A 1,011,885-nucleotide genomic window follows, 5' to 3' on the forward strand; every position below is an offset into this window, starting at 1 on the left:
TACTGAGCGGCTGAAATGAACTGACTGAATGTTTTATTTATTTATTTACTTTTGGTTGCACTAGGTCTTTGCTGCCAGAGGGCTTTCTCTAGTTGCAGCAAGCAACTGCGAGAGGGCTTTCTCTAGTTGCAGCAAGCAAGGGCTACTCTTCATTGTTTTGCATGGGCTTCTTGTTGCAATGGCTTCTTTTGTTTCGGAGCACAGACTCTAGGCACAAGCTTCAGTAGTTGCAGAATGTGGGCTCAGTAGTTGGGGCACAACAGCTTAGTTGCTCCTTGCCATGGGGAATCTTCCCAGACCTGGGATTAAACCCATGTCCCCTGTATTAGCAGGCAGATTCTTATCCACCAGGTAAGTCCTAAACATCTTAATTAAAGTACAGAGATAGCATGTTACAAAGCACCTCCAAGCCCCTGAATTCCTTGTATCTTCACTCCGTCCAGGGAACAGGGATTATCATTTCCATTGGGCAGATGTGGAGACTGAGGCCCAGGTAAATTAATGACCTGCCCAAAGTCACCAAGTCTTCTGGGCCCTGACTACTGCCCCAGGCACCATGCTGGACATCCACCAAACCCAGAGCTGAAGCAGTTGCCTAAAGAGGCAAACAGCACCACTGTCCCCTCACCCCGCCACAGCTATAACATCATTTGTGTAAAATCTCCTCAGCCTTACCCATCTCAGCTGCCCTTGGGAGCAGGAGGTGAAGGCTGAGCTCAAAGGTAAGGCCGCACCTCAGTTTCCCCCACCCAATGCCATACCTGCCCTATCCCTCAAACCTGGAAGAAAAGAGCAAACAATGATTCGGGCGAGACATGAGTCCGAGCCTGAGAGCCCTCCCTGACACACACACACACCACCCCCCCCCCACCCCGGTGGAAAGGAAAGCGGACTGGGAAGGAGCAGTGCTGCAGCATCGCACAGCAGGGCTGAGGTAGTGAGGGCTCCAGGCCCAGTCCCAGCTCAGAGTTCAGTCCTGCGGCAGGGATGCCCTGCGGTCTGAACCGTAGGTGCCCTTTGTCTGCCCTGGGCCTGAGGGGAGCTCCTCCCCTCGCTGCCTTAGAGGAGTGAGGACTCCGCCCCTCGAGGCTGGACTCTGCCCAGAGCCTGGAGCCAGGAGAGTAGAACCAAGGGCTTTGATGGGGCCGCCTACTGCTCACCTGGCGGCTTCCCTCTTCCCCGCCTCGAGGAGGGGGTGGCGGGGGTGGGGCAGGGGCCCGTGGGGGGACGGCGGGGGGGTTGGGGGCTACCAAGCTCTTAGCCTTGAATCAACGTTATAACAGTTTTTAGTTTCCTTTGTTGTGCAAAAGCTTTTCATTTTAATTAGGTCCCATTTGTTTATTTTTGCTTTTATTTCCAATATTCTGGGAGGTGGGTCATGGAGGATCCTGCTGTGATTTATGTCGGAGAGTGTTTTGCCTATGTTTTCCTCTAGGAGTTTTATAGTTTCTGGTCTTACGTTTAGATCTTTAATCCATTTTGAGTTTATTTTTGTGTATGGTGTTAGAAAGTGTTCTAGTTTCATTCTGTTACAAGTGGTTGACCAGTTTTCCCAGCACCACTTGTTAAAGAGATTGTCTTTTCTCTATTGTATTTTCTTGCCTCCTTTGTCAAAGATAAGGTGTCCATAGGTGCGTGGATTTATCTCTGGGCTTTCTATTTTGTTCCATTGATCTATATTTCTATCTTATAACAGTTTTTAAAGCTGGCCTGTCTCCACCCTGGGCCGGGTCATTTACAGGATGGTTCTGTAGTGGTGATGACCATCTTCTCCCCTCCAGCCAGACTCAGCCTGGCCTTGGAGTAACAAACAGGCCCACTGACCTGTTTTCCCAGCAGAAGAGCAGTCTTTCCAGAAGGTTAGTTCTCATACTCCCAAGAACACAGAAACGATGTCAGTTTTTAAAATGTCATTTTGTTTGTTGTTTTGTTTGTTTTTCCTTTACTCCTGGTGTCAAGTGTTTGGAGCTATAGGTAAGAGATTGGATGTGTGTTCTAGAAAGTTCATTTGGCTGTGGGACAAGGCATCTGAGGGGCAGGAAGGGTCCTGGGGGGAGTGAGGAGGTGATGAGTAAGGGGTCTGGGAGAGACGAAGAAGTGGGGGGAGTCCAGAGGTCCAGGGAGATGGAATGGGCAGGGCGTGAACTCTGAGGCAGGGGCAGTGGGAGGGGAGGGGGGTGCTTGTCAGGACTGACAGGAAGGCTGGCTCAGGTCTGGCCCTTGGGGTAGGGTGACGGGGCACGGAGGGGTCAAGCACAGAAAAGCTCTGTGGGCGCTGCCCATGGAGAGTGAGTTGTCCTGGGAGTCTAGGGGGCACGCAGGGCCCCTCACACCACACCACACACCAACCACCTAGGGCCCTCCCTCACTCACCCTACAGCTCCCCAGCATGCAGCTGAGGACAGGAAGCCCCAAGCGTCTTCAGAATGTTCCACACAGGGTGTCAGCTATGCTCACCTACACCCCCTCCACCGCCCCCGCCTCCGCCCCTGACCCCCTCCACAGCAGCCACGTGAGGGCTGGAGGCTCTGCCGCAGGGCAGGACCCGGCTGATGGCTTCTGAAGCTCCCCACCCCACCCTTGTGTGAGCAGTTCTGGGCTCTGTACAGTGGGGAGAAGGGAGCCCCCCAGACTTTCAGAGATGGGAGACAGCTACCTGCATGGTCCTAGACTCCTGACACAGCCCCCCCCCCCCCAATCCTGGCTCACATGGGTGTCCAGGAGGCCTGCCCCCATGGGGCATGTGCTCCCTGTCAGCCCTCAGGGCCCTCCCAGGTGCCAGAGTACCCAAAACCTTCAATGAAATCCGGAAACTTCTTAAGCAGATGAGCTCCTGTCCCCAGCTGCCCCAGGGGAAACCATCTTTTCCTGGCTTCCCTCTGGACCTCAATGTCTCTTAAGCCCCAGCCAGCACCCTCTGGGCACCCAGTTCAGCAGTATAGCCCCCCTATTCCTCACCTCCCCCTCCCCACCTCCGTGCTGAGCTGGGAGCCTCGAGCCACTTTGGGAGTCCACACTCAGCCTCAGGGAGGACCAGGGGCAGATGCCACCTCCTCTGGGTCCCAGATGGTCCAGGAAAGACCCACACATCTTTACTCCCCAACCCCACCCACTGGTGCTGGCCTGGGCAGGACATTGGAGAGTCCAGGAACCACTGGATCCAGCTGCCCCTCCTTGGCAGAGGCTCTGGGTACCAGATCCACTTCAGCACCGTCCGTCTGCTGAGGCCGTGGGCAGTGTATTCCCACCAAGATGAGCTCCAGGGTCTGCAACTCACAGGGCTCGATGCAGGAGGATCAAGGGCCTTGTGTGTGTGCTCTGCACTCTTTGGAAAACTGGTAGTTTCACATGGCTTTACTCCATGACCCAGACATTCCATTCCTAGGTGTTTATCCATGAGAATTGAAAACGTGTGTCACACAAAAACTTGCAGTTGTATGTTCCTAACAGCATTATCCATAATAGGCCCAAGGTGGAAAAATTCCAAATGTCCATCAAAGGATGAATAGATAAGCACAATGTGGTAAATACACACAGAAGAACATTATCCAACCATGAAAAGAAATGAAGTTCTGATTCATGCTACCATGTCAATAAACCATGAAAACAGTATGGTAGGTGAAAGAAGCTGGATTCTATTTATATGAAATGTCTACATAGTGAAATCCATAGGGATAGAAAGCAAATGAGTGGATTTCTTCTCTTTCTTTCTTTTTTTTTTGGTCACTCTACATGTAGGATCTTAGTTTCCTGACCAGGGGTCGAATGCAGCAGACCCTGCAGTGGAAGCGCAGAATCTTAACCACAACTTTTGTGAATAAACTAAAATCCACTAAATTTGATACTTTAAGATGGTGATTTTTTATGGTATATAAATCATCTCAATAATAGCATTTTAAAAGATACAGTCAGAAGAGAGACACTCCTTCCTCCCCTTCCTGCCCTGTTCCTGTATCTTTCCATTCCCTCTACCTTCTAGCCTGCCTCCATCACGTCACTGTCTCATCTGTTCCTGTCCCATTTCCTTTGCACAAATGAGAGACAATTATGTATGTTCTTATAGGCTCTTCCTTACATGAAGAGGAGCATACTGTATAGATGATCTTGGCTTTTGCTTTTTTTCAGTTAATAGTCCTTGCGGAAATTCATGCCATACAAATCCAGAGATCTTGCTCATTCTCATTCTTTTCCCTTTTTTTTTTTTACAACTGTGTAGTGCTCCTTTGTATAGATATGCTATAGTTTATCCAACCGCTCTCCATGGAGGAGTACATTGTTCCCCGTATTTTTTAATAATTTTATTTATTTATTTTTGGCTGTGCTGGGTCTTTGTTGCTATGTGGGCTTTTCTCTAGTTGTGGTGAGCAGGGGCTACTCTCTAGTTGTGATGCACAGGCTTCTTATTGTGGTGGCTTCTCTTGTTGCAGAGCATGGGCTCTAGGGCATGGGCTTGAGTAGTTTCAGCACGCGGGCTCAGTAGTTGGGGCTCCCGGGCTCTAGAGCACAGGCTCAATAGTTGTGGTGCAGGGGCTTGGTTCCTCCTTGGCATGTGGGATCTTCCCAGATCAGGGATCAAGCCTTGTCTCCTGCATTGGCAGATAGATTCTTTACCACTGAGCCACCAGGGAAGCCCATATTGTTCCCAATATTTTGCAATTAAGAAGGAATGCTTCAAAAAAAATAAAAAATAAAAAAAAATAAAAAAAAATAAAAAAAAAAAAGAAGGAATGCTTCAAAACCTTTTGCATATGTATTTTCACATTGTTGGAGGTCTAGCTTCAGGATAAATTCCTAGAAGTGGAGTTGCTGGGTTCAAGGGTGAGCATATATTTAATTTCATTAGGTATTGCCAAATTTTCCTGGAGAGAACTGCACCAATTTGCATTCCCATCAGCAGTGTATTCCAGCACCTGTTTCCCTTCAACTCAGACAGCAGAATGTGTTGTGATTTTTTTTTTTCCCAGTCTGAATAGGTGAGAAATGGTACCTATCTCAGCGTTGTTTCAGTTGCCTTTCTCTAATTGTGTCCTTGAGCATTTTTTTCCCCATATGTTTGAGGACCATTTGTATATCTTTTCTGGTAAACTGTCTATTCATGCCTTTACTCTTATTTTATTACTAGAGTTTTTAGTTTTGCTTTCAGTTTTTAAGAGTTACTTATATATTAGGGATATCTGCCCTTTGTGCTATTATGTTGAGAATATTTTCTTTCAGTTTGTCAGTTGTCTGTGGACTTTATGTGTCATGCAAAGTTTTTAAATTTTCATGTGTGTGTATATCAGTTCCTTAGTCACGTCTGACTCTTTGTGACCCCATGGGCTGTAGTCCACCAGGCTCTTCTGTCCATGGGATTCTCCAGGCAAGACTACTGGAGTGGGTAGCCATTCCCTTCTCCAGGGAATCTTCCCAGCCCAGAGCTTGAACCCAGGTTTCCTGCACTGCAGGCGTATTCTTTACTGTCTGAGCTACCAGGGATAAATTTTCACACAGTCAAATTTATTGGTCTTTTCTTTACATCCTCTGGGTTTTGAGTCATAGTTAGAAAGCTTTACCCAATATCAGAGTTAAAGAGGAAGTCCCCCATGTTTTCTTCTGGTCTTTGTGTCGTTTGAGTTTTTACACTTAGAGCCCTAATCCATGTTGTTTATTTCTTTTGCTGGGTGTGACATATAGATTTAATTTTATCTTTTTCCAAATGGCTACCCAATTGTCCCAGTACCATTTATAACAAAGTCCATTTTTAGAACGTATCAAAGATGGCATCTCAAATCACTGGGGTAAAGATGTATTTGTGTCTATTTCTAAATTTCTGGTCTATTGCAATTTGTCTATTCATGTACCAGTGCCACCCATTTCTAATGACAGAAGCTTTCACTTTTTTAATCTCTGCTAAAGCTACTTCCTGCTCATAGTTTTTCTTTTCCAGTGTTTTCCTACCTGTTCCTGCATGTTTATCTTTCCAGATGGACTTTTCAACTCATATATCTTCATAAAACAGCTTGCTGGTATTTTTATTTGGATTGTATTGAATTTACAAATTAACTTAGGGAGAATGGACATCTTTGTAATGTTGACTTATCCTGTCCAAGAATAGGAGATGTCTTTCCATTTGTTCTTAGTGTCTTTCAAGAAGGTTTTAAAATTTTCCTCATGTATTTTTATGCATTTCTCATTAAATTTGTTCCTAAGCATTTAATTTTTTTTTTATTGTGAAAAGGCTTTTTTTCACCTTTATGACCTCTGTTTATTGTATATATAAAGGCCACTGAATTTAGTATTTTAATTTTGCATCCTGCTATTTCAGCAAACTCTCTTACTATTTGAATTAGTTTTGTCATTGCTTCTCTGGGTTGTTTTTTTTTTTTCAGGTATAACATTATATGATCTGCAAATGGATATGTATATTTTCTCTTCTTTACTCAGTCTTAGGCCTTAAATTGATTTATTTTGTCTAGTTGTATTGGCTAATACCTCTGGTACAATGTAGAATAGTGGTGTAGACAGTCTATTCTTGCCTTGTTCCTGATCTTCCAGTGTTTCTTGGTTAAATAAGATGTTGGCTTCAGCGCTACATGTTGCCATGTTGAGAACATATCCCTCACTTCCTATTTCACTGAGAGATTTTATTATGAATTGGTGTTGAATTTTGTTAAAGACTGTCTTGGCATCTACAGAAAAAAATCATCAGACTTCCCTGGTGGTCCAGTGGTTAAGACTTCATGCTTCCACTGCATGGGGCATGGATTTGATCCCTGGTTGGAGAGTTAAGATCCCACATGCCACGGGGCAACTAAGCCTGCATGCCACAACTACAGAGCATGCCCCCTCCCCCCAAAATCATTATTTTCCCCTTAGGTTCATTAGTATGGTGCGTGCTTGTTGGGTTGAATTGTGTCCACCCCCAAAAGATGTTGAAGTCTAACTCCTAGCACCTCATAATGAAATTTGGAAATAGGGTCTTTTCAGAGATGACCAAATTAAGATGAGGTCATTAGGTAGACCCTAATCCAACATGACCCCGTGTCCTTAGAAATGGGAACTTTGGACACGAAATAGACAGCTACACAGGGAGAACATATGTGAACACAAAGGTGTAGATCATGGTGTTGTGTTATAAGCCAAGGAATGTCAAAGATTGCCAGCAAACCACCTGAAGCTAAGGAGAAAGGCGCAGGGCAGATTCTCCCTTACAACCCTCAGAAGAACCCAGCCCTGATGTCACACTGCTCTTGGACATCTAGCCTCCAGATCTGTGAGACAATAAATTTCTGTGTTTAAGCTGCCCAGTTTGTGGTAGTTTGTTACGGCAGTCCTAGCAAACATATGCTATTAATGGATTTCCTAATGTTAAACCAACTTCATATTCCTGGAATCAATCCCACTTGGTTTTGGCTGGCTCCTAATAATATCCAGGATACTAACAAAATATAAGTAGTGTTTCAGAGTAGCATGGAATTGAGAGCAATTCAGAGTTCATGTTTGTCCTTCATATCCCTGTTTTCCATGGTGTCTGCTCTCCCCTCGAGCTCTCCCATTTCCTGAGCTCTCAGGAGAATACTGTTAGTTCTTCGTGTCCTGAAAAGTTCTGTGTGTCCAGCTCCACTCCTCTCCCTTGAGATCCCACCCCCTTGGCTAGATGGGTGTGGGGGAACTGGTTAATGAGGTTACTTAAGTACTCCACCCCCAGACACCAAGCTCCATATTGAGCCATTCCCCTTGCCAGCAGATTTCCTTTGAAAGTAAAAGTGTTAGTTGTTCAGTCATCTCTGACTCTTTGAGACCTCAATGCGACCCCAATGGGTGGTAGCCCGCCAGGCTCCTCTGTCCATGGAATTCTCCAGGCAAGAATACTGGAGTGGCTAGCCATTTCCTTCTCCAAGGGATCTTCTTGACCCAGGGATCGAACCTGGATCTCCTACATTGCAGGCAGACTCTTTACCGTCTGAGCCACCAGTGAAGCCCATGGGATCTTTAAAAGAAATTACTGTTTATAAGAATTTCACTTGGGGGACTTCCCTGGTGGTCCAGTGGCTAAGGTCTCACCCTCCCAATGCAGGTGGTCTGGGTTCAACCCCTAGTCAGGGAACAAGATCCCTCACACCGCAACTAAAAAACCACGCATGCTGCAACGAAGGTCGAAGATCCAGCATGCAGCACATAAGACCCGGCACAGCTAAATAAATATTAACATGAAAGAAAAATTTCATTTGGGAAACTCTGTTATATACGGGAGCAGTGAAGATAGGGGTCTGCTGTCCTGCAAGGGTCTGGTGGGGAGGAGGCTATGAAGTCCTTCAGAACTAGGAGGAGGGAACTAGCTCAGCTCTGGGTGACAGGCACTCTCTCAAGAGAAGTGGAAAAGGCTGCCTTGTGAGGGAATGAGGCACCGATTTACAGGAGAATGTAGCAGAGTTGCAGAGGTGGGGCAGCCAGTCAAAGAGTCATCAGAGGTGAAGAGGAGGAGGGGGAAAGAGGAGGAAGGGAAGGGCACAGGATGGGAGTCAGACAGGGTATCTAGGATCCCAGGTCTGCCATTTCCTAATTGTGTGACTGGGGCATCTCCCTGAGGCTCGGTTCTGTCATCTGTAAAATGGGGCTAGTGAGAGCTCCTGCCAAGGGTGGTTGTGAGAATTAAATGGGAAAAGCACCTACACCAGAGGCCCCGTGATGGCACCACTTGGTGAATCAGTTTATAACAACCAACCAGTAGGGACCTTGAGCCAGAGCATCATCAGAGCCCCGCCCCTTCCCCCCACTTTTTTGGGGAGACCAGGCTCTTCCTGGCTTGTCTGGAAACCTCCCTCCCAACCCCCAACAAGAGCAATGCCAATGCCTCTCCCACTCCACCAGACTGGGTGCCCTGGACAGGTCACTGTCCCTCTCTAGGTCTCTTTCCTCATCTGCTAGAGAAGGTGGGAGCTGCCAGAGATGGGCTCTGGGGTGGGTCCTTCCAGTTCTAACATCCTAGGATGGCTGGGCTTCTGAGTAGCCATGTGTACATGTCTCTGCTCCTGGGGACCCAGTGTCTTCACAAAATGAGGGGTTTGGGCTAGATGAGAATAGTATCAGCTAAGCCCTGCTGAACACTAACTCTCAGCCAGGGCCCACTCTAGGTGCTTTATGTGACTCAGTTCATTTAATCCCCACAACAACCCCGTGGTGTGGTGCTACTATCATCATTTTAGAGGTGAGGTGACTGGGGCACAGAGAGTGTGGGTCACTTGTCCAAGGTCACACAGCTAACATGAACCCAGGCGGTGAATCCAGAACACATGCTTGCAACCACCACGAAACTTTGTATTTCAGAGTGTTGTGGCTCTAACACTCTGAAATACATAAGGGGGGGCTAAGCATCCTGTGAACTCTACCCTTGTGAGAGCTGAAGCAGCCACATTTTCTCAGCCAGGACCCCAGCTTCACTATGAACATGCGGGAGTTGCCCAGCCCAGAGGCAGTGCTGCTCAACACCCTACATGAGGGGGCCCACCACTTACCTATACCTGATCATCACTCACTTCTGCTGGAAGCCCATTTTACAGACAGAAAAATGAGGCTCTGAAAGGATAGTGGACTTGTTTGGATCACACAGCCAGTAAATGGCAGAGTGAGGACCTGAGCCCAGACCTCCCTGGCTTCATTCACCAAGCAGTACTGTCTTCCCTAGAACAAGCCTCAGCCTTACCTGCCTGCAGACTCTACCACTAACCCCAGAGAGGCAGCATGAGTTTAGGGCCCAGGAAGAGACACAAGTGGCCAGGTGGGGATGCTGAAGAAGGGGGTAGGGCTTTGTGGTGGAGACATGGCATTAGAGCCAAGCCTGATACCAAGATGTGCCATGTACAGAGGCAAGGAAGAGCCTTTCAGATTGTGCAGATTCCCATTAAACAAGGTCTGAGTGCAGGGAAGCTGGGAGCCCTTGAGAGGAGCACTGGGAGCCCTTGAGAGGAGCATTGAGAGCTTGGGGAGGCTGCAGCCCAGGGCAGGGGCAGTAGAGTGGGATCTGCCTGGGACAGTCAGGCAAGGGCACAGTCTTGGAACATTGTTGTGGGCAGTGGGTCATGGCTACATATTTACAAGGCTCTGTAAAGGATTAGAGCTACACCTGGGGGTGGGCGCTGGGGGATGTCTGGGAGGCCTGGGACAGAGGCTGTGAAGAGGCTGGGTTAGTCAGAGTGACTTAGAGGTAGATGACATTACCCAAGACTGGGAACACTGGGCTTCCCAAGTGGCACTAGTGGTAAAGAACCCGCCTGCCAATGCAGGTAGATGTAAGAGATGAAGGTTCGATCCTTGGGTCGGGGAGATCCCCTGGAGAAGGAAATGGCAACCCATTCTGGTATTCTTGCCTGGAGACTTCCATGGACAGAGAAGCCTGGCGGGCTACAGTCCATAGTCACATAGAGTCCTACACAACTGAAACAACTTAGTGTGGAGGGAAACACAGGAGGGAGAGATGGTGGGTCTGAACATCTCCATCTTCGAAGTGGGCTGACCTAGGCCGCCGATGAGCATAATAAACACGTCTGTCCTGCCATCCCAGAGCCCCTACTGTGTGCCAGGACTGGTCACTCACAAACCTTCTCTATCTTATTTGGGAAATATGCCCCTTCTTCTGTCCTCCCAACATTGCACAAGTAAATAAATACTCGATATGGGTCTGGAGCCAGCTTTCCCCATTTGACAAGGGCCCTCTTTGTGCCTCCAGGGGTCTGGGTCTGGCTCCTCTATCCTGAATTTTGGGGATGGACATGGACATGAAGAGGGACTTTCCTGGTGGCTCCCACCGGGAAAGAATCTGCCTGCAGTGCAGGAGACCCAGGTTGGATACCTGGGTCTGGACGATTCCCTGGAGGAGGAAATGGCAACCCACTCCAGCAGTCTTGCCTGGAGAATCACATGGACAGAGGAGCCTGGCGGGCTACAGTCCATGAGGTCGAATGAGGTGGGACACGACTGAGTGACTAACATACACACACACACAAACACGGACATGGAGATGGGGAAGAGATGGGTGCTCGCCTCTTCGCGTCCTTCTTTTCCCAGCCCCCTGCCTCAGTGCCAGCGTCGGCTGGGCCCTGGGGGACTCCTGGAGATGTTGGGAGGAAGGGACGGGAGAACGTGGGCCCGATCAAGCGGAGAGGGGTCGGGCTGAGCCGCGCGGGCCCCCCAAATCCTCTCCTACTTTCCAGCGGGAACTCCGCAGCCACCTCACGCCCCGGTCGCCTCGGTGCTCGGCACCAGTTCGCATGCGCATCAATCCTGTCCCTCCAGCCCCGCTGGAAACCACGCCCCCGTCCCCAGCTGGGCGGAGGCCGCGGGGCGGGGCGGGCCGCCCGGGGAGTCCTAGCTCGAGCCCCCGCCCCAGGCCAGCCCCAGCCGATCGCCGGCCGGAGCCGGAGGCCACTAAGCCGGGGAGGCCCAGCCTCTGTTCCGGTGCGGGCACCGAGCGCGCATCCCCGAATCCGCTGGACCCGCGGCGGCGCGGCAGGTAGGAGGCGCTGCGCACAGGGAGGCGTGTGCGAGCGCGCGGGTGTTCATGTGTGTTTCGGGGGTGTGTGTGTGCGGGTGCATTGCGGGGCAGCGCGTGCCCTGTGAGCACGAATCGGTGGGTGTGGGGGTGCACATCCCGCCGCCGAGGAGGAAAGAGGTGAGCGCTGGGTTTGAGGCCCCGGGGAGGCGGGGACCGCCTGGATCCGCCCCGGCCCCCGGGGCTCTCCCCACCCCCACCCGCGGCGAGGGGCGTCTTCGCATTGCACCTGGGTGTTCCGGAGCTGTTTTCCTAGTTCTTACCGGCTAGGGGGTTAGCTCCCCCGGTTTGACTGGTTCTTCCCCTCCTCTTCCTCAGAATTCCCCTTTCCTGTCCCTTCCCAGCCCTCCACCCTTTCAATTTGACAACCCCTTGTGCCTCCCCATCCCCCGTCCCTGGCAGCTTAGGAAAGGGGGCAAGGCCAAAGCAGGTTCCCTTCCTGACCCTCTTGCCGGGTTGAATAGGGTCCTTTTTCCTGGGCTGCAGGGCTTGGGTGTGTATGTGAGGGGGCCGGGGAAGCAGGCAGAAGTGGGGGAGAATGGGTCTTGCGCTTCTCGGATCATGCCTCCCGCCTTCAGAGTTGGGAGTCGGAGGAGACCCACCAGGGTTCCAGAGGTGAAGCAGGATGAATGATTAACAGGTGCCAGGTTCTCCCCAGGCTTCATTTCCTGTGGTGGGATTCAGCCCAGACCCCACAGGGTTGAGGAGAGTGGGGCTCAGAGGGTGGAGGGAGCTACTCTTGCTCTCAGGGCTGCTAAACCAGAATTTTGTACCTGAGTTGGCCTGGCTCTCAAATCAGAATCCTTTCGCTGCACCAGTAGCGAGAGAGAAGTGCCAGGGCAATTATTTTTAGGATTCTGGGGAGGGAGAAATCTGGAGAGACTTCCTGGAAGAGGGGGAGTTTGAGAGTGGGGCTCAGCCTATCCATACATGTGTGAGGACTCCTGAGGGAACTATTGTTCTGCTGCAAGGATTGAGACCCTCCTACCCAGGGTCTTTGGGCCTGGCCTTTGCTGCAGTCTGGAGTCCCGGGGTGGGGGTGGGGAGGCCTGGCTGCTTTCCCTGCTGAGGGCGGGGCAGGGTGGACCCAGCTGTTGCTGCTTCAGGCCAGAGCTGGGAGCCAGGACAGCGAGGTGCATAGGCAGGGTCATCACCCTGAGGAGCCTCTCTTCTGACTGATGAAGCGGATGGGTCAAACCCAGAAGCCCCTGCCCAGAGTTGCACCCAGTGCTGGGAGCCAGCCCCTGCCCAGGAGCTGGGGAAGGTTTCACTGTGAAGGATACATTGGTGCTGGGCGCTGAAGGATGAAAAGTTCACCAAGCAGAAGAGAAAGGGCAGGGCACTGCAGGCCCGGGAATAGATGGGTGAAGGCCTGGAAGCATGCAACTGCATGTAGTCCAAGGGTAGGGGCAAGAAGGACTGGGAAGCCTGGCATGCCGCAGTGGATGGGGTCCCAAAGAGTCGGACACGATTTAGGGACTGAACAATGACAAAAAAGGGCATTAGATCATCAGATGTGTGGCTCTGTGGTGGGTGAGTTGCTCTGGAGGCCAGTGAGCAGGGGGCCAGAGCAAGGAGAAGCCCCCTTCTCTTCCCCTTGCCTCTCCCCTTTCCAGCTCCCCACCCAGACTTGGCTTGGCACCCAAGGGGGGGATCTGATAGGGCTTCCCATGGAAGAGGGGTGGAGCGTGGGGAAGGGTGTCTGGGGGAGCCCTTTCTGTGTTGGGGCCACCAGTGGGGGTGGAGCAGTTTTGGGGAAGTTGATGAGGTGTGAGAGGCCTGTGGGTTTTGGGGGGTGGGGGGGTGACGTCCAGGACACTGCTCCCAGACCAGTGCTGTCTCTGGCTGCTTCTGCCCTTGACTTTCCTGCAGGCTCCCGGGACAGCCCTGAGGCCCTGGTCCCTGAATGCGAGGCCCTCTTGGAGCCCCCAGTGCCTGCCTCCATGACCTCTCCTACTTGCAGGGCCTGACATTGTGTCAAGCTTCCTCTGAGCTGAGACTGGCTCTGCACGTGACCTTGAGGCAGGGACCTTCCCCTGTGAGTCTCAGTTTCTTCATATGTGAAATGGGGATAAATGCTGCCTAAACATAGGGATTCAGGGGTTGATGATGAAGTTAATTTCTATCACTGAAAGTGCTTTACAAAGTACATGGTGTTTAGTCGTCATTATAACTAATAATAACTAACTGCATCACTCAGTCCTTTCTTCCCCGGGGGGAAGAACAGCCCAGAGGAAGGAGGGGCCGACTTTGGGAGAAGGGTGAAAGGAAAGAGGAAGCCCCTTTTGGCTTCTGTGGTTGGAAACTGTGGCCCTCTCAACCTGCTCCCGTGGGTGGGCTCGCTCTCTGGGGCCAGGCAGGCAGGAGATCTGTCTGCTGCTGGTCTTCTCGCCTCACCCTGGCCTTCCTCTGCCCTCCTCGCCCCCTCCGTCCCATGTACTCTAGTGTTCTGAGTGCCTTTAAAAGCCCCTCCACTCCACTCCTCTAGCCCCTCCAGAGACCTCTTCTGCTCCTTCATGCCTTCCCTTTCTACTCAAAACATTATTTGACTGGCAGGGGGCCCCCCCAGCCCCCCGGGCCTTATCTTCAGGACCCCCCTCACTCTGCAGCATCTCCTCCTCCCTGGGTTGATGGTGATGCCCTGGGATTACCTCACTTGCTTTGGCCCCAGGCCTTGCCTTTCCCTGCTCACTAACGGCAAAATGGGCCAAGTCCCTTTGGGGTTCTAATCCAGGATGTTTTAGGAAGCCAGCCTTCAGGCTTGGATGTAGGAAATTGCGCAATGTGAGCATTTGTTTGCCTGTAATGGCCTGAGTTCCTGCTCCCGTTTCTAATTGCTCAGGGATGTGTTTCCAGGGGCTCTGGCTTTCCCGAGGCTGCGGGTGTGAGGGAGGGTGCCCCTGGCTGAGGCATGGTGGCCTGTGGGTGTGGACTGTGGTTTTCTGCCACAGTGGTGGCTGTGGTCAACTCTGGGACAAGGGGGCTGGTGGCCAGAGCAGACCAAGCCCATCCATTGGTACCCAGCTGGCCAGCACTGTCAGAGTGTGCCCCGATGACCTCAGGACCTTGCAGCCCAGGGACAAAAGGTAGAGTCTGCTGGCCTGATCAGCCAGCCCCGGCCTCAGAGCCCTCTGCTGGGTACTTCTGCCAACAGGGTGAGGTGGTGGCAATCAACTGGTTTGTTACTAATAATAGTAACTAAGACACTGAAGTTTGGGGTGACTTTGTTTTCTATGGGAGCAGTTCAAGGAGTAACAGCTTCATCCTCACTCACTCAGTTCCTCGAGCAGGAGAGCGGTATGAGGCTGCATACCCACGGGAACGGGAACGGTATTCATCGTATTCATTGCCTGTTGCTGCTGTAATAAATTAACACAAGTTTAGTGGCTTAAATGGAGTAGGAAATGGCAACCCACTCCAGTATTCTTGCCTGGAAAACCCCATGAACAGAGGAGCCTGGTGGGTTACAGCCCATGGGGTTGCAAGGAGTCGGACGTGACTGAGACACACACACACACACACACACACACACACACACACACAGTGGCTTAAAACAACAGATTTATTCTCTTACTGTTTTGGAGGTCAAAGGTCGGAAAAGAGTCTTCCGGGCTAAAGTCAAGGTGTCAGGCTAGTTCCTTCTGGAGGCCCCAGGGCCGCCTCTGATCCTTGTGGCTGTCCGTGTTCCTTGTGACCCCGTCACCCCATCTCTCTACTTCCCTAGTCCCATCGCCTTTTCCTCTTTTGGAGTCAAATCTCCCTCTGCCCGCTTCTTAAGGATACCTGTGATTACATTTAGGATCTCCCCAGATAATCCGGGATAATCTCTCCATCTCAAGTTCTTTAATCACATCTGCAAAGTCTTTTTTGCCATATAAGGTAACATTCTCAGGTTCCAGAGACTATGGAGTCGGTATTTGGGGGACCCGTCGTTCAGTCTACCACAGGAGCCACCTGCTGTCATTGCAGGTCCCATTCTCAGAGATCCCCCTCCTGGGCACCCACAGCCACTGGCTTCCCCCAGGGCGTCACTCTCAGCGTCTGTCACCCCCTCAGCCTAGAGGCTTCAGCTGGCAGAGCCTGGGCTGTGGCACCTCTGGGACAGTGTGCTGGTGTGTCCCCAGGGGTTGCCCCAGTGACCGCACCCCATCCTGGGATCCTTAACGTACCAGCATGTTAAGCCTTCCAGCATGCTTGCATGCGTGCTAAGTTGCTTCAGTCGTGTCTGACTCTGTGCGAACCTATGGACTGTAGCCCCCCCCAGGCTCCTCTGTCCATGGGATTCTCCAGGCAGGAAAACTGGAGTGGGTTGCCATGCCCTCCTCCAGGGGATCTTCCTGACCCAGGGATAAAACCTGCATCTCTTACGTCTGCTGCATCGGTAGGCAGGTTCTTTACCGCTGGCACCCCCTGGGAAGCCCCTTCCAGGGTGGAGTGCATCTCAGACATTCATTCGCTAACCCTAGTGTCGTGTAGGGTCACTTGATCCCCACCATCACTGGGGAGGGCCAGGCTTGGAGCCCCATTTTGCGGATGAGTGCATCAAGGCCGACTGGGGCTAAGTCCTGCCTACAGGAGAGATGGGTGAGGGGAGCCGGACTGGGGGCAGGTTGGGCCAGAGAGCAGGAGACTGCATATTACAGATGAGTGAGAGCCCTGAGGCACAAGGAAGGTAACCGTTGTGCGCCTCCTGGACCTCTGTCTCCTCATCTGAGGATGAGCGTGGGTACGGGACATTCTGAGGCTCTGATTCTCCCTTTGGGCACAGGGAGGAGGAGGTGCTGGCATTGCGTTCAAGGCTGCCTTGGGCGGGAATGTGACATGGGGCAGAGCAGAACGTGGAGCCCAGAGATGCCGCCAACAGGTTCCTCGCCCCAGAAGGAGATGAGTTTGTCATCTGGGACGTGGGGAGCCTCCTGGTGCCTCCAAGGAAGGACTCGCAGCCAGCCCCCCAGAGAGTGCCTGGCTGTGTGCTGTGGACCCCGCCCCAGTGTTGGGTCTCCATTTGGTCTCTCCAGCCAAGGTCATGCTTTGGGGGCCGTTTCTGCAGCCTGGTCTCCCTGCCTGCCTCCTGGCCTCCTTTCCATCCAACCGTCTTATTAATTGTCCAGCAGCCCAGTTCATTTCCTGACACCCTTGCTGGTCTTTCAGGGCCCCCACGACCCGGCTGTGGCAGTGTGGTCTGCAAGCCCCTTCTTCCTTCCTCTCCCCCACGCCCTGTCCTCCAGCCTTGCCTAAATGGTTGTCTCCTCCCAGAAGGTTCCATCTTCCTCCAAACCTTCTACTTCTGTCTGGAATCTCAGCCCATCCTTGAAACTCCTGCTTCGATGCTGCCTTCTCCATGAGGGTTTCCTGTCCCATCTAAATGAATCACTGTCCTCTTAGCTCTCTCCGCCTGGTGCTGGGATCACTGTCCTCCACCAGGCTGACCTCCCAGACTGACCTCCCAGACTGAGCCCTGTCTGACTCCTTACTGCCGCCTTGGCCAGAAGCAGAGCAGATGTGTGAAGGCTGAATGGGGGCACGCAGCTGACTGGGACTCCCTGGGGCTGATGAGTGGGTCACTGTCTTTGCTTGAGGGAGGGGGTGCTGGGCCAGGCAAAGCAGAACTCTGGTGTGAGATGGGCCCCTGACTGTCCTGAATGCATCTCTTCTGTCTTGGAGCTCATCTGTGTGATGAGAAGAGTAGAGCTCATTTCTGAGGGTGTACAGGAGCTTGACCCAGGAATTGAGCCTCAGTTTCCCATTCTGAGAAATGGGCACCGTCCCCATCAGGTTTCCAGCCTTGAGCTTTGGAGACAGGTGGTGCTAGGGGCCGAGACTGCCTATGCAGGAAGCAGGAAAAGAGTCTGCTCTGGTGACAAACAACATAGCTCATTGGAAAAAAACAAGAAGCGTCCCCTCTCCACCATTCAACAGTGAGAGCCTGCAGGCCAGAGAGGGCAGGGGCTGGCCTAAGGTCACACAGTGCAGGAGAGCTGAGGCAGCTTCAATGACCCAATTAAGTCTCATTATTGTCAAGTTGTTACCCTTGTGTGAAGTGAGCAGCACCTGTGACCTGCAGCCCCAGGGGTCCCCCCACCCCACCCCCTCTCCCCAGTAGAACAGAGAAAGGCAGCAGCGCAGGTGCTCAGCTGCAACGCCCCCCCCCTCCCCCGGCATCTTCTCTCCAGGATGTGGTGGTGGCCTGGGTTTCAGACCCAGTGACTTTCAGCGCCCAAACCAGCTGCTTGCCCTGCCGGAGGCTGAACCTTGGCCCGCCTGCTCCCCGGGAAGGTTTCCAGCTCATCCTGGTCCTGCCCACGCCCGGCAGATCCGGCTGGATCTCACCTGTTTGCCAAGGCTTCCCAGCCCTGTCCGCCCAACACCCGGGTCTCAGTGGGACCGCCCAGGGTCCAAGGCCCAGGGGCTCAGCCAGAGCCCCACAGCAAGCCGGCCCTGAGGCTGATTTCCCCTCAGATACACTGCAGAGGACGTCAGTGCCCCAGGACCACTGTCCCCCAGGACCAGCGTGAGAGGCTCTGCGCCCCCAGCATGCCTGGCCCTGCCCTCCAGGCCCCCTCATCCCTTAGCACAGGGCATTTTGTTGGGTTTATGTATTAGAAAGATCACTGCAGCTGGGTGGAGACTGGATTAGACAAAGACACGATAAGGGGAGGGCAGTGGAGAAGAAAGACAGGATTTCCCAGCCCCGATGCCGCCTGCTCAGCTAGCCTTGGCTGGAGTGACTCATGGAACCTGGCCCCCTGGCTCTGCTGCCGGATCCCGGCTCACCGTCCTCCCGGGCTCTCCCCGCCACCCTGCCATTGTCCCTTGGCCCATGGTGAAGGGAGGGAGACGGTCCTGGAGGCCAAGTACATCCACAGTAGGACGGAGGGATGTGTTGATGGTGGCTTGTGGGGCAGAAGGGGAACAGGAGTGGCTGTTGGATAAATGGGCATGAACAGTTGATAAAACCCAATCCGTGCAAAGAGCCAGGCAGTCACCAGGCTCTGGGGCTCCTGGCCCCCTCCCTGGCCGCCGGCCTTCCCTGCCCTGGCTCTCAAGAGGCTCTCCCTGGCTCGCATTACTGCTTCAGCATCTGACCCTCTCCCCTCCATGCCGCCTTGGCTTCCTCAGTGAAAGCCCATGTCCTGCAGAGCCGGTCCTGCTAGCTTTCCCCACCCCATCCCCCACCTTCTGGCTGTTACCTGGGGCTCTTCTGCCCTCCCTCCACCTGGAGTGCATCCTGCCCCTCTCCCCTGCCCATCCCCCGCCTAGCGTCCAGCCCCACTTCCATCTTGAAGAGACCACCACCATCCTTCCCTCCCCTAGTCTTGGTCTGCGTCTGTCCCCTATGCCCCTCTTCCTGGGGACTGGACTACCTGGAGGATCTGATCCCCTCCTGTGAGCTCAGGACCAGCCCAGAGGGATGCCAGTGAAGATGAGAACGTTCATTGACTGTTCCTTGAATTATAAGACGCAGCTCTTTGGCCCTTCCCTGGTCATGTGGCAAAGGGGCAGGGGCTCTGTGGCCTGGAGTGGGATGTGGTGGGAGGTTGAGGAAGGGTGGGTGCGCTTAGCCTGTCGGGCATCCTTGGCTCCTTCAGCTGGCCCTGGATCACTCCCGTTCTGCCGAACCACGCTGCAGCATGGGCACCCACAGAGGGATGTGCGGATGGGGGCCCAGAGGAGGGACCCCCCCCGCCCCCAGCGAGCCCTCTTGTAGTTTCGCTTGCACTCCCACAACTGGCTGGTCCCCAAGGAGGGGTGGGTCTGCCTCCCACCCAGCTCTGGAACGTGTCTGCTCTCATTCACACACGAGCACACAAGCTCTCTGACCTGCTTTCTGGTTTTTCCGCCCTGGTCTCGTCCTTCCCCAGTGCATTCTCCGTGTGGCAGCAGGTGGATCTCAAGTCCCTCCCCTGCTCAGCACCCTTCTCAGCTCTCCATCAGCTTGGGATGAAGCCCAATTCCCTTTCAGGACCTCTGACTGGGATCCTGGGCAGCCTGGCCTGTGGTCTCCTCACGCACCCCCACTGCTGCTCTGCCTCAGCTCAGTTCCTGCCCTCAGGGCCCAGAGCATCTCCTAAGCATGGTGCCTGGCTGGCTGGTGCTCCCTTCTCACAGAGGGAGCTTTGGAGTTGTGTGTCCAGTGGGGTGTGGGGCTGCCACCCCCACCTTGTGGGTCCTCTCTTAGGGTTGAGCACTCCAAGGGTCAAAGCCACAAGTGACCTGTGAGACGGAGAAGGAGGCTCACAGGAGGTCACAGCCTGTGCATGAAAAGGCCAGAGGCCAGGACTCTGACCCAGCCTGGGCTCTTTGCCTGCTCCATTCCCCGTGGGTCATCTTGGGTGCCAGGCAGGACCCTACATGTATGTAATGTCCAGTCTGTCAGGCTGGGCTGCGAGGGACCCAGAACTGGTGAGATTGGGGTTACTAGATTCAGTGAGCCCTTCTTCCTAGGGTACTGCACTGACTTTTTCTGTTTATGATTTTTATTAAATCACAACTGACCTACAGAATGATGCATAAGTCATAGACATAGAGCTCTGTGACTCTTCCACGTGGCCATCACCCAGATCAAGGAGCAGTGTTACTGGAATCCCAGAAGCGTCCTCTTGCCCCTTCCAGTCACTACCCCTTAAGGCAGCCGCCATCCTGCCCTATACTCACCATAGGTGACTTAGGGCTACTTTCCAATTTTCCATCAGTGGAGTAACAGTATTGCTTAATAATTTGCCCATTTTCACTGTGTGTAATATTCCATTAAGCACCACGTTCATCCTTTCTTCTGGTGATAGGCATTTGAGTTGTTTCTAATTTTCGGTTATAAGAAATACTTCTGTGCTAAACATTCTTGTATTTCTTTTTTTGTTGTTGGTGAATATGTGCTTGTGTTTCTGTTCAGTGTATACGTATGAGTAGAATTACTGAGTGATTAAGTATGCATTTGTGCAGCCTTAATTAATACGGTCAAACGGTTTTGCAAAGTGGTTTTACCAGTTGATACTCCCACCACCAATGTGGAAGAGCTGGGCTTGGGAGAGCGAGCGTATGTGTGTGTGTGTGTATGTCTTCCTGCAGCCGTTCTGATCAGGGTATAATGGTATCTCACTGTGCTTTTCATTTGTATTTCCTTGATGATTAGTGAAGTCGAGCACTTTCCTTTTTGTCTGTTGACTGTTTGGATGTGCTTTTTCTAATGTTTTCTTCAAAAAGCTTTGTCGTTTTACCTTTCAGTCAGATTTGCAGTCTGTGTGGAATTGCTTTTGTGTATGGTGTGAGGTTGGGGTCACAGTGAAGCTTTCCCCCCAAGGATAGATAGTCGACTGAGCACCATGAGTTGAAAAGATCATCCTTTCACTAAGGCACTGAGATGTCCCCTTTTGTCAAAATCAGACGAACTTTCTAGTCTGTTCCCTTGGTCTGTTTGTCTACCCTGTGCCAGCCCCACACTGTGTCAGTTACTAGAGCTTTGTGAAAAGTCTTGTTAACCGTGACTCTGGGTCCTCTAGCTTGCTCTTCTTCAAATGGCCTTGGCCCTCCGAGTGCTGACTCTATTATCCCACCTCTTAGAGGAAGCCCCACGGCTCAGAGAGGTAGTGTGACTTTCCCCTGCCACACAGCTCTGGAATGCAGTCTCCAGGCGTGGTGTAATTCTGAGGTTCCCGCCTACACCACCGGAAACTTAGATTTCTTGAACTCAATTTCCTTCTTCCTTGATACTTTTTAAAGGAAACCATGTGTTTACTCTAAACAAAAGTCAGTATTACTCTCCATAAATACAAGGTAACTGGAAGGATCTTAAAAACAAATTAAAACAACAGAAAAATCCATTCATTTCCAGCCAGGTGCTGTTGCTCTGAGCCTGGGGCTGGCTCCTCTTTTGTTAAGTAAATGGGCAAGGGCTGTGAGGGAGTCAAGATTCGCTGGACCAAACTGAGTTCTCCTTGCTGGGAATAACTTTCTTACTGACAGTTGGGCTTCCCTGGTGGCTCAGATGGTAAAGAATCTGCCTGCAATGCAGGAGACTGGGTTTGATCCCTGGGTTGGGAAGATCCCCTGGAGGAGGGAATGGGAACCCACTCCAGGGAATTCTTGCCTGGAGAATCCCCATGGACAGAGGAGCCTGGCGGGCTACAGTCCATGGGGTCTCAAAGAGTCAGACACGATTGAACGACTAAGCACAGCACAGAGCATTTTAGAGTGACCCCTAAAATGATCCCTAAGCCAGAGCCAGCTCAGGGAAAGGCTGGAGGCTTGGGGTCCAGCTGACAGGCTGCAGGTTTTGTACATGCTCCTTGATAGTTCTCATCTAAAAAATGAGACTAAAACCCTCTGCTGTTTCCCCCCTGGCTGCAGTGGCTGTCCAGAGAAGGCTCGGTGGTATCGGGTCCCCCGCCCCCAGCTGGCTCCGTGAGGCCTGCTGCAAGATGAGCCCTTACTCTGCCCGTGTACTGCTGGCCTGTCCCCACCACCTCCAGCAGGTCCAGGGACAGCAGATCTGGCCAGCCCTCCTGGAACGTAGTACACACTGTTTCCAAGGGGAAGCTAGACAGAGCTCCTGTAGGGCAGATGCCACCCTAGAGACTGAAACCAGGTAGGACTGATAGCAGCAGCTCAGAGGGGTTAGCAACTTGCCCAAGGATACACAGCGCTAAGTCGTGCAGCTGGGATTCAAACTCAGGTCTGACTGACCTACTGGAAGACTGTGTTCTCTGAGCTCCCTGGCAGGTGCTCCTGTGCCCTTGTTCTGACCCAGGTCAGCGCCGCTGGTCTCCGTCCACAGGACTCCACTGTGCCAGGCTGCATCTGAGTTGCCTGGTACTTGTCTGCCTCTGAGACTTCACTTGAGCTGTGCCCTCCGCCTGGAGTGGCCTTTCTCTCCCGAAACACAGCTGACTTCCGGGCTCAGGCCTTGTGAAGGCCTCTTTGTGTCCCTCTTGCTGGAACCTCTGAAATGACACATATTCTGTTCTGCCTGTGTCTGTGGACTGCACTAGACCATGACGTTCCTTGGGGACAGGAACCCTGAACTGTTGGGACCTTCCTGTCTGGGGAGGCACATTGTAGAAGATCCCCAGACAGCCGTGCTGACACCCCTGGGGCACAGCACACAACCGACCGAAAGTGCTGTTCCTGTTCCACGCGGCCCTGTCTCATTTGATCCTTCCAGAAGCCTTGGTGCGTTATCACTTCCTCCCAGACAAGGGCCCAGAGAGGCGACGTGGCTTGTCCAGCTTTCACAGCTTAGGAGGACCAGCTGAGAGCACCAGGGCTTTAGCCATATCTTCCCCGGACAGTTAGGAGCAGGAGGGGAGAGAGAGAGAGAGAGGCCCCATCTAGTGAACCCTGGCCTTCAGGAGACCTAGAGCTAGTGTGGCTCTGATGTGGCAAGCTGATCTCCCTTGGGAGTCCTGGCCCCTCTTTGAACCTGTTTTTTCCCATCTGCGAAGGAATTCCTCCTGCATCACCTGTGTTGGCGTAATCAGCCCAAATTCACTGAACCTGCTCCCTAAGGTTGGACGTTAGGGACACAGAGAGGAGTTGGACGTGGGTTGTGTCCTGGAGGGCTGCAGGCTGGGAGTCAGATAAGTCATGTGCAGATGGGGTAAACAGCAGGTGCTGTCACAGGGGTCCCAGGACTGCAGAGGTGGAAGGAGGAACAGTGTCAGGCAGGTAGGTGGTACTTGGGCCAAGTCTTGACAGGCGACCAGGAGCTCCCCAGGTGTGCCCGTGTGGATGGAACAGTGTGTCCAACGGCCCTGAGTGGTCTGCGAGGAGCTTGTGGTGTTGGAACTTAGGTCCTGGGTGGAGACTGGTGGTGGGGGGGGTGGCGGGGAGAGGGGCGGGGCAGAGGGAAGCGGACAGGCTGGGGGGCAGCTGGGAGCCTCGGGAGTGCCTCCAACACAGTATAATAGTGCAGAAGACAGGACATGCCCCAGGCTCAGACCTGGAGAGAAGAGGCCGGGGTTTGGAAGCTCGCTTTCCTGGTGGCTGGTTTATCTGTGCCCTCAATGGTTATGCCTGGAACTACAGGGAGAGAGCAAAGCTCAGAGGCTTGGGGTGCTGATCCAGTGGATGGACTGAGAGGTGACTTTGGGGCAGGTGAAGCGTGCAGGACGGGAGTTGGCGGGAAGTGCAGCCTGTGCAGAGGCCAAGGCCAGACAGGCTGGCCTGAGGAGGCCAGGGTCAGCCTGGTGGGCAGGGGTGAGGCTGGAGAGATGGCTGAACTGGGTCAGACCCTCCGCAGCCAGGCCTGGCCCCTGATCTCCTGGCCCTGGGCCTGGCCGAGCTTTCCCCCTCTCGGCCTGCACCTCCCTTCTATCCTCAGGAGCAAACCTTCTCAGCGTGTTGGCCGCCGCGAGGCCTGGAGGGCAGCCAGAACCCTCACTCTCCACCGGCCTGGCTGTGTGACCTCAGCCAACTCGCTCCTCCTCCCTGGGTTCTCTGGGCTCTGAACACGGGAATTGCTGGAGCTGATTTCTGGGCTCCTCCTGCTTTCAGCTTTTTTGATCTAATTCTTGCAGCTTAAATTGCTTCCTGAGCCGGTCCTGCCGGAAACTGGGATGCTAATGGTGCTCCTGGTGGCTGTGTGCCAGAGCCCAGGGGCTGGCTCTCCAGGCTCACGTCTCTTTCCTTCAGGTCGGTCTCTTTCCTTCAGGCCTCCGACACTGGGAGGGTGGGTGAGAAGGGGCAGGGTAGAGGGATGGCCAGAGAGGGTGAGGGGTTGGCCCGAGGTCACACAGCAGTGGGACAAGCGGGCCCTGTACGATGTACGGGCAGAAGATGAAGTGGCTGCAGGTCCAGAGCAGAGGATGAGCCAGCCCTCGACCCTCGGCAGGCAGGGACCATCAGCCCTGCCATCCCTGTGCGCCTGTGTTCCACCCTCACTGCCCCGTCTCACCTCCTTCCTTTCCTGTCTCTCCTCTCCGTAGAATCCCCTCATCTTTCCCTTCCCGTGGGCCTGGCTAAGCCAGGGTGTGTGTGGGGTGAGCGCTACCCTGCCCGGCACTCATCCCTTTTCTCCTGCACTTTGGGGTCACCAGCCCAAGGTGGAGGCTCGAAAGTCAGAGGATATGGGTTCAAGTCCAGACTCTGCCGTGGAACTTGGGCACATCACCTGCCTGCACTGGGCCTCAGTTCTTTTTTCTGAAAGATGGCAACAGTGAAAAGCCTACCCAGCGAATCCTAAACGTAGACCTCTAGCCAGGTGGTTTGCACACGGCAGGTGCCAGAGACACGAGGGTCTCTCTTGAGAATGAAAGGGGGCTTGTCTGCTTCTCCTTCCTCTTCTCTCTGGCCTGCTAAGCAGTCTCCTCAGCCTTTGGTTAATTATACTGGCATCTTCCAGTTCCTGAGGCAATATTGTTCCTAATGTGGAGGTGAGAAAGTGGGGAGTCAGAGAGGCTGAGTGACTTGTTCAAGCCTTCACTGCCGGCGAAGGGTACAGCTGGGACTGACACCCACAGCAGTCTTGCTCTCAAACTTATGTCTGCCCTAGAAGCCAGCCTAACTTGCCTTGGTTTCCCTCAGCTATGCTGGGAAGTCGGGGCCTGTGTCTTTGGGGAGTGGGGCTTAGGGTGCTGCCCTGAACAGGCCCCATGGTAAGTAGGTTCCGGGGGGCGTGGAGCTGCCAGATGGGGTCTGAGATACACGGGCGGAGATGGGATTGTCTGTCAGGTACCTGGGTGTCCCAGCATCTGTCAGGGCACTTGCTGCTGCTCCCTCCCCTCCTGGAGCCCTTTCCTGGCCACCTCAGTCCAGTCTGTGTCTCCTGCGTTTGGTCAGCACATGGCTGCAAGGTTAGGGTGCTGGACTGCGGGCGCTGAAGGGAGGATGCTCGTGGCGCAACGCCCTCTGCGTCGGGCTCTGTGCCGGGGCTGCATGTGGACTCAAGCCCAGACTCTGCTGTGGGATTTGGCCCTCGTAAGAAATGGACCCACTAGTCCTCATCTGAGGCGGGGGCTAGGTGAGGGGTCTAAGCTGAACTCAGGGATATCAGGGTCATCAGCCAGGGGAGGTGAGCATGGTGTAGCCCTGGGCTTGGTGTAGCCCTTAGGGAACCCCCTGAGGGGGCTTCTATGGTGGCTCAGAGCTTCTGAGCGACTTAACACTTTCTTTGAGGGGGAAGGGGAGGTCAGAGAGGGAGATGGGTCAGGACCAGTGCTAGACACCCTCGAATTCCAGGAAGAGGAGACTGACTGTTCAGGTGTGTGAGGTGCTACAGGGTCTGGGAGGCCGTGTGGGAGAGTCTGGCTTTGGAATTGGAAGGTCACAAGGAGAGGTTGAGGGTCCTCAGGGGAGGTAAGGTCACCAGGATTAAGGAGAGTGCTCCCTGCAGGACTGGAAACCTTGATTCCAGAAGTGCAGTTAAGAAGGCAGAGCCTTGGAGGGAGGAGGCTACATGACTGATTGATGGCTGGAGGGGTCTCCAGGGCCGAGGGTTTTCCACACAGGACAGAGATGATCTCGTAACTCTGGGGGTTTCCCTGGTGGCTCAGACGTAAAGAATCTGCCTGTCAATACAGGAGACCTGTGTTTGATCCCTGGGTCAGGAAGACCTCCTGGAGAAGGAAATGGTAACCTACTCCAGTATTCTTGCCTGGAGAATTACATGGACAGAGGATCCTGGCAGGCTACAGTTCATGGGGTCGCAAAGAGTCAGACACGACTGAGCAACTAACACTTCCTGAGGGTGTGACACCAGCCAGGGGGCTGCTGGATCACCACTAGCCTGACTCTGCCCGGGAGGTCTAGAAAGGCTGGTGGAACAAAGAAAGGGAGGACATGGGTGCGTCCAGGCAGCCCTGATGGCCATTGTGTTTGCACCCCATTGGCCTGTGGGCCTGGCATCACCGCTGAACATCACAAATAAGGAAATTCAGGCTGTGGAGTCAGGTCAGTCATTCCTCTTCCTGCTGTACTTGTACCAGCTGTGTGACCTCAGGCAGGTCTCTCCCCCTCTCTGAGCCTCAATTCTGGCTCGGACAATGGGGATGAAGATGCCCACTTCCCAGGACGGTGGGGAGGGAGTACTCGGGGACCACCTCCTTCAGGATCCTGCGGGCCTCTAGTTCTCAGGAAGTGATGATCTTCCGATCTTCTGTTCTTCCAGGTGCCCGGGAGCTGCCCTCTGTTGCCTCATCTTGGCCTCGCCTCCTGGGGCAGCGTCCACCATGTTCTCCTGCGTGAAGCCGTACGAGGACCAGAACTACTCGGCCCTGAAACGGGCCTGTCTGCGCAGGAAGGTGCTCTTTGAGGACCCCAACTTCCCCGCGACCGACGACTCGCTCTACTATAAGGGCAGCCCAGGGCCCACCGTTAGGTGGAAGCGGCCCAAGGTCAGTGTCTGGTCCGAACTGGAGCTGAGATAGGCAGGCCTAGACCCACCTAGTCTGCAAGGGACAGTGGATGGCTGGGAGGGGTCACTCTGAGGCCCCAGGTGACAGAGAAAATGGAGAGGCTGATGCAGGGCCTGTCTGCTGTCAGATTGCATCTGGATGGGAAGCCAGGAGTTGTTCAGTTGCTCAGTAGTGTCCCACTCTTTGCAACCCCATGGACTGTAGTACACCAGGCTGCCCTGTCCTTCACTACCTCCTAGTTTACTCAAATTTATGTCCATTGAGCCAGTGATGCCATCCAACTATCTTATCCTCTGTTGCCCTCCTCACCTCCTGTCTTCAATTTTTCCCAACATCAGGGTCTTTTCCAGTGAGTCGACTCTTCGCATCAGGTGGCCAAAGTATTAGAGCATCAGCTTCAGCATCAGTCCTTCTAATGAATATTCAGGGTTGATTTCCTTTAGGATTGATTGGTTTGATCTCCTTGCTATCCAAAGGGCTCTCAAGAGTCTTCTCTAGTATTACAGTTCGAAAGCATCGATTCTTTGGCACTCAGCCTTCTTTATGGTCTGACTCTTATATCTGGGCGTGACTACTGGAAAAACCGTAGCTTTGACTATAAGGACCTTTGTCAGCAAAGTGATGGCTCCGCTTTTTAGTACGCTATCTAGGTTTGTCACAGCTTTCCTTCCAAGGAGCAAGTGTCTTTTAATTTAAGGGAGCCAGGAGAATGGTCCCCAATTCTGTAGCCACCACTGCACAGTCAAGACCTTGCCCCCTCCCTGGGCCTCAGCTTCCTTATGAGGGAGGTAGCGCCCTCTGTTCTGCCATCCTCCTCCCAGGGTTGTTTTTGGGATAAAAATGAGGTGATGTGGATGTGATGTTTTTCTAGTACGATTAGAGTGGCATTCAAGTAGAAGGAATTTACTTTGCTGATTATTGCCGTAGTGATTTTGAAAGTTACTTGCTGTACACGGAAAGCATTTTATTACTATGGTTAATCAGTAATAATAGTAGTAGTAAAAAATAAAAGTACTGCATAGAGTTGTTGTGAGCGTTTAAAGAGATGATGCATGCAAGTCTGGCACGGGGCCTGGCACCCATAAGACAGCTGTCATCATTACTGTTGAAATCGGTGAATTATGGAGCATCTGGCTGGAGGCTCCCTCTGTCTTGGCCTGGGTCACTGAGGCTGGAATGTGTTGAACAGAAGTATCTGGCCTCATGGCGTGATCTCATCGTCTTTAACCGTGATTCCTGAGTGAGAGTGGGTGCCCCAGGGGCCTGGGTGAGGACCGAGAGGCTGCTGAAGGCCACCGCCCCAGGTCCCCTCCCCATGGCTCTGTTGTTGACACTGAGAGTTGTTCACCCCAGAGGGACTCAGTGCTGGAGACAGTGATGGACCTGGGTGCCTGGAGCCAGGGAGACTCCCCCTGCCTGGTACTCAGAGGTACTCAGAGGAGGCATCGCAGAGCTGAAGGGTGAGAGGGTATGGTGTGAGAAAGACCTGAGCTTGAAGCCCTCAGGCTTATTTGGGACTAGCTTGGGGAGAGGAGTTCCAGGGCCCTGGGCTTGGTGGAGCTGAGCCAGGCCAGCTGTGCTCTGAGGCAGTGGGAATCACAGGCCAGATTCTCAACAGCGTTTTCACGGGCAGATTTGCACTTTACGAAGTTTCCTCCAGCCCCCTGGACCTTTGGGGAAAGTGAAATTTAGTTTTTAATGTTCCTCTCATAGGCTAGGGTCTCAAGTCCCTTCCAAGGCAAAAAATCCTATTTTCTTGGACTAGGATACTTAAAAGGTAGGCAAACTGAGTCCAAGAAGGGCAGGCACATGCCTCGATCACTCAGGGGGCCGGGAGCAGAGCCAGGCGGGGACCCAGCAGTCCTGCCTCCCCTGGCCCACTCGCCCAGCTCCAGAGAGAGCCTCCCTCGTGCCCCAGGGACTTCCACCCTCTGAGCTGCACTGCCTTGGTTCTCCGAGCTCCCAGCCGCCTCCTGGCCTGGCCTGGCCTGGGACTCCTGTCCTTGGCGCACCCCCAACCCCCATACCTCCTCCCTCCTCTTTGTTTGGTGGATGGGGAAGGAGACCAGCCTTAAAAGGCCTTTGTGAGGCTTTCGGTGCAGGGGAGACACTGGAGCCCTCTGCCCTCCTCTCACCCCACTCCCTCATGGCCCGCCTCCTGACCCTCTCCTGCCCTCTGGCCATCACCCAGGCATTTTAGATCTTGTGGCTCTGGAAGGAAGCTGCTGAGGCACGACCAGGGATGGTTAGGTTTGATATGGTGAGAAGAGGAAACGCCAGGCTGCCTGGGCTCAGCAGCCTCTTGCTGTGTGACCCTGGTGGAGTCACCTGCCCTCTCTGGGCTCCTCAGCCTGCCAGTTCGGGAGTCCTGCCGTGCACACTCTCCTGCACTGCCTTCCTCACTGGGCTTGGTGCCCAGTCCTCCATAGACATGCAAAGAGGAGGAACAGAGCTGCCCCGCCTGTCGAGGGCTGGCTGTGGAGGCGGGTGACAGGCAGCGTGTGGCGGTTGGTATTGAGAAGGAGGTGACAGAGTGGGGCCCAGGGGCAGTTGTGGGGGATCAGTTCTGGTTTGGAAGGCAGCTCAGGGCCAGGCACTGCTGAGTGGTGTGCAATGAGGGGGTGAGACGGTGTGGACCTGGGTGTGAGGGATGGGCGTGTGTACGCAGCCCTGCTCCATGGACAGGATGCAGGACATTGGTTTGGTGCAGCTGGAAGTTGCTGCCTTGCCTCGGGTGGGTGTGGCGGGGCCAGCCCAGTGGGGTGACCATTAACTCCCAGCTGTTTGGCCCTGGGCCAGTGAGAAGGAACTTTGGCCTGAAGAGCCACGTTTCTATGGAGTTCCACTTCCTGGGTCCTGTGACCTGACTGTTTACAGATAGAACAAAAACCCAACTTTCTGGAAGGCCCAGGGGAAGCCATTATCACTCCAGTCCCACCCCCAGCACCTTCTCTAGACGTGAGTCTGGTATCATCTGTCTGGTATTGTGGCCTTTCTGCTCTTGGGGGATCTTCTCAGTCAGCCGCCCTACCTGCCAGCCTCCTTCCTCTTTTTCCCAAAACAGAATGAGGAAGCTGGCCTTGGAGCCAGATGGCCTCAGCCCTATCCTCCAGGAGGTGTGACCTTGAACGAATCACTTTCCTTCCGGGGCCTGGGCTGCCTGCTCTGTGAATGGGGAGGAGTTCTTCCTTCGCCTGGTGTCTGGAGGTTGAGAGTCCTGAGGTACTTGTGCTATTAGACACACAGAGGCGGATGACAAACTTCCTGCCCTCAGCCGGCTGCTCCAGTGAGCCTGGTGTTGGGGACCCAGAGTCAGTCCTGCTCGGAAGCCCCACCTCTTGTGGGCTCTCTGGACCCAAAGCACCTGCCTCAGCCTGCACCTTTCTCCTCCTCCTCCCAGCTGTAGTGTTTCTTGGTTCTCTACCATTCAGTAAACATTTGCTGGGCGCCTCCCTCAGGGACCTAACTGGGGAGATAAGAGGAGATAAGAGACTGGAGGAGAGGGCCTATGACTCAGGGGAAGTCCCAAGGGGATGGGTAGATGGAGGGGGGCTTCCTCTTTTCTCAGGCCCAAGGCCTTCGTACTGCTGCTTCTCCTCCCTGTGGGGTAGACCCCCGCCATGTCCCCCCATGCTCTGCCTTCCCCAGTCTCTGGGGATATGCCTCAGGTCCTTTGGAATCAAGAAGGGAACAAATCGGGGTCCCACAAGCGGACGTCCGTTTTGGAACCGCCCAGATTCTCGCACGGTGGCCTGGTGGTCTCCAGCCCTGTGTCTGGGGCTCAGACTCACACCAGCACCTGGAGAAGACCCTGCTCCCTGGCCGTGCTGAGCGTTAGGCTCCTTTATGACATGAGATGAGCAGTTTGTGCCAAGTCCAGCCATCTGGGCCTCTGCTCTGCCTGGGAATGACCCCTCCTGGGTACATGTGGGGTGGCCTTTCAGGAGGGGATTGCCGTGGGAGCATAGGCTGGGGAGGCAGGTCTGTGGCAGAGGTGACGGGGCACAAGCTGTAACTTCTGCCCTGTTTTCCATCCCAGGCAGAGGTCCCACTTTCTTCCTGGGCCTCAGTTTCCCCGGTAGTCTAATCGATTCCGGCTGTGATCTCAGATTCCGGGAGGGAGGTGACTGGGGTGAAGGTGGATGGACGATGAGAGAGGGTGAGGGCAGAAGGGCTGAAGCTGCCCCCGACCTGCTGACTAGCTGCCCCCCTCTTTCTACACCAGGCCTGGAAACCTGAAGTTCAGGTTCGGGGAGGAGGTGGTTATGGGCTGTGACCTGTGTCCTCTGGAGGTGGTCTAATAGGCTGGGAGGGACCGAGAGGTGAGAGGTGACCACAGGAGCAGGAGGCTGGGCCCCAGAGAGAGGTCCATTGACCACCGAGGAGCGGTCGCCCCAGCCCTAGGGGTGGCCTTGCCCAGAACCTGCCAAGCCCTGTCCCTGACACTGGCAGTGGGCAGAGCCAGGCCTGGGTCCTGCCTTGGAGCTTGCAGGCTGGTGGGGGAGATTCCAAGGTAAACCTCAGTGTGGGCAGTGATGGGAGGGAGCACAGGTGGCTGATGTTGTCAGAAGTGGCATCTGTCTCCAGGCTGTGGCCAGATCCCCTCTTGGGGGGAATTAGGAGTTTCCATTCCATTCCCCTTTGGAGCCTCCCTGCCCTCAGTCCTCTCCATGCTTGCTCTGCTGGCGTCACCACCTCCAGGCAGCCTCCTCTGATCTCTCCTTGTGTTCCTGCTATCACTGCTGGGCTCACATGGAAGGTTACCCTCAGACTTCTCCTCCAGGGCTCTGCCTGTGGGCTGGGGATTTTCTGACTGGCTCTGTGCTCCGTGCCTAGCTGATGGCCCAGGACAGGTCGGAGGACAAACAGGGGTCTTGAGAAGTCAGGCCCTATAGTGACAAGGGTGAGGGTCTGTGTTGCCCCTGACCCCTTGGTCTTATTGCCATAAAGCAAGTCCCCCACGCTGGGCTAAGGACAAGTGCAGGAGGATGGGGAAGGGACAGCGGCTTTGTCACTCACAAGTCCTGGTCCAGATGGAGGCTCCGGAGCTAACTGTTTAGGCTGGAGTCTCAGTTCACCTCTTCCTCCATGGCCTTTCACAAATGACTTAATCTCTGTGCCTTGGTTTCCTCATCTTTAAATTGGAGATGTTAACCATACCTGTCTCACAGGATTGTTCTGCACAGCTAGGCACACAACTGGTGCCCAGTCATTGCAGAGTGTTTCTGATTGTTCCGTTCAGTGTGTCCCAAGGTGGCCCCAGATGCCTCCTACCTCTAGCGGTTTCTCTGTCTTAAGCTGGCAGACCCACGCCTCTCCTGGTAATGGGAACACACCCTAGACCACCTCCTCCTCTCTGCTCCCTCCCGGACTGGAGGGTTTGCCCCGGCTCTGTGCTCCCTCACAGTGAGTCAGGGCAGGGCTGAGACTGGAACCAGGACTCCTGACCCCCCAAGCTCAGTCTCTTCCAGGGGCCAGAGCCCTGTTCTGGGGCGGGAGGGACAGGTGGGGGTGGCTGGACCCGCCCACAGGCTGCCTTGGATATGCGGCTTAGTGAGGAGGAGAGCTCCGTTCCAAGGGCTAGGCTCTGTCTCATCCGTCCACTTGCCCCATGACCCTGCACGTCACCACCTGCTGCCGGACCTTGGCATCCTCGTCTGTGGAATGGGTGGTCCAGTCTCTGGGCAGGGCCCAGCAGGGGGAGGGATGCCTTGGAGATCACTTCCTGGGATGCCAGGCAGCAGCTGTCTCTTCCCATGGTGGGGATATGACTGGGTCCTCCAGGTATGAAGCCTGCCTCCACACTTGTCCTGCTGACCCTAGGGAGGCAGATGCTGAGTCATGGCTTCCTCTGACTAAGCTTAGCATGGCAGGCTGGGCCTGGGAGATAAGATAAGGAGGGCTTCCCGAGAGTTTACTGTGTTTTCAGCCTCACTGGGTTTCTGTGACCTGGGGCAGTGTTACTCAGACCTGTTGCATTCCATGTCCGTACTCTGGGGGAGCCGCCTTGCAGCTTGGCCCTGGGTCACCCTGAAATCCCATCTGGAGTGCTCATGCCCTCAGTCCGGCCCTGCCAAACTCTTGATTTCCCCAGGCAGAGGTGGCAACAGGAGTCCTTAACACCTTAGTGAGAGCTGATAGCTCTTTGCCCCATGTTCCCCTGCCTCAACCCACTCCAGTATTCTTCCCTGGAGAATTTCATGGACAGAGGAGCATGGTGGGCTACATACAGTCCATGGGGTCACAAAGAGTCGGATGCTACTGAGTAACACTTTCACTTTCCCCCTGCCTCTGTGACCTGTGGAGTACTTACAAAGTACTCACTGTATGAATACTCGGCCTCTATGACCTGTGGAGTCCTTACAGAGCCGTGCAAGCATAATAGTCTGCCTCCTTTGCACTGGGCAGGAGGCTCAGAGAGGTTGAGCCATTGGCCCAAAGTTGCACAGCACGAATTTGAAGTCTGTCTTCCTGACTCTGCTACCCTCTGCTGGCTGCTTGCGGTAGGACCTCGATAGCTCTGTGGGCACTGAACTGGTTTAGGAGCAGCCACTGAAATGGAAGCAGGCTTGTGCTGTGTGGCTGGGGCATGTTATTCAACCTATCTGGGCCTCAGTTTCCTCATCTGTAAAATGAGCACAGTGCCCACCTCTCAGGACCATGCATGGTGAGGCTACATCACGGTGCCAGCAGGAAGGAAGGCATGCCTCAGTGTTTATTTACCTCCCCCACCCACTATTGTCGCACCTCCCCTTCTCCCGCTTGGAGAGCAGCAGTAGAGTGAAGAAGCTGATGGGTGAGGAGGAGGGGTCTGGGGAGGCACTCTGGGAACTCTGGGGGTATCTGCTCAGTTCTGCTTGGCTTTGGCTTGCTGTGTGCCCTTGAAAGTCACTGCCTCTCTCTGAACCTCCATTCCTTATCCATAAAATAGAATAGCAATGCCACATTTATACTTCCAGAGATATCTAGAAGAGTCAGATTCATAGAGTCAGAAAGTACATTGGTAGATGCCCCAGGGGCCAGGTAGGGGGATGGAGAGGGGGGATGGGGAGTTAAGTGTTTAATGAGGCTAGAGATTCAGTTTAGGAAGGTGAAAAATCCGGGAGATGGATGATAGTGAACGTTGCCCAGCAGTGTGAATGTACTTAATGCCTCTGAACCATACAGTTAAATATTGTTAAAATGCTGTGTTTTATATTATGTGACTTTTACCACAGTAAAAAAAAAAAAAAACATAAAAAAGAAATAAAATGGAAACAAAACCAAGGCCACACTGCTTGGGTGGGGTGAAGGTCAGATGAGACAGGCCGAGGGTGCACCCACATGGGCTCTGGCATGGTCGTCTGTCTCCCCGTTTCTCCCCGCCCTTTGCACTCATCATGTGTTATTTTGGTGTGTTTCTGCCCTGTACCTTGCCCCACCTGGTGATCATGGGCCCCTGAGAGCTGGCAGGGATGGGCCCACAGGGCTGCTGGTGCTGGAGAATGATGGACACTGAGTCCTTGCTGGTCAGGGAAGACCACAGGGGGCAGGAGGAAGGTGGTGGCCCTGGTCCAGCCCCCCAAAGTCCTTCCACAGCATTGCTCATCATCCAGACTCTTGGCAGAGGAGCAGAGTCAGGGGAGGGGAGGGGGGCTTTCAGAGCGGCCCTAGGGGAAGCTGGGTTTGGAGAGGCTTGACACAGGGCCCCAGCTGTCCAGGGCAGGCAGGCGGATCTCCACGCAGACAGTGAAGTCTCCTCTCGGCTTCTCTGCAGGACATCTGCGAGGACCCCCGCCTCTTTGTGGACGGCATCAGCTCCCACGACCTGCACCAGGGCCAGGTGGGCAACTGCTGGTTTGTGGCGGCCTGCTCATCCCTTGCTTCCCGCGAGTCACTGTGGCAAAAGGTGAGGCCTGGGTAGGGTGGGGGTGCTGGGGAGACTTAATCAGCCTGGTGCCCTCACCACCAGATGGGGGAGGTGGGGCCAGAATGAGTAGGTGAGACTTGATGACAGCCTGAGCTGGGGTGGGGTGATGCCAGGGCTCCCCAATATTGGCTGAACCTCAGAATTGCCTTCTCTTCCCCCGCCACTCAGGGGTGGGTGCTGGGAATCTATAGCTCCCAATTCTGACACATCCCCCTGTGACTCTTGGGGGGCCCACAGTGTGCCTGGAGCCACTTGGCACAATAGGCACCTATGAAATGTGGGAGCTGCTTGGATCGTGCCATGTGGAGCCACCACTACCTGGGGCTCAGGAGACCCCTGTCAGGATCTGCTGTGTACCTTGGCCAGTCCTTCTCCTTCTCAGGGCCTCACTCTTCTCACTTGTTTAGTGGGAGAGATGCAGACAATCCCGTGTCGTGATTCATGGTTCCAAGCAGCCAGTGTTCTGGACCAGGACGATCGGGTTTTCGGGTGCAAAGAAAGGACTCGAGGTCCCGACATTTCGCCCTCTTGTGGATGCATTTGGCGGTGCAGCTCTTAAATCCAACAGAGTTCCCTGCAGGGGAGGTGGGAAGGCTGGGAGGCTGGAATTGTGATTGCTCAAGAATCATTGACAGGGACTGCCTCCTGGGTTCCCACGCCAGCAAATACAAGTCATCGCCCATTTCTCATTCCTATCCTTCCTGCTTTTTCTGTAGAGCAGGGCTTAAGAGCACCGGGCACCTGAGTCTTCTGGGCTCAGGTGGGAGTCCCAGCCTCGCCATTTCGTAGCTTTATAATTAGCCTCAGGTTACTCATCCAAAAAGTTGGGGTATCCGAGTAGCTCCCTCTCGGGCAGTTGTGAGGGTGGAACGAGGTACTGTCCTTAAAGGGCCTTGCCCAGTGCGGTGCTGGTGGAGTGGTGCCTGTGAGAGCCAGTGCTGTGATAATTCAGATTCCCATCATGGGTGCAAGCAGGGTGCAAATAGCAGGTGAGTTTGTTCTCATCCCTCAGTCTTCAGAGGGTGCCGTGCCCTTGCCCCAGGCTTGGACTGTCGTAGGTGTCTCTGTTGTCACGTCTTCTAAACAGGGGTGTGACCTCTCAAAGCCACCCTAAGCGGGCATGCCTGGGACCTGGCCCCAGTGGTCCTGTGGGATACAGGAAGCTTTTTGCCCTAGGGCCCTCGGCAGAGGCTGCTGCTAAGACCTGCTGACGTGGGCGGTCAAGGGGCATCCGAGCTGAGAGGGCCTCCGAGAGCCTCATGGCCCAGAGACGGTGGGGGCCCGGTGCTATTCTCTGGGGGGAGAGTTGCCCTCCCCCTCCCCCTCCAGGCTCCAGTCCCCTGCTCTGAACCCAGAGCAAGGTGTGCAGCCTCCAAGCCAGGTAGGGCTCAGTCTGGGGCTGGCCATGGCGCTTGGGAACCTGTGGGGCTGGCCCTACACCTCCCCCTTGCCCTGTAATTGCCTGTTTATCTTTGATCTCCCCTCTTGAGGTGAGCTCCCCAGGGGCAGAGCTGGTCTAACATATCTTCTCTCTGAGCCCAGCAGGAGCCTGGCACAGAGAGGGCTCAAGAAAGTTTTGAGAACCCAGCCCTTCCCCAGACTGTTGGACCTCATGACTGGCAAGCAGCCCCACAGTAGGCCTTGCTGTCTCAGGCTTCCTGGGGGCCTGCAGTGGGGCTGGAGCCTGGTCCTCTGTGTCCTTCCCTGGGAATGGGCTGTCTGGTTATTTGTAGAGAGAAGCCCCAGCTTGCTATGGGCCCTGCCCTGGGCCTGGCCCCTGGTGAATCTCCCCACCTAGTAAGCGGAAAAAGGGGCCCTGGACCCGCAGACAGCAGGCTTGTCATTGTGCTGTGTGACGGCGGGCAGGCCTGTGTTTATCTCTGGGCTGCACGTTCTTCCTGCAGGGTGTTTCAGGGCACCCACCTGGCTGGTCTGGAGGCTTCGGGGGTGGAATCTCCAGGAGCTTGGGTCCCCAGGAGGTTGGGGCAGGGCGGGCTGCACCAGACTAATTGCGCTCTGCCTTCTGGTGCTGCTGTGGTGACAGCCCCTGGGTCCTGGCAGGAGGCACGAGGCCCCGGGGAGCTCATTACTGTTTCTTGCCTCCCGTCCTGTCCCTGCTGACTGGGCCCTGTTTGTTGTCACCCCTCACTTGCTGGGCCTGTTGCCCTGCAGGGCCTCCCCTGCCCCGCCCTGTTTTCATCGTGGAATGGGGTGGGGTGCACCCTTGCTCCCCCTCCTGCCTCACACTCTGGGGGTGCTGAGCCTCAGATGCAGGCACGTCATGCCCTTGACACACATGCACCCTCCTCCAGGAAGCCACTCCTTTACAACAGAGCCTCGGGCCAACAGGCATAGGATTTGAACCAGCCAAACCTGGGTTTGCTTTTGGTTGGGTTTCTTGCTAGTTGTGTGACCTGGGGCAGGTCACATTCCTGCGTGTGACCTCTGTGTAAACCTGATCTTTCCAGTCCCCAGGGTGGTGGTGGGGTTAAAGGAGCTCATGGGGTGGGAGTGGGGGTAAGTCCATGGCATTTAGTGGCAACCTGCGTGCATTAAATGCCCACCCCATCCGGCGCCCCTCCTCTGGGCTCCCACCTGTTTCTCTGTTCTTCTGGACACTTCTTGACAGCAGCAACCCCCACCCCAAGGGATCCTTAGTGGGAGCATTATTGCCTCCACAACATGACTGTATGTTCCCTGAGGGCAGGGCAGTGGACTTCAGGTGACCAAGTTTTGTGGACCAGAAGTCAGGATGTAAGAGTAGGGTGGGGCATTTGCCATTAGCCTGGCCTGGCCCACCCCAGGTGAGTTCACCTCCTTGGGAGCCTGGCTTGGGTGCGGGGGCAGGTGTGATCCCTGCGCTGAGCCATAGGGTGCCCAGGCCCAGGAGGAGTCAGCTGCTCCCCTGGCCGGAGTAGAGCAGGAGGAGAAACTCAGTGGGGTGCCTGCGTGTCTGAGAGTGAGTGGTGGGAGCTGGGCATCCTGGGCCAGGGCCTGGGGGAGGCACCTAGCGGCAGGGTTGAGCAGTCTTTTGTGCTGTGCTAAGTCACTTCAGTCATGTCCGACTCTATGTGATCCCGTGGACTGTAGCCCGCCAGGCTCCTCTGTCCATGGGATTCTCCAGGCACGCATACTGGAGTGAGTTGCCATGCCCTCTTCCAGGGGATCTTCCTGACCCAGAGATGGAACCTGCGTCTCTTATGGCTCCTGCATTGGCAGGCAGGTTCTTTACCACTAGTGCCACCTGGGAAGCCTGAGCAGTCTTTTGATTCCATTTAAAAATGTTTCCCCTGCCACACCTGCACTGCTGAGCAGTCCCTGCCCTTTAGCATATGGCAGTTCATTCACCACATGGAAACTGAGCACCAACTCTGTACCATTGTGGGTACCAGGGACAGGTACCAATTTGCCAGCAAATTTGGAAAACTCACCAGTGGCCACAGGACTGGAAGAAGTCAGTTTTCACTCCAGTCCCAAAGAAAGGCAATGCCAAAGAATGTTAAAACTACCGCACGGTTGCATTAATTTCACATGTTAGCAAATGCTCAAAATTCTCCAAGCTAGGCTTCAACAGTATGTTGACCGAGAACTTCCAGATGTTCAAGCTGGATTTAGAAAAGGGAGAGGAAGCAGAGATCAAATTGCTAACATCCATTGAATCATAGAAAAAGCAAGAGAATTCCAGAAAAACATCTATTTATGCTTCATTGACTATGCTAAAGCTTTTGACTGTGTGGATCACAACAAACTGTGGAAAATTCTTTAAGAGATGGGAATACCAGACCACCTTACCTGCCTCCTGAGAAATCTGTATGCAGGTCAAGAAGCAACAGTTAGAACTGGACATGGAACAACAGCCTGGTTCCAAATAGGAAAAGGAGTACGTCAAGGCTGTATATTGTCACCCTGCTTATTTAACTTATATGCAGAGTACATCATGAGAAATGCCAGGCTGGATGAAGCACAAGCTGGAATCAAGATTGCTGAGAGAAATAGCAACAATCTCAGATATGCAGATGACACTACCCTTATGGCAGAAAGCAAAGAAGAACTAAAGAGCCTCTTGATGAAAGTGAAAGAAGAGTGAAAAAGCTGGTTTAAAAACTCAACATTCAAAAAACGAAGATCATGGCATCTAGTCTCATCACTTCATGACAGACAGATGGGGAAACAATGGAAACAATGAGAGATTTTATTTTCTTGGACTCCAGAATCACTGCAAATGGTGACTGCAGCCATGAAATTAAAAGACGCTTGCTCCTTGGAAGAAAAGCTGTGACCAACCTAGAAAGCATATTAAAAAGCAGAGACATTAAAAATGCGAGACAGAATAAGAGACACAGATGCATGGAACAATTTTATGGACTCTGAGGGGGAAGGTGAGGGTGGGACGTTCTGGGAGAATAGCATTGAAACATGTATATTATCATATGTGAAACAGAACACCATTCCATGTTCGATGCATGTGACAAGGGCTCAGGGCCGGGGCAATGGGATGATCCAGAAGGATGGGATGGGGAGGGAGGTGGGTGGGGGGTCCAGGAAGGGGAACACATGTAAACCCATGGCTGATTCATGTCAATGTATGGCAAAAACTATTACAATATTGTAAAGTAATTAGCCCCCCCCCCCCCAAAAAAAAAAAAGCAGAGACATTACTTTGCCAACAAAGGTCTGTCTAGTCAAAGCTACGGTTTTTCCAGTAGTCACGTGAGAGTTGGACCATAAAAAAGGCTGAGCACCAAAGAATTGATGCTTTTGAACTGTGGTGTTGGAGGAGACTCTTGAGAGTCCCTTGGACTGCAAGGAGATCCAACCAGTCCATCCTAAAGGAAATCAGTCCTGAATGTTCATTGGAAAGACTGATGCTAAAGCTGAAACTCCAATACTTTGGCCACTTGATGTGAAGAACTGACTCATTTTAAAAGACCCTGATGCTGGGAAAGATTGAAGGCGGGAGGAGAAGGGGCCAACAGAGGATGAGATGGTTGGAATGCATCACTGACTCAATGGACATGAGTCTGAGCAAGCTCAGGGAGATGGTGAGGGACAAGCAGGCCTGGCGTGCTGCAGTCCATGGGGTTGCAAAGAGTCGGACACGACTGAGTGACCGAACAACAAAATGCTTGTGGTCCACGAGGGGCCTCCCCGGTGGCTCAGTGGTGAAGAATCTGCCTATATTTCAGGAGACCTAGGCTCGATCCCTGGGTCAGGAAGATCCCCTGGAAGAGGGCATGGCAACCCAGTCCAATATTCTTGCCTGGAGAATCCCACCAACAGAGGAGCCTGGCGGGCTACAGTCTCTGGGGTCGCAATGAGTCAGACACAACTAAAGCGACTGAACACACACATGGTTCACTAGACCCTTGACTGTTTTCAGTTATTACACTTTGGCCTGTGCTTCTGTCCTTTCTCTGTGTGTGGCATGTCATGGCAGCTTCCCTTTTCCATCACCGCACCCCCAACTACACTCATGTACTCCATTTCTTCCGTTTGCCCACATGTAATAGCTGAGCTCCTGGTTCCCCCTCAGATACTGAGTATATAAACATTTCTCAGATTCTTCCATGGCCTTAAGCCTCCTGGGGGAAACTGAGGCTCGATACAGGTGTAATAAGTGGTGGGATTTTAGTAGAGGAGATTCCTGGGCATGTGGCTGCCATGCAGTGCAGGGCTGAGGCAGGGCCAGCAGGCAGGAATCATCTGGGTCAGTGATTCTCCCATCCAAGTACTAACCAGGCCTGACTCTGCTTAGCTTCCTAGATCAGATGAGATTGGGCGCATTCAGGGTGGTATGGCTGTAGACTGGGTTAGTGATTCTCAGAACATAGTTCCTGGACTAGCAGCATCAGCATCACCCGGGATGAAATGCAGATTCTCAGGCCTCGTCAGAGACAGATTAAATCTGAAACTCTGGGGTGGGGCCCAGCAAACTGTGTTTTAAGTCCTGCAGGTGACTGTGATGCTCCCTAAAGTTTGAGAACATGGGTCTAGGTGAGAGATGGTGGCTGGGCTGGGGAGGAGAGTTTTCAGGGTAATTGACAGGCCTTGGCAATTGGGTGTGGAGGGGTAAAGGTGAGGCTGTTTTGAGCAGGGCTCCGAGGTTTGGCTTAATGAAATGAAAAGGGTGAAAGTGTTAGTCACTCAGTCGTGTCTACTCTTTGTGATCCGTCGGGCTGTAGCCCACCAGGTTCCTCTGTCCATGGAATTCTCCAGGCAAGGATACTGGAATGGGTTGCCAAATCTCAAATTGGTGGGCCCCTCTGGTACTTGTTCCCCACCGCCCCCAGTCCTGCCAGGGGTTCTTCAGCTTTTCCCCACCTTGAGCACTTGCCCCCCACCTCTGGTCCTCTTACTGCCTGTAAGTAATGCTCCCTCTTCACAACAAGTCAGCTCCCGGCCCATCCGTGGTAGCCAGGGCCGTTGCCACAGCAATTGACATCAGCAGCTGGTCCCCGAGGAGCCTGCTGCTGTCCTGCCTGCTTGCAGCGCCTCCATTACCACTTCTGCGACGAGCAGAGGAGATGGCATTGGGGATCCCGCCCTCCTAGGCCCCCCGTTTTGAAGGCTGGGGGAGGCAGGGAGGAGCCAGTGGCGGAGGGGGCGGGGCAAGGGACGGGTCAGTGGGGAAGGCGGGGCTCCTCTTTGGTGGCCTCTTGCCTTGGCGGTGAGCCCCAAGCCCACTCGGCTCCCAGACCGGGGAGGCAGCGGCGGCAGCCCCAGGAGGAAGTGGGCCATGGCGGAGGACGAGCCGAGGCCTTCGCAGCTCAGCATGCCCTTAGTCCTGGACCGGGACCTGACCAAGCAGATGCGGCTGCGCGTGGAGAGCCTGAAGCAGCGCGGCCAGAAGCGCCAGGATGGAGAGAAGCTGCTGCGGCCGACCGAGTCCGTGTACCGCATTGACTTCATCCAGCAGCACAGGCTGCAGTTTGAGCGCTGGGACGTCGTGCTCGACCAGCCGGGCAAGGTCACCATCACGGGCACCTCCCAGAACTGGACGCCCGACCTCACCAACCTCATGACGCGGCAGCTGCTCGACCCCGTGGCCATCTTCTGGCGCAAGGAGGACTCGGAGGCCATGGACTGGAATGAGGCAGACGCCCTGGAGTTCGGAGAGCGCCTGGCCGACCTGGCCAAGATCCGCAAGGTCATGTACTTCCTCTTCGCCTTCAGCGAGGGCCTCGAGCCCACCAACCTCAAGGCTTCCGTGGTCTTTAACCAGCTCTGATGGCAGCTGCTGGTTGCCACCCCCTCCTCTTGCCCACTTGCCTGACCCCTGCCCACCCCACCCCACCCCCCACCGGTGTGTGTTTGGGGACATTATCTTCTAGCTGCTGGCCTGTACTTGGCTTGGCTGGGACCCGAGCCTGCCTCCTTCCTCCTCTCCTTTCCCTGGTGCTGACGCTCCCCGCTCATGGGAGGAAGATGCAAACTCTTCGTAGTCTAGAAGCTGAGCTGGCTGCCACTGCTTCTGCGGTAGACCATGGTGGCCTGGTCGGGGCCAGTGTGGGAAGATGAGAGGCCATGGGAGATTGCCTTCTCTCTGCTCCATCACTGGGAGAGACAGAGAGACCATGATAGAGACAGCAACAGGCAGAGAGAGACATATCTAAAGAACCAGCCATCCGGCTTCTTCCAGAGACAGGGAGGCAGAGACGACAGAGCAGCCTCCTTGGAGAGTCTGGCAAACAGGCATTTGCTGCCCTCCTGGCCACAAAGCCTTTTCCTGGAGTCTGTGTCCAGAGGTGAACACCCAGCCAGAGAACCCAGGAAGGTGCTTCTCTGGGTACCTCGTGTGGTCCCACAACACCTTCCTCTTAACACATCTGGCCAGGGTGCTGTGGAGGCTGATTTGGGCATGGGGAGTGACTGGCATGCTGGGAGCTGTGCAGACTAACTCTCGTTCTTCTGAGAATGACTTCAGGAGGGGAGAAGTGAAGAGGGACATCTGTCTATCTATACACATACATGTATATCAAGAGGGATCATGCTATGTTCATTTGGATGTATTCTGTACCTGCACTGTGACAAGTCTGACTTTAGATGATCTGTCATATAATCACCCAGCTGGTTGCCTGGTGGCCTTTAGCAGGAGCTTGATCAGGGTGGCACTGGGGACGGGGTGCTTCTGACCTGGGAGACTTGGAGGTTCATGCAGTGAAGTGGGGAGCAGTATAGTAAGCAGATATCCCTCTGCCTTGGGGTGGGGGAAGCTGGATAGAGGGTCCAGAGCCCTGGAGCTGGAGGCAGTAGCATCTCTGGGGCCTGCTGGGATGTCAGGCTCTTCCTCGGTGACTGTTGGGAGACGGTGAGTTTGTCATCCCGGTGCAACATCTTTGGTGGAGTCGAAGGGTGGGGATTGAGATGGCCTGGGAGAGCAGTTGTGACAGCTGATGATCAGAAATGGGCTGGGGGTGGCAGTGTGGTGTGATGGTGGAACACTGGCCTCAGAGGTTGCTGGGCACAACCCACTCACCAGAGAGGGAAACTGAGGCACAGTTGCCCCAGCAGATTCAGTTCCAGCCCCCAAACCTCACTCCCCTTCACACTACACAGGCCCAGAGTTCTGGCATCAGCCGAGGCGCCTCACGAAGTGTCTCCAGGCCAGCCCCGCCCCCCCTTTTTTTTTCGTCAGGGACGTGCCTGTGACAGTTTGCTCGAGAAACAGAGCTGTCGAGGGGTTGGAGGGCCCTGGGAACAGAGGCAGTGAGAGATGGAGGGTGAAAGCCAACCCCAGTGATCGGCGCTGCTGGAAGGGCAGGTGCCTCCCCCTGCCGCCACCCCCCCACCCCCCCCTTCAGAGGCAGGTAAATGGAAGCAGCTGGAGTAGGATTCTTCAGTGGGAGGTTTGACTGTGATGTGAGCAATGGTCCGTCCTAACTCAAAAGCTCAGGTGTCTATTCTGGGATGTGCTAGGATTCCTGCCTGCTCTCTGCTAACTCTCAGAGAGCCTGGAGGCCAGACCTTGGCAGATGGCCCAGCCCTTCTGTCTTTGCTTGACCTCTCCCTGAAGCTCTGGGGACCTTCTTGGTGCAGCCTGCTTGTACCCTCACCCCCCACATGTCTGCCCCATGCAGGCGTGAGTGCCTCTGCTGTGGCCACTATGCGTCCCCAATAAAGCCTATGTGCCCCGCCTTGTGTGCATTCTCTTGTCAGGAGCCACCCCCTCCCTGGGCCCTCTCCACACTCCTGCCCTCTCCTCCCACCTCCGCTTTCAGGGACGAGTCCCCGAGCAGGCAGGTGACTGGCCCAAGATCAGATGTCAGGATGGAGTTTGAAACCAGGTGCCCTGACACCCAGCCAGGAACCAACACGCCTGACAGTTTTTTCTCCAGTAGTTCCCAGACCAGCCTCCGTGTGAGGCCTCAGGGAGGCAGGGGGTGCCAAGAGGGGATGGGGGGAACTCACCAAGTCAGTCTCCATCTTGAGTCTCCCTCCCTTGCAGGGTGGCTGGGCAGGGGGCAGACGGGACAGGAGAGTGGCTCGGGGGTAGGTAGGGTCAGGCCTGTGCCCAGGTTTCATCTGGCCTTGGTCACTAATTTGCTGCCTGTCCTCAGGCAGGACTTGCCTCTCCCCCAGCCTCAGACTTTCTAAAGGGAACAGCCTGGTTGCATGAAGCCCTCGCATTCCTGCCCCACTGGCCGGGTAAGGCCCATGTCACCACGTCACCTCAGTGCCCCAACTGAGCCCAACCCTCACCCAGTGTTTGGACAGTGACAACAGAAGCCCAGGGAGGAAGCTGCCTGCCCAAAGTCACGGTGGATGTGGAGGGGCTGGGGAGGGTGTATATGTGAACCAAGCTTTGGATCTGTGGACCTTTGACCCCATGACACTGGCCCCCTGGAATGGGCAGGGGCGATGCCCCCATCTCACCGGAGGGCTCAGGCCCCGGGCGAGGCTGGTTTCTCCCCAGAGACGAGGTCAGTCCCCGCTTCAGAGGCCACTCTTCGGGTTTTGCTTCAGAACAACCCCCAGTCAGGTCTCACAGCCCCGTCTTCCTCCCCCCAGACCCCTGCCCAGAGCAGCCGCTGCTGCCCTGATTCTCTTCCCCAAGCCCAACGTCCAGCCACAGCCTCCAACAACTCCTGAAGATGCTTCGGGGAGGCGTGGGGGGCTGGAAACCGAGAAAGGAAACCAACTCCCCCGCCCGCCAAGGGCAGCAGTAGAAGGCCTGGTTTTGCTCCCGAGACTGGGCTGGGAGGAGGGCAGGGAATGTGAAGGTGAGGACGCGCTTTCCATGGAACCCGTGAGAAACCCCCAGCAGCAGACCTGCTGTTTCCTGAGCTCCTGCCTCCCGCAGAGCCAGTGTAAGGTAGTGCGAGGGGCCCTGCCTGGCCCTGCCACCAGCCGCCACCTCTGTGACCCCATGAGACCTTTTCTGAGTCTGTTTTCTCATCTGCCGTTCTGTGGGAGCTTATAATGGTACCTCCCGTGTAGGGTCATTGTGAAGAAGAAATGAGTGACAGTTAGCAAAGTGCTGAGGTTCCTGAGTGGCACACGGGCTTCCTCTCTGGGTCTGCTCATTGTAAATACTTGCACTGTAGACACGGGGTCTCACTTTTCACAGTGATTCTGAGAGGAGAGTGAGAGGAACATATTTACTGAGGAAGGGTGCACGCTGCAGAGAGGCGACGTGCATTGCTTGCGGCAGCATGGTGAGGTGGAGGCACGGGCAGGGTCCAGGCCTGCTCTGGTTGGAGAGAGTGGTCTTGGTGGAGTGGATTCCCTTCAGGTCACCGGGCTCAGAAGGGCCCAGTGGAGGGGACCTCCAGCCCTCACAGTCTAGCCCGGGAGCCCCGCGGGAGGGGGCCGCCCTGGGTTCTCTTGAGTATCTGGCTGTGCTCACTCTTGTGAACAGGGATCCCCAGCGCCCCCTGCTGGTGTGTCAGCACCCTGCTCTCTGGGTGGGTGAGCCACAGGGCTCTCCTCCCAAGGGGGTTAGGGTGGGGTTTACCCATCTTCCTGGCCTCTTCTTGTCATGGCATCTGAAACTCAGGAGTTTGAGACTCTTGAAATCAGAAGCTGAGAACTGAGAAACTTCAGATGCCCAGAAGAACCAGGGACCCTTTCGTTTTGAGGATTCGAAGAGGCCTGTGTCTCACCTCACCCAAGTTGGGTAATGAATGCAGGAAACCCCACTGCAGTCCTGTGACCCGCAGCCCCACCGTCCTTGTTCAGAAATGTTCCCTGGCTGGCTGTCTGGGATTGCAGGCAGAAATCGGTAGGATGTTCCCCCTCTGCCACCTGAGCAGACACACACACACACACACACACACACACACACTTGCATAGAAACATACTGATGCACATACTGACTTTCACATACACATGCATGCTTCTGTGTACACACACATGGGCATTCACTCACTGGCCCAGAGTCCAGCAGGATTTGAACCCAGCCACTTGGGTCTGGGTGGGAGTCCCTCAGGGAAAGCCCCAGTAAGGAAGCGGGGAGGAGTCCAGGTGCCAGGGCATCAAGGGGCACTGGGGCACACCCATCAGTGAGGCTTTGAAGTTTCTGGGTGATTCTGCAGTGGGTGGCTGAATGGGTGTGCATGCTGAGTCGTTTCAGTAGTTTCCAACTCTGCGATCTTATGGACTCTAGCCTCGCTAGGCTCCTCCATCCATGGGATTCTCCAGACAAGAATCCTGGAGTGGGTTGCCATGCCCTCCTCCAGGGGATCTTTCCGACCCAGGGGTCGAACCCATGTCTCCTATGTCTCTTGGATTGGCAGGAGGATTATTTACCACTTGGGCCACCTATGTGTAAGGTTGCTTGCAATCCCACTGAGTTCTTGCCTCACTGCCTGGTCAGCCCAAGGAGGTAGCTCAGCCCTTTCAGGCCTTGTTTTTCCCATCTGCCCAGTGGGCTGTTGTCAAGGTTTTCCTTTCTCCTCTTGGGAGGGAGGTTGACCAGGTCACCCCAAGGTTGTACACATGTACCCACACACCAGCAGGGATGACCCCTCACGTATGCACAACCCTCCACAGTTGATGCATCTTAGTGCTCACAAACAGTCTTGGAAGGAGGGTGGATAGATGTGGACTCCTGGGGAGATACAGAGTTAGACAGGACTGAAAGAGTGTTCCAGGAAAGAGAAAGTCAGGGACTTGTAAATGGAAAAGCCGTGAGATTGTTAGAGGAACTATTTGTCCTCAAGGGCTAGACTGTCACGAGTTGTTTTAGGGTAAAGGATCCAATAAATATCTTGAGTTTCTGGAACGCTGGGCAGACGTTCTGGATGGCTGCGTTAAAACAAGAAGTGGTCAAAGTTCAGATTCCATGTGGGCTGAGGCATGCATAAGTCATACTTGCTGAGTGGCCTCCTGGCCCCATTTTAGAGCGCTCTCTTAGGAAAACCAACTCCATTTTCATTTTTCTTTTGTACCACTAGCGTGTACAAACTCCCCAGCTGGCCAGGGCCTCTCTGCGGCCAGCATTTGCGGAGTTTCCTCCTGGGAAGACAGCCAGCTGTGGAGCTGGGCCTGGCCACGTGGGAAGCAGCTTGGAGGAGGGGCTGCCTGAGCGTGCCCAAGGGGAAGGTGGGGTCTGGAGGCCCCTGCCAGCTGCTGCTCAGCTGGCCCCTGAGGGACGGGTTCCGGGGTGTGGCCAGCAGAGGGAGCCACCTGTTCCAAGCTGAGGTGTCCTGAATCTACACCTGGGAATCTACGTCCCAGGGTGTAGATTCCTGTGGGGGCTGAGGGAGGCAGTGTTTAGGGGTGAAGCCGATAGCTGCCTGCAGGGCTTTTAATGCTGGGCCAGGGAGCTGGTGTCCATGGCGATGGAGCTTTTCAGCTGTAGACACTTGAGAGCAGGGAGACAGCCTAGGGAGCCCTTGTGTCCATCGCTCTGTCTCAGCAGTTGCTAACTCACGGTTGATCTTTGTTTCGTCCTTAGCTCTCTCTCCTCTAGTGTGTTAGTAACTCAGTTGTGTCTGACTCTTTCTGACCTCATGGACTGTAGCCCGTCAAACTCCTCTGTTCATGGAATTCTCCAGGCAAGAATACTGGAGTGGCTTGCCATTCTCTGCTCCAAGAAATCTTCCTGACCCAGAGATCGAACCCTGGTCTCCTGCACTGCAGGCAGATTCTTTACTGTCTGAGCCACCACAATCCGCTCTCTCGAGGCAGCATATCATTTCCTCTGTAAATATTTCTGGCTAAATCTCTGAAAGATAAGGACTTGTTCGAAACAAAGCAAAAACCCGTAATTATAATACTGTAACATAACTGAAAAAGCAAGAGAGTTCCAGAAAAACATCTATTTCTGCTTTATTGACTATGCCAAAGCCTTTGACTGTGTGGATCACAATAAACTGTGGAAAATTCTGAAAGAGATGGGAATACCAGACCATCTGACCTGTCTCTTGAGAAACCTGTATGCAGGTCAGGAAGCAACAGTTAGAACTGGACATGGAACAACAGACTGGTTCCAAATAGGAAAAGGAATACGTCAAGGCTGTATATTGTCACCCTGCTTATTTAACTTATATACAGAGTACATCATGAGAAACACTGGGCTGGAAGAAACACAAGCTGGAATCAAGATTGCCGGGAGAAATATCAATAACCTCAGATATGCGGATGACACCACCCTTATGGCAGAGAGTGAAGAAGAACTAAAGAGCCTCTTGATGAAGGTGAAGGAGGAGAGTGAAAAAGTTGGCTTAAAGCTCAACGTTCAGAAAACTAAGATCATGGCATCTGGTCCCATCACTCCATGGGAAATAGATGGGGAAACAGTGTCAGACTTTATTTTTGGGGGCTCCAGAATCACTGCTGATGGTGACTGCAGCCATGAAATTAAAAGACGCTTACTCCTTGGCAGGAAGGTTATGGCCAACCTAGATAGCATATTTAAAAGCAGAGACATTACTTTGCCAACAAAAGTCCGTCTAGTCAAGGCTATGGTTTTTCCAGTGGTCATGTATGGATGTGCGAGTTGGATGGTGAAGAAAGCTGAGCGCCGCAGAATTGATGCTTTTGAACTGTGGTGTTGGAGAAGACTCTTGAGAGTCCCTTGGACTGCAAGGAGATCCAATCAATCCATCCTAAAGGAGATCAATCCTGGGTGTTCATTGGAAGGTCTGATGTTGAAGCTGAAGCTCCAATACTTTGGCCACCTCATGCGAAGGGTTGACTCATTGGAAAAGACCCTAATGCTGGGTAGGATTGGGGGCGGGAGGAGAACGGGACGACAGAGGATGAGATGGTTGGATGGCATCACCGACTCGATGAACATGGGTTTGGGTGGACTCCGGGAGTTGGTGATGGACAGAGAGGCCTGGCATGCTGCAATTCATGGGGTCGCAGAGAGTCGGACACGACTGAGCGACTGAACTGAACTGAACTGAACATAACTGAAATAATTTTACAGTAATTCCTTACCACTATCAAATATCCGGCAAATATTCTGATTTCCAATTTGTGTCATAAATGGTTGCTTGGATGTTTTACAGTTTGAATCAAATCCAAACAAAGGTCCATTACTTCAGTCTGGTGGTTCTCGTTCATCTTTTCATGTTTTTGCCCTTGCAATTTATTTGCTGAAGAAATCAGTCACTTGTCCTGTGGAGTTTCCAATCATCTAGATTTTGCCGGCTATGTTTTCAGGGTGTTGACTAATGTTTGTGCTCTGCATTTCCTGTGAGGTGGGACTTACCTCTGGGAGCATGATAAGGTTCAGGCACAATGTTTTTGGCACAGCTGCTTCATGGGTGAAGTTCTCTCAGGAGGTACATAATCTCTTGTTGTCTCTCTCTTCTGTGACATGGAAACCATCCATATTCCTAAGTGGAGGTTAGAAGCCATGATTGCCTAAATCCATCATTTGTCAGTGGTTGCAAGAGAGTGGGAGGGTGATATTCTTAATTTCTTCCTCTTTTCTTAGCTGGGAATCATCACCAGATAAAGGCCTCCCTTCATCTGCTGTTGGTTACTTTATATCACTGTTTGTATAGAAAAGTCAGGATTTTTTTTCCCCCTTCACTTTCCAGTTTCAAAAAAATCAGTTGATTCCTTGCCATCCTCCACTAGTGACTGACTATTTGTTTGTGTTAGTATCATCATGATCTCATGAATTTGAACATATTGGATGTGTTTTCACTCATCACCGTCTATGGCTAGTGGGAGCTTCTTCACATTGGTCCTGAATATTTTGATTACCTCCTTGATTTCTTGCATGACTGGATGTGGTCTAGAGCAGCAGTCCCCAATCTTTTTGGTACCAGGGATCTGTTTCGTGGAAGACAGTTGTTCCATGGATGGGGTGGAGGGGAGATGGTTACAGGACGATTCAGGTTCATTACAGCAGGGTTCTCGCTCCTGTGAGAATCTAATGCCGCCACTGATCTGACAGGAGGGGGAGCTCAGGTGGTAATGCAAGTGGTGGATGCTCACGTGCTTGATTGCTCAGTCGTGTCTGGTTTTGCGACCCCATGGACTGCAGCCTCCTCTGTCCATGGAAATTTTTTTCCAAGCAAGAATACTGGAGTAGGTTGCCATTTCCTCCTCCAGGGGTCTTCTCCACCCAGGGATCGAACCTGCGTCTCCTGCATTACAGGTGGATTCTTTACTGCTGAGCCATCAGGGAGGCCTTCATGAGTGGCTGTCAATACAGATGGACACTTTGCTCGCTGGCCTGCCACTCCTGATGTGTGGTCCGGTTCATAATAGGCCATGGCACTGGTCCATGGTCAGGCAGTTAGGGACCCCTGGTCTAGAGGGTGTTTGGTTTGTATGCCCGTGGCAGCTCACCTTTCTCTCACTCGGTACCCTGGCTGGCAGAGGGAGGGGCTGAGGGGTGAGAAGACTGGCCTGGGGGTCAAGGGCTGTGATGTGGGAAGGAAATTGAAGCCCACAGGGATCCCTGACTCTGCATCACAGGCCCTGGAGCCTCATTAGCTGCCTCTTGAGTCACAGAGAGTTCAGAGCCAAGCCCTGGGTTTGCCTAATGATCCTCTTGTGGCCCCAGTGGTACCTCTCAGCTCCTGTGAGGGCGCCTCTTCCTACCTCCCCCCACCCCATCCCATGCAGTCCAGAGCTTTCAGAGTGGGGAGGAGTGGAGGAGGGTGCAGTGGCCAGGCCAGTGTTCCCAGCTTATGGCTCCCCATTGCTCTGGGCCCCTGCATGGACCCCATTTTTGATACACTTTTCTGTCCTGAAATCAAGTGTGGGGAGGCATGCCAGGGATTGGGACAGAGGCCAGCCTGGGGGTTTTCATTGAGAAGGGACGCAGAGGTGCCTGCAAAGGGACCAGCTCGTCTTGAGTCCCTGCTGGGTTCTAGATGCTGTGTCAGACTCTGAAGCTCTGAGTGTGAATCCTGCCTGTGCCCGTGGGTGGCCTCTGCCTGCGACTTCCTGCCCCAACCCCTCAGAAGACAGCCCCGCGTGTTCTGGGTGCTGCGGCCCTTAGCAGGGCTCCATTGGTGGCTGGGGCACCTCTCACTGTGCTTAGCATTTTCATTTTCTTGGTCTCGAGTGTCCCACTAGGGAGTGTTTCTCTTTGCCAGCATCCGTGTTGATGGTAAGAGGCATGTTTACATGAATCCTGGCTTCAAACCCAGGTCTGCCTGCCTCCAAAGAATGTGTGTATTTTCTAGTTATGTGACCCCGGACAAGTTGCTTGCCCTGTCTGAGCCTTAATTTTCTCATCTGTAAAGTAAGGCTGGTTATGATAGTAATCTGCTCATGGAGTGGTTGTGTGAATTAAACTGAGATACTCCATGGCGGTCAGAGACTTGGTAAACTCCATGGATTATTTATGGAGTTCCAAGATGCTACATAAATAACCAATATTATTAAGAGTCCCAGTGAATGTCTTTAGACTTATACATTCAGTTACCATGTTTATTGGGCTTCCCTTGTGGCTCAGCTGGTAAAGAATCCGCCTGCAATGCAGTAGACCTGGGTTCGATCCCTGGGTTGGGAAGATCCCATGGAAAAGGGAAAGGCTACCCGCTCTAGTATTCTGGCCTGGAGAATTCCATAGACTGTATAGTCCATGGGGTTGCAGAGAGTCGGACATGACTGAGCGACTTTCACTTCACCATGTTTATTAAGGACCCTCTCTGGGCCAGGTGCTAGGTGGATAGCAGTGAGTGACCAAGACTGATGTGTCTCTGCCCTAAGAGAGCTGATAGTCCAGTGACAGTATCAGCATTGAACACAACATCGCACACTTGTGTAATTATAACTGGGGAAAGTGCCTCAGAAGAGAAGTGCCAGGGGCCATGAGATGGATGGACAGGTGTGCAGGCCTAGTCTGAAGAGTCAAGGAGGGCTTCCTGGAGGAAGAGGGTAGGCCCTAAAGGACAAATGAGAGTCAGCTGGAGGAAGAGCAGGTGCAGAGCCTCTAACCAGAGAAAGCCTGGAGCAGGGCACAGTAGGTCAGTAGGTGGGGACTGGGGTGGATGAGGGTAGAGAAATGAGCCTGGGGAGGTGGAGGTAGGGACAGAACACATTAAGGGTTTGGACCTTATTTTCCAGGGAAGTGACCTGATCAGACAGCTCTCTCTGCTGCTGTGCGGTGCAGGGGCGGGTGTGGCTACTGATGCTGTTACCGTGTCCTGGGGTGAGGAGATGGAGGACTGGGCCAGGGCGGTGCCAAGGGGTGGAGAGGAGGAGATGGATTTTCAAAGAATGTGGGTGCTCAGATTGGATGGAGAAAGGGAAATGGGAGGCCAGTGTGACTGCCGGCTTTTGGTTCGGGCAGGATGTGAGGAGGGAGTTTCTGGTGGTACCACTGACCAGGCAGGACTGAGGTGAATGTGCTGTATTTCTGAGGGGAGGATGCAGATGGGAGGGAGGGGGAAGCTCATAGAATCTTAGTATGACAGGGCCTCAGGGAGCCTCCAGCCCCTGCAAGGGTGGGGACACAGAGGCCCAGAAATAAGAAGGACTCACAGTGGTTCATGGCAGCCATGGGGAGTGAACCCAGTATTCCTTTCCATTTGATTCCCACTTCCTCAGGAAGCTGGCTGTGATCCTCATTGTGTCCCCATCCTGCCTCTCTCCCCATCCAGGTCATCCCTGACTGGAAGGAGCAGGAGTGGGACCCCGAGAAGCCCCATGCCTACGCGGGCATCTTCCACTTCCACTTCTGGCGCTTCGGGGAGTGGGTGGATGTGGTCATCGACGACCGGCTGCCCACGGTCAACAACCAGCTCATCTACTGCCACTCCAGCTCCCGCAACGAGTTCTGGTGTGCCCTGGTGGAGAAGGCCTATGCCAAGTAGGTGCCATTGGCGGGTGGGTGGGCGGCCAGGCTGGGGTGGTGCTGTTCATGGGCGCTGGGGGTCTTCCTCTCACTGCAGCCCCACGCACAGAGAGGTGAGGGGCAGGTGCAGACACAGCAAGCTCAGAGTCCGGTACCCAGAGCACAGCCAGCTGAACCTTCGCCAGGTGTGGTGGAGGCCTGGACTGAAGGGCCCCTGGGCACCTGGTGTCCGGTCTTCACAACCAGCCCATGTGGGGAGGAATAGTTACTCTCGCTTCTACCTGGGAAGACGGAGGCCCAGGCAGGTGACCTGCAGGTAGTGGGGGGCAGAGCCAGCAGCTCCATTTCAGTCGATGGTTCTTTTCCAAAGATCCGAGTTGCCAAGCCCTCCTTGGAGCCCTTGTTGGGGCTGTGCTGTCTGCAAGCCAGGCTGGTTGAGGAGGTTGGGCCAAACCCCTGCCTTTCCTGCTCCCTGGGCCTCCCCCTCTTCCACCCATTGGTCTGTCTACCAGACTGTCCAGCCATTCTAGCTTTGCCTACCCCTCCTTCTGCTCTGTGCCAGGCCCTGTGTTGCCAGCACGGGCTTGAGCCAAGGTTTGCTGAGCTGTGGAAGGCTTTGGGGTGGAGTGACCTGCCCAGGCCCTGAGGACAGGTGCAGGCCTGGGGCAGGATGGCCAGCAGGATCAGAGACCAGTTGCTGGCTCTGTAGGAGCCTCTCTCTGGTTCCTCCTTCCAGACCCATTTGTCCCTCTCCTGGGACAGTGTGTGTGTGTGTGTGCGTGCGTGTGTGTGTGTGTGTGTGTGTGTGTAAGTGTAAAGGGAAAAAATAAAAACTCCATCATCAAAAACAAACCCATTAAGGAAGCTTCCATTTTTAATCTTAAGAAAGCAAACCCGCCCCCTGGTGGTCACTTGGTCACCAGGGTCCTAGGTTGCAGGCTCCTCCCCTCCCATTCTGGGAGACCCACTCAGTGACTCGGTAGGCTTGCTCTTTTTTTTTTTTTTTTTTAAATAATCGTTTTATTATTTTTTAAAAAATATTTTATATTTTTAAAAAATTGTCCAAAATATAATAATATTTATCATTTTGACCATGTGTAAGTGTACAATTCAGTGGCATCATTTACAGTCACAATGCTTTGTTCCCATCATCACTGTCTGTAGCCAGTATAGACAATGATGGTTTTTCATCATCCTCAACGTAAACTCTGTTACCTGCTAAACAATAACTCCCTCTTTATCCCTTCTCCCAACCCTGGGAACCTCCATTATGCTTTTTTGTCTCAATGAATTTTCCTGTTCCAGGTAGCTCATATAAGTGGAATATTTGTCCTCCTGTGTCTGCCTTATTTCATTTAGCATAATGTTTTCTCGGTCCATCTATGTTGTAGCATATATCAAAATTCTGTTCCTCTTTATGGCTGAGTAGTATCCTGTCATATGTGTGTGCTACGTTTTGTTTATCTGTTTGTCTGTTGATGGACACTTGGGATGTTTCCACCTGCTTAGTATTATGAATAATGTTGCTCTGAACATGGTGTGCAAATATCTGTTCAAGCGTCTGCTTTCAGTTCTTTGGAATATATATTGGGTTGGCTGAAAAGCTCATTCAGGTATGGAAAAACCCGAATGAGCTTTTTGGCCAATCCAGTATCTTGGCGTGAATTCCTGAGTCATATTATAGTTCTATGTTTACATTTTAAAAAAATTTTTGTAGAGTATTTTTATTTATTTATTCATTTATTTTGGTTGTGCATGCGTCATGCAGGATCTTAGTTCCCTGACTAGGGTTGAACCCATGCCCCCTGCATTGGGAGTGAGGAGTCTTAACCACTGGGCCACCAGGGAAGTCCCTGTGCTTACACTTTTGAGTAACCACCAAGCTGTTTTCCACAGAGGGCTGTACAATCTATGCTTGCTTGTTTGTTTGTTTGTTTTTAATTTGTTTACTTTTTAAATTAGAAAATGAATCCGTATCTGTTACAGCAAATCCAGAAAATATAGAAAGCTATGCAGAGGATAATAAAACTCTCCCGTATTCCCACATAGTCTCCTAGGCCACTGCTCTCCCCTTCCCTGTTCTGGGCCATCTGGATTAATACATGAGGTAGCTCCTCTGCTCGGGACAGTACGACATTGTCCCCTCAAGGCCCGCCCCCTCTGCATGTCTCCATTTCCTCCCTTTGCTCTCCCCACACCCTCCTCCACCACTGGCAGCTCTTCTAACATCTTTTGATGCCTCTTTTGTTTGTTGGCTACCTTGCAAAACCTGTGCTGCTGTTCCGTGGGCATATGAAATGGCATTTTGCCATATATCCCATTTTGCTTCTCACGTTCACATTCAGTATTCTGCCTTTAAGACCCCAACCCTAAAGGAGCCACATCTGTGTCTCTAGCATCTGACACGTTGCCCATGTGGTATTGTGCTCAGTTGCTCAGTCGTGTCCGACTCTTTGCAACCCCATGGACAGTAGCTCGCCAGGCTCCTCTGTCCATTCTCCAGGCAAAGATACCGGAGTGAGTTGCCGTTTCCTACTCCAGGGGATCTTCCTGACTCCAGGGATCCAACTTGCATCTCGTATGTCTTCTGCATTGGCAAACAGATTCTTTCCACTGCGCCACCTGGAGTAGATACTTAATCTTTTTGAAATGAATTATTGTATATGTTTTAGACGTAATTGGAATCTGACTTTATTGCTTTTTCAAACGCTACCAGAAAACACTAGCATTTTCCCTGCAGTAAGAATTCCTTTAGTGTTTTGTTCAATGGCTGCTTAATGTTCCAGTGTTGAGATGCAGCATTAGCTTTTAAAATCAATTCCCTGTTGTTAGACATTTAGATGATTTCCAGTTTTACATTGTTATTAATAATGTTATTCATCCAGAAATGATATGTCAAAAGACATATGAACTTTTAACAATTTTGAAAAGAATTGCTGGATATCTAGACAGCTAATTTTTGAAGATGAGGCTGTGAAGGCAAAGGGGAATTTGAATGACAAAATGGTGTGGTTCATGGGATGGATGTTGGCCTGGGAGCCAGAGACCTGAGTTCTGGTATTGGCTCTGTTGTGTGACCCGCTGTGTGACTTTAGCGGTTCTCTTGACCTCTCTGAGTCTCAGAAATCTCCCCTAGAAGGCTGGGGAATGTGAGCTAGGAGTTCTTTCCACGTTGCTTCCAGGCTGGCGGGCTGTTACCAGGCCTTGGATGGAGGCAACACGGCGGATGCGCTGGTGGACTTCACAGGTGGGGTTTCTGAGCCCATCGACTTGACCGAGGGTGACTTTGCCACCGATGAGGCCAAGAGGAACCAGCTCTTTGAGCGTGTGCTGAAAGTGCACAGCCGGGGAGGCCTCATCAGCGCCTCCATCAAGGTGAGAACACAGAGACAAGCCCCAGAGGCTACCCCCACAACCCTTCATCGACCTGATTGAGTGTGGGGGTGACTATGGCTTCCCAGGCAGAGCCCCTACCCAGGTTGGCTCATAAATCAGAGCCTCGGCCTCATGGGAGGAGGGGAGCAGCTAGAGGGTGCAGCCCCTCCCCAGGTCTGGACAGCACAAGCCTCAGGCCCCCTGCCCTAAGGCCTTGCCCACACTGTTCAACCAGCACCCGCATTCTGGCCCTCTCGTATTGGAGAGATGGGTGTCTGCACATTCGAGAGTCCCTCAGCCAAGGTTTGAAACAATCAAGCCATGAGGCGGCTGGAAGAGGCGAGGGAGCCCCTTCCGCCTGCTGGCACAGGCCCGGGAGCTGCACAAGGATCGTCTTATTTCACTGACTGCTCGTGTTTTGGGTGGGAAAGCAGGGATTCAAGTAGAATTCGAACCCATGTTTGGCTGACCAAGTGGTGTATTGATAAAATGACTGTCTGGAAAATTAAAAAGCCCTGATTGGCTGACTTCTGTGGTGTAAATACTCCCACCATGGTTGATGTCAAGCTAATGTTTTAACAGCCAGGTTGCAGAATTGCGTCAGCGCTAGTGGACTCCAGCTCAGCTGTGGGCTGACCCCACTGCAGGTCCCAGGCTTTGTAAAGGGCTGTGAATGCCAGGTCAGTCCCTATCCGCAGAGGAAGGAGGTCGTCGGGGCTGCCATTCCCGCCTCGTCCTGTAGGGGGCGGTGTGCCCCCTGCTCTGGCTGGAACCCGATAGGCCCCGCCTCTGAGCAGCTGTGTCCCACAGGCAGTGACAGCGGCAGACATGGAGGCCCGGCTGGCGTGTGGCCTGGTGAAGGGCCACGCGTATGCCATCACGGATGTGCGCAAGGTGCGCCTGGGCCACGGCCTGCTGGCCTTCTTCAAGTCGGAGAAGCTGGACATGATCCGCCTGCGCAACCCCTGGGGCGAGCGGGAGTGGAACGGGCCCTGGAGCGACACGTGAGGCCCGGGGCGGGGGGAGTGGGTGGGGCAGGCCCCAGGTGGGTGGGCCGAGGGCTGGGGGCTTGGGCAAGGACCGGGTGGGCTTCCTGGAGGAGGTGGCACCAGGGCTGGGGCCTTGAAGGATTTACGGGGAGGATGACATTAGGAGAAGACTGTCTTTGGAGGGGGCGTGTGGGAGTGGATTCAGTGTGGGTGGAGGTCTGGAGGTGGGGAGGAGCTGATTCCTTAGGGGATGTAGAGACCCCTCTGGTGCAAGAGTGAGGAAAGTAGGAAGGGAGGCCACCAGGGGCGGGAATGGGGGTGACTGCCCTGTGCTTGGCTCATGGCCCTGGTGAGGCCAGGAGAGGAGTGGAGCCCAGACCCCCATTGAAGGAGCTCCCTTCGCTGAGAGTCAGCTCCCCCTTCCCCTTGAGCCTGAAGCTTGGCTCCCAGACCCCCAGGTCCTGGCATGGTGGCAGTCCAGAGTTAGCTGCAAGAGTGGGCAGAGAAGACTTCTTGGAGAGGGACTGGGCATGGCCTGGTGCTCCTGACCACCCCCACGCTGATGGAGGCCTATTGTTGAGCCATCCCTCATGCCTCCTGTCCCTTGCCAGGGTGGCTCTGATGGGGTCCCTCCTCTGATCCTCTCCCCTCTTGCCTCCTATGCTCACATCCCAGCTCAGAGGAGTGGCAGAAAGTGAGCAAGAGTGAGCGGGAGAAGTTGGGTGTGACTGTGCAGGATGACGGCGAGTTCTGGTGAGTGTGCCCTTGCCCAGGGCGGGTGTCCAGGGCTGAGAGGGCATCTTCCTGTGTGTCAGGCAGGGAGCATTGGACAGGAGGGCAGGAGTCAGGGCTCTAGCCAAGTGAGGGCTCTAGTGAGGCTGTAGCCTCACCGTCAACTTGTGTGACCTTGGACAAGTCACGACATCTCTTTGGGCCTGTTTCTGCCTCTGTGAAGTGAATTGGGCAGAATGAACCATTTCGTCCCCATAGTTCCCCACTTCCCCACCTTAGGGGACCCTGGGCTGCTCTGGTACCCAGGTGAAGCCCTTGGCAAGTAGACCAGGGTACTAGACCAGGTACTAGTGGGCGATTGACCAGAGGACGCAGGGCACATGGCTGCCTGATGCCAAGAGCAGGTAGGAAGAGGAGAGGCCTTGCAGAGGAGCTAAGACTCAGGGTGCAACGGAGCCTTGTGGAGACCCAGCCCAGAGGCAAGAGAGCATGCTTGGGTTTGGGAAGAGTGAGTTCAGGGAGGCAAGGCAGGTGGGCTGGAAAGATGACAGCAGCCTGGCTTAAAGAGCATATTCATGATTCCTGCATTCATTCACTGTTGGATTCATTCATTCTGTGTTTAGCCCTGACTGTATGCTAGGCTCAGTGTCTTTCTTCAGCAGGACACTTTATTTGGAGACTGAGCCACTTCCTGGAGGAATACAGGGTATCCTGTGTGTGGGAGATGCTGTGAGGGCCCCAGGCAGACCCAGAGGTAGATGGCAGTGATCCTGGAACCCTAGTGAGGTCCCCTCCTGCAGGTGTCAGGGGAGCCGCTGCAGGAGGCCCCCTTAGGCCCTCTGATCTGGGCTCCTGTGGATGAGATCCACTTTGCCCAGTCTGGCTCAGGGGCCAATTGAATTAAAACATAGCAGTAGAAAACCCTTATCAGGAATGGGAAGGATTTCTCGTAAGGCCTTTCTTATGTATGTTCACTCTTGATGCATATATGTGCATATTCTCACATATGTGCACACTTGAAGGTGGGTGGACCCTTCCCCTCCTCCCACCCAGGCTCCTGGAGGGGTGGCAGCATCCTGGTCACTGCAGCTCACCTAACAAGGGGTTCCCACCACTATCTGTGGACTATAATGGATGGAAATATGTTTTATAAACTGTAGAAGGCTGTACAGATCAGTTATTCGTACTAGTAATGATTGTAACAGCCAGCCTTTGCCAACTCCTTTCTGCCGGAAGTTGTATTACATGTTTTTATTGCATAGCTTAATTTCTGTGCAAACTCTGCGAAGTAGGCAGCTGTTGTTAGATTGATGCCCATTTTACAAAGCAGGAGACTGAGGCCACAAGAGACATGAAGGGTCCCTGTGAAGCCACGTCTGCACTTGCTGTGTGGGCCGTGGTCCAGAGGGTGCGGGGTGAGTGGGTAGCTGGCAGGGAGGGGGACTGGCTGGCTCAGCCCCTTGCCACACCCAGGATGACCTTCGAGGACTTGTGCCGCTACTTCACGGACATCATCAAGTGCCGACTAATCAACACGTCTTACCTGAGCATCCACAAGACATGGGAGGAGGCCCGGCTGCGTGGTGCCTGGACGCGGCACGAAGACCCACTGCAGAACCGCAGCGGGGGCTGCATCAACCACAAGGACACCTTCTTCCAGAACCCACAGGTGGGACTCCTTGGGGACCCCCCGCCCACCACCCCTCAAGCAGCTGTGGGGCCCCCGCCATCGTCCTGCCATGGCCTCCTGTGTGACCCTGAGTACATCCCTGTTCCTCTGTGGATCTCAGCACATCTGTTTGTCCTGTGGGGTTGGATGGGCATGTGTGGGTGTTCCTGTCACCCCCAACCTCACGATCTGACCTGCATGTGGTCAAGACGAGGAAATAGGCCCTGAGGACTAACGAGTGTCCTGACAAGAGCTATAGGGACATTTTATTTAGAGGCAGAGCTCAGACTCAGATCCCTTGTTTCCACACACAGTGCTGCTCCTTCTGGGGGAACTCAGCCAGGCTGACTCCCCACAGGGACCCCTCCTCTGCAGCCTCCTTGGTCATGACCCTGGAACCCACCTAGTCCTCACTCCTGGTGTGCCTTCATTGAGCAGCAACTGCATACAGTCTTAAAGCTGAGCATCCATCATCTCCCCAAGTCCTCCCACCCCGCACGCAGGGTTGGGCATTGTCAGCCCATCTCACAGATGCAGGACTGAGGCTCAGAGAGGTGATGTGACTCGCCCAAGCACACACAGCTTCTGGAGCAAGCTAGCCCATCTTCTTCAGTATGGTCTCACTGCATGTCCCTCTTCCTCTGCCCCACCCGCAGTACATCTTTGATGTCAAAAAGCCAGAAGATGAAGTGCTGATCTGCATCCAGCAGCAGCCAAAACAGTCCACGCGGCGGGGCGGCAAGGGTGAAAATCTGGCCATTGGCTTCGACATCTACAAGGTGAGGCCAGCTGGGCCCCTGCTCTGGGTGAGGAGAGTCCGAGCTGCCTGGTCCTGGGGGACAACGTTCTGGAATACTCTGGTCTCTGACCTCACCTCACCGTGTCACCCCGGACACATTGGCTGATGCCCGGGGCATGCTGTGACACGGGTCCTGTTTCAGTCCCCGCAGACGCCCAGCCTGCCTTGCACTGGCTCCATGGGAGCTTGCAGCCTGACTTATTCCTGCCCCAGAACCACAGGCTGTCTGGACAGGAAAGGGGAAGATAGCTGGCAGTCAGGGCTGGGCTCTGGGAGGCCCCACGCTGCTCCCTCCCTCAGGGTTCTGCTCCCCCCTGAGTCGGAGGCCTTGCTGGGCACTGGGAGGAGGCATCCTGGGCAGAGCCAGGTGGGGTTCCCACCGGCCACTCCCTGGCCTGGGCCCCAAGACCTTCCACATGTTGCGATGCCCTGTGTATGATGACACTCAGCATAGCGGGACAGTGTGGGCCTGCCAGACACCAAGAACCCAGTGAAACCGTGTGTACCTGCTAGGTCCACGGCCTGAGTCGAGGCCCTGGCCTTTGATGTGCTGGGTCGTATTATGATAGTTTGTTCATGTCAGTGTTGGGACATTCACTGTGTGCTAATATTGTGACTTTGACCTGCCATGACCTTTGCTGATGTGACTGTAGCTTATCATGGCGCTTATTCCAGGAATGAAATGGTCTGGCATATCCTAGTAGCTGGTGATGTCATTTCATGGACACATGTTGTGACCTGGACAGACAGTGATACTTGGTTCTGTTGTGATGTCAGAAACCCCATGGACATTGTCACCAGGGGGATTCCCATTGCCACCGCCTCCCACCCCAACAGCTTCATGAGATATAATTCACAGCCCACGTGATTCACTCATTTAAGGTGTATTTGTAGAGTTGTGCAGCCATCACCACAATCAACGTTAGGGCACTTTCATCACCTGCAAAAGAAGCCTCACGCCCTTTAGCCGACATCACCCAATCTCATCCACCTACCCACCCCCCATCCCCCACCATCACCAGCCCTAGGCAGAGGCTCGTCTACTTCTGACTCTGTAGATTTGCCTATTCTGGTCATTGAGGGGTAGGGAGATGGGAGATGCGGGATGGGATGAGAGGCGGGCTCTGAGACCCAGTGCTTCCGCCCCCGGCAGGTGGAGGAGAACCGCCAGTACCGCATGCACAGCCTGCAGCACAGGGCCGCCAGCTCCATCTACATCAACTCCCGCAGCGTCTTCTTGCGCACGGAGCAGCCCGAGGGCCGCTACGTCATCATCCCCACCACCTTCGAGCCAGGCCACACTGGCGAGTTCCTGCTCCGAGTCTTCACTGATGTGCCCTCCAACTGCCGGTGTGTGGGGGCTGGCTGGGGGCCAGGGTTGACCGGGCCCCTGGCCACTCCAGGCTGACCCACCATATATAGCCCAGACATGTTTAGTGTCATCCCAAGGCATGGAACCTGGGCCTCCAGCCTCCCTGGGCTGACATCAGCTCCCATCTCTTTTGCCTTTCTCTCCTCCCTATCCCAGCCTCTCTCATCCACGTGAAGGAACAACTGCTCACGTGTGCACAGCACTTCACAGTTTACAAAGAAGCTTTCACTCATGTTGTTTGCTCTTCCTGAACCCCGGGTGGGAGGTCTGACCCCTCCATTTTACAGATCAGAATTGGAGATTGAGGTTGGGTTTTTAAGGTCATGTGACCAGTGGTAGAGCCTACTAGGTAGACTCTGAAACCACCCCAAGCCTGCCTCGGTGCATCCCTGTGCGTCCCCACACTGCCCTCCCACCTGGTAGGCAGCCCAGAGTCCCACATCCCAGACTGGGGAGACAGCTTGTGGAATCAGTGGACTTCAGTCTGGCCGGTCTGTGCTGTATGGGCAAGCCCTTTTCCCCAGTGAGCCTAAGTAAGTAAGTGTTAGTCACTCGTGTCCAACTCTTTGAGACCCTATGGACTGTAGCCTGCCAGGCTTCTCTGTTCACGAGATTTTTCCAGGCAAGAATATTGGAATGTGTAGCCATTCCTTTCTCTAGGAGATCTTCCCAGTCTAAGGATCGAATCCCAATCTCCTGTATTTGCAGCCAGATTCTTTACCATCTGATTCACCAGGGAAGCCCAGTGAGCCTGATGCTTCCTAGTGTGTAAAATGGGCCTAATAGTTACCTAGGTCTCAGGGCTTTGTAAGGATTAGAAACAATACCCGTTCCATCCCAGCAGAGTGCTTGGCACTCCATAACACATAGCACACTGCTTTTCCCTGGGGTCGGGATGCAGCCTCAGGAAGCTGACGGGGGTTTGTTTGCCTGAGTCCAGCACTGTGTGGACTCAGCACTGCTCCTGCCCCTGCCTCGCCCTCTCGAATCCCCTGACTTTCCGCCTTCCTGGTCCCTCTCCATTACCTCCCACCTCTTCTCCTCTGCCCTGCACCAGGGAGCTGCGCCTGGATGAGCCTCCCCGCACCTGCTGGAGTTCCCTGTGCGGCTACCCCCAGCAGGTGACCCAGGTACACGTCTTGGGAGCCGCAGGTCTCAAAGACTCCTCGACAGGTGAGCTTGCCTGGAGAAAACCCCCAGCCCTTGTCCCCCAGCCACAGAGACAGCCTCCATAGCTCTCCTGCTCTTCCTCACTCAATGAGCAAAGCTTTCCTGACATCCACTTTGGGCCCAGCCTTGGGTTGAAGTTGGGCACATTGAGTGGAGCAGGCTCTGCCACCTGCCCATGGGCAGTCTCCAGTGTGCGGGGCAGTCAGATGCAGGATCAGGCAGCTGGGAGGGAAGGTTCAGGGAAGGCTTCCTGGAAGAAGTGGCCTTTCTACAGGTCGTGGAGATGTTCAGGTATGGAACCTGGTGTCTGGGAAGGGGGAACAGTCTTGCTAAAGGTATGGAGGCCAGAGATTACCAGTGTACCCCTTTCTTATCTCTGGAAGTTAGTGAGTTGGTCAGGCTCTGGTCTCCCTTCACCTGAAAACATGAGCCCAGGCTTCTGCTTCCAGAATTCTGTCTCATCTGGGCCCTGCCCCAGCCCCTACCCTCACCCCATTGCCCACTCCCTCTTACAGGGGCTAACTCTTATGTGATCATCAAGTGTGAGGGGGACAAAGTCCGCTCGGCTGTGCAGAAGGGCACCTCGATGCCCGAGTATGATGTGAAAGGTGTCTTCTACCGCAAGAAGCCGAGCCAGCCCATCACTGTGCAGGTGAGCCGTCCTGTCTGGCATCCCTCCTGGGCTCCTGGCCTGATGTTTCCCCACTCAAAATGGCTAAGTTCAGTGTGGCAGGGACCCCAGGGACCTGCGAACGCTGGGTTCTTGTTCCTGCTCTGTGCCTGACCTGGTGTGGCCTTGAGAATTCTCCTGCCTGTCTCTCCTGGAGCCCCGGAGTCCCCTCTGTGGGCTGGGGAATCAGGTGGATAAGCTGGAGTGATTGTGGGACACAGCAGGGTCAGTCTCCCAGCCACAGACAGTGGTTATCTCTGCCCACCTTGCCCCAAAGCCTTGGGAGTTGTTCCTTAAATTCCCCAGGTGGCAGATGGAGGGGTTGGCTGTTGCCTGAGAGCAGAGGATCAGAAAGCCAGGGTCCTTGGGCTTCCTGGTGGTCCAGTGGTAAAGAATCCACTTGCCAGTGCAGGAGACAGGTTCAATCCCTAGTCCAGGAAGATCCCACATGCCGCGGAGCAACTAAGCCTGTGTGCCACAACTGCTGAGCCTGTGCTCTAGAGCCTGGGAGCCGAGACTTGCTGAAACCCGAGCACCCTAGAGCCTGGGTTCCACAACAAGAGAAGCCACTGCAAAGAGAAGCCTGCACAGCATAACTAGAGAGTAGTCCCTGCTCGCTGCAACTAGAGCAAAGCCTGTGCAGCAATGAAGGCCCAGCACAACCAAAAATAAGTAAATGATGAATTAAAAAATAAAAAAGAAAGCCAGGGTTCTGGACGTGTGCTTCCTTACCCTCTCAGGCCAAGGTGGCCACGATTCTGAGCTCATTGACAGGAAGCCCTGTCCGCAAGACCCAGGCCAGCATCTCTCTGGGTGAGAAACCATCTGTACACAAATGCCTGGGGACCCTGGGGAAGCTACTGCACTGGGTCCCACTGGATCTAATCACAGACCCATAGATGTTGGGGTTGAAAGGACCCGTAGGGGCCACTGATCCAACCCTCATACTAAAGATGGGGAAACCAGAGCAGGGGGTGTATCATTTGTCCAAGGTCACCCAAGGTCAACAGCAGAGCTAATAGTGACAGACTTTGTACATGGAAGGGAGCTTTGACAGATGGCAGGAAGCCAAATGCTTCGGAAGGGGCGTGGCCTTGCCCAAGGTCCCTGGTGAGGCAGAGGCAGTGCCGGGCTCCTTTTCCTTAGCCCATCTTGCGCCGCAGGAAAAGAGACTCAAGGCTCAGCCGCTGTTGCCGCACCCCCACAGACTCATACTCCTCTTCTCAGCGATGACCCTGCGCTATCCTCTGTCTCTTTCCAGATCTGGAACCACCGAGTCCTGAAAGATGAATTCCTGGGCCAGGTGCACCTGAAAGCCAATGCAGATGACCTCCAGGCCCTGCACACCCTCCACCTCCGGGACCGCAACAGCCGGCAGCCCAGCGACCTGCCGGGCACCGTTGCTGTGCGCGTGCTCAGCAGTGCCTCCCTCACGGCCGTCTGATACCCGCCCATCTACCTGCACCTGCAGCTCTCATCACCATCTGCATGTCCCCAACCTGGCCAGGGACCAGCCTGGGAGCAGGACACCGGGCTCCTTTTCCCACCTTTGCACTGACCTGCTGTGTGACCTTGGGAGGTCTCTGCGCCTCTCTGGGCCTCAGTGTCCCAAGGACCCCAAAGCATTCCCTTCTCATGGAGGAGTCTTCTTGCCTGAGATTTAAAGTAGCGCCTCCCTACCCCAACTGCCACCTTGGCTAAGGGACTCTGTCCATTGAAAACCTTTTCCCAAGGCCCTGCTGTCCGCCAACGGAGTGCCAAGATGTCACTTGTTTACACACAAACTGCCACATCCCCAAGGCCCACCCTTGTCCCACATGTCCCCAGGGCCTGCCCCCATGTCCCAGACTTGCTGTCTGTGTCATCTTCATCTGGTTTTCTAGCCACCTTGAAAGGATGCTTGGCTCTTGGGTTCCTGCTCAGGCTGGAATTAGAGAAGTGTGCAGGTGACAACTGTCCATTCTCCAGTCCTACCCACTCACCTGCCTGTCATTCATTTATTCAAAGGAGATTTGCCAAATGAATAAGCAATGCCCATGAGACCCCGGATGGAGCCAGGTGCCTCCCCACAGCTCCAGGAGACTTGGTGGCAGTCCTGGGCCTCTCCTCTGCTCTCAGGTCCTCTCAGAGGCAGATGCCCAGAGGGGCTGCAGTTGCCTTCTCCTTCTAGGTTCTGATTTCATTCCCGGCCTCTGGCTTAGGGTCCCTGGAGAGGCGGTGGCAGTGGTGTTGAGGAAGGGCGTCCTGCCCCTACTGTCCTGATGTGGGAAGGAGTGTGTGTGGTGTAGTGGGCCAGCAGGTGGAGGGGGGCGTGGGGACTCCATGGGAGGCACACGCTCCCAGGGCGCCCTCTGCTGCAAGACCTGGGCTTTTCCCCAGAGCAGAGGCTCTGGGGTGGTGGTCTCCAGCCTGCAGGGCTCAGGTTGCCTGTCACACTTGGCAGGAGATGGTAAATCCACTACCTGACCAGAGGCCCCTCCACCAACATTCCCCCAAAAACGCAGCTGAGGAGCCATAACCCTCTTGCTGCCTGGACCAAAATGCTCCTTTTAGTCCTCAATGTTTTATATTCTTTCCGTTTTAACTCTCAATTTTAACCAGGGGTTTTTAAAGGAAAACTGAAAGCCTGAACCCTTTTTTCTTCTTAAACTCCACTTCCTGTGATCCTCTGATTTTATTTTGATCTGCTTGGGGAGGGACATGAGCGAGGTCATACCTTCTCAGAGGAGGTCTGGAGGTAGATGAAGAAGACAGGGGTTTGTACTGGGATGTTTTGCCAACCGGTGTCAGCTGTGTTCTTAGAGTGTTAGGGCTGTGGCCAGTTTTGGGTCTCTTCTGTGTCCTTGGGCTCCAGACCAGGTGATGTAAATGAAAAAGTCCAGTTGATCCAAGATGGGGAATTCCTGTGGCCTTGCTGGGAATTCCTTCAGGGAAACCTGACTTTTTGGCTCCAGATCTGGCTCTTTGGTGCAGTGTCCTGGCTGGATCTGCTGTATCTTTGACTTTGCCTCCTTACTCCGGCCCATTCTGCCCCTGTGTCCTGGTCCTGGGACATGGGAGGGGCCAGGAACTGAAGGACAAGGAGGACAAGAGGATTCCTTTTCCTAAACCTGAGCCTAGGGTGAGGACTTTGTGTGTGACCAGGAGCAAGTTGCTTAAACCTCCTGTGCCTCGATTTCCCCCTTCTGCAAAGTGGGGCCAATAATTCTCATTTGTCAGCACTCTTCCTAACAAGTGCTGAATAAGGGCAAAACAGTACCCTTTCTCTTTGTATCTCTGTATGCGTATGCACTATACACGGTCATGTAATCACCACTTCTCAATGTCTGTTGGAAAGGAAGACTCGAGAGTCAGGTAGAGAGGTGAGGGCCAGATAAGCCAGCCTGGGACCTCTGGAGCCCACACGTGGGTCTTTGCTCAGCCATGTGCACCTGGGCTATGGGGTAAACCAGGGCCAACTGGGAGATCTGTATGGGCTTCTGCCTGGGGGTTAGGCACTGTCCCCTGCCCCCTTCTCAAACAAAACTGGCTCGGCAGTCTTGCCCTTGCTTCCCACCCCTCTGGGTGGGCCAGGCTGGCTCCTGGCTGTGTGATGATCTGGGTCCCAGGAGGTCCTGGGGCCTGAGTATGTGCAGATGGGGGTCTTTCAGGCTGGGGCTGGAGGGTGGGTGTGGAGAGCAGTTGCTCTGTTTGCCTGTGCACCCTGCAGCTCACAGGGGCCACAAGTCCCCATTTGTAGATGGGTGGGGCCCCTGCTCCGTGCCACCTTGACCTGGGTGCCAGCTGGGTGACCTCCGTGCCACCTTGACTCACCCCTCAGGGCCGAGCTCAGGGTCAGATGAGTGGAGACCTGTTTTGTTCTCAGAATAAATGTTACCACGATTCCAGAAAGGCCTTCCTGTGTCTTTGTCCCTGGAATGACAGTGAAGGGGACGTTTCCTGGGCCTGGGGGACTATCCTCTGGTCTGAGAGTCGCATGAGGTAGTTGCAGCTGAGGCTGGACCCTGCTCTCCCTCACTCCCTGGGGGGAACGGGGTTGCCGGGATCACTCAGTTGTCCCTTCACCTGGCCTTCTTCCACGTCTGTCCCGGGCACTGGGGGTGCAGGGAGACAGCCACAGTCCTTCTGTGGGGCAGTCTACAAACTGGTGAGGGACACACAATGAGTGGTGAGGTGGTATGGGAGCCTGCTGGGGGCAGAAATGGGGGCGGGCAGTTGCATGAAGGAGGCCAAAAAGGAGATGGGCTCGTGGGGGCACAGGTGGACGTGGGGGGACCAGAGTGGAGGCTTTTGGGGGGAAGATGCCGGCAGCTCAAGCCAGAAAGCCAGGGCTGGCAGTGAGGAGAAACCGGGTAGATTTTGGAGATAGAATGGACAGAATTGGTGACTGGGTTGAGGGAGGGGAACAAGAGAGAAATAAGTGAATTAAGACCAATATTTCCCCCTAAGACGGAGAGAAGGACATGATGAATGAGATGCCCACCTTAGCTTAGTGCCTGGCCCCTGGTGGGTGCTGAGTAGTTGTAGCTACAGAGCATCAGGAGAGAAACACATGCCCTACCCCTCACCCCCTCACTACTCCACGCCCATCCCTCACAGCTAGGCCTGCACTCTGCCTGGAGCACCATTTCCTCTCCAGGGCTCAGTTTTCCCATCTGTGTGAGGCTGACACCCATTGCCCGCCCAGTCTGGGACGCTTGGCAAGAGGTGATTAGGGGGGTGCTAGGTACCAAGAGGAACCTCCCCAGACGGTGGGTGGGAGTCCAGCAGCAGGGATGGGGTCCGGGAGCAACTCCTATCATGGGCACCTGGTCAAACACACTCCCGCAGCCAGGGGTCTTCAGGGGTCAGGATCATCAGGTTAGAGGGGGCCCCAACCCCAGCAGAGGCTGAGTTCCAGTGCTGTTGTCACTCACTTGCTCCAGGCACAGGCTGAATGCTCAACCTTGCTCTCCAGGGGGCGCCATTGGGCCATTGGTTCCCCCCTCCACACTGGGTGCCCTACATCATTCTGTGGGTGGCAGCCAGGTGGCCCCTTCCCTCAGGCACATCCCAGTTACAGAGAACTCAAAAGAGCACCTCCCTCCACTCTGGCCAAGCTGCCCTGGAGGGGCCTGCTTGGCTGGGGCGGCTGCCAGGGTCGCTGCAGGCAAAGGGCCCTGAAATGCAAGGGCCAGGTCTCAGCGGGGAGTCCTGGGTGTCACTGTCTTTCCTTACGCTAATAGTGAACACTTCATTTATTCTTCCTTGTTTACTCTCCTCCCCTACTGTAAAATCACATTTTCCACTTCAATTTGCATGAGTCACATGGTCAGCTGGTTTGAGAAAGTTTCTTGGATGATGAGTGACCACAAGCACCCCCGTCCCTTACCCCCCAGAACAAGCTGTGGGTTGGTGGTGAAGTGATGAGCTTCAGGGGGTCATCTGAAGAGCCCTTCAGGGCTCTGAGGGGAGCCCTCGGAAAGTGGCCTGGGGCAACGGCAGTGTGTGTGGGGCAGGGAGGAAGGACCAGGAGGCGGGGCTCGCTACCTCCCTCCCTGCTTGCTGGTCCTTTGCTCTCACAGCCATTTTGCAGAGAAGGAACCAGGTGTGGCAGAGAGCAGGCAAGGGCCCGGACCCAGCAAATCAGTGACCGAGTCAGGATCAGAACGAGGTTTCCTGAGAGCCCAGGTGCTGAGAGCAGGTGGTGGGTGTTACTGCAAATGATAGGAGGCAGCTGAGGTTGGGGTGAGGGGCCCCGGGCCTGGCCCTACGCTGGTCAGCCACACAGCCAAGAAGGGCCTCAGTGCCCCTGCCTCCCCGCTGGGCGGTCGGTCCTCCCTGCCAGGGCCCTGGGCAGCACAGCCCGCCTCCCATGCTGATGTCATGACACCCAGACCTTCGAGGGCCCTCCGACTCCGCCTCCCGGGGGAAGGCTCTGGAGTGGGAAGGAGAGGGCAGCAGTGCTGGCCAGAGAGCTGCCCTGGGCAGGAAAGAAAGGGAGAGACCGAGAGAAAGTCATGCTGTGAAAAACCCAGAGCGACCCCCAGAGCAAGTCACAGAGTGAGACAGAAGAAGAGGGGGTGTGTGTCTGCAGGTTGGCCCAGGCCCACCACCCCAGCTTCCTGAGCCCTCCTTGCAGGTGGCAGCTGCAACCCGGGTGCTGGGCAGCTGGGAGCCAGGTAAGGACAGGCTGCTCTCTCTCCTGGGCACTGGGAGAAAGGTTTGCTAAATTTCGGAGAAGTCGGGTTTGGGCCATCCTGGAGCTACTGCCCCTACTTGCTCCTGGTCTGGGTGCCCTGCCATCTCTCTGACAAGAGCTGGGGTGGGAAGGAAGGCTGAGAATGACATGTAGGGGGGTGGGGGGTAAGAGTGGCAGAGAGAGTCCTCTGCCCCTGACTCTTTGTCTCTTTAGGCCTCTCTCAGCCACTCTTTATCTGTCTCCTTGGGTAAGTCACTTAGTCTGTGCCTTAAATTTCCCATCTGTGAAATGGGAGATGAAGCCCCACCAGGCAGGGTTGTTATGGCGACCAGGTAAAATTGAGCACCAGGTATAGACACGTAAGGGCTTCCCAGGTGGTGCTAATTATAAAGAACTTGCCTGCCAATACAGGAGACATGAGATGCGGGTTCGATCCCTGGGTCAGGAACATCCCTAGAGGAGGGCATGGCAACCCACTCCAGTATTCTTGCTCCTCCATGGACAGAGGAGCCTGGCAGGCTACAGTTTATAGGATTGCAAACAGTTGGATATGACTGAAGTGACTTTAGCACGCACACATAGACATGTAAAATCAGTTCTCTGTTCCCTGTTGTCAATTAAAAAACAATTACTGTGAACAGGGATTAGTTTTTATTTTTAGAAAAAAAAATCTATTTTGTAGCTTTTTCCTTACATGTGGCCCTTAAATTCTACTCCCTTTCAACAACCCCTTTCCATCCTCTTAAAGCCATGAAGGCCCAGCACCACAGCTGGGCAATCCTTGCGGAATTCTTTTCCCAGCCAAGCACCCAGGCCGGGTGCAGTCTCCAGAGAGACAGTGTGCCTGCTGTATCCTGGAGCCCCAGGGCAGGGGTCAGGGCTCAGGTGTCAGGCAGTGTCATGGGCAGAGGATCAAATGCCCTGGTGCCTCTGAATGGACCTTTTGAAAAATTGATGCTCATCCTCTCATCCTGGAAGGCAGGTAGGGGACCAGAGGGGCCTCATGCCAGAGCCTGTGGGCTGGGGTTGACGTTGATCACCACTCTCAGTCCCACAAGTTCTTCCTGAGCTGGCCATGGATCTAGCCCTGGGCTGTATGAGGTAATGGGTGAGCACCACACCCTGCCCTGGATCAACTCCCCTACTTTGGAAGCAGAGGTGGGGACAGACCCTGACCAGACAACAAATGCATATAGTCAGGGCTGGACAGAGGGAAACATCAGAGTTCTTGGCAGCATGGGGATAGTCAGGGAAGGCTTCCTGGAGGAGGTACCATGAAACCTAGGTAGGAATTTGAGTTCCAGGCAGAGGGGCCAGAGTATGCAAAGGCCAAGAGGTATGCAAAGGGCTGGCATATTTCAGGAAGAGTGAGTGCTGAGGATGGCCTTAGGGCAAGGGTAGGGCAGGAAGAAAGCAGAGAGGCAAGCCTGAGAGGCACAGTCTGGGCCTTAAACGCAAAATGGAAGAGAGATTAGGGTCCCCATCCTGAAGGCAAGGGCTGTCATGAGCAGGTCATGCTCAGCCTGACCTTCCTCTTGGGCCAGGCTGTCCCTGTCACCCACACTCCTGGGGCAGCCCTGAGCTGGGTGGTTAGAGACCAAGTCTTAGTCCCGAATTTGCCCTGCCCTGCTGTGTGAGCTTTGGCAAGTCTTGGTCCCTCTCTGGGCCCCTTTGCCCATATGTCTGGATGAACAGGGCTGCACTTGCTACTTCTTAGGAGCCCTTTGGGAATCTTTGAATAACAGCAATGAGAGAACAGTTCAGCTGCTCTGGGCAGTGGAGCTGGTGACAGTGGCAGAGGCTCAGTTCACACAGGCTGGGCTGTGGCCAGACGGAGAGAAGCCAGAGAGGGTTCCCCAGAGGGAGGAGGGGCTGGGGCTTTGGGAAGAGCCCAGGTGACCCCAGGCAGGCTCAGTGCTTCCAGGGCTGGCCTGCTCAGAGGCTTGCTACGGTCTGTTCCCTTGCAGAACTGTGTCTGGCCAGGCGGGCAGCAGGAGCATTTGACCACGGACAATGGTGATTCTTCAGCAGGTGAGTGTTCCCCCCACCCCACTGGCCTTCATCTTTCTATGCCAGGAATAACCCTGCTCCATCATCCCATATTCTCCGATCTATATTCTTAGCTGTAGGACCCCCTCTCTAATCCTTTCTTCTAGAAAACTCCTATCTATGCTTCAAAACCCAGGTGTGAAACTTTTCCCGACACTCTCGGGCCCAGTCTAGGACTTCTCCCTCTGAGATGTCTGTTGGGTCCTCCCTTTCTCATTGCCCTCACCCCACTGGTCAGAAATTACTTATTTATATACATCTCCAAAAACCTAGGTATTCCAGGCAGTGGAGCAGCATGAGTAAAGGCCCAAATGTAGGAAAACCCTTGGGGAAAGGGAAGAGGAAGTTGGCAAGTCTACTGAAGCCAGACCTGGAAGGGCCTTGAGCCTGGCTGGGGAGCAGTGAGTCGGGGGTGACATGGCTGGAGCTGCAGCCCCTGAGGGTAATGTGGGGAAGAAGCAGAGGTGCTGCTCCCAGCTGAGTCCTCCAGCCCCTCTTCTTTCCCAGGGTCACAATGGCCCCTGACCCTCAGCCCTTCCCCGTGATCAGCCTGAGGCTCTAATGAGCTCCTGGTCTCCAGAGCCAGGAATGTGGGCCCTGAGCCAGGCTGGCCTGGCACCAGGCCCTTGGGCTGGTGGGGGTGTACCCTTGGGGGCTTGGCCAGTGGCCTCATGTCCTCCAGGACCATCCGGGACCAATGGGCAGCCTCATCCTGTAGCTGCGTGTTTGAGTGTGAGTATGTGGATTTGTGGGTGAGAAGGTAGGATCGGGAGAGACAGTCTTCTGTCCTGGGGCTGGAGGAGACCCCCTCTAGAGCCCCTGGGCCTGAGAGCCTGTTCAAAGGACTGTCAGAGATGGCCAAGACCACCAAAAGAAGGGAAGGTCACTATCACTGAGTGTTTGCTGGGTGCCAGGAACTGAGCTGCAGGCGGAGATGGGTGAATGGGGACAGTTGCAGACTCCAGAGGAAGGGCTTGGGTCACCCAGAGCCCCCAAGGGCATTTTCCCTCAGGAGATCTCTGCCTTGCTGGCCACCCTCCCCCAACCTGCCCCCAAACCCTGGCTCACCTCACCTGAACCTGGCTCTGCCCACCCCTCACACAGAAAGCACATTCCTGTTACTTCTTTGGTCCTGAATGAGGTCCCAGCTCTGGGGAGCCAGCCAGCCACACAGCCTTGAGCTCATCTTGGGCTTTGCTATTGATAAGTCAGTGGACTTTGAGTGAGTCCTTCAGTCTTCCTGAGCCTCAGTTTCCTTATCTGTAAAAACAAGGATAAAAACCTCCTTTCCCAGCCTGACTGCTGAGAAAATGAAATGCCCCAAGGGGTTCAATCAAAGTGCTTCTTCTTTCACCTGCCTCCCAGGTCCTCCTCCCTCCTCCTGCCACCCTTCCCTGTCCTGAGCACTTCATCTCCTTTCTCCGGGCTGACTTCTAAGGCCTCACTGTGACCACTGCCTTTGGGATCCTTCCCTGTCCTGCCCACAGTAGAGTCTGGTCACACTCCACCTTCTTCCCCTACCTTACTGGGGCCTCCTGGTGAGCCCAGAAATGGGGGACAGCCTTCATCCTGCCCCCCACTGCCTCTCAGCCCGGGTACCAGCCCTCTCAAAGATGAAGCTCTGTGCTGAATGAATGAATGATTGTGGTTACACCCTCATTTGGTTCAGAGGGCTAGGGCATAATGACAGGTAGGCCTCAAAGGGATATTTAAGAACAAAATATGATAACACTAGACAATGTTTACCCAGCGATGGACACAGCTCAAAAAAGATTAACTGCCACAATGACTACCATTAAAATCATATTAGTAGCATTCCTGAGTATGAGGGTTTCCCATTCTTTTCTCTCTTTCACTTTATTTGGGATAAATTCTTTGAGGAGACCACAGAGAATGTGATGATTCTTGACCCATATGTAGAGTGTCCCATCCTAGCCTTTGTGTAGAGCCCCTATGAGTACCAGGCACCGAAAACATCTTCATAAAGATGTGTTAAGAATCCAAATCTCTTCACTCAGGAAAAAATTTTATTCATTTGCTATGGGTTCTAATTCTTTAAGTAGCATCCACATTGGTCCTACTATATGCTGGGCACTCTCTATACTTGATTTCATTTTATTGTCATAAGGCAGTGAGGTAAGGATCTTTGTGCCAATATTGCAGGTGAAGAAATTGAAGCCCAGACAGAGTAATTTAGACATGAACTGGGGCAGATCCAGATAAGATAGGGAGCCATGCTTGTGAGGGGGCCAGCACTCAAGGAGAGGAGACCGTGCGAGGGGGCTGCTGTGCAGGGTACAGGGGTGTGGCACAGGGAGCCGGCACAGGGCTCAGGGGAGGAGCTCAGACGTCCCCTGCTGAGTACAGTGACATTTGTTGAGCGTGAGCTCCTTCCTAGGGACCCTGTGGTAGCCTGGGCAGACCCATCATGCTGATGGCTTTGGGAGTAGCGGGGGGGTGGGGGGGAGTGTCTGGAGGTTCCTAGTGTGCCAGGAGCCACTTCCTCCAGCCACAGTCTCACTCACCCACCCAGCAAAGTGGCACTCAGCCCCTTCTCTGTACCAGGCTGGGCACAAAGGATGCAGAGATATACTGACTGCTCCTTGTCCTGGAGGAGTTTCCAGACCAAAGGGGGAGACAGCTCTGAAACACAGCAAGGGCACCCCGTAAGCAGAACTGTGATAGCAGGAGTCCTGGGGGAGGCGGGGGTGGAGTAGGGTGGAAGGGATCTTGGGGATGGGGAGGCTTCTGTGATATGAGGTGGTGGGGGATGGTGTGAGGGACAGCTTTGAGGCTGTTGTGGTAGCCCCTCACATACAGATGGGAGACTGTAGTCTCAGGGAGAGGGAATTGCCCCAGGTTGCAAGGCTAGCTGATGCTCGTGAGAACCCAGAGGTCCATGGTACATGTAACCTGCTTCTTTGAGGACCTTGGGGAAGCCTGCTGTGCTTTAGTAAAATATGATTTCTGGCTTGGTGGTGAGGCCAGTGGAGGGACTAGATGTGCTTTGCCCAGATTCATAGATCAGAGTGAAGTATGAAGATAAATTTGTGGACTGTTGATAACAGTTGGATTAAGTCTTTTATTAAAAATAATGTTTTTCTTTGTCTGTTGTAACAGTTTCTGATTTAAAGTCTATTTTGTCAGATATTAGTATAGCCACTCCAGCTCTTTTTTGGTTACTATTTGCATGGATATATTTTTCTATCCTTTCGCTTTCAACCTATTTGTGTCTTTGGATCAAAAGTGAGCCTTTTATAGATATGATAGCATATCATTGAATTATGTTTTATTTTTTTAGCCTATTATGCCAACTGCTACCTTTTTTTTTAAGTTCTACCAGTTTATTGCTACCAACCCATCTCCCTCCACCCTCATGCACGCACGCTCAGTCATGTAACCTCATGGACTGCAGCCCGCCAGGCTCCTCTGTCCATGGACTTTTCCAGGCAAGAATACTGGAGTGGGTTGCCATTTCCTTCTCCAAACTGCTACCTTTTAATCAGAGAGTTAAATTCATTTCCATTTAAAGACTTCTGCCATTTTGGTATTTTTCTATATGTCATATCTTCCCCCCCCAACTCCTCTATGATGACTTTAAAAATTGTTTTATTTTATTTTTATTGAAGCATAGTTGATTTACAATATTGTGTTAGTTTCAGGTGCACAGAAAAGTGCTTCAGTTACACATACATACATACATATTTTTTTCAGATTCTTTTCCCTTATAAGTTATTATAAAATATTGAATACAATTCCCTGGGTTATACAGTAGGGCCTTGTTGGGTTATTTTATATATAGTAGTACATATCTACCATATCTAATCTCAAGCTCCTAATTTGTGTTTAATTGATTTTTTTTCCCACTCTACTGTTTTGGTTGCCTTCTCATTCATTTCTCTCTCTCTCTAGCAGTTACTCTGGTGTTTACAAATTTTTTTCTACTGGGGTTTACAATTAACACCTTACATTTAATAACAATCTAGTGGGGGTTAACACCAACTTAGCTTCAATAGTATATAAAAACTCTGCTCCTGTACAGTTTCAGCCCTCTCTCTTTGTAGTGTTACTGTCAGGAATTATATCTTTATATGCTGCTGCTAAGTCACTTCAGTCGTGTCCGACTCTCTGCGACCCCATAGACGGCATCTCACCAGGCTCCGCCGTCCCTGGGATTCTCCAGGCAAGAATACTGAAGTGGGTTGCCATTTCCTTCTCCAGTGCATGAAAGGGAAAAGTGAAAGTGAAGTTGCTCAGTCGTGTCCGACTCTTAGCGACCCCATGGACTGCAGCCTACCAGGCTCCTCCGTCCATGGGGTTTTCCAGGCAAGAGTACTGGAGTGGGGTGCCATTGCCTTCTCTGTCTTCATATGCTATGGACCCATTAACATAGATTTGTTATTTTATGCATTTGTCTTTTAAATCATATAGGAGAAAAACAGAGTTACAAAACAAAAATAACAATAAGGCAGGCTTTTATATTTACCTTTGTAGTTACCTTACTGGATTCTTTATTTCTTTGTATGGCTTGAGTTGCTGTCTAGTGCCATTTAATTTTAGCCTGAAGGATTACTTTTGGCATTTCTTGTAGAGCAGGTTTACTAGCTATGCTGCTGCTAAGTTGCTTCAGTTGTGTCCGACTCTGTGCGACCCCATAGACTATAACCTCCCTTAATTTTTGTTTATCTGAGAATGTCTTAGTTTCTCTTTCACTTTTTGAAAAATGATGTATTTATTTATTTAATTTGATTGTGCTGGGTTCTCACTGCTGTGTGAGGGCTTTCTCTATTTGCAGCAATGGGGGGCTACTCCTCGTTGTGGTACCTGAACTTCTCATTGTGGTGTGGTGGCTTCTCTTGCTGCAGAGCACAGGTTCTAGGCTCTTGGGCTTCAGTAGTTACAGCACATGGGCTCAGTAGTTACATCTCTAAGGCTTTAGAGTGCAGGCTCGGTAACTGTGGTTCATGGGCTTCGTTGTTCCACAGCATGTGGAATCTTCCCGAACCAGGGATTGGACCTGTGTCCCCTGCATTGGCAGGTGTATTCTTATCCACCGTACCACCAGGGAAGTTCACGTTTCTCTTTCACTTTTGAAGGATATTTTTGCCACATACATAGCTCTTGTTTGAAATGTGTTTTTTTTTTTTTTTCCTTTTTGCACTTTAAGTATATCATCCTACTGCCTTCTGGTCTCCATGGTTTCTGATGAGAAATTAGCAACTAATCATATCGAAGATCCTTTGTATATGATGAGTCATTTCTCTCTTATTGTTTTTAAGATGCTCTTTTTGTCCTTGTCTTTTGATAGTTTGATTATAATGTGTCTCAGTGAGGATTTTTTGAGTTTATACTACCTGGAATTTATTGACCTTTATAGATGTGTAGATTTTCATATCTTTCATTGAGTTTGGGGAGTTTGGGGTTATTATATCTTCAAATATTCTTTCTGCCTCTCTCTTCTGTCCTTCTGGAATTCCCACTGTGCATATGTTGATCCACTTGATGGTATCTTGTAGGTTTCTTAGTCTCTGCTCATTTTTCTTAATCCTTTTTATCTTTCTGCTCCTCAGACTGGATAATCTCCAAGTATCTTCTGGTTTGCTGATTTTTCTTTCTGCCTTTTTAAATCTGCTGATGACACCACTACTGAATTTTTCATATTAGTTACTTTTGAACTCCAGAATTTCTATTTGGTCCTTTTTTATAATTCCTGTTTCTTTACTGATATTCTCTACTTGGTGAGATGTTGTTCTGGTTTTCTTCAGTCTTTTGTGCATATTTAAAACTGTTGATTAAAGTCTTTGTCTATTAAATCCAATGTCTGGGTTTCCTAAGGGAAATTTTCTATCAACTTCTTTTTTTCCTGTGAATGGGCCGTATTTTATTATTTCTTTGAAACTCTCATTTTTTTGTTGTTGTTGAAAACTGGACATTTTGATTATTACAATGTGATAATTCTGGAAGTCAGATTCTCCGCCTCCTCAGGGTTTGTTGTTGCTGTTTGTTCGTGAACTGTTGTTTTGTTGAATGACTGTTCTGAACTATTTTTATGGCGACTACATTCTCTATTGTGTGTGGTCACTGAAGTCTCTAAATGACCTGGAGCCAAAAAAAACCAAACTAAAAAATCTTGATCTTTACAGTTGGGCTGTGAGTGTGTGTTTGGGTGTGACTTTAATGCCCTGTCAGGTCATTTACAAGTCGGCCTTAGCCTTTATTCCCTGTCTGCATGGAGCTTGAGGTCAATCAGAGGTGAGAGCTTATGGTCATCTCATGCTTTCTCTGAACATTTGTCCAATCCTGGGTGTGTACGTGGTCTTCTAGACTCCCCGGTATATGCTTTCCAAAGCCTTTTTTCTCTGAAGCATCTCATTCTCTTGTCTTTCTTCCAAGCTTTTTGAGCTTTTTTTTGGAGCTATTGTTTGCTCCAATTGGTTTTTTTTCCCCCCTAGAAGGCAGTGGATAGTTCATTTGCCTTTGGATGTTTTTGACCCCTGCCCTCCATTAGCTACTTCTCCACCCTGGGGGTGTTCCTACTTGGGGAATAAAGAAGACAAGCTTTTAGCACTATTCCTTCAGGGAGTCCCCAGACAGTTTAAAACCACCATAATTCTTTGATATCAAGGTCTCTTCTGCTCCCTCTGACCCCAATAACCCCCAGCAGGGATACAGGCTGCCATCCTCGAGGTGGAGGCTGGAGAAGGATGAGTAGGTTGAAGTGCCACAAAGTTCTCCTGCTGGGTTTCAGTCATCTTTCTCTTCCTCAAGTGTTCCAATGGTGGCTGTAAACTTGTGCATATTTTCTAGAGTTATAGTAAAGTTGACTGACAATTTTTGCTGGTTTTTGGTGTTTCTGAAGAGTTCTTGGCAGAGTTCTTTACTCTTTGCTGACATCACTCGCTGATGACAATTGGCATAATTATTTCCTGAAAGGTTTTTTTTTGTTCCAGCTTGCTATGTATCTTTGGTTAGTTCCCTTTGCCCCCTTCTGAACAAAAGTCTCCCCATATTTAAAATTGGGGGGAGGGGGGTCAGAATTGGACCATATGGTGATATGGTGGAGGTGAAAGCAGCTCTGTGGGTATGTGTGAGGTGCAGAGGGAGTAAAGAAAAGAAGGTAGTGAAGTGTGGGGACGAGGGGGCGCATGGCTAAGTGGAGCCTTGGAGGCTGGGTGGGGTGGGGTGGGGTGGGAAGAGGAAGGTGGAGGTGACACATTCCTGGTGGAGCACTCAGCACTCCTGGGAGGCCCTGTCCCGTGTGACCAGGCAGCCAGAGACAAGGCTCGGGGAGCCATGAACCCTGGCTCTGGGAGGGAACCTGGTGTGATGCCAGGGAGGGCCCCAGCGGTGTGAGACCTGCCTCCCAGGCCTGGGGTGCATCAGCTTGCAGGGAAGGGGCCTACTCCCAGGCTTCAGCTCAGGAGGGGCCTGGGTACTCCTGGGTCGAGCAGTGGATCTGGGTCAGGGAGGGCCAGTACTCTGCTGGCTCTCTGTCAGGGGGCCTCTCTCCATCAACCAGACCTGTTTTACCATCTCTTCCTTCTTACCTCTGCTTCTCTGTGCTTGGCTGCCCCCTCTTCGGGAACACTCGTCCCCCTCGTGCCTGCCTGAAAAATCACAAAGCCACAACAACACGACTTGCTCAGTTAATTAATAATAACCAGTACTCATACAGCGTTTGCTCTAACAGGCACCGACCTGAGTTACACACAATCTGTTTAATCCTCACAAGCACCTCCTGAGGTATTGTCCAACTGTCATTGAACTAATGAGAAAACAAAGGCACAGAAAGGTTAAGGAACTTGCCCAAGGTCCTATGGCATTTGAATGGCCTCGCCAGCATTAAACTGGTGTTGGTTCTAGAGTCCAGCCTCTTAGCAGCCATGCTATCCTGTCTCTCCAGGGTTAAACTGTCCCTTATCTGGTGGTACCATCCTTATCTGTGTCTGGGTCTGTCCATCCCCCAGGCTGGAAGCTCTGAGGACGGTATCCCTTAAGCCTTAGTCTGAGCCCATGAAGGTTCGTTAAATGGACAGATGGAAGGGTAGAAGTCCATTCCCCAGGCCTCCCTATGTGTCTTAGGGTCTGGTTCTTGTTTCCACGAACTCCCCTGGGTGGGTGGGCAGGGAAGGTTACGTGTGCTTGTTCTGGGCTTAAGTTGGGGAAGGACCCCTGAGAGCAGCGTCCCTGAGGGGGCCCAGGAAGTAGCTGGAATCACTGTGTGCTGGGTGGCGGAGTGCTGGGTCTTCAAGGCTGGAACGGAGGTGGGGTAGAAGGAAGGTAGGTCTGGAGGGGCAGCCCCGGGTTTGTGTGAGGTTTTGTGTGAGGCATCGCCGTCTCTTTCCTTGCCATTCCCCTGCTCCCTGCCCTGGTTTGCTTGTCTAGAACAGAAGGTTGGGTCTTCCAGAATTCCAGACAATGCTGAGGGCCAAAAATGAGACCTTGAAGAGTGCGTAGGAGAAAAGAGGGGGAAGATAAAGCTAAGCAGGGAGAGCGGAGAAGGCAGGTGTAGGAGGAGAGTTGCAGGGCCTGGGCATCTCACGCCTTCTGGGTGGACGGTGGCCACTGTGGCTTGCAGTCCAGCATGGAGCGGAGCCTGTGTGGTGGCCGGGACACAGGAGCCCGACTTGATGCCCACTGCCGGGTGAGTCTGAGCCCTTAGAGGTGGCTGGCTGTCCTGAGGACCCGGGGCTGCCCTCCTGTAGGCCTCAGTACCTCCTCTTTGAGCTGGAGATCACCAGTTGGCTGACCTCAGAGGGTGGGGGGAGGCCTAGAGACAGACTCTTCCAGGCTTTCCCCACAGAGCCCCCTCCAACCTCAACACTTCTATCCACCCTCACTCCCCAGAGGCAGTCATGGGACCAGAAAGATCTCTTATGTCCCTCGCCTTTAGTCTTAAAAAATTCACTAAGTGTATTGCGTTCTACTCCAAAACATCCCCACGTTTCTTTCTGTAGAAAATACACTGATTTTCCTTAAAACTGCCGTCAAGGTGAGGTTCCAGGGGCCTCTTTTATGCCGAGTCCCACAGCCCGGTTCCTGGGTGCCACAGGCTGCAGTCCCAGTGAAGCCGGCCGGGAATCCCCGGTGATGTCAGGTGGTCGGGGTCCAGCCAGGGTGGGAGCTGGCAAAGTGGCTCGGGCGCCCCCTCCCCGTTCCCGCCAGCAGGCGTCACCTAAGCCGCCGTTGCCATGGGCCCGCAGCAGATGGCTGGGTTTAGGGTTCCCTGGCGGGCGGTGCGCACGGGATTAGGTGAATTAGGAAGCCCGAGACGTGCTGCCACTGTAGCCGGCCGCCACAGGCCCTCGGCACCATGGAGCCCCCGGCCCATCCCGCCGACCCCGCGGACGCCGCAGACCCCAGCGACGCCGCCGAGGCGCGCGCAAAGCAGCCCGGCAAGGGCAAGTGGGCGCTGGTGCGCAGCCTGAACCAGGCGCTGAAGACACACGCGGTCCTGCCGGTGAGCCCCGGGCCGGAGGCGGGAAGACGCGCCTTTTAGAAGTGGGCGGGCCGCAGGGTCGCAAAACCCCAGGGTGCACAGAGACTCTAATCCTCCGATTCTCCCGTGCCAGTTTCCCTCCGAGCCGGGAGCTTCTGCAGCTGGAAAACGGGAGGTGCCCAGAAGGGGATTCCCTGGTCCAGAGCAGGGAGCACCTCCAGGTGCTTTGAGGGGGCTCGGTGGACCTTTGTGGACTGGCTGACCGGCTGGTAGAAGGCAAGCGTGGCCCGCGAGGCCCCTCCTTCCCTGAAGGTTAGCAACCGAACACTTCCTTACTCACCCACCCCGCTGGCAAGTCAGTCGGACCATCTTTCCCACCTGTGGAAACAGAGTTAAGACCACCAGTGTCCCAGAGTGACTATGAGGATAAAGGAGGGGATGCCTGCGTGCTCAGTCTCTTCAGTCGTGTCCGCCTCTGTGCGACCCCACGGACTGTAGCCCGCCAGGCTCCTCTGTCCATGGGATTCTTCAGGCAAGAATACTGGAGTGGGTTGCCATGCCCTTCTCCAGGGGATCTTCCCCATCCAGGGATCGAACCCTCTTCTCCTCAGTCTCCTGCATTGCACCAGGGAATTCTTTACCTGCTGAGCCACCAGGGAAGCCCCTAAGTGGGGGGGGGGGGGGAGAAAGGGGGGAACATGACCTAAAACAGACTCGTTTTCATTCCACAAACAGGGACTGAACCTCAGACCCTTCCCCGGGGGAGGAAAGAGGCACGAAAGACCAAGGCCTTGCAGGGGAGTCAATATTGATCTGATCCTGGGTTCATGCCTGGGGGAAGGCAAATGGACATAAAGGACAGCAACTCTTTGCCTGGGTCTCTTATCTTCCCAAACACTGACTCCTTCCATTTTAAGGCTGGGGAACACTAAGGCCCAGAGAGATGGAAAGACTAAGCCAAAGTCACACAGCATTGGTGGCAGAAATGGAACCTGAATCCAGAACTCTTTACCTTGTGTTTGTGGTGGATGTGGGCTAGGGTTGTGAAGTACCCTTGAGGACATTTAGGCAAATCCATCTAGGAAGCCAGTGTGTGGGGGCTGGGAGCTGCTCATCTGACAGTGGAGAAGCTGTTACTTTCTCCAGTTTACACAGCCACGCAGGGGCAGGAGTCTGTCACAAATGAAACTTTTGATTCCGGGAAAGCTCCCCAGTGGGGTTCTCCTGACAGGGGGGTGGTAGGGTTGTAGGAATGGGGCCAGATTCCGTCACAGGCTGCCTGGAGTCTGGTTGTGGGGAGAAGCCAGTGGGGTTAAACCTGAGCCCAATGCTCCTTTCCTCTCCTCCCACCCCTCAAAAAACTGTCCTGTTCTTTTACATCTTCCCTCCTCCCCTCCTTCCTTCACCCATCAGCATTTCCTGACCCACCTTGTTTTGGGATTGGGCTCTGCCCTGCAGTTGTTCGCAGTCTCATCAGTAACTGATTCGATGAATGACGGTGGCCAAAGCACTTTCTCACTCTGGGCCTCAGTCCCCTCATCTGTAAAATGGGGACCCTTACAATCCAGCTGCATTCTCATGCCCCAAGCACTTTCCATGGGACAGCGGGAGCTGTCCTCTCAGAGGTTCCCAGGCCCCTGAGTCCTCTTGGAAGCCTCTTAGCTGCTGTTTTTGTTTCTTTCCTCAAGTTCAGATTAAGAGAAGAGAAAATCAAGTCATTGCCCTCCTGCTGACAGTCCTTGGCTAGGAGGGTTCTAAAGTCCCTTCTGTTTGCTTTGGTGCCCCTAGCTGAAGCTTCCAGTGTGCATTTTGGGTCCACTAAGCGTCTCCAGGCAGGTACCCTATTAGTGCTTCCTGTTCTGCTTGCAGAACTGGGCTCAGGGTGGGGCCCGAGGGGGGTGGCTGGGAGACAGCATTGGATTTGGAGTTTGCCAGACTTGGGCTTCATTCCTGGTTCTACCACAAAACACCTGTGTGACCTTGGGCATGGGTCTTGACCTCTTTGAGGAGATGAAGTAGACGTGGAATCCTCTGTCGAAGCGTTGTCATGAGGTTCAATGAGATGGTTAATTCCAGGGAAGTGTGTCAGTCACTACCTGGCCTGCTGCAGGGGTATTGAGTGTGCAGAGAGCAATGTCCTGGTGCCACTGCCCACCACTGCCAGCCTCTGGGAATCAGGTAGTCTCTCTTTTTCTCTCTCACACACATGAACTCTGTCATGTGCTCCCTCTTATACACTCACACCCATGCTCACACACACTCTCACATTCTGATTCTCTCTCTCATTGAGAGAAAGACTTTCTCTATGTTTGGTTCTGGGGAATCACAGATGGAAGACTCAGATCAGCCCCGCCCTCAGGGGGCTGCAGGCTAGTGAGGAGTGGGCACACACAGTGATGACCCAGCCTGGTGCTGGCTGTAAGGGGCAAGCCCAGGGGTCCCGGAGTCTGGAGGAACGCCTGGGTTCTCTTCTCAGCAGCCAGGATGAAGTTTTTAAAAATGTAAATGCATCGTGCTATCCTCTCCTGCTTTAAAATCTTCCAATAGCTTCTTGTCCTACTTAAAGTCCAACTTCCATCCGTGGCTCACAGGGCCCTATGAGCCCGCTGCCCACATCCTCCAAGTGCCCCCTCATCTAGCGTCAACCTGGGGCTCCCCTTACTAGACCCTCTGCTTTTCCTTCACTGCTCTGTCCTCAGAGTCTGGAATGAAACTGGCCCACAGCAGGCTCTCCACAAATGTGCTCCGAATGACTGAACTAACTCTTCAGGGGGTGGGGAGGAGGAGGAAGGAGGTGGGGCAGTGAGGAGGGGTTGGGAAGAGTTGCTGTTTGCTCTTGGATAAATGTCCACTCAGTGGAAAGATGGGGTGAGGAGGGGGAGAGGTGGAACAGAAGAGCCTGAGCAGGGGTGTGTCCAGTGGTCCAGGGTCAGCACTTAGAGAGGGCGAAGAGTGTGGCAGGAAGCACAGCTTGGACTTGGGATTAAAGCAGTCGTGAGCATTAAATAGGGCAGTTTATGGGAAACAACCATACAGCCTGGGCAACAGTAGATACTCAGCAAACACATGAGTTCTCCTCTCCTCCAAGAGGCTCTCAAAATTTTCTTAGTTTTTCTGGGAGAAAGCTTGGGTTTGCAGCTAGCCTGTTTCTAACATGTGCTGACCTCCCATAAAGGGAAGTTCATAGTTCAGCTGGGGCTGAAAAGTAGTTGGTTCTGATGGGGACAGGAAGCCGAAACAGTGAGAAGTCGGCTTTGGTACTCAACGAGCCCACCCCTCAACTGAGGCATGTGGAAACTGAGGTTCAAAGAGGTCAGGGACTTGTCTGAGGCCAAGCAGGTCCCCAAACCCAGTCTCATAGCCCAGAGCAATTTCCACTGGGCCATTCCCATGGGCTCATTTCATTGTGAATCAATTTTAGCAGCTGTTACCTTTCGAACTGCCGCTTGATATTTTTATTGGAATGTCCAGGTTCTTTTACCCTCTAGGGAATTTGGGAACCACCCAAAAAGAACACTCTTATTAAGATTAGAGTAATATCCAAGCTTTTACTCCCAGGCAACAAGAGTCTAAGGGTCCTGGTTCTTGCCCTTCTCTCTCTCAGGCCTGCCTGCCTGCCTGGGGGCCTTGGCCCTTGTCATTACCTCTGCCCAGATTTCTACCCTTGCCCTTTCCTAGCCTGTCTGCTTCTCGCCCTTCAGGTCTCAGTTCAGAGGTTTCCTCCACAGAGTGGCTTCCCCAGCTACTGAATCTCTGCTTGGCTGGCTTGGTCATTCTCCAGCACTGGGGTCACTGTCATCACCACACGACAGCCATCCCAAGTGACCATTACTTGCTCAGTTGTTTGTTTTCTGTCTCCTTCCAACCCGAACGCACTTCCTCAGTTTGTTTTCTGGCTCCTCCCAACTAGAATGTGGACTCCACGCTCACTGCTTGATCCCCAGCATTTAGATCCATCGGTGCCTGGTATCCAGTAGGTGCTCAGTACATGTGTGTTTAATGCATCAGTGCTGAAAGGTGGTTCTTCTAAGTCCGTTCTCTGACTCTGGGCTGCAGATGTGGCTTCCATGCATGCTCACTGAGCGTGTAGTGAGAGCCAGGCCCTCTGCCGGATGCTGCAAGGGACACAGATGTGACGCTCCGCCCGCCCCAGGTCGGGCTGTCCCCACAAGCCAGGGGACAGTGTGGCTGAGAGCGATGTCCACGTGTGTCACGGGGCCCAGCAGTGTCACTGCAGGGAAGTCATAGCTGTGACTGTGAGTGTCGACCTTGGAGGTGATGGAGGCTGTTTGAACGTCCGAGGGAATGCTTCCTTTAGGATGGAGGGGAAGTGGTCTGGGTGCTTTAGTGTTTCTGCCTAAACCTCAGTGAGTCTACTGTACCTGTATATGGTATAGAGCCTTGGGGAGAGCCAGGCTTTGGACAGGCCTGGGTTTGAAGCTGCTCAGCTGTGTGGTCTCAGCTGTTCCCCTCTCTGAGCCTCTGCTTATTCATCTGTAAACTGGGGACAGTCACAACACTGTGTAAGTGCCCAGCCAAGGGCCAGGCACCACAGCTTCCACAAGTGCCGGCTGTCTTCCCTCTTCTGTGGTTGGCACAAGAGCCGCTGGTGGTGGGGGTGGGCACAGCACTGCTTGAAAGGTGTTCCTGATGCCCCTCTCTGCTCACCTGGGACTCTCTCACCCACAGGGTGACTACGTCTGGATGGACCTGAGATCCGGGCAGGAGTTTGATGTGCCCATCGGTGCAGTGGTGAAGCTCTGTGATTCTGGGCAGATCCAGGTGGTGGACGATGAAGGCAATGTGAGTAGCTTATCACCATCCTGCCCTCGTGCCTTAACAGGGACCTAGCAGGGACCAGCCTCCGGGGAAGGGAGACAGTTCCTGGGCCCCACTTCTGCCTCTCAGAGCTCCCTTTCTCCATGGAGCTTTCCTGTTGGCCCCCGTGAGAGGGAACCTCCCCTTCTGTCCCAGGATACTTGTTCTAATTTCCATAAGTACTTTGGTCCATTCTGCCTGGTATTAGGGATGTGTCTCTGTGTGGACGTGTGAGTGTATATGGTGGGGACAGGAAAGTGACGCTAGGCTGGGAGCTCCTCAGGTTCAGGGATGCTTTGAGGTCAGAGAGACTGGATTCAAATCCCATCCTGCCCACTTGATGAGCTATGCAACCTTGGCCAAATCTCTTTCCCTTCTGAACCTCAGTTTCCTCTTCTGTAAAATGGAGATAACAACAACTATCTCAGAGGGTTATTGACATATGTGATATCACACATAAATGCCTCAGAAAAGGGGGAGATGCTCTGAAAACAGCCAATCTGGTTCTGCGGGGTTACGGCATCAGACGAATCCACTGTCCACTCTGGAGCTGCCCAGGAGTCAATCTAACAGTTGAACCCTTTATCTCTTGTGACCCTGAAGGAAAGGGACACGGAAGTGTAAATTTCAGAGGCAGTGAGAGTGGGGCTTTGGGGACAGAAGGAAAGGTCTAAGGTCAGGGTCCTGTCTTAGAGAAGGTGAGTGGGTGGCCTGGATGAGGGGAAGCCTGGGAACTCTGGATGTGTGTTCATGGGCATGGCATATGTGTATGTGGTGGGGGCACATGTAAATGTGGTGCGGAGTACAAGGTTGCGGTTTGGCAGAGACATGAGAGACTGGGGAAATTCAGTTTACCGTAATTTGGGTTGTACCCAACGCTGTGGGTGGTGCTGGGGACATAGAGACTGTCCTGTCTTAGCATCTGAGTCTGATGGACGTGAAAGGGTGCAGTGACTTGGAGAAGAAGGCTCTGTTGCACGTTGGGGCAGGCTCTGGAGGCCAAGTACTGGCCATGGAGAAGGTGGGGGCATCACTATTATCTTTGCAGCCTCCAGAGATACCAGCCTTGGGGTTTGCAAAGCCCTTTAACCCTGGTTCTGTCTTTAAGTCCTCACAGTGTGTGTGAAAGGCAGGGAGGACAGCCTCTGTCACCTCAAGGGGAAACTGGAGTCCAGAGAGGGACCCAGGACCACTCACACAGCTAGTGAGGGATGCTGCCGTGAGGGGCCAGGACCCAGGGCCTCTGGCCTTTGTGTGTGTGTCTCCTCTCCCAACATCTCAGTGGTGACTTTGGAGCTCAGGTTCTCTTAACCACACTTTTGTCCCCTGGGCTTTAGAAGCAGGGTGCCTGCAGTGTCATCCCAGAGGCTCCAGTTCCAGGGCCCTCTAGGAAGGCCCTGTGAGGTTGCAGGCACAGAAGGGGGGCCCAGGTTTGGCTGGCAGCACAGACATGTCCAGCAACCAGCCTGGAACCCCCGGGGTGGGGCCCAGGGACTCTGCCTGCAGGCTTGAGTTTCACCTGGGTCATGTTGCATGTCAGATGGTGTCCTGTAACTCTGTTACCAGATCCCAGAGATCCACTCCCACTCACCCCCACAGAGGCCCTGAGAATGGGGGCTGCAGAGCAGGGAGGAATGTGACTGACTGGCTGGGAAGAGGATGGGGCCTGCGTTTGCTTCTGTGGCGCTGGACCCTGGGGGGCTTCTGGCCTCTTCTTTCACCAGCTTTTCCAACTCACATTCCCTCCCCGCTCCACCTCCAAGCTATCATCTTTGACCTCTCTGCCACAGACTCCCCCAACCTTAGGCCAGGTGAGTCACATCTGGTTTCCCAGAGCACAATGAAGTTTTCCCTAGAGAAGGTTCTCTGTAAAGATGCGCTGAATGAATGAGAGGCCATGGTTCCCATCTTCACTGAAGTCCTAATACTCTGCTTTTGTCCAAGCCATTCTTATTGCTGGACATACCCCTTCTTCCCTTCCTCTGCAGAGCACATGGTCCCTGTCTCTCTGAATTCATTGCCAGGTCAGCTCTTTCTCAAATGTATCTCCAGGCCCTCTCTGTCTCTCACTGGTATGCCTTCAGGGCCAGGCCTCCGTTTCTGCCCTGTTACACTTTGGTCTGTGTGGTAGGTGTCAGTGGACATTGACCTGAGGGGTGCTGACCTCAGCTGGGTGACTCTCCATGCAGGAAAGGAGTGGGGAGAGGCTCAGCTCTGTCAACTGAACAGAACACTTTACTTCTCCAATGTACCACCTCACTGTAAAACAGGGCCAGTAATTCCATGATGTAATGTTAAGAGGAACAAATGAGAATATACATCTCTTTTGCAACAAAAGCTAGAAGGCATTAGAGTCATAATACCCAGGACTGGTTGATTAGTTACCAGGCACTAGGGCTTTTGGAGAAGGCAATGGCAACCCACTCCAGTACTCTTGCCTGGAAAATCCCATGGACAGAGAGGCCTGGTGGGCTGCAGTCCATGGGGTCGCTAGAAGTCGGACATGACTGAGCGACTTCACTTTCACTTTTCACTTTCAGGCATTGGAGAAGGAAATGGCAACCCACTCCAGTGTTCTTGCCTGGAGAATCCCAGGGACGGGGGAGCCTGGTGGGCTGCCGTCTATGGGGTCGCACAGAGTTGGACACGACTGAAGCGACTTAGCAGCAACTAGGGCTTTTTAGACCTGGCAGGGGTGAAACAAAAGTTGACCATTATCATATCTATTAGCCCTCCCAACATCCCTAAGAAAAGGGGATTGTTATTCTTATCCCCATTTCATAGATGAGGTCGTAGAGGTTCAGGGAAGCAAACTGACATGCACAGGGCTACGGGTCTTGCGGAGGCTGAGCTACCTCTTAACTCTGGACTGAAGTGTCCTGTGGAGGAATTATGGAAACAGAGGCTGGGGTCGAGTGGGGAAGGCAGTCAGCCTGCCTGGCATCCTCTCCCCTCTGACCCATGCTAGGGCCTAGGACCAAGCAGGGAAAGGGAATTTTCCAACTGGATCAACTTTTATCAAGAAATGGGATGGAAGAGAGGAATGTTCCACCCTGGATTGGAAAGTCTAGGAGGGTTCTCTGATCTCACCATCCAGCCCATTCACGTCAGGGCTGTGCAAGGGCCTGACCTGGAATGCAATGCCCCTGGCCCAGGAAGTGCCTTGAAATGCCAGGGAAACTGGAGTCAAACTGGAGTCACTGGCAATGGCTAGCCTGTCCCTGAGCTCTTTGAGGGCCTTGGTCTTCTGATCCTGTTTTCTCATGTGAAGTAAGGAAGCTGGAATAGGGGACTTGTGGGGTCTCTCCATGACTAGGACTTGGCTTTTAATTCAGACTTGGTTCCTAGTAGTCAGAAGTCAGCCATCTGTTCATCAGGGATTCTCTGCCCTCTGTGCCTAGTCCCTGTTTGAAGCACTGTGAACCAGGCTACAGCAAACATGGAACTTAACCACCCAGCCTTGGGGAAAATTGAGGGTTCAGGGCCAGAACCGTGTTCCCACCATGGTAACCCAGTGTGACCACTGCCTTGCAGTGGGACATCCGGGGTGTGTGGGGGCTGAGAGGAGGCCAACCCAGCCGTGGGAACCCTGACTCCTGCTTGGTCCTCAGGCTCCTCTGGTTCTGGCATTTGGGAACAGGGAGAGGGCACCAGAGGTCTTTGGAGGCTTGACTCAGGTTATAGCCATACCACAGAGCACAGGAGCGATTCCCATTTCTCTGAGAGGTGAGGATTGTGAGTAGAGGGTGCTAGAGACCTCCGAGGGGAGGTGAGGATTCCAGAGGTGAGAGGAAACCAGGGCTTTGCAAGCTCTATGAACAAGCCAAGGTTATTGCCCAGATGTGCAACCATCTGCCACCCCGTGGCAGCAGGCAGTATTGCACTATTTGAATAACTTTCTGTACTACTGTTTACTGGAGTTTGGATTTGAAGTCAAGTCTAACTCCAATTATTACACTTTTCACTCCATCCTATAAACTGACTGGAGAGACTAATCCCTTTTATGACAGCCACAAGGTAGAGTCAAAGTCCCTGCCATACCCACCTCTAAGGTCTGCAAAGAGAATTCGCTAACAGGAGGAAGAGCGCTCCATGGAGGGTAAGGGTGGGCAGTACCACTTATACTCGTGGGAGTCAACCTGTTAGAACCGATAGTGTTTGGCCTCAGGAGAGGACGAGGCCCTTATGGGGTCGCAGATATCCGGGGTTCCCGTCCCTCCCGGGACCCTTCCCTGGTAGAGCGCAGCCTGTATCCTAGGAGGACGAGCTGACGTTAGCCACTGTGCGTCTCCACAGGAACACTGGATCTCCCCGCAGAACGCCACGCATATCAAGCCCATGCACCCCACGTCGGTCCATGGCGTGGAGGACATGATCCGCTTGGGGGATCTCAATGAAGCCGGCATCCTGCGCAATCTGCTCATTAGATACCGAGACCATCTCATCTACGTGAGTCTTGCCCCGCCCTCCAGCCGCCCCGCCCCGCCTCTGCAGCTGTCCTGCTGGGATCAGGACTCCGCCTTTGCCCACAGCCTCTCTGTCTGTGGTTCATCCTCTTTTGGTCTGGATGGCAACCCACTCCAGTATTCTCGCCTGGAGAATCCCACAGACAGAGGAGCCTGGCGGGCTACAGTCCATGGGGTCACAAAGAGTGGGACACGCCTGAGCAACTAACACTTTCTTGTGTGGTCTGTGATTGCAGAACAGGAAGTTTTTCCCACGGGTTCCTGTGCCTCTGTAGGGAGACCGCTGAAATTGCTGGGAGAGCAGACCAGGCAGCGGAGGGCAACAGGCTCCGTGCTTTGACCAGGGATGGGGGATCTGCAGCTTTCCCTGGGTTTGCGGTGGGGTCAGGACCTGTCATGGGTCTTCCAAGGTCAAGAGAGGATGGGTTGAAGTCTGTATCCTCAGGAAGGGGATGGAGGATGGAACATGCTCCTAGATTCCCCAAAATCTTGATACTAGAATCCGTCATACACACATGCCGCACTTCCTCACCTTGAAACTCATGAGGACAAATTAAGAGCATCTCACTCAGCCAGGACTGAGCTGATCCCAAGAGGTGAGCTCAGAGACCATCAGGACAAGATGGTCCCATCGAGACCATTAGTCTAGAGATCCTCACACTTTTTGGCCTCAGGAACCCATTACGCTCTTAAATATTATTGAGGGCCTCGAAGAGCTTTTGTTTATGTATGTTGTATCTATTGATATTTACCATATTACAAATTATAACCAGGACATTTAAAATTATTAATTCATTAAAAAATAAACACAAAAATCCATTACAGAATAACATATTTTTATGAAAAAATACATTTGCCAGTATAAAAAAATTAATGAGAAGAGTGTCATTGTTTTACAATTTTTCAAATTCAAATATCTTTAGTATCTGACTTAATATTAGGTTGGCCCCAAAGTTTGTTTGCTTCTGTAGCATCTTACATAAAACCCAAGTGAATTTTTTGGCCAACTCAATAGAAGACAACCTGATTCTCCTATCTGCTACACATCCATACTGATGTGATATTGGTTTGGCTGAAGTGTATAAAGAAAATCTGGCCTCACAGATATGCTGGCAGAAAAGACAAGGCCTTATAGACTTCCCAGAAGGATCCTGGGGATCCTCAGGGATCTCAGTCTACTCTGAGAATGGCTGATCTAACCCCATAGTCCCATTTTACAGAGAGGGAAACTGAGGCTTCACAAGGCTGAGTGGTAGAGCTGTGGGCTGCAGTCACTGCATGTCTCTGGCCTGAGCAGCTCAGGGGCAAAGGAAACCATGGATATGCAACAAAGAAAGAGCTGGAGGGAACCCCCTGAGGCAGGTCCCCAGGCCGGTCCTCTCAGGGGAGGTGGGGTGATACATGCCTGGGAGAAGTGCAGAACTGGTCACACAGGGTCTGTGAAAGTGAGGCCTCACTCCCAGTTCACTTCCTGAATGCCAGGAGAGATGGCATTCAGGAAGGGGCATTGCATGATCAGAAGGCCTGAGGCAGGACCGTGCCAGGTGAGTGAGTTATCGGGACCGTGAATGGGAGCCAGGGAGACAGGGCTGGGAGAGTCTGAGGGAGCCTGAGGAAACACAACATGGAGCTCTCAGAGCCCCCACAGCCCTGGCATTGCGGCACCTCAGCCGTTGGGGAGGCCCTCTGCCAGCCTCCCCACTCTGGGTCCTCCTGCAACCTTGGGCTCTCAAGCTGTGCTCTGGCCCTGGACATGTGCCGATTGTATAGGCAGAGACAGCAGCTTTCTCAGGGAGCCCCTTAGTACTGACAAAGCCCCTTTTGCTCCTTCCCTCATCCAGAGGCAGGACGTGATGATACCTCCAGACCTGAACAGCATCACCCAGACAGTGGGGTGGGGGTAGGACTTGAGCCCAGGCCAGAGAAACCCCATGTGACCACTGGTGTCAACACCCCAGTTCTTGGCAGTTCCCTGCCCTCTCCTCTCCTTGGATAGCAGGTGGACACAGGAGGGCCTGGGGTTTTCCGTGGCCACTCACCCAGGCCTGGGTGGAGTCTGATACTTGGGTCTGCAGGTGAGCGGGAGCCTGCCCACCTGCCTTCCCAGGGAGGCTACTGCAGAGCTCATGTCCTGACCCAGTCTCCTGTCTGGGGGAACTTCACAGGAAGGAGCTGAGTAGGGGTTGTCTCCACCAGGGACCCTGCAGACCATGTCTAAGAATAGCTCTGAGGCATGCAGTTGGTTATTTTGCACACAGTTTAGTGATTTTGCCAGCAAACTGGTGTCTCATATGTGAGGGAGTCATTTGGTAGACTGATTCAAAGAACAAAGGCAAAAACAGGATCCAAAAGGGAGAAGAGAGGAAAAACTTTAGACGGTCTAGCATAAGCGAATCTTTTTTCTTTTTTTGGATGCACCATAGAGCATGTGAGATCTTAATTCCCCCCCTGGGGGTCGAACCTGCAGTCCCTGCATTGGAAGCGCAGAGTCTTAACCACTGGACTGCCCAAAAGTTCAAGGAAGTCCCAGATCAGTGAATCTGGTTTGTTAAGTTTTCAGAGTAGACTAATTATCTGGCTTCCCCGGTGGCTCAGATGGTAAAAAATATGCCTGCAATGCAGGAGACCCAGGTTGGATCTCTGGGTCGGGAAGATCCCTGGAGAAGGGAATGGCAACCCACTCCAGTGTTCTTGCATGGAGAATTCCGTGGACAGAGGAACCTGGTGGGCTACAATTCATGGGGTCACAGACAGTTGGACATGACTGACCGACTAATATTCTTCTGTGTGTGATTAGCGGGCAGTCAGGAGAGAAATCAGCCTGGAAGTTATGGCCTTACCTAGGTTGACTACGGGATCAAATAAAAGAATTCCAGAGATTTATGGGTTCTCCAGAAAACCCTGAGGTCTGCACCATTTGCCTCGTTAGAAGTTTTGCTAGTAACCATTCTGACTGATTTTAGGGTGAGGGACAGGAAGTTGGGGTGGGGAGGGCATGGGGATGGAGCCCAGATGAGGTCTAAGCTCTCTTTCCCGTTCAGAGACTCAGGGTCAGAAATCCAGCCACAGCACCTGGAAGGTCCCCAGCTTGTGTAGTCTGTGGACCTAAGATTTGGGGTGTCTGTTGGTGCAGGGTCCTGAGCTACAGAACTGCAGGGCTCAAGGAGGTTTCCTTGACTTGCTGACTCTATGCTTCTGTGACTGAGTGAAGTAGGATTAGAACAGGGCTTTGAAGAAGCAGCTGGGCTATTGTCCCACCCAGAAACTGTATCTGTCCCTAACCATGGCAACCCTGGTCACTTCATGGTTTAGGTTACCGTGGGTACAGCCCTGTGCTCCCAGGATTTCCTCAGATTACCACGGCCACTCACAGCCTTGGGCCTGGAGGATGCTCTGTCCCTGACTGTCTGCCCAGGGCTTGCCTGCTCCAGCTGGCCTGCCCCCAGGAGCCTGAGGGACAGCACCCCAGGGCCGTAAGTTAACCCCAGGCACCCTAAGTGGGGCAGAGCCCTCGGAGGACCCCTAGTAACCTCAACTGAAGGAGAAAATTTTGAGCAGACGCCAATGAGATGAACATTCAAGTCTAAGGTCCTTTCATGATACCCTGAGAATGTGAACTGGAATCCCTTTGACCAAGATGCAGTGGGAATGGTTAGTATTCGTTAATTTCATTTTTTTAAAAATTAGTTTACTTACCTATTTTTTAACTTTACAATATTGTATTTGTTTTGCCATACATTGACATGAATCCACCATGGGTGTACATGTTTTCCCCTTCCAGAATCCCCCTCCCACCTCCCTCCCCATCCCATCCCTCCAGGTCATCCCGGTGCACCAGCCCTGAGCACCCTGTAACATGCAACGAACCTGGACTGGCAATTCGTTTCACATATGATAATTTACATGTTTCAGTGCCATTCTCCCATATCATCCCACCCTCGCCCTCTCCCATAGAGTCCATAATACTGTTCTATTTATCTGTGTCTCTTTTGATGTCTTGCATACACAGTTGTCTTTACTGATTAATTAAATACCATATATATGTGTTAGTATACTGTATTGCTGTTTTTCTTTCTGGCTTACTTTACTCTGTATAATAGGCTCCAGTTTCATTCACCTCATTAGAACTGATTCAAGTATATTCTTTTTAATGGCTGAGTAATATTCCATTGTGTATATGTACCACAGCTTCCTTATCCATTCATCTGCTGATGGGCATCTAGGCTGCTTCCATGTCCTGGCTATTATAAACAGTGCTGTGATGAACATTGGGGTACATGTGTCTCTTTCAATTCTGGTTTCCTCAGTGTGTATGCCCAGCAGTGGGATTGCTGGGTCATATGGCAGTTCTATTTCCAGTTTTTTAAGGAATCTCCACACTGTTCTCCATAGTGGCTGTACTAGTTTGCATTCCCATATTTGTTAATTTCAAGTGTGAGATAATTTACAGAGTAATTTACAGTAGGATTGTGAGTTCAGACTATGGTAGCATTGGTTCCACCAATATCAGTAACTTCTGAAGAAGGGGTTATATGCATGTTGTTCATGATTCTGCATTTGATCACTATATCAAATACTCAGAATATATCAGATATACCAAAAGTCACAATGTGCTCCTGTTGAGTCAGACAAGTACTTAGTATTGGGTTAGTGAACTTTTTTGTGAGATTGAGATGTTAGTTGCTTATAATACTGATACTGTATGATGAGTGAGGTTTAGAGCAGTTTTCTCTTAATCTCTACTGTATGTATCTGAGTAATATGGCAGAAATGAATCTTTTTGTGTTAGTGTAACTTTTGCGCCCAGGTAGTACTAGTGATAAAGAACCCGCCTGTCAATGTGGGAGACCTAAGAGATGTGGGTTTGATATCTGGGTTGGGAAGACCCACTGGAGAAGGAAATGGCAACCCACTCCAGTGTTCTGGCCTGGAAAATCACATGGACAGGGGAGCTTGGCGGACTATAGTCTATAGGGTTGCAAAAGTCAGACATGACTGAAGCAACTTAGCACACATATAGGGCAGCATTTTTAATCTCTAGAAGAATACTACCATGAATAACGTTTATTGAGGCTTCAACTTATGCTAGGCACTGTTATAAGTATTTTACATGAATTAACTGATTTAATCCTCATAGTACCCCTTATGTGGACTACCCTGGTGGGTCAGTGGTAAAGAACCCATCTGCCAATGCAGGAGTTTGATTCCTGGTTTGGAAAGATCCCCTGGAGAAGGAAATGGCAATCCACTCCAGTATTTTTGCATGGGAAATCCCATGGACAGAGGAACCTGGTGGGCTACAGTCCATGGGGTCGCAATGAGTCAGACATGATTTAGTGACTAAACAGCAAACAGCAGCTTCTCATCGGGTGGTCCCAGAGGCCAGGGGTCATTGCCGGGTCTTTCAGGGAACAGGTGGCAGGGCTGATGCTGAGCAGGGACTGGAGTTCTGGTCTGGGAGCTGGGAGGCCTGGATTTAGGTTTTGGCAGGTGGCCTTTGGGGAATCCCTACCCATTTCTGGTCTCTGTCACCCCTTTGGTACAATGGGGTGGGTAGCTCTGTGACATTGGTATAGTATGTGTATCTTGGTCTCCATGGCCTGCTAAGCGGAAGGCCCCAGGGATAGCAGGCCCAGGGGTTTCCCAGAGGAGGAGGTGGATTCCTACCATATCTCCTGGAGTGTGTCTCTGACCCAAGAGAGGCTCCTTAATCTCCACCTGGAACTTGGGGCCCCCTAGGGACCTATGTGCTATGTCCTTGACTCAGGAATAATCCTTATCTCTTCCCTACCCCAGCCCACGGCCCCACAGGGCGGGCTTTATCACTGGAGACTTGACAAAATGCCAATGTTGGGGAGTGGACATTAACCCTCTGTTTACCATGAACCCTTGGAGAGACAGGGCCAGAGGGGCTCAGAGAGCAGTGCCCAGAGCCTAAGGGGGTGGACAGGTGCTGAGGTCCAGAGAGAGGCTTGAGTCTCATTGTCAGCAGTAGCCAAGCCCCTCACTTCTTCTGCCTCCCCTACCACCAGCCCCACAGCCCCTCACTTCTGCCTCCCCTACTACCAGCCCCACAGTCTTGCAGGGGAATCCCTGGGATTTGGGGGAGTCCAGGTGGGGAGGTGAGAGCTGGGGCTCTGGTGCCAGGGTCCCTCCATTTATCCCACTCCCCACTTATCTGCTGTGTGACCTTGGCAAGTCCCGCCCCTTCTTGGAGGCTCAGTTCTTCCATTTGAGAAGGAGCATCATAACTACGCCTCATGGGGGCCTTCCGACAGTACAGGGAGCGATGGCCTGGGATGTGCCAAGTCCTGTGCCTGACAGGGGGTGTGTCCTTGTTCCTCTGCTAGGGTGCGTCCTCTCTCTGAAGGAAGAGGCTTTTTCATTATTTAGTTTGAAATGGGTGTAGGTGCTACAGATTGGAAAGTATTCCTTCTGCCACAGACACAACCACTGCTACTAACTTCTTATCTATCCTCCAAGAGAAAGAATATATATATATATATGATATCTGTGATATTAAATTATAGATATAATTAAAATTTTTTTCTACACATATGATAGCGTTACTCCCCACACTGTTGCGTGCTTTTCCACTAGCCACAGCCCCAGGCCATCCTTTCTATCACCATAGGCAGGGCTGCCGCAGTATTGCTGACAATTGTGTCCCCTTATGGGCTTTCCTGGTGGTTCAGATGGTAAAGAATCTGCCTGCAATGCGGGAGATCCCCTCGAGAAGGGCATGGTAACCCACTTCAGCATTCTTGCCTGGGAGAATTCCATGGACAGAGGAGCCTGGTGGGCTATTGTCTATGGGGTTGCAAAGAGTCGGACATGACTGAGCACCTAACGCTTGTCTCCTTAGCTCCCTTCCTTGCTGTTTCCTGTGGACAGCGGTGAATTTCTTCTCCATCCATTAATTTAGTTACTCTTCCATTCACTCACCAAACATTTGCTGAGCACATCCTATGCACTGTGCATAGTACTGACCACAGGTAGGGAGGAGAGCAAGGCTGGGGCCAGAGGCCTTGAACTAGAATTATGGAGGAGTCAGGTGGTCAAGTGAAAGGAGCCGAGCAGGCTGTGATGGGTCACACGGGAGGGTGCCGGGGGAGCGGTCATCTCTTGGACGCGAAGGAATGATTGGGCATAAGCTGGGTGAGGGGGCAGGGGATGGAGCATGGTGTTTTTGACTGAGGGTTTAATGTGGAGAGAGCCTTTGGCTGTGGGCTGTGGCCAGCAGGGGCCAGGGCTCAGGGGTCTTGTGGGCAGGGAAAGGATATGGACTTTGTCCTGAGGCCATGGGGAACCTCCTGAAGGTTTTTAGCAGGGAGATGACATGGTCAGATTTTCAAAGAGCTGACCTGGATTCCCAGTGGTGGACAGATTGTAGGCGTCATGGTGGAAGCTGGGAGTCCGGAGGGGAGGTGCCTGGCCAGGAACGTGGCCATGTCCATGGAGAGAAGTAGGTTGTTAGGAAGGAGGGGGAGACTCCCCCAGCATCCTGCCCTGGTGAAGGACGGTGGTGAAGGACAGTGGTGGCATTGTTGGCCAAGCTGGGAGGCAGAGGAGGAGCAGGGTTGGAGTGGAGAGTGGGCTATGGACTGTACAGGCTGGTGGACATCAAGTGGGGATGTCCAGGAGGCAGAGGGCTGAGGGGCCTAGTGCTTGGGAGGGCCCTCTGGGCTGTGGGCAGAGGAGAGAGGGCCACGGAAGGGTGATGGGGAGAAAGGGTCCAGGCCCAACCCCGGGAAGGCTCCTCGTGGTGTCTCAGCGCACCCTCGCCCTCTCTGGCACTGCCCCTCCCTCTGCTTGGTCACCGAGCCTGTCCTCAGGGCCACCTCGGTCTGGCTCTGACCCCTGTTGACCGGTTCATTGGGTTTGAAATAGTGCGTTTGCCTCCAGCCTCTGTAACTGCTATTTATCCTCCCCAGCTGTCAGGGTGACCTTTTCCTAACAATCTTCCCAAATGTTCTGCTCTTTCACGCCTCTGTGCTTGATTCCCACTGAGAGCCATCTGCCCGCCCTGCACCCTCTCCATCTTGCTGTCTGGTATGAGTTCCCTTGGCCCCAGGCTCTCCCTCCCTGGCACCCAGGTGTGGCTGTCAGCCTTCCCTTGTGCCTCAGGGAAGGGTTCTTGAATGACAGCACACAGTCAGCCTCAGGCCACATGGCAATCGAGGGCCAAATGGTTGAGAGCCATGCCTGCCGTTAAGGAAATACTCAGAAGAAAGGCAGGTGCTTGTGGACAGCCAACTCTGCATCAGGCACCTGTCAAAGACTGTGCCCTTTGGTCTCTACAGCAGCCTTGGGAGGTGGGTGTTAACTATCCCCCATTTTACAGATGAACAGACAGACTTAAAGAAGTAGTGATTTGCCGCAAGGATGTTCCTTGTGGCTGTCTTTCCCACCTGGGGACCAGAGTCTAGCTGGTTCCCACTGCTTGGCAGGGCTGAGCTGTGGGGGAAAGTGGCAGAGGCCCCCTGGGGCTAGAGGTTGACAGGTTCTGCTCTGGGGAGTCAGCCTAATGGACTCACCTGGGCTGTGTTGGGTGTTGCTGGTGGAGAAGATCCTTATCACCCCATCCCCACTGACGAGTTCTCTTGTTTCCCTACTTCCCAACCCCAGACCAGCTGTGGAGGGCGGGTGAGTGTAGCACAGAGCAGGTTCCCGCTCTCGGTATGTGCTTGGCCTGGCGGCTCCCCTCCAGCCTCCTTCCCCATCCCACCCCATCTCTGCTGCTCGGGCTCTGGCACACAGTCAGTTGGTCAGCCTGGTGAGGCTCAGCGGCTTCTGGCATGGGCTGCTCAGAGGAAGAGCCAGGATGGGGAGAGGAGGGTCCTCTGGGGTTCAGAAGGGCGGTGTCTGGAAGGACGGAAGCCTGGGTCTGGGGCTCTCAGGCCAGGGCAGCTTTGCATGGCACAGCTGGCCCTGGGGTGGGCACTGGCCTGGTATGTGGTGCTGGCAGCAGCGCTTTCCCTGCATGGCCACCCAGGGGCTGAGGCTGCCAGGGTGTGGCTATGGCTCTGGTATGATGCCCGTGGCCCTGGGTGGGAGGGGATGGATGGGGCTGATCCCTCCCCTGCATACTCACAACTTTCTTCAGCGCATCTGGGCTCAGATGTCAATAGATCCATCACCGATGATAGGCTGGGCCTGACCTTTTACAGTTGGAGTGGGGAGGCATGGGGGGGCAGAGAAGAAGTAACTCCCGAGGGCCTCACTGTGACCTGGAGGCAGGAGGACCAGGCCTTGTTGTCCCTTGTGTGGCAGGATCTGGGTCCACAGCAGGAAATTTTGCACCCAGGTGCACTAACCAAGGAGAGGAACCCCCTGGAAGGCTCTCTGAGGTTGTCTGGCCCTTGTGCCCACGCTGCCCAGGATGGCTGGGGGTGCTCTGTTCCTCAGAGTGCAGGGGCAGTGCTGCAGAGACGGGGGCCCACACAGCCCCGTTAGCTCTTGATGACTTCGTTCCACTCTCCTCTTACCCACCCATCTCCTCCGCTCCGGAAAGGTCCAGTTTGTGAATTTCACTCACAAAGTTTGGGGTGCAGGGTTTGGAGGCAAAGGTGGGAGTCAGCCTTTGAAGATTACCTGCAGGGTGCTATGAATTTTAAAGTTCATCATCTTCTTTAATCTTCATAGATAGTTATATTATACCCATTTTACAGATAAAAATAAGGAAATCAATTTCTTCTTCTTCTTATCTTGAAGGAGGGCTTCGAGACCCTCCTTCCCTCCCCTGCTCTCCACTTCCTCCTTTCATCAAATGTCTCTAAGCACCTACTCAGAGATGGACCAATGCTAACTTGAACCCTATGCCCCCCCCACCCCAGCTCATAGGGAGGTAGGATTCCGACACGAAAGCCAGTGCTCTACCTTCCAGAGGGACGGAGCAGGGCAGAGCCTGAGAACTTTCTAGAGTCAGAGCCCCTCCACATAGGAAGGGATGAGCTCTCTGTTCCTTGTTGCCCACAGACCTACACGGGCTCCATCCTGGTGGCCGTGAACCCCTACCAGCTGCTCTCTATCTACTCGCCAGAGCACATCCGCCAGTATACCAACAAGAAGATTGGGGAGATGCCCCCCCACATCTTTGCCATTGCTGACAATTGCTACTTCAATATGAAGCGCAACAGCCGTGACCAGTGCTGCATCATCAGGTGGGCACCCAGCACCAGCATGGAGCTCCAGGCTTAACCCTAGAACTCCTGCTCTATGCTCCTGCTAATGCCTCATAATACAGAGAATCATCTCCCCTTTCCCAGGCCTTATATCTTTATTAATGTCACCAGAGCTCATGTTAGCTTTCGATGCCAACCTTACTGCTGGTTCCTGTTAAGTTATGGTCAGTTGCAACCTCAGGCTCCTATTCTTTCTTGGGCAGAGGAAAAAAGGACAAAGCATTGCCAGAGCATCTAGTTAATGCTGTGCTGTATGGCAGTATGGATAGAGGGGAAGGAAAGTTAACTGAGCTCCTTTTACCTTCCCCAGGTTTGAAAAGTCCTTGAAAGTGAAAGTGTTTGTCGCTCAGTTGTGTCTGACTCTTTGCGACCCCATGGACTGTAGCCCACCAGGCTCCTCTGTCCGTGGAATTCTCCAGGCAAGAATACTGGAGTGGGTCACCATGCCCTCCTCCAGGGGATCTTCCCAATCCAGGGATTGAACCCAAGTCTCCAGCAATGCAGGCAGATTCTTTACCATCTGAGCCACCAGGGAAGCCCCCAAAGGTCCTTAGTTTCAGCCCGTTTTACAGATGGGGAGCTGATTGGAGGGGGCAGCAGCTGTAACAGGTCCCACCTCTGACTGTCTCCTCTGCAGTGGGGAGTCTGGGGCGGGGAAGACAGAGAGCACGAAGCTGATCCTGCAGTTCCTGGCGGCCATCAGTGGGCAGCACTCGTGGATTGAGCAGCAGGTGCTGGAAGCCACCCCCATCTTGGAAGGTAGGACTGGGGCTCTCAGGGAGGAGCTGGGTGGCTGTGGGGTGGGTGGGGTGGCTGTGGGGTGGGTGGGGTGGGGTGGGGTGGAGTTGACCTTGACTGTGACCCATGACCCGTGACCCTCTCCTACCCTTGCAGCATTTGGGAATGCTAAGACCATCCGCAACGACAACTCAAGCCGCTTCGGGAAGTACATCGACATCCACTTCAACAAGCGGGGTGCCATCGAGGGCGCCAGGATCGAGCAGTACCTGCTGGAGAAGTCACGAGTCTGTCGCCAGGTGGGCCTGAGCTCCTGCATAGGAGCCCCTGACTTGGGGTGGGGAGTGTGGGGTGCACTTTGCATAGCCTTGCTTGTCCCTGTGTTCCTGCTTGCTTGCCTCAGGGCCTGGGATCCCATCAGGAAAGCCACCCATGGGGATTTTTTCATGAAAGACACTTGGTAAAACAGTGACCTGTTTATAGTCTGCTTGATTGTCTGCAGCCTGATGGCCCTGTCCTGCTCTCCCATCCCCCAACACGTTGTGCCCATGTTTTCAGGCCCCGGATGAAAGGAATTACCACGTGTTCTACTGCATGCTAGAGGGCATGAATGAGGAGCAGAAGAAGAAGCTGGGCCTGGGCCAGGCCACAGACTATAACTACTTGGCCATGGTGAGGCCCAGGTGGGCACCCGGGGAGGTGGACACCTGTCCCAGCCCCTCCCCAGCTCCAGGCCTGGTGGGTGGGAACTTCTTTGGGGGCTTTCTTTCATCCTCTGACAGGTACCAGCCTACCATAAGACATGTTCCCCATGTGGGCACACACTTGCTTGCCCACCCATCTAGATGAATTCTCACCACAGACACTAGTAATAACGCTTCAGTTGTGTCTGACTCATTGTGACCCCATGGACTATAGCCCGCCAGGCTCCTCTGTCCATGGGATTCTCCAGGCAAGAACACTGAAGTGGGTTGGCATGCCCTCCTCTAGGGATCTTCCTGGCCCAGGGATTGAACCTGTGTCTCTTATACCTCTTGCCTTGGCAGCAGGTCCTTTACCACTAGTACCACCTGGGAAGCCCACCACAGACACACACATTCCTAAATGTGTAGGTGTCCCAGACCCAGGGACACATAGACATGCACATGCCCACGTGTATACACACCAGGCCCTGCCTGCACACGTGTGCTGTGGTACTTTAGTCTTTGAGGTCATGGAGACTGTGACGTCTGCCAGGGCCCCCCCAGGATTGTGGGGCACAGGCCGCTGTGGCTTCAGCCTTGGGTGCTAGCTGGTTGCAGGGCCCTGGTGCCAGCTTCTTGCTGGGGTCTGGCCACCAAGGATAAGTGGGCCTGAGGCCATTGCTGCTACTCAGTGCCAGTGAGGGGCCATGCACACAGTAGGCTGCCCTGGGGGAGCACCGGCTTCCTTTGCCCTGGGAGGAGCCCATGCCTGGTTGTCTAGACCCAAGCTTGGGCAGCCATGTGGACACAAATATGGGCTACAGCACATGAGGGATATCGGACAACAAAGGTGTGTGTGTGTGTGTGTGTGTTGTAGGTGTGACAGGCCTTCCTGGACATTTCCTTTAGCTGGCTGGCACACTTGGACACACACACACATGTCTCATAGGCACACGCAGTGCGGCAGACCCCTGTCTACAGTTACCACCCCACCTTCCACCCCAGGCTGCACCTGTTGAGGGGTTCAAGTCCCTGAGAGTGGGTGTCCACAGAGAGCGAGGGGCATGGTAAGACCTTGGTGCTGTGACTGCAGGGCAGGGTGGCAGTGGCAGGCCTGGCATCAGTGACCTGGCTCCTCTCACTCTTGGGAAGAAGGGGCACCCAGGCTCCCCTGATGTGGGAATGTGTTCTTGAGAAGCCCAGCCAGGAGCTTTCTAGACTTTCTGGAGGAGTCCTAGGTGAGGTCAGTGCCCAGAAACCCAGGCTGGCCCAGCCCAGGCACTGCCTCTCTGGGTCTATGGTCTCTGTGACACCCTCCTGTTCTCCCTTTTCCAACTTCCTCCCACCAGGGTAACTGCATAACCTGTGAGGGCCGCGAGGACAGCCAGGAGTATGCCAACATCCGCTCAGCCATGAAGGTGCTCATGTTCACTGACACGGAGAACTGGGAGATCTCGAAGCTTCTAGCTGCCATCCTGCACCTGGGCAACCTGCAGTATGAAGGTGAGGGACCCAGTAGCCATCTCTAGTGAAGAGGGAAGGCTAGCGAAGGAAACGCATTCACTCGTCCATCACTCCCAGGGCACTGACAGTGTGCTGCCCTGGGAGGTGGTGCCAGGCTATGGCAGGTACCAGGTCCACTCTGCTCTTGCTCTGGTGTCCAGCATGGTTCCTGGACTGAGTAAGAGCCCTAGGAAAGTTTGCTCAATGTATGAATGAATGATCTCAGATCTAAGGAGTTCAAAGTCTAATGAGTCTTGAAAGACAGAGTTATGGAGAACGGGTGCACTGAGCAGAAACAAGAGCTTGTGCAGAGGTCCTGAGGCCTGAGAGAGTAGGGCACATTTGGGGAAGGGCGGATGGTGTCAGGCACAGGGCAAGGCAGGTTCACCAGACCTGTGTCAGTAGTCCCTGATTACTCTGGGAGTCTGGAGAGGAGGTCATGGGAGGTGAGGGGGGCATGATTGCCAGGGTCTGCTTACTTGGATGTCAGGCAGGGGGCTAGATGCTGGGCATTCCTGCTTCCTGCCCTCATGGTGCCCATGGCTCATGGAGACAACATTTGTCAGACAGCTATTAGCCCAGAAAAGCATTTAATCATGGTGCTGGTGCCCTCTGTGGACAGGGCAGTCCCCCTGAGAGTGGGCAGAGCCACCCTGTCACCCTAGGCTGTCCGCCACTCCCACCTCCCTTACCTGACGCTGTGCCTGGTGCCGCTGACAGACCGCACGTTTGAAAACCTGGATGCCTGCGAGGTCCTCTTCTCACCATCCCTGGCCACAGCCGCGTCCTTGCTGGAGGTCAGTGAGAACCTGCTGTCCCTGTCTGCTGTTCTTTCTCTCAGAGGGATGGTTTTGACTTCTGGCTCAGGGAGCTGGGGCCCTCTGCTTGGAGAATCTTGGGAGTTCAACACTGAGGACCAACCAGTTGTGTGCAGGATCTGTGCCGGGCATGGAGTCCCAGAGGAGGAGTGGAGCCCTAGTACAGCTGCCCCTGGAGAGGGTGGGGGTCTGGGGACCCTGAGCAGGTCAGTCAGTCTTTTAGTGAATACATACTGTTGCTGCTGCTGCTTAGTCGCTTCAGTCATGTCTGACTCTGTGCGACCCCATAGACGGCAGCCCACCAGGCTCCGCCGTCCCTGGGATTCTCCAGACAAGAACACTGGAGTGGGTTGCCATTTCCTTCTCCGATGCATGAAAGTGAAAAGTGAAAGTGAAGTCCCTCAGTCGTGTCCAACTCTTCATGACCCCATGGACTGCAGCCTACCAGGCTCCTCTGTTCATGGGATTTTCCAGGCAAGAGTACTGGAGTGGGGTGCCATTGCCTTCTCCAAAATACATACTAGCCTCTGCCTTGAGTTGGAAAACTGGGATGAATAAAGTCAGAGTCTGAGCCAGTGGAGCCAGTGCTGGAGGGACAGGTGGCATCCTGGGGATGGGAAGGGGCTGTGGAGGAGAGAGGTATTTGGGTGGTTTTGATGACTGGGGAGGACTGGGCTGTGGGCCGTGGGGAAGGGCTTTCCCAGTGGAGGGAGTAGGCTGGGCCAGGCCTGGCTGGAAAGGGGGAGGGGTTCTAGGTGTGGCCAAGGGAGGGGCAGGCTGGCGGGGCTGAGTGAGAGCCTGGATGTCGCCCCCCCAGGTGAACCCCCCAGACCTGATGAACTGCCTGACCAGCCGCACCCTCATCACTCGCGGGGAGACGGTGTCCACTCCGCTCAGCAGGGAGCAGGCGCTGGACGTGCGAGACGCCTTCGTCAAGGTGAAGTGGCTGCCTGCTCTCCTCGCCCCACGAGAGGCTGGGCTGTTGATGGGTAGGAGCCGAGGAGGCCACAGAGCTGGAGGGAAATCAGCCTTGACCCCGCTCTGCCATTGGGTCCGGCTCCAGCCACTGGCTCTCTGGGGCCTGGACAAGAGTCTGCCTCCCCGCTGAGCCTGATGCGTCCATCCCACAAGGGGCTGGGACTTGTGTTCTTCAAGGGCCCGATCAGCTCTGGTGACCTGAGGCCTTCCATCCCTGGCCTGCTTCACGCTGAATCATATTCGCTGGTCATTCAGTCTGCTGTGCTACTCCCAGCCCTGTGGATACCCTCTCTGGTCTCTCCTTCTAAAGAAGACCCCACAGAGGGAATGGGCCAGGTGGGGAGGCCCCTCAGTCCTGCCATTTTGTCATCCATTGAGCCCCTCCCCTTTGCCAGGCCTTGTGCTGGGCCCTGGGACCCTGGAGACGGTCAGAGTTGCAGAGGAGACAGAGATGGTTGGAGGGGTGGGAGCCCAAACTTCCATGGGAGGGAAGGGGAGGTTTCTTGGTGGAGCTGATATCTCCATAGAGCTTTGAAAAACAAGCAGATGTTATTCGGGTAGGAGAGGGTGCTCTAGGCAGAGGGAACAGCTGGAATAAAGACATAGGGGTTTCCTGCAGCAGGAAGGGGCTGGAGTGAGGCCTCCGAGGCCCAGAGAAGATCTCCGTCCGTCCGGTCTCTGTGGGAAACTGTGGCTTATGCAGCTGCCTCTCCCTTCAGGGCATCTACGGGCGCCTTTTCGTGTGGATCGTGGACAAGATCAACGCAGCCATTTATAAGCCCCCTTCCCAGGAAGTGAAGAACTCTCGCCGGTCCATTGGTCTCCTGGACATTTTTGGGTTCGAGAACTTTGCAGTGAACAGGTAGCACGTGGAGCTGTGTCTTCTGGGAATTTTCTTCTAAAGTGTGGACAGATCACATCTCTCCCTTTGAACTACATTTAGCTGGTCCCAAGCACACTCTTCCAGGCTGTAGAAAAATGTGACTCCAGACATCCTGGGGGCCCTTCCCCTTCCCATCCCCTCCAGCCCCTGGGCCAGCTGAGGCCAGTGTGGTGGTGGGGCAAAGGCTCTTATTCCTGTTGTGACACTTTAGTCCCCACTGCCCATCGCTCCAGTGTCCAAGCTGCAGGATGTCTCAAAGTAAGTGAGTCTGAGACTGAGCAATGTTTGAGATGGGGGTCTTGGCCATGCTTGATGTCCCACCCCTCTTGAGGGCCATGTGAGGGACTGATGGATGGAGCTGGCCCAGGAGAATGCTGGGGCTAGAGGCAGATGGCCCGGCCCCACTTTTCAGCTATGTGACCCCTGGCGAGTCACTTCAATTCCTATAATGTTCAGATGCCTCAAAGCCCTCCCCCCACCCAAACACCCACCCTGAACACACAAAGTGCCAGTCACCTGGGAGAGCACTGAGTTGGTGGCTCAGAGATGTCACCCTCAAGCCCTGCTTGCCAGATCGTGAGCCCCCTTCCCATATCTGCTGCTGCTCTGAATCTTTGAGGCCCACCTCCCCAGTGCCTTGGCTCTTCCTCTCCTGGGTACTCTGCCAGGGGTGTGGTGCCCATCGGCCAGCCCTATCCCAGGGCCTGGGATTCACGCTGAATCATATTCGCTGGTCATTCAGTCTGCTGTGCTACTCCCAGCCCTGTGGATATCCATCCTTAACTCTCCTCTGACTCACTCAGTGACCTTTGGCGATTGCTGTGCCCTCGCTGGGCCTCCATGCCCTCTTCTGTCATGGAGGAGGTTGGACTTACAATACTTTTCTACCTTAGAGACTAAAAATCCCAGGGGCACCTTGAACACCAAGCTGGGGTCACCCTTGAGTGGCAAGGCAGGGCCTGAACACCCCTCCCCCTCCCCTGCTGCCCCCCTGTCCCCTGCCCCCTCCCTGCAGCTTTGAGCAGCTCTGCATCAACTTTGCCAATGAGCACCTGCAGCAGTTCTTCGTGCGGCACGTGTTCAAGCTGGAGCAGGAGGAGTATGACCTGGAGAGCATCGACTGGCTGCACATCGAGTTCACAGACAACCAGGATGCCCTGGACATGATCGCCAACAAACCCATGAACATCATCTCCCTCATCGATGAGGAGAGCAAGTTCCCCAAGGTGGGCCTGGGGCAGGGCAGGGCAGATGAGACTCCTTCACCCCATATGATGAAGGTCCAAGTATGCCACTGGCACAGAATAGGTGCTCCAGGCACAGAATATGTCTTGGAGTCAGGGAGGGCCTACTTGCATGATTTTAATCTTGGGAAATAGATTTTCTATACTGGGATGTACTTTCAAGGTTTTGTAATTCCAATTCACCCACTTAACAGATGGGGAAATGGAGGCCCAGAGAGCTCCTGTGTTGTGATATAAATAAAGGGAGGAAGGCTGTTGGGAAAGACAGAAGGGGGGTGAAAAGACAGAGGTCAGGAGAGGCAATAGGGCCTAGTGGAGAATGGGGCGGGGAGGAGAGGGAGAGCTTGATGGGTGCTCCTCGGTTCCCACAGGGCACGGACACCACCATGTTGCATAAGCTCAACTCCCAGCACAAGCTCAACTCGAACTACATTCCCCCCAAGAACAATCACGAGACCCAGTTTGGGATCAACCACTTTGCAGGCATCGTTTACTATGAGAGTCAAGGTATAGGAGGGCCCCCTGGGGCTGGCTGTCTCTCTCTCTCTGCCTGTGTTCCCTCCCTTCCTTCCCCATCTCCAGCCCAGGACAGACACACCAGAGTGCTGAAATACAAAGTGGAAAGGGATGTTAGAAAACACTGGGATCAGTGCCTTGTTTTTTTTAGAGTTTACAAAATTTTGGTAAAATATATGTAATATAACATTAACCATTTTAACAGTTTTTCGGTTTACAATTTAGTAGCATTAACTATATTCACGATATTGTGCAACTGTCACCACTCTCCAGTCTATCCATCATCCCAAATAGGAGCTCTGTATGCACAAAACAGTAACTCTGCATCCTCCCCTCACCCCCTAGTCCCTGATAACCTCTACTCTGCTTTCTGTCTCTATGTATCTAACTATTCAAGTACCTCATATAAGTGAAACATACAGGATTCGTCCTTTTGTGTCTGGTTTATTTCACTTAGCATAATACCCTCAAGGTTCATCTATGTTGTAGCATGTGTCAGAATTTTGTCCTTTTTATGACAATAATATTCTATGCATATACATATATATATACACACACACAGCACAGTTTATTTATCCATTCATCTGTTGATGGGCATTTGGGTTGTTTCCACCTTTTGGCTGCTGTGGATAGTGCTGCTGTGAACATGGGCATTGTTGTTCAGTCGCTAAGGTGTGTCCAACTCTTTGCGACCCCATGGACTGCAGCACGCCAGGCTTCACAGTCCTCCACTATCTCCCAAAGTTTGCTCAGATTCATGTCCATTGAGTCAGTGATGCCATCTAACCATCTCATCTTCTGCTGCCCTCTTCTCCTTTTGCCTTCAATCTTCCCCTGCATCAGTCTTTTCCAATGAGTTGACTCTTTGCATCAGGTTGCCAAAGTATTGGTGATTCAGCTTCAACATCAGTCCTTCCAGTGAATATTCAGGGTTGATGTCCCTTAGGACTGACTGGTTTGATCTCCTTATAGTCCAAGTGCACATGGGTGTAAAAGTATCTTCTTTAGTCCCTGGTTTCAGTTCTTTGTATGGGTTCAACACTCTTTTGCACATAAGGGGAAACTGAGGCTCAGAAGGACCAGTTAGTTTGTAGATCCCACAGCCTATTGGGTGCAAAGCCAGACCTAGAACCAGCACAGTTAGCCACCAAAAGTCTTTGAGCAACAAGACCGAGTTTGGTCTTTGAAGGACTTGCATCTTCTTTTCTCCTGAGAGATATAATTGGGCTCATTTTAAAGCTAAAATGAGGAAGAAGGTCAGAACATAGTTAAGTTTTTCCCTTTGGAATTCTTACATGGTCTGTCAAAAGCCTGCAGACTGCCCTTGCCAACTCCACCCCTCCCACCCTGGTGCAAAGAGCTGACCTTGAGTGGGCATCAGCTGTGGGATGTGTCTGCCCTACTGCCCTCAGTCCTGAAGGGTCCCTCCCACAGCCAAAGTCAGTGAAATTCTCAAAAAGCAAAAAGCCACGGCTTTCACACTTCCTTGCGGAACTGGTGCAGAAGGCACAGAGTGAGCCATGCAGCAGTTATGGGATCAGAGGGCTGTCAGCCCTCCTTAAAATATGAGGTGTGATATCTGACCCTCCTGTTAGAAAGTAGGAAGCCAACGTTAAGTTTGAAGGACCGTTGGGTAAACAAACGGGTCTGTTGTTTAGAGTAAGAGAGGGTGTTTTCAGTTCAGTTCAACTAACATTCATTGACCAGGCTTCATACTTCATACTGTTGCTGAGGATATGAAAATGAAAATTGAGTGAACTCTACTCACTTATAAGATTATAGAATATTATTAGTTCTGGAGGGAACAGAAGACTCATCTACTTTTATGGATTTGGAAACTGAGGCCCCGAGAGGGAAATGACTTGCCTAAGGTCACTAATCAGTTCTGAGCTACTTTTAACAATTCTGTTGGCATTTTCTGTTCACAAAGCACTGTTTTAGTTCAGCATTTTATTTAAAACATGAGTGGTTTAGGTGATCCAAAATGAAGCAAGAGCTCATGGGTACATCATGCTCATTCAAAAGATAAGGAACATAAGGCCCAGAAGGGGACGCTCTAGGGCCCCATAGTGAGTCTGTCATAGAGCTTTAATTTGTTGTTGTTGTTCAGTCACTAAGTCACGTCCAACTCTTTGCGACCCCATGGACCGCAGCACGCCAGCCTTCCCTGTCCTCTACTGTCTCCTGGAGTTTTCTCAGATTCATGTTCATTAAGTCAGTGATACTATCTAACCATCTCATCCTCTGCCACCACCACCTTCTCCTGCCTTCAATCTTTCTCAGCATCAAGGTCTTTTCCAATGAGTCTGCTCTTTGCCTCAGGTGGCCAAAGTATTGGAGCTTCAGTATTAGTCCTTTCAATGAATATTCAGGGTTGATTTTCCCTAGAATTGACTGGTTTGATCTCCTTGCAGTCCAGAGGTCTCTCAAGAGTCTTCTCCAGAACCACAATTCAAAAGCATCAATTCTTCAGTGCTCAGCCTTCTTTATGCTTTAATTAGGGCCCTACAATTCCATCCTAGCTTCAGAGCCCCCCTTCCGGTACTGAGTGCTTCTTGCAGCTCACCCTTGCCCAGATGTCAGGTGGGCAGCCCCACACTGGGTCTCTGTGCCGTCCGCCAGCCAGGGCAGCCTGAGTCCTGGGGGGAAGGGTGCTGCTTCTCTGCAGGGTTCCTCCTCCTCAGACACCCCCATCTTCTGCTCCACCCTATCAAGGACCCCCATTAGCCAGCTCCTAAATTCTCAGGCCAGGGAATGGCAGTCCTCTTTGGAGTCTGTGTGGTGCAGGGAGCCTCCCTGGACTGGTGCCTGGGCTCAGGTCTTAACTGCTGCCCGCCGCTTGCTGTGTGGTGTTGGACAGTTTGCTTAGCTTCTCTGAACATTGATTTCTTTCTTTGTCCGGCTTGGTGAAGATAATCTCCATCTGTCCCACATATACAGGGGAAGTTGTGAGCATTACAACTGTGAGGGCAATATCCAAAATCAAGGTACTTTTACTTTCATTCCTTTACTATTAGCTGGTACCAGACGAACTTCATTCTCTCCTAGGGGACCCACTTGAGGGTTTTTGACACCTTTGTTACCAACCTGGGTCCTTGGACTCTTTAATCCATAGAAATTGATAAGAAGCCAGGCAAGAAATTCAGGCAAGGCTTTACTGAGGCTTGTGCTGCAGCATGAGGGAGTGAGGGAGCTCGAACAAGAAACCGGTGCCCCTGCTGGCTCCCTGGGCAGGGGCAGGCTGCTTCCTTCAGTGAGGTGAGGGTGTGGGCGGGTTGGTGGGTCAGGCTGGAGGGGTGGCTGGTGTGGCCTGCTCACACTCTCGGTGCTGTGTGCAGGGCTCCTAGGCAGCGTGCTGCTTTTCCTCCCAGCAGCTCAGAAATGGTAGTTGGTTTGTAGCCTTTTTGTATCTTACTGTTCATAACTGCCTGAGAGTCCCTTGGACTGCAAGGAGATCAGTCCTGGGTGTTCATTGGAAGGACTGATGTTGAAGCTGAAACTTCAATACTTTGGCCACCTGATGCGAAGAGCCGACTCATTGGAAAAGACCCTGATGCTGGGAAAGACTGAGGGCAGGAGGAGAAGGGGGATGACAGAGGATGAGATGGTTAGATGGCATCACCGACTCGATGGACGTGGGTTTGGGGGGACTCCGGGAGTTGGTGATGGACAGGGAGGCCTGGCATGCTGTGGTTCATGGGGTCACAAACAGCTGGACATGACTGAGCAACTGAACTGATACATGCGCTGCAGTTATTTTTAGTCTCATAGCTTCTTTGTTTCTGTTGCTCAGGGAGAGGTTTGTCCCGGTGCAAGCACTCCAGTAAAGGATCTCACGCCCCAGACTAGGGTCCAATGCCCCAGCCTATCTCACGTTTGTTCAAAAGACTAAAGCTGGAGTTTCTGGCAGCAGGGTGGTTTGGTGGGAAAGGTAGCCCTGCTCCCTCCTGGGGACTGAGACCTCCTGCCCTTCTCTTTGTCCAGCCTGGAAGAGGGAGGTGGCGTGTGGCCGGGGAGACTGAGTTCCAGCTCTGGCTCTGCCCCTTGCTTTCTCTGTGACCTTGGGCAAGCCACTGTCCTCTCTCAGCCCCAGAGTCCCCCACTGTAAAGTGGATGTGGTTGAACTAGGGGGATTTTGAGGGTCTTCATGGACGAGGCGTGGTGGCTTTGGGAAGGGGGTGAGTCTTGTTGGGGGGAGACCGCTGGAGTTGCAGTGTGTGACTGCTCTGTGGTGCTGCCCAGGCTTCCTGGAGAAGAACCGGGACACCCTGCATGGAGACATCATCCAGCTGGTGCACTCCTCCAGGAACAAGTTCATCAAGCAGATCTTCCAGGCTGATGTCGCCATGGTAACGTGGGGGTGTGGCTTTCATTGGGCAGGCAGGGCCCCCAGAAGCCAGGCCTGTGTCTAGGCGTCCCCTTGTCTAATGGCTTCAGCTGAGCTCCTCTGGCCACACAGTGAGGGCAATGCTTTGCTGTAGTTCCAGGAGGGGCTGGAGGGCCTCCAAGATCCTCCTATCTGGTCCTCTTATACTAATTAGGGGGTGTGGATGGGGTGTAAGGCCCAGAGAAGGATCACATGAGATGTTGCAGAGCAGAGCCTGGTCAGGACTCAGTTTTGGAGTCCCCTCCCTGACCTTCTAGTCATTAACGGAGTATGGGTGAAGGGGGGACATCCAGCCTTGAGGATGTGGATGGGTGTCGGGGTGTTGAGAGAAACGGGCACAAAAGTCTATTTGCACCAGCCCTGGACCCCACACAGGGGATGGAGAATTTCCCACCCTTGGCATTTGCTTTGTCCCTGGAGTGGTAGTCTGGTGGATTACCTGCTGGATTGTATGCCTTTTTGTTCTGTATTTTCCTCCTGTCCCATGGTCTCCTGGAGAGTGTAGGAGGGACTCCCGGGAGGGCAGAGCTATGGCCCCCTCCGTGCCTGTCCAGCTGCCTGTGTTGCCTCCCCGAAGCCCCACTGCCCCAAGGGTCATCCTCTCTCCCTGGTGGATTTTGCCCTCGTCTTTTGACCCACCACGTTCTCCTTGCTCCCCACCCCATCTCGCCGCCACCGTGCGCTCTGGTTCCTGTTGTAGTTTCTCTGTGGTTATTCATCGGGCACTCTCCGCCACTCAGCAGCTTCTGCGAAGGTAAAAGACCCCAGCGGGGAACGGAGGATGGCGTGAGAGGCCTCAGCGGCCCTTAGGACTGGGCTGTGTCCTTGGCCACCGTGGCACTGAGGCTTGGGGCAAGGGCTATTTTTGTTGTCGTTGTTTGGTTTTCATTTATTTTTGTGGAGTGTGTGTTTTTGTGGAGTGGTTTGTGGAGTGGTTTGATCTTTGTTTGTTGAGTTGTGTGGACTGCAGGCATCTCAGTTTCTTAAAGGAGGAAACTGAGTCCTAGAGAAAGAGATGAGACTTGCCCAGTGTACCGGAGCCCGGGCTGGGCCCCAGAACCTTGTCTACCAAGATCTCTGCTCCCTGAGTCTCTGGAGGTATCAAGGCCTGCTCCTCCCATCAGGCCCTGTGAAGGGTTTCTACATCTGAGACTCAGAGCCTCTGATTAACCTTGTGAAGCAGGAGGGGCAGGTGGTGGTTTCTGCATTTTGCAGACGGGGACTGAAGCTCAGAGGTGGTGTGTGGTTCACTCCAAGTCACAGCATCTGAGGGAGCTGGGACTGGACACCACCCCCTACCCCGGTCCTCCTTAGGTCCTGGACAGCATTCTTGGTGTGTCTTGACAACCAGCTCCAGGTTGTGCGTAACTCCCAAGGTGCTTTGGGCTCCAGAGATGCAGGGTGACCTTAGCAGCAGCATAGCTCTGACCTCTTCTCTACCTTCAATTTCCTCTCTGCTTAGGTCTGACATCCTCTCACGTTCAGTCTTAATGTTGAATCCCCCTTCCTTCCTGTGTGTCTGGCATCCCCCTGTTGTCTTGTGCCTGGCTGAGTCCTGGCACAATTCACAAAGCCACAGCTGCACAGCAGGGCTGCTGGCACGTCATGTCTGGATAGAGGTTCTCTGCTATGGGTCGGCTCCAGGCCAACACTGCGGCCCAGCTGGCTGATGGGAGGAACATAGGGCCACTACCAGGGAGGGTGCAGGTGCCTGAAGCTCCAGTACCAGTAGTCCCCACCCCGAAGCCCACACACTGCAGGTCACAGAGTTAGTGAGACAGGAATGACTCTGGGTTCTCTCCCAAGTCTTTCCTCTTGTAGACCCAGGTGCCCTGCCAAGCCCATGCATTCCTGGGCAGTTTTCAAAGACCACTGAACCCACTTGTCCTCCTACCTCTCTTTCCAAGCGCCTGGAGGCTGTGGGGACCTCCCTGTGAAGTTTCCTGTTCTGAGTCTCCTTCCCCTGGACTCTGGGAACCTACTTGCATAGGAACCGTGGAGAGGTTCCAGCATGAGACTGGGGCGGAGGGGATGGTGTCCAGAAACACCCACCTCCAAGGGATTTTTTGGGGCACAGGATTAGAACATGGCAGGGACCAATTTGATAACAATCACTTTTGTTCTTCTGGGCCAGCCTGTGAGCTATACACACATTTCTCATCTCATTCATTCCCCATAGCTCACTCATGAGTAACTACTGTTGTCCCCGCTTTACAAAGAGGCCAAGGTACTTGTTTGAGATCATACAGCTGGTGACACACAGGGATTTGATCCAGGTTTGGTGGCTCAGATGCTAAAGAATCCTCCTGCCAATGTGGGAGATGCGGGTTTGGTCCCTGGGTCAGGAAGATCCCCTGGAGGAGGAAATGGAAACCCCCTCCAGTATTCTTGCCTGGGAAATCCCACAGACAGAGGATCCTGGCAGGCTACTGTCTATGGGATCACAAAGAGTCGGACACAACTGAGCGACTGACACTTTTCTATCTCAGAGAGGTGCAGGGACTTGGCCAAGGTCATGGACAAGTGAAGGCTAAAGTGAGGCTTTTGAGTCCCTGCTCCTTTTCACTGTACCATGCTGACTGTGAGAGTGTTGTCTTAAGAAAATGCTTTTTTCTGTTGGAAAAATGATAGCTCTGTTAAAAGAACAAGGAGATTGGCTTGGTGAAGTGTGGATGCTGAATCAAATTTTACTGGATGACAGTATACTGGTTGTCGTGTTCTCCTTAGGGTAGGGGTCCACATCCTTTGAGTGATAAGACCCATGTCCTGTGCATGTCCCAATGCCTGAATTCTGCCTTTTGACTCTTGTGTCTGCCTCTTGGGGTGCCCCAGGAAGCCCCACCCCAATAATTACTGCTGGTAGGGAGCAGTAAGCCAAAAGCATGGTGCTTCTTCCACGGCATGGAAGAAGCCCCCAGTCAAGGCACATGTCCCCACGGAGCTGAGTCCACAGGAGGCTTGTTCACTCTTCACGCAGGGGGCATCTCCTGCCACTGACCTCCTAGCTCCAATCTCATTACATTCAGGTACCTGCCCCTCACATCCTCTCCATGGAATCATTTAACACAGATCTTTTGATTTCTCACTTCTGCCTTTACCCCATCCTTAAATATCTGCAGATTATCCCAGAAAACAACAAATGTTGGAAAAGATGACCTTTCCCCCCAATGAAATAGAACCAAATCAGAAACCAGGTGGCCACAGAAGTGAAAGCAGACCCTGGGCTCATAGCCCCCACCTACTCCTTCCTTCCTTCCATCAGAAATACCTATTGAGTGCCTGTCATATGCCAGATATTGTCCTGTGTCCTGGGGATACAGTAGTGAACAAAACTGAAAAAATCCTCTGTTGTCATGGGACTTACCCTCTAGCAGAAAGGGGAAGTCGTTAATAAGCAAATAAGCAAATTATCATAAGTCAGATGGTGATATATGAGATGGGAAAAATGGAGAGAGGAGAGCCAGTGGTGGGTTTTGCAGTTGTGAAGAGGGATCAGGAAAGGCCTTACGGAGAGGTTGGTGAGGAGGTGAGGAAGCCGACCACGTGCATTCTGGAGGAAAAGCAGCACAGGGAGAGGGAACAGGGAACAGCAAGTACAAAGCCCCAAGGTGCTTTATAAGCCCCAACCTGCCTGGTGCATCGTAGGAAGAGCACGGAGGCAGGAGTGGCTGGAAGGGAGGGAGTGAGGTGGTGGAGAGGCTGGAGGTAACTGGGACCAGATCCTGTGGGACAGTGCTGGTTCTTACAAAGGACCTTGGTATTCATGCTGAGGGAACTGGAAAGCCATTGAGGGTTTTGAGTCAGTTGGGAGAGGGGAGACATGACTGGATTGCTGTTTGAACAGCCTCATTCAGGCTGCTGTGTTGATAGTGGGGTAGAGGTCAGTGTGAGGGACAGAAGCAGGGAGACCAGTTTGGAGGTTATTGCAACAGCAAGACAGCCATGCAGACAGCCTGGACCAGGCTGATGGTGGAGGAAGTGGTTAAGAGGGTCAGATTCTGGATCCGTTTTGGAGGTAAAGTCAATAAGATTTGCTGCATATTGGATATGAGAGAGGAGGGGTTGGGGATGGCCCCTAGATCTGTAGCCTGAGCAGCTAGACAATTTCTAGGAGCCCTTGAATGTGAGCACCCAGTTCAGCACCATTTCAGTTCAGCAAAGTGTTGTTGACTGTTGCTGTGTACTACCTGGGGCACGGTAGTAAGCAAGGCAAACCCGCCAGTCCTCTCAGGGCTCATAGCTCAGTGGCAAAGACAGAAAGGAGTGGTTCCAGTGTGCTGATCACAACCAGAGAAGGATGTGCCCTATGTGTGCATGTTGTTTGTACTTGTTGTACGTGTGCTCGTGCTTTGTGTGTTGTGTATATGTGTTGTGCATGCCCGTGTGTGTATGTATGTGTCTCTGTGTGTTGTCTAGGTGTGGTATGTGTGCTGTATGTGGTGTTTATCTGTGGTGTGTATGTGTGTGTATGCATATGTATGATGTGTGCGTGTATGTGTGTACCTTTGTGTGTTTTGTGTCTATGTATATGTACTGTGTGTGCTATGGGTCTGTTGTGTTTGTGCTCCGTGTGCGCACACAGGTGCTTATGGCAAGGCCTCTAATGGAGGCTGGATACAGCCTAATCTGGACAGCTTCCCCCCTACTTGTGGGGGTCACCTGATGCTGCTGCTGGGTTAGGTGCTAGGGCAGATGTGGGGGTCACAGACTTGACATTCACCCAACCCCCGTGCAAAATAGTCTCCAGCTTCTCTTCAGAGAATCCTAATTCTAGATACCACTATAATGGAAAACACAGCAAATTTCAGAATAACAAGGATTTGCTATTTCTTGACAAGTTTCATTTCAGTCCCGGGGCATACGGTCTCACTCTAGCATGGGTTAAGTTCCTCTCACTCACCCGACACACTTCACACATTGACATCTGTATCCCCAGTGTTTGGTGCTACAGGAGATCAGATACAATAACTCATTTAAAGTAGAAAATCTTAAAGTCACAATCAAATTCACTTATAAAAAACTTCTCATCCAAAAGAAATTGCCAGGAAAACAGTAACGTCAAAATGCTTTGGAATCGAATCTGGTCTCTATGTTCAGTTTCTGGGTCTGAGATGTTCTGCTGTTTGTCTGCTGGCTGTTTGTTGCTCAGGTTCTCCCCTAGGACCCCACCCCATTTCACAGTGTTCTGAGAGGGGGACCCCAACAGGGCAGGAGGTGCAGGGGGTCGCTGGCCAGTTCCTGCAGATAGCGGCTGGTGGAGCATGGGGCCCTTGGGCCTTAGTGCTGGATGGCAGCCAAAGGCGCCTTCTTAGGAGGCTTATGTGCGTCTGCCCCGCCCGCCTGCTGCTGACCTGCTAATCCTACAGGGAGGGCAGAGGTTGCGGGCAGCACTCCTGCCTTGCTGGGTGGCTGTTGACTGAGGCAGACTCACAGCCCGCTCAGCTAGATACATGGCACTATCCTGTCTCAGAAACTGAGGCCCAGTGCTGCTTAGTGACCTGCCTAGATTCACAGGGCTCAGGGTGGTGAGCTAGGGTTTGAATTTAGGTCTGTCTAATCTGCCTCTAGAGGTGACCCCATTGTCCAGAGATCTGGCCACTCATTTCTATGGCAAAGGGAGGACGGAGACTAGACAGGGGCTGCATGTGTCTTGCCCGGAGTCATTTAGCACCCAGAGTAGGACCCCAGGGCTCCTCACTCTCTGTTCAGTGCTTCTGGACCCAGGATCAGGGAGGCTTCCCAGATGGGGGTGTGTTTGAGGGGGTGGTGTCTAAGTTCCAGCCCAGCCCAGGCAGTCATAGGAAAACCTATGTGTCCGGTCAGCCTGCTTCCCTGGGAGGCTCTCCCTCCGGCCCTGACCGTGACCTCCTCTCCTGCTTCCCTTCTGGAGGGCCGGAGGGGCGAGGGTCAGCCCCTCCCATTGCTGTGGTCCATCCCCCCAGGGCGCCGAGACCAGGAAGCGCTCGCCCACACTCAGCAGCCAGTTTAAGCGGTCGCTGGAGCTGCTGATGCGGACCCTGGGTGCCTGCCAGCCTTTCTTCGTGCGCTGCATAAAGCCCAATGAGTTCAAGAAGCCCATGGTGAGCAGCCCTGGCAGGGATGGGGGGTGGGGGTAGACAGCTGGAAACAGCCTGAGGGATGGGAGGGGCCGGGCCAAGGGAGCAGGGTGGACTGAGCCTTGGGAGACTTTGTCCCCTGAGGGGAATGGTAGGGCCCCTGAGGGGCTTACAGAACTAAGTTCCTCTTTACCGGATGCAGCCCAGTTCCCTGAAAAGAGCCTGGACTCTGTAGTAGTGGGCTAAATGCAGATTCAAATCCTGACTCCACCACCTTCCCGTGGGGTGACTGTAGAGGAGTCACTTCTTTCTCTCATACCTCAGTTACCTCTCAGATGGAAACAGGACTGATTGTACCCACCTCCTGGGAGTATTCTGTTCAGTGACGCATGCAAACTTCCTGGCGCCTAGGAAGGAACTCAGTAAATGATTCTTGCTGTGGTCCCCTCTTTGAAAGTCCCCTCTCCTTTGCTTCTGCCAATGATTACCTCCTTCTGGAAGCCTTCCTGGATTCCTCTGACTGGTTGGGAATATTTTCATTTCTGACTTTTCTGGATAACATCTGTTGAGCCCTTTCTGTGTGCCCAGAACAGATTAGATTGTCTTTCCACAGTCTCATTCAACTTTCCCAATAGCCAGTGAGGGAGGGGACTTTATGGCCCCATATTCGAGATTTGGTGGGTTTCCCTGGTGGCTCAGATGGTAAAGAATCCACCTGCAATGCAGGAGACCTGGGTTTGATCTGGGTTGAGAAGATCCCCTGGAGGAGGGCATAGCAACCCACACCAGTATGCTTGCCTGGAGAATCCCCATGGACCCAGGATCCTGGCGGGCTACAGTCCATGGGGTTGCAAAGAGTCAGACACAACTGAGCGACTAAGCACACATTTGAGATATGGGACGGGAAGCTCAAGGAGGTTGGGGACTAGAGGTTGCAGAGCCAGGAGCCTGGACTGCCCCTTGCTAGGAGCGCTCTCCTTCCACAGCTCTGGGAGGTATTGTTTACCACTAGACACTTCCCAGAGATAGGAGGGGAGGCCCAGGGGAAGTTGGGGTCTGCAGAGGGACGGAAGGCGGGAGGCCAGCACTGGTCCAGGGAAAGTGCCTGTACGGAGAGGAAACAGGTGGCGGAAGTCAGCCTTCCGCCTGCTGGCCCTGTCCCCTGTCCCCTGCCTGGAAACATTCCCCAGAGTGGGCTTGCCAGTCCCTCTAGGGCTCAGGGTCCGGTCTGCAGGGGTGTGAGAATCAGAGGGCTCCAGCAAACTGCCCTCTAATGTAGGAGGTCTAGGGGATTGAGGCCACGGCCCTACAGTTGGGCACCATCTCTCCTGCTCTCAGATGCCTCTCGAAACTTCTTTGCGGCCAGACCTCAGCATCTGTGTCCTGGACCTTTGCTACAAGACCTCCTTCCTGAATCTCCTGCCTCCCAACCCCTCACTCCCATTTCCCTCCCCTCTTCAGGGAGAGACATGGGTCTCGAACACAAATCTGACCCAGTCACATCCTGCAACGTTTCTAGCTTGGCCTCTGAGGCCCTTTCCAGCCTCTCCACCAACCCAGTGGCCATTACAAAAATGACTTTGTGCCAGTTAGAAAAATGCGTCTCTTCCTTCCCTGATAACTCAATTGGTAAAGAATCTGCCTGCAATGCGGGATACCCCAGTTTGATTCCTGGGTCGGGAAGATCTGCTGGAGAAGGGGTAGGCTACCCACTCTAGTATTCTTGGGTTTCCCTTGTGGCTCAGCTGGTAAAGAATCTGCCTGCAATGTGGGAGACCTGGCTTCTATCCCTGGATTGAGAAGATCCCCTGGACAAGAGAAAGGCTACCCACTCCAGTATTCTGGCCTGGAGAATTCCCTGGACTGTATAGTCCATGGGGTCGCAAAGAGTCAGACATGAGTGAGCGACTTTCACTTTTCCTTAATGAAGGTTAAGGTTTCCTTAATGAAGACAGCCAGAAAGTTGTCTGAAAAACTATAAAATGGCTATAATATGAAGGGTGCCTCCTGGGGGTGTACAAGGGATCCACCACCTGCACAACCATGATCTTGGCCTGGCTTAGCCTCTTCCATCCCCATAAAATCCCCCAACATGTCCTGCGCATTCAGGCTTCCTCACCTTTGCATGTGCTTGCCACTCCAGCACTCTCTCTCCTGTCACGATTGTTGTTGTTCAGTTGCTCAGCTGTGTCCAACTCTTTGTGACCCTGGACTGCAGCATGCCAGGCTTCCCTGTCCTTCACCGTCTGCTGGAGTTTGCTCAAACTCATGTCCATTGAATCAGTGATGTCATCCAGCCATCTTGTCCTCTGTCGTCCCCTTCTCCTCCTGCCTTCAGTCTTTCCCAACATCAGGGTCTTTTCCAATGAGTTGACTCTTTGCATCAGATGGCCAAAGTATTGGAGCTTCAGCTTCAGTACCAGTCCTTCCAGTGAATATTCAGGGTTGATTTCCTTTAGGACTGACTGATTTGATCTCCTTGCTGTCCAAGGGACTCTCAAGAGTTTTATCCAGTTCAAAAGCATCAATTCTTCAGCGTTCAGCCTTCTTTATGGTTCAACTCTCACACCCATACATGACTACTGGAAAAACCGTAGCTTCAACTACGCGGACCTTTGTCGGGAGAGTTAGAACAAAGCTAAACTTCTCTTCCCTGAAGCCCCTTGAGATGTCCCAAGGGGAATTAATCTGTCTCTCCTCTGTGCCCTCAAAGCGCTCAGCTCATCCCTCGTGAGGGAGGGTCTCATTCTGTGCTGCTCGGTGGGTTTGGACTGCAGATCCGGGTCTGGTCCCGCCTTTGCTCCTCATGCGCTGTGTGACCTTGGCCTCTCAGGACCTCTTTCTGGGGCCAGGAAAACACAGAGCAGGGCTTGTCTCCCAGCGCGAGCCTTCAGCACTGATGCCCTTGGCTCCTTGCCCGACAGCTGTTCGACCGGCACCTGTGTGTGCGCCAGCTGCGGTACTCGGGCATGATGGAGACCATCCGCATCCGCCGAGCTGGCTACCCCATCCGCTACAGCTTCGTGGAGTTTGTGGAACGGTACCGAGTGTTGCTGCCTGGCGTGAAGCCGGCCTACAAGCAGGTGTGCAGGCCAGGGGCAGAGGTGGTGGGAGGGAGGGTACCAGCCCTGGGCTGGGCAAAAGTCTCATTTTTCTCACTGGAACAGTGTGCTGGGCATAACATCAACTTGGCCACCTCAGGTGTGGCTGGGAAAATTGGGGTCAGGCAGTGGAGTGCATCTGAGAGCTTCCATTGCCATGCACACCTGGTGTGGACTCAACGCATGTGCTGAGTGGGCCCTGGCTGTAGGTGAGGGTTTGACAATCTTCAGACGGAGCTGAGGAGAAGAGTGAGGGTCAGAGAAGGCGGGGCCCGGCTGGAGGCACAGCGTCAGGGGCAGAGCTGGAGCAAGATCTCTGTCCCCCAGCCTTGGGAGGGATAACAGGTGGCCTGTCCCACTGGTGGGACCACCCAAGCTCTTGTGCACTGCCACCCCCCACCCCGCCCCACCCAGGACGACCTTCGGGGGACATGTCAGCGCATGGCTGAGGCTGTGCTGGGCACCCACGACGACTGGCAGATTGGCAACACCAAGATTTTTCTGAAGGTGAGCATGGCCTCTGACTCTGGCTGCCTTGGAGGGGCTGTGAACTCCCTGGGATGGGGGGAACAGGTCTTAGGAGGCCCTATAGAGGAGTTGGAGCAAATAGTTGGGTCAGTGCTGGGCCTTTGTGCTCCTCCAGCCCTGAGCAGGTGTGGGGTCTGACCTCCTGGGTGGTGGAGGGGCAGTTGGTATTTGAGAGCCTCTCTGACTCCTAGCCAGGGTGTGGGGTCATGAGGAACCAAAGGCCAGAGGTGGCCTCACCAGGGAGGCCTGGATTTAGTCTCGACCCTGTGGTGGTCTGCCCTGGGAATTTGGGCAGGTCACTGGCCTTTTCTTGAGTCTCATTTTCCCATCTGTACAATGGGGTGTGCTTGTGGTGGGGGACTCTTGAGTGTATTTTTGGTCCTTTCCTGTGGTTTCCTGCCAGTTGGTTCATGCTAGGCTGTGGTTGGCTGTGTGCCACCCACCTTGCTCTCTAGTGTCCCTGGACCTATCCCCATGCTCCCTGAACTGGCACCTAGGGCTCTCTGGCTCCCGGCACATCCTGGGCAGGATTCTGGGGGCTGGGCAGCTGGGAGGGGGCAGGGCTGGGAGCAGGAAGCTGGGCCGGGAGAGCTTGCTGGGAGATGGCCGAGGCAGGGACTACGGCTACAGCAGGGACAGGGTGAACCCTGGCTTCCCCATTTCCATTTCCGCTGTTCTAGATTTCCGGCTATCCCGGGTGATGGGTCAGAGCTCCTTCCTCTGGCACAGGGTGGGGCCCAGACAGCCCAGGACGGCTGGGGAGAGGGAAGAGGGAGCCAGCCCTGAGCTGGAGAGAGTCCTGAGGTCTAGTCTGATGCTTCTCTGGCTGAGGGGCCTGGGCCAGTGCCTTCATCTCTCTGAACCCTCATTTCCTGCCTCTGCATCTCACAACTGCTGTCTGGAAAGCATTGTTCTGTGTGCCAGGCCCCAGTGGGGGCTTCTTGTCCATCATCTCATTTAGTCGTCATAGCAGCCCATGAGGTAAAATTATTATGCACGTTTCAGAGGTGCACCATGTATAAGCGAGGTGCCCCAGGTCAGGCACTGCCCTGGAGCAGAGATCAGGGCTTCCAGCCTGTAGTCCTGATGCTCAGCTCATGTGATTAAGGGAGGGAAAGCTTATAGCATGATGGCCTCTAGTGCCAGAGACGTCTGAAGACTGTCCTTGTCCCCATCCTCCACATCCTCACCTCTCTGGGCTCTTCAGAAATAGGCAGTGGTTTCCAGACCCCAAGCCTTCTTCTCATACATTCACTCACTCATTCAGAAAGCCTTGGCTGAGCACCCCGTCCATGCCAGGCCCTGTCCCCAAGTGATGTGACCTGGATTATCTTGATAGGTGTCATTATCTGATGGATTATCTGATTATCTGAGTCTGAATCCCTTTCCAGACTCAGCCTCCCTAGGGCAGGGCCCAGGTTTGCCTAGTTCACTGCAGTCCCATCTAGTACCTAGCACAAGGTGGGCACCTGGAGATATTTGATTAGTGTATTGAATGAACCATGAAGTTTTGTCCAACTGGAGTGAGGGTTGGGGACTTGGGGATGAGAAGGAGAGAGAGTTGGAGAAGAGGGCAGAGCCTGATGGTAGAGGGCCCAGGTGCCAGGGAAGAAGACCTGAGTTGGCTCTGGGAGCCATGGGGTATTACTTTAAGATCCCTCCTTGAGGGGGTCATAGAGGGGTTGTGATAGAGGCCAGGAGACTGTTTCTAAGATCCAGGAGAGAAATGTGATGTGCCTGGCCCAGGTCAGCGGCTGATGTGACAGAAACACCTAGAATAACCCAGTCTTGGGGTAGAGATGGCCACTGGGATAGAGTCAGTGGGTGTGCGTGTTGGGCCCCTCCTGCTGCATGTGTCCCACCCAGGCCTCTGGGAACCAGCCATGACAGTACCCATCTGTACTTGGGGTTGAGAGAGGCTGCCCCATAGGGCCAGAGCAGGGCTAGAAGCCATTAGGGCCCAACTGAGCCCTAGGCCAGAGCCCTAAGTGAGAAAGAGGGGCCCACCTGGGGCAGCCTCTGCTCTGGGACTGGAGGGGTTGGTGGGGGCTCTGCTGAGGAGGCTCTGCCCTCCAGGACCACCATGACATGCTGCTGGAGGTGGAGCGGGACAAGGCCATCACCGACAGAGTCATCCTCCTCCAGAAAGTCATCCGGGGTTTCAAAGACAGGTTTGTGTCTGGATGGCCTCTTTCCCGCCTCCGCTGACGTGTGTGTGTGTGCATGCATGCACGCATGTGCTTGGCTCACCGCGGTTCCTCCCACGAGGACACTGCGAATAAACACCCATGTGCATACACAGAAACATGCACACATCTGCAAGGCATACACACAGGATCACGTGAACATAGATGAACACTAAGACGCACGGACCCATCTATATCCCCCATGCCCAGTAACACATGCCTGCACACGTGGGCTTGTGAGACACACACGTGGATGCTATGAGATTTGTAAATTACAAAGTGTGTCCCGTATTCCATGTGAGGGGCATGTGCACAGTTGTGTCACCTCCCAGTTGGGCGGGGCTGACTCTGGAGTGTGATTCAGGCTCCCCAAAAACCACACTTCCTGCCCCTTCTTTAGTTCATCTGGCCACTCCCTTCCTCTTACCATTCACCCACCTGTCCAGCCATCCTTGGTCCTCCCAGTCACCTGTTTGCCCATCCACCTGTCCATCCTTTCCCATGGCTGTGCCCTCGTTTGTGTGAGCATCCAGGCATTGGCTCATGGACTCACCCATACTGAGGTAGCCATCCTTCACTCCTCCTCTTATTTCTACATTCAGGAGACACCTGCTGTTTGATATGTGACCTCTCGTCCTCCATGAGGTCAAAGATGACTGTCAGCCTGTAGCTGCGGCCTAGTGTGTGCAGAGGGACAGCATGGTGCTCAGTCAGAAGACCAGGGCTCTAGCCCCAACCACATCGAGTCTCAGTTTCCTCACATATAAAATGAGGGAGTTAGACAATCAGTAATAAGTGATGTTTACAATGTTCCAGGACTTCCCTGGTGGCTCAGATGGTAAAGCGTCTGCTTACAATGAGGGAGACCTGGGTTCAATCCCTGGGTCAGGAAGATCTCCTGGAGAAGGAAATGGCAACCCACTCCAGTATTTTTGCCTGGAAAATCCCATGGATGGAGGAGCCTGGTAGGCTACAGTCCAGGGGGTCACAAAGAGCCGGACACGACTGAATGACTTCACTTTCACTTTCACAGTGTTCCAAGTGTTTAATCCTTATCTTATTTACTGTTTGTTGTTTAGTCATTAAGTCGTGTCTACCTCTTTGCAACCCCATGGGCTGTAGCCCACCAGGCTCCTCTGTCCTCGGGATTTTCCAGGCATGAATATTGCAGTGGGTTGCCATTTCCTTTCCCAGGGGGTCTTCCTGATCCAGGGATTGAACCCGGGTCTCCTACGTTCCAGGCAGATTCTTGACCATCTGAGCCACCAGGGAAGTCCTACATTTATTCACGAATAACCTTCTGAATGCCTACCTTATTGAGTTTATGTGACAAGTCTGTGAGGCAGGCAGGGCAGGTATTATTCTGCCCATTTTACAGATGAGGAAACTGAGGCTCAAAGAGATTATATGCCTTTGCCTAAGGTCGTGGAGCCAAGGAGACACAGAGCTGGGACTCAGCCCTGCTCTCCTGATTCCAAACCCCACCCAGACCCCAACAGACATCCTCCTGCGTCACGCTGCTGTTTCAGGTCCAACTTCCTGAAGCTGAAGAATGCCGCCACACTGATCCAGAGGCACTGGCGGGGCCACAACTGCAGGAGAAACTATGGGCTGGTGAGCCTCCTGAGGGAGCTGCTTGGTGACCCGCGAGGACTTTGAACCGGGTTCTGTTGTCATAGCAACAGGACTTACCGGTTTGCTGGGCCTGGCTGGCCTCCTGCCCCCCCCCCCCCACTTCAAAACTACCATTCCTCCAGCCCAAAGTCCAAGTCTGGTTCCTGTGGTTCTCCCCTGCTGGTCAGCAATGTTTCTGCTTTTCTTCTGGAATGTCCTGGTGGGTTGTCAGCCTCAGGTTATTGAACACCTTACAGGGGGCCAGGAGTGGGTGTGTCACATAGACTCTGGGAAGGAACTGGGCTGCAGCCTGGACTTGGGGCTGGAGAGGCAGACAGGAAGGAGGCTGGCTCCTGGTCTAAGGATGGTGTCCCTGGTGGGGAGACCCACCTCAGGGGGAAGCCAAGCCCACTCCTTGGGGAGCTTTGGTCTGAGAGGAACCAGCTGTGCCTTCAGGGCTTGTGGGTTGGCGAGTGGAGCCAGGGCAGTGACCTCCGTGGGCCGGGCTGGTCTGGCATCAGGGCCGTGGTTCTGAGCTGGCAGCTGTCCTTGCAGATGCGGCTGGGCTTCCTGCGGCTGCAGGCCCTGCACCGCTCCCGGAAGCTGCACCAGCAGTACTGCCTGGCCCGCCGGCGCATCATCGGGTTCCAGGCCCGCTGCCGGGCCTACCTGGTGCGCAAGGCCTTCCGCCACCGTCTCTGGGCCGTGATCACCGTGCAGGCCTACGCCCGGGGCATGATTGCCCGCAGGCTGCACCGGCGCCTCAGGGCTGAGGTGAGGGGCCCAGTCCACAAGCACCCCTGGCTCTGGGTCCTCTGAGGGGCGCTGCTCCACCTCAGGAAGACAAATCATCCCGCGGGTGGCCTGAGCCTGTTGGGGGCGGTATGAAGGGCTCTCCCTCTGAAGGATGCACAAGACTGGACCCTCATTTCCCTCTCCCCAGCCAGGGGTAGAGTGGGGGCCCAGTCCCTCTTGTGAGTCTTTGGGAGGCCAAGGCAAACCTGCTTTGGCTTGGGATCAAAGGTGCCCTCAACCCGCTGTGGGACCTGGAGGGTTTCTTGCGTGCCTCAGTTTCCCTCTGTCAAATTATTTGGCAAAGTCATCCCCAGTCCTGGAACTCAAAGTGGGTGGGGTGGGGTCAAGCTGGCAGGGAGCACTGTGACAGCCACACACATGGTACGGTGCCCACACTGCCACCCCCCTCCCCCAGTACCTGCGGCGCCTGGAGGCTGAGAAAATGCGGCTGGCGGAGGAGGAGAAGCTCCGGAAGGAGATGAGTGCCAAGAAGGCCAAGCAGGAGGCTGAACGCAAACATCAGGTGAGCTGGGGATGTGCCGGCGCCTTGCACTTCCATTCACTGGTTCAGCGGCTCTCAGCCAACACCATCTGTTCATCCTCTGTTCACGTGACCTTCCATCATTTGTGCACTGGGTGCCTGTTCTGTGCCAGGTTAGCAGGCTGTGAGTCCGGACCCTCAGCTGGGAGATTTTGTTTTTCAGTTTCCAAGTTGTGTCTGATTCTTCGTGACCCCATGGACTGCAGCATGCCAGGCTTCCCTGTCCCTCACCATCTCTCGCAGTTTGGCCAAGTTCATGTCCATTGAATTGATGATGCTATCCAACCATCTCATCCTCTGTTGCCCTCTGCTCCTCCTGCCTTCAGTCTTTCCCGTCATCAGGGTCTTTTCCAGTGAGTCAGCTGTTTGTACCAGGTGGCCAAAGTATTGGGGGCTTCAGCTTCAGCATCAGTCCTTCCTATGACTATTCAGGGTTGATTTCCTTTAGGATTGACTGGTTTGATCAACTTGCAGTCCAAGGGACTCTCAAGAGTCTTCTCCAGCACCACATCAATTTGTCGGTACTCTGCCTTCTTTATTGTCCAGCTCTCACATCTGTATGTGACTACTGAAAAGACCATAGCCTTGACTATACGGACCTTAGTTGGCAAAGTGTGTCTTTGCTTTTTAACACACTGTCTAGGTTTGTCATAGCTTTCTTGCCAAGAAGCAATCGTCTTCTAATTTCATGGCTGCAGTCACTATCTACAGGGATTTTAGAGCCCAAGAAGAGGAAATCTATCATTGGTTCCACCTTTTCCCCTTCTATTTGCCATGAAGTAATGGCACCGGATGCTATGATCTTAGTTTTTTTAATATTGAGTTTTAAGCTGACTTTTTTACTCTCTTCCTTTACCCTCATCAAGAGGCTCTTTAGTTTCTCTTCACTTTCTGCCATTAGAATGGTATCATCCACATATCTGAGGTTGTTGATATTTCTTCTGGCAATCTTGATTCCAGCTTGTAACTCATCCAGCCTTGCATTTTGCATGATGTGCTCTGTGTATAAATAAACAGGGTGACAATAAACAGCCTTGCCATACTCCTTTCTCAATCCTGAACCAGTCAGTTGTTCTATACAGGGTTCTAACTCTTGCTTCTTGACCTGTGTATAGGTTTTTCAGGAGACAGGTAAGATGGTCTGGTATTCCCATCTCTTCAAGAGTCTTCCACAGTTTGTTATGATCCACACAGTCAAAGGCTTTAGTGTAGTCAACGATCTGGAATTCCCTTGCTTTCTCTGTGATCCAACAAATGTTGGCAATTTGATCTCTGGTTCCTCTGCCTTTTCTAAATCCAGCTTGAACATCTGGACATTCACGGTTCACATAATGCTGAAGCCTAGCTTGGAGGATTTTGAGCCTAACCTTACCAGCATGGGAGATGAGTACAGTTGTCCGGTGGTTTGAACATTATTTAGTACTGCCCTTCTTGGGAATTGGGATGAGGACTGACCTTTTCCAGTCCTGTAGCCACTGCTGAGTTTTCCAAATTTGCTGATATATTGAGTGCAGCACTTTAACAGCATCATCTTTAGGATTTTAAATAGCTCTGTTGGAATTCCATCACTTCCACTAGCTTTATTGGCAGCAGTGCTTCCTAAGGCTCACTTGACTTCACGCTCCAGAATGTCTGGCTCTGAGTGAGAGACAACGCCATCGTGGTTATCTGGGTCATCAAGATCTTTTTTGTACAGTTCTTCTGTGTATTTTTTCCACCTCTTCTTGATCTCTTATGCTTCTATTAGGTCTTTACCGTTTCTATCCTTTATTGTGCCAATCTTGGATGAAATTTTCCTTGATATTTCCAATTTTCTTGAAGATATCTTCAGTCGTACCCTTTCTGTTGTTGCCTCTATTTCTTTGCATTGTTCATTGAAGAAGGCCTTCTTGTCTTTCCTTGCTATTTTCTGGAACTCTGCATTTAGTTGGGTATACCTTTGTCTTTCTCCCTTGCTTTTTGCTTTTCTTCTTTCCTCAGCTATTTGTAAGCCTCCTCAGACAACCACTTTGCCTTCTTGCATTTCTTTTTCTTTGGAATGATTTTGTTCGTTGTCTCCTGTAGAGTATTATGGACCTCTGTCTATAGTTCTTTAAGCACTTTATTTACTAGATCTAATCCCTTGAATCTATTCATCACCTCCACTGTATATTCATAGGGGATTTGATTTAAGTTATACCTGACTGGCCTAGTGGTATTCCCCACTGTCTTTAATTTAAGCCTGTATTTTGCTATGAGGAGCTAATGATCTGAGCTACAGTCAGCTCCAGGTATTGTTTTGCTGACTGTATAGAGTTTCTCCATCTTCAGCTACAAAAAATATAATCAATCTGATTTTGGTATTGACATTTGGTGATGTCCATGTGTAAAGTTGTCTCCTGTATTGTTGAAAAAGGGTGTTTGCTATGACTAGAGCATTCTCTTGGAAGAATTCTGTTAGCCTTTGCCCTGCTTCATTTTGTACTCCAAGGCCAAACTTGCCTGTTACTCCAGTATCTTTTGACTTCTACTTTTGCATTCCAATCCCCTATCAAGAATAGGACATCATTTCTTGGTATTAGTTCTAGGAAGTCTTCTAGGTCTTCACAGAACTGATCAACTTCAGCTTCTTCGGCATTGGTGTTTGGAGCATAGACTTGGATTACTGTGATGGCGAATGGTTTGCCTTGGAAACAAACCAAGATTATTCTGTTGTTTTTAAGGTTGCACCCAAGTACTGCATTTTAGACTCTTGATTATGAGGGCTACTTCATTTCTTCTATGGGATTCTTGCCCACAGTATAGATACAATGGTCGTCTGAATTAAATTCACCTATTCCCATCCATTTCAGTTCATTGATTCCTAAGATGTTGATGTTTACTCTTGCCAACTCCTGCTTGATCATGTCCAGTTTACGAATTCATGTACCTGACATTCCAGGTTCCTATGCAATATTGTTTTTTACAGCATTGGACTTTACTTTCATCACCAGACACACCCAGAGCTGAGCATCGTTTCTGCTTTGGCCCGGCTGCTTCACTCTTTCTGGAGCTATTAGTAGTTGTCCCCTGCTCTTTCCCTGTAGCTTACTGGACACTTTCTGACCTGGGGGCTCATCTTTCGGTGTCATATCTTTTTGCCTTTTTATACAGCTCATAGAGTTCTCACGGCTAGTATACTGGAGTGGTTTGCCATTCCCTCCTCCTCATGTTTTGTCAGAACTCTTTGCTTTGACCTGTCTGTCTTGGGTGGCCCTACATGGCATGGCTCATAGCTTCACTGAGTTACACAAGCCCCTTTGCCATGACAAAGCTGTGATCTATGAAGTGCCTGTTCTGTGCTGGGCCAGAAGGCTGTGGGTCCAGGCCCTCAGCTGGGAGATAACTCTGGATAAAAAGTTGCAGAATCATAGTTCCCTGACCAGGGATTGAACTTGGACCCTTGACAGTGAAAACACTGAATCCTAAACATTGAACTGCCAGGGAAGTCCCAAATACAAGCTTGATTTTGAAGACTTGGTTGAAAAAAAAAAAGTAAAGTAGCTGAGATATTTTAAATATTAATTACATGCAGAGATAATACTGTTACCAAAAGGTATGCATCAGGGGTCTGGCTGCTCGCCGCTCAAAAGCCAATAAGCAGGCCAGATTAGTGGAAAGGAAAGTTTGCTTTATTTCAGATGCCGCCAACTGCAGGGGAGGGTGGCAGACATCTTTCCAAAGGCTGACTCTCACCCCGACCCCACCCGCCCCTTGCCCCGAACAAGCAGGGGGTGGAGCTTTTATAGACAGAGTTGGGGGGAGGTTACATGCAGAAACAGCACAGTCATCTCTAACTGGTCATCAGTGGTCTGACTAGCATCATCTTGGTTGTTTTAGGTACAGTTAATCCTCAGTTCTGGGGTGCACTTGTTCCCATTTCTTTGCAGTCATTTCTTGGAATTGTGGCAGCTCATGTCCAGGGTACAGTGCGGTCATCAGGTAGTTAACTTCTCCACCTGGTGTTCTGGTATCTATAAGACGCTCACAGGATATGGCTCAGAATATTATCTATAGCCCTTGAGAAAGAACTGAAGTTCCTTGATTATGCTTAATGACGACTATGACTTAATGACTATGCTTAATTACTAATCTCCTTAGACTGTTTTCCTTTGTTTCAGCATTTCTCACTTCTCTGATTAAACTTATTCTTTGACTGAAGTTTTCCATAGGTGAAAGGCATGGTAGAGGTGGGGCAGGGATCAGAGAGTCCTGTTGTTTCAATACTTTGGAAATATTGGATTAAATGAAATTTAACATTATTAAAATTTTTTAAAAGAACTATTTTAAATGTAGCCACTATATATGTTGTCATTTAGTTGCTAAGTTGTGTCTGACTCTTTGCGACCCAGGAAGGATTGTGTTGTATTTCTATTGGACAACACTGGTCTGTAGCCTCTGCCCAATGGCTCTAGGATTTCTGGGTCGGTGTGGTCCCTTTTGGCTGGGGAAGACTGAGCGGGCTTCCTGGAGGAGGTGGTCCCTGGTCCCAGCTAAGCCCTGAGGGCAGGTGGCATTTCTGTCTGCACTTGGTGTGGCATCTGTCTTCACTTGGCTGTGAGAACTGAGTGTATGTGGCCCCAGGTGGCGAGGCCCAAGGCTCAGTCCTTAACAGCCATCAGGAGGGCCTTGTGGGTTTGGGACTCAGGCCTGGTTGCTTCAGGGGCTCCCGTGGGCTCCCCATGGGGCCCTTGCTCCCTGATGCTGCATCAACCCCTGCCTCACAGGAGCGCCTGGCCCAGCTGGCCCGTGAGGATGCAGAACGGGAGCTGAAGGAGAAGGAGGAGGCTCGGAGGAAGAAGGAACTCCTGGAGCAGATGGAGAGGGCCCGCCACGAGCCCATCAACCACTCGGACATGGTGGACAAGATGTTTGGCTTCCTGGGGACTTCGGGTGGCCTGCCAGGCCAGGAGGGCCAGGCACCTAGCGGCTTTGAGGTACCAGGCTGGGAAAGGAGCTGGGACAGACCCTAGAGTGGTGGCTTTCCCTCCCCTTGTGCCACTTTATGTTAAAGTCCAGCTGGTCCCCTCTGAGCAGAAGACAGCAGTGATGATCTGGGACAGGGACCGCAGGTCCCAGGCCCTGTCCAGCCACCAGCCTTCAGTGTGACCTTGGGCCAGCCACTGTCCCCCTCCAAGGCCATTCACAATCCTTTATTCGTTTGTGTGTTGAGGACCTACCATGCGCTGGGCTCTGTCTCGAGAGTGAACCAGATGGACAGACCCCTATGCTCCTGGAGGAAGAGCTGGCCCCACAGGGACCGGCTGGGGGCCCCTAGCTCAGCCCCAGGTCTGCCCCCATGGCAGGGAACCCCTCTCCTCCTCCAGGACCTGGAGCGCGGGCGGAGGGAGATGGTGGAAGAGGACCTGGATGCAGCCCTGCCCCTGCCCGACGAGGACGAGGAAGATCTCTCTGAGTATAAATTCGCCAAGTTCGCTGCCACTTACTTCCAGGGCACGACCACGCACACCTACACCCGGCGGCCACTCAAGCAGCCGCTGCTGTACCACGACGATGAGGGTGATCAGCTGGTGAGGGCTGGGACCGTCTGTGCAGGCAGCATGGGTGCAGAGGGGTAGGGGCCCTGGTGTGCAGGGACCAGGGCTGACTTCGCCCGGCGCCCAGCCTGGGGCAGGTCACAGGACAAGGCCCAGAGAACACCCAGAGGCACTCAGCTCAGTGGTCCTCCTCCAGTTGGGGGTGGGTGGGGGTTTTCTAGCCTCTCCCCAGCTATGGGTCATTTTGATGGCTTTGGTAACATCCTGTGCTCGGGCTTTCTGAGTGGCATGGCTCTGCCTCCCAGGCGGCCCTGGCAGTCTGGATCACCATCCTCCGGTTCATGGGGGACCTCCCGGAGCCCAGGTACCACACAGCCATGAGTGACGGCAGCGAGAAGATTCCCGTGATGACCAAGATATACGAGACCCTGGGCAAGAAGACCTACAAGAGAGAGCTGCAGGCCCTGCAGGGCGAGGGTGAGGTGAGTCCCAGGTGCCCGGTGGCCATGGCCCCACCCAGGCCATCCCCAGCCTTAAGGTCTTCAGCAGAAGGACATACAAAAATTTGCCTCTGAAGGTGAAGGCACCTCACTCCAGTACTCTTGCCTGGAAAATCCCACGGATGGAGGAGCCTGGTGGGCTCCATGGGGAGTCCATGGGGGTCCATGGGGTCACTAGGAGTCGGACACGACTGAGCGACTTCACTTTCACTTTTCACTTTCACGCATTGGAGAAGGAAATGGCAACCCACTCCAGTGTTCTTGCCTGGAGAATCCCAGGGAGAGCAGAGCCTGGTGGGCTGCTGTCTATGGGGTGGCACAGAGTTGGACACGACTGAAACGACTTAGCAGCAGCAGCAGCACCCCCCTGACCCCTGCCCTGCTCTGTCTACTCCTGAGAATGGATGTGTGAGCGTTGTATAAACTGTAAAGTGCTGACCATTATTGAGGCCATGTGGCAGGGGCAGATTTTGAAATAGGCTTTGTCAGAGGCAGCTTCCATTTGGACTTGTTAGGGGGTGGTTTGTGGGTTACTGTACTTCTCAGAGCCTGTTTTCCCACCTGCCACTTGACTGACGGTGGGTTGGAGGGGCAAGGTAAGGTATACGCTGTAAATGTTAGTGTGGGGTTGAGCTAATTCTAGCTACGTTGTCAACTGCTCTTGTCATTATTTATGGCCCAGTCACTTGACCCTGACCCTTGTTTGTCCTGCAGGCCCAGCTCCCTGATGGACAAAAGAAGAGCAGTGTGAGGCACAAGCTGGTGCACTTGACCTTGAAAAAGAAGTCCAAACTGACAGAGGAGGTGAGAGCAGACCCTGCACAGCCTTGGTGGCCTGGACTGGGCTTGGGACCCACAGGGACAGGAATGGATCATGCCTGTCCTCAGGGGACCGGGATGGCTGGCAGGACAGTGTCGGGTATGATCAGGCAGACAGGATGCAAGGAAGAGTGTGCTGTGCTCAGTCTGGGGCTGGTCAGGGGGGCTTCCCGGAGAGGGGCCATAGGAGCTGGGGAGGGCTGGGGAGGCAGATGGTGGGAGGCAAGAACTTTCTTGCCAGGGCCTGGACTCACTGCCTCTGATCCAGGGACTTGTTAACTGATGAAGACATTTCTGTGGGTTAAGAGCATCCTTGGGGCATCAACACTGTTTGTTTGAATTCATTCATTCAGTCAGCTTGTGTTTTCTGAGCTTGCTCCAGGACTGTCCAGGCTGTGAGGGCCGACAGACACGAAGGCATTCACGGTGCAGAGGGACTGGCTTCTCCAAGCCTCTGCTTTTGTGCGCACTGGTCCCTCTGCCTAAAATTCTGCCTTCCTCTTCTGTGCTTTGGGGTCACCTCCTCCAGGAAGCCTTCCCCAAGACAGTCTCAAGCTGCTCCTCTGGGACTTCCTGAGCCTGCCTTGCCTTTGTCTTCATCTTGTTCCCCATCTGAGGCTCCAGTCCAGTCTTATAGCTTCGTAGCCCCAGATTTGAATCCCAACTCTGCTCGATAGCCAAGGCACCCAGAGAAGAAAAACGCCTGCTAGTAGGTTCCTACGGAGAAGGCAATGGCACCCCACTCCAGTACTCTTGCTTGGAAAATCCCATGGACGGAGGAGCCTGGTAGGCTACGGTCCATGGGGTCGCTAAGAGTCGGACACGACTGAGCGACTTCACTTTCACTTTTCCCTTTCATGCACTGGAGAAGGAAATGGCAACCCACTCCAGTATTCTTGCCTGGAGAATCCCAGGGATGGCAGAGCCTGATGGGCTGCCGTCTATGGGGTCGCACAGAGTCAGACACGACTGAAGCGACTTAGCAGCAGCAGTAGGTTCCTAGGATGATGGCTTGAGATGGCAACTGTGGGTGCTCAGCAGACACGAGGCCCTCTGAGCGCTTCCTGTCTGCAGGGGCATGCTCCCACCACTCACCCTCTCACCTGCTCCGTGTCCCTGGGCACAGGGTAGGGCTGGCGCTGTGGGCTGTGTGGAACCTGAGAAGAAAGTCCATTTGAAAGAACCCAGGCCTGATGCTGTTCGCATGGGGCCAGGGTGTTAATGATGGGTGATGGTGGTGCTTGGAACGCGGGTAGACTCTGGCTGTTGGAGTGGTGTGCGGCCCATCTTAGAGAGCTAGGGATCCCATCAGGGGTCAGAGGAGCAGCCCCTGCCCTGGCTGGGGGGACCTCCCTGCGGGGAGTGCTGTCAGGGAGACTGCAGAGGAGCCTTGTCCTCAGAAGGGGGTGGCACCAGGCCAGCGCCCCCGGCTGTGTGGGCCAGGCGTTGACCCAGCGTCTGTCCTGCATAGGGCGGGGCTGTGATGGTGTTGGGGAGCCAGCTCTCTGGCCACTCCCAGGGTTCTGCTTTCCGGGGAGGTGGGCAGACTCAGGCAAGTGGGAGAGCCCTGCTCGAGCCTCCGCCCTCTCCCGTGTCCCAGGTGACCAAGAGGCTGCACGACGGGGAGTCCACGGTGCAGGGCAACAGCATGCTGGAGGACCGGCCCACCTCCAACCTGGAGAAGCTTCACTTCATCATTGGCAACGGCATCCTGCGGCCAGCACTCCGGTTAGCGCCTGAGGGCAGGGGTTCAGGGAGGGGGCAGCTGGCAGGGGGAGCCATCCCACTCTTCCAGCCCCACAAGGCTTTGGGTGGCAGAATCATGGCTCCGTCACTTTAGCAACTGATTAAGCCAAGCAGGCCTGGGTTTAGCTCTGCTGGTAGCTGGTTGTGTGATCTTGGTAGAGTGGTTTTATCTTTGCAAGCTTCAGTTTCCTCCTCTGTCAAGATGGAAATAATAGTACCTACCTTGCAGGCTTGTGGGCAGATAAAACTATGGAAAGTGTGACCTAGGACCTCCACAGTGGGCACTCAGTAAATAGTAGCTATTGGCTGTTAGCATTATCTGATGTGTAACTCATCCCTGCCGGCACCTTCAGTGCACCCAGCCCAGGCCTGTGGTCAGGGTTACTGTGGTCAGAAGGCATGCTGCACATGCCTCCTTCCCTACCTAGGCCCAGGAAAGGCCTTTGCTTGGGTCCCTGGGGTGTTGAGGAGGAGCTGGGATGGTCTGTGACTTTTCAGGAGCAATTAAGGAATCAACTCAGTTGCATCAGTGGTGGGAAAACACGGTTTCTCTGAGAACTCCATCTGCACAAGATGTCTGGTTAGGAGAGCCAACCATGAACTCATGTGTGTTGGCTGGGAGAACAGCAGGATGGGGTGGGTGGGGAGGTCAAGTATCATTTTACCAATAGGAGACAGGAGGTCCAGAGAAGGGAAGAGGTTTGCCCAGGGGTCACTGGCCTCTCTTTCATTGCTCCTTGAGGCCAGTTACTACCTTGCTCACCAGAGATGTAGCACTCGGGGCTGTCAGCCCCTGGGAAGAGAAGGTAATTGCCCAAGGTATGTTTAAGGGTCAAGAATTTACCTCCCAATTAATCTCACCATCGGACGTTAAGTGGTGCTTCTAAATAACACAGTTCCAGGAGCCCTGGGCTGAGTCAGAAGGCTCAGGTGCCAGCTCCCTGAGGGTCCACGATTAACCCCTCCTCTCGACTGCCATCTCCCTGCTCAGAAAGTGAACAGGGTCAGGGCTTCCAGCTACTGGTCTGTGACAAGATGGGGAAAATAAGGATGTTTCCAACTTTGATTTATTTAAAACACGGTTCTTTGTTCTGAGGTTTTGCCTTTCCTACTTTTGGATATTAAAATTACCTTCGTTTTATAAAATGATTGTGATAGAGGGTTCCCTTTTCTCCACACCCTCTCCAGCATTTATTGCTTGTAGACTTTTGGATAGCAGCCATTCTGACTGGTGTGAAATGGTACCTCATTGTGGTTTTGATTGCATTTCTCTAATAATGAGTGATGTTGAGCATCTTTTCATGTGTTTGTTAGCCATCTATATGTCTTCTTTGGAGAAATGTCTGTTTAGTTCTTTGGCCCATTTTTTGATTGGGTCGTTTATTTTTCTGGAATTCAGCGGCAGGAGTTGCTTGTATATTTTTGAGATTAATTGTTTGTCTGTTGCTTCGTTTGCTATTATTTTCTCCCATTCTGAAGGCTGTCTTTTTCACCTTGCTTATAGTTTCCTTTGTTGTGCAAAAGCTTTTAATTTTAGTTAGGTCCCATTTGTTTATTTTTGCTTTTATTTCCAATATTCTGGGAGGTGGATCATGGAGGATCCTGCTGTAATTTATGTCAGAGAGTGTTTTGCCTATGTTTTCCTCTAGGAGTTTTATAGTTTCCGGTCTTACATTTAGATCTTTAATCCATTTTGAGTTTATTTTTGTGTATGGTGTTAGAAAGTGTTCTAATTTCATTCTTTTACAAGTGGTTGACCAGTTTTCCCAGCACCACTTGTTAAAGAGATTGTCTTTTCTCCATTGTATATTCTCTTACACTGTTGGTGGGAATGCAAACTAGTACAGCCACTATGGAGAACAGTGTGGAGATTCCTTAAAAAACTGGGAATAGAACTGCCATATGACCCAGCAATCCCACTGCTGGGCATACACACTGAGGAAACCAGAATTGAAAGAGACGCGTGTACCCCAATGTTCATCGCAGCACTGTTTACAATAGCCAGGACATGGAAGCAGCCTAGATGTCCATCAGCAGACGAATGGATAAGGAAGCTGTGGTACATATACACAATGGAATATTACTCAGCCATTAAAAAGAATACATTTGAATCAGTTCTATTGAGGTGGATGAAACTGGAGCCCATTATACAGAGTGAAGTAAGCCAGAAAGAAAAACACCAATACAGTATACTAATGCATATATATGGAATTTGAAAGATGGTAACCATAACCCTATATGCGAGACAGAATAAGAGACACAGATGCATAGAACAGTCTTATGGACTCTGAGGGAGAAGGTGAGGGTGGGACGTTCTGGGAGAATAGCATTGAAACATGTATATTATCATATGTGAAACAGAACACCATTCCAAGTTCGATGCATGAGACAAATGCTCAGGGCTGGGGCAATGGGATGACCCAGAGGGATGGGATGGGGAGGGAGGTGGGAGGGGGGTTCAGGAAGGGGAACACATGTAAACCCATGGCTGATTCATGTCAATGTATGGCAAAAACCACTACCATATTGTAAAGTAATTAGCCACCAACTAAAATAAATAAATTTATTAAAAAAAAATGATTGTGATATAGATAGTGGGCAGGTGCTGTGTATTTGGTGTGTTTTACATGTCCTTATTTGTCATCATAAGTTGATGACAATTAAGTTATAAGCTATTCAACTTAGTAAGTTAGCAACGTCCAGAATTTATTTTGAAGCTGTATTGGTCTGTGAGCTCTCAAAGTTGGGGAGCCACTGAATTAGAAACCTGCCCTTCTAAGAGAGAAGAACAGCAATGAGTGCCCCCTGGTGCACCATGTGGGTCCAGCCTTTGGCCCTGAATGGACAGCGTCTTAAGCCTGCAGCTAGGCTGGCATCTTTGGGGGGTTTACTGTGCTGGGCATTGTGCCAGGGGCTGTATAAGCCTTGGCTCATTTTTCTTCACAACAATCTTATAAGGAGGGTGCTATCATTTCCATTTAAAATGAAAACAACACAAAACAAAAAACTACCTTCATTGGTTTTATCTGATTACGAAAGTAATGCGTGCATGCTCACTCGCTCAGTTGTGTCCGACTCGTTGTGACCCCCATGGACTGCCAGTCTGCCAGGCTCCTCTGCCCATGGAATTTTCCAGGCAAGAATACTGGAGTGGGTTGCCATTTCCTCCTTCAGGGGATCTTTCTGTCCCAGGGATCAAAAGTAATACATGGCTGCTTAAATATTCAAACATATGGAAACATATCAAGAGAACATCAAAATCCCTATTCATTTCCTCCCCCAGAGAAACTCCCCAGATGTTTTTCCCATTTCCTGCTCTGCCGGTTTCCATTAGTGGAAGTTGTACCTGCTGCTGTGACTGTGGATCGGGCTCCGAGGTGAACTCACCTGCCCAGGCCACGCAGCTTGGTGAAGGGTGAGGGGGGCATGGAGCCTGTGCTTCCCATCAGAGTGGTCACCACTGACCATGGCCCCGTTTCTAGAGCAGGGTGTGCACTACCCTGTGGATTGGGGCCCTGGACTCTGGATTGGAGTCAGGCATGAATGTGCTTCACGTCCAATGGGCCTGTCTCCTCCAAAGCCAGACCCTCCCCAGAGCCCTGGACTCAGCCTTCCCCACCTGGTCCCACTCTGACCACCCCCGTCCTGGGTCATCCCTGGCAAGTGGGGGAGTAGGCATCTCACCTGCTGCTGGGACGGAGGGTGGGCTTTCCCTCTGAGACGATCTGTCTCCCTTCCTTGTACCTGACTCTGCTTAGGGATGAGATCTACTGCCAGATCAGCAAGCAGCTCACTCACAACCCCTCCAAGAGCAGCTATGCCCGGGGCTGGATCCTCGTGTCTCTCTGCGTGGGCTGCTTCGCCCCCTCTGAGAAATTCGTTAAGGTAGGGGAGGCTTTTGGCCTCCAGGGATGGGAAGGGGAACTGGGCCCGGTCTCTGGTGTCAAGGAGCAGAGCACGGAGAAGCATCTCAGAGGGCAGAGGGGCTTGACAGTGAGGTCCTCCCCAGGTCGTCTCCTCTCAGACCTCCCTGCCTCTGCAGGGCCCATCTTCCTGGCCCTCCTCCTAGGCACCCACTACTTCACTTCTGTCTCCCCTGGCTCCACTTGATTTATGCAGATGCTGAGTTTGACAGCAGTATCTCCTGGACCTTCCACATGCTGGTCCGAAGCACTTCAGTTCATCTTTTGTGACCCTGGGTGCCAGGCTCTGGGTGCTGGGGACACAGAGGCAGAGCAGCTGACAGCTGGATCAGTCCAGCTGGTCAGCACTATGAGGCGTGGAGGGGTGAGGGAGGTGGACCCTGGAGGAAGAAGAGCAGTTAAGCTGGGTGCAGGGCAGGGGTGGTGTGTGGGGTGAGGCCGGAGGCGTGGCTGAGACTAGAAAGGCCTGGATCATGGCAGCCTTTTTGCCAGCGTGAGGCACATGGACTTGATCTAGAGGGCAATGGGGAGCCCTGGGAAGCTGAGGAGGGGTGTGGATGGAGGTGTCCCTAGGAGCAGGTTGTGGGTGGAGGAACCAGAGGCAGGAGACTTGGGAAAGTTGCTCTGATGGTCCAGGTGTTACTGACCTGGGTCCATGCACCTTTTAATCAATAGAAGTTGATAAGAGGCCAGACATGAAATTCAGGCAAGGCTTTACTGAGGCTGGTGCTGTGGTACAAGGGAGCGAGAATAAGAAATGGGTGCCCCTGCTTGCTCCCTGGCTCCTTAAATGAGGTGAGGGTGGGGACAGATTGGTGGGTCAGATCAGAGGTTGTCTGCCCACCCCCTTGGTGGTGGTGCTGTGTGCGGGGCTCATGGAAAAGTCCCTGCCTCTGCTCCCAGCAGCTCAGAAATGGCAGTTGGTTTGTGGCCTTTTTGTATCTTATGGTTCATAATTGTTCCCACTGCACCTGTGCAGTTATTTTCAGTCCCTTTTTGTTTCTTTGTATTTTGTTGCTCAAGGAGATATTTGTCAAGGTGCAGGCACTCCGGTTAAGGGTGCCAGGTGCCAGCCTATCAGACTGTCTCACAGGTGGGGAGGCCGAGGGAGGCTGGAGTGGGGTCTGCTGAGTTGGTCCTCTGTCCTTAGTACCTGCGGAACTTCATCCATGGGGGACCCCCTGGCTATGCCCCATACTGTGAGGAGCGACTCAGGAGGACCTTTGTCAATGGGACACGGACACAGCCACCCAGCTGGCTGGAGCTGCAGGTGTGACCCCCGGGCGTGTGTGCTTGTGTGTGTGTGTGTGTGTGTGCTTGTGTCACCAGTACACTCCAGTGCCCTAGAAACGTTCCCTGCTTTGGGATTCTGTGGTCTTTCAAGCACGCACCCTCAAGTTTTGGAGTCTCAAGCCCCTAGAACAGGAAAGCCCCCAGTGGGCAATGACTCCATCTGCTGGCTTTATAGTCAATGTGACTTGGGGGGACGGGGTGGAGGTGTGTTCCTCTGTGTCTCAATGGCTTCATCTGCAGCATGGCAATGAAAATGTCACTTCACAGGGTCTTGTGATGGTTACATGACAGGAGGACAGGCGTCCCTGGCACGTGGCAAAGCCTGACAACCCGGCAAGCCCTAGTGCCCCAGCTCAGGGACCCTGCAGGTCCTCTCAGGGTGGGGAGCCCAGCAGGGCTTCCTGGACACCTGTGACCAGGGACAGGCAATGTGCCGTGGGACGTTTAGGTCTGAGGGCTCCATCTCCAGAGGAAGCCGGGAACCCAGAGGGAGTGAGATGTTCTGAAGTGAAAGGATTCCCGCAAACCCTCTTGGATCACTTTCAGGCCACCAAGTCCAAGAAGCCCATCATGTTGCCTGTGACATTCATGGACGGGACCACCAAGACGCTGCTGACGGACTCGGCAACCACGGCCAAAGAGCTCTGCAATGCACTGGCCGACAAGATCTCGCTCAAGGACCGCTTCGGGTTCTCCCTCTACATCGCCCTGTTTGACAAGGTGAGGGCAGCCCTGAAGCCCCTCCTCCCGGCACCCCCAGGGCCACCCACCAGCTCCCACCCAGTGCCGCCACCTACCGGCTCGGGTCCCTTGCACGGTTGCTGACCTTCCAGGGCCTCAGTTACCTCCTCCGTAAACCAGTGGGAACCCTGGCCCTGCCCCAGCTCCTTAGGATCATGGAGGGACCCTAAGCACCTAAAGAGAAACCCAACCATACAATGGAGGTTGAAGCCCAGGGCTTGCTGCACGCATATGTGCCCAGGGGGATTCAACCTTCTGCTGATGACAGAGAAAAACATGGTGGAGAGAGAGCTGCTGGCTCTGAGACTCAGTTTTCCTGTTTGCAAATGGACTTATGATTCCTTATCAGGAACGGTAGTTTCTTTGCATTTGTTTCGGACCACCTAGACCTAGTGCTTCCCGGGGCACATATGGGCCTGGAGCCTTTCTCTGCTGAGCTGGGCCTTGTTGTTGTTGGTTCGTCACTAAGTCGTGACTGACTCTGTGTGACCCCGTGGACTATGACCTGCCAGGCTCCTCTGTCCATGGGATTTGCCAAGGCAAGAATACTAGAGTGGGTTGCCATTTCCTTTTCTGGGGAATCTGCCATTTTTTCTCCAGGGGGTCTTCCTGACCCAGGGATCGAAAATGCATCTCTTATGTCTCCTGCATTGGCAGGTGGATTCTTTACCACTGAGCTACCAGAGCAGCTGAGCTGGGCCTGGATGTGGGTGACTTTTGCCTGCACACCCAGGATCACCACAGACCGCAGAGATGCCCCCCACCCCCCATCCTAGCAGGTCCAGTGATAGCAACATGTTTTCTGATGCCATTTCTCTCACCAACAGACACCTTCTGCGTTTTCAGTGACTATGTGTCCATCAGAGTTTCACAAAAAGCTTCCACTAGGAAATAGGAATCCCCCGGTGGCTGTGCCAGCTCAGCACCTGTGGTGGGATCCAGGGGTTCCCCCTTATCCCGCTGGTCTGCCTCCTGGGTGACCTGGGTAGGCCCCTCCTTGCCCTGAGCCTTGGTTTTCCATCTGAACCAGAATAGCTGGCACAGTTGATGGCTCCTTGCAGTCCTTCCCTGCCTGTTCACCCTTCTGCTGGGTGACCTCTAACCCTGTGCCTGCAGGTGTCTTCCCTGGGCAGTGGCAGCGACCACGTTATGGACGCTATCTCCCAGTGTGAGCAGTATGCCAAGGAGCAGGGCGCCCAGGAGCGCAATGCCCCCTGGAGGCTCTTCTTCCGCAAGGAGGTCTTCACGCCCTGGCACAACCCCTCAGAAGACAATGTGGCCACTAACCTCATCTACCAGCAGGTGGTGCGAGGGGTCAAGTTTGGGGAGTACAGGTGTGAGAAGGTGAGTGAGGGCTAATTTTCTGGCTGAGCTTGCTTGGTTCTTAGTTGCCTGTTTGCTGAATTTGGCTGACTCACCTGACTTACCATCAGTGAATGGGAGGGTTAGCCACATGGAGGCAGGGTGTCATCTAGGCTCCTCTTAGATTTAACACCAACCCCGTAGGCTGGGAAAGATTGAAGGCAGGAGGAGAAGGGGGCGACAGAGGATGAGATGGTTAGATGGCATCACTGATTCAATGGACATGAGTGTGAGCGAACTCTGGGAGATAGTGACGGACAGAGAAGCCTGGCAGGCTACAGTCCACGGGTCAGACATGACTGAAGTGACTGAGCATGGCACAGAGGAGCGAGGGCTTTGAAGAATAGCCTGAATTCTGCCTGTGAGAGGTGTTCCTTCCCTGCTGAGGTGAATGCATGGCTACCCACTCTAGTAGCCCACCATGGAAGCCCAAGAATATGTCATGCATATATATATATACACACACACAAAAGAATATTGCTGTTGTTTAGTTGCTGAGTTGTGTCCGACTCTTTTGCAACCCCGTGGACTGTAGCCTACCAGGATCCTCTGTCCATGGGATTTCCCAGGCAAGAATACTCGAGTGGACTGCCGTTTCTTTCTCCAGGGGATCTTCCCAAACCAGGGATCGAACCCAACATTTAGGTTGCTTCCATGTCTTGGCTTGGAGAAGGAAATGGCAACCCATTCCAGTACTGTTGCCTGGAAAATCCCATGAATGGAGGAGCATGGTAGGCTACAGTCCCTGCAAAGATTCAGATACGACTGAGTGACTTCACTTTCACTTTTCATTTTCTTTCATGTCTTGGCTATTATAAACAGTGCTGCAGTGAACACTGGGGCACATATATCTCTTCAAAGTATGGTTTTCTCTGGATATATGCCCAGGAGTGAGATTGCTGGATCACATGGTAGTTCTATTTTTAGTTTTTAAAGGACCTGTCCTACTGTTTCCATAGTGTGTTGTGCTTAGCTGTTCAATGGCTATGCCAAATTTACATTCCCATCAGCAGTGTAGAAGGGTTCTCTTTTCTCCACATCCTCGCCAGCATATTTACTATTTGTCAACTTTTTGAATATGGCCTTTCTGACTGGGTGTGAGGTAATACTTCACTGTAGTTTTGATTTGCATTTCTCTGATAAATAGTGATGTTGAGCATCTTTCATGTGCTTTTTGACCATCTGTATGTCTTCTTTGGAGAACTATTTAGATTGTCTGCCCATTTTTTGATTAGATTGTTTGTTTGCTATTGAGCTGCATGAGTTGTTTGTACGTATGGAAGATTAATTACTTGTTGGTTGCATTGTTTGCAAATATTTTCTCCCATTCTCTGTTATCTTTTTGTTTTGTTGGTGATTTCCTTTGCTGTGCAAAAGCATTTGAGTTTCCTGCGTGTTTATTTTTGTTTTTATTTTCACTACTTTAGGAGATGGATTGGAAAAGATATTGCTGCAATTTCTGTCACAGAATGTTCTGCCTATCTTTTCCTCCAAGAGTTTTATAGTATCCAGTCTTACATTTAGGTCTTTAATCCATTTTGAGCTTATATTTGTATATGGTATTAGAGAATATTCTAATTTCATTCTTTTACATGGAGCTGTCCAGGTTTCCCAACACCATTTATTTGAGAGACTATCTTTTCTCTATTGTATAATCTTGCGTCACTTGTCATACATTAGTTGACCATAGGTTCCTGGGTTTATTTCTGGACTTTCTATCATGTTCCATTGATCTATATTTTTACTTCTGTGCCAGTACCATACATTTTGACTGTAGCTTTGTAGTAAATAGTCTGAAGTCAGGGAGCCTGATTCTTCCAGCTCTGTTTTCTTTTTTTTCTCAAGATTGCTTTGGCTATTTGGATTCTTTTGTGTCTCTATACAGATTTTAAAGGTTTTAATTTTAATTCTGTGAAAAATGCCATTGGTACTTTGAGAGGGATTGCATTGAATCCATAGATTGCCTTGGATAGTATAGACATTTTGACAATATTGATTCTTCGAATCTAAGAACTTGGTGTATCTTTCCACCTGTTTATGTCACCTTCAGTTTCTTTCATCAACATCTTACAGTTTTCAAAGTACAGGTTTTTTTCCTCATTATGTAGGTCTATTCCTAGGTATTTTATTGTTTTTGATGTTATGGTAAATGGGATTGTTTCCTTAATTTCTCTTTCTGATCTTTTGTTGTTAGTGTATAGAAATGCAAGGTATTTCTGCACATTAATTTTGTAGCCTGCAACTTTACCAAGTTCACTGATGAGCTCTAGTAGGTTTCTGGTAGCATCTTTAGGATTTTCCATGTACAGTAGGTCCCCTACATTTGAACGAGTTCTGTTCTGAGAGTGCATTCATGAGTCTAATTTGTTTATGTCTGATAGTTATCCTAGGTATCCAGCTAACACAATCAGCTATATAGTACTGTCCTATAATAGTCTTATAATATTTTCACACAAATAATACATAAAAGACAACAAAATAAAACATTTCTAATCTTGCATGTAGTACCTTAACAGTACAGTGTAACAGCTGGCATAGAGAGGCTGGCATCGAGTAAACAGGCAAGAAGGTTATTGACTGGAGGGGGAGGAGGTGGGAGATGGTAGAGCTGGAGGATTACCAGCACTAGGAATGGAGGGCAAGCTGCAATCTCACTCACGTCTGACACTGACGGCACAGCTTCTGGCTCCTTGCTGGATTCAATTCTATCTACCCTCTTCAAAAAATGATCCAGTGATGTCTGGGTAGAAGCTCTTTTTTTCTCATCATATTGACACAGTGGCCCTGGATTGCATTCTAAACAGCAGCTGCAAGCTTTGTGCACTATTCTGTGCTTAGGTTCTGTGCCTCAAAACTGATCGTGCCTCCTCAAATACAGAAGACCTTGCCATTCCCTGTGTCGTGAATCTGTTTGGTTACTTCTTCCTCTTGTCTCTCTTTGTCCTTTGTCTGGGCCTCCAGTTCCATCAGGTCTTCATTAGTAAACTCCTTGTGTTGCATAGCAAGGAGTTCAATGAAGTCATCCTCTTGCGGATATAGCTTGAAATAAAGATAATGTACTACTGTACTCTATACAGTGCTGTGCAGTAAAGTCCACAAAAGCACAACCCCTTGTAGAGGGTGCACACACATGACCGTGTATGCCAGATACAGGAACTGACTTATGTGCCTGGACACGCAAACACACGTTTACACCTTCGAAAGTTCACAACCTGAAGGTTCGTAGGTAGGGGACTTACTGTATAGTGTCATACCATATGCCGACAGTGACTATTTTACTTCTTTTTCAATTTGGATTCCTTTTATTTATGTTTCTTCTCTGATTGACATGGTGACAACTTCCAAAACTACATTGAATAAAAGTGGCAAGAGTGGACATCCTTCTCTTGTTCTTGGTCTTAGAGGAAATACTTTCAGTTTTTCACCATGGTGAAGGATGTTAGCTGTGGTTTTGTCATATATGGCCTTTGTTGAGTTAGTTTCCCTCTATGCCCACTTTCTGGAGAGTTTTTATCACATATGGCTGTTGAATTCTGTCAAAAGCTTTTCCTACTTGTATGAGGTTGATCATATTGTTTTTATTCTTCAGTTTTCTGCATGTATTAGGTTGATCATATTGATTTGCCAATATTGAAGAATTTTTGGATCCCTGGGGTAAATCTCACTTGATCATGGTGTATGATCCTTTTACTGTAGTGTTGAATTTGGTTTGCTTGTATTTTGTTGAGGGTTTTTGTGTCTATGTTCATCAGTGATTTTCTTTTTTTTTTTTTTGGTGATATCTTTGTCTGATTTTGGTATCAGGGTGATGGTGGCCTCATAGAATGGGTCTGGGAGTGTTCTTTCCTCTGCATTTTTTGAAATAATTTCAGAAAGATAGGTGTTAATCCTTCTCTAAATGTTTGATAGAATTAGTCTGTGAAGGCATCTGGTCCTGGAGTTTTTGTTTGTTTGAAGATTTTAAATCACAGTTTCAATGTCAGTACTTGTGATTGGTCTGTTTGTATTTTCTATTTCTTCCAGGTTCAGTTCTGGAAGATTGTTCATCTCTAAGAATTTGTCCATTTCCTCTAGATTGTCCATTTTATTGGCGTATAGTTGCTTGTAGTAGTCTCAAAATCCTTTGTACTTCTGTGGTATTGTAATTTCTCCTTTTTCATTTCTAATTTTATTGATTTGCCCTCTTTCCCATTTTTTCTTGATGAGTCTGGCTAAAGGTTTTTCAATTTTGTTTATCTTTTCAAAGAACCTTCTTTTTGTTTCATTGATCTTTTGTATTATTTTTTAATCTCAATTTCATTTATTTCTGCTCTGATCTTTATGATTTCTTTCCTCCTGCTATCTTTAAAAAAAATTTTTTTTTATACCAAAAACATTTTGTATTGGGGTATAGTCAATTAACAATGTTGTGATAGTTTCAGGTGAACAGAGAAGGAACTCAGTCATACATATGCATGTATCCATTCTCCTACAAACCCCCCTCCCATTCAGACTGGCAGAGTTTCATGTGCTATACAATAGGTTTTTGTTGGGTATCCATTTAAAATATAACAGTGTGTACATGATCTTCCCAAAGTCCTTAACTACTCCTTCCCCCTGGCAACCATGAGTTAGTTTTCTGTGAGTCTCTTTCTGTTTTGTAAGTAAGTTCATTTGTATAATTTCTTTTTAGATTCCACATATAAGGACTGTAATATGATATTTCTCCTTCTCTGTCTGACTTACTTCACTCAATATGGCACTCTCTAGGTCCATCCATGTTGCTACAAATGGCCTTATTTCATTCTTTTCAATGGCTGAGTAATATTCCATTGTATATGTAGACCACATTTTCTTTATCCACTCCTCTGTTGATGGACATTTAGATTGTTTCCCTGTCTTGGCCATTGTAAACAGTGCCACACTGAACATGGGGATGCATGTATCTTTTAGGACCATGTTTTTCTCTGGATATATGCCCAGAAGTGGGATCACAGGGTCATATGATAGTTCTAGTTTTAGTTTTTTAAGGAACCTCCATACTCTTCTCCATAGTGGCTGTACCAGTTTACATTCCCACCAACAGTGAAGGAGGGTTCCCTTCTCTCCACACCCTCTCTAGCATTTGTGTGTGGATTTTTTGATGATAGCCATTCTGACCAGTGTGAGGTAATATCTCATTGTAGTTTTGATTTGTGTTTCTCTAATAACTAGCAGTTTTGAATATCTTTTCATGTGTCTGTTGGCCATCTGTATATCCTCTTTCGAGAAATGTCTATTCAGGTGTTCTGCCTATTTTTTAGTGGGTTGTTTGTTTTGATGCTATTAAGTGTCATAGGCTGTTGATAAATTTTGGAGACTAATCACTTATCAGTCACATCATTTGCGAATTTTTTTCTCCCAATCTGTGGGTTGTCTTTTTGTTTTGTTTATTGTTTCCTTTGCTGTGCAAGAGCTTTTGAGTTCAAGTAGATTCCATTTGTTTATTTTTGCTTTTATTTCCATTATTCTGGGAGATGGGTTAAAAAAGATGTTGCTGTGATTTATGTCAGAGAGTGCTCTGCAAATGTTTTTCTTGAAGAGTTATACTGTCTGTTCTAAGATTTAAGTCTTAATCCATTTTGAGCTTAGTTTTGTGTATGGAGTTAAGGAATGATCTAATTTCATTTTTTACATATGGCTGTCCAGTTTTCCCAGCACCATTTGTTGAAAAGTGTCTTTTCAACATTGTGTAGTCTTGCCTCCTTTGTCATAGATCAATTGACTGTAGGTGCATGGGCTTATTTCTGGATTTTCTCTCCTGTTCCATTGATCTATATTTCTATTTTTGTGCCAGTACCATGCTATTTTTATGACTGTAGCTTTGTAGTAAGTCTGAAGTCAGGAAGCCTGATTCCTCCAGCTCCATTTTTCTTTTTCAACATTGCTTTGGCTATTCAGAGTCTTTTGTGTCTCCATACAAATTTTGAGATATTTTTTGTTCTAGTTCTGTGAAAAATGCCATCGATAATTTGATAGGGATTGCCTTGGGTAGTATAGTCATTTTGACAATATTTATTCTTTCAACACACGAGCATGGTGTATTTTTCCATCTGTTTATGTCTTCTTTGATTTCTTTCATCAGCATCTTATAGTTTTCAGAGTACAGGTCTTTTGACCCCTGAGGTAGGTTTATCCTTAGGTGTTTTATTCTTTTTGATGCAATGGTAAATGGAATTGCTTTTAGAATTTTTCTTTCTGATCTTTTGTTGTTAGTGTATAGAAATGCAACAGACTTCTGTGTGTTAATTTTGTGACCTGCAACTTTATCAGGTTCATTGATGAGTTCTAGCAGTTTTCTGGTTGCACCTGTAGGCTCTTCTATGTAGAATATTGTGTCATCTGCAAACAGTGACAGTTTAACTTCTTTTCCAGTTCAGACTTCCTTTACTACTTTTTCTTCTCTGATTGCTGTAGCTAGGACTTCCAAAACTATGCTGAATAAAAGTGGTGAGGGTGGACATCCTTGTCTTGTTCCTGATCTTAGAGGCAATGCTTTCATTTTTTTGGCATTGAGTATGATGCTAACTGTAGGTTTGTCATATGTGGCCTTTATTATGTTGAGGAATGTACCCTCTATGCCCACTTCCTGGAGAGTTTTTAATCATAAGTGGGTGCTGAATTTTGTCGAAAACCTTTTCTGCATCTATTGAGATGATCATATGGTTTTTATTCTTTAATCTGTTGATATGGTGTATCACATGGATTTGTGAATATTGAAAAATCCTTGCATCCCTGGGATGAATCCTACTTGATCATGGTATATGATCTTTTTAATGTATTGTTGGATATGGATTGCTAGTATTTTGCTGAGGACTTTTGCATATATGTTCATCAGTGATATTGGACTGTAATTTTCTTTTTTGCGATATCTTTGCTTGGTTTTGGTATCAGGGTGGTGGTGGCCTCATAAAATGAGCTGGGGAGTTTTCCTTCCTCTGCAACTTTTTGGAACAAGTTTCAGAAGGATAGGTTTGAACTCTTCTCTAAATGTTTGATAAAATTCTCCTTTGAAGCCATTAGGTCCTGGACTTCTGTTTGTTGGGAGGTTTTTAATCACGGTTTCAATTTCAGTGCTTGTAATTGGCCTGTTCATATTTTCTATTTCTTCCTGGTTCAGTCTAGGGAGACCGTATCTTTCTAAGGATTTGTCCGTTTCTTCCAGGTTGTCCCTTTTATTGCCATATAGTTGTTCATAGTAGTCTCTTATGATTCTTGGCATTTCTGTGGAGTCAGTTGTAACTTCTCCTTTTTCATATATAATTTTACTGATTTGCATCTTCTCTCTTTTTTTCTTTATGAGTCTGGCTAAAGGTTTATCAGTCTTTTCGAAGAACCAGCTTTTAGTTTCGTTGATCTTTGGGATTATTTTCTTTGTCTCTATTTCATTTATTTCTACTCTGATCTTTATGATTTTCTTCCTTCTACTAACTTTGGGCTCTGTTTGTTTCTCTAGTTGCTTTGGGTGTAATGTTAGATTGTTTATTTGAGATTTTTCTTCTTATGTGATATAAGATTGTATTGTATGAACTTCCCTCTTAGAACAGTTTTGCTGCATTCCATAGGTTTTGGATTATCATGTTTTTGTTTTCATTTGTCTCTAGGAATTTTTTGATTTCCTCTTTGATTTCTCCATTGGTTATTTAGTAGCATATTGTTTATCCTCCATGTGTTTGTGCTTTTTTTTTTAATAATTTTTTTTCTTGTTTCTGATTTCTAATTTCATAGCATTATGGTCAGAAAAGATGCTTGATGTGATTTCACTTTTCTTTTATTTATTAAGGCTAGCTTTATGGCCCAGCATGTGATCCACCCTGGAGAATGTTCTGTGTACATTTGAAACGAATGTGCATTTGCTGCTTTTGGGTGAAATGCTTTATAAATATCAGTTAAGTCCACCTGCTCTAATGTGTCATTTAAGACCTGTGTTTCTTTATTGATTTCCTGTCTGGATGATCTGTCCATTGATGTAAACGGGGTGTTAAATTCCTCCACTATTATTGTGTTACTGTCAATATGTTCTTTTATGGCTGTTAGCATTTGCCTTATATATTGAGATGCCCCTATGTTGGGTGCATATATATTTATAGTAGTTTCTTCCTGGATTGATTCCTTGATCATTATGTAGTGTCTTCCTTTGTCTTTTATAACAGTCTTTATTTTAAAGCCTATTTTGCCTAACAGGAATGTTACTACTCCAGCTTTCTTTTGATGTCTATTTGCATGGAATGTGTTTTTCCATCCCCTCACTTTCAGTCTCTGTATGTCCCTACATCTGAAGTGGGTTTCTCATGGACAGAATATACATGGGTCTTGGTTTTGTATCCATTCAGCTAGTGTATGTCTTTTGGTTGTAGCATTTCATTCATTTTCATTTAAGGTAATTACCAATATGTATGCTCTTACTGGGGCTTCCCGGGTGGCGATAGTGGTAAAGAACCTGCCTGCCAGTGCAGGAGATATAAGAGACACTGGTTCAGTCTCTGGGTTGAGAAGATACCCTGGAGGAGAGCATGGCAACCCACTCCAGTATTCTTGCCTGAAGAATCCCATGGGCAGAGGAGCTTGGCAGGCTACAGCCCATAGTGTTGCAAAGAGTTGGACACAACTGAAGTGACTTAGCACTCACTTATACATGTTCTTACTGACATTTTGTTAATTGTTTTGCGATTGTTTTTGTAGTTCTTGCTTCTTCTCATCCTCTTTTGTTCTCTCCTCTTGTGATTTGTGGACAAGGCAATGGCACCCCACTCTAGTACTCTTGCCTGGAAACTCCCATGGACGGAGGAGCCTGGTAGGCTGCAGTCCATGAGGTCATGAAGAATCGGACACGACTGAGCAACTTCACTTTCACTTTTCACTTTCATGCATTGGAGAAGGAAATGGCAACCCACTCCATTGTTCTTGCCTGGAGAATCCCAGGGATGGGGGAGCCTGGTGGGCTGCCATCTATGGGGTCGCACAGAGTCGGACACGACTGAAGTGACTTAGCAGCAGCAGCAGCTTGTGATTTGATGACTCTATTTAGTGTCATGTTTGGATTCCTTTTTCTTTTTTATGTGTGTATCTATTGTAGATTTTTGGTTTGTGGTTACCATGAAGTTTCAATATAGCAGCCTACATGTATCCAAGATTGTTTTAAGTTGCTGGTTGCTTAATTTCAAATGCATTTCTAATATCCTGCACTTGTATCCTCTTCTTACAATTACTGGGTTTGACACCATCTTTGTGTGTAAATGATTTCCTTTCCTATGTTTGCTTTTATCAGTGAGCTTTCCCATTCATTACTTTCTTGTTTATAGTTGTAGACTTTTCTGTCTGGAGAAGTTTCTTTAGCATTTGTTGCAAAGTTAGTCTGGTGGTGCTGAATTCTCCTAGCTTCTACTTGTCTGTAAAGCTTTTGATTTCTCCATTGAATCTGAATAAGAGTCTTGCTGGGTATTCTTGTTTGTAGGTTTTTCCATTTCATCACTTTAAATATATTGTGCCACTCCCTTCTGGCCTACAGAGTTTCTGCTGAAAAATCAGCTGATAACATTATGGATATTCCTTTGTATGTTATTTGCTGCTTTTCTCTTGTTGCTTTTAATATTTTCTTTTTGTCTTCAACTTTTGTCAGTATATTAATATGTATCAGCATGTTCTTCCCTGAATTTATTCTGTATGGGACTTTTTGCTTCCTGGACTTGGGTGGCTGTTCCCTTTCCTGTATTTGGGAAGTTTCCACCTGTTAGCTCTTCAAATATATTCTCAGCCCTTTCTCTCCCTCTTCTTCTGGGACCCCTATAACGTGAATGTTAGTGTGTTTAATGTTGTCTTAGAGGTCTCTTAAACTGTCCTCATTTCATTTTTTTTTCTGTATTCTTTCTGTTCTATGGCAGTGATTTTCACCTTTACGTCTTCTGGCTCATTTATCCTTTCTTCTGCTTCATTCTATTTTTCCTCCTAGTGTATTTTTCATTTCAGTTATTGTTCATCTCTATTTTTCTTTAAATTTTCTAGCTCTTTGTTAAAAATTTATTTTATATTCTCAATCTGTGTCTTCATTCTTTTTCTAAGATCTTTGATCATCTTTACCATTATTACTCTGAATTCTTTTTCAGGTAGGTTGTCTGTCTCCCCTTCACTTAGTTCTGCATTTTATCTTGTTCCTTCATCTGGAACATATTCTTCTGCTGTCTCAACTTGTCTTTCTGTATTTGTCTTTCTGTGTTTGCAGTCGCACAGGCGGCAGGATTATAGTTCCTCTTGCTTTTGGGGTCTGCCCTCTGGTGGACGGGGCTAGTCTAAGAGGCTTGTGCAGGCTTCCTGGTGTGAAGGACTGGTGCCTGCTCACTGGTGGCTAGAGCTGGATCTTGTCCCTCTGGTGGGCAAGGCTGTGTCAAGGGGTGTATTTAAGAGATGGCCGTGGGCTCAGGAAGACTTTAAGCTGCTCTCTGCTGATGGGGTGGGGCTGTGTTCCTGCCCTTTTGGTTGTCCGGCCTGGTATATCACAGCATTGGTGCCTGCAGCTGTTGAGTGGGGCCACATCTTAATGTCAAAATGGTGGCCTCCGGACAACTCTATGCCAAAGAATACCCGGTCCCTCCCCCACAAGTGTACTTGTCCTCACGGTGAGCCATAGTTGTCCCCCCTACCTCCCCAGGAGACCCTCCAGGACCTGCAGGCTCCTGTGGAGCTGCTGCTTTGCCCTGGGTCCAAGTGCATATGAAACCTTGTTTGCACCCTCTGAGACTGGAGTCTCTGTTTCTCCCAGGCCTGTAAAATTCCTGCAATTAAGCCCAGGTGGCCTTCAAAGCCAAATGCTCTGGGGGCTCCTCCTCCCTTGGTCAGACCCCCACACTGGGGAGCCTAACATGAGACTCAGAACTCTCACTCCTGTGGAAAAGCTTCTGCAATGTAATTATTTTCCAGTTTGTGGTTGCCCCCCCAGGATATATGGGATTTGATTTTATGGGGAATGCATCCTTCCTACTGTCTCATTGTGGCTTCTTCTTTGTCTTTGGAAGTAGAGTATCTTTTCTGGTAGGTTCCAGTCCTTTTTTGTTGATGATTTTCCAGCAGTTAGTTGTGGTTTTGGTATTTTCATGAGAGAAGGTGAGCTCAGGTCCTTTCACTCTACCATCTTATTCTGTGCATCTTGCTGTATTGTTCTGAATTACTCTAGAAACTTCTCTAAAGGAGTAAGAGATGCACTCATTTAGACCAGAGTTTGCAAACATGTATCCTTTTGTCTCTGAGGACAGGATTGACGTGGGTGCTTTGTTTTTGATGGTTTTATGACATTTATGGTTCTGCTGGTGATTAGATGGGAGGAATGAGGATGGAAATGAAGGGAAGTGTTGGCAGCAGAGGTGGCAATGGTGGAGGTAGTGATGGTGCAGCTGATGGTAAGGGTAGTGATGATGATGATGGTGAAGATGGTGGTGGGGATAATAATGGTGGTTTGGATGTTGGCGAACTGATATTCAAGCAGAATATATTAGTATAGCCTTATCAGTTGCTAAAATTTTGAAATACTTTGAGCTAGTTGGAAAACTACTGTCTTCAAGGTGTTCAAGAGTCTTTCTCTATCGCTCCTGCTTCCAGAGCCCAAGGGAGCCCCAGGCAGGCATCTCTGGGGCTGCCATGCACCAGGCTTAGGCAGAAAAGGGGCAAATGCTTAGTGCCCACCTGGCACTCCACAGCCTCTGCAGTATAGCCCAGGGGTTGCTCAGTACCTTGACTATCCCCAGGTAGTGTCGTGGTGGTGATGGAGGTAGTCACGGTGATACATCCACCCACCTCTGACAGTCTCGAACCCAGGCCTCCTATTCTTCAGGGCCAGGCCCTTCTCACCGAATGTAGTGGCTGACCCAGTACAGATGGGCTGGCTGGTGCCTCTGGGTCAGCTCATGCACCCTTGGGCATAGTCCACCTCTGTGCTGGTGCTGAGGTGGGGACCCAGGAGCAGGCAAGTGGGACCCTGCCCTTGGGCTGGTCATGGTTCCACCAAGCAGACGGGAGCTCCTGGTGAGTCGGGGAGAGCAGAGAGTCCCAAAGGCTGCAGTCTGAAAGTATAGGAGGCTTGGTGGCCTGGAACAGCTTCCCAGAGCTTGTTTTGATGAGCTCTCCCCCTACCTAGGAGGATGACCTGGCTGAACTGGCCTCCCAGCAGTACTTCGTGGACTATGGCTCCGAGATGATCCTGGAGCGCCTGCTGAACCTCGTGCCCACCTACATCCCTGACCGTGAGATCACGCCCCTGAGGACGCTGGAGAAGTGGGCCCAGCTGGCCATCGCGGCCCACAAGAAGGTCAGAGGGCTGGGGTTTCGAAGGGAGGGCTTTATGGTGACCTGGATGAGGAGTAGGGACTTAGAGAAATCAAAGGGGTCACGGCTCTTACCTGACATCTGTCTGTCCATGGGACTCGGGGGACAGGACGGCACCTTGACTTCCTGGCTCCCAGCAGCCTTTCTTCACTGTGGACATCGGTTCACTGGTGTTTTGTGCCCTCTACTCTGGGCTGGACACCAGGGTCACAGATGGATCAAATCCAGTCCTGTGCTCTTACTAGCCCTGCGGGTCAGGAGGGTGGTTGCACATTAGAGAAGCTTCTAGGAGGTACACCTCCTTTCTCCCTGGAAGAGCTCTGGCCCAACTTCCTGCCTGGGGAATTTGAGATACAGGCCTCCCTCTGCCTCTTATTTGAGGCCCCAGGCCCATAACCAGCCCTGAGTAGCTCTGTTCTAAACTAACAGACCCACCCCAAGTGGAGCATGGGTGGCCTGGTGGGGTACGGGGACTCTGGCTGCTGGAGGGGACCCATAGGCCACTCCCTCATCTCCAGGCCCTGGTTGTACAAGAGCAGAATCATCTTTGCACACAACCTGTCAAGGGCTCCAAGATCAGTGTGTCTCATCCCCTTCCCCTGCGGCCTCTTCCCTAATCTGGGAGCCCCTTGTGTCTCCCCCTGAGCTCTGCCTTCCCTGGTGAGCTGCCCACAAGTCTCTACCTGAACCTGAATGCTCTTGGCACCCGCTGTGCTTCTAGGCCTGTCTCACTCCCGAGGACCTCCCTGTCCTCAGCACCCCAGAAGAGATGCATGTTCTCCTCTCTGCCCCTCCCTCTCTCCCTCTGACATTGGCAGCCTCCTCTCCCTCACCCCTCACTCCTGGTCAGCTGCCAAAGACCCCAGAAGCTCTAGCCTCTGTCCCCACCTTGGCTCTTCTGCCTTCCCTGGGTCCTCCGTGTCCACCACCAAGGTGCACGTGACACGTGGCCTGTTCTGGGTTGGGTGCCGCTGTTCATGAATTCCTTTCATTTGGGGTGCTTGTCGTGTGTTGGGCACAGCAGCAGACCCTGGAGACTCAGCTGTGGGCAAAATAGGTGTGTTCTCTGCTCTCCCGGAGCCCATGACTGAGCTCACTGGGTTTCTGCTGGATGGTAGTGCCCTGGCCTGTGCAGCCCTGAGCCCTGGGCCAGACCCCTCGTAAGGTGGATGGATGTGAATTAGCATGATTGTTAGGGTCAGAGGGGTAAACATATTTTGTTTTGAGATAATTTCAAGCGCATGAGAAAGTTGCAGGTTAAAAAAATTAGACGTGCTGTGTACAGTATGCGCCTTACCCAGATTCACCAGTTGTTAACATTGTCCCACTTCTGCTGTGACTTTCTCAGCACACATACCCGTTATTTTTTCTGAGCTCTTGGAGATTAGATTTGAGACACTGAGCCCCTTATTCCTGAATACTCACAACCCCTGGTTTTTCTTTTCTTTTTTTCTCATTTATTTGGCTGCATCAGGTCTTAGTTGCAGCATGCAGGGTCTTGGTTATGTCATGTGGGTCTTGCCTTGCAGCGCATGGACTCTCTGGTTGTGGTGACGGGCTCCAAAGCACACAGGCTCAGTAGTCATGGCTTGTAGGCTTAGTTTCTCAGCAGCATGTGGGATCTTAGTTTCCTGACCAGAGATCAAACCTAAATCCCCAGCATTGCAAGGTGGATTCTTAACCACTAGACCACCAGGGAAGTCCTGTCACATCTCCTGGGATGGCACTGCTTCCAGGTCCTCTTGGTGCATGGAAATGCAACAGCATAGGTGCTGGCATACCTGTGTCTTTATCCATGCTCGTGTTCATAGGTGATAAAAACCATAAGTTCATTCTGATCACTTCAGTCCAACTTCAGTACCACCAAGTTCTTATTAAAATGCAGCTGGATATTTTTAGATAATAAAACATTGGTGCATTCATTTCTTGCAGAAGTGTTAGATTGTCCCCCAGTTGCTTGCCCCATTCAGGCTCCAACCATTCTTCACGCTGCTGTCTTCCTAACTCTCAGGTTCACCTGTCAGTTTTCACTAAATGCCCAGCTTCGCAGTGGTGGGTGGTCTCACCCACAGTTCCATATGACCTGGCTCCTGCCCACCCGTCTCCCACTCCCTCTTCTTGGTCATGCCTGGCACCGCTCCCCCACTCTTAGCCACTCATGTTCTTGTTCCCCAAACACTTCTGCCCACTGCCTTTGCGTCTTAAAGGCTCACTGCTGTTGGTGGAATCAGAGGAAGACAGAGTGATGGGGACACTGTGGGCTGGTGGAGTGAGGTGAGGCCATGAGGCATACAAGGATATAGTGGCCCAGGGCCCACTTCTGGCTTTGGGGATGGGGACAGAGCTTGTCTTATGTCTTTTCTCCCCTGTCCTTGTCTGTGCGCCTCCAGGGAATTTATGCCCAGAGGAGAACTGATGCTCAGAAGGTCAAAGAGGATGTGGTCAACTATGCCCGCTTCAAGTGGCCCTTGCTTTTCTCCAGGTTTTATGAAGCCTACAAGTTCTCAGGTACCCCCTAGCCCTCCTGCCTCCCGTCCCTCCCTCGAGGGCTCCAGCTCGCAGCCAGGGGAGGGGAGTGGCCTGGGCCAGACTCCCCAGTCAGCCAGCCTCCTGCTTGCAGGGCTGCTTGGTCCCCAGGTCAGTGTGCTGAGTGGGTCCTCCTTCTCTGCAGTCCAGTAGGGCTCCGTGGCACTTAGTAGGTGCTCAGCCACACACTGGGTGGAACAACTGAGTATTGTGATCATTAAAGCACCTACTGTGTACAGAATAGGTAGCCTACCCCGCAAAGTTGAGAGTGGATGTAGCCGTCACAAACCCGCACAGGCCATTTGCCTAACTATCCTCGGGCCATCAGCATCAGCACCCGCTCCATGCCAGGCCCTGTGCTGGTGCTGGCTTTGCAGAACCACCAAATATCAGATTGGAGGGAACCTTTGGGGCTCAGTTAGTGTGACCCTCCCCCCTCCATATCCTACCACACCGCAGGCAGAGCCTTGTCCCAAGTCACGCAGACCAGCGGCAGGGACAGTGTGCAAACCCAGTTCCTTAATTAAGCACTCTCTTCCCACCACACTTGGGGTTTTGGCTTGTAGGGAAGTTGTGTTCTCTAAGTCTCAGTTTCCCCATCTGTAAAATGGACATCAGTGTACCCCATGCTGGCCATCTCCATGGTGGTTACGAGGATTGGGAAGGGCTGGGCCTGGGACTGGGCTGGCGCCCTCTCAGTGCCCCTGTTTCTGCCCCAGGCCCCAACCTCCCCAAGAATGATGTCATCGTGGCAGTCAACTGGACAGGTGTCTACTTCGTGGATGAGCAGGAGCAGGTGCTTCTGGAGCTGTCCTTCCCCGAGATCATGGCCGTGTCCAGCAGTAGGTCAGTCTAGCCCCTCACACCCCGCTTTAGTGCAGGGCGGGGACTTGTCCAGAGCTGCACAAAGACCAGTGGCAGGGGTGGAACTCAAATGTCCTGATTGAACACTTTCTGAAGTGAAGCGGGCAGATGGTGACACAGTCAGACATAGTGGGGAGGAGAGGGCTCTGAGGTCTTTCCTGCTGGTCATGGGGGCCTTGAAGGGAAGCCCCCACCTCACAGAGGACATCAAGATGCAGAGATGCGTGGTGGCCTGTCCTGCTAGCATGTGATTGAGAGCACGTGCTGTGCCCTGCAGACCCCCAGCACCTTCCTCCCAATAGGGTAGGGGGTGGGTCTTTGTGGCACATTCCTGGCTGTGCTGAGATGGACGTGGGTGGTTAGGACAGTCAGGGACAGTCGAACATATGCAAAAAGAACTGGCCTGGCATCTGGGGGCCTGCATGGGACTCACCTCCATGTCCTTATCTCTCAAATAGAGGTCTTAACTTTTCTGCAATAACAGAATAACGGTGGTGAGGAATAAATGCCACAGTTGATGGGAGTCTTTGTAAACAAAGAAGTGCAGTGCACATGGGAGCAACATTGGGAGTGGGTCCTGCAATGGACTGGTCCCAGCAGTGCCTCATCCCCCAGCCAGGGCTTGTAGGAGTGTCTCTGAGCTGCGTCCAGTGTGGGCCAGGGTTGGGTCACATCCAGCTCTGACCAAGCACATGGGATGCTTGGGTGCCAAGATAACACTTGTTCTCTCATAGCTGCAGTTGAGAGGGGAGATGGATATCAAATAAGCCATTTTTCAAGTAGGGAACAGTGTGCTGAGGTCTGTGGGAGGGCTTCCTGGAGGAAATGGTATCTAGGCTGAGCCCTAAATGGTAAGTAGGAATTAGACAACAAAAGGGAAGTGAGCTCCCCAGGCAGGCCTCCCCAGACCATGCGTGACTCTGGCCCAGCCGCGGCTGACTCAGGCTGAGCTCTGGCTCCCGGGGCCCTTTGTCACTCTGGCTGGGTCGGCCTCTCTCTGGCCAGGCCACTTCTGACTGGGCTGGCCTTGGTCTCCTTCAGGGAGTGCCGTGTCTTGCTCTCGCTGGGCTGCTCTGACCTGGGCTGTGCTGGACTGACCCCGACGGGGCCCTGTTCTCCGTGTTGGTCCTGCAGGGGAGCGAAGCTGGCGGCCCCCAGCTTCACACTGGCCACCATCAAGGGGGATGAGTACACCTTCACCTCCAGCAATGCTGAGGACATCCGTGACCTAGTGGTCACCTTCCTGGAGGGGCTCCGGAAGAGGTCTAAGTATGTGGTGGCCCTACAGGACAACCCCAACCCTGGTGAGTGGCTCCTGGCACCAGCTGCTGGTTCCCAGGCCAGGGTGCTAGGTAGATTGCATGCCCTGGCCTTGGCCTGATGTTCAAGATCTCGAGTGCCTGTTACGCTGCCTTCCCCAGACACCTGCTGTGCCAAATGGACCAAACAGCTCACCTCTGTGCCGTTGATCTGTGCCCTGTGGGAAACCTTCCTCCCCCTGATCCTAAATACTTATCACCTGCCTCCTTCTCCACATGAGGGCAGGGGTTCCTCCTCAGTGTTCCCCAAATACCATCTTGAAGTGATGACAGCAATAGCAACTATAAACCATGCATCCCTGGTCCATAGGCCTTTGAGGTCCTGAGCAGAGCTCGAGAAAGAGATGAACCCCAGCCCTGCCATCGTGGGGAGGGGGTGGGAGCAGACGGTGACAGTCCCTGTGACAGAGCGGTGACCCAGGGAGCTCAGAGGCTATGGGAACCTGGGTAGGGGGGGTGGCCCCCATGCAGCCTGGGGTTCAGAGAGGACATTTGTGTGAGCAGAATGTTTGGGGCAGAGAGGATCACGGAGCAGAGGCTGGAGAGCACAGGCTGGAGGCTGTGAACCGCAGATAGATTGGTTTGGCTGAAAAGGGTGAGTTAAGGTGAAAGGGGCAAGAAGGGAGGCAGAGAAAGTCAGGAAGGCGGTCACCAGCAATAGGCCTTGTGAGCCTGTCGAGGAATTTCTTTTAGGACAGTGAGGAGCCACGGAAGGCTTTCGACCGACGACCGTGTCTGTGTGGGGGGTTGTGGCAAGGTGGAGGCAAGGTGGCTCCTCAGCAGACCTGAGAGGGACAGGGCCTCAGTTCCAGTGGGGAGTGGCTTATAGATCATCAACCCAAATAAAGGTGTTCCAACCCACCTCTGACCTCTCTGCCCCTCCCCTGACACCTGTGTGGCCCTGCCCACCCCTGCCTGCCAGCGGGCGAGGAGTCCGGCTTCCTCAGCTTCGCCAAGGGGGACCTCCTCATCCTGGACCATGACACGGGCGAACAGGTGATGAACTCGGGCTGGGCCAGCGGCATCAACGAGAGGACCAAGCAGCGTGGGGACTTCCCCACTGACTGCGTTTATGTCATGCCTACTGTCACTATGCCACCGAGGGAGATTGTGGTATGTGGCCTGGCTGGGGGTGGTAGACGGATGGGAGGCTCCTCTGGCCCCTCCTTGTCTTATTCCCACATCATAAAATAACAGTGGGGGATTACAGTAGGTTCATGCTGTGCAGCTTCTATGAAGATGATCCAGGGGTCTTGTGGGACCACAAACTTAAAAGTTGGGGCAACTATTAAAGTGGTACCAGGTAGAAAGGAGCCTAGAAACTGCTTCAGATGAGGACCTGCCAGGGCTGGGGGATCAGAGAAGAGTGGCCTAGGGGATGGGGATGGGGCTTGCACTGTCTAAAAAGGCAGTGAGGTCAGAGCTGGGAAGGCAGGCCCTGATTCCTCTGGAATCCCCCCTCCCATCCCCCTAGCCAACACTGAGGACTCAGAATCCAGCTTTCCAGGTGGTTCCTGAGCCACTTCTCACACTGCGTCCCTGGCCTTGTCCAAGCTTTCTGGTGACCCTCCCTCATTCAGACAGGGCACTGAGGGAAGGGTCTTAAGCCCAGCATGATGGAGGCAGTGGTAATGTCAGAGATTCCCCAGAAGGAAAGGGGCTCCTGGGTCAGACAGGCTCAGGGCCCACCCCCCATGAAGGCAGTCTTCCCCAGCCCCAGTCAAGAAGGCTCTGGGCTTTATTTACCATGTCGATCCAGGGCCCCCAGTTAGAGAGCTGACTTCAGCTCCTGTCTCTTGGTCTCTAGGCCCTGGTCACCATGACCCCCGACCAGAGGCAGGACGTTATCCGACTCCTGCAGCTGCGAACAGCAGAGCCCGAGGTGCGCGCCAAGCCCTACACGCTGGAGGAGTTTTCCTACGACTACTTCAGGTGATGGGGGAAGGGGAGACAGGACGAGGAACTATAGGCTTCTGCTACTCTCTGGTCTGCGTAGTGGGGTCACTTTGTGGTGCCCCCATCTGTGAGAAGGGCCCGGGTCAGAGGGAGCCAGAGGGCAGTTTCAGCCTGTCGAGGTGACCCTTCTCATGTCATGTCATCTTATCCTTCCTTCATTTAAGATCCTGTGACTGTGCCTCACTAGGTGGAGTCCTGGGCACTCAGGACGCAAGCCTGTTCTTGCCTCATGGACTCAGAGTCCTGGTGGAGAGGCAGGCATCAAACCAGGCAGCTGTTGTTTTGTGTGCCTGGTGTTGTGATGGAGATGCTGGGTAGGGGTGGAGATGGAGAGGAGGCTTCCTGGGGGAAGTGGTGTCTGGGCTGCCGGGTGGAGGAGGGCCATGGGCAACGCATGCCATGGCCTGAGCAGAGGGAGCAGAGAGAAGACAGGGTGAGCAGGCCGGGGAGGTAGGCAGGGCTGGCCAGGGCCCAGCCAGCCTTGTTAGTGTCTCCATTTGTCAGCTGAGAAAGTAAGACCTGGGCAGAGCTGGTGACTCATCCCAGGTCACGGGACAGTGGGGAAGTGCAGGGCCGGTTCCCTATGCTCAGCCTCCTGCACAGGGCGGGATGGGGCTGGAGTTATAACCTGGCTGTCAGTGCTGACTGTCTGTGCTCCGCAGGCCCCCACCCAAGCACACACTGAGCCGTGTCATGGTGTCCAAGGCCCGCGGCAAGGACCGGCTGTGGAGCCACACACGGGAGCCGCTCAAGCAGGCGCTGCTCAAGAAGATCCTGGGCAGCGAGGAGCTCTCGCAGGAGGCCTGCATGGCCTTCATTGATATCCGCACCTACAGGGGGCAGGGGGCGACATGGAGCAGGCAGGGCCCACGGGGAGGGGTCCCCCAGGGGAGGGTGGGACCAGGCTGGGCCTCTAGGGTTTTTGTCACCTACTTCCTTCTGAGGGGCCATGCTGGGGCCTGGGCAGACATGGGGGGGATGCTGATGGGGTGACTCCCTTACCAGGGTGCTGGGGGCTGCCCCCTCTGCTCTCTCCTCACACCCTGTCATTTGGTTGACAGATTTAAACTGTGCCGTGTGCTGGGCCAGGCATGGAGACACAGGGGTGAGCACACTCTGGCCTCATGGTGCCTATAATTGAGAGGAGAGACATGCTGGTCAGGGTCAGTGCTGTGATGGGGCCCAACAGCACAGTGGCCTGACCTAGCCTTGGAGAGCAGGGAGGGCTTCCTGGAGGAAATGACATCTAGGCTGGAGACCCGCCTTGGCCCAGGGTAGATGGGTGAAGAATGTTCCTGACAGAGGGAGAAGCATGCATAAAGTCCCTGAGGCAAAACAGAGCCTGGCTGTTTCAAGGGCACAGATTAACTCAGCACAGCTAGAGCATAGGGTTCAAGAAGGGAATTCAAAGACCTGGGCCGATGGATGAAAGGTTCCCCAGGCCTGTTAAAAAGTTTGGACTGTGTCCTGCGGCCAAGGGGAGTGGTCCAGTTAGATTTGTGATTTGGAAAGTTGATTCTGGTTGCTGTAAGGATTCTTGTTGTGAGGTTGGGGACTGCAGCAGGCTGGCCAGTGAGGAGTGGCCAGAGGAGTTGGGGAGAGAGGGTGGGCAGCGGGCATGGAGAGCAGTATGGGCACACTATGCCCATTTCCTGGGTAAGCAGCCTCAGGCCAGGGCCACAGGGTCAGGGAGGGGCAGACCCTGTTGGAGAGAGTGGCCGCCTGCCTCCCGGGCCAGTGCTCCCTGATTGGCCATGGCCTTCCTTGACGGCTCCCCACCTGTGCTCAAGTACATGGGTGACTACCCGTCCAAAAGGATGCGCTCTGTCAATGAGCTCACCGACCAGATCTTCGAGGGAGCCCTGAAGGCCGAGGCCCTCAAGGACGAGGTGTATGTGCAGATCCTGAAGCAGCTGACCGACAACCACATCAGGTTAGCCGGGGTGGTGGGAGGGTGAGGGGCAGGCCCCCACCCCTGGAGCTAACAGCTGAAGGTAAGACGGGGAGCTCACTCCCTGCTGAGGCAGCGGCGGCTCTGCCTGGGAGCCATCCTCCTCCACCTGGAGCAGGAACGTGTCCTCGGGGCTCTCCCTCAAGGTCCACGGAGGAGGGTCAAGAGCCAAAGGTGGTGGCTGTGCCCTCAGAGTCTGTCCTCCCCCAGGGTGAACAGTTCCAGATCCTCCTCATTTCCCGCTTCCCCCTGCCTGGTCACCCTCCTCTGGATCCATGTCTCCAGCCCAGATGCCGCTGTCTACCTGCAGGTGCATCTCCTGAGCAGTTGTCCCAGCCCTCACTCAGGCTGAGCAGGCTGTCTGTCAGAAGCTCTGGCTAAAAATTCTCATGGGCTGGGGGTGTTGGACCCCGGAGGGTGTCACCTCCTCCCTGATGGCCCAGACCGTGGCAGGAGGGGAAGTCACGCACATGCTCATCTCAGAGCCAGAGACAAGCCCCACCCTCTCCCCTTATTCCCAGGCCTCCAACTCCCTCCCCAGCTTTGTCACTCTCTCCATCTCTTACACAAATCCACCATCAGACCACATGTCAGATCTTTTCACACAGCTAAACTTTTGTATATGCTGTGCCCACAGCCAGGAAATCCTTTCATATCCTCTGCATATTAGAATTTGTCTCATCCTTCAAAGCCTCATCCTTCCCTCGTGGCTCAGATGGTAAAGCGTCTGCCTGCAACGCGGGAGACCCGGGCTTGATCCCTGGGTCGGGAAGATCCCCTGGAGAAGGAAATGGCAACCCACTCCGGAATTCTTGCCTGGAAAATTCCATGGACGGAGGAGTCTGGTAGGCTACAGTCCATGGGGTCACAAAGAGTCGGACACGACTGAGCTACTTCACTTTTCAAAGCCTAGAGCAGATGCCACCTCCTTCTGGAAGCCCTCCAAGCTTCCCTCTTTCCAGGCCCAGGGAGCTCAGAAGAGTACATGAGGGAGCCCTGGGGCTGGTCTAATTCAGTGCTACTAAAGTAATCATGCTCATTGTGCTCAGTCGCTCAGTTGTGTCTGACTCTTTGCGATCCCCTGAACCATAGCCTGTCAGGCTCCTCTGTCCATGGAATTCTCCAGGCAAGAATACTGGAATAGGTTCCCATTTTCCTCCTCCAGGGGATCTTCCTGACCCAGGGATCGAACCTGTGTCTCTTGCTTCAAGTAACAGATGAGTTAAAAATCTCCTGCCAGAATAAACCACATACTGCTTCCTTCATAGGAAAGTCTTGCTAAAAAAAAAAAAAAATCTTAACCCGAGTGCTTGGTGACGTACTGATCTTCATTTTGGCATAAGCACTTTACCACTGAGTGACGAGTAAGTGTGTGGCCTGGGGTAGGTTGGTCGACCAGACTTTGAGTAGCACTATTTGGATCTGTCGGGTGGGTGGGTCCATGTTGGTCTCAGAGAGGGGTAGGAGTGAGGGCAGGCATGTGTTGCCCTGGTGAGGAGCCCTGCTGGACACCATGCCTCTTCTCGCAGGTACAGTGAGGAGCGAGGCTGGGAGCTGCTCTGGTTGTGCACAGGGCTCTTCCCACCCAGCAACATCCTCCTGCCCCACGTGCAGCGCTTCCTGCAGTCCCGCAAGCACTGCCCACTCGCCATCGACTGCCTGCAGCGACTCCAGAAAGCCCTGAGGTATGGCCATCTGCAAGGGATGGGGGGCAGTGGGCACAGTGTGGGCAATGGGATGGGCTTCCAGCCACATGGGCTCGGGAGACAAGTCCCTTGGCGATGCTGAGGTCATGACCTCAGCATCAGTGGTTGGGACCCATCTTTGGGGTCCCACAGCTGCCCAGTAAAGGTTGCAGCACCTAGTACCCATTCCGGACAGTTTGAGAGTCTGGTTGCTCAGAAAGCTATTTTCTAATACCGTCAAGTAAGTCTGTTGGGGAGGCAGACACCTGGGTTGCACTCTATACTCTGCAAAGCTCACTTGCATCCTTTGCTTCATCCGGTCCCCTCCACATCCCTATTGGTGGGTACCATTATCATCTCGTTTTACAGATGTGGAACAAAAGGCTTGAGGTTGTGACTGTCACCTGGTAGGAAGTGGTGGACAGGGATTAGGACTGGGGTTTGCCTGACTCCAAAGCTCCCTCTGTTCTCTGCTTCCCACGGCTGTCTCCTGACTTGGCCACTCTCCCCCTCACCTGGTTTTCAGAAATGGGTCCCGGAAGTACCCCCCACACCTGGTGGAGGTGGAAGCCATCCAGCACAAAACCACCCAGATTTTCCACAAGGTCTACTTCCCTGACGACACTGACGAGGTAAGCGACTCTGGCTTCGTCGTCTGTGGGCGCCCCTGAAGGACCTGGCTCCCTTGGGGACATGGGGCAGCCCTGATGCCTCTCCCCCACCACCCCCACCTTTGCCCCCATTCTCCTGCCCTTGGAGAATGGAGAGTGGAGTTGGGGCCACAGACTCCTCGGGTCAGGAGCCCTTGGGTTCCTGGTCTAGCCTCCCACTTGGATCAGCTCCCTTGACAAGGTCATCCCTCCCTTTCTCTGAGGAGTCTCTGTCTTGCAGAAACATGCTTTCTCCCTCCGAGTTGAGCTCTGTGTTGATGCCACCTCCCCGGTGCCCATCCTGTTCCTGGGCACAGGTCTGCCTGCTCCACAGCCCCAGACCTCCCCTGTTGTCATAAGTCCACCCTCCTGCAGACCCCTTCCCTCCTTTTCACTTGACCTGTGAGTCCCCTCTACCTTGGTCCCCTGGGCAGAGGTCTTATTTGTCTTCTTGTCACACCTATTTGGTCAGGCTGACTTCTGATCTATACCCTCTTCCCCATCCCAGCACAGCATCTCATTCAGATAAACAAGACCAACATTGAAACTTTTGGTTTGAAAAGCAGCTTAAAAACTTGTGTCGAGACTACAGGCTCAGAAATACTATTATAGGATTCTAGACACGAGGACAGAAAATCTTGCTAAAATCCTCTCCTGTCCCTGGTGGAAGGTTACATGGAACATCCACCCCCCCACCCCACCTCCAAACCGCTCTTCTTCTTCTAAACTTCCCCGGACTCTCCTATCCCTCTCAGCCCGTCTGGGTGGCTTCCCCCCTCGTGACGCCTCACCTTTCTGGAGTTTGTTTTCTCCCTCCTTCGGTCTCTTTTTTTCCACAACCCCTGTCTCTTCTGCGCTTCCTTGCCCGCCCCCCCGACCGTCACTCATGCTTGTACAGCCACACCCAGGACCCTGGAGGCCAAGGCTTGGAACTGCTTGGAGGGTTGGGAAGGGCACCATCTGGGAAGATCGAGACAGGAGTTGCTTTTATTTTTTCTTTAATTTATTTTTAATGGAAGTATAGTTCATGTACAGTACTATGAGTGTCAGCTGTACAACACAGGGATTCACCATTTTAAAAATAATTTTATTTTTTTGGCTGTGCTCGGTCTTCATTGCTGAGCGGACTTTCCTCTAGTTGTGGCGAGCGGGGGTTGCTCTTCGTTGCGGTGCATGGGCTTCTCACTGTGGTGGCTTCTCTTGTTGCGGAGCACAGGCTCTCAGGACACAGCCTTCAGTAGCTGTGGCTCCTGGGCTCTAGAGCACAGGCTCAGTAGTTGTGGCTCACAGGCTTTGTTGCTTCGAGGCATGTGGGATCTTTCTCGATCAGGGATTGAACCCATGCCTTCTACATTGGCAGGCAGATTCTTTACCATTGACCCACCAGGGGAGCCCATGAATCAGCTTTTCAAGGTTGTATTCCATTTATAGTTATTATAAAATATTGGCTATATTCCCTGTGTTGTATAGTATATCCTTGTAGCTTGTTTATTTTATACATAGTAGTTTGTACACTTAAGCATTGTGCTGAGCTCTGGGGAAGCCCCTTCAGAAGGAGGGTGTCTTGAATGGGAAGGGGCTCTAGCTGAGGCCCAGCCATTAGCAGTGCAAGAGGCTCTGCCAGAGCCAAGCAAGTGCCTCTCCGCACCAGGCCTTTGAGGTGGAGTCCAGCACCAAGGCCAAGGACTTCTGCCAGAACATCGCCTCCCGGCTGCTCCTCAAGTCCTCCGAGGGATTCAGCCTCTTTGTCAAAATTGCAGATAAGGTGGGTCATGGGTGGTCATTGGTTGCTAATCTACCTGCTGTGGAGCTGTCTATTGAGAAATTTGTTGGGCCTCTGGGAGCTTATGGGACAGTGGGAGTAGGGAGAGAGACAGAAGGAAGGATGGGGCGAGAGAGGAAGAGGCACTCTTGCACACGGCCTCTGATTCTGCCTCCTCCTTACATCCCTGCAGTGGCCCCTTCCATGCAGCTGCTGTCCCTATATCTCTCTCCTCTGAGCCATTGCACAGCATGGCTACAGATCTCTTGGGAGCCACACGGCACTCTGTGCTCTGGACACACTAGGCTCCTCACCGTGCCCCTACACACATGTACTTTCCAGATTTGATTTGACTGGTCCCTGAGCTCCCAGGCTGTCAGTTCACCTCTGAAAAAGCCCTTGAAGAGAGAGGGTGACTATCCCCACTAATAGATCACAAGTCCCTGGGCTCAGAAAGGTTAAGTAACTTATCCCAGATCACATAGCAGGGACTCAGATCCAGGTAGGTCTGGCTCTGAAGTGCAGGGCTCTGCCTCTGCCCCACATTGACTCCCATGGGCATAAACATGGGGGTACAAAGGTCCAGCTCTAAAGCCCTTCCCTTGGGGGGCTTCCCTGACCCTTGCACAGGTTAGGTGCTTCTTCTTGTTGCTCACCCACAGTTCTGTGTGAATTCATGACTGTCTCCTCACTAGTCTGACCCTGTACCAGACACTGTGACCCGAAGTGATCTCAGTGAGGTCCTGGACCTGGGCGGGAGGGGCTTAGAGTCTGTGGGTGGCTCAGGAAATGGATGCCAGAGAACGTCCAAAGCAGGGACTGGGCCCCCATCTCAGTCTTTTTTCCCTAGGGTCCTAGGGCAGTGATCAGTGACTCTTTGCTGAATGAGTGGAGTCACTGTCACTGGCCAGACACTCGGCAGGCAAAATTGGGGCAAGATGGGGCTGATCCAAAGACACCCACCCTGGCTGCAAGCAGGAATCTTTCTGGAGAAGGGGTTGTCGGGGAGACTGGAGAAGGGGTTGCCGGCGAGACCTTGGGTGGGAAAGTCAGAGAACTCAGTATTGCTCAAATTAAAATGAGTGGACTAGAATGACTGTGTTCCTAGGTCATCAGCGTCCCCGAAAACGACTTCTTCTTCGACTTTGTACGACACCTTACGGACTGGATAAAGAAAGCCCGGCCTGTCAGGGACGGTAACGTGAGGCTGAGTCCTGGGATCGTCTGAGGTCTGGGGCTGGCAGGTGCTGGCTGAGTGCCATACCTGAGGCTCCTGTGGGTGGGGCCCCGAGCTGGGGCTTCCTCCGGGGCTGGTGCTGGGCTGGACGGCCCTCTGTGCTGGCATCTTCTGGGTGACCGCCCGCCCTCTGCCACAGGAGTCGTGCCCTCGCTGACCTACCAAGTGTTCTTCATGAAGAAGCTGTGGACCACCACGGTGCCGGGGAAGGACCCCATGGCTGATTCCATCTTCCACTATTACCAGGTGAGCGGCCCAGTAGCCCTGGGCTGTGGTTGTGCTGCCGCCTTGTGTACCAACTGTGAGAGCAGAGACCTGCTGAGTAGACCAAAAGGTGGGTGGATAGTTTCTGCTCTGCAGCATGTCTTCAGGCCACCCTCGGTTCCCTACTCTCTAACAGCTGGATAAGACAGTTGTTAAGTTTCCAGGAGCCTGTGGGCAGCGTTAGAGGCTTCATCTTTGCTTTTGGTCAGCTCATCTTCAGCTACTGTGGTTCTGGGTCTGAAAGGTGGGGAAGGGGCTGGTGCTGCTGAGGAAGCCTGTGGGTCTCAAGGGAACACTGGAAGGCAGCCAGCCAGAGAGGCTTTTTCCCAAGGAAGGACAGGCCTGGTGGGGGCGCTAGAGTTATGGAACAGTCTCAGGCGCCCCAGCTGGTCCCTCTGAATTTCTTCATCTTTGAAATGGAGCTGCTTGCCTCACTGGACTGTTATGAGGGTAAATGAGATAATATTCACCCCTGGCTCTGATTTACAACTGTAAAGCGCTGCATCTGTGTGGCCTAAGGCTGTTTCCCTGTCCTGTGCCTTCCCTCCTTGGGGAGCAGGTGGACCCAGCCTCACAGTGGGGGTGTTTAAGGGGAGAAGCCTGCTTCCTCCAGGTGCCTCCACACCTGTGACCTTCTCTGTCTCTGGCAGGAGTTGCCCAAGTATCTCCGAGGCTACCACAAGTGCACGCGGGAAGAGGTGCTGCAGCTGGGGGCGCTCATCTATAGGGTCAAGTTTGAGGAGGACAAGTCCTACTTCCCCAGTATCCCCAAGCTGCTCCGGGAGCTGGTGCCCCAGGACCTCATCCGGCAGGTCTCACCTGATGACTGGAAGCGGGTAAGCACGGAGGGAGACAGTGGGAACAGGCCCCCCCTTCCGAATGGGTGTCTGGACACCCCAGGGTCAAGGGGGCAGATGCTGGACAGTAGCCCAGGGAAGTATCTCTTGTGACCCCTGTAAATTCAGCTGGTCACTTCACAGCAATTTGTCTGGTCCTGGTTACTAAGGTGACCCGGTTTTCCTTGATACTGTTTGACCTGCTTGCTTTGGGGAGGAAAGGGCTGTCAGAAGTCATTAACTGGTATTAGTGGGAGACTGCCTGGCCCTCCATGGCCCATGACAGCTGCTGACGGTGCAGAGGGGGCAGGACTGGCAGGGGAGAGGACTCTGACCCACCCTCCCTCTGCAGTCCATCGTCGCCTATTTCAACAAGCATGCAGGGAAGTCCAAGGAGGAGGCCAAGCTGGCCTTCCTGAAGCTCATCTTCAAGTGGCCCACCTTCGGCTCAGCCTTCTTTGAGGTGAAGGTACGCTGTGGGTGGGTGCTTCTCGGAGAAGGGGAGGGGAACCACATGTTACCAGGACTCTTCCCCATGACTTGGGGAGACTTCAATGGTCTCTGCCACCTGCCTGGCACTGAAAGGAGGAAATGACCCTCAGCTTTGTCCCAGCTAGGTGTCTCAGCTAAGTACTGGGCGCTGGGCTCAGTCCTAGGACACTGAGGGACCAGCACCTCGCCTGGCAGGGGAGGCAGATGTGTACAAAGGTCAGAGTAATGGAGGATGATCTGTGCTGTGTGACCGTGGGGAGCCCTCAGGGAGGTGGCAGAGCCTGGGAGGCCCAACCAGACTGTGAAGGCTGAGAAGGCTTCCTGGGAGAGGCAACACCTGAGCTTTCCAGGGACACCCTGGGGGCAGTGTTCCTGGCAGACAGTCTGGCCTGAGCAAAGACCCAGAAGTGTGAGAGCTCAGGCATGGGCAGGAAGTGCAAGTGGGTGAGTGTGGATGGGCATGAGGTGTGGGGCAAGCAGATTGTGGTGAGAGGCAGGTAGGTTTCCTCCTGCAGGTGGTGTCCAGCCTTGGAGGGTTTTGAACAGGATTGATGGCACCAGAGGCAGGAGAATGAAGAAGAGACTGACGCGAGGGGATAGGCATGAGGCGTGAGGGGACAGGTCAGAATGGAGAGGAGTGGTGGCCTCATTACATACCTAGAATGGGGGCCCTTTAACACAGCTTGGCTGTGCAAGAAAGAGAGAGGTAGGCAAGTACATCTGGAGGCAAGTATAGGGTTCAAGGAGGTCTTTTAAAGTTGAGAGACTTTAGAGCTGAGAGAGAGAGACCTCAGGGACTCCTAGAGAAGAGGACAGAAGGGATGAAACTCTTGCTGGTTGCTGGGGACCCACGAAAGGATTCAGGGTAGCACTGAGGACCCAGAAGGGGCAGAAACTTGAGGTTGTGGTGGGAGAGGCAGGCTTAAGCCCAGCTGGGGGCAGCTTTATTTCTCCCCAAATGTACAAAACATTTCCGGCTCTGGGTTCCCCATCTGATATATATATTTTTTAAACTAGCAAACTACAGAGCCAAACTTTCCTGAGATCCTCTTAATTGCCATCAACAAGTATGGAGTCAGCCTCATTGATCCCAGAACCAAGGTGAGCAGTGACAGGGAAGAGGAAGTAAGGGGGGCTTTTCTGTCTGTACTTCTAACAAAGGACACCAGAACCAAACTTCAAGATACTCTGTCAGCTACCAATATCCTCACTTCATCTACCCTCCTGGCCACATGTCTTGAGAGGCTGTCCATGTTTGCTGTGTCTACTTCCCTACCTCTCATCTCTCCATCAAAACTGCTCTCTGAGTTACTAACGAAGTCTTCACTATGAAATCCATTCAACTTTTTAGTGCTTGGTCTTTCAGCATCATCAGACACTTACCAACCCCTTCCCCCTTCCAGAATGCTCTCTGCCCACAATTGGTCAGGTGGCAGGCTGTGCTGGGGTAACTAATGCTCAGATGTGTGGGCTGAGCAGGTCCTACCACTGACACAGGAGAGCACAACTGGGGCTGCTGGCAAAGGAGGCAGTGACCACCATTTTCCGCTTGGATCCATAGGCCCACTCACCTGGTTTTCCTCGCATCGCCCTTGGTCTCCCTCTCAGGCACTTCCCTGGGCTGCTTCTCTACCCAGCCCATACACTGCGTTCCACAAGGCCGTGTCTTCTTGTCTCCCTCCTTCAACTCCACTGGATCATCTCATCTGGGACTACAGTTTCAGTTTCCTCATCCTCTTAAAATCTCCAATTCCAGCCCCACACATGTGACAACCTCCTGGGCTTCCTTGATTGTCCCACTAGCTGGTCCCAACCAAGGCCTGCCTCCCACAGCAGCTCCATGGCACAGCTGGCCTCTACCCTCTTGCTCCTTACCTTGTCTGAGGGCCTGAGGGCCTTTTTGTGGGTGGTGTCTGTGGGCTGGAGCTGAGGGGAGTGAAGTCAGATGGTCCAGATGTGCAGCCTCAGATTCTCTCTGCTCCCCTAGGACATCCTGACCACTCACCCCTTCACCAAGATCTCCAACTGGAGCAGCGGCAACACCTACTTCCACATCACCATTGGGAACCTGGTGCGTGGGAGCAAACTCCTCTGTGAGACGTCACTGGTGAGAGCTCTTCCTTCCAGGCCTGGGGGGCTCCCCAGCCCTGCCTTCCCTCCATCCTCCCAGTCCCTGCAACAAACAGGAGGAGTGTGCTGCCTGGTCTGCAGTCAGGATCAAGGGTCAGGTTGGGGCTAAGGTCAGGTCAGATTAGGTCTGCGGAATGGGTTTATTAATCTAGAGATGAGAAACAGACCACCCACTCAGTAACTGTGTCCCGCTGCCTTTAATATTTAGAGATTGAACCTTTGGCCACTGAGGTCAACAGCAGAGCTGTTAGCAATGAGGCCTCCTGGACTGAGCTCAGCTGGTACAGCCTTCAGAAATCCCTACCTCTGGGAGTGACCATAATCATAACATATACTGCTACAGAATTAATTGTACTCTACATTCTATTTGAGGCAACAAGAGTCCTAACACTTATCATCACCTGATGAGGTAACCAAACAGAACACCTTAACGCAGGCCTTTATGTTTTATTCTATACACTTAGTAGGAACTCTCTCAGTATATCCAAAATGTTACAGGTCCCTAAATTTCTTAACACTTCACTACTGAACTCAAGCAATATCTGATTCTTGATCTAATGTCTTCACATGACTAGCATGCATTTATGGTAAAAATACCATGTAACATGACTTTTAAAAACTTTTAAAGGATAGTAGTTATCTATTGGTCTTAGGAACCAAAAAACTGGCTCAACTACAAATAAAAGTAATAAATTTTCCTTTCACATGAGTTACATTATTTATATTAATACCAATTATAACAAATATCAACCAATAAGAGTGACAATATCCATTATCTCATACGCTTTTATTATTAGTATAATCCCAATAATAATAATCTCTTGGCCTGCATGAATGATTATCTCAAACTGATATTGAATCACTATCCAAACTCTCAAATTATCACTCAGCTTCAAAATAGACTATTTCTCAATAATATTCATACCAGTAGCATTATTTTTTACACGATCCATCATAGAATTCTCGATACCTATACTCAGATCCTAATGTCAGCGGATTCCTCAAATATTTACTCCTTTTGTCACAATACTAATTCTTGTTACTGCTAATAACCTTTACAGCTTTTCATTGGATGTGAGGGGGTTGGAATGCTTTTTCCTGCTTATTGGGTGATGATACAGATAAGCAGATTCACATACAGCTGCTCTACAAGCAATTCTATGTAACCATACTGGAGCTACCAGATTTGTTATAGCAATAGCATGATTTCTGATAATTTAAAGGCATGAGATCTGCAACAAGTCTTTATACTCCAACTAAATCACTCAAATCTACCCCTACTAGGACTCATACTAGCGGCAACTGGAAAATCTGCCCAACTTGGCCTCCACCCGGGACTACAGTCCCTCAGCATCAGAAGGCCCTACCCCCGTCTCAGCCCTGCTCCATTCAAGCACAGTAGTGGTAGCAGGTATTTTCTTGCTCATCCACTTTTATCCTTTAACAGAAAATAATAAACTTATTCAAACAATAACTGTTTATGGCAATATGCACTCTTACCCAGAATGTTAAAAAAATATTGCTGCTTTTTCCACTTCAAGCCAACTAGGCCTATAATAGTAACAACTGGCATTAATCAACCCTCCCCAGCATTTCTCCATATCTGCACATATGCTTTCTTTAAAGTCATATTATTGATATGCTCTGGGTTCATTATCCATAATGAACCCATAAAATATCCATAAAAATAGGAGGCCTGTTTAAAGCAATACTCTTTACCACAACTGCCTTTACCACTGGCCCAGCACTAACAGGAATGCCTTTCCTTGCTGAATTTAAAGATCTGATAATTCAAACTGCTAACACGTCAATACCAGCGCCTGATCCTGCTAAGTCTAATTGCCACATCCTTCACAGCTGTTTACAGCACTCGCCTTATCATATTTGCACTACTAGGACAACCTCGCTTTTCCACCCTAACTTTAATTAATGAAAATAGTCCTCTCCTAGTCAGTTCCACCAAATGTCTATTAATCAGAAGCTGGTTTTGTTTTCAACAATACTGTCCCAACAACAATCCCTCAAACTATACCTTATTACCTAAAACCAACTTCCCTTGCCATAACCATTCTAGGTTTTACCTTAGCACTTGAAATTAATAATAACACACAGAATTTAAAGTTTACTCTTCAAATATATTCAGACTTTCCAACCTCTTAGGGTATTTTCCCTAAGAGGGAAAGTATTATTATACACTGTTTATCACCCTACTTAAATCTATCAACAAACCAGAAATCATCCTGTTGATTAGAAAATATTTTACCAAAAACTACTTCCCTTATTCAGATAAAAATCTCTACATTAGTATCAGACCAAAAAGATCTAATCAAGGTATATTTCCTCATTCCTCATCACCCTCTTCCTAAACATAATTCTATTTAATTACCATGAGTAGTCTCCGTAATAACCACAACACCAATATGCAACGATCAGCCACTAATAATCACTAATCAAGTACCACAGCTATATAGTGCTGCAGTCCCCATAGCCTCTTCACTAAAAAACCCAGAATCACCTGCATCATGAATTACCCAATCTCCCAACCATTAAACTTAAAACACAACCTCCACTTCCTCATCTTCTGAAACATAAAATACCACTGAAAACTCTGTTATTAAATCTGAAAAAAATGCTCCTAATACAGTCTTATTGGAGATCCAAACTTCAGGATACTGCTGAGAAGCCAAAGCTATTGTATAACCAAACACCACTAATGCTGTGTTTAGTTGCTCTGTCGTGTCTGACTCTTTGCAGCCCCATGGACTGTAGCCTGCCAGGTTCTTCTGTCCATGGGGATTCTCCAGGCAAGAATACCAGAGTTGGTTGCCATGCCCCTCCCTCTAGGGGATCTTCCCAACCCAGGGATCGAACCCAGGTCTCCTGCATTACAGGTGGATTCTTTACTGTCTGAGCCACCAGGGATGCCCAAACACCACTAACATCTCCCCTAAACAAATCCAAAGCTATGACAAACCTGGACAGTGTAATGAAAAGCAAAGACATCACTTTGCTGGCAAAAGTCTGTATAAAAATTATTCAAGCAGCTGAGAGACTGGAAAAGACCCTGATTCTGGGAAAGATTGAGGGCAGGAGGAGAAGAGGGAAACAGATGATGAGATGGTTAGATGGCATCACTTATTTAATGGACATGAATTTGGGCAACCTCCAGGAGATGGTGAGGGACAGGGAGGCCTGGCATGCTGTAGTCCATGGGGTTGCAAACAGTTGGACATGACTTGGTGACTGAACAACAAATAAATCCAAACACTGTTAATCCCCCCAAAAATCCATGAAAATTCAACACAATTCCAACATTACCACCTACAATCAACTCAAACCCACCATGAAGGTTTTGAAGAAAAAACCCCACAAAACTAATTACAAAAATAGTACTTAAAATACAATGTATGCTATCATTATTCTTACATGGAGTCAAACCATGGCTACTGACATGAAAAATCATTATTATTCAACTACAAAAGCACTAATGACCAACACTGAAAAATCATGCCCATTCATTAAAATTATTAACAATGCATTCACTGATCTTTCAGCTCCATCAAACATTTCATCATGATGAAATTTTGGTTCCTAAAAGGTATTTGTTTAGTTTTACAAATCTTAACAGGTTTGTTTCTAGCAATGCACTACATATCAGATGATAACCGCCTTCTCATTAGTTACACATATCTGCTGAAATGTAAATTACAGATGAATTGTTCAATACATACATGCAGAGCTTCTATCTTCTTTATCTGCCTATTTATCCCTATAGGATGCAGTCTATATAATGAATCCTACAGTTTTCTAGAAACATGAAAACATTGGAGTTATCCTGTTATTTATAGTTATAGCCACAACATTTATAGGTTTTATACTACCCTGAGGGCAAATATCTTTTTGGGGGGGCAACAGTTATTACCAACCTTCTCTCTCAGCAATCTCATATGTCATTATAAATCTTGCTCAATGGATCTGAGGCATTTTTTCAGTAGATAAAGCAACTCTTACACAATTCTTTGCTTTCCACTTCATTCTTCCATTTATCATTGCAGCAGGAGCTGCTGTCCATCTACTAATGTTTCACGAAACAGGAGCTAATAATCCCACAGAAATCATCTGATGTAGGTAAAATCCCATTTCATTCCTACTATACAATTAAAGACATCCTAGGTGTCTTTTTACTAGTTCTAGAATTAGTATGGAGAAGGCAATGGCAACCTACTCCAGTACTCTTGCCTGGAAAATCCCATGGACGGAGGAGCCTGGTAGGCTGCAGTCCATGGGGTCTCTAGGAGTCGGACACGACTGAGCGACTTCACTTTCACTTTTCACTTTCATGCATTGGAGAAGAAAATGGCAACCCACTCCGGTTTTCTTGCCTGGAAAATCCCAGGGACGGGGGAGCCTGGTGGGCTGCCGTCTATGGGGTCACATAGAGTCGGACACGACTGAAGTGACTTAGCAGCAGCAGCAGCGGCAGCACAATTAGTATTAGTCCTATTTTCCAATAGCATTAGTCCTATTTTTACCTGATTTATTAGGAGATCCCAACAATTATACCTCGGTAAATCCTCTCAATACACCACCACACATTAAACCAGAGTGGTGTTTTCTACTTGCACATCCTAAGAACAACTCATCAGTCCCCAATTAACTAGAAGTACTAGCCCTAATCTTTTCAATCCTAGTCCTAATACCATTCTTCACACATCCAAACAATGAAGCATGACATTCCAATCTCTTATCCAATGTTTATTTTTAGTAGAGATTTGAGCAACCCACAAACTAGCACCTTAATGTGGGATCACAACAACTTAGAGCCCTAGATATCTGGCTGGATGAATCCATACCTTCAGCTGTGTGGCTGAGCCCAGAGTGGGGCAGGATTTGCCTTTGTCCAGGTTTCTGTCCACTGCAGTTTCCTGGGAGCTGTGTCCTACTTGGTGCTCTGTTTTGTCTTCTTGCTGCTCTTTCCAGGGCTACAAGATGGATGACCTCCTGACTTCCTATATTAGTCAGATGCTTACGGCCATGAGCAAACAGCGGGGCTCCAGGAGTGGCAAGTGAACAGTGGGAAGGTCGCTCTGGCCCTGTGCATACTCTCAAGGAAGCAGCTGGCTCAGGACCATCAGCTACCCCTGCATCACCTTGGCTATCCAGGCAGGGAGGCTGAACCAGCTGGCCACCACTGACTGCACCAACGTGGCCTCTGACCCTTCTTCCGGTGAGGTGACCTTGCCGGGATGTAGAACTCCCTCCATCCAGCCTGAAGCACCTGGTTGGTTCTAGTCCTGGCTTGCTGTGACAATCCCAGTTGTAAAAGCCTGTGCTCCTCGGATGTCATTCTTAACTCATACTAGCCCTACCATGTGACCTCTTTTGAGGTCACGGCCCAGAAATGTAACCAAGAGGACGACCTAGTTCTCTATGCTGGGAACAACCAAACAGATTATCCTGAAACCTAAGGAATTGGCTTAATACCCCTAAGTCCAGGAGCCTCAGCTGGGATGAGGGAGACAGACTGCTTCTAAATATTACAGTGTGAGTGCTGAGCTGCTGTTCATATCTCCCCTGATGATCTCAGGCATAAAGCCTGTGTTGTATCTTCTGGTCTGGTAGTGTCTTTGCTGGGGGAAGTGGGAGGGGGCAGTGTGTGGGGCCAGGAACAGGGCCCTGTGGGGGAGTGGCCTATATAACTGTGGTCTGTGTGTGCAGGATCAAGCTGGTCTGGGTTTGGGGGTTGGGGCGCCTGAGCCCATAGTGTGCTAAAAGGGGCTTAAAGGGACAGGCTGGGCCTGGGGTAGGTTGAAGGGAAATGCCGGATGTCAACCTGGGAGGTGGAGACCTAATTGTGGTTGGCTGGAGATCCAGAGTGGGGACCAGCTTCTGGGCCTTACCTAGGGCCAGTGGATCCAGAGTGGCCTTTGTATCCTGCCAGAAATGTCTCTTTGGTCCATCAGGAAACCTCCAAGAACCCTAGAAACCACACTGCCTTGGGTTAATCCTTATGTCCAGTGGGTGTCTGTAAAATATCACTTTGTGACTAGGATGGAACAATCAAGGTTGGACATGACCTGGGCAGGTCTAGGGGTGAGGGCTTCAGACGGGGAAGGTGTGATGTGGGGGTGGGGCATCCCTCTGGGCTGTGGCTGGGATGAGAGCCTGGAGAAGCGATAGGGGAGAATCCTCTTGCCACTGGCATGTTAGTGATCTGTTCTCTAGACCCCTGATATTTAGCCTGGCCAGCCCAGCTCGTTTGCCCTCACTCAAGGGCCTGGGGTCACTTGCATGCAGGTGACAAACCACTCCACAGGAAGGCTGTTACTCTTCTCTCCAGATGCCTGTGTGGGAGGTGGATGGGCTGTTGTTGAAACAGAGGCCCCAAACCAGACAGCCCTGCTTTCTGGGATGACATTGCGGCCGTCCGAGGCAGCCCTCCCCCACCGAAGTTTACAGGACTCCACCGTCAGCCCAGGATAAACCAGAGCCACAGGGAAGGTACTGTGGTGTCTGCCCCTGCCCATCACCATATACATGGGAACATGAGGCCTGGAGAAGGAGCGTGAGTGAATAGGTGATGGTCACACAGGTGGAATGCAACTTGCTGTTTCTAACACTGGGATTTCAGTTCTAGTTTCCCTTGATGGCCAAAGGTCACTGGGTTATGCCCATCACCCCAGTGGGGAATCAGCCAGTGACCAGCTATGAGGAAGCACCCCAGGCACACTGTATGACAGGATATGTGTGTGGGATGAGATCTTTGCCCCTGACTCATACCCCACGCTACTCCTCCTTCATTGACTCTGGATGGCATCACTTTGGCACTCATCCCCTAGTCTTTGTCAGTCTGAGTGGCCACAGAGGGGTGCAGAGAGTGTATCAATTACCTTCTGAGTTCCTGAGAAGTTGCCTTTATTTACATGCTGATGTTCACCACAGCCACTCCTTTAGCAGGGAATATTATGAAGGGTTAGGATGAGACAAATCCTGTCTCACCCAGAGAGCAACCAGCTCCACCTCCAGGATCACATGATTTTCCCTTTGCTCATCACTTGGAGATGGAAGGTGAGACCAGAAATGGTTTTCCTGAGAGCCTCCCTGGCTCTTCTGCACTTCTTTCTTGACCTCTTTCTACCATCAGCTCACCCTGGGCCCAGAGAGGAAGAAGAAGGAGGAGGAGGAAAGTTGTGGCTAATTCTTCTTTGAAGACAGCCCAAAGGAGAAGAGCATTCTGGATGTGGTAGAAACCATTATAAAAGAGGATTATTGGGAGGAGTCAATGGGGGGGTGGTGTTCAGGTTATGTTTCAGGAGGAGGGTCTTCCATGGAGGGAATTGTTGGTTCATTTGCCTTCATGGTAGGCAATGCAGTTTGGAGGGTGGCCTCTGAAGTGGGTGCTTGGATGGGTTCAGAGACCAGCTATGTGGCCACAGGCTGTCTAACATCATCCTTGGGATGCATGGTTGGTTTAGTGGTTTCCTTGAGAGCCACTGGTATAATGGAATTAGAGCCTGGATGTTCCCTTTTGCTTTTGGTTAAACTCCAGGAGTTTCTTCAACTCTCAAAACTTCTTCGTGGAGACTTCTTACACTTGGAGTTTCTGTGGAATAGAAAACAACATAGTTTCCTCCAAAGTCACTTCTCCAACCTTTGCTGGTCACATGGCAAAATCCTAGTCATCTTTAAAATGTTAGCCCCTCTCTTACCATTTCAGATTCTTTCCCCCTATTTCTCTCCCTACCCAGGCTTTGGGAAGACTTTGCTATTGTTCTCCATTCATCAAGGTGCTGGAGTTTAAGTCTATTGCCTGAGGTTCTAACTCACCATGGGAGCCGTAAGAAGGCAGAGATCAACATGTGCTTAAAGTTTGTGCATTTCATAACCACTCCTTCCAAAGCAGTTTGAATAGAAAAATGAACACATTCTCCATTAAAATGGGAGCTTTTTAAGGACAGAGACTCTGTCTTGCTTGTCACCCCATATACAGTGCTTAGGAGTATCTGTCAAACAGTAATTGCTCAACATACAGCTTTGTTTTCTAACTGAATGATAGAAAAAATAGACAATGGAGACTTTTTATAGTAATGAAGCTAGGAAACAAATTTTTATGAAAGACAAATTAAAAACTGGATAATGTACAAAACCAAGGACACATCTTAAATTTATCTAAGGATTTACTATATAATGAGGAACAGTGGAACTGAAATCTAGGAGAGAGTGAAAATCCTAAAAAGCAAGCCCAGAATTCAGTTACTTTTGCCCTAAGTGTAATTTCAGTCTTGAGAAACAGGTGCACGCATGAGTTTCATTTTTTTGTCAACCTCACAGGCAAAGAGGACTTTTATTGCACTTGAATTTATAATTCAATTTCATGACATCCAATATCTATGATATTAGGTTTTCAGATGCATGAATGTGTTATGTTTCTCCATTTATCTGGGTCTTCTTTTTCTCACTAAACTTTTGTAGTTTTCAGTGACCAATCATCTATCTTCTTTGCAAGGGCTTACAGTATCCTCCTAAAATTCCTATTTATGTTTTTATGCTGTTTTAAATGATGCTATTTCAATTTTTAAAGTTTACCACTTTTAACTGATAATGTATCAACATACAGTTGGTTTTTTTGTACACTGACCTTGTGTCCTGAGGTATTGCATAAGTTCCTGGTTCTAGTAGGTTTAGAGGAATTTAGAATTTTTTAATGTAAATAATCGTATCTGTGAATCAGGAATTTTATTTCTTCCTTTATGCTTGTTGTTTATCTTACTAAACTGGCTAGGATCTCTAGTACAATGCCAAACAGAAATGGCAGATATCCTTGCCTTATTTCTGATCTTAGAGGGAAAATACTGTTTCACTGTTAAAAATGATATTGGCTGGAGGTTTTTGAATAAATATCTCTCATTAGATTGAGGAAGTTTCATTCTAGTCCTAGCTTACTCAGAGCTTTGATTATAAATAGTTGTTAAATTTTGTCAGTTATGTTTTTGTTATTATAGTAGATTAATTTTCAAATGACGTATTCATCTTGTACTGCTGGTGTAATTCTCACTTGCTCCAGATGTTTTACCCTCTTTTATACTGATGGATTCAATCTGTTAATGTTTTGTTCAGGATTTTTATGTCTAAGTTCATGAAAGACACTGATCTATAAATTTAGTTCTTATACTATCTTTGTTAGATATCTTTTATGTAAGATTATTGCTGGCCTCAAAGAATCAGCTAGGAAATGTTCCTTTGCCTTCTTTTTCTGAGTTGGTATAAAATTGGTATTATATTAAAATATTTGATTAACCAGTGAAACTTAGGTCTAGACTTTTATTTGTGCTATGTTTTTGATACACAGATTTGATTCTGATAGATAGTGAGTTATTACAAATGTCTATTTTTACTTCTCTCAGTTCTGGTAAGTTGTACATTTCAAGGAATTTGTTTGCTTCATTTAAACTGTCAAATTTAATGGCTTAAAATGTCTATAATTTTCCTTTATATTTTTAGGATTTGGAGATAGTCCCTCTTTCATTAATCATTCACCCATACAGGCAATCAAATTTTCTCCCTCATTCATTTTACTAAGAATCTATCAATTTTATTTATCTTTCCTAAGAACTAACTTTTCACTTTAAAAAAATTTCTCTATTGTTTTGGAGTCTCAGACATAGAAAGCAGACTTGTGGACACAGTGGTGGAAGGGGAAGGTATGACAAATGGAGAGTAGCATGTAAACATATGTATTACCATGTATTAAACAGACAGCTGGTAGGAATTTGCTGTATGATACAGGGAGCTCAAACTGTGACAACCTAGAGGGGTGGGATGGGGTGGAAAGGAGGTTCAAGAGGGAGAGGACATATGTATACCTATGGCTGATTCATGTTGATGTATGGCAGAAACCAACACAATATTGTAAAGCAATTATCCTCCGATTAAAAATAAATTAAAAAATTTCTCTGTTGTTTTATCTTTTCTATTTCATTGCTCCTATTTTTATTATGTCCTTCCTTTCACTTGGAGAAAAATTTACTTTTTTAGATTGTTTTAATATTGATTAAGTGTCTACCTTAACAATCTATCTTCTAACATTTAAAGTTACAAATTTCCCTCTAAGTTAGACTTTAAACTGTACCCCACAAATTTGCTGTTGTATATGCATTATCCTTTAAAACTATTTTCCAATTTCTCTTGTGACTAACCCCTTGATTAATGAAATGTTAAGAAATACATTAATTTTCAGTATTTAGGATTATCTAAATATTTGTTTGTAATTTAATTTCTTTTGTGGTCACAAAACAGTGTGTGATTTTGATCTTTTGAAATTTACTGATGACACAGTTAACATTTTTATTTTTGGCACCTATAACTAATTACTGTAATTTCAGTCATTTTTACTACTTTTGTTTTTTAATCTTCATATAAGTGATCCATATATTACCTTTATTATATATGTCATTTTCCAGTGAGATTTTTACTTCTGCATGCTCCCTTATCAATTAGTGCTATTTCTTTTCAGCTTAAAGAACTTCCTTTAACATTTCTTACAGAACTGGCTTAGTGGTGATGAAACTCGCCTAGCTTTTGTTGATCTGGGAAACTCTTGATCTCTCCCCTTCAACTCTTGCTGGGTAGATAATTCTTGGTTGGACATTTTTTTTCTTTTCAGGACTTTGAATATATCATGCCTGTCCTTTCTGGCCTGTATATTTTCTGCTTAAAATATTTGCTGATAGATTTTTGGGATTTCCCTTGTGTGTAACAAGCTGGTTTTTGCTTGCTCCTTTTAGGATTTCTCTTTATCTTTACCTTTTTAAAAAAAGAGTATTTAGTAAAATCATATATACACACACATACATACATACACAAACATGTTTCTGTACCCTGACCCTTAGACTCATAATGAGTATGAATGTGGAAGTTCAGTATTTTTTAATGGATACACTGTATTTCATCAACTAAGAGAATGCTCATACTGTATTATGGTTGAATGTTTGGATTATTTCCTTTTTTAAAAAAATTATTTTTAATTGGAGAATAACTGCTTTACAATGTTTATTGGTTTCTACCATACAACCACACAAATCAGTCATAATTACATGTGTGTGTGTATATATATATATATATATCTCCTCTCTCCCCTCCCCCTTACCATTTTAATTGTAACGTGTCTTGGTGTGTGTCTTTTTGGGTTCATCTTATTTGGAACTTTCTGGGCTTCTTGGATCTGGATATCTGCTTTCTTCCCCATATTAGGAAAGTGTTCATCCACTTTTTCTTCATTGAATTTTTCTAGCTCTTTATCTCTCTTCTCCTTCTAGAAGCCCTATAATGTGAATACTATTACACTTGATGCAGTCTCAAATGTCTCATCATGTATCTTCCCTTTTTAAAATTCTTTTTTCACTTTGCTGCTCTGTCTGGGTAAGTTACATTTTTTTTGTCTTCCAGCTCACAGACGCATTCTTCTACCTCATCCATTCTGCTGGTGAACCCTTCTCATGTATTTTTCAGCTCAGTTATAACTACTGTTTGGTACTTTCTTATATTTTTTATCTTTCTGATGAAGTTTGTACTGTTCTTCCATCTTTCCCCCCAGGATCAGTGATCACATTTATGACCATTAATTTTAACTCTTTAGCAGGTAGATTGCTTATCCCTATTTCATTTAGTTCCTTTTCTGAGGTTTGGTCTTGTTCTTTTGTTTGGAACGTATTTCTCTGTCCCCTCATTTTGCTTAATTCTCTGTGTCCATGTATGAGGTAAATCAGCAATCACTTCTAAATTTGTTTTATGGCTTGCTGTGTGGTCTATTTTGGCAAATATGCCATGTACATTTGAAAATGTTGGTATTCTGCAGTTGTTGAATATAATATTTTCTGTCAATTAGAAAACTGATAGAAAATAGAAAAATTATATTTTCTGTCAAGTTCTCTGAAAGTATTAAGATATCCTTTCTGATTTTATTTTTTGTGTGTTGTTCTTTCAGGTGATGGGAGAAGAATCTTAAAATCTCTGAGTATGACTTCTTTCAGTTTTTTTTTTTAATGTGTTTTGATGCTTGGCTCTTAAGTATATAATTTACAGTGTCTTCCTGATATAGCAAGTGTTTATCATTATGAAATCTTTATTTCTAGTAATGCTCCATGTTTTGAAGTTTTCAGATATTATTTCTTATGCTTATTTTTACATGGCATATTATTTTCCATCCTTTTGGTTTTATTTATTTGTGTTTTTATATTTTAGGTATTTCTTTTGTAGACAGCATATGTTTGGATCCTCCTTTCCTCTGTCCAGTCTGACATTCCCTACTCTTGGTTTTGAGATTTTGGTTCATTTATATTTATGTAATTAATAAAATGGTTGAATTTATGACATGTTTCAACTTGTTTTCTATTTGTTTTGTGTATTGTTTGTTTCCTTTGTTCTTTTTCTCCTCAATCCATCTGTTACAAAAGATATTCTCCTGCTGGCTTTGAAGAAGTAAGATGCTATGTTGTGAGAAAGCCTTATGACTAGGACCTGAAGGTAATCTCTAGGCTCTTAGAGCAAAACTCTTTCAAGAATGATTAAGAAAACATGGATGGCTTTATACTTGTAATTGTAAGGAACTAAATTCTGCCAATGACCAGTGAACTTGGAAGAGGACTCTGTGTCTCAGATGAGATTACAGTCCAGGCCAACACCTTGATGTTCTCCTGTTGAGACCTTATGCAGAGGACCCAGCAAAACAATGCCTGGACTCCTGGCCCACATAAACTGTAAGATGATAGATTTGTGTTGTTTTGAGCTGCTAGGTTTCTGGTAATTTGTTACACGGCAATTAAAAACTAACCATATAGTAATAGAATATATCCAAAAAGAAGCATACAAATTAAATAGGATAAAGGACTTCCCTGGTGGTCCAGTGGCTAAGACTCCCCATTCCCAATGCAGGGGGTCCAGGTTCACTCCCTGGGCAGGGAACTAGATCTGACATGCCACAACTAAGAGTTTGCAAGGCATAACTAAAGATCCCATGTGCTACAGCTATGACCCAGTACAGTCAAAAGAAAAAAAATTTAAAAAAAAATTGAATAGGTTAAAAATAAAAATAAATGGTCTGGGTAACAAGAATCCCAGAAAGACAGTAGTGGGAGAAAAATATTTGAAAAAATACAGACAGAACATTTATTTTCTTACTGGTCTAAGAAATTTAGCAAACCCTAAGCAGATAAAATTCACTCACATACACTAAGGTAAACCATAATTCAGAACTGTGAGAAAAATCAACTTCTGTTGTTTAAGGCACCCAGTCCTTGGTACTTCATTTTGGAAGCCCTAAACTACTAAAAATCATTAAGGCAGCTGGAACACAGCCTTCAGTCATCTTAAAAGCCAGCAGAGTGATCTTTTTAAAATCCATAAAACAGTCACTGGAGATCACTCTATATCTTAAGAAATTTGAGTCATTTTGGTTAAAACATTCAACTTTATAGTAGGAAAGACCACTGCTCTTCAAAGTTCTGAATTTATTTTTTCATGGTCTCTATGGACCCATTCCTACAACTCTAAGCAATGTATGTGTTGAACACTGCCAGCTGGTACACAGCATCTCAAGATCTTTACCACTGTCCACAAGAAGTTAAATTAATTCATGATTTTGTGACTGTACCAACTTTACTTAAGGATTCAAGAGCTACGGGAGGAAACTGTATTATGAACTGTCTCCTAACTGGTTTTCTCTTTGACATTGCATTGGTTTCCCAAACCAGTAACTCACTATGTGACTATCTCCACAATCTCCTAAATAATAAACTCTAGCTTCCCTTCCCTTACTGGACCTATCTCTCTCAGTCCTGAGTTATTTTGCTGAATAATATGTTATTCTGCTATTCTATCCTTTTACCCAGAAGTTTAAGCATATGCTCCCTTGTCTGAAACTCATTTGTCATTCCCTGATTGTTTATATGCAGAGCCTAGACTCTAGTCCAGAATTCCAGGATCTCAGCAATTTTCTCCTTCTAACTTCCAACGTAATCACAACTGGAGCCACAAAAAGCACATTCAGCCCCAGTGAGCATGGCAGCTTCCCTGTCCTGGTCCTAGATGCCTGAACCAAAGATGTCAACTGCTATACCTTTGCCTGCTTCCTCACTGGTTCTCTGTGGGCCAGAGCTCTGTTCTCTTGAGCCACCCTCCACAGAGAGCTTTCAGGTACTTCAGTCTTTCTCAGAGTGCCTGACACAAAGTGGGTACTCAATAATAATTGTGATGAAAGAATATATGAACAAGAGAGCAAATAAACAACCACATTAAAAATCTTCCAAGGAGTCTCGCTGCTTAAGAGGATCAAGTCCACAATGAATCTGGATGTTAAGGGCCCCTTAGTATCTGTGCCCTGGAGAAGGCAATGGCACCCCACTCCAGTACTCGTGCCTGGCAAATCCCATGGACAGAGGAGCCTGGTAGGCTACAGTCCATGGGGTCGCTAAGAGTTGGACACGACTGAATGACTTCACGTTCACTTTTCCGTTTCATGCCCTGGAGAAGGAAATGGCAACCCACTCCAGTATTCTTGCCTGGAGAATCCCAGGGACAGGGGAGCCTGGTGGGCTGCCGTCTATGGGGTCGCACAGAGCCGGACACGACTGAAGTGACTTAGCAGCAGCAGCAGCAGCAGCATCTGTGCCCAGCCTATTTTTCCCAGCTTCTCACCGGTTCCCACCCCCTGATTTTTAGACTCCTTCAACTCTTGTCAGGAACATTAAAGGCAGGCCCTGCCTCCTGGAGGCAATGGGTAGGGATGAATAGATGGGAGGGTGCTAGGCCTCTGACTTTACCTGTGTAACTGGTGATACCTTGGAGGATTTTTTCACTCTGGCTTTCTCTCAACCTAGAAGGAAGCAGAGTATTCATGAGCCTCACAGACCTCTTTCAAAGCGACAATAATAACAGGCAGTGGACAGAAAAGAACATTACCCAGTCAAATGCTACCTTAGGCAGAGGGTTTGTAGCATCCCCCCCTTAAAAGATACATGAAATGATGGGCATGATGAGGTCTAAGGAACCATTGTCCCTTCTAGCTAAAATTCTTCTACCAGATGTCCCCTCCCTCAACCTGAACCTTGTAATTTTGTAGCATTTTCCCTCAAGAATTCTCAAATGTCATTTTTTTTTGACAGATAAAAAGACTATTGTCTTGAAAGGGACAGTGATTTTCCCATGGTCACCCAGCAACTGAAGGAAAAGCCAGGACTAAAACCCGGTCTTCCTGGAGTGTGAGCTTGCACTTGACACAGCACCTTGCTATGTCCCATCTTGTTGAAGAGGGGAAGGTGGAGGCACTTGTTCTGAACAATCTTCAACCCCTCTCCTCTCCCAACTGATCCACACGGGATCTGTATTAACAGGCTTTGATTAAGCTTTAGTGACAGTCCTAATTCTTAGAATACGATCTCGTGCTGAGGAGGAAGAAGCGGTGTGAGGAGCTGCAGGCAGCATGAGAAGAAATGGGAGGTTAGGATGATAAAACCCTGTCTCCCTGAGGGTTTGCCACGTGGGGTTACGGGAAGAATGTAACTTTTTTTCTTAAATTTCTGTAAAACCGTTTATATTTTTGGAAAAAAAATCATTTAAAATTACAAATAAATGCTTACCAAAGAGAATAAAATATGGCAACAATGAAAACTGCAGAAAGACTATCCGAGAAAATCCACATGAACATATAGAAATTTGGTGTCTGCAAAACAGAAAACACAGTTATAGGAGTTTGCAGCTGGAAGGGGTTGTAGCTCGTGTGGGTCAAGTCCCTTGCTTGAACCAGGGATGGAGCAGGGGCAGAGCAGGGGGAGGAACCATGGTTGCCAGAGTTGGTGTCAAACACAGAGGGTACCCGCTGCTATCGTAACAATCCCCTCCTACATGTGCCAAGGGCTCTACAAGGGCTAAAACACTCCACACACTTCATCCCCCTGGACCCTCGACTGAGGTCTGAGGGAGTCCCAGAGATGTCACATTGCAAGTCTATTCTGGAGCCAGGACTACAAGCCCAAGTTTCTTCACTTCCAGTGCTCTATGTGTTCATGCACAGCTTTCCAAACCTGGCTGTGCAACTAAATCTACCTGAGCATCAGATTTTAGTAATACAGGTTGCTGGGCCTCATTAGAGACTCGGGAATTAGAATTTCTGCTCTCCAGAAACAAGTAATCAGTCTGTGAACCAGCATTTAAGAAACTACAGGCCAATATCACTGATGAACATAGATGCAAAAATCCTTAATAAAATTCTAGCAAACAGAATCCAACATCATATTAAAAAGATCATACATCATGACCAAGTGGGCTTTATCCCAGGAATGCAAGGTTTTTTTAACATCCGCAAATCAATCAATGTAATACACCACATTAACAAATTGAAAGAAAAAAACCATATGGTTATCTCAATAGATGCAGAAAAAGCCTTTGACAAAATTCAGCATCCATTTATGATAAAAACTCTCCAGAAAGCAGGAATAGAAGGAACATACCTCAACACAATAAAAGCCATATATGACAAACCCACAGCAAACATTATCCTCAATGGTGAAAAATTGAAAGCATTTCCCCTAAAGTCAGGAACAAGGCAAGGATGCCCACTTTCACCACTACTATTCAACATAGTTTTGGAAGTTTTGGCCACAGAAATCAGAGCTGAAAAAGAAATAAAAGGAATACAGATAGGAAAAGAAGAAGTAAAACTCTCACTGTTTGCAGATGACATGATCCTCTACATAGAAAACCCTAAAGACTCTACTAGAAAATTACTAGAGTTAATCAATGAATATAGTAAAGTTGCAGGATATAAAATTAACACACAGAAATCCCTTGCATTCCTATACTCCAATAATGAGAAAACAGAAAGAGAAATTAAGGAAACAATACCATTCACCATTGCAACAAAAAGAATAAAATACTTAGGAATATATCTACCCAAAGAAACAAAAGACTTATATATAGAAAACTATAAAACACTGATGAAAGAAATCAAAGAGGACACAAACAGATGGAGAAATATACCGTGTTCATGGATTGGAAGAATTAATATAGTGAAAATGAGTATACTACCCAAAGCAATCTATAGATTCAATGCAATCCCTATCAAGCTACCAATGGTATTTTTCACAGAACTAGAACAAATCATCTCACAATTTGTATGGAAATATAAGAAACCTCGAATAGCCAAAGCAATCTTGAGGAAGAAGAATGGAACTGGAGGAATCAACCTGCCTGACTTCAGGCTCTACTACAAAGCCACAGTCATCAAGACAGTATGGTACTGGCACAAAGATAGAAATATAGATCAATGGAACAAAATAGAAAGCCCAGAGATAAACCCACACACATATGGACACCTTATCTTCGACAAAGGAGGCAAGAATATACAATGGAGAAAAGACAATCTCTTTAACAAGTGGTGCTGGGAAAACTGGTCAACCACTTGTAAAAGAATGAAACTAGAACACTTCCTAACACCATACACAAAAATAAACTCAAAATGGATTAACGATCTAAACGTAAGACCCGAAACTATAAAACTCCTAGAGGAAAACATAGGCAAAACACTCTCTGACATAAATCACAGCAGGATCCTCCATGACCCACCTCCCAGAATATTAGAAATAAAAGCAAAAATAAACAAATGGGACCTAATTAAAATTAAAAGCTTTTGCACAACAAAGGAAACTATAAGCAAGGTGAAAAGACAGCCTTCAGAATGGGAGAAAATAATAGCAAATGAAGCAACAGACAAACAATTAATCTCAAAAATATACAAGCAACTTCTGCAGCTGAATTCCAGAAAAATAAATGACCCAATCAAAAAATGGGCCAAAGAACTAAACAGACATTTCTCCAAAGAAGACATACAGATGGCTAACAAACACATGAAAAGATGCTCAACATCACTCATTATTAGAGAAATGCAAATCAAAACCTCAATGAGGTATCATTTCACACCAGTCAGAATGGCTGCTATCCAAAAGTCTACAAGCAATAAATGCTGGAGAGGGTGTGGAGAAAAGGGAACCCTCTTACACTGTTGGTGGGAATGCAAACTAGTACAGCCACTATGGAGAACAGTGTGGAGATTCCTTAAAAAACTGGGAATAGAACTGCCATATGACCCAGCAATCCCACTGCTGGGCATATACACCGAGGAAACCAGAATTGAAAGAGACACGTGTACCCCAATGTTCATCGCAGCACTGTTTACAATAGCCAGGACATGGAAGCAACCTAGATGTCCATCAGCAGACGAATGGATAAGGAAGCTGTGGTACATATACACAATGGAATATTACTCAGCCATTAAAAAAAATACATTTGAATCGGTTCTACTGAGATGGATGAAACTGGAGCCCATTATACAGAGTGAAGTAAGCCAGAAAGAAAAACAACAATACAGTATACTAATGCATATATATGGAATTTGAAAGATGGTAACGATAACCCTATATGCGAGACAGAATAAGAGACATAGATGCATAGAACAATCTTATGGACTATGAGGGAGAAGGTGAGGGTGGGACGTTCTGAGAGAATAGCATTGAAACATGTATATTATCATATGTGAAACAGAACACCATTCCATGTTCGATGCATGAGACAAGGGCTCAGGGCCGGGGCAATGGGATGACCCAGAGGGATGGGATGGGGAGGGAGGTGGGTGGGGGGTCCAGGAAGGGGAACACATGTAAACCCATGGCTGATTCATGTCAATGTATGGCAAAAACTATTACAATATTGTAAAGTAATTAGCCCCCAACTAAAATAAATTAAAAAAAAATAAATAAAATAAAAAATAAAAAAAATCAAAAAAAAAAAAAAGAGTCTTCTCCAACACCACAGTTCAAAAGCATCAGTTCTTCGGTGCTCAGCTTTCTTTATAGTCCAACTCTCACATCCATACATGACTACTGGAAAACCATATCTATGACTAGATGGACTTTTGTTGGCAAAGTAATGTCTCTGCTTTTAATAGGCTGTCTAGGTTGGTCATAGCTTTTCTTCCAAGGAGCAAGTGCCTTTTAACTTCTGGCTGCAGTCACCATCTGCAGTGATTTTGGAGCCCAAGAAAATAGATGTTTCCCCATCTTTTGCCATGAAGTGATGGGACCAGATGCTGTGATCTTCATTTTTTGACTGCAGAGTTTTAAGTCAGCTTTTTCACTCTCCTCTTTCACTTTCATCAAGAGGCTCTTTAGTTCCTCTTTGTTTTCTGCCATAAGGGTGGTGTCATCTGCATTTCTGAGGTTACTGATATTTCTCCCGGCAATCTTGATTCCAGCTTGAGCTTCATCCAGCCTGGCATTTTGCATGAAGTACTCTGCGTATAAGTTAAATAAGCAGGGTGACAATATACAGCCTTGATGGACTCCTTTCCCGATTTGGAACCAGTACATTTTCCCATGTCCGGTTCTAACTATTGCTTCTTGACTTGCATACAGATTTCTCAGGAGGCAGATAAGGTGGCCTGGTATTCCCATATCTTGAAGAATTTTCTACAGTTTGCTGTGATCCACACAGTCAAAGGCTTTGGGTAGTCTATAAAGCAGAAGTAGATGTCTTTCTGGAACTCTCTTGCTTTTTCTATGATCCAATGGATGTTGGCAATTTGATCTCTGGTTCCTGTGCCTTTTCTAAACCCAGACTGAACATCTGGAAGTTCTTGGTTCATGTACCGTTGAAGCCTTGCTTGCGTAACTTTGAGCATTACTTTGGTAGCATGTGAGATGAGTGCAATTGTGTGGTAGTTTGAACATTCTTTGGCATTGCCTTTCTTTGGGATTGGAATGAAAACTGACCTTTTCCAGTCCTGTGGTCACGGTGAGTTTGCCAAATTTGCTGGCATATTGAATGCAGCACTTTAACAGCATCATCTTTTAGGATCTGAAATAGCTCAACTGGAATTCCATCACCTCCACTAGCTTTGTTCACAGTGATGCTTCCTAAGGCCCACTTGACTTCGCATTCCAGAATGTCTGGCTCTAGATGAGAAAGCATACCATCATTGTTATCTGAGTTATGAAGATCTTTTTTGTATAGTTTTTCTGCGTATTCTTGCCACCTCTTCTTAATATCTTATGCTTCTGTTAGGTCTAACTGTTTCTGTCCTTTATTTTGTCCGTCTTTGCATACAATGTTTCCTTGGTATCATTAATTTTCTTGAGGAGATTTATAGTCTTTCCCATTCTATTGTTTTCCTCTATTTCTTTGCATTGATCACTCAGGAAGGCTTTCTTATCTCTCCGTCCTGTTCTTCAGAACTCTGCATTCAAATGGGTTTATCTTTCCTTTTCTCTTTTGCCTTTCACTTCTCTTTTCTCAGCTATTTGTAAGGTCTCCTCAGACAACCATTTTGCCTTTTTGCATTTCTTTTTCTTGGGAATGTTTTTGTTCACTGCCTCCTGTACAATGTCACAAACCTCTGTCCATAGTTCTTCAGGCACTCTATCAGATCTAATCCTGTGAATCTATTTCTCGCTTGCACTGTATAATGTAAGGGATTTGATTTAGATCATACCTGAATGGTCTAGTGGTTTTCCCTACTTTCTTCAATTTAAGTCTGAATGTTGCAATAAGGAGTCATGATCTGAGCCATAGTCAGCTCTGGTCTTGTATTTGCTGACTGTATAGAGCTGCTCCATCTTCAGATGCAAAGAATATAATTAATCTGATGTTGGTATTGACCATCTGGTGATGTCCACCTGTAGAGTCATTTCCTGTGTTGTTGGACATAGTCTAGGTCGGACCCGTTCAACTCTCAAGTTATTTTCAGCCTTACTCATCTATAATTTGCCTTTGAACACTATAAAAATGCCATACTAAGTAAATATGTTGTTAATAACTTTTGCATTAAAGAGATGCTTTTACATTCCCAGAATCTATAAAGATTGAACAGTCAGGTGGGTAAGTTTTATATTTTTATTACCATGTTTTCTCTTTGGGGTGAGACCATGCTTACATGGTTCAGTCTTCAAAAAGCATGTTTAATTTGACTAAATGTAGAATAAACTCTGAAAGTCTCTCTGTATTTGCATGTATACTCACACCCACACAACTTTTTCTACAATACATACACAAGGGGTGCTTCTATAAAGGAAGATAAACATTTCCCAAGAATCTCTTAACTGTTTAAATGTGGAAACCTTGGTTTATGTGGTTAATATACACTTTAAGTAACAGTTTGTGTAAACTTTCCTGCTCTTAACTTCAAAACCATTCACCAGAAAGGGAATATTTATTTTAGAATCACAACAATTTCTACTAACATGTGACAATCAAAATATATTCATTTAAAAATAAGTAAAAAGAAAAGACTACAGCATTAAAGTGCTAAGTCCCCAAATTTCAGAATACAAGTTAAGAATAGAAAATGATGTCTAAAATTCACCTCATTCCTTTTGGCATATGCATTTTTTTCCTTCTCTTACTTTTTTTCGATTGATTAAAAATAAATGACTTTGATGGAGAATTTTATGCAACACTGAAAGACATAAAGAAGAAAAATTCCAGCTCAGATAAGATGCAGATAGAAATTTCATTATTTTCATGAACATGTTCAGTGTCTTATGCAATTTGATGGTGTTGGGATGGTGGACAGGTGCCAAGCAACCATGACTTCGCAGACCAGTGTCTAAGATTTGGAACTATATCTTGACAATATGGATGTAAGTGTATGAGTTAAAAGGTGCTGTTGTAGTTTAGGAGAGAAATGGCACTACCTTAAAGGCAATGGACCTATTTTATACATCTATATTTTCCCATAGTCTACACTGTGACACAGAAAACAGTCCTTCCAGCAGACTTCCAAAGAGCTGGAATGTTGGACATACATTCCTCTCTTGTCTTTCCCTTCCAAAGGAAATATTTGCATTTATTGGCAAACTAATTATTCTTCTGTTTTAAAATCTATCTTCCCCACTATCCTATGTATTCATGTGCTGTGCATGCTAAATTGCTTCAATTGTGTCTGACTCTTTGTGACCCTATGGGCTGTAGGCTGCCAGGCTCCTCTGTCCACGAGATTTTCCAGGCAAGAATACTGGAGTGGGTTGTCATCCCTTCTCCAGTGGATCGTCCCGACCCAGGGATCAAACCCATGTCTCTTATATATCCTGCATTGGTGGGTGGGTTCTTTACCACTAGCACCATATGAGAAGCCCAAGAATTGGTAGGGAGCAGAACAAGATAAAAATGCAGGCCTCTGATGAAAAAGCTGGAAAAAAGTTTTTCTTTTTTCTATGTCTCTCTCTCTCAACTGTCATGGAATTTTTAATTTGTTATTAAGTATTACATTTGCTCAGGCATGGGGAAAGTTGTGGTACATATGCAGACTCACATAGTGTCCAGGGTCCTGTTTCATGACACAGTGGTACACAAACCTCAGCCCTTCCTGTGCCAACACCTGGGGTCCCTCTTGGGGCAGCAGTCACTGGGCAGAGGTGGAGGAGCACGTGGCCAAGACCAGTCACATGATGGTAGAGAGAGGCAGAAGGAGGCGGGACTGGGTGTGAGCTGAAACTCCAAGTCTTTGACATGTGCTGTATTTCCATGGAACTTCATTTACAAACACTGATAAAATTTATTAAGAATTTCAACACAGTGAGTACCTAGCATTAAATAATATGATTTATTATGATTGCACTGGTTGTATGCTGATGGAGTTGATACTAACTATATTCCATCTTTCAATACCACGACCAATGATAATTTGAGCAACTATGCTTTCACTGAAAAGCATGGATTACCATTTTCTTATTTTTTTCTTATTTTTCATCCATGCAGTTATTAAGTAAATGAGCAACCCATTCCCAGATTCTCATTTGGAAGCCCTGATTCCTGGGCTCATTCCTGGTCTAATTACTGTATCAGCAGAAAAACAGACCTTCCACTCAAAAGTGGTGATTACATAAATTCAAAGACAAGACCATTTACAAAATTTGGGGGCAGAGTTAAAGAAAAATAACAAGGATACCTTGGTAAGCACCCTGGAGTTAACCGTAGTGTAAAACAGTACTGCTTTTAAGTCTGGGGGGACAAAGACAGGGAGCCATTTTCAAAGAGAAAATCTCGTGGAACCACCAGACAGAAGTTGCAGCCTTCAACAGCCGAACTCATCCTCTGTCAACCACACACCAGGAAGGAGGAAGTTGGTGGATAATTGTCTCCACCTCTCTTCCCTTCATGCACTGATCTCCTCATGTCTCCCATTTACCAACCAAACTGCAGAGCTCATGAGGATCACACTTCTAGGGCACAGAACAATATCAAGTGGGTTGTAAAACAGAAGTAAGGGAGCAGACAGAAGATAAAGTGCAAGTCAGTTTTCACTCGTGTGCCTACTCCTGTATACCCAGTAGTGTCCTACACAACTAGCAGTCCCCCGCAAAAAGCAATTTTATGGAATAAATGTGCTGAAATTTCAGATTTAGATAGTCAAGTCAACCAATCCTCAATATATCCATTCTGAAAATTAAAGTTTAAGAATCTGTAACTGGAAACTATTCGGCTCACCCACAAGTTCGCACACATCATCATGGAGTTGATCTAAAGGGTGAACACACTTTGGAATCATTTGTCAGGGAAAGTTTTTTGTTCTTTCTTTGTTATAGTAATACTAGTAATAGGCAAATTAGGCACCAAATTGAATTTATTCACAGATATTTTTATGGTAGCAATTTGAAATGGATTGTTAGAGACAGTCTACAGACTTTCATATCATTCCAGCCTGTTTTCATAAATATTTGTAATATAACATAATAAAGATAAAATATAAGAGGTCTGGAGGATAAAACACCTTGTAGCAAAAATATTTTATGTAATACAAATTGTGATTTCTTAGTAGGACAATTTATCATACTCACAGACAATCTAAAGAACAACTATATATTTTAATAATATGAATATACATCAATTCATTTATATTTACTCAATAATCGCTCTGAGTACAAACACTGTTCTTGTCTGTCCTGAAGTGCAGGGAAAGTGTTACATATTTCTGATTAAAAGCTGATTTACTTACTTACAAATTATTTAGAAAAATAATCACCTCTTTGTCAGTCATAATTCCTTTTCAAAGTAACAGAAGCCACCTTAATTAATTCAAATGGAAAAGCAACTTACCTAAAAACAATCTTACAAAATCTCAGGGAGCAGGGAAGAGCAAAGTATAAGATTCAGAGGTCATCCATCTAAAGAAAACACTAAAACCACTGAAACACTAAAACCACTGCTGAGACTGAACCATGAACATCAAAACCCCAGCTGCTCCACCTCGAACGCTTTATGTTAATGCTTTATGTCACCAACATCACTAGAAAAAACTAATTTCTTCATGCATCTACTTCTTCAGATAGCTTTCTTCTGAGTCAAGGTCATACACTGGTGCCTCTGACTAGTAAACCTAGGTTTTTGTTCTAGATGTAAGAAAGACTGAGAAACTGATGTTCTGGCTCCTTTCTAAAGGGTAGGGATAGTGCACAAAGAATTATGGCAAATACTCCAAACATTGGAAAGCCATTTAAAAACGTCTTCTGCATGATGAAATACCTTGAGCTAGATTGACTTTCCACTATGGGAAAACAAAAAACAGATCCTATGTGTGAAATAATTACTTCAAGCATTAAATAATACACTTCTCAATAACCCACAGGTCAAGGAGGATAGCATAAAAAAATTATAAAATATTATAAACTAAATAAAAATGAAAAAATGAAGCAAAATTTGCATTCATAATCAATACAGTTCTTACACAGATATTTATATGTTTAAATGTTTATATCAAATACAAGGAGAAGTCTAAAATCAATGATTGAGATTTCTACCTCTGAAAAAGTTAGGAAAACAAAAAGTAAGACTAAGGTAAATAGAAAAAAAATAAGAAAGAGAAAGATCATTAAAATAAGAAATGAATACAGAGAAAAATCATTAAAACTGAAAGCAGTTTTTCTAAAATGATCTGCAAAATTAAAAAGAAAACACTTGGGTTGTACTGTTTAAAGTCAATAAAAAAGAGAGAAGACAAAATTACCAAATAACAGGAATTAAAGAAGAGTCATCAGCACAAGCTCTGCTTAACTTAATAACATCAAATAAATATATGCAAATAAATCTGACATCTTATGTGAATTACAAAAATTCCTTGAAAGCACACATTTAAAACTTGATGCTAGAGGACATAGTAAACCTTAATAGCCCTATATCACTTTAATATATTTGCAATTTAAAACCTTTCCACAAAGAACATTCTGGTTTTAGAAAGCATCATTGGTCAAATCCATCAGACATTAAAGGAAGAAAAAATAACAATCCTCATTAAATTTTTTAGAAAAACAACAAGGAAGGAACATATCCAAACTCATTTTATGGGGCAAGCATTATGGTACCCAAACCAGACAAAGATATTTCAAGGAAAAAAAAACCCCAAATACTGATATCCACCACTAATTTACACAAAAACAGGCTTAACAAAAGACTTAGCAAATAAAATACAGCAATATAAAAAAGAATAATACATTAGGACAGCTGTTAGTTTTATTTTTATTTTTTTGAATAATTTATTTATTTTAGTTGGGGGCTAATCACCTTACAATATTGTAGTAGTTTTTGCCTTACATTTACATGAATCAGCCTGCTGTTAGTTTTAGCAGAACTAAAATAGCAGTTTGCCAATTTAAAAATGCATCAGTGTAACTGACCACATTAAAATAATAAAGGAGAAAAAATATGATCATATCAATAAACATCATCTTAATACATGTTGAAAGCATTTAATGAAATCCAATACCCATTTATAACAAAAAAATCCTCATAAAACCGGAACCAGAGGGAAATTTCTGGGCAAGAAAAGTTCAGGGCCAGAAAAATCTGTTCAGGGCAAGCATCAAAATCACATATAATTTCATGCTTAATGGTGAATGCTTTAGCCCTATGATCAGAAATAAAACAAGACGTCCACTCATCAGCTCTATTCAACACTGTATGGAAAGTGACAGCCAATGGGGGAAATTAAACGCCAAGGGTTTGGAGGGAAAGTACACAAGGGTTTTTAGGAGAGCAGAACTATTCTGTATCCTAACGGTGGATACATACCATGGTATTCATTAAATCTGTAGGAAACACGATGCACATCAATTGTAACAAATATATCACACTGCTGCAAGATGTGAATAACAGCATGTAGGTGTGGGAAATTAAAGGCCATCTGGGAACTTTCTGTTCAATTTTTGGGTGTACCCAAAGCCACTTCAAAAAATAAAGTCTACTAATATGTAGTTAAAAAAATAAAATAATATGTAAGTATATACATATATACAAATATATATAAATGTAAAAACGGTGAATCTAGTGAAGAGTAGAGAGTATTCATATTACTCCACTTTAAGATGAGTTGTGAGAAATAGTAAGGAATATATGAAGAAGTCTACAAGATATTTAAGAATATATAAAATAAAATCTAAATATGTGAAAAAGGACAGTGTCTGAGGCCCAGTGTGATCTTGGCACCTGCCTCTTCTTCCTCACTTCCGTCCACTGACTGGCTTCCCACCATGATCATCATCTCTGCTCTTTGGGGTTCGATCATACGAAATCGCTACCCAACACATCGGAAGCAATGACTCCTTCAAAGTTCTCTCTCCTCTCAGACTTTGCCCGTGCTGCTGCTTCAGGCTGGCTAAGGCTGATTGGAAAGGGATTTTCTCCCTGTCTCTTCCCGTCTGTTCCCCTATATCTCCTACAGGAAACTTTCTCCATCCCCTAAACCCAGGAACTTCCTTCCTTAACATCTAGTGCTTAGACCCATAGTGTATTGTAACTGTCTGCATGCCTGTCTGTGTTCTCCAGTGTCAGTAAACCTGAGGTCAGGAACTATCTTTATTCCTCAAACTCAAGTACTGTTTCTGGCTCACAATGATTATATATTCAATAAATGGGCTGTATGTGAAATTAAAAAGTTGGACTAAACAATCCAGAAGGTCTATTGGCATGCATCAAATAATCCCAACACCAGGAAATACCTTTTTCTCTGAATTCCTCTGGTTCTGAGCGTCTGAAGACCTCGCGAGTAAGAGCGTAATTCCCAGGAACCTCCGCACGCGTCACCTGCTACTCGGACTACGGTCACACGACACGGACTTCATTTCCCAGCATGCTTTGAGATGCCGCGACTGAACCGCCCACGCGAACCAGGGCCTGAGTGAGCGGCAGAGACTGCCAATGAAGAGCGGCCGCTTATGCCAATGAGTCCGGGGCCGAGAGGGCTCAGGAACCATTTATTCATCTGTTCTAGATGGCCATTTCATTCGCGTGAAGTTGGAGCGGAACTGAACCATGAAGTGTGAGAGTGGCACAAGAAGAGCTGAGGGGCAACTGGATCCATGCGGCAGCAGATGTACTTCCGCATGGTCAGGTGAGTTTTAGCCTCTAGGGACTGAAGTGGTCCACGCTACCCTTTCTGAAATACGGGCTGTCGACGGGCTGGCCATCTAGGCATGGAACCTGCCTGGTAGAGGAATTTATTAAGGTTGAGGACCCCTGGCTTCGTTCAACTGGAATATATTCATCAGAAATAGAAAATTATTAAAGCCAAATCTAACCTTGGGAAAGGGCAGAATCATTCAGTACTGCTCTTGCCCTGAATTGTTCAGGAAGGAATGTTCAGTTATTCTCTTTAACCAGTTCAGTTAAATCGCTCAGTCGTGTTCGACTTTTTGCAACCTCATAGACGGCAGGACGCCAGGCTTCCCTGTCCATCACCAACTCTCGGAGCTTACTCAGACTCATGTCCATGAAGTCGGTGATGCCATCCAAACGTCTCATCCTTTGTCGTCCAATCTTTCTCAGCATCACGGTCTTTTCCAAGGAGTCAGTTCTTTGCATCACGTGGCCAAAGTATTGGCGTTTCAGCTTCAGCATCAGTTTTTCCAGTGAATATTTAGGACTGATTTCCTTTAGGATTGACTGGTTGGATCTCCTTGCAGTCCAAGGGACTCTCGAGAGTCTTCTCCAACACCACAGTTCAAAAGCATCAATTCTTCGGTGCTCAGCTTTCTTTATAGTCCAATTCTCACATCCATACATGACTAGTGGAAAAACCATAACTTTGACTAGATGGATCTTTGTCATCCAATGGTGACTAAGAAATCAGCCTGGTCTGATGAATTGGATACAATTCTATATATTAAAATAGAAAATAGTATATGAGTTGCAAATAGGTAAATAAATAAAGTTTATATAGATTAGAAATAGTTTTCATTTCAGATGGTGTTACTCTGTGTGTGTGAAATCTCAGTATATGTAAAAACAATTAGATTTGATAAAAGAATATTATCAGTCTCAGATTCAAAGTAATATACAGAACTTAATTATTTTCCTATATTTAAACAATGTATACTTGAAATTAGATATAATTAATAATAACATATAAACATATTGTTTTTGAAAAAATCCAGGTGCAATATTTGTACACTGAAACCTACAAAATATGCTGAGAGAAATTGTTTTCATTCTTAATTGATCTATAAGTTGAAATTTAACCCAGCCAAAATTTCAGAAGTCTGTATTTTCTGCAAATGGACAAGCTGAAACTATTATATATATATGGAAATTCAAGGAACACAGAATGATCAAAAAAATTTTAAAAATGAAAAAGTAGGAAGACACTACCTCATTTCAAGATTTACTATAATGCTAGAGTACTAAAAAGAGTGAGGTGTTTGTTGAAGAATATGCAAATATATAGCTGGAACAGGAGTAGTCCAGAAATAAACTCATTTGCCACTAACAGGTATGTGGCCTAATGACTTTCAGCAAAGATTCAGGGTAGTTCGATGGGGGAAAGAATAGTGTTTCAACAAATGGGACAATTAATAATTTCAAACAAAAATGAAGCTTACATCACAATGTATGAAGTTGAACTTGAAATATATCATAGAAATAAAATTACAAAATTTCTAGATGGAAACATAGGGGAATGATAACAAATGTTTTTATCATTCATACTTTTTGCTTCCTTTTTAAGAAATCTTTGTATAACTCAGGTTTACAAATTTTATCCCCTATGTTTCCATCTAGAAATTTTGTAGCTTTATTTCTGTATTTATGTATGTATAATGGAGCTGTAAGATTATACATATATGTGTATTCTTACTGTATAATTTTACAGTTCAGTAATACAAAGTGAACCAAAACAGTTTAACAAAACAATAAATGTTTTCAACAGACACTTCCGCAGAGAAAATGGGTAGTTGAAAAGTAAGAACATAAAAGGTTGTCAACTTCATTATTCATTAGGGAAATGTAAACTAAAGCCACAGTGATATATCCATACATTCACTCGAAGGGCTGAAATTTAGATATGCTAGCCAGAATGCAAAAGCAAAAAGGCAAAATGGGTTGTCTGAGGAGGCTTTACAAATAGCTGAGAAAAGAAGAGAAGCTAAAGGCAAAGGAGAAAAGGAAAGATATACCCATTTGAACGCAGAGTTTCAAAGAATAGCATAGAGATACAAGAAAGCCTTCCTAAGTGATCAGTGCAAAGAAATAGAGGAAAATAATAGAATGGGAAAAACTAGAGATCTCTTCAAGAAAATTAGTGATACCTTGGGAACATTTCATGCAAAGATGGGCTCAATAAAGGACAGAAATGGTAGGGACCTAACAGAAGCAGAAGATATTAAGAAGAGGTGGCAAGAATACACAGAAGAACTATACAAAAAAGGTCTTCATGACCCAGATAACCACTATGGTGTGATCACTCACCCAGAGCCAGACATTTTGAAATGCGAACTCAAGTGGGCCTTAGGAAGCATTACTGCGAAGAAAGCTAGTGGAGGTGATGGAATTCCAGTTGAGCTATTTCAAATCCTAAAAGATGGTGCTGTGAAAGTGCTGCACTCAATATGGCAGCAAATTTGGAAACTCAGCAGTGGCCACAGGACTGGAAAGGTCAGTTTTCATTCCAATCCCAAAGAAAGGCAATGCCAAAGAATGCTCAAACTACCGCACAATTGCACTCATCTCACTTGCTAGCAGAGTAATGCTCAAAATTCTTCAAGCCAGACTTCAACAGTACATGAACCATGCACTTCCAGATGTTCAAGCTGGACTTAGAAAAGGTAGAGGAACCAAAGATCAAATTGCCAACATCTGTTGGATCATCGAAAAAGCAAAAGAGTTCCAGAAAAACATCTACTTCTGCTTTAGTGAAGTGAAAGTCGCTCAGTCGTGTCCAACTCTTTGTGACCCCATGGACTATACAGTCCAGGGAATTCTCCAGGCCAGAATACTGGAGTGGGTAGCCTATCCCTTCTCCAGCAGATCTTCCTGACCCAGAAATCAAACCGGGTTCTCCTGCCTTGCAGGCAGATTCTTTACCAACTGAACTATTAGGGAAGCCCTACTTCTCTGCTTTATTGACTATGCCAAAACCTTTGACTGTGTGGATCACAACAAACTGTGGAAATCTTCAAGAGATGGGAATACCAGACCACCTGACCTGCCTCCTGGGAAATCTGTATGCAGGTCAAGAAGCAAGAGTTAGAACTGGACATGGAACAACAGACTGGTTCCAAATAGGGAAAGGAGTACATCAAGGCTGTATATTGTTACCCTGTGTATTTAACTTATATGCAGAGTATATTATGTGAAATGCCAGGCTGGATGAAGCACAATCTAGAATCAAAATTGCCAGGAGAAATATCAATAACCTCAGATATGCAGATTTCACCACCCTTATGGCAGAAAGCTATGGAGAAGACTCTTGAGAGTCCCTTGGACTGCAAGGAGATCCAACCAGTCCATCCTAAAGGAAATCAGTTCTGAATATTCATTGAAAGGACTGATGTTGTAGCTGAAACTCCAATACTTTGGCCACCTAATGCGAAGAACTGACTCATTTGAAAAGACCCTGATGCTGGGAAAGATTGAAGGCAGAAGGAGAAGGGGATGACAGAGGATTAGATGGTTGGATGACATCACTGACTCAATGGGTATGAGTTTGGGTAAACTGCAGGAGTTGGTGATGGACAGGGAGGCCTGGTGTGCTTTAGTCCGTGGAGTCGCAGAGTCGGACATGACTGAGCGACTGAACTGAACTGAACTGAGCCAGAATGCAGAATAACTCAAACTTATTAAACTATACAGCTAAAACAGGTTTTTTCTTTTTTGTATGAATGTAAATAGTGTCTGACTTAGACTTTCAAAGGAAGCAGCATAAGATAGCTCAAACGTAGTATGAGAATATAGGAAGACAGAGGAGGGCAAAGCCAGTAAAGAAAGACTTCCCAGAGATTACGCTTGAACTAGGTACTGAGGATGACTATGAGCTGCCTGGCTACCTAGAGAAGTAGATGGGGAAAGAAGGTGCATAAGCAATTTGAAGAGAGTTTCAGTAAATTCAACAATATATGAAAGCCAATGAGGTACAAGAAAGGGAAGTGAAAGTGGCTCATTGTAACAAGAGTTTAGGGTATGAATGAAGGTTCAGCAGGAAATAATACTGCCAGTTATTGTATATAAATAATTCTGTAAATGGTTATATAGAGAGAAATTGGTAGAAGCTAATTAATAAAGATCCTTGAATTATAAACTGTGATTTTAAACTATCTTATCAACTATCTTACATGTGATGGTATATAATCAAATGATTTTAGACAAAAGACTGATTTGGTTAGATTTCATTTGTAAATAAATTCTTATTGGAATATGAAATATGGGGAAACTAGGTGAGAAACATAGTTACAAGAGGCAGATGAAGAGGGCCTAAAACAATGACATTGGCAATCACACAGCTGCAGACATATAGTAGGGGATGTGATTCTGCTGCTTAGATAAGGAGAGTCAGAATATAAGTATGTTCTCCAGGTTGGATGATATCTTGATGATGGTGCTGTTTCTGGGATTGAGACATGTTGTGGTATGGTCAGTTGTGCATTAGGATGAGAATTTAGAGAATCAAAGGTATGATATTAAATATGCTGAATCCGAGGTAACCATGGTAAAACTAAGTATAATCTGGTACAGTTTCTTTATTTTCTCCCCTCAAAATTGTATTTGTTTTGTACTTTATACCTTTTTAAAATCAACTTGTTTTCTTATAAAGCTTTTTAAAATTGAGCTACTTTATCTCTCATTCTTACTCTTGACCTTCTTTCTTCTTTTACTGTAAAATTATTTTAATACATATAGTAACTGTGTATAAATATCCATACAACCATCAGATGATCTCTTGTAAACATGTAATTTTCAGGTCCTCTCTTCTTTCTTTAGTCTGTATATTTTCTCAGGGAAGGAGCTTTAACTTGCTTCTTAATATGGTGATAGCATTAGCTTTTGTTGTTGATGCTGTTGTGCTGTTATTGTCATTTATCTGCTTGCCAAGCTTCTCTTATTTTGCTTATGATTGGTTTGTTTCAGAAAATTAAATTTGTATCAGATATCAGGCAAAGGGAGAGGGAAAAGATTGATAATGTTTAACTGCATCTATTTTGGTATCGATTTTGTGCTAAGAGGGATAACATTGAATTGTTAGAACTCTTTTCTTAGGCTTCTTGAAATAGGGGAAAAATCCTCTCCAGGTGGTGAGAATATTTTTCAGAATAAGCACTTCACTCTTTTTAGTAAACACTTTGAACTATTTAGGATTGTGACAGATATCAGTGAATACGAGCTAATTAGCAGTTATAGAAGATGAATAAATTGTATGAGCTGACATCTTATATGCATGTGTTGTTCTATCTGAGTTTCATCAAAGCAGAAGGTAAAGACATTTTCACACTTTTAGAATATGTTCTAGTTGAGTATGCTAAATTATAAAGCACATAAAACATTAGGGATTTGCAGTATTTTTTTTTTCTTTTTCTTTTCTATCCTTAGTTGATTCACTTCGTTGTACAGCAGAAACTAACACAACATTGTAAAGCAACTATACTCCAATTTAAAAAAAAGATCAGATTTGTGGTTACTAGAGGTGGGATTGGAGGGAGAGTGAATTTGATGAAGCTTTAAAAAAGTTCCAGTTAGTCAAAACTACTTGAGATTAATCTCTGAGTCATAATCTATAAGAATTCTAGGTAAGACAGAATATTGCCTGAGGTGATGGTATCATCTGCTCTCCATATTGTACAAGTACACGGAATAGTAAAAGTTGTTGATTTCATTTCTCTTGGGAAAGAAAAATATGCATTCAGAGCAAAATTCACACAACGCACACAAAATAAGACACTACATCTAATAGAATAGTCAAAATAAAAGAGATCAGAAATGCAAAATGTTTATAAGAATGTGGAACAATACAAATTCTTACAGTTTGCTGGTGAGAGGGTAAAATACTACATCTAGTTTATTAAAGTTTCAAAATTATATAATGATTTCTTACAAATTTAAGCATGAATCAACTCCATGGTCTAACATTTCTATTCTTAGATATTTCCCAAGGAAATAAATTAGAGTTATGTCCACAAAAACACTTGTATAAAGATTTCATAAAAGCAGTATATATAATATCAAGTAAAATAAAACAGAGAACAACCCAAGTGTCTAACTGTAGAAAAATGAATAAACACAGTTGTGATGTATTCAAACAATGAAATAGTACCCAGCAATAAAAAAGGAAATACACTCGAGATATATGCAGTAGCAGAGACACTGAAAGAAGCTGGAGACACACACGTATATACACACAATATAGTGTGAAATGGAATTTTAATAAGGTATATGTGAACTAGCAAAAGCAGTCTATAATGATAGTCAGTGAGTGGTTGGGGAAGAGTAGGAATAACGATTTAAAGGGTAAAGTTGAATTCTATGGAGTGAGGGAAACGTTCTATATATTATTTGGAATGGTGGTTATACGCTTGGGTAATTTAAGAACACATACTTTTTAGCCTATTGTTGACCCCTCCTAGAAGTCGTAGCAGTTTGCCTCATTGGGAACCATTGGTAGGCTGAGATCAGCAATAAGTATATCTTTTTAGCTACATGGAGAATTTATAAATCATTAGTAAAATTATATGTAATAATCTGCTGGCTGAAATTACCAGACTTGTAGCAGATAGGGACAGTGAAAATCTTGCTAAATAAAATAAAAGTGGAGAAATTGTGTTTCTCAAAATTAAGCTCATATAGACACCTGTCTATTTCAGCATAATCAGTTTAACAACTTTAATTTAAGCCTCAGATTATCACTTGCATATTTTTCTTAGTTATTTATGAGGCAATTAGGCTTAGTTTTTAGTATGTAAAGCAATAAATTTCTCCTAAGGTTACTCATTGTTTCATCTGTCACAGATTTTTCAGGCTTAGAGGTTTCAGTATGGAATGATTTATTTTTGTCTTAATATCTTTAATGACTGTTATGGCTCAAGTGCTTATATGTTCTGCCATTTTAAACACTTTACAAGAGAAAATAGCGATAGTAGCTGTGAAAGGGTATAGTGGTGAGTTGGAATTTTCAACTATGGAAAAATTTGCTTTAATCTGCAAATGGCAAAGACATCTAACACCTGATGATATGTCCACATCAAACTCAATAGAACTTAAGATTTGTTAGTTATTTTTATTTTTTACTTCACCTGATATTATCATTTGCTATCTTCATAATTCATTTTTTCCTACCAAAGGTTAATGTGAGATTTGATTATGGTAAGACTTTGTTACATGTAGGGGAACTTGTTATTTATTTAACAAATATGTATGGTGTGCTTTCTATGTACTAGGCACAGAAATTATGTAGTATAAGATGTCCATCTGTTTTCTTTTTCAAAATAGTTTAATCTATTCTAGACCATTTGAATTTCCAAATAAATTTTATGATTTATCAGTTTCTATTAAAAAAACTATGAGAATTTTGACTGAGGTTGAGTGAAATCTAAAATTAACTTGAGAAAACTTTTCTTCTTGATAATATTGAATCTTTAAATTCCTGGTATGTTATGTCTGTCTATTTTATTTGTTTTACTGTTTTATAAATATACTAAACATGATAAGCTTGCTAGTTCTAAAAGCTCCTATTTATTTTTTATCCCATATGATTTTTTTATATAAAAGACCATGCCATCTGAGAACAGAAGTACCTTTATTCCTTCCTTTTTAATATGTGTAACTTTTATTTTTCTTACTTTGTTGCATTTGCCATGGCATCTAGTGCAATGTTGAATAGAACTGTTAAGATATTCTTGCCTTATTCTAGCTCTTAGATGAGAAACATTTGATTTTTCACAATTAGGCATACTGTTATCTGCAGGTTTTCCTTGGATGCTTTTTTGCAGGTGGAGAAAGTTTTCTTCTATTTCTAATTTGCTGAGAATTTTTATTATCCCTGGAAATGGAACTAAGAGATGAAAAATAGAAAAAAAGTGAGGTAGAGATTGTGGAACTGAAGCCTGTTCCTTTGTGGTAGCAGTTACCATACTTTCTAAACAGTTATCACAAATAATTTGGCTGAACTGTATGATTTAAGCTAGTGTTCCCATATTTAAAGCCTTCAGGAAGTGTTCTAGTTTCATTCTTTTACAAGTGGTTGACCAGTTTTCCCAGCACCACTTGTTAAAGAGATTGTCTTTTCTCCATTGTATATTCTTGCCTCCTTTATCGAAGATAAGGTGTCCATAGGTGCGTGGGTTTATCTCTGGGCTTTCTATTTTGTTCCATTGATCTATATTTCTATCTTTGTGCCAGTACCATACTGTCTTGATGACAGTGGCTTTGTAGTAGAGCCTGAAGTCAGGCAGGTTGATTCCTCCAGTTCCATTCTTCTTCCTCAAGATTGCTTTGGCTATTCGAGGTTTCTTATATTTCCATACAAATTGTGAGATGATTTGTTCTAGTTCTGTGAAAAATACCATTGGTAACTTGATAGGGATTGCATTGAATCTATAGATTGCTTTGGGTAGTATACTCATTTTCACTATATTAATTCTTCCAATCCATGAACACGGTATATTTCTCCATCTGTTTGTGTCCTCTTTGATTTCTTTCATCAGTGTTTTATAGTTTTCTATATATAAGTCTTTTGTTTCTTTGGGTAGATATATTCCTAAGTATTTTATTCTTTTTGTTGCAATGGTGAATGGTATTGTTTCCTTAATTTCTCTTTCTGTTTTCTCATTATTGGAGTATAGGAATGCAAGGGATTTCTGTGTGTTAATTTTATATCCTGCAACTTTACTATATTCATTGATTAACTCTAGTAATTTTCTAGTAGAGTCTTTAGGGTTTTCTATGTAGAGGATCATGTCATCTGCAAACAGTGAGAGTTTTACTTCTTCTTTTCCTATCTGTATTCCTTTTATTTCTTTTTCAGCTCTGATTTCTGTGGCCAAAACTTCCAAAACTATGTTGAATAGTAGTGGTGAAAGTGGGCATCCTTGCCTTGTTCCTGACTTTAGGGGAAATGCTTTCAATTTTTCACCATTGAGGATAATGTTTGCTGTGGGTTTGTCATATATAGCTTTTATTGTGTTGAGGCATGTTCCTTCTATTCCTGCTTTCTGGAGAGTTTTTATCATAAATGGATGCTGAATTTTGTCAAAGGCTTTTTCTGCATCTATTGAGATAATCATATGGTTTTTACCTTTCAATTTGTTAATGTGGTGTATTACATTGATTGATTTGCGGATGTTAAAAAAACCTTGCATTCCTGGGATAAAGCCCACTTGGTCATGATGTATGATCTTTTTAATATGATGTTGGATTCTGTTTGCTAGAATTTTATTAAGGATTTTTGCATCTATGTTCATCAGTGATATTGGCCTGTAGTTTTCTTTTTTTGTGACATCTTTGTCTGGTTTTGGAATTAGGGTGATGGTGGCCTCATAGAATGAGTTTGGAAGTTTACCATCTTCTGCAATTTTCTGGAAGAGTTTTAGTAGGATAGGTGTTAGCTCTTCTCTAAATTTTTGGTAGAATTCCGCTGTGAAGCCGTCTGGTCCTGGGCTTTTGTTTGCTGGAAGATTTCTGATTACAGTTTCGATTTCCGTGCTTGTGATGGGTCTGTTAAGAACTTCTATTTCTTCCTGGTTCAGTTTTGGAAAGTTATACTTTTCTAAGAATTTGTCCATTTCTTCCAAGTTGTCCATTTTATTGGCATATAGCTGTTGGTAGTAGTCTCTTATGATGCTTTGTATTTCTGTGGAGTCTGTTGTGATCTCTCCATTTTCATTTCTAATTTTGTTGATCTGATTCTTCTCCCTTTGTTTCTTGATGAGTCTGGCTAATGGCTTGTCAATTTTGTTTATCTTCTCGAAAAACCAGCTTTTAGTTTTGTTGATTTTTGCTATGGTCTCTTTTGTTTCTTTTGCATTTATTTCTGCCCTAATTTTTAAGATTTCTTTCCTTCTACTGACCCTGGGGTTCTTCATTTCTTCCTTCTCTAGTTGCTTTAGATGTAGAGTTAGTAACACTTCCTAACACCATACACAAAAATAAACTCAAAATGGATTAAAGATCTAAACATAAGACCAGAAACTATAAAACTCCTAGAGGAAAACATAGGCAAAACACTCTCCGACATAAATCACAGCAGGATCCTCCATGACCCACCTCCCAGAATATTGGAAATAAAAGCAAAAATAAACAAATGGGACCTAATTAAAATTAAAAGCTTTTGCACAACAAAGGAAACTATAAGCAAGGTGAAAAGACAGCCTTCAGAATGGGAGAAAATAATAGCAAATGAAGCAACAGACAAACAATTAATCTCAAAAATATACAAGCAACTTCTGCAGCTGAATTCCAGAAAAATAAACGACCCAATCAAAAAATGGGCCAAAGAACTAAACAGACATTTCTCCAAAGAAGACATACAGATGGCTAACAAACACATGAAAAGATGCTCAACGTCACTCATTATTAGAGAAATGCAAATCAAAACCACAATGAGGTATCATTTCACACCAGTCAGAATGGCTGCTATCCAAAAGTCTACAAGCAATAAATGCTGGAGAGGGTGTGGAGAAAAGGGAACCCTCTTACACTGTTGGTGGGAATGCAAACTAGTACAGCCACTATGGAGAACAGTGTGGAGATTCCTTAAAAAACTGGGAATAGAACTGCCATATGACCCAGCAATCCCACTGCTGGGCATACACACCGAGGAAACCGGAATTGAAAGAGACGCGTGTACCCCAATGTTCATCGCAGCACTGTTTACAATAGCCAGGACATGGAAGCAACCTAGATGTCCATCAGCAGACGAATGGATAAGGAAGCTGTGGTACATATACACAATGGAATATTACTCAGCCATTAAAAAAATACATTTGAATCGGTTCTACTGAGATGGATGAAACTGGAGCCCATTATACAGAGTGAAGTAAGCCAGAAAGAAAAACACCAATACAGTATACTAATGCATGTATATGGAATTTGAAAGATGGTAACGATAACCCTATATGCGAGACAGAATAAGAGACATAGATGCATAGAACAATCTTATGGACTATGAGGGAGAAGGTGAGGGTGGGACGTTCTGAGAGAATAGCATTGAAACATGTATATTATCATATGTGAAACAGAACACCATTCCATGTTCGATGCATGAGACAAATGCTCAGGGCTGGGGCAATGCGATGACCCAGAGGGATGGGATGGGGAGGGAGGTGGGTGGGGGGTCCAGGAGGGGGAACACATGTAAACCCATGGCTGATTCATGTCAATGTATGGCAACAACTATTACAATATTGTAAAGCACTTAGCCCCCAACTAAAATAAATAAATTTATATATAAAAAAAAATAAAGCCTTCAGTCATATTTTACCATCAAAGGATAAAATTCAGTTCACTTAGCATGGTGCTCATGGCTCTCAATAGTACGCTGTCTGCTTTCAGCTTCCTGTTCTTAATCATCCCTATTATTCTGCATGACCTTCTGTACTCTTGACAGTTGAACAGTGTGCATTTCCTGAAACATACAATAGTTGGCACTTCTGTTTTGTAACTGTTATTTCTTTTGTCTGGAATCTCTTTTCAGTTCTGGGAGAAAATTTCCACACACTCAATTTGAACCACCTCTATGAACCAGTCTCAAATCTGTGAAACCACATTATAAACATTTGTGTCAGAACACAATGCACAGTTACTATTTCTTGTGTTGCTTGACCATCCTCTCCACCCGCCCTATGCAAACACACACACACTGGACTATGAATTTCTTAAAGGCATGGACTCTCTGGGTGCTATATTTGTATCCTGAAGGCTAAACTTTGTTGTTGTTGTTCAGTCACTCAGATGTGTTCAACTCTTTGTGACCCCCATGGACTGCAGCACGCCACACTTCTCTGTCCTTCACCATCTCCCAGAGTTTGCTCAAACTCATGTCCATTGAGTTGATGATGCCATGCAACCATTTCATCCTCTGTTGTCTCCTTCTCCTCCTGCCTTCAATCTTTCTCAGCATCAGGGTCTTTTCCAATGAGTTGGCTCTTTGCATAAGGTGGCCAAAGTAAGGTTAAACTTACTTGTGTGTAACAAGTGACACACATTAGTAGTTTATAATGAATTTTTACAGAAGGCGGTTTACATGGATTGGCCAAGGCTGGGCTAAAGTATCTTGACTGAAAAAGTCAATTTGGGTTGACTTATCCTGGTATTTATATATTAAAATGCCTAAATGGATGCTTAACTCTGGGATTTTTGGGTATAGTAAACAAACTTAGTATTAATGTGTAATTATTAATTTTGGAACAAGAATGTAATAAGTTTGGTGACATATTGTTAAAGATAGAGTTAATTAACAAAATTATTTATGTAAGGATTCTGAAACAAGTTCCATCTCTTCTTCTCCAGTGACCTAAAGCGGTGCAATAAATAATTTCTAAATGGACCTAGTTTTGAATTCACCTATATACATATTTTCAGCTATATGAATTTCAAGAAAAATTTAATCAATCTTTTTTAATACCTAGAGGATGTATTCTTCAATATTCCTAGGCATCAAAAATAAGTTGATTTCACCGTTTCCTACTTTCCCTGTGATAGCTTTCTGAAGAAAATACATTCTTTATTCTTAAATCAACAGTAGTCTGATGTTAATCTAGACAGAATGACTTTCTAGGACTAGATCAACTTGTGAAAGTCACTCAGTTGTGTCTGACTCTTTGCAACCCCATGGACTATACAGTCCATGGAATTTTCCAGACATACTGGAGTGGGTAGCCTGTTCCCTTCTCCAGGGGATCTTTCTAACCCAGGGATCGAACCCAGGTCTCCTGCATTGCAAGCAGATTCTTTACCAGCTGAGCCACCAGGGAAGATCAACTTGTAGGTGTATGAAAAGGAATGAAAACTGAGAAGTCTGCTTTTGTTTCAGGGTGTCAGACAAGAGGTGAACTCTAATAGTTGCCTAGACAAAATTGACAAATAAAAGGGTGAAAGGGGTCTGAAATATGTCTTTGATGGGTGTTGTCAAGTTGGAGAAGTGAGTTTTCTGACATGCAGAAAATAAAGTTACTACTTCCTTTAGAAATGTGTTTTGTAAGAACTTGATTACATTGCACCATGACATCCCATCTGGGCTTGTGATTTGGTTCTATTTGGAACCAGTATCTCCTGCCCACCTGTTGAGCAAGGGTGTATCTCTTGATCCTGGCAAATCTGTGTCACATCTCTTACAGCAGTGCTTTGTGTATTTTAGGGTATCATGGAATCTCTAGTCCAATTACATTGTAGTCTGCAGAGGTTTTTTGTTGCATCTTATTTGACTTTTTTCAAAACGGACCACTTTATTCTTAATACTACCACTTTATTTTAATGAGAGGTAAGGGTTGGTTATCTAGGAAGCCCATGACAGAATATTATAGTTATCAGATGTTTTTTTGATGCTGTCAAATATTTGTCTGAATCTAAGTTACCTATTAACACCTTCAAAGTCTCGGAAAATTTCTCAGTGACTGTTACTGACTGTCATGACACAGATGACACTTTTTACTTATTTTGTTCTCATATACTCAATTTCTCCCCTTTAAATTATAATCTAGGAACATTGGCAGAACTGTAATGAAATGATGCTATATGCAGAAATACCTAAACAAAGTTTTATGTAGCTTTTTCCTTCTTTAGTGCCTTGCTATTTTTCTAAATAATTAGGATTGCATTTTAAAACTGTGATACAAGATTCCAAAGTGTAAATACTTAAAAATCATGCAGGTTTAAGTCTAGTTTTACATGATATATGTTTATAAAATTTTGAAAAGAAAACAAAACAATATAAAGCAGAAAGTAACATCACATATAGATGACCAAAACACTAACAGTGTTTTTCTTAACAGATGAATAATCTTTAAATAGTGTGTTAAAAGCACTGTTTCTCTTGATCTTCTATAATTGTAGGCCAGAAAAATATTTTTATATAGAAGCATAGCCATGATTTGAACATTGACAACTGAGGGAGGGATAGCAGTAGACTTCATTGTTTTGAGCTAGTCTCTTGGACAGTTTATCATTTGCTGTGTTTTTAGTGATCTAATAACACTCTCTGTTTATCCACACTTGTTGGCAAGATTGAAAACACTGTGCATTATGATTGCAGGCATACATAATTAATAAAACAGGCAATTAATAAAACAATGCTGATGCTGGCTCAGGTATGCGGATGACACCACCCTTATGGCAGAAAGTGAGGAAGAACTAAAGAGCCTCTTGATGAAGGTGAAAGAGGAGAGTGAAAAAGTTGGCTTAAAGCTCAACATTCAGAAAACTAAGATCATGGCATCTGGTCCCATCACTTCATGGGAAATAGACGGGGAAACAGTGGAAACAGTGTCAGACTTTATTTTTTTGGGCTCCAAAATCACTGCTGATGGTTATTGCAGCCATGAAATTAAAAGACCCTTACTCCTTGGAAGGAAGGTTATGGCCAACCTAGATAGCATATTTAAAAGCAGACATTACTTTGCCAACAAAAGTACGTCTAGTCAAGGCTATGGTTTTTCCAGTGGTCATGTATGGATGTGAGAGTTGGACGGTGAAGAAAGCTGAGCGCCGCAGAATTGATGCTTTTGAACTGTGGTGTTGGAGAAGACTCTTGAGAGTCCCTTGGACTACAAGGAGATCCAATCAATCCATCCTAAAAGAGATCAATCCTGGGTGTTCATTGGAAGGTCTGATGTTGAAGCTGAAACTCCAATACTTTGGCCACCTGATGCGAAGGGTTGGCTCATTGGAAAAGACCCTAATGCTGGGTAGGATTGGGGGCGGAAGGAGAAGGGGACGACAGAGGATGAGATGGTTGGATGGCATAACCGACTCGATGGACATGGGTTTGGGTAGACTCCGGGAGTTGGTGATGGACAGAGAGGCCTGGTGTGCTGCAATTCATGGGGTCGCAAAGAGTCGGACACGACTGAGTGACTGAACTGAACTGATGCTGGCTCAGCATCACCAAATCAATGCTGGAAAATATTTTTAATACTGGCTTGAAAACTGGTTTTAATGCAGTCAAACTCTGGAGGGCAGTATTTCTCAGAGTTTCATGTGAAAGTATCTGAAGCAGAATCAAATAAAATACATTTTTTTAAGCCCCACTGTAGAACTTCTAAGCTAGAATCTCCGAGGGAGTAGAGTGAAGGACAGGAAAATTGATATGTTTTTAAGTATCTTCCCAAGAAAATTTCTTCACACTAAATGGTTTGAGAAACACTGTTCAAAACTATATTAGATGAGTAATGCCAGTTATTCTTGACTTTCCTCTTAAATTCTCATAGCCCCAGATCTAATCTGCCTCCAAATTAGATGGATTGCATCTCTTCAAAGTTACTCGTATCTCCTCTTTCTTATCAACACCACACCATGCTGAAACTCAGACCTTCCTTATTTCTAAGTGATGAAGTCTACACTATTTTAGATAGTAGAGACTATCCACATGTATCTGTTGATCACTTGTAGAATCAAGAAAATGGTTGTAATTTTGTTTAAATTAATTTAGTTATAATTTTATAAATGGATACTTACTTCATATATTGGGAGACTTTTAAGTGTGTTTTAACCAATTTGGAAGTATGAATCTGATTGTTCAAATGATAATTTTATGAACTCTCAATATAAGCCAGATATTTCACATGGAAATCCAGCATCCAAATTGAGATGTTGTGTATTGTATGTTAAAATACTCGGCGGATCTCAAAGATTTAGTATGAAAAAAGGAGCGCAAAATATCTCAGTAGTTTAATATTGTTTACATGCTAAAATAATAACCTTTTTATATTGAATTAAGTAAAATATAGTTTTAATTCAACTGTGCCTGTTTCTTTTTATGTTTTTAATGTGGCTACCAGAAAAAATTTAAATTGTATACATGATCCTTATATCTCGGTTGGAGAGCACTGTTCTAGAATAAAGAAGCAGATAGCATTTAGTGAGAGCAGGGCCACCCTAACCATTAGTAAAATAAACATGGTTTCAGAAAAGCCTAGAAGATAAGGGATAACAAAAAGAAGAACTCAAAGGCAACATAAGGCAACATGGGACTTACAAGCAGAAACGTTAAAACTACAGGAATGGGATGATTCACCTGCTTCACATTTTAACTTAACGAAATAAACAGAAATCACAGGATCAGATTTGTTTTGCTAACTATTCCTTAAGAATTCTTCTCAGTAAGTAGCTCTTTTTCTCCCCATGCAATATCAATCAAGGAATCAAGGAAGTGCATAGTTGAGAATGACTTTCTAGTCAATAGCCCAGTCATTAAATTTTACAGTAATATTTAAATTGAAAATTCTGCTTAAGAAATATCATCCTCACTATTGTCCTTAAGTTTTATATAGCAATCATTTAAGAAGGACAATCTGAGTGAGGGTAAAAAGAAGAGGGCCAATGAAACAAATGATCCAGTAAACCAATCTCAATTTGTGTTAAAATCATGAGAATTACCTTCTCTTCTTCTTCTTCTACACCTTCTCTTTGCTCTTTTTTTTTAACCATTTTTATCTCGGCCTTTCCCTACTCAGCAATCCAGTCTTAAGGCCATTGGGTAGTGCCTAGCAGGGAAGTATTCTTTACTAAATGGAAAAGAGTCATGGTTCCACAAAACAGGGTTCAGTGCCATGGGGGATGAAGAAGGCCTTCACACTGGAGAGAAAGAGGAGTGAGGAAGGGAAGTCCCAGCAGAAGAGGAGGACATTGCAATATGGGAATATAGAACCTATGTGAGGTGAGGCTGGGATCCAGTTGGGGGTGGAACAGATAGGCCCTTGCAGGGGCCTGGAGCCCAGAGTGGGTACAGAGTCTTCTGTGCTGTGGAATGGTTTGGCAATGGGTGTTGGAGCATGGGCAGAAGATGGGAGACTTCTCCACAGGTGGGTGGTAGTTGATGCTAGGCATAGCATGTCCAATCTAGAGTAGAGTGAAAAGAGGGTGTGAGTTGGCTATGGGGATATTAGTTAAACAAATACATTGAGGGTAATAGATGCTAGTGTCAGAGAATGGAGAGGAGGAGATAAAGGGAATAAAGGTATGAGGAGATAAAGGAAATAAAGAAGAATGATGGTTCATTAATTTTGAAGTCATTAATGGAAACTCAATTATGTATGCATCTATGTATGCACAAATTTTGACTTCTATATGCCATTCTCATCACCAAGAAATCTGGGATTGATGGAGAAGTGACTGAATGCAAGCATAGGGCGACCCCACTTGAAGATGAGCCTGACACTGCTGATTTCAAAAAATAAGGAAATGTTCAAAGAATATTTCAAAGAACACAGTAGCCAGCTTGTTCTCAGATAATTTAAGCACAAAAATAAACATGACAGTAATGGGTTATGATGCATTGAATAAAATGGGAAACCAGAAGCTCTAAAATAATAAAAATAGACATGAGAATAAATTGAAAGATTTGCAAAGAACAGTATGTTTATAAAATTTCAAGGCAACTCCCCACAAAATACTGATCTATTTTAAAGGGCAGAATGCATTATTTTGGAGAAGAGATGCCTAACAGTTATCACCCTTGTCAAGAGAGCAAACATTATTGGTAATGGTACAAATTGAAATCTTGTGCTCCTGATGGGCTGCAAAAAAAAAACAAAAAAAGCATAGTATAACTTCTGCAGTATCTATCCAAAGATGCATAACCTGAATCCGCTCTTAAGAAAACATTAGATAAACCCGGCTGAAGACCGTTCTACAAGACAATTGGCCTCTAACCTTTGTTGGGGGGGGAATTTTTCCTCACCCCTTTTATGTCCTTTTGTCTGGACTAATAATTAAATTGACACAGGACAGATTAACAGAAGAAAAAAAAAACCATACATACAGATGTCCCATATATATATGGAAACCAAAGAAGTGACTGAAGCAGGAACCTGCTGTACCTTTTAGATAAAGGACAAATAGATTTGTGAAGAAATGACAAGAAATAGAATTTGAAACTTGAGGTAATAAATTAGTAAAGAAATAACAAAGTTTGTTTATATAGGCTCTAAATTTTGTATCTATGGTGGTAAGGATTTCTTGCTACCTCCTGGTACAGAGAGGGTACCTTTCATGAGAGATTAATTTCCTGCTTTAAGGGGGACAAAAGAGGGTCAGAGTATTCTTGCCCCAGTGGTTTCTTGCATGGGTACATGCTAAGTTGCTTCAGTTGTGTCTGACAGTTTGCGACCCCATGGCCTGTAGCCTGCCAGGCTCCCCTGTCCATAGGATTCTCCAGGCAAGAATACTGGAGTGTATTGTCATGCCCTCCTCCAGGGGTCTCTCCTTGCTGCTGCTGCTGCTAAGTCGCTTCAGTCGTGTCCGACTCTGTGCGACCCCATAGACGACAGCCCACCAAGCTCCGCCATCCCTGGGATTCTCCAGGCAAGAATACTGGAGTGGGTTGCCATTTCCTCCTCCACTGCATGAAAGGGAAAAGTGAAAGTGAAGTCGCTCAGTCGTGTCCGACTCTCAGCGACCCCATGGACTGTAGCCTACCAGGCTCCTCCGTCCGTGGGATTTTCCAGGCAAGGGTACTGGAGTGGGGTGCCATTGCCTTCTCCAGGGTCTCTCCTTAAGTAACTTTAATTCAAAATAATCAATATGCCAAAGAGCATATTTTTAAGTGTGCTGCCTTGAACCTCATTACTTTGAAAAGTATCACATTCATGAAAGTTAAGGAAAGATTGGGACAGCTACATTCTGAAAATCACTAACGAGACATGATAACTGAGTGCATTGCATGATTCTGAAAGCTATCTCTGGGTTTTAAAGGACATTTGGGAAACAAAGTTTACATGTGAGGGTATGAGAATTAGATTGGTAATGACTTAGTGTTAATTTCCTGATTCCTGTAGTTTGTCTTTATGCAAGAATTCTAAAATACTAAATTATTGGGTTGGTGCATCATGTTCTCAGCTTATGGGCAAATAGTTCATGAAAATAAAAGCTAATTTTACTGTTCTTGCAAGTTTTCTATACATTTTAGAGACTTTTCAAATAAAAACAACAAAAAGCTCATGAGAATAAAAGTATGTCTATTTTTAAATCTGTAGTCTAGTAGACAAATGGTGTTCAAATATTGTTTTTCCAATTATACTTCTTTTCTAGTTGCTTTGGTTTTCTTAGCTAAGTAAGAACCAAGGTCATAAACTGAGAGAGGATTGGCAAAATATTTTGAAAGTTTGAAAAGAAAAGGAAAAATATAAATACTCATCTGGAGGAACTGGAATTGGAAAAGGCTGGGAGTTACAGTATGTCAGTGGACAATGTTACGGGCCCACTTGATGTCATAAATTTAGAGTGAGATCAGAATTTTTCGGTTGTATTTATCTGCAAAGGTGCAGATTTTGGCTTGGATTGTGTTTTTTCCTGGGAAATATGAAAAAATCAACAGGGAGAAAAGATAGTTGAGGATGTTTGCAGAGGAGTTATAATGATTCATTGTGTGAATATGAACTGTGATCCGTTTTAAACATATGCATTGTTGAAGAATGTGCTTTTTCCCTAACTCAGCATTATTAATGCAAGTGCTCCTGAAATCCTGCTGTTCCTAATTGGAGAAAAACATAACTTTATGTTTTGTAAAAGATGGAGTACCATATTCTCCCCATATTTACTGTGTATGTGTCTCAATCACTAGTGCCATACCATTTGTTCATGATTATCATTTATGTGTCTATTTTCCCAACAGCACTGAGAGATTCTGAAAGATGAGAGGCTGTTTGCTTTAAATGTCTTGTGCAGAGGCTGATACTTAGTAAACTATCAGTCTTTTAGGAAATCCTGTTATTTTATTTTTTGGAACAAAATGACTGTCTTGTGACAAAATATTATCGCTGTAGACTTAAAAGTGTCATTGTCTTAATAATTACTGGTATAAGTATAATTACTTTCTGGTCTTTGAATTTTGAATGAGATGGGATGTTAAAAGCAGTATCTTAGTTGAAGGTGCTGAATTTTCACATCTCTGCTTTAATCTCCATCTATATAATTTAAACATTTGGTTTTATTTAACTGCAATTTTTCTTTTGTTTCATGGGAAAAATAATTCTTTCATAAGAGAGTGAGATGTTTATTTCAAGAACCTAGATAAGTTTTCCAGAACTCAAATACAGAAAGTCACATAGGGTTAGACTTGAGAACCGAGGAGCCATCAGCAACACAAAGCCGTTCTGCATCTTTCAGACTCAGAAATTGTTTTCTTCTCTTCCTTTTAGTTCTTTTTTCTCTCTAGAAAGCTCTCATCTGATCTCACAGCTTGAAAATGTTTCACCATGACTGGTCTTGGCTCCTTTATAACTAAAGTCACTTGTTTTAAATCTTTTGGTTAATGGACACAGTCTCTGTGCCCTGAATCTAAAATGCAGAAGAGTTATCTAGTTGGCCCAGATGATCTTCTCAATGAGTCTGTCTGTGGATGGGCTCCTTCTTTAAATTTTTTTCTTCTCCTTGTTCAACCAGTTGTGTTGAAAAGCTAGGTCTCATCCAGAGGGAGTGTATGGGCAGGTCTATCAGTCAGAAAAGCAGGACCAACGAGAACATATCAAATAGGGGATGGACTCTAGGAATTAAACCTTACACAACGATAGAAGTAAGGTCCAGAAAAGACAGTTGAATGATCAGAGAAATTTTTTAATTGGCGTTCAGAAGAATTTCCAGTATTAAATCTCAAAGTACAGAAGTGCAGATTTGGTCCTGGTAACCTGATGAAGAACATCTATAACAGAAAGGTTTTGTGTGTTTTTTTGCTATGAAATTCATTATCAGCAACACATTTCCTTAAATTTTACCTTGGTGATGTGCTCCTGATGTTTGCTAACTTTAATGATTTGGACTGATATTTCTCACAATGAGAATGCTTAACTTGATAAACTTGATACCAAAATCTAAAAATTATCAGTGAGTTCCAGAAAATGATACCTGTTGTTCCAGTTTAATACCTAGGAGGTGATTACATTTAAATCTAATCTCCATGATTTATGTTCACCTGACTTTCATCCCTGAAATTTTTATGAATCTGAGAAAACCGAGTTCTTTGTCTGTTTGTTTTTTCAGTATTAAAGGAGGTTGATGCCTTGTCTTATTATATCTATAGTTAGCTTTCTGAGAAGTCTTCTGAAGATTCATACAATCAACCATTGTTTGCAGGATCATCACAGAGGAAAGTGGTGAACATCAACTGGATTTTTTTTTTTTAAAGCAAGATTGTCACAAAGAGGATATTTAAGTTGTATGGGAAAGAGATGTTAAGAGCAAGGGGAATTCAGCTATGAATGTTTAAGGGTGGAATTAAAATTTTCCAAATAAGAGAACACAGAAAACCAAAAATAGAAAAAAAATCAGCTGAATTTTATTGCCACTTACAGTAAAGTTGTAGAGTGTTGCAGCAGAAAGATTATAGAAGTTAATGTCCCTCTCCTAGCCCAAGAAGCATTGAATTTGCTTTAACTAAACATGGCAGGATGGAATGGGGCTGAGATTTTGTGTCAAGAAGAAATATTTTCCTTTAAATAAAATAGCACAAGGGAGTGAATACTTTGTAATAAGCAGTCTCAGTTTCTGAAACCATAGTTATTCCTAAAAATTTGTCACATATTTGAGAAGGTTGCCTTCTAACCCCACAGCAAGCTCTATAACAGATAGTTTATTGCAAGTGCATTTCTTTGTCATTTTCAATTTAACCTACTTGAATATGAACTGAAAAAGGAAATGTCTATAAGTCCAGGCTTATGTTCAGCTCTGAATGTAAACTTGGAGAAAAGGAGGGCACATATGAATGATGTATCTGTCTAGTCAAGAGATGCTTTTGAATATTTGACAACCAAATCTATGGTTATAGAATATGAAAGAGTCAGAGAAAACATTAATGTAAAAGTAAGGCACTAAAGTTAGCAATATTTATCATACCAAGGAGCTTATAAAGGCTGAAAAATATGTCGGTAAAATCAATTATAGCTATATGCCATGCATGTACAACCTGCCGGAAACTGACATCAAAGAAAAGTACATGTTGCCAAAATGAATGACTCTTGTGTCATAATATGAAACCACTTTGACCTGTAGTGTATGAAATTACTTGTCACTGTAACAAATTATTGTCCAACCAGTTTTCTGTGCCCTCTTATTAATGTATCTCTTTTTCAGCCACTCCAAATTACAGACACTGTCAGGATAATCTTCTTCCCAATTCCTGCTTCCACTTTGCCACAATGTCTTTGGCAACAAACAGCTCCTACAGTCCCATTTTTACCCCAGCCCTTCTCCTGCTCTGATTGGTGATTACTTAGATCTATTAATAACTGCATCATCTTAGTAGAAACTCATTAGCTAATGTCAATGGTCAGAGAATTACTGGACACCACTCCTATTCCCACATTGCTACTATAACTTAATCTACATGGAAAGGATTATTAACTGGAATATATATTCCATTAATCCCAAACAAAATGTACCTTCTCAACTCATCTTGCCTTGAATCAGATTCTAAAAGTGTTAGTTGTCACCCTAAAGCCACTGATGAGATGGGAATTATTATAAAGTGGGGAACTTCCCAGGTGGCTCAGTGGTAAAGAATCTGCTTGCCAATGAAGGAGCCAAAGGAGATGTGGATTCATTCTCTGGGTTGGGAAGATACCCTTGAAGAGGGCATGGCAACCCACTCCAGTGTTCTTGCTTGGGAAATTCCATGGGAAGAGCCCTGGTGGGCTACAGTTTGTGGGGTTGCAAAGAGTTGGACACGACTGAGCGACTAAGCACAGTACACACAGAAGAGGCCTCATGTAAGTAAGAAGGCTTAAATCTTTTATTCCAGTAGCTTTCTGGTAAATCAGCCTCTGACTATAACCCCAGCACTCTTATGGTGTAAAGTAAGTTAATAAAAATTGGCCATTAATGCATGGATTAACATGTTGAAATGCAGAAAAAAGCAATGTAATATTAAGTATCAGAATGACTGCTGCTAGAATCCAGCTCACATTCCTCTAAAGGTCAGGGTACCTCCTGCTCCCTACAACCTTTTAACAAACTTCAGGGAAATTTTTTCCCCCACTATGAATATTCCAGAATACCTGTCCAGGCTTAGAATGTAGGCCCCAATATCCTGGAGGTATCTAAGCCTCACAGTCATCATCATGACTGTTTCCTGCATCTTCACCATCTCCAGCTTCACAGTTCAGCTAATAAGATAAAATTGTTTTTATTCTCACGTTGAGAGAGTCCTCATTCTGAAGCAGGATTTTAGTTTATTTTGAATAGGAAAAAAAATAGACCCTTTGAAAGTGTTTCCTTTAATCATCACACACACAAAGAAGCAGTCTGTCTACTGCCGTTTCTTCTGGGGAAGGGATAGACAGGAGATAAGCTAAGAGCCTTAGAAATGTCAGAAGTAGTAGGTAGTAGTAGCAGTCCCTTGGACTTCAAGGAGATTGAACCAGTCAATCCTAAAGGGAATCAACCCGAATGTTCATTGGAAGGACTGATGCTGAAGCTGAAGCTCCAATACTTTGGCCGCCTGATATGAAGAGCCGACTCATTAGAAAAGACCCTGATGCTGGGAAAGATTGAAGGCGGGAGGATGACAGAGGATGAGATGGTTGGTTGGCATCACCGACTCAATGGACATGCGTTTGAGCAAGCTCTGGGAGATGATGAAGGACAGGGACGCCTGACATACTGCAGTCCATGGGGTTGCAAAGAGTCGGATACAACTGAGTGACTGGACAACAATGAAGTAGGTACTAGTTGCAAAATACTCTACTTATCATCGATAGAAGATGCAACAAGATAGGTGCCCAGAGGGAACTGAAAATAGTAGTGGAGTTCAAAGAAGAGAGAATCCACTTACTTGCTGGAATCAGAAATTTGATGAATCGGAACTACAGCTGTAAGTTCAGGGCTCTGTAGGTGAGTGGAAGACAACAGTGGAAAGAAATACTGGAGCTACATCTTCAAGATTTTGAACAGCAGTCTAAAAAATGACTATGAAGTGAAAAATATATTTTTTTTCTCTATGCTGCTAAGTTCTTGGCTGAGAACCACCAACTCCCATAATAAAAGACAGATTACAGAAGAAATGCAAGCAGAAGCTTAGTAACGTGTACCTCCTGTATACATGGAAGAGACCCAGGAAAATGGAGTAACTGCCCCAAATGGCCTAAACCATTACCTTAAATACCATTTCCAAGTAAAGACAAAAGGTGTTGGGGGGTTGATGAACCAGCAGGGAGGTTTTCAGGCAAAGCCCAGTAAACAAAGGTACATTTGTTATGCAGACCAATTCTTCTCCATTGATGAGAGGTTCTGGAGATTTAGTTGTCTTCTTCCTGGTATACCAATAGAGACACTCTTATAAGGTGATTTCTCTTATCAAAGTAATGTCTATTTACATTACAAAAGGTTAACAAACTTCTGCTAGATTTTCTGAGCTTCTCTTTTGTCCACTCTTTCTTAAAAGTATTCAGCCTAAATCTTTACGCCAAAGAGATATATTTTAGGCTAGGAAATTCTGCTCTCCTTCAACTATTTGGTGGGAAATAAGCAAACCCCACAGAGTTCCTGAGCAGATACCTGAAATTAATCAGATCTGTGAATCAGAAAGTTTTGTCCAGAGTGAGAGATAGTGATGAGAGGGAGAAGGAACTGGACTGCTGAAGAGACAGATCTCCAAGTGAGTCCAAGTCCGAATGAGAATGAATCGAGCAATAGCAAAGGAGAGTATGGGAAGAGTGTGGATACAGTAGGCTTTGGGATGGCTTTCACAAGAAAAAGATCAGTGAAGCAGGCACTGGATTGAAAAAGTAAGCACTGAAGTTACTAGAGTGAAACAGTCAACACCCACGTTCCTATGAACTTCCATTTCTTTGTAGATGTTTTATCAGAATTAAACTGTGCTTATGTTTCTAGCCACCAAATAAGAATTTTGGCTTGTTTTTGTGTTTTAACTACAGTGCAGCTCATAGATACAAGGACATAACCAATAGACATCAAGACACATTGCAGGAGTTTAGCTTAGAATAGTCTGCCATCATAAAAATAAGAAGCAACCATTTTATTTTTTCAAATAAGCATATATCATCACACATAAATTTGCATAAAATATGCAACTTTAGAAGCAGTTATGGGGATAGTGATTTTATTCAATAATAGCTGAGGGACACAGAATGCCTAGGTAAATTATAATAAAGTTTGTCTTCTCAAATTCTTCTTCATAGATAGCTATGGGAACTTCATATTTTCCTGGGAAAAATTATTTTTTTCAGAGAATAGAAAGCGAAAGCCAGTAAACATTCAGGCCTCCTGCCAAATGAAAATTATCTGTGCCGAGAATGGTCAAATTCCCAGCACATGAAGATTTTTTTTCTTCTTTTCCATGGCATAGTCATGTGTTATTCCAAGAGCCTCTGGCAATTGCTGGAAGATTGTTGATCCACTGGCCATGTCATTAAGACCACTTTCTCTGTTAAAGACAATTGTATATCAAAGTGTTGGCAGTGTACATAAATTAAAATGTCTCATGACATCCAAAGCTTGAGAATAATTATGCAAACTAGAGGAGAAAATAAATTAATACCTGTTGAGTTGTTCCTAATGCATGATAGAGAGTGTGCTTAGTGACTTATATTTTCATTTACTACTCAAAGCAATATATTGAGTTATGTTACTTTTTTTAAATCTATTTTTTATTAAAGTGTAGTTGAATTACAATGTGTTAATTACTGCTGTTCAACAGAGTAAATCAGTTATACATATGTATATATTCTTTTTCATATTTTTTGCATTGTAGTTTATCACAGAATATTAAATATAGTTGTTTGTGCTATACAGTAGGACCTTGTTGTTAATCCATTTTGTATATACCAGTTTGCATCTGCTAATCCCAAACTCCCACTACCCCTCTCCTACCCCTTCCCCTTTGGCAACCACCAGTCTATTCTCTATGTCCCTGGTCTTGTTTCTGTTTCATAGAGAAGTTCATTTGTGTCATATTTTAGAGTCCACATATAAGTGATATTATATGGTATTTGTCTTTGTCTTTCTGATTTACTTCATTTAGTATGATAACTTCTAGTTGCATAAGTCGGAGAAGGCAATGGCACCCCACTCCAGTACTCTTGCCTGGAAAATCCCATGGGTGGAGGAGCCTGGTAGGCTGCAGACCCATGGGGTCGCTAGGAGTTGGACATGACTGAGCGACTTCACTTTCACTTTTCCCTTTCATGCACCGGAGAAGGAAATGGCAACCCACTCCAGTATTCTTGCCTGGAGAATCCCAGGGACGGGGGAGCCTGGTGGGCTGCCGTCAATGGGGTCGCACAGAGTCGGACACGACTGAAGCGACTTAGCAGCAGCAGCAGCAGCAGCAGTTGCATAAGTTACCATCTTGATTCTATAAATGAGGGAATTGAATCACAGAAGTTATGGAATGTGTCCAAAGTTATTAAGCTGCTATATGAGGCAAAGATTTGAATTTGTGTCACCTGCATTGTGTAGCATTAATGCTTCTACAATTTGGAAATTAACATTCATTTGAGTCAGTTCTGCTGAGGTGGATGAAGCTGGAACCTATTATACAGAGTGAAGTGAGTCAGAAAGAGAAAGATAAATACCATATTCTAACACATATATACGGAATCCAGAAAAATGGTACTAGACAATTTATTTACAGGGCGACAGTGAAGAATCAGACATAGAGAATAGATTTATGGACATGGGGAGAGAGGAGGAGAGGGTGGGATGTATGGAAAGAGTAACATGGAAACTTACATTACCATATGTAAAATAGATAGCCAACGGGAATTTGCTGAATGGCTCAGGAAACTCAAACAGGGGCTCTGTATCAACCTAGAGGGGTGGGATGGAGAGGGAGATGGGAGGATTTTCCAAAAGGGAGAAGATATATGTACACCTATGGCTGATTCATGTTGAGGTTTGACAGAAAACAGCAAAATTCTGTGAAGCAATTATCCTTCAATAAAAATAAGTGAATTAAAAAGAAAAAGCATAAGCATAACAAAGGATAGTCATGGGAAGGAAATGCCAAATCAGCTTCCTCGACTTGAATTCTTTCTGAAGTTCAAACAAGTAGTTGTGTAATTTTAGAGAAAAAAGAGGAAAGGAAGATTTATTCTCATGGGAATAATTTAAAGTAACATGAAGCATGAAATAGTAAGGCGAATAATATGTGGCAGGAGAGAGAGAATAAAATCTTTTTTAGGACTATGTAATACAAGAATTGGTGATGGTATTATATTTGTACTTGACAAGTGTATAGGAAAGATGCAGATATTTTTATCCTATTGAATTCTTCCACAAGAAAAGGTCGTGGACTAGTCCAGGGAATAATTCTGTTTTGATCCTTCCATGAAGGTTGAGTGCTACTGTGATAATTTGTATTAATGTTAACCAGTCTGAACTTTGAAAACAGTTATAGTAAAATGACATTTTATTGTGTGATTTTCTCCTATTAGCTATTAGTTGTAGTATTGGTGATATTGATGACAGCTTGGTTTAATTTAAGTTTTCTTACACAGTGTTCTATGGTGCACTGTTTTCCAGTATGGAATAACTGTTAATGAAAAAGAAAAAAGTGACTCTCTTTTAAAATACATATATACATATATTAGAGAAATACGGAATTAATGTTAATCTGCTTCTTCCTGAAAAAATCAGAGATTTTAACATTTTAACAGTCTTTCATATATCCTTGAAGTGCTTATTTTCAAATTTACAAGAACAACTTTGTAAAATTTTTTTAAATTGGAGTATAGTTACTTTCCAGTGTTGCTACAAATGGCATTATTTTGTTCTTTTTTATGGCTAATATTCCATTGTATATATAAATACCACATCTTCTTTAACCATTCCTCTGTTGATGGACAGGTAGGTTGCTTCCATGTCCTGGCTATTGTAAATAGTGCTGCAGTGAACATTGGGGTGTACACCTCTTTTTGAATTATGATTTCCTTCAGATATATGCCCAGGAGTGGGATTGCTGGGTTTTATGGTAGTTCTGTTTTTTTAAGGAACTTCCATACTGTTCCACATAGTGACTGTACCAGCCAACAAGGGATTAATCTCCAAAATATACCAACAGCTCTTGAAGCTCAGTATCAAAAATGGGTAGAAGATCTAAATAGATATTTCTTCAGAGAAGACATGGCCAAGAGTCACATAAAAAGTACTCAACGTAACTAATTGTTAGAGAAATTCAGATCAAAACTACAATGAAGTATCACCTCAGACTGGTCAGAATGGCCATCATTAAAAAATCTGCAAGCGTTAAATGCTGGAGAAAAGGGAATCCCTTCACTATTGGTGGGAATGTAAATTGTTACAGCCGCTATGGAGAACAATATGGTGGTTCCTTAAAAAATTAAAAGTAGAGCTACTATATGAGAACAGTATTAACATATAAAGTAGTTAGTGTTCTAAGAAACACAGTTTGGAATTTGCTTATATATGTATTTTAAGATCAGGGAATAGATGAACCATTCTAGGGCATTTTAATGAATTTTTTTTAACCAGTTCACTCTAGGAGGTTGAAGACACTTTCTATCTGCTTCTGTCTGTCTGTCTCCCTCCCTCCCTCCCTCCCTCCCTCCTAGATCGTCCCTGTCTCTCCGTTTCTTAAATGACATTTGAAATCCATTTTTCACAACAACTTTCTGTGATTGTGCATTTAATATATTTATTATGGCACCTTAGGACATCCTTGGACATCCTAGGACACACAAGGACATTGCCCTTGTGAATGTGTGGGGCCTTCTTAGATTATTGCTGACATTGACCACTAGGAGTTGAACATCTTTAAGGAAAATTGAAATCTCTCTTCTTAATATTGATTTCCTCTCATACTTAATTCTGACATATGCAAATGCTAAAAGACTTCTTGCTATGAGGCAAAACAAAATGGGAAAAAGAAACACAGACCCCTCTTCTGGGAAAGAGGCTTCTAAAATAAACTTTTACCATCTTCTTTAGTAGCTGAACTCAACTGAATAATTTATGTCAGCTAATCATTGCCTTTCAGCTTCTGTAGCCATACAGTTATGTTCTGGTGAATGACATAGGAATCAAATCACTCAGAGGTACTTAAGGTTCTTTCTTTGGAGGGGAGAGAGAATGTTTCTGTTACTCTTTTCTTTATTGTTAAGTGTGGTATTGATGTTGTGGCTAGAGCTACAATGTTCATCTTGGACAGGCAGGGAACCTTAAGGATGAAAACAACCAATGGATGAGGTTCCTGTTGATTTTAGGAAGCATTAGATTAAACCCAGAATTGCCTGCCTGTTGAGTTGTTTTACACAAGAGAAAAAAACTCTTGAATGTTTAAAGGAGGCCTTTTTTACTAACCAAGCACAATGTTTTTCTGATGAAAACATTCTACTACATGTTTACCTGGAGCTCACTCTGCCCTCAGAACTGTACTAAGCTATGCTTTTCAATGATTTTGATGGTGACCCACAGTAAGACTTTACTTTATATCACAATCCAGTATTCACATGTACATTTTTTCTTATATATAATGGAAAAAATCTTTTAAGAAATAGTATTTTATCCTTGCTGTATGTGCAATATATATTCAGTATACCCAATGTATCTATTCATTTTATGTGATATTTGAAAACAGAGTTGGATTAATCATGCCACGTAGAACACAAAGAGAATATAGGAGGAAAAATAATGTTAATCCTCATTTAAACAAAGCAGTGTGTCTGTGTATACACAGAATGAATGAGAAAGAAGCTAGCAATTTAATAATTGCTATATGCCTGACAGTACCTTAAATGATCTGCATAGGTTGAACCCATTTGATTTTTATAAAAATGCTGTGAGTTAAAATTGTCTGCATTTAGTAGACAGCTGTAGTTATTTGAAGTGAAAGGACTATACCATACATTGTGTAGTTAATTGGTCCTAGAGGCAGGATTCAAACTCAAGTTTGTTTGCCAACTACATTACTTTTCCAATATTCAGTTCTATTGAAGTATGGGTTTTTCTTACTCTGATGTGTTTGTGTGGGTTTTGTTTGTTGTGGTTTTATTTTGGTTTGCTTGTTTTCTGTTAACAGTGCTGTTATATTGTTTCATTTTCACTCAATACCTTTGGAATTTTGAGAACTGAAGAAAAGAGTAAATAAAATAAAGGAAAATTATTTTGTTCACTTTTGCTCATGAGTACCTCTGAAATATGGTTATTGATGAGCCAGTTCAGAAACAGTTCAAGTTCAGTAGATTCACTTAACATCTTAGAAATAGCCATGTTTTGTCTTGCATGTTCCTGAGCATTCCTATGGGATTTCATTGATCAGAACTTGGTTTTATTTCTTTTTCTTGTTCTTTACAAGATCCTTTTTGAAGCTATGAGGACTAAGTACCAAATCAAATTGTTGCTGAATTGGGCATTGAAATCATAAAAGACATTAATACAAATCCTGGTTCTAAATAAAAACGTTACCTTGTGCAAATTATTTAGCTTCAGTTTCCTCACCTGCAAGATGGTGATTTAAGCATCAACTTCACAATGTTGGTTTTAGGCTTATATATCTAAAGTAAAATAGGGAAAGGAGTATGACAAGGCTGTATATTATCACCTATTTATTTAACTTATATGCAGAATACATAATGCAAAATGCCAGGCTGGCTTGAATCACAAGCTGAAATCAAGATTGCTAGGAGAAATACCAACAACCTCTGATATGCAGATGATACCACTCTAATGGCAGAAAGCGAAAAGGAGCTAAAGAACCTCTTCATGAGGGTGAAAGAAGAGAGTGAAAAAAACTGGCTTAAAGTTCTCAACATTTAGGAAACTTAAGATCATAGCATCCAGTCCCATCACTCCGTGGCAAATGAAAGGAGAAAAGGTGGAAGCAGTGACATATTTTCTTTCCTTGGACTCCAAAATTACTGTGGACAGTGACTGCAGCCATGAAATTAAAAGACCTTTGCTCCCTGGAAGGAAAGCTATGACAAACCTAGACAGCATATTAAAAAGCAGAGCCATCACTTTGCCTACAAAGGTCCATATAGTCAAAGCTATAGTTTTTCCAGTAGTCATGTATGGATGTGAGAGTTAGACCATAAAGAAGGCTGAGAGCCGAAGAATTGATGCTTTGAAATTGTGATGTTGCAGAAGACTCTTGAGAGTCCTTTGGATGCAAGGAGATCAAACCAGTCAATCCTAAAGGAAATCAGCCCTGAATATTCACTGGAAGGAACTGATGCTGAAGCTGAAACTCCAGTTGGCCACCTGATGTGAAGAGCTGGCTCATTAGAAAAGACCCTGATGCTGGGAAAGATTGAAGGCAAAAGGAGAAGAGGGCGGCAGAGGATGAGATGGTTAGATAGCATCACTAGCTCAATGGATATGAATTTGAGGAAACTCTGGGAGTTGGTGAAGGACAGGGAAGCCTGGTGTGCTGCAGTCCTTGGGGTTGCCAAGTCGGACATGACTTAGCAACTGAACAACAACAACAACAAAAATATCTAAAGCAGTAAATATAGACTGAACATTAGTAGTGTTAAGTCTTCAAGCTTCAGGTCACAGAGACCTAGTTCAATATCTTCCACCTTCATTACTACCTGAGTAAATTGGCAATGTTATTTAACCTAGCTGTAAACTTTTCTTTTCTTTCTATAAACATTAAAAATATTCACTCCTTTTGCGATAGCTGTGAGATTATAAAAGATAATTTATTTGAATTGTTTATCACAAAACATGTTACATTTAAGCACTCAAATGTTAGCACTTGCCATCATTCCTCAGTTGATTAATAATTAGTTCATATGTGAAATAGATGCTGCTAAATTTTAATGGACAGGCTTTTAGAATCCTGTTAGGAAGACCGATTAGTGCAGTAAGTCTTGCAATTTGGAGAATTATCAAACTCCACCTAACAGTGTAAATATCTACATACAAAATCCTGCAGTACTAGTTCTGGGGGACTTCTGACTGATTTCAAAGAAAAAAAGATCTAAAATGATTAAAGCATGTGCAGACTTTTGAAGAATATTTCTTTGTTATAGTGTTTGAATAATTAATTAGAAAATATGCTCAATGTAATATGGAAAAAGTATATTTTTTTCCACCATTTGATTTAATGTGTTTTCAGTCACGTGCTAATTCTTAGTTACATGGGAAACGAAGAATTTCATCTGGGATATAAAGTATTCTTTTCTGTTTTTGGCGATTTCTCCTTGTGACATCTTTAATATAAGTCACTTTAGTGAAATCTTCATGAACATTAGATGATTTTTTAAGTTGCAACCACTTCAAAAGAATCCACTTATTTCTCAAGATTAATCTGTGTTTCTGTATTACACATACAGGCACATGAGCAATGAATCGACATTAGGATTTTGCAGTTGTTTGATACACAACAAATCTGGTTAATAAAATCTGTTGCTTTCCCTTTCTCAATTTAATAGATAGCCTGTTTGAATAACTCTCCTACTTTAAAGCCACTGAATAATTCCACTTCTGAGGCACATTTTATCTAAGTTTCCTAACTAGATTGATTCTTTCTGCTGGTACCTTTTATTCAGTCTATAACCACTAATATTATAATAGGCAAAATTGGATTTAATTTTAAAATGTGGGAAAACTTTATCAGAAAGAGCTCACAGGGCTAATTAAGAATTAATAGGAGTCCTCTTGTCATATTTGCTGTAGGCCCAGGAAGTTACAGTAGTCTCAGCAGCTTTGCAAAGCAACTACTGGCTTGATTGAGATTTAAGACATAGATGATTGGTCAGTTTATATCCTGCAAGGCAAATTTACTTTTGGTGAAGTGGTCTTCATGAATCCAAAGATAATCAGCCACCATATCCATACAGTTATATATTGATTCCTTGCTCAAATTCTCCATTATTATTCCTTTGAAATCCATTCATCCTGTTGTTCACAGTTTGATCTAATTGATCTAAAAGCATCAGCTAATTAAATGACTCAGAGCTATCATTTTGAAATAACTAACAGAAGTATAATTTGGATACATTAATATACAATCTTATTCATGCAACTAGATTTTATAATACAGTATTAGATTTTATAATACAATACTGGAAATAGTGGCTAGTGGCTAGTAATTGCAAAATTACTTTTCTGTTTTCATATTAAAAAACAATGCCCAAAATACCACTACTTTGATACCTGTGAGATTAATTGATAAATATAAATCAATCATCAACACATTTTTCTATCAGTGTATCTTATTTTAGAGTCCAAAGTTGAAAGTTCCGGCTAGAGTCATATGAAACTTAAAACACAAAATACTCTTTGCATTGGGATTTTAAGGCTTCATTTCAAAGATATCAACTAGAAAGTTCTTTGCAAAAAGACATCATGTACTAATTATATTTTCTCATCTTGAGGGCAGATTTAAATTTTAAGACTTGTGCATACATCTTCATTTGATATTTTTATATTCCAAAATTTTCTGCAATAATACTTCTCAGTCAAGCAGAACCTTTTCCTTGTGCTAAAATCTTTATTTCTTAAACAAATATTCTATAGCAGGGAAGTCACTGAATTCTTTAAACCATTACCCATCTATGAGTATATTTTGAACTTTTCATTCCACATTGTATATATTATTTCTACTATTACATCTAAAACCTTTTTACAGATTTGAGTAAATTAATGCCAAGTTGGAGCTTTCTTCACTCTTGGTCCTTTTCCTACATTCCCATTATCACCTTTCCTCAACTTTTCATTTAAAACAAAAATTTGTTGAACCCAGACAAAGGATCAGTAGTATGCTTCATTCACGAGCTACAAACATGAAGATGAAACAGCCTGTGCTTCTCAAATCCTTCACAGATTAGGATCAAAAGCTATGCAAATATTAGTAACACCAAAGAAATATGACAAGTTTTATAATAGAAAAGTAATCATGGGTGAATATGACAGAGAAATTATCATATTTGCCTAATGAATAAAGAAAGACATCCAGATGCTATAAAATTTTCAAAAGGGCCCTGAATTGAGCCAGATTTTTATGATCAAAGAAGGTGGGTAGGACTATTTATATATAAGTATGATCTGTAATGGAAAATTCAATAAGTGTTTAGACTTAGGACTTAAGGCTAGGGAGTCATAATGTACTACTTTATAAAACTGTGGAATTTGAATGGATATGAGAATAACTTTATTTTGGCTAATGGGTTTGAATAACTTTCTCTTCTGAATTTTACTCTAGAAAATGCTGCAGTAAATGGGGTGAAGGAATGATATGACTAGTGAAGATCAAAGAAGAGTATCAGATTTGTCTGTAACAATCTGTTATTTCCAGTGGAAATTATTTTAGTAAGTAATAACGGATTTTTCAACATTATAAATTTGAAAACAATCTCTGAAAGCAATTTATCAAGATATTCAAGATGGTTAATTCTGGAAGGTAAAAATGTGAGTATCTAAAATTTTTCTTCCTTGAACTATTTTGATATTTAAGAAGTCATCTAAAATTTAAAAAAAAATGACCACTTCCAAAGAGAATCTGTTTAATCAGAAGTTTGAATGACAGGCTAATTAATTTAGGAATAAGGGCAGTGGGGAGTGGTGTAGGCAAAATGAGTTAAAGGGGTCAAAAAGTATAAATTTTCAGTTACAAAATAAGTCATAGGGATATAATGTGTAACACAATAGCAATAGTTAACAGTAATATACTGTGTATTAAAAGCTGCTGAGAGAGTAGCTCTTAAAAGTTCTCATCAAAAGGAAAAAATTGTAACTAAGGTGATAATGCTAACTAGATTCATTGTGGTGGCCATTTTGCTATATTTCCGAATATTGATTTATTACCTTTAATATTTTAAGTCATATTGCAATTAAAATTGAGGGCAGAAATATCAGACAAGAGATGAAAGAAGTACTCCAAGGAAAAGGTAATGTTTCTGAATGAAAGGAATGACAGTAGGAGACTGAGTTTATAGACTCACTGCTGTATGAAATAAAAGAAGCATCCTGAAAATACGGTTTGATTACAGAGAGCTGGAGATGTTACTTCATATAGGTAGATATTTTTGTAATTAAAAGTATGATTTGTAATTAAAGTTTTTATAGTGTCTAAGTGAAGACAATAATATAAAATATGTGCAGTAGATGACAATTCTAAATTAACTCCTAGATTCTTGAAATAGCCAATAAAAGTGTTTAAAAGATAGATAATGTGTAGAAGGTTTAAAGCTAAGAGCTAAGAGGAATCAAGTCACCTTTTTAGAGCATAAAATGAGAGGCATTAATTGACTATGAGGACCTGGAAAGCAGAAAGATTTAGAAAATCATGCTGTAGGCATATAGTATATTCAAGAAATGCGAGTGCCTGTGAAGGTTGAGAAATGTAATCTACATCTCTCTTGACTTTGATTAGTGCTCTAAATCTTTGCCACATCACATTCTTGTAAGTTATGGAGCCTAGCTATGACTCTACTCCTTGTCTTCAGTCTTCTCTCTTCATTCTTCCCTCTTTTGAGAGTTCAGGCAAACCTCAGAGAAAGACTACTCATTAATCCATAAGTGGGTACCAGAATGGAAGTATAGATTTAAAAACTTTCTACCTAGATCAGTTAGAAGCACATAGAATATATTGTTGTTGTTGTTCAGTCACCCAGTCCTGTCCAGCTCTTTGTGAACCCATGGACTGCAGCACACCAGGCCTCCCTGTCCCTCACCATCTCCCAAAGTTTGCCCAAGTTCCATTGCATCAGTGATGCCATCCAGCCATCTCATCCTCTGATGACCTCTTCTTCTGCCCTCAATCTTTCCCAGCATCAGGGACTTTTCCAATGAGTTGTCTGTTCACATCAGGTGACCAGAATACTGTAGCTTCAGCTCCAGCTTCGGTCCTTCCAATGAGTATTCAGGGTTGATTTCCTTTAAGATTGCCTGGTTTGATCTCCTTGCTCCAGCACTACAGTTTGAAGGCATCAGTTCTTTGGTGCTCTGCCTTCTTTACGGTCCAGTTCTCACAGCCATACTTGACCACTGGGAACACCATAGCCTTGACTATATAGACTATTGTCGAAAGAGTGATATTTCTGCCTTTCAACACACTGTCTAGGTTTGTCATGGCTTTCCTGCCAAGAAGCAATCGTCTTCTGATTTCACGGCTGCAGTCACCATCCGCAGTGATTTTAGAGCCCAAGAAGAGGAAGTCTGTCACTGCTTCCACCTTTTCCCTTTCTCTTTGTCATGAAGTAATGGGGCCAGATGCCATGATCTTAGTTTTTTTAGTATTTAGTTTTAAGCTGGCTTTTTCACTCTCCTCCTTGATTCTCATCAAGAGGTTCTTTAGTTCCTCTTTGCTTTCTGCCATTAAAGTGGTATCATACACATATCTGAGGTTATTGATGTTTCCCCCACCTGCATCTTGATTCCAGCTTGTAATTCATCCATCCTGGCATTTCTCATGATGTGCTCAGCATATAGTTTAAATAAACAGGGTGACACTAGACAGCCCCTTTGCAATGACAAGGCAGTAATCTGTGAAGGGGATAGAATATATTGGATAAGTTTAAATCTTAGTTTAAAGAATAAGAGAAGCAATATCATGCATTGGGTTCAAGAGTACAGAGAAAGATGGGAGAAAATGGATCAGGATTCTAGATGGGTATATTGAGGGTACAGAGCAACAAATCACGATAGAGTCACTGGATTCAAGATTTAAGTTATAAATAACACCAAGGTACTGTGAAAGCATTTTCACTGGGTGATAGCTGCATCTGTAAGACTGATTGTCATTTTCATCTTATGTAAAAGGGAAGTGAGACTCAAAAGTTTAAGTGTCTCACCTGATTTTACATGAATATGCCCATAAGTGTCAGGGCTATTATTCAAATCAAATCTTGCTGACTTTGAGGTCCACATTTTTAGCCTATACCATACTGACCTGTGAGATGAACTATTTCCTGCCATATCGATGGGCTAAAAATGTCACAGCTATCAGTGATTTCTGGCCTCTTAATGTGAATGAGGGCTCCCAAAAGGCAACAGTGCCTGGAATCCAGCAGATGCTGCCACCCCCACCAAGGTGATTGCAGAGGAGCTTGAGGGGGATGCAAAAAGTAGCCATCCACCACATCTGCCACACCTTATGTTGACGGGACACAGGATTTAGCCTTGGTGGCTCAGTGGTAAAAAATCCACGTGCAATGCAGGAGACACAGGAGGCCGGGTTTGATCTCTGGGTCAGGAAGACTCCCTGGAGGTGGGCATATCAGTCCACTCCAGTATTCTTGCCTGGAGAATCCCATGGACAGAGGAGCCTGGCGGGCCACAGTCCATAGCTCACAAAAGTTGGACACAACTGAGCACCTGGCACGCATGCACAGCTGAGGTGCATAAGATGAATCCAGTGAGCCCCGAGGCTTGCATCTTCCTTAACATAGAAGAACTAAATTCCTTAGCTTGATATCTGATTTTCCTTACTACTTAACCATAGTCTTTGATGTTCCAGCTGCCTGCCCCCTTTGTTGCAAACTTATATATAGCCTGATTCTCTCTCTTGCCTCCTTGGGGCAGTTTTTCTTAGGGCCATTGAGATGCTGCCTCCTGGGGCTCAGAGTCCTTAACATTCCCACCAAATAAAACAATTCTCTATTAACAGGTTGTGACTAATATTTTTTTAGTTGACAGACCTTAAGGCATTTTTAAGGACTTTTAAAATATATTCAGGTGTGCTTTTTGGAAGGAGGCTTTTGGCATAGTTAAAGTGTGTTACAGACCTTTTCTCCTGCCTAAATAATCTCAATTTTTTATGTGTTATGCATTCCAGCTTCCTCAAGCACCTAGTTGTTCTTCCTGTTTACCTGTCAGTTTGACAATAACATGGTGTATTAACTTGTTTTCTTTAAGAAAACAAGATAAAATGTGGACGAATTTTATTAGGGAAGCGCCTGTTTGAAAGGAAATGGGGGGAGGGCAGTCACAAAAGACAGGGAGGATAAGTAAACTGTGTTGTAAATTCAACCCTGTGGCAAGCAGAAAGGGAGGGAAGGTTGGGTAGATTTGTCTTAGACTGCAGTACAGTTCAATAAAGTTTGGACAAGGTCAGAATTCTTCAAGGAGTTTCAAGTCTTCCACGCATGGGTCTGCCTTGTAGCCCTCCACACTATCATTGGTTGGGAGCAGCTCCTGGGAAGTAGGATCTTGGCAAAAACATTGCAGCAAATTTCAGATTACAATAGGCTGTTAATCTATCTATAGTGTTGTAGGCTTGCGTTCCGGGAAACAAACTCCCTCAGAAGGACAATGCAGATAGTGGAGTGCAGTTTATTACATCAGTGGGCCCAAGGTAGAATCTCCTCTTAGCCAAGGACCCTGACCAGTTTTTGTGAAAACCTTATATACCCTAAGTGCACGTGCCCAAACCCTCCTCCCCAAATTCTCTGAAACTAGTCTGAACAAAGGAAAAGATACAATTAAAGTTAACCTGTGATTCATATGCCTTAGGCCTAGGTAGTTAACAGTGGACAATTATCAATAGGCCTGTGGTCATACCCCAATAAGCCTAATAGAATGTATGGCTCTATTTAGTTACACAGATAATTAGGGTATTCTTTTAGGTGACAGAGAATCTAGGTACGAGCCCTGGAGCTCTTCCTTCTGGGGGCCTGGTTTTCTAGTTGGTATGTTGTTTCCATAGATACTGGGCATAGAGCTCAAAGTCCACAGTCTGGCCCAAGATGGAGTCCTGCTTTCAAGATGGAGCCTGTTCTGTCTATTTCCTCCTTCAGTAGTTGTGGATCTGCAAGCTGCATTCTCATGGTTGCCAAAGATGACTTCCAAAGCTTTACGAAAATTTAGAAAATTACCAGACACTATCTACCCTATAAATTAAGGGATATTTGTTGTTGTTCTGTCACTCAGCTGTGTCCAACTTTTTGTGACCCCATGGAATGCAGCACGCCAGTCTTAGAGAAGACCTTCACCATCTTCCAGAGTTTGCTCAAACTCATGTCCGTTTGAGTCGGTGGTTGTCATCCAACCATCTCATCCTCTGTCGTCCCCTTCTCCTCCTGCCTTCAGTCTTTCCCATCATCAGGTTCTTGTCCAGTGAGTCAATTCTTTCCATCAGTTGGCTAAAGTATTGGAGCTTCAGCTTTAGTATCAGCCCTTCCAATGAATATTTAGGACTAATTTCCTTTAGGATTGACTGGTTTGATCTTGCAGTCCAAGGGACTCTCAAGAGTCTCCTCCAGCACCACAGTTTAAAAGCATCAATTTTTTGATGCTCAGCCTTTTTTATTGTCCAGCTCTCACATCTGTACATGACTATTGGGAAAACCATAGCTTTGACTGTAGGCAAAGTAATGTCTCTTCTTTTTAATACGCTGTTTGTCATTGCTTTTCTTCCAAGGAGCAAGTGTCTAAAAGACGATGGCTACAGTCATCATACACAGAGATTTTGGAGCCCAAGAAAATAAAGACTGTCACTGTTTCCATTGTTTCCCGTCTATTTGCCATGGAGTGATGGGACCAGATGCCATGATCTTAGGTTTTTGAATGTTGAGTTTTAAGCCAGCTTTTTCACTCTCCTCTTTTACCTTCATCCAGAGGCTCTTTATTTCCCCTTCACTTTCTGCCATAAGTGTGGTGTCATCTGCATATCTGAGGTTATTGATATTTTTCCCCCTAATCTTGATTCCAGCTTGTGCCTCATCCAGCCTGGCATTTCGCATGATATTCTCTGCATAGAAGTTAAATAAGCAGGGTGACAATATACAGCCCTGATGTACTCCTTTCCCAATTTGGAAGCAATCTGCTGTTCCATGGCTGGTTCTAACTGTTGCTTCTTGGCCTGCATACAGGTTTCACAGGAGGCAGGTAAGGTGGTCTAGTATTCCCATCTATTTAAGAATTTTCCAGTTTGTTGTGATCTACACAGTTGAAGGCTTTGGTATAGTCAATAAAGCAGAAGTAGATGTTTTTCTGGAGTTCTCTTGCTTTTTCTATGATCCAGCGGATGTTGGCAGTTCGAACTTTGGTTCCTCTGCCTTTTCTAAATCCTGCTTGTACATCTGAAAGTTATTGATTCACAAACTGTTGAAGCCTGGCATGAAGGATTTTGAGCATAACTTTGCTAGCATATAGTTTTGATAATAATATGGAATTATATGTAAAGACTTCCTCATGCCTCTCCCATATCTTCCATACTCTTGAATGAGAGTCGTGGATAAAATCCTTTTAAAGATTATTTAAATAAAAGGAAGAGTGGAAAATCTAAATTTGAATTATAAATGACATTGAACACAGTCTCCTACCAAGAGTGAAAAGCATATTTATCTTTTCAAAACTAAATATATTGAAAGACAAACCAAGAGCATTAATGAGTCTTTGGGATACTAGATTAAATATGAGCTTATTTTTGTTGCAAGAGGTAACATGGGATATTTGTTCAGTTTATTCTGACAGATGTGAGGGCTGAGGGGACTAGGAATGCCAACACCTTTGAAATGGCCATAATATGTCCATGATCATGGTAGATGATTTACATTTGAAAGGTAGCAGAATATACCAGCCCAAAATATGACTGTAGGAGTTCAGGGTGTGTCAACCCTAAATATGTCTCTTTAATATATTGATTATTTTGAGTGTTAGACCCTGGAAAAACAGCAAATGTAGGGAGAGGTTTACTCTGAACTCTTCTTATCTGCCTAAAAACAAAACCCCTTAAACAAACTCAGTTGTCATAAGGCTCCTCCCTACGAGTCTCTTCAGCAGAAGAAGATTGGCACTTCTTACAGGAGACTAGATTACACCTAGAGAAGCTTTGTACTCTTCCTTTAAAAGATGTACATCCTCCCTCTCCTTTCCTTATTCCTGTGGTTTAAGCTAAAATTCTAGGCCACCTGAAGTTATTCATTTTCCTTTGGTATCTCCCATGTACATGAGGTATACATATTAATAAACTTCTGTTTGCTTTTCTCTTATTATTCTGTCTTCTACTAAGCGTTATCAGCTAAAAACTCAGAAGGGAAGAGGAAAATTATTTTTGCTCTTCTGCACATTCAATCCATATAATGACTATGGTAGAAAAAAATATCAGTCTTATTTAAAGATGAAGGTAATAAGGCTCAGGGTCACAGACTGAGGAAATGACAAGGAAGAGATTTTCAGTCTAAATCAGAGCAGCTCTGAATCCTGTAATCTTTCCAACTGCATGTATTTTACTTTGTTTATCAAACATTTTCAAAATAGTTTTTATATCGGACACATTTTATAGACTATGGAAGATTAAATACAAAAATATGTGTATATAATGTTCAGTCCCTCCCTTAAGGAATTTATAATTATTTGGAAGAGATAATATTAAATACAAAGTTATAAAACACAAATCCAATTGTATATTATATGACTAGTAAAATCAAAATACTATGAGTTGAAGTCATTAATGTGAGCTTTATGGTAGTTTGGGTGCTTGCAAAACTAACAGAAGGTCAGTTCAGTTCAGTCGCTCAGTCGTGTCTGACTCTTTGCGACTCCATGAATCGCAGCACGCCAGGCCTCCCTGTCCATCACCAACTCCCGGAGTTTACCCAAACCCGTGTCCATCGAGTCAGTGATGCCGTCCAACCATCTCATCCTCTGTCGTCCCCTTCTCCTCCTGCCCCCACTCCTTCCCAGTATTAGGGTCTTTTCCAATGAGTCAACTCTTCGCATGAGGTGGCCAAAGTATTGGAGTTTCAGCTTCAACATCAGTCCTTCCAATGAACACCCAGGACTGATCTCCTTTAGGATGGACTGGTTGGATCTTCTTGCAGTCCAAGGGACTCTCAAGAGTCTTCTCCAACACCACAGTTCCAAAGCATCAATTCTTCAGTGCTCAGCTTTCTTCATCGTCCAACTCTCACATCCATACAAGACCACTGGAAAAACCACAGCCTTGACTAGACGGACCTTTGTTGGAAGAGTAAGGTCTCTGCTTTTAAATATGCTATCTAGGTTGGTCATAACCAACCAAATTAAAAGCATGGCTTTTAATTTCATGGCTGCAATCACCATCAGCAGTGATTCTGGAGCCCCCAAAAATAAAGTCTGACACTGTTTCCACTGTTTCCCCATCTATTTGCCATGAAGTGATGAGACCGGATGCCATGATCTTAGTTTTCTGAACGTTGAGCTTTAAGCCAACTTTTTCACTCTCCTCTTTCACTTTCATCAAGAGGCACTTTAGTTCTTCACTTTCTGCCATAAGGTAGTAGATGTTTTTTGGATATATATCTTGCTATAGCATAATACCACAGCCTGGGTAACTAATAAATATAAAAAAAATATTTTTCACAGTACTGGAGACTGGAAGTCCAAGATCAGAGAGCCAACATTGTCAGGTGATGGCCCTCTTCCTGAGTCCAAACTTCTTGTATTCTGACATGATGCAGCAACTGGAGATCTCTCTGGAGCACTGACTTTATTGAGAGGGCTTTATGCTCATCACTTAGGCATACCCCAAATGACCCACCTTTTAATATCATAATTTTGGAGGCTTAAGATTTAAACACATGAATTTTGTTCAGGTCATTCGCTCAGTCGTGTCTGACACTTTGTGACCCCATGGACTGCAGCACGCCAGGCTTCCCTGTCCATCACCAACTCCTGGAGCTTACTCAAACTCATGTCCATCGAGTCGGTGATGCCATCTATCTCATCCGCTGTAGTCCCCTTCTTCTCCCACCTTCAATCTTTCCCAGCATCAGGATCTTTTCAGATGAGTCAGTTCTTTGCATCAGATGGCCAAAGTACTGAAGTTTCAGCTTCAGCATCAGTCCTTCCACTCAGGACTGATTTCCTTTATGATGGATTGGTTGGATCTCCTTGCAGTCCAAGAGACTCTCAAGAGTCTTCCCCAATACCTGTTCAAAAGCATCAATTCTTTGGTGCTCAGCTTTCTTTATAGTCCAACTCTCACATCCATACGTGACTACTGGAAAAACCATACCTTTGACTACATGGACATTTGTTGGCAATGTAATGTCTATGCTTTTTAATACACTGTCTAGGTCATAGCTTTTCTTCCAAGAAGCAAGCGTCTTTTTAATTTCATGGCTGCAGTCACCAAATCTGCAGTGATTTTAGAGCCCGAGAAAATAAAGTCTCTCGCTGTTTCCATTGTTTCCCCATCTATTTTCCATGAAGTGATGGGACCAGATGCCATGATTTTAGTTTTCTGAATGTTGAGCTTTAAGCCAACTTTTTTATTCTCCTCTTGCACTTTCATCAAGAGGCTCTTTAGTTCTTCTTTGCTTTCTGCCATAAGGGTGGTGTCATCTGCGTATCTGAGGTTATTTATATTTCTCCTGGCTATCTTGATTCCAGCTTGTGCTTCATCCAGTCTGGCATTTCACATGATGTACTCTGCATATAAGTTTAAACAGGGTGATGATATACACCCTTGATGTACTCCTTTCCCGATTTGGAACCAGTCGGTTGTTCCATGTCAAGTTCTAACTCTTGCTTCTTGACCTGCATACAGATTTCTCAGGAGGCAGGTCAGGTGGTCTGGGATTCCGATCTCTTTCAGAATTTTGCACGGTTTGTTGTGATCCACACAGTCAAAGGCTTTGGTGTAGTCAATAAAGCAGAAGTTGATGTTTTTCTGGAACTCTCTTGCTTTTATGATGATCCAGCAGATGTTGGTAATTTGATCTCTGGTTCCTCTGCCTTTTCTAAAACCAGCTTGAACATCTGGAAGTTTGTGGTTCACGTACTGTTGAAGCCTGGCTTGGAGAATTTTGAGCATCACTTTGCTAGCCTGTGAGACAAATGCAATTGTTTGGTAGTTTGAACATTCTTTGGCATTGCCCTTCTTTGCGATTGGAATGAAAATTGACCTTTTCCAGTCCTGTGGCCACTGCTCAGTTTTCCAGATTTGCTGGCATATTGAGTGCAGCATTTTCACAGCATCATCTTTTAGGGTTTGAAATAGCTCAACTGGAATTCCATCACCTCCACTAGCTTTGCTCGTAGTGATGCTTTCTAAGGCCCACTTGACTTCGCATTCCAGGATGTCTGGCTCTAGGTGAGTGATCACACCATCGTGATTATCTGGGTCATGAAGATCTTTTTTGTACAGTTCTTCTGTGTATTCTTGCCACCTCTTCTTAATATCTTCTGCTTCTGTTAGGTCCATACCATTTCTATGCAAAGTACACCATGTGAAATGCCTGGCTGGATAAATAACTAGCTGGAATCAAGATTGCTGGGAGAAATATCAACAACCTCAGATATGCACATGTTTCTACTCCTGATGGCAGAAAGCACGGAGGAACTAAAGAGCCTCTTGATGAGTGTAAAACAGGAGAGTGAGGAAAACTGGCTTAAAACTCAGCATTCAGATTCTTAGATCCTGGCATCCTGTCCAATCACTTCATGACAAATAGATGGGAAAAATGGAAACAGTGATAGATTTTCTTTTCTTGGGCTCCAAAATCACTGCAGACAGTGACTGCAGCCATGAAACTAAAAGATGCTTTCCCCTTGGAAGGAAAGCTATGACAAACCTAGACCGTGTATTAAAAGCAGAACCTTCACTTTGCCTACAAAGGTCCATATAGTCAAAGCTATGGTTTTTCCAGTAGTCATGTATGGATGTGAGAGTTGAACCATAAATAAGACTGAGCACCAAAAAATTGACGATTTTGAACTGTGCTGTTGGAGAAGACTCTTGAGGGTCTCCTGGACAAGGAGATCAAACAAGTAAATCGTAAAGGAAATCAACCCTGAATATGCATTGGAAGGACTGATGCTGAAGCTAAAGCTCCAGTACTTTGTCTACCTGATGAGAAGAACCAACTCATTGGAAAAGACCCTGATACCAGGAAAGATTGAGATAGGAGAAGAAGGGGCAACAGAGGATGAGATAGTTGGATGGCATCACCAAGTCAATGGACATGAGTTTGAGCAAACTCTGTGAGACAGTGAAAACACGGAAGCCTGTTGTGATGCAGTTCATGGGGTCACAAAGAGTTGGATACGATTGAGTGACTGAACAATGAACTAGGTGCTCTTAAATGTTAACTGAATTTTTTTGGAGCTCGCCAATATAAAGTCTTTAGAATCTTAAATTCTAACATTGAAAAACTGAAGAATTCTCAAGTGATATCTAATGTACTTATTCCTAAATATGACTCATTAGTGATGTTCATAGGTGGCTGTTGAAACATCCAGCTTCTAACTGTAGTTCAGATTTCTGCTTTTGTAAGACTGAGGTGTGGCCATGGAAAAGATATAAGCACTTCCTGGATACATCCAGTGTACAATGGCTATGAAACAACTGAAGTTAAGTGAATAATCTTCTCCTTAATTAGAAATTAGTTTTGGCTAAATTTTAGGGAAAAAAAGTATATCTATCAAAGAATAAAATGTTTTTTTTGCCATTTGTACCTTGACATTATAGATGAATATACAAATATTTAAGATATCTTTTGAGAGGATATGTTTCTTATTTAAAATTGAGTGAGACATAGACCCTCTAAGACTGAAATTTATCACATAATTATAGTATACACCCTCCTCCCCACATCCTAGCACCACCACAGTAGGGCTTTAATAATGTAATACTGGATTCCAACCAAAAGAGCTGTGATGTGTAGCCTCTATTTAATCAGGTGTTCTTAGGGAAATCCAAAAACAATTGGGGAAACAAAAAAAAGGCAACAGAGTAAACTGAAACCTTTCCCATCTTCAGATAGAATAAACACTAAAGACAGATCAACTTCTGTTACCTCATTATGTCTATCTAAGCATGGAAGTGTTTGAGAAACCTTCACACTACATTTCCATTTATCAGTTCAGTTCAGTCGCTCAGTCGTGTCCTACTCTTTGCGACCCTGTGAACCCTGCTCTTTGCGGCCCTGCAGCACGCCAGGCCTCCCTGTCCATCACCAACTCCTGGTGTCTACCCAAACCCATGTCCATTGAGTCGGTGATGCCATCCAGCCATCTCATCCTCTGTCGTCCCCTTCTCCTCCTGCCCCCAATCCTTCCCAGCATCAGGGTCTTTTCCAATGAGTCAACCCTTCGCATGAGGTGGCCAAAGTAATGAAGTTTCAGCTTCAACATCAGTCCTTCCAATGAACACCCAGGACTGATCTCCTTTAGGATGGACTGGTTAGATCTTCTTGAAGTCCAAGGGACTCTCAAGAGTCTTCTCCAACACCACAGTTCCAGAGCATCAATTCTTTGGCGCTCAGCTTTCTTCACCGTCCAACTCTCACATCCATACATGACTACTGGAAAAACCACAGCCTTGACTAGACAGACCTTTGTTAGCAAAGTAATGTCTCTGCTTTTTAATATGCTATCTAGGTTTGTCATAACTTTCCTTCTCAGGAATAAGTGTCTTTTAATTTCATGGCTGCAATCACCATCTGCAGTGATTTTGGAGCCTGCCAAAATAAAGTCTGAGACTGTTTCCACTGTTTCCCCATCTATTTGCCGTGAAGTGATGGGACCAGATGCCATGATCTTAGTCTTCTGAATGTTGAGCTTTAAGCCAACTTTTTCACTCTCCTCTTTCACTTTCATCAAGAGGCTCTTTAGTTCTTCGCTTTCTGCCATAAGTGTGGTGTCATCTGCATATCTGAGATTATTGATATTTCTCCTGGCAATCTTGATTCCAGCTTGTGTTTCTTCCAGCCCAGTGTTTCTCATGATGTACTCTGCATATAAGTTAAATAAGCAGGGTGACAATATACAGCCTTGATGTACTCCTTTTCCTATTTGGAACCAGTCTGTTGTTCCATATCCTGTTCTAACTGTTGCTTCCTGACCTGCATACAGGTTTCTCAAGAGACAGGTCAGATATAGTTTCATCTAATAGAGTGATAGATTATGTGTACTCAGCATTCTTACTTGAGCAAGACCCTAACCTGATTCTCTTTGCTTTGGGAGTGTCCTTGATGATATAACAAATGTTCTCAGATCAGCTAAGTCGGGCAGCATACTCCATCCCATAAAAGTCACAAATGGTGTTTGACAAAATATCAGTGCTTTTGGCTGCTGCTGCCTCTGCCAGCCTCTTTAGCGAACAAGTGTCATGGCTTACAAAAACCCATAATAAAACTACAAAGGCAGTTATTTAGATTAAAAAATCTGACAGAACTTTAGAAAAATATGAAATTGCAAAAAAGAAGCCAAGAACAAAGAACAGGTTAAATATTTGAATAAATAGAACTGAAACCATGATGATATTTTCTTGTAGTGGTTAAACATATATACACAATTTAAGTTACAGCCCCAAAAGGCAGGAGACAAATTAAGGAAGTCTAAAAGTACTAAGGTCTTTTAAAGAAGTGGCAAAACTGTCAATTTATTAAAGTATTCTGTATTATGGTGATCACAAAGCAAAGATTAAAGTATGTATAATAGTATTATGGGAAAAGAAGAATAGCAGAGAAACAAAACAAAAAAACCATTGGTTTGTCCAGAAGGTTAATAAGCAATTAAGAAAAAACAAACGGGAAGAAACACAAGCTGGAATCAAGATTGCCGGGAGAAATATCAATAACCTCAGATATGCGGATGACACCACCTTTATGGCAGAAAGTGAAGAAGAACTAAAGAGCCTCTTGATGAAGGTGAAAGAGGAGAGTGAAAAAGTTGGCTTAAAGTTCAACGTTCAGAAAACTAAGATCATGGCATCTGGTCCCATCACTCCATGGGAAATAGATGGGGAAACAGTGGAAACAGTGTCAGACTTTATTTTTTTGGGCTCGAGAATCACTGCTGATGGTGACTGCAGCCATGAAATTAAAAGACGCTTACTCCTTGGAAGGAAGGTTATGGCCAACCTAGATAGCATATTTAAAAGCAGAGACATTACTTTGCCAACAAAAGTCCGTCTAGTTAAGGCTATGGTTTTTCCAGTGGTCATGTATGGATGTGAGAGTTGGATGGTGAGGAAAGCTGAGCGCCACAGAATTGATGCTTTTGAACTGTGGTGTTGGAGAACACTCTTGAGAGTCCCTTGGACTGCAAGGAGATCCAATCAATCCACCCTAAAAGAGATCAATCTTGGGTGTTCATTGGAAGGTCTGATGTTGAAGCTGAAACTCCCAATACTTTGGCCACCTCATGCGAAGGGTTGACTCATTGGAAAAGACCCTAATGCTGGGTAGGATTGGGGGCAGGAGGAGAAGGGGACGACAGAAGATGAGATGGCTGGATGGCATCACCGACTCGATGGACATGGGTTTGTGTAGACTCCGGGAGTTGGTGATGGACAGTGAGGCCTGGTGTGCTGCAATTCATGGGATTGCAAAGAGTCGGACACGACTGAGCGACTGAACTGAACTGAACTGAGATTTAATCTTAAATATATCAGTAACTACATCTAATGTAATACATTAAGAACAACTAAAGCACAAAAGCTGTCACTGAGATTTTTAAAAACTTTGTTATATTCTCCTTAGAAGAGTCAAAACTGTAATATAGAATACAAAATGCTTGAAAGTGAAGAAATGGAAAAATGTTATACTCTACAAATATTAACAAAAACCAGCCTGATGTTGCTAAACGACTATCAGATAAACAGAATATAAGTCAATAAATTTTAGTAGATATAAGAAGGAGTATATCATTTCTTAAGAAAAAGGTTAAAACCACTATAAAGTGTTACAACTTTGCGTGTGGACTAATAACATATTCTCAGATTACTCAAGGCAAACATGACACAAAGGAAATAGATAAATACACATTTATAATAGAAGATTGTAAGGAAATTTTTCCAGTTATTTGTGAAACATGCAGAGAAAAATCACCAAGTGTTTGGAAGCTTAGACAGTATGGTTAACAGATGGCCTTACTGGCCTGTAAGAACATTGCACCGAAGATCTTATGCTGGGTCTTAAATAATTTTCAATAAAAGTCCAAAGATGGAAATCATGGTTCCTGGCCATGTTAAAACCCAACTTGTCAGTAAAACCAACAAATGGAAAAAAAGAAAGAAAGAAAGAAGGAAGGGCCCAAATTTGCAAATTAAGCAAGTACTAAGTAGCCTATAGTTCAAGGAAGAAATCATAATGCAAATTAGGAAATAATTTGAATTGAGTAAAAATGATAATATTAATTTTTAACAACAAAGTGTAATATTAACTATTAATATCAAAGTATTAATAACTATCAACAAAACATGAGATATTGTTAAAGCCATGTTTAGAGGAAAATAACATTAAGTTTATACTTTATAAAAGAAGAAAGATTGAAAATCTGTGTATGCCTCTTAGGAGTCTAGAATAAACAACAGTAAATTGATTCCAAAAAAAATAGGAAGAGGAAATTTTAAAAGTAAAATTAGAAACTGATATATAAAAGAAATAAATAAAAGCGAAAATCAACAAAGTTTGCTGTCGTGTTTAAAAAGATAAATAGAAGTAAAAATACCCTAAACAGGATTGATCAAATCAAAGGAAAGAAGGCATACATTTTCAATAGTAAGAATGAAAACTGGAAATAACTTCAGATCTTACATACATCAAAAGGATATGGAGAGGCTATTATGAGTTTGGTGGTGGTTGTGTAGTCACTAGATCATGTGGGACTCTCTTTGTGACCCCATGGACATTGCCCACCTCTGTCCTGGCTCCTCTGTCCATGGGATTTCCCAGGCAAGAATTCTGGAGTGATTTGCAGTTTCCTTCTCCTGGGCATCCTACTGACCCCGAGATTGTACCTGTATCTCTAGCATTGGCAGGTGGATTCTTTACCATTGAGCCACCAGGGAAACCCATATTATGAATTGTTGTTTATTCTCTAAGTTATGTCTGATTCTCCGCGACCCCATGATCTGCAGCAAACCAGTTTTCCCTGTCCTTCACTTATCTCCGGGAGTTTACTCAAACTCATGTTCATTGAGTTGAGTGATGAATAGCATTATGCAAAAGAATTTTAAAAAATATATAGAAAGGGAAAGTACCTTGGGACAGACAACATTCCACAACCGGCTCAGGGATTCAGTGGGAAAAAAAAAGTTCTCTATCTAGTAACGAGATTAGATCAATAATTAAGAATTTTCAAAGCAAGAAACTTCAAATCCCAGATGGTTTCCCAAGTTAGTTTATCAAACATTTAAGGAAGAATAATACTAATCTTAAAAAAAATTCTTCCAGAGAACAGGAAAAATAATAGTTTTAATTATTTTACATAAGGACAGTATCATCTTCAATGCCACATCTTATAAAGACTAAAGAAAGAGAATTACATGCTGAGCTATCTCATAAACATAGGTGCAACATTAGCCTTTAAATACATTGATACATGAAAATAATCATTACATCAAGGTCAGTGTTGAACTTAGTATAGAAATAAAAATTAGTTTTAAATTTAACAATCACATTAAAAGGGAAATCATCTCAACAGACATTGAAAAAGTATTAGGCACAAGTCAACCCACATACTTTGTTTATAAAAGCAGTATGTTCTTATTGAAGTATGAATAAAGAGGAATGGCAATAATCTAATAAAGGAATGTCTACAAAAAACATATGACAAACTACATATTTAGTGAATTATTGAAAATTTTCTGCTCAGCTACTAAGTTGCTTCAGTCATGTCCGACTCTTTGTGACCCCATAGACGGCAGCCCACCAGGCTCCCCCGTCCCTGGGATTCTCCAGGCAAGAACACTGGAGCGGGTTGCCGTTTCCTTCTCCAGTGCGTGAAAGTGAAAAGTGAAAGTGAAGTTGTGTCTGATTCTTTGCGACCCCATGGACTGTAGCCTACCAGGCTCCTCCATCCATGGGATTTTCCAGGCAGGAGTACTGGAGTGGGGTGCCATCGCCTTCTCCGTTTCTGCTCAGTATAGGAATGTAATAATATTCATGATTGTCATTTCAATTAACATGTACTATATTTACTAGACAGTGCAAAAAGAGCATAATTATTAAAAAGTTTTTGGGTATATAATTGTTTTCTTATTAGAAGTTTAGAATCAAATGATAATTAAGAAAAAGGAGCATATTCCATCTTAATTTCAGTATCTCTGGCTCTCAACTGGGGAGGATTTGTCCATGGTCTTCCTGAGTCAACCTCTATTTATTTGGGGGCAACTTCCTTTTTGTTATCATGGAATTGCCCATTATTCAGTCTATTTAACACTCACCTCCACCATGTAGTCCAGAATTTTCTAAAATTTCCCGATACTTTGCTGTCTTGCTACTCTTAGATTTTTAAAATTTCTTCTGCTAATTCAAGGGTAGTGTATGGTAATTTATTTAGTTAGTTCAATGGTTGGTTCAATGGAAAAGATAGGGTATAAACCTGTGGACTCAAAGAGTCATTCTGAAACCAGAAAAATGATAAATATATGTCTGGGGAATTGTTTCACACAGTGCATCCAAGAGCAAAGCATCTGAAACAGTGAAGATATATTATCTGATATTTTCACTGATATTGTGACATGTCACTGATATTGTGTGATATTTCACATAACAATTATTCAATTGTTATAAATTACAAATTGTTATAAACATTACAATTCATAACAATTGTTCATTTGGGAATTTGTACATATCCTAAAACCTGTGTAAAAAGCAAGCTTATTATATTTGTTTGAAAATGTATTGATGATACTATTAAAATTGCAGTGATTCAAAATAAGTTTAACTATTTTCAAAATAAAGTTATTTGGCCTGTTAAGAGAACCCAAGACACATTGTAACAAATTTAGGCTTTACTGAAGAAGACAGTTTTGCAAATGCAGTTTATATTTTAGAATGAATAAAGGACCAGATTTGAATTTACTGTAACCACTGGCAAGTGAGTTGTTACTATAATAACGGAGACAAACTGATCCAGATTGAGAGAAAAATATTCAGAGTTAGACCAGTCGAAAGGAAGGATGTTTCTGTGTGCTGTTTCCTGCCCTCTTATGTTCCTACTCAAAGGAGAAAAATATTGGAGGATGTGGTCCACATATCAGAAAGATGACATGAGTAAAGTTTGCACTGATATTTCCAAAGGTTTACAGAAAAATATTCTGAATGTAAGTATTAGCTAAGATATCATGGAAAATACTTCATGAAAGAATTTGAAGTTTAGAACTAAGTTAGGTTAACATCTCTACCTTACTCAATGTTTTATGTCAGTTTTACTGGTAGGGGGAAAGGAGGAGAATACAGTGTTTCTTAACTTAAAAAAAAAGACTGGCAGTTTACAGAGTCTGAGTAGAAGGTAAAACATTCTGACCAAAGACCCAATAGATATGTGCTGAGGGTTCCAGTTCTTTAGTATCCACATTAAGGAAAGATTCTTTATTACTGACATTTTCAGGCCTCAGGAGATGTTTGTACCTACATCTCTAGTGGAAAAGGACATTGAAGTGAGTTTGTTGACAAAGTTTGCCCATATATATTATTCATAACAGTAAAATCTTATTTTTAATATACTGGAGAATAGTAATTACTGGTTTATGAATATATGGACCATTTCAAGTAATTTTGTATGGTTTTTAGATCCACCTATGTATTAACAGTAGTCTTAGAGCAAGTTAGTAACATTTTTCACACATATATGAAAAAACTTTGAAGTATGTGATTAATAAAATGTAATATTTAAGCGCTAGCAAATTTCAAGTAGTTTCATATGAATATGTCATATATTGATAATCAAAATACAATAATATTATGAGTACAGAGGGATGATGATTGGAGATATATAGTATGTATATACATATATATATATATATTCTTTTTTTCCCAAGGTGTCTTCATGTTCAAAAACTAAAACCCATGCTAGAAAAAATGAGACTGTCTTATGGTGTAAGATATCATACCCTCAGTGTCTTGCTAAAAAATCACTTAGGCAATTCTAACTGTGGTTTTTATGCAAAATCACATTTCCGTGTAACCACATTCTTTCAAGGATTACTTGAAAGAGGGAATACTGCAGGATTTGGGCAAACTTTTCAGAAGTATAGAGGGTAGAAATTATTGAGTAGTTAAACCTCTGTGTGTGTGTGTGTGAGTAGCTCAATTGTGTGTGACTCTTTTTAACTGCATGGACTGTAGCCTGCCAGGTTCCTCAGTCCATGGAATTCTCCAGGCAATAATACTGGAGTGGGTAGCCATGCCCTCTTCCAGGGGATCTTTAAATCAAACCATCTAGACTCTATCTTTAAGAAACTGCCCTTTACTATGTACCATAACAGATATTTCAATTATTATAAAGCCCATCCTTCATGATTCTAGAACCTACTTTATTTCTCTAAATTGTATAATGTACCTTTTTTTTTTGCTTTTATCATCTCCCCAAATTTGTGCCAACTATCTTTTCCTCTACCCAGTTTTTCACTACTGACCTATTTATATCTCTCCTAGAAGCCTTAACTCAAATTTTAAGAATCCATAGGTGGTAGGAGACAATTAAGTGTTTGTATTGTTGTGAAAGCACTTCATCAGGCATTCAGAATATTACTGATACTTTCATTTTTATTTTAAATAGTTATAGTATTTTTCTGAATTATCATTTATAATTTTTTATTGAAGGATAATTGACTTACAAGTGTACAACACAGTGATTCTAGATCCCCTGGAAAAGGGAATGGCAACCCATTCCAGTATTCTGGAGGAGGCTGGCAGGCTACAGTCCATGGGGTTGCAAAAGTATTAGACAAGACTTAGCAACTAAACTGCAACAACAACAATGTATGTGTGTGTGTGTGTGTGTGTGTGTGTATAAATATGTAATATATATTCTTTTCCAAGTTCTTTTCTTGCATAGTAATTACAAAATATTGAGTATAATTTCCTATGCTATACAGTAAGTCCTTATTGGTTATCTATTTTATATATAGTAGTGCATATATGTTAATCCCAACCTCCTAATTTATCCGTCCTCCCTTTTCTCCTTTGGTAACCATAAATTTGTTTTGTATATCTGTGAGTCTCTTTTTGTTTTACAAATAAGTTCATTTGTATCTTTTTAGATTTCACATATATAAGTCATATGATATTTGTCTTTGACTTCGCTTAGTATGTACATATTATGGCTTCCCAGGTGGTGATAATCTCTAGGTTCATCCATGTTGCTGCAAATGGCATTATTTTATTCTTTTTTATAGCCGAGTAATATTCCATTTTATGTATGTACCACATCTTTTTATCCATTCATCTGTCAATAGACATTTAGGTTTTTTCCATGTCTTGGTCATTGTAAATAGTGCTACAGTGAACACTGGGGTACATGTATCTTTTGGGGATATAGTTTTTTCCAGATACATCCCAGGAATGGGATATGAAGATCATATGGAAACTGTATATTTTGTTTTTTAAATTGATAATTTGGTTATGCTTTCACCATCTTATCCAAGCAAAGTGTCATATAATTACCAGAGAAACTTGGTCATATTAGCCATTTCAGTCAGGTTGTCCATTCCTATTCTAGAACTGTGGTAGCCTAGGTTTGCATAGCATATTTTCTTGTTGCCCATGCTGTTGGAATGATGATGATTCCATGGCTATGAACAGTAGCTTATAAAAGCATGTAGAGCAGAGAGCCAATTTTCTTTACTTGTTTGTTCAGTTATAATAATTAATGATGAGTAAGACTTGTCACTTTTTCTCCAGAATCCTTTTTATATTACAACAGCAGTGGATTTGTGAGCCTGTTATATATATTTTACTTTCTCAGAGTGCTGAACACAGAAAGTAAAATTGCCATTCCTCATGTATAGCACATCTATGCCCATACCTAATACCATGGTCATAATTAAGATTGCTAGTGAATCATACCTCTCTTTCCCACTGAGACCAGATCCAGCCCCCATTCTTTCCAGTGAGCCTTCCTTGGCATTTTTGTGTATAAGTTAATACCTAGTACAGGGTCAATACATACTCACTTAAATGAAGAAATAAATGGTTAAGTAATATTCCATTGTACATATATCATATTGCCTTTATCCATTTATCCATCAGTGGACATTTATATAGCTTTCATGTTTGCCTGTTGTGAACAAGGAGGTGCAATATCTCTTCAAAATAGTGATTTCATTTCGTTATTATGCAACCAGAAGTGGAGTTACAAAATTATACAGCAGTTCTATTTTTTTAATCTTTTGAGGAACCTCCATAGTGTTGTCCATAGTAGCTGTACTAATTAACATTCCCCAAACAGTACCCAGTGTTCTTTTTTTTTTTTCCCCGTATCCTGCCTGCATGTTATTTCTTGTGTTTTTGTTTTGTTTTTGTTTCTTTGGTAATAGCCATTCTGGTGAATGTGAAGTGGTATCTCATTGTGGTTTTATTTGTCCTTGCCTGATGATTAGCAATGTTGAACACCTTTTTACTTACTTGTTGGCCATTTGTATGTTTTCTTGGGAAGACATGCAGGTTGTTTGCCAGTTCTTTAACTGGATTCTTTTGCTGCCAAATTGTATGAATTCTTTGTATATTTCAGATGTTATGCACTTTCAGTTACATGGTTTACAAATGTTTTCTCCCATTCCATAGTTTGCCTTTTCATTTTGTTGATTGTATTTTTGTTGTGCAGAACTTTTTAGTTTAACTCACCATTTAATCTCCACTATCACCAGCATATTTCAGTAAGCATGAAGACTACAGTCTCACAATCCTGACCGAGGAAATATAATTTAGAATTAACTTCCTTCCAAATTAAGACATTCCTCTGATGTGCTGCCCAGTGGAATAAAGTTGCATTCTCTGACAGTACTTAGCCCCACCCAGCTGATCTTTTGTGTACAGATATGCGAAGGAGACCTAATACCAAGTTACTAAAAGCATCTCTCTGCAGCCTTGTCTGTATCTTCACTTAGCTCATTTTACTTTCTGTTGCAGCCTCTCTGAGATGGGGTTAGCACTGCTATCATTTAAAGGCGGCAAGATATCTTCAAGAAAAACAGCTCTAAAATCCATCCATCCTATTGACGTCAATTGCTTAGGAAGGGAGTGAATACAGAAAACTTCGTAGAAAGTCAGCTCTGCATGTTTTATCTCTTTTAGATTTCCAAGTGAAAACAATTACTAGAAAGCCTGGGGTTGTTGCTGAATATAAAACAGTGATTTTCCCCTTCCTGTGATTTTTAAAAATTCAGTAGTTTGAACTATCTGAATCAAAGTTTAAACTTAGATTTATACAGCTGTATAAGAATTTTGCAATGTCAACTGTGAACTTTGAATTGGATAATCTTTCTCCTGAAGGATTCAGACATGAGCGTGCTTCCAGCTCAGATTTTACTTTAACCTGCTTGACTGAACTTTCTGGTGATTCTAGTCAATGGGAGCCTCAGCACTCCAATTCTGTCCCTGTTGGTAAGCTAAACTTTAGATTGATATTTTTGAGTATCTTACATCTGTACTTTTTAAATGCCAGATGTGTAAAAAGTATATCTTGATGTCATTTACTTTGCAGTGGTGTAACTGATGTCAATTTTAGTTTCTTGAGTTATTTTTTTCTGAAATATATAAATACTTTTTATAGAAAAGAATAGAGGGTTTGCCAACAGAGTAAAATGTCAGAAAACAAATTCAATGAACTAAAAAAATGTTAATGGTGAAGTAGATTTTGTTTGTCTGAACACTCAAGTCTATCATGGCTTAGTTTTGTTTGGGATGACTGATGAAATCAGGGGATTTATCCATAAACTGCAAAAAAAAAAAAAAGTCCTGCCATCTTTCATTCCTCTTTTTTATTTCTGTTTCCTTTTACATAATTATATCAAGGACAATATATGCTTTGCCTCTCTTTAAGAACAAGATAGTATTCCTTTTGGTTTTGTTATTTTATTTGGATTCTGTGTGAGCTGACAGTGTTAATAGAATTTAATGTGAAGAATTTCTTTTTTGATACCTTTGGATATTACTTATCTAGAATCTCAGTTTTCCTTCTTGCTCTGCAATTTTGAGTAAACAATGCTAGACACTAATAGTTTGCATTCATCAAAAATTTATGAGGGTTTCATTTGGATGAACAGCTGTGAGATGTCAGTAATAAATTGTGCTTTGTAGAAAAAAATTGTATAATAGATAATACTTAAATGTTATTCTAAAGGAAAACTATTATGATTTAGTTCTTTATCTTTACTCATAAAAATGACAGTGTAATATGAATGTAAAAGTTAAGCAAAGCCTTCATCACTCTGGTTGTTACTGGACATTAATCTTTGTCCAATGAAAAATATTTGCAGAAATAATAAATTCCATTTTGTAACCAGAGGATTATTCCAAAAGAATCTGGCACGTTTATTTATTTTGAGATATTTAAAAAGAAGCTTTATGTGACTCCCAACCAATTGCTGATTTTTTTGTTCATAGATTCTTTGTCTTCTGTGACTTGTTTTATTATACTCTAGGCAGTTCTACAGTCAGGAGATATAACAATCTTTTGTAAATTTTCTTTCCGTTGTAAGTAAAGAGGTCCCCATGTTATTGTTTTTTTCTTAAATTGAGAATCTTCTTGAGCATTGAACCCAGAATTTCATAAAATGGAAAAATCAGTTCTTTATAAGAAAATGCACCTTTATACAGGAAACTTGGACAGGAAAAGAAAATTTATAAACAAAGCATTTGCCAGTTCAGTCATTTTCTTTGCAACGAGTTTTTCTTATTTCATCTCTGTCATAGCACATCTATTTGAATGGGTTGAACAGTTGTCTTCATGCAGTTGAGCTGTACATCTATAGCTTAAGTGTAAACCCAGAGCCTGGAAGACACTTCCTCATTGATATCCTGGCAGTGCCTCAAATTCAAAACAACTAAGCAAAACTTCCTAAAAACTCCTTCTCCTTCTTATATCCTTTTTTCCCTTCTAGTCAATAACTGCTTAGCATATATTGCAGTATAAAATTTGTGTTTAGTTGTATGCATATTAGTTTATTAATAATATTTGTCTTCTCTACCTCTTTGACAATCACTGTAGCCCTAGTACTCAATAGGGTGCCTGGAAATAAAAGGTTCTTTATGTAACTCCCTGCCTGCATACCTAAGGGATTGAAAGATTGGCCCTCTTCATTCCCCCTTGTGCATGCACCTGTGTAGACTTCTAACTGATCTCACCTCCAGGTTCTCCTTAACAAGTCTCTTGCATATTGACAGTCACATTTGTTGTTTGGTTGCTCAGTCATGTCTGACTTTTTGCCACCCCGTGGACTGCAGCTCACCAGGTTTCCCTGCCCTTCACCATCCCCCAGAGCTTGCTCAAACTCATCTCCACTGAGCTGGTGATGCCATGCAACCATCTCATCCTCTGTCGTCCCCTTCTCCTCTTGCCTTTGATCTTTCCCAGCATCAGGGTCTTTTCTAATGGGTTGGCTTTTCCCATCAGGTGGCCAAAGTATTGGAGCTTCAGTTTTAGCATCAGTCCTTCCAAAGAATATTCAGGGTTGATTTCCTTTAGGATTGACTGGATTGTTCTCACTGCTGTCCAAGGGACTCTCAAGAGTCTTATGCAGCACCACATTTCAGAAGCATCAGTTCTTCATGCAGGGCTACTGAAAAAACCATAGCTTTGACTAGACGGACCTTTGTCGGCAAAGTAATGTCTCTGTTTTTTAATATGTTGTCTGAGTTGGTCATAGCTTTTCTTCCAAGGAGCAAGCGTCTTTTAATTTCATGGCTGCAGTCATCATCTGCGCTTATTTTGGAGCCCAAGAAAATAAATACTGTCAGTGCTTCCATTGTTGCCCCATCTATTTGCCATGAAGTGATGGGACCAGATGCCATGATCTTAGTTTTTTGAATGTTGAGTTTTAAGTCAACTTTTTCACTCTCCTCTTTCACCTCCATCAAGAAGCTCTTTAGTTTCTCTTCCCTTTCTGTCATAAGGGTGGTGTCATCTGAATATCTGAGGTTATATTTCTCCTGGAAATCTTGATTCCAGCTTGTGCTTCATCCAGCCAGGCATTTCACATATGTACTCTGTATATAAGTTAAATAAGCGGGGTAACAATATACCACCTTGAAATACTCATTTCCTGATTTTGAACCAGTCTGTTGTTCCATGTCTAGTTCTAACTGTTGCTTCTTGACTGGCATACAGGTTCCACAGGAGGCAGATAAGGCGGTCTGGTATTCCCATCTCTTTCAGAATTTTCCACAGTTTTTTGTGATCCACACAATCAAAGGCTTTAGCATAGTCAATGAAGCAGAAGCAGTTGGTTTTCTGGAATTCTCTTGCTTTTTTATATGATCCCATGGATGTTGGCAATTTGATCTCTGGTTACTCTGCCTTTTCTAAATCCAGCTTGAACATCTGGAAGTTCTCGGTTTGCGTACTGTTGAAGCCTAGCTTGGAGAATTGTGAGCATTACTCTGCTAGCATGTGAAATGAGTGCAATTGTGTGGTAGTTTGAACATTCTTTGGCATTTCCTTTCTTTGGGATTGGAATGAAAACCAACCTTTTCCAATCCTGTGGCCACTGCTGCATTTTCTAAATTTGCTGGCATATTGAGTGCAGCACTTTCACAGCATCATCTTTTAGGATTTTAAATAACTCAGCTGGAATTCCATCACCTCCACTAACTTTATTCATAATGATGCTTCCTAAAGGCCCACTTTAATTCACACTCCAGGATGTCTGGCTGTAGGTGAGTGATCACACCACCTGGTTATCTGAGTCATTAAGATCTTTTTTGTAAAGTTCTTCTCTGTATTATTTCCACCTCTTCTTAATATCTTCTGCTTCTGTTAGGTCCATACCATTTCTGTCCTTTTTTTTGGTCCATCTTTGCATGAAATATTAGCTTGGTGTCTGTGACTTTCTTGAAGAGATCTCTAGTCTTTCCCATTCTATTGTTTTCCTCTGTTTCTTTGCATTGATCACTTAGGAAGGCTTTCTTTTCTCTCCTTGGTATTCTTTGAAACTGTGCAGTCAGATGGGTATATCTTTCCTTTTCTCTTTTGCTTTTTGCTTCTCTTTTTTTCTCAGCTAATTGTAAGGCCTCCTCAGATAACCATTTTGCCTTTTTGCATTTCTTTTTCTTGGCGATGGGTTTGATCACCACCTCCTGTACAGTGTTACAAACCTCCATCCATAGTTCTTTAGGCACTCTATCAGATCTAATCCTTTGAATCTATTTGTCATTTCCACTGTATCATCAGAAGGGATTTGATTTAGGTCATTCCTGAATGGCCTAGTGGTTCCCTACTTTCTTCAATTTAAGAAGACAGTCACATAGTCCTTCATAAGTACAAGTCTGACCTATTTTCACCTTTGTCTACAATTTCTGTAATTCTTTGTGACCTCAGTTATAAACCTAGTGCTCTAGGATCTAAATCTATTTTTTTCCAAAACTTTTCCAGCCTCATATAACCTACACATACCCAACAAGAATGTTTTTCACTTTAAATCAGTGTGCATATTATTCTTTCAAAATAATTTCCAATAATTCTTTCCCTCTGCCTCTATTAAGATCTCACTGAGATAAAATACTGTTGTATCCCCAAATACCTATGATATAATGCTCTCTCTATAAAGGAATTTTTCGTGTTGCTAAACTTCTGCAAAATGTTTGTTCATTGTGTTAAAATTTTCACATTCTAATTATTTTTATAAATGCATATACTCATGGCTCCTCTCCTATTAGATTATGTTTCTTAAAGGTAATTGCCATTTCACAATTGTTTTTTTGTGTCTGTGAATGATACATATATAATAAATATGATTCAGTGAATTGCCAATTAGTACCATATAGTTTGGGCCTCCCTGGTAGGTCAGCTGGTAAAAAATCTGCCTGCAATGCAGGAGACCCCCTTTCAGTTCCTGGGTCAGGAAGATACCCTAGAGAAGGGATAGGCTACTCACTCCAGTGTTCCTGGGCTTCCCTGGTGGCTCAGACCTGGTGGCTCAGACCTGGGTTCAATCCCTGGGTTGGGAAGATCCCCTGGAGGAGGGCCTGGCAACCCACTTCACTATTCTTGCCAGGAGAATCTCATGGACAGAGAAGCCTGGCAGGCTGTGGTCCATGGGTTTGGAAAGAGTGGTATGTGACTAAGCACAGAATGGTATAGATTATCTTTTAATGAATTCTATGTTATAGGTAGTATTTACTGAAATCAAATTATACATATATTTTAACAGCCAAAATATGTGGAAATTATTATATAATTTGTTGCCTGATAATAAGTACCTGGAATTTGTTTTTTATTTGAAATTTTTATGGAGCATTGAGCATTCTAGAATCTGTTTTGTATGCTAAATCTTTTTATCCTATTTCTAATAGAGTTGAGTTGTATCCTTTCATTCAGTATATATTGATTGAATATTCATGAGAGTTAATACTTAGATGTCTATATGAAAATAAAAATAAGGTGATAATGGAAGTAGAGAAGAACTGTGTCCTTTTAATCTCAATGGTATGACAGTGTGCATTTTTTTTTTTTTTTGGTAACTTTATTTATTTATTTTTGGCTGTGCTGGATCTGGTTGGGGCAAGAGGAGGACTCTCTCTAGTTGTGTTGCGGGTTTCTCACTATGGCTTCTCTCCTTGCAGAGCATGGGCTCCAGGCACACAAACTTCAGTAGTTCTGGAACATGGGTTCAGTAGTTGCAGTTTCTGGACTCTAAAGCACAGGTTCAATAGTTGTGGCACATGGGCTTAGTTGCTCCAAAGCATGTGGGATCATCCTGGAACAGGGGTTGAACCTGAGTCTACTGCATTGGGAGGTGGATACTTTACCACTGAGCCAGCAGGGAAACCCAGCAGTGTGTTTTCAGTATGCATATACACATACTCCTAGCATGGGAAAATAAAGTATGAGATGAACGGTAGTTCCTAGAAGATTTTGTCAGTCAGTCAGTTCAGACAGTTCAGTCGCTCAGTCGTGTCTGACTCTTTGCGACCCCATGGACCGCAGCGCACCAGGCCTCCCTGTCCATCGCCAACTCCCGGAGTTTTCTCAAACTCATGTCCATTGAGTCGGTGATGCCATCCAGCCATCTCATCCTCTTTTGTCCCCTTCTCCTCCCACCTTCAATCTTTCCCAGCATCAGGGTCTTTTCAAATGAGTCAGTTCTTTGTATCAGGTGGCCAAAGAATTGGAGTTTCAGCTTCAGCATCAGTCCTTCCAACGAACACTCAGGACTGATTTCCGTTAGGACTGACTGGTTGGATCTCCTTGCTGCATGCATCCAAGGGACTCTCAAGAGTCTTCACCAATGCCACAGTTCAAAAGCATCAATTCTTCAGCGCTCAGCTTTCTTTATAGTCCAACTCTCACATCCATACATGACTACTGGAAAAACCATAGCTTTGACTAGATGGACCTGTGTTGGCAAAATAATGTCTCTGCTTTTTAATATGCTTTGCAGGATGGTCATAACTTTTCTTTCAAGGAGCAAGCATCTTTTAATTTCATGGCTGCAGTCACCATCTGCAGTGATTTTGGAGCCCCCCAAAATAAAATGTCACTCTTTCCACTGTTTCCCCATCTATTTGTCATGAAGTGATGGGACCAGATGCTATGATCTGTTTTCTGAATGTTGAGTTTTAAGCCAACTTTGTCACTCTCCTTTTTCATTTTCATCAAGAGGCTCTTTAGTTCTTCTTCACTTTGTGGCATAAGGGTGGTGTCATCTGAATATCTGAGGTTATTGATATTTCTCCTGGCAATCTTGATTCTAGCTTATGCTTGATGCAGCCCAGTGTTTCTCATGATGTACTCTGCATATAAGTTAAATAAGCAGGGTGACAATATACAGCCTTGACGTACTCCTTTTCCTACTTGGAACCAGTCTGTTGTTCCATGTCCAGTTCTAACTGTTGCTTCCTGACCTGCATACAGGTTTCTCAAGAGGCAGGTCAGGTGGTCTGGTATGCCCATCTCTTTCAGAATTTTCCACAGTTTATTGTGATCCACACAGTCAAAGACTTTGGCATAGTCAATAAAGCAGAAATAGATGCTTTTCTGGAACTCTCTTTCTTTCTTTTTTTTTTTAGTTTTTTTTTTTTATTAAATTAGTTTATTTATCTATTTTTTACCCTTTCAACATTGTTTTGGTTTTGCCATACAGGAACTCTCTTGCTTTCTTGATGATCCAATGGATGTTGGCAATTTGATCTCTGTTCCTTTGCCTTTTCTAAATCCAGCTTGAACATCTGGAAGTTCACGGTTCACGTATTGCTGAAGGCTGGCTTTGAGAATTTTGGGCATTACTTTACTAGCGTGTGAGATGAGTGCAATTGTGCGATAGTTTGAGCATTCTTTGGCATTGCCTTTCTATGGAGAGTTAGATAATATTATGTCCATATCACACTACTAGTCAATCAACAGATATTTCATACACCTTAAGAAATGTGTAGTGGAATAATGGATCGTTTCCTGCTGTGAGAACAGTGGTTCACATTTGACATATGTGCCAACATGAACAGTAAGAAACAAATTATATGTACATAAATACAAAGAGTGGTTACCACTGATTTTAGATGTTTATAAAATCTACACATCTTTAACTTTCTGTAACAATCTGTTAAGCATCTATATGTTATAAAAACTTATTTAAACCTAATTGTTTCTTTGATTATTGTGACTTTTTGGTGATTGGCTCTACTTGTTCGTTAGAAGCCTGCAATTTAGGAAGCAGATCATTTGTTCATGTTGTGGTTATTATAATATAGCAGAAAGAAGACATGACTACTGCAGACTGTAGGAAACCTGGATGCAATTTTAAAGGATGTCTTCTCCCCTTGTCTATAGTGTCTGCCTGTGTGGATGTCGAGGTCTCAATTAGATTGACTTATTGCTCTGTCTTTACATCTGTTTTCTGTATCCTTGATGCTTCTGAATGTTTGCTTTTTTGCCACCTCCTCAGGGACTCTTACTATTTCTATTTTTCATGAACTGTTTTTCTAGTTTCAAATTAACGTGTTGCTGCATGATGCAGACATGGCATTCCTCAGTACAATTAGATAATAACCTGTTAACATAAATCATATTCTATTGAAAAAGAAGTTGTGTCAGTTATCCTAATTATGTGAAAGCAAACCAGTAAACATCCATTTGGACCAATGGGCTGCATATTGAAACAATGTATATATAATTCACATAAGTACTTATACAAATATTTCACAGTGGTGGTAAGTATACAGTGCTAATTCTGAAGAGTTGAAGATCGTTTTGTTCTTCATCTATTATTCCTTTCCAAAACCAGGTATGTCCCACTGGTAGTCATGTAACTTCCAGTGTGATAAAGTAACATTTTGACCAATGTGATCTATAATTCACTTAGGCAACAGCATAAAATACATTTCAATGGTTGAAAGATTTTGGCCATTATATAGTAAAACTTTTTTCTAGAGTTTCATACAATGCAGTCTAACATATTCAAGAATGTATGTGATTCAACTTTGAAGAAGTTTGTTAAATTTATTTAATCTAGAACTGTGCATGTTTATTAGCCCCAAAACACTTTTACATAGAACATTTCCAATATCCTGCAAGATTTGCTTTGAAGATTTAAAGAATACATTATGTAACTAATGAAATAATGAGAACTCTAATAAAAAATCAGGATAGGGTCCCACTAAGTCACCTCAAAGTAAACCACCTTAGACAAGATTTTAACATCTCTTCTGGATGATTTTCCTAATCTATACAATATCTAGAATAGATTAGTTGATCTTGAAGGCCACTGATAATTATAAAAAAGCTTAATAAAAACAGATTTAGAACATTTCCAATACATATCATTAAGCTTGGTAAAGCCAGTAATATGAAAATGGGTAAGGATAAAGTGTATATTTACATGTAAGTTATAACAGTGAGTGTCAGCATATGCAATGAACTTCATAATTTTCAGAGCTCTTTTACATTTGAATTTTACAACCACTCTGTAGATGAAATCATTTTATTATTCCCGTTTTACAAATAAAGAAACTGCATATCTAACAGTGAAATTTTAGTAAGTGGCAAACCAAGGACTTAAATCCAGGCTTTTTCCAATTCCACATGTTATTGCCACTATGCTACTATAAGTACCATTATTGCTGCTATGATTATAATGAAAAATATGAAAAACAACAGTATTTACTATGTTAATTGCTTTCCAGACACTTCTACTCTCATTTTATTCTTCCAGTACTGTTCAGAAGAATGGAGAGATTCAATAGTGTTGTAATCACCTGTCATATTTCAAATCTAGTTTTTCAATTAAGAATGGTTGAGCTGGTATCTTTGCAAGAAAAAATATGACAAGTAACTTGTTAATCTAGGAATGACTACTTGGTCTACTGAAATTAACTGTTTACATTGCTGGTTTTAAATAATTAGTACGTTCATTTCAAATGTGTTCTATATATTTGGTGAAGCACAGAATCTTTTAATAGTATTAATCATTTTAAATCATTTTTTCCTGTCTAAATTAGGAAGCTTATTCAATTCTAATGATTTCTGGTAAACTAATCCTAACTTCTGACCAACTATCATTAAATACTAAAAGCTGACATTATTGCTATACTTTAAAAAATTGCCTCTGATTTATTTCCATAAGAGACTTGCTTCCTTCTCTAAATTTTTATTTAAAAAAAATTCAAATGTCTTAGCAAGGTGCTTGTGTATTGTGCATTTACAGTAACATCTTGAGGCAAACAAACATCCTTTCTGCTTTCTTTTGTTTGTAGCTGAGGATTAACTTGAAATGATTTATTCAGTCATACTGCTACTTAATACCAAAGATGAAGATGAGAAGCTGGGTCTCATGATTTCTCATCTATTGCATTTCACACTAAAGTAGTTATCTTCCTTCAAAGATTTCTTAGTATCATGTCTCCCTGATACCAAGTGAAAATAAATTTACTCCACTGAAGTATAACTGAGTCATAAAACAATTAATTATTGTGCTTTCCTTAGAAAGCAGATTTTAAGGTCTCATAGGATCTCAAACAAATGCTGTATTTTCAAAACAGCATTGCACCATTCAGTAGAAATCAGAGGAGTAAACATAAACCCATGATAAATATTACACAGTACCTCCATCAAACCACATAATCACATACACAGGCACACATGTACATACACATTCTGTCACTGTGTTTTTTAGAGAATTTTACAATTGTTATTTTTTTGGAAGTGTTCTGGAACCCAGAAATGACTGACCACTCTGCTGAAATTCTAGTTGTGCTAAGCATAAAAACAATCTTTTTATCATCATGGGTGGTTTGGGCTTTTATCAGATGGGCTTTTCAATGATTATTTTTTTGTCTTAAAAAATTAAGAGCCTGACTACTAAGGATATTCAAGGAATTCCAAAGAATAGACTCTGTGTTCTCTGACCTTGGGATATGAGGATGAGCATCCAACTACTGTCAGCCCAGAAGACTATCTCTGATCAAAAAGTAGAAGACAGGCCACTCTACAAAAAGAGTTTTGTTCAGTTAGAAGTAATTAGAGGTCCTAACCTTTTTGAGATGCTTAGAACTATGACCAGCTGCCACATGACTATTTATAGTCATACAAACATCACCAACTGTTCGTTTTTATTAAATGTCTGCTCTGTGTCCAGCTCTCTGCTAGTCTTTGTGAGAAATGTACTTGGAAGGCCCAGTGTCTGCTCTAAATTTTGCTGTCTAAATCTGGTTATGAAAAAATCCATATGTGTGATTGAAACAGGTTACTGTCTCATCCTGCCAGTGTCATTCAGGGCAGGAACCTATGAACTGCAGGACAGTGCTTTAGAGAGGTAGTTCTTGAAGCCACGGTGTAGCCCACAGAGCACTCGCATTAGAATCTTGTAATACGTGAATACTCTTGGATCCCATCCCTGACCCATTACATGTACACTCTGGTTATAATACAGAAATCTAGATTTTAGAACCTTCTCATATTACGACTCTATTCACCAAAGACTGAGAACCAATGTTTTTGTTAATGGCAAAGAGAGGTTTATTGCCAAAGGCCCCTTTCGGTGATCATATATTATGGCATTTTTTTCCAGATAATTGCTGATCATAACCATTTGCAATCAACTAGAACTCTTTTGTCAGCAACTTTTGTTTAATGGCTGTTGATCCATTTATATACTTTCCAGAGTGTCTTCCTGTTTTTCTTACACCTACAGATCACCCTCAGATAAATTCAGATTCATATCCTTCTAAAAAGTCCTTCTTCTTGTCTTTTATATAAAATATTCATTTTCTCTATATTGGAGGTTCTTTATACCCATTTCTATGGCACTGATTTCAATGTAAAGTGTTTACTTTTTGCATTTAATCTTTCATTTCAATGGGTGTAGCTTTCAATGTAATTTTGTCAAATAGAGAATAAACTTCTACAAGATAAGAGACATGTTGTACTTCTCTTCCCTCAAGAGGGACCAACAGAGAGCTCTGTGAACAGAGGGACCAGCATTACTTGTTCCTAATATAACTTTACAAAGATGGACCAACTGATAGAAATCTTCACTTCCTTTGTGTAATGTTTTAATATAACTCTGATCTCCTAATGGCTCTGCCTAGGGACCTTCAGCTCATTCTGTCTCAAGAAGAGCAATCTAGGGTCATATAATATGTGTACTTTGGCTGCCCTGGTAAAATGAAAAGTTAATGTGATGTTGTAAAATGAAATAACCCCAACAACCATCATTTTGTTAAGTGCTTGCTGAAAATATTCTACTAGGAATTGAGTACATCTATTATAATCCTGGTAGGCTACAGTCCATGGGGTCGCTAAGAGTCGGACGCGACTGAGCGACTTCACTTTCACTTTTCCCTTTCATGCACTGGAGAAGGAAATGGCACCCCACTCCAGTGTTCTTGCCTGGAGAATCCCAGGGATGGCGGAGCCTGGTGGGCTGCCGTCTATGGGGTCGCACAGAGTGGGACATGACTGAAGTGACTTAGCAGCAGCAGCATTATAATTCAAAATAATGATTTAAAAAGTGGCCTTTCTAGATTCCACATATAAGGGATGACATGATATTTCCCTTTCTCTGTCTGACTTAATTCACAAAAGGAGTGATAGAAATGAACTTACTTACAAAACAGAAGCAGACTCACAGACTTTGAAACTGAAAAAGAGCTTATGATTGCCAGGGGTTGGGGCAGGGGAGGATAGGGGGAAGGGATATTTAGGGACTTTGGGATGGGCTTGTACACACTGCTATATTTAAAATGAATAATCAATAAGTACCTAGTGTACAGCCCAGGGAACTCTGTTCAATGTTATGTGGCAGTCTGAATGGGAGAGGGGTTTGAGGGGGAATGGATACATGCCTGTGTATGGCTGAGTCCCTTTGCTGTTTGCCTGAAACTCTCACACACAATTTGTTAAATAAAAGTTTTTTTTTAAAAAGTGACCTTTCACTTTTTTAACATACAAGGAGTGCTTATGTGGCCATTGCATTAGTGCATAATAATTGGTGGAATTCACTAAAATGAATAGAGATAAAGATAGTTGCTGATATATAGATATCTCTCCTCCAATGATTTCTGGTGTCTTGTCTTCCTGATACCAGATGAAAAAAAATTTTGCTTCAGTTTTTTGGACTAAGTTTCAGTACTTTGGCTTACCCAGCATTTTATTTTATTTTTTTAAATTAAGACTTGTAGTGAAATGTTTTTTTATGATAATGTTCTCAGGTTGACATAATGATACATAGCCTTTAATCTTTATTCATAAAACTCTTTCTCGGAAGCAATTGACAGGAAGCTCTTTCTAAAGTAATGGGTGTGTTCATATCTGACGTATGGAGTCACACATGCTACCTAATAATTTATGACCAATTACAGAAAATGTACTTAGGTATTGCAGCTTGTGAGAATTATCTCTTTACAATAGATTCAAGATTTTCTTACAGTTAGTCAATCTCACTTTAACTCCAATGCTCTTTTTTTTTTTTTTAAAGCAGGAGATAAAGTAGTGGGGTACAGATGTACACTGTGAATTAATTAAGTCTGCATATATGGGTGTATTTGCATGTGTAAAGGTAGAAACAAAATTGAAAATCACTATTTTTAGAGATTTAAGCAGGAGGATAGAAGTCCAGGAGTAAATTATTCTGGAAAGAAATTTGACATTATTTTTCAGATAGATTTCAAATCATATATAGCTTTGATTCAGAAATGCAACTTCTAAGAATTTGTTTCAGATAAAATCAGGGACATACACAGAAATAATGGAGCAAAAACGCTCATTGCAGTGTTGCTTTTAATAGAGATAATGAGAACTAAGAGTCCAACAGTGTTGAATTCATTAAACGATTAAACTATAACATATCTCCCAAGAAGGAATGTTAGAGACTCATAAAATAATTAATGAAGAAAATGCTGTTGGTAATGGAAAATGCTCAAGGCATAATATTAAATGAGGTGATAAAATTATATGCAGATGTTTCATACAAGTTTTGTGTGGATATTTATAATTACATGAGATTTGAGCAAAAAATACAAGAAAAACATACCAAAATAGTAAAATCTGTTAGTCCTGAGGGTTAGGATTCCAATAAAATTTACCTTTTTTTGTTGTATGCTTTCCAAACTTCCTGGATTAATCATGTATTACTTTTACAATGACATATGAATGCATATCAGGAGTATAATCGTTTTCATATACTTAAGAAAAATGAGAAAAAGCTTACATGAAAATAGACATAGAGGGAGCTAAATTGTGCCAGAGTCCTTGGTTAAATATAGGTTTCTTAATATTTGAAAAATTTCAAGTCTCCATTTGACTTCCACAGCATTTCCACAACCCTCTATTCCAATCTCATCCTCACGCTGGGGTCCTAGCATAGAGGCCCACATGAAAACATTAGATACTCAAGACACTTGTTCAGGATGTTGAGGATAGTCATCTTTAGCACTGTTTTTGCAGTCATTGTTCTCCCTAGCCCTCCAAATACCTAACCTTATTTCCAACAAAACCCTTCCATATATAGAAATAGCCAGTATGCACACATCAATGGTCATTTACTATATCCAGGTAAAACTGCACCTGGCACTTTTATGAGCTTCATTATGTTTTACTTTCTCAGAAGAAGAAATCGTTTTACAACCTTACAAGAAAGAGGATAATTCAGGGAAAACAAAGGGGCACCCAACAAACAGATGCCCCATCTATTTAAAGGTTGGAGTTAGCAGAAAGGAAAGAAAGGACAAATAATGATGCCTGTAGGCATCAAAATGTCTGTGGGCATCAAAAAGGTAACAATCAGAGAAAAGAGAAAGGGCCATGTATTAAAAACTGTAACAATAGCAAAAGTGTAGAAATCAACAGGAAGATAATTATACAATGGAGAGAGAATATTTTTATGTAGTAGGATCTGTTGAAACACAGAGATTTGTTAGAAGATGTTTTATATCTCATGGAATCATTGAATCAAGTTGATAAATAGGCTCTAAGCTAAGTTTTCAGGAAAAAAATATAGAACATACTGATGTTTAAGCATGAAAAGTGAGACATAGCTGTTGTCAGTTCCAAACACATGCTGCTTTTGCTGATATGCCCAAACTTTCACCTCTCCTCCAACTCTGGCACTACACAGAAAATCACTCAGTAAACAAGAAAACTGTGGTGTTGGAGAAGACTCTTGAGAGTGCCTTGGACTGCAAGGAGATCCAATCAATCCATCCTAAAAGAGATCAATCCTGGGTGTTCATTGGAAGGTCTGATGTTGAAGCTGAAACTCCAATACTTTGGCCACCTCATGTGAAGGGTTGACTCATTGGAAAAGACCCTAATGCTGGGTAGGATTGGGGGCAGGAGGAGAAGGGGACGACAGAGGATGAGATGGTTGGATGGCATCACTGACTCGATGAACATGGGTTTGGGTAGACTCCGGGAGTTGGTGATGGACAGAGAGGCCTGGCGTGCTGCAGTTCATGGGGTCGCAAAGAGTCGGACATGACTGAGTGACTGAACTGAACTGAAACAGGAAAAGTATACAGTGCTACCTCTCCAACTCAAAACTATGCCCTAATTGGTTTCTGATTAAATCACTGCCCAACTGCTTGCGCTGTTGTGGGATGAACCCCACGTAGGACCCATTGCCTGAGAGCAGGCAATGCACAGATTCATCAAGAAAAGGCCACTCTGAACTTGTTTCCTCATTTGAAAAACAAGGGACTTGTGCCTCTTTTCAAAGATTCTTTGATCTTTTTTCATAAGCATTTGATTAAAAAATAATAAGGGTCTTTGTTTGAGGGTCTACAAAGTCCTGCAAGTTATCATAAATTTGGACTATTTATTGCTTAATATAAATTTGCATGCTGGAGAAACTCATCATTGGTTTCTGATCTTCCATGTTCCTGTGGCTATGTTCTCACCCTTACTCTTGTGCCTTTTCAAAACTCATGGTGCTGCCTGACTCGGGCACTTTTCATCTAAACCAAGGGCATTGGAGCAACCATTGCTTATCCCTTGAGTCAGCTGTGGTGGATGCTGTTATTGATAGTGGCATTTTGCCTGTTCTTAGATGACCAATGAACTCTACTCTCTTGTTTCCCATATTTGTATCTTACACATTCTGAAATTTGAACTTTTTTCTTGTTCTTTGCTTTTCTTTGTGCTTTGTTCTTTGCTTTTGCTTGGTCTTTGCTTTTTCTTGGTCTGTAATTTGAGTTCTCAAAACTCAAATATACTTGTTCATGTTATCTGAAAATTCTGTGCAGAAAGTTCTTGCTCCAGTTTATGAGTAGAAAATACAAACCATAATGATAATCTTAGATTTAATAGTTTTATTTTCTACTTCTTGTAAGTAAATTCAAAAGTTGCTAGCATTTATTTTTGTAATTTTTTGAACTATACATTTAAACTGAACAACAACTTCTTGATACAGAAGTTGTCTACCTAGAAATGGAACTTAGCAGATAATCCGGTACCCTATATAAAGTAAAATCGTTATTCATAATATAAAGCAATAGAGAGGCAGTCGCTTTAGACCCTAGAATCAAGCTAGAGTCCAGAGGTTGCTCTGATATTTCTTAGTTATGCGACTTAAGAAAATTTCAGTGAATCTCTGTGTGTTTCTGTTTCCTCATAAACAGAATAAAATAATCTCTACTTCACAGAATAGTTAAGAATGAGAGTGAAAGTTGCTCAGTTGCTTCCGACTCTTGGTGTCTCCATGGACTGTACAGTCCATGGAATTCTCCAGGCCAGGATACTGGAGTGAGTAGCCGTTCCCTTCTCCAGGGGATCTTCCCAACCCAGGGATTGAAAGCAGGTCTCCCGCATTGTAGGCACATTTTTAACCAGCTGAGCCACCAGGGAAGCCGAAGCCCATTAAAAAATCTCTATTTCACAGAGTAGTTAAGAATAGTAAGTGAAATAATACCAAAAAAGCATTTAGCACAATGCTTAGTAGTTAGCCTATAACTAATAAGTATCTGGGCTTTCCTGAGCTTTAGTTAAGAAGAGTAAGTGAAATAATACCAAAAAGGCATTTAGCACAATGCTTAGTAGTTAGCCTATAACTAGTTAGCCTATAACGAGTAAGTATCTGGACTTCCCTGCTGGCTCATATGGTAAAGAATCCACCTACAATGCGGGAGACCTGGGTTCGATCCCTGGGTTGGAAAGATCCCCTGGAGGAGAGCATGGCAACCCACTCCAGTATTCTTGCCTGGAGAATCCCCCATGGACAGAGAAGCCTGGTGGGGCTGCAGTCCAAGGGGTCACAAAGAGTCGGACATGACCGAGCGACTAAGCAGACACAGTAAATATTTAGGAAATTTTGTTATTTTAAGTACATTATATAAGGTAACAAGGTAGGTTATATACTATCATGGTGTTCCACAATATGATGACTGACCATGTGCTGGGGATTGTAATCCATATGAGACAAATTGTAGAATCTGTGTAGTGAGAACTGAGCTTCTCAGTTTAGGTACAGTTTTCCACAGGGATATATGACTGCAGAGAATTAACATCACACATTTCAGGAGCATTTATTTTACTTGATAAGTAATCTTATGAAATTTTAATATTAAAAAGGAAAATTTGATAGGAAGTGAATAAATACCTAGATTAATTTGTATAATAAGATGTTAGATTTCAAAGAAAATTCCTGTTAACCTAGAGATGTTTGTGAGCATTTGCTTTTCTAACATGAGAAACATTTCTAGAGGAAAGTTTGTGAGGCACTGACAAGAAAACAAAGCAAGAAAAAAAAATGTATCGGATGCATCAGAATCCTGGTTTCTGCTGGTTGTTTGGGTGTTGATGGCCCATGGTAATGGGCTTCCCTGGTGGCTCAGATGATAAAGAATCTGCCTGCAATGCGGGAGACCTGGGTTTAATCCCTGGGTTGGGAAGATCTCCTGGAGGAGGACATGGCACCACTTCAGTATTCTTACCTGGAGAATCCCATGGACAGAGGAGCCTGGTGGGCCACAGTCCAAGGGATTACAAAGAGTCAGACATAAGCACACACAGCCCCATGATGACAGAGGTGCTCAGTGCTTTTTATGGAGTCAAATGTCTTGGGTTCAGTGAGGCCATGTTAGTTTTAGCATTTACATAGTTGGATTGACATTAAGCAGTGTTCTCTTCTCAGGATATCATCAGGAGAAGTTGGGAATTTTATAACACTTCACTTAAAATGAGATTGGGAAAGGGAGACTTGAGCTTTTTTCTGTGTTATTAAACTTGTCTTTTTCTCCCACTCTAGGTCAAAGTAGGCAGGAAATCGTCTAGCTTTTGCAACATGGATAGACCTGCAGAGTAATATTATGCTTAGTGACATAAGTCATACAGAGAAAGACTGTTTATGGAGTCTAAAACGTAAAGTAATGTCCTTAGTCACTCAGTTGTGTCCGACTCTTTGCGACCCCATGGACTGTAGCCTGCCAGGCTCCTCTGTCCATGGGGATTCTCCAGGCAACAGTACTGGAGTGGGTTGCCTTGCCCTCCTCCAGGGGATCTTCCCAACCCAGGAATCGAACCCAGGTCTCCCACGTTGCAGGTGGATTCTTTACCATCTGAGCCACCAGAGAAGCCCATAAACTAATGAATATAACAAAAAAGGAACAGACTCACGGAGATAGAGAACAAACCAATGGTTACCAGTGGGGAGAGCAGAAAGGGAGGGACACGGTAGGGGATTAAGAGGTACAAACTACTATGTATAAAATAAATAAGCAACAAGCATATTTGTACGGTAAAGGGAATATTAGCCAGTGTTTTATAATAACTATGAAGAAGTGAAGTCGCTCAGTCGTGTCTGACTCTTTGTGACCCCATGGACTGTAGCCTACAAGGCTCCTCTGTCCATGGAATTTTCCAGGCAAGAGTACGGGGGTGGGTTGCCGTTTCTTTCTCCAGAGGATCTTCCCAAGCCAGGGATTGAACCTGGGTCTCCCGCACTGCAGGCAGACGCTTTACCGTCTGAGCCACCAGGGAAGCCCAACATAATAACTATAAATGGAGTATAATATTTATAAATTGTGAATGATTATATTGTACACCAGAAACATATAATATTGATAATCAACTATACTTCAGTAAATTTAGAATAAATTGAGGTGATCTAGCTTTTAGAAGTGGGATGTCTTCTCTGAATGTTGAATAATGTGTTACATAAGGAAGCTGAGATACTAGTGATGTTCAGGCATTATCTGGATTAGCTGGACTGAACTGTACTTGTCAATGGGTAGTAATAGATCTATAATCTTCTCTTATGTGAAAATATGAGAGTGGGACCAAGACAGCATGTGTAGCTTGTCTAAGATCACACAAATAATTGGATACAGAGGTCAGTCTATAATGTTTTATATCCTACATTGTCAAAACTTCAAGTGTCTTCTAATTCCCAGGGCTCATGACGAGTAAGAGGCACGACATGGGCTTCATCATAGGAAGCTCTGACTATGATTCAGACACACAGTAGATTACAGAACTTGTACAGGTTACTTAATAATTTTCTTCCTGTTCTCAGTGGGATGCCCGCTTTATAGAACTGTCTATGGGATTGAGAAAATGTGTGAAAAAATACCTTGTGCAGAGAAGGGACTTAAAATAAGTGTTTAATAAATATGTGACATCTCCCCATTTCCCATTTCAGTGTTTTGCCTACTTATTTACTCCCTGTGGCTTCTCAAATGAAAAATTGCTGGGCCATTCATTAATTGCTATGGTGACTAAGGATAATGAATCTGAAAACCACAAAGTATTCTACAAATATCTATATCACTGTGAGTTCCCTACTTAATTCATGCAACTATATGCCTTTTAGATCAGATTCCCTTGAGAGTGATTTATGACTAATTTCAAAAAGACAACGATACGGCAATATTCATCGAAACATTTCTAGTAATTCAAGAATCTTGATCTCATCATTGTTGGTTTATTGTCCATTAACACTGAAGAAATTATCTTCCCCCTTTATCTATTCTGCCATTGTTTTCTCCAAAATTCTTATCTGATTCCTCAGTTCAGTTCAGTTCAGTCGCTCAGTCGTGTCCGACTCTTTGCGACCCCATGAATTGCAGCAAGCCAGGGCTCTCTGTCCATCACCAACTCCCGGAGTCCACCCAAACCCATGTCCATCGAGTCAGTGATGCCATCCAACCATCTCATCCTCTGTCGTCCCCTTCTCCTCCCGCCCCCAATCCTACCCAGCATTAGGGTCTTTTCCAATGAGTCAACCCTTCACATGAGGTGGCCAAAGTATTGGAGTTTCAGCTTCAACATCAGACCTTCCAATGAACACCCAGGATTGATCTCTTTTAGGATGGATTGATTGGATCTCCTTGCAGTCCAAGGCACTCTCAAGAGTCTTCTCCAACACCACAGTTCAAAAGCATCAATTCTTCGGTGCTCAGCTTTCTTCACTGTCCAACTCTCACATCCATACATGACCACTGGAAAAACCATAGCCTTGACTAGACGGACTTTTGTTGGCAAAGTAATGTCTCTGCTTTTAAATATGCTATCTAGGTTGGCCATAACCTTCCTTCCAAGGAGTAAGCGTCTTTTAATTTCATGGCTGCAATCACCATCAGCAGTGATTCTGGAGCCCAAAAAAATAAAGTCTGACACTGTTTCCACTGTTTCCCCATCTATTTCCCATGAAGTGATGGGACCAGATGCCATGATCTTAGTTTTCTGAATGTTGAGCTTTAAGCCAACCTTTTCACTGTCCTCTTTCACCTTCATCAAGAGGCTCTTTAGTTCTTCTTCACTTTCTGCCATAAGGGTGGTGTCATCCGCATATCTGAGGTTATTGATATTTCTCCCGGCAATCTTGATTCCAGCTTGTGTTTCCTCCAGCCCAACGTTTCTCATGATGTACTCTGCATATAAGTTAAATAAGCAGGGTGACAATATACAGCCTTGACGTACTCCTTTTCCTATTTGGAACCAGTCTGTTGTTCCATGTCCAGTTCTAACTGTTGCTTCCTGACTTGCATACATGTTTCTCAAGAGACAGGGCAGATGGTCTGGTATTCCCATCTCTTTCAGAATTTTCCACAGTTTATTGTGATCCACACAGTCAAAGACTTTGGCATAGTCAATAAAGCAGAAATAGATGTTTTTCTGAAACTCTCTTGCTTTTTCGATGATCCAGTGGATATTGGCAGTTTGATCTCTGGTTCCTCTGCCTTTTCTAAAACCAGCTTGAACATCTGGAAGTTCACGGTTCACGTATTGCTGAAGCCTGGCTTGGAGAATTTTGAGCATTACTTTACTAGCATGTGAGATGAGTGCAATTGTGCGGTAGTTTGAGCATTCTTTGGCATTGCCTTTCTTTGGGATTGGAATGAAAACTGACCTTTTCCAGTCCTGTGGCCACTGCTGAGTTTTCCAAATTTGCTGGCATATCGAGTGCAGCTCTTTCACAGCATCACCTTTGAGGATTTGAAATAGCTCAACTGGAATTCCATCACCTCCACCAGCTTTGTTCATAGTGATGCTTTCTAAGGCCCACTTGACTTCGCATTCCAGGATGTCTGGCTCTAGGTGAGTGATCACACCATCGTGATTATCTGGGTCATGAAGATCTTTTTTGTACAGTTCTTCTGTGTATTCTTGCCACCTCTTCTTAATATCTTCTGCTTCTGTTAGGTCCATACCATTTCTGTCCTTTATCGAGCCTATCTTTGCATGAAATGTTCCTTTGGTATCTCTAATTTTCTTGAAGAGATCTCTAGTCTTTCCCAATCTGTTGTTTTCCTCTATTTCTTTGCACTGATTGCTGAGGAAGGCTTTCTTATCTCTCCTTGCTATTCTTGGTAGATTATTCCTCAGTAGATAAGCACAATTCAGTGCTTTATTTTTGTTCCTTTCCACTGAATATTTGGCTCCAGCCAGTCAAATTTCAGAATGCACATTCCATTTCCAAGGCCACAATGGAGACAAGTCTTGAAACAGAAGGGCATAAAGAAGAGGTCAGTTCTGTAGCCGAATCCAGAGTGTGGATTTTGGAAGTTACCTAACTTCTACATCCAAAATGCTACGTATTTCATAATTTCAAATGAAATACTATAGAATAATCATAGAGAGCTTTGTCATTTTTTCTTCTGGCTTTGTCTTGAAAGTCAAATGAAACTGTTCTCAATTTATCTGATGTCCTTATTATATGGATTCTTTAAAAATGAGTTTTTAGAAAACTAAAAATAAAATAAATTAGTTTTTAGAAAGTAGCATCCTGTTAGCTCCATAAAATACATATGCAAACTGTCTTAAATTTGAATTGAAAGTGACCATTTATTTCATCACAGAGACATGATGAAGAGAAAGAATAGGTGGAATTTTTGGAAGCTCCAGGGAATGAATTGTTTATGGATCGACAATATAATGTGTGACCTACTAAAATGTAAAACATTGTATAATACAAGGATAGGAATTAATTAAAAGGAGATTAAAACATGGTATCTTCTTTTAGTTGACTGTTAGAGAAGACATTCATTACATTAACACTCACTGAGTAGCCGTGTATACATATATATATATATATATATATTATTATATATATATATATATATATGGCAATCCATTGCACAGTATACAAATATCTGCAATATACAATGTACTGTGTGTAAGTGTACTTTGATACACAAGCAGTAGTATCTGTGTATATGTATGTGTGTACTGCCTGGGCTGGTATCAACCCTATTCTTCTTGACATTCTAGATAGCACTGCATCCCTTGCCTCATTCTTTCTTATCCATGAATATCCAAAATTAGCTCAAGCTGTCCTTTCAGTCTTAGGCTCTTATCCTTGTCTCACCCTGAACGTGATCAGTATTAGGATCTTGATAGATGGCTACGAAGAAGGAGAAGAAAACTAAGAAGAAGGAGCGTCTGCATGGGAGTTTTGCAGTACAGTCACTGTGTGGATGTGTCCATGTCAGTTTAATTTTAGTCTTTAGTTTACTGAAAGTTAAGCTAGAGAAGAATCTCTTCCTGGGCTTACAGTCTGTGCTTCTATGTCATAATATCTCTTTATCTGTGTTAGTCTTCCCCTAGAGTTTCTGATATATACCCTTCCCCGATCTGGACTTGGCCACTGTTTTAATCCTCATCCTCACTAGATATTCATCCTCCACAGATGTCAAATTCCTGAATTCTCTACACCTCATGCCATCTTACTCAGCCCTACCTGTTGGAACATCTGTATCTCATGCATGACTCCAGCCTCAGTATTGCTGAGGACCTTCACAGAATATGGGGCCATCAAAATGATGGGAATGAGCACACCCTTTCACCTCCCAGGTCCAGTGAGGTAAGAAGTGGTAGCAGTGTTCTTCCCTCTCCCAATATAAGTGGTCAGGTGTTAGAGAACAGGAAGGAATTTAGGATCATTTTGGAAAGTCAAATTAGAACTTTAATATTGTACCTCAGTCTCATGATGAATTAATTAAATTTTGCTAAGCTGTCCTGGAAAGCTGACACACTGTATTATACCACTTTTTAAGCGGAAGGGATTTCTGTCTTCTGTGCAGTGTAACTTAGAATTTAACGCTCAGTAGCACACACAGCTGCTTTAAAGTTGAGAGTGATTACTGAAGGGAGAAATGAGGTAACTGTTGATTATAGTGTATGTCAATGGAAAAATCAGTGATCGAGGATGTGTGTTCTGGACTTTCAGAAGAATGGATCAATAAGGCCCAAAGAGAGTAGAAAAGGAAAGACATTTTAAAGTGGGACAGACTTTTTTAAAAGCAAGGAGGAGGTTGTTCTCAGGGGATGCAATGATGTAGACTGACCACAGAATATGATGCCTTAAAAGCATTCACTTGTGTGTCTGTGTATGCCTGTGTTTGCTGGTTTATTTTTTGCGAGTCCTGCATACATTCCTCTTTCTTTCAGTATGAATACTCTGTATTTCTCTTGGGAAATGAATCCCTTTCCTACTCTTTGATGATAAAGTTTATGCCTCTAAACTATGCCCGAAATGAGCCTTCCTTCCAGGTATTTCAGTTATTGGGCCAATGAATTTCTTATTGGTTATCACTCATTTGATTTGACTTTTCTGTCAGGCACAACAGGAAGATTTCTCAAAGGTAGATGTGTACATTTCCAGTTTGGGGTAGGATAATGATAAGAAATGACCTGCTTAGCTAGATTAGAAGATCCTTGTTGTCAGGTGGTGGAACATGGATAGACTGGATGAATGTTCTTGTTCAGTTACTAAGTTGTGTCCGACTCTTTGTGACCCCATGGACTGCAACATGCCAGGCTTCCCTGTCCTTCACTATCTCCCGGAGTTTTCTCGAATTCACGTCCATTGATTTGGTAATGCCATCCAACCATCTCATTCTTTGTTACCCTCTTCTCCTCCTGCCCCCAATCTTTCCCAGCATCAGGGGCTTTTTAATGAGTCTGCTCTTTACATCATGTGACAAAGTATTGGAGCTTCAGCTTCAGTCCTTCCAGTGAATTTTCAGGGTTGATTTCCTTTAGGATTGACTTAGTTTGGTCTCCTTGCTGCCCATGGATAGAATAGTTAGCCTTTAATGATAAATTAATAGTATTAGCCAGTATGGATGATAGATACCCTGCTATTTGTGGGAGACCCATTTTATCTTTCCTGTTTTTTTCTAGTCAAGACCTCATAACAGTAGGCTGGGCCCAGAGCCAGACAACCATTCTTAACTCATGGAAGTCAAACTCTGGCCTTAACCTCTGCTCTCTAGGTTCCTAACTCTATATCCTTTTGCATCTAAAATAGATGGAAACTAAGCCTCATGTAGAAGCCTAATGTGTCCCCAAGGCAACATTGAAGTTTTCTCTCCCTCCCCCGAAAGAGAAAATTTTATTTAATTGTAAGAGGAGGAGGAAGTGGCTAATCTTAGACTGTTTACAGAATTCCTCCAGGGGTCTCAGATTTGCCTAGCCTGATTCAGTTCTATTTCAGGGTGAAATCCGTGTGGGTACTTCATGTTCCTGTTTTTTTGTTTCATGCAGGCATGGGATCTCGGCATAAATTTATACTTGCATAACCACTGAGAAATGACATGTTTAACCATCTGGTTAGGAACTGGAACAAAGATACTTTTACACTCTTAAGCTATAACTAGAGAATTCATTGATACTAATGGTATCCTTTGTTTCTATATTTTCATGATACCTTAATGGATTTTATCTTCCTTATATGAGGAAATTGATTTTTTTCTCAGTGAATGGTTTTAAGACTAAAACATAAGACCATGTGGTTTTGTATAACAGTTCCAACAGTGTACATTTTTCCTCAATGGAAACTCTTAGCCAAGTTTCTTTGAAGAAACATTCCCTTGCCACATTCTAATCATAATATTAGTAGATAAAAGCCTTTTCTCTGGGAGTTTGACTGATCCATGACCATAGAGTGTCTTACTTATTTAGATATGCTTGTGCAATTAGAGTGGATATTAGGACTTGAGTTAGGAATTCTGGGCTTACTGTTTGAGGAAAGATGCGAGGCTAAAACTGAGACCTGAAGCAGTTATGCTGTGAGAGCCTGGAGCTGTCAGGGCCTATCTGTGGAGCATACTGAGAAAAAGTGGAACCAAGAGGTGGATAGTACTGTAATCTTTGAGTATTAATCAGGCCCTAATTGAAGCTGGTCTGAATCCAGAAATCAGTTAAATTAAATCTGTTATTTTTTAAAATTAGCTTATGTCAGAATTTGTGTAACTGACCCTTTCCTTTTCTTGAAAATTTCTCTCAAGTATCTCTTTGTGAGGCTTTTTTTTTGACACAGCTTGATAGGTGTTTAATCCATCATAATCTTTGTCATATAATGGTATGTTTACTTATCTATATCTTTCATATTATAAATTACTGTAATTAATTTTATAGTATTTAGCACCTCTTCTGTTCTACATTGTGTTCGATTTGGGGAATTCATCAGAACAAACATAGTTTGTGCTCTGAGTGAACTACTGAAATGACAGATTATTGATCATTAAAGGTATGATGTCTTTTAGCCAAAGGAAGAACTAGGGAAGCCGTGGGAGATGTCTAATAACAGATTGTTACATATGCAACATATTTTGGAAGTCTAGATAAATATACTGTTCAGTTTTGTTAAGTTAATAATCATAAGTGAAATCATACTGTGGATTTTCAGTGTGGTCAAACATGTAGAAATCATGAAGGTCAAGTTCATGAATGTTATGTTTGAGTAGTAATACATTTAATTCAGAGAGACAAGTTACATGAAGGGATAATGATTTGTGTATTCAAACTATGTAAAGAAACAATTGCATATATCTGGGTCTGTTTCTCTCTATAGAATCAGCACATGAGGCAATACTTTTAAAAATGTCCCTCAGAGCCTTTGAGGTCTTAACATACAGGTTATCAAATGAAAGACTGACCACTAGTAAAACCCTGTTGAAATGGTACGAATGATTTTAGGCAGAACACTCTCATTGATACTTATAGTCTATTGCTGTTTTTACATTCATCTATGAAAAGGTCATTTAGAGTTTGGAATACAGCTGATGTTGGAATGGAATTAAGCAAACTGCTACCCTGGAAATTAGGTTCAAGCTATTAGCTTCCTTGGTCTTAATAATTAACCTACTCTTATAACTGGTTGAGTCTAGAAGAGTCAGAAACAAAAATTTCTTAGAATATCATATCCAGAATTTCTAACTGGCCTCAAATAATCTTCTCAGTTATATTTTTTTCCAGAATTCCATTCATTACTTTTTAGTTATAAAAAGTACTTTCTAGAATCTTATGTGGTGGATTTTGATCAACGGAACAGTTTAGTGGAAAGGGAAATACTTAAACCTTCTATTAAAGTGTATCATGGTTAGTTCTCTAGTAAATTCATGAATAGTGTGTTGTGGAAACACAGCACTAGAAGTGATAAGTTCTGACAGAAAGAGTTGGAAAGGAAGTGGCCAAAAAAGTACACGATGGTGGAGACATTTGACTCCTTATAAATAGAATTTTTCCATGAAGTTAAAGTATGAGGATGGTGAAGGGGTCCAGGTAAAGAGAAAAGCATGGGAAAGAAACCTACAGTTGAGAAATCAAAATCTGTCTTTAAAACTACCCTGAAACCACCAGAGATATTCAATCATTTATCTGAATTCCTAGAACATTTTTCATATATTTGGTAGAATGATTTTTTTATGAGTCTCTTAGGCTATTTCCGTCATCATTCTATGTTCCTCAAAGCAGGAACCATTTCTGATTTACTTGGCAAAGCATATGTTTCCTTGGCAGCAGTTCAATAGACATTTGTTAAATGGATAGTAATGTAACTGGACTGTGGGTTGCATGAGACAGAGATTGAAAGATACGGTTAAGATGGGCCAATTTGTGATGGGATTCCAGTGTCAAAACAAGCAGTTTAGCTTTTATTTTTTTAAAGAAGACAAGCCTCCAAGGATATTAATGGAGGTTAGTGACACAACCCAAGCTACGCTATTGATAGTTCCGGAGGAAGAAAAGTTATTTTCTTTGGTCTCCAAATGAAGGTTAATTATCTTAGTAAAAAATGTTTTAGTATGGCCTCATATGATTCTTAAGTTTATGAATAATTAAAACAGCTGGCCACACACAACTCTTAAGCTTATTAATAATTAAGGTACCTTCTGAATAATTAGAAGTGGGTATGGACAATGTCTCTTCCTTGTTACCAGTTATAATGAAATCAACATATACTGCTACATACAAATACTCATTAACAGACTAGTGTGAAATAGTTGTTCCAATTCTGTAAGTTCACAAAGTCCTGGCCAGTCCTTTCAGGTGCTCTGATAGTGCCTTGAGTGAAAGATTTATCTCAGGCAATGCAATAATATTCTAAGGATTCACCTAAGCTGTAAAACAGGACTATTTAAAACTCAAATCTAGGGAACCATTTTTAAGAAATCTAAGACACGGGTTCCCAGATTTATACACCCTATTCAGTTCAGTTCAGTTCAGTTCAGTCGCTCAGTCGTGTCCGACTCTCTGCGACCCCATGAATTGCAGCACGCCAGGCCTCTCTGTCCATCACCAAATCCCGGAGTCTACCCAAACCCATGTTCATCGAGTCGGTGATGCCATCCAACCATCTCATCCTCTGTCGTCCCCTTCTCCTCCCGCCCCCAATCCTACCCAGCATTAGGGTCTTTTCCAATGAGTCAACCCTTCGCATGAGGTGGCCAAAGTGTTGGAGCTTCAGCTTCAACATCAGACCTTCCAATGAACACCCAGGATTGATCTCTTTTAGGATGGATTGATTGGATCTCCTTGCATTATGTAGTGGCAAAAATACCTCTGTACTGTTTCTACATAAACTGTTTGAAACATCACTCCTTTCACCAGTAAAAAATCATAGTAACATCTACTGTTTTAATTGATAAACCATTGGTTTTGACTGCAGATAGTAATAGTGAAAAACTGGTAGTAACTGCTTCTGGAGTGTAGATTAACTCTAGCAACACCCACTCTCCTGGGGTATGGAATAGTAGAACAAAGAGACAAATACACACACACATCTCTTATACACACACTCACTCAGATGCACATACCCTCTCACACACAAACTCATCACATCCTCTTTGCAAAGGCATAATAAGGTAAAATTCAGAGTATAGAATATTCTTTAAGAATGCATGTGCTTTTTCTAGTTACTATACATTAATCTGTCATTAAGTCTGTCTTCTTTGCTCTTGAACAGTATCATAGGCCAATTCTGCTCCTTTTGCCAATTGCATTCAGGTTTACAAGAATTAAGTTTTAAGAAATTAAAAAGCCCAGAAAACAATATGATTTAATGCTTCAAACTTTCGTGCAGTTCAAAATTTAACTCACCTTACCTTCTGCTATAGATTTCAGTGTTTGTTTTCCCTAAAATTCATATTGAAATCCTAACCCCCACTGTGGTGATAATTAGAAGGTGAAGACTTTAGGAAGTGATTAGGTTTTGAGGTTGGAGCTTCCAAGAATGGAGTAAGTGCCTTTATAAAAGAGAGCCCAGAGAGCTTCCTGTTCTCTTCCTCCATGTGGGAACATAGTGAAAAGATGATCATTTAGAAATAGGTCATCACCAGACACAAATCTGCTGGCACCTTACCTTGATCTTGGACTTCTCAGCCTCCAGAACTGTGAGAAATGCATGTTTATAAACCATTCAGTGGAAAGTTTCTGAGGATTTTCTGGAGAGTCACTCTAATCCCAACATTCACACCTTCTCTGGAGCTTCTGCTCCACTCTCCCTGGGAGGGTGCTACTTTAGAATGCTTCCTCAGTTCCCACACACAGAACTTGCACCTCACACAGGCCTTTTCTTAGAAAAAATCATGTTGGCAGGCATTCCTCGCAGGCAAGTTCCTTTCAAGGTGTTCCTTCCAAGTATTGGCCTAGCCCACAGGATAACACAGTAATATTATACCCAACACATTCCAGAAGGGCAGGCAACTAAGAAGCTACTCTCCAGGTTTTTCTCTTTGCTGTGTTATCAGGGACATCTCCAGCACCTATGTCCTTCAGAATTTTCCATTTTCCAGGAAAATGGTAAGACATTGATTTCTGTGCCATGGGAACCCCAGAGAACGCAGGTTATTTTTTCCTAGGAAGGCAGTTGTCACTTAACCACTCTAGTCTTCTGAAACTCTAAGAAACTTTTATTGCTGGAGCTCCTGTGTGGGTGCAAAGCAGGTCTCTCCCTGAGGCACCCTGATTCTCTGGACTAGTTTTCTTGAATCTGCCACATTTGGTTCGAGATAGAGGTGAAGCACACTGGGAAGGTGTACAGAGGATATAGCAGGCTAACACTTTTCCTGTGTACACGAGTCTTCAGTCTTTCTTCCCTGTTAGTCTCTTGTATTGTCTTATATTTAGACTTGCTGAAAGATGTGTTAAGGGAAGCAGCCATGTGTTTCATAATCTGTAAGTGTTCCCAGCATCATTCTTTGGAACATGGGGGCAAATTTTACCTATTATTTTCAGCTTTGGCTCCTCTTTCTGGAAAAAAAAAAAGAAAAATCTCATTTTGCATCCTACTAGACATTCTACAGCTCATTTAATACTCACATTGGCTCTAAGAATAGGTATTATTATCCTCATTTTACAGATGTGGAAATGGATGTAGAACTCATTATCCCTCCAAGTGGCAGAACTCGGCTGGAAATCTGCTGTGTCTAGCTTTAAAGCCCAAACACCACAACCTTACTCAGTTCTGAAATGTTTGAGCAAGGAGGTTGCTAACAGAATTGACACTGATTTGTGATAAAAGGTCATTTGCTGAACAATGGATTTTCTTCTCAAGGAAAGCCTATATATTCCAGAAGATTCCTCTGAAAATCTGAGCAGTTTAGGTGACTTGACTCCCAAGATGTTTTGAGTATATCAGTCTTGGGATCCAGTCATTCCTATAGACGTTAAATTGTCCAGTCATATTTCCAAGTAAAATGGCAGTTGAATCAAAGTTACCAATTCATGCCTAAAAAGGCATTGTCTAAAACTCAAGCTTAAATTTTATGTGTCCTCTTCTAGTAATTTTTGTTCCTTCACATGTTAAAAGGAAAATCTAAAAACCTTTTAAGAAAAATGGAGGTACAGGCATAGATGAAAAGGGAGGAGATAACAAGAAATAGTGATAGCCAATAACAATATATTGCTGTAGTTTCCCAATTACAATTCAACTTTTATGGTTTAGTTTTCTATTGAATATATCATAGCAAACTATTTCTGATTGAGCTGAAGATATTATCAAACATAATTTGATTATATATTTGGAAATTTTGTTTAATTAGTAATTTGGAGCTTTTAAAGTACAGGTTTATATGGATGTGATACTTTTTTTATTGTGCTTCCAGTTTATATTACTTGAATCTTGCATATGTGTGAACAATTCATCTTGCAGTCAAAATGTCACCTCTCCCTGTTCCTAACATGATACATGATTTTATCCATCCATCTCCAAATGCATATATTATATTATTAGAAATACTGCATATTTAGAATTCCTTTTAAAAAAAGTCAGAAATCTGGTATTTGTTAATCAACTTGGTCTGCATTTCTAGGTAAACTCATTATTATTATCTCTATTTCCACTACTTTTTATAAAAACATCAACACTGTTTCCTTTCTAGGTAGTATCAGAACAGTTTAGTTTATATTTTAATATAAACTGATTTCCGTAAGGAAAAGAGAAGGTAACATGGAGAGGACATCGGCATACTTATTATTTGACATTGAGAATGATTTTATCTTCTCAGTACAAAGCTGTTTTAAAGACTGAAGAGAAAAATGCATTCAAGGACAAAATAATTAGAATATTCTCAATCAAAACTATCTAGCTCAAGGTTAGTGAATTATTTATTCACCTTTAGGGATTAGTTGTGCAGAGGTTTTGACATCTGGGCATGATGTGCTCTTAAACATTAAGTTAGGCATTGAGCAGATGAATGAACACACAAGAAAGAAGCATTTTAGTGTGACTGTACTTTGGGCTTTGCTAATTTAATAACTAATTTAACTGTTTCAATTAATTATAGTTGATTTATAAAATAAAGTCAAATTAATAGGGAATTTGGTACCCAGAGAAATCATTTTATAAGGATTAAGGGTTTAAAAATAGTTTTTTTAACTATAATAAATCAGATTATTATTCTTATAATAAATCAGATTCTTAAATGTAGAGTTAATATTCTAAGTTTTGGGGTTTTTTGTAACCTTTAGAAATTTGGAAGAAAAACCTCAGCAGTTCTTTTCTTTTGTATGTGTGCTTAATTGCTTTATTAAACATTGATGTGGGTTTAAATTCACGTTTTTCTCCCTCACCAGCCTTCTTGCATGAACCTTCAACTTCTCTGCTCTTCCAAAGTTTCTTCATCTTTAATGATAATAATAATGATGATGATGACATTAATAAGAATAAATTCATTAAGTATTTAGTGCCAGGCATTGTTTTACATGCTTTTCATAATTTGATTTATTTAATCCCCACAATGGGTCAATGAAGAAGTTGCTATAATAACAGAAGAAACAGCTGACGCACAGAGATGTTAGAGGTTGCCCAAGGTAGGTTACTCCTGCTTTGTAAGCGGCAGATATAAAGCAGGGGTACTGCAAAGCAGGGGTACTACAAACATGGTTCATTTGCTCTTAATACCCATACTAGGTTACATCAAGGTCAGTAAAAGGTAGAACTTGTAAAGGTGACATTTTACTTTGATTAATATAATTCATTAAAGTTCTATACTGAAATCTCTATGGGCTAATGATATCAAACTTTGTGCGAATGATACACATGGTTAAAGATATAGTACCAAGCTTTAACACTTTATTTGCTAAGCATTTATCATGGAGGCTCTCCACAGAGAGCCACACTTCTGCAGATCATTTGACTGCAGGGAATTGAATGTTTTATAAAATATGAAAATAAATGTCAAAACTAGAAATATTTCCATATAATATGAAAATGTTGTTAGCCCTCACTAAAGGAAAAATAAAGTTATAAGATATCCAAGACATCTTTTTAAAGACTATTTTGATCAATATTTTTAGTTTTACACAAATTTATTGTTTTGCACACGTAAGTATATTTTATAAAATCAAAGCAGTTAGTGTGTCCTTGTCTTAGATCTGAATGAAGCCTCAGGTAGAGCCATCATGAGACATAAAAGTCAGAAGAAAAAGATATTGAGGTGATTTTGCTTTTCTAATATTTTTGAAGTTTTCTGATTCATTAAGTTTGTTTCATTTTATAGCATTATATAATATGCAAGACCTTTAGTTTGTATTTTAAGGCTTTGCTTCAGCAGATCTCCTCTCTTTTCCTGTTTCTTCTGACTATTGAGGAACAACTTGGACTGTTGTTGCTCTTGTGGAGGAGAAGAAATGGGTGGAGGTGGTGGGAACAGATGTCCTTGGTGTGACTCTAGCTTTTTTTTTTTTTATATTTTTTTACTGAAGGATACTTGCTTTACAGAATTTTGTTGTTTTCTGTCAAACCTCAACATGAATCAGCCGTAGGTATACATATATCCCCTCCCTTTTGAACCTCCCTCCCGTCTCCCACCCCATCCTACCCGTCTAGATTGATACAGAGCCTCTGTTTGAGTTTCCTGAGCCATACAGCAGATTTCTGTTGGCTATCTATTTTGCATATAGTAATGTAAGTTTTCATGCTACTCTTTCCATACATCTCACCCTCTCCTCTCCTCTCCCCATGTCCATAAGTCTATTCTCTATGTCTGTTTTTCACTGCTGCCCTGTAAATAAATTCCTCAGTACCATTTTTCTAGATTGCATATATATGCATTAGAATATGATATTTACCTTTCTCTTTCTGACTCACTTCACTCTGTGTAATAGGTTCTAGGTTCATCCACCTCATCAGAACTGACTCAGATACATTCCTTTTTATGGCTGAGTAACATTCCATTGTGTATACGTACCACTACTTCTTGATCCATTCATCTGTCGATGGACATCTAGGTTGCTTCCATGTTCTAGCTATTGTAAATAGTGCTGCAGTGAACAATGGGATACATGTGTCTCTTTCAATTTTGGTTTCCTCAGGGTATATGCCTAGGAGTGGGGTTGCTGTATCATATGGTGGTTTTATTCCTAGTTTTTTAAGGAATCGCCATACTGTCTTCCATAGTAGCTGTATCAATTTACATTCCCACCAACAGTGCAAGAGCGTTCCCTTTTCTCCACACCCTCTCCAGCATTTATTTTTTGTAGACTTTTTGATGATGGCCATTCTGACTGGTGTGAGGTGATATCTCATTGTAGTTTTGATTTGCATTTCTCTAATAATGAGCGATGCTGAGCATCTTTTCATGTATTTGTTGGCCACCTGTATGTCTTCTTTGGAGAAATGTCTGTTTAGGTCTTTTTCCCACTTTTTGATTGGGTTGTTTGTTTTTCTGGTATTGAGTTGTATGAAGTGAAGTGAAGTTGCTCAGTCGTGTCCAACTCTTTGCGACCCCTGGACTGTAGCCCAATAGGCTCCTCCGTCCATGGGATTTTCCAGGCAAGGGTACTGGAGTGGGTTGCTATTTCCTTCTCCAGAGGATCTTCCCAACCCAGGGATCAAACCCTGGTCTCTTGCATTATAGGCAGACGCTTTACCGTCTGAGCCACCAGGGAAGTCCCTTTGTTTGTATATTTTGGAAATTAATCCTTTGTCAGTTGTTTCATTTGCTATTATTTTCTCCCATTCTGAGGGTTCTCTTTTCACCTTGCTTACATTTCCTTTGCTATGCAAATCTTTTAAGTTTAATCAGGTCCCACTTGTTGACCTTTGTTTTTATTTTGATTACTCTAGGTGGGTGGGGGGTCATAGAGGATCTTGCTTTTTGATTTATGTCATCGAGTGTTCTGCCTATGTTTTTGTCTACGAGTTTTATAGTTTCTGGTCTTACATTTAGGAATGTAAAATGCCATTGGTAATTTGATAGGGATTGCATTGAATCTGTAGATTGCATTTGGTAGTATAGTCATTTTCGCAATATTGATTTTTCCTACCCAGGAATATGGATATCTCTCCATCTGTTTATGTCATCTTTGATTTATTTCATTAGTGTCTTATAATTTTCTGTGTACAGTTCTTTTGTCTCCTTAGGTAAGTTATTTCCTAGATATTTAATTCTTTTTGTTGCAATGGTGAATGGGATTGATTCCTTAAATTCTCTTTCCGATTTTTCATTGTTAGTATATAGAAATGCAAGTGATTTCTATGTATTCATTTAGTATCCTGCAACTTTGCTAAATTCACTGATTAGGTCTAGTAATTTTCTGATACGATCTTTAGGCTTTCCTATGTACATTATCATGTCATCTGCAAACAGTGAGAACTTTACTTCTTCTTTTCTGATCTGGATTCCTTTTATTTCTTTTTCTTCACTGATAGCTATAGCTAGGACTTCCAGAGCTATGCTGAATAATAGTGGTGAAAGTGGACACCCTTGTCTTGTTCTTGATCTTTGGGGGAATGCTTTCAGTTTTTCACTGTTGAGAATAATGTTTGCTGTAGGCTTATCATATATGGCCTTTACTATGTTGAGGTAGGTTCCTTACGTGCCCATTTTTTGAAGAGTTTTAATCGTAAGTAGGTGCTGAATTTTGTTAAAGGCTTTTTCTGCATCATATGGTTTTTATCTTTCAATTTGTTAATATGGTGTATCACATTGACTGATTTGTGTATATTGAAGAATCCTTGCATTCCTGAAATAAACCCAACTTGATCATGATGTATGAGCTTTTTGATGTGTTGCCCAATTTGGTTTGCTAAAATTTTGTTGAGGATTTTTGCATCTATGTTCATCAGCGATATTGGCCTATAGTTTTCTTTTTTTGTGTTGTCTTTGTCCTGTTTTGATATCAAGGTGATGGTGGCCTCATAGAATGAGTTTGGAAGTGTTCCTTCCTCTGCAATTTCTTAAAGAGTTTTAGAAGGATAGGCATTAGCTCTTCTCTAAATGTTTGATAGAATTCTCTTGTGAAACCATCTGGTCCTGGGCTTTTGTTTTTTGAGAGATTTTTTTTTTTAATCATAGCTTCAATTTCAGTGCTTGTAACTGAGATGTCCTTTTCAAACCTCCGTCCATAGTTCATCAGGCACTATGTCTATCAGATCTAGTCCCTTAAGTCTATTTCTCACTTTCACTGTATAATCATAGGGATTTGATTTAGGTCATACCTCAATGGTCCAGTGGTTTCCCCCACTTTCTTCAATTTACGTCTGAATTTGTCAATAAGGAGTTCATGATCTGAGCCACAGTCAACTCCTGGTCTTGTTTTTGCTGACTGTATAGAGCTTCTCCATCTTTGGCTGCAAAGAAATAATCAGTCTGATTTCAGTGTTGATAATCTGGTGATGTCACATGTAGAGTCTTCTCTTGTGTTGTTGGAAGAGGGTGTTTGCTATGACCAGTGCATTCTCTTGGCAAAACTCTATTAGTCTTTGCCCTACTTCATTCTGTACTCCAAGGCCAAATTTGCCTGTTACTCCAGGTGTTTTTTGACTTCCTACTTTTGCATTCCAGTCCCCTATAACGAAAAGGACATCTTTTTTGGGTGTTAATTCTAAAAGGTCTTGTAGGTCTTCAATGAACCGTTCAACTTCAGCTTCTTCCGCGTTACTGGTTGTGAAGAAGAACTAAAGAGCCTCTTGATGAAAGTGAAAGAGGAGAGTGAAAACGTTGGCTTAAAATCAACATTCAGAAAAGTAACATCATGGCATCCGGTCCCATCATTTCATGGCAAATAGATTGGGAAACAGTGGAAACAGTGGCTGATTTTATTTTTTTAACTTCCCAAATCACTGCAGATGGTGATTGCCGCCATGAAATTAAAAGACGCTTACTCCTTGGAGGGAAAGTTATGACCAACATAGACAGCATATTAAGAAGCAGAGACATTACTTTGTCAACAAAGGTCTGTCTAGTCAAGGCTATGGTTTTTCCAGTGGTTACGTATGGATGTGAGAGTTGCACTATAAAGAAAGCTGAGCGCAGAAGAATTGATGCTTTTGAACTGTGGTGTTGGAGAAGACTATCGAGAGTCCCTTGGACTGCAAAGAGATTCAACCAGTCCATCCTAAAGGAGATCAGTCCTGGGTGTTCATTGGAAGGACTGATGTTGAAGCTGAAACTCCAATACTTTGGCCACCTGATGTGAAGAGCTGACTCGTTTGAAAAGACCCTGATGTTGGGAAAGATTGAGGGCAGAAGGAGAAGGGGACGGCAGAGGATGAGATGGTTGGATGGCATCACCGACTCAATGGACATGAATTTGGGTAAACTCTGGGAGTTGGTGATGGACAGATAGGCCTGGCGTGTTGTGGTTCATGGGGTCACAAAGAGTCAGACACGACTGAGTGACTGAACTGAACTGAACTGAACTGATTTTATCTTTATCAGAAAAACTGATTTGTTCTTCTGCTTCAGATATTCTGGTATTAATTCCTTCTAGAGTATTTTTAATTTCAGTAATTGTGTTGTTATTCTCTGTATGTTTATTCTTTAATTCTTCTAGGTCTTTGTTAATTGATTCTTGCATTTTTTCCATGTTGTTTTCAAGGTTTTTAATAATCTTTACTATCAGTATTCTGAATTCTTTTTCAGGTAGTTTGTCTATTTCCTCTTCATTTATTTGGACTTCTGTGTTTCTAGTTTCTTCCTTCATTTGTGTAGTATTTCTCTGCCTTCTCATTATTTCTTTAACTTATTGTGTTTGAGGTCTCCTTTTCCCAGGCTTCAAGGCTGAAGTGTTTCTTCCTTTGGTTCTGTCCTCCTAAGGTTGGTCCAGCGGTTTGTGTAAGCTTCCTATAGGCTGAGATTTGTGCTGCATTTTTGTTTGCTTTTCCTCTGATGGGCAAGGTTTAGTGAGGTGGTACTCCTGTCTGCTGATGACTGGGTTTGTATTTTTGTTTTTTTTGTTGTTTAGATGAGGTGTCCTGCACAGGTTGCAACTGGTGGTTAGGTGATGCTGGATATTGTATTCTAGTGGTTTTCCTTTGTGTGAGTTCCTACTATTTGATACTCCTAGGGTTAGTTCTGTGGTAGTCTAGGGTCTTGGAGTCAGCGCTCCCAAGGCACTCCAAAGGCTCAGGGCTTGATATGTGGTCAGAAACGAAGATTCCACAAATGGCTTGTTATGGCATTAAGTGAGATTAAAACAAATATCCAAAAACGAGAAAGCAAAGATCAACCCCAGACAAATGAGGCTTACAAAATCTGGCAAATAATAATTAAAATAATGGAATATACACATATACACCCACGAACAAAGTGAAAACAGTCCAACAAAAATAAAGTACAGTAGTTTTACCCAGTGAACAAAGGAAATCAAAAATTATATGTACCAGTTAAGAACAAAACTAACTAAAGCACAAACTGGAAATCAATACTAAAGCAAGATGCCAAGTAGGGAATGAAACAATGATAACAAAGCTAACAAATATGTTGAGAGGAAAGGAAAGAAAGAAGAAAGAAAGAATAGATATGCAAAGTTAAATAGAGGTAGATTAAGAAGATTTATATACATTAAAGATTAACTGCAATGGGAAAAGAACAGTAGGAAAGGCAAAAAAGGAATGAATGTAGAAAAAATATAATATGTTTAAAAATTAAAATTATAAAAAAGAGAAAAGAATAAAGAAAAATGAAGAAGAAAGGAAAAAGGAAAAAAAGAAAAGGAAAACTCCAGAGAACTGCAAAAGCCCAACCTAGAGGCAGAGGTTTATAACAACAATAAAAAATATGCTGAATATACACATATACATATACATCCATAAGCAAAATCAAAACAGTTCAACAAAAATAAAGTACAATAGATTGACCTAGTGAACAAAGGAAACCAAAAATTATATCTACCAGGACAAAAGACAAAACTAACTAAGGTACATGCTGGAAAACTAAGCTAAAGCAAGGTGCCAATTGGGGAATAATAAAGCAATGAAAATAAAACTCACAAATATGTTGAGAGGAAAGGATCAAAAGAAAGAATAGATAAAAAGTTAAATAGAGGTAGATAAAGAAGATTTATATACATTAAAGATTAACTGCAAGGGGTAAAGAACTGTAGGAAAAGCAAACAAAGGAATAAATGTAGAAAAAATACTAATAGGTTTAAAAAATTAAAAATTGAAATCAAAACGAGAAAAAACAAAAAGGAAAACTACATAGAACGGCAAAAGCTCAATGAAGAGGCAGAGGTTTATAACAACAATACAAAATGTGATTGAGGAAAAAAAAAGCTCAAAAGCTTAATTATATTTCATAGTGCCAATAAAATTGACAACTACAACAGAGGGGGGAAAAAAGGGAAAAATAAACAAAAATCCAAAAGAATTCTACAGAACAAGTCAAAACATTAGAATAATAAATGTTTTTCTTGAGTCACTGCTGTCAGAGTCCTTTCCCTCGCTGGGAGTCACAGTCCACCTCACCTCCCTAGTATGCCCTCCAACACTGTGCTGATCTCTGGACCTGCTGTGGGGGCAGCTCAGATTCTAATCTGGTCCTACTCCTGTGTGTTCTTGCCTCCAATGTCCACAGCTATCAGAACTAGTGTGTTTTTTTGTGTGTGGGAGCTTTCAATGACCTTTTATATATTCCATAGACACAGAGTCTGCCTAGTTGATTGTGTGGATTTAATCTGCAGCTTGTACAGCTAGTGGGTAGATTTTGGGTCTTCTTCATTAGCCACACTGCCCCTAGGTTTCAATTGTGGTTTTATTTGCACCTCTGCATGTAGGTCATCCACTGGGGTATGCCCCTGAGGCTTCCCTGGAGGACTTGGGTTTGTCCCTATGAGGGCCAGGTGTGGAAATGGTGCAGCTGCTTGGGTCACAGGGGTTCTGGCAGCACCAGGTACTCCGGGGGGTTGGCAGCCAGGCCAGCAGGAAATATAGCTCTCTAAAAGGGTATGGAAACCAGTATTGGCTAGTATGCTCCAGTATTCTTGCCTGGAGAACCGCCCCCCACCCCAACCCCGTCCCCGACAGAGAAGCCTGGCAGGCCACAGTCTACAGGGTCACAAAGAGTCTAATACTACTGAAGTGACACTGTGCACATAGAGGCAAGACTCTTTTTTGGCCTGTGGCAGCTCTGCCCCAGTGATAGTTGAGTGTGAAGGTAGAGCAGCTGCTTGACTTGCGGGGACTCGGGTGGTGCCAAGTGTGCACACACGGACTGCCTTCACCACAGGAGTGATGGTCCTATCGGAGTCTTTTTTTGAGCCTCTTGTAGCTGGCAGTCAGAGGGCCTCTTTGGCCAGTCTTTCTCTGTACCTCTGCCCATTCAGGCACTTAGAGGGCTCCCTTGCCTAAGGTCCTTTTCTGTAGATCTGTGCATCGGGCACTTCAAGGGGCACCCTGGGTGGGGTCCTACTCTGTAGTTCAGTGTGTTTGATGGGCCATTCTTTCTATTGTTCAGCTGCTGATGCTGGCATGTGGGGAGACAGAGGCTATGGTGATGGCTCCACCCCTTAAGCATGACTCAGCAGTATCGCCTTGTTTCCGTGGCTGCCTGGCTTTCCTCCACCGGCATTTCCCACCACGATCTCCTCCCTCAGATCCCCTCAATCTGTCTCTCCACAGTCAACAGCAGCCTTCACTCTGGGATCACTCCACAATCCCCAAACTCCAGCTCCCAGCCGCTATGCCTTCCAGGGGACCTCATCCCTGTCCAGTGTATGTATGGCTGTGGCAAGGCCTGTCTGATTCTCATTCCATTTAGGCTGCCACAGATCAGCTGTTTCACTGTCAGCCTTAAATGTTCTCCTCTAACTCAGACAGTTGCCCCGATATGAGTATCGGACCCCAGCTTCAGTTCCCCCACCCACTGAGGGCAGGTCCAGTCCTACTAACACTCCTGTTTTTCCCCCTAGTTCCTTCATCCTACTGAGTTTTGCGTGGTTATATATGTCCTTTTCCTCTGGTCAGATACTCCTGTCTGCTCTCAGCTGGTATTCTGCATGCACTTTCATGTCTGAAGGTGTATTCCTGATGTATCTGTGGAGAGGGATGTACTCCATGTCCACCTACTCCTCCGCCATCTCTGTCTAGCTTATTATTTATCATCAACTGGAATTTTCCTCAGAGTTCAGAGACTCATAAGAGATTAAGTTAGGGACAAACCCGTGTTATAGGGGAAAAAAATGCTGAAATTAGAGTTGGAAGAAGTAGGTTGCAGGATGGGCTCTGTCACTTGGTAATTCCATAACTGCAAGTGAGGTAAGTAACTGTTGGAGCCAGTATGGCTTTCATTGTGTAGTGGGAATAGCTTTGATCCCTTAAGGCTGATATCAGTAGATTAGCTAACTGATATGAAAGTGCTGGGTAAACTGAATAGTTGTTTATATACAAATACAAAGTAAGTAGTAAACTAATATGGTGTAGTAGTAGTGGTGTAGTAGTGGTAGGGATAATACGGATAATAATAATAGTTTAATGACACTCATCACCTTACTTTGTATAAAGACCTTTGGTATTGCTGTATCACAATGGGAGAGAAAATTCAGTTTCAGCAGCATCAGTGGATTTGTTTCACATTTTATAGAGCAGCTGTTATATTCTTGACAAGGTCAAGAGTTGACTTTAAAGTTCAAGTAGAAATGTCCATGATATAAATAAATCAGGTTTGCAGTGAGTCTTGGGATGGATGAATTGGGCTAAAAATATTCTTTAGAAGTTTATGGTAAAAAGCGTTTATCAGCTGCACTAGCCAGTTCATGAGTTTCTCATACCAAGGTAACCTAAAATCCAACTTATCTGTATTATTAGTGATTTTCACACATTTCCACATTTATCAAGAAAGAGGATCAATCTCCTGGGATTAAAATATTATATAAATGAATCTGTTGGTCTCATGCCTACCAACCATTGAACCCTCTAATGATAGTAACACACTATTCTAGGAGAATCTTAACTCACTGACAACATTACCATTACCATGAATAACCTTCTCTGTTAGGACAGAGAAAGCAGAAATATGGCACCACTTGCCATGTAATGAGGAAAAATCTGTAAGGAAAGACTAAAAGGAGCCGGTGTGTCAGACAGTTGAAATGAAGAGCAATCAGTTCTGACTTCCCTGGGAAGACTGCATTGAATTTTGGAATGTTAGACTGTTATCTCTTAATTACAACTTAAGCCCTTTTTCTTATGAAAAGTCATATAAAATTTAAGACTATAATTTCCTTGAGATTGTGTTTTATAGTTAATGAATTGCCCTGAGTAATAGTGATTTTTAGGGGAAGTAAATTTCTTTTCTACTAATCATTTTGCAATGGATAATTGATAACCCTGTTTGTGAAGCAACTCTCCACTTAATCCCTAAATTGATAGGGTTGATCAAGTCCTATAAACATTTTAGTGCAAATGATATTAACTTATCCTATGTGAATATGATGACAGCTAATAAATAGATACATTTTATAAATGAAGTCATAAACTATTACCTCAACCAATCAATGATATCTTCTTCCTAACTACAAAGAGTGAATTTATTGATATTGGTTTTGTATATTTCTCATTTTTGTTAGACATCACTCCTCTTCTCCCTGTCGTCAAATATGCTGATCAGATAGATGCATTCCTAGTCTCCCATCACTCTTTCTTGACAATGTTTCTCTTGAAAAGAAAAATCTCTGCTAAATAATAGGTACCTAGAAGTTTGTAATTCTTGGATAAGACATTTTAAAAATTGAACTAAAGGCTGCTTCCTTGAGCATAAAACTCAGGAATAAAGAATGTAAATTTATGCAGCTAATGTAGTCTTGGAGTAGCAGTAGCTAAGAACTTGAGTTATTATTATTTTGGCTCAGAATTATTGATGGGAATTGTAAGCAGTAGTTACTTGAACATTACTGCTTCTTCTTTATTTTTCAATGGATTTTCTTTGTCTTTGTATGCATCTTAGATATTTGTGTACTGGCCCAAACACATGTTCCTACGTAACACAAATACTACTCCTGTGATTTCATACACAATAGGAAAAAATTCCATCTTAATTCAAATTGAAGCCTTCAAATATATGTAGCTACATAAATTTCCCCAAGCCAATATTTGATGTTGTTCTTTCTAGTCTCACATCCACCTCCATCAAGCCATTTTCCAAAACTTCTGAGACTATCAGAAATATATAGCAAGCACCTTTATACTAATCAGCATTAATTTAATGGTTAGTATATGAAATATACAGAAGCTTGCCAATGAAATATACAGAAGCTGCAGTCCATGGGGTTGCAAAGAGTCGGACACGGCTGAGCAACTGAACAACAACTGTCTTCTCTTATGTTACCAGATTTTTTAAGCTTGTGAATATTTACCCAAGTTTTCAGGGATTTTCAGTTGAATATTTCTCAGGAACATTCTTTATAAAAATATAGTCACATGAGCAACTTTTGCACCTTGATTCACCATCTGATGAAAGCAACAGTTGCTTCTTTCTTCAGTAATAAGTCCCTTTATTTAAAATATCTTCTGAGCATCTGTATATAATGTACCATAAATAGCATGCATTCCTAATTCACAGGAAAGGTTCACTTTTGTTCTGTACTTCGAAGAAATTTGAGGAAGAAAGTGAAAAGAGTTAGATTTTGGAGAAAAATTTATAAAAGTGGTAAAAATTGGAGGAAAGCAAGGTTAGACAGTGGGAAAAAGAGGGGGCAAATATCTGTCTTGTTTGGACCTAATCAAAATTCTTTCCATGAAATAAGATTTCTTAGGAAATAAAAAAGTAAATTGTTGCAGTAACTCAAACAATAGAATACTGATTTTGATAAGGTAACTTTCTGGTACTGTCCTAATAAATCGCTTTCACGTCTATTCAGTTAGAACACATCAGTCACTTGGTAGTGATTGTCCTTTATCACTTGAACATGTGGACAAAAGTGGGAGAACCTTGCTTACAATTTTGTAGAAACTATGAGGAAAGAGATGCTAGTTCTGAGATTACAAGCACTAAGGATATTATCAGTCTGGAAATAACAGTTGCCACTCTATGGGAAAAGTAGTCTTAAGATTACTCTTCCCATACAGTGATAAAGCTGACCTCAAGGTAAACTTGGGAAAAGTTCAAATTTTCTGCTTTTTTATAAAATAATGGTAACTATTTTAAATGATATATTTTGATTGATGTATAGGTTAATAAGGGTGAGATTAAAATGTTTGTATATCTGACATGTTTTTAAAAGGTCTGTTTTAAAGAATTAGTCTTTATTCATTTAAATTTGCAGCTCTCTCTTCAAAGTACATTGCACTGAAATATGTCTTGATTTGATTTCCGTTTGGACTAGTGCAAGTTTAATTAGATTTCTGAGTACAGAAGTAATTTGGTTTCTCCACATATGACTTTTAAGAGCAAAATAGCTTTAGATATTTGTTCTGAACACTAAAATAAAAATGTAAGTCAGTTTTAATTTTGCAAAGCTTTTGGTAATAGAGAGTTTTGAAAGGTAATTTTCACATATAAGACCTTTCATGTTATATCAGCATGTAAGTGAAAGTGAAAGTCGCTCAGTTGTGTCCGACTCTTTGTGACCCCATGGACTGTACAGTCCATGGAATTCCCTAGGCCAGAATACTGGAGTGAGCAGCCTATCCCTTCTCCAGGGGATCTTCCAGACCAAGTATCAAACAGGGGTCTCCTGCATTGCAGGTGGATTCTTTACCAGTTGAGCTTTTTATATCAGCATACCAATTTCCAAACAAAAGTTTGTCCTTTAAAAATTGCAATGCAATATATTATGCCACTTTACTAAATTGGAAAAGAAACAGAAAACAAGTTACAAGTATTACCTTTGTCTAAACCTTATAAATATATTTGTGTGTTTATGAATGTAAATAGGCTCCCCTTGTGGCTCAGCTGGTAAAGAATATGCCTGCAATGTGGGAGACCTGAGTTCGATCCCTGGGTGGGGAAGATCGCCTGGAGAAGGGAAAGGCTACACACTCTGGTATTCTGGCCTAGAGAATTCCATGGACTGTATAGTCCGTGGAGTCACAAAGAGTCGGACACAACTGAGTAACTTTCACTTTCACTTTCATGAATGTAAATAAGTACCAACATTGATTTGTGTTTTTCTGTTTGGGAGATTAAGGATGGGCAGTGGTGGTACTTGTAAGATAGGCTGGCATCTTCTAGTTTTCCATGAGTTCACAACTGTCATGCTTCATTATTTTCTTTCCAATGGATAACTGTTGATGTAATACTTAGTCATGGATTCTGGCAAAAGTATTCTACATCAAAATAGTAACCACAAAATAAATATCATAACTATTAACTAGCAATATCTGGACATGTCCAACTACATCCAGAGCCACAAACTCAGGAATGGTCTGATTCCTCCTCATACTCCATCCTCTACTCATTATTTTTTCCTTCTCCTTATCAACATAATATTTTAAAATAAACTTTTCAGAAAAGATTTAAATTTATAGAAAAATCCCGGGAATAGTATGAGGAATTCTCATATACACCACCCCTAGTTTTCCCTGTTATTAACATTTTGCATCAATTTGGTGCATTAGTAAAATTAATAAGCAGATATTATATATTATTATCTAAATTGCATACTTCATTCAGATTCTGTTAGTTTTTATTTGTATTCATTTTGTTGTTTCAGAACCTCATCCAGTAAAATACAATGCTTGTATTTGTCGTTTCAAATTCCCCTGGAGAAGGAAATGGCAACCCACTCCAGCATTCTTGCCCGGAGAATTTCACGGACAAAGGAGCCTGGCGTGCTACAGTCCATGAGGTCGCAAAGAGTCAGACACAACTGAGCGACTCACACATTAAGGCTACTGTTAGCTGTGGCAGTTTTACAAGCTTTCCTTGTTTTTGATGATCTTTACAGTTTTGAGAACTGGTCAGCTATTTGTAGAAAGTCCCTCAATATGTGTTTGTCATATACTTCCCTCATATTTAGACTGGGATTATGTGTTTGAGGGAGGAAGACCACAAAGGTAAAATACAGTTTTCATCACAATGTATCAAGGTTATACTATCAACATTACTTACCAGTGTTGAAATTAACCTGGATGATGTACTGTTTGTCAAGTTTAGAATGTTTTCATTTTTTTTCCTCTTTACCATACTTTTGTCTTTTGAAGAAATTCACTAAAAGTATAAATAGCCCACACTTACGGAGTAGCAAGTTGTTTTCACCTCCTTTAAGGAGTAGTATTCAGGTAAATTATTTGGAGGTCTTCTGTATGGGAGATTTGTTCATTTTCCCTCATTTGTTTAAATACTCATCTATTTTTATCAGTATAGAAACATGCATAGTTATTTTACATTTTGCGTTTTAATACAGTATTGCTTCAGGTGTTCAAACTTTGGCCCTTTGGAGCTGTTTCAACTGTCTCCAGTGTCACTTTGCTGTACTACTACTCCTATTGTGAGTATTTGTTTTTTCCCTTATGAAACATTCCGCACTTTTGGAGAATACAAGATACTGCAGACTCTTCTTGTATATCTCTTTCCCCAGTCCTTCAGCAAGCCATTTTTCTGAAAACTCCTATTCCGTTTATTGAAGAATGGTATTAGAAGCTAACATCTGGGCGTTAAGTATGCTTATTAGTGTTCTAATATCATTGCTGTTAGGCTCTCTCAGCTGAAAGTATGGTGAACTATATGTATACATAATAGCCTATAGGTGTGCATCTATCTGTAAATATTTCAGTGTGTAGTGGTATCCGTCTTTGTTAAACTGATCCATTCCATGAGTCATCATAGCCTCCTCTTTTGTTTATCTGTAACAATCAACTCTCAACAATGAGAAACTTGACTTGTACCATGTACTGATACCATCCATTTACTGATTTATTTTTCAATGCCAGTATACATGTATAGTGTTACTGTTATTGTTAGCCTAAACCCCCAACAGAAAGAACTTTGTCCACTAGAGTACTGTACCTATGTATAGTCTCTTGCCTTTAGTCTTACAGATTTCATTCATTTTCAAAGTTGTTTAGGATAGTAATGTTTTCCTTTATTCTCTTTAGTAAGGATGTTTCATGTATTGCAATAAAGGTAAATGGCTTTGTCACATTCTGCCTTCTTTCCTGAAAAAACACTATTTAGATTTTTTTTAAATTTGCATGTTTTAGGGTTTGTTCTTTGTGTCACAAAGTTCTAAGGGTTTAAATAAATGTGTTCAGTTCAGTTCAGTCGTGTCCAACTCTTTGCGACCCCATGGACTGCAGCACCCCAGGCTTCCCTGTCCATCACCAACTCCCAGAGCCTACTCAAACTCATGTCCATTGAGTTGGTGATGCCATCCAACCATCTCATTCTCTGTCGTCCCCTTCTCCTCCCACCTTCAATCTTTCCCAGAATCAGGGTCTTTTCTAGTAAGTCGGATCTTCACATCAGGTGGCCAAAGTATTGGAGTTTCAGCTTCAGCATCAGTCCTTCCAATGAATATTCAGTGAATAAATGATTAAATGAATCATGATGAATAAATGATTTCCTTTAGGATGGACTGGTTGGATCTCCTTGCAGTCCAAGGGACTCTCAAGAGTCTTCTCCAACACCACAGTTCAAAAGCATCAATTCTTTGGTGCTCAGCTTTCTTTATAGTCCAACTCTCACATCCATACCTGACTACTGGAAAAACCATAGCTTTGACTAGACAGACCTTTGTTGGCAAAGTAACGTCTCTGCTTTTTAATATGCTGTCTGCGTTGTTATAGGTATAGGCTAGGCTACTATACAAATAAATGTGTACTGTTCTGTATTCCACATCCAGTATCGTAGATAACACTTTAACTGTATGTCACTGTACTCTACCCATTACATTTTCCCTTACCCAATACTTGGCAATGACTACTCTTTTTTTTTTTTTCCCCTACCATCTTTATAGTTTTTTTTTTACATTTAAAGGAATGTTGAATAATTTGGAGTCATATCATATGCAGCCTTTTCAAATTGGCTTCTTGCATTTCAGCAATGTGCATTTAAGGTCCATCTGTGTTGTTTTGTGGCTTGATTAGCTTATATCATTTTGTGGCTGAATAATGTTCTGTCATATGTACATGCCACAGTCTTTTTAGCCATTCACTTATTGAAGCCTATCATGAATGCTTCTAATTTGGGTGGTTATGAATAAAGCTACTATAATTTTCATGTGAAAGTTTTGTGTGGACATATTTTCAGTCAGTTTAATAAGCACCTCAGGGTATGATTGCTGGAGTGTGTGGTAAAATTGTACTTAGCTTTGAAATAAATAGCCAAACTATCTTCCAAATTGACTGTACCATTCTGCATTCTCATCAGCAGTGAGTGAGAGTTCCTATTGTTCTGCATCCTGGTCAGCAATTTATGTTGCCACCCCTCCACACACACAAAATTTTTAAATTTTTAAAATGTTTGAAGTGATATTTAATTTTTATTTTAATTTATAACTCTCTAATGACAACATCTTGAGCATCTTTCATATGTTTATTTGCCACCCAAACATCTTCTTTGACAAGGAATCTAGTCATCTAGCGGAGAAGGCAATGGCAGCCCACTCCAGTACTCTTGCCTGGAAAATCCCATGGACGGAGGAGCCTGGTAGGCTGCAGTCCATGGGGTCACTCAGAGTCAGACACGACTGAGTGACTTCACTTTCACTTTTCACTTTCATGCATTGGAGAAGGAAATGGCAACCCACTCCAGTGTTCTTGCCTGGAGAATCCCAGCGACGGGAGAGCCTGGTGGGCTACCCTCTATGGGGTTGCACAGAGTTGGACACGACTGAAGCGACTTAGCAGCATCAGCAGCAGCAATGGCTAGTCATCTAGTCAGATCTTTTGCCAAGTTTTTGATTGTGTTAGTTTTATTATACAGTTTTTAAGAGTTATTTCTATGTTTTGCATACAAATCTTTTATCAGATATTTACTTTTCAAATATTTTCTCCAAATCCCTGGTGTGTCTTTCTCTTCCATTTAGTGTCATTTCGGAGCAATAGTTTAAAGTCCAAGTTTTCCGTTTTTCTTCCACAAATGGCACTTTTGGTATTGTATCAATCAGATATTCTCCCTTATTGTCTACCAGAAAGTTTATAGTTTTATATTTTATGTTTAGTTCTATAATCTAGTTTGAGTTAATTTTTGTGAAAGATATGACCTGTGTCTAGTTTATAGACAGGTGATGAAAACTTTGTAGCATTTCTTGACTGTAGGAGAGGGGATTTAAAATACTTTTCTCTGTCTCTGTCCCTGTCTCTGTCTCTTTTTGCCTGAATTTCAAGGAGTCTGAATGTCTTCATGTATTGCCAACAGACTGAGGTAATGATGGCCTCTACCATGTCATATACCTTCAGATGGGAGTTAGGTGGATAAAGTAGAGATTTGGGAGTCACAGTGAGAGATCATAGACTCTGAATTCAAATAATCTGTTCAGAATCCCAAGTCTATCTTTTACCAGCTAGTTGACCCTGGACACGTTTCTGTACAACCTCTTGTATCTTGGTTTCTCCATCTGTTCAGTTCAGTTCAGTTCAGTCGCTCAGTCGTGTCCGACTCTTTTTGACCCCATGGACTGCAGCACACCAGGCCTCCCTGTCCATCACCAACTCCCATCTGTACAAGGGTGATATTAGTCTATATTTATGCAGATGATGTAAGGTCAAATTAATATTTGTTAAGTGCTTGGCGGAGAACCTGGGACATAGTACATGCTATAACAATATTTGAAAAGTATTTGAGATATAAATGCAAGTTTAAATTCAACTTATCTCTAGATATTTGTTACTTTTTTTTTTTTAACATTTTAACTTAAAAAATAAAACCCTTAGTCATTAAGGATATTTGGTGTGTGTGTGTATATGTATGGATGTGTTAGTTCCTTTCTGAATTATTGAAGTTGGGGGGTTGGGAGGTTGGTGTCTGTATTCACACGTGGACCAGCATGTTAAGTGGAGGATGTAATTTGCACTGTGACCAGTGTAATAACTAAGGACACTGAACTGCAGGCAGGAGAATTCGGAAATACCCATGGCTTATATTATTTAGCTATCCTAGGGTATAAGGAATTCCTTCTTTAACAACTTTAACGTTTCTGAAATGTATTTATTTGTTTTCAGAAGGTCAGGTAGCACTGTTTATAGTGCACATTAGCAGAAATACAGAATTTTCGTCTTGAGGAAAAGTGGTCCTGGTTTCACTTTATGCTGGACAATTGGACCATGACTGCCTCCAGTTTGACCCTGAATAGAAGAATCATCAGAGGAAAGACACTGTAGCTGTGCCTAGTGGTATTAGCAGTCAGATGACCTTTACCTAGAACCATCTAGAATCCTTTATTGTTTTTTCTCTACTCTCTGTTGTAAATGTACAGCCTCTTGAATTTTTCTCTTCCATATTTTCTCATACTAATGTTTCTACTTTTGCTTGAGCAACAACATTTTAATTAGTTACACTCATCCTTCCAGCTCCCTTCTCTGCTCCTCACTTCTCTAATTATTTATGTTCAGTGACACCCTCTGACCCTTTATGTCCTGAGCAGCTGCTTCATATCATTGTTCAGCTCACTGCAAATTTGCATTTGTCCAATGGCTGTACTGATATGAATTTCTCCAAAGGACAGTATTAACACTCAGGATTTTTGTATAAGGTAAGTAAATGTGCAAAGGCTTATATTTTTCTTGAGAGAAACAGCAGTAAGTAGAGCTCCAAACTGTTAGTTCTTTTTCCCCAAAAAGGAAAAAAAAGAGATACGTTTGAAAAAAATACACCAGAACTTGGCACACATGTGTTTTTTAATGTGAAAATAAAATGCAATGAAGTTGGGGAGAGCTGGTGTCCTGCAGATTGATGGTTTCAGTCATCATTTGAAAATTTGATTCTAAGTTGTCATGTTAAATCTTAACTCTTGTGTGTTTGTTATCTCAGATTGAAGTTTCTCAGTTTTGGCACTACTGACATTTTTGCCATAAAGTTCTTTGTTTCGAGTGGCTTTCCTGCTCATTATAGGATATTTAGCAGCATCCCTTATCTCAACAACACTAGATGCTAGCAGCACCCCTCCAACCAGTTATGACAAACAAAAATATCTCTAGGCATTGCCAAAAGTCCCAGGGGAGCAGAATTGCCCCTAGTTGAGAACTACAACACAAAACATTTAAAATATGCTTTTCCAGGAGATGTTTAAGCCCATGGGAAAGAGATATGGTGAGATGGGGAACTTGAAAGTAAGTACAAGTTAGAAACTTAGGCAGAACTTCAAAGAGCTGTATTAAAGTTTCTGTGTTATCTGAGCCTGCTTAATCATTTTGTACTTGGTGTTTGTTTTATTTGAGTAGAAATCTTTAATAACCAGCAGTGTAAAAGGAAATCGTATCTTATTTTTGTTATGGTAAAATAAACAAAACTCTTTTCCTTGGGATCGCTTAGTTTTTTCATGAACTCTGTCTTTGAAACAAGATAAGGTTAAATATTGGCTTTCCAAGTGGCTGTGTGGTAAAGAATCCTTCTGCCAATGCAGGAGACATGGGTTGGAACCCTTGGGTTGGGAAGACCCCTGGAGAAGCAAATGGCTACCCACTCCAGTATTCTTGCCTGGGAAATCCCATGGACAGAGGAACCTGGCAGGCTATAGTCCATGGTGGTCTATAGTCCGACTCTACACTCACAAGAGTCAGACGCGACTTAGCAACTGAGCACAACAATGTTAAATATTATACCAGTTTATGTGGCTGAGGAAAGTAAAAGGCAGAAAGGATATCATCTCATCTAAGATACCTAAGCAGTTATGCAGTCCAAGAGGAAACATGGAGTACAAAAGTCCACATTCTCTTATAGCTTAAAGCTACTCACTGCTCTTTTGGGGGTTGTGAATTTACTATAAATAAAAAGTCATGTTATCTTTATAGCAAAAATTTTAAATATCTATTAAACTCTCACCAGTGAGGTCATATTAAAAAAAGATTCTCAATTTAGAAAGCCTTCTTAATTCTGCATAACATTTTGCATGTAATAGGCACTGAACTAGAATAATTCAACTTTATTCAAGATCAAGTAAGTGGAAGAAAAAGATAGAGACCATAAATGCCCCACAGAAAATTCAAATGAGAAATTATTTCTGGCTTGAGAGTAAGAAATGATCCAGGATTTGTGAAGTTTGAAGCTTATGTAATAAAAGAAAAAAAAAAAAAAAGGACTTCCATGGTAGCTCAGTTGGTAAAGAATGCGCCTGCAATGCAGGAGAACCCGGTTCGATTCCTGGTTTGGGAAGATCCACTGGAGAAGGGATAGACTACCCACTCCAGTATTCTTGGGCTTCCCTTGTGGCTCAGCTGGTAAAGAATCCGCCCGCAATGAGGGAGACCTGGGTTCGATCCCTGGGTTGAGAAGATCCCCTGGAGAAGGGAAAGGCTACCCACTCCAGTATTCTGGCCTAGAGAATTCCATGGACTATACAGGTCCCAAAGAGTTGGACATGACTGAGTGACTTTCACTTACTCACTTTCAAAAAATAATGCAAATTTTTATATACAAGAGCTGGTGCGAAAGGGCACATTTAGAATTGAGAAAAGTAAATTACTACAGTTAGACTTTGTTTCAATGCTGACAATTGCACAAAAGCACAAACTGCAAAAAAAAAAAAAAGATGTTATTTTTATTGATGAACTGCCGGACACCCTCTGCCATGTTTTTTCCCTGTTAGTTTTCAGATTCATACTCTTTGATAGCCTCTTTTTAAAAAAAAATAATTTTGTTTATTTTTGACTGTACTGGGTCTTCGCTGCTGCGTGGGCTTTTCTCTAGTTGAGGTGAGTGGGGGATACTCTCTAGTTGTGGTATGCAGGTTTCTCATTGCAGTGTCTTTTCTTGTTGCGTTTGGAGCATGGACTCAAAGGCATTTGAGCTTCAGTAGTTGTGGCTCATGGGCTCAGTAGTTGCAGCTCTCAGGCACTAGAACTCAGTAACTGCAGTCTATGGGCTCAGTTGCCCTGTGACATGAGGGATTATTTTGGATCAGGGATCAAACCCATGTCTCCTGCATTGACAGGCAAATTGCTACTGAGCCACCAGGGAAACCTTGATAGCCTCTTCACATGACATTGAGTTTGTAATAACTGTTTCTATAGTGAGAATTTTTTAATGATACATTGTTTTCTCTCTCATTATTTTCATTAAAAAAGTTATTTTCAGCTACACAATTATTTTTGGTAATACCATGTACATTTTTAGAATTATTGTCCAATTTGGAAATACCTCTCTCTGGTTTCTCATTTGTCATCTATAGGGTTTGGTATAATTTCTCGGATGTTTCAGGTTTGGTACATTCCAAATGTTATTTCAGCTCTAATTACAAATTTCTGGAGCAAAGCAACATAGGACACATCCATTCACAATCACAATTACCATCCTTATATGTTTGTGCCATATCATGGGTGAGTTCACATAGCAAGCAGATGGTAGGAATATTCCTAGAAGCCATCTGTACACCAGTACTGCCATAAATAAGTTAATTCTACATAGCTATAGGTGCTAAGCCCATAATTTTCTCACTAAAACCTAAATAAATGTGTTTGTACTCAGCTTCCCCTGTCAAGTCACAAAGGTACTCATGACCAGTCCATGGCCCGACTTGATAAAGGTAAGGTGTGACAGAGGGAAATTAGAGTAGACAGAGACAACGGTCCTAATGCATTATAACTTTTGCAAACTTATAAAAATGTATGATTGATCATGGGAACATATTAAATGAGAGGCACCTTCAACTATGGGCTTCATTGACTACATTCTTCTGTTTCTGCATGAGGAGTATCTTCAGTAGAAAAGAAGCACTGTTTATTTCTATCATGAACTGCGAACTATGACATTGCCTATTCTACTATTTTGCATTTTGATTTTTTCTTAATGGTCTATACCATGTGGCACAAGCACAAGCTTGCCATGATTGTAAGAGATAGGCTAGGCCTTGTGTCTATGCCTGGATTTTTTTTTTTTTTCTGATAAAAACTATTATAAGGATTAGAGATACTGGTTGTTGGTTTGACAGGCTTTAAATCCTGGCTGCCCATTTACTATCTGTGTGACTTTGGAAATGTCGTTTTCTTCTGTTTTAGTCCTTCATCTTTTACTTGGAGAAGATAGTGTCTCCTGGGTTACTTGGTCTTTCTCACTACACAAAGTTTTCTAAGGATACAGTCTATAGTTTGAGCACAAATGCACCTCTGATACCTCACAGATTGCATACAGTGGGCGCAAATGTTTGTTGAATGATAGTGAATGAATAACTACTATTATAGTTTAATGAAGTGATCAGAGAAGTGAGTAATCACTGAGAACTGGTTGTGATTAAGAACTCAAGAGGGTCATATCTAAAACATCCCAAAGCACGGTAGAGGGACAGTTGAACAATCAGGAAAAACTTTCAAAAGGGGGGAGATATTAATGGGAACCTCTGAAGCATGGGGCTTCCCTCATAGCTCAGTCGAAAAAATCATCTGCGTGCAGCACAGGAGACCTGGGTTCAATTCCTGGGTCGGGAAGTTCCCCCGGAGAAGGAAATGGCAACCCACTCCAGTATTCTTGCCTGGAGAATCCCATGGACAGAGGAGCCTGGCAGGTATGGTCCACGGGGTTGTGAGAGTCTGACATGACTTAGCGACTAAACCACCACCCCCTGAAGCAAGAATAGGGATGAACCTACAGAGACGAGTCAGGCAGGCATTCCCAGTGGAAAGCACACTATATGATAAATGAATAGAGAGATACAGAGAAAGAAAACAGTGTTCTAGATCTGTAGTGTGAGATGCACGAGGGACGATAGCAGGCAGTGAAGTGGAGAGGTAGGCAGGAACCAGATCTCAAAGGACCTTGATAATACCAAGTTCAGTTCGGATCAGTTCAGTTGCTCAGTCGTGTCCAACTCTTTGCAACCCCATGAACCACAGCACGCCAGGCCTCCCTGTCCACCACCAACTCCCGGAGTCTACCCAAATTCATGTCCATTGAGTCGGTGATGCCATCCAACCATCTCATCCTCTGTCGTCCCCTTCTTCTCCTGACCCCAATCCTTCCCAGCATCAGGGTCTTTTCAAATGAGTCAGCTCTTCGCATCAGGTGGCCTAAGTACTGGAGTTTCAGCTTCAACATCAGTCCTTCCAATGAACACCTAGGACTGATCTCCTTTAGGATGGGCTGGTTTGATCTCCTTGCAGTCCAAGGGACTCTCAAGAGTCTTCTCCAACACCACAGTTCAAAAGCATCAATTCTTTGGCGCTCAGCTTTCTTTATAGTCCAACTCTCACATCCATACATGACTACTGGAAAAACCGTAGCCTTGATTAGACGGACCTCTGTTGACAAAGTAAAGTCTCTGCTTTTTAATATGCTGTCTAGATTGGTCATAACTTTCCTTCCAAGGAGTAAGCGTTTTTTAATTTCATGGCTGCAATCACAATCTGCAGTGATTTTGGAGCCCCAAAAAGTAAAGTCAGCCACTGTTTCCACTATTTCCCCATCTATTTGCCATGAACTGATGGGACCGGATGCCATGATCTTAGTTTTCTGAATGTTGAGTTCTAAGCCAACTTTTTCACTCTCCTCTTTCACTTTCATCAAGAGGCTCTTCAGTTCCTCCTCACTTTCTGCCATAAAGGTGGTGTCCTCTGCATATCTGAGGTTATTGATATTTTGTCCTGGCAATCTTGATTCCAGCTTCTGTTTCTTCCAGCCCAGCGTTTCTCATGATGTACTCTGCATATAAGTTAAATAAGCAGGGTGACAACATGCAGCCTGGACGTACTCCTTTTCCTATTAGGAACCAGTCTGTTGTTCCATGTCCAGTTCTAACTGTTGCTTCCTGACCTGCATACAGATTTCTCAAGAGGCAGGTCAGGTGAGCTGGTATTCCCACTCTTTCAGAATTTTCCACAGTTTATTGTGATCCACACAGTCAAAGGCTTTGGCGTAGTCAATAATGCAGAAATAGATGTTTTTCTGGAACTCTCTTGCTTTTTCAATGATCCAGCAGTTGTTGGCAATTTGATCTCTGGTTCCTCTGCCTTTTCTAAAACCAGCTTGAACATCTGGAAGTTCACGGTTCACGTGTTGCTGAAACTTGGCTTGGAGAATTTTGAGCATTACTTTACTAGTGTGTGAGATGAGTGCAATTGTGTGGTAGTTTGAGCATTCTTTGGCATTGCTTTTCTTTGGGATTAGAATGAAAACTGACCTTTTCCAGTCCTGTGGCCACTGCTGAGTTTTCCAAATTTGCTGGCATATTGAGTGCAGCACTTTCACAGCCTCACCTTACAGGATTTGAAATAGCTCAACTGGAATTCCATCACCTCCACTAGCTTTGTTCTTACCGATGCTTTCTAAGGCCCACTTGACTTCATGTTCCAGGATGTCTATCTCTAGGTGAGTGATCACACCATCATGATTATCTGGGTTGTGAAGATCTTTTTTGTACAGTTCTTCTGTGTATTCTTGCCACCTCTTCTTAATATCTTCTGCTTCTGTTAGGTCCATCCCATTTCTGTCCTTTATTGAGCCCATCTTTGCAAGAAATGTTCCCTTGGTGTCTCTAATTTTCTTGAAGAGATCTATAGTCTTTCTCATTCTATTGTTTTCCTCTATTTCTTTGCATTGATTGCTGAGGAAGGCTTTTTTATCTCTCCTTGCTATTCTTTGGAACTCTGCATTCAAATTGGTATATCTTTCCTTTTCTCCTTTGCCTTTCACTTCTCTTCTCTTCACAGCTATTTGTAAGGCCTCCTCAGAAAGCCATTTTTCCTTTTTGCATTTCTTTTTCTTGGGGATGGTCTTGATCCCTGTCTCCTGTACAATGTCATGAACCTCCGTGCATAGTTCATCAGGCACTCTGTCTGTCAGATTTAGTCCCTTAAATGTATTTCTCACTGCCACTGTATAATCATAAGGGATTTGATTTAGGTCATACCTGAATGGTCTAGTGGTTTTCCCCATTTTTTTCAATTTAAGTTTGAATACCAAGTTACTTACAAGTTAATAGAAGTCACTGGCTGGTTTTAAGCAGAGGAACAACAAATCCAACTTCTTTACTGCTGTAACTATTTCTCACCTCTTGGCATAGGTACCCAAGGAGCAGTTTTTGCTTGAATCATCCTAGTAAGTCCTGTCTTCACAGACTCTTGTAACCCCTTAAATGCACATTCAGTCTACTAATAAAATGATTCAAAATTGTTATCTTGCTACACTTTTCTTTTTTGATATTAAACATACTTTGGCCAGCTTAAGATTTGGTTTTATCACATAGACAAAGCTGGCAGATTACATTTAAAGCAAGATAAATAGCGTGACATATCTTATTTTAGTTAAATGAATTCTGCAATATCTAACTTAAATATATTATCCTTAAATCTTGAGATATAAAAGTTTACAGTAAACTCTGAAAAAAATCATGAAAATTTATGTTAGTGAAAATTTTACTGTTGCCTCATGAGTTTCATTTTATGACTTTAATGAATTTCATTGACACCTGCCTCCATTAATAAAGATTCCTTTGAGCAGCTGCTGTATGTGAAAGTCATGAACTGGATCATCTGTGTCCTCCTGCCATCTACTGGTCGTCGTTGAGAACACATATTTACATCTTCACTGGTCTTTGGGAAATAACTGTGTTGATGAATGTTGCGAAATGAAATCCATTTGTAGAAAACAGGGTGAAGCAATCAGTGATTCATCCCTAGACAATATCGAGAAGTTTCTTTCCCTTTTTTCTTATAACAATCTCTCAACCTGCCTTTATTCATCCTGAGTTTATGATGAAGGAAGATTCTTCATTTGTGTGATTTCACTTGTGCTCCCCATGTGCTTTGGGGAAACATCTCCCTTCAGTCATACCATTCTCTTCCTCTCATACTTTATACTCCTCCTCAGAATAGCAATCCAGACTGCCAGTTGTATGTGACCAGTGAGTTGAAGATATTTTGCTATTGGTGTATACAACAACGAACTTTTAAAACAGAATTTTGATTTCTTAACCTATTGCTTACACAAGTGAAGTTATAGTCACTTTGTTGGTAAGTCAACATTGTTGATGATAAAGTATGACATAAATGCCATGAGTACCTTCTGGGTTCTGGGCATGCATGCCCCTCTCATATTTCAATGTGCACATCATAGGTTGCTTTTATTTATTTTTTTTAAGAATGCATTGGGTTTTGGTTTTTGTTTTGTTTTAAATGCTAAACTATCCCTTCTTTTTGTTGTTGTTCTTCTCCAATCCTAAAAATTTCTATAACCTACCTCTTAATGATGGGTGACCCTGAACTGTCACAGAGCCTTTCTTCTTCACCAGTCTACACTAGGTGCTAATCTAGGATCCATTGCTTCTTTATGAGCAACATTTGCTGAGTTCATGGTGTATGTTTTTATTATTATTTAAGTTCAGGATCCACTACATCTACAAGAGTTAATTTAAAAAATCACATATACACAGAACTACTCCATATTCAAGTTGTTATGCCTATGAAGTATTAATATACAAATAAAGCCAGAAATAAAGCATGAATAAAAGAATGTTTGTCAGAGATTTCCTGTTCTTTTTGCCTGTTTACTTTGCTGTCTTAAAATCATTTCTCCTCTCTGATCTTTTATTCTTAGTTAGCCTCATTCTATTTCAGGATCAGAGCCTCTTTGCTTTCTTCTGAGATTGGTGCCATGTAAAGACAGGTACACCTCCCAGAGATGAAAACAGACTGGCATAGATGAGCTAGTTGGCTAAAGACTTCTGCCTCCTGAAAGTGTGATTCTTTCTAGACACATATAGTTTAAATTAATAAATCATGGAATTGGATAGCTGAACAAAAGAGGTTAATTTTTTTTGCAACCCATTGTCTTTGAGTGAGCAGAGAGCAGAGGTGAGAAAATAGACACAGGTGGGAAAGTTTAAAAAGTGAGATGTGACAATGTTATAAGAAGGGACAGTATGGAGAACTGGGAGAAGAAAGGTCTTCAACATAGAGCACTTGCCAGTGAGGAAAAGTCAATATATCTACAAAAAAGTCCATAAAATACTTTGACTACAAAAAGGAAGAAGAAAGGAGTAGAGGAATCTAAAGACAATTTCTGTCCCTTATCTAGACTGAGATTCATTTGATTTCCTAATTCATCAGCTTAATTTTGAAATAAGATGATTCTTTAATGTCAGTCTTTGTTGAGTATTTAAAAATTGAAATACAGTTGGGATACAATATTATGTTAGTTTCACATGTATAAGGTAGTGATTCAACATTTAAATACATTATGAAATGGTCACCACTATAAATCTAATAACCATCTGTCCCCATAGAAAGTTATGACGTTGACCTTATTTCTTGTGCTGTATTTTGCATCCCCATGACTTTCGTTGTTGTTGTTGTTCATTCGCTCAGTTGTGTCCGACTCTCTGCGACCCCGTGTACTGTGTCTCTGCGACCCCATGTACTGCAGCATGCCAGGCTTCCCTGTCCTTCACCATCTCTCGGAGCTTGCTCAAACTCATGTCCATTGAGTTGGTTGTGTCATCCAACCCTTTCATCCACTGTCATCCCCTTCTCTTCCTGCCTTCAGTCTTTCCCAGAATCAGGGTCTTTTCCAATGAATTGGCTCTTAGCATCAGGAGGCCAAAGTATTGGGAGTTTCAACTTCAGCATCAGTCCTTCTAAAGAATATTCAGAGTTGATTTCCTGTAGGATTGACTAATTTGATCTCCTTGCAGTCCAAGGGACTCTCAAGAGTCTTCTCCAACACCACAGTTCGAAAGCATCCATTCTTGGATGCTTAGCCTTCTTTACAGTCCAACTCTCACATTCGTACAGGACTACTGGAAAAACCATAGCTTTGACTTATATGGACCTTTGCTGCTAAAGTAACATCTCTTTTTTATTATGCTGTTTAGGTTTGCCATAGCTTTTCATCCAAGGAGCAGGTGTCTTTTAATTTCATGGCTGCAGTCACTGTCACAGTGATTTTGGAGCCCAAGAAAAATCCTCCAAGCTAGGCTTCAACAGTATGTGAGCTGAGAACTTCCAGATGTACTAGCCGGATTTAGTAAAGGCAGAGGAACCAGAGGTCAAATTGCCAACATTGGTTGGATCATAGAAAAAGCTAGAGAATTCTAGAAAAACATCTGCTTCATTGACTATGCTAAAGCCTTTGACTATATGGATCACAACAAACTGCAGAAAATTCTTTAAGAGATGGGAATATCAGACCACCTTACCTGCCTCCTGTGAAACCTGTATGCAGGTCAGGAAGCAACAGTTAGAACCGGACATGGAACAACAGACTGGTTCCAAATTGAAGGATTTTGTGCATTACTTTACTAGCTTGTGAGATGAGTGCAATTGTGTGGTAGTTTGAACATTCTATGGCATTGCCCTTCTTTGGGTTTGGAATGAAAAACTGACCTTTTCAAGTCCTGTGGTCACTGCTGAGTCTTCCAAATTTGCTGGCATATTGAGTGTCAGCACTTTCACCTTTTTTTGACCCAAGGCAGTGACTTCCACCAGAGACTGACTGAGTTGACTTGGTTTTGAGTGTTTGAGTGTCTCCTGAAGAGGTATGGGTCAGCAGTGGCTTGCCACAGGGACAGGGGCTCTGGCTGCAGCAGTCCTGGGAGGCGCAGCATGTGGCATAAGTCCTCTTAGAGAAGTTTGCCTTTAGCTCCACTACAGAGCCACGGAGCAGACCACCCACAAACTGGAGAATAATTATACCAAAGAAATTCTTGCACTGTGGCGAAAGTTCTAGGGCCCACAACAGATTTCCCAACCTGGGGACGTGGCAAAGGGCCTGAGAATCCGCAGGGAATTTGACTTTGAAGGCCAGTAGGATTTGATTATAGAACTTCCACAGGACTGGAGAAACAGAGACTCTTGGAGGACACAAACAAGACCTTATGCCCACCAGGACCCAGGAGAAGGGAACAGTGACCCCCTCAAGAGACTGAGCCAGACTTGCCTGTGAGTGTCCAGGAGTCTCTGATGGAGGCATGGGTTGACAGTGGCCTGCCATGGGGTTAGGGGTACTGACTGAAACAGTCTTGAGAGGCCTGGCATGTTTGCATAAGCCCTTTTGAAGGAGATTGCCATTACTGCCATTACCCCTACTATAGGGAGGGAACACAGCCCCACCTATCAGCAAAAAATTGACAAAGATTTACTAGTGTGGCCTTGTCTACCAGAGCAAGACCCAGTTTTTCCTACAGCCAGTCCCTCCCATCAGGAAGCTTCTGCAAGCCTCTTATCCTCATCCATCAGAGGACAGACAGAATGAAAAGCACAATCCTCATGTCTTACTTACTTTAAACTGGAAGTTTATACCTCTTAATCTCCTTCACCTATTTCACCCCTCCCCCACTCACTTCCCCTCTGACAACCACCTCTTTGTTCTCTTATCTATGAGTGAGTCTGTTTTTGTTTTGTTTGTTCATTTGTTTTGTTTTTTAGATTCCACTATAAGGGAGACTGTCATGGTATTGGTCTTTCTCTGTCTGACTTAATGTGATTTAGCATGCATAATAGCCCGTAGATCCATCTCTGTTGTCCCAGATGGCATGATTTTGTTTTTTGGCTGAATTCCATTGTATGTATTTGTATGAGTATGCCACATCTTTATTAATTCATCTGTTGATGGAAACTTAGGTTGCTTCCATATCTTGGCTATTGTAAATGCGGCTGCAGTGGACATAGAGGTATACATATCTTTTTGAATTGGCGTTTTCATTTTCTTTGGGTAAATACCCAAAATGGAATTTTCTGAGTCATATGGTATTCCTATTTTCAATTTTTTGAGGAACCTCCATACTGTTGTCCATAGTGCCTGCACCAGTTTATAACCCCACCCACAGTGCTGGTTCTTATTAAAGATTTGTCTTTTCATAAGAGTTTTTCTGTTTCTTCTTCAGTGTTTCCTTTTTGTATTTCTCTGAATAGATGATTTTCATAGAGATGATCATCTGGGTGGGGTTAAACCTCAGGAGTCCTGGCCTTTGATTGGAACCTTGGGTTTGCCAAGAGTATTCAAACTCTGTGAGAATCATACTTAAATGAAGAAAATGCAGAAGAGTGGCCATTGGTCACAGTAGCCATTCATGTTATTCAGATGTGTTTTGATGGAGATTCAGTAGGAGAATTGACACCCTGTAATCTCTGGGGATGTGACTTGTCCAACTTTATCTCTGACATACTGAAAAATAGTAGTGAACCAGTCATCTTCAATTAGTGGTATTAATGCTTATGCACAGAAGAAGAATAGGGTATGTTCATCAGCATAAGGGCAAGTGAGGGCTATGAATCAGAATTAAGCCTCTGAGGCTTCTTCTCATGAGTCTTGTTTCTTCTCTCATGAACAATGTATTATACTTGAAGCAGTCTTTTAAAAGTTTTTGTTTGTTTGTTTTACCTCAAAAGAATTTGAAACATAAAACAATTTTTTAAAGAAATGTGTGCATTTCTCATACATGTGAGATTTGATGGTGTGAAATACTAATTCAAGTGTCTTCAGAATCCCCAGTTTTCAAATAAATATCAGGTTCATTTAGTCTGTAATTCTTATTGGGTCAGAAATGAGGATATATACAGTTCCAAAAGATTTTGAATTTAGGGAAAACATATATTTTGGGTAGAAATTCTGTTTTTCATAAATTTGAATTATCAAGGATTCTTTCTCTTGTACTGGCACTTCCTCCCTCATAGTTCCATGTATAGAAAAGTTTTGATAGAATCATAAAGGGTTTGAAGTCTGCCAAAACTGGTTGTGAATTTTATAGTTTTCATTCATATGATATTAACAGTTTGCTTATGATCTCTAAAATCCAGGTTTTTTATTCTATGAAATTGGTTGTAATTATATTTCCTTTTCTGTACATTTCTAGGATTAAATAGTATAACTTGTGAAACTTTACATAGATCATACAAAATAAAATAGCTTTAAGTTATATTTTCCCTTTCCCTAAAGCATTTTGGGTGATTGCAGTTTGATTGCAGGTGATTAAGTTTTTTTTTAAGTTTGCTGTTTTACTTTTTATCAGTAAGTATCTTATTTATTTCCCTTATAGAAGGGGGAAAAAGTGGAAACACTGACAGACTTTGTTTTCTTGAGCTCCAAAATCACTGTAGATGGTGACTGCAGCCATGAAATTAAAAGACACTTACTCCTTGGAAGAAAAGCTATGACAAACCTAAATGGTATATTAAAGAGCAGAGACATCACTTTGCCAACAAAGGTCCGTATAGTCAAAGCTATGGTTTTTCCAGTAGTCATGTACAGATATGAGAGTTGGACCATAAAGAAGACTGAGTGCCAAAGAATTGATGCTTTGGTACCGTGTGCTGGAGAAGATTCTCAGGTGTCCCTTGGACAGCAAGGAGATCAGATTAGTCAATCCTAAAGGAAATCAACCCTGAATACTCATTGGAAGGACTGATGCTAAAGCTCCAATACTTTGTCCACCTGATGTGAAGAGCCGACTCATTGGAAAAGACCCTAATGCTGGGAAAGATGGAAGGAGAAGGAGGCAACAGAGGATAAGATGGTCAGATAGCATCACCACTTCAATGGACATGAATCTGAGCAAACTCCGGGGTAGTGGAGGACAGAGGAGCCTGGCCTGCTACAAGTCCATGGGGTCACAAATAGTTGGACAAGATTTAGCAACTGAAGAGCAACATCAACAACAAATTATACTTTTATATTATTGTATCTTTCTTTTGTGAAAATATGTTTCCTGTTGCAACACATTTTACATAATTTGCTTCAAGATTTTACAAACAAAACAAAGCTGACAAAAATCGTAATAAATCTTAAGAAGTTAGTAATTTTAAAAACAATTCTAAAAATGTCTGAATACTTTTTTCTTCTTTCTGAAAAAAGCATGAGTCATAGGATAACAACAAAAACATATTTTTGTTTTTGCTCTTATATAGAGAGCTTTATTTGTTTTGTCTTTCCATGTAGGTGAAAGGTTCTATAATAGACATTTATTCTCTTTGTAAACTGATATAAATAGTAAACTGAAGATAATTAGTAATGGAAAAGTTATACGTGCCAGTCCCTAATTTTAACAAGTATTCTATAGTTTATAACTTAGTATAATGCGTGTCAGCCTTTAATCTTAAACATTCTACTGCACTTGAATGAAAGTGTTTGTGAACATCGTAAGTTAGTGTGAAATTTATGGGCTGCACTGATTCTAAAATAAGAAACTTTCTGTTGTGTATGAGTATAAAAGACAAAAACTGGATTGTTTACATGGACTGTTAGATAAACGGTGCAATGATTTTATAAACCAAAATTTCCAAATTTCAACAATTTAGAAAATCTCTTCATGAAAATGTCTATCTCCCTTTCTGCTACCATCATTTGAGTGTTGTACGTAGAATGGTTGTGCATGTGTACATGTGCTTGCATAGAACATAGAATTAAACTTCTAGGATTCACATCATATATATTAAACTCAATTAGACTAGTTTGAGAATTTAGCTTGTCAAGATCAAGAAAAGGAAGCTTGCTTGTGAATTGATTTTTTCAGCACAGTCTCTGTAGAAACAGTTCCTATGGGGTTAACTAGCATTTACTTAGTGTGCATACCACTTTTTTCAGTGTCATCAAAATTTATTGACTTTAGTGGTCTTAATTTACAATCATAGATTAAAGATGAAAGAGATTAGAAAGTAATCTGGTTTAACATTAATATTCTTTAAAATTTAGATCCTCAAGATATTTAAACTTTCAACCTTTAAAACAGTTGTATCTACCTGTTCATCTATTTATTTATTCATTCAATATTTATTGAATGTCAGAAATGTTCTAGGATTCATGCAGCTGAACAGTATAGGCAGGGATTCTGCATTGACAATTATTACATTTCTATAATAATTTATTATATTCATAATAATATATATATTTATAATAATAATTTTTTAAAACAAATTTATTTATTTTAGTTGGGGGCTAATTAATTTACAATATTGTAGTGGTTTTTGCCATACATTGACATGAATCAGCCATGGGTTTACATGTGTTCCCCATCCTGAACCCCCCTCCCACCTCCCTCCCCATCCCATCCCTCTGGGTCATCCCATTGCCCCAGCCCTGAGCATTTGTCTCATACATCGAACCTGGAATGGTGTTCTGTTTCACATATGATAATATACATGTTTCAATGCTGTTCTCTCAGAACATCCCACCCTCACCTTCTCCCTCAGAGTCCATAAGACTGTTCTATGCATCTGTGTCTCTTATTCTGTCTCGCATATAGGGTTATCGTTACCATCTTTCAAATTCCATATATATGCATTAGTATATTGTATTGGTGTTTTTTTTTCTGGCTTACTTCACTCTGTATAATGGGCTCCAGTTTCATCCATCTCAATAGAACTGATTCAAATGTATTCTTTTTAATGGCTGAGTAATATTCCATTGTGTATATGTACCAGAGCTTCCTTATCCATTCGTCTGATGATGGACATCTAGGTTGCTTCCATGTCCTGGTTATTGTAAACAGTGCTGTGATGAACATTGGGGTACACGTGTCTCTTTCAATTCTGGACAAACAATTAATCTCAAAAATATACAAGCAACTCCTGCAGCTGAATTCCAGAAAAATAAACGACCCAATCAAAAAATGGGCCAAAGAACTAAACAGACATTTCTCCAAAGAAGACATACAGATGGCTAACAAACACATGAAAAGATGCTCAACATCACTCATTATTAGAGAAATGCAAATCAAAACCACAATGAGGTGCCATTTCACACCAGTCAGAATGGCTGCTATCCAAAAGTCTACAAGCAATAAATGCTGGAGAGGGTGTGGAGAAAAGGGAACCCTCTTACACTGTTGGTGGGAATGCAAACTAGTTCAGCCACTATGGAGAACAGTGTGGAGATTCCTCAAAAAACTGGAAATAGAACTGCCATATGACCCAGCAATCCCACTGCTGGGTGTACACACTGAGGAAACCAGAATATAATAATATTTTATATTAATTTTTCCCAGAGTAGGAGAAAAGTCACAGCAATGTGTGTGTGTGTATATATATATATATATATATATATATATATATATATAATGAACGTGAAAATTATATATAGTGCTTTAGTAGGTGGTGGATGGCGCATGTTATATAAAACCAGAAGAAAGAGTATGGAAGTCCCTGTTATTGCAAGCATCCTTTTTATTTGTTGTCTGGTAATTCATTACAGTCAAGTTTTATAACATATTTATTTTTTTGTCTATTTTGGACTGGAGAAGGAAATGGCAACCCACTCCAGTATTTTTGCCTGGAGAATTCTATGGACAGAGGAGCCTGTCGGGCTGCAGTCCATGGGGTCACAAAGGGTCAGACATGACTGAGTGACTGACTGAGCACATCTATTTTGGCCAGTTATTTCAGATCATTAACCCAAATTTGGAAAATCTAAATTCAAGGTTCTTCTAACTAGAGATAGCTTCTTTTAGCATTTCATGGAATTGTATCCATTTCTGTCCAGCATTTTAAAGACTTATATTAATCCTAATTTGGATTAAAAGACATTTATGATTTTGTGTTCAGATTTTTAAAAAATTTGTAACTTAATATACCTGCTAAAAATTGGTGATATTCATAGATGCACTAAGACATTATTAAACTATCTACATGGTAATGTATTGCTTCTTTTCACACAAAAAATAATATGCAAACACATTGTTAAAATAGATCCTTCATAATCATGTGGTTACAACTAGCTGGAGACCTCCCATTTATGCTAATTAGAGTTCCATTTCATGGCCTTGGAGCAAGAAGCAGGACTGATTTACATCTTCATTTATATTCAGCCTCCTGAAAATGAGTCATGGCTTGTGGTTCAAAGTTTTCTACTCTTTACTGTAAATGTCAAACAGCCCCTTGCCTACACAGCTCTTCACTGACTTGCTTCTGTTTTTGCCCCACATCAGCCCAGGGTGGCCCCTTCTCACAATTGTGATTTCAATTCAGATGTCATCCCATAAAAGAGACTTTCTTCCCATGCTATTAAAGCAACCGTAGGTCACTTTCTTTCATATTATCCATTTTATTTCCCTCATAGCGCTAAGGTTGATTTGTTTCCTTGTTTATTATCATCTTACTGTCTTACCTTATCTTAAATGCACAGCTCCTATTTGCCTTGGTCTCTGCTGTAACTCTGGTCTAAGCTAAGTATCTGGCACATGGCAAATGCTCAAAAAATATTTGTTGATTGAAGAATGAAAAATGATAAGGGTCCTAGACTTTCCATGATTAAATTATTCTAGAAAATTACTTTTTATCCATAATTTAGCATTTCACTCTAGTTAACTTTTTAATACCAGATTAGGTAGAAATTAAATTGATACTTTTGGGGGGCAAAAAAGCATTTGCCATAGAGTAGAATAGTCTGGTATGGTATGATATAGTATAGTAGAATAAGATAATATAGTATAGTATAGCATAGTATAGTATAGTAGAGTATATAGTATAGTATAGTATAGTATATATACCATAGTAAATTTAGCTGCTGCTGCTGCTGCTAAGTCGCTTCAGTTGTGTCCGACTCTGTGCGACTCCATAGATGGCAGCAACCAAACCCTGGGATTCTCCAGGCGAGAACACTGGAGTGGGTTGCCATGTCCTTCTCCAATGCATGAAAGTGAAAGTGAAGGCGCTCCATCGTGTCCAACTCGTAGCGACGCCATGGACTGCAGCCTACCAGGCTCCTCCATCCATGGGATTTTCCAGGCAAGAATACTGGAGTGGGTTGCTATTGCCTTCTCTGAGTAAATTTAGCATGGTTGGTTAAATGGTTAAAGTCATGGACTGTGGATAAGTCCATGATGGTTAGTGTTGAAATTCTGACTCAGCTGCTTACTTATGCAAATTACTTTAACCCTTTTATGCTTCTTATCTGTAAAATCAAGATAATAATAGTTACTCATACAGTTACTGTGAAGACTGAATGAGCTTATTTCTTTGCATGTTTATGGTAGTGCATAGTACATAATAAACATTTGACAGTATTTACTGTCACCATCAACATCATTCAGTGACCATAATTTTCTTTCTTGTGGTGGCCCCTCAGCATATGACAAAAAAAGCACTAAGGTAATCCCTTCATATCCAGTAAAGCTGTACATAAAAATTTATTCCCGTGTTTATTTGTACCAGAGCTTCCCTTGATAGTATAGCTGTCTTCAAAGGCCTGTTTTAGTCAACGCTGTTACAGAAAAACAAAACATTGGGCTATTTCAAAGATACTCAGTATGTGAGTGCTGAAAGCTGTATTCACTGGAAATGATGTAAAGCACCAGCATTGTACTTTGTCCCTATGTTCTTTAGTCTTGTGGGAAGTTTTTCATTGAAATTGGTCTCCAGAGACATCAAGCTTTGCTGAAATGCATTCTTTAAATATACTTTCTTTTCTTTACTTCTAGTTTCATAAGAAAAATATTTTGGCTGCCTGGGTAAATGGTATTACTGACTCAAATTTAATCTGAACTTAATATGTGATAGCAACTTAATAATTTCCTTGACCCAGACACTAACCCAAACTTAAACTACTACCTTGTGAAAAAAGATATCTGAGTACACCTGAATATTCTGTGTAAAATCCCTCAGACTTCAAACCTGACCATTAAGTCAAGTCTTAAATGCAAAGATCATATTCAGCACTGTAATGAAAATTGGAAGACCCAGAAAAAAATACTACAAAAAGTCATTGTGTTCTCCCATCATCAGTTACTCCGTGATTATTAGACTCATAAGCACTTTTATTTTTGTTAGTCTTTTGTTAGTTATTAAAATCAAGAGACAGGCCATTGGGAGTTGAAAGAACCAGTATTCACAGAAACCATTGTTTCAGCTCAGTTAAATTAGTGATGGAGCCTTTTTCAGTTTCCATTTCTGTCTGCATCATCTGACTGTTTTGAAGAGAGGGAAATATTATTGAAAGACCCAGAAGGTTTATTTAGTTGGGAACTCCAGTCACTTTTAAGAGGAAGGTTTACAATTTACATCTTCCAAGTTCTTTTTCAAATTAGCCTTCTTTCCCAAATGAGATGGTTATTGTATGTGACTGTGATATTGGCTTTGATTTTTGTTTACTTGAATGAATGACAGGAAATATAGAGAAGCTGAAGAAAAACTATGGCAAATGGTAAGACAAAAGACAGAGACTTTCTTTCAAGGAATCTTTTCAATTATATCCTCTTGAAATCAATTAATGGAGCTTAACTAGATTCTATTTGCAGATATTGTTTACCCAGACACAATCATTCTGTTGAAATGACTTGTTGAAATTCTGAAGTTTTTATTTTTTTGTGATATTCTTTAATTCTGTGGGATGCACCATTTTTTATTTGCCTTTACATTTCTGTATTCCTTTTATATCAGAACTGTAACTTAAGCAAAGATAAAATGTTGACCATGACTTATATTTGCATAGCTCTTTGAAATATTCTTGAATGGAAACTGATTATCTAGCTTTGCCACTTTGGCGTGTGAATATTGATGGACATATTTGAACAGGACCCTCTTAATCCAGACATCCTTCAGTCCCACTGTATACTTGTATGGCTTTGTTTATATAATACTTTGTGAAGACAACAAAAGGTTACTTATAAGAAAAAAAACTTAATTTATTCAATGAAGTGATAATTGAACACATTCCACTATGTAGTTAGCATAAGAGGTAATAAATAGTGATATTCTGATATTAATTATCAGTCACTACACAAAGGAACAAATGAGACGCCTTAGTCAGCTTTAGTTAAGGAATGAATTTTATGGTGTTCTGGTTTCTATTACTTCTTCTTGAATTGTGTAATTCTTTGCCTCTTCTGGTGGCCTGTGGTGGACTATTTGGTGAGCAATAACTCTCTGCCACTCGCGTTGCAAAAGCCTTGCTCATAAACTAGAAAAAATTCCTTTTGTATTTGTGTGTGCTTGACATTTTCTTTTTCCTGCAGCTCTGAGCACTTTATGTTTTCTGGTTGGCTGCCAGCTTTGTTCTACTCATCGATATAGGTAGGGCTTTCCAGGTGGCACTAGTGGTAAAGAACCTGCCTGCCAATGCAGGAGACTTAAGAAATGAGGGTTTGATTCCTGGGTTGGGAAGATCTCCTGGAGGAGGGCATGGCAACCCAATCCAGTATTCTTGCCTGGAGAATCCCATGGACAGAATAGTATGGTGGGCTATGGTTCATAAGGTCGCAAAGAGTTGGACAGAACTGAAGTGACTTAGCATGCATATGCATGTTGGTGAATATATAAAAATAAAGAATAGTAGACTCTGTTCTCTCTGGAGGACCAGGTCACCATTTGATTGCATTTGTAAATGAAGAGTCCCATGATGGGCATAGTTCTAGATGCCATAACACTCCCTGAGTAGCTAACATGTTTAATCACCCCTAGGTCAAAGCACTTCTGTATTCCTATTTAATCTTTTCATTTCCAATATACAGACTACAGTGAAATAAATTTTCAAGGGATACTATTTTACAAATTTTCTGCTACCTTACATACTATCACTGAGCTGATTTTATGCAAAAATTTCCATTGAATTCCTCACTGCCATCCTTCAGTGTTGAAGCAGTTTACCACCAGAACGATAGAGTTGACACAATGAATTGATAAGCAAGAGAACTAAATCATCTTTTTAGTTCTGTCACTAGCTAGTTGTTTTCTTCTTTGGGCATTTCACTTAACTTCTCTAATCGTAAGATCCTTAATCTGTTAAATGAAGGTGCTATTATATCCTTCTGGTTTTACACACATAAGCATGCACACACACAGCCTGTTTTTTAAATGAAATTTGTTTTAGTTTCCCTAAATATAAACAAGAAAATGAAAAAAAAAAATCTAACTAAAAAGGGGATATAGGGAGGGAGTGTGGGGAGAGAACAGGAGGCTTATCCTTCTATCCTGGGTCCAAGTCTGAGGCTCAGCTATTCGATTTTAGGTGTGCTGTTTTCATAAAGCTAAATTCAACTTTAGCCTTGACTTTAAAAGAAATTCAGAAAATCACATTGTTTAATTCAATTTTTAAAAATTGAGATACTCAGATTTTTTTAATTTTAAAAATTTTAAAATGATATAGTTGGTGAGTCAGCCTTATTTTGGAGTGTAAAATACAGTTAGAAATCATCATGAGATGTGATATTCTGAAGATAGTGATATCTTAGCAAAGCCATGAATTACTAGAATCTCAGTAGGAGATGTCTTGCTCTCCAGATAGTTTTCCTCTGGTTTCTGGACTAAAATTTCAAAATCTCTTATAGAGTGAGGCCAGTGAGGACCCTGAAGACAGATACGTGAATTGTTCTTTAATTTTCTGGTATTTAAATAGAGTAATTTTTAAGCTCTTCCATGGAGTACTACTTTTTTCACCTTCTTAAGAAAAGTGAGTCACTTTAGTGAATAGTTTTGAGCACTTGGTGTTCCTAATTTAATCCTTATTCTCATTAATTTTATTCCAGGCTTTTCACATACCAACTCTGCAGTAATTTGAACACTGCCCCACACATAAACCCCTGCTTGTACATATTAGACAGATACACACATGCATTTACACACTCTTCATGCCTGTTTTCCTTTCTTCACCACTCACCAGTGAATTGCATTTCATTAAAGATAAAACTTTTTTTTTTTATCTTTTCATGTTATTTCTAAAATCTGAACAAAATTCATATTTAAGGTAGAATATTAGTGTACTAGTGCCCTGAGTAAACCTTTTTTAAGTAATCCACCTGAAAGATTCTTCTATGTCACTGATCCTGAAAGAAACACTTGGACAGTATGAAAGTGAGAACTTCCTTTGTTTGATTTTAGTTAATTGAAAGTCAGGATTCACAAAGGACAACAATACTGGGGTCTCAGTCTTCCTATCTGGCATGAAGATTCAGGAAGCAGACATTCTTTAACACTTCACAATAACGATGGATGATCGTGTCCAAAGGAGACAAACCCTTTTTCTCACTGCACTGTCTTTGGTGGAAGCCACTGCTGTGGCCCATAACATCTCTCTGCACACTGACCATGGTCATACATCTGCATGAATGCTTTACAGAATATAGCAGAATATACTAAAATATATAAAAATAAGAGAACACTTAAATTGGGCATATCTTTGAAATCTGCAATGAGAGAATGCTCTATTTTGAAATAATCTTAAGAAACCAATGAGTGAAATGTGTTTCCATTTTTGATGAAGAAATCGAAATTAAGAGATAATGACACTTTTATCCAAGGCGGCGACTGCAGCCATGAAATTAAAAGACGCTTACTCCTTGGAAGGAAGGTTATGACCAACCTAGATAGCATATTTAAAAGCAGAGACATTACTTTGCCAGCAAAAGTCTGTCTAGTCAAGGCTATGGTTTTTCCAGTGGTCATGTATGGATGTGAGAGTTCGACAGTGAAGAAAGCTGAGCGCCGAAGAATTGATGCTTTTGAACTGTGGTGTTGGAGAAGACTCTTGAGAGTCCCTTGGACTGCAAGAAGATCCAATCAATCCATCCTAAAAGAGATCAATCCTGGGTGTTCATTGGAAGGTCTGATGTTGAAGCTGAAACTCCAATACTTTGGCCACCTCATGCGAAGGGTTGACTCATTGGAAAAGACCCTAATGCTGGGTAGGATTGGGGGCGGAAGGAGAAGGGGACGACAGAGGATGATATGGTTGGATGGCATCACCAACTCGATGGACATGGGTTTGGGTAGACTCCGGGAGTTGGTGATGGACAGAGAGGCCTGGTGTGCTGCAATTCATGGGGTCGCAAAGAGTCGAACACGACTGAGCGACTGAACTGAACTGAACAGCTGGTCAGTGGTAAAGATGAGCTCTGAGGATGGGTAATCTGATTGCTTAATGCACTATGCCAGTCTACCTGGTGTTTGCCAGCTTTGAGTCTGCGTCACACTGAGTTACCTGGGTTTCATGGACAAGGCCTCTGAAACAAATAGTTCATTTGCTTGTTCTGTCTGCTCTACTGGATATTGAGTAGATTATTTAGTGTCCGGAATGGTAGTTTGGAATAATAAGAAGGCATACTCAACAGTAACATGAAGTGCTCCTCTGCATACTGCAGTCTCATTCTAGAAGGAACTGCCAACACCTGGATTGTTTTCTATGTTGTGGATTTGATGCTGAAATCTTGGCCTCTATGCACCAGTGCCAAAAATAGAATCTCAGAGACAGAGTTTGGGGTGAAGTAGGAAAGGATAGTTTTATTGTTTCACCAGGTAAAGGGGCCACAGCAGGCCTGTGCCACTCAAAATTATGTGTCTTAACCTGGGACATTTGATGAGTTTTATAGCAACAGTTCAAGTGTGGGGTTGCCATAAGATTAGAGTGGGTACAGGGCCTGCATTCCTCTCGTCTTGTTTCAGATAATCTTGATGAGCTGCTCTGGTGTCTTCAGTCTGGCCTTAGGTGGTCTTCTTTAATATAAAGGAGCTGATGTCTTCCATTTGTTGTGTTTTAATTCTACAAATTAAAGAGATGGGAATACCAGACCACCTGACCTGCCTCCTGAGAAATCTGTATGCAGGTCAGGAAACAACAGTTAGAACCGGGCATAGAACAATAGACTGGTTCCAAATTGGGAAGGGAGTGTGTCAAGGCTGTATATTGTCACCATGCTTATTTAACTCATATGCAGAGTACATCATGTGGAATGCTGGACTGGATGAAGCACAAGCTGGAATCAAGATCGGTGGGAGAAATATCAATAACCTCAGATATGCAGATGACACCACCCTTATGGGAGAAAGAGAAGAAGAACTAAAGAGCCTCTTGATGAAAGTGAAAGAGGAGAGTGAAAAGGTTAGCTTAAAACTCAACATTCAGAAAGCTTAAGATCATGGCATCTGGTCCCATCACTTCATGGCAAATAGATGGGGAAACAATGGAAACAGTGAGAGACTTTTTGGGCTCCAAAATCACTGCAGATGGTGACTGAAGCCATGAACTTAAAAGACACTTGCTCCTTGGAAGCAAAGTTATGACCAACCTAGTCAGCATATTAAAAAGCAGAGACATTACTTTGCCAACAAAGGTCCAACAAAGATGGCTGGATGGCATCACCAACTCGATGGACCTGAGTTTGAGTAAACCCTGGGAGTTGGTGATGGACAGGGAGGCCTGGCGTGCTGTAGTCCATGGGGTCACAAAGAGTCAGACACAACTGAATGACTGAACTGAATACAAAATGAAGGAAGGATCTTTATTTTGATATGTTCTTTTGTGAGGGTCTTTACCCTTTTATCAGTGTTGGAAGAGTACTCGTGGTATCACTCATTGTGTTAATCTGCTAGGGCTACCATGACAAAGTACCACAGACTGAGTAGCTAGAACAACAGAATGTATTTGCTCACAGTTCTGGAGGCTACACGTCTGAGATTAATGTATCGGCAGGCTTGGTTTCTGTTGATCATGTCTCTTGTTGCATCAAGAGAACAATGCATCATGCATTGTTGATAGTTGTCTTCTCTCTCTGTTTTCACATGGTCTTCCTTCTTTATGTGTCTCTGTCCTAATTTCCTTCTCATAAGGGAAACTGTCATATTGGATTATAGCTCACTCGAATGATCGCTTTTAACAGTTACCTCTTTAAAGACCTATCTCCAAATACAGTCACATTCTGAACTACTGGGGGATAAATACTTCAACATATAAATTTTGGAGGACATGGTTCAGTCTATAATAATACAGTAATTAAATTTCTCTTTTGAAGAGAATATTTATTGGACTTGGTGGTGTTGGTACTATGGATGAAATAAAGGGGAAAGATAGGAGACCACCAAGAACAAGAAGATTAAAAAAAAGAATTTCTTCTCACTATGCTAGACCTAGACATGTACCAATGTGACCTTCTTTCCTGCATTTGTACATATATTCTGTCATGAATAATTATTTCCCCATTACTTATATGGCTAATTCCTAGATATGCTTGAAGAATTAATTTTAGCGCCATCCCCTGTAGGAAGCCTTTGCTCTCTCCCACTTTTACTGATCTGAATTCAGCAGTTTTCCTCTGTGCTACTTTTGCACCTGAATGTTTATCAGCATTGGTAGGCTTATCACCTTGTACAGTAATCACATACATTTATTCCCTCCATTAAGCTGAGAGCTCCTTGAGGATTAGGACTAGCTGTTTTGTCCCCATGTCATTAATGCCTGGCTTGGTTTTACATAAACTTAATTTCTTGATCCAATACATATTGTTCAGCAGTCTCTCTATGGCAGACAGAGAAGATACAACAATAAGAAAAAAAAATCCAGTCTCTGCTCTACTAGAACAATTTAATGAAAGCATCTCAGAAGCAATGCATCTTGGACGCACCCCCACCACTACCACCACCACTATCTATAATCGCGAAAAGGCATCCTTTATACTTTCTTCTCTAGTTAAGTGGATTTTTATGAGAAACATATTCTTTGAGCAGAGATTTCTTTCCATTCTTAGTTATCCTGTCTAGGACAAATATTAGCAGTCCAGGACTTGAATTTTGTAGTGAGTCAAATACTGTGAAATGTAGGACCATTTCTCAAAGCTCAGGTGGGAAGCAGAAATTCGCATATGACAACGTTCATCCTGAGTAAGATGCATGGCAAATTATATATGAAAACCTAGAGGTAAAGTGGTTACAATTCAAAGGATGGCAATGATAAATGGAATACATGTCAAGTAAACCTGAAATTCCAGCTGAGTAGCCTGCCTCATAAGCTCTACAGTGGAGGGAGAAATCCTGTCAGTGTCAGCCCATTTTGATTAGAATCCTTCTGGGGAATAAGGAAGGCATTTTAAAGACATTCTCTGTCTCTTATCTCTGGGATGAAATTCAGGATTCAATACAATTTTATAAGTAGATGTTTACACTGGGATTCATCAAATCCCTCTGTGAATCACCTAGGGGAAATTTTTAGTCTATCTCTGCAAAGTTGCTCAACGTTAGAAATACTTCCAACCTCCTCAAAGCTATCCCCCAATTACCCTGAAATCTTTCTCTGCTCTCACTCCTCATTTCCCCTTTCCCTATGGTTCAGCTTTTAAAGGTTTATTAATTAGAATTATTTATAGATTGATTTTAACACTCTTATGGGGCACTTGATATATGTCAGCAGTTCTTATAATTCCTGCCCTTATGGACCTTAAATCCAAGCAGTTAATTATGCATTCAAACAGTAAATGTAAATATTTCTGAGTACAGAGTATTCAGTGTTTTCAGTATTTTCAAAACGTTTCCATGCATAAAGTGCAAGTTGAACATGTATAAGGACCACCTTCCCACATACACATAAAAATCTGCATTGGTGCAGACTAAATTTACCTGGAATTTCCCAACACTCTTCAGTGCCATCAGAAGCTTTCCTTTTGAGAAGCATGTATCAGAACAGCCGAGGTCACCCCCTTGAATCCTAAGTGCTTGATGTTACATAAAATATTGTGCCAGAAATTTGTCACTAATAATTTATATTATGTGGCAACTGTTCCATTTCATAGAGAATTTATATTCAGAGATCTTTGTATTTTTGCATGAACACTGAGGAAATACAGCTCAAAATATTTTTTGGCTTTATCAGTTTATTTCATCCTTGGTTCAGCAGGTAATTTAAATGACTTGAAAAACATCATCATCAGCTAATAGAATCACAATCATTTCCATAATGTTTCCCTCTTCTTTTATAAGTGAGTTATCAGATTTACAAAAAGTTTAAAAAATAAGCAAATAATGTGAAGATCAGGAATCTCTTTTTAAATTCAGTAGATTAGTTATATTTATTGTGCAGGTATTGCCAGCTAAATTTTCCACTTTTCTTGCCCTTCTTCATGGTTCTCCAGTTAATCTTATTGCACATCTTACTCATATTTCCATCTGCTTGGTCTACTGGGTAAAATGATAAGACATAAAAAAAAAAAAAAAACTTATGCTTACTCTCTCTCTACAGAATTATATAACTCCTTTTGTCTCACTTTGTCCTTTCCTTTTAATTTCTTGGCATATAAAACCTTGGATAATACACTAAAATGAAAATTTAGTTAAGAAACTATTTTACAACTCTAAAAAAAACTGAGAGCAAAATTAAACAAAATTAAGCACAGTACTAATAGCCCAAAGGCAAACCATTGTGGAGCAGAGAACAGACCTACATTGTATGGTGAATCTATGGTATTGAAAGGAATATGAGAAAATGAACATTTACAGAATATTTACTGTGTGCCAGATACTGCCATAAGCACCACCCAAAATATAGAGAATTGGTTGTTTTTCAGTTTCTGTTCTAATGGAATTGATAGCATCAATGTCCAGTCTCTGGCAGTTTCAAAATCTGCAACCTGGAAGTAATATTACCTACTTATGTAATTGTTGTGAACACTGTAGGAAGTAATGTGCCCAGTCCCCCAGGGGTGGTGCTGAAGTGTGTAACTCAGATAATCACCACGTATTTTCTCCCCCAAAGGCCTCTTTGTAGTAGGTTCTTCTTAAGCAGAGAGGATGCATATGAGGATGCCAAAGCCCCCTTTCACCTACAAAATTGTATCCACTGGAGTATTGAGCCAAAGATGTCAGCCTTGATATATTTATGTAATATTAGCTTCTTGTTTTTGTTTAGTTGCTAAAGCGTGTCTGACTCTTGCGACCCCATGGACTCCCCTTTGCAACCCGTGAGGCTCCCCTTCAAAATATCATCTAAATGAAGAGGAGATGGCTTTAAAAGACCACTTTAAAATACTATTTAGAGACTTTGCTGTACAATTTTATGTTGTTTTCCTTCTACAGTTATTTAAGGTAAATATTATTTATCTAGTAATTTATAATTCTGACAATTTCTGGGAAATATTTTAATGTGAATATTCTTTGAAAGCTCTGAAAATATAAGAAAGGTCAAATGAGAATATTAAATACTAAGCATTTACTCTATTCGGAATATTTATAATTTTACCTCATTTAAGCCTCATAAAACTGAAAAGTAGGGATTATTAAGTACATTTTATGGGTGAAGATACTAACCATTAGAAATATTATGTAATTGACTTTGCTCGATACTATTGTATTATAAAATTTCAGAGTTACCTCAGGCATTTCTGCTGACAAATTCCATGTTATTTCCATTAAACTAAGGCTAATTAAAATGTGGTGCAGGAGAAGCAAAGGATGATAAACTTTATTATAATGGCATATGGTTTTCTATGTGTTTGGTTTCTTGCTGTTTTTGATATGCTGCTGGACTAAGTTGAGAAGGGTGTAAAATTATTCATTATGGAAAGAAAAGTCATACATTATGTGGGATCTAATTTATAATGATGAGCTTCATAATAACTAGTGATAGTACCATTTTTGAGATTCTTCGTATTACAGATGATAAAACATAGTCACGAGAGGTTAATTGGTAAACATCGGTGGCTGACAATTATTAAATGTATTGGTGGGAACCAAATCCAGTTTTTATAATATCAAACTCCCTTCTTTGTCCAAAACTCCATGCTTTTCTAGCTTTAGTATCACAAAAAGAATCTCATTTATGTGATTTTGACAGAGTATCTGTGGCTCATCTTCCACCAGGAGAAGCTTTAATGTATTTTCCCAGTTTGGCTCTGATTTTTCCGAACAAATTCTAAAAATAGATAACCCACAATATAAAAGGCTTACAGTGAGCTCCACAGACTAGTATATCTGAAAGTAGGCACATGAATTTTTAAGTAAGGATCTGTTTTACATGAAGAAGAATTTATATTTAATAAAATGTTTTCAGAAAATATACCTAAGATGAAACTGATACTGCCCTAGAAAAGTATCAGTCAGGCTTCCTTCATAGTCAGCTCAGTTCAGTTCAGTCACTCAGTTGTGTCCGACTCTTTGCGACCCCATGGAATGCAGCATGCCAGGCTTCCCTGTCCATCACCAAATCCTGGGGCTTACTCAAACTCAGGTCCATCGAGTTGGTAATGCCATCCAGCCATCTCATCCTCTGTCGTCCCCTTCTCCTCCGCCTTCAACCTTTCCCAGCATCAGGGTCTTTTCAAATGAGTCAGTTCTTCACATCGGGTGGCCAAAGTATTGGAGTTTCAGCTTCAGCATCAGTCCTTCCAATGAATATTTAGGACTGAGTTCCTTTAGGATGGACTGGTTGGATCTCCTTGCAGTCCAAGGGACTCAGAAGAGTCTTCTCCAACACCACAGTTCAAAAATATCAATTCTTCAGTGCTCAGCTTTCTTTATAGTCCAATTCTCACATCCATACATGACTACTGGAAAAACCATAGCTTCGACTAGATGGACCTTTGTTGGCAAAGTAATGTCTCTGCTTTCTAATATGCTGTCTAGGTTGGTTATAGCTTTTCTTCCAAGGAGCAATTGTCTTTTAATTTCATGGCTGTAGTCACTATCTGAAGTGATTTTGGAGCTCAAGAAAATAAAGTCTCTGACTGTTTCCATTGTTTCCCCATCTATTTTCCATGAAGTGATGGGACCAGATGCCATGATCTTAGTTTTCTGAATGCTGAGTTTTAAGCCAACTTTTTCACTCTCCTCTTTCACTTTCATCAAAAGGCTCTTTAGTTCTTCACTTTCTGCCATAAGGGTGGTGTCATCTGCGTATCCGAGGTTATTGATATTTCTCCCGTCAATCTTGATTCCAGTTTGTGATTCATCCAGCCCAGCATTTCTCATGTTGTACTCTGCATATAAGTTAAATAAGCAAGGTGACAATATACAGCATTGACGTACTCCTTTCCCGATTTGGTACCAGTCTGTTGTTCCATGTCCAGTTCGAATTGTTGCTTCCTGACCTGCATACAGATTTCTCAGGAGGCAGGTCAGGTGGTCTGGTATTCCCATCTCTTGAAGAATTTTCCACAGTTTATTGTGATCCACACAGTCAAAGGCTTTGGTGTAGTCAATAACGCAGAAGTAGATGTTTTTCTGGAACTCTCTTGCTTTTTCAGTGATCCAATGGATATTGGCAGTTTGATCTTCCAGTCCCACTCCAGTCCATCTTAGTTCACTGATTCCTAAAATGTCAACGTTCACTATTTCCATCTCATGTTTGACCACTTCCAGTTTACCTTGATTCATGGACCTAACATTCCAGGTTCCAATGAAATATTGCTCTTTACAGCATCAGACTTTACTGCCGTCACCAGTCACATCCACAGCTGGGTGTTGATTTTGCTTTGGCTCCAGACGTCTCTTCATTCTTTCTGGTGTTATTTCTCCACTCTTCTCCAGTAGCATATTGGGCACCTATGGACCTGGGAAATTCATCTTTCAGTGTCCTATCTTTTTGCCTTTTCATACTGTTCATGGCATTCTCAAGGCAAGAATACTGAAGTGGTTTGCTATTGGCTTCTCCATCCCCCATAATAGCCTTTGGTAAAATATATGTCTTGAGAGTATTTATCTTTCTTTGATTCCTGATGACATACTGCTGCTGCTTCTGCTAAGTCGCTTCAGCCGTGTCTGACTCTGTGCAACCCCATAGATGGCAGCCCACCAGGCTCCTCTGTCCCTGGGATTCTCCAGGCAAGAATACTGGAGTGGGTTGCCATTTCCTTCTCCAATGCATGCACGCATGCATGCTAAGTGGCTTCAGTTGTGTCCGACTCTGTGTGACCCTATGGACAACAGCCCACCAGGCTCCTCTGTCCACGGGATTCTCTAGGCAAGAATGCTGGAGTGGGTTGCCATTCCCTTCTCCATGATGACATACTATCTGAGTATAAAAATTTTAGTGACAAAATTTCTCTGTACTTTTATACTCATATTTTATGAAAAGGCCTAAGGTCAGTTTGTTTCAAAGTTTGTAAGTCTTGATATCTATTCGGCTGAACCACACTGACTCCATCTTGTCAGCTCTGTCTCAGGCCAGTTGTCCTATCCTCTCCCCTTTCTGTGTGATTGAATTTTAGCCTACTCCCAGGACTGTGCCAAAGCCAGATAAGTTCTCGTCAACTCTTCCTCTTGCCTTCGTCCAATATGAAAACTGGAAGAGTGCCTTTTGCTTATGCAGATGGTTAATAGTCATGAGACCCCTGGGAGGAGAAAAACCCCGGGTTCCCAGCAGTGTGGATTTACTTTTCCCTAGCGATCAGATTCTATTTTTACCTTTGGCCCATTTAAATCCCCCTGTACCCCTTTCGGCTCTACAGAGTACAGCTGTGAATGCCTCTGAATCATTGTAGCCTGATTCCCCATAAATTACCCACAATAAACTTCGTAAGTGCACTCCATTTTTCAAGTCTTAAAGTTCCTTCTCAGGTCAGAGGATATTATTCAATATGTCTGCCTCCCAACACTATCAGTTTCTTTTAGTCACTCACAGGAGTCTTTCATCAGCCTTAAAATGTAGCCATTTAATTAGTATATATCTCTCATGATTTTCATTTTATGTAAGTTGGTATTATTGCCCTTTCAAACTACATATTTTAGGTGTTTGTTCTATCTCTGCCCCTCCTCAGAAAGTTTCCTTTCCACAGAAGTTTTTTTTTTTTCTTTCGGTATTTTTGTTGTATATATTTTTTCTAGTTTCTATCAAGAATACCACTCGAGGAAGTTGAAGTGGTTTTATCTTTTAGTTGGATAATTTTCCCTGAATTGTTTTTCTGTTGTCTGTTTCCATTTTATTTGTTCATTGCCTGTGTCTTTCCTACAGTTTTCTGCTTTTAATATCTCTTTCTCTGTTGTTTAATTACATTTTCCTGGATGTTTTTGGTCACAACTGAATTTATAGCATACAGTACAATGCCTGCCACGTAAGGACTTTCTATAAGCATTTTTTGAATATATTAAGAATAAAGGAAAAAACAAAAACTTTCTTGTTTCTTTGTCCTCCCATTCATGTTAGTGGTTAGTGAAAGGAAGGAAATTTTCATTCATTTTATGTGTTTAGTTTGTCAACCAAGCAGAATAAGTAAGACTGTTTTCCATTTAGTAAAACAGTTATTGATAGTGTAATCTGCACATATTTCTCTAGGCCATAATACATGCTAGTTACAATTGTAGGCTTTGTCTAGAGATGGATCTGGTTTTAGGTCACAGTGTTGCTGTGTAGTAACTGGGAGAGTGTGGTAGCAAGATCATGTTGTTTCTTCATGACTCCAGCACCTGATCGTGGTGTCTTTCACAGAGTAGGTCCTCAATTTTCAGAATGTGTGTTGGATGAATAAATTTACAAAATTATGGATGTAGTTATCTTTCAATTTCTCAGAAATATTATAACCAATAAATTTATACATCATAAAAGACCAGAATATCTATCAAAATTACAAGCAAGGCTATGTGTTTAAATGATATTTAAAGTGAGCTATAACTGTCCATTAATTTCAAACAGTATTACCTACTATTTGATTATGTTTGTTCACTGACATAGGAAAAGAATGGCGTTATTTCTTTGGACGGCTGAATGTCAGATATGTGTTAGAGTTTGAAATATACATGGAGTAAAGGAAGATACCCCAGAGTTGACCCAAACTCAGTTAATGATATCCAAGTAGCCAGAAAGCTTACAAAGAAGTAATTCTTTATGTAACATGGGTCTGCAAGGTGAAAAAAGTCTGATTAAAATAGTGTCAGAGGACAGCAAATCATCCTTTCTGAACTACCTTTTCTTTTTTTTTTTTAAATAAGTGGTAAAAAAGCAAAGAGAACTACAAATTTCAGCTTGCTGTCACAGTAATAGATATTTTAAGCCAGCTTCTATAAGTATTTTGGTGAATGGAGAGGCTGTTTAATCAGGCAAGAATGACTTGTATTATTTTGTAAAAGAAGGAAAAATTGAGGGAAAATGCAGGCATAAAAGAGAATTCTAGAGTTTTAATTTGTATTTATTAAGGATAGTCCAAAAGAAGTATGTGTATGTGGATTTATATTGAAATATGTTCAGTCAAGCATTGTTTGTATTTTGAAAAATTAGAACATAAATGTCCACAAATAAATTGTGATGCATTCATATGCTGAAATAATATAAAATAATGCAAGGTTAGATATGGCAGTTACTATTTAAAATACCTATTGTAATTTACATATTGTTAAAAATATTTGCTCACCCACCTTACACACCCTAGACCCACTGATATCAGGCCTGACTGAAGGATTTATATAGGGCAATGAAATGTGAGCAGAAGAGATGACTATCACGTTTTTACACAAACGTTCGTTTTCCGTGATTTTTCTTCCCTGTGCTATCACATGCGATGTCCCAGGTAGTAACTGTCCCATCATTGTGGTCTCACATTGGGCAATGATGGAGTCATGGAACCAAATAGCTACTCACTCCTGTTGGTCGCATAATGAGATTAAACCTTTGTTGTTGGAAGTCACTAGGGTTTTCGAGTCATTTGTTATTGTCAACAGCATAACTTTGAGGTGACACTGAGAGAGTAAATCCATCATCTTGACATAGTTTATATTATTAACATTCTATATCCTCAATGTAAATCCATTTATTCATAAACCTATAATGCCTGTAAACAAATGATACATAATGCCATCTGCTCTGTCATGCATCCGGGAACCATTTTGTAGTTGAAAACGTATAAATTCAGATATAGTATGTACAGGCACTCCAGTGATGTGCTATTTCTCATTAAAAAAAAAGACATTTTATCTATCTACTCTCCTAATTGTCTGCCCTTCTTCAACTACTGATCTACCTATATGGATAGATATGAAACAACAGACAGAAAACCGTGAGTGATGGTTAGAAGTGAGGGGGCAGAAGGAGGAGGGAAAATAATTCTTACTACATACAAATATAAATTAACTTATTCTTTATAAAAATAGTAGCACAGATTGTGGTGATGATTTCACAAATGGATGCTTATCTCCAAGCTCATCTAGTAGTATACATTATTATAGCTTTTTATATGTCTAAAATAATAACAAAGCTAAGGAAAGAAAACATCAAATATGTATATCTAATGTATACATAATATATAATTAAAAATCAAAATAGGCTAACTGAAAATGCTGTAATTTATCTTTACTCCTGTAAATATCATCATGGATTTCAGAAGTATATTTTAGGTTTTGATTTTTTAAGGGTTAATTTTTTATGTTTGTTGTTTTTTTCACAATTTGTAGAGGTAACCAATTTTATATATATATATGTGTGTGTGTGTATACACATATATATGTGAAAGAAATAATAAAAATATATATGAAAATCTGGGTTTTATCTCTTGACATATTTAAATGCATGCTGCTGAAATGAAGTAGAGTTTACAAAAAAAAATGTTTTATTTAATGGGAATGACCAAATATACTAAAAGGAAAAGAAAATAAGCCGCATTTCATTTTTATGCTATAGTATTTCATGACTACACTCTGACAAGTGAAATACGCTTATTTAGAGACATCTAAAAATCTGCAGTAATTTTTCTAGGATTTTTATTCACTTTATTTTTAGTAGAGATGAAATGCCTGATCTTCTTTTGACTTTAAATGTTAATACTCATAGTTTATAAAATGCTACAAACACGTCTCTAAACCAAAGAAATCCATTAAAATGGATTTTAAATGGATTTCCTTCAAGGAGATAGCATTAAAAGTCTTTTTTACCTCTTCTTTTGAAACAGAGTCAGGAGCTAATGTTTTTCTCTGAAGTTATATTGTAGGACAGAGATTAACTTTTTCCCTGTCTAACTCTGGACATCTCAGATTAGATGAATTGTAGAACAACAGATTTTAATTTTAAATGGGGGGAGCTTTTCAATATCCAGTTCAAAGATTTAGGATTAGGAAACAAAGAGGAAATTAATGTCTAATAAACCTTTAAATATTTCCCTCTTCCTCTGCTTCTTAGCTAAAGAACTTTAGATTTAAGTAGATCTTGCTTTTGATTCTGGTTTGATTGCTTTCTAGATGCAGGACTTGGGATGAATCAGTTAATTTCTCTGAAGCTGTATTCTCTCTGATTTATAAAAGGGAATGACAATATATATTTTCACTGGCTTGGGAAACATTAAAATGCAACAATGTACATCCAGTGCTTAGCACAGTATGAGACTAAATACCGGTGTCCCACACAGGGGAGGCTTTGCCTGCTTTATAAAAATGTGTATTTGTATGTAGGCAAACAGATGACCCTTAGCTGTGCTTAAGAGCCTCACCCATCAAAAGCGCCCAACAGAGCTAACATGGAGGTATCTTGAGTTGTGCCACACTTCTCTGTCTCCAAATATTGCAAATAAAAAGAATCGCCTAAGGCTCTTGCCAGCAATGTAGATGCCTAGACTCCACTTCTGAAATTCTGATAGGGAGGATCTGTCATCAGAAGGGAGGATGGAATCTAGTCATCAAAGTTTTAACAGCTATCCTCTGGTCTGAGGAAGGTAGCCTGAGGCAGGTCAGTTTAGTCGCTCAGTCATGTCCAACTCTTTGCGACCCCATGGACTGCAGCACGCTAGGCTTCCCTGTCCATCACCAACTCCCGCAGTTTGCTCAAACTCATGTCCATAGAGTTGGTGATACCATGAAACCATCTCATCCTAAGGAGTCAGTTCTTCGCATCAGGTGGCCACAGTATTGGAGTTTCAGCTTCAGCATCAGTCCTTCCAATAAATATTCAGGACTGATTTCCTTTGAGGCAGGTAGTCCCTCTTCAAAGAATTCTGACTTCATTTTTACAGGTGAATTTGGTTTTATAACTTTTAGCTCTTTCAAAACAACACCAAGACTTTAATCTGAGCTGGGGTTGTCTATATACAGGCTAGTCTAGGATCCTTGTGCTTATATTCAAGTAGGGGTCAGTTTCTCAAAGAATAAATTCCTATAGGAAGGATATCCCCTCAGGGATTCTATTTAGCCATTGTTTTTAGGTTTAAAAAAGCACTTCTCACTCTGATCTGTTTCTATGGGTTACACCTGGTTACAACACATTTTCAGTAGCCTGTTTTAATGTGTTTGAAAAATGCCCCCACCTCACTCCTGATAAGGTAGAATTGGTTAACCTGACAGCAGCCTCCTTCCTCCCTTTACAGATCATCTCCGCATCAAAATGATACTGTTCACTTCTCTGGTATCATTACCTTTGGGCTTTGATGGGTATAATTGGTCAGCTGGCTTCACAGTAACTCACTGATATTTTGCCCGTGTCACTTGAACTGACCTCTCCTTTTACAGTAATGGACTCTTTGTAATCTCTGCTGAGGTCACCTTTGCTGTTCTTTCATGCTCTGAATTAACTTAGCTAGCTGCTAACTCGGAGAAGGCAATGGCACCCCACTCCAGTACTCTTGCCTGGAAAATCCCATGGACGGAGGAGCCTGGTAGGCTATAGTCCATGGGGTCGCTAAGAGTCGGACACGGCTGAGCGACTTCGCTTTAACTTTTCCCTTTCATGCACTGGAGAAGGAAATGGCAACCCACTCCAGTATTCTTGCCTGGAGAATCCTGGGGACGGCAGAGCCTGGTGGGCTGACGTCTATGGGGTCGCACAGAGTCGGACACGACTGAAGCGACAGCAGCTGCTAACTGATTCCATCACGATGTAAGCTTGCCCTCTAGTGGCAGCTTCTCAAATTGAGCCTGCAGGGCTTTGGTTCTGCCTTCACTCATGATAGATGTTCAGTTCAATTCAGTTGCTCAGTTGTGTCCAACTCTTTGCAACCCCATGGACTGCAGCACTCCAGGCTTCCCTGTCCATCACCAGTTCCTGGAGTTTAATCAAACTCAGGTGCATTGAGTCGGTGATGCCATCCAACAATCTCATCCTCTGTCGTCCCCTTCTCCTCCCCCCTTCAATCTTTCCCAGCATCAGGGTCTTTTCCAAGGAGTCAGTTCTTTGCATCAGGTGGCCAAAGTATTGGAGTTTCAGCTTCAGCATCAGTCCGTCCAATGAATATTAAGGACTGATCTCCTTTAGGATGGCCTGGTTGGATCTCCTTGCAGCCCAAAGGACTCTCAAAAGCATCAATTATTCTTCGGTGCTCAGCTTTCTTTATAGCCCAACTCTCACATCCATACATGACTACTGGAAAAACCGTAGCTTTAAGTAGACAGACCTTTGTTGGCAAAGTCATGTCTCTGCTTTTAATATGCTCTCTAGGTTGGTCGTAGCTTTTCTTCCAAGGAGCAAGCGTCTTTTAATTTCATGGCTGCAGTCACCATCTGCAGTCAGTTTGGAGCCCAAGAAAAGAAAGTCTCTCACTGTTTCCATTGGTTCCTGATCTATTTGCCATGAAGTGATGGGACTGGATGCCACGATCTTAGTTTTCTGAGTGTTTAGTTTTAAGCCAACTTTTTCACTCTCCTCTTTCACTTTCATCAAGAGGCTCTTTAGTTCTTTGCTTTCTGCCATAAGGGTGGTGTCATCTGCATATCTGAGGTTATTGATATTTCTCCCGGCAATCTTGATTCCAATTTGTGCTTCATCCAGGCCAGCATTTCTCATGATGTACTCTGCATATAAGTTCAATAAGCAGGGTGACAATATATAGCCTTGATGTACTCCTTTCCTGATTTGGAGCCAGTCTGTTGTTCTATGTCCAGTTCTAACTGTTGCTTCCTGACCTGCATACAGATTTCTCAAGAGGCAGGTCAGGTGGTCTGGTATTCCCATCTCTTTCAGAATTTTCCACAGTTTGTTGTGAGCCACACAGTCAAAGGCTTTGGTATAGTCAATAAAGCAGAAATAGATGTTTTTCTGGAACTCTCTTGCTTTTTCGATGATCCAGTGGATGTTGGCAATTTGATCTCTGGTTCCTCTGCCTTTTCTAAAACCAGCTTGAACATCTGGAAGTTCATGGTTCACGTACTGTTGAAGCCTGGCTTGGAGAATTTTGAGCATTACTTTACTAGCGTGTGAGATGAGTGCAATTGTGTGGTAGCTTGAGCATTCTTTGGCATTGCCTTTCTTTGGGATTGGAATGAAATCTGACCTTTTCCAGTCCTGCGGCCAGTGCTGAGTTTTCCATATTTGCTGGCATATTGAGTGCAGCACTTTCACAGCATCATCTTTTAGGATTTGAAGTAGCTCAACTGGAGTTCCATCACCTCCATTAGCTTTGTTCGTAGTGATGTTTCTTAAGCCCCACTTGACTTCGTACTCCAGGGTGTCTGGCTCTAGGTGAGTGATCATACCATAGTGATTATCGGCTTCCTGAAGATCTTTTTTATAGTTTTTGTGTGTATTCTTGCCACCTCTTCTTAATATCTTCTGCTTCTGTTAGGTCCATACCATTTCTGTCCTTTATTATGCCCACCTTTGTATGAAATGTTCCCTTGGTATCTCTAATTTTCTTGAAGAGATCTATAGTCTTTCCCATTCTATTGTTTTCCTCTATTGCTTTGCACTGATCACTGAGGAAAGCTTTCTTATCTCTCCTTGCTATTCTTTGGAACTCTGATTCAAATGGGAATATCTTTTCTTTTCTCCTTGGGCTTTCACTTCTCTTCTTTTCACAGCTGTTTGTAAGGTCTCCTCAGACAACCATTTTGCCTTTTGCATTTCTTTTTCTTGGGGATGGTCTTGATCCCTGCCCCCTGTGCAGTGTCTCAAACCTCCATCCATAGTTCCTCAGGCACTCTGTCTAGCAGATGTAATCCCTTGAATCTATTTCTTACTTCCACTATATAATCGTAAGGGATTTGATTTAGGTCATACCTGAATGGTCTGGTGGTTTTTCCCTACTTCCTTCAATTTAAGTCTGAATTTGGCAATAAGGAATTCATGATCTGAGCCACAGTCAGCTCCCGGTCTTGTTTTTGCTGACTGTATAGAGCTTCTCCATCTTTGGCTGCAAAGAATATAATCAATCTGATTGACCATCTGGTGATGTCCATGTGTAGAGTCTTCTCTTACGTTGTTGGAAGAGGGTGTTTGCTATGACCAGTGCGTTCTCTTGGCAACAGTCTGTTAGCCTTTGCCCTGCTTCATTCTGTATTCCAAGGCCATATTTGCTTGTTACTCCAGGTATTTCTTGACTTCCTACTTTTGCATTCCAGCCCCGTATAATGAAAAGAACATCTTTTTTGAGTGTTAGTTCTAGAAGGTCTTGTAGGTTTTCAATGAACCGTTCAACTTCAGGTTCTTCAGCATTGCTGGTTGGGGCATACACTTGGATTACTATGATATTGAATGGTTTGCCTTGGCAACAGAGGTCATTCTGTTGTTTTTGAGAGTGCATCCAAGTACTGCATTTCGGACTCTTGTTGACTGTGATGGCTACTCCATTTCTTCGAAGGGATTCTTGCCCACAGTGGTAGATATATAATGGTCATCTGAGTTAATTTCATCCATTCTAGTCCATTTTATTTCACTGATTCCTAAAATGTTGATGTTCACTCTTGCCATCTCCTGTTTGACCACTTCCAGTTTGCCTTCATTCATGGACCTAACATTCCAGGTTTCTGTGAAATATTGTTCTTTACAGCATCAGAGTTTACTTCTGTCACCAGTCACATCCACAACTTGGTGTTGTTTTTGCTTTGGCTCCGTCTCTTCATTCTTTCTAGAGTTATTTCTCCACTGATCTCCGGTAACATGTTGGGCATCTACCAACCTGGGGAGTTCATCTTTCAGTGTCCTATCTTTTTGCCTTTTCATACTGTTCATGGGGTTCTCAAGGCAAGAATACTGAAGTGGTTTGCCATTCCCTTCTCCAGTGGACCACGTTTTGTCAGAACTCTCCACCATGACCTGTCCATCTTGGGTGGTCCTACACGGCATGGATCATAGTTTCATTGAGTTAGGCAAGGCTGTGGTCCATGTGATCAGATTGGTTAGTTTTCTGTGATTGTGGTTTTCCTTCTGTCTGTCCTCTGATGGAGAAAGATAAGAGGCTTATGGAAGCTTCCTGATGGGATAGACTGACTGAGGGGGAAACTGGGTCTCATTCTGATGAGAGGGTCATGCTCAGTAAATCTTTAAGCCAATTTTCTGATAATGGGTGGGGCTGTGTTCCCTTACCTGGGACCAAACTATGGTGGAGGTAATGAAGATAATGGTGACCTCCTTAAGAAGGTCCCACACATGCATTGCTACACTCAGTGCCCCCAACCCTGCAACAGGCCACCGCTGACCCACGTCTCCGCTGGAGACTCCTGGACACTCACGGGCAAGTCTGGGTCAGTCTCTTGTGGTGTCTCTGCCCCTTTCTCCTGGTACGCACAAGGTTCTTTTTGTGCCCTCCAAGAATCTATTTCCCCAGTCCTGTGTGAGTTCTGGGAGCTCTATGGTGGGGTTAATGGCGACCTCCTCCACGAGGGCTTATGGCGTACCCAAATCTGCTACACCCAGCCCAAGTCTGCTGCACCCAGAGCCCCTGTCCCTGTGGCAGTCCACTGCTAACCCGTACCTCCACAGGAGACACTCAAACACAGTTCTGTCTCAGTCTCTGTGGGGTCTCTGGGTCCTGGTGCACACATGGTTTGTTTGAGCCCTCTGAGCACCTCTGGCGGGTATAGGGTTTGATTCTAAACGCAATTTTGCTCCTCCTACCATCTTGCTGGGGCTTCTCCTTTGCCCGTGGATGTGGGGTATCTCCCCAAAGTTGCTCCAGTGCCGCACAGCCGCATGAGAGATGGGACTGGAACAATTTGTCAGAAATAAATCCGCACCCAAAATAGATGTCTCTTGGGCATGCTATGTTGCTTCAGTCATGTCTCACTCTTTGTGACCCCATGAACTGTAGCCTGCCAGGCTCCTCTGTCCATGAGATTTTCCAGGCAAGAATACTGGAGTGGGTTGCTATTTCCTCCTCCAGGGGCTCTGCCCGACCCAGCAATACTTACGTCTCCTGCATTGGGAGGCAGTTCCTTTGCCACGAGTGCCATCTGGGAAGCCCAGGTGTCTCTCAGTTTCACCAAATAATAATTTTATTTGTATGAGAATTTCTCTCATGGTATTATTTTGGATGTGCTGACGTGAATAGATTTTCAGTAAAAATAAGCAGTTATTAAGAATTGCCCTGAAAATGTGCGTGTGTTTGTTGTTGTTCAGTCACTAAGTCGTGTCCAACTCTTTGAGACCCCATGCACTCCAAGCTTCTCTGTTCTTCACTCTCTCCCGGAGTTTGCTCAAATTCATGTCCATTGAGTCAGTGATGCTGTCTTTAGTAAAAGACTGTTTCCCATCATATAAATGGAGGAGGAGGTGACTGGAGGAGGTGACTTTCAAGGTGGAGTTTGAATTGTTCATACTGTATCTAGACTTTTATATTAAGGAATTAGTTTGATTCTCAGGATATCTGAATTCTTGTCTCATCATCTCTGTACTCTGTTAAAAACCTTTCATTGGATCCTTGTTGCCAACACATTATAATATAAAATCCTTAGAACAACATAAATAAGGCTTTCATAATTTGGGCTGAAACAACTTTTAAAAATCTTTTGCTACTCATTCATTTTTCGTCCTAAGATTCTAGCCAAATCAAATTACATGTATCCAGACAAGCTCAGGTGAGGCTAGTGGTAAAGAAATTGCCTGCCAGTGCAGAAGACGTAAGAGACTTGGTTTCAATCACTGGGTCAGGAAGATCCCCTGGAGGAGGAACTGGCAACCTACTCCAGTATTCTTGACTGGAAAATCCCATGGACAGAGGACCCTGGCATGCCACAGTCCATAGGGTCACAAGAGTTGGAAATGATTGAAGTGACATAGCATGCAGACAAGCTATATCCATTCATATTTCTATGCTTTTCCACATGCTGTTCTTCTACTTGTAAGGTCTTTCTTCCCTTCTTTCTTATCCTTCTTCAGAGGCTTGTCCAAACACAGAATTCCTTCTTCTTGACTTAAATATTATCTTCTCTGTAAAACTTTTCTGATTTTTCCTTTTCTCAATCCTGCTTTGAAAATTCTACTAGATCATCACTTAATATACTAGACTGAGTTTTTAAGAATTTTCTTAAAGTCTGGTAGTGTGCCTGTGATCAAAACATATTCAGGTAATACATTTCTATGAATAAAAGATTGATTCCCTGATGGCTCAGATGGTAAAGAATCTGCCTGCAGTGCAGGAGACCTGGGTTACATCCCTGGGTCAGGAAGATCCCCTGGAGAAGGGAATGGTAACCCACTTGGAGAATTCCAAAGAAGCCTGGCAGGCTACAGTCCATGGAGTCGCAAAGAGTCGGAATTCAGTAAGTGACTAACACTTTCACTTTTTTCACTTTAGTATGTAAATAAGCCTCATTGAGTTTCCAAGTATAAACTGGTAGATATATTGTGAACGTCTACCTATGGTTTTCCTTCTAAGACATTAATGGTGGAATCTGTCATTACTGCAGTCCAGCATCCATTCCCAGGTTCCACTGGAAGTCATTTTAGTAATGACTTCCGATCACGTGTAGTAGTACTGACTCCCAGATTCTCTTGCTATACTTCCATGAATTCTTATGGGCATCCAGTGAGGCTGACACCATTTAATTCTTCCATTAGTAAGCATGTGGTTTAGATCTGACTAATGAGAGTACCACATTCTTCTGGCCTTGGTGATTGACTCAAGGATGACCAACATTAAGACACTGCTAATCCTTCTGGCAAATAGAAGGGAAAAAGTGGAAGCAGTGACAGATTTTATTTTCTTAGACTCCAGAATCACTGTGGATGGTCTCAATAACTGTCATAAGAAAATGCTATGGTTTGTTTGGACCTCAGGTGTGCTAATTCTGAGATAATGAGTTTTGCACCTGTGTCTCAGATTCCCCAGGTGCCTGAAACTCATTACCCACAGTCATGACTTTCTGGTTAATACACTGTTTATTATCTGTCTTCCCTGATTCACTTTCCCACTTTCCAATTAGTGTTTTCTGTACCTCTCCAAGCAAGCTACTTGCATTTAAAATTTTGTCCAAGGGTTTTCTTCTGGGGGAACCCAAACTTAAACTCAGACTCTGTATGTATGTGCATGCATGTGTATTTGTGTGCTTTTGTGAGATATGTGTACTGTATTCTTGGATTTGTATAATAGGACCATTTTATAATGTTGGGACAGTTTGGGAGTTTTATCCTCTTTTCCTTTAGTAGATTATCTGATTACTGTGTCTATGTTTATCTCTTTTTGTTGGTTGTTAGGAAACTCAGGGACAAATTTGTTGCTAACTTCTAGTAATATTAAGATTACCCCATAGCCTGCATTCTGTATATTAATTTCACTTTTGGATTCAACTTTTCCCAATAGTATCTTCCTTTTGTTCTATTTCTTCTTTACTTTTAATGTGTTATCATGTATATTTTCTCCTTTCTTAAAAGACAAGATTTTTAAACTAATTTATTATTCCTAACACTATGTAGATCATGGTGTTTTAAAATAGAAATTGATTAAGAGAACTAAATAAAAGTGAAAATACAAGAATACATATCTGATCTATTCAGGTGGAAACAATAATTATCATGTGTCATTTCAGCCAAGCATTAAGGGAAAATTCAGATTTCAAGAATACCCAAGACTTTTGAAACAATAGAAAAATACAAACGTAGAACTAGAAAGTAGATGAGAAGACAAAATAATTATAAAATTCTGCAAGGTCACATGCACCAAAACATCATAAAACTCAGAAAAATAACATAAAGTATGTTTTCAGTAATTACCTGTCACAACTCTATAATTACTTTTCTACACTTTGGCTACATGCTCTTTGAATATTTTAGTGCATTTTAATAACATTTTCTGCAGGAAACAAAATTGAAGGATAACTCATTCCTTCCTCCAAAATAGTTGATCCAACACTTTAAAATTATTAATATAGTTTTTAATTTTTTTGTTTCACAATTTATTGTCATGCAAATTTGTATCAACTGTGAAAGATCCTCTTTTAATTTCCCATCATATATGAATGGCTCAGATGGTAAAGAATCTGCCTGCAATGCAGGAGATGTGGATTCAATTCCTGGGTCTGGAATATCCTCCAGAGAAGAGAATGGCAACCTACTCCAGTATTCTTGCCAGGATAATCCCATGGACGGAGGAGTGTGGTGGGTTACAGTCTTGGGGTTGCAAAGAGTCAGACATGACTGAAGCAATCTAGCATGCATGCAGAATGTGAAGCAAAATGAAAGAGGATTCAAACTTGATTACTGGTGCTGCACACCTTTCAGTTCAGTTCGGTTCAGTCGTCTCCAACTCTTTGTGACCCCACGGACTGCAGCACGCCAGGCTTCCCTGTCCATCACCAACTCCTGGAGCTTGCTTAAAATCATGTCCATCGAGTCGGTGATGCCATCCAACTATCTCATTCTGTGTCATCCCCCTCTTCTCCTGCCTTCAGTTGTTCCTACCAACAGGGTCTTTTCCAAGAAGTCAGTTCTTCTCATCAGGTGGCCGAAGTATTGAGAACTTCAGCATCAATCCTTCCAGTGAATATTCAGGATTGATTTCCTGTAGGATTGACTGGTTTGATCTCTTTGCTGTCCAAGGGACTCATAAGATTCTTCTCCAGCACCACGGTTCAAAAGCATCAGTTCTTCGGCGCTCAGCTTTCTTTATAGTCCAAATCTCACATCCATACATGACTACTGGAAAAGCCATAGCTTTGACTAGATGGACCTTTGTCAGCAAAGTAATGTCTCTGCTTTTTCATATGCTGTCTAGGTTGGTCATAGCTTTTCTTCCAAGGAGCAAGTGTCTTTTAATTTCATGGTTGCAGTCACCATCTGCAGTGATTTTGGAGCCCAAGAAAAGAAAGTCTCTCACTGTTTCCATTGTTTCCCCATCTATTTGCCATGAAGTGATGGGACCGGATGCCATGATATTCATTTTTTGAATGCTGAGTTTTGATGTAGAGAAAGATTGAGGGAGAAACAGATTTTGTTTAATCCTTTTAAAGCAAGTCTGTGAAGTATTTTGTATTTATGGATAATGAGATAGCTTTAACTCTGCCCCCATCATTCAGTGAAAAAGTAGAAAAATATAAATTAGATTTTCCCTGGATTTATTGCCCTCAGAAAAGCACATTTTGAATACTGATCTTCCTTTTCCCCACTTTTTTGACTGGCTAGTTGATCTGGAGAAGGCAATGGCACCCCACTCCAGTACTCTTGCCTGGAAAATCCCATGAACGGAGGAGCCTGGCGGGCTGCAGTCCATGGGGTCACTGAGTCGGACACGACTGAGCGACTCCACTTTCACTTTTCACTTTCATGCCCTGGAGAAGGAAATGGCAACCCACTCCAGTACTCTTGCCTGGAGAATCCCAGGGACGGGGGAGCCTGGTAGGCTGCCGTCTATGGGGTCGCACAGAGTCGGACACGACTGACGCGACTTAGCAGCAGCAGCAGCAGCAGTTGATTTGTAAGGGCACTCGCTATTCAAGCCGGACAAGGTAGAATGGCTGTTCTGTTAGAGCTGCCTTACCTTTAGAATGTCCACTAGAGGGAGCCACTACAATGCTTTCTATTTGTTTCTTCATTGTATTTCTTGGCTTTTGATAACTAAGGTAAAGTTACTATGTTCTGGTTACCCGTAGATTTAATCTTAATAAAGGTTACTTCATTATTTTTGTAAAATTGTATGCATAGAAATAGAGGAAAACAATAGAATGGGAAAGACTATAGATCTCTTCAAGAAAATTAGAGATACCAAGGGAACATTTCATGCAAAGATGGGCTCAATAAAGGACAGAAATGGTAGGGACCTAACAGAAGCAGAAGATATTAAGAAGAGGTGGCAAGAATACACAGAAGAACTGTACAAAAAAGATCTTCGGGACCCAGATAATCACGATGGTGTGATCACTCACCTAGAACCAGACATCCTGGAATGTGAAGTCAAGTGGGCCTAAGGAAGCATCACTACGAACAATGCTAGTGGAGGTGATGGAATTCCAGTTGAGCTATTTCAATCCTGAAAGATGATGCTGTGAAAGAGCTGCACTCAAGATGTCAGCAAATTTGGAAAACTCAGCAGTGGCCACAGGACTGGAAAAGGTCAATTTTCCTTCCAATCCCAAAGAAAGGCAATGCCAAAGAATGTTCAAAGTACTGCACAATTGCACTAATCTCACACGCTAGTAAAGTAATGCTCAAAATTCTCCAAGCCAGGCTTCAGCAATACGTGAACCATGAACTTCCAGATGTTCAAGCTGGTTTTAGAAAAGGCAGAGGAACCAGAGGTCAAATTGCCAACATCTGTTGGATCATCGAAAAAGCAAGAGAGTTCCAGAAAAGCATTTATTTCTGCTTTATTGACTATGCCAAAGCCTTTGACTGTGTGGCTCACAACAAACTGTGGAAAATTCTGAAAGAGATGGGAATACCAGACCACCTGACCTGACTCTTGAGAAACCTGTATGCAGGTCAGGAAGCAACAGTTAGAACTGGACATTGAACAACAGCCTGGTTCCAAATAGGAAAAGGAGTATGTCAAGGCTGTATATTGTCACCCTGCTTGTTTAACTTATATGCAGAGTACATCATGAGAAACGCTGGGCTGGAGGAAGCACAAGCTAGAATCAAGATTGCTGGGAGAAATATCAATAACCTCAGATATGCAGATGACACCACCCTTATGGCAGAAAGTGAAGAAGAACTAAAGGGCCTCTTGATGAAAGTGAAAGAAAAGAGTGAAAAAGTTGGCTTAAAGCTAAACATTTAGAAAACTAAGATCATGGCATCTGGTCCCATCACTTCATGGGAAATAGATGGGGAAACAGTGGAAACAGTGGCTGACTTTATTTTTCTGGGCTCCAAAATCACTGCAGGTGGTATTGCAGCCATGAAATTAAAAGACGCTTACTCCTTAGAAGGAAAGTTATGATGAACCTAGACAGCATATTAAAAAGCAGAGACATTACTTTGCCAACAAAGGTCTGTCTAGTCAAGGCTATGGTTTTTCCAGTGGTCATGTATGGATGTGAGAGTTGGACTATAAAGAAAGCTGAGCGCTGCAGAATTGATGCTTTTGAACTGTGGTGTTGGAGAAGACTCTTGAGAGTCCCTTGGACTGCAGGGAGATTCAGCCAGTCTATCCTAAAGGAGATCAGTCCTGGGTGTTCATTGGAAGGACTGATGTTGAAGCTGAAACTCCAATACTTTGGCTACCTGATGCGATGAGCTGACTCATTTGAAAAGACCCCGATGCTGGGAAAGATTGAGAGCAGGAGGTGAAGGGATGGACAGAGGATGAGATGGTTGGATGGCATCACCGACTCAATGGACATGGGTTTGGGTGGACTTTGGGAGTTGGTGATGGACATGGAGGCCTGGTGTGCTGCAGTTCATGGGGTCGCAAAGAGTTGGACATGACTGAGCGACTGAACTGCACGGGAATGATGCATATTCCACATACAAGATCCTGGAGTCTTGAGCTTAAAACTTTCTGAAGGAGAAAATGTAGGAAATAACGGGGGAGAAAAATAACTCACTGCTTAAATAATTGGAAGCAAAGCACCTAATTTATACTGTGATTGAGGAAGAATCTGAAAATGTTTTAGTAAGTAAGTCATACAGTCTTATATAAAATTTAAGAGAAATCAGCGTTTTTACTTTAAGATGTATAAAATTATATTCACTGTGCTGTCTTTTCTTGTTGTTTTAAGTGACTAGTAAATATTTAGGAACAATTAAAAGAAAAACACCAATACAGTATACTAATGCATATATATGGAATTTGAAAGATGGTAACGATAACCCTATATGCGAGACAGAATAAGAGACACAGATGCATAGAACAGTCTTATGGACTCTGAGGGAGAAGGTGAGGGTGGGACGTTCTGAGAGAACAGCATTGAAACATGTATATTATCATATGTGAAAGAGAACACCATTCCAGGTTCGATGCATGAGACAAATGCTCAGGGCTGGGGCAATGGGATGACCCAGAGGGATGGGATGGGGAGGGAGGTGGGAGGGGGGTTCAGGATGGGGAACACATGTAAACCCATGGCTGATTCATGTCAATATAAGGCAAAAACCACTACAATATTGTAAAGTAATTAGCCTCCAACTAAAATAAATAAATTTATTAAAAAATAATTAAAAATAGAACTACCCTATTAAAAAAAATAAATTTAAAGAGTTTGACTTGAAAACAAAATAAAAAAAAATAAATTAAAAAAAAAAAGAACAATTAAAAGCTACCTTTTACATAGTCCCCAAATCTACTCTTCCTCTAAGGTCATATGTTCCTGAATACATAATTTTTCTACCAAAGGAAGTTTTTAGAGCACATGAGTCATATCATATAAATATCTCCAATTAAATAACACAAAATAAGTACACATGTAACAACAACAACAGCAATAATAGTAGCAACCATCTGGGTTATATAGATTATTATTTAATCATTTCCTTTAGGTCCTGCATGTTGGTGTCTGATGCAGTATAATACAGGCCAGCCCTGGGCTGTCCCTTCCCTTTGCCGTGTGCTGTCATGAAATGCTTCTTGAGGACAGTAGCAGCAAGGTGGTAGCAGTCCATGCAAGGGTATGAGCAATAAAAGCCTCACTCTGAATGGAGCTTCTTAGGTGCTGGTAGATTAAGTGCCCTTCCAGTGAAGCATGTGTTTCTAATTTTGGATCACCTTCCTGCCAGGGATTTAACATATAATATGTTGTGAGTTCTGAAAGGGCCTCAAATTTCATATGTCATCTCTCGCTACCAGGTGGCACTAGTGATAAAGAACCTACCTGCCAATGCAGGAGACTTTAGAGACTCAGGTTCGATCCCTGGGAAGGTCCCCTAGAGGAGGAAATGACAAACCACTCCAGTATTCTTGCCTGGAGAATCACATGGACAGAGGAGCCTGGCAGGCTACAGTCCATAGGGTTGCAAGGAGTTGGACAAGACTGAAGTGATTTAGCACAGATGAAACAGCGTATTGGGGAATCAACCTTTAATTGTCTTTCTGAAAATAAGACGGTCAGGTCTCCACAAACTGAACTTACTACAATGAGAGAAATAGCCCAGGAGGCTTTAAAAGCAGCATGTGACAGTACAATCTGGGGAAGAAAACTTTCTCAACCGAAAATGATGTGCATTTGATATATCTTAATATATTTGTATTCAGAGCACATGAAAGAAATCATTATGCTTTGATGATATAAAGACCTGGATGTGCTAATATTTAGCTCAGTGGTTCTGAATTCTGACTGCACACTGAGATCACTGGGGGAAAATATTAATAAAATCTCAGCTGCTCAGGCCATACTTCATACTAATTAAATAAAAATTGCTGGGATTAAAATCTAGGCATTAGTCATTTAAGTTTTCCCAGGTGATTCGAATGTGTATCCAGTTCTGGGAATCACTGGTGCAGTATAGTGTTTCCCAAACCTTTCTGTTACAGGACTCACCTTGGGATCTTGTTAAAATACCAATCATAACCCTATATGCGAGACAGAAAAAGAGACACAGATGCATAGAACAGTCTTTTGGACTCTGTGGGAAAAGGTGAGGGTGGGACGATCTGAGAGAATAGCATTGAAACATGTATATTATCATATGTGAAACAGAACGCCAGTCCAGGTTCGATGCATGAGACAAATGCTCAGGGCTGGTGCAATGGGATGACCCAGAGGGATGGAACGGGGAGGGCGGTGGGAGGGGGGTTCAGGATGGGGAACACATGTAAACCCATGGCTGATTCATGTCAATGTATGGCAAAAACCACTACAATATTGTAAAGTAATTAGCCTCCAACTAAAATAAATAAATTAATAAAAAAAAACCCCAATTGTGATTCAGTAGGTTTGGAGTGAAGCCTGAAATTCCCAGAAGATGGCGATGTTGCTGTTGACATACCACTGCTTAGCCACAGTATCAGGCAATGTGGGTTTGCTTTCTTCTCCAAGATTTACACAGACCTCCTAAACTGCCAGGACTCCTTCAGCTTATTTGGTGATATTTATTGTTGCTTGATGGTATGAAAGTGTAATATCTATAGATTATAAGATAAAAGTCAAGCATGTATCTGCTGATACTTTTTAAGTTGACCTGTCTTTATACTCAGAAATGTTTCTTAATTAATAGTAGGCTTCCTTGGTGGCTCAGATGGTAAAGAATCTGCCTGCAATGCAGGAGACCCGTGTTCAATCCCTGGGTTGAGAAGATCCCCTGGAGAAGGAAATGGCAACCCATTCCAGTATTCTTGCCTGGAGAATTAATTCCATGGACAGAGGAGCGTGGCAGGCTACATTCCATTCGGTTGCAAAGAGTTGGACACGACTGAGCGACTGTCGCTCACTTCACTCACTCATTGTTGCTCTGTGGTTTGGAAGCTCTTGAATTGTTGACACAAGCTGCATCCCATCTTCTGTGAATCTTTTGCTTGGCTCTAGAACCCACTAAGATTCTCTGCTTAGATTATTTTTTCTTTCAGGAAACCTGGGCCAACAGATACTCAAGATTTTTCAGCAGCAAGGAGTTTTAAACAACAAATTATATATAAATTAGTGGAAACACAGTGAGTTTGCTTTTACATTACCCACCTGATTTTCTGTATCACTAGTATATTAATTGTAGGTAAAATTAGGTCTGTGAATATTTGAGATGCTTTTCCATTATCAGAAATAGAAACATAGAGTAGTTAAGAAACTTACTTAACTAGAGTAGTTAAGAACATCATTTTACCATCACAGTAAATGATGGTGAAATCTGGATTTTAAACCCAGGCAGTAGGTGTATCTAAGCCTTTGCTCCTAACCACCACTTTTTACAGCTTTTCAATAAAACTGTTATAGGAACCAATTAATAGGTGAGAAAATTAGAGCCCTGGAAAGTAAATGACTTACTCAATTATAAAGAAATGGTCTGTTTCCTTTCAATGATAAAGTCCAAGTTGGTCTCTATGTGGCTCTTGTCAAAGAATAGAAAAATGACACATGGATTCAGTTTGCCATCCATTTTCTTCTCCATGTATGTTATGGGCTATCCACACTGCAGCATGGATTAATGCTATCATAAAATTAACCAAATAATTATGGAGGGCAGAGATTGCCCCACCCCCCCACCCCATCCTTTATGATGAAAATCTGAACATAGCTGAGCAGGAGGCTAAGTACCCAAGAGGAAAGGGGATGGGCTCAGAAGATCCCTGAGGAAGACAGATGGGCAACGCTGTACCCCCAACAGGGCGAGTGATTTCAAGGGGAAACTGCAAGCTGCCTTTTTCCTAGCTTACTTTTAAGATCAAGAAGTGGAAGTTTACTTTGAAGATATCTATCATTGCCCACATTTGAGAAAATGGTTGTTCAGAAAGAAACAAGTAGACCCCATGTCTAAATAGACAGTAAAAGTGGAATTTTCTATTACTTAAAAAAAAAAAAAAAACTGTTCTAAGAAAGTGCCTACAAGAGAATACATAAATCTTGGCTCAAACTATCACTGTGTGAGTGGGTAGAAAAGGGATAAAGGGATTCTCAGCTTTATTATTATTGTTTCCTAATGGATTCCATAAAGCTGGTAATTCTAGCTTCAGTAATAATGAACCCAAACTAGAGTGGATGAACTTGTAGACTTCTCCTGGCCTCTCCCCTTCTTCCAATTTCAGACCAATTTCTTTGACTGTTGTGTGCCTGGAGCAATAAAGGAAGAAAACATTTAAAGCAAGCTCTTTTCTGTACCATGCTCTGGAAAACAGCAAGGTAGGAGAAGACAGGAATATTGCTTTGTCAACTGGATCTAGTAAATTAGTCATCATGGTGGAGGTTGAATCACTAAGTCGAGTCTGACTCTTGCGAACCCATGGGCTATAGCCTGCTAGGCTCCTTTGTCCATGGGATTCTCCAGGCAAGAATACTGGAGTGGGTTGCCATTTCCTTCTCCAGGGGATCTTCCCAGCCCAGGAATCAAACCCAGGTCTCCTGCATTGCAGGCGGATTCTTGACTGACTGAGCTATGAGGGAAGCCCTTAGTCATCATGGGTGTTTCTAAATTGAAGAAATTAATTGGTACCATGGATATAATATGCAATATCTATTTGCATGCAAATGACCTCCTGGGAAGTTTCAGTAGAGGAGTTAAGCCCAATACCCAACCATCAAGTGTGTTATAACTTGGTGCCATTTTTGGTTTTCTGGTGGAGTTCCATCTAGTCAAAGTTTAATATTAAGAAGTTCTAGGTAATCGATTCTAACTTGGGGCATTACTTTAACTTCCCTAGTGGATCAGATGGTAAAGAATCTGCAGTGTAGGAGACCTGGGTTTGATTCCTGGGTTGGGAAGATCTCCTGGAGAAGGGAATGACAACCCACTCTGGTAGTCTTGCCAGGAAAATTCCATGGACAGAGGAACCCGGTGGGCTACAGTCCAGGGGATCACAAAGAGTCAGACACGACTGAGCAACACACACACACTGGGGCATATTTCATGGCCGTATAAGACACCAACTTAAAGTGTACTCAGCGGGATTTAGTATTTACAGAGATGTGCAACCATCAAAACAATCAATTTTAGGAGATTTTCTGCCCCTAAAATTACCTCATACCCATAATTCCCAGTCCCCCTCCCAGTCTCTGTTGGACCCCAACTCTAGAAAACTTCTAATCTATTTTCAGCTTCTATATATTTTTCTACTCTAGACATTTCATGTAAAGGGAATTCTATAGCATGTAGTATTTTGTGACTGGCTTTTTCACGTAACAAAAGTTTCAAGATTTATCCATTTTGTTTCATGTATCAGTACTTCAATTGTTTTCATTGCCAAATAATATTCCATTATGTATAAATATACCACATTTTATCTAATCTTCGTTATTTCTTTTCTTCTGCTTGTCTTAGTTTGCTGTATATCCTTACAGAAATTCCTGGAGATTTTAAGTGAATGATGATAGATACATACATCATCATTTAAGGGTGTTTTGCTGGGAAAAAAGGAGAGGGTCTGTGGAATGCCTCACACTAACATTTAGATTTTCATATGTGTCTTGGCTTCTGAAACATAACATATATCAAATTTAACTCCTATCCCTCACCTTGTATCTTGTTCTTTTCCCCTTCCCTATAGCTGTTAGTCCATTTACCCAAGTGATTAGAGCAAAACTCTTTCAATCATCCTCAGCATCTCTCTTCTCTCATATTGCATATCTGTTCCATCAGAAAACACTGTCAGTATGTAAAACTGAGATGAATTCAGGGAGCTACAAACAGCCTTGGATAACTGTAACATAATACATAAAGTAGGCAGCTGTTAATGAGATTTCTAGGAGCCAGATCATCAATAAATTAAATTGCAGTGGTGTTTGGGAAGTGAGAGTGAGTACATGTGGCTTTTGAGCCAAGATCCATTGTCTCTTTGCCCCTCTCTCTCAGAACAAAATGGCCCAGCATGATGGAAGCTTTTCTCTAGGCTGGTTCAGCCAAGAGCACAGGGCGACCTCTCCAAAGGGCTCCCAGCCTAGAACTGCTGTATCTCCCCAGAGGGAGAGGAGCCAACACTCTTCCTCCTCCTAAGCTTTGTGTTGGAAAAAACTATCCTAGGCAAGAGAAGCTGAGGTATTTAGAATTCCATCCAGCCCCCATTCAAAGATCAGAGGCTCTATACCAGATGTGGCAGGCCAAAAAGTCTGGGTTCTAATCCTATAAACAACAGGGTTGTGAAATGGTCAGATATAAATGTAAATTATAGCATCACGAGTACTTGCTGCATGCAGCAGGGATTGAAAAGATTTTATATTGGGTGTAAGGGTGACAGGTGACTATTTTAATAACCCAGAAAATGTAGTGAAGAACTGAGCTAGCACAGTGGAAACTAAGCTATGTGTGAAAAGAAATAGTTAAATTAATACATCTACAAGTAGTGCAAGATGAGAGGTCAGTGATATATTCTTTTTTTTTTTGATGTGTATGAAAAAAAGTCAGCTTCAATAATGCATATTCTAAATATATGCTTTCTTAAGCCATCTAAACTGGTTCATAGATTCTCTGATATTAGGGCCAAATCTCTGCACTCAGGACAATGCCTGGATGCAGGGGTGAGTAACAGATATTTGAAGATGTGATTACCAGTTAACCTATCAAAGATGTGTATTATATGTACTTCAAATAAAGGTTACAGTGTAGTGTACAAGTACATTACCGCTACACTGTAACCTTGATTTGAGGTGCTTTCAAAAAAAGGTCTTATATTTTTGAGAGACAGAATAATGAACTGCCAATAGAAGTGGTTCAACATGAGAAAATGTTAAAATCCTAGTTCCTCCACTGTACCCATGTGTTTTTAGATATGTTACATAACTTCCCTGAGCCTTAGTTTCTTTAGTTAGAAAGACAGAGAACAAATCCTTCTTTCACACATTTGCTGTAAGGAGCAGAAGTAGCATGACAAACAGTCAGCATATGGCAACCACCAATGAACAGTAGTTCATTCATTTCACAGATAGCTGCTCTGTGCCTTTCAAGTCCCAGATAGTTCTTGAAAATACAGGATGAATGAAATATGGTTCTTGTTCTTCATGAATGTACAGTCTAAAGGCAAGACTCCTACAGAGAGAGAGAGAGAGAGACAGACAGACACACACACACACGAGTAAGATAAGGGCAAACAGAATGCCATCTGTTTATCACTGTTGTTACAGAGTTTGGCCCTCTTAGGACCAGGTTTCTTTCTTCACCACAGGCTCACTTAAACAATTAGCGCACTTAATCCTTAATCATGTGCCAAGGACCATGAATTAATGGGCTCGAGAGTGTGATTTATTGGAATAGAAACATGATTAGAATAACATTATAGTGTCAGATGTCATACTGGCATTATTTTTGCATTTGAAGTTTCCTCAACTTATAGTCCTGTCAGATTTCTCTTCTCTGCTTAAGGAATATTGTTTTGGTTGAAGTGAAATGGATGGGATTTCTCATATTCACCAGAATTCTGTTCTACTATAGAACTTGTTTTGAAAATAAGGATTTATTTCAATGCAATTGCTATATTAGAGGACAAATGTAAAGTTTGCCTTTACTTGGGCATGAGTCCATACACAGAAACTGCTAGGTAAACATAGAAAACTGCACCGAACTGAACCCAGGCACAATAGAATACACAAAACATACACACATGGACCCCCCTCAAACATCTACCAACCCCCTCAGCCACGTGGTGTGTTATGAATCCTCCTGTCCTCATATGTATAACAGAGTTCCCTTAGATTCAGATAACACCCCTTCCACTACTTCATAATCTACAACACTTCTGCAAGCAAGCTGTAGGTCTCTGTCAAGGAAAATAGCATGTTTACTGTAGAATTTATGCGCATCTTAAACATTTAATATTTATAAAACTATGCTTTCTCTTTTATTCAGTTTCAATTTTTATGTCATGTAAGAAGTTTTTGAATGTTGTCTCCAACTGTATTTTTTATAAGCCCCATGGTTTTATTTGTGCAGTTTGTATAATATGATGATATTATATGTGTATGTGCCTTATTATGGGGCTTCCCAGGTAGTTCAGAGGTACAGAATCCCCTGCCAATACAGGAGATGCAGAAGACGTGGGTTTGATCCTTGGGTTGGGAAGATCACTTGGAGGAGGAAATGGCAATTCACTCCAGTATTTTTGCCTGGAAAATCCCATGGACAGAGGAGTCTGGCAGGCTACAGTCCACGGGGTCGCAAGAAGGTGGGCATGACTAAGCGACTGAGCTCGCATGGATGTGCCGTATAGCTAAATTACTTGTTTCTATAAGGATTTCAAGTTACTTAAATACTTATATCTAGCTTGAAAAATTAATCTTTTAGAATATCATTTGTAATACTTTAAAAAATGTGCCCATACTTAATATCAAAACATTCGATATGCTTCTAGATGGAAGCTAACTGTATTCTTAAAAGTGCTTGAAAATATTCAAAGAGGTTACATAGTATGTCTGTTGACCTTGTCAGACTGAGGCAAAGCTCCGACGTTATTTTTAGAAATCAGAGAAGGTAGACAGAACCTCTTTTCCTTCTTCTTAATCTCTCACAGTGTAAAAATAGCAATGCTTCTATGCTGTTGTCAGGAGAATAACTAAATAAGTAACCGATGTGCTATTATTTTGCTTAATGTCCCAATAGCACCTGAAATGAGCATTTTACCACATTTATATATGTGTCTATACTCACTTTCTCGGGAGACAATAGCCTCTCAATAGATTTTATAATTTTCAGTTTTTCAAATAGCTGTATGCTCTGTAGCTTCTGCCCCACGTTCACTTAGTTGAAGTAAATGAAGGAAATATGAACTCTGTCTGAAAAATTCTCACTATTAAAAGTCTCTAAACCAGATTTATTATCAGATAGATTGTATTTTAGGTGTCTGGTTTCTACTATTTTTTTAGAAGTATGATATAAGGAAATTTCTAGTTGTATGTAACTCATCTGCTTTACTATTCTATTAAACCATTCTATTAAACTGGGTTAGGTTTTAAAGGAAATGCATTTGATTTCTATACTGCCCATTTAGAAATAAATCCTGCCAAGACTTTAGGAAAAATACAGACATGTAAAAGAAACCAACACATGATGAAGAAAAGTAGAATAACATCAGATATAGGATACCATATAATTTATCATGTGATAATAGAATAGATTCTAATTTGTGTTTGGCCTTGAAAACCAATCTAGATTTTGAATCTAGATTTTGATGCCAAAATATAGAAAAAAGAGAGGCCAGGGTATGAACAAAGAGGAAACTAAATTTGTTGTTGTTAATCTAAGATTATTTGGAGGAAGATCTTTTACCCAGAGTCTGTACACTTTAGGAAAAGGCAGCATGGTCATTCATTTATTTGAATTGATCAGTTTATGAATTACCTAAAATTGCATGGAGCTTTTAGTGTGCATGTGTGACTCTGCTCTTTTTTAGGAGAGCATCAGCAGCTTTCATCCTATTTTCAAAAGAGCCCATACCTCCAACAGTATTAACCACCTCTGGTATTTATAGCATGTTGATGCAACATAAAGTCATCACAAAGTTTTGCTAGTTCTCACAACCATTGCTGACTCTGCCAGTACACAGCAATTTCCACCTACTTATCACCATGAGATTTGTTGTTGCAAATGAAAGTTCTCAATTGCTTTCTCCCTTAATATTACAACATACCGATTGACTCATTATGGATATAGGCTCAGGATCACTGGATTCCCATTTAAACTTTATGTTCTAAAATATCTTTAAATGCCCTCACATAGGTTGAAGTTGTATTTCACTTCGTTTCTCTAATTAGTTAGTGAATCAATATGCTGGAGCTGAGGAGTCTATTATATATGCCCTTTCCTCTGATATACTCCATTTCATCATTTGCCCACTTTTACACACTGGCCTTTCTTTGTCTTTTAATGTTATGTTGCTGTTGTTTAGTCACTAGGTCGTGTCCATCTCTTCTATGACCCCATGGTCTGTAGCCCACCAGGTTCCTCTGTCCATGGATTTTCCCAGGCAGGAATACTGGAGAGGGTTGCCATTTCCTCCTCCGGGGGATATCCTCCCAACCCAAGAACTGAACCTGTATCTCCTGCATTGCAGCTGGATTCTTTACTGCTGAGTAACTCGGGAAACTCCTTTAATGTTATGCCATTTGATTATACTACTTTTCTTCTGTGTTATTAAGATTACCCACCAGCCTCCAGAATCTTAAATCTTCCTTAACATTTCATGTAGTAGGTTAAATATGCCTTTTGTTATTAAATACACTATCACCTTTCTTGAATCTACAGTCATCAGTCATTTCTACATTCATTTATTTGACTATTTCCTGACCACTTACTATTACCAAATCATATGGCACTCACCTTTTGGAGATTCAAAGAAAGTCCCCTTTGTAGCAGTTCACAGTCTCATGTAGTATATGGTAGATAATAAATTACATTAGAATAAAAAAATATAGGAGAGAGAAGTTACAGGGATATTGAGGAAGAGCAAGTGTTTTACCTCTGGTGGGAATTTTGCTTTAAGGGCTTACCAGAGAAGTTAACAAAGAACCTTAACATTGAGGCTCTAAGAAGTACTAGTTGGCAAGAATCCTACTGGTCAAATGAACAGCTGTGCAGATATTTTGAGTAGTAAAGAACACTGGGGAAATGTAAACAGGTAGGTGAAGCTAGAGCACAGAACTTTTATGGGGGAATTTCAAGATGTGTAAGACAAAACTTTGCATACATCTCTAAGGAATGTTGCTCTGTTCTATAGACAGTAAAATACAATTTAAAAACTGCTAAGGAGATGAGTGTCATGACTGGATTTTTTATCTTAGTGAAGGTGTATTAACAGGATATAGAGGAACAGTTGGTGGATCCCTCATTGTAATGGCCTTTCTAGCATTCTGGTTAGGAAGGGGGAAAAAAAGCTTTCAAAAATAATAAATAAGTAAACGTCTCACTCCATTTAGCATCCATGACTGCATATTTCTTTGTCCAGTATACGGCCATCTTCTATTGACTATAAGCAACTACTTTTTGCAATTAAGTAATTCATACCCAATTTTGGACAGAAGAGATAAAGTACATTTTAATAATTTAAGGTAGTTTAATATGGAAATAATCCCAAGTGTGAGGAATTGGGGGATTGAATGAAGTTAATAATAACAGGAAAGAAGTAAAGGAGGTACCAGATGCTGGACACATATTGGAGATATCACTGACAAGATTATGGAAAACTGTTTTGACTAGCTTTGAAATGGCATGAAGTAAAGGGATGTCAGTAGGAAGAGCTTCTTTTAAGTGTCTAATCCATGACTTGATTTTGAACATAATCAGTCTGTCAGCAGACTAGGAGATTATGAATCAAGTTCAGAACAAGTAACCCTAATGTTCCATGAGTAGTTATCAGAGACAAACAATTAAATGTAATTATTATAATTCATTTGAGAAGTGATTTCAGGAGAATGAGAGTAGGAAAGTGGAAAAGTAAGACAGGGAATGAAAGAAGTTAATAAGGTAATAAAGTCCTCAATGTGAGTATATGTACTTTGTCCTGTCTGGAATCCCAGGTTATTTGAAAATGGTCTGGCACATGTACCTCAGATTTATACCACCTGAGAGGTGAAGGGCCTGGGGTATTTTTCTACTAAGACCCATTAATCACTGTTTGGGGGATGTTGCCAGGGATGTTAATTCCCTAGAATTCCTAGCCTGCCTTTCACATGAGCAGAATAGATACAGATGGTGAGGAAAAACCCTTTAGACGGAGACACACAGATGCTTGCAGCAACATTCAGAAAGGCGTGTGCTGAAATGGCTGAGTCAGGGCTCTGCTACAGCAGTCTTTAGAGGTTATGTATTCTAAGAATGTCAGATTCAAATATTAGAAAATTATTTGCAAACATGCTTAATACTTAAGTGAAATTACTTGTCTTTCAAGACATGATAAAGGCACATTTTCTTACTAACAGACTAACATCAGCTCTGTTGCTAGCATGAAGGCATGGTAATAGTCACTGGAAATAGAGCAAGAAAACCGACATGCCATGAAGCAGCATAGATACCAGAGGAACAATTATATATGGCTAGAAAAATAGTCAGTGCTTTTAGCACTGACTTAGTGTGTGCATTTTGGTTGAGTTTATGCCTATGAATGATATATATTTATGATGTTACCTTCCAAAGTAGTTGTACCTGATAATTTCCACCTATATCAGAAATTTCCTCTTCTTCTTCACTGGTAAACCCTCCGAAAGATGTTGTTCTCAAACATTCAGCTGGCCTATGTGCAACTTATTAAAACTTTTCCATATCCTTATTAAATGACATTTCACCTTCTGTCCAAGTGTATGAATAATTATTACAAATCAACTGGTTTATTTACTAATAAACAATTCTCTCAAATTAAGTTTATCATTTAAATGATTTACCTAGGGCTTTTTACTTGTGCCATGAAGCAAAGCATCGAAAGAAATATAAATTGAAATAGATAAAGATATTTGTGTTTGACCAACTTGAATAACAAACTCTAGTAATAATGTAATTGAAAATTTCAGAAGAAATGGCTTCAAGAGTGGGAAACTGCCTAAGATAGTTAAGAAAAAATGGTGAGAAAATATTAACCATCAAAATACTACTTACGGAAATATACACTCTGTGCATTAATGTTAGCAGGTGTATTTGAGTGATAAGCATTTAGATATCTATAACAAAAAGTCTAATTTTCTCAAGAACAATAAATTTTACTTTAATATCAAGGTGAACATTAAACATATAGTTAAACTTTAATGTGAAACTCAAAAACTGAGTTTTTTAATACACTGCTGCTGCTGCTAAGTCACTTCAGTTGTGTCCGACTCTGTGCGACCCCATAGATGGCAGCCCACCTGGCTCCCCTGTCCCTGAGATTCTCCAGGCAAGAACACTGGAGTGGGTTGCCATTTCCTTCTCCAATGCATAAAAGTGAAAAGTGAAAGTGAAGTAGCTCAGTTGTGTCCGATTCTTAGCGACCCCATGGACTGCAGCCTACCAGGCTCCTCCGTCCATGGGATTTTCCAGGCAAGAGTACACACACATCTACACAAATCAAAATTTATCAGACAGAATGTCTGAAAGTTCAAGAAGTATGATCAGTGATACTCTGAAAAACAAAATCACTTTACTGACATAAAACATGAGCCAGAGTAATGGATCCTTGACCTTGAGAATGAGAAATGAGCTCTAAAAATCACGTATGTAGGGTCACATTCCAATCACCACTCGACAACTCTAATGAATTTTGCATTTCTCTGGGCAGAAACAAATACGTCTTACATGGTGAACCATGCTAATTCCAGTTTGAGAATAAGTTTATGACATGGTAGGTTATGCTGCTGCTGCTACTAAGTCACTTCAGTCATGTCCAACTCTGTACAACCCCATAGATGGCAGCCCACCAGGCTCATCTGTCCCTGGGATTCTCTAGGCAAGAATACTGGGGTGGGTTGCCATTTTCTTCTCCTGATAGGTTATATTGCATTCCAAATACTCAAAGTAGTCTTAGGTCCTGTGGTTTGACATTTTGCATCAAAAGATTGGAAAACATCTCCCGTCCCAGTCTATACTTAGGGTGCAGCATGCACAAATTCCTGTGCCCAGAGCCGACCAGAAGCAGAGAGAGAAAGTAAGAAATGAAGAAGTCTGTTCTCCCTTAATTCCCAGTTCTGTGTCTCTCTCACTCCCTCCGTTGTGTAGTATTGTATATTTTCCCCAATGTAAACATAATTGGTGTTCATTATATAAACTTTTTAAAATACAAAAATATATCATGAAAACACAATCAAAATTAACCATAAGCTAGACATCCCCACAATCACTGTTAATATTTTAGGCTATGCCTTCGTATTGTACTTTTCCTGCACAATATTGTGATTAGAAATATATCTTTGTGTGCCTAAATATTGCATGTATTGCATTACTTCCACAGCATAAATTCTTGGAAAAATGATTATCCATGGAAAGCGTATGCATAAGGAGTGACATTTTAGTGGTAGATTTTTGTCTTTTGGCAAATACGTGGCAGCCTCCTTCACCAAAGCAAATGTTCCAGTCCTACTTATATGAGTAATACAGAAAGTCTCCATTTCATGAACCCATCCTACTATCCATTTTATTTTACTCTTTATGTGAGTAATTTAATAATTTTTATCATGAATTTTATGTTCATTGAAGTATTTTGATTTTCTTGTTTGTCTGATTGTTGCATGGGAGTTATACTCAGGAGCTTAAAGTTTGGCTGAAAGAACAAATTTCAATTAACACATTAGAATTTACTGACCTTGGTTTTTCATGACGGACAAATCAGTCAGTTAATGACTAAAATGTGCTTTTGACATATAGAGAAATCTTTTTAGAGTATAGATATAAATATGCCAGCAATGAATTATGATTATAGTCAAACTAAGCTTAATCTTTTTTATCTTGATCTTCAAGGTTCTACTCAATGTAGTCCCTGTTTCCATTTCTATATTTGTCTTTAGGATTTTTCATCATGTTATAAAATATGACTTTATTTGAGAGAATATGGACTTTATTCTCTGATTTCAATGTCTCACCAGAATACATTTGCTCTGTCATCTTGTCAATTACTTATTTTTGTCAAAACTGTAATAATACTTCACTGAGTTCTTATAATAGTTAAATAACAATTAGGTATTTCGTGTGAAATACACAGCAAGGTGACTAGCACTAAAGAACACACTCAGGAATATTATTTTCCTTCTCTTTTCTTTGATATGACTTACACTTCAGCCAAAGTGAAATTATATGGCTTCTGTGCTTTTTCCAACCTCCCTCTCCACAGAATTTGCTCATGTAGTTCTCTCTGCTTTGCAGAAACTGTACCTGTTTTCATAATTGAGAACCTCCTACCTAAGGGTTCCAAATCAAAACACCTTCGTTAGATATTTGCCCACCTTGCCTCTATTAAAAACTAATGTAATTTTTCTGAAATGCCAACACAATGCTTTATATATACCTCTCTTGTGGCCATTATTTCTTCTTTCCTTCCATTATAATTATAAAAATACACAGAATGACAAGCTGTAGATTGTTTTAAATCATGAATCTTAGGTATGGCTTTATTCCATTCTGTTACTAATTTATTGCATGTCTATGAAAGGAGTTTTCAACCTCATGCCTCAGTTACCTCTTCTTTAAAATAGCAAACATTTGTGAGATTTATGTGAGTGTATCTTGATACAGCAGATCTAAATAACAGTGTTTATGACGGTGATGTGCTTTGTGAGAGCAAGTTCTATTTTATGTAACTTGGAAACATCTGCAGAAGTGAATAAGATGTATGTATGTGTCGAACACAATAATAGGGACCAAGTAGCACGATGCTGTCCTGCTGTCCCATGCTCTGCTGTGTTCTCTCTGACACTTGGTAACATCCTGGCCTTTGATATGTTTTCTTTTGCCAGTGTGTCGAAAGTTGTTACATATTTCCTGTAGCTGTTTGAAAAAATAATTATCACAGTGTCATCATGCTCTACACCCTTACTCCTCCCCCGTGTTTTATGTTTTTGACACATTAACATATTTTTGTATATCCCTTAACTACTGGCTAGAGCCAGAGCCCAGCATGGGCCAGGGTTTCTCCTGGGACGTGCTGAGACCTTTATCTTGGTGGGAGTTCTGGAACCAGAGGAGCTAGAGCTGGAGTCTAGTGTATGTTGGAACTCCTCCTGGGGCAGGCTTAAGGCTGCTGCCTTGGCAGAGGGCTTGGAGCTGGAGCTGGGTGTGGGCTGGTGGGTATTCTGAGTCAGCCTTGGCAGGCAGGCTAACGTTCCAGGCACTTTTCTATCTGCTGCTTCTGTGCTGTCATTCAAGCAAATCAGTTCGTACCTGCGTGAGTGCTAAGTCCTTTCAGTCGTGTCCGACACTGTGGAACCCCATGGACTGTATCTTGCCAGGCTCCTCTGTCCGTGGAATTCTCCAGGCAAGAATACTGGAGTGGGTTGCCGTGCCCACCTCCAGGATATCTTCCCGACCCAGGGATCCTGCATTGGCAGGCAGGATCTTTACCACTAGCGCCACCTGGGAAGCCCAAGTAAGTTCATACATGCACCCTTTAAGAAAGGAGTCATGTTTTATTATAGCCTTCTGATTTTCCTGGTCATAGGCTCCACGTATTTTCAAAGTCAGTTAAGTGGTTCATTTTCCAGGTGCCAATCTCCAGCGCTGGGGTGCTCAAACTGGGGTTCAAATTCATCACTTTTTAGGGAGGTCTTCTAGGTTTTGAAAAACCCTTTCTCTTTTGGGTTGTCCACTGAAGGTTGGGTTCTTTTTTTCCCTCCTACAATCTCAGTGTGATTTTCTCTGTATTGTTTACCATAAAAGAGCTGTTCTTCTAGTCTTCAGGACATTCTCAGGGAGAGTTGATCTATATGTAGCTGTAGTTTGGGTGTGTCTGTGGGAGGAGGTGAGCTCAGGGTCTTCCTACTCTGCCATCTTGAGCCCGCCTTGTTGAAAATGCCTTTGAATACATCTCTGGGTTTTGTTCTTACAGATGCTATTGTTTAGAAATAATTCAGTCTGAGAAAGCAGAACCACATGGACACTTTGAGTCAAATTCCTCTTTTTCTACCCTCACCCATGCTTTCATCTTCTATGTTCTTCATGAAATTGTTTCTCCTCCTGCTCTCAAACTACAGAGCTGACTATGTCTATATACATGTGTTTTATTTAGCCTGGATATTACCCTGTGATCAGCACACTCCAATGATAACTGGAAAGAAGAATGGTAGAAAAACACTTGAACACAGTGCTCCCATTGTTCTTCATTGCCTAAATATATTTTTAATAAGGAAAATAAAATAAATTTGACTACTATTCTCTATAATAGAGTGCTTATGCTTGGTCGCTCAGTTGTGTCCGGCTCTTTTTAACCCCATGGACTGAGAGCTGCACTCCTCTGTCCATGGGGATTCTCCAGGCAAGAATACTGTGAGTGGATTGCCATGCCCTCCTCCAAGGGATCTTCCCAATCCAGGGATCGAACACTGGTCTCCCACATTGCAGGTGGATTCTTTACCATCTAAGTAACCAGGGAAGCCCATGAACACTGAAGTGGGTAGCCTGTCCCTTCTCCAGGGGATCTTCATGACCCAGGAATCGAACCAGGGTCTCCTGCTTTGCAGGTGGATTCTTTACCAACTGAGCTACCAGGGAAGCCCAATAGCGTGGTGGTGGGTAACAAGATTATTTCTTCTCTTGTATTGGTAAATGATCTTATATACACTGATTTACTTGTTAATGATTTTATTTATTTATTTTTGGCTGCACTGAGTCTTCATTGCGGCATGTGGGCTTTCTCTAGTGCAGTGAGTGGGGACTACTCGCTAGTTGCAGTGTATTGGCTTCTCATTGCAGTGGATTTACACGCAGACTTCAGTAGTTGCAGCTTCTGGGCTCTAGAGCACAGGCTCAATAGTTGTGGCACGTAGGCTTAGTTGCTGCTCGGCATGTGGGATCATCCTTTATCAGGGATCGAACCCATGTGTCCTGCATTGGCAGGTGGATTCTTTACCATTGAGCTACCAGGGAAGCCCTACACTGATTTATGTTTAAGAATGTTCTTGGTACCTAAGGGATACAAGCTGTCATTATATGAATGGGTTTATTAAAACTGTACTGCCTTGGGCAAGTTGACAGTTTCTTTGTAAGTTTCTGAATGTCAACATCTCTAAAATAAGAAATGAGAAAATGTCTGCATGGGATGCTAAGGCTTCTTCTGGCCCTAAATTAATTGACCCTCCCTTTAATGCTTTGAGGGGTGACTAATAAGCAACATGTTTAAGCCAGAAATTCAAAGCATTTCTCTCTTTTACCAGTCTAAAAGGAGAAAAAAATAATGAGCTGTCAGGATAGAGTCCTTGCAGGCTCTGACACATGTTGAATTTCTCCTAAAGCCTGATATTAGTTTTGCTATGAGACTTTAAGATTTTTACGAAGGTTGGGGATTAGGAGAAGAGAAGAGGTCAGTCATTCTTGCTGTTTTTGTGTTAAGTTACAGAAAATCATCCCATAGGTAAGAAGCTATAGATACTTTATATTATTTTTCACTGCAGTGAATAATTATCATTGACAAAAGGCTAGCAAGAGCACTGATTTGACAAGCACTCCTATTTCAAAAACCAGTAGAGCCTTAATAATTTTAAAAAAAGGTTTATATAATTTACATATGAGCAAAGGAACCACATTTTACTATAAAAAGTGTTACAAGCTTCCAAGTCAGTTAAGTGTGGGTTTGCTCTGAGTTCTTCAGTACTAGGTACTGGAAGTTGGAACACTTTCAAAGATCATCTAGAATTCCTAATTATTATTCATGAATCTTTGCTAGAGCTACTCCAATTAATGACTGTTTTAACATATATATGGGCATCTCTTGAGGTGTAGGGAGCCACAAACCAAAGCATCTCATTCCATTTTGGGTAACTTTTACAATTATGTTCATCCAGATATTTATAGGTATACTTTAGGAGTTGGGTATCCTCTTTTTTACCTTGCTGACATCTATGAGGATTATTTAAGTTTGCTTTATAAGGGGATGTATTTTATTAATAGTAGTGAGTATTGTTGTCAGTATCAGAAGTGACCAGTGAATGTTAGTGTTCTAACACAGACACATATTTATGGGTTTGTTGTCATATGATCAACAGCACCCTTGCAGAAGCCATTAAAAACTTGTAATTATATAGAACACAAACCATGGGCTGGATGAATCAAAGGTCCTCTTATTCCACCCACATCAGCTACTGTGGAAATTTTGGACATTTACTGGTACCTTTTTCCTCTTAATTAGTCTCTTTCAGTTTTTCAAGAAGATAATTTATTTACTTTCCCTTCAATATGAAAGATTGGTTATTTTGCAAAATATGTGGTTTATACAATTCAGTTATTTCTGGTCTGTAAACAACTTTCTCATGACTACCAGTGAATCTTATTTCTGACATGATTTCAGTCATTTATTCCATGGATTATTAGTATAAAGGGAACAGTAATAATTCTGAGCATACATTTATACCAAGTTTCCTGCTGGTCATTCCATGTATTACTCCACAACGATGCAGTGAGGAAGTCACTTTTCATGCCTTTTATAGATCAGGGAAAAGAGGCCAAGTGGCTTTAAATAAGTTAACTCAGGGTGATATAGTCAATAAGTAACACATCTGACATTAGAAGCGAAGACTGACCCCAGAGCCCCATTCTTTCCGCTATAGCCTCCTGCCCTCAGATTATGCATGCAAAAATGAGGAGTTTAGAAACTAGTATCATGATCCTTGAATATGTTGAAATTTTGATGGACTCCATAAATTCTCTTCTCTCTTCCCTACCTGGGTTTTAAACCCGTTGATAAATAGAGCACTAGAGACTGACAGATGGCTATCAAAAGGTCGGCTGTATAATTGATGAAAGCTGGGAGAAGGGAACTTTGATGTGTGGCCAAATGACCTGGCCAGTTTCCTCTTCTTCTGAACTGTAGACCTTCCCATCAAGCAACTGACGTAAGTATAAAACCTTGGACAACTTCAGTAGTGTCTGACCCCATATTACATGGCAGAAGATAGGGGAACAAACCAAAATAGATGGAAAATTTGTTGAACTAAGCATTCCTAGCTCCTTTTCTTCCAAACTTGCAAATCATATAACCTAGATAAACTAGGAGTGTATTCTGTTGAAGTCCCTCTACTTGGGACTTCTGTATATACAATTTTATATAATTCATATAGTATTAACAAACACAGGAAACAATGAGAAGGAATACGTAGCCCCTTCTTGCCATGAATTCAGAGTATTTTTCTTTAAACAGTTCACATTTATAATCGACAACAATAAAAATAAAGACTATTAGTATTTTATTACCAAGAGTGAGGTAATAGGTTTATTAAACACTTATATAATTTGATATGCAAAAATTGAAATTAAGAAGGAAAGTGAAACTAATAATAGAAGGGGAAACCAAACGAATTATTAGGATTGAAAAAAGCTGAAATGACAGCAGTATTTTTAAAAGAGTATAGGGTACTGAAAGCAGAGAGACATAATAAACAGCATAATTAAATTATAAATGTCCTTATCATTATAAGGATAATTGTGTGCTGTATTAGTCATGAGTAAACTCTGTAAGCATGTGTGCAGTGATATGCTTTGAATTCTTAAAGATGCATTTACAGAGGAATATGGAAAAAGTGTTTCCTGAAACAGATGTGTTTTTGTATCTGCAATGCCAAGCAAGATTATTTCAGGACTTGTTGTCATATATTAATTATAAAAATTTGATATTTTACTCTGAGTGAAATGGGAATTCATTGAATGAATGGTTTTAAGAAAAGAAGTCATATTAGCGGGATTTCACTTTAAACTCATCTGCCTCATGTCTGCTCACTCTCAATTCCAAACCTACCCCCGTGCTCAGTCACTGCAATAGTAGAGAGACCAATTAGAAGCCTTGTAGCTATGACGATCTGAGAAGTCAAGTTAGATTCTGGAAATATTTTGAAAGTGGACTGAATGTGGGTAATGAGAAAAAGGGGTCAAGATTTTGGTCTCCAAGATTTCCCCATCAACTGATACGGGAAAATGGTGAGTGAATTAGCAAATGTCAGAAGATTCATTTGAGAATGTTAGTTGAGTTTGAACATGATTCTTTTAGACCAAGTGGAAATATAAAGAAGACAGATATGTAATATAAATGCGTGGAGTTAGGGAGAGATATCTGGCCTGGAGATATGCTGATCTAGTGGTATCAGATGTAGATAAGGTTTAAAACCATGAGGAATTATGAGGTCACCAAGGGAAGGGCATAAAGATAAAAAGGAGCAGAATCCAAAGACAGTCATGGGGCTTTCCAAAGTAGACAGGTCAAGAGATGGGGGGACTGAGAAAGAGCGTCTAGTGAAGTTGGAGAAGAGCCGTGGAAGTGTTGTGCACTGGAGGCTGAGTGAGGAAAGTGTATCGAGGAGGAAGTTGCAAGCAATTGTGTCAAAAGTCCCTAATATACCAAATAAGGTGAAATCTAGGAATTGACTGCTGACTTTGTCATTGAAGAGCCATTGATTTTCTCTGATAGTCTTAGTGGAGGTATGGAACAGCAAGCAACACCAACAACAAAACCTATTGTGGAAGATTTAAGAAGAAGAGTTAGAAACGATAATTACTAACCCTACATTTGTAGAATTTTGCAATGAAAGGAAACAATTAAATATGGGAAAATCCACCAGGAAAACAGGAGTCAAGAGGTTGCTTGCCCCCCTCTCAGTTTTTAGGGATTAAAACAGTATGCTTGTGTGGTGATGGGAGTTATCAACTAGGGGTGAGGTGGGGTGTGGAGAGAGGCAGGGTTTGACTCAGTAAGGAGAGAGCATGGGAAGGTTATTGGTCTGAAATAGGTGACAGTAATGGAAACTATTGCATAAGTAGAGGAGATGGGCTTTGGTGGGAATGCAGTTAGTTTATCTTGAGTATCAGGCAGCAAGTCAGAATATATGAGTACAGATGCCAGGGGGTGGATGGGAGCTGTGGAAGTTTTCTTCAGTCTTCTCAGGGAAATAGGAAGCAAAACCATCAGCTGAGAGTGAGCATTGGGGAGGAGGTGTTGGAAGACAGAATTTAAAGTGAGGGAATAAAATATGAAATAGTCTTCCAGGAGAGTGAAAATATATTTTGACTGCTGGTCAGCATTAAGGACCCATCTGAGGCTACTGTTATAAACTTTAGGGAGATCAGCCTAGGTTGACACATTTTTAACTCCAGTTGTGTTTTAAACTGTCCAGTCTATGTCTGGAGTTGGTGTGATTGAATATGTACACATACACACACAAATCATATTTAAAAATAAATTGTGTCTCCTCTATTCTAGTCAAAGGAATATTTTTAATAATATTCATGGTCCATATTTCAGCTCTATTTGAGATGGTATTTTTAAACATAGCAATACAAAGGCTTTGATACCATGTTTCTAAAACAGTTGCTAATATTTTTCTTTCTTTTGTCTTTTTCCCTCTAGTCATTGAATCTGATTTTAAAACAAAAAATAAAATACAAAGAATACTATACCCCAGTCAACATAACCGATATGTAAGAATTGAAGTTTATTTTAGAGATCAATTCCATTCCCCTCATTACAGATGGGGAAACTAAAGCCCAGTGAGAGGGATTGGCCCAGAGGGCTTAAGATTCCATACAACTCTACCCACAGAATTTCCTCATCAAACTTTACCTTATTTGTTTTCTTTAGCCCCATGTCACACACAGATCAGAACGTGCCTTTTGTAATGATACAGCCAGGGAATATTACAGGCTTGGATTTTGTTAGTTACATAGAAACAAGCTAGTTCAGTTCAGTTCATTTCAGTTCAGTTCAGTCACTCAGTCGTGTCCAACTCTTTGCCACCCCATGAACCACAGCATGCCAGGCCTCCCTGTCCATCACCAACTCCTGGAGTTCACCGAAACTCATGTCCATTGAGTCGGCGATGCCATCCAACCATTTCATCCTCTGTCATCCCCTTCACCTCCTGCCCCCGATCTTTCCCAACATTAGGGTCTTTTCAAATGAGTTGGCTCTTTGCATCAGGTGGCCAAAGTACTGGAGTTTTAGCTTCAACATCAGTCCTTTCAATGAACATCTAGGACCAATCTCCTTTAGGATGGACTAATTGGATCTCCTTGCAGTCCAAGGGACTCTCAAGAGTCTTCTCCAACAACACAGTTCAAGAGCATCAATTCTTTGGTGTTCAGCGCTCTTTATAGTCCAAGTCTCACATCCATACATGACCACTGGAAAAACCATGGCCTTGACTAGATGGACCTTTGTTGACAAAGTAACATCTCTGCTTTTTAATATGCTGTCTAGGTTGGTCATAACTTTCCTTCCAAGGAGTAAGCATCTTTTAATTTCATGGCAGCAGTCACCATCTGCAGTGATTTTGGAGCTCCCAAAAATAAAGTCAGCCACTGTTTCTACTGTTTCCCCATCTATTTGCTATGAAGTGATGGGACTGTATGCCATGATCTTAGTTTTCTGAATGTTGAGCTTTAAGCCAACTTTTTCACTCTCCTCTTTCACTTTCACCAAGAGGCTCTTTAGTTCTTCTTCACTTTCTGCCATAATGGTGGTGTCATATGTATATCTGAGGTTATTGATATTTCTCCTGGCAATCTTGATTCCAGCTGTGCTTCTTCCAGCCCAGCATTTCTCATGATGTACTCTGCATATAAGTTAAATAAGCAAGATGACAATATACAGCCTTGATGTACTCCTTTTCCTGTTTGGAACCAGCCTCTTTTTCCATGTCCAGTTCTAACTGTTGCTTCCTGACCTGCATACAGGTTTCTCAGGAGGCAGGTCAGGTGGTCTGGTATTCCCATCTCTTTCAGAATTTTCCACTGTTTATTGTTATCCAAACAGTCAAATGTTCATTATCAATATTCTTCTGCAGAACAGGTGTGTATGCTAATTCCCAGCAGATGCTCAACCTCTCTTCTCCTACATATGCAACAGCTCAGCTGAAGCAGGAGTAAACTATCCCTGCGTAATATCCTTCACATTATTTTTAGGAAAATGGCATTACTGTTGCCTAGTTACCTCTTTAAGTTCTTAATTGTCTCTTCATAATGCGAGTTTCATAAGCTATAGCAACCTCATGGAAAATCCAGAATCACAGATAATTACCACTTTCATTTATTTTCTCATTTCCATTTGGAGTTAAAGTCTAGATACCTGGATTCTTGTCCTATTTCTGCCATAGATGTGTAACATTGGTTAAGTACCTAACTTTGGGTCACTAATTTGTTTAACATATTAAATGAATAGTGAGCTTGATCAGTGGTTAAAGTATGTTTAAAGTAGCAGCATCCTGGTTGTGTGAGAAATGAAAATGAATTTTTTTTTTGGTCTTTTGTAAAAATTTGAATCAGAGATAGGATGGCCCAGTTGACCACCCTCTGAAGACCTTCCAACCTTCCCAGGTTTCCTTCAGACAGCTGCACAGAACTCAAGTTCTCCAAGAATCATGATTTAAAACTGTTAGAGGATCTAATGTCTCTTGTGGTTGTCTCATTTTATAAACATATGATGTTATATTACGTGTGTGTGTGTGTGATGAAAAGGTTCAGGCAAGAGATGCACCTTTAGTTTGCCAAGACCCTTACATATACCCTAGACCAGCGGTCCCCAACCTTTTTGACACCAGGGACCGGTTTCATGGAAGACAGTTTATCCATGGTCCATGTGGAGGGATATAGTCTGGGGATGGTTTAAGTACATTACATTTATTGTGCAATTTATTTCTGCTATTATTACATCAGCTCTACTTCAGATCATCAGGCGGTTAGGGATCATTAGATCCTGGAGGTTGGAGATCCACGCCTTAGACCATAGACTGCTTTATTTTTCCGCTCATTGATGTAGTCTCAAAGGCAAAGAAGGCGGCTCCGAGTGAGATTGATGGAAACCTTGTCTTCTCATCTCATTTTTAAGCTTCATAATATAGATAAACCTATATCTTTTACAAGAATATTCATGGTTAAGAGTGGTAGAGAGTGATTAATGCCACTGATTGCAAGGAGGGGAAGAAACTGGTGATTCAGCCCTGCTAAGCTCAGATACTGGGCAGAGGCCGTGAAGGCACCTGCTAAGATTCAGCCAGTATGCCAGTTATCATGTGGTATCTGTCTCACATGATTCTTTATCTGTAAAGTGGATCTTACCCTGATACTTGGAGAAGTGAGGATAAAGCCTCCTTCATACAGAAGAGGTTAAGGAGTAGAACTTTTGCCTTCCTATGTTTCATAAAATTTTGTACTAATTTTCCACATAGCACATATCTATATTTGTCTTTAAACCTCCCACAAATGTACTTTTTTAAAAGAAAATCTCTCATTTGAATCTAATGTTTAAATTTAGTGCTTTACCTATAACACATTATGTACCCCATACCTATATCCATATCTATATTACAACAATATGAAAAGTTAAGTTACAGGGGCTTTGATAAAAACAATATAATTATTTTTAAAGAGAGAAGGGATTTCAGTTTATCCAGTTCAGTCCCCTCATTTTACAGCGACAGAAATTAAGGAAAAATTAACTTCCTAAGGTTATCTGCTTAGTTGGTCATGACTTAACTTTCATTCTGAACTGATTCATTAGTTCTTTGAAAATTGAGTAAAAATTCACACAAATACCTTTGTAATCATGAAAAACAGTCATAGGTTGTGTTTCAGCATTGATAGTGTCAATATATGATTCATTCTAGTTTAGACAGCATCACTCAATGAATAAGTCAATGGTTGCAAGCTTTTTAATATAAACTTTTTAACCAATTGCCCTTTCTTCTACCATCTCTTTCAAGATTATGTAGCTCCTCTAATGATCTTGCTGTCCAGATCTGTCAACTTATTTTAAGCAATTTTACCAGACTAGTGTAGCCTTTTCCACTGAGTCAGACAGTAGGCTTCATTTGTGTCTCATAAATGACAATAAAAGAAGGGTTTCAGAGCTAAAGCAAATTTGATAACTAATATTTAACAAGTAGTCTGGAAAGACTTTTACTTAGAAATCAAAATTTTAATAAAATATTTCAATTCACTATTGCATTTCTGAGGATGAACTAGTCTGATATAATTCTCTTCTTTCTAAATGCTTTGCTGAACTTCCTAGAATTGTTTTTCATGCAAGATTTGAAACATTTGGCCAGACATACATACTAAAACAGAGAAGGCAATGGCACCCCTCTCCAGTACTCTTGCCTGGAAAATCCAATGGACAGAGGAGCCTGGTAGGCTACAGTCCATGGGGTCGCTAAGAGTCGGACTCGACTGAGCGACTTCACTTCCGCTTTTCCCTTTCATGCACTGGAGAAGGAAATGGCAACCCACTCCAGTATTCTTGCCTGGAGAATCCCAGGGACGGCAGAGCCTGGTGGGCTGCTGTCTATGGGGTCACACAGAGTTGGACACAACTGAAGCGACTTAGCAGCAGCAGCAGCAGCAGCAACATACTAAAACAGAACCTAGCATTTTGAAATTGATGGGCATGTACACAGTGGACGACCTCCCCGGTGACTTTTAGGATATGGAGTTCTCCCAAGATAGAACTAAAAATACTGTGATCTTTTTTTTTTTTCAAATACTCCACTTTCTCATTGATTCCCTTTCTTTCTGCCAACCAGATGTGAGTATTGGCTAGGAATCTGTCTTGGCCTCCTATATTTTTTCTTCCTGTTTTTTTTTTTTCCTTCTCTTCTAAGAGCTTTTTCCTTATATAAGTTCAGCTCTCACTTTTATGTGTGTGGCATCTCAATCTGTGTCTCCTACTCCTACCCCCCTCTCAGTTTGTGAACACATGTACTAAATTGTCTCACACTCAACCCGAAGATAATGTGTCTGAAGTTGAACCAGACTCAGTTCCTTCAGATGTAGTTACTAATTTGGTGGAAAAGACGTTTCAGTTTTTTTGACTATCACATGATTTAACTGGACTACAGTTTTCTCAGATCCCTTATAATTATGTCATTTCCTGCATTTTGGGGGCTGAGGTTCTGTAAATGTGCTTCTCCAACCCCATATTCTTCTTCTCTCTCAGCAGCCTTTGTCCTTCTTCCACACTTCTCTTGTTATTTCTCGTGCTTGAAGTAACTTTATGATCTCCTTAGTCTATCCAAGTCATTTATATTTTGGAAGATCAGCTTAAATCCTATTATTCCCTGAAGATATTCAGTTCAAAATTATTATGACCATCCTAAAAAAAAAAACAAAACTCTGGTCTTTGTCTCCCTAAAATAATTTTTAGTGTTTTATCATATTGATAAAACAATTGGGAAATCTTAATACTCTTCTATAAAGACTTGTAAGTGCTGGATAAGAAAGAATGATGAAGAAACCTAGGTTTAAGTCTGTTCTGTGACTTTCAATCTGCATGTCTCCTAAAAACCCCTTACACAACATACACTGTGTCTTGATTTGCTCATTTATGAAATAAGTAGGGTTGGATTAGATAGACCCTAAGTCTCTTTCAGTTTATAATTGATAAACTGATATTTAAAGGCATTTAATACAATATATGTAAGCTATACTTTACTATCATAAATCAATCTCTACTATTATAAAATAGACTCTATTTTATTACATGTTTGTCTGGTGATCATTAAATTTCTCAAACTCAAACCCTTATAAAAGTACTCAAAGTTCAGAATCAAAATAATAGATAAATTACAGGATAGTTGTTCTATTTTGGTAACTGTATAAGACCAATTTTATTCAGATGAGCCAATAAAATATGGAGTCACCTACTAAATAGGTAGGACTTCCCTGTAGCTCAAATGGTAAAGAATATGCCTACAATGTAAGAGACCAAGGTTTGATCCCTGGGTTGGGAAGTTTCTGGGGAAGGGAATGGCAGTCCACTCCAGTATTCTTGCCTGGAGAATTCTATGGACAGAGAAGTCTGGCGGGCTACAGTCCGTGAGGTCACAAAGAGTCGGACACGACTGAGCTACTAACACACACACACACACACACACACACACACACACTAAATAGATTCTGATACTAATTCCAGTGTGAGTGATGGGGGAGGTTTCCCATTCCAGCAAGCAATTCTTGGGACACCAGCTAGATATCCTACAAATCAACTGAATTTTGACACTGTCTATCCAGAAATATAATCAAATTTCACGGTTACAAACTCAGTCCTACAAGACTGCTTCCCCTCTCCCTCACAGTTCACATGGTTGTCAAAAGCCAAAGTGGTCCAGATTCGATGCATGAGACAGGGTGCTCAGGGTGCACTGGGATGACCCTGAGGGATGGGATGGGGAGGGAGGTGGGAGGGGGGTTCAGGATGGGGGACACAACCCATGGCTGATTCATGTCAATATATGGCAAAAACCACTACAATATTGTAAAGTAATTAGCCTCCAATTAAAATAAATAAATTAATTAAAAAAAAAGCCAAAGTTGTTACCTACACTTTTGACAAACTGGCTATAAGTCAGAGTTTTCCGTGAGCTTCTCCTTCCTTGGGTTTGACCAGTTTTTTAGAGAGGTTCACGGAAGTCTGGAAAACATTTTACTTACTATATCACTGGTTTATTAGAAAAGATTATAACTCAGGAATAGCCATATAGAAAACATGCACAGAGCAAGGTATGTGGGAAAGGACGCCGAGCTTCCGTGCCTTCTCCAGGTGGGCCACTCTCGCAAATTTCCATGTGTTCACCAACCCAGCAGCTCCCAGAAACCCGTCCTTTTGGTTTTCAGTGGAGGCTTCATTGCACAGCTGTGGGCCACTGGTGACTGAATTCCATCTCTAGCTGCTTTTCCTTCCCCAGATGTCAGGATATCAGGTCTGCAGTTTCAGCCTTCTAATCACATGGTTGACTGTCCATAGGTGCTTTCCATAAAGCACCTAATTAACATAATAAAGGACACCTTTAGGCCCCCCACACTTGGGAAACCCAAAGGGTTTTAGGAACTCTATGCCAAAAATGGGGATGAAGACCATCTATATATTTCTTATTATAAATCACAACATCACACCTATATAATATATTAATTGAATAATCTAGGAAGCTTTTATTGGGAAAAAAATAAGCTTGCTAAGTACAAGGCACTGTGACAAATATTGATAGATTGGAATGGGGATATGGATAGAGAAATGAATTAAAAGGTTTGGTATCTACCTTCCAGGAGAAAATTGTCTAATGGGGAAGCACACAGATTAAAGGGATTACTATAATTATAAGCATAAGAAGCTGTTAATTGCTACCACTTATTGAATACTTATATGAACTAGGACTTATGCCAGGAACTAACATATGAATGCTAATTAACATGAACAAACTATTTTTTACAAGATTCCAAGGTTGTTATTCTGTTTTGCAGAAGGAAAAAAAAAATGAGATCAGAAATCTTAATCTCTCCAAATTCACATAGCTAGAGTGATGAGAATGTACTATTCATTACATCTTATTAGGTATCTTTTGAGGCTTGAAAACATTTCTGTAGAAGTGCTAATTTAAAAGAAATAATTATTTCTAAATGGAGGTGTCAGAAAATTGCCTTTGAAAGTAGCTTTAGTATTGAGTCTTATAAGAATAGACTTTCTTTTGACTTGGTGGGTAGACAAATCATTTTGAGCACAGAGAACAGATTGAGCAAAATCCCAGAGGCAAAGAAGTAGAGGTTGTGTTCAGGAAATTCTGGTGATTAGGCATGGTAACAAGAAGAGTTGGGAGGAGCAAAGGAAAAGATGCAGCTTTTGAGGTTGGGTGGACAGGATATTAGAAGAATGTATTACTTACCTGGGGCAAATGTAACTGGAAAATCTAGCCATTCTGAGTTCTTCAATGATGACAGATCAGCTTGTATAACAGCAAATAGAAGCTACCTACCTGCTTAGTTTTTAATGCAATTTACTGAAAGTTGTATCTTCCTACACACTTTTTCATAACTAATTTGACCTATACCAGATAGTAGTTTTACAGCAACTGTAGTCAACATGAAAAGCTCTTTTTTCATGATAATTTCTACTCTCTTTCTGGTCTATTGAGTTTCTAAGCAATTTTTTGTTCTTTGTTCCTCCTTGCAAAAGTTGTGCTCTTCTCATCGTGGGCTTGAAAAGAGTGTGTGGGTTGCCAAAAGGCAATACAATGAAGGTAAGTTTTGAGGTTGCTTTCAGGTGCTCCCACCTTTTTTCTTTGGTATGTGGAGAAGAAACTCCAGAGTCTTTATGGGGTGTGAAAATTTAACATGAATTTGTAGGATCACATTCATGTGATTAATAATCGTGCATCTTATTGAGTTTTATCCAGTAAAGCCAATCTACTGACCAGGTTTGTTGAAGGAGAGTGCAGTATTTATTGCAGGTTCTTGGCAAGGACTATGGGCAGCTAAAGTTAAAAAAAGTACAACTCCCTGATGGATTTCAGGGAAGGATTTTTAAAGGCATAGTGACATAGAGAGTCACAGGGTACATGATCAGCTCATGCATAATTCTCTAATGGGTGGATGGTGAAGTAATTAACAAGAAGAAATTGTGGATCAATGAAAACTCATATGAATAAAAACAAGCTCTTGTATAACATTAATGGCAATAAGAATGTTAGAAGGAATTGGTATTTGAGTTATTCTGTGTGCCACATACTGTGTATAAGTCCATTGTGTGGGATCGTTGACTGCTCTCAGCAACTCTGTAAGACCAACAGTACTATCAATTACAGATTAGGTAAATGAGGGTTAGACATGTGAAGTAACATTTTGTGGTCTAGCTCCTTTTGCCCTCACAGAGGCATGAACTTGGACACGAAACCATGTCTGTCTTTTGAAGAGACAGAGCTGTTGAACATTCACGGATAGTGGTGTGATCCTAAAAATCAGTAACAAAATTTCCATCAACTGTGGAAATCAAAATTAGATATACTGTTGGGAAGACGTGTGTTAGTCTTCAAACGTATCTTACATGATAAATCATCAAAATCCTGTGTATAGGCAAATGAAGGAAAATTATAACCAACCTAGACAGCATATTAAAAAGCAGGGACATTCTTTGCCAACAAAGGTCCATTTAGTCAAGGCTATGGTTTTTCCAGTGGTCATGTATGGATGTGAGAGTTGGACTATAAAGAAAGCTGAGCACAGAAGAATTGATGCTTTTGAACTGTGGTGTTGGAGAAGACTCTTGAGAGTCCCTTGGACTGCAAGGAGATCCAATAAGTCCATCCTAAAGGAGATCAGTCCTGGGTGTTCATTAGAAGGACTAATGTTGAAGCTGAAACTCCAATACTTTGGCTACCTGATGTGACGAGACGACTCATTTGAAAAGACCTTGATGCTGGGAAAGATTGAGGGCAGGAGGAGAGGGGGATGACAGAGGATAAGATGGTTGGATGGCATCACCGACCCCATGGATATGAGTTTGGATGAATTCCGGGAGTTGGTGATGGACAGGGAGGCCTGGCATGCTGCAATTCATGGGATCTCAAAGAGTCAGACACGACTGAGTGACTGAACTGACTGACTGACTGATAGACAAATTATGGAAGAGGATAAGGTTAACTTACTAGGAAACTCTAAGTTGATTTTGTTTTAATTCTATAATTCTATAGATGTTCTTATTTTTATAAAAAGTGAATAATTGCATTTTTCTCATTTAAATTCACCTGTGGTATTAAATGGCATGTCCTTTCTATCCTATTCTATGAAAATTTCAGATAGGGTTTTTGTACCAAAGAATTTCCATTTATAATGAAGAAATTGACATCTAGATGCTAAACTTGTCTTCTTGTTGGCAAGGTTTAGGCTTTCAAGGTTTTCCTGCTCCAGGACCACATGGCCACAAGCCAGATTATCAGAGAAAGAAGACCTGTTTCCTCCTCTCTGATGCCTAATGGAAACAGTCCTCTGTACATTATACCTATTTTTGTATTTAGTGTAAAATCAGAGCGTTTACTAGTTTGTTTTTTCTTGGAGATAAGAAGCAAGTATTGTCGTATTTGACATTTTATGCTTTGTTTTTAAGTTATTTATTTATTTGACTGCACCGAGTCTTAATTGTGGCACGTGGGATCTTTAGTTGTGGCACGTGGGATATTTAGTTGTGGCATGGGAACTCTTAGTTGTGGCATGTGGGATCTAGTTCCCTCACCAGGGATCGAATCTTGGCCACCTGCATTGGGCGAGTGGAGCTTAGCCACTGGACCAAGGAAATCCCCGTTTTGTTTTAAGTCACTTTGTTGAGGTATGATTGACATACAAAATGTTCTGCTTAATGTTAACAATGTGATGAATTTGGAGATAAGTATACACTTTTGAGGAGAAGGCAATGGCACCCCACTCCAGTACTCTTGCCTGGAAAATCCCATGGACGGAGGAGCCTGGTAGGCTACAGTCCATGGGGTCGCTAAGAGTCGAATACGACTGAACGACTTCACTTTCACTTTTCCCTTTCATGCACTGGAGAAGGAAATGGAAACCCACTCTAGTATTCTTGCCTGGAGAATCCCAGGGATGGCAGAGCCTGGTGGGCTGCCGTCTATGGGGTCGCACAGAGTCGGACACGACTGAAGCAACTTAGCAGCAGCATACACTTTTGAAATCATCACTACAATCAGTGCCATAAACATATCTACCATCTCCAAAATTATTCTCCAGCCCTATTAATTAGGGGGTCCCCAGTGGCTCAGATGGTAAAGAATCTGCCTGCAATGTGGGAGATCAAGGTTCAATCCCTGGGTCGGGATGATCCCCTGGAGTAGGGAATGGCTACCCATTCCAGTATTCTTGTCTAGAGAATTCCATGGACAGAGAAGTCTGGTGTGCTACAGTCCGTGGGATTGCAAAGAGACAGACACGACTGAGTGACTTTCACTTCACTATTAATTAATTAATTCTTTCATGGTAAGTGAAATGTTGGTTACCAGGGGCTAGGGGAAGGGGAGCATGCAAAAGTGCTGGTCAAAGGAACTAGTCATCTGTTATGCAAGATGATTAAGTTCTGACGATCAATGGTATAGTTAATATTGTGTTATATAATCAAATTTTTCTAGCAAGGTAGATAGATTTTATGTTGCTCTTGTTTGTTTGGTTTAATCAGTAGATTTTGTTACAATTCCATCATTCCAGTTACTCAGACCAAACTCCTTATAGTCTCCATGATACTTTCTCACTGTCCCCCACATATGATTAGTTAATTCCTCTTGTGACTCTATCTTCAAAATGCTTAATTCAACTGCTGCTTATCATCTTCACTCTTTCCACTCTAGTCAAAAGTACCTTCACCTTTCCCACTGGATAACTGAAATGCTTCCGAACCAGTGTCCTCTATAGCCTTTACTCTCTTCTGCTACCCCTCACACACTCTTTTCTTGACAGAACAGCTACAACAGATTTTACAACTTAAATCAGATAAGGTCAACTCCACTGCCAGAAAACCCCTTAAAGGCTTCCTGTGTCATACAGACCCTACTTAAAATGACCTGCAACACCAGTTACCAGCCCTATGATTTTATCTCCTACTAATTCCAACACCATGTGAGAGTTGCAAATTAGATTTTATTGGGGGCAAGATGAGGACTGCAGCCCAGGAGACAGCATTTCAGATGGCTCTGAGAAACTGCCCTGAGGAGGCAATGGGAGGAGCTAGGATATACAGAAATTTTGCAATAAAGGGTAGGTAATCCTAACGTCAAAAGATTGTCAGTTAAAGAAACCAGATATTTCAGGTCAAGGAGTATAGCACTTTTCCATGTATGGGAAGATGTAGGAGCCTGGGCTCACTGAAATCATTCCTTTCATATGTACCTCACCTATCTGGGGCCAATATCCTGTGTTTTCATGTCCTGAGTTTCCTCAAGGCTCACCATGAGGAGTGGCTGCAGTCTGATAGCTGCTAGATGGCAGGTATTCTTTCCTTCCTAAGTTCTCTCAGGACTTACCAGCTTACCCTTGGCTGATGGCTGCAATTGCTGATGACTGTGACATCCTTTGTTCTCTGATATGGCAGGAAGTATTCCATTTCTCACCCCATAAAGCGTAGGGCCTTCTTGTAGTTCTCCTTATCTCTGGATTGTTTTATTTGTGGTGGCTTCTGTCTGGAACACTGTTTCTCCAAATATGTGTATGCCTTCCTGCCTCACCTCCTTCAGAGCTTTGATCAAACATCACTTTTTCAGTGGGAACCTGAGTAATCCTTCCCTGGCCATCATGTGCATGCCTTGCCCCCACTCCATTGCACTTATTTTTCTCCACAGCGCATATCTGACATACTATAATTTTTTTTTTTTTTACATTATGAGTTGTTTTCTTCCATTAGATTGTAACTGGCATGGGAGAAGGAAGTTTTGCTTTGTTTAGTTTTTCTATTTTGATCACTATCTTTATTGCCTAGAACAGTGCCTGATAAATGGTAGGTTCTAAAAAACATTGCTGATGAAATGAACTACACAGTAATGTGTCTTTAAAATGTAGAACTGAAAGTTTATGCAGTACTATATTTCCCTGGAGTGAACTGCAGCATCAATTTGAGCTCCTTAGACAGCAGTCTTTCCTGTTTATATATGTCCTTCTGAAAATAGTAATTAGCCAAGCCCGCACATACTGTATACGCATCCCTAATGTGAGGTAGAGCACTAATTGCCTGCCACACTAAGGACTTGTAGGTCTTCCTGTCTTAATTAAAGGCAGATTACTAACTGTGTGGAGATTCTTATGGGATGTTGGCCTAGATTTTCCCCTTAGTATTTTCAAAATTTCCTTTTTCTTTTAATGTCATTCTTATTCTCCTGGGCATGGTAGATGCTTAAATATCAAAGGAATACAGCTTATTCCATTTTCTTAGAAAAATCTGTTTTAAATTAATTCCAAATTCTTGAGAGAAAATGTAATTTAATCTTCACTGTTACAAACCAGAAGTTGTAGTTCCTACTTACCATTTTTCCTGAAATAACAGCCTAGAAAAACCCAGTCTTAGCACCCAGCCTTTCTATCCTTGAATAAGAAAGCTAGCAGATCTGTACATGAGTGATCTTTCATTAGGACTTGTGTTCACTCATTCATTTATCATAGCATTGTAATGGTTCTTTTTGCAACAGGTAGTGAGCTAGGTGAGAAAGTATAGAAAGAGAGACTGAAAAGAATATTATATACAAGGTAAGAAAAACCAAGATTGAGTCAGAATGGGGTGTATAATAGCAGTGTGACTTTGGCAAGTCAAATTTTCTTTGAGTTTCCTATTTTTTGTTAAGTAAATGATGGTGTTAATATATACTTTACAAACTTGGATTTTCTGAGCACTGGAAGAATTACTGAATTATAAAATAATTTGTAAAATGCGATATAAAGGTAAATTCTTTTATTATCACATTATAACAAAACATTTTATGTGTTTATATGAAATTAAATATTATAAAAACTTCATTATGTAATAAGAAGGGAATATATAAGAAAGACAGAGAAAGGGAGAATGACTGCCAAGGTTCTTTTCTAAACATAAAAAAAAAATCAGTAGGAGAAAAATATATACATGTTTGTAGTAAAAAGCAACTGGGCTTCCCTGATAGCTCAGAGGGTGAAGAATCATCTGCAATGCAGGAGACAGTGGAAACACTAATTCGATCCCTGGGTCAGGAAGATCCCCTAGAGAAGGAAATGGCAACCCATTCCAGTATTCTTGCTTGGAGAATGCCATGGACGGAGGAGCCTGGTAGGTTACAGTCCACGGGGTTGCAAAGAATCGGACACAACTGAGCGACTTCACTTTCTTTCTTTCCAGTATTCTTGCCTGTGAAATCCCATAGACAGAGGAGCCTGACAGGCTACAGTCCATAGGGTTGCAAAGAGTGGGACACGGCTGAGTGACTAAGCATGAAAAGCAGCTACATGGCATGGAAGCCGACTTCATGGCCTGTAGAATCAGATTATCTGTGTTCAGATTTTGATTATGCATTTTCCTAGCTGCATGACTTTTAGTGTTTGCTTAATTCTTTTGTTCCTCAATTTCCTCATTTATAAGTTTGAGATAATATTATTGGTCTCACATGGCTAGTATGAGGATTGAGATAAGTGTTTTGCATACTAAGGTCTAGTTGTTATATTCCTTACTAATGTTACTAATATTGTAAGTGGGGCAGCACACAAAATTCCTTTTGCCACAAGTGGATTTTCAGGAATGCCATACAGAAATGTGAGTGGTCTCTTGGTATGATAAAGGAGAATGGAAAGTTGGCCATCTTTTTTTTTCCTTTTTTTCTTTCTTTGTCTTCTGTATCTTGATGGTTCCACACTTCAAAGCTTGGATTGTCCAGGGCCCTTGTCCAAACCCATCTAGTGCTCAGAAATCTTGGCTCTTTCCCTTTTTGAATGGCAATATGCAAGGAACAGGGAGTACAGGGAATAAATAAAATAAGTAACACTGACCCATGTCATATTAGTAATCACTTTTTGTCCATTTTCAAGAGGTGATCAATGAATAAAATGAATACAGAAGCAAGAAATGTAGACTCTATCTGGATATTCAGATAACCTCCCAAGCCAAAAAGGATGCTCTGTAAATACAAATGACTCCTCCTCCTCATCTTCATCATCAAGCTTTATAACATTTTATAGTTATTATATTTTAAAGTCACATTTGCTTATTACTGAGTTTGACCCCAACAGTTTTTATAAGTTAAATAAACATTGTTGTTTTGATTTTGCATGTAATTTTTGTGTCCTTTTTTATAAATTCTAGGCAGGTCTGTAAGTATGTTATTAAAAAAAAAACAACTGTAGATAATCACATTTGCTTATGATATTCAGATGGTGAGTAATCCATCTAGTCGTCTGTCAGTCCATAAATATTTAGTAGTTGTATATTATTTCCTATCTCTTTATATATTATTTCATATCTCAGTCCACAGAGACCCACTTTAGTTGGGCAGAGTCCACTCTTATGTCTAGTCTGTATCCTTCTTCCCTTTTTAAATCTCCTTAGCTTTTGTAAGTCTCTGCTCTCCTTGTTTTCAGCACCAGTCTGAAAATCTTTGCTGCAAGCTACTTGAAGGAGGTTTACATGAAGCTCAAAAAAGCATCTAAAATCTTTGCAGGACCCGTGAGTGAGTTAGGCAGGCAGATCACAATATGGCAAAGGGAATGATGAATGAAACCAAGCCTCAACTTTGGGCAAAGTGTGATGAACTGAAGAGAGGTGGGAGAGGAGGCACTGTCAGTTCAGTTCCACTTGACCCTTGACAAGTGATAATGAAGTTTCAGTTTTAACACGTCCCCAGTTTTTCAAGAGAAGTTGCAAATGAGGATATTTGTCTAAATATTTCAATTTAGAATATTGGCAATACTTTCTAATCCTTGAAAAAAAATACTGTGTAAGACTAATAAAATGACCCTAAGTTCAGATTTATCCTTTATCCATCAATCTGAAACCTCTGCTTTATATACTTCAGAAGTTTTTGAGGGACAATATAAAGAAAATGAAGGTCTGTTAATATTGACTGCCTTTTATCAAGTGGGTAATGAGTTATGACAGCATAGTCTGTCTCTTTATTCTGTTTGACTCAAGACCTCTCCTCTCCACTAGGGGCAGGGTTGACAATGGTGGTGGTGGTGTTTTAGTCACTAAGACGTGTCCAACTCTTGTGAACCTGTGAACTGTAGCCCCCCTCCCCCCGTCCCCCTAGGCTCCTCTGTCCATGGGTTTTCCCAGGTAAGAATACTGGAATGAGTTGCCATTTTCTTCTCCAGGGCATCTTTCCAACCCAGGGATCGAAACCATGTGTCCTGCACTGTAGGCAGATTCTAAAGCCACCAGGGAGGGGCTTCCCTCAGAACTCAGTTAGTAAAGAATCTGCCTGCAAAGCAGGAGACTCAGGGTTGATTCCTGGGTTGGGAAGATTCCCTGGAGAAGGAAATGGCAACCCACTTCAGTATTCTTGCCTGGAGAATCCCATGGACAAAGGAGCCTGGCAGGCTACAGTCCATGGGGTTGCAAGTGTCGGACACGACTTAACAACTAAACCACCACCAGCACCAAGCCACCAGGGAAGCCCAGGACTGAGAATAGGAAGGGTGAATTGCGAATAAAATTATCTCCTGCTGCTCATGAATAAGGTAACTATTGCTAGAATATTTGCTCTAGATGGGAGTCACCATAGGTTCTAATAGTTTTCCAGGGACAGTCCCTGTTTATACTTGCTTTCCTACCCAGTGTAATAAATTAATAGTTCCTTTTTCATACTTAAAATTATGCCAGTTAGGAAAATAAGTTATGTGGTGACATCAGTGCTACCAAATGCATATCATAGCTATTGACAAACCAAAGTCACTTGAATGCAGAGACACAAGTTAATAATAATTCTTGGGTACTATAGGAGATGGGGCTTCACAGGTGGCTCAGTGGTAAAGAATCCACCTGCAAAGTAGGAGATCCAGGTTCCATCTCTGAGTCAGGAAGATCCCCTGGAAGAGGGAATGGCAACCCACTTCTGTGTTCTTGCCTGGAGAATCCCATATACAGAGGAGCCTGGCAGGCTATAGTCCATGGGGTTGCAAAGAGCTGGACACGACTGAAGCTACTTAGCACTATATGAAATAAAACAGGTGTAGTGTCTAGATTCAAAACCAGGTTAGCTGACTCTAGAATCAGAGTTCTTTCCATAATCCAGGCTGTTTAAAATTTTATATTGAGCTTGAGAAACCTATTTTACAGATAATGGAACTAAGGCTAAGAGAAAAATGTACTCAGGTACATCCCTTAGGAAGTAACAGAGCACAGATTTTAACTAAGATCTTTTGAGGTCAAGGCTACGTACTTTCCTAGCTGTCTCCCTATTTGGAAACCCAAGATCAAGCATTACACTATACCTGACAATTACTACCCTAAAGGTACAATTTGATGATGCATATGTTAAAGGAAATAGACTCATAGAGTAGGACTAACAGTTGGGGAGACAAGACTAACTGGCATAAAAGAATCAGAACAACTCATGATTCTATATAATTAAGTGCTGTATTATTTTGTAAGGATAAAGAAGTTCAGAAGAGACTCCATGTGGGCTGGTATATTCAGGGAAGAGGTGGCACATCAATTGTGCCTTGGAGAACTTGAGTGATGAATAGCAGGTGGAGAACATTTCCATGAGAGAAACAAAGAGAAGTATTTTTGGTTGTTTTTGTGAGGCAGATCAAGGAATATATTCTGACCCAAACTGAGAGCCTGTGCTGGGGAATCAAGAGAAATCTGGTGGAAAAACTAAGTTGAGCCAGTTTTGAGAATTTTTTTAATGTTTAATTTTGTTTTAGCCATACATATATATAACTTTACATAAATGCATAAATATGGTTATATACATGCCTTTGAATATATAGTCATTTTTTCTTTTCCCCTTTTTGGGATTCCTTCTCTTCCTTTCTCCTTTACAGCCATGTTAACCTGCCCACACCCATGTTAATAGCCTGGTATGTAGTTTTGTTTGTATTTTAATAATACACACATATTCAAACAATCAGACAGATTTCATGGTAGGATGAATTATAATTTAACGTGTTGCTGAGTCTGAGTTTTGTTTCCACTGTTTTTCTACCAAGATCAGTGATGCAGTAAAGATTCTGACATTTGGGTCATTATTTATGGCTTCTGTGTTTGTATGGGATATGCTTTGAGGAGGTGGATTATTGGCTAAAATAGGTTCTCATACATCACAATTCCAAAGCAATATATGAAAGAAAGCTTTTCTCAACATCCCCTATAAAAATAGGTATCATGGCTCCTTTCCATTTTTGTTAATGTGCAGAGCTTAAAAATATACCTAGTTATTTTAACTTATATTTCCCTGACTGCTGGAGAAAATGTGTTTTCCATTTTAAATTTTTTATGACTTTTTAGAGTATGATATGAGAATGCAGTCTGTAAATACTCTACATTTTTCTTTTCTTTTCTTTTTTGTGTCTCTCTTTTCCTCTCTCTCTATCTCTCTTTTAAATTTGTCAGTCTAGGTTTAATCAGGGAAGCAGAATGAGAAATACTTTAAATATCATGGAATAGGGATTTATTTTAGAAATTTGAATTTACCCAACTATAGGAGATTGTAAGGAAAAAAGTGGTCCAAAAGGGGTTGTTGGGTGACCCTATAAAAGCCACTAACCAGCTCTTCTGTAGCACTGGTATGGCCAACAATCAGGGAACATGGAGTGGGACGATGATGGAGCACTGCTGGAGCAGCCCATGGAACTGCTGTTGCTTCAGTACCTGCTGGTGGCATTGCTTTTCTGTAGGAAAATAAAAAAAGAGCTGGACACGGTACCAACAACAAGGGCTGAGTGCACTTCGGTGTCATTCTTTCATTGCTTGTACACATAATACCATTCCAAGTGCCGTAGCTGCTGCTTGCTTCCAGCTTTCCTAGTCATGCGCTAATTTCTCTCTTGATTAGCTTTAACCTGGTACCACACAGAGAAGGCAACTCTGGAAAACTTAGTTGTAGCTTAGTGAGGTTGACACAAAAGGTGATGTGACAGTTTGTTCACAAAATATAAAGACAATATATGTTCTTATAAACTTCTGTTAAATGTTCATTGATTGTGAAAAGTCATTTAGATCATTCTATGTTTACTTTGTAGTTGTGGCTCATGGACTTAGTTGCTCTGTAGCATGTGGGAATCTCCCCAGACAAGGGATTGAACTTGTGTCCCTTGCATTGCAAGACAGATTCTTAACCACTGGACCATCAGGAAAGCCCTTCTGTTTGCCTCTTGTTTTATCCTCTTCTCAATAAAAGAAGGTATTAAGATTGTTTTCACTTTTCCTGACTCATTCTCCCTTCCATCATTAGACTTCTGTAACATTTTTACTTCCGCACTCTCAACTACCCAGATTTGTTGAAAGAATTGATAAATAAGTGGAATTTGTTTTATAGTGTTTCTCTTCTTTAAAATATCTTTTAACAGCTCTTATATTAAGTATCCCTAGAAAATGCATTATTATTTAACTTGAATGTAATTCAACAAATATATAAGTATGATACTACTACTGTATTATTTTACTCTTCTTTTATCTTGAGGTTTCTTTTCTGATTTAGCTCTCTTTTTTTCTCTCTTTCCTTAAGGGTTTAATCAAAGTATGTAAGTTAAATATATTACTCAATTTACTGCAAATCCTTAAATGTCTTCCTATACTTGAGAATACATTATATCCTGTCTAGGTATGTGATTCTGGTTTGAAGTCATTTGATCATCAGTCTGAAGGAACTATTCCAGCTTCCATCATTGAAAATTAGAAAGTCTGACGTCAGTCTATTTCCTGTTTTCCTTTCTCAATATTTTAATGATTCCAAGGTGATAAAACCTAATTTGGGGACTGGAGAATATAGTTACTAGCATTGACAAGCAAACTTTCCTGAAAGGAAATATATGCACATTCTTTTTTTTATTGTGTAAAATGTGACATGATATTTTTTTTTCCCAAATGTTCAACCATTGTTTTATGATAAAACTCCACAAACTTGGAAGACTTGGAACTTCAAACATATAAAGCTTATATAATCATTTGCTATTTATTCTTACAGTAATTGCAAAGATGTACTGTTTCTTCTATAAAGCTTGCAAAAATTAAAATTATACATCCCTACTGAATTTGGCACATAGATTCCAGTATATATTTGTTTAATGTGAGGAAAAGTAATATGTAATTTTCTCCTCTTACCTGTAGAAATTGTAGGAAGGAAAGAAGACCTTTCTTTCATATAAAATGTGATTTATTGATTATTTTCAAGGTGATATAATGTGATCAACTATTCTGTGATGCTAAAATAGATACTTTAGATTTAATGAATACAAAGGCTATAATTGGCAGATTGATTACTGATATGTAAACAGTTTCAAGTAGCAATATTCATTTTTAAAGCAGATTTAATGGCATTTCATTAAATAATTCAATAATTTTTTCATCCTATAACTTTTGTTTTGGCAAAATCTGTGTCTCTTCATCACATTACAATGTTTAATTTCAGATCCCACTCAAGCTCAGGTTGCACAAAGCTTCTATGTGTAGATTTATATCCATGAGGATTTTCTGTGCTATTTCCACTCTTTTCCTTCAAGGGTAAAGAGGAATGACTCTAGTGAAGCCAACCGTATGCACTATGTATCTGAAGTCAGAGCACATGAAATTCTCTTCCAGCAGACAAGAAGCCTGGAATATGAGGAACAGAACTGACCTTAGGGAGTACCTAATCCATCAGTCTTATTATAGATGAGACATTTTGGGCCAAGAAGGCAAGATGATTTTCACAAGGTTAGCATGCCAATTTATAGGCCAGGGCACGTGGGTAGGCTCTAGACTCCCAAAGCAATGCCTTCCTTCCACATTTTTCTGCTAGGTTAAAAAAGGGGTCTCCATGGCCAATTGCTGAGTTTGCTTTTCAATTTCAAGTCTGTACTATTACTGGATTAAAATGGCATAATGGTATTTTACATCAAGATTATTTTAAAATACTTGTTATCATTATGCATTTGTTTTTTACATTTATTTTTCTAACATAAGCAATACATTTTTGATGGCTAAAGTGACTATATAATTTGCTGTCCAAGACAGAGCACTTTTTAAAGTTTGAGGCTATTAATAATTACACTGCAACAAAAGGCAACCCAGAACATAAAATCACTCTAGGAATAGATGGAGAATAAGGTTAAAATATTAGAAAGTAAAATAAAAATATTCAGTTCACTGGTATTTCCTCCATTCAGACTCAGCTCTAATGTCAGTTCTGTCATAGGTATATCTATGTATGTGTGATTTTTTGCAAAGGCGGATCTCACATTGCAATATTATTTTGCAGTTTGTTCTTATTAATAAAACATATATCAAACATTTTTTTCCAGTAAATAAGCATTTATGCACACTATATTTTTAAAGGATTTTTTAGTATTACATTGTTAATATCTTTGGACAAATGACAAGCCAGCAGACATATTCCTTGCTCAACAGAGTTGGTTATGTTCAAATAGAGACCACAGTTTGTTCACACCCAGTCACTCCAGCTTTTCAGAGGTTAAGCATATATTACCTTTGAAAAGTAATTTGGTAACTACAAAATCTTCCTCCATTTTTACCTTCCTATTGGCAAGCACCCAACAACCAACAACAGCACAGGCCGACACAAGTCAGGTAGGGGCATCAAACTAGCAGAAGAGATTCTAGTCACACCCAGAATCAGTTCCACCACATCCAGAACACCAGCAGAGTATCAGCTATGCTCAAAAACATAGGAACTCAATAAAATATAGTTGAGTAGTTGATACTACCTGAGTGTCAGTTTAAGAACTTTAAAAAATGAGCAGACATAGAAAGTAAATCAATAATTTTTGCATTATTGGGTTTTCATCACAAAAACAGTCTTTATGAAATTATCTGCCTGGAATAAATAAAATTACAAAGGAAGGCAAATCCCTAGTCTTGGATTCAAATCTTAAAAGGTAATTAAAGACTTAGATTTGAATATCTTGTTACTAGATTCTTCTAACAAATACTATAAAGCAGTTGGGTATCAGAGAAAACCCTTTACTCAGCAGATGTATATTTGATCCACTTTTACATGCCAGAATACCTTTTAGGCAATGTAAGAAATTTAAAAAAAAGATGGGTAAATACAAAGTGTTACCTAAAGTATTTCTTCTGAACTAGAAGAAAAGTATGTGCCTACTTTAAAAAGCTTAATGCTGATTCATGTTGATGCATGGCAAAAACCATCACAATATTGTAAAGTAATTATCCTCTAATTAAAAATGGCAACTCATTCCAGTATTCTTGCCTGGAAAACCCCACGGACAGAGGAGCCTGGTGGACTACAGTCCAAAGGGTCACAAAGAGTCAGACATGACTAAGAGCAACTAAGCACAAAAAAGAAATAATATTTAAAAAAAAGCTTATACATATAATGCATGCCAGAAACATATGCTTTGAAAAGATTTTAGTCATATCCTTTAGGAATTATAGGAGGTTAAATTCACATCTAACTGTCCTTATAGTGGATGGGTATGGATAAAGGAAGCCTTTATCCTGAAGATGGTGTTGTTCTGGGGCCTTGAAGAATGGGTAGGGGGTGAAAATACTTATGAGTCAGATAGGAGTTTTAGAATGAGCATTCCATGTGGTGGAAACAGCAGCAGCAAAGCATATCTTCCAGGCATGAGGAAGAAATCCATTGTAGGATCAAAGCAGTTTATAAAGGAAAGCCTTGGAAACAAGACTGGGAAGTGGTGAGAGCAGATCATGGAGCTGCTTGAGCGGTAGAGCAGTGAGCCTGGACTGGATTCTAGAAGCAGCTTGAAGAAGTAGCTGTTAAGTTTTTCAGCAGGGTCATACAAACTGTGGTTTAATCCATCACCAGCTACTTTGCCCCATGAATCTGCCTTCTCTTGATGTTGTCTTCTTCAGCAAATCATTTTGTGTTGTCTCTTGAAAATACTTGTGATAAAAAACTTCTCAGGTGGAATTCAGAGAAGATGGAGGTGCTGATTCTCCTCCCTTGCTTTCTTTTGGTCACATGAATCCATCAGGAATGTTATTCCTAAATGCTTCTCTGAACATATAGTCTGGATTTTAGCAGGTCTAACCTGCATAATTCTGTTGTTATATAGTCACATGTAGACAGGAACCATTGACTTTGGTGGAAGCAGTTGTTAAATTGCACTCCACTCTTCCATTTATCACAACATATCACTTTTTTAGAGTTTTTTGTGCCTTTGAATAGGGAGAGCCACTAGAACAAAAAAAGTAATTAATGCATATATATATATATATATATATATATATATACACACACACACACATTCATACATATATATATATGAAAATGAGGAAACTAAACAACTTTTTTTTTTCTTGAAGTTATTTTGCATTTTAAAATTCATTGCTTTCCTTACTTATTCATTAGTAAGCATTTATTAAGCATGTGTGACAGGAACTACACTGGTCTTAGAAGAAACAGATATTCTACACTCAGTCTGCTCTCAAAGAGACCGTACTCTCCCACTCATAATGTCTTCCAGGGAGATTGCTCCTTCACTGTCCGTTACTCTTTGTAGATAAATCCATACTGATGTGACTTGTTTATTTTATTTTGCCCATTAATAGCCTAAATAACTGGGTTCTAGAAAGGGAGTAACCTCAAACAGAATTTCTGTTTGCAGTTAGGCAGAGAAGCAGAATTGGCAATTTCAATTAAGTCAGTGATTCAAGAGCCAAAGAAGTAACAAGGAAACTCTATTTTCCTGTGACAGAGCGCAATATGGGGAAACTCACAACTGGCTGAGCTGAGCAATCATATTTCAGTATTCAAAGGAATACAAAGCCTCTCAGTTACATAAAGATCAGAGTCCTTTACCTCTCTGGGAGGCAACAGTTAGCATGGGGCCTTATAAATTAATTACTTAAGGAGGACAGGAGACAGGTGGTGACCTGTGGGAGGGCAAATGCAGCAGAAACCTCAACAAGGAAAAAAAAAGCCATGTTCCAAGATGGAAAAAGAAAGAAACTCAGAGTTATAGAAAGATATGGAGGGATTTTTAAAGATACATGTATTTAATCAATTTAAAATCAATGTTGCATAATTTATACAAAATATGAACTTGACAAACATACATGGAGGAGTTAAAAAAAAATCTACTCTAATCCCAACTTGCAAAATTAATTATTCTGGACATTTTTGGTATGTTTCTTTCCAGTCTTTTTTTCCCTCTGTTTTGCAAATTATAGTCAAGAACATATATTATAGTCAAGAACATATTAATCATGCCCCCTTATTGAAAATTACATAAAATAAATATTTGTTTTTCATTATTAAAATTTGAGGAAAGTAACTTGCTCAAGAGCAGACACCTAGCAAGTAAGGAAGTCAAGGTTTAAACCTTGACTGTGTTCTATATTCTGCTTACAGCGCCATGGTGAACATGTATCAATCATTCCAGTAATCTCATTTTCATGATTACTCCTAGAAGTGGATTATCTCCCTTCCTTCCTCTTTTTATTGCTTTCTTCCTTTTGTTCATTCATTCACTCACGTGAAGCACTGTGATTGGTTCTGGGGATACAAACTTAAAGACACATTAGCCATTCACAAAGAGCAGCTGTATCTAAAGGGAAGGCAGACATATAAACAAATAATTTCAAGATATACATGTATTTTTCTCTCAGAAAATTTTGGAATCATTTTACTCAGCATATTTTCCACTTTGTATTAAACTGCAAGAAATTTTTAAAAATGTGAAGAAGTCCAAAATGAAAAACAATAAGAAAAAACAAGCCATTTAGTTTAGCTTTCCCTAATAGGGCTATTTAATATGCATTCCTAAACTGTCTACAGTAGAGATGTCAGTATAAACTATTTCTTTTTAACAAACCATAAACTTTTTTTTCAGGAAAGTCTTTGTTTAAACACCTCTTTCTGCACTCCCCATTCCCCAAACACACAAACTCTCTTTCTTTATACACCACAGAAACACAGACACAGACACACACACACAGACACACAGCCTTTCCTTCTCTTTGCATTGCTTTTCCTGTAAAGCAGATGGTGCTAGAAATTTCCAAGGCCCCTCACAAAGCTGTTCCTCTAGCAACCTTCCTTAAAACACTGATTTTAAAACAAGCAAAGATGTTCTTTGAGTCCCTTGCTAGTCAATCTGTCAGTCCAGCCTAAAATGTTTCTAATTAAAAGCAGTCAATTTTATGAGAAGATAATTTAATCTTAGATGCACTGCAGAGGTTTGGGTACAAGGGTGCTAGGAATAATGCCAAACTACTTTTTTGGGAAAAAATAATGAAGCTAAATTCTTTCTAATGACGTTCAAATTCTTAGTCATCCCTAGATCCCGTGCATGCATTCTTGCCTCCTGCTGATGTGTGGCTGGAGAAAATCAGACATCAGCAGAATGAAGTTGTTGTAGAAAATTGAAAATGTTACCTATATCTGGAGTATAGGTAGGGTAGAACCAGAGGCTTTTAATTCTTGCAACTGTTCCTCCTGATCATGAATTGGATTACTGCTTACATTTCAAAAATATTTATGATTCAAACCCAGTGATTTAAAAGGATTTGAAAAGGAAGATCAAATCCATTGGGATCATAATTATAATAATAGTATCTAATGTTTGAGATATGTTAGTTTCCTGCCATAAACTAGTCCTTAAGTACATTATCTAATATTCACCTATGAGAATCAGGTTGTATTAAATTCCAGTGAATTGTGTTGTATCAAAATGACCTACCAGTTGTATTAGAATTTTAATGAAATGAACAAAGCATAACAAAAACATTCTCTGGTAAGTGAGTTATTGCTTTGGTTTTCAGTGCCCTCTTCAATAAAAACATCTCTAAAAGGACCCTTTGTGGAGACTGACTCTGAGATTTGTTCCAAATCTTCAGTTGGATATAAACTCACATTGAGTTCATTCTTATAACCAAATATTAATAATAATAATTAATATTTTCTTAGTGTCTGCCTCCTGAGCTCTTACTGAATGCTCAACATTTTCCTTCTGTAGGACCCTCCTTCATTAAAGAAGGCTGCATAACCTTTGCTATGGCTCCCACTGAGAGTGAAATCCAATTTCACTCTTCTTGCTTCAGATGACTTGCTTCAGGCCAGGTCACTGAAAACTCAGGAGAGACTCTGAGTCAGAACCACCAGGCTGACCCAAGGCAACCTATAAAATACCATGAGAGATAATAATAAATTTCAGTTTTAAGCCTCTACTTTCAGAGTGGTTTGTTATGCTGGCGTATATAACTGAAACATCTGCTTGTGCAAAACTGCATTCCCTTTACTGTCCTTATATCATGAACCATAGGTGAAATCAAAGAACATATGCTAGTAGCTCGACCTGTCTGAGGTTTTGAAATTTTTGATATCTGTGTATCCTTCTCTCTTTTATCTACCTTTATTTGGATCTTTCACATGATTCTGAGTTGATCTCACAAAACTTTAAAACCGAGGAAATATTAGACTCTCTTGTTGTGTGTCTATTCTGTAGTATGTTACATCTTCCAGGAGGAACTTGAGAAGTTTGAATCAGGAAGCACTGGTAAGAGGAAAAGAGACTGACCAAAGAGTGTGTTGAGCAGGCCCCTGATTCTTGTTCTGGCCGCTGCGGCCTTCTGAAAGTGACTGCCTGTCGTTAGGTGTCATGTGCCTTCCTTTCTTTCTCAAGGTGTTGCTTTACGTGTTTCTTTACGTGATAATTCTTTGTTGTGCTGGGCTTCAGTTTCTTTTATAATATTCAGATAATAATAGTCTACCCACTTTATAGTTCTTTTATGAGGATTAAGTTAAGTAACTTGGATAGCATTTTTTCAGCACCTGTTACCTGTTGTTGTTGTTTAGTTGTGTCCGACTCTTTGTGAACCCATGGACTGCAGCTGACCAGGCTTCCCTGGCGTAAACTACCTCCCAGAGTTTGCTCAAACTCAAGTCCACGTGTCAATGATGCCATCCAGCCATCTCATCCTCTGTCATCCCTTTCTCCTCCTGCCTTCAATCTTTCCCAGCATCAGGGTCTTTTCTTAATGAATTGCTCTTGGCATCAGGTGGCCCAAGTGTTGGAGCTTCAGTTTCAGAATCAGTCCTTCCAATGAATATTCAGGGTTAATTTCCTTTAGGATTGACTGGTTTGATCTCCTAGCATCCAAGGGACTCTTGAGTCTTCTCCAGCACCACAGTTCGAAAGCATCAATTCTTTGGTGCTCAGCCTTCTTTATGGTCCAGCTCTCACATCCATACATGACTACTGAAAAGATCCAGAGCCCATATCATATATGGTCCAGTCTCAGTAACTGAAATACAAGAGGAGAACTCAAGTGTAATGTGCTAGACTTTAACATTGTTTATCTAAAAACCCATTCTACTGGATAAGTGGAGGTTATTCATATTTTCCATATTCAAGTTTAGCAGGAAAAATGAAACTGTCCCTGCAGCCGCCATTGCATTCCTCTTAGAGCAGAAACCAACTTTGCACTTCTATAAGTGCAGGTGTTTCAGACCAACTTTTAGGAAATCAGTCTGTGCCTAGATAGAAGCAGCCCCAAAACTTGAGTGAATTACTTGTACTTATGAGTCATTAAGATCATTTTTGTATAGTTCTTCTGTTTATTCTTGCTACATGTTCTTAATATCTTCTGCTTCTGTTAGGTCCATACCATTTCTATCCTTTATTATGCCCATCTTTGTATCAAACGTTCCCTTGGTATCTCTAATTTTCTTGAAGAGATCTATAGTCTTTCCCATTCTGTTGTTTTCCTCTATTTCTTTGCATTGATCACTCAGGAAGGCTTTCTTATCTCTCCTTGCGTTTCTTTGGAACTCTACATTCAGATGGGTATATCTTTGTTTACTCCTTTGCCTTTAGCTTTTCTTCTTTTCTCAGCTATTTGTAAGGCCTCAATTTTGCCTTTTTGCATTTCTTTTTCCTGGGGATGGTCTTGATCACTACCTACTGTATAATGAAATGAACCTCCATTCATAGTTCTTCAGGCAGTCTATCAAATCTAATCCATTGAGTCTATTTGTCATGTCCACTGTATAATCATAAGGGATTTGATTTAGGTCATACCTGAATGGTCTAGTGGTTTTCCCTACTTTCTCCAATTTAAGTCTGAATTTGGCAATAAGGAGTTCATGATCTGAGCCACAGGCAGCTCCCAGTCTTGTTTTTGCTGACTGTATAGAGCTTCGGCTGCAAAGAATATAACCAGTCTGATTTCAGTATTGACCATCTGGTGATGTCCATGTATAGAGTCTTCTCTTGTGTTGTTGGAAGAGGGTGTTTGCCATGACCAGTGTGTTCTCTTGGCAAAATTCTATTAGCCTTTGCCCTGCTTCATTCTGTACTCCAAGGCCAAACTTGCCTGCTACTCCAGGTATCTCTTAACTTCCTACTTTTGCATTCCAGCCCCCTATGATGAAAAGAACATCTTTATTCTGGTATAAGTTCTATAAGGTCTTGTAAGTCTTCATAGAACCATTCAATTTCATCTTCTTCAGCACTAGTGATTGGGGCATAGACTTGGATTACCGTGATATTAAATGGTTTGCCTTGGAAACAAACCAAGGTCATTTTGTTGTTTTTGAGATTGCATCCAAGTACTGCATTTCAGATTCTTTTGTTGACTATAGGGCTACTCCATTTCTTCTAAGGTTTTCTTGCCCTCAGTAGTAGATATAATGGTCATATGAATTAAATTTGCCCATTCCAGTCCATTTTATTGCACTGATTCCTAAAATGTCGATGTTCACTCTTGCCATCTCCTGTTTGACCAATTTACCTTGATTCCTGGACCTAACATTCCAGGTTCCTATGCAGTATTGTTTTTTACAGCCTCAGACTTTACTTCCATCACCAGTCACATCCACAGCTGGGTGTTGTTTTTGCTTTGGCTCCATCTCTTCATTCTTTCTTGAGTTATTTCTCCACTCTTCTCTAATAGCATATTGGGCACCTACTGACCTGGGAAATTCATCTTTCACTGTAATATCTTTTTGCCTTTTCATGCTGTTCATGGGGTTCTCAAGGCAAGAATGCTGAAGTGGTTCTCCATTCCCTTCTCCAGTGGACCACATTTTGTCAGAACTCTCCACTATGACCCCGTCTTGGGTGGCCCTACATGGCATGGCTCATAGCTTCATTGAGTTAGACAAGGCTGTGGTCCATGTGATCAGTTTGGTCAGTTTTCTGTGATTGTGGGATTCATTCCGTCTGCCCTCTGATGGATAAGGATAAGAGGCTTATGGAAGCTTCCTGATGGGAGAGGCTGACTATAGAGGAAACTGGGTCTTGTTCTGATGGGTGGGTCCATGCTCGGTAAATCTTTAATCCAATTTTCTGTTGATAACCCAGTTTTTAATGACACAGATAACCACGATGGTGTGATCACTCACTTAGAGCTAGACATCCTGAGTGTAAGATCAAGTGGACCTTAGGAAGCATAATTACGAACAAACCTAGTGGAGGGGATGGAATTCCAGTTGAGCTATTTCAAATCCTAAAAGATGATGCTGTGAAAGTGCTGCATTCAATATGCCAGCAAATTTGGAAAACTCAGCAGTGGCCACAGGACAGGAAAAGGTCAGTTTTCATTCCAGTCCCCAAGAAAGGCAATGCCAAAGAATGCTCAAACTACTGCACAACAGCACTCATCTCACATGCTAGCAAAGTAATGCTCAAAATTCTCCAAGTGAGGCTTCAACAGCACATGAACCGAGAACTTCCAGATGTTCAAACTGGGTTTGGAAAAGGCAGAGGAACCAGAGATCAAATTGCCAATATCTGTTGTATCATAGAAAAAGTAAGGGAGTTCCAGAAAACATCTCCTTCTGCTTTATTGATTACACCAAAGACTTTGGCTGTTTGAATCACAACGAACTGTGGAAAATTCTTAAAGAGATGGGAATCCCAGACCACCTTACCTGCCTCCTTGGAAATCTGTATACAGGTTAAGAAGCAACAGTTAGAACCAGATATGGAACAAGGGACTGTTACCAAATTGGGAAAAGGAGTACGTCAAGGCTGTATATTGTCACCCTGCTTATTTAACTTACATGCAGAGTATGGCATGTGAAATTCTGGGCTGGATGAAGCACAAGCTGTAATCAAGATTTCTGGGAGAAATATCAATAACCTCAAATATGCAGATGAAACCACTCTTACTGCAGAAAGTAAAGGAGCACTAAAGAGCCTCTTGATGAAAGTAAAAGAGGAGAGTGAAAAAGCTGACTTAAAACACATCATTCAAAAAATGAAGATCATGGCATCCAGTCCCTTCACTTCATGGCAAATAACTGGGGAAATAATGGAAACAGTGCTAAACAGCAATACAGAAAACTTTATATTCTTGGGCTCCAAATCACTGCAGATAGTGACTGCAGCCATGAAATTAAAAGACACTTGCTCCTTGGAAGAAAAGCTATGGCAAACCTAGACGGCATATTAAAAAAAAGAGACATTACTTTGCCAACAAAGGTCCATCTAGTCAAAGCTATGGTTTTTCCAGTAGTCATGCATGGATGTGAGAGTTGGACCATAAAGAAGGCTGAGCCCTGAAGAATTGATGCTTTTGAACTGTGCTGTTGGAGAAGACTCTTGAGAGTCCCTTGGACTGCAAGGAGATCAAACGAGTCAATCCTGAAGGAAGTCAGTCCTGAATATTCATTGGAAGGACTGATGCTGAAGCTGAAGCTCCAATATTTTGGCCACCTCATGCTAATAGCTGACTCATTGGAAAAGTCCCTGATGCTGAGGAAGACTGAAGGCAGGAGGAGAAGGGGACGACAGAGGATGAGATGTTTGGATGGCATCACCAACTCTATGGACATGAGTTTGGATAAACTCCGGGAGTTGGTGATGGATAGGGAGGCCTGGCGTGCTGCAGTCCATGGGGTCGCAGAGTCGGACACGACTTAGCGACTGAATTGAATCGAACTGAACTTGAGGTTTTAGAGATTTGCTGCAATTCATTTACAGACTCTAGGAGAAGTTCTCCCTTCCCACACCCGGCATACCCCGCATATCGCCCACCCACACTGCGGTACTGGACACTCTGGGTATGCGGGGCTATTCGTCGAGTAGCCGCTAAGGGGAGCCGGACGCTGGACCGCCCTCGCTGTTGCCATGACAACAGTGGGCGCGCTGTCTAGGGAGCTAAGTGCAGGCAAAAGCAGGTGTCTGATTGCAGTGCGCTCGCGGTTGTTCCGGGATTGCATTGAGCCTCTGAGGCTCTCACAGAGTCTGGATACTGGTACTCCACCTTTCCCTCGGACAGCTTCCTAAACCGGCGGGGACGCACTGAGTGGAAATGGTCCATCATTCAGGCTCGATTCAGTCCTTTAAACAGCAGAAAGGTCAGTCGGAATCTTGGTCCCCTCCTCTCTGTGGGCGTCACGTCCCGTCTGCATGCCCTTGCAGTTGTGTAGGAGCATCCTTTCCAGACTAATGCGTCGCAGAGGTGGAGAGCTCTGTGAAGTTTTTTTAAAAAATGTTCTTCTTCTTTTTTTTTTTAATGCCACTTCACTTTGCATCCGAAATGAGTCTGATCTCTGAGCCTCCGCATGGTCCCTGGGAAAAGCGGAATTCATCATTTCGGAGACTGTAATGTCTATCTCTTCTAAGATTCTGTCAATGCGTTGCAGTAAACTAGCTTAGTAGGGGTTGTTCTACCAGCGTAATTGCGCTCTGAGATTTGAAAACAGAGATATTGGCCCAGGTTTGCCCCAGCCTGTGATTCAGATGGTTAATAAGCTCCACATAAGTGGATCTCCTATTTAAGATGATTTTACACAATCCTAGGATAAATTAATTTTTGGACAGTTCCAGAAGTTGGCCTGTTGAAGGGGTTCTGAAACTTTCTCAGAAAATTCAATTTTTCCCTTGTCATTATGCTTGATTCTGGGTTTCAGGATTTTATTATTGTTAGTAGCTTCCTCTGGTAGGTTCTCTGTCTTATCTCTCTTTGCCTTTCCTTCAAATTTCTGCCTAGATACAGTGATGAGTCTATATATGTTCACAGTCAAATCGAGATTTTTTTTCACGTTATTCTCACTCTTTGGTCCTTGTTCATTATTTTATTTAAAAGCTTTTTAATAGATAACATATTTTTGGATATGTTTCCAGTTTTCTGGAGTTTGTCGTAAAATTATTAAATAGAATAATTGCCATTTTTTGGAATTAATGATGATAATTATGTCATAGTGGATCATATGGTACCTAAGATATGTGAATTCTGGAATAGTAGATTTGTTCATGCAAAGTGAAGTAAATAGGGAGTTCCCTGGTGGCCTAGTGGTGAGGACCCTGGGCTTTCACTTTCATGGCCAAGGTTCAATCCCTGGTCTGGAAACTGAGATCTCACAAGCTGTGCAGCATGGTCAAAAAAAAAAAAAGGTGACATATACATTTAATTAAATATTCCTACCTCCCCATGCCCACATGCTATTCATGGTTTTTTTTTTTTTTTTTTTTTTTGGCCAACTGTTGTTTCTTTGTAGATATTTGCCTTTTTCTAAGCAAAAACTGTTGAATCCACCAGGGATGATTTAGGAGCAATCCCCATATTAGGCAAATTATGGACTGAGTGAGCTTTGAATGGCATAGTTTTATACTCTCTTCAAGTCCAAGTTCTATAGGTTATTTTGCAAATATATTGAAGTTGGAAGTGAGATGAGAGATTGGGTAGACAAAAAATTCAACTTGTATGCAATTCCACTTCAAATCTAAATGTTCCAAAGAAAATTTAGTTGTTCCAAAAGTTGTGTTCCCTTTAATCATTATTTTAAACACATACAAATATTCAGAAAGAAGACAAGTATAGGAACTTTGCACCAGGTTCATATGGTTAATAATCTTCCCCTGATGCACGGGTGCTATGGGTAACTTATTTCTGGGGCCTGAACTATTGAAATAGCCCTCACACAACTTATGTATGAACACATATTGTGTTTTTAAAAGCAAATAATTGCCAACTCTAGCCCCAGCTGTCATTGTTTCCATTATGATGCATTATGAGCATTGTTTCCATTATGATGCATTATGAGACATCTATTTTCAAGCTTCCTTTACTTTTTGGCACAAAAAGCAACTGTAGCAGAAGGATAAATGCAGAGAGCAGGAGGAATAGGAAAGAAGCATCATTAAAGTGGTTTTAGTTAATTGTTTCTTAACCCTGAGTGGACTTTTCAAAAAGACATACCAAACATAGGATTAACTATTTTAATTTTACAAAGAGGGAGGAGTAAAACACTATTCTAGATGCTTTCTTACCCAAGAAGTGTGAGACAGAAAGCTTTTAGGGATGCTTTCCATTGTAACATTAACCTGAAAACTGCACATTAAAGAGGAGAAAATTGTGTACTATAACTCTAGTGTCCTAAATCCTAAGCCTGCCATTATAATTAGCTTAGAAACCTTGAGTGAAGTTTTTAACTTCTTTGGACTTTTCTTCATATATAAGTGTGAAAAAAGTGAGCACCTGACCACCATGGTCTTCCTCTGGTCTATGGGAAGGGCAGGTGTAATGAAAAGAGATGATTTTTTTTTTCCCCTGGGTCAGATAAAGTGGAAAGCGCTGCTTTTAGTTCACTGTTAGGAAATAATTTGGGTAAGTAAAGCAATTTATGAGGATTATTTTTATCTTAAGGGATATCAATATATTTTGTGGTTTTGATTTCAGCTTTGTAATACCTAGAAATAGCCTGAGATATTCAGAAAAACTGTTATTATAAAACTTTAAAAATGTTCAATAACTTGATAAACAAGCACACAGTAATGAAATTCTCAGCAAGCTTGGAGACGTTCCAATATGTGTGAGAAATATGTAGTAATCAATCATTGATCCAAACACTGATATTACTCAGTGTTTTCAATAAATCAATATCGATGCTAAAATAGTTATCCTTAGGTTAATCTATGATCTTCATTTTCAGCCTTGGATTTTCATCCTACATATCTTGCTAACAAATTACATTTGTTAATATCTCTCTAAACCTCAATCACCACCACTGTGAAATAAAGATAATAATATATATGTTGCAAAGTACCTTAGTTTGTCTGGCACATGATTGGGGTTTAAAATGTAGTAAACAATAACAAAAACAGCAGCAATAATAGTAATAGTTTTTCTTCCCAGCCTCATTCATTTTTGTTGACTTCTTAGGAGTTTTAAAAAAACACAGACCTTCAGTGATTTCCTTATAATTCATTGCCCTTTATGAATTATTTCCTTATAATTCATTTCTTTAGTCTCACTCATTGTTATTACTTTAGGATTTCTTAGGGAAAACTGGATTCCAGACCATCTAAGGATTCCTTCCAGTAGTCTTGAGTTACAGTCCTGAACTATTCAACTCATATGACTATACCTCAGGAAAACTTCACCTAAATTCCCATAAAGTAAATTTAGAAATTCAATTTTTTCCATAATTTTAAAATTCCTTTGCAAATAAATTGCATTTATTCACTACCGACTTACCACATATTTAGCAGGTTCTTGCTGTGTGCCAGGGACTATGCTTAGTGGTAGCAATATTAAGGACACTTTCATTCCCAAACCTGTTGCTGCAGAAACCTCCTTCACAGAACTTTGTACAGTAGGAAGTCTGAGAGGCTTGCTGAACACCACCTTTATGTGAATTATAGAGAACTTTGTATTTTTCTAGGAAGATACTGACATTCTGTTTCTTGGCCATGCTAGTTAAGTTTTGTTTTCTGAAGAAAAGGCCCACATATGTTTTTGATTTTTATTTAAATTTTATTAATAGATTGTTTCATTAAGAGGCATAATAAGGAAGCAAAAAAAAAAAAAAACAAAAGTGAGAATCCTCAGCTAGAGTGGAGAGATGTTGGGATGGGATTTTTGCAACTTTATTCCTCAAGTCCCAAAGGTAAATGAGCATATTATGCTTTCAGACAACTGGGAGTGTGTGTTTGCCTTTGACTTAGCACATGTTGGAGGAACTTACTAGCTGGCAAATCATCATTGATTTCTGATGCAGATCCAACCACTCCTCAGCCTGGTTTGCTTTGTTTCACTTGATTTAAAATGGATTCGTTTGTCACCCAAGAGTGCACAGGAAAACGACAATGGTAGTTCTGGCTTCTGGTGGCTGTTATTTACCAATACAGCCAGTAGGACTTTCAGAGAAGCCATAGGTCACATCAAACACAGCCTGTCCCAAAAAGCTTGGATTTAATGGAAGCATCAGAAGTGGTTAAGTGATTCATCATTATCAAAAGGACATTTGGTTAAACATGAAGAGTGTTTATAATATTTCCACAGAATCAAATACTTCCTACTCAAATAAGTTATGTGGTAATAGTAATCTTTACACTTACATGGGAATTGGCAGGCCACAGGCACTTTCATTCTCTTTTTCTTAAATTATTCACTACTGCGGGGGCCCACCTGTCGAGTCTCTCAGCAACCAGCTTGCTTTGTGCCTAGTTTCTGCTTCACAAGACCTAGAAGGGAGGGTGTTGCGGAGAATATCTGGTTTCAGAATTTCTGGCATCCACTGTTTAAGCCTCCTTTTCCCTTCACTGATATTTTTAGGATCTAGAATCTTCCTATACTCTCACCCTGGTGAATCCAGAAAAAAATCTAAAGCCATTTATACAATGACAGAAATGCATTCACACATTCGTAGTAACTCTCCCTGGTATTTTGACCGTCTGTTCTTTTATTTATGACTGAAGAAGGGAAGGCATTGTCTCTTGTTAAAATACTTCCCAGCTACATAGGGAAAATGTTGGGGAAGATATTTTAAAGACAGAAAATTATTCTGACTGGTCCTTAGGCACAGACTGGTACTCAGGCTGTTACTGAGTATCACCCTGGATCATCAGAAAGGGTTGAGTATCTGATCTAACTGAGAGCCCCTCAGGTCTTCTGCTCTGTTCATTTTTACCCTTCCCTTTCTTTCCCTTTCCACAGGCGATTTCTTAGATATTTATGACTCTAGTTATAGATAATCTCCTAGTAACTATGAATCATACTGTGATTAGAATAAAGAGATACTTCAGTCCAAAAAGCAAACATGATCTAGGATCATCTCTTTAAAAATCCCGTGTACCACAAATGGCTTAGAGGGATTGCCATGTTACTTCAAAGTAAGAACATTGATGTTTAAAATGATAGTTTTGAATTAGCAACAGTAGTATATATTATGCAATAAATATATATCTTATAGTAGGAATGAAGACAAGTGGTAAAGTTTAAAAGAAATTCCATCCAAATTAACTATGATGTAAATATGTCAGTGTTTATGAAAGCTATCTAGAAGTTCAAGTATCAAATGCTTCATATTTCCTGAGAGTTCTAGAGGGCTGAAATTTTCATCTCAATGTAGAGTTTAACGTTATACTGTGAACATGATGTTACTGGAAAAAAATATTGGGGTTGATGATCACAGCTGACCCTTGAGCAACATGCGTTTGGATTGTATGGGTCCAGTTACATGTGGTTTTCTTTCAACAGTAAACACTACAGTACTACACAATCTACAGTTGGTTGAATTCACAGATGCAGAACCATGGATACAGAGGAACCAGATACTTAGTTCAGTTCAGTTCAGTTCAGTCGCTCAGTCGTGTCCGACTCTTTGCGACCCCATGAACCGCAGCATGCCAGGCCTCCCTGTCCATCACCAACTCCCTGAGTCTACCCAAACCCATGTCCATCGAGTTGGTGATGCCATCCAGCCATCTCATCCTCTGTTGTCCCCTTCTCCTCCTGCCCTGAATCTTTCCCAGCATCGGGGTCTTTTCCATGAGTCAGCTCTTCGCATCAGGTGGCCAAAGTATTGGAGTTTCAGCTTCAACATCAGTCCTTCCAATGAACACCCAGGACTCATCTCCTTTAGGATGGACTGGTTGGATCTCCTTGCAGTCCAGGGATTTAGTGGTGGACTGTAAATTATATGTGGGTTTTTGACCGCATGGAGAGTCAGCACCCCTAACCCTCACATTGTTAAAGGGTCAACTGGATATAAATTAACCTATTAAAAGAAACCCAAATCTATAGGCATAGCAAAGCTTGACCTTCTTCTGTTTATTACTTTGGCATTTTACCATTGCTCAGATATTTAGAAAATGTTAGTATTTACATATTAATGTAAAGTAGTCATACCTTGATGAAAAGTGTTGACTCAGTTTTTCCTGTGATTGAATCCTGTCTTTCCCTCTGTAACTCTGGGTATTTACCTAACAAATAACTGGGTTGTTAGGTTCCTTATCCAAAATTTTGGGATAATAATCTTCATCTCTCAGGAATGTGGTGAAGGATAGCAACAAAAACAAAAGCAAAAAAAGCTGCTAAGGTTGTGTGAATACTATCACTATCCACTGTCCCCCCAAATTAAAAGTACACTGCATTATTTTATAATGGCTAAAAATTTAGCAGATAGATTTTTTCTGTTTTCAAGGTGAGGGAATTAGAAGGTTGGATGTTATATGCATTGCCAAGTTAGCCCTTAATGAGTTGAAGGCAGAGTTCTAAGATCTCTGCGCTTGATCGTGGTCAGCTCACTCCCTTGTGCGGCCTTAGTGAAGTGAAAACTTTAAACAGAATAATCTTCATTACACCTTCTGACTTCATCAGAAGTTACAGAAGTGTGAAATCACATTCTAAACCTGACAGATCATTAGTACAACCAACCCAACCTTCCCTTCATTTGTTGCCTTTCCTCCTAAATTGCATGGGAAAGCAGCAGTTACTTCCTACATGGCAACTCAGCAGGTGTGTAGGAAGCCTGTACCAGCTGCAGGACTCAGGTTTATCAAAACATCAGGCCCAGACTCACATCCTCACTAAAGATGAGAAATAGTTGGCCATGGAAGAGAGGACTTTCTTGTGGGTAAATTGAGTGGATGTGAAAGTACATCGCTTAAAGTATTTTTCAATTGCACTGTATTAGTCATGGAACACCTCTCATCATTATGTTTCTAGGAACTTAATAGGTTGACCAAAAGGCATCTCCCCAAAATAACTCTAAAATTGTATATATTTTATGTTTGGCTTTGGAGCTCTTTTAGAAGCAATTTGGAGGTGGAGGTGTGGCTACATTGCAAATACATGCACAAGTTCTGTCTTAAACAGTTTCCATCACTCAGTGATATCTTGAGCAATTCATTTTATCTGCCATAGCTCATTTCCCACATTTGCAAGATTTAAAGAATCAACTGCAGTTCTTATTAAAATTAAAGTTCTTCAGTGCCTCCAGACTTACAGAATCTCATCTCCAGGGACACTGGGAATCTGTGTTCTTTACAATTATGCATCTATGGAATTCTTACAAGTCACATTTGAGAAACAATTTTGTAAAAAAAAAACCAAACTAGTAACTGTGTAAACACTGAGAAAGAGAATGGATTTAAGACAGTGGGCTAAATTAAATTGTAAATAGATGATCTTTCTTATTAATAGAGGCATAACTGTGTAGATTCTAGCACTTAAGCTTCATACATGTGTTTAGTACTATGAAAACGTAACTTAGTGTGTTTCTAATATAATTATAATTCCCCAATTCCTCTTCTGTAAGGTTTGATGAAGTTCCTAAATGAGAGTTACTGTCTGGTGTGCTTTACTGGACACTTCAGTAAAGGAGTTTTGATACTTGTGAGGAAGAGCTCTCAGACTTTGTCTCCAGTTGTCCTTTCGTGACCTTTGTAAATACTGCAAATGCTGTCAATTCATTTATGCCCCAGGTATTTTAATTCTTATTTTTTACTGTATAAGCTTTTTCAAAAGAAAACACTTTCATGAGTATTCTGTTATTATTACATGTCTCAACATGGCTTTTTAAAAAATAAAATGCACACTAAAAGTTTAAGGTTCTCCTTGATTAATATTTAGGAAAGATATGTGTTAGGTTTGTGTTTTCTAAATAATTTACTGTCATAATTTAAAGTCACTGTGAGAAAGGCAATGTGTGCAATAAAAAATGGGGGTATGGCATCCTACAGACTGCGTTTGAATTTTAAAGGCTGTTACATAGTAGGGGATCATGGCCAAACTGCTTTCAGTCAGTTTCAGCTTCCTCATTTCTAAAATCAGAATAATAATAAGTGCTATTATTAAATGTTTATTCTTTGCCAGACACTGTTTAAGCATTTTGCTTGTAATAACCACTTAATATTCCTAAGCAGACACTTCTATTAACGTGATTTCATAAATGAGGAAACAAGGACAGAGAAGTTAAGCAATTATTCAAGGTCACAAAACTAGTAGAAGTGGAGCTAAGCTACCTACCTGGCAGATAGAAATGTTACAAGGATTAGCATTAGTGTACCATTAGTTACTTCTACAGAAATCACTCTATAGTAGGCTCAGTACTTTGTAAATAATGTTTATAAAAAGCATCATTAACTCTCTAATCTGACTCCAAATCAGTGAGATTAAAAATTGTTCATAACTCAGTACAGGGATTTCCTTCTTTACCTAGCTATTTCCTCTACTCACTTGATTTCACCAACATTTCCCAATTCTTGTTTTCAAATCATTCACCCAAAGTTGAGCTGATTGAAAATACTCAGTTTCTTTTTTTCTTTTAAGTGAATTTAATTTACCAGCATTAGCTCAATTTAGACATATTAAAAAGACATAAAAATTGTTTTTATCTGTGAACTGGTGAATCTCACAGGCACAGTGTTATATACTTGCAGTCAGTGTTACACTTATAGTCTATTTGTCTATAGTTACTTTGAATACAGACTGAACATATCAACACAAGGTTGTCTCAGACTTACAATGAGAGAGAGATGAATGGTCAAGAACTTGAGTGCAAGAGTCAAGCAGCTTGGGTTCAAATGATACTTCTGTATAATTTGGTATGTTAGATTGCATGATCTTAGCCATAATTTTACTTCTCTAAATTTCCCTCTTTCTCTTATATAAATTGGGACTGATAGGACTGTTTTGAGGGTAGCTTTTTGAAGTGGATTCTAAAAAATAATACACTTACCAATTTGGCTCTCCCTGTTTTTGCTATTGTTTTAACTTTTCCTAATCTTAAAAAGTTCTAAGATATCCCAGTACAAGTTACGCTTGTAGGACAGTGTGTGTACTAAGATAGTGTTAGTCACTCAGTCATGTCCAACTCTTTGCGACCCCATGGACTGTAGCCTGCCAGGCTCCTCTGGCCATAGAATTTTCCAGGCAAGAACACTGGAGTGGGTAGCCATTCCCTTCTCCAGAAGATATGCCTGATCCAGGGATTGAACCTGGGTCTCCTGCATTACAGGTGGATTGTTTACCATCTGAATCACCAGGGAAGCTTGTACTATAGATGTCCTTATTACACAGATCAGAAAAAGTCAAATTTAACGCACTTTCCTTACAGCTCAGCACTTATGCCATGATTCAAAAGAAATCAGCCTATATATGAATGTCAACATACAAGAGTTTCAGTTGAGAAATAAAATTATCTAAAAACAATCCATATATTGCTAATGTCTGAATTTGCATTTATTTCTGATATAACATTATAAATTTATAATTATTTATGATATGTTGTATGCTTATAAGAATTATAAAGCAATATTATTCATGGGACAAGTGTATGGAAAATGGAAACTAAAACAAATTTTATTCAGATAGAGTTCAAATTACGTTTCTCATTTTCATATTTTATGCCTGTTATAATATGAAATGAAAATATTTAAATGTCCATCATTGAAAGTAGCCAAAAAAATTGGGGGGATACAGTAAATTCCAAGTTTCTTACTAAGGAAAATAGTCTTTGGTGTAATGCCTACTTTGGGCCACTAATATTTTGAATGATGCTTCTCTAGTTCTCACATGTTGCTCCCAGATGAGTGAGCTGGTGTTTGCACAACAGTGAACAGCTTGTAATTAGTCATAACTCTTACCAGATGTGAGCAAATCACCTACTCAGAGGCACTTATGCCCATTTAGACAACATTACTCTAGAATTTAAATCATGGATACTTCCAAACTCATTCTATGAGGCCACTATCACCCTAATACCAAAGCCAGACAAAGATGCCACAAAAGAAGAAAACTGCAGGCCAGTATCACTGATGAACATAGATGCAAAAATCCTTAACAAAATTCTAGCAAACAGAATCCAACAACATATTAAAAAGATCGTACATCATGACTAAGTGGGCTTTATCCCAGGGATGCAAGATTCGCAATATTCGTAAATCAATCAATGTGATACACCACATTAACAAATTGAAAGATAAAAACCATATTATCATCTCAATAGATGCAGAGAAAGCCTTTGACAAAATTCAGCATCCATTTATGATAAAACCCCTCCAGAAAGCAGGCATAGAAAGAACATACCTCAACATAATAAAAGCCATATATGATAAACCCACAGCAAACATTATCCTCAATGGTGAAAAATTGAAAACATTTCCCCTAAAGTCAGGAACAAGACAAGGGTGCCCACTCTCATCACTACTATTCAACATAGTTTTGGAAGTTTTAGATACAGCAATCAGAGAAGAAAAAGAAATAAAAGGAATCCAGATTGGAAAAGAAGCAGTAAAACTCTCACTGTTTGTAGATGACATGGTCCTCTACATAGAAAACCCTAAAGAATACACCAGAAAATTACTAGAGCTAATCAATGAATATAGTAAAGTTGCAGGATATAAAATTAACACAGAGAAATCCCTTGCATTCCTATACACTAACAATGAGAAAACAGAAAGAAATTAAAGAAACAATTCCATTCACCATCGCAACAAAAAGAATGAAATACTTAGGAATAAATCTACCTAAAGAAACAAAAGGCCTATATATAGAAAACTATAAAACACTGATGAAAGAAATCAAAGAGGACACAAATAGATGGAGAAATATACCATGTTTATGGATCAGAAGAATCAATATAGTGAAAATGAGTATACTATCCAAAGCAATCTATAGATTCAATGCAATCCCTATCAAGCTACCAATGGTATTTTTCAGAGAACTAGAACAAATAATTTCACAATTTGTATGGAACTACAAAAAACTTCGAATAGCCAAAGCAATCTTGAGAAAGAAGAATGGAAGTGGAGGAATCAACCTGCCTGACTTCAGGCTATACTACAAAGCTACAGTCATTAAGACAGTATGGTACTGGCGCAAAGACAGAAACATAGATCAATGGAACAAAATAAGAAAACCCAGAGATAAATCCACGCACCTATAGACACCTTATCTTTGGCAAAGGAGGCAAGAATATGCAATGGAGAAAAGACAATCTCTTTAACAAATGGTGTTGGGAAAACTGGTCAACTGGTAAAAGAACGAAACTAGAACACTTTCTAATGCCATACACAAAAATAAACTCAAAATGGATTAAAGATCTAAATGTAAGACCAGAAACTATAAAACTCCTAGAGGAAAACATAGGCAAAACACTCTCTGACGTAAATCATAGCAGGATCCTCTATGACCCACCTCCCAAAGTAATGGAAATAAAGCCAAAAATAAACAAATGGGACCAAATTAAACTTAAAAGCTTTTGCACAACGAAGGAAACTATAAGCAAGGTGAAAAGACAACCTTCAGAATGGGAGAAAATAATAGCAAATGAAGCAACTGACAAAGAATTAATCTCAAAAATATACAAGCAACTCCTGCAGCTCAATTTCAGAAAAATAAGTGACCCAATCAAAAATGAGCCAAAGAACTAAACAGACATTTCTCCAAAGAAGACATAAAGATGTCTAACAAACACATGAAAAGATGCTCAACATCACTCATTATCAGAGAAATGCAAATCAAAACCATAATGAGGTACTATCTCACGCTGGTCAGAATGGCTGCTATCAAAAAGTCTATGAACAATAAATTCTGGAAAGGGTGTGGAGAAAAAGGAACCCTCTTACACTGTTGGTGGGAATGCAAACTAGTACAGCCACTATGGAAAAGAGTGTGTAGATTCCTTAAAAAACTGGAAATAGAATTGCCATATGACCCAGCAATCCCACTGCTGGGCATACACACCGAGGAAATGAGAATTGAAAGAGACATGTGTACCCCAATGTTCATCACAACACTGTTTGCAATAGCCAGGACATGGAAGCCACCTAGATGTCCCATCCACAGACGAATGGATAAAAAGCTGTGGCACATATACACAATGGAATATTGCTCAACTATTAAAAAGAATGCATTTTAATCAGTTCTAATGAGGTTGATGAAACTGGAGCCTATTATACAGTGTGAAGTAAGTCAGAAAGAAAAACACCAATACAGTATATTAACACTTATATGTGGAATTTAGAAAGATGGTAACAATGACCCTATATGTGAGACAGTGAAAGAGACACAGAGGTAAAGAACAGACTTTTGACTCTGTGGGAGAAGGCGAGGGTGGGATGATTTGAGAGAATAGCATTAAAACATGTATATTATCATATGTAAAATAGATCGCCAGTCCAGGTTCGATGCATGAGACAGGGTGCGCAGGGCTGGTGCACTGGGATGACCCTGAGGGATGGGATGGGGAGGGAGGTGGGAGGGAGGTTCAGGATGGGGAACACATGTACAACCATGGCTGATTCATGTGAATGTAAGGCAAAAACCATCACAATATTGTAAAGTAATAGCCTCCAATTAAAATAAATAAATTTAATAAAAAAAGAAAAAATAAATCATGGATAACAGTCACTTTAGTGTATAGTTCATATAAATTCACGTTTTGCAAAACTTATTTTATATATTCGAAAACACCATGTAATGATATAACTGAACAATGAATGTATCCGCAAGGATATTCTGTCTAAATATAATGTTTAAGACATAATATAATTTGCTTGTATAATCTGAGACCTGCATAGTGCTTGAGTACCACATTGTCTTTGAGAATGGCGTGGTTTGTAAACTAGATAGCCAGTGGGAGTTTGCTGTATGATGCAGGGAGCTCACACCGGAGCTCTGTGATAACCTAGAGGGGTGGGACGGGGTGGGAGGTGGGAGGGAGGTTAGGAGGGAGGGGACATGTGTATACCTATGGCTAATTCACTTTGATGTATGGCGCTAACCAACACAATATTGTAAAGCAATTATCTTCCAATTAAAAATACATTAATTTTTTTTTTTAAAGAATGGCTTGTTTTGAGAATAAGAAGTAAAAAAGGGTTGGGAAAATTCCGAACTTTTCCCTGCTTCAGACCCAGTCTTGCAAAAACCTCCCATAGCCAACTGGAAATGTCACAAGCAAGACTTTCTTTGAAATTATCTGACAATTCTTCATTTAACCAAGATAATAATCCTTGATATGTATAGTACCCAGAAGATATAAAAGTTAACATATCTGAATTTTATTTATGCCAGAATAATTTTGGGCCAGATATAAATGTCTTCTTCAGCTTCTCAGTAGATGAAGAGATGTTATCAAGTGTTCATTGAACATTTAAAAAAATTCCTGTTTTAAAGATGTGGGGGATTGTAATTGAACTTACTATGCTTGATGTGCATTGAATTCAAATAATTCTCTTGAAAACCCATCACGAAGGTACCCTCAGCTTCATTTCATAGATTAGAAAATTGAGGCACAGTGTGACAAATAGCTTACCCAGTAACATAAGGTGAGTATTTAGGATATGATCTTTAAACCAGCAATTTGGCCATATAACTTGTTCTCTAAAACAGTATTTGCATTTTAGTAAGGTGGGTAAGAGGAGCTGATAATATTCAGGGCCTACTGTTTGTCTGTCAGTGTGCTGGCTATTGTATACATGCAGTATCACACAATTTGTATATTTCAGGCACAGATATGTTTTACAGATAAGGAAACAGATGAAGAAGTCAAAGTTGCATGTGGCCACATAGCCTAACAGACTTTACTTGTCGCTCAGATCTTGAAGAATCTGCCTGCAATGCAGGAGACCTGGGTTCGATCCCTGGGTGGAGAAGATCCCCTGGAGAAGGGAATGGCGACCCACTCCAGATTCTTGCCTGGAGAACTCCATGGACAGAGGAGCCTGGCGGGCTACAGGCCATGGGGTCGCAGAGAGTCGGACATGACTGAGCAACTAACACTTTCACTTCTTCACTTCACATAGCTAATATGTGGCAGGCCTGGAGTAAAATCTCACTGAATTTCTACTATCATGAAATGCATTATATTTAAGAAGAGTTGTTTCTACTGTAAGTCATCCTGAAAAAACTGGATTAGAAAAAAATTGTTTATTAATAAATAATTATGATGAATACTCCAAGATATGAGCTTTGTATGCCATGCAAGGTGGAAGGATTTTTGGGTGCTTGTGTTATTCAGCCAGTTAGAAGGTACAAGAGGGATATCAACAAAGAATACGTGAAAATTTCTGTTACAGATTGTATCTCTTTTTATAGTATAGTCAATGTCTATGAAGATTGTTACACCATCTCAGAGTGACTCTGTTCCAATCTCATGCTATTCTAAACCACCTTCTCTCAAAACACCCAATTCCCTTTAGTCACATATCCTTCATGCTACCATTTTAAATCTGGACTTCCTGTTTGTTACTTTATTTCCCCTAAATTTGAATATTGAATGTTAAGCTTTTGCTTACTGGAATATGTATACTGGGATGGAAAATAACAAGGGGACAGGAATCATAATGTGGCTCACCCTAACTCCATAATTATGTGTTTCTGCAAATATGTATTGAATATCTACTATGTTCCAGGCAGTGTGATAAATATTGGAAACACAACAGTTAATTAAATTTGACATCTGCTGAAGAAGCTCTTCAAAATTTATGTTCCTTTCCATCGATAGTCATGGTTTTTCAACATAGAGCTGTCTCTTAACCAATCATTTTTATTGAAGAAATAACTGGCTGTCATCAATTTGGACACCAGCTTCAGTCATAAAAGTGCTTTGTGGTCAAGGAATCACTTAAAAATTTGAAAGCAAGCAAAAATTCTTTAAGAACAGCTATAGTCAGCCTTGCCGTTGGAATGAACTCCTGGGAGCTGATCCAGCATTGCAATTCAAAATGTGCTGCCCATATTAATATTTTGGAAGTATTTTTAATAAAATATTATAGTATATCATTCTTATGAGGAGGTAGTATAAGATGAGAGTTGTATATAGAACTTCAAATTCTTGTTTTACCACTTACTGGCTATGTCATCCTAATAACTTCAATAATTATCTAAAACTCTCTGTATTATTTCTCATTCTCTCATTCTCGCTTCATTGTTCAACCATCACAATTAGTTACATAAACTCTGGGATATACAGCTTTCAGATTAATTTTATCTTCTCTGTTGTTTTGTCATCAGTTTTCCACTTTTTTCCCCCTATGTTCTGATAGTACTGCTCAAGATTGTCTTCTGTATCAATGATCCAGTTTTCTCATGGGTAGATTTTGTTCTTTATTTTTCAAAAAGTATTTTAAGTGTCTAGCTGCTGCTGCTGCTGCTAAGTCACATCAGTCATGTCCAACTCTGCAACCCCATAGACGGCAGCCCATCAGCCTCCGCCCTCCCTGGGATCCTCCAGGCAAGAACACTGGAGCGGGTTGCCATTTCCTTTTCCAGTGCATGAAAGTGAAAAGTGAAAGTGAAGTTGCTCAGTCGTGTCCGACTCTTAGCGACCTCATGGACTGCAGCCTACCAGGCTCCTCCGTCTAGCAACAAATTATTAACGACTCTAAATTATTTCTTCAATTTATCCAGCTCTGTTTTCATTTTAATGTGGTGTAACAATTTTTAAGAATTCTTTTTTTTTTTTTAATTTAGGGGAAATCGCAGATGCTCTCTGTATTTGTTTATTGTAGCTTGTCTTGTTCAGTTTTACTCTTTTGCAACCTTTGAGACATATTATTCCCTCTTATATTGAAAAAAAAAGAATAAGCATTTTCATTAGTTCTATGCATTAATTTCTAATTTTCATCTTTAATGAAAGAAAGGGCTAAAAAGCCAGGTATTTGACCCAAAGCAATAGAGAGGATTCTCCTAGTCATTGCTCTCTGTTACCATCGTCCAGTCGTGTCTCAGAGTGGGTGGCTGTTTGCTCTCAGTTCATTTGCCGGCTTGGTGACCTAGACTCTTGAAGTGATTTGCGTAAGAAGTGGATCACGGAGAGTGTTTTGCCTATGTTTTCCTCTAGGAGTTTTATTGTTTCTGGTCTTACGTTTAGATCTTTAATCCATTTTGAGTTTATTTTTGTGTACGGTGTTAGGAAGTGTTCTAGTTTCATTCTTTTACAAACATAGGCAAAACACTCTCCGACATAAATCACAGCAGGATCCTCCATGACCCACCTCCCAGAATATTGGAAATAAAAGCAAAAATAGACAAATGGGACCTAATTAAAATTAAAAGCTTTTGCACAACAAAGGAAACTATAAACAAGGTGAAAAGACAGCCTTCAGAATGGGAGAAAATAATAGCAAATGAAGCAACAGACAAACAATTAATCTCAAAAATATACAAGCAACTTCTGCAGCTGAATTCCCGAAAAATAAATGACCCAATCAAAAAATGGGCCAAAGAACTAAACAGACATTTCTCCAAAGAAGACATACAGATGGCTAACAAACACATGAAAAGATGCTCAACATCACTCATTATTAGAGAAATGCAAATCAAAACCACAATGAGGTATCATTTCACACCAGTCAGAATGGCTGCTATCCAAAAGTCTACAAGCAATAAATGCTGGAGAGGGTGTGGAGAAAAGGGAACCCTCTTACACTGTTGGTGGGAATGCAAACTAGTACAGCCACTATGGAGAACAGTGTGGAGATTCCTTAAAAAACTGGGAATAGAACTGCCATATGACCCAGCAATCCCACTGCTGGGCATATACACCGAGGAAACCAGAATTGAAAGAGACGCGTGTACCCCAATGTTCATCGCAGCACTGTTTACAATAGCCAGGACATGGAAGCAACCTAGATGTCCATCAGCAGACGAATGGATAAGGAAGCTGTGGTACATATACACAATGGAATATTACTCAGCCATTAAAAAAAATACATTTGAACCGGTTCTACTGAGATGGATGAAACTGGAGCCCATTATACAGAGTGAAGTAAGCCAGAAAGAAAAACAACAATACAGTATACTAATGCATATATATGGAATCTGAAAGATGGTAACGATAACCCTATATGCGGGACAGAATGAGAGACACAGATGCATGGAACAATTTTATGGACTCTGAGGGAGAAGGTGAGGGTGGGTCGTTCTGGGAGAATGGCATTGAGACATGTGTATTGTCATATGTGAAACAGAGCACCATTCCATGTTCGATGCATGTGACAAGGGCTCGGGGCCGGGGCAGTGGGATGATCCAGAGGGATGGGAGGGGGAGGGAGGTGGGTGGGGGGTTCGGGAAGGGGAACACATGTAAACCCATGGCTGATTCTTGTCAATGTATGGCAAAAACTATTACAATATTGTAAAGTAATTAGCCCCCAAGTAAAATAAATAAATTTATAAATAAAAAAAAAATAAAATAAAAAAAAAAAAAAAAAAAGAAGTGGATCACTGGGCAGTTTCCTTTGTGCCATTTTTTTAAAGTGTTTATTTAATCAGCTGTGCCTCTTGCTACATTTACTAATGAAATTTTATTTTTGGCCTGGTTTCTACTTCAGGCAAATTGTGTGTTTTTGTGTAATTCTTCCTTGTTTCTGTTTCCTTCTGTATCAAAGTAAACCCGGTAGAATCAATGAAAAACTCCACTTTGAAGTGTTTTTCTGTTTAATATGGACCAACTTGCTCTATGCTGTTGCTTCTCACCTGTTAATACATGAAGATAAAGGGATGCTGACCGTCTATTTTTCTGCCCTGTCCACTTGTCCTTGCTTTTGTAATCAACAGATATTAATGAACTCATATCAGAATTCCATAAACTTTCTTCCAATAATTTAGCACCAAATCTGACTAGACATCTTGATTTAATCTGGCTTTGTCTATCCCATGATTTTTTTTTTTTTTTTGTTACTAGCTTGTAGCATTGTGGTAGTAGTGAAGATTCATTCATTTGTATTATTTCTCCTTCTCCCGCCCCTCCCCTCCCCTCATCCTCTTCCTTTTTCCTCCTAGGTCATTTAATTTGGAGTTTTAGACAGAGGCAGTTATATGAGTGATTTTAAGAAGCACCCTCCCCAGAATTCTCTTAGAAATACAATTGAAGAATGTTACAAAAATAGGAATTATAATTATTAAAATGAATGTGCCTTGCTCTTTTTTCATTTTATCTTAATGTTCCCTGGATATTGTGTTTATTTACCTTTTTTGTTTGTTTGTTTGCTTTCTGTCTTTGTTATAGTAAACTTAATTTGTTGGTTTTCAACCTCCTCAGTGATTTGGAAAGCACATACTCTGTTTTAAATTCTGATTGTCTGGTGGCCTCTGCCTGGTATAAGTATTACATCATTTATACCCTTCCCTCTTCATTGTCTTGATTACACTTGCCCATCCAAGAAGTTTTTCTATAAATTTGGAAACTATCCCAGTTTTGAAATTTCTTCATAATTAAACCCAGCCACCCTCCCCACTGTTTTGAGCATAATCACAATGAATTCTAATTTTCTGTTTATTTGCTGCCACTACCACCCACTAATAAACTGTAATCTGTTAAGAACATGATCTTACTAATTTTTATCACCAAAGTTGAAATCCTCACCTAACAACAGTAGATATTCATTTTTATTTTGTTTTTGAAAAATTGACATGCAAGAATGAGGAAATGTAAACCTCAATTAAAATATTTTATTTACTTTTCTTTTTAACTGTAAAACATATTTTGCTGAAAAAAATGATTCAGAATGCAAGTAGAGATTCTTTCAAAGCTGCACTAATTGGGAGGTATTGCTAAGACAACAGTTGCTGATTCCTTGTTAAATGTTTTTAGCTTAAAGTAATATATGTGAATGGTTAAAAAATAAAGGGATAGTGAAAAAAGACTTAAAAAGAGAGCAATGGCTTATTTTACCCCTTTGTACTCCCCAGGACCTTTCCTAGGAACAACCTTTCTTTTAGTTCTTAGTATTCTTTATTCTGGTATTTTCCTCTGTATTTCTAAATTATATACTTATGATGCACTTTATTATTTGTTAAATTTTGATACAATCTATTGATTTCCTCTCAAATTACTTGTAATTTAACTTTTCATACTACCACTGCATCACCACCACAATCCCTCTTCCTTTACTTTCCCAGTAAAGTTTATCAATTTGATTAAATCACTAGTTGATAAATATATTATTATCATATTATAATATTTTAGTGCTTCATCAAATGATAGTCAAATAGTATACTGATTAATTCCCTTTTTATGAGTTCTTTTTTTCTTAAATAACTTGCTTTTCATTTGCTTTATTTTTATTAACTCTTCCATAATTTCTTAAGTGTTCAAAAATAATTTATTAAAGGCTTAGCAATTATTTTTCCTTATACTCAAACACAGATGATTGTAATTTTTTTTTCTTCCCTGTTGAAGATGCTACTCCATCTTACCTGTCTCCTTCTACTCCAGACTTCAAATTGATGCAGAGCTGTTGTACTGGAACTTCTCTTTTCAGTTTTCTTGTTTTTAGATCTCTTTTGATTCCATGTCTTTCACTTTTTTGATTTGCTGTCTTATTTTACTAAGACCTTCTCTAGTAACTTCCTAAGAAAGGATGTTTGAGGAGTTAATTGTTTGAGCCTTTGCATGTCATAAAATGTCTTTTTATCCCCCTACCTACAAAGTTGATGAACTGTTTAGCTAGATAATGAATTCTAAGATAGAAATTATTTCCTCCCAAAATTTTTTACAGAATTATATTGCTGCTCACTTTAACAGATATTTGCTTTCAAATAGCCTAACATCATTCTGGATCCAAATCTCTTTTACAACTTTTTAATTTACTTGTTTATATTTTTTTCTCTCCCAGTCTCTTGTTCCTCACAATACCAACTCTTGTAAAGGGTTAGGATCTTCTCTTTAACTTGGTATTCTGAAATCTCATAATGGCAAGCATTGGTTCTAATTATTCTTTATGCTGGTCACTTATAAGCTCCTTATTTTAATATTTAAAATTGATGCCTGTTAATTCTGGGAGGCTTTCCTATATTATCTCTATAACAGTTCTCTAAATTTTATCCATTTTTTCTTAAGCTACCATAAGATAGATTTTGAAAATTGTGATTTCTCAAATTTTCTTTTATTTTCTCCTATTTTCATCTATTTGTATTTTTTCTTTTTGTTCCATTCTTCTATATTTACTCTATATGTTTATACACACATATGCACATGTATATATTAATACATTATGTGTGTGTGTATATATGCATATATATATGCATACATTTATATATGTATGCTACAGCTACAGCTTCCCAGGTGGCTCCGTGGTAAAGAATCTGTCTGCCAATGCAGGAGGCATGGGTTTGATCCCTGGGTCAGGAAGATCCCATGAAGTAGGAAATGGCAACTCACTCAAGTATTCTTGCCTGGAAAATTCCATGGAGGAGGAGCCTGGTGGGCTATAGTCCATGGAGTCTCAAAGTGTTGGACATAACTAAGTGACTGAGCACAATGCATGTACCTGCTACATGCATTTATTTTTAATTTTAAAAGCCTTGAAGTATATTTGGCTTACTATAAACTTCATGTAATTAAAGTCTACAATTTTACAGTTTTTGACTATGCACACACCAATGAAACAAAACTGAACTCAATATCATATTGTTTATTTCTGAAATTTTCCACATAGCACTCCTTTCCTCACCTATCTGTCCCCCTTGTCCCCAGACAATAACCAGCATACTCTCTGACACTGTAGATTGCTTTTGCATTTTCTTGAATTTTATGTAAGTGACATAATTTTAAGTAAATGGTATATATTTTATCTTTTTGTTTACTCAGTGTAATTATTTTATCAGTTCAGTTCAGTCGCTCAGACATGTCCAACTCTGCGACCCCATGGATTGCAGCACACCAGTCTTCCCTGTCCAGAACCAGCTCCCAGAGCTTGCTCAAGCTCATGTCCATCAAGTCGGTGATGCCATCCAACCATCTCATCCACTGTCACCTTCTCTTCTTGCCCTCAATCTTTCCCAGCATCAGGGTCTTTTCCAATGAGTGAGTTCTTCGCATCAGGTGGCCAAAGTATTGGAGTTTCAGCTTTGGCATCAGTCCTTCCAATGAATATTTAGGACTGATTTCCTTTAGGATGGACTGGTTGTAGTCCAAGGGACTCTCGAGTCTTCTCCAACACCACAGTTCAAAAGCATCGATTCTTTGGCGCCCAGCTTTCCTTATAGTCCAACTCTCACATCCATACATGACTACTGGAAAAACCATAGCTTTGACTAGACAGACCTTTGTTGGCAAAATAATGTCTCTGCTTTTTAATTATTTTATATTCATTTGTATTATATATATCAGTAGCTCATTTCTTTTATTGCTGATTAGCACTTGATTATATTAATTATACGGAGAAGGCAATGGCACCCCACTCCAGTACTCTTGCCTGGAAAATCCCATGGATGGAGGAGCCTGGTGGGCTGCAGTCCATGGGGTCACTAAGAGTTGGACACGACTGAGCAACTTCACTTTCACTTTTCACTTTCATGCCTTGGAGAATGAAATGGCAACCCACTCCAGTGTTCTTGCCTGGAGAATCCCAGGGACGGGGGAGCCTGGTGGGCTTCTGTCTATGGGGTCGCACAGAGTCAGACACGACTGAAGCGACTTAACAGCAACAGCAACAGCATATTAATTATAATGTATTATTTCCTATTGCTGCTATAATGAATTACCACAAATTTATTGACTTAAACTTACTACTCTCTTTCATTTTTGGAGGTCACGGTCCAAAATGAATTTCACCAAGATAAAGTTAAATTGTTGGCAGAACTAGTTTGTTTTGGAGACTCTAAGGGGAGAATCCCTTTCCTTGCCTTTTAATTCTAGAGAAATTAATTCTAGAGAAATTTAATTCCCGTTTATCCCCACTGTTGCCCCTTCCTCCATTTTTATGGTGTGCAGTTACAGTCCTGGCTTCTGTCACCACATGGTCTTATCTTCTTTAGTCAAATTTTGGTCCTCTTCCAGTTTATAAGGACATCTGGTATTATATTTATGACCCACCCAAGTAATCCAGGAGAATTTCCTTACCTGAAAATCTTTAACTTAATCACAACTGCAGAGTCCTTTCTGCCCTATAAGGTCACATTCACAGGTTAATGGGAAGAGGACTTGGATTAATCAGTCTATCACATATAGATATACCGAAAGTAGTTTATCCATTCACCTGGTGATGGTAATTTGAGTTGTTTCCAGTTTGATTTGATGGTTATTACAATAAAGGGGCTATGAACATTGAGTGTATGTTTTTGTGTGTAGATATATTTTTTCACTTCTCTCAAATATCCAGGAGTCAAATGGCTAGAGTGTCCTATGGATATATTTTTAACTTTTTAAGAAACAGATTGTTTCTCAACATGGTTCTGTCATTTTATATTTCCACTTTAGCACTATGTAAGAGTTCTAATTCCTTTATAAATTGCCCAACACTTCTCAATTTTAGCCATTCTAACAGGTGCTTAGTAGTGGTATGCCATGGTCGTTTTTAAAAGACCTTGATGCTGGGAAAGATTGAGGGCAGCAGAAGGGAGTGAAAGAGGATGAGATTGTTGAATGGCATCATCAACACAGTGGACATGAGTTTGAGAAAACTCCAGGAGATGGTGAAGGACAGGGAAGGGGAGCCTGACATGCTGCAGTCCATGGGGTTGCAAAGAGTAGGGCACGACGTAGCGACTGAACAACAGCAGTGTTTCATTAGGGGCTTTCCAGGTGGCACAGTGGTAAAGTGTTCGCCTGCCAATGCAGGAGACACAGGTTCAGTCCCTAGGTTAGGAAGATCCCCTGCAGGAGGAAACAGTAACTCGCTTCAGTATTCATGCCTGAAAAAAATCCCATGGATAAAATGAGCCTGGCAGGCTACCATCCATTTGGCCACAAAGACTTGGATACAACTGGGCACAAGCACGAACAAGAGCAATAATTCATTATGTTTAGCATTTTTTCATGTGCTTATTTTCTCTCCACATATCTTCTTTGGTAATGTATCTTTCCATATCTTTTCCCCATTTAAAAAATTTGATTATTTAGTTTTTTTCATTTGGGATATTCATTATGTATTGCATACATACTAGTACTTTGTTAGATATAAAATTTACTCCCAGACTATGGCTTGTCTTTTCATCCTCTTAATAGAATCTTTTGTTGAGGAAATGTTTTTAATTTTAATGAAGTAGAATTTTTCAGTTTATTTCTTTTATGGGTCACACTTTAGGTATCATATCTAAAATATGCTTGCCTAACTGAATGTCATAAATGTTTCCTTTTATGTTTCTTTTTAGAAGTTTTTATAGTTTTAAGTAGTCATAACATTTGTTTCTATGATCTGTTTTGCATAAATATTTTATATGGTGTTCTATATGGATCAAAGTGTCTTTTTAATATGCATATCCAATTGTTCCAACATCATTTGTTGAAAATAGTGTCCTTTTTTCTCTGAATTGCTTTTGCAATTTGTCAAAAATCAGTTGTCCATATATGTGTGTGGATCTATTACTGAGCTATTTTCATTCCATTGTTCTACTAGTCAGCCTTTACACCAATTTCACACTGTCTTGATTACTCTAGCTTTATAAATAATTGAAATATAAATAAGTTGAAATTCAGTTAACATTACTCATTTGTTGTTTTTAAAGTTCTTTTATTTGTACTATGTTACTTGCATTTTCATATGAAACTTAGAGTAAGTTTCACATCTAAAGTGATGTATCAATCACTCCTCAGTAAAAAAAAGAAAAAAGTCCTGCTTTAAGTGTGCAAATGCAACTTGACCCCTTTTATCCTGTTAAACTTCAAACAACAATATGTGATTACATTTTGTATTTGTTTGCCTGAAGCCAGGATAGACCAGTTTAATATAATGTGAGAGCTGTTAAATCGTATCAGAGGTCAGTGCTTATGGCCTAGGTAATGAAAAACTGTTGTTCGAAATGAGGGGTATCCAGGTTCTTTCAAGTATTTTGTTAAGAGTTCCATTGTCTTGGGAAAAAGGCCCCTGGGTGCTTTTATAACTTTTATATTTGCAGCAGTTTGGGGAATATTAGATTTATTTTTCATTTCAAATATCCGATGACATTTATTGTTTTAGGTTTTGCTCTACATCCCAGCGGAACAAAAAACCCTGCACTTTAAAGAGATCTATTCTTTATTGTAATATTTGTAATAAAACATAATTGCATTTAACACGGAAATGTGACTTAACTACCTTTTGTAATATAACTGATAATGTAATTGTAATGACTTAGTTGAACTCTTGTTTATGCTTCTTCCTTATGAGTGCCATGGAAAAAGAATAGAGAACATTTGCAATAAACATATTTATTTTGAAGGAAAAGCAAAGGGATGGTAATTAGACTTCTGGTGTCAGCTGCCAATTTTGGCACTTGCTACCCTGATGATTTAGAAGGTAATATTTCTGAAATTACTTTTCTACCTTATGCATGTCCCAAATAGTACATGCACAGTACTTGCAAAGCCACTAGTAAGCATTCATGTTTAGTCCTTTGGCACTCTGGTTCTTTTTGCAATAGCTTCTTATTTAAGATTTTCATCTCTTTGCTGTAGGCAGTTGCTTTCTGACTCTGCTTCTGGAAAGTGAACCCTGTTCCAGACTTTTATAAAATACCCTTTTATACCCTCCTTCCACACATCTCCATTAGGATTTAGCTGAACAATTGTCAATTATTTGGATTTAGTGACTGATTCACAGATTCAGGAAAATTACTGGAACCATCCATTACTGTCTCCAGTTACCATTTCCACCATCAAATAGGAGTTTTTAATATGAGAATGACACTTAAATGTGCAGCTTCTCTCTTTGAGCCCATGACAGAAATTCTCCGTTGACTGTGGGCCATGGAACTGGAGTCAAATCACTGTCTTACTGTTTTCATGATGGTGTACCAAGTAGCCACAATCAATCATTAAAAATAATTTTGCCATGTTTGTTTTGAAACAAAATAATGATAAGCATGTTGTGTTCCTAATGTATGTTAAATAGTCTCTCTGGAGTTGTGTGTTTATTATCTCTAATTCTCACAACTGTACAGGGTGGATTATGATTTTCCATCACTCAGTTATAGAAATTAAAGTTCTGAATGTTTAAGCAGCAAGTCCAGATTGTTATTTATGAAGTTTAATAAAGCAGCTCTACCTGACCCTGAAATCCCTCTCACTCCAGTAAGCAAACTAGTCTATCTTAAAGGAATGACTGATGGCAAGCAGAGCCTACAGATTTTTGAGCAGATGGCTTTGTGGCAGTTATGAAATTGTGCTGGCTCAGGCTGACCCTAAAATGCATGAGCAAATTGTGCTTTTGGTGTGTGCATTATCAGTCTATCTCCTAAATTAATTTGATCTTTAGAGGAAGGAGTTACCTTCCTTTGAATTCCAGAATAATATTATACTTTTTTCCAAGTATTCATTAAGGAAATATTAACAGATTATTTCATATGTTGTTAGTGGTTACATTTCTGAATTACTTGCATAATTTTGCTTGTCAGTGTCTTCCATAAAAGAAAATGTCATATACATCATCTTTATAATTTTATTCTCAGCATCAATGGTGTTTCACATGTAGGATATGTTTAAGAAAATGAATTAATGTAAAAAAAGAAACCATAAAAAAAAAGAAAATGCACGATGCATAATCTTTCCTGTAAGTTCTTACAGCTCAATTGGTAGACTTAATTATGCTTGTATCATTCAAGAACAAGTGATAACTGGAATTTGTTCAACAGTCAGTAGTGCAGTTTATTAAGTGCATATGTCAAGAGAATGGGCTAATCCTTGATGGACTGGCATAGTTAGGAATGTCATCTTTCCAATTAAATTTAAATTTGTCAATATCTTAGTATTCTCCCATCATCTGGGTGAGGAAGCCATGCCATATAGAGATTAAAAAACTTCCCATAAATCATCCTCTTAGTTAATAGGAAAACACAAACTTATCGGGTAATCCATGTACAAATCTTAATTAATTGATGGCATTTTAGAATTTATATTAGTTAGCATTCTGTTTAGTGCTGCCATAACAAAAAAGCACAGACTGGATGCCTTTAACAACAAAAATTGATGTATTATTATTATTGTTTTTTGGAGGCGGTAAGTCCAAGATCACTGTGTCCCTGGTTCAGTTTCTCCTGAAGCCCTCCTCTTTGTCTTGTGAGTGGCCATCTTCTTGTTGTGTTGTCACATGGTCTCTTTCTCCATGTCTAGGCGTCGTTAGGGTCTCTTCCTCTAAGACATTTATCTAGATTCTGATGCATATGATCTAATTTAACTTTCATTGCCCCTTTAAAGGCCCTGTTTCCAAAGATAGTCATATTGAGGTCTAGAACTTCCCAGGTGACTCTTAGGGACACCACTGAGCAAATTCACTTTCACTTTTCACTTTCATGCATTGGAGAAGGAAATGGCAACCCACTCCAGTGTTCTTGCCTGGAGAATCCCAGGGATGGGGGAGCCTGGTGGGCTGCCATCTGTGGGGTCGCACAGAGTCGGACACGACTGAAGCGACTTAGCAGCAGCAGCAGCAGCAGGTGACTCTTAGGCAACACAGTGCAGTGCATGTGAGAGTTCAAGTCTGTGCTTGCTGAGTTTATGTTCTTTTGTTGTTTTCATATTCTTGAGACAAACTATGCATTTATTTCCTTCAATTTTCCTGTTGGCTTCAATTCTTACTGATAGTTATATTTTCTATATTTGCTTCATGTTCTCTAATATACATTACAGAAAGAAGGAGATTAAGGCAATTGGCCTAACTCGGCTCTCAAAGGAAGAAGATACCATAGGTCTGAGAACAAAGGAGATTGTCTTTTCAAGGTTCAAGTGCCTACTTTTGGTACGTTTGCCCTGATCAGGACAGTCCTTTTTAAAGGAGTGGCTCACATAGCTCTAAGGTCCTGGGTGCTATTCTAGATCCAACAAGCTGAAAAGAAGAGATTTTAATTTCTTTTCTATAATTTTAAATATACACATTTAAAATTACAAATTTATATTTAAGATACTTTACAAATTATATTAATTTGTAATGTTACTTAGAAGAGGTGTGCTAGTGGCAACTACAGTAATTAATCTCTGCAGTGTGTGTGCGCATGCTCAGCTGTGTCCAACTCTTTGTGATCCCATGGACTATAGCCCACCCGCCTCTTCTGTCCATGGAATTTTCCAGGTGAGAATACTGGAGTGAGTTGCTATTTCCTGCTCCAGGGGATCTTCCCAACCCAGAGATCAAACCCGTATCTCCTGCATTGACAGGCAGATTCTTTACCACTGGGCCACCTGGGAAGCCAGTCTTTGTAGTACATGCCTTTTAATCATATCCATTTGTGTAGTTTCAGCTGATAGTAGATGCTGCTGTCTCCTGTGGACTCACATAGCTCCAGGGTTCTGGGTACTATTCCAGACCCAACAAGCTTAAAAGAAGAAATTTTAATTTCATTTCTTCTTCCACAAACAATAGGTCTGTTGGCAAACTTAATCCTATCTCTGCATGTCTGGCCCCTGTAGATCCAACCCCTGTTGATCCAGAAGCACAGAGGTTGGATCTGTCCTTCAGGTTTGATAACCTTACTGGTTCAGCAACACAAAATCTTGCTAATATTTTCAGCAGTTTCCTAAGTGATTTTAAAACATCATTGCCTTTGGTTCAAAAAGGCCCGTCTCTCTTAATATTTCTTGTTCATGCCTGCAAGGCCGTCATTTAGAGACAGCATAGTCATTGTATTGATCTTTCCCGTTGAGATCCTGAATTCTGTAAATACTAAAGTCTACCTGAGTGGACAACACATGTTGGTGCCAAAGAGCTGTTGCCCAGAAGTGCTGAGAGTACTCGCTCTGCCTTATCACTGTGAATGCAAATACTAATGACAGGTAGCTCTGTGGGTTTTAACGAGTGAACCTTGAGAATCTATGTGCTTTGACTTTTCTATAATAATTAAAGGTTAAATCTAATATCAGTTCTGAATTATCTGTGTGTCAGTTTATATCAAGAATCTCAATATAAATGAGTCTAATTTAAAACTATACACATTCTGGAAGTGCAGCTGGCCTAAGTTCAGTTTTCTTTATTCTTACCTGGTTTTGAAATAGTGGAGTATGCCTTTTAATATGATAACTTACTGTTCAAAAAAGCACCAAGTCTGTAATCATGGCATAGATAATTTAAAGCTCAACCAATTTACAGGGTCCACATTCACAGACGTGCTGAGAGTACTCTCTCTGCCTTGTCATTATGAATAAAATAACATCTCATTTATTTTTATACTCTAAATCGTGTAAGTAGTATATATCTTTTCAGATGACATGAATGTGTGTATGTGTGTTGCAAGTGTGGAGGGCTTTTCTGGTGGCTCAGACAGTAAAGAATCCACTTGCAATGCAGGAGACCTGGGTTCAATCCCAGGGTTGTGAAGATCCCCTGGAGGAGGGCATGGCAATCCGCTCCAGTATTCTTGCCTGGACAATCCCCTTGGACAGAGGAGCCTGGAGGGCTACAGTCCATGGGGTCGCCAAGAGTCAGACACGACTCAGCGACTAAGCACGGCACACGGAGTGAAAATGAAGGAGTGGCTGAATTCTGAATAAGAATTCTGAAGAAGCTGAATTCTGACATACTTAGATTTTAGAAGGGAATCTAGGAAATCTTTCAAATCTGTCCTATCTGGAAACATTGAATGTCGCATAAACTATAACATTATGTTTGATATTTCTTAATTCTTAATTTCCTCCTTCACTTCTTCCACTTCCCTCTCCTCCTTTAATTTTTTATTTTCCAATCGGAGAGCTCAGAGGCTATCAGCTAAACATAAAGCTGATTTTTTAATACTTTATGATTTTTAAAATGGGAAGCAACAACACATTGCCAATGACCAACTCTTTTCTTTTTACTTTTGTTATAGTACTCTTGGAAACTTTTAGGATACTCCTCCAATTTTAGCGCTTATTTTCAACATGGCCTGATTTTAATGATTCTAAATGACGTGTCTAACACAATGTCTCTAATCTTCATCCTCATGTTCTCTAATCTATCCCTGTGTAAGGAAAGCTTCTTTTTTCATTTTTTCTTCAAATAGTATTGACTACTTTCTGGTTTACTGTTATTTTCTAAATTAAAATCCTCAGTTTGGTGTACCATTGAACCATCATGTGGGACTTATCCTTGGATATTCAAATCAATTTCAGGTTTTGAACACCATCAGTGCCACTTCCTGTACCCTGCTGATTGCCTAAAGAGAGAAAGAAATTGAGCAGGTTAATGCCTTCTCATCTTTTCTCTCCCTCTGTATACTCAGACTACTCTTTGATGTGAAGATTCAGTCTGTTCTTGGATGAAAATTAAATTGACCTATTTAGAATAGCATATGCACTAGAAATGATTAACCCCCTTAAAAATGGATTGATAGCCTTTTTATGCTCTCATGATGAAAAGTCAGACCTGGATAAATGAAATTAAATAAACATTCTTTTTATAAAAGAGATTACTGCACATTTATAAAACATCATCAGTGGATGTGTTTTGCTTTTAATTCAAGGGTAGATCTTTAAGTAACAGTACTTTATACTATTTCAACTACTTTTTATAAACAAATACACTGATTGATTTTATATAGTGCACTGGACACTGATCTAAATCCTACAATAAACAAAACAGATAAAATTTTTGATTTTTAGTGAGGTAATATTCTGTTGGTAGAGAGACAATATAAGAAGTAATATCTCCGCATAATGTATCAGAAAAACAGGGCTTCCCAGTTGGTATTAAGTGGTAAAGAACCCAATGCAGGAGACATAAGAGATGCAGGTTCGATCCCTGGGTTGGGAAGATCCCCTGGAGGAGGACATGGCAGCCCACTCCAATATCCTTGCCTGGAGAATCCCACTGGACAGAGGAGCCTGGTGAACTACAGTCCATGGGGTCACAAAGGGTCAGACACGACTGAAGCAGCTTAGCATGCGTACATGCATTAGACAAATGGTGACTAGTACTAAAGACATGAAATTAGAGCAGGAAAAGAGCCATAAATTGGCAGAGTAATAGTTGAAATTTTAGATAGATTGGCTAGTTCACTGTGAACATTTATATTCATGTAATACTGTTTTTTATATGTGTCATTTTATGGAAATAAGAGCAGTACATGCTTATTACAAACTATTTAGTAAAATGTAAAATTATAAATGGATTAATGATATAATCCATCCCATCACCCTGTTTTGTTATCCTTAACCATTTGGAATTATTCATGCAGTATTAACTTTATATTAACTGTCTCATCCCCCTTTACAATTCTAAGAAGCCATGTCTGTCTTATTCATTGGCACACAGAATAGGACCTGACACTTAGTAGGGTCATAATGAATGTTTTTTGACCAAAAGAATAATTTGGCTGCTATATAAAGCTGGTAAAGCTTCATTCCTAAATCACCTCCACTTCAACCCTCCATTCTTGTGTCTGATACAGAATATTGCCAGCGGTGTCCAAAGAATAACTTGTCCAAAGCTTTACTTATAAGGGAAGCCTATTTACTTATAAGGCAGGTCTATTTCCTAAAGAAGGTGATTGTCAGCTATGATTTAGAAGTTAATGGTAATTCTCCAGTAGAATGGAGAATGGGTATTTTATTTTTAGAAATAAACATAAAATGTATCTATGTATACAACACTTTTTTAAAACTCCTTGGTAGCAGGAGAAACCATGGTTGAATTCTTTGCTTCTCAAACTGGGTTTTGAGGATATTGCATTTTTTTTTTTTACTAATGATAGATTCATTCTATATTATCATAATGTTTACCTTCTAGCCAATTTGAGTAATAATTTAGCCCACATACACTTATATACATATGTACATATTCAGTCTGTATTTAGTTCAGTTCAGTTCAGTTGCTCAGTCGTGTCCGGCTATTGCGACCCCATGGGCCGCAGCACATCAAGCCTCCCTGTCCATCACCAACTCCCGGAGTTTACCCAAACTCATGTCCATTGAGTCGGTGATGCCATCCAACCATCTCATCCTCTGTAGACCCCTTCTCCTCCTGCGTTCAATCTTTCGCAGCATCAGGGTCTTTTCCAATGAATCAACTCTTTACATCAGGTGGCCAAAGTGTTGGAGTTTCAGCTTCAACATCAGTCCTTCCAATGAACACTCAGGACTGATCTCCTTTAGGATGATCTGGTTGGATCTCCTTGCAGTCCAGGGGACTCTCAAGAGTCTTCTCCAACACCACAGTTCAAAAGCATCAATTCTTTGGCACTCAGCTTTCTTCACAGTCCAACTCTCACATCCATACATGACTACTGGAAAAACCATAGCCTTGACTATACGGATCTTTGTTGGCAAAGTAATGTCTCTGCTTTTTAATATGCTGTCTAAGTTGGTCATAGCTTTCCTTCCAAGGAGTGTCTTTTCATTTCATGGCTGCAATCACCATCTGCAGTGATTTTGGAGCCCCCAAAAATAAAGTCTCTCACTTGTTCCACTGTTTCCCCATCTATTTACCATGAAGTGATGGGACCAGATGCCATGATCTTAGTTTTCTGAATGTTGACATTTAAGCTAACTTTTTCACTGTCCTCTTTGACTTTCATCAAGAGTCTCTTCATTTCTTCTTTCTGTCATAATGGTGGTATCATCTGCATATCTGAAGTTATTGTTATTTCTCCCAGCAATCATGATTCCAGCTTGTGCTTCATCCAGCCCAGCATTTCTCATGATGTACTCTGCTGCTGCTGCTGCTAAGTCACGTCAGTAGTGTCTGACTCTGTGCGACCCCATAGACGGCAGCCTACCAGGCTCTGTCGTCCCTGGGATTCTCTAGGCAAGAACACTGGAGTGGGTTGCCATTTCCTTCTCCAGTGCATGAAAGTGAAAAGTGAAAGTGTAGTCGCTCAGTCGTGTCCAACTCTTCTCGACCCCATGGACTGCAGCCCACCATGCTCCTCCGTCCATGGAATTTTCCAGCTAAGAATACTGGAGTGGGTTGCCATTGCCTTATCCGGATGTACTCTGCATATAAGTTAAAAAAGCAAGGCGACAATATACAGCCTTGACATACTCCTTTTCCTATTTGGAACCAGTCTGTTGTTCTATGTCCAGTTCTAACTGTTGCTTCCTGACTTGCATACAGATTTCTCAAGAGGCACGTCAGGTGGTCTGGTATTCAATCTGTATAGTATATTCAATTTGCATGGAGAGTTCTGAGCTTAGCAGTTTATTAGAAGTCCATCAATAAGTTTCTCAAAGAAGGTTAAAATCATAAAATATGTCATAAAATATTTCCAAAATTAGAAGTTCCAAGAAAGTAATTTGGATACTACTGATATAATAATGACAATATTATCCATATAGTGAATATACAGCCTTATAGTTTTCAAAGCAGTGGTCTCTTCATAATTGGTAGCCAAACTGGCATCCTCAAAATCCAGTTTACTGGGATTTCCTGAGATTAGAATGTAATTGGCAAGAACAAACTCTAACACGCTAGACTTGGCTCCTCTACTCTTCTTCCTTTCTCCTCCTTCAACCACCCACTCTGCTAGTCTCTCAGATAAAAAGAAGTATGAACTCCTACCTTATAAAATTCAATAAAAATGGATGTTATTTTTTAAAGAAGAAACAGTTATAGAAGCAAGCTGGTTTTCCCCAAATGCTCCTCTGCTGTGGGGTTAGTCATCACATCTCAGAAATTACATAAATATTCTCTCAAAGCCCACTTCTCTCTGGTAGCAAGCTTCTAGCATTTATGAACCTAGCCTTGTAAACCCCAGTTTCTGCCTCCTTGATGATTCTCCAAGGTAATGCAATAATTGCACTGCTTATGTAATTAAAAGTACGTGTTACCCAAGCTGGGAGATTGCCCTCTTTAGTTGTGAAAACACTGGCATTATTTGAAAAGAAGTCGGAGAATTGCAGCAGCACCTGAGCCTGTTATTGAGTCACAGTAGTTGAGTCACTGCAATGGTGAATCCTCATAAGGAAGTTAGATTTATCCTAACCTGATATCTTGGACTGTGAGTAAGCATATGCCTGATGTGAGGTATTTGTAAATATCACTGTTACTGTGATATTCAGTACTAAATAGAAAAGAAATATTCCCTAACAGATAGATTGTAGCACTTTTAGATGAGGTTTAGTCTATCTCCACATTTTCCAAAATGTGGTCCTAGAAATTCTATCAAATATTGAAAGAAAAAGGAATTAGAAATCAAATGAGATAGGGGTTTGTTTCTTAATAATATTTATTATCTTATCCCCTAGTTACCTCCAAGATGGATATTAATAGTGAAAATTAGTATGACGAAGATATATGCAAGTTAGTTTTACCAAGCTTTGGCCAAATATGTTTTAAACAAACTTTTTTTCAACCAGTATGTGCTAACACACTATGAAAAATTCCACAAGACATTCTGTGAGAACTTTTAACCAAAGAGTGGGTCATTAAAACTATATATTCTAGTCATATTTAATTTGGAATTTATTAATAGTTGTGAGAATTTTGACTTATTCCTACCTTTGGTGATACATGTGCCTTATGGACATTTCACAATCACATCTTAGAGTGCTCCTGATAATTAAACTCAAGTTAGGGTAATGGATTGGCTGTTTTAAGAAATGATTGAAATTTATATAAAGGATTTCCCCATCCTAAATGAGTTTAGACTATTAAATTGTGACATCTAGCATGTCAAACAATATGTTTTCACAATTATTTTCAGGCTGCCTTTAGAAAATAACTACATTGGAAACAGAAGCATGCTTTTTTTAAAAAATATAAATTTATTTATTTCAATTGGAGGATAATTACTTTACAATATTGTCGTGGTTTTGCCGTACATCGACATAAATCCGCCATGAATGTACATGTGTTCCCCATCCTGAGCCCCCCTCCCACCTCCCTCCCAATCCCATCCCTCTGGGTCATCCCAGTGCACCAGCCCCAAGCACCCTGTCTCATACATCGAATCTGTACTGGCGATTCGTTTCACATATGATAATATACGTGTTTCAAGCATCCTAAAACAAGTACCGAGATTCAGCCTGAACTAGGAGAGATAAAATACAATATTCAAATTCCTTATTAAATATGTACATTAACTAATATTTGCTTATGTCTAATACTATCAAAACTGGCAAGAATGTGGAAGAAGTAATAAGAACAACAATAGCTAACCCTCTTATAGCATATATTTGGTGTCAGGCATTGTTCTTGGTGCTTTACACATAATAGCAATTGATAATAGATGCCCTCACAGTTTTGGAATCTGGAAAAAAGCAGATAAGCAAATAAGTAGCTAACTTTAGACATGATAGGTGAAAAGCTGAGGGTACATGGAGAAGACAGCAAGACCCATGCCTTTCAGACCCCAGAATAGCTCAGATATTATAAATATCAAGAACCTCCAAAGGGGCTACCTAAAGTAGAGCTTAAATAGAATTAACTGAAAATCCTTTAAAAAGTAAAGAGAACCCTACAATGCATCCAGGTGCTCAAAGCACAGCTCCCAGTTTTCCTTCTTTTCCCTTTCTTCTGAAACCAATTTATCATTTAGTTCCTAACTCTATCTCTAGCACACGCTGGCTCTTTCTTTCTCTTTTCCTTTCTATCCTGTACTCTCTGTAATTTGGCTAAATCCAGTGCCCCAGTTCTCCTTGCAGCTGTATTTAATCTACTGTATACTTTTTTTGTTTTATATTTTAATGAATATATTTTCATTCATTTTTTGCATTTCTCAAATCAGAAGTTTTATGACTACTCCTTTGTTCATCTTTTCAATTCTGTATTTTATTTTTAAACATTTTATCTTTAGTTACTTTATGTTCTGTATGTTGATATTTAAGTATCTGAAATCCGAAAGGACCTAAACCTATGTCTTGATTTTTCCTGATTTTCATTAGTAGAGGTTCATTTTCTTGTTTCTTTGAGTGATCTTTATATGTTGTATTTGCCAACTCTTAAATCATTTTAGTTAGTGGGAGTACTAGGGCTTAAACAAAGGATCCTTTTCTTCACAGAAAATTTGTGTTTTCTTTTGCTGGGAGCCAGGGGACAGTGTGTCTGGAATCACTTTTTCCTGATTTAACTGCTTCATCTTAACTTGAAAATTGCAATTTCAGCTCCTCACTTTGGAGAGGCCAAAACTCTAGTCTCCTGGGTAACACAGGCTTTTACAAGCTTACCACCAACTGCCTCTGTTCTGGTTCCAGATCATGATTCTTTTTCTGTTTAAATTTTGTTTGTTATGCTGTCTTTTTTGAGAGTTTCTTTTCTTCCTACAGTCCAGGAAATACATCAAAATATATTTTAACCAGAATCAGGTAGTACTTTAACAAAAGAATCCTTAAAATGTCAAGTCTTTCATTATAAAAAAGGAGGAATATTTTATATATAATATTTTACTGTTTTTCCTGAAGTAACTATAAATCTTATGGATAACCCCAGTGTTGCATATGCTTATTGTCTTGGCTTTAGTACAGAATTTCATGCAAAAAAGTTGATTGTAAAGTGAACAACGAATGAATTAATAAAAGTCCATTTGAAATCTCTTTTCTTAACAATAGTCTTCAACATATACTAATAACTAAAATTTACTAAGCATTTTAAATATGACAAATTATCTTCTAAGTTCATTGTATATAATATCTCATTTAAGCTTCCATAATACATACCTGACTAGGTACAAGGCACTTCTCTGGTGGTTCAGACTATAAAGAATCTGCCTGCAATGCAGGAGAAAGATTCGATCCATGTGTCAAGAAGATCCCCTGGAGAAGAGAATGGCTACTGACTCCAATATTTTTGCCTGGAGAATTCCATGGACAGAGGAGCCCAGAGGGCTATAATCCATGGAGTTGCAAAGAATTGACACAACTGAGCAACTGACACACATTTTAACGATTAGAAAGCAGACAGAGAGCTAAATGAATTGTTTAAAATCACACCTTACAAGTCATCCCATTATGACCAATATTTGATAAATACTAGTCATTGAACCACTTAGTCACTGCTAATGACCCACATTGAGAGAATGCCAGCATCTACCAGTTGGGGGAGCAGTTAAACATATATCAATCATCCTATCAATGAGTCAACAAACTTTACCCAAATAGAGTAAAGTTGGATATTCTGTACCATGTTAACACTTGAAAGAAATATTGGGGAGCATTTTGTACTTGAGAAAAACTAAAGTTCAAGGCAAGCCTAGAGGTATTCATGTGTACAGAATACAAAATTCAGTGCTCATAGGTGAGACCTGCAGAGTTTCTTCCTAAGCCATAAATCCTTAGGCCAACTTTGCTTGATATGTTAAATTAATGTATATATTTACATATTTTGATTTTTTTCTACTACCTTGTAATAAAACCAAGTCAGTGTATCAACAACTACTCCAAATATGATTTTTTTTCCTTCTTTATTAGGAAAAAAAATATAGAAACAAAATAATACAGTGACGAATAACATATGCTGAGACTGCCTGGGTTCAGATTCCACCTCTACCACTCACCCTGTGATGTTGGGCTAATAACTCATTGCCTCAATTACCTCCTGACTATAATGTGGATACTAAAAGTTTCTATCTCAAAAGAACTTTGTGATACTGGTGAGTGAATAAAGCTAACTGAGTACATTAATGAATGATTCCAGGATCTGACACAGAATGCACAACGTATGTGTTTTTAATTATGTTCTCCAACCTTAGTCGAGCTGGCCAGTCATGTGCAGACAGGCACTCTGCAAATGGATAGGTATAATAGCATTCTTTATAATCTTAGGAACTTTTATTAACATTTGAAAAGAATTTTAATTCCTATGAAAAGTCTTGGTTTATAATCATGAATATGTATTAAGTAGCACATGTTTGCTAATTTTGTCTAAAAGTTGAATATCTCAAGTTACATTTTATAGTGCTTTATCTTTTCATTATGCATACTGAAAAGGTATTATTTTTCATCTTGAATAAAAGACTAGGGAATATTGAAATTCTAATTCTGTATGTACTTTGCAAAATTTTAGAATTTAAAAGTTTATGGTAAACTTGATGTATTTTTGAAATATTATAATTAAAAGTCTCTGTTCACCTCTGCTGCCTAATTCAAGAAGGATGTACTGCACTGTCTTAGGAAGTTCAGTGTGTGCCTAATGATCTGAATTGAGAGCATATATATAAATAAGAAGGTAATCAGCAATCAATAAGCCACTCACTGTCCTGTCACATGATTTTGTCTTTTATTAAGTTTATTGAAACTGTAAGAATTTGTAGGGTGTAATTTTGTCATTGGAAAGACAATAGTATGCCAGACTCTTAGAATATCACCAGAAGAGGGTCTTTCAAGCTCCTGTTAGAGAAGCTTTATAGAAATATGCACTCAAATTAGACCTCAAGTATTTCTTTTGTATAATATGGGTGTTACTGTCTCTCTTGGTACTTAAAAAGGGAACTTTTTCATATTTGTATCCAGTGTGAATTTTTTGTTGTTGTTCAGTCTCTAAGTCGTGTCCTACTCTTTGCAACCCCGTGGATTGTAGCACACCAGACTCCCCTGTCCTCCACTATCTCCCAGAGTTTGCTCAAATTCATGTCCACAGAGTCGGTGTTGCTGTCTAACCATCTCATCCTTTGCTGCCTCCTTCTCCTTTCGCCTTCATTCTTTCCCAGCATTAAGGTCTTTTTCCAGCTCTTTGCATCAGGTGGCCAAAGTATTGGAGCTTCAGCTTTAGCATCAGTACTTCCAATGAATAGTCAAGGTTGATTTTGTTTAGGATTTGATCTCCTTGCAGTCAAAGAGACTCTCAATAGTCTTCTCCAGCAGAATTTGTAAGCATCAATTATTTGGTGCTCAGTTTTCTTTATGGTCCAGCTTTCATATCCATACACAACTACTGAAAAAATCACAGCTTTGACTATATGGATGTTTGTCATCAAAGTGATGTCTCTGCTTTTTTTTTTTAACTTTCAGCTTTTTATTTTGTATTGGAACATAGCCTGTTAACAATGTTGTGGTAATTTCAGGTGAACGGGGAAGGGACTCAGCCATACATATACATGTATCCATTCTCCCTCAAACCCTACTCCCATCCAGGCTGGCACATAACATTGAGCAGAGTTCCATGTGCTATTTAGTAGGTCCTTGTTGGTTATCCATTTTAAATATAGCAGTGTGTACATGACCTTCTCAAAGTCCCTAACTATCCCTTCTACCTGGCAACCATAAGTTCCTTTTCTAAGTTTGTGAGTTTCTTTCTGTTTTGTAAGCAAGTTCATTTACTTATAGATTCCACATATAAGGGATGTCATATGATATTTCTCCTTTGTCTCACGTAGTTCACTCAATATGATGTTCTCCAGGTCCATCTATGTTACTGCAAACGACATTATTTCATTCTTTGTAATGACTAATAGTACACTGTATATATGTAACAAAACTTCTTTATCCATTGTTGTCTCTGCTTTTCAATACCCTGTCTAGATATGTCATAGCTGTCCTTCCAAGGAACAAACATCTTTTAATTTCATGACTGCAGTTACTGTCTGCAGTGATTTTGAGCCCAGGAAGTTAAAATCTGTCACTGCTTCCACTTTTTCCCTTCTATAATGTGAATTATAGGTGAAAGAGAAAGACAGTGGTGAGAGACACATCTAGGAGGTTATTACAGTGAGGTAGTAAAGGTGCTGATAAGAAAAGAGAGATCTCAAGTTCTTCTGAAAGCTATCTTTATCTCGAATTTTGTAGAAACTGACATGTTGAGAGAGAGAGAAATTGAATTAATTGAAAAAAAATTATGTGATTTGTAGAGGATGAGATGATTGGATGGCATCACCGGCTCGATGGACATGAGTTTGAACAAGCTCTGGGAGTTGGTGAAGGACAAGGAAACCTGGCATGCTGCAGTCCGTGGGGTCACAAAGAGTCAGACGTGACTGAGCGACTGAACTGAACTGAATCATTATTTAAACTTTAAAATGATTTGGTCATTTTGTCTTGAGCTCAAGCCCGAGCTCTGTTACTTATTAGCTAAATAACCTTGGAAATAACCTTGGATAATGACTCTTCTTCATTCTTAAATAGAAATAATGAAACTCAGTCAAATGGATCTCTTTGCAATTTAAAAATAGGCAAAAATACTTTGTAAATTCTAAAACTAAATAGGTAAAATGAAGGAATCCCATTATGGCTTGCATTGCAAATAATTCATTTTTTACTGTATACCACCAAACGTGTTCTTAGAAAAGCTGTATTTTACTCCTTCCCTGCTTTTTCTTATAAGCCAGCTTTATATAAATTTTATCTTTTCCTAAGGAACTTTACTTAAAAGAAGTGAGAATAAGCCTTTTTTTGGAAGCATGCTGATTTTTTTTATTGTATCTCCTAAGTTGAGTAACTAAGTAACTGTTGAAAAGTATATACCTGTTTTACAAGCTTATAATAGGAACTATCATCACCCAGGCCTGAAATAATTGGATCATTGGTTCCCTCTGCTGTACCATGGCATTTGGCACAGATTTTTTCTGTAACAGAGAAGGTAGTAATAGAGAAGGTAGTAGATACTTTAGGGTTTGTAGAGAAGGTAGTAGATACTTTAGGGTTTGCAGGCCACATGGTCTCGGATGCAACCACTAAATTTTGACATAATAGCATGAAAGAGCTGTAGTCAATATGTAAACAACTAGACAGGATGTGTATCAATGAAGTTTGCTTTCAAAAATAATTGGCAAGTCAGTTTTGACCTGCAGAGCCTACTTTACTGAATGGTACTCTAACTTCATCATTCATCCAGTTCCACATGTTAAAAGCCTGTTACTTCCAAACTGTGCTGTCCTTAAATAAATTCTGATTTGGCAATAACAGAAAATCTTATTTAAAACAGTTTAAACAATGAGGAACACATTTTCTCACATAACCAGCAATTCCAAAATTAAGGCTCCTCATTCAGGATTGTTTAATGCACCAATTTACTAGCTCAAGGCTGTCTGCAAGGACCAGGCTATACATCTGTGTGTCCTACCATCTTTAGAGTCTTATTCTCTAGTTATGTAGAAACACAATATCACACTGTAAAAAAAGAAAAAGTCAGAAAACTTGCCCATGTGCCTCCATTAACATATTTCCCTTCACTTTTCCATTGACATAAACTAGGCTGCATGCTCAATTGTAAGCAGATTACAGTTACAAGAAATACTATTACCACCAATGGTTTGGACTCCTCAGAATTTATACCTCAGAATTGAGGATAGAGTCACCCTATATTGTGAATGCCTGAATAAAATCTGGGTCCTGATTACAGTAATGTGGGGGGTGGAGTTTGGGTTAGAAAATCAGTAAGTGTAAAAAACATACTTAAGGTTTCTTGTGAACTATTGATATTTCCTTTGGGCAATATCTTAAAAGAGTAATTAATTCATCAAAGAGTAGGCATATTCTTACCATTCATGCTTACATTTTTTTCCCCAAAAGGTTAAAAAATGCACTTGGAGAGTAAGACTAGATTAGTTATATAGCAATCCTTCCAATATTTCTACTCAGTTATCTTTTTTGTTTTATAATCTTATTATGGGAAATACCAAATGTATAAAAAGTAGAGGGAATCATATAATAAATACCTATGTATATGCAATCAGCTTAAACATTATCAACTACTGGCCCAATATGTTTTATTTATACCCCTATTCACTTCTGTCATCCACTGGATTAGATTTCATCAAACACCATGTATGTCATGTTTTATTTAGTAAATATTTCAGTGCATATCTCTAAATAGAAATAATATTAAAAAATTAAAACCAAAATATAATTTCCATACTTAAAAAATTATCATCTTTGATATCATGATACTAAAAGCCAGTCCTTGCCTATGTTTCACAAATCGTTTCTTAAATTGAGTTTGGAAGTTGTTCAAATCAGAACCTAAAAAGATCTATACATTGCAATTGGTTGATATTTCTCAGCTCTCATTTAATGCACAGGGTCCTCTTACTATCGTTTTGTCTCTTGCAATTTATTTGATGGACAACTTAAATTTTAACTTGTAAATTTACCCACAATCTAGATTTTGCTGGTTACGTTCCCTTTGTGTTATTTAATGTGTCTCTTGATCCTGTGTTTCCCGTAACTTGAAAGATTTCAACGCGTGATCAGATTCAGATTCAATTCTCATCAAAGAATATCTCATAATTGGTATTACATATTTCCATCAGGAGACACCTAATGAGTGGTTTTCTCTCTGCAATAATAGCAGTCACTGCTGATCATTATCTAGATTTATTATTTCACTAGGACATCATTTTACCTTAAAGATGTTGAAATTGAGGTTCAATTAGGTTCAGTTACTTTTACATAGTCACAGAGGAACTGTGGCAAAATTCATTAACAATTCCTTTTGGCTCTAACTTCAAAATATAGCTTGAATAGGACTTTTTACACCTCTTCCCTTGCTTACCTTATCACATCAGTTCAGTGTTTTCTGTTATCCAAACTACTTCTGTAGCATCTTAATTACCCAGTTGCAATCCTTACTTCCTCCAGCCTGTGTTCCACATAGTAGCTGAGTCAAGCCTTCAAAACAACAGACCAAGTCACTGCTTTTAACCTTCTAGTGACTTCCCATTTCACATAGAATAAAAGGCAAATTCCTTGAGGTTTACAGGCTCCTGCATTAATGGCTCCTGGCTTTGCGGTTATTTTCCGCTCTCTTCTCCTCACTGTTCTGTAGCCAGATGCCCCTTTGCTCTTCTTTGAACATTTCAAACACTTTCTAACTCAGGGCCTGCACTCATTTTGCATTTACACCAAATGTGCTCATCTCAGATGTTTACATGCTTCGTTCTCGAATTCACTGAGATTTTTACTCATCCTTCACCTTCACAGAATGAGTTTTTGTGACCTTCCCACCTAAAATTGAAGTGTCCATCATTCTTTGTTCTCATACCCTTCTTTTTGTTTTATTTCTGAGCTGACTTATAAATACCTGATGTTGCATGCTCTGATGGACCGTCTTCTCCGCTTGTTTGTGGATTACACGAAGGGAGGACTTCATGCTGTTCATCCTGTTAACATGGTAGAACTAAAATAGTGTCTGTCTCACAGTATCTGCTTAGTGATGCAAATATTTGAATAACAGGGTGAATGAATGAATTGGAACAAAAAACTACATTGAATAACTCCTAGTCTTCATCAGAACTTGCCCAGGTGACACTGTGTGATGAATTTGAACTTCTGTTTTGCTGGACTCGATAGCAGGAATTCTGGGTTTACACACCTGATGAGGCCCCTTTAGTGCTGTTTTGCCTAATCACTTTGGAAAATTACTCCCTCCCTCTCCATCAGTTTCTGCTCTATTTTCCAGTAATAACAAACTTTCTCTACCCTCCAAATATTTATACATGATGTTGCTTCTCCCTGGAAAGCTTCACTCTCACATTATTTCTGGGTAATCCTACTTATTCAAATATAGCTTAGAAATCACTGCCTCTGGAAGGCCTTCCCTACTCTCCACTCCCTCTCCAAGTATGGGTAAGAAACCCCTCCGATATGCCTGCAGGGCCTTGGGCACTTTCCTCCCATAACCCTTCTCACACTCTAGTAAGGGCTACATATTTAAGGGCTACCTTTCCCCTAATTTGTCATTTATCCCTGGAGCTGACATTATATATGGCACATAGTTCAACAAACATGGAATTAGTGAAAGGGAATGTACTAGGTACTTGTTTTTCTTGGGAAACAAGAAAAAAGAGATGCTTTGGGGCAGGAGTCAGTTGACAAAGCCTTGGAGAATACACATGAAATTTTTTATCCACCTCCAGTGTATAACACTGGACTTTCCCTCCATATCTGCTTTATAAATTGTAGTAACTTGACACTGGAGGAACAACAGTTATATGAATCATGCCATATATTGTGAATTGAGTACTGGAATATATGTAATGAAATAACATAATCTCTCTTATTTTCATCAAGGTAAAAACTACCATGAAAAAAATGAATGTCATTTATTTTTATTTTCCCACAGCAGATTATTTTCATCTAATCATCTCTGTTTGTGCCTTGACAGGAATTTTAAATTGGGTGTGAGCAGGATGGCAGTGTAAGTGCTGTGATTTCCTCCTTTTGCTTCTAGCAAAATGATGTACTAATGGGGATGATGATATGATGCCCTTACAGACAAGGCACAAGTAAGGTTGAGCATTAATGTCGAGTAATTAAATGACTGTATCTCAGAGGCAGTGATCGGTGTCAGCCATTTTTCTACATGATTTCCTCTTGATCAGAGTTCTTTTTCTAGACCCCACCACATTCAATATTTTCATGAATTCTGAGGATAGATTATAAATAAAATATGCTTTTTGACACATAAATGTAAATAAAGAGTAAAGGGGTGGTCTTCAGTATTCAGGTATCCCTCAATATTCACTGAATACATTGGTATTTAGTAGTTGTTGAGTATATTTATTGAGTACCTATTGTGTGCCAGGCACTGTTGGTGGCCTCAGTGTCAGTCTCACACTGTAGCTGTGAACACACCATATTTCCTGCCTTCCAGGACCTTACCATGCACAGCAGTTGTGCAGACAAGAATCAGATGATTTCAGGGAGGATTCTTTAATGACAATGGAGATACATGCCTATATGTGATGAAAGTATAAGCAGGGAAACCTTTAACTGAGGTGGGATCATATATGTCCTAAATAACTGGAGGTAGCCTTCTTTATTTGTAATATCAAGAGCTGCTGAAATTGTCAGAATATAACACAATGAAAACACTGGTTAAGAGCTGATTCTGAACTGAATCCCTAATCATCACCTTTATAGGAATTGAAGGGAAATGGTATGGTTTGGCAACATCCCCCCAAAAAGTTGTAGAAACAAAATCTTTAGAAAATACAGGATTTGAAGGGGAAATGATAGCTATCTTCAAATAATTGAAAAGCTGTCATAGGAAAGGTAGACCGCATTTATTTTATTTTATTTTATTTTTTTTTATAAATTTATTTATTTTAGTTGGGGGCTAATTACTTTACAATATTGTAATAGTTTTTGCCATATATTGACATGATTTATTTTTCTACTTTCTGAAAGGCAGAACCAGACCAACATTGGGAACCATAGGAAGGCACATTTTTGCTCTGCAAAAAGTTCTTAACAGCCAGAACTGCATGAATGTGAAATAGGCTGCCCTAGGTGAGTCATCGACAGTTTTAAAGCAGGGAATGACATAATGTAAGCAGAGCTGCAGAGTATGATGTTAGAGCAGTATTAGTAGATATTTCCATTGTTTGTAGGATGGGCATCCTGTGCACTAACCATGCCACTGACTGTCAGAAGCAATTTTGTCTTTCTGTCCCGGGACCTCAGATTCCTAAATCTCTGGCAGGTTTGTCTGGCTTTAGGAGAAATCTCTTGGCTTGAATTATAATAATTTCCTAGAATAGAAGGGCTTCCCTCAAAGCTCAGATAGTAAAGAATCTGATTGCAATGCAGGCTACCTGGGTTCAATCCTTGCGTCAGGAAGATTTCCCTGGATAGGGAAATGGCAACCCACTCCAGTATTCTTGACTGGAGAATCCCATGACAAAGGAGCCTGGTGGGCTACAGTCCGTAGGGTTGCAAAGAGTCAGACATAACTGAAGCAACTTAGCACTAGCACTACAGTAACAATCTCTGTGTGCATACATTTTAATAGGCAGTATAATTTAAACAATCTAATAGCTGTAGTGGGTAGTGAAACAATATTGCTGTTGATACAATACTCTGATGGTTGTTTTAGGATTTTTAGTCTGTAACTGTATATTGGTATATTTTAAGAAGCATGACTGGCCTTTGGTGTACTGAAATCGACACAGTGCTTCAAGTTGTTCAGTGAATGTAAAGCACTGACCAAGCTTCTATGGCAGAAATAAGGAAGCATCTGTTGTCCCTGACCTCAAGGGGCTGAGTTTAATGGTAGAGATATAGCTTGCTTGCTTGCAAAAATTATACTGCAAATAAAAATTATCATTTTTAGTTAAGGAGCCTAGGTGCTATTAAAATTCAAAATAAAGAGTTAACACTTTTAAGGGAAGAATAAAGGGAGATTGTGTGAGTGTATGGATGCTTTTGAATGGCTTATTAGGTAGGTTAAACTCCTCATTAACCTCTAAGGTCATAAATAGAGTGAGAAAAATCTCTATGTATTTCTGGAAATGAATGTTAAATAGGGGCACCATTGTTTCAGAAATCAAGGGTCCTTTTTAAAAGTGATTCACAAGACATAGAGTGTTTTACATATGTACCTTACAGTTGGGAATGGCTTAAACACTCTTACCTTATCCTACAATTCCTTGGCCGCCACGAACTGTATTTACTGAACGGTGCCGAGTTCTGCCTTAACAGAATGTTGCCCATGGTGCTCTTAAAAGCAGAAGGAGGAAGTGAAGGGAATTAAGCCTGGTTCAGTCATATGTGTTGCAAGTTGTCTTTCTATCATCCCTGAATGCCTTTGCCATAGGTACTTCGCTGAAGAAATTACTTTATATATTGTTTAACTGGAGATAATAGGCTGTCTTCATAGTATATTTCTAATCCTTAAATAAGAATATATGAAGGCTGAGATATCATGCCTTTGGGAGAAAGCTGTTATGTGGAAGTGACTTAAATTCATTTCCTTGGAATTGTCTGATTTTTAAATCTTAGTATAATTACTCTTTCTATTTTGTAGAGAAATATTATTATTTTGATCTGTGTATAGAACTGTCATAAATTTCAGTCTATTTTAATATGTTGGAGAACTAGTTTAAGTTTTGTTGAAAATGAATTTAATACGAAACTAACTCCTTACCTTAGGAGTTACTTCAGAACTTACCCCCAAAGAACTTACATCATAAACCATGTTTATGTACTCCTTTCATAAGTTTAATCTTTGAGTTTCCTTGTTATTTCTTTCAAAAACAGAACAAAGTGGTTGGGTTATTGAAGAGAATTTATACACAATGTCTCCTGCCCATGTCTATAGAAATAACGCTGCCTGAGTTTACAGCCTCCTTGCATTTATTGGCAGCTTCACAATGGCAGAAACTTAAAGGAGGTTAAATAAAGTAAGGCTGAGAAAAACTAGAAAAACTTGAAATAAAGGCCTTTGAGACTTCTCTTAGAAACAGAATGACCAAATTTAACTATGAAAATCATAGTATATTACAATCTTAGAATTGAAATTGTCCAGAGTCTGGAAGTTAATCCAAATCCAGTGTTGGAGTTATCACCTGCTTTGGGATCTTTTAAAAATAATATGCCATACTCTTCCTTAGAATTATCCATGACCATTATGATCAGTCCAATTTATCTGTTTTAATTTTGGGGAGATTTCTTATAGTTTAGAGAAGTGAAACCACACTCCTAACCCCAGAATGCACACTTGTGGCTGTGAAGTAGCCATGGGTACAAGGTAGAGCCAGACTGACCAAATATTATTTGGGATAGGTGAGGATGAGTGTGTGTATGAATGTCTGTTTAGAAGTACACACAAGATACTTTAAGGCCTTTAAATACTCAGGTCTATCCAGAATCTCTTTAGGAGCTCCTGAATATTCTTAGAATTGCCCTAAGACCCCTGTACCAACTGGCATATGAAAACACCATATGCTAGACCTGCTAGGATTTTCAGAAGATGACATTCCCTTTTGTAATGACAGTCCCATCTAAACCTGCTCATTCACATAGCAGTATGTCCCCAGAAAGACCTGTCAAGCATAAAGATACTATATTCAGAGGTTCAGTGGCATAGCCTGAACTGTGTTTGTGACCTATACCAATTCCAGGGCCACCTGTTTGGCCACTGCCACCTCTAACTGCAAAAAGCCTGCAATATAGTCAGCTAGATAAAGTAACCTTCACTGGCAATGTGTGTCTGAATTTAAAAAATATATGTGGCTATGGTTTCCATTGGAAGAAACAAAGCAGTCAGTCGGCTCTTGTATTTTGAATTTGTTTGCATTTCTTTGCTGTTCATTTTTCCCATTGCAAAAAGCAGCAACTATTCATCCGTCAGTCCATTTTCCTTTTTAAGGAGTAGAAAAGAAAAGTCCAGAACACATCTTTGTTTTTGTGTCTGCCATTCTGGAAGAAAACCTATCAAGGACCAGTGATTGCTTGAAAATCAGGGAAATAAAGCAAGGGACATATTCTCTTTTTCTCTGTCTTTGAACTGGGCATGACATTTGTATGTATCATGAATGATTTGAAATCATTCTTTTTAATAATGTCAGTCTGTCAATTTAAAATGCATTCTTCATTCTATAGTGACAAGATTAGAACATTTATATTCAGACAGCTTTTAAAGGAAAATTAGAAGGCAATGAAACTCCTCTGAGGTTTTTAACATTAAACTTATACTGAATTATTCTTAAATTTCTTACTATTTTCAGCTTTGGTATAATAATTAAAGTGCTCAGCATTGATGTTGTATAGGTTGGCAGTTGTTAATAACTTCCATTTTATAGAACAAGTGATCTTGCTGTAGATATTCATCATATTCTTCCTAAGATCATTCAAATTCTACTTTATCCACCATAAATAAAAAATGTATGTATATTTATTTTAAAGCACTTTTTTGTTGTCTCTTAGACATTATTTGAATGTTGGTATTTCTATTCAGTAAGTCAATTACAATAATGCTGTGGAATTAGAGAATGTGAGCATAGACTTCTAAGGTTTTGTAAGCATTTCTTGAATTAAGACAAAGATTTAGCTGAAACCCAGGAAATTTACTTTCAAATCTTAAATTAGGTTCATGAGAATGATATGCAGAGAAGACACAAGGCAGTGTTTTTTGTTAATTTTATTTTTTCTAACTAGGGCCTTGGCCTCAAAATTCTAGGTGGAATTATTGGCTTTGCTGAGCTCAACTATGCTTTAAAATATAAAATAACAGTAAACCAAATGGCCATTTAGGCTTCTTTCTTCTCGGCCTATATCTAATTTTGAACCTTAAAATCACATCCTCTCAAAACCTTAATAAACACCAGGAAATCAGAAAGAAATGAAAATATGTCCCTAAGGTGTAAGTCTTAAACTATCCTCCAAAAGGTTACCTGCATAAGCCCTGACTGTTTTTTCTTCACCTTCACAAATCCTGACACATGGAAGACAAATTGAGTGAAAAGGCAAGACCAACAGACACTGTACGTGCCAGAGTTTATGATCTCTTTTATCAATGTACCTGTTGGCTTCACTCTCAAGAACCCTGGAACAAATGTGTGTATTTGCTAGAACATTACCAGGGACTCTTTACCTTGGAAGTGGAATATAGGGAGGGAGAGTTTTTGTTGTTGCCCTAGAGGCCATCAGTAATTTCTTCTTGCATATCTGAAAGGCAGGGTGCTATGATAAGAGGAACATAGCTCAGGGATCTCATGGACTTGAGTTCAGTTCATAGGTTTCACCGTTACTGGGCTTCCCTGGTGGCTCAGACAGTAAAGAATCCGCCTGCAATGCCGAAGACCTGGGTTCGATCCCTGGGTTGGGAAGATCCCCTGGAGGAGGACATGGCAACACATTCCAGTATTCTTGCCTAGAGAATCCCCATGGACAGAGGAGCCTGGCGGCTACAGTCTACGGGGTCACAAAAAGTTGGACACAACTGAGTGACTAAGCATAGCACAGCACAGGGATGAATGTCCTTTAGTTAGTTAAGTTTAATTTTCTCAGTCTCAAATATGCATAATCAAAACTTTATGATTATTATGAGAATTAAATATGTCAAATATCACCTAGGAATGCAAGATTGGTCCAGCACTAAAAACCAATTATAATTTGCCACACTAACAGACTTGAGAGGAAAACTACATGATATATCAATAAATGCAGAAAAGACATTCAGTATCTATCATGATAAAAATATCAGTGACCTAGGATTAGAAAGAAGTGTCCTCCATGTGATAAATGCATTTATAAAAATTCACATCTAACACCATACTTAATCATGAGATTTCCCCCTAAGATCACTTTTCCCCTAAGATCAGGAACTAGGCAAGATTTTCCACTTTTACTTCTGCTTCTCAGTGTTTGATTGGAAGTTCTAGGAACTCTAGAAACATGTAAGGAAGCTCAGTCTCTAGTCATTAAGGAAATGTAGTCTCTCATGATTGTTAGAAGATCTAACAGCAGCAACAACAGTCCTATTGATAAGTGTATGGTACATCAGGAACTCGTACACTGGTGGTAGAACAGCCACTTTTGAAAAAAGTTGACAGTTCCTCTAAAAGTTAAATGTGCACTTACCATAAGACTCAGCAAGCCTACTCCCATGCATTTATGAGAATTTAAAGCATCTGTGTGAATGTTTATAGTAGCATTATTCATAAGCACAAAAACTAGACACAACCCAAATGTACTTATGAGTGAGTGGATAATCTAATTCTGTTACATTAAGGAATCCCCTGGTGGTCCAGTGGTTAAAATTCCACGCTTCCAATGTAGGGAGTATGGATTTGATACCTGTTCAGTAAACTAAGATCCTACATGTTATGTAGCATGGCCAAAAAAAATGTGTTACCTCCATACAATGGAGTTATGACCTGGTAATAGAAATGAATTCAAATGAATAGGTTATTTATACTTAACAAAAACAAAGATGGTTCTCAAATGCATTTTGCCAAATAAAGAACCTAATCTTAAAATTTATACAGTGTACGATGTACAGTTCTGTTTATGTGGCACTCTGGAAAAGGCAAAAAAGTAGGTAAAAAGAACAAATCACTAACTGTCAGGAATTAAGGGTGAAGGAAGCAACAGTTACAACTGGACATGGAACAACAGACTGGTTCCAAATAGGACAAGGAGTACATCAAGGCTGTATATTGTCACCCTGCTTATTTAATTTATATGCAGAGTACATCATGAGAAACGCTGGGCTGGAAGAAACACAAGCTGGAATCAAGATTGCCAGGAGAAATATCAATAACCTTATATATGCAGATGACACCACCCTTATGGCAGAAAGTGAAGAACTAAAGAGCCTCTTGATGAAAGTGAAGGAGGAGAGTCAAAAAGTTGGCTTAAAGCTCAACGTTCAGAAAACTAAGATCATGGCATCTGGTCCCATCACTTCATGGGAAATAGATGGGGAAACAGTGGAAACAGTGTCAGACTTTATTTTTTTGGGCTCCAAAATCACTGCTGATGGTGATTGCAGCCATGAAATTAAAAGACGCTTACTCCTTGGAAGGAAGGTTATTACCAACCTAGATAGCATATTGAAAAGCAGAGACATTACTTTGCCAACAAAGGTTTTCTAGTCAAGGCTATGGTTTTTCCAGTGGTCATGTATGGATGTGAGAGTTGGATGGTGAAGAAAGCTGAGTGCCGAAGAATTGATACTTTTGAACTGTGGTGTTGGAGAAGACTCTTGAGAGTCCCTTGGACTGCAAGAAGATCCAACCACTCCATCCTAAAGGAGATTGGTCCTGGGTGGTCATTGGAAGGACTGATGTTGAACCTGAAGCTCCAATACTTTGGCCACTTGATGTGAAGAGCTGACTCATTGGAGAAGACCCTGATGCTGGGAAGGATTAGGGGCAGGAGGAGAAGGGGATGACAGAGGATGAGATGGTTGGATGGCATCACTGACTCGATGGACATGGGTTTGGGTAAACTGCAGGAGTTGGTGATGGACAGGGAGGCCTGGTGTGCTGCAATTCATGGGGTCGCAAAGAGTCGGACACGACTGAGCAACTGAACTGAACTGAACTGAAGGGTGAAGAAAGAGCCTGAACACAAATGGGAGGACTTGAAAATTTTTTGAGGTGTTGTAATTTTTCCAGCTGTGCCTTTGGAATGGTTATAAGAATATATGTTTGTGTCAAAATCAAATAACTGTAGAACAGAAAAGTTAATTTTCTTCTATGTAAATTAAAAAAGGGGAAAAATTCAAGCATATGTGTTATCTCTCAAAACACATATGGTTTTTATAATGAGAATAACAGTGCTTGGCAAAAATAATCTTAAGTTTTATTGAACTCAAAACTTTAAAAATAATATAACCTTCTTCATGCAGGTAAACCATGATTTTATTTATTTATTTATTTTTATAAATTTATTTATTTTAGTTGGGAGCTAATTACTTTACAATATTGTAGTGGTTTTTTCCATACATTGACATGAATCAGCCATGGGTTTACATGTGTTCCCCATCCTGAACCCCCCTCCCACCTCCCTCCCCATCCCATCCCTCAGGGTCATCCCATTGCCCCAGCCCTGAGCATTTGTCTCATGCATCGAACCTGGAATGGTGTTCTGTTTCACATATGATAATATACATGTTTCAATGCTATTTTCTCAGAACGTCCCACCCTCACCTTCTCCCTCAGAGTCCATAAGACTGTTCTATGCATCTGTGTCTCTTATTCTGTCTCGCATATAGGGTTATCATTACTATCTTTCAAATTCCATATATATGCATTAGTATACTGTATTGGTGTTTTTCTTTCTGGCTTACTTCAGTCTCTATAATGGGCTCCAGTTTCATCCATCTCAATAGAACTGATTCAAATGTATTCTTTTTAATGGCTGAGTAATATTCCATTGTGTATATGTACCACAGCTTCCTTATCCATTCGTCTGCTGATGGACATCTAGGTTGCTTCCATGTCCTGGCTATTACAAACAGTGCTGCGATGACCATTGTGGTACACGTGTCTCTTTCAATTCTGGTTTCCTCGGTGTGTATGCCCAGCAGTGGGATTGCTGGGTCATATGGCAGTTCTATTCCCAGTTTTTTAAGGAATCTCCACACTGTTCTCCATAGTGGCTGTACTAGTTTGCATTCCCACCATCAGTGTAAGAGGGTTCCCTTTTCTCCACACCCTCTCCAGCATTTATTGCTTGTAGACTTTTGGATAGCAGCCATTCTGACTGGTGTGAAATGGTACCTGATTGTGGTTTTGATTTGCATTTCTCTAATAATGAGTGATGTTGAGCATCTTTTCATGTGTTTGTTAGCCATCTGTATGTCTTCTTTGGAGAAATGTCTGTTTAGTTCTTTGGCCCATTTTTTGATTGGGTCGTTTACTTTTCTGGAATTCAGCTGCAGGAGTTGCTTGTATATTTTTGAGATTAATTGTTTGTCTGTTGCTTCGTTTGCTATTATTTTCTCCCATTCTGAAGGCTGTCTTTTCACCTTTCTTATAGTTTCCTTTGTTGTGCAAAAGCTTTTAATTTTAATTAGGTCCCATTTGTTTATTTTTGCCTTTATTTCCAATATTCTGGGAGGTGGGTCATGGAGGATCCTGCTGTGATTTATGTTGGAGAGTGTTTTGCCTATGTTTTCCTCTAGGAGTTTTATAGTTTCTGGTCTTATGTTTAGATCTTTAATCCATTTTGAGTTTATTTTTGTGTATGGTGTTATAAAGTGTTCCAGTTTCATTCTTTTACAAGTGGTTGACCAGTTTGCAAGGTTTCTTTAATATCCACAAATCAATCAATGTAATACACCACATTAACAAATTGAAAGATAAAAACCATATGATTATCTCGATATATGCAGAAAAAGCCTTTGACAAAATTCAGCATCCATTTATGATAAAAACCCTCCAGAAAGCAGGAATAGAAGGAACATACCTCAACATAATAAAAGCTATACATGACAAACCCACAGCAAACATTATCCTCAATGGTGAAAAATTGAAAGCATTTCCCCTAAAGTCAGGAACAAGGCAAGCATGCCCACTTTCACCACTACTATTCAACATAGTTTTGGCCACAGCAATCAGAGCTGAAAAAGAAATAAAAGGAATACAGATAGGAAAAGAAGAAGTAAAACTCTCACTGTTTGCAGATGGCATGATCCTCTACATAGAAAACCCTAAAGATTCTACCAGAAAATTACTAGAGCTAATCAATGAATATAGTAAAGTTGCAGGATATAAAATTAACACACAGAAATCCCTTGCATTCCTATACTCCAATAATGAGAAAACAGAAAGAGAAATTAAGGAAACAATACCATTCACCACTGCAACAAAAAGAATAAAATACTTAGGAATATATCTACCTAAAGAAACAAAAGACTTATATATAGAAAACTATAAAACACTGATGAAAGAAATCAAAGAGGACACAAACAGATGGAGAAATATACCGTGTTCATGGATTGGAAGAATTAATATAGTGAAAATGAGTATACTACCCAAAGCAATCTATAGATTCAATGCAATCCCTATCAAGCTACCAACGGTATTTTTCACAGAACTAGAACAAACAATTGCACAATTTGTATGGAAATATAAGAAACCTCGAATAGCCAAAGCAATCTTGAGGAAGAAGAATGGAACTGGAGGAATCAACCTGCCTGACTTCAGGCTCTACTACAAAGCCACAGTCATCAAGACAGTGTGGTACTGGCACAAAGATAGAAATATAGATCAATGGAACAAAATAGAAAGCCCAGAGATAAATCCACGCACCTATGGACACCTTATCTTCGACAAAGGAGGCAAGAATATACAATGGAGAAAAGACAATCTCTTTAACAAGTGGTGCTGGGAAAACTGGTCAACCACTTGTAAACCATGATTTTAAAAATATAATTTCAAAAATCAACGCTAAAATACTATTAAACTAAACTAAAACTCAAATTCTGACTTTATATAAAATAAATATCCCTTGAAGAGTAGTTGATAAATAATAGGTGGTAATTATTAATTATTAGTAATGCAAACATAATTAAACAGCAATACTAATAATAACAATAATATGTGAAATCCTTATTATTTGTCATTTGTTTTTAAAAGTGGACTTTATTTTTAAATACCATAGGAATAGCTAAAATTTCTCATCCTGAACTGGTTGAAAAGATATCGCAAATAAATACTATTTTTCTGTTTTGTTTTCCTAGCATTAGTAAACTAATGTTTCCCATTCTTAATTAAGCTTTTAAATAAGCTTTCAATGATAAAATATCAAACTATATTTAAAAGCAGATGTATAAATTGCCAGCCTTTGGTACAGTATGAACAAAACCATAGGTAAGAACAATAGCAGCAGGTGGCAAGAAGTGGGAAGATCTGTGGTTACAAATGTTCATGGCAGGGTAAAAATACAGAACAGGTCGTGCCCCAGTGCAGTACTGGTTAGACTAATCATGCCTGTGTCTTGGTTCATATTCTACACATCAACAAATTTCTTCCAGTTATTGGGTTTTACCAGTAACAATGTGTGGTTGGAAGAGGTTAGATTTTTAGATTTTCAAAATGTTGTCATAGACCTGTGTGATACAGTGGGAGTCTTCAGAACCCCCCAACTTCAGGACAGAGTGTAATCCAAGTGTCGTTGCAGTGTCCAAATACTTTGGCCAAATGAATTTTTTGAGCTCTTTGGAGTGAAATAGCCTGTGCTGGTCTTGGCAGTCATATAAATAGTATAACTTTGCAGCTTGTCAGAGGTACTCTAAGTCTTTAAGTGTTTTATCCTTATCCAAACCCAAGATTTAGTTTCATTTGGTGTTACCTTCCATGAAGCAGGTAAGGGTTGATTAGGAATTTCATTTTACCCTTCTACACACATATGCACAGATGCATACGCAGATGCACAACTACATTAACTATAATGCAAGGAGCACCACTGTGGTTTTCATAATAATAACTGCAAGGTATTTAAAGGTTTCATTTTCATCCCTTTCTCACAGTGTTGAGAATCCAGTGAGTTTGATTAGGCATTTGAAGTCTATCAGTCGTCATGGTAGTGTTGGAAAAAAAAGACAATAAACATTTTTGTTAAACCTAATGGCCCTGGGCTGCATTTCCATTAGAATATGAACTTGATGATGAAATGAATGATACTGAAATCTCCTTGTTTTTTGCTAACTTCAGTCAAGACAGCTCAGAAGACAAAATCCTGAAAATACCTTTGCCCTTTTCAGTGAAGAGTTCAAACAGGTATTTTGGGTCATAGGTGGTCTTATAGGATGTGTGAAGGGGCATGGATTTTGGGCACACACAGTGAGATGAACTGTCAACTGTTCCAATTCTTTCAGTGGTCCCTACTGGTGATTTCCACCAAGATCATTACCAGTCTTTTCCCTAAGAAGTCCACTGCCCCCACCTGCATGAAACACACCTATGGTACATTAATTGAACAATAAAATTCAAGGTTTCAGAGGTTACCTGGAGGTTATTTCAGAAGGATATCTGCAACTGTTCAAGGTTATTTTTGATACATATCCTGTCCTAAATTATCTCCTATTAATGCATCCAAGATTTTCAAACACAAGAGGATTAGATAGAAAATGGAAAAAAAGAATATTTATGAGCCTTGTTAGACATTGTAATTTGGCAGTTCAGGAGGAAGCTTTGGACCCATTTGGGGTTCTTCATTGGAACTGTTGTTAGTTTGCATGAAATTCCCTAATTTCTTAATATGTTGGTAGAAGGTTTGCTTCTGCTGTTGGATTTTGATCTTTGAGAGTGTGTAGGGAATGTACTAACTTTCAGTTTCTTTCTTGGGCATTGATTCATGAATCCTTGTTCAAACAGCTGTTGCCTTTTGAACGTAGTGACCTCTTTCCTTCAAGGATTTGGGCAGGAGTTCCCTCAAATATACTGCAATTTCTTTCACCCAGATGCAGTCCTTGACCCTAATTACCAAAACCTAAAGCAGAAGATTAGTTTCTTTATAGTGCTTTGTGTCTCTGTGATACATGAAATATTAATTTTTTGGAAAATTAGCTACTCATTATTTTATTGGTATAAAAGCTCCAGAAGTATCTTTTGTAAAAAATTCTGCATACTACATATTTATGGTTCTGATTTTAAATCTTATTACATCTTATATATACATGACATCATTTACTAATTTATAATAATAGCAAATATATATAGGATAAACTAAGTACTAGGCATTATTCTCACATTTTAATCATTTAATATTCACACTTGTCTGTAAATTAATTACCATTTGTGGCTCAGTTAGTAAAGATTCTTCCTGCAATGCAGGAGACCCAGGTTCGATCCCTGGATTGGGAAGATCCCCTGGAGAAGAAAGTGGCAACCCACTCCAGTATTCTTACCTAGAGAATTTCCATGGACAGAGGAGCCTGGTGGGCTACATTACGTGGATTTGCAAAGAGTCGAACATGACTGAGCAACTAACACACACACACACTTTCTAATTTTGAAGTTGAGTAAACAGAAGCAGAGAGATTGAAAAGTTTATCAAAGATCAGTAATTCATATTTTGCCAGATCTTGTGCATGAGCAAAACCATCCCTCTTATCCATCCACTCTTACTTTTTCTTTCTCTATAAATCAAATGTGTGCAAAATGCTAAGATCTCAAAACTGAACGAGACTTGGTTTCGTCCTTGAGGTAGCTCGTGGTGTCACAGAAAAGTATGCATCTATACTAGAAGTGCCTTGGGAGTGCTACAGATGCTTAGGGAACATGGTAGCAAATACTGCATAAAGGCGTTAGGAAAGCTTTTCCAATGTTGATAGCATCTGAGCCTCACTCTGAAAGGTAGAAATTTTCAGGACAAAACAAATAACATGAAGAAAATGTAGCTGAATGACCAGGATATTGAACGAATAAGGAGATGTTGACTGTGAGATTATGAACTTAATTACAGTGGGAAATTATAGGAGGAGCTGTTATAGATTTATCTTTTACTAATTTCTGTTTTTTTTTCCAGTGTATTCTAAAGAAAGCACTTTGCAAATAGCACCTTTCATAAATAGCAGGGATCTCTATGACTCTTAGGTTTCATTTCTGCCAAGATTGATTTGAGTCTTAAAAAGGAAGCAAGAACATTAATGATATTTGAGGGAGAGGGGATTTGCAAATCACTGTATTGGTCACTGTTTTTGTAATGATAAATATTCATATCTTATTTGTGGCATTACCAAATGAATATTTAAAGAAAAATCTCATTTGTACTTCAAAACAGCAACAACAACAGCAACACTAAGTTGATAGGTTGTCTGAACCTTCAAGTTTCAGAACACTGTACCACGAATGAAGAGTAAATCCCTTTGAAGTCCCCTTGAGATTTATTTATTTTTAATTGGGGGAAAATTGCTTTACAATATTGTATTGGTTTCTGCCATACATCAACATCAATCAGCCATGATTTCATTCTTTATGTGTGTAGTGTCTTTTACTTATTTATTCACTGCCATATCCCCATTGTCTGGAAAAAATATGTAGCATCTATAACAATAAACACTTATCAAATGAATATATTAATTAGTGAAATACCTAATAGAACTTTATCTCGATCTTTCATTTGTAAGTATTCATTTGCATATCATTTGTGCAAACCCAATGCCACGCGCTACAGCTATGATTGTAAACAAGATGAACGTGGCCCTTGCCCTCATGGAACTTCTCTTAGAGTTAGAGACTACATTTTAAATAATATCCTAATAAATAAATGCATGCAAACATGGTAAGTTCTACTAAAGCAAAGTATATGTTTATAATAGGACATATAGCAAGGAAATGAACCTATTTTGGGTGGACTGTGTGACTTGGAAATCAGAGCAGTACAGAAAGGTAAGGGCTTTCCTGGTGGCTCAGTGGTAAAGAACCCACCTGCTAAGGCAGAAGATGCAGATTCAATCCCTCTGTCGGGAAGATTGCCTGCAGAAGGAAATGGCAACCCACTCGAGTATTCATGCCGGGCATAACTTAGCGACTGAACAACAACAACAGCATCTTCATGTACTTACCCTTATTAAAAAAAAATTAAATTTTATTCTCTAGTGGTAAAAGAGCATATGTTGTTTTCTCCTCCCAAAGGTTTATGCTTGGTGCTCCTCTGAAGTTACACATCTGTACACATGTAGTGGATTATGTCTGTAGATGCCCCCCCATTCATTCTGCACCTTTTTCTACCCTGCACTGTGTCCCAGCAAGCAGATATCTATGACTGACAGCAACTGCTGGTTCTCATGATCCCTAACTACTGTTTAGATTTGACCAGTGGGGGGCTTCAGCAGCAGATTCAGTTCAGTTCAGTCGCTCAGTTGTGTCCGACTCTCTGCGACCCCATGAACTGCAGCACGCCAGGCCTCCCTGTCCATCACCAACTCCCAGAGTCTACCAAAACTCATGTTCATTGAGTCGGTGATGCCATCCAACCATCTCATCCTCTGTCGTCCCCTTCTCCTCCCGCCCCCAATCCTACCCAGCATTAGGGTCTTTTCCAATGAGTCAACCCTTCGCATGAGGTGGCCAAAGTATTGGAGCTTCAGCTTCAACATCAGGCCTTCCAATGAACACCCAGGATTGATGTCTTTTAGGATGGATTGATTGGATCTCCTTGCAGTCCAAGGGACTCTCAAGAGTCTTCTCCAACACTACAGTTCAAAAGCATCAATTCTGCGGCGCTCAGCTTTCTTCACCGTCCAACTCTCACATGCATACATGACCACTGGAAAAACCATAGCCTTGACTAGACGGACCTTTGTTGGCAAAGTAATGTCTCTGCTTTTCAATATGCTATCTAGGTTGGCCATAACCTTCCTTCCAAGGAGTAAGCGTCTTTTAATTTCATGGCTGCAGTCACCATCAGCAGTGATTCTGGAGCCCAAAAAAGTAAAGTCTGACACTGTTTCCACTGCTTCCACATCTATTTCCCACGGAGTGATGGGACCAGATGCCATGATCTTAGTTTTCTGAACGTTGAGCTTTAAGCCAACTTTTTCACTCTCCTCCTTCACCTTCATCAAGAGGCTCTTCAGTTCTTCTTCACTCTCTGCCATAAGGGTGGTGTCATCTGCATATCTGAGGTTATTGATATTTCTCCCGGCAATCTTGACTCCAGCTCGTGTTTCTTCCAGCCCAGCGTTTCTCATGATGTACCCTGCATATAAGTTAAATAAGCAGGGTGACAATATACAGCCTTGACGGACTCCTTTTCCTATTTGGAACCAGTCTGTTGTTCCATGTCCAGTTCTAACTGTTGCTACCTGACCTGCATACAGGTTTCTCAAGAGACAGGTCAGATGGTCTGGTATTCCCATCTCTTTCAGAATTTTCCACAGTTTATTGTGATCCACACAGTCAAAGGCTTTGGCATAGTCAATAAAGCAGAAATAGATGTTTTTCCGGAACTCTCTTGCTTTTTCGATGATCCAGCGGATATTGGCAATTTGATCTCTGACAAAAGAGAGGCTGGGGTATATTATTTCCTTGACTCCCTTCATGCCTGTCTGTGGTTGGCAGTGGCTACGTTCCTGTGCCTAAGCACACAGGATCTGACAGATTTCCTCTTCCCCACCTTTACTTGTCTCCAGGTTCAATTATCTACTTCTTCTCCTTGCTCTGTAGGCCCAAGGGTGATAAAGGTTTCCGGGTACTGTTAGTTGTAGTGAGCTTCCCTGACTGTTATCTTTTTCTCTTAATCCTGCCCACAGCCTTTAAGTAGTCCTTTTAATAAACTCATCAGTTACTCTGAGTTAACCATCTCTGGCTTCCCTAGTGGCTCAGTGGTAAAGAATCCCCCTGTCAGTGCAGGAGATGCAGGTTCGATCTCTGGATTGGAAAGGTATTCTGGAAAAGGATATGGCAACCCATTCCAGTATTCTCTCCTCAGAAATCCCATGGACAGAGGAGCCTGGTGGGCTACAGTCCCTAGGGTCATAAAAGAGTTGGATGAGGCTTAGTGACTAAACAGCAATAACTATCTCTACCCTACTAGGACAGTATGAGTAGACATACTTTTTCTTGTTCAAAGTGAGAGGAAAACTGAAAAGTGTGTAAAGAGCAAATTATTGTAAAATGAATTTTTAAGTAAACAGAGAAGTTGCTTGTTATATTCCAAAGAACAGAGACCTTGAAATCAGGTGGACCTCGTTTGTTTCAGGCTCCAACACTTCCTACCTGTGGGACCTGAGACAAGTTACTTAATGTCTTTTGTGTCTCAGGATTCTCACATGTAAAGTGGGGATGACAAGTCCTAACAGGACTGTTGTGAGAAGTATTGATAATACACAGGGTGCACCTAGCATTTTGTAGCCACTCAATAAATAGAGCTTTTATCACATAGAAATAACTTCTGCCGAAAAGGACACACTCAAGCCACATGTTCTTTTGAGGGAGAGAAAACTATTATGATTTCACAAGGCAGAAAAATAAGAAAATTATGTGCCCACTTTTGCTTTTTTTTCCATAAAGCTTATTATTTAGGTAAATGTGCTTTGATTGTATCCACTAATATAGAGAAATGTGTTTGGAGTTTATAAAATTAAATAGCATCATAAGACACCACCTCTCCTCAGGCCATCAGTTCTAAAGTACTTCTGATAAAGGTATAAAATCTTACTAAATAGCATAATTCATCTTGAGACTATAAAAAGAGACAAATATATTTATTTTTAAATTTATTTAAAAAATTTCGTCTAGAAAAATGAACCTCTAGATGAACCTAGAACCTGTTATACAGAGTGAAGTGAGTCAGAAAGAGAAAGATAAATATCGTATTCTAATGCACATATACGGAATCTAGAAAAATGTTTCTGAAGAATTTATTTACAGAGCAGCAATGGAGAAACAGACAGAGAATAGACTTACAGACACAGCGAGAGGGGAGGAGAGGGTGAGATGTATGGAAAGAGTAAATAAAAAAAAAATTTCCTCTTATGGACATAATATGAAATTCATTAGATAGCAATATTGTGTTCATTTGCTACAAATATCCTAAAATTCTTCTAACAATTTACTTGGCAGAAATGTCAACGTTTGATCTATAAAGTATGCATATATATATATATATATTTTTTTTCACATAAGTCCTTAGGATGAGTTAGTTTTTTTGAAATTTTATAAAAGAGTGGTGGGTCTTTTGAAAAATGTGTATTTTGCACCGAAAACAACGAAGATTTTTTTACTCTTCAATTTTCTCTTTGAAGTTTTCAAAGGACGTATTTTTCCAATTAAAACTTTTTATCATTAAGTAGTATCTCAATCAGAACTTTACCTCCTTTGATGTCAGATGTCTTATGTGAATGTATTTCTAGAAAATACCTTATTTGCAGTTGGACCTTTGTGTATACCCAAGTGAAATAGTCTTTTCATGGGATCCTTTTAAATATGTGAGCATTTATTAAGTCCTCTTAGAATAGTTGGAAGTAGTACTAATTGATGCTTTAGAAAAAGCTGTTCTAAATATAGGAAATGACACATTTCTATGCTTCTACAGGTTTAAGCTTGAACTTAAGAGCTGCGTATGCTACCAAAACTGACATGATACTGTGGTCTCTTTTCTAGTTATTAGCTTTAAAGAGGTAACTGTCAACTATTCAAGGGTACCAGGTAAAGTCATACAAGAAAAGAAATGGAACTTTAGAATATAGAAGAAAAAAGGCCTGAATGTGCTGTGGGACTAGTTAGTGTTAATCATGCCAAGGAAAGAACAGATATTGCTGGTTATGCCAAGCAGAATGTGATGGTGTTTGATGTGGAAATTTGAAAAGAAACTGTACTTTTTAGAACATTAGGATATCACCCTTTCAGCTTAGATTTTATTGGTTTCTAGCAAAGCAGATCTGTATGATAGTTTTGGAAACACTCAGTTGTTTAGGAAATGAGAAAGTTCTGCCTTAAATGTCAATGGGCAAGAAAAATGCAGAGCTTTAGGAAGGATATGTGTATCATCAACATTGTTTTCTCAGTTTTCTTTTTATGTTGCTTTTAGCAAATGTTTTCCACAGTTATGTGTTTATGGAGAGTCTTACACAGAATTACTTACCTTATATGCATAATCCTTTGTAGAAAATGTACTAAATCCAAGAATTGTAAATAAAATTGTAGGAGAAGGAATAGTTCAGCAAGAATCAGCTCAGATTACCTTCGCAGTCAGGACTTCACTGTTACTACCTCTTGGATTAGGAGTTCCTCTTTGGTGGTTTTATGATGCTTATCCATATTTTTTATATGTTTTTAACATAAAGAACTACCTTTATGTATATGAACGTCTCCTGATGGTGAGCACCATTTTTACCAAACACTGAGTTAAGTCCTGGTCCAGAAAAAGAACTCAATAATTGTTTGGAATTATTAAACAAATGTTAGAAAACTGAATGAATAAAAATCAGGTTTAAGCATAATAATATTTATGTTATATAACTCAGTTACACACGTTGTTAACTTAATGATGGAAATGGAAAAATAACAATTAGGTTTATAAATAATAGCTGATACTTATTTTGTGCAACTCAGTTACATATATTATCTACTTATAGCAGATTGTGTATTATTCATATCCATTGTTTTATAGGGCTTCCCAGGTGGCTCAGTGGTAAAGAATCTGCCTGAAGTGCAGGAGATGTGGGTTTGATCCCTGGGTCAGGAACATCCCCTGGAAAAAGAAATGGCAACCCACTCCAGTATTCTTGCCTGGGAAATCCCGTGTTTAGAGAAGCCTGGTGGGCTGCAGGCCACAGGGTCACAAAAGACCAGACATAACTTAATGACTAAGCAACAATTATTTTATAGATCAGCACAAGAAGAGCAACTTGACAGATGATGGGTAGACATCCCAGTTACTGTGTACCAAACAGCACACATTCATTTTTCATCAGCATATTTCAGAGTTGGCTGAGACTGTGGATGAAGAATTACAGGTTCTGAGGTTTGCTCTGGCTCTGTGGTTTCTACATTCAGAGCCCTCTGCTTAAAATTTGTGTGATATTTTTACTAAGTGAAACCATGGTAACCACTCATCTAGGATTGGGGTTTGTGAAGAGCCGTCCGGGGAGCATTCTGTATAGATCATGGGTTCTGGTATCCAATGACTATCACTTTCACATTCAGTTTTCTGCCAATTGCTTGATTTATGACCTAGAGTAAGTAAATTTCATTGCTTCTCACATTTTCATTTCCCATTTGATGTATGTTTAAAACTATTTTATAAATTTTGGCAAATGCAGTTATTCAAAAAAAGGACATAAGGCAGATAAATCTGTGAAAAATCATGGGAACATAAGCATATGCAGAATTCCCCAAAGAACCAGAGGGAATTTTTATCCCCTACTTGGACTGCAGCCGTAGCTCATTTATACCTCTTTCACTTACTATACTGCAGTTGTTGTTGTTTTCTTCAGTTCTATAAATATGTTACAATCTTTCTACCTCAGGGCTTTTACACAGGTTATTATCTTTACCTAAAAGCACTCCCCACAGACACATAAACATCAACACAAACATACATAGACACCTTTCTGTATGTTAGGTTCCTTTTCATGTTTTTTTGGCCTAACATTGTCACTTCTTCAGAGAAAATGTCCCTGATCACTTCATAAAGAAAGACCTTTTTATTATTCTTCGTTGTATAACCATGCCTGTATTTTCACAGCGTTTCAGACAGTTTATATATGTATATACATATTGTTTGATCAGTGTCTGACACTCTACTTGAGTGAAAGTCCCATGAGGGCAGAAATTATATGTCAACCTTATTCACCACTGTATACCTAATATCAACACAGAGCCTGCAGAGAGCAAAAACCCAAGTAATGTCTTCTCCGTGACTAGGTGAATACAGAGATGAATCAAATGATGGAAAATACTGATAGCATTAATGAGCATAAAGCTTAGTCTCACCCTATACTGGTTTATAAAATAATAATATCTACATGTGTGATGGCCTTCCCATGTGGCGCTAGTGATAAAGAACCTGCCTGCCAATGCAGGAGACTTAAGAGACGCTGGTTTGATCCCTGGATCGGGAAGATTCCCCTGGAGGAGGAAGTGGCAACCCACTCCAGTATTCTTGCCTGGAGAATCCCTATGGACAGAGGAGCCTGGCAGGCTACAGTCTGTAGGGTTGCAAAGAGTAGGGACAGACTGAAGTGACTTAGCATGCACGTCACCAGTGTGATCATCATCTTTAGCTCAACGGTTTTTGAACATACATTCTGGATTCAATAGATTAAGGTGACTAGTATTATTATAGAGTCCCCATCAAGGCCATTCTCAGAGGACCAAGGCATTTCTCTCTGTTTCTTATATCTTTACTAGTAACTATCACCATCTTCCATCTGTGTACTACCCCCCTCCAAAGAATATTTATTCATTTATTTATATGTTCTTCTATGGTAAAAGACTGTTTTTAGCCAGAGCCCAGTAACAAAAACAGATCATTTAATATTAAACATCAGTGTTTTAAAGTAATTAGCCTCCAACTAAAATTAAAAAAATTTTAAAAAATCAGTGTTTTCTAAATGAAATAAAATATTAGACCATATTACAAAAGATTCACAGGCATAAAACCTTACTAGGACAGATTTTTCCTGTGCGGTTCCTTGGATGTAGTATAGAAAACTCTAGTCAGTCCTTAACTAAGGGAGATTGTATGATATTTGAGTAGGATTTCAATATGAGTTTTGTAGGCCTTAGGGAATCCCTCTTCAAAAGGATAATTTCCTTTCTTATCATTATGGAGTCCCAGAAAGCTAAGTGAAAGAAAGTCAAAGTGTTAGTTGCCAGAGACTGGGTCAATTTATAATTCTTTCTTGCATCCCTTTCTAGTTCACATTTTATTTGCACCCTGATGATTATTTGAAACTAGTTAAATACATTTTTTTTTTATAAAACAGGAAGATAAAATCCATACTGCTGGGTTTATCTGCATTTCATCTATTCAATCATGTCTTATTTCTGTAGAACCGCTTTCAAAAATTGTCATTTTTTTCCCAAGATTCTTATTTTTCTCAAAGGACAGTTCACATTGGTACCTCTGCTTGTCTTTATTTGAATTCATGCATTTGAAAAGTTCTTAGAAATCTGGAGTTAATTCATGAGCTGATTATAAAATAGCTAAAAAGTATTGACCAGAACAATGTAGTTGGAGTTTAGTTAACTTGTTTGCCTTATAATAAATATGATAATTACTGTCATGCTGGAGAAGGCTCTTGAGAGTCCCTTGGACAGCAAGGAGATCAAACCAATCAATCCTAAAGGAAATCAACCCTGAATATTCATTGGAAGGACTGATGCTGAGGCTGAAGCTCCAATACTTTGGCTACCTGATATGAAGAGCTGACTCACTGGAAAAGACCCTGATGCTGGGGAAACTTGAGGACAAGAGGAGAAGGGGGCAACAGAGGATAAGATGGTTGAAAGGCATCACTGACTCAATGGACATGAGTTTGAGCAAACTCAGGGAGATAGTGAAGGATGGAGAAGGCTGGCATGCTGCATTTCATGGGGTCGCAAAGAGTCAGACACGACTTAGTGAGTGAACAATATATCTACATATCTATCTATCTGTATATCTGTACACACATATACTGCCACCGCTGCGGCTGCTAAGTCGCTTCAGTCGTGTCTGACTCTGTGCCACCCCATAGACGGCAGCCCACCAGGCTCCCCCGTCCCTGGGATTCTCCAGGCAAGAACACTGGAGTGGGTTGCCATTTCCTTCTCCACACACATATACTAAGTACCTATAAAATATCAAGAAAAAGCCTAACAACACACTAGAAAAACCATAAAATTGCTTATTCATTAAAGGGTTATAATTGGCTATGAAATATATGAAAACATGTTCAATCTGTTACACAAAGAATAAAACAAGTTTTTAGTTTTCTATTTGTTGGCTTTTTATTTTATTCAAAATTAAAACAATGGATACTGTCTAGAGTTGGCCAGGAAATTTCATAAGGAAATGGATTCCATCTCATACTATTTGTGGAAGTATGAAAAGATAAAGCTTTCAGGGAGGTCAGTTTGGCATTATTTATCCAAATGGTAAATGTTCATGTTCTTCAAACCAGCAATTGTATATCTAAGCGTTTCCTCTTAGAGAAATACTCAATATGTGCAAAAGAAGGCATATGTCAGAATACTCACAGCAGTATTCCAGGGCTGAGGACTGCCCTGGGATTAACATGAGGAAGTGAGGAGTGATGGGAACAGGGGTGTGCAGGGGCATGGGGTCATTCATTGCTGGGAGCATACAGTTACAGGGACATCCAATTGTGGAGGCAGAGTCCTATCTAGGGACATTCTTTCTTCTGGCAGATCAGTCCTCTAGGAGGGGAGGGACTGTTACATGGAGCACAGGAATATTGTCCCTTGACCCCTGCCTATTGACCAGTTTTTGTACTAAACTATGTATGCTTCCTCTTTCCAGCCTCTTGATCACCCATTAATATGTTATGGATGTGTTGAAAGGAGGATAAGGTATAAAAAGAAGGGCTTCAGTTAATAATAGTAATTTGAATGTCAGTTCACTAGGTTTTATTTATTTCACTGTTTTAAAACCAAATGGTTAGATTTATCCAAAGACGATCCAAATTGTTGTCCTCATAACTCCCCAAATGAATTTAAACGTTAGTTTCTTTTTTGGCAGACCCTTTAACAAATAGTGAAGGCTCAAAACTGGAAGAGGAGCTGTTTATTTCTCATAACTGTTTGACAAAAATCTCAAAACACTTCGCCTGAAAATATAGAAACAAAACAAATTCACTTAGTTCTAAACCCCAGGTGGTACTTTTCAATAGTATTTTCCTGAAACGGTCATCACGAGAATTAAAACTATTTGTTGATTTCTGCTAATAATTTCTTATTGTTAAAACTTGCCATTTTGAATTTTCAGGTATGAATATAAGCAAGAGTGAGATAGCAAAAGAAACTTCATTAAAACCATCTCGGAGATCCTTGCCTTGCCTGGCCCAGAGCTACGCTTACTCAAAGAGCCTGAGCCAGTCTACCTCGCTCTTTCAGTCAATTGAGAGTGAATCTCAGGATCCCACTTCTGTAACCTCAATCTCCGCTGACAAAGCAGAGCAAGGTGAGCTCTACTTTCTTGTTTAACTTACAAAGAGCAGTGTCTTCCAACTCTCTATCTCTCTCTCCCTCCCTCTTGCCCTCTCTTCCTTTCTTCAAATTAGTATTTATAGAGTCTTCAGAAAGGAGACTGGCATCGGAAAGAGAGCAGTAGCCCCTGACAGTCAGACAAAAGGCCGTTCCTTGGCCAGATGTGTCCTTAAGGCCTTTATGTCCTTAAAAGTAGCCAACACCATGCAGATATGGACCTACTTTCTGTTGGCAGAAGACAGACCAGCCACCCAAATCACTGGCTCATTAGCATTCCTAGTGAGAATTTATTACCAGTAATTAAATATGCCAGCAATAATAAACTTGGCTCCCTTAAAAAAAAAAGACCCAAAACTTTAAATAATACTGACTGTAAAGCAATAAAGATTTGGTCGCATGAAGATGTGATTGGACAAGTGTTGGCAACCAAAACTACACACAGTTGCCCATTTGAGAAACCATTATGCCTTTAGACAACCCCTTTTCACAAGAGTCAGGAGTCAAAATACAACCAGGCCCCTTGTCATTCAGTGGATGGGTGTTTTATTATTTTTTTTCCCATCTATCTCTAAAAGCTTTTATGTTATGAAAACTTATTTCCTTATGATTCCTGAAGCTTGCTTCCTCCTCTAAATAAATTGAAAATTCTGATATTCTCTTTTCAATAGTATTGGGAAATTACTGCCTATTTTAAATAGCTTACATCCATGGCCAGTAAGGAAAGTGGCTAATTGTTCAAGAAAATCAAAGTGCTAAAATGTAAGATAGAAGTCTTTCTCATTTCAACTCATTAACTTAAAAAATTTTTTCTCCATGTTTGGCAGTCATTTGGATATTAGTCACTACGGTCATTTTTCTAATCATTGTTATGTCTTTAGTCCCCCAAACTACAAAGTCTTTTTGCTGTTCTTCCAGTTAACACTGAGGAAGAGAGAAATGATTCTGTGCTCAAATGTTCTTTCACCGACCTCAGTGATTTTTGCCTGGGTGAGTTGATTTTTGGTATTTTCTTCCTCCTTTCCACTGCTCCAAAAGTAAACTGTCTTCAAATTTAAAACATTATTTTTTAAGAAAAAATTTCATGTTTAGTCTTTAACATTTGATGGATGAGAATAAAAGGTTAAAGTATTGTTAAGGTATGTCATGTACAGTTTGAAAATCAAACACAGAAAGTTTTAAATGAACAACAATCCTGTAACTGAAAAAAGAAAAAATTCTTCAGTCTTCTGGAAATTTCCTTCATTTCTCTATGAATAAATACATTTATACTACTATGTATAGATTTATCAAATTTCAGTATTATCTGTTGATCTCTTGTGCTAGATGAAAGCTTATTAGTCCATTTGTATGCCTTTCATTCTTTTCAGTTACATTGTCATTTAAAATTTTAAATCTCTTCAGATTAAATTTGTAACTTTAAATCGTATGTTTTTTTAATAAAAAAAATGCAGTATCACTTCTTTTTCTATAATTCCAAATTACGGCCTCTGTGCTACTCTTGAATACTCTTAGAGTCGAGGTCAAATAAACTCTCCTTTCCCACCCTCTATCAAATACTCAAAGTCATGTCACATTATGTTTATTTTGTTGCTTATATCATATCACAAACTTTTGTTAGTTTTATTTTCCTAGATCATCTAAATTTTTTCTCGGGAAAAGAAAAATATTCCTTTTTCTAAATACTTCAATTATATTTCAGCTTCTTGTTTTTATATCCTTTATCTCATTCTTCCTTAAGAAATTCTTAAGTGGTGTACATTGACTTTCATTGAATTACTGCATTAATTCCATTTTCTAATTTCCCCACATATTCTTCTTTCTTAGTTTTCATTCTTGTTTTTTTTTCAGAATATATCCTTAACTACCTGTGAATATTGATGTGAGATGCAATCTTTTTAAGTTATTCTGTATCTGAGATGACTTCTGTTGGTTCTTACATTTGATTGATAATTCTTTGTTTATAAAATTCTGCATTAAAAATAATTTCCTTTGAAATTTGGTGGTTAATTCAATGCCATCTAACATCTGTTATTACTGTTAGAAATTCCTTCGTAGTTGATTTTTCTTCTCTGTGTACCTTTCTATTATATTTACTTTTTTTGTTATAAAATTATACAACATTATTTTTATATATTTGTGTATGTGTTTTAGTTCATCCCACTCTAGAGATCGTTTGTCCTTTATATTTGTCTTATGCCTCCTTTCTACTTCTGTGATACTTTTTCCACAATTTATGCACTTTTGTTTCCCTTCTTTTTCTCTTTCGGGAAATCCAGTTAAAAGCCTGACATTTTCTCTCATCTCATGGTTTTGATTTCTGCCTCAGTTCAGGAAGATTCCTGGAATTTTTCCTCAAAATCTCTTTTCATTTATGTGTGAGGGTCAGGGCGGGGGATGCAACAGTATATGTATACTTAGTTTCCAATACTGTTTTTTGTTTTCAGGATGTAACTTTTTCAGAGTATCCTATTATATTTCATGAATACAGCATCTCTGATCTCTCTAACAACACTTGGCTATTGTCCTAAGTTTTCCTTTGGGTTGTAAATTTTAGACTGTTTTCCCAGGGATCATTTTTAGCTGTAGAATTTTCTCAAATTTCTAGTGATTTTTGGTCCTCTGTTTACATTTAGGAAAGACTGATGCAAAGCTGGATACAAGGACAAGTCTTAGAAACAGAAAACATCTATGCTACAGTGAGTGGTTAAGGAATTATTACTTAGATGATCCACCCATGTCAGACTGAGGACCGTACTCTAAAGTGCCAATGCCCGCATTACTCTCTTATGCTGTGAATTTCTGTAGAGAAATGGTTTCTGTTTCCCTATTCTATTGTTTTGTTTTCTGTTGCCTGTTTTGGTTCTCAACATGTTTTCATCCTCAGTTGGATTCTTTCCCTCTGTTTATCTGCCATCTTTGAGTCCAGACATCTCCAGGATTTGTCTAAGGAGAGTCACTCTCTCTTCTTACCTCTGAACATATTCTAGGCTAAGCTGCTCCATTAGTTAACACTTCCATCAGAATTTTGCCTTCTAGAACACTCTGGTAGATTTTTACTTTTTAATAGTTATCTGAAGTCTCCAGAGGAAGGGGCAACAAACATACCTGAAAGCTCATTCAGCCACCTTGAACTCTTGCTTCTTTACACTGTCAACAAGTTAATGATAAATGACTCTTTGATGAGATATTTTATCATATAGAACAGAGGGGGAAATCTGTGGAATACTTACTGTAGAGACTCAGTACCCAATTTTACATCTAAAAATTTATCCCAAGAAAAATAATATTAGAAATTAAAATCATTTTTTCTCACAGCTTATTGTTTATAGTCATTATCAAATTTAAAAACAGAAGCAAATTATACTACCTCACACCAGGCAGAATGGCCATCATGCAAAACTCGACAAATATTGGAGATGGTATGGAAAAAAGGGAAGCCTCCTACACTGTTGGCAGGAATCTAAGTTGGTACAGTCACTATGGAAAACAGTGTGGAGGTTCCTCAGAAAACTAAAAATAGAATTACCATCTGATCCAGCAATCACACTCCTGGGCATGTATCAGGACAAAGAGAAAGTGTTAGTCTCTCAGTCATGTCTGACTGTGATCCCATGGACTGTAACCCACCAGGCTCCTCTGTGCATGGAATTCTCCAGGCAAGAATACTGGAGTGGGTAGCCATTAACTATAATTCAACAAGATATATGCATCTCTATGTTCATAGCAGCGCTATTCACAATAGCCAAGACATGGAAACAACCTAAATGTCCATTGACAGATGATTGGATAAAGAAGATGTGGTACATATATACAATGAAACACAACTCAGCCATAAAAAAGAACAAATTAATGTCATTTGCAGCAACATAGATGCTATTATGATATTAAGTGAGGTCAAGTCAGACAGAGAAGAGATACCATATGATATCACTCATCTGTTGAATCTAATATAAGGCACAGATGAACCTATGTGTGAAACAGAAACAGACTCACAGACCTAGAGAACAGACTTGTGTTTACCAAAGGGGAGGGGAATGGGTAGGAATGGGCTGGGGGTTTGTGGTTAGTAGATGCAAACTATGACATATAGGATAGATAAGCAACAAGGTCCCACTGTATAGCACAGGGAACCATATTCAAGATCTCGGGATAAACCATAATGGGAAAGCATATAAAAAGAATGTATGTGTATAACTGAGTCCTTCACTGTAAAGCAGAAATTAATACAACATTTTAAATCAACTATACTTCAGTAAAAAACCCCCAAAACTTAAAAATTTATTTTAAAAATTAAGCAATAAAACAAAAAAAATTCATAAAAATGGAAGCAAATTGAATATTTTAGTAATGGGGGAGTAGATAAATTGTGAAATATATACATGCTAGAATATCACAGACTCATTAATACACTGTATTGTGGAATGTTTAGAGACATGTTGTTAAGAGGGGAAAACAGCTTAATGTAAATGCTGCTGCTGCTGCTAAGTCGCTTCAGTTGTGTCTGACTCTGTGCAACCCCATAGACTGCAGCCCACCAGGCTTCTCTGTCCCTGGGGTTCTCCAGGCAGGAATACTGGAGTGGGTTGCTACTTCCTTCTCCAATGCATGAAAGTGAAAAGTGAAAGTGAAGTCCTTCAGTTGTGTCCGACTCTTCACAACCTCATGGACTGTAGCCCACCAGGCTCCTCCATCCATGGGACTTTCCAGGCATGAGTACTGGAGTGGGTTGCCATTTCCTTCTCCAAATGTAAATACAGAGTGCCTCTTATTTTAGTTAAAAATGTATTGCAGAAGAGCTAGAAAGAAATATACCATTATGCTAGCTGTTAATGAATATCATCTCCACGTGAGGTTATTTGAGGTTGCTATATATCTTCTTGCTGTCTGTATTTTCTTTTTTCTCTAAGCAAGATACATACAAATGTTATATAATAAGACTATGTAAAGAAAAATATTGACATCAAAACTTTTTATAAGTTGGGAAAAATGCTCATATTTCAGTCAAAATAGCACACAATTCTATGCATAGTTTTCAAAACTGAAATTTGTAACTGGTTGATAACATTTGGAATAATAGTGGTACTGAGATTCTATCCTGACCCTCCATTAGTAGACAGTATAATTTTTATTTATTTTTTTCTATAACAGAGACAATTATCCTTAATATACTCTCTTGCCTTTTGCAGTTACAATGCAAGTCTGCTTCATTTGAATGAGATTTATATTTGGATCCATATTTGTTGGACTTGCCTACGAGCAATGCCTTTAAACAAGGCCCTTTCCTTTTCATAAATTGAATAGAAATAAAATGAAGTCAGAGTTTTATCAAAGAGTGATACCCCAACACTTGTATCTGCCCCAACAAGTATTTTATAAGCTCAGAGTGAATTTATTTGTAATCTGTGGAAGTTGAGCCCTGAATTTTCAGTAGTGCACACATTGGTGGCCTGGCTGCGTTGACTACATCGGGCATTCTCAAGTCACCTAGAGCTTTTAAAACTTCCTAGGACCCACCTCAAGAGAGTCAGTTTTAATTGATCTAAGGATAGAAATCAGGATCCATACTTTTAGTTATTCCCTAGATAAATATTAAGTATAGCCAGAATTAAGAATGTCTAGCCTAAAACATGTATATTGATCTCTCTCTGAAGACTTTGCTGAGACACTTTTTCATAATTTGTTTAAAGGATGAGCTGTGTTATTTATAATAACACTCTGAATGACTGCAAATTAGTCGTGTTTTTTTTTTTTTAATTAGTTTGTCTATTTTTTAACTTTACAATATTGTATTTGTTTTGCCATACATTGACATGAATCCACCATGGGTATACAAGATTTCCCCTTCCAGAACCCCCCTCACACATCCCTCCCCATCCCATCCCTCTGGGTCATCCCAATGCACCAGCTCCGAGCACCCTATATCATGCATCGAACCTGGACTGGCGATTCGTTTCACATATGATAATTTACATGCTTCAATGCCATTCTCCCATATCATCCCGCCCTTGCCCTCTCCCATAGAGTCCATAATACTGTTCTATTTATCTGTGTCTCTTTTGATGTCTCGCATACAGGGTTATCTTTACCGATTTACTAAATACCATATATATGTGTTAGTATACTGTATTGGTGTTTTTCTTTCTGGCTTACTTCACTCTGTATAATAGGCTCCAGTTTCATCCACCTCATTAGAACTGATTCGAATGTATTCTTTTCAATGGCTGAATAATATTCCATTGTGTATATGTACCACAGCTTCCTTATCCATTCATCTGCTGAGGGGCATCTAGGCTGCTTCCATGTCCTAGCTATTATAAACAGTGCTGCGATGAACAATGGGGTACACGTGTCTCTTTCAATTCTGGTTTCCTCAGTGTGTATGCCCAGCAGTGGGATTGCTGGGTCATATGGCAGTTCTATTTCCAGTTTTTTGAAGAATCTCCACACTGTTCTCCATAGTGGCTTTACTAGTTTGCATTCCCACCAACAGTGTAAGAGGGTTCCCTTTTCTCCACACCCTCTCCAGCATTTATTGCTTGTAGATTTTTGGATAGCAGCCATTCTCCACCAGAAAATTACTAGAGCTAATCAACGAATATAGTAAAGTTGCAGGATATAAAATTAACACACAGAAATCCCTTGCATTCCTATACACTAACAACGAGAAAACAGAAAGAGAAATTAAGGAAACAATTCCATTCACCATCGCAACGAAAAGAATAAAATGCTTAGGAATATATCTACCTAAAGAAACAAAAGACCTATATATAGAAAACTATAAAACACTGGTGAAAGAAATCAGAGAGGACACAAATAGATGGAGAAATATACCGTGTTCATGGATCAGAAGAATCAATATAGTGAAAATGAGTATACTACCCAAAGCAATCTATAGATTCAATGCAATCCCTATCAAGCTACCAAAGGTATTTTCCAGAGAACTAGAACAAATAATTTCACAATTTGTATGGAAATACAAAAAACCTCGAATAGCCAAAGCAATCTTGAGAAAGAAGAATGGACTTCAGGCTCTACTACAAAGCCACAGTCATCAAGACAGTATGGTACTGGCACAAACAAGGACAGAAATATAGATCAATGGAACAAAATAGAAAGCCCAGAGATAAATCCATGTGCCTATGGACACCTTATCTTTGAAAGGAGGCAAGAATATACAATGGAGAAAAGACAATCTCTTTAACAAGTGGTGCTGGGAAAACTGGTCAACCACTTGTGAAAGAATGAAACTAGAACACTTTCTAACACCATACACAAAAATAAACTCAAAATGGATTAAAGATCTAAACGTAAGACCAGAAACTATAAAACTCCTAGAGGAAAACATAGGCAAAACACTCTCCGACATAAACCACAGCAGGATCCTCTATGACCCACCTCCCAGAATATTGGAAATAAAAGCAAAAATAAATGGGACCTAATTAAAATTAAAAGCTTTTGCACAACAAAGGAAACTATAAGCAAGATGAAAAGACAGCCTTCAGAATGGGAGAAAATAATAGCAAACGAAGCAACGGACAAACAATTAATCTCAAAAATGTACAAGCAACTCCTGCAGCTCGATTCCAGAAAAATAAACAACCCAATCAAAAAGTGGGCCAAAGAACTGAACAGACACTTCTCCAAAGAAGACATACAGATGGCTAACAAACACATGAAAAGATGCTCAGCATCACTCATTATCAGAGAAATGCAAATCAAAACCACAAGGAGATAGTCATGTTTTTTTAAATAATACCTCTTTGTGTGTGTGTGGCTTAGAAACAATGTTGGCTTATTAAGTTTCCTAATTAAAGGAAGACAGCCACCAGTAGGTTCATTTCATGTACAACATCGAGACGAGCATTCCATCAGAACAGATATGCTCAATCAGAGTGCAAAGGTCTTTCCCATAAAAAGTAATTAATCCTGAAAGAGGTTACTTGTGTTAGTTGTTTTCTGATAAGAAAACAAAAACAAAACAAAAATCTTATTCAAAATATCCATGCTGGTGTTACAGTTTGCACAGAACTCTTCATTAATAATTCTCCCAAGTTAGTACTAGTAGGCTAACAATGACTCCAGTCATGTAAACCTTTCTATTCAATTCCAGGCATCTTATTTTTGACAGTTTGCCAATCCAAATATTAACATTCCCTCTAATGCATAATGTAATTAGATGCCTAGACTCCGTTTTTTTTCCCCCCTCATCATTCAAGTATCTCAGTCATTTGACACATTTGACTTGTGTTTATATCTCTCCAGGAATTTGTAACTCGTACCCATTATTTTTGCATTTCCCAGCATCAGCCTCTCATTCATTCAGTTTAGAGAAACATCAGAGCTTCTGAGGGGTTAAGACAGCACCTTCGCCTCGATCGTGAAGCCGAGAATGAAGCTCCAGCTGACTGTAGTATCACCAGGCATTCCAGGGGCCTATCTATATGTAAAACCTGCTGTGAAATGCTCTTTTAAAGTTGGCTGAATATCTGTAGCTGGTATGCCTTTATCATGTTGGAGAAGAGGTCAAGTAAAACAATGTCAAATATGGAAAACCTGTAACTTTGTAAATCATGAGTATTTAATAATACATGCTGTCTTTTAAATTCAGTGAAGTTACATTCTCTAATTTTGCTTTTAGAGTGCAGATTACCAGCTTCTAACGTTGAGTTGGTTAATGCATCAGAGTTTCCAAGTACTAATAGGCTCTAATACAATTTTTGGAACCCGACTGATGTTTCTAATTAACGGCTTTTCATTTTTTAGAGTGAACTACTTTGAACTGTCCCATAAAAATGTTGAGGCTATGGCAGTTACCTGGATGTGGTCAGTGTTTCACTGAAGACATATTTCTCCCTGTTCAAAATAAGCTATTCAGTTCAGTTCAGTTCAGTCACTCAGTTGTGTCTGACTCCTTGCAACCCCATGGACTGCGGCACACCAGGCCTCCTTGTCTATCACCAACTCTAGGAGTTTACTCAGACTCATGTACACTGAGTCGGTGATGCCATCCAACCATCTCATTCTCTGTTGTCCCCTTCTCCTTCTGCCTTCACTGTTTCCTAACATCAGGATCTTTTCAAATGAGTCAGTTCTTCCCATCAGGTGGCCAAAGTATTGGAGTTTCAGCTTCAGCATCAGTCCTTCCAATGAATATTCAGGACTAATTTCTTTAGGATGGACTGGTCTGATCTCCTTGCAGTCCAAGGGACTCTCAAGAGTCTTCTCCAGCACCACAGTTCAAAAGCATCAATTCTTTGGTGCTCAGCTTTCTATGCAGTCCAACTCTCACATCCATACATGACTACTGGAAAAACCAAAGCTTTGACTAGACAGACCTTTGTTGGCAAAGTAATATGGTTTGCCAACCATATTTTTAATATGCTGTGGTTTTTAATATGCTGTCTAAGATGGTCATAACTTTTCTTTCAAGGAGCAAGCATCTTAATTTCATGGCTGCAGTCACATCTGCAGTGATTTTGGAGCCCCCCCAAAAAGTCTGTCACTGTTTCCATTGTTTCTCCGTCTATTTTCCGTGAAGTGATGGGACCAGATGCCATGATCTTAGTTTCCTGAATGTTGAGTTTTAAGTCAATTTTTTCACTCTCCTCTTTCACTTTCATCAAAAGGCTCTTTAGTTCTTCGCTTTCTGCCATAAGGGTGGTGTCATCTGTATACCTGAGGTTATTGATATTTCTCCCGGCAATCTTAATTCCAGATGGTGCTTCATCCAGCCCGGCATTTTGCATGATGTACTCTGCATATAAGTTAAATAAGCAGGGTGACAATATACAGCCTTGACGTGCTCCTTTCCTGATTTGAAACCAGTCTGTTGTTCCATGTCCAGTTTTAACTGTTGCTTTCTGACCTGCATACAGATTTCTCAAGAGGCAGGTCAGGTGGTCTGGTATTCCCATCTCTTGAAGAATTTTCCACAGTTTGTTGTGATCCACACATTCAAAGGCTTTGGCATAGTCAATAAAGCAGAAATAGATGTTTTTCCAGAACTCTCTTTGCTTTTTCAATAATGTTGGCAATTTGATCTCTGATTCCTTGGCTTTTTCTAAATCCAGCTTGAATATCTGGAAGTTCATGGTTCATGTACTGCTGAAGCTTGGCTTGGAGAATTTTGAGCATTACTTTACTAGCGTGTGAGATGAGTGCAATCATGTGGCAGTTTGAGCATTCTTTGGCATTGCCTTTCTTTGGGATTGGAATGAAAACTGACCTTTTCCAGTCCTGTGGCCGCTGCTGAATTTTCCAAGTTTGCTGGCATATTGAGTGCAGCACTTTCACAGCATCATCTTTCAGGATTTGAAATAGCTCAACTGGAATTCCCTCACCTCCACTAGCTTTGTTCATAGTGATGCTTCCTAAGGCCCACTTGACTTCACATTCCAGGATATCTGGCTCTAGGTGAGTGATCATACCATCGTGATTATCTGTGTCATGAAGATCTTTTTTGTATAGTTCTTCTGTGTATTCTTGCCACCTCTTCTTAATATCTTCTGCTTCTGTTAGGTCCATACCATTTCTGTCCTTTATCGAGCCCATCTTTGCTTGAAATGTTCCTTTGGTATCTCTAATTTTCTTGAAGAGATCTCTATTCTTTCCCATTCTATTGTTTTCCTCTATTTCTTTGCATTGATCACTAAGGAAGGCTTTCTTATCTCTCCTTACTATTGTTTGGAACTTGGCATTCAAATAGGTATATCTTTCCTTTTCTTCTTTGCCTTTTGCTTCTCTTCTTTTCACAGCTATTTGTCAGGCCTCCTCAGACAAGCATTTTTCCTTTTTGCATTTCTTTTTCTTTGGGATGGTCTTGATCCCTGCCTCCTGTACAATGTCATGAATCTCTGTCCATAGTTCTTCAGACACTCTATCAGATTTAATCCCTTGACTCTATTTCTCACTTCCACTGTATAATCTTAAGAGATTTGATTTAGGTCATACCTGAATGGTCTAGTAGTTTTCCCTACTTTCTTCAATTTCAGTCAGAATTTGGCAATAAGGAGTTCATGATCTGAGCCACTGTCAGCTCCTCATCTTGTTTTTGCTGACCGTATCAAGCTTCTCCATCTTTGGCTGCAAAGAATGTAATTAATCTGGTTTCAATGTTGACCATCTGATGATGTCCATGTGTTGAGTCTTCTCTTGTGTTGTTGGAAGATAGTGTTTGTTATGACCAGTGTGTTCTATTGGCAAAACTCTATTAACCTTTACCCTGCTTCCTTCTGTAACCCAAGGCCAAATGGAATATTCATGATTCTATTGATTCAGAGCTGCGGATTTTCGCTAATGTTGCCTGACAATGTTCGTAGTAGATTATCAGTGAAATACTATTTTCCCAGCCAGACATTGGTCAGACATTTATTCTTGTATCTACTAGTGTGCAACTGTGGCATATTATTAACCTCTCTGAGCCTCAATGATCTTATTTGTAAATTTGGATTTGAGATCCTTGCTTTGCAATATAGTTGAATTAAATGAAGAGGCATAGCTTCATCACAGACTCTAAGACATCATCACAGAAGTTCAATGAATATTTTTATTTAGTCACTCACTCAACTTACCTTTCACACTGAATTTTTCTGGGCTCTTAAATATCTTCACTAACCATCTCTTTCTGTTATCACCAAAATGTGACCCTGATGGCGTACTGGAATAACAATAATTTACTGAACTCACATGCACACCTCCCTGCCTGTGTTATCTTATTTAATTTTCTTAACAGTCCTTTGGGTTGGTGTTATTATCATCTTACTTTTACAGATGAGAAACCTGATTCACCAAGAGGCAAGTTAACTTACTAAATTTCATCTAACTAGCCAATGGAGAACAGAGGTTTCAACCCAGGAAACCTTCATCTCTTACCTTCTCTCTTAATCAGCACAATAGCAACAGAGGCATTTAAGATGAAAAGTGGTTAGTGAAACCCAGGGAACACCAGCTCTGCAAGATGTTAATAAGTATCAGGCTGGGAGCAGCAAAAGATGGAGGAATAACATTGCATGGTAAAATATATTTGGGAGATGATTGATTAAAGAAAACTAATCAGGTTGGGAGGTTAGGATTTTGTTGCTTGGTTTTCTTCATTTATTCTTCTAATTGTTGTCTCTGGACTTTTAAGTCTACTTTTCATAGAGCAGCCAGGGCACTATTCCATTGCATAAACCATTCTTCCCCAGACACACAGATACATTGACACAGACACACACAAAATCGTTCTGGGAAGTACTGATCTATGTAACAATGAACTTGAAATCATAGTGTGTCAGTAATCTTGTTCATCAATCCTGAAAGTACTGCTACCATTGCCCACCCTTTTTTTCTTGTTAGTGTACTAGAAAATAGCAAAGACAGAGCAATCCAGTTAACAAGTAACTAATGCCCAATTCTACCCTTGCCCATGCTGAAGTAAAATCAGGTAACTTTGAAGTGAAATAAGCAGGGCTAATTAAGACCAATATACTTTGGGTCCAACCCTCCAAAATATTCATCTAGCTAATCTTGTGAAATCAACATTTTGCCAGTGTTATGAAACAACTCCCTCAGAAAGTGGTTTGTGTTAGATAATCAAAGCATTCACTTTCTGCAAGCTTCATGGTTCAGCTTAATGGCTTGTTTGTTGATCTTATTTCTCAAAACAGTTATGTTCAAATGTAATGATGTATGTATGTAATGATTTTGCTGTCTTTCTGTAATATTAATATCCACTAATTTTCATCATTTTCTCCAATAGTTTCATGTTAAAATGATATAAAAATAACTTTTCCACTGATGTTACCAATTAACTTATGATTACAAAAAAAAAATGGAATTACAGGGAAAGACATTGTTCTCTAGTTTTGAAAGCCTCACAGTCACTGTAAATCTTTTCAGCTTTTTATTAAGCACATTACATAAGTCATCTTGTCTCACTTTTCAAATTATATTCAGAATGTAACACTGCTCATCATTTGCTTCTACAAGTACTCTATTTGTTGCTACAATCTAATCCAGTCTGCCATCATTTCTTGGGAGATAGTGTAATAACCTCCTAATTGGTCTCTCTGCTCCACCTCATGCTTCCTTATAATCTATTTTCTACACAGCAATTATAGGAAGCTTTAATAAAAGGAAATTAAATCTCATCATTTTTCTCCTCATATCCCTCCAGCTTTCCCATTACATTTAAAATGTAAACCTCCTATCTGACCTTCAGAGGCCTTATGAGATATCTGGGCATGGCTTCTTTAGGCCATTTCCTATTGCCTCTTCCCCCTTGTTGTTTTTTATTTGTTCAGTCATGTCTGGTTCTTTTGTGACCCCATAGAGTAGCCACCAGGCTCCTCTGTCCATGGGATTTCTGAGGCAAGAATACTGGAGTGAGTTGCCATTTCTTTTTCCAGGGGATCTTCTGGACCCAGGGATTGAACCCATGTCTCCTGTTTCTCTTGCATTAACAGGCAGATTCTTTACCACTGAGCCACCTGGGAAGCCAATGCTGTAGCTAGTTCAACCTTCTGTTCCCTGTTGCTCTGATCCCAGGGCCTTCCATTGAAAGAAATCAGATGCACACAAACTTCAGTTTATGTGCTCTAATCTTGATTTATTTTTCTTTTTAGTACTTAGAAAGTATTACCTGAAATTCTATGGGTTTTTTCTCTCTCTTTCTGTTTCCAGAACACAGAGGCTTTGTTAACTTTCTTGATTCCTGTAGCCCAGAATCAAGAACATTTTTTGGCACATAGTAGATGCTCCAATAATATATTTAGGATCCGAAGAATGGATAAATGACACAGAGGCTATTGACATGTATGTCTTTGGAGAGTTTGCTGTAGGATTTGCCCATTACTTTTCTCACCATGATGTGATCTCTCAGTGTGATTTTCCTCACCTGTTAGAAATCATTACTGTGTTATTTTTCTCACTGATGACCTAATCTGATTATATTCCTCTTTTTCATTTGGGTTGACAAACCTTCTGGGAGAGCATTTAAAGAACTGATAGTCATCATTCTCCTTAAGTAGGAAGAGTATGACTTTCTAACATTACTCTTCTGTGAAGTCCTCCCTAACATTCAGTTGTTTAGATGAGGCCTTCTTTCTATTATTATAGCATTTTGAATATGGCTTTATGCATACTTGGGCTTCTCTGGTGGCTCAGAAGGTAAAGAATCTGCCTGCAGTGTGGAGGACCTGGGTTCAGTCCCTGCACTGGGAAGATCCCCTAGAGAATGGAACGGCTACCCTCTCCAGTATTCTGGCCTGGAGAATTCCATGGACAGAGGAGCCTGGAAGGCTCCGCAGGGTCACAAAGAACTGGACACAACTATGCGACTTTCAGTTTTGGATTCCCTGGTGGTTCAGACGGTAGAGTCTGCCTACAATGCGGGAGACCTTGGTTCAATTCCTGGGTTGAGAAGATGCCCTGGAAAAGGAAATGGCAACCTACTCCAGTAATCTTCCCTGGAAAATCCCAGGAATGGAGGAGCCTGGCAGGCTACAGTCCATGGGGTTGCAAAAAGTTGGACACGACTGAGCGACTTCACTTTCTTTCTACTTTCTATGCATACTCAGTTTGCTAGATTATAACGATTGCTATTTATATCTGTCTTATTCATGTTGCCTAGCATGTACCAAGTTCTCAATGACAGATAAGTAGATAAATGATGATTGATTGGGTGAATATATGGAAAGATAGATGTGGGTAGAATAAACGCCAACACGCTGACACAATGGAAAGTAATTTATCCACAAAATTTCCTCAGTTGGGGGGTTGACTCAGTATAGCTCCAGCAGTACTGGTGCTGTGACTGGTTAGTGTCAGGACTTTAGAACACTGATATTGTTAGGGAGAAGCAGACAACAAAGGAACAGCAAAGAATCAGTAAGTCTGGGTCTTCTACATGTGTATGTATGTCCCTTCACTGTCCCCCTGAAACTATCACAGCATTGTAAAACGGCTATGTGTGTGTGTTTTAATAACTCAGTTGTGTCTGACTCTTTGCAACCCTATGGACTGTAGCCCACCAGGCTCATCTGTCCATGGAAGTCTCCAAACAAGTATACTGGAGTGGATTGCCATGCCCTTCTCTAGGGGAACTTCCCAACTCAAGGATAGAACCAAGGTCTCCTACATTGCAGGGCAGATTCTTTACCATCTGAGCTACCTGGGAAGTTAATCAGCTATACCCCAATACAATACAAAAATGTAAAGAAGACTGGGTCTGGATCTTTACCAACACCAAACCTCTACATTTTTACTCCATTTTATGTTTTTTATGTCACATTTTGTATCTTTTCATTTTATGTATTTCTAAACTGATTTTTGTTATTTTAGTTAATTTTACTACTTTGTCTTTTAACTTCCTTACTAGATTTATAAGTAAGATTAATTCACTACCTTTTCTCTGTATTTACCTTTGCCAGTGAGATTCTTACTTACCTGTTGTCTCCAAGGGAAGGAATCTCATTTAGCACCTAGTTTCAGGTTGATTGGAGACCGTGGCCTCAGACAGCCTCTGTTAAAGTATGCAAATACATACAGTTTCTGTGGGGCTGCAATCCCAAACCCTACAGTCTTCAGACAGGAGATCTGAGGGTGGCCTTGGGAGACTGTTAACAAAAATCAGAGCTCCAGATCAGTGTGTAAGCTATTATCAAGTTGAAGTGAGGCAAAGGGGTTGCATGAGGATGCTAGCTCTCTACAACCCTGGAAGTACCTCCATAGGCTCTAGATAAGTGGGAAACCTTAAGCCTATCCCTCAGGATGAAGCTCCAGCATAAATAAATAGGCTTTTCACAGGAAGGTGGGGATGTGTTTCAGTCTGTGGTCTGTGCATTGCTCTGAGGGTGGTAGCCTGCCAAGAATTGTCTCTGATTGTCCGGTGGAGACCAGAAACCAGCCTCTTTGGCTGCCAGGGTTACTTGATCAATAAATACCACCAGTGTTCCTGTTGGCTTTCCTGAGTCAGCTGCAAGCTGGGCAGTCTTGCAGGAAAATGCCTTGACTGTACTTGCCTGCAGATCTCAGTGATGCAATGAGAGATTTCCTTGAAGAGCTTTGAAACATGTTCACATTTAAGTTGCCATCATGGGATGTTATATTTGAGCCTCTTGGTAACCACAAAGCAAAAATGTATAGTAGATACACAAAAGGAAAGGAGAAAGGAATCTAAGCATGACACTAGAGACCATCATTGAGCCACAAGAGGAGAATGCTCTTGTTTCCTGGTCCCAGAGAGCAAGCGAGGGAGTGTCCCACCACCTGAGCTTTTGTGTTTCAGCAAGGCAGTGGGACAGTGCAGAGACTGTGTTCCCCACCTGTCCTAACAAGGCAGCAAGAGGGTTTAGCTTGCCTGCTTGTGCTAGCTTCTCTGGTAGCTCAGATGGTAAAGAATCTGCCTGCAATGGAGGAGACACAAGAGGCATGAGTTCGATCTCTGGGTTGGGAAAATTCCCTGGAGAGGGGAATGTCAACCAACTCCAGTGTTCTTGCCTGGAGAATTCCATAGACAGTCCATGGGGTTGCAAAGAGTCAGACACGACTGAGCAACTAACACTTTCACTTTCACTTGTGCTATCAGGGTAGGTAGAGAGTGCAAAAATGGTGTCCACTAACACCTCTGCCTCTGGAGAGAGTTTCAACTGTCTCCTGCCCTTTCTGCAGATGCTTTAAAATTAGCTAGTGAATCTCCTTCACATATAGGCTAGGCACTTTTTAAACTGCTGCTGCCATGAATGAGACCACATACAAGCCCTTTGAAAGGTGAATCTCAGTTCCATATGTCCTTTTGGGCCCTTTGAATGTCTTCCCATTTATTTTCTTGCCACGTGTTTTGGGGCCTTGTCTTTCTGGCTGGGGTGCCTCGTGTAAGGCACACATCCCTTGCTCCTCTGAGAAAAATGCTGAACTGAGGAGATCCCTCCCTGTTGTGTGTCACTACGCAGAGAGTGGGTTTTGGTAGGACTGTCAAATATGGTCTCTCCTACCTTTCTTTTTTTTTTTCTCCTACCTTTCTTGATGCGGTCCTTTTATCTTTTGTCATGGAGGAGCAGTTTATCTGGTTTACAGATCTTTCTCAGAAGAAACTGATGCATATGTAACTACCCCAGAAAGAGGTGGGTCCAGCATCTTCCTATGCTGCCATCTTGAACCTAATAACTATTGTTTTAATCTTCAGCCTCAGCTACTCTGGCAGTCCTAAAACATGCTGACATTAGTAATGAATGGGAAGATTGCACAGTTGAAAGTAAGTGATCACTAATATGATCACTCACACATACTGAAAATTGTTCAAAAGTTTCACCATCCATTTCCAGATGCTTAAGCAATTATAATACAATATAACAACATAATGAAATAAAATAGTATTATAATAAAGAAAAATGGCTGAGATGGAATAACTTTGTTATTAAAATTACACTCCCAGAGATGGCTCTAAAGTTTATGTTGCAATCTTAGTAGCCTCCTATATTGATCAGTCCCTTTTGTTTTGAGCTGGTGCTGGTTTACAAGCAAAATTTAGAAGACTTACTGGATTCCCACTTGACTCAACAAAAGTTTTTATCATAAATCATATTATTGGTGATGGGAAAAGAGATATTTAGATTAAATTTTAAATTGTACATTGGCATACTTAAGGTAATACATTGTTTCTTCCCCACTTAGGCTTTAAAAGGGAAGATAAGGGTTTTTTGTCTGTTCCAAATTACATAATTTGTTTTGTTGATTCTAAATATTTGAGTTGTGAATTTAAGAAAAATCAAAGGAAGGAAATATATAATTCTTCAATATTTATGTGTACAAGTCACATTTTGTTATTGTTCTTCAGTTGCTCAGTCATGTACAATTCTTTGCAACCTGATGGACTGCAGCATGCCAGGCTTCCCTGTCCTCACTATCTCCCAGAGTTTGCTCAAACTCATGTCCATTGAGTCAATGATGCCATCCAACCATCTCAATCTCTGTCACCCCCTTCTCCTCCTGCTCTTAATCTTTACCAGCATCAGGGTCTTTTCCAGTGATTCAGCACTTCGCATCAAGTAGCCAAAGGATGGAGTTTCAGCTTCAGCATCAGTCCTTAAAATGAACATTCAGGATTGATTTCCTTTAGGATTGACTATCTCCTTGCAGTCCAAGGGAGTCTCAAGAGTCTTCTCCAGGACCACGGTTTGAAAGCATCAATTCTTCGGTGCTCTGCCCTCTTTATGGTCCAACTCTCACATCCATGCATGACTACTGGAAAAACCATAGCTTTGACTAGATGGACCTTTGTTGGCAAAGTGATGTCTCTGCATTTTAATACACTGTCTAGGTTTGTCATAGATTTTCTTCCAAGGAGCAAGCATCTTTTCATTTCATAGCTGCAGTTACCATCTGCATTGATTTTAGAGCCTAAGAAAATAAGATCTGTCACTGTTTCCATTGTTTCCCCATCTATTTGCCATGAAATGATGGGACCAGATGCCATGATCTTAGTTTTTTTAATGTTGAGTTTTAAGCCAGCTTTTTCACTCTGCTCTTTTACCTTCATCAAGAGGCTCTTTTGTACCTCTTCACTTTAAATTATTCTGTTTAATCCTTGGAATGAAAAGATTTTATTACCCCAAATTTTCATATTAAGAAACTGACTCACTGCCACTCAGCTAATAAGTGGCATAACCATGATTTAAACTTGGCTTTTATGGAGCCAATATTAGTTATCTTTCCATTACATCAGGCTCTCTGCATTAACCTACTAATTGGTTTCCTTAAGCTTGGAGAATCTTGATTTTTTTTGTTTGTATTTTATTATAATGGATTTATTGAGATACAATTCACTTTGACCATATAATTCACCTACTTTAAGTGGTGAATTTAGCATATTCAGTGGTTTTTAGCATATTCTCAAAGATATGTACCCATCACCACAGTCAATTTTAGATCATTCGTGTCACCTCGAAAAGAAATTCCATACCTATTAGCAGTCAGTTTTTACTGTAATTCAGTAATTCAGCCCTTTTTACTGATGAACAATATTCCATTATATTGATTAAACCATATTTTATTTATCCATTCATGAGATTATAGACATTTGTATTGTTTCGACTTTTTGGCTGTTATGAACAATGCTTCTAGGAGCATTCATGCACAAATTTGTTGTGAAATTATGTTTTCATTTCTCTTGAGTATTATATCTAGAAGCAGAATGCAAGATCATGTGGTGACTCTGTGTTAAAAATTTTGAAGACCTGCCAAACTGTTTTCCACAACAGCTTCACCATTTTTCCTTCTCATCAGAAGTACATAAAGATTCAGTTCTCAACATTCTCATCAGCACTCTTTTTTATTATCTACATCCTAGTGAATATGAAGTGGTCTCATTGTGGGTTAGATTTGCATTTCCCTGAGCACTAATCATGTTGAACACCTTTTCATGTTATTTTTTCCTTTGAACCTCTTGTATATTTTTTCAAAGAAATGTCTGTTCAGATTTTTTGCCCATTTTCAAAATGGGTTGTTTGTCTATTATTCAGTTGTAAGAGTTGTATATACATATATACAAGTCCCTTATTCGATATATAAATTGCAAACATTTTCTCATATTCTGAAGGTTGTCTCTCTTTCTTGATGGTATTCTTTAAAGTACAGATTTTTAATTTTGATAAAATCCAACTGTCTATTTTTTAAGAGTGTATGTCTTTCTACCAGTCAGCTACTGGAGAGCAACAGTAGTTCCATTTGTCATAATCAAAATTACCTGCTTTCTACTATACCAGACAGATGTTAAATGTTTTTGTTTTTTGAAAGTCTGTTTTTCTTAATTATCAAATTTATTGGATTTTAAGACACTAGCAATTGTGGAAAGCATCATAAAATTAATAATCACTTTTAGGAAATATGGATTGTTGCTGTTGTTCAGTTTCTCAGTCATGTCTGACTCTGTGACCCCATAGACTGCAGCATGCCATGCTTCCCGGTCCTTCATTGTCTCCCAGAGTTTTCTCAAACTCATGTCCATTGAGCCAATGATGCCATCCAACTGTCTCATCCTCTGTTTTCCCCTTCTCTTCTGGCACTCAATTTTTCCTAGCATCAGGGTCTTTTCCAGTGACTTGGCTCTTTGCATCAGGTGGCCAGAGTACTGGAGCTTCAGCTTCATCATCAGTCCTCCCAATGAATATTCAGGGTGGATTTTCTTTGGCTTGACTGATTTGATCTCCTTGTTGTCCAAGGGACTCTCAAGGGTCTTTTTCAGCACCACAATTCGAAAGCATCAACTCCTTGGTTCTCAGTCTTCTTTATGGTCCAACATGGACTGTTGACCCCATCCTGATTTCAGAAATGCTAAAATGCGGGGGAAAAGCATCTTAAGACAATGAAATATGTATTTGGTATTGTAATTTAGTGTTGTTGAAATTATTCAGCTTGTTTGAAATTTAATTGATCTTTACCACGTGGGGCATATTTCACACAAACAAGGGTCTGTGTCCTCGATAAGAACCAAAACATATTAGTAGGTTTTGTTTATATTTCAGATAATTCTAATGGAAGAAGGATTCACTTTATTAATCAAATGCAATGTGGTCTTGTTCATTGTCTCAGATGTTTATTGGTGTTAATACCAACTGCATTTTTTTTTTAAATTCTGCTATTTATGATACACATAAACTTCTGTCAAGAATAGTAGAAAAAGTCTAGGGTGAGTGGAAAACTACCATTCTTCTGCCAAAATAAGAAAATGTTTCACATTCTTAACATACTGTAGTTGTCACTCTTTGTCCTTAAGTTTGCATAATATCACAAAAGTTTTATTCATAAGGGAAAGCATATTTGAAATGAAATATATCAAAATTAAGAAAAACAAAATTTTAACTTAATATTATATTTTAAACATTTCTATAAGTTTTCCGTCTGTAAAATTAGCAATTTAACAGATGGAAAATGTTCCCACATATAAGTGTACCATCTAGTCATCAATTTATTCAACAGGTACTAAGCGCTTACGAGATGCTAAACAGTAAGCTAAATAATGGGTGGGAAGCAGCGAGCAAAACAATCACCTCACCAGTAGCACTTATAGTGGAAGAAACAGATGGCCATCTATCAGTACTCTCTCTCTACATGTTTACTTTTTTCTTTGTCCTTTATATAGGTACCAACACAAATATATGCATGTACCAACATTATTAACAGGTATATAGGTATAAGTCAAATGCCTAGAGCATGTTAATGTAATTGGTAGTTAATTATATCCTAAAATGTATAATGATCTGTTCATTCTTAGTTCATACCGCTGCTAATAACTTGATACTGCTAGCTATGCATCACATGCCATATGTTATAGAAGATTTTAAGCATTACTAATAAAAGAAACTAATGCATGTAGTATAAACAAAATTTTTTATTTTGTTACAATACTGAGTCACATGACTGAACTCTTGAAAGAACTATGTATAGTTTTCTGTGTCAAAATTTGTTGTTGGCAGGTTAAGGACAGATTGAATAAAATAATTACAATAATTCCATTTTGATTTATTTGAAAAGACTAAATATTTAGGAATCTGTTTTTTAATTTGGAGAGATATTTGTATCACCTAGAAGACAAATTTTGTGAAATGTGTTGCTAGTTCTTGGTGATGCTTGCAACCACCATGGGTATTTTCTATTTTATACTCTTTTACATTGATTATATCTTGCTCATTATTCATATAGTTTCTTATATGTGTTACCCTTTTTGATTTTTCCAGTCGTAATTATCATATTTCAATGTTCTTGCACCTTTTTTGCTGTTATGGTTTCATTTCAATCTCCTAATATTTTTTAATCTTTCTTGTAAAGTTTGTTAGCATTTCTTATATGATTTCTTAGACTTCTTACTCTCTTAAGTCAAGTTCATATTTATAAAACAGCAATTTTAAAAAAATGACCAAAATCTGTAGTCTTTTTAATTAAGCAAATAAATGTGTAAAATTTGCCTTAAAAAGCAAAATTCTATTGAATTCTTACAAATATCTCTATTTTCAAGTTCAAAAGAGATAACATCCAGTTGCATTTGCATGACTTTAACTTTATTTTCAAAATGTTTAAGTACACTAAATGACAGAGAAGCATTTCATTTCTTCTGAAAGTTGCTGGCAAGAATCCATATTATTACCTTTTTTTGCTTATTTATTGGATATATGGGTCATATGAAAATGATACTTGGTTAAACCTTGAGAAAATATGGAAAAAAAGAGATTAGTATATTTATGGAGAAAGAAAAGAAAGAAGGATAAAAATGGATGTAATTTTCTCTTTCTCTTTTCTAGCCCTAGGAAAAGATAAGGATTACACAGATGAATCAGAGCATGCTAATTATGACCGATCTCGCCTCATTAAAGACTTTGTTCCTAAAAATAATTCTGAACCCAAGCCCAGATTGCCTAAGGTAATGCCAACTAAACAATCTATATGTCATTGAGGACTCTTAACATCTAAATCCGTACAGTTCTTTTTAATTTCAGTTGCTATTTCCTGGAGAGAATGAGGCTGCACAGGACTCAAACTGAAAAGTTATGTGTAGACATCATATCCATTTATATTATCAAACAGATTTTTATAAACATTCTGAAGCATAAAATTATTCAGTAATTTTTTAGAGGTTTATTGCATCTTCTTTCTTGTTTTTTGAAAGACACCATGGTTTAATGAGAACATGAATTTTATTATCAAGTGGGCCAATATTTGAATTGCAGTTCCAATACTTACAGTTGTGGTAACTTGAACAAGTCAATCGAACTCACTTAGCATTGTTTTCCGGAGAAGGCAAAGGCAACCCACTCCAGTACTCTTGGCTGGAAAATCCCATGGACGGAGGAGCCTGGTAGGCTGCAGTCCATGGGGTCGCGAAGAGTCGGACATGACTGAAGCAACTTAGCAGCAGCAGCCTTGTTTTCATCATTTGTAAAATTAGAATCATGTTGTCAGCTTAACAAATTTTTTGGTTTTCTTCAAGTTTTGTTGAGATATAATTGACACAGTGCTTTATAAGTTTAAAGTGTACAGTATAATTATTTGACTTCCATACATCATGAAATGATTACCAGAATAAGTTGAATGAACATTCATCATCTCATATAGATGCAAAATCAAAGAAAACAGAAATATATATATATATATTTCTTATAATAAGAACACTTAGAATTTACTCTTAACAACTTCCATATACAGCATATGGCCGTGTTCATTATATTTATCATGTGTATAGTTCATAGGGTCACAAAGAGTCAGACATGGTTGAGTGACTTTCACTTTCACTTTTCACCATACAAAGATATAATGTAGTTATTGACTGTATTCCCCACACTGTGTATTTCATACCCACGACTCAGTTATTTGCAACTGGAAGTTTGTGCCTTTTAATCTCCTTTACTTCTTTCCTCCCCTCCTCCCCCTCCCTTCTGGCAATCACCTGTTCACTTGTCTATTCTCTCTGTCTGTAATTCTGTTTTATATTTATCCTTTTATTTTGTTTTTTAGATTCCACATGTAAGTGAAATCATACAGTGTTTTTCTTTCTTTCTCTTCCTGACTTACTTCAGTAAGCATAATGCCCTTTATGGTCTCTAGGTCCTTCTGTGTTGTCACGAATGGCAAGATTTTATTTTTTTATGGCTGAGTAATATTCCATATGAACTTCCCTGGTGGCTCAGAAGTAAAGAATCTGCCTGCCAATGCAAGAGATGTGGGTTCAGTCCCTCAGTTGGGAAGATCCTCTGGAGAACCTTTTTAGTTTGTTGATAGTTCCTTTCACTGTGCAAAGGATTTTTAATGTAATGCACTCCCATTTGTTTATTTTTGCTTTTGTTTCCCTTGTCTAAGGAGACATATACAGAAAATATCATTGAGATTAATGTCAAAGAGCATGCTGCCTATATTATCTCCTAGAAGTTTCATGGTTTCGGGTTTGCATTTACATCTTTAATCCATTTCTGATTTACTTTTGTGAATGGTGTGAGAAAGTAGTCCAGTTTGATCTTGTTGTATATAGCTGCTTGGTTTTACCAACAGCATTTATTGAAGAGACTGTCTTTTCCCATTGTATGTTGTTGCCTCCTTTGTCGCAGATTCATTGTTCTGTTCCATTGATATATGTGTTTGTTTTTGTGCCAGTAGCATGTGGTTTTGATTACTTTAACTTGTAGTATAGTTTGAAATCACAAAGCACAATTCCTCTAGGTTTGTGCTTTCTCAAGATTGTTTCTGGCTATTTGGGGGTCTTGTGTGTTTCCATACAAATTCTAGAATTATTTGTTCTAGTTCTGTGAAAAATGCCGTTGGTATTTTGATAGGGATTGTGTTGAATCTGTGGAAAGCCTTGGGTAGTATGATCATTTTAACATTATTAATTCTTTCAGTCCATAAGTATGGTATTAATATATCTTTCCATCTGTTTATCTGGTCTTTAGTTACTTTCATCAGTGTCAGTTTTGCAAGTATGTCTTTTACCTCCTTAGATAGTCTTATTCCTAGATGTTTAATTTTTTTTTTTGATGCAACTGCAAATGTGATTTTTTTAAAATCTCTGTTTCTAGTAGTTTGTTTGTTGTTAGTATATAGAAATACAACATATTTCTGTACATTAATTTGTAGCCTACAGCTTTACAAAATTTCATATCATCTGCAAATATTGACAGTTTTCTTTCTTTCCATTTTGGATTCTTTGTGCTTATTTTTATTGTCTGATTGTTGTGGCTAGAACTTCCAATACCGTGTTAAATAAAAGTGGTGAGAATGATCAGCCTTCTCTTGTTCCTGAACAAATGCTTTCAGCTTTCCACTGTTGAGTATGATGTTAACTGTGGGTTTGTCATATATGTTGAAATATGTTCCCTCTATACTTGTTTTGATGGGAGTTTTTATCATAAATGGATGTTGAATTTTGTCAAATAACTTTTTCTGCATCTGTGGAGCTGATTATATAATCCTTATTTTTCAGTTTGTTAATGTGGTATATCACACTGATTTGCAGATTTTGAAACATTATGAAAGGTTTCCATAACAACTTGGATGTTGAGAATACTGTGTTGAAATTATAGTTCATCAATAAATCACTGGGTTGGGGTTCAGTTTTAAAAATCTCTGGTTCCAGCAATCCCACCATCCCTCAAAAGATACTTTATTCAAAAATATTTGAATAAAGTCATCCAGCACCAAATACCATTGTCTCCTTTTGATGCTTTCCAAGACAAATATTGACTCAGTCGAAGTTCACTTCTTTTTTCTTAAATTGCTTCTTGATTAAAGTGGGAATACCTTAGTAAAAGAAATCTGGATGTTAACATTAGCTTTTAGTTGTCACCGCATGGACAATAACCAATAATCATTTTCTTGAAAATATCTTTTTCTGTGATACTTGATTTGGTTTGACCTGGATTAATTTTACAAATCCCTTCATTTGTCACCATCAGTGTGTTAGTGACAAAATCTGGCACAATTTAAATCTTACTGTTATAATGATTCTGTAACTGTAATAAGTAGACACAGAAATAAATATTTGTGGCAAGTTTATTCATTCATCTTTGGTTTGGTTTTGTTAAGTAAGGTTACTATTTTGTGCTGATATTTCTTAGATTATCTTCACAAATCAGTAGTTTATCTCCCAATGTTTACTTCATCTGCCTCTCTATGTACTATCTGATTGGCCCTGGGGATGTTTTGAGAGTGGTTCAGTGGTAAAGAATCTACTTGCCAATGCAGGAGACACAGGTTCAACCTCTGGGTTTGGAGGATCCACTGGCGAAGGAAATGGCAACTCACTCCAGTATTCTTGCCTGGGAAATCCCCTGGACAGGGGAGCTTGGTGGGCTACAGTCCACGGGGTCACAAAGAGTTGGACATGATTTAGCAACTGAACAATAACAAACAACAACTATCTCTAAAGCATTGTTCCAAGAGACCTGAGCCTGAGCCTGAGAGAGGCCATAAGAAAAATTGAGGAAAAGCAGATATTCTACCTTAAGATACTTTTAGCACAAATGAGTAGGAACACAAACATGATATGCTTCAAATAATTAAAAAATGAATTAAGATTAAATAGAATTTGTGTTGTCTGCTTCTTTAAAATTTAGTACATGCCACCATGTTTTCTTCCCTTTATGATTTCAATCTCTTTTCATTCTAATGCTTTCTTTCCCTCCTCTTTGGGCTTCCCTGGTAGCTCAGTCAGTAAAGAATCTGCCTACAGTGCAGGATACCTAAGCTCGATCCCTGGATCGGGAAGATCCACTAGAGAAGGAAAAGGCAAATCACTCCAGCATTCTTGCCTGGAAAATCCCATGGACAGAGGAGCCTGGTGGGCTATAGTCCATGGGATCGCAAGAGTTGGACACGACTTAGCAACTAAACCACCACCAATGATACCTTCCACTCCATTTCTGCTCAGCAGTCACCATTTCCCAAATCTCTAGACTAGACTTGGACTTTAGAATATTCAAGTTAAGAAGAAATAATTAAACCTGCATACATCTTTTGTTTTTCTGACAGCAAAATAAGAGAATGATGTGTGATGATGGTAATATACCACAGTCGTCCAGTCCAGTAATCCTAACCTGAAGTCCTGTTAGTTCTATTATACTTCTATTCAAATTTGAAAATGTAGTGCATCACCTGGAGGTTTTTGGATTCACTCTTCTAGCTTCTATGAAAATATGTCCACTTTCATCCATTTTATAGGTTAAGATGCAGCACAAATCCAACTTGAATAAATAGTTCTATTCCAAAAGAAGAAAAAAGATGTTTAAAATACATTTAGCTAGGCTACTTGCTTGCAAAGCTTATCTATAAATGAAAGGTAAAATAATCTTCTTAGGTGTATTCTTTGTGTACATTTATCAGAGAGAACCTCAAAAAAGCAATGACCTATATATCTACTGTTTGAACAAGTATCTGAATAACCTTCAGTTTATAACTCTGCTGTCCTTGTTCAGTCACTCAGTCGCGTCTGACTCTTTGCGACCCCATGGACTGCAGCATGCCAGGCTTCCCTGTCCTTCAGTATTTACCAGGAGTTTGGTCCAATTCATGTTCATTGAGCTGGTAGTGCCACCCAACCATCTCATCCTCTGCCGTCCCCTTCTTCTTTTGCCTTCAATCTTTCCCAGCATCAGAGTCTTTTCCAATGAGTCAGCACTTTGCATCAGGTGGCCAAAGTATTGGAGCTTCAGCTTCAGCATCAGTCCTTCCAATGAATATTCAGGACTGATTTCCTTTAGGACTCACTGGTTGGATCTCCTTGCAGTCTGGACTCTCAAGACTCCAGCACTACAGTTTGAAGGCATCAATTCTTCGGCGCTCAGCCTTTTTTATTTTTCAGCTCTCACATCCATACATGACTACTGTAAAAACAATAGCTTTGACTATACAGACCTTTGTGGGCAAAGTGATGTCTCTGCTTTTTAATACGCTGTCTAGGTTTGTCATTGCTTTTATTCCAAGGAGCAAACATCTTTTAACCTCCTCTTTAACCTTCAACAAGAGGCTCTTTAATTCCTGTTCACTTTCTGCCATAAGGGTGGTGTCATCTGCATATTTGAGGTTATTGATATTTCATCCCATCATTAAATGATATGCATATATATGTGTGTACGTGTATGTACATATATTTTAAGTTGGCTCTTAGGAAATTGACAACACTCATTCACTTGTGACCTACAAAATAGCAACTTTCATATGGTTCAAATTAGCATGTATTAATCTCTATGTATCTAGTTGTATGGCTGAAGATCTGTGCGTTATGTTATTTGCTTGGGATAACTGTACTGGTTGCAACCTGTCCCATGCTTATTACACAGTGCAACTGATATTTTATTTCTTCACAGAAGTTATTCAATTACATTTGAGAAATGAAAAGGCAAGTTTATAAAGAGTCAGCAGAAAGGGAGCAAAGATTCACAGAAGAAAATGACTCCTAATGTAAACTACATTGTAAATCATGACAAGTGTTAGATTACAGGATACAAATAGAAATTTCTAATAAGATTTGTCATCAGCTATAAAAACTAGGTTCTAGGAAATAACTCCAAATGTGTCAAAGTGGTGTCTTACATTGAATTTATGAGGAAGCCCTGTTGAGTTTATGAACAGTAAAAACAAATAAATAAATATAGAAATCCATCTGACTAGTTTACTGGTTATTGTATAGGTAGACTATACATCTGCTTGAGAATTTGTTTTGTCAGCCATTGTGCAAACATTTCCTGAATGATCTTGAGTCGGTGTGATGAATTTTGCTTTGACCATATATCCACTGCTTCTGATAATTTTGTAAGTCAAATATATTTGTAAGATACTATAGTTTGCTCTAGAATTATCTTCAGTAAAATGAATTATTTCTTTAGAATGTTTTCAAGTTATTAACTTTAGGCACATATCATTTATACTAAAATTCTTTAATATTTCAGAGATTAAACTCATATGATACTGATATCTGATATGATGAAATGATATTGATAAGTTAATAGGACATATGTTTTTATTTATTTTTAACCCACTATGAGCAGAGTCTGACACCACAGGACAGAGGACAGAGAAAGATGGCAAACATGGACAGGTCTTGCTGTCCATGTAGTGGGATGCAGTTCAGGAGGTGGGCATGCATATATGTAAATGGAGAAAGCTAAGAGGCTTTAGAAATTAGAGATGATACTAGATATGGGATAAGTCTAGATTTATCTAGCCTCAAGCTTTATAATAAAAGCCATATTTAAATATCTCTGGAGCATTTCAGTAGACAGAAAATTAGCCACAGCCCTTCCCTCTTCCCTATACCTACAATATTTTCAATGGAACTTTGCAGGTTCTCCCATCCAAGAGGTACTCTCTTATTGGACTGGCCTTGGGCTTTGCTTTGATCAATAGATTGCCTGCAGAAGTGACAATGTCCCAGTCCTGAACCTTGAACTCGAAAGATCTTGCACTCCCATTATTCCTCTGGGACTCTGCCTCCATCATAGGAATGTCAGAGCCATCCTGCAAGAGGATAATAAGGCCGTGTGGACTGAAGCCTAGTGAGTCCAGTTGTCCCAGCTGACACAGAGGTGTGAAAGAATCCAGCTAGAACCCACAGGAGGTCTAGCTGAGACCAGGAGAACTACACAATTGGGCCCAGCCTGCTCACAGATTCCTGAGCTAAATAAAAATTATTTGGGGATGGCTTATTTCTCCATAATAGATATTGGAGCCATAAATGTTAGAGGGTAGCATATTTGTGGACACTAGTGATTATAAATGTAAAGTGAATTCTTTCTTACTGGAAAGGGAACATTTGCAAAACTGTCCCTGAGTTTTCCACACATACCCATGTCATCCATTTAATTCTATAGAGCCCAAGTATATCTTAATGTCATAACCTAAATCACGAGAAATCTAGGGATCTAACATTTTCTTAAATTATCTTTTTAAAATAAAACTCTATTTATAAAAGTAGTTTTTTTATACCTTTGAATCAGTGCAGAATTCCAAGATTACCTTCCATTAAACCATATGTGTATTGTTAGCAATGTTCCAAATACCCATTAAAATTGGTGAAGAACTAGCTTTTTTTTTTTTTTGACTTTTACAAGGGTGTTTGTTTTATTTTATTTTGTCATGAACACTTAATTTATTTATTTATCTGTTCTTTTACTCTACAATATTGTATTGGTTTTGCCATACATTGACATGAATCTGCCATGGGTGTACATGTGTTCCCCTTCCAGAAGCCCCCTCCCACCCCATCCCATCCCTCTGGGTCATCCTGGTGCACCAGCCCTGAGCACCCTGCATCAAACCTGGACTGGCGATTTGTTTCATATATGATAATTTACATGCTTCAATGCCATTCTCCCATATCATCTCGCCCTCGCCCTCTCCCATAGAGTCCAAAATAATGTTCTATACATCTGTGTCTCTTGCTGTCTTGCATACAGGGTTATCTTTACCGATTTACTAAATTCCATATATATGTGTTAGTATACTTTATCCCAGGGATGCAAGGATTCTTCAATATTTGCAAATCAATCAATGTGATGCACCACATTAACAAATTGAAAGATAAAAACCATATGATCATCTCAATAGATGCAGAGAATGCCTTTGACAAAATTCAACATCCATTTATGATAAAAACCCTCCAGAAAGCAGGCATAGAAAGAACATAGCTCAACATAATAAAAGCCATATATGATAAACCCACAGCAAACATTATCCTCAATGGTGAAAAACTGAAAGCATTTCCCCTAAAGTCAGGAACAAGACAAAGGTGCCCACTCCCACCACTACTATTCAACATAGTTTTGGAAGTTTTAGACACAGCAATCAGAGCAGAAAAAGAAATAAAAGGAATCCAGATTGGAAAAGAAGAAGTAAAACTCTTCACTGTTTGCAGATGACATGATCCTCTACATAGAAAACCCTAAAGACTCCACCAGAAAATTACTAGAGCTGATCAATGAATATGGTAAAGTTGCAGGATATAAAATTAACACACAGAAATCCTTTGCATTCCTATACACTAACAGTGAGAAAACAGAAAGGGAAATTAAGGAAACAATTCCATTCACCATCGCAACAAAAAGAATAAAATACTTAGGAATGTATCTACCTAAAGAAACAAAAGATTTATATATAGAAAACTATAAAACACTGGTGAAAGAAATCAAAGAGGACACAAATAGATGGAAAAATATACCGTATTCATGGATCGGAAGAATCAATACAGTGAAAATGAGTATACTACCCAAAGCAATCTATAGATTCAATGCAATCCCTATCAAGCTACCAATGGTATTTTTCACAGAACTAGAACAAATAATTTCACAATTTGTATGGAAATACAAAAAACCTTGAATAGCCAAAGCAATCTTGAGAAAGAAGAATGGAACTGGAGAATCAACCTTCCTGACTTTAGGCTCTACAGTCATCAAGACAGTATGGTACTGTCACAAAGACAAGAACTAGCTTTTTTAAAGGCAAGTTTATTTCTTTTCTAACATTTTGACAAAAAGACTCTGTCACACATGTGTAGACAAGAAAGTTGAGGGAGAAAATTAATAATGTAATGTGAGAAAAGGAGGAATTTTATGGATTTATAGACTGGAGCACCTGGGCAGACTGCAAGCAAAGTTTTAGAGGAGAGAGGGATTCTTTTAAAGATGATTTCAATAAATAGTCCCTATCTCTGTCTCATTAGTATAGAGAGAACTGTGAATAACACATGACGATAAGGTCCTATAACCAACTGATGGTTCTGAGAAACAAAATCCTTTTCTCCATCAAGGAATCATATACTTCATACCAGCTGAGGCTTCTAGATGTGGACAGTTTACAGAGAATGTCTGTGATTAATCCAGGTTAAAAGGAATGAAGCTGTGAAGCAGAATCAGTCGCTTGTGTACTAGACATTAATGAAGAGTTTACTGCTGCCACTGTCCCTCAGGATGCCAAAAATAACTATAGATGTTGCTAATAATGTCTGAGAATATAAATCTACATTTCAAAGTATAGTGACTCCCCCTCTTAAGGGACTTTGGGTGTCATATCAGACAGGAAAGAGGTTATAGACCAGGAAAATCTTGATATGAATATTTTAGCAGTTCATTAAATTTGAATCACAAGGCCATTCAATTTGACTGTGTCTACTGGCATTGGCAGATGGCGTTCATCTGTAGCTAAACTGGTAACAGAAATAATTTTCTGTTAAGGCTGGAGAAGCACAGATCATACAATGGTGATGGTGCAGGCAGATGGGCTCTATGGTCTTCTACAGTGTACCTTTCCTGTGGACATTGGCAGTTGTTTAATTCAATTCAATGGTTCTTTGTCTCCAAATAATGTATAGGTGTTAATATTCTGAATTTGCATACTTTGCCCCAGTAATTGTAAGATAATATTAATTTAAAATACAAGGTAAATGGCTAAACTTGACCCAGTATGGCTGCTTCAGCTGACGAGTATACATGAAATTAAATACTAATTATTTGCATTCATTGAGATAGTTTCTAAAGAAAATGCTAATATTTCCCTAACTTAGGACCTGAGATAATACTTGTTTATATGTAATAATTTCATTGTGGGAAACTATACCCTAAATATTTAATTTTTATGTAAACCATGGGACATTCAGGAAATCATTTTGGTTTCTTAATGTTTTTGCCAGTATATTAAATTTATCTTCTTCCCTAATTTTAAAAAGACTCCTTTTTAAGCGGTCTAACAAATACCTGATCTTGTCTGCAGACTCTTTGATACTGAGGAGAGCATTTTCTTCCCTGTGGCCATAGAAGGCATGTCCCTCCGTTGTGCTGTTTATAAACTTACCTTGACGCTCAGAAGCCCTCTTCAGAAAATGATGAGGGCATGTTCTATACTTGCTAATTGCTAGTGTATATTTTCCCTAAGATTTAGCATAAGATTTTCTAGAACCCCTCCACATTATCTATGAGTTGTTTAAACCCAAATGTGTTCATGTGTTCGTGTCTGTATTGTGATAAAAGTAGCATTTCAAATTGTAAAGACATCAATCTTTTAAAACATGTGCAAATGTTCTCACAGTAACTGATCAGTAATTTGGAAGAGGTTAAAATGTTTTCAGGCTTCCCAGGTGGCACTAGTGGTAAAGACCCCTTCTGCCAACACAGGAGACATAAGAGATGTGGGTTCGATCCCTGGGTTGGGAAGATCCACTGGAGAAGGGCATGGCAACCCATCTAGTATTCTTGCCTGGAGAATCCCATGGACAGAGGAGCCTGGTGGGCTACAGTCCATAGGGTAGCATAGAATCAGACATGACTTAGTACGCACGCAAAATGTTTTCAGACGCCTACCTCACATCTTACACCAAAATGAATTGAAGAGCTAAATAGTTAGTCAATTCAAAATTGTATGTGTAAAAATAAAACAAGCATTTTTTTTTCTAATCACAGACTGGAAAAATGGCTTCTCTAAAGGGATTTTCTACACAAGCAACAAAATTAATCATGGAAATCTTGATGGAGTTGACTAGATACTTACTAGTATCAAAATTATAATAGAGTTAAGGAGAAAGAGATAAACTTAAGATGTGATGAGGAGCCAATGTACTAGACTATACCAAAGGTTGGTTAATATTCTTAGTCTACAAAGACATCATAATAATATAGTTGATAAATGCACAAGTAAAAAAAGCATTAAAAAACAATACAGTTTTAACATGTAAAGTGATTAGCAGAAATACTAATTGCAGAAATACAAAAGTATGCAATTTTTTAAACCAAATTATAATTTTAAAAATAAAACTCAGAATTGATACTATAAACTGTCACTTTTATTTTTTGTTGGTAGATAAGTATATTGATCCAAATTTTCTGGAAAGTAATTTGACAATAAGGATTAAAACCTTAAAATAATCTTTCCTTTGACCCAGTTCTAGGAACTTATTCAGAGAATGTAATTAGATGTTAGCCCAAATAATTGTTTAAAGATGTTTCTCACACTGTAATTTGCAAGGGAATTGTGGGGGAGGGAATATAAAGCACTAAAATGCATTACTACTTTTAATTTAATTTTTTACTCTTGAACATTTTCATTCAAGAGTAAAAAATTAAATTAAAAGTAGTAATGCCTTTAAATAAGGTGATACTGCATTGAAAAATAAATCCCCAATTATTTAAGGATGATGTGAAATAATCACAGTGTATAATTATGTAATAAGAAAATGGTTTTAAAAAACAATAAATGCAGTTTGATACCATCTATATAAAAATAATATAGCTCTTTTTCGTAAGTAAAATTATTAGCGTTGTGTACAAAAAATTAAACTGATTGGTCAAATTCACATGACTTAAAGTTTATTTCACATATTCTTATATGTAAGCCATTAAATATTACACTATTATATTCCTATTTTAAAATCTCACACAGCTAATAAATGGGCAGATGCAGAATTTAAAATAAGATGGTTCTGTTTTCTACAACTGCTTTTCCGCTTTGCTATACTGGTGAGATAAGAGCAATTCAGGACTTAAGCTTTTCAGTATGTTCAGTTCAGTTCAGTTCAGTCACTCAGTCGTGTCTGACTCTTTGCGACCCCATGAATCACAGCACGCCAGGCCTCTCTGTCCATCACCAACTCCCGGAGTCTACCCAAACCCATGTCCATCGAGTCGGTGATGCCATCCAACCATCTCATCCTCTGTCGTCCCCTTCTCCTCCTGCCCCCAATCCTTCCCAGCATTAGGGTCTTTTCCAATGAGTCAACCCTTCGCATGAGGTGGCCAAAGTATTGGAGTTTCAGCTTCAACATCAGTCCTTCCAATGAACACCCAGGACTGATCTCCTTTAGGATGGACTGGTTGGATCTCCTTGCAGTCCAAGGGACTCTCAAGAGTCTTCTCCAACACCACAGTTCAAAAGCATCAATTCTGCGGCGCTCAGCTTTCTTCACCATCCAACTCTCACATGCAGACATGACCACTGGAAAAACCATAGCCTTGACTAGACAGACCTTTGTTGGCAAAGTAATGTCTCTGCTTTTCAATATGCTGTCTAGGTTGGTCATAACTTTCCTTCCAAGCAGTAAGCGTCTTTTAATTTCATGGCTGCAGTCACCATCTGCAGTGATTTTGGAGCCCAGAAAAATAAAGTCAGCCACTGTTTCCACTGTTTCCACTGTTTCCCCATCTATTTGCCATGAAGTGATCGGACCGGACACCATGATCTTAGTTTTCTGAATGTTGAGCTTTAAGCCAACTTTTTCACTCTCCTCTTTCACTTTCATCAAGAGGCTCTTTAGTTCTTCTTCACTTTCTGCCATAAGGGTGGTGTCATCTGTATATCTGAGGTTATTGATATTTCTCCCGGCAATCTTGATTCCAGCTTGGGCTTCATCCAGCCCAGCGTTTCTCATGATGTACTCTGCATATAAGTTAAATGCTTTTCTGACTTCAGCTTAATAAACATACTTAACTGTAATAAACATGCTCATATATTAATCATATCTTTCAAAAATCCTAAAATGTTGCTCTGAAGTAGGTAGTTCTGTATTTTAATATTGTGTGACTAACCCTCTACATCCCAGGAGTGGACTGACCTGTTTGTAATTTACTCTTGTATCAACAAAATACAAATTTACAGACTTAATATTTCTAGCAAAAGTAGCCACAGAGGAGGATGTGTATACTCCTTGGTGTTACATAATAATCAGTGATCTAAATGTTTTCAAATGCATCTGCTACACAGTATGGGAACTACCCTTGTAAATCAGGGAAAAAATAAACTCCACAAAACTACTCCTCCACAAAAGCCCCTACAGTTATGTCTAGAGCAGGAGGCTAGGAGATCAAGGGACATTTAATTATGAGAGTAGATTTAGGTGAGGGATGGCTTTGTTGGGATTGTTGTCTTTTTGTTCCCTTAAAGACTATATGGGGGAAAATGTGCCTATTTAGGAAGTCGTCTTATTTCCTAAGTGATACAAGAAAACAAACAAAATGCCATAGATGTCTTCTCTCTCCTGGTACTAATGTCTTGGTAATTAGACACAGAACAGACTTCCTCAATCACCAGCTTACTGGTTGTCCCCACGAGTATCTAGCTCATCTTGGGAGATCTCCTAAGCCTCCCTGGAGGACTTTAGCTCTAAAATGAAAGTTGCAATAACTTGTATGCAGAATTTTATGTACGTTTATGGGACGTGAAAGGAAATTTAATAAATTAATGTGTGGGCACACTAGTTAAATGGTGCAGATAATTCTTCTGCTTGATATTTATACCGTCAGTCAACGATAGGCTCACATCAAACTCTTTCTCTACCTGCTGAGATGTGAGGGCAGCCAGTGAAATCAGATCAAAACTAATGCTATTTGAACACAGTTGAAGTCAAGTCTACTTCATTAATCTCCTAACTTGAGGCTCTCCAGGTTGTGTGTGTAGCAGAAGGAACACTGGACTGGGAATTGGAACATTAATAAAAATATCATTAAATAATTACAACAGCTAACATCTATTAGGGATCCTTCAGAGATTTTGTTGATGACCTGCATCCATTTATACTTGCAACTCTTAAAAAGTTGAGTGTATTTTTGCCCCCTTTTCAGAGGTGAGGAAATGGAAGTTGGGAATGGCTAAGTATCCTGTTATCATATAGCTAGGTAAGCAGTTGGCAGGAAGTGTATAGAGGCCACCTCACTGCTAAGCACTGTGCTCTGCTGAACAGCATACTGGAGGTGTGCACAAGGCCCTGTAGAACCCATGAGACAAGTCATCAAGTAGTTAGAGAAAATGTTCACCTCACTCAGGAATTCTCATATTCACTAGGGACCATGGATATTGTGCTTTCATCAATCTTTTCTGCTTAAGAAGAAAGTGTAAAATTGAGGTTCCTATGCGCAAATCCTAATAAACTTTGAAATACTCATCCCTTTTCTGCTGCTCAGAGCCCTTCACTGCCCCATGCCCTTTGCCTCCATTCACATGGTCCTACAGACTCCTTCCTGCCACCAAATATGTCCATCAAAATATGACCATTCTGAGCCACTATCACTATTTCAAAAGGGAAGAAAATATCAACAAAATTAAGTGCTCTTGTGTTTATTGAATAACTTCTGAAACTTGTAGAATTTTAAAAAATTGTCTTGTGACCGTTGACTTCTTTGCAAGGTGCAATTCAAGATTCCAGGTGAGAATCCCAGTCATGGAGACCTGCATGATTTTATTAACCCCTTGATGACACAGACAGTATAGACATAGGGATTACAGTAATCTTCCATTTGTTGTTTAAAGGTTTCAAACTCTTGTGTGATGTTAAAATGTTCTATTATGTGGGATTAACTGGAAAATCCATTTTTAGCATGCTGATTAATTCAGGGCCATATCCGTTAAGTGGCTGATTCTTAGTTCAGTGTCTTGTCAGTCTCAATTACAAGCTATCCTGTGGAGGTTTTCTTGACAGAAATAAATGTAACCTTCTGTTGCATCTCATCCTGTCAATGTTAATCACAGGGGGCAAAAATTTGCAATTCTATTTATTCTTTTTTTTTTTTTAAGGTAACAATTAACTTCTGTTGCTTTCAGGTTACAATCACTTCATCAGTTTCTTTCCAGAGCCAATATAATACAATGTCAAGTAATAGATATAGGATTTTTCAAAAACTACAAATGGTTCTGTTGTAACTTTCTCTAGTGAAAAGGAAAATGTTGCCATTTGCATGACCTGGAAAAAATATATAGGCAGCCCCACTTAGCTATCAAAAAAAAATTACCTATAAAAAAAAGTTCACCAATAAAAAAAGTTTTTGTTTGTCAGACCACTATTATTCAGGCTGAAACATGCCTCCCACCTTTTATGTTAATCTGCCCAACTAATTCACATAACCTAAGAATATGCAATAGATCATTAAAAATTGACAGTAAAATCATCAAAATGTCACTGACATTATATAACTAAATGCCATTTAGGTGAATCATACGTAGACAATATTAAACAATGACACACAAAGGCAGCCCCCTACTCCACCCCATAACCACTCCCCCTCAAAATAAAGTAATAAAAAAATACAGAAGTTCTTATAAAGAGACGATGTGTTATCTTTTTTCCCCTTTTAATCATTATTCAGACTCAGGTATTTAAAGAGTTGTCTAAAAACCCTCCAGTCAAATGCTTTGTGCAGCGTTCAATATGTAACACTCTAGCTAATGGAAAAAGCAGGCGGTGGAAGGGAGAACTTTCTGTTGTCAAGCTGAAGAGTGCTTCAAAGAAGATTGTCATTTGAAACTCTGTTGTCAGCAATGAAGGATTCCAAATGCAGCTGAACCCAGAACTCTGACTGTGGTATGTTTAAATAAGTATATCAGTCTAGGAATTCTATTTTACTTTTCTGTTTCCTTAAAAATATGTAAGAAGCCAACTAAGAATTATAGACATTAATTTCAGAATTGGAGATGAATGTATCTGTTCTTTCAAATAGTAGAAACGTATTTTTTAAAATAAGAAATATATGATCTAAATGGATATATTTTAAGCATCAGTGTTTATTTCATATAACAGATGCTGCCTCTCTGAAGTTTTGACTATTTTTAAATGCATTTGATTTTTGGTTTCAATGAAATAGGTATTCACAAGTTCTACTCTAAAATTTGTTCTTGATTCAAAATATTTATAAAGTATAATCACTTACAAAAGTATGTCTTTTTAAGATGTTCTTAAATTATTTTTTATATGAGATATTTTAGTAAATAATGTCAAAGTAGAATGTCTGAGAAAAAAATCTGAATTTAAAGAAGCACGTCTTGTAACATTCAATGTTAAACAAATGACACAACTATGAAATTAATTTTGTTTTAAACTAGGGAACAAAATGTTTTTCAACCTACTGTATTTTCTTATGCATTTAAAGGTGATAAAATTAATTTTGTTCCATTCTGAAGGCTTTCATTTCTTTGTTTAAAAGTGTCAGCTACTTGCCTTTGGAGATGAGAGGTTCAACTTCTAAATCTGCATTCAAGATTAGATCATCTAAAACAGATAATCACTGATATGTAAATAAGTGTTCTTTTCAAAAAATAAATACTTAAAATATTCATTTTATAGTATATGAAATATAAAAATCAGCGGGCAGGATAAGTATGCTCAAATGTATTCTCTGTCAATTATTCCCACTAAGATTATATTTAAAGCTCATATGTTAAAAAACAAATGTTTATTTCATTGAGAACCCAGTAGAAAAACTATAGTCTACCCCATCATAATCTGCTTAGAAAGGTTTGGCTTTTGGTTTTCATTAGAAAAAACAGAAAACCTTTGATTTTGTCAAATAAAAATGGGTGGAAAGAGAATAATATGATAGTCTTAAAAAATAGCACTTAGTATAATATAGTGCCTGTTACATTATAGAAATTCAATCAGTATTTTGTTTCTCTCTTCCTTTTGGTTCCTTTTTAACTTTTACAAAGAATACTTACAGTTGCTTCATAATCTTTATTCTTTCTATGGATATATGTCTTATTCTATGTTATTCAGAGTCACACTTAATCCAGTGATAGCAGGTCAGGTAATTCAAGTATTTTGAATCCAATCTGAAGTTCCACCTCCAGTGATTAATTTTCTATCTTCTTTGCAATTCCACTGATACTGTGTTGCTCAGTGAACCAGCTCCATTTCATAGGACACTCCAAATGTAAAAAACTTATTCCCCTTAAATAAAATAACTAAAGTCACTAATGGGAAAATTCGCCTCAAAGACCAAGTGTTTGATACATTATTCAGAACAATTCATTGTGTGAACCATCTTGAGAAAAGTAGGAAATATGTTCTTCCATAATTATATCTGATTTTAACTGAATTAATACTCAGCCATCAGTAGGAAAGTAGCTTTACATTTGAGGACTTTTTTCAGAGAAGAGTATGTGCGGCATAATTTTACTTGATTTTATAAGAATTATGCATATTTTATAACCTTAAAAGCAAAATTATAAGCAAAACTTCACTAATTGTCAGGTTAAAATATTTTTTAAAAATTATCTTTCAGCATTTTTTTCTCAATAAATGAGAGATGACATTTGGTGATATTAAAGTTTCAAATTGCAGAAGGAAATGGCAGCCCACTCCAGGATTCTTGCCTGGGAAATCCCACGGACAGAGGAGCCTGGTGGGCTATAGTTCACGGGGTTGCAAAGAGCCAGACACGATTGAGCACATACACACACACAGAGGTTCAGATTTCACATTGTAAGAAATTTTTGCTGTGGCAACTTTCAAACAAAATATGTTTCTATTTCTAAACAGATACCTTGCAACAGTGGTTGTCAAGCTGGAAGCATCAAAATCACCTGTAGGGCTTGTTAAAACAGGTGACAAAGCTCTACCACTAGCGCTTCTGATAACAATAATTCTAGTTGAGGCCAGAGAATTTGTTTTCCTAAGAAATTCTCAGATGATATTGATGTTGCTGATACTGGTACCGCGTTTGAGAACCATTCCCTGACATCTTCCCTTAATATCTCCAGTGTACTCTATATTTTGAGAGCCTGCCATATGCCAGACCTTATACTAAGTCTGGATATTTCTTGATGAATAAAACAGGCAGAATCCCTGCCCTTGTTAAGCTTGTTGATGTCTAATGGAGGAGTCAGAAAATAGATAGTAAACTAACAAGTTAAATAACTATTTACAAGTTGTCATTAAGTGGGTCATCAAATAGTGGAAGAGGAGCTACTCAGGGCAAGCAGGGAGGTATTAACCTCTCAGAAGGTATTAACGCCAAGAACTGAAAGAGGAGAAGTCAGCTGAAGGAAGAGTGGGAGAAAGAGGCATTCCAGGTAGAGAGGTGCCTCTTATGAGGGCCCTGGAATGGGAAAGAGCTTGGTGTGCTTGAGAAACTGATATATAGCCTGTGTGGCAGGAACACAGAGACTGAACACCAGGATGGCTGAAATGAGAGGAGAGAGAGAGGTAAGCAAGCACACCATTACAGGGGCCCTATGCTGGGGAGTCTGGATTTCATTCTAAGTTCAAAGAGTTTTCAACAGATTCTGTTTTCCTAAGATCACTCTACATGAGAATGGGCAAACAGTGATGAGAGTACGGTGGTGTTAGAGCAGTTCAGTTGAAAGATGATGGTGGTGTAGCCAGGAGTGCTGGCAGTTGGGGTAGATACATGAGTTTCCAACATCGGAATGTATGTATATGTATAACCATAGAGATGGTAGTTATTAAAAAATCACAGTGAGGTTGGTTATAGTGACACGGGAGCATGTCGAAGAGGGAAAGAAGAAAACAGGTTTGAAAGCAAAATTATACTTGCATGTGTGTAAAAGAGTGAATCTCTGCAAGTATAGTACTGGGATTATAGGTGATTTTTTTATTCCCTTTATTTTTTATACAATAAAAAATGCACATTATTATAGAATTTCTAAGTTCACATGTATCATTGAAAAGAAAACACTGACTTTGAGAAGACAGCCACAGGTTGGATGACTGAGTCATGGATGTGTATGTGTGTTTGTGTGTGCACACGCATATACACTCCAAGCACTATACAAAACATAGTGGCTACAAAATGAATAAAGTGTAGTTCCAATCATCAAAAGCCTTGTAGTTAGTTTGGAAAGATTAGAATAGGGACATAAGTGTAACTCTGACTGAAATGTCAGAGTGCATAAGTATCATCCTTTCTGTTCTTTGACAGCCTTTTCAGATACCAGTTTCTCCCAACACAACCACAAGCAACACCCTAATGGGTCTTGAATAACTCTCCCACCTCCGTGACCTGGGCCTTTACATGCAGAGCTTTCTACCCTTTCTTCTGTTCATTTTTCAGGAATCGAATCACATGCCACTTTTAAAAGTCTATACTTAGAACAATTTTAGATTTACAACAAAATTAAAAGGAAGGGGTAGAGATTTCCCTTATCTCCCTACCCTCACACATGCATAGTCTTCCCCATTACCAGCATCACTCACCAGAATGGTACATTTTTCACTAATGGTGAACCTATATTGACACTTCATAATCATCCGAAGTCCACAGTTTACCTTAGGGTTCACTCCCTGTATTATACATTCTATGGGTTGAATAAATGTATGATGATGTATATACATCATTATAATACATGCAGAGCATTCATTTTCACTGTTCTCAAAAACAGTGATCTGTTTCTCTCTACCTTATTCCTGCCCCTTGCCAGCAACCACTTTTCTTTTTATTAGTGTTTCTATTATTTCCATAGTTTTGTCTTCTCTAGAAAGTCATATAGTTGTGAATCATACAGCATATAGCCTTTCCAGATTGGTTTGTTTTACTGAGAAATATCCATTTAAGATTCCTCTACATCTTTTCATAGCTGTATAACCCACTTACTTTTAGTGCTGAATATTATTCCATTGTCTGGCTGTGCCACAGTTTATCCATTGACCTGATGAAGGACATCTTGGTTGCTTCCAAGTTTGAGCAGTTTTCATAAAGCTGCTGTGAACATCCACATGCAAGTTTTTGTGTGGACATAGATTTTCAACTCTTTTGGGTAAATACCCAGGAACACAATTTCTGAATCATACGGTAAGAGTATGTTTAGTTTTATAACAAACCCCCAAATTGTCTTCCAGAGTAGCTATACCATTATTCCATTTTCACCAGCAATGAGTTAGAATTCCTGTTGCTCCACATCCTCACCAGCATTTATTGTTATTAGTGTTCCAGATTTTGGCCATTCTAATATATTTGTAATAGTATCTCACTATTGTTTTCATTTGCATTTCCTTGACAGCATACAGTGTGGAGCATCTTTTCATATGCTTATTTACCATCTTGTTTGAAGAAGTATATTTTCAGTGATCACATCCCATTTTTAACTGATTTTTTAATATTGAGTTTTAGGATTTCTTTATTTGGGATAACAGTTCTTTATCAGATATGTCTTTTGAAAATATTTTCTCTTAGTCTATACCTTGTCTTCTAATTCTCTTAATATTGTCTATTTCCAGAGCAGAATTTTAATCAAGTCTCAGTTTAGTCGCTCAGTCGTGTCCGACTCTTTGTGACCCCATGAACCTCAGCACGCTAGGGCTCCCTGTCTATCACCAACTCCCAGAGCCTACCCAAACCCATGCCCATGGAGTTGGTGATGCCATCCAACCGTCTCATCCTCTGTCATCCCCTTCTCCTCCTGCCCCCAATCCTTCCCAGCATCAGGGTCTTTTCAAATGAGTCAGCTCTTTGCATGAGGTGGCCAAAGTATTGGAGTTTCAGCTTCAGCATCAGTCCTTCCAGTGAACACCCAGGACTGATTTCCTTTAGGATGGACTGGTTGGATCTCCTTGCAGTCCAAGGGACTCTCAAGAGTCTTCTCCAACATCACAGTTCAAAAGCATCAATTCTTCGGTGCTCAGCTTTCTTTATAGTCCAACTCTCACATCCACAATTCTAGCTATACATTATTTCTTTCAGAGATCATGTCTTTGGTGTTGTATCTAAAACATCATCACTATATCAGAGGTCATCTAGGTTTCCTTCATGTTATCTTATAGCAATTTTATAGCTTTATATTTTACATATAAGTCTGTGATCCATTTTGAATTATTTTCGTGAAGAGTGTGGTCCATCTAGATTAGTTGTTTTGTCCTGTTTTGCATTTGACTGTCTACTTGTTCTAGCACCATTTGTTAAAGAGAAGACTTTTCCTTCCTTCTCCAGACTGTCACTTTATCTTTCTTCTCAGCTCTTGCACTCACCCCTCATATAGCCCAAATCACACCAAATTTTAATTAACTTGTCCTGCTGTCTACTTGACTAAATTACTCTCTCAAGGATGGGGATCATGGTCTATTTTTCTTTGTAATTACATCAGCACCTTGCACAGAGCCTGCCTCATAACAGGAACACACAATAAACTTATTAAATAAGTGAACATGAAGAAGAATATTAGGAAAACATTACAGCTTTAAGTGGAATAGAGTTATGATTGTGGCCTTAAGAGTTAAGATAAAGTTTATGAAAAAGTAGGAAGTCAAGCTTATCTTTGAAATTGGATAAAAGTTTTGAGTAATTTTTCTTCTAGATTTATATGAATAAAACAATTAGAGAGGTTAATAGGGATGTGTGAACAGGGATATTCACTGAATCATGATGAATCATACCAAAGAATAATTTAGCAATTATAGCCCAAAATATTCTTCAATGAATCATTACCATTCACAATAAGTGTTAGTTGCTCAGTTGTGTCCTGGCTCCTCTGTCTATGGAATTCTCCAGGCAAGAATATTATAGTGGGTTGCCATTCCCTTCTCCAGATGATCTTCCCGATCCAGGGATTGAACTCGGGTCTCCTGCACTGCAGGCAGATTCTTTATCATTTGAGTCATCAGGGAAGCCTATTTAGGCTAGAAGAATAGGCCTATTCTTCACTAGAAAGTAAATAAATGAGAGAACTTTAAACTGAATACTGTTTGGGTATTTAACAGTGCAATAGGACATGGCCACCTTGCATATTATATATCATAGAAGTGTATATACATCACACATACAGTTGCATCTATATCTGTGGGTCGAGAGAGGAGAGAATGAAAGAGAACTCTGAATTTGAAACAGCAGTCACCTCTGAGCAACACTTAATTTTGTCTTCATTTTGTAGCAAGCATGCAGATTATTGGGAAAACGAAAGCAGACTTGGAAAAAATTAAAAGTGCCATTGGTGGGAGCAGAAAAAGGCTGGGACATGAACAAAAGTAGGGTCTAGACTAGGTCATGTATGTGCAGTGACCAAGATAAGAGACACACATAGCTATAGCACAGAGTGTGGGAGAAAGGGCCTGTGGAAAGACTACAGGTAAGGAGGCAATATGGATTTATACAACAAGTCTTATTCAGGAGCCTTTATTGCCTCATACCCATAAATGCAAACATTTGTGATGTCATGCAGATTTACAAAACACATCCACACACAGAGTGGATTAACTGACCAACTGAGCATTCAAGCAAATGGACTCTTTGTTGTCGCTTAACTGGACAACACATGTAACTCCTTACATAAATGACAGTATGGGCATTTCAATTTATGTAATAAGCTCCTCAGTTTGATTCTGAAGGGCAGATACGGCATTGGAGGATCTCTTGTGTAGGGATGTTGGTCTTTTATGTACTTGTTAGTAGTACTGAAAATAAAAATTAAAAATAGTAACTCATCGTAAAAGTAACAAATAATATGTGCTAAAGAGTACATGGGACTCTACATAATAAGTATATGTGAAATAGGTATGATTCTTATCACTTTATAGATATGCATCTTAACAATATAATAGTTAAGAACTTAACTCCTGAATTTAAGACACATGAATTTGGATTTGGTGCTGCCTTTTACATGCTGTGTTGGAAAAGTTGTTTAAATTTTCTTTTCCTCGGATTTCATCTCTGTAAAATAAGGTGGGAGAGCAGTAACAGTCAGTGATACCTACTTCATAGGATATTTATAAAGAATCAATGAATGGATATTCATATGAAATTTAGAATTATGCTGGTGCATATCAATGAGACAGAGTATTCATATTATTATTGATGGGAAAATTGAAGATTTGTGAGATCAAATCACTGCTTCAAGGATTCACAGTCATAGTAAGTAGCAAGGTTGACTTTATCCCTTTCATGGTCTAATTCTGTGCTGAGAAAGGGAGGTAGATTGAGATTAAGGAAAAAAAAATCCAAGAGGAGGAGCAGGTACTTAGAGGTTTTAAGACTGTAGGAAAAATAAAAGAAACTAAGAAAAAATGCTCCAGAAGAAGAGCTTTGTCTAATGCACAGTGTGACATGCAATTTCTCATTTTCTTCTAAAATACGTGACAAATTTCTACCTTGCTTACTAATTGTCTCCACAAATGGGATTTTGTGGGGGAGGGAGAGAAGTAAAGAACAAGATGAGATGTTCATAAATGTGTTACATGTTTATAACCTAAGGAAAAAAGTAGACCTTGAATGTTGAATCTGGAAAACTAGTCTCTCCCTACACCACTGAACAAGTGATAATGAATCATGGGAGCTTCATGGGGATTATGCTTGTGACTTGGGATCAATTTTATAGAATACTTACCGGTCTGTTTTTTACCTTTCATTTTCCCACTTAACAAGAGATAGGTTATGTGCATGTTAGTTGCTCAGTCGTGTCCAACTTTTTGCGACCCCATGGACTATAGCTCACCAGGCTCCTCTGTCCGTGGAATTCTCCAGGCAAGAATACTGGAGTGAGTTGTCATTTCCTTCTCCAGGAGATCTTCCCAACCCAGGGATCGAACCCAGGTCTCCTGCACTCCAGGCAGATGTTTTTACTGACTGAGATACCAGGGTAGATACATATATATATATGTATGTATGTAAACTTTCCTACTTAGAAATTATCTGACTTCAGATATATTCATATATGTTCAGTTCAGTTCAGTTGCTCAGTCATGTCCAACTCTTTGCAACCCCATGGACTGCAAAATGCCAGGCTTCCCTGTCCATTACCAACTCCCGGAGCTTACTCAAACTCATGTCCATGGAGTCGGTGATGCCATCCAACCAACTCATCCTCTGTCATCCCCTTCTCCTCCAACCTTCAACCTTTCCCAGTATCAGGGTCTTTTCAAATGAGTCAGTTCTTCACATCAGGTGGCCAAAGTATTGGAGTTTCAGCTTCAGCATCAGTCCTTCCAATGAATATTCAGGAATGTATATGTATATAAGTAAAATTCACATATGCATATAATTGAGTTCCATTTTGTGTTTATTTCATTTATTGTCTCAAACATTTAACTGCCTTTAAAAAAATAAACATGTACATCAATAAAGCAAATGTAGTTTAGGAAACATATTTTGTTACAAAATCATGAGAGGGATTAAATGGTTAGAAGAGAATGTTTTTAGAGTTCCTAGGTAGAGGTTTCTGGACTGCATTATCTATACCTACTTTTCTTAGTGATATCACTGTTTTGGAAAGCAGTGTTTTAAAAACCTGTACAAACTTTCCAGGGTGCTCAAAATGCTTATGTGTTTATAGATACAGATTTTCTTTAGTCCTTCTTAGAAAAGCTATTCTTCCTTTGGTAACAAGGAGACATTCAAGATCCTGCCTTCAAAGGATTTCTCCTCCTGACATGAGATCATAGAGTTTAGCAGATGCTACTGGCATTTTTGACACTAAAATAAAATGTTTTTTCATTAGTGAATAAAAAACAGCCATATGTAAAAAGAAAGGGATCCTGGGGCAGGGACAAAGATTAAAGAAACTACTACTCTTATATAACCTGGAATTCGGAATCTGTCATCTTTGTTTGACAGGGTCTTAAAGTGGTACTAGGTCAAAGCAGGCAGACAAGAGGGGAGGCTTTTAGTGGAAAAAATAGCATCATCTCGCCATTTGTTAAATACTGTTATTAAGAATCATCTCCGATGCTGTGTGCTTTTTGTTATCATTACTTAATGCAGTTGCCACTTCCCTGCAGACGCTGACCTGATTCACAGGGACTCTTTTGTGACTCATAATTGTTTGGCTTTTAAAGTCTCCAAAAAGTCAGTCACAACAATCCTTTATCCCACACACCATTGCATTCTTTATTCCTAAATCATGGTGGTTTTTAAGAGCAGAAGGTTAAAAAACATCAAAACTGTAGCTCTTCAAAACCCTGCCTGTGTGAAACTCAGATTATTTAGGCTATTTAAACTTATTTGTTTTGAGTAGCTCCATTCCCCCCAATCAGGAGGTATTCTGCATTGAAGTGACAGAAACTTTATAAAATTTATGATTTATTCTGCCTTCCCATTGTTGCTGTTGTTCAGTTGGTAAGTAGTGTCCTACTTTTGGTGACCCTATGGACTGCAGCACGCCAGGTTTCCCTGTCTCACCATCTCCTGGAATTTGCTCAAACTCATGTTCACAGAGTTGGTGATGCCATCCAACCATATCATCCTCTGTCTTCCCTTTTTCCTCCTGCCCTTAATCTTTCCCAGCATCAGGGTCTTTTCCAATGAGTTGGCTCTTCACATCAGGTAGCCAAAGTAGTGGAGTTTCAGCTTCAGCATCAGTCCTTCCAGTGAATATTCTGAGTTGATTTACTTTAGGATTGACTGGTTTGATCTCCTTTCTGTCCAAGGGGCTCTCAGTGGTTGTTTTCCTCCATACATATAATTTGTTCCTGAGCATCTCCTTTCTATTGTAAAAGAATTATGGAAACGGTAGAACAGAGTTAATACACAGCTGGGGATTTTTGTGACACTGTTATGATTTTAAAGGTCGTATACAAGTTTTGAGAATGAATTAATGCATAGACTAATGCATCTATCTAATCTGTCTAGTTCATTTATACCCACAATATAGCAGACACTAGACTAAGCACCACAGAGACGTTGTAAAGAATAAAGATGTGGTCTCTGTCTTCCTGCAGTCGACATGTATAAGCAGTGGTGATAAAGGGCTCAAAATAATTATTTTTGCTGATTTCCACGGTGAAAAAGCAGCAAGTTCCCAGTGGCCTATTTCAAACTGTCAGTGAGGTCCAGCTAGTTCATAAAATTTCCCCAAATTTAAAAGTTAGCTCTTGTGAGTAGGTACTGCTGCTGCTGCTGCTGCTAAGTCACTTCAGTCGCGTCCAACTCTGCGCGACCCCATAGGCGGCAGCCCACCAAGCTCCTCTGTCCCTGGGATTCTCCAGGCAAGAATACTGGAGTGGGTTGCCATTTCCTTCTCCAATGCATGCATGCATGCTAAGTCACTTCAGTTGGTACTAGTGGGTGAGAAGCGAGGGAGAGATCTCAGCGTAGAGAAGGGTACACAAAAAATGGAGGTAGTGTGTCTAAGGACTTCATTACCAGGAGACCATAAGATGTCTCAGAACAGAAGTAACTGTTCTTTATTCTCCCTCACCAGATTGTTTTTCCTTTTGACTATGAAAAGATAACCGTAAGAAAATTTTGACACAATTTATCTCTTTCTCCACACTCAGAGGAGAAAGAGATGAGTTTTAACCAACTCTTCCCACATAGCCCCCACCTCCATTGTCACTTCTGTCTTCTACCAAACATCATTAGATTTAGAGAAACCCTATTATTTACAATTTTCTGAAGTTTAAAAAAAAAAACCCAAATTATAAAAAACTCAAAACCAAAACATTTAATTACCTGTACATTATCTATCAAGTGGTAACTTATACCAAAGTTACCTGACTTTAAATATTAGAAAGCTAAGATCATGACATCTGACCTGTTGCTGCTGCTAAGTCGCTTCAGTCGTGTCCGACTCTGTGCGACCCCATAGACGGCAGCCCACCAGGCTCCACCATCCCTGGGATTCTCCAGGCAAGAATACTGGAGTGGGTTGCCATTTCCTTCTCCAGTGCATGAAAGGGAAAAGTGAAAGTGAAGTCGCTGAGACGTATCGACTCTTAGCGACCCCATGGACTGTAGCCTACCAGGCTCCTCCGTCCGTGGGATTTTCCAGGCAAGAGTACTGGAGTGGGGTGCCATTGCCTTCTCCGATCTGACCTGTTACTTAATGGTAAATAGAGGGGAAAAAGGTGGAAGTAGTGACAGATTTCCTCTTCTTGGGCTCTAAAATCACTGCAGATGTTGACTGCAGCCATGAAATCAGATGTTTGCTTCTTGGCGAGAAAGCTGTGACAAACCTAGACAGTGTGCTGAAAAGTAGAGACATTACTTTGCTGACAAAGGTCTGTGTAGTCAAGGCTGTGGTCTTCCCAGTGGTCACATTCAGTTGTGAGAGCTGGATCATAAAGAAGGCAGAACACCAAAGAATTGATGCCTTTGAACTATGGTGCTGAAGAAGACTGAGAGTCCGTTGGACATCAGAGAGATCAAACCAGTCAATCTTAAGGGGAATCAACCCTGAATACTCATTGGAAGGACTGATCCTGAAATTGGAACTCCAGTATTTTGTCATCTGATGCGAACAGCTGACTCATTGGAAAAGTCCCTGACGCTAGGAGAGATTGAGGGCAGGAGGAGAAGAGGGCGTCAGAAGATGAGGTGGCTGGATGGCATCACTGATGGAATGGACATGAACTTGGGCAAATTTTGGGAGATGGTGAAGGACAGGGAAGCCTGGTGTGCTGCAATCCACAGGGTCACAAAGAGTCATACACGACTGGCTGACTGAACAACAGAACAATTTGTACTAAGGATATTTAATGTGTTCATAAGTACAATTTAGTATCTCCTCTAAATTGTACTAATTGTTTAAAGCCAAAATCAAAGAATGTCATGTTTGAATCAGTCATTACAAAGACATTGTCTGCTTCCCTTGTGGCTCAGATGATAAGGAATCTGCCTGCAATGCAGGAGACCCAGGTTCGATCCCTAGGTGAGGAAGATCCCCTGGAGTAGGAAATGGCAATTCACACCAGTATTCGTGTCTAGAGAATTCCATGGACAGAGGAGCCTGGTGGGCTGCAGTCCATGGGGTCGCAATGAGTTGGACACAACTAAGCAAGTACACTTTCTTTCTTTCTTTTCTTTACAAAGACAAGAGTTCCTCTGTTGTTTAGAGTTTCCTGTGCCAACGTAGATAAGGAGAAATATATTGAATGTGGGCCCTGGACCTTACACCATATCATAAGAAAAACTTAGTTATCTAGAATTAAAATTGTTTAATAAAATTGGGGTTCTCTCAAGACATTAGGATGAGATTAACCATTAATGTCTTATTAATGAATTAGGGAGCTGAGATGTGTATATCTTTTGCTCTATCTCAACACTGCTGTTACACTTCAAGAATATACATAGGTGCCTTTGCCTAAATGGTTATGTGATTATCTGATCTTTTTTATGTATTGTCTGGTTAGGAAAACCTGTCTTCTCGGTAAAGCTGCCTTTGGTCAGCACCATCTGCCATGGTAGATTCCTGTATTTAACTCCTAGAGCAGCATATAATTTAAAATGCTTATTATTTTCCAGACAGTCGTTTGTCATTTAATACCTGCCACTTATTTTATTAAAATACTTTTCTTTTATGTGCATGTATTTGTCATCCTGTCCTCTGTTCAAAATGCAAGTATTTAATAATTATACCAGTAAGTCCACTGCATCAACTTCCCACTAATCACTTTAAGATAAAGCTACCCACTTATCCTGATGGCTGGACTATAAGGCCATGTCTGTTTTGATCACTGTTTTCCACATATGCCTAAAATAGTAACCACGACAGAAGAACACTGAACCAATACTTGCTGGTGAGTACTTAACTCTATATTGTAAGAGATATTTGTCTCCTACTTTATGAATGAGGAAACCAGTGAATGAAGAGATTGGTATGTGCAAGTCCACATAGCTAGCTGAGAGGCAGAACCAGAATTCAAATCCAGGTCTGTCTACTTCCAAAGAATGAGCCTTTAATTCTAGGCTGCACTAACTCCTATAGGGTGAAAAAAGCTAAGGTTAAACAAAAAAGAGACGCTTGTCAGCATGTAATGGGTGCTTATTAAACATTTTCTTATGCAAACTGGAATATATAAGACCACTTTTGTACTCATTTTATTCTCCTTTTTGCTGTTCACTACTCTATCTTCAATGACTGAAGCAAGTATTTGGATCTGAGTAGGCACTAAGAAAAGATTTGTTGAGTAATACATGCTCCTTTGTTTCTTCAGCATGTAGCTCAAAGTACTTGCTGAGTGTATTAGATATGTGTGTGTGTGCATGTGTGTGTTTTAGGTCAGTAAAAGCTGCATCTCTGAGTTTTAATAATGCATCTTTCATGAGATGTGATTTGTTTCCATCTTTTTTTTTTAGGACACATTTCTTATTGTCCATATAGGAGCATGCTGAAAAGGACTGCCATGGGCAGTTCCAGAAAATATTGGCTAAAAGATAAGCAGTGCTATTTTGAACACCATGGGGAAAGGAGAGGGTGGGATGATTTGAGAGAGTCGCATTGAAACATGTACATTACCATATGTAAAATAGATAGCCAGTGGGAACTTGCTGTATGACACAGGGAACCCAAAGAGAGTACTCTGTGACAGCCTAGAGGAGTGGGATGGGGAGGGAGGTGTGAGGGAGGTTCAAGAGGGAGGGGACATATGTATACCTATGACTGATTCATGTTGATGTATGGCAGAAACTGACACAATACTGTAAAGTCATTATCCCCCAATTAAAAATTAAATTAAATTTTAAAAAAGATAAGCAGTGCTTTAATGGCTTTCCAAATGCTTCACAGAGTTACAACTTTGTATCTAGCTTCTAAAAAGGAGTGCATTAGGAGAGATTCGCATCAGTAAATCAGCAGCTGAGAGCTATTTTTTTTCTGCCTACCGAGCTAATGTCCTGACCACTCCTGCCTTGTGTTTTAATTTTTACTTTTTTAAGTGATAAATTATCTGTAAGTTTTTGCTAGCTTTAGGATGTTGCTGTCATTAAAAAGAGATGTAGCTTTTCCTTATTAAAAATGACAGAACTTATCTATCTCTGGACCTGAGATCAGTAACACCAGTCTTTAAAATTCAGACATCTTCTGTCCTGACCTCCTTTCCTTCTTCTCCTTGTTTGCAGCCCTCAGGGACTGTCACTCACTGGCTGAACGTCAGATGCCCACGGCACTGCCACCTGGCCTCCTCGAGGCATTTCCTTCTTCCCTTCCCACTCTCAAAACTCTAGCCACCTTATTTCCTGTGTTGATTTTTGCCAAGGGAAATAATAAACCCAGATTAAGTTTAATTTAAGCTAAGGTTTAGTGGCTTGTTATATCTGCACACTTTCCAAATCATAGTTTTCAAAATAATTTGTAAGCTGCACAGAAACAACTTTTAAAAATTTAATAAATACCAGTTCAGTTCAGTCACTCAGTCGTGTCTGACTCTTTGCGACCCGATGAATCGCAGCACGCCAGGCCTCCCTGTCCATCACCAACTCCCAGAGTCTACCCAAACCCATGTCCATCAAGTCGGTGATGCCATCCAACCATCTCATCCTCTGTCGTCCCCTTCTCCTCCTGCCCTCAATCCTTCCCAGCATTAGGGTCTTTTCCAATGAGTCAAGTCTTCACATGAGGTGGCCAAATATTAGAGTTTAAGCTTCAACATCAGTCCTTCCAATGAACACCCAGGACTGATCTCCCCTAGGATGGACTGGTTGGATCTTCTTGCAGTCCAAGGGACTCTCAAGAGTCTTCTCCAACACCACATTTCAAAAGTGTCAATTCTTCGGTGCTCAGCTTTCTTCACCATCCAACCCTCACATCCATACATGACCACTGGAAAAACCATAGCCTTGACTAGACGGACCTTTGTTGGCAAAGTAATGTCTCTGCTTTTAAATATGCTGTCTAGATTGGTCATAACTTTCCTTCCAAGGAGTAAGCGTCTTTAATTTCATGGCTGCAATCACCATCTGCAGTGATTTTGGAGCCCCAAAAAATAAAGTCTGACACTGTTTCCACTGTTTCCCCCTCTATTTCCTGTGAAGTGATGTAACTTTATTTTAATATTTGTTAGAAGAAAAAACATAACCAGCATACCAAACTTGTTATTATGAGGTGTTATTATTTTTGCAAAGTCTATTTTTTTTAAGAAAGAGTGCAATCTAAAGAAAAATACATTAAATAGGTGGTCTTAGCTGTAGCAAAAAAATGTATGGATATATGAATAAATTTTGAGAAGCAATGCCATATTGTATCTTGTCTAGTTACTTTCCAGATGACAGTTGTCATTTATCTAGCACCTAGAAGTCTGGCACTCACACTAGTTGTTTTATACTCATCAGCCACCATCTTCACAATTTTTCAGAGAAATAAACAGGCCTTATTATTACCATTTTATAAATAAGACTGCAGAAAATTTAATTAAGGGTTTGTGCACGGTAACTCAAGATAAGAAGTAGGAAATGGGTCTTCCTCTCTATTATCCCAACTGCAAGTCATGTTGTCACAAAATTAAAGCAATATGAATTTTTCCACTTATCTTGGTTTCAAACAGAAGACACTGTGGTGTGTTAGTTTTTCATAGTCTCCAAAAAGGAAAGATTAGTAGGAGGAAAAGAAATGTTGGGTACCTTCACTAATCCACATTTCTTTTATAAACTCAAATGACTACACTATTAGTTTAGATGTGAGGAGGTTGGAGGATTTGCTGTAAAAGATGCAACATCTTTCTGTCAAGGCTTGCCAAGGAGAGTTTCATTTACAGAGGCAGGTGTTCCTAGAACTGGGAGGATTCTGAGACTGCCTGATCCAGAAATTTTCAGCCTGTCCAGGGAGCTCTATGGGGGCTTCCACATGAGTTCCAGGAGACCCACAAACTCTCTGACATTGCATGTATAATTATATGAGTATGTAAGTATGTGTGTTTTTTCCCCTCTTGATATTGCCTATTACCAAAGAAGAGTTAAAAACCACTAGTCTTGTCTTGACCTATCATTCTACTGGTTAGGGAACTAAGCTACCAATGATAGAGGAATCTATACAAATAAAAAAAGTCAAACCTGTATTCATAAATGACTTCCATGGGCACCTAAAAGAGCTAATGTTTTTATTTCTTCGTTGCTGTTGTTCAGTCGCTAAGTCCGGTCCAACTCTTTGTGACCCCAAGGATTGCAGGACGCCAGGTTTCTCTGTCCTTCACCATCTCCTGGAGTTTGCTCAAATTCATGTCCATTGAGTCAGTGATGCTATCTAACCATCTCATTCTCTGCCACCTTCTTTTGCCATCAATATTTCCCAGCATCAGGGTCTTTTCCAATGAGTTGGCTCTTCCCATCAGGTAGCTGAAGTATTGGAGCTTCAGTTTCAGCATCAGTCCTTCCAATGAACATTTAGGGTTGATTTCTTTCAGGATTGACTGGTTTAATCTCCTTGCAGTCCATGGGACTCTCAAGAGTCTTATCCAGCACCACAACCCCAAAGCATCAATTCTTCAGCACTCACCCTTCTTTATGATCCAGCTCTCACACCCATACATGACTACTGGAAAAAAACATAGCTTTGGCTGTATGGACCTTTGTTGGCAAAGTGATGTTTTAGCTTTTTAATATGCTATCTAGGTTTGTCATAGCTTTCCTTCCAAGGAGCAAGTGTCTTTCAGTTTCATGGCTGCAGTCACCATCTGCAGTGATTTTGGAGCCCAAGAAAATAAAATCTGTCACAGCTTCTACTTTTTTCCCTTCTATTTTCCATGAGGGATGGGACCGGATGCCATGATCTTAGTTCCTTGAATGTTGAGTTTAAAGCCAGTTTTTTTTTACTCTCCTCATTTACCCTTATCAAGAGGCTCTTTAGTTCCTCTTCACTTTCTGCCATTAAGAGTGGTATCATCTGTGTATCTGAGATTGTTGGTGTTTCTCCTGCCAGTCTTGATTCCAGTTTGTGATTCATCCAGCTTGGCATTTCACATGATGTATTCTGCACAGAAATTAAATAAACAGAGTGACAATATACAGTCTTGTCATACTGCTTTCCCAATTTTGAACCAGTCTGTTGTTCCATGTAAGGTTCTAACTGTTGCTACTTGACCGACATACAGGTTTCTCAGGAGACAAGTAAGGTGGTCTGGTATGCCCATCTCTTTAAGAATTTTCCACATTTTTTTTATTTTGTGATCCACACAGTGAACGAAACAGAAGTAGATGTTTTTCTGGAATTCCCTTGCTTTCTCTGTGATCCAGCAAATGTTCGCAATTTGCTCTCTGGTTCCTCCGCCTTTTCTATACCCAGGTTGTACACTTGGAAGTTCTTGGTTTACATGCTGTTGAAGCTTGAGCATAACCTTCAGTTCAGTTCAGTTCAGTCACTCAGTCGTGTCCAACTCTTTGCGACCCCATGAACAGCAGCACGCCAGGCCTCCCTGTCCATCACTAACTCCCTAAGTCCACCCAAACCCATGTCTATCGACTCAGTGATGTCATCCAGCCATCTCATCCTCTGTCGTCCCCTTCTCCTCCTCCCCTCAATCTTTCCCAGCATCAGAGTCTTTTCCAATGAGTCAGCTCTTCGCATGAGGTGGCCAAAATATTGGAGTTTCTGCTTCAACATCAGTCCTTCCAATGAACACCCAGGACTGATCTCCTTTAGGATAGACTGGTTGGATGTCCTTGCAGTCCAAGGGACTCTCAAGAGTCTTCTCCAACACCACAGTTCAAAAGCATCAATTCTTCGATGCTCAGCTTTCTTTATAGTCCAACTCTCACATCCATACATGACCACATGACTAGACGGACCTTTGTTGGCAAAGTAATATCTCTGCTTTTTAATATGCTACCTAGGTTGGTCATAACTTTTCTTCCAAGGAGTAAGCATCTTTTAATTTCATGGCTGTAGTCACCATCTGCAGTGATTTTGGAGCCCAGAAAAATAAAGTCAGCCACTGTTTCCCCATCTATCTGCCATGATGTGATGGGACCGGATGCCATGATCTTAGTTTTCTGAATGTTGAGCTTTAAGCCAGCTTTTTGACTCTCCTCTTTCACTTTTATCAAGAGGCTTTTTAGTTCTTCTTCACTTTCTGCCATGAGGGTGGTGTCATCTGCATATCTGAGGTTATTGATATTTCTCCCAGCAATCTTGATTCCCGCTTATGCTTCCTCCAGCCGAGCATTTCTCATGATGTACTCTGCATATAAGTTAAATAAGCAGGGTGACAATATACAGCCTTGACATACTTCTTTTCCTATTTGAAAACAGTCTGTTGTTCCATGTCCAGTTCTAACTGTTGCTTCCTGACCTACATACAGGTTTCTCAAGAGACAGGTCAGGTGAGCTGGTATTCCCATCTCTTTCAGAATTTTCCACAGTTTATTGTGATTCACACAGTCAAAGGCTTTGGCATAGTCTATAAAGCAGAAATAGATGTTTTTCTGGAACTCTCTTGCTTTTTCAATGATCCAGCTGATGTTGGCAATTTGATCTCTGGTTCCTCTGCCTTTTCTAAAACCAGTTTGAACATCTGGAAGTTCACGGTTCACGTATTGCTGAAGCCTGCCTTGGAGAATTTTAAGCATTACTTTACTAGCGTGTGAGATGAGTGCAATTGTGCAGTAGTTTGAGCATTCTTTGGCATTGCCTTTCTTTGGGATTGGAATGAAAACTGACCTTTTCCAGTCCTATGGCCACTGCTGAGTTTTCCATATTTGCTGGCATATAAAGTGCAGCACTTTCACAGCGTCATCTTTTAGGATTTGAAATATCTCAGCTGGAACTCCATCACATCCACTAGCTTTGTTTGTAGTGATGCTTCCTAAGGCCCACTTGACTTCACATTCCAGGATGTCTGGTTCTAGGAATTGGAATGAAAACTGACCTTTTCCAGTCCTGTGGCCACTGCTGAGTTTTCCAAATTTGCTGGCACATTGAGTGCAGTGCTTTCATAGCGTCATCTTTTAGGTTGAAATAGCTCAGCTGGAATTCCATCATCTCAAATAGCTTTTTTGTAGTAATGCTTGGACTAAAGCCCACTTGACTTCACACTCCAGGATTTCTGGCTCTAGGTGAGTGACCACACCATCATGGTCATCCTAGTCATTAAGACCTTCTTTGTATAGTTCTGTGTATTCTTGCCACCTCTTCTTAATCTCTTCTGCCTCTGTTGTGTCCTTACCTTTTCTGTCCTTTACCATGCCCATCCTTGCATGAAATGTTCCCTTGATATCTCCAATTTTCTTGAAGAGATATCCAGTCTTTCCCATTCTCTTATTTTCCTCTACTTCTTTGCATTATTGGTTGAAGAAGGCCTCCTAGCTCTCCTTACTATTTTCTGAAACTTTGCATTCAGCTGGGTGTATCTTTTCATTTCCCTCTTGCTTTTGCTTCTCTTTCTTTCTCAGCTATTTGTAAAGTCCTCTCAGACAACCCCTTTGCCTTCTTGAATTTCTTTTTCTTTGGATGGTTTTGGTCACTGCCTCCTCTACAATGTTACGAACGTCTGTCAATAGTTATTCAGGCACTTTGTCTACCAGATCTAATCCTTTGAATCTATTTGTCACCTTCACTGTATAATGGTAAGGGATTTTATTTGGTCATACTTGAGTGGCCTAGTGGTTTTTTGCTACTTTCTTCAATTTAAGCCTGAATTTTGCAATAAAGAGCTGATGATCTGAGCCACAGTTTTTGCTGACTTGTATACATCTCTTGTTTTTATAGATCTTGTTTTAGCTGACTGTATAAAGCTTTTCCATCTTCAGCTGCAAAGAATATAATCAGTATGATTTCATTATTAGCCATTTGGTGATGTCCATGTGTAGAGTTGTCCCTTGTGTTGAAAGAGGGTGTTTGCTATGACCAATATATTCTCTTGACAAAACTCTGTTAGCCTCTGCCCTGCTTCATTTTGTACTCCAAAGGCCAAACTTGCCTGTTACTCCAGATATCTTGACTTCCTACCTTTGCATTCCAATCCCCTATGATAAAAAGGACATCTTTTTTTGGTGTTAGCTCTGGAAGGTCTTATAGGTCTTCACAGACTGGTCAAATTCAGCTTCTTTGGCCTCAGTGGTTGAGGCATAGACTTGGATTACTGTGATGTTGAATTGTTTGCCTTGGAAATGAACCGAGATCATTCTGTCATTTTTGAGATTGCACCCAAGTACTGCATTTCAGACTCTTATGTTGACTATTATGGCTACTCCATTTCTTCTCTGGGATTCTTGCCCACAGTAGTAGATATAATGGTCATCTGAATTGAATTCACCCAACCTATTCCCGTCCATTTTAGCTCACGCATTCCTATAATGTTGACGTTCACTCTTGCCATCTCCTGCCTTGATTCACGGACCTAACATTCCAGGTTCCTATGCAATATTGTTCTTTACAGCATTAGACCTTACTTTCACTACCAGATGCATCCACAGCTGGACGTCATTTCTGCTTTGGCCAAGTCTCTTCATTCTTTCTGGAGCTATTAGTAATTGCCCTCTGCTCTTCCCCACTAGCATATTGGACACCTTCTGACCTGGGGGACTCATCTTCTGGTGTCATATCTTTTTGTCTTCCTTTTCATACTGATCATGGGGTTCTCACAGCAAGAAGACTGAAATGGTTTGCCATTCCCTCCTCCAGTTGACTATGTTTTGTCAAAACTCTCTACCATGATGTCCATCTTGGGTGGCCCTGCATGGCATGGCTCATAGCTTCATTGAGTTATGCAAGTCCCTTCACCACAAAAAGGCTATGGTCTATGAAGGGGTTTATCTCTTTATAAATATGTAAATTTTAACAGTAAGAGTAACTCTGGTACTGGAAAGAACTAAGCTTGTGGTAAAAATAAACATTTATATTCTATCATGTATTTTCATTGCTAACTTTCCAAAGTTTCCAACGTGACCTGATTCACTTTTATTCTGAGTAGATTATTTGTAGATAATGTGAAAAGGTCATCTGCTTATGACATTAGCAAAAATATTTGCTTGATAATTCTTCTTCTTCTTGCTTTGTCTCAAGAGACTCTTGTCTTATTGAGGTAGAGCTTTTAGGGAAAAATAAAGAGAAACCTAGGAATGCTGCATCATGAAAATAATTTTCTGCAAATATAAAGAACACAACCTATGGCTCCTCTTTTCTGCAAGAGAGTCAATACATTTCTCATCAGATCAAATCCATCTTGCCATGAAGGTTATGGAGGATTTTATTCTCTGCCTTCTTAGAGTACATGATTTATGATAAACAAACACCTAGTAGTTTCAAACAGTTTGCCTTGGAGTATTATGTGAATTGCCCTGATTTCCACATATGGCCAAGGACAATGGCGATGATACTAAGCAGTTATTCAGTGCCAGAAACTGTGATACCCTGATCTGAAGGTCTGCCATTTCAAGTTAAATATTCAAGTGAAACAGTAGCCCTTGACAAGGGTAGTGTTCTGGGTTATGCCTCTGTTTCAGAGATAATCTTATCCTGTATTTTGACCTGACATTTTTATTTTGCACTTGCAAAACTGCAAATGAATTCAGTCTGCCCCTGTGTAATCTGACCTCTTTGTGTTGAGCTTCCCATTCTTTTTAGGCATCTGCCTGTCCTTCATCTGCTATGAATTCAGAGCCAAGGGAGTATCTTAATATTTTAAGTATTGAGGTATCCTAAAAATATCTTGGCAAATTGGGCTGTCTGGCTCATTCACCATTGCAACCCTGGCACCCAGCCCACAGAACAGTGCTAATATGAAAGCCCATATTTGTCGAATCTGCAAAAGTCCTTGAGGGGAAAAGCAGCGTAAATGTTCAGGTATGCAGTTTACCTCTCCAATTTTAATTTCTACTGTGCCCTGAACTTAGCAACCCTACCTTTTCCTATCAGAGACACTTTGATCTTTCAAGTAAATAGGATAAGCTTGTTAAGTTATATGCTGCTCCTGCTGGATTAGTCACTTCAGTCGTGTCTGTTTCTGTATGACCCTATGGACTACAGTACACCAGGCTTCTCTGTTGATGGGATACTCTAGGCAAGAATACCGGAGTGGGTTGCCATACCCTCCTCTAGGGGATCTTCCTGACCCAGGGAGCAAAACCTGGTCTCCTACATTGCAGGCAGATTCTTTACCGGAGAACCACCAAGGAAGCCCATTAAGTTATATACATACACACAAAACTCTGTTGAGATCTTCATTTAAATGATATCAGCTTTATAGATGAGTGTGAGATAATGGGTATTTTTACAATAATGAATCTTCCTGTGATGAACAGATGCTTTTTACATATAATGTTGGCAAATTTATACATCTTTTTCTATTTCTGTCCTGTTTTAGAAATATTCGCCTACTCTGAGTTCCTATGTTAATATCTAGAACCTATATATTCTAATGTTTTTCACAGTCAGTAATCCATCTGGAATTGATTTTTAGAACTTTACTGAGCTAAAATTCATATACTATATAATTCATGGCCCATTTAAAGTGTACATTTCAATGTTTTTAGTGTATTCATAGGATTGTGTAATCATCACAATATAATTTTAAAATATTTTATCTCCCCTCAAAAAACCCTGTACCCATTGATGGTTACTCTCCATTCCCCCACTCTTCCGATCCTAGAAAATGATTTAACTATGTATATTGCCTACTATTGAATTTCATAAACAGGAACATATAATACATGGACTTCTGTACTAACTTCTTTCACTTTGTATAATATTTTCAGGGTTCATCTATGTTGTAGCATGTGTCAATTTTCAATTCCATTTTAGTTCTGAATAATGTTGGTGGCACTAATAGTAAAGAATCTGCCTGCCAATGCAGGAGACATAAGAGATGCGTGTTCGATCCCTGGGTCGGGAAGATCCCCTGGAGAAGGAAATGGCATCCCACTCCAGTATTCTGTCCTGGAGAATTCCATGGACTGTATGATCCATGGTTGCAAAGAGTTGGACATGACTGAACGACTTTCACATACCTAAGAATGAAATCGATGATTTGGTAACTCATGTTTCACATGAGGAGTAATCGTCAAATTGTTTTCCAGAGCTTCTCTACTATTTTACATCCCCACCAGCAACATAAAAGGGTTTCAGTTTCTCCATATCCTTGCCAATGCTGGTTTGATTTTGTCTTTCTGATTATAGCCATCATAATGGGTGAAAATGGTATCTCATTGTGGTTTTGACTTGCATTTCTCTATAACTTTCATTATGTTGAAAATCCCTCAATATTTGTGTGGTCATTTGTATATCTTCTTGGAGAAATCTCTATGCAAATCCTTTACCCATTTTAATAAGGTTATTTGTTGTTTGAATTATTGTTATTTATATTTTGTGAAAACAAGTCCACTTATCACATATACAGTTTTTTTCAAATTTTTTTTTATTCTGTGGTTTGCCTTTTACTTTCTTGATGGAATTTTTGCAGCACAAAACTATTTAATTTTGATATAGTTCTGTTTATCTTTTGTCACTTGTGCTATTGGTATTGCATATAACCTATAAACTCAAGGTCCCAAATATTTACTCACATGTTTTTAGTGTCATAATTTCATAGTTTTCTCTATTACATTTAGGTCCGTGCTCCATTTTGAGTTAATTTTTGTGTTTGTTTTAAGATAGGTGTTCAGCTTCTTTGCCCATGGATAAACAGTTGCCCTAGCACCATTGTTTGAAAAGACCACTTTTGTTCCTCATTGAATTGTCTTGGCACTGTTGTTTAAAGTCAACTGACCATAAATTTATGGGTTATCTCTGGACTAGAAATGATGTTTGAATATCAATTCTAAAAGCCTATTAAGTATAAAGTAGAGGTCTAATTAATCTTTTTTGTGTGACTATCCAATTCATCTGAGTCAGCATCATTTATTTAATAGACTATGTTTACATTTTCAATGTCTTCTGTTAGGTCCATACCATTTCTGTCCTTTATCGAGCCTATCTTTGCATGAAATGTTCCTTTGGTATCTCTAATTTTCCTGAAGAGATCTCTAGTCTTTCCCAATCTGTTGTTTTCCTCTGTTTCTTTGCATTGATCGCTGAGGAAGGCTTTCTTATCTCTCCTTGCTATTCTTTGGAACTCTGCATTCAGATGGGAATATCTTTCCTTTTCTCCTTTGCTTTTCACTTCTCTCCTCTTCCCAGCTATCTGTAAGGCCTCCTCAGACAGCCATTTTGCTTTTTTGCATTTATTTTCCGTGGGGATTGTCTTGATCCCTGTCTCCTGTACAATGTCACGAACCTCTGTCCATAGTTCATCAGGCACTCTGTCTATCAGATCTAGTCCCTTAAATCTATTTGTCACTTCTACTGTATGCTCATAAGGGATTTGATCTAGGTCATACCTGAATGGACTAGTTGTTTTCCCTACTTTCTTCAATTCAATTTAAGTCTGAATTTGGCAATAAGCAGTTCATGATCTGAGCCACAGTCTGCTCCCGGTCTTGTTTTTGCTGACTGTATAGAGCTTCTCCATCTTTGGCTGCAAAGAATGTAATCAGTCTGATTTCGATGTTGACTATCTGGTGATGTCCACGTGTAGAGTCTTCTCTTGTGTTGTTGGAAGAGGGTGTTTGCTATGACCAGTGCGTTCTCTTGGAAAAACTCTATTAGCCTTTGCCCTGCTTCATTCTGTACTCCAAGGCCAAATTTGCCTGTTATGCCAGATGTTTCTTGATTCCCTACTTTTGCATTCCAGTCCCCTATAATGAAAAGGACATCTTTTTTGGGTGTTAGTTCTAGAAGGTCTTGTAGGTCTTCATAGAACTGTTCAACTTCAGCTTCTTCGGCATTACTGGTCAGGGCATAGACTTGGATTACTGTGATATTGAATGGTTTGCCTTGAACATGAACAGAGATCATTCTATCATTTTTGAGATTGCATCCAAGTACTGCCTTTCAGACTCTTTTGTTGACCAGAAAGTGAAGAAGAACTCAAGAGCCTCTTGATGAAAGTAAAAGAGGAGAGTGAAAAAGTTGGCTTGAAGCTCAACATTCAGAAAACTAAGATCATGGCATCCAGTCCCATCACTTCGTGGGAAATAGATGGGTAAACAGTGGAAACAGTGTCAGACTTAATTTTTTTGGGCTCCAAAATCGCTGCTGATGGTGATTGCAGCCATGAAATTAAAAGACGCTTACTCCTTGGAAGGAGGGTTATGGCCAACCTAGATAGCATATTTAAAAGAGACATTACTTTGCCAACAAAAGTCCGTCTAGTTAAGGCTATGGTTTTTCCAGTGGTCATGTATGGATGTGAGAGTTGGATGGTGAAGAAAGCTGAACACCGAAGATTTGATGCTTTTGAATGGTGGTGTTGGAGAAGACTCTTGGGAGTCCCTTGGACAGCAAGGAGATCCAATCAATCCATCCTAAAGGAGATCAATCCTGGGTGTTCATTGGAAGGACTGATGTTGAAGCTGAAGCTCCAATACTTTGGCTACCTCATGCGAAGAGGTGACTCATTGGAAAAGACCCTGATGCTGGGTAGGATTGGGGGCAAGAGGAGAAGGGGACAACGGAGGATAAGATGGTTGGATGGCATCACCGACTCGATGGACATGGGTTTGGGTAGACTCCGGGAGTTGGTGATGGACAGAGAGGCCTGGCGTGCTGCAATTCATGGGGTCGCAAAGACTGAGCAACTGAACTGAACTGAATTGATGTTTACATTTTCAATGTCTTCTAGCTTTCATTGTATTTTATTTCTTTTGCTTATTAATTGTTTGGATGTTTTATTTAAAATTTATAAATGTTTGTTTGCACTATTGCTGTTAACTTTAGATCCTACCCAGAGTAGCCACACTATAAATTTGCCAGCATGTGTTTAGAAAACCTACCACTTTTTTTCTACTTGGGAGCTAGAGATTTTCATACTTTCCTGATAATCCCTCTATGAATTTCAAAAGATGTATGTTTTATTTTATCTATCATTTCCAGGATTTATTACATGAGGGTTTTGAAATTATATTGTGTGCCATGTTGCTGGGATCCTACCATGCTTTTCTATTCTTATCCCTGTTTCTGAAAACTGGTGCTGGTTTTTCCTGGGAGAATTTTACATCACTGCATTTTCCCCTTCAGACTTTATTTCAGTGGTCAAAGAAGAGTGCTGCATTCCAACGTATGTGCTTTGTATTCCAGCTGATTTGTGAAATTTGATAACATTGATAAGGTAACACATTTTATTTTGGAATAAGAGCACTGCCCTTTTCTCCTGTTTTCTCCTTCATGATGTTAAAGGTGCTTACTGAGGCAGAAGTACAACAGATCTCAATTGTCATTTATGGTCCCTGAAAAGACCTTTGGCTCACTTAGGGAGTGAACTCAACTGCCAGCTATTTATGTGAGCATCATTTCAAAGAGAAATAAAAGCCCTAGCCAAAGTCAGTTGAAAAACCTGAAAGACCTTAAAAAAACAGCCACTTGGAGAAGTGTTTGGGAAAAAGAAGAGCATCATGAACGTCAGAGCTGTACATGCCCTTCCTTGTTTTGCACCAACTCTGTGATTCATGGTAGGGGATTTGGATTGCAAGGAGATCAAACCAGTCAATCCTAAAGGAAATCAACCCTGAATATTCCTTGGAAGGACTGATGCTGAAGCTGAAGCTCCAGTACTTGCCCACCTGATACTCAGAGTTAACTCATTGGAAAAGACACTGATGCTAGGAAAGATTGAAGGCAAAAAGAGAAGGGTGGTTGAGGATGAGATGGTTAGATAACATCACTGACTCAATGGACATGAATCTGAGCAAACTCTAGGAGATAGTGAAGGACAAGGAAGCCTGGCGTGCTGCAGTCCATGGGATCGCAAAGAGTCAGAAACGATTTAGTGACTAAAAAGAAACAAAGGGGAATTAAGCAACAGATAGGAAAACAGAGTTGTCTGAAAGTGTTAGCAGTCATAGAACCATGAGTAAAATATGAATTCTTTTGTTTCTTTATTTTTACTGTTTTAAATTTTTTCCTGAAATTTCCTAAAATGATATATTATTCCCCAGTTGATTCATGGAGGAATTTGGTGGATGAGATGGCAAGATTTCCTTCCCCTGTATAGTATTTCCTAAGATCACTCTTAAAAATCAACCTTTTCATCTTTTAAACCAGATCTTTAACTTTTATCTAATTCATAAACTATACGGTGACAGACAGACTCTAGGACCTGAATCATCTTTGCCTCTGGGTGTTCACATTCTTATATAATCCTTTCACCTGTAGACTTGCTTCTAAACACTAGAATAAGGGCAAAGAGATGTGATGTCCCTTCTGTGACGTTGTTCCATTACATGAGTCTGCTTTGCTATCTGTCTCATTCTGGAGACTCTTCTTGTTGGTTTGATGAAGCTGCCATATTGGAAATGTCCACATGTCAAGAAACAGTAAAATGCTTCTAGAAGCTGAGAATGACCTCCAGCTAACAGCCAAAAGTAGTCAAATACTCATTCCTTAGCTACAAGAAATGAATTCTACCAAGAACCTGAATTATCTTAGAAGGGGATTCTCCCTAGTCAGGTCTATAAATGAGAATACAGCCCTGCAGACAAATTGATTGCAGCTTATGTGGCCCTGACCCACGAAGCTATGCCTAAACTCCTGACCCACAGAAATGTAAGATAATATATCTACATGATTTTTAGTTCTTAAGTTTGTATTAAGTTTTTTACCCAAGAATAGGTAACTCATACACTTACCATAAAATATGCTATCCTGATACATTAAATGGAACCTTACCAATGGATTTTTGGTATACCATTAACAAACCAAACTGAAAATTCTTAATCTAACTGAAACATGCCAGCTTGTCAGCAGGCCAGGGAATACAATCAACAATATGCTTTGTCTGACTCACTGACACAGATTTGAAATTTTGAGTAAATTAATTTTGTATAACTTCTAAACATAAGTTAACAAGATACTCTATCAGCACAATTCTGAGTATTCAATCTGAGAAAAATATGATGGCCTAATTTCATGAATCTCTTTACTTTAAGAAGCAATATTAAAAAAAAGTACTTTTCTTTTATACTTATTTATTTTCTGGCTACACAGAAGGCCCCATTTTCAAAACGTTCTCCCTATTCTGTAGATTTCTATTTAATATCATCACACAGTTGTAATACTAATGGTAATAATAAGAAGCACATTTATAATACTTTACAGTTTTTACACCTGTCATTCAAGAATTATCTCATTTAGCATATATGTATAAGGATGCTTCCCAGGTGACTCAGTGGTAAAGAATCTATCTGCCAATTCAGGAGACACAAGGGACCTGGGTTTGATCCAGGGTCAGGAAGATCTCCTGGAGGAGGAAATGGCAACCCATTCCAATATTCTCCCCTGGGAAATCCCATGGACAGAAGAGCCTGACGGGCTACCGTCCTTGGAGTTGTAAAGAGTTGGACACAACTGAGCTTCCATGCACATGTGTAAAATAGGATATTAAAATAAGAGACCATCTTACTTATACATGTTGCCTTAATTCTCCTTTCACAATAATTATATGAACTATTGAACTATTCCTCTTACAGAAAAGGAAGAAAAAAAAGAAATGTGGTTGCTATCTGTAACTTGAATCTTATTGTCCCAACTGCAAACCCCACATCTTTATTTCTATCCATTAAAATGGTCCTCACTGACAATCGTCCAAAGCACCAGACTTATTTTTGTGTAGTGCTTCTCACTATCTGAATTATACCACGTAATTATTTCTTTGCTATATATGCCTTACAGGTGGATATACCTTGTTTTGCTTTGTTCAATGCTGATTTCTCAGTCTACAAACATTCCAAAAACATAGTAGACAAATAAATATATATACAAATTTTATATATAAAATAAATATGTCTTGAACATATACATTGCCTTGTTAGAGAAAAGGGGTTGTGCAGCAAGATGAAAAGTACTTTGTTTTTCACTCTTTTACTTGAAGATGTCTCCTTTTTTCCCCCAAGACGTAAATTTAGTATTGCTAGAAAAGTGGCAATAATAGACACAAAGTAGTTTGTAAGGTATATGACATTTCATTTAGTCTTTTAAAGAAACTTTAAAAAAGACTTTCTTTTTCAAAGCAGCTTTGGGATCACAGAAATATTGAGCAAAAAGTCAAAGATTTGCTGTATACTCTCTGCCCCAAAACATGCACCACCTCTCCCAAGATCAAGCCCCCATCAGAGTGTGTGTTTGTTATAATTTATGTAGCAACATTAACATATCACGCAAAGTCTATAGTTGATGTTAGTGTTCACTCTTGATGTTGCACAATCTCTAGGTTAAGACAAGTTTATGATGGAATAAATCCATCATTATAGTATCATTCAGTGTAGTTTCACTGCCCTAAAATTCCCCTGGAAACCCCTAATCTTTTTGTTGTCCCCATAGTTTTCCCTTTTCCAGAATATCATATAATTGGAAAAATATGTAGCCTTTTGAATTGGCTTCTTTTACTTGACAACTCAGTCATTTCTAAAGCTGAAAAAATTAGTATGATTTAAAAACAAATCCTGAAATTCTAAACCTTCTGAAGATACCAAGCAACAGGAAGAAAAGCCATGTTTTAGTCCTACCCTTTTCCCAAGTGACTCTCTTCCTCTCCCCGAGAGAAAGAAACTCAAGAATTAGATCTCAGTCAAGATTAGAGTAAGGTCCAGAATGTCTAGGGTGCTTTTGTTGTATCATATAATATGTTAGAGCTACCACTTGGAGCAAACAGTGTTGTCCAACCAGCTGCATAGCCTGTAGGCAGATAGGGCTGATGAATCCATCTGTACCTGCCTCTAGGTCAGGATAGGAGGCTCAGTGGCTTGCTTCCTTCCGTATATTCCCAAGAAGCATAAGCAGTGAGAAAGAAGAGGCAGTAACTCCTTTTCCCAAACCTTATCCCTTAATCTGGGGTTTACACAGAGCCACACAGGGCGTGTGCACCCACTAAGTCTCAGGTGAAAGGGAGGTGAAGAGAATCTCTTCTTGGAAATCCCAGATGGGACAAGGAGCTCTTAGACTGCCGCTGCGGAAGAAGCTTATGACTGATTTCTGGACTCTGCTTTCAGCTTCCCTAGTTGCCCCAGCTAAAAGAAGAGTGAACCAGTGAAGTCCCTCTCTTCCATGTCCTAAACTCTGTGTATATCATTGTCTGTCAGGCCTCAGAGGTAGCATTCTGTGGTTGGGTAACAAGGCAGCCTCTGGGTTCTGTCACTAATATACTATTTTGTGAATCTTAAAACATTTTTTTTTCAAAATCCATGTGGCACTGCCTGCTGCCAAGATGTCATAAGCTATCTCTGGGCATTAATGAAATCAGTACGTATTAGTTGTAAATTGATTGAACTCCATAGTTAGTAGTGATTTTTAATATGTAGGAAGCCATAATTACGTGATATACACATCCATGACTCTAGGTGAAGAGAGCAAAAGGAAAATAGGAATAACACCTCACTGAGCTGAGAGGGCTTATAAAATGCAGTGCTTAAGAGCTGTTGCTTCATCTCAGCCTGCCTGAATTCTAATTCACACTATGGCTGACACACTGGCTGACCTTAGACACTGTTGCCTGACACATGTAACTATGCTAATGATAAAACTGCTATATTGGGTTCTTATACAGGTTAACTTATAGTGTATATATATATATATACACACACACATATATATATAAGTGCTTGACTAAATTCTTGGCATATAGAAAAGCTGCAATAAATATTAGCTGTAGTTATGACTATTGAATCAATCTATCATCAGATATAGATATCAATGCCCAGTAGTACAAGGTTAGAAAGCTAATTCAGCACATGATTTATTCTTATACTTCTTTAATTACAATTATTAAAAATTCGCTATTTCCATATGTGATGCCATCAGTGGTAATTAAAACAGTGATTAAAATATATTGTGCTTTCCAGTGCCCTTGGTTTCCTAGCTTAGCAATAGTTGAGAATACAGAGAATACAAAGACCATTCTGTTTGTTTTTTAAAGTCTGCCTCAATATCAACATCTGTGATATGGGAAAAATAGCACTTACCTCTCAGTTTTCATGTTAATATAGGCAGCTGATCTCGGAGAAGGCAATGGCACCCCACTCCAGTACTCTTGCCTGGAAAATCCCATGGACAGAGGAGCCTGGTAGGCTACAGTCCATGGGGTGGCTAAGAGTCAGACACGACTGAGCGACTTCACTTTCACTTTTCCCTTTCATGCACTGGAGAAAGAAATGGCAACCCACTCCAGTATTCTTGCTTGGAGAATCCCAGGGACGGCGGAGCCTGGTGGGCTGCCGTCTGTGGGGTTGCACAGAGTCGGTCATGACTGAAGCGACTTAGCAGTAGCATCTCAACAGACGCAGTCTTCTCAGCGGACCAGAGTCATGCTCTCCCTGCTCTGCCCTACCCCATCTGTGCCCCACTCTCTAACTTCAAAGAAAACAGAAATACCCAGGAAATGGACATGGCAGTAATTGGTTGAATTCCAAATACCAAAATTTTGATAAAAAGAGTGTTGGGGTCAGGGAGGACAGAAACTAGTAGCACCTGAGATCCTTGTATCCTGAGGATAGACCAGGATGTCTTAAAAAAGTTAGTAGTAATTATTATTTCTAAAAGATTGGAAAAAACACTTATAAAGTAGGAGTAACTTTGCTATTGGTAGAGATTTAAACTGATTTAGAAGGTAGTTTGGCATTATCTGCTAAAGTTGAAAATGAGCATTCTTTGTGACTCACTAGTTTTTTTCCTAGGTACATGCTAGAAATGCATGCACAGGTGCACCTTAAGATACACACCTGAATGTCTATTATAGCTTTATTTGTAATAGGCAAGACTGGAAAGAGCCCAAATATCCATCATTAGAAGAGAGCATAAATAACTAATTTTTGTGTGTTCATATGGTAATATAACAGTGAAAAAATAACTACTAACGTATATGAAAATCAGGGATAAATTTCACACCCATAATATTACATGAAAGAAGCCAGACACAATAGGTTACACATTATACATTTGCATTTATGTAAAGTTTAAAAAACTTAAAAGATGTATCCTTTGAAGATAAAGCTAAGGAAAAGTGATAAAATAATATCATAAATAAGAGGATTATGATTATTTTAGGGGAGGAGGACATGGAGGGCATAATGATTGAGAGAGAAGATTAACGAGGGTATTTATTGTTTCTTGGAGTAGTTATAAAGATGTCTGTCTTATAATAATTATTATGCTTTTTTATGGCACTCTTTATTTTGTAGTAAATCATGTTTCGTAAGTCCTTGTAAAGGATATCTGCTTTCCTTTGCTCTAGTTCCATATTCACAATAACATCCTTTGGCATATTTATCTGTTTCTGTCTATCTTTGTCCTGAGAAAGAAAACATTCCCAAATGTGAAAGGGTTCATCTGACTCATTAGAAAACAAGAAAAAAAATTCTAACAGGAATTAACATATTGCCTGCATTTTTATCTTGTTTTCTTGTGATAATCGCTAACATTTTTTAAAACTTTGTAAAGTGAGTCAGATTATGTTGAGTACTCTGTATGCAATGTCTCATTTAGTCATAACAACAATCTTACAAGGTTGATATTTTTATCTTAACTTCAAAGCTATAGGAATTGAGGCTAAGCAATGAAATTAAATTACATGTCTAAGAACACAATAAATCAAGACCCATCTCTGATCTGGATCTCAATACATTAAGCAATGTGTCATACTGCATTTTACTAACTCAAAGGTTTGGTTAACAGATAATCAGTCATCACTTACAGATTAGTGACAAGATCTAATTTTGCAATGGCCTGAGAAAGGACTGCAGTAATTTCACCAAGATAATCTGACCCTTAATGGCTTCTGATACTCATTAATCTGGTTTCCTCTGGCTACACCTTGACATTTTTCAACTCTGTAGCTCAGATCTCTCCTACTGCACATGTTAGATAGCATTGTAACTAAACATCTCCTAGCCTATCACTCCATGTGAAAATGTGAAAGTGTTAGTCTCTCAGTTGAGTCCGACTCTTTGTGACCCCATGGACTGTAGCCTGCCAGGCTTCTCTGTCCATGGGATTTTCTAGGCGAGAATACTTGAGTGGATTGCCATTTCCTTCTCCAGGGGATCTTCCCAACCCAGGGATCGAACCCACATCTCTTGTGTCTTCTGCATTGCAGGCAGATTCTTTACCCACTGAGCCATTGCAGAAGCCAATATGTATGCTAAAATCTGAAAATGTTCAGTGTCTTCTTATTTTTATCCCTGGAGTTTAGCACAGCACCAGCACATATTAGGTATTCAATAAATGCTTGTTAGATCAAGAAGAATTAATGTTAGGAAAAATATACATTTCACAAGCAGTTGCTGCTATAATTTAATTTGAAGAATACCCTAAAATGCGTTCTCATGCAAAAAGCAGACTTTATTGCTGTTTGGCAAATGGGCTAAAACTTTTGCAAACCTGAGCCATAACTTGCATATTATTAAGATCTTCTTTAGGAAATTGAGCTTTTTTGAAACTCCCTGTGCTTCATGGTTTGCAATGCCTTAAATAATTAAGTGGTTTTCAAAATTGTTGAAAGATTAGGTACCTGATGGATGATCTACATCCAAGCTTCTCTGAGAGAAGCTGATTTTATTCTGTCTTCTGGGAAAAATAAACATGAAAAATTTGGTGTTAAATTGAATGCATTCCACGTTGTAATTGGAAAGCATTTCACTGTTCTAAATGAGCCTTGATTTTATGTATGAACAACCATTATTATATCAAACAAAGAAGTTCTTTTGGTGTCTAGATACAATAATATATCTAAAAACTTTCCTGTCAATTTTGCTTTTAGGCAACATATTTGAACATGGGTCAATAAACATCTTGGTTAATGGTTGACATGTACTAAATAAAATATAATACATTAAAATATAATAAGTGTGTGCATACTCAGTTGCTCAGTTGTGTCTCACTCTTTGTGACCCTGTGGACTGTAGTCTTCCATGCGCTTCTATCCATGGAATTTTTCAGGCAAAAATACTGGAGTGGATTGCCATTTCCTTCTCCAGGTGGTCTTCCCAACCCAGGGATCGAACTTGGGTCTCTTCCATCTCTGCATTGGCAGGCGGATTCTTTACCACTGAGTCACCAGGAAGTGCAAAATATAATGCTGCTACTGCTGCTAAGTCGCTTCAGTCATGTTCGACTCTGTGCAACCACACAGACGGCAGCCCACCAGGCTCCCCCGTCCCTGGGATTCTCCAGGCAAGAACACTGGAGTGGGTTGCCATTTCCTTCTCCAATGAATGAAAGTGAAAAGTGAAAATGAAGACACTCAGTCGTGTCCGACTCTTAGTGACCCCATGGACTGTAGTCTACCAGGCTCCTCTGTCCATGGGATTTTCCAGGCAAGAGTACAGGAGTGGGTTGCCATTGCTTTCTCGGGCAAAATATAATACAAGGCTATGGGTTTTCCAGTAGTCTTGTATGGATGTGAGAGTTGGATGGTGAAGAAAGCTGAACGCTGAAGAATTGATGCTTTTGAACTGTGGTGTTGGAGAAGACTCTTGAGAGTCCCTTGGACTGCAAGGAGATCCAACCAGTCAGTCCTAAAGGAGATCAGTCCTGGGTGTTCATTGGAAGGACTGATGTTGAAGCTGACACTCCAATACTTTGGCCACCTGATGTAAAGAGCTGACTCATTGGAAAAGACCCTAATGCTGGGAAGGATTGGGGGCAGGAGGAGGAGGGGACGACAGAGGATGAGATGGCTGAATGGCATCACCGACTCGATGGACATGGATTTGGATAGACTCCGGGAGTTGGTGATGGACAGAGAGGCCTGGCGTGCTGTGATTCATGGAGTCGCAAAGAGTCGGACACGACTGAGCGACTGAACTGAACTGAACTGATGGCAGTTCTGTTTCCAGTTTTTAAGGAATCTCCACACTGTTCTCCATAGTGGCTGTACTAGCTTGCATTCCCACCAACAGTGTAAGAGGGTTCCCTTTTCTCCACACCCTCTCCAGCATTTATTGTTTGTAGACTTTGATTGCAGCCATTCTGATCTGTTTGAGATGGTACCTCTTTGTGGTTTAGATTTGCATTTCTCTGATAGTGAGTGATGTTGAGCCTCTTTTCATGTGTTTGTTAGCCATCTGTATGTCTTCTTTGGAGAAATGTCTGTTTAGTTTTTGGCCCATTTTTTCACTGGGTCATTTATTTTTCTGGAATTGAGCTGCAGGAGCTGCTTGTATATTTTCGAGATTAATTCTTTGTCAGTTACTTCATTTGCTATTGTTTTCTCCCATTCTGAAGGGTATCTTTTCACCTTGCTTATAGTTTCCTTCGTTGAGCAAAAGCTTTTAAGCTTAATTAGGTCCCATTTGTTTATTTTTGCTTTTATTTCCATTACTCTGGGAGGTGAGTCATAGAGGATCCTGCTGTGATTTATCTCAGAGAGTGTTTTGCCTATGTTTTCCTCTAGGAGTTTTATAGTTTCTGGTCTTACATTTAGATCTTTAATCCATTTTGAGTTTACTTTTGTGTATGGTGTTATAAAGTGTTCTAGTTTCATTCTTTTACAAGCGGTTGACCAGTTTTCCAAGCACCGCTTGTTAAAGAGATTGTCTTTTCTCCATTGTATATTCTTGCCTCCTTTGTCAAAGATATGGTGTCCACAGGTGTGTGGATTTATCTCTGGGCTTTCTGTTCTGTTCCGTTGATCTATATTTCTGTCTTTGTGCCAGTACCATACTGTCTTGATGACGGTAGCTTTGTAGAGAGCCTGAAGTCAGGCAGATTGATTCCTCCAGTTCCATTCTTCTTTCTCAAGATTGCTTTGGCTATTTGAGGTTTTTTGTATTTCCATACAAACTGTGAAATTATTTGTTCTAGTTCTGTGAAAAATACCATTGGTAACTTGATAGGGATTGCATTGAATCTATAGATTGCTTTGGATAGTATACTCATTTTCACCATATTTATTCTTCCAATCCATAAACATGGTATGTTTCTCCATCTATTTGTGTCCTCTTTGATTACTTTCATCAGTGTTTTATAGTTTTCTATATATAGGTCTTCTGTTTCTTTAGGTAGATTTATTCCTAAGTATTTTATTCTTTTCGTTGCAATGGTGAATGGAGTTGTTTCCTTAATTTCTCTTTCTGTTTTTTCATTGTTAGTGTATAGGAATGCAAGGGATTTCTCTGTGTTAATTTTATATCCTGCAACTTTATTATATTCATTGATTAGCTCTAGTAATTTTCTGGTGGAGTCTTTAGGTTTTCTATGTAGAGGATCATGCCATCTGCAAACAGGGAGAGTTTTACTCCTTCTTTTCCAATCTGGATTCCTTTTATTTCTTTTTCTTCTTTGATTGCTGTAGCTAAAACTTCTAAAACTATGTTGAATAGAAGTGGTGAGAGTGGACACCCTTGTCTTGTTCCCGACTTTAGGGGAAACGCTTTCAATTTTTCACCATTGAGGGTAATGTTTGCTGTGGGTTTATCATATATTGCTTTTATTATGTTGAGGTATGTTCCTTCTATGTCTGATTTCTGGAGGATTTTTATCATAAATAGATATTGAATTTTCTTGAAGGCTTTCTCTGCATCTGTTGAGATAATCATACGGTTTTATCTTTCAATATGTTAATGTGGTGCCTCACATTGATTTGCGAATATTGAAGAATCCTTGCATCCCTGGGATAAAGCCCACTTGGTCATGATGTATGATCTTTTTACTATGTTGTTGGATTCTGTTTGCTAGAATTTTGTTAAGGATTTTTGCATCTATGTTCATCAGTGATATTGGCCTGTAGTTTTCTTTTTCTGTGGCATCTTTGTCTGGTTTTGGTATTAGAGTGATGGTGGCCTCATAGAATGAGTTTGCTTGCCATATTTCTTTATCATCACTTTGAAAACTACTTTTCTTTTTGCCTGATCAATTGGTAATACTCTTTATTCATAATTCAGAATCATAGAATAATTAGATACTAAACTAGAACCCTAGTTAATAGAGTTTGATTGTGAACATGTTTACAAAGATGCAAGAACTGTTAATATTACCTAAGGTCACTTATTATAAAAAGATAAAAGATGTAACTTTTTTTTATTTTCAAATTGTAAGGCAGTTGATTCTCTGGAAGAGTTTAACATTTATTTTGCTTAATCTTATAGTAATGAATAATAACTATCAGAGTTCCACTTTCTTAAAATTGGAAAAGTTCATAAAATATTTTAAAAGCTATCTTACTGTCTCATCGTTTTACTACCAACCAATCATTTGATTTCTAGATCATCTCACTGAAAGGTTTTACCTTCACCAGGACTAAATATGTTATTATTAATTTAAGATCAGGTGATACTTAATACTAGACTAGTATTAAAAGGATGATATACTTTAGGCAAAAAAAATGCAGAGGAAAAAATTTATATAACCTTATTTTAGCTCTATCTTTGTTTATATTACATGGGGATGCCTGGAGGCAGTGGGTCATATGTATAAAACAAAGGGCAAGCCGGGGCTTTTGCAGTTCTGCTGTAATTTTGTGATCAATCATCTTATTCTATTTTGATTTATGTTAATGTTGGAGGAAAGAGGATGAGAAATGACTACATGATCTTTTAATGGCATGATATTTTTGAAGTAATTCCTGTCTGGATACACATTACTATGAATTATTCCATTCTTTCCATTCCCTTCTTTTCTTTTCTCCTTCCTTCCTTCTTCCCATAAATATCTATTGATGCCTACTATGTGTCTGGCTCTGAGTTAGATGTTTGAAATACTCTGTGAACAAAACAGTAAGAAATTATTTACCTTTGTAAAATTTATATCCTAATAGAATAAGGTAGACAATAAAATGATAACAAATGAATAATTTAGTGTTATATAACATGTTGGAAGCAAAGCTATTCCCAACCTAGAGAGCATATTAAAAAGCAGAGAGAGACAGTACTTTGCCAACAAAGGTCCATCTAGTCAAAGCTATGGTTTTTCCAGTGGTCATGTATGGATGTGAGAGTTGGACTATAAAGAAAGCTGAGTGCTGAAGAATTCATGCTTTTGAACTGTGGTGTTGGAAAAGACTCTTAAGATTCCCTTGGAGTGAAAGGAGATCAAACCAGTCAGTCCTAAAGGAAGTCAATCCTGATTATTCATTGGAAGGACTGATGCTGAAGCTGAAGCTCCCATACTTTGGCCACCTGATGTGAAGAACTGATTCATTGGAAAAGACCCTGATGCTGGGAAAGATTGAAGGCAGGAGGAAAAGGGGACGACAGAGGATGAGATGGTTGGATGGTATCACTGACTTGATGGACATGAGTTTGAGCAAGCTCTGGGTGTTGGTGATGGACAGGGAAGCTTGGCATGCTGCAGTCCATCGGGTTGCAAAGAGTCGGACACGACTGAGCGACTGAACTGAACTGAACATGTTGGAATTTAACAATCGCTAAGAAAAATAGGTTAAGGAAAGTGGGATCAAGGTGGAGTATCATGGAAAACAGCTGAAGGGTCTTGAAGAGAGGAGTTGCATAATGTAATTTATAATGTGGAGGATCACTCTAGTGTCTTAACTGTCATGCTAAGAATAGATTTTAGAGAAGCAAAGGTAGAAGCTAGGAGATGAGTCAGACTATTGTGATAATGTAGTCAATAGATGACATATCTTAGAACAGAGTAGTGATGAAGATGTTAGAAAGTGATCAGATTCTAAATATATACTGAAGAATGTTCCAATGATTTGCATGTTAGATGGATGAAAATAGAGGAGACAAAGATGACCCGAGATTTTTGATCTGAGCAATTTAAAGAATAGGTTTGCAGCCAATCAAAATAACAAGGGTTTGGGGAAACATTTACTTAGATAAAATAAGGAATTCCATTTTGGACAGTCAGCTTTGAGGTGTCCATTAAACATCCAAGTGAAATCTCTGGAGTGGTGGAGGCAAAAGCATTCTAAAGTCTGAAGTTAATTATGTCTTCTCCAGCCATTAATCCTCAATATCGATACCCTATAGGAGCTATAAATCATAGGCTTTTTGAGGGGTTAGCCTTCTATTACTGCCAAGCCCCAGACCTAGTAATGTGTACCTATATATGCTTGTCTTTTTCAATATAGTTGTTAAGACCACCATCAAATAGGTGAGAGTTCTAGTTTCACTATTTCCTTTTCCATGATATCTGGGATGTTACTTAACCTTTTTGGCTTCTATGTACTCATGTCAATATCTACCTTAAAGAATGATGAGAATAAATCACTTGGCACATTGCCTGGCACCATAGTAAGTTGTCAGTTAGTGATAGCTATTATTATCATCATTATTATGGGCTTCCCTGGTGGCTCAGATGGTAAAGAATCCACCTGCAATGCAGGAGACCTGAGTTTGATCCCTGTGTTGGGAAGATCCCCTGGAGGAGAGCATGGCAACCCACTCCAGTATTCTTGTCTGGAGAATCTCCATGGACAGAGGAGCCTGGCGGACTACAATCCATGGGGTTGCAAAAAGTCGGACACAACTGAGCAACTAAACGCAGCACACATTATGCAAATACAAGGTGGTGGAGACTCTGCTTGAGTTGTGACTTAGTCACTTTATAGTATCCAATAAGATAATCCTAGGACTCTTAAGACCTTTTTATTCACTGGAGAAAAGAATGTGTAAAGTCTTCTTGTCCTTGAGCCTGGAAGCCTATAGTACCCCTGAATTCATACACTTGAACCTATTTTCTATAAGAAGACAGCTCCTGAGCCACCTAACCTGTTCTTGTAGGATTACAATCACTCAGATATCAGTTTTTGTTGCTTCACTTGGATGACTTGTTGGCCACCAGGTTACTCTGGCCCTCACTTTTTTAAACCTTAAGCTGCATATATGTCCTAAGCAGGCTCCTCCAAAGAAGTTTGAGATGCCTTTTTTTTTTGGAAATTTAGCAGTTAACTCTCAAAATGTTAGGACATTTTTCGATCATAGCCTTATACTCTGGGGGGAAGTATTTCTTGGAACAAGCAGTTCAGAAATTATTGTTTGGTGTTGTTGAACATAGGTTTAGGAAAATAATGCCTCATCTGAGTATTATTTCATGGAGGAAATTATGTTAATTTCAGTTCTCAGTACTTACGTTGCTTAAGCCTTGTTGTCTTTATTTTTGAAAGGCAAGTTTGAGTTTTGAGTAAGATAAAGCATGTAAAACATTTTATCTGGGCCTGATTTTGAGCAAATGTTCAATGTATATTGGCTGATTTTATTTTTATAGGGTTTTATTGAATAAAACATAGACCTTTAGATGCTAACATCAGAGAATCAGTGTTCTGGTGTCAAACTAATTTCAAATCCTAGAACATCACTTGGTAGCTTGTTTCGTACTGTAAGGTGAAAACTTTTAAAATGATCCTTTCATGTCTCATAATTGGAATGTAAAAAACACATTTTTACATTGGATTGCCAATATTTGAACAGAAGTGTCTGAAAGCTGAATGCATGTGCTTATCCAACCCACACTATTAACAACCATTGCTTTATTTGCAGAATGACATGAATTACATAGCATCCAGTGGACTTCTATTCAAAGATGGCAAAAAGCGGATTGATTACATCCTGGTTTATAGAAAGTCAAATATACAATATGACAAAAGAAACACATTTGAAAAGAACCTCAGAGCGGAAGGCTTAATGTTAGAAAAGGAGGTAGGTGCTTTAATAATATTAGCTATGTGATACAATATGCTGGAAGAGATATGATATTTTCATTTTAGTATAAAAGGTATAACATATGGATTTTTAAAACATATAGCAATTTTCTCCCAAATGCAAAAAAAATGCATATGTATAGTCATATTTTAAAATATTTTCCTTTTTTACTCTATACATTTCTGTAAATTTAAATATTTTGCAAAAGGCATAGCTTAGTATGAAATCACCGGAGAGCATGATAAAAAAAGAGCCTAAAAGTGAGCCTATAAAAAGTAGGAGGGGAAAATAAATGGTTGAAGGTGTTGGATGTAGGTGGAAGTAGAAGAGATGAGGAGTCACAGAGAAGAGTGGTTACCAGGGTTAAATACTGCTCAAAAGTCAAGTGAGATAAGAAAGAGGCCCAGTTAATTGGAGAATGTGGAGATCTTTGGTAAAATCAGTGAGAATCTTTTCTCTGAGGAGATAGACTTGGAAGCTAGACTGGGACATGTTGAAGAGTGACTGGATAATGGAAAAATAGAGGCTGTAGCAAATGCCATCTGTTTTGCTCATCTGTGAACCGAAGGATGAAGAGTGATAGTCTGAGATGGAAACGAGGTCTCATGAGGTTTCACTTCTTTCTGTTTTCTTTTTTTTTGTATGTGATGTTTAAATAATGAGGAGGAAGGAAGGGTGAATGGAGAGAGGCAGGGAGAGAAAGAAATAGAAGAGAAAGATTGAGGAAACAGAAGACAGATGAGTAAAAAAATTGAAAGGCCTTTAGGTGAAAATGCAGGGTGAGATCCAGTATACAGTTATAATATCAAGTGTAACATCAGGGAAAATTAAGTTTCCTTAATTGTATTTTAAAGTTAATTTTCTGCAATTATTTGTTTTGGTTGTCAAAGATATGTTTACCTATATTCTTAATTCTAAGAGTATTAATATTGGTTTTTTAAATGGTTGAGTTAATTAGGACTTGATTAATTATCACAATGTTAATGTGTAAAATCAACAAAAACAGTTTAAATGAACAAAACATATTTGTGTAATAAGCATGCTAATTTTATATATGAAATAAGCATGTTATTTTTATATATGAAAAAATAGTCTTAAAATTTCCAATCAAGAAATTGTTCAATGCTATTTTTATTAATTTTCTATTGCTGCTTAACACATCACCACACATTCAGCAGCTTAAAATAAAACCCATTTGTTAGCCCACAGTTCTGCAAATCAGAAGTTTGGGTATAGTGAGCTCTTGGCTCTGTTTCTTGCAAGACTTAAATCAGTGTGTTGAATAGGCTTGCATTCACACCTGGAACTTGGGGTATTCTTTCAAACTTATGTGGCTGTGATAGAATTCAGTTCTTTGTGGTTGTAGGACTGAAATCCACATCTCCTTGCTAGCTATAAGCCAGGTACCTCTCTCAGTTCCCAGAGGCCATTCTTATTCCTTGCTGCATGCTCCCCACCCACGTTCAAAACCAGCACCGGAGACTCTCCTTTGTGTACCTCTGCTGTTTTGAATCTCTTTTGCCAAGAAGAGTCCCTTTCAGGGAATCATCTGCCATGGAGAATAATCTCTCTTTTTTAAAAGCAAATGTGCCATATAAAGAACTTAATCATGAGACCGAATACATCATATTCACAGGTCCTGTAGATCGTTCAAGATGAAGACAAGGCATGAAGATCTAAGAGGATTTCTTAGAATTCTGCCAACCACATTATTAAAAAATTCAATATCCTATGTATTGCCTTTTTAAACAAGTAGGCGTAGAAAGAAACTTAACTCTATGATTATAGTATAGAACATAGATATATTTTTGGTTTAAACCTTATGTTAACTGATGACTAAATGGCATCTAAATAGTTATAGCTATCTGAACTATCAAATCCAGTGTTTTGCATTATCATGAACTTTTATTTCTTCTTAAAATTTCTAGTATTATAAGATTTGTGCTTTATTTGCAACTTAATTTTAGTAAGTATTAAATTGAAAATATTTAGGTCTTGTCACAGGTGGAAAAGGAAAATGAAATTGTGAAAATGTCAGCAAGTATTGGATTTTTAGCAGAAAAAAATGAAAGTATTCCCTAGAAAACAAGTTCCCATTTTTAAAATTTATATTCAACAGAGTTAAGCACTGAGCCTGGCACAGAGTATATCTCAAATCCTCATTAAATTGAACGTTGATTTGGATAGTTTCTAGGTGATCACATCAGCAACAGATGATGATTCATGTTTGAAGATTGTGCAGATGAATAGGTAGATGATCTCTGTCAAGATATGTTCTTTGTTATCCAAGTGTATTTCCAAATTATATCAGCATTTTACCTTTATCTTATACTTAGTATAGCAAGCTACCATATTCTGTATTTTTTTTCAGCTCTCTGCACCAACTTGCAGAGTGACATTGTAAAAACACATTTAAAAAATTTCCTTTTTTTCTCAAGAATGAATCTTCTACCTCTTTAAAATTTTGGATGGAATAATTAAATAATAATGTGAAGTGTGAAGGCTGTGGGTGTTTTGTTCCCCTGGAAAAGCCTGCATGCATCAGAGCTAAACAGAATAGTGCCAGATTGGGAGCTTCTGATTCCAAGGGAGAAAGTAATCTTGCTTTCTGCCAACACCATCCCTTCACCAACCCCCTGCTGCAAGGAAATAAAACTATTTTTGTTGTTTTTAAGTAGAGGCATAACAAAAGAGAAATTAAGTTGAAGAAATTATAAGATAAGACAATTCATGCTGCTTGGAAAAAATATATACATATATATGTGTGTATATATATATATATTATATTTTAGACATACAAAATTAGAAATGTTCTAGCTGTATGTGCCCTTAGCTTGATGTTTCACTGATGGTAAAATTAATGCAGTAACATCCTTCTAAAGCATCTACTTTATTTGGGTGTATTAGATTTTTTTCACATCTTAAGAGTTGAGTGAACTGAATTAATAATCAGTGCTAAGCCAGCTATTCATGATGCTGATTTGAACATGACATAGTACCTCTTCCAAAATAATTCTGGCTTATTTGCTTTCTTATCTTCATTGTCTCTCGCTTAGGTACAAGTTACAAAGAATGTGTACTCAAAGTAAGTGAACTCATTCATTCATTCATCCATTCAATGAATGCTTAGTGAATGACTACTGTGTGCCTGGTGTAGAACTAGGTGCTCAGTAGACATAAATGAACAAAGCAAATATCCCTTCTCTCATGGCACTTACATAAATAGACTCATTCATTAGAAGATAATAAGCACTATAGAAAAAAAAATGGAGTGAGGTAAGAATGATGGGGTGAAGCAGGCAAGTAATAGCAAGTGACCAAATGGTGGAAGTAGAGTGGATGAGAGGGAGATTAGTAGGAGAAAGGCTTAACAAGATATCGAGGGTGAGGTTGTAAAAGGCTGTGTAGGTCATTGGAAGAACTTTGGTTTTCACTCTGATTCTAATGAGGTTCTGAGAAATTATACGGTCTGAGTTATATTTTAAAGAATAACTCTGGCCATTGTGCTATGAATAGAGCATTGGGGGCAAGAATATGAGCAAAGGCTCTATTAGTAAACACTGTAAGACTCTAGATCAGAGATGGTAGTGATAGACCAGGGCAGTAGCTATGGAAGAGTGGGGAGCGACCAGTTCTAGCTGTACATGCTGTGAAGAAAAACAAGCTAGGAACCAACTGATAGTATGAAACCCAAGCTTTCCTGTGGTGGAGGTTAAGCCTTCCCAGATCTCTCCCAACACCCATACATGTATTAGTCATTCCTCCTTCGTGCTGCTAATATATTCTGGCAGCCAACATGCCTGGGTTTTAAGAACCGTGATGCTCTGTGGGAGAGTGTGATCTCCATTCATACCAGAATAAGGCTTAGCTCCTGAGAAATGATTTTTTTTGTTCCAACATCTGCTTATTCCTCAGAAGAGATCCCCACCCTCAACCTTCTGTGAAACCATTGGAGAGAATGTAATGATCTAACATCAGTGCACTTCTCAAGGGATTGGTTGTTATCTTAAATCATCCCACCTGTAGAATGTGTCATTCTGGTCGAGACTGATTTTGTCTGAGTCTAGATTCATTTTCATAGAGGTCTCACTTCCAGATTCTGGGATGAAATGAGCACTAAATATGTTTTTTTTTTAATCCTGAGGGTCCCATTTTCTCTGTCTTTGAATAACTGCTGAAAAGGAACCCACACCTCCCCAGGAACTGAACAATGGCATAAAAGCATAAAACACTTTGAATACATAAAGAGGAAAGATAATTTTCCAAAGAAACTATAGTCTGTAGAAATACAGTTTTATTACAATTTATACTGAGTTTTATTTCAAAGAAAATTTAACTTTTCAATCACTTGATTCAAGACCTCAACTTCAGAGTTTTCCCCAAATCATAGGTTGTTACTGGCTTTTTACTTGTATAATTCAAAGCCTATTATAGAAAGCCTAAAAACCAAGGCACTGCTCCACCAAAGATGAGTCAAGTAGCTATTTACTGAGAAAAAAAAGAACGATTCTAGTGAAGCTTTGAAAATAGCCGTTATGTTGGCCATGGTCTGATTCTAGAAGCATGCTCTCACTGGGAATGAACATTCTGGGTAAACCTCTTGTGCTTGAGCTCCTTAGTCTAGTCTCTCATAAGACTTGTGACAACTCTATGAGGTAAGACCATTCTCTCCATTTCCCAAGTGAGAAAACTGAGGATCAGAGAAATTAGGTAATTTCCCCAAGGTCCTAGAGTTAATAAATGATAGAAATGGAATTTGTACTTACCTCTTTGTGATTCTAAACACTGTGTTTTTTCTTCCATACCATGTCGTTTCTTCCAAGTAGGCATTTAGGATTAAAGAAATTGACCAGAGTAGTCAAGTTTGTTAAAAGCTCCTTAGATAATCCTAATGCCCACTGTATTTTGCTTAAAAACCTCTTGTCTAGATCAAAGACACAAATTATTATGATCTCTTGCAGGAAACATTATACTAACCTTTGAAGATTCAAGTAAGCATGCAAATTTGACAGCTCTGCAAGGGCATGGACTTGTAGGTCTTATACTGTGTTTATCCCCAGAAATTTCATAGGCTCTCACAAGTATAATAGTAATTGCTCAATAAAATATGCTAGAAGAATAAATAAATGAATAACTGGTATAACTGTCAGTGTTGTCTACCCACCTTGAACAGGAAAGAAAGGACCATGAGAAAGTTTACAACCAGAATAACTTCAGAGTCCTAATTGGCTCATGATTATTCTGGTTGGTGGCTCTGGATCTTAATAATGGTCAATGAAGAAAGCGCGCTAACTCACATGGATGATTATTTCTTGCATACAATGGCATTATTACATTTTTATTAAGATAATTCTGTTAAGAAATTTTATTCATATAAATTCCTTTTAAATCAGCGATAATGATTCCTGTATATATAGGTGGACAGTGTTCTTCCCTGTCAGGTCAAATTGTGACATGATATTATCAGCTCTGATTCTAATTGGCACCTCTTCTGTTGCCCTTTACAGCCAGCTGTTGCAAACTCGGATATCATGTTTATTAAAATTCACATTCCATGGGACACACTGTGCAAGTATGCAGAGAGACTGAATATTAGGATGCCCTTCAGGTATTTTCAGGATTTTATTTCATTCTATCTCAGAATATATTAAGATGAGCCTGTTTTTTGCAAAACCTGAGAGTAATAAATGTAATTCTTTCTGCAGAAGAAATGCTTTTTTTTTGCCAAGTTTAGTTAATTTTGGCCATTTATCTTTCCTTCCAATTTCCTTGCCTAATGTAAGCTTCCTGGTTCCCTGGATGCTTTATATCATTTCTAGCTGGACTAGACTGGAAGGAGGGAAAGATAGTTGTTTTCTAATTTTACTTACTATTCCCAAGATCAGTCTCACTTATTTAACGTAGCTAGATGGAACTCTTATTTTTGCAAGAGAAGTAAGTGTGTAGCATTCTTATGTTTACAGATTCGGTGTTCTTCTCTGTATAGCAGTTATCAGGAATCTTTCCTCAGGTGCAAATCAACCAGATACTTTCTTAGCTCTGTCCTCAGTGCCAAAGCATAAATGGTAATGAAAGAAAAGATGTTTCAGTCTTTCCTATAGGCAAGACTACAGGAAAGTCAAAAATTGAATAGACCTATTTCCCCAAGTTGTGTGTTTTGTGTTATATGCAGAATGTATCACTTGCCTTCCTAAAATCTCACAATGAAATTCAAGTGTTTCTACTATGCGTGAACTGGCATTGAAGCTCAGTATGCTTCATCAACTGCTAAAAAAGGTTTTAAAAGGTTCAGGGTAACAAGATGCCAAGGAAAGAAACTCTAGATAATGAAGTTCCATGAACAGTAAGAGGGCAATTCAAAACTGTAAAGAAATTTATCAGACCTGGTAGCATGGAAGAGACCAGATCTGTGAGAGGGCTGCCAGCCTCGGGTCGCATGACAAGCCTGGAGAGTCTTGTCTTTTTAGTCATCTGAAACTCCTCAGGCTTCGGAAGTTGCAACCACAAGTCATTGCCCACAAAGCAGAAATTGATTAAGCACTGGCAACTACTGAGGAAGCTTACAGTGACAATATTAGAATTAGATACCTAAATTGACTCCCATTCCTGTTTGGGTCAATCTCAAGGGAAATCAATCCAGTCAGTCTTAGGGGAAATCAACCCTGACTACTCACTGAAGGGACTGATGCTGAAGCTGAAGCTCCAGTATTTTGGTCATCTGATGGCAAAATCGACTCATTGGAAAAGTCGCTGGTGCTGGGAAAGATTGAGGGTAGCAGGAGAAGAGGCTATCAGAGGATGAGGTGGCTAGATGGCATCACTGATGCAATGGACATGAACTTGGGCAAACTTTGGGAGATGGTGAGGGACAGAGAGGCCTGGGGCGCTGCAGTCCATGGGGTTGCAAACAGTCAGACATGACTGGGCAACTGAACAACCTGTTTGAGAAAAAGTTTCAAAATCCTCTAGACAGATATTTATAAGAGAGGTAAATAATATCTTGAAGAGCTTGGCAAAAATAATAATAGTGACAAAATAAAGAACAAAAGAAGATGAACACAGGAAAGAAAATTCCTTAGAATTCTTTAGCACCTTATATAAATTATTAATATGATATCTATAAGAACCTGAAGTTTGTACATTTTTATGAAACCTGATCCATGAAATAAGCAAGTAAGGACCTACGAAATATTATTTGTGTTGTGATTAGATAGTTTGAAGTCTCCAGAGGACTTCTTTCAATTCAGGTCATTCTACTGAACCAATCTTGAGAGCACAAGTAGGTAAGTAAACACTGTGCTACTCTACATCTCTTGACTTCTGAGGAATTTTTTCCTCCTGACACTATGTCTCCTTCTTAAAAAAGTCTCTTGAAATACATGCCTGTGACTTATTTCAGGCTGACAGTAGGAGAATATTTTCCTTTTGCTCTATCTGGTTTCTTCTTGTTTGGTGTGCATGTATACATGCTACGCAGAATCACGCAGAATCAAAGCAATTAGAGTCATTTTAACTTACAAAATTATCAAACACTTTCACAGGTAGTACTCTTCAAACCTAGCCCAGATATGGTGAATAATCACATCTGTTGATTTGTGGTGAGATTCAAGCTTCATAAAATATTCTGAAACAATTTAAAATTATTTTCTGTGAGACTTTAAACTTTTCATAAGCTTCATATTTTATCTTAAGAAGAAAATTGAAAAATATGTAAAAACATTCCCTGAAATATTTTTTATAATTGTGAAAAATGTAAATATGTTCAACAGTAGAGGATTCAATCCCATGGAAGGAGGAGCCTGGTAGGCTGCAGTCCAGAGGGTCGCTAAGAGTCGGACACAACTGAGCAACTTCGCTTTCACTTTTCACTTTCATGCATTGGAGAAAGAAATGGCAACCCACTCCAGTATTCTTGCCTGGAGAATCCCAGGGATAGGGGAGCCTGGTGGGCTGCCGTCTATGGGGTTGCACAGAGTCGGACACGACTGAAGCGACTTAGCAGCAGCAGCAGCAGCAGCAGCAGAGGATTCAAATAAATTAGATATACCCTTGTAATGCAAAATAATTTATTTATAAAGTGAATGGGTAAAAGGATTTCTTAATGACTGTAGTTAAATAATAAGTAGTAAAATTTAAATACAATATGTATAGGATATGCATTTATTTATACAATGAGATTTCAGCAATGTAAAATGAGTAGAAAAAAATTGGAAGAGAATATAATATGCTAAAACATGACTGCTTCTGATGGGTGGGAGTGAAGTCCTTATTATTTTGTGGGTCCTTATTTATTTTACTTTCTTACAAAATTATTTTTAGCTAGTTCTAATTTGCTTGCAGGATATAAACAAAGATGCAAAAGAAGTGTAACACCCAAGACAATAACCTACTTTCTGATATCAGGGTGAAATTGCTAAAAAAATTCCAAATTAATTTTCATATGCCCTCATCCTTCCCCTATTCCTGTGATTTCACCATTGTTTCTAAGAGGAGTTATAGTTGAGTTTATGCACAAACTAATTGCCTTGTAGATCCAAAAGGAGGAAACCCTTAGAGACTGTCACAAAGCATGCCATTTCAGTAGATTTTAGTATTTGGGTTCTGTTCAGGTTAACTGAATATTATGTTTAAATATCTCATCCAAAAAAGATCATAGCTTCCATTACCTCCTCTGAACTTTATACAAAACACTTGTCTGCCAGAGGTCAAAAAATCTGAATCCTTTTTTGCTATCCAAGGGGGAATTTGGCATCATCTGATTCTTAGTTCCTGGCCAAGACACTTATTATTAATTTGGAATTATACTTTCCATCAATGAAAAATAAATGTTGGTTAGCATGTTCACTTTGCACCAAATATTTGACATTCATAATTTCAGAGATGGTTTTTCTTTCTTTATCAGTGCTGTTGCAGGGAGGGGGACCCCTTCCAGGGCCCGAAACTGGGCTCTTGTCTAACACTCGGAAATGAATTGTCCAAGGAGACACATGTGCTGACAAAGCAAGGGATTTTATTGGGAAAGGGCACCTGGGTGGAGAGCAGTAGGGTAAGGGAACCCAGGAGAACAGCTCTGCCACATGGCTGCAGTGTCGGGTTTTATGGATGGGATTAGTTTCCAGGTTGTCTTTAGCCAGTCATCTGACTCAGAGTCCTTCCTGGTGGTGCACGCCTTGTTCAGCCAAGATGGATGCCAGAGAGAAGGATTCTGGGAGGTGGTTGTACATGTGGTGTCTCCTTTTGACCTTTCCCGAACTCTTCCAGTTGGTGGAGGCTTATTAGTTCTGTGTTCCTTACCAGGACCTCCTGTCATAAAACAACTCATGCAGATGGTTACTATGGTGCCTGGCCAGGATGGGTGGTTTCAATCAGTGTGCTTCCCCTAACAGTACTATCCAAGTATGTCCACTCTGCTGTAGTGTATCAGGAAAAAGTCTTATAAAGACAATGACAAAAGAATCTAGTGTCACAAATTTCATATAACTCATTCCACCATCTTGGTTGGATTGTATTAATTTTAAAAATGGAAAATCTGTTAGAGCATATTGGCCTTTTTCCTCTCATTTCCCTTACTCTTGACTTTTCAGATAACTATTGAGGAACTCTAATTAAAAGAATAATCAATATTCTCATAATTTTTTTAAATCTGTATCAAAATTAATTCTTTGTGTCTTTTCCTTAGAAGTTCTTTAAAACCATTACTTTGCCAGGTTGCATCTTCAGTCTGTATGAATTAAACAATTAGGTTTCCAATCTGTGTGCCATAGTGTCCTTCCAGGAGATGTTTTAAATAAGAGGTTTTTTTTAGTTGAATGGTTTTGCTGTTGTAAATGATATTCAGTTTTATTTTCTGATAAGATTGCATTTGAAAGAAGAGTTATGATACATCAAAAGAAAGAAATATGAACTATATAGAGTTACTGTCTCTTTTCATTGATGTTGTGGCTGAAGTTTCTTCTTTATGTTTTTCAAGATAATGTTTACAATTTCCACATTACTGAAACTTTGGAAAATGCAATTGTGATTCTTTTGATTTAATAATATAAATATTAGAAAATATATAGCTTTTCCAAAATATACCAAAAGAACACTGGTTCAAAAGAAAAATATCCTGTGACCAAATACGTTCTTGAAATTCAAAGTTAAACAATAAGTTTATTTACCGTAGGAATTTTTAGAGAAGTGATTCTCAGTCTTCAGAATACATCATAATTACCTGGGAAACTCAGAAAAAGTAGTTTCCTAGAACCTACACCCAGAGATACTGGGTGTAGGATAAGATTGGGTATATACATTTTTAATAAGCATCCCAAGTGATTTTGTTATAGTTAGTAGAGAAATACTGTCTTGAAGATTTTAGTATTTTTATAATTCTTATAATGTTTATAAATTTAAATGGACAGTTACACAGAGCAGCCTTTCCTTAATTTTCATCTGATAATGGATTTTTTTTTAATCATAATATGATGGTGTTCTTGAGAAAACATTCTGAGGAATTCTAGAATAAGTTCTTTTGCAACATCTTTCCATAGTACTTTAATAATAGATGTAGCATTAACCAACTCCTTAGTAACTAACTTCTGATTTATTTATAAGTTATGCCTAAAATTTGGGATAGCAGTCAGCTCATGAAGAGGGAACATTATTCAAATGTAGAATAAGTGGTATTTTCATGATTGTCAGCTCAATTTCCAAATGTCAATTGTAATCATATTTAAGGACATATATATTGTCTTAAAATTAAGAAATGCATGGACATCAAAGAACTTAAATAGGAAAAATGCATATCTCTTCTCAAGACAAGATTTTTTAAAAGATTTATGCAAGAAGGACATACCCATGCTTGACTGTTCCATATATTTATTCAGTGTTGAAACCTATATTGCATTCCATAAAGAAAAGCTGCAAATTTATTCAGAAAAAATTATTAGAGTTATAACCCTTCCTACAAAAGTTTTCTGCTAACTTACTGTTTGAACACGAAACTTCAACATTTTATCTAGAGCCTATGCTTGAATATTCTGCATATATATAATTTTATATATCTAAATTTTCTAGCTATTTCTTTTCTTGATTAAAATGGCCTGCATATTGGACTTGATGTTTCATAACCAAAAAAAAAAAAATCTGAGAATTAAAATATCCCACATTTTCTACCTTTCATTCTATCAGGAATGACTTTGCATGTCTTCCATATTCTATAAATATCAATTCCCACTTTCATCATTTTTCTTTTTATTCAAGGTGATTCATATTCATTCTTCTCACATTAAAATGGTCAAGACTGTTTAAGATGATTCAGTCATCCTGTAGCTTCTCAGACTGAGTTCAATATGGGGTCAACCTTCCGTCTTTCCTCAAGCTTTTCCTCCCACAAATATTTTAATCATAGCAAATTGGGAGAATTTTTTAAAACAACTAAGAACAACCTTTTATTATAGTTGGGAATAAACTTAGATCACCTTTGTATGCAGAGGATAACTCACTCAAAAATGAAATGATGTAATAACATACAAAGAGCCCAATGTATAAAATAGATAAAAGTGCAGGAGCTTTGCTTAACAAGGAGTAGGGACTAGGGTCCCTCTCATAGGACAGTCCTTCTCATTTGGACCTGCAAACATCTTCACATGTGGCCACTGGCTATATGAAACACTGGTTGGAAACAGTGATTGAGATAATGATTTACTGCTAATTTTGAGTGACTGTTGTGATAAGTGGGTGGGTAGGTAGGTAGATAAGGAGAAGGCAATGGCATCCCACTCCAGTACTCTTGCCTGGAAAATTCCATGGACGGAGGAGCCTGGTAGGCTTCAGTCCATGGGGTCGCGAAGAGTTGGACACGACTGAGCGACTTCACTTTCACTTTTCACTTAAATGTATTGGAGAAGGAAATGGCAACCCACTCCAGTGTTCTTGCCTGGAGAATCCCAGGGATGGATGAGCTCAGTAGGCTGCCATCTCTGGGGTTGCACAGACTCGGACACGACTGAAGCGACTTAGCAGCAGCAGGTAGGTAGATAAATGCTGTCTTGATATAGGGTATAAAATAGAAGGATTTTTCTAATGAAAAAATAAGGGAAAATAAAGAAAACTCTGTCAATGAACAATATGCAGTTAATAAATTATGTCATGAAGGTTGTATGTGGAAATAATTTGGTCCTGCAAGTTCATTTATGCAGAAAGACTAAGGAGAATTGCAGGTTATTATTGACTGAGTGGGTTAGAGATTTCACTTGTATATGTTAGGGGAATGTAATTAAAAACTAAATCTTCCCCAAGCAAAGAAACTTATCCACAAAGATACAAGAGAAAGATCACCCTTTTTATCATGAATAAGCATTAAATCAAAATGCGGCTTGCATCACAGGAAATTCACTGAGATTGCAAAGACGGAAAGAAAGCTCCCCCTTTTATACAGCCGCACAGATACAAGCCATTATGGGCATGCCCTCAAGATAAACAGTAACCAATCCTCAAGTAAGAGGACTTGACAGCATTAATTGTCACACATAGTTCATCCTAGATTTGACTGGTAATTAGAATGTTGGTTAATTGGGAAAAGTGAGTCTCTTAATTTTATTTGTTCTTACAGTCTAAAAACACGTGTATTCATCTTGTATGATTTTCTTCCTTCACTTGTTTTTCACTTCTCCCAAAGCATTTCAAAATTTTTAAAAACGCTTAAAAGAAATACTTCAAAATAGTAACAATAAAAAGAGAATTATATTTAGTCTCAATGTTCCCTTGTCCTTTTATGTTATTCCTTACCATATCTACAAGTGATAATTATAATCATAATCCTTACCTTCTCTTAAACACATTCCTAGATTTTTTTGATGCTGACAATTATTTTAAACCAATTTCTACATTTGTAGTTTTTAAAGATATACCTTATTTAGTAAATGTTTATTAAATTCAAAGTACCCTCAGGCACTGAAGGAAATAAATGCAGCTGTGAGTTAAAAGCTCACTCATTTATTCATCTGGAAAAGGCAATGGCAACCCACTCCAGTACTCTTGTCTGGAAAATCCCATGGGTGGAGGAGCCTGGTAGGCTGCAGTCCATAGGGTTGCAAAGACTCAGACATGACTGAGCATCTTCACTTTCACTTTTTTTTTAAAAAATAAATTTATTTATTTTAGTTGGGGGCTAATTACTTTACAATATTGTAGTAGTTTTTGCCATACATTGACACGAATCAGCCATGGGTTTACATGTGTTCCCCTTCCTGGACCCCCCTCCCACCTCCCTCCCCATCCCATCCCTCTGGGTCATCCCATTGCCCCAGCCCTGAGCATTTGACTCATGCATCGAACATGGAATGGTGTTCTGTTTCACATATGATAACATACATGTTTCAATGCTATTCTCCCAGAACGTCCCACCCTCCCCTTCTCCCTCAGAGTCCATAAGACTGTTCTATGCATCTGTGTCTCTTATTCTGTCTCGCATATAGGGTTATCGTTATCATCTTTCGAATTCCATATATATGCATTAGTATACTGTATTGGTGTTTTTCTTTCTGGCTTACTTCACTCTGTATTATGGGCTCCAGTTTCATCCATCTCAATAGAACCGATTCAAATGTATTTTTTTTAATGGCTGAGTAATATACCATTGTGTATATGTACCACAGCTTTCACTTTTCACTTTCATGCATTGGAGAAGGAAATGGCAACCCACTCCAGTGTTCTTGCCTGGAGAATCCCAGGGATGGCGGAGCCTGGTGGGCTGCCGTCTATGGGGTTGCACAGAGTCGGACACGACTGAAGCGACTTAGCGGCAGCAGCATTTATTCATCAGTCATGGGAATCTTCATTACTATTTTCCAAAGAATGTACCATATACACAAAGTCAGATGAACTGAAACTGCCATCTTTAAGAAGCCCAATCTCCTATAGAAGATAGTCAGTGAACAGTTATAAAATAATGGTTAAATAATGTGAGAATTTTAGAGTGAATATGGGTTTATAGCCCAATAGGGAGCGAATAACATATGCACACAAACCTGTGTATATTTGAAAAAAATGAAGGAAGTGGTATTTAAAATGTGAGTTTAGGATAAGCAGAGCAAGCGTTCAAACTCCATACTTAAAATTAGTGTTAGAGTATGTCAGGGACAAGGTAAAATTCTTTTCTAGGATTGTGGCTGGTGATTGCTATGAAATACAGTAGCTCAGAATGTTTTCAGGTTTCCTAAGCAGTTAATAATACAGGACTACGTATCAATTGTACTGACTCTCAGCCCTGCTTTCTAGAAACCACATGCATCGCAGAGGAGTCTTCTGATTCTCTGCAGTGGGTTTTGGTGGGTGGGGATAAAGAGGCATTTTAGAAGGTCCTGAATGAGATTCTTGAGCTCCAAGATGTGGATTTAGTGAGAATCTTTAGAGAGTGAATTAACCCCTGTCATTAAAATATTTAGTTTCTCAAAAATCAGAATGGTACACACTTACTTAATACACTCAATATCTTTCAGCCCAAAACCTTAGCATCTGTGGTTAAGATCCTTCATTATATATGTCTTGTTCATTATCCCCTCACCTCTTTATGATCCTTAACTTGCAATTTATATGCTGGCAATTATCAAATTAGTAAAAATTCCCTGAATTTTACAATGGTTCACTTGCTCCCATAACCATTTCATATGCTGCTACCTCAGGCTACAATGCTGTGTCCTAAGTACTCCGTTTAGAAGACTCCTGTCATTCAGCAAGGTTGAATTTGAGACTCAACACAGATAACACACAGGGAAGAAGGCTTCCCTGTCTCCTTTCTCCTACATCTGCAAAAGCTAAATGAGATCCCTTCCTAGGTACTTCTATAGCCCTCTCTGTTTTACTGTGTTATCACACTTTATTATAACTATCACTTGTCTCCTCAACTGTAAAGTAGCTTTTTGAGGGTAAAGACCGTCTTTTTCCTCTAAATTTTTAATGGTTGTAATTTAATTATAATATAATTCTAATTATAATATTAAGGTTATAATATAATTCTTTGCAATATCAGAAATATTCAGTACACATGTGTTTAGATGGATAGATGACTTCGTATAACATATGAGCATATGCTCTGATTAATATGCATTATGTAGCAGAAGACAGACTTTCAAAAGAGAATTAAGGGACTTCCCTGGTGGCCTAGTGGCTAAGACTCTTGCACTCCCATTGCAGGGCACCTGGATTTGATCCCTGTTTGGGGAACTAGATCCCACATGCTGCAGCTAAGACCCAGAACAGCCAAATAAATAAATATTTTTAAAAACTTAAAAAAAAATTAAAATCAAATATTCAAAAATGATCTATTGATTTATGAAGTGTCTCTGTGATTAGTAACTTAGATTCTGAAATTAAAACAATGCAAATTCACCGTTCTTCCTATTGTGTGTGTGTGTTCTCAGTCGCTTTAGTCGTGTCTGACTCTTTGCGACCCCATGGTCTGTAGCCCACCAGGCTCCTCTGTCCATGGGATTCTCCAGGCAAGAATACTGGAGTGAGTTGCCATGTCCTCCTCCAGGGGATCTTTCCAATCCAGGGATCGAACAGCACATCTTCTACATCTCCTGCATTGCAGGCTGATTCTTTACCCACTGAGACACCTGGGAAATGTTCTTCCTGTTATACTGGTTTATTTCATGTCTTTCTTTAGCATGTGAAAATGAGAGTATTGAAATGCTCAGTATAATTGAATGTTGTCACTCCCTGATTTCACGATTTTCATGTGACTTCCTCAGCTGATTTCTTTCTTTCTTTCTTTCTTTTTTAGGAAAAAATCTTATTACACTGACCGGAGGAGCAAATCAATGGGCAGGTTGGTGGGTGATATGTAATTTGTTTACAACCAATTTGTCATTCAGGAAAAAAAATTAAAAATGCATTTGATTATCTGTAACAGCAGTTATAAATTTTAGAAAGGGGAACTTTATTATTTATTCAAGAGAGTTCCAAATTGATTATGCCAAATTTAATAATGCTTAAAATCATGATCTAGTTTTTTTCTATTTCCCATTGCCATTCCTACAATCCTCCCTTTATATAATATTATAGAACAAGGATTTTAATTGCTACTTAGTGTTTTAGGAGATTTTAATTTTAAAAATAGTTATAAAACCAGGATTGATAGGTAAATGATGACCCACTATACTAATAGACACAGTAGAGGCCTTCTGGATCATTTAATCCAAGCCTTTTATTGATGAGATGGTAAAAGAAATATTAGCATCCAGAATGATGAAGTGATTTCCCAAGGCTGTACAGCATCTTTTGTATCACATACCTACTTTTATTCCACCACTGACTCTCTTTCAGTCCTGGTATTGAAAGCAAATTTCTGTTTAAAAGCTTTATCTCAAAACATCTCCTTACCTATTGTGGTAACAGTAGCTATGGCAAAGGAATTAATTAAAACATAACCCTGAGACACAAGAAACTCTTCCACCTGAATTGCCTTGGCCCCTTTTCACTGGATGAAATGAGCTTTCATTTAGTGAACGCTACAAACAAAAGGCTTATAATATTTGACTGTTCTTCTCCTTGCAAAAAATCAATTAACCAAAGCAGAATGTGAATGTCATGTAGTAGGCCCTAGTGAATGATACTGCAGGACATTGCAGATCAGAATGACACAAAAACTAGAAAAATACAGTGTAAATATCTGACCATTTAAGGAAATAATTTAATAAATCTAGCTCTTTTACCAAAAAAATATCTAAATATAATTTAGAACTTTAGAATAGGAAATTTTTGAATTCAAGAGTAGAAGAGTATACTCCTTTAAACACTAAATTTAGTGTGGCTGGAATAGATGACAAGAAAAGTAAATCATGGGGGGATAACTTGAAATTTGAATGAATGTTAAAAGGAATTAATACTTAAATGGCTCGTAGTAAAATTAATGATGTTCCTTAGCCAGTCAGATCTTTCTGTTTGTCAGATTGACATATTCAGAGTTACTGTGAGCTTTCATCATTTCCCTTGTGTTCATTTTGTTCCTGGTCTATATAGCAAATTTCCAAAGTTATTTTTGCATAACAAGGTCAAATTCATGGGATATTATATAATCATACAACTGCAGGCTTTTCTCTACACGTGCCTGTTTAATACTGGATTGTGTTGAGAAAACATGTTTGGGTTTATTTCTGGGTGCTGTATAGAATTAGTGGGATTTTTGCCACTATGTAAGTGGCGGGTTTTCTGCTATACAGGTATATGCCATTCAGAGACTTATAGAAGGATAAAATCCTGTATATTAAATTGGCGACAAATGTCTATGTAATGCCGTCATAATTTAGTTTTAGAGTAAACTTGTGTTTAGAATTACTGATAAATGTGTACTCTAAATTCTGTTTCTTTAACACTTTTAATAGTGGAAAAGTGCTTTTCTTTTCTATTTTGGTCAAACAGAAGTAAACTAGAAAAATGAACACTATATTATGTGTCATAATATGTTTTATTTTCTTTTGTGTTTATTATTTTTTCATTTTATGAAATGAAAATAAGGTTATCGGTTATTCCAAATGATTGTTAATTTATCTTAAGTAGTACTCTAGCTTACTGACTTACAATTTACATATTAAAAATAGTTTTCTTTGTTCTTGAGTTAGTGCATATGAGAAGGGTAACAAATAAATAGGAAAGGCGAAATTTATAAAATACATGATATTAAACTGAAAAAAATGATTGTCTTGGTATTTGCTTGAGTTTACATTTTCAATTAAGGAAATGACTGATTTTGATTTTTCTTAAAACTTGACCTTTGGAAAAGTAAAGTTAAATGTTTGTGTGTGGGGGGGGTGGTCATCATTGTTATAGAATTATAAAACCCAATTTGTAGACATTTAGAAAGAGGGAAGCAAAAGTCAGATGTGTGCACTTAGATGGTACTTGTGCTTTCCCTTTTCTGATGTGGGAGAAATGTTTTGTGTATGGGTAATTTGGCCAATAAACATTAGGGGATAAATAGGTACAGGCAATTAACCAGGCTTTGAAGATCATTGTTTCTCCAGGCCGATCGATAGGACATGTATATTAAAATACAGTTCAAGCATTGCTGCTACATATAATTAGTTTACAAAGCACTTTAATACTGAATTATCAAAGCAGTTTCAAAACAACCCTTTAGGGAGGCAGAAAGAAGCATAACCAGTTTTGCAGATCATGGAAAATAAATGATTTCATTATCACCCCTTTTCACCAACCCCGCATCTCATACCCTAGCTTTTATAGCTGGTATGCTCTGACCAAGTTCTTTTGACCCTTTAATCCAGATTTCTTTTCAAGTTCCCTTGAATTCTCTGTTTTCCACTGATTTTAGCAAAGAAACTTAAAGCTCTGTTAGAAGTCATCTTCACATTTTGCCATAAAATCTTGAGTTTGCAAAATGGCTAATGTGATAAAGGTTTGATTCAGTTGGGTACATTTCAGTCACTCAGTGGTGTGCGACTCTTTGAGACCCCATGGACTGCATTACGCCAGGCTTCCCTGTCCATCACCAATTCCCAGAACTTACTCAAACTCATCTCCATTGAGTCAATAATTCCATCCAACCATCTCATCCTCTGTCGTCCCCTTCTCCTCCCACCTTCAATCTTTCCCAGCATCAGGGTCTTTTCACATGAGTCAGTTCTTCGCATCAGGTGGCCAAAATATTACAGTTTCAGCTTCAACATCAGTCCTTCCAATGAACACTCAGGACTGATTTCCTTTAGGGTGGACTGGTTGGATCTCCTTGCAGTCCAAGGGACTCCCAAGAACCTCCTCCAACACCACAGTTTAAAAGCATGAATTTTTCGGCACTCAGCTTTCTTTATAGTCCAACTCTCACATCCATACATGACTACTGGAAAAAACAAAGCTTTGACTAAATGTACCTTTGTTGGCAAACTAATGTCTCAGCTTTTTAATATGCTGTCTAGGTTGGTCATAACTTTCCTTCCAAGTAGCAAGTGTCTTTTAATTTTGTGGCTGCAGTCACCATCTGCAGTGATTTTGGAGCCCCCCAAAATAAAGTCTCTCACTGTTTCCACTGTTTCCTCATCTATTTGCCATGAAGTGATGGGACCAGATGCCATAATCTTAGTTTTCTGCATGTTGAGTTTTAAGCCAACTTTTTCATTCTCCTCTTTCACTTTCATCAAGAGGCTCTTTAGTTCTTTGCTTTCTGCCATAAGGGTGGTTTCATCTGCATATCAGCTGTTACTGGTATTTCTCGCGGCAGTCGGGATTGCAGCTTGTGCTTCCTCCAACTCAGCTTTTCTGATGATGTACTCTGCATATAAGTTAAATAAGCAAGGTGACAATATATAGCCTTGACGTGCTCCTTTCTTGATTTGGAACCAGTCTGTTGTTCCATGTCCAGTTCTAACTGTTGCTTCTTGACCTGAATACACATTCCTCGGCAGGTCAGGTGGTCTGGTATTCCCATCTCTTTCAGAATTTTCCATAGTTTATTGTGATCCACACAGTCAAAGGCTTTGGTGTAGTCAATAAAGCAGAAGTAGATGTTTTTCTGGAACTCTCTTGCTTTTTCTATAATCCAACGGATGCTGGCAATTTGATCTCTGGTTCCTCTGCCTTTTCTAAATCCAGCTTGAACATCTGGAAGTTCATGGTTCACGTACTGGTGAAGCCTGGCTTGGATAATTTTGAGCATTATTTGCTAGTGTGTGAGATGAGTGCAATTGTGCAGGAGTTTGAGCATTCTTTGGCATTGCCTTTCTTTGGGATTGGAATGAAAACTGACCTTTTCCAGTCCTGTGGCCACTGCTGAGTTTTCCAAATTTGCTGGCATACTGACTGCAGCACTTTCACAGCATCATTTTTTAGGATTTGAAATAACTCAACTGGAATTCCATCACCTCCACTAGCTTTGTAGTGATACTTCCTAAAGCCCACTTGACTTCGCATTCCAGGGTGTCTGGCTCTAGGTGAGTGATCACACCATCATGATTATCTGGTTTGGTAGAGTATCAATAATACATTAGATTGCATTGATGGCCTGGGGGTGGTTGTGGTGAATGTAGAAGTAGTAGTGATATTCCTTTTCCTTATTAATGTCATAATTTTTTTTCAGTCTCCACTTTGCACTGAGGGTCAAGATTTACCTGTTTAGTTATCAGGATATCTCTTCATTTAAGATATGAGAGAACTGAATTAGAATCAAAGAAATTAAGTAATAAGCTAGATCTTCACATCTGGTGCTTCAGATCTAACCTTGACTACACTGGACATGTCCTGACACATGAACATCACCAGATGGTCAACACGGAAATCAAATTGATTATATTCTTTGCAGCCAAAGATGGAGAAGCTCTATACAGTCAGCAAAAACAAGACCAGGAGCTGACTGTGGCTCAGATCATGAACTCCTTATTGCCAAATTCAGACTTAAATTGAAGAAAGTGGGGAAAACCACTAGACTATTCAGATATGACCTAAATCAAATCCCTGATGATTATACAGTGGAAGTGACAAATAGATTTAAGGGACTAGATCTGATAGACAGAGTGCCTGATGAACTATGGAAGGAGGTTAGTGACATTATACAGGAGACAGGGATTAAGACCATCCCCAAGAAAAAGAAATGCAAAAGGGCAAAGTGGCTGTCTGAGGAGGCCTTACAAATAGCTGTGAAAAGAAGAGAAGTGAAAAGCAAAGGAGAAAGGGAAAGATATACTCATTTGAATGCAGAGTTCCAAAGAATAGCAAGGAGAGATAAGAAAGCCTTCCTCAGCGATCAGTGCAAAGAAATAGAGGAAAACAATAGAATGGGAAAGACTAGAGATCTCTTCAAGAGAATTAGAGATACCAAGGGAATATTTCATGCAAAGATGGGCTTGATAACGGACAGAAATGGTATGGACCTAACAGAAGCAGAAGATATTAAGAAGAGGTGGCAAGAATAGACAGAAGAACTATACAAAAAAGATCTTCACGACCTAGATAATCACGATGGTGTGATCACTCACCTAGAGCCAGACATCCTAGAATGTGAAGTCAAGTGGGCCTTAGGAAGCATCATGATGAACAAAGCTAGTGGAGGTGATGGAATTCCAGTTGAGCTATTTCAAATCCTAAAAGATGATGCTGTGAAAGTGCTGCACTCAATATGCCAGCAAATTTGGAAAACTAGCAGTGGCCACAGGACTGGAAAAGGTCAGTTTTCATTCCAATCCCAAAGAAAGGCAATGCCAAAAATGCTCAAACTCCTGCACAATTGCACTCATCTCACACTCTGGTAAAGTAATGCGCAAAATTCTCCAAGCCAGGCTTCAGCAGTACGTGAACCATGAACTTCCAGATGTTCAAGCTGGTTTTAGAAAAGGCAGAGGAACCAGAGATCAAATTGCCAGCATTCGCTGGATCATCACAAATGGAAGAGAGTTCCAGAAAAACATCTATTTCTGCATTATTGACTATGCCAAAGCCTTTGACTGTGTGGATCACAACCAACTGTGGAAAACTCTGAAAGAGATGGGAATACCAGACCACCTGGCCTGCCTCTTGAGAAACCTGTATGTAGGTCAGGAAGCAACAGTTAGAACTGGACATGGAACAACAGACTGGTTCCAAATAGGAAAAGGAGTACATCAATGCTGTATATTGTCATCTTGCTTATTTAACATATATGCAGAGTACATCATGAGAAACGCTGGGCTGGAAGAAACACAAGCTGGAATCAAGATTGTCGTGAGAAATATCAATAACCTCAGATATGCAGATGACACCACCCTTATGGCAGAAAGTGAAGAAGAACTAAAGAGCCTCTCGATGAAAGTGAAAGAGGAGAGTGAAAAAGTTGGCTTAAAGCTCATCATTCAGAAAACTTAAGATCATGGCATCCAATCCCATCACTTCATGGCAAATAGATGGGGAAACAGTGGCAACAGTGGCTGACTTTATTTTTCTGGGCTCCAAAATTACTGCAGATGGTGATTGCAGCCATGAAATTAAAAGATGCTTGCTCCTTGGAAGGAAAGTTATGACCATCCTAGATAGCATATTAAAAAGCAGAGACATTACTTTGCCAACAAAGCTCCATCTAGTCAAGGCTGTGGTTTTTCCGGTAGTCAAGTATGGATGTGAGATTTGGCCTGCAAAGAAGACTGAGTGCTGAAGAATTGTTGCTTTTGAACTGTGGTGCTGTAGAAGACTCTTGAGAGTCCCTTGGACTGCAAGGAGATCCAACCAGTCAGACCTAAAGGATATCAGTCCTGGGTGTTCATTGGAAGGACTGATGTTGAAGCTGAAACTCCAGTACTTTGGCCACCTCATGTGAAGAGCTGACTCATTTGTAAATACCCTGATGCTGGGAAAGATTGATGGCAGGAGGAGAAGTGGACAACAGAGGATGAGATGGTTGGATGGGATCACCGACTCAATGGGCGTGGGTTTGGGTAAGCTCCGGGAGTTGGTGATGGACAGGGAGGCCTGGCATGCTGCAGTTCATGGGGTTGCAAAGAGTCGTACACAACTGAGCAACTGAGCTGAACTGAACTGAACTGAGTGCATTTCATTATCAGACATCATTTTTTCCTTCACAGGAAGTGTGTTAAAAGCCTAAACTGGTAATATGATTTATTTTTTTAGAGTAAAATGATGACTTAAAGGCCAATGATGATCTAAAAATCACTTTATTTCATTTGTCTAAATTTGTCAGAGATAATAGGCCCTTAAGTCCTGTAGCTTGTCAGCGTTTTCTAATCGTCATCAGATGCCTCTTTTATTTGATCCTCCTAGCCACCTAATGAAGTTGGACAGATGGAATTACTTCCTGTTTTTACAGATGAGGGACCTAAAGGTCTAAGACTGAAAATGTTTGGCTCAGTTTCCATGACTGGCAAATTCATCCTCCAGCTTCTATACATTGTTTTCGTCACTAGGCTGAATTTGAAAAGTTAGAATAATTGCTTTATAACACACTCAATGTTTTTACATGTCTGTGCACAAGTGGCTGGAATGTGGTGATATTTTGTGATTTCAGAGACTTTCTATGTAATAAGAAGAAACAAAAAAGACTCTTCAGATAATGTTAATGTGTTATTTTAGGCTAGAAAGAAACTCTCTGGTCCCTGCAAAACCAAAACTGATTTGGCATCTAAACGGTAACCTTATTTGGCAAAGAAAAGGTCCAAACTCTTTACGTGCTAAACTTTAACATCAAGACTTGTCGTTTATTTCAAATTATACATGGTATTTTTACCATAATAGACTTTAGTGAAATAATTTCTAAGATACAATCATTGCCTGCACATTGTTGTACTAAATTTTCTAACGTTTAAGCAGAGTTGGCTAAACAAATATTAAGAGACATTGTACTTCTCTAGGAAAATATTCTTTCCTGTCACTTTGACTTACTATTACAGAAGAAGCAAAAAATTGCCAAAGATAGACCTCATAGTGTGTAAATAGAGCACATTTTTATAAGTATAACATAGCTGAGTCCATGGATAACAGGATGAGCACCATAGAAGCTAGTTAGAAATGCCGTCTCAGAACTCAAGCCTGTTGAATTAGCATCTGAATTTTAACAAGATATTCAGGTGGTTTACCTGTCCATTAAAGTCCTGAAAGTACCACAAAGGCTCCTTGACCCAATTTTACTTGTTGTTAATAATCAAGTTTAAAGTAAAACACCAACTCACAACTGTCTAGCAGTGTCAGTATGATTACTTTTAAGGGTGAGGAAACCAAGGCAAGAAGTTAAATAACTTGTCCCCACAGCTCCCATAATGCAGAGCTTCCTTTGAATCCAGTTTTTCTTGATTCCAAAACCCTTGCTGGTCCCATAGGACCTGTGGCTCCTAAAACTGAGTGTGTTGAGTATGTTGGAACCATTTCTTTCTTTTCACACTCCACGTTTGTGTAGTCACATTGTTGTAGATTTTCTAAAGTGATCTGTAGCCATACATATATAGATATATATACATGTATACACACAACTTTGATTAATAATCTCACTGGTTTTATTCTTTATGCTTTTTCCTACCCCATCTTTATACATGATGAGTTTCTAATATTTTTCTTATGAGGATAACCTAATTGCCCTGAAAGAATTTAAATAAATGCAAGATATGGTTTGTTTTGGAGTTATTTCCTTTGTATGAGCACAGAAATAATACATGTGTGTGGGCATGAGTGTGGATGTATGTATGTCTTTGGGAAACTCTTTTTCAGCATGGTAGTGAAAGGTAGACATTCATGACTCTGGAATGCAACCTAATTCAGTTAAAAAATGTGATCTTGTTCCAGGGTGCAAAAATATTTTAGGAGAATCAAAAAATGGATGTCCCAAAACCCAATGGTTCTCGACAAGTCAGCTTTCCCAGACCTGGAGGAATCAGACTGCTATACTGGCCCCTTCAGCCGTGCACGGATTCACCAGTGAGTTCCTATATCTTTTCTCCCAGCACCTCTTGAAATCACCCTTTTGCTCTTTACATAATTGGCTCTCACATTTACTTCATGCTACTCTTTCTGCATTGGGAGAGTAGGACATGAAGGGAAAGGGAGAAACATTGCTTATCGCTGAAGTACTGAAAACAAAATAAGCTAGCTCCTTGCTCGGAAAGTGCAGTATGGGGGAATGACATCAATTGTTAATGTGTTCTATTTGGAACCACATTGCTTAAGGTAGTACAAAATTTATGGAAGCCAAAAGACAATGTCTTCCTGTTTCATGCTCAACAAGAAATGTGAGGACATCTAGGCTTCCTTATAAACTGAAAGATATTAAAATGAATATTTGATAATGCCCTGTATTATTTATAACTGTAGCCAAACGATTTTCTTTTAAGAGGAGGGTTTCTCTTCTGATTTACTATACTTTACATGCATTCATTTTAAGGGGAAAATGCATGGATGACTACCCAAGACCTTATAACTGTTGCTAGATTCTGTGGTCTGCTTTGAATATTAAAACCAATCCCCTTAATCTTCCCAGCTTCATAATTAACAATAAGGACACCTTCTTCAGCAATGCTACTCGAAGCAGAATAGTCTATCACATGCTGCAGCACACCAAATATGAAAATGGAATATCAAAAGTGGGTAAGAACACTAATTCAAAATGCAATATGGTATTTACTTTTACTGATTACACTCAGAAGTATTTTTTGACTACTGAAGCTTTGCCTTCATGCATTAGATATGAGGATATAATGCCGTGAACAAATTCTCAACCTTCTATTTTTCAGCCTTTAATGAAAGAAAACAAAATAAAACAAAGCTTTTTTAAGGGCATATGGCAACATGTATTGAAATGTGAAATGTGCAAAAACTTTGAAACATAGATTTTATTTCTTGAAATTTATTCCAAAGAAAAAAATCTGACTCTTGAATAATGATATATGTAGATATTTGTCCACTGTGGCTTTGTAAACAGAAAATAGAGTAGAATAATACTGGAGATACTTTGTCTACCAGGTTATATCCACATAATGTGTCTGTTAAAAATGATGTGATTTTATTCACTCAACTCAAATGTATTCAGCATCCATTGTACTCTACATATTATAAAAAGTATATGATTTAGACCCTTTACTGGTGGAGATTGAGAATTAGTATTACTTCTCTATTTGTTGACTTTGAAAGATATCTGAAAGCAATTATTGAGTGGAAAAAATTATTACAAAACTATAAGTCTAATATAATTCCATTTCCTAAACACAGATAAAAAGAAAAATCTAGACTATATATGAAATATTTTAGAGATTATCTCTGAAAGGTGAAATTATACCTTACTTGAGCTTTCTAAACATCTGTGTTGTTTGAATGTTTAGCACTGTGCTACAATGTGTCTGATGCAACAGAAAATTGAGAACGTTTCACTGGGGAAAATTAAGTAAAATTGCAAAGTTTACACAGAGCAGAGCAGAAAATAGCAGGTAACAGATGAGCTGGCCATTTGTTAGGGTGAAAAAGATGGCTGAAGAAATAGAGTGTTAGTCACATTCTAAAACTTTTTAAATTAAAGAGTTGATAGCCAATGGAAACTTGTACCAATATCTACTAATTTGCATTCAGATAGAATGCCACATTAGTAAGATGAACTGTGTTTCAAGTCATCCCAAGAGGAATGTTCAGACTTTGGTTTTCTTCTGATTAATAATTAATTTATTATTGAGCAGTCAAAATAATTAATTTAAGCACTAAATCTTTATTAAAAATTTTACACTTAATCAGAAGTTTTCTAAATAAGAAATACAGAGAAATCCAGAGTGTAAACTGCAAATGTGTCTAAATGATAGCTCTATGTGCTTATGTTGTCTTTAAAGATAAAATTGACATTTAAATGATTCATGTACTTTGTCAAACATGCAATAAGCACAGAAGGGTATAAAAATAAAATTTAAAAATTGGCACTGTTTGAGACATGTGTATTGTCATATGTGAAACAGAGCACCATTCCATGTTCGATGCATGTGACAAGGGCTCGGGGCCGGGGCAGTGGGATGATCCAGAGGGATGGGAGGGGGAGGGAGGTGGGTGGGGGGTTCGGGAAGGGGAACACATGTAAACCCATGGCTGATTCTTGTCAATGTATGGCAAAAACTATTACAATATTGTAAAGTAATTAGCCCCCAAGTAAAATAAATAAATTTATAAAAAAAAAAAAAAAAAAAAATTGGCACTGTCACAAAATAGTGATAAATTTACATACATACATATATATCATAATTAGAATCGTCCAATGTTTACAATTTTCTGTCCTTTTCAAAATTACCATTATGTATATTTTCTCAAGCACTTAGTATGCCTGAAAACATAATTGTAAATAGCTATAAATATTCTGTTATAAGCATTCATCAAACTGCAGTCATTTATCAAGCACTAATATAATTGTTTGAACCATAATAATGAAGCAATTCCCCAATTTTGGATGTATAATTATTTCTAATTCTTTACTAATGTAAATGATATTGCAATAAAAATTTCTCTTCATTAAAGTTTTATCAATATCTAGTCTTCCCAGAATGATATGAGAGAGTCCATTTCACTACACTCTCATTGGGTCAGAAGAGATTTTTAAAAAGAGTCACATATTGCTATTTATTCTCTTTGGATTAGCATTAAAGAATTAAACATTTCTTGATACCAGTCTCCTTTTGAGAGATTTTTTGGGAGTGGGGAATTCCTTTGCTTTCTTGACCAAATTTTGTAGTTTTGAGGAAAAACAAGTTGTTCCAGGTTCAACTGCCTCCAAATAAGTTGGTATTAAAATGCCCACATTTCATGATATGGCAAAGTGCCATCCATTAGCACCTTGCAAAGCTCCATTTATTGTTGCAATAAGGACACAATTAGACTCTTAGATTCAGTCTCTTTCACAGTGTCACTGTCCTTGTAGATGGTGCGGCTATGGAAGTCATTTGGCATATTTTGTTTTAAAATTAATGTATTGGTCCAAGTATTATGTATGTTGCTTCAGAGGGAATTCTTCAATTAAACTAACTCAGGTACTGTTCTATTCTTTTCTTTCCAGGTATCTGTAAACTTATAAACAATGGCTCATATATAGCAGCTTTTCCCCCACATGAGGTAATTTTAAAGAATAATTTCCATAAAAAAAATTTCTCCTGTTCAATGCTTGATTTCATTTTTTTTCAGTTATGTCTAGCTGCCTTATTCCAGGAGGGTTCAATTAAGTGAGTGGCCCTGGACCTTTCTGAGACCCCCATTGTAATCTGTGCCTGTGCACTGGTTCTAGATTCCTTCTGCAGTTTGCCCTGTACCAGGAATCCCAGCCTCGGAGGGAACTCGTGGATGTGGCTCAGCCACTCTGATCAGACTGCTCCAGCATAGAGCTCCAGGCTTGACGCAGCTTGGAATTCACACAGCTGTGAAACAGGGCAGATTCTGGTCTCTGCCGACTGCCTTGGGATACCTGAAAGCCCAAGGCAAACCCCAATCCCAACCCTACACCCCATTATTTACTTGATTTTCTGCCAGATTATTACCTCTTCCAGTTTTCAGTAGGTCATGTTGTGGTTGACTTTGCCTGTTGAGGCATAGATGACACATGAATCAGTTTTAAACTCCCTCCCCCAACACATGCACATGCATGCACACACACACAAATATTCTTTCTTAAGGCAGTTTTGCATTTTAAAATAAGAACAGTCTTTAGGGGTTTAATGTATGTGTTTTCAAAGCCCAGCAGTCTTCTATTTTTAAAGACTGAGGACTCAGAACCTAATTGCTATACCAGAGGAATTCACAGTCTAGTGTAACTCATAAAAGGTAAATGTATTGAGCACTTTCTGTTTGGTACTGAGCTGTTATTTATATGGACTATCTCATTTAACCCTTGCGAACAACCCTTTGAGATAGGCGATAATATTGACCCTATTTTATAGATAGATCATTGAGTCTGAGAAAGGTTAAGTATTAATGGCACAGTTTTGAACCTAGGAATCCAGACTTCAATGCTTCTATTCATTATGGTATACCTACTGATATTAGGAATAGCAATGATGATAGCAGATAATGTGTTAGAGTGTTTCATACAACAGGTCCTGTGCGTGAATATTCCTATTTATCTGACAGTAACCCTGGAGAGGAGATATTATTATTTTGCCCTTGTAGAGATACAGAAACAAGGCACAGAAATTAAACACCATGTCCAATATGACCTAATCAGTAAGTGGTAAAGTGTTTGGAGTGTGAGTCCCCACAAGAGCTTCTAGAGCACATAGTTTGTTTTCTTATTTTAAATACTTTGTCTACCTAACTAGTCTGTGTTCTGACAGTTTTTTTTGACAGTTTCTTATGTGAAATTTGGAACCTATTAGGAATAGGTTGTAAATAATAGTAATTTTCCTATTTATTCTTATAATTTTGTAGAAAAACTAATATATGGTACACATATACAAAATGACGGGTACACATATACAAAACGACAGACAACAATATTGTTGAAATACAGGCAATGAAAATAAAGCGGCAAGTCAATAAAATGGACTCAGGAATTTCCTATTGATTTTGAAGGCTACTACTTGAAGAAAGAAAAACAAAGCGTATTTAGAGGAAAATGGAGTCAATGGACTCTGTAATTTGAATAAGGTCACTCAGTTTTAGACCTCCTTTTTCCTTCATGCAAGAGTGTTATTAGTATCAGTCTCATACTTTTCACCACAGTTGAGATTTATTTTTTGCTTACAAAAAAGACAATAGCAAGAAGAGAGAAAGAGACATTTCCAGGGAAATTTGGCATGACAATGAAGAAAGGGAAGGAGAGGAGTATATATATATGAGAAAGACTGCCTAAAATATTGGCAGAATTGATAATCCCACCAGTTATGAATAGTGGAGACAGAAGAAAAGCGTGTTGGCTGGACAAGGGGGCTGGTCATGGAAAAGGTAGGGATCAAGGAGTGTACCTAGTCCTGTGAAAAGGGATGAAAATACACAGTTGAGCAGGAGTCCGAACTTTGGTTTTCCCTTGCAGTTCATCTCATGTCACTGTCATCCCAGAACTTTGTGGTTCATTGAGATTAATGAGCAGAAGTCAGACAGTGATGTACTAGAGATTCTAAAGGTTAGCATCTTAAATCCAGGAAGTGCGTATGTCTGACCATTGAGGCTGGCAAGGAAAGTCATGTATTTTAGAAGGATTATCAGGAATGATTTAAAGAAACCTGAGATTTTGGTTTACCTTCCCAGTCTCAGGGCAAGCTATCTTAACACATAGGCCAATTTCAAAAGAAAACAAACTTTTCTCAAGCAGATGTCTTAAGCATCTTGATCTTCCCTCCCATCTCCTTAGCTTCCAATCTTTAAGCACCTTGGGTTCCCTTAGGAAAGAAAACTCTGAGACTGCACACTAACTGTACTTCTACTTTTACCTGATTAATTTATTTTGTTAGAAGTGGAAGTGAAAAGTGAAAGTAGCTCAGTCGTGTCTGACTCTTTGCGGCCCCATGGACTGTACAGTCCAGGGAGTTCTCCAGGCCAGAACACTGGAGTGGGTAGCTGTTCCCTTCTCCAGGGGATCTTCCTAATCCAGGGATCAAACCCAGGTCTCTAGCATTTCAGGCAGATTCTTTACCAACTGAGCTATCAGGGAAGCCCAGAAGTGAGAAAAACAGAAGCAAAATCCATATGAACCTCTCATTTCAGCCTTGAGGCACCTGTGGACAATGAATCAGGTGCCATTTTTTCTTCATAGGATCTCAGCCCAGATTGTCTAAAGGGAGATGCTAGTTTGGCGCTGTTCAATGGCCACAGTATAGCAAACACGTGTAAAATTAACTCGCAGTGATTTTGTACTTCTTATGTGCCTGACGTTTTATGGCTATATGCCAAGTGGGTCCTCACAAAACCTCTTATATGTTGGTATATCATCAATATTTATTCTTATCCCCATCATCTAAGTGAGGTAACTGAAACATAACTTGACTTGCTTTAAATTTTCATCAAACATGTCATAAAAGTAGAATCACACATCGAAGTGAGCAGAAGAACTTTGTTAAATTCTGTGTCTAAGTTTTTATTCAGAAAGTAAAATTATTATATCTATTGTCCTTTTTTATTATAGAAGCAGAGCAGTTCAGCCTTCAGGGAACTCTTTCCTCTAAAAGACAGATATATTCTATGTTTCTGAAACTGCATATGACAGATTTTTGAGAGGGGATATAAAGAATTTTAAAACACAATTCCATTTTTGGAATATCTTATCTGAAGTAAGTTTTACAAATTCTAGAATTTAAGAACATGGCTAAAACTGGTGACTTAGATCTCTTATACTTTAAGCACCTTTAATTAAAATACAGTTGATTTACAATATTATATTAATTTCATGTGTACAGTGTAATGATTCTTTTAGATGGGGGGCACTTATACTTACTCAATGAACATTCACTCTTTTCATTAGCTTCTATTAATGAAATAAATATTTTCTGGGACTGGATAGCTTATCAAAGCAGAATAAGACTCAATTTCTGAACTAAAGATTATAGCAATTTCTCTCAGTGATGATGAAGACATTGTGTTTATTAAAAGATCTTAGGTTTCAAACAAACCTAAAGTCTAATTTAAGTAAAAGGGATTTCATTGGTTTAAAAAAAGAATTTAAGAAAAGTTTTAAAGAACTATCAGAATATTTTCAATAAAAAATAGATATATAAATGCATTTACTACATCACTCCGAGTGATTGGCTTATGTTTACAATCCTGAAGCTTCCAATAAGTTTTTAAATTATTCTGCAAGAAAAAAAAGCAAAAGCAATTCCTAGTAATTCACATTTCACTGAAAGAATGTGTATCAACTCATCTTATTGTATTTGTTTCAGGGAGCCTACAAGAGTAACCAACCCATCAAAACCCATGGACCTCAGAATAACAGACATCTATTATATGAGCGCTGGGCACGCTGGGGAATGTGGTACAAGCATCAGCCCCTGGATTTAATCAGGTAGGTCCTGGGGATAGATCAATAATGGAATACATATTATGCTGTTTTCTCAGCATTGTCTTAGATTTGGAATTATTTAAAATCATCTTTATCAGTCAGGGTCTAACAAGGAAAAAAAAAAGGCCACTGTGAATCTTTTCAATAAAAAAAAACGATTTAGGGAATTAGTTTCTCAAGGGATGGGAAAACTAAGAACTCAAACAGGAATGTGAGGCATGTTAAACCAAAAATTAATAATAGCAGACAATTGCTAATGACCCTTGCGTGTTGCAATTCATGGGGTCTCAAAGAGTCAGACACGACTGAGCGACTGAACTGAACTTAATGCTGGAGTGAAAATGGGATGAAGTGTATTTCAGAGCTTAATACCTGAGCCCTTTGGTAGGAGCTTTGCTATTGATGATTAGGACTGTCTGCAGCGATGTGAAGTGTTGAGAGTCAAGCCACAGAGAATTGTAGGTGGCTCAGAGGTAAAGAATCTGCCTGCCAATGCAGGAGACACTGGAGACACGATACAATGCCTGGGTTGGGAAGATCCACTGGAGGAGGGTATGGCAGCCCCCTCCAGTATTCTTGCAGGGAAATCCTATGGACAGAGGAACCCGATGGGCTGTAGTCCACCAACTCATAAAGAGTCAGACATGACTGAGCAGACACACAGTTCACAACATCCAGCCCTGAGGATGGCCAGGAGAGGAGAAAGGATACGGGCTCTTCCCATCCTTCCGCCTCTGAGACTTTCAGTACCTCCTAGTGTGACTTAGCCGCAATTTACAAGGGAACCTGTATGATCTACTTCCCAGTGAAAGAAGGAAAGGCAGAACATAGATCTGAGAACAAATAGGAAGGTGGCCAGCATAGCATCTCTGCATATATTTATCTTTCCTAGTGTGACTTAGCCGCAATTTACAAGGGAACCTGTATGATCTACTTCCCAGTGAAAGAAGGAAAGGCAGAACATAGATCTGAGAACAAATAGGAAGGTGGCCAGCATAGCATCTCTGCATATATTTATCTTTCAATGAAGATTTAATGAGTGTCTATTTTATTCCAGGAGGTATAGCCTAGTGAGTAACTGCTCACAACTTGAATCAGTCTTGAAATAGTATTATATTCACGATTTATTTTATTTTGATGGAGGATGATTTGTTCTTATTTTTAAAAAAATCAGGAAATATATATTAAAGAGACTTACATCCCCAGCTAACTAGAAATATTTATAGGATAAAAATTTTAAAATAGCATTCATATTATAAGATTATATGTGTTGATATTTTGAGATGTTCATGAATTATCAATATCAAGAATAACTCAAAACTGTATCAGTCGTTGTCCTAACAGGAAACGGATAGAATAGACAGAATAAAGGGAGAGTTTGAAGATAATTTAATAAAAGAATTTAATATACGGAAGTGTAAATAGGATTAAGAGAGCCACGAGATGATGATGAAGCATCTGCGAACTGGTGTGCCCATGTGCTCAGTGGCTCGATCGTGTCCTACTCTTTGCGACTCCATGGAATGTAGCCCGCCCACCAGGTTCCTCTGTCCATGGGATTATCCTGGCAAGAATACTGGAGTAGGTTGTGATTTCCTTCTCCAAGGGGATCTTCCTGACCCAGGGATTGAACCTGTGTTTCCCATGTCTTCTTGCATTGACGGGCATATTCTTTACCACTGAGCCACCAGAGAAGCCCAGGTGAAAAGTGAGGGAGTATCAGTTGATTTTCTTTTTTTTTATAAACAACCATTTCTAAGCATGTGTTTGTGTTTTGTTTTCATTTTAAGAATGAACTCTAACATTTTAGTAGCTAAAGCCTTTTCAGCCTATTTTTCCCAAGAAAATATTGAAATCTGGAAAAAAATATATTTTAAAAAATGGTCTGCTACAAAACCTGCTTAAGATAGCTGTGTGACTTTTTTCCTAATGTCTTTCAATAGACACTGGAAGGATTTAAGTGTAAAAACTAAATGAAATAATTCACTCTAAAAGAGGTCAATTTAACATTCGTATTTATGATAGAAGTTATTTCAACAGCAGAATCCTATCATCAAATGAAATGTAACATAGAATGTGCTGTGCTAAATTGCTTCAGTCATGTCCAACTCTTTATGACCCTATGGACTGTAGCCTGCCAGGTTCCTCAGTCCCTGGGATTCCCCAGGCAAAAACACTGGAGTGGGTTTCCATTTGTTTCTCCAGGGGATCTTCCCAACCCAGGGATCAAACCTGCTTCTCTTAGGTCTCCTGCACTGGCAGGTGGGTTAACGCCACATGGGAAGCCCCATAACATAGGATACCAGTATATACAACATGAAAAGAGAGTGACTCCAGTTGAAGTGTGATGGGGTTACACCAATAGCAACCCCCTGTTCCTCCTTGCCCTGTTGTGGTTTTAAAGAAATTGAATAGAGCTCCTAAGAGATTGTGACTACCCATGTTCTAGGTTAAGGATATTTTCATTAGCCTTCTTTGCTTGGAACTAGTTTCTTCTCATGAAACAGATCTGAAATTTGCTATAACTTAGGTAATTGTACTCTTGTCAAATAACGTCATTGCTCCTCTTAACCTTCAATAATGTATAATTAAAAATCTTGGTATAATACTCTGTGTATGGTTGGGTTTCTGTCTGTGCAGTCCTCTATAATCATCATCATAAAAATGTTAGTAATGTGTGCCAGAACCGTACTCCACCCCACAGAACACTTGTGTGAAGGAACAAGTGGCTTTGTTAAGAATACCTGCTGATATTATAAGCTGCATTTCAGAGTAGAACACCTCTGAAATAAATAGACTTTTGACCTATGTCTCCTAGGAGAAATCAATGAAAAAAGCAAAAAATTAGATAAATGATGCTCAATAGAGGATGATTTCATGTCTACACTAGATAGAATACACACACATTTTAGTTGGCACAACACAGAGAATGGAGTAGAAAGAGAATGATTTTCGAGAGGGGAGTCTTATTGAAGAAGGAAAAAATAACAAGAGAATTTTCTTTCCAGTTAGAATTTTTGCCCAGAGAGGCATTCCCAAATGAACTATAAAACACTAATCTCTGAAACTAGTACCGGGACAAAACTGTGTTAAGTAATCATTTTTAGAAGATGGAGACGAAACACCAGTGCAGAATTCAAGAAATTGTCATTTCTTACTGGCACCTTGTAAATTGTGATGGTTAATATTGGCGGTGACATGATGAAGAGCAACTGAGAAGCTGTTAGAACCACCTTGTTCATCTGCTGTGTCCATACGAAATGTTAATCAAGTGAAGGGAAATAAAATACATTCGTTCCCTTTGTTTCGTTCAACAAAATACTTCCTGTGGTGGGTGCTAGTGAAACAAGATACAAGTCCATTTGCAAGTAGCTCATAGTCATATGGGGAGGGTGAGGAATGGGGGAGTGACAGGTAATTGTCATAAAGTTTTATGAGTTTAGGACACTGAAACATGGGTGAAGGGAGTGTGGGAGCAAGACCAGGGACATCTAACCCAGGTTTGGAGTGAAGTCAAGGCAGGCTTCCTGGAAGAAGTGATATAAAGGACAGGATAAGTATAAGCCAGACAGGAGAAGAGGGTGAAATGTAATCTTCCAAAGTGAGGAAACAGCCTTAACCAAGAAAAGAGTCATGTGCTCCAGGAACGGCAGAGTTGAACTTTGTTGAGGAAGATGTATGACAAAAGTGTGCAGCTTGTGTCTGGCATGAGGGAATCTGGCCAAGAGTGCAGACGGAGACTGAAATCAAGTCTGCTTTCAGCAACTACCCAGAGGGAGACACTTTTCTAATTTATGCCAAAGCAGTATGGTTTAGCACAGCTCTGTGTGGGGGAAACAAAAAAGATTCTACTAAGAGGAGGAAGAAAAGCAAGAACTGGCTTATGAAAAGCTTTATGAGCCATGTTAAGAAGTTTGACACAGAAATAAATAGATTTTGCAAAATTGCTCCTATAAAGGCAATATTCAAAGCAAACTATTACCATCATTGGATTTATTAAGCAAGACTATTACGATATCCCAGATGGAGCTGAGGAGGAACTGAGCTGGAACCTCAACTGTCCATCTGAAAGTCATATTAGGCGCGGCATTAATATTTGTAGTATTCCTTAGGTTGCTGTAAGCTAAGAATTTGCTTTCTCACACAGGCTGTACTTTGGTGAGAAGATTGGATTATACTTTGCTTGGCTAGGGTGGTATACTGGAATGCTGATTCCTGCAGCCATAGTTGGCTTGTGTGTGTTCTTCTATGGAATATTAACAATGAATGCAAGTCAAGTAAGGTAAGCTATTAACAGACTTACTAAAAAACTTGGTCTTCTGATTAGATCAAAGCTTTATAATAATGCTGATTAAAAAATAAATGATGGTACTACAATTTGTTTGTTTTTATTTTTGCAGAGGAGAGGCACCATAAAAAGGCCATTCTTATTTTTTATATGCAGATTATCTTGGATAAGTTCTAAGACTGTTTCTCTTTATGCCAAATTTCTCTTTCTAATATTTAACCAGTAATCAGTAATTCAGCAATGCAATAGACCATTCTATGTAATTTAAATTTGCATATAGTCTTTGGTAGTCTGAAATACTCTCTCAATATAGTAATTCAAATAATTGTAATAGATACAATTCTTTAAACACTTAAGATATACAAAGACCTTCCAAACACATTGTTTCATTTCATACAACTTTCACTACCACTCTTGTAGATGAGTTTTCCTTTCAGCACTTGAGAGAATCTTACATAGCTCAAGATATCTGAACAAAATGTTGTTGTTGTTGTTGTTTAGTTGCTTAGTCGTGTCCAATTCTTTTGTGATCCCATGGACTGTAGCCCACCAGGCTCCTCTCTCCATGGGATTTCTCAGGCAAGAATATTGGAGTGGGTTGCCATTTCCTCCTTCAGGGGCTCTTCCTTACCCAGGGATCGAACCTGAATCTCCCCGTCTCCTGTATTGCAGGTGAATTTGTACGTAAATCCTATCCTAAGTGGTCTCCTGTCATGAGAACATAAAATCACTTTCTACTTTCTTTTTATTCTCTATAAGAATAGAATTTATAAAAGATTTGAGCATCAACTTAAAATATCAAAATGGTAGTAAATAAGATTTTGAGAAATAACAAATGTTTATCAGAATGATGCTTTTTCTGTTAAAGTTTAAATGACTCAACATTTGGATATAGAAACAATATCAAATTATTCAGGCTTCCCATGTGGTGCAGTGGTGAAGAGTCTCCCTGCCAATGCAGGAGATGCAAGAGATGTGGGTTCAATTCCTGGATCAGGAAGATCCCAGGAAATAGGAAATGGCAACCCATTCCAGTATTCTTGCCTGGAAAACTCCATGGACAGAGGAGATGGCGGGCTACAGACCAGAGGATCACAAAGAGTCAGACACAATTGAGCACACAACACGCACAATAATATTATTCAGCAGAAGTAAGAGTCACCTTGGCATTAAAAAATCCTCTTAATAGCATGTTCTATTTACTGTGCCAAAGGGATTTCATCAAGTTCAACCTTGTATGATACAATTCAAAATATGATAAAGTATTTTTCCTCTCCTTAAAAGCTCAGTACTTTTTTCTCTTTTGGTTCATCTTTTAACCATGGCTGTGCTACTGGGTAGCAATCGTGACATTTAATGGGACCATAAAATGCATTTCCTTGAATTTTCTTTGTATATTTGTGTACATGCACACACACACACGTACACACACACACAATGCAGATATATTTGTGTTACAATTTTGCCTAAAAACAAAATATTTTCATTGTTCCAGAGTTGAATCCTATTCCATAACCAAATTCCTTGATTTGGTATCTCAGAATCCCCTTGTTCTTCAGGAAGGCCAAATGGTAATTAGCATGAAAACAAACACCTAATGTTCAAAAGCGTTTCTTCTAGTAACAGTCTTATTTCAGAGTTTTGCAAACTCACCACCAGTCTAGAAGGCAGCATCCTCCTGGATAAATATGCGCCCACTGAAAACATTCATACCCCATGCTGTTTTTGCATTTATTGCCTTTACTTTCGGTGTCAAACCCTATAAATCACTGACAAAACTGATTTCAAGGAACTTACCCCCTAAGTTTTCTATTAGTAGTTTCACAGATTCAGGTCTTAAGTTTAATATTTAATCTATTTTGGGTTAATTTCTGTACATGGTGGAAGATAGAGCTGTAGTTTCATTCTTTTGTGTGTGAATCCTTCTTTTCCAACATCATTTGTTGAAAATACTGTCCTTTCTCCATTGAGTATACTTGGCTTTTTGTCAAAAATTGGCCACATATACGTGGGTTTATTTCTGGTTTCTCTATTGTGTTCCATTGATCTATGTATCTGCCTTTATGCCAGTAATTTACTGTTATGATTATCATACCTTTATAATATTCTTATCACAGGTGTGATGCCTCCAGCTTTGTTCTTTCTCAAGATTGCTTTGACTGTTTGGGATTTTTGTGGTTTCATAAAAATGTTAGGATAGGTTTTTCTGTTTCTGCGAAATTACCATTGAATTTCTGGTAGAGATTGCATTTAATCTGTAGGTCTCTTCAGGTGGTATGGACATTAAACAGTGTGAAATTTTCTAATCCAGGAGTACAGAATATCTTTCCATTTATTTGTGTCTTCTTTAATTTCCTTTGGCAATGTCTCATAATGTTCAGGAGACCTTTCGCCTCCTTGGTTAAATTTATTCCTAAATGTTTTATTCTTTATGATGTAATTGTAAGTGGGATTTTTAAAAAATTTCTCTTATTGATAGTTTTTTGTTAGTATATATAAACACAACTGATATTTGTATACTGATTTTATATCCTGCAAATTTATTGAATTCATGTTTTAGTTATAGAGTTTTTTGATAGAATGGGCTTCTCTGGTGGCTCAGCTGGTAAAGAATCTGCCTGCAATGCGGGAGACCTGCGTTTGATCCCTGGGTTGGGAAGATCCCCTGGAGAAGGAAATGGCAACCCAATCCAGTATTCTGGACTGGAGAATTCCATGGACTGTATAGTCCATGGAGTCGCAAAGAGTCAGACATGACTGAGGAACTATCACTTCTCTTCACTTAGGGTTTTGGAGAAATGGTCTTTTAAAATGAATTGACAAGAGCAGAAAATGTTTTTTAGGCAGTTAGCTACTGTTCAAATTGATGCCATGGAGAACATATTCACAAAGTTTTCACACGTGTTATAGACTTCCTCCTCCACACTTTCGAAGCTGAAAATGAACAAAAGGCAATGAAAGGAATAGATTTTCTGTTCCTATTGATTTATGTACCAATGAAGAAAATTAGACTCCTTTTGTATGAGATAAGTATTCTTTAACCTTTAGCACAAGGAGTGTTTTAAAAGACTAGCAAACTCTTTTCTTCTGTACTTTATGGTATTATATTACTGTTACTTCTGTCACACTATAATTAAGACCCTGTCAGACTTGCTATTCTAAATCAAGATAAGCATCACTGAATATCTTGACTTTCAAAATTTCATGGGACTGAATTTTTCCATTCCAGGTGTCAGACGTGGTTAAGTTGTAGGTGTTATCATGGCGTGTGGGTAGAGGACACAGGACTTTTGAGTTGCTTTGTTTCAGTTTTATTTTAGTAAGCTCTTTCCTGTTTATTACAAGGTAACAAAATGTTGAAAAGCCGAAGATTAGGTTGTGTTTATTATGTTTCTACCAGTTGTGTTTATGTAAATTAAGGTCATATTTCTTAACTGCTCTGCAGATAATTGCTTATGTGAAAATCATGTTACAGATTATTTCTTGTATGTGCATGTACAAGCATATATTTACATATATATTGGTCTTACACAATCAAGTGGGTCAGATTTGTGTCAGGTAGAGCACATATTATAGGAATATGAAAATGAACAAGCAGGTACACATGGTCCCTGCTTCTCAGGCTTTGGGTTTCAGGTCCAAGGCAAAGAACAGAAACAACTTTCTTGCCTCTTTGGCATTAGAACTCACTAAGAAATATCAGTACTGGCCGGCTTTTCAAAAGCTGTTGGGTCTTAAAGGACCTCTCAAACCCTCTCCTGACAACCTCCTTAGCAATAAGAGCTTCACTGGTTTATCAAGTGCCTATGATGTGCGAGGCACATTATCAGTATTCCTGAAATAGTATCCCACTTGGCTATTATCTCCAACTAGAGATGAAGAATTGATCCTCAGAGTGGTAGATGACTCAGGGGGAAATATCTAGCAAGTTAAGCCTATATCTAAATTTTAAAAATTGCAATAAGAACACATATGACCCAGCAATCCCACTGCTGGGCATACACACTGAGGAAACCAGAATTGAAAGAGACACGTGTACCCCAATGTTCATCGCAGCACTGTTTATAATATCCAGGACATGGAAGCAGCCTAGATGCCCATCAGCAGACGAATGGATAAAGAAGCTGTGGTACATATACACAATGGAATATTACTCAGCCATTAAAAAGAATACATTCGACTCAGTTCTAATGAGGTGGATGAAACTGGAGCCTATTATACAGAGTGAAGTAAGCCAGAAAGAAAAACACCAATATAGTATACTAACACATATATATGGAATTTAGTAAATCGGTAAAGATAACCCTGTATGTGAGATAGCAAAAGAGACACAGATATATAGAACAGTATTATGGACTCTATGGGAGAGGGTGAGGGCGGGATGGTATGGGAGAATGGCATTGAAGTATGTAAATTATCGTATGTGAAACGAATTGCCAGTCCAGGTTTGATGCATGATACAGGGTGCTCGGGGCTGGTGCACTGGGATGACCCAGAGGGATGGGATGGGGAGGGAGGTGGGAGGGGGGTTCTGGAAGGGGAACACATGTACACCCATGGTGGATTCATGTCAATGTATGGCAAAACAAATACAATATTGCAAAGTTAAAAAACAGATAAATAAACTAATTTAAAAAATAAAAAAGAACACTTAAGTGGGGCTTCCATGGTGGCTCTGGTGAAGAGTCTGCCTGCCAGTGCAGGAGACAGGGGTTCAATCCCTGGTCCAGGAGGATCTCACATGCAGTCGAGCAACTCAGCCCATGCATCACAACTATTGAACCTGTGCTCAGATCCCAGGAGCCACAACTACTGATCCCATGTCCCACTACCACTGAAGCCCACATGCCCTAGAGCCCATGCTTTCCATAAGAGAAACCACTGCAGTGAGAAGCCTGCACACCACAACTAAAGAGTAGCCCCTGCTCATTACAACTAGAGAAAAGCCCATGCAGCAAAGAAGACCCAGCACAGCCAAAAATAAATAAATATATATTTTTTAAAGAATGCTTAAGTACACAGGCTTCCCTAGTGGCTCAGACAGTAAAGAGTCTGCTTGCAATGCAGGAGACGTAGGTTTGATTCCTGGATCGGGAAGATCCCCTGGAGAAGGAAATGGCAACCCACTCCAGTATTCTTGGCTGGAGAATCCCGTGGACAGAGGATCCTGGTGAGCTACAACCCATAGGGTCACAAAGAGTTGGACACAACTGAGTGACTAACACACACACAAGTGCACACTGCAGTATTGTTAACTGTAGGCACAGTGTTGGACAGCACATCTCTAGAGGTTACGCATCCCACATAACTGACACTTTATACCTATTGAAGAGCAGTTTTCCATTTGCGCTCCATTACTCCCTGGCAACCACAATTCTACTCTGTATCTATGAGTGAGTTTTTTAAGATACCTAATATAAGTGCAATTACACAGTATTCGTTATTGTGTGACTAGTTTATTTCACTTAACATAATGTCCTTCGAGTTCATCCATGTTGTTGCATATGGTAGACTATCCTTTTTTTAAGTCTAGTATTCTGTTATATGTCTATTCCACCTTTTTATCCATTCATCTGTGGATGGATATTTGGGTTATTTCCATACCTTGGCTAATGTGAATAATATTGAAGTGAACCATGAGATGCAGATATCTCTTTGAGACCTTGATTTCAGTTCTTTTAGATATATACCCAGAAGTGGGATTGCTGGATTAAATGGAAGTTCTATTTTTAATTTTTTGAGAAACCTTCATATTGTTTTTCATAGTGGCAGCACCAATTTACAGTCCCACCAACAATATTCAAGTCTTCTAAATATTCTACATCCTTGCCAACATGTGTTGTTTTTGCTTTATTTTGTTTGTTTTGTTTGATAGTAACAATCCTAACAGGTGTGGCTTAACATCTTATCATTTACTTATTCCTTGACAAGTATATCTTATTCTAAAATCCATGTTTTACTCATGTTTCCAAACTTCCTTCCTTTAAACTTACTTTCATATTATCAGATTTCCCCAAAATGGACATCACCACACATCTTATTCTGTACTTTGCCATGTTAACAGAATCACAGGGAGCACCAAGACCCTGGAGTAGGTCCAGGCATTCACCCCCGAATGGACGAGTTGCTCCCTCCTCCCTTATGGATGGAGGTGGTAATTATGATAAATTGATGATAGTTATTATTTCCTTTGAATGGCCCTTGATTTGTATTTCTAATAGATAGAAGACAAAAGAAAGCCACATTTCAAGCAGTGGTTTGTATCATGTTGTGCTTAGTCGCTCAGTCATGTCTGACGCTTTGCAACCCCATGGACTATAGCCTGCCAGACTCTTCTGTTCGTGGGAATTCTCCAGGCAAGAATGCTGGAGTGGGTTGCCATGCCCTCCTTCAGGGGATCTTCCCAATCCAAGAATCGAACCCATGTCTCCCACATTGCAGGCGGATTCTTTACCATCTGAGTCCCCAGGGAAGCCCAAGAATGCTGGAGTGGGTAGCCTATCCCTTCTCCAGGGGATCTTCTGACCCAGGAATCTAACTGGGGTCTCCTGCATTGCAGGTGGATTCTTGACCTGCGGAGTTACCAGAGAAGCCAGGTGTATATTTTGAAGAAATTAAGAAACACTTTGAGCACTCTCTCTCCATCTAGTGGTTAAGTGAAAGAACGCTGTAATCATCTCAAATTTCATATTTTAGGATAAAAAATGTTGCAAAACTTGTTTAGTGTTTTTTTGTGTTATCTGTCCAGTGGAACTTTGAGCAGCTTACATAAAATGAGTTTGAGAATTCTGGACATAAAAATAAGGCTCACTCTGATGACTAGGATCCTAGACTGGATGCTTTGATACATCTGTGCTTTTGTTTGATTATTTGGAAGGTGGGAAAGATGATGTAGTATAAAGCAAATTTAATACCATTCTAGTGTGAGGTTTCAATATGGGGCACATTATACATTTTTTAAACAATGAATTATGATAGCAAGCCTATTTTAATAGGAATTTTCTTCAAGACGTGGGTTAATTCTTTTTTTTTTTTCTTGTTTCTACAAATTAGTAGTATTAGTAAGAGGAGGTATAATCGTCTCTCTTCTTTTCTGAGCTTTAAAAATGTATATTTTACCTGCTTCCCCCTACTTCACACAGACATCATGATTACTAGCAATAAGATGTATGTGAAAGTGGGAGAATTATAGTTATATAAGACTCGTTATACCATCATCATCATTAGTAAATTAGTTTTTGATAGGAAAGTCCCTTTTAATATGAAATAAACTTATCCCTCTTTTAGATGAGTTGTAGTTTATGGAGAACTGGACCTAGAATCAGGAAAACCTAAACTCAGTTCCTTCAAGTATCTCTTGTAAGCTTATGACCTTAAACAAATCACTTAAACATCGGCTTCCTCTTAGTTGTGGAGAAAATTACCATTGCGGGAGATTGCATTGAGGACTAAACTTAACGGACATGAATCCATCTTTGGTTACTGTAAGGTGTTAATTACAGTATAGTGTTATTATTTACTAGTCATTTCCACTTTGGCTTGAGATTGTACACATCCAGCATTTGAAATAGATATGCATTTTTTTTTTACTTTGAGTTTATTTATTTTGAAAACAGCAAAACTTTTATTAACAGTTGTATTTCCACACATAGTTTTAAAAGCCTTTATATTACCTTCAACATTTCTAGAGCAGATTTACTTAAAGACAATTTATTAAGGGGATACCAGGTGGGAAAGGGCCAGGTACGACAGATAAAGGCATAAAACAGCTAATAACAGGTTGCTGTGAACTCTCAGACTGTGAGTCTTTTGAGAAATTGTTACTGATTCCCTGCTCATGTCATGATGTCATCTATAAAGTATGCTGAGATTTTTAAAAGATAGCAATAAACTCAAGAAGCAAATGTTACAAGGTTACATTCTATTAGAGGATATTATATATTTCAGTAATCCATAATGCATTGATTGGCTGCAGTAGGGGTTGTGAAATTATGTGAATTATGGGTGCTACTCATTTTGGTGATTGTAAAGCAGTGAAAACCAGGGGAAAGATCTATAGACCTGAAAAATCAGCATAGTCAGAGGTGATTCCAGCTCAGCCACATCCAAGCCTGTGATTTGGGTTAAAACACTCTTAGGTGTTCCTCCCAAGATTGTCCTACATGCCATGAAATCAGGTAGAAAAGTATCCTTGTAACAAAGCCCCACAAGTGCCTCCTGAATATAAAATTGGCCTATTATCATTAAAGTATCTTGGATCAGAGATTTCTTAAAGAAGCAAACAAACTCAGTATCTCAAAAATTATAAAAATTTGGGTTGGAGTCATTCAAGTTCTTCCTCCCCTGTCCACCACTCCTCCAGTATTTCCATTTCTTCTTTTCTTCCCCACCCTACTGCTTCCCATAGGATTGGCCATAGGGGCTAAGCAGCTTCCTGAGCGTGGAGGTTCATGCTTTCTTTTTCTTCCTTGATTTCTTAAGCCAAGAAATTTGCAAGGCCACTGAAGTCTTCATGTGCCCTCTCTGTGATAAGAACTGCTCACTGCAGAGACTCAACGACAGCTGTATCTACGCCAAGGTCAGTGTGGACCCTCACATTCCCCTCCCTGCCCTCTACTGCCCTGTTCCTACTTTTCTGGGAACCTAGGCAGTAAAAAGTCCTCCAGCAAACTGCTTTCTATCAAAGTTAAATGTACCCAAGAGTTTCAACAAATGGTATAATTGACAACTGAATAAAACATCACTCTGTGGCAGTTATAAAAAGGATGTATTTTATTAGAATATCTTGGTCTTACTCTGTTTTTATAAGTGTTTATTGCCATCGCAGACATAAAACATCCACTTGGAATGATATCCAGATTATTTTTTTGGAGAAGATTATTTCTTCTTCAGTGGTAAACTTTGTATCTTCCCATGAAGATGCATGAGATCTAAATACTTCTAATTTGACAGAGAAAAAATGAAGTAACATACCTGAAGTTCTCAAATTTCTTCCTATTAGAATCACCTGAAGAATTTTTTTAAACTCCTGAAACCCAAGCCACATCCCAGAACAATTAAATTAGAATCTTTAGTTTTGGAACGTAGGCATCAGCATAATTTAAAAACTCCCAGGTGATTTCAGGGTGCATACAAGTTTGAGAAATATGTACTTCAATTTTATAATTATGAGTATTCATTTGTAAAATGGTTTTATTAAAGTATAGTTAATGTGTAATAAAATGTACATATTTGAAATATATAAATGAATGCATTTAAATACAAATATATGCTTTTGTGAAATCATGGCCACAGTCAAGATAATGAACATATCTATTACTTCCAAAGGTTTCCTCCTGATTTCTTGTAATCCCTGCCTCCCAAATCCTACCCCTGGGCTCAGGCAAACATTTTTCTCATTATAGATAAATTTGTATTTTCCAGACTGTCATGTAAATGGAGTCATACAATGTGTGAATTTTTTCTAGTTTCTTTCACCCAACATAATTATTTTGAGGTTAATCCATGTCATAACATTTATCAGTAAATCCTCCCTCTTTATTGCTGAGTATTTGATATGGCTATATCAGAATTCAATTATCCCTTCATCTTAATAATTAAGATGAATCTTAATAATTATCCATTCATATTAATAATTTTGGGGGAGGTTAAGTTGTTACAAAATTAAATAAAGGTGTTATAAACATCATCAACAAATGTTTGTTTGGACAAGTATTGTTATTTCTCTTGTATAAATGCCTAGAATAAAAATGACTAGATTTTATGATACGTAGATATTTAACCTTCTAAGACACTGCAGAACTTTTTTTTCCAGAATTTCTACACATTTTACATTTCCACCAGCGATGTATGAGAGTTCTAGTTTTCCGTATACTCATTAGTCCTCATGATAGTCAGTCTTTTTAATGCTAACTGTTCTAATAGATCTTCAGAGAGAGCTCATTGTGGTTTAGTTACTTGAAAATTATTTGATTCTTTTGGGTCTTGCTTTTAGGATTTGTGAGTTAGCCTCACATCGGTGCTCTTTCTAGCACTAAGTTTTCCCCACAATAAAAACCAAATCTTTCTGTGTACTCTACCCAGTGAACTGTGAATAATGAGGATTTCCAGTCTGGCTGGTGGGAACAGGCCCTATTCCTGCCTGACTCTGAGGTCCTGAAACTGTTTCTTCTAATACTTTCAGGTGGTTATGTCCTCAGCTAGTTTCCTCACATTAATGCTCACTGTCTGGGTTGTCCCTCTTTGCACTCTTGTGACTCTTTCAGGCAACCATAACGCTCACCTCCATTGTTTCCCACCTCTTGGGGATCACTGCCCTTCATCTTCTCACATCCAATCTTGAAATCTGTTGCATTATGTATTTTGGGAATTATTTGGTTATTTCCAGAATGTGGGTAAAGTCAATCTCTGTTACTTCATCTTGTTCAAAACTGTTGTGCTAGGTCACTTCAGTTGTGTCCAGCTCTATGGACGGTAGCCCACCAGTCTCCTCTGTCCATGGAATTTAACAGGCAAGAATACTGGAGTGGATTGCCACACCCTCCTCCAGGGGATCTTTCTGACCCAAGGATCAAAACCATGTCTCTTATGTCTCCTGAATTGGCAGGTATATTCTTTACCACTAGGGCCACCTGGGAAGCCCTGTTCAGAAGTAGAAGCTTGTGTATAATCACTTTTGACAAGGGTGGACATAAAAACAAAAGCTACTTAGGATCCTCCTAGGTTTGGGTAGACTCCCGGGAGTTGGTGATGGACAGGGAGGCCTGGCGTGCTGTGACTCATGGGGTCGCAAAGAGTCGGACACGACTGAGCGACTAAACTGACTGACTGACTGAGGAGACCAAAACCTACTAAGATTAGCTTCTGAATTATTTTTCTTGAATGCATGGTATGGGAAAAATCTGTTTTGTTTATAATTTAATTTCTGAACTGTGCTTAGTGATGAATTCTCTCAAATGTTGCCCAAAGATGTCTTGTTTTGGGGAAGCATTTTCTTGACACTTTTTATAAAAGCCAAGTGTATTGGAGTCATCAGATGTATAGACACATGTTCCTCCCTTTGCCCATGCATTTCAAAGATATATGACAGCCTTAGGGACACCAACAAATCCAAGCACTAAAGATAAGAATCATATGTGGCAGAGCGGTAAAGTGAAGAAGCTGTCCAAGGAGATGCTACATCTAGGGAGCCGTTGTCATTATGTGGCATCTGCATTCCTCTGTTACTCTGGAGAAAAGAGTTTACCTAGGGGTAGGTATGACTCAGGAAGATCTCACTCAGTAACTATTATCAGGTAGGTGGAGATGTTAACTTGCAGAGGACAATATTGCCTTAAGGAACAATGCAAGAAATAAAACCCACCAGGGTGAAATCTTCATTATGTCTTGTATTTGATCCTCTGGTGAAGGTAAAATGTAGTTACTTGATTTACACTTTAAAAATCAGAACTTCTCTTCCTTCATTAAATGGAAATAAACATTTTCTTTTAAAATCAGTTTATATATTTAAACAGCTAGAGGTTACTAGATGGGCAGTGTCAGAAATAAGGGAAGAAATTTTTAGCAAAGAAACAAGCCCACCAATCTAAATTCATCTAGTCACCTGATCACCTAGCCACCTCATCTAGGAACTGGTAAATTCCTTATGGAATCAACCACCACTTGTGAAAAGTAGCAGGACATTAAACCTGCCATATATTACGTGTAATTATTGTGCATAAATAAATAAATACATGTGCACATGTAATTATTCCCTTAATAATGTCAAGTGTGTATTTGAGGAAAAATGCAGTCCCATTATATAATAAAAATATCTAAGGACATTAAAATTTTCTTAGGTGATTATTTTCGCTTTTGATACTTAAAAGTATGGGGGTTGAGAAATATTTGCAATTAAGTCATTCCAGTGATAACAGCATATTCTTCAAAGGACAGGTGTCAATTCCCATTATGTTAGGATTTCTCATTTAAGGTGAAATCATTAGGTACAAGAGTCCTGCATAGTTTTTTCACAGGGTTCTAAAAATGACTCAACTCTTATTTGAAGTTACTCTTATTTATAATAGTTATTAATATTTGGTGATTTTTTGTTTTTTACTGGTTCAGTCAGTCAGTTCAGCAACTCAGTCGTATCCTACTCTTTGCGACCCCATGAACTGCAGCACACCAGGCCTCCCTGTCCATCACCAACACCCGGAGTCCACCCAAACCCATGTCCATTGAGTTGGTGATGCCATCCAACCATCTCATCCTTTATTGTTCCCTTCTCCTCCTGCCCTAAATCTTTCCCAGCATCAGGGTCTTTTCAAATGAGTCAACTCTTCGCATAAGGTGGCCAAAGTATTGGAGTTTCAGCTTCAACATCAGTACTTTCAATCAATATTCAAGACTGATCTTCTTTAGGATGGACTGATTGGATCTCCTTGCAGTCCAAGGGACTCTCAAGAATTTTCTCCAACACCACAATTCAAAAGCATCAATTCTTCAACACTCAGCTTTCTTTATAGTCCAACTCTCACATCCATACATGACCACTGGAAAAACCATAGCCTTGACTAGATGGACCTTTGTTGACAAAGAAATGTCTCTGTTTTTCAATATTATGTCTAGGTTGGTCATAACTTTCCTTCCAAGGAGCAAGTGTCTTAATTTCATGGCTGCAATCACCATCTGCAGTGATTTTGGAGCCCAGAAAAATAAAGTCAGCCACTGTTTCCACTGTTTCGCCATCTATTTGCCATGAAGTGATGGGACCAGATGCCATGATCTTAATTTTCTGAATGTTGAGCTTTTAAGCCAACTTTTTCACCCTCCTTTTCACTTTCATCTAGAGGCTCTTTAGTTCTTCACTTTCTGCCATAAGAGTGGTGTCATCTGCATATCTGAGGTTATTGATATTTCCCCCTGGCAATCTTGATTCCAGCTTGTGCTTCCTCCAGCCTAGCGTTTCTCGTGATGTACTCTGCACATAAGTTAAACAAGCAGGGTGGCAATATACGGCATTGATGTACTCCTTTTCCTATTTGGAACCAGTCTGTTGTTCCGTGTCCAGTTCTAACTGTTGCTTCCTGACCTGCATACAGGTTTCTCAAGACACAGGTCAGGTGGTCTGGTATTCCCATCTCTTTCAGAATTTTCCACAGTTTATTGTGATCCACACAGTCAAAGGCTTTGGCATAGTCAATAAAGCAGAAGTAGATGTTTTTCTGGAACTCTCTTGCTTTTTCGATGATCCAATAGATGTTGGCAATTTGATATCTGGTTCCTCTGCCTTTTCTAAAACCAGCTTGAACATCTGGAAGTTTACAGTTCACGTATTACTGAAGCCTGGCTTGGAGAATTTTAAGCATTACTTTACTAGCATGTGAGATGAGTGCAATTATGCAGTAGTTTGAGCATTCTTTGGCATTGCCTTTCTTTGGGATTGGAATGAAAACTGACCTTTTCCAGTCCTGTGGCCACTGCTGAGTTTCCCAAATTTGCTGGCATATTGAGTGCAGCACTTTCACAGCATCATCCTTGAGGATTTGAAATAGCTCAACTGGAATTCCATCACCTCCACTAGCTTTGTTCATTGTGATGCTTGCTAAGGCCCATTTGACCTCACATTCCAGGATGTCTGGCTCTAGGAGAGTGATCACACCATCGTGATTATCTGGGTCGTGAAGATCTTTTTTGTACAGTTCTTCTGTGTATTCTTGCCACCTCTTCTTAATATCTTCTGCTTCTGTTAGGTCCCTACCATTTCTGTCCTTTATTGAGCCCATCTTTGCCTGAAATGTTCCCTTGGTATCTCTAATTTTCTTGAAGAGATCTCTAGTCTTTCTCATTCTATTGTTTTCCTCTATTTCTTTGCATTGATTGCTGAGGAAGGCCTTCTTATCTCTTCTTGCTATTCTTTGGAACTCTGCATTCAAAAGGGTATATCTTTCCTTTTCTCCTTTGCTTTTCGCTTCCCTTCTTTTCACAGCTATTTGTAAGGCCTCCTCAGACAACCATTTTGCTTTTTTGTATTTCTTTTTCTTAGGATGGTCTTGATTCCTGTCTACTGTACAATGTCACAAACCTCCGTCCATAGTTCATCAGGCACTCTGTCTATCAGATCTAGTCCCTTAAATCTATTTCTCATTTCCACTGTAGGGTCATAAGGGATTTGATTTAGGTCATATCTGAAGCAAACATTTATTCGGTCCCTAATGTATTGAGCCTCAGATTGTATACTAGTATTGAGGTTACAGTAGAATCAGGACAGATCATGTTTCTTCTTTCAGCAACCCACTCCAGTATTCTTGCCTGAAGAATCCTGTGGACAGAGGAGCCTGGCAGGCTATAGTCATAGGGTTGCAAGGAGTCAGGCATGACTAAAGTGACTTAACACACACTCATGCACATGTTTCTTCTTTAAGAAATTTCATGGAAGAATCCTCAGAAGACTCTACATCAGGATCATCTAGAACTTTCATTAAAAACAGATTCCTGGGCCCCATGTTCTGAGATTCAGAATCAGCTGGTCAAGGGCAAGGCTTAGAAATCTGCATGTTAACAGATTCCTCCCGTAATTCTTATTCGTAGGCCCACATTTATAAAGTTATTGCAGTAAACAAGTATTGAGTTGGGGGTGGGGGTGAATACATGAAGCTCCTGTGTTTTGTGTAGCCTGTGCCCAGGTCCAGTGGGCATGGATAGATGTACAGATTTTGCTCTGTTGAAGAATTAGGAACTGAGGAACTGAGAGAAGGCTAAACTTCAGTCTAAATTCCAACTCTCTGCCTCTCTTCCCTGTAACCACCTGACCTGCAGGGTTGGATCTGTTCAAGAAGAGTCTTGTTCTCCTTAGCCCACAGAATCTTGAATGGAGTATATATGGCAGTTTCCAGAGCCTTAAGTTATGCTGAACCCATTGGTGACTTAAAAAATAGTCACAACCTAAAAGTTAAGAGTTATGTTTTATTTGGTGGCTATTTTTAGGACTTTAAGCCCAGGAGACATCTCAAGTAACCCTAAGAGAACTGCTCCAAGTAGGCAGAAAGGAGTCAGGTTATATATAAGTTTTCAACAAAGGGCAGATAGTCTGCACATCAAAAGTATTTTTGTGAATTAAAGAAAACCAGATATCTCAAATTAAGAAATTTAGCACCTTTCTATGTATGGAAAGATGCTAGAGTCTGGGCTCACTGAAATCATTCCTTTCCTATGCATCTCAGCTGTCTGGGTCCAGACTCCTGCAATATTTCATGTCCTGACATTTTCAGTTCTCACTGTAGGGAGTGGCTGCAGTCTCATGGTTGCCAGATGGTGCAGGCATTCTCCTTTCCAAGTGCCCTGGAGGGCTGGAATCATTGATGACTGTGACATCCTTATGTACTGATATGGCAGGAAATAGTCCATTTCTCACCAAGAAACAATTTTAGAGAGAGCTATCTATCAACTGCAGTAGCGGAGAAGAAATAGACTTTAAGCTTCCAACCTAATAAGAAATTTATTTCCATAAGCAATCCTTACATTTATTGATTTTCAGCCACACTCAGCTCTCCAAGAGAAATCACATGTCAAAGAAGATGGAGAATTTGTGCTAACACACAGCTTTGTTTTCTTAAAGAAGTTTGCTTCTGTCTTCTTAAATTATCCCTACTCACATTCATAATGTTAAATAAAATGCTTGTCCAGAGGTGCTCTATGCATAAAAGCATGCTATTTTTCCAATAAAATAATTCACTGCAAATATACATTTGTAGATTGGACAAGATTTTTTACTTTTAGCGTTTTTGCCTTTTTTTTGGCTCTGTTATGCTGCTTTCAGATTTTTCTTGAGATTTCAACTGGCGTTTTCTTTTATAGAGCAAGTGTTCCTTTCCTATTAGGCAGAAGGCCTCTCCCACCTTTATTCTCCTGCCAATTATTCACTTTCTAAGCTTGATCCATTCACTCTGTGCTTGACTCTTAATTTTCTGTCTCCTCCATTTTCATTTAACGGCTCTTATATTAGCACCCTTGTTGTTGTTGTTCAGTTGGTAAGTCATGTCTGACTCTTTGTGGCCCCATGGGCTATAGCCCTCCAGGCTCCTCTGTCCATGGATTTTCCAGGCAAGAATACTGGAGTGGGTTGCCATTTCCTCCTCCAGGGGATCGTCCCGAATCAGGGATCAATCTCAAGTCTCCTGCATTGTCAGGTCTGTTCTTTACTACTGAACCACAAGGGAAGCCCATAGTAGCACCCTAAAAAAGCCTTGGCATGGGAAGCTATTATATAAGCACAGGCTTCTAAGTGCTCTTCTCATCTCCAAAGTCTGCCCTGTCATAATACACACCACACGTAATAGTTTAGTGGAGGTAACATGATGACCTTACACTTTTACCCGCTTCCTCAGGGCAAGTTCTGAAGACTTTCCTAACTTCCATTCTAGCTTTATCTCCCACTAGAAGTTTATAATCTCACATTACATCAGTATGACATGTGTACCTTACCACGTCTCGCGGATGTGTTTCTAAAAGTTGATATTTAAATTTACTTAGTTAAAAAAATGCCTGAAAGATTTATAAACAAAAGTAACAAGAAAAAAATGAAAAGCTTTTTTAAGGAAAATATTGCACAAAAAATCATTTCTGTGCAACACAATTGTTGTTAAATATGGCTTTTTATGTGTCACTTTTCTATTTTTTTTTTTTTAACATGTCACTTTTCTAAAAGCAGGGTGGTTTCTGGAGCAGGGGGAGCCATTATTCTTGGTCACCTTTATGTCTCCATGTGTGAAGCCTCTGTTCTAACACTCTTTAAGAGGCTGTTTCCTGCACTAAACTTGTTTATAAAGGACAGCAGACAGCTGTTCAGCTGCTTGGCAGCCGCAAGTGTCTCTGTGGGATATCTTTGGAAATAAAAAAAAAGCTAAATTCCCCCACTGGGTGGAATTTTCTGAGCTCTGTGGGAGAATTTCTTTGTGGTCTTTTTCTCTACTGTACATAATATATACTGATGATTGTTGTGAAAAATTATTCTTACTGCATTTTTCAAAAAGCTCAAGCCTTAACATCAACAGTCTTAGAAGTTTAGAACCATCTAGAATATCTTGCACCTATCTACCAACTTTCAAAAGTAATACTTTTCATTATCTTTTGTATAATGAAATTTTCAATAATGCTGTATTATAGGAAAATACATCCCACCTTTCTCTATTTTGCATATTGTTTTGCAGTGTGTTCCAGAAGTTACAATTAAAATGCACATCAGTGTTGTTTTAATGCCCCCATTGAGCAGCCTCTAGACTGTAGACTAAGCAAAGAAGGCACCATTCTACTCCCACTGTCCTTAGAATAATGTTCTTTAAACCCCTACCTAATTGCCCTCTACTCCTGTGAGAATAATGCCCCTATTTTCTGTATAATTTCTATGGTATTTAAGTGACTGACAAACATATGATGCCTTGACTATATTGGTTTAATCTCCCTCACTAAATCATAACTATAGTAAAGATATTATGCAAATGAAAAGAGAAAAAGGCAAATTGAATTTATACTTTATTAAAATCAAACAATTCTTACCTGAAATGTGTATTCGATAACATTGTGTAACTGTACATTGTTCTTTATAAAACTTCAGGTCTTGTCTGATTAAAAAACACTTGGACTATATCCTAAATATATCCAGTGATTGATGAAATTTCTTAATGACGCATGGCACGTTCTGAAAGACATCAGAGAGCAGGGCTAGCACTCTGATACCTCTCCCTTGGAAATGCTGGATCACTAATGGAATTCTGCATTCTGCAACTTCCCCAGCCCTGGAAGGTTTGCTAACAGGAAGTGCAGCTGTGTGTGCTTTCACTGGAAAGCTAACTTCTTAAAGCTCACTGCGTAGCTTCCATTTGTGATCCACAAATACTTCCTCAGAGTGCTAGAACCACTTCTAAGCAGAAATAAAGGTAGAGTCCAAAAGGAAAAGAGAAAGTAAGGGGGGAAATGCTGATTCCCCATCTTTCTTCATGAGAAAATCACGTGAAACACTTGCAGGACCCATGAAAGGATTGCATATCTTATATTTACAAATGATAAAATAATGTGATTCCACTGAGAAAAAAAAATCAATAGTGCCTCAATGTAAAAAAAGTAATCACTGGATTATTATAACCAAAAATGTTGCTAATATTTTTGTTTTCCATTAAGGTGACATATCTGTTTGATAATGGAGGGACAGTCTTCTTTGCTATTTTTATGGCAATATGGGGTAAGTACGTTATTCCATTACTTAACTTCCTAGCCCTTGTTTTCTGAAGCTGTTGCTGTGTTTCTGCACACCCACACCCACACACAAACACACATACCATGTGTCAATTCAACAATAAAATCTCTTTGTTTCCTATGCCTTCTTCATACATTCACGGCTTCTTTGGGAATTTAACTCTGATCTAATCTTCTAATCCCTAAAGCATCAACCTTCCTATACTGTAGAGCCTATTTTTCCCACCAAAAGCAGCCAGTAATTAAAAACAAACTGAAGCATACTTGTGAAAGTGATGATCAGAAAATGTTTTGTTTGCTTAAGGCTTCCAGTCATCTATTTTTTAAAACTTAGATTTTATGCACTTAGAGATACAGAATCTATTCCGTATATGATTGAGCAATAATGTCTAATAGTAAATAAATCCTGTTCCTATCTAACATCTTTAAACTGTAAAACTTATGTTTAGGTATATGTATTGGCTGACTTTTTCATGAAGTTTCTCATTGAGTTTTTAAAGAACCCAATTAATTGAGACCTAAAGTAAATTACAGATTGGAATTTCCCATGATTTGAAAAGAAGTGATTACTTTCCTGGGTAGGGTCAACTTTCCAACGACGGTCTATTGAATGCAAAGTTATCATCAACTAGGCAACTCAAGGACTTTACTATGTACCTGCTGATACAGAAAAATAAAATGTACTAGAATATAAATCTTTCACTTCCATTGTCTTAATTTCCCAGGAACACAAACTCTGTGCCATACTCTTTCTAGCTTTAAGTCAAAATTTAAAAAAAAAATAACCCTTCCAATTTTCCTTCAGGAAAATGCATTAAGACTACAAAGGGAGCAATGGAGAGTTAATTCATTGATTTTTGTCTATCCCCTCACCCAAAAAGTATTTTCACTGAAGGATTTTTTAATTAATCAGGCAGGGCAATCATGGTGAAGTCTTTTAGTTTTACCTGATTCCATAGATATTTCCTACTAAGAAAAAATAGGCCAAAATACTAATGAAGGTTTCTCAATGAATGATTCAGCATAGCCAAAACTGGTAAGAAAGGAAATCTTTTGGATGATTTATCCTCTGTTTATGCTTCTGCTAGTTAGCCTCATGCTTTTACAGTTCTCCTTGACACAGGCCATGTGACAGTGGTCTTGCTTCAGTGTTTGCAAGATGGATTTGAAAAAGCCAGGATGTAGATGAACACTTGCCATCTGCAGCCTTTTCCCCCTAAGTTTTACACTGAGGTACGAAGTGGAGGTATGTCATCCATAGGAATGCCATCATGTGCCTTTTCTCCACCTGCTGAAGTAGATGAATCATTTGCAGTTGGGTTGTAATAACTAGAATTCCCAAAACTCACATCATAAGGTTCCGGTGTATTATCTAATCGCAGAACTAAAAAGCAACAAAAAAAAAAATTGTTTTATAGTGACAGTCTGGAATGCACACTCTTGCATCTGCTAGACCATAGGAATTGTTCTCCATGAGCAAATAGTTACATTTTTTTGTGATATTTTCAGATACTGGTTTTGAAACTTTAAATAAGTAGTTATTTATCACGCCACATTTTTCTTTCTAAAACTAAGAACAGTTTAACTTCCAAAATGTCACTTCTGGTGGTCCAAACATAAAGGAACTACGGGAGGATCACAACAGAAGTCTAGCAATATTTGATATAAGGAAGTATTAACATGTCTCATTGACTTTTGAATCTTGTGAATTCAGAACTGTATCAACAAGTTCAGAATTTTTTTTTTAATTTGGTCATGCTGTGCATTTGTGGGATCCTCGTTCCTGACCAGGGCTAGAACTTGGGCCCACAGCAATGAAAGCATAGAGTCCTAACCACCAGGGAATTCCCAACATGTTCAGAATTTTTACTTCTGGTGTAAAAGTGATTTTTAAAAAGTGAAGAGCTTTACTTTTTAAATTAGTGTCATTATTTTATCAAGTGTCTTAATATCTTTACAGGTGAGCAATGGAGATGAAAAAAAAAATTGTAAAATCTTCTGTTTGCTTCTGATAGATCCAGGTTATCATACAGTTAAGGTTTTCTAACTAAAAACATAGTTTTTTTTTTCTTTCCACAAACAACTAATTATTATTTCCTTAATGATCTTGAATTTATTTTTATAGAAAACTTGGAATGTTCTAGGCTTCTGAATACTAAAACAGTGACTATTTACTAGCTAGATTAGTCATCTAATTATTCAGCTAGGTAGTCTCAGATCCTACCTAGTCCTTAAGCCTTCTGTTTACTAACTGGGCTCCCAGGAGCCTTAGGGATTTGGAAGGGGTGACACAAAGTTACCTTGAAAAAGTAAAACTGTTGTGATTGAATTGTTCCATTATGCCTCAATCACAACATCTTAGATTGTACAAAGTTGAGAGATTGACCTTTTACATCTGATAACATTTAAAGAAAATATTATGAAGTTAAAAAAAAAGTTTGGAAGGCTCTAAAGCTTGAAATCCTATCCTTCAATTTGGGAAAGTGCTACTTTTTATTTTCTGTGGATTGCTAAAAGTCCATAAACAGATTTGAAAAGGCCAGGATGTAGATGAACAGAGTTCAGTTATATTTACAACTAATGGGTTTGCTTTTGAAAATCAGCAATGTATCAGTAATGATCCAAACTTATAAAAAATCAACAAGATTTTATCAATAGAACTCAACAGGGGCATTTAACTATATTTTGATGGTAGCAAGCATCTGTTGTGTAAGCCAGAAACCAGATTTTTCTTTGTCCTGAAATATTTTTTTAAAAAGAGATGAGTCAAGCTTTTGAAGTTATTTCATTTCTGTTCTAGTTAATACTAATCAAACTCAGTGCTTTATTCTTAGCAGACACATTTCTCATCCATAGATGTTGTGCTTTTTTTTCCATAACATAATTGGGAAATTTCTGAATTAAGGTATATCTGACTTTATGTACCCAAATATACAACTCTTCAGAAATTCTTTTTTAGAGCCTCATCAAGATAATTTATAGAGAGCTATTGTATATGTGTAAACTTTGTTGTATATGTGTAAACTTTGGAAGAACATCCAATTAGAATAAATCATTGTTCAAAATCCTGCTACTAAGGGATCCAACAACGATGGAGAATGGCTCCACAGTTTTTTGCTTACAAACTGGCGATTTTGTTCTTAATATCATACCATTGTCCTTTCATTGGCTTCTCTGATGGTTCAGATGGTAAAGAAACTGTCTGCTATGCAGGAGACCTGGATTTGATCCTTCCAGGGGGTTAGGAAGATACCTTGGAGGAGGAAATAGCAGCCTATTCCAGTATTCTTGCCACACTCCTCCTGGAGAGAGGAGTGTGTGATGGGCTGCTGCTGCTGCTGCTGCTGCTAAGTCGCTTCAGTCGTGTCTGACTCTGTGCGACCCCATAGACGACAGCCCACCAGGCTCCCCCGTCCCTGGGATTCTCCAGGCAAGAACACTGGAGTGGGTTGCCATTTACATACAGTCTATAAGGTTGCAAAGAGGGAGACACGACTGAATGACTATTTATAATGCTATGTTTTACATTCTGAGATTATGACTTAAAACCAATTGAGTTGTGATGAGCAACAGTTCCAAATGGTTTTAAAACTTCATTAACAGGCCCATAGTTATTTTGGTTATGTTCTTTGAGAAAGAGAGTAGATCAGAATAAATCTTTAGTTCGTTTCTGTCATGTGACTCGCTAAATCCCATCTGGATAATGCAGTGAACATTAGCATCTTCACTTAATTAAAATCAGTGTGTACAGGTGAAGTTCTGAAAGTTGTTTTTACCTGGTTCATTTCTGTCGTCATAAAGTCGCCGATGGGAAAATGAATCTGTTTTCCTTTTTCCACACAAAAGGTAGCCAACAAGACTAAGCAATGAAGCACCCAGAATAGCACCTAAAATGGCCCCAAATACTACTCCTGTGTTTCTGTTCTCTAGAGGACAAAGAAAAAATAATTTACACATAAGAAATAGAAAACAATTATTCAAAGAATAGAAATATATACATGTGGACTTTGTGTAAGCAAAGTTTAACACTTTTTATTAAGATAATGGGTATGTATATATAGTGGGTGTGTGTGTGTGTTTTATAAGGTACTGAGTTTTGGGGATATATCAAAAATATATACTTCCTGATAAAACTGTACTTCAAAATTTGAATTATCTTGAAACATTCCTAAGCCTTAGTTTTGTATCTGTCTCATTACGTATTAATACCAATAGTACTGAAATGCCATGTGCATTCTCCATTAAGATCTAATTTCTATATTGAATTCTATACTGTTTTTCATCAACTCTGAATCACTGATGAACTTTAATGATGAGCTAGGCTTTGAGTTTGTTTCTATTCAGAAGTAAAAAGCAAATGGGAGTAAGTAGGTGATAGAAATGAATTCACCCCAAATGAAAAGGCGTTATGAGAAAAATAAGTATATTCTGATATAGAATATTTTCAAATACAGGAAATATACCAAACAAAACAGGATGCTTGCTGTGCTTTGTACATTTCAAACAACTGTGTAGGTCTGAGTTTCAAGGAATCCAGAATTTCATTCTATCATCCCCTTTAGCAAGCACCTTAGTTGAAAGCTGTCATCAATAAATCACGTAATACTCTCTGAATTCATGCTTAGTGCAATTTACTTTCAGCTTTAAAAAATAATTTCTCAAGAAGCTTATTAATTAGGCAGGCAAGGGTTCTTATAGGCTCTCTAATTCTATATCAGACTCCATTTATACACCAAAAAACATGTTGAAATTTTTTGACAACAGCAGCACATATTTTTACTAAGCTGAAAGTGAGGCAAAGTTAACTAAATTTTCTTTTGATTAAAGAACAATGGTAGGATTAAGTACTCAATATTCTCCCTCCCTCTCTCTCTCTCTCTCTATATATATATATATAACACTAGAAAGGCAAAACAGAGCATAGTTTTATATGTATGAATGGAAGGATGTCTTAAAATTAGGTCTTAAAATTATAAAAATATGTGTACACATAATATATTGGTGGCAGTGCTATATTAATCTTGGATTTCAAATTTTAAAACTTTTTTTGTACACTGACAACAGCGTTCAAATAGGAATTTGTATATATAATTTTTTATATCACTAACATCTGTAGATAGGTTGTATGGAAATCAATTAGTTCATGGAGGGAAAAAGAGTATTTTTTTTTTAATTCAGGAAACAAAACCATGATTATATAATGAATCTTCATTATATATTAGAAATCTTTTCTGCTTTATGTTTTAAAACTTGACTAATCCCTAAATGAAACAGAAATGTCCCCATAACACAATTTTCTTGTGATACTCACAGCTAAATTTTATCTTTATGGTGTTCAGTAGGTACCAAACTAAAAATTAAGAAGGGTATCCTGTTGAATGTACATTTTTAAAATATCAGTGTTCTAGTCTCCTGTGATTGCTGTATGGTTTCAGATAATTTCCAAGTTTATTCATTTCATTCTCTTTTCAAAACCCACATACATATATTTTTAAACTTCAGTTGCATTGTATTCCTAAAGGCCTGGGAAATTTCACATAGTCTTTCTGAGATGCAGTAAAATTGTTACAGTATCTTAAAACTGTACCATTATATCAGTTTCAGTTTCTTTTCAACTTAACCTATTTCTTACTTTGCCCCACTGTTTCATCACATTCCCATACTGTAATGACTAGTGTCTATTGACTTAAGTCCAAAAGTCCCTTCACTGTTCACTATGAATATCGTGCCTGCTGTTGCAAAAGAACCACTTGCGCTATTGCAGCCTCCTTTTTCTTCTAGAGTGGTGCATTCCTTAGGTGTAATAACTTATTTGGATATTCAATTTTACACAAAAGGAGAATTAAATCCATTTATATTTACCTTCTTGGGGGTCTGACGTATTTGGGAAGATTTTTGAATTATTGGTGAATTTCAGGGTGGGATGTAAAGTTGTTTCTTGATAGATGGTAAATCCCTCCACGCTCTCTCTGGTTGTGGTAGGCCATCCATCTGTTACCATGGGGGTCACAGATATGGTGTTTGGTCCTGAAGGGAGGTTGCTAACTGGAATGGAACTGTTGTCAGGAGCTTTCATGGTATCATTGATGGAAGACCAGGTAAAGTTTTCTGAAGATACAGTAACTGTAGTATTGGGAGGGGCTGAAACTGGCCGAAGACTGTTATCTGCTATGGATGAGTTCCAAGGCAATTTAGAAACAAAGCTGTGGATTGACGGAGATCTTGGGGAAAGTGTAGGAATGAGTCCCGGACTCCTGGAAGAGTTGTCTGTTGACAGATTACTGTAGAAACCTGTTTCATGTGTTTTATTTGATGGATCTCCAAAAGAGAAATTACTTGCGTTGGGATTGGAGGTTTCTCTATTTTCTTTATCTGAGGCTAAATTTGCTTTACTTTCTAAAGGAACAGATTGATTTTCCCTTGTTTTTAATTCTTCTGCAATGCTTTCTGTTGTGTTTGTTTTTTGACCTTCTTCCCCATGGCTTCCAAACAGTAGTAAACTAGACAAAATTGCAATCAACAGAATTTTGGCTGAAGTCAACATTGCAATCTTCTTTGGTTTTAGTGTTAATATGGAGAATCTGAAAGAAAATAATAACCATTTGATTTATTAAATGAAGTATTGAGGTTTTTCTTTAATGGATCTACATTTCTAAAGTGATTTAAAAAAATATAGACACATAATACTGAGATGATCATATCATACCCTTTATTCCAAAAGTTTGTTTTCTTTGGATTTTATTAAAACAAGAGTCAGTAAGTTCTGTTTCACCGAGTTCTATTTTCTATATAATATTTCTTTGTTTCTTCCTCTAGGGAAATGCCATACAGAAACGTTTTCAAGCTAGACATTGCCATTTTATTATTTCAAAGATCATTTAGCTTGGGACAAGTTGAAGTATACACACACACACACACACACATAGTGTATATGGATGGCTAAGTAATTTTTTTTAATACTGTAAATATAGGGCATGTAGAGCTTGCTGATTTCTTTAACTTATTTAAGGAAACATGTTTTTTATAAAGATGTAATTTGGAGTGTTTATTATAAAAATTATGTTATCGATTATACACTAAACATACCACTTTAAAGTGAGTCAGTCAGGAATTCCACTTGAAAGCATTTTATTAGTTCCTAATTTGAGTTACTTGAATTTGAGGTTAACATCCCTTTTTTTACATTATGTTTACTTCATGTTGCCCCTTTTCCTATTAATCCCAGCTTACAGAAAGTCAGAAAAACTCTTAGAATTGGAGATTCTTTCATTGTATACTCTTATTGTATAAGTGAAGAATCTGATTGGGAGTATGTGTGGAAAAAGGCACTTAACTAGATCATGGCAGAGTTGGAGTTGGAAACCATGGCTCTGACCTCCAATCCGGGCATATCACATTGCCTCTTAAATGTGGAAGCGCCACAATTCACAGATAGGAGGATATGGGGGAGAGGTTTTGAATTTACATTTATATTGCAAATCTGGTTTCTATATGAAAAACATATGAAAAAGAATCATCATATGAAGCAGTTGTTTTATCAAATCAAAATAATCATACTGACTTCATAATGTTCTGCAGACTAAATGAAATGATTTAAGTAGAAGTACTTTAAACCGTATCTGGTCCAAAGTAAACAGTTAGTTAATTTCCATTTCTTATTGTTAAAATATAATATTACTTCCATAAGTGTCTTACAGTTTGTAATATCAACTCATTAGATCCTCACAATGATCCCTTGAGACAAAAAAAGAGTAGCTCACATTATCCTCATTTTGCAGATGAAGAAACAGGGTCAGAGTGTCCAGTAATGAAAGCTAGTAAATGAAAAAAGCAGCACTGAAAGCTACGTTTGCTGACTCCAACCTAATTAGGTGTTAAAATTTTAAGTATTTTTAAGTGAAAAAAAATTCTTAAAAAAACGTTAGACTATATTTGTATTTGTGATTATTTTGTTTATTTATATTTCAGTCACTTTCTGTGATAATCAAGAAAATTCATTTAGATCCTAAAAATTTTTAACATAATTGGAAAACATATTATTAGTATGCACTTATTACATGAGATGGTTTGCATGTTTTCTCATTTAATTCTTAACAAAAACAATCAAACAATAAAGAAGAGGTTATTAATCCTATTTTACAATCTGTAAAAGTTAAATGGGAACAAAAAATGTAAATAATGTATTCAAAACACATAGCTCGTAGTTGAAAGATAGGGTTAGGATTCAGACCTGGACATCAAAATCTCGTAATCACTCACCTATATAATAGAAGCTACAAAGGAATATAGATTTGATATCACCTGGTTTTTAGAACTTTTCCCACAAGTGTTTTCTTAGCACAGATTATAATAAAGAATAATAAAATAATCCAAATTTTATTTTAACCAGAGCTGTTGATAACCTCATATTTTTAATCACTGGTGAAGTAGCTGCTTCTGCCTAACTGTGTGCTGTGCTTAGTCACTCAGTCATGTCCAACTTTTTACAACCCCATGGACCGTAGCCCGCCAGGCTCCTCTGTCCATGGAATTCTCCAGGCAAGAATACTGGATTGGGTTGCCCTGCCCTCCTCCAGGGGTCTTCCCAACCCAGGGATTGAACCCAGGTCTCCCGCATTACGGGTAGATTCTTTACTGTCTGAGCCACCTTCTTCCTTAAGTACCTCTTAAACATACTAAAGTACACCTTTATCCTAATTTAAGAAATTCCCAACAGTTGTCTCCATGGTTTCTAAATAAACACTTTTACCTTGTAATTTACGTATTAACAAAATAGGAATGATTATCCCCAGGACCTGAAGTTCACCAATATTTAATTAAAGTATTGCTTCACCTAGCACATTTAAAATGCAATTCAGTTTAGTTTAAAAATACTCAAATGGGCCTTTTCAGAAACATCTCTTTCCTGTGAACTCTGTCATGTTCATAGTAAACTTTATAGCCTCTTTCACTGTCTCTTGCCGTGGATCTGATTCATTTTGCATTGTATTTGGTCACCTGTCTGGTTAGGCAGTTTGATTTGCCTTCCCTAAACCTAGGCTTTCTAATTATTTTGTCTTCCCAAAGAAGTGACCACCAGAGGGGACCAAAAAATAAACCTTGGCTGTTCATCTAATTTTCTCATAATGTCACATAAGGATTTTTGCAAAGTACTTTTACTCCCTTCCCGTAATGAGAATCCACATATCAGGAGTCAACAAAGTGAGTTTTGTTGCTCCTGTTTCAGTTTGCCTGTAACATGGAACCACCAAGGGGATCTCTCTACCTTTTACCCAGCTTTTGATTATAACTTGAAAACCTAAGGTATCAACACCCCTAATGAGCCAAGCAGTCTGTTACTGCCTATAATTTATTTCTAGGGAAACAGGAGAAAGTAAAGAGTGGGATAAGATAGTACATTGTGAATGCTATTTGCAATTTATTCAAAAATTAATACACTTGTGGGTAAGGCTTTTGTGAGTATTGATTTGTTCTGTTGTCCCAGAATGATAACTGGGGACAACTTTGCTTCTGCCCTCTGGCTTCTGAGAGAACCAGGTTGCACTTCCTACTCAGGTCCATTCATCTTAAAGGGACAGAAGCAGCCAGGAATTGAAGCCATCAGCTCTTCAGAACACTGGCACTGGATTTTTGCTGGGGCAAGGACTAAGCAATTTTGGTTAGGTGTGACCCCATTCTCCCCTGGAGTAGGAAACAGCAACCTACTCCAATATTCTTTCCTGAAAAATTCCATGTAAAGAGGAGCCTGGTGGTCTATAATCCACGAGGTCGCAGAGTCAGACATGACTGAGTGAGCACAGACCCCATTCTGAATGGAGCAATGCATATTACAAACAGGGAAGATTAATGTTAGTGGCACAGAAACTCCAGAGGACAATAAAAGCAGTCTATATTATTTACAATTTTCTTTCACCCGCTTTCCTTCTCTAGTTAATATATTTAAACTCTGTTGTATATTTGCTGTGTAAAGTTATGCTAGATGATGGATTGTGTGCTCGTGTGTTCCAAGTTCATCAGTCAACCAGATGCACAGTGGAAGCAGAGAGAATGTGGGGATGAAAGAAAGTGAATTTGGAAACAGAGAGAAAAAAACAAAAAACAAAACAGGAGAACCAGATAGCATCATTTCTCCTGTTCTTTGCCCCATCTTGCCCTGAGGTAGAAATTCCTAAGAGTGATTTTCAAGATGTAGCCTGGGAACAGAGATAAACTCATTATGAACCTGAAAAACTTCCAAGATTAGAATTATTATAAAGGGAATAGAGACAGAGAGAGAGAGGAGGATTTCCATCCAATTTGGGGTATGTTAAACAAAGATTTTAAATCTTTCTGAATATATTGAAATGTTTGTATTGTTTCTAAGGTTTAATAACTTTTAAAATATACTTTCGGATAGTATGAGTTTAACTTTTTTAAAAAATAATTCCTCTATCCAAAGAAAATGAACACTATTTTCTCTTGTCTTTGGTGTTGGCACTAAAAAGTGGTTTCACATTACTGCTTTTGTATAGAGGGTTTCAGGAGGTGGTGATAAGGGAAGAAAAAAAGAAAACTTGTGGCCATTAAGGGAAGCAAATTCACATTCACTGCTCATAAAATTGTCGCCCCTTAATTTTGTAAAGTTATTATTCTGCCCAGCCCTCCTGTTGTAACTGAGTCATACCTATTTTGCACTGAGCTTTAAAAATAAGGAGGTACCCTGGTTTGTGTCAAGTAATCAAGCCATGCAAGGGAAGAGGAATGCTAGTTAGTCTAAACTAAACCAAAATCAGAAATTTTAAAGAAAACCATCACTTTAAGTTGCACCGAGAAGATGTATAAAAGCATGTTTCTGTAGTGAAACAACTAAAGAGTATATGCTGTGCTGCTTCTCTCTCAGTTGTTTGTGATCATTCTCATTGTAGATCTCAGGCTACCAATTAAGACAGATGAGTTTTGCTTGTCTTGGTCATAAGAAACGGCCTGACATGTAGCCAGTATTCCAGGCAGAACTCACATTTTACTCTGAGTAGATTTTCCAGTCTTGCATTGTATTTTGCTGTCCCTCAGTGAAAAAGCCACAGTAAATGAAGACATAAGGAATTATGCTTCTAAAGATGCCTCTTTTTTGAGAGGGTCTTAGGGAGAGAAGACTTAACTAGCCAGAAGGTAGGATTCTATTGAGAACCCATATCATTCACTTTATTTGATTTTAAAAGAAAGAAACAAAAAGGAAAACATGACTTTCCTTCAGGAAATAATACACTTCAAGAGTTTGAGAACATCATTCTAATTATAAGACTGAGGAATGCATAAGCCCAGAAAAATATATAGAATGTCATACTCCCTGCTAACTCGGGCATTTTCAGTCATAAACTTCAATGCTGAAACAATTAGGTGGAAGAGTGTTAAGTTTAGAAAGATTGTGTCTCCAAAAGAAATATTCTGGACCCAAATTCCCAGGTTTTCAGCCTTCTATTGTTTCACTATTTGTAGAAACAGTATCTATGGATTGGTTAGAAGACAATGGTAAGCAATATATCGGCCTCTCTTTAATAAAAGAACCCTTACACAGCCACAAACTGAAAATAATTATAAGAAACTTAATGCCTGTCTTTGATGCATGGGAGGTCTTTTGCAGCAATGGGCTTAGCCTTTTAGATTTCCATTGAGTGCTCTACGAGTATGCATACCATGTTAAATAAAATATATACACATCATTTTGCCAATTTTTGATTAGGAAGATCTTTGGTAAAGACATAAAGCTTAATAATTCCTTGCATTAGCAGATTGTTTTCAAAAAGCTGTTGTGTTCTAATACTTCAGCAAGAACCACTGAGCTAAATGCATAATTTAAATCTAAATAATTTATATTCTTGCAGCCACTTCTGCTTTAAACATTTCAGAACTTTTTACTAAGATCTGACTTAAGGAAATTTGTCCTTGTAATTATGTGCATTTTAAGCAAGTTTTTTCTTGAACTCTTCAGCTGGTTTCATCATCTAGAGAATTTGGCAATAATTCTTAAAGTTAACTCACTTAGCACGAATACTCATTTGGAAGATAATTACTTGATGAAACAGCTACCTGTCTTCACAAAGGGTCTCTGTAAGTACTTCCCAGACTGTTCTGCCAAAAGTTCAACTGGCTTTGATTCTCTTTGGTAAATAAGAGAAAGAGAGAGAGAGAGAGATGAGACCAAGGGTCTGATATAATCCAGCCTGCACTTACCTTCAGGTCTAGGAGTTGTTTACAAACAGGAACTGAAGTATCACAGCTATCCTGGCCGCAATGAGTCTGCCATGCATTAGAGAAAGCAGATGGGTTAAGTGTACAGTTTTCCCACTAAGCAGGAGGGTGCAGAGAAACGAAGTTAGGTGGGGGTGGCTGTATCTTGCTTGTGTAATAGAGCACCCACGAACCTGACTGACCTGCTTCTCAGCTGTCAGCATGAAGCTATCACCTCATTCAGGCCTTTAAAAAAAAGAGAAAAAGAAAGCCCAACCCTCCAGCTTTCATAGGTTGGTTGCTTTGACTTCGGGACAGGCTAGTTCTCTTTTGGGTGTTGGAAAACAAAGGACGTACATTTCTTGCCCTCAATGAAAAAAAGCGGGACAGATGCTTTGGTCCTGGTCAATGCTTCTGACACATGCTGGGTTTCCCCTTTGCAGGTGAGGAAACCACAGTGAGTCAGTCCTGCACCTGTTGCTCAAGTGACCTGTGCTGGCTGCATGCTGTTCTCCAAACACATAACCAAATCTTTCTTTCCCATTGTGAGGATGCCCAATTTGTGTACTCACAACCTGAAAGGAGAAGGTGTCTGCCGTGTGCTGAAACTGGATTTATAGAAAGTCACACTTCAAACAGTGGATTACTGTGCATTGGATCCTTGAGAAAGCTGTAAAATATTAAGTTAGAAATCAGCACCAGGACTGAGGTGGGGTTTCTTGCTGACTCTCAGAAGTTTGGGGGAGGTGGTAACTGGGGCCTGACTGAGAATGGCCACGTGATCCCGAGTCATCCTGGCAGCCTGCTCAATTAGTTTCCATCCTGTGTTCTCTTTGCTTTTCCTCTCAACTTAGAAGCCAGAGAGTTTCAGAAGAGCCTAAGTAATGCTTGATTAAATACTAGAGATGAATAACAACCTGGCATACTTCCTTTCACGGCTTATAAAAGGGAGAAGAGTGAAACTGCACTTTCTGGGAGATTCCGCACATTAATATTTGGGGATGGGCGCCAGGGGTCTGTTCAGTTCAGTAAGCCTGAGGTTCATGCTTAGTTCTGTTGAGCAAGTAGATAGGTCTCCAACTGCTGAGAGAGAAAATGAAACTTTAGCTAAGGTTCAGGAGTTTTAAATTGAATGCAAAGAATCTTCCCAGTTAATTGGCTTCAAGAAAGAGCAAGGTAATTCTATAGTTTCAAATTTTCTGAAGCCCAAAGTCCTTCAGAGTTTGATTAGAAATTAAGCCAAACCCTAAAATATATTCACTCAAAAGATATTTAAGCTATATCTGCACTGATAGGAAGAAAAACAAGTTCAGTTTAATCAAATAAATAGTTACTGAGAAATGGCTTAATAAAATTGGTTATTTTCAGATTAGCTAGTTACTAGGAAACAAAATTCAACTGAATAAATATTTTTATATCTATGCTTAGAGAACTGAACATGACTTGGCAGGATTGGGTGTACTGTACACACCCTTAGGGATTTTCCTAGATATGTGCATGAATACATTACTGTGTTCTACTTAGCATAGTAATCATGGCCTATACCAGGCAAGGAAATTACAAGGTACTTCTGCTGCAACTCTGCTTTCACTGTCACAAGAGTCAAAGTTAATCTCCAGTGACCCTCTTTTCTGAAGACGCTGTGGCTTCAGAATCCTTTTCACTACTGCCCTCCTGACAACCGTAACCAGTTGAGTAGACCTGAGCCCAGAGATAAACCTTGTTTACCTTCCCTGTCATGAGCACATCTGGAAGCAAAGTTATAAAATGAAAACTATGCATAAATTTAATGCCTCAGTTATTACTTAGCTCATGTAGTTGTGATCAGACACCTTTATGGAAGCACCTGGAGTTAAAAAGTAATTTCTTGCCAAACAAACAAGTCTTGCTGAGATGCATTTCCATGTGTACCTGTGCGTGATACCACATTCTAGGTAAGATCTATCCCATTTTGGACCTGAAGAACTCAACAATAAGGGACAATTACCCAACAATTTCATCAGCCAAACCAGCTGAGATGACATACTATGCAATGCTTACATAATTTGTGTTGTACTTACTTACCTTCTATGGAGACTTTCATCTAGCACTCTCCAATTGCTTTACACCCATTAATTAAACCTCACAATACATAATGGAATACATAATGGAAGAAGAACTACTGCCTCTTTGTCTGAAATGGTGGAACCACTCACCAGTGGAGTTTCCAGAACATGAAGTCACATTATTGTCACTAATGGATCTGACAATAGAACCAGATTGTAGCTTGGAACCATGTCTCAGATAAAACCAAAATATTGTTCTAGGTCCAAAATGGTATCTTATTTTACAAACCCTATTGCATCACGTGTGTGATACTGACATCACGCATAAGGAATTTGTTTCCATAGGTTAAATTCATTATTAGCAGGTTCTATGTTGAATTTATGTTTTGTCTCCCCAGAGGAACATAGATTTTTTAAGCTAAAAAAAAAAAATTTTTGAGTAAAAATAAGGTAACATCATGGTTACATTATCTGAGGGTATGTCAACGATATTCTTTACAGGTACAATGGAAATTGCTGACTGGAAAGTGTCTTCAGGATGTTAACAGCTGTTTCAGTCTTCTGTTGGAAGAGAAGTAGATGGGTCATTCTCATGAGTGCTAAACTTGTTTATCATACAAGGCTTTTTTGGGTTTTTTTTCCTAAGTCATATGATATTATAGTATGATCTTCATTTAACTGTAACTTCTTGGAAAGGTTAAACACTCTATTTTGGTGCTAAGGACAATGCCTTTTGTTAAGCAGAAGTTTTGAAATAGCATATACATGGCACACCTACATGCATAAATGGGGATCTGATGAAGGTTATAAATTGGACATGTCAGATACAAACGTTAATTCAGGCATAGTTCAAAGAAGTGAATTACATAACCATAACAAAACCTGTTGCATTCCTATCTACACATTTAAAGGAACATGTTTTCTCAGTAAACATCCTTATAAAAACAAAAAATTAAAATGAAGTTGATGCTGAAACCTATCTGATTGTAATAAGAAGTAGTAGGTGTCCATGAATACCTGGACCAATTGAAAAACAAAAAGACCATTGACTTAACAACTTAAGAGAAACATTTATAATAAAATCTTATATTTTAAGCTTAATATTTATTAAATTTTGGAATGAATTCTATTGTTTTATTAATTGAAGTGATAATCCAGATGTTTTAAAGAGCCTTATATCCATTCTGATGTTTAAAATTGTTTTAATTATTTTAATTTCTGTCTGTATTTTTTTGTTTCAAAGAAGTATGACAAGGTAATCAATAAAGGTTTTCAGGCATAAATATAAAGGATAATATTCTGAGGTAGAAATAGAAATGGATTTAAAGATAAAATGGAACCATTAAAATGTTTCAGTAGATAAGAAGAGCTTTCTGAAAGTGTATTTTTTAAAGGGATATGAATTAGATATAAAAGACCAACAAAAAAGTTGTATTTTAAAATGTCAGTTTTTATAATGCACTGGAAATTGCATCCTTTGCCACAATTAATATATATGATGAAAATAAATTTTGGATGTCATAAATATATATAGTATGATACATAGTTCTATAAACTTATTTGAGGTTGCAAAAATTTTGAAGACCACTGATTTAATGTATTACTTTTTCACTAATTTCTAAGGATTCAGAATATTTTATTGGGCATTTTTCTATAATAATTAGGGCATGACACAGGAACAGTTTTAATCTCTTCTAGTTCCATTAAAGGAAAAAAAAACAAAAAAGCCTAAGAGGGTTTCAGAGCTTTTGCCAAAATGTGATGGAAACGTTTCAAAAGTAAACATTACTTCCCTCAGAGTGTTACCATTGCCAGTGTTCTCATACTCTGCTCTGTATGTTACTAGAATAGATTTATTAGCATAAGGTGGCCCTACTGAATCTTTATTCAGTGTGAGAACACTGGGGCTCCTTCTCTGGCTGTGTTCTCTGTCGAATCCTGGTCCTGCTACTTACTGGTTCGGTAGCCTGATCACTATCATATCCGAAGACTACTTTCTCATTTTTAAAATATAGAACGGGATACCTGCCTCCTAGGCGACAATGGGAAATCAATGAGATAAAGTAGGTAAAGTATTATGTGTTGCTTGACACTAAATAGAGGCTTATCAATGATAACTATAATAATTTTAAAGATGGTAAAAAGTGAAGCTTCAGCATTGTGAATAAAAGTTGAGATGAATCCAGCGAAATGTAGAAAAACTTATATTGGATTATTTTGAACTTGGGTCTATACTTTAGTACATAGTAGTTGTTTGATAAATATTAATTGAATGAAAAATGATTTTTCATGATCATGAAATGACCCAATTTTAATTGATTTTTTTAACATAAAATCTTTCCCTGGTCACCCTTTTCAAAACTATAACTCTCCTTTCTTGATCTGTCTCATCTCCATTCCCTGCATTATTTTCTCCCTCAGCACTTGCTGCCATCTAACATACCCTATATCTTATTTTTGTTGTTGTTTATTGTCTGTACCCATACTAGAAATCTCATGAAAGCAAACATTTTTGTCTTTTCTTCATGGTTTTATCTACATAGCTAGAATAATTCCTGGCAAAGGCTAAATGCTCAATTGATGTTTAAAGAAATGAGCAAATGAATGAGAGTGAACAAATAAATAAATATATTTAACAATAAAAAAGTTAGTACACTAAGCATAAAATAACTGCAAGTTCATTTTTCTTCTACTTAGAATAGTCTTCCAATTATAAGCTCATCAGATCTGAAATAATCTTTTTTTTCACTTAAAGATATTCTTTGGACATCTTTGTATATTTGTACACATAGGTCCTTGAGCGATTCCCTTTAGCAGGTGAGAAGAGATGGGAGGTAGTTCACAAGAAGAGTTGATTTTAGCTAGGAATGCATAAAATTTGTGTTGTAACAGGTGAGAATACGGAGGTTATAGGCACATTGTAGAACCATAGATAGGTATGGTTTTGATGAATAATTTATTCTGAATATTTAATTTTGAAAGATGAGATAGACAGTAAACTGTTGAGTGATGTTAGAAGTGTAGCTGCTGGATGTTAAAATAGAGAAGAGAATGTATGATAGTATGGCAGCCCTGAGGGTCTACTCAAATCATCGATTTAAAATAAAACTCAAATCATTGATTTAAGTCATCCAGTAAAACTGTATTTTTCCTCAAGCAATGGTAATGTGCTTGGGAACAGGTAGACAGTAGATGAAATGTTGTTTTTAATTAGGGTTATATTTCACCTATGGGTTTATGTGACAGACTGAAAGAAGAGCTAAAAAGTTGAGGGCATTTGCGAGTGAGTATAATGATTGATCAAGAGGATGCAGGGAGAAGAAATTGAGGGCACAAGGGGAGGAAAGGACAGAGAAGATGTGATGGGGAGAATCGATTGAAAATCTGGGTGGAAAGTTAATGGATCAAAAAAGTCTGGGTGAAGGGATTGTTGGAAGTGAAGTTTATAGGAAGTAAGCTACATGGATGGAGGTGATAATTGGGAGATTATGGAGGGTTTGGAGTGACTAATCAAAAGTACACCTTGGGAGGGCAGGCATAAGATAGAGTAGGAAAAAGCAAAGAACTGAGAAGCCGAGATACTAGAAATATTATTGGTGGACGTTGTACTTTCAAAAATTTATTTTGGGAGTCGCGTTAATAAGAGTTACACTTAGCTGACTTAAAAAGCTTTTTTTAGAAAACTTGGGGAAGTATCCCAAGGGAGTAGTAAATGACTTCCACAGAGAAAGATGGTAGAAAGTATGAATTGATAATATGAGACTCAAATCTGCGAATCTTTAAGGAGAAGGGAGAGAAAAACTAGTCTTGAAGCAGCAGTGAGGAGCAAGAAATTCAATGCCTCATCTTGGGCACCTATCGGTGTGGGAGACAAGTAGCCATCACCTGAAAATGTCAGATAGAAAGTGAAGTTTCAGGAGTGTCCCATAAGTGTCCCTTACCTGTTTCAGTTGAGCAAGGAGGTGAAGGAACATCTTGCCAGGATGGAGAATTCTGCACTCCCTCTGGACTCCTGCTTGTAGAAGAGTTCTGAAGGGGAAGCCTCTTACCGCTAACACCTAAAACAACTTTTGTTTCCAACCGGGCAGTAGCAGCCTGCTGGGAAATGAGATGGCTCTCTCTCACAAGTACATGATAGTCCACTGTGTGAGAGTACTGCACAACTGATTCATTGCCGTATGATGGAATATTCTGTTATACAAGTTTGCGTCTTTTAGAATCCTAATTTCATTATAGAATCTTCAGATGGCCATTGCCTAACTTATCAACTGTGTGATGTATTTTGATATGAACTTAATTAAATCAAGGTACAACCGGTTTTAAATATAATAAAGTGGCAAAACTGGCAGATTGATAGTATTGTAACTTATTTTTCCACATTTAGGGAGAGATCCAAGTGATTTATTAATCCTGCCTTTAAAAAAATCAAGATGGATAATTTAAAAATCCTGTCATTTCTAATTTGTTTCTTTCTGGTTTGAAAAGTTAGAATAACTAAGTAATAACCTCACAACTTTGCCAACAAAGGTCTGTCTAGTCAATGCTATGGTTTTTCCAGTAGTCATGTATGGATGTGAGAGTTGGACTGTAAAGAAAGCTGAGCACTGAAGAATTGATGCTTTTGAACTGTGGTGTTCGAGAAGACTCTTGAGAGTCTCTTGGACTGCAAGGAGATCCAACCAGTCCATCCTAAAGGAGATCAATCCTGGGTGTTCATTGGAAGGACTGATGTTGAAGCTGAAACTCCAATACTTTGGCCATCTGATGCGAAGGGCTGACTCATTGGAAAAGACCCTGATGCTGGGAAAGATTGAAGGCAGGAGGAGAAGGGGATGAGATGGTTGGATGGCATCACCGACTCAATGGACATGAGTTTGGGTAAACTCCGGGAGTTGGTGATGGACAGGGAGTCCTGGTGTGCTGGGGTCGCAAAGAGTCGGACACAACTGAGTGACTGAACTGAACTGAATTGAACCTCATAACAAAAGAGTTTTTAAGAGTTTATTTGCTGAATGTTCTCAGCACTGAGCCATGACCTGGAGAGGAGCAGAGTGAGGAGAGAGTGAGATACCTAGGCTAGGTCTGTATACTTTTAGAATCCAGATTTGTTCCTTGGCTCAAAAGCAGGGACAGAAGAAAAAGAAGTTATTCATGACCTAAAGGGGATTTTGACATTAAGTTCATGGGCAAAAAATAACAATGACAAGTGTTTTTCTCATCTGTTTAGAAGACTAGGAGCAATATAAACATTTTGCAGAAAGCAATGAAAACATGTTAGGTTTAACTAAGCTGACAGTTCTATAAGCTCTTAGCTACAGTAAAAGGAAGGCAGTTTTGTGTTGCATCAGGAGAGAATCCTTATTAAAAACACCTAGTGTTGTTGTAAATCCCCTTCTCTGAATGAATACTTTAAACCAATAACCCTGCCATAGGTGTCACAGTGAGCTGGTCTTCTAGGGTCCAGTTCATCTGGGGACAAGTCTATTATACTTTCTGAACTTTTGCAGCATTACCAGTAAAATAACAATAACTTCATTTCTTGAACATGGAGCCATTGAGGATTTTGTGAGTAAGTATGTGTAAAACATTTGAACAGGCTGTCTGGAATATTTGTGTCTGATGCACAATAGCTATTCATTGGAAGGAGATACACAATTTTGGAAGCTCTCTTTAGGAAAAGAATGCAAAACAGAAAAATCAAAAGTTTACAAATTTTAAAAACTTCAAATGCTACATAAAATCAAAATCCATGAAAGTAATAATATTTTAATTAATTAGTTGCCTAACACATCTCCGTAAATGCTTTTTGTCTTACTTTTTTATCTGCATTTTTTTTTTTTATTATCTCTGCATGTTTTAGTTGCTCAGTCGTGTCCGACTCTTGGCAACACCATGTACTACAGGCTCCTCTGTCCATGGAGTTCTCCAGGCCAAGAATACTGGAGTGCGTTACCATTTCCTTCTCCAGGGGATCTTCCCAACCCAGGGATCGAACCTGTGTCTTCTGCATTGCAGGCAGATTCTTTACTGTCTGAGCCACTAAGGAATCCCAATCTCTGTGTATGATGTTTAAAAAGATGGAAGGAATGGAGAACTCATTCAGTTTTTCCTCTTCCTCTAGCACAGTTAATTGAAAATTTTTTTATTACTTTTGACAGTTTTTTAAAAGATTTATTAATTTGTTTTGCTGTCTCAAGTCTTGGCTGTGGCACATGGGATCTTCATTGCATCATGTGGGATCCTTGAGGATGGTGCACAGACTCTCCAGTTGTTGAGGAAGGCACACCGACTCTCCAGTTGTGGTGTGGGGGCTTTGTTGCTCCACAGCATATGGCATCTTAGTTCCCTGACCAAGGGTTAAACCTTTGTTCCCTACATTACAAGGCAGATTCTCAACCGCTGGGCCACCAGGCAAGTCCCCATTATTGGCAGTTTTGAAAGGCTTATTTCAACTTCATAATTGATAATGCCATGTGCATTTTTAATATTGTTGGAACTCTGAGGAAATCTCTAGTGTGTTTCGTATATGACTTAAGGTTTGTGAAATAATTCCCATGGAGTACTTTCTGGCTCCATATATTTTATATCTTATTTCTCTTCCATTATCAGTGCTGGATACCATAGAACATGTGCATCTCATCATACATCCCCTAGCCTGGCACCTGAAAGAGTCAGAATGTGAACTGGAGGAGTCGCGTCAGAAGCCATCGCTACATTAGGAGAACTGGCAATAATTGAACAACACTTGGAAGTGCCTGCAAATCACATAAACATATCTCACTAAATGCAAACTAAATGTATCCCTAATTATTGAAACCTTGCAATACTTAGCTATCAAAAACACTTGGCCACTCCCTCAGCCATATTTGGAAAAATCAGAGATTCTGGCTATGTCTACAGGGAGCTATTAGACACATCAAAATTGTAAATAGAAGCAATTTAATTATTCTGGGACTGAGTGTTTGCTTGAATTGTGAACCAAGAAGCATTATACTTACTTCTGCATGTCCATCTTCACAAATTCAGAAACAGTGGCCTAATAAAGGAAAAATAATAGTCTTTTCAGACAGTTAAGTTACAACGTGTCAAAATTTTATTCGAGTTTGACTGCGAAGGAAAAGTCTTCTAAAGGACCAATGCAAAGATTTCTATCTTGGTGCAGACATTTTGTAAGGAAAGAAAATGGTTAGTAATCATTTTTAGACTCCAAACAGATCAGACTCTAGACTTCTGATTAGTGGGTCACTCTCAATCTCATTTAGGTCTATTAGAAATCTGCTCAAACGTTTTGTCTGTGATGCTGATTTCTTCCCAGAAGGATGTTGCAGATCATGTAGCTCAAAAAGTTCTGTACCAGACCGTGTTTAGAAATAGTTTTTCCTTTGGTATAGAAAAAGGTCAGTGTTTGGATCTAGATTTGAATTTCAGCCAGGTGACTTCCTCAGGTAACTTAATCTCCCAGGAGCTTCGATTTGCTTCTCTACTGAAGGAGATAATAATCTTTATTTCACCTGGGTTGTTGTGGAAATGATAGGAGCTAATTAAAAATATGTCTAACACAAAGTCTGGGAATTTGAAAGTGCTCTATAATGGTAATTTTCTTCTTCCTCTGTGAGACTATGCTGCAGCTCATTTTCTTTTTTTCTTTGTGCACTCTAATAATAGATATTGTTTTCTCAAAAATAATTTTGAATTGAATTATTTACTCTAGCAGTGGTCCCCAACCTTTTTGGCACCAGGGACCAGTTTTATGGGCTCCCCTGATAGCTCAGTTGGTAAAGAATCTGCCTGCTATGCAGGAGACCCTGGTTTGATTCCTGGGTCTGGAGGATCCACTGGAGAAGCAATAGGCTACCCACTCCAGTATTCTTGGGCTTCACTGGTGGCTCAGCTGGTAAAGAATCTGCCTGCAATGCAGTAGATGTAGATTTGATTTCTGGGTTGGGAAGATCCTCTGGAGAAGGAACGGCTACCCACTCCAGTATTCTGGCCTGGAGAATTCCAATGACTGTATAGTCCATGGGATTGCAAAGAGTAGGACACGACTGAGCAGCTTTGACTTCACTGCACTTCACCTGTTTTATGGAAGACAGTTGGACCAGGGGCAGGAGAATGGATTCAGGATGATTCAAGCGCATTGCATTTATCGTGCACTTGATTGCTAATCTGACACCACCACTGATCTGACAGGAGGTACTGGTCTGTGGCTCAAAGGTTGAGGACCTCTGCTCTAGAGGCAGCTTTACTGTCTTAAATACAAAAGAAGAAAAAGAACAATATAAAAGGTTTGCTGGATCACCAGAAAAAGATGGGCAGTGTTATGACACATATGACTGAATTTTTATAAAACAGTCAAAGTATAAACAATTGAAAAAGCTTCATGTTTCCTACAGAAAATATATATAGTAGCTTTATTCAGTGAAACCAAGAACTTTGTCTACCAAGTTCCCTAATATATAACAACTAACAGAATGTTGAAAAAAATATTATTATAATCTATTATGGGACTTCCCTGCTGGCTCAGTGGAAAAGAATTTGCCTGCTGGTGCAGGAGATGTGGGTTCGATCCCAGGGTCAGGAGAGTCCCTGGAGAAGGAAATGGCACAATCCAGTATTCTTGACTGGAGAATCCCATGGCTAGAGGAGTCTGGTGGGCTACAGTCCACGGGATCATAAAGAATTGAACATGACTTAACGACTAAGCAACAACAACATGATCTATTATATTCTTCAAATGAATGAATAATAGATGTTAGATCACTTATAAATTATACCTTAGTTAATTTTACAATACCTCTAAGAAGATGATTTTGCTATTCTTGTTTTTAAATTGTGAAAACAAAGGCTTATCATTTTTCAGTCATTGTCCAAGATCACATGATTTGAAAAGAATAAGGTAGCTCTCAAACCCAGAACATCCATACCCAAACCCATGCTCTTTCTCCAGCACCACATAGCTCTTCCTAGATGGCCTTTTGGGGGTCACTGTAACTTGATCAAGAAGATAAATTGTATTTATTGTAAAAGTGAAGTTAGTAATTTCTTTGATAGTTGTTGGCATTCACCTGTGATGCCAAGTACATTTCTGAGGATTCAGTTCCAGGGGGATGTTTATAAGGTGAAAAGGCAAATATTTAACCATGCTTGGAACTAGAACTCCTTACTGGACAGTCAGAATGGATATTGACTTCAGTTCTGGAGCACTTTCCTGGAGGCCAGAGCTGTTCCAGGGGTTAACTCTACATGTACCTCATCCTGGTGAAGGTTTCCTGGAGAGGAAGGGCCAACTTGTGAAGGGCATGATGCCTATAGAGGGTTCAGTTATGAATTTGTTTTTTACCTTTTTCCCTGTCATAAATGAACAACCAGGTTCATTTATGACAGAAAAAGAGAAAAGGAAAAGCAAAACAAAGAATGGATGCTTTTGAATTGTGGAGAAGACTCTGGAGAAGACTCTTGAGAGTCCCTTAGACAGCAAGAAGATCAAACCAGTCAATCCTAAAGGAAATCAATCCTAAATATTCATTGGAAGGACTGATGCTGAAGCTGACATTCCAATACTTTGGCCACCTGATGCAAAGAGCCAACTCATTTGAAAAGACCCTGATGCTGGGAAAGACTGAAGGCAAAAGGAGAAGGGGGCAGCAGAGGATGAGATGGTTAGATAGCATCACTGACTCAGTGAACATGAATCTGAGCAAACTCTGGAAGATAGTGAAGGACAGGGGAGCCTGGCATGCTGCAGTCCATGGGGTTGCAAAGAGGTGAACATGACTTAGCAACTTAACAACAACAAATGGTTGTGTCTCTGAGTGTCAGCAACATATCAGCCATAAATGCACTTCTTAAGTAAAATACTTTGGATGGGATTACCAAAATTGCAGTAGTGACTGTTTATGAATGTGGAATTGTAGGTGACTTCTATTCTTTGCAGTTTAATGTACTCATTCAGCATACATTTACTGAAAGCCTTGTAAATGGCAGGCATTCCTAGATTTCAGAAGTGAGTAAGACAGGGGCTGTTTCTGTTACTTTCATTGGTGTTATATTTATAATCAGAAAATATTCCACAGAGTTAATTAAATCATATCAAATACATGAATGGTAAAAAGAAGAAATATCCTGAGAAAAATAAATCCAGAACTTTAAAAAGATTAAATTGTATTTATTAAAAATACATGGCAAAAAAACTTAACAAGTTATTTTTGTAGACACCTAATTTTTTAGCAATTCATTTAGTATCCATTTTAATGTGAACAGGTGCTACTGAATGCCTATTTAATGTACAAATGCCAATACCATATTGAGTGACAGAAAGGGTTAACTTAGAGAGACACATTCCATCAAATTTAAGAGTCTGCTCTGGTCAAGACTGTGGTGAGAATTCTCGTATTTTAATATAGCACAATGCTATTTATGTGTAGCTTTTTATTTCTTAATGAAGTTTCCTATGGGGAAGAATGTCTGATTTTAGAAATTGGTAAGGATTTTCAGTGCTTATATCAAATACTGGGCCTTCTCATGTTTTTAGAACATAGATATGTATTGTTTTATTTCTTACTTAGTACTTTTAGAGAGACAGAAGGAGAGGAAAATTGGAAGTAAAGTTAGAAAAAGATTCCGTGTCTTTGGACAAAGAGGAAATTTAACCAGACAAGAAGGTCTTGACTAGCCAGTTCTACAACTAAACAGTGGCGACTGAGTCAAGTACAATCCAGCCCAAATATTCAAAATCTACTTTTTCACACATAGGCTCTTTCCATTGATTAATCTACTAGATATTCATGCAAAAAACCTCTACTAATTGCATTTCTGTAAGGCATTAATCAGAAAATCAATAACTTATCCTAAGCAGGGAAATTTAAAATGTCCCATATTCATGGCGCTTCTGTTGGTTGTAGAACCTGTTTAGTGAGGTTTCTGTTTTTGCCTCATGTATAGTGATGTTGCAGTGCTATGTGCGGAAACCACATTATACTTGCAGTTGTCGCTGAGAAAATATCTGGGGGATGGAGGACTCTTCAATTGTTCTCAGATGTTGTCCCCATTGATGAGGCCAGGCATTTGCTCTGACACAATCTCATTTCATCTGGGTCTCCTTTTAAGAAGGCTTCAAATCCTTATCTCTTCTGGTGAAAATAATACTTGGAATTCTTTTGGGGGCTCAATATATTCAGACATACTTAACTTCATTTGTGTTTGGAACTGACCTCTTGCCCCTGATCCCCTTCTCATTAGCCACTCCCTTTCTTCAAAGTATAGTGAAGTAGTTTTTAAAACTTTTTCAACAATGATTATTTTTCCAAATAAAATTTGAACATGACTGCTCAATATATATTTATATAAAGAAAGTGATTCTCTGTCAAGGGACTCTTTCTTCCAATGTCTTCAGTGAAATTCCATGGAGCATTCCATGAAAACCTCTGGAATAATGCAAGGAACACTTGCCCAGGAGTTAGAGTGGCAATCCCTGAACTGTTCAGTAATTCAGTTCATTTATTAAACATTTTCAGTGTGCAAAGCACTAAACTGCTAAGGGAAAGAGGCCCTCAAGAGACTTAACCTTCAAATGTGGGAAAAAAAACAGGTACAGGAAAAAGTATAAGAAAAAGTTCAAGATGCTTTGGCAAGGTCAGTGATATATATCTATCACTCTGGACCTTGTTTTCTGTAAATTTAAAATAAATAACTTCAAACTACACATAGAATCTTACTCCTCTTTCATGCTTGACCCTGTGATTCTGTTCTCTGTGCCATTGAATTTGGATCACAAAGGAAAGCTGCTGGAAATGGACATGACATGAAGGACTGGATGTAGCATGTGCATCTATGAAATTTTTGTAATGTTGAGAAAAGTATGTATGATAGTCAGCGAGATAGGAGTGAAAAAATAAACGCATAGTTGCTAAGGAGCAGAATTACTGGGCGTCATCTTCAGCTTTTCCGAAATACACTTCTACCTCCATGATGCACAGGAAACCCACATTTTCCTTGATAACTAAGCTCCCTTTTCCACTGAAGGCCTCTTATCCTCCAGCTTCATCTCCAATCCAGTTTCACAAGATCAAAGTCATGCTAACCATGACAGACCATGCTATCAAGGTCTCTGCTTATTTAGTCCAACAAAAAGAATCACTCTCCATTGAGAATGTATGTTGATAATTTACATAGAAGAAGGTAAGGGAAAAAAATTGAAGCTGTATGAATTTAATACAAATATAGTTAATTTTAATTATTTAATAATATGATGTAAATGCAATTTACATCAATTCAGAGAAGAAAGACAATGATGACAGAATGTGATGTTGTCAGGTAAGAATTATAATAGTAATATTATTATTCTTATTTATAGCCACAGTCTTCCTGGAGTTTTGGAAAAGGAGAAGAAGTACACTAACCTATACTTGGGACCTTATTGAATGGGAAGAAGAGGAGGTAAGATGTTAAGAGACCAGGAGATAAGAAGCTGGAATAACATATGATGCAGAAAATCACTCGCTGCCTTAACATCTAAGCAGGAAGCAGCTAAACACCATTCAGTTTTCCCTTGATTTTTTTTTGTCTTACTAACAACATTGTTATTTTATGAATATAATAGACACCAATGATGAAATATGTACTTTTTTCAGCATACTTCTATGATGTTTCCTTAAATTCCATTAGTGGAAAACCATGCTGGTTAAAATATAGTTTAGGGTTTATTTGGAAAATATCTTGCATCTAATTTTTTACAAGTTGCTTCTTTGCCAAGACTTAACATAGAAGGAGGCCAAATTCCAAGAATTTACTCAATATTGGATGATTTTTTAATTTATGCCTTAGATATTTAGTTAACTTTAGTTTTTCTCGTAGGAAACCCTTCGTCCCCAGTTCGAAGCAAAGTATTACAAGATGGAGCGAGTGAATCCCATCAGTGGAAAACCTGAACCACACCAGCCTTCCTCAGACAAAGTTACTCGTCTTCTTGTTTCTATCTCAGGAATATTCTTCATGGTAAAGTAGAACCATCAATCTCAGAATATTGTGGGATTCCAGGTTTAGAAAGAAGTTCTAAAATACCAACTCATTTTGTGACCCTGAGGGGGTAAGAAACTGTATCCTGTCCCGTATGTTGGTGGTACATACATACTATTAAACAAAATAAAAATCACAGCAGGTCATGCAGTAATTGCAGAGGGAGCTTGTGCATATTTTTAAATAAAATACTGTATGGGAGAAACAAAGATCATCTAAGATAAAATGGAAATTATATAAGTCGTCCTAAAAATTAGATACTCTGTTTTAAAACCAAGCATCATGTAACAGTTGAGATTTGAACAACACATCCCACTAAAACAACTGAGTCTTACACTGTGTTTATTTTGACTTTAATGTAACTCATTTCTTTAAAGGAAATTTTAAATTTATGTATGCTTTCTTGGAAAAGTAAATTTCTTTAGCTTTTGGGGTCAATGTTTTGGATCTATGTTGTTGTTTTTATTTTTATAATAATCCAAAACGTGGATGTCTCTACCGGTCTCCCATTTTGTAGATTTCTCTGGTGATCACTGCAGTGTTTGCAGTTGTGGTGTATCGCCTGGTTGTCATGGAACAGTTTGCATCATTCAAGTGGAATTTCATCAAACAACACTGGCAGTTTGCAACTTCCGCTGCTGCAGTCTGTATCAATTTTGTAATCATTATGGCACTGAATGTTGTAAGTGTTTACAATTTTTCAATAGGTGTAAAGGGGGTGGGTAGAGGAGAGGCCTGTGTTTCCTTGATACTTGAATTGGATTTATAAGAAGCCAAAATAAGGCCAAGTATCATTTCTGGTAAAGACAGTTTGGCTTAACAGGAAGTATTTCATTTATGTGGTTTACATGATCTTTTTTTAAAATTAAAATCCATCATAGTTGTATTGTCTTCCTTGCTCTTTGAATTTATAGTTTCTCTATTTACTTTTATTTTCGGTTGTGCTGGATCTTTGTTGCTTTGCACAGGCTTTATCTAGTTGCAACAAGCGAGGGCCACTCCTCTTTGTAGAACCCTGGCTTATCATTGCGGTGGCTTCTCTTGTTGTGGAGCACAGGTTCTGGGCACATGGACTTCAGTAGCTTTGACACACAGGTGCGTGTGGAATCTTCCCAAACCATGGATCGAACCAGTGTCCCCTGCAATGGCAGTGGATTCCTATCCACTGCACCAGCAGGGAAGTCTTGGGTTTATAACTTGGTTTAGTGATAGCTTCCACTCATCAAGTATCTAGCGTGTGCTGAAAATGGTGCTGCTGCTGCTGCTAAGTCACTTCAGTCATGTCCGACTCTGTGCGACCCCACAGACGGCAGCCCACCAGGCTCCCCCGTCCCTGGGATTCTCCAGGCAAGAACACTGGAGTGGGTTACCATTTCCTTCTCCAATGCATGAAAGAGAAAAGTGAAAGGGAAGTCGCTCAGTCGTGTCTGACTCCTAGTGACCCCATGGACTGCAGCCTACCAGCCTCCTCCGTCCATGGGATTCTCCAGGCAAGAGTACTAGAGTGGGGTGCCATTGCTATGCTCTTTTTATTCAGATAAGGAATTGTTAGGATTAAAAAACCAGTCCAACAAATTCAAACTCCAAGAATTTATTGGAAAGATATAGGAAATTCTGTTTGAAAGTGTAGCCTTGTTACCTGCAAGACCTCATGTGAAATGGAAAACAGACAGCTTATCCATTTGCATTTCTCTGAGACTAAGTATTTTTTCCTCCCTTCCTTTCTTCCTTCCTCTTCATCTTTCTGTCTTTCTCTCCTTGTTTCTCCTTTCTCTCTCTCTTCCTTTCTTCCATTCCCATCTTTTTTTTTTTTTTTTAACAATGATTCTATTTGCATTTGTTTTCATGGGGAAGAGACTGTTTTTATCAGCAAAAGACCATATTGCCTAACAGTGGCCTCCGGTTCAGTGTCTGGTGTGCTGGTGCATTGATATGCTTTTCTTATGTTCATTGACTCTAACTTCATGACCATGTTGGTCAGGTTCTGTAGTTTATTTAACTTAGATCATCCAGTGTTTTAATGTGCTAATTTCTTAGAGAGTGCATGTGATTGGTTCAACATCATATATACCAGTTAACTTGTGAACCAAATGTCTGTGGCTGAGAGGACAACATTATGCTTAGGTCTCCTCCTTTAGCAAGGTCTGTGATTGGAGTCCTATTTTCTCTGAAGACAGGAGGCATTGATTGGCTTATTTAGAACAATTTATTTCCTTTAATTCTTCCAACACCACCACAAGGTCAATATTCTCTCCATTATGTAAATAAGTAAACTACAGTTCAGAGAGCTTAAATAACTTGTAGCAGATTGTGCATTTAGTAAGTATTAGTGCTTGCATATTTATTTACATGATAATTTATGTAGAGAGCTGACCAATGCATGCATAATGATGTTGATAACATAAACAGGTAATATGCATCTAGTTCCAAACTACATTGACATTGGTGTTACATGATTAATCAGGAAGGGACTGGAACCATTTTCTATTTAACTTTAAAATAATCAGGGAAGTTCTTAAGCGAAAAATGAGTAGTCACTGCAAGAAATGGGTAAATTTCAATGTAAGGGCAATAGTTAATATTTTCAACTGGAGTTTCCTTTCTTCAGGTTCAGTTTATTTGTAGAAGGAGAATATTTTTTTACTGTATCTCCAAGTAAGCCATACAGTATTTTAATTTATGCTTTTGACTTATGGGTTGAAATGAACAATAAACATTGAAAAACTACAGAGTTAGGATTGAGAGGCCTGTGTGGTAATCTATGAAAGGTAGTATAGGTTGTATGTTGCACAAAATCACCACAGTGAAGGAGGAGCCATTCACAACATGGATTTATACAATAGATTTTTATATTTTTCATTCTTATGTTAACTGTTCTAGTAGATAGTGAAAGAAATTGTTTATCTAAGGAAAAGAAAGCTTTAGTGGTTAATGTATTTACTTCTAGGTAACACTAGTGATAGGCTAGTATGATTTTAAATTGATTCATTTCCCTAATCTTGGTAGGTTGGTTGAATATTAAATTTTAATATTATTTAAGTACATGACATACAGTTACATAAGAAGGATATACAATTTCACTTGATTTCCATTGGAACACACCTGTATTTTGAAGAATGACAATAAAATGTTAATAGTGGTTATATTTCAGGAGTGGGATAATATTTGATTTAATAGTTTTTTTCTGTTCATTCAAATGTTTATCTCTATATGTAGGTTTTGGTTTATAATCAGAAAAAATAGTCTTGACTTTTAATACATTCTACCATGATATAAAATCTGGAACAAATCAGAATTGGAATGTACTTTATTTTTACTTTGTATATGAGTCACTCATAAAACCACAGCCACTTGGGTAGCTTTAGGTAGCAATTTCAGGTCATTTTTAAAATTTTGTCTTTCACCAAGTAAAGAAAAGGTTTACGGATGGCTGCATAGCATCCCAGGACACTCACACGCAGGCGTGCACACACGCACACACACTCTCTCTCTCTGTTCCTTCTGTTCTCATTTATGCTCTCCCCCTCTCTCCTGCCCCTCTGAACACTGTCCAGGCTTTCATCAATTTGTATTGTCAGTTCCTCAACATACTGTCCAGATAAAAAGTAATGGACTTTAAACACAGGCAAAACAGAGATTTGCTCCTTGACCTGTGTGATCCTGACTACCCTGCATAACATCTTTGAACTTTAATTTCTTGATCTTTCAAATGAGGGTAATAAGACAAATGCCTAGGGGGATTGAAAGATGAAATGAAATCTGCTCCTAGTGAATAGAAGTGTTCAATAAATGTTCATTGTCTTCCTATTTGTTCAATGCTTTGAATTTTTATTTCTTTTTATAAGTCTATTTGTACTCTCATTTCTTTTCCTGCAAAACACCAAATTTTCTTTATTTTTTCCCATTTTTCCCATCTTTAAATAATAGAGTTTGATTATTGCCCTTCAGTTCAAGATACAGAAATGCTGATGATCTTTTCTTTGATCCTTCTAAATTCTTCAGGCCATATCTGCATTTGTTAAAAATTTTTTACTCTTTTTTCTTTAAATGTTATCTGCTACCTATTAATATGTAAATACGCATAGTGTTGGTAGAGAGAAAACGAATCACATATAGGTTGTTGTATGATGTGTTTTCATCAAATATACATCTAAATATAAGAAAATTGAAATGTTTACTTATTTCATACAAAAACCATACCATTACACTATGCTAATTTCAGTAGTCTTGTTCTTTTATATGCCTTAATTTTATTTTCTCCTTTTTTAAATCCATTATTTATTAGCATTGAACTATAAAATAGCAACATTGTTCTGATAAAACTAATGACAGTATAAGGATATTTAAAATATTAGATGAAGGTCACTTTTCTCAATCCAAAATGCCAGTCTCCTCCCTTCCAACGATAAACTGATTGTACCCATTGGAGATAATCTGTGTTAATGGTTTCATGTCTGTTAATCTCCACTCCCCCCATCAATTATTATTGCCTTCAAAAACGTACCCTGTGTTCCTGTGTTTATTTGGCAATTTGTTCCAGAGACCTACTGATCTTCAAATACATCTTAAGTACTGAAATGGTCTCATATTTTTGAGGATGGACAATATTTCACAGACAAAGACAATGAAGAAGCCAAATGTGATTAATTAATTTTTGCTTGAGAAGGCAAGCATGACAGCTCTGGTAACAGAGCTTCCAGATTCAGTGTTCAATCCTTGGTCCCTACCCAGAAAATTATTGATCTTTTCAGTTAAACTGAAGGACTTGTTACAGTCAGAACTGCATTTGAATTAATTAAGAACGTTTATCCTCAAACATTTTCCCTACAAGCGTTCGTCCCATTATCAGTGATATTGCAAAAAATTGAAATTTGATGAAAGTTTCCACTGATGTACCACACTCCAGTTTTGTATTATTCCAGGTGCTTCTCAATCCCCAGTCCCTTGACCTCTGATTCTACTCCCCCTCTAGTCCCTCTCCTCAGTGACCACTCCTTTCTGAGAATCACGATTAACCCTCCAACATACACTCCTGTCATAGGTTCAGACACAGCTTCTTCTCACTAAGTTTATATTTTTGATGAGGTTTAATGTATTCTTTCTTCCAAAAGTACTTGCATTTTACAGATAAAAAAGACCTCTAGAGACAGCTGAAGATAGTACTATTTTTATTATAAAAACCATCCTTTGAGATCCTTAAAATCCCACTGTGTGTATGTGTGTGTGTGGGCGCGTGCATGCATGTGCTCAGTTGTGTTCAATGGACTGTAGCCCACCAGGCTCCCACTGGCTCTACTTCATTAAATACAAAAGCCCATGTAAATGCCTAGAGCTAAGAAACAAGCATCCATAGTTCCCAGGAGAAAACAGCTGACTTTTCTTTTTTAAATGTTTATTTCTACTTGTTGAACATTTGGCGTAAAGACAGGGATTCTTGGAAGTGAAATAAGCCATACAACTTGTCCTTTGCCCTTGCAACTAACTCAGGAGAAAATTTTAAGATGGATTTAGCATCAGGCAAGAACTATGTGACAGAGGATGAGATAGTTCGATGGCATTACCGACTCAATGGACATGAGTCTGAGCAAGCTCCGGAAGTTGGGACGGACAGGGAAGCCTGGCGTGCTGCAGTCCATGGGGTCGCAAAGAGTCAGAGACAACTGAGCGACTGAACTGAAGAAGTATGCAGTCTACCCAATAAATGTGAAGGGAATGTTACATTTCTCTGATTCAATCCATATAAAAAATTCCTTCTGAATTTATGCATTTCCTTCCTTCTCAGGATGTTAAGACACTTCACAGATTATCAAACAGTCCTATCAAACACCTGAACACACAGGATTAATTTAAAAGCTTAATCAAATAAGGATAGATGAATATCAATTGATATCAAAATATCAGACCCTTTAAAAAACATACCACCAAACAGATTCACCTGGAATACCAAATGCTACCTTTTGCTATTTTCAGACCAACACTAAATATACATAGAAATGTACTTTTTGTTCCTTAATAACTTGACTTCGTGAAACTATATTCCCCGAATGAGGGATTTGGACTCAGTCAAAATACTGTATTAATCTAGTATGTTTTTTGGCTATAAGTCATATACATGAAATTACAAAATAAGTGCATGGAAAATAGTTTAAATCAGCCAAATATGTTTAATTGGAACTTTTCATATTTAATGTACACAGACTGAAACCTTAAGTCATTATTCATGCATTACTTTTGTCTCCTTCATCATATCAGTGACTAACGTGAATTGTGCTTCCATAACGACTCTCCTATTCATTCCCTGCTCCTCAGGCTTGCTTCTGCTTCCTTAATTCAGCCAGCTACTTATCATTTTTAACTTGGACTGTTGCTGCAGCCTTCTAACTGATTAGTCTTCCTGTCTGTATTTTCACCTCTTCCCATCTCCCTTTCACTTCACTTCTGCAGTCGCCTTTCTAAATTACAAATTTGATCATTGTAATTTTGTACTCGAATCTGTCTAACAGGTTCCCACTGCCTCTCATAACAATGGCAAGGAGGGTCTCCATTATTAGAATCGGTTTTCCCTTCTCTCCTCATTTGGTGTTGTGTCCTGTCCCCTCCCTGTCTATCGCACCCTGCACTGCAGCCTACTGAATCACTTGGGCTTGCTCCCTGGCATTCTGCTATTTCACACCCATTTCCTGGTTCACAGTGCTTCCTCTGTTGGCCTTTATTTCCTTTTATCTCCTTGGAGAATATCTCTTGATCTTTGAAAATTCCAGTTAAGGATCACTTCCTTCTTAAAATTTTTCTCAGTTCCATATGTGAAATGAAATAACCTCTTCTTTGTGTCTCTTCTCATAGGTACTTGGGCAGGTCTATTCTCTATTTTTATCAGATTCTCCTGGTAGAATTAAACAATCCCTTTTGTGACTATTCTTCTGTTACAGTGCTTGGGACATGCCTTTTCTCCCACTGTCAGGGTATCAACTCTTCAAGAACTGGGACTGTAGCTTCCTCATGTTTGTATCTCCAGGTCTTGCCAAATTACTAAAAGACATTTAGAATACATTTTTGAAGACATTTTAAATATTTTATTCTTCAAATATCCTAGCATTTTGAATATCATGTGCTCAAAATTATTTGTTATTGGAATTATATTTTCAGTGTCTTTCAGGTTTTCTGTCCTTGTTATTTTCATTCAAACTAATAATCAAAGAGTACACATTCTCTAAGCTTTTAAAATAGGTAAATCGAGCACTCCTAAAGAAATGTTCAATTTGGGAGAGAGATATGGGTCAAGAGAATAAAAATTTGATGACAGGCCCATTTTACAAATCATAAAAGTAACTTAAAGGATTGATTCCTGTTTTTTTATTCATCAAATCATCTGGAACACTTTTGAAAAACTACAGATCCCTGAGTCTCATTCAGAATCTTCTTTGTAGGACTATGAAGTCTGTATTTAAAACAAAAAATAACCCGTAATGCTCTCCAAGTGATTCTGATCCAGTCAGTCCCCAAAATAGCATTACAAAATCAGTGATTTAAGGGATATAAGGTAATTTTGATACACAAGATCAGAAATCACATCTTCCAAATACAGATTGCAAATAATTTAACAGTAGCTAAAATTTCAAGTTATTATCTTTTACATCTTTTACCAGCAGGATAGCTAAAAAACTTCAAAGCCAGAATTTAAAACCAGGACTTTATTTTTATAAATCCCATCATGCTTTTTCTTCTTTATTTTGCTGATCCTGAAAATATGCTATTGAAGACCATACATAGCATGCTTAGCCATCATCAGAAAATATTTCAAAAAAGTTTTTAATAAAAATTTAAAAGGCAGTTATTTTAAAAATGTATGTTCTTGTTGCTTGACAACAAGATTCTTAATTCTTAATTTATCTTAATTCTTAATTAATTAATTCTTAATTAATTTAAGAACAGATTGCAATAGCATGACAGCTGTCTGGTCTCATGATTAATACATAATTTTGAAGAAAAAAAATAGAAACATCACAGCAGAAGTACTCTTATAGTTTGAAATAGCTGGAATTAAGCCAATTAAACTATTTCAGCATTGCCAATAGAAGGATAAATTCCTTTTGATACTCCTCCTCTCATTTTAGAATCCATGTGCCATGCATAGAGCATGCTATAACCAAAAAAAAGAAAACCCTTGAATATACTGGGCTGTTGTAAGTACTCCATGCTGGTTCTGGACTCATCCACATTATTTATTTATTCTTTGCCACTTTATTTTTTTGACTGAAGGATATTTGCTTTACAGAATTTTGTGGTTCTCTGTCATACATCAAGAATCAGCCATAGGTACACCCACGTCCCCTCCCTCCCGAACCTCCCTTCCATCTCCCCCCGTGTCCTTAGATCTGTTTTCTGTGTCTGTTTCTCCATTGCTGCCCTGAAAAGAAATTCATCAGTACCATCTTTCTAGGTTCCATATATATGCGTCAGTATATGATATTTATATTTCTCTTTCTGACTTACTTCACTCTATCTAATAGGCTCTAGGTTCATCCATCTCATTAGAACTGACTGAAATCCATTACTTTTTATGGCTGAGTAATATTCCATGGTATATGTGTTCCACTGCTTATTTATCCATTCATCTGTCAGTGGACATCTAGGTTGCTTCCATGTCCTAGCTATTGTAAATAGTGCTGCATTGAACATTGGGTTACATATATCTTTTTCAATTTTGGTTTCCTCAGGGTATATGCCCAGGAGTGGGATTGCTGGGTCATATGGTGGTTGTATTCCTAATTCTTTAAGGACTCTTCATACTGTCTTCCATAGTGGCTGTATCAATTTACTTTCCCACCAGCAGTGCAAGAGGGTTCTCTTTTGTCCACACCCTCTCCGGCATTTATTGTTTATAGACTTTGATGAGGGCCATTCTGACCGGTGTGAGGTGGTATCTTATTGTAGTTTTGATTTGCAGTTCTCTGATAATGAGAGATGTTGAGCATCTTTTCATGTGTTTGTTAGCCATCTGTATGTCTTCTTTGGAGAAATGTCTGTTTAGGTCTTTTCCCCACTTTTTGATTGGGTTGTTTGTTTTTCTGATATTGAGTTGTATGAGCTGCTTGTGTATTTTTGAAATTAATTCTTTGTGAGCTGTTTCCTTTGCTATTATTTTCTCCCATTCTGAGGGCTGTGTTTTCACCTTGTTTGTAGTTTCCTTTGCTGTGCAAAAGCTTTAAGTTTAATTAGGCCCCACTTATTTATTTTTGTTTTTATTTCCATTGCTCTAGGAGGTGGGTTATAGAAGATCTTGCTTTGATTTATGTCATCGAGTATGCTGCCTATGTTTTCCTCTAAGAGTTTATAGTTTCTGATCTTAAATATAGATCTTTAATTCATTTTGAGTTTATCCTTGTGTATGGCATTAGTAAGTGTTCTAATTTCATTCTTTTGCACATAGCTGTCCAGTTTTCCCAGCATCACTTATTGAAGAGGCTTATCTTTGCCCCATTATATATTTTTGCCTCCTTTGTCAAAAATAAGGTACCCATAGGGTGTGGGTTTTATCTCTGGGCTCTCTATCTTGTTCCGTTGGTCTATATTTCTGTTTTTGTGCCAGTACCATATTGTCTTGATGACTGTAGCTTTGTAGTATTGGACTCTTCCACATTATTAATCCACTACTGTCTCTAGAATCCAGAGCATGCATTCCTGTGTTTCCTCCATGGGCCTGATCCCCAAAGACCTCAAAATGTACCCAAGTTTCCTTAACTGATAATTACAATGCAAAAAGGTTATTATGAAATAGGGTAGATCAAAGTGTTGGACCACACATCTTGACCTCAAAAGGAAGCAATGACAAATGACTCATTTAATAGGAATACTGGCTTTTTAAAATGTATTTGTTTAGTTTGTTCATATGTATGTCAACAATTTATAGAAATTCAAAAAGGAAAATTTCTGGAAAAGTGAAGACTCTTTTTGATTCTGTATCTGTCCATTTGGAGCTGCTTTTTACAATGAGAGTTAGATTGTGAGCATCTGACTTGGAGATAAAGAGCATTAAAGCAAATGTAGAACTCTGGAGTTTTGCCCCTTCACAGCAAATGCCTTTGCCACTTTTTTCCGAATTGATTTCTCATGACACCCCAAAACAAAGCATTAATTGGGGAGATGATGACTTTTCAGCTCAGAATGCATTCTGAAGTCCTCACCACAGCCTACGAGACACCAAAAAAGTATTTCCCTCCGAGATCTCTCTGATTCATCTGTTACTTCCTTTGTACTTCCACCCCATCCCTCTTATTTCTCCACCTTCAGGAGACACACCAAGCGCATGGCAGGCTCAGGCATTTGCATTCACTGTTTCCATGTCTCCCAGATACTTAGCCCCATCACTGTTTGGCTCCCTTACTCCAAGTAGCTCTCTGCTCAGATGTCTCCCTCTCTTAGAGGATTCCCTGACCAGTCTTTACATAGCACTCTGTGCCACCACCGCTGCCTACCCATCAGCCTGCTTCATCTCTCCTCTTAGTACTTGGCAACTCCTGGCCAAGTACGTATTTCTTTGTCATATGTTTCTGAGCACCAGAATTTAAATTCCATAATGATACAGAGGCTCCATAAAGGACAGACAATGGTAGGGACCTAACAGAAGCAGAAGATATTAAGAAGAGGTGGCAAGAATACACAGAAGAATTGTACAAAAGAGATCTTCATGACCCAGATAAGCAGAATGGTGTGATCACTCACCTAGAGCCAGACATCCTGGAATGTGAAGTCAAGTGGGCCTTAGGAAGCATCACTACAAACAAAGCTAGTGGAGGTGATGGAATTCCAATTGAGCTATTTCAAATCCTGAAAGATGACTCTGTGAAAGTGCTGCACTCAATATGCCAGCAAATTTGGAAAACTCAGCAGTGGCCACAGGACTGGAAAATGTCAGTTTTCATTCCAATCCCAAAGAAAGGCAATGCCAAAGAATGCTCAAACTGCTGCACAATTGCACTCATCTCACACGCTACTAAAGTAATGCTGAAAATTCTCCAAGCCAAGCTTCAGCAATACGTGAACCGTGAACTTCCAGATGTTAAAGCTGATTTTAGAAAAGGCAGAGGAACCAGAGATCAAATTGCCAACATCCGCTGGATCATCAAAAAAGCAAGAGAGTTCCAGAAAAACATCTACTTCTGCTTTATTGACTACGCCAAAGCCTTTGACTGTGTGGATCACAGTAAACTGTGGAAAATTCTGAAAGAGATGGGAATACCGGACTACCTGACCTGTCTCTTAAGAAACCTGTATGCAGGTCAGGAAGCAACAGTTAGAACTGGACATGAAACAACAGACTGGTTCCAAATAGGAAAAGGAGTACGTTAAGGATATATATTGTCACCCTGCTTATTTAACTTATACGCAGAGTACATCATGAGAAATGCTGGGCTGGAGGAAGCACAAGCTGAAATCAAGATTGCCAGGAGAAATATCAATAACCTCAGATATGCAGATGACACCACCCTTATGGCAGAAAGTGAAGAAGAACTAAAAAGCCTCTTGATGAAAGTGAAATAGGAGATTGAAAAAGTTGGCTTAAAGCTCAACATTCAGAAAACTAAGATCATGGCATCTGGTCCCATCACTTCATGGCAGATAGATGGGGAAACAGTGGAAACAGTGACTGACTTTATTTTTCTGGGCTCCAAAATCACTGCAGATGGTGATTGCAGCGATGAAATTAAAAGACGCTTGCTCCTTGGAAGGAAAGTTATGACCAACCTAGATAGCATATTAAAAAGCAGAGACATTACTTTGCCAACAAAGGTCCATCTAGTTAAGGCTGTGGTTTTTCCAGTGGTCATGTATGGATGTGAGAGTTGGACTATAAAGAAAGCTGAACGCCGAAGAATTGATGCTTTTGAACTGTGGTGTTGGAGAAGACTCTTGAGAGTCTCTTGGACTTCAAGGAGATCCAACCAGTCCATCCTAAAAGAGATGAGTCCTGAGCGTTCATTGGAAGGACTGATGTTGAAGCTGAAACTCCAATACTTTGGCCACTTGATGTGAAGAGCTGACTCATTGGAAAAGACCCTGAGGCTGGGAAAGATTGAGGGCAGGAGGAGAAGGGGATGACAGAGGATGAGATGGTTGGATGGCATCATCGACTCGATGGACATGGGTTTGGGTGGACTCAGGGAGTTGGTGATGGACAGGGAGGCCTGGCGTGCTGCGGTTCATGGGGTTGCAAAGAGTTGGACACGACTGAGCAGCTGAACTGAACTGAATGGTACAGACTATATTTGGTTCACTGTCATTTGGTTCCCTGGATAATACCTGACTTACTAGAAACTTCTAATAAACACTTTTAACCCAATATACATGACTAAGAGAATATTGGCTTACTGAATGCACTCGTGAATGATTTTTAAAAGCTTGGGTTGACTATATGGTATTTTGTGTATTTTTAACTTTTATTTTACTATATATGTATTTTAAAGACACATATTGCATATATATATATATGTATAATGATGCAGATTCATATAATGTATACATACACTCTTTCATGAATTCTTCTTCCTGTCCAACTCTTTGTGACCCCATGGATTGTAGCCCACCAGGCTCCTCTGTCCATGGGATTTCCCTGGCAAGAATACTGGAGTGGGTTGCTATTTCCTACTTCCAGGGTATCTTCCTGACCTAGAGATTGAACCCTGGAGATGTCTCTTGCTTCTTGTGCATAAGCAGGTGGATTCTTTACCACCACAACACCTGGGCAGCCCCTATACATTCACTACCTGTATATAATGTAGTAAGCAGAACAATTGACCCTGAACCCCTTTATTTTCTCCTTCTTCAATTATATCTCCATTCCATCACACACACACATGCACACACAACTTCCCCTGTCAAGGTTGCTGTCATATACCATCTCGTTGGTTATATTTAAATTATGGTTTCTTCGTACACTTTGTGGGTAAGTTAATGAGTCACTCTGCAAGGACTGTTTTGTAGTTTATCAGCATGACGGTGCCAATAGGCTGTAGCCTTTGGGCCTTGGATGGTATAGGCTCTCCACTACTCTAAATACCTTTCCAAAAGTGGTATTTCCAGGGGTGGCACTGCGTCTTTTCTGACTGGTAAAATTCCTTCAAAGGTTATTAGATTATTATAGTCCCTTGGGGCATCCGCTGTAGATATTGCCATCCTGGGCTTGTGGGCAAGTCTATGTGCTAAATATTAAGACAAAATCTGAAATTCTTTATGAGACAAGGCATAGCGTAGATGATACAAGAGAGCCTTTATACCAATACTGACTTTGCTTCTTGCTTAGAAGTATTATCTCAGGCTAGGTACTTAACATTCTAAACCTCAGTTTCCTGTTCCATAAAGTCATAACATCTATTTGATAATATTTTTGTAAAGACAAACATAAATAATATATATTGGGTTGGCCAAAAAGTTCGTTCTGGTTTGCATAACATCTTACAGAAAAACCTGAACTAACTTTTTGTGCAGCCCAGTGGAAAATACTGTTTGGCACCAGCCAGATACTCTAAATGGCAGTTACTTAAGTAAAATTTTCTCTCAGTCCCCATGAGGCCACTTAATTTAGTGCTTGAAGCACAGTAGCTACTCATGGACTATTTGCTGATTGATAAGTCTGTCTTATCATACTCTTTGGAGACCCTTCTCTAATCATCTTAGTTGATAAATGCGGCATGGAAAAGAGTAAAGTCAGGAAAACTTTTGTGCTCACAAATTCAAGCTTATCTAATTCTATAATTTGAAAATGATAACTTATGTGTATAGTTTTTAAAAAAACTGCACCAGGGGTAGAATGAAACTATTGTACTCAATATAATCATTCTGTTTGAAGATACCGCTTTAGATCTTAGGAAGAGATGGATTGAATCATGGTTAAGATGAATAATCACATTAGCTCTATTGAACGAACAGGCAAGGAAGGTGAACAACTTTTAATGTGTCTATATACCTTTTTGATTTTGCATGCCGATAAGCAGGGTTATTTGAATTTATAGTCTAAAGAATAATTTGTTTAATTTTGGAGTTATGTAATTATATTTACATGCACACATATATCACCCTTCTATCTGTAGTAAATATAGGCTTCCAGCTGTATTTACTTGTAATATTGTAAAATATGTTTTCTTTGCTTGAGTCTGTATGAGTGGTGGACAGAGTAAGGTGGGACAAGGAGAAGGTGACAGAATATAAAAATGTTCATGTAACTGCAGATTCAACAGATTTGACTAGTGAATCTTGTTTTAAATAAGCATCAAACCAACTTTGTTGTTTGGGAATGCAGCTTTGTTCACTGTCTTTGTCATAGTTAGGAAAATTGTTTAGCAATAGTAAAGAAGACAAAGTTCCACTAAACCTTCCAGTGTAGGAAAAAAGCAAATATAATTTGGTTATCAAATCCCAGGTCAGCCGTTAACTAGTTGAAAGTCTTTGGGGTTTCTTCAAGTCTCTTTTGTTTGACGAATAAAGTGAAAATAAAGACAGCTAGCAGAAAAGTTATTGCAGAAATCGTGTCTGTATATAGCCACATTTACAACATGTTTTTATTACATTTTGTGTCTTCATATATATATAAAGCACCACATAGTAAGATTTAAAACGTGCTTCTTCTTAATTGAAAATGTAGCCACTTTGTAGAATAACTTTAGATGTTTCATTGAATAGTCTAAATAACAGTATTTTCTAAAATAAAATAACATTAACTGCTTTCTCTTATTACAGGCTTATGAAAAAATCGCTTACCTTCTCACTAATTTAGGTAAGTCCACTTTTCTTACTTCACTCCTTAGTAAGAAAATAACATGGGCATGTCAGTCTGTGGTTTCTTTACATCCTTTAGCATTTTTTATATCAACTTTAGTTAGACAATTGTCAATATAAATGAAAGAAGGGACATAGGAAGTTGGAATTCATCATATAACTACAGAGAAGCAATGTATATAGTTAGAAAACCCTAGTAGAAATTAACAAACCTAGTTCTGCCTACTTGGGATTGCTTTTCCCCCTACCTTTTCAGTTCTTTGGGATTTTTCCTTGCAACATTTATTTTATCAGTGTCATATTACATGTACACAACTTAAAAGGCAAAAGAGTATTAAGAGATTTATAATAAATACCAGCTCTTTGCCACACTGCCCATTCTTGTTTTCCATATCCCTGAGGTAGTGCTTTTTAGCAGTTTAATCATTGTTTTCTGTTCTTTTCTACCCTATTTCTAAATTGCATGATACTACTGCCATTCTTGGGTTTTCCAGCTTTGGGAAGTGACTGCCTTCCCATAATAAGACAGGAACTTTGTACTTTATTCCTGCAGTGTCCTGCACCCTCACACTTCCCCATCCATCTCTAGGTAAAAGCAGGCTGTTAATTCTCCTCCTTCCAAAGCAGTTGTATTGGCAGCTTTAGCCTAATGAATAATTGGTGTTCACATCATGTATCTACAGAACTATGCTCATATCTAAGGCATGATGTGTACTGTGGATGCTGCCTTTCTTATACAATCTTTATATTTTCGTGAAGCTAATAATAACAATTTTTTTTTTTTTGCTTAATTGTCTGTACATACTTGCCTTGATTTATCCCGAACTTCCTGCTGTAACTCTAAATTCTCTCTAAATACATTCAGAAACATAAAGTATTGTACGCACTTTCTTCTGAGAGATAGCCTCCCTGAACCACTGTCTACCCCAGTCTCACTAGGTTACCCTCTGGGCTTGTGTTCAACTGCATACACTGCTCTGACCAGCACTGTGGTAATTCCTTTCACTTTTTATTTTTTCAGTTGGACAATACTTTTTGGATCCTTTGTTTCTTCTGTCTTAATTTCTTATTTTGCTACCTGGAAAGTAAACTTCTCAAAATCTTGCATGTCAGAAAATACCGTTATTTCTATCCTCAAACTTAAGTTTTGGTCCCCCAGTTTGGGTACAAAATTTTTATTACAGAGTTGTTTGAGCAGCGATCTTTTATTATTTGAGAACTCAACAGAGCCAAGGCACTGAGCTCAGCTGTATTCTCCTCCTTTACTATTTTGTTTTATTGCCATCACAATTCTGTGACAGGAGTATCCCAAGTTTATCGATAAGAAAAGCAAGGTAATTAAGTTGCGTGCGTGCAAAGTTGCTTTAGTCGTGTCCCACGCTGCAACCCTATGGACTGTAGCCGGCTAGGCTCCTCTGTCCCTGGAGTTCTCCAGACAAGAATTCTGGAGTGGGTTGCCATGCCCTCCCCCAGGATCTTGGTTAAATCTCTCATTGGTCTTCCCAACCCAGGGATCAAACCCGCGTCTCCTGTGTCTCCTGCCTTGCAGGTGGATTCTTGACCGCTGAGCCACCAGGGAAGCCCGATTAAGTTAATGGGTAGAATTGAAACTCAGATGTGACAGACTCCACTGACTGTGGTGGAGTAACTGTATCACTCCATTAGGATGTGTTGCTTGCCTTACAATGTATTTACAAATGCGAGTAACATGAGAAGAGACAATGTGTAGGGGGAAGAACCAGCCCCTAGTTCATAATCTGGCTGATAGGGTCGCTTGGAAATTACATGACTATGACCAAGTTTTTTCTTCTTTCCATTCTTTCATCTCCTCTTCCCTCTGCTCCATCTCCTTTTCTTTCTTGCTTCCTTTTTTGAGTCTCAGTTTCTTCATTAGTAAAATGAGAATGAGAATAGTTCCTGTTTCACTGTCACTGTAGGTTAGTTGCCCAGCATATGGCAAGTGCCCCAAAATGGGAATGATCTTTTTCATTGTTCTTTAAACCCTCTGAGCTATAGTTTCTTCAGTTGGGTAATAAAACACTTGAACTAGATATCGCAAGGCTTTCTTCTAGCTCTGATTCCTTATATTTTTTGCTTGTAAAGTATTTTATACCCAAGATGAAAGCAAACCTAAGCAAGTAATTTGGGGGGAACCATAATATTAATTATAGAATCAGAATATGCTAATTGCCAGGAATATCAGTTTTCACTTGATATTTGATTTTTCCATCTGTAACTCATACCATAATGCCTGTGGACTCATACCTGTCAATTAATAATGAGCTTTATTACTTTAAATTAATAAAATATCGATATTTTATTTAAAGTTATGTAATGTCATTGCATGTATATATAAAAAGTAATATATATGCAATATATATGATATTATATTCTGTATAAATTTTGGCTTGCAAATTTGTGCTTCAAATTAGAAATTAGGTTTAACTTTCTAGTTATATAAAATACTTTTAAGACTTTGTTTCTTGATTTCTTTTTTGCCCAAATATTTTATTTTCAAATATCACACATACACAAAAATAAAAGCTTCAATTCTGTCACAGTAAGGTTTTTTAAAAAGAATATGTAATATTTGATCCAACGTGATACTTTTTTCAGCCTAGCTTTTTGGTTGTTGAGAATTAGATCGGGATGGTTGTCAGTTGTTTCAAATAACGAAGTATCTATAATAATGAACAGTGATTTATCTGTAGTATTGATTATCTATAAAGGTAAACTTGGATTCCAAGAAGCAAAGTAGGTCAACTGGTGAAAAGAATTTTTATTTTGTCAGAGCTCAGTTCAGGAATAAAAGCATCTTTGTCAAGAAAACAGTAACAGTAAAATCAGATGTCATCATACTCATATTAGGCAAACTAGAATTTAAATATGTATTTGAGAGAGAAAGAGAGGGACTTCATACTGATAAACAACATACCAGGTCAATATAATACTCAATTTCTATACACTTTTCCACCAACCTTCAAAGCATAGAAAGCAAAAAATAATAGAAATACACAAATAAATTGACAAATAAACACTCAAAATATAAGCCATGATATAGAGAATTTGAATATCGTAACTAGCAGGCTGCCTTTAAACATATATAAACTATATGCTCAACAGAAAAGTGAATATTCTTTTGAGACACTTGATACACTGACAAAACTTATCCATGTAATTTGGCCACAATGAAATTGCAACTTTTTTGTCCCAAAGCAGAAATCACACAGGACACATTTGTGGGTCATGATGCAGTAAAATTAGAACTGGAGACCCAAAACAATCTTACACAGGTGATTTTTTAAAAACCCACGTTCTCATTTCTAAATAAGTTTTATGCTTAATTTACAAACTATTTAGAAGGAAACAACAGTGAAAACACAACCCATGCAGAAATGTTGGCTCTCCTGACAGCTCTCCCTTGTGCCCATCAACCAGTCACTCTTGTGGATGCCCCACAGATCCTTCCTGTTTCTGACACTTGTCTGCTTTGGGCTTGGCGTTCCCCAAGACCTATTCTGGCGTTCCCCAGAATAAAGTTTCCTCTTTGTTCTGTGCTTTTCTCATGCATACAGTTTGGCCTATCTTTTCCTTTAAGTCAGAGCACATCTACTTTCTATCTTTCTTGAATTTTCAGTTACAGTAGAATATATGCATTCAGTTCAGTTCAGTCTCTCAGTCGTGTCCGACTCTTTGCGACCCCAAGAACTGCAGCATGCCAGGCCTCCCTGTCCATCACCAGCTCCCTGAGTCCACCCAAACCCATGTCCATCGAGTCGATGATGCCATCCAACTATCTCATCCTCTGTCATCCCCTTCTCCTCCTGCCCTGAATCTTTCCCAGCCTCAGGGTCTTTTCCAATGAGTCAGCTCTTCGCATCAGGTGGCCAAAGTATTGGAGTTTCAGCTTCAACATCAGTCCTTCCAATGAACACTCAGGACTGATCTCCTTTAGGATGGACTGGTTGGATCTCCTTGCAGGCCAAGGGACTCTCAAGAGTCTTCTCCAACACCACAGTTCAAAAGCATCAATTCTTCGGCGTTCAGCTTTCTTTATAGTCCAACTCTCACATCCATACATGACCATGGGAAAAGCCATAAACTTGACTAAACGGACCTTTGTTGGCAAAATAATGTCTCTGCTTTTTAATATGCTGTCTAATATACATTAGATGTGCATGTATATTTTCTATCCCTTATTTGGATATCCAGTGGAAGCTGAGGCTGCGGTACATTCTGCCATCTTCATCCAGTTTTATGATGATGTTGCTTTATTTTGTTATCTTTTGTTTGCTTTATTTTGTTTGAGAAGTCAGAACCCCATGGTGTAAGTTGACAGAGTTCTTAAAATCGTCTTATCTAAATTCCTCATTTCACAGGTTATAAAACTGATTGCAAAATACATGAAGACACCTGCCTGAGAGTACCAGCAAATTAGGTATAAGGTTGAGATAAGAACTGGGCTTTTCTGACTGATGTACCCCTCTTTTTTCTTTACTATTCCACTTCAGTCTGCATACAAAATATTCCTTTTTTAAAGAACTCTATGGACAGTTAAGGTCTCTGAATTAAGTATAGATATTTGGAGTGAAAGACTGACCTAATATTTATGGTTACCTCTAAATGACAGGAGCAGAGAGAATCATGAAAATCCTTATGTCTTAATAACAGATATCATACTTTTGTAGTTGTGGAAGATGTCTAAAGATTATCTCATTGGATCTTTTCATCAATTCTGTGGAACAAATATTACCATTCCAGTTTTACAAATGCAGACACTAGAACTCAGAGGCATTGAGTGGCTTATATACTCAGTAAATGACTGAACCAGACTTTGAACATAGGACTTCTGATTCTGTATCCATATTTCTTGTCATTTATTTCATCTGTGTAAGCACATTCTATGTTCCTTTTAGAATATCCTCGAACAGAATCTGAATGGGAAAACAGCTTTGCGTTGAAGATGTTCCTCTTCCAATTTGTCAATTTGAACAGTTCTATCTTCTATATTGCTTTCTTTTTGGGGAGGTAAGTCAACTTCACACACAGTGTCTTCGCAGAGTGACAGAGACAGTCAACAGTTTTATTGCCAGTTTGTTAACAGGGGTGGCAAATTCTTGTCCTCTGCCTTGAAAAACTGTCCCAATGAACCTTCACATGCTTTTTCAAACCAAGACTTCTCAGTACAGTGCTTCTGGCTGCCTCTCCCAATTAAAGTTGAAATAAAAAAGTAAAGCCATATAATTGAATCACTTTTCTGTACAACTGAAACTAACACAACATTGTAAATCAGCTATACTTCAATAAAATAAATAAGACCTATATGCCATGCTGGGGTTGAATTATGATTCTCCAATCATTAGTGATGATTTTGTTAAATAAGAAAATTTTGTGTAAGCCCAGAGGACACTTCTTTAGTGTGGAAACTTATACCTATCATGGTAATATTTTTTCCTGAATTTGCTGCGATATATAAAAAGAAGCATATTAAGCTACCTGTTCTGGTTTGCCATATGCTCAACACTCCAGCCAGTGCCATGGAAACATACTGAAGCTAGAAAATTTTAAACTAAACAATTCAGCACATTTTATTAATAGTCATTAACTAGGTCAAAAAGATATTGAAACTCTACACGTCAGTGTGGAAAATTTCATTTGGTTGGTTTGTCTGTACTTTCTCAACCCATTGATAATGACTTCACACATCATTTTCCCTTTTTAAGTCAGGTCCTTTGATGTGCAAGCATGGCCTAAGTCACTGTTTGGGTACAAATTGCTCCAGAGAACACATATCTACCCACGCTTCCACTGGTTGTAATGCATTAGTAAGTGTTCTTCAGTCAACCCCGCCTAAACACTAATGAATTAAAATGACTTTCTACAGATTTGTTGGCCATCCAGGAAAGTACAATAAACTTTTCAACCGGTGGAGACTGGAGGAAGTAAGTAACCTTGTAAGAGTGTGGGTGGGATGGGCATGGATATGGGCCAATGACTGTGGGGGAAAAGGGGGTGGGAAGAGAGAGAAAGGGGAGGTGAAACAGGGAATTTCATCTGTACTGAAGACATGTTTTTGATAAAGCAGTCAATCTAGGGGTTCCTAAGCAACTAAGTCTTCCAAAAAAGAGGGTGTATGTTAAAACCCCAAGATCCTGGCCTCAGTGCTCTTTGATATACTATCAAAACCATTTCTTCCACTCACAAAGCCCAGAAATTTAGCTCCAGTAGATTTTTTTCTTTTGGAGAATTATTATTATCTATGCACTGGTTTCCAAATTAAATATATTGGGTTTCCTTCTAAGCAAGGAAAATTTAGTCTAAAAGAAATCTTACATCAAATACCAATTTATAAATGTATAGGTATACCTTCAAAGTCTTATATTTCTTTATTGGTTTATAATATGTATGTATGGAAACAAAATGTCTAGGAATGATATTTCTATATTCCAGGGTGAGAATATTGTATATTTTCACTGAGACTGACAAACTGTCCTCCCAAATGCCAGCTGCTACCTATAGTAAATGAATTTACTTCTTCAGAATTTGCCAAGTGAAACAGTTTCACTTTTACCAATAATCCAAAGGATATCAGAATATCTCTTGATTTCAGTTCTTTTAATTACAAGTGAGACAGAGAATGTTTTTCATGTTTGTTGATATTTTGTATTTCTGCATGTATGTTATTCCTGTTCATTTTCATTAAACTGTTTTTTCTGTTTTAATAATTTCTAAACAAGTAAAATTAGGTGCTTTCAAATTTGTTAGGGGTATGTTTCCCATTTTCTTGTATATCTTTTAATTTCTTTTGATATATTTTTTACAAAACTATATAGCATTTTCTAATCAAAATATTATTGCCTTAATTTTGGGGGGAATTTGTTTCACCATAAAAATGTGTTGTCAAATTGGGAAATTTTAAAAATTCATGCATATTTTTAACGACTGTTATTTTTAAAAATATTACCTTTCACCCATTGGAAGTTTATTTTCATGTAAAGTATAATTAAGATCCCCCTAAATTAGCAGCCATAAATTTAATAAATAATGCAGTTTTCACTCAGAAAAATGAGATTGTAAGTTTTATTATATCAATATTCTACATCTTAAGGTTTCTGGATCTATTTAAACTTATTGTCAAATTGTTTACCTATCTAATTCAAATTTTTTAAATTATTCTGATGTAAAATCCAATTTAACATATGGCAGCATTAATTGTTTTTGTTCAGTCACTAAGTGGTGTCCGACTCTTTGCAACGCTATGAACTGCAACACACCAGGCTTCCCTTTCCTTTACTATCTCCCACAGCTTACTCAAATTCATGTCCATTAAGTTAGTGATGCCATCTAACCTTCTCATCCTCTGTTTCCCTCTTCTCCTTGTGCCTTCAATCTTTCCCAGCATCTGGGTCTTTTTCAGTGAGTCAGCTCTTCGCATCAGGTGGCCAAAGTATTGGAGTTTTAGCTTTAGGATCAGTCCTTCCAATGAATAGTCATGGTTGATTTCCTTTAGGATTGACTGGTTGGATCTCCTTGCAGTCCAAGGGACTCTCAAGAGTCTTCTCTAGCATCACAGTTCAAAAGCATCAATTCTTCAGCCCTCGGCCTTCTTTATGGTCCAGTTCTTACATCTGTACATGACTACTGGAAAAACCATAGCTTTGACTCTTTGGACCTCTGTCAGCAAAGTGAGTCTCTGCTTTTTAGTATACTGTCTAGGTTTGTCATAGCTTTCCTAGCTCCTTGTCTTTTCATTTCATGGCTGTAATCACCATCCATGGTGATTTTGGAGCCCAAGAAAATAAAATCTGTCACTGTTTCCACTTTTCCCCTTTCTATAATATTTGCCATGAAGTGATGCTACTGTGTGGATCACAATAAACTGTGGAAAATTCTGAAAGAGATGGGAGTACCAGACCATCTGACCTGTCTCTTGAGAAACCTGTATGCAGGTCAGGAAGCAACAGTTAGAACTGGACATGGAACAACAGACTGGTTCCAAATAGGAAAAGGAGTACGTCAAGGCTGTATATTGTCACCCTGCTTATTTAACTTACATGCAGAGTACATCATGAGAAACGCTGGGCTGGAAGAAACACAAGCTGGAATCAAGATTGCCGGGAGAAATATCAATAACCTCAGATACGCAGATGACACCACCCTTATGGCAGAGAGTGAAGAAGAACTAAAGAGCCTCTTGATGAAGGTGAAAGAGGAGAGTGAAAAAGTTGGCTTAAAGCTCAACATTCAGAAAACTAAGATCATGGCATCTGGTCCCATCACTTCATGGGAAATAGATGGGGAAACAGTGGAAACAGTGTCAGACTTTATTTTTTTGGGCTCCAGAATCACTGCTGATGGTGACTGCAGCCATGAAATTAAAAGACGCTTACTCCTTGGAAGGAAGGTTATGGCCAACCTAGATAGCATATTTAAAAGCAGAGACATTACTTTGCCAACAAAAGTCTGTCTAGTCAAGGCTATGGTTTTTCCAGTGGTCATGTATGGATGTGAGAGTTGGACGGTGAAGAAAGCTGAGCGCCGAAGAATTGATGCTTTTGAACTGTGGTGTTGGAGAAGACTCTTGAGAGTCCCTTGGACTGCAAGGAAATCCAATCAATCCGTCCTAAAAGAGATCAATCCTGGGTGTTCATTGGAAGGTCTGATGTTGAAGCTGAAACTTCAATACTTTGGCCACCTCATGCGAAGGGTTGACTCACTGGAAAAGACCCTAATGCTGGGTATGATTGGGGGCGGTAGGAGAAGGGGACGACAGAGGATGAGATGGTTGGATGGCATCACCGACTCGATGGACATGGGTTTGGGTAGACTCCGGGAGTTGGTGATGGACAGAGAGGCCTGGCGTGCTGCAATTCATGGGGTCGCAAAGAGTCGAACACGACTGAGCGACTGAACTGAACTGAACTGATGGGACCAGATGCCATGATCTTTGTTTCTGAATCTGAGCTTTCAGCCAACTTCTTTCACTCTCTTCTTTCAACCTTATCAAAAGGCTATTTAGTTCCTCTTCACTTTCTGCCATAAGAATGTTACCATCTGCATATCTGAGATTGTTGGTATTTCTCCCAACAATCTTGATTCCAGCCTTTGAGTCATGCAGCCCAGAATTTCTCATGATGGCTCTTCATAGAAGTGAAATAAAACGATGACAGTGTACAGCTTTGTCATCTTCCTTTCCCAATTTTGAACCAGTCCATTGTTCCATGTCCGGTTCTAACTGTTCTTCTTGACCTGCACACAGGTTTCTCAGGAGACAGGTAAGGTGGTCTGGTATTCCCAGCTTTTGAAGAATTTTCCACAGTTTGTTGTGATCCACTAAAGAGGATCACAGGCTTTAGTGTAGTCAATGAAGCAGAAGTAGATGCTTTTATGGAATTCAGTTACTTTCTCTGTGATGCAATGAAATATTGGCAATTTGATCTCTGGTTCCTATGAAAAAAGTGAAAAATGAAAGTTGGTTGCATAGTCGTGTCTGACTCTTTGGAATCCCGTGGACTGTAGCCCACCAGGCTCCTCTGTCCATGGAATTCTCCAGGCAAGAGTACCGGAGTGGGTTCCCATTTCCTTCTCCAGGTGATCTTCCTATGCCTTTTCTAAATCCAGCTTGTACATCTGGAAGTTGTCAGTTCATGTACTACTGAAGCCTAACTTGAAGGATTTTGAGTATTATCTTGCTAGAATGAGAAATGAATGCAATTGCTTAGTAGTTTGGGCATTCTTTGTCTTTGCTCTTCTTTGGGATTGGAATGAAAACTGACCTTTTCTAGTCCTGTGGCCACTGCTGAGTTTTACAAATTTGCTGATCTATTGAATGCAGCACTTTAACAACATCATCTTTTAGGATTTTGAATAGCTTGTCTGGAATTCCATCACCTCCGTTAGCTTTGCTCTTAGTAATTCTTCCTAAGGCCCACTTGACTTCACACTCCAGGATGTCTGGCTCTAGATGAGTGACCACACCATCATGGTTATCCAGGTCATTAAGACTTTTTAAAATATAGCTCTTCTATGTATTCTTGCCACCTTTTCTTAATCGTGTCTGCTTTTTGTTAGCTCCTTACCATTTCTGTTCTTTATCATGCCCATTCTTGCATGAAACATTCCCTTAATACCTCCAATTTTCTTGAAGAGATTTCTAGTCTTTCCCATTCTATTGTTTTCCTCTGTTTCTTTGCATTGTTCACTTAAGGCTTTCTTATCTCTCCTTGCCATTCTCTGGAACTCTGCATTCAGTAGGGTATATCTTTCCCTTTCTCCCTTGCCTTTTTCTTCTCCTTTTCTCAGCCATTTTTAAAGCCTCTTCAGATGACCAGTTTGCCTTCTTGTATTTCTTTTTCCTTGGAATGGTTTTGGTTCACACCTCCTGTACATTGTTATGAACTTCCATCCATAGTTCTTCAGGTACTCTGTCTACTAGATGTAATCCCTTGAATCTAGTTATCACCTCCACTGTATAATCATATGGGTTTGATTTAGGTCCTATCTAAATGGTATGAATGTTTTCCCTGCTTTCTTCAATTTAAGCCTGAAGTTTATAATAAGGAGTTTATGATCTGAGCCACAGTCAGCCCCAGGTCTTGTTTTTGCTGACTGTATAGAGCTTCTCTATCTTTAGTTGCAAAGAGAATGATCAATCAAATGTCAGTATTGACCATCTCCTGATGTCTACGTGTAAAGTCGTCACTTACGTTTTTGAAAAGGGTGTTTGCTATGAGCAGTATGTTCTGGACAAAACTCTGTTAGCCTTTGCCCTGCTTCATTTTGTACTCCAAGACCAAACTTGCCTGTTACTCCAAGTATCTCTTGACTTCCTACTTTTGCACTCCAATCCCCTCTGATGAAAAGTACATCTTTTTTCTTGGTGTTCTAGAAGGTGTTATAGGTAGGCCTTCATAGAGCTATTCATCTTCAACTTCTTTGGCATTAGTGGTTGGGGCATAGACTTGGGTTACTAGGATGTTGATTACTTGGCTTTGGAAACAAGATGAAATCATTCTGTCATTTTTAAGATTGCACCCAAGTGCTGTATTTTGGACGAGTTTCAGCAAACTCCAGGAGATAGTGAAGGACAGAGAAGCCTGGAATGCTGCAGCCCATGGGATTATAAACAGTCAGACATGACTTAGTGACTAAACTACAACAACTGCGTTTCAGACTCTTTTGTTGACTATGAGGGCTGCTCCATTTCTTCTAAGGGATTCTTGCCCATAATAGTTGGTATAATGGTCATCTGAATTCCTAAATGTCGATGTTCATTCTTGCCATCTCCTGCTAGACCACATCCAATTTACCTTGATTCATGGATCTAACATTCCAGGTTGTTATGCAATATTGTTCTTTATAGCATCAGACATTACTTTCACCACCAGGCACATCCACAACTGAGTATCATTTCTGCTTTGTCCCAGGCTCTTCATTCTTTCTGGAGCTATTAGTAATTGCCTTCTGATCTTCCCCAGTAGCTTATTGGACACCTTCCGACCTTGGGAGCTCATCTTCTGGTGTCATACCTTTTTGCCTTTTCATACTGTTCATGGGGTTTTTGTGGCAAGAATACTGGAGTGGTTTGCCATTCCCTCCTCCAATGGACTACATTTTGTCAGGAATCTCTGCTATGATCAACCCCCCTTGGGTGGTCCTGCATGGCATGGCTCATAGCTTCATTGAGTTATACAAGCCCCTTTGCCAAGACAAGGCTGTGATCCATGAAGGGGAGGAAGCATTATTAGGAGGTCATAATTTAGAGAACAGTTAAGAAAAAGATCACCTGAGAAATTGGAGAGTAGAGGCATTTCTGATCTCTATCTAAATGTCCCCCCAAACACAGGGGCTCTCTCATTAATGTTGTCTCCTCTGGGTGTTCTAAAAGTTGATTGGAATACTTTGAGAAAGCCCTAAGAATGTATGCTTTTTATCAAAGAAAACTGGTCTCAAATGTTAATCTTTCTGATTATTCTTTGTCCTTAATTTAACCTCTTTGAATATCTGTCTTCTCATCTGTACGCTGGCAATAGTAATACTTAGGTTGCAAAGCTGTTACTAGATAAGAGATAATTTGCATCACACAAGTAGCACAATCCCTGTACTGTGGTAGGAACTCTGTAAATTTGTAGTTGATATTTATCAATGCTCTGTCTCTACAGCTACCTGGGTATTATTCTGTTGGAAAGAGATAAACTGGGGCCTTTCATAATCCCAGGCCTCCTGGAAGTCCCCAAATCAAACTTGCAGTTTTCTTTCATAGCCCAGAAGTATGAGCATATCCACTAAAAGGCTTTCAGCTCCCCTTTGGTGTGTGTGTGTATATGTGTGTGTGTGTGTGTGTGTGTGTGTGTGTGTGGTGTGGTGAAAGGGGAGGGAGAAACAAGACTTACTTTTTTGTAAGAGTGTTCAGTGGAGTTAGCAAGGGTAGTGTGGGGAACAAAGTGGTCACAGGCAGGTAGGTCTGCATATTGATGCCATTTTAGTGCCTGCCAGCACCAGTAATTTTGTTTAATTGGGTACTCTTACTCTTAATTGAGGCTTCCCTGATAGCTCAGTTGGTAAAGAATCTTCCTGCAATTCAGGAGACCCTGGTTCTCTTCCTGGGTCAGAAAGATCCACTGGAGAAGGGAGAAGCTACCCATTCCAGTATTCTTGCCTGGGAAATTCCATGGACAGAGGAGCCTGGTGGGCTACAGTCCATGGGGTCACAAAGAGTCAGACACAAATGAGCAACTGAGCACCTTATCTTTATAAAATGTTAATAATAGTTAATATTGAATGAGTGTTTACTATATACCAGCACATTTAAGGAGAAGGCAATGGCAACCCACTCCAGTACTCTTGCCTGGAAAATCCCATGGACAGAGGAGCCTGGTAGGTTGCAGTCCATGGGGTCACTAAGAATTGGACATGACGGAGTGACTTCACTTTCACTTTTCACTTTCATGCATTGGAGAAGGAAATGGCAACCCACTCCAGTGTTCTTGCCTGGAGAATCCCAGGGATGGGGGAGCCTGGTGGGCTGCCATCTATGGGGTCGCACAGAGTCGAACACGACTGAAGCGACTTAGCAGCAGCAGCAGCAGCACCTTCAAGCAATTGGTTCCAAAAGTTCTACATATATTAATATATCGATTCCTCACAGCATTTCTATTATCACACTCATGTTATTGATGAGAAAACAGAAGCTTAGAGAAGTTATATAATTTGCCTACACTTACCAAAAAATACTTACAAATTGATGAAGTCATCACCTTGATATTAATATGATTCAGGCAGTCTAGAGTTTATGCTCTGACCACTGTAATTTCCAGCCACCATTGGAATAGCATGTTGCCACAATGGAGAACCTACTAGAGATTGATTTTGATATGAGATTGCTGAATGATTTCTGGCTCCTACATACAAACTGGACTTAGAGTAAACATACTAAAGTGAATCAAGTGAAAGGATTGAGGATATTGGAGTCTCACAGTTCTATCTACTACGTGGATTCATTATTTACAAAATGGAGATATGAACACTCATTGCAGCAGGCTTCATGAGAAAAAAATGAGAAAAATATGTGAAGGCACCCAGCTTTGGATTGTCCATGGTCATATGGATAAGACCTTTTAGAACCAACACCCAAAAGATATCCTTTTCATTATCGGGGACTGGAATGCAAAAGTAGAAAGTCAAGAGATACCTGGACTAACAGGCAAATTTGGCCTTGGAGTGCAAAATGAAGCAAGGCAAAGGCTAACAGAGTTTTGCCAAGAGAATGCACTGGTCATAGAAAATACCCTCTTCCAACATCACAAGGGAAGACTCTACACGAACATCACCAGATGGTCAATACCAAAATCATATTGATTATATTATTTGCATCTGAAGATGTAGAAGCTCTATACAGTCAGCCAAAACAAGACCGGGAGCTGACTGTGGCTCAGATCATGAATTCCTTATTGCTAATTCAGACTTAAATTGAAGGAAGTAGGGAAAACCACTAGACTATTCAGGTATGACCTAAACCAAATCCCTTACAATTATATAGTGGAAGTGACAAATAGATTCAAGGGGTTAGATCTGATATACAAAGTGCCTGAAGACTATGGACAGAGGTTCGTGACATTGTACCGGAGGCAGTGATCAAGACCATCCCCAAGAAAAAGAAATGCAAAAAGGAAAAATGGTTGTCTGAGGAGGTCTTACAAATTGCTGTGAAAAGAAGAGAAGTGAAAGGCAAAGGAGAAAAGGAAAGATATACTCATTTGAATGCAGAGTTCCAAAGAATAGCAAGGAGAGATAAGAAAGCCTTCCTCAGTGATCAGTGCAAAGAAATAGAGGAAAATAATAGAACGGGAAAGACTAGAGATCTCTTCAAGAAAATTAGAGATACCAAGGGAACATTTCATTTAAAGAAGGTCTCAGTAAAGGACAGAAATGGTATGGACCTAAGAGATGCAGAAGATATTAAGAAGAGGTGGAAAGAATACACAGAAGAACTATACATAAAAGATCTTAATGACCCAGATAACCACAATGGTGTGATCACTCACCTAGAGTCAGACATCCTGGAATGTGAAGTCAAGTAGGCCTTAGGAAGCATCACATGAACAAAGCTAGTGGAGGTGATGGAATTCCAGTTGAGCTATTTCAAATCCTAAAATATGATGCTGTTAAAGTGGTGCAGTCAGTATGCCAACATTTTGGAAAACTCAGCAGTAGTGGCCACAGAACAGGAAAAGGTCAGTTTTCATTCCAATCCCAAAGAAAGGCAATGCCAAGGAATGCTCAAACTACCGCACAATTGCACTCATCTCACATGCCAGTAAAACTGCTTAAAATTCTCCAAGCCAGGATTCAAAAGTACGTGAACCGTAAACTTCCAGATGTTCAAGCTGGATTTAGAAAAGGAAGAGGAACCAGAGATCAAATTGGCAACATCCATTGGATCATCAAAAAAGCAAGAGAGTTCCAGAAAAACATCTACTTCTGCTTTATTGATTACAGCAAAGCCTTTGACTGTGTGGATCACAACAAACTGTGGGAAATTCTTAAAGAAATGGGAGTACTAGACAACCTGACCTGCCTCCTGAGAAGTCTGTATGCAGGTCAAGAAGCAACAGTTAGAACTGGACATGCAGCAACAAACTGGTTCCAAATCGGGAAAGGAGTATGTCAAGGCTGTATATTGTCACCTTGCTTATTTAACTTATATGCAGATTACATCATGTGAAATGCTGGACTGGATGAAGCACAAGTTGGAATCAAGATTGCCAGGAGAAATATCAACAACCTCAGATATGCAGATGATACCACACTTATGGCAGAAAGTGAAGAACTAAAGAGCCTTTGGATGAAAGTGAAAGAGGAGAGTGAAAAATCTGGCTTAACACTCAACATTCAGAAAACTAAGATCATGGCATCTGGTCCCATCACTTCATGACAAATAGGTGGGAAAACAATGGAAACAGTAACAGACTTTATTTTGGGGGGTTCCAATATCACTGCAGATGGTGACTGCAGCCATGAAATTAAAAGACGCTTGCTCTTTGGAAGAAAAGCTAGTGACCAACCTAGACAGCATATTAAAAAGCAGAGACATTACTTTGCCAACAAGGGTCTGTCTAGTCAAAGCTATTGTTTTTCCAGTAGTCATGTATGGATGTGAGAGTTGGACTATAAAGAAAGCTGAAGAATTGATGCTTTTGAACTGTGGTGTTGGAGAAGACTCTTGAGAGTTCCTTGGACTGCAAGGAGATCCAACCAGTCCATCCTAAAGGAAATCAGTCCTAAATATTCATTGGAAGGACTGATGCTATCATTGAAACTCCTATACTTTGGCTCCCTGATGCAAAGAACTGACACACTGGAAAAAAACCCTGATGCTGGGAAAGATTGAAGGTGGGAGAGGATGGGGATGACAGAGGATGGGATGGTTGAATGGCATCACCGACTTGATGGGCACGAGTTTGAGTAAGCTCTGGGAATTGGTGATGGACAGGAAAGCCTGGCATGCTGCAGTCCATGGGATGGCAAAGAGTTGGACATGACTGAGCTACTGAACTGCTGATGGTCATATGATTTTGAGTGGTGCAATGGGAATGAAAGTCTGGGTCTCCTACACATTTATCCTTGCCCGTTACTCATTCTGGGCTTCCCTGGTGGCTTAGCTGGTAAAGAATCCACCTGCAATTTGGGAGTGCTGGTTTCAATCCCTGGGTTGGGAAGATCCCCTGGAGAAGGGAACGGCTACCCACTCCAGTATTCTGGCCTGGAGAATTCCATGGACTGTATAGTCCATGGAGTCACAAAGAGTCAGACACAGCTGATTGACTTTCACTTTACTCTTTCTAAGAATAGAATTTTTACTAAATGAATTTTAGAGTATTAAAGGACTGGATTTAGCTCAAAGGAATCATTATATGAGGAGGTAGATTCACTGAAACTGTTAGACTGCTTTCTCTACCATACTGGAGAAGGAAATGGCAGTCCACTCCAGTATTCTTGCCTGGAGAATTCCATGGGCAGAGGAGCCTGGGGACTACTGCTCATGGGGTCACAAAGAGTTGGACACGACTGAGCGACTAACACACTCTATCCTATGAATCACAAAGTCATTATGCTCAATTCCAACAAAATTATAAATGGCCTGTCCTCTCGCCTCCCCACTTTGCCCTACCATTGTGGAGAGTGGTCCAGTCACTTGATTCTATGATGGTCATCTTTTTCCCTTTCCGCAAAATAATAGGCTTTGCTAAAGCAGCCCTATCAGGCACCAAACACATTTGATAAATAGAAGTCATTCTTAGCATTATGTGAAGGAGCAGTGCATTAGGGTAGAGGAGACCACAGCTTTCCACATCACCAGTTAGCACTGCATGATCTTGGGCAAGTTAATTTGCCTTTTTGAGTCTCTGTACCAAAAATGAACAGTTTCTGCTTGCAACTGTGATCTGTGATCTGCCTCTGTAGCTTAGTAATTATTCTGTCTCAGACATTCTACTGAACCTGTTTATGGTATACATGTGGCAGAGTTCACGGGGTCCTAAATTCATCCTGAAAAGGAGTATGCTTGGATAGGAGAACTGAAACTTCTCCACACGATAAAAATTACCACTGGCAAACCCTCTTTCTGGCTCAGATTGGGGAGTTTTAAGTTACTGGGCTGGAAACAGAAAAGCAGGCTCTTTGTGTCCTAAGTATTTGTTCCCTTTGAAGTCCCACTGGTACTGACTTGATAGAAATAGAAACTGTAGATCAAAGCTACAGAGACCATCAGCTTTATGAGCAGGACAGGAACCCATTTCCAAAGAAAAAGACCCACGCTTTCCTTCTCATATAGTGCGCGGTTTTCAAGCAAAACACATTGATTACAATTTTCATTGTAATCACATTTTTGTGTGTATGGGTTTCTAATGCTGTTGCATTCATGCATGCTCAGTCACTCAGCCGTGTCTGACTTTGCAGCCCTATGAACTGTACCCCACCAGGCTCCTCTGTCCATGGGATTTCCCTGGCAAGAATACTGGAGCAGGTTGCCATTTCCTCCTCCAGAGGATCTTCCAGACCCAGGGATCAAACCCACTTCTCCTGCATTGGCAAGTGGATTCTTTACCACTGACCCATCTGAGAAGCCCTCTAATGCTATTACTGAAGATCTAAAAAAGCAGCGGAGCACAGACAGGGCATCATTGGAATCATACTGGCAAACTGTTTTGTAGCGTACTTTTATCACTTAAATGCATTATAATATGCATAGATAATTCCTCCCTGGGCGATAGACCTTCCCCCCATCTTGAGAGTGGGCTAGACTTAGTGACTCACTTCTGAGAGAAAGGAAAAATGAGTAACTTTTCAATGGAAACACCTGGCATATACTATACTAATCAAATATTGAAGGTTAATATCACTAGTAATGACATGTGGATACCATGTAACCCTGATGGTGAAAATGGCACTTCACCACTGTACCCTGCGTCCATTCCCACAACATATAACCCCAATCTAAATGTGTGAAAACATGAGATTAACCCAGCTTGGGGGGTTGTCCACAGGATGCTTGCCAGTGGTACTCAAAATTGTTAAGAATATGAAAATCTGACAAACTGCCTAGACCAGAGGGTACTGGGAGAGACATCACAAATAAATTCTATAAGGTATCCCAGATTAGATCCTGGAGCAGGCGAAATCTGAGTGAAGTCTGGAGTTTAGTTAATTGTTGTTCAGTCTCTAAGTCATGTCTGACTCTTTGTGACCCCATGGACTGTAGCTCCCCAGGCCTCCCTGTCCTTCATTATCTCCCAGAGCTTGTTCAAACTCATGTCTGTTGAATTGATGATGCCATCCAACCATCTCATCCTCTGTCGTCCCCTTCTCCTCCTGCCCTCAGTCTTTCCCGGCATCAGGGTCTTTTACAATGAGTCAGCTCTTCTCATCAGGTGGCCAAAGTATTAGAGCTTCAGCTTCAGCATCAGTCCTTCCAATGAATAATCAGGGTTGATTTTCTTTAGGATTGACTGGTTTGATCTCCTTGCTATCTAAGGGATTCTCAAGAGTTCTTCTTCAGTTCAAAAGTATCAATTCTTTGGCACTCAGCCTTCTTTATGGTCCAAATCTCACATCCGTATATGACTACTAGAAAAACTATAGCTTTGACTGTACAGACTTTTGTCGGCAAAGTGATGTCTCTGTTTTTTAATACACTACCTAATAGAAATGTATTACTGTGAATTTCTTAGCTTTGACAATATACCTTGGTACTGTAAGGGGCAGTGAAGGGAATTGGGAGAGGAGTGTATTGGCACTCTCTGTACTATTTTAGCTTTGCAAACTTTCTACAAATTTAAAATTAGCCTGAGGTAAGAAGCTTATTTTTAAAAATATAAACATTTTATCATAGAGTTAAATATTTTTCTATCACTTGGTTATTAAATTGATTCCTTGATGGTTCACATGGTAAAGAATCTGCCTGCAATGCAGGAGACCCAGGCTTGATCCCTGTGTCGGGAAGATCCCTTGAAGAAGGAAGTGGCTACCCACTCCAGTGTTCTTACCTGGGAAATCCCATGGACAGAGGAGCTTGGTGGACTACAGTCCATGGGATTGCAGAATCAGACATGACTGAGTAACTAATACTTACACTTTTTTCATAAAGTATTCCAGAGCATTCATTAAATGTGATCATGCCTAGCATGGAGCCTGGCAGTAGTAAGTGCTCATTAAAAGGCAGATTTGTTTGACTTCCCTGGTGGCCCAGTGGTTAAGATTTTGTGCTTCCAATGCAGAAGACACACCTCATGGGGTGACCATGAAAAAAAAAAGTTTGTTGTTATCGTTGTTATACTTTTGATCAATATTCCAATGTATTTACTGAAAACTTCCCTATCAAGCATCCTCATACATGCTATTCCTTCCTTGTTTTTATTCTCTTTATGCATTGACATGAGGGGACATGGCTTTAGAATTTGCTATGCAGTTGGAAGATGGGGGTGTTTCAGCTGTCTGAGAAGAGCAAGATCCTTACCGCCCCTGTTGTTTGTTTCAGTGTCATCCTAGTGGCTGTTTGATAGACCTTTGCCTTCAGATGGGAGTTATCATGTTTTTGAAGCAAATATGGAACAATTTCATGGAACTGGGATACCCGTGAGTACTTAATTTTTAAACTGGTCATGTATAGCGTGATAGGTCTTCCCAGGTGGCACTAGTGGTAAAAAACCTTCCTGCCAGTGTAGGAGACAGAAGAGACTCATGGTCAATCTCTGGGTTGGGAAGATCCCCTGGAGTAGGAAATGGCAACCCACTCCAGTGTTCTTGCCTGGAGAATTCAATGGACAGAGGAGCCTGGCGGGTTATAGTCTGTGGGACCTCAAAAAGTCAGACACAACTAAGTGTGCACACATATACGTATAGAGTGACAAAGAAGAAAGATACAGGTAGGGTGGCTAGTTGTTAAGAAGCGGGCTTGGTAATCAAAGTTACAACAGTTCAGTTACCATTCTGCTCCTCTCTAAAATGTGTGACTATGTGTAAGTCAGTCTTTCTGCGCCTTAGTTTTCACATGTCTAAGAAGGGCTCAATAGCTGTATCTTCTCAAGAACAGTTTAAAGGATTAATGGAAATAATGAATGTAGAATACTTGTATTCTGTTCAGTATCCTAACACACTTGTTGGTATTCTTAAAGCATTATTGATAGTGTGGGTTCTTGAGGACAAAAAATAACTTTCTGGTTTCTTTTGGTTACCAAAAGACTAAGGTTGTTGTTGTTTTTGTTTAATAGAGAACCTCCATTCCGCCCACCTTCCAAAAAAAAAGTAAAATAAAATAAAGTTAAAATCGTAGATGGGGAAATTTCGGGATCTTTGTTACAACAACAATAACAACAAAAATCATTGCACCAGTATTGGTTGACAATATCAAACCAACAGCATTCTATTTTTGTCCATATAGATAAATTCTGTGAAATGTCAGCATTAAAAGGACCTTGATTACTCACTTTTACATCTATTAAAATATGTTATCCTTTAGAATGTATTGAAATAGAGTGTATTTAAAACAATCTGATATGGAAGCTTTGAGGTCTAATCAAACTAAAAACAATATAGTATTGAGAAATTTCCTTGCTATGGGGGAAGAACTGGTTAGTTAATTGATGCTATAAATAGTTTAGGCTCAGTCATCAAATTATACCATATTTTTTTTCTCCTCATTGACCCATAACTATATCAGGACATGCCTGAGCAGAGGAGTTGGAGAGGTGATATTAACCCTGAAAGCGGCAATAAAATACTGTGTTAAATTACAGGCCGTCTTAGGGCACTGGACTGTGAAATTACTGAGATCTGGTTCAGATTCATTCTCTGCCTCTTGCTAAAGATACTTTTAATTTACTTAACGTCTCTGAGACATTATTTTTTAATTTGTAAAATAAGGGATTTATGAAGATTAGATTAGATGACCCAATGGTCTTTAAATATTCATCAATAAATGACAGAAGCTTTTTGTGAATAGATATTTATATAAATCCTCAATAGTCAAAACAGATTAAAACGAATTTCCTCTGAATGAAGAGAGAATAGCGACAGAGGTTTGGGAAGCCCAGTCCATTTTTCATATCCCTTTCTATCTTTGGCTCATCTCTTTGAAACATAAATTTTGAAGAATGTAATTTGAAAATATCTGAATAAATTAGGTATCAAGTGCCTACTGCAGCATCTGACATAGTGTGGGTACTTCACAAGCACAGTCAAGATGGTGTGGTAGCCATTGTGGTATTAACATTGATTCTTATTGTTATCATTATCCATGTACTTCTATACATACTATGCGCTTTGGACAGCACCTTCCACGATGTCCTTGCCCAAGAGATCAGCCTGGATTTTGTATTTCAAATCCCCAGGGTACCATGGCAAAGGATATCCTGGTGGGGTTTTTCCAACAATTGGATAAAGACCTTGCTGCAGAAAATGTAACAGGAGTGAACCAGTCCCTAAAGCAATAATTTTTAAACTTTAAACCACAATTATCTTTCTTCAAGTAGAATCTTAAGCAGATTGAAATAAATAACATAGAAGCAAGCCGGCCTTCCAACTCCAACCCTTTTTATTATCTTCATGAGGCCCCAGAGGCAACCTACCTGGAGCACACGTTGAAGCACTCTGCCTGACGTTCTTATCTAGCTATGGTGGCTCTTCCATCCCCCACTAAAGCTCTAAGTCCATTATTAATTACAACTGAGAGCTGGGTAGTGTTCACTGAGTCCTGTGAAATTCACTTAATCCTAGAGATAATTTCCATCTAACTCTTAAAATAATTAATTACCCAGAAGTCTATAATATGTGCATACCAGGATATTTCTGAGTCATATAATTTTAAGACTTCCCCTGGACTGGGGAAAGAGTATTGTTTCTTCCTTCCCAAGTCTGATAAATGGACTGAAACACAGACCTATTGCCTGTAAATTATTGTTCTCCATAGGAGCAGAGTATAATGGCTTGAATGCTTCATGTTTATAGACTCAGAGAAGTGAAGTAAGTTAATAAAAGCCACACAGCTAATGCATTGTAGGGTGAAGACTAGAAATTACATCTCTTGAAACTCTAGGTAGGGCTCAATTAAATGATTTTACTTGTGTTCAGAGAGCACAGCTCAGACGATATGGAAGGAAGGGCTCAGATACAATTACAGCAGGCAGCATAGGAGTTTAAACATTTATATAGATGGGGTAAGGGAAAGAATCATAGAGATGAGAATCTGTCTAAACAATATCAGGAAGCACCTAGTTGATAGGAGGATCAACTTTGACAAATATGTAGATGTTTATAGGGGCTGGGAAATCTAGGGCCTCTTTGGTCCAGTGGTTAAGAATCCTGCTACCAAGCAGGGGACATGGGTTTGATCCCTGCTCTGGGAAGATTCCTCATGCTGTGGGGCAACTCAGCCCAAGCACCGCAAATACTGAGCCTGTGTGTCACAACTGTTGAAGCCTGCGTGCCCTAGAGCCTCTGCTCTGCTGAAAGAGAAGTCCCAGCAATGAAAAGCCCACGCACTGCAGTAAGAGAATAGCCCCACCTAGAAAGCCCACAACTAGAGAAAGCCCACACACAGCAATGAAGATGCAGCACAACCAAAAATAAATGTGTAAATAACTTTGTGAAAACAAAGTTGAGACCATACAAAGACCCCCAATTCCCGGTACGGTTTCAAGGTAGGGAATGTTTCACTTTTCTTAATGCACTGTAAATTGTTTACCAGTTGCTTAAATAAGAGCTCAAAAGCCCTTTGTCTGCTCATAATGTAGGTTGATCCAGAACTGGTGGTCAAGACATAAAATCAAGCGGGGAATTCAAGATGCTTCCATCCCTCAGTGGGAAAATGATTGGAATCTGCAGCCCATGAATATTCACGGACTGATGGATGAGTACTTAGAAATGGGTATGGAATCTTCTGCAAAGCTATTTGACCTTCTTGATACTTTTTTCTACTTCATGTACTTCATGCAGACTCTGATTCCAGAGAGAAAACCATCTCTCTCCTTTCCAACCCCAAGCTTTCTAAAACACATCTACACCATTATCTCAGCAGAGCTGGAGAAGGTATTAAGGCAGTGCCCTTGGAAGGCTTATGCATTTTGCCCTGTCAACCATAGCATTTGAGCAAAATGAAATCATCTACCTTTTGAACAAATATTTTAAAGGAACAAAATAAAACAAAACTCATTCCTACGTTAAGAAATGTATCATCCCACCCAAATAAAGCAGTAATTCTCACAGTAAATCTTTGCACAGATCCATCTGAGTCTGGGCTTCTTCAAGAATCTTATTTTTATTATGAAAATAAGGATTGGCTGTTAAGATCGCTGAATGTTGTGTTGTTTTAACGTTTGCTTTTGTTCTCTGGCCCTCAGTTTTCTCACCCAGGAAAATCAGAGGACAAGATTAGGTCTCTTGCTTCTCTTCTAGGACTGAGCATTTTTCTTCAAGTCCTTCTCTGACATTTTTCTTCCTTCATGATGTATGGCATAGAGGTGAAAGGCTCATAGACTTTCAGTCTATTGAGACCTGAGTTTGAATTCAGATTTTAACCTTTTTTTAGCTATCTACCCTTTAGCCAGATTAACTAACAGCTATTAACTTCAAGTTTTCTCAACTGTAAAATAGTATAAGCATACTTACTTTATAGGGTGTTGAAAAGATTAAAGGCAATCTATGTAAAGATGCCTAATATGACACAAAGAAGACACTCAATAAATGAGACTGTTTATATTACCAATTTTCTAACTCTCTGCCTTTACAGTTTTGCAGTTTGGTTTTACTACCATCTTTGTTGCGGCTTTTCCTCTGGCCCCTCTCTTGGCTTTGTTAAACAATATCATCGAAATCAGGCTGGATGCATACAAATTTGTCACCCAGTGGCGGAGGCCTTTGCCAGCCCGAGCGACCGACATAGGTAAGATTCAGGAACTTTTTTGCATTGCTAAGGCCAAGTGATGGCTTGATCTTACTTAGCACCATATGTGTTTCTATTGCTGCGGCTCCCTTCTAACCATAACAAAACTGTTTTCATTAATAAAAGAATGAAATGAGAGTAATTTTATTTATAACTCTTGGCTGAGAGTAAGTTCTTACTGAGCATTGCTAGTTCATAAACTTCTTTGTAACGGTAAAGGATGTCATATATACCTTTCTAGGACTTATTTTTTCATATCGTTGTTTTTTAAAGTTAATTTTAATCCTACTTGAAACATCAGTTTTGACCAAAATCAATAGTCTGTTGATACGATATACAATTTCAAAGTCTGTTTTGTGTATCTATGTGATGCCAGATCGGTTGACATTTTCTACTTCTTAAGAAACCAGTGATTTCCAGATCTTGACACTAAACTAGTTTTACTTTTTCATATTTTTATATCAAAAAAAGTTTTTGACAAAGATAAAGACAAAACTCATAATGAATGCAGATATTTTGGGGTTCACACAATGAAGTAGTACTATATTTTTATTGGTTTTAGTACTAATCAAGTTCTATATATAGGCTTTGAAGAATCTTAAGCAGCTGTGCCACATCTCATTGTTAAAAATAAAAACCGATTCCAACAATCTTCTAATTTTCAAATCTCTGTAGATGGGGTCTTCCTCCTCTCTATGGAAAGTATTCAGTAGCTGTAATATCTGTAGTGAGATATATACCATCCTTCGAAAGTAAATAATGGACAGATCTTGGTTCCAACATGGGCTTCTCTAGTGACTCAGACGGTAAAGATCTGTCTGCAGTGTGAGAGACCTGGGTTCGATCCCTGGGTCAGGAAGATCCCCTGGAGAAGAGAATGGCTACCCACTCCAGTATTCTCGCCTGGAGAATTCCATGGACAGAGGAACCTGGTGGGCTTATAGTCTACAGGGTCCCAAAGAGTCAGAGACAACTGAGCAACTAACACTTTCACAATACTTGGTTCCAGCATAACTAGAACATCTTTTCCAAGTTAAATGTTGAAAAACTAAAGGGTTTTCTTTTTTTTTCTTTTTATTCACTGTCTTTTATCTTTCTCCTACTAGGTATCTGGTATGGAATTCTTGAAGGAATTGGTATATTGGCTGTGATCACTAATGCATTTGTAATTGCTATTACATCTGATTACATCCCACGTTTTGTCTATGAATACAAATATGGCCCCTGTGCAAGTCATTTTGAATATAGTGAAAGGTAAGGTTGAACTTTACACATTTTATGTTTGTCATTAAACAGAACTTACTGGGCAGTTTTGTTCTGTGACCATTAAGGGTAATGTTTCTGATCATTGTGTTTCTATGTTTATTAGATGAAATCAAGTGGGATAAAAAGCACAACAGTGTTTTACAGCAAATAATTTTAGAGTCTCTCTATGACTTTCTGTGTAAATTCATTACCGGCATTAAAATGGTAAAAACATTATAATGTATTTAGAAGTCAGATTTAAAACCAGGAGATACCTTAAAAATCATCCAGTGCAATTTTCTGTCTATGAAGTGAAGTGATATGAAAGTTGTTCAGCCTGTCCGACTCTTTGCAACCCCATGGAATATACAGTACGTGGAATTCTTCAGGCCAGAATACTGGATGGGTAGCTGTTTCCTTCTCGAGGGGATCTTCCCAACCCAGGGATCAAACCCAGGTCTCCCACATTGCAGGTAGATTCTTTACCCTCTGAACCACAAGGGAAGCCCAAGAATACTGGCGTGGGTAGCCTATCCCTTCTCCAGTAGATCTTCCCAACCCAGGAACTGAATCGGGGTCTCCTGCATTGCAGGTGAATTCTTTACCAACTGAGCTACCAGGAAATTGAGGCCCATAATAGTTTATCAGATTACTGAAGGGTATTAAACTAGTTTGTGAGGAGATGCAGAATGTAAAGAAACTGTCAGCTATATGACTAGAGATTTTTCTGAAGGAATTTACTGCTAGAGATTTTAAGGATGCAGAAAAAGATACCCTAAACCTGCTTCCTTTTTCTTTTTCAGTAGAATTTAAATCAACACTTCCAGGGTTTCTCAAACTGTCCACTATTGACACTGCAGAGCAGATAATTCTGTTTTTGAGGAGGAGGGGACATCCTGTGCATCTTAAGATGTTTAGCAGCACCCGTGGCCTCTACTCAGTGGATACCAAGAGCAATCTCTCTGCTCCCCGAGCTGTGACAACCACAGATGTCTCCAATCATCACAAAATGGTCACTGGGGAACAAAATTTCTCATTTTATTAGTGGAACCACTGCCTTGGGGGACATGGACTTTCCAGATCTTTCCTTCTTGAAAATGTGTGTTAGGGAAGAATGAAAGGGAGCACTGTACTTGGCAACAGAGAAAAACTGGAGTTTTTAGCTAGAGGGTAGCTTTAGGTGTGAAAGTAGTGATAGGAGATTAGTAGTGATAGGAGAAGCTGCCTCTCCTCCCTTAAAGAGCAGCTCTGGGCTTGCATCTTGTCTAGATACAGGACTTGTGCCCCAACAGGCCGAGTCCTGGTTAGGAAGACATCAGCTCTTAGTTCTGCTGATGAACTAACTAATTTGTCTCAGAATATTGCAGTGCGTTTCTGAACACAAACAAACATCTCAATTTTTCAAAGTGAGGTGATAAAGACATGAGATTTTATGTTATATTTTAGAGTCTTGTCAAGAGATTTTTGACTTGAAGTCAAACTCCCTAGACTTAAGTATTAACTTTGCTTCTAACTAAAAGGCACATCATCAATCTGCACCTTTGTTTCAGAAATGATGTCTGAGGTAACATTTTGTGAACTGTAAAACACAAAACACTGAAAAAAAATGGTTTTAATATTAGTAGTGAAAAACCACAAAGTCCCTTTTTTCTTAATTCAAAATGGTCTAGAAGCAGACTTTAAAGATTTGAAATATGTAGGCACAATTGGCAGCCCTCTTCCTCACAGGCTTTATTTGTTAGTGTCCTTACTGCCACCTAATGGCAGGTGAGAATGAGCTTGGCTGGGCATCAGCTGTTTTACACTGGAGTCTGACTTTTCACTTAGTCAGCATAGGACCCCTTCTCCGTAAGCAGTGACTAGGCATGCAGAGTCATTTCAAGGGGAGATGTGGTGGACTTATGTGAGGTTGAAACCACACATTCGCAAGGGCTACCTGTATTTAATTTTCTCTGGATATGCTTGGCAGCTAAATTGGAGTACCTTCATTCAGATTGGAAATTTCCAGAGCAAGAGGGCAAAAGGACAAGGTGGCAGTCGAGAGGAGAAGACTGGCAAGACATCAGCTGAAATGATAAATTATGAAGTCTAGGATGGACAGGAAGGGGAAAGAAGTCAATGGGACCTTATAATTAATATTTGGAGGTTTAGAATAAGATAAATGGGCACTCAAATCCAAGCTCTAACAACGCTATGTTCCAGGCAGTTTCTCAACCTGTGGCCTGCATGTCTTCTTCAGTGTTCATGAGGTCAATACTATTTTCATAATAATACTAAGGTACTATTTGCTTTTTTTACCACATTGAAGTCTGCACAAATGGTACAAAAGCACTGGTGGATAAAATTTTTTGGTGGCTTTGCATCACTCAAAGCAGTGGCACCAAAAACTACTAGTAATGATTGTATTTCTCACTACAGTCACCATTTTTAAGATGCCAGTACAAAATTTCAGATGGTTGAATACCATTACCGACTCAATGGACATGAGTTTGAGCAAACTCCAGGAGGTAGTGAAGGACAGGGCTGTGGGGCGTGCTGCAGTCCATGGGGTCACAAAGAGTTGGACACGACTTAACAACTGAACAACAACAAAGACATTTCAAAATATCTTTGATGAAACAGTAATAATTATTAATTGTATCAAGTCTCTACCCTTGAATAGATGTCTTCCAAATATTCTATCTGACAAAACACAAAGTGTGCATGAAGCACTTGTGCTATATCCTGAAGTGTGATGCGAGTGTCAGAGAAGAACACCTGTGTGATTGTCGGAGCTGCATACCAAACCAACATTTTTTTCAACAATTGCCAGACAAAGAACAATTACCAAACAAACTATGAGTATTCATACTTGGGTATTTAGCAAACATTCTTATAAAATGCACAAAACCAGCTTGTAATTTTAAGGAAAATAATCAAGAACGTTTGTTGGGCTTGAAAGTTTCCCAGTATTTTTTTTTTTCTGATAAAAATCCTTGGTGATGTTAACAATTGTGCTTTTCCATGGTCTTCAGTAAAAAATAGATCAACATATGGGATATCCGCATAAGCAGCGGTCCCCAACCTTTCTGGCACCAGGGGCTGGTTTTGTGGAAGACAGTTTTTCAAGACCTGGAAGGGGAGGGATGGATGGGATGATTCAAGTGCATTACATTTATTGTGCACTTTATTTCCAATCTAATGCTACTGCTGATCTGACAGGTACGAGTCTGTGGCCCAGAGGTTAGGGACCCTTGATTTAGGGAAAAGATATTCTCCAAATGGCCCCTATTTGATGTCACAGAATCATGCTTGAATAAATGATGAATTCAGAGGACAGGATAGACCTGTTATGAAACAATCTATGTGAAAGTTCATTGACACTTTAAGATTCCACTTTGAAACAAAAATTTGAGAAATTACCATAGGTAGGGCTTTGGTGGAATACCAAAGAAAAATACTGACATTTATCTGAAATATTAAAATAGTCTTCCTTTTTGCAACTAGTTAATCTGTATGAGGCCAGATTTTCTACTTAACCTTCAGCAAAAACAGCACATTGCAACAGATTTAATGCAGGCATCCCAAGGTGACTCAAGTGGTAAAGAATCCACTTGCCAATGCAGGGGACCCAAGAGACTTGGGTTCAATCCCTGAGTCAGGAAGATCCACTGGAGGAGAAAATGGCAACCCACTCCAGAATTCTTGCCTGGGAGATCCCGTGGACAGAGGAGCCTAGTGGACTACAGTCCATGGGGTCGAAAGAGTTGGACACAGTGGAGCACACATGAGTATCTTGTTGTTGTTGTTCAGTCGCTCAGTCGTGTCTGACTCTTTGCCACCCCGTGGACGCCAGGCTTTCCTGTCCTTCACCATCTCCTGGAGCTTGCTCAAACTCATGACCATGGAGTCAGTGATGGCATCCAACCATCTCATCTTCTGTTGTCCTCTTCTCTTCCTGTTTTCAACCTTAGCTGTCTTCTATTAAGGCAGATATTAAGGTATTTTGCAAACATGTAAATCTGTGTCATCTCTCACTCCAGTTTTTTCTTTTGGAATATATATTTTTCAAATGTGTTTTTATACTATTTGAATGGATTTGATAGTTATTTACAATGAGTTAACATAAATATTTTCTAAATTTCTCTTTCAATTTCTAATGTGGTAAATATTAATTGATATGCATGCTTGCATGCTAAGTTGCTTCAGTCGTGTCCAGCTCTGCAACCCCATGGACTGTAGCTTGCCAGGCTCTGCTGTCTGTGGGATTCTCCAGGCAAGAATACTGGAGTTGGTTGCTATGCCCTCCTCTAGGGGATCTTCCCAACCCAGGGATCGAACTGGTGTCTCTTATCATTTTCTGCATTGGCAGACAGGTTCTTTACCACTAATGCTACCTGATTGCCCTTATGCAAATAGCTTCTTGAGATCTTCAATGCCTATTTCAAATGTAGAGGGTATCTGAAACCAGAAATTTTAAGAATTATAGTACTAAATAAAGTTATTTAGTTTCTGTAAATATTAGTTTTTTTAATCCACATGGTGGAAATAATAAGCTTCTAAAGTTATTGTAAAAGTTAACCCTGATTACAATTTAATACTGAACCATCAGGGTAGGGAATTTTGCCTATTTTGTTTACTGTTGAATACCAAGTATCTAGAATTTTCTAACAGATTTTAGGTCCTCAATATATAAATTGAATAAGGTAATAAATCACAAATAAGCATTTTTATCAACTGGCTGCTTGATTATAATTATCCAAATACTGTAACATGTATATATATATGTATATTTATAAAAGTATATTATGCAGTTTCAATGCATATGAAATAACCACAATGCCCACTACATAGTGAACACTTAATAAAATATAAGCCAGGTGATAGGGCAAGACAGAAACTATTGCAGGGAAATCTCAGGCAAGAGTCGGTCTCATTAAGGTATAATCACAGGTATAGTGAGTCAAGGAATAGAATCAGAGAGCTGAGTTGCTCGGAGTTTATAATTAGAATGAATAGTATAGCAGCACTTATTAAATCCTATCATTTGTAATGAAGGAGTTGGATTAGAAATTTATGAATCTGAGTCACATGATGCTTTCTTTTCTTTTCAGTTGTTTAACAGGATATGTCAACAATAGCCTATCCTTCTTTGACCTGAGTGAACTTGGCGTGGGAAAATCTGGGTATTGCAGGTACTTAAAAATTATAGCTGTCTTTTCTTTTTGCTTTCACCATTCCATCTCCTCCACTCAACATGTTAACGGGCCCATTGAAATTGTCATTTTGAAGTTCTGGCAAATAAAGAACATTTGGGACCTTCACATCTTGATCTCTATTCTTCAAACTCTTTGTTTTTGTGGATTTTAGGTACCGAGACTACAGAGGTCCTCCTTGGAGTTCCAAACCCTATGAATTCACCCTGCAATACTGGCATATCCTTGCTGCTAGATTGGCCTTCATTATTGTGTTTGAGGTTAGTCACAGGCTGATAAAATTACTGTAGATAAACACTTTTCAACTGATAGATTAATTGTCTTTTTGAACTCAGTTTCTCACTGACTTCCAAAACTGGAACTGACTATGTCCCTGTAAAAGATTTAAATACTATGAAACCACGGAGACAAGTACAAAAAAAGCAAGGGCTGAATAATCTAAGTTAAAGAGTATTTATATCAGAAAACTAGGATAATCTCTAGGTCCATGGTGGACCTACATATTATCACACTCAGTGAAGTAAGCCAGACAGAGAAAGACAAATATATTTCACTTATTTGTGGAATCTAAAAAAGTGACACACATAAATTTATTTATAAAACAGAAACAAACTCACAGACATAGAAGACAAATGTATGGTTACTAAAGGAGAAAGAGGGGGATAAATTAGGAGTTTGGGATTAACATATACATATTACTATATATCAAATAGATGACCAAAAATGACTTACTATATAGCATAGAAAACTATATTCGATATTTTACAATAACCTATAAGCTAAAAGAATCTGAAAAAATAGATGTATATGTATATATATAATTCAATCACTTTGCTTTATACCTGAAGCTAACACAGCATTATAAATCAACTGTTCCTCAACTGAGTTATGAGTACCATAGTAACCAAATTTAAAAAGGAAAGAATGATTTTCATAATCTAACAGAAGAACCCATATTTATTCATCGGATGGAGAGATTATCTTCTGAACAATCAACTCTAATTATAGTTGATCATATGTATTTGTATGAGCAACCTTGCATAATTCAGTAATTTATGCCTGAGAACACTTTTATAAAAATTGCACAGATTTTGATGATCATAGTGATGCAATAATACTAGATTGTAGTCCTGTGAAGAAATTTAGAGAAGCTACAGTATTATTGCCTTGCTTAAAATATAGCCAGCCCGATACAGTGAAGAACTTAATTAAATGCCTCAGTTACCAGCAACCTACCATCATGGATCCGTGACAGCAATAATTCCTTCTTTTTTTCTCTCTCTTTTCATTCCCCGCTACCCACTCTCTCCATAAGCACCCACTCTTCTTCTGTGGAAGATGCTCCACATCTTTATTTGAATATATGTTTGTTTATAAATTTATATGTGTGTGTGTGTATGTGTGTGTGTATGTGTGTATAGTATTACTTTAAGTACTATTTTTCAGAATTACTTCAATGGTAATATGTAATAATTCATTTTATCTCTTGCCATTGCACTTTTTCACATCTAGAGAGACATCTATCCATGAGGTCTGTAATTTATTTTGTCTACTTATGATATTTCATCAAAATTAAATACCATATGCTCCTTAGGATAGGTACTTAGACCTACAATAATTCTCTACCTCAATGTGTCTATTATTAAGGCTATTGGACATGTTATCTTGTAAACACATTTAAGGGTTTTTAAGGAATATTTTACTCAGGTGTGGAATTGTTAGTTTATATGTGTACTTGGTTTCACATATACCGACAGAGTGCTCTTCAAAATTCTCCTGGATTTTCACCAGATTTTCATAGTATCTGATTTCTAATATTTTGCAGTTGTGAAAGAGTAAGGTAATATTTTGCTTTAATTTTTTTTGTTATAACCTGTTTACTAATGACACTGACCATCACTTTTAGTACTAGAAAGCCATTTAGGTTTCCTTTTTTTGTAAGTATATTATAACTTCGATCCATTTCGGATTGTGTTTCCAGTGTATTTGTTACCAACTTTTATGATTTCCTTATCTATTTTACATATTAATCTTCACCAGTTATGTACATAGCAGATACTATTTTTTGTCCACAACCCATTAGTCTTACCTGTAAACAGATAACGTTCAATTTTGATGTAGTCAAGCCTGTAATTGTTTACCTTTCATGGTGTGTGCTTATTCTGTGTAGCTTATTTAGGACATTTTCCTTATCTCCAATTCAAAAATGTATTCTACTACATTTTTACTATTAACTCTATAGTCTTACCTATCACATGTCCTTTAAGATACCTGGAGTTCTTACAGAGTCTGAGAGAAAAAGTTATTTTTTTTCTCCATATAGTAAAATAATTTTTGTCCTGCTATTTACTAAATAATCTATTATCTATCCACTGACTTGTAAATCCATCTCTGTTATATTTCAAGTTCCTATATTGTCATGGGTATATCTCTGACCTCAGTATTTTGAGTTATCACTCTGTAACTGGATCACTATTGTGCTATATAAATGCAATATTTAAATATTTCATATCTGATAAAGCAAGTGACCTTCCATTCCTGCCACATTTGCTCTTCATTTAAAAAATTATCTTAGCTATTTGGAATTATTAGTCATTCATATAAACTGTTTTTCAGGTTCCTTCAAATATTGAGCAAAGACTTTGGTTAGAATTACATTTGTACAAATCAAATTTTGATTTATTTACAAAATCTCTATTGTTTCATTAATGAACATGGAATTTATTCAAATCATTCTGTACCTTTAATAGATTTTTAAATATTCTCTTGCTTATTTTTCCCTTTTAATTTCTAGAAAATTTATAGATAGTTTTTATTGCTGTTATGAATACTGTCTTAACCTTCCTTACATGATTTGCTTGATTTTTGCTGGAATGCTAATAGTATTTTTTTTTTTTTAATAAATTTATTTATTTTAGTTGGGGGCTAATTACTTTACAATATTGTAATAGTTTTTGCCATACATTGACATGAATCAGCCATGGGTTTACATGTGTTCCCCTTCCTGGACCCCCCACCGACCTCCCTCCCCATCCCATCCCTCTGGGTCATCCCATTGCCCCGGCCCTGAGCCCTTGTCTCATGCATCGAACATGGAATGGTGTTCTGTTTCACATATGATAATATACATGTTTCAATGCTATTCTCCCAGAACGTCCCACCCTCACCTTCTCCCTCAGAGTCCATAAGACTGTTCTATGCATCTGTGTCTCTTATTCTGTCTCGCATATAGGGTTATCGTTACCATCTTTCAAATTCCATATATATGCATTAGTATACTGTATTGGTGTTTTTCTTTCTGGCTTACTTCACTCTGTATAATGGGCTCCAGTTTCATCCATCTCAGTAGAACCGATTCAAATGTATTTTTTTTAATGGCTGAGTAATATTCCATTGTGTATATGTACCACAGCTTCCTTATCCATTCGCCTGCTGATGGACATCTAGGTTGCTTCCATGTCCTGGCTATTGTAAACAGTGCTGCGATGAACACTGAGGTACATGCGTCTCTTTCAATTCTGGTTTCCTTGGTGTGTATGCCCAGCAGTGGGATTGCTGGGTCATATGGCAGTTCTATTCCCAGTTTTTTAAGGACTCTCCACACTGTTCTCCATAGTGGCTGTACTAGTTTGCATTCCCACCAACAGTGTAAGAGGGTTCCCTTTTCTCCACACCCTCTCCAGCATTTATTGCTTGTAGACTTTTGGATAGCAGCCATTCTGACTGGTGTGAAATGGTACCTCATTGTGGTTTTGATTTGCATTTCTCTAATAATGAGTGATGTTGAGCATCTTTTCATGTGTTTGTTAGCCATCTGTATGTCTTCTTTGGAGAAATGTCTGTTTAGTTCTTTGGCCCATTTTTTGATTGGGTCGTTTACTTTTCTGGAATTCAGCTGCAGGAGTTGCTTGTATATTTTTGAGATTAATTGTTTGTCTGTTGCTTCGTTTGCTATTATTTTCTCCCATTCTGAAGGCTGTCTTTTCACCTTTCTTATAGTTTCCTTTGTTGTGCAAAAGCTTTTAATTTTAATTAGGTCCCATTTGTTTATTTTTGCCTTTATTTCCAATATTCTGGGAGGTGGGTCATGGAGGATCCTGCTGTGATTTATGTCAGAGAGTGTTTTGCCTATGTTTTCCTCTAGGAGTTTTATAGTTTCTGGTCTTAGGTTTAGATCTTTAATCCATTTTGAGTTTATTTTTGTGTACGGTGTTAGGAAGTGTTCTAGTTTCATTCTTTTACAAGTGGTTGACCAGTTTTCCCAGCACCACTTGTTAAAGAGATTGTCTTTTCTCCATTGTATATTCTTGCCTCCTTTGTCGAAGATAAGGTGTCCATAGGTGCGTGGGTTTATCTCTGGGCTTTCTATTTTGTTCCATTGATCTATATTTCTATCTTTGTGCCAGTACCATACTGTCTTGATGACTGTGGCTTTGTAGTAGAGCCTGAAGTCAGGCAGGTTGATTCCTCCAGTTCCATTCTTCTTCCTCAAGATTGCTTTGGCTATTCAAGGTTTCTTATATTTCCATACAAATTGTGAGATGATTTGTTCTAGTTCTGTGAAAAATACCATTGGTAGCTTGATAGGGATTGCATTGAATCTATAGATTGCTTTGGGTAGTATACTCATTTTCACTATATTAATTCTTCCAATCCATGAACACGGTATATTTCTCCATCTGTTTGTGTCCTCTTTGATTTCTTTCATCAGTGTTTTATAGTTCTTTAGGTAGATATATTCCTAAGTATTTTATTCTTTCTGTTGCAATGGTGAATGGTATTGTTTCCTTAATTTCTCTTTCTGTTTTCTCATTATTGGAGTATAGGAATGCAAGGGATTTCTGTGTGTTCATTTTATATCCTGCAACTTTACTATATTCATTGATTAACTCTAGTAATTTTCTAGTAGAGTCTTTAGGGTTTTCTATGTAGAGGATCATGTCATCTGCAAACAGTGAGAGTTTTACTTCTTCTTTTCCTATCTGTATTCCTTTTATTCCTTTTTCTGCTCTGATTGCTGTGGCCAAAACTTCCAAAAGTATGTTGAATAGGAGTGGTGAAAGTGGGCATGCTTGCCTTGTTCCTGACTTTAGGGGAAATGCTTTCAATTTTTCACCATTGAGGATAATGTTTGCTGTGGGTTTGTCATATACAGCTTTTATTATGTTGAGGTATGTTCCTTCTATTCCTGCTTTCTGGAGGGTTTTTATCATAAATGGATGCTGAATTTTGTCAAAGGCTTTTTCTGCATCTGCTAGTAGTCTTTTTAAGATGATCATACCTCCTTGTTTAAATTCTAGTATTCTTTCTGGTAAATCTGGTGAATTGTCTTTTCAAATGATAATACCAGTTGCAAATAACAACAGTTTTGCGTCTTGAATTCCAAAGCTTCATTGCTTTTGTTTGCCTTACTGTATAGCTGGAAACCAATAGGATGTTGAATAGTAGCAGTGTGAACAACCATGTCTTGTTTCCATCTTCAATGGAAATACTTTTGATTTTTTTAAGTATATTATCTGCTGTAGGTTTTTTAAGATAAACTCTATCACTTTAAGAAAATTGTCATCTGTTACTGGTTGTGAGAGTGCCTTGATAAATGGCTATTAAAATCTAACTTAAAAAAGATTTCCTTTTTAGTATTAAGCCATCCTTGCATATCAATTTCTGAGAATCAGTTTGTAAGTTCATTTATTACCATTGTATAGGACTTGGAGATCATGGCATCCGATCCCATCACTTTATGTGGAAACAGTGACAGATTGTATTTTCTTGGGCTCCAAAATCCCTGGGGATGGTGACTGCAGCCATGAAATTAAAAGACGCTTCCTCTTTGGAAGAAAAGCTATGACAAACATAGAGTATTAAAAAACAGAGACATCACTTTGCAGGCAAAGGTCCATATAGTCAAATCTATGGTTTTTCCAGTAGTCATGTACAGATATGAGATTTGGACCACAAAGAAGCCTGAGTGCCACAGAATTGATGCTTTTGAACTGTGGTGCTGGATTAAGACTCTTGAGAGTCCCTTGGACTGCAAGGAGATCCAACCAGTCCATCCTAAAGGGAATTACCCCTGAATATTCATTGGAAAGACTGATGCTGAAGCTGAAGCTCCAGTACTTCGGCTTTTTGAGAAGCAAGCGAAGAACTGACTCACTGGAAAAGACCCTGATGATGGGAAAGACTGAGAGCAACAGAAGAAGGTGGTGGCGGAGGATGAGATGGTTGGATGGCATCACCGACTCAATGGACATGAGCTTGAGCAAGCTCCAGGAAATGGTGAAGGACAGGGAAGCCTAGCATGCTGCAGTCCTTAGAGTCACAAAGAGTCGGATATGACCGAGTGACTGAACCACATAGGACTAGGAGCATAGTCCTGCTTACTAATTTAAATTGTAACAAATGTTTCTAATCTTTACTTCTGTGCTCTTGAGTCACATAGCTGGATATTCTGCGAATATCAAGTATTTGGTCAGGAAAGAAACTCTTGATCTGCTTATCCATGGGAAAGTATGACTTGCATTTCTGTGATTTACTATGCAGTGCTATTTCCCTGGACCACGTACAGCAAGCCCAGTTAAAAGTGCCTTTTTCCTTTCTACATAGAGACTATTGTTGCTAAGTCCTTTAAGTGAGTGGGTTCTTTTCTGCAGATCATCCTAACTCTATCAATCAGATTTTTTTTAATGAGAAATTAAAAGACCTATTATTCATGGGAAAAGAAAAAAGATGCATTATAATAGTTGGAGTTACTGTTTAAGCAGTGCTTATACTGCACCAAGCACCCCTTTGAACTTTTCACATATATTTGCTCTTTTAATTCTTATACCAACCTTTAAAAGATACCAATATTAGCATCATTTTAGAGCTGAGACATAGAGAATATAAGTGATTTGCATAAGGTTACACAGCTAAGAGTGTTGGAATAAGATTCAAACATAAGCAATTTCATTCAGCATCTGTACTTTTAATCACAGGCATATTACCTTTTGATTTTTGTTCCTGCTTTTTTAGTATAATGTATTTTACCATAGAATAAATGTTGATAAAGATAAGATATTTTAGAGCAGTTATAATAATATATGATTTTAATAGAGTAGAAATTCTGAAAAATGTGTATGCTGGGGGTTGAGTCCAAATTCAGCTTCACAGCTTCACTGTATTCTGTATGGTTCATACACTGTGTCTTATAACCTCCTATAATGCAGGAATTTTCCCTGCATGTGGTCTTTCTTATCCATGTATGACAATACATATCATAACAGTATTACATAGTATATAAGGGTTTTATGGGTGTGCATGTCAGATTCATTCAGTGTTTGTAAGGTGACATCAACACATTTTTGTTGTAATACTTATTAGATGGAAGGCAATAAATGTATCCCCAATATAGTTTTGGGATATCCCCAAAATATTCCCAAAATATTCTAGATGGTACATACTGAGTTCTGATGCTTGACTGTAAGGCAAGCACAGCATTGTTCATGACTATTCTCTTTTATAATTAGCATTTCAGAATCGTTGAAAATGTACTTTCTCCTCTTAAACTTTCAGCACCTTGTTTTTGGAATCAAGTCTTTCATCGCATACCTGATTCCAGATGTACCAAAGAACCTCTATGACCGAATACGACGGGAGAAGTACTTAGTCCAAGAAATGATGTACGAGGCTGAACTAGAACACTTGCAACAGCAGCGGAGAAAAAGCGGTCACCCTGTTCACCATGAATGGCCTTAGTGGATACCTGTTGCCCACTGAGGGCAATACTGTTAGTGGACATGATGGCAAATTAAAATTCTAGGTGGGATCTAAGAGGAAGGCATACCTGGCAAACTACATGTATAATATGATACTTGGAAATACATCACAACCATCTCTGGATCTGAAATATCCAGTCGTCTAGGGAAAAAGAAAAATGGCTCATGACCTTAAAAGATGGTTAGATTGACATTGCAGGAAGCCAGGGTCTAATTCTCAGAACCAGCCTCAGGGAGTTGTGTGTTTGGAAACCTCCACCTTCTGTCAACACAGTATACTAGGGAGGGTGATGATGAGGTTTCTAATGACAGGTTTCCATGTAAATGTACACAAGTCAGGCATGACTTAAAGTATCATGTGGTCCTCATGCACACACTAATCTGACTTTGGAAGCTTAGGTTGAGTTGAGATACTTACCAAGAAATGACAAATCAGTTATTGCCTTTGCTGCCAGAACTCTGTGTCCCTTCAACTTATGGTTTTATAGGAATTTCCTTTGTTTCTTGCTGAGATTTTTGGATCTGTGCCACAGGAAATTCATGTTGTTTTTCACTGACTATGCAGTTGAAGAGTTGCACAACTTCAGGAGTCAAACCAAACATCTAAGACTCCAAAAAGAATATTATTCATTGAAATAATACTCTGTTGCATTGGCTGCATTCAAATCTGTTTTATCACTAGCAGATTCACTTTCACTGCCTTCTTTTCTCCTTTACTAAATGCCAATGGAGTCATATTGTTATAAAATATGGATGCTCATTCTCATATCATTTAGAAGATGATGAATCCATATTTTACTGTGGAAGGCTGTTTTATAGTATACTTAATTTCCACCTCCCTGATTTATTACAGTTCTCACAGAATAACTTGAAATGCTGTAAATATATTGATTTTCCTTGTACCTTTGCACCTTGCAATATGGAACACAAGTTATTAATACAATTCATGCAGCTCTGAGACCAGTTACATAGTATTCCATTGTAGCTTGTTTATTCAGGAAAACAGAAGCCAGATGCTTTGCAACATGTAAGTTTTTCCAACAACGTGCACTCTTGTTCGTGAGCTGATGAAAACAATGCATGAATATAAATTTATATTATTTGTAAAAGAACACATTTTTTTTTTAGTTTTACTTTCTTTTCATCACTGAAGGGAGTTTTCTGTTATTTCTTTGGTAGATTGATTTGGCTTCTTTTTGAAAACTCACTAGAAACAAAGTCAAATTAATTGTGAAAGACATAGTTTATGCTTGTCGTGAAGTTGCTATTTCTGTGAACTCTGTGAGTGTGAATGTTCACAGACTGATGTTGGAGGAAGCATTCAAATAAAGAAAGTCTGGTGGAGGCACAAACTATGGGGGCAGGATGGGAAGAAAGAGAAGAGTTGAATTAAGAAAATATATGGTAGAAATCAAGACACTTTTTCTTGCAAAACAAAGCTAATCTCAATTTTCTTCTTCTGGGAATGGGATGAGGCATGCATAATCACGGTGATGGTGGTTCAGTTGCTAAGTCATGCCCGTCTGTTTGAGACCCCATGGACTGTAGCCTGCCAGGCTCCTCTGTCCATGGGATTCTCCAGGCAAGAATATTGCTATTTCCTTCTCCATGGGATCTTCCCGACCCAGGGATCGAACCCAAATCTTGTGCATTGACAGATGGACTCTTTACCACTGAGCCACCAGAGAAGCCCATATGTAATCATGCATTCATACACATATGTGATTTTTTTGTGTGTGCCGTTTAAAGGTACAGTTATTTCCAAAATTTATAAAGACCAGATTAAATCCAACGTAAATAAAACTACTTTGTATATATGCCAGGGTTTCTCTAGCAAGAAAAATCATAAAGTTTCTCTTCACTATTTTAAAAATTTTAACAATGAAAGTGTTTTTTGTTTTGTTTTATTTTAGTTTTCCTTCTTTCTCTCCAGAGATTAAGTAAATCACAGTAGTTGGTTGATTTTTGTCAAAAATACTTACTTCCCTACCTGCCCTCTGATTCTGAGCAAGAGGAAGAACTTCAGACTCTAAATGTCCCTCCTATTCCCTTGTCTCAAGGAATTCTTCCATTCAGATTCCAGAGAGGTTTTGTTTCTGCCGCCTGCCTATTCACAGTAACTACTTGTACTAACTGCACAAAGAAACTTTAAATACTTCCATTTTGTAGCATCTGCATTTCCTTTTCTTTGTTGGTTAAATGTATACACATGCCTGAGGATAAATACTCTCTATGCCTGTTGAAGACATAAATGAACCTGACATTTATGTCCTTTTACAATTAGGGACACAAGGCAAACACATTTGCCTTATAGTAAAGAATATGGATAGCTATGCCCTTGAGAATTTGTCTCTTTCTGAGTTATTTTTATATAACCATATAAAATCATATTGATTACCTAGCGGGAATAATATGAAAAGAAAAGGTATTTTTAATAAAAATTATGATACATCGATTTAGGAAATGCCTTCTCTGATATTTTTGAAATCGGTGGAAAAATAGAGAAACAATGAAAAAATTATCTGAAATTCTCGTTTTGTGAAACAATGCAGTAGAATCTAGTTATATCTTCATCATTGTTGACAGCAAAATATTGACAGCCCCTCATGGTATATCAGTTTTAGACAACTCCGCTTTAGTTGAGAGGAAAATTTTATATCATGGTTTTCGTATGAACACAAATTATTTCTCAAAGATTTATATAACACACTATTCTCAGGAATTCTGTATTACATGAATGCTGCTTATATATTTTCTTATTCTAAATTGTTGTCTTTTCAAGCAGATAACTAATATATACATATATGTGCATGCTCTCGGCCTTGACAAATTGCGCCAGGCTGTAGCATTTTCATTGTACAGTATGTGGAAAATCGCTCCAGGTTATAGCTGAAATTGTTTGCAGTTGTCTGAGTCCGTGCACGCACTTTAAGATAAAATGTGCCTGAGTGACTGCATGAAGAGATACAACTTCTGAATGCTGCATATTCTTCCAAAATGACTCTTAGCACAATCTGTTGTAGAATGTGATAAAAAGGAATCTTTTTCACTCAATAAATTTTCATGTGAGATGGTATTTTTTTCTATAATATGCATGTTAATTTAATCCTGCTTGTTTTCTAAACTTGAAGCTGGGATTTGTTGAGTGTGTATGGGAAGAGGGGATTACACGTTCTTTAGTTCTCCAAGGCAATAGTTTCCTTTTCTTTGGGCCCTTCCCCATTCTTGAAAAGTTTTGACTCTTTGTCTTCCAATAAACTCACTGTCATCATCAAGGTATTTTCTCATATGATAGTGCAGATGGAGTACCACATTGATCCTAATAGTGCTCTGTGTTAGCAAAGATGGGAGAGGAAGCTTGATCTTGTCACCTAGAAGCATTTCTTTTTTTTTTTTACACTTGCACTGGCTCTATCAGTCACCATTAAAATCTCCTTAGAACAGGAAGTTTAGCAGAGATTATAATTCATGCCAACGAAGGAAGACAAATTGAGCCTGCTGTCAACAAGAAGCCACCAAATTGCCCATTTTTTCTCAATTTGATGGTGCAAATTGAAAATCCAGGTTGTGAAAAGAGTTGCTTAACTGATAAGGCTGAATTGATTATTCTATCAATTGGTAACAGGGAGACATAAGTTGAAAGTGTGATGTTTGTGTATATGCGTGTGTATGTGTGTGTGAGTGGCTGCATCCACACACAGGACTAGGAATTCATTTTATTCTGTAAAAACCAGTGAGCACTTACTCTCTGTGAGATACGCCTAACTCAGGCCTGTTACATTCATCTGATATTTTTACTTTCCCCCAAATCTCAGTATTATAACAAGCTCTGGAAACAGTTGTTAAGTTTTATCCAGAGCATCAGTGAACCTCTTGTATCCTTCCTGTTATCCTCAGTAGCTCAAAAGAAAACATTTTAAGAATGGCTTAGAAAACCCAGCTTTTAATGGAAAGGTGGACATTCCCGTATAGACATTTCTATTCAAAATGAAATGTGTCAACAAAACCTAGTCTGAAGATTGATTGGGCTTGAGCTTGAATCACTAATCAGTGTAGGTTCTCGCTAGCTAGGATTCATATACTTATAGTGGTGTTAAGGTACCTTCAAGAGTGCTTGCCAGCTGTGTTCATCTCAGAAACGACACCCATGACCACATTTAATGGTTTTTCTTTTTAAAGAACACAGATATTAGAGCCACTGCATCCTAGCCACATCCGCAAGACGTGTTTTCAGGAAGTGAGATGAAAGCAGGCAGATTGGGAGAAGAGACTCCTATCTGAGACCAGATCCAGTTTCTTAGACCATCACATTAAGGAAAAGACATCTATACCTCCTGCCTTACTACTTTATGATGGTATCAATGTGTGCTCCAGCACATTCTCCGTGGGGGAGAAAAAAAGCAACTGTTCCATGTGTAACTCTCCCCAAAGTGGGAGCCTTGTACACTAGACAGGACAGTCAGCTAGGTGGGTTTAGCTTTACATCTTTCCCTAAGAAGAAAGGGGATGATACTTTCATACATATGCTGGCATTGACTTATTCAGGATATTTGTTTGCTCTCGTTCTCTCTCTGTGGGAAAAGCAGTATTTTTGCTCTGTTTTTCAGAAAGCAAACGTTTCCTAAAGTTATTAGTTGAAAACAAAACTTAATGAGATCCATTTCGATAATTCCCCGCAAAAAATGATTGTCATGTGGATAGCTAACCCCCTGTGGTATTTAAGCTGCCTGAAAATCTTTATAATTATTTTGTCAATGCCCCTCAATGCTGCCAGGTAAACACTTCAGGCCAAATTTAATATCTTTTCTAACAAAAATATGAGCAAATTTTCTCACTGATTTTGACATATTATACTTTTTTTGGATCCTGTTCTGTAAGTGAGAAAAGGGAAAATTGAATGATCAGAAAACTTTGATAGCAAAGATAATTATGGAAGCAGTGTTCTGAGAATGGTGGGCACGGGCACAATGGGACTTTCCTACCAAAGCAAAAATGGCTATTTTGCAGATCCTGATTCAGTATCTGCTGTCAGTACACCCTACCTTCTTTCTGACTAAAAAACAATTTCAGTTTAGTTCACCTTTTAATATGGAAGAAGATATGGAGGGTTTATGGTCTTGTTTTCCTTTTTTTTTTCTTCTGTATTTTAAAACATGAAGCTAAATCTAGTAAGCGTAGATTTCAGTGACAACTCTAGTTAGAGAATAATCATCTCAGTTTTCAATGTTGAAGATGAAAATGCACTTAAGTGCAAAATTTTAGCTTCCTGGAATGGTGGTTGGCCTCCATAGTGTAATTTTCAAGTAGGAAAGAACTAATAGCATCCTGTTATTGGGGGAATTTGGGGAAGGCCAGAAGAGAAAGAATGGATTTCTCCAAACATTTTTGTTCTCAATATGAGAATTATATTGCAGCCATATATTTAGCCTGATGATTATAAATATCAATTTTTTTCTTTTTACTTTCAACTTTTGCTCTGAAAATGCTAAAAATCTTAAAATATGAATCTTAACAATAGTGATTATTAATCTTTAAACATTCCAACCTCTCATAAGAAATTTTAAAGCCAATTAAGGAATTCTTTGCTCTGTTGAGATAGACTGAATAAGTTTTTTAGATGGTATCTTCTCAAAGATACCATTATTGAAAGAAGGTCAGCATTATTGAAGAAAGTGAACAATAAAGATTCATAAGCCTTTATAATGTAGATTCTGAATCGGTCAACAACATGGTCTGATTGCTCAGTTCTCTACAAATTCTGCCTAATTCTATTATACTGCTACAAATAAGCAATTTGGGGATTGCTTATTTATTTTCTTACATGACAGTTACATTGGCATGAAATCAATACACTACATGAAATTTATTACTAGCTTTTCAAATGTGTTGAAGCAGACTCTATAATTGGGAACTGTGTGTTGTGAATACCTGAGTATACACTTGCTTTAAGATTTTTAAAAAAGATGAATTGTTGTTTATAGAAATTCCTGAGGACAAATAAGTCATGTCCATAAATGCTACCACCATTATATTTGCTTTTCTTTATTTATAGTAACCAATTTTATTGTCATAAAATCCCCTTAATGTTTATTTCTCTGTCTGTATGTGTGTGTGTGGATGTGGATGTGTAGCCCTGGGTAGCCCAGATGTTATAGGCATTATCCAAAACATTGAAAAGGAAGTCATGGTATATAACAGTATGTCAGATCTTATTTTGACATATGTTTGCTTGCTAACTTGGTTGACCTGCCTTACTATATTGTTTAAATAGAAGATTTTAGAGAAGGTGACTATTTTCATCCCACTCCTGACCCTAGAGAATATTCAATTGACCACTTGAATGCACTTCAATCTGCATTTATTTTTAGAAGATATAATTAAAATAATTATGTATTTTCATTATGTATATCTATTCTTATTCTATAGGCATTTTTTCCCCTAAAATTAACTAGTTATACAAATATGGCATTAAATTGAGTGGTATTCCAGGGCTCTATGAAAAAGCTACGTACACTTTTGAAATACAAAAACATCATCTTAAATTTCCTGTTGATGTACAGAAGCATTATTATTAACCAACAGTTTCTGTTATAGAGTAGGATTATTTTTCTAATTTGTCATTAGAGTCCGATAAGAGAGGCCACTGATATCCTGACATCCCATGTGAGGGCCATTTTGTATTAAGTAGCCAAATATTTATAACCTTATGTCTGTCTTGTGAAGATAACTTGATATTTCAAATATCAAAGGTACAGTAAAAGAAAAGTGGGCTTATGAGTGTTTTTTACTCATATAAGTGTTTGCAAATCTAGATTGGATGGGTCAAAAGATTGGAATGGAGGAGAAAATAATGGCATTAACTCTTCCCAACAATTACAAATAAAAATAACCATTAGGTGATTACAATTGATTACTAGTTATTCTTGCTTAATTTAAAGTTTTATATCATTTTAATATACATCATTTGTAATATTAATTAAATTTTGTTTGAAAATAGATTTTACTTCAAGGTTATGAATACTGGATAAAAGAGGTTAACTCTATAGGAATTCTAGTTGCTACAAAACTGAGACAGAGCACATTAGATTTTTTAATACTGAAATGTGCATAGAAAGCGCTAAAATGTCTATTACTAATTTTAAAGCAATTTATTTCTAAAAGAACAATTAAAGGGAAACTCCTCTTTTTTTTATTTATTGATTTGATTTTTGTAATAATGCTTGATTAAGATTGAAATTACCATAAAAATATATCAATAATACTCTCTTTGAAATACTGGTTGCAAGCCCCCTGATCTGTGGTTTATTTCTTTTTATCTTTAGAAAGAAATGGTTTAACACCATAAAAATCACAAAATAATGAAATTTATACTAAAGAAAAATTTATTTGAATTAAGCAAAGGGAAAAGTCCTCCCCCTTCCCATTGTTGTTTCAGTTAAGTTCAGTTCAGTCGCTCAGTCGTGTCCAACTCTTTGCGACCCCATGAACCGCAGCACGCCAGGCCTCCCTGTCCATCACCAACTCCCGGAGCCTACCCAAACCCATGTCCATTGAGTCAGTGATGACATCCAACCATCTCATCCTCTGTCGTCCCCTTCTCCTCTGCCCTCAATCTTTCCCAGAATCAGGGTCTTTTCAAATGAGTCGGCTCTTCGCATCAGGTGACCAAAGTATTGAGTGTCAGCTTCAACATCAGTCCTTCCAATGAACACCCAGGACCAATCTCCTTTAGGATGGACTGGTTGGATCTCCTTGCAGTCCAAAGGACTCTCAAGAGTCTTCCCCAACACCACAGTTCAAAAGCATCAATTCTTCGGCGCTCAGCTTTCTTTGTAGTCCAACTCTCATATCCATACATGACCACTGGAAAAACCATAGCCTTGACTAGACGGACCTTTTTGGACAAAGGAATGTCTCTGCTTTTTAATATGCTGTCCAAGTTGGTCATAACTTTCCTTCCAAGGAGAAAGCATCTTTTAATTTCATGGCTGCAATCACCATCTGCAGCGTTTTTGGAGCCCATAAAAATAAAGTCAGCCACTGTTGCCACTGTTTCCCCATCTATCTGCCATGAAGTGATGGGACCAGATGCCATGATCTTTGTTTTCTGAATGTTGAGCTTTAAGCCAACTTTTTCACTCTCCTCTTTCACTTTCATCAAGAGGGTCTCTAGTTCTTCTTCACTTTATGCCATAAGAGTGGTATCATCTGCATCAGTTCAGTTCAGTTCAGTCGCTCAGTCGTGTCCGACTCTTTGCGACCCCATGAACTGCAGCACGCCAGGCCTCTCTGTCCATCACCAACTCCCGGAGTCTACCCAAACCCATGTTCATCGAGTTGGTGATGCCATCCAACCATCTCATCCTCTGTCATCCCCTTCTCCTCCTGCCCCCAATCCTACCCAGCATTAGGGTCTTTTCCAATGAGTCAACCCTTTGCATGAGGTGGCCAAAGTATTGGAGTTTCAGCTTCAACATCAGACCTTCCAATGAACACCCAGGATTGATCTCTTTTAGGATGGATTGATTGGATCTCCTTGCAGTCCAAGGGACTCTCAAGAGTCTTCTCCAACACCACAGTTCAAAAGCATCAATTCTTCGGCACTCAGCTTTCTTCACCATTCAACTCTCACATCCATACATGACCACTGGAAAAACCATAGCCTTGACTAGACGGACTTTTGTTGGCAAAGTAATGTCTCTGCTTTTAAATATGCTATCTAGGTTGGCCATAACCTTCCTTCCAAGGAGTAAACCTCTTTTAATTTCATGGCTGCAGTCACCATCAGCAGTGATTCTCTGAGGTTATTGATATTTCTCCCTGCAATCTTGATTCCAGCTTGTGCTTCCTCCAGCCCAGCATTTCTCATGATGTACTCTGTATGTAAGTTAAATAAGCAGGGTGACAATATACAGCCTTGGGGTACTCCTTTCCCAACTTGGAACCAGTCTGTTGTTCCATGTCCATTTCTAACTTTTGCTTCGATTAGAGAACCACATTTGCTATTAACTGTGCATTGAATGGCAAACTTGGGTTGAAATGCTGTTTACTTATCAAAGTTTACACTTATAAATGTATTACTTAAATCATAGAGATGAGTATTATACTTTTCAATAATGAAACTTGTCTATCTTTAGAACAGTATTTTTTTTGTTTTTCTGTTTTTAAGAATTTAGGACCTTTAGAAAAGTTACTCTCTGGAAAATCATATTTTAATTGAACTCAGCATTATGTATCTTGAAAATCCTAAAGGGAAACAGTAAACCAATTTAATTTGAAAGGAATATTGAAATGGAAACCATTTTCTTCATATACAGCAGACTAACAGGTATTGAATGTTACATGCAGGTCAGTCACTGTGCTAACTACTTTAGATGATTTACCTCTGTAAATCTTCACAACAATTCTATTAAGTAGGGACAGTTTTGCTCCTTTTAATTTGTGAATAAAGTTTAGAAAGTCTTGCCCAAGATTACCAAGATAATTTTTGTTGGAACTTACATTTAAACCTGAAGCCCTTTGACTCTAATCCCTCACCTCAATCAAGAAGCTGTACTCCTTGCTCCAAATGGTGACAAAGAAAATGTCAGTCGTCAAAACTAATTCATTCCAAATGAGTGAAAAGGCATTGAAGACCTTCTATTCCATTTTTACCAATATCTGTGAGTATGTTTAAAAGATAAGAGACTGGCATTAAATTTGGCACATTTTAGGCCATCCTAGGAGCTCATCATTCATTGCCCCCTTATTGAAAATATCCCTGTTCATTCTGTGGCAAAACCAATGACAAGTGTAACCCGTTTTTATGGCTTTGAACTTAGCCCTTGGCAGACTTTATACCACACCAGCGGCCTTGACACAACTCTGAGCTGGCATTCCTTCGGGAGGAGTGAGACAGCAGAAGTGTGCTCTGACTAACGAGGCAAATCTGCTGGCCTTGCCCTTGTAGTGCCTGTCTGCTTCACTACACAGCACCTGGGGTTTCTCTGCACTGGGGAAGGTGGCTTTCCTGTGGATCCCCATCTGCTCTTAGATTTTTCACCTGTTCTTTTGGGGAGGATTAGGTGTGATCTCTCTATTGACCTCTAAAATTTCTTGAAATGTGACCTCAGAATGCCATAGGTTCAATCACATGAGAGAAGACAGAGATATTTTTATAATAAATATTATTTTCAATGTGCAAGTAAGTCATTTTCTATTTTGATAACACTCCATGTGAAAGAATTAGTGACTGAAAAAGGATCCAAAAACTTTCTGGGAAAGTAGTAAGCTACTGAAATATCTGTAGGAGAATTTTTGAGTAAAATTTATAAGAGAATTTGTGAGTAAAATGGAAATATATAGGGTACCTTTTAGCTTTGCAGAATTCCAAGTAAAATTCTGAATTTCATATATATAGCTATATATACACATACATCAGAGAAGGCAATGGCACCCCAGTCCAGTACTCTTGCCTGGAAAATCCCACGGACAGAGGAGCCTGGTAGGCTGCAGTCCATGGGGTCGCACAGAGTCAGACACAGCTGATGCGATTTAGCAGCAGCAACAGCAGCATGCACATACATCTGTATATTTATAGTGTGCATGCTCCATTGTGTCGTTTGTTTCCTACCATCTTTCCTCTGATCCAGCACCTATGGCGCTGGTTATTTTTAACCCTTTAAGGATTTGATTTCTTTGCTTCTTCCAAAAAGCTTTGATTGACTCTCCATTTGTTAACTCACTTTTTGATCTATAGTCTCCTCTCACTCCAGAACTTTAACGATTATTTTCTAGAATTCAACTACTAGGGTCTTTACTTCCATCTCCTTAACCGGATGGATCACAGTGAGCTTACAGATATGAGCTGAAGGAACAAAGTAGGAATCCTGTGGACAAGGCATTTAGCACCAAAGAAGACTCTAGGGCTACTGAAATCCCTTGTGGGATGATAAGCTATCTGTAAGTTTCTTTTGCACAATACTGTCCTAACAGCTTCCTATTGGGGCCTTTGCTCTTCACCCAGCTCAGTAGTAAAGAATCTGCCTGCCATTGCAGGAGATGCTGGAATGCAGGAGACAACAGAGACATAAGTTCAATCCCTGGGTCAGAAAGATCCCCTGCAGTAGGAAATGGCAGCCCACTCCAGTATTCTTGCCTGAAAGCTTCCATGGACGGAGAAGCCTGGCAGGCTATGGTGCATAGAGTCACAAAGAGTCAGACACAACTGAGCAACTGAGCACTCAGGCATGCACGGAAAAAGACTCCAGACTTCTTATTGAGCACAGAGTGAATTTTTCACTGTAAAGTGATAGAAGAGAAGAAGAAATACTACACTAAGAACATAAAGGGAGTCGAGTACTAGTTATTATTGTTCCCATTTACCAGACATACCAGTCTCTCCTCTTGTGCTGAGCAAAATTAATTTGAAGGCTTGGTCAGACAGCTGTAATAGCAAAAATGACTAGAAGAGGACTTAAATGTGTGTGGGTGGGTTGGGGGGAGGGAATAAGAGCAATTGTGTTCCCACTGCACCTGCAGGATGAAGGGATGCAAATATGTCTGCATATATGTAAGGTATGGGGCTTGAGGTGGACGTCATTCCCTTGTTTTATGAGCAGTGTCAGGGAAGTATTTAATATGCATCTCTCCTCCTGCAACCCCCAACATGTATGTGCTGTGTGTGTTTAGTCACTCAGTCCTGTCCGACTCTTTGAGACCCCAAGGACTGCAGCCCCCCAGGCTCCTGTGTCTGTGGGGATTCTTCACGCAAGAAGACTAGAGTGGGTAGCCGTTCCCTTCTCCAGGAGATCTTCCCAACCCAGGAATTGAACCCAGGTCTCCCACATTGCAGGCAGATTCTTTACCAGCTGAGCCACAAGGGAAGCTCAAACTCCAAGATATTTGATGGCTAAAAAAAAAAAAAACTACAAAAAAAAAAAAAATACCCAGCCAACCAACAAACACACACAGTCCCTGGAGTTTTATATAACACAAAGCAGAGAGACTGATTCTTGTGCTCTGATGAAGTCAAGCCCAAATTTATTAAAAAAGAAAGTCGCTGGGGCGCTTAAGCCTTGTCTATTTTTTCTCACCTGAAAGTGGGATCTTCCAAAGAATAATCTTCAGAATATTCTGGGGAACATTCATTTTATTTGTGGTCATAAATAATATAAATACACATTAGACAACCCTGTCTTCTAGCAGTGGCAACTACAAAGTCTACTAACCAATGTGCTTAGTCGCTCAGTCGTGTCTGACCCCATGGACTATAGCCCACCAGGCTCCTCTGTCCATGAGGCTTCTCTAGGCAAGAATACTGGAGTGGGTTTCCATGCCCGCCTCCAGGGAATCTTCCCAACCCAGGGATTGAACCCAGGTCTCCCGCATTGCAGGCGGATTCTTTACTGTCTGAGCCACCAGGGAAGCCCACTAAACAGTAGGAAAGAAGTATGTGGATTGTGTGTATCTGCGTATCTGTGTGTGTGTGTGTTGCCTTAGAAATGGGTAATCTTCTCTAAAGCCATGTTGTCATAGCTTTTGTCCTTTGGATCATAGCCTGGAACATGGACCAGGCTTTCTTGCTTGAGGCCGTTTTGTAAGACAGATTCAGCCCCTTGTTTCCAGGTACTGCCATTCTCAAGGTTTTCCTGAGGAAAATATAGACATATATTAGTGGGACAATCTTAATGTATCCCAAATCAAACTGAGGGAATCTTGCTTACACCTCCCCCTTTGAAAAAAATAAAGATAGATAAGTGTGAAAGCAGCACAAATAACCCTGATCCAGGGCACTTCCTAATTGGTAGCTTTGATGCCTCAATCCTTGTAGGTGCCATTTCTAATGATGATAATAATAATAAAAAACAGAGCAGTTTAGTGAGCTGGTGGCCCAGACAGTAATGAATCTGCCTGCAATGCAGGAGACCCAGGTTCAATCCCTGGGTTGGGAAGATCCCTTGGAGAAGGGAATGGCTCCCCACTCCAGTATTCTTGCCTAGAAAATCCCAGGGACAGAGGAACCTGATGGGCTACAGTCCATGGGGTCACAAAGAGTCGGACACAACTGAGCCAGTAATTGCATTACACAATATAGCAACGCATGGAGTGCATACATTTATGTCTCTAGTACAATAGTCCTGTGAGGCAGTAGTATTATTTCCTGAGGAGAGACAAACTTGTGTCTCAGAAGGTGGTCACCCTCTCCCTTTCTATGAACAGCAAGTCTTCTGGTCAGGGACTAAACTCCCTGTATGCGAACTCTCCAGAAGGTTGCTCTGTGTTGTTCTTTGGCAAAGGAGCCCAGTAGCGACAACTAAGTGTCCCCTCCCACTCTAGACTCAGCCTTGAGAACAGAAGCTGCCTGCATCAGCAAGATTTCCCATTTATCCCAGGAAATTTGTGCCCAGGAAGATAAGTCTGTAAAGCAGTAAATAACATTATTCTCTTTTTTTTTCCTAGAACTTCCTCAAACTCCATTTATCCAAACAATAAACTGCTTAGCCAGCTGCCTTGTCAGCAAATAGACTGCCTTCTCATTCCGAGCCCCTGTCAAGAAGGTGCTCTCCTTTGCAAAAACTATGAAACTCAGCTTTACTTCACATACATGTTATTATGGGCTTTGGGTAGGGGGGAAGCAAATGACAACTTAAGAGCTGTGATAAGGGCAAAGAGTCCCTCTCCTAGAGTACTGAAAGAGTGAAATATCTGGGCTTGAAAGAAGGATAATAAGCCCTCACTTTAAGGGAAAAAAAATTCCTGCCTGTAATCAGACTGAGAGGACAGACAAGGATAAAACCAGTTGCAAACCCAACAGGAAACATTGCTTCTGTCAAGGTCCTGGCATTAACAGATGCCATAGTAACTCTGAGTGATTACTGCTCTTCCACCAAAGCTGCTCCAGATGTCTTTGTCTCCATTCCCTCTCCCCTTACTTAGACCCCTCTTAAAATCCTCCAGCAGAAACACCAACCTTACCCTTTTGTTGAGGGTGGCACTCTCTGGCTCCCCTGGGGTGTCCCAGACCCCTTCCTATATCAAGTCAGTAAGTCCAATCTGGTCTAGCTACAGGCTGTTGCTAGTGGTCATGGGCTGACGTGACCTTAATCATACTCAGGCAGTGTCTCTAGACCTTAATAGCACTGGGACAATTTCCCTCACCCTGTGTGGCCTAAACATGATTCTTGGAAGAATAAGAGGAGAGCTAGGAGATAGTATGTATCCTGCTGCTTCTCTGTCTGAGAAGTTCCACCAGTAAATCTTGCTTTATATTTACACTCCGTGACATACCAGACATGTTCATGTCCAGGCCACACTGCATGGTCTCCCCTTTGTTCTCAGATAAAAGCTGAAGTTTCAAAAGTGTAAAAGTTGCTCAGTCATGTCTGACTCCTTGCAACTCCATGGACTAAGTCCATGGAATTCTCCAGCCCAGAATACTGGAGTGGGTAGCTGTTCCCTTCTCCAGGGGATCTTCCCAACCCAGGAATCAAACGCACGTCTCTAGCATTGCAGGCAAATTCTTTACCAGCTGAGCCACCAGGTAAGCCAAGAATACTGGAATGGGTAGCCTATCCCTTCTCCAAAGATTCCCCTAGGATCTTCCCGACCCAGGAATCAATCCGGGGTCTCCTCTCCTGCATTGCAGGTGGATTCTTTACCAGCTGAGCTACCAGGGAATTTAGCTGAGGTAACTGAAGTGGAAACCCAGATTCTTTCAGATTCTCATATCCACCAGCTAACCTCCCAACTCCCAGCCTTGCAGGTGGTTTAAATGGGCAGAAACGGAATCTTTTTGAGCCAGTTCACATTGTTCAGAAGCTCAAACATCAGCTTACCTGCTCTGTTCCGCTGTCATGCTGAACTCCACACCAGCACAGTGTTTTGTATTTCTTAGACCAAAAGCAAAATAAATTGCAGACTGGTCTAATTAGCAGTGGTGGAATATCCTTGCCTTTTTGGCGACCTATTAATAAATGGAAAAAAGGATAAGGTGTTGCATGCTTCCAAGAGTTCTTTTAAGGAGTCCATTTGAGAACTATGTCACTCTGTTTGTGGTGAACCCCAAATCATGCCTGTAAGATGGGTACCTCGTTCGGCAATGTATAAGACAGCCCATGTCTTCCTTGGCCCCAAGAAGAGGAAAGTATGTAACCGACCTGTTAGGAAGCTGATGATTACTCCAGCAGCTATGCATCCCAGGCAGCCCACGGTGCTGTAGTGCAGGTAGGAAAGTGCATACCAGGTCTCAGCGATGGCAGGTCTGTGAAGAACATCAGCACATCCTCAGTTCTGAGTGTGAAGTCATGATTCACAGTGACTTAGAGGATGGCTGAGAGCTCGGCATTTCTTAAAATGGTCTTCCCTGGTGGCTCAGTGGTGAAGAGCCAATGCAGAGGACCCAGGTATGATCCCTGGTTGGGAAGATCCCCTGGAGGAGGAAATGGTAACCCACTCCAGTATTCTTGCCTGGGAAATCCCAAGGACAGAGGAGTCTGGCAGGCTACAATCTATGGGGTCACAAACAGTCAGACATGACTGAGCAACTAAACAACAATCTCTCAAGACCCCAAAGCTTATCTTTTTGCCATTTGATCATTTTTTAAAATAATTGCATGTTCAATGCAGGAGACAAGGGCTCAGGGCCGGGGCAATGGGATGACCCAGAGGGATGGGATGGGGAGGGAGGTGGGTGGGGGGGTCCAGGAAGGGGAACACATGTAAACCCATGGCTGATTCATGTCAATGTATGGCAAAAACTATTACAATATTGTAAAGTAATTAGCCCCCAACTAAAATAAATAAATTTATTTAAAAAATAAAAAAATAAAATAATTGACTGTAGAGTGGTTGTGTTTTATATTGCACTCAACTCAATCCATCCCTGAATTGTAAGTCCTACTGCTGCTGCTGCTGCTGCTGCTAAGTTGCGTCAGTCATGTCTGACTCTGTGCAACCCCATAGATGGCAGCCCACCAGGCTCCTCTGTCCCTGGGATTCTCCAGGCAAGAATATTGGAGTGGCTTGCCATTTCCTCCTCCAGTGCATGAAAGTGATAAGTGAAAGTGAAGTCGCTCAGTCGTGTCTGACTCTTTGTGACCCCATGGGCTGCAGCCTACCAGGCTCCTCCGTCCATGGGGTTTCCCAGGCAAGAGTACTGGAGTGGGGTGCCATTGCCTTCTCCGATAAGTCCTACTACTACACCACAATTGCAATAAGGACCATGCCTTCCATTTCAGACATTTACTAAGCCCAGATTTAGTGCCAGAAATTGTGACAGACACTGGAGATTAAAGATGAGTAAGACACAAAGTCTATATGTAAGAGTTAACAATCATAAAATAGACCAGCATGCCTTCATAGAAGAGCAACAAAGGATATGAAAAATATTCAGAAAGAGTGTTAAACCCAGGCTGATATGTGAGATGATGCCTCAGCTTGTTTTTAAAAAATACTTAGCTGTTATTCAAGCAAAAAAAAAAAAAAAGGTTGTTAGAGCCAGAATTCAGCATTCCAAGAAAAAATATGGAATAACACAGGCAGGAAGGAAGAAACAGCATAGTGGACCTGAGAACTCAGAGTTCCAATTAACGCTCTTGCCAACTTCATCCTTGGGCACCAGGATGCAGAGGAACACATACTCTTGGGCACCGGGATGCAGAAGAATGCATATTGACTTAAAGCTGAAACCCTGGGGCACTCATTATTGCTGGGTACTGTCCAGTCTCTTAGGAGAGCAAGATGGTCTCCTCAGACTTAGCATGAAGTATGCACCTTTCTCTAGCTTGGTGACCCTCTCTCTGGGACCTGACGCCATCTTTAAGGTGAAAATACCTGCTGGACAGCACTGGAGGCGCTGACTCCGTCACATTTGATAGGTCACACTGGTCAGTCGATAAAGGCAAAGGCCATGTCTTAGAGGCAGGTGCAGGATAAATGAAGGCCCCAATGGCCACCCAAAATGACAAGAGGATTCCAGTCAGAAGGCCTGCTAGGGCACCCTTGATAAAAAAAAAAAAAGGTTAATGAGAGATCTGACCACTGAAAGATCAAAGCCATAGAAAGAATAATGAGATGAAAAGCCTTATGTCTCAGAGATTCTGGCTTTCTACCCCCATTCCTGGCCACTTGTGCTCAAAACAGCACACTGCCTGCCTTCAAACTCCCACAATGAGCTTTATTTAGGAATACATTGTTCCTTAAATGAAGACATTGGAGGATTTTATCATGGTTATTGTATGTAAATTTTAGCAGGATTTGTTTTTCTCCTTTGGGCTTTTCCCTCCTATCACTAAAAAATACTTGTTTAACCTCAGTTTCCAGAAGAAGAGTTTCAGAAATTCAGGAAAACCTCAGATAATGGAGACATGGGGGTCATTTTTCGCTGACAGCCATTGAAGGCTGTGATATAGAAATTTTTATTCCCATATCTCTTCCCAGGTGACACTGGTCACGTCCTTGGACTCCCAAGTTTGGAGTTTTTGGTTTGAGTCTAAATGTTAGTCGTGTCACTTAAGAGTCACACTTCTTGTTAAAAAGTTAAAAGTCAGTGAGTCACTCACTCCTCCTTCCAAGGAAACAGAATAACCCAGCAGGGATCAGGACCACCAAAAACTACAACTGAATCTTGCTGGTCTCTGCCAGATAGCTGAGCTTTCTCTGTGATAGAAAACAACTTGTTGGTTTCTCTGTTTATTCATAAAAATGGTTCCTCAGTTACAGCACCAGAATGTTCTGTTTGTTATTGTTTGGGGAAACTAAAGCAATGAATGTGACTTGACTGTTAGGGCCCTTGGGCTACAGTGCACATGTTTGCTCAGTCATGTCTGACTCTTTGCCACACTGTGGACTGTAGCCTAACGGGCTCCTCTGTCCATACTATCTTCCTGGCAAGGATACTGGGGTGGGTTGCCATTTCCTCCTCCAGTGATCTTCCAGACCCATAGATCGAACCCACATCTCTTGTGTCTCCTGCGTTGGCAGGCGGATTCTTTACCACTAGCGCCACCAGGTGCTATAAATTAATGATCAGAAAAGTATTTGCAGTAACTGAGCATTGTATTATATTTCCAAATAAGTGTTCCTTTTGATTTATTTTTACTACACAGTCATCCAACCAGTATTTACTTGAGGACATGCCATTGGCTTGTATTGAGGCTTCTCCACTGGCGCTAAGTGGTAAAGAAGAAACTACCTGCAATGCAGGAGACATAAAAGGTGTGGGTTCCATCCCTGGGTTGGGAAGATTCCCTGGAGGAGGGCATGGAAACCCACTCCGGTATTCTTCCCTGGAGAATCCCATGGACATAGGAGCCTGGCGGGCTAGAGTCCATAATGTCACAAAGAGTCGGACACAACTGAAGTGACTTAGCACTCATGCACACACATTAGCTTGTATGGTATCTAGTCTTTGTATCTTCGTCAAAACCAAGAATATCCAGCTATTAAAATATGCAGGCTGGTCTCCTCTCTCCTTCTTCAATTAGTTAATTAGCTTAATTAAGTTACTTATAATTTGGGGTAACTAAATATAGAAAAGAATTTACACTTTTAAAGTTTTCAAAGTTGGGTTTTAACTTAACTATTTCTGATCTTAGTGTCTGTTTTATATTTCATTTTGTGGGCTGTTAATTTAGAGAAGACAACTTAAACCCTAAAGAGTTAGCATTGATGCCATAACATATGATATTTCATGACTGGCTCTTACTTTATTTCCTGCTCTTAATACAGATTCACTGAAGTCAGAGATTGGAGGGCTGGGGCTCTGTTTAGATCTACTGTGGAAAGAAGCACTCATTTTTTCTGGCAAAGACAAATGGCCTTTCTAAGGAGGACTGAGAGAAGAGAGAGTGGCTGGGCCTGGTCTCAGCTGGAAGTGTGCAGAGGGGTGTGGGAGACTTACCTTCCAGTTCACAAAAGGGAACAGGATTCCCAGAGAGAACAAGCCCAGCATCGGCCCCCCACACATGCCGTGGATGCTGAGGGCAGCCTGTGGAGCAAAGCAGATCAGATCAATAAACACTATATTCCCCTGAATCTGTGGCCCACACAGGACCAACTCCCTTTCTTGCACATGGGACGAAATACAGTCCTAGTCTTGACCGCGTGGCTTATTAATCATGTGCTTTCTCAAAATCATTTCTCCCTTCTGTGCTCGTTGATAAGCATTATGTAAAAAACCAAAAATATGTATAAACATACTCGTGTGTGTGTGTGTGTGTGTGTGAACATAGACAATTTGGATTTAGTAGAATTTGTTTATATTTTCTATCTTGTCAAAAAGCCTTTGTAGGGTAGGAGAGAGGTCCAAGTGGGAGGGGATATATGTGTACATAGGACTGATTTGCTTCCTTGTACAACAGAAACTAACACAGCATGGTAAGGGAATTATAACACAATTTTTAAAAAGAAAGATTTTTAATAATGTATTTAATAAATACATCTATAACTTGGTTGATATCTTATGCAGTTGATCGAGTTGTTTTAACTTAGTTTGAACAACTCTATTATTTTGACAATAATTATTAACCCACTCTTACTATCTCACCAGAATACCTCAAGGATGTTGCAGTATTAATTTGGAACATGGTGGGGAGGCCATTGGATACTCAATATCCTATATCCCATTGTTATGGCTTTGTCTCCTTTGGATATAGAGGGAATTTGGCAAATGCATTTCCATCTCTCTTAGCCTTTAAGTTATTGAACCCAGTGAACTGGCAATGGGTTTTAATTAAGCTAGTTTGCTATCAACCTGTATAGTCTTGTGCCATACCTTTGTGAAAGTCTTGAACATACACAGGCACTGATAAGCCTGGAAGGGAGCATGTACTTAAGTATGTGAGTGCACGCACACACAAACACACACACACACACACACACACACACCTACTCTGCAATGCAGCCCTAGTTCTATCCACACAACTGCAGGGCTCTTAGATCAAGGGGCTGTAATAAGAGTGCTCTAAACATTTTATACATCTTTTCTGTTTGTCAGGCACCAGCTCCATGTCTTATGTGTCAGATAATAGAGATGAACTACCTTGGCACTTGAAACAAATGATCTCATTTCATCCCCACAGTTACCCTGCTTAGTTGGTAGCACTAACTGGATTTTACAGATGAGAAATTTGGACTAAAAGAAAACATATTCAAGGCATACTTTCAGTTAGAATGTTGCAGAGGTGAGATTTAAACGTCTGAAGTCAGTTTTGTTTTGCTCTAAAACCCACATTTTCTCTCCTAAAAGCAAGTCCCACCTAAAAAAAGACAAGAGCATGGACAACCATCATGGTCTCCTTTTTCTGTTTAAGGGGGGAAAGTTCTTTGAAAGAGTTCATCACTAAGAGAATATTTAGATTCTCATTTTGACTCTGCCACACGTAAATATGATATGGTGAAACTTCAGTTATTAATTCAGATTTATTTTACTTCAGATGGTCTTCTTTCTTTAAAAAATAAAATAGAAGTAGGACCAAAGGGACTTCAAGTCCACTCCAGCTATAATATAAATTCTTTTGTCCAGAAAAATGAGCTACAATGCACTGTTATGATTGCTTTTCCAGGATAATTTTTAGAGAAACCAATGCCACAGATAGATCTTTGACAAGATGGAGATAGATAAAATTACAGTAGATACTCTTCCCCGAAGTCAATACTTAATAGTCTTCACATTTTCTCTGCTGATTGATAGTATTAATTTCTAGTTGCTGTGGTTGCTGAATTTGGAAGCTAACTTACTAGCTATTATATGGGAGAATCAATAAATTAAGATAAATGTTTATTTCCCCCGTAGGAGAAATATAATGAACAATCTCTTACGAAGTCCTTAGCCAATATGCTCCAGGTAAGGGGGAAGTTTTCATGTGATAAAAGAGAAATAAATCAAAGAGTTTCTGGATTTCTAAAATACGTATTTCTGTAATATACAAAACCAACTTCAATTTCTTGTCTTTCTTTTTGTCATTAAGCATGTTTAATTGAAGGAAGACAGAGCTCATTCAATAGCTCCTACCCCAATGGCCAAATCCCATTTAAGCCTCCGCTGCAAGGAGAGGATCGCAGCTGAAGAAACATGTTTCAGGATTGGGGTTGCCTCACGGCGTCCTAGCCTTCTCAGATGACAAGCGGGGATCAAAACACCTGCTTCTAATACCTGCTTCATGGAATTTTTGTGTGTGTGCTTGTTTGAGAGTATTCAATGTGGAATCCAAAAGAAAACTCCTAAATAGAACCTGGGCACTCTGGAACACATGATAATCACCCCCCAAAATATTATCTACCATTATTACCATCTTACTATTATCTTCTTACCTCCCCTGTTAGTGAACTCTCTGATCCATGAAGTGTGTCATTTGATGGTTGGACTGTTTTGGAATCTAGAATGTACTTCTTTTTATACTTCGAAAGAAAGAAAGATCACCACCCACTCCCACAAAAAACAAAGAAAGCACTTTCTTAAATTGGGAAAAAGTTGAGTCTAGAGATCGTGATAGGCATAGGAAGCCTGGAGTGCTGCAGTTCATGGGGTTGAGAACAGTCAGATATGACACAGCAAATGAACAACAATAACAGAGGTCATCACAGCCCTTAGCAGAACTATTGAGTTGGCCAGAAAGTACATTCCAGTTTTCTGTAAGATCCTGAATGAACTTTTTGACCAATCCAGTAGCTGATGGCCATTAAGACAGCAGCATAATAGATAGAATGGCTTTTCCCAGAGGGAACTCCACAAAGCATTAGTTATCAGATCTCCATTGATGTTACTCTACTGATGTTGCTGACAAAGGTCCATCTAGTCAAAGCTATTGTTTTTCCAGTAGTCATATTTGGATGTGAGAGTTGGACTATAAAGAAAGCTGAGCGCTGAGAATTGATGCTTTTGAACCGTGGTGTTGGAGAAGACTCTTGAGAGTCCCTTGGACTGCAAGGAGATCCAACCAGTCCATCCTAAAGGAAATAAGTCCTGAATATTCATTGGAAGGACTGATACTGAAGAACACCACCTGATACAAAGAACTGACTCATTGGAAAAGACCCTGATGCTGGCAAAGATTGAAGGCAGGAGGAGAAGGGGACGACAGAGGATGAAATGGTTTGATGGCATCACCAACTCAAAGGACGTGAGTTTGAGTAAACTCTGAGAGTTGGTGATAGACAGGGAAGCCTGGTGTGCTGCAGTCCATGGGGTTGCAGAGTCGGACACAACTGAGCGACTGAACTGACTGATGTTACTTGCCCCTCCTCCCATCTTCTCTTCCTGTACATGATTCTATGGTCACATATTTAAAGTGAAACAGCTTACTAGGTCTTCCCAGAGCCTTCGCTATGGTATGGTGTGCTGTGGATTTCTGAAAGGGTAATGCATTGGAAAATTAAATGGGATATTGTAGTTGTCTTTCTGCACCTGTCAAATCAGATGTCTTCAGAGAAGCAAGGAGAACATTTTAGACACAAATCTCTCTCCTAGGAAACAACACATCAGTGTGTTCATTCCTTGCCCACTGGCATCCCCTAAACTGTCCAAACTTTGTGACACACATTTTAACCAATCAAGAAAGGAAGCAAGCCTAGCATACTTATTTGAATAAGGACAAGCATCCCTCACAGCTCCCACTTCATGGTAAGCTTGGTGTGTTACACCAGTGTTGCAGGAGTCCTTATCTATTCTGGAGCCTTACATACCTCAATGACAAGTAAGCTTAACATGCAAATATCTCTGGAAGAAAGCAACTTATTGATTCAAATTCTCGCCAAATTGGACGTGGTGATACTTCCTTAATACAACATTGTTAATCAACTATACTCCAGTAAAAAATAGAAAGGAAAAAGAGTAAATAATGATTGGATAAAGGGGAGAAAACAAAGGGGCACAAAGCATCAGAGGTAACTTGGAAATGGTGGGAAATAAACCTTAAAAGGGGGCTTTCCCGACGGTTCACTGGGTAAAGAATATGCCTGCATTGCAGGAGACAAAGGAGACATTGGGTTCGATCCCTGGGTCAAGAAGATCCTCTGGAGAAGAAAATGGCAGCCCACTCCAGTATTCTTGCCTGGAGAATCCCCATGGACAGAGGAGCCTGGAGGGCTATAGTCCATAGGGTCAGACATAGCAAAGAGTCAGACATGACTTAGCGACTAAGTATGCAAACCTTAAAAAAAGGCTGTTGAGGTCACTAAAGACAACTTCATGAACACGTCAGTTCTGCTGTGTAGAGGGGAGATATCAAAGTCCTCAAAAATTGTAAAGAGATCAGCAAGCATCTGTCATTAAATAAAGCTCATACTTAGCACAGAGGACAGGAAGTTTCTAGTCCCACAACTTCTCTTATAAAGACAACTGGATTGTTATGGTACTAAACTACCCAACTCAGTTTCCTGTACTTCAAAAAGGAAATAATGGAACCTATGTAAAGTCATTGAAAGGATCAAGCAAGATCCACTGCTCTGGAAACTAAAACACATTCTATAAAAGTCAGTGATGATTATTCACTCACCTTCACTCATTTCTACATTTAAGCAGCATGTATCGAAAACCTAAACCATGCCAAGAAAATATACAGGATGTTCAAATTATATAAAGATGTGATAGGATTAAGATGGTTGATGTAGAATATGAAGATTGCTTATCTGATGATGTTTTGTGAGTTGGGCAATTTGAAGAAGGAAAAAGGGGAGCTCAGAAGACTTGGGTCATAAACATGGCTTAACCACTAACTAGCTGGGAGAATTTGAGCAAGATGTTTTCATTTTTTTCTGTATCATCTACAAAATAAATGTTGAAACAGATTATCAGCATTTTCTAGTGTTGACATAAGCTGAACTGGGAGTTGAACATATGGGCAGTAGTTCAGCATTGTTAATAGGTAGAGGTGGGCTCATTTCCAAGGTCTAGCATGCTTTAGTTATATGAATTTGAGACAATTCTTCACCTCTCTACTTCTTAGTTTCTTCACCTCTGACATTAGTACATTACTCATACTCTATCTTAGGGAAGTGATGAGGATCAAATGAGGTAATACATTTGAGACTGTAGCTAGACCACAGTAAGCATTCTATAAATGTCCATTCTAATTATGGATTTTACTAATGTGATTATCCTAGTTTTATTTAAGGATAATAAATTCTCAGATCTGTCATTACCTGTATAACACCACCCATGAGGGATGCAGCCACAGCTGTGGAGGTACATATCACGCCAAATAAGAGACCTGGAAGAAAGAAAATACATGACTATCCTCCAACCTGCTTTGAGGGATTCCTTGAGCTCCTACTCAGGGTCCTCTCTCATGCAAGCCTTATTGGAAGGGGTCTTGGGAAGGATCGTCTACCCCACGTAGCTATCACAAGCCCCAAGAAGGGCGCTGAAGAGACTTTCTCCCCCAAGACATGCTTTCCTCAGTCAGGCAGAATGAGCTGGAATCCAACCTTGAGGAGTCTTCTCTCCAGGATTTAAGAAAAAAAACTGTCACGTTGAAGCAACATGAAGATGCAGAAAGACCACTGGTCTACAGACTAATCCAGACTAAATTAGTAAGAACTAAGTCTATTTCAACCACTTACCTATAATCAGCTGAAGAAGTTACTAACCTCTCTGCTATATGTGTAGTTTTTCATCTTTAAAATGGCTAAATATCTATACACTTTACCGCACAGATTTTGCAAATCTGGAAATTTTTTCTGATCTTTTCATGCTTTACTCATAACCTCCTTATGGCACTCAGTATATTGCATAAGGATTTCCTTGTTTACATGGCTATGTTGGAGCCTCATAAGGACCATCAGGGCACCACACTCTGAAGCATCTTGCACAGTGTGTCTCTAGCATCATAGGATCTTGCTGGATGAATCAGCATATCTTGGTTATCTTTTAAAGATGGTATCTTCTTCTAAGCCATATTTTAAAAAACAATTGTTTTCATACATCTTTGTTTAAAAACTACCTTAAAACCATTCAATTCCCATTAAAACCCATAGACTAAATGAGAAAGGGTGAGAGACAAGGAGTTGGAGATAGATATAGACAGAGACACAGTGACAGAAACAGAGAAAATGATTTTTCTCATTTTATTTGAAATTCTCTCTCAGGTAAATGTTTGGCTCAATTCCCAACGTCACCATTAATTTCACTGAGTACTGAGCACATGTCAAACACTTACCAAATGCCAATGTTACAAATGCCACTTCCCTCAAAGATCTCACATTCTAGGAAGGGACCACACATAAATTAATTTATCCAAGAGTACCTCTTATATAGCAAGTACTATATGCTTGTTATTATTATTATTATATCAGATTTAGTATGTGATATCCATAATATTTATTATCAGGAATTCACTTTTAAGATGAAATCAGAGTAGCAACTTTAATGTTGTATTTTCCAATTTCTCAATAAAACATGGAAAAATAAGGAAGCCTACACAATAACACTAAAACCAAGTTTGACCAATAAACATCTTTCATAATTCTAAAATTTCCCCCATTATTTTTAAAGATGATAGATTTGACATCAGAAATAAATGTTTGCCCTAATTCTGTATCACTTCATGAATAAGGAGAACTTCGCTTGCCTGAAGAAAATAATAAAAAACATATTTTCTCAACTATTAATTACCTTCTTACTGAGCCAACAGTTATCTGTTTCAAATGAGATTCTAGGAAATCACCCCTCAATCCAAGGGTTCTACTTTTTTGTGCTGACTAGAGAATTGATTTAGTCCCCCTCTCCCCCAAATATTTATATGTCCACCAAATCACAATCAATAGCAACTTTCAAGGCAAGGGGCTTAGGGGAAATTGATGGTGTTCCATGGAGCCCTGGAGTGTATACAAAGCAGTAAATGTGCGCGAGAGAGAAAGCACCACAGTTTCAGCAAACTATAGATTTTCCTAGTATTACAACAGCTTGGAGGATCAGAGACTAAACCGTGGGCATAGCAGAAACTTCTACCCAGCATGTTCTTGAATATCTGCTGGAAATTGGGAATTGCATAAGAAGTGATACTCACCCACCTGCTACTAACTGTATGTAACTTATTATGCAAGATAGTGGGAAAAAACCAAGGCAATTCAATTACCCAGTTAACAAACATTGGTCAGCACCAATCTCTTGTTCAAGCATAAGTGAAAAGAAAAAAGAAAGATAGGATCCATGCCAAAATGTTGCCAAAGAAGGAAATGAATATATTAACTTAAAAGCTCAAATACAGAGTATGTTTTCTGGAAATAATTTACCTTAAGAACCACAAAAAGTATTCAGAAACTATTTGGTAATTCAATACTATGCAAAAACATGGACTCAATGAAGTGAAAAGTGCAGGTCAAGAGAAAACAAATGGCAAGGAAAAAACAGCAAGATAAGGTAAACACCTATGGTTTAGGTGAGGATGAATCCAGGTGAGATAAGAAAGGACTACAAGGAAATTGAAAACTATGGTAGTTGACCAAGCACTTCTACTTCTTTGTATTTACTAAAGAGAAATGAAAACATGTTCACAAATGACTTGTACAAGAATATCCATAGTAGCTGTATCATAAGAACTTCAGACTGAAATAATCCAGGTTCATCAATAGAAGTTAAAAAAAAAAAAAAAAGCAGTGTATCCATACAATGTCATACTACTCTGCCATAAAAAGGGATGAAATACTGATATACAAGACAATATGAATGTATTTCAAACATATTATGCTGAGTGAAAGGACTCTTACAAAAACAAATGTGTACTGTGTGATTCTATTTATCTAAAATTCTAGAAGAGTTAAAGCTAATCTATGATGAAAAATATCAGAGTAGCATCAGCCCCTGGAAGGAAGTGGGAGTAGGAATTGACCAGAAAAACCAAGAGAACTTTCAAGGGTGATGGTAATGATTTGTATCTTTAGTGGCTGAGTCACACAGGTGAACAAATTTTTCAAAACTCAGCAAATGCTTTCTTAACATTTGTCCACGTCATTGTGGATAAATGTTATACTTAAACTTTAAAAAATTATTGAATTCTAGTTAATAATATGCTAAAATAATTAGAGGGCAGTATACTGATGTCTGGATTTACTTTTAAATATATCAAATATATGATGAATTAATAGATGGATAGAGAGTTAGATGGATGTGTGAAAACTCAAGTTCAATAAAACATTAATGGAGAATCTTGGTGGCATATATACAGGAGATCATGATAAATGTCTTTAAACTTGCTGTGTGATTGTATTTTTAACAGTACAATGTGAGGAACAAAATACTATAGCAGAATTCAAATCAATATTATTAAGAAATTTATTTTGTGAAAGACTTACAATAACACTGAGAAAAAATATGAGCCCTTCAAGTACACAGAGGGAGAAGAAAAACATGAAAATAAGAGAAATAATGAAGAATATGGAGAACACAAACCACAGATTAGAGGAACATTAAAGAATGAGGATACAATAAAACCATCAATATTTGAAGGTAATAACCATACTTACTAGAAAATCAATTAAAATTCTGAGAATAAATGAGAGTTGTACCAATGGCCAGATATGTGCTTTACAAAACAAATGAAAACAAAAAGCTATAGCATTTTATTCAGCTTGGTAATTTTCTTTTGGAGTTCCTAACTAAGGAAAAAAATTTAAGATACAATAAAAAATTATGCATATGGATTTACCACAGTGTTACCAAAAAATGAAAGAAAAAAAAAACTCCAAACTAACAGCATAAAAATGAGTCATTTTATAAAACATTAAGCAATCACTCAAAATTGTGTTCACAAAGAATACATTAAATGGCACAGGAAGATGCTCAGTATAGCATACTAGGAAAAAAATAACCAAGAACAAAATTATATATAATTTTATTTTAAAAGCACATATACTTTCCCAAATTACCTACATTTCCTATAGTAAGTAGATGTATAATTTGTTTATACTTAAAAAGAAGTAAACTTTGTAAAACTATAATTCAATATAAGTGCTACAGTGATTATAAATATAAAATGCAATTATATGATTAAGCAAAGAGCAATTATCTTTTGAGGTAAGGTTACCGGGAGTGGGGTAATAAAGGATTCTTTAGAAAACAATTTGACTATATTAGACAAGCTGACTGGCCACAGTGAGCTAAATGTCTTTGTCTTTGGAGGAACAAATAGGATCAATACATGGCATAATCAAGAGGTGTTGATGTGATGAATCTAGAGTGTAGGATGAACACAGGAGAATGTCAAACATAAGACTGGTGAAAGCTAAGCTAGCCAGTCATTCTTTCTTGGTACCCTCCTGGTTTCCTGGGATCTTTGGAAGTGTAAGAATTTATATGTGATTCTGTTTGCTAGCATTTATTGAGAATTTTTGCGCCTATGTTCATTAGTTTTATTGGTCTGCAACTTTCTTTTTTTGTGATATCATTGTCTGATTTTGATATTAGGGTGATCTTGGCCTCGTAAAAAGAACTTGGGAGTGCTCCTTTCTCTACGATTGTTTGGAACAGTTTAAGAAGGATTGGTGGTATCTCTTCTCTAAATGTTTGATAGAACTCACTTGCAAAGTCATCTGGTCCTAGACTTTTGTATGTTGTAAGATTTTTAATCACAGTTTCAATTTTATTGCTTGTGATTGATCTTTAATATTTTCTATTTCCTCCTGGTTCAGTCTTAGAAGGCTGCGTAGTAGGGGGAGTGGGAATGGAAGGGTGGGATGAATTGGGAGATTGGGGTTGACATATATATGCCGTTCAGTCACTTAGTCTTGTCTGACTCTTTGCAACTCCATGGACTGTAGTCTGTCAGGATCCTCTGTCCATGGAATGTTCCAGGCAAGAATACTGGAGTGGGTTGCCATTTCCTATTCTAGGGGATCTTCTCAACCCAGGAATCAAACTGCGTCTCTTTTTTCCCTGCATTGGCAGGCAGATACTTCACCACTGCACCACCTGGGAAGTCCATATATACACTACCATGTGTAAAATAGATAGCTAGTGGGAACCTCCTATATAGCACGGGGAGCTCAGCTCAGTGCTCTACAGTGACCTACAGGGGTGGGATGATGGGCTGGGAGTGGATGGGAGGTCCAAGAGGGACAGGATATATGTATACATATGGTGATTCACTTTGTTGTGTAACAGAAACTAACACAATATTGTAAAGCAACTATACCCCAATTTTAAAAAGAATTTATATATGAGATTACTCATGTATCTCCACGTGCACTTGTGCCTGTCAGCATGCGCTGAATACAGTGTGCAGTATTTTGACACGTACCACATGTACATTTCATATGGAATAGAAGATCCACTGGCTGTACCTACATAAGCCTTTACTGATCCAGGTGCTCAGCTTGTCAGAGAGACGAGGAAAACAGCTCTTGACAAAATCCTCAAAGGTCACTGTTGCTAAGGCATTGATGCTGGCAGCCACGGTGCTACAGGGAGACAAAAGCGGAACATAGCCCAAACTAAATAAAGCTGACCGGCCTGCCCTGGCATCCAGCGTCAATAGACAAGGCAAGGCTCTAGACAAAATAGATAGACGTATGTCCTTATTCTGGATCGCCAGGGGAACTATAGGGCCTCACTCTCCAAAGCTGCTTCTGTGTTTAATGCTCTTCACTTTCTTCCTCTAATTCCAATGGAGAAGCTGAGCTTTCATTCTCTTTCACTGATTTCCCTAGAGCTTAAATGAGCTAGCATGCAGTAGCAGAGAGGTTTTGTGTGTGTGTGTGTGTGTGAGTAGGTTAAACTTGAGGCAGGAAGTAGTGACGATCCTAATTCAGGAATCACTACAATATGTCATTCATTCATTCATACCATTTATACATCTGTTCATTCTGAGTACTAGGCAGACAATGGTGAACCAGAAAGACATAGGGCTTACACTTTAGTTGTGACATAGATATTTAACAACCAATTATTCAACTGACTACACTGTTATGAAGAAAAATAAAAAAGAGTTAAGAAAGCATATCTTGCAAACCTAAACCGACATGAAATTAGAATTCTTCTCTGAGGAAGGGCTTCCCTGGTGGATCAGATGGTGAAGAGTCTGCCTGCAATGCAGGAGACCCAGATTTGATCCCTAGGCTGGGAAGATCCCCTGAAGAGGGGAATGGCAACCCACTCCAGTACTGTTGCCTGGAGAATTCCATGGACAGTGGTGGTTAAGACAGGTACTGAAAGGACCCTTGCAAATTCAGAATAGGATATTTTAGAACAAAGAGAAAATTTTAAGTAAATGCCTGCAGATGGAAAACTTGTTTCATCCAACAACAAGAAGCACCAGTGTGACTAGCGTGTAATTAACAAGAGAGAAAGAGACAAAGAAAATGTTAAAAAGTAGGCAAAGATCAAAAGCACATAAAAGCTCTGCTATTCTCTCTCTGACTTTCCAAACAGAGTTCAGTCTTACAGCCCAAAATTCACTTAATGGACAGAAAACCCAAGAAATTGGAATTTCCTTTGTAGAATAGCATGAAAACTTATTAAATTTCTCCATCCAGACCAGGAATATTTTAGCTAGTGGGATAGATGTATTTATTAAATTCATGCTATGCAAAATCACAAGCACAAACAAAAGTTCTGAAAAAGAAACAAGCAAATGAACAAAGCCCGACCAGCTGTTTGTAAGTTTTCCATTGCTATCCATTAGCTAATTGTTTTGTTATCCTTCAGTGCTCATTTGAAGACAAGCTATAGCTGTGGCAACAGCATGGAAGAAAATTCAAACTTTGCCTTTTTTCTGTAATGCAAGATAATAGTATTATTATTAATTTATTAGCTGTAGTTTACTGCAGTTGGAATGGTTACAGGTCCATCTAGTGCAAAATTTGAAAGTTCTTTCCTTAATGACAGATACAGTTAGTAGAAACTTTCTATGACCCATTTCTAAAAATTGAAATTCCAAGTATTTCAGGATAGCTTTCTCCTTTTCCTGAGAATCAAGGAACAGTGTATGGCCCCTAGAAGACTCCTCTTCTATCTGCAGCTCCATGCAAGTCAAATAAAGAAAGGAGAGGATCAAATAAAATAAGCTTCCATGCTCCCTACACATATGGCTCAAAATCCATTATTTGAAAGCTTTAAGCTTTAGGGTTTATTTTCTACCCTTGAATCCACTGTGAGGGAGGCAACAAAAAGCTGATTTTCCCCAGAAGAATCAGATTTGCAGAACCTCTGTGGACTGCTTTTGCAGTCAGATATATTATCCATATGTCAATTTCTCAGATTCTAAAACTGGTACAAGATGGTGAAAATCTTTTTTCTTTCCTATCACTAAACCACCATCTCTTTATTATACCCCTTCCCTTGCCTTTCCCATTCTCTAACCCAGCATCCTCCTTAACCTTATAGCAAAAGTAACCTCTCTATAATATGTACGGTCCAGTATATCTCTTTCTTGGAATTTTTGGATTTGAGATCAAAAGAATCAACCGTTCTTTTAAGAGAGAATCAATCTGTTGACAGATATATTTCTCCATTATGGAGTTAGCTTTAGGAAAATTGAATACATAAATCAAGCTCTGTAGGGAGGGACAAAATGAAAGTTAATGTCTTATCACTGCTTGTGTTTGATTCTCTACTGTTCATTGTTTCTTCCTTAGTCTCCCCAAGATACTGATACTAACACCACAGAACATCATTTGTACTGCTGATGCAAAATCCTATGAAGTATAGTAGCAAAAATAATTCAGCAGAATACTAAATTAAAATTACACCATAAGCAAGCTAAAATCATTATGTGAATTCAGAGATATTGCTATTTTGGAAATACATCAGGATACTAATATTGATACGTTAAGAGCTAGAAAAGAAAACAATAATTATTTCAAAAATTCCAATAGTAATCACAATTCCATATATCTCCCTGATAAAAATATTTCCTAAAAGTGGAATAAATACATGCATTATTGTTCTTATTTATGATTTTATTAGTTTTATATAAATATATTAAATGTAAATAAATAATATCATTCAAACCAAAACCTGGTATCATATTTACTGGTAAAATCCAGGAACCGTTCCCTTTAAAGTGTATAACAAAACAACGATTTCTGTGATCCCTCAATTATTTTTATCATTGTTCTCAAAGCATAGTTGTATAAGAGAGTGAAAATAGAAGTGTAGCTATTAGAAAAGAAGAACTCAAAAGTATTTGCAAATATTATGATTTGAGTACATTCAAATTCTATAGAATTGACTGAAAATAACTAGAAAAAAACTGATATCAAGGGAAATTCTGTAAAAGTAATGAATAAATACTATATACTAAACTAACATATTTAAAATCATTCTTGAAGCTTAGTCATTAGAATTATTAGCATCATCATAGCTATACACAAATAGATCAAAGGAATATAAAAGAAAATCCAGGAAAAGTTCCAAAAATATTAAAGAAGGTAGGATGTAATAAAAGTAGCATTTCAAGTCAGTGATGAAAAGGTGACTTTTCACTAAAAATAGTGGGGCAACTTGCTACTATCTTAGCAGAAAAATAAGTTAGGAACTCCACTTCTTTTCTTTGTATACCCCATGTATAGTCTAGATGATTTAGTAATTTTAACATTTAATAAGACCATAAATATACTAGAATGATGTCTGGATGATTCTTTGTAAACATGGAATGGAGAAGCCTTCATAAGAATGATATAAACCCAGAATTCATAATGTAAAAAATTGATTAATATAATATAGGAGCTCCATATACTCAAAAATATTAATAAAGCAAATATACATAGGACAAATGAGAAAAAATGAGACCTATATCAATAAGCTTTTCCTATATGTGTGTGTGTGTGTGTGTGTGTGTGTATATGGAAGAAAACTCAAAGGAAAAAAAATAACAGGGAACATGAACTGGCATTTTACAGAAAAAGAAATATAGATGGCCAGTGAAGGTATGGAAAGACAACCAACCCCACTTCTGCTCAAGGCAATTTGTATTATACTAAATGAATTAAGTCAGACAAAGACAAATACCATATGGTATCACTCATATGAGGAATCTAAAAAAGTGATACTCTCTTATTGTTTTAGCCATTGCTCTCAAGACTCCTGCCCCCACCATTCTCCACATGACTGTCATGTCTCACCTAGATTAAGGCAAAAGTCTACTTTATAGTCACTTGCTCTCACCGCTCCTTCTTTTGTGATAGCCCCTTCCCTTCACAAAGAAGACTGAGTCTTCAGTTGTATGACATCACTCACTCAAACTTCCCTGCTTCAGATCTTCCAATGCCTTGCTATTTAATACGCAAAGAAAGCTCTTCAGTCTTTCATAAAAACTTTCCTGATCTGATGCTTGCTCACCTTTTCCAGTTTCTCCTCATTTGCTCTCCTCTTCATTCCCTAAACTTCAACTCTTCTCATTGATCCTGAACTGTTTCATACAGATTATGTCCTTGAGGCTTTGTTACTTGTCCTCCTCGATGCCTGCAAAAATTCCTGTTTGTGATCTTCACACCCTTTAGATCTCAACACAAATGTCATACACTTAAATAGAACTTCACTCAAAGACCCTCTCAAAAACAGAGCTCCCAAACCTATCATCTCTCTATGCTATCACTCTGTCATTTCCTTTATACTACTTGTCATTATCAAACAACATCTTGTTTTTTGTCACTATTGTTTAGTTATATATTATCCATCTCCCATGTTTACTAGAATGCTAACTTTATTTAAGGGCAACATTTACACCAATCTTGTCTGCAGCATCCCCACAGTCACCAGCTGTGCCTGGCATAGTATTAGCCTTTTAACATATCTGTCAGAGTAAACATGTTAATAATTTTGAATTTAGAATAATGTCTACATTCTGGAAATGGATGTTCTTAGCTACCTGAGTGTGTTATTGAAGATGGAGAGAATGGATTGCAAAGGAGAGATCTGGAAGAATATATTGCAGCTGAATGAGAAACGCCAGCAAACAGAGCTGCCTTGTGGGCAAGTGATGTGAAACCATGGGGGCAGTGATCTCCAGAAGAGGTCGAGAAAATAAACAGAAAGATCTAGTACAAGGGCAGGCCAAGGTTTACATACCACATCTGCAGTTTACTCTCTTACCATGAGTAAATTATCTACCTTGCTAAATCTCAGTTTCCTTATATGTCAGATAATGAGTAGTTTTGGTCTCATATGACAACTAATGAGCAGATACATATAAAGCATTCAGCAGGCAGCTGACACACAGTGAGTACTCAGTGATACTGGTGGTGAATACCACTAATACCCTTGTCATCCTTGTTGCTTTGTTATCACCATCCTCATTATCAGAACACTACTGACAAGTGTTATCAGTACACTAACCTCAAAGTTCCACTGAAGGCACAAGCCACGAAAAGTCCTGGAAGTCCAGGCATCGTGGAAAATAACTCCATGACGAAGTACGGCATCAGCTGAAGAGGAGGCAAAACAAGATGGGACAGGTGACCGGTCTCATCAGCAATGTCTGAAATGTGGAATTTTGGGGGCTTCATGGGTGGCGCTACTGGTAAAGAATCTGCCTGCCAATGCAGGAGATGTAAGAGACACAGGTTTGATCCCTGGGGTGGGAAGATCTTCTGGAGGAGGAAATAGCCCATCACGCCAGTATTCTTGCTGGGAGAATCCCATGGACAGAGGAGACTGGTGGGCAACAGTCCATGGGATCATAAGTAGTCGGGCAAGACTAACCATCTGAGCACATATTGTAGCTTTTTAGCAAAAGGAGATGGGAGAAAAAAGAAAGTAATAATAAAGGAGTTTGCATCAACTATGGTTTTTAAATGCCAGCAAATGAAGTTATGACCCATTCAATTCCATGGACCTGAGACCCAGCTGTAGGGTAGGAGAAGGGGTAGAAAGGGGACAGTCATATTAGGAAAATGCACTGTATTAACTTTAGAATGTTCAGGAATGTTTGATTTTTTTTAATGTTTTCAATGTGTGCCATTTTCTTGCCTGTTAATCCTTAATGTTAGAAACCAAGCCATAAAAACAAGTGCTTAAAACAGGTCTTCAGGGAATCTAGGTATTATGGTTCTATTCTGGAGCCAGATTTGTGGGAGAGGAGCCCCCACAAGACACAGTGGGACGGTTTAATATGTAGGAGGAGAGAGTGAAGACTCTAGATCCTGGTTTGTGACAATATCATCCAAGAGGAGAGGAAAGAAATCAAATCGTGGGGTTTGGGAAATAGCTAGAGGTCCAGGTGAGGAAATAGCTCAACATTATCTAGTGATGGCCAGAAATATGCTCATTTCAGCTGGCGCCAAGGGAGCACATACCTGGTCTGGTGCTGAGATGATGCCCGAAGTCCAAGGATCACAGTCTTTGAAGTGAGAGTACATGGTTAACCCAGAAAAGACCGCACATAGCAGAATGATCCAGAGACCTAGTAAGTTGAAGTACAAGGCTCTAGAAAAGAACACATGGGAGACTCTATGTCATACTACAATGTGGTGAGGTTGTCAACTACAATTTGGCACTTGCCATGGTGTTAAATCATGAGCTGCGGCAGCTGCTGATTTTCAACACTCCCTGAAAGGAGTTTCGGTTGGAGAGCAGAAATGTGGCACTCTGTGTTCAGGAAAAAACCAGCAGGACAGGTCTTCAGATAGTTAGATATTTTAAGGAGCTAATTTTATGAGCTCAATTCTTATATCTCCTCATATCTAGAAAAGCATTAAATTCCTTCATGGTGATGACTGTTCCTAGTGACTAGCAAAATCTTCACAAGACTAGTTAGAAAACTTCTGGAAAAACATGTGCTTGACTCCATGTATTCTTCCTTCACCAAAATCACAAATGTACTGACCTTTCCCCCCTGTCTCTTTGGAGCAGTTTCTCAGAGCTATCTGAGGTGCTATCTTCTGGGCTTCAGTTCTCATATTTTTCCCCAAATAAAATTCAACTTGCAACTGTCATATTGTGCATTTTTCTAATCAACAAGGTCATTACCAAAGAATCAAGACAAAATTTGGAGGGCCTTTTTGCTATGAGATACAATTCTATATCCTTCAGGAATCTATATATTCTGATATCAAGTCACTATTTTATACACCTGAAACGAATATAATATTATGCGCGTCCTAAGTCACTTCAGTCGTGTCTGACTCTTTGAAACCCTATGGACTGTAGCCCACCAGGCTCCTCTGTCTATGGAATTCTCCAGGCAAGAATACTGGAGTTGGTTGCCATGTTCTCTTCCAAATGGTCTTGCCAACCCAGGGATTGAATGTGCATCTCCTGTGGCTCCTGCATTGCAGGCAGATTTTTTATCACTGATCCACCGGGGAAGCCCCATAATATTATGTTGATTATATTTCAATTTTAAAAAATCACTACGTTTTGTATTTTTCATTTTTGCTTGCGAACATTACATTTTTAGACTGATTATGAAATTTGAACGAGGTAGATTTTTTATGGGTTTTTGAATTCAAGAGTATTTCTGTAAATCTTTTGAAATTGAGAGGTTTTCTGCAAAGCCTCAAATATGGGGTCAGGTCTAATTCCTTGGATGAGATTTCATGTATCAATCACTCATATTATATAACTTCAAATAATTTCCCTCTCTCAATTCATGAAACTGTCAAAAAGCCGACTTATGTTTTAACATCTTTTTTTTTCCCCCCCAGATGATGAGATAAATGTAGAAGTAGACACATTTTGGCAACATTCACTTTAGGGATTAAATCAGATGAAATTTAAAGTTCAGTTTTTTAAAAGGCAATATAAAGTAGGAAAAACCTAAAGTCATTTTCCCCATTTCTTTGGAGCAGTTCTTTTTTACTCTTTTAAATTCTACAAAATTCTGTTTAACTTCAGTTTGAGTGCATTTGTAGTATCCTATGGCAATTTTGTATTCATACTGTCCTTTGAAAGTCAAAATATTACACATTTTCTAAATCTCAGGTGTGGAGCCATACGCCCAGGACATAGGTGTAAGGCCTTGTACCAAGGCCACAGACATGGAGCTTGCACAAAGGTCAACTCTGGAACTGACTAGGTGCCATAGCAGCCATTGCCATGAGCCCTCCTAATCTAAATCGGCCAACTCCCTGACCCCATATTAGGTAAAAATACCCACTCTGTTACCCAACCTACAGCACCCTAACCAATAATCTAATGCCACCCTTCCAGCAGGAGTTTTCTTTGTCTTGAAGCTCTAAAAATTGGCTACTAGCCACAAAAGCCTCGACTCTCCCTTGAGCCGGCCCACTGTTCTAACAGTCTTCTCTGCTCTAATAAACTATTCTCTCATTCTGTTTCATGTCTGGAAATTCTTTGCCAACTTGCACAAGACCGTGACATCAAGGAAGACTTGAAATTTGGCTGGCCTCACCCTGGATCTAGATGTGTGTGCGCGCTCAGTCATATCTGACTCTTTGTGATCCCATGGACTGTAGCCAGGCTCTTCTGTCCATGGGATTCTCCAGGCAAGAATACTGGAGTGGGTTGTCATGCCCTTCTCCAGGGGATCTTGCCGACCCAGGGATTGAACCCATGTCTCCTGCACCTTTAGCAATGGGCGGGTGAATTCCTTACCTCTGCACCACCTGGGAAACCCATTTTTTGTTAGAGGTATACTCTAACTCCCTGCAAGGCTAATTCTCCTATTTGCAACCTAAGCCATTTCATTGATTCTTTCAGGAAATACTTATTAGGCATCACTATGTACCAGGTTCTTCTAGGTACTGAGGACATAGCAGTGGGCAACCCAGAACCCACTGGAGGCAGGTAATAATCACCAAAGCAAAATAAACAAGGTGTTTTTATATATAATAAGAGATATAAAGAAAATAAACAAAAGCAATGAAAATGGAACATAAGCGACTGCCTGTGGACGTGCTCATCTTAGCTGGGAGATGAGCGGTGGTGGAAAGGGACCTGATAACCTGCACCAGCTTCTCCTGCCCTCACAGCACTATCTCCCACCAGCAGTCCTGAAATGTAAATGGAAGTCTAGAAACAAGAATCCAAGGAAGTTTCCAGGGAGCACATCTAAGATGACTCGGTAAGTGATACTATTCCTAGGTATGAAGAAGATCTAGCTTAAGATGAAGGTGTCTTTAGTAAGTAATCAGAATTCTGACCATGCAATTAAATGCATTTATAATGGGTCACTTTTGGTTTTCACTTACAGCCACATTCAGTATGAACTTTCTGGATGTATTTTCACCTACCAGTGATGCATAGATTTAGCCCTGTTGGAATGTTTTAATCACATCAGGCTCTCAGATAATTGAATGGAAGTGGTATTTCTGATCAAGATTCTGTAGAGCCTTCTAGGTCAGAGTCTGCTGGCAGCTGGCTCTGAATGGTATTCAGGTGCCCCAGGGGTGGCCTTGATGCTCCAGTTCTGTGACAAATGAGGGTTCCAGTAGATCCCTACTCTAGCAATCTCCCCTCCAGCTATGTGCACTTTAACCGTACTGACCACTTGGGCTGATTTCTCATTCCTGGATGGTATCAATTAAATCAACTTAGATTCTCACAGGTAAATATTTTCTAAAGAAAGTTTTTATTTTTTCATCTTTCCTTATTCTAACAAAATTCCTGTCATAGTTCTGGTCCCTCCATGGGAGTGGGGATGGATCAAAACAAGAATGGCGATCTTAAATGCTTAGGAAATTATACATATTTCTTCCTTTATGAGTATCTCTCCTTTTCTGATAGTTTTCATATGCATCAAATGCTAATGTAACAAATTCCGAGAAACTATTATGAATGGGTTGCTTAATTTAAACCAGTCCACTAAATGAGACTGAAAGATACACAAACACAAGTACACTTGTAAGAGTATACACATACACTCCTACACACACACACACACACACACACATAAAAATTCCTATGTATATATGTATCAAGTTATATGTTTATACATTCACATATATAAGCATCACCTTCTTGAAGCATTGCTTTGTTAAATAAGTAATAAATATTTAATAAGAGCAAAGCATCATTCTTGGCCTTGTGGGGAATATGGTGAAAAAAGTACATTTCCTAACCTTTACGTACTATCATAGTAATAGGAAGAAACTGGTCATGTTCACAAGAGTAAATAGTATAACACAAGCACATAAGACCAAAAAAACCCTTGCTCTAACAGAGAATTACTATTTATTTCACCTAGGGATTCTTCCCCTATCAGATATCCTCTATTTTAATGCAGAATTTTAAATGAATTCTAATTTTATATGAATTTTAAGATCAAAATTACATTTGATCTTAAATACATTTTAAGCAATTCAGCTATTTGATAAAGTGATGATCACATGTGTAGAGAGTTTAATATTATTTATTGTAATAAGATATGAAATGATAGAATAGTGAACAACACATTCACTTCTTCCTTCTGAGGGTATGTGAACTATATAAGTAATATATTCCCTTTTATAATTCAAGTCACAAAATGTTGAACCATGTCCATTTACTTGTATCTTTTATTCCATCTAAATAAGAAACTATACACTTAAAGTCTTTATGATCAGCTGTGGAAATATTTATAGAGACTGTTTCTCACTCCAAAAGAAGACAAGGGCATCCTGACAAGTCTGCAGAGGCTGAAACTTTGGATAGCAGCAATGAGGGTGAAATGCCTATTTTCAATGCAATTCTATCCTATTTATTCCAGCTTTGCAAAAAAAAAAAAAACAGTGTATAGCTTCATTTGGTCTCCACTCTCGAGAGTGGGATGACTTGCATGGTTTAAAAAAGGTTTAACAAGTTGTGACTCTGTGGTGTTCTTCAGAGTAAGCAGACCTGGTAAAACTGATGACTGATCATCCTGGCAGGAGTTGGAGCCACTAAAGTCCTGTTATGACTGCCTCATTACCTTGTGTTTTATCCTTTTAACCTCCTTGGAAACTTTTATGGTAAATCCATTAAAATAAAGATGCTAGTTGAAGAGACCACATGGTAAATGGAAATAGTGGTGAGAACCAACTCATCACAGAAACTCTAAGTAAGACATAGGTGCTCCTTATCTTTGCGTTGTCTCCCACAGCACCTAATTTAACCTAGTACTTTCTCAAAAAATGAAAGCAACAAGTGATAGTGAACAAAGGCAAACAAAAAGATATAAGTTCAAATCCCAGCCCTGCCACTTCCTTGTGGAGAAGGGAATAGTCATGCCTGCCTCAAAAAATTACTGAAAGAATTAAATGAATCTTCACTTCTTTCTCTCTTTTACACACATATATATACACACTCAAAGCATATAAGTACCCAAGAAGGGCAGAGAAGAAAACATAAAAATTTTTATTAATAACTTACAGCTTGGCATGCTTTTCTGTTTTACAAGAGATGCATCGCTGGATGGTTGACTGATTAACTCCATAGATCCCAAGCCATGTAAAGGTTCCTCCCACTGAGATTGTCCAAAAAGTGTGCCTCCTGAGAGGATCTGCATCAAAGCTATGAAGCAGAGAGAAATGAGTAAGCAAACACATTCCTTTGATACCCAAATATTATTTTAGGTGATGAGGTCATACAGTTAAATCTTTATAAAACAAGAAAAAGTAGCATTGGACATACTCAAATATATTTAATCGAGATCCATTTTCTGCTCGTTCTAATACACTGTGTAATCCACCAGCATAGGTTGATCCTTGAATGAGAACTGTTAAGAAGCCCACGATCATGACAACCATCTGAAATGCATCGGTCCACACTACTGCTTTTAATCCTCCCTGAAATGAAGAGAATGGATGTGAGTTCTTAAAATGACCTCTTTGCTATCTGCTAGACATCTTTCTTTCTTTTTCCTCCCTTTCTCCCTTCCTTCCTTTCTTTCTTTTCTTCTTCCTTCCTTTCATGGTCACTGAACATCTTTTATGTGCCAAGTTTATTGAGGATAACCACCTGGGTCTGGCTTGTACAACTTGAGATTTATTTTTGTAAATTTAGTGATAGTGAATAAATTTGGGGAAACTGACATGGTAGGCTACTGAAAAAAAAAAAAAGAACTAGGAAGGAATGATAGATTCCATACATTCATGGAGAAAAGAGTTTTAAGAGCTGGAGGAAGATAAAATAGTGAGATGAGCAAACCAAAGTGTCAAAAGGGTGAATCTAACAGTAGATTTCAGGAGAGGGTGATTAAGCAAGTGGTTAGAGCAGTTGTTATCAAATTTGGATCCTCTTTAGAGTCACTTGGGGAATTTGAAAGCACACAAACAAACAAAACAGTGTCTGAGCCCCATTCCCAGGGATTCAGAATAAATTGAGGTCTGGATTGGGACAGTTCTAAGTGTTTCTGAAAGCCCCCCAAGTGACTCCAATGTACAATTCTAGTTGGAACTATGTGGGCAAGAAGAAAGGAGGAAAGAAAGAGGCTGCTGGAGAATCTTTTAGGACCATGGTGAAAGTGGAATGTGCAAATTAGGAAAGATTAAATGAAGTGATATATTTTAAAAGTACTTTGAAAATGAATAAGCACTATGAGAATGAAAGGGTGTGATATTTTTAACACTGAAAAATAGAATTATTATCCTCAGTTACTCCTCCAGAGTGTCAAGAACTTCTATGAAAAGATGACAGGCTTCATCTTTATCTTGAGGAGAAAGAAGACATTGGATTTGTCTCATCATTTCTTGTGGAATTAAAATTAAAATGAGTTTAAAAAATAGACATAAAAGTCCCTTCCAGATGCATTGTATTTGCATATTCTGTTCAATTTCTGATTGGAGGGATATTCAGTCTCTTACTTACTCCTCCCAAGTAGTGGTATTTTGATTTTCTTTGAAGATGATAACCCTTCCAAATCCAAATCAAAATATCAGATTTTGGTGATACAAAGACCAATGCCAAACACATCCTTTCAGGGGCTATTTGGCATGGGTTATGCAAAAGTATACATAAACCTGAACTTGAGCTAAACCTGGGGAAAGAGAACAAACCACTGTATCAAATATGCATCAAAAGGCAGATTATAGCTAGCATGAAAACTTCTCTGATTTTTATAACTCCTTCATATAGCAAGAAACATACCCACCCACACACCACTCACATATAATCCTGATTGTATCTTGAGTGTCACTTAGGTATTTAATCAGTCTGTGTTGTTTTGTGTTGCCTACTGTTTACCTCACTAGATTGCAAACTCCTGGATGGCAGGAATCATTTCTTATTATTATTTTTAAAATCTTTTCCACTGTCCACTGATCATCTTAGCTATGCTATACATCCAAGGGATTATCAGAGTAAAGAGACTGCAATATGAGCAAGTGTTAGATAGATGAGCCATTATTTTGGAGAGACACTGAAGCCTGCAGCCTGGCCAGAGAGGATGGAACAGAGGTGTGGCGAGGAGAGATCAAATTGGGCTAACTGACTCACAGACTGAAAGATTTTCAACACTAGACTAAGAAGCTTACAATTTATCCTGTGAACAATGGGAAGCAAAGAGAGAATTAGGTCAGTTAAGTGGCATGAAGAGATGCATGTTTGAAGAAGATTAGGCTGACAGAGGTATGCAGGTTGGAGGGAGGAACTGAAATCAATTAAGAGGTAGTACATTTAGCTCATTTTTGTTTATTGTGATTTTTAAAATATCCAGACTTGTTTCTGACATCTTTTTGCTATTTGTTCTACTTTTTCTATATATTTTTTTCCTCTTGCTTAGATCAGTTGAGGGTTTTTTTTTTTTTCACTTTAATTCCCTTTTTCTACTTTGACTGTTTTCTTTAAACGGGTCCCCTTGAAATTTTGCCATGAATTTTTCATTTAAAGTCTAAATTTTTAAAATGTCTTAATCTCCAACAATTCAAGGATTAAAACATCTTTAAGTCTAAGTACACTCTCCCTGATTTACATGCTATTGATGTCTAAATGAAATTATTCTTTTTCTTAATCCCTAAATTACATATAATTATTGTTATTACATTTTAATATTATAAATTATATTATTTAACATTATATAAATTATACCACACAATAAAATTATTGTCATTAAGCACCAAAAATTGTTTGACTAGACTTACTAAATGTTCATTATTATATTTTTATCATTTTTTCCATCAAAAACTAGAGAATTTTGTGTCTTCCCACAATACTTCCTTTAGGTTATTCTCTGGGGAAGATATGTTAATGGCAATTTCTCTTAGTTCTTGACAGTTGATAGTTTTGCTGAAAGATAGTTTTGCTGAATACACAATTATAATTGACAATTGTTTCTTTCAATGCTTTGAAGATATTGTTTCACTGCTCTGGCTTCCATTATTGTTGCTAAGAAGTCTGCTTTTCATGTCCCTGGCAATGCATCTAGTTATCTTCCTACAGGCAAATACTTCCAGGCAAATACTTCGGAGCCACTAATCTGTTACATACGGCCAGACATGTAAGAAGTAGAAGGCTATTTTTGATTTAGGTAGGAGATGTGTGTATGCTCAGTTGCTCAGTCGTGTCTGACTTTTTGCAGCCTCATGGAGTGTAGCCCTCCAGGCTCCTCTGTCCTGGGATTTTCTTGGTGAGAATATTGGAATGGGTTGCCATTTCCTTCTCCAGGGGATCTTCTCAACCCAGGGATGGAATCTGAGTCTCCTGCTTGGTAGGTGGACTCTTCACCACTGCACCACCTGGGAAGTCCAGGATGAGATAGTTAGATAGCATCACCATCTCAATGGACATGAATTTGAGCAAACCCCAGGAGATAGTGAAGGAAAAGGGAGCCTGCTGTGCTGTACTCTATGGATTTGCAAAGAGTTAGACACGACTTAGGGACTGAACAACAACAAAAGGAGATGTGCGTCTGGAAAGAAGTATGGTAGTGAGAATGGAATGGAAAAAACATAATAAGATGAAACTTTGTAGTGTAAAGAAAAGATGGGATTTACAAGTATGAAAAAAGAGATAAGAGCATTTTTAAATTGGATATTACCATAACATATGTTAAAAAAGCAGGTGATATGCACACAAGGCCAAAATGCATGGACAGTATGCTATATCAAAATACTATATGATAATATATCAATTACTTTGTTTTTCTCTATAAAGGGGGAAAGACAATCCAACTATCTGGGAACCATTGCCATATTCTTAACTAGTTACTTATAGGCTCCATATATAGGACAATACAAGGAGATCCAACCAGTCCAATTAGTCCTGAATATTCATTGGAAGGACTGATGCTGAAGCTGAAACTGCAATACTTTGGCCACCCGATGTGAAGAACTGACTCATTGGAAAAGACCCTGATGCTGGGAAAGATTGAAGGTGGGAGAAGGGGACAACAGAGGATGAGATGGTTGGATGGCATCATTGACTCAATGGACATGAGTTTGAGTAAACTCTGGGAGTTTGTGATGGAGGCCTGGCGTGCTGCAGTCCATGGGGTCGCAAAGAGTCAGTCACGACTGAGCGACTGAACTGAACTGAACTGATAGTACCAATAGGGCTTCCCTGGTGGCTCAGATAATAAAGAATCTGCCTGCAGTGCAGACTCGGGTTCCATCCCTGGGTCGGGAAGATCCCCTGAAGGAGGGCGTGGCAACCCATTCTAGTATTCTTGCCTAGAGAATCCCATGGACAGTGGAGCCTGGCAGGCTACAGTTCATGGGGTCACAAAGAGTTGGACACAACTGTAGTGACTTAGCAAGCATGGTATCAATGACTCAGAAGAATAAAGATTCCTATTATAGGGCATGACAAATAATAGGTGCTCAATGAATATTTGTTGAACTAAACTAATTGTAACAATTTCATAAATATAATTTCCAATGCCACCCAAGTTCCTTGGTTAAAACTAAGCATGTATAAAGCCAAATGTTAAATGTAATCCAAGCTTATCCATCAATAAGAGACAAAAATCAAGATGTGGAATTCTCAAGTTTACAAAATACCATCCATCCTTGGTTGTTCATTTTGTATTCCTTAACCAGTAGTCAGTGAAGTACTGGCTGGTCAAAAAGCTTGTTCAGCTTTACCATAAGATGTTACAGAAAAACCCAAATGACCTTTTTGGTCAACCCAATATAAATGTTACCTAAGGTTTATAATCACTGTTAATGAGCACATTTTTTTTTTCTCAGTAGTTGCATATGGCCACCTCACCTTCAAGCAGGGAGTTATTTCTGTCATTAAATCTTCTTTTACTCATGGCTTTCTCAAATGAGCCCAGAGCTCAAATTCTACTAATGGTTGATACAGAAAAGGATTTTAAATAAAACAACAGCACCTTCCTCAGAAAACTGTTACAGATAAGGCAGCATATTTCTATTGAATTGAGAAACAGCAATTTCTGCTATACTTAGATGTCTTGTTGTTGGAAATTTGCTCTTATTCCATATTAGGAGATAGTGCTAAATACTTTTTCACAACTAGATACATACCAGGGTGCAGTAGAACGTGCAAACGATTCCTGTTGCAAACACAGAGCCCCAGAGATCAAACCCAGTCACTACGAAAGGAGAAAAAATATTGAAAGAAGTTCCTTTAAGGACAGTAAAAGAACAAACTTTATGAGGAAAAAGTCACAATATTCTTGTCAGTATTCTTTGTGGGCAAATGGAAATCAAATTAGAGGTGATAAAATTTAATTAAATTAAATTAAATTTTATCACCTCTGATAGAGATTTTTTTATTATTATAACTCAACCCAGTCCATGGGACTTCCCCAGTGGTTCAGCAGCAAAGAATCCACCTTCAGTGCAGGAGACACAAGAGACATGGATTTCAACCCTGGGTTGGGAAGATTCCCTGGAGGAGGGCATGGCAACCCGCTCTAGTATTCTTGCCTGGAGAATCCCAAGGACAGAGGAGCCTGGTGGGCTACAGTCCATAGGGTTGCAGAGTTAGTCACGACTAAAATGACTGAGCAGCAGCCACCCAGTCCATAATTTTCATGTAATGTTATAAGCCAAATTTTTTCTTTTAAGATTCTGGAGTTCCCAATCTCTATATCAATTGTTTGTTTATTTGTTTGTTTTTCTTAAAAAAGTTAGTTAGTCCAATCTTTGCACCAAACATTTCATTATTTGTTTGCTTTTCTTAACAAAATTAGTCTGCATACTTTGAAACCACCTCAACGATGACTATGAATAAATATTTTTTGGTATAAGCACATAGCACAATTAAATTGAATATTGAGGGCTTCTAATATTAAGATATCATTATGAAATTTCTTTTGCTTTTGGTTTTTCTTTCCTTTTTCCCCCATGGGATTCTATTCTTTCAACAAGGTCAAGTGTAAATCTTAAAATAATTACTACAAACACCTTTTACTCATGTATTCAGAGTATCCTCTTCATGAGATTACTGAGAAAGGACCATATGTTATAGATGACCTTATTTAGGCTGTGTATATACAATACAAAATTGTCAACTTATGGTTACCAAAGAGGCAAGAGAGGGAGTAGGGATAAATGGTAGCTCAGACGGTAAAGAATCTGCCTACAATGCAGGAGACTCAGCTTTGATTCTTGGGTTGGGAAGATTCCCTGGAGAAGGGAATGGCAATCCATTCCAGTATTCTTGACTGGAGAATCCCGTGGATAGAGGAGTCTGGTGAGCTACAGTCCATGGGGTCGCAAAGAGTAGGGCACAACTGAGCAACTAACACACACACACATAGGATTTCTAATACTATTTCTAAACTGTTATACATGAAAAAGATAAACAACAAAGATTTAGCACAGGGAACTATATTCTATATCTTGTAATAACCTATAATGGAAAATAACTTGAAAAATATACAACTGAATCACTTTGATGTACACCTGAATCTAATACAATATTGTAAATCAACCAAACCTCAAAAAAAAAAAAAATTGTCATTACTTCAGTGATTAGAAAACGAACAACAATCAAATTGGATGTTTGAAACCATGTGGATAAAGTCAAGTAACTAGTTATTCACATTATTTTCAATGTTCAATTTTCAGAGCTTTATGTTGTGACAACTACAGTAATTCGTAGTATTCTAACCACAGGAATGTCTTCCCAACAAGATTCTGTGCATATATTTCTCAAGGTGACAAGGCAGGTATAAAAATGGCGGAAAGCACGATAGAGTGTGGCCCACCTTGGTTGAGGGCCAGGGCAGGAGCGTACACCACCACTCCTGTGTAGAGAATCTGGTGGAGAGACAAGAATCAGGTGAACAGTGAGAAGAGTGACATGGACAGGAAACCTTCCTAAAAACTTCCTTACGACCTTAGCGCTACATTTCCTTCAACTTGTTCCAAACATTTCATTCCCTCACACTCTTGTTTTGAAGTCCTTGGCAACTGTAACTAGTTTGCAAAAAGGATAATAAGCATGAGATAGAGGAAGGCTATTGGACTTTTAAGATGGCTATAAATTTTGAGATTTTATGGCTACAGCTGGTGTATTTCTGAAGGATATGAAAATAGGGTTCTGTTTTTGACTCACCCTTCCACTGCCCTGTTATACACATATCACCATAACACAAACACATTTTAGCAGTTTGCTGAAACCTAGACTTTAGAGTGGAGATGGAATAATCTATGAGGAGAGCATCTTGCAGGGAAAACTAGCAACATGGGTGACCTCTGTTATGGGCATATCTTCAAACTCCCAGAACTGGAGGCCACTACACTGACAGAAGTGGGTCTGGTCCCATATAGTTTTAAATGAAATTTCACCATTTACAGATCCATGTGAGAGTTTTAAAAGGCAAATAACCACGGACAGGTTAAGGAGCATTGTTTTCCCTGTTTTCTTACTCTTAAATCCTTCAGTCACTGATGGAAGTTTTAATTTAGAAAGTGGAAGAAGGTTATCTTCTAGCAGAAAGTTCTTGGTGAGTCATTGAAATGCATCGAAGCTAGCCCACAGGCAGCTGTGGCAGCAAGAGGATACCCTAGAACCAAGGAGGTAGGAGAAGAGTCCAAAAGGGGATGTGGGAGTGTTGGTTTGAGAGTATAATTTTAAACTAATTTTCAGAAACTAACTCATTTCTGTGTTGAACCAGAAATGAGTATTTCTGGTTCAACACAGCTAAACTAGCAAAAAAAAAAAAAACAAAACAGTTACCAGACCATTTCATATCAAAAGTAACTTGTACAAGTTCAATAAGAGTTCACAATAAATTTAACAAAATGCTTTTTTGTTCCCTTGGTGTTTTATGATATGTATTTGTTATTATTTATACAGATATAAGAAGTCTATGAAATGTGGAAATCCCTCTATAAAATCACATATTTTGAAAGTGCTATCCTTGGAAGGCAGTAGTTTCTTCTTAGTGTTGAATCTTTCTTTTAACTGTTAATTGCTTCTTGAAATAAACAAACCCATTCCTGCCACCCCACAGCCCACCTCTGCAGCAGCCCTTCCTCCTTACCGTTTGCACAATGTAGATGACTGTGGCTGCATAACGAACTGGTTTGTTGAATCGTAGTTGTAAGTACTAGAAAGAACAGAGAGAAGGACATGCAAAGAATCAGCAAGTTTTACTTAAGGGCTGCTAAGAAGGTTTGCTTTTTCTTGGTATTTCTCTGAGCTTAATGGTTAGCTTTATAACACAATTTTACCCTATTTGAAGTTGAAAGAAAGGGAAACAAATTTGGATTGTTTAAAGTCAAAGATGTATTAAAGCTCAGTTTTTGCTCAAACTTCACATGATGGTCAGAGAAGACAAATACTTTTTTTTATTTTTAAATTATTATTGCTTCAGTTAAAAGGTCTTCTGGCTCTGTCCCCAGGGCTCTTCCTACTAGATGTACTAACGCCATTATTTCCTTTTCTAGCCACACTGCCCCCAGATTCAGCTCAGGCCTTCCTTACCTCTTACCCAGATCAATGCAGTAACCCCCTACCTGAGCTCTCTAAACCCTCTCCAAATTGTGCCCACCCATTCCACCAACCACACACCTGCCACACTGATTCTCCTAAAGCAGAACGCTGGTCACATCACACTTTTCCTCAAAGGTTTCAGTGATTCTCTATCACTGACAAAACAAAATGCACATGCAGGCTTTCCATTCTAAACCCTCTACTATCTGATCCACACCCTTCCCCTCTCAACATCACTAGCCCTCACCTGATTTACTGTGTACTTAGAATCACTGTGTATTGTACAGCCAGCACGCTTTGTACTCTGCAGATTTCTCTTCTGTGTAGGAAGATTTTTCAGTGTAAGAGAGCCTCCCCTCACCTCCAACTCTCATAATTCACCAATTATTAGTCATCTTTCAGAAACGAGAGCCTGATTGCCATTCCTGTTCCTGCTAATACTTTCCCTTCCAAGCTCTTAAGGCAATTATACTAAACTTCTTTAGCATTTGATCACCAGCTACCTTGTATTTTAGTGTTGGATTCACACATTTTATAGGCTTCCCAGGTGGCACAGTGGTAAAGAATCCACCTGCCAATACAGGAGATGCAAGAGATGTGAATTCGATCCCTGGGTTGGGAAGATCTCTAGAACAGGAAATGGCAACCCACTTCAATATCCTTGCCTGGAAAATCCCATGGACAGAGGAGCCTGACTGACTACAGTCCATGGGTTGCAAAGAGTTGGACTTGATTGAGCACGCACGCATGCATGCACACATCACATATTTTACGGTATTCATTTCTTATAGCTACTGTAACAAACTATCACAAATTTGGTGACTTTAAACAACAGAAATGTGTTCTCTTACAGTTCTGGAAGTCAGCAATTCAGTCAATTTCACTGGACCAAAATCGGGGTGTTGGCTGGGCTCTGCTCCCTTTGGAGGTCTTAGGGAAGAATCTACCTCTTGCCTCTTAGGAGTTTTTGGTGGCTGCAGGCATTCCTTAAACTTCATCACTCCGGTTTCTGCCTCTGTGGTCACATTGCTTTCTCTTTGTCTGACAAGTATCCCTCTGCCTCCCTTTTATAAATGTGATTGTACTCAAGGCCTGCCTGGTTAAATCAGGATAATCCCTCTATCTCAAGATTCTTAATTCAATCAATTTTGCAAGGATCTCTTTTTTAAAACCATAAAAGGTAATAGTTACAGATTCCTGGCATTAGGACATTTATTATCCCTTTTAGAGAGTGGTGGTAGTAGTTTAGTCGCTAAATTGTGTCTGATTCTTTGTGACACCATGGACTGTAGCCTGCCAGACTCCTTGGTTCATGGGATTTCCCAGGCAGGAATACTGGAGTGGGTTGCTACTGTTCCTTCAGGGAATATTCCAGACCCAAGGATAGAATCTGTATCTTCTGCTTGGCAGGTGGTTTCTTTACCACTGAGCACTGGGAAGACCATTTTTGGAGGGAGGTATATGCATCTTCCAATCTACCACTTATTTTCCCTGGTGCATGTAAACAGTGTCCAATTTTTTCATTTTATCTTCATCTTTCATGTATTCATTTAACAAATATTTATCCCTTGTCTTCCATATTGTATTCTGACCTACAATTATAGCAAATATTATATAGTTCGTGACCCAAAAGATGTTACAGATGAGAGGAGGAGACTACTAAATTTATAACAGTAAAGTTACAGTGATGATATGTACTAGAAGAAAAGCTACAGGGAGCTGTGAACATACTAAATAGATGTATCTGATTTACTGTTGGGAGTCAACAAAAGTATTCCTGAATTCCTAGAATTCCTATTTTAGGAGGCACTAGTATTTTTATTCCAATGCATAATAAACATGCATTGAATGAACAAAATAAATGTTAAAAGTAGCAAATGGTTTGAGGATTTAATATCTTAGTAGTAATTTTTGGTAGTAATTTTTAATTGATAATATTTGTTATCTAATTTAAGAAAAATCATTTTGATTAAACCAGGAATTTACTACTCCTTTTTCCTAGAAATGATACATAAGTAAGAGTTGTTTGATGCCTTAAGATGGGATCTTCTTTAAAACCCTAGAAAAGACTCCTCTTGGCAGAATTGTAAAAAGACTCCTCTTGGCAGAATTGTCACTCGATTTCACACTAATGCACATCTCCCAACTTACCCGCTCAACCCTTCCCCCAAGGAAAGAACTGCCTTATTTTCAGCCCACCTTTCTTCAGACGATGCATTCAGTACACTATGAGTCAGGTGGATGTGTGAATGAGGGCACCATGTACAAGTTAAATATTTTTAAAGAAGTAAAGAAGTCACTGAGGAAGGATCCAAAAGTCTCAGCTATCACAGGATTAAAAAAAAAACAGAACAAAACTTTTATGTTGAGGACAACTTGGGTTCAGATTACATGTCCTTGGAAAGATTAGATTATTGCACTAAACCATGGTTCCTTCTTTCTAAAATTGACAATTGTATGATCTAATGACACAGTGGATGATAACACCAAGTGCAGGGACAGGAATATATGGGATCTTAGTGACTGTAGTAGTTGTTGTGGGTGTGACCCCTGTAGCTTATTGCCACTCTCTGTCCCAGTACACCTTGATGGCATCTAACTGTTCTGTGATTATCTGTTGGAGTGCTTTATCTCAGCCCTTGCCCAGGACAGACTAGAATTGCTGAAAGCCAATGATAAAAGGAAGTTAGACCCAAAAAATGCCGGTAATTTCCATTTCAGGGAGGCCAACCCTGATATGTGACCTATACTGTCTCCCTGAGATCCTCAGTGAGATGGAACCTCAGTTGCTCATGGTTAACAACCTGCTCAAAAACATTGGCTTTTTTTTTTCCATGTCTTACTTGCCACTGGCCTACTGATAGTTTAATAAAATCATTTCCCCCAAAAATGACTTGCATACAACTCCTTGTCTCAGGATTTGCTTCTGGGCAAACGCAACTTAGGACAGTGATATTTCTATTAATAACAGGTATGATTTTAGTGGAGACTGCAGGATTGCTTGTGTGATAATCTGTGCCTTCTTGTTGACAGAGATTCTTCTCCCATAATATTAAGAGTTACGGATAGCCTACTGTAAGATGATACCAAGTGTGGTATGCTATTATATAAGTTGTCCCATCTGAGTTTGCCTAGACCAATGAGCCAAAGCACTAGCTGATGGCAGTCACATAGACGGCCCCAAGTTAGACCAGAAGAAGAGCCTGACTGTCTTATTAGACCTTCTTAAGCTCAGATCAGATTACTGATCCACTGAATGGTGAACAGATTTAATTGTTGTTTTAAGAAATTTATTTTGGGGTGGTATATTACACAGCAATAGATACCTGACATAAAGACTGATGTCAGAAGTTGAGAAATGTAACAACACCTAAAATACATGGTATTGGTTGGATAGCATAGGAAGTCTAGGAAAGCAAGCAGGAAATTGTTACTGAAAAATGGAGACAGGGTAAGGAAACTGCTATAGGAATCTAGAAAAAGTCATTGGTTTTAACATCCAACTCAGTTTAGTTTGTCTAAATTCAGTCAATTTGGTCAAACTAGACAGTATTAAGAAAAAAAAAAAAAAATATATATATATATATATGTATATATGAAGTAAGACTCCTTGAATTTTACTTTGAGCTTTGCCACTATCTCACTCCATAATAAGAGACTATTCAAACTGCATAATTTTCCATCTGAAAGATTGTATTCACTCACTTACTCATCCAGTGGTCATCTTTGCTAGATTTATTGCTTTGCAAGTAAGCATGTTCAGTTGCTCAGTTGTGTCTGACTCTTTGCAACCCCATGGACTGAGGCTCACCAGGCTCCTTTGTCCATGGAATTTTCTGGGCAAGAATACTGGGTACGGTCAAAAGTAAAATGGAAGTTCAGCAGAAAAGTTGCACACAGCATGCTTGCTTCTAAAAATAGCACAGGTAACATTTACCGTCATGATGGATTATTTTCAAAACCCCAAACCTGATCTAGCCACACTTCTTTCCATCTCAGGAAATAACAAGTCCACTTTTCATGTGGGTTCAAGTCCAAGTAACATGAAGCCATCCTTGACTTCTCTTTTTGTCTCACTCCTCACATGCAATTCATAAAAGAATCCTGGCATCTCCTCCCCCCACTTTCAGAATTTCACTTGTGGCATCCCCTCTGTGTCCACACTAATACTGTCATCTCTTGCTTAGATTATGGCAGTAGCCTCCTAACTAGCCTCCCTGCTTCAGCAGTAATATCCTGCTAGAGGAATACTCTTGAAATACAAGTCACATTACAGCACTCTCCTGCTCAAACATTGTAATGACCTATCTCACTGAGAGTAAAAACCAACCCTTAAAATGGTCTAGAAAAGGTCTCATAACAGTGGTTCAGACCCTATTACACACTAAACATTCATTTTGCAACAAATATTTTGTCACAATATTTACTATACTGAAATAATACTCAATAATGATATCTTATACCCACACATCAAATTTCTCAACTTTTAACTATAATTACTAAAATGCCACAAATGTAACTTAAAGAAGTAAAAGGAAAGCAATTTATAAATAAAGAGTATCTAATCTATAATGCTTAGAAAACACCATGGAAGAAGACATAGAGAAGTAGTGGCCTTGGCATTATAATGAAAAATCTGGATTAGAGAACAGTAAGTAGTTCAGAAACTATTTAGTTTAAGAAGTGCAAGAAAGGACTTCCCAGGTGGTCCAGTGGTTGGGAATCCACTTTCTAATGCAGGAAACATGAGTTTAATCCCACATGCTGTGGGGCAACTAAACCTGTTTGCCAGCCCATGTGTCACAACGAAGACTTAGTGCAGCCAAAAAAATAAATAAATAAATAAAATAAGAAAAACAAGTTTGTGCTTTAAATTAAAAAAAAGAAGAAGAAGACTAAGAAAAATGAGAAAGAAGGTAGCCCACAAGCTAGTGTTAAGGATAAATTATAACAGACTGGATCTATTGATGTTGATAACAGAAAGAAGAAAATAACTCTAACTGAAGTGGAGATAACATGGTGAGACTAATTATAAACTGTCCAAGTGGAGATAATGAAAATGCATGCTGTTGCAAATGAGCTGAGCCTAATTAACAACTTGAGGGTGAGAACAATTCCTTATGCTTTGACATGGGAGAGAATAGTGACAAAGTAGCACAGATTCATAGATTAGTCTTGAAATCTCTCTGCATATTAAAGCATTTAAATCAGTTGGTTATTGGCAGCCCCAAAAGTCATTGGCTTAACAACGAAGGACTTACTATTTCTCACAGTTTTTAGGACTGGGTGGGCCATTGCTCTTCTTGTTTGCCCAAGGTTCTCATGCGGCTGCAATCAATGGGAAGATAAGCTGGGGGAGAAAGTCCAAGATGGCCTCACTCACAAGTCTGGTGATTGGTGTTGGCTGCTAGCCAGGCTGCCTCTGTTCTCCTCTAAGTGTCCATTCATCCTCCAGAAGGGAGACCAGCTAGATCCACATCCTGACATAGCTGTATCACAACCGCATTCCAAGAAGGCAAAGGCAGAAGCTATAAGCTCACGAGACTTCAGCTCCAAATTCACACATCACTTCTGCCACATTCTATTGGCCAAAGCAAGTCACAAGGCCATCCTGGATTCAAGAGATGGGGAAATTAAACTCTCCCCTTTCAGTCCTTTCTACTTTGAAAGACCTGGTAAGAATATCCATAGATAGGCAGCAAGAAATGGAGGATGAACAAATAAACATAAATTAAAGCCTCTACAGCGAGACTATAAATTTGGGGACAGCAGCAACAAGAACAATAATTATAATAATATAAACTCTTCCTCTGTATTTACCATTTGCCAGGCTCTGTTAAGAGTATTGCATATAATAACTCGTATACTCCTCACAGACATTCTTTAAGATAGACCCTTTTATTATTCTTATATTACGTGTGTTAAAATCAGATACAGAGAAGGTGAGTCATTTCCCCAAAGATATGCAGCCAGTTAAGTGGAAGAGCTAGTAGTCAAAACCAAGTAACTCTAGACTCTTTTGACTCATGCCTTTAACCCATATGCCACACTGCCAATGCTTTCCTCTCTCTCTTTTAAACTTTTTATTTTATATTGGAGTATAGCCAACTAACAATGCTGTGATAGTTTCAGGTGGACAGCAAAGGGATTCGGCCATACATATATATGTATCCATTCTCCCCCAAACTCCCCTCCCCTCCAGGCTGCCACATAACATTGAGCAGGTTCCCTGTGCAGTACAGATGGTTATCCATTTTAAATATAGTAGTGTGTACATGTTGATCCCAAACTCTCTAATTATCCCTTCTGCCCAGTTCCCCACCCCTGATACTGCCAATTCTTACAAAGGGCAATTCCAAAATATATACATTACACAATCAGAGTTTCTTTGTATCAGGGTACTACAATTTAAAAAATATGTGAAGGGTAAATTAAGTTCAACTAAATCCCTGTGTGTCCTCTATCTGTCTGGTCTCAAATCTTCTCAGTTACATATTTGCAACTGGTTTAAGTAACTGAACTACTTTACTAAAAGTGCACAATCTACTGTACAATCTTAAGTCATCTATCTCTATTTCAGTTTTCTCAGCCAAAAAGTGACCATACACAATGTTCTTTGTGCTTTTCAGAATAAAATAAAACAAGTAACAAGGTCAGTTCTCTTTCTTTGAGAATCTCCTACGAGTTAGGCAGTGCTTTAGATGTTTACCAACAAATTCTCATTTAATCATTGAAATAGCCTCAGAACTTGACTTTGTTACTTTTACTCTACACATGGAGGGTGTAGATGTCTGTGGCTGTCTCTGCGTACAGGTATGTCTGTGTCCAAAGGTTAAGCTTTCCCCAATAACACTATGATAATTTCTCACCATGATATGTAATTATCTTGCAAATAAGTGTTTTTCAACCACCATGTGTTATCATTAAGATACAAATAAGATGTGTATTAGAGGAAAAAAGCGGGCATAAAAAAAACCTGTTCAAGTGGAGAGGAAACAGCAACTCTTCCCAAAGTAAAAAAGAAGCAAGTAGTTGTTTTACCTCATACGTGCTGGTGATGCCAGATCTGTAGAACACAGGGAGAAAGAGCTCCGATGTGAAGATGATGACTAAGGCATACGAAATGAAGAAGAGGACATAGGATGCTCCAAAGCGGTAGACGTCAGCAGGGGTCCCCAGGACAGTGACAGCGGACATGAAACTGGCTGTCAGGGAGAGTGCCACTGGGCCAAAGCTCATTTGCCGTCCACCGACCAGAAACTCCCTCGAAGTTGCTTTTTTTCTCTCCTTAATCGCATAGAACACCCCAATTCCAGAGGAAATGATAAAGAGGGCTGCAAAGACAACATAATCCCAAACTGCAAAGTTCTTCACCTCCATGCTGAGAAGTATAGGCACCAGAGAGTTGCTCTCAACCTGATGTCTTTCCAAAAGCAAAGCTCAATACGGTATATGCTTTGCTGTAAGAGGAGGCTGAGGTTGTGTGAAGAGAATGATGACCAGAGGCCCCTGGGTAGCACTTCAGACACCAAGTTGTACCTGGGAAGGATCTCAGAAGTTGACAACAAAGAGGATTCTGGTAGTGGGATGGGTGTCAACAGATAAGAACTTGAAATCTGACCCTGGCCTGGAACTCTCTGTTCCTTTGCTAAAGTGTATGCTGCAGAAAAGGAATTCAGATGTATTCTGAAATTAATAACTACCGGGGATGACATGCACTTGTCGGATAACATGTTCTTTAATCTCCTAGGTTTTCTTTTAACTTAAGGTTAAATATTACTGGGAAACATAGGAGTGACTCAAGTTTACCACCTCAGCATTTTTAATGAGTTAAACAGAATCTGTAAAATGCCAGCACAACCATCACTGGTGTCTTTCTTCCGAGTGAGGGAGAGTGGAGGTGTGTATCTGTGACTTCCTGAGGCAGTGGGCGTGGAGGAAAAGGAGCAAAGAACAAGGAGTCAGGAGACCTTTGCTCAAGTTGGTGCAAACTTAAGTGAGCTATAATACCATTGATGAATTATTTAAACTCTTAGAGCTTCAGCTGGAACATGGAATGGTAACACCTTATAGAGTTATAATGAATCTTTAAGTGTCTCAGACTTTCTATCTGTAAATAACTATTACACATGTTCATAGCCAAGCAACTAGGAACATAATAGTTGACTCTCTCTTGACTCTAAGCTTCAGAGAATAAACTTACCAATAATTAAAAAATTGCCTGTAGTTCTCAACTTTTTCTTCTTTGTCTCTCCATCATTTTTCCGGCTCATAACACTTGTGCACAGAGGTTAAGTTTAAGTTAAGACTAGGACAAATAAGAGAAAGAAGAATCCAGTTATAGATTCTTTTTTCTGTGTGCATTAAAATTATTTTTATTACTCCTCTTTTTATTTTTTTTATTTTTTAAATTTTGTATTGGAAGTTTTGTTGATGAACAATGTTGTGTTAGTTTCAGGTGTACATCAAAGTGATTCAGTTATGTATATGCATGCATCTATTCTTTTTCAAATTCTTTTTCCATTTAGGTTATTACAGAGTATTGGGCAGAGTTCCCTGTGCTATAGAGTAAGTCTTTATTTGTTATCTATTTTAAATATAGCAGTGTGTACATGTCTATCCCAAATTCCCAATCTATTGCTCCTTCTGCCTTCCCTCTGGTACCCACAAGTTCATTTTCTAAGTCTGTGAGTATCTTTCTGCTCTGCACAGCAAAGAAAACAATAAATAAAACAAAAAGAATCCACAGAGTGGGAGAAAATACTTGTAAATGATGCAACCAACAAGGGATTAGCCTCCAAAATTGCAAACAGCACATGCTACTCAATATCAAAAAAAAAAAAACCAAACAACTCAATCAAAAAATGGGCAGAAGACCTAAATAGACATTTCTCCAAAGAGGACATACAGCCAAAAAGCACATGAAAAGATGCTCAGCATTGCTAACTATGAGAGAAATGCAAATCAAAACTACAATGAGATGTTACCTCACACCAGTCAGAATGGCCATCATCAAAAAGTTTACAAACAATAAATGCTGGAAAGGGTGTGGAGAAAAGGGAACCCTCCTTCACTGTTAGTGGAAATGTAAATTGGTATAACCACTATGGAGAACAGTATAGACTTTCCTTAAAAGAGTAAAGTAGAGTTACCATGTGACCCTGCAATACTACTCCTGGGCATATATCTGGGAAAACCATAACTCCAAAAGATACATGCACCCCAGTGTTCATTTCAGCACTATTTATAATAGCCAGGATGTGGAAGCAACCTAAATATCCACCCACAGAAGGATGGATAAAGAAGATATGGTATATATTAACATATACAATGGCATATTACTGACTCATTAAAAAGAATGAAATAATGTCATTTGCAGCAACTGGATGGACCTGGATATTATCATACTAAGTGAAGTACATCAGACAGAGAAAGACAAATATCATATGATAACACTTTTATGTGGAAAAATGATACAAATGAACTTATCTATGAAACAGTTAGAGATTCTTGATTCTGCTCTTAGACTCTGTTGATTGATCCGAAGTGCCCCCAAGCAAGCCTCTGTGGGGCAATTTCTCCACGTCATTCATGCTTCTCCTGCCTTCTCAATGGTTTTCCCCCACTCCACCCCTAAAAAACCAGTCTGTTCCACAAGATCTAGTTCATATTTACCTTGCTCTGTGGAGCCTTCTCTGACTTACACTTCCTATTGTCCTCTCCCCCCACTCCTGTAGGAAACAGGGTCCCTTGGTACTCACTTTGTACTCTGCAAATATCCTCACCTGTTTTAAAGACTCTGTATGTATGTATCTGTAGGAGCCACTCGGTGGTTGTAGATAACCAACTCATTGAAGGCAGAGGCACAAGACCTGGTCCAGGGTGCCCAATTCATATGTAGAAAGAACTGATGCTGAAGCCAAAGCTCCAATACTCTGGCCACTTGATATGAAGAGCTGACTCATTGCAAAATACCCTCATGCTTGGAAAGATTGAGGGCAGGAGAAGAAGGTGGTGCAACAGAGGTTGAGTTGGTTGGATAGCATAACTACTCAGTGGACATGAATTTGAGCAAACTCCACGAGATAGTGAAAGACAGGGAAGCCTGGCGTGTTGCAGTCCATGGATCTCAAAGTGCTAAACACAGCTTAGCGACTGAATAACAACAATTGTAGAAAGTAAGGAACTCATCCAGAAAGCAAAAGAAGAAAACGAAAATTATGTCCAAGGCCAGAAATATTTCCTATTAAACAGAGGAACCTCTAATTTTGCTTTTGACATCTGAGTAGCTGACTGACTCCTTGATTAGCTGCTTAGTTTGGATACTGTCTTCACTCCCTACTTTGATCCATGGATTTGAAGTCAACCACACAAAACTTTCATGACTGAAATATAATTTTAGTTGAGAATAAATCCAAAACTCTGCCAGTGTTGTCCATGTCCTGTTACTTTATTTCCTCCTCTAAATTTACAGAGTTGACATCAGCATTAATGGAAAAAATAGTTCTTTAATTTTTTTGCCTTAACCTTGACTTTTACTAATTTTTATCATGAGATATTCTAATTATATAACAGTTTTTGTTGGTAGCTGTCTCAGTAGAAAATCAGAGCTCCAGCTTTCAGAGTTTTGGCTATTCTATGCTTTAATATTAACATCTAAGCGTTAATGGTCAATCCATAAGACATGAGAACAATTTGTACAAGTCTTGTGAATATTAGTTCAAAACACTCTTATTATATCAATAAGTTCCCAAGGTTAAATACTAGAAGCTTGTAGATAAAGAGTTGACGAATACTTGTGATTTCAGTTAACCTTTGTCAAGAAACGGTATTGGCATTCCTCACTTCCAACTTTTGCTGATTATAAGGTACAGCATTACTATATTGATTTAATTCTCAGTTATTTTCTATTTCTTTACACTTTCTTCCTTTGATAGTGTTCAGTATCTTCAAACCCTCTCCCTCTATCCCATTAAAACTCAATCTGTGCAAGGTTCACATTGATTATAATATAGAACACTTGTTTATTCATAACTTTTTGGGGAAAACAAAAAGCCAACACATTCAGTGATTACATCAGTTAGAAAGTACATCCCTATGTCAGAAATATTAGGGGGAGAACAAAGGCAACTGTGCTGCTTTGACTGAAAGAAACCATAGTATTTCCTGTATCTTCTTACAGGGGCCGCCAAGGGCACATATCTATGCATCTGTAAACAGCTACATGTTAAATCTCTACTTTCTTTATTCTCCATAAAATGTATCTCTTGCTAATATATCATATAATATTTTAAATGTCAACATCCCCCTACTAGAATATAAGCCTCATAAAGAACTTTGTCTATTTTGTTCTCTACATTACTCTTAGCACCTGTAAGTTTCTGTCCCATAGTATACACTCAACAAATCAAATTATGTGAATTCTAGGGGTTTCTTTCATCTTTATAATCTATGTTTAAATCTTGTTTTACTGATAAAAAGTGAAACTAAAAGAAAAATTTCCAAGACTATTTTCTCAAGCTTGCTCAAATGTTACCTTCCTGGACCAGACAGCTTTCTTCCCATCTAAATAAAAACTGAAATTTATATTTCATTCTGTCAGATTCTCAAAATTCTTTATGGCTAAATTTGACAGTAGTTAAAATTTTATTCATTCATCCTACATACACTTAACAATTTTGAAAAATTGTGACTTGCAACTTTAAAAGGCAAATTTCAGAGTCCAGCAGACATCATCATTTAATATTAAAACAGATTAATGGCACCATACACTTGCAGTAAACAAGTAGAACTTTTAAAGTGAATATGTAGTTAGAAGGGTAATTGAGCGTGAGGATCAAGTTCCTTAGCTAAATACACTGAGATACCAAATAACTTCTCATTGTAGAATGACAAATGGGAGAAGCACCAGCAAGATCTATTATGAGCTTCCTTTTGTTAAATAAGCATAAACAGAAGGGACTTCTTGTTTGTTTCAGGCTTCTAGGCATTAAAATAGAACTTTTGAATAAGTTTCAAAAGGGGACAGAATCTACCATGTGTGTAACACTTTCATATGTCATGTCATTCATAGTTATAAAAAATCTATTAAAATTAGTGTCAATAACCCCACCTTCCAAATGAAAAATATACACAAGGAAATGCTTTGTGCAACATGAAGATCCAGTTCTCACAGCCACTAAGTGGTGGTTTTTAACACAAGTCTAATCCTGGGTGAGTTGAAAATCCATGTTCTTTGTACTGAGTATTTCTTACAAACACAGTTCTGACTTACTTTTCAAGTTTGATGGAGGCACTTCTTAAAAGCAATAGAGAAAAATCTGGGTTTATCTCTCCTGTCAACCTCAACAATGATAATCAACACATCTGAAGTAAAACAGAACAGTGATACTCAAGGCTCCTTGTGTCGATCTTGTGATATTGTCACAATATCTTAAAATGACATTTTCATTAAATTCAGGCAAAATTTGATGTTGAGTGATTTTTGTTTTTCCGATCCTTTGGAAATCTACTTGAACATGCAGTATAGCTGGCAAGCTCAGATGCAGTGTTTATCAGTTACCATGGAAACTCTTTTTAGTTTCTCATTTCCAATCAATTCCAGCGTTCCTCATGCTATCTCTGACATCACCAGGCACCACTATGGATAAATGACTTTTGTATATTTCCTAAACTGAAATTAACTGGATATTTTTCATCACTAAGAATATACAAATGAATATCTCCCAGCCTCAAATGCAATGTCAAAGAAAGATTACACAAACTGTATGGTGCAATGGTAACTACAACATATAGTTATTCCAAGAGGACTTGTTTAAAACCCTGATTGAGTGGATTGTGTTCTCAAGTGTTTGGAGACACGTATAAAATGCTGTTGTCCTCTTTAATAAAAAATGGTAATAACAGAGTTTCAACCACACTGGTCACAGTCATTCAAGCTTCTTCAAGAGTTGAATTTCTCAGTGATCATGTGTGTCTTTTGGGATTTTATTTCAAGAATTTCCAGAAATTTTATTCTAATTCTATACTTTCCAATTTATTTTAAGACTTGATTTCCTTGCTTGGTAGGTTTCAAGGTCTTGATGATATTTTATTTTGGTTCATGATCATGGAAAATATGTCATTAAAAAATTCCCCTTAGAATTTAGTTTTCAGCTTTCTGAAATGTTCCATTTCTAGAAATTGTTTAGTAGAAAAGCTTCTTCTTACATTAAAGCAGAAAGAACTGAATTCAAATCTCATCTCAGTCAACCAACCTTATGATCTTCAGAAAGTTGCTTTGTGTCTTTCATTCATGAAACACAGGTTAATGCCAAAGCACACAGAGGGGAATAATTTGGAGTAATTTGTAAGCATAGTTTTCTGTAGGAAGTCAATGAACATATCCATACAAATACCAGGTAAAGATTTTTATCTCCCTTCCCTTGCTGGGGACTTTGAATTTATTTTATTTGTATCTCTCTCTCTCTTTTTTTTTTCTAGAAGCTTGCTCTTGGTGGCCCTACTTATGATTTGGGGATTAGTTTAACACTCAGGTAATTGACTCATACTTAAGTGTATTGAGTGAAAGTGTCTAAGTGAAAGCTCTTATTAATAATGAAGACTGGAGAATTTGAGTCATAGCTAGGCTCAGATTTTTGCTCAGGTGTTTAATTTGATCATCTTAAAAAGTTATTTCATTTCTTTGACACTCAATTGCTCATCTTTAACATAGAAATGAGACCCTTTTCATTGGATTGTTGTTAATTTTAAAGGTGTCTGTCAGCTACCTTATGCAGAGTTGAGCACATCGTAGGAACTTCAGTAATAATGCTTATCCATTTCAGTGCCTCAACAAACGTGAGTTTGACCAAACTCCGAGAGATAGTGAAGGACACGGAAGCCTGGCCTGCTGCAAACCATGCGGTTGCAGAGTCAGACACGACTGAGCTACTGAACAACAAATTATCGATATGATTGGCAGCTGTCATATTTCAGCATTTGCACTAGGAACTTTCAGTACTATGATGGGAAGAACAAAGCCTAGGAAAATAACACAGGAGCTACCATACTATCATTCATAAATATTTATTTCACAAACCAGAGGGACAGAACTTATATTTCTGATTTGAGTGTCCCTTGATTTTTGCTCTATTCTTTGCCTTTAATGTATAGATTATGGAAACCTTCTCAGTTTCATTGAACTGATGATATTCATCATTTTGTGCCTTTTATAAAAATTTTTTTTTCTTTTTTCAAATTAGCTCTTTGCATCTTGGGATGAGAATCTTCTTACGAATGTGCTAAAAATTCTGGTTCAGCTGATATCTGTCCAGCATGCCTGCAGCTGACCTTGTGATGTTATAGGTATTTGCAGTTATTGTGCTTCTATGTAATTTCTTGTCACTTCTACACTCTAGAAAAGCAACTCTATGGCCCATTTTGCAAATATTTCAAGCTTTTCCAAATCAGTGTTATTTCAGTCCCTCTATGAAGCAAACATGTTATGGACTATCATACCAACTAGAACTTAGGGAAGACTATGTAAGAAAGCGCATTTGCACATGATCTGGCTATGTGCTATATTTTAAAATTGTAGATGATTAGAAAGAAAAACTTAGGGAAAAACTTTTACAGTATCAGTGCCTTCACGGGACAAACAGGGTTGAAGAAGCTAATTTCCATTTCTTTTAAAACATATCTATGTATGGAAATGCCTATATGGATGAGGTTTTAATATGTATTTATCTGATACATTTCAAGTTCAAAGTCTCACTTCTTATCCCTGCCAAGGAAAATTATTAAACTTTGTTTGAGGTCTGTGAGATCTGTCTAAAATTGCTAAGGTTTTTGTAATCGGAAAGCATGGTTAGTAACGAAAATTATCAACAGAGAAAGACATATTGCTACCTTTTAAATCATAAGTACTTTTGATAACAATTTTAGGAAAACATATTGCAAGCCAAATAACTACAAAATTTTTAAGAATTCATCACCAGCATAAATTAAAAAGCTATGTATCATATCCCTGAGGAAGGAAGGTTGGGGTGGAGTGGGGAGGGCACAGTTAATTCATCCTAGAACTCTGAAGATATCAATAGGTGAGCTATTTCACCATTTTCAGTATTTTTAAAAATATCATACATGTGAGCTCAGTCACTCAGTTGTGTCCAACTCTGTGACTCCATGGGCTGTAGCCCTTCAGGTTCCTCTGTCCCTGGGATTATCCCAGCAAGAATACTGACATGGGTTGCCATTTCCTCCTCCTGGGGATCTTCCTGACTCAGGGATCGAACCCATGTCTCCTGCATTGGCAGGCGGTTTCTTCACCAGTGAGACACCACATTTTAAAAGTATTGAACCAAAGCAATTTGTGATTTGAAGTGAAAGGAACTGAGTTTGAGCCCAGTTTTCCGCTAATCAGCAGTGTGATCTTGAGCAAAACAAACAAATTTTAAAAGACATCTTTGTTAAAAAAAACGATACTACTTACCTCAAATAACTGCTTTGAGGTTTCCATGCTCTTGTGCATTGTAAACTGTAAAAGCGTTATACTAGAATGCTGACATAGGCAGTCAGGGGGAGATAGGGAAAATAACAGAGTGTTGAGCTTAGACCCAAAACTGAAGGGCATTTTTGCTATATTGTTTACTAACTATGTAACTTACTCTGATTACTGAACCTCTCTGACTTTCTTCTTTGGTAAAACAAGAATACCTTGAAAGATATTTATGAGCAACAGAAGATATCATCTAAATCAGTGCCTGCTGCTGCTGCTTAGTTGCTTCAGTCATGTCTGACTCTGTACAACCCTATGGACTGCAGCTCTCCAAGCTCCTCTGTCCATGGGATTCTCTAGGCAAGAGTACTAGAGTGGGTTGCCATGTCCTCCTCCAGGGGATCTTCCTGACCCAGGGATCGAACCTGGGTCTCCTGCATTGCAGGCAGTTTCCTTACTGTTGAGCCACCAGGGATGCCCAAATCAATGGCTACCACACAGTAGTTTTTCTGTACACATTAGTTGCTTTCTTTTTATTTTTTTTTTTTACAATGGGGGGGTAGTATGAATACAGGAATCTATTTAGTAATATAAGCATGTATGAAGTGCAAAAGGGTCAAAGCTTAATGCTGAGGAAATATGCAAGGGCAAATGAGGTCTGGTTCGTACTCTCAAGCTAGCTATCATCTAGTAGGGGTGTGAAGATGTAAAAATAAGATCTATAACTAAAGACATGATATAATTTATGATACATCAACTGAATTGGGAGTCCTGACAGTGAAAAGGGTGTTATGATACTGAGAAAGAGATTGTTGTTCCAAGCAAACCAGAGCATATGGTCACCCCTTCTGCAGGGCATATATCAGCTGACTTTCTCCAATTGCCTCAGGCCAACTTCTGAGCCTGTGGTTGATACTTTGTTTCTGATTACAGGAGGGTCCAGAACATTCTGGTCTCCAGCACCCACACTCTGGCAACATCTCCACTGGGTAAATGCTTGAGATCAAAAACCCCACCCTCCAGTATCTCGAGAAAAAACGCCCTCCAAAACAGGATTCCCACCCCAGTGGAGGAAAACCTACACACTGCAGCTGAGATAATTTGGTGCCCTGGTTTCTGTCACTAAGCCACTTCTTAATGTGTGTATTTTTAGGCACCAAAGAATGAAAATACCCCTAATGACTCTGGGATTAAAGTTAACCTTACCATCAAAGGGGAAAAGCAGAGAGTGAGTAGAACTCATAGAACTGCTAATAAAAAGCAGTACTTCTGTGTTTGATTTTGTCTTTGTGTTAAATAAAGGAGCTTCTATATAGTTTACTTATAAGAATCAACTGAAAAAAAACAACAACAAACAACCAAAAAAAAAAAGAAGCCACTGACACTGTTCCTACTCAAGAGGAACAATGCTAATTTTAGGGAGGGTGGCTCTAACATGGCTCTAACATTCTCTTTCCCTAAGAAAGCCCTTATACCTGGTTAAAGGGTTCTGGTTGTGAGTAACCACCTGCTCTTTCAAATCTAAAATTAAAAACAGAAAAGGGGGGATGGAGAGGCTTTTAAAAATCACCAGTGAGTGCCCTTGTCAGGCAGAAGTAAATACTTTTGAGAAGACAGGGTATCATGGTGGACAGATCGTGACAATGGTCAAATCTGGATTCTTTCCCAAGCTCTGCTCCACACTACAGGTTGGAGGAAAGTTCTGAAAACTGTGAGATTTAGTGTCCTTGGCTGTGAAATGGGAATTATTATATGAAAGATGATCATTTGGATTAAATAAAATAATGCTTATAAAGTAATTAAGATGATTAATACAGTATCAGGTCTTAACTATTACCAAGTAATTAAGATGACTAGAACAGTATACACTATAGATGGGATAACTCAATAAATGGTCTTGCTGCTGAGGATATAAAGTTTATAAATATACAACTTATAAGGAAATCTTACTGCATTAAAAGTTTTAAAACTTACTTGGCACTTTGCACACACCCAAGGATATTTTCCTTCAGTTAGAGATTTGTTTTTGAACTTTGGATTTTGTTAATAATTGTTTTACCTGGTAATAAGATGTTGCTGTTTAACTGTACCAAAGGTCACATAAATTTAGCCGAAGTTCTAGGACTTCATGAATGCTAAAGTTTCATTGCAGGGAATAGTCACTGAGTATGAAGGAAAAGATTGTATTACTTGTTAGACTAGAAAAGACATTCTCAACAATTTTTAGAACCTGAATCATCTCAGATGAAATTTTTTCATAATTGATTTCACATTCCATCTTTCCAGGAATCAAAGGCTCATTGAGCGGGCATACTATGCAATTTTGTCCCCAAGTCCAGCCTATGGGAAAGAGCCTACAGGAGAGAAAAAAGAAAAAAAAAGTACCTTTGTAAGACCACTTATTTACTATGTGTGGATCAGAGGGCTTCACACTGCATGACAGACCCAAATATCATCTGAGGTTCCGTCGTTTCTTGAAGTGGAATCTAATTTTCTCAGAGCCCCACTAATTAAACTACCTCTAAGTATGAGGAGTTGTTGTTGTTCAGTTGCTAAGTCATGTCCAACTCTTTGTGACCCCATGGACTGCAGCACACTAGGCTTCCCTGTGCTTCACTTGCTTAAATTCTTGTCCATTCAGTCAGTGATCCTATCTAACCATATATCAGGAGACATCTCTACAATTTTGTTAAGTCTCAGAAACCTATCTTTCCTATGGCCATCTGTACCTCCAGTGAAAAACATAAGCCTAGATAAAGAAGAGCTTCCTCAGCTGGGGAACCTTTCTTAGGATACTATTTTTAACACCTTGGCAAGGACCCCCAGAAACGGTATAAACTTACCACTCAGGTGGCTCCTAGAAGATTGAAAAAGGTAATGGCCCAATGAAATTTAAGCCTGCATCACCATGGCAGATGGTAGAGAAAGGATAGCATGGTTTAGGACACCAATATAATTTTAATAAAAATATCAGTCACATGTAAATTGAAAAATACTCTAAAAAACAAGTGCTACGCTAATATGTCAAGGCTATCAGAAACAAGGAAAGTCTGAGAAACTGCTGCTATCTAAGTGTGTGTACTTAGTCACTCAGTTGTGTCCAATTCTTTGTGACCCCATGGGCTGTAGCTCACTAGGCTCCTCTGTCCATGGGGGTTCTCCAGGCAAGAATACTGGAGTGAGTTGTCATGCCCTCCTCCAGGGGATCTTCCCTACCCAGGGATTGAACCCAGCTTGCCTGCAGTACCGGCCAATTCTTTACCATCTGAGCCACCAGGGAAGCCCTCCAGAGAAGGCTAAATACAAAGATGGTGTAATGTCATGTGATATCCTGGATGAAATCCTACAACAGAAAAAGGGCATTAGATAAAATCCAAGAAAATCCAAATAAATATGGACTTCAGCTAATAATAATGTGTTAATGTTGGTTTATTAGTTCTGAAAATTATAGCATGGTAATGTGAGAAGTTAATAATGAGGGAAACTGATTGAGGGATATATGAGAACTCTGTACTGCCTTTGTACCTTTTCTGTATACCTAAAATTATTCTAAAATTAAAAGATTATTAAGAATAAAAATAGACTTAAGTGAGTTAGCAAGCTGGAGAGGTGTAGGAGGCCAGAAGAACCAGCAAAGGATTAGGCTTCCTCCAAAGGCCTAGCAGACATACTATTCATAAAAGTTGGTGGGGATGGGATGGGACAGAAATGCCAACATCTCTGAGATCAGGTGGTTGGAGAGGCTGTCAGAGAATGTGGCTCACTGATAGCCATGGGAATGATGGAGCCCTGAAGTGAAAAGCTAGATGGCAGCCTTGATGGCTAGAAACTAAGATGTTGCAATTGTTACAACAAATGGCAAGGCCAGAGTGGCACTCCAGGGAACTTAAATCAGTGAGATTTATAGACACGTAAATAGAGCATAGTGTCTCTAAGGGTAATGATACCTGGAGATCTAAGGAATCCGCATGTTCCCCAAAGTCTGAATGACTGTGGGTCCCCTGGGTTCATTAATTCAACTGATTGGTCACTTACTTGGTCCATGAAAGTGTACTTGTGAATGACATCCTTGGCAGGATCTCCCATACTAAGTCCTTGGCCTCTGGGGTAATTACCAGCAGAGTAAGGAAACCAAATGGAACCCCCTGAAACTGCATCCCAAGCCGGCCAGAATAGTAAATTTACAGCAATATCACATCTCAGGGGAGATGACAGATTAAAACAGTACAAGTTTAAGGAAAGCAAAAGTGAGGGTCATTCTCACAGTTCTATTTCATTTGCAAGTCTGCTAACTGCTGCTAAGTCGCTTCAGTCGTGTCCGACTCCGTGTGACCCCATAGACGGCAGCCCACCAGGCTCCGCCGTCCCTAGGATTCTCCAGGCAAGAATACTGGAGTGGGTTTCCATTTCCTTCTCCAGTGCATGAAAGGGAAAACTGAAAGTGAAGTCGCTCAGTCATGTCCGACTCTTAGCGACCCCATGGACTGTAGCCTACCAGGCTCCACCGTCCATGGGATTTTCCAGGCAAGAGTACTGGAGTGGGGTGCCATTGCCTTCTCCTATTTTCAAGTCTAAGCTCATATAAAAACCAAATGGATCCTGGAGAATGTATTAGACTATTGCAAGCTTAACCAAGGAGTAGCTACAGCCAGAGTTATCATGGAAAACAAGGTATTTTTGCAGCAGTAGATTGATATAACATGACTCTGTGTGCATGGCATGTGACCATTAATTTGGTGAATGTATTCTTTTTAGTCCCATCACAATTGAAGACTAGAAACAGTTGATATATACAATAAATAGGTGGTAATATATTTGCAATTTTACCCCAGAGTAATATTAACTCTCCTTTCCTTTGTCATAATATAGTAAAGAGATCTGAGCTGTTGTGACATCCTGCAGACCATGACATTGATCTAATATATCACTGATATCCTATCGATAGGCTGGAATAAGCAGGAAGTGACTTATACAAAAGTCTTTGAGACCTATGTGCTACAGAGGCACTCAGATCAACCTTGTGACTATTTAGAGACGTGCTACTGTAATGAAACATTTCAGGGAACCATAAGTCAGAGATGTGTCAGGACATTCCCTTAAAGATTGTGAATCTTGTATCCTCTTCCACAAAGAAATCTAATTCCTGAGAGTCTCTTTTTATCTTGAGGTAACCCATTTTATGGGCTTCCCTGGCGGCTCAACGGTAAAGAATCTGCCTGCAATGCAGGAGACCTGGGTTTGATCCCTGGGTTGGGAAGATCCCCCAGAGAAGGGAATGACAACCCATTCCAATATTCTTGCCTGGGAAATCCCATGGACAGAGGAGCCTGGCAAGCTACATCCATGGGGTTACAAAGAGTTGGACATGACTGAACGATAACACACACATACACACACACACACACACAACCCATTTCACAACTAGAAAAATTGCTCTGAATCGTACATCGCATACCATGAAAGAATGTCAACATTGACTGGGAACCGGAGAAAGAAAGGGTTCTGCAGCAGACCTAAACTGCAGTGTAAGTGGGCCTGCCAGTTGGGTCACATGATCTAGCAGAATCTATGATTCTGGAGATGTCTTTGGTGGAAAAAGCTGTACTAAAGAATTTGTGTCAGATCTGAGTGGGACAATCAGTGAGTAGACTCCTGGGTTCTGGACTCTAGTAAGACAAAAAGGTTGGCCTTGGAGATAAAATGATCATATTTTTAAAACTTCGCATCATGAACTGGGTCCTATTGGATGGACCAACTCATAAAGCCAGGTAGTAGTTTCAGGTGAAATCCATCATAAGACAGAAATTTTAAAATTCAGGATTGAGTATAGGCAGGACCAAGTCAGGTTTGAGGATTGATCAATTTGTCGTATACTGGAAGACAAAAATGGACAGTGGTTGCAACATAGCATTACTCAGGGTGGCCTATGAAATGCCGGTGTTGCTCAAGTAGATCTTTTAGCCGCTTGGTGGCAAGTTGATTATTTGAGGCCCCCTCCAACTTGGAAAGGCCAGTGATTCATTCTTAGTAAACAGTTATTTAATCTAAATGTGCATTTTTCTTTTCTGTCCTCAGAACCTCAGAAAGCACCACCCAAAATGGGAATATTGCTTTCTCTTCTTGATTCACACACTCATAGACTTGTACTAGGGCTTCGAACATGGAGTAGACTTTACTAGAACTTTGGGGAAGATGAGAGTGGGAGGGTTGTTTACATCACCACATGCAAACAATTTGAAACTGAATAGCATCCATCCCTATTCTTAAAAGCATTAGGGAGGGGATACATGTATACCTCGGAGAAGGCAATGGCACCCCACTCCAGTACTCTTGCCTGGAAAATCCAATGGACGGAGGAGCCTGGTAGGCTACAGTCCTTGGGGTCGCTAAGAGTCGGACACGACTGAGCGACTGAGCGACTTCGCTTTCACTTTTCACTTGCATGCACTGGAGAGGGAAATGGCAACCCACTCCAGTATTCTTGCCTGGAGAATCCTAGGGACGGCGGAGCCTGGTGGGCTGCCGTCTATGGGGTCGCACAGAGTCGGACACGACTGAAGCGACTTAGCAGCAGCAACAGCACATGTATACCTATGGCTGATTCATGTTGAGGTTTGACAGAAAACAGCAAATTCTGTAAAGCAATTATCTTTCAATAAAAATAGATAAATTTTTTAAAAAAGCATTTTTGTTTTTGCTTTTTGCCACTTTACATTTTGTTAGTCATCCCCTCTCTCATCTTTTCTTTCCTCCTCTCTCTTTTTTTCCTTGAGGAGCAAAATCAATCAACCAACTAATCAAATAAAAATTCTGCCATTTTCTTCTTCAGAGTCATTCAGCTCTGTATAGTTCCCACTCACTAAGTCAGTTCTGAGCCTCCCTTTAACCAATAAAAAATGTAAAGAAATCTTTGAATGACTACTATAAGAGCCCAGTCCTTTTCTGGTGTGAAGCGGAATGTTTGATCTTCCAGACAGAGATACAATAAAGTTCAGGTTGGTGATGCTGTAAACAAAACCTTTGAACTCTGTCTTAGGAAATATAAGTTAATATGAAATTTAGTTATATGCCACTCTCATTCCAGATTTAGGTACAGGTGGTATCTATTTTTCCTAAAAGATAACATTGTAAAATTTGGGCATGAATGAATTTTAGGGAAGACAAAAGCTGCTAAAATTGACATGTTTTAAATCACTCAGAGAAGATAACCTATGTTTGGGTTTTGGAAGACTTGGTTCAAGTTCTACTAATTAGCTCATAGTTTCATGTTCTATAAAATGAAAGTACATGTAATAGTGCCTGCCTTTTCTGCCTCAAGACAGGTGTAATACCTAGGTGAGAAAAGTAATTTAAAAATGAGAAACAGTATAGAATGATTTGAATTTACTACATTAGATTTGAAAAGACTATCATCATCAGAGACATTATTTATACATACACACATGCATATGAATATCTAATGTATATGTGTAGACTATCCAATACTTTGGCCACCTAATGCGAAGAGCTGACTCATTGGTAAAGACCCTGATGCTGGGAAAGATTGAAGGCAGGAGGTGAACAGGACGATAGATGAGATGGTTGGATGGCATCACCAACTCAAAGGACATGAGTTTGAGCAAACTCCATGGGATAGTGAAGGACAGGGTAGCCTGGTATGCTGCAATTCATGGGGTCACAAAAAATCAGACATGATTTAGCGACTGAACAACAACAACATATTCAAAATTATTGGGGACTTCCCCAGCAGTTCAATAGTTGAGACTTCATGCTTTCACTGCAGAGGGCATAGGTTTGATCCCTGGACAGGATTAGGATCCTACATGCATCAGTCAGTCAGTCAGTTCAGTTGCTCAGTTGTGTCCGACTCTTTGCGACCCTATGGACTGCAGCACGACAGGCCTCCCTGTCCATCACCAACTCCTGGAGTTTACTCAAACTCATGTCTATCGAGTCAGTGTTGCCATCCAATCATCTCATCCTCTGTTGTCCCCTTCTCTCCCACCTTTAGTCTTTCCCAGCGTCAGGGTCTTTTCAAACGAGTCAGTTGTTCCCATCAGGTGGCCAAAGAATTGGAGTTTCAGCTACAGCATCAGCCCTTCCAATGAATAGTCATGGTTGATTTCCTTTAGGATTGACTGCTTGGATCTTCTTGCAGTCCAGGGGACTCCCAAGAGTCTTCTCCAACACCACAGTTCAAAGGCATCAATTCTTCAGTGCTCAGTTTCCTTTATAGTCCAACTCTCACATCCATACATGACTACTGGAAAAACCAACCCTTTGACTAGACAGACCTTTGTTGGTAAAGTGATGTCTCTGCTTTTTAATATGCTGTCTAGGTATATCATAGCTTTCCTTCCAAGGAGCAAGCATCTTTTAATTTTATGGCTGCAGTCACCATCTGCAGTGATTTTGGAGCCCAGAAAAATAAAGTCAGCCACTGTTTCTGCTGTTTCCCCATCTATTTGCCATGAAGTGATGGGACCAGCTGCCATGATCTTAGTTTCCTGAATGTTGTTTTAAGCCAACTTTTTCACTCTCCTCTTTCACTTTCATCAAGAGGCTCTTTAGTTCTTCTTCACTTTCTGCCATAAGGGTGGTGTCATCTGCATATCTGAAGTCATTGACATTTCTCCCGGCAATCTTGATTCCGGCTAGTGTTTCCTCCAGCCCAGCATTTCGCATGATGTATTCTGAATATAAGTTATATAAGCAGGGTGACAATATACAGCCTTGATGTACTCCTTTTCCTATTTGGAACCAGTCTGTTGTTCCATGTCCAGTTCTAACTGCTGCTTCTTGACATGCATACAGATTTCTCAGGAGGCAGGTCAGGTGGTCTGGTATTCCCACCTCTTTCAGAATTTTCCACAGTTTCTGTGATCCACACAGTCAAAGGCTTTGGTGCAGTCAATAAAGCAGAAGTAGATGTTTTTCTGGAGCTCTCTTGCTTTTTTGATGATCCATCGGATGTTGGCAATTTCATCTCTGGTTCCTCTGCCTTTTCTAAATCTAGCTTGAACATCTGGAAGTTCATGGTTTATGTACTGTTGAAACCTGGCTTGGGGAATTTTGAGCATTACTTGCCTGGTACAGTCAAAAAATTAAAATAAGAAATAGAAAAAAATTTTTTTAATTGTTGATAGTGATGGTGTTTTGGAGCCAGGAGTTGTAGACGACAGATTGGTGAACTCTGTCCCTCAGACCAAATTCAACCCTTGTTTCACTTGCTTGTCCTTATAAGTAAAATGTTACTGGAATGCAATCCTGCCCACTCATGTACTGTTGTCTGTGATTGCTTTCCTGCTACAATGACAGAGTTCATTAGTGCAACAGAGACTTTACAGGCCACAAACCTAAAATATTTACTGCTTGTTCATCTACAGAAAAAGTTTGCCCACCCCTGCTCTAGGTAGTAGAAAAGAAATATTTACATGCTGGGTCTAATCTGCACTGTGAAGTAGAGTACTCAGGCCATCTTCCCGATCACTCAAGCCAAAAACAAGTCCTTTTCATCATGTCATCGCTTTGGATGAAAGAGTTTCAAGGCCTGAATGTGCCAGACAATTGCTCATCTCTCCAATTTACTTGCTCATAATTCATTGGACTAGGTAACTTTCAAATATTTTTGTAAGTCTCTCTCCAGATCGCTCTCAGAAATTGCGGAAAGTACAAGGAATCATTCTTCCCCTTTCTGGTTTCTACTTAACAGCAAATATTTGCTGTGAAATCATGCAAGATAAATATGTATGTCTATCCCACCATCACACATTTATGACTGACTCTTTTTGCTGTGAATGTGTCTATTAATGAAGGTGTAATAACAAGTTTGTGTTTTTGCTAGAGCTCAAAAATGAATGAGGGCATTAGTCAGCAAAGAAATATAGTGAATTCATCCCCTGTTAATGCTTTACCAAAAGCAGTTAGTGCTAGTTGTTTCTTTATCCAATAGGTTATAACTTGAAAGGACTTCAGTGGCGTTATGGAAGAAAGAAATTTTACATTTCACAAGAAATTTGAAGTTGACCTTCCTTGGTGGCTCTGGGTATAGAACACACCTGCCAATGCAGGAGACACAGGTTCAATCCCTGGGTCAGGAAGATCCCCTGGAGAAGGAAATGGCAACCACTCCAATATTCTTGCCTGGGAAATCCCATGGACAGAGGAGTCTGGTGGGCTGTTGTCCACAGGGTTGCAAAAGAATCAGACATGACTTAGTGACTAAACAACAACAATTCATTGATTATTGACTTCATGAGATGAAGGCAGAAACAAAAGGTATGACAGACACATTCACATTGACTTGGGAATAAAAGAAGAAACATCAGACAAATATATCAAATCTCAGCCCTGACAGCTTTCAACTCTGTTTTTCCCTAAGAGCCAAGGTTTAAAGAGAAGAACAAAAAGAGTCTGCAGACGAGTAACGAAATGGACTCCCACTCTCAGCATATCAAATTCAAGGGCTATTTATGGCTCAAAGATTTGCTCTGAGGCTCAAATAAGATTGGATTCAAAAACAGATTTTAAAAACTGGGCTGTTCAAGTGTGTTACAAAATTACTAGAGCCAGACTGTCATGTGCTCTGATGCATGACAAGGTCAGACTGCATGAGTATAAACTCTGACTTTGCTACTTACCTGTTCTATAACTTTGTGAAAGTTACTTAGCCTCTTTGAGACTTTGTCTCCAATCTGTAAAATACACATTTTATTGGTAACCACAGGTGTTTAGACAGTTTAAATGAGGAAAGATATGCAAAGTGCATAGCCTGAGGTCTGATGAATGATAAGTATAAACATAATTACTAGCACTTAATAATATTAACACTTAATAAATACAACTATTATTATATTGTTGTATCATATAAGCCATTATTATATTATTGTATTATACATACCCTCTATCTTAGATGTCTATTATTCTTAAGCAGTAGCTTATGGTTCCTAAGAGTTTGCCTAGAGCCTGGCAAATTGGTACCTTGTATCAAATTAAATATTATTGTGCCAAGAATGTTGTAAATTGCCTTTTAAACCCTTTTTCTAAAAAAATGTGCACCTCATTAGTAAAAAAATTTCCATCACACTTCTAATATAGGTATATTTTATCTGCTTAAGGATTATTTATATATACTAATATATCACGCACATCTTAAAGTATATTTAAATACAGACACTAAAAGAAGATAAAAGAATATACATTATGCTATATATATTAAGACAAGATCAATAAATATTTGATATATTACATAATATATACTATATAAAACATACAGGCATATATACATGTAGATCCAATAGATCCATGAGTGAAAAAACTCACCTTTTCACACCATTTAGAAGTAGATTCTGGGACCTGATTAAACTTAAGTTTTTCACGCAAAGGAAACTATAAGCAAGGTGAAAAGACAACCCTCAGAATGGGAGAAAATAATAGCAAATGAAAAAACTAACGAAGGATTAATTTCCAAAATATGTAAACAGCTCGTACAACTCAATGACAGAAAAACAAACACAATCAAAAAGTGGGAAAAAGACTTAAACAGACATTTCTCCAAAGAAGGCATACAGATGGCTAACAAACGCATGAAAAGATGCTCAACATAGCTCATTATTAGAGAAATGCAAATCAAAACTACAATCAGATATCACCTCACACTGATCAGAATGGCCATCATCAAAAAGTCAACAAACAATAAATGCTGGAAAGGGTGTGGAGAAAAGACAACCCTCTTGCACTGCTGGTGGGAATGTAAATTGATACAGACACTATGGAAGATGGTATGGAGATTCCTTAAAAAACTAAGAATAAAATCACCATATGACCCAGCAATCCCACTCCTAGGCACATACTCTGAAGAAATCAAAATTGAAAAAGATACATGTATCTCATTGTTCATTGCAGCACTATTTACAATTCCTAGAACATGGAAGCAACCTAGATGTCCATTGACAGATGAATGGATAAAGAAGTTGTGGTACATATACACAAATGGAATATTACTCAGCCATAAAAAGGAACTCATTTGAGTCAGTTCTGATGAGGTGGATGAACCTAGAACCTATTACACAGAGTGAAATGAGTCAGAAAGAGAAAGATAAATATCATATTCTAAGACATATATGTGGAATCTAGAAAAATGTTAACTGAAGAATTTATTTACAGGGCAGGAATGGAGGAACAGACATAGAGAACAGACTTATGGACATGGGGAGAGGGGAGGAGAGGGTGAGATGTATGGAAAGAGTAACGTGGAAACTTACATTACCATATGTAAAATAGATACAGCCAACAGGAATTTGCCGTATGGCTCAGGAAACTCAAACAGGGGCTGTGTATCAATATAGGGGGGTGGGATGGGGCAGGAGGCGGGAGGGAGGTCAAAAGGGAGGGAATATATGTATACCTATGGCTGATTCTTGTTGAGGTTTAACAGAAAACAATAAAATCCTGAAAAGCAATTATCCTTCAATAAAAAAAAATTTAAAAAAAAGTAGATTGGGAGAGAAAACTATGGGTACACCTGGTTGTGAGCTAGATGGTGAGTGTTTGAAAGTATGTTTACTGAAGTAGCATGTACTTTGTGCATTATGGACCTTGAGAACTTGTTTGGAAGTTCATGAGTAATAATAATTAACCAATATTGAATATTAAGTATTTCTGCTGCTGCTGCTAAGTCGCTTCAGTCGTGTCCAACTCTGTGCGACCCCATAGACGGCAGCCCACCAGGCTCCCCCGTCCCTGGGATTCTCCAGGCAAGAACGCTGGAGTGGGTTGCCATCTCCTTCTCCAATGCATGCAAGTGAAAAGTGAAAGTGAAGTCACTCAGTCGTGTCCGACTCTTCGTGATCCTGTGGACTGCAGCCTACCAGGCTCCTCCATCCATGGGATTTTCCAGGCAAGAGTACTGGAGTGGGGTGCCATCGCCTTCTCCAAAGTATTTCTAGGCATAGTGTTAAGCAAATTACATACTGTCTCATGCAATCCATACAATCCCCCATGAGGTAGATATTAATTTTACACCTCATTTTACGTTTGAGGAATATGAGAATAAGGAAGTAAAGTAACTTGTCATAAGTTTCCACCTAAGTTAACCATAGACTGATGCTCTGAAACCATGTATCTCTTCCATGACCAGTGCTCTTTCCCATGGCAAAATCACAATAATGATAATTACTATCTCCATTATTATCAAATGTTATATCACTGAACACATTTTATGTGCTGTAACTTTAGTAAATGTTGCTTGTAGGTAACAGGATAAAACATTTGTTCAGGAATCTCCTTTGGTAAGTAAGCCAGGATATATGTCAACAGAAGTCAAAGAAACAAAAGAAATAAATTACTTTAGAGAATGGTGAATGGAGTAGCAAAAGACTAAAATGATAAGAGAAAAAAAGGAAAAAGAGAAATTAGCTAAATGGTTTGAGGCTAGGATACACTAAAAGGTAAATGATGAGAGAAAAACTCCCTTATGATGAGGACTTTAAACAAAAACAATATCTAATTTTTAATTAGAAATTTTGTTTTCCCAAATTGTCAGTGATTTTTACGACACATTTAAGTGCCCTGTGTTCATTTAATCTCTCTCTCAATCCCCTCTCATCTTTTCTTCTCTCCCTTTCTCTTTGCTGAGAAAACCATTGCAAAACTGATAAGAGCGTGAGAGAGAAGGTGAGAGTGTTCATATTCTTGCACAAATTCAGAAAAGACAAAAAGCGCAGCATCAAGGTTGACCAGGAGAATGCAAAACTCAGTCCAATCTGAGGGAGTATTTGAAATTCCAGGGAGTGTGCAATGGAGCTCCAGTTAAACCTCGTTAGATCTGGAGGGTTGCATAATGTTAGATCGCTAATTTTTTACAACAGTCCTGTGAGGTTACTGTTATTCTGACCACATTGTACATCAAGTGCTGGGCACTAAGGTGGGTGTGGATCCTTCAGGGGATTGCATGTTCTTAATGAGACTGTATCTAAAGATAATCAAAGAGAACTTCATCTACCCTTTCATGAGATGAAGTCAAATAAGAAATAGCTTGGAAAGTAGAGCACTCTGAGATAGTCTATTAAAACGATAAATCCTCCGATCATCACCTTACACAACAGTAATTAAAACTAATGTTCACTGCTCGCTTATTGAGCATCAGTAGCAACTCTAAGAGTTATAGATCTATCATGTCTTTTAATCCTCTTTACAATCTTTTGAAAAATATTATTATTACCGTTAGCCTGCAGATGAAGAAACTGAGGTGTGGTTATCCAGGTACATACAATTATTTTAAAAATGGTGTGGAATTGAAACCTAGACAGCTTGATTTTCATTATTCTGTGATCAGCCACTATTCAAACTGCCTCCTTTTTGTAACAGATAATAATGACAACTATAAAGACAACATACATGGAACTTTATAACAGCAATTTATTGAACAGCTACAATGTCGTTAATAGGTATATATTGCCTACTCGATATTATAAACATTTTTCAAGATATTGTCAGATTCTTCATCTTACAGTCAGGAGACCGAGCCTCAAAAGAATGTAGTAATTTGGTTAGGGTCCTACAACTGGCATCAGAAGTCAGATTCAAACTCAGGTGTCTTGGACCTCTCTTCTCCCCAGACCTCAATTCTTTCCTAAAGTAGTGCTGAACCTTTGTTGCAGTAATAAGTCTTTCCAGTAGATAATATTTGAATTTATCCCACCTCTTTAATCTTGGAAGGAGTACTTTGCATATTAGAAATGTGTAGCTACAGGTTGAATGCCTTCTAAGGCCTAGGAGTTGAGTAGGAGATAATGCTCAGTTCAAAGGCATCAGAGAGATCTCTTCGGTGGGCTAGACGGTCAAGGGACCACCCCTCGTCCCCCACAACAAAGACCACACATATGGGTCTGGGACTGTGCTCTCCATATTTTCTCCCTCAAAGGAAAAATAATATCTCAAGATCTTGAGAAAATTATTGTAAAATTTCAAGCAATCATATTAGATGATCATACCATGCTAACATTGGAGTAATATCCTCATTTCCATTCATTTACAAAAGTTTTGGAAAGATTTAATAATAACTTAATGGATTCCTAAAACCAAAATCATATTGGCTTTTCTGATTCGGGGAATTTAGCACAATCAGTCTCAAGGGCACACATGAAACTCTTTCTTTGGTATCTGAGATATTACTCTTCCCCGGTTTTCCTCTTCTTTAATCACCTTTTTTTTTCATTTTCTTGCAGTAATATTGCTTTCTTAGCCTGTCCTTTAAATAGAGTGCCTTTCCAGAATTCCATCTTCGATCCTCTCATGTTTAGTCAATATTGCTATTTGTCTATCCAGCATTCCATTTCACTTCCTTAAAGAATGTAATGTTTTCCAGTCCAAAGTTTGAATAGGATTGATGCCCATATCTCAAGAGAATAGGCCTTTCTGGGTCTTTCCCAGTAAGCAAACTCCAGGCTTCCTTCCCAGCTACTGTAGCTTTATCATGAAGATGCACATAAAGTCAGGTGTAAGCAAGTCAGCACGTTCTGTTCCTCTAGCCAAATTAATTGGGAAGGCAGGAAACCATGATTTAAACTGGTCAGTGAGAGCAAATCTGTGGAAGGCAGAGCAGGAATCAAGAACTGAATGGAAGCTGGTTCTGGTGAGACACTGTTGAGTTTTAGGGTCAAATTTCAACTGAATCTACCCTATTTTGGGGCATTTCAGTTATTAAACATCAATAGATTAGAGTTTGAGTTTAGTTTCCTGTTAGTTGCCGTCAACAGCTTCTCAGTTGATTCTGTACACCTTCCCTCTAAGGAATGAAATCCACTCTTCGTATATAATCATTTAGCTTTCTGAGGTTCCCTGTGTTCAACAAGAAAATATTGTCAGAGTTAAATAAAATAATGTATTAAAGCTTTTAGCACCATGACTGGCACATAATCAGTACTCAGTTAATAGTAGCTATTGCTGTTGTTATTAAAGATGTTATAATTATTTATATTCCTTCACTTTTATCTTCATCTCTAAATCACGAGCTCCAGAACACAAGGTACAACTATTTACTGCACATCTCTGCTTAGATGATTCCTCAGCACTTCAAACCAACCCCTACAAAATTAACTTTAGTGTTGTGTCTGCAAAACTGTTCTTCCTCTTCTGTCAGGTTGATGATTCTATCATAACACTACTGTGTGTGTGCATGCTAAAGTCACTTCAGTTGTGTCGGACTCTTTGTGACCGACCCTATGGACTGTAGCCCACCTGGCACCTCTAGCTGCCATCAAAACTCCTAACTCTTTAATCTCTAATATCCAGCCATTATGAACTTCTATTCATCTACCTCTGAAAATGCAGTCTTACCCCTTTTAATTTCACTACTAGAACCTTGGTCCAAACCCTTATTTTTCACAGGGACTGTGAAAGTGAAAGTGTTAGTCACAGTCGTGGGTGACTTTTTGTGACCCCATGGACTGTAGCCCATAAGGCTCCTCTGTCCATAAAATTCTCCAGGCAAGAATACTGGAGTAGGTTTCCATTTCGTTCTCTAGGGGATCTTCCTGACCCAGGGATCCAACCCGGATCTCTCACATTGCAGGCAGACTCTTTACTGACTGAGCGGCCATGGACTGTGGCAATGGCCAATTTATTTTGTCTCCGTTCTCCAAATTCTTTAGTTCTTATTCTATAGAGTTGCCGGTTCCTTCTAAAACACGTTAAACCAGTCATTCATTTGCTTAAAAATCATGTAAACCATCCACAGTCTTTCTGCCTATAGACAAATTCTGAATCCTTAGCAAAACACATCTTGCCTTTCAAAATGTAGCTTCAACCAGAATCTTGGTCCTCAATTTTGTGCCTTGTCCCAGATTACTCTTTATTCCGGGATTTTCATGGACCCTTATCTTTTATCAGGTCAGTCCTTAGGTGGAAAAAGTGCTACTCATCTTTAAGACAGACCCAAATGTCATTGCCTCCAGCCCTTTTCCAACTACCCAGAACAGAATTAATAACTGGTTAGCCTTTACCCCCTTGGAACATCATAGATGTTGCTACTATAATATTAATAACATTATTTCTTAACTCTTTATTTATCTATCTGTAGCCTCTGTTAAACTCTGCATTCTTGAGGATAAGACTTTGTCTTTATATCTGGAATCTAAAAAAATAAAATAAAATAACAAAAAACAAATCTTGAAATGCGTAAAGTTGTCATGTATTGATTACTTCCCACGTGCCTGACTTTGAATAAGATATGTTAAAAAGTGTGTCTTGCCAACCCCAAGAAATAGGTATCACTATTCCCATTTTACAGATAAGGAAATTGAGACTGAAAAATCTATTTGACTTTTCCAAGGACACAGAGTTAATAAGTGCCAGAGCCAGAACTCCAATCCCAGATCTATATAATTCTAAAGCTGTCTTTCTACAAAGATTTACAGTTTTCTTAGACATGAGCTTTCTTTCAGTTCTCATATAATGAATATGTTACCCAGTATATATGTTTGCTTCTCCATTTAATTTCAAACCCTAATCAAGGTCATTTTCCTGTTCCCTTTTTGCTTGAAAGGTTACTATTGAATAACCTCCATAACACTTTCCCTTGCTAAAATAAAACCATCTTTCTATTTTTAAGCTATAATTCCACTTTCTCTGGTGGCTAGGATGTAACAAAAATGAAAACATTGCAGCACTTTGTATTGGCTTAGGCTATAAAAGCAGGAATCCACCGAGGCCCTGCTGTGAATACCTGGTTATCATTATAACAGAATTATGGAGCAGGAATGTGATACTTTAATGAACTCTTTTTCATTTGGGGACTCACACTGGCCAAGGTTTGCACATAAATGCTTCTAAGACCACAGTATCTAATTAAGTAGTCATTGCACTTTACTACATATAACACTGCATTATTATTTCTAAATGTTATTTTGACTGGTACTTGATCTCCTTCACTTTTGATTTATGTGAGTATTCTAATCTTTCCTTAGGTATGTAGCATTATCTGCTTGCCAAATTTAGATAATTATTGGAACAGATTCAGTTAAACCTCATGGTGCAGTTCCATTACAATCAAGGTCAAATATTAGCTCATGAGTTTTCAGACCGTAGGAGAAATCTGAAAAACAATCCCATTTTCCTTCTTTCTCACTTCTCTTCTCATACCTACTTTGTCCTCTTGTAAATTCTTTGTTTTATCTAGTCCGTCATAAGACATAAGATTAAAATAAGCAATTCTATATTTGTACCTTGAGGGAGTATTTTCTGGGTTGTTTTTGGTGGGGGGTAGGTGGAGAAGGGGAGAAGGCAATGGCACCCCACTCCAGTACTCTTGCCTGGAAAATTCCATGGATGGAGGAGCCTGGTAGGCTACAGTCCATGGGATCGCTAAGAGTCGGACACGACAGAGCGACTTCACTTTCACTTTTCACTTTCATGCACTGGAGAAAGAAATGGCAACCCACTCCAGTATTCTTGCCTGGAGAATCCCAGGGACAGTGGAGCCTAGTGGGCTGCTGTCTATGGGGTTGCACAGAGTTGGACACAACTGAAGCGACTTAGCAGCAGCAGGTGGAGAAGGAGCATTGATTTATCCATTAAAACTCAATAATATGGCCAAATTAGTTATTAGTTATTCTTTAATTACAATTAGTGATAATAGTCTTCTCTGTGTGTAGAGTGTGTGAGCATGTGTGTGTGTGTCTGTTAGGTGGGAGTCAAGTGTAGAGAGAAAGAGAGGGACAGAAAGAGACAGAAAGCTGAGATGGAAAGTATTGTTGCAAGAAAATTAACTTTCACCTGAAATACATATCATGGGAGGTTATCTTGCTAAGTTTAGAACCAAGATTACTTAAAATTCCATCTAGTAATCCATATGGTCTTATCTGATGACACTGGTTTGTTCAGTTGCCAAGTTTTTACCTTTTGACATCAGTTGCTCAAACCCACATTCAACGTGTAGTTTGTTATAGCTTGAAAGATTAGTCTTATTTATGGCTCCATTTTGTATCTAGTCTTTCACAACTTTTTGCCCACATTTAACCTGAGCTAATTTATCATATTTTATTATGCTCTACACATAATTTATAGGCCTTCTGAAATTCTTTCTAGAACAAGATGGGATTTAATAAATAGAAAGTGAATATGAAGTCCCTCAATTGTGAATTTAATGAGTAATTATCTCATATACCAATTTCATCTTTCTTCTTTCTCTCTCTCTCTCTTTTTTTTTTTGTGGACATACCAAGTGTTCCCTGTCTGCCAGAAGCCAGGAGTAGATTGGTTGTGGAGCTTGGCTGTTAATCCAAGATGTTTCTCTAACATACTTTGAGTCTTCCTCTGAAATCTCTTAAATTCACTCTGCCTTCTGCAGTCCAAGTAATTTTATTCTGTTTCTTGTTCTCTTTCACATTTATAGGCCTTTGTATCAAGCATTCTAGTTTACAAAGCATTTTGCAATGTCTGTTAACCAAGATGTTTGGGCTTCCCAGGTGGCTCAGTGATAAAGAAACAGTGGCTGACTTTATTTTTCTGGGCTCCAAAATCACTGCAGAAAGTGATTGCAGCCATGAACTTAAAAGACGCTTACTCCTTGGAAGGAAAGTTATGACCAACCTGGACAGCATATTAAAAAGCAGAGACATTACTTTGCCAACAAAGGTCCATATAAGTCAAAGCTATGGTTTTTCCAGTAGTCATGTATGGATGTGAGAGTTGAACTATAAAGGAAGCTGAGCGCTGAAGAATTGATGCTTTTGAACCGTGGTGTTGGAGAAGACTCCTGAGAGTCCCTTGGACTGCAAGGAGATCAAAGCAGTCAATCCTAAAGGAAATCAGTTCTGAATACTCATTGGAAGGACTGATGTTGAAGCTGAAACTCCATTACTTCAGCCACCTGATGGGAAGAACTGACTCACTGGAAAAGACCCTGATGCTGGGAAAGATTGAAGGCAGGTGGAGGGGACAACAGAGGATGAGATGGTTGGTTGGCATCACCTAGACTCGCTGGTCATGAGTTTGAGTAACCTCTGGGAGTTGGGGATGGACAGGGAGGCTTGGCGTGCTGTAGTTCATATTGTTGCAAAGAGTCAGACATGACCGAGTGACTGAACTGAACTGAACTGAGATGGGGAGATTATCCGAGATTATCCCAGCAGACCCAGTGTCAAACTAGAGTCCTTATAAATGGAAGAGGAGGGAGGAAAAAAAGAGAAGCAGAGAAATGGCAGCATGCGAAGGACTCAGCCTGTTGTTGGTGACTTGGAAGATGCAGGAAAGGCCCTCTAGCCCACGAATTCAGATGGCATCTAGAAGCTGAAAAAGGCAAGGAAAGAGATTTTCCCCTGTGCTCCAGGAGTAGAGCACTGCTTGCTGCCATGTTGATTTTACCTGAGACCTATTTCAGACTTCTGCTCTCCAGAACCATAGGATAATAGATTTGTATTGTATAAACCACCAAGTCCGTGGAAGATATTACAGCTGCAACAGAGAACAACTACATTTTTTTCCCCAAAATAATAATTAAAAAGAGGAGGTGACCATCAGAGTGATTTTTAAAAACATCATCTCAGAAACAGAGCTCAATTGGGGAGGTCAAATAATGTCTGTAGGGTTTGCAACCTTTAGGAAGCTTGATCTAAAGCAGAAATGACGATGATGGGCCAAGCTAGTGCACCTGGAAGTCAAGAAATGACAAGAAGTATAATGGAACCAAGAGGAAGTGAGGCAGGAAGAGAGAGAAACGTTTTCATTCTGAGAGCTCTTGGGCATTTATCATGAGAGGAACAAGGGGAGGGAGAGAGCTTTACCTATGTATCCATAGTGTTTTAATACAAACGTTAGCATTGCATTTGACAGATGGACACAGTGGCCTATAGAATTTTCTAACGAGAATTGTATCTTTATAAACATATAAAGGCAAAACAGCTGAATTATCTTCTCCATAGGAAACCTGACCTTCTGCTCTGAGTTTGTACAAATCTGTGTTATTACCAACTTGCCTGGGTGACTGAAATCCTTGCTGTAACTCAGCTAGTAATAGATATGAGCAGGGGTATATAAATGCACTTCTGAAAATGAAAAGGCCCTGATCCAATGAAAAAAGAATTCTGCTTCTTTTTTACTTAATGTGCCCTTAACTATCACATTTCCATAATGCCTTTTTTTTCCCTTCAACAAAGTGCTCTCTCATTTTTTCCCTTTAAAGGGGAGAAATTAGAAAGGAAAAAACTCTATTAGAGAACAGACATAAAGATAAGAAAAATATGTATTTATGTATTTGTGAAGTGTCATTTGGAGCATGTGAAGCATTATGAAGGGGATCGAATTCTAACCCTGTCTCTGCCAACCTGTTTCATAAAACTGTGTGTGCTGTGCTTAGGCGCTCAGTCGTGGCTGACCCTTGTGACCCCATAGACTATAGCCTGCCAGGCTCCTCTGTCCATGGGATTCTCCAGGCAAAAATACTGGAGTGGGTTGCCGTTTCCTTTTCCAGGGGATCTTCCCCACCCAGTAATTAAACCCAGGTCTCTTGCACTGCAGGCAGACTCTACCGACTAAGCTACGAGGGAAGCCCATTTTATAAAACTAGAAAATAAGGTAAATCCTCCAAGCTTCATCCCTCACCTGTACAAGAGAAAAATCATATCTATCTTGAAGACTGTTATGAGAATTAAATGAAAAAATCCAAATATTTACAGGCAGGATTAGTATAAAGTAGGACATCAATATAGAGAACAGTCAATATATTTTATTATTATTTGTGAAATTATTATTATTTTGTTGCTGTTTATACTACTGTTGTTGGAACTCAATGACTTTGAACTTTTTTTTTTTCTTTCCTTTTCAGCCCCTCTATATCAGTTAATTTTTACTTCTGTTCTCTTTGGTCAACTTTTATAGTCAATCATTTCTTTAATCTTTAACCCTCAACCTTCTTTTGTTCTCACACTATATTCATTCCCTGGATGGACTTTTCACTTTGATGACTTAAAATACTGCCTCACTATTGGTGATATATCTAACTGAATTCTCACATCTGAGTCACAGCACTGGGGAAGCCAGAGAAAGGCAGTAATGTAAATTTCTTAGGAGAAATAAGACTAGGAATGGTGGCTTAAGAGAAATAGGTGATTGAATGACAGTACTATTTTTATTTGGTTTTGTTTCATTGTATATTTTTAGAGATGAGGAAGTTTTAGTTAATTTATACACTAATGGGAAATTGCTAAAGGAAATGATAAAGCTAAAAAAAAAAAGAGAAAGATGACTGAAGAACTAGAACATCAGAGGAGACTTAAGAAATACAAGATCAAGGGAGATTTGAAGGGAAAATATGTGTAAGTATGATGAGAATGCAGATTCCCCAGAATTAATTAGAATTCTATTAGGATGGGTTTTCCCTGCTGGCTCAGTCAGTCAAGAACTGCTTGCAATGCAGGAGATCCAGGTTTGATTCCTGGGTGGGGAAGATTGCCTGGAGAAGGAAGTGGCAACCCACTCCAGTATTCTTGACTAGAAATCCCATGGATAGGGGAGCCTGGTAGGCTAGTCCATGAGGTTGCAAAAGAGTCAGACACAACTTAACGACTAACAGGATAAATTAGCTACGACGATGCATTGAGTGATAAACTCACTTCTTTAAATTTTTTTTGGTCCCAGTAGCTACAACTCTCAGGCATTGGTTGACAGTTGGTATGTATAGTGCTTCTTATGTCTAAGGAGCCTGCACAGGAATAGATTTGAAGGTTTTTTGTTTTGTTTTTTTTTGTAATTTCAATGTTAATTATTTCACTAAGGAGCCATCTGTATATGACAAAATGACAGAAGCAATTTGAAGCCCACCATGCCATTTCCTCAAACATTAGAAAAAGCAAATGAATAGGTAAATTGAGTGTGTGTGTATGTTTGAATAGAGCCCCCATATAAAATTTTTTGCATACTGAAATTCTTAGAAATCTTTATAATATTTTCTCTGTTAGGCTACTACAGAGAGCCTTCTGTGTGGCTGTGCTTCCCCTAGTTGTCTGGGGAAAGTCCTCAGAATGCAGCAAACACACACAGTAAGGTGCACTGTGAATTTCTGAAGGCCTCCAATGAGTGAAGACAGTAGGTCATTCAGAATAATGTTAATGGCAAAACTGCCGGAAATGGGCCACACGCCCTAACTCAAATGACCCTTGCTTTTTAGAAAGTCATAAAAAATGACTGTATAAGACCCCAGTCCTACTCTAACACATGACTTTGTATTTATGGTCTATAGACTACAGTCTGAAACAAGTCTAATATGAACCAGCTGTGTTTTGCAAGAGGAAAACTACACACACAGAACAAGCGTGATCTCAGTGGCCACAAGATGGCAGCCTCTTCATGGTTAACGCTTCCGTGGTCTCCCTGCTTCTGCTGGGTTTTGATTTTAGGGACAAGAACCTTGGGGTAGAGGGGAGAACTGGGAGCAGGGATTCCACCAAGGGCCACAAATAAATGAAAAGTCACTTATTTTCTCTCTAAGATTTACTTTTTATCTTACATTAAAATTTTTATTTTATCTTGGGTTGTTCTCAGGAAGATACTGAAAGCACAAGTGTATTTACAGGGAGGGCTCTACCCCAAAATTCCATCTGGTGTGACTCTTCTGGGCCGGGGGACCTGAGGCCACCGGGTGCCTATTTGAATCTTAAAGACAAACCGAGTTGAGACTCTTCCCGGTTGTGGTGACCACCTTAAGGCAAGGTTCTGCTTGTACCTGCAGGGAAGGACTCTTTCTTGTACTTTGTTTTTTCGGTCTTCTAACTAGTTGAAAATACACTTTATCTTTTATTTACTTTAAATTCTAATTTTAATTTTATTTTCTCATTTTACTAAGCAGTTTTAACTGTAATAATTTATCTTATAACTTATCTTTTTTGAGAAAAGGCAACATAGTTTCATTCCATAAAGACAGTAAATGTGTTTGACATTCCTTCCCAAAACCATTCTTTTTGACATGTTATGTTACTAAACAAGAACAAAATTCTAAATACAAAAAATGAAAAAGAAAAACATAAAACAATATATCTTATTACCACCCAAAGAGAAACCCTGTTAACTATTTTATAAGATCCCATATCTATATAAACAGGGTATTTTCCAAAAATGGAATTTTACTATATAGAGATCTTTTGTAGGTTTAAAAAAAATTTAACAATGTATTATATACATTCTTCTATGTCAAAAATGTATTGGTGGTGGTAGTTTAGTCGCTAAGTCATGTCTGACTCTTAAGACCCCATGCACTGTAGCCCTCCAGGCTCCTCTCCACGGGATTTCCCAGACAAGAATACTGGAGTGGGTCACCATTTCCTTCTCGGGGGGATCTTCCCGAGCCAGGGGTTGAATGGAAAGATACATACTGAGTTGGGACTGGTTGTAAAACTAGAGGTCTAAGGGGACAGCAAAAGAAACATCTGGGATTTTACTTGATATTTTTATTGTTTTAGAATTTTCATAGTGAACCACATATTGTTTCTATAAATAAAGATAAACAAATGTCAAGAGAAAATATCAGTTTACCGAGCACAGGTCTCTCATGGATAGAAAGGAAGGAGGATAATTCTGCAAAATGCCTAACTCATGGTTTGTACAATGGCCCCTCTAGTCTCACTTCATTGAGTGCTTTCTCCAGCAGCCCCAAAGACCTTATTCTCAGCTGGTGACATGTGATCCATGCCGTACTGTGCCTTGAAAGCCTCCCTTGAAGAAAATCCTTTGTGAGGTTTAAATCTGGACCTCTTTATCTTCAAATAGTTGTAGACAGTGATATTAGATTCCATGAAGGAATACTGTGGATTGGCAGACCTGAGTCATTAACATAGGTGTCCCTTCAGAGGGAATAGAGGGTCTAAAAATGAAGACATTTTCTGGGAGTAAAGCAATAGGATGAGAAAGTAAAACTCAAGGAAATGTTAAGTTCTTCGTGTTCCAAAAATAAAGGTGAAAGAGTTGGAATTGATTTACTCTAATGACTCTCCCAAACCTTACATGGTGGCCTCCTAGGAATATATAAAGATTATAACAGGGGTCTGCAAATCAGCTTCCATATTTCTTAGAATGCAATGGTAATCCTATGTTTCATCACAATAAGGCTGTGTAAATTAGCTAAATATCAAGCGTCTTCCCTTGTCTAAAACCATCTCAACTCACTTTGATATACCATGCCAACTTAGAAAATTTTGTTTTTAGTAAAAATGTAGGAATAATTAACAATTACTTAAGAAATGGAAACTTTACCTTATTTTTGACACTGAGTCTCATCTATTTCTTGAACTCTACTCTTTGTTTAATCTTTCAGCTTACTTCCCTCCCCGTGTCCCATCTTGTGATTCACATTGGTGTCTCCTCAGGACACTCTTTTCTATCTGGTATCTCTGAGCAGCTCTGGTAAGACCTACCCAGAATTCCAGGCTTCTCTTCCTTGGCTTCTGCAGAAGTGCTTGTTTTTAGCTTGGAAACATGTTTTTTTCCTAGAGTTAGGCAGATACTCTAGGCAAGTATCTAGTGGAGGAGTGATTCTCCCAAGAGAGCCACCAGAGACCCAGGCTCCTGATCTGAAAGCAGTAAAATAAAATAAAAAACCCAGATTATCAGTTACGCTATTTGGGAATTGGGTAAAGCCAAGACAACTGAGAAAAGCTTTTAATAAAGACTGTAGGGGCTTATTTCAAGTATAGACATTTTTGAGTGACGTTTCATCCTTTAGTTCTAAAGTAACAGAAGAGATTCTTCCTTGCATCCTCATTTTCTCTCCTTAGGAGAACTATCAGAAGATAATGTAGCAACTGACCACTGTGGGGGAACTAAATAATTTTAGAAACTTCCTTAAGGTCTTCCTGAGATAGAAGAGGAAATAACGTAATTCTTGATCCCTAGGAGTTTACAAGTGTGACAAGCAAGTTTGTTGTTGTTTTAGTTGCTAAATCATGTTCAACTCTTTCGGGACCCCATGGACTATAGCAGGTCTGCAGAACACAACAGAAGGTTGATTAAAATGTGTGCCAAAGGCTGTGGAAGTGAAGATAAAGAGGAGCAGAAAGGTCTTTCTGTTTCCTAGGGAAATATTTGCACTGATCCCCAGAGATTAAAACAATTTTTTTTTTTTTTTTAAAGAATGGAAAGAAAGAATTCTAGCTGTAAGGTACACCATGAGCAAAAACTTGGAGGCATGAAGAATGAATGATTAAAGGGAGGATGATAAGCATGGTATCATTGCTGGAGTTCAAACTAGAGGGGGCTGTAGTGGGAAGAAATTCTGCAAAGAATTTCGGGGCCAGAATATACTGTGCCCTGAATCCCAGGCTTGGAGGATTTTACTCTGTTCTGTATTCAATAAAAAGCCATTGAAGGATTTTAAGCAAGAATTATTTTCAGGGCTATGCCTTAGAAAGATTTATCTGGCAGAAACAGTAAGATAGTAAGATTGGAGGCCAGGAAACCAATTATTAAAATAATACCAATGGCAGATGTTGAAGACCTAAAATAGTACATTATGAAAAGAAAGAGACTGAGTTTGGGCCACAAAAACACCTGTCGTTTGAGAAGGTGGGCACTGAGCTTTAGCCTATGGCTGTCAACTCAATCCCTGTCTCTGTCCCCAGGAAGATCTAAAGTAAATATTTTTACTTGAAAAGAAGCTCTACAAAGACAGATATAAAACATTTCTTGTGGGGGTTATGGGCATCAATAGTGCCCTGAAAATAGGAAAAGCTCTGGCAAAGTTAAGACCTGATGGTCACATTTCCAAATGCTACTTTATCCTTTAAATGATACCTGCAATGCAGGCAAAGTAGGAGAATTATAAAATTTACTGCTTCTGTAGAGAAAAATGGCTTCCATTGCCTCTTCACAGGAGGTTGAATTTCACAAGTTTATCCTGGGAAATTTGTTTTGGATAAACAACTTAAGATATGATCATGACAAATTTCGGCCACAGAAATTAGAAACTTCAAATTAAAGAATGTTAGGACTTGAGCATGCAGGCTCAGTCACCAAGTCTTGTAGAACTCTTTGTGACCCCACAGACTGTAGCCCACCAGGCTTCTCTGTCCATGGGATTTTCCAGGCAAGAATACTGGAGTGGGTTGCCATTTCCTTCTCCAGGGGATCTTCCCAACCCAGGGATTGAACCTGCGTCTCCTGCATTGGCAGGTGGTTTCTTTACCACTGAGCCACTAGGAAGCCCCTATGAGAACTTCAGGTACAAATATAATGTACCTGTTCTGGATTTTCCTAACCTTTCCATGTTGTTTATTTTTTTTAACACGTAACAGAGAGCTTCACGCTTTTGTCATGACCAGTGTGACCCTATTTTATTACCCGAGTCTAGTCCATCAAGCATGTCCCAGAAATTCTTAAAGTTTTCTATAGCCAGGTAACATTTTTTATCACCTTTAAATAACCAATATAGTCTCAATCCATGGATAGATTTCAAAAAAAACTCAAACTCAATAGTGATTATTTTTATAGCCCTGTGTGTATGTGTGCATGCTCAGTAACTTCAGTTGTATCTAACTCTTTGCAACCTCATGAACTGTAGCCCACCAGGCTCCTCTGTCCATGGGATCTTTCAGGTGAGAATGGAGTAGTTCACCGTGTCCTCCTCCAGAAGATCTTCCCAACCCAGGGATTGAACCAGTGTCTCCTGTGTCCCTTGCATTGCAGGTGAATTCTTTACCCACTGAGAAAGCTGGGAAGCCTTTATAATTTCCATTCAACTTTCAGAGACACTAAAAGCAGTTTAATGATTCTTGTCACTACCTTACATTCCTAAATCCTTAAGGATTCCAGGAACTTTGGGTGAGGAACCATAGTTCTAACCTTATTTCTGATGAAAATGAGATACAGAGAAGGGAAATGATTTCCAGGAACATAAGAGTCCTCAACACCTTATAATTTAATCTTAAGAAACTTTTCAGGCCAAGAGAAACAGGGCAATCTTATAATATGTTTCAGTGGTTCTTTGCATCCCTAGATTATGAGGCTGGTTTACATGCTGCCTGGCTTCTAACTTATAGGTAGATGACTTATAGGCCAATGATTGCACATAGAGCCATGCTCTTGTCAGTAGGTTTTTCCCCAAAAGTGTTTAATTATATGCAAAAAGCAGCAGCTGTCTTGATTCCACAACGTGCTTAGCTAATTTCCTCAGGTTGCTTAACACTGCCATCTGGACATATTACTGCTCTCTTTGGATCACTTTTAAATAACTATGACAAGGAAAATTTTTTAAGTGAAAAACAAAAAACACAAACAGAAACAATGGAAAGGAGCAAGATAAGGTTGATTTTCCTGGAGGGAAAACAGGGTTGCATGGTAACCTCATCTGAGTTCTGGGAAAAGAAGCCTGGCTGTGTCACATCCCTCTTCTCTGATATTCTCCTCCTTTCTTTGCTTCTTTATCCCTGCTCTCTTTTCCTTAATTCTGTGCAGATAGGCCCTGGGACATTTCAAGTATCAGGTTTCTATTGGAGGACTCCTGTCAGTGCAGAAGAAGGACACAATCAGAATGTTTGCTTCTTCACCTATGAACTTGATTCCAGTGCTCAGTCGCTCAGTCATGTCTGATTCTTTGTGTCCCCATGGCCTGTATCCCACCAGGTTCCTCTGTCCATGGAATTTCCAGGCAAGAATACTGGAGCAGGTTGCAGTTTTCTGCTCCAGGGGATCTCTCCAACCCAGGAATTGAACCCACATTTCTTGCATCTCCTGCATTGGCAGGTGGATTCTTCACCACTAGCACTACCAGACGTTATAAATTAGTGTTTAGAAAAGTGCTTGCGATAACTGAGCATCCTGTTGATGTGCATACTATATGTGGCCTGAAGAGATAAATGTAGCAGTGTTTTCAAATACACAAAGTGTGTGTGCTCTTACAAGCAAGGCAGAAAGACTCCTGTCTGGTTCTATAACCTATGATCAAATGTTTTGTATAACTTCCTGCTAAATATCTATCAGTGTATTTCTTAGTGCTTTCCATGACAAATAAACTTATCAGCCTGCTTTGACTTTCAGAAAGTGTTTCCTTATAATAAGCAAAAATTAATCTCCCTGTGGGCTACCCCTTTTGTCCTCATCTTACATCCTTAGTCATGAACAAAAAGTTAAAGGTTCGAAACCCAGATGTAATCAGTCCCTTTGAACTGGCAGCCTCTGGGGTTTTCAGAAACCAGAAGGTAGAAGGGAAGAGAAATGAAGCATCCTGCCTGTTAGATAGATGTTGGCTTGAGCAAATACTATGCTTCATGACTTTATATACTTTATACGTATATACTTTATATATGACCTAAGCTGGTAAAGTAGACATTATCCTTTACAAATATGTGTGTATGTGAGTGTGTGTGTTGTGTATGTGTGTTTACAAACATGCTGGAATAATTTATTCTTATCTCAGCAATATATTAAGGCTGCTTTTCCCAGCATGATCTAAACATACATATTAGTATACATCTATTACTCTCTCATTTTTCATACCTTGACTCTCAATGTAGCCTAAGACTGAACGAGCATTTAGAGGCTACATTATTATATTTGAACCTAAGGGAGTCTAAAATCCTGAATCTCCTTACATCTCTGCTATTTTGTTCTTGAAAATTCATCTTGGTGATTCACACTTGCTGTTTTATAGCCTCCAGCATCTTTTCTTCCCTCCTATTAGTAGTAACAATAACTTAAATTTGGGATGAACAAGGATAAAGGGAGAGATTATAATTAAAATGCTATTTTCTTCCTTAGTGTAGACATGGGCATATAGCTGAGCATTCAGACTCTGTTTGCCCAGGATACTTAGTTTTATATAAAGAAAGTCAGATTGAGAATAAAAATGGTTCCACATTTTCATTCCAGAAGTGGCCCTTCTTGAGGATTAAAGATGTTGTTATTATCTAGATAATTAGACTGGACTTGTTCCTCTTTTTTGCAGTAGGTTCCCAGGTCTCATAATTTCTAGGTTTTAGCTGATATCTTTCAAATATTTTTTCTTATCAAGACTATCCAGTATCGTACTGTGTTGTGTGTGATCTAAGAATACGTAAATGATATACATTTTGGCCACAGTAGAAAACATATCTTTTTCTAATTAAAACTATTGTTTTTAATTTGTGGCCCATTAACTCACACGAAGTGGACATTTTTGGTACCTTGTTCTGTCAAATAACTTATTCCCTAAAAAAACCATTCTGTTTCATTTTATTCTGTTAGATCTGCAGAAATGAAAAATATATCTTTAATATTGTCATCAAATATTTGATAAATATATTTTTATCTATAGGGAACATCTTTTTCCTCTCTCATAATTTTTAAGACATGTTTGTGACTTCATATGAGCAAACGTAAATTTTTAAAAAAATTAAATTGTATACACTTATTCATCCCTTTGTGTCTTTTTTTTTCACTGTCCCTAGTGAATCTCTAAAACTTTAAAATGCTTACTTGGTGCAATATGTAAAAGAACAGGTGTAATTAACCCAAGGTGTCAGTAATGAAATTAGAGTAAGTTACTCTTTGTTACCTATTTGTGTGTAACAAATTATCTAAAAACCTTGTGACTTAAGGCAATGATAAATATTTTCTGTTTATCACATAATCAGGAATCAGGAATTTGGAAGCAGGTTTGGCTGAGTAGTCTGGCTCAAGATCTCAAATGAAGTTACAGCCACCTTTGACCAAGGCTACAGTTACCTGATAGCTTAACTAAGGCAGGAGGATCCTCTTCAGGTGACTCACTCATGTGGTTTGCAAGCTAGTGCTGGTTGCTTGTTGGAGGGCCTCAACTCCTCTCCACATTGGCTTCTATACTAGAGTGACTTCATGACATGGTAGCCAGCTTCCTTCCCCCAGAGCAATTGATCCAAGGAATCAAAGAGGAAGCTTCAGTATTTTGTATGACCTTGTGAGTCACACACTGTCACCTCCACTTTACTTTATTGGTCACACAGACCAGCTCTGATTCATTGCGGGAGAAGGCTACACAGGGAAATAAATGCCAGGAGGCAAAGATCATGGGGGCCATTTTGGAGACTGACCACCACAGTCAGTATGAATCTCATTAGAGCAGTTCCTTTGTGACCTAGCCAGCCAACAGTCCGTGCAGGCGACACGGTGAAATAGAGTGTCACTCTGTGTGGGAGGCAAGCACATGCAGTATACTCAAGAATATCTTCAAACTATGTAACACGCCTTTTCACTTGCCAAGAATCTGTTAATACTTGCTCTAACATTTTTACAATCATTGCCCTATGGAAACACCATTAATTAAAAGATATAAGTGACAGTATCCCTCACATCAGTGTAGAAAAACTTAACCTTCCTAGATGTAAGTGCTTGGCCTTCTCACTTCTCTCAGAGTCAGACCTGAGCTGCTTACCCTGACTCACTCCACACAACCCACCACAAGCCGTTTCCAACCTCACACAACCTCAATATGGCACTTTGGTATTGTTTCCTTGACTACAACCTTGGCCCCCTCCCTGGCTAGATGTCAATTTATCTTTTTCCTTTCATCTATCCACACATCCTCAAGGACCCCTCTATGAGCCCTTTAGAGACAGGAGTTCCTGGACAAAAAAGAAAACAACTGTTTGTATTGTGGACCCTGTGAGATACAGAGTCCAAGCACTACTGGCTTCTGTGCCCCAGTAAAATCACGTTGCTTTCAGTGAGGAAAATGTACACCTTCCCTCTCTTCTGGGCGGAACATACGGAAGTGTGGGCAGGGTGAGGCGTATAAGGGGGCATGGTGTTTTTTAGCGCCGTGATGGATAGCAATTTCGGGAGAGCTGGGAAACCACATAGATAGCAGTGATTTTATGGAAATGGGCAGAAGTAGAACATGCAGCTACAGGAAACTCAGCTCCTTCAAGGACCTACACAGACAAGAATGTGGATAACGGGATTCATTGCAAGAGATGAAGAAACAGAAGAAATCACTTACTAACTAAAAAAGGCATACTTACTTTCTTATATATGTGAGAAAGACCTCACAGACCCCTTGAAGTAACTGGGAGACAATCTGAGGGATTCTGAAAGTTCTGTGTGAGCAGGTCAAAGCAAGAGTCATTAAATTCAATTTTATGGTTATTAAGCCTCCATTTGTCTCGATAAGTCCACATGGTCTGAAAGACTCTAGAAGTAGCTGTGCAGTGTGTCAGTTTTGTTGAGGAGACAATCTGTTAGCAGGTAGCTGGCTCTAGCTACTGAGTGGAAGTCTGGCCAGAAAAGCAATCAAAACATTATATCCTCTTGTAATATCACTTTATAGACTGAAAACTACTCTCACATTTATTACCTCAGCTGATCTGCCCAGAAATCTGTGAACGAAGGGTTACTGAGCCACTTATTGCAGTTATCAAAAATGAAAATCCTGATGTTAAAAGCTTCGTTCAAGGATGTGCGTTTAATAAGTAGTGGGTTTACAGTTGCAACTCAGAATGTGTAACATGAAATCCCAGGCTCTTTCTATTACAATGATGGTTCTCAAGTTGTGCTTGCCACTTATTGCAGTTATCAAAAATGAAAATCCTGATGTTAAAAGCTTCGTTCAAGGATGTGCGTTTAATAAGTAGTGGGTTTACAGTTGCAACTCAGAATGTGTAACATGAAATCCCAGGCTCTTTCTATCACAATGATGGTTCTCAAGTTGTGCTTGGTAGCCCTAAAATTCCACAAATCTGTCCAAAGAGAAATTTCAGAAAACGAGAAAAGGAGAGAGAGCACAAGTTAACCAGAGAAGTTATAACTTAACCAGAGAAATTATGATTTTATTGCTTTATATTTTGGGCTTCTCTAAGATATTTATTTTAAACAAAAGGTTTGAGGATAACATAAAAATTTAAAGCCTCTTCACCGAAACACAATATCTTGTGATTCAGACTGTCAACTTGCCCAACTGATCTCCAGTACATTCCTCTATCAGAGTTACTCCTTGGACAAGAAAGACTCCTGTTAAAATACAGGACTTACAGTATATGTAATTAGTCTATAAGAGTAACATGGCAACATGTCTCTTCTACACTCTTAGCAAATACCTGTTATTTTGTCAGCTCTAATCCTCTCCCTTCTTTTGGTAATATCATACCAAATCTTATTGTGGAAACTCTTCTCTTCTATTTTCAATCTATATGGTTAAAATAGGGCTGACTCACTTTCTGTTTCTAGAGTTATGTGTTTGATCAAACTTGTCAATTACAAACTGGTAATTCTTTGAGAACTTAACCCTCTAAGTGGTGAAGGAATGGGTACATGACCACACTGGGTCAGTGAGAGTCCTACCAAGGACTCTGCTAAGTCAACTAGTAAATGATTGTTCCACCACAGTTTTTAAACTGATGAAAGCTTAAAAGCTGTTGGGGATTCGTTCCGTCACTATGTCCTGAGATCTAAATTGAGAAATGAGGCAATGCCAAGGAGACTACAGTGGAGAAGAGGAGGAAGACAGATGAATGATGACAAAATGTGAATATCTGGATTCTGTTGTGCCTGAAGCTGCACTTGAAGGAATGTGAACTAAATGTTGTCTATTTGACTGGCTGTTTTCTCCTTACACAGTTTAGTTAGGTTTTGATCACTTGTAACCAAGAGAATTCTAACTAATTCACCTGTTGTTCATATAAATTAATTCCAAATTGTCACTGATTATTATGCTTGGAAGCTTATTCAAATTTTGATTCCCATTTTCTATTACAAAAGTTTTGTTCTAGTTCAGAACATGTATGATTTCTCTTCTACAAACTTTATTTTAGGCGTAGACCACTTAACGGAACTCTGACACTTTTGTTCGTAATCCCTCATTGGTGTATCTGATGAGCTAGTCAGAGCCAAGCTGATGAGGATGAGACATGGAGAATTCTACAAAAGTGGGCATAAACTGGGGGAAAGTCAGAAGGTAACAGAAAAGTAGGTATAAATCCATAAGGGAAATTTTCATTATTGGCAAAAAAATATTTCTAGAGTGCCTAAAACTTGAGCATTTCCACATATAGCCTTCTGTTTAATCTTCATAATACACCTGTAAAGTAAAAATTTCCTACCTTATTAGAAAAAGTTTAGGCTCAAAGATAGTCATTTACCTAAGAACCCAGAACTAATATGTGGTGAGGCTTGGTCCAATCATATTTTTTTCAATAAACATTTATGGAGTACCAATGCTGTGTAAGCTGCTTTCTAAGGGCTGGGACAACAATGAAAGACAATAGAAAGAGCTGACATTCTGTTGCCCTTACTCTGTGCCTGACACTGTTCTAAACTTTTCCCATGCACGCTAAGTTGCTTCAGTCATGTCTGACTTTTTGCAACTGTATGGACTGTAGCCCGCCAGGCTCCTCTGTCCATGGGGATTCTCTGGGCAAGACTACTGGAGTGGGTTGCCATTTCCTTCTCCTACTTAACTTCACAACACTATGCATTAGATATTATTATTAGCATCTCCTCTTTAAAAAAAAAAAAAAGGCTTATTTTTAGAGCAATTTTAGGTTCACAGAAATGTTAAGAGAGAGCACAGAGTTTTCCCATACACCTCCCTGATCGCACATGTGCATAGCCTCCCCCATTATCAGTAGCCAGTATGGCAGGTGTACATTTGTTACAACTGATGAACCGATATAGATACATCATAATCACCCAAAGTTCATAGTTTCTATTATGGTTCAGTTTCGGTGTTGTACAGCTATAATGAAATGTATTCATTGTTAGCATATTTTCTAGGGATGAGGAAACTGAAGGAAGATGAAAACAACCTCCTTGTGAATAGGCTGCAAGGAGGAGAGCCCAAAACATTCTAGAGCCCTACATCTATCCCCCTAACCACTGTTCCAGTGGTCCTCAAAGTACCCAGAGATCTTTGAGACCTTTTCATGAGGTCAGTGGAATTTCCATAATATTTGCTTTTCATCATGTTGACATTTATACTTATGGTGCAAAATAGTGGTTGGTAAACAGTAAATGTCATCCCATGAATCAATGCAGTGGCACCAAACTGACCTAATAGTCATTGTGTTTACACACAGGAAAAAATAATCTTAATGTCGAAGATGTTAAGATTGTACTTGATGAAGGAGTAAAATTATTAGTTATATTAAGTGGCAACCCTTGAGTACACATTTTTTTAATAGTCTATGTCATGGCATAAAAAGTGCACATAAAGCCCTAATTATGCTTACAAAGTACAGCAATTGTTTTGAGGAAAAGCATTTATATGATGTTTGACTTGGGAAATAGGCTAGCCAGTTTTTTCATGGAATACCATTTTTGTTTAAATGAATAAAAGTCAAAATAAGGTTACTTGCACTAAGATATTTTGTAGATAATTTCACAAAAATTAATGAAGTAAATTTATCAAAATTAGTGGGATAAGTGAAAACAGTGCTTAGAAGAAATAAAGCTATGCATTACTGTAATAGAAAGGAAAAACTCTAAAATCAGTAATCTGTCTACTTTAGGAAATTGGAAAAAGATAATAAAATTAAATCCAGAGAAAGCAGAATAAAGAACAAGACTTATATCAGAAATCAATAAAATTGAAAATAGGAAACAAAAAGAGAAAATAAATGAAATCAAAAGCCAGTTCTCTTAAAAGATCAATAGAACCAATCAGCGGCTAGCCAGGCTAAACAAAACAAAAAGGAAGAAAACACAAATTACTAAAAATCAGAAATGAAAGAGGGGATATTACTACAGATCCCATGGACATTAACAGGATAATACAAATTATAAAAAACTCCATGACCATAAATTTGATAACCTAGATGAAATGAACCATTTTTTTTCAAAGTCACAATTTGCTGGAACTCACGTCAGTTCAGTTCAGTTCAGTCTCTCAGCCGTGTCCGACTCTTTGCGATCCCATGAATTGCAGCACGCCAGGCCTCCCTGTCCATCACTAACTCCCTAAGTCCACCAAAACCCATGTCCATCGAGTCGGTGATGCCATCCAGCCATCTCATCCTCTGTCGTCCCCTTCTCCTCCTGCCCTCAATCTTTCCCAGCATCAAGGTCTTTTCCAATGAGTCAGTTCTTCGCATCAGGTGGCCAAAGTATTGGAGTGTCAGCTTCAGCATCAGTCCTTCCAATGAATATTCAGGACTGATTTCCTTTAGGATGGACTGGTTGGATCTCCTTGCAGTCCAAGGGACTCTCAAGAGTCTTCTCCAAAACCACAGTTCAAAAGCATCAATTCTTTGGCGCTCAGCTTTCTTTATAGTCCAACTCTCACATTCATATATGACTACTGGAAAAACCATAGCCTTGACTAGACGGACTTTTGTTGGCAAAATAATGTCTCTGCTTTTTAATATGCTATCTAGGTTGGTCATAACTTTCCTTCCAAGGAGTAAGCGTCTTTTAATTTCATGGCTGCAGTCACCATCTGCAGTGATCTTGGAGCCCAGAAAAATAAAGTCAGCCACTGTTTCCACTCTTTCCCCATCTATCTGCCATGAAGTGATGGGACTGGATGCCATGATCTTAGTTTTCTGAATGTTGAGCTTTAAGCCCACTTTTTCACTCTCCTCTTTCGCTTTCATCAAGAGGCTCTTTAGTTCTTCTTCACTTTCTGCCATAAGGGTGGTGTCATCTGCATGTCTGAAGTTATTAATATTTCTCCCAGCAATCTTAATTCCAGCTTGTTCTTCCTCCAGCCCAGCGTTTCTCATGATGTACTCTGCATATAAGTTAAATAAGCAGGGTGACAATATACATCCTTGACATACTCCTTTTCCTATTTGGAACCAGTCTGCTGTTCCATGTCTTAACGAAAAGTAAATAATCTGAGTAAGCCTATATTTATTAAAGAGATTGAATCAATAATTAAATAAACTTCCAAAACAAAGAAACATACAAAAAAATCAAGCCCAGATCACTGGCAATTTCTGCCAAACATTTAAGGAGAAAATTATACCAGATCTCTACAATTTCATTCAGAGGATAAAGGCAAAGGAAATATTGCCTAATTCATTCCCTGGGCCCAGCATTATCTTAATAACAATACCAGACAAAGACATCACAAGAAAGAATACAGACCAGTATCTCTCATGAACATGGATTAAAAAGTTTTCAACAAAATATTAGATCACTCTTTGCCAGGAGAAGGGGTGAAGAGGCAGAGCACAGAGGATTTCTAAGAGAGTAAAATGCTCTGCTTGATACCAATATGATGGATACCTGTCATTATGCATTTATCCAAACCCAAAGAATGTTCAACACCAAAAGTAAACCATAACATAAACTATGGACTTTGGGTGATTACACTTCAGTGTAGGCTCATTAGTTGCAACAAATGCACCACTCTGGGGGGGATGTTGATAATGGGAGGGTGTATGTGTGGGTGGAAAGTAGATGGGAAATCTCTGTACCTTCTCCTTAATTTTGAAAAGAAAGTGAAAGTGTTAGTCATTCAGTCGTGTCTGACTCTTTGCAACGCTGTGCACTGTGTCCACCAGACTCCTCTGCCAATGGAATTTTCCAGGAAAAAATACTGGAGTATTTTTATTAAAAATCACCTTAACAAAATTTTTAACCCTGTCACTGCAAGACAAACAACTGACAGTATTTGTTGCTATTTCTAAAATGTAAGCTTTTAAACAAAAAACTAGGATTTTGAAAAGCTTGTATATGTCACTGTTGGCTTAATAAGCTTCCTAATGAAAATTTTTCTGGTGAGATTAGTGATGATATTAGCAAATGAAACTACTTGATATCATATCATAACCTATGTTAGCATTTGACAGATATGCATAGATCAATTAACCAAGTTTATTTAGATGATCAAAGCATCATATTAAAAAATCATTCATAGGTTAAAAACTCTTTCAAAGTACTAGACCAATGAATTATAATGTAACAGATTATTAGAAGTCAATTGATAGGGTTTCAGATTTCATTCTGCAACCAACTTTAAGGAACTACCAGTTGTAAATTTTAGGTATAACATCAAAGCAGAGTGTATGCAATATTTTTTAGTTATTCAACCAAAATAGTGTATCACAACAAACTGAATGCAGAAGCCTATGAGACAATAGAGCTCTCTGGTAGTAAGATAGATATTAAAGAGATTTGCAAAAATATAAAATAATGCCACACATTGTACTGTCTTTGTATGTTTTGGAAGACATAATATTTCTTTTTAATAAAAAATATTATTTATGTTAACATGCAGTGGATCCTTAACACCATTTAAGGATGCAAAATGATCCAGAGATTAGAAACTGAAAGGTTTGAGAACCATGACACTGTCTATTCTACTTCTCAAAAAATAAAAAGCAGATGTGTTTACAGTTCCACCCTCAGGTAACTTGCCTCTTAGAGTATCAATTCAGTCACTCAGTCATGTCCAACTCTTTGTGATCCAATGGACTGCAACACACCAGGCTTCCCTGTCCGTCACCAACTCCCAGAGCTTGCTCAAACTCACGTCCATCACGTCGGTGATGCCATCCAACCATCTCATCCTCTGTTGTCCCCTTCTCCTCCTGCCCTCAATCTTTCCCAGTATCAGGGTCTTTTCCAATGAGTCAGTTATTCATATCAGGTGGCCAAAGTATAGGAGTTTCAGCTTCAGCATCAGTCCTTCCAATGAATATTCAGGACTGATTTCCTTTAGGATTGACTGGTTTGATCTCCTAGTAGTCCAAGGGACTCTCAAGAGTATAGGGAAAACTAAAACACAAATAAACATATAAGTAAACAGCACTTATATTTGGAGGAAAATGCTTTGGATGAAATTGAGGATTGTGATGATAATAACTAGAGGGAGAACAGGAAGGGTGTAGCTTTCAGTGGACTGACCAGGGAAGGGCTCTGGAAAAGTGACAGTTAAGCTGAGATGTGAAGATGAAAAAGTCGTCAGTAATGCAACAAACTGAGCTAAAAGAACAGTCATCTGGGCATAGGGAATAGCAATGCAAAGACCCCGAGGCAGTAAAAAATTTGGACTAGACTCCAGAATTGTATCATTCTGAAGCCTATGCTTCTCTTTCCTTCTCATAAACCACAATTGACTTCTCTTAGGCCAGCTATGCTCTGGCCCTTGGAACCATGCATCTGGAAAATGGAGTGGAGGTTGTTTTGATTCTTCCTAAACGATGGCTTCATATTCAGTTAGTTGGCAGGTTAATCAGGAGCTTGCAAACAGCCTTTCATGGCTCTAAGGAGTAGCACTCTCAAGAGTAAAGCTTGTCAGCCATGCCAGGAAACTGCTGTTGCAAGAAGAAGTAGGGAAAGGGTGGAATTTAATTTTACAGGGAGAAGACTTAAATGGGACCTATAAATTATGGAGCTATTTCTCTATACCTTGGCCCCAGTCTGGAATTTTTCAAAATAAATGGTTTGAGCCAAGTTCACTGTGGTTGCAAATATTACATCGTGCGCTGTGGTCTCTGAAGCGTATGTCTTGCTGACCTGGCATTTTGAAAAACTGCTGTAACCTTCTGCAGACAGTGGTGGTTCCCAGGGAAAGTGTTCTCTCATTACCCCCTCCCCAAGATGCTGATGGAGGGATCAGAGGCAAAAAGTGAAATGACATCTGTGCAGTAAGTAAGGGAAACTATAAGCATAATTTCACTAAATGATGGGATTTCCTTATATTTCCAAGAGTCAGAAAGTAATACATTACTTCTCCTTCTGCAGTAAGCCTTTATAAAGCCAGATTTGAGCAAACAGGAAAGGAACACATGAGTCAGGATCACAATGCAGACATCCCTGTCTAAACACTAGATACACAGGAGGAGAGTGTGAAAGAGAAAGCACAGGCTGGTCAACATGGCACAGAAACAGCTGGGTGACTAGGATAATTCAAGCAAATCATATCTCGGATACAGCCTGACAGTCAGGAGCCTGTGTTCAGGGCTGCTTGCTGTGTAGGGGGAACCATGGGTACTTTCTCCCTGTGATAAATGATGAGACAATTGATCTTGACTTCCCTTCTATTCTTCTCTGTTATCTTGTCATTTATAAAAGGGTATTTATTCTCAGAGTTTCAGTTTTTACCCCAATCCCAGTGACTCACATATCTATCTCCAGTCTTGACCCTCTGAAAGTCATCATCCTTGCTGTTTGTCACCTGGACATTTCAACACATCACCATGGATCCAAAGTCAATGCCAGCAACCTGTCCTCAGCGTGGATATCATCTTCTATCTTCCCATATTTATGGTTGCTTTTATTTTCTAGTTTTAAAGAGTCAAAATCTGGAAGCTATCAATGGATTGTGTACATTTTGTTCACATTCAACCTACCAATACCATACCATAAATAACGGGTGGGTTGGACATTTAAGCTTTGAGATGGGAGGGCTGAAAGCTTGTGAACTTCAATCTAGTCAAAGTTACCTTGAACACAGCTGGGCTTGATTTTCTGTTCTAGGACACTAAGAGAGCAAGTCCGAGATGAGATTGCTCAGACTGAAAATCACCTTAAAGGAAACACCCTACAGGGGAGATTCACGAATTTTAATTTGTTAAGCTCTCTGAAAGTGAAAGTGGAGAGTGAAAAAGTTGGCTTAAAGCTCAACATTCAGAAAACTAAGATCATGGCATTTGGTCCCATCACTTCATGGCAGATAGATGGAGAAACAGTGGAAACAGTGGCTGACTTTATTTTCTGGGCTCCAAAATCACTGCAGACGGTGACTGCAGCCATGAAATTAAAAGATGCTTACTCCTTGGAAGGAAAGTTATGACCAACCTAGATAGCATATTAAAAAGCAGAGACATTACTTTGCCAAGAAAGGTCCATCTAGTCAAGGCTATGGTTTTTCCAGTAGTCGTGTATGGATTTGAGAGTTGGACTATAAAGAAAGCTGAGTGCTGAAGAATTGATGCTTTTGAACTGTGGTGTTGAAGAAGACTCTCGAGAGCGACTGAACTGAACTGAACTGAAATGGACTTGAACTTTTTTTCCCCTGAGAAGTCAGCTATGTCAGTTATTCTTTTAAAATGCCTTTCATTCTCCTTTCCATCCCTCCCTGCAGTTCCTACCACCAGTAGAGTCTAAATTTATATCTCACACATGTTTTGTTCATATATCTGTTCTCTCTGTTTACAATCTTTACCCGTTGCAAACCCTCCTGTAAACATGACTGTCCATTGCACTCTCTTGCTCAGAAATCTACAAAGTATCCCTTCATTTACTGCCTCAACTCCTCCTGTGTGAATTTAGCAACTGTTAGTTGAGGCAACTCTGGTTTTAAATATTTCCCAACATGCATCTTTCAATGAGAGCAGTCTAGGAATCTTATAGCATGGGCATAGTTATTCCTGCTGCTCTCTAATCAAGCTTTTCCTCCTGTAGAGAATATCTTCCTCACTTATCTCCTCACTTCTTTGTATTTTCTTTCACCTCATTCTATTTTTATGAAACGCCAAGGATCGTCTGTTTATGGAGGGGAGAGATAAAATAACTAATGTGCTATAAAGATGAACACCCAGTTACAGAGTAGAGGGATCTGTTTTAGTAGTGAGCTGCTCATATTATGCACAGAGTTAGTGTTTTTCTCCAGAAACCAGTGCCAGAGTCTTGGGCAGAAGCAGTGGTTAAAAATAAAAGTGATTCTGCTAGCATTTCGATGGAGGTCTTGCACATGCTGCTTTAGAGTCTTTAACAAAGAACAAGGGAGAATAAAGAAGAAACCTCAAAAAATGTGACAGGAATATGGTGAAGACACACAGTGGGGAGCATGAGCTGACAGGCTCACATCTGGAAAGGAGGAGATGCCAAGGAAACAACAGATGCGATAAGCAGAGACACGGTGACTCCGACTGCACGTGTTTGTGAAGTGAAAATTGCTGGTACCCTGCCATGGAAAGGAAAATGCTCCCTCCCCTGCATTCATGATACTTGCCTGAGGCGATGGTGAAAAGACAGCAAACGTTCTAATGTTAGCTAGAAAGAATGAATTCACAAACAGCAGAGTTACTCTCTGGGGACTCCATACAATAGCTGGGAAGGAGCAAACTCCATAGAGCATTAGAGTTCCCAGGATTCTCATAATTGTGTTAGTGCAAATGGAATTAGAAAAACTCAGCATTGCTACTGGATTTGTGAAATGATTTAACTTGTAAGTTAACAAGGCACAGGAAACAGAAGGACATGTGGACTTTATGTAGGGTGACTACCCGTGTCAGTTGCCAGGAGTAGTCTTAGTCTCTGTGCACCTCTCATAACTCATACAAGTGTCCCAGTCTGGAGGAAACACACCCAGTTTTTCCCTGCGTACCATAATATTCACCACTTGAAATGAAAGATGTCAACTCTGGTCTGGCTGAAGAGCTCAAACTTACAGGGTCTGGAAGAAAGAAAGAAGAAAGTGTTAGTCATTCAGTCATGTCTCTTTGCGACCCCATGGACTGTAGCCCACTAGCTTCCTCTGTCCATGGAATTCTCTAGGCAAGAATACTAGAGTGGGTAGCCATTCCTTTCTCTAGGGGATCTTCTTGACCCAGGGATCAAAGCTGGGTCTTCTGCATTGCAGGCAGATTCTTTACTGTCTTAGCCACCAGGGAAGCTCCTGGTCTGGAAGAGAGCTTCAGTTTGAGGGGTTTGTCTGACCAAGGCTGGGAAGAACACTGGGAAGAAATTGACAGACTTGATGCTAAATTCTTGGGCTGATATAATTTCTCTCCTCAATTCAGTAGATGCAAAGTCCTTCAGAATCTTATCTGTTTTTGTCTTACTTTCCAAATATTTTTCTTCCATTCCCACCTTTTGTTTTTCATTTTCAAAGCAGGTGAACTGACAAGGTCAGGGAGGGTAAACAATCATGATTGCTGCTGGTTTTCCCTATATCCCAACAATTGAGGTTCACTAAGCTCTTTCACATTTGTTATGTCATTAGAATGTTGTGAGCATCTTGCATCTATTTCTCCACTATCTTACAGATGAACAAATTAGGTTCAGGGATATAATGTGATTTCTTAATTTGTTAGAAAGAAGTAGCATAGGGAATCAACAGCAAATCCTCGCAATTTTAGTCTGGATTTGTTTCCACAATATAAGGTTGTCTTGAAAATCTCCCCACAGTTTCCATCATCTCCACAACTTGGTGAGGGAACATCCGTAAATTTAGTACATCTGTTATCTTGTAAAACCCACTTATTCCACTGGAACAGCAGGCCTTGTAAGGGCTCAGTGAAGACCCCCACAATTTAGTTTTCAATTCTGAATTTCAATTGTCTTTCAAATCACTTAGTATATTCATATCTATATTTAGACTAATACAAATGCTTTGTCTCTGTTCCAAACACATTCAAAAGATGCAGGAAATAATGTGACTTCTTTATATATGTATATATATTAGGAGTATGTTTCTTTATTGTTGTCTATCAAGTAGACTTATATAAACATCATGTAGTTTATATCAAGCAGATTTTTTGAGCCACCTGGTAAATAATCATCTTGAAGCATCTTTATTTGGGAAGAAATAGTATATAGCATGTGATGATGGACTTTGTCAGTATTTTACTAGATAGCAATTGGTTTATCTCAAGTACATCCTCAACTCTTATTAATATTAATGGATGTTTCATGTATTTTAAGAGAAAAAAAGTATATTCATTCATATCAGTCAGTTCAGTCGCTCAGTCGTATCCGACACTTCATTCATATAGAGAAACAAAAATCTCCAAGCTGAGCTCTTCAAGACATTCTGATGGAAATGCTAAAATGAAGCATTGTCTCACAAGTAAATAACTCTGGGCAGAATGTCCTGGTATGTGTCTCAGACAATTTTAGTTCTTGGACAGCAGGCATGGAGAAATGAATCCTTGCTTCAATGCATGTCACTCTCAGTGATCCCAGGAAAGCCCCTTTCTTATTGAATTGGCCAAAAATTTTGTTCAGACTTTTCTGTAACATATTATGGAAAAACTCAAATGAATAATTTGGCCAATCCCATATTTCACTTAATTGTATTTATTTTTTATTATACTCTCCATCCCTATCCTAATGTAATTTCCCTACAAACCCTTCCTTTATGGTGAACCTATTGTAAAGTGTTTAATGTGGTTTGGAGTATGCATATCCTTGAAAGAAATATCAATATAACACTAAGTGGACTTAAGTTTTAATTTATGTAAAACTACCAGCTCTTGTTTTAATGCTCTCTCTTTTTTTTTAAAACTCAGGACTTTCCCCTTAATCTGTCCATGTTGTTATTATCAGTCTAGTTCATTCCTTCTCACTGCTGCATTGTACTGCATCACTGAAAATATATCCATTGCATTTAATTTAACCACATATGCAGTAATGGACATTCAGGTCATCCAAATTCCCTAATTCCCTAAACAATGCTCTGATGAACTTCTTTTCACCTGTCTTTTTATGGAGATTTGGGAGAGTTTCTCTAGCATGTATAGGTGTAGGAATATTTGTCTGTAGCTCATTTCACTCAGCCATGCAAAATTACTGTCCAGAAAGGCTGCAACTGATTAAATTAGCAGTGCATGTACATTCTTCACAATCTCAGGGACACCTAAAATAATTAAATTTTGCATTTACATTTTTGTCAAACTGATTGGAATAAAATTATCTTTTAATTTGTATTTCTCAGATTATTATAAATTTGAGTATCTCATCATAAACTTATGTTGTTTTCCCTTTTTTGATTTGTTTATTCATGGTAAATAGATGGGGAAACAGTGGAAACAGTGTCAGACTTTATTTTTTTGGGCTCCAGAATCACTGCTGACAGTGATTGCAGCCATGAAATTAAAAGACGCTTACTCCTTGGAAGGAAGGTTATGACCAACCTAGATAGCATATTTAAAAGCAGAGACATTACTTTGCCAACAAAAGTCCATCTAGTCAAGGCTATGGTTTTTCCAGTGGTCATGTATGGATGTGAGAGTTGGATGGTGAAGAAAGCTGAGCGCCAAAGAATTGATGCTTTTGAACTGTGGTGTTGGAGAAGACTCTTGAGAGTCCCTTGGACTGCAAGGAGATCCAATCAATCCATCCTAAAGGAGATCATTGGGCGTTCATTGGAAGGACTGATGTTGAAGCTGAAACTCCAATACTTTGGCCACCTCATGCAAAGAGTTGACTCGTTGGAAAAGACCCTAATGCTGAGTAGGATTGGGGGCAGGAGGAGAATGGGACGACAGAGGATGAGATGGTTGTATGGCATCACCGATTCGATGGACATGGGTTTGGGTAGACTCTGGGAGTTGGTGATGGACAGGGAGGCCTGGCGTGCTGCAATTCATGGGGTTGCAAAGAGTCAGACACAACTGAGCGACTGAACTGAACTGATTCATGTACTCTCTTTTGTGATTTTTATCTTTTTCTAGTGATTCTCTACTATTTTCAAATATTATGTTCTTACCAGTCATCTGGTAACTTTGTAGGGTCCTCTGTTAAAGAGAAGTCTAAAGTCTGATTTTATCAAATCAGTCCATTTTCTTTCTCAGTTTGTGCTTTTTTGTGTGTTGTTTAAGAAATATTTTTCCACTTGAATTTTGAAAGATAAGAGTCCAGTGCAAAACCAGCATATAGGCCAAGCTAGTATCAATCCAAAAATCGAGAGTGGTAAAATCCAAATAGGAGGCAATGGAACTGCAATAAAAACAGCAAGATGGAGAACATAACCTGAGAGGAAAGAAAAGAAGAGAACTGAAGTGAAGAAACTGAGAACTCTATAGCATTTTCCAGCTTGCTCATCAAATAGAAGGAACTGTAGGAATGCAAAGTCTGGTCACCTGTGCCTTCTAAGGAGAAGCTACTTTAAGCTTGGGGTATATGTGAATTGTGCTTCCTAGATAGTGCAGTGCAAAATTTGCATAACCAGAAGTAGCAACTCACTATTAATTCTAGAATCAGAGATTCAACGATGCCCCTAAGATAAATGTGCAGATCCATCCATCCCAGCCATTGGCTGAGGGGATACCTAAGGGTACACTTAAGACTAGAATTGATATTTATTTTAAAAAGTAAACTTTGCTAATAACTAATAAATGCTAGTCAATTTTCTAAGCAATTTACCTAAAATCACAGCAAATTTATGAAATTGACACAAGGACAACTCAACAAGAAACTGAGATGCTAAGTAAATACATAAATAAGTGAAAAATCTATATTTTAGTTATTATGACACATGAACTATTAGGAAAATATGAATTCATCTTATACCTGAGTGGGAGGAAAGTGTAGTGAAATTTGAACTGTTGGATAGGATATGCTTTAGGAAATATGCAAAATAAATAAGTGAAAACATTAAAAAACTGTCTTATTTATAGAAACTCTGTATAGTTGTTTAGAGTCTTGAACTTAAATTTGTTTTTAAAAGGACTTACAGACCTGTAAGTCATTTCTAGTGGTACGACAATCACAAGTCATTTTCATTTCTCAGAAACCTATGGTGGCAATCAGTAGTCATAAAACTGGATAAACTAAAAATTAAATAAATTAAAGTCTTCTTGAACAAGACAGGAAAGAATAAACAAACAAAATTATATATATATATATTTTTTTTTTGTAGATACTTTTCTGCCCCATTTACTCTTCCTTTAATTTTTTCCCTTTCCTTGGGAAAAAATGGACTCAGAGAATACTGTTTCATTAAGTATGGCAGGGTGTATGGCTAAGCCAATATGTTTTACAAGCATACTAGTTGCTCATCTTGATATGGAAGAAGTTATGATTAATACTGAGCTTTAAAAATGTTATTAATATTATACAGAAATGAAAAATAAATCATACTTTTATCTGGTTTGAGCAAATGTAGTTATCTTAAGAGGTTGGATTGAACAGGAGTCTCTTTTTGTGTTAAAAATAATCCTGGATCAAATTTAGCAAGCCACAAGAATAATCATCTAGTTGTGTATAAGGAGCTTTAGAATCTTCTGATTCTTTGAGCAAGTTGATATTTGATCATTGCATATGCTTGATAGGATTTAAAGTGCAAGCACTCCCTTGACAGAATCTTCCCAACCAGAGAGCAGAAATACTAAGACAAAAGTTTGACAGAGAAGACTAGTGTTTTTGATAGGCTTTCCTGGTGGCTCAGACAATCTGCCTGCAATGCAGAAGACCCAGGTTTGACCCCTGGGTTGGCAAGATCCCCTAAAGAAAGGAATGGCTACCTACTCCAGTATTCTTGCCTGGAGAATTCCATGGGCAAAGGAGCCTGGTGGGCTACAGTCCATGGGGTCACAAAGAGCTGGACACAACTGACCGACCAACACTTTCACTTTTTTTCAGAAAGGCTAATGCCATATGATGAGAAGGTTCTGGATGAAAAGTGAGAAGTTCTGAGTTCAAGTTCTGGCTCGTCGCTACCATCCACTGTGTATCTCAGTTTTCTCTACATTATGCTGTTGAACTTTATTATCCTGGGCTTCCCAGGGTCACAAAGAATTGGACACGACTGAAGTGATTGAGCGCACAGTGTGAAGTTGAGGTAGTTTAACGTAGAACTCCGGTTACGGAATCAGACTTGACTCTGGCTTTAGAAGTTTTCACTTGCTGAGAAGCAGTATAACTCACCTTAAAATTCACCGTTGAATAAAGGCACTACAGTATGCAGGATTGGAAGCCAAACCAGTAACCAGGATGAAAAGTATGCACCTCCAGGGCTGACCTTCAGTTGGCCTGCTACTGCATGGTTGCAACCCAGTTAAAATACGGAAATATTTCCCTTGGGCTAGAAGAGTCTCTGCCCCAAGCCAGCCCACAGTTCTCCCCATAATCCAGCAACTAAAGGACACAAATTGTCTATATGACACAGGGAGCTCAGCCTGGTGCTCTGTGATGACCTAGAAGGGTGGGGTGGGGGTGGGGAGGAAGGGCTGCTCAAGAGGGAGGGGACATACATATATTTATGGCTGATTGTGGTGTAGCCGAGGCCAACACAACATTGTAAAGCAGTTATCCTCCAATCTAAACTAATTTTTAAAAAAGACACAAACTTGGTATAGCAAGGAACCTCCAGGAACCTCTTGCTCTGGGGCTAGCCACTATATTCATTCTGATGGCTTACTTTCCATGTCAATCCAATTACTAAATATTTTTATTAGTTATCCCTGTTTCTACTCCAGAGAATAGAGTATCCTCTGGCTCTGTCACTAACCAACTCAGGCTCGGCCACAAGAAATCAAGGAAAGAGTGATGAGTTTGCCTTCTCTGGGTCACTCTCTTGCAACCCTTCCTATCCTACCCCCAATTTCTCATAGGGAAGAAAAGCAGGTATAATTAATCTGAACCTGGGTTTCCCACAACAAGGAATTGCAAAATGTATGGTTGAATAATGCATGGGATGTTTCTGTGTTAAGCTGCATGGTGAAGTTAATATGAAAAGGGCTTGGTGCTATGACGATCTGAATCCAGACTCTATTTCTAACTTCTTTGCCAATTGTCTAGCTCAGGCAACTTATTTAAGCTCCCTATGCTTCTGTTCCTTCATCAATAAAAATTTTAATAATAATCAAAATAGCTAACATATTCAGTAATTACTGAATGCTGCATGATTTATGTAAATTATCGTATTTAGTCTTCGTAATAAACTTGCTTTGTAGGAACTCTTCCATTCCCACTTTACAATCAGGGAAGCAAAGTTCAGAGAGTGTCAGTCACTTATCCTTGCTCTAGATCACACAGCTATGAATGAGAGAGCACAAATTTGGACCTGGTTAGTCTGATTCTTGAGCTCATGCCCTTACATACTGCCCCCAAATAATATAAAATGTTCTCTAGGATAGCTACTACTATTATAACGATAACTAGATCTCTAAGAACAAGAATGTTATTTTCTAACAAGTACTAATTGGTTTGTAGTTACAACAAAGTTAGCACTTTGAAAACTACCCCAGAAAATACAAACTCTATGTTTATCTCACCTCTAGAGTATCTTCCAGCTGGATCATTCCAAAACACTCCAACAGCAAGCATCATGTCTCCAGAAGCTTCTAAGCACAACTGGTTCTAGTGTTCCAAGAAGTGATTATAGCATCTGTGGTCAGTGTCTAACCCTTCCAGACTATGAAATTCTGTACATTCAAGACCAACAGAGAAGATTATGGTCTGGAGGGAATAAGACAAAAAATAAGGTTCAGAGATTTTAGTAGATAATGAAAAGCAGCTGCCACATGACAGTCTGTTTAGACTAACGGTGGAGCCCACATATGCACTAGGTTTCTTGGGTCCCGGTAGTCAGCTTTTCAAGCCCGTCTGGTCTACCTCCTGGGTTACTTAGTGAAGACTCAACACAGTCTCTTTCTCTGCATGCAAATATTATTGATCTATGTCCTCTCTAATTAGAAGAGAAGTTATTTAGACCCTAGGGAAAACATGAAAATATAAAAAAGGAAACACTTCTCTTTTAGATGTCCATGCTCCCAGAGGCCAAGGGAGGAGCCTTGTTGTGAGAGGTAGATTCTATAGAGCAAGTATGGATATTGCTTTGCTGAAGTCTTGGACTGGTTATTTTGCAAGTAAATTCCATATCTGTGTCATGATCTTACTGTCATGATTCACTGGCTCTATAAATCATATTTACCTTTTGTTGCCAGGTTAATGTTAGATTCAAAATTTGAGTCATTTGTTCTTTTCATAAGCATTTATCACCAGGCTCAGGTCCTATTTTCAAGGAATGTACAGTTCAATAGGCATGATGAGGGAAGAACACAGATGCCTAGAATACAAACTCTGAAGAGAAGGCTGTGGAATAGACAGAAAATATGGGATACCTGCAGGAATCGTTTTTAGCTTGAAGGTGAAGGGGAGTCATTGACCTCCCCATGGTGTGCATTGTGTATTAGCTCCCTCTTTTAGCACATAGGGACACGGATTGCAAAGTGCAGAGACCAGCAAGAGATTTCAAACAATGATTCAAATAGAAAATATAGGAAACTTTGGCTGAAACTAGATGTAGATAGGATAATAGCTGGAAAAGGATTTATGGAAGACTTTGTTTTAACTTTTTATTTTTATATTGCTGCTGCTGCTAAGTCGCTTTAGTCGTGTCCAACTTTGTGCGACCCCATAGACAGCAGCCCACCAGGCTCTGCCGTCCCTGGGAATGGGGTATAGTTGATTAACAGTCTTGTGTTAATTTCAGGCGTATAGCAAAGTGATTCAGTTGTACAGAAACATGTATCTATTCTTTTTCAAATTCTTTTCCCATTTAAGTTGTTGCATAATATAGAGCGGAGTTCCCTGGTCTATACAGTAGGTCCATGTTGGCTATCCATTTTATTTTATTTTATTGGAGTGTAATTGCTTTACAATGTTGTGGTAGTTTCTGCAGTACAATGAAATGAATCAGCCATATGTATACATATATCCCCTCCTCTCCTCCTTCTTGGATCTCCTGCCCACTCCCAGCCCCTATCCCACCCATATGGGTCATCACAGAGCACTGAGCTGAGCTCCCTGTGCTTTATACCAGGTTTCAACTAGCTATCTATTTTATGCATGGTAGTGTATATATGTCAGTCCTAATCTCCCAATTCATCCTGCCCTCCTCTCTCCACCCTGTGTCCAAATGTCAGTTCTCTATGTCTGTGTCTCTATTCCTGCCTTGGAAATAGGTTCATCTGTACCATTTTTCTAGATGCCACATATATGGGTTATAATATAATATTTGTTTTCTCTTTCTGACTTACTTCATTCTGTACAAATTCCACCCCCAAACACTTTTTGCATCTCTGTGAGATCCTTAACGTGGGTCCCTATCAGACCCTTGGTATCTTTATAGGTGTGCAAATAGCATTCCCAAGACAACAACTTCTTCCCTATAATTTTTTAAAATTAAAGGTATTAGGAATCCTCTACCCCCAGGAATTGATTCACAAATTGTAGAAATTTTTCATATCTTAGTTATAGAATATCAAAATATATTCATTCCCTACATAATTTCATATAGAATGTACTTAAAGAAAATTAGCATTTTAAAAACAAGAATGAGGTATTCTTGTTTTTCCCAAAGCCCATAAATAGTAGACTTTTCACATTGTATAGCTTTTAAAGCACTTTCGAGAGAGATAAATTTTTTAGAAACCATATTGATTAAGTGAACATATGCAATTATTACATTCATATATCAAATCATTTTTAACAGTGTCTTTTTTCCTGTTTAAAACATCCAAGCCAGTTTTCCTTAGCTTAAAGAAATTGATTACAAATTCACGTCAAAGGATGAAGAAAAATACTCTGGTAAAATAAATTCTCTTTCATTCAGCAGGCAATCCACTGGAATTATGTGAATCACCATTTGTCAAAGTGAGTAAGGAAAATGCAAGTTGATATTCAGGGGCTGAATTAGTTTTCTAATGCTGCGTAACAAGGCACCATAAACTTATTAATGTAAAAGAAAACATATTAATTATCCCACATTTTCATGAGTCAGGAGTCTGAGCATGACTTAGCTGGTCCATTGCTCAGATTTTCACAGGGATGTAATCAAGGTGTCATTCAGACCATGGCTTCAGGTGTATATATGGGAAAATATATGCTTCCACATCGAAGCTCTCTCAGATTGTTGCAGAATCCATCTCTTTGGAGTTGTAGGACTAAGGCTCCCCCCCTTTTTTTCCCCTCTGCCTGTTTTTTAGAGGCTGCTCTCAATTCTTAGAATTGTAATTTTTCACCACCTGGCCCTCTCAATGGGCACTTGACAACAAGGCAGTGTGTTTCTTTAAACCAAGAAGGGAAGTAAGTTAGGAAGTCTCTCTCATGTGTGATGGTAAGATGGATATATAAAATATACACACAGAACCATAGTAACTATCAAAAATCACAGGAGTGACATCCTCTCATCACATTGCAACATGCTTGCTACACAGCATTTATTAGAAGCAAGACAAAAGTGCCAGATATACAGGATATGAACATCAGGGTCACCCTGAGCTCTGTCTACCACAGTCCCCAAGACACAGACAATACTTTGGCATGTAAAAGAAAAATGCCTTTATTTCAATGTGATTCAAAAATCAAACACCAATTTTGACATTATATTCCAGTACCAATACTGTTCCAGAATGCATGCATAAAATCTGTCTCATTTCTTATAGTTATCTTTTATAGAACTGCGGTGCTGAAGAAGACTCTTGAGCATCCTTTGGACTGCAACGGTGAAGGACAGGGAAGCCTGGCATGCAGCAGTCCAGGGGGTTGCAAAGAGTCAGACATGACTTAGCAACTGACTAACAACAAATACGTAATACATATATAATATATATACATGAAACATATATATGAGTATAATTAAGTTTCCCTAGTGGCTTAGTGGTAAAGAATCTGCCTGCCAATGCAGGAAATGCGGGTTCGATCTCTGGGTTGGGAAGATCCCCTGGAGAAGGAAATGGCAACCCGGTCCAGTTTTCTTTCTCAGAAAATCCCATGGACAGAGGAGTCTGGCAGGCTGTAGTCCATGGGGTCGTACAGAGTTGGATACGACTTAGTGACTAAGCAGCAAAAGCAACAACATACGAGTATAATTACAATGTTGTGTAAGTTTCTGGTGTACAGTGGAGTGAATCAGCTGCATGTATACATATATCCCCTCCCGCTTGGACCTCCTGCCCCACATCCCAGCCTTCTAGGTCATCACAGAGCACAAAGCTGAGCTCCCTGTGCTATACAGCAGCTCCCCACTAGCTATCTATTTTACACATGTAGTATATTTATGTCAAATCTAATCTCTCAAATCTTCCCACCATTCCTGATGTCCATGTCCACATGTCTGTTCTCTACATCTGCATTTTTATTCCTGCCCTTCAAATAGGTTCATCTGTACTATTTTTCTAGATTCCACATATATGCATTAATATATGATGTTTGTTTTCCTCTTTGACTTTCTTCATTCTGTATAATAGACTCTAGGTTTTAATTAAATAACAACAACAAAAAATATGCATGACATAATGAATAGTTGTGCGTGTGTGTGTGCTTAGTTGCTCAGTTGTGTCCAACTCTTTGCAACCCCAGGGACTCTAGTCCACCAGGCTCCCCTGTCCATGGGATTCTCCAGGCAAGAATACTAGAGTTGGTATCCATTCCCTTCGCCAGGGGATCTTCCCAACTCAAGGATCAAACCAGGCCTCCTGCATTGCAGGCGGATTCTTTACTATTTGAGCCACCAGAGTGTATAGTTGACATGTAATATACTGTGAGGCAGAGTAAAATCAAGCAAGGTTGAAAATGATATATCAAACCATCTCCAGAAAGGCCATGAAAGAAAACCTAAAGTATAAAGCACTAGGCTTGTAGACAGAAACTCTATAGTAGCTAGGCATCATTTTCATTTATTACTACCTTGGTATTTTAGTTTAAATACAACTGTTATTTTTTGAATTATTTTTCTCTGCTCCTGATATGTGTAAGCTATAAAATGCCTTAAATAAAGTGGGACTGTAGAAGCAAGAATACACTGGGTAGTACCAAAAGGTATTTTACATTTAAATTCTATTTTTGCTTAAAAGAAATACATCTTCATCATTCTGGAATACATTGGCAAAGACAACAATATCAAGCCACAGTTAAGTCAGAATCAGACAAACTGGGCCTTGATTTCCATCTTTATCAGTTATTTCCTAGGTATTTCTCACTGCTAAGTCTCCTCATCTGTAAAATGGAAATAGTCATAATAGAATAGCTGTGTTTCTTAAGGTATTTAATAAATAAGCCTACTTTTATTGTGGTGATTGCTGTCATTATTATTAGCAGCAGTGCAAATTCAACCACATTAGCCAAAAGAAATTTTCTAATAAGGCACAGAAAGTTATCTTTCAACAAAGAAATAGAGCTGAGACATGATGGAAATACATAAAATGAAGTTAATATTTTATATATTTTTTTAAATGTAAGGGTGTTCTCTCAATATCAGCTAGATCACTGTCATTATTTATTTATTGGATATTCACACTGTACATGAATTACAAAATAAAAAATTAAACTCATGTTATTTCTAGAATGCTATTTCATACTTAACTTAGCAGTGTTTAGGAAAAGCCATCCCCACAAAATCTATCCCAAATTATCTGTGTTAATGTTACATGTCAACTTTGATCAGCTTCTAACACATCTATTTTGTGACTGAGCTGTGGAAGGGGCCTCTGTATCCTGTTCTGAAAATGAATTAAGCAGGCTTCCTCTTTCCTCTAAGGCTAATTAGAGAATTTGAAAGAGGAAAAAAAAATACACAAAACCCTGACACCTGTGATAAATAATCTAGTCTCATAAACAACACATCTGGAAAATGTATCTGGCATTCCCTGGGAAATAGATCTGGCATTCTGAACTGTAAATCATGGGTGTTTTGAACGTTTAGATCTAGAATGAAGTAAATTATTTATAAAAAAAATGAAGGTTTTAAAAACAGTCTTTTTCCCCCTGGTAATTTTTCCATGGACTAATAATTCATGGTGCTTTGTTTTCTTAGACTCTGGAAAATTAAGAAGAGAAGGAAAAATAGGAAAGCATAATCCAGAGTCTAGAATTATTTCTGGTCAAGTTTCGACAGCTGTGTTTCTAATTACACAGGGGGAGGCCTTTAAGATGACCATTTCCAAGTATTTAGCTAGTGTCATTGGAAACTACAGAAGTGCATTTTTAAAAAATCCGTTTGGTTATTGGGCAATATCTTTCTTTTTCATAACAATAACATGTTCCCATTATAGATAAAATACACTATGAATTTACTCTAGACAACATGGTCTTATGAGCATATAAAGAGAAGAATATAATAGTTACCTAAATACTGCTTGAGGCACAATCTTTATGTACATTTTCATGCTTTATATGAACTCCCTACTTCTCCCCAGTGTATACCCACATTTCTTACTAATATGAGATCATAATAAATGTGATCATTTTAAGACAGCTTTTACGCTTTACAATGCATTGTGTTCATCTTCATGTCAATAAATACAGAACTTAAAGATTTACATGGCTGATAACTCACCAATACACGGTATACCAGAATTTATTCTAAAATTGCTTATGAATAATTACTTTACAATATTGTAGTGGTTTTTGCCATACATTGACATGAATCAGCCATGGGTTTACATGTGTTCCCCATCTTGAACCCTCCTCCCATCTCCCTCCCCAACTAAATAAATTTATTAAAAAGTAAAAAAATTAAAAAAAATGAAATTGCTTATGAATAGCAGCATTATAGATAAAGGCTGCTATGCTGTAGTCTTTTTACATTCATATTTTCACACAAATCTGATAATTTCATTAGTCTAAAGTTCTAGAAGTAGAGTTGATGCCACAAGGTGAATGGGCATTTTTGTAAATTTTTGTCAAATTACTCTCCAGAAAGCTATATTAATTTACAAGTCTGTTTATAAATTATGTAATATCTATTTGGCCATATCCATTCCAACAATAGATTTTACCCAAAACAAACAAACAAATAAGATACTCAATCTGATAGCTTTAAGTTGATATCTCAGTATGGGTTAATTTGATATTATGATTACTTGCTTGGTTAAAAATCTTTATTAGTGAATAATATTTCTTCTTTCTTCTTATGTCATTTGTTGATTTTGCTTGAGTCTGTCCTTTTCTTATTTATTTTAGAGTTTCTTGGAAGTCAGAGTTGTTAATCTTCTGTTTGTTATATTTTCTGCATATATTTTTCAAACTTTGTATCTAAAACCTTAATGTGGTTTTTATCTTTGCTTACTGTATTTCTGCCATCTGAAAAGTATGCTTTATTTTATCAATTATAGTTTCTACCTTTATTATAAACTGAGAAAAATTGGTTTCAAACCCTAAAAATAATGTAGTTACATATATTTTATTTTTTAATAATAACATTACAATCTTGAATTCATCTGAGATTTATTTTACTTTAAGATGTGTGGTGTGATCCTAGTCCAATATTTTTTTCCAAAGTTTTTATCCAGTTGTCTAAATCCATTTATTGATAAAAAAAATCCTTTCCTTCTTTGGATATTTTATCTTCTTTTTTTGACCTATCTATTTATTTTGGTATCATTCTGGTTTAATTGTTTGCAGTAAAATACACTTTATTAGTTGGCAGAGCAAGTCATCAGGTAATTTTTTCCTGCTTTTTCTGTTATATTATTTCTTTATATTTATTATACTATATATTCCTAGTATGTACAAGGGTTCCTAATATATTCAAGGGATAATCTTCAATATTCAATGCAAAGTAAATTCACCAACATTCATCAAAGTTGAGAAGGAAAGGTAAAGCAAATAAGAATAATTCAACAGACAGTGGTAAAATACAGAGTCTAGAAGTAGTGTAAAGAATGGAGTGATTCATTCTGATTTAAGAAAAAAAAAAAAGGTGCAGGGAGACCAGAGGTCTTCACAGAAAAGGAATATATCTGAGCAAACTTCGAGGGACAAATTGGAGTGGGGAGGCAGAGAAAATTATCATGAAGAGCAGTCCAGGAAGAGGAAAGCCTTTCTTAACCTTCCTAGGAAGAAAAAAATACAACTGGTCTTCTGCATCCCAGGCATTCTACTCATATCTCCATTACAATCAGTTAACATTTATCAAGTTTGTATGATATGCTAGAACTTTCTTAAATAATTTATAAAGATTCAGTAGTTTAATTCTTCCAACCACCTGTCAGATAGGTACTATTATTAGTGCTACTATATAGATGAGTAAAGCTGGTAAGTGGACAACAGCATGTTCACTTAGATGTTTGGCTTCAAATTCTACACTGAAAAGTAGAGTGATATATTTTTCCACAAAAATTATAAGTAGCTTTATGTCCATTATTTATTGTCTGTGCAAATCTTAGCAGTCATACAACTCTTGGCTGCTGCTGAGCCTTGTGACTTGCATGCAACCATGCCATAGTGCATTGAGTGTTTGTTATTCACATTCAGTTCCTGCACCTAAGAAATTTTGCCCCTCAGGTAAGACAAAGAACTCTGTAAACCCCCTATCACAGCCCCTAGAATAAACTTTTACTTATTCTGATAAGTAAAAGAGCCCAACTCCCTCAGAGACCATTTGAACATTTGAACATATATTTTCAAAGGCCAACTTTTAAAGCAACTACAGAGATGAAAGAGAAGTTGAGTTCATGGTCACTGAAAAGTCAGTATTGCCACCTAAAAGTGATTGGATTGGATGTTTTGCATAATACAATTTCATTAAGAGACTTATCAAAGCAATTTCCTTTTACAATTTCTGTAGCAATCAATTTAATTTGGAAGAATAATACTCTTTGCATGAAACTATTCCAATAATTTTAGCTATAATCTTCACAAATATATTTTTATATATACATTTTGAAAATGAATAGAAATTATATAAATTTTTAATGTTTCTAAATATAAATTTATATTATATAAATAATTAGAAAATAATAATAGCTAACAATGTACAAAACTTACTACATACTAGAGCTTTTTAAAGGCAATTTTATTTATTTACTAATTTATTTAATACTCTTTATAACCATATGATGTAAGCAAGATTGTTATATGTAGTTTATCAATGAGTGGTTGAAGCATGAAAAGATTATGTAAATTCCCAAGTAGTACAAATAATTAGCTACAAAGCTGCAGTTCCAATCCAATTTGTCTCATAACAGTATTCATGATTGTAACGACCGCAGTGATGTCTTACTATTAATATAAAGTGAAAATTCAATGCAACTTCTAGGTAAATAAAACAAAAAAAATTAATATTGGTTTCATCCAAATTTGGCCTGAATAATTTAATAGCTAAGCATTAAAAAAAGTACACAAGAAAGACCTACTCTGATGGTCTAAATATATAGGGGGCTTCCCTGGTGGCTCAGTGGTAAAGAATTCATCTGTGATGCAGGAGATGGAAGTTCAGTCCCTAAGTCAGAAAGATCCCCTGGAGAAGGAAATGGCAATCCACTCCAGTATTCTTACCTGGGAAATGCAATGGACAGAGGAGCCTGGTGGGATGCAGTCTATGGGGTCACAAAAGAGTCGGACATGACCTAGAAACTAAACAACAAAACAAATATAAATATATAGACAAATAACAAAACAAATATATAGACAACTATAGCCAAGCATCACTAAATTTGTATGAGAAAATAATTTTAGAAAGCAAAACATACATTAAAATATAAAGCACTTGATATTTGAAAAAGATGACTTTCAATGTTTTAAAAGATAGAAGTAAATCACGTGTTTTTCTCTTATTGCTTAATTAATGAATACATTTGTGTTTGCATGTGCATTTAGAATCTAAATAGTACAGGTACCTTTATTTTTGTTTTAATGGTCAGTGTGGCCTCAACAATTGCCAAATTTGGATCTAAAGTCCTGTTCTCTGAGCTGACTTTTGATTTCATATTGCAAACCATAGACATCTCCATGCCTATGGTTCAGAGAACCTCATATTGATTTCCAACATGAAACTTGTTATCAGCCTTCCTAAACTTGCTCCTCATAACTCTTTCCATTTCTCAATAACTAGAAATATGCATAAACTAGAAATCTGTTGTCACTCTAAACTCATCTCTCTTTCTCATATTCCCTATCCATTGGCTATAGTTAACTCCTCAGCCTACCAGGGAAAAAGTTTATCATGTTACTTTACTATGTATGGAGCTTGGAATCTCCATGGCTGTGGAGTAAATGCGCTGGCCTTAATTGTCTCTTCAGTGAGTGGGAGATACTCCACAACAACCCTTTTCTTTTGTCCTCCGGCCAGATATGGTTGGAATAGACACTTTTCAGTACTTTAACTAAACTCCAAGCCCATGGTAGTTATGGTACAAAAATCTCATTAATTCATCCAACACATATTTGTTCAGTTCATGCTATGAAGAATTGATTTAGAAGCTGTCATCGTTCCCTTAAATTAGCAGGAAAAAAAGCTATTGTGACAGTGGAGGAGGCATAAAACCATAACTCAAGAAGTCTTGGTGAATTCCTTCCTCAATTATTTTACTCACTGTGTAACTGCAAACACATTGCTTATTTTGACTATATTCCATAAGGAGTTGAAAGAAATAATGGCATAGCAGTTATGAAAGTACTATGTCATTATCACCAAAGAATGGAGAGACAGTGACCCAACAGTTGGTAAAACACACCCCCCCCATTTCTCCTCACTCGACAAGCACATTATTACACCATGATTTTCTATAGAAAGTTAGAGATCATATAAAATAATAAGCATAATGTTAACAACACCCTGGAAAAACTTTATTATATCCCAAGGGACTACATTCAGAGTACCTTTTGTTTTAATTCTTATAACATCGTGGTGAGTTGTTTAGCACTCTCCTCAATGAAAGTGGAAAAGTGAAGGTGGCTCAACTGTGTCCGTCTCTTTTTGACCCCATGGACTGTAGCCTCCAGGCTTCTCTGGCCATGGGGATTCTCCAGGCAAGAATACTCGAGTGGGTTGCCATACCCTCCTCCAGGGGATCTTCCCAACCCAGGGATCAAACCCAGGTTTCCCACATTGCAGGTGGATTCTTTATTGTCTGAGCCACCAGGGAAGCCCACTGTCATCAATACTTCCATAAAAACTCAAAATGAATGTCATATTCTGGGAAACTCTAACATAAGCAAACACATATCTACTCCCCTATCCAAGTCCTAGGCACAAGAGAGGAAAAATATTATGTATTGAACTTGAACTCATGGACAGGAGACTAAGAGTTTCAATTGCAGAATCAGAGACATGCCATTCATTGCTCATGTCCCCTTCTTTCTGTGGGAGGGTTGGCTTCTCCAAGATCTACTTTAGTTTTCTCAACTACCAGATAATTTTGGGATAAATGATCCAAGCTTCTTGGGGAGTATAGCCAGTAAGTTTCCATAATACAATGAAAAAAATACCTCCTCATGCCTTACGAGGAAGGCCATATTTAATTCTGAGGTTAGCAACAATAGTAAATATTTGAGTTGGTACACGTTTCCAAAAATGTCCTGTAAATGTGGAACCAATTTCAAAGCAAGAAATAGGACTAGTTTACAAAACTGTTAACCCAACATCTGTGATCTATAATAGGAGAGTGAGACGTGGGTAAGACAGAAGATAGCATATTTAGGAATGGAAACACAGTGGAAGATAAACAATGGTGATTTGGAAAGAGTGTTTTGTCTTTTGAGTGGTGTTGACTTGTTTGAGTATTTATTTATAAAGACTATGGTGTCTGTTTTCTTATATTGTGTTTCAGACAGACTCTAATAAAAAAATCAGCATGACAGATTCTTCCTTGCTGGGACCACTAATGGACTCTAAAATAAGTATTTGGATTATTTTATAATTTCTATGATCCCAGTTAACTCGATAGCCTCTGACTTTATATACAAAGAATGGAGAGCACAGAGATGATGTCCTTGTATCTCAGAATAAAACTTATCCTATTGGGCTAAGATGCCCTTTAAGATGGAATCCTAAATGAAAACAGACACACACATACACATAATAGAGTTTAGGATGAATGAGTATGAACTTTAACTTAAAGCTTCTTGCAGAAAGGAGAAACAGAATCAGGAAATAAAACCTTAAATTTGTTTTTAGCCATGTAAAAATACCAGCAAAATTTGTCTAAATGTCATGATGGTACACATAAACACGTTTCTTCTTCACTTGGAAACCTGTTTAATGCATTCTAAGGCTCTGGTTATAGTTACTGGATATATTTTTTACTAGTGTAATAGATTAAGGGCATTTTGGACATAAAAGGAAAATTGGAAAACAGATGCTTATCTTTTCCTTCAGCAAAGGAGAAAACCACAACTCCCAAAGGGGAACACATGATCTAGGTTATGTGGTGTGTTAGTTTCAGAACATGGACTAGATACCAGGAGTTTTGACTTCCAGATTAATATGCAATAACCTCTACAAACATGTATATTTATTAATTCAAACATTAAATAATATCAATATGTATATCACCAGTTGTTATTGTTATTTAGTCCCTCAGTCTAATTCTTTGCCACTCCATGGACCATAGCCCTCCAGGCTCCTCTGTCCATAGGATTTCCCAGGCAAGAAAACAGGTGTGGGTTGTCACTTTCTTCTCCAAGGTATCTTCTCAACCCAGGGATTGAACTCACATCTCCTGCATTAGCAGGCAGATTCTTTACTGCTGAGCCACCAGGGAAGCCCTACCACCAGAAACTATGTTAAATTACAGTTCAAAGAAGAGCAAAGATTTGACTCCTATTCTCACTAATTTTATAATATACCGAGAATTTCAGCAAAAAAAAGATAATCATGCAAAAAAGTGATTTAAAACTGTGATAAGTGCTATAAAAGAAAAGAATAGAATGCCTGAAAATTTATAAAAGAAGGACTTAACATAGATCAAGAGAATATAACCCAGAAAGATTTGAGTAAATGAATTTAAATGGCAATTTAATGAATGAAGAGATGTGAGTCACGTGAACGCCATAGGAAGAAGAACCAGCATGTAGAAAGGCTCCGAGGTTCACACCAGTGTGCAGGATTGCAGAGAAGGAGGGAAGGAAAATAGGAGAAATAAGGTTGAGATGAGGGCTGGCAAGAGAAGGCCTCTACAAATTATGCCAATAATTTGTCTTCCAAAAACCAAAAGGAAGCCACTGAAGGTTTGTAAGCAGAGAATGGTGACGTGGCATCATTTCCATTTTTATAAGATCATTATCTTACATTGTTGACACAAAGGAACAAGTAGAAAAGAACTGACATCATGGATTTAGAAAGGTGAGAAAGATGGGCAGTCAGCAGAGTTGAGACCTGTTTCATTGATATATAATCAAGAGGACTTGCTTACTGATTGGATGGAGAAAATGAAGGAGGTGAGGGTCATGATGGTGTCAGTATTGATCTGGGGGAGATTGGATAGAAACAAGTGTCTGTGAAGAGATGGAAGATAGATAGAAAATATCACCAACTCAATGGACAGGAGTTTGACTAAACTCCAGGAGTTTGAAAAACAGGGAAGCCAGGCGTGCTGTGGTCCATGGGGTCGAAAAGAGTTGGCCACAACCTAGCAACTGAACAACAACAAGGAGTTCAGGAATCAATGTGTGGCCCATTCAACTTGCACTGGCATGTGCAATATAAGAATGGAAGTTGTATCTGAATTCAGAGGAATGTTGTTGAATTAAAATATTTATGAATTGTTGGCATATAGGTAGAGTTTTAATTTCATGTGAATGGATGAAGTCATTTAAGCAGAGTGTGAGGTGAGGAGAGAAGACAGGCCATAACTGAACTCTGAGAAATTCCAGCAGTTAGTAGCCAGACATGGGATGATGAACTGGCAAAGATACAGAATACAATACCAAATTAGAAAGGGAAAAAAAAATGTATATATAGTTAAGGAAATCAGGAGAATACAGCCATTTTAGCCTCCTGTTTCCAATATTTTTGTACACACTGAAAGCACAGAAATTCATGTTTTCAAGACCTTTACCTATGATGAACCAAATGTTCGACTTTGGGAAGTCATTAAAACTTTCTTCTGCATAAATGGGAGTAATAATCTCTTCTCCCACCTTAGATCGTGATGGACATTAGTTGAGATAACCCATGCAAGACACACTTTGTAAACTATTAATCATTTTATATATGTAGGATTTTGCCAAAAATAAGGCCAGAAGTTTCAATTTGTTACTGATTTGCTACTGATTTCTACTGAGTATAGTTATTATTAAGATACCTAATGTTACTAAGATATGTAATCATGTGAGTATAAATTACATTACCAGGATTCATTTATTATATTACTACTTCACATGAGTGCATATGGAGGACTTAAGTGACCATTAAATATAGTATTCCATCAGAGGAATATCTCCATGTTGGGTACTCCACTGTGAAAACGGAGAAGAAGAAGCTGGATAAGTGAAAAAAAAATTCTTTTAAATGGATAACTGTTCCACCATGACAATGAGCATTTGTTAGAGGCTTCAAATTAGATGAAATACAATGAATTGACATGCTCCTCTCCACATGTGCTGCTCTCTTCCATGGACACTGAAAACAGTCTTTACTCTGCTATGACATTAGCTGGTCCTCCTACTCAAGACTAAAATCTTCTTTAGTCCTTGGGCTGTTTTCTTCATCTTCCCCTTTATCCATGATGGAGAATTTCTCAGGACTATAGTCACTTTGAACATCAGTTAAAATTTATTGGACCAATATGCAGTCTTACCTCCTGGTGGGGGGGCAAGAGAAGGCACACCATTTATTATAATAGAAGCCCAGAATCTGGGTGGTTGTTGAGATCTGGGATGGAAGGATGGGAAGGTATATAGTTACAGATTCCAGATCAGATTTGATTGGAAGAGGCTGATTCAGTGTCAGGCACGGCTTAGGAAATTTCTATTCAGGGAGATCCACGTTAGGCTTATAGACCAATAAAGATTAATTTTATTAGGTCTTGAAAACTGTTAAATTTTGTGAGGTCCCTATAAAAAGGGCTTGAAACTCTTGGAGCTTTGAAGTTGCTATTAAAGATAATCACATTATTGGGCAGAGTAAGAGAGGAAAATAAGTGGAACCATGCAATATGGTGTGAAGCAGGGTGTGAGACAGTGAAAGAAGTAACCAGAAACATCCAGGAAACTCAGAAGGCAGCATGATTAGGAGCCTGGAATCCAGAGTTGGAACTGGACTCCAAATTAGCTGTAAAAATACTTCAAGGCTTTTGGGGTACAATATAGATGGTCTTCTTCTGCACAGTATGTGTGAAGCCACTTCTATATCTCCCACCTGTCCTTTCACTGACCTGTAGCCACTGGTCATATCTCCCAAATTTTAGGGGGATGCAGATCAACTTGTAGGAAAGGCAGAGATGAAGATAATGTGATTCAAACCCAATTCTTTCCTGTGTTAATTGATGTCATCCTAAGATGATGTTGTATAAACATAAATTTCACTGATAGTAAGAGTATAGATGTTTCAAACAGAGAATTAGCAATTGGCTATTTATGTTTGGTGGTTTAGTCGCTAAGTTGTGTCCGACTCTTTGCAAGCCCATGGACTGTAACCTGCCAGGCTCCTCTGTCCATGGGTTTCTCCAGGCAAGAATACTGGAGTGGGTTGCCATTTCCTTCTCCAGAGAATATTCCTGAGCCAGGGATCAGACCCGGGTCTCCTGCATTGCAGGCAGATTTTTTACCAACTGAGCTACGAGAGAAGCTCATTTATGCTTAGTGCTTTAATTTTTTATGCCAGGAGTTTTTGGTGGTGTAATCTGAAAAGTGATTCTTTTTGGAAGGCATTCTTATAGGATGAAAGAAAACAGGTATGCAAAGGAGAAGTAATTGAGTGAAAAAACATAAGCCTGAGAATGCTCAGCTTGTGGAAGTGGGAATTGTCAGATGACAAAAAAATAAGACCAAGGGGGATAAAATTCCCATTGGAATACTGCTCGTTTTGTTGTCACTCAACTTTTCAAGAAAATAATCATAAGTGGTTTCCTAGCCCTTAAGAAAAATAAACACTTATACTTAGTGGTTTTGAATCCAAAGGGTCCAAAGGAGCTTCTGATGATCTGGCCAATTGCTTCATTTACTTTAAAAATGACCAGATGAAAGCTCTCAGCCTAGGAACTTGGAATTGATGCTGTCATATTAAGATGGTTGAAAATCTGCTTGTTTATACCTTCATATTGCAGCATCTTCTGGTGGTAGTTGAAGTTATCTGAAAGGAAGAATCAAGAGAACTGAAAAAAATAGTTGAACTTCCTGCTTTAAAAAGCAACAGCTTGTTTAGCTAGTAGATTACATATTCTAAAACAGAGATTCTCTCTAAATGTGATAACCTAAACTAGAAACATTAGCATCACCTGAGAACTTGTAGAAATGCTAATTCTCAGGTCTTGATCTAAACCTTTGGAAAAGGCACCTCTGGAGGTGGGGCCCAGAAACCTGTGTTTTCAAAAGCCCAGGTAATTGGGATGCCAACAAAGTTTGAAAACAACCTGGAGGAACAGATTTTCTTCTTAGCTGAAAATTTTTTCTTCTTTGTTGCCAGGAAATAGCATTCCATTTCTGTTCAGATTCATGTTTCTGTTCTTGGCTGTTGAGTTTTTGATTTTCTTCTAAGATCATCAAGTCACATCTGGCACAGCCTGGCCTTGTACCCAGCCCATCTGAGTTCAGGACCAATGCTCTCCGATTTCTTGCTCATCACTCACATCTGGGGGTTTATATCAGTCCTACAGCGTGCCTTGGAAAGATACTCAGTTCAGTTCAGTCGCTCAGTCATGTCTGACTCTTTGCGACCCCATGGGCTGCAGCATGCCAGGCTTCCCTGTCCATCACCAATTCCCAGAGCTTATTCATACTCATGTCCATTGAGTCAGTGATGCCATCCAACCGTCTCATCCTCTGGCGTCCCCTTCTCCTCCTGCCTTCAATCTTTCCCATCATCAGGGGCTTTTCCAGTGAGTCAGTTCTTTGCATCAGGTGGCGAAAGTATTGGAGTTTCAGCTTCAGCATCAGTCTTTCCAATGAATAATCAGGACTGATTTTCTTTAGGATGGACTGGTTGGATCTCCTTGCAGTCAAAGGGACTCTCAAGAGTCTTCTCCAACACCACAGTTCAAAAGCATCAATTCTTCGACACTCAGCTTTCTTTATATTCCAACTCTCCCATCCATACATGACTACTGGAAAAACCATAGCTTTGACTAGACAGACCTTTTTTGGCAAAGTAATGTCTCTGCTTTTTAATATGCTGTCTAGATTGGTCGTAGCTTGTCTTCCAAGGAGCAAGCATCTTTTAATTTCATGGCTGCAGTCACCATCTGTAGTGATTTTGGAGTCCAAGAAAATAAAGTTTCTCACTGTTTCTGTTGTTTCCCCATCTATTTACCATGAAGTGTTGGGACCAGGTGCCATGATCTTAGTTTTCTGAATGTCGAGTTTTAAGCCAGCTTTTTCACTCTCCTCTTTCGCTTTCGTCAAGAAGCTTTTTAGTTCCTCTTCACTTTCTGCCATAAGGGTGGTGTCATCTGCATATCTGAGGTTATTGATATTTCCCCCCCGGCAATCTTGATTCCAGCTTGTGCTTCATCCAGCCTGGTATTTTGCATGATGTTCTCTGCATATAAGTTAAATAAGCAGGGTGATAATATACAGCCTTGACATACCCCTTTCCTGATTTGGAACCAGTCTGTTGTTCCATGTCCACTTCTAACTGTTGCTTCTTGTCCTGCACACAGATTTCTCAGGAGGCAGGTCAGGAGGTCTGGTATTCCCATCTCTTTAAGAATTTTCCATGGTTTGTTGTGATTCACACAGTCAAAGGCTTTGGTGTAGTCAATAAAGCAGAAATAGATGTTTTTCTGGAACTCTCTTGCTTTTTTGATGAACCAACAGATGTTAGCAATTTGATCTCTGGTTGCTCTGACTTTTCTAGATGTTCCTTTTCAAGATGTTCCAGCTTGAACATCTGCAAATTCTCAGTTCACCTACAGTTGAAACCTGGCTTGGAGAATTTTAAGCATTACTTTACTAGCATGTGAGATGAGTGCAATTGTGCATTACTTTGAACATTCTTTGGCATTGCCTTTCTTTGGGGTTGGAATGAAAACTGACCTTTTCCGGTCCTGTGGCCACTGCTGAGTTTTCCAAATTTGATGACATATTGAGTGTAGCATTTTCACAGCATCATCTTTTAGGATTTGAAATAGCTCAACTGGAATTCCATCACCTCCATTAGTTTTGTTCATAGTGATGCTTCTTAGGGCCCACTTGACTTCGCATTCCAGGATGTCTGGCTCTAGGTGAAAGATCACACCTTCATGGTTATCTGGGTCATGAAGATCTTTTTTGTATAGTTCTTCCATGTATTCTTGCCACCTCTTCTTAATATCATCTTCTCCTGTTAGATCCATACCATTTCTGTCCTTTATTGAGCCCATCTTTGTCTGAAATGTTCCCTTGGTATCTCTAATTTTCTTGAAGAGATCTCTAGTCTTTCCCATTCTATTGTTTTCTTCTATTTCTTTGCATTCTTATCTCTCCTTGCTATTCTTTGGAGCTCTGCATTCAAATGGGTATATCTTTCCTTTTCTCCTTTGCCTTTTGCATTTGTTCTTTTCTCAGCTATTTATAAGGCTTCCTCAGACAAGTATTTTGCCTTTTTGCATTTCTTTTTCTTAGAGATGGTCTTGATCACTGCCTCTTGTACAACGTCATGAACCTCTGGCCATAGTTCTTCAGGCACTCTGTCTATCAGATCTAATCCCTTGACTCTGTTTGTTACTTCCCCTGTAAAATTGTAAGGGATTTGATTTAGGTCATGCCTGAATGGTCTAGCAGTTTCCCCTACTTTCTTCAATTTTGATGTGAATTAGCAATAAGGAGTTGACGATCTGAGCCACAGTCAGCTCTGGGTCTTGTTTTGTTGACTGTATAAAACTTCTCCATCTTTGGCTGCAAAGAATATAATCAGTCTGATTTCAGTATTGATCATCTGGTGATGTCCGTGTGTAGAGTCTTCTCTTGTGCTGTTGGAAGAGGGTGTTTGCTCTGACCAATGTGTTCTCTTGGCAAAACTATGTTAGCCTTTGCCCTGCTTCATTTTTTACTCCAAGGCCAAATTTGCCTGTTACTCCAGGCATTTCTTGACTTCCTACTTTTGCATTCCAGTCCCCTACAGTGGAAAGAACATCTTTTGAGGTTGTTCTAGAAGGTCTTGTAGGTCTTCATAGAACCATTTCCATTCCATGTCAGCTTCTTCAGCATTACTGGCCAGGGCATAGCCTTGGATTACCGTGATATTGAATGGTTTGCCTTGGAAATGAACAGAGGTCATTCTGTCAGTTTTGAGATTGCATCCAATTACTGCATTTCAGCAAATCCTCAAAGGTGATGCTGTGAAAGTGCTGCACTCGATATGCCAGCAAATTTGGAAAACTCAGCAGTGGCCACAGGACTGGAAAAAGTCAGTTTTTGTTCCAATCCCAAAGAAAGGCAATGCCAAAGAATGCTCAAACTACCGCACAATTGCACTCATCTCACATGCTAGTAAAGTAATGCTCAAATTCTCCAAGCCAGGCTTCAGCAATACGTGAACCGTGAACTTCCAGATGTTCAAGCTGGGTTTAGAAGAGGCAGAGGAACCAGAGATCAAATTGCCAATATCCGCTGGATCATCGAAAAAGCAAGAGAGTTCCAGAAAAACATATATTTCTGCTTTATTGACTATGCCAAAGCCTTTGACTGTGTGGATCACAATAAACTGTGGAAAATTCTGAAAGAGATGGGAATACCAGACCATCTGACCTGTCTCTTGAGAAACCTGTATGCAGGTCAGGAAGCAACAGTTAGAACTGGACATGGAACAACAGACTGGTTCCAAATAGGAAAAGGAGTACATCAAGGCTGTATATTGTCACCCTGCTTATTTAACTTATATGCAGAATACATCATGAGAAACGCTGGGCTGGAAGAAACACAAGCTGGAATCAAGATTGCCGGGAGAAATATCAATAACCTCAGATATGCGGATGACACCACCCTTATGGCAGAAAGTGAAGAACAACTAAAGAGCCTCTTGATGAAGGTGAAGGAGGAGAGTGAAAAAGTTGGCTTAAAGCTCAACGTTCAGAAAACTAAGATCATGGCATCTGGTCCCATCACTCCATGGGAAATAGATGGGGAAACAGTGTCAGACTTTACTTTTTTGGGCTCCAGAATCACTGCTGATGGTGACTGCAGCCATGAAATTAAAAGACGCTTACTCCTTGGAAGGAAGGTTATGGCCAACCTAGATAGCATGTTTAAAAGCAGAGACATTACTTTGCCAACAAAAGTCCGTCTAGTTAAGGCTATGGTTTTTCCAGTGGTCACGTATGGATGTGAGAGTTGGACGGTGAAGAAAGCTGAGCGCCGCAGAATTGATGCTTTTGAACTGTGGTGTTGGAGAAGACTCTTGAGAGTCCCTTGGACTGCAAGGAGATCCAATCAATCCATCCTAAAAGAGATCAATCCTGGGTGTTCATTGGAAGGTCTGATGTTGAAGCTGAAGCTCCAATACTTTGGCCACCTCATGCGAAGAGTTGACTCATTGGAAAAGACCCTAATGCTGGGTAGGACTGGTGGCGGGAGGAGATGGGGACGACAGAGGATGAGATGGTTGGATGGCATCACCGACTCGATGAACATGGGTTTGGGTAGACTCCGGGAGTTGGTGATGGACAGAGAGGCTGGCATGCTGCAATTCATGGGGTCGCAGAGAGTCGGACACGACTGAGCGACTGAACTGAACTGCATTTCAGACTCTTTTGTTTACTAGGAGGGCTACTCCATTTGTTCTAAGGGATTCTTGCCTACAGTAGTAGATATAATGGTTATCTGAGTTAAATTCACCCATTCCAGTCCATTTTAGATCACTGATTCCTAAAATGTCGATTTCACTCTCACCATCTCCTGTTTGACCATTTTCAATTTGTCTTGATTAATGGAAATAACATTCCAGGTTCCTAGGCAGTATTGCTCTTTACAGCATTGGAATTCACTTCCATCCCCAGTCTCATCCACAACTGGGTGTTGTTTTTACTTTGGCTCCATCTCTTCATTCTTTCTGGAGTTACATCCCTGCTGATGTCCCATAGTATATTGGGCACCTACCGACCTGGGGAGTTCATCTTTCAGTGTCCTATCTTTTTGCTGCTTCAAGCTCTTCATGGAGTTCTCAAAGCAAGAATACTAAATGGTTTGCCATTCCCTTGTCTAGTGGACCATGTTTTGTCAGAACTCTCCACCATACCTGTCTATCTTGGGTGGCCCTACAGGGCATGGCTCATAGTTTCATTGAGTTAGACAAGGCTGTGGTCCATGTGATCGGTTTGTTTAGTTTTGTGTGACTGTGGTTTTCATTCTGTCTGCCCTCTGATGGATAAGGATAAGAGGTTTATGGAAGCTTCCTGATGGGAGAGATTGACTGAGGGGGAAACTGGGTCTTGTTCTGCTGGGCAGGGCCATGCTCAGTAAATCTTAATCCAATTTTCTGTTGATGGGCAGGGCTGTGTTTCCTCCCTGTTTTCTGACCTGAGGCCAAACTATGGTGGAGGTAATGAAAATAATGGAAAGATTCTCCCTGAATTCTTACTTGTCACTTGAAAAATCTAGGTGCAGAGTGGGTTTCATGGCTTACCCCCAAACTATAAAGAGGACAGTGATACCAGAAACATTATGATAGCACAAGCGACCCAAGAAATGGATTGATGTACGAGATTCCACTGGAGGGGTTTTTCAGAATCCACACAATCCCCACTTTGCACCTTCTTTTTATTCTGCCTGAAATACTTTTCCTGCTCCTCTCCACCTGGATAATGTCTACTTATCCTTTAGGTACTAGTTTACATAGCATTTTCCTTGGGTTGTTCAGCCCAAGTATAGTGGCTAGATTAGATAATCCCCCAAAAGCTTGGGCTTCCCTGGTGGCTCAGTGGTAAAGAATCCACCTGCCAAACAGGAGACACAAAATACATGGGTTCAATTCCTGGGTTGGCAAGACCCCCTGGAGAAGGAAATGGCAACCCACTCTAGTATTCTTGCCTGGGAAATCCCATGGAAAGAGGAGCCTGGTGGGCTACAGTCTGTGGGGTCACAAAGAGTTGGACAGGACTTAGGAACTAAACAACAACAAAACCCTACTTGTTTCCCAGAATCTTCTGCTATTATCTCTTTTTTAATTGTCTGATAGGAGACCTGGGGTCCAATCTGTCATCCTCCACAGTGTATCACCAGAGCTACTAAGTATAGCATCTGGCATATTATTGTTTAATGGATATTTTATGAATTAATACATATGTATAATTCGTAGTCATATATATGTGTGTTTCTATAAGTGTCCATAAATATGTATCAAACGTCTTCTATTTATATTACATACAAAGTATTCCTTTGGAAGTATTAAAGAGCTCAAACCATTTTTTAGTTATCAATTCCAGAATACTGCATGCAGGCCTATCTGTTGAGAAAACCAGCTTTCTGTTGGGCACCAGTATTTTATATTAAGGCTTAATTTCCCTTTTCTGATATCAGCAAAAAAAAAGAACATCTGAGCACTAGTGTCTGTCTACACTCGTATCGTCATTGTCAACTAGAAAAAAAAAATAGTACAACTTGAGAGTGGTGAGTTAAGTTTTATTTGGGGCAAAATGAGGACTGCAGACTGGGAGGCAGCATCTCAGTTCTGAGAGATTGCTCCAAAGCGGCAGTGGGGGAAAGTCAATATATAAGGTTTTGGTGAAGGGGGAGTTCAATGTCATGAAGCACTCATTTTATAAAAAGTTTTTGTTAGTCATGAGGATCTGCTGTCACCATGAAGGGATTTAGTGCTTCTCTAGATATAAGGAGATGGCAAGGATTGAGATCATAAAATCTATTCCTAAAAACAGTCAGCTATCTAAAGACCTGTCCCACCAGATTCCCTGGAGCACAGAGTGGCTCACTCCACCCTGAACTCCCTCAGGGGTTGTTGAAGCTCTAGCAGCATGGGGTTCAGTCTCCACAGAGGCAGATGGCAAATGCCCTTGCTGTTCAGTCGTTGTCAATGCTCTTGGTAAGTGCCAATTTGTAGTTGACATCATATTTATTTGTTGGCTTTCTCTTCACATGGTTCATCCGATCTCTATTCTGTTCTGGATCTTTCCAAATCTTCTGTTTCCTTCATCATTTAGGAGATGCTTGCTGTAGATTTCAGAGTAGTCACTTAACCTTTGATCTTCAATTTCCTCATCAGTGGAGTAAGTAGCATAATAAAATTTTTATATACTTGCCCACACTAAATTAGACCTTATATATGAAAGTAATTTGCAAGGTGATTGGCACATAACAACTGTTCCAGAATAGTTCGTTATAGTTTCTTTCTTTTACTTTTATTCCTTGTAGTTGTATACCTAGAGCTATTTAGGTAGAGACTACGTGGAGTCACTTAATGCCTTACTGAGTGTTCAAAGTAATTCCTATAAATCTCTATTTCCTGATAGTGTTTATGTAAAATTAGCTGATCCAATGTCTTTAGCTTGTCCTAAATTGACCTTTCCTAGGTTTTGAAGGATGGTCCTTAGTCTCATATTCTAGAATTTTGAGACTAAATTTTTTACCTTTATCATTGAGGATAGAATTGGAAGATGGAAAAGAATCCAGAGGTTATGAGGAGTCAATCTAGGCAGTCCAAAAACATGTTTGATCCCTTTTCTGAGGCCCATGTCTTGGTTGCTAATAAGGCCCAAAACAAGAAATGTATCTATGAAATATCAAGATTCATTTTCCATGATAGAAACTGAGGATCAGGAACCAAAAAGATAAGACACTCTAGCAGAAAAGCCTTAATTCAAATAAAGAAGCAATAAGAAAACAAGAGCAACCAATTTTCCTAGTGCAAGAAACAGAAAAATAAAAATATGAAGGAAATATGTCTTCCTGTGGCTTGATTGAGTCATGAAAGTCATACACGGTTGGAAATATGAGTTATAACCTTTTATTTTCTGGGCACCAACTCAGTGTTAAGCAAGGTCACTTAAGCTAGTAAGCAACCTCAATGGCTGATCAAACGACTTAGCTGAAATTAATAAGAAATTACTACCTAGTGCTTAATTCATAGTCATGATTCATATTAAAATCCACTAACACAATGGGAACATTTGATAGCAGGCTCAACAAAATTAAAATGACTAGCAAATGAACTAAAATCCTTCTTCTTGATTATTCCTTTCAATCTGGTTGAACTCCAACTACGGAGAGAAGGCTTAAAAACAAAATTCAGCAGACGAGTGACAAATTTGGGGATTTATGCTTTATTCTATCCTATGATATTATGGGTCACAGAAAGTCAAATTCGAACTGGATGGGTACTTTTCTGGTGATCCAGTGGTTAAGACTTCACCTTCCAGTGCAGGGGGTGAGGGTTCAATCCCTGGTCAGAGAACTAAGATCCCACATTCCTCAGGCCCCAAAAAACCAAAAGATGAAATAGAAGCAACATTGTAACAAATTCAACAAACACTTTAAAAACGGTTCACATCAAAAAATCTCTAAAAAAAGCAAACTGGGTAAGACTAGGACTCTGAGGTAGACACTCCTACTGCACTATACCAAGTTCTAGAGCTGCAGTTTTCTACATGGTAATTGCTAGCCAAAAGAAGTTATTTAATGTAAATTAATTGAAATTAAGTAAAATAAAAATTTAGTTCTTCAGGTGCAGAGGCTACATTTCAAGTGCTTAATAGTCACCTTTAGCTAATGGAAAACATTTGGACAGAAGACATAAAACATTTGACTCACAGACAAAAATTCTTCAGACAGCACTGTTCTAGAAAGAGGTAGAAATGCATAATAATACAAGGAAAAATTCCATCCAGGAACTGTGAGGGCAGTGTACAAGTTTGCTAATGTTGCCATAAGGAAGTGTCAGAAACTGAGTGGCTTAAACAATAGACATTTATTATTTCACAGTTCTGAGAGCAAGATGTCAATAGGACCATTTTTCCTCTGAAGGTGCTGGGAAGGATCTCCTCCAGGCCTCTCTCCTCACTCGAGGTAGTTGCTTGGCTTATCGCAGCATAATTCCAATCTTTATATACCATTCTCTCTGTGTGTATGTCTCTATGTCCGAGTTTCTCCTTTTTTATTAAAAAAAGTTGTATTGGACAAGAGGCCCACAATATTCCAGTGTGGACTTAACTAACTGCACCTCCAGCAACGCTGTTTCCAAATTAGGTCACTGCCTGAGGTAATGCTATGATTTTTTTCCAGTAGTCATGTATGGATGTGAGAGTTGGACTATAAAGAAAGCTGAGCACCGAAAAATTGATGCTTCAGAACTGTGGTGCTGGAGATTTGAGAGTCACTTGGACAGGAAGAAGACAAAAACAGTCAATACTAAATGAAATCAGTCCTGAATATTCATTGGAAGGACTGATGCTGAAGCTGAAACTCCAATACTTTGGCCACCTGATGTGAAGAACAGGACTGTTTTGAAATCTAAAATGTACTTCTTTTTATACTTCGAAAGAAAGAAAGATCACCACCCACTCCCACAAAAAACAAAGAAAGCACTTTCTTAAATTGGAAAAAAGAACAAGTCTAGAGATCATGGTATGCATGAGAAGCCTGAAATGACGCAGTCCGTGGGGTTGCAAATAGTCAGACATGACTTAGCAACTGAACAACAACAACAGAGGTCATTGCAGCCTTAAGAAGAACTATTGAGTTGGCCAGAAAGTACATTCCAGTTTTCTGTAAGATCCTAAATGAACTTTTTGGCCAACCCAGTAGCTGATGGCCATTAAGACAGCGTAATAGATAGAATGGCTTTTCCCAGAGGGAACTCCGCAAATCATTAGTTACCAGATCTCCACTGATGTTACTCTACTGATGCTGCTGACAAAGGTCCGTCTAGTCAAAGCTATGGTTTTTCCAGTAGTCATGTAAGAATGTGAGAGTTGGACTATAAAGAAAGCTGAGCGTAGAAGAGTTGATGCTACTGAACTGTGGTGTTGGAGAAGACTCTTGAGAGTCCCTTGGACTGCAAGGAGATCTAACCAGTCCATCCTAAAGGAAATCAATCCTGAATATACACTGAAAGGACTGATGCTGAAGCTGAAACTCCAATACCTTGGCCACCTGATGCAAAGAACTGACTCATTGGAAAAGAGCCTGATGCTGGGAAAGATTGAAGGCAGGTAGGGGCAGGGGATGACAGAGGACAAGATGGTTGGATGGCATCACCAACTCAATGGACATCAGTTTGAGCAAGCTCCGAGAGATGGTGAAGGACAGGGAAGCCTGGCATGCCTGCCATCTATGGGGTCGCAGAGAGTCAGACACGACTGAGAGACTGAACAACAACAATAGCAACAAATGAGACAATGGGAGCTAGGAGTTCGACATATACATACAGAAGGGAATACAATTTAACTCATAATACATAGTAGGAAATTGATTAAATGTTTGTAAGGCAATAAGACTCGACATGGCCTAAGAGTCTCAGAGAGAAGGAAAGCTAGTGAAGAGTCAGGAGAAACTTTAGGATAAAGTGATATGCAAAGATCCTGGCAATAAATTAGCAACCACAATAATAGTCTAATTGAATACTGAGTATTTGAATGGAATAATTGTGTGAATTAATTACTACTCCATCATATTCCATCTCTAGGTACACTAGCTTACTTTAATATGGATCTATTCCCTCTCATCCTATTAAAATTATAATTTTAAAATCAATCAATAATGCATTTTTTTAAGAAAGGTCTTTTTAACCTCTTTATTTGGACCATTTTTAAAGCCTTTATTTAATATGCTACAACATTGTTTCTGTTTTGTTTATTTATTTATTTTTTGGCTGCCAAGCATATGGGTTCTTAGCTCCCTGGCCAGGGATGGAACCTTCAGCCCCATGCATTGGAAGACAAAGTCTTAACCACTGTGCTGCCAAGGAAGTCCCAGTCAAAAACTCTTGAATCACAAAATCAAACCCTTCCACTCATCGAGCTTATTGGTACTGTAAGCGAAAAACATCAATGTAAACTTAGGATACAGCTTCTGGTTCAGCCCACTAAAACCAAACCCCCCTGCATCATGTCCATGATGCAAAAGAACAAAGGAATATTCCAACTTGCTTAGACTAAATCACTGCAAGCAACCATACCGAGTCACAATCCAACCAATCAAATCAAGAAAAATTGGATAGTCAAAGGTTTTGAGGAGTGATTTTAAAAAAAAAAAAAAAAGGTCAGTTAATTTTCTGCTCTCAAAAAAAACACCCAACCTAAGGAAAAATACCAAGACAAAATTTAAAAATGCGTGTGGTTCAAATTAGAGTTCTAGTCCTACAAGCATTTATAAAATGTCTAAAAGTTTTCCTAAGACCTGAGAAAACTCAAGGAATGCTTCAGAGAGGAAGCAGATATAAAACTGAGCCTTAAGGGAAAGGTTGAAATCAGATAAGTGGACATGATGGGAGAAAAAGGCAGGAAGTTAATATGAAAATGAGGTATTCTCAGTTCAGTTCAGTCGCTCAGTCTTGTCGGACTCTTTGCGATCCCATGAACCACAGCATGTCACGCCTCCCTGTCCACCACAAACTCCCGGAGTTTACCCAAACTCATGTCCATTGAGTCGGTGATGCCATCCAACCATCTCATCCTCTGTCATCCGCTTCTCCTCTTGCCCTCAATCTTTCCCAGCATCAGGGTCTTTTCCAATGAGGCAGCCTTTCGCATCAGGTGGCCAAGGTATTGGAGTTTCAGCTTCAACATCAGGCCTTCCAATGAACACCCAGGACTGATCTCCTTTAGGACTGACTGGTTGGATCTACTTGTAGTCCAAGGGACTCTCAAGAGTCTTCTCCAACACCACAGTTCAAAAAGATGCTTACTGCTTGGAAGGAAAGTTATGACCAACCTAGACAGTATATTCAAAAGCAGAGACATTACTACTCAACAAAGGTCCATCTAGTCAGGGCTATGGTTTTTCCAGTGGTCATGTATGGATGTGAGAGTTGGACTATAAAGAAAGCTGAGTGCCAAAGAATTGATGCTTTTGAACTGTGGTGCTGGAGAAGACTATTCAGAGTCACTTGGATTACAAGTAGATCCAAACAGTCCATCCTAAAGGAGATCAGTCTTGGGAGTTCACTGGAAGGACTGATGTTGAAGCTAGAACTCCAATACTTTGGCCACCTCATGCGAAGAGTTGACTCATTGGAAAAGACCCTGATGCTGGGAAAGATTGAGGGCAAGAGCAGAAGGGAATGACAGAGGATGAGATGGTCGGATGGCATCACCGACTCAATGGACATGGGTTTGGGTAAACTCCGGGAGCTGGTGATGGACAGGGAGGCCTGGCGTGCTGCGGTTCATGGGATTGCAAAGAGTCAGACATAACTGAGCTACTGAAGTGAACTGAACTAGGTGTTTCTTGACTTTCTACTTTTGCATTTCAGTCCCTTATAATGAAAAGGGCATCTTTTTGGGGTGTTAGGTATTCTAGATACATATAAATGTATTCATCTGACTGGGTGAGGGTTCTCTTTTGGTAAAGAAGAAGATGAATTTTAACTAGATAAGATAACTTGAGATTAGAATATCAAGACAGATAATTTGATTTTAATTCAATAGGCAGAGGTGGTTTAAATTTAAGAAGATGAAATTGAAAGGACAGATTGAAAGTGGAGACAAGCCTGAAACTTGGAAATCAATTAAGGGATTAATGATTAATGTTCTAGGCCAATCTAGAGTAGTGAATATGAGAATAAGAAAGAAAGATAGATACTTAAAATAACCTTGTTTTGAAATAAGAAATAGGATATTTTCAAAATGAAGGAAAAAGTCTTCAAACACTTAATATAAAATTTTTCTGATTTAAAACTTCTATTATATTCCAACATCTGTAGTATAAAATATTGAATCATTATATAGTTACAAATTTAGAAAACTTTTCAGAATATCCATATTTTTATTTGATTTCTCTTTCTCTTTGTTTAAAAAAAGAACTACAGCAAAATGGCCTGCTTCTAATATGGAAGAACATTGTTCTGCTTATTAAAGAAAAAACTCATCTTGAAATTTAGAAGCCAGATATGTAATTTGAAATTGGCAAAACTTCTTTCATTTTTTTTTGGCCATGTTTGTTTATGAGTGATTCTTACTCTGTGCTACTCAAAGCCCTACATTCTTGTCCAAGGCTACATAGCAAGCTAATGGAAGAAATGGGATTAGAACACGAGTCTCCTGGATCTCAGTCTGATGTTCTTTCCACTATGTGCTCATGTCAGAAAGGGTGCCAATTTATCCCTTGGCTGAAATGAATTGGGGAAAAAATGTGAAGTTCAGTTGAAGGCCCCTTAGGAAATTCTCTCTCTCATCTGATGGCCAAGCTTTCGAATGGAATGATGAGGAAAATAAATCCATCTACATTAACCCAATGCGAACTCTCTTGGGACCTAAAACAATGGTTTCAGCTGCACAATTAATCTCCACCTTGGTTTAGAGCATAAAATTAGTAAGAAGTTGTTTGAAAATATAAGAATACAAAGAGTGTTTACTAGATAGATAGATACTTAAAATAATCTTATTTTTAAATGCTAGAATTAATATAAAAAAACCTATCTGCCTTTTTTATCAATGTTGGGAGTTGAGATGTGAAGGGTAGGGTTCCACTCTAGTGAATAGTGTATCAATATTCCAGAGTCTATTAATGTCTCTTGTATCTCATCTAAAATCTTAATTTTCCCATCAAATTTTCTATCAAAATTTGCAAAAGAAATATACACTAATATTTAGAGTTTTCCATGTTTCTGCCTATCTCACCTTTCTCTGAGATTCTTCTTTCAAGGCTATCGTATAGTGAATATACCGAATATAATTGGTATATATATAATATATATACGTATATATATTATATATATATCCACATGAGTTTCCCTGGTGGCTCAGATGGTAAAGAATCCACCTGCATTGCAGAAGACCTGGGTTTGATCCCTGGGTTGGGAAGATCCCCTGGAGGAGGGCATGTCAACCCAATCCAGTATTCTTACCTCAAGAATCCCATGGACAGAGGAACCTGGAGGACTACAGTCCATGCGGTCACAACGAGTCAGACACGGCTGAGTGACTATGCACATATATCCATATATAGATAGATAGATAGATACATAGATAATGTCTCCCTCTAGAGCAGAGGGCAAGTTTATTCACTGTCAAGTGTAGTAAAGATAACATTTCCCTCTGGACCAGATGTTAGGCAGCTCTGCTTGGGGTCCATTAAATCGGATTTTCTAAGCTTCAGGTCTCTCAACACATAGATACACACCCACTATGTGTGCAGGATGCACCAAGTGACTCCATCTCACTCCCATTGAACTTGGAGGGCAAGGCGAACCAATGCAAAGGTAAGAGTTCATGCTGTGACCTATGCTTTGAAAAATGCAATTTTTGACCTAAAAATATCACATCTTCCGCCAGCATCCTTGAACCAGTGTTTGGTGAAATGGTTAGTTTACAAGTAGCATGAAATCTTAGACCTTTCACAGTTCTTGAAGTAATTTCTAGTTCAGTTCAGTTCAGTTCAGTTCAGTCACTCAGTGCGTCCGACTCTTTGCGACCCCATGAATCGCAGCACGTCAGGCCTCCCTGTCCATCACCAACTCCCGGAGTTTACCCAAACCCATGTCCATCGAGTCGGTGATGCCATACAACCATCTCATCCTCTGTCATCCCCTTCTCCTCCTGCCCCTAATCCTTCCCAGCATTAGGGTCTTTTCCAATGAGTCAACTCTTTGCATGAGGTGGTCAAAGTATTGGAGTTTCAGCTTCAACATCAGTCCTTCCAACGAACACCCAGGACTGATCTCCCTTAGGATGGACTGGTTGGATCTCCTTGCAGTCCAAGGGACTCTCAAGAGTCTTCTCCAACACCACAGTTCAAAAGCATCAATTCTTCGGCGCTCAGCTTTCTTCCCCGTCCACCTCTCACATCCATACACGACCACTGGAAAAACCATAGCCTTGACTAGACAGACCTTTGTTGGCAAAGTAATGTCTCTGCTTTTAAACATGCTATCTAGGTTGGTCATAACCTTTCTTCCAAGGAGTAACTGTCTTTTGATTTCATGGCTGCAGTCACCATCAGCAGTGGTTTTGGAGCCCAAAAAAATAAAGTCTGACACTGTTTCCACTGTTTCCCCATCTATTTCCCATGAAGTTATGGGACCAGATGCCATGATCTTAGCTTTCTGAATGTTCAGCTTTAAGCCAACTTTTTCACTCTCCTCTTTCACTTTCATCAAGAGGCTCTTTAGGTCTTCTTCACTTTCTGCCATAAGGGTGGTGTCATCTGAATATCTGAGGTTATTGATATTTCTCCCAGCAATCTTGATTCCAGCTTGTGATTCTTCCAGCCCAGCGTTTCTCATGATGTACTCTGCATATAAGTTAAATAAGCAGGGTGACAATATACAGCCTTGATGTACTCCTTTGCCTATTTGGAACCAGTCTGTTGTTCCATGTCCAGCTCTAACTGTTGCTTCCTGACCTGCATACAGGTTTCTCAAGAGGCAGGTCAGGTGGTCTGGTATTCCCATCTCTTTCAGAATTTTCCACAGTTTATTGTGATCCACACAGTCAAAGGCTTTGGCATAGTCAATAAAGCAGAAATCGATGTTATTCTGAAACTCTCTTGCTTTTTCAATGATCCAGCGGATATTGGCAATTTGATCTCTGGTTCCTCTGTCTTTTCTAAAACCAGCTTGAACATCTAGAAGTTCACAGTTCATGTATTGCTGAAGCCTGGCTTGGAGAATTTTGAGCATTACTTTACTAACGTGTGAGATGAGTGCAATTGTACGGTAGTTTGAGCATTCTTAGACCTCAAAATAACCATGTGATAAACTATTTCTTGGTGTTCATATATAAACAGAGTATTTTTCCAAAAACTCTTTAAAAATAAAAAAGTTAGGGACTTAATAATGTCTCTGGGTTTGAGTTAGTAGACCTCAAAATAAACATCTATATTGGGAAGCCAGACTTGAAGTTTCTATTCTGAGTTCTGTATGACTAATTCTGAGTAGGTGACTACATATGGCTCTAATCTAATATGGTTATGTTCTTGCTCTAATTGCATTTACTCCATGCACCAGGAAATCAATGTAAGGCTTCTTCAAGCTTCATGTAGGTCCATATATGACTATAAATATATGTTCAGAAACCAGAGGAATGACAATTGGTGTACTCACCAGTTGCAGTGAACTCACTATGAGATAGGCCAATACTAGAACTGTATTTACTAGCTGATTTCCACATACCTCTGTTTTAACAGGAGTGACACACTGGTACTTTGGTTCCCTGGGTATTTATTTCAGCTCAGACCTTGTATCCAACCTTGTACCCAGACCTTGAAAATCTGAACTGCTCCCTTTCCCCACTATAAATGGTCCTAAGTTTTTCTGGAAAAGCCCTGGGGAAATCATCACTAAGGAGATGGAAACTATTTTAACTGATGGGCACTAAGGATTAGAACTGGTCCAAGATTTGAAATTGGGCAATGGATCATGGTCTATTATTAAGGAACTAACTCATTGTCTAGCTATCTATTTTTCATAGAATATTATGTTCTATGAAGGATATACATAGATCCTTATGGATCAGGACCTTCTGGAGGCCATCATGACCATGCTCTCCATTCAGAATTATGCCTTGACTCTGATGGCTAGTGCTTCCCTGGTAGCTCAGCTGGTAAAGAATCTGCCTACAATGCAGGAGACACCAGTTCAATTCCTGGATTGGGAAGATCCGCTGGAAAAGGGATAGGCTACCTACTCCAATGTTCTTGGGCTTCCCTGGTGGCTCAGACAATAAAGAATCCGGCTGCAATGTGGAAGACCTGGGTTTGATCCCTGGATTGGGAAGATCCCCTGGAGAAGGGAACAGCTACCCACTCCAGTATTCTGGCCTGGAGAATTCCACAGTCCATGGAGTCACAAAGAGTCGGACATGAGAGAGCCACTTTCACTTTCATTTTTCTGATGGTTAAGTCTTAGCACCTGGTCTCTGCTGTACCAGAATTCTATCATTTTCCTTGCTAGTAGGGATCTCAGCATCTTTCACCATCAGAACAATGTTCTTGGAGGACTTAAATCACTTGACTTTAAGGATTACATAAAGCATGTAGTACCATCCTAAAAATATACAAATGGATCATAAGAAGCTCAGAAATATACCACTCGTATAGTCAAAAGAGTTTTGAAAAAGTGACAAAGATATTCACTGGGGAAAGGATAGGTTTTTTTAACAAATAGTTTATAATTTCATATGGAAAAATATTGAAGACTTATTTCCACCTCCAACCATACATAATTTTATATGAATTATCTGGGCTTCCCCAGTGGCTCAATGGTAAAGAACCTACCTGCCGATGTAGGAGATGCAAGAGATGAGGGTTTGATCCCTGGGTCAGGAAGATCCCCTGGAGAAGGAAATGGCTACCCACTCTAGCATTCTTCCCTGGGAAATGCCAGGACAGAGGAGCCTGGCGGGCTATAGTCCATGGAGTAGCAAAAGAGTAAGACATGACTTAGCGACCAAGCAACAACAACATACACAGGCTTATAAAGTGAAATTATAAAGCTTCTAGGAAACTATCTTTGCATCTTGGAAGCAGGCAATGAATTCATAGGACATAAAGCAATAGTGTACAAGAAAATTATAATTTAAGTGTAATTATTTAGTGTCCATTTAAAGATAATAAATTAAATCTTTGTATTCCTATCCTCTCCCTCTGCATACCTTACTAAAATCAGTATATCAGAACTCTTAAAGTTGTAAATAATGGAGATAACAGAAAACATCATCAGTGGATGAGCAATTCAATAAAACTCTGACAAAAGCAATGGTATTGTTAGAGCAAGCCAAAGGTTACAGTGTTAGCAAAAAAGAATACAGAGAAGAAAAGAGTAGATTTGCCACAAAGACCAAAAAGTCATGGAATCCAACAAAAGCAGACATAGCATTGGAGAACAGGAATGAAATGTGAAGCTGAAAATAAATGGAGGAAATTTACTGCAAATTGTGATAGACATCAGTACCATTCACTCATATTTCTGCTTGGTCCTTCCAGCCACATGTTAGGATGGTATTGCCCACCTCTTTAAAGTCAGATAGGTCCTTTATGACATGCTTTGTTAATTAAATATTAGCTGAAATATGTGTCACCTCTTTTAATATCTGTGACACTTTACTTTCCTGCTTTTGTCCTAGCTCTCTAGCTGTACAAACTTACTCTGTTTAGCAGACATCTCTGTCTCTCTTTATCCATTAAGTCACGTGTTCTTTGTAGTTCTGTCCTAAGCCTCTTATTTTAATACTACAAATTCTCCAAGGCAGATCCCATCCATTCTATGGCTTTCTTAACATCTGCACTTCTGACTCGCAAATGTCCATATTCTGCCAAGATTTCTGCTGACCTCCAGACTCACACACTTAACTATTTACCAGACATTTTTACTTAGATATCTCATAGACAGATAACACTCACCATTGTAAAAACTTAGCTCAATTTTCAAAGCTTTCTTCTTCTCCTGGCTATGCTATTTCTATGAATGAATCACCATTAATGACATCACTATACTAGGAAAAAAATCCTAAACTAGAAGTTATTTTTGAGTCCCTCTTTTATGAACAATTTTCCCATGTAACAGACACATGAAAACAAAGACTAAATTAATCTCAAAATATTGTTCATACAAATGTTTGACTGTTTGTATCAATTCTCAAATCAACTTTATTGAGATATAATTTGAATACAGTAAAATTCACCCATTTTAAGTGGACATTTGGTTGAATTATAACAGATGTACACATTCATATAACCAACACATCATTCATGAAGTAGTAAATCTCCATTATCACAGAAAGTTTTTTCTTTCTTCTTGTCAGTTAATCTTCTCCCCTCCAACCCTAGGCGACCATTGGTCTAGTTTCTAATCATTTAGATTAGTTTTGGTTGTTCTGGAACCTCATGTAAATACTTACACAATGTGCGTGTCTTATTTAGTTGAACGAGTTCTCTATTTTTAATACAAATCCTTTCCCCCATATATGTGTTGTAAAAATTTCTCCTTAACTGTATTTTTGCATTTTCATTATTTTATTTTTTATTTTTAAATTAATTTTGGGGGATATAGTTGATTTACAATGTTGTGTTAGGTTCTACTATACAGCACATTGAATTGGTTATATGTATATACATATCCACTCTTTTTTGGATTCTTTTCCCATGACTATGACTGTGTGCTCAGTCACGTCTGACTCTTTGTGACCCCGTGGATTGTAGCTCACCAGGTTCCTCTGACCATGGAATTTTCCAGGCAAGAATACTGCAGTGGGCTGCCATTTCCTACTCCAGGGGATCTTTGAAACTCAGGGATCGAACCTGCATCTCTTGTGTCTCCTGCATTGGCAGGTGAGTTCTTTAGCACTAATACCACCTGGAAGCCCAAAAATGTCATTAATAGTATAAAGTATTGAGTAGAGTTCCCTGTGCTATACAACAGGTCCTTGCTGGTTGTCTATTTTACATGTAGAAGTGTGTGAATGTTATTCCCAAGCTTGTAATTTATCCCTCCCCCTTTAGTAACCATCGGAGAAGGCAATGGCAACCCACTCCAGTATCTTGCCTGGAAAATCCCATGGACGGAGGAGTCTGGTGGGCTGCAGTCCATAGGGTTGCTAAGAGTCAGACACATGACTGAGCGACTTCATTTTCACTTTTCACTTTCATGCATTGGAGAAGGAAATGGCAACCCACTCCAGTGTTCTTGCCTGGAGAATCCCAGGGACGGGGAAGCCTGGTGGGCTGCCATTTATGGGGTCGCACAGAGTTAGACATAACTGATGCGACTTAGCAGCTTTAGTAACCATAAGTTTGTTTTTGAAATCTGTGAATCTCTTTTGTAAATAAGTTCATTTATATCATTTTTAAAAAATTAGATTCCATACAAGTGATATCATTTTTCTTTCATTTAGTATAATAATCTCTAGATCTATCCATGTTGCTGCAAATAGCATTATTTTGTTCTTTTTTTTAATAAATGAGTAACATTTCACTGTATATATGTACCACATCTTCTTTATCCAGTTCTCTGTTGATGGACATTTAGGTTGCTTCCATGTCTTGCCTATTGTAAATAGTGCTGTTATGAACATTAGGATACATATATCTTTTCAGATTATGGTTTTCTCCAGATATATGCCCAGGAGTATGATTGCTATGTCATATGGTAGTTCTATCTTTATTTTTTAAAGTACTTTTTCAAGTTTATATATAAACAGTTGATCCTTGAACAACTGAACAACATGTATCTGAGCTGCATGGGTCCACTCAAAGGCACATTTCTTTTACTAAAAGTAAAAGGCAGTTTTCTTTTACTAAATACATGCTACATCTTACACAATCTGCAGGTGATTGAATCCATGGATGCAGAAGCTTGGATGTAGAGGGTTGGATGTTAAAAAGTTTTACATGGATTTTTTTTTTTTTACTACGTAAAGGGTTGGCAGCTCTAAGCCCTGTGTATAGTTAGTGTGCTTGCATCCTATATTTAAAACTTTTTGCTTATAATAAGGACACAAAGATTCTTTTCTAGAAGTTTTAGCATTTTACTTTCTATATTTAGATCTACAATTATTTTTAATTATTTTAATATTTTATTATTTAAATTATTTTTGTATGATGTAAAGTAGGGATCAAGTACATTTTGTTCATGTAGATAGTTATTGCTGCTTCATTAAAAAAATACAAAACCTGCTTTTCCCCCAATGAATTATCCTGTTGCCTTGTTGAAAATTGAATGGCCATATACATGTAGATCTATATCTATACTCTCTTTTCTGTTTCATTGATCTGTATGTCTGCCTTTATGCCAACACCACCCTGTCCTGATGACTTTTGCTTTTATAGTAAGGTTTGAAACCAGGTAGTGTATATCATCTAAATTATTTTGTTTTTCTTACTTTTTTCAAAACTTTTTGGTTATTCTAGGTCCTCTGCATTTCCAAATTGATTTTAAAATCAGTTTGTCAACATCTACAAAGAAGGGCAAGCCATCTGGGAGTTTGGCTGCTTAATCTATACATCAGTCTAGGGAGAAAGAGCATCCTGGAAAAAATATTAAAAATTTCAGAGCCTCTGATTCTTTATCTGAAAAATTGAAAAGGAAGAATTTCTTGCATGTGCATTATATAGTCTAGGCAAAAGATTTTATGCCAAATTCTGAACCTGGCCAGACACATAGTAAATGATTATCATTATGACTATTAACATTGTTACCCAAATTGTTTTATATATGTTAGCTCATGGTCTTCTGATTCTAACCATATAAGATAAAAGGACAGCACTTAGTATCATCAGGTATCTACTAAGAACCTTTATTGGATGTTAACTTTATGGATAAGGAAAGGATTATTCAGGTAATTAAGTATCTTGCTCAAAACCACATGGGCAGTAAGTGGTGAACACGGGTCTCAAATCAAGTCAGTCTTCTAATTCTGACATCTTTTTGCTACAATAGATATTCAGAAAAAGCCAGGGGAGGCATCAAGGAGACAAAGGACTCAGAAGAAGGCTTCATTTTAAGCAGAACCAGGATAGGGGCTGACAAAAGGAGAAACTCTGGCCCCTTTGTTCTTTGTGTCTACACCCGAGCTCATCACACTTTCCATTGCCCTGTCCTCACTGGCCCCTCATCCAGAGAGCTGTTTTGTCAGCTTTTCTACAATGGACCTAAAGTCTTAAGGACTTGTGCAGACCTGGCCTCCCCGCCACTGGGGCAGCCAAAAGAGTTGGATGCTCAGTCAACACTCCCCATGCCACTCTGTCCCAAGCACCTCCTCTGCTGCAGCCTCACGGGGGTTAGTCCTCAGGCCATTTCCTGAAGCTGACATGCAGTTGACGGAAACCAGGGGTGTATGTTTTGGTGCACATATCCCCCCTGCTTGCTTGGCTATGCTTGCTTAGTTTGATAGTTTCCACTTTCCAAGATGACCTCATGTTGGAAGCTTCTGGATAGTTAATAAAGGTTCTCTCTCTCAGTCCTTTTTTGCCATCCTGTCCATTTCAGGTGCTGCTTTGTAGCTAAGTTTAGTCATTGAAAGAATAACTCAACTGAATTAGCTGAGAAAAGCTATGAATTGGGAATGTTCATGCCTGGCACACCTATCATCTTGTCGAAACAACTGAGTTAATATTTGAAAGGATATGTAAACATTTACTTTATGGTTTGGTGCCAGGTTTCAGTGGGATATTAATTTTTATGGACATACTAATAAACTTGGGCTACTTCAGGGTAAAAAAAGAAGGGGCATAATGGAAACACTGACATATCCCTGAATGATTCTATTTTACTCAAGTTAAAACTATAAACACTTCACTGGCTAAAAGGCCTGGAATGAATTGGACAAAGTGTGAGAGATGTTTTCTAATGAAAGATTTCAGTAGAATGGATTTTGTTTTGTAAACCAGTTATTGGTGCTAAAAGTCATGCTGAAACAATGCCTTTCCCTGAATCTGACACACACAAATACCCATATAATACAACAGTTCCCAGACACTGAGATTCATGCAGTGTGTGAAAGTTGCTCAGTCGTGTCTCTTTGTGATCCCCATAGACTGTAGACTGCCAGGCTTCTCTGTCCGTGGAATTCTCCAGGCAATTCTGCTGGAGTGGGTAGCTGGTCCCTTCTTCAGGGGATCTTTCCAACCCTGGGATCGAACTCAGGTCTTGCACATTTCAGATGGATTTTTTACCTTCTGAGCCACTATCCAAAGGCAATAACAGTTGGAAATCACAGCCCCTGCTTTCAAGGGGCTGTGCCTTGCATTCATTTAAGGAGCTGGTTTTTTTTTTTAATTTATTTTATATTGAGAATAGTTGATTAACGGTGTTGTGTTCATTTCAGGTTGACAGCAAAGTGATTCAGTTATAGATATACACTTATCTTTTTTTTTTTTTTTCAAGTTCTTGTCTCATTTAGGCTATTACAGAGTATTGAGCAGAGTTCCCCATGCTCCTGACATTCTGAGAGGGTCCCAAGAGCTCCAGACATTAGAGGAATGTTCGTGACTACACAGAAGGATGGCCTTTCTTTAAAAAGCCTCAGTGAATAAAATGGGTTTCTATACTAGAGCTTGCTCCTGAGGGACCAGAAAAGTTCCAGGAATGTTCTTTCAGTGTTTAGCAAATACAGCATCACAAGAAATATATGGCTTTTATAAAGTGGTTCCGTGACTCTTGAGTCAGATATAGTTCAGTGTCTGGGATTCAAAGAAAAGGTTTGATTACGAGAAGTATTCATTTGAAGTTAAGCCTAGATTTGAAAAGTTACTAAGAATACTTTTCCTTTAAAAGCATATTCTAGGGAGAAGAAAATTTTAATATGGTTCCATTATTTAGGAAGCCTAAGTTTAATTAGTTCATTTTGCAGCTATTCACATCACAGACTCATTTAACAGTTATTTAAATTCTTTGAGTTTTAAAACATTTTTTTCATGGGCTACTCTCAAGCCATCTTTTTCCTACCCCAAGCTATGCTTAGAAAATGCACAGAAGGCCACATTTCCAGAATGGTGGAGAGCTAAGATTTTTGAAACTATTCTTAAAAAATCAGATATCCAGGTATATCTGATACAAACTGTCTTCATATATGGACCAAACATCTGGGAATACATGTTGGACCCCAATCCTTTATTGTTGTGTAGATGCTGTACATGATAGTTGAACATGAATTTAGTTATGAACACATATCATTTAAGTATGGTACTTTGTGTCATCTTTAAAGAATGAAAATCCAGATATAAGCACCAGAAGGAGGTTAATAAATTTAATTACTTCAAGCTACAGCTTCTCTAAAAATAAAAGCTATAACTCTGTATTCTTTGGGAGAGTATCAAGAGAGCAAAATAAAACAAATCTGCTTAGCACAGTGTAATCATTAGCTCTCATAAATGCAGCCATTTGATTAAAACAAAGGGGTTAGACCATAACTGACTGTCATGAAGAATATTTTCCACCTTTATGAAGGTTTGGTTAGGTATGGGTCTCTTTAGGAGCAATCTCTTTCAGAGCATAGGATGACAGATTTGTGGAGTACATGTAGCTCTAGTACACATCTCAATAATGTGAGGAAACGTAGAGGTTAAAAGCAGAGGAAGGCCTGAATTTGAACCACATTCCATCACTTACTAGTTATGTGATGCTAGCTTAGGTGATTTGACCTGGAAGCAGGATTTTCTCAGCTAGAAAATGAATAATTGTGGTCCTTACAAAATAAGGTGTTTGTGGTGGCTCAGTCAGTAAAGAGACAGCCTGCATTGCAGAAAGACCTCGGTTTGATCCCTGGGTCGGGAAGATCCCCTTGAGAAGGAGATGGCAATCCACTCCGGTTTTCTTGCCTGGAAAACTCCATGGGCAGAGGAACCTGGTGGGCTACAGTCCCTGGGGTCACAAAGAGTCAGACTTGATTTAACAACAAAGACCAGACCGAGGATTAAAGGAGATGTGAATATTGCTTACTAAATGCTAGCTGTTATCAAGACATTGGTCTCAGTTAAGTATTATAGTATCTTTCTAAAATAGAGGGTGCTTGTCCTCTGCCCTAAAATTTGAAACTGCTCAGGGACTGTTCTTTAGGTACTAACAAAATTCCAGGGTCTGTCTTAGTCATTGGTGGGGAGTTTACTAAGGTCGTTTGGTATGGTAACCCCCCCACAAAATGGCAGAGGTTCACAAAACTGTGACGGAACCCCTGAGAATCCCTCCTGATTCTAACATGGGGCAGGATTATTGCTTTCTTTCTTTGAGATGTCTGGAACGAAGACAACTTTGGGAGGCAGAGGTCAAGAAGAATGGTGAAGCAAGAAAAAGGACAGCCTGACTCTCAGGTTGGGGAGCTAATTCTTCTGCTAAGTCAAAGAACTGCTGACTGCAAAAGAGAAGATCTGTCATAACTCCAGTGAGATGAAGTTCTGTTTTGTAGATGTGGAAAAGGAATTTTGAAAAAGACCCACCTCAAGTCTACCAGGGAGCTGCAGGTGTTGAAAGCTGTAAAATCTGACAGCAATTGAAATTAAAGCTCACTTAATCACATTGAGGGAGGGAGTCCATAAACTTCACAATGGAGGGTTATTTCATAATTTTCACAAGCTTCCTCTGGCTGCGTATCAGGCTGTGTGTGCATAAGAGAACTTGTCTGGGTCACCCTTTCATTACTGCTAAGGGAGCCAGTGGTTGTTGAAGTATAAACTGAAGATTGACTGGCGTTTTGTTACATAAGATTTGTGTCAAATCCAGCTCCAATTATGCAGTACTATATCAGGCTATGTCCACTTCACAATTGTTTTCACATGTTGCTACAAATAAAAGCCTGAGCTTTTCAATGTGCTGAATATATATCTTTACTGCAATACCCAGCAAGATCTCAAAGGCTGCGCATGTGAGCTGTGAGGTTTAGAAGCAAGACAAGTAGATACTGTATTTTTGATATAATTTATTTGTACATTCATCTCAATTCAGTCTTAATTGACTTCATGAAATTTACAATCTAGAAGTTGGTTCCAATTTTTCTTACTTCCAACTAGGCTAGGCTATTTCTCTTCACATCCTATTCCTAAGGATAAACATGATTTTTTTCTAACTGTGCTCTTTGAATAACCCCCAAGAACACAGATAGAATCATATTAATCCTTAGAAATAGGATAAATTACTACTCTCCAAAGTACTCTGTCTTCAGCCAACTTGACAGTTGAGGTAGTTGCTTACTTCCCTTCATTCTAGGCCCATAATCTTTTGAATATGACATATGTTCTCTTTTTCCTTATATCTACTTTACTATTTTAATGGTTAGAATGCATGGAGGTTCAAGTAACAAAATTTACAGTTATCATCCATTTAAACCATAGAACATTTATAACCTCAGATGGAGTAAGATTCAGGAGATGGATGGTTTTAAGTTCATTTCAGCAACTCAGCCAAGTGTTCAGCCTTGTCACCTCTTGGACCCCAGATGGCTGCTTGCTGCTTCTGGCAACTTTTCCTTTTACAACTGCACTGAATAGTATAAAGGGAAGTTATTTCTTTTTCTGCATCCCTTTTAATAAATAGAAGAGAAATAAAGGAGAAAACCTTTCCTAGAAGTCACTGAGTCAACTTTCCTTGAAGTCTATTTTCTAGAATTGAGTAACTGACCATGGTAGACATCTGAATAGTGGTCTCCAAAAGGTATTTCCATGACCTAACCCTTGGAACTTATGAATTTTACCTTATATATTAAAATTAAAAAAAGATCTTTGCAGTTGTAATCAAAGTAAGTATTTTGAGTTTAAGGGATCATCCTGGTGTGTCCAGGTGGGCTCTAAATAAATGGCAAATATCCTTATAAGAAACACACAGAGGAAAAGGAGGAGGAGGCAGAGGAGCCATGGAAGTCATTTAAATTGGAGTGATGTGGTTGTTAGGCAAGGGATGTCCACAGCTACAGAAGTTGAAAGAGGCAGATAACAGATTCTCCCCTAATATCACCAATTGGAACACAGTCTTACTGACAAACTTGATTTCAGACTTCTGGCCTCCAGAACTATAAGACAGTAAATTTCTACCTGTTTTTTCTTTGTTGTAATAGACTTTATTTTTTAAAGAAGTTTTAGGTTCACAGCAAAATGAGCAGAAAGTAGAGTTCCCATATATTTCTTGCCCCACACACTCATACCTTCCCTATTATCTAAATCTTGCACAGAGTGGTAGATTATTTGTTACACTCAGTGAACCTACACTGACACATCATTATCACTCATTACCATAGTTTACATTAAGGTTCAGTCCCAGTGCTGTACTTTCTATGGGTTTTGACAATGTTTAATAATATATATTAATATCCGCCAATGTAGTAGTAGTATACAGAGTAGTTTGTCTGCTCTAAAGATTCTCTGCACGCCCTCTTCCATTCCTCCTGCCCTTATGACCCCGGGAAGCTACCAATCTTTTCTTTTAATACTTATTTATCTTTATTTATTTGGCTGTACCAGGTCTTAGTTGAAGCATGCGGGATCCTTAGCATGTGAACTTTTAGTTGTGGCATGTGGGGTCTAGTTCCCTGACCAGGGATTAAACCTGGGCCCCCTGCATTGGGAGTGCAAAGTCTTAGCCCCTGAACCTCCAGGGAAGTCCTCACTAATCTTTTAACTGTCTCCATAGTTATGCCTTTCCTGAAGTGTCGTATAATTAGAATATATAATATTGTTTCACCAGCGTTCTCCAGAGAAACAGAATCAATAGTGTGTGTGGGTATGTGTGTGCATAAGAGAGAAAGAGATTTATGATAAGAATTGGCTTACTTGATTATAGAAGCTGAAAAATCTCAAGAGCTGTAAAGTGAGCTGGTAAGCTGAAGACCCCAGAGATATAATGGTTCAGTTCTAGTCCAAAGGCTGGCAGGCTCAAGATCCAGTAAGAGCTAATGTTATCACTTTGAGTCTCAAGGTAGGGAAATGGTCAAAGTCCCAGTTCAAAAGCCATCAGACAGAAAGACTTCTTTCTTAGTCAAAGGAGAGTCAGCCTTTCTGTGCTATTCATACCTTCAACTGATTAGATAAGGCCCACCCACACTCTGGAGGGGAATCTCCTTTTCTCAGTCTATCCACTAAATGTTAATTTCATTCAAATATATCCTCACAGAGACACCAGAATGTGGTTTGAGCAAATATCTGGGTTGTTTTTGGCTCAGTCAAGTTGACACACAAAATTAATTGTTACAAGAATGTAGCCTTTTCAGATTGGCTTTTTTCACTTAGTAATATGCATTTTCTGGCTTCCCAGGTGGCTCAGTGGTAAAGAATCCACCTGCCAAAGAAGGAGACATGGGTTTGATCCCTGAGTCGGAAAGATCTCCTGGAGAAGGAAATGGCAACCCACTCCAGTATTCTTGCCTGGGAAATACCATAGACAGAGGACTCTGGCAGGCTACCATTCATGGGGGTCACAAAAAAGTCTGACATGACTTAGCGTCTGAGTAACAACAATAACAATATGCATTTACATTTCCTCCATGTCTTTTCATGGGTTGGTGGCCTATTTTTTTCAGTGCTGAACTATATTCCATTGCCTGAATATACCACAGTTTATTTATCCATTCACCTATTGAAGAACATCTTGGTTGCTTTCAAGTTTTTGGCAATTTTGAATATAGCAGCTATAAACATCTGCTTGAAGGTTTTGGGGTGGACATATGTTTTTAATTCATGTGGGTAAATACCAAGGGATGGTATTACCAGATGCAATAGTAAAAGTATTCTTAGTTTTGTAAGAAAATTTTTCTGCTTGTATTAAGCTACCAAATTTGTGTTGGTTTGTTGCAGCAGCCCTAAGAAACTAATACAACTGTCCATATTTGCAAACAAAAGACAGAAATCTGTATCTATCATTTTTATCTTAATAAATGAAATGAGATCAGCCTACAATGAATGAAATTTTGGGGAATCATCCTTGGCTAGAGAACGAACATGTCTGAAATACCCAATTATTTAAGAAGATGGAAAGATGGATTTGCAGGGTTTTCTCTTGGTACTAAGTACTTGGATTTTCCCTGGTACTAGTATACTTTTCCCTGGTACTAGGTACTACTTTTCCCTGGAAAAGTATAGCTTTTCCTCTAGCTTCGGAGATCATTGTTGTTGTTCAGTCACTAAGTCGTGTCTGACTCTGTGATCCCATGGACCGTAGCCTGCCAGACTCTTTGTCCATGGGGCTTTACAGACAACAATAGTGGAGTGGGTTGCCATTTCCTTCTCCAAGGTATCTTCTCAACCCAGGGATTGAGCCCACTTCTTCTGCATTAGCAGGAGGGTTCTTTACCACTGAGCCACTAGGGAAGCCCAGCTTCAGAGATCAGAGTCCTTTAATTAAACTAATAATAACCAACCCTTAGTTAGCTTTATTGTAAAGAAAGTATTATTTTTTCTGCATTAACTCACTGGCTCCTAATGACAGTCCTGAGAAGCATATGAAATTATTGCACTTATTTGGTGGAGAGCAGTAGACTGCAGTGTCTGAAAGCATAGACTATGAACACAAGCTCTGATGCCTACCTAAGCCATGCCATGTAATCTCTCTCTGAGCCTCCGTTTATCATCTGCAAAGTAGATCTAATACTAATACCAACCTCAGCACTGTGTATATTAAATCAGACCATAAATATATGTGGGTTAGGGCATAGTAAGCTTTTAATAAACATTCATGGCAATTATCATCATTGCTAATTATGGTAATGATAATTAGTTATTATCATTATTGCACATAGGAGAAAACTAAAATTGATAAAGATTTAATTACGTCTATGGATTAAACAGTTATCAAGGGCAGGTATTCTGGCTCCAGATCCTTTCATTTTGCTGTTCTCTATATAAGGAGGATAGAATACATATTTAAATGTTTGTAAAAGTTGGAATCTTTGTCTTAAATGGTATCAAGGGGAAACTTATCACATACTATGCATGAAAAGAATGTAGATCAGGCTCTGGTGTACGTTTTTGTGTACACTTATAAATGTTTCATGAAAACAATGCCATTTTGACATAGTCTGTGTAAAAAATAAGGAATTGGCCAGGGACAAGTCATAACATTGTTGTTTTATTTTCCTTCCCCAAAGACATGTCATACTTTGGGCAGAAGACTAGGAAAAGATTGAGCAAATGAATTAGAGTGGCGGAAAACACATGAATGTGTTTAAATACATCTGTCTAGCCATATGTGGGGAGCTATAGATGTATTTTATTTTTATTTTCAGGACTGCAAGTACTATCATTTTACAAATACCATGGAGATCCACCATGGTGACGTTTAGGAGGAAGAAAGTAACATAAGCTGAAGCATTGTGCTCTGTGCTTTTCGTATTATTGTTTGGTCACTCAGTCGTGTCCGATTCTTTTTGTGACTCCACAGACTGTAGCCTGCCAGGCTCTTCTGTCCATGGGATTTCCCAGGCAAGAATATTGGAGGGGGTTGCCGCTTCCTACTCCAGGGGACCTTCCTCGCCCAGGGATTGAACCCACGTCTCTTGCATCTCCTGCATTGGCAGGCAGATTCTTTACTGCTGAGCCATCTGGGAAGCCCCTTTTCATATATATATATTCATTTAACTTGCATAATAACTCTGCAAAATATTTATTATTATTCAGTTTATAAATGGGGATATTGAGGCTCATAGAACTTCTGTAATTTTTCTATAAGTTATCCAATTCTTACTGACAGAGTAAAGGCAGACTCAGGTCTGTCTGGATTCAAATCTCATATTATGTTGACAATACCATTTTCCTTGAAAAGAAATGCAAGTATTCTGTCTAACAAATTTATCCCATAGAAAACCTTAGTTAAACTGGAATGAGAATGAAGCGAAACCTAATTGCCTCACAAAGTCATACTCGCATTCTTGAGCTGAAGTCAACCCTGCAGTTCCACTTAACAGTCAAGGTTTCAGGTAATGGGCCAGTAGTGAATCTGGGCTTTGTTTCTGGATGGTGGCCACAGGGAGTCTTGATGGAATTTTTCTAGTATTGTATGCCAACTTAAACAAACTCTGGAGATTCAGAAGAGTATTCCATGGATCTGAGAGCAGAAGTGGAAAGCCCACAATGCTGAAAAGAATTTTTTGGAAAAAGGAATTTTACAGAGGACAAAAACCAAAATATGAAAAATTAAATTTTCTACTATTCTGTATAATAGATATTGTCTTTTAAAAGAGGAAAGACATGTAGAGCTGGGAGGACCTGCACAGACCTTTTATTGTAATGAAATGATTTAATTGGTCATTTTGACTACTTGTTTTATGAAGATTTACCAAAATTAAAGATAATCATGTGCATAAAATTGAAAACAAAAGGTGTTACCATGCCCAAAGAAGTAAGAAGAAGCAAGCTAGAAAAATTATTTCATCTATTTGTGTGCATAAGTTCAATGATACAGTTTTTAAGCCTCAAGTTATCAGATAAAGAAGACAATAACTGAAGTTTTATTGATTAGCTAGTTCTTTAATATGGTAATTGGCTTCTTGTATGTTAGAGAGTTGGCTTATAACAACAGAGACCTAAGTATATCTGAATTAAAATAAATTGACAGAAAGTGAATTTAATTAGAAAACACACACACATATGCAGAAAGTTAATGGAGATAAAACAGCTGATACCCAGTTGATATTTTGTGTTTCCAAAGAATAAGTATAATGAACAAAGGATCACATATGATCTGCCCATAAACCGATGCATGCTGATGTTGGAGTAAAGAGAATGGGAAATAGAGATATTTGAAAACGTTTTCTAAAATGCCTCAGATATTTTAGATTTCAGGTATATAGTTTCACAACTCTTGTTTCTAGATTTCAAACTTTAAGGTGCATATGAATCACCTGCTGCTGCTGCTGCTGCTAAGTCAGTCACTTCAGTCGTGTCCGACTCTGTGCGACCCCATAGACGGCAGCCCACCAGGCTACGCCATCCCCGGGATTCTCCAGCAAGAATACTGGAGTGGGTTGTCATTGCCTTCTCCAGTGCATGAAAGGGAAAAGTGAAAGTGAAGTCGCTCAGTCGTGTCCGACTCTTAGCGACTCCATGGGCTGTAGCCTACCAGGCTCCTCTGTCCATGGGATTTTCCAGGCAAGAGTACTGGAGTGGGGTGTCATTGCCTTCTCCGAATCACCTGCAGATCTTATTAAATACAGTTTCTGATTCAGTAGGTTTGAGGTGAGGCCGGGAACCCCCATCACTATCAAGCTCCTGGGTAATAGGAGTGCTGCTGGTCTCTGTCACAGAGTGACTGACCTTCCCAGTTTGCTTGAACTTGAGGGATTTCCTGTGATATAAATTTTTCAGCTAAACCTGGAACAGATCTGGGCAAACTGGGTTGTTTTGTCACATTATTGGACATTTTAAATTAGATGGAGTGGGTTATACGTGAGATTCAACAAAAGAATTCCCATCATGTTTAGATATTTGTTCATAAATGAGAGCAACAGGCACACTCAGAGGCTTATATGTCATGGCATTAAAATTCTTTCTTTGAAGAAATGTTCTATATAAATATGGACATCCAACTAGGTCTGGTACAGCTTATGATTCCATCTCTGACCTAAGTCTAATTTTATTCCTTAGCAGGCTTAAAACAAAAAATATTCTCATTAGAAATAAGTTAATATTTCTAGAAACAGATTTTTTTGCTCTTTGTTATTTACCTAGGTTGCAAAATTTAATGTCCTAAAACAGAGGATAAATATTCTATTAATATTTGTATCTCCCCAAATAAGAAAAGAGAGTGATAGGCATATGGGGATCCTCAAGAAAGCTTTGTTCCAGGAGGGATAAATTAGGAGTTTGGGATTAACATATGCACACTACTGTATGTAAAAGAGATAACCAACAAGGATCTACTGTGTGGCACGAGGAACTCTACTCAATATTCTGTAATAAAGTATATGGGAAAAGTATCTGAAAAGGAGTGGATATAAGCATATGTATAGCTGAATCACTTTGCTGTACACCTGAAACTAACACAACATTGTAAATAAACTATACTCCAATGTAAAATAAAAATGAAATTAAAAAAAAGAACATTTGTTCAACATTGATAGCTTTTTAGAGTTGTACTCTTTAAACTTGGGTTGAGATATATAGGAGGCGTTCCTAATTTATCAGAAGATCACCTCTCTCTCTGTTCTGAATATAAATTATAAAGCAAAATAAAATAGGTGTAAGCTTGCATTCATGACACCGTTTAAAAAAAGAAAGCATTCTAGGCAAATGCTCTAAGACCTTTACATGTTTCGCTATACTTATTCCTCACAAAATACTCTGGGGCAGGCACACATTACCCCAGGTTTAATAATGTAGGGAAATTGAGGCACAGAGAAATTCAGAAGCCTGTCCAAGCAGTTAAGGAGTGATGGATCTGAGTTTTAGACCAGGATTAATCTTCTTGACTGTCTCTTTAAATTAAGAAGAATAAAGGATAATACTGAACAACTTAATACAGAGCATCAGGTACTAACTTGTTCAAAAATACTTGGTCATCAGCCAGAATGGCCACCATTAAAAAATCTACAAACAATAAATGCTGGAGAGGGTGTGGAGAAAAGGGAATCTGCTTTCACTGTTGGTGGGAATGTAAATTGATACAGTCACTATGGAGGAGAGTATGGAGATTTCATAAAAAAGCTAGGAATACAAACATGACCCAACAACCCCACTACTGGGCATACACCCTGAGAAAACCATAATTGAAAGAGACATATGTACCCCAATGTTCATTGCCACACTTTTTGCAATAGCTAGGGCACTGAAGCAACCTAGAAGTCCACTGACAGATGAATGGATAAAGAGGCTGTGGTACACTTACCCAATAGTCTATTACTCAGCCATAAAAAGGAACATATTTGAGTCAGTGCTGAGGTGGATGAACTTAGAGCCTATTATACAGAGTGAACTAAGTCACAGAAAAACAAATATCATGTACTAAAGCATAGGTATGGGATCTAGAAATATGGTACTGATGAACCTATTTTCAGAGCAGCAGTGGAGATGTAGATGTAGAGAACGGACTGGTGGACACAGTTGGGGGAAGGAGAAGGTGGGACGAATGGAGAAAGTAGCATGGAAACATATACACTATCATATGTAAAATAAATAGCCAGTGAGAATTTGTTGTATGACTCAGACAGCTCAAACTGGGGTTCTGTGACAACCTAGAGAGATTCAAGAGGGAGGGGACATATATATGCCTATGGCTGATTCATGTTGATGTATGGCAGAAACCAACACAATATTGTAAACCACTTATCCTTCAATCAAAAATAAAATGTTAAAAAATACAGGTGGTCTGGAACATCAAAAGATTACTGTTAATTAAACAGACACCTCAATTGAAAAAAAAAAATTGGTTGTATAATTCAAAAACAGTTTAGAGGGAAAGGTATTTTAAAGGCTTGTAAACATTAACCATAAATCAAAGGTGCTTATTCACTGGAGCCAAGAGTTAGAAAGAACTTAGCTTTCAATCCCATCCTTGTAATTCCATCCTTTGTAAGAGTTCATGCTGACTCTGAGCTTCCCAGGTGGCACTAATGGTAAAGAATCTGCCAGCCAACTCTTAGTGTAAAAGCCCAAACTGTGTTTGAGAATCATGAATCCCACCCCCCTGCCTTTTTCTGACTCTATTCACCAGCTGGGTAATACAGATGGAAAAAGAATTTGCTCCTATGAACCGTCCTCAATTTTTTCCCTTGATTCTAGGTCTGACAATCACCTGTCAACATTACTGGGTCCACTCTGCCAGACCGAAACCTTGAGAAAGCCTTCCCTCTGAGATAGTTCCAAATGCACCCAGTGACCATCCATCACCTTTTCCACAGGTGGTCTGTGTGGGGCTTCTTGCTCTTAGTCCCTTTAGGATTTGCACGTTTTGTTTACATTCACTTCACTCCTGGCCAGAAGCAAAACCATCCTACTTCCCTCTTCATTTGTGTAGACCTCATATTTTTTTTTCACCTTATGGTAGCGAGGGGGGGAGCTCTGTTAACATGCAGCCTGTCTGGGTTGCCTATCGTGCACTATGGCTCTTGCCTAATTCCAGTTTATAAAGAGTTTAGAGCCGTATTTTTTTTTTTCTTTTATGGTACCAAGGGATTAATAACAAGAAAACTGGCAAGGAATTGCAGTCTGCAAGCTGCAATCAATATGATTTGATGCAATCCAGATGTGAAAATTTCCCTGCGCCATCCTGTGCCCACCACAGTATAGGTGTGTGAACTTGGTAAATGCAGAACCAGTAATTACATTTATTTGGAGATATATGGCCTGTGCCTTCCTCCTCCTTTTCCCACTTTGAGGGAAAGAGTGATTTGGAATGTATTTTTATGCTTACTAAAAAGGATGTGGAAATAAACTTTAATTACTGGAAAAGCTCTTAAGAAGAAAGTGTATTTTATTCTTCCAGAACCATGAGTTTTTCGGGACAGAATGGTCTTAGATCTCTCCAGTGCCACAAACCCAGGAAGCAACGGAAACCTCACAGTGGTCACATCAGCTGAGGGATGGAATGTTCTAAGACATGGCTCATCTGTCGGACAGTTTGGACCAAACCAGCTGAAGAAAGTTTTTTCCCAATTGTCCTGCTGCTGTTACCATGACTCCACAACAGATCGTCCTAAAACTTAGCAGTTTAAAACAATACTAATTGTTTATTATCTCTCACAGTTTCATGGGTCTGGAATCCAGAAACCACTCATATGGGTCTTCTGACTTGGGGTCTGTAATGAGTGTGCAGTGAAACAGTGGCCAGAGCTGGGATCAGACTGAGGGCTTCTTCACTCACATGTTTTGATACTTTATCTGGGAAGGATTGGCTTCCCAGATGGCTCAGCACGTAAAGAATACGCCTGCAATGCAACAGATGCTGGAGATGTGAGTTCGATTTCTGGGTTGAGAAGATCCCTTGGAGGAGGAAATGGCAATCTGCTCTAGTATTCTTGCTGGGGAAAGCCCATGGACAGAGGAGCCAGGCTGCAGTCCATGGGGTCACAAAGAGTCAGACACGATTAAGCACCCGTGCTCACTGGGAAGGATTGGAGACTAGCACAGAGTTGGACGTGACTGAGTGACGGAACACCGACAACAGCTGGGGCTCCTGGGCTTCTGTCTGTGTGGACTCTTCACGCATTCTCTCTGGCAGGAGCTTGACGGTAGCTGGACTTTTACATGTTCTGGAGGTGCACATCCAAAGAGAGAGACAGGTGAGGAAGACACAATGTCACTTCTGGTATGCAGTATTGGCTGAGGCATTTACAATGGTTCATTCAGTTTCAAACGGTCAGAGGAGGGCATCAACCAGCCCCTTCTTGGAGGTCTATCAACGTCACTTTGTAAAACAGATGTATGGGATGGTCATCTTTGAAAATACAATCTGCCATGTGCTTCAGAAGTTCTATCCCTGAAAAAATATCAGCAATATCCTATTCATGATGGCTGCTTTTAATATCCAGCAGGAGAGCCAGCTGAGTAAGATTTGCTGAATGAGTCAGAAGTAGAGTTTTAGATGTTCAGTTTTTGGAATGCTGGGCCCATTGAATCAGGAGCTTATGCAGGATCTGATTCACCTCCCAAAAAGGGATACATGAGCTTGCATGGGCATGTGCATATCATGGTTATGATAAAAAATGGGAAGTAAATGCCATATATTAGTTATCAAATTATAATAATCATTAATTGAGCAAACATTAATTAAATTTCTCAGGTAGTAACACTAAAATTATTGTGGGGAAGACAAACAAGACTGTGTTTAATTCCCTAGAAGTAGAAAAATGGAATCAAACTCAAAACCCCATGCTTTTTCCACCAATCAGCTTTATATTTATGAATTTTACAAAATAGTGTGATGCTAATATGAATTATTGGAAAGATTCTAAGTCTTACTTGAGTTTGGGATGGGGATTGGTCAGAAAAGTTTGAGCACTTACAGATAGCTAGCATTTTTTTCTTTAGAACTCTTTAGACCTGGAACCAAAGCAGGAACTAGAATAAAGTGTAGATATGCAGGGAAAAGGGAGAGCCAAGAAGAATAGCAGAGCCAAAGGAACACAGACGAGTGTGTACATAGTGTGTTCCCAGAACAGCGAGGAGACACCAAGTAATCAGCATTCAGTATTTTCTTTTCAAAGCAACATTCACATATTTTTCATTAAAAAATGCCATTGTTGTTTTATTTGGTAGTAAAAAAGTACCTAAATCATTATGAGGGAAAATAGATATAGCTGTTCCATTAGAGAACAAAATTACAGGATATGACGGTGTTTTTGAACAAACAAGCTTTGAAAGTACTTAGCTTTCTGTTTCTCTTACTTCTTAATTTTCACAGTGATGTCTGTTGCTCTGAATGGATCATTTGTTTAAAACACATATACAGTTTATTACACTAATAGAAGAGTAAGAGAGAAATTGTACAGAGTCATTTTCTCTATTTCATCTATATGTTAACATCAGGACCTTTCTGTAAGGTTAGTAAAATCTGTGCAGACCAGTTTGGATGAAAGTGAATATAACATAATCACAATATCAATTACCACTTACTGAGAGCCCATGTTATATCAGCTTCTTTGCATAACAATAACTCTTTCAAACTATAACTTTATAAAGTAGCTATCATAATTTCCTTTTATAGGTAAAACTAAGGATAGAAAATATAGAAAGGTTTAACACACTATGCTAAGTACCAGTTAAGAAGTGTCAAGGCAATATTTAAAATTGAGTCAATCGGCTCTCTCCCAGATTGTGCTTCAGTATGGAAGAGTTGATGTTTAGTCATTGTCCCAGTGGCAGGTAGTTTTCACTAATGCAGCCAACTGCTACCTGCTATCTAACATCAATCCTTAACCCCTGGCCTTGGCTTTTTCATTTAATAACTGTTTCAGCTCAGTTCATCTCAGTTGCTCAGTTGTGTCCAACTCTTTGTGACTCCATGGACGGCAGCATGCCAGGCTTCCCTGTTCATCACCAACTCCTGGAGCTTGCTCAAACTTATGTCCATCAAGTTGGTGATGCCATCCAGCTATCTCATCCTCTGTCACCCACTTCTCCTCCTGCCTTTGATCTTTTCCGGCATCAGGTTCTTTTCTAGTTAGTCAGTTCTTTGCATCAAGTGGCCAAAGTATTGGAGCTTCAGCTTCAGCATCCAGCCTTCCAATGAATATTCAGGACTGATTTCCTTTAGGATGAATGATTTGATCTTCTTGCAGTCCAAGGGACTCTCAAGAGTCTTCTCTAACACCACATTTCAAAAGCATCAGTTCTTCAGAGCTCAACTTTCTTTACGGTCCAACTCTCACATCCGTACACAACTATTGGAAAAATCATAGCTTTGACTATATGTATCTTTGTCAGCAAAGTAATGTCTCTGCTTTTTAATCTGTTGCCTAGGTTGTCATAGCTTTTCTTCCAAGCAGCAAGCATCTTTTATTTTTATTTTTTTTTTATTTTTTCAAAAATATCAATCATTTCATTAAAATGGGTACCTTCATACATACATCTTTATCTCCTTAAATATGAAAGTGTATTGTAAGTCAAGCCTTCATATTTCTCATAAAGACACAGGCTACTCACTGTTTGCATTGTTTTCCCATCTATTTGCCATGAAGTGATGGGACTGGAAGCCATGATCTTAGTTTTCTGAATGTTGAGCTTTGAACCAGCTTTTTCACTCTGCTCTTTCATTTTCATCAAGAGGCCCTTTAGTTCCTCTTTGCTTTCTGCCATAAGGGTGGTGTCATCTGCATATCTGAGGTTATTGATATTTTTCCCAAAAATCTTGATTCCAGCTTGTGCATCATCCCATCCAGCCCAGCATTTTATATGATGTACTACTCTTCATATAAGTTAAATAAGCAGGGTGACAATATACAGCCTTGATGTACTCCTTTTCCAATTTTGAACCAGTCCGTTGTTCCATGTCCAGTTCTAACTGTTGCTTCTTGACTTGCATACAGTTTTCTCAGGAGGCAAGCATGGTGGCCTGGTATTCCCAACTCTTGAGGAATTTTCCACAGTTTGTTGTGATCCACACAGTCAAAGGCTTTAGCATAGTTAATGAGACAGAAGTAAATGTTTTTCTGGGATTCTCTTGCTTTTTCGATGATCCAGCGGATGTTGGCAATTTGATCTCTGGTTCCTCTGCCTTTTCTAAATCCAGCTTGAACATCTGGAAGTTCTCAGTTCACCTGTTGTTGAAGCCTTATTTGGAGAATTTTGAGCATTATTTTGCTAACCTGTGAGATGAGTTCAACTGTGTGGTAGTTTGAACATTCTTTGGCATTGCCTTTCTTTGGGATTGGAAAGAAAGCTGAACTTTTCCAGTCCTCTGGCCACTGCTGAGTTTTCCAAAGTTGCTGGTATACTGAGTGCAGCACTTCCACAGCATCATCTTTCAGGATTTGAAATAGCTCAACTGGAATTCCATCACTTCCACTAGTTTTGTTTGTAGTGATGCTTCCTAAGGCCCACTTGATTTCACGTTCCAGGATGTCTGGCTCTAGGTGAGCGTGAGTGATCACACCATCATGATTATCTGGGTCGTGAAGATCTTTTTTGCATAGTTCTTCTGTGTATTCTTGACACCTCTTCTTAATATCTTCTGCTTCTGTTAGGTCCATACCATTTCTGTCCTTTATTGTGCCCATCTTTGCACAAAATGCTCCCTTGGTATCTCTAATTTTCTTGAAGAGATCTCTAGTCTTTCCCATTCTATGGTTTTCTTCTATTTCTTTGCATTGATCACTGAGGAAGGCTTTCTTATCTCTCCTTGCTGTTCTTTGGAACTCTGCATTCAGATGGATATATCTTTCCTTTTCTCTAGCTATTTAGACTATGGTAAATTAGTTAACGTCTCTTTGACAAAGTTTATCTTATTCAGATTGAATGAGATAATTCAAAATTTTATAAGTGGCTGTCTTATACTAAGTGATCAGTCAAGATGCTACTATTATTACTCTTACTATACTAACACTGTTTTGCTATTGATTTATGTTTATAAGATAACTGGCTTCTGTTAGATGTACATCCTGGTCTGAGAGAAAATCAGAAGCTTCCCGGAAAATTTTTTTGACATCATTAACAAATTGATGTACTTGATGGACTACAGCTGTGTTGATGATCTAGCCAATGAACTGTAGCTTTGTAACTAGTCTTCAGCCCTAGGTTTTAAAAGGGAGGATACTACAGAAAATAGCTGCCAGTGGAATTTGTAGTCCCTATTTTCAGTCTTACCATTTAAAGAACTGATTCCCCTTAGGACCAACTATAATTTCTCATAGTGCATCTCTCTTTCTTACTGTTTGAGGTAACTTGAAAGATTGTTAGCAGATTAGTGATTGTTAGTGATTATTAGCAGAAGATGATTTTTGGTATAGAACAAGAAAGATAAAATATGACTGGGAAAGGGAAAAGTCCTTAAAATGTTTATCTAAAGCACAGATAATTATAATTCCAACCAAAAAGAAAATAATTTAGACATCTTTTCTTGTCTAAGAAGACAAGAAAAGAAAAACTCTCACCCTTTCTTGCGAGCTATGAGATAATATATAGCATGCCTGGTTAAATTTTAACTTTAGATAAGCAACAAATATTTTAGCATAAAAATGTCTCAAATATTTTATGAGACTTACTTATACTTTTAAAACAAGTTTTTTTTTTAATCTGAAATTCAAATTTCATTGGATGTCGTATATTTTTATTCACAAGATCTGGCAGCCCTGCTTAGAATGACCACAATCAGTTATTATCTAATTGGCTTAGGCATTTTCACACTTTCTAATTTCACACTGAAGTTGGAGGCAGGACATGAAGCCAGCCTTTGAAATATGGAGCCCCAGGCTGAGTGTATCTGCGTGCTTATTCACTCAGTCAGGTCCAATCCTTTGCAACCCCATGGACTGTAGCCTCAGGCTCCTCTGTCCATGGGATTCTCCAGATAAGAATGCTGAAGTGGGTAGCTGTTTCCTCCTCCAGGGGATCTTCCCCTGGAGATGTGGGACTAAACCCACATCTCCTGCATTGCAGGCAGGTTCTTTACTGCTGAGCCACTGGGGAAGCCCCACCGGACAGAGTCTGATACCAAGGAAACATTCATAATGAAGTATACATACCAAATGAGTTCAACCTCTCATCTCCTATGCTTCCTAGTATGTATCCCACATTTCTGTTGAAATGTGAAATGTTTTTTCTCTAATCCTAAACTTTCCTTGATTTATTACTCATCTTTTCTTTATCCTAGGACACCCTTCCCTGTCGTATTTTACCTATTAAATTCTTAAATACTGTGGTGTTGGAGAAGACTCTTGAGAGTCCCTTGGACTGCAGGGAGATCAAACCAGTCAATCCTATAGGAAATCAGTCCTGAATATTCACTGGAAGGACTGATGCTGAAGCTGAAGCTCTAATACTTTGGTCACCTGATGCAAAGAACTGACTCATTGGAAAAGACCTTGATGCTGGGAAAGATTGAAGGCAGGAGGAGAAGGAGATGACAGAGGATGAGATGGCCTGATGGCATCACTGACTCGATGGACATAAGTTTGAGTAAACTCTGGGAGTTGGTGATGGACAGGGAAGCCTGGCGTGTTGCAGTCCACGTGGTCACAAAGAATCAGACATGACTGAGTGACTGAACTGAACTGAAGCCCTATTTAGAAATGGCTAATTGCCCCCTAAAAGTTGACATAATGTTGTGGGACCAAAGATGGGTTTTACAGTAGAATGTCATCAGAAGTGAGGTATCTTATTTCTGGGCCAAAGTGATCAAGAAGAAAGTGTGTTTTCTTCCCCTCTTCTTTCTCCTTTTGCTGTTTTAGTACAGGGGCATTAAGATATTGGAGGCTATGTGTTGTGGACAAAGGAATTATAAGATAGAAGCATCCTGGGTTTCTGTATTATGCTTTTGAGGAGAGATACCTGATGATTAGACAAGTGTATTTGAAATTTTACAGAACCAAAATATGAACTTATAATGTTTTCTTTTATTTTGTTATTGTTTTATGTTTTCCTAACATACAGCCTATAATGAATCATACCCTATACTCTGAAGCTTTTATCAATGAATTAAATAAGAACATCATCAGGCACTAAATGTATACATAAGAGTACTTGAGTTCACTGTCTAGTCATAATAAGTCGTCAGATTTGTTGAGATCTATGAGTCAAGTACTGTGTTGGCCACTTTATCCATATTATTTCATTTAATCCTCATAATAAACCTGCTAGAAAGATACTATTATTAATTCATTTGACTGATAAAGAAATGGCGTAAGAATAGAAAAATTTCTTAAGATCTTTGAGTCAAACATTCAAAGATGTCAAGAAATTTTTTGATTGTTAGGCAATTAAGGGCAGAAATTGAGTTTCAATCCCAGACAATTTGATTTTGGAGCCTAAATGCTGAATCAATACTGAAATACAGCACGCCATATGTTACTGAATAGTAAAGTAAGTGGTAAAGAAGGACTAGACTATTTTACTAGGACAGTGATAGCCAGAAAGCTTTCTCAGATTTCTGAGCTGAGTATGAAAGGAGGAAGAGTTATCAAATTGTAAATGCTTCCTATGTCATGCTAAGGAGGTTTTGTCTACCCCAAAAATGGTGAGGAGCCATTAAAGAGTTAAAAGGAGGGGTGCCAGGGTGACATTCTTCCCAGCTTTCCCCAATACTTTTTTTTTTTCCAGAAAATACCCAAGCCTGTCCTACAATGCCAAATACTTGGTTTTCAGAGTGCTGAAGAAAGTGAATTCTTTTTGTAGACTTTTCTGGAAGGAACCAACTTGTTCTGAACTGTTTGTGCTTTTTTCATTGCTGTTGCTTCCTTTTCACTTCTGGCTCTCTGAGAAAACATTCCAAAATGTCACCATGTCAATATTCAAATAAGACCTATGATGAGAACAGCATGCTATATTAGTAATAGAAAAACAAGGTTGTAAACTCTGCTTCAAAGCCTTCATGTTGCTCTTGGCTGTAACTGGGGAAGAGACTCGAAGCAGGCATATGAAATACGAAAGTACAAATGCTGCTTCAAATAGAACAGTAATTGAGTAGCATGGGTAGACCTGAAACAAATGTTAAGTTTGTCTGCTGCAAAATAGGCACACCCTCACTAAATATCCATGAAATGAATTAAGAACAAGAGAGATATTTTCCCCTCATTTGTATTTGTATCAGTGGAGATGGATTGCTCAGCACATTCTTCTTTTTTAAAAAATTACTTATTTTTAATTGGAGGATAATTGCTTTACAATATTGTGTGGTTTCTGCCATATATCAACTTCAATCAGCCATAGGTACACATATGTCCCCTTCCTCTTGAACTTCCCTCCTACCTCCCACCCCATCCCACCCATCTAGGTAGTCACAGAACACCGGGTTTGAGCTCCCTGTGTCATACAGCAAATTTCCACTGGCTATCTATATTATATATGGTAATATATATGTTTCAATGCTACTCTCTGTATTCATCCCACCCTCTTCTTCCCCCACTGTGTCCACAAGTCTGTTCTCTATATCTGCATCTCCATTGCTGCCCTGCAAATAGCTGCATCAGTACCATCTTTCTATATTCCATATATTGTATACGCATTAATATATGGTGTTTGTTTTTCTCTTTCTGACTTACTTTATAAGTTGAAGGGAATCAGGCAGCTAGGCAGGGATGAATAATCTGCTTATTAAGACCAAGTCTTCCAATCCTCTCATCCACTAAACACAAAATTGGAAATAAAACTAAATGCCAAAGGACAAAAATTTTGCTTTGTAGGAAAGACTGTTGCACTCACTTTTGGTCAAAGTGGCAAGGTTTACCTAGTGGGTTGGAGATAGGACACAATACTGATACAATCAATATTTGAGACTTGTTCATGGCACGGATCATTTGAATTTTCTGTGCTTGGCACATCATAGGCATTCAATAAATGCTTGTTTGCTGGATTAATAGAGGAAAGAGGACTTTATGGTGTTCAGTTCAGACTGGCAGTTTAATATGCTCAACTATATCATTTCTCAATAGGAGACAAGAGGAGTGAGGAAGACATCTGGGGACAAAGGAGTGAATGGGACAGGTTGTTGTAGATGGCATTGGTGTTAGATAAGGAGGCTTTAGATGCTGGCTTTGCCTCTTATTTGTGGCATGACATGAGGCAAGTCATTTGGCCTTTCTGAACCCTTTTTCCTATGTAAAATGTAAATAATTTCACCTATATCATGTCATCTGAGGATTAAATCAGACAAAAAAATGTAAAGTAAATACTTGATAAAAGCTAGTTGGATAGCAGGTATTTAGTTTGAGGGCACTGACCCCTAAGGAAAAGGACAATAATCTCCAAGGGCTCACTGATTAGGCCACATAGACTATTCGTGGCCAGCATCTTCTAATTGGTTAGTTCTGCTATGTACCACTGCTAAATATTTTCCCTCTCACCTCTGCTTAAAGAAACCATCATATCACACCATGCAATAAATCCATGCATTTAATTATGACCTCAGGTCATCAAGAAAAGTATAGAGTTACATTCAAAAGTGTAATAAGAAGGAAGTAGATATTGCTTTTAAAGGAAGATCTTGATCCACCTTGAATAATGTCTGTTTTCCTGAAGATCAAGTGGTTAGTCATGGATTTATGCAGACAATTCACTTGCAAGAAGGCTGAAATCCTAATGAGTCTAGGCCCACGAACTGTTCTTATAGTAGCTTTGCCTCATTAACTCTTGGAGAAATTAGCTCACAGGAAGGGCACAGGTTCAGATAAAATGAAGCCTTGTAAATGGGAGTGTTGTGTTGAGATGAGCAACGTCTCAAAGCACCAAGGCAAAGGCTCCTCAAAGCAGGACCGGGGAGTGGCCTTCAGACAGTGGCTTTGCCTACAGAGCAAGGCCAGCCAGGGCTTATGTAACAGAGGGCCTCTTTAACTCCAGCAGGAAACCCTACATCCAGACAAATCTTGCTTCCAGACGCTGCTAGGTCTGACTGCCTTCTTTCTTCTTCCTTCACCATGAAAGAGAGACTCAGAGCAGATTTTTCCCTCACAGCCTGAATTCATTAGATTTAGTTTTTTTCCTCTCGACTGTGCTGTGGAGGTTGAATTGCCTTCATTCATAAGTTGACTCCTGACCAAGAGAAAGAGACAGCAAGATCCAGCTATCACACCTCGTAAAATGTGTCCACTGAAAATCATGAGCGAATATTGGATGAAAGATCCTAAATAACAAGGGTACTCAGGAACCCGTACTAGAATCCCAATGCTTTTTACAGGTTTAGGGGCATGAAGATGCTTTGAGTTTAACATTACAAATAAAAGACCCTCCTGCTCACCCTTGATCATCATTTCATTCCTAGTTCCGGATGGTTCTCTGCGGTTTTCCTTTTTTCCACCCCAAACAAACTGCTTGCTCTTTAAGGAAAAAGGTGTATTGAGCTTAACGGTATATCAGAGGCAATGATTTGAGAGTCAGATTGGTTTTAGCCAGAGAACCCTACCCCCTTCTTCTGTGAACTATCTCTTCCTAGTCCTGCTCACCAGCACTGTTCATAATTATATCTGCTGTCATAATGCTATTGCTTTTGGCAATAAACACTTAGCACATTGCTACCGGTTTTTGCCAGGATAGCATGGCCCATTCAGATTTATGGTCTAGAAGATGCAAGATTAACTTTCACACCATACTTCATTGCATAAAAGAAAGTGATTATATTAAAAGCTAGCTCTCTACGCATGTCCATCTCCCCCTCCTTTTCCCCAGATCCAGGACAAGTTGCAGATTGTATAATTGGATATGAGAAAGACAGTGGCTAAATAAGACAAGAACTTGAAATCTGACTTGAAGTCTATTTTTTCTGTCAGAATATATTTCTCTTTGTTCTTCAAAGCAAAAATAAACCAGAGGCAAAATCATAAATAAAACAGAAATTTCCCACTAATGTCTGAGCATTTATCCCACATATGTACCTTTTTAACAACTCTATTAATCCCCTCTGTACCCTAAACATCCATCTTACCAAAGTCAACAAGGCAGAGAACACAATAGGCTTTAGAATCCGATGTACATGGGTTCAAGTTCACTAAATCTCTTTGAGTCTCAGTATGTCTATTTTTAAATGTTAATAGTTGGCATAAAAGCATGTTTTGTGGCTAGTGTGAGGGGGCTTAAAGAAAAACCAGTGCTGAAGTCTGTGGGTGCAGGATTGGCATGTACAAAAATTCTAGCTTCCTTCTTTTCTTCCCTTTTCCCCTTTCACTGCCCATCAGGTTTTCTCGGTAAGCTTGTGCATGCTTTTAAAGGCCATCTTCCATCATTCTGACCTATGCAAAAATACTGTGGGTGCCACACCTTCCTGTTCCTTATTTACCTGTTTTCTTTTCCAGTCTCTCAGAACATTGAGAACAAATGAGTGGTTACTGGTGAGGAGAGGAGTGTGTAGGTAAGGGGGATTAAGAGGTGCAAACTACTAGGGATAAGATAAATAGGTTACAAGGATGTAATATACAGCACAAGGAATATAGCCAATGTTTTACAATAACTTTATATGGAGTATAGTCTATAAAAATATCAAATTATTTTGGTGTATACCTAATATGACATTATATCAACTCTACCTGAATAAAAAAGAACATTTCTCTGCCTTTTGTTGTTCTGATAACCTAACCATAGTTAGAGAAAAATGGATGCACTTGTCACTGTGTTGCTATTTTCAGGTGACAGCCTCATTTAAATAAAAATGGAGATAACATGTTAACCCAAAATGCTGAGGCCCTTAAGTAATTTAACTTTGCAAACAGAGATTGAATGCTTGGTAATGTAACAGATGAAATAGATGTTTGGAATGACATGCAGAAGAGACTTGGCCCTTTCCCTCGCAGAATTTGTGGTCTGATGTGGAAGACACACCAGAAATAAGTGTTAAAATATTATATTCCAACGTGTTAGAAGAGAAGGTGAACCAAAAGTCACTAGAGTACATAGAAGAAGGAGATGAAGTCCAGCCAGAGAAGTTAAAGAGCTGTTCATCCAGGAGGCATGTTTGAGCTAAATCATGGAGTAGCTTGAGTAAAGACCCAGCAGCTAAAGATGAAAAGTGCTTTTGCAAAATAGTAAGTGAACTATGGTGACTGTGTGGATGAAGAAAGCTGTCTACCATATCATTGAACAAAGGATGCTGTGGCCATCAACTAATCAGTCACTGCAGCCAATCCCAGATGTGTACCTGCTGGGGAGTCAAAATAGAGAAAATCAAGATACTGGCCCTAGAGAGTTAAGGTGCATCTCAAAGAAATGATTTCAGTTAAGTCCAGACTCTTACATCTTCCCATAAAGAGAAAAGTGCCAAGTTCATTAACTCAAGATGTTTGGTTTTCTTTAATTAACAGTAATTGCTTGAAGCTCCAACTACCTGGGTTTTTGTTTGGTTTGTTGTTGTTGTTGAACTGCATATCCTGATCCTTCTGTTACCTCACTGGAACAGTCCTTCAGAACTGAGAGGCCATCCCCTGGGTTTAAGTCTTCAGTATGTCCACTGAATAAAATGTAATTCTCAAGTTTTAGATACTGCTGCGTTTTCCAATTGACAGCTGTAATACAAGTTACAAGTTGGAAATGCATGCTGTAGTAGAAGATAAAATTATAAATGAAATTAGATATAGAGTTGAGGGCTCTGCTTCACAGCTTGAGCCAAGTGAACTTTTCACTTGCTGTATAAATCTACTGTAGATTCTAAAGCAGGAAGGACCATGATTACTTATATATGTTAGAGAGGCACTCTGGTGACAGATTTGTATTGGAATCAGAGAGAAGCTGGTACTAGGTTGACCAGTTAGAAAATAGTTACTAGACTTCAGGTCCACGTAACATAGCAATAGCTGTCAGAGGGTGATGAAGTGACAGAAGGAAGGAACAGATGGCAGGGACATTTCAGACCAAAGACAACAGAGCTTGGATTCTTCACAATGTGTAGAAAGTTCCAGAGAAGGAAAAGTTAAAGATTAATCTCGGCTATTTACCCTGGAAGACTGAAAGCATGGAGATTTCACCAGTGAAATGGGTAAGTGGCAAGTTTGGTTTGGAGTTTGCAATAGAACAAATAGAGTGCAGGCAGATTTTTCCTGATCTTGGACAGCTTTAAACTCACTGGGCCACCACTTTCTCATCTATAAAATAAACATCATAATTCATGTGTTTATCTCATTGGGTTGCTGTGAAAATCAGGCAAGGTCATGAGTGTGTCTGTTTTCTAAATTATCAAATATATTCCCAAGTGAGAGGTCAATGAAACCATTTAAACCCCCTATGCTGCCCATAGTGACAACTCTGTATAGGTTGGCATGGGGCTTCCCACACATGAAATCCACACCCTCACCTATTGCAAAATGAGTTTTTAAGAAAAGCAATCTCAAGAAAATGCTCTCTAAATATCACATTTTTAATATCCAACCCAGCAGCCTGAATTTTACTGCCAAAATATTCTGAATTGAATGAGCTACATTTAGGGTTTTGACCAAAACAGTTTTCAAAATAAAAAAGAACAAAAGCTATTGTTTTAGAAGCCAGAAAGGTCTTCTTTCCTGAAGTTCGCCCACATGTGTGACTTCAGCTTTCACTGAGCAGCTTCGGTTATGAATGAGGCCAGGCACCAAAAGGGGCCTGAAATGTGAAAATGAATTAAATCTAGCAACAAGAATACTATGAAATCTTTTTTACTATCAAGCAAGCCAGGGGATTTGATATGTCTTTACCTCTATGTGTCACCGGTACATTCTTTGTATGTTCACTGTACAGACCTACACATGATTATATTCTGTGTAGGTTTCTAGGAGTTCTGAGATTGGAAAGAGAATCACAGGGGTCATCTTCTGAGAGGATGTGATTTCTGTGCCTGATTCTCTGCAGAAAATGTAAGAAGCTAGTTGAGAAAAAGCGGCATGTGAACAGATGCTACCCGTGGACATCTGGTTAGAGGTTCTTTATTTGTCTTAAGTCTAATTATGACATTATATATCTATATTTATACCTATATGTATACTGTATACATATATATGACATTTTTTTGTCCATTAAGGATGTACATATGAATGTATTAGTTGTTGTTCGGTCATGTCCAATTCTTTACAGTCCCGGAGACTGCAGCATGCCAGACTTCTCTGTCCTTCACCAACTCCCGAAGTTTGCCCAAGTTCATGTCCATTGAATCAGTGATGCATCCAGCCATCTCATCCTCTGACATCCTCTTCTCCTTCTGCCCTCAATCTTTCCCAGCATCAGAGACTTTTCTAATGAGTCAGCTGTTCACATCAGATGACCAAAATACTGGAGTTTCGGCTTAAGCATCGGTCCTTCCAACAAATGTTCAGGGTTGATTTCCCTTAAGATTGACTGGTTTGAGCTCCTTGCTATCCAAGGGACTCTCAGAGTCTTCTCCAGCACTACACTTTAAAGGCATTAATTCTTCCGCCCTCTGCCTTCTTTACAGTCCAGATTTCATAATCATACATGAAGATTATGGGAAGACCATAACCTTGACTACTTTGTTAGAAGAGTAATATCTCTGCTTTTCAACACTCTAGGTTTGTCATAGCTTTCCTGCCGAGAAGCAAACGTCTTCTAATCTCATGGCTGCAGTCACCGTCCACAGTGATTTTAGAGCCCAAGAAGAGGAAATTTGTCATTAGTTCCACTTTTTTCCCCTCCTTACATATCTATGAATGTATGCATGTATATATATATATATATATATATATATATGTGTGTGTGTGTGTGTGTGTATGTATATATGGAATAAATATATTCCATTTATTTGTTTATACCTGGCCTTTGTTCTGGAAGAAATTAAGGCAGCCTTGAAGCTAATATTAAGGACAAATAAATAGATGAGGAAATTGGAAAGGAAGGGAAGTTTTATGGACTGAATGTCTATTTCCTCCAAAATTCATACACTGAAATCTAATCCCCACTGTGATGGTATTTGGAGGTGATACTTTTATGAAGTAATTTGGTCATAAGGATGAAGTCTTCATAAGTGGGATTAGTACCCTTATGAAAACACTAACCTAGCACTAAACTAGCTTATTCTCTTTCTACCTTGTGAGAATACAAGGAAAAGTTGGCAATCTGCATCCTGAAAGAGGGTTTTCACCCAAACCCAACTATGTTGACACCAAACCTGGGACTTTTAAGCCTCCAGAAAGATGGGCAAAAGATTTCTCTTTTTTATAAGACACCTAGTCTCTGGTAATTTGTTATAACAGCCTGTGATGACTAAAATAATAAGAGAAAACAATAAATCTAAGGATAGTACAAACAAAAACTAACCACCATACATTCTTGAAGAATTGCCACCTAATTCTGGCTTTAGATTTATCAATAGCCGAGGTATGCTCAATGACCATGGGTATTCCAGAGTCACACAGCTATTGCTGGTTGTAAGACTCAACTCAAATTTCTGTTGTGAAACCTCACAAAGGCAATGCCTTAGAATACAGTGGACCACATGATCATTGTAGATACTATACAAAGCTTCATCTGATTGTATTTATGATAATTTTCCTCAATGAATGAAAGTCAGTGTCCTAATACTGAGATGCCACAAATCAATGTGTATGAAGAGCATTTTTGAACTAATTAACAAAATGGAAATTCATACTATAGATTGAAAGTACTATATCAAAATCAAATTTACTAAAGTTGATAACTATTCTGTGGGTATTACTACTTTTTTGCTCCTTGATTGTTTGCTTAATTTATTCAAGACTATATATACAAAAAGGTTTTAATGACCCAGATAACCATGATGTTGTGATCACTCACCTACAGCCAGACATCCTGGAGTGTGAGATCAAGTGGGCCTTAGGAAGTATCACTATGAGCAGAGCTAGTGGAGGTGATAGAATTCCAGCTGAGCTATTTCAAATCCTAAAAGATGATGCTATGAAAGTGTTGCACTCAATATGCCAGCAAATTTGGAAAACTCAGCAGTGGTCATAGGACTGGAAAAGGTCAGTTTTGATTCTAATCCCAAAGAAATGCAATGCCAAAAAATGTTCAAACTACTGCACAATTGCATTCATCTCACACACTAGCAAAGTAATGCTCAACATTCTCCCAGCAAGGCTTCAACAGTTTGTGAGCCAAGAACTTCCAGACATTCAAGCTGGATTTAGAAAAGGCAGAGGAACCAGAGATCAAATTGCCAACATGCATTGGATCATAGAAAATGCAAGAGAATCCCAGAAAAACATCTACTTCTGTTTCACTGACTATGCTAAAGTGTTTGACTGTATGGATCACAACAAACTGCCTCCTGAGAAACCTGTATACAGGTCAAGAAATAACAGTTAGAATAGGACATGAAACAATGGACTGGTTCCAAGTTGGGAAAGGAGTACATCAAGGCTGTATATTGTCACCCTGCTTATTTAATTTATATGCAGATTATATCATGCAAAATGCTGAGCTGGATGAAGCACAAGCTGGAATCAAGATTGCCAGGAGAAATATCAGTAACCTCAGGTATGCAGTGGATACCACCCATATGGCAGAAAGCAAAGAGGAACTAAAGAGCCTCTTGATGAAAGAGGAGAGTGAAAAAGCTGGTTCAAAACTCAGCATTCTAGAAACTAAGATCATGGCATCTGGTCCCATCACTTCATGGCAAATAGATGGGGAAACAATGGAAACAGTGGCAGACTTAATTTTCTTGGGTTCCAAAATCACTGCAGATGGTGACTGTAGTCATGAAATTAAAAGACACTTGCTCCTTGGAAAAAAAAACTATGACAAATCTAGACAACATATTGAAAAGCAGAGACATTACTGACAAAGGTCCGTCTAGTCAAAGCTATGGTTTTTCCAGTAGTCATGCATGGATGTGAGAGTTGCACCATAAAGAAAGCTGAGCACCAACAAATTGATGCCTTTCAACTGTGGTGTTGGAGAAGACTTTTGAGAGTCCCTTGGACTGCAAGGAGATCCAACCAGTCCATCCTAAAGGAAATCAGTCCTGAATATTCATTGGAAGGACTGATGTTGAAGCTGAAGCTCCAATACTTTGGCTACCTGATGTGAAAAAGACTCTGATGTTGGGAAAGATTGAAGGCAGGAGGAGAAGGGGACACCAGAGAATGAGATAGTTGGATATCATCACCGACCTGATGAACATGAGTTTGAGCAAGCTCCGGAAATTGGTGATGGCCAGGAAGCCTGGCATGCTACAGTCATGGGGACGCAAAGAGTTGGACGTGACTGAGTGACTGAACTGAACTATAGATCATTGGTCCCCAACCTTTTTGTACCTGGGATCAGTTTCATTTAAGACAATTTTTCCATGGACCAGTGGTGGGGGATGCTTTTGGAATGATTCAAACATGTTATAGTTATTGTGCACTTTATCTCTATTATTATTACATTGTGGTATATAATGAAATAATTATACAACTCATCATAATGCAGAATCAGATCATCAGGCATTAGATTCTCATAAGGAGCATGCAAACTCAGACCCTCACATGCACAGTTCACAGTAGCATTCATACTCCTATGAGAATCTAATGCCGCTGCTGATCTGACAGGAGGCAGATCTCAGGTGGTAATGTGAGTGATGGGGAGTGGCTGTAAATATACAGCAGCAGTCCTTGGCCTGGGGGTTGGGGATGCTTGCTATATATAATGAAACACAAAATAGCTGAAAAAACTCGCAAATATTGTAATGACTTGACTTTATTTTTAAAAGAAAATTAAAAAAAATTTTTTACAAAGCTGATATATTCATAACGCAGACATTTTAGAATACAAAACCAGAATTAAAATCACTCAAGTCTTATTTATTATTCAAATGTTTTCTATGTATGTGCATTTACAAAAATGGAACTATTTCATAGTAGTTTTGAAACTGCCTTTTGTAAGCTTAATATAAATTGCTTTCTATAAAGTTGTATCTTTTAAACAGTTGGATGTGATTCTTAACTTTAACAGTTTATTACTGTTTATTTTCTTCTGCAGAAGTTATTAGTTGAGGTGGTTGTATGTGTATAAAGAAACTTGGAATGTAACTACCTGGTAAATTTTAGAAACTTTATATATAATGTAATTCAGGGGGAAATTCTTGCTGAATTACCCAAATCAACCATAAGGAAAGCTAATAAACTCTAATAGACCAATTTAACCTCAATGCTTCTATTTAAGTAAAACAGATTTTGGGTGATGATAGTATTTAACCTTACAGAGATTTTTTTCCCCCAATAAAAGTTAAGTAATAGCAATTATGGAATAATTAAAGGCAGGTCATATTTTCTTGTGAAAACTTTTCCAGTGAACAGGAACTCCAGTTTTCAGTTTGCTTTCCGGTCTGGTTTTTCAGTTCAGTTCAGTTCAGTTCATTTCAGTCGCTCAGTCGTGTCTGACTCTTTGCGACCCCATAAATCGCAGCACACCAGGCCTCCCTGTCCATCACCAACTCCTGGAGTCTACCCAAACCCATGTCCATTGAGTCGGTGATGCCATCCAGCCATCTCATCCTCTGTTGTCCCCTTCTCCTCCTGCCCTCAATCCTTCCCAGCATTAGGGTCTTTTCCAATGAGTCAGCTCTTCGCATGAGGTGACCTAAGTATTGGAGTTTCAGCTTCAACATCAGTCCTTCCAATGAACACTCAGGACTGATCTCCTTTAGGATGGACTGGTTGGATCTTCTTGCAGTCCAGGGGACTCTCAAGAGTCTTGTCTAACACCACAGTTCAAAAGCATCAATTCTTCGGCAGTCAGCTTTCTTCACCGTCCAATTCTCACATCTATACATGGCTACTGGAAAAACCATAGCCTTGACTAGACAGACCTTTGTTGGCAGAGTAATGTCTCTGCTTTTCAATATGCTATCTAGGTTGGTCATAACCTTCCTTACAAGGAGTTAGCATCTTTTTAGGTGAATTTAAAAATTAGAGGTAGATGATAAATAGGAAATGAAAACATAAATGGAAAGAATTAAATCCTAAAAGTTCAATGAGTTCCCTGATTTCAGAATGCCTGGTTAATATGGTAATGGGAATATACTTGGCAAAGCAAGAAAGATTGCAAATAATCTGTGATTTCTATCAATGGTTCTTAAATATGCTATCCATGGAGGGTTGAGAAAAGAAAACAGTAAGACCCCTTTTCAGTTGGAGGATAATTGCTGCCTTCTCATACAACACAGCTGATCTTCAAAGCCAACCATGCATTTACTATTACTAGGTAAAATGGGCTGTTTGCTTTACATGGAAGCCAAGTTGGAAGAAAGCACATTGTGGGAAGTTTCTTCAACACAATTTCATGCAATTTGAAAATGAAATGTATTTAAGAGGGTTCAAAGAGATATATTAGTTCAGGCTGAGAAAAGTAAAGAAAATTACTAGGGACAGGGACAGAAAGATGTGACTTTATTTTGGGGACATTAATTTACCTATTTAAATGTACCTTTCTTACTTTGAAGGTCACTGAGATGACCTTAGTTTTCCCAAAACTCCTAATTCACTTTTCTTAATCTCATCTGCTCATAAGCTTTACCTCAAAAGTACCAGGCATCCTTGCTGACTTTCCTCTTGGCCTGGAAAAGAGCTGGGAGAATGCAAAATTTGAAAGAACTGGATTATCTTGCTATTTCCACTTCTTTCCAATAACATTTCATATTAAATTCCATTTCCCCAAACATCACGAGGTCTGCCACCAGCCTGTCAATACTTCATATTCTGGGTCTCTATTTACCATCAAAATATATTGGGGGCTTCAGGGTCCCAGATTCATCCCAAGGGACAAAGAGAGGAAATGGCTTAACCAGAAAATCCATACCTGCTAAAATCCTGATTTATTAATGAATCCTCTCAGAAGATTATATGCTTCAATCAGCTGATGTCCTTAAGGAAGTTTTAGTACCTAAGACTGTAAGAAGAAACACTGTTTGTCCCGGAGTTTTTTCTGTGAACATCTGTTTCATCCATGGGAAAAAACAGATCCAAATGAGGCCTTTATTTTTGGAGTCCTACTAATGAATGTTGGTATCCTAAAATCTTCAGGGAAATTATAAACTGTCTCTGATTTCACAGCTGAAGAACCCAATTACAGAGAGAGTTTTCATATTGCCCAGGGTCAATGAGACAGCGTGTGCCAGGCTGGGTTTAAAATGCGAGTCTTTGGCTCCCGTAACAAACAGACCTCCAGTAATATCCCGCTGCTAAATTAGGGATTTCTAATGAGATTACAAAATACAGAGAATAGCCATAGAGAATTAGGATATTTTAACAAAAACACATTACAGCTGTTTGGAATCTAAACCTTCACAATATTTTTCAATGGTCCTTAGATGGAAAACATTCTGATTGGTCTGGAAAATATATATTGATCTTAAATATGATTATCTTCTCTGAGACTACTTTGTTAATTAGATTTACTGTATTATTCAGTTTAATTGGGTTTTATGTAGACTCTGAAACAGTTAATTTAGAATGTTTGGTCAATTTTTTGTTCAGAATAGTATACAACTGCCTACCTTCATTCTTGTTTTATCCAGAGATACTGACATGAAAATGAAGCCAACTATATGAATAATTTAAATAAATATAGTTGTATATTTAGATCAATATTCAATATTTTAGGTGAAAGGTTACTACTGTTTGATATTATAAAGTGAATCAATTAACCATTGTAGATTTAATGGTTTTTGCTAATATAGATATTTTGAGGAGAGAGAATACAATATATTCTTTTTTCCTCTAATTAGTATGTATTTTACAAATAACATTTAATAGCACTAAAGAATATAATGAAAAAAGGAAGGAATAAAAACTACCTGTAATTCATATTTTGAACAATAACTTCAGTTATTGTCTTCAGTTCTCTTATTGTGCTCTCTGTGTGAACAATTTTGTAGTGTGAGTGTGAATAAATACCATTTTTATTCTGTATCAAATAGTAAACATTTTTTCATAGATACAGGTAGTGTAAAAATTCCTGTGATTACATTTAGTGACTTTATCATTCTTCAAATTGAAGAACATGGGTCACCTAACCAGGGGTCCCCAAGCTTTGGGATCTGGTACCTGATGATCTGAGGCAGAGCTGATGTAACAGAAATAAAATGTGCAATAAATGTAATGAACTTGAATAATCCCAAAACCATCCCTCCCCCTGGTTTGTGGAAAAATTTTCTTCTGCAAAACTGGTTCCTGGTGCCAAAAAGTTGGGGACTGACCTAAACCGCTCTACTGTTTAGAATTTCCTTGTTTTTCAAGTTTTTCTAATGTAAATAATGTCATAATAATTATATTGGAGCAAGTATCATGTGCTTTTATAGAGTATACATTTCTAGAAGACTGAAAAACTGCTTGCCCGTAAGATGCAGTTTTGTGACTCTTAATTCATAGATCAAATTACTTTTAAAAGAGGTTGCGCCAACTGACAATAAGGTAAACTACCCTTAAAATTCTTTAAGAGTGACATCAATTATAATTTTTAGCACTTTCTGTTATAGGGATGGCATTATATTTAGGACTGCATGACCCACTGATTATTGTCTACTTTTCCACAGATAAACAACTTGTGAAATTAGAAATAAAATAGGTCTTATCTTTTAAATCTTAGAATTCCCGAAGTGCTCTTCACATTGGATATGAGTATGGTAAAGAAAGTAGGGCCAGAAAGGAAGGACACCTTTACTGTACATCCAGATTAGTGCTAATGCTAGTGCTAAATTGCTTCTGTCACGTCCGGCTCTATGTGAGCCTATGGACCATAGCCTGCCAGGCTCCTCTGTCCGCGGGATTTTTCAGGCAAGAATGCTGGATTGGGTTGTTGTTTCCTTCTCTGGGTGATCTTCCCAACCCAAGGATCGAACCTGCAGCTCTTATGTTTCCTGTATTGGCAGGCGGGTTCTTTACCACTAGCGCCACCTGGGAAGCCCATGTACATCTAGATTAGGCATTATATTTTTCACAAAATGTTGAATTAACATTAAAGCTTATAGATTTAACATGGTCTAAGTTGGTCTGAAGTGCCTATGACTGTCACACAAGAACAGTTTGAGCAAAATTAGAAACGTAATTGTAGCTCTATCTAAACACAGCAAACTGGAAGATAAAAGGTACAGAAAAATTCACTCCAGTCATCTGAATATATTAGGTAAAATCTCATTTTCAGTACATAATATCCAAATGGCTTTCTTTACCCACGGATATACTGTAACCCTAAATGTCTATGAAATCATTCTATTTCTAAACTGTATTGTAAAAAATTGTTTCGGTCTCCATTTCACTAACCATAGCCATCATATAATTAGAGATTCAAGAATCGTGATTATGGGATCATGTATCTACAATGTAGCTTAACCATGGAAAACTTGAAAATATTATATTGTCATTTATGAACTTTTAGATCTAGTTAAATAATAGTGGGGTCTGAAGAAAGAAGCTGTGAGATATCTTGCATGTTTTATTGACTGTGCAATTTTTAGTTGAGTAAAGAACAAAAAGTTTATAAAAGTGACATTTCAGAAGCACTAACAGGTACTTTCAATGTAGCACTAGACCAAAACTGAACTTCAAACTAAGTATATTTTGAAAGAAATCTACTAAATAAGAAACTGAGTTAAAGATTTTCTAATTATGTTAGCAAATTCAATAAAGCTAGAAAAAGTAAAATAGCCACCTCATTTAACTCCTCAAATTTCAACAGTAGAAAGTATATTTCTGTAGTTATGAGAAATAACAAATAATTTGAAAAATATCTTGTACACAAATGCAGGAAAAAGAGATTCTAAAGTCACTGAAGTCATTCTTAACCTAAAAAGTATAACAAAATGCAAACCTAAATTATCTTTGATATAATTCATTTAGCAAAATATGTCTAGTAGCTGAGAGAGAGAACTACCCCCTACTTAGAAATATATATATTTTTAATATATTGGAGATACAAAAGAAAGGTAGAGAACTCTTTGAGAAAATATTCAGCTACCTCCTATTATATACTAATTTGCATCTTCTGAATCCTTTTTCAAAACTGAATATATTTGCACAAAATAAATTCTTCATTGGTTGATTTCTAATTTAGACAACACCTTCTTCTTTCCCTAATTCAACTTATCAAAAAGCAGCTTTACATTTGATTATTCCCCATGCCTAATTTTTATTTTTAATAAAAATATAATAATAATTATTGATATTATAATAATAGGTAATAGAGACTGAAGACTTACTATGACTGAGGTATTATGCTTTACACTCCTTATGTATTTTCTCATTTAAATTTCACAACAGTCTTATGACAGACACTATTACATGCATGTTATTGATTAGGAAAGTGACATTGAGAGAAGTCAAGTGTCTTGTTCAGTATCATAAAAATAGTAACTAGTGGATCTGCAATTTGAACTTAAATCTGTAGCACTTTGCAGTTGTCTGAATCTAAATTATTGCATGAGACTGCCATCTGACTGTCACCTGTGAGGGCTTATTGTCTTCAATGAAAGTTGCTCAGTCATGTTCGACTCTTTATGACCCCATGGACTACACAGCCCATGGAATTCTCTGGGCCAGAATTCTGGAGTAGGGAGCCATTCCCTTCTCCAGGGGATCTTCTCAACCCAGAAATTGAACCGGGGTCTCCTGCATTACAGGCAGATTCTTTACCAACTGAGCTATCAGGGAAGCTTATTGTCTTCAATAAACCAGTGTAAGAGCATTTTACTGAATACAAACCTGTGTCAAAGTGTAGAATCTTTAATGTGTCAAATAGCAAAGATTTGGGGAATTCTTTCAGCACTATGAAAATACATATTAATTGATTTCTGAGTTGGTCATTTTTAATGAAACATATTTGAGACGTTGCTTGTAAACAGAATTTAAGAAAGTGATTCAGATACTTTTAAGAGGGCCAGGAATTGCTGGCTAGAGTCAGGAGGAGAAAGTTCACAAAGATAATCCTCAAGGCATGTGGCTCAGACTTTGGGTCCATTTCTTAGAGCTATACTATAGAGACTGGATATTCAGAACAGAAAGCAGAACAGATGGGTAATAGGTTCCTCTTGGCTCTCAATCCAGGGGAAATGAGCCACACTTTCTGCTCCAGCTGGAGCTTCTGGGTGGTCCGCAAAGGTAGAATCAAACAGAGAGTTTCCAGATCCAGTCTGAAGGTCCCACATGTGCAAGGGAAGGAAGTGTTTGGCATATCCACAGTAAGCACTGCACTCCTGTATTCTTTTTCCATTGCTCCCAGGAATTTCAAAACGGCTGGTTTCTCATTAAAATGGTACATATAAAGTGACTGTTAGAAATAATGGGAATATCACTACCATCAATTGGTAAAAGGGTTTCTCATCAGAACTCATGTTCTGAAATGCACACTGAGTGCCTAATATATACCAGTCACTATCATCAATTTGCTTTTTTTTTTATTGAACACTTCTTTCAGCCTCTGAGGTGAATAATAGTATCCTCATAATACTGGAGAGAAAACTAGGGTTTAAGTGCCATGTAACTTGCCCTCCAATTATATAGCTTGAAAGTGAGAATGCCAAGATTCTTATCTAACACACCCTGAACCTGGTGGCAGCATTCTGACTTCCTCTCACAGACTAGCATTGCCTTTTGCAGGACAGGAGAAGCATACAGCTGATTGCCAACTCTCATCATACTCATTTTAGTCACTGAACATCCTTGACCCTTCCCATTAGCCCTCTCTGTGTCCTTTCTTTTCTTTCACTTTTTGAGAAACAGTAAGTAGGAGACACAGTATCGATCTCTGGGTTTGAAAGATCCCCAGGAGGAGGAAATGATAATACCACTCCAGTATTCTTGCCTGGAAAATTGCATGGACAGAGGAGCCTGGTGGGCTGCAGCCTATAGGGTCGCAAAAGAGTGGGACACTACTTAGTGACTATAAAACACAACAACAACAACACCATCTTTAAACTGGTTTTCCTTGTTGACTGAAACAGCACACCAGGAGAACCACAAATTCAATTAAAAACCCCAAAACACCAGTAATGTCTTTGGGAATCTTTCAACCCATGAAAACAACAAAGATAACCACTTTCCCTGTGATATTATTAAAAGAAATTTCTATTCTGATGAAACTATTCATCTAACACATTTACATATGCATTTCAAAGAAGTGATGCATAATTATTTTGGTCTAATTTGATGATTCTCTAAAGAAGTTTTTAAACTATTGTATGTCTTTTGATAGAAAAAAATCCTATAATTGAATATGCATTGGGGATTAAGTGAAACATACTAACATTGTTTTATGAAGACAATCCAAAGATTACATTATGCTGTTTATTTCTACATATGAATACAATTTTGTGTGAAAATATTTGGAAACTATGAACCATTTGCTTCTGAAGGCTCTCTATCAAACTGCTAGATAATACTGCAGAAATCAGAGTAATTTATATTCAGATTTTGATAAATGTATTAGTTTTATAATCCTTGCTTGACAATTTATAGCTATTCTTGTCAAATTTTAATGAAAAGCAAAGTTTTTAAGATTTTCATAATCATCACAGGAAATGCTCCAACAGAATCACATGATTCAGCTCAGTTCAGTCGCTCAGTAGTGTCCGACTCTTTGCAACCCCATGAATTGCAGCACGTCAGGCCTCTCTGTTCATCACTAACTCCCAGAGTCTACCCAAACCCATGTCCATCGAGTCGGTGATGCCATCCAACCATCTCATCCTCTGTCGTCCCCTTCTCCTCCCGCCCCCAATCCTACCCAGCATTAGGGTCTTTTCCAATGAGTCAACTCTTCGCATGAGGTGGCCAAAGTATTGGAGTTTCAGCTTAAACATCAGACCTTCCAATGAACCCCCAGGACTGATCTCTTTTAGGATGGATTGATTGGATCTCCTTGCAGCCCAAGGGACTCTCAAGAGTCTTCTCCAACACCACACTTCAAAAGCATTAATTCTGCGGCGCTCAGCTTTCTTCACCGTCCAACTCTCACATCCATACATGACCACTGGAAAAACCATAGCCTTAACTAGACGGACTTTTGTTGGCAAAGTAATGTCTCTGCTTTTAAATATGCTATCTAGGTTGGCCATAACCTTCCTTCCAAGGAGTAAGCGTCTTTTAATTTCATGGCTGCAGTCACCATCAGCAGTGATTCTGGAGCCCAAAAGAATAAAGCCTGACACTGTTTCCACTGTTTCCCCATCTATTTCCCATGAAGTGATGGGACCAGATGCCATGATCTTAGTTTTCTGAACATTGAGCTTTCAGCCAACTTTTTCACTCTCCTCTTTCACCTTCATCAAGAGGCTCTTTAGTTCTTCTTCACTTTCTGCCATAAGGGTGGTATCATCTGCATATCTGAGGTTATTGATATTTCTCCCAGCAATCTTGATTCCAGCTTGTGCTTCTTCCAGCCCAGCATTTCTCATGATGTACTCTGCATATAAGTTAAATAAGCAAGGTGACAATATACAGCCTTGACGTACTCCTTTTCCTATTTGGAACCAGTCTGTTGTTCCATGTCCAGTTCTAACTGTTGCTTCCTGACCTGCATATAGGTTTCTCAAGAATTGTATGATTAAGTAGTTTCTAATATGATTCTATAAATTATCTTTCATTATTTTCTTCTAGTTGACTTATACTGCAGACAGTGACTGCAGCTATGAAATCGAAAGATGCTTCCTCCTCAGAAGGAAAGCTATGTCAAACCTAGGCAGCATATTAAAAAGCAGAGACATCACTTTGCTGACAAAAGTCCATATAGTCAAAGCTATGGTTTTTCCAGTAGTCATATATGGATGTGAGAGTTTGACCATAAAGAAGGCAAAGCTCTGAGGAACTGATGCTTTCAAATTGTGGTTCTGGAGAAGACTTTTGAGAGTACCTTGGACTGCAAGGAGATCAAACCAGTCTATCCTAGGGGAAATCAACCCTGAATACTCTGGAAGGACTGATGCTGAAGCTCCAATGCTTTGGCCACCTTATGTGAAGACCTGACTCATTGGAAAAGACCCTGATGCTGGGAAAGATTGAAGGCAAAAAGAGCATGGGGCAGTAGCAGATGAGATAATTGGATAGCATCACCAACTCAGTGGACATGCGTCTGAACAAACTCCAGGAGATAGTGAAGGATAGGGAAGCCTGCCATGCTGCAGTCCATGGGGTTGCAAAGAGTTGGACATGACTTAGCAACTGAACAAAAAGTTGACTTACAAAGGTATGCAATTTTATACCAATGAGACTTTTCAAAATTACTTTCACATTTGTCTCCCTACTTCCTTTTCCATTTGATGGTTAGAGGATGGTGGTGGGTCTCATTATTCCCATTTAAGAGTTGGGAAAAAAAAGGCACAGGAAAGTTTAAGCAACTTGCCTAAATTCAGACACATAGTTGTTTAGTGTCAGACATATGATGAGTGCCCAGGTGTTTTTTATTCTTAGCCCTTAAATTATTTCTCAGACTCAGGTCTGTGGAATACTATTGTCTTAATAACTGTGAATAGGTATTTTAATAAAAATTAGTGTCTGAAGTTCAAATAAATTTGAGAAACATTGCATGATATAATTTTGTAGTTGCCTTAAAATTTTCACTGCAGTCATGAGATTTTAAAAGGTCAGTGAAGTCCTATAATTTAAAAAATGTTTAACCAGAATATCTCCAGCTTACTAGCTCATGAACATCTTCCAAACCCACTAATATTCTATAGTACACAGATTAGAAAGCATTATACCAGCTATACATGTAAGTTTTAATTTGGACATCACTATGCCTAATAATATATTTTATTTTTCACAAAGTCTAGAAAATGCTAGCACTAAGAGTAAGGGTTTAACATTAGCTTACTAAGTGATAAAATCTATGATGTAGTTATTTACAGGTAGAAGCTTAAATGTACGGATGTCAATTTATTATAACCATAAACCAGTTTATTGAAATCCCCCCAAAGAGAAAGAAACAGAGAGACAATCTATTGAAAATTCAGCAAGAGGTAGGAATACACATTGAGAAAAAATTCAATGATGTAGTGAAATAAATTAATAAATATGTATTGAGTATATATTGAGTACCCACTATCTTCTAGATACTACAAATGCTCCCTCATTTAATCTGCCCTGACCTTTACAAGATATATAGTATTGTCATTCAACAAATAAAATGTTTTTGTTTCTCAAAAGGTCCCAAAATTGTGTGAGTCAAGGACCAAGGACTTGCCCACTCTTATCAAACTATCACTAGCCAGACATATACGAATCACAATTTTATATTCTAAATACTATACTCTAAATTCAAGCCTCAGGAACCCAATCGAGTGGTTAAAAAGCACAACTATTCATCCCTAGTGCCACTATGACACAGAAATTATTCCTCATTGGGGCTTAAGGTATCTCAAGAAGGTGGCAACTCTTAGCATGACTCCAGTGTGCGTACTAAGTCACTTTAGTCATGTCCGACTCTTTGCAACTCCATGGACTATAGCTGGCAGGATCCTCTGTCCATGGGATTCTCCAGGCAAGAATACTGGAGTGGGTTGCCAGCATGACTGCAGTGTTAACATAAACTCAGATAATTTATGCTTTTGTACTTAAAAGATCAATGTCAGGCTAAATATTGCCTTCAGCTCATTTGGAGCTCAGGGACTTTCCAGGGAGGAAATGGTAACCTACTCCAGTATCCTTGCTTGGAGAATCCCATGGTCAGAGGAGCCTCATGGGCTACAGTCCATGGGGTTGGAAAGATTGGACACAACTGAACATGCATGCACTGCACTGCATTCGGAGTCCAAAATGAAGTGATGGCTGGACTCTGAGATTTGAAAAACAACATTTTCAAAAATTTTGAGATGCCAGGGTCATCTTGTTTCAGTTATCCACTCAATAAATATAGCAAGATGTTCTGGGACCAATGAATGAAAAACATTTGTTGCTATTCTCAAAAATACAGTGCAGTACTCACAGGTGTACTATGTCAGTTAGAATCCTTTCAACTAAATCAAAGTCCCGTGTTCCCATTAGCCATTCATCATGGACCATTCACAGAGGTATCCAACGCAGATTTCGCAGCTGTTGTAAAGTAACGCTTGATCTCAGCCAAGATCACATGAGGACTGAATTACTGTGAGTCATGATTTCCCCAGAACTGGTAGAACTCCTTCTTGTACAACCAGGCTCATATATCTCAATAACAGAGTTTCTACCAGGTAAAGTCCAGGTAAACTTTGATACAGAAACATTCCTTGAAGTTTGATTTGGCACAAACTGACTCAGATTCCTCTGTTGCCTTACTGTATGATTTTTATCCCATTGGTGGGAGAAACTGTCATTTGTCCCTTAAATACACTCATGCAATAATCTATTGCTATTACCCTTGAGAGCTTAACCAGCAAGATTTATGACTTGAATCAGGACATTCCATTTAAGGCACCACGGAACTTCGATGGCTTGTTTGGGCTTACTTTTACTGGCTTTCTCTAACTTTGGGTCAAAATATTTGCTAGGGCAAAGTTTTGTTTCTTTTCATGGCTGAGGTCTGGCTCCACAAGTGGTAACAGTGAATAAACTGTTGCAAGTCTTTCCACTCACATCATGTTATTTGGTTGTTTTAATCTCTTATCTAAACGCTGATGCTGCCTGCAGCCATCAGTTTGAGTCATTTCCTTCATGAAGCTATCTCCAGTTCAGAACAGGGTTCCATGGTCTTTTCTGCCTTTGCAGAAAATGAAAAGTTTTAAGGACGTGGCCACAAAGTGGTGCTTCGTAATATGCCTTCTTATTTTACATTGTTTTCTTCATAATCTTTCTTTCCCTCCAAGTCTAAAATGGTGCCCAATTTGGATGATTTAGAGCTCGTGCCCTGGAATCAGAATTTCTGCAGTCATATCCTTTCACCTGCTAGTTATTTTCTTTAACCCTGGGTGAGTTCCGGGCCTGTCTATGCCTTACATGCCTTATCTATAAAATAGTGATAATAACAGAATCAACCAAATTCCATTATTAGAAAGATTAAATGAGATAACATCACAAGTCCTTAACACAGTGCCTGTGGCAGTTAAGTGTTCATTTAGTGTTATTTGTACCACTGCCATCTTCTAGAAGATGGGAAGCACAGCTGTGAATCACCTGTCAACCACAGAAGCCTAGGGAGTAGCAGTGTTAAAATTCACAGTCAAGCCTACCTTAGATCAAGTCCAAACTATCTATTAGACAGATATATGTTCAAAAGACAAAAAATATAATAATTGATTTTCACATTCTACCTAGTAAATTCATGGTTGATTTATAATTAGTACTAAGGTTCCCAAATTTTACATTATTTTGAGTTATTTTTTTCAAGACTTGTCTGTTTTTTAATCATTATTGACATTTTAGAGAAGTTTCTACTCCTAAACAATTATTGCTAATTTCATGTAAATGTTTAAGATGACTACCAAATTTGGGAAAAAACATATTAGATATTTTTCCCTACATGAACTACTGAGTTTCGTGGCAGTTCAAGTTTTCTTATTCAGTACATGGCTTTAAAACTTGTAGATTAATGATAATCTTTAACCAGTTTGTTCTAGATATTTACATTGTACTGTTGTAGTGTCAGTTTCGTGTTGTTTTTGTCCATGTTAGTGTTTCAGTTCAAATTAATGGGTATCCGCTTGTTTTTCTAATATATTCATATGATTCAATCCACTTTGTTAATTTAATTATCAATCAAAATAATAGCCTATTCAGTACTTGCCTTCAAATGCATCTCTTCTTAATAAATTACTGCTTTAAATATGAGAAATAATTGTCAAAATATACTTTTCAGTATCAGAATAATTTCTATTGATTGCATACGGTACACTGAAAAATAATTTCATTGTAGGAGGCATTAATAATTTTATATGCTGCATCACTGAGAACATTCCCAATAGGAGAGAGCTTCACATGAATTAATACTGAATATGCAGCCACCTGGATGGCTCAGACAGTAAAGAATCTGGCAGCAATGCAGGAGACCCAGGTTTGATCCCTGGAATGGGAAGATCCCCTGGAGAAGGGAATGGCAATCCACTCCAGCATTCTTTCCTGGAGAATTCCATGAACAGAGGAGTATGGCAGGCTATACAGTCCATGGGGTTGCAAAAAATTGGACATGACTGAGCAACTAATGCTATGCTTTCATGCAGCATTAAATATTATAGCTGAAAAATTTTCCTCAGACTAGATTCACTAGTTCTCTACCACTATCTCCATACTCCAGAGTCCAGGTACATTAGGAAATCAGAATCATGCATGACATGGCACATGCACCAGTTAGTCTCATTTCTGAGTGAGATGGCATCCTGGGAGTTGCAATTATTCCTGCAAGTCACTGCCACACTGAAACGGCAAGCAGAAACTTAAGTGTAGACAGAAGTGACAGCATTAAATGTGTCTTTTACTCAATTTCCACTTATTTAGACCCTCAAACTGGCTCAGTGGTAAATAACCCGCCTGCCAATGCAGGTTTGATCCCTGGGTTGGGAAGATCCCCTGGAAGAGGAAATGGCAACCCACTCCAGTATTCTTGCCTGGAAAATCCTATGGACAGAGGAGGCTGATGGGCTATAGTCCGTAGCGTCACAAATAGTCAGACACAACAGAGCAACTGAACCTTGAGTATAGATTTCCAAACTATCCAGAGTCACTTTGGCACCAAAAGACAAGAGAGTAGAAGTGAGAATGGAAAGAGACAGCAGCCTTAAGTGATAATGCTTAAAATGTCTTTCTATGTCAGCTTTACAAGTTGTTTTTGCTGTCATTCAGTTGCTAAGTCATGTCCAATTCTTTGTGACCCCATGAACTGCAGCACGCCAGGCTTCTCTGTCCATCACTGTCTCCCTGAGTTTGCTCAAACTCATGTCCATTGAGTCAGTGATACCATCCAACCATCTCATTTTCTGTCATCCCTTCTCCTCTTGCCCTAAATTTTTCTCAGCATCAGGGTTTTTTCCAATGAGTTCGCTCTTTGCATCAGGTGGCCAAAGTATTTGAGCTTCAGTTCCAGCATCAGTCCTTCCAATAAATATTTAGGGTTGATGTCCTTTAGGATTGACTAATTTGATCTCCTTGCTGTCCAAGGAACTCTCAAAAGTCCTCTCTAGCATCATAGTTCAAAAGCATCAATTCCTTGGGGCTCAGCCTTACTTATGGTCCAACTCTCACATCCATACATGACTACTGGAAAAACCATACCTTTGACTAGATGGACTTTTGTTGGCAAAGTGATGTCTCTGTTTTTTAAAGCACTGTCTTGGTTTGTCATAGCTTTTCTTCCAAGGAGCAAGCGTCTTTTAATTTAGTGGCTATAGTCATCATCCACACTGATTTGAGAGCCCAAGAAAATGAAATCTGTCACTGTTTCCATTGTTTCCCCATCTATTTGTCATGAAGCGGATGCCATAGGACCAGATGCCATAATCTTTGTTTTCTGAATGTTGACTTTTAAGCCAGCTTTTTCACTCTCTTCTTTCACTTTCATCAAGAGGCTCTTCAGTTCCTCTTTAGTTTCTGCCATAGTGGTGGTATTATCTGCATATCTACGGTTGTTGATATTTCTCCCAGCAGTCATGATTCCAGCTTCTTATCAAGTAAGAGTCGCCAAAGCTAAGCATCATTAGATTCACAGCCAATCCACCTCTGCTCCTCCTTATACTGTCTATCCTACCCTCCCGGTTGATGCTTCATTCCACATGAAACTCTCATGGCTGTGTGTCTCTCTGTGCCCAGTTCCCAAAACAACCAACTCCTGCTTCCTCACTTGGAATTGCTGAATCTTCTCTTCATATGTTTCTTTTTTTGTGCCTTAGGGTTTTGCTCCTCAAACTGTGGTGAATGGACCAACAACAGGAGATTTTCAAAAGTTTAATATCATCAGATCCCAAATCTACTAAATCTGAATTTTTCTTTAAAAGATCTCCAGCAGCATTTCATTCACTTGGGGGTTTGGGAAGCACATCCCATGAAACCACCACTCAGAACCATGGAGAAGGAGAGAATACTCTTATTAACTCTAAATGAAGTTTTCACCCATTGCAATCAAATCTAGGTTTGCCCCTCAACCCTGGAAACATGCCTATCACTACCCTTTCCTAAAGAATGTCTCCACTTTGCAGTCTCTAGAAAGAAAGGACTGGCCTTTCCAATTTGTGTCTTCTTTTAGGCATCAAATTAGATATCATTATTTGGTGACCCAGTGGGCACTTGGCTCAGTCTTGGAAGATTATCAGTACTACTAATTGTTTCCATAGACACATTTGAACATTTACATATAATACTGATATGACATATTTTACCCTACAGCTCTTGAGAAACCTGTTTGCAGGTCAGGAAGCAACAGTTAGAACTGGACATGGAACAACAGACTGGTTCAAATAGGAAAAGGAGTATGTCAAGGCTGTATACTGTCACCCTGCTTATTTAACTTATATGCAGAGTACATCATGAGAAACACTGGGCTGGAAGAAGCACAAGCTGAAATCAAGATTGCCGGGAGAAATATCAATAACCTCAGATATGCAGATGACACCACCCTTATGGCAGAAAGTGAAGAAGAACTAAAGAGCCTCTTGATGAAGGTGAAAGAGGAGAGTGAAAAAGTTGGCTGAAAGCTCAATGTTCAGAAAACTAAGATCATGGCATCTTGTCCCATCACTTCATGGCAAATAGATGGAGAAACAGTGGAAACAGTGGCTGACGTTATTTTTCTGGGCTCCAAAATCACTGCAGATGGTGATTGCAGCCATGAAATTAAAAGATGCTTACTCCTTGGAAGGAAAAGTTATGACCAACCCAGACAGCATATTAAAAAGCAGAGACATTACTTTGTCAAAAAAGGTCCATCTAGACAAGGCTATGGTTTTTCCAGTGGTCATGTATGGATGTGAGAGTTGGACTATAAAGAAAGCTGAGCACCGAAGAATAGATGCTTTTGAACTGTGGTGTTGGAGAAGACTCTTGAGAGTCCCTTGGACTGCAAGGAGATCCAACCAGTCCATCCTAAAGGAGATCAGTCCTGGGTGTTCATTGAAAGGACTGATGTTGAAGCTGAAACTCCAGTACTTTGGCCACCTAATGAGAAGAGCTGACTCATTTGAAAAGACCCTGACACTGGGAAAGATTGAGGGTAGGAGGAGAAGGGGACAACAGAGGATAAGATGGTTGGATGGCATCACCGACTCAATGGACTTGAGTTTGAGTAAACTCCCGGAGTTGGTGATGGACAGGGAGGCCTGGTGTGCTGCAGTTCATTGGGTCACAAAGAGTTGGACATGACTGAGTGAATGAACTGAACTGAACTGAACCCTACGTCTCATTATTGTCTGCACATTGATGATCTGAAAAATGATTGACCTGACATTCCCACTCAACCTAAGCCACATAAATATTATTTAATCATTTCAAGCAGACATTCTTGTCTCCCCAGTTATTTTGATGTGTCTTTGATGTGTTTGGATGGCAGGGACAATGTGGGTGATTCATTTTGAGTTCTCATAGAGCTAAGCAGAGGACTTGACATGCTGTACCTTTCAGTTAAGGGTTTCTTTGATGACTGAGAAACATTCAAGGCTGCAGAATTAATACTTTGAATTATAATTCTTACTGAATATGATACAGAACCCAATATTTTATTATCATTATTATCCTGAAATGTGCATTTTCCTCACACATTTTAGTGAGTGCTTTGTATTGCATTTTAGTGCAGAATGTTTAGTGTAATGAAAATGGCAATGGGCCAGAAGTTCTGTTTTCCTAAATAGCCATCTACTAGATATATGCTTTGAATCTAGTCACTGACCCTTATTCAGTCTGTTTCCTCAAAGAGAATAATAATAATGCCAACCTTATGGGGTTTTATAGCACCTAATAAGGTAAAATATATGCAAAAAACTTTAAAAATTAATACAATCTCAAAATTTCTCCCTTCAATCCATTACTCTAAATTATGATTCTTGATATTGAAATTGAAATCATTGTTCTAATAAGTATGGTGGCATTGAGTACTAATTTCAAAAGTAAATAACAACCAAAAAGTTTTAAGTTTGGAATTAGGCCACGACTATGTAGTCACTTGTACTTTCTACCCTCCAAGGGAACCACGGAAATTTCAAAATTAACAAAGGAGTAGTGCAATGAGTCAGATGACTAGGAAAGATTAAAATTCTTTTAAAAAGCAGATGTAGGGTATGAGCCTTTCTTAGTTTGTTCTGTTAAGAAAAAGATGTACTGCTTGAGATTGGGAATGATGATGAGGCAATGGTTATTTTCAGTTAGCTCTAGGCTTCTGGACTTTCCCAAGAAAATAAAAATAGTGCACTTAAGAGTTTTAGGAGTTGGACTGTGGAAACAAGCAGCAAAAGAAAAGAAAAAGCAATGTAGTGTGTTTTTATGTCCTGTCAAGATTCATATGTCAAAATCCTAACCCTTAATGTGTTGTTATTAGGAAGTGAAGAGAGGTGATTGGGTCATCAAGGTGAGGAGCAGAGCCCCCACAAATGGGGTCAGCACCCTTAGCAAAGAGACCCAGAGAATGCCCTCACCCTTTATGCCCTGTGAGGACACAGCAAAAAGATAACTATCTATAGACCAAGAAGACCCTCACCAGACACTGAATCTGCCAGCATCCTGATCTTGGATTTTCCAGGCTCTGAACTGTGAGAAATAAATTTTTAGCATTTATAAGCTACCCAGTCTGTGATATTCTGTTTCAGCAGCCAGAACAGGAGAAGGAAGGAAGGAAGGACAGAAAAATGGAATGGAAGAAGAATGAAAAGAACCACTGAGGATCAGGTACAGGTGATGAGCTTCAATGTATGTAACTTTCAAGTGTTATAATGATATATAGTCAAACAATTTACTGATTTGGTCAACATACAACGATATATTTTAATCTCTATTTCAAAAGCCTTCTTTGAAAAGACATGTATTTTCCAAAGATGTCCACAACATGGCCCGTCATACCTGCTCATCTGCCATGTGATCTTGCTGCTCCGTGAAGACTCAGAATCTGTTTTTCAAGCCTCCCTGAGTCTGGCTCAATGCCATGCATGACTACTTTAAGCAGCAGAATAATGATGCTGTGCAACAGAATTGATGCTGTGCTAGTTTCCACAAAATCCCTTAATACACCTTGCAGCTCTGCTTTTTGTCTCTAGGAAGACAGAAAACATTTAAGAATTGTACCACACTCAGATCACCATAATTGGGAAAAGCTAGAGGTCTGAGGCTTCGGATGAATGAGTAAAGAAGCTGTCTTGAGAGTAAATCCTCCATCCCCAGAGACCACAGCTGGGGATCAGGAACAAACCTGCTAGACAAGTGCTTATAAAATTCTTCAGTCATAGAATTGTGAGCAGAACAAATCTTTGTTTTAAGTCACTGAGATTTAGGGTAGTTTTTCAGATAGCAAAAAATAACAAGATATAAAACAAACATATCTTAAGATATACAACAGATTTCTACAAATTAGTAAGAAAAAGACAGATAAACCCAAATTTAAAATGTGAAGACAATTTAAACAGGCACTTTTATAAAAGGGGATATCCAACTGGCTAGTAAACATATGAAAAGATGCTCAATAATTAGGCATCAGGAAATGTGAGTTAAAATCATGAAGAGATATCGCTACATACCTGCCAGAATGGCTACAATTTAAAAGTCTGACAATACCAGCATTGGGAAAGGATGTGGACCAACTAGACAGACATGCGGAAGGCAGGAATATAAAGTGGTACAACCATTTAAGAAAAATGTTTGTCAGTCACTTCTCAATGGAATATTACTCAGCTATTAAAAAGAATACATTCGAATCAGTTCTAATGAGGTGGATGAAACTGGGGCCTATTATACAGAGTGAAGTAAGCCAGAAAGAAAAACACCAATATAGTATACTAAAAGACTAGAGATCTGTTCAAGAAAATTAGAGATACCAAGGGAAAATTTCATGCAAAGATGGGCTTGATAAAGGACAGAAATGGTATGGACCTAACAGAAGCAGAAGATATTAAGAAGAGGTGGCAAGAATACACAGAAGAACTGTACAAAAAAGATCTTCATGACCCAGAAAATCACGATGGTGTCATCACTCACCTAGAGCCAGACATCCTGGAATGTGAAGTCAAGTGGGCCTTAGAAAGCATCACTACGAACAAAGCTAGTAGAGGTGATGGAATTCCAGTTGAGCTATCACAAATCCTCAAAGATGATGCTCTGAAAGTGCTGCACTTGATAGGCCAGCAAATCTGGAAAACTCAGCAGTGGCCACAGGACTGGAAAAGAGATGAGAATACCAGACCATCTGACCTGTCTCTTGAGAAACCTGTATGTAGGTCAGGAAGCAACAGTTAGAACTGGACATGGAACAACAGACTGGTTCCAAATAGGAAAAGGAGTACATCAAGGCTGTATATTGTCACCCTGCTTATTTAACTTATATGCAGAGTACGTCATGAGAAACACTGGGCTGGAAGAAACACAAGCTGGAATCAAGATTGCCGGGAGAAATATCAATAACCTCAGATATGCAGATGATACCACCCTTATGGCAGAAAGTGAAGAAGAACTAAAGAGTCTCTTGATGAAAGTGAAAGAGGAGAGTGAAAAAGTTGGCTGAAAGCTCAACATTCAGAAAACTAAAATCATGGCATCTTGTCCCATCACTTCATGGCAAATAGATGGGGAAACAGTGGAAACAGTGTCAGACTTTATTTTGGGGGGCTCCAAAATCACTGCTGATGGTGATTGCAGCCATGAAGTTAAAAGACGCTTACTCCTTGGAAGGAAGGTTATGACCAACCTAGATAGCAAGCAGAGACATTACTTTGCCAACAAAGGTCCATCTAGTCAGGGCTATGGTTTTTCCAGTGGTCATGTATGGATGTGAGAGTTGGATGGTGAAGAAAGCTGAGTGCTGAAGAATTGATGCTTTTGAACTGTGGTGTTGGAGAAGACTCTTGAGAGTCCTTTGGACTGCAAGGAGATCCAACCAGTCCATCCTAAAGGAGATCAATCCTGGGTGTTCATTGGAAGGACTGATGTTGAAGCTGAAACTCGAATACTTTGGCCACCTCATGCGAAGAGTTGACTCATTGGAAAAGACCCTAATGCTGGGAAGGATTGGGGGCAGTAGGAAAAGGGGATGACAGAGGATGAGATGGTTGGATGGCATCACCGACTCGATGGACATGGGTTTGGGTAAACTCCGGGAGTTGGTGATGGACAGGGAGGCCTGGTGTGCTGCAGTTCATGGGGTCGCAAAGAGTCGGACACAACTGAGGGACTGAACTGAACTGAACTCATATATATGGCATTTAGTTAATCGGGAAAGATAACCCTGTATGCGAGACATCAAAAGAGACACAGATAAATAGAACAGTATTATGGACTCTAGGGGAGAGGGCGAGGGTGAGATGATATGGGAGAATGGCATTGAAGCATGCAAATTATCATACATGAAGCAAATCGCCAGTCCAGTTTTGATGCATGATACAGGGTGCTCAGGGCTGGTGCACCAGGATGACCCGGAGGGATGGGATGGGGAGGGAGAGGGGAGGGGGGTTCTGAAAGGGGAAAACATGTACACCCATGGTGGATTCACGTCAATGTATGGCAAAACACATACAATATTGTAAAGTTAAAAAATAGATAAATAAACTAATTTAAAATTACAAAAAAATAAAATAAAATAAAATAAAATAAACCTCCATATACTCTGCATGCATGTTAAGTTGCTTCAGTTGTGTCCGGCTCTGTGCGACCCTATGGACTGTAGCCCACCAGCCTCCTCTGTCCACAGGATTCTTCAGGCAAAAATACTGGAGTGGGTTGCCATGCCCTTCTCCAGGAGATCTTCCTGATTAAGGTATCAAACACGTGTCTCTTCCTGCATTGGGAAGCAGGTTCTTTCCACTAGAGCCACCTGGGAAGCCCTATGATTCTACAATTCTTCTGAATACACCTAAACACTGTAGTTTTATATCCACCAAAATACATGAACAAGAATATTCACTGAATCTTTAATCATAATCACCAGAAATTGAAAACATCTCAAATACATCAACAGTAAAATGAATAAAGGATTATGATATGATATTCACATAATAAAATAGTACACAGCAATAAAACCACACATACATATACACATTAATATTATATCATATCCTATAATTTAACTTTTGTGTTATCATATAGTGTATATTGATATATATGCACAGATGAATCTCAGTATTGAAAGAAAGAAATCAGATTGAAAGAATATATAGACTGAACGATTTTCACTCATATGAATTTCAAAAACAAGGGAAACTCTTCTGCAGTGATAAAGCCCAGAAGAGTGCCATTGATGGGTAAACCCAAGAGGAGGAATAAAGGAGTCCATTAGTTCCTTCCTTTCAGTTTACGGGGTTTGAATTGGGCTAATCCCACCTTGGGCTTCCCTTGTGGCTCAGTGGTAAATAATCCGCCTGCCAATATAGAAGACATGGGTTTGATTCTTGGGTCAGGAAGATCCCCTGGAGAATGAAATGACAACCCATGCCAGTATTCTTGCCTGGGAAATCCCATAGACAGAGGAGCCCGGAGGCTATAATCACTGGGGTCTTAAGGAGTTAGACACAGCCTATTCAACAAAAACAATCCCACCCTTAGTCCCAGGGATTGGCACCTATTAAATAAACTAATTAAATAATCTTTATTGAATACCTGTGGGAGGTCCAAGGAAGTTCCCTACTTTCACAGGGCTTACATTCTGAAGTGGCATGTGACCCATCACTGTTGATGTTTAGCTGAGATCCCGTTCTAGGTTTTTTTTCTAGAACTGTTAGGAAAGAGGTGTGCTGTCTTCCACTGAGTCCCTGTGATTTTAGGGTACAAGTCTGGAACTGCTGTGAGCCACATTCATGATATAAGGAAACAGACTAGCTAAAAATTAAGTCAGCATAGAAGAAAGAAAATAAAAAAGGGGGAAAGAATCCACTGAAGCCCCAAATCAAGCCCTATTTCCAGCCACACTAGAAGCTGGCATAGCCCTGGACCTTTTGGTTATGTGAAGCAATCAAGTCCCAGTTTGAAGCAGGTATTTTTTCAGTTTGCAAACAAGAATTCTGGCTATTTCTGTGCCTAACAATAGAAGCACCTTGAAAGGAAACATCTTAGAAATATTTTAGAAATTAGTTGGCAAAGAAGCCACTCTAAACTCAAAAGTTTAAGTCCACCATTATATCATATAACTAGGAATGAGAAAAACAAGCCACAGACAGAGTTTTTTATTACACTAGTCAGCGCAAATCAAATCCCCTTCAAGTATTTCATGCTCTTGTTTGAAGGTCATCACATTCCCTCTCAGTCTCTAACTTTATTTTTAATATTTGAATCCACTCATTTTCCTCTTTAAATTGTTGAATGGGTTTGATTTATCACAGAAATCTCAATTCTTTCTGGGAATGTGAGTTTATCCTCTTTTCATTCTAGGATGCTTGGAGAAGAAAATCAAAATACATCTCTGAAGCACAATCTAGCATTCCTTCTGGCCTTATTCTAGCTTTGCAGTATGAGGAGTGTTTCAACACTTATATTATTTCTTCTTATATCTTCTGATTTCCTTATGGTAGGAGAGAGGACTTGGACAAATCTTCATCTTTTTGTTCCAGAAGACTGGAAGGCCAAAGAAGCCTCCTTTCTATTTAGCTATCTGTTGCTGAGTGAACCTTAGAAGAGAAAAGGAAGTATTGGGAAGGAGAATCTCCCAAAGGATTTTGATGTCAAACTAGACACAATGTTAGTTAAGGGATACAGTATCAAATATCTTCATATTCCACAAAATCACTGGTTCAACCAAACTTGGCAATGTTAAGTGCACTTGTATAAAGTGTTTTCTGATTTTATTAACACATTGTGGTAGGCATTAGCACTGTTCACAATCTGGGACAATGGCTGGAGTACACTTTCCTACTTACTGTCAGCCCCCACTGTGGCCAGATGACTTGCTTTTACCAATGAAATATGAGTGGAAGTGATATCCACCAAGGCAGAAGCTCTAAGGGGCTAGCAGATCTTGGTCACATTATGATTTCCTCTGCCACAGAGCCTGGCAAAATTATAGATATTAGATACTTTGTCAACCTAACCTACCAGAGAAGTATGATAACAACATGGAAACAGCATTCCCAGAAAGTCCACAGTGATCAGAATGAAAAAATAAATTTGTAGTTTTACACTGCTTGAATTTTGTGGTTGTTGTATAAATCAAGATTCTTCAAGGAAACAAAGCCAATAGGATGTCTATGAAGAGACTTACTTTAAGGAACCGGCTCATGCAGTTGTGGGATCTGGCAAGTCCAAAATCTGAAGGGCAGGCTGGCAGGTTGGAGATCCAGGTAAGAGTTGATATTAGATCCTTGGGTCTAAATCCACAGGGCAGGCTAGCAGGGTGGAAACTCAGGCAGGATTTCAATTCAAGTGGAGAGGTAGAATTCCATTTTCTCCAAGAACCCTCAGTTTTTGCTCTTAAGGCCTTCAATTGATTGGATGAGATCTGCCACAGGATGGAGGATAATCTGCTTTACTTAGAGTCAACTGTTGCTAATACTACTTACATCTACAAAATACCTTCAAAGCAACATCTGGAGTAGTGTTTAATAAAAAAACTTGGCACCATAACCTAGCCAAGTTGACATGTAAAATGAACTATATAGTTGATTCTGCTGCTGCTGCTGCTGCTGCTGCTGCTAAGTCGCGTCAGTCGTGTCCGACTCTTTGCGACTCCATAGACGGCAGCCCACCAGGCTCCTCCGTCCCTGGGAGTCTCCAGGCAAGGATACTGGAGTGGGTTGCCATTTCCTCCTCCAGTGCATGAAAGTGAAGTCGCTCAGTCGTGTCCGACTCTTCGCGACCCCGTGGGCTGCCGCCCACCAGGCTCCTCCGTCCATGGGGTTTCCCAGGCAAGAGTACTGAAGTGGGGTGCCATTGCCTTCTCCGATAGTTGTTTCTACTGTACTGTAATTCAGCTCAAACTGACTGAGAAAGCATTTGTTGTAGAACTCTTAGAAATTACAAAACAATATCTAAAAATAACAATCACTTTTATTTTATTATAAAGATCGATATAAACATTTCACTGTACTTTCTTTCAATCATTTTCCTATACAACAAAAATTTTTCTTCCACATTTGAAAAATTAGTAGAAGGCATTTTACAGTGCATTAATGAATCCTTTGGTACCTGAATAGTTTATATGAATAGAAAGCAATCCAGTGTTATATGACCTTTGCTAACATCTAATGTATTAATAAAAATAAAAATTTCAATAGATATATGAAAAAAAAAGATATATGCATATCACTTGCAGAACCAATAATATTCATTTAACACATTTAGTTTTTCCAACATTTAGCCCTTGATTGCAAATTCAGCCAAATCTGCTAGTCACAAAATATACAAATTAAATGTTCTATATTATTCTAAATATTTTAATCAACTTTTCTCACAGAGAAAATCCTCACATTATTATAATCATAAAGCCAAAAGACAGTTACCTTGAAACCATTTAAAAGTGCTAAATATATTGTAAAGTAATTAGCCCCCAACTAAAGTTAAAAAAAAAAGTGCTAAATACAGTGAATTTCAATTTATTTTTCTACTATCATTTTTTTTTATTCTGACTCTGATTTCTTATTCTTCCAAGAGCTACAGTGTTATTTTGTGTGCCTAAAGAGAGAGTTTGAATTGGAGCAGAAGATGATAAGTAAAGATTTAGGACTAGGGACCAAGTCTTGGGTGTATCTTCCAAGAAGATTCTACCTACATTTATTAGCTGGCTAAGCTGGTCCTGTTTATAGATCTCATGCATTATACAGTCTATTAGAATTTTCAACTGTAATCAGTCCTACAGTTTTTAATCTGTGTGTGTGTGTGGGCAGGGGAGGTGCACAAGTTTTATTATAATCATTACTTTATAATATAGCCTGGTAATGTCTACCTTAAAACAATTGTTCTCAGTTTTTTATATTACACATTAGATATAAGCCTTTTTTGCAACTGCTGCTTCTGAGAGGGTCCTGTTCAGCTAAATTCAAAGGCCATTTCTCAATTATTTCACTGGAATTGTATTTTTTTTCTTTTTATCAACTACTGAGACCTACAATGTTATATCGTAAGTTGTTTTCATGTCTATAAACTTTTGAAACATGATTGTCATGTTAAATTTCTGCATAAATTTCTGTGGTAAGAGTATAGCGTAGTTTTAACAAATTTTATGTGTATCACAAAACAGGTGATGTTCTATGGTGTTTCTTTGCTAACAATTTTCAACACACCTTTTGAAATTTGTTGGAATCTTCCCGACCAAGGGATCAAATCCACATCTCCTGCATTGATGGGAGGACTCTTTACCACCTGGGCCACCTGAAAAGTCTATCACTAAAATGAAAATGATTAAAAATGAGAGAAAAATATTCAGATTTAAATAATTAGATTTATACATAACTGAAAACTAACTTCAAGATATGGAAAAAATTTAAATTCTCCTCTAAAGCTAAACATTTTAGAAAGTAATAAGGAAACCATCAAAAAGAAATATTTAGAACTTGATTAGATCTAAAATTGATCTAGAAGGGAAAATGAGCAAAACAGACAGTACAGCACATTTTTCAAATGAAACCTAGCAGTATTAAAATATTGTCTTAAGTATACAAATTAAAACCGTCTGGAAATGGTAAGGGAAAGAAAAATAGACCAATCACTAAGGCGCATTAAAATTTTATATAAAAGATGGATTTTTCAATAAATAGCTTTGGGACAAATATCTAGATATTTGGGGATAAATGAGCAGATTATATTGTTACCTCATGGCTTACACTAAAACAAATTCCAGGAAGGATAAAATTAAATGTATTTTTAATGAAGCAATAAAAGTGCTACAAGATGTTATTAAATATTTGTATCTTGGAGAAGGACATGACTTTCTCAGTATTTTATATCTAGCAACAAATGCAGAAATCATAAAGGGGAATATTAATGTTTTAACATAAACATTTATAAAAACTTAAAATTTTCTAAAAATAACAATTGAAAGTTAAAGGTTTAATCTTCAAAAGTGTCAAGGTCATAAAAGACAAGGAATGACAGGGGTGGGGGGTGCCACAAATGGAAAGGAACCAAAGAGATACAACTCAGTGCAAAGACATTAATAAAAAATGGAAAAATCCAAATGAAATCTGTACTTTAATAGAATTGTACCAACGTTAAGCTCTTGGTTTTGATAACTGTTCTGTGGTTTTAAGACAACAAAGGGAAAGCTGACATAGGGTATATGGGAATTCTCTGTATTATTTTTACAACTACTCTGTAAATCTAAACAGAAAAGGTTGGGAGAAAAACACTGAAAGCAAACGACAAAGTGTGAAAATTATTGATAATTTTAAATGAGTTATGAAAGACTAGGATCATTAATGTAAAAAGATCTCCTTTAGAACCTAAATGTCCATCAACAGATAAATAGATGAAGAAGATGTGGTATATATACACAAAAGAATACTATTCAACCATAAAAATGAAAGAAATTTTGCCATTTGTAGCAACATGGATGGACTTGGAGGGCATTATGCTAAATTAAATAAGTTAGAGAAAGTCTAATACTGTAAGATCTCACTTATGTGTAGAATCTAAAAGATAAAACAAACATGAAAATAATAAAAGAGAAGCAGACTCATAGAGAACAAGCTAGTGGTTACCAGTGGGGAAGGGGAGAGGGGCAACTTAGGGGCAGAGGAATAGAAGGTACAAACTACCGGATGTAAGTTGTAAGACAGGCTCAGGATTTATTTCACAACTTGGGGAATATAGTCAATATTTTATTTAACTATAAATGGAGTTTAACCTTTAAAGATTGTGAATCACAATGTTATACACTTGAAACTTACATAATATCACTGTATCAACTATACTTCAGATAAACTCCAGTAAGTCTGTATTCAAAAGGAATACCATAATAGAGAAATGATTCAATGAAACCAACAAATACAGCACATAAAAAATATAAATAAATAATAAACATATTAAAATGTGAAAGTGTTAGTTTCTCAGTCATGTCCGACTCTTTGGGACCTCCTACGCTATAGCCTACCAGGTTCCTCTGTCCATGGAATTCTCCAGGCAAGAATATTAGAGTGGGTAGCCATTCCCTTCTCCAGGGGATCATCTCAACCCAAGGATCAAACTCAGGTTTCCTCCATCGCAGGAAGATTCCTTACAGTCTGAGCCACCAGAGAAGCCAAAAAATAAAAAATAAAATTGGGTCTTTGATGGTTCAGACGGTAAGGAATTTGCCTGCAATGCAGGAGATGCAGGTTCAATTCCTGGGTCAGGAAGATCCCCTGGAGAAGGGAATGGCTACCCACTCCAGTATTGCCTGGAGTATTCTTGCCTGGAGATTCCTATGGACAGAGGAGCCTACTGGGCTAGAGTTCACGGGGTCCCAAAAGTCAGACGTGACTGAGTGACAAAGCACACACACCCATGTTAAAATATTTCATCTCAAGTAAATGCCATTATTAAATACCATTTCATCCATAAAATTGGCAGATGTTTTAAAATCTGAATATCCAGTCTAAATAAATAAATATCCAGTCTTAGTAGGATGTGGCGGTGGTTTAGTTGCTAAGTATATGGCTTATAGCTTCTAAATACCTTCTAATATAAGACTAATAAAATAAATCATGGCTGATTCCTAAATGGGAAATTAGACTATCATTAAAAGTGATATGCAGAGTAAAAATTAAGGATAGAAAATATTAATACTATTTTGATATGTAAAAATTGATATTAAGAATATCTTTACCTTCATTTTTGTTTTCCTGAAGAAAAGCTTTAACTTTTTATTTTTAAATTTAAAATTAATAGAATATTACAGGCAGGAATATAAGAGAAACAAATCCTCTGCAAAAAAGACTGGAAAATAGAGGGAAAAAAGCAAAAAAAAATTGTCAGCTAAGTTGAGAAAGGGCAGAAGTAGGTGGATTAGGGTGATTCAGAAGTGGTCCTTGACTGGAGAGTATGCCAGGCATGGTGGATGCCTGATAACTGATATGTATTAGGAGGAAACACAGATGAAAGATGTCAGGCTATATAAGTAAGCAAGTAACTGGGAGTGTTTGACACAAGGCTTTTCACAACGTGACCAATAACTGATAGACATTTTTAAAAAGTATTAACATCATTGACTTCATCACTGTCATAATTATTAAAATCAAATTGAGGCCCAGAGAGATTAATTGACTTGTTCCAGACCACCCAACTAGAAAACAATTCGTGCTCTAATTTGAATTCTAATCTACTCAACGCCAAGGCCTTTATCTCCTGGACCCATTTAGGAAATTTGGGGCAATAGGACCCCAGCATCAGAATGCAAAAAAATGAAGTGTTGCCACTCCACCCAGTTTGGGGATCCAGAATTGCTGTTCCAACACATTTTTTTTTAAATAGCAATTTCTCAGATGGTGTTTAGGTGATGCTAGTGGTGAAGGTTGATGCTAAAGCTGAAGCTCCAACACTCTGGCCACCTAATAGTAGGAAAACACCCTGATGCTGGGAATGATTGAAGGCAAAAAGAGAAGAGGATGTCAAGGGTGAGATGGTTAGATAGCATTACCAACTCAATAGACATGAATTTGAGCAAACTCTGGGAGGGAGCAAAAGACAGTGAACTCTACTCTTTGCTCTGTGGTGACCTAAATGAGAAGGAAATCCAAAAACAGAGGGAATATGTGTAAACTTAGAGCTGATTCATTTTGCTATACAGCAGAAACTAACACAACATTGTAAAGCAACTATACGCCAATAAAAATTAATTTAAAAAATAAATAAAAGCTTACAAAAGTATATTCTATTTTATCAGAGATTTCACTCTTTCCAGCTCAGCTGGACCATTTAAGATGTTTCCATCCCCACAATCCCCACATTGTGAAATCTGAAAAGATATTTCCTTATCTCCTTCCATTTGCTCTCTCAAACTCCTGAGTTTGCTGTTCTCCTAGTACTTTTAGTTTGAGACAATAATTAGGATTTCCTCTGCAGTCTGTCTCTTCTAGTTCAATAATTTTTACTCTACGCTTAAATTCTACATTCCCGGTCACTGTGACTATCCACTTGGATTTTGACAATAATGACTGCAAAATCCATCACCCTTGTTCTCTTTTCAACTTATAGTCCACTACCTCCATGTCTTTTTTTAACGTTTATTTATTTATTTTATTTTCGGCAGTGCTGGGTCTTAGTTACTGCCCAGGCTTTTCTCCAGTTGTGGAGAGCAGAGGCTACTTTTAATTGCAATGAGCAGGCTTCTCATTGCAGTGGCTTCTCTTGCTGTGGAGCGCGGGCTCTAGGGTGCATGGACTTCTAGAACATAGGTGCAGTATTTGTGGCGCCTGGGGCTTAGTTGTCCTGAGGCACATGGGATCTTCCCAGATCAAAGATCGAACTCATGTCTCCTGCATTGGCAGGTGGAATGTTTACCACTGAACCACCAGGGGAGCCCTCTTGAGATCTTCATTCTGATTTATTTGCTTTTTGCTTGGAGTTCTTACATAAATATTCTTTCAGTGGGATAGATAAATAGCAGATATTCTTTGGTATCTTGAATATCTTGGACATTTTTTTTTCTTATCCATACGATTAAATGTTATATTTGGTTGCCATCCTTTTTGCTAACTAACTGTTCTGTACCTGCTACCACCCACCACTTTCTAGCTTCCAGTGTTTCATATGAGAATCAGATGCTGATTTGATTCTTTTTTCTACTTTCTTGCATCACCACTATCTAAAATTCAGTGGGTATTTTCCATTTTCATAATAAATTGTTAATTTATTTATTGTTTTTCTTCAATTATTTTGTTTTCTTCTTTGGAAAACCTTTTTTAACATACTAGCTATCCTGGCTCTATTCTCCAAGACTCTTTTTCTTAATAATGTCCATCTCTTGCGTTTTGTGTGGGTATTTTGAGATACAGGTTTCACCCACTACCAGAAAGTAGAGAGTTCCTATGAAACTTTTCAGAGGTAGACATGACATGAAATGACGAGAATCCCCCACTTTTTAAATATTCCTTTATGCCATTTTGTTTCTATGAAAGACCTACATTAGTATAGTAACAGCTTTTTTCATAAAAGTGAAAATTCTTTGAATTTCTTCTGGTTGGAGAAAACAGGTACTAGTGTAGATCTTTCTTGAAAGTAAAGTGGTGGGAACAGAAACTATCAGAAAGCAGAGCAATACCTGTATTTATACCAAGCCCTATCTAGGGTCTCAGCTATGACCCCTCCCTTTTTTTCTTCTGACTAAATGCTTTTTAGTTCCCCAGTCATGTTTACAAATGTAAACAGGTTGAGATTGGCTTTTTTTTTTTTTTTTTTTGGTATTTGACTCTTTATAGGTGATCTTTTGGGCTTCCCAGGTAGTGCTAGTGGTAAAGAATCCTCCTGCAAATGCAGGAGATGCAAGAGACGTGAGTTCAACTCCTGGGTCAGGAAGATCCCCTGGAGGAGGGCATGACAACTCACTCCAGTATTCTTCCTTGGAGAATCCCCATGGGCAAAGCAGCCTCGTGGGCTACAGTTTATATGGTCGCAAAGAGTCAAACATGACTGAAGCGACCTGGTACACACACAGGTGATTTTTACATTAAAATAAAAATATTGTCTAATTTCTCTTCAGTGTTGTTCCTCTGGGAGCCATCTATTCTGTGTCTTCTGTTTGTACTTTCTTTGTCTGCTGACTCTATTTGCCTGATCGGTGGATCTAAGGTCCAACTGTTTAGGTGCCATAAGTGACATCAGCCCTTTTGCTGGCAAGAAGCACAGAGGTCTCTACACATGTGCCCTGGGCCACACAAATGGCACAGAAGAAACCCACTCTGCTTTACCATCTCCCAAACTACCAGGCTGGAAAGAGCTGGCAGATTGCAGCTGGCGTTTGCCCAGCTTCAGGGGAAGGGGAGATCATTCACTTGTGGGACTTTGCCAAAGCTCTTAATACTCAAAACATGATCCTTGGGCTAGCAGTAACAAATTGAAAATAAAAAAATGTTAGACCAGGAGCTGGTTAGTGAAACTCAGTGATGCCCAACATGTTTGACAATTACTCCCACCAATCAGATCGGACAGAGTCATCATTAGAGTTTTGTGTTATGCCCCAGCACACATGTATACACTTGTCAGAGGGTATTATTTCTCGTTGAATTCAATCTGCCTACAATGATGACTAATAATATAGCATACCATTAGTAATTGCTTGCCATGCAGGAGATGCAGGTTTGCTCCCTGGGGAAGGAAATGGCAACCCACTCCAGTATTCCTGCCTGGGAAATCCCATGGACAGAGGATCCTGGTGGGCTATAGACTATGGAGTTGCAAATGAGTCGTACATGACTTAGCAACTAAACAACAACAACGAAGGCAACAGTGTATTCAAGGAACCCCAGGATTATAAAATCATCATGTTTCACATATAATTTGAGATTCAGAATCGCAGTAATACTTTCCAATGTTTGTAGGATTATGGGATTTATAATATCATATAGTTTTTTGTAATGAACAGATTCTTGGAAAACCAACTTATAAAGCTTAGTCATTATTTCTGAAATGCACTTTAACTCAAGAACCCAACTAAATTTTCATCAATGATTGCCTTCAAATATTAAAAGAACTAGAATTTTAATAGGCTTAAAGCATCTTATGGAATTGAAATTGAGCTGAAAGGCACACAACTAAAAGGTCAAAGGTCTAAAAATCGATGAAATTTTCCAAAATATATTCACAAAGTTCTTCCTTCCTTCAATCTTATAGTTAGACATTATAAAGCTCTCCATTGTTCTGCTTTTTCTTCTCCACAGAAAGGGCCATTTAATGATACACTTTAATTCATTTTGTTTTAAGATATTTTTAAAAGTCAAATTTGGGTCCTTTTTTCTATGTCAATGTTAAGTAATCTAATATCTTTCATCCAATGATATACACTAGTCATGTACGGATATGAGAGTTGGATCACAAAGGGTGAGAGCTGAAGAATTAATGCTTTGAACTGTGGTACTGGAGAAGATTTTTGAGAGTCATTTGGACTGCAAGGAGATCAAACCTGCCAGCCCTAAAGGAAATCAATGCTGAATATTCATTGAAAGGACTGATACTGAAGCTGAAGCTTCGACAGTTTGGCCACTTGATGCGAAGAGCCAACTCACTGGGAAAGACCTTGATGCTGGGAAACATTGAAGGCAAAAGGAGAAGGGGGAGGCAGAGGATGAGATGATTTGATAGCATCACTGACTCAATGGACATGAATTTGAGCAAACTCCAGGAGATTGTGGAGGAGAGGGGAACCTGCCATGCTGCAGTCCAGGGGGTCGCAAAGAGTTGGATATGACTTAGTGACTGAACAACAACAGCAACAAATGTAAGTAATGTGTTTGGTAATAGGATGTGGGATCTGCTAGAATTGGAGCCTTTTGTAGTTTTCATAGACAAATGCAAAATGTCCCAGGATTACAAGAGCCCACACAAGGATGATAAAATACCAGATAAAGCCTAAAAGAAGATTTTTAGTCTTCACTCTGCCTATCTCTCTTGATATTGTCCCAATCATTATTTTTCATGGGATTTGAATTGTTTTGGTGATGGCAAAGGGACGATTATAAGCAATTTGAACATGCTGTGGCTAAGTCGCTTCAGTCGTGTCCGACTCTGTGCGACCCCACAGACGGCAGCCCACCAGGCTCCGCCGTCCCTAGGATTCTCCAGGCAAGAACACTGGAGTGGGTTGCCAGTTCCTTCTCCAGTGCATGAAAGTGAAAAGTGAAAGTGAAGTCGCTTAGTCGTGTCCGACTCTTAGCGACCCCACGGACTGTAGCCTACCAGGCTCCTCTGTCCATGGGATTTTCCAGGCAAGAGGACTGGAGTGGGGTGCCATTGCCTTCTCCGAATTTGAACATAAACAACATCTAAATAAAAATAAGTTAATTTAAAAAAAATTCAAACTAAATGTGCTACATTTTTCTGCCTTCTCCCATGAAACTGGTATGTAAACATTTCCTAATGTTTCTCAAGCCACCCTAGTCCTTCATTTCCTGCATACCATGTGACCTAAGAAAGACATTTAGCAGAGCTCCTCTTGGCAGTAAAACATGATGTCTTTGCATTCTCCATATGATCCCTTAAACCATGGGACAATTAGTACCAGAACATTCCATGGTCTTTGCAGTACTCAAAAGCAAGTGTACCAGAGAACACTCGGCGCACAAGCAGCATCACACCGCATTTTAGTCCCTGATTCTCTGGATATGTCTGACTCTTTAGGTACAGATATCATAGCTTCCACGGGTGGAAAATAAGAAAAAATAGGAAGACAGGAAGGCAAGTTTGGTGACGTAACCTTTCTCCATATCTCTAAGCATAAAATTTCTCTCTCTTTTGTTATATGGAAATAGATGCCTCAGGCAAAGCCACACCACACTTTACTTAGCCTACTTCTCTCTTCTGCTCCTCTATTACTGACCTTCAGGGTCTAGACACATTTCCTTGCCTTCAAATTTATTTCCTGTTTCTACTTTTCTCAGTCTCTATACTCCCTATGCTGCATTTATTCAAGGTGAGCCCTCAGTCTATATTTTCTAAAGTACTGAAGCTGGGAAAACCTATAGAATGTATCTGAGTCCAGATTCTTCTTCTTACTATGAGAAATTTGTAGTCCAGAGAGGAAATTTCATTTCACAAGACCGTACTTTAGCCAGCACTACTTCCTGGATCTTCTAACTTTCATCCAATTTCTTTTTCTACCATCCTCATGCCTTGTCATAATGCAAAAAAATATGACTTAACATATGCTCTATCATGCAAAAATAATTTGTAACTATAATTTTATAATTTTTTTAAAGTAAGATTTAGGGATCTCACTCTCAGGCTCCCACTTCCATCCCCCAAAAGGCTAGTATAGAAGTAATTGGAGAGAAAAGTACCCCTCTGATCTTCAATATTTATTGACATTTAGAAAAATCTGACCCAGAAGAAAGATGTCTTTTCTCAGGAGCACAATCAGTTTAGTCATTTGAACTCAACAGATACTTTGGAAGGCTTACCTCAACCATCAAGTTCATGCACATTGGAGATATGGACAGAAAGCAAGCAACTTGAAAAGGGACAATTCTCTTTGAGAATTCAACTTCTGTTCACGTAAAAGACATTACCTCACAAATAGGAGCTGGTTTCCTGCTTTCTGTTAATAAGGGAAGCCAGTGAAGTCCTTGGGGATGAGAAAGAATGAGTGGAAGAGTTCTCTGGCAAGGCTACCTAAGGGATTTGGCTTCTCCATAGTGAAAATAGGCCTCAACTCAATAAATTATGCAGACTGAGACCGCCTGAGTCTCAGCCTTCCTTGATGGAGTCATGTGGGAAAGGACAGACGCCTAGACATCAGAAATCAGGTGGCTGCCTTTGTAACCCCTACTTTAAAAACCGCTAAGAGCAACACCTGCAGTAGACTCGAATGTAAAGCTGTGGGACACCAGTCAAATTGACTTCAGCAATCATAGAGAGCAGACATTTTGACTAGTTGAAAATGATTGATGACTTCAAATAGCATCACCATTTGGAAAAATGCTAGTTCTTGTTAATCAGAAAGCACTGTTTAAAAAGTGGCTTGCAAGAGGAGAGATTCAGTGGCCTATAAGTTTGCATGTATTATGCATGAATTCTAAAGTCATAAACCTTCTCTGGGACTCTAAGGGGTGAGGGTTGGGGTGGGGACCCTCCTTTCAAAGGTTTCTGGTGTCTCAGTTTGTAGTTAAGGAATATTAAAGAAGCACAATAAATAAAACCATGAGCTAATATCAGTTCAGTGGCTAGTCATAATCAAGAAAGACAATAAATATTTTAGGTTTCGGGGAGAATTCAAAACTCCGAAACAATGGACCAAAAAAATGTCAACTGTAGTAAGAATTGATGTAAAGTCATGCAGTTTGGCTCTCAACGTTCATTGTTTAACTACAGCTTGAAGAAGTCTTAGCCAGTGGAGTCTCTATTTCTTGGATAGAAGTAAAATTTCTACAAGAGAAGAAGCAGTTATTTCCATTTTTATTCTTGAACTTCTGTAAACCCTACCTCATGCATTGCAATGATGTTTTTTTAAAGAGGCTCTAGTGGTAAAGAACATGCCTGTCAATGCAGGGAACATAAGAGACACGAGTTCAATCCTTGGGGCATGAAGATCCCCTGCAGGAGGGCATGGCAACCCGCTCCAGGATTCTTGCCTGGAGAATCCCACGGACAGAGAAGTCTGGTAGGCTACAGTCCACAGGGTAGCAAAGAGTTGGACATGACTGAAGTGACTTAGCACACACAACATTTTACACATATTCCCAATATTCCTGTAGGCAGTATTATTTCTATTCCCATTTTGTAGAGCGGGAACGGACACTAGAACGTTAGACAGTTTGGTTGAGATTACACAGGGAGTAGATGGCACAGCTGGAATTCAACCCAAGCAGACCTCTGCTAGAGCTTGTAACTGGAAAGCAATAATTTTAGTATCAAATTTAAAAAAGCAGTTATATGAGGAACAGTAGAAACGATTGAAACATTGTATTTTGCTTAAAATAATGGGAAGAATTATCACCATTTTCTTCAACCATTTGAAAAGATACCACATGAAAGAAGAAATTGTTTCAGGATGCAGAACCAGAATCAGTGAGTAAAAGTGACAGAAGCCCAGATTCTGAGTGAAGGTGATTCTTACGGCAATTTGGCTCATCAACAAAGAATGATGGACTATCATGACAAATAGTGATGTTAGCAAATGGTTTCAACTAGAGATTATTGTTAGGTTCTCAGAGAATTATGTGAAAGTGTTAGTCGTTCAGTCATGTCCAACTCTTTGCAAACCCATGGACTGTAGCCCACCAGGCTCCTCTGTCCATGGAATTCTGTAGGCAAGAATACCTGAGTGGATTGCCATTTCCTTCTCCAGGGGATCTTCCCGACTCAGGGATCAAACCTGGCCCCCCTGAATTGCAGGCAGATTCCTTACCATCTAAGCTACCAGGGAGGTAAAGGAAATTCAGGCATAAGACATTTTAATATTAGAGTTGATGAAAAAAAAGGGGAGGGAGATACTTTTAAAGTATAATTTATGATAGATGATTCCTAAGCTTTCTGGTTGAGCAAACTTTCAGTTGACTACCCAAATGTTTCTTCTATATACTGCTTCCTTTTTAAACATATAGATACTTTAACATCAGGATGAATATCTGTACCAAGGAAAACAATTGGGAGGAAAATAAAAAACACTACAGTCATTAAATAAATACCCTCTCCCTAACCATAGACTCATCTTGTTGCGGGGTGAGTCCTAAGGAGCAAAGGATAGTGGAATCTTTTACCCAAAACTTACAAGGAGGCAGGAAATATCAGGGTTAGGAGGAATACAGATATCAGTCCTAATTAGGAACCTGCACTTGAGAATGAATTCTCAATGGGTTTTGAAAATCTTGGAATCAGAAGGGGACAAAACTGGAGGCAGTGATGGAGAGAAGGGCTAGCCAAGAGATGAGCAAGAAAGATTGGATTCAGAGGAAACAGAGAAGAGAACTAAGGACTACTGGTTTTCTAAGTGGGGCTTTTTCTGTGTGCAGCTACATGAGAAATTACAGCATTTCTGGACAATGAGTCAGATTACTAGTGTTGTCTTTGGCTTTTTTTGTCCAAAAGAAGGGAGTAAACCTGAAATAAGAGATCTAGTAGGGGCTTCTAAAATGATGAATCAATTAATTTATGTTATTTGTTTTGCAACCAATTTGAGGCATTACAAGAGATATGAATGCAACTCAGCCTCCTTTGCTCACCCCCTTCCTTTTTTTTCTGCAATATATATATAAATTATTCTAAAATATATGGAATTAAAATTAATAAACAGAAATCTCAATTAAATAGAGTCAGGAGATTGGAAGGGCGAGCTCTCATGCCCTGAGACAATGGCAAAGCACAACAAAAGAAAGGACTCCTGTCCTGGCCAATAAACTCAGCCAATAAAAAGCCAGACTAGTTGTTTACTCCCAACTTCTTTTTCCCCTCTATAAAAGAGTCCTCCTTCCCTTGCCCTGTAGTATTTGTATGTGGCTCATCATAATCACAGATCTTGAATTTACAATTCTCTGCTGATCCTGAATAAATTTGCCTTTGCTAGAGAAACATCTGGCAGTCAGTTTGTTTTAGGTCTGGAAGTCCCAATTTTTTATTTTTAAATTAAATCCACATTGAGACCCATCAATAAGATTGGCAAAAAAATATATATATATATTATTGTTAAGAATCATTCTCCCCCATGCCCAGAGTGGTATAACGATATCCAGCATTGAATCCCAGAAAAAGAAGAAATGAGCTAATTCTAGTTCTCAGTCCATTGAGATCACCCTTATTAATAATTCTAAGTCCCAGTACCCATATGAAAGTGTGGAGCTCTGCAGCATGCCCATTATTCCATGAGGAGAAACATGAGAAACTGCCCAAAGCTCCTAAAGCTTAGTGCCCAAGTGCCATAGGGTGGTGCCCTCCAGTACCTTTTGCGTGGGAAGTCTACAGTAGAAATTAAACACAGACAGCAATATTTTTTCAATCATTATTGCTTCCTGCCTGCCTTTCCTCTTCTTTTCCTTCTGTATTATCTAATTTCAAAAAAGAACTTATAATACCTTAATAAAAAAAAAAACAATGTAGCAAGACCAAACTTCTTTAAACCAGAGGAAAGGGCAAAAGACTTGTTATGAAGGATTGGGTATGAATGAGGCATTTGAATACAAGTGGGCTTCCAAGGAGGCGCAGTGGTAAAGAATCTGCCTGCCAATGCAGGAGATGCAACAGACACAGGTGCGATCCCTGCGTCAGGAAGATCCCCTGGAGGAGGGCATGGCAACCCACTGCAGTATTCTTGCCTGGAGAATCCCATGGACAGAGGAGCCTGGTAGGCTACAGTCCATGGGGTCACAAAAAGTTGGACACGACTTAGTGACTGAGCAACAACAATAACAACAGATACATATAATGCCCATATTGCAAGTTCTTGGTATATGCTGGTGATGATGATGAACAATGGGGACAGGTGACCAGAGAGGCAGGCACGGGGCTGGGTTAGGGATTTTCTTTTCCGTATAATTGAATATAGGAGATGGAGGAAAAGTCAGAAGGAGCAGTCAGAGACAACTTAGAACTCTCAAGCATTTGTAACTGGGAGAATGATGGTACCATTTATAAAATCAGGGCTACCAGCCAGTGGCAAATTGAAGTTTGAAAGGGAACAGAAAACAACTATGGAGACATGGTACATCCCACCTTTCCAACACAAATACTTAGTGCCATCCAGCAGAACTCAGAGCTCCAGGAAAAAGCCAGCAGTCCAGCCTTCTGTGACCTTATGGTCTTAGGACTCCAGCTCTTCACTACTCAAAATATGGTCTCAGGACTAGCAGTATGTAAGCTGTTTAGAAGCTTGTTAGAAATGGAATATCCTGGCTTCTCTGCAGGCTAACTGAATCAGAATCTGCATTTTAACAAGATTCCATGATGATTAGTATGCAAAATACGTTTAAACAGCCCCTGCTCCAGACTACATTGCAAACAGAAAGAGGGCAATGTCAGTTAATTGGATGGCAGAATCTCAATGATTTACTCATTAGACTGTAATCTGATTAAAGGAATTTTGTTTGTTGACTATATGAATAAATTAAAGAATCATAACAGAGTCTCATTCTGCCTCAGTTTGTTCTATTTTCACTTTATAGATCTGAAGAAGAGACTACAAATAGGGGATGTTATATTGTTGGAACTACAACCATTTTGGAGCTAAAAGAGTTATGTGTTTAAATTCCACAAAATAATAAAAATTATCACGAAGTGATGGCATTTTCCCTCATTAAGAGAAGATGGCTTGGCTCTTAGCATTATGTTCAGGTTTTGAAATAAAAACCCTTGAATTCAATTACTCAAACCATATGTTATATTTTACTTAGAAAATTTGCCATTGTAAACCATACAGTTTTCTTTCAAATGCTTCAGGTACAATATATACTAGAGCTCTATATAAAGCAAATTTCTTTGACATTGGTAATTTAGAAAACATTTTTATTAAAATGCCACACCAAAACATCTGGAATGTCAAAGTCATTGTGGAAGTATTTATTTTTGTTGTCACAGCAAATCACCTCTCTTACATATTCTGCAATGCATTCAACTTTGATTCATAAAGATTACTTCAGAAACAGTTCATGTTTTTCCTCCTGCATAAGGAGAATAGAAAAAAATTAATATGGATACTAACTGCTTGAACTAGATTTGGGAGGACATATTGGATTAATCAATATGAAGCTATCACTTCATATTTTGCTTTAAAGAGTGAAAAATCATTATCCATATTTATCTCCTACATAACTGAATCCCTAATTCACTCATTCATTAAGTCAAGAGATATTTATTAAATACCTACTATGTGGAAGTGTCCTAGATCCTGAGCATTGGGCTCTAAAGATGCAATGAAGAGCTGGGAAACACATATTAACTTCCCCCAGGTAGCTTGCAGAAATTTCACAGATAATGTACAATGACATATGTGAGAAATATACATGATGCAATGAGACTGAAGGATTTGCAGTCACACTCCTTGCATGGTTAGTTTGAAGCCATTCTCACATCACTTCAACTTCATTTGGAAGGCATGGGATTGGGTGGGGTGAAATAGAACTTTATTCAAGTCCAATAACTGTCTCCATAGAGATGATCTCTGTAAAATGCCTCTCCCACCTTCCAATTTTGAAATATTACTGAGAAATTTGTTGAACTGAGAATCACAAAGCTGATTCGCAACTATTACTTTGCAGATCTGCATAGGTAATCAACACCTCACTCAGGAATGTGAGGGCACTTAGAATTTCTTGTTCTCAGACTTTGGTTATCAGTCAACACTAGAACAAAAGAATATCAGGACAGCATTCTGTTAAATAGGCAGAGCTTATGGCTTTGTATACATTTAAAAAGGAAATAAATGCTGTTCATCATTTTCATCAGAGTATACTTAGTATCTTATTTTATATATTGCAATTACATCCATAGTGTCTTCTAGGACCTTTTAAAAAGTCTGAGTGCTGACCATATGCCAGTTGAGAAACAAGAACTGACATACATCTTGCACTGTATTGTGGAAGGAGGGCAGTAAATATTGTGTTGGCCAAAAATTCGTTCGGGTTTTTCTGTACCATCTTATGGGAAAAGATCTTAATAAATAAACATATGTGTACTACAAGCGATAAGCAATTTAAAGAGAAAAAAGTAAAGCACATTTAGGGATTGAAAGTGATGGAGGGAAAAGGGTTGCTTTTCATACTGAGTGGTTAGGCAAAATTGCCATGAAAATACACTACTTGAGTAAGAACTTGAATAAACTGAAGGAGGAAATCATGAAGATAACTTGAGGAGGAGCCTTCCCGGCAAGACAAAATGCCTGAAGTGGGAAGATGTCTGATGAGTTCAAGAAGACTAGCATGTCTTTCACTGAGTAACCTAGAAAAGACATAGTAATAAAAGATGAGTCAAAGAGGTGATTGGAAACCAGATTAAACAGAACCTGGTAAAGCCTGGTTAAAACTTTGAATCTTATTCTGAGGAAAATGGAAATTCTTAGAATGTTATGATCAGAAACATAACTTCAAACATAATGATTGAATTTTTTAAAGGATTCTCCTGGGTGCTGCTTTGACAATTAACTGAAGAGGGTAAACTCTGTAGCAGGAAGACCGATTAAATGATAATCCACCTGAGAGGTAGTGTACTTGGGTAATGGCTGTGGAAATGGTGAAAAATGATTAGATTCTGGACATATTTTGAAGACAGAACTGTCAGGATTTGTTGATGGATATTGTAATAGGCTGAATAATAACCACCCCAAAATATCAGATCCTCGTCTCTGGTTCCTAGACATGTTACTTTTTTGGAAAAAGAGTCTGCATAGGTATAATTATTGGTTGAGATTTTGAGTTTTATTTGGTGATGGAACAGGTTACCTGCCTCCTCTCAGTAGGAAAGATACTGGGGGGAGAGAGGGCGGGTGAAACATTTGGGGCATACGCCTCATGGTCTAGACACTGAGTGGGGCTTGGTTGAAAGATAAAAATTCCCACCCAGTCAAAAGATGCTGGGTGGGAGGCTAGCTGAAAGATGCCAGGGAAATTGCCTACCCAGTGAAAAGGTATTGGGTAAGGGGGCTTGACTGGGAAAAAATTGAGAAATACCTGGGACTCAGCTGAAAGAGGCCAAGGTCACCCTGTTGTAGGGGACTAAATGGTCTTGGCTGAGTGGTTAAATAAGAGGCTGATCTGACACTTTTCCTCCATATGATGCCATTATAGAATTTGTCAGTATAAAAGTGAGGAGAATATATGAGAGTTTTGCTCTCAAGAAAAGGGGAAAAACTCCTCCTGGCCGCTCTCGGTTTTCTCAAGTGACTGAGAAATTTACGGGAGTGGTAGAGGCCTAGTCCTCATACTGTGCAGTGGTCCCATAGGGAAACCCACTCATTAACCAAAATGCTTGTTTGTCTGGGGGCTGCACATTAGAACTGGCCATTCAGTGACCTGAGCAGCCACGGTGGTCTTAGATTGCTGGAGGCAAAATCTGAGACACGTAAGACAAGTTGAAACAACTCTGGGGTGACTCCTGGAGGAGTTAAGCTCACAGGCCGCACATGGGCCCACTACGCAAGTTCATAGTGATTTTTATCCCTGACAAATTCAGCTTAAAATGGGAAACAAAATCTCTTGAAAACAGAAACAAAGGGGTGTCAGAAAGCCAGCCTCTGACTAACACTGCAGCCAGATCCATGTACAATATATACAGAGCTCATACTTGCAAGTACCTAATTAATTGCAGAAATTGTACTAAAAGAGATCTCAACCTAAAATGGCCAAATTGGGGTTCTTTTGATATTCTAAAATTGATATTTTTGTGCACACAATCAGAAAAGGCTGGCCGTGCTTACTTTGACTGGTATCTAGAAGCTTCTAAAAGAGGAAATGATAGAGTAACTTCTTCACAGGAAATCAACAAGAAATTGCTTGAAACTATATCAGAACTAAAAAAGGCTGCTAGCACTGACTCTGCCAGGTCACAGGTCTAATGGAACTGGGAAGTCACATTTGGCATTTACGCTGTCAACTACAAATTGGCACCTACCAAGAGCATTGCCAATGACTGAACAACAAAGGCATTTGCCATCTGCCTCTGTGGAGACTGAACCCCATGCTGCTATAGCTGTTGACCTTCGACAACCCCTGAGGGAGTTCAGGGTGGAGTGAGGCACTCTGCTCCAGGGAATCTGGTGGGACAGGTCTTTACATTGTTGGATGTTTTTAGGAACAGATTTTATGATCTCAATCTTCACATCTCTATATAGCTAGAGAAGCACTAAATCACTTCATGGTGACATCAGATCCTCATGAATAACAAAAAACTTTTTGTAAAATGAGTGCTTCATGGTATTGAACGCCCCCTTCACCAAAACCTTATATATTGACCTTTCCCCACTGCCGCTTTGGAGCAGTCTCTCAGAGGTATCTGAGATACTGCCTCCTGAGCTGCAGTCCTCATATTGCCCCAAATAAAACTTAATTCACAACTCTCAAGTTGTACATCTTTTTTAGTCCACAGTGACATTTGGCTTTTGATTTCTGTGTATCGTTTTACCATCCTTTTGGAGCACTCTTGCCACTTGACTTTGATTTCTGGGCATCTCTTTGTCTTTTGTTTCATTCGGAGTGTGACTCCTGGCTGGTGAAGTTTTGGTTCAGCTTGGTTTTGTTGGTTTGGTTTGAGCACACAGACATCTGGTACAAACTGCTTGAGCTAATATGGGAATTGCTCACTCTAAGGTTCCACACTCCACCCGGGAAACCCCAGGAAAAAAAAAAACAAAACATTTTTTTTGACTGGTCAGTCTATAGCTATGATCCAATGACAAGAAAAATGGCCTGAAAAATTAGATCTTATTGATGTAGGATAGGAAAGTGAACTAAAGTTCCCTTATGTCCAGAACTTCTACCTATAATCAAGAGCCTGGAGCTGATCAAACTAAGACCCCCACTTCCCCAGAGGGACAATCTGCCCTTGTTATCAGGGCCAATTTGAGCACTATCTCGTCTAAATTCTGGCTGCAAAACTAAGACCTCAGAAAAACACGATTTTTGACAGTGTGGTCACATTATTCTTTAAACTCCAGAGAAAGCTTCAAGAAAAAAATTATCTCTTTAACCATTCTTGCCCTGAGGAAAAATAACTCCTGCTATACCTTTAAACAGAGCTCTCTGGATCACCTATCTAGAATATCTTATCTCCAATTCCTGAAACCAAAAGAAAAAAATAAAAGGAAACAAAGCCTTTTAAAATCTATTTACAACTAGTGAGTTTTGTGTTGTGATATCTGATTCATAGGGGCTTTCCTGGTGGCTCAGATGGTAAAGAATCTCCCTGCAATGCAGGAGACCTAGGTTCAATCCCTGGGTCAGGAAGATCCCCTGGAGAAGGGAATGGCAACCCCCTCCAGTATTGTTGCCTGGAGAATTCTATGGACAGAGGAGCCTGGCGGGTTACAGTCCATGGGGTCACCGAGAGTCGGACATGACTGAGCAAGTAACACACAGGTATAATTAAGTTAAAGACTTTGTGATAAAGTGATAATCCTGAATTACCCAGGTGGGCCTGAAGTGCAATTATAAATGTGATAAGAGGTAGAGGGAGTTTCCATAAGCATAAAAAAGAAGAGGCAGCGATGTAACCATGGAGGCAGAGACTCTGAGGCTCTGAGGGCTGTGGCCACAAGTCAAGGGGCACCAGGAGCTCACAGACGCTGAAAGAGGCAAGGAACAGATTCGATCTAGCCTAGAGCTGCCGAATTCTTGATTTATGCTCAGTTAAACACTTCAGGGCAAATAGATGGGAAACAATGAGAGACTTTATTTTTTTGGCTCCAAAATCACTGCAGATGGTGACTGCAGCCATGAAATTAAAAGACACTTGCTCCTTGGAAGAAAACCTATGACCAACCTAGACAGCATACTGAAAAGCAGAGACACTACTTTGCCAACAAATGTTTGTCTCGTCAAAGCTATGGTTTTTCCAGTAGTCATGCATGGATGCGAGAGTTGGATGGACTATAAAGAAAGCTGAGCCCCGAAGAATTGACGCTTTTGAACTGTGGTGTCAGAGAAGACTCTTGAGAGTCCCTTGGAGGGCAAGGAGATCAAACCAGTCAATCCTAAAGGAAATCAGTCCTGGGTGTTCATTGGAAGGACTGTGAATAGGTGAGTCTTCAGTTTAAAGGACAAGTTGGGGCTGAAGGTATATATTGGATTTATAAGTGTCTTCCAAAGCCAGGGATCGAACCCAGGTCTCTCGCATTGCAAGGGGAATTCTTTACCAGGTGAGCCACCAGGAAAGCCCTTATAAGTTAATTATAAATGATAATTAATGTTATGGAACAGAATGGGCTCACCTGGGGAAGGCATGAGATAAGGAAGATGTTGAGCTCTGAGACACTCCAATGTTTACGCAAGAAGATTAGCAGGACCTCACAACAGAGATTAAGAAGCAGCAGTGACTGAATCATAAGAACCAAGAGACAGCAGTGTCCTAGATTTCAAGTAAGAAAGGTACCTCAGGAAGGAACGAGTAACCATTGTCAAACTCTGTGGCAAGAGTACAAGGTGAAAAAGTTTAGAGAGTTAATAGGGACATTTGAGGAATTGCGCTATCAGTGGATGCAACAGAAGGGGCAGGTAGTTAAAGATAAAAGGAGAATATTTTTTAAGATGAAAGTTATCATAGCAATAGGGGCATAGTCTTCATAGGGTCAACTATCAGAGCATAATGAGCAGATGCACTGAATCAGAGAGGATCATGAATAGAGCATCAGGAAGCTCTTCTGGAATCAGAAAAGTTGGCTTTTAAAAACTAAGAAGATGACTTGAACCTTAATGCTGTAAAAAAATTTTTTTTTAATTTTATGGAAATGACATGATAGAATATTTAAGAATAAAATGTGTAAATATTTATATAGTGATTTGCACCTGTGAAGGTCTTTCATGTATTTGATCTTCACTTCTTACACCTCTGTGAGGTTAAGTGTCATTAGCCACATTTTAAAGAGGAATAAACTGCAGTTTCAAGAGTTAAAATGACTTGATCAAGATCTAGCAAGTTACTAAGTGGTAAACTGAAGTTACTAAAAGAAAAACTGTCTTGAAATTAATGTAGCATATTGGACACTAGGAGAGAATCACAAATAGGAAGAAAAAATAATGGGAAATGGCAGTAATCCAAATGGAAGATATTAAAGACCTTACCAAGGATAGTGGCCAACACAGTGAAGACAGCAATACATACTCTGTGTGTTTGTTTGCGTATACGCACAAGTCTGCATACATGCACTTTTGTAGCCTCAGGTTATGAAATCTCTCTGTAGCCATGGCTTTTTTATCATGAAAATAATACAAAGGTTTCCATAGCTACCTTTCACAAGCTATAAGTCTTTTTTGCATATTATTAGTCGTAATCATTCTTCAGTTCAATATAACATATTTCAGATCTCTCTATCAGATATCAAGAAATGAAATGTCAAATTCTGAGTTACTTTGCCTACTGGATAGCAATGAAAGGATATCGTTTGCAAAGCTTACCAACCTCAAAGGAGATTTAAATTGGGAGCCAGGCTACTGATTCTAATTCCAGCCCTGGCCAAGGCCATGAACACATATCAGTTGGGCCACTACTGTGAACAAGAAGATTGGAAAAGATTATCTTAATGGTTTCTGCTAGTTTTGATGATTTTGTACTATGGTGATTCTAACACGGCTTATGTCTCCTATTTAAAATTCCTTCACGTTCATTACTTCATTTTAGAGTTTATCAACCCCGTGAAAGATCATTGTCTTTTTATATAAGAGAAACCTAACTTTCACAGACCATACAGAACTTGAACAAACTTACAAAGTTGGGACATTGGAAGAACTATTACTCAAAATTCAAGCTTATAGCTCCAGAGTCAAAGTAATTTTTTAAAGACAAAATAAATGGAAGAAGGAAAAGAATGAATAAATAACGAGGAAGTGCAAAAAAATTTCTTGATAACTTAGGTGAGATCATACTTACTAATTCTGTCAAATTCTATTATGGCAGGACTTCTCCTTGTGTAGCTTCTACAGTTGGGAGAATTACTCACTCCTCAATCTTTGACTCTGGTGCAGACCTTTAGAACCATAAATATACTGGATGACTCCATCAGGGTACACTGTGTCATCTCAAACTCAACATGCTCTAAATTCCCAACACAAACTTATTTCTCTTTTTGAACTTTCCCATCATGATAAATGATATTAATCTACCAGAAGCCTGAGACAGAAATCTGAGAATTATCTTCAGTTCTTCCTCGACTGCACACCTCCAATCAGTTATGAAGACTTGTCTAATCCATCCCTTCTCTTCTCTTCTCTTCATCATCATTATCATGATGCTCAAACCTCCACTGCTTCTTGCCCCCCTGCTGCTATTGCTTCCAATGTATTCTCCTTGCCTCTGGTCTTTTTATTCTGAAATAATCTCTACCTTGATATTTCTATGATTCTAAATTGCAAATATATTAATATCAAATCATGCCTTGGCTTAAACCTTCCATGAAAAGTGAAAGTGAAGTCGCTCAGTCGTGTCCTACTCTCTGTGACCCCATAGACTGTAGCCTACTATGCTCCTCCATCCATGGAATTTTCCAGGCAAGAATACTGGAGTGGGTTGCCATTTCCTTCTCCAGAGGATCTTCCCAACCCAGGGATCAAACCCGGGTCTCCCGCATTGTAGGCAGACGCTTTATCATCTGAGCCACCAGGGAAGCCCATATCTTCCTCCAATTTAGTGGTGATGTTCAAATCATTATATAATATAGATAGCCTTTCATGATCTGACCTCTGTCTGTCACATCAGCTTCATCTCCTTTTGATTCCACTGTATACTAAACTACTTGCTGTCCTTCAAATGTACCATATTCTTGGCACCTGCTTTCCTCTCTCCTTCACCCTAGTGAGGCTTCAAGGCTTGTTTTCTTGAATCCTCTTCTTGGCTCTTTATCAGCCCCTCTTTCCTCCCCTATCAAGATATTCACCCTTAACTCTGTATTCTTATAGTACATTGATTACAATAACTTTTATTTCAAGTATATTCTTGTTTTTGCAGGTGTTGTTTTGTCTTTACTGCATTATTTAGCTTCCTGAATACAGAAATTCTTTTCTACATCTTTGTATCTTCAGAACATTCCATAATCCCTCATATATAGCACGTCCTAAATAACTAACTGATTAAAAATGTGGAAAAAAATGATCATACATCAGTGTGATGGAATACTTCAGGGACTGAAATTCAGAAGAGTTAGATCAACCTAATTTGTAGCATAAATCTTTTACAGATATGTTTTTTCATGTCTGGGCTTTGGTTTTCTCATCTTTAAAAGCATGCCTCTTAACTAGATACTCTCAAAGGTCCCTTCAGCTCTAAAATGTTCCAAACATATCTGTTTGGAATCAAATTGCTTAATGCAGTTCTATTTTTTTTTTTTTTTTGCTCAGCAAACCCCAAAGCATACAAAACCATTGAGCCACCTGAAAAAGTCAATCATTTTCCAAACAGTGAACAATTTATTTCCTAACCGCTGGTGGAACACTTCCAATCTTTTATAAATAGAAATCTTCCAGTAATACAAACAGAATTGATTGGACCTAGAGATTGAGCCTTTGGAAAATATGATTGAATTTCTCATCCTCTTTGGAAGATGAGTATATGGTTTTTAGAGGTTTCATTTGAAGTCAGCTTGTACATGAAAATCCCACTTTGGATGTAAATAGCACTCATGCTTGGAGTCTTTCTGCTGAATCTCTAAAGCCATTTGCTAAGTTCAAAAATATTTAGCAAAATAAGTATTTTTGACAGAAATCTTTGCTTCCCTAATAGCATTTGGAAGTAAAAAAAGGCTTCTTGCTTATGGAATATTCATTACTGGCCATTTGGGGTGCATTTGCAAGCCACAAAAATCCTCTGCTGATTATAGACTCTCTTCAATTTGTCATAGTGTGTTTTGGAAGGAGCTGAATTTGGTCAAATTGGAGCCAAGGTATATCAGCCTTACACTGGAAATACTCATGGCAGCTGAGTATCTTGTTCTGTGGCAGCACAGCTGAGTAGGGAATGTCATGTGAGACATTTGAAACACAAGAAGATATTTTTTAAACTACTGTTTAGACATAGTCAATATATTAATATTAAAAAGCTGATGCTAAAAGACTGCAAACATGGTAATCCTATGAATTCTATAACTGTAATTATTTGTGTTTGTGATACAGAATCAACAGAGTCTCAGGAAAAAGTCATTGATAACTGATGATGAATGATAGAAATGCAGCTTGCCATGGATGTAATTTCAGCCTCTTCCTGCTAAACATCAGCCTTGGTTTCCAGAATGTCTGTAATTGGTGTATAGAAGGCATTTATGTCATACTTAACACAAAAGCAATGCTGGTTCTCTTCCGTGTTATTTCTGAATGGTGACCTTCAAAAAGAAGTCAAAAATATCCCATACTTCCATTTATTTGTGCAAAGCTTGCTTTAAACAAAGAGAAAGTAGAATAGATTGAGAAACAAACTCCCTTCACACACACACAGAGTTACTCAGGACTTGACCACCATGTTTTTCTGGGATGAATAGTTTGTGTCCGCAAAAAACAGTGATTTGGCAGAAAGTTATAAAAGTAGTTCAATGAGTAGTTTATACTACAAAAAAACCCATGTGATTAAAAGTAAGAAATGGCTATTTGGAGAGTTTTTTGCAGTGGTGAAGAAGTAATGTGTGAATTTTGATAAAGTAATGTTCCATTTTCCTCAGGCCATATTTCTAGCAAATTCAATTCTCCGAATACGCTTTTAAGCAAAATAGGCTCCTCACTTATCTCATGAAATAGCCATCGCAAAACTGAAGCACCAAAAGCATATGCCTTGAAAGGTTTATAGAATAGAATAGAAAAGTCGGAGGGAGAGAGATATTCAGAGAGAGAGAGACATTTGAAAATGTCTGTTTATTGTTTAACGTAGAAGAAAAAGACAGAAAACTACAGTGCAGCACGAGCTTTTATCACCATCAGGTACCGAAATGGAGGCCCAAGGGCTGATCCTTATTTACCAGAAAAATTATTACAAGTTCAGTATTCCCTGTGTCAGAAGGCAAAGGAGTAGAGAATACATTCTTGGATAGCAAAACTTAACAATTTTCAGTCTTGGGCTTGAAATGGACAATGCTAACTCAGAAAAATCCTTTATACAGAAGAGAAGCTTTTGTAAAGGTGCCTAACCTAAAGAGCACTGCTGTTCATTTCTAAGGAAACTTAATGCGCTAACATGCTTGAGCTATAAGTTGCATATATTTCATTTCCAAGATACTATTGAGCACATCTGGCCAACGGCAGTTTCTGGCTATTCCTCTTCATTTTTCCAGTAAATACCTATCTTTTCTCCTCTTGTTTCCATAGTGAGTTTGCCAATGCTTGGCAATGGTGGTGTCCATTAGCATGCCAGTAGCTGCTTGAGCAGCACAATTTCTTGAGATTTCTTGCTGTCATGGATGATGACAATGAAAAGACAAAAGTAAACAAGATATGATTAGTTGGACTTACACTGGAGAAAAATAAAAATCAATGATGTGTTTAGAAAAAAGGCACTCTTCCTAGAAAGCAACAAGAACAGCTTACTTTTACATTTACAGGAGAAAATGTGCCATATTTTTAATCCACTTCAATGATGGTAATAATATCCATGGAAGATGCTTCCAGTTGGAACACCTGCAGCTCAGCTCTCTGTGAGAAGCATGAAAGCTTAAGTTCTTCTATCTTCCTGAATACAACACGACCTTGTCCAATATTAAAACAGCCAGAAGAGAAGGAAGAAAAACCCTTGGACTTTATTTACTCTATCGTGAAAGCTCCAAATTTATCAATGAAAAACAACTGGTGGATCGCTAAGTTTTGTGAAACTGCTAAGTAGGGTCGTTCTATCCAAGAAAAGTGTAAGTTGAAGGTTATGTGTAAGTTGAAGGTTCCTGGGTACCACAACATGTTCTGATCTGATGGGAAAATGGGAAGAAATGGATTAACCACTTCAATCTGTTCCCTGTTTCCTTCTCCTTGGCAAATGCTCACATTTCTTTCTCTTCTCTTTCTTTTTGCCTCTATCTCTACTTTTCCCTCCCTTTCTTTTTCTACTATCATCCTCTTACATCACTTGCAGCTCTTTCTTCTATCTCTCTCCCCTCCTCCCCTATTAATATTGATTTCTCTTCTCCTTTTGCAGTTTTCCCAATCACCCACTGGTGTCAGGCACTGTTCTTTGTAGTGCAAAAATAAATTAAAGTTTAAAACTCTAGAGACATGCACTCAAGGGGATCACAATTTCCTGCTAAAGATGAGAAAACGTGAAATGTGTTTCCACTGATTATAGTAGAACAGTTTATTACATTTGACTGTAGTTATATCACTCAAATAAAACATCAGATAAAGCCTTTTCAACAATATTCAAAACTACAAGTAGTGCATAATCAAGAATTTACTCCAATTTGCCTAAATTTATGGACTGTTTAACAGCCATATTGACAGACAGAATAGTATTGCATATGAATCTCTCTGGGTCATTTCCCCAGAATATCTTTGGTAACAACCAACCTGACTCTGGGTGCTAAGTTGGATGCCATTCATCAATATTCCTGTCTCTCTCTTATGACACATACCGCTGGTGACAAACTCAAAGTGTGTAAAAAGAGTGACTTTATTTTCTAAAAATTAAATTAATTCTACATCCAACTATTCCTCAATTATCAATATCCATTGCCAATATGCTCCATTTATATTACACAAGGCTGTGTACTACTTTATCTGTCATTTTGGGAAACTCTCCCCATCCCAAGGAATGTAGGATCTTGGATATTTATAGGGTAAATATCCCCAAAATGGGGGATAAAATATTTTAATCTCTAACCTGCCATGGTCACAACATAAAAGACATTAACATAGCTTCTGATTTTTTTTCTTTTAATATGGCATTTCTGCTACCACTTCTCAACCATGTACTCAGAGTCTTGTCTCACTCTTGGCTCTTGAGTCTCACCAGCATTTCTGAACTTCCCATGGAGAAGTATCTCTTCTTAGATATGATGCCCATGAGGGATGACTGTGCCTTTTCCTCTGCCTCCAAAATATCTTGCATAATTTCTTCAATGGACTTTAGCCTTTTACAAAACTAGAAAAGCTATATAACCTTAAAACTGTCTTTTCTACTCTCTGAAGATACCTGAAGCAAGGCATATGAAAATAGATTATCCACCTGAAGTGAGAGAAGCAAGGTGGAGAGGCAGACGTTTCAAAAATATGGAGAAAACAAGCACAAATGAATTATTCTAAAATTATTTCACCCAGAGATTTCAAGTATGGAAATGATGAGGCCTAAATAAATTTGACTAGTTCAAAAGAGAGCAAGAAGGTCAGTGTGGCTGATGCAAAGGGTAAAAGTAGAAGCAGAGAGACCAAGTTAGAAGGTTATTACTAAAGCCCCATGGTGAGATGGTCCATGGCTTAGACTAGACTGGAGAAGTGGGGTGGTGTATGCATAATACAAAAGTATTGTGGTGGTATAGTCATCGTGATTTATCCTTTTTTAGTCTTCTTTAGTAGATAAGGAGCAAATAGCAACCCACTCTAGTATTCTTGCCTATAAAATCTCATGGATAGAGGAGCCTGGTGGGCTAGGGTTGCAAAGAGTCAGACATGACTGAATGACTGAGTATAAGTAGATAAGCAAAGAGGAAGGGCCAAAGTCTAGTTCTTTGATTCCTGGAAGAGAAGATGGAAAAGGGACCACTGAGAAAGAGTTAAAAGTTTCATTTAATTTACTAAACTTTATTATCACAGGAAGCTTTGCTTATCATTTATTCTCCACTTGGGTCTCAATCTGAAATTCCAATATATGATGACATGTGAAAAAAAAAAAATGTTACAAAACCTGACTAGCCATCAGATCATTTGGATACTTTCTTAAAAATATAGTTTCTTAGTCTTTAATTCTAGACCTGTAGAATAAAAATTTTCTAAACGTGCGGCACACATTTAGAAATCTGATTTTTAAAATCTTCCCAGATCATTGTAATGATGTTGGGTTTAGGAACCACTGGAGCAGAGTATATGTAACATATCCCTGTGGTCTCCCAGAGATAATTGAAAGTGACCTGGCATGTAATAAGGCAAGAGGATTCACGTGTCAATAAAACGGTTGGCCTACTTGCATTCAGAGACTTGTGAAACCTCACCACAAGGCATGGTATACTACAAATAAAACCTTTTTGGATCTGAGAATTTGAAAAACTCAAATTTAGTTTCAACTCATTGACCTATTGGCATGTGTATCTCTGGGCAAGACATTCTCATTTTCTCAATTTTTGTATGTGCAACATGAGGGTAAGAGTACCTGACTTAGAAGGTCACTATATGAGGTCTAGGTTCAGGGTCCCTAGGATGCTTATCATCACTCTGACACCCTAGTAGGACCTCAATTAACATTTAGAAATGAAAATGCAGAGAAGAAAGTAAGGGTCGGTAACAACTTTCAAAGTTCTCTCTTCTTGATGGAAATTTCTCTCAGAAGATTATTTGGAAAGCAGTGGCCCATTTAGAACAGTTTAAATGGGTCCTGTTTTTGTTTTTGTTTTTTTCCCCAAAACATCAATTAGACTCAAATTTGTTTAAGGTTCAAAGAATATTCTCTCAGTTCAGTTCAATTCAGTCACTCAGTCGTGTCCGACTCTGCGACCCCATCGACTGCAGCATGCCAGGCTTCCCTGTCCATCACCAACTCCCAGAGTTCACTCAAACCCATGCGCGTTGAGTCAGTGATGCCATCCAACCATCTCATCCTCTGTCATCTCCTTCTCCTCCTGCCCTCAATCTTTCCCAGCATCAGGGTCTTTTCAAATGAGTCAGCTCTTCACATCAGTTGGCCAAAGTATTGGAGTTTCAGCTTCAACATCAGCCCTTCCAGTGAACACCGAGGACTGATCACCTTTAGAATGGACGGGTTGGATCTCCTCACAGTCCAAGGGACTCTCAAGAGTCTTCTCCAAAACCACAGTTCAAAAGCATCAATTCTTCAGCACTCAGCTTTCTTTATAGTCCAACTCTCACATCCATACATGACTCCTGGAAAAACCATAGCCTTGACTAGACGGACCTTTGTTGACAAAGTAATGTCTCTGCTTTTTAATATGCTGTCTGGGTTGGTCATAACTTTCCTTCCAAGGAGTAAGCGTCTTTTAATTTCATGGCTGCAATCACCATCTGCATGATTTTGGAGCCCAGAAAAATAAAGTCAGCCACTGTTTCCACTGTTTTCCCATCTATTTGCCATGAAGTGATGGGACGAGATGCCATGATCTTAGTTTTCTGAATGTTGAGCTTTAAGCCAACGTTTTCACTCTCCTCTTTCACTTTCATCAAGAGGCTCTTTAGTTTTTCTTCACTTTCTGCCATAAGGGTGGTGTCATCTGCATATCTGAGCTTATTGATATTTCTCCCAGCAATCTTGATTCCAGCTTGTGCTTCACCCAGCCCAGCATTTTGCATGATGTACTCTGCATATAAGTTAAATAAGCAGGATGACAATATACAGCATTGACGTACTCCTTTGCCTACTTGGAACCAGTTTGTTGTTTCATGTCCAGTTCTAACTGTAGCTTCTTGACCTGCATACATATTTCTCAGGAGGCAGGTAAGCTGGTCTGGGATTCCCATCTCTTCAAGAATTTTCCACAGTTTATTGTGATCCACACAGTCAAAGGCTTTGGCACATTCAATAAAGCAGAAGTAGATGTTTTTCTGGAGCTCTCTCTCTTTTTCAATGATCCAGAAGATGTTGGCAATTTGATCTCTGGTTCCTCTGCCTTTTCTAAATCCACCTTGAACATCTGGAAGTTGACGGTTCACATACTGTTGAAGCTTGACTTGGAGGATTTTGAGCATTACTTTGTTAGCATGTGATATGAGTGCAATTGTGTGGTAGTTTGAACATTCTTTGGCATTTCCTTTCTTAGGGATTAGGATGAAAACTGACCTTTTCCAGTCCTGTGGCCACTGCTGAGTTTTCCAAATTTGCTGACATATTGAGTGCAGCACTTTCACAGCATCATCTTTTAGGATTTGAAATAGCTCAACTGGAATTCAATCACCTCCACTAGCTTTTTTCACAATGATGCTTCCTAAGGCCCACTTGACTTCACATTCCAGGATGTCTGGCTCTAGGTGAGTGATCACCCCATTGTGGTTATCTGAGTCATTAAAATCTTTTCTGTATAGTTCTTCTGTATATTCTTGCTACCTCTTCTTAATATCTTCTGCTTATCTTGGGTCCATACCATTTCTGTCCTTTATTGAGCCCATCTTTGCATGAAATGTTCCCTTGGTATCTCTAATTTTCTTGAAGAGATCTCTAGTCTTTCCTATTCCATTGTTTTCCTCTATTTCTTTGCACTGATCACTGAGGAAGGCTTTCTTATCTCTCCTTGCTATTCTTTGGAACTCTGCATTCAAATGGGAATATCTTTCCTTTTCTCCTTTGCCTTTTGCATCTGTCCTTTGCTCAGCTATTTATAAAGCTTCATCAGACAACCATTTTGCCTTTTTGCACTTCTTTTCTTTGGGGATGGTTTGATCCCTACCTCCTGTACCATGTCATGAACCTCCATCCATAGTTCTTCAGGCACTCTGTCTATCAGATCTAATCCCTTCAATCTATTTGTCACTTCTACTGTATAATTGTAAGGGATTTGATTTAGGTCATACCTGAATGGTCTAGTGGTTTTCCCTACTTTCTCCAATTTAAGTCTGAATTTGGCAATAAGGAGTTGAGCTGAGCCACAGTCAGCTCCCGGTCTTGTTTTTGCTGACCGTATGGAACTTCTCCATCTTTGGCTGCAAAGAATATAATCAATCTGATTTTGATACTGACCATCTGGTGATGTCCATGTGTAGAGTCTTCTCTTGTGTTGTTGGAAGAGGGTGTTTGCTATGACCAATGCGTTCTCTTGGCGAAAGTCTATTAGCCTTTGCCCTGCTTCATTCTGTACTCCAAGGCCAAATTTGCCTGTTACTTCATGTTTCTTGACTTCCTACTTTTGCATTCCAGTCCCTTATAATGAAAAGGACATCTTTCTTGGGTGTTAATTCTAGAAGCTCTTGCAGGTCTTCATAGAACTGTTCAACTTCAGCTTCTTCAGCATTACTGGTTGGGGCATAGACTTAGATTATGTGATATTGAATGGTTTGCCTTGGAAATGGACAGAGATTATTCTGTCATTTTTGAGATTGCATTCAAGTACTGCATTTTGGACTCTTTTGTTGACTATGAGGGCTACTCCATTTCTTCTAAGGGATTCTTGCCCATAGTAGTAGATACAATGGTCATCTGAATTAAATCTACCCATTCCAGTACATTTTAGTTTACTGATTCCTAGAATTTTGACATTCAGTCTTGCCATCTCCTGTTTGACCACTTCCAATTTGCCTTGATTCATGGACATAACATTCCAGGTTCCTATGCAGTATTGTTCTTTACAACATCAGACTTTACTTCCATCATCAGTCACATCCACAACTGGGTATTGTTTTTGCTTTGGGTCCATCTCTTCATTCTTTCTGGAGTTATTTTCCACTGTTCTCCAGTAGCATATTGGGCACCTACCAACCAGGGAGTTTATGTTTCAATGTCCTATCTTTTTGCCTTTTCGGACTGTTCATGGGGTTCTCAAGACAAGAATAATGAAGTAGTTTGCCACTTCCTTCTCCAGTGGACCACTTTTTGTTAGAACTCTCCACCATGACCCATCCATCTTGGGTGGCCCTACATGGCATGGCTCATAGTTTCACTGCGTTAGACAAGGCTGTGGTCCATATGATTAATTTGATTAGTTTTCTGTGATTGTGGTTTTCACTTCTGTTTCATTCTAGTTCTTAGTAATAAAATATGAGTGAGAGTGGGATGTGGCATTTCCAAGCCAAGTCAGTGAAAAGCTCTACGTGACGCTCTAGTCTCCCTTCTCCCTGTCCTAGTAATCACAGAGAAGTTCTCACATTGATATTGGGGAGCCCCAGACCAAATCAGCATGGAATGCTGCATCCCTGCCCTGGCAGCTGCCCTCGATAGTTGCCTGGATTCCAGCGGATTTTGCCTTAGTGAGAAATAAACTGAGGTGTTAACCACTGAGATTTCAGGGTTGTTTGTTACCACAGCATAAGCCTAGCCTCTCCTAACTAGTAAAGCCGGGAAATGACTTGAAATAAAAAACCATCTGAACCAATGTTTTATATGCCTTTAGGTTCTGGCAATTAAAAGATCATCATAAATGAAATATATTACTTCTTTTAACTTCAAATAATGCTATTTAACTCACTGTTTTAAATGCCAAATTGTAGGAAGAAAATCATAATACCATACATTGCGTCTGTCACTCCTGACTTCCACGGAGTTCAGATTGCTTTTACATATGTTATTCTGGACTCTTGCAGACCAAGGAGCTAGAAAAAGAGAGATATTATTATGCTTGTTTTACAAAGAGCAAGGTGCTGTGCTCAAAGAGGCTAGGTAGTGGCCTCAGAATTCCCAAAGAAATAAACTTTAGAATCATGTTCCCAGCTCATCCATTCTAGGGTTCTACCTATTCACCCAGTGACTGTTCTCTTACATCGCTTTGTGATATTTCCTCTTCAAACTCCTGTAGCAATTTCTCTGGCCCTCTCTGGTAGCATGTTTTGCTTGTTCAGAATATCTACTTTAACAACCATTACAGAGCCCCTGCAATGTGAAGAATAACATTTCTGATTATCAGAGACAGGAATGAGGAGTTGAGGAACAGAATTCATGGAAGAAAGGTTAAAATGAATATTAGTCTCTTGTCCTACGAGGAGTTCACGGTCAATTAGAGTTGAAGGAGGTGGAATGCTGTAAAGCAAACAAGATACAACAACACAGGGGCAGCAATAAGGATCCCAACTGTCTGAATGTGGAGGTCACCAGCCTGCAGGGCCCCAGGTAGGGCTCTACTTTAGAATTTGAGAGAGATTGCTTTTACATGTAGTATCATAAATGGTATTAGAGCTTCCCGGGTGGTACAGTGGTAAAGAATCTGCCTGTCAATGCAGTAGATGCAAGAGATGCAGGTTTAATCCCTGGGTGAGGAAGATTCCCTGGGAGAGGAAATGGCAACCCGATCCAGTATTCTTGCCTGGTAAATCCCATGGACAGAGGAGCCTGGCAGACTGCAGTCAATGACGTCATAGAGTTGGACACGACTAAGCAGCTGAGCACACACATCACACACAACATAAATGGTATTATGTTTTCAATAATCCAAGTTACCAAAGAAAAATGGCATAATGACTGAATATCTCTCATTCAAGGCTAAAGTGAAAATGATTTTTAGTGAGCCTGGTCATCTGGCAGAATTGCAAGAGCCTGGGCAAGAAGGTCAGGAGAGCAGAGGGTGGATGGATGATGTATAAGATGTGATACTGATCACATCTGATTTATGCACAGCTTTTGTGCATAAATCCTCTCTGCCTTTAATATTGTGTCTGCCTGCAATGTAGGAGACCTGGGTTCGATCCCTGGGTCAGGAAGATCCCTTGGAGAAGGAAATGGCAACCCACTCTGGTACTCTTGCCTGGAAAATCCCATGGACGGAGAAGCCTGGTAAGCTACAGTCCATGGGGTCACAAAGAATCGGACACAACTGAGGGACATCACTTTCACTCTGCCTTAACAAACTAACAATCTAATTAAGAAGGGTCTGTTAACAGATAATCAGAGAACAGTAGCCAGACTAATCAAACAGCATGGTTTTCCCTCAATTGTAAGAGGTCTCTGATACTTTCTACTATTTTATATCCAATGTCACTCTTTAGTTCAAGTCAAGATTATCTCATCAGAACTATTACAAAGATTTCCACCTTCTCCCCCTTCTCTTCTTCCAATATCTTTTGAACACTTATGTGCTAAGTCTTCTCTTATGTGCTAAACTTAGCACATAAGAACTGTACATATTATACATGTTATGTATACATGACTCTTAGATTGCTAAGGACTACACATGACTTAAGTTATTTGATTTCCCTACTGTCTACAGAACTCCCCCTTAGCTTTATAATGTGTTCACAGTCTGGGCTTAGTGTTTACTTACAACTTCTGCTCTACAGCCATACCTGGAATGACCAACTGGAATAAACTCAGAGAGAAAGAGAGGATATTGTAGCCGTGAAATAAAAGCAAGGTGTCAAGAAGAAGAGAGAGAGTCCTTGTGCCTAAGAAAGAGTTTCCAATGTAGATTCCATGGTCATTTTTTTTTTCAGAATGTGACATCCCATCACTTCTGCCATATTCTGTTTGTTAGACATGAATAAGTAAGTTCCACCCCCGCTCAAGGGGAGAATATTACACAAGAACGTGAAGACCAGGAGACAGGACCTCCAGAGGCCATCTCAGAGGCTTCTAACTACAGAAAGGATGAGAGCTATTTGGCACTTCTATAGAAAAGCCCATCAAAATTAAGCAACAACAGGGAAAGAGATCTCCAAGGGAAAATATCAAAATGGAACTAGAGATTATTTGATACATGTGATAGTATATCAATACAGGTGAAAAACAGTATTGAGAGGCATATTGGAATTGTGTTGCATTAAGAAGAAACTGCTGAAAATGTATAGATAATTTCGTAAAGGAAAAGAAATAACATACAACCAGGCAATTAACTTACGAAAGAAAACAAAACATTTAAGAAAGAAAATAGAGTCATAGCATACTGCTTGTGAAAGTATGCAAAAGTGTTAGTTGCTCAGTAGTGTCCGACTGTTTGTGACCCCATGGACTGTAGCCCACCAGGCTCCTCTGTCCATGGAAATCTAAAGGCAAGAATACTGGAGTGGGTTGCCACTTACTCCGCTAGGGGATCTGCTCAAGCCAGGGATTGAACCTGGGTCTCCTGCTTTAATGGCAGGTTCTTTTCCATCTGAGCCACCTTGGCTCAGCAGCAAATAATATTTACATGGACAAAGTAATGTAAATGAGGACTCGACAAAATTGTGACATAACTACGCTCAAAGAGAGGGTAGGAAGAAACAATTAAAGAATATGAAGGGGACACACTACTAAATCCTCATCTACCATAGTGGGTCAATAGATAATTTCTAAAGTTGAGAGCAGGTTAATAAATAATTCTTAAAATGTTTAAATCAAGAAGTCAGCATTGATGTATTATTTAGAAACAAGAAGGAAAATATCAAACAATAGTCAAATATTTCAAAGTTTCTAGAGGCTGGAAATATGGTATAATGGGAAAAAATAAGTGTCTGCTCTTTTTCGTTATAAGACTTGAAGGCATTTTAGCTTTTCTTTAAAAAAAAACTATGAACATATGCTTATTTAATGAAAATAAAATAATTTGAAAACAAATATAAGTACAAATATACTTCAGGCACTGTATCAGGTGAGAAGCATACAAAGATGAATAAAGACCATGTCTGATTTCAAATTCCTATACTCTAATAGAACCTACAGCATAGTCACGAAGGTTTTTTTTTCTTTTCATTGCTTTTACAATAAACGTGTCTGGTTAGGGTTTATCTTTGCCTACTGAAATGGAAAGGAGTTCTGATTAATTGAAGATTCTGGTTAGCTGAGTTTTAATGACTCAAAGACAGAAGTCTCTCTCCACTTTGCCTGTCTTCCCTTTTCCCTGTAACTTTTTTGCTTTGTTTTGGGTGGGGGTTTGTTTTTTGTTTTAGTTTTTTTGGCCATACCACATTGCATGCAGAGTCTTAGTTCCCTAACCAGGGATCGAACCCTTCTTGCCCTCTGCAGTAGAAGTATGGAATCTTAATCATTGGATCCCTAGGAAGTGCCTCTCTGTACCTTTCCCAGCACAGCAGACCCATCTTCCACCAGAACACACAGAGAAAAACTGACTCTGCCCTTTTACTCAAAATGAGGACGCCCGAGAATACAGCTGGTGTCTGTTCCCTGTGAGCTTCCAGGACTGCTGCTGCTCAGCACACTGGCTTCACTGGCCAGGAGTAACCGACTGTGATTCCAGGTCCAAGCCACTGATCACGTCTGAAGTGTTACGCTTGAAACCCAGAGAGAGAGGAATGTACTTATTGGAAAAATGTGTCTTTACCATAAAACTTCTGACAAAATATAAGCTGTAAACTAGATAACATTTTTCTTCTGGACAGCTGGTCAGATATAAAAGTCAGCTGGTGATAGCTTTTATAAGCAAATATGATTTCCATGGCAGAGGAATTCTAGGAGCACGAACAGCTTTATAAATACCAATAGCTGGCCAGTTGAAGGAGATAACCTCTGCCTTTTTTTTTTTTTCCTTTTGTTTGGAGTAGCACACGGGTCTGGAGTTGGAAACCGTCTTCTAGAATAACAGAAGGGTTGGATTTTGAAGCTCATGTATCAACAAAAAACATACTTGTCTAGGGATTCAACAGTTTAACAGAGCCAGGCTTTTGGTAACCAATGCAAAGATGAAGACACTAAACAAGTATACTGTTCTCAATTTGTAGAATTCTTTGCAATTCACCAAGGGTCATGGAAATAAAGACTATGGATCAATGGCACTCACATTAGAAATAGGGGACATGAGGACTTCCCTGGTGACTCAGTGTGGAAGAATCCACCTGCCAATGCAGGAGGCATGGGTTTAATCTTTGATCCAGGAAGATCCCCCATGCTGTGGAGCAACTAAGTCTGTGTGCCACAACTATTGAACCTGTGCTGCAGAGCTCATATGCTGCAACTACTGAGTCCACGTGCACTAGAGCCTGAGCTCCACAACAAGAGGAGCCACTGCAGTGGGAAGCCCACACATCACAACTAGAAAATAGCCTCCACTTTCTGCAACTAGAGAAAAGCCTGAGCAGGAATGAAGACCCAGTATAGCCAAAAATAAATAAACAAAATTATTAAAAACAAATAAATAGGGGACATGAAAAAAATTACTGATATCCAGGATCCAGTTATGCCAATCATTGGAACAGGGCTTTGGCATTAGTTTTTTCCATAAGAATGTTAGGTTGTTCTAATGTGGTTAGCACTATCTGAGGGGATGATTAAGAATGAGAAGTGTGGTATGGTGAAAAAAGCTTGGACATGGAACACATCAGTCTTTCATTTACTGGCTGTGTGACTTTGGATCAGAATCTCAGTGTCTTTAACTTTTGGTTTCTTCATTCACAAAATGAAGGATAGGAATCTTCTTAACCTTTATCAGAAAATTTAAGGCTCAGGAGAGGTCCTCTGAAAGCACTTTGCAAACCATGACACTCAGATCCAATATCAGTTATGAGGTTCTTCTGACCCTAGTTCTAACCCACAGAAGTATCCCGTGAGAAAACAAAACAAAACTCACAGCAGCCTGACAACAGCTGGAAACTCTGGATGGTCAGTCTTTCCAAGAAAAGCTCTACGAGGCATAACATTATGGTCATCAAAACCCAAATGGTTGCCTCTTGATAAGACCAACCAAGAAAATAAAATTCTAAAAATGAAACTGGGGGAAAGAGAAAGAGTAAGAAAGAAGATTCAGGAAGAAGGAATCTACAAGACCTCCATGACCCTCCTGACATCCCAGCCCTGGAAGCTTGCCTTTTGTTTGCATTTACATCAGCCCTGCTCTTTGAGTGCTGATTCATGCTGATGTAGGTCAACTGCCTAACACTGAGTAGACTCTTCAATATCAATTCAAATATTGTCTAAAATCTCAATATGAAGAAAGACTCTCATTATAAAGTTGTATCTATCTCTAGGTTCAGTTTGGACCCTGAAAATGTAAAGAAGCTGAGGAAAGAAGGACGTGTGAACTGTAAAGGATAGGAGACTCAAAGTTTGGCCACAAAAGCTGGATCACAAAGCCCTTATTAACCGCCATCTCAGAAACACAGGACTATATCTGCCTGAAGCCCTCTTTACCCAGGGAAATTAAATCCTCAGCCTCTAAAGATAATCTCCTGGGGTTCCTGGCAATCATACCCTCTAACTGGTGTTAAAGTGATGTAATCACTGTAGGAGCAAATAGAGGGGGAGTCATTCAACAGTAGAGAGAGTCTGAGCTAAAACTCCAAGGTGGACAGGATTGAACAAGTCAAACAAAAAGGATGTTAAGAAAACAAACAACATGACTAAAGGGAAAGCTGCAGGCCAAAATAAATGAGACATTAATTATAATCTATTTTAAGGGAAGAGCAGCTAGCTGCCAGGCTATGTGAGGTGAGACCAGTCTCTGGAGAGGGCAGAGTACCAGTGGCATTTTTTCTCTACCATGTTTCTGAGTGTAGATGACTTCTGGTAAAGTTGGTTGGAGAGCATCATTTCTTTGGTTTTTTAGTCCTTTTTTTAGAGGGTCATGGTTTTTAGAGGAAAAAACAAGCAGGCTCCTACTGTAAAGGCACAAACTTGTTCTCCATTCATTGAACATCTATTCATTCTGCAAGTGTTGGGTTTGGGTGAGTGGTGGTGGGGGAACTTGAGATTATTTATTTGTTTTCGTTTTCAGCATCTTCTGTGAGTGAGGCCCTTTGCTAAGTATTGAGGACTCAGCGCTGAGCAATTCAGGATTCCTGCCTGTAAGGAGCTTACAAGAATCCTGCCATTGAGAAAGCAAAGGAAGTAGGCAGATGAGCTATGTGACCTTCGACAAATGACTCACTCGTGGATTTCAAAATGTTGAAGTGGATTAATATTTAGAACCACTTCATAAGGTAGTTGAGAGTATTTGATAGAATAATGCATGTAAAACATTCAGCACTGTGCACATGATAAATACTAACTATTGGTGTTCCTAACCACGTCACTCAGCTTGATCAGGGCAAGTAGAGGGGATGGGTAGGTTATTCTCTGGTGCTGAGACCACTGTTAGCACTCAGCCAGCAGGCTCTCCTGACCAAATGAACATGCATCTGGCTGGATTCCATAATTTGAACCTTACTACTTTGGGTTCTCAGAGCTTCTCCCTGAGAGCTGCACTCAAAGACTTGATGAAAGGCAATTGGCCATGCTTACTAGTTTAAGCTAACTAGTCCCCTGCCATATGCCAGACATATGTGCTCTTATGGTAAACAATCACATATGAAAAGAAGAAGGAAAGAAAATGACAGTTGTTGCCTTTCCCGTGGAAAGGATAGCAGTAACCTACAATACAGACATTGTCATTTACAAGAAGTAAACGAAGCCCTTGGACTACTCAGGCCGAAGTGTTTCCACTTGGACAGAGCAGCTGCTAGCCAGATGGTCGCTTGCGGGCAGATCCGGGCTGGGAACCTCGGCATGGCTTGCGATGAGCAGGAGGAGTAAATGCAAAACAAAACTTGCTTTCCTTTGGAAAATATTGCCTCAGCCTGCTGAGGGAATATGCCTCATCAGAAACCACAGTCAAAGTGCTGGTGATTAGTAAGAGATGATGGAGATGAGCTTCTTGCTTCTTATCCTCAAACAAAGAAAGCCTCTGGTCTCCCTGCAACACTCTTATTTCTGGCACTGAGCCAGGTGATGGGTAGGATTTGCTCCTAAATGATTCAAAGGCAATCATTTTTAGGATACAGTGACTTTTTGATGCTTGAGAATTGGACTTCCTTAATGAAAAAGTTCTTTTGAGAGATTTTAGGCTTTTTAAGGCTAAAAATTTTGGCCTCGCCTTGATGGTGCATGTTCCTTTATCTGAAGGCCCCTTACAACCAAGGATCACATCTTAGTAACTTTTGTAGGGCTAACACTATATGCTCAATAGATGATGAGTGTGTCTCAGGGGTTTGGGTAGTCAGTGCATGAGAGAGAAAAACAAAGAAACTCATGAAGGAAAAGAGAAAAAGGAAAACGTAAGAGGGAAATGAGAAAGTGGAGGAAGAAAGGAGCAAAGGGATGAAGAAGGCAGCGTAGACTATGGACCATGGAAGCCAAGTAGGGCCCGCACCTCTCAAGAGATGTAAATATGGGGAAGGTTTTGTCTCTTCAACAGATTATTAAAGATCGGACTGAACAACTGGACCTCCCAGAAAAGGTAGTACAGATGACCTTGTATAAAACCTGCTGGCAGGAACTGGAGACCACTGGAGAACAAGAAGAAAACTCTAAATGGGACTGAGCTTTCCATCTGAATTGACTGAAGTCACCTGGAAGTGACTAGCTCAAACAATCTGCAGCAAATGGAACAGAGGGCAATGAGAGAAAGGCCAATTGCAATAAAAATAAAGATGGTTTTTGCACGCTTGAAGTTTTAGCATCAGCTATGCATCAAATGTTTCCAACTTAATTCAATTGGACAAGTGTTTGTGGAAAGCTTGCTGTGACTATGAAAAGCCATATTTTCCCCACATGCACAGTTCTTTTGCTTTGAGTTGAGAATTAAGTCAACCAGGGGATCTCTCAGTGGTGATTCAGACATTTATTTTTCTAAAGGTAGGGTCTCAAAGAAACAATTTCTCAAATGCCTCCCAGCTATGGGAATCTTGATTTCGGGGTTTCTATATCATGATGATACCCTGTATCTACACAACAGTCTTCAACTACAAGGTGTGAAATTGTCATTATTATCCTGTTAGTTAAAAAGGAGGAAAATGAAAAGCAGAGAGTTTAACAAAAGACTTGCCAAAGATAGTCACTCAATAGTAAAACTAAGACCTAAACCCTGGTCTTCTAATATCAAGGGCACTAGATTTCTGTTCTATCCCATTCACAGATGGATACAGCTTATGGACTTCATTTTGCAGGTTCAGAAACTAGATTTTTAACAACTCACTGAGGGACAACTGAGTTCTCAACCTAGATTTGCTAATCTCATTCATAAGAGACTAACTTCTACCAGAGAGGGAGAAGAAATCACTGGTTCTAGAGTAAGAGACCATTATCTGTCCAGGAAATTCTGGAGTTAACTGGAAAACACAGACAGAATCTGTCTATGTGTGTGTGCACAAGCATGTGTTTCTGTATTTTTCTTTCCTCACTTACTGCATGAAGTGTGCTAACTTGATTGAGTACCTTGCTGTTTCTGGAGAGCATTGTCCAGGAGGGGGCTCAAGGTCCCTTAGGTCCTGCTGTAGACTGTGTACTTGTTACTCAGCCTTGAGCTCTAGGCATAAGGAGCTTTGTCTCCCTGACCTTTCTTTGCGCTGAGAGGGCCATTTCATTCAGTGGGATGGCCATCCCAGTCTAGTTGTGAGAAGGTCTATTTGCCATAGATCAGGGCAGAAAACCACTGCTTGTCAGCACATCAGGGACAAGACAAATGCATAATCAGAGATTGGAGAGCCAGTAAGAAGAGGTCTTTCTTTGATGGGTCACACCATCATCATCAGCTTGTTCATCCCCAAACACTGGAGTGAACCCAAATGGTACAGGGACTGTATTTTCTAAACCTATATTTGGTACAGGAATTTTGACATCATTTTGGTGTATTAATTTTTTGAAGTCTGTAAGGTTTTAAACATTGAATCACATTAAACATTCTCTTTTATGTATGTATATAAGCATGTATATCTTTTTTCCATGCCACTTCTATAAAAGGAGTCTTTAAATTCTTTTTATGAGATGCTTCAACAACTGCAAGGAGATCCAACCAGTCCATCCTAGAGGAAATCAGTCCTGGGTGTTCACTGGAAGGACTGATGTTGAAGCTGAAACTCCAATACTTTGGCCACCTGATGTGAAGAGCTGACTCATTTGAAAAGACCCTGATGCTGGGAAAGATTGAGGCCAGGAGGAGAAGGGGACGACAGAGGATGAGATGGTTGGATGGCATCACCGACTCAATGGACATGAGTTTGGGTAAACTCCAGGAGTTGGTGATGGACAGGGAGGCCTGGCGTGCTGCAGTCCATGAGGTCACAAAGAGTCAGACACGGCTGAGCAACTGAACTGAACTGACTTAACAACTATTTATTTTTTAAAATTGCATTTACTGAAAATAACAAAATTACGTGGAATTAGAATCATCACATTTCTATACTATTTGCAGTCCCTTATATAATAAGGGGCTTCTCTGGTGGCTAAGACAGTTAAGAATCTGTCTGCAATGAGGAAGACCTGGGTTCACTCCCTGGGTTGGGAAGATCCTCTGGAGAAGGGCGTGGCAGCCCACTCCAGTATTCTTGCCTGGAGAATTCCATGGACAGAGAAGCCTGTTAGTCCACTGGGTCACAGTCGGATACGACTGAGTGACTTTCACTATATAATAAATATTATAATGTTCGCTTATTTTCCAAAACTGCTTCAATTTTTAAAAAAATAGTCTGTTGCTAAAAACAAGCCAAAAAGAAAAAAATATGGCTTTGGGATTTAGGCTCACACAGTTTTAGTAAACCTATGCTAGAACTACATGATGTGTAGTATATAATGTATGATGCTCTAGACATGATGACATCCTTCCTGCTCATCAGAGAGGCTTCAGCTGCCTGCCCCTTCAGATATTATCTCAGCCGCAGAAAGCCACTTTGCCCAAAGTCATTTCCTTCCTGGGAGAGCTCAGATATTATTAATATCATTAGTCTGGGCAGGGAATAAAATCCCAATCATTTCAGTGGGGACCACCCAAATGGCCAGTTTTGCTCTAAATCGCCCCATGAGGTAGCTAAGACTGTCTTGTTGTTCAGTCACCAAGTCGTGTCCAACTCGGCGATCCCATGGACTTTAGCATACCAGGCCTCCTTGTCCCTCTCTCTATTAAGCTTGTATTGCAGCTCAGCTTTCCCTGTTTCTAATCCTGCTTCCTTTTATTTCTTTTAACAGATCTTGACACCGGGAATACCTCATAATAAACATTTTGGCTCCTAAACTCCTTATCAGAATGTGCTTCCCAGACAATTCAACCTGTGGCTTGTAACAAGAATATAAAGTTCTTGAGAACAGGAATATTTGTCTTGTTCACAGATGCAATATATCCCCAGTTCCTGGGACAGTGTCTGGCAATGGATAAATAGATACAGTGAATGAATAGGATTATCCTGGTAGAGAGTACTCTCCAGACAGTAAGTAAAAAACTAGAGGTAGGAGCGAGTCTGGAGCCTTCAGCACTCATTATTTTCCTGACAATGCAGAGAAGAGTGTGAATGGAAGAGGGACCCAGGGGGAGAGGCAGTTGGTTAGAAGGAAGGCCCTTGGTGAAAGCCACAACCTGGAACCAGATGCAGGCCTACCAGATTTAGATCATAAATTCCTTTAAAGAGAGAGTCTGTTTAAAGGTCCTAGGGCTTAATGTCTAAAAATTCTTCTGAAAATATTAACAAATTGAACTGTCTGGACTAACAAATTGGACTGTGTCTGGACTACTTAGTAAATAGCATGGTAGTCTGACTATTGGAATTTCTGTGAATGGGTAAATTGAACCTATGGGCTAAAGAGAACCTGAACCTTCCCTTCCCATAGAATTTTCTTTTCTAAAGACAGTCATTCAGGGACTTCCCTGGTAGTCCAGTGGTTAAGAATCCACCTTGCAATGCAGGGGACGCGACTTCAATCTGTGGCAGGGGGACTAAGATCCCATGCATGGGGCAGCTAAGCCTTTGTGCCACACCTACAGTTGTGTACCGCAATGAAAGATCCCCTATGAGACAGCAAAGACTCCGTGTGCCACAGCAAAGATTCGACACAGACAAACAAATAATTTTTTTAAAAGAGACAGTCATTCAGTGAAAGGTTACTGTTGTCTCTGAGGGAAAAAACATGATATATGGAATATTTGATTTTACACATTTATATATAACTATGAAATCAGTAAATCAGTGTCAAAATGTTTGGGAAATGTTTACTTAACACAAGATAGTTTAAGAGAATGAAAGTGGTGGGTTCAAAAATAAGGAAAAATCACAGACTCCAGTTAAGGGAACATGGTCAACCTTTTTCTTGATCATGTCTTGATTGCACATCCCTCCCCCTCCTCCTTGCGAAAAGAAGAGCATACTGTATTGTCTGCTCAGGGTCTCTTATCAAAATGACACTGGCTGGATGGCTAAAACAACAGAAATTTCTTTCTCACAGTTATGAAGTTTGGGAAGTTCAAAAGCAAGGTGCCAGTGGATTCAGTTGCTCATGAAGGGTCTCTTCCTAACTTGCAGATGGGCCACCTTCTTGCTATTAAATACATTCATGCATGTGATGTCCTCAATATGTGTGGAGGGATAGAGAGAGAGAGAGGAAGGGAGGGAGGGAGAGGAACAAGCTTGCTGTCTGGTATCTCTTTTTATAAGGACACTGATTCTCTCAGATAAGGGCCCAGTGCTTATGACCTCATTTAATCTTGATAATTTTTTTAGGGGGCCTCATCTCCAAATATCATCACATTGAGGGTTAAGGCTTCAAGATATGAGGCTTTGGGGGACCCCAAACTTTCAGCCCATAACATATATACAACTCCTGTAATTCCCTGTAGAGTGCTCTGAAGTACTGGAAATTTCTAGTATGAACCTAGTATAATCACAATTAAATAAAACATTTTCTGTGGGCTGCTTTAACGTCACTGGGGCTTCCCTGGGTCTAGAAGATCCACTGGAGTGGGGAATAGCTACTCACTCCGGTATTCTTGCCTAGAGAATTCCAGACAGAGAAGCCTGGTGGGCTATAGACCATGTGATCTCAAAGAGTCAGACACTACTGAGCGATGAACTTCATTTAGCAAAACATTAAGCTTTAATAAATATGAATGACCCAATCAATGTCTCCAGTACACTCATGAAGGATATGGCAGAAATGCTGACACCAAAAGCACCCTTCTCTGGGAACTACAGATGCGTTCTATCACTTTGTCTCCATATAAAACAGAAAATCATTCTCCTGAAAAGCAAAGCAGATGGGCAAAGCAGCTGTGTCCATTTTTCCAGATAAACAGAATGCACAGTCCATTTGAGGAGAAGATTCAAACGTTTGCATGGCTTGTAGATTGTCTTGAGAATTGGACCTAAACATTTCAACGTAAAGGTTAGCATGCTATCTTTTTACTGAGTCCCTAGGACAGGCCAAAACTGTCTTTACTCTGCCTTGTCAAGCCTTCTAGGTATCACTTAATGAGGACCGCTTTCACCAGAGTGAGATACAAGCCCTGTCACGATGTGTGAGATCACACTGGAGCAGAACCAGGAACGACTCAAGCCAGCCAGCCCTCCTGCGGCAGTGAACAACTCACGCTCCGTTCCCTTGGCCAGCCTACCTTTGTGAAATGAGCCCTTCCATGTCTGGCTAACTCAAGGCCAGAGCCCTTCATGCCTTATGGAAATAGAAAGCTGAGGCTTCCAGGTCTGCTTTCAAACAGGGACTGGGATGCAAAAGGATCCATGCATTAGGCAGTCTTTTCAGCAGAAAAACATTTGGAGAAATGTCACGATGGTGACTATTTCCAGTTCAAACTGCATTTCGAGGCTTGTGGTTAAAGCGTGGATTCAGAAAGTGTTGTTTCAAAATGCACAGACCTGGCTGAAGCCTTTGAGTTGCTTTCTTCTCTGCCTTTCTAACGTTTCTACTTGGGTCTTGTCCCCCTCTCATTTGTACTTTCTTCTCTCTTCTCTCTCCTGTTTGTCTCTCCGCCTTCTTCTTGCCCCTTTAATCCCCCTTTTCCTTTCCTCCTTCAGTTAATTTTCTCTTCTGGACTCTTCATTCCTTTCTTTTCTCCTTGTCATCAGTTGCTTCTCTTAATTTATTTTCCTTTTATTTACTTTTTTCCTTCTTTCCTTTCCTCATATTTGCCAAAATTTGTTTGTAAAATGAAGTGAAAGCCAGCTGCAGACAATGTTTTATTTGATTGTGATGATTCTAGATCCATATTAACCAGAAAAAATATAGAATTTCAGGACAATCAAAAAAGAATTATGAGAGTATCTATTCTTTACTTTTTGCAAGGAAGAAAACAGAGGTGTATGTCACTGAGACATGAACAACAGAGAAAAAAGTTGTGCACCTTCCCCTAAATGTAGTTAGCTATTTATTTTTTCCCACCTTTATTCTCACATTTTTGTCACTGTAATCATTCTTCAAGATGAGTACATACTACAGTTAATATATAGAATATTGTTATTGATGTATAACTGATTCACTTTTCTGTATAGCAGAAACACATTTTAAATCAACTATACTCCAATAAAAATGTAAAAAATAATAAATTATGCACAATAAAAATAATTAAAATTTTTAAATAAAATAATAACAACAAAAAAATAATTCTAAAAAAAGAAAACCCTGATGGATTATTTAAGTCAAAGATGGCATAATTAGTGACCTTACTCACCCCTCCTCACGTGGCAGCAGGATTAACAAGCCCCACCCACCCACTCCTAGTTATAGTTACACAAATTATACCAAAGGCTAAGGCCACCAATGGCCTATCATTTGAACAAAAATAACAGTAGAGTAGTTCTAAAATAACCCCATCATATAACACAGGTTTGGATTCTTGAGTCATTTAACAGATGTTTACTGCTTGCTTATATGTGTGCTAGCATCTGGATACAACCATGAATTAAAACCAATTCACTTTTTATTTAGTAAATTACAGTCTTAAAGTAGCACTTGTTTTTCCTATTTGAGACACATTATGTCACATTGTCTAAAATAGGGTATTTGCAGTCAGGCAGGTCTGGACTCCAATCCTGATGTCATCTCCTAATGGTTATGTGACTTCAGACAATTACTTATCCCTAAGCTTCAAAAAATAATTCATAAACTAGAGATAATTACTACCTTCAGAATAGTTGCAATTATGAAAGTTAATATGCTGATCATGATGCCTGCCCTGTAGATATTATTATTAAATTAAAATATGGAATTATAAAGTTCGGATGGTTGCACAACCCTGTAGAGTTACTAAAAATCATTGAATCACACCTTTAAAATGGGTGAGTTTTCTGGCATGTAAATTATACCTCAATAAAGCCATATATCTCCAGGAAAAAGAAATGCAAAAAGGCAAAATGGTTGTCTGAGGAGGCCTTACAAATAGCTGAGAAAAGAACAGAAACTAAAGGCAAAGGAGAAAAGGAAAGATACACCCATTTGAATGCAAAGTTCCAAAGAACAGCAAGGAAAGATAAGAAAGCCTTCCTGAGTGATCAATGCAAAGAAATATAGGAAAATAATGGAATAGGGAAGACTAGAGATCTCTTCAAGAAAATTGGAGATGCCAAGGGAACATTTCATGCAAAGATGGGCACAATAAAGGACAGAAATGGTATGGACCTAACAGAAGCAGAAGATATTAAGAAGAGGTGGCAAGAATACACAGAAGAACTGTACAAAAAAAGATCTTCATGACCCAGATAATCACGATGGTGTGATCATTCACCTACAGCCAGACATCCTGGAATGTGGTCAAGTGGGCCTTAGGAAGCATCACTACAAACAAAGCTAGTGGAGATGATGGAATTCCAGTTGAACTGTTTCAAATCCTCAAAGATGATGCTGTGAAAGTGCTGCACTCAATATGCCAGCAAACTTGGAAAACTCAGCAGTGGCCACAGGACTGGAAAAGGTCAGTTTTCATTCCAATCCCAAAGAAAGGCAATGCCAAAGAATGTTCAAACTACTGCACAGTTGCACTCATCTCACACACTAGCAAAGTAATACTCAAAATTCTCCAAGCCAGCCTTCAACAGTATGTGAACCATGAACTTCTAAATGTTCAAGCTGGATTTAGAAAAGGCAGAGGAACCAGAGATCAAATTGCCAACATCTGCTGGATCATTGATAAAGTGAGAGAGTCCCAGAAAAACATCTACTTCTGCTTTATTGACTATGCCAAAGCCTGTGACTGTGTGGATCACAATAAACTGTGGAAAATTCTTCAAGAGATGGGAATCCCAGACCAGCTTACCTGCCTCCTTTGAAATCTGTATGCAGGTCAAGAAGCAACAGTTAGAACTGGACATGGAACAATGGACTGGTTCAAAATTGGGAAATGAGTAAGTCAAGGCTGTATATTATCACCCTGCTTATTTAACTTATATGCAGAGTACATCATGCAAAATGCTGGGCTGGATGAAGCACAAGCTGGAATCAAGATTGCCGGGAAAAATATCAATAACCTCAGATATGCAGATGACACCACCCTTATGGCAGAAAGCAAAGAAGAACTAAAGAGCCTCTTGATGAAAGTGAAAGAGGAGAGTGAAAAAGTTGGTTTAAAACACAGTATTCAGAAAACTAAGATCCTGGCATACAGTCCCATCACTTCATGGTAAATAGATGGGGAAACAATGGAAACAGTAAGAGACTTTATTTTGGGGGCTCCAAAATCACTGCAGATGATGACTGCAGCCATAAAATTAAAAGATGCTTACTCTTTGGAAGAAAAGCTTTGACCAAACTAGACAACTTATTAAAAAGCAGAGACATTACTCTGCCAGCAAAGGTCCATCTAGTCAAAGCTATGGTTTTTCCAATAATCATGCATGGATGTGAGAGTTGGACTGTAAAGAAAACTGAGTACCGAAGAATTGATGCTTTTGAACTGTGGTGTTGGAGAGGACTCTTGAGAGTCCCTTGTAGTGCAAGGAGATCCAACTAGTCAATCCTAAAGGAAATCAGTCCTCAATATTCATTGGAATGACTGATGTTGAAGCTGAAACTCCAATACCTTGGCCACCTGATGTGAAGAACTGACTCATTGGAAAAGATCCTGATGCTGGGAAAGATTGAAGGCAAGAGAAGGGGATGTCAGAGAGGATGAGATGGTTGGATGGCATCACCGACTCGATGGACATGAGTTTGAGTAAGCTCCGGGATTTGGTGATGGGCAGGGAAATCTGGCATCCTGCAGTCCATGGGGTCACAAAGAGTCAGACATGACTGAGCAACTTAATTTAAACTTAATTTAAAGCCATATATGTATATATGGGCTTGAATATACATATTCAGACTTGAAAAGAACTGTAGATATATTGACATGAAGTTCAGAATTAAAAAGATATTTTCAGGGACTTCCCTGGTGTTCCAGTGGTTAAGAATCTGCCTTGCAATGCAGGGCACCTGGGTTCAAACCCTGGTTGGAGAACTAAAATTCCACATGTCTCGGAGTAACCAAGCCTGTTCACCACAACTAGAGAGGCCGTGCACTGCAGTGAAAGATCCATATGATGCAATGAAGATCCTGTGTGCTGCAACTAAGACCCGGCTCAGCCAAATAAATAAACTAATTTTTTTTAAAATATATTCTCCAAAAGGGAGAAGTTGAGGGCAGGTAAAGGCAGGTGTGAGAGCTGTCAAGACACTCTTAAGAAAGGGTCGGAGTAATATGAAGTCATCAGGTGAATGGAAGCGTTTTAATCAAAGCAGGAATCAAAGTTTGAAGTAGTGAGACTAAATATCATGTGACAGATTTTGGATATAATCTATGAGATAGTGAAAAAAAAATAAATGCTTTTATGCCAAAGGTAAAAAAAAAAAAGAAGAAATTTGAAGCTGTGCTTTGTTAATGCGGACATGAAGACCAGTTAGAAATCTACTTCCAAAACACCTTAGAGTTAATAAGAACGTGACTAGCAAAGGAAGCAACAAGGAGGGAACAAATGTAAGAGATCCTGGGGAGGCAGGTACCAGACAATGGATGAACACATTGACTGACTGTCAAGAGGAATACAGAAGAAGAAATCAAAATGATTTAGATTTTTAGCCTGGGTATTAAATTTGAAGTAGATTGAACTTAAATTACAAATGGCATGTATGGATGAATTTCAGTCGGATGTTTAGCAGATTGGTAAAATGCGGGTCTACAATTCTGGAACCAGAGATAGTCATTTATGTGAAAAATACTGCTACTTGAGCTGCAAATTAGACCTTAAATTTATTTTGAGTCTCCAACCTCTTAACCTCTTCGCCTGAAGCTCGTGTTTGATCCCCATATGACTAAAATTACCCATGTAAGAATGAGACTTTTTCAAAGGAAAATGTCTAAGGACTTTTCCTAAGCTTTCATCAAATTCTCAAAGAAGTCTGTGACCCCAAAAAGGTTAAGAGCCACTGGTCTGAGCAATGTCAGTTGAATGAAAGAAACCAGAGGGTTGTGTGAACTGCTCATTCTCTTCTTCCTCTCAAAGGGCTGGCTCAGGTGAGTATGTAGAGACATAATCTTTGGCTTCATTGTTGGTTCATGGCACTGTTCTCCACTTCCATATTTATAAGTCAGCTTCACTGTCATGCTCCAGGCTCCAGATTATTCATTTGTGGTTGCTCCGGTTATCGTCCAAAGAGAAATACATTTTAAATATTCTGCTAGTTCAAATTTAATTATGAAGACATATACTCAAACGCATTTCTGATCTGGAACATCTCTGTTAATTGCATTGACACATCTAAGATCAGCTTTCTGGAGAGGAGGATGGGCATGAAAAATCCAAAATGTCATGTGAAGGGGGCAGATGGAAAGCTAAAAGGAAAAAAAAATCAAATCCAGACAGTCATTATTAGCATGGACTTGTCAGGCAAATTAGTGAAGAAGATTTAAGACTACACTGCTTTACCAGCAAGTGAACTCAAATTAAAAAAAAAAAAGCAAAATAACTCAGATGCTTTTGTTGACACAGCTCATGTTCCTTTATTGCTCAGCTTTGCTTCTTCCTTGAGAAGACATTAGATCTAGAATGTTGCTGTAAGTGTTTTAATTAGACTGTGTGGTACAAAGCACGGTTTAGTGAGGTCAATACAGATGTTGAGGGAGAGAAGCACACCCCGTTTTATTGCTTCTTTAGCAACAGCTCTATTCTGCACTTGAAAACCATAGAACTAGACCAACTGAAAGAACTCAGACTTCCAAGCGGCTGGGTAAAAAGAGAGGATGACTCCTTCCTTCATAAATGTATGTCCCTACAACCTAGAGAACAAGCTGACTTTGCATCAAAAAAGGATTCAGAGAATTGAGGAATCTTCAGGTTGCCGCTCTTTGAGTTCATGGGAGATGAAGCCAACCAGCAGAAGGGAAATCAGGGGAAGAGATCTCAGGGTAGAAAGATCCCAGGCAGACGAAACCAAGAGCTGTGCTTACCCTAGGCAATCAGAAGCAGCATAGCTGGGTGAGAGAGAGGCAAAGTGAGGATCAGGGTCACGGAACAAAACATGGAGTCTTAGGGGTGAGAAAGGGACGACTTTAGGAGGATTACAATAACATTAGTTGCTGTAAAGACAGAAGTCAGATGGAAGCAAGCACAAGGAATGATTTAAGAAGAGCGGATGAGAGCAAAGATGGAAGATGGCAGGAGTATGCCTACAGTGGTGTTTGGGGCTCGCAAGAGGCATAGGTAGACCAGAAACCCTGGAAAGTCCATACACTTAACTATTACACCATCTGCAGTATGCCCAAAGGCTGTTTCTTTAGTCCATGCTTATTGTCCTCCGGAAAGCTTATCATGTACCAAGGGGGTAGGTTTTACCTGGCAATTCCAGTATCCAGAAGGACATTTCTTTTACTAAACAGAAGTCTACCTCCCAAGAGGAGACTGTAACAAGACCAGTTCAATGGCACATCAGGGAGGTTCAGACTCCCTGACCTCAAGAGCTCACTGCCACTACCTCTGTTAAAAGTCAGTGAAGATGACAGAAATCAAGAGGTTTTCAAACTTTGAATATATTTATCTGATTGTTAAAATACTTCAGAGGCTTCATGAGTGGATCTGGTGGATTTGAGGACCTATGCCCTATTGTTCAGAGTTTGTTGAATTATTTAGGCTTGTTTGCTAAGGGACATGCTTCTTCTCTCAGATTCATTTCCTAGCAGAAGATTTCCAAGTGGGTGATAAGCACCAGGATTTGTCTCCGTTCAGCAATACTTCATTCTGAATTTCATCCAAGAAGGAATGCTGAGTCCTGTGTGATAAATATATACCCTTGAACCTGAAAACATACCAGTTTGGGAACTTCCTGACTTGAGACATAACCCCTAAGAGTGTGACTTCCCCATTGCTCAGCAGGTAATGAATCCACCTGCAATGCAGGAGACACATGAGACATGGATTTGATCCCCGGGTAGAGAAGATGCCCTGGAGGAGGAAATGGATTCTTGCCTGCAGTATTCTTGCCTGGAAAATGGCAAGGACAGAGGAGCCTGGTGGGCTACAGTCTATAGGGTCGCAGAGTCAGACATGACTGAGCATGCATGCATACCCTAAGAGAGTGAGCTACTCCATGGAGTATATTGAAGGAGTTCCCATTTCCACATTTGCCTGTTTTCTACCCATCAGTCTCAGTTCTGTGCCGTGAGCACGCATATGATAAGCTTACTCTTGCTGCTACACAGCAGCCTTTCATATGTTTTTAGAAAACTCTCAGGCCAGCTCTTATTCATTTCTTTCCTGAGTAAACGGTTTCAGAGCATGGAATCAATCTTTGCATCATATGCTTTCCAGCCAATCCCCAACCTTGTCCCTTTCTTCTGAAAGCGCTCCAGGTTTTTCCTATTTCCTGAAGATTATAGTGGCTAGAACTAAATATAACACATTATCTCACCAATCTAAGTGGCTGCCTCACCCTGTAGTCTTGAGATTATGGTTCTGTTTACATGGCTGAAGATCACATTACCCTCTACTATAATAAACCCACCTCACTTGCGTTGGTATTCTTATTTTAGACACTGTCTTGCTATGGCTGTGGATTATAGTTTACTGCTAAGCAGTTACTAAATACTGACTATGCAATGGTCCTTGTAATAGAAACAAAAAGAAATAAGGAATTGTCCTGCCTGAAGGACTTAGAGGCTAGTTGGAGACACATGTGTTCAAGTGTATCACATTATAACCCACAGTCAGTTATTTCCAAAGTCAAGGATGCTAAGACAGCTCACGAGAGGGAGATACTAGATGATACTGGAGTGAGTTGGTGTTCATTTTAGAGAGAACATGACACTTGGCAGTGGAATTGCTAGCTAGTGAAAAGTCGAAGAATTCATTCATTCTACAAATATTTATTTTTACACTTAGTTTGTGCCAGGAACAAAAAGGGAAATTAATTTAATTAGGACTCAGAGAATGTTTTGATGTAACCCACTTTCCAAAAATATCAAGGATTCTGAGAGTGCTTAACTTCTATGTTAAACAGGCCTCTGGATAGTGGATGAGAATGCCAGAACCAATCAACACTTCCCTCGCACTAGCGCACTGAGAATGCAAAAGATACATGAGAACTGTAGGGCCACATCTGCCCTCATTATGACAGTATTTCCCTCTGCTCAGATGCTTTCAGTGTGGAACCCTTATTGGCTTACGACTCCAAGTCAATGGCTTGAGGATTGGAGTAACAGACTGCTGATTACTCACAGGATGGTGATTATGTATGGATTCATTCTCAGAAAGCCCAGGCATCCCTGGGATCTGGACGTGATCTTCTCTTTGATGCAATTCTCAGAAACCTAAATCTAAACACATCAAAAGGCCCATGTAGATCTACTGGAAAATAACAGAACTGAGAGGGACTTCAGAAAATATCTCCTGCAAGAACAGTGAAGGATTTCTTTAGTTTTGAATCTCATGTACAATCTTGTCATTTAAAAAAACTCCAGTAGGGACTTCCCTGGTAATGCAGAGGATAAGAATCTGCCTGTAATACAGGGGACAGAGGTTCGATTTCTGCACCAGGAAGAACGCACGTTCCACAGAACAGCTAAGCCCATGCACCACAACTACTGAGACTGTGTTCTAGAGCCTGAGAGCTGCAAATTCTGAGCCCTTGAGTTGCAACGACTGAAGCCAGAGCACCTAGATCCTGTGCTCCGCAACTAGATAAAGCCTGTACAGAGCAACGAAGACCCAGTGAGGCCAAAAATAAATAAATTAATTACAATTTAAAACCCCAATAGAATAAAAGTGACTTCTTGTAGTGTTATATAGAAATGAATTTTGATTTTGCCTATAGATTCAATGAAAATGAGTTTAGAAATTGATTAGCAATGTTTGCCTTAAGCACAGCAGTAGTAAGTGGTATAAGGAGTGCCACATATTTGCAGTCTAGGTCAATGTCCTCATTATGCTAATGGACAACTGGGACCAGAGGAACCAGTCTTCATCCAAGGTCACACAGCTGATGTAATGGACCAATACTAGGATCAATAATTCCTTTTCTATTGCTGTGGCTTCTTATTTCATTTTAATCTTTGTTTTGAAATAATAAAGCATATTAAATATACATAGAGCCTGACAACATTGTGAGAGTTAAATCAAAAGTTCAGGAGTTAAGGAGACCAGCTAGGATACAATCACAAGAAGCTATATGGAGAAAAACAGCAGTCTGGGTTAAGCTGGTAACACTATAGGATAGTATAAGGAATCACTGCATATGTAAAGTCAGTGACCTGGATTGTATTGGATATAGAGAATAGGGAGAGAAACAACCAAGAAATAAAAATAATGCATTTTTTTTACTCTATAGAGTAGTAAAAATGAACTAAGTTTATGGATTAAAAAGTACCTTAAAATGCAAGATGTTTCTGTTATCACAAGATCTTATTGCCAAATACTATTTCAATTTACATCTTAGCTCAAGGAAATGGGTCCAATTCCTTGTGGACAAAGTAGAACCATGACAAAGAGAAGGATGCAACATCTAATTCTGAACTCATTCATTTACTCCAACCATCATGAACACCATTATGGATTAAGCATTGATCCATATGTATCAACGCAGGAGGGACACAGAGAGGAATCAATCACACTTTTGGTGCATGGATCAAGAGGTCATCGTTTGAATTTTCCCAGAGAAACTCACCTATATTGGTAGAAAGGCACTGTCAGACCTACTCCAAATTATAGAACAACCCTTGAATAGGACTTCAGTAGGTGAGTAGCAGAAAATGTTGAAATGTATGAATATGATTTAGCTATTCCACCAACAAGCTGCCAAATTGAGCTTTTTGGTAATTAGCAAAACATCTGTAACAGGATTAGTGTCTCAGAAACAGCTTCTGCTTTCTTGGCCAGAGGAGGGGGTAGGAACGTTGAAAGGGAAGTGGGTAGAGAATTTGGACATGGACTTGACGTTAGCCCAGCTGTTTCCCATTTAAAGAGAGGATAAAGGACAGACACTGAGTCAGAGGGAAAGCATCAAGACAAAAGCAAAAAAGGATTTGATATCAAATCACCCTGGCCGTCAGTTGACTCAAGTGCATACCATTGGCATGTGGTGAGCAAACCTTCCCTTCTCTCCACAGTCCTGGGAGCTAGCCTTGGTTGCCAAAAAAATGTCCCAGTAAAAATATTTATATGAAAACAACACAAAGGCAGTGTTAAGAATACCGCTGACCTCTTAACAGTTTGACCTGATCTCTCCACAGCAACAAGAACTTGGAAAATCTCCCTCTCTGTGTGATGATGCAAGACTCTTGGTTGCACAAGGTGGTTTGAGCACTTCCTCCTGGCTCTGAGCCTTCACAGACTGGGAGGAGCACAAGGGAAACACCAGTGGATTATAGGAATCCTTCTATGGAAGAGGTGGTTCCCACTGAGAAAGCCTGGGGCAAGTTACTACAAGATTTGGGCTCTAGCCCTCTAACTGGGAAAAGAGCTTGGCTGAGTTCAGTCATTTATTCCATCTATTGTCAAGTATAACTGAGCACGTATGACATGTTGAAAGTGACAGGTAGGGTCCTTGCCTTTGCAGAACTCATCACATAGAGAGGGTAAAGGATATGAAAATAATGAGCCTTGGACTTCCTGTTCTTTTATCAGATGTTGGTAGACTCTCCAGTGTTGCTCCTATTTTCTGCATTCCTTTCTTGCTGTATCTACTCAGCCTCTGATTCATCGGCTCTCACTCTATCCACCTTTATTCCTATTGATCAAAATTCTATTTCTCCATCCTGAGTACTCAGTGAGACATCTATCCAAGAAAAGATTAGACAAAACTGACTTCATTTCAGTAATGGCCAGACCCAGCCCAGAGCTAACTATACTCAGAGGGGACCTTTAAGCCTAGGGCTGAGCAAAGCATTTGGCCAAATTAAGAAGTAGACGAGACTTGTCTTTGATGGTTTACATCTCCTTCACATTCACTAATTTTTCCTGTTTTAGACTCCCTGGCCTTATTTACTTTATTCCTCTGCTTGGATCAGCCCTCTTTCTTCTGTCTACCTTTCAAAATTGTATTTGTTTTCAAATCTCAACTTCATTGCCACCCTCTCGGAGGGGCTTCCCGGCTTCCCACTTGCCTGGTATGCTCCTTTAACTCCTTTAGTGCTTTGTACTTCTCTTGGGACAATAGAGACTGTCTTATTTTATTTTGCTGCTGTTTTACTGTGCTTCTGACTCAAATGGAACCATCTTATTCACCTCTATATTTTATGCAGCTAGAAGTGCAGAACTTTGCACAAAGTAGGTACTTAATTAGAACACTTTCACACAGGCCCTTGGGTTAGAGGGAGCCTGTTTTTGAACCTTGATACTGCGCTTTTTCTTTTCTTCCTCAGTCTTTTATTTTTTTTAAAATTTCATATTGGAGTATAGCCAATTAACAATGTTGTGATAGTCTCGGGTGGACAGCAAAGGGACTCAGCCATACATATACATGTATCCATTCTCCCTCAAACTCTCTCCCATCCAGGCTGCCACATAACATTGAACAGAATTCCTTATGCTATACAATAGGTCCTTGCTGGTTATCCTTCTTAAATATAACAGAGGGTATATATTGAACTTTGATACTGCTTTTTATGAAGAGATGACTCATTTATCTCTAAGTCTCAGCTTACCCATCTCATCCAAAAATTGAAATAATAGTAATAATTGCTAAAAACAATAAGGGTTATATCATATGGAAACCCCCAGCTAAGACTCTGGTTCATTGGAGGCATTCAATAAGAATTTGTTCTCTTTCCTCCTCTCAATATGCTTTTACTGAATTAAATCGAAATGAAAGAAATAGAAATTTAGAGATATTAAAACAGCCCTTATTTTCCTGCAATTCTACTTTACTTGTTTTCTTGTAATTTTATCATTCATAGAAAAGGTCTGCACTATAGCCCTTGGGCCAAATCTGATCCCCAAACTGCTTTTTATAAATAAAGTTTTATTGGAGCACATTTTTTATAAATAAAGTTTTATTGCGAGTTCATTTACATATGTGCTAAAACTTCTTTCTCATTACATCTGTAGGGTTTAATAGTTGCTATAGAGACTATACAGTCATACCAGGAAAGTCTAACATACTGACCCTTTGATTCTTTACAGAAAAAGTCACTATCTCCTAATTTCAGGTTAAGGCTCGGCTCTTTTTCTTCAGAAAACCCCCTGTGGAAATTCCAGCTTAACCTTCAATAGGTGATATACCAGGCCATTTGCACTGTTAAAACATTGTCTTAGATCCAATCACCCCATGAAGTTTGAAACGAGTGAATGAGAACTGAGGGAATAACTCTCTGGCAGGGAAAAAAAAAAAGAGAGAGAGAAAGAGAGGAAAATCTGGTCTGAAGGTGTTGACTCATAAAGCAGAGAAGGAAGCTGCTTTTTGTGAGTAGGAGAGCAGAGAGCTGAGAGCAGAGAGTACTCAGCTATCATCAAACTGACTCTGAACAAGAGGAGGGGTAGTAGTAATAATAATAACTTTGCCTATCTTTGCCAGGGTTCCCAAGAATACAGGGACAGAGGCACAAGTTTACATGCTAAGTCCCAAAAGAGTATTGAGATCATAATTCCAGAAAATGGGAGTGAAAGCGAGAGAGGAGTGGGGCAAGGATGGAAGGAGAATAATTTTAAGAGTGTGTTTGTCACAAGCACATCAAGGGCTCAGGCTCCCGGAGTCTCTCCAGAGAGCTTCTTGAAACCACTGCTTTCCAAGATGGTCTGTCAGAAAGTGAGAAGGAGGGATGGCTCCTGGTTCCTATTCAAGTGGCCCTGTATATCCACATGGTGGATATTGATTCCACCACACTTCAGGACAGTCACTCTGGCCTGAGGCAGCCAGGACTCCAAATAGCAGAAGTGACATTGGCAGCATAAGCCAGGGCATGAGGGGCCAGTCTGTCCGTGGCTGTGTGCTCATCTCTGCAGCCTGTAACCAGCAGCCTCACCAGCCTGGCTAATTGGACCGAAGCACATGTGGGCACCAAGCGAGCCTCAAGCTCTGCTGAGCCCAGGGCAACAGGGAGGCCCTGGAACAGAGGGAAGAGGTAAGGTGAGGCACTGCTGGGGCATGACTACCAGTGACACAAGGGACCAGGAAAAGTCATCACAACAGGCCCAGCTGACCATGGGAAGGAGAGCCTAGAAGACATGGTACCCACCATGGAGGGCTGCCGAGTAGCTCAGTGAAGACCAACCCGAAGGAAAGCCGCTGATGTCAGGCAATCTTCCTCAGTCATTAGTCATGTGGACCAGAAATGCATGGCATCGAGGAAGCATTTTGCTTGGGTTTGGCACACCATGGCTTATTAAGCACCTACCTTATGCTGAACTCTTTTCAAACACATATATGTTTAATCCTCAGGAAATTTTCTTGAGGGTGAAACAATGATTTCCATTTTACATAGGCATAAACCAAGATCCAGAGGAGTTAAGTAACTTGCCCACATATCCTCCTGTATTGGGGGAGCTGTCATATGGAAAGAGGGGCTTCCCAGGTGGCTTGAGCAGTAAAGAACCCGTCTGCCAATGCAGGAAATGTAGGAGACTCAGTTTCGATCTTCCTTGAGTTAGGAAGATCACCTGGAGAAGGGTATGGCAACCCACTCCAGTATTCTTGCCTGGAGAAACCCATGGACAGAGGAGCCTGGCAGGCTATAGTCCACAGGGTTGCAAAGAGTTGGACATGACTGAAGTTACTTAGCACACATGAACGCATATGGAAAGGGGAATAGACCCATCCCAAGGTGGCCCTAGGGAGCCACACTGAAGCAAACAGGTAGAAATTACTGGAAATTAATACTTAGAACAGTGACTTTCTGAGAGTGTTTTCCAATAATACAGCGAGCTACCATGCAAAGAACTGAGGTGTCCATCAGTGATGGATAATGCAGGAATGATGGTGTTGTGGCAGCTTCTGGGAGAAGGATGCAGGGTTCTTAGATCCTGTAGGGGCTGAAGATAAAGGCTGAAGTCTTCGAGAGTTCATCTGAATGATAAAAGGGTCAATCCCAACACACAGAAATTTTTACTGTTGTCATTTTAATGTCAATGCAGTATAAAAAAAGATATAACAATAATAATAATATAGGACTTCCCTGGTGGTCCAGTGGTTAAGACTCCACACTTCTACTGCAGGGGGCATGGGTTTGGTTCCTGGTTGGGGAAATAAGATCCCACCTTCCATGCAGTACAGCCAAAAAGCTAAAATTAAAAAAAAATAAAATAAAATATTAAAATAATATTTTTATTTAAAAATATTAAAAAATAAAGTAATAATAATAGTATAATATCTACTGCTATTCAGCTCTTAATCGTCACCAAGCACTTTGCAAAGAGCTTTATGTTTGTGTGCTCAGTTGTGTCCAGCTCTTTTTGACCCCATGGACTGAAGCCCACCAGGATCCTCTGTCCATGGGGATTCTCCAGGCAAGAATACTGGAGTGGGTTGTCAGGCTCTCCTCCAGGGGATCTTCTCAACCCAGGGATCGAACCCAGGTCTCCCACATTGCAGGCAGATTCTTTACCAGCTAGGCCACCAGGGAAACCCAAGAATACTGGAGTGGGTAGCCTCTCCCTTCTCCAGGGTATCTTGCTGACCCAGGAATCAAACCGGGGTCTTCTGCATTGCAGGCAAATTCTTTACCAGCTGAGCTACCAGGGAAGCCCAAACAACTTTACACATTTCATTTAATCTTCTCTGCAACTATGAGGTAATTACCATCATTAACATCAATTTACAGATGAGAAAACTGAGACTGACAGAGGTAAAGATCAAAAACTTGCCCCAGGTAGGCTTGCCCGCGTCCCTGGTCCCTGCTTGTTCTATTCTGCTGCCTCAATTATTCTGCATTTACCTGCTGTCAGCAACTCAAAACCTTTGGAGCCTGAGGTCCTGGAAAAGAAGAGTCAGTGTAAATAGACCCGAATGGTCACTTTGGCAGACAAAGCTGCCTTTTCAACAGTTTGAACTTTTTTTTTCTTTCTGTGCAAATTCCCTGAAAACCCCTTCCTCATGAATGTCTTATTTTTCCATTGCATTTAAATACCTCCCAGACTGTTTGCTGCCACTGCAAAAGTTTTGAAAAGCATTTTTGCAGATTTCTTCCAATGAAAAAATCAACAAAATCACTAAAAACTAGATGTTCCTTTTTTTTCCTCTCAGGATGAAAATCACTTCGAAAAATGAAGGAGGCAATTGAAACAAGGGAAACAGCCCTGGGAGCAAGGTTTTAGCACAACAAAGGGCACACCACCAGTCAAAACTTTAGATGATTCAGAGGTCATCAAGTCTTCAGGAAATGAAGAAAAATGGAGAGGAATATTAGCATTCTGAAGGCTCTAGCACCAAGAATCTAGTGACAAGATAACCCAAAACTGCATCCATGGAAAAAATCACAGCTGCAAGAAACCACAGTGGAGGATTCAAAGCTACTGTTGTATAGATTCCAATCTCTGCCTGAAACGGTGCACATTTATCAGACATCTGTGATGCCTCATAGCAGAAAAAACTTTAAATACTTAAACCATATTTTAATTTTGAAAGGACACATCTTGCTACAATTTACTTCTTTGATTTTTCCACCATAGCTGAAATGTTTCGTCTTGAGTTATAATCTAACACTTTCCTAGGTTTGGAATGAAGAGTGTAGGCTCTGGAATCAGCCTGCTGGAGTTGAAATGTCCACTCAATCACTTACTAAGAGATGTGAACCTTGGATAAGTTCCTTAACCTCCCTAAATCTGTTTTCTCATCTGTAAAATGGAATCAATTATAGTTCATCCTTCATACAGTTTTTACTTGACTTAAATGAAATCATGTATGATAAGTGCTTGAAACAGTTCCTGGCACCCAGTAAATGCTCTAAAAAATTAACAATTGTGATTATTTTTTGTCTGTTTCTATCCATAGGAAAGAAAAATTTATTTTCCTTAGGAAGTAAAAATCTGAGAATAGACCACTTAAACTGTTGAGTGCCAGATTTTGAAACAGACTTTCATAAAAAGTTAACTACACTTCTGGCCCTTCTGTGTGCATCATCCCTTCCAACTAGTTCTTCTAAGACATCAGCATCTTTATATCTTTATGCTGCCTCAAGTTCTAGTCCAAGAAATACATGCTCTGGGTGTGACACTTTCTTAGATGATTCCTCTGGAGCTCTTCCAATTTTTACCCCTTGCTCTGTCTTCCACAATGGAGCACTTGGTCTGCAACTTTTCCCTCTATTTCTCCAGTAGGTTTTCATTCTCAAGATAATACTCATCTTTTTGGTTAATTGGGCTTCCCTGTGGCTCAGCTGGTAAAAAGTCCACTTGTAATGCGGGAGACGTGGGTTTGATCCCTGGGTTGGGAAGATCCCCTGGAGAGTAGAAAGGCTACCCACCACTCCAGTATTCTGGCCTGGAGAATTCCACGGACTGTATAGTGCATGGGGTCACAAAGAGTCAGACACGACCAAGTGAATTTTCTTTAGATTTATTATAGGATTAAATGCGATGGCTCATGTGAAGTTCTTAGAACTCTTCCTGGGACATGGTAGGACTAAGTGTTAAATATTATTGTATAGATATTGATATTTCTCCTTTCCACTTGACAAAAATAATACTCCTACCTGTGTGACCTCATGACACCTCTGTTCTCTCTCTTGTGGCATCAGTAGGTCACCCTGCTGTCTTAGTTTGGGTTGCTATAACCTAATACTACGGACTTGGTGGCTTAAACTAAAAATATTTATTTTTCACAGTTCTGGAGGTGGAGAAGTCTAAGATCAAGCACTGTGTCTGATGAGGGCACTCTTCCTGGTTCACAGATGGCTGTCTCCTCACTGTGTCCTCACATGGCTGAAAGAGGGCTACAGAGTTCCATGGGGTCTTTTTTAGAAGGGCACTAATCCCACTCATGAGGACTCCACCCTCATCACTTAATTACCTCCCAAAGACCACACTCGTGTACATCACTTTCACTTTGGTGGTATGATTTCAACATATGCACTTTCAGGGGAGGACACAAACCTTCAGTTCATAACAACTGACCATGTGGTATATTTCATGTTAAACATCTCTACTTCTTGAGCCATGAAATAATGAATGATCCAGTGGTGAAAACATGGATTCTAACCACCATCCCCTCTTCCTAAAGGCACCTGTTACTCTTTCCCCAGGTGGTTAGGTGTCCTATTATTGCATGGGCTTCCCAGGTGGCTCGGTGGTAGAGGATCTGCTTGTCAATGCAGGAGATATAGTTTCAATCTCTGGATCAAGAAGATCCCCTGGAGGAGGGCTTGGCAACCCACTCCAGGATTCCTGCTTGAAAAATCCCATGGACAGAGGAGCCTGGTGGGCTACAGTCCATGGGGTCACAAAGAGTCAGACACATCTGGGTGACTGAGCATGCACACATGCATGTTACTGTACCTCCCCCATCACAGCTCTTCTTACACTGAATTGCTTTTGCAAGTTATATGTCTGTCTCTCCTTGAGAGCAAAACACTAATCTTCTTTATTTCTTTTTCCAAAACCTCATACAGAGTCTGGCACAGAGTAGGTACTTACTGTTTGTTAGATAATATACTTATTTACATTTTTAAAATACAGGAATCCTTGGGACTTAGTTCAAATCATAGCACAAATACAACTAAGTCCCAAGTCTACATGGGGGCCAAGCCACACCTCTTACATGTGGCAAATTTGGATGCATCACACATGTGAGCAAAATTTAAGCAAATGGGTCTATTTTACTTTAAAACTCTGAACTCAAGAGCTATGTGACACTCTACTAGGAAATTACTTTGTGTTCAAACGGATAGTTGCCACCTTTCTAGCTAACTCCACTGGGACTATTTCACAGAAAATCCAAAAAGACAATAATGATAGAGGCTGTGTTTTCCTGTGGTATTCATATATTCCATCCTTGACTAGGCCTCTTATGTCATTGTCCAATGGAGTCTACCAGTCTGGTCATCTAGTATATTAAGCAATATATTAAAGTTCATGTATGACATTGTCTATACTTTTGTTTCTAGCCTCAAAATTTTGCTTTTAGATTTTTAATAGAAACCAGACATCACATCATTAATGTGTCATCAAAAGCAGTGCCAGATTTCCTGTTCTCCCTGGGAATGATTCAATGGCTAGTGAGAATACATGGATGAGGTAACCCTGGGGATTCAGTTCAAATACATGCAGACCCCAAAACACCAGATCAGCGCCCAAGATCTAAAATCAGCTGTGCACAGAGGGGACAGAGCAATTTCCAAAGTGAAATACTTGCAAGCCTCAGATTTCCAGCATTGCTTCCTTCTCTGGACAGATGGGGATTTATCAACAATGTGCCATTGTCTATTCTATGTGCTAGAATCACAAAGATGAAACATGTGTCTTATACACAAACTTATAGTACATTTAAGGAACAAATAGAAGAGTGATTCAATTTTCCAAAATATATTAAAATTACATAACACAAGAGGTAAAGATGAATTATGACATATCAGCCCCATTATGACAAATAGCCCCATGAAATTCTTCTGGTATAAATCATGTGTATAATTTGTTGTGTGTGGTATAAAAAATTAATGCCATTGACCATATTTGTTAAACTAGTTGCGCCAAAGTGAGCTATTGAGTTTTGTGTAGAATGTCGGCATATTTTCACTAAAAAAAAAAAACAAAAAAACTAACATTTACAAACTGTATAACTCTACATGCTAGACTTGTTTGCTCACTTTATCAAATGCATTTGGGAACAGGCTTGTTTCTTTGTTAAGGGGTAAGGCAACTGCCTATAGGATGTGCATTGTCAGTTAGCCTTGAGAGGCCACAAATTCCACCCTTTCCAAAGGGTTGAGAAGAGACAGGTCATGGAGAGAAGGCCAGAAGCCTACAGAGTCTCCAGTATAAAGTCCAGAAACTACTCTGTGTTCATTCACTGTTAGTGAATACTTATCCTGCTGGGAGAGTGTGCAATCTCACCCCTAACAAAGGCTAAAATCAATAAGGGCTGTATCTAATAATGTTTGATTGTTGTATTTAATAGGGAAATTAAAAGTATAGGAAAGCCTTTGGTTAATTTTGATGACCTGAAACTTTATTCTCATTAGAGATAAAAGAGATTTTTCTGTATCTGGCACAGAAAAAAAAAAAGCCACCCAGATTTGGGGCAGGTTGCTAACGAGGATGGGATGAACAGATTTTCAAGTGAAAATAAACAACATTTATAAAGACAGAGTGGAAAAATAATAATGTGTACTTACTCTGTTCGCAAAATATCATATTTAATTAGTTACATACATTATCATAGGATATCTCAAGCAATCCCTGAATTTGAAATCCTCATCAACATTTTATGTGTGAATGTATGCTAACTTGCTTCAGTTGTGTCCAACTCTTTGCAACCCTATGGACTGTAGCCCATCAGGCTCTTCTGTCCATGGAATTCTCCAGGCAAGAATACTGGAGTGGGTTTCTATTTCCTCCTCAAGGGGATCTTCCTGACCCAGGGGTCGAACCCACACAGGTTCTTTACCACTAGTGCCACCTGGGAAACCCTAAATAAGGTAATCACCATCCTAAATCTTGTGTTTGTTATTCCATTGTTTTTTCTACAATAGACTTGTAGGACACACACACAATAAGCACAAATAACAATATTCTACTTTTGAAGTAAATTGAAGTATCTTCTTCACGGAAAGTGACTCTAGCAACAACAGAATCTAAACTGTGACCGAATTGACTCAATTCTCCACCTTAATAGCCTGACAGAAGAAGAGGTAAGTCCATTTTCAGCTGTAAATATTATTTTCATCAGGCTGTACTGTTTTCTAACATTTAATCAAATGTTGGATATTATATGCAAAGATAATGACACACAAAACAGGTTTTTAAGAAAGAGAATTCATTGTCAAAAGATAAAGCAATTGACAGAACCAGACTCAGAGTTGATCATGCTTATGGGCTGAATTGTGTGTCACTAAATTCATATGTTGAAGTCTTAAACACTAATGTGACTCTATGTGGATATAGGACCGTTGAAGAGGTAATTAGGGTTAAATGCAGCCATAAGCATGGCACTCTATTCCAGTAGGACTGATATCCTTGTATGAATATGAAGAGGCACCAGGGAAGTGCATGCACAGAGAAAATGCCATATGAAGATTCAAGGAGAAAGCGGTTATTTGTAAGCCAAGAAGAGAGGCCTCAGAGACACCAAACCTACCAAAGCCTTGGTCTTGAACTTCCAGCCTTCAGAACTGTGAAAAAATATATATATGTTGTTTAACCCAAGTCACCAAGTCTGTGGTATTTTGTTACGGCAGCCCTAGCAAACTATTACATCTATTGTGTGGAAACCATCAAACAAAAATATTGAAATAACTATGAGCAATTTTTAAGATACAGTGAAGAAAGTACACAAGATGTACACATAGATGGGGAATTTCAGAAGAAATTTTGGAAGAGAGTAAAATAAAATGAGAGAAATAAAAATCATAATAATAGACATTAAAATTATTTTGACAGGTTTATCTAAAGATAGGACAGAGTTGAGAAAAGAATCAGTGGATTTGAACTGTATTATAAATTACTGAAGCTGAAACAAAGAGGAGAGAGAGGAAGGAGCAGGAGAGAAAGAATAAGGAGGATGGTAGAGAAGAAGTAAGAAAGAGAAAGGAAAAGAAAAGAACAGGTGAACCAAGAATGACAGCACAGCATCCAAACTCTAGGACTATATCCATATAGTATAAGTGTAATTGGAGTCCCAGAAAAAAATGAAGGTTAAAAATTTGTATGGAGAGACATGGCTGAAAATGTCAAAAATTAATGGAAGTCAGCAATGTGCAGATCCAAGAAACTCAGATAACTATAAGCAGGATAATTACACACACACATACCACATACTTGCACACACGTCTGTTTACATCAGAGTTAAAGAAGTAAAAAAGAGAGAGAGAAAATGTTGTGGGTGGTTATAAAATAAGAAATATTACTTGCCTATAGGAAAAAAAAAAATGTAGTAGATATGCATGCCAGAAGAAAACAAATACTATCTTTCCAGTACTGAAACAAAATTAGCTAAGCCAGAATTTTATGTTAAAAAAAAATGTCTTTCAGACAAACAAAAGTTGAGAGCATTTGCTGCCAACACACCTGCACTGCAAGAAATGTTAAAGAAGGTTCATCAAACAGAAGAATCAAGATACCAGATGAATATTTGGATTTACAAAGAAATGAAGAGTGCCAGAAATGTCAAAAAGAGAGAATATTAAAATATTATTTTTTAACTTGTAATTACTTTAAAAAAGTAATTGAAGGCCAAATAAAAAACAGTAGTAATGTATTTGGGGTTAGATAAAATATATAGAAGTAAAATGTAGGCTAATAATAAGACAAAGGATAAGAAGAAAGAATTAGGTGGTAAAGCTAAAGTTTCTATTCTAAATATGTAGTGGTATAACATTACTTAAAGGTAGATAATTATAAAGATATATATATATAGACAGAGAGAGAACCCTAGAGCAAACACTTAAAAAGAGACATAATGAAAAAATATGGAAATAAAATTAAATCATAAAATACTCAATTTTATCAGAAGGGGAAAAAAGAAAGGAAATAAAAAGCAAATAGAATATAATATATTTATGATCAACCACATGACTAATTTCATAAAATAAATGGTCTAATCACTTCAGTTATTAACAAAAGACAGAGTTTGTAAGATTAAAAAGAAAAAAGTAACTATGTGCTATTTACAAGAAATCAACTTTAAATATACAAATATAAACAGATTAAAAGTAAAAGACAAAATACAGTCAAGATTTCTAGGTTGAAAAAAGGGAGAAATTAAGAATTGAAATAAAGTTTTGCCTTGAGAAAGTTGAGTAGTGATGTTATACATAAAGGTGGTGAGGTTAGACATATAATAGGTTTGGGAAATACAAACAATAATTTAGTTATGGACACTGTATTAGTCAAAGTCAGAAGTTATTAACCTATGATATTAGCTGGTTTCTTATTTTTGTATGGCCTGTGAGCTAAAAATAATTTCTATACTTAAAAATGGCTGACAGTAATAGAGGGAATATTTTGTGAAATGCAAACATATAAAATTTAAGTTTCAGGGTGTGTAGATAAGTTGCACTGGAGCACACCTGCATTCATTCACCTACACATTGTGGTTGCCTTTGCACTACAATGATGAGGTTGAGCAATTGTGAAAGAAACCATATGTGGCACTAATCTCTTCACACTGCTGCTTGGTGCATCATGAATCATAGTGCAGAGTTACTACTCAACAGCATGTCATTGTCACAGGCATTGTCTTACAATTATATTTTATATAATCTTTATTGCTAATGCATCCCATCGTGTCAATAAAAGAAAAGAAAAAAGTGGACTTGAATAGTATGTTTTTAAGGCACGGTGAAATGTAGATGATTTTGTTACTGAATTAGATAGCAAAGTATTGTGTTCTTCATGCAATGACACTATAGCTATAGAATATAATATGTGATGACATTACCAGGTTAAACTTTTATCACCATATTCCCAATACACAGGAAAGCAACAGTCTGAAAAATTACTAGAAAGTTTAAAACTGAGTATCTCATCACAGCAAGATTTCTCCATACAAATAAAAATAAGATTACAACCAAAGTAAATTTCTAAGTGGCTCATTTGTTAGCCAAACAGTAGTTGGTGAGTTAATGAAATCATGTGTCGGGAGCCCCGTTAAGCATTACTGACAAAATGGAGGCACGGCCCCAACCCCCTCTCCTCATCCCGCAGGCACGGTCCCGGGATGAAGGAGTTAGGTCTTGTGATTCTGACTTGTCCTTTCCTTCCTCTGGTTAAGTTGGCTGGAAAGAATGTTATAATCCATAACGTTAACTATTGACATTTGTTCAAGGATCTTTACAAAGATTGTTCCAGGATGGGCACATAGGCTGCAGCCTGAGGCCATGGGAAACATTGTTATCTGAAACCTGCTTGTAAGGGAAATGTTTATGGCAAAACAAGTTTGCTGAGTTTAGGGGTTAGGAATAATTAAGAACAGTTAGAAGCTAAAAGTTTAAGGTATGTTGTAGTATTTTACTATAGCTTATAGAAACTAGGAATTTTAGAGATACTAATAGCTAAGAAGTCTTTTTAGGGGTTAATGACCTCAAGCAGGATTTAGAAAGATAAGAAATAAACTGAGGAATGTGATATACAGCTCAGAGACAAATTTGAGTTACAATGTTATCACAAGGACACTTAAGAGGGAACTCTGAAGGACAACAATGATTTATGGAGACAGTAAATATGGGTGAGGGGAAACTGAAGATGTCATACCTCTGACCTAATGCTTTTGTAAAAGTATAAAAGAAAACCTGATGCTTAAAATAAACATGCAGCCCAGTGCTTTGAGCGAGAGACTGCATCATTTTCTCCGCCGACCCCGTTGATGCAGTCCAAATGAGTGAGAGGCTGCATCATTTGCCGGCCCCGTTCATCCCTTCAGTGCTTCCCTGGCTGTTGGAGCTGGACTCCGGCAATCATGCATGATTTTAGTGGCCAAAGAGATACGTTTAGACTAAACTTGCTTAAGACTATTAGCCTTTCAGCTAAAACAGTTGCTCAAAAAGTTGAAAACATTGGGATTAACATCAATAATCAATTTAAAACAAATGATATGAGTCTTTCCATAGCACTTAATGAGTCAACAGATGTTACCAATACTGCACAGTTGTTTATTCAAGGAGTTAATACTGAGTTTGAAGTGACTGAAGAATAATCCTGAGTGATCTGTGTGAAATAACTATAGGCAAGAATACTTTCAAAATTGAGAAAACATATTTCAATATAACATGACGTGGAATCTTCTAAGATGTGTAACAACTAATAGTGATGAAAATGTGGATGGAGCAGAAAAAGTCATAGTTGAGCAAACTTATAAAGTTTGTAAGAAGTGTAGTTTTTATAGCCTTTGCTGTATTATTCATCAACGAACATTTCCAGAAATTTTTTAGTTATCCTGTGATATTATACCAGTAGTCAGTGGTGAGCTTTGCTTGCTCTCATGGACTTAATCATCAGTGATGCTGAAAACTTATGAACTGAAGTTGTGAATTGCAGCTGAATGTTATGACTTACTCCATCACACAGCAGTTCAGTGACTTAGCACTAGTAAAATTTTATTGCTATTTTTTGGATCTCACAAACAAGATTTGAATTTTTCTAAACAAAATGAACCCCAATCACTATGATCAAATGGTGAACAACTTTGAAAATTACTTTTTGGTGTGGACTTGAGAATATTTATATATGAATTCAACCCAAAATTATAAGACCAAACAAGGTTTATTCAAGATACAAGTAGTTATTTAAATAACAAATGATGTTTGAATTATAGTAATGTCAATCTACTTTACATACTTCTGTGCTGTTGAAAGCTAAAACAAAAGTAGCTATGTTTTCAGAGTTCACAGTAGAGTTCCAACAGCCTTGCAATGCAAGTGCAAAAGAGATGTTCAAATTTCAAAATCCATTTAACTGTGCTATCAAAGAGAGTCCACCTAAGCTTCAATCTAAAGAGATTAATCTGCAACACTGCTGTTTAGTCACTAAGTCATATCCAACTCTTTTTGTGATCCCATGGACTGTAGCCCTCCAGGCTCCTCTGTCCATGGGATTTCCCAAACAAGAATACTGGAGTGGGTTGCCATTTCCTTTTCCAGGGGATCTTCTGGACCCAGGGGTCAAACCCAAGTCTTCAGCACTGGTAAGGGGATTCTTAACTACCAAGCTGCCAGGGAAGGCCCTGATCTAGAGTGTATCGACATGCTGAAAAGCAACTAACAAAGAGAAGAATTTAATGGAATTCTATAAATATCTTCTCCTCATGCTGGGAAAGACTGAAGGCAGGAGGAGATGGAGATGACAGAGTGTGAGATGGTTGGATGGTATCACCAACTCGATGGACATGAGTTTGAGTAAGTCTGGGAGTTGGTGATGGACAGGGAAGCCTGGCATGCTGCAGTCTATGGGGTCACAAGAGTCAGACATGACTGAGCGACTGAACTTAACTGAAAATTATATATAAATAGATTGATATCAGTATTTGGTAGAATCTATTTTTGTGAAAAGACATTTTTCAAAGATGAGATATACTTTTATATATAATACTATAGCTCAATATTGACAGAAGAAAATTTGCAATTGATTTTGTTAATAGGAAAGACTACCTTTGAACTTCAATTAGGCAAAATATTGTCCTCCCTCAAACTAGAATTCGATTCCTCTCATTAGTGGATCTGTATTACAAAAAGTAACATATTGGTTCTAATATGATATGATATAATAATATTATTATTGAATTTTTTCATTTATCAATAGAAATTTAGGGAAATTTGTCTCCTCTATTGATTTAAGGACCTATAATATCTTTATCTCTTGCTAACAAAGTCTAAAGTATTTGCTATCTGACCCTTTATAGAAAAACCTTGCCAATCCCTAGTCAAGACAAACTAGGTGGTAGTAGCAATGAACCCTGAAATATCAAGGACTTAACACAATAGGCTCACCCTAGGCTTTACTTTTCATGGCTCAATCTAACATGGGTCCCACAGGTTCCTGTGCTCTCCTCCAGTGGTGACTCAGGGATCCAGGCTTCTTCCATCACGCAACTCTATCATTTTGGATTTCTTTATTTTCAAACCTGTGTATGAGAAAGAATATTAAGAATCCACAACAGGTTCATCTACCATGGAATGGAAGTGACAAATTCCTTCTGCTCAAATCTGAGAGTCACTAGCATATGGATGATATTTAATGATATGCAAATAAACGAGCTTGTCTACAAAGAAAATGGAGAAAAATCACTCAAGGAACATACCCCAAAGCACTTCAATTTATGGAGGCCCAGTCAACGAGAGGAAAATGAACGTGAGAAGGTCATTGAGAGTGACGGCTAAAAAAGAAGAAATAATAGGAAAATTTAATGTCACAAAAGCTAAGCAAAGCCTCGAAAAGACTGTCATGCATGGTCTATAACACATTTCCAATTGTGACTCAGGCAAGTCACAACTGCTCTGAACTGAACTGCCCACACCTGTGTATTAGTATATTGAGAATAATTACGATAAATATTTACCCTGAATATTCATTGGAAGGACTGATGCTGAAGCTGAAGCTCCAATATTTTTGCTACCTGATGCGAAGAGCTGACTCATTGAAAAAGACCCTGATGCTGGGAAAGATTGAAGGCAGGAGGAGAAGGGGGCGACTGAGGATGAGATGGTTGGATGGCATCACTGACCCAATGGACGTGAGTTTGACCAAACTCTGGGAGATAGTGAAGGGCAGGGAAGCCTGGTGGTGTGCTGTAGTCCATGGACTCACAAAGAGTTGGACATGACTTAGTGACTGAAAAACAACCTCAAAAGTTTCATTATGAAGAGGAAATGCAATAGTGTACACAAAAGCACTGAAATCTCTACACAAATTATGACAGTAATTGTTTTCATTGTAGTCACATGCAGTAACTCCTCTACTTCATGCCAAATTTTTCTGAAGAGTTAGAATTCTCCTATAACCCGCCCCAACCACTGCCTCCAAATTATCACAGCAGATTTTACCAAACTGGTTTGGGTGCGGATAACCACAGTCTAATTGAAATTCAGTGATTCCCAACTAGAAGCATTTCAGAGGCAAGAACTACCCAGGGACGTGACTCTCTCTTTCGGTAAAATGAGAGTAGTGTGTGAAATCCTTAAGATCGTTCTGGAACAAAGCTTCAACTCAAGCGGGCAGCTCCTGAGCCACCACTGGCCATAGTCAGACACAGTAAGCTATAGTCTGAAATTCTGGTAAATAGTGCCCCCAACTTCAGGGAAATCAGTAAAAGCAGCTGAATGAAAGCTGTGTCCTAAAGCTCACTGGCTGTTAGGTGTGATCAACACTGAAGGTAAAAATAAACAAATATAAATGAAACTCTATTCAACTTGAGATCTTTCACTTCATAGATTTTTATTAAAACACATTTGCAAAAGTACAAAGGTTAGTCTGTGTTTTCTTTTTCCTTCTTTTTTTTCACAATGATATATTGAAATTGTCCAATTGAAACCATATGTTGGCTCAGTAATTCTCAGTTGCAAAATGTGTACCATTTTAAGACCCAATAAAAAGAAGAGGGGGAGGGAACTAATGTATCAGGATAAATACTCTTGGACAGATAGAAATACTGTGTTTCCAATCTACTGGAAAGGGGGAAAAGCCACCTCTTTTGTTAATTATAATACCTACAGAACAGAAATGTAATGCAACTGAGGTTCCTATCATAAGAACAAAATAATGCCTACCTTGGATAATTGTTATATGGACTTGATAGATTTAATAAGACAAAGCACACATCTGTGTGATACATGGTTGGAACTTGACACTGAATGAAATGGATGACAATTTACTCCATTCTAGATTCTGCTACTTTGTTTCATTCTTTTTTTTCCTGAAAATTAATTATGGAAAACTGAGAAGCTGAATAGGATAGCAAATTCAATAATATGCCAAAACCTGAAGCATGAATAGGAATAAAAATAAATCTGTTGAGCCACGAGCACCTATCATGCACCCCTCAGCCAGTTCAAGCTTCTCCAAGGATGATGTGCATCCCAGTTACCAAGGAACTTGATCAAATGCAGATTCTAATTCAATAAGTCTAGGGAGGGTCCTGAAATTCCGTATCAGTCACTAGGTGATGCCAATGCTTGACCATTAGTGAGCAAAAGTTTTGCACAAGGGATAATTTTTTAAAAATCAAAATGTTTATGGGTCACTTTTTTTCCTTCAAAATTGTAGTAGCTTTACTGAATTTCACACACAAAAAAATGCTATTATTAGAATTTCATGTAATAATAACAGTCAATGTTGTTGAGAGCTTCTGTGTATGTGTGCTAAGTCGCTTCAGTCGCATCCAACTCTGCGACTCTATGCGCTGTAGCCCTCCAGTCTCCTCTGTCCACGGGATTCTCCAGGCAAGAATACTGGAGTGGGTTGCCAAGCCCTCTCCTCCAGAGGATCTTCCCGATTCAGGGATCAAACCCTCATCTCCTGCATCTCCTGCTTTGCAGGCAGATTCTTTACCGCTGAGCCACCGGAGTAGCCTTGTGCTAATTGCAATGCTAACTGCTTTACATTCTCTCATAGGTACTTATGTACCTAATATTGTATTAGGATCTTCACAATAAGGAAGCAAATATGTCTTTTCTTTTCACTCAGCCCTTCTCCTTTGCTTAATTCACTCTGTTTTGAGCAAGGGAATCTATGTTCCTCGCCTTTAATATAACAGACAAACAGAAACAAATACATTCAAGATAAGCTTGATTACAAAAACAGTCTATTTTTATTGAAAGTAGTAGCTTTTGAGTGATACTTGCTGTATTTTGGTATACTGATAATGGATAACACTGTTGGACATCTGGGGTGTCAGAATTACCTGGATTTTTGTGTGCATCCTTACAAAAGTAAATTCCTATTGCTAGACTTTTCTCAAAAAGTTATATTTTCCTATAGCATAATGTTGGCATATCATGGGCATTTTATACTCAGAATATATTTAAAGAGCTCTCATTCATTCTCTAAATATACAGTGAACACCTAATTCTAAACTATACAAGCACGTTTACTTTGAGAGCAAACTGATAATTTAGAACAAAGATCACGTCAAAGTGGTTTTGGAGAGCCACACTATTTTTCAGGCTGCCTGGGACTCACTCATTCCAGCCCCCAAAGGAAAGTGAGTACATGGTAAGAAGGGTAGATACTTGTAACAGAGATTTGTGTTAAAATCTCAGCTCCTCAATTTACTACTAGTATGACCTTGAGCAAGTTGCTTACCTTTTTTGTTCTTGTGTGCATGCTCAGTTGTGTCCGACTCTTTGGATTGTAGCCTGCCAGGTTCCTCTGCCCTTGGGATTTTTTTCAGGGAAGAATACTGGAGTGGGTTGCCATTTCCTCCTCCAGGGGATCTTCCAGACCCAGGAATCAAACTCATGTCTTCTGCATCTCCTGTGTTGCAGGCAGATTCCTTACCTGCTGAGTCATCGGGGAAGCCCTCATGTTTACCTTTATGAGCCTCAATTTCCTCATCTGCAAGGTAGAGATGAAAAATAATCATACTTATTTTCTATGACTGCTATAAGGATTAAATAAAGTATATAAAGCACTTAGCCAATGATAAATGCTATTGATGCTGCACTATTTTTGTTCTAAGATGCACTTTGTTTGAGGCACTTTAACATCTCTGAAATTAGGAAATGTTTTCTAATAAATGTGGACATGTCTGACAGTTAGCTTTTGTGTATTATAACATAAGTGCCAGACATTAAGTTTCTGATCACCAAGATATTCATTTCAAAGACATCTACCTGGAATAAACACACTGCCAGCTACACAAGATAAAGAGCTAGGCAGCTCCACCCATCAAGTTTCCCTTTTAGAAAGCCCTGGTCGACCTAGATAATTGATGGACTGATCTGGCTTTCCCTTACTGTGCTTTAAGTCCCACTCTTATGTTTCAAATTCACCAATAAAGAATAAAACCTCAAAAACCTAGGCACACCACCCTTGATCCCAATAAAGGCAGAGCCCCAGGTTCAACCTCTTTTTCTCTCTCTTTCTCTGTCATACATTGGATCTGGTTGGTGAAATGTCTGTAGGGGCCTCACCACAAGTACAGTAGTCTGGTAAGTTAGATGAGTGGCCCCAGGCATTGCTAGCTGATAGTGTTAGGGAACCATTGACTGAAACTGACCACCTTGGCCAGGAAGATAACAATCACTTGCATGAATTATCTCACAACAGGAGATTCCAATAAGGGACATGGTGTTACTACCAGCAAACTAACTGGGAGGACTCAGGTGGGGTCAAAAGGAAGAAAGAGATATCAGCCCATAATAACGGCCAACTTCTCAGAACCTCTTGCACTAGAACGTGGGTTGAGACATGTGAGCACTTCCACGAAGGACCTGAGTCAGACCAAATATCGGCACAAGCAAGATGACTGGCTGGGACACCATGAACTTAAAACCTGTGACTGCAAGCCACATTCTCTCCTGGGTTCCCTTACCGTACTGCTCTCCACCTGGGCTCTTCTTCCCAATAAAATCTTTTGCTTTGTCAGCACATGTGTCTTCTCAGACAATTCATTTCTGAGGGGTAGACAAGAGCAGATTCTCAGGGTCCGGAAGGGGCCCTGTTCCAGTAACAATAGTATCACTATGCATAGACAGAGACCAACCCCAGACAAGAGAGAGCTTATAATCGCCATTGACCAAGCAGCATTTTGAGGTAAATGTCATTCTCTGTGCTTGCATGATTTCAGCAGTAGATGCACACATCCTTGTCACTTCAACTGATGTATTTGCACAGCTGTTTCCATATGCACTCAGTGTGATTGGTATTTTAAATGTTTTTAAAAAGATTATATGATTTCACATTGAAACAAAAATTATTATGTACACCTGAGACCACAGGAAAAGAGTATTGAGACATTTGATATTAGGGACACAAATATCACTGTTGAGAAATTACTAACATTTCATATTTTCTTGCAAAGCAACAATCAAGTATTTAACAGGACCTAAGAAAGTAAGATACCCACAAGTAAATGAAGCCGTTAACATTTTCTTGCCCGCATATCTACAAAGCGATCATCTATCACACACCAAGCAACAGAATTAAAGAGAGGAGAAATTGATACCTGGAGGAGTAAAGGAATCTTAAAGAAATGAGACACTAACAAGACCAATTCTTATTTTACACAGTATTAAACAAGAATTTGTGAAAATTTTCCTTCTACTTTTGAATTTAAATTCCAGAGCTATATTATCAATGAAGACAAAAAGAAAGAATGGAGAAAACAGAGAAGGTTGGGAGGGAGAAAGGAAGGACATAGTTAATTTCTCTTGCATTTTCATTTTAATGTATTCCCTAAAGTGATAAATGATAAAAGTTTATGTTTATATAAGTCTAAAAGGGTTCTTTCAATCAAACTTTTTAAAACTTCTATGATAGCATTATGTTATAGTTTAATTGACAGCATTTTTTCTCTTAGTACACAAACTAATAGTCCATCTTAAAGGTGATAACATCTTGAAATGGATGAAATATGGAAAGGATTAGCTGCTATTAATACAATATGGCTATATCTCTATAATATTAGCAAGATTTCTCTCAAAATACTTATTGATAGAAAAAGAGCCACTTTCAAAATTGTACTATAACTATTAGGGTCCAATTACAATAGGTATGACAATGATGAAGCAATTAGACAAAATTAAAAATTCAGCCATTTACTAATTTTTTTCGTCTTAAGTACAGCTTGGTAAACCCCTGTGACTTTTCTCCTGGGGAGCTTTTGGTAACACTTCTGTAAGGCTCAAATGCATGCTGTTAACACTTAGGTTAACTTTTTTGACTGATTTGTCTGTTTAGTCCAAAAAGTGATTCAGTAGATTTTTCCCCAGCGAACTTCCTGCCAGGACTATAATCACCCAACATGAATAATAGTCTCTAGACCACTGGAAGCACTAGAGAGGGTTCTGAATGTCATAATCAGAGACAGCCCTTGAGAAATGCTTAAATGACAAATCATCTAAATTTTTCTTGAGTGTTACCCTTCTCCCCTTCAGTTATACATTGTGGGTGTGCACACACACACACACAATACTATTCAGACTCTCAGCTGGCTAATAACAGAAAGTTAAACATAAGCAATATGATAGAAGAAATATTTGCAATACTAACGGGATGATAATTTGAGTACGTGCGGTATTTGTTCCCTACATGCTATCTGTGAAGGGATTCAATGGGAGAGATGCTAATAAAACCAAGTTAACTGCATTTGTGGCTTTTAAGCTCCTGGCAATTCAGTTCCTGCACTAAAAAAAAAAATAGATTTGCTGGAATACTCAGCTAGCCAGAATTTCCTACTACAGAGACAATATATAGAACTTCTATGGACTAGAGGAGACAAGCAGGAAATTCTCAAAGAAAATAAAAGAGTTAGGAAGAATGTGGTAAACCTGGACCTTTTCCACTCCAGGAATAGAGCCCTGGGTGGGAATGGGGGAAAATAATAGAAACACTAATATGAACTTAAACCCAAAAGTAGAAAATTTCTGAGTATTTTTTCTTGGGTGGAGCCAGGAAAATGATGAGCATCTTAAAGAAACATTCCACGCTTGCAAAGAACTGTAGTAGATATGGTGGTAGGTGTGGTAGTTGCATCTGGAGACATGGGAAGACAGAAAGACCCTCAGAACTTTTCACATGAAAGGAGAGCAAGGATGCCTAGGTAAAAGGTCAATCTTATGTTACTACAACTTTTAGTGTCCTTACTATGTCCTGCTGCAGGATTTACCATGCAGTACATTTGTAAGGCACAGCCTTATACCATCCTGGTAAGAGTGATCCCATGTCCAGGCTGCCTCTTCCATGGCTTTCTTTATTTTGAAAGATATTGTGCAGGTATGAATTGTTTGTTGACAGGTTTGGTTCTGTTTGTTTTTTGCTTTGTTGTTTTGTTTTGCATAATTTAAAGATGTTGCTCTACTGCCTTCTAGTTTACATTATTTACCCCAGGAGAAATTCGTTGCTAACCACACCTTTGTTCCTCTGTTCACAATTTGTCATTTTTCCTCTAGCTGATTTTTAGATTTCATTTTTCTCACTAGCTTTAAGTAGTTTGATTCATGATTGGGTTTCTTGAGTTTGGGAATGTGTAGGTTTGTAGTTTTAATCAAATTTGGAAAAATGTTGACCATTATATCTTCAAATACTTATTCATTGATCCCACCTCTTCCCCTCTAGGAACTGCAATTATATCTTCATCACTCTGCTTCAAGACATCCCACAGCTCAGAGATGCTGTCTTCATATTTTTTTTATCTTTTATATTTTCTGTTGAATATTTATATTTACATATAAATACGTTTACATTTTTTATGTCTTCAAGCTTGCTAATCTTTTTTTTTTTTCTGTGTGTGTTAGCTACCTTTAATCCACTCTGGTTTAATTTACACCTCAAATGTTTTCATTTTCATATCTGTGGGTGGTTTGGTTCTTATTTATATTTTCCTTATATTTTCCTCGTCTCTCCTCAACATCATCAGTCTTTCCTCTAGCTTTCTGAATAAATGGAAAGCAGTTACATAACTATTTTCATGTCCTTGTCTACTAGTTCAATTATTGGTGTCATTTCTGGGTCAGTTATGATTGATTGACTTTCCTCCTCATTTCTCTAGATGAAAAGTGCCTAGTAAATGTAGACACCTGCTAATTTTTAACTAATGAGGAGTTTTACATTGTTTGGTGTTGTATATTTTTATGGTCTTATAAACACCCTGGAGTTTTGTTGTGGGATTGGGTGTGTTACCTGGAAATAATTTTGATTTTTAGAGGTTTTGTTTGTGAGCGCTTTAGCCTGCAGAGCAGCATTTAGAACTTGATTAACATTTTCCCACTACTGAGGCAAAATTCTCTTGACTAATCTCTTCAACATGAAGCTTTCTACTCTGCCTGGATGAAACTGGACTTCTTCCCAGCCCTGTGTGAACTCTAGAGATTGTTTCCTCTCAGTCCTTTGGGCAGTTCTTTCTCCGCTTCTGGTAGTTGCCTCACATGCCTGTGCTTACTAACACTCAGCTGAAGACTTCAAAGAGATCCTCCGCATATTTCCTGTGCTCCTACTCTGTACAATTCTATCCTCTCCATGACTCAGCACTAGTCAACGTAACCTCCCTGGACTTCAAGCCCCCCCTGAGCTCCCCTCCCTACTCATGTTTGGTTTCCTCTCTCTCAGGGGTCACTGTTCTCCACTGCCCAAGGCGTGATGTCTTGAAACTGTTTTTTAATGTATTATGTCTGGTGTTTTAGTTACTTTCGGGTTGCAAGATACATTCAAATTGTGTTATGCCATTTTAGGCAGAAGGACAAATCAATGTGGTGATTTCTTAATGTCTTATTTTTCCCTGTGATATTTGAGTTTACATACTGTGATAATATTCTGGTTTTTGTTATTTGGGATGGCATTTTTCAATCAAAAGTTTTTCTTCTTCAAATTAAAATACCCACACACCTCTTCATGTTTAGGATTCTAAGCCCAGGTTCCTGGTATATTAAAATATCTAGAGAAAGAAGAAAACATAGGAATATTTTGCCTATACATTACCAAGCATCCAAAGTCTAAATGTATCCAAATAGCCTGATGTTTGGTTTCATGTAGGCTTAACATTTGAATGCTTGCTTCTTCACCTTCCTGTCAGCTGTTGGATCTCCACATTCACAAATATAAACTACAGTGAATTCACCATTCCGAAGCTAATCCTTTCCTTCTCTTCAAGCAGCTTTGGAATTCAGCCATACCTGAGCCAAGGAGGACCACAGAGGTTTAAAAATAAGAAATGTTTTCTTCTAACTGAAGATTGTAAAAATCCTTCTACAAGTGGAAAGCAAATCTTTAATGACAAATCACTTTTAGTTATTTTTAAAACTTGTTTATGTAATTCCTGAAAGAACATTTTTCTTCTCTGGGGATTATTTTGTCCTTTTTCCATTTGGCCCCTGCTTCTGAGATAAAGCCATTATCAATAAACCACTTGGGAAGAGAAAAGAGGAAGATGGCTTATCCTAAGCAGAAAGCCTCTTTCTCATCTTATCCAAACAAACATGGACCCCAGTGACATATCCCACAGTAAAGTGGCTCAGTATCCTTATTACTAACTAAAATCTCTAAGACTGAGAACATTTTTATTTTGTGTTCCCTCTATATTAAACAGCGTAAACACTATTATATTACTGTGTTGTCACAACAGGGTTATTGTAAGTCACAAGTCTGGCCACTATTCATAAATTATAATTTGCTGTCCATTTGTATTAGACACTAGTCTACTTACAGGAAAGGAAAAAGGAGAAAGGATTCTCTATCTTTTTATACCGTTAATAGTCTTTCTGAACATCATCAGTTACTTGGTTACTTGACAGACCTCCTAGGTAGTACACACTCTATTTTTAAACTTTCTTAAAATCCAAACTTTGTTTTTTTACTTCACAGCATTGAAAAAAATACTTACAGGGTATTTTCCATGATTAGTGTTAAGACCAAGACAAATTTTGCTGTTAAATTTCATTAAAACCTGCTCTTTTTATTTCTTCGTCTTTAAAAATAGGAAATTATAACTTTTCCACCATTTTCTCTACAAAAACCACATTTTCTACACATCTTGAAACTTGGTTTAAACATTGCTGAAGGAAACCTTTGTTTATATTAAAAGAAATGAAAGAGAAAAAACATATGGCATCTAATTAATGCTATGGACTTAAAATTTTTATCGTATATATAACAGGACACAAATTAGACTATGAAGTTGCCTTCATGGTATTAATAGAAACCTCTTCCATTTAGGTGATGGTGTGAATCAAAATCTGTAAAGTAGCAGTCTTAATAAATATTAAAGGACCTGAAAGTGAGAAAGAAAAAATTAAAATCCAGTTGTCTTGGATTATTTAGTTTGCCTCTAATTCCTGGAATTTAAGATTTCTGGTTAGAAACTCTTCATCTAGCCTAGTGTAGAGAAGTTTTTATCACAAAATATTACTCTGCAACACATAGGAATTTCATCTCCTCTCATCTTGCCCCCCAGTCCAATCAATAATACTGGAGACAAAAATTCCAATCCATGAAAATTTAGGAATTTAACTTCAAACCTACACTGTAATGGAACATGCTGTGTTTTATTTTGACAGTGGAATGAATCTGCCAGAGGCTTCTGAATCCCCAGGACTTGGGTATCTGGCTCCACAGTGCAGGCAGTTTAAGAGACAATGGACGGGAGAGTCTGTAGACCCAGAATCAGGATATTAGGGAAGAATTCTGCCTAAAAAATGTGAATTCCGGAGGCACTCCAGGAGGTGAGGGCTTTCAGAATGTTTTTCTACCTCTGTATACCTCTATACTGGGGCTTCCCTGATGGTTCAGACAGTAAAGAATCCAGCTGCAAAGCAGAAGACTCGGGTTAGATCCTTGAGTTGGGAAAATCCCCTGGAGAAGGGAATGGCAACCCACTCCAGTATCCTTGTCTGGAGAATTCCATGGACAGAGGACCCTGGTGGGCTATGATTCAGGGGGTTGCAAAGAGTCAGACACAACTGAGCAACTAACACTCTTCACCCTTTCATATCTCTATATACTACAGTCCTTTCTTTGTTTCTCTTTCTCTTCCCCAAATTCATACTATCTCCTATTGTGGAAAATGTGAAGAAAGCACACCAAATTAAAGAAGAACATAGCATTACCTACAATCTATCCATAGAACTAAACCTTTTGTCATATCACCAGCTTGGCTTTGTGTTGTTACTTTTGTGGTTGTTTTCTGTATTAACCATTTTAACAAAATGGGAAGCAATCATGTTCAGTTCAGTTCAGTCGCTCAGTCGTGTCCGACTCTTTGTGACCCCATGAATCGCAGCATGCCAGGCCTCCCTGTCCATCAACAACTCCCAGAGTTTACCCAAACTCATGTCCATCGAGTCGGTGATGCCACACAACCATCTCATCCTCTGTCGTCCCCTTCTTCTCCTGCCCCCAATCCTTCCCAGCATTAGGGTCTTTTCCAATGAGTCATCTCTTCGCATGAGGTGGCCAAAGTATTGGAGTTTCAGCTTCAACATCAGTCCTTCCAATGTACACCCAGGACTGATCTCCTTTAGGATGGACTGGTTGGATCTCCTTGCAGTCCAAGGGACTCTCAAGAGTCTTCTCCAACACCACACTTCAAAAGCATCAATTCTTCGGCGCTCAGCTGTCTTCACCGTCCACTCTCACTTCCATACATGACTACTGGAAAAACCATAGCCTTGACTAGATGGACTTTTGTTGGCAAAGTAATGTCTCTGCTTTTCAATATGCTATCTAGGTTGGTAATAACCTTCCTTCCAAGGAGTAAGCGTCTTTTAATTTCATGGATGCAATCACCATCAGCAGTGATTTTGGAGCCCCAAAAAATAAAGTCTGATACTATTTCCACTGTTTCCCCTTCTATTTCCTATGAAGTGATGGGACCAGATGCTTTTGAAAATTAAAGTTTTTTTTTTTAATAAAATGGGAAACAATCATGATATAATACTATTAAGGTATTTATGATTGAAGCAATCATGATACAATATTATATGTAAATACATAAACACCTTAATAGTATTGTATCATGATTATTTCCCATTTTATTAAAAAAACTAATTTTCAAAAGATGCAAATTGGGACTTCCCTGCTAAGACCCCACATGCCTCTTAGGAAAAAACAAAGCATAAAACAGAAACAACATTGAAATAGATTCAATAAAGACTTTAAAAAGAAAGATGCAAAAACCCTCCAACATATGGGTGTACCATGTATTTAATTCTTTTCCTATTTGAGACATCTTTCTTGTTTCTAGGTGTCCGTTCTTGGACAATGCAGCAATGAACATTTTTGCTAATAAATCTATTCATTTCTGTTTATGTTTCTGATTATATTCTAAGAACAAAATTGCTAGGTCTAAGGATATGAAAAAATTTAAATCTCTGCATATTGCTTTGTAGAAAGGTCAGACCCATTAATATCCCACTTTCAAAATTGTTATAGTCATAAATAAATGTTGTCCCAATTTATTTATGACTATAATAATTTTTAACTCACTTTATATAAAACAAAAGCAACAACAACAGTTCATTCATTTTTCCCACCCATCACCCTCTGTCTCTGGCAACCTCCAATCTATTTTCTGTGTCTGTGGACTTAGGGTTTTTTATTTAAAAAAATTTTTTTTAGATTCCATATATAAGAGAGATCATATTTTTCTCTGTCTGGCTTATTTCACTTAGTATAATGCCCTTGAACTCCACCCATGTTGTTGTAAGTGGCAAAATTTCATTCTTTTTGCAGCTGAATAATATTCCATTGTATATTACAATTTCTTTATTCACTTATCCATTGATGGATTCTTAGTTTGTCTCCATATCTTGGCTACTGTAAACAATGCTGCAGTGCATACATCTTTTCAAATTAGTGTTTTTGTTTTCTTTGGATAAATACCCAGGGTGTATCATATGGGATTCCAATTTTTAACTTTTTGAGGCATCTCTATACTGTTTTCTTCAGTGGCTACATCAATTTACATTCCCACCAGCAGCACAAAAATTTCTCTTTTCTCCACACCCTCACCCAACATTTGTTATTTCTAGTCTTTTTGATAATAGCCATTTGAATAGGTGTGAGACACCTCATTGTTGTTTTGATTTGCATTTCTATGATGACTAAGGATACAGAGTATCTTTTTGTGTACTTGTTGACCATCTGTATGTCTTCTTTAGAAAATGTGTATTCAGATCTCCCCATTTATTAATCAGATTGTTTACTTTTTTTGCTGTTGAGTTGTATGAATGTTTTGTATGTTTTATTTATTAGCCCCTTATCATTATAATGATTTTTATATACACTTTTTAATGTAACCAAATATATCATACTTTCCTTTTATAGCTCCTTCTACTCTTTTATTTGCTGATCATTTCAGAGCTGCAATAGCATTCTAAAGATAAGATAGGCTATGACTCAGACTCATTTCCAACAAACCAAGAGTTATTTGTAAAAAAAAAAAATTGCAGAACATGTTTATCTAAATGAGAATGTTTGCCCAGTCTAAACAATCGTTAGCTACATGATACACAAACTCTGTTGAAGAGTCTTAATCACACTAATGAATCATGTCAAATCTATACCACTAAGTCCTCTTATAGCCACCAGTCAAAACATATGGTCAGTATTAAATTGGTAAGACCTACTCTGAACATGATCAAATTGAAGAGCATCCCAGTTTCAAACAAACACATGCCTAAATTAAGATTTAATACTGGGACTTCTCTAATGGCCCAGTGGTTAACACTTGACCTTCCAATGCAAGGGGTGTGGGTTCTATTCCTGGTCAGGAAGCTAAGGTCCCACATGCCTCGGGGCCAAAAAACTAAAACTAAAGCAGAAATAATTTTGTAACAAATTCAATAAAGACTTAAAAAATGGCCCACTTTAAAAAATATCCTAAAAAATTAAAAAATTTTAATTCAATACCTAATAAGCATATATAAGTGAATTGTTTTATGACCAATGTCTGGATGAGTTGACTCTTCTCCCTCCACCTGTTTGACACTTGGGATCATGGGGGTTTATTGGTGATAAGGACGCAATGAGGAGTAGGTGGAAAAGTGAGAGTTAAAGTGTGGGTATTCACTAGGTGGCATAAACAAAGCTGCAAAATAAGAAGTGGAGTGAATCGAGTCCAGCTTGGAACTAAGGTCTGGAAATCAGCTTTGTGAAGTCTCTTCAGACTTCTCCTCCCAAAAGCAATAGAGACAAGCCTTTTTGACTCATCTTCAAAATAGCCTCTATTATCCTATTCCAACTGCATTTCTTTAGAATTAAAAATTAGACTTGGTGACAAAGCATAATCAAGGACTTGTTCACTGCAGGACAATTTAAAAGTCTCCAAGATCTTGAAAAAGAAAAGGCAGCCAAGAATCAAGAAACCCAAGTGTGGAAGACATTCCTCTTGTCTAACAAAGAAAAGACAGAAAAATGCCAACATTAACCCTGCCACAATCCTCCATTTCCTGCTCAGTCTTATTTCTGAGGGGCATCTATTTGGCCACTTTGTGGGCTCCTTTGTAAGTTTTATTAAGACCAGAAACAGCAGAATGCCTTAAATAAGGGGATTGACTCAGCCCCTTTGTTCCTCGGTAACCTCAGCTCTTGGCTTAAAAATTCCATGACACTTGTTCTGTTCCCAATCAGATGTGAGCTTCACCTCCCTCAAATCATCACAGTCTTTGTGGAACCTCCTTTTACGATCCTCACTGTACACTTCAATTTGTGGACTCTTCGCACCCCATGTTCCCCACAATTCCACAGAGTGTGGAACTGCATCTAATCCTCCTTGTTTTCCATGTGGCTGCTAAATAAAGCGCTTGCAGAATTGAAGTGAGACCAATATAGTCAGTCTTTCATATTCACCTTTTCTCATTTCCTCCAATTCTATCAGACCTCAGAATTAAAATAAGAAAAAATAAAGCACTAAACAAGGCCAGATTCTTCTCCAATCTGGCTTGATCACAACCCAGGCATGTGCTTTCAACAGCAGAAAAGTGGAAATCTTTACTAGGCAAATAACAAGCTACCCTGCAGGGTGGTCTTATGCTTCTGAAGCTTTCAGACCAGAACACTCTAGAATCACATGTACAGACTGCTGCATAGTTTACTTAAGAGTAGGTCAAAAGTTACCCTTCTGAGTGATACTCCCTTCTGAATGTTCTGAACATTGGAATTCATGAGGTTCTTTCTCTTCCCTCCTGCCAGGATCATCCAGATTAAGTGTGAGACATCACTGGCTGACTGTTGGCTGGATAAAACATGTACACAAATAAGACTATTATCTGAGTATCATTAAATAATAGAATTCCTTAAATTCTACAGTTTAGCTGTCATAAAACTAACAAATATTGGCCCTTGCTATACACTTGGCTCTGTGGTAATCAGAGACAATAAAGGTAAATAAAACATAACTTTACCCTTGAGAACTCACAGTTAATTAGGGGAGATAGACCAGTTTAACAGATAACCCAACACAATGCAATACATATTATAAAAGAACAAAGAAAAAGTACCTCTGAAACACTACAGAAACATTTTGTCAAACGCTAAATAGGAAGTGACCAACTTAGCCTAGAGTTTGCCAAAAAATATTCACTAAGCACCTCCTGTGATTCAGGCACTGTGCCAGGCTCTGGGAGATAGACGTGAACATAGCTCCTATCTTTATATGCTGTAAGTTGAGCTGGAGTGACAAACCTATAATAAATAAATACATAAAGTACAATTTTAAATAATGGAAAGTGCCATGAGGGAAAAAGAACAGGGTGGTATCAAAGGGAATGCTAAGGAGAACTAATTAAAATCTGGAAACCAAGGAGGGACTTGAGAGGAAATGACATTACAGTCAAGACATGAGAGATGAGAAGGTATGAGCCAGGAAACCAGTTAGGTAAGAGGATGCTAGGCGGGGAGGCCAGGATGAGCGAAGATTTGAGATGAGAACAAATTTGAATAAGAAGCCCCTATGGCTTAGGCACAGTGAACAGAGTGGGGAGTTGCAGGAGATGGAAATTGAGAAGCTAGAATCAGACAGTGCAAGACCTGAGAGGATAGTTAAGGGAACTAAATTTCAGTCAAAGTGCAATGAGAAGCCATCGAGGCATCTGCAATGGAGGATACAATCCCTCCCAAATGACTCTGAGTCCTTATAACAACTCATGGCATGGTGATTGATCACACAATTTGATCCTCTGGCTCAAGACACAGCCTTTTGTAGCATTCTCCTCTCCTCTGGACCCCCTAGCTCTCATTTTCAATGATGCATCTCCTCCTTGATGATTTAACTGTCCTCCTCCCTCACCTCTCCCCCCACTCTCCACATGTACATTGTTTCAAGTGCCTCTCTCCTCAGAATCCCCTTCAGCTAAGCTGATCTGCGGTCCCTTACTTGATATTATGGGCTTCCCTGGTGGCTCAGTGGTAAAGAATCTGCTTGCGATGCAGGAGACTCAGGTTCTATTCTTGGGTTGGGAAGATCCCCTGCAGAAGGGAATCACAAACCACTCCAGTATTCTGGCCTGGAGAATTCTGTGGACAGAGGAGCCTGGAAGGCTACAGTCCATGTGGCTACAAAAAGTTGGACATCTGACTAACACACACACACACACACACCTGATAGCATGCTTCCCCACCATACCTTCCTGGAAACCTTCCTCATACTCTTGACCTTCCTCCATCCCTTCAGACTCTCCTACCTCCACCTCTATGACTCTCCCTAGCTCTTTCCTCTGTAATTGGTGTGGACTGTGTTCCTGGGTGAAATGAGTGGAAAACAACACCAACTCCTTGTATCTGGTAGTGACAATGAAATAAATGCTTATAGTCTTTTCTTGTGTATTTTCTATCCTAGCTGAAAATAAGAAATAGTTGTATTATTGTGGAACCTATTTCACAACCTACATCCTCATTTCCTGTTTAGCAATTCTAGAACGTTTCTAACAGCCTTTTTTTCTGGAACGTGTGGTAGAGATACCTAGTGTTCATCTTCATCTGCTTTTCCTTTCCTTCTGGGCACATGAAAGAATTAGACTCCCCTTCTCTTTGCACCAAGGCAGGGCCAGGTCCCTGGCCATAGGCTGTGTACAGAGTGACATGTGTCACTTCTAAGACACTGCATTTCAGTACAGCATGAGTCTCTCTGGAGCCCTCTTTTCCTGCCACATTAACCAAGGAGGTCTTATGCTGTAAATAGTGAGGCATAGTTGCCACACAAAGGACACTTAACTGAGTTACTTTGACCTGCAGTAGACTTGAATTCTGTATTAGCATTTAGTGATGTTTGTTACCACAGCATATCATGACTATTCTGACTAACAGAGAAGGATTGGAGAGCTGATCACTCTCTTTACACACTATACTCATTTCCTTGTAACCATTCTATTTATGTTTTCATAGGTTAGTTTATTGCATATATTTGATGGGAAATTTGTGTGTTTGTGATTACTAATTAACTCTCCTCTTCCCTTAACCAATGTTCTTATAGTAAATAATAATAAGCACTCTACTGAGTTAATGTGACAAATAGTCAACTAGAAAATCAAAATATATCCCACTATCTTCCCTCTTTTCTTCTTTGGGTCTTTTCTTCCTTTCTTCCTGGCTACCTTTTCCCTTCCTTTCTCTTTTCTTTTTTCCCATCCATTTCTATCCCTGTCTCCTTCCCACCCTTTGTAAACAATAGCTGCTCAATAAATGCTACTGACATGTTAATTGATCACATAATCCCCAAAGTGTTAAATACTGTGTCCTACTCATCTTCCCCAACTTTTTCTCCTCTTCTACCACTCCAGGACCCCCATTCTGGTCCAGACTAAATTCCCTTTATTCGTTTGTCTTTCATTTGTCTTTACTCATTTGTCTTTAGCCTGACAGTTTTGGATCCCCTGGAGAAAGGAATGAGTATTCACTCCAGTCTTCTTGCCTGGAGAATTCCATGAATAGAGTAGCCTGGCGGGCTACAGTCCTTGGAGTTGCAAAGAGTTGGACGAGACTGAGTGACTCACTTTCACTTTCTTTTCTTGACAGTTTTGGGAGGACGTTGGAGCCTCCACTTCCCAGAGGCTCCTTGTGGGTTGCAATCCAAATATAGTCTAAAAGACTATATATTGGAACCTAATCTCCCCAACCTTTCTTATATTTAATGCATAGAAGCCTGTTTTCTATAAAAGTTCTACCATTATCATAATCAGAAACAGTCAGAGGATCACAGAGCTTAAGATATCTTATGAATGTTTAGGCTCATGGTGACAACCTGAATTCCTGGTCTCAGTAATTCAGTAATTCTCTCTGGAGTGGGAACTATATCAAAGGAACAAGATTTTAGTGCACTGAAAAGAATAAAGAATAAGCAAATTTTAAGTTAGCCTACCCTGCTGTCACTGCATAACAAGAACTGCATATAAGCAGCTGGTATTGGAAAGCAGTGCTTGTCTACAGGACATCTACATGACTTTGGTCCCTGTCCCAGAAAGTGAAAGTGTTAGTTGCTGTGACCCTATGGACTGTAGCCTGCCAGGCTCCTCTGTCCATGGACTTCTTCAGGCAAAAATACTAGAGTGGGTAGCCATTCCCTTCTTTGGGGGAATCTTCCCCCAAAGATCGACCCAGGGATAGAACCCAGGTCTCCCACATTGCGGGCAGATTCTTTACCATCTGAGTTATCAGATCCTCTGTGTTTACCCCAGAGGTCCTCCTTTATTCTTGAATTTACACAGTTCCTATCCTTCAACTTGTCTCTAATTTTCAGTCTTAAACTCAATTGCTGTCCCTTTCAGCAGATAGTGCTTTTTGATTTTACTCTTCAAAGTCCTCTGCGTGGCATGTCTGTGTTTAAAGCTTTCCTCTGGCTTCATTTATTTTCGACCTATCCTCAGAAGCCCACCTTAGCTCTGAACCTAGAAGAGCAGTCCAAGATGGAACTGTGCATAAACAAAGAATGTGTGAACAAATGCTTTTTAAAAATGAATAAAATGAAGAGTTTAATGCAAAAAGTTGCAGTGGGCTGTAGCTGACTAGCACTGGCTCATGAGAGCTAATTGTTAGGTTTTCAGGAATTTTGCAAGTCAGTTGTTAAACATCGATTGTCTTTATCAAAATTTGTTATTTAAACTTACAACTAAATAAATTATACTAAAATAAAGGGAATGCATAAGTAAGACTCATCATTTCTTGATTATTTGACTACATTCCGTGCCTTTGTGGTTATCTGTGTCTAAAGTAAGTGGACCATAAGAATGCTATACAATGATGTTTCATTGTACAGCTTCCTAAATCTACATTCACTGGCATTGGATATGGTGAGAGTATTTGCCCCACTGAAATCAGTAAATGGTAGAAGAGGTCTCCTTTCTCCCCTGAAGCCAGCTGTTAAGCACTTACCAGCACACCACTGCAATGGGGTGCAATGGGGTGCCCCTGTCTTTCAGAAGTGGGTACTGAAGACAAAAGCAGGGGGAAGGGGAAATATTTGCAGATACTTGGCCAGAATCTATTCTCATGCTGTCCCCTTCCTAAGCAGGTTCCTGTTTCCCAGCCGTATCCTTTGCCTGGTACCTTACCTCCAGCCACACAATTGGCTCCTTATTGTCTTAAGTCCAGAGGCTTATCCCAAACCTCTGTGATCAGCCTCATTCAAGAATGGATTAAAGATCTATATCAGGTCAACAGTGGAATTTGAGGTTGATCTGAAGGACCTGAATTTGAGCTACCAGGAAATCTAATCTGCCATTCCTGCTAGATGTGAACAAAGAAGTCTGTAACCCCAGAAGACGCTGGTAGCCATCTTGGAACCACAAATTAAAGAGACTGCCCAAGAATGAATATAAACTGAGGAAGTAGAACTAAAACACAGTGAGAGAAAAACTAGATTCTGGACAGACCTAAGTTAAAAAAGAATGTGACTGGTGATAGAAGCAAGGTCCGATGCTATAAAGAACAAGATTGCAGAGGAACTTGGAATGTTAGGTCCATGAATCAAGGCAAATTGGAAGTGGTCAAACAGGAGATGGCAAGAGGGAACATCGACATTTTAGCAATCAGTGAACTAAAATGGACTGGAACAGGTGAATTTAACTAAGATGACCATTGTATCTACTACTGTGGGCAAGCATCCCTTAGAAGAAATGGAGAAGCCCTCATAGTCAACAAAAGAGTCCAAAATGCAGTACTTGAATGCAACCTCAAAAATGACAGAATGATCTCTGAATGTTTCCAAGGCAAACGATTCAATATCACAGTAATCCAAATCTATGCCCCAGCCAGTAAAGCTGAAGAAGCTGAAGTTGAATGGTTCTATGAGGATCTACAAGACCTTCTAGAACTAACACCCCCAAAAGATGTCCTTTTCATTATAGGGGATTGGAATGCAAAAGGAGGAAGTCAAGAAACACTGTGAGTAACAAGCAAATTTGGCCTTGGAGTACAGAATGAAGCAGGGCAAAGGCTAATATAGTTTTGCCAAGAGAACGCACTGGTCATAACAAGCACCCTCTTCCAAAAACACAAGAGAAGACTCTATACATGGACATCACCAGATGGCCAACACCGAAATCAGATTGATTATATTCTTTGCAGCCAAAGATGGAGAAGCTCTATACAGTCAGCAAAAACAAGACCAGGAGCTGACTGTGGCTAAGATCTCCTTATTGCCAAATTCAGACTTAACTTGAAGAAAGTAGGGAAAACCTCTAGACCATTCAGGTATGACGTAAATCAAATCCCTTACAATTATACAGTGGAAGTGAGAAATAGATTTAAGGAACTAGGTCTGATAGACAGAGTGCCTGATGAACTATGGACAGAGGTTCATGACACTGTACAGAAGACAGGGATCAAGACCATCCCTGTGGAAAACAAATGCAAAAAAACAAAATAGCTGTCTGAGGAGGCCTTACAAGTAGCTGAGAAAAGAAGAGAAGCGAAAAGCAAAGGAGAAAAGGAAAGATATACCCATTTGAATGCAGAGTTCCAAAGAATAACAAGGAGAGATAACAAAGCCTTCCTCAATGATCAGTGCAAAGAAATAGAGGAAAACAATAGAATGGGAAAGACTAGAGATCTCTTCAAGAAAATTAGAGACACCAAGGGAACATTTCATGCAAAGATGGGCTCAATAAAGGACAGAAATGGTATGGACCTAACAGAAACAGAAGATATTAAGAAGAGGTGGCAAGAATACACAGAAGAACTGTACAAAAAAGATCTTCACAACCTAGATAATCATGATGGTGTGATCACTCACCTAGAGCCAGACATCCTGGAATGTGAAGTCAAGTGGGCCTTAGAAAGCATCACTACGAACAAAGCAAGTGGAGGTGATGGAATTCCAGTTGAACTATTTCACATCCTAAAAGATGATGCTGTGAAAGTGATGCTCTCAATATGCCAGCAAATTTGGAAAACTCAGCAGTGGCCACAGGACTGGAAAAGGTCAGTTTTCATTCCAATCCCAAAGAAAGGCAATGCCAAAAAATGCTCAAACTACCACACAATTGCACTCATTTCACACGCTAGTAAAGTAGTGCTCAAAATTCTCCAGCCAGGCTTCAGCAATACAAGAACCATGAACTTCCAGATGTTCCAGCTGGTTTTAGAAGAGGCAGAGGAACCAGAGATGAAATTGCCAACATCCACTGGATCATCAAAAAAGCAAGAGAGTTGCAGAAAAACATCTACTTCTGCTTTATTGCCTATGCCAAAGCCTTTGACTGTGTGGCTCACAATAAACTGTGGAAAATTCTGAAAGAGATGGGAATACCAGACCACCTGATCTGCCTCTTGAGAAACTTGTATGCAGGTCAGGAAGCAACAGTTAGAACAACTGGACATAGAACAACAGACTGGTTCCAAATAGGCAAAGGAGTACGTCAAGGCTGTATATTGTCACCCTGCTTATTTAACTTATATGCAGAGTACATCATGAGAAACGCTGGGCTAGATGAAGCACAGCTGGAATCAATATTGCCGGGAATAATATCAATAACCTCAGATATGCAGATGACACCCCCCCTTATGGCAGAAAGTGAAGAACTAAAGAGCCTCTTGATGAAAGTGAAAGAGGAGAGTGAAAAAGTTGGCTTAAAGCTCAATTTCAGGAAACTAAGATCATGGCATACAGTCCCATCACTTCATGGCAAATAGATGGGGAAACAGTGGAAACAGCGGCAGACTTCATTTTTCTGGGCTCCAGAATTACTGCAGATGGTGACTGCAGCCATGAAATTAAAAGATGCTTACTCCTTGGAAGGAAAGTTATGACCAAGCTAGACAGCATATTAAAAAGCAGAGACATTACTTTGCCAGCAAATGTCCATCTCGTCGCGGCTATGGTTTTTCCAGTAGTCATGTACAGATGTGAGTGTTGGAGTATAAAGAAAGCTGAGTGCCGAAGAATTGATGCTTTTGAACTGTGGTGTTGGAGAAGACTCTTGAGAGTCCCTTGGACTGCAAGGAGATCCAACCTGTTCATCCTAAAGGAGATCAGTCCTGGGTGTTCACTGGAAGGGCTGATGTTGAAGCTGAAACTCCAATACTTTGGCCACCTGATGCAAAGAGCTGACTCATTGGAAAAGACCCTGACACTGGGGAAGATTGAAGGCAGGAGGAAAAGGGGACAACAGAGGATGAGATGGTTGGATGGCATCACCGACTGAATGGACATGAGTTTGGGTAAACTCAGGGAGTTGGTGATGGACAGGAAGGCCTGGCATGCTGTGGTCCATGGGGTCGCAAGAGTCAGACATGACTGAGCAACTGAACTGAACTGAACTGAAGCTTAGACTTTTCAGTAAGTCAAGGAATTCCTTTTGCCTTTAGTCTGATTACATTGGACTTTCAGCTACTTGCACTGAAAAGATTCCTTCTAACTTTGTGACATGGGGTTTGTCTTTTAAATGAGGAAAATTCAGGAAAAAGCAAACACTGTGTGTGTATATACGTGTGAACTTTTTATTGCAGACCCTGTGTTTCTGTAGCTAACTCTGTGCCCTGCACATATTAGGGGACAAGTATAGTAAGTGCTTAAAATAGGTTTGTTTAGTTGACCTGGTTAGTAAGTCAGGAAAGAGATTGTGCAAGAAGTGCAGTGAATCAGAGTAAATTCCTCTTCCTTTTCTTGGCCAAACCAAGAATCCATTTGAATCCATCTGCTGTCATTTGTCAATGTGCCAAGGGAAACGGAATTAAGCAATATGGCTCTTGATTCCAAGAGTCCAGTCTCTCAACTGAAGACGGTTGGTGTCTTCTGCTGAAACACACGAAAATAAGTCATAGTGTTTAGTTAGCATAAACACTGAGGAAACTCATTTGGTCTCTGTTTTCATGATGTCAGATAACTGGATAAAAATTAAAATGTGTGGTTAACATGCTCCTCATAATCTATGCATATGACATCACATGGGTAAATATCCAGTTACTTAACCAGGCTTCTCACTGTGTAGCCAGGGTGGTTTAGGTCATTGAACGTGATGGCAGGAAGAAGGGCTTTGTGGTACTGATACCAGTGCGTTGTGACTCTGAGAGGAAGATAAGTATAAACACAGGCAAATCACATGAGTGTTTCAGTTACATTTCAAGACAGAAAGAGGACATAACCATAGAAATAGGGATGCTGCCTGTCTTCCTACCCTTTCCCTTCACAACCCTATTGCTGTTCAACATATAATCTCCCTTATTTATTTATGTTAATTTTCTTTCTGTGTTTCAGAATGTAGGGCTCTAGGGAGGCAAGGATTTCTCTTTGGTTTTGCTCACTGCTCTTTCTATAGTACCTAAAATATATTCTGGCATGTGATAAATGTTCAACAAACGTGTGATAAACAAATGAGATGTCCTTAAGGATGGCAATTTGCTAAGCAATTCATAAATCAAAAACTAAGATGGCTGGGTGAAACAAACACTTTTTTCCCCCCTTTAAATTAAATTAAAAGACCCAGTGACTTACTGAATGCTGCCTGGTTCAACTGTAATCTTTGTGACAATAAATAATTTGTTTAACCTTCTATCCCTTGGGTTCTCCACACAGAAAAATGAGCATAACAGCACCAGTCCCCTGTTCTTCAAAAATTTTTTAAGTGTCCCAAAAGAGGCAATAGCTGTAAAGGTGTTAGGTTAAAGATGCAATGAAGGAGCTTAGCAAGGATGGGCTTTCACGAAATTAAACAATTATCTCAGTTGTCCACTGACTTGCTAAACTGGCAAAAGTCCATTTCTCAGCTTTTGTTCCTATACATACTAACAACCATACATTAATCAGTTTTCTATATTCTTGTTTCTTCCAAAGTATTGTTACTGCACATTTTAATTAACTAACCGTTTCCAAAGAAAACTGCCATTTCATACACTGCAAAATTGTCTTCAAAGCCATAAACTTTTTAGTGATAAAAATAGACATACTCACAGAATCCAATCTAACTGACACTTCTTTAAAATTGTGAAATGGCGTTTCTCCAGGGTAATTACCCTTCCTCCCAATAGTTAATAGTTAAACAGTCTTTCTGTTATGGGAATTCAATTTATCCTCTTCCCATTTGTTCCTTCAGTTTAAATTCTGTTTTCCAGGGTCTCCCTACCAATCCTCAAAAAGAGACCCTGTACCTTTAATAGCAGAGACCTGGTGAGAGGTTTCTTTCCCAACTTGTTCCTTGGCTTCCAAGTGACGAAACCAGCTGTAATTTGAGAGCAGAAAGATCCTCAGGATATCATTAGCCAAAGGAAAATCTCCGCATTCCCACCCAGTCCAGGAGTCGAAATCCTATCAGAGGGCAAGAGCCTTTCTCTCCAGCTACAAGCTCCATTTCCCAAGGAGCAAGAGGGACCTCAGACAGCCAGAGTCGGGCAACGGAGCCAGCCAGCATCCAGCCAGAACCCTGGAGGAGGGGTTCCCCATCGTGCCGGCATCCCGCCAGGAAACAGCCGGCTGAGTTCCAACCACCAGAGCGAGCGCAGGAGCTCTGAGCGAGGGTGCATCCTGGGCTGCTGGCGGCGGGGTCTGCTACCCAGGCTCTGCTGCGCAGCCACATGAAGCCAGCTGGGGAGGGGGGGTCAGGGTGTAGCAAGGCGTCTGGGACTGAGGCTGACGCCGTCGCAGGGAGGCACTGACTCCCAAGGGGACCCCCTCCCCTTCCTTGCGCCTGGACGAAAAGTCTTCTCCAGGGGTCCCCGGTCATCCTGAATATCCAGGATGGTGTTCCCGAAGTTTCTCTGGATGGGTTTTCTGTGCCACCTGTGTCAGGGCTATTTCGACGGTCCTCTCTACCCAGAGATGTCCAATGGGACCCTGCACCACTACTTTGTGCCGGACGGGGACTACGAGGAGAACGACGACCCCGAGAAGTGCCAGCTGCTCTTCAGGGTGAGTGACCACCGGCGCTGCTCCCAGGGGGAGGGGAGCCCGGCCAGCACTCTGCTAAGCCTCACCCTGCGGGAGGAATTCACCGTGCTGGGCCGCCAGGTGGAGGACGCGGGGCGCGTGCTGGAGGGCATCAGTAAGAGCATCTCCTACGACCTTGACGGGGAGGAGAGCTATGGCAAGTACCTGCGGCGGGAGTCCCACCAGATCGGGGATGCCTACTCCAATTCGGACAAGTCCCTCACTGAGCTGGAAAGCAAGTTCAAGCAGGGCCAGGAGCAGGACAGCCGGCAAGAGAGCAGGCTCAACGAGGACTTCCTGGGGATGCTGGTCCACACCAGGTCCCTGCTGAAGGAAACGCTGGACATCTCCGTGGGGCTCAGGGACAAATATGAGCTGCTGGCCCTCACCATCAGGAGCCATGGGACCCGACTAGGTCGGCTGAAGAACGATTATCTCAAAGTGTAGGTGAAGGGGCAAACTGCCTGGGAGAGGGCATCAAGTCAGCCCTCCTGGTGGAGGTTGGGGGACAGAGACAGGGCTAACTTTCCCCTTATACTTATTATTTTTTATAACCTGATTTGCACTTGGAGAATGATCAGAAGTGATCCTGAAGAAGAAAAAAAAAGTGAGAGTCGAGTGGTTTTAGTTTTGTACACTATTTATGTGATTGTTACTGATTTATCACCTGGAGAGGACAATTTAAAGCCATGCCTCCTGCCTTTCCTAGAAGGACTTTATAAACTCTGCAGAGACACCTGTTTCAGCCACATCTAAAAGGACACAGTTCATGCAGTAGGGACTGATTAAAGTTCCCCATCCTGGAGATTAAGTGAAGATGCCCAGGGAGCTTGTGCACAGCTCTTTTCAGCCTTCTCTCCTGGGCTCTGAAAGCTGTCAACATCGCCTGTTTTTCAGATGAGGTCAGAGGTGCTGCTCAGCATGCCTGCCAGAGGATGGAAGTTGCTTGTTTCTTCTCCTTTTCCTTCTTATTTATTAACCATGGTCTCCAAGGTTTTGTTTTTCTTTGTCTTCTTTTTTCTTTTGGATTTTGAGGGTGTTATTTTAAAGAGTACTGGCTAGACACTATATGCAAATCATCTTTTGCAGGGAGATGTCTGCGGTGCCTCTGTGGGTATGTGTTTAAGTTAAAGGAGCCATGTTTAAGAAGCCTGACCTTTGTGGGGGTCATGAACTCCTGTGAAATGCCGATTTGCCATGTCTCTCCTTGTGTGGGTGTGTCATCAGTGCTGCAGTCCATTTCAAAGAAGTAGGTAGATCGTCTTGACACACCTCCAGAAGCCTGTGATTTAGGTTACCAGTGTATTCTTTCTCATTTGGGGGTTTTGCTTCTGTTTGCTTATTGAAAATTTGTACTTCGAGTAGAGGAAATTCTCATTCTCATAACTCCTTAACTAAGTTTTATTATTCAGCCAATAAATATGTTCTCGTATAATACTTGCTTATTTTCTAATTTATATTCATAACTTTCATACTGCAAAGAGGATCCAATGCAAAAGGAAAGAAAGGCTTGGATTTAAGCCAGTTTACTTAGAGTACATGATAAAGAAGGCAGAGGATCGCTGCATATTTAGCAATCCTCCCTTCCCTGACCACTCTTACCATCCTCAAAAGGAAACAAAAAATCTAGACTGTGTCAGAACTTAATCTCTGCTGGTCTGCCTAAAACTCCAATTTTCTCTAGCATTTTTGCGTAGAATTAACTGAAAAAAAGTTTATGGTGAGGCTCAGACCTTATATGCCCTTGGAATGCAGAGGGAGAGCTCCATTCTAAGTTATAAAAACTACAGTAATGTTTGATAATTTTGAAGACAGGTCTACGTTATTTCATTATTAGTTTTAAAAGTGGAAATGCACTTTATTTCATATCGTTCCCCAGCCAGTCTTCATCCTCACCTTAAATATGTGCATATCTGCACACATACACACACACACAAACACACACGCGTGGGCGCACACACACTAAGAAATAAGTATTCATAATCTCCTTTTAAACAGGGAGTCATTGTTTCTCTTCCATGCATGCTGCTGCTGCTGCTGCTAAGTCGCTTCAGTCGTGTCCGACTCTGTGCGACCCCATAGACGGCAGCCCACCAGGCTCCCCCGTCCCTGGGATTCTCCAGGCAAGAACACTGGAGTGGGTTGCCATTTCCTTCTCCAATGCATGGAAGTGAAAAGTGAAAGTGAAGTCGCTCAGTCGTGTCCGACTCTTAGTGACCCCATGGACTGCAGCCTATCAGGCTCCTCCATCCATGGGATTTTCCAGGCAAGAGGACTGGAGTAGGCTGCCATTGCCTTCTCCATGCATGAGGAATCCAGTTTTCTATTCCTCTGAAGTGTCCAATATCCTCCTATGACAATAGAGGAAAGTGAGGTTCAGAAGGTGACTGATCCTCAGTTAGTTCCAACAGCTCCAAATCTTCTAGATTTAAGTATAAGATTTTCCCACAGTGCTTTTTTCAAGAATGTTGAGAGATGAGATAGAGTGACCTGAGGCCCTTGGCTTTGCATAACTATTTTATTGTTTAAAATAAAAATGAACAAAATATGGAACAATACTTCATACAATCATTTGTTATTTTTTTTCATCACCCAAGGCTCTGCTTTTAACCACCAAGGGTATGTGGGAAATAGGTAAATGATCTTTTAAAAGAGTTTCAGTCTTTATTCTATGAAAGATGAGAAAAAAAGATAACAGCAGAGGCAAAGGAAATGATATTTGGTACTCAAAATGATTGTAGTTTGTGGTCACAACCCTTGCTATCTCAAAACCTCATATCACTCACTTCAGGGTGATCACCTCTAATCCACAGATGTATTAAATGTCATCTCAATTTTCCCAGCTGTGATAGGAGGATGTTAGACTCATGATATGCATGGAAAACTGGTTTCCTTGTGATGTTAATTTCAATCAATTGTTAATGGCTACATAGAATAATAGTATATTAAAAAGGATTTAAATAACACAGATGCAAAGATTGCTGTCACCAATTAGAGATGTCTTGCATGCGTGCAAGTAGGCGAGTAGTGACCCATCTGCTACAAATTTGAAAACCTCAAAATAGACGATGTCTGAAGTTCTTTCCAGTGCTGACATTCTATGATTCCTACAAAACCAGAATGAAATTGTTTAGCATTGAATCATCCATTCAAGGCTAGACATATAGCCAGTAATCTCACAGAGTCTTACATAAATGACCCCAGAGGTCAAATAGGAATTTCCAGGTGGGGAGAGTGAGCCATCCTGGAATACCAACACAGAGGCTGGCATCACAGAGAATTTCCTAATTAGGGTAGGGAGCCAGCTTCACACAAATCTTCCCTCTCTGCTTCCTTGTTAGTCTTATTAAGACTTTATTACACAGTGACAGAATTCTTTTTTTTTTTTAAGTAGTGGTCCCTTATTGTTTAGATTATGAAATATCTTAAGAATCTGAAGAAAATTATGTACTTTCTTTCCTGAGGAATGTACTTATAAGAACATTCAAACAGTGTAGGATAGTCTTTCTTTCTTTAATAAATATCTGTTGATCACTCAATATGTGTCAGGCACTAGTTAGGTTGTAGGTAATGCTGAGGTATTACAAAGAGTTGAGACACCATCTAACTGAAAGTTTAAAAAGTCTCTTAGAGCTTTATTTGGAGTAGGAGGAATTTAATATTATTATTATTATTATTCAAAATAGCCAGCTTTTTTGGAGAACTCATTTTAGCATTATTGGTTAGGGCCTGTGCTAAGAACTTTGCTTGGGTACTCCCTTAATTCTGACAACAAACTGTGTGAGGAAAATATTATATGAAAGGAAATAATATATGCCAGGAGCTTGGAATAGTACCCGACACAGAGTGAATCCTCAGTAAATGTTAGTTGCTGCTATTACACTGTTTATTATTATTATTATTATAACTGAGTCCCAGAAAGCCTAGGTAATTTTTCCAAAGTTAAAACTGTGATGTCTTATCTACTTCACTATGTTCTCACTTTTTAAGCTGATGATTATCTAGTGGAATATATGATCAAATAAAAGAAGAATATGGAGGGAAAGAGTCCACCGGGGCCACCGTTTGTCTATTCCATATGGTGTCCTCTCTAAGTCAGTCAGCCTAGAGCCTAAGGCAGTTCAGGTGCCAAGTTCTGCCAGTCAGAAGCTGACTCTGGTAACAGAATTTCTCATTGATATCTTCTCTGAGGCATTGTTCAATACCACTCAACTTCACACTTCCAATTTGACCTTGTGGACAAGCATATCCTACTTTGAGGTACTCCTTAGATAGAGTCTGCCAATAAAGGATGCCAAGTCATGTTAGCCTCTGCAATAACCAAAACCACACTCAGAGAAGCTGGCAGGTGTGGGTGTGCTATGCATGGCACGTGGAGAGGCTGTCCTATAGTTTATGTACTTTCATTGCCTTTTAAACTCTCATTTACAATTTTGCTAAGGAAACAGACTCAAAAGTTTCTGAGAGAAGCCTTGAAACTTCAATTATAAACTATTTTAACAAGTAATAAAAGTGTCCATGAAAACCACTAAAGATATAAAATGTCCCCGAAGGATATGGTAGAATTTCCTTGGGATGGTTTTCAGGTGATGGTTATTAAAATCTTCTTGATAAAGAAGAATACTTGAGTGTGAAATATGAATGTTGAATGTGCTTTATAAATGTTTTAATGTAAAAGGAAAAATAACTGGAGACATGAAAAGACTTGGTTAGAAATAGAATACAGAAATACGGAAATATCATTCATCAGTATAGAGAAGGAGATTTTGCAAATCATCTTAGTAATTTTGGAATCAGGGTGGTCCTTAGGAGTACTATTTCCAGAGTCAGAATCCTGAAGGATATGTTATTCATCAGACATTGTCAAAATGCAATCATATGAGGTAACTAGGATAGAAATAGTATACTCAGCCCTCTGAGTCTGTGGGTTCTACATCCATGGATTCAACCAACCTCAGATTGAAAATATTCAAAAGGAAAAAAAAAATTCCAAAAAGTTCCAAGAAGGAAAACAAAAAGCAAAAGTAATACGCTGGCAACTATTTCCATAGCATTTACATTGTATTAGATATTATCGTCTGGAAAATGTAAAACAGTGTAAATAAGATAAGAACTTTGTATAGTCACACATTCAAGATGTTATTTTAATTTAATTTTATTTAATTTAAATTAGTTTTATTTAATAATTTATGTTATTATTATTGCTGTTTTGCTTTTTTAATAATTTTTTTCTAGTTATATAGGCCATACCTGCTGCATTCTAATATCAGGGCAAACAGCAAACACACAAAAAAACAGAATTGTTTATAATTCTCGAATTCCCCCTTCCATACACCCAATATTTGCATTTTGGTTTGCATTCTTTAAGTATTTTTCACATATATCTATGTATATTTTTAGAAAAAAAATGATATCATAGTAATACATTACTTTGTGGCCAATGTCTAGTTCGGGTGTTAAATATGCTCAGTTGCATAAATGTTTTTAAAGTGTTTCAATCTGTCCACAGTCCTTGGGAGGTAGAAGTTTTGGACTCACATCTAGCCCCATTGTATGTTACTTGTGCACCTTTGGAGAAGTCCCTTAAATGTTCTGAAATTCAGTCTTTTTGTTTGCAAAATGAAGATAATTGAACAGGCACAGCTCAAAATGTTTTCCATACATTATTTTATATAACATTTCAGGCGGATATTATAGTTTCTGAACTTTCTGGATAATGACACTGAGGCACCAAGAGGTTAAGGTCTTACAGCTAGACAGGAGTGGAGTCAAGATTCAAACGCAGGCAATCTGACTCCTCTGCTGCCCTCATAACCACTAATGAGGCTTTTCCTTTCTGGAGGCAGGAGACTGGACACATGACTTCTTAAGTCTCAGCCTCTTCCAGGATCTATGACATGTGGTCTGTGAAATGAACATTTTCCGTATATGATTTCCTTAATTGAAAAAGGCAAACTCTCAAATAACTTTTTTCTCTGCTTGATTTTACATTGGGCCAAGTATCTCCCTGGGGCTTCCCAGGTGGTTCATTGGTAAAGAATTCACCTGCTATTGCAGGAGATGTGGGTTCAATCCCAGGGAAGAGATTGAAGAAGGGGAAGAACCTCTGGAGAAGGAAATGGCAACCCACTCCATTATTCTTGCCTGGGAAGTCCCTTGGACAGAAGAGCATGGCAGGCTACAGTCCATGGGGGTCACAAAAGAGTCAGACATGATTTAGTAACTAAACAACAACAAAGTATCTCCTTACACTTGTGTCACTCTGTGATTCTCTACCTAAGAACAACTAGCTTCTTGCTAAATAGGATGTTTTCCAAGCACTTTCACAAGTATTATCACATTCTCTCTTAACCCAAGTTATAGATGCTGAATTGTCCTGGACAAGTTATGGTGGTTCACCATTTGGAAATGGTAGCCCAGTATTCATAGCCAGAAATATTATTCAGTCAGGATGAATCCAAATATAAAAATTCCTGATCCAGGCACCACTTAGCCTGCAGGACTGCCTTTCACTCATCTATTCATTCACTCAAAATACATTTATTGGATGCCTACAATGTATTTGGTGCTATTGAGGATACAGCAATCAGATAAAATCTGTGCCCTTCTTGACCTTATATTTAAATATGCAAATATAATGAATTCATTAGGACCTCTTTGTTGAGGGAAGAGATAAATAAACTAAATGCATATATATATACACATATATAAATAAATACATATATATACAATATGTACATATAAATGTTAAGCAGTAAACTGTAGTATTTTAGTTAAGATGACTAAGGAATACCTGAGTGAGTAGAGGTTATTGGAACTGAGCCTTAGATTTTGAGTAGAAGGCAAAGAATAAATATTACAGGAGAGAGTATTCCTACAAAATCCTTCAAGCAGAGATAATTTTATAAGTTTGAGGAGATGGAGGGGGAGGGAGGAAGCCAGTGGGATTATAGCAGAGTAAATCAGAGGAAATTAAAAAACTTTGGGTCAGAGATGAGAATTGAGGCTAGGTAATATAAGAAACAGATGGTTATCATAGGAAATTTGAGCATTATTATAATTTTAATGCACTGGAAGCCTGAGAGGATATATTTAGGTATTAATTAATACATGAGATATACTATTGAAATATCAATAATACTAGGGTATAATTCATTTCAATTATCAAATTTCCATTTGGATAGTATTCAAATTTCAATTGTGCTTCACTTGTGGCTCAGCTGGTAAAGAATCCGCCTGCAATGGCTGCGACCTGGGTTTGATCCCTCAGTTGGGAAGATCCCCTGGAGAAGGGAAAGGCTACCCACTCTAGTATTCTGACCTGGAGAATCCCGTGGACTGTATAGTCCATGGGGTCGTAAAGAGTTGGAACTTCGAAGTCTAAGGTGAAGAATGATATGATCTGATTTACACGAAAAAGACCACATTGGGAGGAGATTATATATAGGGCAGTAAGAATGGAAGCAGGAAAGCCACTTGGTTGCTACGAGGTCATGCTGATGGGAGATGACGAAAGCTTGGTCCAAGGTAGTTTTGGTAAAAATGGCAGGAACTGACCTTGATTCTCCCAATATGTCTCATTGTTGTTTTTGTCCCGTAAGAGTGTGTGTCATTATTCACGAACTTCTTCTGCATCGATCCTATTTCCTGGCTCTTGACTCCATTTCTTCTCTCCCTCCCACTATGGACTTGATTTTAGCACTGCCTTCCTCTGATTCTTTTCTCTCGAGGCTTCTGGATGACTTCAGAATTTTGCATTGCCTTGTATTTGATAAGGGCACAGAGCATCCTATTTTGACTTTAACAGCATTTACTTGGATGGCTTGTACATTTCACCATCTCCTTTTCTTTCTTTTCCACGAAACACAAGGCATTTTATATATCAATAGCTTGCTGTTTACAGAGCGGAACCTGACAGCTATGATTAATGAGGTAAAGCCTCCATGCTGTGGGGCTGGCAGTGATGGCTTGCATTTTCCAGTTGTGAAAAGTTTCCTCCTGCAGGAGTTAAGGAAATATGTTTTCTGAACATCTTTTTTTTTTGCTTTGATCTTTGCCCAGCTATAAATGCGGGTGCTCTGCACAACTTTCAAAACGTATGCTTTGCTGGCAGTCCCACTGAGTCAACCACTAACATTTTCCACATGATTCTACTACAGATGAAATTATAAAGGGCGAAAACCTAGTGGGTTCGCTCTGCTCTGAGGTATATTTTTGCTTACCCTTCAAGTGTTAGTTATCTGCTGCCCTCGTTTCCCCTCCCCCTGGCTTTAGCCAAGCTCATTCCTGTTGCTTCCTTTGCTCTCCATCTCTCTCGCTCCTTTTGTTATTAGGAGCGTGGGAAGTAGAGGCAGAATTCTGATTCACATCATGGTTCTGCAATTTAGTAGCTGTAGAACATAGGCAAAACATTTAACTCCTAGGAGCTTCAATCTCCTCTGCCGTACAGTGGGAATTGTGGCATGTAGTTTGCAGGGTTCTTGTATTTGATAAACCAATGTATAGAGAAGACTTACTATAATACTGACCAAAACTAAGTTCAGTCTGGCCATGCAAAGCACATGAAAGATCCCACTTTAAGAAGGGATGCCTTTACAAATAGGTTCATGTGTAGCATTTTTCTAGATTCCACATATAGGCATTAATATGCAATATTTATTTTTCTCTTTCTGACTTCACTCTGTATGACAGTCTCTAGGTCCATCCACATCTCTGCATATGGCACAATTTCATTCCTTTTTGTGGCTGAGTAATATTCCACTGTACATATGCGCTGAGTCTGAGTCTGAATGAAGGTCACTCAGTCGTGTACAACTATTTGCAATCCCATGGACTGTATAGTCCATGGAATTCTCCAAGCCAGAATACTGGAGTGGGTAGTTGTTCCCTTCTCCAGGGGATCTTTCCAATCCAGGGATTGAACCCAGGTCTCCCACATTTCAGGAGGATTCTTTACCAGCTGAGCCACCAGGGAAGCCCAAGAATACTGGAGTGGGTAGCCTATCCCTTGTCCAGTTGATCTTTCCAACCCAGGAATTGAACCAGGGTCTCCTGCATTGCAGGTGGTTTCTTTACCAACTGAGCTATAAGGAAGCCCCTACATCTTCTTTATCCATTCATCTGTTGATGAATGAATTGAGATATCGGGATTGGCATATATACACTATTACACATAAAATAGATAACTAATGAGAACTGGCTATATAGTACAGTGAACTCTACTCTGTGGTATGGGGGAACTCAATGCTCTGTGGTGACCTAAATGGGAAGACAATACAAAAGAGAGGGAATATATGTATATGTATGGCTGATTAAAGTACTGCTGAAGCCTGGCATGGAGAATTTTGTGCATTACTTTGCTAGTGTGTGAGATGAATGCAGTTGTGCGGTAGTTTGAACATTTTTTGGTATTGCCTTTCTTTGGGACTGGAATGAAAACTGACCTTTTCCAGTCCTGTGGCCACTGCTGAGTTTTCTAGTTTTGCTGGCATTTTGCGTGCAGCACTTTCACAGCATCATCTTTTAGGGTGTTCAAGCTGAATTTAGAAAAGGCAGAGGAACCAGAGATCAAATTGCCAACATCTGCTGGATCATCGAAAAAGCAAGAGAGTTCCTGAAAAACATCTGCTTTTTGACTATGCCAAAGCCTTTGACTGTGTGGATCACAACAAACTGTGGAAAATTCTACAAGAGATGGGAATATCAGACCACCTGACCTTTCTCCTGAGAAATTTGTATGCAGGTCAAGAAACAACAGTTAGAACTGGACATGGAAAAACAGACTGGATCCAAATCAGGAAAGGAGTATGGCAAGGCTGTATATTGTCACCCTGCTTATTTAATTTATATCCAAAGTACATCACGCCAAATGCCAGGCTGGATGAAGCACAAGCTGGAATCAAGATTGGTGGGAGAAATATCAATAACCTCAGATGTGCAGATGACACCACCCTTATGGCAGAAAGTGAAGCAAAACTAAAGAGCCTTTTGATGAAAGTGAAAAAGGAGAGTGAAAAAGTTGGCTTCAAGCTCAACATTCAGAAAACTAAGATCATGGCATCTGGTCCCATCACTTCATGGCAAATAGATGGAGAAACAATGGAAAAAGTGAGAGGCTTTATTTTGGAGGGCTCCAAAACCACTGCAGCCATCAAATTAAAAGATACTTGCTCCTTGGAAGAAACACTATGACCAACCTAGACAGCATATTAAGAAGCAGAGACATTACTTTGCCAGCAAAGGTCCATCTACTCAAAGCTATGGTTTCTCCAGTAGTCATGTATGGATGTGAGAGTTGGACTATAAAGAAAGCTGAGCGGTGAAGAATTGATGATTTTGAACTGTGGTGTTGGATAAGACTCTTGAGAGTCCCTTGGACTTCAAGGAGATCCAACCAGTCAACCCTAAAGGAAATCAGTCCTGAATATTCATTGGAAGGACTGATGCTGAAGCTGAAACTCCAATACTTTGGCCACCTGATTCGAAGAACCGACTCATTGGAAAAGACCCTGATGCTGGGAAAGATTGAAGGTGGGAGAAGAAGGGGATGACAGAGGATGAGATGGTTGGATGACATCACTGATGCGATGGACAGGAGTTTGAGTAGGCTCCAGGAGTTGGTGATGGACAGGGAAGCCTGGCATGCTGCAGTCCATGGGGTCACAGAGAGCTGGACATGACTGAGCTACTGAATTGAACTGATAGCTGATTTACTTTGCTGTACAGCAGAAATTAACACAACATTGTAAAGCAACTATACTCCAATAAAAAAAGGGACACCTTGTGTATTCTTAGGTTAAAATGAAAAAGATGTATTTCAAATAAGCCTTAGATGTTGTATGTATGTGTCATATGTACTGACCTCCCAATTCTAGGCATCTCAGAAGCCATAGCCATGTTTGTTTCCATTCATGTAAGAGAAACTCCTACACACATATGTGTTTATTTCACAAACACTCCTCATTTGGGCCAAGAGAATGAAAGCTACAACAGGACATAACAGTTAGGAAACTTGCTTACCCTTCTTTTCCAAACGTTAACAGTGCTTTTGCTTTGTGCCTTGAGTGTGGGGGTGAGGCACATGAAAAAAACTCAGGGATTGCAATACATGGGCAGCTATGGTAAGAGACCTCTCAAAGCTTGGCAATGGGACTATGAAGTGAGAGAGAATAAGAATATTAATTCCTAATATTTATTGAGTGTGCATGCTCAGTCGCTCAATTGTGTCCAACTCTTAGCAACCCCATGGACTGTAGCCCACCAGGTTCCTATGTCCATGGCATTTTCCAGGCAAAAATACTGGAGCAGTTTGCCATTTTCTCCTCCAGGGGATCTTCCCAACAGAAGGGTTGAACCCACATCTCTTTTGTCTCCTGCAGTGGCAGGTAGATTCTTTACCACTGAGCTACCTGAGAAGCCCATTTATTGAACACTACCTATATATTTGGTCCTGGGTACCCTGAAAAGTCCAGTTTTCAGACATATAAGACTAAGGCCAGAACTCATTTGTGGTGATCTCACTATGGAAAGGCTTAGGGTGACAGCATGCTCTTCTTTATGCAACCCCATGCTCTGGCTGTATGATTTCCTGAACTTGACTGCCTGGCAGTACTCTATAGTCTCCAAGTCATGAGTTTGCCAGGGCTGGTAGATTGGATCCAAGCTTTATGTCAGCTCAGACATATGCGGGCTTCACTAAGAGAACTTGGGGACATTTGCATATAGCTTGACAGACCTCTTGAAGTGTAAATTTCTGCAGTGAGTAATTCTCTAGCTTGCCCGCTTCTCCCCTGTGCAGTCTCTACCTGGACTGCAAAGGAAGAGGCGCTGGCTCAGATGCACAAGAACTCAGGAGAGGGCATGGTGATCCTTGCAGCACACGCTCAGAGAAGACTTGGATCTTCACCCTGTTCAGTATAAAAGCAGATAGTTTGGCCCAGTGAACACTAATCTGTGCATATACTTAGCAATAAATATAAGAAATAAATAAGCAGCATTTCATTTCTAATTAGAAGCATTGTGTTCACTTGGGAAACTTCGGAAATAGAACAATTTTTAACTGTTTGGCTCAAACAAAAACTCATTCAGGCTTAGAAATTGGCAAAGGCCATATTAATGATAAATACTTATCCCATAATCACATTTTCCATAGCCTCTCTAATTTCCAAGAGTTTTGCCATAAAAAGAATCACAGTGAAAAATCTGGACTGACAGTTCACAATAATGACATAATATTAACAGGATGTTTGGCTTTGCAGGCTTCTCCCATTTCCTCTGTAAAAATACGACCATCACCAAAACATGAAGCCACCACTCTGCTTACCATTCACTATTTTTCAAAGGGGTTATTCACTTTTTTTTTCTGTTCATTCAACAAACATTTGTTGAATACCTACTATGTGCAATTGCTTTACTAGATTTAGAGCATAATAGTTGTAATAATAATGATAATAATAGAAATAAAACAATAGACAATATTTTTACACTTACTATATACCTAGCACACTATTTTGAGTGTATCACATTTATTTAACACAGGTAAACTTTGCGACAGTCCTTCACAATTCTTGCCTGTAAACTGTTCAATGACCTTTCTAGAGTATCACCAAATGCCTATGCCAACCCTTCTTGCCTCCTCCCTGATCCTCACTCTTGCCAGAGTCCTCTCTCTGGCTACCAGCCTCTCCTGATCTGGCCCATCCTACCCTCTAAAAGAGTGCTAATTGTGAAGGGATCAGGCAGTCTTTAAATCAAGAGTTCAGGAGTATTTGGAGACAGTTCTTCCTCAGTGATACAGGGAGCTACATAAAACAAACTTTAGATTTAAGTGAGAAAGGAATGTTAGAGAAGATTGGCCGGAGAAGGCCTTGACTTCAGGTTCAAGTTTTCAGGACTTGAGCCAGCCAACCTGATAATGAAAGCCCAGATTTCAACATTAAGTTAACCTCTGTCAGGCTAAAATAGTAATAAAACTGTACTTGTAATTGCATCCCTATACATAGTTTTGGTCTGAGAGCTACATAATCTGAGAATATCAGAGATAGAAACAATCTTCACAAGTGGAGAATCTGAAGCATAAACAAGTGAAGAAATTTATTCCGGGTCATATAAGCTCAAGGTATTAAGGCCAGGACATCACAGAATCATGACCCAGGGAGGCCGAGTTCATCCTGTTCACCTGGTCAGTCATGAGTTGCCTTAATCTGATAGCCCTGCCAAGTGATTATACAGCCCACACGCTTGCACTGCTTGAATTATAGGGTGCTCCCTTGTCTCTGGAGGAATGCATTCAATTGTCAGAGAGTTCCAACTCTTAGAAAGTCCTTCCATATTTTGAATTGAAATCTCTCCCCATGGGGTTTCTACCACTCAGACTCACAGCCCCATTTATGCCTTCTCTACTTCAAGTTAATCAAAGACCTGGCAGCTCCTTTGGTCAGGCTCCATAGACTCAATTTCTCTAACCCTTCCTTCTCTAACATGAGAACCAGAGTCTCCTCACTCTACCTTATTACCAGGAAGCAGCTATTCACAGTGGTTAAAATCATGAGCTTTGCAAACCAACAAACCTCTAGCTTGAATCTCAGTTCTGTACTCACAACACAAATGGCTAAGGACAGATTACTTATCCTGACCATAGCTTGGGTTCCTTTTAAATACATCAGTGATGATGATATTTTATTTATTCATGAATAACATGCATAAAATAACACACATAAAATTACCAGTACTATATGTAGCACTTCATAGCAATTCAACAAATATATCTGAATGAATGAATGAATAAACCCTGGGTTGGATCTTTGCATAAATTCAGCATGAATAAGGGAGCTATATAGAAAAGAATTGCAAATTTGGAGAAGACCCTGTCAGGGAGAAGGTCGAAGAAAGAATGAAGATTACCCCAAAGTGACCATGGCTGATGAGCTTTCCGTGCAAAGCATCTTCAGCTTATCTGTCACTAGTTCACCAACTATGTGATGAGCAGGGTACTCATGGCTCATGCTTTTGGCTTTGCTCAAGAAGGGGATGAGAGTTCAAGTCTTTTAAAACTAATTTTGGACTATCCCATGAAAGTGTGACCACGTGCTAATTTGAAAGTTCTAACACTAATTTATTTGGGGGATGGAAGTAAAGGTACTTTCTATCTTACCCCTCCCCAGCTCCTCTCCACCTATAAAAACAGATGACCAGAGTTTCCTAACTCTTTTCCCAAAGTTTGGGCTGAGCTCAGCCCTGGAAGCTCTCACTCTCAAGAGAAGGACCTGAGAAAGCCATTAAAGGCAAATGAAAGCCCTGGAATTGAAATACACAGGGAAGATGGGAATTCAATTGGCTTTTTCTCCCATGTGATCCATCTCTTAATAGCAGGAAGATGAAACCAAAGCAAACCATCTCAAAGATAATATCTTTTAAATCACACAGACTTCAACAGAGTGTTAAGGAGAGGCTCTTTAGGCACAGACGGCTTTGTGTTCAGTTATGGCTCTTCCTTTATCACCAGGGCTGTCTGTGGCAAATGACTAAACTCCTGGGCCTCTTGTCTTCTCTATAAATGGATACTATGGTCCTTATCTCCTAGAATATTGAAGAGGATCAAATAAGAGACTCCAGTTTGGTATATGGGATTTCCAAGTGACTTAGTGGTAAAGAATCCGCCTGTTAATGCAATATGTGAACTTCAGCAATACGTGAACTTCAGCAATACGTGAACCGTGAACTTCCAGGTAGAGGAACCAGAGATCAAATTGCCAACATCCGCTGGATCATCGAAAAAGCAGGAGAGTTCCAGAAAAACATCTATTTCTGCTTTATTGACTACGCCAAAGCCTTTGACTGTGTGGATCACAATAAATTGTGGAAAATTCTTGAAGAGATGGGAATACCAGACCACCTGACCTGCCTCTTGAGAAACCTGTATGCAGGTCAGGAAGCAACAGTTAGAACTGGACACGGAACAACAGACTGGTTCCAAATAGGAAAAGGAGTACATCAAGGCTGTATATTGTCACCCTGATTATTTAACTTATATGCAGAGTACATCATGAGAAACGCTGGGCTGGAAGAAGCACAAGCTGGAATCAAGATTGCCGGGAGAAATATCAATAACCTCAGATATTCAGATGACACCACCCTTATGGCAGAAAGTGAAGAAGAACTAAAAAGCCTCTTGATGAAAGTGAGAGAGGAGAGTGAAAAAGTTGGCTTAAACTCAACATTCAGAAAACTAAGATCATGGCATCTGGTCCCATCACTTCATGGGAAATAGATGGGCAAACAATGGAAACAGTGTCAGACTTTATTTGGGGGGGCTCTAAAATCACTGCAGGTGGTGATTGCAGCCATGAAATTAAAAGACGCTTACTCCTTGGAAGGAAAGTTATGACCAACCTAGATAGCATATTAAAAAGCAGAGACATTACTCTGCCAGCAAAGGTCCATCTAGTCAAGGCTATGGTTTTTCCAGTAGTCATGTATGGATGTGAGAGTTGGACTGTGAAGAAAGTTGAGCGCCGAAGAATTGATGCTTTTGAAGTGTGGTGTTGGAGAAGACTCTTGAGAGTCCCTTGGACTGCAAGGAGATCCAACCAGTCCATCCTAAAGGAGATCAGTCCTGAGTGTTCATTGGAAGGATTGATGCTGAAGCTGAAACTCCAATACTTTGGCCACCTCATGCAAAGAGTTGACTCATTGGGAAAGATTCTAATGTTGGGAAGGGTTGGGAGCAGGAGGAGAAGGGGACGACAGAGGATGAGATGGTTGGATGGCATCACCAACTCGATGGACATGAGTTTGGGTAAACTCTGGGAGTTGGTGATGGACAGGGAGGCCTGGCGTGCTGCAGTTCATGGGGTCACAAAGAGTCGGACACAGCTGAGCGACTGAACTGAACTGAACTGAATGCAGGAGACACGGGTTTGATCCCTGGGTTAGGAAGATCCCTTGGAGTAGGAAGTGGCAACCCACTCCAGTATTCCTGCCTGGAGAATTCCATGGACAGAGGAGACTGGTGGGTTACTGTCCATGGGGTCACTGAGTCAGACACGACTGAGTATGAATGCACATCAGGGTTGGTATACGGTGTGGCATGTATGTTACACTATTGCATTAGGTGTAAAAGCACAAAGAGACTTCCCAGGTGGTGCTACTGGTAAAGAATCCACCTGCCAGTGTAGGAGACGCAGGTTCTAATCCTGGGTTGGAAAGATCCCTGGAGGAGAGCATGGTAACCCACATCAGAATTCTTGCCTGGAGAATCCGCCTGCTAATGCAGGAGACAAGGGTTTGATCCCTGGGTTAGAAAGATCCCTTGGATTAGGAAGTGGCAACCCACTCCAGTATCCTTGCCTGGAGAATTCCATGGACAGAGGAGCCTGGCAGTCTGCAGTCCATAGGGTCTCAAAGAGTCAGACACAACTGAAGTGACTTAGCATGTATACACAAAAGCACAAAGAACAAGCAGTCTTTGTCCCATTAATACAATGGGATCAGAATGATTAACACCCATAGTCCACACTCATTCTCCTATCCCTTTCCTGTTTAGCCTCTTCTTTCCTCCTTTCTCCCTCCTGGCTCCTGGTAAAATGGAAAAACTGTACTGACACATGATCCACTCCACTTCCCAACAAAAATCTTATGAAGGAGGAAGAACCACATGCATCGGGGGATAGAGTGTAACATGAAAGGAAAGGCATAGAGGCCAGGGATGCTGATCAGCATTCTATAGAGCATAGGACGACCACCACTACAAACAGTCCTCTGGCTCTCAATGTCAGTAGTTCCAAGGTTGAGAAACCCCAGTCTATATATGTAAGACATAAGGGGGCAGGAGGACAAGAGAGACGTGGTAGTTAGACTGAAGATCTTGAATATCCGATAAAATTCTTCCCAGAAGTAATTGATGTATTATAGAATTCAAAGCAAGAAGAAAATACAAATTTTGGAAGATTTGCATTAGGAAGGTTTGTCTAATGTATTAGAGCACAGTGATAATTAGAGAGTTTCAGGACACCTGATGTGAATTCACATATTTTATATAGTATCATGGTTACAATGCCCCAGCATCTGGCTGAAGACTGAAAGCATCTATCAACAGGCTAATTTTATCTCCTTGGCTGGACTGGACAAAAAGGCTGGACTTCTGGCCTTTACATTGATGAAGGCTTCCCCTATACTCTGGCAAGACAATTAAAGGGAATGAGGGATGGTGATTTTTCTAAGTAATAGTTTGGTATGGTGTAGACGAAACATCTGGTTGATTGGCACTTTCATTTTTCACTTGGTGGTTTTGACATGGAGGAAATATAATCTTTGTTGGATGCTTACTAGTCATCATTGTAAACATAACTGATGGCAGGGTAGAATCAACTGGTCCTGAAACAAAGAATTGTAGGTATGAATCTTCAACCTGAAAGACCTTTGCTTATAAGAAAGAGGAGCTCTAGAGTTGAAAATGAAGAACTGATGCAGAATCTTCATTTGTGTTGCCCTGTGATTGCTCACATCCAAATATCCTCTCGAAGTTACCTTATACCCCTGGAAAGTTTGTGTAATCCATCAAATCATTAGATTAAATATTAGCTATCTGTCTGGAGAATGGGGCTCCTTTTTCTTCATACACAAGTTACTATCTGCTCACAAACTCAAGTGAATGCATCCACTCATGGCAACCCGCTCCAGCTTTCTTGCCTGGAAAATCCCATGTACAGAATAGCCTGGGGGGCTACAGTTCTTGGGGTCACAGAGAGTCAGACATGAAGGACGACTGATCATGCACACTTTACTGCTTCCTTCATCAGAAGGTGGCATTTTACATTCCTCCCTTTGAATCTGGATGGCTGGGGGACTTGCTTTGATTAACAGAATGTGGCGCAAGTGACACTGTGCTTGTTCTGGGCCCACAGTTTAAAAGGCCAAGAGCAGCTTCCATCCTTGCACCCCGGAAGACAGCAACTAAGGTTGGGTTAGACAGTGGCATGAAGGAGCCCACATGGAGAGAGACCAGGGAAGGTGAGAAGCCATAACGAACATGACAGGACCAACTGAGCTCCCAACTGAATGCACTTGTGTGAATGACCTCATCACAGAATGTGGAACAGAAAAATCATTTAGCTTAACCCAGTCAACCCAAAGAATTGTGAAAAATTTTAATTGTCATTATTTTTAAGCCAGTAAGCATAGAGGTCATTGTTATACAGCAATAGCTGGCTTAAACACATCATATCTAAGATAGGCCTCTACCACATCCTTTTTCTATCACATTTCCCTGTTGTATTTTCTTTTAGCTCTTATCACTAAAATTATTCCATTTATCTTTTTTGTTGTCTGTCTCCCCCAACAGGAGAAAACTGTGAGAGCAGGGACCTTGTCTACACTGTTTCCTGCTATAGACTCTGTGCCTAAAACAATGCCTGACAGAGCAGAATGTTCAGTAAACACTGTAGATTAAGTCAGTAGATAGACAGTTGCAACTATGATAGATGACAGAGAAGCGGATGTTGCTATGACAGTTTGTAATAAGACCTGGAGAGGGAAGTCAGGAATGAGAAGATTTGTTTTGATAAAATCTTAACATGGTTTGTCCAGGAGAGTAGGGAGAGGGGCTATTTTCTTTCTAGTTACTGTTCAATTAATCATTATCTTATAAGTGACATTATCACTTTAAACTTCCCATGGTGGCAGGACATAAAAACTTTTTTCAAAATATTTTTAGAGCAACCTTCTGAGGCTCCAGCTATTAAATAAATAAGAAATCTCCTGAATTATAAAAAAGATTAATTTTACAAAACTGCTTTAAAAAAAGATGTGGAATTTGCTCTACTGCTCTGCTAGAAATCTAAATTAAAGGGAAAATTCTGCTTACTCAATTTGAGGAAATAGTTCTTTCTAAAAGTGAGGGAACTTTGAGGAGTATTTTTTGTTTCCTAAGCACAGAGTCCATTTGGGAATCTTTATGGGAAAAAAGAAAGAGTTCTGAGAGAATAGATTCAGTGGGGGAGAAACATGGAAAGATCCTTTTTCTCCTTCTTCTTGAAAAAAATGTTTCCTTGCTGGGAAAGAAGAAACCAGAAGAGCTCTGGAGCTGCATGAACCAAAAGTGAGAGTGCAGTAGACATAGTTTCAGGGCTGTGAGTGAGGTGGTGAAGGTAAAAGGCTGAACTTTCCTTCAAAGCCAAAACATGAAGATAAGGGAAATCAGAAAAAGAAAAATTGAAAACAGGAAATAACGGAGTTGGTGTCAATTTTACTATGCATGTAAAATATATATAGAAGGTGTGATAGAATTAAATAATTCTACTTTCTTCCTTATAGACATTTTATAAATGTTAATTTTATACACACATATATGCATGCATGTGCTTAGTCACTCAGTTGTGTCCAACTCTTTGCGAACCCATGGACTGTAGCCTGCCAGGCTCCTCTATCCATGGGGATTCTCCAGGCAAGAATACTGGAGAGAGGTTGCCATGTCCTCCTCCAGGGGATCTTCCCAATCCAGGGATCAAACCCAGGTCTTCCTCTTTGCAAGCAAATTCTTTACCATCTGAGCTACTGGGAAGCCCATGAATACTGCAGTGGGTAGCCTACCCCTTCTCCAGGGGATCTTCCCAACCCTGGAATCGAACCAGGGTCTCCTGCATTGCAGGTGGATTCTTTACCAGCTGAACTACCAGGGAAGCCCATATGCATATCGGTATCTATATCTACATTTATATGTATGCATCTTGAGTTTCTATTTTTAAATTTTTCTTTAAATCACTGTTTTGATCTTTGTTTAAAGCTTGGTTTGGGAGGATATCCCTGGTAGCCCAGTGATTGAGAATCTGCCTTGCAATGCTGGAGATGCAGGTTCCATCCCTGGTTGGGAAATTAGGTTCCCACATACCACAGGGCAACTAAAGCTCATGCACCATGACTGCTGAGCCCACACATGCTCTGTAGCCCACGTGCCACAACTAGAGAGAAGCCCAAGCTGCAACTAAGACCCAATGCAGCTAAACACTCTATTTCTTTTTTTTTTTTTCTTTTTCTTTCTTTAAAAAGGAAAAAAAAAAGAAAAGAAATAGAACTTTTGGACAATCTCTTCCTATTGCACATTCTTTCCCTGTAGAATTTATCCGGAAGTATCACTGATCAGCAAAGAACTGGATGTGCTGTAGCCAGCTTTGGTGACTGGAATGTATAATGACACCAGTGTGTCTGCTTCCAGGATAAGAACGCATCTGCTTGTGAGAAATGGATGTTTATACCGTCTAATCAGAGCACTCCCTCCTCTGGCTTGTGTCTCTCTGCTTCTCTCTGCTGGGCAACATCTCTTCTGAATGACACATTCTTTTCTTAGATAAGGTAATGCCTTCAATCAGGTTTCAGTCCTGTCTTACCAGCCTGAAAGGCACTCTTTCTCCTTTATGTAGCTTTGTCTATCCCTGACAGATCAAACCTCAAGTGTTCATGTTATAGTTTAATCCTCATGTGGCCATATTATTTCATTTTCTGTGTGCTTTTTGAGGACACTTCCTTTTTGCCCCATCTATCAGCAACAATAATGATCTTCTAATTCACCTCCAAATTTGATGGTCCCTTCCTGCTCCTCATTCTCTACGCAACATGAAAATGCCCACTTGGCTTGCACTAGAAAGTTCCTAGTCATCCCTTTTCTAATTAGTACCCAATTTCTTTCAGGGAAAATACCTTCCTCCATTGTTTTTGAAGTTGGTGGAAGGGTAATTCCTGGCTTGCAAGTGCCCACCTCTAATTCTAGCCCAGACTCTGGCTCAGCTAGGATTGCTCTGTGACCAAATCTCAACAAATCAGATGCTTTGGGGACTTTAAGGAGCAATCATTCTTATCACCGGGGAAGATAGAGTGGCAGTAACTACTATATCACCAGCATACAGCATGCTATTTCCAGCTGGGAATATTTGCCAAATGGTTCAACCATCCTGCATTTTTAGACCTCTGGATTGATACATGTATTATATATGCATTTTATACAATATATATACACAGTATATAGTGTTTAACGTATTGTATTATATTATACTATATTATATTACATATTACATTATATTACATCATTTCTGAGCCTGGACTCCTTCCTAACTTTTTATTGCATTTGAGGATATTTTCAATAAAAATCTTGAGTTTGAGATCTTGGCTAGGTAATCTTTAGCACTAGTAGTCAGGTTTCTCTGACATGACTCCATGGCCAGCTATGAGATTTATCAAAACCACGAACTCAAGCACATTGAATATTTCAACATTGTACTCAATTGTTCATATTTAACTACCTCATTAGCTACGAGGCTTCCCTGGTGGATCAGATCGTAAAGCGCCTGTCTACAATGCAGGAGACCTGGGTTCAATCCCTGGGTTGGGAAGATCCCTTAGAGAAGGAAATGGCAGCCCACTCCAGTAGTCTTGCCTGGAAAATCCCATGGACAGAAGAGACTGGTAGGTGACAGTCTATGGGGTTCCCAACAGTCGGACACGACTGAGCAACTCCACTTTCTTTCTTTCTTTAGCCACGAGATAAATCAATGTAATGCTTGATACATAGAAAAAATCAACAGATTCTTCATAGAAGAAAATAATAAAAGACTAACACTTTACCCATGTTTTCTCAAAAATTTTAATCTAGATTCTAAAAGGCATAAACAAGGATCCATATAGTCAGAGCTGCTTTTATAAACTTTTTGTTTATTTTGCTGTATATCATACAAAAATGAATATCTGGAAATAAGGGCAAATGTCCGATGATAAGTGTACTTTTAAGTTACTCATGGTTGTATGAATTTTGTTTATATGGCTATTTGCTTATCTTGTTATTGTTTAGTTGCCAAATCATGTCTGACTCTTCACAACCCCATGGACCGTAGCCTGCCAGGCTCCTCTGTCCATGGAATTTCCTAGGAAAGAATACTGGAGTGAGTTGCCATTTCCTTCTCTATATTTGCTTATATGGGTGTTGTAAATGGCAAGGTAATACTCTATGTTCTATGACCCTCTGAACCCTTCCACTAAATCCTTTTGCTTAAAGTAAACAGAGGGATTTTTATTGCTGCTACCAAGGAGCTTTCAGTCTCCTCATGTAAAACGAATACAGCAAAACAGTTTCTCTTCACACTCCCCAGCACACTGAGTTGTACATATTAGGTTCTCAATAAAGTTCACATAATGGAACTATTGTATGTTCAACTGCAGTTGAATTGAACTGCATTGAATTGAATCAAGTCAAATCAAGTGAATTGAATAGGCTTTTTCTCTGACCCACAGCAACTACTAAACTAGAATATTTGACCACCATTCAGAAAACTGTGCTCACAAGGTTACATTCTGGAACTTGACAGATAAGATTTCAGCAACTCTTTATTTAAACGCTTCTCAGATAAATTACGTGCTGCACTACATTACTAGGATTTCTGGCAAGGATTTCCAAGTAAAATGTTATTCCAAAGAAACTGCCTGTGTTTGTAGGTGGTGTGTCGTCATGAAGTGGCTGTAACAGACTGCAGTGCAGTTCAGGGCTCTGGTTTCACCACAGACTCTGACTCAATGGCAACACTGATTTGCAGAATAAGATGGAGGAATGTATGCTGAAAACATTCAGTATGCTAAATGTGTGCTGAATTGCAGATGATAGCACAAATTGGTTTTTGGTGTCCTGAAGCTCAGGAAGAAAAAAAAGGTTTTCTCTCTCTGTTACTCAGTTTCTCTAGTACCTCCCTTATCCTAGCATTAGATCAATGCTACTTGGTGGTTGTGCAAAAGTCTGTTAAATAAAAATGAGAGATTGAAGTTATGCTTGTGGAAAACACTTCTTTGTAAGCCACTTATTCAATAAGATACTTTTTAAAATAATAAGGATAGGCTTTGATTTTTTTTTTAAAAAAAAAGGCAGTCCATATTTATGTGGCTCAAAAGTTTACCAAAATGAGACTATATGCTAACTTAGTCAAGTAGTATTTTTACTTTTTCCTGAGAATGAACCTCGAGAGAGAGAGAGAGAACTATCATTGGAAACCACCAGATCTTGCTGACCACAGAGATCTGAATTTTATCAGTGAGTCCACAGAACTCACTAAACACCACCCCACACGTGTACTGGATACACGTACACCATGCAGACCACACCATCTCAGCAGCTTTTCACTCTTGAACCAGTGTGTCCTTCCCCAACTTTGCAGAACACTCAAATGTTTTCTTTCTTCAAAGTGACCCTTGAATATCCTAGATGAAATCTCAATGGAGGGAGATGAAACCCTCAACTAACACATGATTCATCTTTCTTCACTGATTGTGATCTGGGAGAATGGATTTGGCGGCAATAATATACGGCCCGGTTCTGAAAAATGAACCTGAAAGAACTTAAAGAGCTATGATTTAGAGCAAAGCAAATCAAATAATAACGACACTAAGAAAAATTTAAGAAACAAAAAGTTTAATCAACCTCACTAAAAATAAAATAAAAATTAGCCATGGTGAAGACAGAACCTTTTCCTTAGTTACTAACCTTTTGCTTAGTTATGACGGGGAGACTTTGTCTAAGGGAAGAAATAATGAGGCCCCTTCTATATCATGCAAGATATTAACCCAGGTAGAATGTCAAACTCAAATCCCTAAAGTACAAATGATGTAATAGAAAGACCATCGCAAATTGGTTATCCATATGGCCAAAAATAAAATTGGATTTCTGCCTGCCCCACAAAAATCAATTCCAGATGGATTAGAGAACTTAATGTCAAAGTAAAGATTTTAGTGGGAAATACAAGTGAATTTCTTTCTGACCTCAAGGTAGAGAGAATTTCTTAAAACATAAAATGTGTTGTTGTAACTGAAAAAATGAATGAATTTTACTATATTAAAATTAAGACCACTTGTTAATCAAAAGACATTAAAGAAAATGAAAATACATGTTGTGAACTGGAAGAAGATATTTTCAACACGTATAACCAATAAAAAGGCAATAAAAATACATAAAGAACTCTGGGAAATCATAAGGAAAGGGCAAATGACACACTAATAAGTAGTTAAAGTCATGAGCATCCTTTTTAGGCTAAGGAAACACATGTTGCCGTATACAGACAGAGAAAGATTCAGTATCATCAGATACCTGGAAAATACAAATTACAATATAAAGATGCCATTTAGATCCATTTAATTGGCAAAATAATAATAAAGTAATGATTTTTGACTAGTGCCAAATGTTGAGAATAATTTAGATAATAGGTTTGAGAGGTACATATTAACTCTTCAAGACAAATTTACTATAGACTTATCTCCTCAAAAAAGAGCTGGCAAGCATTAGTCAAATACTTAAAGTGAAAGTGGAAGTGAAAGTCACTCAGTCATGTCTGACTCTTTGCAACCCCATGGACTATACAGTTCATGGAATTCTCCAGGCCAGAATACTGGAGTGGGTAGCCTTTCCCTTCTCCAGGGGATCTTCCCAACCCAAGGATCAAACCCAGGTCTCCTCCATTTCAGGCAGATTTTTTACCAGCTGAGCCACAAGGGAAGCCCAGTCAAATACTTAGGGTGACATCAAGCCCAGCACCCTGAAATGCCCTGTGATAGACTGGTGCTTCTATAAACATGAATACTCATTCCAAGATGCAAATTCTACCACTCATCATATCATCATACAGCTGCAACTGATAGATTGGGACCCTTACCTCCTGATCCCTACAAGGGAAAGGCTAATGGTACCCTCTACTAACTAGCAAGATAGGGCTGGACTAAAAGTTTTGCTAAATTACTTTGCCACTTTATTTGGGAATCTGATCACATTGGCAGAGGAGCTGGAACATCCTTAAACATACAAATCAAAAGCCCCACAACCTAAGAACCAGTGTGTTCTCCTCTGCACTGACATTTGGTTATGCCAAATAACTGTAATCTATCCATAAAAGGTGAGCAAAGGGTAGTTTTAAGCTATATTCTAGTTCTTACATTAAATAGTTAGTCCTTAAGTGTTTCTGATATTATTGGAAATAAATGAATAATAATTATAAACAAATAAACAACAAAACAAATGCAGCCATTCATGAGCCAGTGATGAGAGTGCTTCCTAGCTAAAGACTATGATTAATTTCATCCTGTGCTCCCAGGTCCAAAATAGATAGGAAAAATGGTTTAATAGCTTTACGTACCTTTTCTAAAATCCTAGTAAGAATTTGTAGTGGAGCTATTTTGTATCTATATTTCACACAAAGTAAGAGGATAAGAAGTGAAGAGCCCAACACTAAATATCTAATAAAAGGTAAGTATCAGATTTAGGGCTTAAGCCTACCTGATTATATATTAGTTTGATTAAGCTGCAATGATATTAACCCCCAAACTTTCAGTGGTTTAACACAATAGAAGCCTCCCATTCACATAGGTGTTCCAGGAGCATCATTTAAATCAGTGGGGCAACTCTCCTTTATGTGGTCATCAGTGGTCTAAATTTCTTCTTTCTTGTGGATCTGTTATATTATAACCTTTTAAATCTTCGTCATCATGTACCAGGAAGAACACTGAAGTACACGCTGGAGAAGTCATGTAAGCCAGCTTTAGGAGGACAATCATTATTCCTAACCAAACCGCATTGGCAAAAATGAAGTCACATGGGCACACTTAACAGTGAGGGAATGCTGGACAATGTGGGAAGAACGAATTTGGGTTGACAGCTGGTGACTGCCACCACAGGCTCCAGATTTCATGCTCTTTCCAGTCTTTCCAATGTAGTGTGTTGCTTCCCCTGAAGACGAATGCCAAAGATCAAAAATTATTTTTGAAAATCACATGAGAGCAGGCCATGAGTCAGCAGTTCTGTGATGCTGGAGCACATGTGCTCCCTGAACTAGTGTATTCATTCTCACTGTTGTTGTTGTTCAGTCACTAAGCTGTATCTGACTCTGCAACTCCATGGACTGCAGCACACCAGGCTCCTCTGTCCTCCGCTATCTCTTGGAGTTTGCTCAAATTCATATCCATTGAGTCCGTGATGCTATATAACTATCTCTGCTGCTCCCTTCTCCTTTTTCCTTCAATCCTTCCCAGCAGCAAGATCTTTTCCAACAAATCAGCTCTTCATTTCCTGGAATATAAAAGAAACAAGTCCCAAGCAAATCTGTGTAAGGTTCTTCCTCTTCCTGCTTGAATCTGTGGATGCGTATTACACAACTGCATTATACATAGAGCTGGCCATTCTTCAACTGGTAACTATAGGGAAGAAATGGCACTGACTATTGTATGGCACTGGGTGTGTGTGCATTGGCATGAATAGAAGGAAATAATGAAAAATGAAAACAATCATAATGTTGTAGACCAGTATATGTTGGTTGTCATCCAAGACCATCTTTCCTGGGCTTTGCTTCATAAAATATAACATATTATTTTTAATTTTGGCTAGCTAGCCCAAGAGTCTAATATATTAAAGAATAATCAATATTATTTATAGGTCCTTCAAAATGGGGACTTGTAAAAAGAGAGAGTTTTTCAAACAAAATTAAAAGTTTCTGCAGGGTATAACTAATAACGTATATTAGAAGACCATAGAGGATATTCTTTAAGCTGCATCTATATGTAGTACCAACTCAATTAGTTATCTGCTTTCATGCTTTTATAAATAACAGTAGCAATTTAGTAAGCACATACTGTGTGCTAAGACCCTTATA

The 1,011,885-nt window shown here is 40.5% G+C and overlaps 7 protein-coding genes, 4 long non-coding RNA genes, 1 other non-coding gene and 2 pseudogenes across 24 annotated transcripts; 8 read left to right on the forward strand and 6 right to left on the reverse strand.

The window, feature by feature from the left end:
• Positions 1–10,986: 10,986 nt before the first annotated feature.
• CAPN5 (calpain 5) lies at positions 10,987–67,667 on the forward strand. Of its 2 annotated transcripts, none has more exons than XM_081543177.1 (13): positions 10,987–11,488; positions 26,628–26,853; positions 34,631–34,762; positions 52,807–53,015; positions 56,183–56,375; positions 57,186–57,379; positions 58,040–58,117; positions 59,570–59,765; positions 60,422–60,544; positions 61,718–61,914; positions 62,994–63,109; positions 63,622–63,758; positions 65,038–67,667. In XM_081543177.1, exons 1-13 carry the CDS (start codon positions 11,247–11,249, stop codon positions 65,218–65,220), a joined length of 2,226 nt encoding a protein of 741 aa, XP_081399303.1. In that variant the 5' UTR covers positions 10,987–11,246; the 3' UTR covers positions 65,221–67,667. The 2 variants fall into 2 exon arrangements, with proteins under 2 accessions (XP_081399303.1, XP_081399304.1); XM_081543178.1 differs by lacking the exon at positions 10,987–11,488 and adding an exon at positions 24,040–24,154.
• OMP (olfactory marker protein) lies at positions 41,520–42,011 on the forward strand. Its single transcript, XM_081538314.1, has one exon. The coding sequence runs from the start codon at positions 41,520–41,522 to the stop codon at positions 42,009–42,011; it is 492 nt and encodes a 163-aa protein (XP_081394440.1).
• Positions 67,668–80,479: 12,812 nt separating the features above from the next.
• MYO7A (myosin VIIA) lies at positions 80,480–178,997 on the forward strand. Of its 5 annotated transcripts, XM_081543179.1 has the most exons (49): positions 80,560–80,650; positions 80,964–81,466; positions 86,135–86,248; positions 90,560–90,712; positions 100,708–100,892; positions 101,551–101,672; positions 101,808–101,950; positions 102,210–102,323; positions 103,684–103,837; positions 104,558–104,634; positions 105,473–105,592; positions 106,353–106,495; positions 107,532–107,742; positions 108,132–108,267; positions 112,519–112,625; positions 118,606–118,743; positions 121,644–121,802; positions 122,235–122,327; positions 124,425–124,519; positions 126,064–126,148; positions 126,704–126,922; positions 127,359–127,466; positions 132,230–132,439; positions 132,830–133,033; positions 133,306–133,482; positions 134,215–134,304; positions 135,920–136,047; positions 139,824–139,950; positions 141,139–141,258; positions 141,828–142,001; positions 143,139–143,366; positions 155,527–155,697; positions 158,105–158,222; positions 158,960–159,086; positions 160,146–160,408; positions 161,346–161,536; positions 162,231–162,355; positions 163,042–163,199; positions 164,159–164,312; positions 165,860–166,015; positions 166,542–166,647; positions 168,317–168,430; positions 169,536–169,623; positions 169,804–169,910; positions 170,579–170,764; positions 171,117–171,233; positions 172,274–172,357; positions 173,244–173,363; positions 178,367–178,997. In XM_081543179.1, the coding sequence occupies exons 2-49, from the start codon at positions 81,320–81,322 to the stop codon at positions 178,454–178,456; spliced, it is 6,756 nt and encodes a 2,251-aa protein (XP_081399305.1). In that variant the 5' UTR covers positions 80,560–80,650; positions 80,964–81,319; the 3' UTR covers positions 178,457–178,997. The 5 variants fall into 5 exon arrangements, 4 of the variants coding, with proteins under 4 accessions (XP_081399306.1, XP_081399307.1, XP_081399308.1 ...); XR_014069158.1 differs by lacking the exon at positions 80,964–81,466 and having other exon boundaries at positions 80,480–80,650; positions 160,239–160,408; positions 164,159–164,322; positions 165,866–166,015; XM_081543180.1 differs by lacking the exon at positions 80,964–81,466 and having other exon boundaries at positions 80,480–80,650; positions 132,809–133,033; positions 160,239–160,408.
• Positions 167,650–180,410, reverse strand: LOC145526771 (uncharacterized). The gene is made up of 3 exons (XR_014069162.1): positions 178,240–180,410; positions 173,132–173,429; positions 167,650–169,982 (listed from the first exon to the last, which is right to left on the reverse strand). It is a non-coding gene; the product is annotated as an uncharacterized LOC145526771 (long non-coding RNA).
• LOC145526639 (NADH-ubiquinone oxidoreductase chain 5 pseudogene) lies at positions 174,221–175,546 on the forward strand (annotated as a pseudogene).
• On the forward strand, positions 176,874–178,162 carry LOC145526641 (cytochrome b pseudogene; annotated as a pseudogene).
• Positions 180,411–185,479: 5,069 nt separating the features above from the next.
• Positions 185,480–189,049, forward strand: LOC145526772 (uncharacterized). Its single transcript, XR_014069163.1, has 2 exons — positions 185,480–187,576; positions 188,545–189,049. It is a non-coding gene; the product is annotated as an uncharacterized LOC145526772 (long non-coding RNA).
• Positions 188,153–200,553, reverse strand: LOC145526770 (uncharacterized). Its single transcript, XR_014069161.1, has 4 exons — positions 200,419–200,553; positions 194,793–194,885; positions 189,019–189,101; positions 188,153–188,255 (listed from the first exon to the last, which is right to left on the reverse strand). It is a non-coding gene; the product is annotated as an uncharacterized LOC145526770 (long non-coding RNA).
• On the forward strand, positions 200,523–687,361 carry ANO3 (anoctamin 3). Of its 5 annotated transcripts, XM_081543183.1 has the most exons (29): positions 256,917–257,070; positions 351,413–351,423; positions 382,463–382,526; positions 471,495–471,689; positions 472,631–472,702; positions 493,990–494,108; positions 550,027–550,185; positions 555,696–555,796; positions 565,955–565,999; positions 574,438–574,569; positions 575,129–575,235; positions 577,670–577,725; positions 581,478–581,599; positions 585,744–585,878; positions 594,366–594,462; positions 604,041–604,101; positions 630,720–630,802; positions 631,220–631,360; positions 631,899–632,063; positions 646,115–646,151; positions 651,070–651,181; positions 652,038–652,095; positions 665,688–665,785; positions 668,941–669,074; positions 669,936–670,088; positions 671,195–671,342; positions 676,427–676,507; positions 676,683–676,788; positions 684,083–687,361. In XM_081543183.1, the coding sequence occupies exons 1-29, from the start codon at positions 256,917–256,919 to the stop codon at positions 684,263–684,265; spliced, it is 3,129 nt and encodes a 1,042-aa protein (XP_081399309.1). In that variant the 3' UTR covers positions 684,266–687,361. The 5 variants fall into 5 exon arrangements, 4 of the variants coding, with proteins under 4 accessions (XP_081399309.1, XP_081399312.1, XP_081399311.1 ...); XM_081543184.1 differs by lacking the exons at positions 256,917–257,070; positions 351,413–351,423; positions 382,463–382,526 and adding exons at positions 405,056–405,245; positions 474,349–474,411; XM_081543186.1 differs by lacking the exons at positions 256,917–257,070; positions 351,413–351,423; positions 382,463–382,526 and adding an exon at positions 373,340–373,449.
• TRNAC-GCA (transfer RNA cysteine (anticodon GCA)) lies at positions 275,018–275,089 on the reverse strand. Its single transcript has one exon. It is a non-coding gene; the product is annotated as a tRNA-Cys (tRNA).
• On the reverse strand, positions 603,378–618,056 carry MUC15 (mucin 15, cell surface associated). Of its 3 annotated transcripts, XM_081543190.1 has the most exons (5): positions 617,240–618,056; positions 616,326–616,391; positions 609,978–610,696; positions 607,892–608,041; positions 603,378–605,499 (listed from the first exon to the last, which is right to left on the reverse strand). In XM_081543190.1, exons 3-5 carry the CDS (start codon positions 610,657–610,659, stop codon positions 605,339–605,341), a joined length of 993 nt encoding a protein of 330 aa, XP_081399316.1. In that variant the 5' UTR covers positions 610,660–610,696; positions 616,326–616,391; positions 617,240–618,056; the 3' UTR covers positions 603,378–605,338. The 3 variants fall into 3 exon arrangements, with proteins under 3 accessions (XP_081399316.1, XP_081399315.1, XP_081399317.1); XM_081543189.1 differs by lacking the exon at positions 617,240–618,056 and having other exon boundaries at positions 616,326–616,551; XM_081543191.1 differs by lacking the exons at positions 607,892–608,041; positions 616,326–616,391; positions 617,240–618,056 and having other exon boundaries at positions 605,339–605,499; positions 609,978–610,668.
• Positions 624,196–740,505, reverse strand: SLC5A12 (solute carrier family 5 member 12). 2 transcript variants are annotated; one of them, XM_081543188.1, is made up of 15 exons: positions 740,006–740,505; positions 732,513–732,578; positions 731,232–731,283; positions 729,541–729,608; positions 724,748–724,902; positions 724,487–724,627; positions 719,494–719,623; positions 718,535–718,623; positions 713,546–713,658; positions 708,406–708,473; positions 703,166–703,252; positions 701,098–701,264; positions 699,423–699,526; positions 699,102–699,229; positions 624,196–625,403 (listed from the first exon to the last, which is right to left on the reverse strand). In XM_081543188.1, exons 1-15 carry the CDS (start codon positions 740,342–740,344, stop codon positions 625,362–625,364), a joined length of 1,749 nt encoding a protein of 582 aa, XP_081399314.1. In that variant the 5' UTR covers positions 740,345–740,505; the 3' UTR covers positions 624,196–625,361. The 2 variants fall into 2 exon arrangements, with proteins under 2 accessions (XP_081399314.1, XP_081399313.1); XM_081543187.1 differs by lacking the exon at positions 624,196–625,403 and adding an exon at positions 696,279–696,914.
• A 147,149-nt stretch (positions 740,506–887,654) lies between these two features.
• Positions 887,655–903,953, reverse strand: LOC145527267 (uncharacterized). Its single transcript, XR_014069603.1, has 4 exons — positions 903,767–903,953; positions 890,719–890,821; positions 888,702–888,938; positions 887,655–888,111 (listed from the first exon to the last, which is right to left on the reverse strand). It is a non-coding gene; the product is annotated as an uncharacterized LOC145527267 (long non-coding RNA).
• An 80,659-nt stretch (positions 903,954–984,612) lies between these two features.
• FIBIN (fin bud initiation factor homolog) lies at positions 984,613–986,660 on the forward strand. Its single transcript, XM_081539052.1, has one exon. It carries the CDS (start codon positions 985,037–985,039, stop codon positions 985,670–985,672), a length of 636 nt encoding a protein of 211 aa, XP_081395178.1. The 5' UTR covers positions 984,613–985,036; the 3' UTR covers positions 985,673–986,660.
• The last annotated feature ends 25,225 nt before the right edge of the window (positions 986,661–1,011,885 follow it).

Source organism: Giraffa tippelskirchi, chromosome 11, assembly GCF_054371585.1.
Source record: "Giraffa tippelskirchi isolate mGirTip1 chromosome 11, T2T-mGirTip1v1.2.pri, whole genome shotgun sequence".
Lineage (NCBI taxonomy): Eukaryota > Metazoa > Chordata > Mammalia > Artiodactyla > Giraffidae > Giraffa > Giraffa tippelskirchi.

What these genes read in the sequence shown, in the direction of transcription:
- CAPN5 (XM_081543177.1), top strand. Translation starts at nt 11,247, where the DNA reads ATGCGCATCAATCCTGTCCCTCCAGCCCCGCTGGAAACCACGCCCCCG. An exon ending in TCATCAGCGCCTCCATCAAG is followed by an intron (nt 56,376 to 57,185) that starts GTGAGAACACAG and finishes TGTGTCCCACAG; the next exon opens with GCAGTGACAGCGGCAGACAT. An exon ending in GCCAGCCCATCACTGTGCAG is followed by an intron (nt 63,759 to 65,037) that starts GTGAGCCGTCCT and finishes GTCTCTTTCCAG; the next exon opens with ATCTGGAACCACCGAGTCCT.
- OMP (XM_081538314.1), top strand. Translation starts at nt 41,520, where the DNA reads ATGGCGGAGGACGAGCCGAGGCCTTCGCAGCTCAGCATGCCCTTAGTC.
- MYO7A (XM_081543179.1), top strand. Translation starts at nt 81,320, where the DNA reads ATGGAGCCCCCGGCCCATCCCGCCGACCCCGCGGACGCCGCAGACCCC. An exon ending in TGAAGCCGGCCTACAAGCAG is followed by an intron (nt 121,803 to 122,234) that starts GTGTGCAGGCCA and finishes CGCCCCACCCAG; the next exon opens with GACGACCTTCGGGGGACATG. An exon ending in CGACTCCAGAAAGCCCTGAG is followed by an intron (nt 166,016 to 166,541) that starts GTATGGCCATCT and finishes CCTGGTTTTCAG; the next exon opens with AAATGGGTCCCGGAAGTACC.
- ANO3 (XM_081543183.1), top strand. Translation starts at nt 256,917, where the DNA reads ATGTCAACTGTGAACTTTGAATTGGATAATCTTTCTCCTGAAGGATTC. An exon ending in CGCTGACAAAGCAGAGCAAG is followed by an intron (nt 471,690 to 472,630) that starts GTGAGCTCTACT and finishes CTGTTCTTCCAG; the next exon opens with TTAACACTGAGGAAGAGAGA. An exon ending in CCTTCATTATTGTGTTTGAG is followed by an intron (nt 676,789 to 684,082) that starts GTTAGTCACAGG and finishes TTAAACTTTCAG; the next exon opens with CACCTTGTTTTTGGAATCAA.
- MUC15 (XM_081543190.1), bottom strand. Translation starts at nt 610,659, where the DNA reads ATGTTGACTTCAGCCAAAATTCTGTTGATTGCAATTTTGTCTAGTTTA. An exon ending in TACGTCAGACCCCCAAGAAG is followed by an intron (nt 608,042 to 609,977) that starts GTAAATATAAAT and finishes TTTGTCCTCTAG; the next exon opens with AGAACAGAAACACAGGAGTA. An exon ending in TGACGACAGAAATGAACCAG is followed by an intron (nt 605,500 to 607,891) that starts GTAAAAACAACT and finishes GTTGCTTTTTAG; the next exon opens with TTCTGCGATTAGATAATACA.
- SLC5A12 (XM_081543187.1), bottom strand. Translation starts at nt 740,344, where the DNA reads ATGGAGGTGAAGAACTTTGCAGTTTGGGATTATGTTGTCTTTGCAGCC. An exon ending in GCCTTCAGTGGAACTTTGAG is followed by an intron (nt 713,659 to 718,534) that starts GTTAGTGTACTG and finishes GTCTCCCTGTAG; the next exon opens with CACCGTGGCTGCCAGCATCA. An exon ending in TCCCTTTTGTGAACTGGAAG is followed by an intron (nt 701,265 to 703,165) that starts GTAAGTCTCCCA and finishes TTTTTTATCAAG; the next exon opens with GGTGCCCTAGCAGGCCTTCT.
- FIBIN (XM_081539052.1), top strand. Translation starts at nt 985,037, where the DNA reads ATGGTGTTCCCGAAGTTTCTCTGGATGGGTTTTCTGTGCCACCTGTGT.